The sequence below is a fragment of the Eleginops maclovinus genome, chromosome 23, assembly GCF_036324505.1.
Source record: "Eleginops maclovinus isolate JMC-PN-2008 ecotype Puerto Natales chromosome 23, JC_Emac_rtc_rv5, whole genome shotgun sequence".
Taxonomy (NCBI): Eukaryota; Metazoa; Chordata; class Actinopteri; order Perciformes; family Eleginopidae; genus Eleginops; species Eleginops maclovinus.
This window is the reverse complement of record NC_086371.1, coordinates 9,427,644-10,572,035: the sequence shown is the minus strand read 5'-3', so window position 1 is coordinate 10,572,035 and position 1,144,392 is coordinate 9,427,644. Positions and strand designations below refer to the sequence as shown.

The window sequence follows — 1,144,392 nt, the reverse complement described above, 5'->3', positions numbered from 1 at the left end:
AGGACGTAACTGGAGAACTGCAGCCTGTATCTCAGGTTAGTCAGTATTATTGATGGGCCAGTTCATACTGCTTTGCTCCAACACCAGGCCATTGCAGGGATTATGTCATCATCACATGGATAGATATTTATCTGTAGTAATGATTTGAAGAATATCTGCAGACGGTGGGTTGTATATCAAATTGGGACAGTGCTGAAAGAAAAATCCATACTGCTGATGTTCTAAAAGTACATAATGTATCTTCATGATGTTGTGTCATGTAATAAATGAGGTGGCCAATAAACTGTCAACTGGAAAGGAAAAGCGTATGGCCTTTTAAAATACTATTTAATTACCTGTTATATTATGTTAGGAGTTAAAAAATACATTTCCCATCAGCTACATTGTCTGTATCACAAACAGCATTACCCTCCTCAACATTTGTCAGTCACTCTAAAAGTGTATTTTTACAAATGTCAGAACAAATTAGAGAATGAATGTAAGCTGATGGACAGAAATACTGTCTGATGTGATTGACAGCAGGAGCGTCATCCAGAAGCTAATGTGATTAGTTTGGGATGTTGGCAGCCTTATTGTTTAATTGATGGGCCTTTGCCTTTTATGACTCCTGAGGGTTCATTGCACCTGGGCGTGTGTGTGTAGGTAACAGAGACAAGGCCACGCTGAGTTTCTATTTAAAGCAGGCAACGCTTTCTTTTTTTTCATCTCTCTTTGTGAAATGTGAGCCTCGCTCTCTGGGTTTGTTGTAATCTGCTTAAAGGGGATGCAGTGGTAAGCATAAAACACACTGCTGTATGAAACAAAAGCCATAGCTCATCATTGCAGTAATGGGTAATGATACAATATCCTCTACAAAACTGACCTCTACCCTTTTCCCTCTACACATTTCTAGACTTTCCTTTCTGTCTGAGCCTTCTTTGGCTCATTTAAACAGTGTGAGCAATTCAAAGTTAACTTGCAATAATCACAATACTAACGGGGCCTTTTGACCCGGGGCCTAAACAAGACATTGAGTACGAGCTAAATCTTTCTTTTGGTGTTTTCCTAATTATCAGTTAAAGTCTATGTAAAACTGTAAACAAGCACTCAATCCTTCACAGTATACACTAATAAATGTTCAACGCTGACGCAGCAGTATGGTACATAAAACAGAGTCTACAAAACAAATTGCTGTCAGAGCGCTGCTTGTACCATTATGATTCGCCATAGTGCAGCTGAACCATTTCAACTACACTACACTTCCTTTAGTCTCTGCATGTCAGCTAGATTTCAACTTGTTTAACTGACCATTTAATACTTTACTACGCAACAGGATAAACACTTTAATTATTCACAGGGTGCGGACCCAACTTAGTCCAACAGTTAAGTTTAAACTGTTGTTCGTTGTTTTTCGTTTCAGATACTGAGATAATGTTGTCTCTTAGACTTCAACAGGCAGGTAGTCCCTTTTAGAGTTTATGCGCTGACTGGCTTTCAGTTGCTTTCATGCTATTACGTCGACTGACATTTCCCTTGCTTTAATGTCTAACTTTTCAGCTCAGTTTTACTGCTTTCAGCACTAATTGTTCGCGTATCACTTATAGTTTAGCTGCTTAAAGGGCTTAAATGTGAAACTGAAATGTCTTACCCTTCGAGGAAATTACACTTCAACTGATTTAAATGCTTCAAATGCCTCAACTTAGACTGCAAATTCCAAGTTTGAATCCATTTTAGCATGTTTACTGTGTTTGCTACTGCTATCTTCATCCTCAATAAGCAGGGAAACTTAAAATCATCTTTTCTAGTTTTCTCTAAAGCAGTGTAGAAGATCCTAAACAGTCTGATTATATGACGGGCAGTCACATCAGGACAAACCACTAGAACTACTATAGAACACTATAGTGGCCCATAGAACAAATAAAATATTACTTTTTCGACAGCACAAAATATTTTTTATCTATTTGTGTGAATCAAATTTTACCAAACCAAATACCCACGCCATGACTTCCATATGGGCTGTCCAATATGTAAAGCTATTGTCTAGGGTTTACTGCCTATCTATTTCTGGCCTTTAACCAATCTAGTTTTCATGATTTTTCTATCAGAATGCAGCCGCCCAGCAGTTTAATCCCCCTTAGATTTGAAGGCTTTGTTTAGCAAAATATCTCATGACCCAAAAAGCAGTATGAGGCCTGTGGGTACTGTGAACATGTTTGTATATGTAAGAAGGGATTTCTTCCTCTGCAAGGGATTACATGTTTCCACTTTAGCAAAATCAGACTACAAATAGCATTCATGCTGGGTATGTGTTTTACATTCAAACCAGCCTCTCCTTTTGCTGACATTTGGTATGATTCACTAAGATTAATTACACTATGTGAAAAGGGTTTCATGCCTGTCCATTAATTGGTCATTCAGCACATACAATTATATCGTTTGCCCTGAGAGAAGGCATTTATTTACAACATTCTTTAGTAAATATTCAGAACAAAGTCATCTTAAAACCCCCTATTTCTGTGTGGGTTAAATGTTCTGCCAACATTTATTATTATATTTTTATGGTGCATATAAAATGTATACATGCTTCTTTCACTCCTTTGACACGCTTCATTTTCTTCACAGCAAATTTTCAAATAGCAATAATAAAATCCCATTTGAATCAATGTTGTAAAAGAATAACATGTGGAAAAGTACAGGGGGGATAAGGCTTTCATAGAAGCTGTATGTAATGAAGTCATTGTGGATGCTTATCACTGTTTGGCCAACAGAGAAAAGCTCTCTGCCTTCAGCTTTGTATGCAGACTGGCAGATTGGTCTTGGTGTCTGGATCTGTTTGACTGTCAGCAAATCTCTGTTTCCATCCACACCAGCAAACATTATTCGTTATGTGTGTGTCAGAGCAGAGGAGCAAACAGAGGTTATTTGACTTTCGGCTGTGCAAACCATCCTGCATGTCACCTGGAAAGTTCATGACGCAAGGAGAGCCACAACTGTCTTACTTTGATTTGATCTTACAGTTTACAATGTGTGTGTGAATGTGAGTTATTTAAGCTAAAACATTGCTTCATACTTTATGATGTTCTTTGCTTGATTGATAGAGTACAAGGCATTTCATGTGGCAGTGTCTTAAAAATAACATAGTCATGTGATAGGTGGGTCGTCTGCAGGGTGAAGGGAGAGTACAGTATTTCCACAAACTGGCAAATTTATTAACAGCGTTGCTGTTTGCAGCACAGGCTGCCCTTGATTTCATCAAACACAGTAGAGGTCCGCAGTGTGTGTGTTTGTGTATCAGCGTGTTCCTTTTTTCTTGCAACGACTGCAAGATTAGAAAACTTGCATTACATAAACCCATGTTCTGTTCCAGATCTCACCAGTATACACATTGTTATAAACATTTCAAAGCATTATATACCTGCAGTTATCCAAATGGAAAATGTAATTAAAATGAAATCTATTTGTTTAAGACCTGTCTCAACTTCCCGAAGGTCTTGTGGCACAGGGTATAAATGGTTATACAACTATTGCAGTGTGACAGTAACTTTACCCTGCGTCTGTGTGTGCACAGTCCAGCCATTGGTCCCGCTCTGGCCCGGTTGGCTCAGCCCCTCTCAGTTACAGACGTACATCAAATATTCAGCAGGTACCAGTAGAGCTCATTACCTTCTCCCTGACATCCTGACGGACACTGTAACTGCAGTCGACACATGGAAAATAACACCTCCTCCACCTCCTCCTTTTCTCTCTCTTCTGACCTATCTCATCTTTTATGTTCTCTTCTGCAATTCATTTTTAATGTCTTTATCCATTATGGATAAGGAAACGATGAATTGTGAACAAATTTGACTGCCCTGCCAATCTGTTGCATTAACTGCTTAACATTTATTTTAGTATTGCTTTAATAACTAAGTCCTTCAGAATCTTTATTTATTTTACATCTGTGATGTTTTTTGATTTTGATTTGATTTCAAACATGTAAAACAAGAACACAAAAACTAATAATAATAATGTTTTGATACTGTATGAGCCTAAGCGTCGCTAATTGATAAAAAACAAATATTATTGACTTACAAATGATATATAAATGTTGTATGGTAATAAGTTTTGTTTCAAAATAAAGCTATAAATGACTTTGAGTTTCCCTTACTCACCCTATAGACACAAAAAGTCTACTGTGCATACAATGTAAAAATATATAGTCTCAACATGTTTGCTGTCAACACAATGGCCTGAATAATTTCTGGTGCAACATAGGCTAGATGAAAGCCTCTTTTGAACTCTACTGACTACTCTATAAGAGACTGCCTTTATTAGCCACTCAGACTAGAAGTCTAATGGCACCACGCACGAGACACTGGGCCATCTGCCAGTAATCTTAACATTACAACAACATCACTTCAGACGCTCTACAGTAAATGAGCTAATGCCTTTTAATGATCTCAATGTCTAACTTGCACCAGATGCAGGATACACATCAGCCTCAGTAAGAAAGCATACAAAGTCAACATGTCTTCCGAGTAATGTCATGGAAAGTCACTTAAAGAGAACAATAAAATCTATATTTTTAGATTAAGGCTGATATTAAGATTCCCTGTCTTTTAATGTGAGCACTTCCCTGTTTTCAATGGAGAAACAAAAAGACTTGTGAAAAAACCCCATAAAAAATAACCTCTTAGACTGGGATTTTGTGTATTTAAATGACTATTACATATTTTTCTCTTATAGTTACTTGACTGGCATTTACAACTGATTGTTCAGTTATGTTTATAATTGAGGCCCTTAATTTTCCAGTGCACACCACTTACCCAAAGCCTTTATAATTTGTTCCATCTTCCAGAGGTGACTGTCCCTCTAAGCTTGAAGGAGGTGGGAGGCTACATAGAGAAACAGGTTGCATACTTGTCAGGTGAGGCCTTTTTGAGTCATATCTTAATAAGAATTTAAAGTGACTAAGTGTCTAACCTCTGATTTCATGCTTAAAAACAAATTGATTGATCATATCTTTCTCACCCAGGGGGCCGCGGGGAAGACTCCAGTGTCATCATCACCCTCCCAGAGAGCTCGGCTTTTAGTGACATTCCAGAGGAAGCTTTGGCCAAAGTCTTTACGTACCTCACTCTCATCCCTCGGTGCGTCCTCCTTCATAAATAGCTGTCTGATTCTCTCCCTCTCTCTTTCTGCAGTGCACCAAAAGCCCAGCTCATGTATTCTGGGCACAGCTGGTCCTTACTGCTCCATAGTGTCAAATGTCCTACCAATGCCCTCTGTGTCCGAACCTAAGAGATTAATAAATGTGATAATGTCATTGCAATACATTTGGTATGATTAAGAACTGATATATATAGTTGCAAAGCTCTATAAATTACATGACTTGAATAATCCACCTGCTGTTGGATGGTCATCTTATAGCTTTAAATCACAGAATGACATTAAAGCTGTATACATTTGCCCCGTTTTCCTTTCAGAACGAGGCAACCCGGGGTCAAATTTATCATCATTTTAGACCGAAGACTGGATACATGGGCCTCTATCAAAACTGCACTTGCCAGGATAGCAGTGAGTTTCATATTTCATATTTATTTTAATCAATGCCATTTGTATCTACTATACTAGGTTGTTTTGACATCATGTATATGACTAACCATTGCCTGCCAGCTGCAATGTGGCTGTGTTCAATCGTCCCTGTTTTATTTATGAGTCGTTTTCCATCGTGCTTAAAACCTGACAAATACCTGGACAGCACAGTCAAAAAACTACTATTTCTGCGTACATTCAAAGCCTCTTTCGGATTAGTGTATAGTTCTATGTGATGTTAAGTCTGATCTGAAGGGTAAACTATTTGTTTGTACTGAATGTCCTATTTCATATTGCTGCAAATGAATGAGTAAGCAAAAAGTGTTGTGATGACGCGAGGTGCTGAGGAGGGGATGAGCAGGAAGGCGGGAGGGAAACATTGCAGTCAGGCTGCCACCCTCCGTCTGAGAGGCAGCAGCAGCAGCGCTGCGGCTGAGCCCGGCCGCCAGATCAGCTGCTTAGCTTGACACCAATTTCCACCGGACGGGCGGGAATTTACATTGAACCGAGATGGCTTCACACACCATGGCTGAATGTTTTAACCGGCGGGGAACGCCGAAGATCCGCCGGACAGCGGTAAAATAAAATGCTGATTAGTTTTATTGACCGTGTGAAGAGTTTAGGGGGAAGTTTTTGGGCGGGCAGGGTGAATGCGCCACTGGCACCGGCTGTCTGTCTGCTGGGCGAGTGCAGCACTGCGGTGCATCTCTGCTTAGTCATGCGACAGGCCTATGTGTGAAACCCAAACAGACTTATACGCAGGATTTTAATGCGTGTTTATGTTGAAATCAGGAGCTTAAGTGGACGACCCATCGTGGTCGAGTCAGATGTCAGAAGTTGCGTAAATGCAAATGCATGCTCTGGTGATATATCGTGACAAAATAGGAGGCAATGTTGCATACAAATCCTTCTGCAGAGATTGCTTATGCATCCAATTTATCTATGATGTAAATGTGAAAGTTTCCAAGATTCTTTCAACTCTACATAGAAAATGCAATTATATTATCTTTGTTTTGTGAAAATATGTCATACGGTTAATAGCTGTTAAAACATGCTGTAGTCTCGGATAGAGCTCTACTGACACTGTATGGGCTGTGCTAATGCAGAAACTCCTGCACAGTCAGGTGACCTCAAACGACCTAAAGATGAAATGCAGCATATGACATACTGTATAATATGTGTAATATGGTTGAGTGACTGAACCTTGAAATCTGACAGGTTGTCAGAGACCTGAAGTCTCTCCTGTCAGAGCTGCAGGATGAGAGCTTGTTGATGCTTTTGCTCAGTTTAAATCTACCTGTGCCAGTATGCATACAGGAATAAGTGTATATCAACCTTTTTCTTTACTGAATCCTCCTCCATACCAGCATCATCACTATGACAGTGAACTTCTCTTCCCTCCTCAAGGCCTCCTTTCCTGGGAACCTCCACCTGGTCTTGGTGCTCCGACCCACCAGCTTCTTCCACCGCACTGTTACTGATATTGGCTTTCGCTTCAGCCAAGAGGACTTCATGCTCAAGATGCCAGTAAGGCAGCTCCTCCTCAGTTACCAAACATGTCCCACACCACAACAAGGTACACCTCGTTCTTGTTACAACCCTGATCTCCATGAGTCAAAATGTTCTGTGGTGGACACAGCCAAGAACCCATGTTGATTTCAGTTTTGAAACAAATAAAGATACAGATAAAGCAGATATCCAAGAAAGGATTCTGGTGATTTCATTACTTTTGATTGTAAAATATAAAAAGTAAAATATCTGATGTTTGTCATGACATTCCCCCCAAAAATGTTGTACAACCTTGTGTACAGGCCAAGGGTTCTAACGACCCTTTATTGACCAATCATGACTCCTCTATTATGGCAAAGAGACTTTCACAAGACTTTTTCTATTCAAATAAAATCAATAGTGTATTTCAAAAACCCCAAGTAAGGATATACGTACAATGAAAATTCTAAACATGGCACTCATAACTTTGCTAAAAGTACAGAGTATTCTGTGTGCGTCTTAGATTTTATCTGCACCTTTAGGTGGTGATGCTGAGCTCTGTCACAGACCTGCTGCACTACATCGGTGAGAACCAGCTGACTTCAGAGTTCGGAGGCACTTTGGACTATTGTCATAGTGACTGGATTGTTTTACGAACAGTAAGCTGCAAATATAAATACTGGATACTTTTAGGTTTGGTGTCTGATATCAACCAATGTCTCTGTATCTAAACAACACTTAGCCACAGATTGTTGTCCTTTCACAAGTGTTGGTATTTCATTTGGTTTTTTTCTGCCCCCATACAGGCTATTGAAAGTTTTGCCGTCACAGTTAAAGACATTGCACAGATGCTGCAGAGCTTTGGCACTGAGCTGGCGGAGACGGAGCTGTGTGATGATGGGAAGGCCATCGAGTATCTTCTTGAGTCTCACACTGAAAAGTACAGGAAACTCAAGGTGAGGTTTCAAATGTTTTCATACAGGTTCATTCATTTATACTACCACAATTATATATACAGTGGGGCAAAAAAGTATTTAGTCAGCCACCAATTGTGCAAGTTCTCCCATTTAAAAAGATGAGAGAGGCCTGTAATTTTTTTCATAGGTATATCTCAACTATGAGAGACAGAATGGGGGGAAAAAATCCAGGAAATCACATTGTAGGATTTTTAATGAATTAATTTTCAAATTATTGTGGAAAATAAGTATTTGGTCAATAACAAAAGTTCATCTCAATACTTTGTTATATACCCTTTGTTGGCAATGACAGAGGTCAAACGTTTCCTGTAAGTCTTCACAAGGTTTTCACACACTGTTGCTGGTATTTTGGCCCATTCCTCCATGCAGATCTCCTCTAAAGCAGTGATGTTTTGGGGCTGTCGCTGGGCAACACGGACCCTCCAAAGATTTTCTATGGGGTTGAGATCTGGAGACTGGCTAGGCCACTCCAGGACCTTGAAATGCTTCTTACGAAGCCACTCCTTCGTTGCCCTGGCGGTGTGTTTGGGATCATTGTCATGCTGAAAGACCCAGCCACGCTTCATCTTCAGTGCCCTTGCTGATGGAAGGAGGTCTTCACTCAAAATCTCACGATACATGGCCCCATTCATTCTTTCCTTTACACGGATCAGTCGTCCTGGTCCCTTTGCAGAAAAACAGCCCCAAAGCATGATGTTTCCACCCCCATGCTTCACAGTAGGTATGGTGTTCTTTGGATGCAACTCTGCATTCTTTCTCCTCCAAACACGACGAGTTGAGTTTTTACCAAAAAGTTCTATTTTGGTTTCATCTGACCATATGACATTCTCCCAATCCTCTTCTGGATCATCCAAATGCCCTCTAGCAAACTTCAGACGGGCCTGGACATGTACTGGCTTAAGCAGGGGGACACGTCTGGAAGTGCAGGATTTAAGTCCCTGGCGGCGTAGTGTGTTACTGATGGTAGCCTCTGTTACTTTGGTCCCAGCTCTCTGCAGGTCATTCACTAGGTCCCCCCGTGTGGTTCTGGGATTTTTGCTCACCGTTCTTGTGATCATTTTGACCCCACGGGGTGAGATCTTGCGTGGAGCCCCAGATCGAGGGAGATTAGCAGTGGTCTTGTATGTCTTCCATTTTCTAATAATTGCTCCCACAGTTGATTTCTTCACACCAAGCTGCTTACCTATTGCAGATTCAGTTTTCCCAGCCTGGTGCAGGTCTACAATTTTGCCTCTGGTCTCCTTTGACAGCTCTTTGGTCTTGGCCATAGTGGAGTTTGGAGTATGACTGTTTGAGGTTGTGGACAGGTGTCTTTTATACTGATAACGAGTTCAAAAAGGTGCCATTAATACAGGTAACGAGTGGAGGACAGAGGAGCCTCTTAAAGAAGAAGTTACAGGTCTGTAACAGAGCCAGAAATCTTGCTTGTTTGTAGGTGACCAAATACTTATTTTACCGAGGAATTTACCAATTAATTCATTAAAAATCCTACAATGTGATTTCCTGGATTTTTTTTCTCATTCTGTCTCTCATAGTTGAAGTGTACCTATGATAAAAATTACAGGCCTCTCTCATCTTTTTAAATGGGAGAACTTGCACAATTGGTGGCTGACTAAATACTTTTTTGCCCCACTGTACGTATCCTCCAAATGTATGTAGACGCACTTTTTTGAATATTGCTAATTTAATATGTAAATTGCCCTCTGTTTTAACAGGATGCAATCAGGTCGGTTTCAAAGGAAGGGCGTCATCTTCTTGCAAGCCTGGAGACCTCCGGAAAAGAGGATGACTCCCAGTGGGATGTGAAGATGGACTGGGATACAGTACAGAGGTAAGCCTGAAAATGTTCACATTTGTAATCATTTAATTGTACATTTCAATTACTTATCTAAGTGTTCCACGATGAATTAGATCTGTGACACAGTGACTTTGTTTTTTAGGCTTCTTGCCCAGCTCAGAGACATGGAGTCAGCCTTTGATGGTTTCTTTGAGAAGCATCACCTGAAACTCCATCAGTACATGCAGTTGCTCAGATATGAACAAAGCTTTCAGGAAGTAAGAAATACAGATATTTATCATGTGTACATGTGTCTGTGCATTTCTGTGTTTTCGCCCATATTTCCATACACCGAAGAGGATATGATCGGTTGAGATTAGGTTTTTGGGAATCCTGAGCCTCAAGATTAAATGAGGGTTGTAATACCTATGGGAGCCACCTGGTTGGCTTTATATTGGTGTTTTTATTCTTTCTGATCTTTTCTTATTCAATGTGTGTTTTGACTCAAGATGGAGTTGTGTCTGGACCATTTAACGGGTCAGGAGAAGGAGCTGTCCATATCTGTGGACACTCTGGCTCAAACAGAACAGGCTCTCAAAAGGTTGGACAGTTTGGAATCAAATGCACAGGTCAGTGTTTCTAAGTCAAACTGGCAATACATGCATTAACAGCAAGTCTTGTATGTATGCATATCAAATAATAGAGCCCTTAACTCTTGTGTGTTTCTGTTGGCTCTTTTAGGAGGTGATGTCTCGAGCTCAGATCATCATCCTTCACGGACACCAGCTCTCCGCCAGTCACCACTATGCCATGGCTCTTATTATGCAGCGCTGCAACCAGCTCCGCCACTACTGTGATACACTTAATGCTGCTCTCAAAACCAAACACACTCGTCTTCTGCAAACGCACCAGCTGCTGCTTTGTCTTGGACAGGTACTAAATAATTTGCATCAAGACAAACAGACACCAGAGAACACAGATTTATTTACAGTGATGTGGGTTTTCCACCATCAGGCCCAAACTTGGTGTGATGATGGAGCATATCTGCTGGCCAATCAGCTGGTAGAAAAGTACCAGTCTAAGGAGGGGGCCCAGGCTGCTCTGAGGGACATTGAGAGGTTCCTGGAGGGGGCGCCATCTATGCTGAGCTCAGGACCTGACATCCTGACCATCGAGTACGAGGCTGTCATCATGCCTCAGCTGCAGGTCAGTGACCACAGCACCTTTTTTTATTTTATGTTTTATTTAAAGGTGTTTTCTTTATTTATCAGATGAGACATTAACATAAGCTATCAACTCGCATTACAAATATGTACAGACATAGGGAATCATATAAATAAACAAAAACAAGCCAAACAACAACATCAGAATCAGACAAATCACAAAACACTTCACATGCATTATAGAGTATTTCAAGCACAGACAACCTGTGAAGTGGTACGTTTTAGTTCAAGGCAAGGTAGAATATTCAATTACTTTATTCATGGGTCTCAGATTTTGTCAAAAATCTTAAAGCTGTTGAAGCCGCTTGACTTTCTGCATGTTCAAATGATCCATTGGTTGTGTTTTGGAGGAGTTACTCTACATCCTTCCATATAATTCAGCATCCTGCTTAAAAAGAGGAAAAGACAATGAGTTTTTGAAATTGCATTAATTAATGAGAGCTGTTTCTTTATTTTACATCATAATTGAATGTCCTACCTCTGTGTCCTTTTCTCTGTAAGGCCCAGATAGTCAAAACGTTTGAGAAGCATGCAGCCGTGCAGCAGATGATTCAGAGTCGACAGGCCTGTCTACGGAAGCTCGCTGATAAACATGTGCGACCGGTCCAACTGGTGGCCCCCCGGCCCGAAAACCCACCACGCTCCAAGTCCCCCCTCTTCTCCCCCAAACATGGTACAGTTCACACACACACACACACACACACACACACACACACACACACACACACACACACACACACACACACACACACACACACACACACACACACACACACACACACACAAAAGGGATTAAGTAAACTAATTCATACACATTTGCAGGATGATTGATCTTTGTTACAGTTGATTAAACAGCACTGGGTGACCCAACAGCTCTTTCATCATATTTACACTCTCTCTCCTTATCACTACCACTGTCCTAGTTTGCAGCATTGACTGTAGGCTTTTCGAGCTCCCTATGCACACCCCCCATGTTTCCCAGGCCCGGTATGGGGGCTTGTGCCAGCCCTTATGGCCTGGCATCAGTTCCTCCCCCCCTTGGATCTTTGCTTCAGGCTCCATGGTTAAATTTACACATCAGAGGGCCTAAGGTGTTCCTCAATGGGCTTTGGGGTTAGCAGGCCACCTTTACAAAAAGACTGGTACTAAGGGAGATGGTATAATCAGTCCACTGGGAAATATCTGACTGTTCTATTAGTCAGGATAGCTGCCATAGAACCATATGTGGTTCATATACATTAAAGAACCTTTTATCTCCCTTGGTGTCTCAAGGGAGTTTGCACAAAGCTAACCATATAGAGTACAGAGGTACCCAATTAATACCATACATTTTATCTGGTTCTTTTTCCGTTTATTTGACCTTATCAATTGTATCCAATGAATGTGTCTTCATCCATTGAATATACATCCAAAATGTCCATTAAAGTCTTTAAGGGTTTTCTCCATGATATGGAGCCATACTAATGAGAGTAGTAACAAGAAAGAGAATGTTAGTGATTATGAAACCCCGCTATATCAGAGACAGCAGCCATTTAAAAGAGAGGAGATGAAGGGAAAAGTGGTTAGCTTTGATCGATTGGATCCGGTACATGTATACAGGCACATATATGCATGAACACATGCATGAGTATCACTGACGAATGTTACATGGCACATGCAAAGGCACAAAACTCAGTTGAACTTGGACTATCATGTAAGGATTCAGCAGCTACGATCAAAAGGACACTGACAGTCGTGCCAAACACTTCTTTAGATCGTTACATACCGTATCCTGGCCGCACCTTTAGAGGAGGCAACCTATTAGCATTGATTACCACAAATGTCGATCAGGACTGATTCATGTTCTTTTTAAAGTTTCTGAGGAACAGAAAAGGTCAGGGGAAGAATTGTTTCTGACATAGTGTGGGTGGAGCTGTTACCTCCGCGACCCTGACGGAAAAGCGGGAGAAGATGGATGGATGGATGGATGGATAGTGTGGGTGCTTGATCTTGTCAATATACATCATGACATCACATGGTTAAATATTGTATGTGATTTACACTCGTGCACTTTGATGAGCTGCTGATCTGTCTTTTACAGTTGATGGTTTGAAGTTCACATTCGACCTCTCTCTGCCAGGGAAGAGAGCATCCCGAAAGAGCCCCAACTCAAGAAAAGTATGTTTATATTTGTCCCAGATGCATTGGATGCAAACGTTTTGAATCCCATCATACTTTTGTTTTGTCGTAAAAATTGTTTAATATAATTTAGTATTCTGTGGGATGAGTTGTGGATCTGTGGTGTGTTCAGATTGAGGTGATCCACGACTACCAGGAGAGCCGGAGCTGCGTGTCGTACTTTCTGGATGGAGAGGACAGCCCAGATCTCTTGAAGCGGTGAGGAGGAGGCATCTGTCCTCAGTACTGCTCGATGCTGTTACCTTAGTGATTCTCTTTGTTCAGTGCTAATGATGCCCTCTGGCTCTCTCTCGGTCTACTTCTGTGCCTGTCTGTTTGTTTGCGTCACAGTCATGTGATGAGGGAACTCATAGAGACGGAAAGAATCTATGTGGAAGAGCTGCTGTCAATTCTGTTGGTGAGAAACACTACATTTAATGTCACAAAAGTAGAACAAAAGGTTTCTGATTGATATTTGTTTATAGTGTATGTTGTTGGTTAATACACTTTTGGTTATATTGCCAATGCAAAACATGCACTTCCTAAATTGTATAGCTTAATATATACTTACATTGATTAGTCTATTGAAAGACAAATAATCACAATTTATTTTCATTTGATGTTTTTCATCAAAACATTTCTTTGGGAAGATTTCTAGGTTTTTGTGTTCTATATCCAATTGTTAATATCCTATGTTTTTGGACTGAAAACCTGGAATTTTATTGACCAAACACTTCCATCCATCCATCCAGATCCAAATCCAAGATTTGGCACGTTAATCGATAAGGAAATAATCATTAGTTGCAGTCCCATTTAATTATATGCTATGATTATCAATTCAGGGTTACAGAGCCGAGATGGACAACCCAGCTATGTCAGGTCTTCTGCCCCCGATCCTGCGCAGCAAGAGAGACATCCTCTTTGGAAACATGCCAGAGATATACAATTTTCACAGCAGGCAAGTTAACAACTCACTTCACACATAGACTTTTATTCAAATTAACGTTGTTAATACAATTATTCATTGAATTTTTGATTGAATTTCATATATGCAAAACACTAAGTAGGACTAGTCTCATGAAACTGGCGCTGGCATGGTGCCTGGCAGCCAGTTGTATTAAGGCTGATTCTTAGGAGGATATGGTTTAATATGACAGAGATGTGATGACATTTGACCTTTCTTAAAATACAGGGTTTTCCTTCAGGATCTGGAAGGATGCCTGGAAGCTCCTGAAAGTGTAGGAGCCTGTTTTCTGGCACGGGTGAGATGAGAAATGTTGATATGTTGTGTAGCTTCTTTAAGTTATTACCATGTGTTTCAAATTCTATTTCCATACATTTTAAACAGATTTATATCTCCTGTTTCCCCAGAAAGAAAGCTTTGAAATGTATGAATGCTACTGTCAGAATAAGCCACGCTCTGAGGCGCTGTGGAGGCAATTCTCAGACTGTGTCTTCTTTCAGGTCAGTTTTGACTCATTTCACTTTCAAAAATAACTGTTTTGCTGCTTTATTTATGTTTAGTGTCATGCAAGATTAGGTTTACAATATTTGAAGGTATAAATAGCTGTTTCATAAACAAATATGAACTTCTACAGTTCTAAAGGGAGTAAAACAATTGGTTCAGTTTACTTAAGTCTTTTTGCATGTAGAAATAAAGAGCTATGATCTGTCATCAACCAGCATTAATACTATCTTGCTTGTATTTGTCTTCCTTGTGAAGGACTGTCAGAAAAAGCTTGAGCACAAACTGGGCCTGGATTCGTACCTGTTGAAACCAATCCAACGCCTCACCAAATACCAGCTGCTGCTTAAGGTGAGAAAGAGTGGTGTCAAGAACAAAAAGCCAATCACCTCCATTATGAAATGTTGTATTCAAATGTGTGGTTCAGCATACTGTACTTCACAAGCTGCGATTCTGCATACAGTCAATTGTGGTGATATTTAAGCAATTGATTTAGATTTCCCTCTTCACTTTGCCTCTAATGTTTATGATACGTCTTCACCTCGAGAGTGTGCTGCTGCAGCTCCTTCGTTTTTTTTGCTGTTTTGCCATAATGTATGTGTGCATTTGTTTACCTACATGTTATTTTGTTTGTTTATTCAGGAGCTTCTGAGATACAGCCCAGATTGTGAGGGGACTTCAGAACTGCAGGGGGCATTAACAGCAATGCTGGACCTTCTCAAATCCGTCAATGACTCCATGCATCAGATAGCTATCACAGGATATGAGGTCAACATTCTGAATCTTTAATGTACATTTTCACCGTGAATTTATTAATTAAAAGAGCCCACAATTAAACACATCTTTCTGTCGTATACAGGGTGATATTTGCGAGCTGGGCCGGGTGTTAATGCAGGGTTCCTTCAGTGTGTGGATCAGCCATAAGAAGGGTCCCACACGCATGAAGGAGCTGACTCGCTTCAAGCCGATGCAGAGACACCTCTTCCTGTATGAGAGGGCTCTGCTTTTCTGCAAGCAGAGGGAGGAGCACGGAGACGGCTGCGACAAGACGCCCTCGTACAGCTTCAAGCACTGTCTCAAGGTGAGCGTGCGTCTGTGTTATGTGTCTTTGTTTGAGTAGAGGAATACATAGGTCTTTCTGGAACAAAAGCTAATTGATTAAAAACGTTATGCTTCTACTACTGTGAACCTTTGCACACTCCTGACAACTTTGCAAACTGCTGTCACTCTAGAAACTACACAGCCTTTATCTTTTATTCAGATACATGCTGTTGATATCTGACATATTTTTATTGTTATTTCTGTACACATTTTTCAGTTGTTATTACTTTTCTTTTCAATATTTGCTCTCATTTTTGAATTAACACATTTCTTACTGTGTTGTATGTAAACACCATTATACACCAAAGCAAATTCCTTTAGAAACTTTAGAATACTTCTTCCAGCGCTGGTTCATTAAAATTCAGTATCATGTAAATATGTTAAATTAGTTTTGACCATGAATACCAAAAGAAAGGCATCGAAAAAAAAGTTGTTGCGAATGTTATATTACCTTATTATGACCCTAATACAGTTTATTACAATGGTTAAACTAAGTTACGTATAATCACTCATTACCACTATCACTCTCTACAACGTGATCTATATTTGCAGGTTTTAGCACAAAATAATGAGGTAAATGATCTACCAGAGACACCGTATTGTTGTCCGTGTCTCTGTTGTTAACCTTTAACACGTCTAAGTTGTCCAGCTGGACTCAGACGCTGGTGTATTCCTTTAAGACTTCTTTTGTTGAACGCGTTGTTTTGGAGGTTATCGCAGCAGGTGTCCCACAAACAGCTGCTGCTCTTGATTTATTATTGAGGATGTGGGGAGGAAACAGTCACACAGCGGAGGTGTGTGAGAGTGTTTGTGTTCTGACAGGACAGATGTGTTACATGATGTAAGTCTGATGTATGACGAGCTGCTCTCCTTAATGTTGTGTGTGTGTGTTGGTGTAAACAGTGTATGTCTCTTGGCAGATGACTGCTGTGGGGATCACAGAGAACGTCAAGGGAGATGTGAAGAAGTTTGAAATCTGGTACAGTGGCAGGGAGGAAGTGTATGTGGTTCAGGTAAGGAGCTGAAAAAGTTTCATGCCAGCATTTCCAGCGGTTAAATTTAGTTCCAAGCACAAGCAGGGTATTACTCGAGCAGCCGGAAATAATTCTTGATGATCAGTATACTTTTAATGATTTTCAAGCCAAAAATGGCACAAATATACTTTTATCTGAATTTTTTGTGCTAAAATAATTCAGTTTTTCTGGATGTGGTTCAGGCTCTGGTCAACATTCACCGACAAAAATAAGCAACATTGTAGCTTGATAGAAACACACTATGTAAATCATTTTTCAATCGTCTGACTGTCTGTTTTAATGTGTCTGTTGTCTCTCAGGCTCCTACATTAGAGGTGAAGATGGCCTGGCTCAATGAGCTTCGCAGAATCCTGACCAACCAGCAGAAGCTGCTTAGAGGTCTGTTAACATTTCATTTCATTTAGCTGATGCTTAAATCCAAACTGACTTACAATATGTGCAGTAAACCATAAAGAAACAAACTTAGAACAACAAGAACAATGCAGGTATATTTGCTACCAATAGGCCAAACCATTGTAAGTGCTGGTGCATTAGTTTCAATACAAACAATGGCACTCAAATGTCACATTACTAGTTTCCTAGCTTTGAACTGCATCACACAGACCCAGAGTGCCTGAAATGTGCTTGAAAGCTCTGTGAGTGGAGGTTTGAGCTTTGATTTGAACTTAAATCAGCTTAAAACCTAAACTACCATTTCTCTCTCATCACAGATGAAGCATATCAACACAACCAAATGGTTGGACACATGCAGCTTTCTCCCGCCCTTTCTGAGAGGTCAGTGTTTACAGTTATTTCCCCCACATTTTTTACAGTAGTGTTTTAGGGGCATGAGATAGGCTATTGTTGCACAAACATAAACATGCAAACACACAGGCATATGTAAAACACACACATGCAGTCACAGCACTACTATCTGCATTTGCTGAGTTTTCATGTCTGATCACAGCTCGAGTGAGTCACATTGCTGTGGTAGAAGCTGTGTGTGTTAGTGGTGTGTGAGAATGGGCGCAGGCCCCACTGTGTCCACTGCTGTATGGTTGCCTATCCCCACTCCTCCCACCCCAACCTGCAGGGGCATGCGGCCGTCCAGAGGGGTCCCCAGGGGCTGTCTGCCGGGGCTGGACTTTGTGTCTCTGTCGGCTGACTTGTTTCTGTGCCTGCGTTCCCGGAGCCCCCGTCCCCGAAGCCCCCGGCAACGGCCCCGCCCGCGCCACCACTCCCAGCGCCACTGACCTGCCCTAACGCTCAGTGGTAAACTCAGCCTGGCTCACCTCGCCTCGCCCTGGCATGACCCACTCGGCCTGGCTTGGGGACATAACCCAGGGTTGCTGTGTTTGCATACTGATCGTCACCTGCACCCACTTTTTACAAACTCCATTCTGGTTCATAACTGACCCCCACACCCCCTCCACATGTTTAAAGGCCTGTGTCTCAGCAGCTCCTTCATGGCATTTCTATCATGGTTTAAACAAAAAAAAACCAACATTATTTCTGCCTCTCAGATTTGCTACTTTGCATGTGATGCAAAAGGCAAAAAAAAGGAAAACTTTTGATTATCATTCCATAAATTCCCACATTTGACAGCTGGTTTTAAAAATGGGGCTCGTTTCGTGAGATCTAATCCAGCTACTGTAAAATTTGCTTTCTTGAAACCTTGTTACTCAGTGACAAAATCTCTAAATTTGGATATTCATAACTCGAGACCTGATCTTCCGATTTGTGAACACTGAGTCCTACTTTTAAAAGAGAAGCTTGCACTTGGCTGATCTGTGCTCTGTGCTGCTGTCTGGCCATGGCCATGTGTAAGAAACAACAGGACAGAGTTGCTCCTTCACACTGATCTGGGGCCAGCTAAACTGTTGGAGGTGTGGTTTAGATTCAGGAAGTTAGAGCTGACCCTAGATTGTGTGGCTTAGGATAACATCTATCCTGAGCGTGTGTGCTGACTATATAAAGGTCTGGTGATGAGTGTTGTTCCCACAGCAAGCAGCAGAGGACGTCAGTGAGCTCAGAGGACACAGAGTCAGGGAGGAGCAGTCCAGACCCCCAGCCTCACTCCCCTAAACACCAGCACAACCGCAAGAGTGAGAGACGTGTCCACACACATTTAGGCCACAATCAAGTAGATACTTGGTAACTAAATCACATAAAGAGGTTATGGGAATAGATGCAAATCATACACGCTTTGCACAGTATGTTAATGCTGTTGCTGATTTTCTTCATAATCTCTCACTGATGTAGGTATTTGACTTTTTCCCCCTCTTCAGCCGTTCAGGTGCACTTTGACCTGAAGAACCAGATACATCGAGGACTGTGGGGGAAAAAGGTCCAACTACTGAGATTAGCTTTTGATTCTACGTTCTTGTTAATTTCCCAGTAAGTGACAAAGGGGTCTTTATAATGTGGATGTAGTTACTGAGTATCTACGTGGTGCCTTTAAGGTGTATTGTTTGGATAAATGCATTCATAAATAGCTGTCACAGCCTAAGTTACGTGTGTCCCAGGTTGGCCCGGAGCTCACAGCTCGGTAGACATCTGCGAGGGTCTGGAGGAGTGGTCTGGAGGTCAGGACGCCTTCCATCCATCTGACACAGAGGAGGAGGTTTTGGTGCAACTGGTGAGCCAAGCAGTGGTGGAAGAAGTACACAGAAGTAGCAATACCACAGTTTACAAAGAAAAATATCCTTTGTCAATGACTCAGATATACAAGGTTACTGCACTGGACAAGAAGGACACGTCTCTTTTTTGAAGGATGGTGTTGGAATTATTGAGTTATCAGAATCAGAATAATCGTCCCACAGAGGGGAAATTTCCCTGCATTTGACCCATCCTATTGTTAGGAGCAGTGGGCTGCCATTTTGCACAGCGCCCGGGGAGCAGTGTAGAGAACGGTGCCTTGCTCAGGGACACCACTTGGTCTTTCGGGACTTGAACTAGTGACCTTCCAGTTCCCAGGCCAAGCCTAAAATAATTACATGACATGGAAGCTATTGAAAAGAAACCGGGCCTTTAAATACAACAGCAGAAATTTCATAAAAGTATAAAGTATTAGAAGGAGCACTGACATCGTTTAGAAAGACATGTGTCTTATTTTTTCACTGTAGTTATATCATAATGAATTCAAAGTCACATGACACATAACATGAAAGCTATTGAAAAATAATGATTCACTATTAAAATATGTATTTAAAATCAAAATGACCTATCAGTAATCAATAACAGGTGCTCCATATAAGACATGAAACCATAAAGTGTTCTGTCTGTATATTGATCCTATCATTACTGTGAAACACCTGATTATTCTGGGGGTCTCAGTTAAAAAGGTTGAGAAACCATTGGTATACTATTCCATAAAAATGTCATAGTATACGCAATAAAAAATGATGAGTACACCAAGCAATAAAAAAAACGTCAGAAAGAATGTAATAAATGTACTGTATAATATAAATTATTATTAATTCTGTGTTCAATGTATTCCTAGATTCTAGTGAGTAATGTAATGATCCAGAAACAATCAAAGTCCGAGAGTGAAAGGTACAATAATGACCTCTGTGATGTTGCAAAGTAGAAGTATAAAGTTGTAGAAAGTGGAAATACTTCAGTTAAATAAAAGTACCATGCTTGAGTAAAAGTAATTTCCACCCTGGAGACTGAACAAAGTCACATTAAATACACTTTGATATTATACTGACAGCCTTTCCTTCTGTGTTAGTCTCCTGGCAGATACAGGGCTCTGGCTGACTGTCTACAAAACGGGCCAGACAGCATCACCATCAAATGTGGGGACATCATTCAACTGCAGTGTGAAGACAACAAGGGGCGCTGGTGAGTTCTCAGCCTGTCAACGTAGCTTAGTGATCCACCAAACCCTCCCGTATGTGAAAGAGTACAATATTTGGCAAAAGCAGCTTTATGTGATGTGATGTAGTTGTTAGACATCGAAATGAAATGTCCAACCCGGAGAAGTCTTTTTTATCTAATTTCCGCTCCCTTTTTCTTTCTCACCCTTCTCTGACATTTCTTGGTCCTTCAGGCTGGTGAAAAATCTGAGTCAGCGTAGAGACGGCTTCATAGCAGCTACCAGCCTGCAGCTGATTCTAGTAGACAGCAGCCAAGGACACTTCTCCCGACTAGGAGGTAAACAAAAGACAAACAATATAATGTGGAGCCATAGTATTTCTTACTTGGATTTTTACAATCCACTATATTTCTTGCAGACCCTGGGAACCTGAAGGCCAGGAAGCTCAGCTCCCCGTAGAGAAGAAAACGTAAAACATTTTTTAAACCTGTGGACGATGAATAGAAGGAACACGTTGAGCCATAGCTTCCTGACAACTGATCAGCCACCCACTCCTCACTCCCCGGTGACGTCTGCTTTCTCCAGCACAGCTCAATCATTAAAGAGACAAAAGTGGGAATGTACAGACCTGATTTTCTTCCAGGTTACGATTGACAATCTACTGGGATGTTGTTTTCTGATGGTGAAGATGTGCTGTGGCACCAGTGCAAAGGTTCAGAAACTGCTTTCCTCTTTTGGACAATCAACAGACGATTTGTGGATCCTGAATTGTCTTCCTCTTTTTCCATCTGCAACACCCATAAAAGTCAGGATGGAAGGCTGAAGCACTTTGTCATTTCACAACCCATTTTCCAGCTAGTATTGGAGATTCTTGTATCTCTGTGTTTGTTCCTGTTTGTCTCAGAGTGTGCTGGATGGAGTTTGCCCAGTATTTGCCTGAACATTTCTTACTGCAAAGATTTTTGTACATATACAGTATCATTTTTTACATGTATTGTACCTCAGTGTTTCATCTTTGTGTAGTTAGTTCTTCATTGTAGTTTTTTTACATTTCATCCGTCAAGGCACCACTCTCTGTACACTCTAGGGGTTAGATTGCCAAAATGTGCCATGCCATAATGCCTTTTTTATTCCTGCTCTTTTAGAGTCTCTTTCATGTACTGGTTTGCAAAATCAAATACTGTTATCGCTTTAACCTGACCTCACAAATATTCAACAGGCACTTTAATAAGGTGGACGGAAAGGAGAGACAGAAAATCCACCAACTGTCTAACGGATGTGTGCTTTTCTTTGCCTCTTTCACTGTGTATCGTCTCTTACTCAAGCTGTTATTTCCTTTATTTATTCCTGACTGTATGATGTGTTAGGGAGTCGGGGGAGACATACCCCCTGCATGCAGGCAGCAGTTGACATGTCAGTGACTGTAATGTAAGACACAAGCAGACATGATGATGATTGACGGCAATGTATTCCTTAGTGTGAGCCGCAGAGTAGACGAAACAGAGAGGGAGATTATGCTGCGAGTGCCCCTCCATCACACATGCAGATTGTTTCCTCCTGCCCATTACAGCTCAGTTAATATCGGGTTCCCCATTAAAAGGGATCATACAGCCAACATGAAATATACCCTGTGTGTCGAACGCTTAATTAAATATTGATTGCAGACTTATATGAATTTACCACATCAAATCGAGGCCCCAGTCAGAGGGCTGCCTTTGATTTGCTTTGTTTGATATGGAAATGAGTGTGAAATCAGCAGGGGCTGCTCCGCACTACACATTTCCTATGTTGTTAATTTATTTATTTAGCTGTCATGTTGTTCCTTCATATTGTGAGGCATATATGCACCGCCGAATGAAATAACATCTCCATATATTTACAGGAATTACGCTTGACTACACATCAAAACCCCATTTTCATTTGTTTAGCTTTAACAATTTCAGTTTTAGTTTTTTTGGGAAATTTAATCCAAAATGCTGCAGATTTTGCACAGATTCCAGGTTGGAAAACACAAGAAAAACCTGCTTGAGAATTTATGTATCGTGTTGAGCCTGAGCTTATTGCTGAATGTTCCTTTAAGATGAAAATGCATGGCAACCGATCAATGAGCAGGTTTCTTTTGTGGGAGTCACTGTTCTAAACGGCTTGTTTTTTGAACAACTTCAGTACTGTAAAAGATAATCAAAAATCAATGATGTAATGCAATAATTGTTTTAGTGATTGAAATAATTTTACACTTGTTTTAACACAGTGAATGTTTGGCTTAAACCTAAGGCTGCTCTTTTTCATATTGTGTCTGTATCGTTGTTTTAATGTAAGCCAACTTGTAAAATAAAATTGTGCAGACTTTTACCTTGTGTGAGTTTTAGGTCACATCATTTAACGTTGAAGACCGTTTGTTTACCTGCTTAAGGACCACTACTTGCAAAACATGTATTTACCAGCAGATGGGAGTGATGAGTTTAGATGTACCTGTACAAAATGCATTGTTTTCACAATATTTTTAATATACAAAATCATTTACACATCTTTAAAATGTTTGTAAACTTACACATCATTATTTTCTAATGATGTAGACTCATTTTGTATGAAATTGGCATGGTAGATTGTAATGGCTATTCATTCAATGAAAATTATGTATTTAAGCTACTTGAATCAAACTATCTTGTGCAAAACATTAAGAAGCAAAAAGCGATGTTTTCATTTGTTATTCTTGAAATCTATTATTCTTCATTTTCAGGGTCTGGCTCTTCCACATCAAATTCCAGCTGGAATTTGGTTATTCCCATAACTTTGTTGATCCAGCGGTAATAAAGGGACACTCGAGTGTACACACCATATTTCCCCTGCTTTGCACATTCCTCCCCCCAGCTCACAATGCCGGTGAGGAACCATGTGTTGTGAATACTGTTTGTGTGAGGGCCTCCACTGTCCCCCTGACAGGAGTCTTTGGCCTTGTTGTAGTATCCTGCGCAAAACATGAAGGGCGTGATCCTGGCGCTGCTGCTGCGCTTACACTCTGTCCGATCAGTGAAGGGAACCTCAACCTTCTGCAAAGTGTCTGCCGTGAACCCGAGGAAGCGCGTCCGGCCCCAGCCGCTGACCGTGGCTGGGGAAGACTCCTTCACCAGGGCCTCAGTGAAAGCCTTGGGCCCGATGCAGATGGGTCGGACTGTTGTGGAAAAGCTGATGGGGTCTTTGAGGTACAGCAGGGCGATGTCGTGATCATACAAGCTTAGAATGCCATTGTATTTAGGATGCATGTGCTGCTCCAACACCTCATAATCCTGCTCGGTGCCCTCTGTGATGTAGATGTTATGCTCTCCTGCAGGTAGACACATTACAGATATCGAGATATAGATTAACCGTGTAAAATAAAACATGTAGTGGATGTCCAAAAACAGAGAGCATCGACCATTTGCCTTGGAAGTGTGATGAATAACAGTTAAATTAAGATTGAATTATTTCAAAGACCATTGATCCAACAAATGTCTGCTTGATTTATCTGTCAATCATTTGGTACATGTATGTAAATTGCCTTAAAGATAGTAGAACAAATAGGCCTGGTACAAAAAAAAGGAAATATATAAAAATATATCAATAACTTGAAACTTTGACTTAAATAAATGTCAACATATTTCAAATAACTGTATTATGTTAGTTGAAAGCAATGATATTAAGTTTACATAATAAAATAATAGGTTCAACTTAACATAATTGCTTTCAACTAAACTAATACAGTTATGTGGAACCTGTTCACAATCAATTGAATGAAAGTCACTGTTTATTTTTTTCACTGTACCAACATTCAAAAAACCCTCAGATATTTAGTTAAATAATGCATTAGACAAGCAGCAAATACTCACAAGTCAGAATTTAGAAGCAGGGATTTTTTGTCTTTTTTGCCTAACTTAACAATTAACAAATGATCAAAATACACAACTTGTTAATCAACAAATCCATGAATCGCCTTATCATTTGAACTCTTCACAGAGCTCCTGCATCAGGCTTAGCAGAGGAGACACTAGATGTAATGGTGGTGGTGAATCTTACCTACTCTGATGAAGAAGGAGCCTTGTGCCTCCATCAGGCAATGAGCAGCAGTGATAACCCACCGATCACTGAGGATGGACCCCCCACAGAATAATAGTCCAACAGATTGCTTTATCAAGCCTACCTGAACAAAAAGGGAGAAAGTAGCTGAGAATAAGTTCAAGAAAGTGAATACAGCTGCTGTTTTGTCTCCCTTGTGTGATTCCTGTAACAAAGCCTTCCTACATGCCTGAGATATTTGAACTTCTATACAATACCTGCCAAGGGATCTCGCCTTGGCTCACCGCCGTGCCTCCTACAATGCGTTGAATAGGGCTGGATGGCTCCTCAGTGGAGGCCTTAGCGTCATGGAAAAACCACCAGGGCAGTTTCTTTCGAGATTGGTTTGTTGAGGGAGAAGTCGCCAGTGTATTGGCTGGGGTTGAAGGAGGGGGTGCAGTAGGGGGTGCAGTAGTGGTGATGTTGGTCAGATTTGTGGAGTTCTGCTGGCTTGCATTCACATGGCTGAACAGGGAGCGACTGTGTCCTGCACTCACCTCCGTCAGGGCAGTTCTGCCACATGGAAACTCAACTAGTGATGTGAGAAAGGCGGAGTCATATTGTTGAATTTAACAGTCATTATTATGATATTTAGAAGGGAAATTATCGCAAATACACCGATACCTTCTGCTTCACAGTTAGCTCCATCCTGCATCAGTCTGTATCCTCTCGCACACGAGCATTTTGCTCCAACGGTGTCCATTGATTCACAGAAGTGCATACAGTCTCCATTGTTCATGTCACACCTTTTTGCTACAACTGAGAGGAAAAACATATGTAATACTCTTATTACATATAATGACAAGTTGATGCCATACTGTGTGTGTATTTTGTGTGAATACTTTTACACTGAAAAACATTCAGAAGACATATTTTTTAATGACCAGCATGGAGAGAAGTAATCATTACTACAAGCTCAACTTGTTTTTGACAGACTTTATATTGTGAACCTATCCTTTAAGGACACCTTCTACACTGTCAAATAAAAGTGTGACTCACTTCACAGAGGGCACTTTGAAAAGCTGTTTTAAAAATATCCATCGAGACAAACAATCTAATTTGGGAACTTAAAACCTGAATGCTGGATGCAAGCTTTTGATTTAATTTAGAAAATAAATGAGGGTAAAATAGGCATCTGGCTGTTTATCCTGTGAGACTGAGATCTGATCTGGTTTCATACTCTCAGAAATTTTGGATCATGTAACATAAATATCAAATTTCTTTTAACTAGATTTTATATCGAGCGTCAGGTCTTTCACTTACTGATCTCACAGCTCCTGCCAGTGAAGCCAGACGGACATGTGCAGGTGTAGTAGCCCAGGTGGTCTTTGCATGACCCCTGGTTCAAACATGGGCTTGATTGACACTGATTGCCATCTGAAGAAAAATCCAGACATTTTACTTTTATACAGCAAGGTTTAAAGGTTAGAAAGAGATGCATCTTTGGAGGCTAATGTCTGGGTCAGAGAGAACATTTTTGCAAAACGTATCTAAAAAGGTCTTACCTAAATATGTCACCCAGAACTGGATCTAAAATACAAAGTAAGGTCTCTGGTGAGTAAAGCAAGGAAAGCCACGAATATGTATAATAAAAACAATTATAAAGAAATACCCACTGTCTTGTCATTGTCTTCAAAGACCTCTCTGGCCTCTTCCAGGTTACATACTTCCTCTACACACTCTCTCTCCAGGTTGCCTTCCATGAACTCCTCAAACACACCAGTGTTGTAGCGTTTGTGTCTCCGCAGAATGCTGTCGGCTGCATGACCGGACCGGAACACACGGCCTGAGGCTGAAGCTGAGGCTAAAGTGATTAAAACAAAAATTGAATATAGCTCTTTCTAAAAAAAACTGTCTTCATCCGATACGCTGCAACGACAAACATGTAACGTATAGAAACTGTTTATTGATTTTGGTTCCTTTTTCTACCCAGCACAGGTGTTGACAACTCTCTAAAAGCAAAACATACGTCTAAGATAAACCTCTAGAGAGAAATGATTTAGGAGCACCAACAAGACGAAGTGTGAAATACCTCCATATCCCAGCTGAAAGTCCAGAAGCAGGCAACACAAGACAGACAAAGAAACAAGTGCCATTCCAAATTGCTCTGGTATCCTCAGACAAACACACACCACCATCACTCCAAAGTACAGCGCTGTGTTTGCTCATGTACATTCACAATTAGTTGCATGTTTGTTCAAAGAGAAACGTCCTGACTGTCTGGAAGCGTGTCAACATCCACATGCACTGAGTTTTGTAAATACACCAACAGTGGGGATATCAGAATAGAGGATTAAACAGTAAACCAGACCTGATAATTACAACTGTTTTGTTTTTTTATAACTTCAAAAAAGAAATAATATAAACACATTAAGCCGAATTTGAACAAAACAGTAAGAATATTTTAATTTATTTTCTTTAAATCCTACCCTATAATAAAGATTACATTTTTGGATAAATTCATCAAATGTTTCTTTTTACGTTAATTTATATTTTGTATTGTTGTTGTTGTTGAATATGTGCTTTTCAGTGGCTGTGGAAATCAGAATGGTTTATTTAAAACTTCTTCAATCTGTATTATTGTGATTTAGATATATTGATGAAATTATTGATAATAATTGTGAAATTCTATTAACCTACATTAACTATATAAGTTATTGATGCTTTTATTGACAAATACAGCTTTTCTAAACCTTTTTTGTGCCATAATAAAATGCACTTTTGAACTTTGGCCACAAGATGGGGCCCATACACCTCAATCATCCAAATTACACAACAGTACAGTAAAGGAGAAGGGTCATGGGATCACGTACGCCATTCTTCATCATTGCTCAGTCCAAGTTAAAAACAATAACAGGAAAACATTAAACCATGTTTTAGGAAGGGCCATATTTGAAAATAGATTTCTACTATGAGAGGCAGTAAAGCCACAAACAGTGTTTACATTCAATTTTGAGTTGGGCTGGGTAAAGTTCAGTAAATATTTCTTATAATTTGGCTTAATTTTGCATTTATTGAACAGGGTAAGAGCAAACAACCAGAAAGTATGTATTACAGGAAAGTTGAACATCAAGGCAGTGTAAAAGAAAAACAAATATTGATTGATACTTTTATATGTTTACATCTAGAATATCATTTTTCCAATCGATAACCAAGATAATGCTGCAGTAGTCACATGAACCCTGTGTTGATTCAGCCAGCTCAAGATTTAACTCCGGTGTCATTCTGGCTTCTGGCATAGAAGATGCAACCCATCACTGGCCATGAAATCCCCCCAGAGGGAGTCCAAAGTCTTCTCAAGTGTTGGCAACTATTGACCGGAGGCATTTATATTTCATTGAATCGTTCAGAGGCTGAATAATTAATTCGCTTGAGTAACTAACACTGTCTGCTCAATACAAGAGCTTCTCTATCATTTCCAGCCAGGAGGAGTAGAGTAGTAAGGTTTTGATATGTATTCCAACTACAGTTCAACACATCTCTATAGTTATACTTTGCCCTTGCTGAGTCATACTCCTAAAGGTAACTCTGTAACTTTAATAGCAGAGTTGAAGCAGACAATTGACTGGGCACACTATAGTTTGTACAGGAGAAAATAGCAACACATTTCTGTTGCTATTTCTGTAGCACTGAGGTAATGAATTGTGAGCTTAGCACACTAACAAGACTGGACGGTATGGATGCATGGATGGATAGATGGAAGTAAAATTGTCTGCGACGGACTATTGATTGATGAAGATCTCCCTGACATCTCTGTCTTCACTCTTTCTTTGGTAGCTCTGCACAGCTGGGGAGTGTCAGCTCCAATTAGGTTAGTCACTACAGTGGGGGATCGAGTCAGGGCCTCCAAGATAATAAAAACTCTGATGCTTGCTCAGTGCTATTGATTGTTACCGTGCAGTATCTCCTGGGCTGCAAGCAGACCTCTGTCTTTCACCGGGGACTCAGTGTCATTTACAGAGGGCTTATGTTCGGCGGTGGTAAAAACCTTCCTTCTGTTGCTGTGGAGCAAAATATTTGCAGAGCTCAAACAAGAGCAGCATGATTTGGGAAAAGCTGTACAACGACAGATACACAGTAATAATTTAATCTCTTTTTAGTCGATCTTGTGATATTAAAAAGGCACAATCTATGATCTGAAAATAACCACAGAAGGATAAATGCATTATCAAAAATACATATTTAATCTTTGATCACTTTTAAGTTGATGAACGTTGCTTTGAATGTTAAAAAACTAACACTAAAAATAACCAAATATAAAAAGAAATGTCTAATGCTTTCAACGCTGTGAAGGGCTCATCAGTCAGGCCTGCCTTTTGAATTATAATTAGGTGAAAACCCACAGCAGGGAAGGTTTTTCATCAAGGTAAATCAGGGCTTACTGTGTCTGAAGTAAACTCCTTTTCCCAAACTGACCTTGCATCTACAGAGACTCAATGTATTTTGGCAGCAGCTCTCGGACACTCACTACAAAGACAGAACTGTGTTGTCTTGATCTAATCACACTAATATAGATGTCTGTTGTCCAAATGATCCTTGACTGGATAATATATTATACTAATAGGTGGGAGCACATCGCCCAACTTCTAGTCTCTCGTCATTGGCTCCCCTCATTGGATTTAATTCAAGACTGTGCTCATCGCTTTCAGGCGGAAACCTCTAGAATTCAGGCCTTAAGTCACTGACAAATCTCGGATCTATGTCCAATGATCACAACTTCAACTAAAAGAGAAAGAGCTTTTGCGGTTGCTGCTCCACAACTTTGGAACCAGTAGTCTTAAGATATCAGATGTGCTCCCTCTAACTCTATTTTTAAATCCAGGCTAAATATTTATTATATCAAATGACTTTGTGGCCCAGTTATTCTTTAAAATGTTCAATGTCTGTAATCCTAAATCTGAAATTTACTGTGCATTGTTTTCATTGGTACGTCTCTTTTTGTACTTTTTTGTCCGTACAGAACTTAGGACACCTTAACATGTTTTTAAATGCGCTGTAGAATTAATGTTGACATACTAACTCACTATAGAAAATGAAAGTGTTGGCGAGTTTGTACCAAGTGACATTAAAATGATACAGAAAGACAGCAGAGGAGATATTCAGGTTTTATGGGGGGGTAACATGAGCTCAGAGCTTCATGATTTAGACCCTAACATGTAAGTGTTAATGTTCTTTGAGGGCTTATTTATTTATAGATGCAAAGAAAACCTGTACTTATGTTTGGTGACATGTTAGCACTCTGTCAATCTAGGTTAGTTTATGAACGCCCTTTTTTCCTCTGAGACGGGTTTGAATAACATCCCACTGGCAGGTTGAGGAAGATGAGCAGCTGTCAGGAACATTACAAGAACTGAAGACTGAGTGAGAAGTAAGACTTTGTATTCATCACAGATTGTGTTTGCTTCTGAAGTGAGAAAAGCATGCCATCAGGAGCAGGCAAATGAAATGTTGGTTTAATGGGAAATCCTCATGAGACACCCTGCAATGTCACCCACTGGAAAACATATTATTAGGTAGAGAGATGGTGTAATTAAATTATACTATTCACTGAGTATCAACAAAAAAATCAGGCTGAAGAAAACAGTCGGGCGGGAATTTCGACAGAAGAAAAGGTTTAAAAGTTAAGTTTAAGACTGAGGAATTTGTTATCATGTCCGTCTGTAAACTAAAAACAAACTTAGCTTAGCATAAACCCATAAACCAGAGGAAACAGCTAGCCTGTCTCTTTCCAAAGGCACAAATATTCAGACTAGGCCTCTAAAGCTCACAGATTAACACATTCAATCTTATTTTTTCCAATGAAAAAGTGAAAAAAAAAATACGGTTTATGATTTCAAGAAGGGTATCTGACAAATTCTTAGTGATGACTAGCCAGCTTTTCCCCGTTTCTAGTCTTAGTCCTAAACTAAGCCTACATTCCCCTAGCTGTAGCATATTGTATACTGTTATTTACAATGTTGTTTTACACAAGAGTGGTATCAATCTATTTGCAAGAACTTGAATAAGGAACCTCTTTAAATGTTAGAATATTCCTTTAAAGGAAGCAGAAGTGAAATATCCGTCTGATCACAGTCTATGCTACAGCCATGCTCTAAAGGCAGTCTGTTCTTCTTCTTTGTGATGTACAACTTTTAAACACTGGTCAACCTTGAAATCTTGGGCAGGAGCTTACTGTGCTTGTAAAAAGAGAAACTCAACATCTGTTTGATAGTCAAAGACTGAATCCAATCTTGTGTTTCGGGGCGTTTCTCACTCCACTTCAGTCTTGTGAGTTCACATATCCGCGGGGATCTTCTATGATGTGAGCTGTAAAAAGAAGCACCACAGGCCTCAAAGCACTACTCCCCTCTATCACCCCCTCTAGATAAAATCATTGACATTAATGTGATATTTGACAGAGCCTCGCTTCGTTAATTAGTAAAGTCATTTCTGTAATTTGAAAGCCTGATGTTTCTCTAGCAATCCCCCGCGTACCCACATGCATTCCCACCAAGCCGAACACTCTGACAGCTCAACAACCGGCTTGATATTTTGCAGAAGACAGAGAGGTAGTAATTGAATTTACAGGCTCACCACACCCATACAAGTCCAATCATCTTAAACACTAGAGGCCTATCGGATGAAATCATGCAAAAAAGGAAGTAACTATACTGTACTGGATAAATTCATGATGCAATTTTAGTTATGGGAATAAAAGTAGATTCAAACATTTTTGGGGGGACTTTAACATGTTATATCTGATATAATCAATGTTTCCATCCAAGTGTGATAGCATAAAAAGTTATAAAATAAGGTGAGGCTACTGTATGTAGGTCACTGACCCAGTTATGCTTGGTCTAATTAGTTTAAAGGTTTAGCTAAATTAGCAAAAGCATCATTTATGGGTGCATGTTTATTAGTCCAAAAGTGGATCATCTTAAAGTAACTACATGTCCACGAGTGGGATAAATGGAGATGAATTAAAATAATAATCCAGTTCGCAAAAGTATATGTGCTATCCATGCACTAACTCTCACCGATAGTGACCCAGAAACAAAGTACTATTATGAGTTCCTAAGAAATGAGAGCTCCAGTCCACTCCTGGTTCTGTGAGCCGTGATGCAGCCGAGCTGACAGACGCTGCCGGCTCGAGATGTTCAGCCACCGTTAATGAAAAGTGGAGCTCTCATCCCTCCTGGTCAGAAAGCGCTTACTGTTTTCTTGCTAAATGTCAAAAATGGGTTTGCAAAAAATCTGCATTGGACAGAATCAATGAGGTGGAAATGGCTGAAATATTAATTATAATAAACCAATTCCAACCTAACATTTGGATATTGGATATGTAAAATATGCTTCAGGTGCTAATAACTCGCCTGCCAGTGGACTGATGAAGGTTTAATCACCAGAGGCAGAGTCTCAGCAGCATCAAAGACATGTAGATCATCGTTCCCAAAGCGGAAATACACCCCAAGTCTGTGACATGAAAGATATAAAAATGCAATCTGGAGAGCGGCCAAGTTCATTATGAGGTGTAGTAAAGGGAGACATGAGAGAAATATGACATACTGTCACACCTTTCGACCCTGACCTCTTCAGTTTTGAAATAACTTGCTAACCCCATCGTGAACTCTGGAAGTGAGGTCACTGTTCCTGGGCTGTGTGAGGCTCCGAGATTAATGAGCAGGTGCAACAGTCCTGCAAATAGTGTTTGATGAAATCCATCACTTTTATGTGCCACGCTATGACACACACACATAAACAAGAGGTTGCAAATGCTCAAATATTTTTATGGCTTCATTTTCAGTCCTTGGCTTTAATTATGCATTTGCTGCTATTATCAGATATACTCATTGATGGCAAATATTTCCAAAGTTGCTGAGTAAATAGATATTCTTATAGCGTCCATAAAGACACAATTTACTTAATACATCTACAATTAACAAACCCGCAATGCTCTATTTAGGAGTGACCCAAACAGACATGGGATTTATGTAACTTTGGGCACATTTTGATCGAGTGACAGAATACTTTTTGTTTGGTTGTGATAAATGCAAAACACAGACACAAAATCTACAAACCCTCCTCGGCCTCAGCTTGTGTCCGCTGTCATCAGCAGTCTGAAACAGAACCAGCCTGATCACCTTATCAGCCACACTCAGAGCTTTATCAGCTAACACCGCCAAACAGAGGCAGATGAGCAACCATGCTGCACAATATTGGTGCAAATCACCGTCTGTCCCAAAGAATGATTTTTGTAGGACTGATCTTTCCCCCATAATGTCTTCTTTTTGATTTAGGTGATTCTCAGTCTAGCCAAGTTACAAATAAAGCATCTCATTCCCCATCTGTTCACTCAGTCAGTCATCCTGCAGCTGATTTATACGTGAGCACAGTGTGCAGATAGGGGGGAGCGGCCATTATCCATGCGATTGGAAATTGATTTTGAACTAACTGAATGTGTAGTAATTAAAACCATGACAAGGTCTATAAAATATATGGTCCTATGAGGGTGTGTAAAGATTGTATAGACTTTTATGTTGAACAGCTATAAAACCTGATGCAATTCAAAACAAGAGTTCTTTGCAAAACTAATTCTGCTCTTTGATATGATACAAGTAAGGGTTTGTCTGATGCCCGCCAGATAAAACAAGATTTCAGTTTGAATCACATTTTTTAGAAATATTGAGAGAAAGCACTGGAGTAAACCCCTGCACACTCAGAAGATGCAATCTCTTTACTCCATGTCATCATACTGAGTGATTATCTTTAACTGGAAAATCCTAATGTCCTAAATCCATAAAGACTGCTAACAGAAGTGACAAATAACACACAGTATGATCTTTCTCTACATGGAAATGATTCCTGGCTAATACACAAGTTAAATATCTTTGTTGACAAAACTATTTAAAGATTTTCAATACATCAACAGTGCAATCAGAGGACATCGGCAGATTCATGTGCTTTGAGTGGACAAAAACAACGGAAGTGTACCTTTCAGAATACAATTTCATGCAAGTCAATACACATCGTCCTGTTTTAAAAGGCGTGTGCAGTAGATCTTTAAGAACCTTGTAGAATATTTGTTGATTTGACATGATTATGTAACCCAGAGTGGGTAGGCACCACACAAAACATTACTTACAGTTACATGCCTAGGAACATTTGAATACATGCTTTATAAGGTGATGAAGCATTCTAGCAGAAATCCTGCAATCAGCAAACAAAAAAAATGATTCAGGGTTTTTCTGTGACGTCGGTGGTCACACAGCCTGTGATGTGACATCAGAGGTGACAGAGTGTGAGTCAGGAGTTTGTTTGTGCTGCAGGGCTTTGCTCTGGACAGGCCTGGGCTGAATGTGGTTCTGAACAGCGATGCCATGCTGCAAAGGTCAGAGGGGGCCACAGGCCATGGACACAGTGGGAACATAAGCCAATGACATTCACAGTCTTTCTAACCCACTCATTCCTAACATACATGCATGTTGCTCTACGTCAAAACTAATACTGTTTAGGTGAGGTAAGATTCATGTGTCTTATATCAGTCTCAATTTTAATTTACAAGCATAAAGTACAGTATGTATCTTGACTGCATAGCCTACCCTTCCTTACTGCTACTTAAGAACTCCAGCAACTTTAATCAGTTGGTATTTTGCCAGTTCCACAGTTTTTACACGTAAATGTACATATTACACATATTTCACGACTATTAATATTACAATGCATCCTTCAAGAACGTCCTATTCTTCATTGTATACCGTGAAAAGGTTTAGGTAAAGCACCACTATTTATTTGGGTTATGTTAGTTTTGATAATTGCCAAATTTAGGATAAGATATTCAAGATTCACTAAAAGTGTCCTGGTTGAGACCACTCAACAAGTTATACATATAATGATGAAAATAAGGCTTTTTGTTATAAATTACTACGCATATCCTTGAAATGAGGCACATTATTTATGTAATTGATGTGTTTATGATTATACGTTTTTTTATATAGCCCAATATCACCCATCTTACATTTATCTCGGGGGGCTCCAGAGTTTGTACAGAATACAACACCCTATGTGCTTTGACCTTCACATCACACAAAACTCCCAAAGAAATCCCACAGTTAATGGGGGAACAAACACAACCTTGAGAGAACAACAGTGGAGGGATCCCTCTCAAGGACGGTCAGACCTGCAATAGGTGTTATAATGTGAAAAGTGTGAAAGATTAACATCATACAGTCCAAATGTAAGAAAAATACAATGCATCTAAGAAGAAGATGAAATTGGATCTAGGCGGATGTCATCCAGGCATAGCCATTGTGTGTCTGTGTGATTATGCTAGTTTTTGATTTGCTTAATGAAGACATCCTCTCATTGTCCCCCCCCTCACCTTTCTTCCAGTGTTACCTCCTTGACCCCTCAGCTACTCGGGCTCAGATCCTATCGATTTAAAGTCTTCTTGATTCTGGTCTTGTGCTAAGATAGCTGCTGCTAACATAAATAATAACCAAGCACCTGCTCACTGCCAGTGACTGTAAATGATGAGTCAAAGCTCTTGATTTAAGAAAGTAATACATCAATACATTTAATAAAGAGCTAAATGAACCAAGCACTCTGACTAGGGGGGACTGAATCAGTTGCTGAGCGTTTTGATGGGCTTTAAATTATGATTTTATAACAATAAAGAGGCACATTGACAATGATTCAGCTGTCTCCCTAAATGAATTATGGCAATAAACACCGGGACTAGTAGAAAATATATCAGGAATAGTTAAGTCAATAGCCATTAATAAAAAGAACAGGTTTAGGTGTACAAAAGATTGAAGTCTATCAAGATAACACAAATCAGTAAGATGTGTGTGTGAAAACTCTTATTCCACACACCATATTGTGAACTTCTAAATGTACTTGAAGGTTGTTCAATTTAAATTTGTAATGTGACCATTTGAGGCAAAGCAGATCATTGAAAAACAGGCCCCAGTGTGCCTTAGATCTCTCTGGAAGATTTGAGCATGCCAAGAAAGTTTAAAAGGAGTCCTATTTCTTCTAAAAATAGCAACTATATAGATCTTGTAACCCTCAACCTGCAGGTCTTTTTTCTCTTCAGCCACTGAGTGCTAACAGACCTGTTCCCAGACATGAGACATAAAGCTGGCAAAAATGAGACTGGGATTGGACTGGGACTTCTTAATGACAGCTGATATAAAAATAACTTGAATTGTTATATCATAATAAGCTTAAAAGTGAATAAGGAGGCCTGAAAACCATTTGGAATACTGATTTCTCACAATTTTGATCAGGACGGCTTGATGCGAGTAAAAGTGAAGGATGAGGAGCAGCTGTTAGGCTTTGTCTTGACAGGTTTTTAGAGGTAAGGAAAGACCATTTCTTGTGTAAACAGTTCACTGTGGAGTTTATTATAATTAATAGCAAACATCACATTGTTTTTGGAAAAGAAAAACATATTTCTGTTTACTTTCACATTTCTTATATGAATTGTCATTAACACTAAGCTTTGGGGACAGATATTGTAAAACCTGTACAAATAAAACCCACACATTTTACATGGCAAAATACCAGAAGGGATGAATGTGTTTTGTCAGTTGGGTGAACCAACCAGCCCAACAAATCAACACAACTGTTTGCAGAAGGAGTCTGTGCTTTTCATTTCACACCTATTTGAACCGCTCTTCATAGTTTCCCTGTTTTTACAGTCTAATACATCCATGTGTAGGCTTATCTTGTTTTTCCAAAATAAATAATTAGCTTCTGTTTTCTATTCTATACTTCTATCCTCCTGTCATTCGCTTCAAAAGACAGATGTTGGGTTGTCTAAGAAAACACCACCGATCATATGAGAGGTAAATGCGCAAGCTGTATGTGAATGGGATGACGCATAGCTCTGCAAACGCAACTGATTGAGAGCAACAGCGAGATGGTGAGCAACATGCAGCGCAGACTCCTGCTTTAATTCTTCACCGCTTCGACAGCACCGCGAACACACTGACAGCAATTACGAATGGGGGTCGTTTTCGTCTCAGCGGTGCTACTGAAGTAAAAGAAAAACAAATGTCCACGGAGTGAATTGGCGCTATAACGTGGGGAGCTCTCACGTTGTGTATCCTGTTGATCCTGGCTGCCGAGCGTTCAGAGGAGCACAGCTCGTCAGTAGGAAAAGCCTCAGATAACAGAACCTGGTCGCTCCAGCTACACTGGATAATATTTAACCCCCAGGGGTTGCTCGTCAGTGTTTCGACCTCTATTTTTTTTCCTTTTTAACGTTGATTGAAATACCTGTGGAAGAACGACAACCTGCGATTAATTTCTCAGCTTTTTACGCCTCTCCTTTGTCCCAGTAGAACAGGTCGTGATTTTTGTATGCAACATAACGGGATTCGCGGTGGGAGCATTTCCTTTCATCAATGTGCATTGATGTAGCAGAAAACGTGGAGGAGATAAGGTGGGTTTACGCGTGGTTGTAATACACTGCTGCTGAAAGATACGCACGGCAGGCTGGTCCTTGGTGTTGATTAAAACCATATGGGCTCTTTGTCGGTTGTGTGTTTATAAATCATCAATAGTTTCGACTGATATCCAATTACCATGCCTATTCAATAACCCACTGATTCTTGAGTAGCTCCCACGGTTCATTGTCTCGTGATATGACCCTGCTTTAACACCAAAACGCTGATGTACTTGTGTTATGACAGGAACATTTCTGATGAATGTTTCCCTCTCCACAGAACCCTTATCTCAGCACCTGGAACCTGTGGTGAGGATTTCATTGAGGACAGTCAGCAATTAAAGGGATTTCGATTCTTGTCTAAATCGGGAATTATACATCCAAACTGGGATCTATGAGCGGAAAAGTGGCGAAGCCTAAAGAAGACAAGGATGCCTCCAAGGGTAAGACGTGAGCCTTGCCTTGCCCTGACTGCTTTGCCCCTTAATCACAGGTTTTAACGCGACTGTGCACCAAACGGTGCTCCAATCACCCTGTGAGGTTAGACTGAAAACAATAACAGCCACAGGATGATGAACCTGCCATCCACAGCACGGTGCATGTGGATGTTGCTGTTTGAGCTGTCGCTACCGTAGGCCTACACGCTGCACGGTGTGTTGCTTTGAGATCACATGCTTTCTTTGCATTGACTTGGTGATCTTCGTCAACAGAGGCAATTAAACTGAGCGAAGATCCAATATGTTGCAGACGGGTAGTCTACACAGGGTCACATATTGGGATTATAATGACGTTTATATTACGAGTAAACATTATAACGCTGATATGATGACAGTGATGTCTCATTGTGTGACTGGCATCCTGTTGAGATGTCCCTTTGTGTTGCTCGCTCGCACCTTTATCCGCATACTGACTCTCACATTCTCGTCACATCTGTACAATCATGACGCGCGGAGCCTTTTTTGATCCCGTAGCCTGAGTTTATGACCCATGACGTTAAATATCAGCTCCTTCCCCTCTCAGAAAAAAACGAAGTAAACTGCTTCGCCATTGCCATGGACACGGAGCGGAGACCGGGTTGCCAGAGAAACCTGGCGGGGAATAATCACTGTAACCACTCCATCTACACCGGGGTGTGCGCGACACTTTACGCACCGACACACAGATCACTGCTCCTTTGTCTTGCTGCTCGGTTCTCTATTAATACATTACAAAAATGAAAAATTGAATGGTTGTAAACAATGACGTAGTTTTATTGCATCAGTAAATCTATTTGCAACAATCACAGACTGTCTTTTTAGCCTGTTTTTAAAAAATAATTTTCTATAACGATATGTCTGTGTTCAATTATAAACGAAGTGTTCCTGTATGCGATATCATCACTCACACTACATCTTGGCAGTTTGCCCATTGCAGCCTTCCTATTTATTTACAGTATAGCAGTTTAATTGGATCCCCTTGTTGTCAGGTCCTGGCTCAGTTTAAGGTGCTCACAACAAATCAATAAACCTAATTGGCTTATTTTGGCAGCACTACTACACATGATGACGTAGGCCTGTTGTTACTATAAATGGTAAACAAATAATGGTTGCATGATAGTAACCTACTCTAAATATAGCCTGTATGCAGAAACTAACTACAACCCAAGTCGGTTATTATTTTCAATAATTACAACAAGCTTGAAAGCTCATTTGATACACATTTTTATAAACTAAAATACTGCACTCAGTCAGTAGGAATATTTATTATCAATCAACAACCTAAATTAGAAAATTATACATACTGTATATCACAAAAAACAACAACCGTAGTGATGTTAATCTACTTTGCGTCAATGATGCATGTACTGATGCATGTATACTGTACGTTTCCCTCCTTCAGACCTTTTAATGTTAAATGTGACACTTTTTAGGCTCATCCATCCCGATCACTTTAAAAAAAACTTTATTAGAATGACTTGCAGAGCGAGTAGCTTTATCTGGTACGGAGCATCCCTTTTATTTACTGTATAAAGCATGTTTTTTGTACCGTGTGCAAACAAATGTATACAAAACAGACTTGTAAAGCTATAAAAGCATGTTGTGCGGACAACCCAGTGGGCCAAATATGCTCAAAAGAATTGATTTCAAGATTAGCCTCGACATCAACTTTGCCTCTCATCTCCCACTGGAAATCAATGGCATGTGTGAAAGACTGAGTCATATAAGCCCTAGGGCAGCACCATTTCTACTCTTGACGAGGGAAAAAAACAAAAACAAAACATCCATCACCTTTACCAAGAATGCTCAGCAAAGCATGCTCTAGTTTTATAGATAGGCAACAGAAAGCCAAAAGCTGGGGTGGCTTCGATGCCTTCTAAAAAAAACTAAACTGCAGTTCATTATCTGCATCAGCGAGAGGGTCACTTGGTGCCAGCTGTACTCAATCAGAGACTCCAATGGCATGAGAGCGGGGAATTGCAAGGGTGGGGGGATCAGTAGTGACCCTGCCAATGCTGGCAACCACCTGTCCCACAAATTATTTTAAGGAAACAGTCCATTAAAGCCGGAACCACCTGCCATCTCTGCAGCTTTTTTTCTCCAAGCTGTTGGCCGACAGAAGCTTCTGCCTGCCCTGCTTATCCAGAACTAAAGAGAAACCCCGCATTTCCGCTCATCTGCCCTCTTCTTTTTGGGGTCCCGATCCAGTGTGTCTCATCTATCTCTCCTAATTTGCCATGCTGCTCAACTATACATTATTGTATGTTATCATTATTACATTAAGACATAACAACAGATCTAGGAAATTGAATGACATGTTTTAGGAGCCCCAAAAGGTTATTTGCGCAAAATATGTCTTGCTTGTTAGGATTAGGAGTTTGGATGGTTGGTAAGAAATATCTTCCATTATAAATTGTATTGAGTAAATATAATTATGGTTTTTCCAGTTATAACCTCAAACTGACAGCCCAGTCATACAGTAAAGGCCATAGTTTGTGGTGAAGCAGCACATGTGAAAACAGAAAGTATGCAGAGACTTGGTGGGGTAGAGGGAAGGTGGTGTATAGCAGAGCTCCAGTATCACCACCGGGGAATCACGTTGTGTTAGTTTCCCCCTGTCCATGTGAAGCTAAGCTGTGCAGACAGAGTGATGAATCATGACGTACACATTCTCACAGCTTTACAACTCTCCAGAGCATGAAAGACCAACTCTTTGGAGGAGATGCATCGATTATGCAGACATTTCAATGCTAACTGTCTGGCCATATGACATTAATACAATCCAACCTCATAGCCTTATAGCCACCCTGAAATGTTCATGATCTGTTTTCAGAACGCCAACTTGTAAAGCTCTATGATCACGTTGCATGAATGCATTTCTTGCAGATAGTTCATAAATGCCACGTTCATGTGGGCAAAGAACTTGACTGCACTCCTGTCACTCTGCTCACACTTCATCACAGTGCAGTGCATTGATGGACTACTCCACTCTTGGGTGTGAGTGTCAGCCACTGGATTCATGTCCGCCTCAAATTGCAAATCCCAGCCGAGCAGAAGGCATAAGTCTTGCATATTTGCAGGCAGATTAATTCAGCATGGGGCCCGCCACAGAATTTAATCAATAGATGCCCAGAGAGGAGTTCAGAGCTACTTCGTTAATCACAATGCAGGCAGCCGAGTCCTCCATAACACTGACACCTCCTACAACATCATCAGGAAAACCACGCGCCTTCTACAATGGTGATAACATTTTGTGATCAAAATCTTGGATCTCAGAGAAGCTCTTTCAATAGCATGTGATCAAGAGAGGATTTGGCAGTTTTATTGTGACATCATTTTATATGTACCGATCCCTTGAGTCTTCACCTCTGTCTTAATGTTTGAATTATTCTGCAGTAGTTGAAACGTACAAGTAGTTTGCTTGTTATTGCATAGCTACTCTATGTTTTAGCTGTGACAAGCAGTCATACAGTGTGTATAGATTGACAGGTCACAGCGACACACACTGTAGTGTCTGGTGCACTCACATGTGTTTGTGTGTGCTCAACTAAGTGCAGGAGATCAACTAAGAGGGGGGTCCTCCAATTTTAATCCCAGGGTTTGGAAAATGACTTAAACCCAGCAAGCTCACAGGATGTCCTGCCTTTTGACAAGGTCAGCAAAAGAAAATGCTCTCTCTGAAGATACTATGACAACGTTCAGTTCAGGCTTTTTGAATTTAAATCCTGTTCAGTGACTATACAATCCAAACAGTGAACCTTTTTGGACTGCCACTTCTAACAACGACCATCATCTCAAAGTATATAATGATTTCCCGATGCACAAATGAAAGTTTACTTGTAGACTTGACTAAGTAAAAAATACCAATTCATTATGGAGAAGGATTCAATTCATTTTTTAAGTTAAAGTTATCATCAGGTAGTCATCTGAAAGCAACGTGTACAATTCCAACCACATAATCTACTTACACAAGCATGTTGTTGCATGGAAACAGTGGGGTTTGTGAGGACATGTTGTTCTAAAGTATATGTGGTGTCAGGATAGTGGAGTTGTTGCCTGTCAGAAGCTTTCCTGGTAGTGACGCAGATCCGGCCACACTGCCTGGAGGAACCTGATTCGCATCACATCAGAGATCTGCCACTCTCAATCGCTGACTTTCACACTGATCGCTGTTTGGGAATGTTCAAAGTCCTTCTCTAAAACTCCTCTGTCAGTTTAGTTTCCTGAGTGACACGGGCGCCCTGTGACTGGTGCATTGGCTTCTGGTTCGGTTTTATTCTCTTGGCTTTGGTACAATGCTTTTTGAGTGTGCCAACCTCATCACAGGAGTTTATTGTCCAGTTTTAGATCAAGCAGAGAAAGATATCTACTCACATGCACGCAGAGCACATCTTTTATCCTATTAATTTCTATGACTTTGACATGGAATCACGTTCTGTTTTACGTCATCACTGCCAATGTTCTGCCCTTAAAATCTCTAAATACCTGACTGTTCTGCTGCATTAGTCAGCTTGCTGCTTGTAATCCACAGAGCAGCATGTCTCCTGAGGTGAGTGGCTTTATGATCCGTCCCCTCGATGCCTACTGGGACATCACATGTCAGCCTCTGTTTTAATTTGCCCTGCCACAGAACCAGTAAAAACATGTCACTGATTCCCTGCATAGCGTTTTCCCCTCCTCAGTGTAGTCACATTAGTCTTTTTTTATTCTCATAATTTCTTGTGGTGTTAATACTCCTTTTGGTAGACGTTAAGTTGCTCATGTCATCTGGCTTCCTCTCTAAATATTTTCACTCAGAGGAACTGAAGGGTTTTAATCCTTGTTTACAAAATGGCCATGAATGTTAAAACATCTGTCTCTCCGCTCAATCTCACTGCTCTTTTGCACACATGAGAATACACAGACACAGCAGCAGACGTGGTTTTGTGTTTGTGTATTCTCACAACCAGCCTAAAAATGTCTTTAAATGTGTACTTGTGACACCAAACATTGAAGCACAAAAACACAATCTTTGAAAGTATTCCATGCAACATCCATCCATCCATCCATCCATCCATCCATCCATCCATCTTCTCCCGCTTTTCCGTCTGGGTCGCGGAGGTAAACAGCTCCAGCAGAGAGCCCCAAACTTTCCTTTCCCTGGCCACATCAACCAGCTCTGACTGGGGGATTCTAAGGCGCTCCCAGGCCAGCGAAGAGATGTAATCCCTCCACCTGGTCCTAAGTCTACCCCTCGGTCTCTTCCCAGCTGGATGTGCCTGGAACACCTCCCTAGGGAGGCGCCCAGGTGGCATCCTCACTAGGTGCCCGAACCACCTCAACTGGCTCCTTTCAACGCGAAGGAGCAGCGGTTCTACTCCGAGTCCCTCCCGGATGACTGAACTTCTCACCTTATCCCTAAGGGAGATGCCAGCCACCCTGCGGAGAAATCCCATTTCGGCCGCTTGTATCCGCGATCTCGTTCTTTCGGTCATGACCCATCCTTCATGACCATAGGTGAGGGTAGGAACGAAGATGACCCGGTAGACAGAGAGCTTTGCCTTCTGGCTCAGCTCTCTTTTCGTCACAAGGTTGCGGTAAAGCGACTGCATTAACATGCAACATGTTCTCTTTTAAAAATACATTTTGGGGATATACTCTTATGTGTTTTGTGATGAAGGGAATTTTATTGCAGCCAAACTGAGTTGGAACATAACACATTGCCTTTTCTCAATAGGGCCGGTTCAGAGTACTTTTGGCCCATTTGGCTCATGATAATAATTACTTATCTACACTTAAATTTTGTCATCTAAATAATGGTGCAGCTCAGCAAAAAGGTGTGGCATTAGCGTTCTACCTGTGGATTTTAGATTACTACAATTTTAGTTTCAGAAATGCACTCTCTGCAGCAGTAGTTAATCCCATCCAAAGATAATCCTTTCCCTCGTCATTGTGGTTGTGTGTCAACCTGCCCCGGTACCACAGGGCCAGAGCACTGAAATATCTCAGAGTGGGATGAATGCTTTTTTCACGGCATATTCAAAACTATGTCAGGAAGGATTTACACTAGCATCAGCTACAGTATATGGGACCTACTAACCCTTTCCTGTTTATGTTAATACCTAAAAGCCAAACTGAGGTCAGCAATCTTGACGACCGTTTTTCCAATGAATTAACTTCTTAATTGGACAAAGATGGCATCTAAAGAAAATAGCCCTTACGTGTATCTAATTCTGGTCATCTTTCCGTGCTGCTGAGAGAAAAGCACACTGGACCTTTTTCTAGTTTCCTTTCTCACACTCATCACATGGAGGAGATGACAAATGGCTAAGTGAATCAATTCGTCCCTATACCTTTGCAAGGCGTGAGATAATCCAAATCTGAGTGCTAATGGGCCCACCACATGTCAAATGCGTTTAGCCCATTAGAGATAAAGAGAAGATTTCATCTGTTCAACTGAGCATGCGACAGCACTGACTCACCTATCTGTAGGAATTCATACCACCCTGAGCTCACTTTCACATTATGCACAGTATTTGCCACATGCATTTCTGATGGAGCTGAATACCACAGAAGTCGTCTTTGTTTATCTCCAAACAGAATAAGGCACAACTAAAAGTGCTTGAGAGAATGTCAACATGTTTGATTCAGACTAGAATAATATGGTTTGCTTAACATATAAAAAACATTGAAGTAAAACCAAACTTAATAGCTGTGGTAGATTTTAAAGGACACAAAGGCGTAAGAGCAGCAATATAATTTCCACCGTTGTGGCCATCACTTATTTTCGTCATCAAAAACAAACTGCACATAGCCTGGTGAGACTGAAGCACCAAAGTGTGGAGGTAAAGATTGAAAAGAGGGTTTTCTGTTCAGACCGGCACTGATGAAATAGTCAAAGTCAAGGTCTCTGAATCATGTAGTGTACAAAGGTTTTAGGGCCTGCTGGATTCTATATTTTAAAATCAACCTCAGGATTAGTAGTTGCTCTGGACATGGACTAATTAAAGTGGGTGAAAATTATAAAGGGGATTAAAGTGAGGAAAGAAAGGGAGGCGATAAGGCTGGACCAATGGTAATCAACAGGAGCCACAGGCTGGAACAGAGCCGGGCTGAGAGACAGCGTCTAAATGGACAGAAGGCCTCTGTAGTATGAGGGCAAATGATTGCTTCTGGTTTGAGTAGCATACAGATCAGTGATTGGCAGGTTCTTAACATTGAGCAACGTCTGTGTCTCAGTAGAAACTGGGAGGTGATTAGTAAAGTAAACTACCATCTCCCCTACACACATGCAGAGAATAGTTAACAGGATTGCCCATTTCTTGCTCTTCCTAAATCCTGCAACACATTTCACAAACAGGTTACTAACAAGGCCTAACATCAGCTTGCATCAGTCTCACCTCGGCAGGTCTCGCTGCAAAGAAACATCAGTTTGGAAAGCAAAGAGGAAGTCCTGAAAAAGGTTTTCAAAGGGCTATCAATACCTTAATGAATCCTGATTTGCTGTTTGTGTAATTTAGGGATGCCAACTGTGCTTCTTAGAAACCCTGGAAACTCTTCCTCAACGCTCAGCAAGCATTTACAGTTAATGATGCCACATTGACAGTCCGGAGTGAGCAGAGCAACCTCTGGTTTAAAGATATTATTGTTCTGCATTTATTTTGTAGACATAATGCCATTGCACCATGTCACTAGGCTGTCGGCTTAAAACTGCATTTAAATGTCTGTATATTCTTTGTGAATGGAAATGTTGACTAAACATATTTTTTTTCTAGTGATGTAATATTTAAAAAATGCCACAATCCTTTTTTCAACCTTTGTTGTGGCCAAAAGTCTATTTCACCAACATGCCAAATTTCCAGGAATCTCCAATAATTATAAAAATACAAGATGCTGTAGCTCAAGCCCAAAAAGTTGCATATATTGCATACATATTGCTGTGTTACCTGCTGGTGATTTGAGTGTATGAGAATGTGACATACTGTATGGCAGGAGTCGGAAGACTGAGGTAGAGTAAGCAATTTCAGTCGTGGCTCATTAATTAAGGTCTTGACACACCCCTACCTTCTCCAAGCTGCGTGCACTCTGGAGGTTAATACTATTGGCCATATTGATCTCTGGGTCACTCACTCAAAATAGCCTTTTCATTAGAATGAAGGTACGGACACAGAGTCTCTAGGGTCAAAGGCTGAGGATACAGGAAATAAGAGCTTCCAGGTGTCTTGACTAAAGGGTAGGACGGGTCAACACAAACTAAGCATAGGTGTGGAGATCTATAAAGAAGATGGACATATGACAGCTGAAAGACGGCTAGAATATTGCATAGATTCATAAATAGCTGCACCTACATTAAAGTCGTATATACGTAGTGTATAGATTCAGATCTTTGGACCTGGTTTAATGTCTGGAATGACCTAGTCTTGAGTTGGTATATGAAAGATGATAAAGAGCTGAAAGCTATTAGTCCCATTCCTCAGAGAAAGCTCATTCATTCAGCATTGATGAGGACAGAGGATGGAAGTAAGGTTAATACATTCAGAGATAAATATTCAACATTGAGAAGAAGATGAAATACATTCAGTTAATATGGCACATGGCTAAAATTACGGTATGTGAAGTAGTACATGTCAAAAGAATGTGGGTGTGGTCCTTTAAATGTGAGTGTGGTTCATTTTGGTCACATTTTAGTGTGTGAAACTGATGACGCAAGGGTTAAATGTGAGGGGCTTTCTGTTTGGAGGATGGGAGAAAGAATAGGGAATTAAGACATTGTTAAGATGAGTGCTAAATATAGCAGCGATCCTCTACTGGTCCCTGAAGCCAATTTTACACAGTCTGGAGCAGTGAACATCACGGCTGCGCCTGCCTCCTTCCCATCAGGGAGACATCATTTACATAATGAGACGCTGCCACGGCAACAAAGCCCCAGTAAGCATGGGAGTCGTCAGTCATGGGGGTGGATGCCAAGGTGCCTTCAGAACATGCGCTCTAGATGCACTGGAGGATGCAGTGCTGCGAATGCCGTCACATGTGTACATACAACAAAATATTCATCAACCCAGAGAGAGAGAGAGGGTCCGTACGGAGCGTCATATTTGATTAGAAAATAAAGGTTGGGAAGGCACCTGTAAATGGATGGTCGTCTGGGTTGGTAATGCTGGAAGGGTTGGAGGTGTGTTTGTGGGCACTGTGATCATGTGATATGCACATAACAGAGTTACCTGTGGTTTAAAGTCAAGAGCATGTTGGTGTGTTTATGGTACCTGATAAATATGTGGTGTTTGATGGAACAAAGCCCTGAGTATTTCAGTTGCAATTCTGTTAGTCTTAAAAACACCTACAGCCGCGGAAAAAATTAAGAGACCACTCCAATTTTTTCTTAAATCTTTATCTCTACTGGTATGGCAGCCATTACAGTGTGTGTTGAATTCCAACACAGAGAAAATTGCCAGGAGTTTATAGAATACAATCACAAATAAAAAAATAATTGAACTCAAAAGATGTACCTATAACAAATAAAACAAGAGAAAGTGATAATGCTGAAGTGGTTTCTTAATTATTTCCGCGGCTGTCTTCTACATTTTTCTCATTTCAAGTAGGCCCACCTCTTAGGGCTAGGACATCTTCAAAATCAGAAAATCAGTCCGCAATCCTTTAAGCTCTCTAGAATGGTCAACTTACATGCTGGCAAAAGCATTGACTATGTCTATTATTTGACCAGCTTCATAGATTCACAGTTTTACTAACTGAAGTACAATTAGATACAGTTGTGATGCGGTTCAACAAAAACGTAACTTGACTTCACAATCAGTCAACCTTTAGCTGGACTGCAGTTCACTTTCCGACCAACATTTTTTTTTTGTCGGATGTCATCAGAGATTCTCTGTGGTGAATGATCACATCATTTTCAGAATAATTAGAGGAGACAAGCCTCTGCCTACACTGCAGTACAGAGAGAGAGAGAGAGAGAGAGAGAGAGAGAGAGAGAGAGAGAGAGAGAGAGAGAGAGAGAGGGAGAGACAGAGACAGAGACAGAGACAGAGACAGACAGAGAGAGAGAGAGAGAGAGAGAGAGAGAGAGAGAAAGAGAAAGAGAGAGAGAGAGAGAGACAGAGAGAGAGAGAGAGAGAGAGAGAGAGAGACAGAGAAAGAGAAAGGGATGGCGAGAGAGGCAATGGGACAGAGAGAGGGAGTGTGAGAAGGAGTGAGAGAAAGAGATGGCAGTCAGTGATCTTACAGTAATCCTTACCAGCAGAACTGGTTACCATAAAGGAGATAGACAGTGCTGTAGGGACGAGGAAAAGGTTATACGCAATAACAACAAAATGCTGCAGTTTTGCTTAAAGGTTATAGTGGAACATTTAAATTCCCTGACTGGCTGTTGGTCCTTGTCTAATATCCACTACAGTAGCAGTTCATTCTAATTTCAGGTTGATTATATTCTTCTCTACAGCAAGTTGTGTTTGTCCTTAGAAATGAGCTTCAGAACTGCTTGATACAGCATAACAACATTTTCGGATTTCGGACAATTATGCCTTGTCCCTGTGTTTCATTTCTAAAGTGATCATTTGTTACCATTGGCAACGGAACATTCCTTAAACTCTATTTTCCTAATCTTTGTTCACTACTTATGCCACAAATACCTTTATGTCACAGCAACCTTTAAAACCCACAGCAGAGGAAATGCTGCAGTACCTTCGCTGTAAGACGTGTTCCCAACAAGTAGAGTCTGAGCTCGCTCGTGTTTTTTTTTCTTGCTTGTTGTATAATGTCTTTTGGCCTATCCCTGTGTTCATGTGTTTTGACTTTGGTCTGCCAGAGTTAGTATTTTGCATGGCTATTTTTGTGTTTGGCTGTACGCTGTATGACAATGGAAGGCATCTGGTGTTTGTTCATCGCCCAGATTTTCTCTCGTGTTTGCATTGTGATAGTCCACTGTGTGTTGCACTGTGCTTGTGTGGATCTATATACGGTACGTCTGTTTAATACCAAGCGTTTGTGTGTGGAACAGAAGACACAATTCATCCCTTAATCAATTTGTCGATTGATTTAAATACATCATTTCTGTCTAAAATTAACATGGTGTAATCTTACCCACAACCGGTTTCATGCCCTTCACACATTCACACTGGAGCATGAATAATATATGTAATGGGAACATCTGTAGACCCTCATATGCACTCACATTATTTCCACGTAATCACAGTACATGACTTCATGCTCATGTCACCAGTGAAAACACATGCATCCTTTTAAAAATAGCTAGACATTTGACATTTCCGATACCAAACGTTGAGTTGAGAAGCCATCTAAAAATATTACCAATCTATTGAATGTCATTACTTCTTTACATGCTTTTACAAGTTACATGGGTTGATTTTAAGTATTGTGTGGACTATTTTGTCAGCTGAAAAACTGTATTGGGACCCAGTGGAAATATTTTGTAGGATAACCAGAATTTGTTGTTAACACTGTGGAGGCAGTCCTCACACTTGCTCTAAAATCAGTCATCACACCCTTTAAAAAAAAAAAAGGCTCCTTAGCTGTGAGACACAGAAAAGTGAAAAATAATAACACATCACATTATTCTCTGACTGGTCAATTCACTTCCTTCACTGTGTACTTGCTCTGAACCTCTGACAGTTTGAGAGTTTTCCATAATAAGCTTCTTGTGCCAAAATCCATCCTTCACCCATCCCCAAACAATCCTTTCTTGGTGCAGATGATAACAACTGTAATCCATTAACAGAGCAGACCCTTTACTTTGGTATAAGATTCCCAAAGGTTCTTATCATCCAAATAAAATGTGCACATTTAAAACAATCCACTCTTTCTGATTGATGGATTCTGGTGCTTTTGTTCAGAGTAGGATTTGGAGCAGCAAGCAATTCTGGAGTGTCAGGAAGTGTAAAAGCTTAATGCATACAACATGCTACTCTATACAGTAAATGCACAGGCTCCATCAGCTAAATGTGTTGGGAGATTTGCATAGTGTGTGTGGGGGTGGCTGTTCAGCACTTTGTGCTGTAAGGCTCTGAGGAACAGATGGCTGCTCAGTCTCATTGGGAGTCGCTCTACCGGTCCCTTGTCTTTGGCTCTTGGTCTCTATCCTGTCTTGGCCGTAGCATCATAGTAATACCCACTGACTCATACAACACACACACACACACACACACACACACACACACACCAGGCTTACCAAGCTGACCACTCTGCGATAGCCACTAACCCTGCAGCTGAAAGTGACCTGACCCATGCTGGAATCTAAAGCAACACGCTAATTGCTACGACAGGCTACAGGCTTAGCATCTTTTTCATTAAACTTCATTTTGGCACCACATTACTTTACAAGCATATGCAAAACCTAAAGTATTTACTTAACAATTAATTCATCTTAGGCGTACACATTATGAGTTGTTCTTCATTCCTATATTAACACTAGTAGATTATTTGAGCTTTCTGTCAACTACTATGCCATTGCATTTAGTTATCTAAGATTATCTAAGGAGGCAAATGTGACCCATAAAAAGTAGAATTGCTTTTTGTAGTTCATGTTTGCAATGAACCCATGTACAAACTACCACCACTTGTGGGAAAATGTTATGATTTGGAGCCATCCTATTTTCTATAATTTCTTCTTGGATTGGAAGATAATTTGTTTACAATGAATGAGACATAAGTATAGCAGACGCTGAGGGTTTTAAAGTCCCTTCAATGCCTTCATAAGCTGTGTGTTATTAAAATCACTACTGCTGCCATCACCTGCTGAGTAAGGTGATAAGTGGGCAAAGCTAGCGGGATAAAATGCAGTGACTTCCTGTCGTTTTTATATTGAGATTGCTGTATCGGCCATTAGATTTGCATAAAATGGAAATGTCTTTATGGCACTGGCATTAAAGAAAACACGCAAGATGACCTTGCACCTCATATTTGCTTCAAAATACCTGTCTTCTATTGCATTAATTTCACTAGTTTTAAAGCGGGAATTCTCCAACATTTGTTTCTACTGTGCAGCTGAACTGTGACATTTATACATTTGTTGGAATTTTAATGGGTATTCTACTGCACTACATTACTTACCGCATATCTTCTGCTCTAAGTTTGCTGTACACGCAACCCAGAGAAGAAAGCGTTAGAATGCAGTCCCAGTCCCCAATTGTGTAATTAGCTACTACCTCAATAATGAGGCGCTAATTACCAAGAAATCATGTGTGCAAATTGAATGAACGATGCAGTTTGGATTCGGTCGGCGTACTTTTGGCCTTAGTGAGCTACAATTGACAATGAATAGAGAGAGTGGAGTGAGGAGATACGTTTAATATATCCCCAGCTCATGGTAGATTTGATGACAGCTGCTCCATCTCTGCTCATCCGGCTCTGAATAAAATTGAAAACTCTGGTATCTATTTATATATATATATATGCATGTTTGTGCAGGTGTGTAAGGCTGAGGAAGTGTTTTTATTCAATCATCTCCGTGTTTGCTCTCCTTTGTAGAAGATTTTGAGACGGATAAGAAGCTGCGTGTGTACGGGAAGCATGGCACTTTTCTCTCTTTGCTCCTAACAGTCTGAGCATACTGTACACAAAAGTACAGGCTGTAACACACCAAGGAGAGGATATCGGCAAACTCAGGTGCATACATTTTCTCGTTCCCTCAGATTTACAATGTTCGGCAAATCTTTGCTCGCATACATTACCTACACAAGGGTTGGCTGTGTAATCCGATTACATGTTCAGTAAAGAAGAACACCATAATATAGAAGCTCATGATCATCACATCATTACAAAATTAGCAGTTGCATCACTTGTTAGTTTGTTGACACCACATCAAGGTGAAACCCATAAATACAGTCAGAGCTTCTGTAAACCTCCCCTTGAAGTGTGACATCCAAATGTAGTCCAGACATAATTACAGTGCTGCCGATATTATGCTTCTCATCCAGTTTTTCAAACTATTTTGAGCTGAACTTATTAAAGCTGTGCCGCCACTAATTAAGTTATTTGTCTTTGCAAAATGTTTTCCGCTTGCCCACTGCTGCTTAGTAATGAGTAGTTGTGTCACGGCACCCTGCCTGCTGATTGAAGGAACGATGAAAGCAGAGAAATTGATGGAAAGTGACCCGATGTAGGAAGATTTTCTAAAAGGCTGTGCTAAGGCTGTCTAACACGTTACTGATTCGTGCCAATTTGGGCTTATTAACAGGGAGTTGTGTAGGAGCTCTGAAGGCTCCTGTGGAGGTATTTGACAACACCTGTTTGCTTCATGTGAGACACACTGGAGATTAAGGAGAAATTGAGTTGTTTTGTTACTCATGGGAGAAGTGTTCATGAGATGTACACAATTATAAGTAAGCAGTCAAACACACATGCCCCATAATCCTGAGAAAAGCTTTGAAATGTCCTGTCTAAATGTATTCTTCTGCATTCCCATGGCTGCAATGTCACAGTGTAAAAGTGATGAAAACATTATAAAGTGTTCATGAAACCCCTTATTACACACCCTTTCCCTCACGGTCCATCTGTATTATGAGTATGTTACAAAGACTCTTAGCTTTGCCAAAATATGGCTGGATACTGGCAGGGCTTGAGGAAGCCAATAAAGTGGCACAAAAGCGGTATATTTACTCACATTTTGGCAACAACAATGGCTCAAACATACTGAGCACACAGATGGACAATGGAAAAAGGTTGAATGTTGCAAAAGTAGCTTGAGAAGTTTCTAGGAATTTTCCCTTAAAACTTGTCATCGTCCTATTTTTCATATCTACAATAATGATCTGAATTCAAGATGACCACAGCAGTTTTTACTTGCCTCTCAGAGACTAGCAATACTTATTGTTTAGCACTGTCTTTTTTTTCTGCAGCATAAAACATGTTTAGCATTGATAGAGATGGTAAAGAGGACATTTGTAGAAATAGGTAAAATAGTCTGTTAATTGATAGCTTATCTCTGCTGAGCATGTCTGGAATTTGATTATTTAACAGCAGTGAGAAGTGAAGTATTCTAAGCTTTTATTTTGAAGGATCAATATTTGACCTCTTACCTCAACCTGTGTAAAAGCAAACTTTCTGAGGCAGGGTTGTATGAACTAGTATAAACCCGCTTTCCCATGTGCTGTGTCTGGGTTGGTTTGGGCTATTGATGGCCCCATGCTGCTTGATGTCATTTAATACACAACATGGAGGGAGAGGAAGAGCAGTCATGTCATTTTAGATTATCCCGAGGACATTACTTGAAACAAGGTGTGAGTGTGTGCATGTCTCATTCAATGCATGATCATATGTAAAGACTGTGCGTGTCTGAGTATGCACCGTATGCATATGTGTTGGCGAGTATATAAATGAACTTTTGCATGCAGATGCATTTATGTGTTGTAGCATGAATATTGTAGCATGGATGAAGTCACAGCATGGGGTAAAACGCATTAAAAATCTACACACGCTCATTCTCATTCAAGGCACAGCCTCAGCTTTAAAATGACTACACATGAATAGTAACTCCCATCCAAACAGAACACCAGGATTTCAAACAATTATTATTTAAGTAATTTTGGAGATTCCCTATTGCAACATCTGTGCACAATATATATTTCCCGTTTGAATTCTGAAGGGAGGAGTTCTTGGACACTCAAAGTGATTTTTTAACACTGGAATTTATGTAAAGGTAAAAAAGCTAAAGCCAAAGCATTTTCAAGCTAAAATGCAGAACAAACCCAGCTGCATGATCATCCTCCCATGGGCCTGTCATGACTGCTATTAATGTGCAGTATGTGTCCGTCAGGGTTGGCATGTTAGAAACCCATGCATGTGGTCTTGCAAGGTTACTTCAAGTGACTCCTCTGGCTGGAGGGTTTCATTTTGCCTCACTCCTGCTCTCTCTCAGCTTCCCTCCGTCTCTCACACTTTGAATCGTGCTGAACTGTAGGATGCTGTCTGAGCCAGCAGCAGTCTGAATGCTGATGAATGCCTGCACAGATAACCCGCGACTGATCTCACTGTCTGACTTCCTTCTAATTCAACCCTGGTGTATCCAGACGAGTAAAGAAAGAAAAAATAATCCGTATGGGTTACAGATATTTGCAAAGCACTGTTGAGCTGTGCTGAACCACAGCAAGAGCAGTTATGGCAAATTAAATCAGCATTTACAGTGGGGCAAAAAAGTATTTAGTCAGCCACCAATTGTGCAAGTTCTCCCATTTAAAAAGATGAGAGAGGCCTGTAATTTTCATCATAGGTATACCTCAACTATGAGAGACAGAATGAGAAAAAAAAATCCAGGAAATCACATTGACTGATTTTTAATGAATTAATTGGTAAATTCCTCGGTAAAATAAGTATTTGGTCACCTACAAACAAGCAAGATTTCTGGCTCTCACAGACCTGTAACTTCTTCTTTAAGAGGCTCCTCTGTCCTCCACTCGTTACCTGTATTAATGGCACCTTTTTGAACTCGTTATCAGTATGAAAGACACCTGTCCACAACCTCAAACAGTCATACTCCAAACTCCACTATGGCCAAGACCAAAGAGCTGTCAAAGGAGACCAGAGACAAAATTGTAGACCTGCACCAGGCTGGGAAAACTGAATCTGCAATAGGTAAGCAGCTTGGTGTGAAGAAATCAACTGTGGGAGCAATTATTCGAAAATGGAAGACATACAAGACCACTGCTAATCTCCCTCAATCTGGGGCTCCACGCAAGATCTCACCCCGTGGGGTCAAAATGATCACAAGAACGGTGAGCAAAAATCCCAGAACCACACGGGGGGACCTAGTGAATGACCTGCAGAGAGCTGGGACCAAAGTAACAGAGGCTACCATCAGTAACACACTACGCCGCCAGGGACTTAAATCCTGCAGTTCCAGACGTGTCCCCCTGCTTAAGCCAGTACATGTCCAGGCCCGTCTGAAGTTTGCTAGAGGGCATTTGGATGATCCAGAAGAGGATTGGGAGAATGTCATATGGTCAGATGAAACCAAAATAGAACTTTTTGGTAAAAACTCAACTCGTCGTGTTTGGAGGAGAAAGAATGCAGAGTTGCATCCAAAGAACACCATACCTACTGTGAAGCATGGGGGTGGAAACATCCTGCTTTGGGGCTGTTTTTCTGCAAAGGGACCAGGACGACTGATCCGTGTAAAGGAAAGAATGAATGGGGCCATGTATCGTGAGATTTTGAGTGAAAACCTCCTTCCATCAGCAAGGGCATTGAAGATGAAGCGTGGCTGGGTCTTTCAGCATGACAATGATCCCAAACACAACGCCAGGGCAACGAAGGAGTGGCTTCGTAAGAAGCATTTCAAGGTCCTGGAGTGGCCTAGCCAGTCTCCAGATCTCAACCCCATAGAAAATCTTTGGAGGGAGTTGAAAGTCCGTGTTGCCCAGCGACAGCCCCAAAACATCACTGCTTTAGAGGAGATCTGCATGGAGGAATGGGCCAAAATACCAGCAACAGTGTGTGGAAACCTTGTGAAGACTTACAGAAAACGTTTGACCTCTGTCATTGCCAACAAAGGGTATATAACAAAGTATTGAGATGAACTTTTGTTATTGACCAAATACTTATTTCCCACAATCATTTGAAAATAAATTCTTTAAAAATCCTACAATGTGATTTTCTGGATTTTTTTTTCTCATTCTGTCTCTCATAGTTGAGGTATACCTATGATGAAAATTACAGGCCTCTCTCATCTTTTTAAATGGGAGAACTTGCACAATTGGTGGCTGACTAAATACTTTTTTGCCCCACTGTATGTCAAGTGTATTCCAATGGTCGTCCATTGACAGAGAAGGAGTTATAACTTGTGTTACCCTTTCCAGAGATAAGTGCTGTAAGTGCTTCAGTAACAAGCCCACTGCTGCAGTAACCCTAGAGAAAAACTTCTCTAGAGTTTTTGTCATCACCTCTTCTTTTGTGCTCGCGACACTTTTTGCAGCACATAAGTAATTTCTTTTTTTGAAGGTTTGAATCTTTTTTTTGTCTTCCATCACCTCCACTCAGAATAAAATGTCGCTTGACCCGCTTTTGTCCCTCAGCGACCCTCAGATTTTATGTTGTCAAATTCTATGTTTCCCTGCTGGCCAACAAGCTTGTAATATCCAAGGCCAGGAGTTTAACAGTAGCCGTCTGGGCTCTTTGCATGAGGACCTGGATGTGTAAGAGCAGAGTGAGCAGTAATAAAAACAGAGGATTGAAGTTAAAATTGAAGTGCAGAAAAATTAGAACATCAACAAATGCAGAAATAGAAAAAACTAAAAGCAGTTTCATTAAACACTCTGGGTTATTCCTCCTCCTCCTCCTCCTCCTCCTCCTCCTCCTCCTCCTCCTCCACATGCACCTCATCACCTCACTTCTGTGTTACCCCATCTCACCCCTATATTGCCTAGTGGGATTCTCTCATCTTCAAGCTTCACTGACTTGTCCTCATGCTTAGCACTCGTCCTGAGCCGCACACATCCATCAGGTATTCACCTGTTTCCCTGTAATACCACTCAACAGGATGAAACAGGAGGTGTTTTCTAATCATAAGTGTGCTTGTGTAGATTTTTGCATGTGCACTTGCAACACAATGGCCTGTTAACATGCAATCGCTGCATGCTGGAGCAACAGCGAGAGTAGCAACACAAGGGTGTCGATCCCAGGGTGCAATGGGAATGCTTGAGGAAATGTAAGCAGCTTAAGCAGTCCATGATGTTGTCATCTCTTCTCAGCTGAGCTCCCAAAATAACAGGCCCTCTGGGTACAAAGTGGCAGCGCTGAGCAGGGGACAGTCAACAGACAGACCCAGAACAACCCGGCCCAGATTAGACCAGATCTATCTAGCCCAGTTACTCAGTCCACTTTAACTCAACCTGCTCAATTTAACCTTGAAAGGCCGGATGTATTCTAGCGGAATGGGCCTTTACATGGTGTGACAATTCTCATCTCCTGTACCCAGAAACCTGTACTGCTCAGTCTGTTTCATAAAGGGCTGAATGCAGCAGGCAGTTAAAAAGCACTGCTGTCGCTGGCTCACGTGATGAGCAATCATCTTTAATGGGCATGCTCTCTGCCTGTGCCTAGTGTAGCTGGTGAGGTGGTCGTGGGGTTGGTGGCAGGGGAGGCAGGATTACCGTGCCTCACTCTCTCACACACAAAAACATTTTGAATAGGCCCCATTAAGTAGTTAAGTGTGTCGGAGAAGGACTTTACACTTCCACTGAGACAGCAGAGAAACAGAGAAGTGTTTAAGTCTCCTTGCTGCCCCCTTTCTCACATCTAGGTCAGAATGTAGTCTATAGGATAGCCTATGTACCCTATATTCTGAGCATAGTAACACCCAGCATGTTAATCGGGGAATCGCCATGAAGCACCCCATTCTCAATGTCCCAGCATATGTGATGTAGCACACATAGTGTTGGATGTCATGTTACGTTGTGGACGGATATGACTATACATGGTGCGTTATTTGAAGCATCTTTGTCGCCTCTGATGCCGCACTGTAGGAGTATGTGGATGAGCTCACACTCACCTGTAAAATGTTCTCTGAATTATTCATGAGTGAGAGCTAAACTGGATGAAGCTGACAATAAGCTATTTCTGGAAAGTCACATTTGAATATTATATAAAAAAGAAAACCCTCCGATTATGTTGCCATGTTTTTGTGTGATCTTCAAAACATATAACAAGTAAGCAGGATGCCAATATATTCAAGGGTTTGAAAAAGTAATTGTCTTGTTTTTATTATGTCCTTATTGCCTCTGCTGTAGACTGAAAAATAAATACAGTGTGCAGAGTATGTGATCATAAATTTAGATAAGGTTGGGAGGCCTTCTTTTCTATTTCTGTGTCTCTATTGGATAATCACATATAACAGTGGTGGAATGAGATAAGACAAACAACTTATACAAAATTCCATCTGTATGTAAAAAGGATGAGTGGTTATCGTGTTTTTCAAACTGACAAGGGTAATGTTACATCCCCTAAAACATTATCCCTTCCATTTTAAAAATAGTCACAACAAATACTTTATTACTTGATTTAGAGGGGCCCAGATGGCACAGCAGCACTATGTCAGGGGTAAGATTAACAGAACAGTAGTTGGCCAGGGACCTTATCAACCAAAATACACATAGCAGTCCATAAACATCTCACCCAGTTCTACTTCTGACTGCATTAAGCTGTGATTTTCATCAGCATACACTATGTCTGTTCTTGTCACAATGCATTGACACCTTCCCAAGGTTAGAAGTCTAATTGCAGCGCAAATTTTCCGTCTGGCCTGTTGTTAAACTCCTCTCTCCCGGTGCCACCAGTCAAAATACACAATCCATTTTAGTTGTCAAACCAAGGTTGTATCCAGTTATTGTATTGCAGAACCAGATTTATTTGTTTAAAGACATGATTGCTTGCTAAGCTGTCATCATGCTCTCAGCCTTGGAGGTCGATGTTCACGGTTTTGCTCCTACCGAGTTATTACCCCTGTTTATGGCTCAGGTCAGGGGGCAGGGCACGGAGTCGACTTAAAGGCATGCTGAGCATGAGGAGAATGATGGTGGATGGAGTGATACGGTGTCGATTGCTCCTGTGCTATTTGCCTTATCTTGTGTTTATGATTCTTATTTTTCCCAGGGTGACCCCCGAGTTGTTGGGGTGTGATGGATGGAGGGATAAAGAAATAGCTTCTACGCCTTGTCAGGGCTGGAATTAGTTCACAGGGGTTACAAAGCCTGACTGTGCTATATTTAACCCTCTTTTACACCCAAAGGTCATATTTGTGACCTTTTTTTAATCTCAAGAGGCTCTTTCTCTTTGGTATTCTTCAAGACTCCTCATTTTTCTCTTTGTCTTTACATATCAGTCTCTCCTCAGAGTGGTTGTATCCTGAAAGACACCTTCCGTCATCTCTAGCCGGTTTACCCACAATCCCCTGTGGATAGTGAAACTGCAGGCCAGCAGCAGCAAAGGTCATGGAAAGCCACTGCTGCTCGCTTTGTTGATTAGTTTTCCTTACCTAAATTATTAATCCTAGCTTTTTAGCTTACCGTGCTGTGTGGTTCATGTAATATAATAATAGCAACAATCCACTTCACTTTATTTCACTTTCTTACTTTGAGGGTTTTCTAGTGAAAGCCTGACATTGCAAAGTACACAGAATGAGAAAGCACACCAAAATCTCTCTTCTGGAAGGACTTCTTGACCCTAATGGCTTTTTGACGTAATCAGAGTTACGGTGGAAAAGTTCAGTTAAGGGAATTGTACTGGATCAGAGGTGCTTTATGCACTGAACTATGGTCCCTCTGGGTTTTATGGCCTCAAGCCATAATGGAATGTTTGTGGCTAGGTCATATGAAGGACAAAAGCAAGTCAAGTCTGCATTAGATTTTAACTTGATGAACCGTAAAGGGAGCACCAATTGTAAGACTGTGAGCATGATGTATACACTTGGAAGCTCCTCCAACTACTGTATGTCTCCAGTGGTAGTGGTTCATGTCTGCTGACTAAGGTCTACTACTCTAATAATAATGAGGGCTGTGATGTCAAGCATAAACAGAAGGAATGGCAACAAAAAAAACATTCAGCCAAAACAGTTTAAATGAATCCATAACCCCAGAAAACAGACAACAAACAGCTCCAATGTGAACGTACAGTAGGACACCTGGTCTTTTCTCTCTATTCCCTTTAAATTCTATATTATATCTAGAATAGAAAAACAACTGGTATGTTATTCTGGACACTGATGAGCAGCAGCCATCTTACGATGCTATGATGATACATCATTGTCCAGTATTGATGTGGGCTTTGTTTCTGTAACAAGAAATCCACACAAATTTGAGCCTTGTGGTTTCAAATGTCTTTTATTATGTAATTCATGAATGAAAATATGACTCTACTGAATTCCCATATAAAGTGTTTACTTCGGTGTATCATGAGACAATAGAGGTTGTCTTTGAAGCGTATGCATAGGAGGCAATGCCTGATCATGATGGACCTAGAGATGATAATGACTTCAACTGATCTGCATAATGTGTCAGGGATGAGGTCATATTGTGAGCTGCTGATATCGATCAGCACATGATGTAAACCATGCTGCATGATTTCAAATGCTGTTCTCTATGTCTTGCATTCTGTAATATTATGAAGCACTACGGATATCAGATTTATTCTTAGTATCTCTCCATCTCAGCTGAATAGGACATCTGGCCCTGTAGCAATACAACCATAATAACATGAGGAAATGGATGCCGTATCAAGTATCTCTCTGTTCATTCCATTTTCATTGGTTTAGTGTCGCAATTTGGCATTTGTTTCCAATGTGCTGCTTGTTTTTGTTTTTGTGTGGCAAAAAGATGGAGCTGACTTATTAAACTAATTATCTCCCAAAAATTGGCTCTCTAAATACATAAGATGAGTGCGTTTTTAGCCTGGGCAGTGACTTCCCACATTGTTAGATTCAACATGAACTATAGACCTTTTTAGAAAGAAGCATTAATACAATTTCTGCTGTCATTGAATGACAGAGCACAAATGCACCTTGCAGTGATTGCTGTAAATAGCCAAGGCAGAATCCATGTTAGCAGTAAAGACAGGAACATACACACTTTGCTCACGTTGACAGCACAGATCCTGGCATGCATACTGATTCACCGCTGCTTGTTTTGAAAGATGGGTCGTTGGGTTTTGAAGTGAATCATCTCTGACACGAAACGGCAGGTAAAGCCCACTCACAATTTACTCAACAATGTAAGCATTAGGGCAGATAAGTATGATGAAGCCATTAATGCCTAATTGTTACAATTGTTTCTCATTAAACTGTTATCGACAACACTAATAGCCCATATCCCATGAGAAATACTGCCTCATTTGAGAGATTTCTGTAACATTGCAGTGTTTCCACTCCAGCCATCCTATCTCATTTCTCTTTTCAAGCCATGGATGTTGTCATGGTTATTATCTGCAACAGTGTCAAGCAGTTTGTGTTTTGTGGCCTTGGCTCCTCTTTGTCAGTGTTGGCTGTTCATACAAACACCCAAACAACTGTGGCACCATTAATGAGGGAAAAACACAATAATCTCTCTGTGCAGGTGGCGGAAAATGCAAGTTCTGGCTCAGTATTTCAGCTAGTCATTCATCCATCAGCAACCAATCATTTTGTGAATACATGAATGAAATCGTGTGGAGCTAAACCCGAGACGGACTGTTTTGGTATGTTTCACCAACTGCTCCCCTGGCCTTGCAGTGTGGACTGTTCTGGAAAATCGTGAAAGGGTAACAAGCGGTTTTCAGTTACAGAACCATTTTCACACGGGGATCATCAACAACTGGCCCTTTCCTTCATCTCACACCGTCCCTGTAGCTGTCGTTCACTCGCACGACATCAATAAATACTTGGGCAGCTCTTTCCCGGTGTTAAGGATTTAGTTGTTGTGTTAAAGATAGCTGCTGGGGGGTTGTTTTATTGTGCTGTACCTTAATATATCACCAGCTCTTCTGCAGTGGTTTGACCTAGGGTTTACATTGATTTTCTCATCCTGAGCCAGATCAGACCAAAGGTTTCTCTTAATTTAAGTAATAGCTGTGCAATGACAGTCAGAATTAAAAGTTTTCATGTTGTTTAAAGACAAATTCAATGATCGAGTGCATTGGTGCATTTTGTTGAGCCTGCTTAAGTTGGATTTATAGTATTGAGTGAAGGGGTCTCGACAGAGCAGCCATGCCTACAGTATGCACAGCAGCTGGCATAGATACTGTAAGCTGTAGGTGATGTTAGCCGCTTTAAAAACATAAAGCTGTAAGAAGTGGTTAAAGCAGATTCTATGAACAAAATTGTGAATGATCAGCTTGAGCCTTTTATTTCCTGTCTGATGCAGGAAGAGATAGTTGATAATGTTGATAAGTCAACTTTAATGAAGTTCTGTTGCTTTTCATATACAATATATTCCCAATGCAAAACTTGGACTACTACTCTTGGATTTTAGTTGGATGTTCAAACATGCGTGTAGCTCAACGAAACAAAAAGAATCTAAGGAATGTAAACGCATTTACAATCCATCCATCTTAGGATGAGTGGTGCTATCAATGGGTGAAATCAGATGCTCAACTATAAATCAAAACTAAAATCTAAAATGGCCCGAGTCCTGTGAATCACTTGCATCTTGGTTAATCCAGCTTCATACTATATCTAACTGATGGTCATTGTCATACCTATTACTATAGAGCTGTAAGGTTAAACAGTTACAGGAAACTCTATGGCACTGTCTAAATGTTTCTCTTTAGAGATCATGCTGACTGAACAGAAATGTTATTTTAGGACAGGGTTTGACTTGCCTCTTGAGAGAACAGTCTAGATGCCAGTAATCCCTGGTGAAATGTTGTCAATAAAAACTACCATCACCCAGGTTAGTCACCTGTTGCCACTGCAAGTGGTTGTAAATACCGGGAAGGGTGTAGTTTTCTATTTACCACTTGTTGTGTGAATGTTGTCGGGTGTCAGGGCATGCCGTGTGTGGGTGGTTTGATAACGCTGAGTAAAGCAGCTGTCTTAAGCGGTTCCTGTGTAATTGTAATCCCTCTGATCAGGAGCTCTGTCAACACCAGATAGTACACCTAGCCTGGAGCTCGACTTGAGTTGGACATACACATATTCTCTTTTATCTGTCTTCTTCTTTATTTCACTTACACTAACATCGCATTCCTGCACAAAGACACCTGGACTTATATACATGTGCTCACAAATAGAAGTATATTGAGCATTTGTAGAACTCTTAAATGTGAATTGTGCTTAAAATGATGCTTGAAAAAACGAGTGGCCACTTAAAGCACTCGTCTTTTCGATTGGTCGCCATCTGCAGGGTTAAACACTATGATCCCCTCATCCCTCTCTAATTCACACAAATGGTACCTCTTGCCCTATTGCTTTTGTCACTGGCAGGGCCACAAGCTTCTGCTTCTCTCTCTCTCTCTCTCTCTCTCTCAACGAGTGTAACTCAGTGGCGGGAGGAATTGTTCGCTAGTATTGCTTTCCCCGTGCATGCCTTCTTAAAAGGTACACCGCTACATGTCTGGATGGCCCGGCTGCATAATTCATGTCTTAGTGTAGAGCAAAATACTTTACCCATTTCCCTCTGCTGTACTTCTCAACTGTTTAATGGGTTCTTGGTAGTAATAAAACTCTGGTAACATCAGCTAATGCCCACGCTGCCTCGTCCACACTGACTGATACAGAGTCAGAACCACAACTGCACTCAGCTCAGACCTAAGCCCTCTGTAGCCATAATAACATAAACCGTGTGCTTCCTTCACACTCTACAGTATATGATAACCTTGAGGGACATTACATTTTATATCTTGAACATGTTCTTATCCCAATTGGTTTTATTTTCACAATTTATTTTCTTTTTCCTGTTTTATGGCTATATTTGCACTTGCTTGAAATGTCATGCCTGCCTGGACACCGCTGGTGACATAATTTGTAGGTCTATCTGCAAAAATGTATACACAAGGTTACTTAATACATTTTCTCTGCTTCCTTCAAGGGAATGTGTAATTTATTTGCCTGTAGTTGAACATTACTGGAGGGAGACGTAATCAATTAACATCTACTGCAGAGCAATTATCTGGAGCCACAAATAACTTAAGAAGAGAGATCTGTGCCCTGAACTTGGGGGTTGTTTGGACATCATTTGCTAAAGTGTGTTAGTGTTAAGACAACAACAGTGCCACCTGGGATAAGACCAGTAAGGTCTACATGTCTCACATTAGGATCTGCATCTTAACTGCTAGGCCAGCAGGACAGGTGAGTGTTTGGCTTAGCAAAATGTTGTTATCAGGCAGGAACTTTTGTCCGGGTGCGAGTGATGAGTTTGAGGGTTCGAGCAAAGTGGACACATGTTTGGTTCAGTGGCCCTATGGTTACCTTGGGAACCCTGAGCACTTATTCTTTCCTTGTTAAAAAACAAACAACATTATCAAATGTAGTATATTATCAAAAGGTTTCAAACATCAAATCTTTGAGTTGAAAAAGAAAATATGTTCCCACACAGAACTTTCAATTCTTCAAACTAATTTGAAATTTGCTTTACTTTTAGAGTATAAACACATGAGAAGCCAGCAGCAGAAAGTGAAGGCGTTAGTGCAGCATTACACATTTAGTTCATACAGTATAGAGGTATCAAACATTAGTTTAATGGATGGTTGTGTTCTCCTTTATTGTGTTGATGGGTTTGAGTGAATCTAAATGATATCAGTTCCTCTATCATGTGATTCATTAAAGTGTCTTAGTGGATTGTTAAGTTATGATGCAATTCAACCTTCAGGCCTTGACGAATCTATGTGCTTCACACACTCCAAGCTAAATGTTTAGAGAGCATGACCTCACTGTAAGCAGCGGGGCGAAGATTGTAGTCATTGCTGTCATGCTGTGACGTGGGAGTTACGTGTCAGAGCTCTGGTTTTATTTCTTCAAAGTGACAGAGCCAACTGTGCTGCTACACCATCTTCAGGGGTTGTAATATATGGACAAAAAACATTTATGTGTACATCGTTCGGGCACTGAATGAGTCATGCATAAAACAGACAGGAGGGTTGAATAGAAACCATTACAGAACAGGGAAATAGTGTGTCTGGATCTGTGTCCAACTCTATAAAACTACTTAGAGAGTCAAAACCAAACAAACCATATTTAGACTTCCGTTTAGTAGACTGCATTAGCAAATCAACAGATGTTAACAGTCATTATTGCATAACTATTCTTGCATTACAGTGACTTACCACAAACACCACCCTCTATTGTCCCTGTAAACCTGCTTCATTCTGGCTTCCCATTTCAGAATGTGGGTGCATGTGATTTGGAGAGTGTTGAGCACATGGTTAACAGGTGGGATGACTTGGCTGATGTAGTAGAAAATGTTCAGGCTGTGGAACAGCTGCGAGTGAACAGGATCCGTCCGGTGTCTGCCCACAAGACTTGGAAAATATTTTTCAATTCATATTCTAAATAGTGGGATACATGACAATGATGTCATGTACTTCGGTTTGCTCTGTGAGACAGGCAGGGGAATTCTATGACACATTTGACCTGCGTTAGCCCTGTTACTTGGCCACTGCTGCAGACTGGGTTACAAATCTGCAAAAACAAAACTCACCACATAATCTCTATTTCCAGTTTTGCCAAACTTTCAAAGTAAATCTATTTATACAGCATTCTGGGTCAGATTAAATGCAGCTCTGGGTGTTTTCAAGGCCTTGCTTGGAAGAGTAAATGTCATTTGTAAAATATATGAAGATTTGTATGGAATTGTGCAAAAGTGCGGTATGGGTAGTACATTTTAAATAAGCACATGAGTAAGGTGCACATCAGGATGGGAGAGGAAAAGGTTGTGTTGGATTGGTGAACTCTGTCAACTAACTAACAACTAACTTTTGAAGGACAACTTCAATGAGCACTTTTGTTCTGGAGCAACCCCATTTCGTCATGTTCATCTCGTTTCTTTCCATGTTCCCATCACAAAGAGTAACAAATGCCTGGATGTTTTCCCACCTAGACACAAGCACAACAACTAAGGCATCTGTGTGTTTGCGGATTCTGTCCCTCTTAAAATGCATCATCAGGAAACTGAGCCATCAAACACTAATCCCATATTTTTGATGATTCAGATAGCGTTGGCGTTAGCTGTTCCTAAATCTCCTCTCTCTGAATGCCTGGATTTGAATGCTTTATGTAATCCTGCATCAAAGCAAAGCTAGTTGGGACTCTTGGGTCAATTGGAATTGACAGTGTGCTCTTCACTTGTTAATATAGCAGAAGGGTTAGCCATAATACCAGCATAATCCTTTTCTCTGATAGTGCATTTTCTATTTTATTCACTTATGCAGTAATCTAAGGCGCTACTGTTTGCTTTTGTTCTCCTTTTTATATGGGCCAGTACTCTTTGTTCCCATCTTTTCTTCTGGAAAGTTTCACCTAAATCTCCCTTAACCTCTATGATATATATTAAAAACAGACCAGAATAGTTTTACTTGAATAGTTAGTCATTCATATGATGAATATATCTTAAATATTCACAAAGCATCGTGTCAAACTCATATAACGCTCCAGTACCCCCCAAATATTGATTTTGAAAAACCATGGATCGTTTTTAAATCCAAAGTAAAATAATCTGTCCCTCCTTTACCCTCTCCTTGTGTTTCTCTGTTAATGATATTTATTAAATTACATACACTAAGACTCACTCAAATGCCGCTTTGAGGTCACCCTCCTTCCCTCTGCTCCACCTCTTACTCCTATTCTTTCAAACTGTACAAATGCATCAACCTTCTTTCCTTCTTTGCCCCTTCCAGTACTTTTCCTCTTCCAAAAAAGGCTGTAATTGAGCGTTAACAAACTGTGTAAAGTGTGTGCGGTTTCAATTGCGATCTAGGATCTGATCTGGTTGGCAGGATGCAGGGGAAGATGATGCCCTCCACATCGGCTCTGCCAAGGGCTGTGTTCTTGGCAGAAACGTTTCAAGGTTTTTCTTGGTGAAGTAATTAATAAAAGAGGCTTCTCACAACTTGTGAAGGTTTACTGGTGATGTGATTATATGGTGCTTTCAATCAATAGCCCAACTGTTAGATTGAATAGGGATTTATGGTTTTTAATTTCTATATCTTTTGTGTCAACTCGATTTAATTTGACTCATCAGTGTTAAGACGCCAGTCAGATGGAGAGGATGTAGAGGGAAAGGGATGGTGGATAATTCAAGTTTTTAGTGTATGTCAGAGCTGAGGCTTTCTCAAGCGCAGAGTCATGAACTCATCGACCCCTCATTAACGTTTAGGGATAACAGAAGTTAAAAGTTCTGTGCACTTAGACCGCCATGCATTGAGACATCAGTAAGTACAGAGGGGTTGTGACAGAACAGAAGGTTACAGATGGTCACTGCTGTTAAACACCAAGTGTACTGTTCCCATTATATAATGCCATTTAATCTGACCAGAACAAAGTACTCATATGCCACAGCATTCAGTTGGCAGTGTTGTTTTATCTTAGCTCTTGCACTCCTTTTAAATAGTCGGCAGTTTGTTTTCTGATCAGATCTCTTTTTTTTGCAGACAGTAAGGCAGAGCGTCATGATCTAGCAGTTCACACTCTCTCTCTCTCTCTCTCTTGCTCTAAGCTGCAGGTCTCACACTGGAATTGCCTCCTGTTTCCATTTGTTAGACGGCCTTCTATTGGCATAGTTTTTTTTTCTTGTGTTAAGAATTTATGACTGTATCGGGCCAATAAAGGACATATTTGTGAGATTTGCAAACTTTAAAGCAGTTTGTATATAACTGCAGTGCAGTCTTTATGGGAACTATGAAGGTAAATTATATTGTTGACAATTTGTTGACTAAGGTCGTGTACAGTACTGTGAGCCTATTTATTTGTATGCTATCATAAAGGCGCGAGCTAGTTTGATTCAATACATAGATCACGTTCTCTAGTCTAACACCTATCGCAAAGTGATTCATGGTGTATGTGTCGCTCTTTATAGCCTGGCTGAGACTTTAGAAGAGGTCCATAAAGCTGTGTTTTCGGAGCCAAGCACAATATCACTCTGCTGCTTCCGACTGTAATTTCCTCTTTTAACACAGCACAAGTTTTCTTAAAGTAAATGTGTGGCTTTAGGTATTGCTTATTCCAACCTTTTATAACAGATAATACTGAGAGGTCAAAGGAGCAAGTCCTTTTAGGGATATTTAACCTCACATTATGAATTGGATCCAGTTTTTTTGGTAGCATAACATTTGGAAGTTCCTAACCACTATTAATAAAAGCCATTTTTAGGTAATTCGACATCCATATATATCTATATATTTTACGTGACCCCGACCTGCTTTATTTATTATGATGACATCATTATTATTTCATCATCCAATGTCACTATGTAAGTCTTTTGGTAAGCATTTCAAACAAGTCGTCATACATTTAAAAACACATTAGTGAGGAATATTTAAGGTAATAAGCGTACATGTCAAAAGTGCATTTTGTACACATTACGTAAACACATGTTGGTGGTTCATGTTACTACTTTAAAGATCAGACACTGTGAAACACAGCAATTACCTGATCACTGATGCGCTTATTAGTTCGCTAGATCCTGATAATTCTGTGGGATCGACACAGTGATAATATTCTTATGCATAAACCGAAGAAGACGGATGTTTCCTATTAAAATCTATGACTGGAGATGAACCACACCTCATAAAACACACTGTCAGCTGCCAGCTAACCATAGCGAGATGGACAGGCAACACGTCTTTCCATCATTACAACCTTATGATCTGATGTTTGACGGAGACGACGTTAACAGAACACATGTGAATTATATGTGACTTTGAGGGGATTTGACATATGATATATCATAAGCTACTTGGTTACTGCTCAGGCTTTGTTGATCCTATTACACTTGAACCTCCTCTCACAATGTTTCAGTCCTCTCGATCTCAAAGGCCTAACAGTTCTACAGTATTTGTTTTACAATCCTATTTGCTCTCGTCAGCTGTTAATTGCCGTGAAAGGGATCCTTAGCATTAATCCGACTAAGCAGGGGTGCGTGTTTGTTCCCTGTCTGTTGACATGATATCCATGAAACATTTACATTTCCAATAGAGATGTGCAGTTGTGCATGTGACAAGATCCTTTGTGAGTTTGTTTGTGTTCATTTGCTATATTGCAAGAGTTGGTATCCTTATAGTAAATAGTTGTCAGATTTTCCGTATACTTTTTAAGGAAGAGTGAAACAACAGTAGCTGTCCATGGAGTGTGTCCCAGCAACCTAACATTTAGTTTGACTGTATCATTTCAGGTATTAGTTTGCTTATCACTGTTTGGATCAGATTTGAGTGTATTGAATTTTGTCAGTTGGCCATCCAAGGCACTACATGGAAGTTATAGCAAAAGGTTAGAAAACGGTGGACATATGCAATCTAAAAACCCTTTATATAGTTGACAAGACAAACCCAGGTCAAAAGTGCAAAATGATAACATAAAGGTGTACGATTTTTTTAAATAGACATTTGAATGTTCTAAAAGGAAAACGTCTCTCTGGAGTGAGGATCCCTAAATGGAATCACAAGGTGAATTGAAAGGTTGTACGATTATTGTATGTAATAGCAAAAGGAAAAAATAATGTTCTACTACAAATTGTAGTCTACAATACGTTTGGTTTTCCTGGCTTATTTCTATTTGTGATTGTTAGTTTAACCTCTAAAGGATCTAGATATGCCACACCACTAAAATGACTTGAATGCTCCTGAACAGCGTGAGAGGACTTAGCCTTTGGATGACTTTAACTGACCATTGTTTTCATATGTGGAACTAGAAATTACTACACTGTTGTTTGTGCTTAACAGAATGTGTGTGCCCATAGGCCATCCATCCAATTTGCTTAATCCACAGATCACACAAGAAGTTAATCCATCTGAAAATTTGAATTTTTACACAGATGTTTCGCCTTTGTTGTTAAAAATACCATCATGTTAAATATATTTTCATTATGTGTGAGATTCTTTATTTATAACCCCCACCAACTGACTACCAAACACACATGCTCATAAACACATGGCATTCAGCGTATAGCCTATCTCTGACTCATGAAGTGGGAGTCGCATGAGTGTGTGCATGGACTACTAACCCTGAGGTTAAGGAAGCTGTCCGAATGAGGCTCTCTGCAAGGCCACTCTTTGATGCCTGATCAATACTATTTCATATGAGTGCTGTGTATGTGTCAATCATTGGACCTTCACTGCAGTTTCATCATTTTCATCTCTGTTGGGGATCTGTACTGCGAGGCTGTAGTAATTCACTGGCTCTCTCCTTATACTGCGAGCAGCCACACAGACCTGTGATGATGGCTCTTTTACAGTACAGTATGTGTCAGTCTGTCAGAGTGGGAGTGACTCTACTCAATATGGTCCTGTGCTTCATTCCCAGAATTTCCCCTGATCTTATAGCCTGCAGGTGCCTCAAAGGTCAGCTTGCAATATATTTCATAAGCTGTATTCTTATTTCAGTAGACCTTCCCTTGTGTGTGGTTCACACTGTCATGATGTACATTGGATGGGAGAAACATAGGACCACTCCACATGTTTTTTTTATTAGATGACTAAACTCAATAAGACGGAAGTGTTCCCTCTGAGTGGGATTCATAGCTTATTTACATTTTGCGCATTGGCATAAGTTGATTTATTGATGTTATTATTGCATTTGAAAAATTGCCAGCATTAGTGGAAATTGTTTTCCTGTGCTTTCACTTGCATCACTCGAACTTTCAATGTACAACTAATGGAGCATTTTCAGTTCCACATAATTTAGTTTTATATAATTATTTACATTTAATTGTCATTACGCTAGTTATCAAGTGATTAATGTTGATTAAAAGACGCTAAAATATATGTCTCAAACTTATACCTTAACATCTGTTTATCATAAAAAAGCAAAGGAAAAAAGAACAAGAGGGCGAAAGAGACAGGGAAAGATAGGAGAGAGAAACAGTGAGCTAAGGGCTTTGAAAATACCTATATACATATAATACCTGTAATACTTAAGCTCAATCTTCTTTTCAAAGAAAACCTCAAATTCAGCTGAACTCATTTCCTGTTCTTCCTGCAAGGTGACTTACAACGATACGTTCTTGCGTTGGGGCAACACTGCAACGAAGGCAATGTGCTACATTCTGCTCCTTGTAAAACCACATTGAGGCCAGGCTATTTTGGAAACACAAAGCTCAGGCTACAGACCTGGTTCTGTGCTTAATTCTGATTCTAATTTAGTGAGTGTGCTATTTGTCAAGTCATGATGAATGTGTCCCAGCTGCTTGATGGATACAAGCCATGACTTGAGTAAATCGTGCAGATTGCACCTCATACATAGGAGTGTATTTCATTCCTCGGGGCCTGACAGTGCTTCAGTTGATTACACATGTCCTTGAACCCCATTTTGAACATGAGGCAGGTGGCATTTATGAGCCTGGGTGTCACTGATGACGCTTTGTCCCATTAAGCCTGCTCCTCTGTTCTGACACTTGAACATAAACACAGCACGGTCATTGTGTACCACGTGCTTTAAACTCTAGAAGGTAAATACTGCCCACACAGATAGCATCTACCATACTGTTGATATTACACCTGAATGTGACCCGTCTCTCATAAGGGGCACTAAATAGATGAGCAACTAACCAAAGCAAGATACATCTTTCCCCCCTCCCCCTATTTGTACCCATTTCGCCTTTCTATGAGATGTATTCCTGTCAGAAGCAAGGACATCCATTGCAGTGTGCCGAAGGTCCAGTGTGGCAACACTAGAGCCTGTAGATCTCAGACTATTATGAAGCCGGGTGACAGCTCACTCTGAGTGGCTGGTCTGATAGAGAGTGAGGTCTCAGGTCCGGCTGTGTCATTCATCATGCTTCTTTCAATCCCAATATGCGCTCTTCATCAAGGCTGAGGCAAGGATGAAGGAGACAAGCTGTAAAAGTTGGTGCCCACCCCCTCCTCTGTTCATCCTCTTAACCCCACCGTCACTCAGTTTTATTACCTTGGATGAGCCGCCAGTTAGCGGGCTCATTAATAAACATCCGCTGGACTCATACATTAGTTGAGCCTATAATCTCTGCCTTTAAAACAAATGTGCACTACCTCAGCTATAAGCTCTTTTAGGCATACTAAAACATAAGGAGACAGAATAGCTAGAATGAAAGAGAGAAAATAACTGAAGTGGGTTAATGTTTGTGCCAGTAAGCAGTTTCAAGAGTGTCCCTCAGCCCACTATCCTGCAGACATGTCTTAGTGCACTTTTAACCCTAATTTCTGACAAAAAAATACTTCATGTGTCTTGGGTAAAACAGAACTGATGGAGGATATTATTGGTTTAGAGAGAAAGTGTGTATGTTTAACTTTTCTCTACTCATTGTTGTTTTCCAGCTGAAATGAAATGCCACAGCAGCAGTACACAATTCAACAAAACAGTTAAATAATGTTTTCAGTTTACTTATACAAGTGGAGATAAGTTTAGCTCAGTTTCTAATGGATGAAGTACAGTAGCAGCACCTCTGCGTCTCAGGGGCAGAGAATGGGGTCATATTCCTGAAAAGAAACTAAGACCTCCTCTCTTGTCATACCAAAACACCATTAAAGTTTCAGTAGTGCTGTGGTTTTCTTGGCAAAGGGGCTGTAAGTATCGGAGGGGTATTCAGGACCTTCTGCTGATGCGCAAGTGATGCAGGTCATCCAGGAGCCTGAAGGAGGCACAGTGTTACTGATAAGTCCCGCAGGACAAAATGCATGTGTTGATTAATTGCACTGGGTGTGGAACCGTGATTATCTGCTGCCTGTGTGTGTGTGTGCTTTGTGGATTAAACACAGTAGGGAGGTGTGTGTCAGTTAATGGCTGACCTACTGGATAGAGGCCCTGCTCTTGATGGCATTTAAGAATTCATCTTGGACCTGTCGTCAGGACCTGTGGTAATGTATGGCCCCTGCTGCTAACGGCGTGTTTCCTCCTGACCTCATGTAGTCCTCTATAGCAAGTTCAGCTTTCAAAATTATATTTAACTCAGAGAAATCAAAAAAACATGGACTGGTTTGTGGACATTTAAATGATAAGGTCATATGAGTTAGGGAATATTTTGCTTAGGTGTTTAACCTTTGACCTAGTTCATAATTTTCTCCTTCCTCTGTCCGTATTGCCATAGCATATTTTTTCGGCCTTGGAGGTGCTGTTAACTTCATTAAGGAGGGGCAGTCTGGGCTTCCTGAGCCTTGTTGTTCCCATAATGGGTACGAGCTCATGCTGACCTAAGATTGGTTTTATTGTTTTGGGACAGCTGGGCGCCAGTTTATCTGGCTCCAGGTGCTCTTGTACGCGTATTCTATTGACCTAAACGATAGTTTCAGTTAGTCGTAGGGTCCATATTTGTTTAGTCTTGCGACTGAAGAATGTTGATTGTCCATTCGGAAATAGTTAAAACCTCGTATTGTAGTAGAGATCTTCAGAATTGGTCGGGCAACCGCTCTGTCAACTCGTGGCTGCAGCAAATGTCTTGTCAATTCTCCGGCCGTTAACTTCATAATAAACCTTCAGTGTTTACCATCAACATTCCAGCTCTCCCCGTGTCTCTTTGAGTTTCGTCTCCATTGCTTCAGAAGTTTCCACCACAGTATGCTGCCTCTTAAAATCCACATTAACCTATTAAATATTGTATTATCTTTTTTACTGCCTTCTTAACATCTTTATTGATGACCATCTTTAGTTGATTTATCCATACCTCTGCCAAACTAGGTTTAAATGACTCTTGAATAGTGCTATGTATAGTGTAAATTAAAGTCTCCAATTCTTTATTGGGTTTTCAAAGCAAGCATACTCCCGTTTTGTTGCGGTGTTTATTTCAGGAATGCATGTTATATGCCTAGAATAACATGTTTTAAATCCTTAATGCATGTTGAACTATCAGGGATCATTCCGCTTTATTTAATTTATTTTCTATATCATTTTTATTCTGCACTCTCCTTTTAATTGCGCCCTATACTATATACCAATTTGGCATATTGTAATCAAATGCAAAACAGTTCACTGGAAAATTGTGTGTAAAAGTGTTTTATGATTCAAAGTAAACATACAGCCAATTTCTGGCAGTAAAAGCTTCTGGCTCTTTATGACTCCAGTAAGAGTGTGTCAGTTTTATGAATACAGAGCAGAAATGTACTGTTGCTGTTTACTGCTGGAAACATCGCACCCACGCAGGTCTGAATATTACTCAGTTGTCAATAGAGCAGTGTAGTCAAATCAATTCTACATTCATTAATAAAAGTGTGTTTGAACATAAACATTTACTCTACATTTCATTAGGCGCTGACAGACTGAAGTTATGTTGCTGTCAATAGTGTAATCACTGTGCCCTTAAATTCTAACTACACGGCATTTTCTGTATAGTGACAGTGTACACCATCTTACAATGATACCTGTGCTTTAAAGGACATTCAAACCAATATTAATGGGCGCCAAGTCCCTGCGATAAACATGTTTCTCTTTATTTTTATGTGTTTTTGTTTTTGTTTGAGACACAAAGGCAGACACTTGTACTTCTTGGTCTTTCTTGTAAAGAAGACAGTCAGTGTGAAAATACAGTTCATGGAAGTCAGTGCGTGGGAGTCTGTCTACATAATGTTTGAGTTTATATTTAGTACTAAAGTGTATTCTTACTGGGTGAGTAGAAACTTAGGCACTACTGTAGTCCATTCATGGTTTAGCTTGTTTTAGCTTTCTGAATAGAGTTGGCTGAGGTTACGGACATGCGCTACAAGATTGTGATATTATCACAGCATGAGAAGAGTGGAAAACAAGTCATCATAACAAACTCTGTGTGTGAAAATTGGACATCAGTTCTCTGAGTAAATCTTTAACACTATTCATGATGCCACTGTCTTCCTTAAACCGAAAATAATTATGCTGCTCACACTTGTCATAAAGGGAGGGGGGTGGGGTAGGGGGTAGTGGCTACTGATTATGAGCCTTCTCTAGTCATTTTCATTAAGTAGTAAATGTGTCAAAAAGAAGCATGGCACTCAGCACGAGGAAAAGAAAATAGAATTGATATGGGTTGATTCGCTCTTAGGTAATCCATCAACACAGAGAAAATGGGTCAATGATTGAAGCCAAGCATGGAATGTGGCCAGAAGAGGACAGATGCAATAGATCCAATACACACAGACGGAAACAGAGGGCTTTCAGAGCATCCCAGTACTGAGAGCCTATGGACAAACATGATGAGTGATGTCATAGACGCTCTCGTTACAGCCACGTCGCTTACAGTAAGCATGACTTCAGATATGGCCGCTCCAGTCTGACCTGGAGGCCTGTGCTTGTGCTTCTGCATCTGCTTGCCAACTCTTACAGTTAATGCGATGGATATGTGGTGAACAGGGGGCCCATTATACAGCCACATGACTGCAGTTTCAGTGAATCGGTATACACACAGTAGCAGACTACATGCCTGCCCTGCGATACCACAACCTTTGGCTCGTCCTCTGGCCCTACAGTCACCACATTAAAGTGCAGCAGCTCATGTTCTGTGCCTGCCATAACAAAGATTTTGAACATCAAAGTGTTTCCTTTCCCTCCTTCTTTGTGTTATTTTATCACTTTTCCCTTTCAGCGACCAAGGATTTATTTAATGCAGCCCCCACTGTTTATGGTTGTCTTTAATTTGAGTTATTTTGTGAACTTGGTGTTCTTGAGCATGTATCTTTCTCTCTTATCCTCTTCTGTCCCTCTCCTTTCCTTCTCTCTGTCACTAATAGCTAATTACAGTTATTAAAAGCTATTGCTGTTGCTAATAGTGATGTACTTTTATTTGCCTGTGTTTCTGCCCTGTGGTTTTTGCTGTTGTTTTGTTTTGTTTCTGTGTTGTGGTGAGCTTTCTAACCCCAGTTCATTCTGTTATGGCACCACCGCAGTCCAGGATGACGCTGCCCCAGGTACCCAGGAGTACATTATGTTACGGCAGGACTCCATCCACTCTGCGGATATAAGGAGTAAAGGGTCCCCCTTTCGTGCTAAGTGTCACGAAATCTTCTGCTGCCCGCTGAAGCAAGCCATCCACAAAGAGAGCTCAGAGCCCGAAGGTTTGTTCGCAACCCCTCCTTGTTGATTTGCTGATGCTCCTCGTATCCCCTGCTCACTCCTGTCTTGTTTTCCCCTCTCTCTCATATTCAATGTGAACTGATAGTTCTCCACCCCTTCAAACTAACTCATTCCTGTCATATTTTTTGAGAGCATCTGGTATGCTTCTGCCCCTTTCTAGCATGTGTGTGTATGTGCATGAGTGCGTGTGTGAGTGTGTGTGTTTGAGCATTTAGTATAAGATTGAATGCTTAGGGTGTGTTAGCCCACGTAGTACCTGTTGGAGGGCATCTCCACTGTGTGTGTATTGTATGAGCGTGCATGTGTCTGCCTGCATACCTCTTATGTTGGACTGAGTGAGGAGCACAGCATCTGTAGCCCCTCCCTACCCCAAACCATTAACTCGGTCATTGCCGCCCCGAGGCGAAAGCACAGACCAAAACAGAGTGCAAACGAAACGGCTAATAGATGGAGGCAGCTGTTGCCTTAATGAGTTCAATGACTGGGCAATTTCAGTATGTGCTTTCACTTCAACTGTCGTCATCGAACAAAAAAAGGCAAAGCTCTTTTATCTTCCTGTCCTGAAGACTATGTGAGATTGAAATGTTTCATATTCATTGCTAAATAAGTGATCTACAAACTGCAATCAGCAATTCCCCTTCTTCCCCTCTTGTTCCCTGTGCTGCCTTTGCTTCTGCCTGTATGGTCTTGATGGCTGCAGCGTACCTACCTACCTTCCTTCCTTCCTTCCTTCCTCCCTCCCATGCTTCCTTCTTTTCCTTCCTTCCTTCCTTCCTTCCCTAAAAAATCCCAACTACTGCATCCTCGTTCCCCTTTAACCCCACCCTCTCTTATATTTACATTTATAGTGCCTATAGCAGCATGACAATATGTAGTAAAGTAAATAAATATATATATATATCCTATGTGCTCGAGGCATGCTTCCATACCATGCACTGTCTGGCACTCAGACTCTCTGGCTGCCTCATTTATCATCTACCCCTCAATAGAGTGCTAAGATTGTAGAAATTGCTTTCCTTTGCAGACTTCCAGATAGGTAAGATATGAATTATCTTGCTCTTGATACGTTTTCTGCATTGTATTGCTCTGTTTTCTGTTGAATCTGAAAGAGGGCTGTGATTGATGGTGCTAAATGTGGACATCAGTTAACCTGTTGATAGATGTCTGTGTGCACGCTGGAGGACTTGAGCACATGCACTTATCCCTGTGAGGAAAAGAGAGAGGGAGATAAAGAAGTGGAGTACAAGCAAAAGTCTTGCTAAAAAAATAGAAATGTATTATTCAGTTTGGCTGCAGCTCTAGTTGGACGTGACTGAATTTACAAAGGAAGGAGGGGAGGCTACAGCTGTTACGTAATCTGTTCAGGAGGACGTCATTAATGTAGATGCATGATGCGGATGGAAACCGTTTAACCATGTGTGGAGCAGCCTGGCACACAGACACAAAACCAACAATACAGAGCTGCCAGTGGGTGTAGAAACACAAACACACTTTGTAGGACATTAGATGTTGACATATTTGTTTCATATTTTTAAAAAAAAGCTTTTATGTTTTGAAAGATCTGAGCTGAAAAGTCAGCCTTGTAATGAAATGCCGATTTGAGATCACTTAGCTCTAGTGTATATTGAGTTTCTAAGTCACACTGGATTGGAGAACAGAACATTTTGACTTCCTGAATGATACATACATTGAGAGAAGTGTTCATGAATTGAAGTAAATTGGGCCGCATTAAATAACAGCAAAACTAAATCAGCACATATGGACACAACTTTTAAGAATTCAAGTTAACGATGAGTAATTGATATACAAATGGTAAACGATTTGGTGAAGTATTCCTTCAGTTGCCGGATTGTGTCTGCTGTAGGTGAGTGGCTGACAGTGACAAGTGCTCTGAAAGGTCCAAACATTAAGACAGAGTTATTTGCAGTATCATTTCCTCTGAGTCGCACATCCCAGGACGGCTCATACAAAGACAGAGATATTGGTCAGGTTAGACGTACATGACGGAACAACACATCAGCAGCACACAGGCTTAGAGTGGGGCACCTCAGAGGATGAGTTCAAATCATATCAGCTCATCTGCAGAGCTACAGGGAGCGTAAGAACACAGATAGACTGGATTTGTCTCCTCCACCCCCAGGTCTGCGTTTGCTGCTGGTTGTCAATCAGAAAGTGTGTTGTCTATCTCGACATCCTCTGACACGCTCTTTGGCTCGATCTGTGTCACCAGCTCTCGACTCCTCTTCATTCTCAAATTCTCTCCTGTTTCCTCTACTTCTGTGTCTTTATCTTTTCTCTCTCACAGCAACAACAAAAGCTGGTGCCTGAGGGGACCGATCTGTGTAAATATTCCATCCATAATTTAGACGACTGCAAGACTTTGTGTATCTATGGCATAGCCTGAAACTATAAACACAGACATCTAGATATTCATATAGAGATCTTAACAATACATGGTGTGAGCAGTATCTTATGTTTCATTGGAGTAAGATTAATGCAAAGTATATGCGTTTTTCCATTTGAATTATTCAGTATTGTCCATTTCTTGCCTAACAATTGAAATACTCAGTTAATTACAAATATTTACTTTCCTGACATAGAGGCAATACACAAGAGGACTCTTGTGTTTCCAGGATGAGCTGTAATTGAAGTTTAGCGGCAAAAAGGGGTTAATCTTTTAACTAAAAAGACTAAAACTTAACGATGGGATTAAATTAATACAGTACATAGTTGCACAGAACAAGGCCAGTGGGTTAGGCCCCCATAACTTACAGTACAGTGGAAGCTCATTATTTTAAAGGCCATATGGACACTTAAATATTGTTTTAGCAATTGTGAACCTAACCGTTAAAGTCCCACACCGGTGCTATGGCATGTTTTATCCTCTCACATATATTTCACATCACTGCTGACCTTTTGGTAGACCACACTATCAATTGAAGTCCAACCCTCCAGGCAGCCTTTAGTTCATGTTAATTTCACTTTATCTTTAAGGAACTACAAACTTGCTTAACTGTGCCACTTTCCCCTTATGTTGTTCATTCTTTAGTATATTAATGTTAGCAACCACCTTTTTTAGCCGAAACATACTTTGTTATACATGCATTCATGTATGATTCATTATCTGAGTTTTAACAGTGCAGTCCCACGGCAGGGAAATGCCTGTACATTTTGAGGAGTGGTTAAACTAGAAAAGTCTAACCAGGCCAACATAAAGCTTTGTTTGAAAAGCGGTATCTTTCCAATGTTTTGATTGGTTTGTTTTGTTATAACCAACTGTGAAATATAGGCTACAACTCCTAAATATAAAGCAAGTAAGGAAATCAGTACTGTGTTATGTCAGTTTGTAGAAAGATTGAAGTCCAGCCTGTTTTCCTCTGGATTTAGTCCACTATATTATTCAGTCTTATTGACACATTCACTCATTTGCTGCCCACTCAGTCAAGGCAATGTAAGCAGAAGAGCCTGGGGAATGAAAAGTAGCTCCATCCATTTCCCACCATTAATGCAAAATAGCACGGAGGTGATTTAGTACAAAGTTGACACAGCACAATTACATTTTGTGGGGCCGATGTCACATCCCATCGCTGAGTCTCACCGAGTCCTGCGCAATCCTGCAATGTTGACAAGAGACAAACATGCCGCCTCAGGATGCACTCACGCTCCAATAACAGCTTGTTTAATTTTTCGTTCTTTCCTCTGCAGTCTTTCTGCATGAAAGCAACAACTCTGTTTGCCTAAGTCAATACATAAATAGACTATGCATGAATAAATAATATGCATGATAATGTGATTTGGTGCCTGGAGAGAGAAGGCTGGGAGGGGGAGTGTCAATGTCACATCAGCACTATAGGTTCTGCTTGGCTTACCTGACCTCTGTGGGGGCATAAAACTGAGGCTAAGTTTTAGCATGAGCATCTAATCTTAACCAGATTGATTGAAAACGTTTTATTAATTTTAACAGCTGATCAAAGAGCAAGAAAGAAAGTCACAGTAAGTCCATTTTTTAAAATCGAAATATCCCACGTGTATGTAGGAGTTTTGTTTCATAAGCCTAGTTTACTTTGCGAAATACTACATGTTAGCCTCTCTGAAGCAGAAATGTAATCGTTAACCGATGTTAAATATAAAAGGGTGCTTTGTTCTGTTCATGTATTACAAACAAGAACACCATCTTTAAATACTAATTTGCTCAGATTTAGGCAGAACTGCAGACAAAGTGTTAATTTTGTATCTTCTCTAGGGCTTAAACTAAATACATAAACACACAGCAGGAGTGGGTGTTTATGACAACATTAATGAGAAACGACTCTGGAGACCAGGGGAGAAGTGAAGCAGAGTAAAGTGGCCAGGCCTATTACATTCCATCATTGTCTATTTAATTTTCATTTCTCTTGTATCGCCTTCGCCTCCCTGGTCCTCTCCTTATGGAGGCTCAGCAACAACCAAACCGACCCGGGACTTTTCTCTCTCCATAGAATACATTGATTCAGTTTGTTGTGAGAATTTTTTTTTTTGATAGCTTGCATTGTATATTTTTGAAAATGGCAATACAGATTGAAAGAAATTGAAACATGAATCTTGCATCTTGAAGATACAAGTTCATTACCATAATGCAGTTTTTTTATATATATGACACCACCATTATGCCAAATCCAGCATGTGTATTTATTCTCCTTGTCTACATTCGCAGATTCCCATCTTCCCGTCACTCTTGCCTGACTCAGATCTGACAAACCTTCCCACAGATTGACCTAAAAAGCCCCATGTTAAGTCATTCATGGACATAATGTGTTCTTTATAGTTTTATTAATTAGAATTCCTGTTAGATACAGGTCAGCTCTTAATATGAGCTAAATAAAATCAACTGGTAGAGTAGTCAAGGTATAGTAACTGTGACACAAGCAAGTGTGTATGTTTTCCCCAGAGTGAACAAGCGTTAAGCTATTTAACTGAGGCAATGAGGCATACTGCCGAGTCAGCATCACATTAATGGGAGCCTAGCTAAGTGTTAGACAGCTGCCAGGATAGCAATTACAGAAACACACAAAATAGAGTCACTTACTGGGAGAATAAATACATTTCATATGAAATATATTCAACATCAACACATACTAAATCCAGTTTTAAATAGCACAAGATGTTATGTATTTGGCTATTTGTATATACTCTCCATTGCAACAGCTCCTTCTGAGAGAAAGTTTCAATTGTCTTTTCTGCTTCCTTTGACCTTCTGTTATCTTCAGCCATCAGCTACAACATCCTCCCCGCACTAAGCAGCTCATACTTTGATTAATGAGTGGACCAGACGTCTTTGTCCATTTTAATGTCACACTATTAATCATTTCTTCAAAAGCTAGCAGAGTGGGTCGTGATCTGAAAGTCTTCACAAGTTGTTTCTGAGTGTATGGTCAACTTTACCAAAAAACGTGAATGACCAACAATTTATTTTATAATTGAGAAGATTATCTTATCTGATGATCATCTCACAAAGCTCCTGTGTGTAGATATAGCATCTTCAAACTATTTGTTATTCTTTGTTTTGTAGATCGAATGTACAGTATAGATGTAAAAACCCTGTATTGCTGAAAACAAGTCAACAAACTTCCTGAATGTCAGAAATCAATGTGATCACTATTGAAACTGTAAAAGAGTGTAAAATTTAAAATGAACCATCAATATAACTCAATGACTGAACCTTAAATAACAAACACTATTCTGTTTCCTTGACCTTATTGAAGACCTTACAAGTTCTGTAAACTTCCTCATTTCCGCGCAGGAGTCACCACATGACAGCGCATTATCGGAGTTTAGGAGAGAGTTTAGGAGAACAGGCTAGTTTGGTCTGACACAAACAGACAGTGTGGGTCATCTTGGGTGCTGGCATGGTTATGTAAAGACCTTGGATGTGTTATCTCAGAGGGGACAGAGTAATGTGCCTGCTGGCCATAGCTGACGTTGGCTTGGATTCATACAGACACCCAATTTCTCCCATCATGTTGCCTGACAGCCTCGAGAGGTCTTGGCACTTCCAGGGAGCATGGTAAATCCCAAATTAAAGGTCAGAAAAGTGTTTATGTCCTCCACATATTACCATATGTTAGAGGAAAGTTGGTCAGGTAAACCTTTATTTAAGAAGGAGATTGGATCACACTTATAAAACCATTCCTTTTAAGCTATGCAAGCCAGGCAGTTTTTGGGTCTTCTCTCCCCATACTCTTCTTGTTTGTTTTTCTATGAGCTGCAATAGAGTCTCAGATTGTTTGTTTTCGTCTTTCTCAACAGTGGTTAAATATCTGGAAAGTGTCCAGTTCATTCCACAGTTGCCTTAGTCAATTTAATACCAGCTCAGTGATTTGTGTTGCTTTGCAATCTTTTTCCCAACTTTGCAAGAGCAGCTACTGTAAAAAACAAACAGGGAAGCAACTTTCTATATTTTTTAACAATGATGTATTATAATCGCTTTTTCATTGTTATTCCGCACTTATTCTTGAGTGTTGCTTAAACCTTACCACAGCTTTGTACATCTACGTGCCAGAATAATTGTCTCGTACAGTAATATAGGCAGGTCTATGGATAGCCCTCTTGATCTCACTCAAATGAAGGATTTGCACATGAAATAGATGTCTGAAAAGATATATACCAAATAGGAAAAGCTAATATTTAAAGAGAACACTTGCGTGTGATAATACTTTCATGTAAAGCAATCTTTCATATCATATTCCCAACATAATTAGGAGCCCACTGCAATTCCTCAAGGTCATTCTAAATGTGTGTGCCAGAACAATAGATGGGTTATGTTTTAATAATGCATAATGTTAATGAAATGAGAATATTTCAACTGTCAGAGGGCTCTCTTGCTTCCGCAGTTGGCAATCCACCCCTTTCATAAACTCCCTTCAGCTGGTGTTTCTGTCCACTAAAGTGTACAGTGCTCCTCCTTTACCCTCTGCAGGTGTTTGTGAAAGAGTCTTGATGTGAGTTAGTTAATTGGCATGTACCACGTTCCTTTCACTTCCATCAAACAGAGTGTTTTGCTCCAGCGCTGTACAGCGTGTTCCTTCTCCTCGTTCACACTAGACCCTGAATCGGTTGTCTAACATCAGTATTCTGTGAACATGATGCCTGTGAGTCATTATCACGGACCCAAATCTAATTTTACAGCAAGCATACGAGCGACCAAGCAGCACAGGCTGGGGCAAAAGACTGAATAAACATGGAGGTGTGGCACGTGAGGTGAACCACAGCTGTCAGGTGCCGGTGAGACACGGCAGGATGCAGGCTCACATAAAAACACACATGCATTCTAGCATAAAATTGCAGCAATAAGAACAGATGACACAGTTCTACTCAGCCATCCCCTTGGACCCCTCTGCCAAATGTCCTCCCAGAAGCTCTCTCCTGTCCTCAGCGCCTTCTGCTGTTATCTCATTGAGCATCAAATGAGAACAAGCCTCTTAATTTTAAGTAGAATACTGTAAAAAAACCAGCATATCTACTTATGCTTTGTATTTGCGGAGAATTATCTGGTAGCACTCGCATTTCTAGTCCACATTTCTGATCTTTGTATGTGTATGCGTGCGTTCTGTGGACCTACGGCCTTATGACAGCCATTAGTGTTAGCTCGCTAATCCACTGGCTGGAGAGATAATTAGACACTGCACATCTCATCCGGCCCGGTCAGCATACACTTACAGCTGTCGCGCAGCTCCTCTCTCTCTCTCTCTCCGTCTCTATCTCTATGTTTTCTCTTCCTCTCATATTTCTTCTTCTCTCATATTCTCTCTTACATTTTCTCTTATCCGTTTTTCTAAAACAGTTACAAATTCATGTCTTCAAAAGTTCACGAAAAGGTCAAAGTGCTACAATGTCAATTAAAAAAAGTAAACTACACATGTGAGCAAATGATGTGGGCCTCAATATACTAATGAAAATACTGAGGGTGGCTCTGCTCTGTTGGTGTGTGTGTGTGTGTAGGATGTTGCAGGCCTCAGATGCATGTTCAGTATGATGTAATGTGAAGCAATCAGGCAGTCAGGGATGCAGTCTTTCAGCTGTACAGATGATCACACGTAAACATCCCCACTACAGGCCAGTGTCATGCAGTTTCTCTAATCCCTGTCCTCCGCCTGCCAAAGCATGGGTTAATATGTTAATCTCAACATGTTATCCCCTCAATTGCAAATACACACACATTGACCCTGAATGGTCTGTGTCACAGGTCATGCCCAGACATTCAAGGATGGTTAATTTTTCTTCAATCATTAAGAAAATCAGATCCATCCAGTACTGAGACAAACCTGTTCTATATCTTTACATGTTTGCGGCTACTTTTGTAAACAGACAGAGCTTCACAGACAAATGCCGCAGCAGCTGTGCTACTTGGGGAACTTGGTCTAAGTAATGTGATATGGACTCCAGCCATTTGCACTGATCCTTCAATTGGTAGCAGAAGGTTCATTGCTGTCACTCAATCAAGTAAAAGCATGACCTCTCACTCACTGCACGCAACATGGGTCGATCCAGCCATAGGGCCTGATAGAGGGTAGCACCCGGAGAGAATGAGGGACATCGTGGTATTACTCCCTTAACGGTCATTCAAAGAACAAACTGGACCTAGTTAGAGTATCTGTATTATGTTGTGGTCTTTTCTCTTCATCCGTCTCAATTAACAAACTAAAATGACTGTAAAATGTGTCTGTTCTTGGGCCTGCTATCAGAGCAGGTATTCACATTTACAGTAGTTAGATTCATTTTGAATTTAATTGTAAGACGAGCAGGAACAAAAATGCAGATCTTACAGGTGTTGCTTGAGATGTCCCCATGGTTGTATCAAAGCTAAACAAGCAGCAGCAATTAAGAACCTTCAAGTTGTCCAGTTTGACATATACACCTACACAGCTACAGATTAGGCCTTCATTGACATCAACCCACCCTTTGAAGTTCAGACAACCAGTCAACATGTTGTTATGCAACACCTGCACAAATCTAGTCACAACGAAAGTGTAAAACTGAATTTGGTCAATATGTCACAAGGATTGCACCACACAAAATGCACACATTGCATTCACAGAACGCAGTGCAGCAAAGACTCAGTTGTGCTGCCTTTGGACTTTTTGGATCCTTCTTCATCCTTTTTGATGAGTTCATAAAGACAGCAGGACTGGAGAATGCTTGAATATTGCAGACAGATGAGTCCATCTCAAAAAGAAGAAGAAATATAAGAGGCTGGTGCTGCTTTGACACTGTCAAATTACTAATTTAAGAACCCAGCTGACAACAGTGGGAGCTGTACACACTGTAAGCCCATTTTTGTAAAAGAAAAATCTGAATTAAGTGCTTTTTAAAACAACTTTTACAATCATTTACATTACATTTATTGACATACTTTTGCAATGTGTATACTACTTACTTGATTTTCAACAACATACTGTAGCTCAGGAATATAAAATTGCTCCCACCAGACTGTACTTTCAGATGAGAACCTGCACTTGAATGCAGCACTCAAACAAGTTTTCACCAAAAATACATGTTTCAGTTTTTTGTAATTTCCTGTAACTTTTCTTGGTTCATGACACTTGTTTACACAGAGCTGAATGGGTATACAAATCTTACATTAGAGCCGCAATAAAATGTCCTACTTTTATGATAATAACTGATATTTCTATGCAAAAATTAAAATGGAAGTTAACAATTTTCGCCCTTTCTAATATGGAGAACTTTAATTTCATATTAAACTAAATATATTTGGGTTTCTGCCTGATATTTTACAGATCAAGAAAATAATATGCAAATGAATTGATCATGTACCTTCAGTACATATTGACAGTATGGTACAATTTTGTAGAACTATGATTTAGAGCAAAAATACACTGTTGATGCTAATTTTCAAGCTTCTTTTGAACATGTTAATATCTGTGAAGCCTATGACAATGAAAGAAATGGACTAGGCCAGAGAAACAAAGAGTTTAGTTTTGGTATTCAGAAGTTTTATTATAGTATAAGAAGTCATTAAAACAGTGTAGTCCAGGACACACTTCTGTAGTTAGCGGGATAGTTAACAAGCCCTTGGCTGCTGGCGGGTGCTAATTTCTTGGCATGACGTAATGTCCGCAAAGGGATTAAATAACATTGTGTTATGATTGCAGGCTTCATTACGATTTACAAGTTCAATGCTACTCTGTGTAGCATCTACTCTGTGTTGCTTTTCACATGATGTGCCTATTACAGCGCACAGAGAGCCATTACGGCTTTACTGCTGTGTTTTGGCCTACTTCATACCTCGCAGGGTTCTCCACTGTTTCAGCTCTGCTCAGCTCCTCCCACCTGTTCAATTTCGAACACAGGTCCACTACCATCCATTGTCATTATGTTTCCATTGATTTCTCTGTGTTCTGACTTTACTCGCATGCACAGGGACTGAAAGTGAAAAGTGGAATACTCCGTGTTGGGTAGGGAACATGACCTATTTACCCACCCACTCCCATAAGTTGAGTCATGTCTCCTGTCGTGTAATTTCCAGCTTAGCCAATTTGTTCCGCCTAACACTTTGGGCTTTTAAGTACACTGATATGATCCATGCCAATCCAAACCATGCATTCACAACGACATGCTTCAACAAATTATGGTCTTTTTGTAATCATAATTATTTTAAACTTAAGTGTAGTACCAGAGATAGAACCCATATGCAACCATTCACCGCGCATTCACTTTAAAGAACGCTTAACATGCTACTTTGCTGTGTTTTAGATCAGGGGAATACATCTCGCAATAACTTCCTTAAGGAAATGCAACAGTGGCAGGGGAAATAAAGATTCTGTTGCCGGACTAAATGAGCTTCATTAATGTTCACACCCAATTCGCTGAACTGCACATTTGACCTCGTTGCATAATGTTCAGTTATTCTTGAGGCCAGACATGGGACGTAACAGGGTTATTCGAGGACATGGACCTTGTTAATAGACAAGATGATGGTTTGATGCAAATATCTGGATAAAAGAGATGACAAACATATATACAGCAGTCAGCTTTCCTTGTCACCAAGTGAGCACAAGAAGGACATTTTTTTCGTCTCCTTTAAGAAACCTTTACTTGCCACTTCTAAATCAAAACATCATGTTAGCTACAGTTTTAGTTTCAAGAATAGCACCGTTTCCACTTTCATAATCCTTGTGAAGTAGTGTCCATCACCTACGAGAACAATATGTCCTAAGTTAGCAACTCTTAAAAAATGATGAAGCATGACCTTGCGCTCTCGAGCCAGTCTCCGAGCTTTCCTTTGTGTCTCCATCAGTAAGCAGACAGTTTAAGCCAGCTGGTGTCTGAGATGATGCCTTTAATCTCACTCCATTCCCTTCCTTGATGTGTCAGTCTGGAAGGGATATGTAGGACAACATCACTTCACTTACTGTATTCTGGGACTAAGACGGCTCTAGCTAGACGGGGTAAAATTAGCATGGAGTTATTAATACAAACTTTCAGAAAGTCTGTGCTTTTTTTTCTTTTGGCGCCTGCTCACTGGCTTGATTTCTCTTTGATACCAGATGTCCCTCTTCAGTGTGATGGGAGCCTATTTCCTGAGTGTGTTCTGCCTAATGGAGGAGGGATAACTTGAAAGAAAATAAAAGTGATTTTGTCGATTATGGTCTCTGAGCTCCTCTCTGTAGCTTTCCCACTGTGATGGATATTGCCAAAGGGCCTCCATTGACTTACCATGTATGATTCACACATGTTAGCTGCTCAGTCATCCATTTTGGCAAGGGAGCCTCCCCCACACTTGATTCCCTCCTCCGGCTACCTCCTGTTGTGATGCTGGCAATGATAGATACTGGATGTTGTTCTGATAACAGCCATTTAGAGACTTCTATTAGATTTTAATGGCTGGCTCCCTGTGTGTGCATGTGTGGGTTTTATTCATGTATCGATGTGTGCTTGTTGAATTATCTACATACAAAAGTGCCAGGGTGCATACATCATGGTTTAATGATCTTATCTTCCCATGCACTACTTCAGCTAACTGATTGAAAAGTAATGTGTCCTTAGGGTCGCTAACCCAGAAACAGGCCTTAGATGTACCAATCAGATTTTGTACAGTGGATGTACAAAATTACATTATATGTTCCCTGTAAACCGAGCTGAGACTTGTTCATTGAATCAAACTCACAATGTTGCTGTAGTTCTCTGCTGCTGTAAAGCATTCAACCTGTCTGTGTCTCCATACACAGCGATCAGTCACAGGGACTTGTTCATCTGGCTTGCAACAACATTGGCTATGATTTACCCACAATCCCCCAGGGGACCTGATAACTGCTGGGTCCTGCAGTCGGTGGTAAAATCCACACACATTTTGTCCATGTACACACAGATATTATATTTCAATTAGCAGCCTTAACAAAATCATGGCCGGCTGACATCAGCCCATTGATGTTTCATAACTGATCCTGAGTGTATAATAAACCTGACTCCTTATCATATTCCTGCTCAGGACACCAAAGAAACAAAGAGGACATGCCAGACTCTGTTATTATCAGAAATAATTAGTCTCAGGGTCTATGACCTAAAGCTTTTTAGTAAACGTATCGCCAACCATCTACATTTTTTCTAGCTAGTTTGAGGACAAGAGGAATAGGGAGCCTCTGTTGCCTGTAGTTTTACAATCTTGTGTCGGGGGTAATGAGAGCAGATCGCTGGTACAGCATTAGTCATTCCCTGCACGCTGCTGTCTGAACTCTGGCCATTTCACACACCGTTTGGCGCCTCTGATTGAGATTTCTCCACACACACACACACACACACACACACACACGCACGCACGCACACGCACATACAGACACAAAGAATGCAAACGCAACAGCATGTGAAAGCCCCACAGCATAGATCCCAGCTCAATTATTCAAATGAAGTTAAATCAAGGAGTGAGAGATTATATAAAGCCAAGCCTGTGTAAAGGTATTCATTTGTGTATTTGCAGTATTTTATACACTGATTTCAAAGTATACCAAAAAGAAAAGCTTTTAAGGTCTACTCCCAAACAGATACATGTTGTTAAGTGACAATACAGGTTGAGAAGGACTGGGATATTAACATTTTAATACAATTACAGAGTAAAGCCTGTATAATGTCAATGTTACAGTTACAAAAGCAAAGACCTCTGGTTTTTAATGTCCTCAATTTCACTGACCAATTATAATCCCAAAATGATATATTTATTAAGTTATTCTTATAGTGGCAAAATGTGATATTTACATAATGAAAGAACTTCATGAATATCTAATCCCATATTGTGCAACTGGTCCAGGCATGCATGAATGAAGATCAATTGAAATGTCAATTTCTGAGATGATGAACCTCCTCTTCTTCCACATGAAGAACTCTTGACTCTTCCGTTATGCAGTGAAGATCCAAATTGGAAATAAAAATCTAATGGATGATCATTTTTAACAGTGCACATCCTCATCTATTTGTATCATTATCAAAAAGACAGATACAAAATGTCTGGCAGAGGCTCAACACATTTTCCAGTGCCATATTTATCTTTTATTGATGTAGAAAATAGAATTGTGTTCCTTTCTCTTGGGTAAAAATATCTACCGTTATTCTCGCTGTGTGAGAGGAAATATGGCAGTGCTGATCAGTACTACTTTGAAGCCAGTTGTTAGACAAGAGGTGAGAGGTTGAATAGAAATTTCCAGGCATTGTGTTTTTCTGCTCCTAATTATTTTCCCTGTTTTAAAGTGAGATTGAGATGCTAGTGTTTTAACGAGGAACGGGCTGGCACACAGCTCAGGTATCATCAATACAGTGTTAACGTTTGAAAAGTACAGCCTATGTGTTTTATGTTATTTTTAATGCAACTAAAAATATGATTCACATTGTTAAAAAATGTAACGTTCTGGTACTTTAGACACATAATAATAAAGCACAGTGAACGACCGATGGTTTCTACAGTGTATCCGTTCCAGCATTGACAAAAGACCTGTAATTATTCCTCACTAATGGTTTGCAACAAAGCTACAGTTTTTGGCACCTTTTGGCAGAGTTTGTCCACACAGGTGAAGATCATGCTTGTGTGCTAGGAAAATAATAGGACTAGTGGATTTCAGTTTTAGCCTACTGACTCCCTGCTTCCTTTCCCTGAACACAGCCCTTTGTGGGGGATGGATCACACAATCATTGCCACTAGTCTGGCAGGCAGTCGGCCATGACTGTACCCTAGCCCCCTCCTCTACTGGAACCTTGAGTTATGGTTTCTTGCTATGCATTAGCCAACCCCCATTCTCAGCGTGCACACTCTCTCTCTCCCTCCCTCTATCTCTCACACACACACACCCTCTTACGTGTGTGCAGTCTCCATGGTAACCAGTGGTATCACTATGGCGCTGGTGGCCTAGCATGCTGGGAGCTGCTGTTGTAGTGGATTTACTGTACCAGTGCACGCACAAAGAGCAGACAGCCAGCAGAAAGCTGCCAGAGGGCTGAATAAAGCATTAACACTTTGAGCTTATCAGAGATCTTTTTATTTTTCCCCCTGGTCCTATTTCACTTTATCCCCACACTCTGTACCAAGAGGTTCAACTCAAAATCCTGCCATTGCATTTTCCAATGATATGTTAAGATATTCATTTACTTGGACAGTTAATATCTTGATATAATCAGTGGCACAATCATAGTATGCAACTTTGCCCTCTATTAGACTCCAGGAGCAAGGTTAACCTCCCCATTTATGCAGTGTTTGCCCTTGAAGGCACTTTTCTCTGTGAATTTAAATGTTCATTAAACCCTTGGTGTTATCATGACAGCCTCGGGTTATTAATAAGAGGAGAAAGCTTTAATCGTTTGGTTATATTTAATAATGCGGAGGTCAACACAGTGCTCAACCTTGGCAGCTCCCAGGCATTTCTCCGCTTTTACTTTAGAGCTCTGCTCCCTGGTGGACAGAGAGGGCGAGAGCAGAACGGTGCAGGGACCTTCTGGGTCTGTGAAGTCAGGTGTGTGTGCAGCCTGAATGGCACTTTTCATATGACTATGTTTAACAGTTTTTTGATTAAAAACCCCCTGCAAGTCTTTTCTAATTCCGTATTTTGGACTGAAAAAACACCTCTTCACTGCTCATTCTCTTAAACGCATCTGCTAGCAGTAAAGTGAGTACATTATCTGGCTAGGTTTGGACACTACTTTCATGATACAATCAGAGTTCATTGTACACATTGCACACATGATTGCTGAGGGACACTTACCGAAGTGTATGCTTTTAGCTATTCTTAATTATTTTGTCAACCTGTATGTGTGAGAGTTCAGTACAGTGAATTGTCCCCCAAGAAGCTACCTTAACTTTGGGACACGACAGTAATTAATTTGCCCATGGCACATTGCTACACCAAGCAGAAAAACACAAAGACACAGAGAGAGCTTTCGTGTGCGTGTGTGTATTAATGAATGTCCTTGTGTGTTACATGCTTGACTTGTTGTAACACATTGTATACAGGTTTAGGTTACAGAGGTCAGTGTTGGGACAGAAACTTTCGTTACATTTTGATAAAACCAGAGGCTTTTCACTCATCTGATAGGTTAAGACTTATCAGCGGCCAACTTTCACTTGCAATTGATCACACTAAAAAGGCTGTGGTACACTTCAAATGAGTCAAATATAGTCCTGTTTTACATTGCAAAAAGACAAGAGGACTAGATCTATATATTCTTCAGAGACGTTTGAAAACAAATGATACTGCAGCACTTAGGATGAAACAAAAGCGTATGATTCATACCATTTTTCTTTCAACACCACGTCTATTTAAAACATAAAAAGTCTCTCCTGTATTTATCTCACCAGTTCCACTTCCCGCTATTGTATGCTATTGTTTATTTTACCTCCTCCATAATGTTTGGCTGCTGCTATGAAAAGCAGCGACAGTGTAACAGACATTATCAGGCTTATACACATGTGCACCTTCTTTAGCTTTATCTTAGGTATTTGATTAGCGTCGCTGTTGTACAATGCGGCTCGACTCAATACGGTTTTCTGTCCTCCTAACTGTCAGTGATAAACTCGACCATCCTCCTGTAGGGCCACGGTGTCTGCTTGAGTGATGGCCCAGGTTTATCAGTAGTGGGATGACAGAAGCTCTACTTCTGGTGTTCAGTCTGTCTATGTTTGCTCCTGGCAGAATTAGATATATCAGATAGTACCACACAGAGATAGTGTATACTGCACTGTAAATAAGGTTGTTTAGAGGATCTTAATACACCTTTTCCTGTGTGAAGTACTAACATGTATTATAGGATAGGAGCACTGCATCCCTACTTTATAGCATCATCCACAGCTATTGCTATGCTGCTGTGGGAGAGGTCACATTTAACAGGGACTCACAGTATACAACACATGTGATATACGTTAATATCTAAGTTAGTCCCACATTCAGTTTGCTTTTTTATTGATCTATGTATTTTTCAAATGTAACATAATAAATATACCTTATATTTACATAGTTACACACTATCACAACTATAGTACAGTTTTGCATTACATAGCTACAGTAACGTTTTGTATGACTTGCTGATAATAACTTCAAACACCACATTCAAGTAGACACATTTCCCGTGTATGTGATGAATGTAGAATTACTGTATTATGCGCAGTTTAACCTTGATTAACTTTGCCAAATCTTTTCTTAGACTGTATTGGAGCAAAGGCTACATTTTCTCTATGCCATTATAGAGAAAGCCAATAACAGGAAAACAAATGCTTTAAAATCTGCGGTATGTTACATGTCATTTATGCCACATCTCTTGCAAATCCATATATTGGTATTGACCTGTAAGCTATTCATAATCGTAGTTTCACTACTTTATTCCACATGTTCATAGTCAGCATCTTGCATTATCAGTCATTCTCTGAATCAAATATTTATTTATTTGCAGTGACTTCATAAATGTGTTGGTTCACTTTGATGTAGTGCAGTATGTGTCCTTGGAAATATATAGTAGTAACCTGCTAATATTGCACTTTTTTGTGAGTGCTATGAGAAAGGGAAATTATTGCACTAGCACTAGATTTTATGAAATGTTAAAGTGATGTTTTTTCAAGATCAAAATCAGCTGGTAAGTTAAGTTTAGATTATTTAGGAAGTACTGATGCTGTTTGTAAAGAGGTACATGATTGCGTTTTGATTTTAGGCGGATTTAACCTTTGGGGTTAATCTGCTGCTCCAGATAGCCAGTCTACTAGCTCCATCTAGTGGTCAAAGCTACTCATGCTCAGTGGACTGCATAATAAATAAATGTACTAAGGCTTTATTATCTCAGAGCTCATTATTTAGTCCATCTTTACATAGAGCAAATCAATAGTTCCGCTTTTATCTCTGTAATCACTTTTATGAAAGATAGACTTTACATTTCAATCCATACCTTTTGGGACTAATAAGAAATCGAGCTGTACTTGTTGCAAAACCAGAGGCCACACTTTCATGCCGTGTTTTGTCAGTAATGCATGCCGTGATACTGTCAAACCTCATGCCATATTTGGTCAGTCTCAGCAATAACTGTGTGATTTGTAGAGAAAAAAAACGGACTCTACAGGGAACTGTCTGTCCTTGTTAAAAACACTTTGCCTAATGCATGTTGTCTCGGTTGAATGTACATCAATATATATTTCAGTCCAAAGTGGACGGGCCTGTATAACCGGTTTAGCCAAAGGCATTATCGGATCATTTTACATCATTTTTTGTAATATGAGAGCAAAGTCTTCCCTCCCTCAAGAAGGAAGTACAATCTCAGCCTGCATTTTCGATCACTTTCCTTCAATCCAGCCCCTCCGTTCGCAGAAACACAGCGAACACACGCCCGTGTTTGCCGGATCAACAAGACCTCCAGATGAATGTTTAATGAGCATTTTAGAAGTCATAATGGCATGTCGCTAATGTCCTGTAATGATCTTCCTGTTGATGGCCACGCCTCGATACTTTCTCTTCAACTACGCCTCTGACAGCAGTCTGACAATGGTTTGAACTTTGCTGAATGTAGACTATACTCGCTTCCACTTCACAACGACTTCTATCCGAGTCACCGCTTTGGCTTCGCTGTAGAGAATCATGACTTTTCCATTGAGAAAATCCGTTTCAGGTAGGCTGCTGTTTTTAAGTGTATGCTGTTTTTATTCACTTTTTATTAAATTATTTTTATTATCGAGTGTTTTTAAGACACAGCTTTCCACTTTTTTGACTCAAAAATTGTATATGGCTTTGAGTTATGTTTGTAGTGAAGTTTAGTGGGACATCATTTTGTTGATAAGTTGTGGCTTTCTTGGTTCACCGCCTTGGAGCTTTCCGTGGTGCTGTAAGGGAGCTGCCTTCAGCGTTTGAGCATCTCTGCTGTTTTTCACTGGATTTTTGTCGCTGTTTGTTTGGAGATTTTCTATTTTTTAAGATCACATAACTGTATTATGTTTATATATAAAAAGGTGTGATGTTTAGTTTCAGAGCGTTTTATGTTGTATTAACTTCTATGTTAGCAAAGGTTCACACTTAATAATAGTACGATTTGTATTCAATCTTTTAAGTCCAAATGCAAACAATGAGGTGTGTTACTCTATATTATTAAACGGAGGAAATGGAAAAAAGTATGCGGCAGTTTTGATTAAGGACTGTAGATGGCACCATTGGTTAGGGTCTAATTCCAGAGCTGAGAAACAAATACAAGCAGCCTGTCTGCAAGCAATATAACCTGCCTGCAAAGAGGGGAAATGACAGAGCCCTCAATGTGAGGACATCACCTTTGGTGTGGAGTTACTCTCACTAAAACTATGTTGAACGCACGATTTTCCGTGGGCATTCTTATGACCTAAATTCATAATTATAACAATAACTAATACAGAAAAAAAATGGAGAAAAAGTTGGGATAAGCGTGTATTCAGATACTAAAAAAAAATCACATTAATTATGTGTGAATGTATGATGCTGTGTAATCCTAGGGTTAGAGGCATTTTCTGTAATGTATAATAAATCGCTGCTTATTCGACTTTATTCATCTTGCGTTAACATCACTGCTGACGTTTGATGACGTTACCTGCTGTCAAATCCCTTGCATTTATCTGCACTCTCTAGTGGGCAGTTTCATTAGCTAATAATTCACATTTCATTTTATTATTTAATTTATTTTTGGCAGTTCCTCTACGAGTGGACGTTCGCCCTCGCACAAGTTAGAAATATGTTGTTTTTTTTATTCGTTAGGACCGAGCTGAATTAGTAGGTATTTCACTTTTTTGTTATTGTATGTCCAACGTAGTTTAATAAAATACCGAAACGTGTGGTATTTCTTTCTCTTCTCTTGTCTTTCTCCTCTTTGTCACTCTCCGCCCCCACGAATACATCCCATTATCCGAATATGTGACATGAATTACCCCATATGACAGCCTGTATGGAGATTTTCTTTAGCGTACACATTGCCTGATGTGTATCTCACTAGTTAGACTCCCTGCCCTCCCCCTCCTCGCCCACTGCTCTTCTCCAGGTTGTCGGTGGGATGCTCTGAGCAGCTGAGTCTGTGCTTTGCGCTGAGCTCGGATACTGCACCCACAATGATGCGACTGCTGCTATTGCCTCGCTTCAACCTAATCAGAAACACAAATGGATCTTTAGCCATTCGTTCACATGCTCTGCTTTGCCTTTTCTAAAGCACGCTGTTAAGTCTGTGACAGCAGCAGCTTCAGTAAGGGATTAGAGAAAGCAGGACCCCTGCAAACATTCCTGCTGTCTGCAAACAGGTGTTTCCATCATTTGGCTGTGCACTGAGCTTCATTCACCACTGTCTGCTACCCGAGCACCATGTGCGCGGCATTGTAGTTAAGTGGTTTAATGCAAAACCGCTTACGGAGACTGGGTTTGTGCATATTTGTTCTGATGCAGGGACATACAGTTGGGAGAACATGCAACGTGCTATAGTGAAAGTATTTTATTTTTTGTTAAGTTTCACTTTTTTCTCTGGGAGATGCAACGGACTTTATAACGCCCAAATTCTGGAAACGTGATTCATTTGGACATTATCTAACAGGCTTTATCGCACTACTAGGACTAATCGTTTGGTCTACTCTCCATAGCCAACTTGGCATACTCTTTGTTATTTGACAAATCTTCGTTGTTGCGCCTGGACGTTTACCTTCGGGATTCAGTTTTCTGGGTGATTATTTTCACGCTTCTTCGGAAGTTTTTCCGCAGCCAAACTGGCCATGGCTGCGGCGATAGCCAGCTCCCTCATAAGGCAGAAAAGGCAGGCGAGGGAGCGGGAGAAGAATAATGCCTGTCGCTGCGTTAGCAGCCCCAGTAAAGCCAAGGGAAGCTGTGAGAAACCCAGCCGACTGAACGTTTTTTCCCGGGTCAAACTCTTTGGCTCCAAGAAGAGGCGAAGGAGACGACCAGGTCTGTTGTGAAATTTCATCGGGCAATCATCCTCAGGATCACTATAGCTTCATCTACTGTAGAGTGCGATTACTTTTTGAAAATAATCTAAACTCCAGAGATTATACCGAGTACTGCTCCATTCCTATGCAGATTTCTAAAGATGAATGAGTCCGTCAGAGTTGTAAGGAGAAAAGAGGCTGTTTATTTATTTTGTCCATAGAGAAGTCACCTTTGGCATCTCACTGATGAGGGATATATTAAACTCGAACTTGATTCTTCACTGTCCGCTTATCCAGGCCACACCGGACAAGATATATACAAAACGTATTATTAAGTCGAGTTAGGAAATCACTTAAGACTTCACGGTCACTTACAGGTCATTGCTCACTGTTAGATCTTACTGCATAATAAATTAATCGTAGGTGATTTTATTTCTGTATTATCAGTCTCTAAAAGGATTAATAGATTTCAACATGCTACCTTTAGGTAGACTGTAACTTCAAAAAATATACACATTCACAGATTTGAAACATAAGGCAGGTTTTGCATTTAACCTCACAAACAGCTCGAAAGTTAGATTTCCACATTTGGCCAAGTTCTTTGTTGATGATGCGTACAACTGAAATAATTTTCGGCAGATAGTACAAGAACAAAAATGCTAACTATAAGTATATTGCTTAGTACCTATACATTTATAAAAGTATAACAAAAGTATTATGAGCACATGTGAGCCAAGGTCCAGGGCAGCTCTTAAAACCCTTCTATCAATGCATTGACATAAATGTGTCTCTGTCGCCTGAAGCACCCACCCCCTTACCAATGTAGTGCAGAAGTGACCGCAGCTGCAAATCCAAACTGATCACATCCTACTCAGGCCCAAAGCTCACCTTTTCTTAGTTGTGTCAGTTTCTGTATGCGTGTGTGGATATGACAGGCATCAGTCGGATATGAGATTTCTTCCAAACATTATCAACCCAACATCTTGATTTCCAAGCAGTTCTGTATATGATGCACCTGGAGGTTAGGGTTCATGCTTATGCAACAACATAACTATTCTTCAGTTCTGCACCCCTCTCCCTTTCACATTTCATATCCTGTATGGAAAGCAATGACAGCAAAGAAGAAGATGTTGTCTGAGGGCTGGCATCTTTCAGTTTCAGCCGTGTATGTACTTTTGTGCATTGTCTGGTAATGCAGTGTGTAGATTATGACGCTCTTCTGTGTTTAAAGTACATGTGTGTTAATGAAATCAATTTCAGATTACTTTTATGCCATAATAACGCAAAGTACAAAGTTTCACAAAAAAAATCATTGTTATATTTTCACTACACACAACTTCTCAGCAGCAAAGGTAACCTAAGTAAGGGCAGAAAAGGCAGTATTGAAAGGTAAGTGAGATGAAAGGATAGATGAAAGGTTTGGTAAACCACAGTAAAGGACACTCCACCAGGGACAGTAACCAGGGAATGGAGAGAGCACTTAGCTCTTATCAGACATTACACTGATACAACACAGACAGGCTGCACAGCCACTTCAAAAGTAAATCATCTGCCACTTCAAACTATTGTCTTTTAGACTCACTGGAGCTTGTTTGTATGTTCAGACATGTGATAGTGTGACTTTTTCAAATTTGATAGTAAAGCCATCTCTATTGTCTTGCTCTATGTACTATAGTCCTTGTTTTAAATGTGTTTAACTAGTATTTAAATAGAGATCCTTTTTCCGAATGTTAAAAAAATGAATTCACATTTTGGGCACCATTTACACAAGTTATGTTATTTTCACTTAGATTTCGACATATTTTAATTCAAAATTAAATGTACTCAAATTGTCGTCGTACATACACATCACAGATTTCATCGAGACTAGGATCTAGATGTTTTTGACGGCAAAAACCAAGTATTCAAGGCATTTGAAACTTATATTTTCTAACTTAAACTCTACCTGTATTGGACAGTTCATATGCAGAGAGCGATGGTAAGCATGAAGAGAGAAAGAAGGGGTGTCATAGAACACACGTCATCAGCCATCTTAGACCACTGAGCCACCTCACGCCCCTAAGCCATTTTCAAAATTTGATTTGATTTGATTTGCTCTTCTCCATCTGTGGTCTGACTTCTCAAGTGTAGAGCCATAGGGGCTGCCTTTTTTGCATCAGTTCCCCTGAAGAGAAAACAAAGAAAGTTTGCAGATTGTGGATACAGGAACATTGACCAAACTGCAAATGTTAAAGAAACTAAAATGTTTAAATGTTTTTGATTTAAACATCCTGCTGTTTTGTTTAGGCAAATTCTTTATAATAAAAGTGACGTGCACTGTGTAAAGCAACTACAGGATCAGAGTGAAATACGCAGTAACAATATCAGCAATCTCAGAGCCTTTATTGGTCCTGTTTCATAAAGTTCCAACCACCATGAAGGAGTTTGTGCCAGTGAAGTATTTTAAACTGCAACATTCTGGATTCAAAACTATTCAACAACACAGGATTCACCCAAAAATGTCAAGCGAAGTTTAAATCTTAATAGCTCAATTGCTTCTTCTGACATGTTTTTAGTGGGGATTGTGTTTGTGTATCAAAGTCAGCCGTCATGCTGCTCCTTTTTGTCCCTCTGTGGTTTCACTCAGTCTTGATACCCTTTGACTAAACTGAATTTTGTGGCTCCAGTAATTCCAAAATGGCGGCGAGCAGTAAACTGAAACTGATGCTTTTTAAAATGTCCCCTTAGAAGGCTACGTGTGACATCTCATTGTAACTTTCATGTTTTTCTAAAGTTTGTGGTTTCATTCCTGTGTCTTCCTGTTTTTTTTGTCCGCTCCACAGAGCCCCAGCTGAAGGGGATCGTGACGAAGCTCTACAGTCGACAAGGTTTCCACTTGCAGCTGCAAGCAGATGGAACCATTGATGGAACGAAGGAGGAGGACAATGGTTACAGTAAGTTTCACTCTTATATTATGTGCCCCTTATTTTTATTGCCATGTTGTACGGTCGGTCAGGGGGAACCTCGTCAAAATCCTACTAGATAAAACAGATGCATAATTTGACATTAAAAAAAAGGTAATAATTTGCTATATAGCAAATAAATGTTATTGAAATAGTCGGCAAATCATAAAGCGTTTAAGATTGCTAACATATCATCATGTCATGACTTTGGTATTGTGATAGTTTCGTATCTTGAGGCCTGAATCCCACCCTGAATTCTTCGTCTAAATTGGTAATTACACCATTAATGACCATTACAAACTTTTCAAAAGTGTGCTTTAATGGGTCCATAGTACAGAGAAAAACACTTACTTCTTTACTGCCACTGCATTTAAGGGCTGCAGTTTGGATAAGTGGTTTATTTCATCCAATCAAAGTCAATCCTATGGCAACCTCAACACTCACAACGATTGGCTTTTTACTCTCGTACAATCATCCTCTGTTGTGAGAGCCAGTAATGTCTTATACTTGGTGCATCCTTATTATTGCCATTACACCCACCAGCTTTGTTTCCCAATAGGCAGATTAAAGAGGAGATCAATGGAAGAGTAACACCACAGCCATATGTCTTTTAACAATACAGTTGAAATACACCACCTCATAATTAGACAGTGCAGTGAACACTATGCTTTTGAAGATTAGAATGGTAGAGTGGTTAGTGACGTATGTTAAATTCACTTTGCCAGTATATTGTAGAGTACATATCTACATGACACACTGAATCAGCTTTGATGTAATACTTACTATAATCCGACACTAAGCAGATGTAAACACTTCTGGAGTCCCTGAATTAGTAACTCAGTATTCAATTACTCCCCTGGTGGAGGTGGCGTGTGTATCTCACATATAAATAGCAGCTCTGTGCATGTGGGATGCTGTCCTAGCAGATTACAATCTCATAATAAAATGATGGTAAAAAATGAAACTACACAAAGCTGACTCTGTACGTAGAACTTAAATGATGGAAATCACAACATCTCTATTTACGATCACACATTGTACTACACTTGACACACTGACCACCTCACCCATTACCTCTATTGACTTGCATAACAACCGTCCCGAATTGGCTCAAAAACAGTTTTTGAAGAGAAAATTAAAGAGTGCTGCCGAATAGGAAAAGGAGGAAGAGTGAGGCTCTTTGCACTGCTCCAAAAATAGCGTTGTTAGGCGCTGGGTGCGCTTGTCTCCATGGTGACGGAGAGCACAGTCCTCTTGGAGTTACTGGTGTCTTGTGATGGTGGGAGAGGACCTACTCAAACACACACACACACACACACACACACACACACACACACACACACACACACACACACACACACACACACACACACACACACACACACACACACACACACACACACACACACACACACACACACACACACACACACACACACACACACACACACACACACACACACACACACACACACACACACACACACACACACACACACACACACAGATTTGTGCTACTGTAGTTTGTAGCTGAGATGACAGCTTTAGCTCATATATCCCAGTGATTCATCTCCCACAGTAAAGAGTTTCAACTAGGTTGTTCTGTTGCATCACAACTTAGCAAGCCCACTGTGTATCTAGAGAATCAAAACACAGAGCTGTAATTCAACTCTTTATCATTTTCTTCAGAAGGAGGAGGCTACCATTTCACACTATACAAATGCAATGGTATTTCTTCAACCCTAATCTTTGTAAGTAGACAATACAGTTTCTATTCAAGACCCAGAATTAGGCAAATTCATTGGAAGACTTCTGAAGTGTAATTCACATCAGAGAAATGCAAATCTAATTGCGGACACCTTTTTACTATTGTATTAAAATGTTCAAACTTGACTCATGTCCTTAAATGTCCCTATTTAATGAATATTCTCTCCCTTCAAAGTGGACCCTTTCTGTGTTTTAGCTGGAGTCCTAAGAGAAGTTGTCTCATCTGTGACTATTGAATGAATAATGTCTCTTTCGAGCTTCCTGAGAATGCAACAACCTGAAACAGTAACATCCTCCCTTATGCAACGCTACTATACTCACAAATGCAATCAAATCCAATTTCTGTTTCTGAATATAGGTTGTGCATTATTTACTTCAGTACAGTGTAACCCAATTTACCTCCAACGAAGAGCCACTGCAGTTGAACATTAATCAGACCACAGCAGAAATGCAGTGTAATATTGTCACAACAGCTTTTTAGCCATCATGCTGTCATATTTAGTCTGCTGTAATTGCATGCAAGCTGCTCTCAGAATAAGTTACAGATAGAATAAATGTTTAAAATGTGACAAGCGATCGTTGTTAACCTTCGAGTTTATTGTCGAACCAAATTGTCATGACTCCCAGGCTGTTAGCGGATGGATGTTAGGCAGAGAGACAGTCTGCATGCAATCATGAAAACTTCTTCTCAGGCCTCATCACCTTTCTCATTCTGTGTGGCTCTCTGCACCAGGAAAGGTCTGTGAGTGGGTGGGTGCTGTCATCCTCTTCAGTTTGCTCAGGTGTTTCTAGGAGCCACGAAGTAATTGAGTTTCCGCTCTTGAAAATCTCCATCGGTACATCAGCTAGTAATCCTTCTGAAATGAAGTGGACTGCAGATATGTGTCGTGGTGCGAGCATGAAGCAAGAAAGCTCAGTGAGCTTTGCAATTATAAAGACAAGAACAGCTCAGGTAGCGAGATGTTTCAGGAGAGGAAAACATAAATCATAGAATCTAAAAACTGTGGTAGGAAAAAAAGATCCAAAATGTTTTCGTATAAATCAAAAATTGTTTTGTTAATAAGTTTGCAAATCAGGTTGGTTTGACAGATGGACCCTTCTTACAAAAAATACTTTCTCATCAAACAAGTTTGCTGATATTGCCATCTGTAACAGTATCTGTAAACTCTGGAAAGGATTTGTTTATTCTACGCACTGCAGTATTGCAGAATGCTCCAAATAGTGGCAAAAGTTGGGAGGATATTTTTTTTAATGAAGAAAACTACCTCAACAAACATATTGTTTTTATTCTGTCTAATCATTTGTTTGGAATATGTTGCTGTGACTGATTGTGAACTAGTAAGTATGTGTTAATGTTGAGAGAGGATGCGGATAATGCAATATAGTAATACGTAATAAAAATCAATCACACAATTACTGTGAAGTGTTTATGAAACACTACAAATTGTGCTGTTGTAAATAGTAAGTGCTGCAAATAGTAAGTGATGGTTGTTTAAAATATACAATTTGGCAGGATTTGCTACATAAAGCTGCCAAAGCAAGCATCACAAAAAAAAACAAAAAACAGATACAACAATCTGTCATAGAGAGCGGTCCGTCTTTTCTAAGTCATATTTGATTGCTGTTTCATTATAGGACTGTCAATAACTTAGTGTTTGAAAAGTGAGGCAATTTAAATGTTATCTGAAGTTAATTAACTAAGTAACCCAACCGTACCGTACCTGAGAATGTATCTGATGATTTAAGATGCGGAGAAGCCAGTTTGAGGAGAAATTGATAGGGTTTCTGATTATACTGTATGTAATTATTATAAATGTTGTGTCTCATCAGCCATCATTGTATCTGTAAAGTGCAAGCAAGACACTTCAGATCTTCATCTGTCCAAAAGCCTCACATTCGTTCATCATAATTGTTGGTATGTTTAGTACATGGAGAAGCAGAAGAAAGGGTAGACGTAAGACCACAAAGCGAGTGGTTCTGGTATTTAAACACCTTTGCACTGAACAAGGTATATGCTGGCACAGTCTGTTTACTTTACCAAGTAAATACATTATGCATTCCTGTGGCAGTTGTTTACAATGAAAGCCCGGAGAAAAGTAGGTGTGCAATGCTAAAGTGATAAGGCCAGATGAAATGGCCAATCAAAAAGTCTCTATAGTGCACTTTGCTCAAAGGCTTCTGCAGATAGGAATCTAAGTGGTTGACAAGAGGAGAGGAAATAGAGTAGCGGCACACTGAGTCACGGCTTAACTGATGTGAGAGTAACATTTAATTTCTACTATCAAATGCGTCCTAACCGGGAAGTCTCTATTTTAATGTGACAATGTAGAGTGTTAACATTCAAAGGGATACTTGAGATGAGGAATTTTATTAGAGAGATTATAACTGCGTCAGCTGCTATGCAAGGAAGATTGTTTTTCTGGTATGTAACCACGACTACTGACTTTCAGGTGTAAGTACACATGCTTTCCTATATTCAGCCCATGGAATCCCTTCCAGCTGCTTGTAAACAACAGGCAGACAATAATTAGGGAGAGGAGTACCTCCTCGACCAGCTGGGCGGCCGCTGGCTCTTCAAGCTTCACGACACGAGTTCAGCCCGCTGGTCACAGGCAGATTTATATGCGTGTCACGTGTAAATCTACTGGCATGTGCACGTGTTCTCGCTCTGATTTTTCAAACTCTTGTAATGCTGCGTCTTTGCAATTGGCCCAGGAAAATGGCATTATTGTGACGTCAGCTTACATTTTTATCATCATAGATTTACATTTACAGTGTTTGCATGTTCAATTTCTTTCCATCGAAACATTGTGATATATATATATTGTTTGCAATAGTTTAGCTCAACAGCCTATGATTTGAATTCCTGTGTAAACACAACTCCTTTGTAATTGTATCTATTTCTCTGTTTCTCTCTTTTGTTTTTAATTTAGTTCATTTGCTTTTATTGTACTACCCTTGGGAGACAGTGGCTAAGTCCCTGAGCTTATGTTGTACCTCTATTTGTGGTTTGGGTATTAAAACTAACTCTCCCATCCAGACAGAGAAAGGGAAAACTAATGACCATAATTTTAACCCCTTAACAGCAAATTTAAACAAGGTGGAGCTCAGTGTTCTTTGGGCTTTCTCAAAGAAAAATGAGGATTTAAGGAAGCTGTATAATATAATGAATGTATTCACTGCCTAATTGTCTTTAAAAAGGTGTTTTAAATGGAAATAAATGCGTACTCTTTTTTTATAATTTGTTTCTGTTGTTCTTCTCTCTACAGCCATGTTCAACCTTATTCCAGTGGGGCTGCGAGTGGTGGCCATCCAGGGGGTGCAGACCAAACTCTATCTGGCTATGAACAGTGAGGGCTTCCTGTACACATCAGTAAGTGTCTCCATTTATGTATGAGTGTTTCTGTGCTAATGTGTGTATGGAATGGGGTCCTGAACTCTATCCTAGTGGATTAGCTTAGCGTCCGGCTGTACGCAGAGAAAATGTTATATCTACGGAAGACATCCTGTGGTGACATGAATGATGATAAGAAACACATCAAGAACATGAGCAAAATGAATAGAGTCAAATGAATAACAAGGATAAAGCTAAAAGTGTTTATATTTTACCCGTTTTTTTTAACACATTTATATATTTTGAGGAAATGGGTAGCTCATTCTCACTGTGCCCACTCAGACACATCTTCATCTGTGGACTGATATAATTCGGTGTCAACAAAAAGTTCAACGATGCTTTTTAAGCAGGTGGAGCCGTGACATATCCGACTGTGGCAGCTGGCTCTTCATCTTTGATTAAATGTGCAACGTTATGAATAATTCAGTTGCAGACCGAACAATGTTCCTGTTCGTGTTCCTCCCAAATGCCACCATCACAAGTGTGTGGCAAGCGTCACCGAGAAGACTGACAGGCTGGTTGGACGTTCACCCAGAGGGTGTGCAGACACACACAATCAATGGTAACAGGCAATCCTTGTAGTCAAATTAGTAAAGATTGTTCTGTATCGCAAAGGTCTCAGTAGACAGGCACAGTGGTGATTGATTAAAACAAGCTTAGAAACAGCAAGGAAAACCTAATGATCTTGTTGCTTTTTATTTTGCAGCTGCTTCTGACAAATGACCTATTGACTACTTAGACGATAATATGATGATAGGCCTTCTGGCTCCTCTCTCTCTCTCTCTCTCTCCCTCATGATTGCACTCTTCTCATGCACACAAATGCATTGATAAACAGGGCTAATGTGATAGCTCTCACCAGGCATCAGTTCAGACAAAGACACTAACTCCAAGGAAATTCATGAATACAGTTAGATTTTGAGAAAGAGGATCTGATCTTTCAGGAAGCTCTCAAAGAACAAAAGAATTGCTGAAAAGGAATCATTTTCAAAAACACAATGCTTAAAGTCCCATACAAAAATCACTGTATCAAATGAATTTGTCAAGAAATCATGTAATTATACGTTATAGTTTTGCAGTTGGCTGTGTTTGTGGAAAATATGTAGGGTTACATTTAATATTTGTTTTATTCATTACAATAAATATGATTGAATTTTACATTTTTAGACCAACACTTTTTGCAACTCTAGCAGCTCGTACTCGACAGTTTGAACAGAAATTACACAACCTGATGCAACATGGTTGTCTTACCTTTCCTTCAGTATCAAATACTAACTACAACAAATTCAGCTACTGTCATTAGATGTTGTTTCAAATATGTTTTCATAACTATTCATAAATATCTATTTTCTAGTTGACAATTATGTAAAGAAAAAAAAAATCAATACAGTTTTTATTTTTAATTTAAAAGAGTGACAACATAATCACTGTAGCTTTTTGGAAGTGTTCTCTGGTCTGCCTGTAATTATATTTTAATGAGCGCTTGCAATTGTTTGACAACATATCCATGGGGGTTGCCCCAGCTAAGCATGCCTGATGGGAATATACAGCAATAATTGAAATAAAACATAGTACTTCAACCCCTTCCCACATACACACATCTCTATATTTAACAAGGCTCCCCAGTAGTCCACAGCCCCCCAGTGAGTGATTTTAATGATACTGTTTGAACTTGGCCGTCATTGGCAGTAATTAAGAATATGAGGCAAGCTGTGTAGGATTAATTTTATAAAGATGGATTCTGCTGGCAAAGTCTGTACAAGCAGATGATCAACAGTAGAAGTATTGGCCTATGTGCTTTGTTGCTAATGTTTACAGGAAGAAGTGGATCACAAGCAGTAAGAACTATATTTTATTGGTAAATAGGTCTTAGCTTTGCTTTCACCTTGGGTGTGCCCCAGGGTTCTGTCCTGGATCCTATGGTTTTCCTTTGATATTTGTTTCTGTTCATCTTTATCTATTGAAAATAAAGATTGATTTAGTTATACAACATTTAGCTTACTTATAGACTAAAACTAATACAGAATCAATCTTTAAAATGAATTAGAATCAGGATCAGAATTTCAACCAAGTTTACAATCCAAACAACTATTGAATTATTTTTGCAAACACTGAATTTGCATTTTAATCTACCGTGTCTTATAGGGTGTATTGTGTTTTGTCAATGATGTTTTTTGTTGATTTTGTTAAATTTGCTAAATCTTAGTCAAATACTAAAGAGCAGAGCAGTCTAAAAATAAATATGCTGGCCGCATACATTATATCCTTTATGCTGTTTTTAATACCAGCTCTCATATGGAATATAGGAAATCTTGTGGGAGTGTTAACTTGGAAGACAGCAGTTGGGGGATGGGTTGTGGAGCTTTCTGCTTCAGCTAAATTACAGAGGGAATTGAATTGAATGTGTAGCTGGCTGCCTAATACTGCCTGTCTTTCCGGGTTGCTGCTATAATGCTGCCTTAAAGCCATACGTTTAACTAGCCAGTAGCTACATTGGAGGGAGATTCCTGTTTCCCAATCAACAGTGGAAGGACAACAGATGACGTAATCTGGGTGGGGGGGGATAAAGTGCTCCTGCTGCAAACTGAATGTTTTCTGTTATCTACTACATGCTTGCATAAGTGCATGCATGAATTGAAATGTGAGGATATGGTGTTTGCAATATAATACATTGAATTCATATGATTTACATGTAAAGTAAATTGAAATGTCCCATTACTAAACTGTACATTATGTGTATTTAGGTTTAACCTGATGTTATGTACTCTAGTGGTTTTTAGAACGTCAAATTATTTGCATCTCTTCTGCATCTGTGATGTGTGCGTCTGTTTGTACAGATCTGAATGTTCTGTGCGTATAAGAACATACACTAAGAAAAAAGAGAGAGTGAAAGAAACGAGGAGTGTAAAAAAGAGAGCACATGTGTGGGAGAGGCAGAATGCACCAGTGAAAATGTATTCATCCATCAGAGTCAATGTGTGGGAGAAGAAGAACCAATTAATGTATTTTACTTTACATTCCTTTGCCCCTAAACTTTTGCTGAAATAGCAGAGCAAGTTCTCCAAAAGTGTCCTCTCTTATAGTCACAAGAAAAAAACGTGTTTTCCACTCAATCTAAAATATGCTGCCCTAAAATGTCTGGAGCGATGCATTAATTGTTATACTGAAACGTAGAAAAAAGCCTTTGAGCTTTTTCTGATGTTTTTTTTATATATGGGGTATATTTTTAGATCATGAGCTAAGTGGTGTCCACAAATCTCATGAGGTGCCTTTGAAGTAGTATTATTAATTTCCTGGTGGGTCATATTTGAATAAGTGTGATTCACTGATGCTCCAGTAGAGTCTAGACTGCTGTGTATGAAATGGAGAGTTCAGGGCTCTTTGGGTGGAAGTATTTATTAAGGTTAACAATTGTGGTTCTTACAGAGCATACAGCCTCTTTTATTACTTAAATTGCTGGGCCAGCTACATCTCTGCAATGATCATGCATTAAGCATAAGATATTGAATCCAACAGATGTCGCTCATTTATAAAAGCATTTTAGATAAGCATTAATCGTCGAAAATGTAGAGTAAGGTCCTCTGAATAATGAATAAAAGCAGACAAAGAATGATGATTATGATGATGATTAGTCATCAGTAAAGGTAATGCTTTAGGAAAATCACTGAAACATTGGTTAAGAAATCCAGAGTTTATAACATACACTAATAATTTAAAGCATAAACAGAAAATAGAATCAAAACTGCAAAGCAACAAGGCACTCTGTATTGTACATTGTGTATTTGTACTCTTGTTAGATATGGAGTTGGCTCACACCCATACCTTTTCAACCATTTAGCAAGCCCAGAGCCTTTGGTAAATAACCACTGCTGTAAGGTTCCAATTCATTGAGCTGTGTCATTAACTACTGCGTGTGTGTGTGTGTGTGTGTGTGTGTGTGTGTGTGTGTGTGTGTGTGTGTGTGTGTGTGTGTGTGTGTGTGTGTGTGTGTGTGTGTGTGTGTGTGTGTGTGTGTGTGTGTGCGTGTGTGTCTGTTGTGCTGCTGGTTTGTGTGGGTGTGTCTATTTGTTTTTAATATTTGCATGGGTCTTTTCCACTAGCTTAAACCTCTCCAATTTATTCCTAACAAATGAAAAAACATGTGTGTACGATAAGTAAAGAAAGAGGTGTCTTTTAATCCACTTCCACTCTCCTGAAAGGACGGCGAGACTGAAAAGCCGGATTTAGGCAGATTGGCCTTCACTGCCCATCCATATCATTAGCTTTTATGAGTACAAGCATTGATGTCTCTGCAAAGAAACTAGAACAGCACTCAGCCCTGATTCTATTGGCATTATTGGTGTTATCTTAGTTTGGATATGGCAGTGCGCAGTATTGATTTGGCTTCTCTTGAGAAGAAATCTGCCAACTTCTCTACAGAGAAGATCAGATCCATTATGCTAGTATGTCTCTTCCTGCTGATTAGATCAGTACAACACTATTGGGGTGTAATAACTCTGCTGAATTCAACAGATTGCTGTTGCAGAGTGCATCATAATTGATTGTGTTTTCTTGAGATGCCTTGCTAACAGCCATTTCACATTAACCCTTTCTGAATAAAACTGCTGAATATTGTAATTGTATGATAGAGCACAAGAGGATTGCCAGATGGGCAGTGAGTGACTGTGCTTGTTGTGCTTTACATTCATTGATACACAAAATTGGCAGGAACATTTCCTTCAGTATGTCACACTTAACACTTGCTTATATTTCAAATGTCTTCTTCCAATAAGCAGTAATTTATCATAATGAGCTCAGGCAAAACTGATATAACTTAAGCTGTGATTTCACCTATCTGTTAAACACTTGATTCTTCAATGCACTTTTCAATGAGAAAGAAATCACCTCGTTAATAAAGATAAGTTTGTCTATCTGCGAGAGAAAATATATATGTGTTTACATGTGTAGTTTTAGGTTGAGTTTTCAAATTAAAACACACTGCAGTGAATTGAGATGTGCATTCTTATGATTACACATTTAGCATAAACAAAGTGAAGGATGCTCGAGCAGAATAGATGAATGGATTTCTAAGTCAAACCATACATCCAAAGCTGTAGAGTAAGATAATATCCTATTATAGTATTGTTGTGAAGATAGGGTTAATATTCAAACTACATGAATAATGCTTTTATGAATATACTCATTTAGATGAAAACATAAATCAGAACAATCAGGGTGAAAAGACCCTCACACATTAGTCACACTGCACAGAAATACTAACAAACAGATTGAATGACTGAAAATGTGTATGTACTGTATGGGCAGGGGAGGTGAAACTAAATGTCAGTGTTTGCATTGCAATAGGTTTTAAAAACATGTTGGAATAGAGCATGAATAGCAGGCCCTGACACTTTTAATCCTCTTTCAATATCCTATCTTCCAGGCAGATCCAACAGCAGGGGTTAATACTGAGAGGTCTCTAAAGTTAAATGAAAAAAACTGCACACCGCCACACAGATGCTTTAGAAAAGAGGATGAATAGTGATGGACCTTTTCCTATTTCACTCGTACAAATTGTGAGGGAATGTAACGTAGAGCTCCGAGCAATGCAACTATTAAACACATTATCAGAAATAGATAAGAGGGCAAGTTACAGCTGACAGTCTTTTACTACCATGCTAATCTGAATCTTTATTGTATTAAACACAGCAGAGCCATTCATCTCATGTTCCTTTAGCCCTATATGAAATGTGAACAGCTCATAACAGCATTATGTAAACACAATGCTGTAATACCTTTTACAAATATGCTTGCATTGACACAGCCATGCATCATTTTGACACGGATTTGGCATAGTTTCATAATTCAAGGGAAATCCCTTGTAGTGTAATGGGATCATTTAAAATCCATTTGGCCAAACCACTATACCTGCTCAAGATGACAGAACTGATACTATTCCTAGGCAGATATTGTCCTGCTTTTTATTTCTAAAGCGATTCACCCTTGCTCCATCTGGAACTGGAGTCATGATTGAAGTGATGTGTGATTTTTTTCACTCTGAGATTGGTTTTAGTGAACAATAGATATGCAATTGACTGAAAGAGACGGAACTGGAGCCCATACAAAATAATCTGACTGCTTCTGTCAATCACAGTCCTGTTAGAATAGAAAAGGGGATCCCCTGCCATTTTGGCCCCTCCTTGTGTCAGTCTGTGTGAGTGTGTTGTCCATAGACTCACTCCAATACAGCAGGAGCAGCCAGCAGCCTCTCCTCCATCTTGGCTCTAAATGTGCCTGTATCTGTATAAGTCTGTTTATCAATAGACTCTCATTCTTCTCCAGGGTAAGTGTAACCAGCCAAATCCACATAAGCTCATTATTAGAGGTAGAACAGATCTGCTGGCTCGAGAGCTGAGCAGCCCGTTGTTTGGCTCTCGCTGCTGCCTGTTTAAAACTGAGATGGATGTTGCCCAGCCTCTCTAAGACTGCTGCTGCTAATCATAGTCAGACGACAAGAAAGAAAGGAGACATAAAGCTATTCAAGGAGGAATACAGTCAAGATTAACAATGTGCGAGATGGATTAAAATATCAATAGAAAACAAAATAACTGAATTAAAAATAAATAAACATATGTAACAGTCTTGACAGATGTCCCGAACTGAGCTCTAGTTCAGTGTGTGGCCAAAAAAGTAAAGCGCACCGTATGAGCAATATGAACATTTTGCATGCTTACACTATAGTCTTTGTGTTCATCATGTTTGCAAAGATAAATTACAATATATTTTCAATTTGAAGTGCTTGAACTGCTATGTGGAAGCTTATCACAAATTACTGTAACTCACAAACCACCGTGATGTGAATATGGGAAGAGCAAGCACAGTCTTTATATTTTCTTAATGTGCAGCAAGACGTTACAAACCTTTTACCACTCTGCTGATGTGAGTACCACGGTGCTACAATCTGCAGGGGAAAAAGCAACAGAGCTGGCAGGGCTAACACTGAATACACTGATTAAAATACTGAGTTGGTGCTCGACTACTCTGGAACTCTTGAAAGTTTAAACTATAAATTATTCAGCTACTATTTTTGGCCTAAGCATTTGCATAACTCCTTAAATAGGTCTTATAATTACATAAATAAGATCCCAGATTGTGAGTTTTGCTTGAGGTCACAATCTCAGTTTGAAAGGAGGTATACATTTTTTAAATGTTGGCTTGGCTTTTTGAGGAAGCCATTTTGGATAATGTAGTTGTCACTGTACCAGTGATAACTGCTGTTCGGTAAAGGGTACCTGTGGGACAGTGGTTTGATATAGGTGAAACATTTGTATGATTATTTAAGAGTACAGTATGTCTACGTTGTCTTTGATGAATAACCATCTTTATCCTCACCCTAAGTCCGGTTGTAAACGTTCATCTTTCTGCATGAACAGAGGTGAAGCAGCGTTTGCATGTTGTCTCATTTCACTTGACTTTTACCTCAGCTTTCTTTGTCTTTAGAGTTTGAAGACTTTTTTCTTCCTGAACCATGAAACTGTAAGCTCCCAGCTGGCTCTGCAGCCCTCCTGGTGGGCTTAGCATTCATTCAAATTGAGTGTTTGGTACCCCTGTGATTTTGCAGCTTAACTGAGAAGCAGGGCTGATCCAACAGGAAGTATCCCATAGAGGCGGTATGTCACAAGCTTCCTGTGACTTCAACTCTTTTTCTGTCAGAGATTGTTTTGCAGGGTGGGCTGTGAACGCTCGATCAGTGAGAGGTAATAATGAGTGTGGCTGTCGTTACTAAAGTTTGGTCTGGATGTCCCGTATGGCCACAAAGAAATATGAAAGTATTGTAGCTTGCTTTTACCAAGCGTAAGTGACATCTTCAAATCTATTACAGTTCACTGCTGTTTTACTGCAAAGCTTCTGTACGTTTCAACTGCATTGTATGGCTGTGTAATGGGAAAACAGTTTAAAAGACTTGAATAATTACAAAACTACAATTCAGCAGTCTGGGGTATAAACACAATGCAAATTAAACCACCGTCTTCCACAAATATCAAGATACTCAAGTTCATCAAATAGTTTTCATCCCTCCTGCATTGTATACAAAAGCCTTAGTAGCAGAGCAAAGCAAATCACTAAACGTGAACATCAGTCAGTTTTTTTTTACTCCTGTTATTGACTCACATGAAGAGTGACGCTGTCGGAAAGGAAAACAGAGGCTGTTCTAGATGACTCCCTGTCTGGTAGTGACATGTTGTTTGTCATGATCTCACAGTGGCTCTTTGGCACTCGGGACACATCATCACTCTCACCATTGACACCCACTAAAGTGATGATTTTTTTTTTAACGAGGATAAATCCGGGGTATACTTGCCTCATTCATCCTTATCTTTTGAAAAGAGCCAACTTCATCACTTTTGTAAGTTTGACCCATGGCTAACCAACTGTGTGCAACTTTTTATTGTGGTGGTGTTTGCATAAATTGTATTTGTTTTCAATTGTGGACAAAGTGTTCTGAGATTATAATTTTAAGAGGCATGGCAAGAACAGTTCACTGCTGACTAGCACACACTGTCTATCGGCCGCTCTCTGGGGAAATTGTCTTCTAAATGATTAGACTCTGTTTTGTGAACTCACTGCCCAAGCAGCTCTACAAATTGGACAAACACACTCTCATAGAACTAAGCACACATAAACACACACATACAATCCATGCCTCAGAGGAAATAAACCTCAGCCACGCTGTTGTAGCGTTAATGGCCAAATCCTACAGAGGCACTGTATTCTAAACTAAAAAGAAATGGGGAGTTAAGGCTTCACAGTATGGAGTCTGGAAGATGAACAGGAAAATCTCATGTCTCTAGGGAGTGAACCACAGCCAGTTCATTGGTAAAAGAGATAAGGAAGTACTATGCTCTACCCAAGTGCACACAGATTCCATATAAACCTATCAAAGCCACTCAAAGCAATTCAATCATTTTTTTGTTTAAGGTTAGTAATTAAATAAGTATTTTAAGTCAAATGGCATGACTAAATTAGTGTATCTAACAAATCTAACAAACAGCAGACAATACTCCGAAAGATAATGAGCTGCTCATGCATAATTAACAGCTGGGAGCAAAATGAGAATGAACTCTTCATCCGGCCTGCATGCAGTATTAATGCTACTCTGTATCTGTCATATCACTCTAATCTATGATATAAAGTGATTCATTATTCACTGCAGTAAATTGAATGAATAGTTTAAAAAGATTCTCAAGAGACAAAAAAATCAAAACTGCTCATGCTCCAGTGTGAGTTGAAGATGCAGGGCAATGAAGCATTATTAAGTTGCACTCTCAAGTAATTAACTATTGCATTTCAGTTGCTTCTGTTCATGGCAGGATGTCAAAGACTCCTGAGACCTGGTGAATTACTGTCCAACAACTACGATATACTGAAACTGCTTCTCCTTTTTCTCTCAGGAACACTTTACACCAGAGTGCAAATTCAAGGAGTCGGTGTTCGAGAACTATTATGTGACATACTCCTCCATGATATACCGGCAGCAGCAGTCGGGCAGGGGCTGGTACCTCGGTCTGAACAAGGAAGGAGAAATCATGAAGGGGAACCATGTCAAGAAGAACAAGCCAGCAGCCCACTTCCTTCCCAAACCTCTCAAAGGTAAGCCTCTTTCTCATTTTACTTTCACGACACTAAGGGCCAGGTTGTGCTTTAACAGAAGCAGTTCATACAATACCTGGTCCAACCATGTTGAAAATCAAAATCCTCAATTGAAGAAAAAGTGAAAAGCTGTCCGTCATAAATATTGAGGTGTTGTGTAGTTTGAATATGGGAATAACAGCGCACATTGTGAGTGTCTCCTCTAAAAGGCACTCAGTTGTGTAAAGAGACAAAAATAGTTGCGTCAAGAATGAAAAAAAAGGGTGATGGGGGAGGGGGTATTCGAAGCTATTCAACAATCCAACTAACAGTATGGGTGCAACGCTGTTACTATAATTAATCTACTGAGGTTGATTAAATATTCAGTCAGTTTCATATTTGGTAAATGGGTTGTTTCTTACAATAAGAGAATCAGGAAAGCCTTTATCTCTCCTCTAACTAAATGCCCCCATTTCTCCATATTTTTTTCAGTCGATGGGGATATTCTTTTTCTAAAGAGTAAATGAGCTGCTTCCTACATGACCCTGTTCCATTTAGCATTCTCCTTAGAGATGCTGGTGTAGACCGAGCTTCCTGTAGCTGGTCACACGCTGCAGACAAAGTGAGGAACAATGCTGAGCCTGAAGCAGCAGGAACAATATGTTTTAATGCTTTGAATAGTAGCAATTATTTCACTACAGTAAAGTCAACGAGAACCCCAACCAGCCAGGCTTTGTTTGTGGTAGTGTGGCAATGTGGAGAACAGAGGGAGAAATAGTTTGCTCTGTTGAAAAGGCCACAGTTTCCTTTCATCTTCAACAAGACACAGATTTACCTGTCAACAGAGAGGAGACAGAGAGAGTCTGTTTTCACTTCAGTTGGATAAAAGAAAAGCACTTTCTTACGAAGTAAGAAATTAAAGACTTGCTGTTCAAAAAGCCCAAACAATGACAATGAGGGCATTTTCTTCGATTGTGTATTATTGAGTTACATGTTTTGGATCTGTCACACATGGCTCTTTTTATGTCTCACAATGTTATTTTGTATGTGTGTGTAGGAATATGGGTAGGAGTGTGTTTTTCATATTTTGTTCTATCTGATGAATTCAAATAGGGGGGGCAAAATATTAGAAACTCTTTTAATATATCCTTGACTGCATTATATTAAATGCAGTCAAGGATTCACCAAAAACTGTTGAAAAAGTTCTATATATTTCAGCTTTGAGTTATATTTTTAATTTCTACAATTTGCAAATGTTATGCACTCCCTATTTCGTCTCTTGTGGAGCTCATTCAGCCAGCATCCTATTAAGCCTCTGTCTGCCCTTTGAAATCGCTATGATGATCTTTTCACATGCATTTAACAGGCCATCCAGAAGGTCCAAAACACACTTTGGAGATATAACCAAGAGAATAATTACATTGCTTTAAGCAGATTGTAAAAATAGATTGAAATCATAGATATTTGGCAGAGACATTTATTCCAAAAAAGCCTCAGCTGCCTGAAATTAAAAGGTGAAATATGTAATTTTTTAGGTTCAACAAGTATATCAGATATTCTAAAAATAACTTTTGTTTATGATACCCAAAGATGCAACTAATTCTCCATCTTCAAATTTCAATATGTAGTAATGCACCATATTAACTAAGTATTGCGTATTCTTTAAGTTACAAGTATATCAAGTGGTTTGGAAAGAGATTTGCAAGGGAAAGAGAGAGAAACAAAGAAGAATTTCTTCCAGCAGCTCATAAAGATTGAGAGGTGGCGGTGTTACAGGGCACCAATTAAAAAGCTATCTCTGCATTAGCATCTCGTCCAGCCATTACTCACTTCTCTTCTGGTTCCAGTCTGGGAGTCGCAGCCCACAGCCTCTCATTCTGTCTTCCTCTAGATGAAGCAAGTGCAGCTCATGTCATTCAAACCCAAACAAGAAAATCCTCTTTTAGAGATTCTTGATGCAGGACAGAAAGAGCTGCCTTTATTGAAAAATGTGTACCGAATTATTTCAAGTTGGAGCTGAAACACAGGGAGATATGTGAATGAACGTAAAAAGTACAAAATGGGTGGTTAATGTTGGGGATTCATGTTTAAAAATGAATAGCAGCAGTGGTGTCGAGGTAATTCAGTAATTAGGTCAGTCGCCATCATTATAATCATACAGTACAGTCACATAAAAAGTGAACCAATCATCATCAGTTTCCTAGTGTAACCCTCCCATTGATTGGTTTTTACAAGGATGGTTCCTGGATTACTGCTGTAACAAAAAATGCTGGGCTCAGTGAAGTGTCTGAAGGACTGCGTTTGCTGTTTCAGCCACACACTCCCTTAGGACTGAACATCAAATAGCATTTAGGCAGAAAGATGTTGACAACATCCTGAAACCATAGACTCAGATTACTGATATTTCTTCTGAAAAGCCACTGCTGAAATGCACATTGGGCCAATGCTGCATACACAGCAGAGCTAAAGCACCAGCCTCTTCTGAATTTATAATGCCATTCTGTAAATATAGGATTTCTATTCTAACCAAAAAACTTTATTGCTATCCATCTACTATAAATCACAGTTCTCTTGTACTGTTGTTTCTTCAATGCATACAAAATATCAGTTTGTCTGATCAGAAATACTTTGTCTTTCCACAGTGGCAATGTACAGAGAGCCATCCCTCCATGACTTGACAGAGTTTTCCCGCTCCGGCAGTGGCACACCCACCAAGAGTCGGAGTGCCTCGGCTGTGCTCAACGGGGGCAAAGCCGTGAGCCAGAATGAGTCGACGTAGCCTGCTAGCCGAACCCAGGCCTGGGGCCGAACCACGAAACCTTACCTCCAGCAGAGCGTGAATCCAAGCAGACAACTCTCACCGATCAATGGTTCAGGACTAGCGACGACAACAAACCACATACAAACACCACCAATAAAAAAAGAGTTAGATACCATCCTGGTCAATCATTGTCAAAAATCATTGATAGTCAACAATTTAATGTCACATAAACCATTCTGGACTCAAAAGACAAGTTACGTTTTTGTTTTGGTCTTGAGATTTATCCATCACTTTGACCACTCTCTTCGGGTGATGATAGCTTACCAATAACTCATCTTTATCTTAGTTTATCTTTCTTAATTTCCTGTAGACAATAACTTTTCTTTGGTCATTTGGACACCAAGCACTCGTTCATCTTTAAGACAGGGACAGGAAGTTAGACATAATGGCATTCAGGGCCGCCAGTAATAGTGCTGGACTACAAAGATGCAGTGGTACAGTAAAAGCCCTGATCTTTGTCTAATCCATGCTTCTGTGAATACAAAGCCTATAAACTCCCTGGTGTGGCACATCCTAGTGCTGCTGGGACTGTGGCCAGCCAGACGGTAGCTCTCCTGCGTCCTAGTGCACACGCTCAGAGACTGAGCTCTCTAGCATGGGAAAATGAAGCCTATGTTCAGCTGACCTGAAATATAAAAAGGGACAGTTTGGCGCTCTTGCAGTTTTTTTTTCTTTTCAGAAATGCCACAGCTGCACCTTGGTATTTGCAAATGTTTTGGAATTGGCTGAGAGGTTGTTTTTTTTAAAACTGGTTTTGTTTTTGTCCCCTCTTGTTCTCCTCCCTTACCATTTTTAAGTATTTGTATTTGTGTTGCTGTTTCATGATTGAAGGGGGTTCCGGCAAACCAAAGACAGAACGAAAGAGTGTCCCTTTAAGCCGCTGAAAACCAAGCCAGGATAAAGGCAAAGCTGGATTTTTTTTCTTTCATTGTACATTTTTGATTAAAGAAAGCAAAGATTTTGTGAAAAAAGGAATAATGGACAAAGGAAGTGATTTTAAACACTTTGGAGTTGGCAGCGTGCTTGATGTTGTACTTTTTGCTGATATGCTCGATGGCCGAGTTATGAAACGACTATTCTGTGTTCCCATTCCCTTTTGTTACCACTGTGTCACTACGTCTTCGTCTCTTGTCCCTGTGATCCGTTTTCTTCCTCTGTGCTTGTGTCATACTTCAACACCCCCGCCATCCTTTTTTGTCGACCCCTATTGACTGATACAACCATAGGAATATGGTTCAAGCCCCGTCCCAGGATGCTTGTTATGTGTTTGAGTAAATTATTGTGGTGACAATATTTTCTATATTTAAAAAAGAATACTGTGGACTTTTAGGTGGCTTAACATTTTATAGGACCCGTCATATTTGTAAAAGTGAAAAAAAAAATCATACAAAAATGAACATCTTCCCTTTCTTGCACAGGGCATGTACAAACAAAATGATGTACACAAATGACCCTTTTTGTGGGCTAAGTACTCTTCCTTTCAGCTACATAACTTTTTTTCTGGTACATGCTTCTGGGAGGCTTTCTTTTCTTGGTTTCCTCCGGAGGTGGTTTGTATTAGGTGAACCTATATGTTGCATGGGAGAAAGCAGGGAAATTCTGGTCTAGAGCTGCATGATGTAAGCTATGTGTATTAACCCATGTTGGATCATGTGTTCCAAACTACCAGGCTAAATCTGATAAAACAACATTTACAGGCAGACATTGTGGCTGCCTGATAACTTCCAGTTGTTTATTATTTGTTGTATACACAAAAATGCACTGAATAAAATGTTTATATTAAGATATACTTTTAAAATGTGTCAGACTTTCTTCTCTCTGGTTTTAATTGCCTTGGTGCCATGACGCATTCTCTTACTGAACACACACTCACTCTTTGAACACCGACGTATATACGACTGTATATATATGCCTTCATTTGCCATTGAGTTAAGAAGAGTCTTATAAGGCTAAAAGGTTATTTTTCTACCAACAACAACACTAGACAAACAGCCATTACATAGTATGCTCCACTACCTCCAACTCAGTAGCTACCGTTAGGCTGGAGAACGGCAGGGAAATGGCTTTGAGCATCACATCAGAATTCAATTCAGTCTGATAACATTTGGAAAGTCTAGAAGAGCCGAAGGATTTAATTTCTTTATCTCTATAAAACGTAGTCAAAATTCAAGTGTTTTTAGGGGTGTATCTCAAGAGGAACACTCTTAAAACCATAAAATGCTCATTAATTTATTGTTATGATTGATGCATATACATCTTGATATTATAGACATTTAAAAGTATATTTGACTATTTCGACCTAATGCTGCCTTGGCTCAATATTATTGCAAGTTACTCAATATCAGTTTTAACTGTTTCCAAGGGTTGATCTTAATATTGTTATTTTGGTAAAAGGGATTATATAGCTTCTCTTTACAAAATATAATTCACATGTGGGCCAATGCACAAGATCACAAATCCAGACCTGATCTATTTCAGAGCTCACTTCAAGTAACGGCAGCTGCAGGCTGTGCATGTTACATCATTAGACGAGTAAAAAAAGAAAAAAACAATCCAATTTGATGGGTTGAATCAGAACACGCCGTCTTTATATGCAGAGAGGACGTGACACGAGGCAGTAATTAGCTGCCGTGTCAGGTGCTACTAAAACAAGCGTAGGAAAGAATGATCTGAATGATGGGATGACACGGTGTTAACCTGCCAGGCTTTTTAATAAGGTCAGCCCTCTCACTCACTGCCTCTGTCATCTCGGGAAGAAGCACTTTCCTTAATGAGGGGTTTTGTCCATGATCACTCTGCGTTGATTTTCACCTGCAGTACATGTCAGAAATGGTAAGGGTAAAGAGTTAATTAATGTGAAGCAGAGAATAATGCAATGTAAAAGGGAATTAACTGCAAAATACTAGTTTGTGCGATGACAAATACAACAAGATAATGAGGTTGTTTTAGTTCAACTTAAACCTATATGTTGCTGTTAGTTTCTCAAACACTTGTAAAACAATAAAAAAAACAAGTTGACTTTCTTTCTTTTCTTTTTAAACTGTCAAGCTCAAAGAAGGAGGATTGCAGGATCCACATTTGTTCATCATATTTGATCAAAAGTATCATAGACTGCAGTTGCAAATACATATCTTCGGTCCGGAGTGCCATTAATGTGCAGATGCGGATTATGAAAAAAAAAAGAAAGGAGAAAGTTCAAGACAAAGACTGAATGGGCTGTTATGCTGGATCTGAATTTGAACAGAATGATAAACGTTTTTTTCCTTGTATAAAAGTATAAGCAACCCTACAAGAAGATCTCCTTCCTTGGAGTGTGAGATATAGTAGCCATCCATTTCGCCTATGGATACTGCCTCATTACGCCCATAGCCAGCAGAGACAGGAGAACTAATAGGCCTCTGTAATTTAGGCCCCGATATGAGCTACTTCATCGTTCATTTAGTTTGACATCCCCCTACTCCCTTCATTTCCTTTTGCCCATCTCTAGACTACATTCATTAGCATGGGGCAGTCAAATTCATTAACGGAGGCTGCCTGCCTTATTCAGAGGAGGTTATGTAAGGAACGGCCACTTTCACTGTGAGGCATCTCTTTGTCCCTTTCCCTCTTTCTCTGTCTTTCCCTCGCTCACTGACCAATCAGCTATTCTGCCCTTCACTTTTGACCAGACTAATGAGTCATCATGGAGCCCCAAAAAAGAGCTGATATGCTGATCCTGAAGGGGCATCTCATTCACATACACACACTTATACACACGTCAGGCAAAGCTATTGCCACTCCAGTGTGCAAGGATTTTCAGATCTCGAGTGAAATCACACTGCTATAATCTGTCACGAATCAGGCCAAGCTGATGGAACTGTGATATGTGAGAAATGTGTACCTGTGAATGCTATAACTCATTACCCTTTATCACTGCCAGCACAGGCTGACTGGCTTCATTCCTCACCCTCTCACCCAGTGTCCCTTTCCGTCTCTCCATTTTTGTCATCTGCTTCACAATTTCACTTTTTTTTTGCGATAATTTTGCGTGCAAAATAACATGAATGTCTCTACATTTTATACTGCAATATCAAATGACAAAGCTCACTTCCTGATTGTCAGTGCTACTTTATGACGGTATTAAAGGTTATTAAATTATTTGTTAAGGCTTAGCAATAAAATATTTGTATTCTGAAAGTAAGCAGAGCATTAATGAAAGATATATTGACGTAGATTATGTCATGAATAAAAATGTAAAACCTCTTAATGACTATGACTATGCTAAACGGTATGTGGTATTAGAGTTACTGCATTATAATCAGATTTAACTGTCCCACAGTAAAAGCTATAAAATAAACCCTGCTGAATTGTATACTGTTCTTTAATATTCTATCTGGATAAAGTCTTCTTAGCCTACGAGGTTGATGTAACAGATGTGTCTTGTTGCCATTTATTATCATTTTCTTACAGTGTTGTCACAAGGTATGTTGAACAGAAAAAACTATTTTCCACCTGCCTGTCAATAAGTCAATGCATGAAATTACTCTAATTCTTAAACAAGCTGGAGTGATTTGTTACTCGTCCATTTTGCACACAATATAATGCATAGAAAACTGAGTTAAAATGCAGCTTCCCAGAAATATTGAAGCTTCTACAATCTTCGGAAGAAGACGACGACATCCTAAAGTAATTGACTGGCTGACGCAAAACCTCCCACGTGGGGCAGCTGCAGCTCTCCCTTTCCTCCTCTGCTCCTTTTCACTGTCCTTTTATATCCGTTGCATATGGATGTTTTAACAATAATTTCCTTTGTCAATGTTAAGTTATCCACAAATTAAATTGGTATTTGAATATTATGTGTTGTAAACAATTGGTTTATTTAAGTTATTATTAATTCCCATCCCTGAAAAAATTTACTTTAACTAAACAAACAGGTTTCAAGGTTTCAAGGTTTTATTGGTCATATGCACAGCATATACAACGTACAGCATATGTTGGCAATGAAAACCTTATGTCCCATGCTCCTCCAACAACTCAACATACATGGTGCGAATAAGATAAATAAAATAGTGCAAAAAGAGAGAAGAATATTTACAATAACAACAATAAAGATTTGAGGATGTGAAATATATACATATGTGGAATACATTGAGAGTATTTAAATACTTTACGCTGTTGAATGAGGAGGTATGGACAGATGAATATATTACGTATAACAGATGTGTATGGCAGATATGTATAATATATAGATATGTGTACTATAAACAGATATGTATGGCAGATGTGTATAATATATATGTATGTGTGTACTATAAACAGATGTGAGTAGACATTCACAGAGCTCAGGAGTTCAGCAGTCTTATAGCCTGTGGTATAAAACTGTCCAGAGTCTGGTGGTCTTGGTCCGGATGCTGCGGTACCGTCTGCCAGACGGCAGCAGACAGAACAGATTGTTGCTGGGGTGATGGGGGTCCTTTAATATCCTACCGGCCTTCTTCCTACACCGCTGGGTGTAGAGGTCCTCCATGGATGGCAGCTCCGTCCTGGTGATGTGCTGAGCAGTTTTCACAACCCTCTGTAGAGTCTTACGGTTGAGGGCGGTGCAACTGCCATACCAGGCGGTGATGCAGCCACTCAGGATACTCTCGATGGTGCACCTATAGAAGTTGCAGAGTATCCTGGAGTCCATGTTGAACTTCCGCAGCCTGCGGAGGAAGAAGAGCCGCTGTCGAGCCGCTTGGATATGACCCTGGTGTGATGTGTCCATGTCAGGTCCTCACTGATGTTTACCCGAGGAACATGAAGCTGCTGACTCTCTCCACAGGAGTCCCGTCGATGGTGATGGGTGTGTGTGCCTCTCTCTGCCTCTTCCTGTAGTCCACAATCAGCTCCTTTGTTTTGCTGACGTTGAGATGGAGGTTGTTGTCCTGGCACCAAGACAGGAAGGAAAAATTAAGCTAGCAGCCTAAAAATAATGCCAAGCTATATGGCTCTAAACCCCAGAGACACACTATAAGTAAACAGGCAGTAGACTGCGGGCGACAAAGAAAATGTGATAGAAAGGCTTAACAGCAAGATAAATAAAGTCGCCCAGTCAGCTAGTGTTGGGAAACAAAGCTGAGCATATCCCTCCTGGGGAGAATACAGCAGAAAAGTGACACTTGAGTTTAGTTATTGTCTAATAACAGTGCAAGGAGCTGGATTGTGTGCCTGAGCTCTCGGATGAAAAACAAACAAACAAACAAACCAAAAAATAAGCCTATTAGGTGACAAGCCGACTAACAACGCTTCAGCAATAACAAAATAGTCAGGTGGAGATACTTATGAAATTTAATAAAACACTCCACCTCTAATGCGGAAAGTGCTAGGTCTCTCAATGCCACAAAACCCCGTGCCCTCTGAGAGCTGAAAACCCAAATAGAGTCTGCTGATATTTGTCCCTGTAACAGTCTCTCTTCCATCATCCTCCCTTTGTGGCTCCGGTTGGCACGGAAAAGGCAGAAGCTTCATTCTCAATAGATTACCCCGAGCAGAGAGTGTCTCGCACCTCTGCTTATCAGACCTACCAACCCATCATAGCACCAGGGACGGGAAGGGTAAGACACTCTCTCCAGAGAATGCATATTGATAACATCTACCACAAATAGAAGACATCATGGTTTCCCTATTAGAGGTGCAGCACAGCCGGGGTGTTGCATCCTGCTTATTCCACAGGCTATAGTTAGATCTAACGTACTTGTATATCAGAGATGTGGGCTCTTTCCTTTTGTTATTACTTACAAACAAGAAGTGAAAGAGAATACATTGGAACTCAGATTTTGTGACAGTTTTTTGTTGTGTGAATTCGTAACACTTCATTTGACTAAAAGGTTTAAGTGCTGACTTATCATAATAAATAAAGTGTATTACTTTAGGCGTGGTGATTTGAGGGCATTATATCATGCATTCACATCTACAGCTTGTGTAGCCTTTTTCTTACATAAATCCCAAACTAACTTAGAATAAAGCTACTCGGAGATTTGGAAACCCCAGTCTGGTCAAGTCAAGAACATTCCCCTAGTCTGGCAATAACAAACTCTCAAGCTGTACTGAGAACATGGATGGAAAACATTTTTTGTACCAGTAGCTCGGCTAAATAGCATAGTATGGCTAAAAGGTCAGCACTGCAATCTCAAAATCATCATAACGTAAATTAAATGTGGATACAAACTATGAAAACATATCACAATACTAATCCTGACTAAACTGTATATATAGGTCTGTGATACATATCCATTTAATCATGCTCTTACAGTATACCATTATTAGCGTGGTGGCAGATATATCAGTGGTAGTTCTTTAAATAAATGCTTGAGTATTCACACAGCACAATGCTGTGGGTGGGTTGACTCCATTCAAAGAACTATAGTAGATTTCCCCATCTCAGTAAGGCATATTTATCATAGAGGAAATAATGTTACAGATATTTTGTCTGAAAATATTTGGAAATCCAAAAATCCCAGGCCGGATAATTGCATTATTGTGACAACCCTTAACATTGTATTATCTGTGCTTTATTATATGATTTAGACACCACAGTATAACATATTACACATAAGCTCGTTGAAAATCCATTTTTTAAAAACCCTTTGTCTGGTTCGAGCAACGTTTTCTAAATCCTGTAATGACGTGATCTTTTGCACACCTGTCATATGACATAGTCCTGCCGCACATCTGGCTTTCTGGATGTTTCATTAGCGATGATGTGATAGTGAGTGATCACATATCTCGGTCTCAGCCAGGAAAGTCAGATTAACATTACCATAATCCAGACAAAGAGAGCAACCCATTTATTTAATGAATAATCCTCAGTTAATAACATAGAGAGCAGCTTTGGATGTGAATTATGCATAATGCAAGGAGAAAATGTTTTCTGTTGTGTATGACAGCTGTTCTCATTAGAGTATTTATGTATTTTCCTCCAAAATGAATCCTGGTGGTCTTTAAAAAAAACAGGTGTAGTTTTATTGTTTTAGGTTAAACTCTCTTATCATTTCAGAGGGCTTTGGGGAGTATTCAGGGTTTTTTGTGGCCATTTTGTTATATAGTCTACTGAGGTTTAAGTCTGGACTTTGTATCTCTGGTTATGATGCATTTCTCCCTAAAGGATCATTAAATGTCAGTGGAAAATGTTATCTGCCAAGCATTCGGTCACAATTATCTGTAAATCTGTTAAAAAGTATGAGGATTTGTGTACTACCATTCAGTACTTACTAGTGTCTCTGGGAAAAACAAACTAATCGTGTTACCCAGAGTTTAGGGGTGTATGGCTGTGAGTCTATAAGAGAACAGGATCAGAGACATTTCATCTACTTTGATATTGTGAGTTCAAATAGCAACTACTGTCTGCGGTCATACCCTCACTCTTCCCCACACCACTTAAAAGGAAGGAAGATGTTGCATTCTCATCTTTTTATCAAAATCTGAGACTTTTTATTTAATACTCAAGTTTTGAGTTTTTGAGCATTTTTTTCATCAGATCCAATGAACAGATCTATAACAGGTTAACTCACCCTGCAACTAAACACATTTCTACCCTCCATTCTCAGTTATTATAGTGTTTTCTCTGCAGTCTTCCAACCCCTTCCATCCACATTGCTATATAAATAAATGGAATCCATTCTTACAGAAAGGGACATCAATACATTTAGCTTCTGTACCTGAAAAACAGTTTGAAATTTGATTTATTCAAGAGATTTCCAAACAACCAGCATGGTGTATTATGCAACTACAGTACATTTCAATACTGCTTTCAACTTTTGTTTCACTTATGCTTTACCTGTTCCAACAGGATTTTCTTTAGAACTTTTTACCTCAAATTATTCAAACCTCAGTCGTGCAAAGCCAAGTAATCCCTCAGGACTAGAGGAAACACTTGCAGTACAACTCTTTTCCCCCTGCCTTAAATAGCACACTCACCATGTCATCTCCAGCACTGTGAATCACAAGCTCCATTTACCATAGTCACGATACAATTTAATAATCATTGTTTGGACCACAGCACGGTATTTGAAGATATAACAACATTTGCCACAATGCTGTTATGGTTTCAATATGGTATTGTGATAGTATATAGGCTACCAGTTTAACACCTACATATATGTTTAGTCACAAAAACAACTCAAATATGGTTGACAACCTTAAAACTCGTATTGTGATCCTTTGTTTTTGGTAAAAACATCCCAACTGTACCTACAAGATAATGATATGCACCAATGTTTTCACTGGATCGTTGATCAGTGAATTTATCGATAACGATTGTATCATTACAACATTAATATTTAAAATGATAAAAAACACAAAACATGTTCCAACAAATAATCTAATTGAACTACTTTCCTGTAATTATTGTCTTTGTTGGCAGAATTTTCCTGTTATATGAAGTCCAAATACATTTTAGGTAGCATTCGACTTTCTGCATGTCCGCAATCCTTTTGTTAATAACCACCCACTTTTTCTCTTTGTTCTGCCTGGTGTTCTCTCCCCCCCCCCCTCCATCCCCCGCCTACCTTTCCCCTTGTGCTTGTTTCCATGTGCAGGAGGGAATCCCAGCTCTTGCCTCACTGCAGTGGATGAGGTCAGGCGTTACGTAACGGGGAGCGAATGAGCCAGACAGCCAGCACCAACCTCTGCTCACATGTAGTCAAGCAATAAGCCCGGCAGTAAGCAGGCAGGCAGGGGCAATATCTAATATTGATGAGGCTTTTGCAACACAAATGTATTCTTCCCCTGCCCTGCTACAGTACAGTAGACATCACTTGGTAAACGGCTGCATGGGGAAAACATTTTGCCTGCAGTCCTCCATCGCGCATCATTAAATCCTGCGACCACAACACCCTGAAAAAGGGAGCTGGAACATGGAGCACAGTATTTGTTACAGGGATACAAGAAGCAAGTGCCCCTGAGGGAACATTAATACAAACTAAGATCACTGCCTGCCTAAACAGAAAATATGTGTTGAACTAAGCGGAACAGATATAAGACTGGATGTCTTCAGGATATGTGATATAGTCAGTGACTGTGATCCCATAATGAAATGTGTCATACATTTTGATATTACATTGAATATGCATCACTGGTAAACAGCTAGACTAAATCAAAATGTGTGAAAGATGTAGTCTGTGATTGCTGTCCCTGTCAAAACAACATGAGTGGCTTTAATATCCTGCTCGATTGACTGCAGCAAGCCGAGGTCCGGGAATGAATCAATATTGCTGTCCTTATTGTATTGATGGCATCGCGTGATTTACTGATGTGATATTTGAGGTAAGACAGTTGCTCTGCTGAGAAAACATACATTTGTGAAGGCCATTTCCTCTTCTACGAGTGCATACCAGTAACAACCCCAAACAAATAAACAGCCTTGACATTACACATGTGATGTTAGAATGGACTGAGTGAACAGAAGAAGAAAAGGACTTAGGACAAGGGTGAGCCAGAAAAAAAAACAAAAAGGTGAACAGAGAAAGGGAAAAATATCAAGTTTCCTGCAGCGAAGCCACCCATTTCATCATAAGGTTGACTGCTTGCAATAATGTAACATTTCCTCAGGGCAGCACGGGTGTGCAGGTTACTATAAGCTGAAAGATCCTACTGTATCTGAGACTTCTGTACTGGTACTGTATGCTTCCATCCAAATTTGTATAAAATGTAATTTTTCAAAGCATTTCACATAGAGATCAGCAGAAGAATATAAAGAAACATCTTGTTCTATCTACAGATATTTTAGGGAAGGACAAGACAATATCGGCCTTTCTTATCTTATTAAAATGAATTGCCATTTTCAGTGCACAGCTTTATGCTTCGATGTCAGAGTAACTAGAACAGACTAGATGGACTCAGTCGAGCTTCGTCTGATCATGAATGGATTATCAGTACAGGCCAGACAACTAAAATGCGTGTCCATCTTCACACACAGATCTCTCGCCCTCTCTCATCCCGTACTCTCTCTCCCCCTCCCTCATGGCTCTCTGTTCTGCTCTCGGTCTTATCTCCCGCATACAATCACTTTCTCTCTCCCTCCTGGAGCTTTCTTGTGTTTTGTGCTTGTGTGTCATACATCTTAAGCCTTTAGCTATAGTGATTGTGTTCTCTATGCTACTCTCAATGTTGCGGAAATTGCTTTCATCCAGCACACCTTCCCCTTCCAAATAAATTTGTGTTGATGCACTTCAAATCGTGGGACTTGTGGTTAGGACCAATAATGCACTTGCTTGGAGATTGGAGGCTTGAATCCCCATTAACAGCTTTGCCTCGGGGCTCAAATGTAGGATGTCGATATCTTAGCCAGCTGTCTATCAGCTCTCTAAGTGGAGCTGGAGCCAGCAGCCAAGGGAGACCTATAGACCTTCACAGGGAATCTGATCTCTGCAGAGGGAGAGAAGAGCCCTTGTGTACAACCATGCACCACATGAACAGATTTCCTGAGGTCATGATTTTCACCTTAAATGTCTTCATCCTTAGCAGCACAAGCTACTCATATATTAATCTGAATAGTACAATGACGACAGTGTAGTAGGAGACAGACCAAGTCATCACAGTTGTAGTTTTCACGCGAGATATGGACTGAAAAGATGTCTTTGGTGATCTTGTATTAGCATAATGATATCAACTGTTTACATTGGGAAGCAAATAGTTTAGCTTGTTTCACCAAGAGGCAGCACAGTCTGCCAGGCTCACTGGGTGAGCTGGCAAGAATATGGCATCTTCACCACCCACTGTTAATCAGCAACACATATGTACGTCTGCGCAATAAGGCCCACAAAGAAATACATACTGCCCAGCATTGGCAGTTACATTTATCAAAACCCTTTCAAGAAATAATTCTATAGGACAAACTCAGAAAGCACACAGACGATCATGCATGTAACATAGACATGTATAAAGCTATAACATGAATTGTCTTTGTAAAGTCGGCTTACTTTAGACTGATGACAGAATGTTTGTTTCTCAGGAAGGATCTGATTCAGTTATTCTACTCTGTTAAGTGGTTAAAGTATATTTTTTTCACTTGGTATGTTAAAGAAAGTTTTCAATATTGACTCACATATGGCAGAAAGATATTTGCTGCCAAATTCTAGCTAAAAGCCTGCCGTGGAGTACTGTAGGTTTAATATTTTAAGCATATTGCAATTTTGGCAACACCCCAATCAGGGGAAAAACAGCAGGTTTTGTAAGTGGCAGCTGTTGGGAAAAAAACAGCTCTGACATCACTAATGTAAGTGTGATCTGATATTTCTGCCCTCTGTGTTTCCATGAGCTCAGTCTATGTTCATCTTGCCAAGCCATGACATGCACACACTTGAATTTAATCATTGATCATCTTACTGATGTGTGATAATGATGACAATGATTTCCGTGATAGTATGGGCGCTTCTACCCTCAAATGCGCATAATGGTTGTGAGCAATGACAGTTGCTCTTGCACAGTAGGAGAAACCAGCCGATGCCAAACAGTTGGTAAAGTTGCACATCTTAACCTTCCCTTTCATTGGCAGGCCTTTAATGGGTATAGAAGAGGATCATGCGGATGTATGCATAATGTGCAGAGACAGGTGATAGATTAGGTTGCATAGTTTATGTAAGAGATTGCTGTGGTGGGAGAAGTATGTGCGTTTGTGCACTGTATAATTTGTTATTACCCATTATAGCTCATTGCATGCTAAGAAGGTCTAAGATGAATGAACGTATTGCCTAGAGGCTCTGCAGCCACTTAAAACAAATAAAGATTAACCTGTCAAGGAATCGCCTTGCTTTTGTTTTCACATACATCTCATTGCACCTTAATTATGTTCATGTCAGCAATGCTGTCATTACTTCATAATTGCTAAGCATTGCCTTGTTCAACCCTTAAATAATAAACACATATTGTTAAACAATATCTGTAACCGCGTTAGCCAAAACATATATGTTGTTTGTAATTAGAACATAAGCTCATAATTACAGCCTATGAAACGCAATCAAACCAAACTGTAAACAAAGGATTTCTCTTAACCACAGACGGTGGTGGTTAGGGTAAACAAAAATGGTACTAAGAAAAAAAGGATTGTTACTTTATACTGGCCCAAGTAGAAGTATAAGAATTAGCTTATTACATCAATTGTAGTACTGCGTTAAAACAGTTCCCCACACTCAGCAGATACCACGACTTTTGTTCCTTATCATTCGAAGGGGCATACAGGGAGTGGATTTTTGGCCAGGGACATACTGTACATGCAAATGCCTGAAAGAAACAGAGACAATTAATGTTCCGCCATGATCTTGAACTGTTGTCAATTGAACAGGGGTCTTGGAGGGGGTAGGGCCACATCTCCGTTCCATCTGCGGTACAACGATTGGTTGGTCTGCTTTTTTTTATCTCCCGCTGTCAGCCAATTGCTGTCCCCTGAGTTACGAACGTTACGAACGTGTGCTTGTTTGGTGTTGATTCCCGCTGACTAAAGTGGGAGTTGTGAAGGCTCTGTTGGTGTTGGTGATGAGGATTGAGGTGGTGGTGGGGGCGGGGGTCCCTGAAGCTATAAGTGCTGATAATCAATTTCACAACAGGAGAATTGAAGGAAGAGAGGCCTCCGCTGAATGGAGGGGATCCTCTCTGGTTGTGTTTATATCAGGGGGAGCGGGAATGACAGTTTGGGTCAAAGTTAATGTGTCTGTGGAATTCATTCGTCTGCAAATGAGTAAGCCAGTGAGAAGAGGACACTGATAAGTGGGTGTGTAATATGGATGCCTGGTTAGTGATTGTTCATTCTCACACTGTATTGACACAGTGCATATGTTTCATGAGAGTACAGTACACTGCATAGTACAGTACTGGGTTACGTTTGTCTCTCCAACAAATGAAAAGCAAACAAGAGGCTTTATCTCAACAATAAAAAGACCCTTGACATTATTCACAAAAGGGAGATGAGAAGAAGAGAAGGAGGAGGAGGGTCAGTCATCCTGGGCAGCCCACAGCAAGGAGTCGGTTGCCATGGTTTCAGAGGAGTTGGGGCTGGTGTTGCTGGGCCGATGGGAGGCAGGCAGCTGGTTGCCTAACAGCAGCAGATGGAGCAGCGCAGGTTTCCAAGAACACACGGGCAATGTCCCTCGCCTACATGTGTCATATCATTCCCGTCATCGTTATCCTATCCAGGCACAGTGCGCACACACACAAACAGAGAAACACCAGACCACTCTGTTGGGAGTCATCACGGAGCTTTAGCAGACTTTTAGCCTTTTATGTGGCAGCATCTCTACCACGGGAATCAACAGAACAAAGTACCAGGACTGCTGTTTTCTTTAAATCAACATTAATTATTTGAAGACTTAGAACTCTGTGCCTGGATTTATTACATGTACAATAAGTACAATGTTTGATCTAAATTAAATGAAAGTCAAACAATATACTATACTGACTGAAAGAGAGATAGATTAAAACCAGAATAAACAGTATTAGCACTGGTCATCAAGAAGAACTTGATAATGTTCCCCTCCATCTCCATCTCTTGTATTATTTAGGTTTGAAGCTGCTCACAAATGTCTCTATCATATAATTTAACAGGGTCATAAACAAGTTTTTCCTTGACTAGCTCAAGGAATAACACTTAAACAAAAAGCACATGAACTTAATGTATTGCACTAAGCAGGTTTTCTCTTTGCACACCCACACATAAAGTACCAAGAGAGGCTTCTTCTGTGCTTTAATGTTTGCAGGACTAGGTTTTTGTTGTAGCCCCTTACACTTTTTGTAATGGTCTTTGATCTAGTGCACATGTCCATACATGTTCATGTTCAGTATACTCGTGTGGTTTTATTTTAAAGTAGAAGAAGAGAGATAAGCAGAAGAGGCTGCTGAGCACAATAACCAGAGGATCACTGAACCCACAAATCTGAACTTTAATAACTTCACAGACCTGTGCTCTCACCCTGGGTGAGGTAAATCTTATAATATCTAGGCAGCATGAGATATGAAGGACTTCTATAATCCTTTATCTGCTGTAATTCTTTGCCATACATACACCTTGGCAGAAGGGCATCAAATCATTAATGGAGATTGGACTAAAGCTCACTGTGAATTCCATGAGAGCAGGAAAAAAACAGATGAAAGCAAACGATGCCTTGCTCTTGATTATTTTTCCTCAAATACATCACGACTACAGAATAATGCTTTTTTTGTGCTGTTGCTATGGAAACCATAATTAGAGTCCAGCACGATGGCACTGTTTCCAATTAGAGCATGGCTCCGTTTCAAATCAAGCAATGCCAACTAGTTGGCAGCTGGATTTTTATGATATATCACCAAGAGTGTATTTATCAAGAAGAGCATGTCGAAAAACAGAGTAAGACCAAAGCACTGGCAGCAGAAGAGTTGGGAGGAAGAGAAAGAGAGAGAGTAACAATGTGATTGTGGACAATGGAGCAGTTAGTCATCAAGATGAACAAAAAGCTTCCTTCCCCTTTGGACAGCACTGGACTGGCTTGGTTGACCTTTCGCAGATAAGTGAGCAGTTGAAGTTGATGGATAAGAGGAAACCCTGATAATATAAACAAACTTATATTCATTACAATATGACATGATTGCTCATTGAACAGTTCCTCACCGCCAACAACGTCTCTGTAACCGCGCTCACCTGAATGAATGACTTGCGAAAGGGTTTTTCCTGCGCAGCACACACTGATAGCGTAGTCATGCTCACAGCTCAGCATAAGAACATTCATTCCCTGCATCCGTGTCACGGTTCGCCACATTCACAAATCTCATTCCTCTTGCCCCACATGCTAAGAAGGGGGGATTGGAGCGACAGTGAAATGATGCCCATTAGAATAATTAATTTCCCCTGATGGGTCAAATGAGAATGTATCACCAGCCTTATTAATAATGTGGTAGCCAGGTCCAAAAACAGCCCTTCCATGACAGAGATGGAGGAGGCCAGTCAAACTAAGCAGAGAAACTCAACACAGGCCTCAGGCTGCTGAACTGCACTTTACCAAAGAGCGGGGAACAGAACCCATAAGATATTGTACATCGTTTACAGTGTAATAAAAACTGCTATGCAAAACGTATTCACTTGCACTGAATATGTGAAACTGCATTATGACACTTTCACATATTCATGAAATGAACTGAATGTATTGATTCGCTCTCAGGAAAACAGCAGGCTATTCATAATTTCTAAAGAACGCAAAGTATTTCCCACACAGATACAAATCATGGTTTGTACAGTAATTGCCAACATCACAATTGTTCTCTCCTTACCTACAATACTATCTTATGTTTATAAGATGTTATTCATACAGATGTTGGTTGGACAGAGAAGAAATTCCCTTACATTTTCTCTATAGATCTGGTATTACAACTCAGCATTTGAAAAGACTCTTTGGTTGTAATATCTTTTCCTAATGAACAGCTGACCAGATAATGCGCTTTGTGTTTCACAGGTGTGCCTTCTAATGGACTTAATGAACTTGCATGCCAAGATACTGATCTACAGTGACATTAGTTTTCATGACTGTCCATTCAGCACATGCAATCAGGTAACATCTTTCATTAAAATGTAAAACAATTGACAGACATTGCAGTTACAGGAAAAATAAATCCAAAGCTTATGTCACAATGATGATGCAATGATTTCAGTATTTCTGGGCAGTTTAACCGACCTGATGGTACGAGACATGACTGACCACATACGTAATCACACATGCACGCACACAAGCGCTTTTTGTCCAACAGATGTTGTTGCTGCAGTAAATGCACAACAACACAACATTTGCCAACAAATGATGTCATCATTCATGGTGGTAGGCATCTGCACATATTTGTTTGATTACAAACAAGCATCCATTTAAAAAACATTAACTGCCATTTAAATGCAAAACAAAGAGGACATAAATGTAATAATAATACGTGCATGGCAGCATATTTTTAAAAATTAGTTCCTGATTTTTCTGTGGGTGTCAGATGACTGACAGAAAACAGCGTGATCCATTCACTGCTCTGAAAACACTCAAATCATTCACAATGAAAACACCAGAAAAACCCTCACAGTGAAAAAATCAAGTACAATTTTTGTGTATTTATCCAGTTTGGCCAGCATTTACAGTTGCTTTGGCACAATCCTTTAAAGAAAATGTGTGTGAACATCTTCCTAATTTTCTCACATCAGCATATGAATCTCTTGATACTATCACAGAACAAAAAAAAAATATCAGCAAACCCAAATTATTCCAGCCCAGTGTAACAACTTCTTCAACATATGCTTTACATGTTCAGTTTCCAGTTTAATTTTGTTTAAATTCCAGTATATTCAAATATCACATATTATCAAAACGCTAAAATAGTTGACAAAGGTAAATCTTGAAGTTTATTTAGTATTTATTCTTTAAATCCTTGTGAAATATAGAAAATATAGTGATTTCTGAAATACATTTTTACCACAGAAAATGTATTTGAGCTAATCTTGCAAATTAAGTACATTACAGGACAATATGCTTCATAACATGAATGTAAAAAATTAAATATTAAAGAGCTATACAGTCAACTTTTAAAAGGGAAAGCTACCAGGGTATACAGAATGACATAATGTCTGTTATTGGACAAATTGATATTGTCTCTTAATATATTTCATCATATTGACACACCTCCCATGTGTCATAAAGGAGTTGCTCATACAGAGTAGCTTTATGCATGTTGAGCAGCTCTCTCGAAAACAATGTGCTATCTTAATGTTGTTTGTGACTCAGCGTTAGGTCATTTTAAATTCTGTGGCAGTTGTCTTTAAAGACTGATTGCATGCCGATGCAAGGGGCCTTTCACTTCACCTCAGCGTTTGAACCACAGTTTGCTGCATCTTTCATAATTCATGACTTCAGCAGGACCACTTTGCCACTTTTTGTTATTCATTCTACAACTGACTATATGAACCAGCTCTCATATTTCCTTCATGTCCTTTCAAGTTGTTCAATGCAATAAAAAGCTCCTGAAACTTACAACCATAAAAGTTTAATTAAATGTGCAACCCTTTTATTCTTATTTTTGTGCACTTATTTTCTTCATGGGCCTCGTAACATGACAGGAATTGGGTATAGTCGAATGGAATATTTACAACCCATACACATTATATTCACATGTCAAATACGGTTCTCCAGTACAAAACTTGGTCAAAAGACATAATCTGCTACATCAAAATAACAGACCTTACAAATCACTTGTATGAAATATTGTCCTCTGTTTTTAGAGAGCTGACATTAAGCTTCAAGACATACAACAATTATTAAGTCACTGGCAGGTTCAATGGCAGTTATAATAATCATTATATAATGTTAACAGACAACATAGTACTGATGTTGAAACCAACTTACACCATATAGGCCTTAAAGAAGACTCAGTTAATGTGATCCTAATCCAACAGTGTGACCAATTCAGTTTGATCACAACAGGCTCCACAAATCTGTAGCAGTCATGTACAAACAGGCTGTAAATTAACTAAATGAAGATATCACCACACACTGAGCTGATGGCACGGCAGCCAACAAAAAGTGCAACAATGAACAAATATCAGATTTATGAAAACGCACTTACTTTTTGTAGATCTTGGTTGTGCCTCAAGTAACATATCTTAGATGAATGAATGAAACAAGGCCACTTCGGTGTTTCCACACTTTCGGGTGCACTTTCCTTCGGTGCTATCAAGATTTCCACCACGGCAGCTAACGTCTGAACAGTTAGTCTGGCAATGTGAGGATCCATTTTAATAGCACCAACACTGCATTGCACGTTAGCTTGCTAGTTTAAGTGTGTGGAATGTGCACATCGGCAGGGAAACACTGCAACAACTATGATCCTGAATTACTCGCAGTTATGCAGGTATGTTTAACAACGTTTCATTTAGCAGAAGGCAAAGCGTAGTTTTAATAGTTTGACAAGGCGCTTTAGTTGACAAAAACATGGCTATGGCATGACAGACAAACTTTTCGAATTTGCGGCATTTCACTTCCGGTTTTAATTTCCGGGTTTTCACGGAGTTTAATAAAGAAAAACTCAACTTAAATGGCACAGAAGATGTGCTCATTATGGGTTATTTGAGATTGAAAATGATTATGTGTTAGGGGGAAAAAAAACATTTACAAGGGAATTCCCTGGCTATTGTAGTTTAAATGTATGTTTATTTTTGATCAACTTTAACAACTCAAATACACACAATATTAAATTGTGTTGTCAAACTTACCATGGCAGAAAGGTGTTGGCTGAGGTCTTAACGTAGTGCACCTACTTCAAACATAATGTAGATCAAATGGAATGGTGAATGAGAAAACCCCCAGGTAGGCTACTCTTTAATGTTCAATATAATTCAGTAAATTACATCACATTACAATCCATTTTATTTAGCCGATGCTATTATCTGAGCGACATACACTTCAATACAGTAGACAGGCCTACAGGAACAACTTGGGGCTAAGTAAGCCAAGGACACTTGGACATGTTGACTGCAGGGTGTGGGATCCATTTAGTAGGTGAGGGTTTTATAATCAGAATGAAAAGGGATTTGGGAGTGTTTTCAATACTAACACTGTTTAGCCTGTAAATGCCCTTCATCCTGTAATATTATTATGTGCATGAAATTAAAATTAAGCAAAACCACTTTACTTCTGAGTTGAAATTAACCCTGAACAAAAGCATGTCTCAAACCCCTATTAATAAGAGGAACTGATGTCAAAATATATAATTGCATACACAATGCACAATGCACCTTATATTTAGTGAAACTGATATCAGTGAATGTAAATTGTTGTTGTCGAATGGACACACTTAGATCTATGCATTCTAACTGAGGTCAGGTTACTATAGCAAGAACAGCATCAGAATTCAGTAAAACTTCTAAACCATGAATTTTTAAAGGCCGTGAAAACACTGAAGCTTGCTACAAAGACACATTAGAGACCAAGCTTCAGAACAAAGCTGTCAAATGTGTCAAGGAATGCACACATCACATAGCACATTACTAGGCACTGCAGAGTTTAAACTACAATGCTTCTTTCCTGAATGGTTTCAGTGCATTATACTACAGAGCTGAAATTCATGTAATCCACCATCACCGTCTCCCATTTTGTTAATGGCAACTAGGCCTAACGTTTTACTATCTTAGAAAAGGAATCCAGAACCCTGCTAAATAAACACCTTGGCTACAGGCCCTGGATAATGGACACTACCATGCTCCAAGGTTCTGGCTTGCTCTAATTATGGGTTCATATTTGAGGGCCTGAGAAAAAAAAAGCATCACCTCTTCTTTGCCTTAATGATTACAGACATATTGTTTATTACAATTAACAACCAACTCTGTGGATGAAAGCATGCTTCTAAATAATGAAGTTCACAAATGCTTACAATCAATTTATTCACTTAAGTTCAGAGTTTACTGGTATTGTTCTATAAGGGCCTTCAAACATTGCATTCATTAGTTTTCAATGTGTCCCTGAGCTATAGCATCTTGAACCTTTGGTCTGATGTCTCACGTGTGCTCACACTTATACTTGTTTGATACAGACATTGCCACTAGGCCAAAACTTAGTACCGCTACTTAAAACCATTACAGGTTCATTTCAACCATGAAGAACTAAGCTTTTAGAAACAATAATAAAGGAGAAGACAAAAAGCACCACTTCAACTGTTCCCATCGACCAGGACTGTAGAAACGGCACCTTTATGACCTTGGGCCATCAAGCGCTTACATTTTACACTTAGCGAGGTATTAACAATCAATATTCTGTATAGTCTGTTCAACATTTTATCGTCTTTCTTTATTGGCAGACATGGCAATAAACGGTTGAACTTGAACAGTACATGACTGAGCCGGTTAGTCAGTCAGTAAGTGAGTCAATGAGTGAAGGAAGTGAGTGATTGAGCAAACAGAAATGAAAGATTGTTCTGCCATTCAGGCTCCAAATGGTTGACAGCAATGTTAAGTGAACAAAATGCTTTGCTTTTGTCATCTTAGGGCGTTTGTGTACGTACAGTACGCGTCTAGGATCTCGAAAGCTTGTGTGTATTTGTATGTGAGTGTGTGTGTATTTGTGTATCAGGCTGTCAGGGCTGTCCTCCACTCCTAATGGTTTAATGGGCACCCTGTGGTGCCTCTCAAGCCCCCTGGAGTGGGACACACTCAAAGTGTGGGGGAGCACAAAGGCGCAGCCATGTCTCTGGAGAGGAGTGTCTTTGTGACGAGGGGCCACTGCTGTGCTGACTGTTGCTGGCCTCATGGTGATTACCCTCCCCGGGAGGTCTGCTTTGTGGGCCCTGAAACCCAGGACTTCACCTTTACATACCCCACTGTTGCGCCTCAACAGGGGGCCGAAAGGCACCCCTGTCCATCACCTCACTTCGGTAGACAAGCACAGCTGCCAGCATTCTTTGTCACGTTTTCCAATCAAGAGAAGGAACATTACTTTGCAAATGAAAACAACATACAAATGGTAAACCCACAAACAGAAGAAGGAGAACCAGGGTTCACCATCCTGCCCCGCAAGCTCCATCAACAGCATAACAACAATAAACAGATACATATATACACAAACAGATATGGTTCATGCATACAGTGAATACATCTGAAATGCGTCTGAAATGTCCTCACATTTCATGACCTACTTCTAAACAAATGCATATTTTATGTTGAGCAATTTCAACCACATCATGCTCACACACACAAAGCCAAGTACAGTATGTAGATCCAATCCCACACACGCTGCCCACTGGCTTCTGTGTTCCACACCAAACACCATGCAAAAGCCTAAAATTGTGTGTTGCCTGTATTCCTTAATAAACCAAGACTTAACATGTCTTTGAAATGGATGTAGCCTCGAGCAGAGGAGAAGGCATCCCAGAGCCTGACTTCGGGTCCTAAGCAACTGAGGATAGTAGCTTAGCTCCTCTGATTCTACTGATCAGGGTCACACTGTGGGGGCCGGTCGCCAGTGAATAGTTCTACACCCACCTTCCGATCTTGCTGTCATGGAGACTGCAGTTGACTCCTCACACTTCTTCTTTCAGTCTTGACGGACTTTATCTTGAGAATAATGTGGATGTCTGATGGAAGTCTATGTCGAATTTACTACTGAGATGCATTTTACACTAAGACATGTGACTGTTCATGTTTCCGTGATGGGAGGATCATAATGCTTGTCAGTAATTTTATAATTTCTTATTATACAATATGGTGCTTCAAAACCATTGAGGCCATCCATTGTTTTACAAAGAATATTGCAGTACCCAGGGAATCACCTCATTATCTAGTTATGTAAGGCCAGAGGGTTTATCTGCCTCTATTATGTGTTTCTATCCCCTCTGTAATGCAAACTCAAAGTAGAATTAGATACCCAGCTATCTAAGGACATGTTTAATTTAGCTGTTGGTGATTGAGGATGTATCTGCGGTGTCTGGCTGTCCACCACAATCAATACGCTTTCCGAGCAGCGTGTGACCGATGTTAGTGTAAAGGTCTGCTTAATGTGGAAATCAATGGCCAGGGTGTTTCTTGAGATAATATGCTGACATGAAAATTAACAATTTCAATTACAAAACCCTTTGAAATAAACTCTTAGCTAAAAATGTATTGAACAATTCTTTCATGTAACTTAGTTTGCTTTGATTTGCTCAAGATTTTTTCTTAAACTATGAGTCCAGTCGTATTTATCATACATTGGGTAGGTACTTAATGCAGAACACAAATCATCCGTTTTCATGCAAGGGAAAAGCTATAGAAATCAGAGTGAACCTGTTTATATGCTTCAGATTTGGTCGTTTGTTATATTGGGCGACTTTCATTCAGACAATGACCGTGTTTCTACAATAGTTTTGTCTGTTTACCTCAATTGTAATACTCTTATGTGTCTGGTTGATGTGACAGCAGGATAAAGTCAAGTAGCCTTGATGTGTATCTTCCCAGTTACTTTACTGATTCCAAGATGATCACAAGGAATTTCGCTGTCGGCTGACCTACATATTAACTCATTCTGGGTTAAGAATCTAGAACCATCTAACCACATCAACTGCTGCCCGCCAATGTCAAGGAGCATCCACATTATTTGAAGCTTTTTTATGGATGTCAGAGCGTCTTCCCAGGTCTCCATGCAAATGAGACTTATTTAGCTGATTTCAGGGTAGAAGCATGGATCAACCGGTAATGCTGTGCTTTTATTTGTCAGTATTCATCGAAATCATCCAGTATGATGCATCAGTGCAGACAATTGTGAATAAATCGCAGGTATACTAAAACTCCTTTCCTCACCAATCCGCTCCCAAGCTCAAAGGAGCCAATCCATAAAGCATCTTTGCTGCAGATGTTGGGGTTATGAATCATCACAAGCCCTAGGGCACAGTTTGAAAAAGACTTTAGAGTAAATATAGTTATTGGTCACACAATAAATTTGATTTGCCTTGTTTGGACCGGTTTTATATTACACTCCTCCTTTCCAGCGTCTCAGCAGCATCTTAATGGCTGTTTACTGCCATTCAGAGTTGACAGCAACAACAAGAGGGGGAAGCAGTGAGCTGTGACAGAGGTAGTCTATTTCCTAACAACCCCTCTCCTTTTCAATTAGCTATTTCAAGCTTAGCTGTGATTCAGCTCTACAATAAGCATTCAGGCAAACATTCAAAGGCACCTCCCAAAGTGATTATTATAAAGAGCTTGTTTAATGGAAATATTTAGACAGCGGATTTAGGGTTTCATGCTCACCAGTTGTGTTCCTGCTCAGTCTCCTCTGGAGCTCCCTGCTGCATTCAAGGGTTGCAGTCTCCATAATCAGCTTAGGTTCTATAATGTCTTCACAGCATACAGACAGATGACATTTTCAGAGAAGTGGGCACTTCAGTTTGAATTGCACACAATTAGGGATTTATTGAACAGATAAATCCAGATAACTTTTTTACGGTCTGAAGCACAAACACACCATGGTCTGATGTTTTGTCTTTGACAGCATGTATCAAAGGACTACCCAGCAGTGGGCTAGTCAAAATGCTGCAAGAAAATATCCTGTATGCTTATACATTTTGTATTGTTGTGTGTGTGACTGAGAACAGAAGAAAGAACAATAATTCTATGCAATGCAAGCACCACTCACAATGTGTGCCAGCATATCGGCAAACAAAACACAATTGTGGCACATTATGTAATTCTGGAGGAGTACCCACTGTAAAGCCAAGAAGCAATTCAGAGGCTGCAAGATGTGCTGCTGCCTGCAGGAAAACTGCAATGAACTATTTATGACACTTCCATTACAGCCAACGTGCTCCTTCATGCTTTTCCTACTTTTTTTAACAGCTGTGCAAAGTTGCCATCATGGCAGAGGTCAGAAATGATTAAGATCATTTTTTTGGCATCAGGGTGTGTGTGTGTGTGTGTGTGTGTGTGTGTGTGTGTGTGTGTGTGTGTGTGTGTGTGTGTGTGTGTGTGTGTGTGTGTGTGTGTGTGTGTGTGTGTGTGTGTGTGTGTGTGTATGCATTTTGGATATAGATAGTCCACTTGGAACAGTGTGGAACTGTACGCTGAGTCCTGAAAAACATTAATATAAAAAAAGAAATAAATGTTAATACTTATTAGCATTCCATTTGGCTTGCCATCAAATTCAGGTGCTGTTGGTATTGTCACAATATACAGCACAGTAACCTGAGAATAAAATTGTAATTGGCACACACCTTTTGCAATGTGTAAATTGAATTCAGTGGATTCAACCCAGCTCTTTGTCCTGAGACAATGATTCAAACAGCCTATAATTAGAGGTTTGGAGCATATGACAATATGATAACTACGCACCGCATGGAATTGTTGCGGCTAATCCTTTGTTAATGGGCTATCACAGGTTTTACACAGCTTTAATGGTAGTCTTTACCCGAGGAGCTAGATAAGGGGGGAGGAGGAGGAGGAAACAGTAAGACTATGTAAAGAAGACAGAAGCGAAATAGAGAGAAGGGAGTTATTAAGAAATTCTTGCAAACAAAGAAACAAAGACATGAGGCCAAGAAATGTTTTAAATATTAACACTTGCATACTTTTTGATGTTTTATTTTATTTTACCAATCATCTATGGGAAGTCTGTTCAGCACTGAGGGCCAGATTTAATTCCTTTAATGTTATGGCACACACATAATAAATTACATTGCAGGGGAAATGATTTAAAATTGAAACACTATAGTTCAAATGTACCTGATAAAAAGCTGAAACTGGAAAATCCAGCATGTTTTCTATTAAAATGCACAGTCTCATGAAGCATTCTCTGCCAAGCAACCATTACTATTCTTTCCGATACTCTAAATAGGAACGTGCTTTGCTGCATCCACTTTACTTCTGTGACCCCCAATATAAGAGTGCACTGATTTTGTCCAGCATTGTGGAAAAACAAGGAGAGAGTGCAACATACCAAAGGCAGTATATAGGTTTGTTTTCCTGTACAGAGTTGCTCAATATTTCATAAGGTTTTAGTGCACATGTCCAGTTTGTCTGAACGGAAACAATCTTACCATGAAATATCTGGTGGTTGCACACTTACAGTAACAGGCCTTGAAACACAGCTTCATTTGAACTGTTAGACCAATAAAACCTCAACAACAGCTGCCATGAACTCATCACTTTACAAACACAAGTCTTAATTTGTCATGGCAGTTATCCACAATAAGAGTTGTTTTATTGTAGGTTAGCAAAGCTCTAAATACTTTGATCCCTTCATGTAGAAAGTTCTGTCTCCTGCAGCGATGAGCACCCATGAAAAACAAACTGAGGGTAGATACAATCAAGAATTATCGAGACAGTTTGATTTTTAAGAGCTTTCTACCACAAGAGCTCAGTGCCTGGTTACCATCTCCTGTGTGGCTTTTTAGAAAACATGTGATAAAGTGCATCCAGGTGCAGAGAGGACCCATGGCATTCAGTCCTCCCTGGTGTGTTGAGGTAGATGAATTTCTATTAATGATTATGCACAACAGCCTTCTGGTGCCTAATTGCATTGGAGAGATGACTTGCAGATTGCCATCCCTTTAATTGGTAGCAATCCAGGCTCCCCCTCTGTAACTGCAGAACAGCATATCCTGATGTTGTTGTTTGAAGTTGTTTTTATTACTTTCAGGGAAAAGTTGGTTTGGGAAAGTTTTCTTAAAGTCTCCAACATCCTTAGTCAAACCAGGTTATCTCCAGCTTTACTGCAGTGCTCTACTAGCCACATTTTGCATACAAAAATATCCTTTCATTGCACAGGTTATGGATAAATACTTGTGACACTTGCCATATGGCTGAATACCCACTGCACCATATGTTGTGTGCAGTGGCAAACACAGAGCGGATGAGAAAGGAGGGTAAAAAGGGTCAGCTGTGGAAGGTGCGGTACAATACTGTGCTAAGTGTCAAAACCTGAGTAGATCCGCAGCAGACCTGCCTTGGTTATGTAATGGATGAGCCTGGTCTGTGAAGCCTCTGCTGTTCATCATTAATTCATGTCGCCCAAGACGACAAGTACAGGAACTGAGGAGCCACTGTTGGAGACACTGAGAAGGAGGCTGATCCTGTGGGAGGATCAGGCGTCACAGAGGGTGGAGGGATGGAAGGGAGAATAGGAAATAGATGCTTGGGCGTGGTCAGAAAGAAAATGTTCCAACTGTCAAAGAGCCAGACAGACACAAAGACACAATTTATAGAACTGTGGCAAGAAAAGTTAAAAGCGATTGTTCGTAGTGCTTTAGCACTCTAAATTTAGTCCATGCGGCAGACAGGACAGAATAACATGACATCTTTCGGAAAACTTGAAACCTTTTGTTCTTCTCCATGGCAGCATGCTAACTCTCTAATAACATGGCTTATGTTCTGTGACAAATTCGGATAGAGCTTTCCCCCTATAATGGCTTCCTTTTTTTTTTTAACAAAGTGAGTGATGTGAGAGTGGAACATTTAAAAAAAAGTTTGAATCGTTAAAAGCTTTTGTACTTGCAGACTTTTTCTACATGTTGGGGGAGAGCTGTTTCTAAACAAAGATAGAAAAGTGACATTTTATTTGTCAATTTTATAAACCAGTTACAGTGTTACAGAATAGCATTGATTTCTGATACAGAATGTTTACCTTCTTTAACATTTTATTTTGCAAACGGTAACAGTTGACTGTCAGCAGAGAGACAACTACACAGATATTTTGTCACCACTTCTGGCACACCACAAATATGTGTAAGTTCAAGCTCAGACACATTCAGCCCAAAATAAAAGGCAACCCCTGGATAAGAGGCAGGATAGTGTAGGCATAAATAGGGTTGATTGAAACCAACACCAGGAACAAAAAATGATGGTTAAATTGCTCCTGAGTTGTTTTGACCTCTTAGTTTGATTTGTTAGTTACAAATCTGCATTTTCACTATACTTATAACTATATTTTTTGAACAAATTACTACTTTGCAGTTTGACTTTCAAAGATGACATTGATTTAACATCACACTTGTTGACTTTTAACAAGAGGAAACCCTTTGTTCTGTGGTAGTTGCAGTTTTTTATACAGAGATTAATGGCACTGTAGCTTCCTTTTATGTTCCACAGGGGACGTACCAGGGGTCCCTGTCAGTGCCGTCCGCTCCTCAGTTGCACACATTTATACTTCCCCCTCCCTCCATCTGGGCCTCCAGGCTGTTGAAGCACCGACAGGCCTTTGGTCACAGTTTTACACTTATCAGAGGAGGCATTAAAAGCTTGACTTCCTTCCACGCAGATTGGAATTCACTTTATTTCTGTGTCATTGCTTCCTTCGTGTGATTTACAAGCCCAGTCAAGTCACCCATGGCCTTAACCCTAACCTAACCTCTGACAGCACTTAACCCCAAGCTTGCCACTCCCAGGAGGACACAACATCATGCTCAGTCAAGAAAGGCCTATAAACCCGACTCCTGGAGGGGCGAATGTGTTATAAACCCCGAGTTATGTAAAAGTCCGAAAGCATAAAGTTTATCTTTTTTCGGCTTTGGAGCATGAAAAGAACTCAGTTTAAGTAGTTTGTATTCACATTTGTTCAGACAGTATAAACATTTGGCATTTTCACAACATCATCACAAGCTCATTTTTACTCCAGCCAGATGGCAGGTGGGTAAGCGAGATGGGAAAGCTATTGTCATCAATCAATAGAGAGTAAACAAAAATGCTCCACTGCTCCTCAAAGAACTGAGAAAACTCAGGAAATCAATAGTGGCCCTCCTTTTTTATTGAGGTTTTGAAATAAACACAGCTGGGGCTTTATAATCTATGTATGATTCATTAAGACACTTATTAGACTTACATGTCAAGGTCATATCTCACATTTGGCTTTATTAAAGTACAAAAGTGTGAACTGAGTTCTGACAGATGAAGACTTCCAATCATTCACCCATCACTTTATTAACCACACACCCATTATAAACTGATGCAGTCAGATTACATAACAATGATCTTTAGATTAGCTGTCATTACAAATGCTGCAGTCGTGCTACCTTTCACTGGCAGAAACTCTTTTGGTATTAGTGTCACCGTCAAATGACTGCTATCTAGTTATATTTCAAAGCATATAAATAAATCTGGATTTGGAGTTTGTGTCTCTGATCTATTGTACAGCCAGTATTATAAGAGGCTGTTACAGTGCCAGGATGGAGTGCTTGATAATTATCATCTATACAGTATGCCTATTCCTTCCTGTATTTTCTCCCATATTCAGATTCTGGTTATGTCATCACAGCACACCAGGTCTGTGGAGGCTGACAGCATTGGGTGGTAGGTTGCGGATATAGATAAATCTTTTATAAACCTGAAAGTCTCAGTGAGCTCTTGAGAGCAATATACAATCTTTCTTTATTAGGTTGGTCCTTCAGATCAGCCAGGAATACCTCTGGGGTTCAGGTGTGAGGACGTTAGGGGTATTTATCATGCCCTGTCCTTAATAAACTCTCCTTTTTGTCAGCTCAGTAACGAGGAAAACAATCTGAGTTTAACGCCAGGGATGTATAACAGATCAGGTAGAAGAGGAAATGGGCCAAGGACGGGGCAATGGGTCAAGAAAACGTCCGCTGACGGAGACGGTGAAAGAAAATAAATAGCGCATTCTTCGTTTAGCCATCAGTGTCAATGATTTTGTCAGCTAAAATAGAGAGGTGTAAGGACTGTGTAGGAACATGTGTTTCAAAAGGTGTGCAGTATGACTGGCCACGGTTGGAAAGGTGTGTTTGATGCTTCAGTACTTTCTATCTTCCTCCATGGGGAAATGAATAGTGACAAAAGGGAAATTAAGACTTTGTTTGCAGTTAACCTTACATGGTAGAAGAACTGAATCTGAACCATTCTCGTTTGTAGCAACAAGCCATGTGTGTGCAGGTTTCAGTGCTTGCTTACTAAAAATAGATTTGTGTAAAAAGCCAGCAAGGTTTTGATCATCAACTTTTCTAGATAGCCAAAAATACAATTTAATTATATTCACATAAACCCAAAAGAAACAAAAAGAGGTTATCTCAGATGTCCCATTTCCCTTTAGTTGTACTATTGAGTCCCTGTCTTGTGATATTCTCAGGGATTATTCCCAGTCAATCATCCACTGATGCCAGAAACTCCCATGTCGATGCCCCCTATGGTCCAGCTAATCTGACTTTACACAGTTCTTTGCAGTGGTAAAAAGCCCTGGGGTCATGTTTCTCTTAACAGCTCCACACCTCCTCCACTGGCTCAGTGCACCAGTCCTCCTCCTCCTCCTCCTCCTCCTCCTCCTCCTCCTCCTCCTCCTCCTCAACTATATCGCATCATCTCATTTTTGCAACAACTTCCTGATTTTGCTTGGCCCCCCTATTTCCTTTTTGGTGCATTAGGCGTCCGCAGACAAGCCACAGCGCATTTTAGTGCTTTCACAAAGTGGCTCCAGAGGTTAGCCCTCACAAGTGGAAATATTCCCTGAACAGTTACGGCCTATCAGGCAGATACATTCACACAGAACAGTCAATAACCAGCCCTGTGCGATAAGACACAAGAGCAAGTATAGGCTCTTTAGGACTTTAAGGCTCAAGCCTCAACTACTCAGTTCAATTGAAGTGAGTAGATTATATGAAACAGTACAAGGAAGTAATACGCACCACCAAAAATGTTGCTGCTGTTCAAACACATTTACTTCTTTTAAAATATATATCTGGGTATTTAAATATCTAATAATGTTACAGCTTCTATTTATAGTCGTTTCTCCGAATGATATTAGCACAGTGAGGAGATAAAAGGCCAGAAGTGGACCAATCCCATGAGACTCATGTCAAAACATGTTCACTTGCATTCTGTCATTGTTATGAGAGTTTGAAAAATGATCTGGCTTCCAGACAATAACCTCTGTCATTTTTCATTTGATGACAACAAACAAATTCTGTAGATATAAATACATCAGGAGAAAGTTGGAATTAATTATTGGCCTCAGTGACATGTTGTTGTTATTCTTCCGTCTTTCTGTGGAATGCATTTAAGGTACAATGCTGCCATCTGCTGATCAGAATGAAGAACTGTTATATATTGATACAAGACAAACTCAAGGGTGTGTGACATCTTTGTGAATTTAAAGAAAATTATATATGTATATGGAAATGTAGAAAAACGATATCCTATACATTTTTATATCCAAGATGGAATGTGAGGTGTCTTATTTCACCTCAGGTGGATGATATTGGCGTAGTCAGACATGGGATCAACATGGAGTTGGCATCTAAAAGAGATGTCTCTGCTCACAGCTGTCACATCTCACTAGGATCAAAACAAAGGGAAAGACAGATTTCTCTTTTGACTGTTTCTACTTGAAAAATATTTTTCAATCTGCAGTTAAGCTTCTATTTTAACAGTGTTAAGTGGCATGAGAAGTTTCAACTGTTAATTATAGCATCTCACACACTGGCTTCCAACAGTGGAAGCTTAAAATAAACTTGTAAATGTGGTGTCACATCATTGGCACCTTGTCTCCTCTTCCTCTTCTTCTTCCTGTTCGCGTTCTTCTTTCTCTGCCTTTTCCTATTTCTGTTCCTCTTCCTATCCTTTCCTCCCCTTTCCTCTCGTTTCCTCTTCTCTCCTCTCCTCTCCTGTCCTCTCCTCTTTCACACCTCTAACCTCCAAAGTGTGTGTCACTAACCTCATTTTCCTCATACTCCCCAGAGAGATCTAAACTCCATATGGATAGCTCTGCTCTTGGATAAGTAAGGCTCTTCGAAGTAGCAAATGCAATCGAGCAAAGGGCAGTGAGACACACCCTATTGGCCACACTGAGGGCCAGGCCATTTCCCATCACTCAGATCTCGAGGCTCCATGGACCCATAAACAGTCAGTCTAATCCACCGGGTCCCATACAACCGTCTTTTAGGACAAAAACAAAGAAACGTAGGATTCAGACGCAATATTGTTTTCAGACATTTACCGGTTCGTAGCTGGCTAGACTAAATAACAGTTTGCACCAAGATTAGTCTTAGACAACATCCTCTTTTGTGGCTGGGATGGGTTTTCAGTGGGCTGCTGAGGAAGGCGGGGGATGGCCAGAAAGATCAGCTTAATTGTCCTACCTCTTATCCTCTCATAGTAACCTACATTAAATTAAATAAGAACAGTGCCAGCTCTTGATATGTGTGAAAACCCTTGGAGATTACAGAGGGGTAATTAATAGGAGTAGCTGAGATTACGAAATGCTTGTATCTGTGTGTGCATGAGTGTGTGTGTGACCCCCATCTTACAGGAGGTCTTCAGCTGGACATACCCCCCACTGACTGTGCTCCCTACTGGGAAGTGTCTAGCCACATGCCCGTTTAGAGACGTTTCCCGCTATTTTGTGTTTTTGGCCCTTTAGCCAAATCATCACAATGTCTGTTTTTATAGATACACCGATATAAGGTTTAAACTGCACTGCTTGTTACAGTGAATGTTTCTACTTATTTAAACAATAGTTCTGTTTGAAATGTACCTGTTATTAGTGACATAAAGCTACATCAGACACACTTTTATTCTCTCTATAAATGTTCTCCTTTCTTTTTCATCATGCATTTCAGAACACATGTTGTTAGAGAGCTTTCATCAGAGCAGAAGTAAGGTTTATAATTGAAACATGAGGTAAGTGATGACAGCTTAAGATCAAATGCATTGATCACTCACGCTGACTATTGCAGCACTCTTCACCAGGTGAGTAAATACATCATTTATTATACAATAATGCAAATGGTAACACGCAGTCAGACTTGCACACACTTGAAAAACCAATTGCAATAGCACAGGAAGCCACGTAATGAAGATTACTTAATTCTGTCTGAATCCAGATCTAATTGATCTGCTCACAGATTTCAGGGAAGGAAGGAGTACGTGAACAGTAAGACATTTTCATGTCATCCCTTTCTTCACTGTGATACAACGTTGCATCATCTGTGCCCTCAAACTGCTTTTTTCACCTCAGATCCACTCAGAACCTCACAGCAAGCCATGTATGCAGGGGAGCAGATGGTAGCTGCTACATCAGAGCTCCCTCTAGTGGATAACCCGGGGTCAGATGGGAGTGTCTGACAATTAATCCTACTATGTTCTAATCTAGACTATAACTGTTTACCACATAAAGTGATTGATTGAAGGAAGTATAGCATCACATAAAGGCTTGTTTTCATTTTTCATCCTTAGATTTAAAAACTATTTACAAAACCCCCTGCTTAAGGTGCAGCAAGGACTCTATAAGGGTAAGGAGAGAACACCTGTCAGTCTCAAGTTACTCTTGTTATGTTTTTGACCAAATTGGACTCACTGCGACATAATGTGTTTTGCCCTGATGACAGATTCGGGCAAAGGGTGACAAAAAACAAAGGAGTGACCTTACCCAACTTGCCTTTGCACATGTTTTGAACAGTTGTTTTCCACACGGTGTTGTTTGATTGATAACACCCACAGGTTTGCTTTTTTTAGGAGATAAATCAGATACTTAACATCTTAGGCAGTCAAGCCTGGTGCTCTCTGCGCATCAGACCCCATCCTTAATTACATAATTGGATGAATTAATTGACTCTATTAATCCAGGTGACCATCTGTTGGCCAGTCTCAGTCCAGACAGTGTCCGTGAATGGTGTAAGCCTGTCGTTTTCGTGCCAAGCAGCATGTCCAATCTACGGTCAATCTATTTCAGTGAATCAGACCTGTCAGATAGTCCTTGAAATCTTGGAGTCGGCCATTAACATGCTCTATTTTTATTTTTTTCAATTGGCTGATTTGAAGGAAACTAAAGTGGTATAAATTGAGTTTGCAGGGATTAATTTTGACATGGGTGTCAGACAGAGAGTGGCTGAGTGTACATGCGTCTTCCCCTGTACACATATCTCAGCTGTCATACAGAGGCGTGGAACAAAGTAACAACTTTGTGTCATGTCACTTCTAAATAGACAAAGCTGTGACTCTGGAAACTCTTTATTTTTCTACCTCTCTTCTTTCCCCCTCTCACTCCAGGGGCCTTGAGTTGCCATAAACTTTAATACATAGTGTTTAAATAGGTGCAGCTTAGAGCTCGGCACACACACTCAGCAAGCTGGGAACAAAGACCTACCCCCACCCTCTCCTCAGCCTTTCAACTTGAAATCAGTCACCTTATCACAAAAGCACACCGGATTTAAATGAAGTGTCTATTTCCTTCTTTTTTGTGAATCTGAATATATAAAAATAATGGAAATACCTCAGACATTTTCTGGACAGAGTTAGTATCAAATGTCAATTGGTGATGGATAAAAACGAGATGCAGCCCTCTAATAGCTGTTATTTGAAGAGGCAACTTGCCAAGCCCACTCTCATGCTAGTCCCTGATGATACCAGTCCACAGAGGAGAAAGGATTAGTGGGGTTATGGTGAAACTATAGCACACTTCCTGTTTGCTCAGAGGAGAAGCTACTAGAGCCATTATTACTATTTATAATATCAGAAGGTGAACTAACAGCACAATTTTTTAAAAGCTCTTTATTCGTTTGAAATAGTTCAGAATTCACCCTTCGATGCATATTATTTCAATATAAATCAATAAATAAAATATGAATTATGGAAGGAAATTGTGTCTCCATTACAGTCACTCTACTTGATGTACATGAGGGTAATTATCACAGGCGTGTCAAATATTATTGAATATCTTGTCCAGCAGAGGGCGGCACACAGCCTCTTTCAGAATCTTTCTGAGAGAAGCTGCCTCATCTGGAAGGCTGTTCTCAGTTTGTGACAATTGAGAAGCTGCTTACATTGTAATATCCGATAATTTACCAAAGATTCGAAAAGAACCTGTCAGAACTGTTTTCCTCTGTGGACGCATGTCACTTGTGCTCAAAATACATTGTCCTTCTTATTCTGTACTTACAGTGATAATAAGGACACGGTCATAGGAAACCAGAAAAGACTGGTCATTTTGTGGGTGGTGTGACACCATGGCTGTGTTGGCTGCAGGAAGCCTGGCACGACAAAGTTATGGCACTAAACACAATCTATGTATACTTGTGCTGTGCTGCGTTTTTTTATGCACTAAATAAATCTGTTTCTTTTAAGGCCATAATGAGCAGGAGGCGTATAAAACTCTAAAGAAGTGGGAGAATAGAGACGCAATGAGATGAGATGAGATGGGAGAAGTGAGGGGAGAGAAAAGAGACTTGATAGTTTGTGCCAGATCTGTGGTACAGGCAAAGGGAAAGAGGGAGTGAGTGCTCCTCTAGTCTTAGCCCTATTTGAAACAGATGCTGTTTATAACCCACAACCGTAATGGGGAGTTCTCTGGTCTGGTGCTGGCCTATGATCACGTTCCAGCCTAGCTCCAGTGCCCATCTTTTTTTCTTGCATGGGGAAAAATGCCACAGGAAAAAAAATATATATCCCCTCTCCCCCTCCTGTACCAGGGGCAGCTCCTCTGTGAAGCCCTAGATTTATCCAATCAAACCCAGCTCTCTGTGCTCACTTCAAATAGCCACCCCCCTGACTTCAGCCCTGCACTAAAAGGAGCCCTCATCTTTCCTCTGACCACACAGCAATATGACCAAAGACATGCTTATTATTTTATAGACTGTGATCTCTGAGCACATGTAAAAGCATAACCTAAAAGTGTGGATTTTCAGGTTACACGTGATCCCTTAATAAAACTGCACCCGGCTGGCTGGTACTGCATTTCAAATGAGGACATCAGAAATACATCGGTTTCTATGAGCATGAAGCAGCTGTTTGTATTCCCTGCGTGTGCACGTGCCCCTGATGTTTTGCATAAAGCTAATTTTCGTATTCAAGCGTCCCACTAAAAACCAATTCAAGCTTTATTTTGATTTCATGAACCTTTTAATCTACCTCTTCCTGGCGAGTGCACGAGATCAAAGAGGAAGCCGTCCACATCTCATCATGCAAGAAATAACATAATATCTATTCCATTACTGGAAAACATGGCCAAGATTACGACAGATGATTACTTGTGTATATGCTATTTCAAGCAGAGAATTAACTGGCGTTTAGTTTTTGCCCAGTGGTCACAGGGAAAAATTGGAATTGTAATTTTGGAACGCACATGTGAGGCACACCAGACTGAGGGAGTCAAAACAGTTTATTGTAAAGCATGAATCATTTGTCTGCCTTGTGGCTAATGTTGACAGAATATTAGGTCCTTGTGCAGTATATCTTTATATCATGTCATTTGTTTTATTGTATTTTGCTTGTTTGCATTTTATTATGCACCTTTTTAAATTACATTTTGATTATTAGAACCTTGAACATGCTTCACTGTAACATGTGTATAAATGTGAAGAACAATATAGTATCTCTAGCAATAACGGCTGAGATTGATTGACCCTTTTATCGCTTGAAGGTTTATTGATGCTTATGAAAGCTAATATAAATACACCCAACATGCAGAGTATTGATGATGTGGGTCATTTCTCACTGTAGACATGGAATCGAGGCCTCAATATGGATTAAACCAAAAAAGTGTAAAGCTCTGCAGACTGATTTACAGCATTACGTTAATATTTGTGATTTATATGTCTGTAGGTTTAGAATAAACATAAGGTTACAGGATCAGGCTGAGCAGGATTTTCACCCGACACAGTGTAAATGCTCTCCTCACAGCCTGAGGGCACATACAGTACACTCTGATTTACAGCAAACACTGCATGAAAATGAGGCATTAGGGAAATTATAAACTTATTCCTTTGCTTGAGCATTAAAACACTTCCCATTCAAATAGAGAGCAAACTTTGCTACTTCCGTTATTTTGCAGGCTTGGAAATCTTTGCTCAGTTTTGTGGAGAAGCTAAAATCCTTTTGGGGTTCTGTTAAAGAAGAGGGGGTGTCGGTGCAATGCTGGATAAAACGACTGGAATTTGGATATAAAAGATCTAAACAACATCTAACTGTTCGCCTATTCTTTGTGCCAGGAAAAGAGACACATAGAGAGCCATTGATGTAAACTTCCTTCTTTAGTCCTTGAAAAACAATTCCTATATCATTGTTGTGTGCTGTGTGAGATTTGGGAGGTATTTTGAGGTCATGTCATTTTTTTCTTGTTCCTCTGCTTGACTAGAGCTGCTCTGTTGCACAAACTGTGTGATTACCCCGCTGTAATTAAACGTCAATGTTGATAAATCTAACTCTCCAAACGCTCGCTGAACCAACCTGTTTATTTTCACATTTTTTGTGTTCCACAGACTTTTTTAATCTATGAAAAAAAGTGTGGCGTTCAAACATTTTGACGCCCCTCTCCCCATAATTTACAATATAATTGACTGTTTTTGCCAATGCATTAGCCGGGGATCACAGGCCCCCGAGGTTCAGACATCTCTTTTCTCTGCACAGATCAAATGGAGCCAGCTAACCAACACATTGAATTCCCTCGCAAGGAAAATTGGGCTGCATAAATATGGATTTTAATCACTGCCCAGTATTTATCTTTCTTCTCCACTCTTCTTTTGATGTTGCCATATTTTGAGGCTAAAATATGAGTAACATCTTAATCAGGGTATGACAGGAAAAGCAATGTATTTTCTACTATTTTCTTTAATTGTTGGTTAACTGGAATAGAGATCCCGATCTTTAATTAGTTACACAACCATAGAGTATCTTGCTTTTGGCTTAATACCGGGGAACTAACTGTTACAAGAAAAGGAAAACCAAGAATCTACAGCCAAGTGTCTGTGATTGACTTTTTTCATGGAGCCAGAGCACAGACAAAGACTCAAAAGGGGGTCCAAATGGGAAAGGCCTTAAAAATGTGCCCAGCAAGCCCCTTCAGTATTTTCCAGCCGCCTTTTGTGGCCACAGCCACATTTCTTGAATTGTCAGTGACTCTCCGGCACCATCTATACACATCAGTCACAGGGGCTGTCTTATTTATTTTATCTCTTGTTCCCCCTCTTTCTCTTTGTTTTTGTTTCTTTTCTCACTGTCAGGTATTTAAGCAGCCTGCCGGTTTTATAGAGTCTGCTGAATGGTCTTGATGGACCAGGGACTCAATGGACAGCATGTGACCCATCTGACCAAAGCCCCTTTATGTACCGCCTCTCTTTGTTGTTTTGTTTTTGTTTGTCTGTGAGAAAAGAGAGAAAAGACCACTTCATTGGGTAGGAGGTTACCAACTTGCTCTACCAAGTCATTGAGGATTTCATAAGCCACAGTGAAACAAGGCAATAAATAATAACTTGTGACCTTTGAAGCTTTACAGACTGAGAAGTGAGAAGAGTAAGTTTCACTCCGGCAAGTCTAAAAGATAAGCTGACAAAGATGCTCCTGTAGCCTGTTGAAACTGTTTGCTGGGCAAAGGTTGAACCTGTTAATCTTACTGTTTTATTATAATCTCACCCCAGACAATTTTTTCCCCTCCGAACAGAAAAGCAATCTTTGGTTTGGCTGTGTTGGGCGGTGTGGCACAGAGGAGCTGCAGTTTAAAACAAGGTTCATTGTGAAGTGTGCGAGAAATGGGGCCTTCACGCTCCAGTACACACGTTTGCTCAGGGGTGATTAACTGCCCCCCAAAGAGGAAATGCGGTATTACTTTAGCTACTGTGTTTCCGACAGGGGAGCGTTATGCTGAGTAGGGTTGTAGACTAAGAAGTTCGACCTGAGACTGAGCCCGGCAAGTTTCATTTAAAAGCCCCAAAAACTGCGGTGTTGCCTCACTTGTGTAATCTCCATTAAAAAAAAAAAGACCACTGATCCTTGTTTTTGGTTTAAAAATGCTGATGCAAAGTGTGAGGAATGTTTAATTAAAGATTAGAGGAGCATGACCCCCCATCAGACCTTCATTTCATTGGGTTCTAAATTTGCGTGACCTGTCCAGGATGGGTCTTGTGCTGAGTTGCCCGAAAACAATGGCCCCTGGGAATTCACTGCCTCTGTGCCCCAACTGGGTCCCCCAAACCCGCCCCCAAAGTCCGGAGGTCCCCTGCAACTCTGCTCCACTTCCTGTAATCATCCCCACATGTGGTGGTGGCATTTAGCCTCTTCTACCATGGCACACGTCATTAGGACAAGCTTTAAGCAGGTCTACCTTGCTCCAGGCTATAGGGGATACTTTCTTTATGGAGGTAGGGGGTAGAGGGGGTGGTCGGAGGTGGGGGATAATAAACCACTGACTGAATCATACCACCTAGAGAGGTTTATAAATGCTGAGGTAGTGGTAGCCTCCTACACACCGGCCTGCAGTAGCTCCTGTCCAGCTTTGGTGCTGAGTTCATGTGAAGGGAGTGTCTGTAGGAGTGTTAGGTAGCAAAGGTCAAGCCAGTGAAAGCTGTAAATCCCAGAAAGGGACCGGCCTAAAGGTCAGCCAGTCATGGCGATTAGAGGAGCCATCTACAAGATGCGAGAGAATCGGGGGTGACACAAAAAAAAAACCCTCGGACCCTTGCATTCTGGGACAGACACTATTGTTTTCCAGAAAGCCACTTTGACGACTTGCGTGGTTTATATTTCAGGATAATAGCCAGAGCTTACTCAAAAGAGTCAGAAGCACTTAAGCAAACATATGAATACCTTGTGACAATGTCTGTGCTGTTGACTGAAAGTGTAGTGGTTGTTGTTTGTCCCTGTCTGCACATGCATGTCTGTGTGTTTATTCCTGGTGGTTAATTCATGATAGGAGCTTAGAGTGGGTTTTAGTTTGGTTTATTTGCTCCAAGAAATCCATTTCTAGAGAATGCATTAAAATGTGATATAATTCTAAATTGTCCCTCTGGCTGTATAAGACCCAAGTGACTTCTGTCTAAGTCACTGGGTTGAAGCTGGTTTCATTCTGCATGTTTGTCCTACACCATCAGCATTGAGTGTTGCCAAGCTAACAAAATATGCTCAGATTAGAATGTCTTCATGTTTGTCTTCGGTGTGAGCCTCTAGTTAAGGTTTGCAGATTCAAACCACACACAGCTTTCATACAACTGTGTGTACTTTTTGCTGGTGTGCGCACAGCTGGCTAGTGAGACTTTTTTCTCTCATCATCTACTTAAAAACAAATTCCTTTCATTAATGCCGAACTGTATTTCTGGGATTTCTCTGAGCTTTAGAGACTTGCTCATGTGAAGCTGAACACAATATCTATCTAACTGAGTTTAGGTTCACTTCTATTGTTGACTCATCCCGAAAACTTAAATGCTCAAGATACTTTCCCAATTAAAGTATTTCTCTCCTAGGCCTTGTTTTCCAATAAAAAATGTATAAATACATTTACAATAAAAGGAACCGTTTGGATTATAATATAATATTGTGTTTTACACTGTGGTAACACTACCTTGATTTATGCGATAATAAATACTTGAATGTGATTTTACGTTCTTGTTCTGTTTGGGATCCGTCACAGCTCCAAAAACATAAAAAGCTTAATATTTCATTACATGTTCTTAATAAGAATGGTTTATAAACTATTCTGAACCAATGACATGTTTTGGAAATCTACTACAAATAATTTGCATCAATCCTAGAGACCGCAACTGTAAAATAGAATGAATTTTCCTCTGCTCTACATCCGTGATTGATGCTGACAGAACCTTTTAAGCAGCACTACACCTCCCATTTCCAATTAATTATATTTGGTGATCTGTAATTCAAGTTTTATAACTGCTTTTTCTACCAAGTCTAACAGCCTAACCAACCGCCAACCTCTACGATAACATAATGTACCGTGCATGTACATGCCTAGCCTATACAACATCTAAAACAGGAATCTTTTCCTAATGTTGTTTAATAATAAGCTTTTTGATCATCACTGTATTTTGTCACCATCTGTGCGAATCCAGTTTGTGTTAGAGGGAAGGTTACTAATTAATACTTTTTTACATATTGGGTTTTAATAAGGTCAGGAAAAAGGGAAAATATTATCTGGCAGGGAACAAAAAGAGAAAAAAAATCATAGTTATTTTTAAAATGTATAATTATATTTTGTGTGTTTTACACACACAGCAATGGAGTCCGTGGGAGCATTACAATTAGGAGGTAAAGCCAATCCGAGCAAAATACATGTTTACCCTGTACTTTATTTAAAAATTAATTTTGCTCTTAATGTACATCATGTCAGATAACTGTTTATAAGCAAGGTCACCTTAGAAAATACCTAAATCATGATTATGGAAAATGCATTTTCTTCTCCAGTGTATCAAAGAGATGCACAGTGCAGAGAATCTACTGATATCACCAGTTCATGGATTTTTTTAATCGATCAGCTTTATGATACAAAGAACCTACTTCCATAAAGGGATGTGTGTCTGATGCAGTGTGTCTATTTTACTTTATTTCAACCCAAACATTTTGCATAGAAACATTTCACTGAATAGTTATATAAAAGTACTTTGAGCGGTTCAGATGTGAGTTAAGTCTTTTCTTTTGTCCACAAAGAGCTGTTTATTCTTTACTCTCTGACTAGGAAACCTGTGCTCCTCTTCACACTTACACCCTGACCTCGTTCACCTCCAGACAAGTTAACTATGGCCCCCTACTCACCCTTGATCCAAACTGAGGGAGGATGAGTGGAGCACCACTTAAAACGAGCTGAAACAGAGGCGTAGCCATCACCTCCCCACATTCACAAATACCCCCTTAAATGAGGAGAAGTCAAAGACAGAAATTCTAATCACTTGCCTTCCCTCTCCTTTTTTGTTGTGGAAGATAAATAAAGAATAAAATACGATTTGAACTAAGTCCAAAGGCAGGGGAGGCACTCAGATTATTGTTGGATGATCTCCACTTAGTGGAGGCAGTGACTTCAAAGAGTGCTGTCTTGTTATAGTGTAATGAACAACTTTCACAAGCCAGTTGGTCAATAGGAATCACAATGTTCCATTCTTGTGGTCTTAGATATTCACATTGAAGATGTCTGGCACGTAACCGCCTTGTCTTAAAATAATGAATGAACAATTACTGATATCGTAATAACCAATTCATTTTTATCTGGTATGTTTGTCCCATATTGGTCACCAGAGACCTGTGCTTCATCTTTCATATAGCTGTAGTTAAAAGGAACAAGAGTGGAGGCGTACAGAGGCTAAAAAAGGACCGCCTCTGTTTGGTAATCGTTCTCTCTCTATCTTTTCATATGACCAAACCTTTCATTCCATCCTTTTCACCACAAAAGGAAAAGAAAAAAGTTTGTCAGTCCCCTGTTTCTTTTGTTATGTGCTTTCTTCTCCATGCTCTTTCTACTTTTATCCTAATCCCAGCCATGCATGAGCGATCAGTTGTGTCCTGTTGTTTCACTGTTCTGCTAGTTTTCAATCAGTAGGGTTCCTCCTTTGTTCCCTTTCTTTGCCAAACACAGAAAAGGTAAGGAGAGGAACGAGTAATGAAACCTCTTCTGTAGACTTAGGCCTTTGTATCCCTCATCAGGATTTTTAGATATAGCTCTGACTGTAATTAAGGGGGATTGTTGCTGTGCTGCTGCTCTGTGCTGCCTTTCCTGTTGGTCTTCGGACAGTTAAGGCAAGGCTGCATCAAAGATTATATCTGGAGTCCAGCAATCAAGGAAACAGCACTGTTGTTTTTTGTGGGAATCCAATAAAAGATCACTGGATATCTACATTTGTCGAAAACCAGCACCTGACAGGTTTAGGCATGACTGCTTCTGTCTTCGAGACGTCTGAGCATCTGAAAAACTACCTGGGACAAAAAAACTGAACACACCCCTGCAGGAAACTCTTTGGGTTGTACTTAAGATATTAATCAAATTCACATAGGTATACAGAGAGCTGTCCAGATCTGCAGAACATGTGGTCCAGTGCAGAGATGACTGCTGTGTGCTATAGCTGAGGTGGACATTATTAGCGTGATCATGCCACTATGCTCTCCATATGGGCTCAGTGGGGAGAGAGGCTGAGGCACGTTCAAAGGGACAGTCATTGTTACAGGCTGATCTCTAATCTCTGTGGTTGTCTGTCCTAATTAAAAGTCTTGTGGGTGTGTAGGGTGCCTGGGCCTCTGCTCTGCAGGAAATTATGATCGCAAACGTCTTCCTGTCGAGTCCTGCACTTGGCACTACAAAGTGATGCGGGCCGCCATTACCTGAATGGCTGGAATCAGAGCAGACAGCCGCATCATCCCAGCTCTTAGTCTATCAGGCCGTGCACAAGTGGCCATTGTTGACGCCAAAAACGGGATTAAGGAGGGTCTTCAAGGGAATTGATTTTCATGTGAGAACAATAGTGGGGCGCAGAACACTGGGGCCTGGGTCTGAATCACACGGCCAAAGAGCTTTATGAAAAGGGGTGCGCCGCGAGCACTGAGATTAAAGCAATCAGGTTCTTTACCCCCACTCTTTTTGGATAACTCTCCTCCTCCCTCCTCGCTCCTTCTGGCCTCGTCCACTCGGCACAGTAATTTTAGCTCAAATAATGACCACAGAGGAAAGCCTGTTCAAGGGTGTTGAGGAAAAAAGGCACAAGTTGTTTACTTTTCCCTCGCATTTCCTTTTTCACTTTGGTCTAACACAGGTTCAAGAGCCATTGACAGGGTGTTGGTATGTGAATGTCTGAGCAGAATCTGGACGCTCTGTCCGACGCTCCTTACAGCCGGGCCAAAGGCTCATCTGTGTGTATAGAGAAAAACTGTTGGGAGCGGGTATCTGGGCTCGGAGGCGACATGGTTCTTTGGAGGGGACCAGTGTTGGGGTGAACATGACGTGTCACTGAGAGGGGATCAGGGGTTACGGATGAAAGGGACGGCCGCCTTGTCCTCTGTCTTTGGCCGACTGCGTGCAGCTGTGGGCACCATTGTGGACATGCTCATTTGCATACGTTTGGCAGGAGCTCCGGGAGGCAGCACAGGCCAAGAGGAGCGGCCCTGTTTAAAGTGGAGGCGAAAGGGCGGGCAAGTAAACACCCAGTGTATGTAGATACATACCCATACATTATATGCACTACAGTACACACAACAGCAGTGGCCAAGAGAGAGAAAAGGCTTGTTATTCCAGTGTCAACACCTAAATATAAACAGTAGTGAGAGTGAGTGTAAGTTGTATTTCAGTGGGTGATAAGGCCATGTCACCCTGATGTCATAATGACAGAGTGAGCAACTGAAGGAGTGTGCTGCGTGAGGCTCTTGGCTGGCGGCGGAGGGGTGTGTCCAACCCTGACTAGAGACAGGTTTATTGGGCCTGATGAGTGCTAAGCTCCTGTGCCTAGCCACAATGGAGCCTGTGATCTCCCTTTGTGGCTCATTGGGAAGCACTGGTGCGCTCGGCAGCCCCCGCTCTGTCATTAGACAGATTGTGAACAGGCTGCACAAGGCCCAGCCAGGGATGACGGAGCCACCAGCCACTTCATTAGGGGCATTATGAAGAGGACTGAAGCTTTCTTCTCTCCGCCTGTGTCCAGAATTCACAGGTCTGTTTAATCACATAATTCTCCTCAAGTGCCCCAAGGAGGCTGCAGCACAGCAAGAGCCCTTTAGACCCATGACAACTTGGAGAGATTAATTATATTCATCTTTTGGAATATCTGCAGAATAAGAGGGAATTTGATATTGGCTCGCTTTTATTTTTTCTCCTCTCGTCTTTTTCCAACCAGCTCTTTGATGTCCTCCTGTTATTGTTGGGGGACGTCTGTGCAACCCTCTGCTGCCGGAGCTTTGATATGCTCCAGCAGGGGTTAAGGGTTAGTGTCCAGAGGTCCAGGGCCAGGACGTCCTAACTTCTGTCTTGGAGAGGACTGACCCCTGGACCTGAGGGTTGGTCAGAGAGTCTCCAAATTCCGCCTCCCTTTGATGCGCGCTCTTTCAGAGCAGTTAATTAGCCAGGGTGGCTAAACGTTTAGCCTGGGCGTGAAAGAGTCTGGGATAGCATGTGTGTCCAAGACATTGCCCGCTTTTTTGTGTGTCACAAGGTCTTTTGAAACAATGTGGTTCTTGGACAACTTGTTTGCATAGGATAATGGGTGAATGCTGCAGTCTATTCAAAAGAGCTCATTCATCGGGAGGAGTATTGAGAAGGCCTTTTTTTGGTAATGAAGACAAGTCCTTGACATTTTGCTCATTTCCTCTAATCAACTACATGATTTCCCTCTTCTACCAAGTCTTTGTTTTGCTATATGTTGCAGGAACCTCTCCTAGGATAAGTGAAATAAAAGAACCTCTTATCAGCCAAATGGTGGTTTCAGCCTGTGAATCATTTCAAACCACTACATATCTTCCCCTGATCCCCATACAGTCGTTGGGGGGCATTAACACACATTTCTGAGGATATGGCTTTCATCAAGTATATAGTGAGCGGTCAGGGTTTCAAGCAGGATCCAATTTTCTTTTTCTTCCAATTTAACTGCTATAAGTGGTCAAGAGCCAGAATGGTAGCTTCAGCTGTAACATACTGGATTCATCACAGCTTTAATATCACTCCTTTACTGCTGCATGTCAGGGATAATAATTTCCCTGTGTGTTGGTAGGAAAAGGCAAATAAAGCCTGTTTGTTCGATTTTGGAAAAGCAATAAAACTGCCCTTTGCGTCCGAGCCCTGAGCGCACAGGCCTGTAAGGTAAAATATTGAGTTAACAGCACCAGACCTGAATTAAGATAAGGAAATACTTTTGATGCATCTCTGCTTTTCACTGCAGTACCTGCAAGTACAGTCATTAAGCACCAGGGACACATTTAAGTTTTCTTTTCCTACCAAATCTACTTTAGCCTAAGGCAACCTTCAATCATTTGCCCACAGAGCATCATCAAATGAATTTTCATTTCATGTTGTTTGTGCTTGGAATAGTGGGAGGAGGGTGCCAGGTTGGGTGTGCTTGATATTGTAGAGATATTGATCTGCTATTGAGTGCAAACTGTGGCCAGACAGTTCCCATCTCCAGGGACCCAAACACTAAATCATTCTCTCATTTTAAACTAACTTGTCTGTCTGCAGAGGTGCCTGAGCTCTCAGGGTAGACAAACCTTAAAGTAAAATACTCTCATTCTTCCCTCCTGACTCTCTCTTTCTCCCGTGTCTCCGGCTTTGCATCCATCTCGCACCCCACTGCACCGCATATTGATTCAACTGAAGCTGCTGCCACCAAAAGCTATGATCGTAAAGATGTGTTCCCAAACAAGACCCTTTTGTCTTAACAAGAATGAAAGGATTTTAGGAGATTTACACTCTGCCTGGGATTTAAACATCAAGGCTTAACCTATTTCTTTATGAACAAGGAGTCTCAGGGGATAGAACTGCTCTCATCGTATAACTTGATGATTCATTCATTTGTGCATATGTGGACAAAAATAGCTTTAACCTTTCAATGATCAAACACAATATATGATACATGGTTCTGTAGTGTGGCCTGTTAAATGAGGGGCATTTTTGGGCATCTAAGAACATTCACAAATAAAGAGAACGTTATTAAACATCATGAATCGCAAGTATCTATGTATCAAATTTATTTCACTCGTGCAGATATCACGGTTTCAAACAGTTCCTGCTCCTCACAGCTGTCGCTCTGTTTTCATGAATGAAGTCATCAAATGAAGATGCATTTTGTATGAGGGTCATAATGAACTATTGAATGAAACAACTCTGTTACTCTAAACTACTTTCTCAAGTCGGTACATCTGTCTGATCCGATGATTGCTGGAGCGTGGAGTCCCTCAATATGTACTGTTTTGTTGTGTGTCTGTGCCTGAGTGTGCAGTTTGTTTGGTAGTCAGGACAGGTTTCGGAGCGCTCGGTGCCTGTTCTCCAGCTCGGCCACCTGCAGCTGGGTATCGATCCTCTCTCTGGCACCACAGCCTAACCCCCCGTCAACCGGCCCCCACCTCCATAATCCCATCCCTGGATGTATCAACCAGACCAACAACGAGCTGCCAGTTTTTTCATTTCTCTGGTCAGAGTGAAGTTCACATCTGGACACAAATACCAAATTCCTTTGACATAAAACTGACAAAACATAAAGCACAGTCTTACAAAAGCTATTGTATGTACAGATGTAATGAAGGCAAAACAATTTTTGTGCTTTGTGTTTACATTACGATGCGTGAACAAAGATGCACGTAAAGGAGATTTGGAGGACTCCTGACTCAAATCCCTCCTAGTTTAGAACTCCTACACCTCTTCATTCTCGTCGTAGCACATGGGCTTTGACAAGAACAAAGTGGTCCTTCTGGAGAGGTAGAGGCTGTTCCAGACCCTTACAAGGTACTCCCCGCTGCACATCCAGAGGAGAGAAGTTTCCTATTATCAAGGACTCTCCCCTAATGATGAAAGTAAACAACATGAACAAAAGTGTTTAATACTTCATGGCCCACCCACAGGTGTAGCCGTGTGCTGGGAATAACACATACATCCACACATACCAACGCGGGTCTGATTAAGACCATGGTTTGTCCCTATTGTAATTGTTTTGTGTGTGTGTGCGTGTGTGTGTGTGTGTCTGCAATAGGTCTTGGACGTATTTGCAGCCTCAGTATTTTTTCTCCCTCTCTCCTCCGCCCTCTCTCTATGGTGATATATGGAACATATGGGAAATTATTGTGGGGTTATAAAGGGCTGTTGACTCCAGCAGACATGCAATAAATTAAGCTGTTTGTGCAGGGGAGGAAAAACACAAGCTCTTTAGAAACACTTAGTGCAGGTTTCCTGTATGGACTTAACTCTCCTTCTCCTGCTCTCTTTTTCCCTCTCTTCCTTTCTAACTCTTAGCCTTCAGTCTGTTCCCTCCCTCTCTTCCTTTCTAACTCTTAGCCTTCAGCCTGTTCCCTCCATCTCTTCCTGACTCCCTCTCAGTGTTGTAACACAGGCCACAGCACAATCTCATTCTGTTCTCCTAGTTGGTGGTAACACAGTGGGATATATCCACACAAATTAGACACATAAAACTCGTAAAGCCTGGAAAATATTTTAATAGTTTCCGCACCCCCTTAGCGGCAACGAGCTGCATGTGCAGAGCTGGTGAGCACCACCAACATTATTGGTGCAATTAAATGTGAAACACTAGAGAGGAACATGGGGGAGAGGGAGCCCAAAAGGGCTGTAAACAAGGAAAATGACACTTGACAAGTTGTAATTTATGGACGTCGTTTCAAAGGCAAGAGACTCACCATTCTTGGCAGTGTAGGAAGAATAAGGCACAAGGATACAGGCATTAGAGGAACTATGCACAGAATGTTAGTGAATCAAAGCCACAAGGAGACAAAAAAGAGAAAGAGAAAGCAGTGACTTCAAAGTCGAACCATGATGAGTAATTCACAGAGAGAGAAAGAGGGATTGAGAGAAAGAGGGAGAGAGAGGAAGACCAAGAGACAGGAAGTGTGTGTATATGTGTGTCATGTCAGAGGGAGAGAGAGAGAGAGAGAGAGAGAGAGAGAGAGGGAGAGAGAGAGAGAGAGAGAGAGAGAGAGAGAAAGGAGAGAGCGAGAGAGAGAGAGAGAGAGAGGGAGAAGCTTTGCAGGATGATAGTACCCAAAGCTAGCACGGGATGGGGGTGGGGGGAGGCCCCTGGATACAGGCACACACTCCTCATCTCAAAGAATGCAAAATCACACACACACACACACACACACACACACACACACACACACACACACACACACACACACACACACACACACACACACACACACACACACACACACACACACACACACACACACACACAAGCAGCCTGTCTAGGGAAGAGACGCCATTAAACAGAATGGAAAAGGACTTGAGCTCTCATACCCCAAACTCATCCAGAAACAAATCAGCTTCTCACATGTTTACTCTCTTTCAAAAAATGAGGACAAAGAGCATGCTAAGGAAAACTGAAGATGTTTGCCATGCTTGATGAAAGCCTCCAATGTTTCCTCCAACAACAACAGCAGCAGAAGCCAGATGTTCACTGTGGTAGTTACAATTGTTATTTTGTTACTGCAAGAACACTTTGCTTAACTTACTCAGCATACAGCATATAGTGTCATTTTAGATGACACTGCAAACCCTTTCAAAATGTTCGATAATTGTTTAATGCATCAGCAGTAAAATAAGGAAGTCCCAAGATAAGTATCATGTTCTTCAAAATTGTATCTGAAACAAGTATTTGAACCATTTGTCATTTTTAGTCAATTTATCATGACTAAGGTCCTTTTTTCCACACAGCAGCCAACTCCACACTGCAACAGCTCTCCAGTTTCTTATCTGTTTTTCCAGAATTACATTTAAAGACAAATGAATAAAAGTCCCGTTTACCATTGGAGCAAAGCAAAAGATTATTCTTCAAAGATTTCGGACCTGCTGAAGGCATTGAACAGAGGGAATGGTTTAATTTGAGCAAACTGCAATCACTTTACTTGAAAGTGTGACTTCTCTCAAATGTGATCCATTTGTTTGCACTTACTTCCACAGTGGACCTTAGAAGGTATGGAAGATTAACCGAAATGTGTGAGTCTTTACAACATATATTGAAGCCTCTTTGCCACATAAATGCAGAAGTTAAATTCACAGTGTAGATATCCTGTAATTTGCAAAAAGATGTTTGTCTGATGCACCGAGCACCTCCAATTGCAGCTCATTAACTCAGTCAGGGGGAAGCGTTCTACAAGCACGGAGAAAAACTATTAAAATACTTCCATTAACTGGAAGAAAAAATACCCAGTTGCAGTCCAAAGTGTCTTCATTTGGGCTCAAATGTGAGATATGCCGTTGCTATGGTAATATGGCAATGGCTGTAGCCCTCCTCCCAGCTGTTGGTGGGTTTTGTGTTTGAGAGAGAGAGAAAAGGAAGAGGGAGAGACTGTGTGTCTGTGTGTTTGTGTGCGTGCACGCATGCATTGATGCTGCCTTCGTGCTGTGTTCCCCCTTTCAGTGTTCAGAATAGTGTCTCTACTAATCCGTGAAAGTTGCGGCGCTCTGAACCAGTGGCCAAGCCTTTTCCCACTGAACCAAGGCCCAGGGTCTGCGCTCCGCTTTACACTTGATTGGTCCCTCCCGTGGCAGGACTCCCCTCCCTGCTGGGCGTGGGCCCGTCCCCCTCGCTGGGCTGATCAGCACTGCCTAATCGCCTTCTCCCCACCATAATTACCAGTGCTGAGCCCAGGAATCACTAACACACCATTAAAGTCTGGCCAGCCAGTCCTCACCAGCCCTCACACATCCCGCACAGGCCCAGAGACAGGCCTAAAACCAGGCCCAACTCCACCAACAGAGCACCTGTTCATGCCTGGGATGCCCTGCAGCACTGTGGACTTGGCTGTTGCTGCTGCTGGGTAGGAAAAGGAGAGGGGGTTGGCAGCTGTGCTGTTGTCCTCCTCCCCCTGCAGTGGAGGTGATGTGTTTATTTGGGCTGGGATGCTGCAGTAAGAAGCTGTGAGAGGTAACTATCTCCTTGTTGTGCTCTACAGAGTACCAGAGAATCCACCCTGCAGAGACAGAGCCCTTTGATATGTGACCACTTCAAACCCACACATACAATGGAAGCAGTCAGTTGTGGAAATAACCCAAGTTGATGTTGTGTGAGCAAGGTGAAACAAATTTGCTTTGCCCAAAACCAACAGTGCATCTTATTTTTCCACCCCTGTATATGTTCAGCAAAGCCAATACGAAACATATTGTACGTTCTGAGGATTGACAATCCTGAAATGTGTGTAACATCAGAAATACAAATACTCCCACTTTCAATTTTGGTGTACCCACAAGGTTCCACATTTCAGCCTATTGCACCATTGGTGGAGCATATGGGACAAGCCAGGTGAAACGCAGTGACCTGGCAAACAGTCCAAAGACTGATGAGAGTCGGGTACACGTCAGAAGGCACTGGGTGTGCTGGCACAAACAGCACCCAGAATGTGGATCAGACAAACACCCAGCACTCGTTAGCTTATTACTCTCTTATTAGGAACATTTTTGCCTTGCATGGATTGGCAGAGTCCCGCTAGCCACCCTCTTCACATGGCCCAGGCTCTGTCAGAGCTGATCAAAAGACATTTCTTCACATCTCCAGACGCCAGGGAAAAAAGAAGAAGAAAAGAGGGAGAGAAGAAAAGAGCCAGAAGGGGGCATACTGCTCTCTCTTTACTCTGGTCTTTTGGTGAATGAGGACTTTTCACAGTGCCCTCTCTTTTTTTCCTTATTTTTTTTTCATTCTTCAATTGGCAAAAAATAGAAAGAAAAAAGAAAAAACAGCATTCCCCATCGCGTTTCACTAAATTGTTTTTGCCATATCAAAAACAATTGTCCTCAGGTGAAGAATGCGCCTGCAGAATTACAACCATTCCAGGGGGAGAAAGAGGTCTCCACAAATCTGACTGGCTTCCAGGCAGCCAAGACCCCCTCGAAGTGGTAATGAAAAGTGTAACTTTAGCCTCCCAGCTGTACGTCTCAATCCATAATCCTTCCCCAAAAACCTCACCGTAGTGCCGCCTACCACTCCCATGGCGTTCCCAGGCTGTGCCTGGCTGGGCCTGCACTGATTTATGTGGCAGTCCCGTGTCATACTCTCAACCTGAAAAGGATTTGCTCTCTTATATTTACCAGGGTGGTCAGGGCAGCTCCCAGTCCCAGTCGTTTTCACCCCTCTCTGCCATTAACCTGGACATTTTGGACCTTATCAGAATCAGACGAAGCTCCAGTGTTTCACTAGTGGTGTGTTTCAGCAGAGCAGAGGTGAGTGTCTGTGTGGGTGTGTGTGTGTGTGTGCCTGTGTGTGTCGCACAAACAGTAGCCGAGTAAGTACCTGGTACGTTAAAGCGTGTTCAGGATTGGTGGCTCGGCCTGTGAGGTGACAACAGGCCCATAAACCTCTGAAAGGCAGAGACAGTTAAATGTCAGCCGGTTAGTTGTTAAAACAGGTTTTCTTTTGTTGATCGGTATACATTTGTATGGCCATTTTCAGCTGCTCGTTCCTAAAGATGCAATAGATTGGAGATAATCTCATATATGAAATTATCAATCTTCATGATATACATTATAGTCATTTTCTATTTAAGGGTCTGAAAAAAGGGGGGTGTTTAACAGTAGTCTCCTGGTAGCCCAAGCTAGCTACAACTGTCGACCACTAGATTAAAAATGTATAGATTTTGTGAGAATTATTCTGGCAAAGTCGAAAAGGAAGAAGCTAATTGGTAGAAGTATAATTAATTGATGACGTGTGTGTAAATTAGAGCTTTTCAAAGAGCTGAAAGACGTAAGAGGAACAGTCTCCAGCAGGTCTGTCCATCACAGCTTTTCCTGCATGGTGCAGCTGATTTGGGTAAAAAGTACAGATTGTGCTACTTACCCATACAGCGTGACTGAGGATCCAGTAGGAGTGGAGAGCTGAACACATGTTGGTAGGTGAGCTGTTGTGGATGGTCCACTCTGCCACTGTGCATCCACTCCAGTCTAGTAAACAAGCCAAGGTGACCTCTGGACAGCTGGGTTTATACATCCTGTGGTGGGTTGTCTACGTAGTGTGTCGGTGGGAGCAGCGGGAGGTTGACGCAGACTCTGAGCAAGGGATCAGCTCATCCTATTTTATGTGTGTGTGTGTGTGTGTGTGTGTGTGTGTGTGTGTGTGTGTGTGTGTGTGTGTGTGTGTGTGTGTGTGTGTGTGTGTGTGTGCCAGTGTAGTGCACACTAATGTGTATTGTATGCATGTGCATTTTTCTGACAGACACGTGGTTAATACTAAACACTTTCTGGTACAAACTGAGCAGTATATGAATGCATTACTGCTTGGAACATGCATGGTTCGTCCCAAATATAATCCACATTTTCCACCATACATCTCAGTTAAAGGTGCAAATTAAGAGATCTCGTTCCTGCAAAATGTCTTGAAATTGATGTAACCGCCATCGCCCGAGAGGAATATCAAAGAAATGCGGCATAACCTGAGAAGACATTTGGACCAATGCAAATGCAGACAAAATGGCCGCTGTTGCTAAGCTAACAGGGGAGGAAGAAGATGGAGCTGCTCTTTGAACGCTGTTTGAAAGCAGCATACTCATAGTTTATTTTCCCAATATTAAAGCACACAACACACAGAACGCTATCATTTTTAATTTTCTCGTGCTGATTTGAGCTGGATAATATTAAGTTTGGCTTCCCTTGTACATTTTGTTTCAGACATACAGTACGTGCTGTGTAATGCAAGTGGTTCACTTTTCTAAGGTCTCCTGACATTATAGACTTTTAAAACATGTTTATTCATACCATGATGTTGTTTTTATTCCCACAATCTGGAGAAAAATGTAGTAAATAAAATAAGAGCGCACACTTCAACAGACTTCAGTATTAGAATGAATGACTACTTAAATATTTTCAGCCAGAATTGTGAGTTATGTGATGAGTAAAATGTGACAGCTTCATATGAAAGTCTGTTTGAGTCTTTGCAGTTGAAAGCCTTCATAGTATGACACAAGGAAAGCCTTCATATTTTTCTTTTTTTTTTCTCCCTATGCGTGAGGTTAACTTTGGGAAACCATGCGAGAAATACTTTTCTTTCTAATCCAGATTTAAAGGATGAGATTGGTAACTTTCTTTCCCAGTATACTTTTCAACTGATCTCAGATTTTAAAGTCTAGATTAAAGTGGTTAGTATATATATTTTTTTACCATATCTTCCAAATTGTTTAAACTATTGGTGACATATAAAAATAAATTTGGTTGCGAAAGATTACAAAATAAAGGACAATAAGAAAAATGTAAAGAAGAAATTGAAAACTTTAAAATATAATGTAAATTGTATTGTGTATCATGTATGGTTAACCCACTACTTTATATCAATGTTGTTATTAGAATTCACAGTAAAATGAAATAACTTAGTAAAATTACAGCAGTTTTCTTAAATAATATGATTTGAATGAACATTTTCTTTAAAATGTTTATTGTTCGCAATGTCAATAGAGTTGACCCAGTGATGTAAATACAATACAAAGGCTTTGTATAGAATAGTAGATTTTTGTTGTGGCAATGTCTAAGTGTCCTGATAAGTAGGAAGGACTTTGCTGACAGTTCAACGTCCTCTCTAAAGATGAACATACGAAAACAGATGGTGGCCTTTCATTCTGCATACTGAGAGAACTTTCACATTTCAATCTAGTAGAAACATCTGACTTGACTCTCAGTTTTTGATCAGAAAATCTGCTTCTTATTTATCATTGCATATTATTCGATAATGATGAGAACCAACCATTCTAGACAATGTCCCTTGAAGAAATAAAAGAATATTCTGCTAGTTAGATACCACCTTGAAATAGAGCTAATGAACTGCATTGTCTTTTGATGCTGCGCATTAAGTTGTGAAAATGAAAAAACAATTAAAAAGAATTACAAAGAAACATACAAACAGATGGCTTCTTCAACAAACAGCTAAACTAACGCAAAGTATGCATAATCATTTTCCGATTGTTCTTGCAACTTCATTTTGTCTGACAGAAGCTGGAAAAGTTTTATATCTAACTTTCTATTCTCCATCTGCTTAGACTGGAAAAAAACCCAGATACATTTCATTTATAGTTTAATCTTTTGAGAAATATATTTGGTTATGATTACAAGGTCGAAACCTATTCAACGCACTCTAATCTGATTTACCTTTAAAATTAGAGTTTTAATTTCAAGACACCCGCGCTCATAAACGGGGACTTTTTTAAAGGTAATTCCAATATAAGCAAAATTGTTTTAACAACAAGTAAACAAAAAAAGTATACTTATTTTATCGATATGTTGAATCAAAAAAAGGTATGCATTTTTGCTACTTAAAATAAAACACCGTAGATATCCAGCTTTTAATTGTCGCTCTATTTTTAAATTGTTTTTTGGGGTCTACTTCTAGATATTAAATAAAACCTTTTCTTCATAAAATAAAATCATTAAAAAAGGTTTAATTCTGACCAAATGTTTGCGGTATCACAGCTGGGTTATTTACATTTACAATATCAAATTAATGGGACTTACTTTAATTTGATATATTATAAAGTCTACTGTAATAGGGTAATACCTACTTATCCGGAAAATGTAAAGTTTATCTTTGAGCGACATTTGAAACTTTCATTTTACTACGGCGTTATACTATTTGAATTGAAAACAAATTTGTTTACTTTATTACAAAAATACAGCATTTAAAAAAGTATTAGATACATATTTGTACAATACCTGTGTTTAGTTAAATTAAGCAATGAATTGTAGAAATTAGTTTTAGATCATATATGTTTAAATGTTTTGGTAGCCATCATTATTCATAGAAGAGAGGAAACAGAAATGCTAATGACGCTGATGAAGATGATGATGATGATGATGATGATGGTGATGATGATGATGGTGATGATGATGATGATGATGATGATGATGATGATGATGATGATGATGATGATGATGATGATCACGACTAAATGTATTGTGGACACAGTGTTAGTTTCTGTAAAGAGAATGCATTAAAAAAGAGAGAGGCCTGCTTATATCACCGAGGCCCCGCTTTCACTTAGTCGAGTTAAATTGATTCACCTGAAGGATCTGGTCACATATTTCTTTAAATGTACCTTAAATTAGCCAGGCTATAATTCTAGTGTACAAAAGGGACATGTCAGAGTCACAGAATTGATGAGAAATAAATAGGGAGTGGGTTTTTGTGGACGTTCTTCAAAGGCACTCCAATTTCACACCATCAAATTAAAGCACCCTTATATTTTAGCTCCAACAGTGTAATTCCTGCTTTCTGGTCTTCAGGCTTTTTTCTTTGACATAGGTATAATTTATACAATCTTCAAAATTATATTTTGGAGTTTAATTGATAACAAATGTGAAAATATGTAGTAAAATAACATTTAATAACTACATTGTTTAATTGTAAAATGATTATTTCACATCAAAATACTGTACATGATTTTTACGTACATCTGTTTGTGAGTTTTGATGGATTGAGACTTTTAGGTTGCTGCTTTTGGTTGCACTTATAACAGTCCCTAATTAAAAATGTAATCTGTTACAAAGTTACCTGTAATGCATATAATCAGTTACATAATCTAGAATCACAATATAAAAATAATGTAACCTGATTACTTTCCATGACTCTGGATTACATTAATATCAAACACAATGCAAATAAATAGAAGAGAAAATAAATATCAATCCATTGGCGTATCATGTAAGAAAACCGAACGATAGAAAAGAAGAATACAAAATATTTTGTATTGCAAATGTGTCCTCTTCTCAGTTTAAAAACAGCAAACAAAAAATGATGAGTTTATGCAAGTGCTATGAGTTTAATAAACACCGTAGATTAAGCTCAAGCATACTATTTTTGAACATTTGGGCACACTTACTGAATTAAAATGAAAAGAAGATACTGCAACAAATTAGCCAAACAAAAGTGAAAACCATAAAGTAAATTCAGGTAGTATGCATATATTTTGATCTATAGGAGACATCACATTTTTAGTTTTTTTAGTTTACTGAAGTATATGGATTAAGAGCACCCTTTAAAATGCATTGTATCATTGTAATCCTGCTAGTAACGGGAAACTACTGTAAGAGATTGCAGTTCCATTTTTTTGCATCATGATGTAATCCTAGTTACATGTAATGCGTTACTTCCCAAGTCGGGTCATTTTTGCGTTACATTTGAGTCATATTTGCTTTTAATAAGAATTATTGTCTGGTGTATGTTTTTGCATTCAGATATGTTAACAATGTTGCTACCTGACCTGCCAACACCACACATCAAATTATGACACTTTTCAGTTCAGTGTGCTGCCATGCATCACTTTGTATTATAGGAATATCTGCTGCATGTCACTCAATATTTACAAAAGACGACATACTGTACATGATATGTGACCTGTGCACATGTCAATGCTGGAGATGATGCTTGTTTGAAGGACTCTGACATGCAAGTTTGAAAGAAGAATTGCAATTGCAAAAGAGAGGAGATTGAATAACCTGTAGCAGGCTTACATTTTTTTTAAAACCTATAACTAAAGCTAGCATCAATGAGCGAAGGGGTATCTGAATGTTAAAAAAAAAAGAGAATAAATGAACAAAGGGAAAAATCATAAATAACAAAAATTAGTTTTTCCAGAATTGAGATTGGTGCATTAGACCTGAGTCCTACAAATCTTTTTATTAAATTAAAAATATGTTGGCATTATATAACCAGGAAGCCGACTGCCAACGTCCTGCAGCTTGTTCATGGTGACATCTCATTGCTTGATCGGCTGGCTCCTGCCAGTGTGCATCTTTATTAGTTTCTATGCACTGCTGGTTTGGGCACCCCAGCAGCAGCAGTGACAGCCCTTATCCCTCCTCTGTGCCCTACCTCATACTAAGCCCTGGATTTGAAGGACAGGCAGCTCAGGACAGAACAACTGCACCAAAGCAGATTGTAAGCAAAGCTTCAGAGCAAAAGGCCACATTCCTGTGTATCTTTCCTGGACAACAAGTACACAACACTCACTGCCTGGAAAAGACATGTCACAGTTATTGCCTCATCTGCCCTACAGTCAAGTTCATACAAAAAAAGGGCAACAGTCATGAGCAGGAAGCATGAGAATGAAGTTATCTGTTTGTGAGTGGATCTATAATTTATCCAGTGACCCAAATCCTCAAATCTTACTTTAAAGGCGCCATAGTAATACAGATCCTGGATCTCTACTGCAAAATCAATACCAGGCAAGAACGCTGCTATAATCATGAAATAACAAAATGATAGAAACAGACTGTTGTTATTACCTTTAAATCTGTGGGCTGGAATCTTTTTTCCAGAAGGAAAAGTTTCCTCCCGGGGAGCACCAGGAGGTGCTGCAAAGCAGTTAGCCTTTGATAGCACCGACAAAAACAAACATGGCTGATGAGGGGGGCAGGGCAGACTGTTAACGTATGGGCCACTCAGGGAATTATTGCAACGTTAATGTTGGAGGCAATAATGAGCCCGGAGCATCGACATTAAAAAAGATCCCCCTACCTGACCTTCTACCTCGGGCTCAGAGGGAAGACGTACCCTGGTATTATATCTTCTGAAAAAAACAGTTATGTTGAAAAATGTAGCGCTGATGCTAGAATGGTTGCTAAGAAGCATTCAGCAATGCTTAGCACCCCACAATGCAATATGCGTAATCTATGTATAGATTCATTTTAGAAAAACAGGTATGCAAACTTTGACAACTCCACTTTTGAATTCACTGCATACCATGACCTTTTGCACCTTTTTCTGAGTTGAATTGTCAGCTGGTTACCTGTATTTTGTTTATATTTTCAAAGCCTTTTGGACATAACAAGAGTATTATTCATGTTACTTGACACTCTTATTATGCAGTTACTTCATTAATAGGATAGATGCAGAAAGGATGGGTTATGCTGAGAAAGTGTGGATTGATTGACAACAGTAAGTGCTGAAGGCTTGTTTCATTGAGTCCCACATTAGGCCAGTTGGAAAGTGATAAACTAAAAGACGAAGCGAGGCGACCTGGTCCTCCCTCGTCCTCATCTGAAGTGCTAAACCTCACCCTGACTTTGCAACGCTGATGCTTGTGAGTCACAACTGTGAAGATAAAATGTTATTTAAACCCAATCTGTCACCAAATGGAGTGAAGAAAAAAAATGCTTGCCAAGTGCACAAGTCCAACATCACCTCTTTTTGAGACACACTCACACTAACACTCACACACACACACACACACACACACACACACACACACACACACACACACACACACACACACACACACACACACACACACACACACACACACACACACACACACACACACACACACACACAAACACACACAAACCAAACACCATACACACATACACCTCCCTATTGCATGTCATTACACCAGCTAAATTGTCAATTAATAAAAAGGGAATTCATGGAGTCGTCATTAACACAATCGCTATTAAAGGTCAGGTTACACATTGCAGAGTAGTGACAGAAGTATCAACACTAATATATGATTAATATGCTACAATTATGATAACTAATTAGTCTCCATAACTGACATGATAGTTTAGACAGTAATGAGAAAAACATTGGCAATATTTTCTTGATATAATTTCATACAGTAATGAATAATTTCTCTGCAGCAAACATCCTGGCGTCCCTCTTGGGTCTTAGCTGATGCCGCGGAGCGCGACCGGCTTTGCCTTTTAAACAAACCAAAAACGTTGCTAATTTTGACAGCTCCCTTCACAAGAACCCAACCCTTAACAAGTCTGCCACCTTCGGCAGCAATACTGAAGATGGTGACAGACAAGGAGCACTGGCATGAGGGTGCCCTGATGGTGCCCAGGTGGTGCTGAAATGCATGCTGCCACATGCTCATAATGGGTGAATGTACGTTGTGTTCTTCAGGCCAGACAAGTTAGTTTTGCAAGCTGTTTCTAACTTATATAAATACAGATATTGGCAGTAGTAGGGAAAGTCTTCAGAAACTTTAAGTAGCGGTACTCTGTACTGACTTTGTTTTACAAGTCTTGCTTTTAAAATTGTACCAGACAGACCTGATTGGTTATTGAATGGTGATTAAATAAAATATATAGTATGCATGTTAAACTGTTTTGAAAACATGGGGTCTATCCTTTATATTTCGTAAATCAAAAGTACTTCAAACAATACATTTTTTTTTGAAGTATTATATTAATAAAGCTGTACAAATATCGTTATTATAAGAGCAATTTGTGGTTAAAACATCATCTTGTCAGTCTACAATAACATGTCATGTAAAACTTGAAATTACAAATGACAAACGTTCTAGTGCACCTAAATGCACCTCGATTCCAAACACAAATCTGTGTAACTACAGAAACGTTGCAGTCAAACTTCACATTTTGAAGTCGCACCCATACACACTCATACATTTATGTTTTTGCCACAACATTTCATTAAATAATGTTTCACTAACGTAAATATGTTGTATTTAGTTACTGATGGTTCTACAGTAAAGTTTTTGTTAATGGGAAGTTGTTGAAAGCCGCAGGCAGCCATCTTTGTCTAAAACATAACTTTGTGTGTTGACTTGGGTGTTTTCAAGTATTTTATGATTTTGCATACTACATTTGCAACTAAATGTTTCATTCAATCATGAAATGTATTGATAGATGTAGCCTTAGTTTAATCTTTAGTGACCTATAATTTTATAAACCCACCATACAGTAAAGGGAAAAATAGAATAGCAGCTATAGCGTGGCGCCGTAGAAGTATAGAGTAGCATGAAAAATATATTTCTTCTACAATGACATTCCAATAAGTCATAAGTTCTAGACGCGTCGTTCACATGCAACCAACACAAATAAAATAAAATGCTCAGGGGAAGTACAAGTGCCTCAAAATGATAATTAAGTACTGCACTGATGTTGTGGATAGAGCACCAGGTATGAGTGTGATTATGATACCCATAGTGTTAAAAGGCTTCATATATTTTGTGTCATAGTTTTGGAGATGTGTTCTGAAATAAAAACTTGCGTTTCTATTCTGTAATAAATGCTGACAGTGAGTTTAACACAATTTGGATTATTGTTATAGTTTGTGTCTTGTATAAAGCAATTCAGGCAAAAGGGATTTTTTTTTTACAAAAGGGTTATTATAGACGGCAGAGTCCTTGGTTTCCTTCCTTTTAACATTATATAAGAGAAACTATTCAGCGGTGTTGAGCCCTAAATCCTGCACAGTCGGTTTGACTTTGTCTTTGTGAAGGTCAAGTGATTCTGTTGAATTACTTTATGTCAGTTTGTTTAAATCAGCATGTCTGCGGTATAATAGAACGGACTAACCTAAGTACACTCTGGATATATCATCCAGGCATATGAATTCAAACAGCTGAGTGAAGCAATATTTGCAACCTCGGGTCACATTAAGAACCGAATCAACATGGCTTCTGCGCTTGAAAGAATAATAATAATCTAAAAGAAAAAATTATGTATTGCCAAAATGAAATTGGCATATAATGCAGGGTGTGCACGTGGCAGCGAGCTACTATATAAAGACATCTGCTGATTACACAGTTTGGGGAGGTCTGGTACAGCGGAGCCTGGCAGTGAAACGTGTAAAGAGATTGGGACCACACGATGACTGCTGAAAGAACATTCTGAGCGTGAATCCATAAAGACGTGAAGCGGAAAGTTGCGTTCACTCTGTTTTACACAACAAGAGAACCTGGGCTGCAGGGTGGCAGAATAATACTAGGCCCCCAAAATCCAGTCATATTGTTTGGGCCTACTGCTCGGCAGGCACACAAGATATTCAACATAGGCTGGATTTAGTTGTTTCCACTGCTACTGTGTAGTTTTACTATACTAGAAAAATCTCTATTTTGATGGGGCAGTTCTGAACATGCTCTCTGCATACATCAGATGTACCTCCCCAACAAGGTGGCAAATTGGTGTCTGTCTGGGCTGACAGTGACACGCCTGCAGACAGGTCTGCCTACTCGTATCCCTGTGTGACGTTGTGTCAGCGCTCTGTGTGGCAGGTGGAGACAGAGACCTGCTTAAGGTGGGCCATGTGCTGAAGCGTGGCTCCCCGGGGAGACCCTCCATGGTGCCGTGCTGTAGATGTCTTCCAGAACAGGGCAAAAGAGCACAAGCTTCCAGAGATCTACCTAACAGGGGCAGATCACTGGGCATAAACAACGCCCACACACTTCTGCCACACTCCTTTTAGATTTCATGTGGAATCAGCTTTGCCACCTATGTATTCATTCATGTCAACATCATCATCCATCATAAGCCTCATAAAGCTGACTTGGAAGTAAACAGTAAAACATTCAGTTCAGAAGTTGACAGCATTTTTAACTTAAAACACTGGTGCATTAATCAAAGGTAGGCTTGAGTTAAGGATTAACTCAAAATGAAAACCGGGTCCTCCGGTTCATCACTGCAACTGCATCGGAGAAAAAGTTTCATAAATGATTTTCTTGGCTTTGTCTCTCTGGATAGATACACATAATCGACATACAGATTGAAAGAAGAAACAGATGGACTAGAGAGAGTCAACAATCCAGGCTTTTATATTTTACCACAAGTTGATAAATATTGGCTGGAACAACCTTTCCTCAGTGGGCCTCAGGTACTTTTTTTTCAGTGAGATTGCTCATTACGTTAGAGATTGGTGTTATTTTGAGGACACAGCTTTTTAACTTGTAAATGCAAATTTAAGATTTTATTTTTATAAAAGATAACCAGATGACTCTAAATTGTGGCTTATCTCTAGATTAAGCCTAACACATGCACAACACATACCGTGGCGCCATGTTTACATTGAGTTTATATTTCATCAGGACATCTGAGGGCATCTGGTTCTACCTCAGCTGAGCCATATGTGTCTCTCTGATCATGTTTAGCCGATGCGTCCTAGGTGTATTTTCTCTGAGCCTCCTCTCTTGTCGTGACCTCTCACCCAGGCTCTCTTTTTTGCTTTGTTGTGCAGGTCAGAGTCCATGCACCCACGCCTACGCAGCAGCATGGCCACGGTTTGGTATGCAGATACACAGACGCAGGTAAGTCTGCTCCAGGTGCTCCCCACAGTGATCCTGACCCATTCTCATTCACTTCGCAGCTCTCAGGTCAGGTCGAGGGCCCAGCAGGCTCCCAGCACAGGTCACAAAGGGCCTCAACATCCCAGAGATGAGACTCCAGACTGGCATGAAGAGTGTTTGATGTGGCCCTGAGCTGGACTGTGTTACCATGTTGCTATGCCTTTAATTAGCTCCAGCAGCTGCTACTTCCTGGTTGACAGGGCCTGGCACACTCCGCTGTCTCTGTAATCTCTTACAGGTGACTGTCAGTTGCATGTCACCTCGTTGTATAGTAAAGTGACAGGCAGAGTGTTCTTCTTTAAGTCAGGTGTTCGAGCTTTAGAAAGCAACACCGCTGTTTACCAGGCTAATTAACTGTGAAGTGACTGTAGACAAGATGTGAATGAAAAAAGAAAATCACTCACAGTGCTATAATGACCACAGCATGTTTCCAAATATGTTATGCAAATATATCTCCAAGCACCAATCCCTTGCCCATTATTTTTTTTCTTTACAACTTTTGTGTCTATTTTCTGAGGATGCAATCATGATTAAGAGACTACAAAGTTCTCCTGGTGACAGTAAAAGTGCCACTCGGCATTCTTTATATGGATTTCCAGCTTGCACAAAGACATCTTAACCACTGGAAATTGCCCTCAGAGGACTGACAGCTAGAAATTGATCTCAGATTAGATGAGCGCACCTCATTCCCTGCTCTCCTTTGTCACTCCCAAGTTGGTGGATCTTTCCTTAAAACTCCACTAGAGATGAAAAAAGGGAGACTTCGCAGCTGGCTTTGGCATACTAATACCCTGGACTCATTAAATTAATGGGGGCCAGATTCCCCCTACTGAATGTGCACTGATGCCCTTTGAGTTTGCCGGGGCTAGAGGGTGTGCAGCACTTTAAAAGCCCTGACCGGCATATTGAACCTGTTTTAATAGAATCCTTTTGAGACTCCTGGTAGGATGCACAGTAACTCTTTGCCTTTAAGTTCCCGCACCTCTCTGTGTGATCTCTTCAGATAGCCACTCTATCCTCGGATTCAGGCCTGAAGAGGGGGAAGGGACACTGCACGTTAAATGAGGCCAGAGGTGCCCATATCTCAGCAGAGGCCATTCTTTCCTGGAGATGTGAATCTTTGAGACATGGTGCTGAGCAAGCTTTGATGTAGGAAGTTGCTCGGCGTAAGACTGGAACAGGAGGCTTACAGGCCGACATTCAGTGGGATTCCCTCCTGGCCCCTCATTGGACAGTCGTCCATACAGTGTTGATTTAATCACTCTATTCTGCTATTCACCTAGACACTAAGGCTGCACTATAAAATAGATTCAGTCCCACATATGCCTATTAAGAATGTCATTGCCCATTTAATGTGGAGACACCACTGTGAATCACTCTATAATGTAAGCAAGCCGCAGGATTGGAGAGGGTCCAGTGAAGTGGCTTTCATTGCTAAGGGTAGCGAAAGCTGAATTTTAAGGTACAGGGCAAAGAGAAAGGTATTGTTTTTGATGTTAATATATTGACTCTTAATATAATGGGCAGAATAGAATATTAATGTATGAATTTAGCATATTTGCCCAGCAGCAAAAAAGATGAATTGATAATAAAATAAAGCTGGTTGAATTGCATGACAAAAAATCTCTTTAGAGTACTAATACATCATCTTCATGGTTACCAGTACCTCAAGTGATATATTTTCAGATAGGTAAATGAATGCCAATGAAATTAAGATATTAAGCTGCGGATTTCTCTTAGCTCATGGAATTTCTATATTGTTGTTGGTAACAGCAAGATAAAAGCATGTATCTTTCTCTGCCCCGAGCTGTGAGGACATCATGATATAATGATAATCTTGCTTTCAGTTCTGCTCTGTCATCTTGACTACAAGCTCTTGAACGCCATGAAACAGGAAAACATCGCCAACATTGATGAGATTATACACAGTCAGGAATGAGCTAGCAGGACTCGTCCCGGCGGGCTGACATACCCATTAAACGCAGCTAAATAAGACGAGTGAATACTGACAGGAAGATGCAGCGTCTAAGCCAGACAATGAGGCTCTAGCTGTTGAATGGGGTGAATAAACAGAAATCCAGTTGAGCTAAAAATGGCTGACTCAGGTGCGCAGCAGAGCGAGCATCACATTTTTCGATTAGGCTACACACCTTTCTCTCTCTCTCCCTCAGCCTCTTGATTTTAGCCTTTGCATGTGACAAAACAGCATCATACACCTCTTACAGAAACCCATGTTGGGCAGTCATTTAATTTTCATAGCTAGCTTTGACAGTAATGATTTCATGAAGCCTTTGATTTTAGCTCGATCACCATGGCTGCAACATCGCTGGATATCGCACCTCATTAGGGATTCCATACGCAGAGAGAATGCACTGCCGTAGCTAATACTTACATGCCTCCCACTCTAAAGTGTAGCGGTAATTTATTCTCGCCCCGGTGCTCATCATCCTGATGCAACTCACACGGTGACATGAATCCATCTCTGTGGTACCTGGCAACAAAGCAAGAGGAGGGGTAAAGGGAGGGGGATCACGTATTTTTGTGATCACAACCAGAAGAGAGAGGAACCGTTACTAGGCAGGTTAAGAACCACCTTAATGCAATATAACCACCACTAGAACATCCTGTGCACAGTAAAACCAGAGAAAGGAGGTACAAAATATTCACTGCCTGAGATGTGATCCAATATAAGCTATCTTTGTCTGCCAAAACTTTCTCAGAGTATGGCTCAAGCACTTCAAAGTTGAGTATTATATAGAGGGTACGATTCATTTGGCAGCTCATATTGTCCAGCTTCAAAAACCTAAAGCTAGCCAGAGACACACTGTGGGCTGTTTTCAGCTTCAGAGAAGAGAAAGAATTTGGCTTGAGCTTAGGCCGCCCATCCCCATCCAGAGATGGGCTCTTTTTCATCTTATCGTAGTCTTAGCGCATTGGTGGGGTGACTATGTGCTTCACAGGTGGGAGTCTGCCTGTGTCAAATAAGCCAGTTCACTAAGGACGGGATTTGCCGCTGTTATTTTTCTATTAGGGAAGAATTATGCTAAGCCTTTAGAGGCCATCTTTGTGTTGCTATGGCAGCCCATATTTCCTACCGGGTTGAGACCTTGAATGACTACAGTGCAAAGCCAAGTAGCCCCCAAACCCTTTGAGGATTAGAAACAGGGTCTCATAGTTATGCAAAACACCTCTGATATGATTGAACCTTGAATAGTTGAATGACAAAGTTTATTGAGATTGCCTCTCTTTTCATCTGATTATTGTCATTTGATTATTCCCAATCACTTGGCATGGCTTCAAATGCAGCCTTTCAAATGGCATTGTTTAGGACAACACAAGAGCTTTTTCTCCCAAAATGTTCACAAAGCTCATATCTGTGGCTATTATATCAACAAAAACAAGAATGCCATGATTCATGGTGGCAAAAATGTACTACAAATGCATTACTCTCAAACTGAAATACAGTCTAACACGTTTCTATTTATTAGAGGGCTGCAACTATTAATTGTTATTGTTTGTTTCTAATAATTGTTAGTTTTGATTCTTTAAAATAAAGGCTTCATTTACAAATGCTTGTTTTGTCTGCAAAGCCTAAAGCTACTAGGATATAAATCATATAAACAAATAAAAGCAGCCAAAACTCAAATACAGACATCTGACTGCAGGGAATGTTTTTTTGCCAACTTCAACGACTAGATGATTAAAATGTTCAATTTGATGTAAATCGACAACTGATCTTTTCCTCACTAATTGAAGCAAATCAATAAGTCATAACAAATGTGCTGCTCATTCTACGTATATTAATAGTCAGTGTTAGCTAAATTGGAGTATTGCTATCCTTGGATTTAGAGACAAGCCTTTAATATTCACAGCTGATTGGGAATTTCCTTCCTATAGCTCCCCCAATGATTTTCAGTTTGCTAACTGATGTTTTTGAGTGGTTGTAACCATGACACATTTTTTTGCTTATGAAAGCAATTTCACAAACCACAGGTCAAATTTCATGTGCAGCCAAATCAAATAGTTTTTCCTTTTTGGATTTGGTCATAATGTTCCCAACTGCTTTCAGACCAGCCATCAAAGCCTCAACTCTATTTGCAGACATGTATAGACAGCTACTCAAAGCTGACACAGAGATGAGGCTTTGAAAGTTTGAGATTGACACTATTGTGGTCACAATGCACAACAGGAAACTACTTTGAAGAGGAAAGTGCTTTGAGTATTGCATTTCACTTTAGAATTTGTGGCTGCAGACGAGCTCAAGTATTAGACGTGTTGAATTGGTGTACATTAAACAACAAAATTAAACATTTGCACTGTACGCCCCTTTTGTGAGTATAGCCAAACAGAAATGGAGCAAGGTCAAAAGTTTTGAAACCACAGATAAATATGATAGAGTTTTTGTTAAATCTGAAATGTTCTTCAAACTGTCTCTTATTTCTGTATCTTGGGATGGTTGAGGCTTGTGATACAAAAAAAGTAGACAATATATCCATGCACAAGTCGTACTTTTTTCACTTCACAAAATAAAGTGACGCTATCAGATCCATGTCTGGTTGGCAGTTTGGGAATTGATCAGTCTCAAACCCAAGCTGCATCCTTGTCAACTGGCAGGTCTGCTGAAGATGACACATTTTCTGACAGTGACTTGTCAATGACTGCGCTTGAGTGAAATCCCCAGCCATGATGTTTGCTCACTGCCAAAATTATATCTATCATCTTATTTTTGACAAATTCGTCACACCCGTCTCTCGATCTAATTGGTCTTTGAGGTTCCCGTAAGACAAAGACTGCTAATCTTAGGGTTTGCGTTTGAACACCACTTGCCATTGAATACTTCTCAAGTCTTTGAGAGCTTGTGTTCAGCGAAGTTTTGAAAAACATGACAGTCACATTTTAGGTGCTCTGATGTCACACAGTCTTTTTGGCTTAAAAGTTCACTCAAAATGAGGTTTGGTCTGCTTTGATGTGGGGTCTCTAGTGATGTGATTTTAGAATGCAATGTGCCTCTGCTGTTCTCTGTCACCCACTCCTGCTAAGAGTGACATGGGAGCTGCTAGAGCTGAGACTCTGCCTTTTATTCCCAGTGACTGGAAATTAAAGACATGTGAAAGGTAAATTCTGGCAGCACCATGTGAGCAGAATGATAAAACTTCTGCTAGTATTTACTGCGAGACAGCATAAACTCTTGAGTCTAGATTTAAGTTGTGTTTAATTAAATAGTTTTTGTTTATAGGAAGAAAAATATTGTATTTTCTATAAATGTTAGGAGCATGTACTTCCTCAAATAGCATGCAAAACAAAGATGTCAAGCACCTATTACTACTGCATCTCCTGATTAATTTACATATCAGCTCACCTGCTCCTGTGTTAAAGAGAAGAAACCCCTGAAAAGACATGCTGGGAGGTTCATTCATTTAATATCCCCCCCACCCCCCCACCCCCTTGAAAAACAAAACCTTACAAATCATTTCCTGCTCGTTATGCAACCTTTTCTATTTGAAACCGATATTGTGAAGTTGCTCATCTGAGAGGGGTAAAACGCTCCGTGATAAAGATCTAGTAATCTTGTTTTATGCTTATGACGGTGAGAGGAGATCCTCCGCCCCCCCGGGAGGCGCCGCTCACCTGAAGAAGCCTACGGAGCTCCACATGACTCCTGCCTGCTCACATTTCCGTGTCTTGAGAATTGGGATTTAGCTAGGATTAAAGCAGAATATTTCAATTTAGCGGAGGAATTTACCTGTCGGTGCCAAAGTAATTACCCCTTCTGGAAAATTATGGGAACAGTAAAACGGTAAATCTAAGACTGCAATACAAGTAATCAAAACACAGTCACAGCCACAAATCTTGTTTTATTGCCTAAATAGTCAATAGGTGATTGGATTGAAAAGACGTAGAACAACACACTGTTGTGTTCCGTGTTAAACATAATACTGATTGAACGTAAAGTCTTCAAAATGGAGAGGAGGTCTTTTTGGCTGTATCCAAAATATAAGAATATTTCTGATGCGTTTAGGGAAATTACAACGAATGTAAAATAAACATCTTTGATACAATCGCAGTAAAAAATGAGTGATTCATTACTTGTTGTTTGTTTTATGTGAATGAATCATAAAAATCATGTATCTGTTAAATATGCCCACGCACAATATGTGTATCCAACGACCAAACTGAAAAACAATCAAAAGATTACATTTCAATATTTATATAAATTATTTACTTGTTAAATCCGGTAAAATACATTGTGAAAATATGCAGGATCATTATTGAAGTAGTTTTTAAAAATAAATTAAAAAAAGAAGAAAAGGAAAGAAAAAAACAAGGCCAAACGCATTTAGCATAAAATACAGAATACTAACTATCATGGACTTGATGCTGTAAAGGGTTGGCTTGTTAGGGGTGAATCTATATTTGTATTGCAGAGGTTTTGGTACAAGTGAATGCTCTACGTAATTCAGTTAACGTTGATTTATAACAGAGCAAATAGAAAGTGCCCTTTATATCCCGATGCTTTATGTTGATGCTGCTTTTGTTCGCATGTCTGAGGTGTTCAGGTGCTGCAAGGAGAGTTGTGCTAGTGTAGGCCCACTTGTTTTGGTTGAATAAAGGACCTGGTCAATAATTTGTTCGTCATGCCTGTGTGGTTTGTCATCACTCCTTTAAACCGTATGAATCCACATCAATGCATGTACTGATAGGAGATTTGTCGAATCTTTTAGACATTAATTCGTCACTTAAATCTGAAATACAAATGTATTTATTTCAGGAAGAACTAACTCGATTGGACGGTTGCAAATAGTGGAAAACAAGTGAAAGATGCTGACGCCCCTTTTAAATGAAATCCTGTTGACGCTCTCTCTGTATAACGCCACGTTATCGGTTATGTGGACTTTGCCTTTCATCCGTTTATACGCGAGAGAAAAAAAACTAGTACATCTGTCCGGTCTGAAATGCAGGGAAGACGAGACAGAGGCCCTCTGTGGGTATATCCCATGTAAACAGGGCCCTGTGCATTGTGTAAATTAGGTGGATTAGCCCCTGCTTTTGTTGGACGTGGTGTGTACACACGGACACTGATTCAGCTCTCCTAAAGCCATTTTGGCCCTCACAACTTTAAGGAAGTCTTACATGCCCAAATCTTCAGCCGGAGATGATCTAAAGGGAGACTTCTTTTGAAGTCACTCAGCATTCCTCACTGTGTTAGTTCAGGTTTTGTTTGGCAAGATGCAAAAACATTGAAATCAGTCGGAGCCTCCATTATAGTCTACAAAGAATCATTCTGCTCATTACAATAAGCCCGGGATTTGTTTAACAAACTACTGAACCGCAGACTGTGATGGAGACATTTAATTACCGAATCAAAAATAAACATCAGATGCCAGCATGATTGATTTGAGTGACATGACGTTTACCAGGCAATGTGGCATGTTCAATCCTCCACAGCACAAATATTGTGTCTACGCCATACCAACGCTTGTGTTTGTGAGTGCACTCATTATGTATTTCGAGGTGTAACTATAAACATTTGCACATATCTCTTAATAATTCCTATTTGGACCAATTACGCCAGATCATTTTAACGGCTTGTTTATTAGCCGTGGCTAATTAAAACGTCCCCACAACGTCTATCTTTAGGCTATATCAATCATCCCAACATGATTCATCCGAATAATTTAAATGACGACGTGTGATGCACACACTGGCCCTTATCTCTGGCAGGTGGGTCTGAAGGGATTTTATTTGTATAGTATTTTAAGATTCTGGTTTTTATTTTGGTGCAAACTTTGCAGATCGGAGAAAAGGCAACATTATATTTTTCATTAACCTGTTTCTGTTTAATAACTCTCTCCCCTTTCTGCTGCCTTATTGCGGCTGTGAGATGCAACAGATCTCTGCGAAGAAAGAGGAAACTTTATTACATCGGGCACCAATTAATATGGAATTGCCCTGCATGTAACAACATGACCGTTTTATCGTTTTTGTTGCTAAAATAAAGTTGATAGGAAAAAAGTCTTAATGCTGATTTTTATTTTTTTTTGACAAGCTGAGTAATAAACATTCTTCAGAAGGCCTTTAGGCCCCGAGTCCGGCCGGTGTTTTAATCAGAATTCATCCACCTGTAGCATCGAGCCTTTTCTTCAGTTTGCCTCCGCGAAGTTGTACAAATGAAAACTTTTCTCACGTATAAGTGTTTTTTGTCTTTCTTTTGTCAACTATTTCGTTTAAGTTGCTTGATTTTATTTCGTAATGAATAATAAAATGTCAAATTAAATAACATAGAGGGTAGCCTACACAAGTGTATTCAGACGCAAAATTCGTTAAATATTTTCTCGTGTCATTTTTCTCACCACTGAACTGTTATTACAAAGTGAGAAACTAATTTATGTTAATTATAATTAGCTACTTTATTCAAACTGTTGTTGCCATATGTCAATTTAGAAATCATCCTCATCAATGACAGATAATTGTCCAAGGAGTAAACCATTAGTTTATTAAAATCATAATTATGATAAAACAGGTATTTAGCAGCTACTGCGCTTCTTGAAAGGTTTTTGATTTTGAATCACCAAAACATTGTTGTGTTAAAAATACATTTTCTTTTAGACTTCAGATCGCATAGAACAGCGCTGACTGACTTTGATTCTGCTTAACATTAAATGATTTAGCGTTTTTGTGTCTGTTTGAGAGTTAGCGTATTGACTTCGAAAGAGGAGTTTGAACATGTGCTGAAAACCTTTTCAAAGATCAAAGCATTTTACCGGGTCATCTCAGTTTCTACTTCATAAAACATTTTTGTGTGTTTTTTAAAAGAGATATATCAACATATGACGATCTTAGTTGGAACTGAGTAGAGGGTTAATTGTATTAACATATAATACAAATTCAGTCCTCTCGCTGCATTAGTAGGTTTTTTTCTTTTCTGAAAATAGAAAAACAAAAATATTCCAACAAGTCTCTGCAATTATGGGTTTTGTAAACTGAATCCATGGAGGTGGTTATCCATGTTTAACAGGTAGTTATATTACATGTAGTAGCACGTCTTTATTAAATAACATTTCCTCTGTGTTTTGTGAAAGGGAGAATGTCTCACTGTCTGCTCCACTGAGATATACTGTATATACTCATATCAAACAATCAGGGGAATCATAGTCATTCAGCCACTACTGCAAAGTACAATGCAACATAAATCACTGGTATTACAAAAATTGTATCTTTACAAAGCTGAATTCTAGCTTCATGCTAAAAGTAACATTTCGATCTTAAAAAATGTTTTTGTTTCATCCCATCAGGACCACAATAAATGTCCAAGTCCATCCCCATGGCATAAGGAGAAGATAAATAAATTAAAATATTATTAAAAAAAAAAACAATTTCCTGCCTTCCATCTGACACTAAGAAAACCATGACTATAAGATGTTGTAACAAGCTTTAAGAGATTTAACACTGTAAAGGACACAGATGTAGTGAAAGCTGGTAAATGCTGGGGAAGCTTTACGGACAGTGATACTTATATATATATAGTATTCTAGTATGTAATAAACCACGAGAATGAACCGGACTAAGCTAATTTCCTGCTTTGCATCTTAATGGATTCCTTATTTAAAGACAGGGTCAATAAATTCATTAGTGTGGAGACTGGTTATTTGTACATGTATCATTTTACAATATACAGTATGTCTATGGAGTTAATTGTGCCTAATTGTGTGTGTCCTGGAATGTTTGCTCTCATCATAGTTGTCTTTTTGTCTGTGCCTTCATGTGCCTATGTGCCAATGTAAGTGTGTGCCCACATGTGGGTGTATGAGTGCTCCACTGCTACTCTGTGCGTGCCCATGTGTGTTGTATGCAGCCTATTAGTGGAGTTTAACCCCTGTGTTCAGGGAGTCACATCCCCTCAACACACCAGGCTCCATTCTTACTGCAGCACGTTAACATTTTACTCTCTTCCCTCCCCACCCACCCCCTTCACTTTTGTCCTAAGAGGGCAATTAAGGAAACAAACGTTTTCCCCAAGATAAGCTGACTGCCAGCTTTGCATACTAATGCAATGCCAAGTGGTTACAAATAGTGAGTGCTCTAATTACCGCCACTGTTTTCAATCAGAAATTGCTCAATTTCCCAGGATGAGGTCTCTATGGCTGGAGAAAAAAAGCACAACCTGACAGAGGCAAGAGACAATCATCTCTACGTGGAGTGTTGCTGATTTTGTCTGCCTTTGTGTGTGTGCTTATGTGCATGTGTGTGTGCACGTGTGTTGGTGCAAATAAACTCATCTGCTTGTGTGTGTGTGTAGACCCCGCCGCGACCCTCTCTATCACTGCTGCCCTTGACAAGTCAAGAAATGGATCCTGTCAGCCTCCACAGAATTTAGCACCACAATTATCCCCTTTTCACAGCCAGGCTGCATTAATGTAAACCACACCAGGCAGTAGTTGCCACTCAGTGATGAGCACGATGTGGTGCACCATCTCTGGGTGAGCAATTTGGTGCAATTTTGCTGCTGTGTGATCATCAGTGCAAATCAGGGCCTGCTCATTTATTAAGCAATTTCTGTTGGGGAAAATTAGAAGGCAAGCTCTTTTAATTTGGCAGGAGAATGTAATATCTCTAAAAGCAACAATAATGTATAATGTGTCTGACATCAAACAAAAAAAGGGTTATTGAAGAATGTTTAGCTCGCACCCACCCATAAGGGAGGTGCGTACCATTACGGGATGAATAACCATAGTCATGTTGCCACCAGAAGTAGGGGGCAGCACAGACTAAAGTGACAAGGACTCACTCCCTTGGTGTAAGAGTGTGTCACTCCATAGGATGCGCACAGAGGACCCATCCGTTGGCCTTAGCTGACCTTTAGCTCTGATAGTGCTTAATGGAGGGCTGGCCCTCGATCAATGCACCGGGAGATGGGGCTCCCCATCCCTGCCCTTTCACCGGGCCAGGAAGGGACGGATGCTGCCAGAAGCCACGCCGCGGAGCCATCGACCCTGCCACCCTCCCATCCTGTGGGTGACAGCTGCAGTGCCAATGGGCCTAGGGACGCCACGCTGCCCTGCCACGGCGGAAAGACTGCCAGAAATTCTATATCTGTAGTGGTGGGAGGGAAAGTCAGTGATGATCGGCTTGTGAATGTCAGATCCCTGTAAACAACCCCAGCAAACAATTTTGTCTGGATGAGATGTTGATTTGTTGGCCTGCACCAGCACCAGTGTTTATAGCCTGCATAGCAAGATGAGACTTGTCTATAGTAATACAGATCTACTAGGTATATTATTTTGTGTGTCTTGTGAAATATGTTTGTGTTTTCAGCTCATAACGTTTTCCTAAGCTATTTCAATGTAGTTTTTCCCTTGCCATTGTATTGAGTAGGGACAAATTGTACGATTTTTTGTAAAAAAACAAAATCCACTTAAATGCTAACATTTAAGTTGAAAAGAATTGAACGAAAAGCGCTGTCAGTAAAAAGTTTAAGTTACAATCAACAAAGCTTGACGCCTGTATAGCCCATACAAATAAAAACTGTTGGAACTTCTGTTTTCATTTTGATCATTCTTGGTATTTGTTTTGCACTTAAAATGTTACCGTAGGGAATACGTTGCCTCATGCAGCACCATGTAAGATGTGCCTGATGTTGTGCTTGGTGGTGTACTTTGTAACCCAGATGGTGCACCACTGTATATCTTTTATCAGCCATTTTTTCAATAAATAATACTTTCGTAGAAAACACAAAAGACATTTACTGTGCATTTTAATTGCAAAGACTTCAATTCAAACATGTTAAGATATGCAAAACAACTGCAGATAAAACACTCATTCCATATGGGGCGAGAAGAGAAGACAACCAAGAGGTTTAGCACAGATTGTTCTTTTTATTATCATTAACAGTAATGTGATTCTGAAACCCCCCATGACCTCCTCACAGCAGCCCCTCATCTCAGAAGTCATTCATTAGAACAAACAGAAGGCAGGCAGAAAGACAGCGAGAAAGAGACATGGGGAGAGAGCAAAGTGTAAAATAAATTAGATTGTTCTTATTAGATGAACCACTTTGACAAAAGGAAATGAATGCTTCAGAAATTCAAAGCATATCTAAGAGTACAGTGTTTGGAGATGAAGATGTCATGTGAAGCCCATGATCCAGTTGTTGGTTGAGAGCTATGAGTGTAATCACAGTTAGACTTATTGACCATTTTTGGTTGTAGGGCCTACAGGGAGCCTAAAAAAAAAGGGTCTGAGCAATGTTTGGATTTAGATTGGGCTGCAGTGTTTCTGTTCAACACCATGCGCTGATGCAGGCTGTGGTGAAACTAATCAAAAAGCTTCTTATGTCTTCTTCCTCTGATATAAATGGATTGTACAGTCCCTTGTGATTTGGCCCAGTGTTTAGTGAATAAGATTTCTTACACTGGAGTGGCAGTAAAGGCCACCTCTCTCAGTTGAGCCCCCCTGATTCCATTTTCATAAGAGCAGTGAGAAGGCGATTCGTCATATCTGCTCCCCCCCCTGGTGCTTCTTATCATACCAGGCCTTTAATGGTCGAGCTCTATACATGTTAATGTATGAATGTATACATATGTGAGGATAAAAATATGATACGGAGTGGTCAGAGGCTCTGTTGGGCCGGGGCGACAGTGGAGGGGGAGGAGAGGGGGGATGAAGAGAGCCGTGTGGATCCTTGGAGTGGTGTGACAGACTCCCCAGCCTCCTGGTAGGATTTGTTGGAATGTGAGAGAGGAGGATTTTAGCACCAGGCGAGCCACGCCAGAGTGCTGCAGACTTCATGCCATCTGTCTCAGCCTCCATCCTCTCCTTGCCAAACTCATCAGACCTTTATTTCCTCTCCCTCTATCTCCTTCTCATCCGTGTTCACAAGAGTAGCGGACATACTGAGATCTGCTAATGTATTGGAGGGAAAAAAAATGGCTGGGCTTAATAAACAGATTCAAAAAAACGCAATTGATTAATATATATTCTTGGAGCTAATTGTCCGACAGCCCTCATGGAGATAAAATGTGTGTTCGATAGCCCTGCCATTTGTTACTTGACCAACAGGGAAAGAGAGATGGAGATTCTCATACTATAGCAGGTCTGTTGATCAGTTAATCATGAAACATGTTTCAAGTGAGAGTCAAATAGTTCACTTAATTTAATGCATCATTATAGACCATTACGTTCGTGAACTTTATTGTATTCTACTGTATTATGATATAAATGTCTTGATAAAAAATAAATGAATTATTATGCTCTTTTATGATATTATTTAGTCAGGGAATTTAGAAAATATTGTGTATGCACTATATATCCAGATAAGAGAATAAATCCAGTTAAACCTGTTTTAGTTCATTAAAATGAATGAAGAATGTTAACAAAGGTAATGAGTATTACCTAAAAAGTCCATGTAGTGATATGCATTCTAAGCCATGATAAAATCAAAAGCAGATTTTCACATCAAATAGGTGTGTGATTTTGAGGTGTTTGGATAGGACTGATCTCTCACCTTCTCTCCCCGTGGGGGAGACTGGGGAGGGGAGGATCACAGAGAGGAGCTGTACGGGCTCCATGTCCTTAACTTGTTCTAAGAAGGGCCATGGAGGGTGGAGGGAGTGGAAAGGAAATGTGCCCTCTGTCCGAAACACAACACCAGGTGGCAGGAAGTGGGCTGGAGGCCTTTGTAGATGACCCCTGGTCTCTGCGCAGGGACGACCTCACCAATCGATCGGGCCAGAAATGGCTGGGAGGGGAGCCAGGTGCCCCAAGAGAGCCTGCAGACCACGCAGATCTATTTGGGGAAAGGACCAGAGCGAAGTCGGATGGGGCCCAGCCTCAATGACCCTAGCCATATCACTGCTCAGGCAGCCAGAGTCTACTGGCTCCATCCTAACAAGCAGGCGAACACTGACAACAGTCTGGTGCACAACAAGCTCAACAGGCATCATATGAGAACTATAGGAAGTAGGTCCACTGAAGACTGGAGTAAGATTTGCACATGAAACATTGACTAAGTGGTCAGTGTGCATCCATGCTAGAAGTGCATATGACAAATTAAAGTCATGCAGGTCATATCATTATTATTAAATACAACCACAGATTGCATTAAGAATGCCTTTAGGAGCTGCTGCAGGAGTTGCTAAAATGATACAACAACAAAAATTAAATCAAGATTCAGGTATCAAAAAGGAACAGAGAAAAAGAAAACACAAAAGACGGAAATTAATTCAGCAGATGTTTGTGTATATGTGGACACGCATGTGAATGTGGGTAAGGGCTACTAACTGATCCGGTAAATTGCAGCTTTGAAATTGTCAGAAGGAAAACATCACAATGAACAGCCAGTGTGTGCTTTAGGGTACCTTTGCCTGTAATGCTTATGCAACATATCTTGGGATGAAGCTGACATAATGAAAGAAATTAGTGAGAAATGGGTATCCTAAGTATGTTATACATGTCTATGTATCAGGCAGCCCTTTAAGCCACAACAACAAAGCACTGTTGGAAATTTTGCATTTTGATCAGCTTTAGAAGAGGTGAGCGCTATCAGTTTGTGAGCGCCCATCCCTCTGTATCTCTAAGATGTTTACTGCAGCACACAACATTCAAGCAAAAACACACATGCACACACACTTAAATGTACAAACAGAAACTCTAATCCTGACCCCCCCTCCTGCTCTTTCTCGCCCTGCTTCCCTCCCCGGGCGTGGAAATGAAAGCTGGGCTATTCGGAGAGGATGGCTGCAAGAAATAAAGACGTGTCTTATTTCTGCAACAACCAATGGTGATGCGGCGCTCCATACTCTCTGCCCTCTGATAGGTCTATGTGACTCTCTTCATCTGGAGGCCCATGTCATTCCCTCTAATCCCCCCTCCCAACACAAACAGGCCAATCCTGAGACAGGGCTCAGGGGCTGGGGAGAGAGGCAGGAGCTGAGGCATGGAAGGAGTGAGGGGTGGAGTTCAGAAGGAGAGAAAGGAGCACCAGTAGCTGATGTTGGTGTGAGAAAGACCTAGTGTGTTATTATTAATAAAGCGTTAAAAAAGTGAACACATCAAAGCATACAGGGGCTATGCTATCATACATGAAAGTACTGCACTATGGCTTAATGTTTCCTAAGGCCTGTTATGGCGACGCTGCTTTGATTTGAAATGCATTGTGTGGAAAATGGATTTACAGGAGTGGGGAGAGAAAGCTTGGAGTGGGTGCAAACCATAATTTAAAACCTGACCTCATAGCTCTTCAAAGTATCAGTGAGTGTGGATATTTAGGACTTAGGTACAGTATGTGTGAGACACCTAGCACAGCTACAAAAACAAATAAATAAACATACAGTACATGCAAGGGTTGTGGAGAGAACTTGAGAAAAGAGAATGAGCAATCACTGTCACAGAAATGTAAAATGCATGTCACATTTCGATTATAAGAAACACATTTTTCAATTTTCCTTTATTCTTTCCTCTCTGAGCAAAGGGTGTCCGCACCTCATTATATTGCTCCTTCGATCGAGGCCTGCAGGTTGTGAGACATCTTTCTCATGGTTCCCCCGTGGCCAGGTAATTATCCTAATCTACCTTCCTCCTGTGCTCCAGCTCCTGTGCCACACTGGCTCAGACCACCTCTGTGTCTTCATTATCGGTGCTGGGACTCATTAATGGCTCGACGGCCTCAGTGTGCAGGCTGCTGGCAGAGAGAAACCTTGTGTAAAGGAAAGGAAGAAGGAGAAGCAGGAGGAGGAGGAGGAGAACAAGAATAAGAGGGAAGAAAAAATGAGACTCTAAAGAGCAAGGGGCTGCCCTGAAGGTTAACATCTCAATCATGAGGGACAATACTCTCTAGTCCAACGGCTTTGGCTTCTTAAAAGTCATCGCTCGCTGATGGAGGATGAGGCTATAGGGCATAATGTTGTCAAAGAGGAAGCCAGGGGAAAGCCAAAGAGATTTCTGCAGGGCATAATGACCATGAAGAGTGTGTGTTTGTGAGAAGTTGCCGTGTCCATGTGCACGTCCTTTACACACCCCCACCTTGCTTGTTTCAAACGGCTTTAACCTCACAACATACAGAAGGACTGGGGGTGGAAAATTTGTTTCACTATTTTTTTTTCTGACAAATGACACCCTGACAGTTGGAAAAAATGTTGGGGTCCCTGAACAGATTTCTCAGTTACAGAAATAAAATGTGTTGGATTAGACAAAGACAGACATTTTACATTCTACTTTTGAACCCCAATGAGAGCATTGACAAATGCCACCCCACCCCCACTCCGTCTGTGCCATGATTGTTTTTTCTCTCCAGAAATGTCATATAGTTAAGAGGTGATAATTCTATATGGCACAAACAGACACTGACGTCTTCCAAGTGTACATAGCATATAGGCTGACACAGATTGAGATGGTGTAACATGTACTTGCCTCACTCTAAATAGCCATGAAAGCTTTGCTCATTCTTTATAAACAGTGATTCAAGTGGAAACTTTTTTTGAAAACTGGATCAGGAACTTAAATGCAGTGCCCTAGGGGAAGAGAAAATATATATTCGGAGGTTAAAGTTACTGCAGACCTCAGTGATGTGTGAAAATCTGTAGTACTCATGTTTCTGTGTAGGTGTAGAACTCAGAAAACGCCAAGAATGCAGAAAACAGCATGTACAAACAGCATATTAAAACGCTAAGAGTTGGCGTTAACTTATTCAGTTTGGTAAGAGAATCCGCCAACATATCATACATTTAATGCATATTTATAAAATGCTGATTGATGAGGCATGTTAACATGTGTGAGTGTACTCAGACTTTCACTACAGGGAAAAACACTTCTCAAGGTTAAATGAAAAACTGAAGTGCAGCTGGCAAAGCAAGGGTCTTCACTCACATTATGCTACATTATAAAATTGTAGATGGGTTTGTACCAGTCCAATTATCAAAATTCATCCTAAGCACCATCACACTGAAACATCATAATTATTAAACTTGGCCCTTTTGCGGTCTGAATGTAGCGCAACCAGGATAAAATAATCTGCAAAAACCACACTGTTATACAGGATTGCAGAAACAATATGGCAAGATTACTACGCTCAAGTATGATGATGTAAGGAGGTCTTTATAGCCTGTGATAGTAATAGTAGTGCAGGGAGTGGGTTTTGAGCTAAAGTGTATTGAAATTACAAAATAAAAATTCCTTCAACTCACATCTAACATAGTTTTAGTTAAAGTGGTCGGGGTTTTGAGATATCTATCTCTGGGATTTCTGCCTCCACCCCCTGGAAAAGGACGTGATGAAGTAGTTCCAATTAATATATTTTCCATTTAGGTCTGCAGATTACACAGAGAAACTCGTAACCAGTTGAAAAAAACATTGCCTTATACTAATTTAAAAGATTTCAAATGTCATTAATGATTTAACACCTGCTGAAGATAACTATGTCTCATTGCATGGCAAAATAAACCTGGAAGAAAATGAGAATTGTTTGTATTTATTTTAATCTTTGTAAATTGACAATTTAAAATGGCAGCTCAGGTACTTGATTTAATTACATGATTACTATCCAGACTGTTCAAGCATTTTATAAGCCAGAAATCTGGTGGCAATACAAGTACAAAAGATAGTGTGTGGGTGTATTAAGTAGCCGTTGTAAAATCAGAAATGTTGGGATTTTTCCGTTGGTATTAGTCCTCCTTAGCATTGTCCTCAATGCTGCTACTGGCAGATGAAAATTATATAGAAACATAAATAAAATATAAAATTTCAAGATCAACAGCAGGAAAAAAAAAATCAGATTTGCACTTTTCTAATACACTCATGCGTATCACATATCCTTGTTTCCTGGTGTATGAATTGACTTGCATTTTTAATACAGATGTTATATGAAGCTCTATTTCTCACATTGCCCCCTATTTTTTGCACCCTTGAATAAAGTAGGTTTCAGAGACCCCCTTCTTTAATGTAATACTGCTGTCACTTAAATATCATCACAAATACATTTACAGCATCTTTACTCAGTTGTATTTTCATAATAAAATAGTCTGAATTTCCCAAAAGGACGTCCTCTCTTGGGTAGGTAAATACTGAATTTAAAATAATCCAAGCTAGAAATTTGATACATTGACAGAATGTCTTTGATTGAACATTCAGTGAAAAAAAGACTCATCCTCTTGCAACAGTGAGACTACATATTGAAATGTTTCCAGTAAAGTACCTTTCAGGACACCTACATTTGGTAAGCATATAAAGGGATAAATGACAGTGAAGGTAAATGTGTATGCTTCAAGCTCAAGAGGATATTAATACTTTTCCACCCCGACAGCGTCAGATGGCACATGCAGTTATATCAGAGGGGCATAACTCAGTGTGGGGTTTGGTGCAGACAAGCATGAAGACATGCTTTATTTTTTGTCATGGGTAATGTGATGATACTTGATGCTACAACAACCTATTCGCAAAGGATTCGGAATCAGAAACATGCTATAAATAAATATATGCTAAAATGGATTCCGATGGGTTTATGGGAGAGCGAGAAAAAAAACTTCACTGTTTCTTTTTTCTTCACACAAAAAGTCTTTGAGTAAAAAGAAAGTTCTTGAAGGTGAAAGGTAGAAGCAAACCTTTTAATGGCCTTATCAGGTCCCAAGTCTACCTGAAAGTTAAGGTGCTGTTTATCGGCTCAGTTCAGTCTCTGTGTAGTAGATCACAACCTTTTGTTTATCATCCTGTGTCATGCTGCTAACAGCGTAGCTTTCTGCCCGAGGTCTAGTGCTGAGCAATGCGACAATATAGCAGGGAATGGAGTGAGGTAATGAATGCAAAGTGTATGCAGGGGAGGATACAGGCAGTTAAAGTCAGCGGTAGGACAGTTTTTTCCTCCGCAGAGAACAAGCCAAACCTTAGTCACTTTTATAAAAGGATAATGATGGAATGTAAAAACCTGCTGTTCTGCAGCTTTGCTTTGACAAAACCAAAATAGGATCCAGCTAGGACGAGTGTCTCACAAACAAGCATCTGTATAGCAGATGAAATAAGTTGTTGTATTTTCTCTCTAAAGCCTCCCCAAAATACAAAAATAGCACCAATACTGAATGTAGTTTTCAGGGCAAATGTTTTGCTCTATTTTGATTAATTGCATTGTGTGGGTTTATACGGATCTTTACAGAGATGTCATGTTGCAATTGCAGCTGACATTTTGCACACAAAAAAGATCAGCAGGAGTACAGGCAGAAGCAACAAAGACAAAATAGCATATATAAGTATAAGTATATGCTCATCATTAAAATATTTGAGTGTGAAAGTTATTTCTTGACATTGGCATTAATAGCTTTACTAGATCCTCTTAACTCAAGGGCCACATTTTCACTGAATCTTTCAATGAATCTATGATATTTTAAACTAAATATTCCTGAAATTGCATACTGTAGTTGGTGAATGAAGCGTGCCCTTTTTGGCTGTTGTTTTGTTAACCTTTAATACAATTACAACATTATAAACCCATGTATAATACAGGATATAAGGGTGTAAAATAAACGGAGTACATTTACTCAATGACAGTAATTACTTAATGATGGTAATTGTACTAAACTTCCTTAAATCTATTGTTGCAACTTTATACTTCACTACATTTCAGAGGGAAATATTATTTGTATAAAGGATGCAAATTCAGCTGGACATGATTGAGTGTGAAATTTATTATTTTATACTGTACCTTTACTTCTGTAAAGAATGTGAATATAATGCTTGAATTTCCCCACGGGGGATTACTAAAGGTACATCTTATCTTATCTTAAACACTGAGAATGTGGAATTAATCTTTGATGAAACCCGTACTTGAATTGGTGAATATTGGGTCATTATCAATCATTATCAATAGCTGTGTCTGCCACTGGTGCTGGGTACACATTGCTTAAACTGGTCATTTCAAGTCAAAGTCAATATGTACAATGTTGCCGTTGAAATGTTTTCCTTTTTATAAAAATACAATTCACAGAGTGGGAGATGACCCATTCACAACAAATGAAAACGTGTTTATTTCCATTTAGAAGCTGCAGAAGTATAAAAAATGGTGAATAAAACGTACTCTCGTCCCCATCTTAAGCAGTTTGCAAGGTGTGCTTTTCTTTGGAGTCTGTTAGTCGAAGAATGGGAAAGCATTAAAACATGCCAATAGAGCTGTATTAAGTCAATACACCCCACTGGGCTGCATGCCTTTCTACAAACACAAGCAATCGCTTAAGAAGGCCTCGGCACTAGATGGGAACATCAATTACAGTAAATTACACTAAAACAGTGTGAAACACTTCAATTTGTTAAATCTCCTGAGCGTCTGAGCTGTTTTGGATGAAAGCAGAGCAGACCTGGAGTAAGAAAACATGTAATAGCCCTTGCATACAGTGCATTGCCCTATCTATCTGTGGTCTTGTTTATGCACTGATAGAGTTATTGTTTTTATTTTGATACCTGAGACTTCCTTAGAAAGCATTGTTAAAAACGTAGAAAAGAAATGCTCAAAACATTTCTACCTGTGTGCAGCTTGCTTTTTAAACGTATAATTAAAAATAAGAAGACTTTGTAGCAGCTACATATTTGAAAATACACATTAGCTGCAATGTGTGCCTGGATTTCTGTTGCCAATGGGCATTTTGGGATACATTTTGTACTTTCAGATTGGACCAAGATCATAGAGTTGAAACCACATGCAAAGGCCGGGTTAGAAAGCCTTTTACGTGTTTATTAAGACTTTAACTTCAAAGTGATGTGGCACAGGTTTATAGTTTGTACATTGGCTAGACTGAGACAATAGAAACAGGATAAAATACCGCCTAGGCTTACACACTGCACAGAAAACAACACAAATGACAACCTTCTAAAGGTAGCAACTACACTCACAAACAAAAACGTCCAATTTAGATGAAACTTTGTAGTCCTTCAATGACTTCCCTTGCTATGGTTGATTATACGGGAGGGGTGTTAGTTGCTGGGGACAGATGAAGATTTGGCTGTTTCAGGGAACATTTTGCAAGGAGGGCGGGGGGGCTGGAGTAAATGAAAGACAAATGCGAGTAGTGCCCACTCAGCTATTTTCCCAGTCAAGATCAAAGGCACGCCGGACTGGCCGCTCCACGGGAAACTTGAGATGGGTCCTGCCTTTGTTTGCTGTTGCTAGGAGACCTGCACAAGGCTGAAAGTGTTTGCAGTGGGGAACAACATCAAAACCATTTCCAATATAATTTTTTAAGACAGCCATGTATTTGTGTCCTGGGCTTTCAATTTACTGAGTTAAGTGAAAACCCTAACAAATAATGACCCATCCCTCTGTTAGCCATGTAATATATTTCTTAGTGTTTGTATAAAAAAGAGAAGTGGTTGCAGACAATTAAACATGTACACACTTAAAAGGGCACCATAAGTGTAAACACTGCTTACTACCATGGATAGGATGGAAGCAGCACTATGTTGAGGCACAAACTAAATTGCACCAAACAACCATAAAAGTGAGATTATTACAGTTGTTTGGCCCAGTGCAGGAACACATAGCACAGGAAACTGCACACACAACTTAAATGTAGTTTGATAAATTCATAAGGCTTAGGTAGGTTCGGCTTCCCAAGGAAGCTAATTATGTTGCTGTTATCTGTAAATGGGCCCCATGATAGTAAGGGTGGCTAGACATGTGTCACAGAGAACTCATTACATATCATTAGTTCAACACTCCAATAATGTCTAGCCCTGCTGAGCAGAAGATAATGACTTGGCCCCTGATATTTGCTGGACTATTGTCTACCAAGCAAAGCACCACCAGGAGGATAGGTCCACAGGCTGGAGAGCCGCGTGAAAACGAATAAAGCTATACAATATCTTAAGATACACACATTTTTTAATTGTATTTAAGCTTCAGTGAATGCAGCACACCAAAGAAAAAACAGAACGGGTTTTTTTTTTTAAGGAATATGGGACTAACAGTCCTACTATGTATAAACATGATGCTGTTGTTTCATTCTGGGAAACATAAATGTATATATGTTAATTGTATCTCTACCTCGTCCATTAAATAATATTGTCGGAGTAAGTTGACATTACTCGATTTTTTCTCAATTTAAATTGAAAATGCACATCTTTATTGCTGTACACTGGCTGAATCTTGTAATTAAGCAGCGACAGTTGAGGTCAACAGAGGGCAGATTTATAGATCTATACATAGTCTATGGAATCTGTCAATCTGGGACACATAAAAACTGCAATCGCCACAAAAGTGACCTTCATGTCTGGAGCGATAAAGATTAGACTGGTGCTGTGTCTGCCTTGTGTTTTCACTACTTGAGCCAACTGGCACAACGCTGGCGTCCTCTCCCCGGCTCCCAGTCTGCCATAATGACAATGGCAACCAGCAACCGCATGGCATGTAAAAATAACAATGCAAGCCAAAGGATATTTGGAAGATATAAAAATGATACAACACAACTGATCAATCGCTCTGTAAGGAAAACCTAGTCTTTGGCATTGCTATTGCTAAGCGTTTTTCATTTAGTACGATATCAGCCTTTTTATCCCTATTAAAAACAGATTTGCTTTAAATGGCTTTAAAAGATGCAAGGGAAGAAGAAATTAGGTTATTTGAGGATTCTAAGTTTGTGAACTGAATTCTTTCTCACCAGCAAGAACTAAAAGTGGCCTATATTCAATGTGCCAAAGGCTTAGCTGTGTCCTGCCTTAACCTGCTACAGTGAGGAACAGTGTGGGTGCTAGTGCAGATACAGCTGAGGAAAAGGCAGACAGACTCAACTACCATTTCTTTCACCATTGAAGAAAAAGTAAAGGCTTATCCTGCGTTATTTTCTCCAGCTGAGGAAGAGTCTGTTGTCTCCTTCCATAACTACCCATAGATTCATCCCTGCGTTACATCACTGTGAACACACTGCCGCCAAATCCCGCATCAGCAGTCTAAATACACTTCGGTGTGAAAATCTGCTGCTTTAACTGAGTGTCCTGCAGATTAATGACTGCTGAGTACAAGTCTGTAAAAATGTAATTAATTTTTGACTGAGAACGACTTTGTTCATTTGGCTGCCACCTGCCTCAGTAGTACAAATACTTTCCTATCAACACAGACTCATATTTGGATTTGTTTGCCAAATCTTTGGCTACATTCAGACTTCACTGCCAACAGGCGGATATTCTTGAGGGTTGAAAAAATGTTTGATTAAAAAATTATATAAATCTGAAACCTATTGTTTTTTGGATCTTTGAAAGTGCAATATCGCCATTAATAAATCATCTATGAGAGCATTTATGAATTATGCAGACCTGTACAGCCAGAAGTTTCTATTTATTATAAGCATGAAAACACAGTAGGAAGGCTTACAAAAATTAGAATTGTGAAAATATGGCAAATTAATCCTGGGGCCTGATTTCATGATGGTTAAATCTCAATTTGTGGTTCATTTAGATTTGATCAATCACTAATGCTAACATTTCCATTCAGTGATCCGTACACTGTGAAGCAAAAAGAGCTTTTGTTATTCCTGTGACAAACTTTCTGTTTATTAAAATCTACAATGATATAACAATGAAGAATCCACTCTGTGTTTGTTTTGTGCTCCTTTAAAGCCTTGACAGGTCTGAATGATAATTAAGCAAAATAGCCAGGAAGCTATACATGAAAACACAGAAGGAAAGCTTTGAAAACATGTTAATAGTAAAAATATGGGACATAAATCCTGGGGCCTGATCTCATTATGGTTAAAGCTACATTTGTGGTTAATTGAGATTCGATTGACAACTAATGCTAACATTTCCATTCAATGACCCTAACATCGTGAGGATGTTTCAAATGATAGATATTGTATATTTTGGATAAAGAGTTTGTTTTAATATTTAAAACAAAGAGCTTTTGTTTATCCCTGTGACAAACCGTTTACTGAAAGTTAACAATGAAGAATACACTCCACTGTGTTTGTTTTGTGCTCCTTCAAAGCCCTGACGGGTCTGAATGATAAGTTAGCACAGTAGCCAGGACGCTTCCTGAAACAGTTCACCTCTGTTTTGGGGATGACTGCTGCCTGAACTCTGTTCCCCCACTGAGACAATAAAACGGCTTGATCACTATAGGACTAAGGCCGACAGTTTATAACTCACGAGAGGCGAAGCTATACAGCCCGTGTGAAGATAAAAATGTAGTAACGCTAAGAGATTGGAATTCTCTCAGTCTGAGGTCAGACGGCCAAAGTTACCTTTCTATATTCCCTGAGGCCGAATAAGGAGACCCTTGACTCACAGTTACATCCCTTCAGCTCCAGACAAAAGACTTGTCACAGTGAATTAAGGACCTCATCATTCCAGCAAATAATTGCCTACTTGCTTTGTAAATGACATGCTCCATCTGTGGTAAAAAGGCCATAATAGTCTGTATTCTTCATTTACTCTCCTGCAACCTTTGACACATTATAACTTGTATTATGGACATGTAAGGAAAGAATAGTCTACATAATTTGTAATGAATGACTGCCTCAGCTTTTGCAATGAGTGGCTCTACATCCTTAATTTAGACCTGTATAATTTAGTTTGGGTCGAAGCATGCAAATATCAACAAGTATTACATTTAGTTTTTATTTTAGGTCAATTTCATGTTAGTGTTGATGAGGTTTTTAAAACTGGGATAGGAAAAATATTTACTTTACACATTCTACCATGTTTTGTCCATTAATTTTAGGAAAATAAATCAACATCATTTAAGACCACCAACAGTTTTATTTATAGTTGTGGCTTTTAAAAAGTTCAACAAGTTAAAGAGAGAGGTCCACAAGTTAGATTTTTCTTATTAAAAAAGGGTATATAAAGCAAACATATCCCTGTATGGACTTTTTAAAGACTTAAATGGAGCATTCAATTTATTTTAACACAATATTAAAGGCTCTCATGCTATAACTGAATATTTAAGCTAATTTGAATTTTCTGACCTACAGTGTTCTAAGAAAGAAAATGTTTCTAATTACAGCTTTATTTGTTTAATTAACATTGAAATGTACACTGTTCACACACAACTCTTAATGTTGTTGTGTTGAGGATGTCTGGTGCATTATGATATAGGAGTAGTTTAAAAGTCTTGATCTTTTCACACTGTTAGAAAGAACTGTTATCAGAGAGGATTTGCTGTGAGATTCCCCTTTCATTCTAACGGTATTAAAAAGCGTAAAGACTGGAAGACAGAGGAGTGGGGCTGACGTCACAGTCCAAGAGTCACCCGCCGTGTGTTCGGCGTCTCCAAGTGAAGACTTATCTGCAAAGAAGTTTGGACGGACAATGTGGGTGGACAGGGCGTGAAACTACTATCATCATCAGTTCTGAATGAAAAAAAGAAAACATATCTTCCACAAAAAAGAAGGCTCATTCCAATTCAGCTGCGTTGTTAGGACAACGAGAACCATCCCTTAGATGATTAGTTCCACTTCAAAAGAATTTACTTTCCGCAGTGGAAACGTCCCCCTTTTGTGTCCTTACACAGGGTTTTCTCAGCCCGAAAGAAGAATCGTATGTTTAGTCAGCCTGTTTATTATTCCTTCTGTTCACACTACAATTGTATTAAATAAATAGAGTACTACTAACAAAGGCCTTTTAGCCCATAAACATGTCCTGGTACACACAAAAACGGCTAAATCACACTGCATAAGAATTAAGGTACTCTAAACGTTGGTAAAGGTATAAACTACATTGCTTAGTACCTGGTGCCAACTCAGAATATCATGAAAAACAGTTATGTGGCACACATTTGGTATTAGTGGGATTTTTGTTGTATGGCCCTAAGGTATGGATGAAGCACCTGATCAAGGGGAGTTACAGCAGTTATATTGATTATTAACCTGACTTCTTTCCAATTTTGACACGCAATTTGAAAGCAAAAGCGCTTCACTAGAAGTGCTGCTGGTTGTTCAGATAAACAGACATCTTGCCTCAATCAAAATCCCAAAATGTGCAGAAAAATTAAATAGTGAACACACACAGATCAGGATAAAATGTACAAAAAACGACACTTCTCAAACCAATAAGCAGTTAACATAAGAAACCTCATCAATGTAAAGTAAAACATGTGTATTCCTGGAAAGTATTTCTATATTCAATAATATTCTGCATGTTCATATAAACTCCTGGTGGATAAAAAAAAAATATCTGAACCACTTCAATCAGTTCAGTGGTCTACTACTGCACTGTCTTTGATGACTGTATATTACAAGTATGAATATTGACTGGACCCATGCCTGGTGTGGCTCGGGAGCATCTATCCTTCCCTTTATGATCGGTGATGAGCCTCCTTGTGACCTACAGTATATTAATATGCTCAGCAGAAAGAGGCCTCTTGGCACAGGACTCACCAGCAGCAGCGCTTTAATGTTAGGAACTGTCAAAGCTTTGATTTCTGATTGATGAGTAAGGTCGGTGCAACAGCAGAACAGTATGGTCATCTCGAACCTTTTCAAAAACAGGAAACGTATCCTTTAACTCGGCAAAGCAGCCCTGCCCCCAACACCCTCAACAGCTCCTACAACCCCTGTTCGAAACTGTATTTCTAAAAAATAAATGCCTCACGGCTACGAATGTAAAGAATAAGTAGCATAGATGTAACATTTATTGAATGAGCAGGATGTAGGCCAACAGCTAGAAAGAAGATTTATTTTTCTGTCCGCTAGCAGGATGAAAGAAAAACTGGAAGGTGGTGGGCAGTGTATCAGTGTATCCATTATTGCACAAGGCATCTTTCTTACTACACCTGTAGTTTTGGGTATTTCAAAAGACTAACATAAAGCATAGTATTAGATACAAAAAGCTCAAACTCAGTCTAATGCAACAGCCCTGCAATAAATGGTAACTTCATGAATGTTCAGTTTCTGTTGAAACAGTTTTTAGAGAGGTGTTGATTCAATGGTCTGGTCATATTGGAGGCTGGAGTTTGTGGTGCTGTTGAGTAGAAGTACGTTACACTGGGAGGTGTTTAAAATATTTTGCATTATCACATTTCTACAACAAGGAAACAAATATTAGAAACACCTCTTAGTGAAATGCAATACAACTAACCAATACAAATAGAGCCACAAATATGGCCAGAAAGTTGCATTGGTAACACTTTGAGCCCCCGCTTTTAGCATTCATAAGTCGTAAAAATATTTAATTACTGGGTTACAACATACTACGGTGTAGTTGTATGTATTTGTTAGCCGATAAAGGTGTAAATCTTGTGTGTTCTCCCATAAGTACAGGCTGCTAGATAAACAGGAATTGAATGAATGAATACACACAAACAGTTGTAATAATAAAAAGTGTCATCTACAGAAGAGAACATTTTAAAATGTTGGTAAATCTGCATACAAATACATACAGAGTCCTGCTTGTATGAGTTTAGATAGATGTACCTGAAAACTGGTTAGATGTGCATATCGTTAAATAATCTTTCCAGAAATACACTTATTGGCCGCTTTATTAAGCACATCATCGCAATCTAATGCAATGCAATACAACTGTACTGCCATGAAGTCTAGATCCTTTTATGAGGCTTATTATGATCAGTGGTGCGTTGTAAATTTGATGATTTTTAACATTAAGGTCATAGTTATCGGTGGTATACTGGCCAGCGTTAGATTCAACGTTTTTTTAAATATTCTGCCTCCCTCATTTGTAAATAGGTAGGACACAATTACACCTCAGTATAATGTAGTCCTGCTCATCATCACCTTTAATTACAGCCTGAGTAATAAATAAATGTACTTATTTCTGACAACAAAACCTGAATATGATTACATTTGTAAAGGTAGAATTTATGGCAGAGCTGTTGAATTGAATTGCAATGGATTGCACATAAAGAATGTGTCAAATGAAGTGGCCGCTGAGTGTGAATAAATTCAATAAACAGACAGAAACTGAATTTTGGTTGAAATACATTGTTATTTTTTCCCTATTTTTTAATAAATGAGGACGAGTTGGCTTGAAAAACAAACTGAACTCAACTGCAACTAATTGCTCCTTTCATCTATCCAATTAAAAGCAGAATTCTAATCCTAGTAGTTTATTTCTTGTTTTGATAGCTCATCACGTGCCACAGCCTTTTAATCACCAAGCAAAAGTAAGTATTGCATATTAATTCAGCGCTGAGATGAGCCGTGTGTTACCCTGCTGATTTCCATCACTCTCTCCCTGTGCAGGACTCCTCTAGGGCCAATCCCACAATGACAGGGCCTAATTGACAACCAGGATGTGTTGGCAAAGCTAGCCCGCTAACTGCTAACATTTTCAATCCATACCCACTCAGGTGTGTATGTGTTAGAGGGTGTGAGGAGGTTGTTAAAATGGTGCTGAGGATCAATAGGATGTTGTTGTTAGTAAGAGACCTTTCAAGGGAAACATCAGTAAGGTGGCATCACAAGTTGTCATGTGTGATGTTTGTGAAATGTATCTGGAATGTCTCTACCTTCAGCTGCCTGTATAAACAGTCAGCAGCGACAGCTCCCTGCATTTGTTGTGATGAAACAGCTTGGTTGCATGAGGTAATCTCACCCTTACCCAAATGAGATGGTAATGCCTCCACTCAGGGAATTCAGAAACACACAGCGCACCTAGAAGGAGGCAGTGCAACTCAAATGGGACTAATAATAGAGCCTCCGTTCTCTTAAATTGGAATCTATACTATACGCTTCAAAATCGAGATCAACTATATGGGTCAGTGGGATTTCTGTACAGAAGAAAAAGAAGGGAGCAACCAAAAGAAAATACGCTCAGCTGACAACAGATCTGAGGAATGCAGCAGCTAATAAGAAAATTATTTGTGCAGAGTAACAGCTCAGAACTTTAATTAACAGAGCTGGTTTTAACTGATTGAAAGGGAATACATGTCCACACTCGTGTGCATGTGAGCCTAATTATTTCCACCCCCTTGATTGTCTAAATAGGCTTTATAAATAAAAGCACAAGTGACTTGAAATGTTCAAAGGAAATTATTTTAGAATTGGAATGATCAAAGAGCAGTCTCTCATAACTTCTGTGATCAGTGAGCTACAATACAGGGGGACTTCAGTCCTCCACGATGCTGCAGCCACACACATTCACAAACACACACAAGTACATGCACACCACTACTCCACCCCAAACATCTGGCTTCCAGGGACATTTTAAGAGACTTATTAATCTCCATCATTGCTCAGGCTGCCTACACATTAAACTGAACTAATAGAAAAAGCATCATCAATTAATATCAATATGCTTGAAATGATAAGTGACACGGTATATGATAGATGACATGAGAGATCATCTACAGGCATCCTGCATGATGGATTCACAACATGGAACAACAGTAATTCCTGTTTTATTAGGGAGATGAATAATACAACGTTTTTAGATTATTATGTCAGGGACTTCACGGTGCCTCTGGCAACTCATTCACATATGTGTATTACCAACAGCTCATCCTGGTTCCTGATCTGTTTACTCTGTTGTTTATGTTACTGACTGGTATCTTTACTTTATGTGTGGACAAAGGATTAAAGAAAAGTATAACATTTCAAAACCCATGCAGTACTTACAGTACAGCTGCGTAGTAACAAGCCGGAGAGAGGGAGTGGCATCCATTTCCCTTCTAGGCTCTTTCTTGGCATATTCATGGCCCCCTTAGATGCAGTATATTCTGAATTAAGTTAATGTACAGAGTATAGTTAATGATGTGTTTGATCAAGTGGTGATAATGAAAGTCAAATGAAGTACATGCATAGTTTTTAATGATTAAACGTGATATTAGGGCTTGTAATACTGGCACTCATAGAAGTCTCAGATATTGTACAATTTCAAACAACAAAGTCTCTTTTTCTACAGTAAACTCTCTTTTCTTTCCTCCTCATGTCAATCATTTTCAGAAATCAGAATTTGTTTGGGCGTTGACCTGATATCTTTCAAAGCAGAGTGGGGTTTTGAATGTGTAACACTGAAGGCGTTGCGTTTCCAAGGGATTTTTTTCTTTTTGTTGCAGATAAAACATTTGTGAGACACACCCCAGATGCACAGATGGATTGCACAACTGTGTCAGTTATGAAACTGAATGCATACTATGACATTCACAACACAACAGTCGGCTAAGGATAAAGTCGATACAGGAGTGTAGCTGAGGACAAGTGCTAATTACCTCAGTCATATCCCACTTTAATAAAGGAACTACAGTATATGAACACTGTGTTTTACATAGGCGATGGATTTCTGATCCCCTGCCTCTTCCTGATACCTCGAACACAGGATTATTCCCTGCAGACAGAAATAGATAGAGACAGTTCTGCCTTGTTCTTTTTGAAAGTCATCTGTGGAAGAGTGCAAACTTCACAGGTTTGAGTCAGCAGTGATACTGGCACAGTACTAATCCTGGGACAAAACATAGCAGCTGTTTTTGATGTTAAATGTGTTAAAAGTGCTCACACAGACACCTACACATTATACATTCTATTACCATACCATAGCATGTCCAATACAAGGTTAGGCTACCTCATTGATCATGGAAAAGATGAAGGGACAGTCCATCCCTTTGCAACTGTTAAATCCGTTACCTGGGCTCCTCAAAGCAGCATTTGTGGCTAATTACTCTCTCTCATGCCCCTCTTGCTCCCTTTAGCCCATGGCTAATAATAAACTATCCCCATCAATAGTTCTTTAACTTCAGAGGGACCTAAATGACACTTTGGTCGGTTTGGATTATTTTATTGATGACTGTAAATAAATAAAGCAACAATGGGTTACCTTGCATTGTCTCCTGTTGCCTCTGTGCCATGAGAGTGCTTCTGTCTTTGGCTGGCACTTTAGGGTCACCAGCACACCAAATCACATTTGTCCCCTTCATTAATGTCACAGCCTTAAAGCAACATATCATCAGAATGTGGAGCTAGCTTGGTCTAACTGTAATTGAAAAGGCCCAAGGGGAATTCCTGGGTTGTGTGTGGGGCCCCCTAACGCCCGCCGAACCTACATCCATCATTGTAGAGTTAGGCCCTGGGGTGTTCCCGTAATGTTGAGGGTTAACAGTTAGATCGCCATGCGTCCTCACTTACAGCTCTCTAAAATGTGGCCCTCATGGCCCCCCGGGCCTGCAACCAGCACTAAACACTGGCTGAAAACAACCTACAGCATCATGTCAAGTACATATTAATTTGACGGCAACATACCAAGGTTTGCACGCCTGAGTGCGTCACCACATCCGTGTTCAGTGGATGGACGGACTTCAAATGGGGATGTGATCAGAAAATGAATCCTTCCTTCAGATGTCGAGTTCACAGGCTTGATTACGCACCCGACTTGCAATGCATACTGCAACAGATAAAATTAAACACTCGCGATTACTCGCTGCTTTGAAATACCCTGGACCATGATCAATGTGATCTCTTTTTCAAGTAAAACCTCAAACAACAGAGATTTGAGAAATCATACAAAAGTATTCAAATGCAGAATCTCACAACAAAAATGAATTGTTGTTAATGAAACGTGATAGTTTTGAGAGACAGCAAAGACAACAGGCACTTAGGGTCTCTTTGCACTGTTTTTGTAAAATCTAAGGAATTGTGCTCTTTAGGCTTAATCATCAAAGCTTCTAAAACATTTTATTACAAACGCTTCAAATGGATTCAGGAAAATGTGAATCATTAAGCACAGGCTCTACAAATGTAACTGATAACTTGTCAAAGAACATATACTAAAGAAGTGCACATGAAGATAAAGGCATCAATCCCTGATCCAACGAGCAGATTTAAGCATATTCATCTGGCTCTTCACATACATGAAAGCTAACAGCTGCCCTTGCCAGCAAGCGGAGGACATTAAGGCTCAGCCTGGTTGATCTCTGATGACAAGGGTCCGGGGGAGGGATTAGAAGCAAGGGGACCAAAGTTATGGTCATTCCCTTAAAAGGGTGGCACTGCACCTCATAGGCCTGGAGCTTACAGGAGTTGAAAGATCTTCAAAGGTCTGCTCAACTCCCAACAAACCTTGGATGTATGAATTTTGAATCATGTAGACTTTTATTACATTATTTATTTTCCTTGTGCATTGCATCGCAACATGCCGCAACAAATAACGGGGGGGAACATTTTTCAAAACTTTTGCTCTCAGTTTGTTTATTCTTCATAACAGATAGTCATTGTCAATTATCCGGTTACCTCCTGAGCTTACCAGCTCATTGGAGACCATTAAAGTGTCCATGATATCTTAGAAACTGGTTCATCCCAAAATGTCAAAATATCTGTTATGTAAGGCATGGATAATAAATGAAAAAAATTCATCTTTTAAGAACCATCCACAAGGGTAGATTGCAATGCATCAAAAGACAAATATGTATTAGATATGAGGATAGGCGGGGCATTTCCCTTTATCCCGCTGCATATCGGCTGTTACTCCGGTTTTTGGCGAATTCTGCAACAATGGTCGGGGAGTTGAGTATTTGAGGGGCTTGAGCTTAAGTTGACAGTGGAGCGACGGTTGGGGAGAGTGAATAGGCGCCTAGTTTAATAAGCCCTGGTACAAGCCGGACTTCACAGGGGGCTGGCACCGCTGAAGTCAGAAAACTGCTGTGCAGATGAAGACGAGAAAGAAACCTAAAGGATCAGTCTGGTTAATTCATAAGAGCACAGCGATGGGACATTCTTTTCACCATTGTATGGTTTGTAAACACATTAAACATGTGCACATAATCGTAATGATTGCATTGTCTTACAAAAGAGCCCTGCTTCTGATGCTGTGTTTTTAAAAGCATATTATTTTCAAGCTATCACATAAACACAGGCTTAGACATGAACAGATTGCCTGACGAATGTTGTCAGCAACAAAAAAAAAAGTAACACCAGCTACACATTCACTTTACTCAACGTTTCATCATATTGACAGTATTACATATTGTTCAATCTTTTCCTTGAGAATAAACCTTTGTTTATTGTTTCAGTTGCAGTAGGTATGCATTGTTAGCATCATTGATGCCTTGATATCGGACCCCTTAGGAGCTACCTAACTTCAACGGTAAGACAGAAAAAAGGTAAAAGCAGCATGCAGCTGTATCCAGTTTTTAATGTGGGGTTGCAATTTTCGATAAAGAGAGGGGCAGGGAACCGAAAAAGTACATCTACGAGTCAGATTTCGCTGCATGTTTTGGGGAGAATCTGGCGGAGAACACCTACTTACCATGGAACCACACTGGCAGAGATTAGGGGGCCATCATGAAGGAGCCATAGAGGGTGAAGATAGCCAGGAGCTGCTAGGGTAGAGATAGATGAAACGGAGGAACAAGAGGACCTGGCAAAAAAAAAGGGGGGGGAGGGGGCACAGAGGGGTGGATGAAAAGAAAGCAAGTTGAGGATCAACAGCACCACTAGCTTGACCTGGGGAGGATGGGGGAAAGCCAGAGATCCAATTAAAATCACACTTGGTCAGTCAGAGTCAACGCTGACACAGCCTTTCCTGCTCGAGCAGAGAGCGTAAACCGTACTTGGGAAAAGTATGGGAGGCGCACAGTGTAAGTTACGCAAGATGTCATACATGGTTATGATGATGCATAAAACCAAAGACCTGGAGTGACAAAGCAGCCCACCCCCTGGTACACAGTTGGGGCTCAACCCAAGTATGGCATAACAGAAACGCAGGGGGGCACGATGGCAATTCAATGGATACCAAGGTGAAATGGATTTATTTACATTAAATTGATATATACTCTACCCTTTCCAAAATGGCGCTGGCGCTTGTTGCTAGGCAGAGAGCGCAAGAGAAAAGATGGCGGCGGGCAAGTGGCAAACTGTGAGCCAAGGTCTAATCAGTTGTGATTACCGGGGGGAAGGGTGTGGCAGGGTTCAATGATCATGGAATATTACCACGGCTTGTTCAGAATTTACGACTGAAAGCTCACGAACTGAAGTCAGTGAAATTCACAGTTTAGGTTGCTGCCTTTTGGCTTTATACATGTCCTCACACAACAAACGGAAAATCAGTTTTCCATACTCCAAATACAGAGGCTTGTCTGAGCACAAAATAATGTTTGATCACCTCCATTGTGTTTTCTGTGGAGAGATTTACTATTTTTAGAAAGGGAGTACAAAAGGGCAGAAACTGGCAGCGCATACAATTGTTGGGGTTTGGAAGATGAGCTCTGAGAAGGAATATCTGGAGATGACTAAAAACAGTGATACTACAGTAACAGCAAAAGCATTTGATGCTAGCTATTGATACGGTTGCAAAACAACAGAAAAGCATCTCATACATTTCTGTCAACACATCATTAAAGTTCACTGATCAAAGCCAACCCAGTTCACCTCAATTTACTAGAAGAAAGAAACACTTCACATCTGAAATATTTCATAACATCAACTACTTAAAAATATCTTAAGACCACACGACACTACTGACCACAAAATCTTCAACAATATAAATTATTGATTTTATCAACATAAGCAGCATGCAGCAGTACCTTTCGGCTACACATTCACAACTCATTAGCAAACACAGATTAAACAAACACAGTTGTTCTCTTGTCAAATGTCATATCCAAATACTTAAGCTTGTGGATGACTTTCAGAAGGATGCTTCATGGAAAGCTAAAATCTAAAATGAACTCCTAGTCCTACTCAAGCGGAATCTGCAAAATGCATATAAAAAAATATCCGACTGTCCCCAAAGATGTATCCTCATGAGTGTTGAGCAGCATCCACTTTGAACCAGCACAGAGAGCAAGCACTGCAAAATCTCGAGAACAATTACAATGTGCTTACAATTGTGTAATGATGGATTTCTTTTTTTTAAAATATATAAAAGGATGAATGCTGCAACAAAAATAATATAAACGTCTTGTATAACTATCCCGCATGTACTGCCAATAACAGCACCGTATTCAAATTTGAATTAACTTTAAAGAACCAAATGTGAATTAGCGGTAATACAGCCTACACTGGAAGAAAAACATCTTATCACACAGTCTCTTGGAGCATCACCTCATGTATTTTTGTAGCCATCCAGACAACTGCCCCTCCATCAAATCCTTTCACTGGGATAAAGAACCTACCCTATTACAGCTAGTTAGCTGTCAGATCACTGTAAGCATTTATTTCAGAGAGATGTTAAATTAATGCACTTTTGACCTGCTTTCCTTTTGATATGAGTATATATATAATGGCAGCCATCATCTGTATGTTTAAGGGTATAAAATACTGACATCCATACTTAAAGGTATAAAGTACAATGCTTTTCCACTGACAGGGGAGCAGAGATTTTCTTTTATATTACTTTTTTCTTTGAATTGTGACCCATCTGACCTCCATAATAATCAATCTATTGTAGTACTTTCGTGTGCGGGATGAGAACAGAATCAGTTTTAGCTACACACCATTAAATGTTCAATTAACTGTACTTCAACCTGATCACTCAGTGAGTAACCACCCCTTTTAACTATTATTCTTAGAGAAAGGTGTGATTTGTAAGCCAGGACACATGGAGAATGAGCTAAATGAAAATAATAACTCACTGCATATGTTTTTAGCTTTGCACCAGGACTCATACCGGAACTGAATTAAATATCTGACGAGTAAAAAACAGACAAGCAGGATATCTTGATCTCATTTCTCTAATATAAGAAGGTTTTTGTTGGAATGTACATTCCAAAAGTTACAAAAAAACAAGCAAACCTGAACAAATATATCAGCGAAACTGTGCAGATGGGTGGAGTGAAGCAAATATTTAATCAGCAGTGTGTGTATCCAAAACCCAGAAAACGAACATCTCTTTTTATATATATATAACCATTTTAAAGGTTAATTAATAGCCATATGAAACAGAACACCACTAATCTGTCTTATCCTTGTGGTATTGTGATTTTGAACAGTGGAAAACGAACTTTTCAATTCACACTTGAAGTGGGGAGCTCATTTATTTTTCAATGTAAATTAGCCTTTATAGAGTAACTACATGTTTTCTGTTTGAAATATCAATAAGAAAAGTATAGGAATAATATATGGAGCGTTTATTTATTTGAATTTGGACAACACAATACTTTAGGACTACACTTGTGTGTTTGCAGCTTGCTCACTTTCAAAGTTAGATGTTTACGTGTGTGGGCATATGTGTATGCCTGTGTGTGTGAGTGAGTGAGTGAAAGAGAGAAAAACTGAAATCGAACAACAATGTAAACATTGATTAAAAGGATATCGCAAAGGCGCACCAGCCTCATTCAAAAACAGAATGGGCGTGACCTTATGCCAACACACCTGTATGAAAAAGAAAAAAAAAACGCACATTCATGATGCAGCTAAGAAAAGCAAAGTCTGAAGCAAAATGGTTGCGAGAAGATCGGTTGTTATATGCATATAGTGACCACCACACTCTGCAGGATTTGATTATTTTTGGTAAATGTTTTTTTTTGTTGTTGTTTATTTCATGTTACGATCTACTTGGGCCTACATGAGATTTACCTCAATCAAAGCAGATTGCCTCCCGCTGTATCCAGGCAGTGCTTTAGTTTGCACAAATTTTAAAACTGCAAATGCGGCATGGGCTATTAGAAAGAATAAAATGAGTAAAAACGAAAAAATAATGTGATAGAAATGCATTGATAGGGTTTAACCACACACGCCTGATCAAAGAGAATATAGACACTTTAATAAAATATAGAATACATAATTAATTATACAGTAGGTTTATGTACAGTATAACTGTATGCTAATTAAACGTGTTTAATAGTATAACGAACACTGGTCTTACTTTGCACAGAAATGTGAAATATACATATAATACAAACAAGAATACGAATATGTTGGAAAAAGGGCGAAAAGTGAAACTTAATCAAGGGGAGGGAAGAAACATACTGAGCCTCGCAGTATTTTAATTACAGACATGCTGTAGGCTCATAGCGCAGGCTGGTCGGTCTCAAAACTTAACTTGAGAAAAGATATTTCTCATATTTATTTCATCTTGCGCCATACATAAAGACATGAATAATGTTTCTATCATACCCACATACATTACATCTACTTTACATTCAACAACGACCCCTACACATAGGGCTACATTCAGCAGGACGTGTCCTTTTACTTTCTAATAATAGCCTATGTGTTCAGAAGACTCAACACGCAGATTTCCATAAAATCCTTTGTCATTTTTTAATGTCGATTAAGATAGATTTCTTTAATAATTACGCAACACAGCGAACAATTAGGCAAATACACTCTGTAAAAGTTCCTATAACCCACTGCGGGGGATGCGGGTTTAGGCTGCAAGCCAAACCCAACCCCATAACAAATAAAGCTACATTTTCCCATATAGGATGATTTGACGTGTCACAAAAATATTGGATACAACATTCACGAAAATACAGTATAGAGTATAGAGATACAGCTGTAGGTTGTTTAGGCTATAACCTGGAAAAAATAGGCCCGATAAAGTGTAAGTCGCCTGTATGCTTCCCAACAAGAACTCAGAGAGACGATGGGATGTTGTTACATTGCTTTGGTGGGAAAGAGTCCACACCGCTGTGGCATGTGTACCATCCATTGACAATACTTTTCTGAAAGGGAGAACCCGAGTGGAAAGTCCTTGAGCTCTGGGGGAAAGTGTGACCTGTCTGGCCGCAGGGATACTGGGAGGACTGGGACCTGTAGTTGCTTCTTTGTAACAACAAAGGGTCCAAGAGGGGCTGTGACCTGTGTGTGGAGTAGTCCAAACTGCTGTCAAACGTGTGATGGAAACGTGACCTCTGGGTCGACTCGTCTCGACTCTCTGGGGACAGGGGGACATCTTGAGTTGAGGTTGGGGGCATAGGAGGGCTGATATGGGCTCCATCCGAGACTCGGGTTGAGCTGATTTCCGCGATGTGACCCCCGTCACCGTGACGCGCGTCCTCGCTTTTGGAGAGTTGGGTCTTGTTGCAGTGGAGCTTCATGTGCTTTCGCAGGGAGCTCGGGTGGGTGTAACACTTGTCACAGCCCCTGACCTTGCACATGTAGGGTTTGTCACTGGAGTGCACGTGAGAATGCTTCTTTCTGTCGCTGCTGTTTGCAAACCTCCGGTTGCATCCCTCGAATTCACATTTAAAAGGTTTTTCACCTAAAATGTGCAAAGAGAGAAATGACGGCGAGTTAGAAAATACTGACAGGCCGGTACATGCTCTACCTGGCCTTAAGTGTTCATCCTGATTCAACCTAAGTTATTTAACCGCGTTCCATTTCACCATGTTATACAAAAGCTGGGCCTTTTGTGAGAACAAAATGCACATCCAGGCTGTACTCGATAGTGTGAAATGACTGACCTTCAGCTTTAACCAGCAACTACAAACAGTGAGCCCCTTGCCAGACGTGGTTGAAAAATGTAACATATTAAGAGAAAATAGTTAATTTTGTGCAAAAACTAGCAATTAGTCATGAAATAAGAGAGTTAAACTTGCTGAAACTTTGTGAAGGCCTGTTCGCAACAAGTGTGAGGCAGTTTCTCTGTGGACGGAATCAATAAGGCTGTAATTAAATATGCATTAGATTATGATAAACATGTGACCACAAATGCAATGATTTGTTTAAATTCAGTTATCATGCAAAAAATGAAAAATGGCTATCAAAATGCTAATTGATCTTTCTGCACAACATTGCCTGCAGCTGCACAATACCTCCTGCTGCAGCGGACTAGAACTGGACTCGTAAATAAAATAGATTTAAAAGCTTTAATGTTTCTGCTAGATCACCATTATATGCCTGTATCTAAATGGATTTTTATCTTTCAGAATAAAAAGAAATCGTAGTATATTTTTCCCACATAAATTAGGTCTAATTAACAACACATTACGCAATTGCCTCTATTATTTGCTGCTTTCATTTGTAAAACTATTGTACGCCAAAATTAAAAGAGGGCTAATAAATCTGGTTTTCTCCAGCCATTTTCTCTAAAGGCCATTCATTTCAATTGTTAGTTATATTTCACATTTAAATGCCAGCATTTCAGTATCATTACACCTTGTGAGTTGACGTTTTTACAATCCCTGAAATGTGTGTACAATTAAGAACAAAATAAGATTGAAGATTTAATCCTTGTTATAGCAGATATAAGATGTGTGCTTAAATAGAAAGGGAAGGCCAAAGAAAGCCAGTTTAAAATCGAAAAACAGTGCTTTTTTTTAAAATAAAGAGCCAAAGTTATCGAAAAAAAAAAAAAATGAGGCCGTTAATAAATACGCTTTTCAATGTTCTCCTCTTTAATAAATACGCTTTTCAATATTCTCCTCTTTTTGTTAAAAATCGTTTCATTTCGCTGACTGAGGGTCATCACCTTATTTTTTTATTTCCTCATACATCACAGTGTGAGGTGCTCTGCTGTGAGGAGATGAATCCCTGGGAGGCAGAGGCACAGCGTAACGGCTACGTCACAACTCTCCGGTGTCCCGGCATTTATTTAATAATTTCCCTGAATGAAGTGGGAGAGGCACCCAAACCACTAGGCCTGCAGACTATACTCGTTTGAAATGACTTACTGCTGATCTGCCTGAGCATGCAATTCTCCATCAAAACAAGGCAATAACACAACGAGTGCGAGAAGCAGCTTTAAATGTAAACATATTTAGAACAATGTAGGTCTAAACAATCTCCACAGTATAATACATATAAAACAACAATAATAATGATAATAATTACAAAATAACAATAAATACAAACAATAGCAATAATAACACAGAATTGCACAAATCTGTTTTAATGAAAAAAGTATTGAAAAAAAACAAAGGAACTACTGCACATCTCATAAATATTAATGAAAGAGTGTGTTTTGGAAGTTGAAAACCCTCCATTTTAATTAAATTAACCTTATTAAAATGTATGGTTTTAAATTCATCATTATTATTATAATTATCAGCATCATCACATTTTGTGCTTTCGTGTGTTTATTAACTAACCTGTGTGAGTCCTCTTGTGAATCTTTAGATTTTCTGATCTCGCAAAAACTTTCTCACAGCCGTGAAAGGGGCAGGGAAAGGGCTTTTCCCCTGTGTGAACTCTTACGTGGTTCACCAGCTTGTATTTGGCTTTGAAAGGCTTCCTGTCCCTCGCACAATTCTCCCAGTGGCACACATATTCAGAGTGATCTGGTCCTCCGACATGCTCCACTGTCACATGGGTGACAAGTTCATACATGGTCCCGAAGGCTCTGGAGCAAGACATCTTCCCAGTCCCCTCTTGGCCGTCACTCCACTTGCACACCAGCTCATGCTTTATTGTTTGTTTAGAGCACCTGAAGAAAGCGTCTCCTCCTCCCCGCTGAATTGCCATGTTGAGGGGTTTGTACAGCCCCAGGAACTGAGATACAAGTTGCTGGCTGTTTCCCTTGGGGTTGAGAGTTTGGCCATAAGGGTGAGTCCGGCTGAGGAGGTCTCCAGGTAGACCCAGCATCATCTGCCCGCCGAAATCTCGAGATGCATCGGTGGACGCGTGGGCCTGCTCCTGATAACTTGAGAAAAAAGCATGGCTTCTGTTGTCCCTGTAGCCTGGAAAGTCACGATACCTTCCAATCCCGCCATGTTGGTTAGGTCTCGATGCCAGTTGATCAGTGACGGGTGGCATGCCGGCTCCAGAAAGATTGGCTCCAATGATAATGCCCCTGGGGCTGTGCTCTAACCGGTGGCTGGGGTATCCAGAGTCTGAAAAATTGGGAACCGAATGGTCAACATATGCACTGGACCTCGTCTCGGGGTAGTCTCGCAAATTGTGCGAGGGGCAGAGTTTTAAGGAACTGCCAGTGGGGAGTCCCATGTGCTCTCCTGCCAAAGGTGGCAGCATCACGCTGGGTTCAGTATTGCTCTCCCCGGGGTTGACGCAAGAGAGAGGGCAGCCACTAAACCTCGAAAGGGTTGTCATGTTTTGTTGTGAGTTTGGCTCTGAGTTTGCAAAATCAACCAATTCAGCACTCAGGATACACCTAGAAAGCCTCTTTCCATTTTCCTTGTTTGTATATCATCTGCATGTGAAATTCTTGGCCGTGAACTTCGCAGAAGTAGGTACCAGACTCAATTTCGTTAAAGTTGGTGTGAGTCCCATGCCGTTCACTTTGCCCTCTTGATTTGTGGCAATAACCGTGGTAGTAAAAATGCTTCGAAACAGGCCATGGTGCAATATAAAAGCACAGCAGGCAAACCTGCTTTTAAAAAGGGGGCTTTGGGATTGGTTGGAATGCGCGGTGATTGACAGGCGCTGGGTTTGTTTTAAAAGGGACACGCAGGCGTTCACTGCACGACTCCGTTTTCAAATATCGCAGAGAATATCCTTTGAAATGTGCCGCGATACTTGCAAATATTGCTGCCTTTGTAACTGCAAACGCCTTTTCACAAGACCCCTTCTCTAAATCTCTACATGTGAAAAATGCAAAGGTTAATGTGTGATACTAATAATCTGATAAAAGTCAAGTGATTAAATGCAGACATGAGCGAAACACAACACTATTTATCACTGCATATCTACCGGCTTTTATTTCGCTGGAAATCCTGCCAAAGCAAATGTCCCACTCCTGCCCTGCAAGAATAGAGACTGGCCAGAGCGTGTCCAGACCAATTATTGTCAAGACTTTCATTTTGAGTGTAGTGCACATTTCAAAACGGTGAAAATGGCATGAAACTAATTCTAACGATTAAAGCAGTTTTTTGATTATTTATTTTATTTATTTTTTAAATAGGACTAATGATGTCTGTGCGTCATTAGCGACCAGAACGTTTAGGGATGTTTTTATTTATTTTTTAATTAACAGGTTACCCAGCTCTCATTAAGGTAAGAGTATATTTGCGTTGCACGTTGCATTTTAATCAGAGCACAAAACTACTCTTTTGCTCCATGTCCAAAGACAGAACTTTGATAAAGCAACAAGTAGTTCTGGGCCTACATGACATCGGGGCACTAAAGCTCCTCGTTATCTTATTGGAAAATATATTTCACGTCCCAGCGGTGTCTAACGGGAATGCTGCAGAACATGGTGTACTATTTTAACTTTGAATCCAACGTGAACTATTTCCACACACCCTTTCGGTTAAGCTTTAATACATTAATAATCATCAAAAGTGCACCATGCGTCTTGCAGGATTGCCCAGATGTTAATTTGTTTGCGTAACAAGTAAATTATGAAACGTGACAAACAGCAGTGGATAGGCTCCACTGTTCATGGGAAACTCTGATAAACTTTCTCACTTTGGGGTGCTGTGAGGACAGCAGCTTGCAGCTCTGCGCGCTCCTCAGTGCAACATATATTTCTGCACGTCTCCTCACTTTGACGTCGCTCTGATTCTATCAGCGAACTTTCTCCCACAGACCAGCTCAGCCAAATTATTTATCTGTTGCTTTAATATAAATCTACACGAGGAGGTGTTGGCTTTGGAGTGCAGCTAGGTTTAAGGTGGAAAAAACGTAATTCCAAAGACTGAAGCAGGAGCAATTTCTACATTTTCTTAAGATTAAAAAAAAAGTAGCAAAAAAATCCGTTTCCACATTGTTATGCTGACGTCACCTGCAGTGGATCCTATGAGACAAAGCAAGGGGCCCACTTGACATTAAGTGCCGCAAAATAGTAGACATGCCTAGAACTGGCCTAATTCTGTCATGATTGTAATGGACGCTCATGTTTGCCAACCTTTAACCCGATGCATTTCCGAAAATGATTGAGGGTTGAAGGCCAATACTGAAAGTTTCCAATCTGTCATTCAGAAGCAGAAAGTTCCGACAGACCTGCACCCCAAATCATCCCAGGTCCTTATTTGCATCAAGGAGGCAAACGAGAAAAAGGACTCTCTTTTATTTTTGAATACATCCATTCTGTAAAACTTTTTAGGCTCAGCAGCACAATCATACAGTCACAGGGAATTGTTTACTATAGACCTATTTCATAACTGAGGCTTAAACTGTAATATTTAGTCAAAAGGCCTAAGAATATTTACATTTAAAATGAAATGCTCATAGCCTCCAAAGTTGCAAAAATGTGAAAATATCCATTTTATAAATACGCTTACTGATTTTATTAATTTAACTGGAATAACATATGAAAGTGTAGTCAAACTAAATAAACTACATGAATGTAATTATGCAATTTGTAAATTCTTTCATGAAGATTTACATTTTATGAAACAAATGTTTCTTCACTTGGATAAACAATACACTTAAAGTATAATGGACACGACGTACAAACATAAACCACAATTAACTTTTGCTTATAGGATTTTTACCAAGAAATTGTTCCAGTTGCATTTGTTATATTTGGTAAATTGTTTAAATATTTACAATGTTTACCATATTCTAGCATTTTGACATCTGCAATCCCTTCCAACCCTCCAGCTTTATGAGTTGGGTCACTTATGTTGGTTGCTTGACAGGCCAGACAAAATCTTAGTGACTGTTGCACACAAAATATCACTCCCAACTATCAAAACACTCATGTCAGGGAATACTCTTTACATATGATCCCAGTCTCTTCCAGTACACTGAAAATGGACCAAATGAATGACAAAGGGCGATATTAAGAGATGTAATAGAAAAAAGGAAAAAACAACTGCCAGAAGACAAGAGTAAGAGTATACCACTGTGTTGAAGACTAGACTGAATTGTATTTCTTCAACCAGGGATTGTCTTGCAAAGTATTATTTTTACAAAACATGATATCCTTTTTGGGGTAAAGTCTTTGAACAAAGGCGATAAACATTCACTAGCATGAATATAAATATACATGTCAATATGCATGTTTATTCAGAGTCTGTTTATAAATCACCAGGTGTTTGCATAGTGTAGTATTGTCAATGTTGAACACAAACAATTAAAATAATTATAGCATGAGGAAGGATGGTAAAAATAAAATTATGGTATCAAATATCCTGTGTCTGTTTGTGTGTGTGTGTGTGTGTGTGTGTGTGTGTGTGTGTGTGTGTGTGTGTGTGTGTGTGTGTGTGTGTGTGTGTGTGTGTGTGTGTGTGTGTGTGTGTGTGTGTGTGTGTGTGTGTGCGTGTGTGTGTGTGTGTGTGTGGCGTGTGGGTGACCGTGTTTGTGTGTGTGTGTGTGGACACAGAGTTACAATGTTCATATATGTTGTACAACTAGGAATGCATACATGTGTGTGCACCGTTTAAACTGGTGCATTTGGGTGGAGTAGTGCTGAGATACTACAATTGATAAAGAATGGTAGTGTTTAGTGTTGCAATGACTTTATGAAATGTATATGAATTAACAGGTTTGGGATTAATCCATTTGCAGACAGATGCTCCAGTAAGTCACAGCAAGAAGTCAATTAGCCTTCTCCATCAGCAATAGGTCGCAGTCACTCAAACCCGACTGACCAGATAATATATGATAAAGCAACAACGATCTGTGGAGTAATTGTACTGTATGCAAGTATAAACCTTTGTAGGACAATATGTAGCAAATACTTAATGACGAAACATTTATATTTCTCCATGGCAAACCAACAAACATATACACAGCAACCAAAATGTGCCCAATAGCAATGCAATACAGTCAAGCATTACATTGTGAAATTCCAAATTCCAAGACAGTAAAATTCTCATTCGTCATGTAAAACTTCAGTATCTACGGCGCCAAATGCCTTGTTGTTATCGCCTGCTACACTTGCATGGAAAATCAAAGTAACATGTTATTATAGGAGTGTGTTTGGAAATACAATGCATTAAGTAAATATTTGTTTTGTGAATGCATTGAGGGTTTCGGAAACAAGTGTGCACAAATGTTGCATGCGTAAAAATTAATTTTCGCTGAAACAAATTTGAATCTAAATGTATATTTTATTCTGAAAATGTATGATATTTACTGGATTTTATGAGGACACACTGTAACCTGAGTCTAAGGGCTCAGAACATTACAGAACTGGGAAAAGTGTCATGGAGAATGCACCTAATGCAGCACACCGAACACAACCATTCAATTGCGGTATTGTATCAAGCATCAGACATAGCCTAAGGGATGCCACATTAAACCACAGCAAAAACATGCACAATCATTCAGCCCAATGCTTATTTAAACAAAAAGAGTGATATTCATTTATCTGTGCCGGAACACATTGCCATTTTAAAAAATGTAAATACAGAAAACATATTCATATTCAGTGGTATTGGTAAATGGAAGTACTTTCGGGCTAGGGTTTTGCCATTGATGAAGATTTCCCTTTCCTTTCCCTTTTGTCTGGTCACTACTGAGTAAACTTTAAGTCCAACAACTCTATAGCACAAGTGGCCTGAGCCAGCCATGCATAGTGTGGGCTTCAGGCCAGATAACATGGACTTAAAAAAGAACTACTTCGCATTGCTATAAGAAAAATATCCAGACGTTTGGGATGCCATAGGCACATTTCTTTATATAAAAAAATAATTATCATGCATCTAAATCATTTTTCAAAGTATGCAGTTAAAACACTTTCATAGCTGCTGACTCAACACATCTAGTTAGAATAAATGTATAAATGTGAGTTGTTTACCATTTAGGCTGATGGTTATGTTCTGCTCTTTTCCAACAGCATGGGCATACTGTCAAAGAGGTATGCAGAGGACAATATTGGGATATTTTAAGGTAACGCGCATGCTCAGTGGGAAGAAGCTTATGTTATAACCAATGGGCTATCCAAACGCCCAATGAGGTAATCCCAGCAGAGATAACTAAATCATCAAATTATAGTCGAAATAGTGCTGCAGAATAACCTGATATAATTTAGCACGTTGCATTAAACCCACGTGCAAATGATCATTAAATATTTTAAACTGTGTCCAAAATTGCAATCAAAGAAAACACCTAAACTAGTCACTAAGCATATTCAATTAATTGTTTTATGAAATTGAAACTCACATCTCTAACGGTTTGAATAATAATGTGAAGTCGTGTATATATAGTGTCAAGTAAAATAATGCTCTAAAATACAACCAAATAAATGAAATAGACATGTTCAAAAAATAGAGGTGAAAATGTGAAGGGCGGCATGCCCGAGGAGCGGGGGAAATATTCTGGAGGGGAAATGGAGTGAGACAAACGCCTACCAAAAGTGCAGCTCTATGAAAAAAGGCCTGTGAAGCACTTTTCCCCTGTTTTTAAGTTCTCCATTTTCTATTGCTCACCAAAAAAAAGTATTAATGCGCCAAAGCAGTCTGATTCTTTAGTTTTTTGTTTTTTTTAACAAATAAAAATACAAAATATTACCTATATATTTGTGCAACCTCTTTTTCAGGGTAGGTAAATCAATTAGACAAATGTGTGTTTGAAGCTCAAATCGTCCCAATCCACATTTTAAAAATTAGTTAAATAATAAATACAATTTTAATAAATACCAGTACACCTGAAGAAATCTGCAGTCATTTTAGTTTTAGATTTTTAGACAGGCAACAGTTGCTCTAGGTCTAGGAGAGCTCCTGTTTTTCCTCAGCACTGCCGACGCTGCTGCTGTTGCCCATGCCTTTGTGACTCATCTAAACCACGTTACATTATCATTCCATAGTGATAATGTGGGTGCAAATACACGGCACATGACCTTAAGTGGCGTATGGGGCCTTCACGTTTCAACAAGCCAATAAAATACGGAGGGAATAGAGGAAAACTTAACAGGCTGCTTGTCACTTGTGAAAGATCACAAAGGTCGCCATAAATCGCATACTACAAAACTGCAAAGGCAAACTATGTTAACTGTGTGTGCGTGTGTGTGTGTGTGTGTGTGTGTGTGTGTGTGTGTGTGTGTGTGTGTGTGTGTGTGTGTGTGTGTGTGTGTGTGTGTGTGCACGTGTGTGTGTCTTTCTTTGTACGCTACGTGTTGGTGCGTGCTAATGGTTTACTGTGTGTGTTTTCGTGCATGCGCATGTTGTGCGGTGTGAGAGGACGTGTGTGTGCGAGTGAAGGGAGGAGTAAACTGTGAGAGGCTATGTATTCGTGTTGAGAGAGAGGAGAGAGGGAGAAAAGAGAGGCAGGCAAACAGAGGGAGGGGGAGAAAATGGAAGAGAGAGGGAGAGAGCAGTTTACGGAGGAAAAAGAGATGAAGTGAGTCTCATTCTTCGTTTGGCTTCAAGATAAATTGTCCAGGTCATGTACAAAAAGCGGAAGTATTGTAATAATGTGTGCGACTTCCGTAAAAACAGAAGTATGCAGGTCCTTGCAACACTTAAATTACCATATGAGTAACTGGCCTAAAAACCGATCAGGCTATTTTCACTTCAGGAAAACTAAATCCCATGCAACCTCCACCAGCTAAATACAATACTGTACATGTTTGCACTTCGCCACTGTGCAGTCCACACAGGCCTGCCTCACGGCCCCTGGTACTAACAGACAGACGACGGATAAGTAAGAAAACTCACCTTTTCAATCTATAACTCTTTCTCGAGGAAATGTTCTGGGGTGAACGCGGTAGGATGAGGGCGAAAGCAGAATGAAGGACTGATTTGAAGATTTTTTTTTTGGTCCAGATCCCTTAAAATAAAGAATGTGAGCTCCTTCCTGGGACAGATTGAGGGGGAAAGGAAGTGAATGGCTTGGAGTTAAAAAGCGCTGCTTGAAGCACTCAGCGCGTCTCTGAACTTGATCAGATTTTATGTGTCCTGCAGCGAGTCAGCGGCAGCCCTGTGAAACTTGCTCAATGGCACGAATTTTTGGCTGAGCGAAAAAATCTCAGGATATTACAATTACTGCCATCTTTCTTTCTGTCTTTTATTCCACCGTCTTACACCCTATAGAGCTTTTGCAAAAAAATACCCCCCTCCCCTTTCAAGCGGCTTCAAGAAAGCCACAGTTTGGAACTGTGCCAAGTACATTCAAGTTTTCAGTTAATAAGAGCTAAACTGGTCACATGAAAGAGAAAAATAACAGATAAGTCAATGATATGAAAACTTAGATAGATAGATAGATAGATAGATAGATAGATAGATAGATAGATAGATAGATAGATAGATAGATAGATAGATAGATAGATAGATAGATAGATAGATAGATAGATAGATAGATAGATTTTTTTAGGTTTGAAATATGTTTGAAATAACTCAAAAGGGTTAACCAAAAACGTGTTTTTGGATTCAGTGTTAGTTTTTTGCTGTTACTGTGAAATAATAAAGTAGGCCACTTAAAGTTTGGAAGAAATATGGTTGTTAAAAAAATTACAGTGTGGCATAATAACTGATCCGATTCTTTTTCTATTTATTTATAAAACTGCCTGGGAGTTTCTGAGGAGTACAAACCACGCAAGGCTGAATTAGACATGCGCTGCACATAACACATGCAGGATCTGCGCTAGTGCTCCGCTATACCTGCAAAATAATGCCTGTAAGAGCCAATCAAATGAAACCAATTGAGACGACCTGCCATCTTCAATACCAAACTGTGCCAATCACCAGAAATCTAGCCAATTAACACCCTCCTTCGCAGTCACGTGTCGGAGGGGTAGCTGAGCGCTGATTGGCTGTCGTAGCACTGCCTCCCGAGTTCATTTATGTTCTGGGAGTGAGTGATTGACTTTATCAGTCCAAGGACATCATCCGGCTGGAAAGGGGGGGAAGTTTGATCCTCTTTCTCACGGATCGCAGTCAACGGGAGTTTTTTTCTCCCAACTCGTTACGCATAGGATTTTTCACTGTTTTTGCCCCGTTTATTTTTTTATTTTAGGATTTCTCGAAAACGTGGTAAATCTCGGCGCGGTGTCTGCAGCTTGCGCGTTCCGCTGCACTGGATTTTAATTGTGTTTTCTTCCCGTCTCCTAAATTTGCTTCAAGCTCATGACTATGCTTCTTGATAGCGGTCCGCAGTTTGCATCGTTAGGAGTCGGGGGTTTCGGTACACCACGGCACCACGACCTCGGGAACAGAGACCCGGGTCTGGGACTGAATCCCTTCGCCGATCCCCCCCACTCTGCCGCTTTCAAAATCAGCCCCGGCGTGGCACACGATATCGCCTCCAGCCAGACATCAGCTTTCACCCCGCAAGCCACTGGATATGCAGCTGCCCTGGGACACACTCACGGCGGACAGGTGGGCTCGTACGGCGGGGGAGCTTTCAATTCAACACGGGACTTTCTCTTCCGGAACCGGGGTGTTGGAGAGTCCACGGGGCCGAGCGCACAGCATGGGCTCTTTGCAGCTTCGGCGGGTAGCCTCCACGGGCCGCCCGGGATCAGCGATAACCCCGGACATCTGTTGTTTCCAGGACTTCACGACCAGGGGGTGAGCCACACTTCACCGAGTGGACATGTTGTTAACAGCCAAATGCATCTTGGCTTACGTGGGGACATTTTCGGGAGACCTGATCCGTACCGTCCGGTTGCGAGCCCTCGGACGGACCCCTACGGGGCTCAGCTCCACAACTACAGCCATCCCATCAACATGAACATGGGGATGAATGTGCCGACACACCACGGTCCCGGGGCCTTCTTTAGATACATGAGACAACCGATTAAACAAGAATTATCCTGCAAATGGATAGACGAGAACCAGATGAACAGACCCAAAAAGACTTGCGACAGGACTTTCAGCACAATGCACGAGATGGTTACTCATGTGTCCATGGAGCATGTCGGCGGTCCAGAGCAGAGCAACCACATCTGTTTTTGGGAAGACTGCCCGAGAGAAGGGAAATCTTTTAAGGCAAAGTACAAACTCGTCAACCACATCCGTGTGCATACGGGAGAAAAACCATTTCCATGCCCTTTCCCCGGATGTGGGAAAATATTCGCCAGATCAGAAAATTTGAAAATCCACAAAAGAACACATACAGGTAGGCAGCGGCAAAAGCAGGCATCGTGCGTAAAATAACATTGTTTTAAAGTGAGGCTTTCATGTTTAGAAATGCTGTATCCTGCCTGTTTTAGAGTGCTAACAAAAGTATGCATGTATTGTTGTTTACAATAACCATCTGAGAAGTTGGGCCCACATGTATACAGCTGAACAGCTTCCAAATTGTTTTAGTTCAGTTCATACTAAACAAAGTGAAAGATTATTGTTAGCATGATAATTTAAGAACAAAATGTGTCGTTGTTGTTAACCTACTCTTAGTGTTAACCCTCAATCCCTGTTTTCTGTAAGGAAGTTGGATGAGATATATAAAGATAGTTTCTTTACGCACGTATTGAAGTTTAAGTGCTCCTAGGCTGAATTGTGCTGTTTAGCTAGACTAAACCCATGTGCTTTATGAACTTCATATAAAATGACAAGGAATCAGTTTGTAGCTTAATCTGGCTCTTGTTCAGCTATCATATAGAACAGAAGAAGCCCTGTTGATTCAGTGTTTACTATATACGAGCAGACGCACCGATCACAGGCCAGTAGTAGTATGAAGGAGCAGGCCTCTTGAATAAATAAAGCCTGACAGTGCAGAGTGTAGTAGTATAGCTGTATCCATGTCGCCTCGAAAATGTAGGTTACTCTTGTTATATAATACGCTGCAGAGCATTTACATCGGGCTGCGGCTTTGCAGGTTGTGTTACAATGGGAGTTTGTTTGTTCGGGCCATTGGGGTAACTCATGGTGTGTATTTAATCCTGCAGGTGAGAAGCCGTTTAAGTGTGAATTTGATGGCTGTGACAGACGCTTCGCCAACAGCAGCGACAGGAAAAAGCACATGCATGTGCACACATCAGACAAGCCATACATCTGCAAAGTGTGCGACAAGTCATACACACACCCCAGCTCTCTCAGGAAACACATGAAGGTAATTAACGTCTTCATTACTCCTTAAACACATTAACACACATATCTACACACACCCCCCCCCCCCCCCCTTTTGCAACAGACAGGAACTTCAGGCATTTCTTAAGCTGTTACAGCACTATCTCAGTACAAAAAAAGGAACATTTAAGATGTTATTGAGTCTATTAGTGACACTTCAAATCACAATTAAACAATTTAAGTATATCACTGAGTTATCTGTGAGTAAACTACATGCCTGTCACTCTTCTAAACTAGATTTACGATTTGAAACCTTTTTTGCATTAACAAAACATAGTTTAAAGCAATGCATGTGTTCTGATGTTTTCTCTTTCACATTTTAATTCTAGTTTAAGAACAAAAATACGTTTTATGGTGAACATTAATGGCGTATTGATATCGACATGTTTTGCCGTGCCTGTTTTAAGTTTTCTGTGTGTTTACTGTTAGAGAAGCGCTACAAAATCCAGTTAATCCGCATTTAAGTCCTTCACCCTGCTATTGACCCACTTCAAATAGACTGGGGCATAAAACAACATTATGCTATATTCTTAGTGACTAATTATTGTATTTATTGTTGTTTATTCAGGTACATGAGTCTCAAGGATCCGAATCGTCTCCAGCAGCCAGCTCTGGATATGAGTCGTCCACACCACCAGTTCTGGTATCAGCCAACACGGAAGACCCGACAAAAACACCGCCGTTAGCCGTGCAAAACACGTCTGGTCACAGCGAAGGACTGGCACCCAACTTTAATGAATGGTACGTTTGAAGTCAGCAGAGCAAACTATCTCTCAATGTGGACCGCGGAGTTGAGGATCAAAAAAAAAAAAACTATTCCTGTTCTCTTCACATGCGCACACACAAACACAATCACACACACGCTGTCAGACACAAACAAATGGGAATCAACAACAACAACAACAACAATAAAGACAGGAGATGAGAGCAAAAGCCAGCACCCAGCAGGCCACGTACGTTCTCAGGATCACAAAATTTGACTTTTATTGCGCAGTTTGTCGGAAATCAAACAGAAATCATGAAGAAATAGAACTCAATACTTTCTCAGTATAAATAAATGTTTTTTTTATCTTTTAGTTTACAGAAAAAATGTTTTATTTTTCATTTTATGTATTTTCTCAAATTTTTATTTAAAAAAAAGAATAAAAAGGAAGAATATTTCACGCTGTTTTATATGATGGTGACGCGCTATTGTCGCCTCTTCAATTGATTGTTGGAACTTCAGACAGTCTTAAGAAACGTGCCAAAGTCTTTGTCATGAACTTGAACACAGAAAAAAATCCTAAATAAATATTATACTCGTGAATGTATTTCCTTGTTTGATGGGGTCGAATCTATTGTCAACGTCCGTTTTCAGGTGGAGAAATGTGGTATTAGGTTACGATTGTTACCGTTAAATATAACGTTGCCTTTTGTTAATACCGTTGTAAATACATATCCATGATGCCATATTTATCAATTTGTAATTTAATTATGGGTATGAGTTCTGAAACTTAAATGATATTTATGGAAATGTTTTCTAACAAGAACTGTACAGTTTTGGTCATTACCAGCTTAACATTGAACAAATGATAAACTCTAAAGCTCCAACATCGCGATTGTATCCTTCTGCTTTTCTTTTTAACCAATAGGCCTATATGTGTCTTATTTGGATCGAAGAAATCATCTATATGAATATTATGGATTTGTCTATATATAATGCAGATATTTCCGTCATTTTTATTTTCTTTATGAGACCATTGACATGTAAATCATTGACATTGTAGAACTGAGTTCAGTTGAGCTGAGAAGCTATAAAAAGCGTTCTGTTGATATCTTTATTTTTGGTTAAATTTAAACTTGTTTGTGTATTTTACTTTTCTAGTATCAGAAATAGATGTCAATTCGTAGCATAAACTCAGTATAAAAAAAAGAACAAATCCATCTGCCTAATGCACTCCTATAGCTACAGGTCTTAGACGATTGTGCGAAGTTCATGATTTCCAAATCAAGGTGACAGCATTTTATTTCCAATTCGGGTCAAGCACCCACTTATATGCGCCAGTGTGGCACTCTTTATAGTTCCAGCAATGTCTTTGTGCAAGTATGTTTAAATGTGTGCATCGGCAACAATGGAACTGTCACAACACAGTATCTTCAAAATAAAAAAAGTTTTTTTGTCCGTCAGCTTGCATTGTTTTAAATGTAATTCTTCTGTGAAACTAAGTGTGTTATTTGTTGTGGTGTTGCATATAGAGCAGTTTGATTACACATTTGCTTGTTTTGTGTGAATAACTTGTCAAGATGACATTTTTTGTGTTTAACAAAATTTAGTGGAAGGAATTAAAAAATATGTGAGTTGGGGGAAGAAGCCGTTCAGTGGCAAAAAGAGTTACAGCATTGCATTGTAACCCATTCTCAAGAATTAAATATTATGCATACACAAAGTATATTGTACTCATATGAGAACAATTTTCAGACCACCAGCACTACTTTTAAAATAAAATGTAAAAAACGGTACCTCGTGACAGTGATATATGAAATAAGTTTATTTAAATAATTTAAGGAATATATGTTTTATATGCTATTTTCTATACCTTAATTTAAATGAAGTACTTTTTCTTATTCCCACCACCTTTCTGCCCCATGTCCAGAGGTCAGTGAAAAATATCTCATGTATAAACACAGCTAGAATGTGATGTTGTAACACTTTCTGGGAGAAATGGGTCACACTCCAAGTTATTCCTGAAGAGCAAAAATGTTTTACTGATGAACTGTGTCACTGTGCCACATTGAGGCAAACCCTGTTGCAGCAGGCCTATGCGTTAGCCTATTTAGCTACCAGAGGCAAAGGTTCCTTGTACTTTTTAGGCTACTGTATGTTGGTTGATTTGTTTTACCAACTATTTATGAAGAAATGTGAACGGAAATTTTGACTGAAATTAAAAAAAAATCATTATGAAAAGCGACTTCAGACTGCGAGGTTGATTATTATCACCGTGTTGTTTTGCTCCCTGCATCTTTACGCATATATCCGACACTGTTTGATATGCTGTTTGTATCAGACTAGTAGGAGTCATTGAACTTGACACTGATTAAGGCGCCATCTTAGTATCTTGGCTATGTGTGTGTGTGTGTGTGTGTGTGTGTGTGTGTGTGTGTGTGTGTGTGTGTGTGTGTGTGTGTGTGTGTGTGTGTGTGTGTGTGTGTGTGTGTGTGTGTGTGTGTGTGTGTGTGTTGTGTGTGTGTGCACTTGTGAATGGGAATATTTGGGGGACCAAGTTGGAGCACCACTTTTTGGCAGAGAGTAGTGGCTTTAGATGGGGAATGCGGATCATCCATGGCTGCCAGAGTTGCACTTGCAAAGTTTCTATTTTGTTATGTTATTCTACAAAAATGTGTCCAAACATGCACACTTCAAGACGGGCAACTGAGGACACCGAGCGACCGTGAAAGTAGAGGGGGGTTCGTTGCCAAAAGTGGAGCTGCCCTATGTCTCCCACTACCCGATTAACAAGGAACCGCTTCATAAAAAACAACCAAAGGAGTAACCACACATCAATGGACGGCATAATAAGCATTTAAACGGCGGAAAAAAATCAGTTTGAATCAGAACAAGAGCTAATGCAAAGACTCTCTAATATTCAGAGTCGCGAATCAAATGTGTTATAAGGCAATGTTAATGCAGGAAAAATTAAGAAATACACAAGGTGGTAATTTCAAACACTGCTGTAAAGGAAATACTTTACGGATTCAAGTCTGAAAGCAGAACAGCATTTCTTAAACAAACTACCACACGGTGTTTCAAACCAAAACACACACTCCCAATATACTCTGGATTCAATTTTATTTCTGACTTTTGCGCAAGCGCAACCTTTGCACTTCATTTGATTTCATTTATTTCACTCCCTCTTCCCTCCCCTCTTACCCATATCACCCTCCTCCCTCTCCTCCTGCCTGGCTCGTCTAGTCTTGTCGCACATTTCAAGTTCCCTCTCTCAGACACAGTGACGTCAAAAAACCGAGACCCGGCTGCCTCCTAAACACCGCGGCACATGGAGGCTGCATTTTTAGGCATGCATCTTGGATGTTGTAAAACGAAAGATGGCTGCACTTTGACCTGCAGGACGTGATTTCAATAAGGGAAAAAGAAATGATCACAATAACATAACATAAACGTGAACATGTTTACATTTAAGTGTGGATCGTATATGTGTGTATTTGCAATAATGTATGTTATAGTGAATAGTCAACCGGGTGGATCAAATTAAACATTGTTTTCAGATACTCTCGAATGTTATTTCCCATGCATGAGCTTTATGCTGACACCCAATACAAGTCATCGTTTCCACGTTATTTGAGAAACCAGGGCAGGCAATTCAATCCAGAAGAGAAAGAAAAAAAACATGAAAGGCTCCTTTCTGCTGGATTCTCAATGGATTAGAAAGCAGTGACGGTCACGTGGATGCAGTTGTGTAAAGACTAGCGGCTGTATCACAGCAATGCCCCCGTGCAGCAGACTACAACTGGCTCTGCATAACGTTAGCGCCCATTCATCTCAAGTTATCTTATGGATTGCTGCGGTGTGTGGACTCTGAGGATGGCAGCTGGCTGTTGGCAGCGTGCAAAAGCTTTAATCTCTCTCTCTCTCTCTCTCTCTCTCTCTCTCTCTCTCTCTCTCTCTCTCTCTCTCTCTCTCTCTCTCTCTCCCTCTCGTAGGACCCGAAGGAGGAAGGGAGCGGAGGCTGCTGGGGGGAGTGGGGGGGTTTGTGTTCTGCAGAAAACAAACACAGGGCTGAGTTGTACTCCTGGCTAGCGTATGTCGCTGAAGTTTGATATCGGATTGATTGGTCAACCCAAACCCATCTAACTTCTTCAGTCTTCTCAGTCGCAGAGTATTTGCCGGCTAAGCGGGAGAGCGCGCTCTAAGAGGATAAACCGGCACGAGCAGGTCTTTTGTCACGCAACCGAGGCTGTGATCTTAACAAACCCATGTGGTTAATGTATCACTCATTAATAAGTTGGTCATTATTGGACGCAGCATGCACAGACCTTATATCATGTGATTGTGTATAAGTTTGATCTGCACATGCAATATGCTTTTAATCTTTTAAGGCATTTATTTGGCATTACCTACTTAAGCTTTACACTGAGGGCAACTGCGCAGGGTCTTGCTCAAGGGCACTTCAGCACAGCACTTGGCCGTGACTCTTAGACATACAATATTAGAAATGAGAAAGGCCTTACGCATCAGTACAACGCTGTCTGCTAGGATGTTCTGATTTCCTGCCATCACTGCTCAAAATAGACACGATCGATGCTGCCAAAACTGAATCATCATGAATTAATCTGAGAATGTGTGTGAAATGCAGGGTTTATCTTTCCAGATATGGCAACCGTACAAGTAAACATAGTGGATTACTGGATATTTATAACCGTCGTTTGTTCAATCAAGACATTAAGCCTCCTCGGGTATTTTTTGTCACTAAACACACCATAACAATCAGATTGATGTGAGAAGGATTTGTAACATCATAAGGGGAAACATATCGCTTGATACACAAATGATTGCACAAGAGCTAACATAGCCTACATCTGATAATTACTTAAACGAAGGCTTCCATTTGCGCTGAAGTTGATGTGCTCGCCAATTATCGATGCTTATTTCACCTCCAGCAGGGTGTTGAATATGCATTCACAAAGTACCTTAATCCACGGTGTGTCTTTATATTTTAACGTGTTTCATGGCTTTTGTGATGCAAACTGATTAACACAATGGCTTTGTCTTTGACTTCAATTATTCTTCAATTGACATTTACATACCCCACCGTACTGTATACTGTATAGCCTGGAGGCAACTCTGCTGATGAGGAAATGAGTGAAAGTGCTAGAACCATTATACAATGATATGCAGTTTTCAATTAGTTCAGTTCCTAAAGGGTTCAAAACGTACTTGGACACAAGAAAACTCAGTTGAATAGATGAAACAGATCAAATTCATGTTTCTGTCACCATAAACAATGGCTGTCCACAATCAATACATACCAAGGGGCCATTATTTACAGCCCACAACACCACCCACCTCTCTAGTAATATTTCTTTTATGCGATGGGGTGAAAGACAAACTATTAGTAGGATGTCCAACAGGAGACAGTGCTTATTCCCCAACATCTGGCGGGGTGTCAGAAACTTGATGAATTCCTTATCAGAGCAGGCAGGAATAAACGCTAATAGGTCCCCGGAGTGAAGGCTCCGACAAACGCTCATTCAGCAAAGCAGATGTTCGGAAATTGTGCTTCGCGTTTGTCTTTTGACAGATATATTTTTGACACTTTTGAGAAGTGGTAAATCCGCAAATTAGCAATTGACATCATTTATAATGGACCGCTGCTCTGCCCTGAATGCCAGTAGTAGGCCTACGATAAGCGCAATAACAAGAAGGGAAAACTAGCGTTCATTGGACTGCAGCCTCAGGATATTGGATAAGGTGGTGTATCGATGTTAACATTGTTGAAGAATAAGTATCATTATATGCAAACAAATATTTAATTAAAGCCATAGAACTGTTACCTCGGCTTTTACATAAGCTACAAAGTAAAAAAAAAAAACTGCCTTTGTTTTACATTGCATGAATGGCATGATTCAGCAGTTTGAGCAAACTTTTCACCTGAGAGCCGCCCCCGTCCCGGGACAGCCCCCACTCCACAGCACGGAGCTCCCCTGAGGGGACGGACAGCAGTGCTCACATATTCATCAGCTTTTCAAAATAAAGGAACAATGCTCGTTAATGTCGCCCCCCTTTTTTTTAGAGAGAGACAATGAATTAGAATTGGAGAGTGCCTTTCCATTATTTAAAGACTTCATTCATCGCCTCTTGTCGGGATTTCCCGCGTAGTGGTATTATTAGTGTGAAACTCCAAGTTGACTATACTTCAGAATAAGGAAATGGAATTTACGCACAAGCGTTTTAGTATAAAAATGCAGGTTACACAAGTAGCGCACTAAAGGTATTCACGTGATAGAGGGAGAGACAGGTTGATAAATGTAAAAACTACACGAGTGCAAGAAACACATAAATAAAGCCTCTATAGGACTGTTTGCCTTAACCAAAATACAAATATGTCACTACAACAACACAACGAGAAACCAAAGTAGCCCATATCTCTAGCAAAATCCAGATTTGTGCCCCAGAAATGCCAATCAACGCAGAAAAAGACTAGCTCGGGTTGCATAATGTTTGCGCAATCTTTAATCCGTTATGGATATGCATGAGGCAGGGATAGCACTATGCATAACAATACGCTTCATCTTTCCCCAGCCTCAGCTCGTGCACGCGGTTCCTGGTATTTCAAACATGGAAATAAACAATGAAATATATTTTCCCTTAAAAGTTTTGTTCCCTATATTCTCTCGCAGGTGGTGTGAGAGGATGACGTATATACCTGTTTTGTAAAAATAAAAAGCAGTCACCAGTTATATCGTGACAATTTATTGGCAACTTTAAATTTAATGGCACAAAAAAGGTTTATAGGTTTGTTTTATGATTATTTACCCACCTCTACATCTCATTCTCCATTCCCTATTGATAACACTCCATGTAACAAATAGATATATCCAATATTACTGGCTGACTGCCACATTTTCAAGAACACTGGAGTCTTTATCTCCCAAAAGATTAACAGTTCTGAAAGATGAACAGACCTGTGATGATTCAGAGTAACATGGTGCTATATTGGCACCTTCTGTGGGACTAAATATTATTCATCACGCATGCATGATAAACTTTTACAAGAACTGTCTTGTGAAAAACATTGCTGGAGAGACTGTCCTTGCAGAGCAGTTGCTCATCATGATGTAAAAAAAATTAAAGGATGGAAGTGATGCCTCTGCATCTTGACTTTACTATAATGGTAAAAACAAAAATAACATTAACGTTTTGCTATAGGAAATGGATGTCATATAAGTGCTGGTCTCATATTAGTGTCACTTCGACCTTGAAAATTCATGTGAATCATAAGTCAGATTCAGTAACACTAAGAAGATATCGATTGAACTGTGAAATGTTTTCTTTAAATCATTTTTTCCCCCAAGGGACAATTTTATTGTTCAAAAAAGAAAATATATTAGTTTATCGATATTATCAAAAAATTCACAGAAAAAAAGAGCAATTTATATTGGAACATATGTGTCCATTTGTGCATTTTCAGCCTCCTTCAAGCAGATTCCAATTTAGGAGACTAATGTTTATTTGTGATTTCTGCTATATGGCTAAAAAAGCACCATTGTGAGAATCACTATAAGTATGGTATGGAAGCATGACAAATAATAGCAAACAGGAGCCATAATCGCCCACAACAACAACACCAACAACACTGTCAAAGCAGCCTGGATTTTCAGTATAGTGCCTCAACCTTTTCTCTACTCAAGGATGAGGGGTGATGATCCTGTAATAATGTGTGTTTGGATGCCTCCACCTTATAGGGAAGGACAAGGTTTTTGGATGGGTGGTGGGTGCTCTGAGAGTGATATTCAACAGCTGTGTTATACAGGTTTTCAACAGCCATAATAAAAAGTGTTAGACATAGCACCAGTTATTTTCCTCCCACTTTTCTACTAATCTAGACTCGACTCTCCCACTGAGCCTTTTGGCCCAAACAGTATACCAGCGGCTCATATTTTCACAGCATTAGACATGCTATTATTCCGTGGTTTTGGGGTGCTTTCACAGCTCTCTCTTCAACTAGACCAACAGAGAAGAGTCAAAGACGTTTTCTCCCTGAGAAGTATCAAAAATCACCTCCATCATGATAGGAAACAATTTGCACATCTTCAACTTTGTACCATACTCATTGGGCAGTTTTTCTTTTTTATTTATGGTCACCATATTGGGACAATAACAGGGAAGCAGGGTTGGAAATGGAGGAGGAGGAGGAGAAATAAAAAACAGGTAGGAGGGCCTGCATGGTGAAGGGAGGGGGTAGGGAAGGCCAGGTGCTGGTGGAAATTGGCAGGCGATTGCCAAAGCGACCTCATGCCAGGATAATGCATGGGGCCATAGGTGTCCCCCAAGCCAATCCCAACCCTCATGCTGATAGCTTTTCAATGCCTGTGGGACAATCTCTACAATAATTGCTTTTCCTGTTTCAATTCTGCAACAAGGGCCAGTAACAAAAGAGAGGACTTTGTTTCTCAGAACCATTGCAAAAGTGCATAGCATTTGGAGCCATTCTTAGTTTACATATAGTTCTGAATAGTACAATACATCTTAGTATGCCACATAAAACCTCATGAGTGGTTTTGGATTTGAAAGAATATCACAAAGAGCAAAATGGAAGTGTGCTTTCAAAGTCTCTTCGTGGCCGTGTGATTGACAGATCTCTTCTTAATATAGTGCACATTTCCCTTCAGGAGACCTTTGGACAATGTAACTTATCTTCTATTAAATAGTTACATAGCCAAATATTTTCATTTTTATCTCTGGGACACTCTATCCATCCTCTCCTATGACCAATGACATATTTCCCTCCTGATGAAGGGAATGAAGCTCAGCAGGCCTTGTAGAAACCTAAAACCTCCCTCCACAGCTCCCTCAAAAAGTTCAAAGGAAAGTTTGACTTGTTGCTCTCACAATGAGTGATTTTTGTTTTTATTTTTGTTGCAGCTTTTTTCCCTTTATAAGCACTTCTTTTTTTATTCTATCCTCTATTTTCCCAGCACACATCTGTTTGAACTTATGGTCAATTTATGTACTGATTAAATTACCACTATTCTAATAAGACTAAAACATGACATTGTTAATACAAATAACAATAATATTAATAATCATAATGATGACGTTATCACACATATAAGCATAAATAGTATTGTTCATTTAAATACAATAATTGTATTTTTTAGCTAAAATGAGATGTTTTGTAAAAATAATTCTGACTTCAATTGTATTTTTATTATTTTTTTTGCTTGTTCATTTGTGAAGCGCATTAAGGGGTTTAAGAAATAACTAGGCAGGCCTTAATTTTCCAGCTGCAGTTTCTTTCATCTTGCCGGCATGCACAACTCAAGATAGCTGAAAACGAATACGTGCTCAAGTCTTATTATTTCCGAACCACTTGTTTTGTCTTTGTAAAGGTTTGGGCAAAATGAAGTCAAGAATAACGAGTTCATTTAAAACAGTCCCGCTTTCAATAGAGGGGAACTCTTTAAGGAGCAACAGTGAGGAAACCCCTCTCATTAAAAGGAACTGCTCAATAAGTTGAACGTAAAACCGTGCTGCGTCGGCAGAAACGAAATTCACTCGACTTTTCACAGGATGAAAAAAATATTTGAACCAATATCAAATCTTTATTTTGTTTTAACGAGAATAACTACTAAGGTTCGGGTTTTTTTTCCGGCAGAAATGATTCGTTTTAGCGCGATTGTTTTATTATCTGATGCGCTAAAAGCCACATAAAGATAACCTAATTTAGATAGATTTCCTCTTTGAATAAAACAAAAGTGTGGGGATATATGTCAAGCTGTGTGTGGGTCAGGATACAGTTTAATACTGAGAAACGGTACTACGCAGGCAGTTTGTTTTCATTCTTGCGGAGCATAAATAATGTAGAGCCTCGCCTGTCTGTCACTTACATTTAATATGCCGTCGTTCATGCATTAGAAATGAAGGTGGTAGAAACTGTTGTTAAAAGTGGTATTATAAAACGTGACTTTGGGAATTGGCTCAAAGTTTAACGACCAAGTTCAACCCTTAAGATAAACGCTACCCTTTGTTTTTATTTATTTTTACAACATTTTAGTAACAAAACTTACATGGCCGTTTTCAAGATACCAGCTTTTAAAATAGATCAGTGCTTAAGTAGTAAAATAACTCAAAGTCTGCAGGTTTATGAAGTGGAGTGAAATCTTTGAACTCAATTTTCATTTCCAGCGTTTTATCATCAAGTTTATGTGGTAGAGTTCTCCCCTCACTGTGTGATACTGTTCCTATTCTGTTGAAATTGGCAACAGTGTGCCAGTCCAGTGCCTAGTTTAATTTACCTTGTCTTGGGAATGATTTTCCTGTATTACCTAAATAAGGTGAAATCTGGGGCATGCAGACTCTCTACTGCTTGTCGGAATCAGTGGAGTGTGAAATTGCAACACCAGACAGCCAGGATAATAGCTCAGAAGGGGGCTAATGTCCCTGCTACATTCACAGAACATTTTTATAATGACTGAATTAAAAGAGGGGGGGGTAAAGATTTATGCTATAGTCTGTGTTGTCCCTTTATTCCTGTCTTGATCTGTGCTTTAGCTTTCTGTAGGTGCATTTGTCCTGTTAGGATTAAGCAGTGTAAATAGATTAGATCGAAAAGGCTGTTTATAAAATGGAAATAGCCTGTACAGCACAGTCGAGTCTGGCCTTTTCTGGCTCTCATTTGGGCCCTTCAGGATCCTCCTCTCTCACCGTGCTTTGTCAAAGTTGTAATATTATTGAGGGCTGTTTCTCCTCAATCATCCATCTAAAGACACCCGTTCACATGATCACAGAATGGGCACACATTAACCTGCAGCCTCTCCCTTCTCTGTCTGTCCTTGTAAAACATGCACAGACACACACTTGCACTCAACACACATAAATGACATGGGGATTATTGAGACACGGTTCTGTTCTGTTAGAGTTGTCACCAGCAGGGCCCGATTTGTCTGGCTTTACTATACCTAAATTCGGTTGGTAATTCGTCTGCTTTTAGATCATTCCAAATAGCTCCCAAATCCCTGCGACTCACCATTTAACACTCCCACTGGTGCTAAACCTAATCTTTCCTCTGACTGGGGTCACCATACTGGTGGTCTCAGCTTTCCAGCCACTGGACTAACTTTGTACCAACTCAACTGTCTGTCACACATCAGTCAACAGTCTGTCATACATCAGTGCACGCATCTGACATATATGAAATATGCATTTTGTTTCCAATCATCTATTAAAGGTGAACAGGTGTTTAGGCATCAATGGGTGCTGGAAATGCAGCTATCGGGTAAATATGGGCAACGATGAAGCACATATTTCACCACAAACTATAAGTAAAGTCAAATTTAAGGGCTGGTCCAGGATTTGATCAATTAAAAGCAGAAAAACTGTGGAAAGTTGCAAAAAAGTTGATCAACTTTTGGCAACATACACTCTTAAAAGTAATGCTTCATGTAAGGATGTTGTTCTGGTGATGGAAAATGTTCCCGATAATCCTGACATGTTCTCAGACTGAGAACCTCATGAAATCTTTTTAAATAAGCATGTTTTCATGTACTCTCAAGCCCAACAACTAAACCCAAGGAAGATATAGTGTTTTTAGATTGTTTTGATGTGGTCAGGGAGCAGACGGACTTTTGGCTAAGCATTGGAAAGAGCAGACAGACAGTCCAAGCGGTTTAGCCTTGTTTAAAATTATTAATCCACTTCTAATTCCAGCTGGCCCCCTGGCAGCATAGAACCCTATCAAAAAAATCAGCGCCTCCATTGTGAGGCCTGGCAGAAGGGGACTGGGCGTATTTTTTGTGCTCCAATCAGTTTCTAGAGGTTGGGCGATTAAAAAAAGAATCCCAAACCCCCACTTCCTCGCACAGCGGGGGGGAATAACGGAATCATTAATTCCCCATTAATTTCAGAAAAAATACGAAATGTCGACTCGATGTAGTGGCTTTCACAAAATTAAAGACAGTAGTGACAGAGTGGAGCGACAAGTGCTTTTGGTAGACCAGAAAGTGTTAAAGGGCAACTTTCCCAAACTCTCCACATCGTGATTTGTTGTTTGAAGAATCAATATTACTAGAATACAGAAAAGACAGTCTGTAGATGTCCCATTTCAGGGTGCACAGCAACATTACATATTGTCCAGTCATTTGACCGATTTCCAAAAGCCGGAATTTTTCGGGTGTTTGGGTATGTTTTTATTACAGTTTTGTAACCATGCTGTACAAACAAATGTAAGTATCCGTTTAAATATATTTACAGGTATTTGGTATTGATGCCATTAAGCAGGTGCAGCCAGTTTTTTGGGCTGGTCTACAAAATACGTCAGAGGTCATTATGAAGTTTGGAAAGGATGACCTCTAAGATATCAGAAGTCCAGAACCAGTATACAACACTCGTTTTGAAACACACACTTTAATTTAAAACTTCATCCACAAACATATACAGTTATTTAAAGACAATATCATATCTTTAACTCCCAATTAACTATATCACATTGCAAAGACAATGATGGACCAGTGTTTAAGATGGGAACTCCTGTTTTTGAAATGAGAACTAAATTGATGGTTACAGCTCGTCTTTTACTGCCAGTGAAGTTTTATATGTTTGTTATATCACTTTTCTATTGAAACAATAAGTTATTTAGAAATTGTTGTAAACGAGTCACCTGCAATATGGGTGCAAATGATTTAAAGTTTTGCAACTTGTGCTACGAAATGTCATTGTGAGTGCTGAACACACTTCTTATTTCACAAAGTACTGAAAAATATGGTCTATCTGTTTAGTCCGACTTGAATGCGTCGTTGTGATTAAGACACTTAAAGAGTTTAACTTTTCATTCTTTGTCAAGTTTACATCATTCTGTGCATAGATACAAGGATGTTCCGGGCTGCTAACCTCACATCAAGCAAGGTGGCTGGAAGGAGGGGGTGGGGGGGAGGGTGGTGGGAGGAGGGCAATGTCAAATCTCTGAGGGGACAAAGAGGTGGTTCTGCTCCGTCTCTCCCAATGTAAACACCATACAGCAAGCACACTGATGCACAAGCACCCTGCTAGCGGATGGGTTTTGATTAGGAAGCATGGCCGGGCCCCAAGTGTGGGCCCCTATCATCACCCTTTCAAGCGCGCGCACACACACACACACACACACACACACACACACACACACACACACACACACACACACACACACACACACACACACACACACACACACACACACACACACACACACACACACACACACACACACACACACACACACACACACACACTCGTGGGGCTATTATAGCTGTCTCTGCTCAGAGTGACAGCCTTTCATATCTGTCTGTCTCGAAGCCAAGTGGTTATCATCTATGCACCCAACCATTAGCAAATGTCACAAACACACAAGCTGCCACACACACCCCCACACACATACATGCTGGCAAGTACACACATGTTCGCATAAACACAGACACTTTCTTTCAGGAAATGAGGCCCAATTAGATGTAATCAATGGCGGATAAGTAAAAAGCATTTCAAAAAATTCAATGCTTTTAATTTTTTTTAATTGATTTTTCCACTAATTTCTTTTACACACTTTCTCTCTCCCTTTTGCTCTCTCTCTCTCTCTCTCTCTCTCTCTCCTTCTCTCTCTCCCTTTTGCGCTCAACCTCTCCCTTGATTGTTAACCCTCTTTCTCTCTCCATCTCTCAGGGTGACTTTTGAGCACTCTGAGATTGACAGAACAAAAGAGATTGTTGTGGAGATACTAATTATTTAATTAATTATTTATTTATTTTAAAAGTTCCCTGGGTGGCGATGTGCCCAGACTGTTACAGTAGATGGAAAATTACAGGCTGGAAGACAGTGAGTGACACATGAGCGGAGGCAGAAGGGCAGGGGGTGGTCCGTGCCATCCAAACATGCCCATGCCATTAAAAGCCATGGAAACACCCCCCCATCCAGTCAGACCCCCAGACCCCCTGCCCGCCCCCCCCAGACCCCTCCGTACCTCCATTTGCTTCATTCCATTTCAACAAAACTGCCATATTAATCATGTGTGGTCACTTCAAATCCAGCTGCAGTTTTTTTTGTGACACTGTTCAAAGTTCTACTTTTCCAGAAACAATCCTTAAAATGACAACAAATGGCAACCAATTTACCTCAGCGAGGGGCCGAAAAGTCCACTACAATGAATGCAAACTGCAAAAAAATCAAAATGATATGTCCTCTCCCCCAAAAACCGATAAGTAGGGCATGGGGAGAGTAGGCCACTAAAGACCGGGTCATTATTGATTTGACAAGTGAGTGAATAATTTATCTCTAGTGGCAGGCATCAGCTGGGACAGCCGTTTGCAACTACTACTGTTACTACTAGAGCGTATCCCAAATGTAATATTTCCTCCATGTCTTCCACCAGTCTGTTATGTCGTCTAGCACTCTGATACTGTACATACCGCGCCCCACCTCTGTCGGTCTTTCTCACTTTATGGGAACTCCTCTTATGGTCTCTGGTAATCATTCCAAATGTTCAATTCAATTCCAGATTTTGTATGATTTCCTCAGCCAAGTGCTGCTAAATTTACGATCATTTCCAGAATCCCTGCAGCTCTTGGCCAGCAGGACACAAGGACAGCTTTATGCCTAGCTGTAATTCACACACTCACTGGCACTGGCCCCAGCAACTGCCTTCTGCACAGAAAAACTGATTTACACACTACCGCAGCAATCGAAGATATAAGAAAACACAGCTTTGATTGGCTGAGTCATGTTTGAAGCTGTTGCCTGCTAAACACAGATGTGACTTCTGAGTTGTTAAAATCAGACATCCCCATCTGCGCCAGTACTATAGTGCTTGGCGCATGAATAACTGTTAGTTAGTTGGCGGTTACGACATGCACAGTAGTGCAAATCTGCTATAAGTCAATCTTGTTAGTGCTATGAAAAACACACGGGAGATGAAAAACAGCCCTTGTGGTGGTAACCTCACTGAAAGGTCATAGGCTGATTCAAGGATTTACCTCACTAATGCCCAGTGACCATCTGAGACCAACAAATCACTGACCCGGCCAAGACTCCAGCTCTCAGTTCTTCCTCTTGACTTCTTTAAACCACTTCTTAAAATCACTTAAACAAGGGCTTTTTCTTTAAATCATACACTTGCAGTCTAAAAGGTCATCAATTCATTACCACACACGTACCTGGAGAGATAATGACTAGTAGCTGAGCTACCCTGCACCTATCCCCATCTTTACACAATAAAAAAGAACTCTTGCAATTTATTCTACAATAAAGGAACAGTCGTGCTCTTGAATAGAGCTCTCGGGGGGTTCAGCGCAGAAAGGCAGAGTTAGTTTCAATCTGTACTTGGACTACCTGCTGAGTTACCAGATCCCTAGCGAGTGTGAAGTCAAGCAGACTGCTTTCTGACTCACGCTGCCTGCCACCACCTCCACGCTGCATCATGATTTATTCCCTGACAGCAAGACGTCGGCACTGCAAGATTAAGACGCGTTCTGGAAGATGCCTTACACTGATCACCTGGTGGAGAAAGATATGCAGGACAAGTGTTTAGCACACATGCATACTGCTACTACACCAACTGCTTTAGCTTTTTTAGACTAAGTTACATTTTTCCATGCACAGTACACTACATGCACACACCAGCGCGCACACATAGCCGGCCTGTCAGTGGGTCGAGGCATCGTAAAGATTGTCAGGACAGGCTGAAAGATGATGAGTTATGTGCTTGAGCTGTCTGTGACCTTCCCATATGATATCACTCAGAGAGGAGTGGGATGCCTCAGCCAAGATCCTGCTATTCTAAGCATGCATACCAATCTCACACTCTGCATTTTGGGAGCACATGCTTCTATCAAAGGATTAAAGTTTTCAGTTTGTTTGCTGTAAAGAAGAATACTAGAGAGCAGCTGTGTGACTTTTATTTTTTCCCTGCTTTCTTTCTCCTACATTTCCCTGCTCCCTCACTCAAACACTCACTAACATGCATACACACACACACACACACACACACACACACACACACACACACACACACACACACACACACACACACACACACACACACACACACACACACACACACACACACACACACACACACACACACACACACGGGCCACAGGGAACTCCAAGTTTCCATTCATGCTTCTCATTATCGGGGCATGTCGGTTTTTTATGAGGCCGTGTAAACCGTTGAATTACTGCACTTTAAAATGCATCCTGACACTATTACGCGACCATGTTGATGGAGAGGCCTTTCATTGCAGGAGCGAGGACCTAAAATGGTGGACGACAAAAGAGCATGACTTGTTAATTATTTTTAACTGCCGGATAAAAATGGTTATGAAGTAAGGCAGGATACACAAATGGCCAAGGCCACATCATAAAGTGACCCCCCGTCTTTGGGGAAACATTAACCATAGTTTTTCTGGTTTGATTACAAAGAAGCACAACTAATTAATCTTCTCTTTAGGAATGCACGTTCAAGCTTGTGTTATAGAAAGATCACACAATGAAAAGGATTGATCTATATAAAATCATTAATGCTATAATAATGGTAATAAAAATGTATTACATTGACTTGGTACAATCTTTCAATTTATTCTGACATGTTATATTAATTACAGCAATGACTAAAATGATTCATTCCAATTGTCTTTTCAATTTAATAGACTAGAATTTAATTAAAGGATCATCTCATTCAGACACACACACAAAGTGCTTCTGAGAAATATCAGTGGATTTTGTGTGTGTGTGTGTGTGTGCACGCGCGTGCGTATGTGCATGCATGTGTTCCAAGCAATGATAGAAAAGCTTGAGATATTTTTAAATGCACTGATGAAACCGGGGATTTTTACAGTCAAAAAAGGTTTAGTTTAAAACTACTGATCACCAACACGATGTTAAATACTGAATATATATTTCAAACATCAAATTATGCTAGTATTAGTATTATAAAGTATTACTCTGATATGTCAGGGTGATTTTTTTTAGGATACTTTAGGACATGTTCTGCAGCTTGCTGATGATAAAGTCACATAGATAAGGTAAAGAGTGCTTCTTCCCTTTTTCTCTGCTACACCCTTTAGTACCTTCAAAATGTTTACATGCTTTATATGACCAGTGTTATCATCAGCAAAACAAATTCAAATGTTTCCAATCTCTTTAGCATGCCCTGGGGTTTTCTTATGTATGCTTGTGCACACACATGGCGTGGGCCTGCGTATGCCCATGTGCATACTCGTATACTCACAGTGCATGCTTGTGTGTGTGCACATATGTTGCGCGAGTGTCTCTCAAAGAGCCACAGTGGCAGTATAGCTGAGGCAGGAGCAAGCTGTTGGTCCACACAGTGGTGACAATTAAAGGTGGCGGATCAGTCAAAACAATCCCTGTTCTTCCAGGCTGGTCCAAAGTGTTGCTGAAGAGGTTCTTTTGAGGCACCCTTAATGTGGTAAAGTGATCTCCTTCTCAATTGGGACACTCCAAGAGGCCATCCCTGACAATCAGAGCAAAGCACACTCCCTCCCCTCTGCCTCAGCCTTGTCAGTTTCCATCTAACCCTCTTGGCCTGGATCTTTCGAGTAGATATCCCCCAACATGGTGGACTTCCACTTCCATAGAGTAAAAAAATAATACTTTTATCCACAAAGAAAACAATTTTTTTCTGCATCTTTGTAACATCCCATAGTGTATGACTTCACACTTGTAAACTTTCAGAACAACAATTACTACAATTGTATTTAGTTCAGATATTCAGAATGCAGCTGAATCTCTTCTTGGCTGCATTACGAGACATTTACTTTGTATTTATATCTGTAGTCATTGCTCCCATTATCTTAGTAGCTATTTCCCCAGTGTTATTTGTCATCTGTGGTGTGGATGTGGCCTAGGTTGCGAAAAAGCCAGACAGTGTTCAGAACACGACAGCAGAGCCCAGTTGGCGTCCTGACAATTTGGCCGACAATACCAGCAGACTTAGCACTCGCTTTTTACAAGGGCTGCCTCAAATTGCTTCTCTCTTTCTCTCTTTGCGGCACTCGCAAAAGAGAGAGTGGCAAATTGAAACTGAACTTTATTAGAGGCTGTTGCCAGACATAGTTCGTAGTAAGTATGGTTGCCTTGATCCAAATAAATAATCATCATCAAAGGAAACGCAAATTTGACCATTCTGGCTAACTCTCCGTAAAGCTCCCAAAGAGGAATGGAGCTTTGGGCTCAACTTAAATGAAAAGGGGGTTTCTTTTCTCCTTCTCACCCTATTCTAACTCTTCATCTTTTCTCTTTACTTCTTCTTCTTGTCTGTTGAAACATGTGGTCAGCTGTTATGCTTCCATGTGGTCAGATGATCAAAGCTGGGGAGCAGCAGTAATTGTCCCCCGCTGAAGCCCTGCCCCGGCTGGGATCAGGATCCCAGCAGGTGGGGGGGACAGCCATGAGAACGGAGGGAGAGGGTGGAGGAACGCAAGAGGCCCTGCCTGGCAGAAATAAAGACTTCCTAAGGGCTGCTCTCTGACAACAGAGCCCCAAAGGGAGAGTGAAAAATGAAGCCTCCACACATTCGGAGGGGTTTTCACTCGGGGAAAGGGGCCGCCATTGGGGTGAACATAAGAGAGAGAGGGCAAGATGGAAAGCATAAGAGAATAGGATTATAATATTTGCTCAGAGCGAAGAGGAACAATTGTGCGCCCATTTCACAGTGTCCTTAGAGCTGAGCCTGTGTCGAATCCGAGAAGGGATTTTTTTTTTTATGGTTCATGAAATATGGATGCTGTTTGTTTCACCTGCTTACCCTGACTTCTCTGGTCAAACATCTTCCACTGGCAAACACTATCGCTGGCCAAAAAACAAGAGAAAATACAGAAATAAACCTGGCAGTACGTCTTGTAGAACACACAAATACATGAGCCGGTGACATGGGCGTAAACACAAGTAAGTCCACTCTTTCCTCTCACAAGCAAGCCAACAAACACATTATTACCATACACAAACACACACACACACACACACACACACACACACACACACACACACACACACACACACACACACACACACACAAACACAAACACACACACACACACACACACACACACACACACACACACACACACACACACACACACACACACACACACAGAGGTGGTAAAAGACCACGCATACCTCGGCCGGTCAGTGTTTACCTGAAGACCATAGGGAGCTGTGAAAGCTCACAAGTCAGGCTACTTTGCATGTACGTGGGAGCCCGCAAAACACTTCTCACTGCTGTCCGTCATTTTGATTGCCCAGCACGACTCCTCCGCCCCAAACCTCCCAACACCCCCACCTCGCTACAACCCCCTCCCTGGCCAGATGGCTTTTTTTTAACTGTCTGTGGGCTCTTGCACCTCTGCTCTACCACACTAAATCCCTGAGATGGCTGGGTGGAGTGGAGGGTTTGGGAGCTCTGGACAAATGGTTCGGAGGTAGCAGAGCAAATAAAACGGATTAAGAGGAGTCTTTTCACAGATACTTCAAAACTATTTTGGCGCTGAGCCAAGGATCCCCCCCCCCCTTAATACTCCCCCCGAGATAGAAGGAAAAATCAGACACCCACAAAGAAATTTTCAGAGCATACAGACCTTGTCTTTGAGAGATCTCAGATGGAAAGATGTGCTGCATTAAACTTGCATCTAGGAATAAGTCATATCAAAAATACTGTAATCCATACAAGTCTATAACACAGATGCTTATATGCATATTTATGCATATTTACTACAGCCCACAAAATGTAATTATGTTTTAATATTACAATAAAATCACACAAAGTCACAGTAAAGCGGGTGCTCACTTTTCTATAGTGCTCCAGAATTCAATTCAACACTACGAGCATGACATAAGGCAACTAAAGAAGAGCCTCAGCCTCATAACAGCCCATTAGTCCTCTGCCATTTTGCTTTATGGGGAGAATTATTACATACATTTTCTGACTGACTGAGTGTTTTATGCCCCGTTAGTAGGAATATATAGCCACAGATGACATAAAAGAGTTAATGCACATTTCTATTGCGCAGAATGACTCATGCACGTCCATATATAAAGGGCTGTCATTTTTATAAAAGCTAAAAGGTTGACTGACAGTGATTGAATGCTTTCGATTTTCTCAAAGGAATTTGAATGTTTTTCTCTTATTATATAAACATATACAGTTACTTTAAGCCATTCTAACTCTAAAGTGCAATACAATGTCAGATTGCAAAGCATCAAAAGAAAGTAATATGAAGGAAATCCAAATGTCACCTCTTGGCTCCATCCAGCCAAAGGTTAGATTCTTGACTCCCCGCTGTCTTCTGTCATTAGGTTGCTTGGCAACGGGCTACAAGCTATAATTAGCTTAGCAAAATTAAGATTTCCATTTTGTTAACACAAAAACACTCATCTGAAAAGTGTCACATGTTCACTGAAAGAGATTCCAAAGGCATGCATTGAAATATGAGTGATTTTTTTTTTTCTTTAAGACTTGGCATGCTACAACTGTCGCCACTGAGTGAGATGTACAAGTGCAGCTGTTATACCATACTTAATGAAAAATCATAAGATGGGGCATGAAATCAGCCTGTGAGCATCTGTCAAGTGTTATTCTCATATGTTTCTAGCATACTAATTTCAAAAAGGGTCTAACAGTCACTCAATCCTCTTGGATGGATGCCTGTATACCTGCAACCAGTTAAACTCCCAAAGGAACAATAAACCATTTATTTCTCCTTTTACTTTTTGCACGCCACCACCCACATTTTCCTGACCAGTATGCTTTTATTCAATGTGCCTTAAAGCACTGTGATTTCAATCAATTCCGGCTCTGTCAGCCCTGCAAGGAAACAAAGCAGAAACGTTCACACCATCAATGCCGAGCCGCTGAACCGCACTTAACCCTGCTTCCTGACTAGGGTATAGCCAGTGCATCCAACCTTCATCTATAATCTATCCTTCCATCATTTCAGCTATCACTGTACCACTACAACCCTCAAAACGCCACACCTCATTGCGCCAGACATCTAGTTATGACTTTAAAGCGGAGGGCAGGGACACCGGCTCCTGCTAACGTGTTACCAGGCAGCGACGACAAGGTCACCAGGATCACTCAATTAGCAGGGGTGACAAAAGACCCTGCAGGATCCAGCCCAGCATCCCCCAACCCTGGCAGAACATCAGCTGCCACAAGCAAGGGCCCGCCTCCTGCCACCAACCTGTGTCTATGTGCTGATGGCTATCATAGATGCAAGATACCAGTGCTTTCCTATTGAGGCTGGTGAATGTGTTAGTCTGGCATCAATATTCATTTTGTTTACATTTATGGCACAAGATGTATCCTTCAAAACAGGTAGTGTCAATTCCCTTAACAACGCTGATCATTAAAAAGGCTGAATTTAATAAATGTAAAATGAAATTGTCTTTTTAGAAGCTATAAAGCAAGATTACTCCGGTCCATTTATTGTACACTACGGAATCAACAAAAAGGCTTTCTCCCCATCTTATGGCTTTCCTCATTGGATGGAAGTTCAGTATAGTACAGCAATTATGTTTCCTTAAAAAAATACATTCATACATTTCTTGGTTTTGGCAACTATGCTTTTGAGGAAACTGTAACTGCTGCCATTATGTTCAACATTATTTTTAAGGGCAAAGCTTCAAGAGAGCATGGTTGGTAGCTAGAGTCCTCTGTGTTGTTAGGTTAAAATTAAGGAAATATTTTCAGATTCAGTTGCAGGCAGGGCTGGACATGAGGACAGAAAATTGGCCTGGCACTTTGTCCTAGAAAGGCCCACAACCATCCATCAAAAAAACAGTAGTGGCTCCTGATCAGAGGAAAATGCTATCTATCAGTGCACACAAAATTACCAACATACATGTACCTGAACAGGCTGAACCAAAACAATTACAATATTGAGTTGTGTCGACCCACCAGGAAAGTGCCCGGTATGCCAGATGGCCAGTCCAGCCCTGGTTGTAGGTCACAAGTCCTGTCTCGTGTCTTTAATATTGAACCAAGACTACGATCTAACATGATAAGTGCTGTCAGTGCCTCCAAATAACCATTATAAATCTGATTCAGCTTTACTTTACAAACAGATATTGGAGGGGAAAGTAATTAGGTATGCGGAGAGTTAAACATTCAGTATGAATATTTAGGCCGACAATGAAAAACACTCTTCCATGTTGATTATTTGAAACAAATACTGAGTAATCAGTCATTATTCAATAACATATACAATGTGTGTGTAGTCCAGGATACAGGTTTTTATCTTCTATGCAAATGCCTCTCTGGATTCAACACAACACACCGATGTGCTCACACTGAGCAGGTATCTGCATGGACATACATCCTGTACATATGTGTCTTTGAGTCTGTCTGTTCGTTAGTCTACTTTTTTCTCATCCTCTGTCTGTCAGTCTGTCAGGCCATCTGTGTGTATTTCCCCTTCATGGCAACCTGCCTGCCTGCCTGCATTCCTCTCCCCCCCTTACTGTCCTATTTGCAGTAAAATGACTGTTGTCTAGCTCAGTGTTTGGGATATTCCTCACAGAAAAGAATACACATAACTCTATGTGTGGTGTTGTGCTTTTCCTCTTGAAAGGATTCTTTTGAGTTGATAATGCTTAAAAATTGAACAGATATTGCAGCAGATATAAATGTCAGCGAGAATAGCAGCATTGTTAATTAAAACATTCCCCCCTTGAAGGGTCTCCACTTGAGCTACAATATGTAGGGCAGTAGTAACATAAAGTAGATTCCTTTGATTGTAGAAGCATACACACATACACACACCAGCACTATACAGCAACAGCGATGGAAATAAAAAGATTTAGAGACTTCAAAATGGAACAACTCTCTTGAGTCTCTCAAAGGCTTTGTCTGTGATGGAGAATGTGTGTGTGTGTGTGTGTGTGTGTGTGTGTGTGTGTGTGTGTGTGTGTGTGTGTGTGTGTGTGTGTGTGTGTGTGTGTGTGTGTGTGTGTGTGTGTGTGTGTGTGTGTGTGTGTGTGTGTGTGTGTGTGTGTGTGTGTGTGTGAGTTTATGTGCAAGTCTTGAAATCCAGTGGTGGGATTTTTGGGAGGATGATAAGACACTTTAAGCTTCTAGCATCCTCATCCTTGAAGTTCTTGTATTCAGTGCTTTTCCCTCAGTGATCACTGCATTAACTTCCATCCATTCAGGCAAGATTTATATTTTTTTCAAGAGCATTCAAATAAGAAATAACAACAACCAAAGGTCGGTAAAGAATAAGTATTGGCACCTGTCTGCTGCTAGGGAAAACCTTGAGTTGAAGTCTATCTATTTATGATCTTTCATATCCTCTTATTTTCACCTTTTCCAAGATGGTAAAAGTAAGAGTTGAGTCGAGATGATGAATCAGGGTTGTAATTGAAAACAAACGAGATTAAGTGAGCTTAATGACAGCTGGTAAAGAGAAGTTGCTACCAAAGGAAAACACTGTAGGGTTAGAAATTGAATTTCATAGAGGTGATAAACATCCTGTTTTATCCTTAAGGACAATGCATTTGACCTTGCAACTCTGAAGATCCACGACAGCACAGCAAATAGGTCAAAGCAGTTCAACAGCTGGCACCACAGTTTATACAGACTTCTACAGCTGCTCTCATTCAGCAGATAAATACTGCCATCAGTGATACAGTCAAATAAACATGCCTCAGAGACCAATGAACTTTATGTCTCCATTCATTGCATTTGAATGATGCAATTTAAATTCCACGTTTGTTTTTCTTCCGTGTTCTCCTCCTCGAAACTCTCATCATACACCGACAGGTATCGCAAGTTAACACTTCACTAATGGTTCCCTTTTGGTGCCCATTAATTGCCCAATGATTATTTTTACACTCTGCAAACAGTCACACGTCACCTTGTGTCACCACAGGGACGACAAACTGGCCAGAAATACCTGGATTCAGTTGGTTATTTAAACTACTTTAGAAGAATAAATGTAGATCATCTAAAAGGTCTGGAGATAGTTGTTGTACTGCAAACACAAACCTATTAAACAACCATCAGCTTTTACCCAAGGACATTATTCTTTAAACATAAATATCAATCAAAGGAATAGTTGAACATGTTTGGCAACACCATTATTCACTTTCTTGCTAAGAGCTGTATGATTGACATTACTCTAACGGCTGTCCTTTAATTATGAGGCGTCGATAAAGGAACTGAGCATAAGTCTTGAAGTCCTGTCATCACCTTGATGTCGCCAGGATCTGTTGAACTACTCCTTTAAAACAATTGTACGTCCCTGCTATATAGTGAGATTCAGAAACACTTTAAAGATCAAAATAGACAATGAATAAACTGCTTAGTAATCATTGCAGACATCCATTTATAAAACTGAGAAAAAAACTGTGATGAAGATACAACCCACTTGGTGAAGAGAAGACAAACAACTTTAAGTAGAGCTTTAACTTTGCTCTCGAGGAGGAGTGGCAAAACAAAAGCAGGGGAGACGGGGGTTTATGACACCTCTATTTGTTGACTCTACACGTGTGTAGTGTTTAATTAGCTGTAATCCAATTGAGGGATATGGCTTCCTGTTAAGGGAGGTGCAAAGAGTTGAAAAAAACAGCTTACAAGACTATTAAACACTAAAGATGCAGCCTCCTGCCTATAGACAGACAAACTCCTGACCTTATTGACACACTGAGCATCAGTCCACTCTTCAGGTGTGACCTGACCTCCGGGAGCTGCGGTGTGTTTGTGCTGCCTTTGCTTTGTCAGTATGAAAGAGTTTCCTTCGTTATTAAAGCTGAGAAAAAAAGTAAGAGACACACCGAGAGACTGGTGGAATTCAAAGGGATGATAGAAGAAAAGAGAAAGGACGTGAGATCAGAGGGAAGATCTTATCTCACTTTGTCAGTGAAGATCTTATCTTATCTTTCCTATGTTTTTTTTTAATGGCGTTTTCAAGGGAGATGAAAACGTATGGCGAACATGTGTTTCTAACTAGAACCATAACACACGCACAAAACATGGTGTTAATAGGTCATTATGATAGTGATCTCTTTCTCTCCTCAAAGCCTCTGTTTCAAAACCACACATGAGCCAAAGGTGTCAGCTTGTAAAGACTCTTTCCAAAGCTCATCCAATCAGGCTCGAATCATCATCCAAGCTCCCCATCCCGCAGATAAATGAAATTATACATGATTTGAACAATTCTTAGAGGAACAACAGTTGGTTGATGCAGAAGGCATGGGCTTTTTTGAGGAATAAATAAAGCTGAGCGGTCAAAAAAAAAATACTGATTGGAACGTGGCTGAAAACCATGGCAACAGACTCCTTAGTAAACAGTTTATGGAAGCCCAGTAGAAAACCTGGTGGTTGGGTAAAGACAGCCTTGTGCTAATCAGTGCATACCAACACCTCCAGAGCCCAAACCTCCATGAATTTCTTAGGAACAGATGTGTCAATGTGCCAGCCCTATGTGGTGCCGCTGCAGTGTCTGACCCAATAAGAACTGTGATAATTAAAGAGTTTGGAAGCATAAATTAATATTTATGCAAATGTTCAGTAGTGTACAGTACGATTTTATGTATTCAGGCATCCTGTCAAATTAAAAAGTCCCTTTCTAACAGTCAAAACAAAGAAAAAGACAACCATTTCAAAAACTGTCCAGTGAGCTCTGTCATAGTGTCAAAACATAAATAACACTGCTAAATATTGAGTTATGATCCTGTAAAATCAACTAGCCTTTTTTCTGTCTGACAGATCAGAAGAAGAGAAAATACATAGGATAATAAGATGGACGCTTATAACTAGAAATTTAACGAAGAATGTCAGAAGAGAAAATGCTCTTGAACTATCAGCGTATGGTGAGGAGTCAAGTCATTATATACAATGTTGCAACCTGCTGCGCTCGGATCAATAAGACAGCAACAGTAGCAACCTTACAAGTTACACTACAAACAAAGCTCATCTATTCATCTTTAACATTTTGCAACACAAATCCTGAGCTCTGCTCTCAACCAAAGACCATCACTGTCCATCAATAAGGCCGACACAACGAAGCACATGTTTATCCATGTATGCACACACATATGCACACACAGACATGAACACACAAACACTGCCTGCTTTTCTCCTAGGATAACTCATAACGTGCATTTCACTTCCATTATCTATGAAAATAATCACCGCTGAGGCAACTAGGGAAGCTTGGGGGTGAAGTGACACATCGGAGGTCAGGGGGAATCCTCCGTGCTCCGCACTGTGGGCTGTAGCCAAACTGCAGTAGGTGGCTGAGGTGGCTGGGGCGCCAATGGACAGGAGAAAGGAGGGATGGTGGGGGGGATGCCAGTGCAGATGCCCGCAGACAGACCGCCTTGCCTGAGAGACACGAGAGCTGCCGGAGCCTCAGACAGCTCTCTCCATCACCCTCCAACTCCCCCCTCCCTTCCCGTTGCCATCTGTGAAGCACGCACACGCACACGCACGCACGCACGCACACGCACACACACACACACACACACACACACACACACACACACACACACACACACACACACCACACACACACACACACAGAAAGAAGGCACCACTAACTAAGAGGCCCAGGGACTCTTAGCCACGTTAGCAGCCTTACTAAGTCCGCTGTGCCGGGTAACTGCTGACACGCTTTAAACAGCCTAACAGAGAGTGAGAGTTGGTTAAGAGGGAGAGCTGCTGAGCCAGATGGTGGGTCTAAGCTAAGCGCCGAAGAAGATTGAGATACCAGCCAGGTGAACTCTCCTCTCAAAATTGTTGACAGGTGGGCAGAGAAGAGCCGTCTGGGGTTGACAGTGCTGCCATGTTTTCAATAAGCACTGTTGTGTATGTGTGTGTGTCCTACCGTGTGGCATGTGCAGCCGTGCTGATGGTACGACCATTTTTGTGTGTGAATATGTATGCATGTCTGTTATTCTGGTTCTGTTCTTCCATATGGGAAGTATGTGTCCATGTATGGTCACAATTTGTTTATTCTTCAATGTATGTGTGTGTGTGTGTGTGTGTGTGTGTGTGTGTGTGTGTGTGTGTGTGTGTGTGTGTGTGTGTGTGTGTGTGTATGTCCATGTATTCTGAGCCTCGGTGGTTAAGCCCTGCACTTGCATCAATTACAGCGGATGGTGTTGACAAGTGTAATGACAGAGTTAGGACCTCTAATAGGCCAGGATCTGTCACAGAGAGGAGTGTAAGCTACTGTTTGCAGCACTCCTCGTGTCTCATTTCTCCTCTCCTTTACTATTCTGGGATTTCATGTTTTCATCTCTCCTTTATTCTCGTCTTCTGTCAGGTTAAAAAGGTCATGGAAGATGAGAACAGAACTGAAGATTTAACTCAATTTATCAGCATTCAACGAAAGACTAGATGAGCTTCTCACAGCATTAGCCAATTTATTTTGTATTCAATGAGAGGTTTTGTCTGACTGTAGAGGACGAAGCCAAACCTTTCTTCCTATAAGTCCTGATCTAGAATCCATCATGTAGACTTATCCACAATGTGGTGGAAGAGGACCTGCACAGATTGCGGATAATGTTTTTTCAACTTTAGGTTTTGCACCAATGTGGAATTTCTTTGATGGCGGTGCAGGTGAAAAAGAATTTAATTTGGTTAAAAGTATGAAATATGTATACACTTTGATATATTATTCAATCACAGGAGTGTGCCACGGCAACTGTTGCCGACACAAACAACAATACATTTGGGTTTTGCATTTCTCAAAAGGTTCTGAACATGGGAGATCAAAGTTGAAGGTACTGTAACCCTTGATCAATTCCTCCACAAATTTCAAGCTGGCAAAAATTCTGCATCAATGAATCTTTTCTCAGCTTGTTGTACACGCGATGTTGAGAATGTAGGTTAGGATGGAATGCTTTGACCTAAATGAGCTCGCAAACTCTGCAGGAAATATTGAATTAATTGTCTTCTGTTTCATAAGGAATTTTCAAGACAGGTAGATTCTCTAGAAATGTATTTATATAGCAGTCTTAATTGTCTACAGTGGGTAGCTAATGTACTGCATCGATCTGGTATGCCGAGTCAAACCTTCAGTTAATAATTAATGATCAGTCTGGGAGAGGCACATACATTTCGTGATCATTTCGGTGAGCAGAGACAGTGGAGATTTGTTCCTAAATGATAAAACTGCTGTTGCACAGATGAGCACCACACACCAACATACATTCATGTGAGTTCGCACCGTCGCATTGGTTCCAGTCTGTAATGTATCCAATACGAGAAGCTGTTGGCCACAACTCTAATAGGCAAAGCTACATGGCACACAAAAACCTGCACGCTAGTCTCTATACAAACGAGCATCACGCTTAGCACTGGTGCCAGCGGTCCAATCAGATGCCCCAGATGCAGCCTACTCCACAACACAGAAATACACATATATCTACAGTTAACACAAATGCATCAATCCAGCTGTGAGTCTTGGACATAATCCAAACTGCCTGTCTGGTGTGTGAAGATCTGTGATGGTGATGATCTCCTACCATAAAAAAAGAGGAGAATCGTATCAGCGATCATTGTTGCCCCAACGCAAAACAAAGAGAAGGTGAACCCTGAAAAACCGCAGGTCACACTGCAAGATGGCAGAACAATTCACATACAAGTGGGACTTAGAGATCAAGAGAGAAACAGAAAGTGAGGGAGGGAGAGAAAACGTGACAGAGCAACAGATAAAGCAGGCTGTCATTGAATCATTCTCACACAGAGAGCTTTGGCCCAGATCAGCCAAAGAGATAAAAGAAGAGGATTACACTGGCTGAAAGACTTGGAAATATCCTATGACTCTCTGCCACTTCTACAAAGTCACCTCTGACAATGGAACTATCTGTTGGCAGAGTGTTACCTCAAAAAACAAATGCGTGCATTTGCAAAGTACACCACAGTGGTGTGGAGGTCATTCAAATATACCAAATGGAACATAAAGAGATGCATGTAAAAGATGAGCAGTGTTTTTTTGGTTGACACAGCATCTCAATGAGGAATTAAAAAAACTGGAATATGTCAGTTTAAAGTGCGGAAAAGACTTACCAGTTTAACGCAATCTAGAGCTGTATGTGCCGCAGGTAGACAATCACTGTCTGTCGGGTTTAAAAACAAAAAACAACTATAGTTAGTTCAATCTTAAAGGGATCATTTTACATCTCAAGTCTTATTTTTGTGGCTTTGGCAATCATTTCTATTGTTGAATATAACATTGGTAAGTGTAACATTTAGGTTTTTTTTTGTATACCCCTTTTTACCCCCCCCCCTTTTTTTCTACGCTCTTATCTTTTTATGTTATATGTTCTTGTTTATATTTGCACTGTGGGACTGCCACAAACGGTATTTCAATGTTCTGTATGTATAACTCATGTAGAAACTTTGACAATAAAGTGGACTTTGAGTTTGACTTTTGACTTTAGAAACATTATGGTCAAGATTTGGAATTCAACTACAACAGGAAAGTCTCCAAGGACAAGAATGATCAAACTATAAGCCCATCTCTAACTTATTTTTAAGGAAAATCCAAAGGTTAGCACACAAAATGTTGCTAACAATCCCTTATTGCTCGGGGTAAACTGTGTGCTGGTGAGGGCAAAGTTTAACTAGGAAATCGGTTGGTAAATTTGGAGGGAAAGTTTTCCACAAAAGTTTGGCTAATTTGGAGCTATTTTAAAATATGTTAAGTATTTAAATACTTTCAATGTATTCCACATATGTATATATTTCACATCCTTAAATCTTTATTGTTATTGTTAACATTTTTCTCTCTTTTTACACTATTTTATTTATCTTATTTGCACCATGTATGTTGAATTGTTGGAGGAGCATGGGATATAAGATTTTCATTGCCAACATATACGTTGTATATGCTGTGCATATGGCCAATAAAACCTTGAAACTTGAAACCTTGTTACGGTGACCGCATGGAGTCTTGTGATTATCACCAATACTGGACACAACACATATGTGACCCAACTTATATTGAAAGTTCCCCCTCTGCACTCGTATCTGCTTAAAACATCTGTATGTGCCAATAAAGCCACCTTTCATGTCATATACCAAACATTTAGGTGTACAAACATTTTGCTACTTGCTAATAGATACTGATCATGATTGTTTGAGGCCTTTTGAAAATAGTGTAGTACCTGTTAGTAGTGGACATGTGTGCATAATTTCAAACATTTGTTTCTCAAACAGAAAGAAACACACAACTTTGAGATATGTTAAAGTCTTTATTTAATTAGCACTTGTGATTTTCTTACCTCTACTTTTAGCAACACTTGAATATGCTGTTTTAGATCCAGGAAGTGACAAACCAGGCCCAGCCTACTTGGACTCCTTTTATGGAGATGTTCCTGGGGAATGCACCAAATGAGGTATAAGTGGAGGGGGGATATTTATGTTCTTTAAGAAAATATTTGTTTTCAAATAGTGTTTGTTCCAATTACACTTTTAAAGATATCAATTATGATTTGGTGATTATAAATGTATCATATGTATCAGTTGAAAAACTGATTAATGGCTGATATTAGTTAATTGATTTCTTAATTTATGGGAAATACCAATATCAAATAATGTAATAGGAGGGTATCAACTTAAAGGGCATTTTCTCAAAAACATTTCTATAGTTCTGTTCCACATTTAAATATCTTTACACTGACTCTTGGGCTGTTTAACTAGTGCTTTCATACATAAAATAATGCCAACATAACCTCAATGTCTATGTTCAAAATATGGTTACAGTTTTATTTTAACAAGTTAATATTTGCTAAAGACCAGAGGCTGATATGAAGGTTGTACTTTTGGGTATTGGTCATGAACTCAAGAATTTGACAAATCAAGTTAAGGTACAAGTTACACATATGAGGAATTTGCTTTGGTATAAGTTGTGCATACAGAGACACAGAAAGAAGAATACGCAGCAAAATATAAAAGTGAAAAAATAGAACTATTATAAAAGCCATTTTGAAAAACAATTTCAAGACCATTGTAACAAATGAAAAATAAAGACATTATTTACACAACATATAATTGTGGAGAAAGTACAGTGAAATATGATAAAATGACAATACTATACACTATATTTAAAGTTGGAAGTTACGCTGATTTAAAAAGAGGTAGCATCCATTTGACAATTAAAGCACCTGTTCACTGTAATATCCTGACTCAATGTGAGTGAAGTTTGCATCTTTGCCAAGTCTCTTCTTAAACGTTGATAAGCTTTTTCTTCCTGTAGCAGCTGGATGACAGTGATGCTGCTTTCTGAAGCCCTTAAATAGCTTATTGATTTCTGTAGAAACAGGAATGGACAGATTGGAGGGTTCTTATTCTCGCCTTGCTCAGCTCCTTTTGTGTTTTTCTTCCAAGCCTTTGGAATTATCAGGGTCAGATTTATTGTGCTATGAAAACACTTATTTACTCACTCTGCCTTCTGCCGGAAAAAAAGCATACTCACATTAACAACCCCTTGCTCTGGTGTGTGTCTGCTGTATGTTAGTGTTCAAGGGCAGCCGTGGAGTTACTTATCCAAAAGGGTCAAAGGCATAATGGGTTATAATCTCCTTGTGGACAACCTCCTCACCAAACAACACTGCTACTTGTAACAAAGAGCTTGGCCTCAGCCCTCAGCTGTCGCTTCCCCTCCTTGGCTTCCACCAGCAGACCTTAGACGACTGGTCCATTGTTGCACTGCCTATCGACTTGTTAGATGAATTCAAATTTCACATGTCAATTAAATGAGTGTTGCCCTGGTGATTAGCAGATCCCACTAATTGTCGCTCCCTCACTCCCTCCTCTTTCCTCCACTTTTTAGCCTTCTTCCCCTCCTCCTCTTGCTCTCCTGCCATTTTCCACATGGAGGAGCAGGGAAAGGGGCTTTGTGCCGTCGGGCCCCATGCCCTATGTCAAAGATAGCTCCTCAGCCTCTTCCCCCAGCCACACTCCTCCAATGTGACTCTCAGATCCCCTCTCTCAACCATGGGGTGTAAGGAGAAGATAGACATAAGAGGAGGGTATGTATGTGTGTGTGTGTGTGTGTGTGTGTGTGTGTGTGTGTGTGTGTGTGTGTGTGTGTGTGTGTGTGTGTGTGTGTGTGTGTGTGTGTGTGTGTGTGTGTGTGTGTGTGTGTGTGTCTGTGTGTGTGTGTGTGTGTGTGTGTGTGTGTGTGTGTGTTTGGGGGGCACATATAGATCACACAAGCGTGAAGTATATAGGGTTGAGTGGCTATGCATTTCATCCTGTTTGGGGCCACAACATCAGAACGCAGGAGGGGATGCTCGGAAACATCCAGTGCTACAATCCCACCTGGGAGAGCATGAGCACCAGGACACGCCGGCTCTGACCCACACTCCCACACGTGCACCCTGGCAGATAATTACCCCAACAGCCTCTAGAGAGCAGAACGCCCATGTGGGCCTCATAACTGCTTTAGACAAGGGCCATGGCACACCCAAGAACCTCTTATTGTCTATCTCCCAAGCCATGTGTTTGTTTTGCTTCACTCATTGAACTTGATCTGTGTATCTTCATCGAATTGTGCATCCTGTTGGTGTTGAAAAATTATAAATGAAGACATAGTACAACTCTAAAAATAAAATATCTAAAGGGTGCCCACCTTAAATCATGGCTTTTGTATATCTTTTTTCCAGGTGCAATCCTATTGTGTTTTTCTGCTTCAATAAAAGTGGATATCTTCACTGTTATTAAATGTATAATGCCACATATTCATTAGGTGTAAAGTTCTCAGAATAGATTATTTAACGTGGAAGCACATATTAATGTCTAATCCACGACATTTTTTAAATAATATTTCCTATTTGGAGAGGTTTCGGTCCTTGATCAGATAACCTTTTAAGGTCATGTTTGAGTTTTTTTTTTGCTTCCGTTTTGGCTTGCTCATATCTAGCAGTACAAATCTTCATGAAATGATTGCATATAGTGAGTCACCCTTTTCATTTCCACTGTAAGTAGTTACTGCAGGTGTCGGATGAATGCATTGAAGCAAAAACAGGGCTATTTCCCGCATGAACATCAATACACCCACACGCATATGCCCTGCTCTGATCACTTTGACAAGTGTGTCATGTAGGCGCTGTCTGAGATCTCCACAATATTAGGATTTTAAAACCTTTGAAAGCAGGCAAGACAGAAAACTCTCTTCCAGTCTTAAGCAGCGCTCTAATCACCCCTCATCACAATTAAACACAACGGACAGCAGCTCCAAATACTGGGGGACATCTTAAAACTGTATGAATGGTCCCTACCCCCAGCAGCCCCCCCATAACCTAATGTTCAACACTAACCAAGCATCACACAGACCTACATTCACAGCTACAATAGAAAACACTGCAGAGGGCCAGTGCAGCCCAGACGGTTTCGTTTGCACTTTATCTGACCATACAAAACAGCAACGCCTCATTGAGCCACAATTTGCTGCTAGTTTCCTACAAGAAGCAAAACAAAGAATGGGGCAGCCTGGCCTTCCTTTTTTGTGCCAAAGCAGCGGACCAGAGACAACGCACACACACACACACACACACACACACACACACACACACACACACACACACACACACACACACACACACACACACACACACACACACACACACACACACACACACACACACACACACACACACACACAGAGTAGAAGTATAGACAGAGAGAGAGAAAAGTGAAGGTGGCAGAACAACACACTCCAGAACCAGAACACTTCTGTCACTTACTACAAAGGACAACGTGAGTAAGCGCTGAGCTGTACAGCCTTTAATCAGCCAGTCAAAGTGCACACCTGTGACACAAGCAACAAACCTCTTATTTTTATTCTATTTCAGCACAAACAATGTGTAAAATAGAATTTGTATATAAATAAAAAGCAGTATTCATTTTAAACAAGTAACTGCAACTTTAAGTCCTTGCATGGGGCTTACTACAGAAGAGAGAACAATGTCTTGTCCTCATGACTGGGTCACGGACATGGTAGCATTTAAAAAACGCTTGGGGATAAAATACTTCAGGTTTAGCCTCCCTCTGCTTCCCCGTCTCAGTCTCTATTTTCCTCTCTCGTTGTCTCCCTCACTCTTCCTCTGTAGTTGTACTACCACGATAATTCCTGAATGAGCAAGCGAGTGTGTTTTGTGTGCGTGAGCCAGTCAAGGCTGAAGTCCTGTTTGTGCATTTGGGTATTCATGCGAAAGCGCGTGTGAATGAGTGTGTTGCTCGTGGATGAGTGCCGCAGCAGCGAGTGTGCTGAGGGAGACGAAGTCTGCAAAGCCAAGGGGGCTTACTTACAGCCAGGCTATCAAACAGTTGAAGACCCACAGTGAGGAGTTTGTCTGAGTCGCCCCTGCACACATAACACTCAGGGAAACCGCTGCAATTATCTCTGGGAGAAGGGTAATGCAAATGACACAATAATGCTTGAAGGATAAAGGCTTTGCAAGTCTAAATAAACAAAGGCAAAGAGTTGGTTTACAATGCATACACAAGAGCAGATTCATTAGCATACAAACTGAGATCAAAAGGCATTCTCAAGTTCAGTACATCATAGCCTTCTCCTCAAAGAATTCCTTATCAGAGTAGAGACAAATGCACCCTGCCCCCCTCCCTTTACTACCAACCACCAGCAGAATTACAGTGCAATTTGAAACAGAGAAGAACAGCCCCTCTGGAAGAGAAAATTACATCGCCATGACAACGCTGAAGAAGTTCAACAAATGACAAGATGGTGCAGATGACGTGCTGATTGAGCCTTGTGTGTTTGAGAGTGTGTATTGGCCTCCCTTGTTCCACCTTGCCCCACCCTAACCCTGCTGCACCCTCTTGGAAGCTGGCAGCTGTTGGTCCTGGAACGGGATGGGCGTGTGTTGTTTTGTCCGCCTGCGTGTGGATGAATAAATGATGAGAGCGCTGGATCTTTGGGACAGGGCTAGGCCGCTGGTCTGTCCCGCTGTCCTGTCAACAAGGCAAAAAAAGGGTCCGAGATGACCACTAATTGGAAGTGGCGAGGTGATCTGATGACACTGCGGGGATACTTTGGTTTGTCACAACGTGTAAAGGCCCTCACATTTCAAGGGTGGCTGGCTTCAAGGAGGAGTTAATCAATGCACAACTTAACGCAGACGACTCAGGACAGAGCACAGTTGCTGGTCCTGGGGTAACTGAGGTTAAACTCGGCAAAACATTTCAGAAGAAACTTTCTTTCCCAGCTCCCTTTGAAGCTATTACGACCCAGAGACTTTTGTTTCTACAAAACATCACACAAGAAATTATTTCACCAGCGTCTTCTAAAGCTAAAAAAAAGCTAGAGATTTGTACCTCTATTTTACCTCAGCCATAACTGGATGGCAGACAGCACTGCGTACTGCAGACAACCATGATAGAGGGTCTGTAAAAGAGAAGATAAAAATGCATAAGCTCAGAGCATCAATCATGGTCAGAAAAAAATGAATCCATACGCAATCAATTTCCATGGTATCTTCATTCCCTACAGCATACGATACTATTTCCCTACGCCTTTCTTCACACCCAGGAAGACATTTGATACGGAACACAGGAAGATGGAGGAAGAAAAAAGATGTGTGTGTCAGGGTACATACCTGTCATATGTTCACATCTATTTCCCTTCTAAAGTTAAACGCACCAGACATAATACCCATGTCTAAACCTCTCTCTCTTTTTCTCTATAACTCACTCTCTCTCAGTCACACACATGCACATTAACCGCCAGCCTTTACGGTGCGCTACACTGACTTGTAAAGTTGTGATTTACACTTGTGTACCAAAAACAGCTTGAGACAAACAAACACATTAAAATCATAAACGATGTAGGTCTTCAAAGTGTGCCAGCAGTTGTGCTAATTTATGGTGGCACCCTTAATGTAATATTGAGACAAGAATTTGTTGTTTAAAGCTTGAGCAGAATAAAACTTATTTCACATAATACACTGCAATTGTTTTCATAACCCTCTAGGAAACCTGGGTCGCATGTATGTGCTCCTAGACCACCTTTGGTGCACCCCTTGGTGAAATTAAGACCTTTAGAAACCAATTTACATTGTAAACACACCATGCAAATTGTGTTTGCTATGTTGGGGGTCTGCAAGCATGGTGGCTGTTTGCAGGTCTGAGGATGGAGATCTAGGAAATCTCCATGGACCACCACACAGACATGAAGACACACACTCCTCACCCTGCACCCACTAACTGCATGCCCCCATGGGGAGAGCGCCCACCTCCTGACCTCCTCCAACAGGGGGGTCAAAGGGAATTTAACACAAGGGTCCCACATTCCTCCAAGGTGATAATTGATGTAGCTGCTGGCAGGGGGTCACCAGGCGCAGGGTAAACAAGCAGTGATTTTTCTAAGCACCCCCCCCATTCCCAACCCGCTTAACAGTATGCATGACTGTGACCTGGGTAAATTATGCCATCAACTCTGGTGTGACAGCGTGTCACTGTTACAGTGAACTGGGTCTGCTTGTTGTCTGAGCACCAGGTGTTTGACTTAACGGTAGCATCACTGTCAGACAGACAAGTCGTTTCACACATACTGTCAACTACACACTAGAGGCTAAAGGCTAGCTGCATTTACTGTGTGTTAGCTAAGTGGGAAGATCCAAAAACACCAGCTCAGTAACAAAAAAATGGTGTCGCCTAATCACACCTCTCCATGTTCTCTATAGCTCTGCTGACCTTGGAGCAGGAAAGGAGAGAGTGATGGATGAAAGCAGGGAACCAAAGAGGTCTACTTCCCTCCATCTTCTGCTCTGGGTGTGTCTCCCTCTCCTCTCTGTTACATGGGGCCTTGCCTCCATCACTAATATGGTACTGTTTAATAAGAAGAGGCTGACGTTTTTTTTTATTATAGGAGCTGTGCAGTACCTGCTGTTCAATTAAAAACTCAAATAAATCTTTAAGAATATGGTTGTTTATATTCGGTGTTTTTCAAAGTCATTAGTGATATTCTGTGTAGCCGAAGCCTGATACACCTAATCCAAAGTCTATTAAAAATACATAAATGTACCACACCAACACAGACCCTAAACAATGCCATTGCGGTTTATGTTGAGCCCCACATAAACCATCATGCTGCTGTAAATTCTCACAAGTCTACTAAATGTCTATTCATTTGTGGCTGAAGACAGTCCCTAACAGTGATCAGTTTCCTCCAGTTTGAGTAATGTTTGCCGAAAACTCAAGTGCCTGGCTGTTTTAAAACGCAAAACTTTATATTTTAGATTCCTGTTTAAAGATTTACGTCTCCAGTGGGAGAAAATGGGCTAAAGACTAAATACCAGTGAGTTGGACTGACACATTGTTGTAAGTTCAAGGTTGTTCTTCTCATGGTGTTTGCTACTTATAACAAAGATAAGTGAAGCTATGTTTATTGAAAGTATACCTTTCCACGATTCAAAGAAAATCCCTGAAAAATTATATTGAGCATTATTTAAAACAATTATTCCAGTAAAATACTTAAAAAGAGATGATTTAATGCACTGGTGTCCTGTGCGTTGTTAGTGGTTGTTAGCTTAGACAAGGGGAGGGCCTGGCAGTGCGGTTATTTCCTGGTCTCTGCCCACATGTGGTTCCCCCCCAGCCACACACTAAGGCTTGGGGAGGTTATAAAAGCCGAGGGGGTGATTAAGAAGCAGGAATAATGGCCTCCACAAAAACTAGGAATGTGTTTAACTGCTACAACGGCTCCGGAATCGCTCTAAATCGGACTGCCGCCACTAATATCAGGAATTATTCTGCTGCTCTTGTGCAGGGAACGTTTCAGGGCTCTCATGCCTGATTTTCAAAAGGAACTGGTCCCTGGAAAACATGAGAAGCAGAGGCAGGATGTACTGTAGGGTTTACGATTTTTGTCCGAGGGTGACCAGGAAAGATTTATGTGGGGTATTTCTAGAGCTAGGCCTACCTACACACCAGTTCTGCATTGTTAGAGTTTGGTGGATCCCTCTTAATCCTGGATTAGAAAAGTCAAATATACAAACACCTCCACCTCTCTTCTCTTTCTCACATAAACAGGTAAACCAAGAGGAGAGAGAGAGGCAGAGAGTATACGTTAGCTGCTACCTGCCTGCAAAGCATGACCAAACCCCAAACCCCATCACTTTCCTCATTACTGGAGCTTCATGGCATTTTAGGTCTCTGTGCTTTATCTGGGATTTCACATTTCCCAGCCTGCCACTTGACATGGTTCACCCAGCTGCCAGCAATCAAGAAGCAGAGGGCAGCGGTGAGGCCGGCTGAGTCTTCAGGCTGCACCTTGATTTGAGAATTGCACATCACAGCCACTGGCACTGCTAAGCTTCGGTAATTACAGGCCACACATCCCATCGTGCCTCCAACCTTATTTCTACCCCACATCATACACTGACCTGGCATAATGGATGGAGGGGAAGGGGTGTGCATACAGGGAGATAAAGATGGTCACGGGTCAGGGGTGGATTCTTCGGATGTGGATCTGCGCCTCAAAAAGCATAAAGTGTGTGACAGTGTAGGAAAAGGGAATGAGAGTATGCTCCATTGAGCATCCAAACTGTCAATCCTAAAATGTTGCGTGTATGAAACATCATTGTGTGTGTTTTTATGGTTTACTGCTTGCATGTACGTGTACGCTTGCATCTACAGTACACATTGTATGTGTGTGTGCCTAATTGAGAGGTAAGCAAAAAAGTTGCCTTTAAAGTTGCCAATAAATATCCTGCCAGTAATGTTAAACACCTGCCCGTAAATCCCAGAGGAATGCTAAATGAAACCAAGTTGCAGAGCCTGTCTCCTGTCTGGGGTCTCAAGTCAAGACAGCAGGATTTGTAATGGCTGTATCCAGGATTATAGAGTTCAAGCAGAACAGCCAGGAAGCAAGCAAAAAAAAAAAAACATGACATGGTCTGCAACACTGCTTTCCCTCCCTCTAATGCCCAATGTAACAACCCACTGTGTCCCCTTTCAGTACAGAAAAGTTCAGCTTATTTTTCAATGTAATTGCACAGCAAAATTAATGTTGCAACTTCTGGCATCAAGAACATGTCAAAACATATCATGGCTGGATTTTTTTACCGTCACTCTTACAGCTGAGTGACCAAAGCTCCTCATGGAGAGTTGTATAATACAAGTGGTCATATGGGTGTTTAAACAAAACGTGTTCCCAGTGTTCTTTGTCCAAGGGTGAGCAAGATAAAATAAGACAGATGATTACCAAAGCTCAAAACATGCCCCCCTGATGTTCTCGCAGCAGTGTGACACAGCCATAAAACACTCTGCAGACATTTAAGCACACATGCATTTACACGCACAAAGATAACCGTGCACACATCCACTAATGCACATACATTCACAAAGATATGGTGTCAGGGCAGGAAGAGGCTCTCGCTGAGCTTTGGAGCCTCCAGGGGTGAAAGAGAGCATCTGACCCCAGAAGCTAGAGATGCTGCCGTTTGGCCTCATCTCTGGTTTCGATTCCCTAAACTCCTGACGCCTTCCTCCCTCTGCACCTGTCGAGCGCCAATAGACCCCCTGCCCAGACCCTTTCACCACAGAGGATATATGGCCCTGCTCCCTAGTCCAGTCTAGCTAATTGCTACTGGCCTCAAACTGGCCCCAAACGCCACGATGGGACGGGGCGTTTAGCTGCTGTTGCTACTCTGAAGCCCAGCTCAGCAGTCCTCCCTCTCTCTAGTGCCCCTCCATTCCTCAACAAGGGCAGATAAGGCTGACCGAGCACAAGCATTTACTTCCAGATTCACAGGCTGCCCCATTCAACTCAAAGATTAAGCACTGCTGTCTACACGCAACCATGAATAATGAAGCTATCACTCCAGACAGGCAGGCAACAGCAGCGTGAGTTATATACACCAGTAATCCCATAGGCTGCTGCACACACGTGCCAAGCCTATACAGTAGCAGCACCACTGTATAGCTCATGCATTATTTCACAATGCAGAAGACCCGCTTAGAGCCAATTAAAGATATTCAATGGCCTCGAGTTTAGTGTGAGATCTTCAACTTCGCTTTGCTATCATCTTACAATAGGACAATTCACTGATGTGAAAAGCCAAGGGGGCCAAGGTGCAAAGAAGAGTTACGTGGCCCCACTACACCATTTTGCACAAGTGCCTTTGGGAACTGCTTTAAAAAAAAGTGTTCACTCACAACCAGCACAAACAGAGATGCTTTTGTTACCTTGCCGCAGGAGTTAGCACTGAACATGTAGCATGGTTGTATTGTATGACATCAACACAGTATATTTTTTGAAACATTTACGAGTGTTTTTTTTAGTTAACTGTTATATTCAGACTTTTTATTTGAAAATAAGGTGAAACATATCTGCCAGCTACAGTGATATTCCTCTGACAGAGAGTGATTGCTAGGTATACTTGAAGAAGTATCTTTATATTATCAAAAATAATTATTACCTGTAAGGTAAACCACTCCACTTCATGCCAACTGATAACTGGCATTTTGTGGGCAAGAAGCCTGTTTATCATCTATTAAAATAAGGTCCAACTCGCCATCTCTTTTGACGGGTAGCTTTTTTAGGATGGGGTGTCTAAGCTGATATTATTTAATGGAGACCTATAAGACAGTGTCACGTACTCCAGGTTGTGCAGTGAGCTGTGCATGTGTACATTTAACATTTACATTTTTTGGATTGCAATTCAACAGTTAAATGTATTTTATCTAATGTTATATTGTATTTTAATTATACTGTTGATTGCCATAAGTAGTTACTTATTTAGACAAAGACTGACTTAATAGGTGTTTTAGTGACCATTAAGTACTCAGGTTAAGGGTATTTTATTGTAGGTTTTTTTATTGGTCTGTTGGGTGTTTTGTAGATTGTAAATATTACTGCATAATGAATGAATTTTTTCAAATGTTGTAGTAAACAATTATTTCATTAAACAATTAGTGTAAACCTTATTGCATATTAGTCACATTTATTGCATCTTTTTATTTATATAAATATGTTTCTTGTTGTAGAATAAAAACACAAATGAACGAATATCATGGTATAATAATAATATTTCAGTTACACGCAATGTGAACAAACCCCCCCCCCCCCCCCCCCCCTCACGCACAGCAGTAGGCTGTACCTGCCGTGAGGGTGGATAATAGCAGACATCACGTGACTGCAGCACTTTCTGTCTGGGCGCACGGCAGGGTCTGTCAGTGCCTCCCTGGAGAGGACGACACACACACGCACTGGACGGATAAAAATAGACGCCATTCATGTTTTGGGAGGAGCATCTCAAAGCTACACATCCAACTTGGTAAACTTCACCACAGCCGCTTTTTTTATTATTAGTATCATTACAAATAAGTAGTTGAAAAAATCAGTTTACTGTATCAAAATGCAGACAGAACAGCCGAGCGCCGGTTTCACTCCTCCTTCCTGCACTTGCCATGCAAGTCAAACAGTGATGTTTTCTGTTTCAGCGCACAACACACCTCAGCCCCGTCTCATAAGAGCGACACCGACACAATTCGGTTATTCAACAACAAGTCTTTCCGACTCGCCTATGAGCTGCGTCACCGGTTTCAGAGAGGGGCAAACTATGGCACCATCAGAACTTGCATGAATGAAAGTGACGGAGTTAAATTCCTCAGTCAGCAGGCGACTCACTCAGCCTTCGTGCATCTGTCTCGCCTGTTTGGCGCTCTCCTGCATCCTTCAATGAGCATCACTTTGTGGAGCCGGTGCGAGCCATCCTCCTTTACAAACACCGGTCCTGGACATCCTATAGTCAGCCCGTCCTGCGACATTTTTTTTAGTTTGGACCCGTTGATGTCACTTCCTGCTTGGGTAATAGCCTGTAAAAATGAGCACAGGGATGTGGAGGGGTGTTCTGGGAGCCGTAAGATCGAGGTCACCCGGAAGGCAAGTTCACGAGGTCAGGTTGAGGCGAAATTTCCAGGCAAAAACAAGAAGCGCGTTAGTCTTTAAAATGACAGACATCATCCCATCTGGCTCATTTCATCGTGCCTTATATTTTTATATAACCAGTCACATCCACGTCCTACCCCCCTGTGATGCGCCGGCGAGATTTCATTTCCTGGTACGCTCTACGCATTTACGGCCATGGTTATGCAATCATGAAAGCAGCATCATCACTTTTGTTGCTTTGACTGTACATCATAAGTAAAAATCGAAAGCATCTAATTCTGGATAAAAGCTATAGTTTATCACAAAGTCCTCGGACACCTGTTGAAGTCTCATGTTATGTTCAGGTTTCCTGTTTTTATTCAGTTTAAAACATTGGCGTGTTTGGACTCCCCTCACCGCTGTGTTGAGGCTTCAGGTCATTGCTTTAAGAAGTCTGCATGTCCTTTGACACATATTTATAAAACCCAGAGTAAAAATGAGTACACACATATTGTGGATGCATGGGGAAGACTAGTTGCTCTTGTTTGATGAAAGGTATAGCACCATGAGAGGATCTGCCGGATGGGTGATGGAAGCCGGTCCGAGATTTGACTCCTGCAAAGAGCATTATCCTCTTTCCAGCACAGCTCTCTCCTCTTTACCTTTGAACCCAGGCCCAGCAGCCCATCTCTGATCTAAAGAGGGTCTCCTCTTACCCCCATCTCCTTGCAGGCCCCTGTGATAGATGACCATCAGCATGCCAATACTGCACAATATTTCAATTTCCTGCTCAGGAAGAGGAATTTAAGGGGTTGAGTGAAGTTCAGAGGCACAGTGTGGTGCCTCCAGCTCACAACCAGCCCCCAGCCTCGTACCAAGACCCGAGATCCAAACATTCGGCCGAGAACATTCCAGAAACCAGGTCTTCTCTGTGACAACAAAACAACCCCTGCTGCCATCGTCCTGCCAGACGTACAGCGTTGCAAAGGACACTGACGGGGGACCCAACATCCTCTGTGAGTGCAACAGTACAAAGAGAAATTATGTTTTGTTTTATTTTATTCAAAAGTGAACACCCTGTGTGCAGGGTTAGGCCTGTTCGACTGGCATTGGCGTGTTGTCCTATAATCACTACAAATACGACGTTACGTTTAAAAAAAAAAATCAGATAAGGATGGAAATCTGAATAAAAAGTGTTGATTTGTAATAATTGTCAACTTCAAACAACTTAATACTTTTGACAAATATTTGGCTTCACTGACGTCATAAAAGGAAACACTGTTTTTTTAGACTGATAAAATTCCCACCCTATTTTTCAACCTTGAAGCAATAATGGGCCTTTATGTTATGGTTGTTTATTACATGTAATGTTTAATTCATATTTTAAGTGTGGTCAATTTGGGATTAATGAAACACCAGATAAGAATTAGTATTTTTTCTTAGTTTCAAAGTTATTCCTAATTCAAAAACAACAGTTAAGAATTACAACCTATTATAATTTAGGATCCTCCTACTAGCTTTTGCTTGTTATAAAGCACATCTCATGGTTATTTGTTGTCTGTCTTTTGACTCAGCTCAACATTTTCAACGAGTCATGACAAACACCAGCACTAAAAAATGGTAAAAGAAAAATGTATTGTCCTAAACTGTAATACAATTGAAAGAGAATTGTACTCACAGCTGTATTACACACACATGCATAATTAAGCTGTGTTGGACTCAGTGTGTTGATTTACATTACATGTAATTTAGCTGGTGCTTTTATCTGAAGCGACTTACAGACACTTATGTGGATTAGTTATTTTTACATACCATGGTGATTCAAACAGGATTATGTACATTGTACCATTGTGAATAAGGCAGGCAGATATCCAGTGCATGCATGTGTGTGGTGTAGTATTTCTTGATAGGAAGATGCTCTCATGTGGCTGTGTTGTAAAGGTCTACGATTGGTTGGATTAGGATGCGGACTGTGGTAAACAAGAGGAGAGGCAGGCAGTGCGACCTAGTGGTGGAAGAGGGGTGTGTGTTGCAGAGGGGAGTGCACCTTGGATCACACAGATACACTCGTAAAAGACACACTTCCTATCTTGCTCATAGACACACACTAATGTGCAAACACGTAATGAGGATGTAATCCACATGCTTTGTTCATTTGCAATTTATCTCCTTGAAACACATGCTCCTAAACTCTAACCCATGCATTTGATCTAATGTCCTCCATACCCAACATAGTGTTTCAGGTTTAAAAATAACACATAATTCCCTACAACCCACCCACATATGTGACTTAACGCTCTCTTACCAGGTTTGTACGCATTTGTTATGTCAACCCACTCTCCTAGCCCCTCGACTAACATCCCCCCGCTCATACTTCCGTCAGCCAAGCCGTGCTCTTGAACCAAATGGCACTGATGGCAACTTCAAAGTCATGAGCTCTGTGTCTACCCAACCTTTCAAAGAGGAACATCTCTTTGCCTCTGCTATGTAATATTAGGGCAGTACACCCAGACCAGCTGACTGAACAGTGCTGTCCAGCTCATTTAAAACCAACCAGCTGACACTTAGTCAGATTGAAGATGTTCTGCCTAGGATCACACTTTGCCCCCCCCCCCCCTAAAAGAAATGACAGATTGCCCAAATCTTCCAGATGTGTTTTTGCAATGATTGAGGGGGCAACGGGAGGAGCTTTGAAAAAGACAGGGCACTGAAGTTGGTTGGGTGGAGCTGGTCACCAATTTTGGGAGAAAGAAGAGAACAGCATGGACAAGTAAAGTACCAAAAGCAGGGTTTAGTAGGGGCCCAGCTCCACCAGAGCCACGGCCCATTTTTCCTTGAAGGGGATTAATAATGAATTAAGGCACTCCCACCCCCTTCTAAAAAGATATTCATGCATGCTAATGCATCCATTATTTATAGTGTGCACAGAGGCTGGCTAGTGTTGGCCACATGCAAGTGGGAGCGATGTAAGGATGAAGTGATGAGGTGGGGGTATCTTCCCCCCGAATGAAGCTTCGAGGCTCTGGAAGCACATCCGCCTATTGTGGCTGGGCTCGAGCAGGGTGGGGATGGGATGGGGACTGGATATGGACAAGTAGGAGGAGGTGGGGGATGAGGGGGCCTCTCTGCCAGACAGGCAGCTCGCGCGTAGGGAGAGGGCCGCCAAGTGTTGTGGGGGGAGGGGTGGATTAAACAAATAAATACACGATAAGAAATAATCATGCCAGGGAGGGAGGGCACGATCGAGACAAAGAGGCTAAGAGGGACGAGGCAGGGAGGTTATTTAAGTCAGACAGGATTTACTGTCTGGGAGGACATATTCTGGACCAAAATCCATGTGGAAGACATGACAACTTTAAGGATGTTATTTTTATTGAAATGTTTGGTTTGTTGATTTGATACAGTCAAAGAGAAGCAAACTAAAGTGTTTCCACTTTGTCAGAATATCAGGAAATGAAGTAAAATAAAAATACATAAAACGTTTTGACCTCTTCTTGCGATGTCAGTGTACAAACAGTAATACAGTAGGGTAGCATTCTGTGATATTTTAATAAAGCATTACAAAAGTTGCTGCTGTGAAATCAAAACTTGAAGTGTAATGCTGAGGAAGAGTGTGAAGATGAGAGATTGAGGAAGAGTGAGAAGAGGCGGTGCTCTTTTCATCTGTGCAGCATGCCAGGTATGTGATGATGCAGTGAAGAAGCAGCAGGGCAGGAGCTGGGCGAGTAGAGTGATAAGATAAAGCAACAGCGAGAGCCAGATGAGCTTTCTACCCTACTGATCCCCATATTAGCATAGATACCGTCATCAGCATAGCAGGGAACTGGTGTTTTGGAGGTGACACCGGGGCCACGACACCCCAACTCATCTCCATAGATATGACTGGGGCCATGCAGGTAAATCATACATCAGGCTTATCTGAGCTATGTCTCTGTGACATTCTGCCTACAAGCTGCCACCTTAACTCAGTAATCCTTGTAATAGATTCATTCCTAATACTACTTTGGTTCTCCCCAAACCCAGAAATGAAAAATAACTTGAAAATCCTGGTGAAGCTCCCCAGAGTTTTATGTTTTTCTCCCTGCTTTTTGCATGCATGAATAGACATCTGCTAGAGATGAGGTGATATCTGGGGTAAGAGGTTATCAGTATGGCTTTGCAAAATATTGTTTAATAGGATGGCCATCTCATTCCAAAGGTTGGCCTGGCATTATACCCCTAACATGCCATTGAAACCAATCCCCTGAGTTATGAAAGGTTTTACAATAAATGCACCAAATATTTTTACATGAACTATATAAATCAAGAACAGCGCAGGAAACAGCCAGACATCCATTAATGGCAGACATGCAACATGTTTCACAACAAGTAGCACCGGAGGCCAGACCTCCCAGAAGTGACAATCTGCATTGTGCAAACATTGCAACCTTTGTTCCCCGAACAAACACAAGGTGAGGCACTTAAGTGTTTTTTTAATACCGAAACCTCAACCACATACAGGAAAATCCATAAAGATTGGAATGATGTCAAAACAACATTGTGGGGTTTGACGGTTTTAATTTTCCACTGCTCAAAGTAAAAATGGCTCCTGCAACATTTCCTGCACCCCTGGTGATTTTTATGACAAATACAACAGCAGCTTAATTATACATGTGACCACCGCCATAAAAGCAAAACCATTAACAACCATCTTGTTAACACAGAGGACCTGCCTTGAAAGTGCTAGAGTCGCATTTTAAAATCTTTTCACTCAGCGCCTGTCTGTTGTGGCAGATTGGCACCATTTAGAGGGAATATAAAAATGAACGTGGCAGTGCGTACACGACTCAATCGTGGGTATCATGGTTTGGATGAACAGGTTAGTGACCACTGAAGGTCATTTTAAAGACCAGTTCTTGTTGTATTTGCTATCGGTTGAATACCATCTGGACACAGACATATCCAAAAAGAAAAAAATGAAGAGATTTATATTTTCCCCAGCTTTAAGTTCACCCTACAGCTGCAAGGATGCAGGAGGAAAGGTGGCTCCTGGTGTCCCTGACCTACCCCAGGTTGTCCGAGGAGAAAGCTTTGGAGTTTCCAAATAAAAGTGAACTTCCAACCTTTTCCTTTGGTTAAGTTTCAAAGGCTTCCTGGTTTTACGTTACTGGCCAAACACTCCCCAGCTGTACACAAAGTGGCCACTCTCAATGAGACCCTATGGAGGCATAGGGAGATCAGACACCCCGTGACGTAACCAAACATCCTAGTTAAAAGAAAAGTGAACAGAGGGGATTCCATTGATGTTATTGCTTGCTTAAACAGGTCAGCGTTCACTCATGCCTAGTGTGATATTACAGAAAGTAATATCATGCTTGTGAGCAATGGTTCAAGTCCAGAGGCCTCTACAAAGAGAATCCAAAATCTGTCACTGTCATGAAGTACAGCAGTCATCTGAATATTTCATACTCAGTCTTTTAATCTACCTTATCCTCAGAACAGCCATATGGACTTCATAGAAAGTGTCAATCTCCTGAGTGATAGAATGTAAAACCCACAAAACAGCCCCTAAAGGCAATCCCATCAAGAAGCATTCACTGGAAGATGTATAGCCCTATGTTAAGCAAATGGGCAGAGAAATGGTGACCCACTGAATCCATTATTTCTCCCCCTATGTCCATTGTCTTAAAGCCTGCCTTATGTGCCCAGAGTGCCTTTAAAGACATGTTAAGAGAAAAGGGCTCTCTGCCTTGGAATGAGCTAACTTAATTATCATAGCAAGCAACTGGCAGTGCTCTTTAACATGTCAATGGTACTTGGCCTGCATGCATAATTTTGCTGTGTTATTGTGGTGGCCTCTGCGTTTTTCACTGACAAAAACCCAAACCACAGGCACGGGGGCCTATTGTCATGGGCGCATCCATCTGGATCAAGGCCATTAGAGGATATTTGCACTTCCTCTGTGGCTCCTGGCTCTTTTTGACATGCAGCAGAAGGAGCAGGCATCACCCACCAGTGCAGGGGCCAATTGAGGTGCAGATTGACCAGAGGGACAGTGAAGAAGGGCAGCCAGGAGGGCAGGGCTCCTGTCAAATCCAGTGATGGACACCCACGTGGGGTCTGGTAGTCAGCCTGCGGTTCTGAGGTCCTATAGCAATTGATGGGACATGACTAGGCAGGCGCCCTGGTTTCATTCTTTTGTCCCTCGGGATGTTGTAGGGTGTATCAGAGTGTCAGAGGTTCTTGGCTACAGCACACTTCTGGTGTCAACTGCCTACGATATATAACTGCCCTTTGCCTGCCCACACATGTACCGATAAGAAAAAAGATATTCAAGTCACTGTGACACAAAGGTATACCGTGCCTTAGAAAGAACAAAAAGGTAATCTTCTTTTTTTTGTTCAACCTCAATGCATGAATAAAATATGAATTGAACCTATATGCTGTGAACAGAGCGCAAACAATCTGAACAAAAATGCATAAATGATGCCTTTTGAAGCAGTGGAAACATGCTGATAAGGCACACAGATAGGCCTTATGTGGTTCACACCACAGCATTTACAAGGACCATGGCTGTTCCTTGTTCCTAAAAGTAAAAGCATATATCTCTATACACTTATGTGGAAACAGCTCTTGGAGACATATCAAACACAACCAATTCAGTTCCAACACATAAACACCTTAGCTGTCAATCCATATCTCCCCACATGTAACCTATACGCTTGTCGCTGAATACGCAGCCCCTCTGAGCTGTGTTGGAATGCTGACAGCACACAGATATGAATCTTGATTTGATTAAGAGTCAGAGTTGAGGGTCTAAGCGCTGGAGCCAATATCAATTTGGGCGGGTGGGCAGAGAGACTGTTTCGAAGGAGGTGAGGTGTGATGGCAAGTGTGTGTGTGTGGGGGGGGTTACCTGTGGCCCAGGCTCCAACTGGGAGTAATTTGGAACAGACTGCTCCCAATGTGTTCATTAGGTTGTGATTGGGCTGAGCGCAGGTGGGGAGGGCCTGCCCTGCCTGACGCTGAATAGTCCTGATTGTGCCCAGCATAAAACGCCATCTGTTTCAATGAGGGAATGAGGGAGAGAGGGAGAGAGAGAGAAGGGCATCAGGAAGGAGGGGGGAGTTACCGGAAAAAAGTCATGTTTTATGATGTCTGGACAGTCTTGTGTACTAACAAGGGGACACAAATTAAGCTGAAGAAAAAGTAAAATACAGATTTGCAACTCTCTTGGTTGTCTTAAATTCACAACGATAGAATAAAAACATTGGCCATTCACCTCAATTCCAAAAATATTCCATAAAGTAAATTAATGACCGGGGGTTAAAATGATTGCCATATAAGCAAACGTGTAAAAATACAAATGATGACTTATTCTAAACGAGAAGTAAAATGGCGTCCATTTCCAGCTTAAATGGCAGGTTTCAGTCTAGCCGTGGCTTGCCACTGTGAGCATACGGCTAAAGAGACAAGGGGATTGGAGAGCAGAGTTTATTTATGGGCCTTCTGCTTCAAAGCTGGGATGTTTTTGGTTAATCCTGTACTCATACCAAAGCAGACATACAAATGTTAATCTAGGTGTTTACACGCACATTTACACTGGCTACTGTGCTGTAGACACAACATTACCCAAAATCACAGTCATAAGTCTCATGTGGGTAAAGGCACGGAAGACTAAAATATCTTTTAACTCAGTCAGCCTCTCTTTCTGTCTTTTTTTCTCTCTGTCACTGCAAGGTCCTGGGAAGAAAAAGAAGAGAGCAGAAGAGAAAAAGGCCACTGTTTGCTGCTCGACTTTTGAAGCGTCTTTATCGGGCTTGGCAGCGTGGTCCTGCGTGTCCAAGCCTCGTCGTGCTTTTCATCCTTTGTGCTGTCCAAGGTGTGTCCAATGCACTAGGGCTTTGTGTGTGGAGGGAGACGACACATCACATTCTGTCTTCTGTCCCGAGCTGGGGGATGGGGGGGATTGGGGTGGGGGGGCCGTACAACAGAGGGGGACAAAAAGCAAACTTATAGAGGTCCACGGCTCTTCAAAGCCGCAAAGCACAAAGGCTTATAAAGCGTTACTTCATGTAGAGTTGTGCCAGATGTAATTGCGGGGTTCCTGGAGATAGAGAATCACATGCAACGCTTAGCCCCGCCCCTGACACCATGAAAGGACTTTGAAGCTTCAACTGCATGGGGGGGGATGAGCAGAAAAAAGTTCACTCTGATAAACAATAAACAAGTGAGTAAATAAGTTATCTTAAAAGTCCTAGAAATCCTCCACTTGCTGCCTCGAAATGGTAATTTCATGCGTAGAGCTTGATGGATTCAGGACTGCCTGTCCCCATTAAAAATCAGGAAGGGTGCTATCTGCAGAGAGCGACAAGTAATCCCCCTCCCCTTTTTTGATCCGCCATCAGCTTCATGGTATAGACTCTTTCAAGTGTGAACTCCGCTTTCTCTAGAAAATTACGTTGATTCATTGTTAATAAGCCCAGAGGTTTGCAGAGTGAGCCCGGTGCATGGCAAGTATAGGTAAGCTGTAGTTTTCTTGATCAACCCCACCAGTCCTCATCTGTTTCCTGTGGCCTCCTGCTGAGATGGTGCGGGTGTTGAGTGAGCATTGTTAAATATGTTCCAGGGCACAAACGCTGCCACTGTCAGGTACATTTGCACAGCCTGCTCCCTGTTCAATGTGTGTTTGTGTGTGCACTGTGCAGGTGGAATTGTGCATGTGTGTTTGTCTTACTGACAGTGAATGGTAATGGGTGTGGAGGAAAGGGTGGTGCCATCACTTTAGGCCTGCAGATGGGGTTCCCAAAGGAGAGACACGCCCCGGTGTTATTCGAGACAGAAACGAAAGCAAGCATGGCGGCAGATCCATCTTTGCATCTTAAAGGTTCAGCAGATACTTCTGGAGCCAGAGAACAGTCAGTTCTAGTTGTCTCCTCATGTGTCATGTCTAAAGGCCCCCTGCAAGGGCTGTGGAAACTACTGCGTCTGTATCCACAAGGTCAAGGTTTAGAGATCTTGCGCAAAAATTTTCTTTAGCAGGCATCAATTTAAATGTAACAGAGTGAACTAAATCATGTAGAGCTTCATCAAGGTGACATAGTATGAGAACAAATATAACATATAAAGGCACCTCATCTTTGGAGGATTTACTCAGGGACCTCTGTTTGTTTTATAGACTTCTTTCTCCCTACTATGGATCAGAACTCAAGTTTGCATTACATCTTCATTGGCGTAAAAAGTGCCCATGTTTGATCTATACGAGCCGAATTACAATGGGTGTTCATGACAGACAGAAACCCTGCCCATGATTAGAGTGGAAATGAAGGATCTTGTGTATATCCAAGTGATATTAAATGGCACCTGGCAGAGCAGGAGCGCTAAAGCCTTCACCACCACGCCTATGCATATCAAGAAGTACTATCACACAAGGCACTCCCATGAAAATGGATTACATGTGCGTATTTGACTACAATCATTATCTTTGATGTAGGACCCACAACTTGGGTACAAAGCCAGTATAGATGAAATACATAAAGTATTACAAAATTATAATAATTACAAAAATAATTGGAAGAGAGCATCCAAATGTACACTTTGATTGTAATGGCTGCCATTAGCACAGATGGCAGAATAACTATAAATGTTACATGCAAATATAGAGAAACATATTGTGACAATGTGCCTAATAGACAGAGCTATAGATTCAACGTATGCCATTACTAAAGTGTGCAGCACTCATTTGGTGATTGACTACAGCAACGTGTGTCCAGATGAAACTTTTAGATTAGCTGTAAACTGACCGGTGTCTCTCCACATGTACGCTCCCTTCTCAGGTCACAGAACAAAGCACAAGGGCCAGCGAGTAGGTGTCAGGGGTCACGGTATCCCAAGGGGACCTTGAATCTCATCCCAAAACCTCTAACAATTTTCAAAGCCCTCCCATGGCCCAGGCCCTCATCAGCCTGTGCCCCTGATGGCCCCATGCACATATGCACTACCCCAAACTCCTCTCTGGTAGGTGAAGGTGGAACCTGAGTGCATCACCTGGAGCCCCCAGTACGTGACGAACAGGCTCGGTCTGTCCAAACCAGCCTGAGACCCGGTAGGGGGGCAGTAATGATGCTGAGGGGGCAGAAACACATACAGGGGGCAGATTTCATTTTCTCCATATTTCACAAAGGCTTTTCACACATCCTTGTTGGACTCAAAGCCCAGCTAGAGAGGATTTCACCCCATGAGAGACAATTACTCATAACCCACATGGCCCTGTTAGCTTGGGTTCATGTACACATTCACTCAAATGTTCTGTGGTTTTCTCAAACAGAGTCATAAAACATTTCACTCTGCTTGGAGTTAGGGAGAGATGTCTCCTTCTTGTTCTAACTTTTGACCACGGACATTGAGGCAAACTTAATCACCACCAACTTTGAGAACAAGGACGAGGAAGGACAACATTTAAAACAGATGGTGCTAATCCTGCATTCATTTGATATGTGTGTAAAAGTGTCCATTGGGCCTTGATAACGTAATGTGGTTACAATTATTGATGCTTCAAATCTAAACCCCCTCATCCTCTTGTCCAATCATCCATAGTAAAATCTCTCCTTTTCACTACTGCAGACATTTATAACATTGGCTTCCCCTACCGTACTTGTGTAAAGTGACTCCATGGCCCCCTATGTCACATGCAAGAAGCTGAGAAAAAATGAAGGTGCTATATCTCTCAGCAGATTATACTTTATCCGAGATGAAGGGTTGGAAAAGAGCTAGTGTAGTTCAGTCAAACTAGCTAAACGGATGAGAATTAAGATGTTGTAACGTGGGATGAGGCAGTTATGCATACATAACATGTTGAGGCTTGGACCCCCTACTGGGGAGAGGCACGACAAAGCCTCTCTAACAGCAATACCTCTGGGACAGCTAATGATTAATTAGCTTGTGTCATTAAGTGAGGCAAATGTCACCCGAGCTTCCTGGGGAAGCTGTCACACCATGTGTAGGCCACTCACAAGTTTCCCCCTCAGGTGTTGGTGAAGGGTGGGGGGTATAGTGTGTGGTTAATAGGCTAATCCTGACATCTAGTGTTCAAAATATAAAACTGCATCATCATCCAGGTGTCATAATACAAGCAAAGTCCATCCAGATAACTGATTCAGATAACTGATTTTCCATTGTCTTGCAAAATAACTAAATAATAAAGACAAAGTGTAAACATACAATTTATGTCAAAAATGTCTAAAAATAATCTGTCAACAAAGAGGTTATCCAGATTCAGCTTTAGGATTACTGCCTTATCTCCGATCCCTGATCTCTAAATTGGGTGAGGTGACCTCTGACCTTTAAGTGTCATTTACCCAACTAACCGTGTCACTGACGTCAAAATTTAAGAGCTGATGCTTCCTCACTTCTAAGTCTCTGAAGAAGCGTGAGCTGGCATACGGGAGTGCATGGCAAAACAGACGTATTTTTTAAATTGCAAACCTGGCATGACATAAACATATTAGAATTGCCCTTTAGTCTATTATATGTAAAAAAGATTTTTTTTTAAATGTATAAATTAATGATTCATTATGAACATTAATTAATCTTTTAATGTAAAAGCAGAAAAGTTACATTTTCTTACCAACGATCCAAGATGCAGGCTGGAAATGATGATTTTCTTGCACAGTTTGGAACTAATCCAGACAAGAGAGACTGTCAACATTGCGCTAATAATTAAATTACTCACTCTATCAGCTACAACTGACTTTTCCCTCACGCATGCTCACACTTTCGTCCTCTCTCTCCATCTCAGGATCAGTCTGTCTGATTCGTATGAAGTTCAGCATTGAATCCCGGCCTGCTATAAGACCAGACCCAAAAAATGTGAGAAGGCCCCTCTCTTCACCAGGGAGTGGCAGCGCAACGTGGAGAGGCTTAACACGCTCACAAACTCAAACACATACACATTTCACGTCTGTGTTTATCCACGTCCGCAATCGCACGCTCACACACAGACACACATTCTGCCTCACCCTCACATAGACATACGCATACAAAAGCACACCTGTCAGGGCCTTTCCACTGTGTGAGCAAAAGCAAAGAAGTCTGGCCCCCCCTCTGTCTCTCTGTATGTGGTATCCCATGTCTGTTATATTAAAGCAAATCCATTCAGTTCCCACTTTCTCATCTGAAATAATGGCATGAGCAATTTTCACATTTAGGCAAGCAAGGACACATGCAGTCTTTCGCTCTCTCTCTGTCTTTCTTTTTCTCTGCTTAATGAATGGAATCGGATCTGGGCCCCTGTGGCTGTGGTTTAATCTGCCTTTGAAGATTTCTACAACTTCCCGATGAAAAAAGTAAACCAGAACGGTCTTTCACAGTTGATTTTTTTGCAAAATACACCAGGAAATAAGACATCTGCTCATGCCTACTTATGCATTTACTCATATCTACAAGTGCATGTGAATTCTGTGTTATTTACTTCAGCTTTAAGGGCCCGAGGCCTTGCCAGGAGCCTCCTGATTGTGCCAGTGTACTGGTGTGTGACGTCCATTTTAAGGGGGATTCTGTCCAATAGAATGATTGAATTAAAGTGCACTTTAGTCCGGAGTGCTCTCTCTTTGCCACTTTGCACCATAACATGTCTTGTCCTAAAATAATTAGATTGAGGCCTTGGGTGGTGGAGTGGCCGGATCCTCAATGGTCAAAAGGAGGAATGGTCTGGCTTTGAATGGAAGCTCCCCATCTTAAAAAAACACTTTATTTCTTTACACTTGAGGTTTGTTGTCTTTTGTGACTATTATCCCCATTCACCATTTGCTTTCATGCAGCTGTGCCTCTCTTAAAAAAAGGTCTTTGTGCCAGCACCATGAATACAGGGAATGTGTCCATGGCAGGTAGCCCTTATTGCAAGTTAATCTCCTGAAAGAGCCTCATAAAAGTACTTTTAAATTCTCCCCGAGCCACAGAGGGCTCATCATCAATCGAACACTTCTCCCCTTTGTAGGACTGATGAGTGTGTTGCCTGGCCGGTGACAATGGCTGCCAAGTGTGGCGAAGTAATCACCTTCTGGGGGAAAACACTAGTAATTACTTCTAAACTGTTTGGACTTCGGAGACAACTGCTATTGTGCAATAAAATGGAAGGCTCCCTTTGGAGAGCAGTGCTGTGATGGCCGCTCTCAATCTTTTTGTCATCTGTTTGTTTGCAGAGATTTCAATTTGCAGTTGCCCACTACAACCATGCTTTGTCACGTGTGTGAGTGTGTTTGTGTGTATGTTTTCATTAGTTTTAGTTCAAACATATTAACATTCATCACGTTTAAAAAAGACCTGTTGCATTACCTAAACTATAACATTAAGAAGAGTCCGTTAATTTCAACTTTACAATACATAAAGTGTCATCTTCCCTCCATTTCTACAAAGGATGTTGAGTGAACACATTCCTGCTTTCAACCGGACCATATTCACCCTCTATCGGGCTGTGAATGAGAGAGGTGGAAGCATTTCTTAAACTATTTCCTTAGCTGCGCTGATGAGGTGATCAAGCGAAGGTCATATTTCTGCTACCACATGAAACGTGCATTTAACTTGTTATGGGATGGAGCACGACTGCAGAACTGCTGTAAGAGTGCAGAGAAAATAAAGCATATGACATCTGAGATAACCTTCTAAATAACAAAGTTCAAATGAAATATCACAATTGAAGTGTCTATTCTTTTAGCTGAATGATACAAGTGTTTTGTATCATAGAATTACCTTCAAAATATCATAGGATGCTTTTTAAATGCTCCAAAACTGTGTATGATTCTCAGAAACATTAAATGTCAACTCTGTCACCACTTTAATGGCTCTCATCGTCTTAATGTCTTCTTAAAACAGTCAACTATGAATTGCTGAATTTGTTTCACTGAGAGCTTAGTAAAAAATGAATAATTTACCAGAGTTGGTATATTAGTAAAGCAGCTTTGATATATTGCTGGTCCCACAGTATACCAATTTCGAAAAGTACTAATGCATCTATCACTTAAGATGCATGCAGGGATCAACAAGATCAAATATTAGGAATTTCAATATTAATTTATATATTTACCATACATAACAATTGTTTTGAATTCACCTAATTTTCTTCAGTAAGTTCAAGTGTTAAGAAATATATTAGTATGTTAGCAAAAAATGATGATGTTGATCCTTCACTGTGATGCCAAACAACTTGAATTTCTGGTTGCCAGTAGTTTGTTGTCAATTAGTTAGCTAAGTATTTGGACTTTGTTGTTGGACTTTTTCTGTATCTGTCAGTATTCATGACAATGATCTGTTTATTGCATCAATAATGAAAATTGTGACAGATCTTTTTAACTTGTAAAGCAGAAACTGGTTCTAGAGACATACAATCTTAATTTCCTTGCAATCTCATCAATATCAAATATCAATCCCTGGTTAACTCCAAACATAGAATATATTCACAAGTTGAATATGTATGTGTGTGAAGAGAGAGTAGCTTTCATTACATTGAAGGTAGTCTAGTCGACTTGTTGAACCAGTGTGTGTGTGTGTGTGTGTGTGTGTGTGTGTGTGTGTGTGTGTGTGTGTGTGTGTGTGTGTGTGTGTGTGTGTGTGTGTGTGTGTGTGTGTGTGTGTGTGTGTGTTATATTAAATAGTATGTGCATGTGTAATGTGCAGGTACAGTATGTACAAACCTGTATTTCGCATTACCAATTTTCGTAATTCCTGTTATCGAGAATCATTGATCGATGTTTGGGTAATGTTTGCTCTCCTGTTTATAGTCAGATGCCATATACTTGATCTAGTAACCATTTACAATAAGTAGACACAGACAATGCTCTTTCTCAGCCAACAATGCTGAGTGTTTTTATCTGGTTATGTGCTAGTGATTTTCCTGACTGTTTATATAAATAAAAAAGAATCATTCACTCCACCTGCATGAATTTTGCTTTGTCCAGACACAATTTGTTTTGTCCAGCAGAGGGCACAATGCTTTAAATCAAGCTGACAGACACAATCAACACACAGCTGACTGTCAGTGTTAGAAAAGAAGAACACTTAGCAGAATAAATGGTATTACTTTTTCTAAGTAAGATGCAAGCAAACAATAGCCTATACTTCTGTACACATCGAGCAGTTATGGAGCAACGTTATAATACATTTGGATTCATGTTTGTGGCTACTTGACAGATGTAAATTAAATTTAGCATTTAGGCTATTCACTGTTAAATGCTAGATATGCTTCTGTTTTTCAATTACTGAATTATTTATCTTGACAGATTCTAGCCTTTGTTTTCTGCAAGCATTAGGCTACTTTTTCCTGCCATTTGCTGATGTGCAACAAGCTACTCCAATGTTGTGAGAAAAGAAAGAGCATCTTTGTTAGCGGTCTAAGACCTAGCTATTGTTTCAAATGCATGGGTGATTTTAAGGCAGGTGCTAACAATTGTTGCTAACCTGTCATGTAGCTTATGCATTTTCATCATTTCATTTGGTGATCTTTTATGGTTGTGTAACTATCAACTTGTATGTAGTTGTGTTCCCTAGCGGGAAACATTGTACAGTACCTTTTTGTTTCTTCTGTTTTAATCTTATTGGGTTATAGCCATCAGGGAGTGACAGTGAAGGAGAGATAAACTGTGACAGAGTTAAAGAGTGGGATCGGCACCTGAGGCCACTGTGAACATTCATACAGTATTAACCGTCTAATATCCAATGAGGCAGCAAGCCCGTGGGTCTGCCTTTGAACCAAAGTCCTTCAATAAAAGAACAGGGAAGCATCTCCCAGCATTTCATGTGCAATCTGAATCTAAAACACAGGGTGCTCTGGACTCACTTCAAAGAGCTTTTTGATAGCTCGGTTAGAGCAAAGACTTGAAATAAAATGGCTAATTATGAGCATTGATTAGTACGCCAAAGGAGATACAGACTAATTGGATTGCACAATGTAGTACTATTTTTTTTCTCTGCATCTTAATGAAGTCTTTTTGCTAGAAAGGCTGAAATGTTCAAGCAATTTTTATGTTTCTAGAGATCAAAATGGTGGCTTATACAAAAGTTGTGTCATACAAGCAGTCATAGGAGAGGGGGTAGTTATTATTTGATCAAAAATAAGCTATTGCTATATTCATAAAGACTGAATGCAAAAGAAATGTTGTGATAGAACGAGAAGATTAAGTGATGAAGCTACAAGAAATATGTCACCAACACATGTTCCAACTGGGATGTTAAAATACTGATACTTTAAAATACTGTTATGGTAAAATACTGATACTTTAAAATACTGTTATGGTAAAATACTGATACCTTCTTCCAGACCTATATTCCTTTGTGCTCTGCAGAGATGCTTGCAATGGATGTTGGATTATGTCCTTTTTTCTCTCTCGTGAGAGCCATCCAATTATGTGAAGATCACATAAAAAGCCACCTGATTGAATCACTTGTTGTTACTAAGGAGATCTGTGAGACAGGCGGGGATAGGCTAATGGAAAATCAGGGTTTTTGTTATAGTGAGCAAAAGGCTAAATCTAGGACATTTTTCACGAACTGATTTCTATAACGATCCATTGAAATACGTATGGATACATAAAGGAACACATAGCCACATAATAACAATACATAGGCTGCATGTATGCCTATTGAACCCGTATTCTTCAAATCTGGAGAAAAATTACACGTATCACAATGAAAAATGGAAATAACGGTTCTCATGATTCCACCGTGTTAAAAAAAAAGTGTCAGACAGCATCGTGAAACACGACTTGCACATTCACAACAGAAGATAAAAAGCAGATGGGAGGGGTGGGTGACAAGCTCCAGTGGGGGGAGATTTCAGTGCAGGTGTCCTTGGGTTTTTTTCTGACACCTTGGAGACAGGACCCGAACGTAAGTAGCCTAAAACTGTTGCGGAGGAATCAAAGCTGATAAAATAATAAATGTTTGATCTGCCATGAAATCCGAAAGGAGCAGCGAAGGAGAGATATCTGGATGAGAGACCCCCGCTGGGTGAAGACACGCAGCGTATGTTAGCTGAGCCGTGAAAGCTCGCTGCCATTGACTGGAGCTGAGGCTGAAATGGAAGCAAAACGATGAAAACCGAGCGCCAATCATCGCGTCACTGATCATACCAAGGTATTAAACATCATTTACAGATTATCTATCGGAGATTTTCGCCACTGTCTGGACATTGTCAGTCGATGCTCGATGCTGACAGGTTGAACGGTGGGATTTATGGTCGCTAGGCAAATTTCCATTTTTCACTCTGCAGATGTGGTCTGCGAGAAGAAAAGGGCCTATTCTGTGGATAAAGGGATTAATCACTGATCACGATGAACAGCAAATCAGTTTTGATAATCGCTTGCATTATAGGTTGCACATGGAGTCTGCTGGACAGTTCACACAGGTAATAATGGATGAAATGCCCGTAGGATGCAAATGACAATATGTTGATTTTTGCCCACATGAATTCCACTTAATAAGGAGGATCAGCTGCAGCAGTTGAGAGCCAACAAATTGTTGAAAGCAAACAGTGTTATCTCTCCTGACATATTGTTAGTCAAGATGGGACTAACCTGACAGTATGTCAACACTCTGCTGGATGTGAGACTATACATGCAAACAATGCCGAGCTCTCAGGCACCCGATGTGGGCACAAATTTCACAGATTTTCCCTGGGACCCTGGTTTCATCGCCTCCAGGCAAAACCTGGTCTGGTCCTCCACATTTAACAGCGTAATGAAGATGGTATTCATATCTCTCATTGTGTGTGTGTCCTTGTTTGGGAATGTGGTGGTTCTGCTGGTGTTCCAGAGGAAGCCTCAACTCCTTCACGTGGCCAACCGCTTCGTCCTCAACCTCCTCTTGGCAGACCTCCTTCAGACCATTTTAGTCATGCCCTTTGCCATCGCAGCCACTGTGCCCGGTGTGTGGCCCCTGGATGCCCGACTGTGCCAGGCTCTTGTGGTGCTCATGCATCTTTTCGCATTTGCTGGAGTCAACACCATTATAGTCGTCTCTGTGGATCGCTACCTGGCCATCATCCACCCTCTTTCCTATCCCACCCGCATGACCCCTCACCTGGGCACGAACCTCATCATCTGCACCTGGGTGCTCAGCTTCCTGCAGAGCACGCCTCCCCTCTATGGCTGGGGGGCGATTGACTTTGACCGCCATCACAACGTGTGCTCAGTGGTGTGGTCCTCTAGTCTGTCCTACTCGGCAGTGGTGTCCACTTTCTCCTTCTGGCTGCCAGTGCTCATCATGCTGGGATGTTACTGGATGGTGTTCAGAGCGGCCCGGAGGCAAAATGCTCTTGTGCACCCCATACAGACACAATCCTACTCTCAGCCCTGCCCACAGGAGTTCCAGGGACCGAGTAGTCCACAGCGGCAGGCCCAGCCCCAGCAGGCCAGTTCACCTGATGGCCCCTACACAGCCCGGGAGTACCCTGTTCGAGTTAGGCACAGACGCTTTCACTACCATTGCAAGGCAGCTCGTGTAGTTTTTGTGATCATGGCCTCCTATATCCTCAGCATGGGGCCTTACAGCATACTAAATACTATATCTATGAATGCCCGAGCAGCTGTACCTCCCTGGCTATCCTCCCTTGCCCTTGTGCTCTTCTTTTTGCAGTGCTGCCTCCACCCCTACATTTATGGATACATGCATCGCAGTGTGAGGAAGGAATTTCTCGCGTTGCTCTGTGGTCTGTTCTGCAAAAAGGGCATTCCCAGACAAAGCTCTGCTGTGGAGAGCTGCCTCACAACTACAGAGGGACGTTTCGGTGCCCACCATCACCTGCCCAGCCTGACTGCTCGTGTCTTCCCTCTGCGGACCTGGGAAGAGTGCACGACATCCTCCTCTCCCACGTTTGAGAGGAAGTCAAGGGACAGCCGCAGAGAGACCGCATCTACCAGCGTCAGCTCTGAGAGGGAGCTCACAGTCCACAGCAAACAAAGCACATAAACTGCCTTGAGGATTCATCGGAAAGACATTGAACATCATAGTGTGTGCACATAAAAGCTAATATGCCTTCTTGACAACAGGGTAATTCCTTCTGAAGATACTGGCATTAGGAATCGTTGCATTCCCTAGTTGATCATAACCTTTCTTTATTTTGTCCAAAGCCTGATTACATGATGAAATGAAGGTTCAATATATCTCTATTGGATTGATCCACTCATTGTTGCATTATGAATGTATAATAAACTAGCCTAACAATGAATATTACTTCAAATGTTACATTTCGAGAAAATACATAATTTTCTAGGGTTCCATGTGTAAATGCAAAGGTACCAAGTTTCAGATGAGTGTGCAATGTGTGCAGCTGTTAGTTATTTCTTTTTGTTTCAATTTTTTTATTCTGTAAGCAATTATTGTTCTAGCTATCGTTACATTTTGATTTAAATCTTTAAATCAAAATTGAAAAAAAAGAATCATGGAACCAAATTAAATTTGTAGTTTACATTTTGGGCTTTGGGTCTATCATTTTTTATTATTTTCATTTTAACTAGACTTGCCATGTTGAGATCGATATTATGTGGGATCAAAGTGTTGTGTTTTACCAATTGGCCCTAATTGTGGAGCTAAGAAATATTGACAAGGCAATGTTCTGCAGTATCTGCATAACTAGTGGATATCCTTTAAACTTTGTCTGTTGTATTCTCTGTGATCCTTCCTAAGGGCACAGGACTAACTGTATTTGTGTCAGTGCAAGCAAGCTTCAACTGCAAATTATGAACTCAGGGTACGCTTGTGGAACAATGTATAGTGCCCATCTCTGTTTTTGAATCTTGTAGAGCAAGTGAATTTACGTGTGTAATCGTCCTGGTAGCAGTAATGGCTTGGTTTCTAAGCGCCTTTAAAGTAAATGAGTGGAGTAGTTATTTATTGCTTGCCAATTACAGAACACACCTAGAGTTGGAACTGAAATGTTATCTTAGCTTCTTTGTTTCCTTCAATTCTTGCTCAATCAAGGTGGAAATTCTGAGTGTCACTGCAATGGACCACTGTATATATTGACTCAGTATTTGCTGCCTTATGTATTGTCGGCCTTTCTCTAAGAAAGCACAATATTTGTGTTGATAAAATGCAGAGAATAGAGTGCAGGGTATGATACAAACATCAGTCTAGAGTACTTGTTGAACCAGTGGTTTAACGTAGGCTGCATGCCGCACTATCTTATGTAACAGATTTCTTACATTCCACTGAATACGTGTACATTTGTAAAGATACCTCCTGATATATTATTTGAAATGAAAAAAACCAGTGTGCTTAAAGAGTATGACTTCTGATACAAGTGTTATCTGATTGCAATGAATCATCTCAGAAAAAGGCAATCCATTAAATTGACTGTGTAGGTGATGTGTTGCCAAAGGATGTCATAGGTGCATTACAATATTATGTGCATTATTTGAAATGTGTGTTAAGTCCCAAATGTGTCCAGTTTTTGTAACCTTTAGGGAACGAGAAGAAAAAAACAAAACATTTAGCCATATGAGCTATAGGGTGCTCCTGTTGTGTTGTTATTATTAGATTGTAATCATTTCCTGGGAATCAATTGACAACTTGTAGGACCTGGTTTGACTGGTTTAGATATTAGCCTTGGTTTATAAAAAAAAGACCCCTGTAGAAACCCACAACACAGTATTATACATGACAATCAAACGTGTGCAAGTGTGTTAGTGTTGCTCTGTAAAAGACAAAGGGGTAAAGGATGTAATAATATGTATTGTCAAATAAGAGAAAATAATTTTTAAAAGTGTTTTAAAACTACATATTTTTGTGATTTATATTGTGCTTTTGTATTATTTCTGATTTACTTATCCAACATCAGAAGTTGTCTGTTGAATAAAGGTGAGCTTATTGTAACATGTGTTAAGCTTTGACATTTAATCTGATATCTGTTTTTCCTATCAATATTCCTTGAGAATATTTCCCGCCTGTCAACCTATGCTTAAGAAATCTAAATTAGATAATGTTAGGACAGTTTTTAACTTACTAAATGAAAGAAAACCTGCGCAGAAAAAGTAAACTTGAGTTTGGCCAAAGGTTCATCATTAGAAGTTTTAGTACCTTGTGTTAAAGTGTAAACAATAAGATATTGAAGGTACCAATGCTTGTTTCTGACCTTTTATAAACACACAGATTTAAAGACAGCCATACCATACTGAACAATGAATCCCATAGTCTCATGTCCAGACACAAAAAAATAACGTGGTTATTTGTGTGTAATGTATGAATTTTATTGGCTCAAAGAAAAAAACATGTTGCTTTTATTTTTGAATTAATTGCATTTATTTGGAAAAAGCGTTAACACCTTGGGTGATAACCCCACACTGCGCAAAGCAAAAGGCAGCAGTGTTTCATAAAGTTACAGATCAGCAAACTGCTTTTTAAAATCTACAAGTGTGCATCTCATCGGTGCATATGTTCTTAATCAGTTAAATCATGGACTGCCTAATGATAACTGCAACAGTATCTCTCCTGTGGCCGAACAAATCAGGCATATTATTGACAGATCATCCTTCATACACTATAGCTGTAGCATAACCCTCTATGATACAGATGTGCTTCTTAACCAAGTGTACCCTTTGTTTCTATACAAAACTATTTGTAGCCACCAAAAAAAACAGAGAATGGACATGTATCATATCAAGGTCAGTGTTTTATATCATTTCTGAACTACAATACAGGCTGATATTTAAGTATGTATAGCCCCATCTTTACCTTAAAAAAGAAACTTCTACAAATGATTCAATCATGGTGGCATTCTTTAGTAGCATTCTCTTGCTCACTCTCTCTATACATTATATGTACACACATTTTTATCATTACAATACAGGTAATGAAAAATAAACCATTTAACCATAAGGGAATAGAAAAGCAAAAAACACAGAACATTTCACTTTCTTTAGAAAATAAAAATTATATCATTTGAGATTTTTCTCCCACCGAAACAAATGCTTCACTATGACAGCTAGATAGATCATTGGAACCCACACCGATTTGCTAGGTGCCACTCAAATATTACTGGTCGACAGTGAAGACAAAATTATATATATATATATATTTAAAAATAAAATAAAAGACAATAGCAACATAGGTTTAAAGCACAAAAGAGGACGGGCTCTGCTCTTCAGGTCTTTTTATGATAAGTGATGGTTTCAGTTCAGGGCCATCTAGCCCACTTTATCACCCAGTCGGCACTGAGGAGGACAGCACTGCGACAGGAAGGAGTCAGTCTTTCCCTCAGTCCTCTAGTCCACCTTGACCACACTGTAGATCTTATTTACAAACCAGAAGCAGGCAAAGAAGCCAATTGTACCTGAGAAGAAAAGGCAGGTTAGAGGAATGATTTGATTAATGTTTGACAAAAGATTAAAATAAAAACAGACATCCAAGGGGGAATAGCTGCCTTTGGGAATCTGAAATAATGCAGGCAATAAAGCTTTTAAAAGAAGAAAACAGAAACAATAAAAGTTAACAGCTTGCTTGGTTTCATAGCAAACCAATTATGTCAGAGCATTTTCGCCACATTGGTCAAAATCCTGGATAAATTCCAAGTCGGTATGAAAGTCCTAACTGACTGCTCAACAGCGCCACACAGTCCAATCCCGACTAGTTGGGATCAAAGTTGGGATGGGGGGGAAAATGTAAAAATGGGGTACGAGAGAGATAGGATTATTTAGATTCAAATTGAAAGCAAGGAGGGAAACTGATAATCTTTTCCTTGAATCCTTGGATTATTTCTGAGTGATAATCTTTTGACATCTCGTCCCCTTGCTACTTACAGCTCTGTGTTAAGATAGTGTCAAGCCGCACTGCAGTGACAAGCAGGGCTACAGGCTAACTTCTTATCTGGCCTAATGACAGTTTAACACCAAAAAAAGAAGTCATAATCTGGCATCATGGTGAGCAGCATATTTCTGTTTGACATAAAAACTACGCTGTTATCTAGTCCCATATATTATCTTTTCCCCGCACACACCCCTATTATCATGTGAGTGGGTGTGCAAGAGAGCTGGACAGGGCCACAGAGTGCGGTTACCATGTCAACATGCGTCAATCTTTGTCTCCTTTAACACGGCAACAAAAGCAGCCATAATGTTGTGTTCATCCTATGCTTGTGGCAACGTGTGTGGCACATAAATCTGCACCATCTTAGTCACATGGCCAGCTGAACTTTGTGTGCAGGCGTAGAGAAATTCAGCAATGGTCAGGAATCCTGAGTGCATATAGGCTTATTATCAAGCATGGCAATAAGTGGAAGTGACTGTGGTTCTTTTGATCTACGGAGAAAAAAGAAGCTCCACCATGAAAGTAGGCTCTGCCCTGTCAAACAGCAATCCACAGACAGTAAAGTGACCCACAAAAATGGACAAAAGTAGATCTGACCCAGAGGGACTTTGAACATTCTAGGCTAATATCCCATAGAGTCTGTGATTTTCATTAAACTTTAAACAAAAAAATAAGGTAACAATGGAGATAAATCTTCTTGAAATTCATATGAAACAGGGCCTTTGTACTGTCTTTATAGGAATATAAAAACCCAGGCTTGGCTTTAATAAAATGACAAGGACAATAAATGTGTCACAAAGTGTGGACTGTTCCAGTGGTTTTCATTTCATAGGAACAGGATCGTTGGAATACAGCTGAACTGGCACTGAGCAAACAATGGAAACTTCTACTGCCACGCAATAAACTGTTGGAGCTTATGAGTCATAACAAAATAAAGAGTGGACTGAAACATTTCTTTCACATATACAAAAAGTGTATACGGATGATCATTTGTCTTTTATAGATAATGAGATCAGTAATAAAATATCTAGGAATCACTGCAATGTGTCAAGACTAGCTGGAAATGATCTTGACTGAATTAAGCCTCTCATCTCAAAGCCTCACCTGTGAAGAGGAAGAAGATGAGGACCATAATCATTGTGTATCCGAAGTAGAGGAAGGTGCTGGCTGCGCCGATAATTTGCAGCTTTGAGAAGAAGTAATGCACAGCGTAGATGAAGAGATACACTGCTGTGAAGCCGCTGGTGAGGAAGGAACGCCACCACCAGTGGTAGTCCTGCACGCACAATACAAATAATGCCATGTTAGGATACGTGTACTTGAATTACTATACACAAAAAAGTATTAGTTTGACGTTTATTTAGCTCATGTTCTATTTCACTGGTATAAAGTTAACTTCTCCTGCATGACTTGTACCTTAATCTTGCAACATTGTTTTGCACTATTTCATTTCAACTCTGTTTCTTTATGCACTGTTTTTATTGTTTGATGTTTTATGTTCTCTGTGGGACGATTAAAGGTATTCTGATTCTGAGTTATATATTTATGGTGCATTGTTTGAGGAGCCTGGGACTTAAGATTTGTATTGCCATAACTAAAGTACTGTGCTTATGACAATAAACCTTTAGTCAAGAGTGAAATGAAATAACAAACTACTATATTCAAAGGCAAGATCTTAGAAGGACATAAACTATATCAATACTTTCATTTGAATTTCTTTCATTTTTACAAAAGTGGGACTATAATATTACAATTATAGTATGAGCTATTAACATTGCATTTATTTTCAAGTTTCAATATTTTTTCAAGATTCGAGCTGGTGAAATAGACAGACAGACAGACAGACAGACAGACAGACAGACAGACAGACAGACAGACACTTTATTGGTCACAAATGAGACCAACTCCTCTGAAAATGTGGGTACCTCAGCACACAGGTGGAAGTAGCAGAGCAGGATTGTGGCCTCAGAGCAAGTGATGAGAAGTATAAGGAAAACCAAGAACAGGAACCCGAACATGTAGTACATCTGATGAGACCTAAAGATAACAAAGGCAAAAAAGTGTATAGTTACAAATAGGTGCACCGCAGATCTCTTTAAAAATCAGGATACACAGCATTCCTGTCTTCTAACCAAATGCTGTTGAGAATGAAGAACAGCTGGATGAAGATGCAGCCAAAGGGCAGGATCCCACCCATCACTATACCAGGTACAGGTTTTGTAAAGAAGGACTGCTCAGGAATTTGACGAGGGATTTGGTTGGTTCTCACTGGTTGCTCAATCGCCTGTATAGCAGCAGAAAGAGAGGATATAATAACAAACTCAAGCAAATTAAATCAACAACAGATTATTTTAAAGTGAGCAGTTTGATATACTAGGAGCCCTAACTCACAGCTTTCTTGAATCCAAAGTAGGCGCCGAGGAAGGTGAGGGGCACAGAGATTCCAAACCACAGAGCCAAAATGGCCACGAGAGTGCCGAAGGGGATCGCTGCCGAGGAACCTTCGACCCAAAGGATCAGGTTCATCAGGAAGAAGTCTGCAAACACAATACTAGGGAAGAGAGATGGACGGAAGACACAGAGAAGGACAAAACATGTGAGAATTATAAAAGAAATGCAAAGGGATTTGCAGCGCAACATGTCACCCCAGGGCAGAAACGCAGAAGAAACATGAGTGAAAATTTAAAAAATCTAGATAATCCTACCCTGGGCACAGGAGGGCTGTCAGCAACACGTTCGTCTTCCACTTTTCACCTCCAAAAGCTAAAAGCAGAAACAGAGACATCATGATGAGAAAGATCACACCAAGTGCAATAACTCTTAAGACTTTCGTGAAACCGTGTTAGGATGTTTTCGCCTGACTCTTACTTTTGTAGAGGCGAGCAGACACATAGCCAGCAGGCGTTCCCAGCAGTACCCAGAGGACCACAGAACACGTCATGAGAGCCCCTCTGTTGGCCGGCGACAGGAAACCTAGACACGGCCAGGACTACAGGGGACAAACTCTCATCAGTGGACTCATTTTTGCTAATTAAGAGCTGAAACAATGTTGTATGATTTATTGCAGCGGATGTGCTGTAAACCTTGTTGTTGTTGTCACATTACTTGTTTTACTGCCTCTCTAGCTGTAGGGATTTACACTATCATAAAAACAATAGAAAACATTGCTCAGGATTCTTCCAGATAAGCTAAAAGGTACCTGCGTTAAATGTTGTTTTAATAGCTACATTTTAAATTTGACTTTTAATGATTTCGATCTATGTAAAGGATCTTTGAGCACCTGTAAAAGTGTTTGACAAAATAAATGTATTATTATTATTATTATTATTATTATTGCCTTTCATTAAAATTCAGTTTTCATATAACGTCTGTCCACATTGCTATCTGAAATATATTTATTTTCTTACTGACTGCAACAATATTTTAATAACTAACAATTATGTGTGCAAAGAAAATGGAATACTCCCTGATGTGGTGAACACAGAGAAGAGATTAAAGTAATGATAGGCTTAAGCAAGAAGTAAACTATGTATGACTAATAGCTGATATAAAACAGTCCTCACAGAGAGTGATGAAGGTCATGATGAAGATCTGGGTGCCCTGTCCGAGGAACACGGACAACAACATCCCTTTCCTGGGGGGCCGGAAAACATCCCCGTGCACCTGCTTCCATCCCGACTCCTCCTGTGCGTCCTCCTGGGAGGGGAGAAAGAAAGCAATAGAGCAAAAGTCACAATCAAGGAAGTACTTTACACTTCCACTAATAATAAAAGTAAAAAGTTAACCCACACCCGAGCCATGACTACCGGGTAGCAGAAAAACCAGGTAAAGACAGTGAGAACTTGGTTTACCAAAAGCTGTAAACTGTGGTTTGAGTGCCTTCCTTGAGTTTTACACAAATATTCACACCACATTTTACATTCTGTTCTAATGTGCCGGATCTCTGCAATCACACACCCAATCACCTGATCCAACAACCACAGAAGTTTCTGTTAAAAAGAGCTTCCATTAAGCTTACGTAAGGCACAGAGGATTTTTCCTTGGTCCTTGGAAGCTTTATGAAGTCTCCCTGTGAAATGTAACAAAATATTCATAGTTGTGGGTACTGTGCACCCAGTGTGCTTGGTGGTATTTTACACTGCATAACTAAAGCATTAGCCGTGTCACTGTGATGAATACCACCACAAACTTAGTTATAAGGTCATTATGTGGTGTGTGACATTTTTCAGCTAAAATAACATGTTTTAAGTTATCATCCATGGAATAAAAAACATGTACAACAATTTGAAGTAACCATCTGAACCCAGATGACATAGCCTCAATAGCCTACGTCATCAAAGTTGTTAGTTAGAATATACTTGAGAAATGGTTCCATCTAACTTGACTATTTAAAGTGCATGGTGGTGACACATTACCCTGCGGAAGAAGACAAGGACTAATGAGATTCAAATTGTACACTTTAACAACATAATCTACATCTTTAGGAACTATCTATTTGTATGCTAGTGTTTCATATAGGTACTTATCTATATCAGCTCAAACTAAGAGTACAATGTCTTTACCTGGTCCACCTGGTTGTATCTGGCAATGTCCTTGTGCAGAGTTCTCAGCATGATCATGGCAACCATGCCAGACAGGAAGAGGACAATGACCAAGGAGTTCATGATGCTAGACACACAAGACATACCATAGCATTAAATAACAAGCATCAAAACCAAGGGAGTTTTAGTGAGACATTGTTTCTGTGTTGCACAATGCAGAAAACATCTTCAAACCTAAACCACTGGATGTTGGTGTGAGGCATGGACACCAGGATGTAGTCCCACCTAGAGGCCCACTTGATCAACGTGCTGTGCTGTAAAAAAAAAACACACATTTCATATATTTATTTGTCCATGCTCAAAGACACGTAGAACATGTTAAACATTAGTTGTGCACAATATGTTTTATATTACTTTTGGTGAGATGGTTGGAGACCTACCTCAAATGAAACAGAGTAGGTGTAGACTATGGACAAATCTTTATCGAACACCCCAGGGACCTCCATCGGGACGACTCCGTCACAGATTGGCTTGTTTTCATCGGCATGTTTGATACTGTGCAAAACACACAAAACCTTTCAGGTTAGATTTTTAATAGATCAAATTATGTTTATGAATGGTGAGAAAAAAACCTAGATAAAATAATATCACGTTGACGTCATATGATGTCAAGCTACTATCAAAAACCAGTTACCTCTTTGGCTCCAGAGTGGCAGCGACCAGCCGAGCCCCTTTCCATGCTTCCAATTCTTCGCTGTGGTAAGTGATCTTGATGTCCACATGGTTGAAGACGTAGAATGTGTTCTTCTTGTTGAAATCGGACTAGGGAAAATAATATTGTATTTAATATCAGGTTCTCTGATTTCTGTGGGTAAGATTTGTAAACACTCATCCGTATGTTGCCGAATACCCACCTCCTATTCAGTTATCAGCTAATTCATATTCTAACACGACCTACAAATACACCTTAACCTAGAAATGTCAGGTGTACTTTTCTGGCTCTACATTGACCTTTGGCTTGACCCATTAATTTAACGTACATTCTTCCTTTAATAACGATGTGAATGATCTACAAATATAATCAAATAATGTTTGAGGGTTTTAAATTAAAGTTAATGTAAATTAAAGAGAACTTTTGTATTCTAATAATAATAATATGTTATTAAATCACTAAAATAAGCAACTTCATAAAACTAGATCCAGGTTCAGTAATACCCATAAGTAGATTTAGTTGCAGATAAAGAGATAAAGAGGGATCCATCCTGACACACATTCTAACAATAACTCAGACAACAGACAAATCTTTAATAAAAGTACACCCTGCTCCGTCGCCTCTAAAAACAATAGTACAAACATGGGCATTGGAAGTTAATAAGCAAATAGGCAACTGTGTAACACTGCTATCACTTTCCTTTGTGCAATAGCTGCCGGAATAAACCTGTTTATATACCGCTTTGTTCTACACGGGACGACTAACCTCCGGCCCGAAGGAAGTGCAGAGGGTGTCATCATTCAATACAGAGCTGGATAGCTGTTGTAACTGCCTGAGGTACATAGTCTACAGGTTTAGCTGTGGCTCACCAATCAGTATGCTAGACCACTCTATGATCAGAGTTAGAGAGTTTCTGCTCTTTAAAAGCAGTTTACCAAACCATGACATTAAAGAAAAGGATAGAATTTACTTAGGTAACACATAGGAGATTATTTATAGTTTAAAAAGGCTAAATTACTACATATTTCAGGTAGGCCCCTATGAAAAACAAGGATCCCAGGTTCAACTCACTATATCATTATGAGGGACAACTACACAATCAGATTAGCAATTAGGTAAAACTTAATATGGAGTTCACTTTTGAGGAAATATATCAAAACTCACATTGATAACGCAGGCATCTTTAGCTCGTCCTTCTTGGTTCACAAGGCAGCCAATAGGGAAGCCCGGGTTGCAGTACTTCTGGTCATCTTCCACATCGTAGCACCATGTCACCGGCATGTTGTCAATTATCCTGAAAAAAAATTGGTTTACTTCAACAATATCTTGACAAGTAAATTATTTGCTCGCTCATGTCAAATTGTTTTACAGTTGTTATCCAATTAAAAAACCAAACGTCATTCTATATATACAACACAAACAATGCAGTATATGTTAACAAACCAGTGGTGCTGGTAGTTCAACTGCATTCCCATCTTGAGAAAATCGAGTTTGGATGCATCCTCTTTGTTCGCCTTCTTGTAGGATTTTGTGCACACTTTCTGACATTTAACATCTTCTTTAAAGGTGAGCTGTTGAGGAAAACAAGGGTCATTCTTTATCAATAAAACACATTTTAAAAAAAGGTATATTTGTAATCTGAAATTAGAAACACCTTAAGAGAAACAGGTTTAGATTATCTGGTTGACACCCACCTTGTAGGGAGAAGACTCAATTCGTTCACCAAACAGCACCTGTCCAAGGTTCTCAGAAGGCCTGGTTTCCTTTTCATCTTTGCAAAAGTCGAACCTTTTTGCATACAATGAGAATATATTAGTGACCTAGAAAACATAGGTATATCCATACATTGCACGGATGGAATGAAGTAGAAAGTAAACAATACTTACATATCATACTCATAAGGCAGGACTGATTCTACTGAGTCAAGGCGATTGACAAACAGCTGAATCACTGTCTGTAAAGAAACAAACACAGTTGTCCGTTAAAAAAAAAAAGATTTGTTTAACTGAAAAAAAAACCTTGTAGGGCAGTTGAAATTATAAGTTTTACAGTTCAGTATATTAGATCAGTCTTTCCAAAAGTCAAATATTTGGATAGACCCAACATCTATGGTAACTTTAACACAGCAACGACCAGTCAATACACGAACAATGATGACTGTAATCATTATAATGTATTATTTCGTTAAGGGTTGTTGAAAGGTCGAGTCCTTAAGAGGGATTTATCACACTCTCATCTACAAAAGAGACAAACACTCTTCTCCTATGATTTCAGTGTCTGTTGGTGGGCTGGTGGACACCTCAGTTAGTTAAAAAAAATCCATGGCAATGACAACGTGTGAGAGCCAAATCAATTATAAACTCATTGGAATATGATGCTAATGCTCCGGTTCCAGGTAATAGCCGGGGCCTAAAGAGAGTGTTGGCTAGCTAGCAACTTAGAAAGATACCACATTGAAAATAATATGCAAACTCCAACTGCTGCAAACAACGCACTACATTAAATTAGAATTGTGAACATCATACATTCAATATAACCTTACCTGACAATCTTCAACACCTTCTTTTGCACAAAAACTCACTGGGGCTAAACCCGGAAGATAAAATGCCGAGCAGGAATAGAAATACGAGACTAGGGAATAAACCAGCACAAAACCACAGTGTATCCTCTTCTTCATTTTACCAAGGACACCTTGTATTCTAAGATTTGGTAAGACTTGAGTCCAAGGAGAGCTTATCCTTTTTTCTAAAGAAAGTGATTGTTTGCTAGCCGTACACTGTAAGTACGTCTCAGCAAACGGGACGCAGTAGCTGACCTGACTGACTCAAACAGCATTGATGACGACACACCACAAGATCGGCTCCAGTTAAACGAGTTGGACAAGTTTTCCTTCAAAATAAATGTGTTTAATAAGTTATCTGTTTTGTACGAAACAATTTTACATTTATAGCGGGAGTTGATACTTCCATTAGTTCTTTTTAATGTTCATTCGTGTATGACTTTGATTTGAAATATTACATTTTCAATATGAGCAACACGTAAATCGCCAATTATTTTAAGTTGAAAGGAAAACAACAGGAAGTGATATGTTTTCCTCGCAAGCTTCAGACTTGACACCGTGGAAGTACTGACGCTGCTTATCAATTCCTGCGTCAACATCCTTGTTTTCTCCCTACGAACAATGTTGTGTTATATACTGCACATAGGATTTTTTGAAATTATATATTGAACAAGAAGTTGGAGGTACAACAAAGTATATAACGGGAAAGTTAAAATAAAAAGTTAAGGTGTGCTTATATATTTCATTCGGATTGTAGATTGTGTGTAAAGTGGGAGGTTCTCTGAAATGAAAAGTAACTATTTGCATTTACTGGCACGTCTACTTGTTGAGAAAATATATGCCAACACTAAATTCCCTGTATGTGTAAACCTACTGGGAAATAAAACTGATTCTCAAAAATATTGTGCTTATGACTTCACTAACTAATCTTTTTTAATACAGTGATTAGAACTAGAATTAGAAGTCCTCGTCTATTCAACAAACTGGAGGAAACTTGAATATTTTCCCCACTTTGTAAATTCAGATTTAACACAAAACATGGAGGGGGGGGGGGGGAACCCCAAAATATGATGCTTTAAAAAAAAAGGTTAAACTAATGTGAACATTTAACTCAACCCTTTTATGTAGTTAGATTTGTGAGGCTATAATTCAGAATATGATTATCGTTAACCAAAAAGTACATCACAATATACACAACTACCGTTATATTCCAAAACGTTGTCTAAAACCCACTGTTTGGATACACTCCATTTACATTTTGAGATGAAATTATTTTGCTTTGGAGTTACTAAAAATATTTAGTTTGTAACATGCTCAGGTGGAGGAAGTACCCAGACCAGATGTACTTATACCAGAGGTTAAAGTAAATAGCGTAATTATTTTTAATGGTCAATGTTTTAAGCAAAAATGCTCAATACTTACCCGTTTCGGCCTGTAGGTGGCAGCGTTACGTCTTAGGGCCTCTGCTCTGCCGGAAAAGGTCAAGGAGAAGAAGTGGGAAGGCAGGCAGAAGGGCGAGGACGAGCAGCTTCTTTTTATATACATCCATGGGAACAACCGTACCTACAGCCGTGATAGAGTACAGTCTGACAACTAGGCTGCGTGTTTGAAGATTAATTCAAGTGCTGTTTTTTGTTTCCATGTTTTCAGAGTAGCGTGTTTGTATTAGAAAATCTCGACTCCACCGTTAGTAGCTTGCTAGCTAGCGTTGTCAAATAACTAGCTAAAACAGCTGGCACGTTTTTCGCCATTTTGCGCATTCAACAGCTCAAGACTTTCACAAACAACAAGGTAACTCCACCACATATATTCGGACAGCAAGAGTTAATACAACGTGATATGTTTGTGTTTGTTATTGTTTGAATGACTATGATCCCGCTTTTTCCCCCAGGTGGTGCAGTTTGTATCATGGCAGAGGCAGACCGACCAGGGAAGCTCTTTATCGGGGGACTGAACACCGAGACCACCGAGAAGGCCCTTGAGCAATACTTCAGCAAATATGGCAGGATTGTTGAAGGTATTTGCTTAACCAGGACATTTTTTTAAAACAATTTTGCCAACAATATTTAACGTTCATGCAATGTATGAAGTCATTCTGAAATACCTGTGCACTCACCTGCCAATTGTAAAGACATTCCGTGTTTGCCTTTTCACATAATTCGTGGTTGTATGCGAAAAATCTTGTAGTTAGTTTTCTGAATTAGTTATGCTATACATCTGCGAATTAATTGGTGTTTTATTTTTTATTTTTTAAATCAAACCATGAAATGCAGTCCCTATTTTCGCTTAACTAAATATGGCGCCATTTTATCAGTTTACATAACGATGAGTCAGTTAAAGTTACCTCAATTATGTTTGTAATAAGGGGCGTGCTGTCTCAAACTTAAATTGTTGTTGTGCCGTTACAATTCAATAATTGAATCATATTAAACCATCAATCAAATAACAAGTTCTCACTTATAATCACCTCATTTCAGTTATTTTGATGAAAGACCGTGAGACAAACAAATCCAGAGGCTTTGCTTTTGTTACCTTTGAGAGTCCGGCTGATGCAAAGGATGCAGCCCGCGAGATGAATGGAAAGGTAATTTCAAGTACAATCTTCAATCAGTCATGCTTTTCAACAAATCTGCCTGAAGTTTTGAATGTAATTGTATCTCTTCTATAACAGTCTCTTGATGGCAAGCCTATCAAAGTGGAGCAAGCGACAAAGCCTCAATTTGAGAGTGCTGGCAGGCGAGGGCCCCCCATGCACTCCCGCAGTCGTGGTCCACCCAGAGGGCCCCGTGGTTCCAGGGGTGGTGCTGGTGGTATGAGAAGCCCACAATCCAGAGGTAAATTCTTTATATGATCAGTTGAGATTGAAAATAATCGAATGTGTGTTCAAGTGTTTTGTAATGTAGTGTTTGAGATAAGTGTGTTAATATCTGCATTTCTTGTCTGTGCAAAGACTACTATGATAATTCAGGGAATGTAGAACCCTTCTTTAAAGGGATGTCATCCCGAGGTCCCCCGCCAATGAAAAGAGGACCCCCAGTTCGTAACGGAGGTCCCCCACCCAAGAGGTCGGCCCCATCTGGTCCCATGAGCCGAAGTAAGTGTTTGCTGTGTAGACTTCAACATATTTCTATAACCAACTAGGTTTTTCAGTTGTATGGCTTTCAAGCAATCACCCAGATGTCCTGCGTTCACCGTATCATTTTTAGTGACTAATGAATCATATTGTCAATACTTTGTGTGTTGCAGCCCCATTGTCAAGAGACCGAGATCCCTATGGTCCACCCCCTCCTCGTAGAGACTCCATGATGTCCAGGAGGGATGATTATCCATCACCAAGAGATGACCATTACAACTCTAAAGACAGGTGGGATATTAAGTTACATTATACAGAGATGTTTCCCAATTTGTTTAGCTGAAACCATCATATTTAGACTGCTTGTTTCTGATATCTCTACAGGGTTTCATTATACACAAACTAAAAAGGGCAGTTGTGAAGTAATATATATATCTAAAAAAGATCAAACTTACTCTAGTCTTGTATAAAACATAACTGTAGATGTTTGGCAGAGAAATGGGAAATATTCTTCATATCATGGTTTCGGATTTACAGTTAATTTTGCTACATTTGTACAGCTACTCCAGTCGGGATTATAATTCGAGAGACTCAAGGGACTACGGACCTCCTCAAAGAGATTATTCATACAGAGAATATTCCAACTCCAGTTCCCGAGATGACTATGGCTCGATGTCAAGAGGATACAGGTAAGACTTTAGGTTAATGCAAAAGGTAAAAAACTGAGTTTAAGACTCACATGCTTGTTTGTAAATAACACTTGTTACTGTCACTTAGTGATCGGGATGGTTATGGTGGAGCCCGGGAACCCAGAAATTACATGGACCGTTCAAGTGGTGGCTCCTACAGAGATTCATATGATGGTTACGGTAAGACATGATTCCATGATTGTAATGACGACAGAAACCTACTGTGGGACAAAGAAGAGCTGCACCAATAACCAATCAAATCAAACCATTGACTACCAGTCTCCAGTCACAAGCCCCTGCACTTTTTTTCCCCACACCAGAGGAAACCACATTTCAGGCAGCCTCTTTAAGCTTTTTTCTTTCCCTTTGCCGCAGCCCTGACTTGCACTCCCAAGTTTCGTATTTTCATGCCATTGGCTTTTCAACCTAAAAACAAAATTATATCTAAAGCATTTTTTCACATATGACAGTGGATGTTACCGCTGCATTCTCAACAAAAGATTCAGTGTTTGTGGCAATGTCATGCAGAAATAACACATGTAATGTGCCCCAGAAAGCGTCATCCCTCAAGGAGTCCCAAAAAGTCCTTGGAAACGACCGTTGACCACTCCGTATGTGTTGCCTAGCAAAGCTCTCCCTCAAGGAGTAAGTTCAGGAAAAAAACTTCAAGAAAACTCTGAAAACTTCGTCCTTACCCACAGTTCTAACACTTGGAGCTCTAAAAGGAAAAATGGCTTCTCAAATCAATGGCATGCTAGAAATGGGTAACACTGCCCATTTATTCCCTGTGCTTGGATATGTGACAGGCCATATCGACTAAATGTCCATGATGCATTTAAGATTGATAACGTGATGGGGCATTTAAACATGTCCTCAATTAATTTTTAGATAATGAATTATATTGGCAAAAAATGAGCACTTCACAGTGCATGGAAATGTATAAGTTGAACCGTGCCAATTACCTGAACCATTGACCCTGCAGGTAACTCTCGCAGCACCCCAACATCACGGGGCCCCCCACCATCCTATGGTGGGAGCAGTGGAAGCAGTCGTTACGATGACTATGGCAGCAGTTCCCGAGATGGCTATGGCAGTCGTGACAGTTACCCCAGCAGTCGGAGTGACCCATATCCACCTAGTCGTGGCGAGCGAATGGGCAGGCAGGAGAGGGGCCCAGCTCCCCCTGTTGAGAGAGGCTACCCTCCTCGTGATTCATACAGCAGCTCAAGCCGTGGGGGGCCACGCGGTGGCCGCGGTGGCAATCGACCCGATAGAGGGATGGCTCGCAGCAGATACTGAACTGGACTTGGAAATCACATTTAAAGCAAACGTTAGTCACCGTGCACTGTTGCAAGTGTTTTGGAAGAAATCTAACAAGACAAACTAGCCATGTCTAAATATGTGGAAAGTGAGGCTTAGCTTTGACCTGTATCTTGAATTTTCCAGTTTTTTATGTGTAAAAGTTTTTTTGTTTTTGTTTTTTTTAGAGTTTATCTTGTTCATGTAACAGTACAGTTACCACGTTAGTGTTAGTTTTTGTACATCAGTGCTGTTGGAAACTAAAATGCCCTATCCGTCTGGCTTTCCTACTCTAATAAAGCTTTTAGTTGTACCTTGACCACTGCTCATCGATTTTTCAAAAACAAACAACCAGAGACCTTAACATGAATGTTGAGTAACAACATGATCTCCTTTTGAAATATTCCCTGCAAGCATAGGTGAGTCCCTGCAAATGCTCTATAAATAGTCAACAGACTTGGGTTCTTAACACAAATGTGCCAACAACTGGATGCTACTGTCTTCAAGGGTTAGGCAAATGTTACTGACAAAATGTTCCAATGTAATCTCCTTGGAAATGGATCCGTCACCCTAGAGTCATTTGATGGCATGCTACGACAAAACCAAAGGCAACAACAACCAAATGCAACTCGACTGGTAGTCAACAGCTGGTAAGCAAAGCAAACCTCTTTGTTTCTCATCAGTAAATGAGTTTCTCATTGTCCTGTATTGCAATCACCCCTCAAAGGGTGTTACCCAAGACAGCTTTTACCCCGGGGAACAAAAAGAAAGCAAAAAAAGTTCAACTGAATGGGTCTTTTTCGATGTAGTCCGTTTTCATCAGCTAACATTGTCAAAAGTGCAGCAACATCCCAAGAAGTTTCGTCCTTTTTCAGCAATGAACGTTAAACCGCCATTTGAAAACTGAGCACTTAAATGACCATTTTTACCTAAGAAATCATCCGGCCTCAGGTATATGATTGGCAACAGGTCATTTTTAAATCAAAGTAAATATTTTTTTAAGTACTTGTAAGAACTTTTTTGAAAAACAACAACATTTTTCAATTTTAAAGAACCTTTTATCAGTATCAAAACTTTAACCACAAGCATGCCATTCCAAACAAAGGAGACCTCTGGAAGAACGGCAACGTCCCAACTGCCAAACTGGAAACAATCGCTGAAGCAAATTCGCAGTCGGACCGAGGACTATATATCATTATTTACAGATGCTTTTAAAATACAAGATGAACGGGAGGGCAACGCGTGTTAATTGTGTTTTCTAATTGCAGGATGAACCCTCCTCCAAGGCAACTGCCCTTGCAACTATCCTGAATTGTGTCCTCAAGTTGTTGGACCAATAAACCACAGTGCACCAGTGCGGGTATGTCTTCTAGAATAATTGGTAGTATGCATACAATACGTTCTAGGTAAATCTACATTTCTTGCATTAAACGTTCTAAAACTGTTCTATTGAAATGTTGAGAATGATTGAGTGTATTTATACTGCAGTAAATGAAACCGTTATGTAATGTTTTTTTTTTTATTCACTGCTTTTCAGCTGCTGGAACAGGCTTCCCTTGAGAGTGCTGGTGGAATCTTCAAGTGGGAAAGTGGGACAAAGACAGGCTGAAGATTTGCTCAAATGAAAGTGTTATTTGCTGTTTGTAAATAAAGACTTTAAAATAACCTTTTTGTTGTTCACTCAGCTTTGTAATCAAAATAATACAATTGCCATAAGATTGTCGGCTTTAATCAAATATAGTTGTGAAGATACTGAGGTGTTTGAATCTTGAATCCTTGTGATGGTTAGGCTACATGTAACTTTTTTTGTGTATTTCGTTTTGTATTATACTTTGGTTGTAATTCCGAAGCTTCTCCAAAAGGTGATACACCCGCATCAACAGCTTTAACCTTTCTCATTTAAAAAACATATATTGAAACATCCCATTTCCTGCTTCAAATTCTTCATACATTGGTTCTAGCAAAAGTCACACAGCTTGTATTATAAGATTCATGACCCAATTTGTATGTTGACCAAAAAGCTTTTACTCTATCAGGATGCTTTGGGTTTCAACGGCAATGAAATAAAGTTTTGACTATTTACATGTTGGGCCTAAGGATTACATCACATCATTCCTACAATAGGTGACATTTTTCTCTTGCAGAAAATGCTGATGCATTTCACATATCACTTCCCTGGAGGTATTTCCTAGTCATTGCTGCATTTTAACGTGTAACATAATATTGGAGAAAGTGCCCTCTGCCAGCATGTGCTACTTTGCAGAGGGTAACGACTCCTGTCCATTGTTGAGGTGCCTATTTGCCAGTAGGGGTGATCATCAGTTTTGCGTGTAGAAACAGCGTCGTCCTTCCCCCACCGCCTCTTTTTTTTTTTAGTTCTAGCAGAAGTGCGGATGTGAGTTGCATATTGATACGGAACAGGCCGCCACTTTATTTCTTTTATAGCAATGCGTGCTTAGGCAATGATCATTTTGTGGAGCTATGAATCCAGAGGAGCAGACCGTAACGTGGTTGATATCACTCGGAGTGCTCAGCTCGCCTAAAAAGAACATAGCGGACCCGGAGGAGTTTTTGAAAACCTCGCTGAAGGATGGGGTCGTCCTGTGCAAGCTCACGGAGAGACTTATACCTGGCTTCACTCCCAAGGTGAGTTGTTGATCTAAGTTTACTAAGTCAACAAATGCCAAATGATCGACGGCTGCTGGTGAAAGAAAGGGAGGGGTTTGATAAAATGATACCGACATAGAACTTCTTCCTGCAGCAGGCCTCTCACTTCTCGAGCCGCGAAGTTTCAATAGCCGCCTGTGCGTATGGTATGATGCCTAATGAATCAAAATACAGGCACATTTGTTTAGTTTTAAGATATGAGATTACAAGATGTGGTTTCCTGTGAAGCAAGCGAAATGTTCCGCATTCTTGACATGAGTGAGTCGGTGTGAACACCCACCAAAACAGGACACATTATTCGGTAGGAAGAGTGCATGAAACATTGGACACAGGGCCATATTGGGGACAGTGAGCGTGGGGTTTCACTGGACTCGGTTTTAAACAACTTTTTCGACGTGATGAACTAACCATAATTACACGCTTAGTTGTTGAGATGACAAAGTTGATAATGACAAATAACAGTTGCAAAGACAGTTCGTCACTTCCTCCTGGAGTCTCTCCCTGTACGACCTCCCCCTTTGAAAAAAAAGCATCAATACAGCTGAAGCAGAATAAAACCGGAAGTAGTAACTTCTCTCTTTTCAGATTTACTACTTCGCCTTTTGTTTGTTGCTGTTGACCTTGTTTGGTTTGTAATACAATCCTCTAAACAAGAACAGTGTGATTGACTCAAAATCAAAATTCTAAATCGTTATACTAATTATATGTTTTAACGTTGCAATGCGGTGTTCAAAAATAACTTTATTTTGAAAGTTTGACAAGTGAGCGGATGTTTTGTTTAAATCTGTCTACTTTGACATTTCTGTGGTGTAATGATTTTGTATGCATGAAGGAGATCCCAGAAAGAATCCACAGTTATTTTTGTTAACTGTAGTTAACCAGATTTACTTAACTGTATACTACTTTAGTCGCTTTTATGTGTACCTAAATGAAATATTGGTAAGATTATTGTAAGGCTTGTGTCAGATGTGTGTCTGCCATACTAAGCCGTAGTTTGTGTTTATATATTTATTCTGTTTGTGTGCTCAGTATTGCCTGGATCCGAGAACTGAAACCGACTGCATTTCCAACATCAAGGAGTTTTTAAGAGGATGCACGTCTTTGAAAGTGGAGGTAAGTGCTTGTCATGTTTAAGTGTATACAAAGTGCAATGTTACTTATGACATGGGTTGCCCTTTTTTTTTAGATCCTCCTGAGCCCACTGCATTGTATAGACAACACTTAAACACACTCTTGCTCGTGTTGTGATCTGCTTAAACCCTGCTGGCATATGCTTTTCTCTCACATCCATGCTGTCAGTGACTCCGACTGACCAGACATGAAAGGACCTGTCCTGTTGTTTTGAAATGGCAACGATGTAGCTTTTACTTCCTTTTAAATTCCCTTTCTCTTGCATACTGCAGTGACCTTTATATTACTTCACGTTAAACCAATTCACTGGTCAATACACGGTATGGCTGTGTTGCTAAAAAGATTTTCTAATATTAGGAAGGGGCAAATCATTCACAGATGTTGGGAGTTTTCCCTGTCTCTGTACCAGCCTGTTTTACTGGACAGTTATTTGTCCTCTAGCTTTATAAATATTCCTTTCTGGTCTTGAGTCACCTCAGTTGGTTTCTTTAAACAGCTAATTGACTCAGCAAGCTGGCTCACTGCAGAGTCAAGTGGTTCAGTACTTCTGCCCAGCTGGCTTGTTATGTCTGGGAGGTCCCCTTTGCTTTTATCCACCAACCAAACCTTAGCCCATAATTAGACCTTTTGCGGTCCGCCAGTAGCTCATGGGCTGAAGTTTTTTGAGAGCCTATGTCAAATGTATTGGTCAGGGGATGTCTGTGGTGCTACGGCGAGCCCTACCCGTCCTTTTGGTCAGTGATGTGATCATGCTTAAAGTACTTTTTTTGTGCCATAGCAAAAAGTGCCTGTTTGTCCTGTGACTGCACAAAGGGAGCTGCTTTCACTTCTGCACTGAGATGCAGAAAGAGGAAGCGCAAATTACTGCTAAAGGACATTTTTAGCTGTGTTATTAACTGCATGACATTGTTTATTTGTTCTGGTCTTATACACTTACTGTAGTACTTTAATTTAACATGACATGACTCATTAAAACTACTGGGGCTGACCATGGTAAAGATGTCAATACTGGCACGTTATTACTGATCAATACTGTGATGTAAGACCTATCCACTTCCTTTTGTTTTTATTATTGTGTAAGGGGTTTCCAGTTTTTTTCTACTTTCAAATAACTAGTACAAAATGTTTTTCTATTCGTGTGTGTTTCTACCCATTTTTTTACACCATGAAAAGTGAGAAAAGTAAAATCTTGGTAGTGATGTCGACCCTCAGACTGATCCCACCTTACAGAGATGTAACAGTCACACTCTACCTCTAGGTGAGGTCGTTAACAACTCATGAGCAAGCCTGCATTGCTCAAACTCTACTGTATATTTAAGATGTTTCATTTAAAATGGGAAACTTTATCTGCTGGAGGAAAGAAGATAGCTATCTGAGTGAACAAGCAGTCTGACTGTTTATATCGTGAGCATCAGTGTGTGCGCGCAAGTGCACAGCGAATTGCAAATGAGACTGGCACTGTCTGTTTTATTACAAACCACTAAGTCACAAAATATGGGTCATCGTCAACATGTCGGTTTTTATCTCTGTCATGTTATAAGCTTATTCAAATCTGTGTGTGTGTGTGTATGTGTGTGTGTGTGTGTTTTTTGCTGCAGCGTCTCTGTGTAAATTTAGTGAGCCTTTTGTGTTGAACCTCGATTTTAACTTGCTGCTCTTCATCTTCTCTGCTCTTTTTCTATCCAGGGGTTTGAACCAGAGTGCTTATACACTGGTGAGAATTTTGGCAAGGTGCTGACCACTTTGCTGGCAGTCAACTTTGCCACACAAGGTAAGGGTTATGCCATCTCTCTGTTCTTCCAGTCCACCATTGTCCTCTCTGAAAGTATCAGATGGTATTGAGAAGTAATATAAAGTCTGAAATTACAGTATCCCAATGCGTATCCCTGGGCGCTGCACAATAGCTGCCCACTGCTGCTAGTACTAGGATGGGTTAAATGCAGAGGACCAATTTCACTGTGTGACTGATAAAGAGGGTTTCATTCTCCGATTCTAAAAACGTTTGAATTATATAAAGGCTGTACATTGCAGTAAATACAGCACATATTGCTTCTTTGGTGTTCATCGAAGAAGCATGATGTGTATGTGTAGATGCAAATATTCCAATGAAATGCTTGGGTGGTAAAAACGGGACATGGATCGACATGTTAGCAGCAGTTACTAGATGATTCTTTGTTATTCTGTATGTTACTGTTACACATTTGTGCTATGATGGGGGTCATTTTCACAGACTTTGTCCATGCAGCCCTTGTTAATCATGTTGAGTGTGTTTCCCATGGGCAGCTGGCATGGCAGTGTGTGTTTGGATCATGCTGAGTGCCATATTTACTCATGTGCAAACAAAGCTTGATACACAATGAATTTGATCCGCTTTTGCTCATTTTATTGGTTTTGATAATGTTGATTAAACTCAAAATGCATATTGTGACTTCTTATCCCTTTTAGACACACACATACATGTCCTTCCCAAGTGCATTTCTTCAGTAAGGTCACAGCTTCAAATGTTTCACAGTGCAGCAGCCCCAAAGCAATTTGTGCCTAATTACTTTTCTGGATATTCCTCATTTGGGGGCATTTAAGAGGTAATACCAGTCTCCCTCTAGTTTCCAGCTGCCAGAGAACCAGCAGGCTTACCATTATTAAGTCAGCTATTTTAGATGCATATACCACCCCTGCATGCTTCTGAAATGCACAATGTTCCAATCTGTTTGTGTTATTCCTGTGTAAATGACAGTAAATATTGAGATTGCAATTAATGATTATTTTTATTTCTGATTATTTAATTATTTTATAGAAGTCAGACATTTTTGGAAATTGATCATCACAATTTACCAGACCCCAATTTCATTTTCAATTTCACACTTCATGATATTACTCTCCTTTGGTTATGTGGCACATGTGCAATGACTAACTGTACGGGAGGCATGCCACCATGTGAAATGTGGACCACAAGCATCTGTCAGGTTTTTTTATATGCAAATCTTTGATATAGGCTGGCTATGCCCAGCAGCTGCTGTCCCATCTTCCAAAGTGAACTTGATTTAAAGTGGATTAGTCACAAGTTAGTTGACATGATCATACACAGGAGGCCTCCATCTTTTAACATGTGATTCTCTTCCAAGTCTGGCTTTTCTCCTGACTCTGTGTTTAGAATAAATGTTTCTTTAGGGGGATATGATTTTCAACATAGCCTGCACACAAAAATAACTTTGGTAACCTTAGAACTGACAGAAGGGCTTGTTAGTCTTCTCTGCGTGTGTTGGGAGTGGCATGTGGATCCATGAGCCCCACCTGAAGTTCATGAGGACTCTCCCGCTGCCTTTAGTGTCCTTCTCATCAGTTTGGCCTCCCTGACGTCTCAGCATATGGAAAGCAGTGGGGAATCTCCAGCCTTTAACTTACATAACATAGGTAGTAACACATGATCTGCTGATGAAACTAGATAACAGAAAAGAGTTATCTTCGTGTTTTTCACTGCCTGTAAATGAAAGTGCATGGAAGCATTTGTCAGCTTTATAGGTTCTAAGTTGAACACCTCATTGGATCTGAATTAGGGGTGGCTAAGACTAATGGTGCACTCTTATTTGTTTATTTATTCTTCTTGGAAATACAGTAGACCTGGCATGCATCCAGTTTGCATTTAATAGGGAGTCCTCAGTGAGGGTGTTTCTGTTGGTTAGTGTAAGAGGTTGCAGGGTTGTCATGTGTCATTTTTCAAGTGAGTACCAGCAACAAAATTGATCCCCCTGTCAGTGCACCTCAAGGACTGCACTTACACTGCAGGACAGCTGGCGGCTCCTGACACTAAATCACGGTTCCTCTGCTGCAGCGGCACAGTGATGACACTCTGGAGGGCGCCGGTATCATAAATTAGTTTTTTTTTCATTGAACTGCAGCGATAAGAGACAGTGTTGGTGGGGAATTTAGCTAAATATGTGTCAAGTAGATATAGCAATAAATATAGATAGTCATTACTGAAACATATTTATATTATAATCTAAAGACAGCATGCTGCATTCTTTCTTACAGCTGCTCTATCTAATGTGGTGTGCCAGCTTTGGTTGAATCAGATGATTCTATCAGGCATTGTTAATGTTTGTGTGTGTGTGTGCTCACTATCCTGGGGCTGTGCAGAGCAATAGACCATACGCGCATGAATTATCATCAAGTTGCCAGCCACTTCAAGTATGTGTACCTGTGTCAACTGTGAGGATGATCATGATGTGTTTTATATGGTGAAGGTATGTTCTTTACCTGATGAGAACTAACCATGTGAAAAATCTAAATAAAATAAGCTCTGTATTTCCACTGTGTCCATAGACTGTGCTGCTGAGAGATGTTCACAGTCCGGTGCCCACTCTCCTAGTCAGTCGACATCTTCACACACACTGTCCTCTGCCAAAACCAAAGGCTCTCTGCGTAGACAATCCAAATCAGTGGTATGGTACCTTTTTTTTAATATACTATTCATTTCGATGCTCTGTTTTTCTGTCTCTACTCATTTAACCTGCTTGAAACTGGTTCACTTATTTAGATTCTTCATTACATTTTGCACATTTATTTTTAGTTAATTTATTTATTATTAATCTCAAATGACTACACATTGCTCTCTCCTGCACAACAAAGAGATATAATATATCATGATAAGTCCAAAGCATTTCTTAAGAAGCCTAATTCAAAAGCTAAACGTGCAGGCAAAAGAGGAAATGCTGATATTTTTGTTTGTGTTGCTCACCGTCTCTCTAACAGGAGATGTCTGAGAACGGTGGAGGTGGGCAGGTGATGGTGAAGGCTCGCTTCAACTTCAAGCAGAACAATGAGGATGAGCTGTCATTCAATAAAGGCGACTTGATCCATGTGATGCGGCAGGAGGAGGGAGGATGGTGGGAGGGTTCCCTCAACGGCAAGACGGGCTGGTTTCCCAGCAACTACGTCCGGGAGATCAAACCCTGCGGTGAGTTGAGCCACACAATCAGGATCATTCATTCCTGAGTGTGATGCGGACTATAAGCTTCATAAGGTGTTTGTTTTTTTAAAGACTAATCAAATTCTAAATTTGGTTAAACTTTCATGGTAATTTACATTTTACACTTTATTTCAGAAGCAAAATTATAACATTAGAGTCTGATAATGCAGCATGTCATCCCCTGACACCTTTTCTTTTTTTAAATTGGTGTTTAAAATCTCAAACAGATTTTCAGAGAAGGTCTTTATTTTCTGAATATTCTGTTTAAATTATTTTTTTTCGAACTTTCTCGTACTTTTCTTGAAAAAGCTCTTAACAATTGTCTTATCCTTATATTTGTCCTCTACAGAGAAGCCTGTGTCTCCTAAAGGAACTCAGCTGACCAAGAACTACTACAGTGTGGTGAGTCAAAATGATGCAGGGCATGTAAAATGTCATACCACTTAGACGGATACCACTTACCAGAAGGCAGAAATTCATATAGTTTATGTCTTAACTGTTTATTTAGGTTTGTCAAAATTAAGCTTTTCGTACTCCTGCCCTGATTAAAAAGAAGGAAAAAAATGATCTAACAGATTAAATGAGTTATTGATAAGTTATGGAATGTGTAAATATGTCAACTGTTACAGAGTTTTATCAGCTCATAGTGGTTTTGTGAACACATTGTGTCTGTTTGTCATTTCAGTTATCTTCACTATGATAATTTTTCGGAAGTTATGTTGTTCTAAACTTCTAAAAAATACAACAAGTCGCTTCTCCGTTTTGAAATCGCAGTCACTTGTTTTTTCACATTTTGAGTGAAACATATCCAAGTGATCAAATATTGTTGACTAATAAAGACCAAATCATCTAGATGATTAACCAGTTTTAAAACTTTGCTTTTCTGAAATCTGCTAGCATATTCAGATTTTGTGCTGCTTTTTTCAGGTGGTGCAAGACATCTTGGAACATGAGCGGGAGTTTGTCAAAGAATTACAAACAGTGCTGAGTTGTTATCTACGACCCCTGCAAGCCAGCGACAAGTAAGAGCATGACACTTTGTGAAATAAGTGTTTAGACATGAGTCGATATTCTTGCTTACTGTACTTTCATGTTTAACTTGCATGTTGTAGGACAATCCCTACTGTCTCCTCTGATGCTAAATATGTGTATATTCAGGCTGAGCAGTGCAGACAGTGCCACCCTGTGTGGTAACCTGGAGGAGATACTCACCTTCCAGCAGGGACTGTGTGCGGCTTTGGAGGACTGTACCAAGTAAGTCATGCTTTACACGAACCTCCATGAAACCTATGTTAGTTTGCTCAATAAATTCAACATCTATTTTAAGAGGAGTTGTGCTTGTATTGTAAGTCAATATGAAATGACTTACAGAAAACGTTTTCATTTATGTTAAACAGCCGTTCTCTTCACTGCACGCTTACTATACATTACTGCCAAGTGTTACTCAAAGCATTTCGTGCTTCATTATATTTTTGCAATCACTTCCTTCCTCTCTGACATCTATTTTATTCACTTCTTCATGGTAGAATTCTAAACTTGCAAAGACTGGAAAAGCATGTTTTAAATAGGTAAATCATCATTGTCCCTTAGCCTCATACATTATTCCTTAAGTTTACTCCACATTCATTAATTTGGTGAATACTTGCACTGGTGTGGAAACTCTGACAAGCTACTGGAAACAAAGAAAAATGTTTTCACTGGCTTTGAATGCCATTTAAAAGTTCTGCCTTGTGGGGAAAATACATTCATACGTAGAAAGTATGGTATGCTTCGGAAAGTGGCCGGTAGGAATGTGAAATATCTACAATTCATAGAATACGGTTAACCACGTCATTTTAGCTTGACCCTTTGAAATGTCTTAAATAAGTCTCAAATACACTTGAGATGTTAGGATTATGTTGTCCGTTGTGTTCTTTTAATTGGAAATGAAACCAGGTGAGTGTTTAGAACCAGTATTCTGCCAGGTTTCAAAACTGCGAGTCCAGTCTTGTATTTGTCAGTAAAAACGTCTTTGACGGGATGAAGCCCTAAATAATGGCAGCTTTTCAGATATTTCCACTCCCAAGTTCTCCTCTGTTCTCTTGTCATATCTTTCTTTTCCTCAACTAGTCTCTTTTTTTTTTGTTCACCCTCCCCTAACATGTGCCTGTTTCTCTTACTTTGCAGAGTCTCCGAAGGCCAGCAGCGAGTGGCGGGCTCCTATTTAATCCTGATGCCTCAGATCAAGACTCTGTATCTGGCTTATTGTTCCAGCCATCCCTCAGCTGTTTGCATCCTCACTGATCACAGGTCAGCCCTGCACACAACACAGCATAACACAGCCTTTCACTGCCAAAACAACAAGTGTGATTGGCGATGTAAAACGTTAAAGTCACATTACAACTGTGGTAAAGGCAACGTATCGAGAAAAACTCACTCTTCCAAAGGAATGTGCACATGCATTTTAGTTGCTTGTCAACCAACACACTGAAATGACACAACCAGGTCAGCTTTTGTGGTTTGCTTCTGTTAGAAAACTTTTAACAAGCCCCTCAGATTTGGCTGCCCTCCCTGTGTCCCATGTAGGCACATTAGAGATTAGCGCTACCCATCTTAGTATATCAAACCTGCATTTTGAGAAATATAAGACAGATTTTTTTTGGTAGTGGGCCTTGAAGAGACACGTGCTAAAACGGATCGTATGATGAGTGTTTTTTTAACATTAAATCCTTTCTATTAAGGACTCAAATAAGAGTATGAACCTTAAACTTAGCATAATATAGATGCTTTTAGTCATTAAGAATAACTTTAAGGTTGCATTTTAAAAGTGTTGATATAAACCAGCAGGGGTCACAAGATGAATGAAATGACATGACATGATTTTATGGGTAGGAAATAAAATAAATAGAATAATATGTAACACAAATGTTGCGCAAAAATGTGGAAACCATCAGTTAAACCCACCTAAATGCCCAAGAATTACTTACCTTACACCTTTTCACCCTAATTTTGAGGCAAGTTGACATAGGTCTTTGTATTCGTGGCATTTTCTGAACTACTGCATGTTGTAATCTGTTGATGAGCTGCAGTTTATTTATTAACCACATGGTGTCAGGCTTCCCTTCTGTAAACGTCTAAGAGGCTCAACTAAGTTGGATCATTAATGTGAGACCTTCATATGCATTATTCCCATTAAGTGGGACCTGTTGTTATGAATATCTATTGCATTGATCATTCACTGTGAAATGGCAGAATAACTTTTAAATGATTTAATCTTGACTTATGTAGAAGTGGCGTTTCAGATTCTACGCTGTGAGCGGAACAATAATAAAATACAGGAAGCAGACCGTTGACAGGATACGTATAATTGTGGTTTTGTTGACAGGCAAGCAAGACACTTGTTCACAGTAAGCATATTCGCTTTTCAGTTGTGACCTTTACATTTACTCAAAGTTACTTGTTAGTGTTGCAACCGGGTAGTGTGCGATCAAGGTCTTAGACTACAGAACCTCATGAATGCTGTTACTTTCAAGTCATGTTTTCAGTTTTGCTATGAGGTGAGCATGTTGCAAAGAAGAAATCCAAACAACTATGACCTAATTTGTCATGCTATTAACACCATTACAGTCGGTTTTGGTTCAGGCTAACACGAACCCGAGATGTGACATACTGTGTGTTTTTTTATCATTGGGTTAGTTTTTGAATAAAATGGAAACCTTGGGTGGTTACATACTGTATGTGTTGCCCACTTTCCTGTCCTCATTAGAAAGTGAGATGTTTTTAATTACCTCCTCAGAGAATGTTTTTTTAATTCAGTGAGTAATAATATTATGTGTTTGCGTTGTGTCTCAATTAATTAATTCATTGTATTTTTGTCCCTGTATGTAAATGCACCTTTTGTAGTGTAGGCGCACATAATGAACGGTGGACTTCCATTTTCCATTTTCACACTTTAAATCTATCTTTTTTTCCACTTAACCTACACAATTTGCATACATTATAAGAAATGACCTTCTTGCAGTTCAAAGCAACATTTTATTTTATGGTAAAACCCTTATGTATCATACATTTCGTATTAATATACATTTTTAATTCAACCCAATGAAATTAGCACCAAAGAAAATGTTGTTTTAGTTATGATTTTATGGTCTTTCAATTTTCATCATCAGAAACATAATCCTTGAGCTGTTTAGTCAGTCATTATAAACCTTATAATCTAAAAACATTTACAAGTGTTTTTGTTTGTGTGTTCAACAGTGAGGAACTAGACAAGTTCATGGAGAGCCAGGGAGCCAGTGCTCCGGGAATCCTGGCCCTGACCACCAGTCTCAGTAAGCCCTTCATGAGGCTCGACAAATACCCCACGCTGCTGCAGGAGCTGGAGAGACATGTGGAGGTACAGGAGAAAGTATATATATATATATATATATATATATATATACAGTATATATATATTTCCGACAATGTACCTTATTTTTAATCTCTGAATTACTTGGTATATTACAGAATATTCAGGATGTTTGCTGATGTGTTGTTTATTTCCTCCACAGGAAGCTCACCCAGACTATGCTGACATTGTAAAGGCGACAGCAGCATGCAGGAGTTTAGTGGTAAGTGTGGGACGTCCCCGGGGTTCTACATGCTCAAACTTTATAAATAAAATATAGCAATCCATATCATTTCTTTTAATCTCCACCTTTGATTGAGCTTGTTCTGTACAAAATTATACTTAAAGTTATACAACCTATTTTGTATCAGTTGCCACAGTTACTTTAATTGTTCCATCATCTGCCATGACTGCTCCTGGGCATAGTTACTGCAAACAACTTATTATTTGGTAACTATCTTGGCAATAGCTACAAATAGCTCCCATGAAAAATAAAAGCACTACCCTCTTCTGTTTTGGTTGTGCAAAACTTACTTTGTTAAATAGTTAGAATTGCAAATTGAAACAAAACTAGGAGAAACAAGCTAAACAAAGATGGTGTCATTATTCTCATCATTAACTTCATAATGATAATTAAAAGCTTTTTAAATGTATGCTATTATATTTTGACATTTATGTTATTAACTGACTGAAATACTAAAATTAAATCACTCTTGTGTTGGTTATTGTGAAGTTGTTATGACATCACCTCTGTTGTCAGATGGGTTACACAATAATGACATTGTAATGTTACTAAGCAATCCCGAATCAATCAACCACAGGTCTGGAGAGAGGCAAAACATAATGGAAGTTTGTGCTGCATGTTCCTACTGTGGGTGTAAACTGAAATGCCATTTTAGAAGAGACGGATTAGAAGCAAGTTACTGCATTGTACTGAATTGAGTGAAGATCACTCTGAGACACAGTTTCCTCAGTAAAGCACTGAGTTTCTAGAATAGATGAGGTGACTCACACTTGTCTCTTCAGCAGAGCTGCACAGCAATGCAGGAAAAAAAACACAAATGTTGTCATTTGCAAGTCTCATTGTTCTCTGTGTGGTTGGGTGGGCAGGCGCTAGTTACAACCTCTGTATGGCACAGAACATCATTTTTTGTTCAATGTGCTGTGGAAATGAAAGCTGCTGCATTGTCATTTTTGCTGTTTGAACAGGGAGCGCCCCTGCATAGCACCTGAAATTGTTATTCATGTTACTATATGTTGCAGGTTACTCACTAAACTTCTGAAAAAGATGTAAATTTAAACTGTTACGTTTTCTAAAGCAGGAAAAAAACCCTGTTGCACATTACTCAGTATTTCTAAAAATCAGGAAACCACCTTTTTTTATAAGAGTTTATTTCACATAATTTGGACTTAAAATCCAGAAATCAAGAACATATTTGAATAGCAGCTTATTCTGAGGGGACCTTATTTCGTTTCCAAATCTATCCAACGTGACCATAAATATCTCACTGTAAACTATGAATTGTGTTACACTATCTTTGATGGGTCATTTTTATTTGTGTGTTTGTCTACATGTGTGTTTAGACACAGTGCCAGGAACTGCGAAAGCGTAAGAACCTGGAGCTCCAGATCTTGTCAGAACCGGTGCGGGGCTGGGAGGGAGACAGCATGAAGAGCCTCGGTCACGTGGCCTACATGTCCCAGGTCCACATCAAAAATGGGTCCAGTGAGGTGAGATGTTTAGGCTTTGACTGCAGCCTTTGGACTGACAAAAACTATTGTCAGTCCACAGAGTATAGTGTTTGCATAGTGAAAGCTTCGTATGGGTTCCATTCAGTGAAAGAGGATGAATACACAAAACCTGCATACCTGAGAGAAGACTGTAAGAAGGACTTTTATTTGGTTTTTTTGGTTTTTGTATACAATATATTGTCCTAGATTGAGACTACATGGGGTTTCGATGCAGACAGCGGAAGTATGAATGGTTTTTGGAGGTGAAGTGCTCTAGTTTGACTTAAAGTCTCACTATAATGAGTTAAAAGCACTGATGGTAACTTAAATTCCAAAACCCCAGAGTTGTGTCAGTCATTTAACTTAGGCTCTATGCGTTATAGGGTTCCCAATGTCAAAGAATCGTGAAGGCAAAAATCCATCCTCCTTTTTTTGGTTATTTAATTTCCTACTGGTATCAAAACAGAAACCTATGTAGGCCATAAGCATTCTGAAAACCATCTGTTCTTTCTTGTGTGGTTTCTGTAAGGGTTTACTTTGAAACAGTGGTTGGAAGGTAGTCGACTGAATGCTCTATCTTTTGATCACCAGCAACCACTTTTCAACCACCAAATGTATTAACGGCAACTAATGTAATTTTCCATGTGTATTACAAATAACAACTCTTAATTTATTTATACTTGAACTACTCACTTAACTTGTGCTTTACAGAATAGCAAAGTGGTTTAACTAGAGTATTCTTACAAAATGCAGGATGTGAATTAATTGTCACATAAACTCTATTGATAATCTATTAAACGTCCACAGACAATGCAACACTTTTAATTGTCGTTTCGTAACCTATAAGCTCTTGAAATGTTATAAATACACTGAAAACTAACAGGATCCGCTACAGAGACCTTCCTTTAACTGACTGTTTAAATGTATTTGTTCCTACATTACAACTACATGTTTTTGTGTCTTTCTTGCAGGAAAAAGAGGAGCGCTATCTTATGCTTTTCCCTAATATGCTAGTCATGCTTTCCGCCAGTCCCCGAATGAGTGGCTTTATTTATCAGGTGAGGAGTGTCCCTGACATCATTCATTCATGAGCATATTTGCTATTTGAATACATTTGTATTTATTGGGCACATAATTTTAGTAATTGCAGGAGTCTCTCCTCTACAATATGTTGCCTTATTTCCTTTTTTTTTTGTTCGTCCCCTTCAGGGAAGACTACCGCTGACAGGCACCACAGTCACAAGACACGCGGAGGATGCAGACAATGCCCACTATGCCTTGGATATCACAGGTTTGCATCGGAAGTTCTTGAGAAAATGACTAATCTTCTTTAGTTTAGTTGAAGCAGTCCTGCATCATTCAGAATCCTATATAAAGCACCATTGAACAGCAGTGGGATTGTGTATTCAAAACTCTTAAAGTACTTACTAATGTTACTCAATATGAGATTACTATAAACATTTTGAATCCCATTTAGTCGAGGCATCCCTTTTTCCCTTTGAAATATTCATGCTGGTGTCCAAGCAGTCAATAAAAGGACATCAGACTTGCCCTACTGTTGCAGATGACAGTTACACACGTGAATAGGGATAGAACATTTGATTCAGATAATCCCTTGACTTGCACATTAAGAAACGTAATTCTCCATCAGGATATACCAAAACGTATTTCTTCACATGCCTTACATTCTAAAGGCATATCCTTTAGTTTATGGCATCTTTGTTAAGAGGTTTGTTAATTTTCTGGTTAGTCATGTATTGCCACAGTGCATGAATTGCTCATTTTTGCCGAGATATTTGAAGTAGACCTACTGTGTATTTTCTATGATGCGTGCATTTCCTAAACGGCAGGTTCTGCTTGTGGTTGTAGCATGTGTTGACTTTTGAGCAGCAGTAGGTAACTTTCACTAAAGGAAGTGTGTATGTGTGTGTTTCTGTGATGCAGGAAGTCTAATCGATCGCGTCACAGTGTTCTGCAGTAGTTCCCACGAGTTACAAGAATGGCTCGAGCACCTTCAGCCCTTCACCAAAGGGGGAAGCCCTGCAGGGACAATCTTGAAGGTTAGTGCACACACACATGCACACAAACATGCACACAAACACACACACTTGTACAGTAAACAGTAAAAGCATTACCAAGAGTGAACCCTGCAACATAATGAGGTGTAGACATTAGGCTTATCTCTCATTGCACGTACAGCCGCGGAAAAAATTAAGAGACCACTTCAGCATTATCACTTTCTCTTGTTTTATTTTTTATAGGTATGTCTTTTGAGTTAAATGATTTTTTTTATTGTATTCTATAAACCACTGGCAACTTTTCTCTGTGTTCGAATTCAACAGACACTGGAATGGCTGCCATACATGTAGAGATGAAGATTTCAGAATCATTTGGAGTGGTCTCTTTTTTTTTTTTCCGCAGCTGTATATTTCTCATGCTTGTCTCCTTTCCTTTGATTGTCCCATGCAGACTGTAGAAGGCAAGCCACTGAGCATGGTCGGCACCCCAACTCACCTGTCCCATCTGGGCAGCCTCAGCGCCGTCAGCCGCGGCCCCTTGGAGCCGCCAAAGATCAGCAAGCCCTGGTCCCTCAGCTGTCTGCGCCCCGCACCTCCCCTCAAACCCTCTGCTGCTCTGGGATACAAAGAGGTAGGAGGTCTTAGCGCTGCACAAACAAACCCACTCACACTTTTTTATGCATTTCATCTCCTATAAGAAGTCACACATTATTAGTCAGAAACCACAAGGAGTTTACCACATCTACCACGTCTATATCCCCCCTTCTGAAGAAAATGTGCAAGCATGCAAAAACAACACAAGGGAAGTTGACCTAATTAGACGTACTATAAATTGAAACATATTCAGCAATCAAAGATATTCATACTCCGGCTTGATCACAATATATATTTATATAATTACTCAGTGAAAAAACTGGATTACCTATAGACATCATTTCTGTGCATGTTCAACGCCTATCATTTTCTTTTGTGTCTTAGTACCATAGTAGCTTTCAGTGTGTAGAGTTATTAATATTTAATCACTTGTAAATTGAGTGCTTTCCATCAAGAGGATATAACTTTTCATCCATATTCCTTAGTAATGTTTAGACGTGTAAAAAAACCCGCAAACTACCTATGTTCTTAAAACCTGTTCCTGTGGCGTGATGACAACAGGAAAACCCATCAGTGCTTTGCCCATCATTTATGCTAATTAGGGAACACAGGGACTGTAAGGTAACAAGAACTATTATTGTTACAATCATTTATGCAGTGGAATAAATTCAAATCACTTCGGATGTATCTGAAACACAGCAGGGGATGATTATGGACTGAGGACGACCCTCTCACAGCAGCGTCCCTATATGGAACAGGGCCATGAACAATGACCTTAATAAAATCTGTCTTTACCCTGCGATGAAATGGCTGCCGCGAAAAAGGAGCTATTCTAGTGAACAGAGCATGATCCCCAGCTGTCTGGCATTGAGCCTACCGGTGGTTTTGAGCTATGAGTGGTATGGTTGTGATTTGATGGTGTGTGTGGGAGGTTGAAGCTTTTACATTGATTAGTCAGTACTTTAAAGTACGTTTAATTTAGCCTGAACATTTGTTGAATATATGTCTACAGTAAACGTGCGTATTGGTATTTAAGTTTGACAAGCTGTAATTGAATATTGTCCTCTTATCTATGAAAAAATACCCAAGCGTGTAGTAAAATCTTATTTTCTTGCATGCATCATAACTTTCTTTCTGACGATTTCCCCAAATATCCCTTTTTTCTACATGAAGTAACCACCCTGTTCCGCTTACACAAAGAATAGGTGAATGGAAGACGGGGGTGTAAAAATGATCACTATTAACTCTCTATCACACCCTTCTCTCATTGTATTTTTCATGCACATTTCCCCTTTTTTCTCTTTCTCCATCCTGCCTTCTGTAGAGGATGTCTTATATCATGAAGGTAAGGTTAGATCTCACTGTGTTTCTATCTGTGTGTGTGGGTAAGGATGTGGTTTGGGTGGGGTTGGGGGGGGTTCAATGGGGTTGCCTGTGTGTGTGTTTGCGCTGTGCTGCTGCATTCCTTTGCTCTGTTTGCTTCACTCTTCTCTCATAGTCACCTGTTGGATTTCTGTTTTCTGCGGCCCTGCGTGTCTGCTCTTTTTCCTCACTCTGAATAGAGTCAAGGTTTCTCTGACCATGTATTATATCAGTAAAAAAAAACGTTCCTCAGTTTGTTTTCCTCCCTACGTTTTGTGGCTGCAAAAAAGTTCCAGTGCTGCATTTCATTCCACTACTTTCTTTCCACGCATATCCTTTGTCTCTCCAAAATCACTATGAAACGTCAAGATCTAATAAGAACATAGTGTTATAGGGGGTTTACATGTGTTTGGAGAAACGTGTGGGAACTACAACGTTTCCCAGGTGCAATGATGTGTATTAGACATCACAATGATCAACAGTCATTATTGCCAAGGCGGTTTTTAAACTCAACTCCAAATGAATGCTTCTCTGTGTCTCCTGGACATGTCGGCAGATGTTCAACATGTTGGACAATCATCTTTATGAAGCAATCATATGACAAACCCTTGTGTTGTTCAGCTTCTTGTGAAGGTCATCTGCTGACAAGTGGCTGAAAAAACCCTAACATGCAGGTGTAAAGTGACATGGCCATGACTGCACTGAGCAGTATGTACTCTAAGCAGGTCATTAAACGCTGCTAATCTTGGCGCGGAAATAATCGACACACAAACCTTTTTAACCTCCCACTGTTGTACACAATGAGTACACAGACATGTCAGTCAAATGCGCCGATGTAAGTCTCTTGAGTCCCTGCACAGGTTTTGAGAAACACGATTATGATAGCTCATTTACTTATCTTGATTTTCGTGAAGAGTCTGTGGAGTTCCAGGATACCTTTATGTATCGCTAAAGCAAGCAATTGCTTAATATCCATTTCGTTTTGCTCTGCATTCCAGAGAAAGACAGTGGGTAAATAACGTAATGAATGATGCTATAATAACATGCGACAAGTAACACCACACATCTGCGTTGGTGTGAGCCCATCAGCATGACTAAACTGCTTAATTTAGTGATTTATTTATTCATCAAACCACAGCTTTTAATGTGCTCAGGGGAGGAAACAGACCAGTTTTCAAACAAGGAAATGAACCCAGGCGCGGCAGCGAAGAGAAATTGCACCACACTATTGTTGTTTCTAGAAAAAAATGTAAGTAGTATCACAGCTTTCTTGGCTTTGTGAACACTTTTACCAAAGGTAAAGCATTTGTGACAGTATTCGTTGTTGGGTAAAAAATGTTACGATAATAAAACCAAAACATTTCAATTACCTCTTCCTTTACGCTTCATTAGGCTGGTTTTATTTTAGCATAGATGGATTACCTAGCTGGCTTTTGTTTTGACCAAATGCTTGCTGCCTTGTCTGTTGATAGAATTTTGTTCTCCTAATGTTGTGTGTTCATAAGGGATGCGCGTCCCTGTAAGCTTGCATTCTGTTTTGGTTTGGAGCCTTGGCTTTACAGGTGTGTGTGTGTGTGTGTGTGTGTGTGTGTGTGTGTGTGTGTGTGTGTGTGTGTGTGTGTGTGTGTGTGTGTGTGTGTGTGTGTGTGTGTGTGTGTGTGTGTGTGTGTGTGTGTGTGTGTGTGTGTGTGTGTGTGTGTGTGTGTGTGTGTGTGTGTGTGTGTGTGTGTGTGTGTGTGTGTGTGTGTGTGTGTGTGTGTGTGTGTGTGTGTGTGTGTGTGTGTGTGTGTGTGTGTGTGTGTGTGTGTGTAAATGTGTACTGAATTTGAATTCTCACCCCTCCAGGACTCCAGTAAGAGCCCGCGGCCCATGAAAAAGTTCCTGCCTGGCAACAGGAAGAAAGAGCGGAAGCCGTCTGATGATGACGTTCACACGAGGAAAAGTATGAGTTTGATCAAATTATAATACAGTATATAATTGTGTGTGTTCCAGTTCATTGCATGTCTGTGCATATTTATTCTTGATGTAGTGCCCGTTACCAGCCCTTAACATTTTCAAATAGAAGAGAAATGTGTGTGTCACGGTATTTAACATATGTGATTTCATCTGATATTGTTGTTATTTACAATATTAACTTTTTTGTATATGATTTAATCTCCAGGCACAGTGGCGCTGGAGGAGGACGCCCAGATACTGAGGGTGATTGAGGCGTACTGCACAGGAGCCAGCCTGCATCAGACAACCACGGGCGCTCGTTTATGTAAGGAAAATGTCTCTTTAATGCCTTCTTAGATTGCACATCTCTAACGGCTGATAGAGCCATGAATCAAACATTTTTTCATTAATTTCTGTGTGTTTGCGCAGCGGTGCGGAAAGAGTGTGTCCCTCAGGTGCTCCTGCCAGAGGAAGAGAAGATCATTGTGGAGGAGATGAAGAGCAATGGGCAGACGGTTATTGAGGAAAAGTAAGCATATGATTACTTTTCCTCAATACATTTTCATTTCTTGGCAGGGACTTTTCATTATCGGTATTTGGGTCCTGATTTTCTCTGTAATCAGGAATACGTTACTGATCTTATTTGTGCTGTTGGGACATGAATCACCAGACAGACTGATCTCGGGTTGAAAGACAGTGAAACATTGATAACCAAATAGAGTTTTTACCCGGTCCATACAGGAGCAGATGTGTGTAAGGGGAAAATAGATACTGTCCAGCAATACTTACTTTTCTCTATTTGTTTCAGGAGCCTGGTCGATGCTGTGTACGCTTTAAAGGATGAGGTTCATGAACTGAAAAAGGTTTGTGGTAGTTTAGTTTGACTAATGTTCTGAAGTTGTTGTGTATACTTAAGCCGCAGCAATGTTTATTTTAAGGCACGCATCAATGAAATTATCTAACGACAATTTATGGGATTACATTTTTTCTTTTTATTTATTAAGAAAATGATTTATTAAGAATTGTTCCTTTTTTTAAACAAGTGAAATTTATTTTTCAACAGCATATACCTAATAATATGGCAAGACATTAACAAATTATAAAGACAAGATTTACATTTTTTAACTAAAGAAATGCCTTTGAATTTAAATTAAAACGTCTATTTTAACATTAATTGATTAAAAGTATGAGTATACAGCTAAATCCACCATTTCTCCACTTATTATGGCATCATTTAATTGCTTGCCAACATACATGCGCTTTAATTGTCATGAGCTAAAATCAGCCAAAAATGTCTGCTTGCCGACGTTTCCCAGCTGTCTATAGTGTAAACTTCGCAAGCAAGAGCCGTTAGGCAGCCTGTTAAATGCTTCTATTGCCTGTGTGTTTTACAGGAGAATAAGTGGATGAAGCAGTTTCTGGAGGAGGAGCAGAAGTCCCGCAAAGATCTGGAGAGAGTGGTTCGAAAACTGGCCAAGCAGAAGAACGACTGTGCTTGGGATGACGGCGCCCACTGAACGCATTCACACAATCATCCTCCCCCGAGTGTGGCTGTGTGTGTATGTGTACATTTATGTAAGCGTGCTTGTGGAGGGTCAGGTGTGCGCGTGTGTTCCTCTCTGTCGCATGTTCATATTTCAATCACACACAGCAGTGAGTCAAACCCCCCCCCGCCCACTCAAGACGATGTGGTGCTGGAGCTTGATTTGACATTTTCAATGAAACCTATCTTCCTGATCTAGCTGCAGTACATGGGACCACAGGTTTGTTTCTCTTTAATGAAGCAGCTCAGCTAAACCAAGTCTGGTAGGGGTGGGCTGTTTCAAACATTCTGCCTCTTGGCAACTGGCACTGTGAACTCTGCACCGACAAATGGAACAATCTTGGACAAAGGACAGAGAATAGTCTGCTGCTTCTTTTGCTTCAGTCTGAAAAAGAAAAAAGGAGTTCGGAGCCATCAAGCCCAATAGGAATTATCCTGCATGCACAAGGACTGTTTTTCTCCTCATACCACTTTGTTTTGTCTTTGTCACAAGGACCAGCAGGATTCATGGATTTTTCAAAAGAATGTGCAATTGTTATTTTTGTACATTTACATTGACAGTTTCCAGACCTTTTTGGTGGTGTTAAAGCAATTCAAACAGGTTAAATCATTATGCTACATTCAGTTTTTTTCCAAATCTAGCCTTCAACTGTTCATTTAAAAACTGCATGAGTAGTTCTACAGTTTAAGTTCTGCATCAGAAATGTGATAATCACGATTTTCAGATATATAGTCCAAAGCTATCAGGGATGCAGCTTCATATTATTATAGAACTATGTATCATTTATATATAAGAGTACACACATATGAACAGATGTCACCCCTACTCTCTTTACTAAAATATATTCAAGTATCATTTTAACATAATTACATAACCTTGCTTTATTTCAAATTTTAAAAGATTATTTATTTTTCACCCAAGCATTTAATTGTAGTGTTAGCCTTATAGATATAGTGTTGCTGCCTTTACACCTGCCTGGAGTTTTATTAAACTTAATTGATATGTAAATGCGGCAAAAAAATACTTGTTTTGGCCAAGGGAAATTTATATTTTTTCATCACAAAAGAAGAAAAATGACTTTACTAATGACAAAAAACGAGTCAGACTTTGCAGCCTGTTTTTTGCCTATTATGACAACAGGAAATCAACAGAGAGATTTATTTGTGGTTGTAGAGCTCATCTGTTTAAGTGCCTCCCGAAGGGATCCATAAACTAAAGTTTAAAACCGGACTGGGACTAAATGCATGATTTATATTGAGAGTGTCGCAGGTGGTTTGTTGTTATATTTCAATAAGAATGTCTCAAGCTTAATGGGTATATATTGGGTCTGAAAAACATGCAGGGCTTTGCATGCTTCTTTGAGATGCAGCGTCTTCACAAAGACCCACAGCGGTACATTTCCTCAAAAGGTTGAGTGTGTGCGCTGTTATCTTCCCTCGCTGCAGTGGATGCTATAGATGCAATAAGTGACTGCTTTAATGACCGACCTCTGGGTGAGTGCCAGCATGGTGAGCCAGATTTTGGGAGAAATTGCAATAATAATGAATGAATTAACCCAATTTATTAACCAAAAATGGCCAGACCATGTGGTTAAGCCACCACACAGGTAGGCTATCATTATCTCCCTTTATTTAATCAAGTCTGTTGGTGTTGATTGTTTTTTGCTCAATGTTAAGGTCCCAATTTTCATCACAAATGATCCAAAATGTAATAATATTGAAATACTGTACAATCCCTGTAGGGAAGTGCCGAGTTGGGAGGTCAGAGCAGCGTGTTGGGTACAAAGCAGCCCCTCTTACATCTGCAGCACAGTTAGTGTTTTGCTCAAGGGCAGTTCAGCAAGGAAAAAAAGCTGATCTTGAATTGTTATTGTTAATAGGACGCTCAGTTGGCAGCCAGATTCTCTCCAGCGTTACGGAGACTCTGCTTCCTGTACAGATGTTTGACTGTCTTATCATATGTTCACTGTTAAGATTAACATTGTTGCTGTTCCTGCACCCTAAATTGTTTTCATTAAGTACCACATACTGTCTTTTTTCAATTCCCAAAGGCCCCAGTGAGCACTTAATTGTAGTATGGGGTTGAACTTCGGTTTCATCTGGTTAACCTCCAGATCACTGTGTATTGTCTTTGAAAGGTTCTATGCAATTATTGTTGTTGCAAGTATTGTCATGTTTTTTTTTTTTTTTCTAGACACTCTGTACTTTGTGTTTGGTATGGTCATTCTTTTATTAAAAATGTAATATAATACATCGAGTTTGACATTCATTTCGACAAGTGAGAAATGGGAACAGTAAAACATTACTTAACCACACAGCATAATCTGCATGTTCACTCAGTCATTCTGGAAAATCCACTTAGACTGGTTTTCTCATGTACACTGTGTCATTCTTGTGGTTCAGGAATTTGTAAGTTTTTCAGATTTTGACAGAACGAAACCCTTTACAGGATGGAAGGAGCGACTAGAATAGACGACATCCTGTGAGAGCATGCCGCCTCTGCAACCCTACACACCTCCATAGAGATTCACTCTTTCCATGCTCCTTTATACTGTTTTTGCTCTTGATGGCAAAGGGGTACAAGATTCTCACCAAACCTCATATTAGTCATCAGGCTGGTTACAGTTACATGGAACTCATACATGGAGGCTTCTGCATCCATTTAATTAATAAATAAAACAAATCTCAAATGTACATGTGCATTTTAACTGGACATTTAAGGTGTGGATTTATTGTAAATGGTTTCTGAAAAAGTTTCATAAGTTTGGTAAATGACGGACCACATGGAAATGAATGGGAACCGATGGCTCTCAGGAAAGAAAGAAATATTCAAAAAATGAAAGTCTGTAGTCTCTGGAAAATTGTAAGTGGTACAATTACATCTATATGATTTTAATTAGGGTGTTGTCCTTAGAGTAGTTTTCATGTGGATACAGCATTTTGTTTCCATAGAGAACATCACTGGCGTGTACCACTGTAACAACAATATATTGGGTTTCTTTACATAAATAATACGCATGAAAAATGAATGTCAGTCCTGAGTCTAATAATCAACTCTCGATTGGTAAACAACCTGACTGCTCTTGTTTCTTGTGGCTTAGGTTCGTGAGAAAATGCATCTTTCCACTGTGGTCTCTTATAGCAAAACCATGGCAGTACACAAACTGAGCTAGATTTAAAAAAAAGGTTGATTTCTGAGAAGCCCGTGAAGGACCATTGTATATATTTCAGAAGAATTTGATAGTCTTTGATGAGTTATACTAGGTACATCTGGGTAATTCAAATGTGTTATCACCTGTTGTTTTTTCCGATTGTTTTAGGACTAAAACTACATTTTTTACTGCATATCTTTCCTTTACATCTATTTGAATATTTTGCAGTTTCTTGAATGTTCCATACAGGGACACAGACTTTTTGTCTTTTGGTCTACTGTGTGTATTTTCTCTACATAACAGCTAACACACTACTGAAAATGAAGAGAAGGCATCTTTAAGATTAAATATCAAAGTTTCATTTCACAGCCATACAAACTTAATTTACAATAATAAATACAGAACAATCTTCCACATCATTGCCATAGAAAATAAACACAATTATGTCTGATTTAATAAATTATATTTTAGAAATGTGGTCATTTCTCTACGAACATCAGAATCCATTGGTTTGATAATTGATCCAGTCTATTTAACAGAGTTCTCAGTAGATTTAAATCCAAGTACATCCACTTAGGTCCAGGGGTTTTACAGTCTGAAAATCCCAAAGGTTGTGGCCCCCTCGATGTAGCTCACCAGTGAAAGCTCTTGTAACCACACACTGAGCTGGTTCCCTTTCTCCAGTGTGATCACATCTCCCTGCGTGGCCGTGCACAGCTGAACTGAATTGGGCACACTGTTGCAATACGCCTGCATCAATGTCTTTTCCTCAAGTTTCTCAGTCTTCCTCAGCTTCACCATGCTGAAAAGCGGCAGCTTGGAGTCTCCCTTGGAGAAGGTCACCCTGGAGTAGACGTAGTAATCACCGGGCTGCTCGATGGTCAACCAGATTTTGTGGTAGTAACTGACACTCTTTAAGACTGAGCGGTTTATGTTCCACTCGAGATAACCCGCTGGAGAGACACAGAGAGATATTTAGGTAACATATATTTTAACCACCTAAAAATATTTCTACTGTATTTCATATATCCTAAAAATCTGTATATTTTAATATTTCTTACATCCAAATTTCTGATCTTTTTGCTGCTCGACTTCCATGCTTGCCAAGGCTCTGTTTGATGTCTCCTGCTTTCCTGATGAGCGAAAGGCAACTGGAGAAAAGATCAAACATCTGATCAGAGACACAGTTGAGATAGCAAATTTGTATGCAACCTAATAAATATTATTAATATTTATTTCAGGAATAGATCAATTAAATGTACATACATTTTCCTTCACCTGATGGAGGCACGAATGAACGCTGATGGAATGAAAGAAAAGAAGCAGTAGATCAGGAACAAGCAGTACCATATGTTGAATTTCTAAACATACTTATTGCACATGAATCATATTCATAATAAATCATTTTGTTTGCAAAATGCTCATCTGATAACACGACACGACGTCTGTGAAAATCATACTTCACTTGTTTGTTCAAGAGCATTTCCTGTAGCACAGTTTCGTTAAGGTGTTAGTTATATTTTTACACTGATCTATTTTAATAGCTTATATTAAGTCTGAAATAAAAATGTAAAGATCTATCTTTTTTTTGTAATAGAATAGAAAAGAATGATAACAATAGTTTAAGGTTTATTTTTAAATAACAATATGACTTTAAGCTATTACCATTATATAGTAAGTGCAAAGTAAAACATTTAAACTTGTAATATATCATTTTTTTTTTACCATTGTGTCATTTTGCTTCAGGTAGATGAATCCTCCGACTGAAAGGAATAAGTGCAGCAACACCACACCAACCAGAAACCTGACTAGAGACTTGCTGTGGCCATGCGATGGAAGAGAAGCCGGGATGAGGATTGATTGGGACCTGCTGAGGCGTGGAGGCACCGGCGGTGGAGCAATGCTGGTCTGGTAAGTGTTGATCATGGTGGAGAGAAGTGCTGAAACCTGAAGGAACCTGGGGTATTTGACATCCCATGCACTTCTGAACACTTACAATCTCAAGCAACTGAGTTTTTCTCTCTCTACTTCCTGGGGCAGATCTATGACTTCTGGTTTACATGTGTATGCGTGTGTGTGTGTGTGTGTGAGTGTGTGTGTGTGTGTGTGTGTGTGTGTGTGTGTGCCTGTGCCTGCCTGTGTGTGTGTCTGTGGGTTGGTGGGTGTGTTGTCTGACATACCTAATGTAACGTGCATTTTCCCCTGCCTTTATGTCAGATACAGTGGGGCAAAAAAGTATTTAGTCAGCCACCAATTGTGCAAGTTCTCCCATTTAAAAAGATGAGAGAGGCCTGTAATCTTTATCATAGGTACACTTCAACTATGAGAAACAAAATGAGAAAAGAAAATCCAGGAAATCACATTGTAGGATTTTTAATGAATTAATTGGTAAATTCCTCGGTAAAATAAGTATTTGGTCACCTACAAACAAGCAAGATTTCTGGCTCTCACAGACCTGTAACTTCTTCTTTAAGAGGCTCCTCTGTCCTCCACTCGTTACCTGTATTAATGGCACCTTTTCGAACTCGTTATTAGTATAAAAGACACCTGTCCACAACCTCAAACAGTCATACTCCAAACTCCACTATGGCCAAGACCAAAGAGCTGTCAAAGGAGACCAGAGACAAAATTGTAGACCTGCACCAGGCTGGGAAAACTGAATCTGAAAATGATCACAGGAACGGTGAGCAAAAATCCCAGAACCACATGACCTGCAGAGAGCTGGGACCAAAGTAACAGAGGCTACCATCAGTAACACACTACGCCGCCAGGGACTTAAATCCTGCAGTTCCAGACGTGTCCCCCTGCTTAAGCCAGTACATGTCCAGGCCCGTCTGAAGTTTGTATCGTGAGATTTTGAGTGAAAACCTCCTTCCATCAGCAAGGGCACTGAAGATGAAGCGTGGCTGGGTCTTTCAGCATGACAATGATCCCAAACACACCGCCAGGGCAACGAAGGAGTGGCTTCGTAAGAAGCATTTCAAGGTCCTGGAGTGGCCTAGCCAGTCTCCAGATTTCAACCCCATAGAAAATCTTTGGAGGGAGTTGAAAGTCCGTGTTGCCCAGCGACAGCCCCAAAACATCACTGCTTTAGAGGAGATCTGCATGGAGGAATGGGCCAAAATACCAGCAACAGTGTGTGGAAACCTTGTGAAGACTTACAGAAAACGTTTGACCTCTGTCATTGCCAACAAAGGGTATATAACAAAGTATTGAGATGAACTTTTGTTATTGACCAAATACTTATTTTCCACAATCATTTGAAATAAATTCATTAAAAATCCTACAATGTGATTTCCTGGATTTTTTTTCTCATTCTGTCTCTCATAGTTGAGGTATACCTATGATGAAAATTACAGGCCTCTCTCATCTTTTTAAATGGGAGAACTTGCACAATTGGTGACTGACTAAATACTTTTTTGCCCCACTGTATGTGTCCCTGAATAGCACACTCTGTCATTCCATGTCAATGTGGCAAGAGTTTTTGGGCAAAAATATGACACATTTCCCAATAGTTTCAGTATATAATGTAGAATGACAAATAGAACGATATTAACATTTATTATTTTATTTTCTCAACCTTGTAAAAACTATAACATCCAACAAAAAACTACAGAAACACAGACAGGGCATAATGTACAAACTCAATTTATTATAACACAGTTTCTCAGACCGCAGCAGCAGCAGCAGCATACCGGTATGAATTAAAAAGTAATAATGAAAAAAGGAAATAACAACTCATTTATCCCTATACATGCACTTAAGAAAAGCTGAGGATATCTTGCGCATAATTCAGTCCCAAAAATGCCAAGTAGTCGTTTTCTTTCCAAATATTTCACTTTTTAAGAATTATGCAATGAACAATGTACAGATTGAATTCAATTCAGTTTTAAATCAATGTGAAAAGTTGCTCAGATAATCAAAAGGTCATCATTCCTGCATACACTCTGTGTGTGTGGGAGCTCTGCTCGGTTGTGGTGGAACATAAGGCTGATAAGACCCACCAAAGTACCCACAGAGCTTGTTATGGCTAATATAAAATGTTCCTAATGTGGGGTGTTTATAGAGCAGGTGTCAGGCGGCTGCATAAAAATAAAATGCAACTTAACAGAAGCAACTATGTCGTTAATGGTTTTGTCTGGATGAGTTTACACTGTGCGTTTTGTACACATATCAATACTTGTTACTGAGTATTAACAACATGATCTTTAGATTTATGAATGTTGAGTGATATGCACATCATTTTGAACAACTAAAAATACAGTTGTGAATAAGTAACAATTGTTATTGTATCCAACATCGAGTCAAAATAAAGTATATATTTAACATATTTGAATTTTTATTAATTTAGCTAGCCTTTGTGATGCAACCACTATCCGAAAACTTCAAATGCTGCATAAATAAATGGTTTTATATTTTGAGACAGCTAACAGCTTCCCCTAGTAGTGGTTCATAATATTCTCAATTCTCCATTGTTAATACACATGTAGTATTTACATGTACATCTATAAATACACTGAGAATGTAAGCTGTTGTTTTTAAATCCCAGAATTTCCTAATCAGTTTATTGTCTTAACTTTTGCCTGTGAAGTCAGACAACATGTGAGAGTTTTATAAATGTACAGGTTCGTTATTGTTGTATGAGTACAAGGTGCTCATTATAATGTTGCTCTTGAATTCAATACTCCTGTTTGCTTTGGATGCTGTTTTTTATCAAAAATGTAGGAGAAAAAAACTAAAAAATTAAAGAAATCAAAATCACCTATAGAAGATTTTTTAAATGTTAAATCAGGAAGGGAATTATTTATAAACAAATGACAAAGGCGTTCATTTATTTGTCTTTATTTTTATTCTGAATGTTCTCAGGGATATCATCCATGGTAGGTTCAGGTCAAACTTGCAGCAATCATTATCCTAGCAATCATTCAAAACGTGCACATTGACAATTGCATGAAGGTCAGCACATGATCCAAATACACCTAAAACAAAGCAAAAGCTCAGCTGCATGAAACTGACATTACATTTAAATGTTAAAGAGTTGGCGGTCACTTTCATATTCCTATGTGAAATCAATGGATGCTATGGATGCTATGGTTTCAGGACAGTAATTCAGAAAAAGAAACCAACATTTCTTTACATTTTCACAGTATATGAGATGAAAAAGATGTTACGCTTCTATGGAGTATAGTGAACAACCAGAGTGTGTCGGTCATTGTGCTGGCTGCAGAGTGGAGCGTTTCCAGAGCCGCTGATGATCTGGCGCTGGGAGGAGCTGAGGGAGGCTTCTCTGTTGACTGGGAAGAAACCAGATAATGGTGTCCTCGCAGTTGGGTTCTCCTCTCCGTGAAGAGACATGGGTTCTCCGCTGCACTTCATGAAGGCCACAAAGCATCTATGAAACTGTGTAAAGGTGCAAAAGACTTGAATTTGGTGATTGTCAGGACAAAAGACATCAAGTAAAGCTGGGATTCATTTGTTTGTAAAAATCTATGTTACATTTAATGATTGTTTTATCAGTATTTAAAAACAGATATGTTAAGCCAGACCTAACTACACAAAGACATTTCCAAGAGAGGTCCAAATTTCCTCTGACCTGCAAATCCCAACAAAAGATTTCCCAAGGCAAATCAGTAGTACACGTGATATCTACAGCTGTAAGGGAAAGGAACTCTTTCGCTACTATATACACAATTAAACCATCTAGTGTGCTGCATGTAGCACCTGAGAAGTGGTACTGAAGAGGGCAACTGTAAAAATAACTGGCTGAGTCTGAGCTGCATCCTCCATGTCCAAGAAGTGTGATAATCATTGACTTCTCCTCAGTGGATGAAACACTGTCCCTCTATGTTCCTCCCTGCTTTATGTTAAGATGAGGCTGAGCATTTATTTGCACTTAAACCAATGGATCTTATATCCTAACTCTAACCCTAACCCTGCCTTCTAACCTGTTTGTTGAAGAACACGTAGATGATGGGGTTGATGACAGTGCTGAACTTGGCCAGGACGGAGGGCACCACACTGACCACAGGAGTGACCAGTCCCGACCTTCCAAAGGTGGCAACCAGGGCCATGATGCCATAGGGCATCCAGCACAGCATGTAGCAGGACACCATGGATAACACCATCACCAAAATGTGCTGCTCTCTGCGATGAGCTGCCAGCAGGTTGATCTTACCCACCTGGACGCCGAAAGAGGAGAGGAACAGGGGCAGATGTTACTTTCTACTAAAAGATAAGGCATTGGTCATGTTTGAGTCATTTGAAACACAGACTCTCTGAGTATCTGTGGTAGATGAAAATATATGCTGTTCATGCCTATCCCTCATGCTTTGAACATTTATTTATTTATGTGGCGCCATCCAGTGGAAGTACTAAATGAAGACACTGTGACACATTGCAGTGCACGCCCACACACTCTTTATACTAAAAGTACTCCTTCCCCGTCATGGACTAAACCTGTTGGCAATGAAAAGAAGGAAGAGACTGATCACGACAGAGAGACAGTTCTGATTTTCCATCAGATTGTAGAATTTTTCTTTGTTCATTTTTCTCAACTTTGTGGCTCATTTAACTAGTTCCATATTCTCAATAAGGTTGTGACAACAACCAAAGTTTACTAGTCTGTGGAGTGGAGAATTGTAAAATTGAGCATTGGTGCTAAGACGGTAACCAATGGGACAATCAGAGGTTCTCCTTTCAATTTCCCAATGGTTTTGCTAGTTGCTTTAGGCCAATAAGAGGGCTCAACAGATGAAAAAAAAAAATGAATTGAAGCGTGTTAGATATTCTGGCTTTTTCTCCCATGCATGGTTCAAGTTCCCAAAAACCCTAGAAGAGTCCTACATTTCCCATAAGGCAATTTCATAGTTTTTTTCATTATATCTTTTGTGCCGTAAACTATGTGCAGCATCTATTGAGCATCACTCCTAAGGTGAAACATTTGAGTTTCTCCAAAACCGGTGTCAATTAAATTGCGCTTCTAACGTCAAACCAAGTTTTTTCTCCAAGTCCAGAGTCACAGAATAGGGTTTCAGAGTCAAACACGGTTCTAAATAATTGTGCCATATGTATTACGTGTATAAAATGATTTCTTAATGTGTGTTTTACGTGTTTAAAGAAACAACTGCAGATGACTGAAAATAGATAGTCTGTTGAACATCTACAACATGTATAACTCAGTACTGGTAATCGTAACCAACTGCCATAAAATAATAACATAATTAAATTTAGCAGCAGTGTGGCCGTTATTTGCCATTCATTAAATGTTTCCTGCTGCTTCCTCCTGATGTGCTGTGGTGCTGTATCTGTGTGCTAAAATTAGCTCATGATAAGCCATGTGTTTAAAGTTTCCTCCTCACCTCTCTGCGGTGATTGTCACCTCCTCAGTATGGATTTCATACCCCTGTGGTCACAGCCTTGTGTAATAACCACTGTGATGTTCCTGATGGTGCTTCATGAATAGATGAGCATGTCGGCATCCAGATGGAATCCCTCCAGAGTACAAAATCTTGATCGTTCTAACACATCACTGCTCATCTGTCGCACGCTCAATTACGTTTTACCTTGTGTGGTGTTAGGTCACAACCTTTGTGGCTCTGTCTCCCCATCCGCTCTCGAGTGAGAAGTATTCTGATAACGTTTAATTATCAGTGATTTCTGCATGGCTTCACTTCTGTTAAGTTTGAAATGTTGCCCACAGAAATGAAATCTAAGAAACAACGAAAGCTAAATCCGACGAACAAAACTCAATACTGTCTCATACCAACTAAAATAAAAGCTATTAAAATCAAGCATATCTACAGAATTCTGCCCCATGAGATCATCACAATAAAATATATTCAATTGTGTGTTTTGTTTCAGAACAAATTCTTAGATTTTATTACGAAATGTGGATATTTTGCATTCTACAAGATATATATGTGGAACAATACATTTCAAACGTGAGTGTGCCTTATAGGCGGCGTTGTGAGTTGAATCTAAATGTGATTCTGTCATGTAGAGGGAATAACAATCTGAGCCAAACTGATGCTGTTGATATAAATGTCATCGCTCCTTCTCTTGTATCACTATAAGCCTTTGAAAAAGCCAATAGATGCTCCATACTGGTTATTCAGTTTCTTAGAAAAGCCTGAGGTGTGCTCTCAGTCAAAGGGATACTGGTGGGGGCCGCTGGGCCCATCAAGTCCTCCAGGCTTTTTTTTTTTTAATGGAGGTGCTTATCTAATAGCACGTATCCAATTGTAACACATTGCTTCCACAATCTATAAATACCTACAATGGGACTCACAAATGTGAGTATAGCTGCAAGGTGACGGCCTACATTAATTTGAAGCCCCTAATTGTCAATTATTTGTGTTAGTTTGTGTTAACCCGACCATCATGGGGATGAGTCACTGTGACTGGGCGGGGGTATTTGTCTTCAAGAAAACAGCAAGCCACAATTTCCCCCCATGCACGCTTCTGACGACAGTGCACCTCATTTCTTCTCCTGCTGGAGTCACATTGAATATAAGAGTATACTGTAAACACTGTGAGCTGTTTGCTGAAGGATTATCTGATTTCATGCTCCTGGAAATGATCTACAAATCATGTGACCAAGACTGAGAGACAGCCCTCCTTCAACCTCTGGGCCTAATCTTACCAGCCCAGAACTTCCTTTGCAGCTCTAGAGCCACAACAGAGCCCATTCAGAGCTATTGAAGCTTATAGGCGATAGACATGATGACAGGTGACTCTTTGAACAAAACACTAGAAAAGAAGTTCCTGTAGTGATTATTAGCTGCTTAAAAAATAACAGTAAATTCTCTGGACAGTAAATATGGCCAGCATTTCTAAAAGAGTAAACATTCTGGGAAACATAGTCCATTAACTTTGTCTCATCATATTTGTTTTCTGTTAAAGTTCTGTTGGTTTTTTTTCCCAATGTGTTTTCATTGTCAAGATTTGTTTTGTATAAATACAGTGCTGAGAACACTCCTTTAATCACGATCATATATCATTTGTAGTTGTAAAAAGTTATGAAAAAATCTTGAAATTCAATCATTTTTTCCTTGTTTGATCAGTAACTTATACATCATCATACATAACCTTGCTAGGAAAAAGTTTAATAGATTATTATGAACTCACCCTCCTGATTGACACCAGGATTCTGCCATAAGAGTAGATCATCACCAGAAGGGGCAGCATCAGGCAGAAGATAAAGAGACATAACACGTATGAGATGCTGGTGGGTGAACGGAGGTGCCACTGGACAGAGCATGTGGTACCGGGTCCCTCGGGCCCGTAGCTGCTCCAACCCAGAAAGGGTGGCAGGGTCCAGAGGAGAGAGTAGAGCCAGGAGCCTCCCACACAGAGCCAGGACTTCCTGAAGTCTGAGATGTCAACTTGGGAGGAAAGCAGCACAGCGGTGTGGCGCTCATAGGAGAGAACAGACAGGGACACCAGGGACACAATTCCTTAAAAGAACAAGAATGGAGAAGATAGAAAAAGTAGATCACAAGTTATTGTAAGTATTTACTCAAAAACGTAATGCCATTCAGTTGATCCGTGGTTGAGTCTTGGTTGGACTGAATTCACTGTAACATGAAGATGAGACCACTATCATTAAAACAATCTTTACAGTGTGAGCATCAAATATAATGTAAGCTATTAGTGTATAGTGATTACTGACTCATAGGACCAGCTCTGTGCTTCCCCTGAAAGTGTGTGTTCCTTTTTTCAGTAAAACATCCCACATAAAATATCACAAGATGATAAAGAATAGTAATGTCCATTGTCTTTCAACCATCATGATCAATAATGTATGTCTATCTCCAGTCCACCACTTTTGTCCATAATGAAATATCTCAGTAACTATTTTATGGAATGCAATGACATTTTGTTTAGGCATTTATGGTTCCCACACAGTAAATCCCGAAGACTTTGGTGACCCCTGCCTTTTCCTGTTGCACCATAAGGTCTTGGTTTTGAGAGAAATTACTCAACAAAATGCAGCGTTGTTTGCCATTGATTTAAGTACACACATTCACATGATGACACAGGATGACTCTTAATAACTTTTCTGACTTTGCATATGCTGCCATAATCAGGTAAAACATTAGACTGTCAGATACGTAAATGAATGGCAAATCAGAATTTAGCTAACTCATACGACTTCCTTAAGTCAAACAGGAAGTTTGGAGATAAACCGAAACGGACAAAACGTATTAAACTCGTCGCACTTACCAAACAGGGAATTTGCGAACCCGTACCACTTGCATCCGGACTCTCCAATGAGCCATCTCCCGTGCACACTCGCAGCGAAACTGAAGGGTGTTCCGAAAACGCACACGAGGATATCGCTTAGACTGATGTTTAACATGATCAAATTGATTGGCGTCCAAAGGGAGCGAAACTTTGCAAAGACAAGAAGCGCGAGACCATTGTTGAGGATACCCGACACCAAAATGAAGCCGAGGCATACTGCCACCACCGTGTGGCCGGTCCGGCTCAGCCCGCCGAGACTGGAGCTGCACACAGAGCTGTCTGTGGTGCTGAAGTTGCAACCTCCTAAGTCGACGACCATAGCAGAGAGAGGAGAGCAGAGGGCTGGAGAGAAACACCAAGTCCTGCACAGCCCCACAAGAGCAGGCCCGATATGTGACACTTATAAGTGTGTGCCCTGTGCATTTCTTATACCAGCACCATAATGTATGGAATACCCCCCCCCCCCCCCCCCCCCCACCTTCTCTGTGCAACTCAAAAACACTGTTTGTCTTTTTTTCCTTTCTACGAACCTCTCCAGCTATTGTAATGAGTTCCTTTGAACTCTATGGCCAGTGTAAATAGAGTTAATCCCCTAAAAGTATTGCTTTCTAGCAGAACATGCAACGCCTTCCTAAGCGCTGTGCATGAGCTCATTTTGAGAAGAAATCTATTTTGCATTGTTAAAGTCATTTTTTTGTGGCTTTTTAGGATTTTTCATTACAGATATGAAGGATTTTGTTATTTGCAAGATGAAGTTTAAATGTTCCAGTCACACAGAAGAGAATTAATCAGTCTCTCCAGAAATACAAACTTTGGTTGCAAGAATTTGCTAAGCTTTGCATTTCGTATTCATTGATGCTGTCTGTGCCAGACTGCTGCTGTGTACGGCTGCTTCAATAGAACACATTGAGTCACATAAAAAGAGAGTTTCACACTTGTTCAGCATTTTCTTTTCTGCACAGTCTGTCTTACAATAAACCAACTTCCAAAATAACTTTACGGCGCCATTCGAGAGTTTGTGTACTTTTCTAATTTCGATTTCATTAACCATTTTTAAATGCACAGTTCCACAAGTTCCCATTTGTTTCTGCATAGTGTGAATTTTTAACAAGGTTCATTATTTGTCATCAAAATTGAAAGAAATAGATCCAGATGAAAGGAAACAAACACTGATAACCGATTAAACAAAATCCTAATTACCTATTATAACCTTATCTGACACTGAAACACTAAACGCCTGTGCACACCCTTGATCCCTTATTGTGTTTGCATCGAGCAACCCTGCTGGTACTGTAAAGACCTGATCTATTAATGTGAAATTCCAGTGGATACATGACTGGAGGGATTGACGTGATTCTGCTCTTTGATGCTGTAGTAACAGGGGAGATCTCTGTAAATCTCAAATGCTACTGGCGTCAGCTGAAACACAGACCACAGCAACCATTTTCCCATGAACACTTAATGCCCCTTCTTCTCGCTGTGCAATCACTACCACTGGCTGGTTAAAGCTCAACAGGTAGTCATCAGTGAAGACCTAATCTCCTCATCCTCTTAACTCCATGGACCCTCAAATCAGCCTGATGTCTGACACAAGAGAGGAAGAGGGATTATGGTTTCATGTCTATATGAGCTGCTCGATCCATGCCTGCTTGCTGGGAATTTTGTCATTTATTTCCATGTGCTACCGTTCTGCTTCTTTAATATATTTTTTTATTGTAAATAAAAAATGACAAAGCTGCTACAATTCTTCAACACCTGAATCTGAAGTGAGCCCTGTAAGGCAAAGAATAATGAACTGTTCTCCTAATTGCTGTTATAGAGTTGGAAGTAGTGCAAGGGTTTTTTAATTTACTTTTCCCACTGCAGATTTACTGTTCATATTTTTACATCTGCACGTAAAGCCAACAACAGGAAACTGTTTAAAATATTTGGTTGTTTGGTTGGATCAGTTGTGTGATTTTTATTGTTTCGGTAAAAAGCATTATTTGTTGCAGGAAACGTAGGAATCCTAATCAATTGGAAGACATTGAAAAAAAACATATTAAAAAATATGGCTCATGCAGAACAGAAAAAGGTCAGGGATTGGAGGGATGAATTTACAATTTAAAGACTTTGAGTGCTAAACTGTTTCAGAAAAATACCTCAATAGAATACATAGGTACAACAAATAATATTGATGGGATTGATCCACTGACCCTCCAATTGGTATATTCGCATAATGCAACAATCATAACTATGTTGTTCTCTTTTTGTACTGTGTTTATTACATGTTTCACAGAGGTGTGCACAACTACAGTCAGTAGAAATGGCCATTTTTGCACCAGATGTTGTGCAGATCCAGCATAGGTAAGAAGATAGATAAACCTATAGATGCAGGTATCCAATGCGGATACTATTTTGTGCATAATGTCTTTCCAGGGTATATATTATATGTATGTTCCTCATATATGGCAGTTAAAGTGTTTCCCTGCCCCGGCATTATCCCATTTTCAACACAGGTGTTGGTAAGAGTCTTGGACTGATTATGAAATGTTTGCCCAGTGAGCACAAACTCATCAAATGGCCTCTAATCAACTACTGCACCTGACTCAGGGTCCAAGCAGGCCCATTTCGTAACTGACCCACTTAAATGTGGTACCAGATGGGCGGAAACTAATAATAACACAGTATCATCAAGAGTCCACAGTCATCATGTGGAGAAGTCTACTCCTCCATCTGGGCTATGAACGGTGTCTGAAGTAAAATGGTGCTACTGTTGTCATGTACCTCTGATTCACTATATAGGATAATATCAGACTGGTAGCAGGGGAGTGTGTGGGAGAGAAACTCCCTGTGAAGAGAACTTTGGGATTTTAGCATCACATTGTTTTATTTGTTTTCAATAACTATCAACATAAACAAATTAATAGGGTGAACTACATCTGTCAGATTAAAAAAATTAAGTAAAATATTTCTCTTTGAAATGTATTGGAGTAGAATGTTAAAATTAAAAACTGTTCAAGTACTCTATACTCCCTATTATACCTCATTTCAATACTGGAGAAACTGTTTCTTTCCACCACTGATCAATTATAAGTGTTGTTCATTTTGTGTAATTTGATGTTTGATGCTCCTTAAATTATATTCAATTTAAGAATGATGATTGATGTGTTTTTGTTTGTTTGCTCAGATATTTATTTAACTTTTGTATATGATTGTATTTTTGTACAATTGAAAACAAGTTACAGATACAGAAAACAAGTGTTTAACTTTAAAATGATCATCCTTCATTTGGTTTGTTTGTTTGAAAATAAAATATACTCACAGCAATTTAAAGTTATATAGATGAACTGCAGACAGATATTAACATTCATTTTTACACACTTTTTGTAATACTGGTGTATTAACCTTTGTGGGCCCACAAACATAAGTGGATATAAGGGCTCAAGAAAATGCCCTTTATCCAACAGGAGCAACAATATATACAGTACTTTAAGATACAAGAGGAGTGACATAGTTGCAGAACAGGTTTATCAGAGACTGTTTCCCTTTCAGAAAGGCTGTTCCTGTTGGTGCATGCTGACGTACTGAGGCCACTTTTACTGAGAAAAGGAAAGAAGGGAATCGAAGCGTTGCAATGTTTCTTCTGTGTGTATTCTCAGATGACTCTCAGTGGGACCTGTTTGACGAGAGAATATCTGACAGCTCAACCGAAAGCCAGGTAAAGCCCCTAGTGTGTGGTGTGGTCGAAGCTGTTTCCTGTTACTGTTGCTGCAGCAGCCACTCAATACCAGTATAAGTCCTTCTTTTCCAGACGCCGTCCTGACCCAGAGGAGAAAAATATCAATGACTTCCAAGCCGCTCGAATGAACAAGCATGCTGGGTAAAAATAAGCAGTAATACAAGTATTTCATCCATTTCACACGGCAGCTTTTCTCAGAATTAGATGCGCAAATTCCTGTCTAAGATTTAAAGTGATACTTAGGAAATTTCGTTTTTCCTTAAAATTTGAGGCCTTACAAGAGTTAAATATGAGTCGGCTAAGGCTGAGAAATCATAAGGTCAAGATGCGCAAAACTACACTTACCATAATGCAACTCAGTACCAATGTTTTGTTAGACACTGAAAATGCATTCTAAATGTCTACAGCAAGATCCCGAGTTTGTTATGCAAGCGTTTTATTAATATTGGTTAAAAGACATTAAAGATGTTATGTTGCAGCTGAAGGTTTACCAGGTTCGAAGCCCACAGCAGGGTCCACAGGGTCTCTAAATCCCTGCGGCAACATCCAACTGGGATGCATATCTGGCTTGGAGCTGGAGGCCATGCTGGGTCCCATTTCCCCCTGGTCAATATGCAGCAGGTTCAGCAGGGATGTGGTGTATTGCTGTCCAGTAATACTCAACCCTTCTGGGGACAGAGAGTAGGTGATAGACGGCAGCCCCGGTTCCTCTCCTGCCCTGGTAGTGAACAAGGGCCACGATCCAGGAGTCTCTTCGGCAGATCTGTAGTTGGGGAGCCGTCCTGCTGCGGGAGGGGCCTGTGAGTCTGAGAAATAGTCAGCAGGTCTCCCCTGAAAGGGGCTGTTATCCTCTGAGGGGGACAAAAGGGGTGAGGATTAATGGGATTGTCCTGTTTGTGTTCAGATTGGTCATAGACTGTTGATTTTGTCTGCTTACCCAGTTTAATAGTTTTACGGATTTTCTTTATCTTCGCTCCCGGCGCCTTGGCCTTGCAGACTTTGCTGAGAGCACGGTTAAAGTGAGCATCCACCATGCTGTTGATGTCCCCCTGGAAATAAGTCAGGATGACACCCCGAGAGTGCTCCTCCACCTTCACAGCTGTGGGACTGTCTGTTCTGTCCTCCATGGTCAGCTGTGACGAAGGCACCAAAACAGGTTGATTACTTCACAAGAAACACACACCTGTATTTGATATCACTTACACAAAAGTCCACATTTCAGTTGGTCTTTCTTTCTCTTCCATATTGTGATGACATGTGTTTTAATTTATTGCTTCCCTGGAGCCAGTAATAATCCAAGTATTTAAGTATTTAGGATGGCTCACTGTTGACATATCCCTGAAGCAGACTGTTTATAGTTCACATAGAATTACAAACATCTTACACAAGTTGTAGAAGTGACAACTTTACTCTTAATAATTTACGTTTTGACATGTTACAGTGCATGAAAATCCCTGGGAAAACATATTAAAACCTGGAAAATACACTTCTTATTTGTTAGAAAATAAGGATTGCATTTGTACATTTGAAAATGACTAAGTGAAATATATATTTTGTTGGTTTTTGCATGGCAGGATGTTTTAAAAAAAGAGGCGGAATTGCACCATTAATGGGGCCTGAAAACTCTCTGCCACTGTAACTGAAAACGATATGAAATATAGTGCAGAGGGATACGGTTAAGTAAAAATGAGCAATCGCTTAGTGGATTGAACTTAATTGAATAGTTGTTGTGAATAAATAGCTGAATTACAGTTTCAGTTAAAGTAACTTTCTTATCTCTTACCTGACCTGATGATTGAACAAAGATGACCAGTGAGTGCGTCCTATCATTTACCGGAGGATCAAAGCTGATGATGTTCACCTACATAAGCAGCCGTTCGAAATGGTTATAAAAAAGGTAACCTTTATGAAGTTTTAACATTAGAGTCATCGATAAGATTTGAAGAACCTTCTCTCGTCAACGGCAAAATGTTTCCTTCACTGAGCCTTGAAAGTAGCATGATTTGTTAGACTGGCAGGGCGTGCTTCCTCAACACAGACGGCTATGAACAGAATGCCATCCAGCAAGTTACTCCAGAAACGGACTTATTAAAACATTCCTCTGTCGCACTGTCAAAGAGTAACAAACTGTTTGACTGAAGCTCTGCAGTAATCTGCCAGTCAGAGAGTCAGAGTTTTTAACATTGAAGATAAAGTAAGATCTCATTAACATATCCCCGAGTAAACAAAAACAACATTTTATTCATTAAATGGACCTCAATATCTGAAGAACCCATTCATGGCTTTTGTGGTTTGTTTTCCTTATTCCAACTGCAATCAGTCATTGTTGGACCCTATTTGTTATTGTAAGTATTTCTTCCATGCCTACTGTAATAATAACAAATGTATTTTTGCTCTGGCTCATATCTTGTCTGTTAAACCTGAAATACAAATATGGGTGGGAATATCACCTTTGAAAACAAACAAAAATAAGAAACAATCATATAATGAAGCAATTAGGGTAATAGGGGAATACGTATTTGCTAGTTGTGTAGATTGTATGTTAGCAAAATATATCTATTTTAATCAATTATATACAGGATATCAGTAAATAAAGATAGGAGAGAATAATGATTTAATTTTTAATTCACTATGTTCGCAGTCAGTTACTTTATTTAACAGTCAAATCTTCACACAGGAAAGAAAGCTACTTTTAGATGCTCATAAAGCTTACATTTGTATTTTGCTAGCATTGACATTAAATATACCTTACCATCATGAACACTAACCTTTTAAAGGTCTGAAGAAGTACACTGAAAACTTAGACATGTACAGAGATGGTGTTATGTCTTACAAATTACACATAAAAGTATAGAATTAACTTCAATTTCTCACAAACTGTACTAGAACACAGTTCTAGGTTACAGATACTGCTTGATATATTAGACTTCTATCACATTTAAAACTGCTTCCTGTGCAACATAGACATCACTCATGACTTAACTATTCAGTTTTTACAAACACAAAATCAAGCATCAGTCCTTCAGCTCTACGATAGAAGCAGTAATATAAACTTTAAATGTGAGTTGTAGATTGAAGCTTTTTTAAGATGCACTTTTCAGAGCACAATGCTGACAGTCAGTGCAGTATAATGATTATTTTCCTGGCTATGATAAAGACACAGGAGTGTCCACACACACATTGTACCTCATTGAACTTGTGGTTTATTTGATATTCCCCTTCCTATATTGGAACCATGCAGCTGCTCTATGTTCTGCTATCAGTGTTTGTGATTGCACAATGGACTTGAAAGGTAAAGCTGTACACAATGGCACACCCAGAGCCTGGCTCACGCCCCCTGGTGGTGGTTTGGTGCAGATCCTGTGGAGGAGTCAGAAATCTTCCTGATGGCGAAGGTTTCGTTAGAGGCGACTGAGTCAGAGTTAACGAGATGGTTCTTTTTGCCGCCCACTGTCACAGAGCGGCTCCAGTCTGAACACACAGGCCACAAGAAAGACAAAACAATGCATCATCGACTATAACACCTCAAACCATCTGTGTAATAAACTGCAATATGTTCTTCCTGCATAAACAATATGTACCTGAGTAATCACTGAGCCTGAAACGACCACAGCAGAGATGTATTTTCCACTGTTTTCTTACATTTTCCTTCATCAAACAGTGGAACAAAAAGACAAAGAACCCTAGGACAAAAGAGCAGATAGTAGGCATTTGTGAAATATAACAGCATTATATAGACAGTGTTGTTTTTCTCTATGCACTTTGTGTTGTATCATTACTTAATGTATTATTACCTATTGCCTTGAACAATTATAAGTGTCATTTTCTCCACATTTGTTCAAAGACCAAACTCTCATTACATACCTTTCCATGACTCCTAAAACTGTAAAACAACTTTGAAGTAATTTTTAAGAGATAAACTTTAAAAAAATGTAAAAAATTTGAAAGAATTTGAAAGAAAAATGCCACTGAATAGAGAAGACATGTTTTGTTTAAATTGACTTGGTCTTCTGTAACTAATGACTGCTTGACCCCAGCTACAGCTCATATGTACCCTGCAAGGTGTTGAAGATGGAGAACAGGTACATCATGGCCACTCTGCCTGGCCCAAAGGAAAAAAAGCCCATTGACCACGTCAGGCCCAGCAGGACGGTGAGACTGGCTACCGCCCTCAAGTCCTGCAGAGAATTGGGGCTGCTTGTTGACTGTTTATTGTTCCTCATGTGTCTAATCTGGATCAAAACCACGACGAACACAGAGACGTTGCACAACAGGATCAGAAGGACAAATGACACCACCGTCACGAAGAAGTAGACGTCATTCTGCAGCCAGCAGCTGCAGGAGGGAGAGGGTTGGATAATGTGTCATGTACACTGGGATTTAGGACATATGTCATCAACAATTCATTTTTAATGGAAGTTAAAAGACACTCATATGACCGGATCCCACAGGTTTTATTAAATATTGATTCAACCGGGTTTCAACTACAAGCCCAGTGCTTGTACTTACAATTGGTCGGTGGATTTAAACATCCCTGCAGTTTCTTCAGGCACAGTGCTGCCGTAAGCATCTTTATCTATAGCCAGAACCAGGCTGACTATAACCAGTGGAATACCTTTGAGAACACACATATAATTGATTTAGAGTTAAGTAAATATCATAACACTGTGGAAAAACCGAATACAATATTGAGTCTTAGTTTCTGTCAGTTTGTGATGTGACATTAATTCTCAAATGCAAAAATTGGTCTTTGAAATTGCTACCCCAACTCACAGAGACTTGTCGTCCCAGCACCGATTAACTGATCATGCATTTATGTGTAGTCTATTCAAATGTAAGGAAATAATCCAATGTGCTTGGTTAATGAAGATTTTAATGATATACAACCAACAAATAAATATTAAATTGGGTATGAATGGAACTTTTTCTTTCAAGGACATTCCTGTTTTCTCTTTAATAAATGACATAGCTCTTTGAAATGATAGATAAATATTCGGAATCCGAACCCCAGCTCCTTGACCCAAATTAATTAAATAATCCTCTCCGGAACCCAGCTAATAAAAGCCATATGGACATTTTATACTAGAGCTGGCATCACTTAAAGTTGTGTCTCACCCCATCCTGCAGCACAGAACTTGAGGATGTAGGAGGGAACGTAAATGTTGAAAACCTTGACCAGTGCAAGGTACATATGCACAGCCTCCAGGCCCATCCAGGTGAAAGAAGCTAGCAGGAAGTAGTGCAACGTTGCAGCAGTCGCAATGCACAAGCCGTAGTTAGAAAAGGATGAGATCCAGGAGTTTAGGAGGAAGAGCATGCACAACCCCAGCAGGGCAGCCGACAGGTTGATGAGTATCTTAGATGGGTAGTCTCTCCGCAGCTTCCTAAAGTGTTCAAGACACAGGGAACAACTTTTATTAACAAATCCTAAAAGGAAATAAAAACCATAATGCTTAAACATTCATTTATTGAAAGCGTTTTTGTCGACTACTACTGCAAAATCATCACTTAAATAGGTTGTCTACAATATAAACCTTTTACGATGTGATGAGTATGTAAGTATAGCTCTGAGTGACTCACTCAAAAGCAAGGTAGGTGAGAAGAGTGATTCCCAGAAATATGGCAGATATACCACAACCAAGATATGAGATCACTGTCAGAATCTGACTGTCAGCTTCACCTATAGATGTTCGCGATACATCCTGAAACACAACAAACAAACAGAACAAAATGTGTTGTTTTCTTGTGTTTAATTCCCCCTAATGGTCGTATATAAAAAAAAAACAATAAGGGAATCAGCCTTGCAAGCTTTTGGAAAATTATTATATGATTCAAAATACAATCCCAACATTGTAACAGCTTGTTATTTGATTGGCATAAAACCATGCAGCAACTGGCCAGATTGCACACAGTATGTTGCAGCTTGTGGGAGTTTTCTGTTTCCTGGTTAGATTTATAAAAAGAGCAAGAAAATGACTCACCAAGAGCACAGCGAAATGTGTAAGGTGATCACAGAGACAGCTGGTCTGATAATCAGAAATACTGCGGGTTTTACATCCTCTGCTGTTCCAACCACCATGTCCACCTGTCGTGCACACACACACACACACACACACACACACACACACACACACACACACACACACACACACACATACATACACACACATACACACACACACACACACACACACACACACACACACACACACACACACACACACACACACACACACACACACACACACACACACACACACACACACAATGTAAACAGCTTCCCGTGTGTATGGACCTTTATTTATGTTACTGATTCCTAATGTGTCATTTACTGTAAATTCTCTAAATCCAACTGAAAACACATAATAAATGATGATAAACTCACGATTTTTCTGGAAATCCCAAAACATACACTGCACCTTGTCCCCTGCCTGTAACAAAAATAAGTAATAATGATATTATTAGAGTTAATTACGAAACCCCTGTTCTTGCTGATGAATGAATCAAATAACCTTTATGGCTGTGTGATGGCTGAGGGTCACCACCACTCGGTCCGTTAGGTTTCTGACAACGCTGTTATTGATACTGGCAGACACTATATATGAATTCAATTTCCAGCTGGTCTGAGTTGCATTGTTTATGAATGAGTCCTGTTAAAAAAAGAAAATCGTCACAATTAGGGTCAATCAAATATGTTACAGTAGGAGAAAGCAGATTTGGGGAAAATGTAATAAGTTAAGTGCCACATTTGTCATATGGTTGATGCCTGCTACGTTTACATCTTTTGGTTTTGGCGCTTGATGAGAGTTAAATAAATTGTTTAATACCACTTCCCTGTTGTAAATCCCTGCTATAGCAATCAGCTGATTAGCTTAGCTTAGCATCAAGCCTGGAAACAGCTAGTAGGCCTAAGTCTCTGTTTAATATCCTCTACACCCATAACAAGCAACATATCTACATTTGTATGTTTTAAAGGTTTTAATGGTGAGATGCAAATAGACGTTTCTTTAGCTTTGGACTTAAGTTAGCAGCTAAGCTAAGCTATGTAAATCCTGACTTTTACTTTATACTTATTGCACAGTAATAAGTGTGGTGCCAATCTTCTTGTGTGACTCTCTGCAAGACTGTAACTGGGTTTAGTTTGTCACAACTGTAAGCATTGTTTGGTCTATGTAAGGTATTTTATTCTGAAAATCTTAATGGAAGAAAAAACAACAATAACAAATGCAAATAACAGAAAGTACCTGAAAGAGCCCATTTGTTGCAAAGAATTGAAACTGGACACGAGTCATATTTGTATCTCCAGGAGGGAAATAGTTGTAGAGATCCGAGGGCAGAGAGATAGTTGCATCTGTGTCAGGGAGCGGATCACTCTCAAAGTTTTGGTTGAGAAAAATCTGGGAAAAAGCAGACCAAATTAAAGTCTAAAAAAGTCTCTAATACTTCAAAGTCTTGTAATTTGCTTTAAAGCTAAATGTGACATGATTGCATGAATTTCTGTTCAGTAAAGCTCTTTCAGGGCGTTCATGAAACTGAAGATGTTAAGTAGAGTTACTTTCAAGTTCAAAGACAAAGGCATTTATTTTGCTTGTGGATACTTCTCACTTTTATAGTTTACCAAGATATTGCATATAACATTTATGGCCTCTCACCTTTGGATGTAAGGTTGGAGCAACAGAGGAAACACCAAACGTGAGGCCACTGAATGCATTACAATGTACATTGATGAGGGACATGGCCAGCAAGGGGGCTGTTATACTGACTGATTCATCTTCGAAATCCATATTGTTCCCCATTCTGTCTGTCAGATTAAGGACACTTCCAAAGACAAATGAGGATGAGAGTAAAAAGAAAAAGATTATGAGACAGGATTGTAAAAAGGAATATACTGTACATGTCTGTTGATCACATTTACTGAGATGAAACAGACCCTATCCACTTACATGCTAGCTACAGACGTGAGGTCAGTTTTAGAGTGCAGGATATTTGCTACAATATTGACGATGTTTGCACCAACAGCAGGTGTGGTGCTGCTGATGTGAACCACCTCACGAAGCTTATCCACCACAGAACCCAGCTCAGAGGAAGAGAGCTCATTTTCACTGTCATCCAACTGAACATCTATCAGGTCCTTAATCATGTCCACAACCCCAGCCGCGTTACCTAGGAATCAATGATGTCATTAATGCTTTTTGTTGTGTTTTTGCCACATTTTACTCCTTGTGATTTTATTTAGATGGACAGAAAAAAACATAAACAAGGACAAACATGTTTATATTATCTTATTAAGTAATACAAATTCAGACTGAGTGTGTGACTACTTACCAGTAGTGACAGTGATATTGTTGAGGTCTGATATGGTCACAAGTGGCTTGCAATTTTTCATATCAGGATCAACCCATCTTGTCATGTCAGTTTCAACATTTAACTTACTGAAGAGATAATCAGAGGGAATAGAAATAACAGAGACAGTTATTTTCACTCCAGTCGATTTCCAAATAAATGTTTGTATTGGACCTCAAGTAGTAAACTCGTTGTCAGTTGGACCTGGTAGACACATGAAAACAATAAAAACACCTGTCCACTGCTAATGATTCAGTCTAAATAAGCATCAGCTTCAATAATAGGACCATAATGCTCATCGCTCATGTTGTCCCTGGACTGATATTATATCAAATTTGGCAGAGATAATGTCTGATATGCAGGCCGTCATTACACTAATAACTCACTTATAGGAAATTGATTTTCTTTGCCTGAGCTGCAGGCTGGCAGTGCTCCATCAGTGTTACAAGTGTGGGGTCAGTGTGTGCAGCATGGGGGAGCTGGTGGAAACAGGACATTGTAATTGTCTCCCTGAGCTGTCTCTATGGAAACAGGTTGTTGCGACAAGGATAAATTGGACCTAGCGAATAGAGCAATCTATAAAAATAAAAAATTCTGCAAGAGGAGTGTTGGCTCAGGCGATTCAGGCTGGTGTGAATAAATCATCAGTGTTACACTTTGTCGCAGTTATAAATTATGCTTTATTATTGTATGAATTACATTATGTGATGTGCTGCGGTTTAAAGCAGACAATAAAATACTTAATCTTTTTGGACAGCATGATGATATGAGGATTAGTGTTTTGGCTGCTTATTGGCAAGTGTTTAGATTATAATCTTGATCATTTAATTTTTTCAGGTCATATATCATACACACTGAATAAATGGAAGTTAATATCTTACCAAAGCCTGAAGGCTCTTTGTGATTTTGGCTTTTTGCATCCCATTTCTTGATGGACTTGTGGAAATGATTCAGGCCAAATATATTCTCCATATATCGTTGAAGTATTTTCTTCCAAACAGTTCGCTGGCACTGAAAAGTAAAACATAAAAGCTGTCAAGTCTTTTCCATAAATGTATACATATCTTTAACTAAGTAACGATGTCCAGCTTACTTATATGCTTGATAATCACTTCCGTAGTTTGAATAGTAATGGAGTTATTTACAAACTTTGCTGTCAAGGCAGCATGAATAAAAGTTGTAATTTCTGCCACAGTGTTTATGTTGTATTCCTGGACATTAAAGATGCAGTTATATCTGTGGATGAGACACACAATTGGTGTCATAAAAAGCAGGCAGCACAGGTATTGTTTCTGCAAAATAAATATTTGTTTAATAACCTACTGTTTTTGTTGGCCGTTGAAAATCTAAAAGAAAGGAGAGCAGAGAGATGTTACATCGTGAATATCAGTTGGCAGTCGTGTGAAATATGGATGAAAGGTTACAGAACTTATTATGTGTTATTCTTATTGGTATTGTCTCACCATCAGTCCATTCACCATGTTCCTATGACATATTAAATCAGAAGAATAAGTAAACCAGAGTTTATATATATAACATTTTCAACAAAGGATGCTACTGTAGTTATGCAGAAATATATTCATTTAATGGGACCCACCTGCCTACAATCTCCTTTATGATGACATTCAGCACAATGATGGTGTCATTCACCTCCAGCTGTTCTTTGAACTAGTCCAAAAGAGAATAAATCAGTGTGGACATGTTTCTTTTTTTGTTTTAAAAACAGCTTTCACCTGCAGTTGAAAGAGTCTCTTACCCATTTCTCTATTACTTCCTCTGGTTTTGTCGGGCTGCCAGTCATACTCAAGGTTAGATTAACTCTGAAGAATGTGTCTGGTCCGACTGCAAAAGTGAAAATACAACAGCTAACACAACACTGCATCTATACAGTATGCATGTATATTGCTCCTTTTCGGACCAATAATAGACTATTTATGGAAGAACAAAAAGGGGGTGTCCTGTCTAAGAAGCATCTTTCCTTCATGAGCTCTATCCACCAATGTTTATTCTGAACATTGGTGGAAAAAGAAAGTGAGTCTTGATTGATTCAACCTACTTTCCTATCTCTGGATAGGAAAGTAGGTTTCCAAAAATTGAATGCATGTGTCATTGTTCCCTTTCAAAATCTTCTCCCCTTTCATATTTGTTCTTGCTTTATCACATTATTTTGCATTGTTTTGTGTGCTTCACAGGGGCGATGTTAATGTCTTCAATTGATTATTGTGTTTTTGTTATACTCTGTATTGTTATATTTTGGGAGGTTATGGTGCTGCGTTCAAGCAAGACATGTATTTTCTTTTATAAGACAGCAGAGCTCTGAACTGACTGAAGAAGAAACAAGATTGATGACGCTGGCCATCATGATTCATCTGAGTTGTTTTGAGCACTGACCGACAGTCTCGTTGAGATCTTGAGGTTCTCCTGTCGTCGACATGTTAGTGGGTCGAGCTGGCAGACTTTGAGTTGGAACTGTTATTAAGATTTGAATACAAACAAAAAGACAACTAAGAGAGACTGTCTTGCAAACTTATCTGCACCTGATTTAAAAATTGAAAATGAATGAAAGTAATGAAATGAATGTAATGAAAATTAAAAGAGAACTAGTTTGTTAAAAGTGTCTTTCTTGCATGCTCACCTGATGCAGGTGCCTCAGTGCTGATAGGCTGCAGTGGTTCTGACACTGCTGGTTCCTCTGAAAGAGCCAAAATAAATAATAAATTGCTTTTAAAAAAATATATATATATATATACTGTATATATACATATTTTTTATTTAGTTTAATTTAATTTAATCCCTTAAAATATGTGTATTTAATTTTTGTTCTTAATTCAATTTAAAGCATGATGAATGATGTACATCAACCATTGAAACGAACACTTTAATAGACACATTAGTTTAATCATATTCAAGCTTTTTTTAGAAACACAGAGAAGAATGTGTTTCTAAACGTTGACTTTAATTAAATGTATTATGTCAACACATTCACTTACAGTAACTGTATTAAGTTAGTTGAAAGCAATAATATTAAGTTGAATCTAATGTTTTTTTTAGCTAAACTTGATATTATTCCTTTCAGCTAACCTAATAAAGTTTTGTGAAATCTGTTGACATAATACATTAAAGTCAACGTTTCAGAGTGGGTCTAATGTTTTACTGCATTTGTGTGCATCACTAAATTAACCATTGACCAATTGCAGAAGAGTTCATTGTACTCTAAATTATCCGTTTGTCAGTGAACATTTACAGTCATACCCAGTGTCTGCTTACTTTCTATAAAACACAAGAACTGAACCAATATCATAAAATGATGTACGTAAATGTACTTTCAATAGAAAAGGTCAATCTCATGTAAATTAACATACATCCTTTTTTAAGACGTACAACAAAGGTGATAACATGTGTGTTAATGTTTGACTGGTGCAATAGTTCACTAAAACAATGCAATTAATGTGCAGTCTATACACACCCATAGGCAGAATACTGATGCTGTTAGGGTAAGCGGTCAGGTTGAGGAAGTCGTTAGAGAAGGTCGAATTCAACAACGAGAGAATGCTCGCCTGAACCACTGCAACTTCAGCAGCAGGGACCACGTTTGCATTGACTTCACATCTGAAACTTTGCATTTATCACAACATATCACATAACACAATACCTGGCTGGTTTTAGGCATCTTTAGTTATGCATCAGTCATATTCTTATTATCGATCATTTTCATGTTTTGCATTCATCTTACCACTTGTCACAGGTGGAGTTTGACAATGCTCTTGATTCCTGAAAATACAAATCACATCATCAATTTTTATTAAAGAGTTTGATTATTGTCAGGATAATTCAAATCCAAAATCAAGCATTTCCTTGGAAAAGTAAATACAGTTATTTATTCCTTTAATGAAAGAAAACGTTCATCCATTCCCTAATCAGCTGGTCTTTGAGGATATTGCAATTTCTTCCCATGGAAAATAAAACTGAGGGCTCTTACTGTAATAGGGTCGTACCTGAGGTTGTTGCGCAGACAGAGCAGCAGAATCATTAACCACACGGCAGGTCTGGCTGTATGGAAACAGAGATAACAGAAATTACAGACAGGAATGTTGTGAGTGATTGCAACCATGATCACAGTATACATTTAGAATACAATGCTCATAGCTCCTCTGTTGTTCAAACACACACACACACACACACACACACACACACACACACACACACACACACACACACACACACACACACACACACACACACACACACACACACACACACACACACACACACACACACACAGCTTTTGTATCTTTATGAGAAGCCAGCTGGCAGTGGTGGAAAGCAATTAAATAGCTTACATTAACTCAGTAGTGGAGTTTGAATTACTTGGATTTTACTAGAATGTTTCTATTTCATGCTTAAGAAGAAGAAAATAAGAATATACCCTTAATCGTCCCACAGAGGGGAAATTTACATTCTGCATTTGCCTGATCCTAGTGTTAGGAGCAGTCGGCTGCCTTTATGTGAGCAGTGTAGGGAACAGTGCCTTGCTCAGGGACACCTCGGTAGCACTTGGTCTTTCGGGGACTTGTAGCAATGATCTTACAGTTCCTAAGCCAGGTCCATATGGAATTCGCCACCACCGCCCTACTTGATACTTTTACCACAACTCAATTCCAATAACTTGATTTAAATGCTTTGGTAATGAGTAGTTTTAAGATAACATACAAAACAGTATGATGTTCATATAACATGTAACATGTCCAACAGTATATGAAATCAAATTGGTGCCATCTCAACCATAAGCAAGAGGAAAACCTGACTTCTACATGTATCAGTGATAACAATGCAACATTATAATATTAAAGCACTTTTTTTTTGCACCAGTACTATTTCTTTAGATACTTCTTTCACAAATAACAAGTATATTTCAAATGCAGGACTTGCTTTTAATTAAGAACGTTGCTGTATTGCTATTCAAACTAAGCACCTCAAGGTCCTGCCAGCTGACAGGAGTGTTTTGCCAGTAAAAGTTTTGTTACCTTGGGGATGACACAATGACTTTCTGCACATAGATGTTGCCAGGGAAGATGCTCTGCAACTGATAAGCGATGACAGCTAAGATTAATTATTTATCTGACTTGAATGTCCATAGTCATTCTTTGCCAAATCGTATTGATATATCCAAATATTCTTCATACCCAGTTTCGTGTGACTTCCTCCAGTGAGCTTGAACAGTTCTCAGGCTCCGTTGAGGGAACCATGGATGTCCACATTTTGATTTTGTAGCTTGACCATTCTAAAGAAAAAGTTAAGGAAAGAAAGTAGCTGATTCAAGGTTTAGGATGAGCTGCTGCTGAACTAACAAATGTGTTGTTTGCCTTTTTCTTTGACCTTGAACTGCACTTAATGAACAACAAAGTACATTATCTGCCCCCTCATTCAACTCTAACCTACTGTAGATTGCCTTGTTATGTGTCAGCTCAAACTACATGAACATGAAGTGCTAAAGAAAATGCCATAATAGAAATAATTTACCACACTGTAGGCCGTTGTCAGGCTCAGGAAGGCAGTTGGATTTCCACTGTTGAAGGTCCCACCTCACCACGTCTCCATCTGCACAACTCTGTCCCCCCAGCTCATCAGCACTCCACTCTCTGTCCCACATCCTGAACCCACCAATCTCACCTAGCAGATCCTTCCCAGTCTCTGGCTGCACTTCACCATTTATGTTTATATGATGAGACTTCCCCAGAGTCAGAGTGCCATTTGGAGCCAGTTGCTGGTATGGGAGGGGGTTCACAGAGGCCTCATACTCACTGCCTCCATTTATGTACATCCTCAACCTTTGAGCATGGCTGGACCATGTGACGCAGACAGAGTACCATGTATTCAGTGTCAAACCCCCTTTCAAGCTGTGTTTTAATCCAAATAGCCAAACTTCAAGTTGTGCACTTCTGCCCCCAAGAGCCATATGTCCTCCTCCCGGTGCTCTGTAGTCAAAACCTGTCCACTGTGAGTCATGGGTGCGGCGTAAAAGTATGCACACAGTCAGCTCCTTCAGGGCCGGTAGCACAACATCTGGCTGAAGCTGCCAGGTACACCTAGGACCCTTGAATACCAGCTTCTTACCCCACATGCTGGTACTGGCAGAGGCAGCTGAAACAACACGTAAATTGAAAAGAGGTAATTGGAAAATAACATAAAGATGTATGGGATTATTATTGCCACAAGGGGCGATAGAAAAACACAATTATCAATGTTGCTAGTATTATTCAGACCTTTTGTATTTACAGCTATTACTCTTTGTATATTTTTGTACTACTGTGTAACATTGTCAAGTGCTCATTTAGTTTCTGTGAAATCTTACTTGAACCCAGAATCTGTAAACACAGAGAGATTAGAGCTAAAGAAGACAGGCTCCTGAAGGAGTTCATGACAGCAGACGGAAACGCTTTCGATGTCAGACAAGGGGGTCATCTGCTGAAAGTTAACAATATAATAAACAGATTTTAAAGTTGCATTTACCTTGAAATAATACAATTATAATAAACATATCTTTATGTGGTTTAATAAATGACTTACCACAAGTCATATCCTTGATATCTGAAGTTCAAAAAAACTCAATATCCACTCACGAGGAGCATCTGTGGCAAGAGTCTGCTGGCAAGCGTCATTTCATTTCTCTATAAGAAGGCCTCCACGCCCTCCCCTTTAGTTCCCTGAGTTACTCATTAATAACCGGCAATAAACATAAGTAACAAGCATGATAAAGTTGCGATTACAACTTCATGAAATCTTGGAAAAAGGGAAGCTCTGAATCCTCCCATTGGCACATAAAAATAAAAAAAATTACTGCAGGATGTTGATACATGACACACAGCCTTGTTTGTGAATTTTTGATGACACAGACAACATGGCTTGTGTGAATGCATAACAAGATTTCCTTCTTTAATTGTACCTGAAAATTCGTTTTAATCTAAAAAAAGAAGATCTGGCTGGGTTTGTGTGTGTGTGTGTGGGGGTGTGTGTGTGTGTGTGTGTGTGTGTGTGTGTGTGTTGTTCTTTTTCTATATGTAAGGTCTGCAAACAGTAATATTCTACTGTTGTGTTTTACAGTTCTTTGCAGTATACTCAAGTGATAACTGCTCAAACAAATCTAATTAGCTTTTCCTTGTGAAGCATGAAGCCCATATCTGTCTGTTTTTCTCGACTGCACACACCTGAGAGTAAAGTAAGTCCATACAGCTCTACTCATTTGATCATTTGAGCCTAACCAATTCAAACAAACATTGTACATCAATAACAGTTCCATTTTTTACACCCATAATCTCCTTTCAGTGTGGTAAAATGGAAACAAGTTAGCACATTATTTTTGTCAGTTTTGTGGCTCAATACTACCACAAAGTGGTCAAAAAAGTGCAACTGAATAATTGTGTGTAACTCATTTTTCACAACTCCCAACAATGGTCACAATTAGCATGCCCTTCCACACTGGAGCCTAAGAGAACAAAACAATACTGGATTAGTATTAAAGATTTTATTCCAGCTTGCAAACACACTCACACACACTCACGTACACACAGAGTATCTTTGTTTGAAACACATTGTTAACAACGGTCTCATTCATGCATTTTAATGCCCTCCCCTTTTTCTAGTCTGAGAAGCCAAAACAAGCGGGTTCCCCAGAGGGAATGTGAGAAGACCAGGTGTGACGTCAGGCGTCCAGGTGGGGAACCTGAACGTCTCTAGTCATTGGTTGGTAGTCAGTTTGGGAACCTCTCCTGCGTCATCAGTGATGCGGAATGAGGGGCATTCCCAAAGATGATTCCCACCACTCTACCTCTGAATGTGGAGAAAGTGGAGGCAAACCAAAGTGCCACAGATGGAAGCTGCAAATGAGTCCATGAGAGATGCACTGCTTGTAAATTTAATCCACCAGTAAAATACATTCTCTCGACGGTGTATTTTGTATCAGCTGTCTTTATATGTGATATTTTAGTATTGTGACAAGTGAATACATACTTTTTTAAAGCTGCAGTTTCAGTGTAAGTAGTCAAAGAAGATTCTCCTCAGAAAATAACCATGGACTGTTTAAGAACAGAGGCTTGTCTCTATGCTGCTCTGCTGATGGTAAGTCTGACCTTGAAACATTTTCCTTTAACATCTTTTTAAAACTTTTCTACATTCAAAAATCAGCTTATTGAGTTATTACTTTTTTTGTTTTTTTAATGAATAGTGAATATACCATTACTATAAGAATATGTGTATGTGTTTAATGCAGACAAAATTAGTTTTAAGAAATATCTATTGTGTATTTCATTTATGTATCTCATCAAACCGGGCTAATTGTTCTTTCAAGCTAAAGAAACATTTTTAAAGAAACATTTGACACACATTGGTACAATTTTAATCCTACAAAAAACTGAAAAATCCAATTATTTATCAAATATATGAAAAAAAACACTACTAAAGAATCCTGTTGTACTGCATAACAAGTAACTTTTACTTGCTTTTAATGTTTCCATCGTTTATCTTAAGAATACTGTGAATGCAAGACTTTTAACTTTAAATATTCTAATGACTTCTTCACCTACCCTTTTTATATGTGTTTTTTCAGGTTTGGTTCATGCTGGTACGATCCGAGCCCAGCTGCGATCAGACAGAGTTTTTACACACTAATGGCACTTGTGTTGCATGCCCTGTGTGTGGGCCTGGAGAACAGCTCTCAGGGGTAACAAACAAATTACTACAGTGACTGCACATTTTACTTCTCTTGTTTCTTGGCTCCAACTCTGTATTGTGCATAATCCTCAGGACTGTGGTTTTGGGGATGGTGGTGAAGGTGTCTGTATTCTGTGTGAAGAAGGGAAGTTCAGTGCAGATACAGGTGTTGCTCCCTGCATGCGATGTACCCAGTGCAATCTGCTGAACCGCCTCCAGAAGACAGCATGCTCACCCACCAGTAATGCCCAGTGTGGTCATTGCCGTCCAGGGTGAGTTACACCTACAGAATCAGTCACTTGATAAGTACAGCATTTGTTTCTGAGTTAAGTGCATGAATGTGGTTGTGTGTACAGGTATTATGAACTCAGCAGCATGACTGGAGAGGTGGAGCTGTCCTGTGTGCCTTGTTTTAATCACGACACAGTTCATAAAGAGTGTTTGCTTTGGACAGCACAGCGCTCTAAAGAAGGTAAGAACCAAAGATAAACCATGTAAACTGGATGACCGTGTTAATTAGAGTGTATGCATAGTTTTATTGAATGGTGATTTTCCTAAGATGTTGTCAAGGAAAAGTTATAAGTCTTGTTCTCTAACAGACAGTGCCGTCACTGCACCACAAGGAAATATCAAAGAACCTAAAGAGAAGAGTAAGCAACCCTGCAGATTTTTACAATCATTGTTTTTGTTTGAACTCTTTTAACTGATTTTATGTTTAATTTAGGAGTAAAAGAAGAAGCATTCTCAATGGCCCTGATTGGTTCAGCAACAGCGTCCTCAATTTTCCTCATTGCTCTGCTGCTTTGGGCCGTCCTTCTGACTGCTGAGAGATTCAGTGAGCTAGACGCCTGATGTTGGACATCTCTGCCAGATTTCTCCCTATTCATCTCTTGTCTGCTTGACTAAATTTGGATATTACTTTATTCAGAGCAGGTTCCTGAGTACTGTGCTGGCCCTGAAGAGCTTCTGTCTGCAGATGAGCTGCAGTACGATCCTTTGTACAGCCCCACAGAGAGAGCAGCCAAACAACCAGAGGGCCCTACACAGACTCTTGTTCCAGCTCAAGATCCCCTAATGTAATTGCAAGCACAACCTACAACACTACTTCAGTCACCATTGATTGGTCTCTATGTTATATATTTACATTTAATTTAATCTCTTCCCAGAGATCTGAACTCTCTGAGCCATGAGCATGAGCAGCATCCCACTTCTATTGTTATAAATGTCACCACCAACATCAAGCCCTCCAGTCAGAATGAGGAGAACATCACACTGGAGGAGAAGAAAAAAAACTGCTATTCAACAGAGGAGGTAAAGTGGTTTAACTTATCATATTTTTTAGGAGCCATTATGAGTCATGGCCAAGATCAGCCTCCTCAACTATTAAATTGCTTTTAAATATTTGAATAAATGAGAACTAAGACTTTTTTTGGACACTTTATTCATACTGGTTTAATTAAATGTGGTCAATTTGTCACCACACATATCAACAAGAAATGTCCCTACCCTTATTACACAAACAGAATTAATGAATTACTATTATCCCCGTACACATGTGATTAATGGAATTTCATTTGTGATATAAAAAAAAAAAACATGGGAAAATCACTTCTGTTATACTTCTGTGTTAAGAGTAAAACAAAGATCAAACAGACTATAATGAATGACTGGCTGGCTAATACTGATCAAGCACTGTGTCTAAGGCGTGTGCTAACAGTACGATTATGAGTGCAATGCAGAATACTCCCCAAATCACATTTAATACCATTTAAACCTTTGGTCATGTTTGGTGTCAGGTGTGTTGTAGCATATATATTGTAGGGATCAGTGAGGAGGATGATATATTGAAATGGACCGCCTTGTTGTGAGACTGGCCAGTGATTGGTGTGTTACTGCTCAGAAACAATGACTCAATCAGCTGACTATACAACTGGGGCATATGACTTCTGTGTCACTGCATGAGCTAACACAATGCTTGGTTTCAGGGGTTTAAAATAGCTCAACAAGCCCTCTACTGTTTTAAATCAGAATGAAAATTGCAGGGCCAATGCTGACCTAGGAGTAAAGTAACACATTAATATAATCCTGTTCTGTAAAAATGACATTGTCCTCTTTTTTCTATGTCAACATCAGATGGAGCAAAAGCTTCAGACCATTTGGGAAGTGGCTCAAGGTATGTTTGTTTTCTTCTAGTTAGAGATAGTTTGTCGTCCTTAAGTTTCAAAGATAAGAGTCCATGATTAATGTGTTGGACTCAGAGTGTGTTGATGAATTCAGCTGTTGGCACTTTTCTCTGAAGTCGACATTAGTGTTCCTGTTCTAACTCTTCCCAGGTCAGAGTATCGAGAAACTGGATTATGACTCAGTCCAGGACTTGTCCCTGCTGCTGGACTCTGCTGACAATAGGAACGTGTTGAGGAAGCTAGGACGGTCTTTGGGTGTCCCACCTCAGGTCAACTCTCATCTTCAGGGCTTCCAGGATCTCTTTCAGTACCTACGCACCTCTACCTACACCCTGCTGCCCCATCTAGCCCAGGCTGCTGCTCTCCTGCCTTATCCTGAAGTTGTTGCTAGGATACACAGAGCAGTGGTGAACACTTACTGACCCCAGGGTTGTGTTACCATGACTTCAACAGTATTTATGACCCACTTTTCACACTGTTACCAGACACATATCTTGATGAGTCTTACTTGTATTGCTAGGACGCACACACATTCTCTTTATTGGAATCAAGTGACTTGTAGTAGGGAATACTTGTAATGAAATAGCCAATCTGTGACAAAATAACTGACATTTTTTGTTCACTTAATGGTCCAATGTTGTGCTTACCTTAATAAATGCCTTATTTATAATACATGTCACATGATACTTTAAGTTAAATAGTGAGAAGAAGTCATACTGTGTGCTTATGGTGTTAAATAACACAATATCCAGGTCATTGCAACCAAACCCTACATGCGGTGTTACTTCCTGTTTACCATGTAAAATAGATGAGAGGCCCTCTGGCTAAGGCATGTGAGACGGACCGGGACAGAGGATACAGTGTTCATGGAAAGAGAAAGAACATAGGGCCTTGAGACAAATGCGTTATTCCCTCATTGGGACAACTTTACCAACTGATCATTTTTCCTTGAACTCTTGCTTTGAAGCTTCTTCGTCACTCTCAATCTGGTAAGGTTTAACATTATCTCCTCCGATCAATATTTTCCTAAAAAGCAACTAATTAGCTAATTTTCAGGTTTACTGTGTTGCTTAATACTTGACTGATTCTTGAGATTAGAGACAAAACTGGTCCTACATTGAAAAGTCATCTTTCCTATTCTCTGAAAAAGCTGTCATTAGGTAAATTACCAATAATGTATATCCCAGGTGCATTCAATTTGTAATTGAACCTTTTTGTTTCATGGAAGTATCATGCCTATTTTATTAATTGGGTTCAACACTTCAATGTTGGTTTACACAGTTTCTTGTGAATAAACTCTACATTAGCATTCAACAACAGCCATAAATCGACAGGAGGCGCTGTTGGCTGTTTTAGCATGTTAGGCTAGCATTTGAATAGCAATTTCTTAGATCGTTTATTTAACAGATGAACCACTACCAGTCACAAATACTGTCACGTCTTGCAGTTTGCACAACGATTAGTATGTGTGGGGAATTACACTACGGTTTTGTGGCTCTCAGTCTTACACAGAGCAGAAATAGAGATAGGCTAAGCATTCTCCAGAGCTGCCATCTACCTCTAGAAGTCTCTGCAAAACACATATGAGAGTGTCCTAAAAACCAAATAACCATCTGTCATTAATGCTGTGGGTTGTAATTGTGTTATTCTATATGGTTGTTTTAGCCTTGTAAATGTAATGTCTATTACAAAAAACACTCTATCAATAAAAGATACCAATAAATGTTATTATTATAATTAGAAATAGTCATAAACCTTCAGTTATAGCTAGGGACAACATAGCTGAATAAAGATAAACATATAACTATTATGAACATATAAGGAGGGGAAAGAGATGCACACACACACACACACACACACACACACACACACACACACACACACACACACACACACACACACACACACACACACACACACACATATGTATAAATAACCATTTAAAAAAAGAGACAATTACCACAAACATATAATATCTATCTCCAGCTAAAATTGTATACATTTCATAAATATTGAATTAATATAGATATAAAGTGGTTTGCTCATAAGCCTGTAAACATGTATATGTACTTTCACAAAAGCAATTATTTTAACGAACAAAAACGTTACATTGACACGGCAATAGTTTGAGGCTTAGCTCCACTGAGTTGTTGGTTTCCGTGAACCGGTCAGAGTGAGACATCTCTCGGCCTGTCTCTGATGTCCACGTCCCCGTGCTGTCCTACCCGCTGCGATGTGTTACGCGCCCCTGCTTTAGAAAAAACAGAGAAGGAAAACTTCATAGAAATGGCGGAGGGTACTACGACTCTCAAAGGCTTGCGAGCTCAAATGGGTAAGAAACATCTTGGCAGTGGTGGTTATATTTGACCTAGTTGTGTCTTACACTTTAGTGAACAGTGTTTACTGTTTGTGTATCGCTGCGGCCGCTAACCGGTGTGTTTGAACGAGTTGTAACGAAACTAGGCTAGTAACGTTAGCTCGCTGTCCGGTATCTGCTGACAATGGATGCGGAGAAATATGCAACTTCTTCTCAATAAGTTACATTTGTTTAATCTATATGAGCTGATATGTGGTAAAGCTCCTAGAAAAGTTTATGCACGTAACTTGTAGCTAACGTTAGCTAAAGTTGTGACGTTATTTTAGTAGCAGGTTTTGAAAGCCGGTTGACATATCACGACTTGTCTGGCGCCTAGCTCAACTAGCTGTGCTTTAGCTTTGTTTTACCGCATTTTAATCTCGTTTTCTGACAAAGTACAGATGTGTGAAGAAGTGAGACAAGATGGACACACTTTTAGTGCTTTGTAAACGAAGCTAACTGCGTTTGAATTGCCATTCTCCAGCAGGTTAGATAACGCTGCGCATCACTTGGGGATTATTGTCAAAAGTGATCATCTGCTAACCCTATCAGGAAGAGTTCAGGAAGCGCGTCTCTGTGCACGTTAAAGTTGACAGCGATGGGAAAAGATGCCTACAGGAGACACTTTTTATAGCCAGTATCTTCCTTCTCAAAACTCCTCTTGTCTTACCAAAAACGGTATTTTCTCCACTATGTCTAGTGGACAGTTATGCTTATTTGTTGACATATGGCATAACCCCCTCCACTCTCCAGGGAGGGAAACTATAACAATGTCTGACCTGAATTTGAGATAAAGCTCAACACTCAGCAGTGTCAGACACGCAGCTCTTGATAAGAGAATAAGTCTGCATAGCTGCTTTTTTTGAGATTAAGTGATAATGAAGGAGATTCGGTTGGACCAGCAGCGCTATAACAGCTCTGTTAAGCAAAAGGCACATTGCTTTTTTTTTTGTAAATACTACTTTATGGGCCAGCTCCAGCAGTAAAGGCTATCAATGCTTCTCATCCATGCCATTGCTGGCCCCTTCCAGACGCAGACATGGATGTGTACTGTGTCTGTATCTGTGGGCATGAATGCACAGTTTGTTATGACCCGAGCTGCAGTTGGGTTCACTGTTTTCTTTTTGTGTTTTAGGGCAAAAGGGAGTTTTCTGCATACCCAGTGTGGGTGTAGGCATGTTTTACTCCTGGCTGGAGTGTATTTTGTCCATATTCTTCCTGTTTCCCTTAACTTTTCCATTCAGCTCTTTCAATTTGGAATTTACACCCACCCAGTCCTGTGGTTTTATGAAAATATCCACCACTTTAAGAGTGATGTGAGATGTAGGAATTCTCGCACTGTGAGGAATAAAAGGATGTGTTTTTGCTCGGCCTTCAGTCAGCAGAGGACTGACAATAATATAATAATGCCAAGAATTTAGCTCATGTGCATTTCCACAAGAATGTGAGCAAGGTTAAAATCTACCCTGTTATTATAGAAGCAGATCACACTGCAAGCAAGGCTATCCGGATCCTGGCTCAGCTATTGCTGCTGCAGAATTAAAAGCATGACAAGTATTTCTGAACTGGTCAGATTTAACCAAAGGAGTAAATGGATCAGCCTCATTTTCATTGTTTGGTTTCGTGGATCTATCCATTTAGCTTTGCTGTTCTAGTGCATGTTCTCTATCTTATTTTAATATTTTAAATGTAATGACGGGATGCGTTACAGTATGTGTGCGCACACCAAAGATTTGAATAGCAAAACATATTACTTTGTATAGCCTTTAACTAAAGGGCAGTCTGACGGCAGAATAGGTTTGTTCCTGCATGCACATTCACAACTTCCCGGCCTGCCTTTCCTGAGGATTTGGGGTTTGGGGTAAATTCCCTTTTGCAATCAGCTCCAAATTTTCCAATAGTTGTATTTTCTTTTTGATCCTTTGTAAACAAAGACAACAACTGTTATTAAGGCGTGTTGTAAAGGGTTGTTTCAATTCTGTATTGTGTAACAGTATGTAGGATGTTTGGTTCATCCCTTTTGGTTCTAAATTGTTAAATAATTACAGGTGTAAAATACTATTAAAGTCTATTCACAGTCTGGGTCTTGGGAAGAACATAATACATCCAAAATACTTAAAATGTTTGAGATATATCTGTAGTGTGATGTTTTAATAGAGAAGACCACCTTTGCCTAATAAGAACATTCATAAAACTAAAAAGAAATGCACAGAAAGTTCTCGGCCTAAGCGCCTTCTTTTTAGAAATTAGAGCTTAAAAACTAAGCAATAACTGGATTAATAATGCATTTGTACCATCCCATCCTCTTAATGCCCATCTCGCCACATGGGAATGTGGTCCAGCCGGAAGAGGAGACTCCTCAGCGAACTGGGATGTGTCATCATTATCCTGCCAGTCCTGCAAATAGCCATGGCTTACCTTTGCATGAACACGTCCTCTGTAATCCCATAGAAGATCTGGTGTGTCGTGCATGCGAGTGCACGTGTGAGCGTGTATCAGCAGTGTTATCTGAGGACCTGAAATCTTGAGCCAGCGATGGGAAGCTCTCTATGCCATAGATAGCCGGGAAGGATTTTTTTTTTTTTTTTTTTTTTGTGAACCCAAGTGTTAAGCCTTGCAGGGTTCACTGAGATTTGGTACAAAATTAACCAGGTAAAAGAAAGTTTTGTTTTGGTGATTGAATTAAGCTGTTATAATGATTGGTTGGATGTACTTTGAGGACTTTGTGTCAAATGTCGGTCCGCCCCTTGCATTAAGCACTTCCTGTGCAGAAGCTTCTTACTTGTCCTGAGCAGCCGGGCTCATTGAAGGCTGCAGAAGAGGGACAGAACACAGTCCAACCCTCTCTTGCTTACCAACATTACCAACATTGTCTGTGAGACAGAGCCGGCCAAATGATGTCCAAGTGAATCTTCTTATTTAGAGAACTAGCATTTGAGCAGTGTTAGCATTTGACCAGAAGTGTTATGAAGGATTGTAGGCTGCCCTGTTTCCTGTTAAGTGTTTTTTTCTGGACTGCAGAGCTGGGTCATCACACAGCCTCCCCCCCCCCCCCGGTGGTCTTTACTGCCGACATAATAACTCAGAAGCCTGAAGGCTGAACCACATCAAATCAATATGTATAGGCCTGTGTGCGACACTCACATTGTTCCCAGGGGTTGTGGGCATCTCCTAGTCTCCTACTACCTACAACTGCTGGATGATGTTGTAACTAGTCTCAATTTAGCTATAGAAATTCATATTCACTGTGCTGCATTTTACCAAAAGGATGTATTTATCATAACCTAAATGCATTAAATTGAACCACATGGTTGTTTCGCCGATCACATGATTATTGAAAACTCCAGCCCCTGCATATTGGATTTTTAACTTGATTGTCGCCAAACCCTTCTGCCTACTATCCTCAACAACAGATGATGTAGCTCTATATAACACCATCGATCAGCCAGGCCATAATGAGTGCCAGGTTAATTACTCGTGGGTTTTGTCCCTCTAACTTGTTAAAGGGTAGCTGGGTCTGTCAATGCAGCAGCAATGATTTATGATAATGTGTGCAAATCTCCATAGTGATGACGGAGTGATTAAAGACAGCTCCTCTGATTGGCTCTTTCTATTTCTATGATCACACCTGGCTCTCTTGTGGTTTGTTGGTAAACAGGATCTCTTCTCTCATTCAAGTATTTGAAGCAACACGTGAATGTGTGCATTGGGAGTTTGTTTTTTGGGTCAGATCAAGCTCTTGTTTCTGACCTGGTTCTTTTTTTGCCCTGGAATTGGACAGTAAATTCACTGGGCAGGGACGTCCTCTGTGGCTCTCAGAAATTCAGTTAGCCTAAAGCTTCGCTCCGTTTCGCTTTCCTCTCTGCTTTCGCTGACCTCTAATGTCCTCTACTGTGAGAAGATCTTACCGTTGAAGCTTAATATTTGTGTTCTTTCATTGTTTACAGTATTGAGTTTGAGCTGCACCTTCAGAGATTCATTATATCTGCATCATGTCATGAATGATTGTACAGCCCAACTCAGTAATTGTTGCGTGTAAGGCGACACATTAGTCTGATGAGAAGGCTTCACCGACATGTTCTCTGTTTATTTAGCTATGAATCATCTCCTTACAGATTCCATGTCTACCTTGTGTCAGGATTAAGCATGGCTGGCTGAGAGCTCTTCATCCACCCTGAGCTGCTCAGTGCATCACTTAGCAACAGTTACCATGCAACAGGGGGTCTGGCATTTATTTATTGTATTTCTTTTGCCTTTTATATGAAGCTTGAGAGTAACAGGAAAGGTTCAGGAAAACACTGGGACACGATCCTCCACAGTCTCCTGCAAACCAGGCCCCTGAGCCGTAGAGATACAACAGCTTAGCATCAATTTACATTTTTATGTAGAAATAAATTTGTTCTAATTTTGTGGATCATTCGTACCATACATATAGATTGATCAGCACCTTTAGCCCACAGTGCCTCGACTGAAGGTTAATAGCAGTTTAAAACAACGTTCCAAAATCCATGTGCTAACAAACAGTCTGCTAAACAGAAAGTGTGATACCATGCTAAATAAAAGGCTTGCTTTTAAACCTGGTGCATTCTTTATGGTCTACTTCTAACAAGTGAGTGAAAAAAGAAGTCTGAGAAGAAGACTTCTACAGGGCGCTAGCTGCAGACTTTGACCCTCTTGAGCTTCTTTAACTGGAGAGCATCGATGCTGCTGCAGAACACAGATAACCAGTGCATGGTTACTGACCTCTGATACATGGTTTGTTACGGATACTTCAGGGGAGATTTTGGTTAAAAAAAAGTGTGCAAGACTTAATGAGTCTCAAAATGATTGAAGCAGATTCTTATTTCTTTAGTCTGCATTAAATCTTGTTTGGTTTAAAGGAGCAAACAAGGCATATTTGATATTGAACAAATGTTATCTCTTCTTTTATCCTATCAGACTTTTTGTCCACTTTCTTGTCTGCTTTCCAGAGAGCAAAGTAGAAGAGTGCAGAGTACATTTCCATACAGATAGGACATGCTCACCACACTGTACACTGAGAAACCATTCTCATCGCCTGTGGTGGGCCCAGCATGAGTGTTTTCCATACGCTGTGGACACCACGGTGAAAGGTGTTCTCATTTGAACTATTCATCTCCATGCAACCATTCCGTTCACTGACAATTGCCGCACTTCCTGAAGTTGCTTTGTAAAGAAAAGCCTTCCTTCGGTATGCTGATGGAAGATTTTGATGTGAAGGAGCAGAGGAGCTTTAGTTTGCACTAGCAGCATCCTAATGTTGTCTTCATGTATGGGTGGGGCAGGTGACAATAATCGTGTGAGACAATATCTCTACTATCAGAGTTATATCACAAAATATATATTGATATTGCAAGATACATTTTCCTTTACCCAAACACCATTTCACTGTAGAGCTGACCTGATGTGTGGCTACTTTGTGTTGGAGATAAAATAAAACGTTGTCGTTGTGAGTGCGGGTATAGCCTGTTTTGAGGCGAATCATGACTCAGCAAATCATGTTACAAGCAATGGAAATGATCTCGTCTCTCCTCCGAGGGATGAGGGAGAGGCAGCACTCAGGGCTTTAAGGTTAATTTAGTCACTGTGGCGCTCAAGCCGACGAATCAATATGGTTTTAATCATGTTTACAAATCAAATCTTGGTTATCAATGACCATAATGTTTGATGTTCTTTATCCAAGTGATTCAATACACTGGTGTGTTTGTCTGTTGTAGAGCGGTTTCTAGAAACGGTATGCACTACGACGGATCACAATTGTAGGCTTCGTTCCAGCAAGTCTTAACTATCATTGTTTAAGGTTTATTGTTTTGATTGCAGTGCGATTCAGTAGCTTAAGATAAGATGTACTTTATTGATCCCAAATTGGGAATATGTTGTTGTTGCAGCAGCACAAAAAACAAGGCATTGCACATAAGTACAAATAAAAGAGCAGAAATCAACACTTCTAAAATTGGAACATCTCAAAATAGAAATAAAACAGCATTCGAGAGTAGAAAATATACAATTTGACCGTGAAGATAACAAATCTATAAACTATTTGACCAATAAAATAAAACACTATTGAACTTTCTGTCTGGCCGTGCTTTAATAACCGCAAACATACATTAAGTGAAGTACTACATGGTATTTATAGTACAATAAATAGGCTTAAACTTTGAAGACACAGTTACATAATTATAATGATAATAACAATCATCAACAGTTGAATTTGTTTTATTGTATGCACATTTTAATTATAATTTGTATTGGTTATAACATTAGAGTGTTATGTTAGTCATGGAGATTGTGAAGGCTTTACAACCTCAGAAGTTTTCATCAGTGTGAATATCACATGAGTGAGCGTTCAGTGTCTCTGTCAGCAGTTCTGTAATGCTGAACACACACCGACAACGTAGGAAAGAGACTGGAGAAAAGGCTGATACCAGGACACATAAAGCTTAATCATTTCCTCGCTGTGTCCTTCCTCCTCGCCCCTGTATCTCCTAATCAAGAGTTTCCTGTTAATAGGTCTGACTGTGCTGGTGACTCTCTGTTGGTCCGGGTGGGAGAGTTCATTCTTGCTCCCATAACGGCATGTCTGTAACCTGGGCCTGCATGTGAAACTGAACCGTAGTGTTTGGGTAATATATTAAAGCAACATGAAGTCTATAAAATGCAAAATAAAAGAAACCTGCTGCAAGCTTCACAGGATTACTGGAAATTGGAGTCGTTATGTGTAAGTTGTGCACCCCCGGCGTATTAGCCGTATACCGGGAAGCTCACAAGGGGTTTGATTCCAGACATGTTTGTCTCAGCAGCCCATCCCTCCAAGCTGGTCACAGAAAGCAGTGTATAGCTGGCTACAGGGTTGACCATGAGCGGGGGGTTATGTCAGACGACTGAATAGCTGGATTGTTCTGTAGTTTCAAATCCGTTGAATCTGTCTAGAACGAGCATTCCTCTTGAGAACAAAGTGGCTGATTGCATGTTGAAGGAGAACCCAAAGAAATGCTGTTCACTAGATATTATTTGATATCCCAGCTTTGCAAGACAACATACGATGTGACTGTAGTTCTCTACATTTAAACTGTGAATGTATGTGTGTTTCCTACACAGCTGCAGCTGCACAGGCCCAAGGCGAGGAGCGGCGTAGCCTGGCAGATAGCAGCCCAGGACCTACAACCAACGCTCCAGCTAAACCTCAGGGGAGCAGGCCAGGTAAATGACACCACGTCGTGACACAGAAACAGATTGGTTCCCACAGATACTGCCCTGTCATCGCTCTATTGTGTTCCATAATCTGAACCATTAGGTGCAACACAATCCACTTCCAGCGCCCTGTCAGTGTAGCTTACTGCAGGCGAAGCTTAGCCATTATCTTATTACTGTAGCAACAATGACAGTCACGAGCACACACCTGCTTCCTGATTCAGAGCCACTGTAACGCCACGCTGCTTTCTAATTCTCTCTTTTGTCTTCTGAATATACCTTGCTGATATGTTCTACTCCTTTTCACCACATGAATACATGTATGTGTTTGCAGTCATTGACGGTGCTGCGCTTAGAATAGACGACCGGCTGCGAGTGGCAAAAGAGAGGCGAGAGGAGGCAGAGAAACAACAGGGTGAGACGGCTATCCGACTATCAGCTATGGGCTCTCACTTCCTGTTTGAAATGATTTAAGCCTTAGCTTTAGAAAGCATTCTATAATAAGTGTCTTTCTTTCCTGCATGTATGCACAAATTGTGTGTGATCAGTTTTGCGAGACTCTCAGATCATGGAGCGGGAGCGCAAGGCCAAGATGCAAGTGGAGCGTCAGATGGAGGAGCGACAGAAAAAGCTTGACGAACAGAAAAGAAAGGAGGAGCAGAAAAGATTGGCTGTGGAGGAGAAGAGGAAGCAGAAACAGGAAGAGGAAAAGGTAGCTGCCATCTCACAGCAGGGCTTATTGTTGCCCAGCTGATTTGACTCTTGTGGATGCAGTGTTTCCTTTATATATATTTTTTTAAAAGAGAGGAAACTAATCTGAATAAGCACAGTGTTAAAGGCAAAACAGAACAACTACGCATAATATGTATTGTGCTTATGACATTAAGTCCTCTGCACTTAAGGGTCTGTATTGCTCTGCTGTAAATAAATGATAAACATCTCCTCCCTGTAATGCTGCAGGAGCACTATGAGGCAGTGATGCGACGGACTTTGGAGCGCAGTCAGCGTGTGGAGCAGAGACAGAAACGATGGTCCTGGGGGGGACTGTCCGACTCGGATGGACGGACAGGTAGAGGCACTTCCTTCACCCGTTTAAAAGTCCACCCCTTTCTACTCTGTTTCCCTTCCCTTGCTGCGTTGCGTTAAAGAGTTAGGATACCTCAAAATGTCCTCACCGCTAGACATGAAAGTCGCCACGTTGGTAATGTGATTATGTTTGATCAAAGATTCAATTCAATCCAGTCACGACACATAAAGGCAGTTAACAGCTACTTTTTTTGCCAGCAACTGATGCCAAACACCCTCAGCAGTTTTCTGGTATGACACTTGGCCGAATGTTATCATCTTAGGCAAAGTACTTTATGTTCTTTCTTCACAAATACAGAGAGGTGACTGTGTCTTTATTACTGTGATTCACCAAGAGTAACTTGATGCCATATTCACACAACTATGTTTTTTTGACGTTATCAGTCGAGCATTATTTCTTGATTTACTTTTCAAATTAAAAACTTCAAATCTGAATCCCGAAGCGGCAAAGAGAATCCCTAATCAGACTGTTAAAGGGGATTTCTAAACAATCTAATTAAGTCAACCCTCAAATTGATAATATATCTAGCAGTACTGTCAGCAGGTATGCACCTTGTTTTGTCATTCAGTGAAGCACAATCCAATGTGTTCACTGAGATCTGAAGATATAATGTAAAGGATAAATGTTATTAGTCCGTCAAACTCTCACACTGCCTGCATGTGAAGACTTAATCACTCTGTCGGGCATTACAGAAATGTGAAGAACTTTAGTAACTCTGACGTACATGGTGTAATTTAAATGACATTTTGTTTATGTTGTTGAGGTACTAACCAAGGACTCGTTGGTAAATCCTCAGGACAGTGTATCTTGTGATTAAGCATCGGGTGTCAGGATAAGGCTGATGGTTGCCAGCCAGGACAGCCCTCTTGTCTCTCTCTTGTTTGAAGGATGTGCCTCTGCGTCGTGTGTTTTATGGCTCTTCTCTGAGAGCTGTTTTTCCCCGCAGGAGACTCTGATGCCGGTGCCTCCTCTCCAGTAACTATAGTTATCTCCCCCGCCTCGCCAGAAAAGCCTCCAAGGAGTCGACAAGGTTTTGTTTGTTGATAATACGCTCACCGATGTAGCAACACAGCATGCACTGGCAATCTAGATATCTTGGTGACATACTATGCTTTCCACAGCCCCACCCCACAAACCCCCCACCTGCGGTCTAACTGGCAGCTTTTCACTAACAGTTTCATATTGGGGGGGGGGGCTGTGTTCTGAATGTGCCTTTTCTTTGGGTGAAAAGCTTAAAGTGAAGCTTTAGGTTTTCACTTACTCACACTGTCAAGCACCTCCGGCTCACACGGGCGACTTTGCATGGAAGCCCAATCTAACGGCACACAGAAACAGGACTAATATCAACTCTGGATTCTCTGGCATCCTGTTGGTGATGCTCTGTATACGTGTTTGTCGTCCACTAACCACAGTGCTTTGCTTTAGAACCGCAACAACTTTGTTATGGTTTCTCAAAAAGGTACATTCTCATGTTGAACATGATATTTGTCAATATATTCACCACTGAATGTGCGTTAGCAGCACATTAGATGGATGGGTAAGTGGGGACAGTCTATCAGGGTTTGTAGCTTTTATGTGTTTTTTATCTGAGGAATAGTGATGAAACCGCAGATATCCCGTTATTAGGATCTTGCAGGCCCTTGTTCTCCCATGTGTGCAACCAAGTGCCCTCCTCCATTGGCCAACCTCGAGTGTAAACCCCTCCTCCCTTGTCTGTCTCTCCTCCTCCCTCGTAGTTGACAAGCGCTCCACATCCACCATGAACCTGAAACAGATGTCCGAGCCGGGCATCAGTAAACGCCTCTCCTCCTCCTCTGCCACCCTTATAAAATCTCCCGACAAAAGTAAGTCTCCTCTTTTCCCTCTCCTTCCCTCTCCTTCCCTCCCTTCCTCAATTGCTCCTTCCCTCCCTCCCTTCCTCTGGCTGAACTCCTACACTCCCTGCCCTCCTGTGCTGTCTCTTAACCAACAGATCTGGGTCCAAACAGACTTATTATCATCCAGGTTTCTAATGGTTAACTTGTACCAGGTGACGCACTGTAGATTATCTAGAATAAACCCACTTTCTCCTCCAGCTGTTAATCCTGGAGCGATCTCTGATTCTTGTACTCTCTATGTCCAGGACTTTACACACAGGCTCACTGAAGCTCTGACGGACTCTCTGTCTCTGGTTCCTGCTAATGACGAGTATAACTTGCCTTCTAGATCCATTCTAAATGCACCTCTATAAGGCATTGAATCAAACTTTCCGAATCAGAAGGGTTTCCGAGCACCAGCAAATGATTCATTCACAAAAGTGCTCACAGGGGTAAAGAAGTCACAGTGTTCCTAAGCAATCAACACGATCAGCTGATTGATATTTCTCTACAACTTCTCTGGGCTGCCAGTTCCATTTCTGTCTTCTGGTATTGTTGATTCTCTATTACTCTCATCTTATTATTTCAGCTTTTCTTTTTCTAGGCCTTCGAAAAATATTTTTTAAGAAGTCCAAGATACTTTTTTCCATTCACCAGACTGCGCTTTGTAAATTCACCATGGGGTGTTTCATCATTGTCTCCCAGGTGTTAAGCAGAGGAGTTCGTCATGTAACCGGTTGCCTAACAATGGCAATGCTGCTCAGGCCAGTAAGGACGACAGCAAAAAGCTTCAGGTGGAACAGACAGGTGCAAACAATTCCCTCTCCATCCAACACTATGATTTTGAAAACCTAAGCTTTGTCACAGCTATGACATCTACATAGCAGGCTGACTTCTTACATGCTAATGCATTACACACTGTTATTACTACAACTGGGTACATAATTATTCTCAGGAAGGTGTCACTCTCCTGTGTGTTATCTACTCACACTTCCTGTCAGCTGCTGTTTGCCCTAGCCTGGTGGCTCGCATAAGGCCAAATGAAGTGCACATGACTAGTAAACTGTCTTTGGGGATTCCTTGTGGACTCCTTCCAGTGCCTGCTCGGCTGTAACTCCACTCTCATTTCCGTAGGCCGTTCCCTCAAGAAGAGAAGTTCCTCCCTCTCACGAGTAAGTGCGGGCAGAGCACAGACTCCTGCCAAGCCTGATAAGGGGACAACGGATAATCAAGGTGGCTAGCATGAACAATCGGCAAACGTTTTTTTACTAACGCCACTATCTGCATCACTCAGGCAACCCTTTTTTAAATAACAAGCATGTTGCTATCATGTTCACAGCTTGCTCACTCTGAATTTTGCTCGGATTTTAAAACTTCATCAGCACTGTCGGCTACTAAGAGGTTTTGGGGATAACACGTGGCTTTTTTTCAGTGTCATCGGCTTTATCTGTCCATATAAACGGGCCAACTCTCTATGTGTTCTCTTCTTTCTATCTATGTTCTCTTCCAATTAAGCCTTGCTCACTGACTGCTGAATTATCCTAAGGCAGCTGCTAAGCCTCTCTAAACTGTGTCTGTGATTTACTGGGAACACTACGTTTGCCTTAACCTTTCTGCTGATTGAACCTACCAGATCCCGCACCGTGCCTGACTGTGCCATGTTTCTCACTGACAGATTATCTTTTTCTTTTAACCTTTTTTATTGTTTTACCCAGGAATGGTTTTGTTGTACTGTGTCTGCGCTAACACAGTGAATTGTTGTGTTGTCACAAAGTGTTGATTGTTTTCTCCCTCCAAGATGACGTCACATTTCAGTCTCTAGGCTCGTGCTCCAGCGTGGTGTTTGTCAGTGCCATCCCACCATTGCACCCCCAGAGCACAAAAATAACCACAGCAGCTCGCTGCAGTCTGTGCATAACCATTAACCACCCATGCTTTTGTTTGTTCTATAGCTGTGTCAACATTCGTGCAGACGATCAAATTTTAAATGTTCATGTTTCGTATACATGTTTGTTTGGTGTGATTAACCTAGACATTAATACAACACGCTAAAATCATTCATTTAATACTTGTAATCTAAAAAAAATAAACACTTCTTTACGTTATGTAACCGAAAACCTCTCAAAGATAACACGTTCATCTCGTTATAACCTTAGCTCAGACTAATAACCCAGACTGTGAGTACCAAAGCATCTTGCTGTGCTGCCAATCTCCAAGGGCTAGCTCTCAGCAGCTAACAAACGAGTCTGTCTGCAGCAGATGTCTTCTCTGTGAGGGGCTCCAAAGGGAAGTGTGTGTGACTCCTTTTCAAAGAGATAACATTCAGGGACATGTGGCAAAATCATCCCATCAACACTTTTAACTCGTCTCGTATAATATCTGCTTTGTAGTTAACGTAGCAGCGACGGCCTCAATGGGGAATTGCTAATTCTTTCATTTCATGGAAGCAAGACCTCTTTGTTTCTGCTGTGAAATCAATGTCCTCCACCCTTCTTTCATAATGTGCTGACCATTGAAATCAGCCTCCTTATCTTAATCAATTTTGGCACCTTTTTTTAAATGTTAAATATGGAAATGTTTGCCCAGCAGAAGCTAAAAGAACTCTTGCCTGGCCACAGTCACTTTGAGGTTTTTTTCACTTCTCCCTACCCTATAGGATTCCTCTAATGACTCTTTGAAGTTCACTAATAAACTGTTTTTTCCCCATCAGCACACCTCCCTCAACCTTAAAGGACCTTTGATTTGACCTTATTATCTGACTACTGTAAACTGATCTTCAGTTAAGAAACAATCATTCTTGGTTGTGTCTCAGCACTCTTCCATGGCGTCCTTTTTCTCTCCTGATGTTATTGAATATCACTGAAAGTTAACCTGATAAGGAGCCCATGTAAGATTATTGAGACGCAACCTTTGGTTCTAAATGTTGATTCTTTCCTGTTGGTTAAATCACGTGGTGAATTTTACAAACTTAATTGACCCCTTCCCTCCCTCTTTTGTTTTACTTTCATCCTCCATTCTCATCCACTCTTTCCTTCTTGGCCTCTTTGTTCTCTCTTTTTTTTCCGGGTGATTTTTTTCGGCCGTGTAGCTCGCAAGGCAGCGGTCGGCACTGTGGACGGAGGGGTCCTTAGTCGCCTGCTCACCCCCACCCAGGCCTCACTAGCTAGGAGCAAGAGCGCCGCCGCCCTGTCAGCTGAAGGAACAAATGCTCCAGGTAACCTAGGAGACCCTGGCGAAGAGAAAGGATGGCTAGACAAAGACCCCGGTCCTCCCTACTTGCATCATTGTATCAGTAGAAAATCATCCCAGTATCACTTCACTACATCCAAACTCATTCCCCATACATTGTGCTGCTGTAGATCCTCCTGCTTTGTAAAGATCATTCAAATGGTTTGTTCTTGGTGGTGGAGTTAAAGAAGTCGCTGCTCCCTGTTTGTTAAAGTCGCCACTTTAAACAATCAGCTGTTTATGCTATATGTATGGTTGTTATTTGCAGCAAAGCACAATCATGTGAGAGAGCATAGTTACACAGTAAATATTGACACACACACACACACACACAGGTCCAGCTCACATGCATTCTCAGATCGGACACAATTGGCTGTTGTGTGCTGAGCTGAGCAGAGCAGGTCTGACTCGGCTGGGAGCATTTCTCTGCAGCTGAGGAGCCTCCGGGTCCATGCTGGGAGATTTGCTCTAAGCTGCTTACCTGTTCGTTCTTGTTACGTCAGAGTGAGACTATGGTGCTGTTGCGTGTGTTCCGGTACCGAGACTAGAGCGCTGGGAGACTCCAATACACGTTGCTGGAATTGCAATAGCTAGCATAAGCCATTAAATATGAGGGCTTGAAGTCACACTGATCAAATTCAATACATCCCAATCCTGGCAATGGATTTGGTGCTGAGATTCTATAGTATATACTGAAGTTTACCATCCCATGATGACTTGCATGCCTTACATGTTATTCTTTATGTGTTACAATGAGAGGGGTCTACTTTAGATATGGCAGCGGTTGAGCAGCCATAACAGCATAGGCATCTGCTATGAACCTCCTGACACACACTGATGAATGCTGCTTTTTTTCTTGTTCACTTTTATTAAAAGATGGACAGTAGCATACTGTAAAGCACTGACTCGCTTCAAAGCTGCTACTGTATTTCCAGTGATGGTTTTAGGCTGTTGTGTTTATTGACCAGCCATTACAAACCCATTAGCAGCTATAGATCTCCTGCTAAGTATAACCCCAGTAGAGAGATGACACATCACATTAGAGGCAGCGTTCGTAGCCCATGGTAGGTTCAATTTCATAGCTGCTCAGTTCGCAATCAGTGAATTACAAAACACATTTGTGAACAGGCTGTGGCAGGGAGTGTTCTCCAGGTCCAGGATTATCACGGCTAATCCCTCAATCTGACACAGCAAGCTCATAGCCAGCGGACAACAGTCTTTACTCTCCTTGCTAAATACAGGAGACACTAAACTCGTGGTAAGGACAGCCATTTTAACAGCACCGTGTCTACATTGTACACCAGTCGCTCGTGTTTACATACTGCTCAGTTTCTGAATTTTGTAGTAACTGTAAAGCAGTGCAGAGACGGTTTTGTCCTGCTACCACAAATGTAGCATTCAATGTCAAATTTTAAGTTTGGAGAATTTTAGTATTATGGCAGGAAGAATTCTAAGACCGCAAAATACTCAAAGTTTTAGTGACTTTAACAGAACACAACACTATCAATATTCATTGTGTGTTTAGTGTACTAATGAATCTGTGTGATGTGTGTTTGTGGTACTGTGTTGGTGTTAAGTTTTGTGTAGTGTGTGCTGTGCTGTAGTGTGTTCAGGGGCTGGGAGTGTCTGGGGTTTTTGTGAGACTGTTGCTCTCTGCTCCTCATGTCTCCTGTAATCTTCAAAGAACTGTTGCCTGCCTGATGTGCTATTTCTAACAAACCGCCTTTTTTTGTGCTCTTGTCCCCTTTAATAAAACACTCATTCTTTCAAATACATCTGCCCTCCCTTCTTCTCCCTTCCTCTCTATTACCCTCCACTCCCTTCATGTTTCTTCTCTTTGGCTCTTTGCTGCTTTGCCTCCCAACTCGACCGCTTTTCACGCCTCCCATTGGCTGTGCTTCTCTGGTCCTGCGATGACTGTGTCCTTTACCAGAGTGTCACCTGTGTCCTCGCTCAGCCTCTGCCAGTCCCCTGCACCCACCGCGGGGGGGCCCCGTACGCAGTCGCAGCATTGACCGGCAGAAGAGCGGCATGACCACCTCGGTGTCGGCCGACGGAGCCCTCGACCCTTCCATGGTGAGAACACCTCTTCATGCTAATGTGAACTCTACCACCGGCCTATGAACAATCATTGAATTGTGCGATGTTGTTATTGACTAAATGGAAAGCTTTCTCTGCTGATTGTTGTGACTTCCTGAAAGTGCTCCCTCTGCCCGTCTCCATAAGCTGGTTATATCATCCTTGACATAAATATATCTTTATTAACTATGCTAATAGTTATGCTGCTATGTACTTAGCATACGTGTGTGTGTAATTACAATGTAATTTGTATTTTAACTGCAGCAAACTAATTTCCTATAACAATTACAGCAAAAACTAATATTTATTTATTTTACAATCCTTTGTCACTCAGTCAGTTTTCATTTACTGATGGAGTTATCTGGCTTTATATGATATGAGCGTAGTATCACTGTAATCACAAGTTGTATAAACTCAATCTAGTTAGCACGTGTTGGAAAGTCTGCAAAACAACGTAACACAACTTTGAGAATTGTACAGTACAAGGTAATGGCTGGGGTTTAATACGTGCTTTGCATCAGAAGGTTGTTGAATTTGACTTGGAACCTATGGATAGACTATACATTTTTCTTTTAGTAGTTGACACTTTATTTAATTGTTGCTAGCAGCTGAGAGAGACACCCTGAGACAGCACAGATGTCTTGCATAGTGACAACAAGGGCATGCTTTCTTGAATTGAAATGACATTGCTCGGTGAAATAAGCCGATGGCACCAAAGACTCTGATTTATATGCACATATCCGGCCTCATTTGCCTGTCAAAGCATTTCTGCAAGATGAGAACAATAGGGAAATGTTGCTCCCGTTCCTGCTGTTTGATCTTTGCGGGTCAATCAAAAATAGAAACTTGTTTGTATATTGCCAAAATGTTATCCTGCTTACCAATACTACTTTACACAGGGGAATTTACTCTGAGTTACTCTTCTTTAAATAAAGCTTAACTCGGTTTAAGCTCCCCCCCAGCTGAGCTACATCAATGTGTCTGCTTTACCTTCAGGAGGGCTGTCGTAGGCCTCGGCCCAAGAATCGACATGTGGTGTCGGCCTCATACAGAAACGCTGTGTGTTTGCCAGTGACGTCACTCACTGATTATAGGCAAAAAAATGCGATACAACACTCCTTGATGAGTGACAGAGATAATTGGTTCAGACGAAAACACTACCACCAAGCTACGGGCAAATGTTGTTAAACTTGTAACGTCACTCCTGCCTAACATTGATCATAGGTGAGGTCTCAGATGTTCTCACTTTGTGGCCTGTAGTGCCTGGCTCTCTCTCTCTCTCGCTCTCTCTCTCTCTCCTCTCTCTCTAGCCTTATTGTTTCCCTCTGTGGCTGTGAAGGGCCTCATTGTCATCCCATGAGACAAAGGGATCCACAGTGGCCGGATTATAAACAGATCAGACCATGAAAAGCAGACCCACCCTGACTCTGAGGCCTTTCCTCACCATTTCATTGTCTTTTCTCCTCCACACCCACAAACTGCTGTGCAGATCACTGGAATTCACAGCTGACTCTGACACACTGAGTTAGGCTGCTGGGGTACTTCAAAAGGTGTATTAGAAAACAACAATGATGGTGCAAAAATGAACTATGTAGGTCTGCTGCATGCTTCCTCTTATCCATTTTGTTCTTATGAAAGGATATTATTCGGGGTTTGTTATGGTGAAGTTACTGCTGTGTTAGTCTTCGAAATTAGTTCTGGCTCCAATGCCATATTGAAATGAAAGGAAATGATATTCTTGTCCCTGACTCCCAGTTATAAACTGTGCACCAATTGCCTGTTTATTGTCCAGGTTATCTTTCCAAGACTTTGATTGTTAAGCTGTGTTATAAACTCTATTATAGAGGTGGGGCGATTTATTACATTTCCCTCCTGTTCAGACCTGGCTTTTACATTTTTTTGCAGTTCCCATCGCACATTATTGGATTTATCCCGTTACCACTTGGGGTTGAGAATAAATACATACCTCATTCCTGTTTGCATTAAGAAACTAAAAAGATATTTTAGCTGCAAAGAGCCACAGGGATAAGAGCAGGCGGCCGGGTGTCAGTTACTGCTGAGCACTGAATAGTAAAAACCCTGACACATCACAGGAGCTATGATTATCAGAAGCAGATTCTCTCTCTGTGGTTTCTGTGACATCAGATCTTTTTTTTGTAACTTATTAGAGCAGGAGTTGATACAATGTGACCCACGATGCATTAGTGTACAGACGTATGTTAATACCTGGTCTGAACGCTCAGTACCGAAGACTTGGCCGGGACAGCGCTGTATATTTTCCTCTCTGGGTGTCACATGGTTGACCTTGCTGTGCTCTCTGGCATCATGTTTACGGTGACCAACATAGCACATGAGCATTAAAAATAGATGAATTAAACCTGATCCACAGCTCCTTCACAACAGCATTGTGTCACTGTTCAAAGCTAGTCAAACCTGGGGGGGGCGGATTTATACAGAATGAAATGACCCATGTTCTTTCTATTGATACTTACAATAGTAATTACAGGCACCCTTTTTTTTGTGTGTATTTTCTTGAGCAACTGTGAGTTGCTGTTCTGTTACTCAACCTGTTTAAACCGAAAATTATAGTTAAGTTGAATTAACCAGCTAACCTTTGGGGGTGGACCTGTTTTGGGGTCCCAAGTTCAACATAAGATCTTAAGATGAATAATAGGATAAATAAGAAAAACCTTTACAGTATTTCTGTACTTCCATATCACTGCCCCAAAGAGCTGTTTCGGTCTCTGACAATCTTTAAATGGTCCAATCTGAGCAGGAAAACCACCGTTTGGTTCAAGTGTTTGCATTTTATGTTCACATTAAGGCTGTGAGTTTTAAGACGGCTTTACTTATAACAGTAATACTCATACTCTGTTCATACTTTGTTTCCAGCCATACCTTTCTGAAGCTCAGTAATCTGCAAAAAAAACCAAATTGCTTTCCTTAAATTGCGGCCACTTTTTTGATTGCGTGATTTACAACATGTTTGTTGACACAATAACGTTTATATTTAAAATGAAAATAGGTAAAGGTGTTTGTAAGGATTAGATGTGAGTTAGTAGCATTGTCCAGGGATTGATATGAATGATTTCCTCACTATTGTCCCGTCTCTGTGGAACCACAGAAGGACAAGCAGTTTACATCACCTGGAGGGCAACGTCCCGCCTCCCCATCTTCTACCCTGGGACGCAACCGTTCACCATCCCCAGCCCCCAACCCGGCCCCAAAGAGGACCCCCTCCCCTGTATCCAAGTAAGACTACTTCTCCAAACCAGCTTTATCGATAGTTTAGGTGTTCTGAGTTTGGATGCAGCTCTTCCTCTGGATTTCATTACAAACAACTCACACTGTTTTCTTACAGGCAAAATTCCAAGACACGCCCGCCCTCTCCAGGTGCAATGAAACAGCGTCCCCCATCCCCCCAGTCTTCGTCAGCCAAACCTCCACCTATCCAGAAACCAGCCCTCACTCCAACAGGGCCCCCCACCTTGCGAAAGAGGGACTCGAAGTCCAAGGATATGTGTCCTGTCCTGGCTGTCTCTCCACTGCCCTCTGAGTCCAGCAAGACCAAAGACAAAGATGGTGAGCAATTGATAAGAATACCTTTCACACTTTAACTTCCTTATTGTACTATAAAAATGTACTTGTTCTGTAATGTAGTCAAACCATACCTTATTTTTCAATCAGTACTAACCATGTATGACAGGTCCATATAAGGACTTAACAACCACGGTCAGCTGACAGACTTTAATAAGTCAGTACCAATATTTGCTAAGGCTGATATTTCTTCTGGCAACCAGGATGTTTGCGCCGGTGCATCGAGACATGCTGTCAATTTCTGGGAGGGAAGAGACCCAGCAAGACACCTTTTTCATCTTTACTCTATTTATATGTCACTGTGGTTAGTAGCCACAGGTCCAAACCCACTTAGACTCCCAAGATGTCCAGCAGTGGCTCAGTCAGTAGGGGCTTGGACTGGGAATCGTAGGGTCGCCGGTTCAAGTCCCCAAACAGACTTGAAATATGGAAAGTGGACTGCTACTTGCAGAGGTCCCTCACCTCCTAGGCCCTGCTGTGGTGCCCTTGAGCAAGGCACCGGACACCTCCACACCCCCCTCCCCATTGCTCCCATTGCGTTGCACAATAGCTGCCCACTGCTCCTAGTACTAGGATGGGTTAAATGCGGAGGACCAATTTCACTGTGTGCTCTGCTGTGTGCATGTATGTGACAAATAAAGAGGGTTTCATCCTCCGATTCTATCTATCTAAGATGGGTCCAAGTCAGGTACTGTATATGTTGACCTCTTTATTCAGATATCTTTACATTAGAGATGCACCATCGGCCGGGCGTGTTCAGTCTCATATTTCGTTGTTTTCTTTAACCAAATTTACACAAGTGCAGCATGATGGTTTTACGTTTCACACACACACACACACACACACACACACACACACAGACACACACACACACACACACACACACACACACCACACACACACTCGTAACACACATCATGTTGTTAAAGGGGAAGTACTTCAGTGCAAGAGGAGGAAGACCTAAAGCTTGCACTTTTTATCACATGCATATCTTAAATAGGTGTCGAGGAACAGCCTTTAAAAGATTTGCTACCTCAATCAGAGTCTTATTGTTTTTGGATCTCATAGAGCTCTTGTCCTTACAGTTAGACCCCTCCTCTTCTCTTGCACCATGTAGTCAGTAGGAGGGGGCAGGCAGGGGAACGCCCCATTTGACATTCTTGTAAATAGATACTGATTTATTAATAGTTTTATTTAAAAAAAATCCCAATCCCAACTTTAAATTATTCTTGCTGAAGTGGGGTGGAAAATGAATTAAAAGGAGGAAATAAAATGGCAGGAACTATTGGATCAAAAATAACTTGCAGTGGGAGGGTTTGGGTTACAAAATATTGTATTAATAAATAGTTTGCACATTTTCTATAAATAAGAAAGGAGATGTTTTAGTAAACCAAACTGTTAAATCTGCAGAAAAAATATTGCTCTTTTCCCGTTTTCAACATTATTGCATTTCTCTTTTTTCCCTTAATGGGAGGTAACTTACCCACAGGCACTGAAACCAGAATAATGAGTGCTTCCTTGTTCCTTTTTGAATTCTTCCTCTCTGTCTATCTTATCAGTAGTGCGGAACGCAGCACCTTGACTTTGAGCAGAAGAAAAGAAAAATCTGTTATCATGGATAAATACTGCTTAACGAAGCCGTCTGATTTGGTTGAAGATGATAGAGTGTTATCGTCTGTTTCAATGGAGGTGTGTGTGTGCTGCCAAACTGACGTGGCTGCAGCTCAGTTTGCACTAAATCTCAGCAGAGTAGGGGGCCTGTTAAGTTCCAGCTGGAGTCACATCCTGTTAGGGATCAGGGGTGTTTGCTGCTGCCCCCTCCTGGAGACAACCGTGTTCTGCAAAATAAAATAGCATAATAACGTTTTTAAAATGACATGCAGCCGGCAAAGACAGCTGTCAGCTGTGCCTAAGAAAGATGGCACAGTTTGGGTTTGCACGTTTATGTTAATGGAAAGGAAATGCATAAGTGATAGGTTATTTGATATCATCAAATGCTTTTATTGGACCAAATCACATGTTGGATTTGATGTATCAACCAAATGAAATACTTGACTTAGGAAGTAAAATCAGATAGAAATCACAATATCCACATCTGGCATTCTGCTCATCCCTTTTCAACATTGCCTACACAGCCTTTGAGCACAAGACAGGCGGCTTTGGTGAAGTTTTCATAGATAACTAACAGAAATATGCATGCATTAGTCCACCCTCTCTCCCTCTCTCTCTCTCTCTGACATAAACACAAACACCGAACATCTCGAAAACAACACTGTCCTTGCCTCAGGCTATACAATTGTGTTTTATAATGTATAAGGTTGCCTACAATAGACTAATATACTCAAAGAAATAAGTGATATTTAATGGCAAAATCTCGAACACATTATTTCTTCTCATTGTATGTACTATCAGGTTGCTCGTCTATGTGTCTGTAAACCCTCTTTCAAAGAGCTCAGAGATCATGTGGAAGTCACACAGCTCAGAATCATGTGGATGCTCTCTATTATCCTTCTCTCTCTCTCTGGTGAGAATTGGGTGACATATTTTCTTCTTCTGTCTCGTCAGACTCTAAAGGCTCGACAGGCACCAACTCTGCTGCAGAGGCAGCAAAGATCCTGGCCGAGAACCGAAGATTGATGCGAGAGCAGAAAGAGAAAGAGGAGCAGCTCAGGTTACAGAGGGAGGAAGAGGAGAAGTAAGATTATTGGAATTGTCTAGTCAGTTCAGTAACTTCTGCCCTCTGTTTATTTGTTATAATATTCTTACTAACTGCTGTCTCTTACCAGGGTGAGAAAGGAAGAGGAGATGCGTTTAGCCGAGGAGGCTCGTCTGATCCGCCTGGAGGAGGAGAAGAAACTTGCAGAGGAGAAGAAAATTAAAGACGAGGAAGATGCTCGCCTAGCTGAGGAGGATCGGGTGAGACTGGCAGAAGAGGAGGCGGTGAAACAGGCTGAGCTGCAGAAGGAGCGGGAGGAGGCCGAGGCTAAAGCCCTGGTGGAGGCCGAGATGGTCCGTCAGGAGAGAGACCGCATCATGCAGAAGAACCAGCAGGAGCGCATGGAGAGGAAGAAGGTATGGACCGGACAGATGAGTCCTAAACTCAGGCATTAACGTTTACATTTCATTACATTATTCACCTGGTTGGTCTCTTCATGACAGGATCTCTTCTGCCAGAATTGGCCATGAGAAGCATGTAATCATCTGTACTGGATGAAACAAATCCATATCCTGCATCCATAGTGTTTCCACATGAGATCAATAAAATTTACAAGTAATATGTTCTTTGTTCCATTTCAGAGGATCGAAGAGATAATGAAAAGAACCAGGAAGGGGGAACAGAGCGACCTGAAGGTGAGCGCACGTTCATCCAGCCAGCAGAGGGAAGCCTTCTCTGAGTGGATGCTGAGCAGTCTTTGTGTCTCCTTCATAGGGTGAGGCAGGAGATGACGATAAACAGGAGGATGATGAGGATGATGATGATGACGAAGATGAAGAGAGAGATGAGGATGACGGAGATGAGGAAGAGGATCAGATAAACTGTGAAACCCAGAGTAAGTCTTCAGGCTTCCACACTGGTTTCAATTTCAGGATATTAGGCTATGTATCACTGCCATTCTGAAAGTGTACCTCACCTCTGAGAAGGAAGGTGTGTCTTCCTCTCTGGGTTTGTTTGAATTCTTACATAAACAGCCCATTTACATAAAACTCAACATGACTTATGACTCATCCCATTCTGTTTCCTCTCTCGAACATCGTAGGCCAGGAAGATGACCAAGCTGAGTGCGAGCGGTCCTGCGGGGAGTCGGCGGCACAGCGGGAGGCGCCGCTAGGCAGCGTGAACGGGAAACCAGAGACGGACGACAAGGAGAATAACAACGGCATAAGCACAGACGAGACTCAGGCAGTGAGGTAAGAGTAGAGACGAGACAATGAAAAAATGAGACTCTCGGAAAGCTCTGAGGGTTGCTGACAGTGTTGACTCAAAAACAAAGAACAGCAGGTGCTTCATTAATGGATTCTCTTTAAATACTTCAGTGGATATTAAAAGGTCACACTCGTGCGTCACTATGGAAGGATAGCGTGTACGTATCAGTTGGCATATTCCAATAAGCTTTGTCAAAATAGCCCGAGGTTTTTGTTTTAAAATAGGATCCCCTTGTGACAGCTTTCTATTATCCAGAATCTCATGAATAAAGCCAGCTGCACGCTGGTTGGGTTTCAGACTGTTTGAGATGATTAAATGTTTTCAGTGTAAAATAGTTAGGTTAGAATTAATATGGGGTACTGCTTTTTATGTTTGTATTTAGGCTATACGGTTGTGTGTGTGAAGTAGTAATTAGTATTAGTTCAGTGGAATAAGATTTTCTCTGATTGGCTAGATAATTATTCCAGCCCTTTCCTTTTATTAATAATGATATTAATTACTTGCATTTACATAGTGCCTTTCATATACCCAAGGATGCTTTTACAAAGGGGGGGGGTGGGCACTAAACACACTCTGGGACTACAAAGAAAGAAAGGCGAGATTCCTTTTTGCTGACTCCCCTCTAACCTCTCACCTCTTCCTCCCTGCCCTCTCCAGTCCCGTTCCTAAGGGCCGCCTCGTGGAGGGCTCGGAGTTCCTGAACGAGCAGGACTCCGCCAAGGTGGGCTTAGTCTCAGGTCTTAACGGTAAATCCAACCAGTGGAGCTTTGAGGAGCTCATTGACCTCAACGTCCACTCCAAAACTCGGCCCCTGATCCAGGCAGAGGACTGTAACCAGGTCCTGATCAGCTGCGACGGGAGCTCAGACGGGACCAGGGTGGCCTTCGAGGAAAAGGGAACCCCCGTCAACCCCCTGCATTCCTCTAATCAACCAATAGAAGCCCTGTCAGGTGAGGACATCCACCTGTTGGGAGTGTTTACTCTTTGATCAACTCTTCCTAAAGTAATCCTCTCCTCCTCTCTCTGCAGAGATTTGATGCTGCAGCCGCCGCTCAGAAGCCTCTCTGTTGCACTCGTAAAGTTCCTGTCCAGCTGAGCTCCTTAAAAAAAAGTTCCAAACAGCTTCCTCCTCTTTCTCCTCTTCCAGAGGGAGGAGCACAAGGAGGAGCGGAAAGACCACCCCAAGTGCTACATTTGCACCCCACACTGAGGAAACAAATATATTAAAATGATATATATATATATTAAAATAAAACAACGTTATGCTTCAGGGAAATTCCAAATATTCCTTTAACGTGCTCGCTTCAGGTCTCTTTCCTCTTCCTCTTGTGTTTAGTTCTCAAGTTTTTGTTTTTTTCTATGTCGTGTCTAAATTTGATGATGTTTTTTTTAAGAGTTTTGTCTTTGTCAGGGGTGCATTTATTGTAATTTATTCATTTTGGCTTTGTTGTTACTGTAATTATTATCCTATGTCTAGTCTTTTTGTTCTTTTCTCTTGTATGAGAATATTCCAGGACACATGCACGCTCGGCTGCGTGAATTGAACAGCGTGACTTAAAGGAGGAAAAGGTTAATACAGTCTGTTCTGTCGGGGGTTTGGTGGGGATAGCATCCCAGGTTTCATGTGTGATTCATCTAAATTTACTTGACCGGCTGCTCTTTGCAGGATCCAGCGACATGGCCTTACTATTTTTCCTCAACGACTGATTTTGAATTGTGAATAATATACTAAATTGCTTGCGCTGAAGCTCATTCATGCACAGCTAAGTCTGTCTGTCATGCGCTTACACTTGAAGTAGACCCTGTGTTCATACTTCATTTTGCCCCTCAGCCCCATTTTTCTGTCTCCCAGTGTGTTTCCTTCTGTGGCCACTAGAGGGCGCCTGGAGCTCCATCTGTTACATTTCGAGCGGAGTAGTGTTGAGGCTCACTCGCTGCACTGTAGTGAATTTGGTTGTTTTGTTCAGTGAAGTTTCTGCAGTTTCTCACTTAGGGTTCGTTAAGGCTTTGTTAATTTTTACATATGTATATAGAATCTATGTTTACTAATAACTTCATTGTAATTTACATCAGATATGAGTTGCATCACATTTCAGTCTCATCTCCTGCTTGAATTCCCATAACGGCATCTTACTCTCTTAGCAGTAGAGGTCCATTAGTTTCATTCATGGCTACCTCTGAGCTTCTTCAGATGTGTTTGTTACTGAATATTCATCTGAAACTTCAAATCAGGTTTTCAATTATCTGGTTTTAACTTGAGCTTTTTCCAACCCATCCACCCATCCATCCCTCTGTCTGTGCAGCTTCTTCACCATTTGCATTTATTTCTCCTTTTTCAACCAACCTTTGAAATTCCCCAAAACACAAGCTGCTACATCTGACAAAATGCATTTCAATTATTTTTTTTAATAATATAATTTGGCTGTTTGTTTATATATAAAAAATACATTTCTACATATATTTAAGTGTTATTGTGTTGTGTATATAATCAGTATTAGGCAAACAAAGCCATGTGTAGGAGGAGGTGGCGTCAGGATGTGGATCATGTGTACGTGCTTTAGGTTTCTGTACGACTCTTGCCCTGTGACGGGCTGTCAGCTTACGTTTGGGCAGCCTGGGAAAAACTTACATAAAGCCCTCTTCCACATGAGCGCTGGAAAAAAACAAGGGGGCCAAGTAGGGACCCACTATATTTTTCTGAAAATATAGCGTGTGTTTATTTGTGTGTATGTTTTAGCGCTTTCAGCCCCAAATCCCTGAACCCCGATTCTGAACTTCGCCTCACAGAGACTTAACGTTGACATTTTGACGGCCAGTTGTTACAGCCCTCAGCAGCATGTCTGACCCATGATCAGAGTCGTGGTTCTGCTTCTTCATGATGCTTTTGATGTCAGCACAATACATTTTATATGATGTTAAAGGACGTGTGGATGGATAGTTAAAGTGTAGGCATATCAGCTCAGGTCTTAACTCATCTTTGTAGCAGCAGGCAAAACATGACGTGGGTCAGACTTGTTTTCTGTGTCTCCTGGATTTCTCATGAAGTGTAATGAAATCTTGAAATTCCCTATGCTTGAACAGTCCAAGCACAAGGTTTGGAGGATCTTTTATTATTGCCTTGTTCTCTGCTGGCTTACTAAAATCCCGTTGTACATAAGGACTAGGGGCTTTAGATCTTAGCTTTGATTAATAAGCTCAAAGAATGTAACGGACTCCATAAACCGTCCTGCATCCTTTACCATGTCTCTCCGAGCTGCCCGCTTTCTGGCCATCCATTACTCTTTTAGAAAACACGAGACTCTTTGCACAAAAGACTGGCTATGTTTAGAGAAGACTTGCTGAGGAGTAGCTTTACTGTACAGACTCGTAGGAGAGTGTGGTGTTCTGGAGGAAAAGAGAAAGTAATTGGTTGCTTCCCAGATCATTTAGAAGTCTCATCCCAAAACTTGCTCACACCCAAACCTTTCCTACCACTTTTTCTAGTCCCAGGTAGCATCTGTTGGGGGGGCCGTGGTTGCTGCTGCTTGGGCACATATTTTGTCTACTCCAGGTCCTGCTGCATCTTTGAGGGCTCGAGTACAGAGCCGACTGCTTTAAGTCCTCAACGTTGTCTTTAACAATAGGATAGAACGGTGCCTTAGATTGAGATTTAGTCTTACTCTTTATTGTATCACAGTTAACTAAGAAAGCTTGTCCTTACCTCGGCCGCGACAATCAGTCTCCCCACCCAGGGCGACTTCGTGAATATGAATATTTCTCTGAAAGATTTACTAACAACGCCCTGTCCACAAGTAAGATTTGTACTGTAAATATATCTAAAGTGTACTGAGATGATACAAACTGTTTAAAACAAATAAAGTCTTGCAAATATATTCCTTTGCCATGTTTTTAATTGTCTTTCTGAAAGAAATGAGAGATTTCACATCACTTTTTTCCTTTTTATTCTTTAACATTTGACTCGTAAAGTCTTGAATACACAAGCTGTTTATATTTCAGCATAAAACTCAAATACCACATTTTAGATTCAGATCTGAATCTTCTGATAATCCATTGGCAGATAAATGTAAGGGATTATTAATCCAAGCTGGTATGTATGAGCAGCGTTATGCATGTAAAAGCATATTATTCTCTCTGAAATACTCCAGTAAGGCAGTGAAAAAGATGTTGTCTCATAACGCTGCACAGAATCCCGGATTAGATTAGACTAATAGTGCACAATCCCACAAAAGAAACTCTGTTGCCATGTTAGTATCCAACACTGAAACAAGTTGCGTAATGTATATATAGATAAAAGACTCAAGCTAGTGCATAATTAGTTGAAATAACCTTTAGTCTGCCAACCTCATAAAGAGAAATTACACCAATTTGACATTTGTTTACTAAATCCGAAACAATAACATTTCTGTTTGTCCTCATTTTCCTGTCACCATAAAGGTTATGTTTTTGCAAATGAACAGTCTAAATGTCAGTTTTGGTGCAATTCCACTTTAAACAGCGATCCTCTGTGCCGCTGGTTGTGCAGCTCACACCTTCTTAGCGCAGTCGGGGCAGTAGATGTGATCTCCGGTGATCACAAAGCGCTTGTTGGCCAGCGAGAGGCAGCACTTCTTGCAGTTGAAGCAGTACTCGTGCCAAGACAATCCCTCATAGTTCACCACGTTGGTGCCGTGGCCGAACCCTGCGGAGACCGGAGGGCAGCCGTCAGTCAGCAGTATATAACGATGCTTTACACACAGATATCGTAAAACAAAAAGAAGCTCACATTTGTAATAGGGGACAGATTGGGTTTAGGTAATAAGAGAAATGTAGTTTTCGAAAATAAATGTTCATGGTGTCATGGCGAATTAAAATGTAAGTGTGTGGACACCCCTGTGAAACTTGTCTGCTGCACTTTACTAGTATTGGAAGAATTCAGAATGATCAGTATGATGGCTGGCAGAATATAAATTTAAGCTTAAGAGGCTAAATTGGGGAAGGAAAAATGGATTGAGGGTAAAAAGGCCATTTCTTTATCTAGTTGGTCTGTAACACTTTTTTTTTACAACCTTCAATGTAATTATTATACTAATAAGAGAGACATTTGAATATCTCTTTATTTATCCAAGTAAATATCAATTTATTAGCATATAAATTCTATTTGTTCTTGAAGCTGCACCACCTAAATATGTCTTATGGCCAGTGGAGTGTAATCTATCATAGTCTATTATACTGTACTTTACTAAAATATACTACATTATTTTCCATTATACCCACCATGCGTTCATTCTAATAAAAACACCTGCTAATGTTTCCCTGACCTGTGATGGGGTTTTTGCATCCATGGCACTTCTTGGCCACATCAGTCTTGAAGCAGTCCACGCAGTAGACGTTGTTCTCGTGGGAAGTGAAGCGAGCTCCAGCCAGAGCTTTGTGGCAGGTGTGGCACACGAAACACTCGGAGTGCCAGGGCTGTTCCTGGTAGCTGATCCCTCCAGAGGTGATGGGCTTGGAGGGAGGGAGGGAGGGAGAGAGAGAGAGAAAATCATTCACGCTGCCGAAAGGGAACGGTCTGCGCCACAGTTGTGTTTTTATACACTTGGCTCTGTGCTGTGGATGATAAGTGTGTGGTTGTACCTGCTTGCAGTGGAAACACTTCTTGGCAAACTTCTTGTCGTGGCAGGGAGCGCAGTAGATGTCGTCACCTTTGGTCAGGAAGCTCTGCGTGCCGATCGGCTTCTTGCATTCAAAGCAGGTGAAGCATTCCTCGTGCCACATCTTGTTCTTGTACTCCACATTCTGGGATCCTGAAACACAGACATAGAAAGCATTGTTATTTTAAAACAAAAAACAGTCCACACTGTCTGACAGTGGATTGGATTCTTTGGGATCACCAAAGAGAGGTTGAAAAAGAGGTGAGGTCAAATGTCACCTACTGTATATCTCTGTTAGAGTAAATTGTTGTTACTAGAGAAAATCACCCTTTTGTATTATTTATAAAGAACATACTCATACATCTGTTTAATCAGTGTTGCGCAGATGTGTTTCAATCAGGTTTAAATGAAAGTTTTGAGCAACCTGAACAACAATTATCATAATGTTTTATTCAAATCCTGTTACACCCTGATTGGCAATCATCACATTGTTGATGATTGCCAATCATAGGGAGCCCTACCCACTTCAAAACAGAAAGAAACCACCGATACAAACGGCAACAATACAAGAATGTGTCAAGCAAAACAACAAATCCGAACTTGGCTCATTGACAAACCACATCTTTCATAGTAGGAAACTCATAGAGGGAAATACGTTTTCAAAATATGAATAGCAAACCCACCTGGCAGGACCACCTTGTAGCAGGCCTGGCACCGGTTGCCATCCTCTCTTGAGCCACACTTGCCGCACATTATCTTGCCATCATCCCGGGCGTTGAACGGCTCGCTGGCCAGCGGCTTGTAGCACTTGGCACAGCGGAAACAGTCCTCATGCCAGTGGCGGTTCTTATGGTGCAGCTCCTGAAACACAGAGAAGAGGCTCGGGTGAGCAGAGGTACCCTCACTTTATCTCATTAAAGTTTCATCCCGGGGAGTGAGGCTCAGGACCGAGTATACAGAACGAGCCCATGAGGCAAGCGTGAGCCATGATATGAGTTAGGACACTTAGATGCTGGAAATGTAATATAAGTATTTAAACCGTATTAGAGGTAATGGCTTATTTTTTCACACATTCAGCTTGTATAGGAGCCTTCGATACTGAAATGACGGGAACGTTTTATTACAGCTTGAGACTGGGAGCTCTCTGATATAGACACATATAGAGAGATCTATCATCCCTTTTTCTAAGTGTTTGTATTAATTCATTCATGGTTGAAAAAAATTCAAGGTGGATAGTACTCTTTCACAGAAGACATTTTATGGTAGAAAAAGCAAAAAGGGTAAAAAAAATCAAACATGGCTGAAGGCCCATGAGCAGACTCAACTGAATTGATCTTGGCTAAAATCTTAGTTTCGATTTCTTTGTTAATCTATAAAACCTTTTTGGATGAATGGGAACTTTTACAACAAACATTATTAGAAAAGTAAGTAGAAAATGATTTGCAATAAGTAAAAAGACTGAGGAGAAACTAAAAAGACATGCAAATGTATAGTACATCTACAGATTAAGTTGTTCAATAACTAACCAGCATATAAAGCAGGATAAACAAACAGCTTTAAGAAATTACAGCTAATCTTTGAGTATGTTTCTGTTTATTGTCTTTTAAAGGGTAAGCAAAATGTCATATGTCTGAGCAGAACACTATGACTTCTGCAGTCATTTTCAGTTTATCTTTTTTATCTTCTCCTTTTACCCCTTCATTCTTCGTCTGTCACTCAGACACTGTTCTCACCTTGGCGTCAGCACCGATGGGGCGTCTGCACTCTGCACAGGTGTTGGCGCAGAGCTTATCAAAGCACTTGGTGCACACATGCTTTTCGTCCTTCTTCACATATTTCTTCCCGTGCAGGTTGTCCCGGCAGTAGTAGCAGTCGAAGCGATCAGTCATGGTGGAGGTGAGATAACTCCTGGGAGCTCCTGAAAAACAAGAAACACTGTCAGACTTACACAGCTCTAAACATCCCTCCATGACTGGATGTCACCAGATGGGGACACTGTTGCCTTTTCTATCATGACTCTCTATAAGTATAAGCAAGTAATACATTTATTTATATACAACTACACCACCATATAGTTGATTAAAAGAACTTAACAGAAAGAAAGAACAAAAGAAATGGGGAACATACATCAGCATTTAATGACTAAAGCACCAAACTCACGCCCAAGGCTGTTACTGTAAATCTCTAAATTCAAAACAAATGTATGCATAACTTGGACCAAATCCATTTCACATGTGTCTCCTTGAACATTAAAAAGACACATGGACATGCAGCTCTCACAGAAGCATACCAGACTGATGAGAGAAGTGTGAGTGATGGTAGAAATGCAGCCCACAGATTTCTGTGTGCTTTCCAGCCTGCAAACTTTTTATCAAGCTCTCACTGAAAGGCTTAAGTCATATTTTTAGATCGTCTGGCTCATTCCCAATTTCAACCCCCCCACTTCTCTTTGGACTGCATTGGGCCCGGTCATTTTATAAGCTTTCAGTGTAAACACCTCGTTGTTTCTTCATTTATCAACATTCCTGTATTCCCATCACAGCCGGCGTCCCCTTGGGAGCAGACTGAGTGGTTTCCTGAAAAAAATGTGCGTAATGTGGAGTGTGTGAATGTTTTATCAGGCAGAGCAGTGTGTGAACTTTAAATTGATTGATATCTCATTTTAATCCCGCAAACACAAATGGAAGAAACAATGGGAGGAATGGCATTTTTTGTCTTAGTAACCATAGGAACAAGGAAAATATTTATGCAGCTATTTAAGTGGGATGTGGTGAACAGCCGTGTGAAGGCGAGGAGCCTCCTGCAGTGTGGTATGTGCCCCTGGTGTGTGTGGATTGAGAGATGGGAGAGGGGTTTCTATCTGCAGCTGTGCTCCAGGGATAAAGACCGGACTGAGGACTGAGCCCTCACTCCGCCCACACTCACCTACTTGTGGCATGTCATGGCGCTCAAGAAAGGAAAACCCCCCCAGTCAAACACTGTCAAATCACACACACAATGCTCAGGTCTCATTACTGAGCCGAGCCGGACCTATTTTGGAACTGGCCCCTTTATTTACAGCGCTTTAACCTTCCAGAGGGGACAAATGGAGAGGGATGCAGAGTGATGACTGCTGGGAGTGCGTAGCTATTGTGGTGCCATTTGAGACACGTCCAGTAATCTTTTGTTACAAACAGTATGACAGCTGCCCCCTGTCAAACAGCTATGGTATGTACCGACCCTCAGTCGCTGAGGGGAGTGGAGTGGACCACTGTGGTCCCTCTGGAGAGCAGGAAAGGTCAATGTGAGACCAGTTTGAGGGGATGAGTCAGAGTGTTGGGAGCGGACCAGAGGCAGGGTGACCCAGACACAATATCAGCCAAATCAAAAGCTACACTGTCAAAACGTTCTGTTCTCTCTTGAAAGTTGGACTCCTTCTTATCAGTTCATTGTTCAGTTCACAATGCAAACCCTGGAACAGCCTGTTCTCCAACATACGTTAATAAATACATTGAAAGAATGAAATGAAAATCAAAAAATGGAAGAGATCTGTTACAACACAGCTACTACATGATGACACCACCATAAAACTAAACAACTCAGTCCATTTGACAGCCCCCCAAAAATGTAATCATGAACCCACAAGAAAAAAGGCATTCATGAGTTTTGGGCCCTACATGAATTAAATGCTCCCACAAAACATAATTAACTGAAAAACAACATAATGTGGTTTAGTTTTGAATAAATAAGTTCATTCCAACAAGAATAAGTTTCAGATTTTAGATTTGGACATTTGAATGTTCGACTGTTCATTTTGCTGCAAAATGTTGTTTGAACATGCCACACATCAACAAAACATCAACAAGAGTTTCTGAAAACTGAATGGACCTTTAAACTTACATCATATTGTTTAAGTTTGTTACACGGTTCCTCGTGTAGTCCTGTATTGCATAAGGACAATCCTAAACACACAATCCTCAAAACCTTATTTAGTGAAAAGTCTTCAAATGTGTTGTTTTAAAGAATAAAAATAAATTACATTTGTTTAGGTAGATAGTTCTTCTACTTCTTAGGTCAAACAAAACATTTAATGTCCATTGTCACAAATCTGAAACAAGGCTGTTTTTTCTCAAGTTATAAAAAACTGTTGTTGCATAAGACAGTTATATCATGTTATATAATGTTTAAAAAGCGTTTACAGGTTCAAATTGAATCTTGGATAATATTTCATAAGCTTCAAAGGGAAAAAATGCAACTAACAGAGCATGTTTGTTATGTTTCACCAGATAACATATGAAACAACTTATTAATTGAGCATCAAGCATTTGCAACATTCATTTCTATTGTATTTTACCTGAGTGTCTGTAAGCCATGATGCTGGTCAGGAGGAAGAAGAGAAGAAGAAATAAAAAGAGACCACAGGAGGAGACGGTAGCATCCACAGAGGGTCACTCCCAGAGACCATGGCCTGGTTAAGTTATGGGGGGCTGTATATACCCCTCTGTGACCCGCACACACCCCTGAGATCAAGTCCAAATCCAACCCTAACCCTTAACCCACGCTCCTTTTTAGGGTATGCATTAGAGAATAGGGCGGATAGTACGAGGTGATAGAGATTGGAATCCACTGCTGTAACATCAGAAGGTAAAAAATAAAAAAGGGGTTTTGAATGATGGCCATGAGGGATCACAGATACTCCCACTGCCCCGACATAAAAAGTTTTGTTAGAGTGGTCAGGACATCATCTGATCACTTAACATCATAACTTAAAGGATGACTCACAGGAGGAGCGAGATGGTATAAATGACTGAGCTGAGGAGAGACAAAGAGTTGTGGAGTGTTATATAAGCATGTCTTCTTTTATCTTCTCTTATATAAGTTATTAGTTTAGCATCCAGCGCTTGAACCAGCCCTTTTATTTAATTTTATCCGACTGTTAGTTAGTAAGAAAAGAAGAAGAAATTAAAAAGGAAATACAGAAGGAGATGTTAGCATCCACAAAGGGTCAGACCCAGAGACCACAGCCTTGTTGGGAAAGAGTATGTTTAAAACTAAACTGTAAAGGGAGGCAAAGCAGACTATTTTAAAAATAGAGAAAAATAAATTCTGTCTTTCTTTTTTCCTGTTATCTTTGTGTGATTCTTGTTCCAAAAGGGAAGATTTATTTTAAGCTGCAGGAAACACCGGTTGCATTCCTGATAGAGAAGGAAATCATGAACGCTCTCTCTGAACACATTCTTCCTCAGCCAGAAGATGAATAAGTGAAGAGGTTAAAACCCTGATCGTTTAAACTTTAAAATAATAAGAAAAAAGCCCAGGCATTTTGATTGCATGTAATTAAAACTGCAATCACTTCTTCGGCCACTTGGGCAGCAGAAACAAGTGCACAACTCTAGCACCTTCATTACTAATTTACTCGAGCAGTGGATACAAAGCTTTGTAAGCATTCATTCAAAGGTGCGTTCTGGTCATTTGACGCTGTAAGTTTGATATTAACCCTACTTTTAGTTCTGTTTTTGGTCTCTACCAACTCCTGAGAGAAATATGTTGCTCTCTAGCTGAGCTGCTGAGAGCCTCAGTATGTTATCCAGCTGGTCTCTAACTCTGTCAGTCTGCTGTTTGGTGCTGAACAGGCTGTGGACTGTGAGGTTTTACAGATGGTTTGTAGTTTGAGAGTGAACACAGTAAATTTGTCAGTTGGGAAAACAAAACAAATGAGCTGTAGCTGAAAATGTTCCCTGAAGAAAACAGGGGTTTATTCTTCTGAAGGGTCATCAACACCTTTAAGCATTACATGTACTCATTGTTTTCATCTAACTTCTGATTATAGCTGCTTCTCCTAAGTATTGCCATTAGTATTACTGCCAACCCACTATTATGATACAAACCATCATGACCATCATCATCTTTTCTGGAGCAGAGCAGATGCTCCACAGATGGCACTTTACTCTGATTGGTTTGGGCCTTCAGATTCAGACGAGCTTAAATACAGAACTATTTGATCATGATGGGAATGAGAGGAGACTGAGAGAGACAAGAGACCAGAGTATCTATTAACTATATCAAATAAACTTCTTCATGTTTCAGATATAAAACCGATCAATGCAGTCGGCGTGTGTGTGTGTGCGTGTGTGTGCGCGTGCGTGTGCGTGTGTGTGCTTGGCATCACAAAGGGCATCTGGTTGTAATTACAGTATATTTTTCCTTTTCTAATCTGTCACCCAATTATTCTAAAGCCATAAAGACTAATTAATGAGCAGGAAGGCGCCAAGATTTCCGGCCTACAAAACATTCTCCAGTAGTGGGTCCGCTCTCTGATACAGCAGGACATCTGTTCCTCCTCCTCCTCTGGTGCTTTACACTCCTGTTAACGTTCAGATTGCTCTTGTTTCAATTGTCTTAATCCCCAACCAGACACTTTTACTGCTCTTGCCCTTTATTTCACATCTCTTAGTCATGGCATCATGCATTTCTCTCTGATTCTGTAACTTGTTAAAGGAAATGTGTGTACATCTTACTCTATATATTATTTGACGACAGTATTCAAAAAATGGAAGCACAGTTAGCATTAGCATCATGTGAACATAGAAGAAGGAAGCAAGTTTTGTGTGCACTGTTTATTGGACAATTTTTAATTCTAGTAATGTATTTTCTTACATTTTGAGCACGGTTAAAGGAATCTGTCTTGGTAAAAAAAAATTCATTCTGAATTCAATTGAGATTTTAATAATAAGAAATAAAGTAAAATGTAGGGAAATGCCAAAAAAGTATGCATGTTTACCAGACTATCTTTAGTAAACAACTGTTATTTAAATATATGTTTTTAAGTGAGCTTTTATGCTGCAGGACTGTTTATCTGTCTTCTTCCTGTTTGAGTTTCCTGACAGTGCCTATATAAAGCACCACTGGTTTCAGTCTCATCTGCTAGCTGCTGTCCTGGTATGACTGGATTACAGAGCACAAATCTACACCTGCTACCTCCAAAGCCTGCTTTTAATAGAGCAAGCCTGACTGCTGATCCTGTGGAACAATAAATAAAACTATAAATATATTCTTTACGAATATAAAAATATAGCATGAAGGTTTAATCACTTTTTTTTCACTAATGGAAACACACTGCACTATTATCCTCTCGCAAACAACCTAACAAAGCTTACCATGAATGTTTGTCAGGAGTTGCCTTTTGGCTACAAGCCCATCACCTCTTTAAGTGGTTGTAGTTTGCTGGTACAGAGGAACAGGAAATCTGGCATGAACTTCCTCAACCATCAAGTGCAAATCGCTCAGTGTGAAAGGAACTCACGCCCACACTCTCTTCACTGTTACCAATGGCAACAAAAATGTTGTATTTGAGATCTCGTCTCTCAACATGACCTCTCGCCCTCGGGCGTCCATGAGTCTCAGTCATCCTCCAAATCTGGTTAGTGTGCAGATGGCGCAGTGACATAGCGAGCCACACTATCATTGTCAGGGAAACAGTGACTCACCATGCACACACACACACACACACACACACACACACACACACACACACACACACACACACACACACACACACACACAGAAACACAACGTCAAGCCGACAGGACAGACACACGCTCTCATTTGTCCAAACACACACAGCTGTACTACAACACAGACAAAAGGTCAGTGAGTGAAGCAGGCAGGGTGTGGCTGCTGGACCCAGACACATAGAGGCCAAATACGTGTGGACAAAAGACAACAAGGGGGGCGCTATCACACAGTAACACCCCTGTTTAGCGAATAGGGCTAAGTGTTGCTAACACACACACACACACACACACACACACACACACACACACACACACACACACACACACACACACACACACACACACACAGAAGCACTTTCAGATAAAGCCTTCTCTGTAGGCCAGCAAGCACTTGAGCTCTCATTGGTCTCACATGACCCGAGCCTCTGAACACAGGGAAAGTCAGTCCCTTCTGCTGATGTGAGGAGCAGTCATTTTAAGGAAGCTGTAGGCAGTAACTCCCGTATGGCTGTATGAGTGAGGATACATATGAATCATCTTAAATGTTGTCTATCTCTATCTCTTCATTTCTGTGACATGTGAGGTTCGGGCATCATGTTGAGTGACACGTTCATCTCGTATACTGTATATAAACGTTCAAACAAAGAGAGACCCTTTTTTTTTTACCTCACACGAGCAGCAATCTGTAACTATCCAAGCCGATTTACTTAAGGTCTTTTATCCCCTTAACTTAAGGGTAGTTTTACTTTACAGGAGTTTCCTATAAGACTATACTGTTGTTTCAGAGGGAAATATTGCACTTGTTTTGCCCTCTCTTTAATGATCTGGACAAAGTATAATAACCAAAATAATTCTATTTGAAACATACAATCAGCTTCTAAAATGTGACGAGACTTCATGGATGTAAAACTTTTTTGACAATTTAAATATGTCTTTATGACATACTATCATATGAGTTTACTTGAGAAAAATGTGTTTTAAAAAAAAATTATGACTTTAGAAAAATGTGTTTTAAAAATATGACTCTTTTATTACATAAAGCCTATAATTTTATCTGTAATAAGAGGCTACTCTACATAAAAAGTGACAATTTTCGGTAAAGATCATCGTTAAGTACATCTTACTATCTTTTTACATTTAGTTTGTACAGAGTAAACTCAAAGTGAGTTATCGATACATTTCCATCTCAAAGGATCTGACTCTTGTGGCTCTGCATGAAACCCCGAACACATTAGCTTCTTCCCTTCTGAAAATATTACAGTCTTTTCCTTTCCTCTTGTTGTGGCTTTTGCTGTTGCCTCTTTTCTGTCGTTCTCTTTTATTTGAAAGTAAGAATGTGCAATTCAGCTGAGGCTCTGAGCTAAAGAGGGGAGAAAGGAAGAGGACAGCAGTGCAAGACAAGAAGTTCAGCATCCACAAGAGCATTGGCATTGCCTATTTAGGAATACTGGACTGGGCTGCTGAGAGCACTGTTTCATGTGTTTCATATCGTCTACTCTCAGACACACCCTGTCTCCATCTCTCTTTTTTCTCTTTCTGTCTGTTCTCTGCTCCATTTCAAGGATAAAAGTCATGATGAAATGTCTCTGCCTGAATAAATTGAAGGCACTAAATCTCCAAGTCGCCTTAGTGTGGAAAATGTACTTTGAGACGAGACCTCTCAGGCAATGACATACAACTGCTTCATAGGAGAATGATATACATTTTAAAGCATACATATAAATGAACAATCTGTTATAGCGCTGCTGGGCTGTTTTTATGCTGATTTTACATCAAATATTTAATGTAAAAAGACGTATAATATACAATTAGTAGTCCTAATAGTGATGTATAAGTTGCTGCGTAGAAATCCAAGCCCAAAAGAAAGAGTAGTCTTCAGAAGTTGAAAGTGGGTTCATTTATTCTCAGTGAAGTTCAACGTTTTTATGACTTTTGAAAGATGGTGAAGTCATACTTAATCCACAAGGATGTCCAGTGTGCCAGAGAAAAAGGAGTTAATCTCCAGGTCTCTTTAATGACATCATGCTTTTGGTTTGGTAGCTGCCCAAAGCAGAAAGGGAGGAGACGGTAAGCTGAACAGTTTTCAAGCCACACATGATGGTGCCTTTGGGCTCTACTGTTCATTATAGGGATGCCAGGAGTCCACTTACAATATACAATAGCATGTGCATTAATAATATCACATCACACAATGTCCTCATTGTGCTGGAGTACGTCATTGTTGTATGGTTTACAACTAGAGATTACGTTAGAGAGGTAATTCAAGTATTCAGACCCTTTAAGTCATATATTCAAATGTCATGCATTCAAAACTTCTATCTAATTTATGTTATTGTACCATAATCCTCAAAATACTACTATATACACCTCAGTGACCAACACCTTAATGTTGTAGCTTTATGGGTTAGATGACATTTAACATTTTTTGGGGTGTTTTGGTTACAACAGTGCAACATTTTATGAAGTATCCATAGTTTGATTTCCAGAACGAGCCTTAGTAAATACTGCACGTATTAGTGGAGCATTATCATACATGCATAAAATCATAAATAAGTCCTCCATAAACAACAACTATTCTGGCTATTACCAATACCTTTATTATTTTAAAAAGATATAAGTCACTGAAAGTAATTTTACTCCAAAATATATGAACATGAACACGTGGTTGGAAATATCGAGATTGACGCACATGGATAGTAACGCATATAGGTGCATTGCCAAAGAGTTCATCACCTGTTAGGCAGCAAAAGACCACTGTGCACCAAATAGACTGGAGAGGAAGAAAAAATGTGTTCACCCGTTTCTCTATTTTCCAGTCAGGACGCTCTGTTTGTAACTCGGGATGTAACTGAATCTTAATTATATCGGATATCTCCACCGGATGAGTTAAAAGCAGCAATTACGCATTTGACATAACTATTGCTAAATGGACCAAAGAGCCGGCTGGTGATAAAAGTTCTCTGTCCAGTGAACAGAGCAGCTGTCTGATAACCTGAGTGAAACACAGCTGTGGGTTTGGACTCACCTCTCCAAAGCGAACAGATGAGCGTCTTTCTCTACAACTCCACCACCAGCAGCAGCAGTGTGTCCGGTGGCTTCAGCTCAAAGGTAAAATCTGCGGAGGCAGCGCAGCTTTAAGAGACAGAGGGAGCAAGAGAAAAAAAAACTTCAGGACATGAGCCAAACCTCTGTTAGCTCTCATAAACAATGACCTCAGCCAGGAATTTACAAGATCTCTTAGTAAAGTTCTCATTGGCTCTGCACTCGAAGCTAACGGGATTCTGCAGAAAGAAATAAGTCATAACTTTTCTGCATCAACGAGCATGCAGACTTAATAATGGCCTGTCTTGGTCAGAGTTAGGCTGTGAAGGGATCTCAATTTATTTTATGTATCATCATTTTAATATTTAAACATTTCTGGTGTTTATTAAAGATGGTCTAACTTGTTCACACTTTTGTCCTTTTCTGTATTGGCCTCACTCTTCTCCTTCTTTGGTAATGAAAAGAAGAATCAAGATGACTCAGTCTTAACACCAAAGTAAATACATGCAGCCCTGTACACTTAACCCTTGAAGTTAAGCCATTGCAATTACAAATGGATGCCCAAAAAGTGATCCTCTTAACAGATGCCAGCTTTTATTTCATCTGTCATTGAGACTAAACAGCTCTTAGAGCCATCCATGCCGAGAGAAAACATCTGACTCTAAGGTGAGAGGGAGGATGCATTTGTTTGTACAGTCAGCATGAAGATATGAAGGCAGGGTTTAAAGGTCAAGTCTATAGTGTTTAAGATTATCAGGCTCTTATAAACAACTCTGCATAAGAATGTTGTCTTTTTCTACTCATAAAAAGGCTTACACTTGGTAACCCATTATTGTAATAACACACACAGGTTTATTTACTTAACAAACACAATAAAAACTGTTGGTACTTTGAATAGATGTTGACAATCTGAGAGGGTTCTTTACACATCTGGCTGGAGATATTGAACTGTGCACATTTGCAAGAGTAATGGCAGGATATCATTTCATAAAAGGAGCATTCCCCTAAACAAAGACTCCCGTGTTCACTGGATGAATTCAAATGCGACAAAGGATGCACAGCATTAACCTTCATTATGTTGTATTTGAAGAGCCTCTATTTGTAAAAAAAAAAAAAAAAACCTTGAAAAAGAAACTCTTTGCTTTACATATTTTATTATGAGTTTGAACTTGGTGGAATTATCCTTGGTTGATTTGACACAATCAACCACATAAACAAATGTGTGGAAATCAAGTGTAATGCTGCTGAAAGACATGTATTATTATCCACACAAGCCAACGAGCTAAGTGTCCCTTTAAAACGACTATTTCCTCCTTGGAGTTACTTCACTATACAGACATTCTTGAGCGAACTGGAGGGAGTTGTGCCCATATAAGGAACATGTTACCTGATATCTGGCACAAATTGTGCTTGTGAGAATAAAATGCCACCAGTCTCGGCTGTGCAAGGCGCGGTTTTCATATTAACAACACTCTGCCTCTATATCGGGGTACAATTATTCAATTATTCAATATTTTTTGTTTCATTAAATGTGGTCCAGTGACAAAAAAAATGTGACATAAAGAACGTTTTATCAAATGACAACAACAACATGAAGCTATTAGAGCAATGTTCATATTTCACACGGTGATCAGGCATGAACACACCCACACACACACACACACACACACACACACACACACACACACACACACACACACACACACACACACACACACACACACACACACACACACACACACACACACACACACACACACACACACACACACACACACACACACACACACACACACAGACCTCTTTGGTCAGCTACTGCTAATGAAAGCATTCAGTAATTCTTCTCTTCAACAAAACGTTTCTTTAACTGCAGAACAAAAAGTAATGACTCTTAAACTTAGTAAATATCTAATCAAATGGGGGGAAAATATGTAGTTATAAGAGCAAAGTTCACATTTCACGAGGTGTCATTGAATAAAACCTTTTCGTTATAGCGTGAGAAGGAGTCATTCAGCCCTCACATCACGTATAAAGGAGGTCTGATACGTCATGGAGACGCTGTCAATCTGCAATTTAAAACTTGCATTTGAATAAAGGCTATACCAAAATGTTTTTCTTTCTACTTGATATGACCCAGTGTTTCATTAGAAAAAAAGGAGGAATGTCTGAAAAATCGTTATAATAAGAATTACAGTATATTTTCTTTTCCTGCTTGTCATCTCACAAGCTTTCATATTTCTCATGTGACCCTTTGCTGGGGCTGTGCCGTCATGTCCTGCACACCAAATGCTTGGAGTTAACTCTCCTTTAACCAGTCTGCAGTCGACTTTATCCCACTGGAATATTTGACCATATTTAAAAGCTTGCAGGCTTGGGCTTCCTGCCACATTTGAAGGATATGAGGATTAGAAACCTGTTCTTAGCTAACTGTGAAGTCCAAGAGTTATGCAACTCAAATTAAATCACTTCTGTCGCTAGTCTTCTTTCATATTTCTTGTGGATGGGATGATCCTTGGAACTGGACAGCTGCATTCTTACACTACCCAGACATCCAATAAAAAAGGAAACAAGGTAAATGAGGAGGCCATTAGAGCTTTAATCAAAAGCACAGGCTTCTGTTTATTGACTGTTGCACGCACATGAACAGGTGAGAGGATATTTACACAGATGTAAACAGTCAGTACCTGCAACACAGAGGAAGAGAACATTGTTTCTCTCCCTCTCAAACACACACACAAGTATACACATCCATATACACTTGCAGGCATGACACACATACACACATTCTCACACAGAGAGTTTGCAGTATAAAGATAGAGCGGACTGTCTGAAAACACAAAGCACAGCAGGCCTCTTTGGTCAGCTACTTGAAACAGGATTTCCAACGATCAAAGCCGATCACAAGTCACCATTCAGAGAACAGAGAGAGAACACACGCTGGCAGAGCAGTACGCAAACACCAAAACCTGTTTCAGCTCTTGCAGATTTCACATTATTCCATATGTCAGTTGAAGATCAGGGGCACACACTCTACTTTATACATTTTATTTATTTCTTTCAGCGAAAGATGAATGATTCATGCTCTGTAGAAGTTGTGTCGACAGCATCAAACTAACACTGAATGGTCACAGTCACTGCAATGTGGAATGAATGATTTACAAAGAAATATCAATTAACCAACTCAACATCTACTGATCAGTCAATCAAAATTCATTAAACTGACTTAAATGTGCTAATTTTTCAACAAGCTTTCAAAACATAAAGGAAATCATATAAAAGCAGCTGTGAGATAAAACATCAGAGAAAAAAACAATATACATTCTTCATGTACGAGTGCAAATGATTCTTTTCTTCATCATCTCGCTTACACAAAATAAAATTAAACAATAGCACAAAGAAGTATAAAATGGTAGAAAGAAAAGAGTTTCCTGGATAATATGGTGTCAATAAGTTGTGAACACTTTCCATTAGGATTTCCTGCACAGCAGAAGATAACTGTGGAAGTAAAAGCTATATCTTAAAAGCCTTCTCTTCCTTCCACCTCTGTATCATTACCAACACACGCCCGACTATCCCCCCATTACTATCTTATATTACTTTCACTCTTTTAAGAAACCCTGTTATCTTCTCTGGCTTCCATTTTGCACAAACCATCATTTGTTTATTCAGCTCACCAAGACGATGGACCACAAAACGGTTGTGGGAAAATAAGTCACAACGTTCACACTGTTTTCTGGCTTCTGTCAACATCAACACAGCGTAGCCAGGGTGATGTCCTATCATCACTTCCTGTTGAATCCGCAGTAACAGCTGACCAACAACCATTATCCCTCACCAGCACAATTGTTTACAGCAGAGAGAAACATCCAGCATATCAACAACTAATGTTGTCTATTCTTCTCACAATGATGAACCGCCCCAGAGCCAAGCTTAACACCAGAGATACATCGATTAGAATAATAATCAGGTGGCCTTTTCTGTGTTCTTCACAGACTTCAACGACCTCATTAATCTAATCTCTATTGTTTAGTCGATTGACAAACAAAAATGTTCATTATAATTCAATTTTTAAGTATAATGACTCACATTCACTGCGACCAGCTCCTCAAATCTATTTGCTTCTTTTTCTTCAATTTCCATGAGAATAAAGTGAATATCTCTGGGTTTTTAACTGTTGATATGAAAAACAAAATCAAGCTCAATCATGTTCCCAAAATTCTGGGTAAGTGTGCTTACCAGTAACGTGGTACTAAGATCCTTTTATTGGGAAACGTAACGAACCAATAACAGTTTCCTTATTGTCCAGTTAATCTCTGTGTTTATTCAGCTTCTTTTAATGCGAAAATGTCATCTGAAGTCTTACATTTATGTACGATTGAAATAGAAAATGTACGCACAAAGTTAAATGTTTATGACAAAATGTGACTCAGCTTAAAATACTTAAGCTCTGTTGCAAAAATAATACAAAAGTCTGTTCTGTTTTCACAAAATGTGAAAATGCAGGACAGAAATGGCACAAATCTTTCTCTGTTAATTTAGATCTCGGAACAAGAGCCCTTCAATCTGCTGTGAGCCACATCAGGTTCTAAAATAAGGTGTAAAGTCCCTCTCCATGTCACAGTCAAAGGTCATTGGGAGAGATCAACAACTTTCACTGCCAGGTTACACTGCATCAGTGGCATCGCATTGTTACAGACTATTTACAGGCCAATAGCACACACTGACAGCCCAAACACTCACTGAGTATATTGCTACCTTATGGACGGAGATGTCTGGATAGTTTTTGTATATTTTTTCTTTTTTACAAAGTAAAACTACCGCCCATCCTGAACTGGCCCTGCTTACAAGAGCTGATCATGGGTTGTCAGGCTCAAAACTACAATTCCCAGGCACTTGATTGTAACAAAACGTACAGTAAAGTCGTCCACTGGGTCAGCATGCCTCTGATGCGCAGAGAGAAGGCGGCAACATTCAAGGTCAGACCCAAAACACAGAAAGCACTAAGCCTCCCATACGAAGAAAAAGAACAAGCATCCTCAGCATGCATATCAAAGTTATAGTACTGTTGTGATATACTGTACATCAACAAATTAGCTAGTGGTTGGTACTTGCATTTACACACTAACACATGCTGCTAGACCTCTGTGCAATGCTACAGTTAGGTGACTGATATACCGCTTTAAGCCAAACTAAGATAATTTAATATCAAAAGAAGAAATTGCAAATAAATAAGTCTATATTACAATTATGGCAGATGCCAGAGAGGTGTGAAAAGAGCAAAGCGAGAATGAGGTAGAGACAGTGATTTGTCAATAGAGGAAGTGAGAAAATTGAACAGTGAAGAAGTGTGGAAAGAAGAGGAATGAGGCAGGAGGAAAAGATGGAGGAGGAGTGTCAGGTACGGGTCTTTGCTCAATGGCTCGGGTTAGTGCGAGTCGGACGGTATGACTGGGTCTGCGCCAAAACACGATCTTCACATCCGTAAGCGGTGGTGGGGGTCTGTGAAGGGCGGCTCTGAGTCATCCATGGGCAGCACCAGGCGCGTGCCCCTCATCACCAGCTCGTGGTCTCCATACGTCAACTCTCTGTCCAGGTCCTCAGAGGTGGAAGCGCCCGCAAAGGCTTGACCTCCACTCGTGTGGGAACCTGACGCGTCTGTACTGACAGTGATGTCGCCGTAGGTCAGGTTGATATCACCGTCTGTCAGGATCAGGTCGGAGTCGTCATCCTTCAACTGGCATTCATTCTGGTGAGAGAGAAAAGATGTCAGATACTTGCACAAACCAGAAAGCAATGAAAGATGTGATTTTAGCACTCTATATTCATTAAATAAGGCTCATTTTTTTACTAATAAAAAGGTTGCAGATCTGCTTAGTGATTATTCTCGTTTCCTAGTCTGCACAGTAAAATGTCGAAGGGTTCCACAAACACAATTCAGCCAAAAATAGCTCCAGTATGAACCAGAATCTGACCTCATAGGCCTGAGGGCTGGTGAGGAAGCGGGCGAGGGGGCCGCAGCAGGGAGGCAGAGTGGCCGTGAGAGGGGGGGCCGCTGTGAGTCAGGATGGGCTTCAGGTAGCTGGAGAGGGGGCTCAAGTCAAGGACATTATACATAGAAAACAAGCACTAAAGGAGAGTGGTTAGACACAAAAATGGAAAGAGAATATTCCTGTATAGTGTGATTAATAAATGCTGACGTTGCATTAAAAAGGTTAAAGGGCAAAATCATCAAACTTTAAGTAATTTAATTAGGTATTTTACATTAATGACCTTCAAAGTGATCATTCGTCTTCCTGTCTGTACATGGTGCTCCCTCTGCTGACTGCCGCTGTGAACTACTGATCACACTAGTAGTACATAAGTCATAATTTAAACTTTATCCAAACCAAAGGCATTGTATTTTCTGCTTTCAAATACTGAAAACTATTCTTGCTTTTGTTATGGTATTTCATGACTGATTTCTGCTGTTTTTCTTAGATTTACAGATTATTTAGATTCATTTTTGGAGATTTCCTGTCAAGTGAAGATACAAAATAAAAATATGTTTCTTGAAGTTAAAGACATTGATAAAAACCAATCATCTACAGTATTATCAAAGGATACTTGTGGTCAAAGTTGTACCAAATTCGGAAAAGCCAGGCACTTTCTTGCTTGGTGCTTCTTCTCTCTGAGCCGTCAGTGATACTCGACTGTACAGAAAATATGGTTAAGCTGTATTCATAAAGTCACATTAAAGCAATAAGTATTTCAAGGGCCACACTTACAGAGTTATCTTGATCAGAGTCCACTCCCACTCTGTGAAAGAACAAACAAGCAGATGTCAGTCAGTACTATAAACTGTCTGAGCAGATCGGTGTGAAGCTTGTTTCCCCCGTTTAGCAAGTTCCTGAGGGGCAAGGTTGAAGAAAAATGTTGGCGTGCTGTAAAAAGGCTTGTGCATTTACCAGAGCAGAGCCAAGGCTTAAATTTAATGACTTGGAGTCCCAGGAACAGGTTAAACATGGGGGCCAGGAAGCATTAGTACATTTCTCTGACATCTGAGATACCCCCGCCCAGTCAAACCTCTCCAATGTTCAATAAATGCTAGCATTTTAAATCCAGTTTCACCCCGCAATGGGTTCGATAGGTGAAGGAGAGACATACCGTATGTGCTGGCAGGACAGCATCTGTGTGGTGCCACCTCCACAAATCCAAACAGTGAAGAAGACCACCAGCAGAGTGGTGGAGAACATCATCTGGCGGGCGTAGGTTGCAGTGTCCCTGATGGACAGAGCGAAGGTCATTGCGCCTCGCAGTCCTGAAGGGCACAAGCAAGTATATAAATGAAATCAGGTGACACCAGTTTGAATCCTTGAATACTGGGAAATGTTTTAGATTTCTAAAGTGAATGTCCCTTCCACTAACCTGCAAACATCATCATGTGCTGGAAGTTGGATCTGATCTTGTTGCGTCGTCCCAGATTAAGAAGCAGCGACAGAGGGTAGATGTTTGCAGCTCTTCCCAGGAACACAGCCACCTGGTTGGGAATGAGGTTAAGGAAAAGACAACACCACAGAGAGCTACTGAAGTGTCCTCACTCTTTGCCAAGCTTATTTACTGCTTCTTAAAATCAATTACCGCTTGCTTCATGGTGCTTGACGGGAACATTCCTGCACTGGTACTTACATCTTAGTTAAATAGTGCGATACATCAAGCTTTGGGTGCACCAAGTTAAGCAAAAGATACAAACGCTCCCACGATGAACATGGGATTGAAGACGTGGCTCTGGAAGGTGAAGAGGGTCAGGCCCATGTAGGAGAAAATGAAGTTCTCTGCCAGGAAATTTAGGAGCTCAAACAGCTGCAACAGAGAAAAACAACATCAACTTATTCAGAAGCAACCAAATGACATGCAGAAACACAGGTGAAAAGATTCTGTTTTCTTTGCTTTGCTATTCATTTTGTATCATTATACTTGAAAATAAAGTAACATCATACCTACACACACTTAGACTAACACGGATAAGAGACAAGAGGAAACAGAAAGGGTTTGAGCTTATATTAAAATGTAGATAACATTTTGGAGAAGAAGAATGACCTAATATAAAAACATGTTTTATCTATCAAATCAATGCAACAGGTGAATTACAGGTTTATTGCATCAATTCTTGAAGGATGAAGGTGGTACATTGTGCTGCTAATCAACAGGAAGTAGATACCAACATACTGTGCAGCAAACCTATTACTATTGTACAAAGCTTGTACATTTACAAACATGTGATTAGTTATGTGACACTTTTGATTTAGACATTTTTTTTAGGCCACTGACAAACTGCCACCTATGTTTTGTTTTACTCCCGTCAAAATAACCACAACCATGGAGAAACACATGAAACGGTGGTGTGCAGCTCTGACCTGTTTGGTTCTGTCCTGGGAGTCAGGAGACAGGTTGTTGAAGGTGTAGTGGGCCTGAGTGATGCCACAGAACAACACTGCGACCACACCTGCAATGAGAGATACAGAGACGGAGATACAGAACATTATTACTTATTCGTAAACATTTCCTACATTCCTGATTACATCTCTGTATAGAAATGACTTCTCCTTCTATAATCATTTATCTTCTTGAATATTCTTCATATTTTTTCTCATTCTTTCTTTTGAATGGCAACCCTTTAAATAATAGTAAACCATTTAGCTAATTTAGCACCATCTTTTAATATGTTGTGTATGTGTGTTACCTGTGAAGCCACAGGCCTCAGCGAGCAGGAACGTGCTCCACGACATGAGGAAGAACAGAGCCGTCTCCAACAGCGGGAAATCTCTCAGTTTAGTGAACTTAGTGACGTAAGGACAAGAAGTCAAGGAGTTTAACAAGGACACTGCAAAATCAATTCATGTTAATACCATGGAACAAAAGTTTTGGGAGGCAGCTTTGTTTTAAATATATATTAATTAATAATTAAACGAGACAAAAGATATGAGAGCAGTGACGACTCCGGTGGCGACTCCCAGAGCGAAGGAGCCACTGAAAACCCCGATGAACATCCCGAAAGACTTCAGCATCGCCATCACCTCGAACGTGTGGCTGTTGTCCCCTTGTGGCTGGTACGCTACTATAGACCTGAAAAAAGGTGCAGTCAAGGAGAGTAAATCATGTCAAACTTTACATAACTCACTCTGAAGTTATATACACACTTCACAGCTTATCAAACTAAAAGGACAGCATTTAGAAAATGTAGAAGGCTCTAACAATATGATGTAACTTGCTAACCTGGTCTGTAAATAGCAAACTCCATCACTAAATTAGGTCTCTCTTTTTTTAGACCATATTTTTATTTGCTAGAGCTGAAGATCACCATGAGAGGGGAGAGAAAAGGAGCAGAATGCAGGTCTGCAGTAAAGACCCAGACTTAGACCAAGGGGAGCACAGCTCTCACATCAAAGGCTCTCACATCAAACGCATCTCATAATAAAGAGAAAAGCAGAGTAATATAGAAGTCAGAGTGTTGGAACAAATGTGCTTCAGCGTTAATAATCAACTTATAAGGTGGCATGCTTAAAGTTACTGAGTTAAATTGAAGTGTTAAACAGTAAAGATATGTAATCTATTATGTGCAGGTACGTTTTTGTTAGGGTCAAGATATATTTTAGAGGTAGCTTGTTATGCGTGGCTTCACTTTGTACCTTGAAAACATTATCTGTACTGCTCTGAATATTGCTTTGGTATGTGCTGACTGTCTGGTGGTTCATATAAAGTGGAATCAAGACGGAGTCAACGTGGGGGATTGTCTTTAAAACATCTGTGTCGCAGCTACCATGCTATGTAAAGCATTAAAGAATACATCTGTAATATTTCGAGCTATGTCACGTCGTAGTTGAGTATCAACACTGAACCATCATCCAACCCAAACAAACCAAAGTCACACTTTAAGATCACACCTCTCATCAAACTCATCAAACCGAGCTGAGATGAGAGGGATTTCATCAGTGCAAAATTACTTAAAATTCAGCAGGATAGTTAGTCAAAAAAACTAAAAAAATATTCTGCCAAGGCATTTTTGCAATAAAATGTATTGAAAGGAATACATATGTATTTCTACAATCTTCATTCACCCCACACTCACAAAACAAATCACCAGGCATTTGGTCTACAAGCATTCTGGCACCCTGCCTTCTCTTTGGCTTTCGTATATACAGTATCTCCAAACATAATAGGAATGTGAATGTGCTGACTCAAACACCACATCACCATTTGCAAAAAAACTAGGAGTAAATATTTAAGTGTTCTGAATCTCTGTTTGAATAAGCGAGAGTTGAGAAAACAAATGGCTGGTGATTTGTCATGTTTTTCCCAAGGCACCGCAAAAAGGCACACAATGCCATGCTCTACTTAGTGCACCCGTTCAATGTGCCGGGCAGAGTCTCGCTGCGGGGACCTCCACTGCGCCTGATATTTATAATTCTGTGGAAACGAATCCCACGTAGAGGAGGAGATAAAAATGAGTTAGCTGTTGGACCACCTTGTGTTGAGCGTTAATGAGAAAATGATATTAGGTCACTGGCGGATCGATACGAAGGCATGACATTTCTCTCATTGCAGCAGCTGTGTGCACATTAAAGCTGGACAGGGATACATGCAGACTCCTGCTTCGAGAGTGATGTGATTTCAAGACAACTCACGAGGACAGAACCACGGCCACCGCATCATTTAGAACGCTCTCTCCGAACAGCAGAGCGTAGAGATCCACGTCCACCTGCAGCTCGTTGAAGATAGCCAGGACCGTCACTGTGAACAAAGAAGAACACACTCATCCCTCTGGTGTTCTTGCATACTAGGGTAATGTTAACAGCGCATGTCAATAACTGTGTGTAAATCACATCTATATTAATGAATTATTAATACTGTAAAAGTATTTCCAGTGCCAAACCGTAAGTTTTAATGAACTTAAAAACAATACAAAACTTGCACTGACAGACACTGAAATGCTTTTCCAGGTATTTATAAAAATGTGTTTGTGGTTTTCTGAAATCCCCCTTGCTTGTTCAACCCAGTTTTTACCAGCTGTGTATCACATCGCCATCCTCACTTTGCATTATGGGTAAAATAGTTTTCATCCAAGCAAAATCCAAGAGCAAGGCAGCTTTAAAAGACATGCTGCTCATTTTCCAGTCTGAGTGCATTTTTCTGAGTATATTGTATGCAACTTTTTGCTGTCGTACTTTTTTTGATTGCTTTGGTTTTCCATTACAGAAAGACAAACAATTGAAATGTATGATGAGTTGCTTTTGTCTTCGACTATTTGCGAGAATCTCCACTACGATCTTTAAGCAATTCAAGACATAAAAGTCAATCCAGGTTATAATGAGTGTAACTTGTAGGCAAATTAAAACGTAGAGGACTGAGAATAAGCATACGCACCAGGGTCTGTGGCTGAGACAATGGCTCCAAAGAACAGACAATCAGTGAAGAAGAAGTCTCCTCCCAGCTGTCCCACCTGCTTCATTAGCACCACACAACCGTACATCACCAACCTGACGGGGGGGGCCAGCAGGTGGTTTAGCACATTATCGTAAAAAACACTGACTTTACTGGCGTTAAAGAGTGGCAATTTAGAGACGTGTGTGGGAAATCAGAATGATGGATGTCTCTTTTAGTTTTTTTTGGTTATGCAAATAATAATAATAATGATGATAATACATTTTATTTGAAGGTGCCTTTCTCGGCACTCAAGGACACCGTACATGATACACACACAAAGACAATAAAAGGAATCAACAATGCAAGTAAACGAATAAAATAAAAACTATAGATGGTGACAGAGGAATTGGCATCAAGTGGAATAAGCAGTTTTGAACAGATGTATTTTGAGTTGTGTTTTGAAATGGCGGAATGAATCCATGTTTTCTGAGTTGGGGTGGTAATGAGTTCGAGAGACGGGGAGCAGAGTGGCTGAATGCTCTGCTCCCCATGGTGATGAGACGGGCGGAGGGGACAGACAGGTGTATGGAGGAAGAGGATCTGAGGGAGCGGGAGGGAGTGGGAGGAGGTCGGACAGATATGGGGGGCGAGGTTGTGGATGGCTTTGAATGTTAACAGGAGGACTTTGAATTGAATACGGAACTGAACCGGGAGCGAGTGGAGCTGTTGGAGGACAGGAGTGATGTGGTGGATGGAGGCGGTTCTAGTTATGATTTTCTGGACCAATTGAAGTTTATGGAGGGTTTTTTGTTGCAGTAATCTAGACAGGGAGGTGACGAGGCTGTGGACAAGGATGGCGGCAGTGTGGGGGGTAAGGGAGGGGCGGAGGCGATTGATGTTTCGTAGGTGGAAATAGGCACACCGGGTAATGTTATTGATGTGGGATTGAAACGATAGTGTGCTGTCAAGGATGACACCCAGACTCTTAACCTGGGAGGAGGGTGAAACAGTGAACAAATAAACAATCTTACCCAATAACAAAACAGGAAACAACTGTTCCCAGGAAAGCGTAGGCCAGGATGGATCCCATATTAAGGAAAAAGTGTCTCTGAAAGAAAATTAAACAAGTTCAACTTCATGAGGAGAAGACATTATGTCATCAGGGGATCTAATGTGGTATTGGTATGGTATGTTACCCATTGAGTCCATATGCAATAGTGGAGAGTAGCTTAAATACTACTGTACCCTTTTCAAGCTGTAGCCCGCATGGAAGATGATCGGAGGTAGGAGAATATTGAAGAAAACTTCAGGGTCAAAGGTCACCTGAGTCACATGAAAAAAACACAGTATCACATTATAGTTCTTAAAATTAAAATTGACCAATAAAAGACACATTGTTTTTAAAAGATCCTATTTGGCTGTTGCGTTACGGATAATTTAAATAAATGAATTAATTATGAATGGCACATCTGGGACGTCACAAAGTAGCTTCCAGGACAACAGGTTATTATAATAACAAAATATCAAGCTGGAAGAAGGGGATCTTTAAACCAGATGTAGGTTTTATCAGGGCTGTATTAAATCTTTATTTGATTTAGTTCAATACAAAGTTAGGTATAACTCATAACAGAAAACATCTGATGCTACAGAATATTTGTTTCCAGATTGGTTGTTTGGATTTTCTAAAAAATAGGGCATCCAATAGTCCCAGTTCTTAGAAATGCACACCAAGACTTGACCACAACATCAAAGTTATCCTAGATCAAAGTCATTCATTAGAAAGTTATGTTACGTTTTTATGAACATCTATCAGAGAGCATCCTGAAGTCTAATAATCTAACCTAAACTAATCATTACTTCCATTATCAATTAATCTGACAATGATTTTCTGGATTTATTTATTAAAAATATAATCTAAAAACAGTTGGATGTAAAAAAAAAAAAGGTTTATCATTTCCCAGATCCAAAATGTAACGTCTTCAAATTGCACTTTTTTTGTCCAACCCACCGTCCAAAAAGTTCCAAATAGTTGCCAATAAATGTTTTGCCGATTGATTAATCAATTTATCAAATTATTGATTCAGTTTAAAATGTCAGTTTGAGTTATAATTCATTAAACTACTAGACAGATATATAGAAACCGAGCAATCCACTCATGAAATGTAATCATTGGTCAAACAAATTTTAAATATTTCAAACTCGATTGATGGACCGTACCTTTCTCAGCATCTCATTATCTTGAATGTCGTTCACCTCGTTGGGACTGATCTCTCCTTTCAGAGTGTACTCATAGAATTTGCCACTGACGTTGACCAGCAGGGTGGCGGGGCTGGAACTAACATTACAGGTCATCGTGACGTTGCTAATGTCCCGAGGAACATGGATCCCGTAGCGCAACACCACGCCAACAAGTACACCTAGCGGGGAAAAGAAGAGACAGGACGAATATGATACAGAGGGAAAGTTGACAATGTAAGCTGTTTATGCTACTAACACGAAAAATGTATACGGAGAAGTTAATCAAGAACTGAATGCAAGGTGGTCATGATTCCGGGCCTGCCTGGTTTCAGGGAGCCATCAATGTTTTAGCAAGATACCTTTATGGTAACAAATTCGGAAAAAAAGGCAACTCCTTAGCCTGAAAACACAAAACTCAATGGCATAAACTCAGTGTAGAAATTACATGTTACAAATAATTTGAGAATGAATAGCCCTTTCAGATACGTGTTAGAAAAAGAAGGCCAAAAACTTAAAATGCACTGCACAGCCACACAAAGGTATTGTTTGAGCGCCGAGATTTTCAGCTAATGATCGACTTGAACTCAGAAGAATGTTGAGTGAAGCTATGCTGTGGGACAACAAACACAAGTGCTTTTTCAAATAATAATGTAGCCACCTGACAAAACTAACTTGAGAGCTAACAAGCTATGTTTGGACGTGCCTACACTTTTTAAGAATACGCCATCCTTTTAAGAATTAGAAATTTTGACTTCTCAAGCAGGCAAAGATTTCCCTGTTAGTGATGGCTCTGCGCCATTTAAGTTCTCCAGTGTGCCAAGCCAGTGAGCCGGCATGGCAACAATCCTGAGACTGACACACTGTTGCAATTAATTTGATGTGACAGTGATGTTGTTGTTGCTGTTGTTGTTGTTGTATTCAAGGGTATTGTTTAATAGTTGGTCATCACTCTTCCTGCACTATATTATTTGTTATCTTTGTTTTGTGTATTTCCCTACTATGACAAGTCCAAATGTCTGCTGTGAAAAAATGCCAACAGGCAACCAGCATATTTACAAGGGGACAAGTTAAACAGGATTCTACAACAGCATTACCAACTTCTCATACATTCATAAACGCATTTAGTTTAGCTTTAGATAATCGTGTCAACTACCTAGAAATGCCAGCGAGTGGGGTTTGTCCAACCCGGGTTTTTGTTGTTTTTTTGAGTAAATGAGGAAGCAGTCAGTCACACATTGTAGAGCCTGCCAGACACGGTGTGTGTTTAAGCTCTTTTACTAGACACCACAGTTTAGAGAAGTAAACTTTTGGGACTTTTTAATGCTACGAGTGGTAAAAGAAAAAAAGAAACAGCTGCCTGGATGTAACTTTCAAGATGAAGCAGGTTGATGTTTATCCTGCCGCTACCTTATAGCATCCATCTGGAACCATGACACTGTTATACACAAGGTAGCATTAAATTATACATCTGTATGGGATTTTCTCTGTTAGGATGCTTGTTCAATATACTTTACATCTTTCAAAACCATGAAGAAAAACAATGTATGTCCCAATTGTAGATGTTACAGAGACAATTGGGGCCCATTGTCTGAAATGAGTATTCCCTCAAAATATATCAGATCAGATCTGATTTTCTGGGAAATTTGAGTTACTTTTTCTTTTTGATGTTATAAACAAACATCTCTAATATAGGATATGATCACCATACTAATCAATTAAACGATGATACTGATATGAAATGATTGCTCAGCCCTATTATTATTTAAAATCATGTGTCTGCAGGTATTAGTGAAATAAGTATACAACTTGGTTGTAAATGTTTTGGGAGGAGAGGTTTCTTCCTCTTGGGATTTTAGGTTCCTGTTATTTCCTGCGGTCTCTGGTTATTCCCTAAATGTACTCAAATGCGCCACAGCTTCGTATCTTATTTCCGGGGATTGAAGAGCATATCTAGTTATTGAAATGCAGCCATTTACATCATCCTCATCATCAGTGAAAATGACAGAAGGAGACACTGATGACGTCTTTCAGTCACGGTAGAGCATCTCACCGTAAATCATGGCCAGTCCAGTTTCATGGAGAAACCTGAAGCGCCGGTGCTTGAACAGCCAGATGGTGAGGATAGTGAGGGTGAGGAGCATGATGAAGATGAGCAGGTCCGCGCTGTCCTGCCTGTGGCTCTCCTCAGCCCTTTTCTCTGTTACGATGTTCTCCATGGCACTGTCCTCCTCCAGAGATGATGATGCTCGGCAAACACAGATGCTTACAGATACACTCACTAGCATGAGCAGCCACAGCGTCCTCGTTGCCCTCCAGGCGCTGTTGACAGTGACTTTAAACACCATGTCGGCTTTTTTTTGCAGTCAAATGCTGCAGTGTCGTCGTGGATGAAAGCAAAACTTTGTCCTAATGTGCTTCACGAACTGGGGGGAGAAGAGAGCAGAAAGACGACAGCAACAGAGCAGTCAATTCCGGCCCGGAAGTGAAAACTACTTTTTCCAGAAAGTGTTCAATGTTTGTTCCGATGTAAAAGCACCATGTCCGGATGTCGCTTGTTATTATAAACCCTTGAACATAATCCTCAGCGAATATGTAAATGATCAACTTGTGAAAGACCAACGACATCGATTTGGCCTTTTTAAATGGGGTGTTTCCACATCTGGTGTTACTTGTTTTATCTGAGGACTCTTATTATGAAATCTAGTTTTCATATTTTTTTACAGGAAGTAAAACAAAATAGCTATAATTAACTATTTATCTTATGTTGATCAACTGCGCACTACTATGTGCCACAGTAAATGTATTGATTAATACAACACATTTAGTCTAAAATATAAAATACTCTTTTTTCCCAGGGTGTTATGTATTATCAGCCACAACTACCGCATAGTACAATCTATGAAAACATCTAACGTCATGAAAACAGACAAACGCAACATAGATTTTTTTCTAAACACATGATATTTTAGTATGATATTTCCCCCCCGAAACTCATCAGTCTAACCAGTCTCGCGATACAGAAAAACAGACGAGACTAAATGTGACGTTCGTAATTATCGGATATTACAAATGACTAATGTCGTCCTTATTGTTTTTGCTGTCTAGTAGAAAATGTGATTAATTTAATTTGATATGAAGACATGCAATGAAGTGTATGCCGGATAGTTAGTTTGTAAGTCAAATACAATACCAACAAAAGACAATGCTGTTAAACAACGTAGGCCTAGTGCTCTAAAGTGTCAGACTCTCTACAACAAAAAAGACAATATCTATCATATTTTTTGTGATTATTTAACAGAGTTATACTGGAAGGTATGAAGGGTCTCTGATAAAGGGCAACACCGTTTACCTTCTTCGTATACTGGAAAGTATGTTGATAGATGTTAGAAATATTGGACATTTCCGAGGAGTACCTGAATGTAGCACTAGCCAACACAATCACCATCCCATATTCCTCTCAGCCATGTTTATGTCAGCTTCGTCTAGCTGAGCTGTGTTGTCTATCAATCAAACCCAGCATATCTGGGTGTTATTTTTTTACGATTTAACCTGATTTACGCCGCTTTATTGCAGAATTACAGAAACGAAGATGACATCTAAAGTGAAAGGTACGTTAAAATCATGTGTGATTTTTTAAAAATCTCTACTGCTAGGCTAATGGTAGCTAACGGTGGAACTGTCTTTGTAAACATATCCCTCGCTAATGCAATATTGTTGAAATCAATTCATTCGAATAAGTAATAAGAGGGAAGCCTTACGCTAATGTTGCTGCAGACGTAAACAACAGTGTTGACAAGTTAGTTAGGGTTTTATCAGGGTTGTCTCGAGCATTACAAGCAGGTCGCTTCTATACGTTAGCTTAACGTTATGTATAAGATGTGTAACGTTAATTCAGGCGTACCCAGAGGAGGAAGGAGTACTCAGATCTTGTACTTAACTAAAACTATAAAGTCACAGAGTGTAGTTAAGCAAAGTCTGGCCATCAAAATGTTACTCAAGTAAAAGTACAAGCATCAAAATATACTCAAAGTATCAAGAGAAAAAGTATTTTTGTTGCAGGCCCATTTCAGAATAATGCTTATCATAGGTTTTGTATTGATACATTAAAGTGTTATCAAAGCTGGTAAAGGTGCAGCTAATTTTAATAACTTTGCTTACTGCAGGATAGCTGTTGAATATAACTCCAGGTGTAACTAAAGTCTTATTTAAGTGTCGAATATACATAATTTATCTTAATTTGCAAAGGAGCTAAAGGTGTTGCATAAGTGTAATGGAGTAAAACTACTATATTTACCTCTCAATTGTAGTGGGGTAGGAGTACAACAAATTGAAATACTTAAGTAAAGTACAAATATCTCAAAATTGTTCTTGAGTGAATCTACTGTGTTACTTTACAGCACTGAGCGTACCTTACTAAACTCGTCCTCGGTCACTCACTTGACTTACACATCTGTAATATCTAATAATAGCTATTCATTTTGAGAGCTGTCTTGATATTTTTGCCTGTAACATGTAATGATGATGAACCAGTGGTGGAATGTTAGTACATTTACTCAAGTATTGTAGTTAAACATAGAGGTACTTGTACTTGACTATTAAATTACTTACATTTCATGCTACTTTATACTTGTACTACAGCAATGTGTTGGCCAATGTTGTACCTGGTTATTCCATCACATTTATTTAACAGATTTGGTTACTAGTTACTTTGCAGACTGTTATTAATACAAATATAAAATACACTATCATAAATCCATTAATAAAAAATATATGCTGATAATTTAGGCCATTCTGCGTGATGAGTACTTTTACTTTTGGTACTTAAAGGGATTTTGATGCTAATTGTACAATTTTGCATGCAGGACCTTTACCTGTAGCAGAGTCTTTTTACACTGTAGTGCTGCTACTTTTACACAAGTAAATAACATGAATACTAAGAAGCTATTCTACCGTGTTGTTCATGCTGGTCTGATTTGTTTCTAGTTGGAAAGGCCGGCTCAAAGAATAAGGAGGACGCTCCTTATGAGTTGGAGAGTCAGTTTGTCCTGAGACTTCCTTCGGTGAGAGAAATGAAACAGCTTATTTCTATAAAATCCTATGTGACCGTTTGCTGAGAATGACGTGGATCAATCTTTTATCTTTTACAGGAGTACGCATCAACAGTGAGAAGGATTGCCCAGTCGAGCAGCATGAACATTAAAGACAGACTCACCATCGAGTTGCACCGTAAGCAGTTTTCGCAGTGGTCTTAGTCCTGGTTTTTGGGACAGATCTGTGTGACATTTCTGTTGAAACAACACCTTAATTTGTCGTACTAATCACTATCTAATAAAAGCTGTCTATTGATAAAGATTTAATTATATTGATTTGAACTCCAGTACAGAGCTATTCTTTATCCAGTTTTGTTACACTACAGTACTTACTACAATTGTCCTCAAACTCAAGTGTCATGGTCTTCAGGACCAAATCATCTTTAAATGTCTGAGAAACATTTTTACTAACCGTTTTTCACCTTAACAGTGACTGTGGTGTCCTAATGGCAATGATTATCTCACACTCAACATGTCATTGTAATGAATCACGTCATCCCTCTCATTCGTAGCTGATGGTCGTCACGGCATAGTGAGAGTCGACCGCGTCCCCTTGGCCTGCAAACTGGTGGATCTGCCCTGTATGATTGAGTCTCTGAAAACAGTGGACAAGAAGACATTCTACAAGACAGCAGATGTCTGCCAGGTAAACCACTGCAGTGGCATTACATTTAGGACGTCATCCCTACAGGACACATTTCTTAAATTACGAAAATTGTAGAATAAAAAGCATGGTGGATCAGCACCCTGGCATTGGAAATTAAGGATGTGATGTTCATTTATTTAACGGTTTTATTAACAGACTGCAGAGTAATTAACAGTTCATTTTTTGCATCCACGGGTTAGATGCTGGTATGTACACTAGATGGAGACCTTTACCCTCCTTTAGAAGAGCCAACTGGAACTGACCCCAAGAGCAAGAAGAAGGACAAAGATAAGGACAAGAAATTTGTTTGGAACCACGGCAGTAAGTACACAAATATCTAATAGAGCACACCAGCAATGCAGGAACCATAAAGTGACTTTCACAAGCGATTGAGATGTTTTTGCCTTAACTCACCCTGTTGTTTTCGTCTCCAGTTACCTGCCCCCTGAAGAACACACGCAAGAGAAGATTTAGGAAAACTGCTAAAAAGAAGGTTTTTGACATATTCATTTCCCTTCAGCTCTCCCCTCCCCTTTCGCATCCATCTCTTTAGCGTCTGGTTATCCATCTCTTTCCTAGGCTCTCTTCCAACAAGACATTTACATTTCATAAAACAGGAACGGTGGTGATTGTGAAAACTAAGATTTACATATAAATAAAGCCTTTCCATCTTAGTTTGCCCCAAAGGCATGCAAAAAAGCAATTTCTCTATTGCCTTGATCAAAGTGAAAGCGAGTGTGCTTGAGCAGTACACTTCTACTTTGGCTTCTGAATAAATCTTTGTGACGGTGCACAGCCGAGGCATATTGATTTGGCCCCTTCTGTTTTTAATCGCTAATGTGCTTCCTGGCATGCGGCCAGCTGCTACCATTGTGTATGTGTGTGTGGGGGAGAGAGACACAGCGATAGAGAGCGAGATAGATGCCGCTAACACTCCTTGTAACCCAATCTCCTTCTCTCTCTCTTGCAGTACATTGAATCTCCCGATGTGGAAAAGGAGGTGAAGAGATTGCTGAGCACAGACGCTGATGCTGTCAGTGTCCGTATCCTTTTAGCCACCCTCAAATGTTCTGCATGTCCATGTTGCTAAGTTTAAAAATCCAACCAATACATCCCTGGTGTTTATCTCATATAACAGCTAGAAATGGCGTGAAATTTGGAATCAGATGGTTATCTTTATGAATGTGAAATCTAGCTCCAACTTAAGCCTTAAAGAAGCTTCAGATGGTTCAGTCTGTTTGTCACTTTATCACATCACCTCACTCCCATCTAACGTCCTAAAATAGGCTGATTTAAGAACCAAGTGGGTGTCCTGACTCCTGCCTGGTTCACCTGACTCAGTCTAATGCCTTTGTAAGAGGGAAGCACTTTGGAAGGAGGCTTTTAGCGCTCTAATGAAACCCTAAACTTGCCGGACAGAATAAAAGCACAGCAGGGCATCTTTGAGAGCTCGCTGTGTGTTAATTGAGACGGACGGTTCATTATTATTGCTAAGTTGCTTGCAGAGAAGCCGGATTCTAAGAATAGCTTTAGCGTTTGCATGCAGCAGCAGACATGCACATGACGCACTGATGAATGTTGAAGTTGAGACATCTCCTGTGGAGTATCATCAGCTCTATACCCCTTCAAGTCTACTTGAAGTTTTGAAGGACCGTGAGTCTTTTAAAGTTGGGCTGAAAGTGGAGGGGAGTCTGCAGAGAGTCTGTTGACCTTGACACACGATGTTCAGGGTGGGAAATCATAGCAGAAGATGAGTCCAAGGAAGGCGATCAGCACGGCTCTCTCGCCAATCTGGACTCCTCGCCCGGCACCTCGGGACACAAGATGGGTCATGGATCCTCTGGTAAGGGAAACGTGTTTTCCATAAGTAAGTCATTGGGAGGAAAAAAGGTAATCTCAGAGTGCATGCTGGGTATCCCACTCTGTCAAAGCTTTAAAAGCTGTCCGAATTGCTACATGGATCACGTGGCAGTCAAAAGCACTGAGTGAAAAGTCTGACCACTGCTGTAATTCTGAGAAAGATATCGATACTCAAATGAAATGAAGATGATATATTGGTTTGAATAGATATTTTTACATAATCATTAATGGTAATTTGGCCTGTCCAGTTCTGTGCAACTACTTAAAAATGGCACAGATTGCTCTTAGTAACCCAAATGCTGTACAGTGATTTATAAGATGCTCTCCTCACCTCATCAGCATAGCTTTTCGTCCTCATTTTGAACATGCACACCACCCTTGTCGGTCTTGATAGCGTTTGCCCCAGTGATTTTATATGGAAATAGACTGCACCAAAGCATGAATTACTCTTTGGCCTCAAGATTATGTTTGCCACACGATTCCCAGGCAGACCTTCTTAGCTCTTTAGGTGCATGGTAAGCATAGTAAGTGCTTGCACCTTAACTTCAGTGAGTGGTGTGCATGAGTGGCATGACAAATCATTCTTTCCTTAAAGATGTGGTAGCAAAGAGTTGTTATAAGGTGATTTACGTACTGCTGTGTGCTTTTGCCAGAATAGAGCTGCTTCATGCTTCTGCAGCAAACATAAGAGCAGAGTTGTTATTTTACATCAGAGTGTCTGCTCACATTCTGGGTGTTTGGAGTCCACATTAATGCTTTGTGGTGTAAATCATACAACACTTTATCTATGTTTGGTTTTTTACTAAATCTCTTTGACCTACGTCAAACCCCAGTAAGTGTTGTCGCTTTCTCCAACTCTTTCTCCAACTCTTTCTCCAACTCTGTCTCCAACTCTGTCTCCACGTTAATAACTCTACCCTGTGTTCCACATGACCAGCCCAGCGCGACGAGCTGAGGGAGATCTTCAACGACATCAGCAGCTCCAGTGAGGATGAGGAGGACGAAGGGGACCGGCACGAGGACGAAGATCTGAACATCATGGACACAGAGGATGATCTGGTCCGACAGCTGCAGGAGAAACTCAACGAGTCTGACTCTGCACAGCATGAAAGTGACAGGAACAACCAGATAGGTGAGTGGAGGGCTGCTTTGGGTTCAAAGTGTTGTGTTTAATATGTACAGGTATTATATTTCAATATTGGTCATGGAATGAAAAGGTTTGCCAAACATGGGAGATATAATTATGGATCACACTGTGTAGAGTCAAAACAACTAATCTATTAATTATTTAAGTTCTTCATCAAGAGAATTTCAAATGTCTGTCTTTTTTTATCATTTTAAATTAAAATCTTTTGGCGTTTTGGACTGTGGAGCTCTGGAAATATGATCAGCTTTTTTTCACTTGTTTCTGTCATTTTATTCTCTAAATGAACTGACTGTTGATTGATTGATAGACAGATTTTTGGATAGATTTAAAGTAAATGACAATAGTTGTTTGTTGCTGGCCATACCCACCAATCAAAGGGGTAAAACCCTTGGATATACAGCCCCGGAAAAAATGAAGAGACCACTTCAGCATTATCAGTTGCTCTGGTTTTATTATTCAAAGGTATGTCTTTGAGTTACAACTACTGTTTCTCCGCGTTGAAATTCAACTAACACTGGAATGGCTGCCATACAGGTAGGGATAAAGATTTAAGAAAAATGTGTATGTCATAACCTAGATGTATGTCCATATGTTTATATCCAACAAGATGGAGCATGTGAGCGTCTGTACGTTATTCTGGAAAACAGTAGAAACATTAAATAGAATAACCAAATGCAGAATAATTTATAAAGAACTTGCCAGTTGTATGAAACCCTTAGAGGGATCCCTTGTTCCTCCAGCTAACTTAGTTACACGCTTCATTCATTCATATTTCAGTGGTCTAGTCGTGGCATAGAACTTTGATTTCAGATCTGACTTGTAGGGTAGAGACAGTCGGACATGAAGTTAAATCAAACCCCCTCAGATCCTTGTCAAAGCAGTGGTAAAAAATAAACTTTGCGAGGTGTCTGGACTTGATCAGAGCTGAGTTTTCTGGGTCAGACACCTAATACACACTCATGAGTAGCCTTACTTCTTAAAAACCTGTGCTGCGCTCTCGCCCACAGAGATGCACACACAAACGCTCTCCTCCTACACTAACCAGTCTGACAGGTGTTGTTGCTCAGCGTGCAACTCAGACAGCTGTCTGGCCTGACAGCTCAATGCCTCCTTCTCTACATACATGAAGCTGTCAGTCAGCGTCTCTGCAGCGGCCCAGCAGGAGTCTGGCTGTGTATGCTTCGGGCAGCCCAGCAAAGTTGTAATAATTGGGTTTTCAAGGACTCCCCTCTACTTGATTTTGCATATTAGATGGGCTGTATGAGAGGATGGAGTCAGTAGTGGGGGGGAACAGGATAGGCACAAATAGTTTGAAAGATAGTTGATTGTGATGGAGCCACAGGTTGTTGTTGTGAGGCAATATCACTTTGGCTGGGCTTAATGAGAACTCTCTGTGGAGCCTGCAGCAGACTGATTTAGTTGTGTCTTTTAGTGCTTCGGCCTGCTGGCTCACGTCCTTTTAAATGGATTTGTTGTTCCCATTAACCGCAATTTGTCAAACGAATTGGAAGCATCCTTGTAGTTCAACAAGCAGAGGTGCATATATTATGCTCATGGCTTTGTGAGCGTAGTGCTGCTTTCAAATGATTTCACATCATCTCTCTGCAGCTGCCCTGATTTCTTTTGTCTGCAAAAGAAAAAGCCTAAGCCTGAATGACATGTTGTCTGAGTGACAGTGTTAACGTGTGAACCTCCTGTCGTTTCCCCGCAGTAATGGAGTTTCAGGTGCAGATCAACAGCGTCAAGGGAAAGCTGCAGGACACTCGTGCCCGAAAGAAACAGCAGGAGGAGCTCATCATGAAAGTGGAAAACCAGGCCCTCAAAGTAAGCTGTGAACACACCCACACCCATCCTATCCAACTAATTCAGAAACTAGGTCTGCATGTACAGAAACATAAACAAGAACATGCAGATGAGCTCAGAGGCAGAAGTCTTCATGCTGTGTGAGTCTCACCAGTGATTTGAAAACATTAAAAGAGAAACAGCTGATTAAACAAAGTGTTGGAGGCAATTACTTTTTGTATTTTTAACAATATAAATATGACATTTCTCCCATCAGCCCTTTTGTGACATGAAATATAATGGCATTAAAATGAACTGTTTTGCCAAGCCCTCTTTAGTGGAGACTTTACAATAAGTGGAACGTGAGCAGACATGGCCCTTCTTACGTTGCCATTTAGAGCTCTTATTGCCCGGTGTTTTGGGAGCGTCAGAGCCTCATCGCCAGTGGTTATCGCAGGCGCAGGGAAAAGGTCAGCCGTCTGACTTGCATTCCAAGTGGCCTTTCTGTCAGGGAGGAGATGGTGACATGAGCAGAGCAGGCAGACACAGATTTAAAGCCATCACAATTTAATGAGGCTCAGCATGTCGGCTCGGAACAAATCTTGTTTGTCTCTCCTCTCACAGAACCGCTTCCAAGCTTTGTTGGATGAGATTATTCTGCAGGAGGAGCGGGAGATGGAACAGGTAAGAACCTTTTTTCGTAAAAGCTGAATATCATCCCCTCGCTGTGAGCTCTCTACAGCTTTCAGCACTTTGCATGAATTTATATTGTATGAATGTCAAATACCATGTTTGCAGATGGCATTGTGCTTGCTGTCTTTTTTTTAGAGCCAGCTGTTTTTTTACACCTGATAGCAAAGTTCAAATTCAATCACGTGTTATATAATTTGTCAGCGACTTCCAGCAGAGTCTTATCTGAAGCGAGGGCGTAGTGGCCACCCGCTGTCTGGGGTTGTTGTTTGTATTGACAAATGATGGTGGCATATTAATGTGAAAAGACATGTTAATCATCATCCACTTACCCTCCAATTACAACCCGGGGCTGTGGGGCATCAATCAACACTTCTGTTTTCTGCTCCAACAGCTGGCCTCCCTGCAGGAGCAGCTGGACTCTCTGATAGAGAAGTGACCACCAGGGGGCAGCCTCCTGTCGTCTTCAGCCTCTCCCACACACACTCCCATGAAGAGGAGAATAGTCTTCATCGAGGGAGGAGGGAGTCTTTATTAGCTAACTTGCTGTGTCATTCCCTTGCAGTTACGCATACAGCATACGATTTATGTATTATGTATTAAGTCAATGTTGTTTTTAGTTTGACACTTTTTGTTTTTTATGACTGTATGATTTAAGTTTGGTTTCAGCTGTAAAAATATTTGTTTTTCATCTTAATCTAAACTCAACGTTTTTGTATTTCGCTACCTGAATGAAGAATAAATTACAGTGATACAAAGTGAATTGGAAACTTGTTTTTTTTATGCATTTGGCCACACATTAACACATTTGGGCAGTTTGATGTTGGGCATAAAGATCCTTTTTCTGAAGGTGGATGAAACCTTTAAGTGATGAAGACAGTGATAGATGGTGTTTTAGTTACTTTGCCTAAAGGGATGTTAATGAGATCCATTGGTTGATAGATATGGCGCTTCTCCATTAGCCTCCACATGGGGCCTCCATCACCTGCCTTGTTAGACCTGGAGGAAAACGGGAAAGGTTTGAGTAATACATAAGACCTTAAGCAAATGATTAATTTCACTGGTCTATAAGCTATTACACAAACACTCACCTTCCCCTAGGTTATCGCTTTATAAGCTGCCCTTGCTAACTAACTGTTGAGTATGGCTTTCGCCCAGATAACATTACATCGGTTAAATATGTGTAACACTCAGAGTTCAAGATGAGTCATTAAATATATTTATACATTATACAAGACAGGAAAAAAGAGAATTTTTGATACAGAATCACTCAAATATGCATGTTAGGAGATGAATGAACATCAGAATTAGATCTTGGGGAATGTATTTTTAATTTCACTGTGTCTTTAAACTAGGTTAACATCTAGCTGACTGGCACTGGCAGCGTACAGTCGTTCGCATCTTTGTTACTGCTTACTAATTTATGCATTGTACATTAGTTACTGACAAATGAATCTGGATTTTATTCTTATTTGAGTATAGTCTGTGTCCTATTTCTTGGAAATTAACACTTAAACTATAGTATCCTAGCATATAGCATGTATAGCTAAATTTAGTTAATACAGGCAGCATGTTTGACCTTTTAACCAATGAGGAGACGGGGCTGACTGAGTCATAATTGGTCCTTATTAAGCTAGAGAGCTGCTTAACTTTAGCAAATTAAGTGCAACAAAATGATAAATATTCACAACAATTTCCGATAGTAGGAATGGCTCCAACGTTACATTGTCACATATTACATTGCTTCCTGTTCAGAGCTGCAATAAGAGGTCAACAGTACACTAATAATCGCACTCAGTTAATTGCTGATATCAGTTTCTTGGCTCAAATGCTAGGATTGAGAGCTTTTCTTTGTGTTATGTTAATAGAAAATAAACAATTTGATGACATTGCCTTGGGCTTCAGGTTGCGATTGTATTTTCTGACATTCTTTGGAGGAAACGTTTAATAAAGGAAGTAACAGATACACTCAGAACTGACAAAAACAATAGTTAATGTCAGACATATTTAAGTGTAGGTAGTTATTGTAACTAAGATAAACGCTAGGCCTGCCATGATGATTTCAATATCAACTTATTGTAAGAAAGATAGACTGCCATGGTCATTTTCACTTTAAAGAGTCCTGGGTACATGCATGCTTGTTTACAAAAAAGGCCATGAACATTTTAGACACCATGATTAGAATAAACAGCAGAGTTTTATGTGTGTTTTATTATTTATGTTTTTCTCACACTCTACTGATGAATATTCATACAAACTAAAAGCGGATTGCTATTTAAAAGGGTTAACTCACATTATTGTGTTGTTATATCATTTTATCAGGGGCATGAAATGGGCTTTAAATGACAATGATATAATTTGTCCCGCAGTATCAGTGTGTTTTAGTGCTACTTCCTGTCCACTCTCCTTTGTGAGGTAGGAGCCAGACATCTGTGTCACTAAACCATCAGATTACTTTCCTTCCAGAATGATCTTAACTTGTTTGAGAGTGATCTGGGCCTTTCTCGAAGGCCATTCTCCGCCTCTCCTGCTCCTTCCTGCAGGGATTGCCCACCAATCGCAGGGGTAGCCAAGAGATTAGCTCCTCAGATTAAAGTGTCCGCCTCCAAACCCTTCCTAATCCCGCCATCTGTCAGAGAGCAGCTATCCGGCCAAGACACTCTCCACAAGGCTAATTAGAAAGCCAGGAGAATACAGATCCAGAGAGGAAAAAAAGAAATCTCCAAAACACACTTTTCTGTCTGGTACTGCTCAAGGCAGTGACAATGGAGGACACGTACCTGCTGAACCACCCAGGAGTCAAGAAGAAGATTCTGGCAGGAGGCTCAGGACCGCTGCCACACCTTCCACCTGGGACAAAGGTAGCAAACCACAGTTAATCCCATAACCTCAAGGGCACTAGATCCAAACTCAGTGTGATAGGCTATGAGCCTTGTGCAATTGCCATTGTGATGCAACTTATATTCCAACAGAAAAAAGTCTATATTTGTATCCATGTGTTGCATTGCCCACTTCCATTAGATTCAGTTGAATTATTCATTAGATGAGGGAATTTATTCTGTATCTGGCTCTAACACAGAACAAACATTTGGTCAACCAAACTGCAACATGTTTTCTGGCACATTGTCTGTGTTTCTGTTCATCCACTGATCCGCTGGTTGCCGACTTTTTTCCTTTTCCTAGTCAAATCCAGCCATATGGCACCAGGCCTGGGCACTGTGACAAAGATTTTCCATGACAATGCCAGCATGAATTTACCTGTTTGTGCCTGTGTGTGTGTGTTAACTCCCCGGTGAGGTGATTCCCGGTTGTTCTCACAAATATCTTACCATTATACACAATCTGTCAAGCTATAAATAGAAGGTTACATGGAGCCAGTATAATGTTACAGTCAGAGAGAAGGTTGAGGCTTTGTGAGTATTTCACATGCACTCAAACAGATGGAACTCATAATGAAAAGCAGCATGTATTACATAAGGAGTGGATTTATTATTCAAGACGGTATTCAGTAGTAAACTAATACCGACATCTAAAAAAAGACAATCATTGTCATCAGCTGAACATTGTCAAGTGTCAATTAAAATGTCCATGTATTGTATTCTATTTCGTATCAATGTCAGATTTACAAAAGAAAGTCAAAAAGGAAAAATAGGACGGACAGACATGGATACAAACAATCCCAGAGAAGGTTTAGCAATTGTAAAACTTGATTTAGAGTACAAAGTAACCACTCAAATTATATATGGGATGTCTTTATTCTTCTAATGAATGCTATTTTTATTACTTGATCCAGCTATTCAGTGTGACTATATCAGTGCAACTTTGAGACAACAGCAAACCTTTAAAGGTATATTTCCTTGACAAAAAGTTTCATTTATTGATTTCCACTCTCTTATTCTTCATGTCATCTGGTCCCTCCCTCCCCCTACCCAGCTGGTTTTCCATTTCCAGACGCTACTGGACGACTTTGAGCGAACACTCATTGATGACAGTCGACTGGCAGGCCGGCCGGCTGAGATATTTGCCGGAAAGATGTTCAAGATGGAAGTCTGGGAGACCCTGCTGGGGTCCATGAGGATCGGAGAGGTGGCAGAGTTTTGGTGTGATGCTTTAGTAAGTTGAATTACAGACATTACAAACCCCCCCCCCCCCCCCCCCCCCCCACACACACACACACACACACACACACACACACACACACACACACACACACACACACACACACACACACACACACACACACACACACACACACACACACACACACAAATACAAGGCCCCTAAAATAGTTCTAATGATTGTTCATGAGCGAGGGAGGGTAGCTTTTGCTCTTCATTATGATTCACATGAATCAACCTTCTGAAGCCTCCTACATGCTCAGTATTATAAACGCAATCTGCACAATCTTTGCAAATTTGAGCGATTTTCATCTAGAGAAAACTATAATTTGCAAGTTAAATTGTGAACATTTCTTATGTTTTCCTTGTTGGACTGATTGTTTCTGACTGGCAGCACCAGGGGGTTGGCATGATTAAGTGGCTCTATGTCTTGTTGCAGACTTGTTGTTTATGTTGTGTTTTTGACAAGTTAATTTTGTAGCACACAGGCTTGTACCCCATCGTGTCCAAGGGAATGAGGCTTGTTGCTCAAGGGAAAGACCCCCTGGAGGGCCAGAGACACATGTGTGGCATGGGAAACATGTTCAACTATCACTCTACAGGTTATCCAGAGCTGGACGAGCTGATGAGGACTCCTCAACCACTTATATTCATCATGGAGCTGTTGCAGGTAGGCAGAATACTGTACGACACGCTGCAGAGTGAAATAAGTTGACAGTGTAGAATAATCAGATGTCTCTTCATTTTCAGTTTTTCTCAGAATTTGGCACTTAACACTAATCATCAATCTCTCTTCTACAACCTTTTTTTTTTTTTACTGAGAGAAATTAAAGTCCCTCTCTGCCTAAAAAACTTCAGATTAGGAAATGATTTATTATGCGGAACAAGCTTTAAATTCACCAGGGGTTCAGAAGCAGTAGTTTAGTAAAATTAGGAGTAGTTTCCCAAAACCTTTGTCGACCAAATCGAAAGGTATTCTGAGGTGAAAAAATCCTTTACTTAAGTATAAGCAACTACAGAATTTGAAAATACTTTGTTAGTAAAGGTCAATTAACAAGTGTGCTTTAATAAAGAAGTATAAGGCCTATAGTACAAACTTTATAACTGTAGATCAGAGATTTACATAAGTTCAATCTCTGCAGGTAACCAGTCAAATGAAAATATTATGCAGGGCTTTAATCTTTATCAGGTTTTTAATAATTAGTTTTGTATGGAAAATCAAACTAATACAAACTACAGCTGTCAAATGAATTTAATGGAGTAAAACTTACAAATGTATGTCTGAAATGCAGTGGATTAAAGGGATTAAGTACCTTAAAATAGTTTTTCAGTACAGTTTTTATTAGATGTACTTACATCCTTTTCTTTTCTTTATAATAAAAAAAAAGCACTTTGAATTTCTGTGTGTTGAAAGGTGATATATAAATAAACTTGCCTTGCCTTGCCTTCTACCACAGCTATTCTTCTTACCAATTTAACATTCACTTGTGCTTCCATCGGAGCAGCCTTTATCCTTATTTCATCTCTGATCTGTTTTGCCCCTGCGGCTTCCAGGTGGGAGACCCCATGTCCTACCAAAGGGAGTCGTGGATGATGGAAAAAGATGAGAAGCTGCAGATGGTCCCAATTCTCCACATGCAGGGCAATGCTCTGGTCAAACAGAGAAAATTCAGAGAGGCTGCCAGCAAGTACAAAGAGGCCGTCCTGCTGCTGAAAACAGTCCAGTCCAGAGTGAGTGAAGGATTAGGGAGGAAATATGACAGGGGGAGCAAAAAGAGTGATTTGCAGGCTTGTTAACATTGAAGTTTATCTCAGGGTTTTTAGGTTTTTGGGACATCCAACTCCTACTCTTCTCCATTGGGAGAGTCCTGTTTACCTGTTTTTGTTCTGTTTCACTGTGTGCCTGATTACAGACAGTAGGGTGGGAGGGCTGGCAAAGGAAGGAGGAGGGAGAGCTGTGGAGCGCTGTCACAGATGAGAGTGGAGTGTAAGGATGGAGGAATACTGGAGGGAGAGTTATGTATGAGATGTTCTGATATGAGTGTAGAGGATTATTTTGCATGTGAGATTGTTGGCAGCTTTCGACTTATTACCAAGTTAAATGTTGGAGATTTACAGATAGTTGGCGTGTGCACAATCCGATTGTTAACCTGTGTTCAGAAAAGAGGACGCTTCCCTCAGTGTCTCGTAAGTCATGTCATATTTGTGCCTTGGAGAAAAAATTCAAATGTACATAATTCAAATAAATTATTTAAATATGTGTAGGAGCTGCCAACGAAAAGAACGGCACTGAACATGTTGTTGTTCTTCCTTCTTGTCCTGTGTGTGTGTGTGTGTGTGTGTGTGTGTAGGAGATGCCGGGTGATATAGACTACATCAATCTGGGACGAATGATCATTCCGCTGGAGTTAAACTACTGCCAGTGCATGTTGGAGCTGGAGGAGTATTATGAAGTTATAGAGCACACCACCGAACTGCTGGACAAACACAAAGGTAAACCCCTTAATTGTAGTAATTTAATTATGCTGATTACTAATGATTCCACTGAAACACATTATCTATTTACTATCCAGGAAAAATTGACTGAAATACCTTTCTATTATTGTATTCAACTCTAATGTTGGTTTCTAGATTAACCAAGCTTCAAATTTACAGAGCTGCATCCATTTTGGAAACATGCTTTAGTTGGGAGATAGTTAGTTTAATTCAAGCAGTGTCATTGCTTGATTAAAAAAACTATGAAACAAAATAATGTTAAGGTCTCTCCTCACAGTTCAAATTGCCAAAAAGAAGAAGTAGAAGTAAGCTTGATGTTTACAATGTAGTTAGAGTGGTAACATTACGCTCAGCAGCTGTGGAGGTATTAGTATCTGAAGAAAAATATAAGAACACTGTATTATTTTAATTTGAGAGCATAGCTTTCAAAGAGTATAACATCAGTAGGTTTCTAGCCGTGGGTGATTTAACCATGGAAACATGGCGGAGAACATAACACCTTTGAAAAGGTCTTGTCTTGTTAATGTGTCATATTAAGGCAATACTAAGCTTGGGAACATTTCACTGTTTCACATAGGAAGGCCTCACTGTGGTGTCCCTATGAGTTAAAAGGCTAAAAAGGGAGGCTAAAACTTGGTCTTCGCTGTGACTGGTTCCATACAAGAGTCCGTACTGTAGTTGGGGTTCATGGCGTTTAATAAACAAACAGTTTCCAAGTCCGGACCACGCGGTCAACAGAACGTTTTGGAGCGATTAAACCTCTCCTCTTTGTCATCCACAAAACCGGCATCCAGCAGCTGATCTAAATAGCAATAAAACACGCCCATGGGACAATTGCCTGAATAAACAATAAGAATTAAACGTGGTGTAAACTGAAATGCAGATAATTATATAAATAATAATAAATGGCAAAACAAGCATTTTGGCTCCTACACTCACATTCAGATTACAGGTACCTTTAAAAATAGGGGGGTTGTAAAGACCCAGACTAGCTGTTTGTGCTTCCCTTCTTACTATTTAGCACAACAATTAATCACCAGACTGTTTATTTGTAAATCGCCAGGGTATGGTTAGCTCAGCTTGGAATGAAGAAACATGCAAGTGGTGTAACCTGTTTTTATTTTATGTTTTATTTGTAAACTTTCGATATGTTTGTAGGCAGAGTATTGTTACCTTTGGACAGAGCCAGGCTCAGTGTGTCCTCCTAGTTGAAATCAGTCTTTATGCTTGAGTTAACAATTTTCTGGCTGTAAATCACTTACAAACACTGTCCTCTAAAACCCCAACTGTTCATATTTATTTTAGAGTTTTTTACAGCGGTTAAACAGAAGCACATGCTAATTTGTTAGCTTTAGAAGTGCTTGTCAACATAGTTGATTATTAGTTTTCCTCTTTTCTAAGATAAGAGGAACAACTGTTGTTGGGAATTGTAACAATTTTCTTGTCAAGCTTTAATAAAAAGCCAATAAGACCGTTCTTCCATAATGTTCCAAAATGTCAGGTAATCATGTACATGAAAAGCTGCTCAGTGATGAGTAAAATGAGGGCCTGTACAGACTTCCACCCTTGGATATGAAAACTCGGAGAAACAATAATTTCAAAATGTTGTATAAAACGGACAGGTCAGGGTCTAATGCCCGTGCTGTGGTGGTTTTATTGCACTGGCTGCTTTATGTTGCGGCTGTGTATTCATAGAGAGTGTGTAGGAGGCTTGAGGTTGACATTACAAAGGGCTTTACAGTTGGCGCAGCCCTGGGCATTGTACTGTCATACCCATGGCTACTCATATAATCCTCGAGGAGCTCACATTTTGGCACAGTCTCCACTTCAAAGCCCTGTGAATTATGGCCCTCACCCAGAGACAGGCTCTACCTAGGCAGCCTCTATTTTACTCTGTGTCCTTCATCCTTTCCCTATTTTATATTTATCCTTATTCCTGTTCGTGCCTGTATGATGACTGTGCTCGAGCTTTTGTGACAGAACTAAGATAATGTGTAAACTTCCTTGTGAGCGGGCACAAGATTGAAGCAGTTTGGGGGAAATGATGGGCAGGAGTCTCTGAGCTCCTCTGGCCCTGTGCGATGCGAGCTGCCATCACAAAGCTGCAGTCATTTCATTTGGCTTCTAAGAATGACAAATCCCAAACCAGCATCACTCAACCTTTCTCTTTACTTCTTTTATCCTTTTTCAGCATTTGATTTCTAATCCTTTTCTAGGTCTGCTTTTAATCTAATTTGAGTACTTTTCACACATTTATCTTCTTTTCTTCTTTTACTAACATTCTTCTCCTTGGAGTTTTTTTCCTCCTGACATAAAACATAATATTGTCCGTGTCTCTTCAAGTCAGCCACTCCACCGCTGTTTCATCCCTTTAGCCCAGTTGTTCTTTAGAATAGCATGGTGGCTCTCCGCTGTGTCTCAGCTATTGCCAGAGGCGACAATGAAATCTGTTTAAATATTGGTTGAAGATTTAGCACAGAGGAAGAGAGACTCTGAGCCATCAGAGCGAATCTAACCAAGCACATGAGCCTATTCTGCTAAAACAAAAGAAAGACATTGTGTGTCTATGTCCATGTGTAATAAAAAAACTAGTATGTCGTTTTGGAAGTCAACAGTGAAGAAATAAACTCAAAAGTAAGAGTCCTGCATGTACATTTCCTAACTATAAACCCAACCAGATTGAATGCTACTGCAATAGCTTCGCTTAAAGCCATGTCCTTTGTAAATGATCCAACTGTGGTTGTTTTTTTATTACAATTTCTGCCTACCAGCACCCCTACAGCTCACAAAATAACACATGTGTATCGTGTTTGTTTAATCTACAGTGAAATGTTGTTTTGTACACCTGAAGAAAAGAATGAAACAAACAACTTTTATGTATTTTTGCGACAATAAGGTAGCTAAATGCTGGCTGTTGCTTCATATTTATCAGACATGCATTAAAGGGATACTAATTCTCATCTAAAGCTAAAGAGATCATTTTTTCAAACTTTGAACACAAGGCTTCAGTGATGATAAACATGCAGCTTGTCCACACTTTTGGTATATTTATTTGTTTAGCAAACTTGGGGGTGCTGAGACATACACACACATACTGCCAGTACACCTACACACTGTGCCAAATGCAAACAAATTGCCACCTCAGCTTCAGCAGACAGATCAGGTGTATTATTCAATATGTCAGTGTTAGAACATTAATAACTCCGTTTGTGTTCCTGCTTTTCTTTGATTTTCTCTGTATTAAATGTTGTTCTTCTGTTTCTCAGACTGTGTGAAGGGCTACTACAAGAGAGCCAAGGCCCACGCCGCGGTGTGGGATGAGAAGGAAGCCCGGAGAGACTTCAACATGGTGGCCCACCTGGACGCCACTCTGATCTCTCTAGTCCACCGAGAGCTGAAGGACCTGTCAGAGAGCATGAAGGAGAAGTACTGGGAGGAGAAGGAGCAATACTGGAACATGCTGGAGAAAAAGGAAGGCAAAAATGAAGAGGTGGAGAAACAGGAGGAGGAGGATGAGGAGGAGGAAGTGGAAGAAAAGGGAAAGCAAGAGGACACTAAAGATGAAGTTGGGGAAGAAGAAGGTAAAAAGCTATCTCAGTCTATTCACTGTGTTGAAGCCAATGAAGAAGAGCTCAGGGGAAATAAGGTTACACCAGCAGAGGGAACGGTTAATGAAGAGGAAGCCGGCTCTTCTGAAATCAATCCAAATGCTGCAAATAACACAGAGGGGAAGGACTGGCAACAGATGTTACGGCTGATCATGATGCTGCAGAACGAAGGGAACTTCCTCATGAAAGAAAACCAGTTAAAAGAAGCTTCTCTAAAGTTCAAGGAGGCCATCGAGTATGTGGACTTCCTCCAGAATATGGTTAGTGTACTTGAATACAGAGTGAAGTTGTGTAAAAAACACGCAAACAATCATTTTATATTTTCTGGTATTTGAAATGTCAAATAAAACCTTTAATGAGGACAATGAACTTCCAGATGGACATGACGATTTATGCTGACCATATTAAACAGCCTCCAGTCCTTTCAGAGCAATGAACGTGTCACAAAGTAATCTGACGAAAGGAGTGTGGCTCGTAAACCATAATCATCTGTCATTGTTTCTTTCCTTTTTTTTTTAATGAAGAGCAGCTGTGGCATTGTAGGTAGAGATGTGAAGAGCGGAGAAAAGAGCGCTAAATATAACAGCACAGAGATATCACTGTGACAGCGCGCGCCTGTGCTTCTTTCCCTTCCTCGTTTCTGCCACACCTTGCTGTCTGACTCCGTCACGCCTTTTACACACAACAAACTCCCTCTTATCACCACCCTCTTCCATTTTCATTTCTTCTCCTATTCTTACAAGCCTCTACCCTTTGCCTCATGTCTGTTACCTTTTCTCCATCCTTCCTCCCATATACCTTTATCTTTCTTACCTGTTGTCACACTTTCAATTTTATCTTTTCAACATTTCCCCTGCCATCTATCAGCAGCTCCACCACATCCTTCAAGCTCCTTCTCCTCTCTGTGAATTCAGCAGGTGGTGGATCAACAGGGGGAGGACTGGGAGTCGCTGGAAAAAGTGTGTCTTCCACTGAGTCTTAACCTCAGCCAGTGCATGCTGGAGCTAAAAGAATACCAGCAGGTGGTGGAGCTCAACAACAAGCTGCTGAAGAAGCACAAAGGTACGACATGCTAGTGTAAAGATAAGGGGAGGAAACAATAGATTTTGATAAAGGAATACGTACAGAAATATGTGAACATGCTTCGTTTTTAGTTGTGTTTCCTTACACACCTTTAAGTTTGAGTTTATAATATCAATATCTGTTGCTAGAACAAATGCCTGGCCTTCAGCAAAAACCAGCCTTCATGCTGCAACGGTCCTTGATCTTTCTGTTTACCGCGGGAAGAAGAAACCAAACATTCACAGCATTTCTGAGCCTCTCTTTCCTTCCCCCGGCACCCACCCATGGCCATCAGAGTCAAAAACAAATTCATTGTTTTCTTTTTGTTTCTGCTAAGACTAAATTATTTATAGAGGAGGCTGATGCGAAATGATTGTTATTACGCTTTTCGTTTTCCCTTATATTTATTTTCCCCAACTTTTGCCTTCTACTTTGTCTCCTGTCTCACCACTGGTGTTCAGTGCAGTAACTTCATCCTCCCTTTAGCAGTACTTTTATTTACCTTGTAACTTTTAATTGTGCTGCTCTAAAGTTTTATTCTAGCTGACCACTAGCTTTTTCTCCTGTTTCCTCGTGTCAATATTTTATTTATACTTCAACATTTTCTTTTCCCTTAGGTAACTTTAAGGCTGTTTATCAGCGGGCACGAGCACATTGTGCTTTGTGCAACGACGAGAAAGCTCGGAGGGACTTGAATATGGTGGAGAAATTGGACCCATCGTTCAAACCCTACGTCCACCTAGAACTGAAGAAGCTGGGTGAGAGTGTACGCGTCATGCAGTCCCGCCAGAATAAGACTTACTGGGATACAACACAGGAGAAATGGGGGCCTGATGGGAGCAAGACAAAGAGTGCAGCAAGAAAGAAGAATGTCAGATTTGCACAGAAAACCACTGATGAAAAAACCAAAGCAGATAAGAAGACAGAAGTCAGTAAGATAGAAGATGAGGAAAACTCAGAGAAGCTCGCCCCTGCTGAGACAGAGGGAGGGGATGACGCAGGAACAGGGAAAGATCCAGATGTGAAAGCAGAGCTGAGTAATAAAGGGCTAGAGAGTGGGAGAGCAAGTGAAGAGGGCTTAGATAATGAAAATACAGAGAGTGTCGCAGTTCATGGGGACGGGCAGGGTGCACCAGATAATCGAGCGACAGATAAAGATAGCGGTCCCGAGCCCACCGGCATAGGAAAAGATAATGTAGTGAGCAACAGATCAGAGCAGGATAAGGTCACAGAGAAGGTCAAATGTCCATCAAAAGGTGAACTGGCCCAAAGAGAAGCAGCCGAGGGGAACAAAGCCACCTGTTATAAGACAGGAAATGATGGCACTCAATCAGAATAGACCAATAGTAGCAGATGATCAAAGGGGAAGCTGAGGGAGAGAAGAATATACCATAGACTAACAGCAATATGGATATAGAAAGTAAAACAGCAGCGGAGACAAGTGATGAACAGCCAAGCTTCAATAGGAAATATTTATTCTGCCTCATACAAATCCAAATATAAATAGAATGAGAAAAATTAATATCAACAACCTGCATTTGGCCCCATTCTGAGTTAAGTTTCATTATTCAGTTCTCAAAGGGATAAGTGCAGCAACAGAACATAAACACAGGAAGATGAGGAGTTTGCCAAATACAAAGATTTTATTTCTGTACACAAAGAGTAGAAAGCAGCCAGTAACCCACTCGTTATTACAGTAAAAAGCCTTTCTTCAGAAAACGTTTTTATACAGATTAAAAACTCCAGAGAAAGGACAGCAAGAAGTGTTTAAGTGCTGGACAATAACTTAAAATAAAAACCATTAAACAATTAACATTTGAATAATTAATGAGGTATATTAACGGTGATTAAAATAAAAAAACTCAGATCATCAGTATGATATGAGTGTGTGTGTAATTATGTTAGTCAACAGATTAGTTGATTCATTGCCCTGTAATGTGAGAGGTGACACACTAGCTTAGATGCATCATAATAGCAAACATGGAGGTTGTAAAGCAAAGACGGGGGGGGGGTGGGGGTGGGGGTAATGATCATTAGCACGTTGGCCGGCTACATGCAGTCTTGACAGAGAAAGCAGTGTCCTCTGGGGTTGATGTGGAGAGCCTTCTTCTTCAATCACACAGCTTCAGTCACGCCACAGGGAGCAGGTCATGTTCTGTGTGTTTGGGGAATATAGGGAGCCACGAACAGCATAGAAATGTGTACATGGATCAGACCCCAGATGATCACACAGTCAAAGAGAAACGACTGTCCTGCAGCTGGTTGACTGTAGAAGTTAATTTAGACGCTGCTGTCAAACAGTGGGTGACACATGGGGACAAACGGTGTATGTCATGTAACCACCTACTGTATTTATTTCCATCCGCCTCCTCTATACTGTCTTAAAATAAACACAATGCTGACAGGCAGCCCCATTGGGAGTTCCTCCTCTTCTTTTTTCTCCCACAATTTCACTGTTACATCAGTTTGTGTGCCCACAAACAGAAGTATCGGGTTCATCAATGTGTAATGAGATGTGTGAATACAAATAAATGAATGCCTATGAATAAACATTGCTTTTCAAGTCTTTCTTTCCTTTCTTCCATGACCCAAGCTGGTGCTTTTCTATGACCTGTGAGACCTTAACTAAAATAAAATCTTAAGTGTTGTCGAGATGGATTCAACAGATGATAATGACTCTTCAGCTGCTGAACAGCAACAGGCTTCAATTTAGGTGGGAGTGAAGAAGAAGAGAAGGGCAATCTCTCTAGCTTCTCTTAAGGCTATTAGCATTTGTATTATGAACAGGAAAACATCACCTTTCAAATTCACAAACCTGTGGAACTGCGTCCTTGGGGACAGTTCCCTAGCAACAGTATCAAAATGAACAGGCAGCGAGTGCTGAGGATGGTGGTGTCAAAATGTGAGCGCTGTGTGGAGGGGGAGCCCGTAATGAATGCATCAAATCGGTTTGAAACTCATGGGTGAGGTCAGAAAGTCGCTTAAGGTTTACGATGAATTCCTAACTGGGTGTATATGTATATCTGTGTTCTGTGAGAATGAAGCAGTATGATTTACTGAGAAACACGGAGCCACAGTTCAGTTTCACGTGTTCTCTTATCCTGCTTCTGGAGATTTTCACGGTGCCAGGCACATCAAAGTTGATCCCTCACACCAGCCCTCAAGCAATAAATGGATTGGGTTTTTTCCCCACCTTTCCTCTGTTGTTTCTCACATTTTTAGTCCCTCCAAGCACCCTGCCAGCATGATGATGTTCACCCATAAAAGCCCTATTATAAGCGGTTTCAATGTTTGGATGCTCATGCGCCTTGATCCACACTTTTCTATGTCCTGTGAGCCCATTTCAACCTCCTATTGTCCCTGAATGTAAAAACACAATGAAAAAGTCCTTATTTAATATGGATTGGTTTTAAGGCATTCAATGACTGTGCTATGTTTAGAAAAGAACGCGCCCTATGACCCTGATACAATGATGGCAACACCATTTCAACCAGTCGTCTCTTTGTGGATCTAAAAAGTAATTAAGTACGCATTAGCGAGGGAAAATGAGGCATGTAGAATCAAAAGCTAGTGTTCTATAGAAATATACATGGAGAGTAGGGATTATCCAGGAGGATGTCAGTGTAGAGCCGTGTTATGGTGGTGGGCCTTGTTCCCCCCTGTAGTGTCTGGAATTGGCCTGGTAGACGGAGAGAGAAAGAGAGCCTTGCTGCACTGCTGCCTGGATCTCTTTCCTTCTCTTTCTCTGCACAAAGCAAGAGAACGCTAAGATCCCAGATTGGACGCCTGCATGCTGATATTAGTCGGCAGACATTTTCCTGCACAAAATCCAGTTTCTGCCCCAACTCAAATTGTCTTGAAACTGAAAGCTTGTCAAAATCCTGCGAGCCAAACAGATGAAATGGATCTCCATTTCTAACGGAAGTGTCTGTATCTTTTAGAGAGGCAGCATGACACATATTATTGATCAAACAGGGAACCGTTTGTGCACAATGAGGGAAAGGTGCATTTTAAATAGGGAATGTTTATGTAGCAGCATATGCGTGTGTGTGTTTGTGCATCTATGGTGAGTGCAAGTGGTTCTGTATGAGCGTAAAGGGCTCACTTAGGAGAGGCGAGCAATGAGAGCGACAAGCAGTTTGAGAGGATTAGAGAAACACAGTGTATGCATACAGAGGCGCTGTGCTAGCGGGCACTTTGGCTGTCTTAAATAAATCATGGATTTAACTGATGATGTGTCTTTCTCACAAAGTAAATAAGCTCGTTGTGGGTGCTGTCAACTCCCAGACAATCTGCACCACGCAGCCACATGAGATACAGTCAGCCCAGCCCCGATCTAGCTTACTCTAGCAATCTCTAACAGCCTCAGTTCAAAAACAAAGAATAACAACCATGATAGGAGAAAACAAAAAACTGAAGACACAGGCATTTTGACAAAACAAGGGGATATACTTCTTATTCCTTTTTGCATTTTTTTAAAAGATCTCCTCACGGGAGGTCCAATTTGTGCTGTGGACATATAAAGCTTCACACCTCCGAACGACTACACATATACTGGTAAGCACAGTGTCTTGGCTGGGTATGTCACTTTACTTTAGTGTCTCCCTGACCTGCTGCTAACGTTAGTTTCCTTTGGCTGGTTAACACGGTGTCAGGCTGCACCCCTGAAGTCATGAAGCACAGCCTGGCCAAACGGACATCAGCGTTAGCCTTTAGCAGTTAGCATGAAAAAGGCTTTTAGTGCACAGATTCCAGTTGAGGGTTAGCTCTGGGTATCATAGCTGCTGCAGTGGTCGCAGGGCCTGGTGTACTGAGGCCGACCTCAGCCATATGGAGCTCCTCCCTCTGCCATCAGGCGTCCTTTACAGGTTTTCACTCTGCTCCTCCAGGTCCACTTGGGGTTAGATGTGTGAGGTGGTGCCTGAAATTGGGAAATAAGAAGTGGAAAAAAAAGAAAAGCTTTAAAATGTTAGGAAAACAAGCACAACAATTGAAAAAATGTTCTTGGTTATAACTGCAGAGGTTATGATTATGATAATCCCTTTCTTTGTTCAAGTTACAGGCCTCTGACTGCCCAGTAAATTGCGTTTCAAATGTGACAGGACCGTTTGTAAAGTGTGTGACAGTGACGCTCCCTTTCTTTCTCTGTGCTACTGTCTGAGTCTTTATTGATCTTACTCCTCCTTCCCGCCATTAAATGTCCCCGTCCCTCCCCCGGACTATCAACCCGCAGCAGTACATATTTGCTCTTCTCTTCATCTCTCACTCTCCGGCGGTTGATGGAGGAGCAAAGAGTGTGTCTCTGAAGCGTGGATCGCTATAGTCTGTGCCATCCATAGCTGAACTCACCCGGTTCTGAAGGGAAGACGTTTCTTAGCTGCTCGATTACTTCCTGGAGCTGCAGCACCGTATCCTGTTCGTGCACCAAATCATCTCCTGACACACACACAAAGACAGACAGAGAGACAGAGGTGGAGGAAGTGTTTAGATCTTGTACTTAGTAAAAGTAGAAGGAATACTCTGTTATAAGTATAAAGTCCTGCATTCAAAAAGTTACTCAAGTTAAAGTACAAAAGTATAAGCATCAACATAGTACCAAAAGTAAAAGTACTCATTCTGCAAATTGGCCCATTTCAGAATAATAAAAGATGTTTTGATATAATTATTGATGCATGCCTTTTGAATGTTACTTGAGGTGGTACTACATTCTTATTTATGTGTTTATATTTGAAATTATAACCCAAATCTGTAAAGTAACTAAAGGTATTAAATACATGTAATGGAGTAAAAGCACATGATTTACCTCTGAGTACAAAGTAGCAAAAACTGGAAACTGTACAGTAGTAAAGTACAAGTCACTCAAAATGGTACTTAAGTTCAATACTTGAGTAAATGTACTTGGAGATTTTGCTCCACTGCACAGATAGTTGCACGTCTATAACAGGTTGTGGGTTAGGGTTAGATGGGGAGGATGCATGGTTTCACACTGTGTGCATGCGTCAACACAACATCTGAGCATGGCTGCTCGTCACTGACCTGCTGCTTCAGTGTCAGTGGTCTCTCTGCTCGCATGCTCTCCGTGGTGACCCCCTCCAGACACGGGAGAAGACAGGGTCGACGGCTCTGATCCGTTGGCCTCCGAGTCATCTTTGGGCTGTTTTTTAGGAAAGACTGATTACCATTCATTACAAATAATTGCTAATATCCATCATGTTGGAGGCTACAGAAACATTTAGCCTTTCACAAAGTAATGAATGCGACAGTTAATGACACACAGCCAGCAGCTCTGGCATCTCTGAGCAGAATTATTTAAAAAAAAAGGATACTATGCCCAACAGCTGTTAAACAAAATCAGAAAATTACTGTGATTTGAGCCTTGATAGACAGATGCACAAGATATCACACTGCACTGGAGACAGCAATATTGCAGAAAGAGGCGGGGAGGTGTGAAATCAGAGTCAAAGATGTATAAAGTAGCTCTGGAAGATATTCCCAAATATCATGTATATGCAAAATCTATCTTTTGTATTTCTGTAAGCAACATGGCATCAATTTCCAGGGGTTGAGTTAGTTCAGTTGTTGCAGTGAAATTGGCGGTCTGCAGAGAATGTGAAGATTTCATACATAAACACTTCCAGACTACAAGGAGGTTTTTCTGATTTTATTTTTAGAGGAAATGAAACTGTGATATTGGTCTTTGGAGAAAAGAACCTCCTTCTCTTTGCTCTAAATTTCCACATCTTAAACATGAAGAAAAAGCACTCGTTGCTCATTCTCAGGGTCTTCCTCCCTTGTCATTCACTAGCTTTGTTTGCTTAGAGACCTGCATGCACAATTTACATCTGTACTCCCACGGCTGACAATCTACACTTTCTTAATATAGCAACCCAGCTACTGTGTGGGTCAGCTCCCACTCTAGTATCCATCTCTTTCTCACACCTGTCCTTTGGAGTGCAGTGAATCCTTTTATGCTACGTCTTTAGGCTTATCCTCTTTCATAACTCTTTTTGTACTGTACCTTTTTTGATTTCCCACTGATGGTTTTTCCATTTTGCCATTCCATCCTTTTTATACACAATGAATAATAGGCACTGTGCTACCGGATGTAGGCACTGTGATGAATACACATGTTGCAAGTCATTGAGTCTCTGTCTTCCTGTGCCCTTTATTCAAGCTGCAGCTACAGTTCAGTAACAAGTTATAAATAAAGCTGATGCAGTTCACCAAACCCCCTTAACAGACCAGATGTTGTTGTGATGGAAACGTATGTGGCTAGAGATCAAACTTTTAACCTTCAGTGTTTATCAGACAGGGACTTCTGCTATACAGCGGAGGGCCCCAGACACTAAAGGCCAGGTCACCATTAGCAGCAGGTCAAGATTTAGGAACTTTTAGTTAGGTCGCCAGACAAAATAAGGGAGGGGAAATAAGTTACTTCATTGGGGAATTTTGTCTTGCAGCATAGCACATCAGAGACAGTAGCAGGACCTAGCAAGACTTTAAAACAGGCAGTACAATCTAAAAATGAAGTGTAGCAAGGCTAGTTTTGCTTCTCCTGTAAAGTAGTTCAAGTTTGGCAGCAGAGTTTTGTAAAAATCAATGATTTATACTAATTTATATAGGTAAGATTACAGGCTCTTAAAAATATTATTACTTAAAGCCTGCAGATTAGAGAAAAGAGTGTTCATAAAGTACATTTTAGTACCAAAAGTACTATTTGTAACGCACAAATAGAGGGCATTTTTGAACTTTCAAAACCAAGCCTTCATTTCAGAAAGGCAGAAAATAATACAGGCCATGTCAATAGTCCCAGGCTTTATCAGGACTTGTAGTTGCTTATCATCCACGTAGCAATGGAAATCAATATCATATCTCCACATAAGGATCCCACAAAATGGAGGAGCGAAAGAGGAGAAGGCATTAACAGAAGTAAGTGGAAAAAGCACTCAGATGCAGTGGATGGTATGTTTGACAGACTTTAAACTGCTCAGATTAAGCAACCACTTACACCACTGTTCGTTCAGAGAAAGATGGAATAAAAAAAACCTGATTGCTTTTCCTTTATTCTTTTGATCCGTCCAAGTGAATGAGCAATGTGAAAGGCTTATTATTCTCCTTTTTCTAGATGTATTATTCTTAAACCTGTATTTCCTCTTTTACATCTCACCTACAGTAAGGTATAGAAGTATGACCAGCAAAGTGTACTTAACGAATCAAAAGCAACCAGCATACAGAATTGATACTTAAAGAGTGTTGTATTATTTTTTAAGCTACTACATACATAACTATTTTCTCACTATTATTAACAAATAAATATTAGCAGCATATTATGTAATAGTTTCCTATAATGAACAATTATATGGAAAATAGACATGGGATCACTTTATACATGTACAGATGCGTTCAAATGCTTAACCAACTTAGCCGTTTGTCTGAGCCTCGCAGGTCAACATCAAAAAATACTTTCGACGTTTCGAATCTGTCGACCTTCAAACAAACTCACCATCCAAAATGAATGGTGAATAAAGTTTTTAATAATAAATGAAGAATGAATAAATAAAACTAGCACAATCAGAGCTTGTCAGAACTTTTTCTTCATTAAATTACAGTTTCTCCATAGAAAATCATAAAATAAACTTCATATGATCATATCCTCATAATTTAGATGACGATGACGCGCTTGTAAAATGTGAATCTGCAACATAAATGTGGTGGAGTAAATAGTACAATAATACCCTCTGAAACATACTGGATTTGTGGTAGAATGCAAATGCCTTTTAACTCTACTAAAGCACAGTCAAATGTTTGTATGAGTGCTTATCTCTCTACACACCCCATGCCCCTCAGAGAGGAGTACCTGTAGCAGTAGCTCCCTGAGCCTGCGGAGCTGGGACTCCAGCTGCTTGTTGTGGTCCTCCAGGATCTGCATGCGAGTCTCCAGGCGCGTTTTGTGCTGCCGGAGGACCCGTGCCTCGGCCAGTAGCTCCTCATCCTGCGGCCCTCCCTCAGTAGGTGAACCTGGGCCGCCCTCTCCAGCCTCGGTCAGCATGGGAACAGACGCCGCCTCCTCGTGCTTCCACTTGAGCCTCCTGTACTCGCTCTGCAGCACCCTGAGGACCCACAGTGGAGAACAGATGGAGGGAAAACTGTCAGCATGCAAAACACATAAACACAACAGAAGGTATTCATCCAGCTTCCGCCTCACTTCACGTAATGACCTGACATGTCTGTAATTTATATAATTAGAGTCATTTCACCACATGCATACATATTAATAAAACCACCTTCATTTGAACACTAGCCGCAATAAATCACTGTTCTCTTTCTCCCACATGATGATATCATCTGATTATGTGCTGTGCTGTGAAGCATAGCTAAAGACCTGCATATCAAAGGGTCATCCTTAAGCCCAGTGGATCAAAGCCTTTAATGGATAATGGCTTTACTTCCTCGGTGAGTGTATGTGCAAAAATAATAATTGCAAAAATTAACATATTTTTCACCTTAACATTTTTTTTTGTCTCCTTTTCTTTTGACCTTGTTGTAACACAATATCAATATTTGAAAAGCTGTTGAATGGAAGAAAGGCATAAAGTATAAAGCTGAAAAAACAACGCTACTTATATATTTTTTGATCTGTTAAAGTAGAGGCAGGAACCCAACGGAGAAGCAAAGAGTTAAAGTTGTTATTGATTCTCGTATTGGTGTATTTTTCAGGTTTGAGCCCAGAAGAGCCACAGCAGAGGACATAAACTAAGTCGCAGCCAGCCTCCATAGTCATAAATAAGGACAACGGAGCTCACTGCAGTATCATAACTGAAATGGGTCAAGGTCTCAGACACCCAAAGGGCAGAAGTGTATTTATGTCTGTATGTAAGTAGCTGGAAGTCCCTGTGTGTGTGTTAAGTTCCCAACCAAATTGGAGACAAGAGAAACATATTCATATGAATCATTGGCATAAAGGTTGCCTGTGGTAACCAATTAGGGGGACAGTGGAAATGAATTTGCTTCCTTAATGGAAAATGCCTGAGCCTTTTAGCAACTACGACACAATACATTCAAATTCAATCATTAACATCAAAACTGAATGTGTTGCAGAGATGCTTGACATCCTACTAGAAAAAACCTGCGATGTACTCTCTCTCCTTCTCCTGCAGGGAACCAACAAACTGTCAAAGTGTATAACTATGTTATCAACACAATATCCGAGTATATCAGTATCAATGTCAGGTATTCACACAGAAAATATGTTTTGTTATCCTAACATTGTTTACTGGGATTTAGAGAGTGAAGGTAGACAAATAGCAGCAGAAACAAAAAGTGTAATGGACCTGTGTAAACAAACACATGTTTTTATTATGCTTCTTGGGGAGCTAATGGAAATAACTTCCTGGACAAACATCTCTACTATCTATAATCACATCAACACTGTTCTGTTATATTTACAGAAATAGCAAATGTTAGCAAATGTGAGTCCAGCTCCAACACCTGAACAAGTCAAGAAAGGATACTCGCTCCAGAATCAATGCTCCATGTCCTAAAATCACGTTTTTGTTTGTTTTCCTGGACACAGACCTGTTCTCGTTCTCCAGGCGGGCCAGGGTGCACTGGAGCTGCTCCTTGTCCTGGTGCTCGAGGTGGGCCAGCAGCATGTGTTGTCCGCAGGGGGAGTCATGGTCCAGGGCTGGGCTGGAGTGACGCAGGAGGTACTGATCTTCATCCCTGAGTCCCCCACACAGGAGACAGCACACTGAGCCACCAGCAAACAGCCACCAGCAGCACAAAGCAGAGCCAAGGGCGGCATGGGGAGCAGACAGGCCAAAGCAAGGCAAGGCAAGCAGGGCGAGGGAATGTATCAAGGAAACGAGACGCAATCAAACAAGACCACACAGAATGGGATGGGACACTACGGCAAATGCATTGTGCAAGGGTCCCAGACTAAATATGAAGTGTCCGGTCATAAACTTGGCTTACCACTCTAAGATCCCACTCACTTGTATAAAAAAGGGTTGTTTGATCTTAAGCTACATCACAATATGATGCCCAAATAATAAAAACTTTATTGACAATGGAACAGAAAACTTAATCTCAGATGTCTGAGAGCAGACCTACGGCTGTAAAACAGCAAATGCATCTGCGAATGGTTGGCAATTATTTTAATGGAAAGACAGCTGTTTGTCAATTTATATGTTCCGATAATGCTTTGGGCTATTAGCAAATTATTTATTGAAAAACAAGTTATAGGCTTTCAATTGTAATGCTACATTATACATCCCAGAGGTATTTATAGGCCTACTTAAAGCAGACTGGTTATTTCTAGAGATGGCCAGATCCATATTAGTTGCAGCAAACCTCTTTCTACTCTCAGGTTTTTAATCAGCGAGGTCCGACTTTGATGCATCCAAGGGTCCACAATGACACGGGGGTCTGTTTCTTTATGACAAAATGTATCTGCATTTCATAGAACAAGAAACTTGAAGTTATTTCCTTCTTTTTAAATATCTTGGTGGTCTGTCTTACTTGTCATTCATTGTCTTCTTAATGCAGATAATCTCATATCACTGAATTTAAAGCACAACATATACGTTTCTATTTTCATAAAATGCAAGATCTGATATTATGACTAAATTACATTAGATGAGCTTTTAAACATTACTGTTGCTGTGGAGGAAATGTTACCATATTTAATTAGCTACCCAAGCTTGGTGGAGAAATAGACTCTTATATCTGCAAGTTTAATAACGTGATTATACAAATACATATTCCATGTATAAATATTGTTTGTGGAAGGGAAACATAGATGAGAGCACATGGTTATTAATAAAAAACATTGATTTGTATATGGATTATATGCGACCCACTTATGGAAGACTGAACGTTACATTGATGTTTGCATCTAAAGGATTGATTATTTTCACGTCTGTTTCCTAGCAATAGGCAAAATGTGAACTGAGAACAATGCAGACAGATGACGGGTGAAGTCTGCACATACGGGCGGCATGATCCAGGAGAGAAAACAGTATGAGGTCAGCCAAACCGGAGCTGAAGGCACAGATAGCACAGCAGCATGTTCAGAGCCGTGCAGCAGTAAAAACAGAGAGGCACTGACAGACAGAAGGACGGATTGGTAGTATAAAAAGAACAGGACACAAGGCCACATGAGGGTAAAACAGCACCACTACACATAAAGGGTAGACGTGAAGTGTCATGCATACAAACAAACTTTCAGGCTTCAAATTACAGACCAACAGAGATACTTCATGCACTGATATACACATTTCTGTGACAACGCTCCACCCAAGCAAAACTCAAGATACGTACACATGGGAACTAAGACACTATGAGCAGGCTTGAGAGGCGCATATTCTAGTAGTTAAAAGTGGTTCCCCGACTGAAAGTAATGCAGTTTTATTTCAGCCTCAAACTAGCTTTTAATGTTGTGTCAAACCCAGGCTTCTCTCAGAGCACTCACACATAAGTCACCTCTGAAAAGAAATAATGAGCACACTTCACAAAACACACAGACACAAAGCTGGAGCCCTGAAAGATCATATATCACTTTGGTTGGAGCTGCAGGGCACGCTACCTTGACTTAAAAGTTGAATAGGAAAATAAAAATTATCTCAACAAAATGAGACACGTAAACACACTAAGACAACCCGGCCGACACTTTCCACCTGGCACTTTCCACATTGAGGACTCACCTTGTTGGCTACATCTCCCACATCAAACACCCCATTTACTTTCACTTCTTTAACCTATCCACATGCTATTCAGCTAGCTTTCTAAAACACACACACACACACACACACACACACACACACACACACACACACACACACACACACACACACACACACACACACACACACACACACACACACACACACACACACACACACACACACACACACACACAATCCTCTCTCTCCTCAGCAGGGTTTTGTGTATCAACCCACAGCCAAGGACTTTACTCACAGCAGGTATGTGCGTGAGGGGGCACTGTGTGCACGCTTCTAGCTGTGTGTCATTTTCATTATGCAGCTGATTATTTATGTCACATCACCCAATTTCTCCGTAACACTGGAACATGCATGCACAAGCCTGAGCACACACAGACACACAGACACAATCAAGGTTTCAAGAGGACAGACTGTACACACAAAACACACACACACAAAATCGACATGAAAGGCTGTGGTTGTTGTGGAGGGGTGTGCAGCATACTCACAGACTTTCATCAGGAGAAAGGCTATCGGTGAAGAATGAACAATTCTGGCTCTCCATTTCCGCCAATCTATAGATACACAAACGCATATACACACAAAGGGCAGTAAGCGACACATACATGACAAATGCAGAATGAGTCCGACTGAAAGGAGGAAAAGGCAACAGGTTTATGTCATCTGACAATCAGTACAGTTTACATTTTAAATAGGGTTATTAAGACCTGTGACATTTTCGTGTCATGTACTGCAACTGAATAGATAGCTGTCCACAAACAAGACTGAAGAAGTGCAGACATTTACTGGCCAAAGAGTATGTGAAATACAAAGGTCCAAAAGCAGAGAGGATAAAGCATTGATAAAATACTGTGCACTGTCTATCAGCATTCAGGCAAAAACACTTTTACATTTTTTGCCAAATAGCTTCATAGATAGCGACTGTGTGCGTGTGTCTGTGTGTGTGTGTTTATTTGCTGCTGTGTGGCTTTTCAGGACCAAGGACAGCGCCTAAAGTTCTGCATTATGTCCTGCTGACTGTCAGCGAACAGCCGCACTGTGCATGCTGCTCTGTAGGCACTATTATAACAAATACATCAAAACGCTGCAGTAGGGGGAGAATATCCCAAGTGTTTTGGATATACTCAGTGCTTGTTTTAGGTTTGATGGCACAAATAAATATCACAGCTGGTAAAAAAAATACCATTACTGAGAGAAAATTGGTTGTTTATTTTTAAAATGAAAGAATGGTAAATGGACTGAGAATCTGAGCTCAACACATAGAGCTGGTTTTCCAGTGACGGCACGACTGTAGGTTCAATTCTGACATCATGAAGAGTCTTTGAGCAAAACTCTGGCCTTCAAATGCCCTCACTGGTTAGGCTGGTGTTGCACGATAGCTTGGTACCATCAGTGTGTGTATTTTGGAATCAGGCAAATGCAACTTAACAAAAATGAAGTTTATCCGCTTAACACTAAATAACTATATAAATTCAATAGACAACTTAAAAACACATTTCCAGGTTTAGGACTCATTCCTGCACTCACATTTTGGAGCCAAGAAGAAATACAGAAAACATACCCTGGTAGTAGTAGATCAGCAGATGTTTTTAGATCAATTGCTGCATAAAAAGTTCATATTTTAGCTACTGATAAGGATTCAAAATAATCAAAAGTAGTTGGATACCTAAACTACACTTAAATTATTTGGATTATGTCCGACACTCTCAAAAATTGGGCAACTATGTTTCTATATTAGAGGTGCCATATCATTTGTGTACACCTCCCTCATTCAGTTGTGCAGCTGTAATTTGTAATACACATATCTATTACCTTTTAGGTTTAAGAGTAACAATGAAGCAATGTCTACAACAATTATTACCTCCACCAATTAAGTTATGATTTAAGTGGATTTAAGTGGACACAGGCTTTGTTTTATGGAGCAGCCTTTCAGTATGACTGCATTGTCTGAGTGCTCTTCTTGTAAGTAGTGTTTTCTTTGCGTAGGTGTTTGTCTAACTTAGGAATAGGTCACAACATCACCAATCTCAATAGCCGGGTTTTATTGCTGCTCTCTCGCTTCCTTTAAATCGATAAAACCTTTGCCCTCCATCATTATCACCTTTGAGTCCTCCACCTACATGTACACTTCACTTCTGAAGGAACAAGGTCACACGTTCTCAGATGCCTTTCAAAAGAAAATGTAGGAGGTTATGATTTAAATAAGATACGGGTTAAATAACATTGGGTACACTACAAAATAATTGATCACCATCTGCTGCAGTCCCCTGACTATCACATGTTAATGATATGTAACAGTGTTAGACGTTCAAAGGGTGGGTTTCTCCTTCAAGTTAGGTAATTAACCAGCAGAGAGAACCTTGTGAAATCTGAGGAGCATTGTGGGTGCCTAGATAGATCTACATACATACATACATATATACATTCATATACAGTATATGTACACACATACGCTCAAGGAAAGCAGTTTTACACTGCAGCTTTCCCAGTACACACACATGCCACACTTCATGCTGCATCATCTTTCGCAGAATGTCGTCAGCTGTAGGAGTGAGGGACAGGAGGAGGAGGGGTGAATGATATAGAGGCTGTCAGGGCGCTCCACATCACATCCTATTTCTTTTCAGAAACCCATGACACTATCACACTGACAATTTTAGGATTTATCTATGTCCAGTTCCAGGAGGCCCGGCCTATGAACCTAAGCACTCATAATTCAACTTGTGACACAGTTCACCAGAAAGCCTCCACAAAACATGGAGTCTCAGAAAGGGACACCAGCAGCTGAAGTAGGAGAAAGCAGAAAGTAATAGAAAGTGTGGAAGTCTTGTGCATACATGTGTGTTTAGCCTCCTATGAAAGAGAGAGAAACAAGGGTAAGAGAAGACAAATCTCTAAGCTCTAAGAGGTTTTTTACTATCTACCTCTCCTCCATCCTAGAGAAGATGTCGAAGCAGTGCTGATGATGAAAGGAATCAACTGCACCCCTACATCGATATGGGGGGGAAGGGTGGGAGATACAGAGAGAGGGATAGAGAGGAAGAGACAGAAGCTGTCTCAGTGTTTGACATGCCTGCATATCTGGTTTTCCTAACCTCAAACATCAAGAACTTCTCCCTGGATATGACTGGAGACTACATTACTGCTACCACCTACACCCCTCATTGGCTGAAAGGTACTTTGACACACACACACACACACGCACCTGCCTAATATGTCTCCCCAAGGGGAAGAATTTTAGACACTGACCTGCCAGTGATGAGTGTTCAAAGTCAGCGCAGAGTTGCAATAAATACGGGGAATGAATTCAAATAAGGAATTAGATTTCTCTCTTTATATCCTATAATTACTTACATGTAGGTGGGCTAGAGGCAGAGAGAGGGAAAGAGTATTGTAATGATTTAAAAAAAAACTATACAATACTCCTGCCAGTGGAAAATGTTGGAGAAAAGATGTGTATAGCTAAGCCTAGGATACGGCTTATACATGCTTCTGTGCCAAAAAGCTCCATTGTTGTCTAAAATTATTTTTTAAAAACACTTGAATGAGCCACACTGTTGCACTGGCTGACGTGTTCCTTCTTCATTTTGAGTTAATCCAAGATACATATTCCTGCTGCCAAAAATACTTACTATAGCACCAGATCTGTGGCTTGAAATAGTCCCAAACAAAACCACTATTTAATTCTGTTTGGGTACAATAACTAAAAGTGACATTGCCCAGCAGAAAAAATGAAAGTATGCATTCATGACCCATTTATAAATATGAATTAGTTGTAAAAGGTCTTCAGGCAGAGAGTAACAGTAACAGAACAGAAAAGATGAAGTCACTCAGGAGAGGTGTAGTGGAAACAAAAACAAAGGTCGCGTTTGACGATGGGTGGGGTCTGAGCAAGGGCGTCATGACAAGGGGGCTGACGCTGGTGATGCTCTAGTTTTATCCTACTACACGTCTGTGAGAAATTATCATGATCAGCATATGAATTATTGAGTTTTTTTTAACATAGTGACAGTACACAGCTACTGATCTCCTCTCTCCTCCTCTGCCTCTCTAGCTGTATGCATTCAAGTCCCATAAGTGCATGTTAGTAACTCAGGGATCTCGCCTCAATTGCTCCCGCTCAAATTTTCTACAATTTTTCCCCCCATTATCTGAGTGTTTCGAGGAATGTGTTCCTTGTCCGCTCCAAGGGTCTAAGGACAGAGGATGTCTCATGCTGAACGGATTGCTGGGCCCTCTGAGCCAACTTGGTGTGATAATGGGCTATATCAATCATTTATTTATTGCTTGATTGATTGAGTCTTAAAGGTCACAGTGACCCTGATCTTTGAACCCCAAATCAGTTCAGCCTTAGGTATAGGTTGATGTTTGTACTGGATTTAAAGGGATTCAATTAATGCAGTTCTGAGATATCACTTTCACAATGATGGTAGGATGCAAGGTCACAATGACCCTTTGATACCAACATCTATTGTGTTCATCACTGAGTCCATGGGGACGATAGTTGAAAAACTATCCCTCTAGGGCTTCCTGAGAAACCTCTTTCATGAGACTGTTTAATTGCTAATGACTACATTATATTGGGTCCGATTATTTACTTGAACTTAAAACTGTACTTAAACAGTTCATTAATTGAATACAAAGTCTTTGCAACGGACACGACCAGAGATGAAAGTAGGTCCAAAATAAAGATCCTTATTTATATGCAGAAAAAATATTTGTATGAAACACAGATGACTTCCTGACATGCAAAAGTTAATAAGTTAAGTTGCTAAGCTACTGTTTCATTACACTGGACACAAGAGTTGTCTTAGCAGGCCATGGAAGACAATGTGTTGTGTTGTGTTTTGACTACTGTTGCATTTCTGTTCCTTTAGTTTATTTTGGGGAAGGCTATTAGCAGATACATTTTTATGCAGTTTTTTCTGACTCAATAGCTGCAAAGCAAATCATTCTGTAGCAACAAATAAAAAAAAGGATGTTAAAGGAAAGATATAACAGCTAGAGAGAATGGAGAAATTGGGATAGAAAAATAGGGAGTGAAAAATGTGTGGGTGGGAGACAATAGAAGAGTGGGATCAAAGTTAAGAATAATAAAGAAAAAGGGAAAACAGGAGAACAGAACAGAGAGGAAAGGGGGAAAAGGGAGAGAAAAGACGGGTAAAGAGGACAATTGTGACTGCTCTCTTGGTGGTGTGTGTTCGCTCTGTGTTGGCAGGGTTGAAAGCAGTTGAGGGTAAGAGCCTAAGAGAAGTCATACACAATGGCTTTACACACAGAGTACCACACACGCTCTGCAGGCTCAGGGGAAATGTGTGTCTAGCTCCGCAGCACTGTGGGCTGAGCTGCCAGGAGAGTAAGAGTCCAGGGCTGTGCCCCTGTTTATAACCTGTCATACAGACACTAATCCACACCAACAGCTCCCAGGTGACCAATGGGCTCACTGCCCGAGCAAGTGACAAGCCGCTAGGCACAGTGAACCCCCCCGCTGACCCACCCCCCCGCCAACACACACTCAGCCACATAACAACTACCAACTGGTCTGCTTATGTGGGCCATTGTGTGTTCTTGTGGAGTGTGTGGGGGAAGGACACTGCTGGGTAGTACAGTCTCTATCCTGGCTGGATTGCAGGACACAACACAGCCAAATCAATACTTCAATCAGTGTGTGGTAAAGACTAGAGCGAGAGGGAGCAGAGACAGCAGGGGAGGAGAGGAGGTGGAAGCAGGGGTGGAGTGGGTATAAAGAAGAATAAAGGCTGATTTGGAGAGGGAAGAGAGATGCGTTGTTGAAGTGGTTTGATGTATAGCACAGTAAGCCACGTACCTGCTGGCATAATGCTCAATCCTGCTGTGTGTGTCTGCATGGGGAAGCTTTGGGGAGGAGCACGGCCTGGAAACAAGAGAAACCATGTCATTACTCTGCAAATGTGAAGGACTGGTTACATAAAAAACATATTTTACATATATTTCTATAATTCAGAAGAACAGAGTTTCATTTATGAAGATTGTCAGCATGCAAGCAAGAAAGATACGACTTGTTTCACAATGGAGGAAAATAATTAAGTACAGTCATGAGGGCGCTGCAATTAAGTCACATTCTAGGGCACTTGTACATACCTCTACATTTTCATTTTCTGCTACACTGCTTCTTCCTACTCTCATGGAGACATGCTTTATATTGAAATGTTAAATGCTGCACCTTATTCAAAATCTCTCTAGACCTCCTAACCAGATCCTGCCTCAGTTGTCATGCCTGTAGGGTTTAGTCATTAAGAGGTTAAAACATCCTAGAGGAGAACACAAAGATTTGAGAAACACTTTAATTGTAGGAATGCTTTTCTTCTTCCCTATATTTTAAATTGCATCGCAGCCTCTCAGATGTACCTTAAACTCCCTTGATGCCCCTCCATGCTTGAAACTATCGTAGTATCCCACCCAAGGCGTATAAGAAATACAATAGGTGTATAAGAAATGATAAAATCAGCAACATTTCACATTACAAAAGCTTCATATAGATAAATGCATCCCTTATATTTGTATAATAAATTGTGAATATACTTAGTTTATTTTAATTAATAATACAAAATTACAATCTAAGGGATCATTCTGCATTAAGAGTGCTTTTACTTTTGATTCATTTGTCTGTTTTTCCAACGGCGCCTCATCTCGAACTCGCAAAATGTTTGAGGTCATAAAAGGTGAACCTAACAGAGATACAATTAGCCAAAACATGGACACACAATCATTCTAAATCTTCCAGCGTAATGTCGGAGCCCTAAGCTATCCATCTTGATGATCTCATGGATTTTAATCTCATGGCTCTTTTTTTACCCTTCTGGTGAAACTCGCTCACGTGATAAGGCATCTGAGCCTCAGGATCACAGGAAACAGCATCATATTAATTCTGAACACAGAGCCGTCCTTTTAACCCATCTCAGTAACCAGGAGTGCCCCAAAATTATCAAAGCATGATAATCAGCCAACAACCGCAGAAGTTTTAATGGGTGAAAGTGATAGACGGATGACTGAGAGCAGAGACAAAGAGATGTTGTGTCAGTGTTTATGAGTGGGACTCACGTCTCTGTGCTCTCCGCCTCCAGTACAGACTGCACTGGCAGGTAACCTCTCTGAGGGTGCTTGGTGAAGTACTGCTTTGACCTGAATTTATTCTTCAGAGTCTTGGCAAAGTCCCTCATCTTTTCCCCCGAGGTCGTCTGGAGTTGTGATTAAGGTGGAGAGGGGTTGGTGGGGTGAGGGGTGGCGGAGGAAGAAAGTTTGGAGAGACAAATTACACCTCTTAAGGATTATTTAAAATGTTGGTTCCTCTAAAATGACCTCATATGAAACTAATCTAACTCTGTCCTAACACTGCTTTGTCTTACATGACTAACTTCCTCCATCTGCTTTCTCATTCAGTTTCTGCTGCTCTCTCTGCTTCCTTCCTTCATTTTCTCTCACCCGTTTCCTGCTTACTGTATCATGGTATAAATAGTGGTGCCAGCCTGGCTCACTGCTGTAAAACAAACTGTAGCGAGCTGATATTGTCCAGTAAAAAAAAACAATTCTAGAAATGGCCTTTTAACACATTTTGCAGCTCAGAATTGATCAGAGATTAAATCTGGCAGCGTCTCAGTCCATTCACACACTCACGCTACAGCTCCTCCTCTGGAATGAACTTGACTTTGGAGACTACGCGTGCAACGGCTTAAGACTCTGGTTTTATTGGGGTTTAGTGCACAATGTTTGGTCCAAATAGCACGTTATGTGTGCACTATGTGAGCCAAAAAGGATGTTACCGTTGAGTGCCACTCAATCTCTGCATACTATGAAGGTCGAGACAGTGAAAGCCTACCTAACAGCACACATGATTAAGATCTGACAGTAGAGAGCGGGCAAAAAAAAAGGATAAGGCAGCAGGAATAAGAGATGGTATTTTTTAAAACACATCTGAGTTTTATTTGTCCCTGGAGCCTTGAATTTGTATTCCGTTAAAGCACTAGGTGATGTTTGTCTTACTGGTGTGTAGTACTCCATGATGGGGTAGTGCAGCTTCTTTCCCTTGGTAGTGCGGCCGGTTAGAAAACATGTCTGGCAGATGTCCACATTGAACTGCTTCAGACTGCGATACCTGCCAACATCAATATACAGAAAGGCTGAACTGATGCAAGAGAGCTGAGCAGAGTAAAGCTGTGTGTGTGTGTGTGTGTGTGAGTGTGAGTGTGAGTGTGTGTGTGTGTGTGTGTGTGTGTGTGTGTGTGTGTGTGTGTGTGTGTGTGTGTGTGTGTGTGTGTGTGTGTGTGTGTGAAAATAAAGGTAGGTATGCTTTTATGAAACTCCCATTTGCTACAGACAGGGACGCTGTTCTTCACGGTAACCCGTTCGTGCCCGTAAAGAACATTCTCATTTAAATAAATGTCTGTCACCATCAGTCACTTTGGATAAAATCGACATTGGCGCACAGAAAAAAAATGTATTGCACTATTTTATTTGAAGTAATATGAACTGGGTGTATGTTTTGTGATTACTTTGAGCTGTTTTTCTTTTTAATCAACAAATAAAAATCCAGATAATGTTCGGTACATTAATAATGTTGTCTAATAATGATGTGTGTGATGTTGCAATAGCCCAGTCTGTTCATGTTAAGTAATGCCTACCTGAAGCCCTTGATGGGACACTGTTTGCAGACATAGCATTTGGCCTGGTGCTTGGTGGACTCTGCAGCGGCCACACGGTGAAGGACAGGTAGCCAAACCATCGACTGGGGTTCCAGGCTCATCCACTCCAGAAAGTGAGACACCTCGATGGCAGGTTTCCCAGGGGCCTGGGAAAGAAAGGAGAAAGGGAGGGAGGGAGGAAAGAAGTGCAGGAGACTGTAAACAATCCAAATATAGACCAACAGCAGGGTAGGTACACAAAGTAGTGACAGAAGGTGTGCTTCCTCTCCAAAGGTGTCCAGCAGTGAGCTATAGGAAATCAAAGAGAATACAAAAGATACGGGGGAGAAGGGAGGGTGAACAAGACACACTAAGGGATATATTGTGATTTTTTTCAACTACTTAAACAATTATAAAGCTAAACCAAAGCAGACATAACTTCTTTCTCAGTGTGTATACTGTATGTGTGTATGGGTGTGAGCATTCAGCCTGCCTCTCCCTCAGACACCTGGCTGATAAAGTGGGATAAAAAGGAAATCAACCTAATAAAAAAATGACTCGCCAAGCGCTGAAAATCCGTGATGTGCTAAATTCTCATTAAGTCTGCATCAGAGATGCATTAAGAGGTTGATTTCCCTGAGGCTTCCTCCAGCGCTCAACCAGAGTAGCATAATAAATGTGTGTGTGTGTGTGTGTGTGTGTGTGTGTGTGTGTGTGTGTGTGTGTGTGTGTGTGTGTGTGTGTGTGTGTGTGTGTGTGTGTGTGTGTGTGTGTGTGTGTGTGTGTGTGTGTGTGTGTGTGTGCACTGATCACACAGACTGTGAGGTGTAACGAGGTATAGAGTCTCCGGGGGATGCAGGAGCTCCTCTCTAGTAGTAAAGTAGCCAGCTCCATGTGGGAGGTCAAACAGCAGCTTCTCGCACACTGAACACCTGCAACTGGCAATGACTATGCTCAGCAGATGTAAGGATTTAAACATCATTGGAAAAATAAAGTGATAAAAATGCAGTTATTCATCAAAACTCTGTGCTTTCTTGAGTTGGATTTGATCAATTGCCTTTGCACACACAACCATATTGTTTCTGTATCACTGCCTTATTCTGTATATTTTATGTCCCAAGTCAATTCATATCAATGCCTATAAGATAATGTAGCAACCTATCTCCAAACTGATGTGACCCATTTTCAAACAGAGGAATTAATGGGAATATGGGTCAACCACCAAATCGCACTATATGGATATACTGTCGACAACTAAACACCATGACATGGAGCAAGTGGGGAAAGGAATTGATTTTAATTAGCTTTAGCAGATATAAAAAGCGTGGGCCAGAGTAGAGTTTGTATAATAAGCATCTGCCTCGGAAATGAGGGAATTAAAAAGCTTGGCCTAAGTCACCTTCTAAAACGCTGTGGCCTGCTCTTAACGACTCCTCAATTATCCGGTGTCCCAAATTGAAAGTCACATGGTAAAGGTCATGCAACCGATGCTAAACGACAACTTCAGATGCATTCAGAACAAGCAGATGGGCAAAAAAGATTCATTCCTTTTTCCTCATTAGCTATTGCTCTATGTACTACTTGTTTCTCATATGAACTTCCTGGATTGCATTTATGATCCGCATATCAGGGGGTTAGCTTAGGGTTAAAAACATTGTGCATTATCTACCACAGACTGCATTTCATGTACATTAAAAAGCAATACAATGCAATATTAATGTGATGCTAGTTTGTGATGCAAGACTCTATGTGGTGCAGTCGGGGCTTCTTTAGGTAAAGTAATAATAACGTCTCTATGTCTTCTGCGGAGGAGTTGTACTCTGCTAATGTCAACAAAACACAATTGTCTTCAAATGGCCGACATCATCATTCTTTCAAACTTGGCTTTAGATGGAAAACCATCCAAAGGCAAACCTTAAATTCAATAGTGAAGTTTCTGCATTTAGAATTCTGTTTCTGTGTTTTTCTTTGCACAGAAAAGTTCTGTTCTAATTATCCCGAGGTCACTCGTTATTTTCCAGTACATTTATTATTAGATTAGGGGGTTTAGGATACACCAGTCTACTGTGATAGCATGAAAAAGGGGATTTGAAGGTCGAATCCAAATATCTTGTTGAGACAATCAAGCCATTGATTAAAGCCCTGCAATTAGCACAATCAAGACTTACAACACTCTGAGGTGGGGGTCAGTGTCTCTCTTGCTTATGTTATTATGCTGGACTAAAAAAGACATTTGGCAAAATAAGTCTATATGCTTTTAAATTTCAAAATATTATCAACGCCTGAACACTTTTTACCTGATCAAAGGGGTCAGGGTGAACTCCCAACAGATACCTGACAGATTATTTTGGTCTGACCTTATATGATCCACATAATGTGTTTAGTATCTGTGAATGTGTTTATGCAACACATGCATTGTGGTAACTTTGTCCTCACCACTCGGAAGCAGCTGCGGACGCTGGGCTCCACGTTGCTGCCCCCGAAAGCAGCGACTTCACCCAGCTGGCGGGGGATCTGGATGGCTTCATGGAGCAGCAGGCTGAGGTGACGCTGGTCGGTCAAACCTCCAGCACCAGACACCTGACGAAATAAATCTGCAACAGCCAGAACATACATAGAGTAATGTAGCACCTGCATTACTGTGCACCACATTTGTATGTTTCAAAATCAGTTGCTTGCATTATCATCGCATCTGCATCTCCCCTACACATTTACATCTGATCATATAAGGTTTTTGTGTTTGTGCTTCCTGTTTTCAGTTTTTGTAAATTTAATTCTAGGCATTAGAGTTTATAAAAACCTAGTTATGTGAAATAAATTCGCTTTCACTTCACTGACTTATACACAGAGACAGACTCCATATTAGTGGCCTAGCTGGTCTGCCGGGAGATGAAAGAGCTGCATAAGTGGAGTCTTGTCAGGTTTTGAATGAGGCCTTTACCGAGCTTGCTGGGACTCTGCCTCTCACTGCAGAGATGAATGCTGACAGGCGTGTGAGGCTGCTGCACAATGCCAGTATAAGCATCCCATGTATCCCCCTCCCTGTGTACTTACTCAACCCTACAGGGACAACACTTGGCTTTCACACCTGCATGTTAAATAGCCACTTTTATAGAGTTCCCATAACCAGAGCTCAGGCGTGTTTGACATTTTAAATGTTCACATTGAGCTGTTTGATAGAGATTAGTTTTGGACATGTTTTATTGAGACACTAACACGTTATATAGGCCTATTACATCGGAAACATGCATCCTGCAATGTTGCAAATCCTGCAGGGAGGTAATGGAATTCATGGAGATCTGCACAAGCTACATCCATTACTAAGTTGAATTAAAGCTTTCATATGTTTCCTGTGATAACTAGTATGAACACACTCTACCCTTTTTCAAAACCCACATTTTTGGGTTTAGAGCCTTTAGTACATCACACACCATGACATACTCAAATGGCCACCCTAAATGAACAAACTACTACATTGAACCCAGTATTGGATCAATGAAAAAATGGCAATTAATTCAAAAGCTTGTAATAGAAAACAAGTGGCGCGAATCCAGTTAACACTTCAAATATCTTCAAATAATTTGGTGGATAACTTTGGAGGGCTGGAACATATTTTAACTAGCTGCCATGTTTTTGAGAGTCAAAAGCCAGTGAGAGAGCAGCAATGTTTCATGTGTGAAACTGGCTGTGAAAGCATAACATATTGATGCAAAAATCTGCTCATATGGAGTCAAATGTTCAGTAAAAGCTCCAAAAATGTGTATCAAAAGTGACTAGTATCACCAATACCAAAAGACTAGTGATGATAGAATTAACACCCACCATCTGTACCTCTAAGTGGGTTGATATAAATGCTTCAGATCTATTTGTACGATATGATTCCAGTGACGTCTTATAAAAAAAGATTCAGTCAGTGAAATGACGAACTGTTTAGGCCACCACATGAAATCCAGAAAAGATTGCTGATTTACCTCAGGGACGATTCATCTGAAGGCAAATCTGTTATCTCTCAGACTTTAAGAGTTGACACAGATGGCACGCCAGGCATGAATAATCCTGGCGTGGGTTTGGCAGTGTTGTCGCTGATCTTGTATCAACCACAAGCTGTTCCAGGTCCTGCTATCATCAGTTTAAATGCTCTCATTTCATTCTTACCTATATTCACATGGTGATTTGTAAACTGGGGTTAAAATAGAACAGTACAAATATCTCGTACAACCCAAAAATAATGGAAGCTCTTTGCTAGTTGAATGAGCCTTACAAAGAGAGTGTGCATGAATTCTGTCTCTGGCAAGCAATCTTTTTAATCCCCCCCATGTACTTTGTAGAAGTAAAGAAAGCTTTCTCCATTAAGGCAGCAGACTCATTTCCTCCATTAGACTAAGTGGATGCCTTTATGTAATGCTGGCAATCAGGGCAGTTATGTTTTGGCTCATTGTTTGCAGTTGAGGAGATGCATTAGGCACATCAGCAAGCATCAGACTCACATTTATACTTCTCTTGGACGTCTGCATTGCACAAGCTCACCAATCCCATCTTGAAGCTGAGAGCACGCATTTTCCCATTACGAGCACTAGTGGAAAGAGAAAAAAGCATAAGAAATTTGTTTTAAGGTTACACATATTATACGGTGAATGAACTCAAAGTGTAGAGGAATTACGTGGGTCAGAGCAGTACAGTACAGGTCAGTGCGACAGTGTCAAATTATATTAGAGCCCATCCAGAGTACCTAAAGCCATGACAGGGACATTATGAAGTGTTGTGTCCATGGGTTCATGCGTAGAGAAGCAATAATAAGCTCACAATGTCCCTTGCAGACAAATACGCACATGCATACTGCCTAACCACGCAATTATATACATATTTTTGAGGATCTGAGCTGCTGCCCAAGCTAAAAAATGATTGGGCACTGGCCAATGGCAAGGCCAGTGAAATCAATGCTGTTGTGCCCTGACCTGAGCCTGAAAGGACCTCATTAGCTTTGTTTCTGCTTGAAATGAACACACCGTCTTTTTCGTGTTAAGATTTCACAGCTCTGTTTCCAACACAGCCTGGAAGAAATTACTGCAGAGCTGAGCAGCATTGGCATAAACCACAGGCTTATCGAATTAGCATTTGAATCGCTAAGTGAGAAATCAAGAACATCACATTCATCAGAGAACACCAGATCAATGAAGTATAAAATTCAATCAAAGAGTGAGTTACATTTCCAGAGCTAGCGTGTTGCTTTGAATATGTTCAAAAACAAAACAGGGCAGCTAACCAAAAAAATCACACGGAGAAGCATTAGACGTGAAAGAGAGGGCACCACTGTCTTTTTCTCTGTTAGATGAGGATCAGGGGTGGTCGAGAGGAGCACATGAGCACATGGGGGTGACTGGCTGTCAGCACCTTTCACACACACTTTTTGCTGGGTGTCGCATGCCATCTTCGATATTCACCCCAGGGCTGCTCCTCTGGGGACATGTCACTCCTGCTCACCCTGCTAGTGTGACACGCCTTTGGAGGACACACACAAATGCAATGATATATGCACATACTGAGCTTTAATATGCTGTAATTTAAGCACACCATTAACAATGGCAACACAAACATAGGCACATCTAATTCTGATTCACAGTCGCTATTTATTAGAATACAAAAAGCAATTACGGAAATGTATGCAGAAGGTTAAGCCTCTGATTGTCCCTCATTAGCAGTGAGTAGTTAAGAGCTACCGACCGAATTCACAGCACTCCTGGGGTTATCACTGTATCTCTGCCTCTCTGCTCTGTGTTTTCTCTTTGGAGACGGCACAACATAGTCAATCAGGAGCAAAGATGGGGGTGAAACTTGGTGTGAAAGAGGATTTGTTTCTACGGTGTCTCAGAAGGGATGATTGGCCCTGTGCCTGGACATTGTTATCAGAGCTGTAGCCACACTGTGGTTCTTTATAGATATCTGTACAACAAACCATTGAACCACTTACATCAATCTGCAGACAGACGGTCCTGGGAGAGGACGGTAAGGGACAGTTGAAATTAGTTTGTAAACTGTGCACATGTGATGTGTATTTACCAAGAACTCCATTAGTTTTTCTAATACCATTGACTCATATGACCTGGTGTATTGTGAAAGGGTCCTCTAGCAGTGCTAAAGTATAACTCTGCAGTATTTCTAGACTTGATACTGCACCATCATACAGGACTATCCATCACTGTCAAGGATGGCAAGTGACACACACACACACACACACACACACACACACACACACACACACACACACACACACACACACACACACACCTTGCATGTACAGCCACCTTGGAGAGTTGTATTCTACATATTCTCTCTTTATGCATCAAATCAGACAAAGAGAGAATATGTAGAATTATCCAGAGAAAAGGTCACAATCCAGATTTACAATGTCAGTGACAAAATAACTGACAAATCACATCCATTACATGCAATATAGTCAATAAAAATATAAATGTTAGTTCTAGTAGCGGGTGGCAGGTCCCTGCCTGGAGAAAGTATAGAAAATGGACTGGTAGCTGGAGAAGAGACAGTTTCTGGGCATTGCAAGGTTCACTTTAGCAAGACACCAACCTCTCAACTGCTCAAGGCACTTGTCCAAAGGCAGCCCCCTGGCACTGCTTGTGTAAAACTCCTGTTTGTGCATCAGCATCTATATTGAGCCTGTGTGTTACGTGTAGAATAACAACAACAGTGTGAAAGACTTGAAAGTCCCCTTGGGGTTCAATAAAGCATGTCTTCTCCCTTCTCCTTCTCCTTCTTCTTCTTCATATTGCAAGGATACTGCTGTAGGGAGTATCTTAGTATGGTGATGTTTGAACCTTTGTTATATATATATAAAACTTTATGAGGATTGCATGATAGAGTGTGTCATCAAGAAGGCTGCATAACCTTCTTGCTGCACGATGGACAGTACAGAGACAGGGTCGAAATCAATGCAGCACAATAAGAATCACCGTCTTTTTTATTCCATGAAATCTTCTCTCTTGTGAAAGCCTGGCGCATTACCCACAATGCAACTTGACCGCCAACAGCTTGGTTGGAGATACCAGTTGTGTTATGCTGGCAGCGGCTGGTGTTGCTGCAAGCCTCAAGCAGTGAGGATGAGGGGCGGTCTACAGAGGTCCAGTTGGCTCATTTCTTTCTGACTCCACTTTAAGTTTGAAGTCTTCGACCTCCACTGATGCTGACACACTCAAAGCAATCTATCCCTCTGGACTTACAAAAGGCTTTATGCAACTTCGCTCACCTTTCAAAAGTGGTAGGCCTACACCCCAAGACCTTTAAACAGACTTTCATGGGTAAAATCGTCTCTTACTTTAATGTAAACCTACAGGTGGTGACCCAAAGTGTTTTCCAGTCGAGGCAGATTGGATAGGATGTGCCTCAACACAGGCATACATAATTAAAGAAATAAAAGGTGAATAAAAGGCAATAATACATAATGTAACAAAACAAGCATAAATCGAGAGATCAAACAAAATAGGTGGTGAGGAGAAACCGAGTAGACCAACAACAGATTTGAAAAAGCAGGACATTTCAAAAATGTTAAAAGGGGAGTTGACAAAGTCGCGGGGCTTAATGTGGGACAGGAAGCTCTAGCTTGGCCTAAGAAGAAAAAGCTTGATCCCCTTTGGATTTAACTACGAACAAGAGTAGTATAATTGTCTTGAATGACAGCTTTACGATGAGCTTGTCTCTCATAATTGAGATTTTTCAGCCGTCATACAAAGTCTATGGTCAGAGCCATCTATTCAGGATAAATCAGGGTTAGGGTTAGGGTTGGAGTTTGTCAAAATCATTGAATAAAGTAAGGTAAAGGTATGTTTTATCATGTTGCTCTATGTCTTCTGGATGTGTAGAAACTAACCTGATAACCCAATGGCATATGGTAGCTGTGATGTTAGAATATACTCAATGCATTTTTCCACACAAGTTTTAATAAATACTTGGAGACATCCCAGTGCATGTTACCCACCTGTCGTAGACGTTGAGCAGCCAGTTGAGACACATGTCGACGCAAAGGGGAATGTTGACCAGGACGGACCTCTCCTCCTCTAGCCTCTCGTAAAGTGACGTCAAACCGTGTATCATCTCCACCACGTCCATCACATGCTCCCCCTGCTGCAACTCCTGCTCCCGAAACACATCCACAAGGCTGCTCAGCGCCACCAAATCCACTGAAACACACACATGTGGGTTCATATTAGCAACACAGATACATGGAGAAACACTTTCATTGTGACCATGTGTATGTACTGTAGGCTTTTAAATGTACAGATGTTGTGTGTGTGTTTATGGAAGTGTGTTATTTTTTGTATGGTTTAAGACAAAGTTAACTGATCATCATGTAACCAGGCATGCATCTACTCATGCTGGAGACATAACAGCCAGATTCATTCATAGATGGCTGCACATTCACCTCCGAATAAAACAAACTCTCACAGACACAGGAGCATCCTCACCTCAGCAAATGAGAGTACGGGCAATAGCACGGTGCTTATTCACCCTTTTTGCCCACTTAAGCCTGACCAGATGTTTCAAGAGCAGTGACACAAATTTGATTTTGCTCTCCTAAACTAATTTGATGGCCCATCCCTAGGAGTGGAGCTAAAAGGGTGTCCGTTGATGCCAGGTATAATTGGATAGCACGATAATGAGGTAGAACAGAGAGAGGAGATAACAGGAGTATTCTCAGGGTTGTGAGGAATCACCTAAAATGTATTTCTGATGGGCTCTTAGGCAGCACTGCTCAATCATTCACAAAGTGTGCAGAAAGACAGAGAGAAAGTGCTGTTATCAAGGCAGCCTGGCAATTAAATTCTGTAACGATATCAACTAGCAGGGTGAGATAAGAGAGCGGGACAGAGAGAAAAAGAGAGAGAGTCATTGAAAGAGGTTTTTCACATTTCTCTGAGCATGCTGGGGTTTTATTTCAGCAACTCAGGGACGGGAGGAGAGGGAGGTTTGGAGAAGGGTTGCAAGAAAAGGCAGGGAAGGAAAGGAAAGGGGCTGAACATGATGAAGGAAAAGTGTGAAATTGGCCACTGCAGCAGCAGATATGAGCTCATCTGGTGTCAGTCGGGGTTAGAGCACTGCGGGTGACGAAAGATGGACTAAGCCAGGTTTACGAACCAAAAGCACAGAATGTGAGGCATTAAGAAAAACAAATAATCATGAAAAGTAGTTGTTGAAGAATTAGCAATTGTTAAAGCAGAAAGTAAGAGGGTCTGGCCGCAGTAGAATAAAACAAGTGCTTTGACCATGAAGGGGCACGTTTTCAAGCCTTAACCATGCGGCAAAAATTAATTGCCTTCTCATTTGTACGTCAAATGGACCAATTAATAGCTCCAATTACCTAGCATACCAACGATCTGTGCTGTAATGAAAATGTGGAAGGAATGCGACGCCTGAGTGGTTTCTAGTGGCTCTTGAGTTTATCAATACTTTAGATTTCTTCATTTGTAAGCCAGCGTTCATGGATAGAATTTTTTTCTACATTTCAAAGGATTGTAGAGGGATGCGATGAACTCTTTGACAACTGAATAAAGAAATGTGCCAAAGCTAATCGTTATATCTCCTTCGTGAAGAGAGCTTGTCATCGCGGATTACTGATGGTGCAGGATAACACAATATCACTTAATCAGCCATCCCAGCGTTGCAGGCAGGAAATACCATCGATGGAAAAGTGTACATACATCTTAGCGTCTTCTGAACTTTCCGCAACTTCATGGCTGTTCTGTATGCAGAGAACTTGATGTTGTTCATATCCGCTAATGGAGGGAAAGAGAGAGATAGAACGAGATTAGAGTAAATGAGAAGATGAGGGAAAACAAACCCACCCTGCCACTGATGAATTAGACATCGCTATCTCTTCTTCTGGTTATCACACATTGCAGGAGTCATTACAGACGTATATGTGTATGTGCACATGGGTGTGTCTAGCTGAGCATGTGTTCGCGACAGCGTTCCTATCTCTTTTAGAAGTGTCAGATCAGATTAAAAGTAAAAAACATGATGTCGTTTAATCACAATTAATTAAACTCTAAGCAAAAGGCAATCACAGCACTGACAAATTGGTCCTTGTAGGTTAATGACAGTGGAGATTTAATCCCTGAGGTGTTTGAAACACAGGGCCTTTAATGAGCTGCATGACAGGGCCTACAAAGCGGGAGCCTAGTGGTTTCATCCTGCTGGTGCTGCTGCAGCTCAGTGGGGGTCCTGACCAAATGAGCGGGACTTGAAGGGTGCTTTAATTGTGTCCTTACTCACCCAGTGCTTGGTAAAGTTCTGTCATCTTTGGATGGTCCCAGCACGTTGTCTGGGCCTGATGGCTGGGGGAAGAAGAAAACGAGACAAAAGGTGGAATAATTTGTGTAACAGCCAAGAAAAGAGGTCCCAATTTCAGGCAGGAAAGATCGATTGTAGTACAAATGAGCTGAGGGAAGCATAGATGAGAGGTGAGGCAGACGGTAAAAGAAAGGAGATGAGCCGGTAAAATGTGAGGACAGGATAGGACGACCTCGCTTACAAGAGACTATAGGACTGTAAAGGGCAGACAAAGGTTGAACATGATTTAAGTTAAGGCATCAAAGTCACAACCCCTGCCACCCTGTCGGGGAGATTAATTGCCAGCAACGTGGCTTCACTTAGGGAAACTACATGTAATCCAACATGCACACACAAAGCAAAAACATACATTTTCAAAACATTTTTATCCCACTTCTGTCTCTGGGTACATTAAAGGTCCCATTTTGTGGCCGTTTTTACTGATCATAATTCCATTGTTGAGGTGTACTAGAATAGATTTACATTGTTCAATGTTCCAAAATCACATTGGTTTTCTCATACAGCATCTCTGTATAGTATCTCTATTTACTCTCTGTCCTAACGCCTTGTACAAACGCATGAGCTCAGTGTGCGCTGATTGGTCAACAACCTGAGAGGCTCCGCCCCTGTCAAACAGAGTGCTTTCCCAGCCTTCCCATTACAGCTGAGCATCAGTCTATGTGTTACAATGACGGTGGTACAGTCATATAAGTTTGAACCCCAGTCCGATCCTGAAAATGACACAGACCAACGTGATGGACCTGATCCACCGTCCCAAAGTAGACTGGAGCAGGCGGTTTCACAGTGGAAAGTTTTTATTTTATATCACTCTTACATTTCAGATGTAAATTTAGAACTGAAACTAAGTAGGAACAGCCTCGTCTTTCAATACTGCATGCTTTGCATATCGGCATCAACCTGTGCAAGGTTTTTGAAGCTGTCGTCCGTGAAATGCCGGGCACAGAGTACAGTACTTCAAACCGTCGAAGGAACAGTGTTAAAAATACATTTCAACCACTGACATTTTCGTGGTAGCCTACTGCCTTCGGTAAGGCAAACGGATGACATGTCCCCTCACATTTCAAGGCACAGTACTTTCTTGACATTTCAGCCTTCCAACAGTAAATGGTCGGTTGGCAGAGGGTGTGCCTATTGGTCTCTAGCTATGGGTGTGCCAACTTGCCATTGGTCTCCAGATTTAGTGACGTGAATAGCCCCCAGAAGAAAAAAAATGGAAAAAGAAAAATCGAGGCTCGGAGGGGGGGGGGGCAGCATAGACACGTCTTTTCTGCCTTAGAGTTTTACTCGCTACAGGGTGTACTTTGAGGGTTTGTGACTTTGCAGACCGTTTACATGCATAAAAAGCTACATAACACACGAAAGGACGGGTTATAACCGGAAAAGCATTATAGGGGACCTTTAAGAAAAAAAAAGATCCAGTAGAAAAGTACAAACGTATCGGATAAATGAGAACCTCAAAAGCAGGAAGTCTGCCAGGACCCAGGGGCCTTTTAGGGCAGCACTCATCGTTCTACCTGTGCGAGTGGTCATTGATTGCAACCCAATGAAGTGATTCTCAGATACTACTCCCACTCCTGTTGGTACAGTAATATAACCCATAAAGAATTGACTAGCAGACTTAAATAAGACCCACGAGATTCTGTTGCACCTGATTAAGACAATAAATACCCATAGCTTGCAGAAGAACTACTGTAAATCAGCCCAGTTAAAAACCTGCACACACAAAGACATCATGCAGTAGGCATATACACACACACATTGAGAGTTCATTGATAAAACAAGCAGCACTTTAAAGGTGAAATAGTATTGATTAGCTAAATAGATTAACAGAGGAGTGCTCAAGCAAATAGGGCTCACAGTAGCTCAATACGGCTCCTCTCTGGATCGTTTAGTATCTATTTGCTATCCTGTGGTATTTTCTATAAAAATGGAATATCTTTAAAAATGTTAGGCAAGAAGTGTTTCAATTTGGGTTGGATTTAGCAGTTAGTGATGTGATTTTAGTTGTGTCAAAGCTGGTAGTTTTCTTCTCTTACTCCCCCCAAAACAGAAGATAAGAATACTACCAGCCAATCACAAAAATAGTATAATAACCCTAGAGCTCGTTTCAGGAGATTTTAGTGTGCACTAAATATAGGTCAAACAGTAACAGCAGACATGCTTGTTTCTCATGAAAATTACAAAATACCATCACTGGCATCCTGGAATGATGTTATCACAATAAAGGAATTGACCATGAGGTTGCACTTACTTGATGTAGTAGGGCACTTTGTTCGGGGAGATTGCACGCTCCCACGGTATCTGCACTGAACCTGAGCAAACACACAGACACCAAATCAATCTCAGAATTGGCATGTTTTGCATGGAAATCCTTTGGGCCCAGCGTGTCCAGACAGTGTGCCCATTCAGCCCTTTATAACAGAGCCACTCATTAGACATGTCTATTGTGTCGGGTTTCCACAGAGTGCCGGTTTGTTTGGCACAGCCTAACACACACGTGAGGCAGAGCACTCGGTGAGACGGGTTGACTGTAGCGATTTAACCGGCCTACAAAACTGAACCACAGGAGGTTCAGCAGAGGATCAAACAGGACACACTGCACCTGAAGAAGCAAGAGGCAGACAATACGCACCCTCACACTGATGGCACAAACGCAACCATACACACACCTTGTCGTTGTACATTATTGTAACAGCACAATGCAGAGTTATATCTTGTGATTCTGCATAGGTGAAAAGTATTCCAATGCATAAAGACAAAAAGGCAAAATATGCATTAATCATTTCACTCAAGTTCCTACACAATACATTAGAAAATAAAGATCCTGCACAGATGGTATCTTCAAGACAAAGCATTACAGTATTCACCATGGAGAAAATGGCAGCTCTGGGCGTTATATTGTAAACGTTTTTTGAAAATTGAGCATCATTGCCTTTTTATAATTTCGACTGGTAGTTTAGTCAAGTTGTTCCCAACATAGACGTTGATCTTCTTCTGAGGATCAGAAGATTCATCTTTTAATGGTTTAGCAAACCAAAGTGATACGACATAAATATTAACTATTTGTTTTGACTTTTCTCTGATCATGGCTGATTTTCCTTTAGCGGGAAATTATTGTTGCATAGACATAACAAAATAAAGTTAGAAGTTACTGGAATAATCTTAAACAGCATATTATACATTAAAATTATGTTTATGTTAATAGTAATCATAGCTGCCAGATAGAAATGTAGAATTGTAGCGTCAAAAATAGAAATACTAAAATGTAATAAAAAAGAAGTTAAAAAAAGACGATCAACTTCTATTGAACATTCAACCGTGGCACAAATAATCTGTTTAAAACAAACCCCATAAGCAGGATGCCATATGTACAATATGGGCTACTGTAGGGTGCTGAGGGTGCAGTGGGCTTAGAGGGCAGTGGGGTTGTGCTATATACTGTAAGCCCCTGTGATGCAGCGTGACAGCGGTGAAACAGGATGGGGTTTGGTGGAGGCACACAAGCACACACCATTGCAGATGCCCCCACAGAGAGAGCCCTGCAACACACATCAGCTTCAATTAGGAAGAGTAAATCAACATCTTCCGGCCCTCCTGCATCTTCTCTGTAGCCTTTGAAGAGCAGCAGGTAGAAGAAGAGACAGAATACACAAATATGCATCTCAACTCAAATGAGAGCGATGACGGATCTGATGAGGGATGTTTAATCGCAACGGTGTGCTGGAGCTGACGAAGAAAGATGAGCAAAGCCTTCAAGCTCCACCTCTAACCCAAATACAAACACTTGCAGTGGTTTATAGATTTACCGTAACAAACTGTAATACACCTAACCCTCTTTTGCATCACCCTACATGCTGAGATGGAGCTTTGGCAGAGATTGGTGCATCATGAGGAACCAACTTCAAATAGCAGGAGAAGAATCTTACTGGAAAGGAAGTGCTGGGATCCGGGGCCAAAGTCTCTATGTGCATCTTGGAGCTGCTTCAACCGCTCCTCTATGGAAGCCTGAGGACACACAAACACACACACACACACACACACACACACACACACACACACACACACACACACACACACACACACACACACACACACACACACACACACACACACACACACACACACACACACACACACACACACACACACACAAGCAGAGTTAAATCAAATGGAAACCTGCTGTCCATCCCCCTTCGCTACAAATCCCCAAAAGAAAGAATTGCACACACGCAGACCACCTGTTTCTCCTCCATTAGTTAACTACAGAATGTAAATTGTGTCTTTTTCCTCTGCTGCCCCTCTTGAAGGTCTTTCAAAGCCTTTGAAGAGCTGCAGGTAGTGAAGACAAAGATTACCAAATAATATATTTTTCTTGAAACGAGGACAACGGCGCCTGGTTCGCAATGGCAGCGTGGAAAAGAGATAAAAGATGATGAAATGAGAGGAGGAGGGGTTGCAAAGCCTCAAATGTGTTGTGTCAATAACCATGGAGACTGAGTTGACAAAATTAAGTTTGCCTTAGTAAAAGCAGTTACTATATGTTTCCCACGAAATGGGATTTAGTCTGTCTAATCCTGGTTTATTTGAAATGAATTGGATTTGGCACATGAATCATTGTCAGCTGGATGTTTAAAACGCTCTCTCAAACAATGGGAGGTAAATCCACTCGCAGGGAGGTAGAGAGAGAGATAAGAAGAAGAAGAAGAAGAAGAAGAAGAAGAAGAAGAGAAAAAAGGAAACAAAGAGACTTCAAAGAGAAGCACAGACAATGAGTCGTAATGTGTAAAGGTAGATGTATTGAGTCGGCATTTCTCAGTGTGTACACACATCATTTCTCGCTCGCCAGAAAATAAAACAATATAATCTAGAGCGTTATTTAAATTGCTTGCGACTAATATAGAGCATTGTCAATGTGCCGTGGAGATGTAACTGCCAACTGTGCGGGTTGTACAATCTATTTGTTGTGCAGGCAATTTGGGCTGCCATGGGGAAGACAAATGACCGTATTATCCATGATCGACAAATATTTGCTAATCAAATTTGAAAATACATTTCTCGCTGGCATCAGATCAGCCAAAATCAGCAGGGCACCGGATGTTGCCGGTATTTAGCATTTATCATTTTAATTTAGAGAGAAATAGGACACTAGGAGGGAGAAAAAGGAAAAGGTTCTTCCATTCTGCTTTCACAGTGAAAGATAGAAAGTCAATGCATCTTAATGCACTGAAATTAAGTAATGTGGACGAGAAGAGATAGCAGGTTGGCCGTATTGTGAGCAAAGAAGCTCAAAGATTTTTTTCTCAAACCATTTGAAACACCTGTCTCTTCATATGTGACTTGGGATTTTGTTATATCACAGAAACTTTGAGAACAATCCAATAGATGGGAGATGAATATCTGCTGGTGACTTTAGACACTAAAAGCCTTTTAAACAGTGTTAATCATCAGGGGAAATGGAGGCTCAGTTCCTGAATCAAAGACCAGAGGACATTCAGCTGTAGCGCACTGTACATCAGAGATTAGCAGAAACTTTGTTGTAAAATAACCTTTTCATGAGCTCTTTTCACCTCCAACGCAAAGGGACATCAATGAGCAAACAGTTCTTATGTCTCTTCTTTGTTTGCAGCACAACATTCCTGTGCTAAAATACATAAGACTGGTGGCAACTTGTAGAGGTTGTGATAATGCAGGCTCCACAAAGTGTCTAATTGCAATTTAATTTCCATCTGACGGCTTTTAACAACACTTTAAACCGTACTATGCAACGTGACCTTCTGAAAGAACAAACTTCAAGATGTCTTAATTATAACAGAAGGAAGATCCGCAACTGCTGTGTACAAAAATAAGACTGACTGATGCTTCTATTTTTATTCAAGCTCCTTCCATTCAACCCATAGAAAGAGTCAGACAGTATAGCTGCATCTGTAGGATTAGCACCTCATGTTTTTTTTAACAAAGAGCACCTGAGCATTTGCTCCAATTAGTATCCCAAAATGGATTAACACAGCTAGGAAGAAATATGAGAACCTAATACATGACTGCCTTTTGAATAGACACAGGCCTAAATCCATACTATATTATAATTCTTTACAGCATGTACTTAAAGAATACAATTATAGTATACTGTTCTGGCAGTGAGTATAGAGACACAACAACAAACCATTTTATATTAACAGGAAATTATCAATAACTGTGACTGCTGCTTATTAAACTTTACTGCATTTTGGGAGAATTATGTGTATTTAAAACAAACTAAACAAATCAACTGTATTTGGCATGCACATCGGGTTTTAGTAAAATGAATCTTTCTATTGTATACACTAGTATTTAGTGTCAATTAGGGACCAAACACAAGTGTGTTGTCACAGGAAATAGTTTGAAATGTTGGACCATTTTAAATTGTGTCCTGACATTGGTTACAGACGAAGAATGGAGGTCCCAACAAAGTCAGGCGATCAACAAAGGTATTACAGTTTATCTTGAGAGGAACAATGATATCTGGACCAAATTTCAACTAATTTATCCATTAGTTAATGAGACGTTTCTCTAGAAACCACAACATGGTGGTGGTGGTGGGGGTGCTAGTAGTCAGGGGATCATCTAAGTCATGAAGATACATTGTCTGGGGAACATTAATGTCAGTACTATATTTCAGACGAATCCATCCAATAATTGCTAAGATATTTCAGTTTAGCCTAAAGGGATGAACTGACCAATTGACAAACCAACAAGAACGACTAAATGCTGTAAAGTTTCAACCAACAGTAAGCTAGGCTGTCAAGAAAAAACCTTTAGTAAGCACCGACATTAGACGCTGACACGCTGTGATTATTATTTTGTGTTCAATAGCTTTCACTTAAACAAAGGCAGAAGCTACCAACTTTATTTGCTTCAAGCCTAGCGTAAAAACCCACAGTTATTTGTACTGATCTGCTCTGTTGTGCTCTCCTCATGAGCTGTTTTACTCTGGGCTATGGCGAGGCCACATGAGAAACACGAAAGCTGTAATTTAAGAGTCACGCAGCAGTGAGTGTGCAAAGTGGATAGTGGAAATTCATTTCTAAGAATTGTTGGAGGGACATTGCAATCATTATGTTCAGACAGACAAGCATAGTGGCAATTATAAAATAATGACGAGGCCATGGACAGTGGGCTGTGGATAAGGTGTCATGAGGGTTATCTGATGGGAACATGGGGTTCTCACTTGAATAGATGCTGTTGTGCTTTTAGGCGCACTACAGGGGTTACTGAGGGAAGATGCAGCCTGAGCAGGAAAGTTGCACACTGCAGATTGACAGTAATGCTCACTGGATTATGCATCCATACATTCAGCTAAGACTCAAGGGAAGGGCGAGTCGAGTTCAGTGATTCCATGGCACTTTATCCTTGCCATTTTATAAAAATGCTTTAAGAGTTCAAATCTTTATTTTATTCTGCTTATTTCTCACTTTAACTACCCATTCATGATGCATAACATTGCCAGAGACCTTATCTGCGCAGCAACCATCTGCACAAGTTTAAAGAGATGTTACAGACACTAGGGTGTAGTTATCACAAAAACCCTTATCTTGCATTAGGGCAAACATTAAACATGGAATGACTCTCTAATCTCTCCCTTAAATATGATTGCTGGAAAAGCTGCTGCTGACAATGTCAAACAGTCAACACAGGCCCAGCAGTGAACTCTACCTGCAGCACTTTCCATCTGCTGTTGAGATGCTCCAGAGCTCGGGCGTTATCCATCGACAAATGTACATCTGAGATAGCCAGCTGGTGGGCAAGATCATTGATGTGCTTCATGCCCTCCTTCACCTGGGTAAGCTCCTCCTTAAATAACTGCAGGAGTACGAGAGAAAGCCAAACAAACAGGGGGAAAGGAGAGGGGGATGGAAAAACAAGAACACCGGATATAAAACATTAAATATAGAATAAATACAAGACTCAGCCGAACATCAAGTCTGTACAAACTCCAGCCAAATTGAAAACAAGAAAAAGATCAATTGAAATGTAATCTGTTGTAGGTGGCGGTTTTGTTCTATCTAGAAATAGTTGGCAGAAACCAATAACTTGAATCAAAATTGAAATAATTTATAATGGTATTGGAAAAACACCAGCGTCTGTTGTAGATGTTATACAAGAGCAATGAGGGAGACCAGGGAGTTTAAACAGCAAACAGTGTGTAACTCAGGGTCACAATAACAACAGCGCAGTATACAGGTTAGGTGTTCATATCGTGATCAGTCAACTGAAACCTTATGATTTAAACTGTAGCCAAAAAAAAACCTGTAGCGGCTTCACACTGTGTATGAATTCACCAAAATCACTGTCTTTAATGACAGGACCTGACATCTGCATGTACTGTATGCTGACAGTAATTAGCAAGTAAAGGCAACAAAAAAGACAAGCAGAAGTGTGAGAAATGCATTACCCTAATCGTGGAATTCTAGGAGTAAGTGTGCCTGCTTGTTTGTCTATGTGTCACTGAGTGCATTCTGTGAGTGTAGAGCTGAAGGAAAAACCTGAAATAAAGAGAACATTCCTCTAATTCAAGTGCTCTCAATTTCATGTGACATTAAGTTACAATTATGGTTTTGAACTGTTGAAAGTTAGAATCAACACATTCAAATGTTATATTTTGGTTATCAGTAACAAGCGTCTTTTGACTATTTTCTAACATTAATAAAAACCACATTTTAGATCTTAAGAAAAAAATACCGTAGCTGCATAATGTACATTTATGATCGTGTCCCATTTGCATGTATGCATGTGTTTGCTTCTGTATATGTGTAAATGCGAATGAGGGAGTAGAGTTGAGGACAACTGACAAGCCTGCCCTTAAGAGTGAGCTGAACATGTGCTGGCTGTGACAGGATTCCAAACAGTGACATGATTATTGTGAAGTGCTGCTAATTAATAGCGCCACGCAATTACAGGCAGCGGCGTCAGCTCGGCACTCCATAATGACAGAACCAACGACCTGCCATTTGTGAAACAACATCTATCCAACTGGGGCATTGTAACCTCTGCCAGCTAAGCGTGTCATTATGGAGTGGCAATTTGTGTCGTCATCTGTCATATCAAAGCTACTCTGACATGTACACATGCAAAAAAACCAACAACATTTTAAAGCAACGCAGTCTGATACACTCACTCACTCGTGTTTCATATCAATGCTGGATGTTACTGTTTCGATGTTTGTCTATGATGTACATTTTGAGAGTTAGTATAAAAGACATTTAAGGTATTCCCAAGTAAAAACAATGTATATCAGGGATATTTGATAGTTTGCCTGCATGCAAAAGTGTGTCTGCTTTGTGACATAATGAGCAATAGAGAGCAGGAGGTTTTTTTGTGTCTACCTTGGTCGCGTCTATATGGTCCTGCAGAGAGTCGATGAAGAGGTCTCCGACGGGCTCCCAGGCGTCCCTCACCCCCTCAGCCTGCTCCAGGGCAACTGCCAACTCCTCCATCGCTGCCTGGATCTGCAGGAGACGCTCTAGTGTCCTCTCCATGTGTCTGGGGGATTTTATGAAAACATAACTCATTACATAAACTACCTGCACCATTAAAAGGTGGGGGTAGTGCAAGCAAAAAAAAAAATAATCTAAATCCATAGGGAATACAGAAAATCACAGTTTTATATTTACCAATTTCCAATTCGTAATTGTAAATTGTACTTTATTTTTAATATTTGTATGAATGTTTGACTCTTTACTTGCTGTTACATTGTACATTTTTCCTTATGTGAGACGAATAAAGGTATTCTGATTCTGTTGGCAATTATTTCACGGCCCTTTTTTAATGCAAATGCCTTCTCTTTAAAAAAAATGTTCTAATATTCGTATAAGCTCTGAATTTCCTAGGATCTAAAGCTTAATTAATGTGTTTTCCATATTGTTTCTGTTATTAATTATATTTGCCACATTTTGCAATCAGATTTTGGTAATTGTACTATGTGTAATGTATTGCTGCATAACTCTGCTATGGATCAACACACACACACACACACACACACACACACACACACACACACACACACACACACACACACACACACACACACACACACACACACACACACACACACACACACACACACACACACACACACACACACACACACACACACACACACACGGAAAATAACACTGTTGTATGGCAAAATCACGTTCTGAAATATCTTTTCATCGTTAATTTTGCAAGATATAAAAGGTAAAAGAATTTGCTCAATAGAGTTGAATAAAGTTTAATGAACACATGGACGGTACAATTTAAGTAACTTCCCTATGACCCAAAATTACTATTTGATAAAAACATTATCAACAAAACTAAAGTTGAAAAGCTTTTAGATGTTGAGATGTTGAGGCTGCATAGAGAAGTGGCAAAAGGTCTGCTCCTACTAGTGACCTTGAAATAACAAATGTGTTTCACTAGCCATTTATTACCTTCATATCATATCAGACTTTAATTCCATTCACTGAAAAACCTTTGGAAGATGTATTCAGATCCTTTTCTTTAAAAAAAAGAACCAATACAACAATGTATAAAGATTCCATTACAGGCAAAAGCATTCAACACTGATCAGGTAACAGTAGAGTGTTATCAGCTGAATACGAAGTTATGAAAGTACTTATTCTATGGTCTGACCTATGGCGGTCCACACAGCGAGCCGTCAGCTTCTCCCACAGGTCACTGGCCACGTTCGCCTGCTTCCACACCGAGCGGCTCACATTTAGGATTCGCCGGTGTGGAGACACCTCTGCAGAGGGTGGAAGAGGTTAGACAGGGTCACATGGGGGGGGGGGGGGGGGGGGTGAATTAAAAAGTGCAAAAAAGGAAGTAAAAAAAATACAACAGGCCGAGAAGAGCAGAGTTGAGAAGTCAGATAAAGAGAAAAGGCAATGATTGGAGAAGGATGGTAACCAACTCCATTAAAGGAAAGTCAGTGAAAGGAGCAAGGCAAAACAAGTTAGACACACAAGGGGAGTGAGGAGATTGCTCCAGTATTTCCCAGGTCAGCATCCATTGCTGGGAGGCAAACAGTATGAGGGAGATGTGTCGGTGGAGAAACAACAGAGCTTGCTGTGTTATCGATCCGAGCACATGATACTGTAGAGCTGCTTAGCTGGAGGTAATTGGTCCCGACCTGCAAACTTTCCCTAAACTCAGTGCGCAGCCAGAGGACGGATCACTGCTGATAACTATTACTGTAAGATTTCACCTGCATGGCTCCCAACAAATGAACCCCGGGGCTTAGCAGAGGGAGGATGTGAGTATGATATTTTGGCTGGCGCAGCAGTTGGCACAGAGTATGAAGGGATCAGACCTTTTCCATCGGTCAGGGTCTCCTCTGGTTCCTGGAAGGGATGCTGAGCCAGAAAGGCCTGGGCAGACTCCAAAACTGAGTAGATGAACGGCCCGCGCGACTTGACATCCTCCATGAAGGCCTACAGGGACACAAACAGAAAGCGTAAAGTCTTTCAAAGTGGAAGATAGTGGAAGCTGAGAATGGTGAGTCCTTTAGGTTAATCTTACCAGGCAGCAACCTCCAAAAAATGCAGGAAAAAACATTTCTTTAGGCTGGTAAGAAATACACTTTTTCTGTAGCTAATTTCCCTGTTCATGAAATCTCTACCCGGGGTGACATTTTATATCGCTAGTGAAAGGTTGGTTCCCTCACAAGTGCTCTGCTCTGAAGCATTACCCAGGCACGCCTAAGCTGCACAACTATCCACCTCTTAACCCGTTTTGGATAAGCCAGATATAAGCCACTTGTGTCACTGCAGCCCGGAGTGACAGACATTCTGCCAAGTAGACCTTATATTATTTATTTGTTATATTGTACATTTAATAAGTTTAACCCACTCCTCCTAAGATTCCTAATACAGAACCAAAGGTAAGGATTTACTGCGACTTCTCATTTTAAATTGAATTTTCTTGGGGTTCGGCAGCTGATTGGTAATTTCTGAAAAAAATCAACAGATTAATTGACAATGAAAACAATAGTTGGTTGGGGGGCTCACTGCATGTCAACAGATGTTATTTGTAAAATCACACATTTTCGTGTTTATCAGCAGTAAACTTTCTTACCACTCTTGTAAACTTTAGATTCTCATGATAAGCAAATAGTGTAGCATGTTTATGGTAGACACAAAAAAACATCTTACCGCACATGAGAAGAAATGTGACTCAATGTTTTGGTCGTGGCGTGATGCCATTATAGAGAGTAAAATAGCCTACCAGACACACAGTCATGGCCAATGACCTGCGTAAATAAACCTGGCTCGGCCTCCATTTATCTGTAATTTTCAGTGATTCACAACATGTCCAGGCAGCTAACAGGAACACACAGTAGAGTTTATGTCTGACCTCCATTATTCACATTCTGCAGTGGCGTTTTCATTGGTCTACTTCAAATGATGTATCGCCAGTGACCAATAATATTTCCAGCCTTTACGAGTCGACGAGGATTGCATGAATGCACCATTAAGCAACTGACCGGCACACAGTAGATTACTGGGTACTGACAGGCATTTTTTATCCTTCAGATCTTTGAGAAGAAGATTTATTCTTGGTCGAATTTGCAAGAAAATTGTCAGTCCTTCATCAAATATTCATTTCAGAAATGCAGACATTGGAGGATCCTTTATTTGATAGTTACAGAACATCTTCACATGCCAAAACACAGTGTAGCAGCAGCACGAGCAGAGAGGATTCAAATAGTCAGACATCTTTAGTGACTAAGATCTGCTGGTCCATCAGAACAGAAGCGGGTAATAAATTGAGAAGTGCATTTTTATTCATTATGAACATAACTTTTAATGTATTTTTAATTTATTTTAAAGATAAAAAGGCTCCTTTTAAGATAACACCAAACACACAAATATAAACCATAACACCAAATAGCATACAAGAGGGAAATGTGCAAATTTGAATACAAGGATTACCTATATGAAGCACACACACACACACACACACACACACACACACACACACACACACACACACACACACACACACACAACACATACACACACACACACACACACACACACACACACACACACACACACACACACACACACACACACACACTGACTGGCTGTCAGTTTGCACTGAGAGCCTGGGGCACAATAGGAGACCAAATCTACTGGGAGTGCTGGACCGCTGGTCGCCACGGACAGAAGAGCCAATTAACTGGAGAGCCGAGCTCTACTGGTCCACATTTAGAAGCACTCCTTAAGCAAGAAGACAGACACAAACACTCACACACATATCTACAACAAATGCCTTCACTCCCCCACCGAGCAGATAACCTCCCCATGCCTTGAGTAAATTCAGCGTGTAAACCTTCTTCATTCTTCTACCCTAATCTTTTTTTTGTATAACATTCACTGTAGGTGTTTGAATTAATGCTAGTTTCTTCAAAATAATGTATTTAGTTGAGGCCATCCTTTTTTTGCTATGAAGACATTACCATTTTAGCTGAAAATCTGCATTACGAGCTGGAATTAGCAGAGTTGTTCGCTGCAGCAGTGACAGTGTTTCAGTGAATACAGTGAAAAACCAGAGGACCTGCGCCCGGCAGGCTTGATAAACAAATGAAACACCAGCCGGCACTGAGCAAACATGCAGAAGTGTGTACCGGTTGGGAGCTGTGGCATGAGATAAGATTCCCACTGCAACAGTCATGGAGAAAAAGCTGCTGTCCCTTTTTCACACTCTCTCTTATAACAAACAGTCTTCCTCATATCGTCGCTTCCTTCCTCGCCATTCCTTTCCGTTTCACCTCTTTCCATCCTCTCCCAGCTCTCTTTATTCTCTCCATACTCTCTTTAGCTGCTTTGCCGCCCAAAGAGGAGCTGAGCCACAGAATCCCCATAGCCAGCTGTCATGTTAAAACTTTAATTCCAGCTAAATTTCACACTCAGAGGCTTCATCTATGGTTGAAGGAACATTAAGAGTGAAGCCTTCAGATCAGATTAAGATACATTATGCATGGGGTAGAGGAAGTCAGGGGGAGGAAATGACTTCATTGACTTCATTTCGTTTAAACATGTTGATGGCATTCCTTTTATTCCTCCCTCTGGACACTTCCTCTCGGAGGACGAAGCATTTTTATAACGTTGTTGCTGTCGAATGAGGCAGGAGGATTCATCATCTGCTCCAGACACACAAAATCCCTCCATTGCCGAGATCACTCACTTATCCCACAACAAAACATACCCACGGACATATCTTCTCACCCAAATGCACCCCAAATAAATACAAACAGTACACTTGCTGCCAAACCAATTAACATCCAGATGAACACTCAAACAGACACACACACATACACACACGTACACACACGTACACACTTAAGTAGCACAGAGAGAACTCTTCCCACACACAAAAACGACATCAGAATAAATCCACTCAAGATCAATAATTCACATTTCTTAAAACGCTTTAATTCTCTATAGAAAACCGGGATGCAATTTCCCTCTCTGCTTTGTCGGAAAAGTTATAAAGCGACCAGACTCTTGTGAAGATTGAGGCATCCCAGATTATAAAAACGAGCTGTGCTGAAAATGGAACATTTAAGAGAGGAAGAGGAGAAGAGGCATCTTTATCAGCGAATCCTATGAATGACTTCGTGAATATTTGAGGATTGGGCATCACTAAGAAGCCCCATCAATGTTGGAGGGACAGTTGTGGAAAGCGAGAACTTGAACTGCTGTCTTTAAAGCATTAAGAGCAGACAGGGAGTGACAACACAGGGCTGAGGAGGGAAATGACAAACTAAGTTGGAGAGGGAGGTGAAGCAACTGCAGGACTGTTTGTAAGTGTTGTTGTTATTGGTTTATTGTCCTCTTAATTGGGACGCTTATTCCACAGTTCATGGTGGAAGTTGAAGTGGGATTAAATGGGAGCCACAAACCTCTCACTGTCAATACAAGTTGCCTTTCAGAAACACTACACAAACTGACAGCACGGAGAATTGGAAAGAGGGCAGGAAAGGAAACTGTGCTGTACTTAGAGAACCAATTACTAACATGTGTGAATGTCGCTGTCTCTCTGTGTGTGTGTGCGCGTGCGTGCGTGCAGGCGTGCGTGCGTGTTTCTGCATGTCTGAACGAGTTCCCCTTCCTGAGATGCATCACACCACAGCTAAGGTGATTTACCAGGAGATAAAAGAACATCCAGAGCATCCACGACAGCATTTTTCCTGAATACCTACAGGAGTGAGAATCCAAGAGGCATTAACTTTTAACGGTTTAACCTTTCAAGCACACTTACAAGTACATTAATGCATTCATTGAATTGTTGCTTTATTGATTTAGAAATGATGGTGGATTAATTTTACACTGCATCAGTTTACAGCTCATTTTGATATTTTCGAACAGGCTAACAATTTGTATGTATTTAAGACAGACCAATACAACACACACACACACACACACACACACACACACACACACACACACACACACCCTCCAGCTCTGCCTGCTGGGCACCTCTGTCTGTAACAACTTTATGAGTATCCTCCAACACAGGGCACACAGGGCTATATAACATGTCAATTAAATGTATTTCAGTCCAGAGACTTTCCTGCCTTCAAGACGCCGTGGGATTTTTGTTATTGTCCCGCAGGAAGGCCATGTTCTTTATATCTGCCCAATAAAACAAAAGCCACAGAAATACTGGGAAAACTCACAACAGTGTTTAAGACACAAAAGTTGTATCTTAAACTTGGACGTTGTTAAATGGCCAGTAGGGGTCGAGTACCAATATTATTACCTCAATCGCTAGTTTTAGGTATTTTTTAAATCAACATGGAGTGGTTTTAGTCGATGATCCCTTTTGGAGGAAAATGGAAGCTTTATGGCATGTTTAAAAGGCATCACTCCTTTTGTTTTAGAAGTTGCTAACACTGCGATGTTCAGCATGTTTGCATGCACTGAACTAATGGGTAGTTGAATTTTGAGGGGCAGGTACCTTTTCTTTTAAGCCTGTTTTTCGCTAGCCAGAAGGAGCATTTAAATTGTTATCCCAGCCAATTTTAAATTACAGATGTACCTTGCTTACCAAGGTTGCTTGCTATCTGGTAACTTAGCCTTTCTCTCTGCTTTTGCACCACTGGTCCTCACTCTTCCACAGCCCCACCCACACATCAAAATATTTTCACTGCTGGCTGCAGGAAACCAAGATGGCGACAGGAAAAAAAGGCAAAACTGGAGCTTTTGAAACAAAAGCATCGAACTAAAGGATTATGACAAGGTGACTACATCCATTTATGTTATACACTCTATGAACCACAAGCAAAATAAACACCCATTTATGCTGTGCTTGACAGAGTTAGATATTTTGCACTATCTGGGGCAGTTTACACCTGTAGTTTGATGCCCAACATGACCCTGAACAAACCTTAACCTTTAAAAAGTTTTAATCAGCCAAACATAATGGAATACACTTGTGGGGCTGTGCAGAGCCTTTCAGAAAATCCAAAACACTGGCTTACTGGGTAAGAAAAAGTGATTTTTACAAGCCTGATGTGCATTGCATTTGATATCTGGTTTGTGTCCCTCAAAGGGAAAATGATTTAAAAACATTTCAGTTGAACTAGTAAGTCAAATAATGATCCAGGGTTTTTAAAGAAAGTGTTGGCTTCAATATGAGGAAGAAAAATGTATTGGGCAGATAAACAAACGCTTATATGTGCTGTGATCAATAAAGTCTTAATCTCTAGGTCTGTGAGCTTGTGTGCCTTTCTATCCACACAAGCCCTCGAAGGCTCCTACAAGCCAGTTCAAATCACTGAGCCATGGAGGAATTATCTGACAGGAGGGGGAGGTGTTACTGATGTTTGCTAAAGCCTTGAACTTTAATATGGTGAAAAATAAAATGTTAAAAAGGCTGCCAATCCCATCAGTTCACCATTGGGTAATGAGAGATTAAACAAATGCTTGTTTGGATCCTTTATGCAGCACAAACATCCCTATTGACTGATCACTATTGCATAGAGACAAAAGGTGGAACAGCTAATCCTCATGCTGCTCAGGGTTGATCAACGCTTTGTTCATTTACTGTAACAAAGAGTCAAATTAAAAATATTTAAACATTTTCTGTGCATATTGTGTTTCTGTATGGGTTGTCTTTGATCCTGCTACAACTAATCCGTAAACCAGAGCCAACCTAGCCTTGTCAATTAACAAAACAAGGAACATACAAACTCTTAGCTCAGATGAATGTCATGCCATTCAACTGTCAGCCTTACTGCTCAATCTGCAGCCATTAGTTGAATAATAGATCAGAACGATTCTGAATCAATAATTGTTTCAAGTAAATTCTCAAGGATAAATTCCTAACCACCAAATCTAAATGGTCTGGTTTCTGCTTCATAAATGTTTGAATTTGCTTCTGTTCCTTGATGTTCTTATAGTAAATGGAGCACAGTTGCCGTGCATGCTAAGGCCAGGAGGTGTACTGTAGTCCTTTGAGTCTGGAAAATGAACTGAGCTCTGATCAATAGATGTCTTTCATAGAAAAGATACCAGCAAAGTTGTCTTTTCATTACCTTTGATAAAGCATTCCTCTCATCATATCTCACTTCTACTCATCTTTTCAATGTTAACCGACTCAAGCAAAAACAAATTCACCAACTTCAAAAACTGCATCCGAAATCATTTGCCTGCATAATTCTGACTTCTCAAATCTCAATGACAGGGCCATCACGTTTGCACAGATCATAGCACATGACCCTTGGCACACCCTCAAAATATTTTTCACACATATAGTATAACAGACTTTAGAGGGCACTGAGTACTGTAGCAGAAGTCTTGCCTTAGTTGCCACACACAACACTGTCTGTTTTTATTCTGAATGCATCTCGGCTACACTCTCAATTTATCTGAGAACATGTGTATTTTTGTACAGGCGTCCATGAACACACCTTGAAATTGATTTTCCATTGGATAAAACAAAGGCTCCTTCCCATCAGTATTTGTCATGGCTGTGTATTGTTTGGACTAGAAAGGTATCATGCAGCACGTTATTACCTGGTTGAACTCCCTCTGGTGCTGGACGGCCCCCACGTCGCCTCCTATGGGCAGCTGCTCCGACAGCTCCTCGTCCTTGGCTGTCAGCCATTCTATGATCTCCTGCAGAGAGAGCTGCAGCTTCCCACTGTTGTCTGAGAAGGCCTCTAGACGCACCCTACCAACGCACACACACACACACACACACACACACACACACACACACATACACACACACACACACACACACACACAGATTTAGCTTTGTTACCAACCAAAACTTTAAACATTAATCAAATGTGAGGTGTATAGGAGTTGAACGTTTAATTCCCATGCAGTGATGATGCATAAATTGTCAGTGACCTGTTAACAGAGGAAAGCAGAAAATAATGTATATATTTTATTGTTGTATAATGCACTTATATCGTATTTTACAGTTTTTAAAACCAGATGTTAATTGGCTCCTTAGCAGGGCTCATCAAAGGCTAGCCTTATGGCACGAGCTGGTAAATTTAGCATTTCACTTGCTTGAAAACACATTGTATGGATCTGATGATGAAGGTAGTTAAGGCCATCTGGCCATGTATTCCTCTCTAAGAGCTGCGTATGTGCATATAAATGTCTAGTACTGATCAGAAACTTGAAGGAACACAGCAGCCGGGTAAAGACAACGTCTATGATTTAAAATGCAAATAAGCATTATATCTATCCTGGAAATGCGAGTTTAGTTTGGTGGCATTTGAGTATTTGGGGAAAAACTTTAGATTGAATAACTCAAAGAGAAATAAAATATAACAATTTACCCTTTCTATTTAATGACAGCTTATAAACACACGAATTAGCATAAGGGCAAGTACATTAAGGACTCTTCTATAAAAAGGTCAGCTCTTTTCGTGAAGTTGTGAAGGGAACAAATATGCTTGAAATGTTTGATTTGTTGCACTTCATGTCAATGTTCTTTGTAATACGTCTCTCTTATGCGTTTGAGCTGTAAATCAGCCTAAATCTCAGAGGTAAAGTATAAAAAGTATTTGCAGAATTGGGTAGCATTCAAGGAGAACCATGCATTTCTAAGATCCAATATACAGGACACTTTACAGTTGATCTATTCAAAGCAGTGTTATCTCACAACCATAGACTGTATATATTATTCACAATGCTGTCTGTCACAGCAATACAAGCATACTGTTGTTTTCATGTAGTGGCACATACCAGACAGTGAGGGACACAGAGATTCACAGACTTGTTTTTCAGCAGGTTTGTTGGAGTAAACCAGACAAACAACAGAGATCATTTGTCTGCTCGCCACCTGCCAGCAGCATGAGAGACAGCTAAGGGAACCATTGCTCCTGTATCTGTGGCACAGCTGGCAATAGAAGGGTGGAGGGTGCGATGTGAATGTGCCCCAGTGTTTCAATTACACACCAGAAGCCAGCACTCAAATATCATTATTCCTGCACATCACAATTTGCCAGCACTGTCACATCAGAAATGATGAGTCTGAGTGAAAGCAAGAGTCATAAAAATAGGAGAAGACAGTCTAAGTGGCACTGCTCACGACCATAAATGGGGGACTTTACAAAAAATGTAATTGGACTGATACTCCCATAAACGCAGTGAAGTCAGAGGAGCACTTTAAGATTTCTAATTCTAAATGTGGTCAAACACAATAATCGCAACTCTACAAAACACAAGGTAAACATGTGCAAAGAACATGCTCACATCCTGCACCATTAGCATGCCACCATCAGAGATGTCATGTTAGCAACTTTAAAATAAATCTGTGGGAAGTTCCTGCAAACTGAATTTTGGCACAGATGAGTTCTGACACATGAGGGAAAGGTGAAATCAAGCTTGTGAGCACATTTCAGAATTGATAGGCCTCTTTGTTCAACCCTGTGTCAGGAAACCTGTGTGAAGCAGACCGTGCCGTCACCCTAGCCTCGGTTTGTTGCCCCTGCATCTCGGCTTGCTGTGGTAATTGAATTTAGAGAGGAACTGTTTTCTTTGGTTCCTGAAGAACAGGCTCTAAGCAGTGCATACAAAGATAAAACACACACATACACACATACTACAGCCGCATGATAAGAAAGACACTGAAATGGTAAGACTTTTTAAATGAATATATCTATCAAAATATGAACAAATACAGTTATATTGCCCCAAAATTGTGTAAGCTACAATTTAGTATCAGTTAACTCCATCAATCTAGCATACTTTGAAAGAAAATGTGGTTGTATGAGTTAATTTGACAAAAACAAAAAATCTGATGTGATTGTTCAGCTCAAACATAAACACACACACACACACACACACACACACACACACACACACACACACACACACACACACACACACACACACACACACACACACACACACACACACACACACACACACACACACACACACACACACACACACAGGCGTGAATAGAAAGAGGTTTCTGAATCAGAGTGAACCACGCTCTAGCCACCAAAAGGCCATCCATCAAAGGATGACCCTGGCACTTTAGCAGAGAGGTTTCAAATTGCTTCAAATCACACGGCAGACCTGCCATTCACACACTCCCACACAGACACAGACACACACACAGCTCACAGTTCACTCACCAATCACTGCTGCTTCTAATACAAACACAGAGGGTGAGAAAAATATCATACTGCATGCGCTATACTGGAAATGCCGTCACATGATGAAGGTGCTGCCAAAAACAACTCTGGCCCTGCTAAGCTGCACCAAGGCCAGGCTACAGGTTAGCCAGGACAGGAGGATGACTGAAGCTGCTTCATCTCCATGGGAAACATCATGATATCATTTTAAGTGGTGTTTACGGGCCAAGTGCTGCATTAGAGGAGGAGATGCCTAGGATTTAGAGTGTGTGTGTGTGTGTGTGTGAGTGTAAGTGGCAAGATGTAATGTGTGTTTGCTCTTCTATCTTTGTGAAGAGTAGCCTAATTTGACTTCGACCAGCATTAACTGATTTTTTTGGACACTTGAGGCCTGAGCAACAACGTATAAACACAACACTGACATATTATCCCCTTCTTGAGTTGTAATTGTGAACATGCCGGGAAATAGATTACCTATTTATAAATTCAATGGACATTTAGACATGGTCATTTACTGTCATTGTTAGCTGTGCTTTTGTCCATTAGGCCGATCTTTCAATAGTTACTCAGTTTATTGTACCATATAATGCATCTGCTGGGTCTTTTTTAAGCTGTAGATTTGCGGTAGAAAATACTATCATTAGCAAGGTTTGTGGGATTCACTTGAAATATATAGCAGTGTCCGCATTCAGCATAATGTTACACATGTCACATTGAGTAAAAGTGTCCCTCATTGATGCTATTTGAATAATTTCTGGACTACAATGGTGTTCACAAACTTACAAGCTCACAAACAATGATTGTTAATTCAATCGAAGAGGGATGTAGGGAATGCATCATTAAAAGTTTACAAACATGTTAGGTGTTCATTTTTTGTTCTAGTTTTATCTTTGTAAAAATGCTGTGTGAGAATAACAAAAGGACCAAATTGCTTTGTGCTGTGTTGATGGATCTGTGTGTGTGTGTGTGTGTGTGTGTGTGTGTGTGTGTGTGTGTGTGTGTGTGTGTGTGTGTGTGTGTGTGTGTGTGTGTGTGTGTGTGTGTGTGTGTGTGTGTGTGTGTGTGTGTGTGTGTGTGTGTGTGTGCGCCTGTATTTGAGTGTGTGTGCATGTTTGTCTAGCTAAGGCTGCAGCCAACAGGCTTGATGATGCCAGCAATAATCTGTGTGAATGGGCTAATGGTGTGTGTTGTGAGTCGTGGACACACAGAGACAAACAGTTTCAAGACAGACAGCGCCGAGCAGCACATGATGAAAGACTCTAAGCTGAGAAAATAACAGGTCTTGTCATAAAAAAGATTGTACACTTTTTTCATTTCCTGGATTAGGTTCAAAGGATTGTAAAGAGATAACATATGCAGCCCAAGATTAGAGAGCCCACCCTTTGTTATGAATCACAGATTCATGCAACATCTGTGCGTCCTTGAGAACGATACTGAGCTGCTATCGGCGCAGCACTGTCTGACGCTATGGATAACAATCACATTGTACATAAAAGGTGTTTTGCTGTTTAGCAAACCTTGAGGTTTTACTCAGAGTATCTCAATGTTCTCACAGTTGGGATTGGAGACTCTGTTGCATGCTAATTACTGCTGTATCACCACGTTTCTTGACCTTTAACATCCAAAGCAAATAACTTGGTCAAACAGAATCCAACTCGCAAATCAGTCAGAGAGAGGCTTACTGCTCATTCAATGATTGATTTATGCATGGGAGATAGGAGTGGTGTTTCTGCTGTTTTAGGAGAGACGAGCTTGCTAGCGTGTTGCCTCAGGGCCCGAAGAAGCTTTGAGCATAACCCTGTTCCAAGCTCCTTTCTTCGCCCTCTCTTTCTCGCTCAGTATGTTTCTCTCTCATTTGCAATGTTAAATAAGCTGAGGGTGACACAGCAGCACTGCCTTTGGTAAAAAGGGGATACATTCAAAGGTATGTATATATTTATCTCCAGGGACGCCACACTGTGAAAGGGTAAAATCAAAGTAGATTAAGATGTGTGATAGTTATTGGGTCATGTTGTCACTTAGTGATTTTGGTAAGCTTAGGTTCAGGTCTCATGACGGAGAGAGTTCTGCAATATATTGAAATAGAAGGAACATAAAAAGACATAGAAACTCCAAAAGGATCAAAACATATAAGGTCCAGGTTTCTTAAAATGATGCTAAGCCACTTTTAGCATACTTAGTCATCAAATGTGTTCAGTTAACAAAACTGTTTTGTTGAAATCATCAGTAAATCAACTTAAATAGTCAACATACGAACACATCGGTCTGTACGATATCTTACAGTCATTCCTCCTTTTTGGTGACTGTTGCCCCTTTTTTTAGTACATTTTTCCTCACAGAAATCAACTGTACGGCTATGCTAACAACTCACAGAAGGCCGTATAATATCACACAGAGATAGATCAAGTATTTTTATTTTTGGGAGATTACCTGACTACATATTGAAAAAATTAAGAGACCACTCCAAATATTTCTTAAATCTGTATCTCTATGTGTATGGCAGCCATTCCAGTGTCTGTTGAATTCCACAAAGAGAAATAGCCAGTAGTTTATAGAATACAATAAAACATTTTAAAAAAATGTAACTCAAAGACATACTTATAAATAACAAAACCATAGAAACTGATAATGCTGAAGTGGTCTCTTAATTTTTTCAGCGGCTCTATATTCATGCTCGGCATACGGTATAGAACCTTTACAATCAGAGGGAAAAAAACGTACTGCAACAGATCTTTACATGGATCTTGGACTAATTGAACTAGCTCATGGTCAGACATCTCATCAGTGGTTTTTGGGTGAAAAACTATGCGGTTTAGACACTGTATCTAAATCTTCTCTCACCCAATTTAGCATTAATGAACTCAGAGTCGGCGCCAGAGCATATCTACTGGGGGGGGGGGGGGGGGCTTGCTTGCTTTTGTGACATTAAAAACTCTTTAGCAACTTCGAACTCAGCGTCAATTATAGTCGATTGTGACAGATCGAGAATATGCTTCACAGCTGGTAGGAGGGGCATCAATGACCGCTAGGGGGGGCACGGCCCTCGAATGCCCCCCCTTAGCGCCGGCACTGAATGAACTGCAAATAGTTGGTATTTACCTAGCAACAAAAAGGTGTAGTTTAGATTCATAATTAACTGTGAATATGAACTAACAGTGCAACTATCTGCATTGGTCTACATCTCCCGGAGATACACATATGTTGATGTTTTCTTGTTGGCAGATAAGACATATTACTTCAATACAGATAATAAGAAAAAAAGAAGCAGTCAGAAGTTACTTGTTTGGATTTTTGTTTTAAAAGGCACACGCCTGTTGCTCTGAGAAAAGAGCAAAATCAAAACATGTCCTTGAGGTAACATTTACTGTGGCGCATATGACACACAAGTTGTAAAATCATAGGCTCTAATCACAAATGCTCACAGTTTAGCAAACAAAAAGCATGCCTCTGTAATGGAAAGTCAACATAGGACGCCAGGAATCTGATCCGATGTCCCTCATCTGGAGTGAAGATGTTGTTTTGTGACCACTAAATAAATAAAGCCCAAATTATAAGGCTGCTTCATGCGCTGGTGCGTAACTAAAAGATTTTACCTTCGATATCAATAAATCATGTGCTTTGATAGAGCATGCAGCTTGTTTATGTGTGCCAGTCTTCCCTGGGTTTCTGCCTCCCTTCTTTCTTTCTTTTTGTCCACCATAGGGGTTGAGCGTGTGGCGGGTGATGCATTCGGGGACTTTTTACAGACGCCTCGCCAAAAGCATTTCTTCCAACAGCTACTTTACACCAAACACAGCTGCAAGTACTTTAGGCACTCTAAGATTTACAGCAGGTGATGCCCATGGGGAGTCACATCTGTAACACATTTATCACAGATAAACATGAAAATGTATAGTAGTGCGTGTGTAGCTCAAAATGACTAAACAACTTTAAAAGATAAGATTTAAAATGAGAAAGAATGTTAACTGAACAGTGTCAATACTTCTTAATAAAAATGAAGATTTATTGGTTTTAAGGCAACTTTACAATAATGGTTTCAAGTTTTAAAGTTTCAGAAATGAATGTAATTTGTCTTTTGCAGTGAGATAAAGAGTTGTCATTGAAATGCATCTTGATGAGTGTAGCTTTAAGAACAGTAATGAAACCTTAATAAGAACAAGCTCATCATCCTCTGTATAACAGTGAGTCACTGCTATAATTAACCAGCAGTCAAACCATTTTTGTGTGAATCATGCACTGGAACATTACACTCATACTTTCAATGATATATGAAGATATGTAAACCAAATTCCTTCAGTAAAGTATGTAGAGACTCCTACAGTATGTACAGCGAGCACAGACATGGCATTATGAGCGCGTCTGGTTCATGCAGTTCATATTCTCCTGAGGACAATCATTCATTGTGTCTCTGATTCAGACACTGGCATGTAAACAGCGTTGAGTTGTAATCGGAACAATGTAATCGGATTACAGGAACTAACTGCATTTTACACAGAGGTTTTCCATCAGCATAATTATTCCGTTTTATTGCGTGTATTAGTGTTCATGGAGATTTAGATTTAGAGTGTTTGTCACAATGTATGTTGGACAGAGTATGTGGGATCTTTGCACCATTTCAAGCCTTTACTCAGACTTAAAATAAAAGTACAACGTAAGATGAGCTCGGAGAGTGACTGCATAGCTCAAGTAAATACGTCAAACAGTAGTTTCCAACAACAAGTGTCAGAAAAGGTTATATGTTTACCTTCTAATCCCTTAACGGCCTTAGTAATGATACAACTCTTGTCTGTCTGGAGCAAAGGAGGAAGTATACTGTGATGTTATTATGAAAGTCTACAGAAGGGAAACCAAACTTCCAACTTTCACATGGAAGACAGCTGCTTGTTTTCCATTTCAAACCAGCAGGCAATGTTGCTTTGTTTTAATGATGAACACGATAGTTCCCTCACGTTAAGCCAGTGGTTGTTCCTGTGACCATGATAAAGATCCCCTTACCTTTATGATATTTTAACCTCATGGACAGAAAATCTTCTTTAATTAAGATAAGATGTTGTTTCTGAATGACAAAAACCTTAAATAAAAACATGTTTGATCCAAACTCAACTTCTTAATAATTCTCTTTTTTTTCTTTTTTTTTTTTTCTATTGTAGCCAGTCATTCCCACCCAATATTAAGTCAAACTATAACTTGGGACAGCATGTAGAGTTAGGTTTAGTGTAGAGTATTACTTTATTTGAGAGGAGCAGAAAGGCTTCTTTAGCCTGGTAGAGCACCTCAACAAGAAGCTGACACAAATAAAATGCTGCCATCTTTTATTAGTAAAGCCAAACAACATCAAGGAATGTTTCAAGACCGCTTTACCAGAACGAAAGAGGCTCCTGTCAGATACAACGTTTCCAGAAGGTGAGTACGCTTTTGACACCAGATATCTTCTCATGTGTGTGAAAGGGAAACTCAGTACAATGTGCAAACCTCATTCTCTAATTAACTAATAAATAAAACATGTCTCCAGTGTTTGAGTCCTTGTGGTTTTTTGCATATACAACAGCACCATGTTCTTCTTTGATTTGATCAAAATAAACCATTGAGCACGCCTAGGTACAATGTCTGCACAGAACCTGATTACTTCTCCTGATTCTCTAGTAGACACAGTAGCAGTGGAAAAAAATCCAACATGGTCTCTTTTCTAAGACCACTTCTGATTTGTTGTGCACCAGATGATTAGTATGCAGACACAGATCCCCTCTCAGCTTCACATTTGTTTTAATTGAAGCCCAAAAACAAACAAAGTGGCAATTGATTAAATTATTCATGTGGCTCCTAATTCTCCATTGGTTTGTCTGTTCAAATAAAGCGTAATAAAGTTTGTTGCAGTCTGTCACACAGGTCTTCTCAATCAATATCTTATTTCCTTTTCTTTTACTCAATGTAATGCAAATGATGTCAGTGTGAGTCTCTTGATGAAAAGCAAATTAGTCAAAGGCTTGAATTAATTATAACAAGGCTGAAATAATTGAGTAAGACATCAAAAATGTCACAAACAAATGGCACTTAAGATAAGATAATCACAAACTTGAAATGTGTGTCTCATTTAAGAAACGAAAAGCAGCCTTTATGTTGAATTGTACTGCCTAGTTACTACTTTCTACTCATTTGTGTTTTTGTTGAAGTTTTCTGTATTTTTATTGTATGACCCCAGAGAGACTAGAGGCACTCCCATGTGCGTCACAATGGGTATCCTTAAATAAACAATAATTTCCATCAGTGCAGTATTGAGCAATGCTGTAAGAAAACTGGGAAAATATGTATTAGGTGTCCTGGGAAAATGCTGCCTTTTTCTTTCCCTGAAATAAACAACCTAATCCCCAAATTATCATCAGGCAGCAGTGAAAGCCAAATCCTTCAAGCCACTGAATGATTGATGGCCCAAACACACACACAATGATGTGCGAACACGTGTGTGCGTCACACCTGCACACCTGCCATCTCCTCGCAGCACTAGGTTTTCACCCCTGACCGTGAACAATAGAATTATCATTAACATGTAATTGGAGCTCAATAAGTCCTGCAGGCATTGTACTGTAACTTAGCCTGAAAGCACTGAAGGCAAAGTGGAGCAGCGAACCACCGAAGGGTATTTCACAAAGTCTGGGCTAGCTTTAGCAACGGAAGAAAAAGAATAGGAGTTTGAGGTAAGATAAGAAACAGCAGACAAGAAGAGAAAAGATGGAAGATAAAGAAAGTCAGTCTGAATAACAATGAGAATAAAACAGACCTTGAATGAGGATTGTATCCATCTCTATTTGTGAATAGAGATGGTAAACATTGTTGTAATGACAGAAAAGACAGAGACAAAAACAGACTCGGAGGTCTTTCTTTGACCTCAGGCAGACGCTGAGAGTGGGTGGTTGGCACTCTGCAGTTATCCCAGCCATGCGGAAAATAAATTCCACATGCCACTGAACCACCCACACCATCCTCAGTGGGCATTCCCTGCAGTGCAACACTGTGGGCACCTCACCATGGGGAACAACCCCTATCTCAACAATGCCTGATATTGTTACGCCTGTGTTTGACATCTGTAAACTAAGTTACATGTGAAATATAATTGAAGGAGTCATGCTTTTAAATGAGTACTCACTCTGAGCCGCTACTACAGAGAAGTGTGATGATTCAGCATCAAGCTGTCGGTTGTTTGACTGTCATAGTGTGCAAATCATTGCTGGTTTCAAAGGAAATACGGCTTGATCACATCACTAACTCTACCGTACCGTGTGCAGGAGATGAGCTACTAAAACAAACGGGTGAGGATCTCTTTGAGCTGATGGTAGTGAAATACATTAACATTTTTGGGAAATACGCTTACTCGTTTCCTTTTTGAAAGGAGAACATTGATCTTAGGGTTGGCTCATATGTTAACATTTTCCAGCTGTAAAACCACTAACGGATGAAATTATATTGGTGCAGGTGTGTGTGTCTGAGAAATCCTTCATTCCACAGTGGGGAACTTTGGGAGTGTGTTTGAAGGGTCATGGACTTTATTTAAACTTGACAGAAATAAAATGAAATCAACAAAATCGCGAATATATAATCTTGCAGTTTCCAAACCTTTAACCACTGTGTGATGTAAATACAAAGCTACAGTTAGCAGCAAGTTAGCTGAGCTGGACTTAGAGTAAGATTTCATAATTTTCCTTTTCTTCTTTTACACATTTACACTGAAAATAAATGCTCTCAAACTCAAAGTAATAAAGCGAAATAATTCCATTATTGTCCATTTATTGAATAAGCAAACTATAAAAATAAATATTATATTACTCTACCGAGTAATTAACTTGAATTCACTGAAACCACCCACGCTCTCACACTGTATTTTCTTACACAATAGTTACAGATGGCTGCATGGCCTCAGCAATATGCCTGTGGAAAAATATGTCTCTTTTATGTATTTTCAAAATCATTGAACTGTGATTATGATAGACTGAGTGCAAAACAGTGTTGCGCTCCACTTGTTCGGTGCCATTATCTCAATCCTGCATACAAATTTAAACCATAACACTATATAGTACAAAGCACACAGCAATGAGAACGGCATGTCTACATTTGTTGCCAATGGCATTGAAGCACAGTTTTGAAGACGATAACACATGCTAGGCTGCTGCTGAGTGTGGGCAGAGTGGTTAACACTGTAATGGATTTGCCTACTTTCCATACTAGATGCCAAAAAAGTGATCAAGTCCTGTAACCTTCTGTTATCAGCGCCGAGTCCAATTAGCTGAAAAACACTGTGTCACACTGATAAATTCTCTCTGCCACTGCCTGTAAACATTTAGATAACACATGTTGGGCGCTATTTACTCCTTATCTTAATTTGTTACACTTTTTTTTAGGTGTTTTCAGAAATGGGTGCTTTCCGTCAACTCCAAATTTTGGAGATGTGATTAATGTTGAGCCACACTGGAGGCACAACTTAGGCGTGGTATTGTCTGCCAGTTCAGAAGTTTGATAGAGAGTGAAATATTTCAACAACTATTGGATGGATTGCCTTGATTGGTTTTGTACAGATATGCACAGTCGCCAGTGGATGAATCGTACTGCCTTCAGAGATGCATTCACGTTTTCACTACAACCACAAGCAGGTCAAGGTTGTCACTTATCCAATCAATTTCTTTTGATTTAACTGACACATTATGTGGTACAAACATTCATGAACCCTCCATTGACATCCCAACGGTCCTTGGCTGTGCTTTGTCTTTAGAATTTAATTGCAACCATTAGCATGCCAACACGCATTATTAAGATGGTCATATTGTGAACCTGCATAACATCAGCATGTTAGCATATTAGCATTGTGAGCATGTCCCCATTGAGCTCAAAGCAGCTTTGTGTCTGACTGCAGCCTCAATGAAATGCAAGCTTTGCTGCAGACTTGAAAGAAATGAACGTACCAGAAGGTTTAGTATAAATCCAGATACAGAATACTATAGGGTATAATGTAGGACAGTTTAAAGGATAGAAGAAAGTACTCAGGACTTGTGAGTAGAGCCTCAGCCACCTGTCAATCAATGCCAGACAGGCCATTATAAAGCCAGTCGTCTGCACTTGACCAGCCGCTGGCATTAAACGCAGTCAGACGTTTCCTCTGGACAGCTCTCCCCCTCAAGGTTAGACAGCTTTTCGGTGAAGCTCTTTCTCATTCATTCATTCTTATATTCTTCTTATTCTCCGCTCCTCCCATTTCCCCGCATTCCATCTCTCCACTGTGATGATTTAATACCAGCTGTCTGCTATCCCTCTCTCTCTCTCCATCGACTCCTTCCTTTATTCCTCCCTTTCTCTCTCAGCCTGATGAAGTCAGAGTGCAGCTCTAGTATAAACAGCCACTGCAGGCCATCTATAGTGATCTCATTACCGGAGACTGCAGGGGGAACTGTCTTAACCAATTTCACAACTATCCTTCCTTAACCTCCCCCTCCCTCATCTGAGATACATCAGGGTCAAGTAAGCAATTAAGAGGGCGATTGTCTAAACAGCATGCCGGTTGAACGGAAGAAACAGAAATGATGCAGCAAGCCTGGACAGTTTGCAATTAAGAACGACATGACCACCCTCTAATTGTTTCGCAGTGGCAAACCTCTCGAGTGTGACTTGTGTGATGGCAGTATTAACCCATATAATGTCAATAATTATTGAGTTGACTGGAAGGGGTGCTGAAATATGCATAATTGTTTGACAGTACATTCTTAGACAATATATTTTTTATTGCCTGAAAACTGACTGTGAATGGACGAAAGAAGATTTGTTGGAGGAAAATAGAAAACAAAGAGAGTACATAAAGATGTACAAAATCAATAGACTCTGTTTCCTTTGAACGCACACATATATCAATAATGTCTTCCAACAAATGCAATGACAAAAGGAAAACAGTCACAGTAAGAATAATTCTATAAATAATACAAAATATAAACTTTGCTTGAGCCAAAAGTCATCATAACTCAGCTGTACACAAACTGGGTGTAATTCACAGCCACTGGGTCATAAAAAAGGATTTGTTTCCAAATTTGGCACCTGGAAGTTGTTTTGCACACAAACATGCTTAGAGTTATTCAGCTCAGTGAATCTCAACAAACCAGATTGTATTTGGAAAAGAAAGTGATGGCTAGCTGCTGGCTAACAATTAAAGCTGAACTGATCAGATGTTGGGGAAATTATCCTGATTGAGTCATATAAGACATCTTTTGAGACAGCCCACGAGGGAGAAATACAGTCAGCGGTTTGCAGCTATTGTTACCACAGAACGTACGATATCCAGTGATGTTTCCAATTGCAGCCCCTTTGTTTCTCAGATGGCTATGGAAACATCCATTTATCTAGCCTGTTACGGTTAGCACAACTACTGTATGTAAGTCCTCTTACCGGATGTTGTGGGACTTGCGTTTGATCTCGTTCCAGCAGAGGTTCATTTCTCCCGGTTGGTGCGTGCCGCCTCCCTTCAGTCTCCTGCACTCCGTCCCCTCCTCCGTCCCCTCACCGTTCACTGTGGACTGACACGGCACACAGTGGCATCCCGGCCACGAGGGCCGCCCTGCAGCTGGAAAGAAGAAACAGCAGGAGACAGGTGAGTATTACATTCAAAGGGATTTTCTTCTTTTTTGATCAATAATTAATATTTTTGCTCTAATATTTAAAGCCGACGAGGGTAGGATGAGAACATTTCTGGCTTTGATGAACCCTCAACACACAATGGACAAGAAGGCAATAAAATGCAAGATCTGGTTCAACACGTCTAAAGACCCTACTTCTATTTATTTAGCAATAGACGACAAAGACAAATGATAAAATGGTGGCCACCATTACTTAACAGACAAGTAAAATCTTATTTCATAATACTGTATAAACATTTACAATAGTGTCTGATACACACAAACTTACAAATCGTTTCCTGAATCTAATCCACCAACACAGCCACTTAGCTCGTTCATGTTCTGAAAGCAATGAACCGAAACATGACTGAAAAAGGTTGCGCCATTGCCTGCTTGGTAAATAAATAACCAGCTTTTTGATTACAAGTTTACAATATGAACCTTGAGGTGACATGGAGTGATTTTCTGTGTACAGCTAGGTTCTGCTGCCAACAATAGGCCAAATTAATCTGGAAATGTTGGTTAAAAAGGTCCCCTATTATGCAAAATGCACTTTTTGATGTCTTTTATAAACAAAGATGTGTCCCCGGTGTGTAAAGAGACTCACAAAGTGTCAGAAAATACAAGCCTCTCGCTTTTCCTCCTTACTTACATCTCTAAAAACGGGGGAACAAACGAGCTGATCCAGATTTGCTGCCGGTATGACGTCATAACTAAAACGTGGGCTGGCTTTACATTGAACTCCTGGCAACGTCCCGCCCACGTGACACGTCCCAACCTATCGTCCCCCATATACAGTCAGCGAGCTGAATCGCCTCCGCAGCAGCTCTGTGTGTCTGTGTATTCAGCAGGATGTCTGCAGGAGGGACTTAGAGTTGTTGTATATATAATACATATAATGTCTCTGTTCTAGTGGTAAACACTGAGAAGTATTTCAGAAATAATGCTTGATGTGGTTTGGAGCATAATGCAAAGGGGCGTGGCCAGCTTCAGCTCAGCTCAAATTTAAAGCCTTGTTAAAGAAAGTGCAATACAAAAGAGAAGAAACTCCGCACACACACACACACACACACACACACACACACACACACACACAAGTACAATTCTGAGTCAAATTGAATAACGGTGTCCCGTGTGTAGAAGATTGAAAACCATGAGACAACAACAGTTTCACCCCATTATTCCATTCCATTAAACACAAGGAATCAAACACAAACAAAAAGCCTCTTTTTTCACAGACTTTTAGAGTAAGGGGCATGTGAGGCTACATTTCAAGAGGTGCAATCCCCTTGGCAGAGAAAAAAAATCAAGGAGGCACACACAAGCACACACACATACAGACACAAACAGCATAACAAGTGGCAAAAGAAGCTTTTACCGGTTGACAAGTCACGATAAATCTCATGTTTTGTCACAGAGCATCCAGAGGCTTTCTGTCTTTCCTGTTCATTTCACAACTTTAACCTCAATAACAGCTGGGCCTCTCAAATCACACCTTCAGCCTACACACAAACACACGCACACACACACACACACACACATACACACACACACACACACACACACACACACTATATATACAGTATATATATATATATATATATGAGCTTTTATCACGTTGCTGGGTCATTCTGAATCTTCCGTGCTGGAGGACTCACAGATAAATATTATTCACACTTGTCTGTGTTTATGTTTTAGAAACTTGTTTGATGAATCAGGAAAATAATCAAAGAAAGATCACTAAAGACAAGAATCATTAATAGCAACCCGTATGCTTATGATATGTCTAATAATGTTTTATGTGTTGTGAACTTTGGCTATACAGTAAATAAACGTGTAATTTGCTGGAAAATTCAAAACAGCATACTCTGTTAAAAATAATGGTAAGTCTTTGCTGTAGGTGCCAAAATATTTTAAGATAGCCGTCAAAATGAAAATCTTTCATTGCTTTCAATTGGGTGGGACCATGAAAGGGTTAACTCACTCACTGCTTACCTTTAAGTGCTTCTCTCTCAAGCTCAGGTGGTTTGTCTAAAATAAATTGAGCTCGAAATGAACCAGGAAAGCGTTTGTTGCCGTGTCAACGTTTGAGTGCACGACTCCCTATAGTGAGAAGGAGGGAAAGACTTGCTTCACTTTCCTTTCCTTATCTGCATCCTCCCTCTTTTCACGCCTCCCCCTTGTCTGAACACATCTATTCTTCTATCTACTTTTTTAATTTGTTCTACAGACCACCTCACTTCAAATCACCACCATCTCTTCCTCACCTGTCTCCTGTTATCTCTTTGCTTCCTTCCCTACCTTTTCTCCCTCAGACAGCTCCTGTTAGCGTGGGTTAGTCTTGTATGAATCAGCACATCTCTCCTGCTCTCACAGTCTGAATCCTCTCGCTGGTAATAGGAGGTTACGTGTGACTCTGCAAACTGTTCCTCTTCCTGGCCCACTTCAGCTGAAATAACCTGCCTCTAAGCCTCTAAAAATAATATCTTAAACACCTTCATATCTGAGTACACATTTGATTCACTTCACTGCTGTGTTTGTGAATAAAACATAGAAACGAGGCAGAAGAGGCTCGACATGACACAGTGGTGTTTAAGAGCAGAGTGGCAGCTTGATTGTTTGTTTGCTTTGGAAAGCTGCCCCTCTTCAAGATGTGAAATGGAGTTGAACAATGACAGCCATCAACCACATCACTGCCAACACCAAGAGGATACCCCGCGGTAAAGATAGCTCTGAGAGGTTTTTTTGTAGAGTGAAAAGGGAACCAATTGACAGCCAGCGCTGTTGGCGACCTCAAATCTTTCCTCTCCCTCTTCAACTTTTCCTCAGATAACAACCAGGGTTTCACATAAAGAGAAACTCATTCACCATTGCACCTTGAGCAATGTATTTATAAACTTGTTTAAAGGTAGAAAAATCTGTTTTTTCGTTGCAAGACACATTAAAAGGCATTACAATAGGGAAATAATGTCCACAACAAACATGTAATGCAAACGTTTCTATTATCCCCGCTTCGTTGGCACACATCTGCATTATGCAGGCATGTATCAGTCCGCAGAGCAACACTTCAGGTCAGTCTGTCTCCTGCTTTAAACTTCAAAACCATGAGTCAAGCTTTAAACGTGCATTATTTACGGCCTTGATCAGATGTGGCGTTGGTCAGTCAAGCGCATGTACTGCAAGTTTTCCAAAGATGCTGAAAACCAGCAGAGATTTCCCTGACATGCCACAAAGTGACATAGACAATATTCATCTTGCTGCTATGGCTACAGCTCTAACCTCCATGTGCTCATGACATATTGCCAATTTATACAAACAGTGCACGCAGAACATCTGCCTCTCCTTCTTTTTGACAACTCAAGGCAACCTAGAAGGACAATATGTGAATTTTAAATCAAAGTAGTTGAAGATTATAAAAGATAGCACACAAAGCTTTGCTGGATTTAAAAGCAAAAGAGAAAAGGCAGTTCAATCGAGCAGAGGATCAAAGCCACTGTGCAGCCACACCATGCCTACACATTGATATTAATCTAAAGGAATCAAGACTGCAGCTGAGATATCCCTGAGAAGCAGAGAGATAGCTGGGCTCTACTCTCATTACTGGAGCTCTGCAGATAAATGCAGTTCTCTCTCCGTGTGCAGTGCCTACCTTAACAGTGCAGACTTGCTGTGGCGTTTCGATTCCAGTCTCAGTCTCACGCTGTTAAACCTGTCACTATCGGGTAACTGAGGGTTGACATTATTTACTCTGTCTGGTGATTGGCTTGGTAGAGAATCCAGAGAAAAGTTGGGCATTCAGATTGGGATATGAGGTACAAACAGGGAGGGAGATACAGAGAGGGAGGGAGGGGGTTTAGAGGGGAGGACAGACATGGGGAGAGATGGGTGACCTAATAAGCAGGAACTTGTCTCCTGGTCAAAGACTTCTCTGTCTCTGTACATTCCTGTTCACACCTACACAGCCCCCACTCGTCAAGGCCAACAGGGAGAAAAGGCCATCTGCCTGACGTCCTTCGACCCACACACACACTCTCGCACAAAAAATAACTGCACTAATGGCTCTGCGAACGATCTTGATTCAAAGAGAAACACACATAAAATACATCATTGTCTTCCTACAGCACATGCTTGCGTTGCAGCAGTATCTTACAACAGTATGCACAATTATAAGGAGCTCAAGGGTCAAAGCCACAGCAGCACAAAGCAACATCATGAAGTCAAGTTTTGTAATTCAACCAATCACCAAATACCTGCAAATTGAAGGGTGTTCCCATTCTGTAATCTGTAATATGAATGCACTGCAAATAACAAAATGTTAGCATACGAAAACATTCATATGAACCATGCTAAACATCAGCATGTTAGCATTGCCATTGTGAGCATGTTAGCAGGAAGAAGCAAAACAACTACAATCTTAATATTTACTTAATATTTGTGCAACAGAAATATGCTTTTCTTTCATATTCTTTTAATCATTTTGAGAACCCCTCACATTCAGACTTGGACCCCTTTGGAGGTGTCTGGAGTCCCAAGTTGGGAACCACTGATCTAGATTAAAGGCATTATTAACAGGAGAAAGGATATTAAAACCTTACCATGGTTCTTGACTACAGCGGTCATATTCAATTATTTATTCCACTTCTTCTTTACTCAAAAAAAAAGTGTTAAAGAAAAACAATGGAAAATATAAAGGGTACGGAAACTCATTTGGGATGAGTCAAAGGTTTTATAAGGTTTCTCAGGGACATTTCCTTCTCAAAGTAAATATTCACAACAAATGAAATATAAATCAGCCCTGACAGATGGAGTTATTGTACTGAAATGGAACTAATTTCAAACTGTAATTGCGAACACATCCTTCTGTCAGTGGGTTTAAGCCAACAACGATTTGTAATGCTCTTCCACCCACAATTACAAACACTTAACAGAAGTGATAAAGCTATTATGCAGTGTCCAAAAGAACTGGCGGGTGCTGATAGGGACGCCCAGAACTTAGCGCCTGGACTCACTGTGAATGTGGCGAGCACTGAATTAACTTCAACAATTAAATCCCAAGCCAACAATGACTCCGGGTATCAGTATCCAGGAGGCCTTGTGGTAAATAGAGTCCTTCAAGTGTACTCCTTCTGAGAGTGAGCGTGCATGTGTGTGTGTGGATGCATGTTGCTGTGTGTCCTGGCTCTTGGCTTCGTGCCTGATGGGGGTTAGTGGAGGTTGGACTGATGCCTCCCCGCTGCTCTATCCCACTGTCCCACAGCCCCTCAACAGCCACCAGTTAGAAGGGAAAGGGGAACACACACACACACACACACACACACACACACACACACACACACACACACACACACACACACACACACACACACACACACACACACACACACACACACACACACACACACACACACACACACACACACACACACACACACACACACACACACACACACACACACACACACACACACTACAGCTCTTGGTCCCCTCTCTGCTGTTGATGCAGGATGAGCGTGCTGAGCTTCCCCTCACAGCTGCAACCGTCACACACTGCTGGAGGGACTGGAGCAGCTCCAATGATACAACACACACACATGTTCACATAGGAACACTTCAATAGCATCTATTAAACAAAATGCATGCACAGAGACACACTCTTACTCTAAGAAAAACTCCATCAGCTATACTCTTCACAACCCTGCTGGGCATAGACAGCTGTCAAACTGTTTCTGTTCCCCCTATTAAACATGGCTGCACTCTTCCCAGGCTCAACTCCTTTTGTCTGCAGACATGTGGTGTGGTGATTTGCGATTGGAAACAGCCAACAGAACAGCAGAGAAAGGAAGGACTTTCTCTTCCCCCACCTCCTCACCGTACTCCTATCAAGACTGCACACGGTCATGTTCGCAGTTTCTTATTTCTTCGTCCTCCAACTACATATTTCATTACCCTTCCTACTTTAGTATCTTTTCAATGACAGAGATACATTTCCCCAGGGAACAAACATGGCATCAACACATTTGTTTTATATTTACGTGCAATATTTGGCTTTGAAGCGAGAGCTCGGCGGTGAAATAAGAGCTCAGCTGTCATTAATATTATTACTGCAGGAGGAGGAAGATGGGAAGTGTGATGGGAGCACTTTATAGGAGACTCATTGTGTTGATTCTAGAATCAGGTGAGTAATGGTTATGGTTTTTATTCAACTGCATGGTGATTGAAGTGCTTCCAGAGCAGCAGTGAAGCGTCGACTGACAAAAACATTATTATTATATATAGTTTGAGTTTTGTGTGTTTTTAGTGCAGCAATCTGACTTTAAAAGACTTGAATGCTCTTTACTTGTAACTTTAAAATGTTCTTTCCATTTATCTTTAGTCTCCCTTTGCATAGAAACACTGGTGATAGGTATATGATATGGCCAACACTGTTAGGGTAGGTATCGTGTGATTCAGAAAAATATTTTGTTACATACAGTATGTTGAAATACTCTTTACCAACCCACAGCAATCAATACACCGAATGTTCTGACAACATATATATATATATTTATTATGTTTAGGCTGCCGCAGGATTGTAATAAATCAGTCCAATCATCTCATTCAGTCGGATTAAAGCAGAAGATTACATATTGCACGTTTCATATACAAATATTTAATAGACTAGCTTACACTTTTTACAGCCAAACTGGCTAGACCTTTTTTGTACAGCACAAAATAACATATTTTCTGATGCAACAGCTCCTCTTTTTTAGTGATGATTTAAACAGGAGCCTCACGTCCATCCAAGTCTTTGAACTGCATCTAATGCAAGTATTCCAACATATGTAAAAAAGGAACAAGTCTTTTAAATAAGCCAGGAAATCATGAATTACTTCCCCAACTTTAAAGCAAATCTTTGTTCTTTCTAAGATGTCGCCCACTCACTGGAGGAAAAAAAGTTGATTTGTTATGGAAGCACAGTAGAATAATCTTAATTCACACACATATTTGTTCCCTTTTTGATGAGGACCTGATAAGATTGAGATCATGCTGCAGTGTGCCCTAAGTGGTCTCTGCTTCAAACAGCTCCCCTGTCAAGAAATGTCCAATTTACTCAGACAGCATACAGTACAATTGAGTTCGTTGTGAACGCTCTCAATATTTATTTCACATGTGCATCTTGAACTCTCCTGCTGTCTTTTGCCAGAACATTGAATCTACAGCTGTGTAACATCAATAAAAACATGAAATCTCACATACGGCTTATATAATGGAAAATGTAGTAAAATGTGTGTGTGTGTGTGTGAGCATGTGGTATGCAAATATCCACCTTGAGACGCATCTGTTGAATTATGTTAATGACTAATGAACCGAGTTTAACAAAGTTAAAATAAGAGAACAGTTTGAGCCTAGAATCTAATTTTAGGCAACTGATTATTTTAGGTTATTTCATTCTGTGTCATGAAAACAGAACGAAATAGCTCTTTTGCGGAAAAAAAAAAGGTTCCTGAAAAAAGCAGAGACCAATTAAAGTTACAAATTAAAAACACTAGACCACAAGGTTTGAAATTACTAGCGAAAGAATCAGAAAATGAACTGTAGGCTCATTACTTAAGCAAAAGCAGTAAAAACTGATTCAATTTAGAGATTGGAATACTTTTCTCAGGTGAATGATTTCAAGCACAACCTTTGCAAACTCAAGTGAGCAAACGAAAAAATGCATGAGCTGAAAAAAGGCTGAGAAACAGCTTTCAGACTGAGAACCCAAACATAATAATGAAATCCAATTCCACTGTGGGTTTTAATGGTTATAAAACGGTGATATGCACCTCTATATATTAATAAGTAGATATTCTATTTGGATGCACCTTCAATAAAACCAACAAGACCAGTACAATAGATCAAAGAAACACTCAACAAGTAAAAACATCAAAATATTAATTATAATGAAGTACACAACAAGTCCGTATGATGGTACTTCATAGTGCAAGCCTTGTTAAAGACAGCGTTTAGTGTGCTATGTTTTGTTTAAGATGTACGCAGTCGTTTCATTCTTCAGTGGAGTAGGATAAACAGTATGTGACAATACAACTGGCAGAGAGCCGGAGCAGTATGCCACTAAAGAGGATTTAAACATATCTCTCTGTATCTTAAACAGAGTATTTAGTCAGTCCTTTATAAGTATATCAAAGGGCATTTTAGGGATTAGCCAAGACATAAAAGTGTTCCTCTCAAAGGAGTTCATATTGTCGCAACGCCTACATTGTTTGTGCAAAAATAATTAAAAACTCTTGGAAGTCAATAAATAAAGACAGTCCCTTGTGTTTCAAAAACCATTTACTGACAAATGCATCTGCAGTGTTGAGACTTAATTACAGAAAAATGAACAGAACGAACTGAACACACCACTTTACAATTACTGGGTAAGCAACGCTGATTAAAAGTCAACCTTGTCATTGCTTCCTAACGTGCAGTGATGTGTGGAGAGGGAACGCTTGGTTCAGAAAAGAGGTAATTTCGCAAACCCCAGTTGAAATCCCTGCTAATTAAGATCAGTTTTCTTCCACTGCAAAGACTGTGAGATGAAACATTCTGTTGAGAGAAAGTGCATTTACAGAGTCAGCTGAAGTGTAACACAAAAAAAGTTCCTTATAGTTCAAATCCAGCTCACAAAATAAGAGTGACTCTTCTTTAACAATTTTGGGGGAGATTTCCTCGCACATTTTAAGTGTGACCTATTTGCTGAGTACTTCATGATTCAGCTCCCTTGGGCCTGTTACAAACAAAAAAAGGTAGAAAGCTGTATCTTGTGTTTGACGTGATACAAGATACAGTAACAACCGGGCAACCCAGTGCATCCTTCGATTCATCCACCCTCCCTCATAAAATGCCACAAGTAATTTGGTTTAGTGACGGCACAGCAGCCAACAACAACATAGAATTAATGCAATAAGGGAGCCAGGGTTTTGTTATAGCCTAGTGTAGCATTTAGGATAAATACTGCAAGTATAAAACAGGTGGCGTTCTCCTGAAGCGAGGCAGCTAAAGTGTGCACATTCTTATCTAAAGTTTGTATTAATTAAAATACCAGCAGGTGGTGGGAATAAAAAGCACAAAATAAAGGTAATAAGAAACAGATATTCAAATTGTATTTTCACAGGGTAGGTAATGCTGACCCTGTGAAACCTGGCTGCACCATTTATCTGACATTGGTTCCAGTTGATGCATTTGCACTGCTTATTTTTCCAAAACAGTTTAGTTTGTTTGGTATATGTTAATTTTGCTAAAAGCTATCGTTCAGCTGAAAATTGTCATTTTTTAAAGTGTTTACTTTTAAATAATCCAAACACATTTTGTCACATCCAGTAAGTGCTAGATAGAACTGAAAAGGTGTTAATGGGAATGTTGTTCAATATTGTTGTCAAGACCCTTGAATTCTGAAAACTATCATCTGTGCTACTGTAATTTGATATTTAAAGAAGAGTTATGATACCCTGCAGGGTTATACTCTGTAGCATATTTTACTTTCAAGCCAGAGTCCTTACATGGCTCATCTAACCTGAGTTCTACACATCAGATTAAGCACATGGTAATCAAGTCACATACTGTATGCTTGTCACACGAGGCAAAGCTAAAATTATTTGGTCAATTTAACAAAAAAATCATAGTTTTTTTCAGTGAATTTTCCCAGGAGTTGCTAATACCGGGTCTTAACCTGACTTATTTTCACTCTTGCTTTCTGAAAATCTTTCTGACCGATATGAAGAAAAAACCTACGTTGAACATTCTGTTGTTATAGCAACCACTTCTAAGTTGACCGCACAATGTTAGTGTTTGATGGGGGATGGTGATCAACTCTCCATGATGAACCAACCTAACTCATTTTGAAATGCTTTATTTTGTCTTTTTCTGATGTGCAAAATGATCTATCATTAAATGGTTGTTTCAATAACCTCAAAGGTTTTCACCCTTGATAGAATTAGAATTGTGTTAATCTGACCCTGTTAGTGCATTTACACACATTTTATGAGGGCAGGAGATGGCGAGATTGACAGGAAGACAGCTGTAAATGTGTGACATGTAACACAACATAGAATTTCAAGTCAGAACTGTGCAATTATGTAAAACAAATACTGCTCTAAATGACACTTATTGAGGTTTTGGTAGCCTTTCTTAAGAAGAGCAAGCTATAATTACTGAATATTCACAGCAACTGTGCATGGAGTGCCGGTATGTGCTAATGATGAACATAATAAAGGCAGCAATTCAACAGGGAAAAGCACTAATGGAAGCAGCGGTGTGACATTCGGCTCTCTGCTCAACTGTCCACAGTCACTAGCCTGTCAACCTTTGTCACTTCATATTTGCTGAGGGAGCCATAAAGACTCAAACAGACAGGAATCTGTTTGACAGCTCGCTGTCCATTAAAAAGGTGACAATGAATTCCACAGTATATTTGCAGTGTGCCGTTTGAGCTGCAGCATAAATCACAGTTTCACAGAGAAAGAGCATCGCCGAGCCTCACAGAGGAGGAGACGTAAAACACACAAGAGACGTTCGGTTTTAACAAACATTACAACCAAAATAGAAAATGCAAAATTGATGCTTTGCCTGTGTCACAAAAGACTGGGACATAAACTCTGTGGCTGACTAAGTATGTAATTGGGACAGGCACAAATCGAGTGTGAAAGCAGCTGTTTGTTTAAACAGGGTCATGTCTGTTTTCATCTCACCGAACACAAATAAATTCATGAAAAAATGTGTTTCAAGAATAATTTACATTTAGCAAAACAGGACAGAGTTGAGAACTCTGGTTAAAACTATACAGTAATGGATCATCAGTGGAAGAGCCAAGAGCTTAACTTAAAATGAGAAAATCAACATTTTAATTATTCGAAAGCCTAACCCAAATAGCAAGTCAGACGTGAGTAAAAAATCCTGTAAGGAGCTGATTAGTTGTAAGTAGATTTCAGGTAGAGGAAAAGAAAAGGAGAGAATAATTTGTTTCCATTAGATGAATCTAGGGTGGATTTCAGTGCACTAATGAAGAGCTAATGATAGAGGAGAGTTTAAAATATTCAGGTAGCACTCATCCGCTTTGGAACTCTGAGACCTTCATTAATATACTCTCGCTCTTTTTCTTGTTACCCTTTTCTTTATGCCCTCAATTCAAAGTCTATTCATATTTGATTAGTTCAGAGATACCTAAAGAAGGGTAAATCCCGTATTAGATGCGCACAACATTCGCAGTATATCATTACACGTGGGACAGGATTGCAAAGCTGGTTGGAAAGGAAAAAGCTGAGTAGGCCTCGCAAACACATTCCCAAACAAACTGTCCTCTCAGCGGAGGAGGGTAGGCAGAGAGCTGGATGGAAAGAACTGACCTGACATTTAAGGCAACTGAATATACCATCGCATAAAAACTCTGAATGAATCATTTCACCCGAGTTTGGAACAAGTTTGGAACATAATGTTAAGATCCAGCCAGACTTCAGATAACGGCCAAGGATGATAAAGCAGAGAAGGCTGTTAAATTATAAACAACGGTCGGCACTAACTATTTCAGCAATAGTCTGGAGAGAGTACATTTTCAAACAGGTGTCAGATGCCAGGCTGAAAATATTCTGTAGCGGAACATTTTTAAAATCCTAAATGTGATACGAGAGCCATGTCATTAAACTGCAGTAAATATATTCGCTTTTTTCCACACACTGATGGGTGTGCGGTCTCACTAAAGGAGGAAATAGATCATATCTCAATCCTTCCCATGCTTCTATCCTTTCCTAGAAATTATATGTTCAGCGTATAATAAAAACTATGATAATGTGGATGAAGTGGTATTAAGATCATTTAACTACAGCAAGTAAAAATACAACATTACAATACGGTTATATTATTTATCCACCTATATCTGTTGATATTATGTTGTTTTATTACTCATGTAGCAGTATGAATGGAGCATTTTACCATTGTAATGGAATTAATACGTCATACTTTATTGGTGGGAAGGTCAAATCTTAGTCTTACTAACAAGTGATGTTAGATTTTAAATAAACAACAGCTTTCAATAGAGATCAAACTGCGACAAATAAAGCTTGTTATTATTTTTCAACATTTTTGCTCTATTTCAATCTAGACAATCTAAAGGATGTCAGGGTTTTGTCTAAACCGGGTAACAGTACGCTACTTTCGGCGTGCGCCCCCATACCAAGAAGCAGATTTTTTCCTGTAAAATGTTGAACTGATGCCAGAAAACAATATTTCCTTTCGTCCAAAACAGTATAATTATAATGTGAAAACCGTGTCAAATAGACTGCTTTGTCTTTACGGTTGCGGCGTCACGTTCTCCCGATAATTTATATATCTTATATACAAGATCAGCGTCCTCATACTATATTTTGACAAGTTATTCAACAAGAATCAGTAGTGCTGCTAAACAGAGAGTCCGGTTGGCAGCAGTGGGGAGCCAGCTTTCATCTGTACCTCCCACCAGTCTATAACACGCCGACACATTTGATCTGCAGCGTGACAGTGATGAACCAGTCTCTTGTCAAAATTGTCCATAAACATTTGTTGCTCTGAGCAACACACTTTGCCCCAACTCATCATGAAGTGATAACACACACCCCAAGTGTCAGGGGTGACACTGACAAGATCTCATGAAATAATTATGGTCCGATTCCCAGCCGAACACAGACAGAGAAGTGACACAGGGACATGGCATCCATCCAGGTACTTTCCTGTCAAACCCCTGCAGCTTATTGCGTGCTATGCAACACAGCACACAGATTCTTTTAGAAAAACCTCTGTGGAGTTTGATCAAGGTATTTTAATCAACATGCAAAGAGTGGTTGATTGATGATGTCAAAATGTGTAACTCCGAATGCTCCCATTCCTTGTGCTGCTACTTACAAAGGCTTTGCAGAGGAAAAACAAATGAAAGGTTGGTGATAAATTAAGGGTGAGAAAAAGTGAAACACTGGCCTGCTGTGATATTTATGTCTTGGGCTTTTATTTTGAAAGGTAAGATGGTAAGAGTGGATATATTATGCTGTGTATCCATCCATGGGTTGAATGGAGTAATACATGTTTTTTTTACAAAGCCTTAAATGTATCTTTATCTTTATAAATAAAGACACAACCTAATCCGTTCCACATATTGGGATTTTTTGACATTTTTGTTGTCATTGGCCTTTTTCCAAAAGTAAATTAGGTTGCATTTCCGCTGAGCTGTGAACAAACATTTTTGACAAAAACAACAGTTAAAAATGATTTTAATATATTGTCATTTAAAGTAATTTCACACATATCCAAAAACGCCCCAGGTGTGTAAAGGCCTTCATTATGCTGAAACCACAGGCGCTGCTTCCTGTAAGGATCTTTTATTGAAACACCAAGCTACATCACTGTGTTTCTGTCAAGGTTTGTGGAACTAAAACAGACGTCCTATAATCAACGAACAAATACATATTTGTAATTTGTCAGACTATGCTGCTTAAACATGCAATTGTACATACCTTTTCATCTAAATGAGAGTACTATAAGTATTTGAAATGCCACACATACCGTACTCAAGGATAATGGAACAAAGACTTAAAGCTCATTGTGTCCTTTTTGTGCTCAGCGAGGACGGAGCCCCGGTGGAAAGCAAGTCCTTAATCAAGTGTCTAACCAGACTCATAAAACATCCTGAAAGGCCTCCCTTAGGCACCGTGCAGGGTAAACAATACTATCACTCTGTCATGATCCTGAATTAAGATATTACCACATGCATGTAATTAACATTTGTGTTCAGTCCAAGAACAATATTTCATCTTGATTAAATAAATATTGAGCGACACCTCAATGAGAAATGCTGTGTCTTTTAAGAAAAAATTCAGCCGAGAGCACAGACCGGATTAAATAGAGGGGATTGTCAAAAGCAGAAAACAGGACAGGGAAGGTATTTGTGGAGCACAAAAATAGCCAAACCCCATCAAAGCAAGTCCCTCTCTTCTCTCCCTCTCTCTGAAAATCGAGGCAGTGGCCCTGCTTTAGAAGTGAGCATTATCCACAGCGGCACATCCAGCTATTACAGGCCGGCCATCATTGAGCAGTAAGTGAAGACGGGCTGGTATATGGCGACATATCTGATTTGTTTTTAGGATTGGTCCGTGGGAGAGAGGTGAAATAGTGACAGTGATATATATTGTGACAACTGTACTTTAAAACTGAGAAATGTTTTACCTTAATGTTATTTATTTTATGCTTAAATAACTGTAAAGAGAACGATATGTTCATTTTCAGGTTGATTTGTATTTTGAGCCTCTACTGAGACATGTTTCCATGCTTTAATTTTCAAAAATAGGTCTTTCATTTTGTCTGGAACCGGAGCCCAGTCTGCTCTGATTTGTTAGCTGGCCGGCTCTGTTTTGATTGGTCAACCACTTCAAGATTTCCTTCCCCTTAGCCTATGATGTACAATGTGTTGGAACGCTAGCCAATACAAGCGCAAGTGTTACAAATTAATGTCACGATGTTACGGAAGCAAACAAAAAAATACAATAGAGGAGTTTCGGTTTGGAGAGAAACTTGGGGATTTTAGCCTTTGGAGACCATTTATATGCACAAAAACTTAAATTACCCTCTACAAGAGACGGAAAACATAATAAAAAAATGTAAAAAGCATAATAGTGCATCTTAAAATGAAAAAATAAAATCAGGATAAAGGACATCGTTAGCAGAAAGACACAGTGAAAGATATGATGAGTTTTTAGCCTGAAGATGATAGGATCAAAACTTTGGCGCTACAACCTCTTCATGCCTGAAGACACCCAATATATACCCTCTCTCAAGGAAACATGGGAGCAAGAGACTGAAAAGGGAGTGAGGAGGGAGAAAAGCTTTGAAGATCACAGTGCTGTCATGCAGCGTGGTGTTTGGTGCCCCATCAACCAGCACAGAAAAAACCTGCTCTCTTTTTCCAGTAATCTGAGCCACTTCCTTTTTTCTTCTCCCTCGTTACCTCCCACTCTTCTACTCAATCCCAGGGAAGGTGGAAAATGTCAAGGGACAGGGTGGGTTTTTCCCGTGCCTCTATTATTCTTTTTTACTCCCATTAGCCTCTGGGTGATGTAAACTTCCTGATACCGTCGTAACACATAATTGATGGATTGTCAGAGAGACAACAATAGGCAGGGAAAGTGTGTCGATGGGGCGCACAGGGAGAGACGATAAGAAAGGGGAGAGGGAAAACAACAAGGAGCTAGTCGATGAAAGATGGGGATCTGAGCAGGAGAGAGCTAAGCTGTGATCAACGAGGGCAAACCCCACTGGATGATCGACTCTCTGAAGATACACATCCACATTTCCAGGAAAATGACTCACTTAGACAAAGAAATGTTAAAGGAGTGTGAGGCAAAAGAAGAGGGGGCAGTGAAAGAAACATCAAGGAGATGAGTGGAAAAAAGTTAAGGCAGGAATGACACATGCAACGTTTCATTGGAGAAATCACAGCGTGACAGGAGCTTTTTCTGAACTCTTCATCTATATGTCACACCCACCTCCCCCTGAGACATCTCACCAGGACATCTCTCATGGTGTTCAACTTCCCACTGTTCTTCTGAGAGCTATCAGTCACATTGCTTTAACATCGTCATAAAAGTGACACCTGAACCATTTTTCTTCTCAGCCTCAGTTTTTTTGTTGGCCTTGTTTTTTTGTGGATGTTGTTTAAGTGTTCACACACAATCAATATACACCAATATATGTTTTACATAAGGATCTGGCTTTTAGCAGTTAAATGCCAACAACTAATGACTGTGTTTAATGTGACTGGCGAAGCATTGTCAGGGAGACAAACACACCTGTGCTTCTAATATCAAAATGTTTAGCCCATTACCTATTGAACAAAGAATATTAAGCAAAGGAATTATAAACTCTAACCTGTCTAGAGACCATTTTCATAGAAGATATGTTGCATGCTGGCTCGCTCTCACAGTGTACCCAGAATAAGACTATTTTTTTGTTTTCAGACTTAAGATGAATTGAAATACTGGAATTGGTAAGGTCGGCTGAGGGAAACCTCTCTCAAGCTTATTCCAAACACAATATCTTTTTCACTTTTTAACCCAGTGCAACACCATGAATGCCTTTGAGACTTTCTGACCCTTACACAGTCTATGTGTAGCAGCTCAGCCCTTTCTGAGCCTACAGGCTTCTCACATCCAGTGTGGCTGCTCAGGGAAGCTATGAACATGTTTAGATGCAGTGAGACTTTGCACAAACCACAGTTTTGCTCTTTTTGTCTGCTTTGGTCTTTGGACCACATTACCTGTGTTGCATATGTTGAGTAACGCTCATCTAGATTTGTTTACCAGTGCAGACTGAGATGTTACTAACGTCTGTTTCACTTAATCTGCCTCGTCCCAGGAGTCTGCTTTTGGGTTCCACTTTACTAAATGCAACAACTGTACGATCCAATGCATCTAAGCCGCGGGTCTATGTTTCTTAACTTGCATTAAAATTTCAGATGCTAAAGGAAAGCAAAACCGTTCACTCTCACAGCAGTGCTTGAGAGACCATCCCAGTAGCAGACTGCAAGCTAAATGCATCTCTCTCCCCTTTGTGTGTGTGTGTGTGTGTGTGTGTGTGTGTGTGTGTGTGTGTGTGTGTGTGTGTGTGTGTGTGTGTGTGTGTGTGTGTGTGTGTGTGTGTGTGTGTGTGTGTGTGTGTGTTGGTTGGCAGGCTGGTTAAGACGCTGGACGTCACTGGGGTTTCTGGTCACGCTATTCTGCTTGGCATTATTACACCACCCATCACTCAGGCCTACTGTGTACATTATTCATGTCCCTAGAGGAGTTCATCAGAGGCTGGGACCGCAGGTGCTGTGACAGTGCTCTCAATCAAAGGCGCCCACGGCGTCTGCTCATCCGACCCCAGTGTGACATGGCAACCCAGAGTCCAACTCAGTTCAGCTGTGAAATCGGGCCTCGAGCCGGGAGTTAATTGACCAGCATGCATTTACAAATGAATATCAACATCAAGTAATGTGAAAACTATAGCTTCAAAGGACCGCTTCGTGTTTCAGATTGAAGCCTGCAGGTCTAAAACGTCTGCCACACAAATAACAACCTGTGCCACACATATCAGCGCACGCCTGTCAACCTCAGCACACTCCTGGGTAACGGACAGCCGGGGGATTTTATTAACTTGTTTGTTCAATTTCACAGAGCCACATAACTCCTGCTGCCATTACACATGCGAACACTGAACTTCTCAAAGCAGCGCAGCCTGTGAGCCACGATATGCATTTCCACTCGGCCGCTCAGATGTGTCCTGTCATCCTTCACAACGACAGATAAATTCTAGCGGCACATCTTCCTGCTGACAAAGTAAAGAGCGGCCTGCAAGGCTAGTTACCTAATGCTACTGCAATTGATGGATACATTTACATGTGATGTTTCACAGCTGTCTAGCTGCCTGCAACCATCGTTCAAGCGGACATAAGAGGGAGGCAAGGTGAGCTGTCATTAGCCGAATGCAGCTTTATTTATGACTCCCTGATAATGTGGGTAAGGTCCACCGCCATCAGAGCCATTTCTCCGCAGCCTGAAACCACTTAAATCCATGACTAATTTCCTCACAGGGCAGTGACCTGAAGCTGCTTATAGAAGTGTAATTATTCCTGTATGCCAATCACGCCTGCATTTTAAACTACAAAAGCAGTTTGAGTAAGATAAAAAAATATTAATCTTTAGCTTTTTTAAGATCTCAAGACAATTTATCTTGGTTTTTTTGACCACAAAATAATTAGTTTTACTATGAAGCAGTCTGGCTAAAGGTTGTTATCTCACAACTAAAGGAATCAAGTCAGCAGTGGGTCTACATGTACATTATTACAGAAGTATACCTGGGGTAAAGGAAATAAATGTATTACGAGAGATACGAGAAGTTTATTTGTGATGAGGAAAGGTTGTGCGAGGTGATACGAGTCATACAGATTCCTGGACATGATATACAGTAAGATACTGATAATATTTTTCCACCCCTGCCCTCGCCTGTCAGTGGGAAACAGAGCAGCTCTTTCTCCTAGCATCTGTTGTAAGGGGCCTCTGATTAAGCACATAAATGAATCCTAACCAAAACATATGCTGCATTACACAAAAACGCTTGTTACTTATATTTTGAAGTGCAGAAATGTGGTGACATATCATAATAACAGTGCAAGCGTACTGCATAGAGAGAGGAAATCAAAACTGCTGAACTCTGCCAGTTGTTATTTGCATATTGTCAAACTCCCCTCTGTTCCTGTTTATATGCTGAATGGGATTTTATAACATGTGCACCATGCAATGATAGTAAATAGAGGTAGGAAAAATTGAAATCTTTATTTCTACAGAGTATTTGGAATAACATCAGTCAAGGTCACATGATAATGCAATATTTAGCCAAAGTTCAACACCTTAATTCAAGCTCTCAGTGTTACTCTATTTGAACAGTTTACTGCAGTATATTTATGCACCACACTATCCATGGCTTTGCATGACCTTCACATGTCCTTCAATGATTATTATTATTTCAAAAAATAGTGGCAAGCTGCAAAATGCTTTAGGGATAGACCATTTGGGAAATAAATGGCATGCATAAAGAAAGGAGCAATATATACACAGTAGATTAATCAGGAATGCAACACATTATAAATATATTAGCCTTGTTTTCAAACTCCAGCTTAAAAGTTTTGCTCATCACCTCATAAAGACGCCCTTTTCCATCGGAGGCTACGCAGTAATGAATGTGCTGACTTCTGCAGAGCATAAGCAGGGATTAACTTCTCCCTAATGAAGGGCAACTCAGTGCTGGTATTGGAACCAGTGGGTACTAATGAAAAGATCCTCTGTCCCTCACCCTCACAATTACTGTGCTCCAGGATTAGCACGAAAGGTGTGCAAATGCCTACAGAATGCCAAAAGCAGGCTAATTTACAGCAAGGCGTGCATTACTATGCATAATAATACCCACAAACATATCACCTGACATCTACAGAGCAACTACAGAAGTTCAAACAACTGTATGTTCCTGTCATAGGAGCACACATAAAAGCAGAATCACATGGATACACAAAAAGATCAATGACTCTTCCCCCTGAGTCTCGTGTTACATAGCTTCACTAATGGCTAACACATCAGCATGGCAGCAGCCCGTACACACACAACCAGCTCATAGTCACTTCAACTATATTTTACACACATTTTACATGATAATGGTTTCGCCTGCATGAAAGGCAGGGCACAATGCTGCTTTCCTGCCTCCTACGTGATGAGAAGGTATCATTGATTTTGTCACTGTGGCGATAACAATGATTTAGATTTTGCATCAGATAACGATAACCTGAGTAGGTTAGAAGTGGAATAATGCATCAGTGAAGTGAAGTGCGAATATATGTAAAAAGTACAAAATAAAGTCCTGCATTCATAATTTTACTTGCAAGGGTGTAGGATTGTGGGGGAATAACTGTCAGAAAGATATAATATTCACAACAATGTTTTCATAGGTGTAAAATCACCTGAAAAGGTGTAGGGACTCTTACTTCAAGAAGCTACGTTCTAGCCAACTTCGGAAAATTGTGGTGAAACATGAAAGAGTCTGTAAAAAGCAAAAAATATATTTAAAGTATTTTAACAGGATCTAACATCCATCTACTTCGCCTGTTTTAACACGGATGTTTCTTCTTTTTTCAGAGCGGTGTTCCGACACAATAATGGTACTTATGCATAAATAATACTCACATTTCCTCACTGTGGCCCTTGGTGACATCCCTTACATCCACTGTGCTAATGTATAAATGATGTCCACATCTATTTAAGTGTAACTCACTAACCCACATTATGGTCCCATCTTCTGTTCTGTTTTACATAAATCTTGTTCCTTAACTGTACGGTACATTACACATATTTGAATACTGCCTGCACAATCTCACATTCATTTTGAACTTACATATGTGCTTTCTGCCTCCGTTTCTCAAATTAAATCATAGATGATAGACACTTCACTGAATGCTGAAATGATAATGGTGTAACTCAGTTAATTCACAAAGCAGCATGTGATATCCTGGGACATATAGGTCATAAGAGCCACATGTATTCTTAATTTCTTCCACCGTCATGGAAATATAATACGTTTTTTGGTACACATTGCACTTACAGAATGACATGGAAACGTTCCCTCTCTTAGGCTTTCACTATAAAAATGTTCTGTAGACCTGAGATAGTCTGCATACACAATATCAGCCTATCTGGTCTGTCTGCTGCGGTGAAAGTGTGCACTTGGAGCTAATTGGCTTCAATATGACATAAAACAAGCCTTTAATCTAACTCATGCTCTCCTAATCACACTGCCGTGTAATAACAATACCAGAAATCATATTAACGGTGAGAACAGGTCTTTGCTGTGGGCAGGCTGGGTAAGTAGGGTAAAATATTCTCAGACTTAGATGAAATGTAATTTGGACAGGGGACAGGGGAGAGGGGAAACGTGCAGAGGGAAGTGGAGCAAGCATCTGTCTGCAACCAAGGAAATGTCAAGTCCTGTTAATCTTATCTGAATGGCTGCCTGCTGACGTGGATTTAATTTTACACAAGTGCACGGCTGTAACTTGTGTGGGTGCACACCAGACAGGATGTACACACGTGCATAGACATATACATGAACATGCAGTGTGGGCTGTTGCTGCATTAATGGAGGAAAATAAATAACAATGTAGAAAACACATTAAGAAAATAGAAAAAAAATAATAATAGAAAAAGTTAAGAACATAATAACAAATTGGCAACAATCAAAAGAGAAAACACCACAACATTTCACAAAGAGAGAAATAGGGACAGCTATTTTTCTTAGTAATTGGACAGAACAAGTCCATTTAGAGTAGTGTTGTGTTTTCAATTTTATCAATGTCAATTCAGAGTAGGGTTTAGCTTTCGAAGAATATATTGCCCATCAGGAAAAGGCTGATATCTGAAAAACGCATACAAACACACACACACACACACACACACACATGCAGTAATATATCGACAATTAGCTGTTGTTTTGCTTAGGGTTGCCATACTGTTGATAAATGTTACATAATGCCCCAAACTACTTCTGATATTGTAATATTTGTGAAACTAAATCTAAAAGGATGTTCTGTTTTCAGTTCTGTTGTATTTTCTGACTGTTGTTGTCTTATTCAATTTATCAACCGCAAAAATTGTTGTATTTCCAATTTTGTTATTGTGTTTCTTCCAATTTCTTTATGTTTACGTAGAGACAAAAATCCATCCTCACACACCACTGACCCACACCTTAACAGTCGTGTATGCACATAAATTCTTATTCCCTCAAATGGGAACATTAAGATGCAGCCAACATAAACAACACACCCTTACCTCTCACTTATTCCCACACCGGCATTTGGATGAACATCTTTTTACCCATCAACAACTACATAAAACACACTACCACATACACACACATCGTAAGAACAAATAGTATGGCTGATTCTCTCAAGAAGCTATATTCTGTTCCTGCACCTCCCCCATTCCCCGAGCAGTACCCATCATTCTCAGAGGCGACGGGCAGAGAGAGATACATGCTAAGTTAAATGGGAAATAAAGGAGTGAAGAGGAGTGGGAGATGTGACAGCAAAAAGGGAGACTAGTGTGAAGAAGGAGAAGATGATAGGGGAGTGCCACATTTGTTCATCCTCAGGCCTATGGAGCACAACACACACATGCATAGCAGCCTGCGGCTCATCACGGGACAACAAGGGAGGAAGAAAGAAAATGAAAGAGGGAGGCTGCAGATTCAAATGAAAGACCAGATAAGAACATCAAACTGTGACCAGGGAGTACATGGGCAGAATTGCAAAGTGAAGTAGGAAGTGGGAAGATAGAGAGTGGAAATGTGATGTGAAACATGATGCTCCCAGAAGCCACTGTGGAGGCTCTTCACACTCAGGGACATTCAGGAGGGCAAGCGTTATTAACAGAGAGCCACACGAACAGTAAGCTCTGCAGTTCATCCATAAGGTTTTCATAAGAACCCAAAGCACTAATGTGATGTTGATATAATTAGTGAGTTCCAGATGTCATAGGCTTTATGCTTTAATACTAGCGGATTACAATGTAAAGCAGTAAATCGTGAAGGAAAGGTTATATGGTAGCATGTGGAAATCAGTAAAGACAGAATTATGGGCTTTGGAGGGATAAACCTCGAGAGACATGTTGGTGATTGCAGTTCATGCTATTCTGATGATTAGCATACGGACTGCAGTGGTGAGGGTACTGCCACATTAGCTCATTGCCATGAACACTTGGCTTGGGATGCTCTGTGACACAGGAGTGCAGCAACATGAGGGGTGGCTAATTTCAGCAGTTGAGCAGATGAACGTCTTAGGGCAAAGGCCTATGGTACGGTTAATGCACTGCTTTGTGTCATTTAAACTACAGACTGCACATGCAAAGTGTCAGACTTCAGCTCAGACGATAATGCATCAGACTACAGATAAGAAGAGGAACACGCGCAGAAAGGGAAATCTCTCCCACTGACAAAGTAAAGTAAACACTTCTCAAATGTCTTGAAGCGAGATAACATTTTAACAGGCTGCAACTCAAAAACCAGATCTCTTAGGAACAGCAGTCGAGAGCAAGGCTATGCTCCCAATTGTGACACCAGTTGGAAGACTGAGTGAGCACTGTGCAGAGCTAATTTCACTGCCAGCCCAGAGCATAGAGCCAGGTCTATGTCCTCAGAATCGCTGCACCCTCACTGGGTACCCTCACACAATTTTCAGGGTTTTTTTCCTTTCCAACAGCTACCTTTTATGACCCTCCTTGGAATTCCTCCTCCTTGTTCCTTTGCTTCCCTCTGTGGTGCTCAGATTTGAAGACAGGGCTGGAGCTCAGTAATTTGAAGTCAGAGATAAGGGCAGGAGGAGGATATTACTTGTGGGGAGACAGTGATTGAATCTGCTCCAGAGGGTCAAACACACCTAAATGACAACTCGGCAGAAACCCAGGACCCATTTATTTAACTCGGGGAAGCATGGCACGAACAGGCCCACAACAAAGGAAGAGCGTAGGGGGACTCAATGATGAAATGCACCGTAGCAGAGCTGAAGGGAAGTGCGGGAGGAAAACAAACAGATGTAGCGGCTTACATCTCTCTATGTGATCATGTGAGCCTAATTTATATGCAGGAAGGAATATATACCTGAAGGGATATCATGTGAGCCGGGTCATTTAAGGGCTTATTTGAGACAGGAAATACACAGAAGGAAATGCTTGAAAAACTGGGGATGGAGAAGGGGGAAAAAAATGAAAGTAAACTAGCCTGAGGAGAAAGCTTTGAAATGAGTAACATGCAAGATTTCCACACCTGTTTTTATGCACATTTTGAATTTGTGCATAGATGGAAAAATATTGAAATCAACAATAATACAACACAGTGTAATGAAACCAAAGCATGAAGCATGAAGTGAAAACACAGTGATTGCAGCTGACAAAACATAATGCATGTGAAGCAATGAGGAAACTAACATTTTTCAAATTAAACATAAATATTTCGGTCCTGTTTTCTATAATATTATTTTGTCAGGTCAAAATGCCGATCGTGATAGCAAGCACATGCACCGAACACATCGAGTAGACGTGGAACAACATGAGCAATCATTTGTAGTTGTGGTAGATTAATTGGTGAATGTAAAGCAATATCAACTCGCACTTTTTGCTGTCAAAACACTCCTGAGGGAAATATCTGCCTCTTTAGCAGCTAAATCCTCCACTGTTTATGGAGGTGGGCGGCAACTGTAAATAAAACTGTGTTGCAACACAATAAACAACAACTCTCTTCACATAACACAAAGTCATGATTCCGGGTTAAGGAACGTGTTTCCTTACACACTGCATGCCTGAGAGCTCATCAGTATGTATGACTGACTTGTTCAGCTGCAATGTTACGCTTTGCAGGCAAGACAACATTTCATACACACCGCTGATTTATCCTCAGCTTTTCTTCGCTTCACTGCGACCATACTCTGAAATGCAGTTGCGAAGTGTGACACAGTTCACTAGATGGGACCTGGAGCCAGAATCAAACTAGTCAATAGGCTTAAAAAACAAGATGAAACAAAAGACAGAACAGCTCTGATCAAACCCCTCGAGAATCCTCCTGCAGCCCTCTGGCATCACTGTTTGTGCGTGTGTGTTGCATGCTCGGTTGGAGAAAATGCCTCTTTTACATGCACACATGAGCGACCCCAGAAATAATAAAAAACAGCTTGAAAAAACTATCCCAAAAACAAGAGCACATAAACTCAGAAGTCTGTGCCTCTCATCCCCAGAAGAAAAATTCAAAGGCAGGAGTAGTGCCTGCACGCTTTATATTTACCCAGCGGTGAAGACGTGATTGACGTGGCTGCAGGATCTGAGCCTCCCTGGAATCGGGCCAACGCTTCTGTGGCTGCCCCGCGCTGGCGGAGGGGGAGGAAGGGTGGTGGAGGCCTTGATGTGGAGTAACAGCAGCAGCAACCTCCTCAGACAGGGTAAAACCTACAAGACAAAGGACAGGGTCAGAAACTCCTCTGCGGTGGGCTGAAGTAAATTTGATAAGAGGCTAAAAAAAGGCCATTTAACAACTGTCTTTTAGAGCATAATCCTTTATTGTCACTGGGATAAATGCCAAGGTCCCTTAATCTGCCCTCCCTTTCCTACAAGCCGAATGACATTCAGAACTGGGAGCAAAGCAGTAACAGCTGGGGTTTTAAACGCAGTGACACCGAGCATTAAGTAAAGGTTTTGCCCAACCTTTGAGCGGGATCGACAGAGTAGGGCGGCTGGGCTCTTACTCAGCCAACCTCTGTGTCACTGGCCCGGTTGTTGGGCTGTTTATTATCAACAGACAGCACACTAGGGCCTGGAATATAGGGCTGTGGAGACACTGGGTGCTGGCAGCTGGGAGGAAACAGGGACTGAGGCGACGTGGGAGGAATGCCAATGAGTATCCCCTCTCCTCGCTGAGATTTCTTTTGCTACTCTGGCACAACACTGCTTTGCAAAGCTACTCTATCCTGGCCTCAGGTTTGATGGCAATGTTAACAGCCTTTTCTCTTATTCCAAGCCTCGTCCTGGCCATTAACCAACACTAATAACAGCATTAATCCGCTTTGATGCGGCCCGACCAGGCAGTTCGCGGTGAAGATGGGCTTTGAAACGAGGGCTCTTAAAAAATAAGAGAAAGCTATTTTAGCTTGGTTTGTCAGCAAACAGGTTGCCTTAAAGGTGTGTCACAATTCCAATAAATCTAGAGAGAGAGCGGCGCAGAGGTTGACAGGCAAAAAAGCAGGCAAAAAAGAGCACTCCCTAACAGTTCAAAAAAGATATAAAAGTTTAATGCCAAGCTTGCAGCAAACAGCCAGCAGAAAAGCAATGAGATGAACAATTTTCAGAATAGTAAGTCACATTTATAATTCACATTATAGTTTGGTGTGAGGAAAAAGATTTCTTCACTTATTGTCCTGTCTGTAACACTTCCACAGCATTTAGGGCTGGAATGTAGGTCTGTGTGTTTTTATGTTTATTAACATGTGTTTGAATGACAGAATAGTTCATGCACTCTATATGCTAAATTTTTCATGCAACATCCCGCGAGGTTGTCAAAATGAAAGCGGCAACTTCAAAAGACAAGTTTTCATTTTACAGTCAGAAAGCCAGAATCCAGCACAAGAGTTATTCCAGATTCTCAGTCAATTAAATCTTTCTGGTCACAGCAAATAATGAGATGTAATAATATGAGGATATTAATATGATCAAAAGCAGCCAGACCTCCTGGAGGAAGGAAACAGCGGGGAGTAAAAGAGGAAGAGGTTGAGCAACGAAGACACACTGTGGAGGAAAGATTTGATTTGAAGGAAAGGTCAGATGTATTAAGCTGTTAAAGCAACCCCTAATTTCAAACTGTTAAATTTTAATTAAGTGTGAAGACAAAGGTGAACAAAGATGTTAACTAATAAAAAGCTTTATTTTCCTGCTTTGCCTTTGCACAGAAGGTACACACAGCCAATGCACTGAGCATCCAAAACAAAAACCAATGTCACTTTTCATAAACATGTAACTTGGATTGAAACACAAATGAGAGCAATAAGCCATAACCACAGTAATTGCAATAACAGCTCCCCAAAAGAATAAAGGTCTACTTACTGAATTGGGCAATAAAAAGCAGAACTCACTGCTGCACAGGAGACGAGGTTGGTTTTTATGTGAGTGAGAGAAAGTTCAATGCAAGCATCAAATTAGCCTCTTGAGTGTGTGTACTTTCTATGAGAGAAACCAAATGACATCAATTGTCCCTCTAAATGTTAAATCTTGGCTGATGGTGCCTTACAATAAAGAGTCCTTAAGGCAGGTTTATAAAACATATCTTGAATATGAAATCCATACTGGCTGCGGTCAATGTAAATGAAGGTTTTGTTTTTGGATGTGGCTGGTGTAATGATTAACGGAAGAAATATGGGGAAGGTATGAATACTCACTCTATATAAACTGAGACTTGCTTTATACCAAGAGCTAAATGCAAACAGAATTCTAAACACTAGTTTTTAAAAGCTCATTCTTTGTTCCAGCGTTTCATTTTTTTGCCTCTCTTATCCCCTTGGACCTCTTTAGTATAAGGTAATGTTCTAACCCTCGCTGAATGCCAGCGAGACAAGGACTGCATTAGCCTTTATTTCACTAGTTTCATACATATAATGTCTTTTTCTATCATTCAATGATTCTCAAAGTCTAATGAGGCCCTATTACGCTTTTTGACTGGTTCTTCCTGTAGTGCGTAACATAGGTTTGTGTGCATGTTAATGGGCTAAAATCCCTGCACGGGCAGTATTAGAACAATAAAGACCTTTTCGAACATTAAAGCATGTAACATCACAGTAGAAACAATAAATACAAATAAGAAAAGGAGCATAATATGAACTCTTTGGTCAAGAGTTAAATGTAGTATTGTAGGAAACAGTCAAATTCAAACGTCATTTGAACATAAATAAATTAATAAAAGTATATACATATGTATTATATATTGATAAAAAGCATCAAGTCATTAAAAGATACAAGTTTAAAATTGGTCAATGATTTCGTCCCTTTAAAAAATATAATAAATAAAAGTAGTATGACAACAAATAGCAAGGCACTGTTCCTTAGGACTCTCTGTTGTTCACCGGGCATGCGTAGCGTAGCAGGAGCGGCGAGAAGAAAACAACGAGCGGAGTAAATCTGAGAGAAAGTTGATATAAAATAGATAAAGAAGACCCTCCACACGGTCAGCATACCCAGTAGACAGTGTAAACGTTAACCAACGTTGTTTTTGTGAGTCAAACCTTTTCATCGAAAAGTTTTGTAAGAGTGTTTCAATGTTAGCTCCATTGTTAGCATTTCATTGTGTTAAGCTGTAAGGGAAGCTATGCACATGGCTTGTAATGGTATTCATTTGTTATTTTGTTTGGCTGAAACTGCGTGGCTTTAATATATGTTGTACAACCACAAATATATGTTATTTTGTGTGAACAAGATAAACGAGACATGTAAAGGAGAGTAAAACCGCCATTTTGAGCCTGTAGTCAAGTGTAGTTTATAGTCGTTTTGAAAATGTATTTGTATGATTTACATTGTTAGTTATATATACTCTTTCATGACCTGTTGTACAGGTCAGGTTTTTTGGACTGCATAAGAAATTGATCGAGAAAGTTGTGCTGTGAGTGTGAGAGGACAACACACACGCGCAGTGGAACAAGATGGCGGGCCAGACCCACGGACTCCTTTGATCTTCGGGCCAGTGAGAGGACTTGCTTCTTTCTCAAAGGACAATAGGTGAACTCGCTGCCAGAGTGGTAGGAGTGTTGGAGTTTGTTTTATTTTATTTGATCTGACAAGGTTGGAACTGAAAACAAACCAGAACAGAGTTTCAACTGAACTCAATTTATGTTTAAACTTAATTCAAGTTGTACCTTGAATGAAAGAGACTCTTTATATTGTACTAGAGCAGGGGTGCCCAACCAGTCGATCGCAGTCTACCAGTCGATCTCGAGAAAATGTTGTGTGTAGGCTATCCTCCTACTGTTGTGTAAAATAGGCCTACATTAAAACTTCCAACTTAAAACATCTTAAATAGGTTTGTAGAACTATAGTAAGGTAGATCAGGCATAATCAAAGAAAAAATCTCATGAGCTGCTTTCTATCTGCGCGCGCAGGGTATGGTTGCTAGGTTCTAACTAGAGTGGATACTACCATGGCGGCAGAAGCTAAAACATCTAGAACTTGTCATTTTCATTCAGAGTGGGAGGAGGATTATTTTTCGTGTATTCCAATGCCAAGTCCATCTGTCTTATATGCAATGCAAATGTGGCTTTACCAAAGAAAGGGAATTTGGAGCGGGATTTGAAGACGGTCCACAAGAGCTACGATACAAACTTCCCAGCTAAATCACCACTGCGCGCCCGAAAAGTCAAGGAATTGAAAAGTCAGCTAGCAGCACAACAGTCCATTTTTACCAGGCCCAATACCACGAGTAAGGCTGCAACCATAGCTTCTTAATCGTGTCTGTCGTGTTCTTGCAAAAGGAAAGAAATCTTTCAAGGATGGTGAGATTGTGAAAGAAGCGTTCATGGAAGCCGCAGATGCGCTTTTTGCCGATTTTAAAAATCGAAAGGAGATTGTGTCTGCTATTCAGGATGTGCAGCTATCAAGAAATTTTGTTACACGGAATGGCGGAGGATGTTGAACAGCAATTGAGGAATGATATTGACACATGTGAGTGTTTTTCTCTGCAATTCGATGAATCCACTGATGCTGTGGATGTGGCTCAGCTATGTGTGTTCATTAGAATGATTTTCGACAATATGAGTGTAAAAGAAGAGCTGCTGATCATTTTGCCTTTGAAAGGGTACACAAGAGGCACAGATATTTTTCAGGTTTTTATGGAATTTGTTAGTAAGAGCAAGTTGCACCTCTTCAATTAAAGAATTTCTGAAACGTTCAAACCATGCTGAATATGCACAGCTGGAAGACAGTCAGTGGCTCTTGGATTTAGCCTTTCTTACTGATCTGACTGACAAGCTCAATAACTTGAATCTAGAGCTGCAGGGTAAGAACAAACACATCATCAACATGATCAGCTCCGTGAACACCTTTAAAAGCAAGTTGCAGCTGCTATCAAGCAGGTTGCAACAGTGTGATCTGCGGAACTTTCCACACATGGACACAGAACTTAAGCGTCAGGGCAAAGACTGTGTGGAGCTTGAGAGTGCACGATGATGATATGATCAAGTGCAAAGCATCTTGTCAGAATTTGACAGGCGCTTTACTGACTTTGCATCCATTGAGCCTGTTGTCAGTTTTCTCAGTTTTTCATTTGGGGAAAATATAGATGTGGATTGTATAACGTCGAAAGTGGCATCACTCTTCAACCTGGATAGCGGTGCTATTGAGAATGAGATCCTCACAAAAAATAATGACATTGAGCTCAAATCAAGAGACCTGACACAAATGTCCAATTCTGGAATCTAATGCAGAAAGAGAAGTACCCCAACCTCAGACAAACTGCAAAGAATTTGACTGCACTTTTTGGATCAACATTTGTGTGAGTCTGCCTTTTCACATATGAAAATCATTAAGTCAAAATACAGATCCACCATGACTGATGACCACCTTGCGGCCTGCTTACGGCTGGCACTCAGCTCCTACTGTCCGGACTATGAGAGACTAGCTTCCTCCTCTCAGTGCCAGAAGTCCCACTAAGGTAGAGAACCACTTTTCCAACTTGAATTAGGCATTGTATTAATAGGGTTGTATGTTGTTGTGTTGTTACGGGCCAGTCCTAGGCCTACTTGTGCTTATTCTTTGCACGACGTACATTTACTTCAATATGTGTGTAGTGAGTATCATCCTTACTGCAATTATGCAACACTGCTTTTAGTAAGTATCGTAGTGATCAGATGTGTTTCCCATGACATGTTAATCACTGATGAAGCCCAGTGGCACACTCCTAATCAGGAGGATCAGTATGAAATCCCGTTGGGCAGTGTAATTTAGAGCTGATTACCGTGTGCTAACTTACAATATTCAGGCCGGCTGTGTGCTGATAGAGGTGTTTGCTCACAGGCTTTTTTGGCCCGCTCCCAATGTCCACCATCACAGACGCTCACACTTACCGAGTCCGTTAAAGATAAGGCTTTCGTTATGGCTTGGTAGATCTCGACACACTATCAACTTTAAAAGTAGATCTTGGTTCAAAAAAGGTTGGGCACCCCTGTACTAGAGGTTTTCATTTCTGTCAAACGATTTGATTGATGGTATCATGGTGATATTTCATTGAACTGGATCTATTTTACCTGTAAAAAAGAGTTAACTCAAGGGGTTGGAGAGGTTAAAATAGGAACAACCTATGAATAATATTTAATAGACCGGTCTAAACTAAACTAAGCTCATTTATGTTATTCATCCTGTATGGATACAATTTAGCCACAGAAATAAGGAAAAAAGGGAAAGGTGAAATACTTACCTCTACTGCAGAACGTTATTATTGTCTTACATGTTAAATGTTTTTTGTCTAATTCACTCAGTAAATTGCCGGCTGTTCTATTCAAACCACCTGGTCTCTTGTCTAATTACTGTACTCTAGTAGAACCCAGAATCATTCTAGTCAGATAGCGTAGCCCAAGATAAGAAGTGCTACACATGTGTTGTTTTATCTTTTATCTTTAAAATATTAATATTCTCTGATTTTAATGTTCAGTAAAATACCTTCTCTAGAACTACAGAGTATGGAAATAAATTGTGTTAGCGATCAACCAAAGGAAGACTTGAAAAGGAAAAGGAGAGAAGCTTGAGCTGAACCAGACATGTGGCAGGATTTCAGCCATGTATACTGTTTGTGTAAAGAATTTATTACATTGAGTTTTTTTCTATTCCTGTCACTTGTGCTTCACCCTTCAGCAGCTATTTACAGTCGAGAGCCCCGAGTGACTATTTATTTTCATTCACAAAATATTACTCCTGCCAATGTCAATAGGGAGGTCGCTGGGGAGATACACTGGACCACTTCACAGAGGACTTGGTTTACTGTAATTATAACTCTGGAAGCATGAGTGAGTATTAGCATTTATTCATTCATTTATTAATTAGTGATCTAGTAGTCTCCTGTCTTCCATATTTTAACATAAATAACTTTCCATCAACATCACAAAGTTCTGAGCGCTTTTGTCCTTTATGTCTTCACCTTTAAAGTTAATTAACTATCTGTTCAAGCATACCTAGTCCTCCTCGTACCTTACCTAATTTGACTACATTTATATTATAACTTCAGCAATTTAGCATTTTTAGATTTGTAATTATAAAATGTAGTCATTATGATGTTATATTATATACATACCGGATACCCGCCAGCATATAAAGTTATTGAAATTTGCTCCATCTTTACCAGCTGCAACATATACCAGTATATACCGTGATACCAGGGATTATAACACAAAGATGAACAAGTCTGCATGGTGAGGTATTGTGGTACTCAATAAGTAAGTAAACTACTTTGACCTTAGTACTTTTGTTACATTAAGTGCAAAGACCTTAGTTGGTTGTGTGTGTTTCTACATGTTTGTGATTACTGCCTGTGTTCATGTATAGGTTTGTATAACATAGTATATGACTGTGTGGCTGACATCCGTTTAAACGCATATAAATGTCATTAAGTATGGGAATGTGCTAAATTTGCTTTGCCAGGCTTTTTTGAGTTAGAACAGCTTGGAGACGGCCCTGAAGCATCTGCCCATTTAACTGTTGCTCAGTCCTGAGCCCTCGTAGCCTTATCTTTAACGGACTCAGTAAGTGTGAGCGTCTGTGATGGTGGACATTGGGAGCGGGCCAAAAAAGCCTGTGAGCAAACACCTCTATCAGCACACAGCCGGCCTGAATATTGTTAGTTAGCACACGGTAATCAGCTCTAAATTACACCGCCCAACGGGATTTCATACTGATCCTCCTGATTAGGAGTGTGCCACTGGGCTTCATCAGTGATTAACATGCCATGGGAAACACATCTGATCACTACACGATACTTACTAAAAGCATTTAAGGACACCCATTTGTGTGTGTTGTATAATTGCAGTAAGGATGAATCTCACTACACACTATTATTTAGTTTGTTGAGGGTGTGGTAAGCAAGGTACAGGACAATACAACTGTTTATTTAATTTGTATCTCACTGAACTACAGATGGAGCACCTGATTTCAGGCATCCCCTCTTATATGGGTCCATGACAGGCCCTCGCCAAAAGGAAAACCCCCAGTGTGACGTAGTGGACACGGCTCAGACTTGTTATACCCGCTTGATAAATAATATTGAAACCAGCTGCAATTGCTCATCGATCCACCCGGTGGCACATTGATGGACGCTGCCACAATGGTACTCCTGAAATCAACAGCTGATTCCTCAGAGGGTGCTGCTTCTGGCACATACAGTATCACCTTGGATTAAGTGTACTCATTAAATATTCGATGAAAGCAGCTTCTCACAACTTTGCTTGTGTCAGAGATGGGAAAGTAAAGGCTAACGCTAGCATGTGAGAGGAGGCGATCTGTTCCTGCGGAAATCATGCACTATGAGCTCAACAGTATGCCACCATGGAACACCATGCAAAATATTTATAATGTTGGAGTTTCTAACAGTAGAATTCATAAAATAAAAGGTCTGAAAATAATTTGAAAAGTTTGTACTTGACTGAAAAGTAATAACAAATACCTGGTATTGTTTTTATGTAAATACACAAGCATTGAGAATAGAAAAAAACCTGCAAACATATTTGTATAGCATCTGTCTATCTTAAACAGATCAGAATCAGATTTACTTACTAAGTAGGTGTGCACATACGAGGAATTGCTTTGGTATATGTGGTGCATACAAAGACACAGAAAGAAAAATACGTACTAAAATAAAAATAGGACTGTTAATACAGCTATTTAAAAAAACTATTTGAAGACTATTATAACTGCTTCTCTAGATAAAGAAAGATAAACCAAGCGTTGTATCTAAACAAGATGCTTTTTGGTGTAAGGTTTTGTGTCCTGAAATAACCGGTTTTGTGCTAAAGATCTATGCTGCTGTTCCATTTTTTCCTCCTTCCCACAATGTGTGGTCTAGAGTAAATAAATATGAATCTCACAGGATTTGAAGCTGATTCACATTATTTTTTGGATAACAAAATCTTTTGCACACCAAATATCATGTCCGTGACAGATATATATTTACTGACACACAGTCAGATAAACGTGAAGACAAACAGAGCCTTGGTTAGTTAGATGTAGCTCAGTAACTCTTTTACACAAAACCACTGACACTAACATGATGTATTACTGAAACTAACCTTCCCTTTCTGTTTCTTCCTCACTTCCCCCGTGGCCGCCCACTGACCCTGAGTGTTTAGCCGCCCCAAACAACAATGTTTCAAAAGGGATTCAATCTGACCGGGCTTTCGCGGAGGACACCAGGTTGTCAGAGCTTCTCTCTCCAGTCGGCACTTATGACCCCGAGAAATTAACCCATCCTCCTGTCAGCTTTCCCCCTACCAGGATAAGGGTATGAAGGTTTAGTCATATAGCTGCAGAGGCTGCTTGTCAATCTGAATAGGACAGCACACTGAGGTGCACTTCAACCACACAACACAATTCATCATCCACAGTGTTAAACCCCCCACTGTCACATTCATGCTGGCCAGATAATGAAGCATTTTGTCATTGGGAATGAGTGTGCACTGATTCAGAAAAGTCTCGGTTATGTTCCAGAGGCATGAAATAGCTTCTGATGAGAGTGGTGCGGTATTGTGAGTGACAAAATTGATTCAAACTTGTTGTGTGGATGTTGTTCACCAGGAACAAATATAACCTATTGACAAAGAGAAAGAGGGACCCAGGACACACCCAGAGCAGGACGGGTTTACAATGAGTAAGGTTGTATTCCCTGAGAAGAGAGCATCATTTGAAGTATCAAGAAGGAGTGTCACTAGTAATTCCAGGTCAAAATAGAAGATGAATATCTAAAAGAGGAGAATAATTAGAAAAACTTCAAAGCTGTTTGTCAGTTCAAATGCGGCCTGCGTTTAAGTGTTTACAAAGCAGAGATTTACAGAGCACCAAATCTGAAAAGGTTGCACGTCCTCAAATTGTCAATTCCGAGATAATGTAAGTTGTTACAAAAGATTGACACCCTCCAACCTGCTGCCTCGGTGACAGACAAAACAAACATAGCTGACAAACTCAGGGAGCTGGAATAAATGGTCCACGTATCTGAACGGCGATATCAAAACGCTCGATCGATTTTAAATTCAATTGTCTCAAGTTAGACAGTAAACACTAAATTACAAACCACTATGCCAAAAAATATAACTGAAAATGAACAAATGATTTTGGTTACAGTAGGTTCAATAATCAAATATTTCTAAACTTGTATAAATACTGACTTTACTCTCATAGTTCTCCATATAAAAATCTAACAGTCAAATCAGCATTTACAAAAATGTTTGACCCCCTGCTGAGATGCCCGATTCACTTCAATTACTTGTGTAAATATAATCGTAACAGTCAAAAGCTTAATTATTATTTATCCTCACAATAATAATTCCTCTGTGCGTATGAGCAGAAATGAGTCACCATGCCAAGGACTCACATAAAATAGTGGACCGTAACCTTTACAGTTCCAAGTGCCAAGGAACAGTGCTGGTGGTATTTCCCTCAGTATGATAAAATAATACAAATAAACAAGCAGAGAAAGAGCTGCTGGAAGCCAGGGTTAAAGGAAATACAAAAAATAAGTGATTATGTTGTATGGAGCCCACGGAAGCAGAAGATGGGAGAAATTTTAAGATGTGGATTTATTTTTGTACTTCAATTTTGGTTTGATGAAACACTATACACATTCATGTTAATCGGGTGTGATCCGACAAAATATTTGATCGGATTTGCCTTTCGTTTAGACGGCGACAGCGTTTTTGGGGCTTTAAAACGCACACAAGTGAAACCACCCTCCAGAGTGGAAATCTTAAAAATGCTCCACCATCGCGTTCCTGTCTAAAGGGTAAAAACGCAAAAGTCTGCCCCGATCTGCTCACGTCACGTAGGCGTTTACATCACAGGCATGCGCCAGTACAGGAAAAGAACAACAAACATGTCGGATTATTTCCATCCGTCTGACCTTCAATTGCCCTAGCAGCACTAATAAACATCCAAGAGTCTTTTCAGCAGTTGTACCAAATCTTTACAGTTGGTATTACTGAACAGAGAAGGCGCATTAATTACCTCCATCAAATTGTTGATGCACCAATTTGTGGGAGGCGAAACAGACGGCTTTTTACAAGACCTGGGAGAACCGCGTGGATTTGGTGGTGTTGTGTGGCAGTGTTTCACACTACCGCCTAGCCGCGATATAGAGCCCAATGTAGAGGAGGACAAAACCTTTGACCATTGACTATGCAAGCGAATCGGAGAAAGGAACAAAGTAATTCATTTACAGTGAGAAAAATAAGGAGTAATAGGAAAAAGAGAATGAAGAATGAAAAACATGACGGGTGAATATGTTGGACTTGGGATGCACTGAGAAGGGTTGAACACATCCAACAAGAGATCTCAGGTACATGGCAGCAGTTGTCCAACACTTCCCATTAAGCCAAAGTGTGTGGGGTGAGAAGTGAAATGCTGAGAGGACTTGCTGTCATGAATTGTATGTCAGCAGTCCTATAACGGGTCCCTGCAGTCCCCTGTTTGGGATAAGAAGTATCTTTACAATAATGTAGCAGCTGGGACCCACAGCACTCTGAAAGGAAAGTCTGAACAGGACAGGGCTGCAGTGTTTTAGAGTTATCAGCACAATAAGCGTGCAATATGATTCTCCTGCCATCAACAATAAAACCTACGTTGCTGAGTTGACCTTTAAGTCCTTTGTGGGGTTATTTCCAACTAATTTGGTTTTTAACATAACATTATTGTCACTAAGTGTTGTGGCTTCTGTTGTGCTGAGCAAGCCTTATTAGAGCCAGTAGTTCAGCTTTGTGGACTGCACACATGATTGTTTTTAAAGCACTTCCTAGGCAGTTCAATTCAATACAATTCAATAACTGCATTCAACCCCAGCAGGGTAATTAAAAAGTACATAGAGCACAGCAAAGACACACACATCTCAATGAAACACCCACAGTGAGTAAAACAATGAGAAGATAAAGAGCATACAAGTACAATATACTGGCTGGACATACTTTTCAGGACTTTTTTTTCATGAGTTTGCCTTTGCTTTCCCTAGTTTGATTTAAGGGGAATCTTACTGCTTCTCTATACAATGGTAATGGCAGTAGTGTGCTTCCAATTTTTGGGGAAGGTCATTAATCCCACAGTCAATGGTTCAACCTGACAATGCCTCGGGCACAAAGCTAAAATAAATGGTTTTACCAGTTTGCTGTGAGAGAACTTGACTGGCCTGCACAGCACCGTGACCTCAACCCCATCCAAGATCTTTGGGATTCATTGCAATGCAGACTGCGAGCCAAACAAAAGCCCAACCTCACTGATTCTCTTTTGGCTGAATTGAATAAAGTCCTTGCAGCCAGGTTAAAACTATTCTTTAAATTACTTCCCAGAAAAGGGGAAGGTGTTGCATTCTAATGCCTATGGACCTTTAATACAGACATTCCTATTAACATCAGTATGACACTTCATGTCACTTTGAGTTTGTCTCCCACCAACACCAGGTGAAAATGTGCTTAATGGGAAATTACCTGAAGTAAGGATTTTTTTCGTACTTTGTGCTAATGAAAGATGCTAAACTAAGATGACGGCCATGATATACATGTGTGTTAGTTTTGTGCCTGGGTGCAGTCGCACAGAGTTGCTAATGGACTGTAGACTCCTAGTCTGAAAACCATCTTTCCGTATCAGCTTCAATCAATGTTCACAGTTGCCAAGTTGTCAATATTACTATGCAGCAAAACCACAGCATAATCAGAGACAGCAAAACCCCAAAAGTTCCAAAGATCTCTGCAAAACATATGTAGATATAAAGTATTTGTATAAGCTGCAGGAGCTTTAGCCTAATACTAAAGCTGCTTTTGTGTTTTAACTCCCGGGAATGACCTGGCTGACGCTGGCGCTATACTCTGTGTATACGATAACGTTTGTGTTGTTGTCGTTTCACAGAAGAAAAGGTAAGCTCGTTATCAGATGCAGAAGAATGCAATCCTTTCGATGGTCGTGTATGGTGAAAGTAGATTCCATATCCATCACTATTCAATTCATTGCACGGACAAACGATTTTTGAGGTACACACACTTGCGCTACGGCGGAAGAAAACATATGCTCTTCTGGGGTCAGACACACCCAATAATGAAATACCCTTGGCCCTAGGTAATAGGATAGCAGAACCCTATGGCACACACAGAATTACACACAATTGTGACAGTTTCAACCCCAACATGACCTTGGGTTAAAATGGCTCTCAAACAAACATAATAAAGCAGCTTATAAACAGCAGAGCATAACTAGAGACCTTCCTCAAAGTTCTCATCCGTTTCCTTCATCTTTTCTGTCAACGAGTGTCAAAGTGTTGGCATCTGCCCAGCCTAGCGTAACAGCCCGGTGCCCGGCAGAGGAGACACGGGGTGACCGTCTCTGAGTATGTCCCTCTCCATTCACTGTGTCCTTGCTGTCTTCCTGCTCCCACATTGCTGTCATTCCATTATTCATACCCAAGCATGTCCAAGACTCAGTCAAAGGAAAAAAGAGACCGTCTCAGAGTTTCGCAGTGCTGCTAGGGCCATATTGTAGGTGCAGCGCTGGGTTTGCCCTTGGGGGACAGAAGCTGGTGAATGGCGACAGTATGATGCACATGTACTTCAGCATGGATGGCTGCAGCGTGAATCAGAATCATAACCCATGCCGTGTCAGTGTTGTGCTTTACACATTAAACTACAGCATCACCAGAAGTACATTTATTCTAGCAGAGATGCAGTGACTGGAGTGACCATGAACATGCTATTCAGTTTGGTTTGTGCATTATATTTTTAAATGGAAAAGCATGCTCTGTGAGATGTCAGAAATAGGTTTTACAGGGATTATGTGTGGAGCCATGACAGTATGATGTTTTCACCCATCTGCAGCTTGTTGTGCTTCGATGCGTGGTGATGTCCTTTAAAAAGTGTTCTTATTCTTTCTTATTCTTATTTCAGTTTTTCATTTCACCACAACCACAATCTTACTCCCACAATTGTTTCTGGTAATGGTTGTGTCTGATTGGTGCTATTCACACATCATCACAGAATTCATATCCGACACTAATCTGTGTTGAGTTTCAGACTTTGCGCCGACTACTCTCAATCTTAGAAGATGTAATTTTACCTCAATTTTTAGGCAAAGATCCTTTAATACACAAACTAAATATTGCACAGTAGCCAAGCATAGACTCGAAATGTGTTTGGGTTGAGTTATGTGATTGTGTACGTGGCTTCTTGGGTTGTGCAGAGCAGCTAGTAATATTTCACGTGTGCGGTTGCTGCTTCAGTTGTCGCATCAATCCCACACACTTCTGGGAATATGTTTACTGGCTCTGCTGCAATACTTTGACTGAACTTTGAACGATGTCAGTTTCCAAATGGAGGGACATTATACGCTGCCCATGTATCCAGTCGGTCGTGAAGTTTTTGCCCCAGAGTGTCTGGCGACTGGGGCTCTCCAGAGGGTTAAGTGTTCAGATTACTTGCGGGCCTTCTTTGGTAATAAAACCTGTGCGGGCACCAAGAAGTAGCTGAAGGGGGACGCAGCGATGGGAAGCTAGCTCCTGCTGATTTCTGTGGGTTAAATAGTTTTCCTTCCCAATGGGAAACAAAATCACAACACTTTACAGCTCCTGTGAATAATTACAATCACACCTTGTGTTAATGCAGCCGATGATGGACAGTCTTTGATATAATGGCCAATAAATATGACCGTCAAATCCACATTAATAGTGCCTCTGATAGACAGCGATTGAATAACAATTTAACTGGGCAACAGAGGTAAATTAGTGTCGACAAGCTTAATGTGTGGCTGGCATCCACTCGTCATTTCTTCATTTAACTCTAAGTAAATGATCCACACTTAAAGAAAGGGCTTTCTTCTGCACAACTTAGTGAACCTCTTCCTTTATGTACAACCTCCCTGTAAGCTTGTGGAAGATGTTGCCCTCAGGCACTGTTCCAGCATCAGCTCACCGCGCCTAGCTCCCTCCATTAACCATCAGCAAGACTATTTTAAGTTCTCTTTCTCTATCTGTCTGTGCTTCGCATAAAATAGATAACCTTAAAATGCACTTTTATTGAGCTAAAAGAGGTTTTGAGGTAAGTTCTAACAATGTACTACACAAACCTTGACACAGCCAAGTCCCTCACGTCAGCATTATTCACTCCCATCCTGTAAAACCCATTAGATGTAATTGCATTTTTTATGAAGCTCCCTTAGAAAAGTGCAGCGTTTAATCAATGGGAAGTCTTCCATTTTTTAGGTGAGGTCACACGCTTCATGTCAGGTTGTCTTACAATTCTCCTTGAGGGGTCATCCAGGTCTATTACCCTGCAGGTCAGCATCACTCCCCTCTCTAACACCTATCTGGTCTTATAATCCCGTGCAGTGCTGCTGTAATGGGCTTTCTGTTGACTGTGGTGGATTGTTATCTCTCTGGATGATGGGTTACAACATGCTCCGCTACCTCTAGGCCATATCGACCTGGGTGGGGTTAATATTGAATTTTAAATGTATTTAATTTTCTAAATCAGAGGCAGATGGAGGAAGAAAAAAAATAAACTAATCATTGTGGTGATTTTGGTTTCCACGGAGGAACACTGCACTGCAAACATCCTTCTAGTTAATGCTTTATGATCACAATCATCCACAGTGACCTCACTATGATCCTCTAGAACAACAAACTGAAGCACTGCAGTAAGATATGTTCAGCAAAGCCACATCATAAATATTTACTACCCACGTCCAAGGGTGTAGGAAGCCGAGACAACCCAGGGGACACCGCTCTACTGCGAAAGAGGATTAAGTTGTCCCCTGCAAAAATCCCAAACGAAACAAAAGGGTATTGCATGAGTCCAACTAGCTTCTGAGTGTGAGCAGAGTTGTGAAGGTGACGTCCTTTATCTCAAAGGTAAAGCAGAAACACCAACATACTTCCCCCTACAAAGGCTAAGAAGAAAAGAAGCAACTCAGAACAAAACTATTTTTCTTAACAATAGTTCATATAACAATGTCAATCGTTGGGATGTCCTGCAGGGAATTATATAACTACGCCATTTCCATCGGGCATCTCCAGGATTTCAGTGCAACTTGGACGATCACCAACCTAACAGATTTTAAAACAACTGGAAACAAACACAAATGTAGTAGTTAGTTTGGTTTTTAGTGATGGACTCATGTTGACTTGCACATTTGTCCATTTTAAATCATGTATTAGTTTAAATTAGATTGTTCTGCAAAACACAGGATTACAGCAATTCTGCCATTTCTGTGGAAGCTATTTTACCTCTTAAAAGGTGCCAGATATTTCTATGCAGTAATTTATGGATTTAGTTTCAGCGTTTGAGGCAAGACGAATTTATTACAGTAAAGTTATATCTTATTCTCTCTGATATAGTTTACGAAACTGACTAAATGTGTTGCAGGAGAGAAAAAGTTTAAAAAGTACAAATCTGCGAGCGACTTCAGCTCCAAAGATTTATCGATATACATTTTAGTCTAACATTAACATTTGTATTTTTTTTCAAGTATATCTACAAGCTTTTCTAAAATGTGCAATTCGAGAGAGGGTGTCTTTTCACTGAATAAGAAAATGTTCAAAATGCATGCCCACTGTTAATCTGCCATCCCCTTGTAGCAGAGCTGAGCGAATGCAGGGGCAGAGGAGATGTTGAATATGTTAGTGTAGTGTGACTGACTATTGATCTTTATTTGACTGCAAATTAGAATCTATAGCCGAGACCATGGCTTTGAAATATCAGTAGCTTAACTGCGTATTGATAAATCAATGGCGCTGTCCGTGGTGCTGAAACAGCAGGCAGGTTTGTAATTTGTACTTTTATGTTTTGTCACACATTAGGTGAGTTCAGAAAAGCACCAAAGCTAGTTAAAGATAAAATAAGATAGAAGTGTATTGTCTGCTCACACTGTTGCTTGCATTACGAAATAATCTTAAGAATAATAACATAACAACATCCGGTCACATCAGGTCACTCTCCAGGAACACTACCACATAAACTGCAGGGAGAAAGAAGAACAAACAATCAGTCTAAACTAAGTCAAACTAAGAAATGATCTAATATGGACAAAGCTGAGGAGTGTTACAACCTGATTCATTAACTACAGCCAACGTTCAACACTTGATTAATGTAGAGTGGGACTGAAGAAAGTGTCACTGCCAAACCATCTGTACCGTTCTTATTTTTTTACACTTGTGTTTAGCACCTCTTCACATCACCCACATATGCAGCAGAAATATGTTCGTAAACCACTTACTGTTCATAATAGTTTTTTTATTTCTAGCAAAAGGATCAAAGCTCTCCCGTAGTGTCTATTGTCCATGTTCGCTATAGAACAAATAAAGTGTTTAATTCATTCCCATGCTCAAAGCGTAATAGGAACGCCTGATGCATCCAGAACAGAGACGGCCTCAGAGAGCGAGACAAGCAAGTGTGAAGCGCTTGTCAAGAATCCAGGAATTATCTGCAGCATATCAGTCATCTTCCTCCTCCACAGCACGTAGTGAAATGACAAAACAGGATCCAGGAAAAGTGTTGTTACAGGGTGTCTTGGATTATTGCAGGCCAGGAGACAGCCTCCCCCTCACATGACAGAGGGGTGCAAAAACTGTGATCTAATTGCTAATGAAACTGTTAAACCAGGAACCGCTTCAAAACCGGCAGAGAGGAATAGTTTCTTTCATCTTTTTAAGTTGCCATGATTCAAGCGTGTTCAACCCGACGGGTAGCAAGCCTGATCTGATCTGACACACAGACACAAACACGCACAGCCGATGTTTGTCCCCCCCTTTCAAGTCATTTCTGAGTAATGGGATGTTAAAACCAAGTAAATAGGCATCAGAGTTGCTTTTCAAAGTAAACAGAAATACACAAAGCCGCTTTTGATGAGGTTTGACGGTTGAGATTGTTTGCTGATGGTGATCTATTGATGTTAACTGCAGTGTTAATGATGTCTTCCAGGAGAAAAAGGCTGAATTAATGTGTCTGAAATCACCCCCATATTCAGTAATGGACTTCCCACTACTATAATGGACAGTGAATAAATGGTAAATGGACTTGTACTTATATAGCGCTTCATCCAGTCTTTTCGACCCCTCAAAACGCTTTACATACTACATGTCATTCACCCCATTCACACCCATTCATAAAGAGCAGTACACTTTTGCTCTAGGGAACTACCTTTCACACACGTTCATACACCGTTGGCCATGCCATCGGGAGCAAATCAGGGTTAAGTATTTCACCCAAGGATACATCGACATGTTGACTGCTCGGGCTGGGATCGAACCCACAATAGTTTACTTAAGAGCAGCAAATTTAGATTCCCAACCGTCATTGTTATTTAACATCAGTATTTTCTTCATGACCTCCAGCCCCACAGTTAGCGAATTTCACACTCACTAAAATAAAATGAAAGATGGTATTTAAAGTCCACTAAATAGTAAATAGAGAGTGATGTTGCAGATGGTCATAGACTTATTTCAAAAGGATAAACAACCAAAGGAAAAAAAAATGTAATCTACTTCTGTCACCTTAGCTGCTCTTCTTCAAAGCAGCCCGAATGAAGAGATAGCCAAGCCTGCACACATTTATTTTCTGGCACCCACCAGCAGACGTTTTCCAATTCGCAGACAGATGTCTTGGCATGTGGGATTTACTGACCTTCTCTTATGTGCACTTTCTAATGTCTAAATCCAATCCTGCTGATATGTTGGATGTGAAATGAGCTGCTCCTTATCTGAGCTCTGCACCCCTTTCCACCACCTCCAACCTGAACCTGTCAGAGGTCTGGAGGACAAACAGATGCTGGCTAACCTTGTCCTTGTGCTAACTCTGCTAGCTGCATCTAAAGCACTGATGTAATGAGACTTCCTGGGGGCTGTTCTTTCCACAAATCATCCAATAATAGTCCCCCTACGTTGGCCTTATGTTTTCCAGTGCTTCCTCTTTTAAGTTCAGGTCCTTGAAATGCCAGAGTGCAGTGGGAACCATGGCAGAGCTAAGCTAAATGTGGCTGAGTTATGTTGACAGATACATGGCTCCCTGAGATCCCGCTGCAGCCTACAGCAGCCTCACCGCCTCCCCACAAAATAAAGTGACATTTCAAGATGGATTACATTTAGGAGTTTTATTTTTAGGAACGAAATTAGCCGAGGTTAAAGAAAGAAAAGCAAATCCAATCAGGGCATTGATTTTCAGCTAGAAAATGTCCATGCTGAGATCGATCTGTAGCAATAAAAAAGGACCATATATAAGAGAGCTTAATGCGTTTTGGCTCTACAACAATACTGTCGTTTTATTTTCATTCAAAATAATGCATGGTTCAGGCAGATGAATGATGGTGGTGACAGGCATTTCCAGCCTTATCGGTTTAAAAAAAAATGTCCACACAGTTTATCTGAGTTCATACCTGTGGTGAGTCAGGCAGTTCAGCATTTTCTCGGATGCTTAGGTTTGCTATTTCCTCAGCAGTGAAACTGTCTCCTAGCAAGACACAAGCTAAACCACCAGAAAAAGGTTTACCTGTCCCTGTGAGCCTTTAATGTTTTTACTCCTATTGAATAGGATGGGAAAATAGTAAGTATGTATCTAAAACTGCATGAAATAATATGATACATTTAAACTACAATTAAATCCGAGCGATTGATGGCATCAAGAGTCCGTCCTGCTGTTCGTTAAAGGTTTGACATTTTTGGAGATTCAACTTTGTTGCCGGATATATGAGCAGAAATCGTCTCCACTCTCGTCTGTTACCTCTGTGTGGAAACCAGGTATGTATAATAGAACAGTGTTGGGGACTGGAGCTCAGGGGCACATGAATTTAAAAATGTTCGACTTCCTGGGTATTAAATTACCAAAATCGTACCCATCCATGAACCCATAGAGCAACAGGACTGGCGTTTCCTCTTAATTCCTTCGCCCACTGCTCCTTCACATTAACAGATCCAATTTCAACCATTTTTAGGACATTATTATTCAAATAAGGACTAATAAGTGGTCTTCTTGTTAATGTACTGTACCTAAAACCAAATCATCCACAGGTATATCGTTCCCAATGTATAAAGGAACAAATATGTTTTGGACCCAATGGCATCACACCTTGGAAGTTGTAATTACATGCTGACAGTAAATCAATTTGGCTTCAAAGTCGCTCACTCTTTCTTGGGGCTTGGTTGAAACAGCCACATGGGTTGTGTTATCCAAGAAAAGAGCTACCTTGACCAACCAAATCTGAAGGCAAGAGGTCAAACATCCAGGAAAGCTTCCCATTTGATGCACTATGCAAACACTGGGAGAAAGGGAAAATGTCCAAAAAGATAGGAATACCAACCTTTCAGCCCCTGTGAAGCAAACTTCACTAATTAACTACTAATCAAGTTATATCTTGTTGGTTTAATGTGCACACAAAAAAAAGGTGTTGCGGCTTTGGGACTGTTTCTTGACAGAAGTGATGTTCATTGAGATATATCATTAATTAGTGTGCATAAGAGGTGCACAAACTTTCAAATACCTTGAAAGAGGCAGGCATGCGGTTTCCTCCTGCGTTCAGTCTTGCTAAGCTGACAGATATGATAGTGGTAATCTTCTTATCCAACTCTCAGCAAGTAAGTGTAGTGTATTCCCCATAATGTTAAGCCATTCCTGGGGCTTTAAACAGTAGCTAACTACACTGTAGTTATTATGTTTCAATGCAGCACATGAGTTCATCTAAGTGATACATCTGTAATTTAACTATCCTATTTACCATGAGGAAATATCTGACTTATAACTAGGCCCTGCAAGCAGATTTCCATATTCATGTCGCACTTCAAAGTCCCCCAGTAGCACTGAGAAGGCAGATAGACATAAAGCATGAAATACCCTTCTATGACTGAAGGCCCAATGAGATCCACATCAATAGGTTTTCCTTTTTTTAAATTAGAAATACATAGCAAGCAAAGTACGAAGGGTGGTTACTCCACGCCCCTGAGCCAGACACGTTGAGAAGAATAGACTTCCTCCTCCGCCAATTCAGTAAAGCCTGCACAGCAAATTTCACACAACCATTTTGCGCTCTGCTGATAAAACACTTTGAAAGCCCAATGACACAGACAATGGCTTCAGATAGGAGAAAGACACGTTTTGTCCCCATCCCTTTTCATCAATGTCCCAAATACAACCAAGCCTTACCGAGAAGTGGAACAGAAATGCCTTACAAGGCTTAAACACTTGAACATTTCAAACACACTACTGGTGTGTGTCCTACTAAAGCCTGACGGTGTGGGCATCACTGATCTAAGTGCTATCTGAAATGAGGTCTAATAGCCATGTGAAGGATATGTGGCACAATGGCACTTCAATCATGCACCTGTCACCCTCTCACCCACTCCCCACTCCTGTTTTCATCAATGAGTGTGGTTCACTTCATTTCCATGTCCCACTCAAGCCCTTTATTGATGAATAAAAGAAATCACTGGTGAATAAAAGATTGAGTTTATTGCTTTGTGCATGGGAAAATTAGATGGATTATTGAGAGGAGGATCCTATCAATTATATCAAGCCTTCACTTCATTGGGTTTTACTGATCCTATGACTTAGATTTGAATCAGGTTTGACATCTGAAAGCCTCACTACGTACCCAGCATCATCATCATCATCTAAGCCACTGAAGCACAGAGTCAACTCACAAACCCTGGTGGGTAGTTCTTTTCCCCTGATAGCCTTTCTGAGACCCGTTAGGAAAGGTTGCTCATTAAAAGGCACATTGGGAAGTTGCCTCCAATCCCTGGCTGCTCCTCTCGACACCATAAGGCTCATTAAATAGGTAAGCTGTTCAGTGAAAACAGCAATGAAATGGAGAAAGTTAAGTACTATTCTTTTTTACTGACCCCCCTGGTACACTAAACCCCTCCCTTAAACAATGATTGTCAAAACATAGCCATATTTTGCATTTCAAAAATTCATAACAGGCACAAGTCCAAGGAACACCTTAAAGGAGTGTTTATCTGCTCCAATGCAAGCGGAAAAGATTAGCGTGCCTGACTGACTGTAACTACTACCTACAGTTGTAATCCAGCATGTTAATGTGGGATGTTTACACTTAAGCAAACCCCAGCCAGACTTGATAAGTATTATGTTCATCCGAGACATTATTATGTTATCGTAATTTTAAAAGCCTTTTACTTTAAAAGCAAAAACACATTTGCAGTACCCTCCTTTTAATGGACTATTATACAGAATTATCGTAAATGTTAATCTATACTACATTTGTATTCTAGTCAGTTTATGTCTATTTTTATGTATTTTATTGGTAAATGTATTCCATGTGTGTCAGTTTTCTGTGACTACTTTATGAGATGTCCAAGAACAAGAACAAGAACAAGAAGGAGAAGGAGAATCGTCCCACAGAGGGGAACAATTACACTTTGCATTTGACCCTTCCTAGTGTTAGGAGCAGAGGGGAGCCATGTGTACGGCACCCGGGGAGCAGTGTACGGAACGGTGCCTTGCTCAGGGACTACGCGGTAGCACTTGGTCTTTCGGGGACCTGAACCTGTTACATTCCGGTTCCCAAGTCAAGTCCCTATGGACTTCGCTCAGCACTTGAAACTGAGAGTATTGTATGAAAAGGTGCAATACAAATGAAGCTTATTATTATTGTACCGTGTGAAATATCAACCATTACACATAGCCATCAACATTGGTCAATATCATAAAATATTTTTCTACTGCATCAGACAAATCACTTCCAGAAAAGAACACATCAACAGCATTGCTAACAGGCTAGTAGACAACATTTTATAAAAGCTATTTTCAGCTTCTCTCCAAAGCTGAGATGCAATACCTCTCATGGAGGAGGATAGTACACCCACAATGGTCAGCTCCATCCCTCCTAACCAATCTAACAGAGCCTTACAGAGCACCTTTCCCCCTCTTCACAACTTCACAGCACTACTTCAACCATTACCCTTGAGCAGGAGCTGCCCTTCTCTGGACCACACTAACATTCAAACGCTATTCAGAGCCATTACACCACCAAGGTCAGCACTTAACTTACATTTTCACAGCTTCGGGCAGCACCTTCTCTCTTCTCTCTTCCCCCCCCCCCCCCCCCCTCCCCCCTCTTTCTTTTGTCTGCTGTTGTTATGTTCTTGCGGCACACTGCACACAGGGAAGTGAATTGCTCATTAGCTGGGGCCTGGTGCCATAACGTGTAGTAAAGGGGAAAGTAGGGGGAAAGAAAAGCAGAACATTCAAGGCGATGTTTTTTAGTCATCACAGTTACAGCATCTGACGAATTAGCTAGCACTGCAGGCTATCCTTGAAACCCTGTGGAGAACATCTTGATTCTTTAGGGGGGAAGATGGGATAAAGGCCAAGGATGTGTCAGTTTAATCACAAAGAGACACTTGTTGAAGGATAATACTGAATGGCAACCAATGACAGACCATGACGCACATTTTTTATGCACTTTTCTTATATAGTGCAGACAAGGTTCATACATTTCCTGAGGGAGAGGAGGTTAAATTGGTCAGGAACAAGACTTTAAAGGAAAACCATAACTTGTCAAAGCTGTCTGTGTGCAGGGCAAAAATGAAATATGGTATCAAAAGTCATGTGCACAATCCCCTTCAAATAAAAAACCTCAAGAAAATATCACACAAATAACTAAGATGGCATTCACACAGCTTGTCAAGTTTGTTTCCATAAGTGAATAATAATGTGTGATGAAACATAATGGGTTGTTGCTTTGTCCGTGCAACATCCTCCCACCGAGTTTAAAGAAAATTGGGCGAGTGATTATACTGTAATCTTGCTGACAAAAAGACAAACAAAATAATAAGCAAACTGAACCAAACAAAACGTAAGAAGGTAACAAAAACAGTCAAAGATATCACACAAAAGACCTGCTCAGTATTTTGTCCTGATAACATGTTTTTTAGATAGACGGAAGGACAGAGAGAGACTTTCATGTAGTTATTTTGCTACCAACCATGACATTAAGAGTCACAATTAATTGAGTTTCTTGTTTTATGCTACCACAACTGACTGTTTCCACAACCGTATATCAATGCCAAGACAGAGCATCGAAAAGAAATAGAAAAGATGCCAGTAGGTTCTAATTATTCTGGAGTAACACTTTAGAAACATGTTAAAGGTTCTGCGACCAAATGGAGACAAAATAAGTGTTATATCACTGAATATCTGGTTTGTTTTATAATCATGGAAATATGATTCAATATTAGCATTCAGATCAAACATGTAATTCGGAGTCTTCAGTTTCTGTTTGGTTTCTGCATTATATTAACCTCGTTAGGGTTTAATTTCCCCCGCTGCGATCACATGTTGATGATGCCTTTTTACATTCTATTTGTCCCTGTAAAATGAAATGCAAGGTAACTGAAATGAACTCATCCTGAAAGCTCCAGCTGGGAGAGGAATATTCAGTCAAGTAATTTCATTAAGATAACATGAACATATTCTTTCGCTGTGGTGTATTTTTGTTAAGCCCTGCAGCCATGTGCGTAGTATCTTTTGTTTCTTTTCTCTTCCGTGTTCAAGATGTTTGCCAACTGATCAGATCTCCTGGAGCGAATCCCAGTGTCACATCTCCGCCGAGCAAATGAGCAGACTGTAAATTAACTTCAATTTCCCAATGACAAATGCAATTCTACTGCAGCAGGGGCACGACATTCATATTTGATGAGCCACCGTATCTCACTTCAAAGGTCTCAATAAACCGTCTAGTGAGCCTTTTTGGTAAATATACAGCCCTGCACCGAGCAGACTGCTGCCCCCTCACTGCCTGGAAACTCTCCACAGGCTGCTATTGCTCATTCACAGCTCTCCGAGATGTCAGGGTTTGGCAGTTATGAAAATTGAAGTCCAAACTCATCTTCACCCTAAGCCAAAGAAATGCCAAACAATGCCATGTCATACTCACAAAGCATAGAGACTAATCTGTGAAGTGAAGCAGGCGTCAACAAACCTAATGTTACAGTTTTGTCCAAAGAGGGGAAGGTGCATGTGTGTAAAGAGGTATAAAAGGAAAGTGTGTGTAAAGAGAGAAATGGATAAAGAGAGAGGAAAGGGTAGGGTGATTGCTTTTATTAAATTCCACCAACATTTATTCCAAACATTAATTTCATTGCGCTATCAGAGGCTTTTCAGGGTTGAGGAATGAAGGAAGAGCAGGAGCAAATTGCTTTCAAGTTCTACAGAGCATTTCCCCCTGGATGGCACAGACTGGGACGTCTCTCCCTCTAATTAAATCCCTGTTGTATTTAAGAGCGTAAGATGTAATTAGAACATTTAGTTTCATTTAAAAACACTTGAATTTCCTCCCTCCTACATGCCGCAATTTAATTATATTCAGCATATCGTGTAGTCCTGACAGGAACACAGAGTTGCTATAGAGATGACCACGGCTGCGCTGTGCTTGAAAATCCTTCAGAGTATAGTGAGTCTTCACACAGCGAGCCAAACTCTCACACACACAAAGACACTAAGTCCGAGCAAGCACAATGAAGGAAAACTACCACTCTATAATTTTGTGCAGAAGATGCATCATGCAAATATGCAAACACAAGAAACTGCCACATTTTCAACAGCTCAGCCAGCCAGCAGCAACAATCGGGCGATTATTCAATCAGGTGCCAGCCTCTCACACAGATACAGGCCTCAGGAGACACACTTTTATCATTTGGAGCAGAAAAGTAACCCCCATTCATCCCTCTCTTTCACTGTCTAAATCTCCCTCCCTCTTTCCCTGACTCTCGGCGTATTGAAGCTGCAAATGTTGCCTTAGGTGTCTTTTTCACAGCAGCCAGCCCCCCCCCCCCACTCGCTGTCTCGATTGGTGCTTTGAAGGCAGCACAGTAGAAATCAATGGCAGTGTGATGGCCGCTGCCACAGTCATTAGATACCCTTTTCTAATGAAAGAATGGACAGCATTCCTGCTCCTCAATACAGATCAATTATCCTGCACAAAGTCAACAGGACACCTCACACACACACTCTCACTTTCTGACCCATTTGCCCTTCACTCTCCATTAGCTGTAACCTCATGTAGCGCCTGCAGTAAAGTCACATATTCTTCCAGTTGTTGCGCATTTTAGATTCGATGCTGAAAAGACATTTCAGAAGGGTTCAGTCATGCCAGTGATTTACTCTCAGCTTTACAGATCAATAGTTATAATACGCAGCCATTGGCAGTCGGCAGAATGGAGGTCACAGATATTACAGAGACGGGTCTTTGTGTCATGCAGAATGTACAGGAAAATGCCTCAGCGTCTGATAATGCTCAGCTTAGACATGGCAGCTTACCGAGAAAGCACGCTCACCAAACAACCTCTTTTATGAAAACTCAAAAGCATTACTGAGAAAATAACTTCAAATGCATCAACATCCCAGTCTAACGGAGAGCTTTATATTTGATCCCAAGGAAAGTCTTAGAAATTACAGAAACGTATAAATCAGGATTTCAGCAGTCAAAGCAGAAGGAACAAAGTTTTCGTCTGAAGATGCTTGTGAAGAAAGTGCAACTGAGATATCAGGATGGCTGTGTCATGACACCGAAACACAAAACTCAGACAATTAGAGAAGAGAAGCTTTTAGTACTAAAACCACTGTGAGGTATGTTGTATGTGATCTTTTAAATCATTTTGATATCATCCTTTTTTTAATGTATAAATTATAAAGTAAATCCCGGAGAAAATTGTGCAGGTGCAGGTTATTTGTGGCTCACAACATATCAGTCTTCTTTGAGATTCCATTGCTGCCTGGAACAGTGTGAAACTACCACCTGTAGCGCCAAGATCAAACTCTTCTACAGATAGTTAGTCACTCTAGTCTTAGCTGACACTGTAAGAGACATGATACACAACTAAAAAAGTAATAATACATAAACACAGATGGTAAACACATTGTCAGTGGGTACGTTTCCAGGATATGCAGGATATGTCATTATAGTGTCACTTTCAGAAAAGTAAGGGGGTCAAAAAGTCATTAGGATGCATCGTCTAAGAAACCATGACTGTCTGTACATTTGAGTCTCGATCAAAGCTGACAGACAGACCAACATTGCCTCTTCTAACTTCCAGAGGATTTACATACAAATGTGTTCCCCAACGGGCGTCAGTCATGGAACGCCCTTCTTCCACACGCCTCAAAAGTCAGAAATGCGAGAGTTGCTTGACCTATCTGTCATTTTTCTAAAAATCAACTATTTGAAATCCACCACCACTTTGCACAGGGACTGTCCAGGCATGCAGAGAAAGTAAACAGTGGTCTGAAAGCTCTCCTTTACCCATGCCTTACACTTCAAACACTTGTCAAGCAAACAAAAGATTGCAACATCACAGATACTTTCAGAATAGACTATCTGAAGCGTGCTCCATGTATCTCAATATTTAAATGTTATCGTTTCTCAGCCCTCTTCCTGAAAGCCAGCTTTTGAAACCACCTACGAGTGTGGCCGCTTCTAAACACTCTTTAGGCAACAGGCTGTCAAAAATGTCTGAGTACACCCCGGCAATAAAACATGCCATGCTGCTTTTGACATTAACCCTCTCTTTGGGTGTCTTGCTTGGATGTTAGAAGTAAAGACAGATAAAGGAGGAGAGCCCGAGCAGGGGGGCGCGGAGTGGTTTAACACTCAGAAGAGAGCAGGGCTCCGTGCAGCATGGGGCCTGACAGGCTCAAGGAAAACATGAAAAGCCGGGCACAAATGTGTGAGTGTTAGCTTTTACATATGCGTGTTTGTGTCTCTATGAATATCTACATGGGTCAAAAAGTGTCCAGAGGAGCCTTGGAGAACGCGTTATGGTGTGATGTCAGGTCTAATTAGCCAGCCTTGCCTAAGGCTCATTACTCACAGACCACTGGGAGGAGGAAATGGGAGGGGGGTGGAGAATGAAAAGGCCACATGGGGAGCACTCACCACAATTCGAGCTTCAGCTCCACTGCTACCCCACTAGGAAACGCGACAATACTTTGATAAGGGCACACGCATCCCACCCCTCGTATCACCCTCCTCCTGCTCCTTCATCCTCCCCACGCTCCACACCTCGCTCCCAGCATGCATCTGCCTCTTCCAGCACTTAGAAGAAGACTCAGCAAGGAAGAAAAAAACGTGGGTTGAAATTATGTTGATAAGATCTGAGGACAAAATAAAACAAGGTTTTAGGCTCTGCTGTTACCGTGGAAACACAGTTGTTTCCATGCTAAGGTTGATTGGAAAGACTTAGCCTTAATGATAAAGTGGTTGTCAGCAACATGTATGTGATTAAAAAGAAAGCCCGGGAATTTCCAAGGAGGGGGGTCAGCGGGTAGTAAAACAAATACTTGGAGAGAAATTGCCAACATCTTTGCCTTCATCAGCAATCAGCTCCAAGGCATAAAAATCACTATTTTGTAACCACAGCATCACCGGCCTCCTCTCACAACAGTTCATGAAACAACTAAATGAGCAAATATACACTGATAATATAAATAGTATTACAGCCTTGAGGTTGTAGGCCTCCACAAACTAGTCAATTTGCAGTTTACATCCATGTCTATCCAAAATGTCCTGTTTTTTGTTCGACATTAGTGTGAATTTGTTATATTTAGTATAATCATGTTTGAATTAGGACCAAAGGTTTTGTGAGTTCACAGTGAACTAGAACTTTGCTCTTCAAATTTTAATCAGTTGATCCTTGACACAAAACGGCCGTCTGTGCCATATTCATTTAACTCTCTCAGGATGTACATGAGATTTCGCGTTCACAAGAATAGGATGGACATGAGGTCATGTCCTTGATAACTTTGACGACCCAAAAATGAAGTATGATGAAAACTTTAAAATGTGTTCCTGAGATTTTGCATCTGAGAAAGATGGACAACCTTGAGAACATAATAAAAAATGACAAAAACTAAGGGTAAAACTGAGTTGCATGTTTGTTTGAGTGTGTGTGTGTGTGTGTGTGTGTGTGTGTGTGTGTGTGTGTGTGTGTGTGTGTGTGTGTGTGTGTGTGTGTGTGTGTGTGTGTGTGTGTGTGTGTGTGTGTGTGTGTGTGTGTGCGTGTGTGTGTGTGTGTGTGAATCTCAAACATTGCAGCCCAGAACTCAATCTTTCATGACTACACCTCAAAGAATTTGTCAATTCTGTCTGCCACTGTATTCACGGCGAATACAAATAGCTAAAATAACATCATTCCCTGGCAGTTTTCATTTTATCTGCTGCCCATGTGTTGCCCTTTGGATCTAATCTCACCCCTCACTCCGCCTGCTTTGGATGAAAAGATGGGTGATGCATTACTTTGCTGAACAAAACCAAAAACAACCTCTTCACATGACATACAGTGGGGCAAAAAAGTATTTAGTCAGCCACCAATTGTGCAAGTTCTCCCATTTAAAAAGATGAGAGAGGCCTGTAATTTTTTATCATAGGTATACCTCAACTATGAGAGACAAAATGAGAAAAAAAAAATCCAGAAAATCACATTGTAGGATTTTTAAAGAATTTATTTTCAAATTATTGTGGAAAGTAAGTATTTGGTCAATAACAAAAGTTCATCTCAATACTTTGTTATATACCCTTTGTTGGCAATGACAGAGGTCAAACGTTTTCTGTAAGTCTTCACAAGGTTTTCGCACACTGTTGCTGGTATTTTGGCCCATTCCTCCATGCAGATCTCCTCTAAAGCAGTGATGTTTTGGGGCTGTCGCTGGGCAACACAGACTTTCAACTCCCTCCAAAGATTTTCTATGGGGTTGAGATCTGGAGACTAGCTAGGCCACTCCAGGACCTTGAAATGCTTCTTACGGAGCCACTCCTTCGTTGCCCTGGCGGTGTGTTTGGGATCATTGTCATGCTGAAAGATCCAGCCACGCTTCATCTTCAGTGCCCTTGCTGATGGAAGGAGGTTTTCACTCAAAATCTCACGATACATGGCCCCATTCATTCTTTCCTTTACACGGATCAGTCGTCCTGGTCCCTTTGCAGAAAAACAGCCCCAAAGCATGATGTTTCCACCCCCATGCTTCACAGTAGGTATGGTGTTCTTTGGATGCAACTCTGCATTCTTTCTCCTCCAAACACGACGAGTTGAGTTTTTACCAAAAAGTTCTATTTTGGTTTCATCTGACCATATGACATTCTCCCAATCCTCTTCTGGATCATCCAAATGCCCTCTAGCAAACTTCAGACGGGCCTGGACATGTACTGGCTTAAGCAGGGGGACACGTCTGGAACTGCAGGATTTAAGTCCCTGACGGCGTAGTGTGTTACTGATGGTAGCCTCTGTTACTTTGGTCCCAGCTCTCTGCAGGTCATTCACTAGGTCCCCCCGTGTGGTTCTGGGATTTTTGCTCACCGTTCTTGTGATCATTTTGACCCCACGGGGTGAGATCTTCCGTGGAGCCCCAGATCGAGGGAGATTAGCAGTGGTCTTGTATGTCTTCCATTTTCTAATAATTGCTCCCACAGTTGATTTCTTCACACCAAGCTGCTTACCTATTGCAGATTCAGTTTTCCCAGCCTGGTGCAGGTCTACAATTTTGTCTCTGGTCTCCTTTGACAGCTCTTTGGTCTTGGCCATAGTGGAATTTGGAGTATGACTGTTTGAGGTTGTGGACAGGTGTCTTTTATACTGATAACGAGTTCAAAAAGGTGCCATTAATACAGGTAACGAGTGGAGGACAGAGGAGCCTCTTAAAGAAGAAGTTGCAGGTCTGTGAGAGCCAGAAATCTTGCTTGTTTGTAGGTGACCAAATACTTATTTTACAGAGGAATTTATAATTAATTCATTAAAAATCCTACAATGTGATTTCCTGGATTTTTTTTCTCATTCTGTCTCTCATAGTTGAAGTGTACCTATGATAAAAATTACAGGCCTCTCTCATCTTTTTAAATGGGAGAACTTGCACAATTGGTGGCTGACTAAATACTTTTTTGCCCCACTGTATCTGCAATGAAAGGTACAAATATGGACGTATATTGAAGACAAAACATTTGAGAGAGCGAACAACAAATCTGAGCGCAACTCAGGCAGTAAGTCAAACTTTTGAGTGCAGGCACGCAATCAAGAGCAGAATTAAATGTGTGAGCGATGGAGGACATGAGTGTGAGTGTAACAAGTTATTTGAACAGACGGAGGTTTTTAAGTTCATCGGAGACGGGAGTAGAGATTCTCCCAGTCTTAGTGATCACAGATGTACACTCTGAGCAGTCTGAATCTCTTGGGAGGTAATCTGAAAGCAGAGCTGTGAGCATTCGGGCTCACACCTACGTTCCCAATGATGGAAGGACCACTGGGTACTTTGAAACAAAATGAAATCTTTATTACGCAACAGTACTTTCACAATGATACTGGCGGTTAGTGGCTCTCGTCCTGCGGGCGAGGGGAAACAGTCCTCACTCAGGCCCCCGTCTACTGCAAAAGAGCCCAGAACCAGGTTAAGACCATGATTTTAATCCGCCCCTCATTACCTGATTGTGATCAGCTGTCTGGCCTCCGGCTGAGCCACTCCTACCACTCCAGCAGCCGGCACCCTAACCACACCCCGCTGCCATAAGACCATTCCCAGTTTTTAATATCCATGTTATCTTTAAATTGTAAACTGTGTTAATGCCAAATTACTCAAAATAACAATCAATTATTTAAACTTGTTTTTGTTAGGACATTATGACAGTGTATTTTGAGCCAAACTCATTTAAAAGTAATTACTGGCTTCATATCAAAGTGACCTGCTGTCAACATCTTCTTCCGGAGTGATTGACTATCATGGATATTGGTGTTTCTTATTTATTGTTTTTCTGTCTTTGTGGATAGTTTTGACAAAGATATTCTTGCAATAATTAGAAGATAAGATTAAAGTAAAAGTACAATTATCAACGAGTTACCCAAAATGTGGTTGAAATTCTGTCAAAAGTTCAGAGCAACGCAACACAAACTGAAATGTACGCTAAACAAAAACACATAAAGACAGAAAACATGTTAATCACGTGTTGTCATATGTGATTTGTGTTGTTGACAATAATTTGAACTATTTGCACTATTTACTATCTGTATATTTCTTATTTTTATTGTGCATTTTTTGCTATACTTCATATTATATTGTGTTTTTGCTGCGGTAACCAAAAATGTTTCCCAATTTGGGATAAATAAAGTATTTCTGATTCTGATTTCTGATTCTGACCCTGACTTGATGCTCTCTAAAACCGGGATGGCTGGGGTTGATAGTAGTATAGTATATGATATATAATCACACAGCAGTATGAAAGATGACCTTAACATTTTATAAGCTGGCAGTCACGCTGGCCTCGCCATTTGCGGCTGTCAGACAGAGGTGTGAAGGCAGGCAAGTGAGTGTTTGTGTGCATGAAAAGTGTTTTGGTGTCTTGGTTGAAATACAAGAAAGGGTACCATCGAGTGTTGATCCATCACAAGTTAAGGGAAATAAAAAGTAGTTAAATGAAAGATTACTTTGGTGATATTTGATGTTGATTATTTAAAAGCAAAGGTTCTATCAATCAATATTTCAGTCGCTTCTCGTGGTCACAGTTTTAGTGGCAAAAGAAGCAGAAAGCATCCAAATCTCCTTCAGTATTTTTCTTCCGCTTCACTTGGAGGATACAGACTTGTGCAAAGGTCAGCGATGTATAGAGTTCAGGATATGATGTTTGTTTATGGCCAAAATGTCTGTATCTACTTTGAAATACACCTTGACATGTCTTGCAGGCAATAAGAGAGAAACAGTGCTATTTCCTTTCATTATTTATATTACTACAAGCATCTCACAGCCCTTTTTAAAGATTGTACCTGAATCTCTGCTGTCTAGTACATTTGGGTTTCTGTTTTTGTTTTCTCCTAACACATTTAAGGATTGAAACAATCCATGTTTCATCAAAATAATGTATGTTTTATCGCAACAATAACCATCAGGATTAACACATACAATGATTAATTGATCAATGTAGATCAGGGTTCTGTCTAAGCCGTAACAGGGGTGCTGCGCCCTTTTACTTTCAGCATGCGCCGTCATATTTTCCCCGTAAGATTTTAAAGTGATGCCAGAAAACAATGTTTATCTTAAAAACTGGTAGAATGATAAAAACGTGTGAAATGCACCGTCAGACGTCATTATTTTTACGGAGCTCTGAATAAATGTCCGGTCGGTCTGCCGGTGGACGAGTGGCAGGCAGCAGGCTTACACTAAAACTGATTTCTGAATTAAATTGTTTCTTTTACTCTCCTTTTTTCTCTGGAGGAAATAAAGAAACCTTAACCTGGGATGTATTTGTTGTTTGAGCTGCAATATATGACTCAGCAGCTTTACAACATCAAGAGACTATTATTTTCCGCTTTGCTCTAATGGAATATTTCGGCCGGAAAGTGAAGAAACCTAGAAAAACCTATGTAGATGTTATGAGGGGCTGTTGCATAAGGATCCCTGATCCAACAACAACATGTATTTGAAGAGAATTACGTGGACAGTAGAGCGTCATTGTCTATTTTCACACTACAACATTCACTGATTACTATAATGGTAACTTTTCATACACTTCAAGCAAAAAAAGCCCAGAGTACCAACAACACTGCCTCTCCACTAAAGCAGCTTTAAGAAATATCTGCTGTTTTTCAGAAAAGTAACTTGCACACATGTGACTGGATTGTATAAAGTCGTGTGAGAGGACAGACAGCAGGTCGTATAAGGACACACAGGGACTGTAAGAGAAAAACAGGCTACTCTGTGAAAAGTCTGATTGCACAGTGGTGAATGAAAAAAAGGATCAGACGCATTGCTCTTTTTCTACAGACAGGAATGAGTCCCACATGAGGCTGACCTCTGAAGTGAAGTGAATCCTGCTGGCGAAACCATTTCACTCACACAGCTTAAGACTGAAAGGAGAACAGAAGGGGGTGTTTTGGAAGTGTACACAACAAGACATGCATATTTCAAGCACCTTTTGTGGGTGTATCAGTTTTAATTATCTCAGGGAGGAATGAGCGAGACACAGTGAGGTGGTTTTCTAATTTTATGGTAAACTAATTGTGCTGAGTGGAGCAGGAGGGTCCATGAGATGGTGAGTTGAATGCAGAACTAGGAGTACAACCAGATGTGTGCGATGCTACTGTATAAAGTGGAGCTGCAGCAGTACAGAAGGGATAAGGGTTCTTGCACAGGTAAAAAAAAAAACAGCGACCCAGAAATATGTTGGCGTGTGGGGTCAAACAGTAGCCTGGAGGAGCCATAGGCCCTTTTTGGCCCCGCAGTTGCAGACACATAAAAGCTTTAACTATCAATATCCTGCATGTCCTGTGCAACCCCTGGAGTCCCCTCACTGTTGAAACACCAACAAAATGGAGGCAGTCTGTGGCACTTGACTGCTCATTATTAGAAAGCACCAGTGACTTCACACATGTACCAACTCCATAAAGAATATCCCCCTAGAAAGCCTCATCTTATCAAAGAAATAAGGATGGTTTCTGGCTCTGCAGTGCTGGTCTTCATTACTCTCAGGAAATATCAGAGGTCATGGTTGGGTGAAACCAAAAGGGAAATATCATCTGCAAATGAGATAACTGCCTCTGAATATCACCAGACCAAAAACTGCGAGGGATGTTCATTTCAAATAAAAAATTGTATAATCAGTGGAAGGACTCGAAGGCTGCCCCTATACTCTGAAAGCAGCTGATGTGAGGGGGTTGGGGGAAAGAGTGGAGAAAAGAAGTGTAACTGTGAATGAGTAAGCCTCAAACAGCTAAAACAAGGGAAAATATCATTTCAAAGACAAGGTAGTTTATAGTTGCATCAACAATATGTATTTAGCATTGCTCTATCTGTAGTGTAAATACTTAATCAACTAATAAACCCATTAACCCCTATTTATTAAGACTATTTAACCCCTTTATGTCATTTTTTGGTAGAGGCAACACCTAAAGCCATGAGGTAAGTAGTCAGGTCTGCATAACTGTAATACAATCTTGAGACTGCACTATTTTTGCCATATTTAAAAACTGCTCCATATCTGTCAAGCTGCATAACTACAAAACTACACTAACCCAAAGTGCTCTGGGCTTTGCCTATCAAAGACAAACAACAGCCCACTACAGGGGGATATATTGCAGGTATTATTTATCTGAATCTCATTCATGAAGATATCCCAGTCAATGAAAGCATTCAAGGTTGCCAATAAACCGACCAAAGTGCCCATCATGTGGTTAAGTACTATATTTCAGGAGAATTGAGTTCACTGCTGGTGGGTAAATACATACAAACAACACACTTCCTTTTCTGCTTACTGCCTTACTCTCCATAATAACATCCATCCAGCAGACTGTGAAATATGGATCCAAATGTCCGAATAATAGACTGGAAATTGGAATTGTGTTTTCCAGTTATACTCTCTGAAGTGTAAAAATAATCCAAGTGTAATTAAAAGTCTGTGTCTGGGTGTGTGTATGGCGGGTGTAATAATAGCTAATATCTTCACCTCCCCTGGACGTCTTCATTTAGACTCCATCCTTCACCTGGAATGCCCTTGGCTTCTCGCTGATGCAGATGAGTTTTGTCAGTGAAAATACTCGCACACATACGCTCACAGTTATATGTGAATCTAAGCAGACGTGATGCACGCAGTCCCACATGCAGAAACAACACTTTCTCATCTCCAGGGCAGCATAACTCCAGGATTGTCCGTCTTTTCTATTCGTTGTTTTCTCTTCCTTTCTTCGTCTCTCTATTTAGATGATGCACAGGCTCAGGCACGAACTAACCCCTTCACCACCATGATGAAAAAAAACCGACTCTCCTCTTTTTCTTTAATATGGTCCTGAGAGGAAATTCAAAGAGCCGGAGCAAAACACGCCTTGCCAAATCTCTTGTGTTATGAATAAAAGCATGAAAGAGTACAGGGATAAGGACTGCCAGTCTGAATTCCTGAGATAAGTTTTGATGATAAGGCTGGATCTATGCAAGACACAATCAGAGGACGCAGAAAAGACGCGGATGGCATGCAGAGCAATGGCAGCCATGACAGCTGTAGATAAACAGCAGGTTGCTATTGAGGTCAGAGTCTTTATATCTAACCACCTATTTCACACTGTCACCCATCCATGTCTTCTGCAGCCCTGCACGCTACTCAGCTGATTGAACATGAGTGATTGATCAGTGCAGCGACGTAAAGTTCATGTCTTTTAATTGTCAGAATAATTTGCATACGGAGACAAATTGCACTTTGAAACATTCACTTCCAGTCCATTAGACAGATAGTTATAACCTAGAATACTTCATATCCTTATATATCAGCCCACATAAAAAAGTCCTGTTTCACCAAAACTAGGGATAACCGTGTGGATGGTCAGCTTTTTTTTTTGCAGTGTTCATTTGGGTATCCTCTCACTGCTACAGTCACTCCCACAAGACAAGATAACTTTCCTTGTACAGCACATTTCATCACAGGGTTATTTAAAGTGCTAAATATAATACGCTGACTAAAAGAACTGAATAAGTGACTGGGGGTTAATTAAACAAGATTAAAAAATGGTCAAAGCCAAGAAAAAAAACAGCATGTAGCGACAAAACTTGATTCATTAGGAGTTTAATAAAAGCACATCTGAATGATGATGGGAAAAGCCTTGATATCTTTGTGGACCTGTCGCAAGAAAATCACCGATGTATTTTTATCCTAAGTCGTTTATGATTTATGATTGAGAATTGCATTATAATTTTGGATTGGGCCACAGATTAGATCAAGTGCAGCAAATGGAAAATTGGAGTAACATTTTTTCGTGATTTAAGCTGCAGTTTTTAAGTAGTTTCTTAAACGTGAGAGAAGTCCAAAATATTAGTGGAACCTACTGAGGATAAATGCTTTAAATGCAAATAAAATGCGATTTCAAATGATTCTGTCTTAACTTCAAATAGTTTTTTTCTTAATGTATTCCATAATAAAGTTTGATTGACGTCTTTTCTTTTATAAGACCAGACTTAAAAAACATTTATGTCACTGGAGAGCTGCTCTCTGCTGTGGGTTTATGATTACCATAAAAACAGCTACAGAGAAGCATCAACTTCTGCGTGTGATTTCAGCAATGAGAAATGATTGCTTAACCAATAACAAGTGGGTTTTAGTGATGCTTCATATTTTGTAAATAGTTTTTTAAGTAAAAACTTCTTAATTCAACTCAATGTTAAATGTTTTCAGGGTCTAGTTTGGAATATGAAATATACTTATAATTACAGACAATTAAGAATATATCTACAAGCAAAAAACTAAAGTGTAAAGCATAGTGGAAATATAGATTGATTAACAAACTCAAGCTGTGTTGATTCTGTTGGAATCAGCTGTACCTCGGAAAATAAACTAAATACCCCAAAATACTTAACAAAACTGCTAAAATAGAATGATTAGAATGTTTTTATACGTATATGTCTCTTATGACAATTGAAGTTGTATGTAGAACATTATTCTGTGTCGGAAAATATAAGTTATTTACCCGAGAGTACTATATTGGTGTATTTAATGTAAGGAAATACACCAGTGCTACAGGCATGTTTTCAGACACTTGGTTGGTGAGCAACAAATATGCCTTCACAAGAGAAACAAGATGGCACTGCCTGATGACTGAGTGGGTGTATGAAGTGTTTAGTGAACATCCTGCTCCAACTAATTTGTGATGCAGAAAGGCAAAGGAAGCCAAATTGTTTAGACCTTATCTGGAGTCACGCCATGGCAAAACACAATACATCAAAGTCACCACTGAATCCGCCTGCCGGATGTTTACTGGTCAAAGAAACATATTGTATCTTTAGAGAAAAAGATTGGTTTTAATACCACCAAGCAATATAGTCAGGAGATGAGAAGTTCCTATCACACCATGGGGGTTTGGCACTGCACATTCATTGGTTTTAACATGACTCACTGCCTCCTCGCTAAGACTGAGCACCAACAGGAGATTGACTCTAAAAATAAAGACTAGGAAGCATCAGCATTTCCTCACATAGACCTACTATACATCTTGCCCTGGTACTGACACAGCTGCCAATTTAACGTGCACAAAGAACCAGTCAAAAAATTCACACAATGTGGATAAACAAAGGCAGTAAGAGCTCAGCGAGGAGAAGCAGGATGATCTCATTGACATGCTCATAAAAAGGTTTTAGATGCAAATTCGGCGATGCAAACAAGGATCTCTAGACTGTGAGACAGGATTTAATACATTAAGAGGAAAGGCTTAAAGTAACATCTACTGGCACATGGAAAGGTCAGCATTACTGGAGAGAGTCTGAAAGGTCAAGACAGTAAAAAAATAATTGAACATTTAAAACAGTGTGGTTTGGCTGAGTTTTATTCCACAGCTCTTGGGTCATTGGGAAGGAAGCCACAAGTAAAAACTGCTTAAAGGTCCCCTATTATGCAAAATGCACTTTTTGATGTCTTTTATACAAAGATATGTGTCCCCAGTGTAAGGAGACTCACAAAGTCTCAGAAAAAGCAACCCTCTCTCTTTTCCTCCCTACCCACATCTCTAAAAACGGGGGGACAAACGAGCTGATCCAGATTTGCTGCCGATGTGACCTCATAACCGAAATGCAGACTGGCTTTACATTGAACTCCTGGCAACGTCCCGCCCACGTGACACGTCCCAACCTATCGTCCGCAATATACAGTCGCGAGCTGAATGCCCTCGAGCAGCACCTCTTTGTATTCAGCAGGATGTCTGCAGCAGGGACTTACATATAATGTCTCTGTTCTTGTGGTAAAAACTGAGAAGTGTTTCAGAAATAATGCTTGATGTAGTTTGGAACATAATATGGGGTTTAATCACGGCAGCATTTAGCTGAGTATCTCTGTTCGAAACTTCTCTCTCCAGACAGAGAGCTGCATGATGCAGAAAAGGGGCGTGGCCAGCTTCAGCTCAGCTCAAATTTAAAGCGACAGTCACAGAATCAGCATTTCAGGAACAGGGCTGAAATAGAGGGGTATGAGGCATGGCTACAATGGGTGATCTGTTTGGTATTTTGAGCAAAACACTTCAAAGACAACTTTTGTATAGATATTACCCTACAATACATTGTTGAAATATAGCATAACAGGAGACATTTAAACTCTCGGTCAGTTCAGTGACCTGCTGGATTTAACATGAAGAAACACAGTCAAAGAAGAGATAGAGTTCTGCAGTCTTGTAACATTGCACCGACTATTGGATCGGTCTGCATAGCAATGAGTTTGAACTGTTAACACAACCGTTTCCATAGGAACTAAGTAATGCTGCTTTCAGCTCACAAGACATAGGCTATTGATGAGAGGCTTTAAGTGCAGAAGCAAGAGTATTTATGTTCAAAACAGAGCCACAAGGCACAGAAAATTACGTGGGCATTAATTAAGAAGGATTATAACAAAGCTTTATGAAACATATTGAAATAACTTGAGATATTTCATCATCATGCAGACTATTTCTACAGCACAAACATCACAAAAATAAACACTGCCTAAGGCGAGGAGCCTAATCTAGAATGGAAAAGCCTTTGCCTTCAGAAAACTGAACTAGCGAAATAAAAAGAGGCTGAAAAAGCATGGCTAAACTTGCTGTTGGGGAATCCTCAACAAACTGATCATTTACTTGACTTTTGTACATATGAAGGTTTATTTATGTCAAGTGATTCTTTAAAGGGAAATGTTAAAGCTATCACTCTTGTTGCCCAAACATGTCTTAATGAAATTTAAAACCATAAAATAAGACAAAAAAATGTGTACAAAAAATGTAGTGTGTAGTTCAATAAAAAGGGATGCATGTGTATTAATGACAATGTCAACAACGTTTTAGGTGACAGATCTTATGCTTCTAGAGTGATTATCCAATATGTTACTGTAGTTAAGCTAGTAGCATTTAGCAACAACAAACCAACTCAAAAACAATCACATTTAACAAAAAAAGCAACAAAAATAACTTGCCATTTATACTGAGTATACAATAAATATCGAATCTACTTACAGATGGGGTCTTCTGAGTGCTAAAACTGAGAGGATAGCAGTCTTTCCTCTGTGCAGCAACGCGAACATGCAACCCCTAATCAATTTCCTGGTTAACACTGGAGGCAGGTATTTCTTAGTGCAGCAGCTAATATAAGTGACAACAAGATGTAATCAAAGTCAAAATGACAAAAACTGGATTCAACAAAACAATCCAAGTGAAATCCAGTACACACATGTACTGCACCTGATGAGCATTAGCATGTTAGCATGCTGACACAAGCATTTAACTTAAAGTTGTTAGCCGCTAGCATGTCTGTCAATTCTTGGCTGTATTCTTACACTGGTTGGCCTCGGAGGTACTGACAAATGATTCAGATTAAATACATTTAGAGAGCGAGTTATGTCTTAATCTAAGTGTGCTAAAGAATTCACATACTAATGCAGCCCTTAGCTAACTAACAACCCTTGAATGCAGTAACACAAAATGTATCTGCTTTTTTAAACAAAAAGGCATGTGGGAGATAACCCTGCGGCAGTAAAAGCTGCAAAGTGTGTGGTGAGGAAAAATGAATACATTAAATTTTAATTCATAATTGCAGGCAGTGATGGGTGAGGGTACGCAGAATTTATTTTGGTCATTACAGCCGACAGAGGCATAACAGGCATTTACAGAACTGTTTATTTTTGCTCCTTTTTTTTGTCATGTTGTGTTTTTGCTCTCATTTATTTAGAAAGCTGGTCATCATTTCTTTTTTCTTTATTTTCAATCAGATGTTGGCCTTCACTCACATCAACATGTTCCTAACCTCTCTAAGGCCCTTTCACAGCTTCCAGGTGGGATTTATTTGTTTTATTTTTTTGTAAAGATGTGCTATCTCCATAACCCTTGCTTTTCACGTCTAGACCAAACAGCCAAACCTGCTGTGTTAGTTTCAGTTTTAGTTTATGATAAAAACCCTTAAAGAGACCAAATGTTTTATTCAAGTTTTGTCCAAAAAGTCATTTGGAAAAACACAAACAAGGTGGTAGGTGATGACAACAGGATGTAGATATGTCATGCATGTAGGGAGCTCACATAGTAGCAATTTCAAACCAAAACTAACCGAATCAAATGTGATCAATGGAAGAAAAGGGGAACCTTGGTTTGGACTATTAGATAGGAAAAGGCCATACTTTAAGCGACAAAATCCCGCATGTATTGTGTTTGTTTCTTCCTTCCTTTTTCTTGTATAGGCTACATTTTATTAAAAACTGAACCAAAGCTCCTCATTATACATCTTAGCTATAATTTGTATAATAAATAAAATAAGAAAAATATACCCCTTCTCCTACAAGGCTCGACAGCTGCTCTAGATAAGTGCACTATTTTACAAAAAATGCCACCTCCTCCTGTGCACCCATCCTGAAGACATCCCATGTAATGACATATGTCAGTAATTGAGCGAGCAACTGAGCAGCACCAAATAAAAGCAGACAGAATTAATTGCAGCCTGCCGTAGTGACCTTTTCTGTTTGATAAATCATAAAGCCTAAGAGACTGCCATTAGCCTCGTGGATGGGAAATATACAGCTTTGAGAAATGATCTCGGATCTCAGGGTCTGGAGCTGTATCGACCAGGCCAGTTTATGCTTTTAGCGCACACATTCTCTCTCTCTCTCTCTCTCTCTCTCTCTCACACACACACACACACACACACACACACACACACACACACACACACACACACACACACACACACACACACACACACACACACACACACACACACACACACACACACACACACACACACACACACACACACACACACACACACACACACACACACACACACACACACACACACACACACACACACACACACACACACACACACACACACACACACACACACACACACACACACACACACACACACACAAGATTTGTCTCATTCTTTCCCCATCTGCTGGAAATGGGACAGATACACCTGGAGCTTTATGGTCTGAGGAGGAATCAAACTCCTATTTTATCATTCAGTAAAGGGAAGCATTTCCTTGGTGCCTAATTAAGCTTCAACAGGAGGAACCACACTAGCCTCTCTGGACTGTGAATAATGTGGATAGTCATTATGTGCTTTTCAACTTCATTTCAAGAGGAAATCACATATCATTGGCTTCTGAATTACGCAAGTTTTCAATTCTTTAACTCTGGCTAATGACTGCGTAATTTAAATGTAGAAGAATCAGTAGATAGTCAACTTAAAATTAAGTTAGGTAGTAGGTAGGTATCTGGGCAAGAGTTATTCTTTTTCAAGGTGAAATACAAAGTAAGGAAGTCAAGTGTGGTGATTTCCATGTGATTTCATCATAATAAAGCAGTGGGGCTTCATCATCTATTAAATACGGCACAATATGGGGTCAGGAATTCTGCATGACTGTGAATCAGCTTTGTCAAATCTTTTGAAGGCTTACATTTTTTTGGTAAATCAAATAAATTATATTACATTGTATTTAAACAAACATATGAATTGTCTTTCGAGCACAGACAGAGAAGGGAATAACTTTACAGGCAGGATGGTCCACTGTTGTAGTTTTTGGAAATATGATTAGGCCTAATTATTATTACATATTCAGCATGGTGAGATGGAACAGAAACGGCTACAGAGGAGACAATCTATAACAGTTTACATCTGCGAGGCAAGACTTGTTCTGAGGTCACCTGTGCAAATAGACAAAACTTTCTTTGATTCATAAAACTGAGTGTTAAACTGTACAGAAAATATTTTCCATTAGGGTTCTGCAACATTAATTTAAATTGGGTTTTCTTTTTGTGTCTCCCAAGGTTTACACTTGGTCATTTTCAGCTCTGCAGAAAGCAAAAATCAAGAGCATGGTTAGAGGCATGAGTCTAGATCATCCTACACTTTACTTTTAAGGGTTTCTGTGGCCAGTGCGCACTGTGAGGAATGGGAAAGGCATTAAAAAACAGAAAATTACACACACACATGATAATGACAACATGTTTTGTTGTTTAACTACCATGGTTAAAGCTTTTGTTGCCTGGATAAACTGCTACGTTTCTAAATCTGTAATTAGTGGACACGCCATGCATGCAATGTGTGCAGTGGTGCATGTGAGTAAAATTATATTATGACTAAAACCTGTTCCTGAAACAAAAACAAAAGTAAGCATACACAAACTTTGCATATTCCAAAAATGTACCACTTCGGCAGATTATGATCTTATTTATCCATTTACACTTTTAATTACGCAGACAGCAACATCAAACATCTACCGGACGATATGTAGAAACTGTTTAATTCAAAAACATGTACATATAGATGTTAAACCTACTTTGAAGGCTTGCCAGTAAAAAATGTCTTGCAGTGTTTTTTCTCCTTCGTAGCCTGAAGGTTAAACTAGCAAGGGGGAAGATGGGAAGTCATTTCTAATGAGTTCATCATCGTGTATATGGCAGAGGGGGATTTCAAATTGCCATAAATACATAATTTTGTGCCTAAAATGATATGAAACCAGGTGAATTACTGCAATCATCTAAATATGCCCATCCTATTTCTTGAATGTAAAAAAGGAGAGCAAAACAAAAAGAGCACAGATCTGTCTGAGGTGTGAGCCCGAGCCACGACACACATCTGCTGCATAATATCAACAATGTGCTACATGAATTTTAAGAAGCAAGCCTAGGTAAAAAACAAAGATGGAGTTGAGTAACAGAGCAGTGGAGGACACACCCGAGGTCACACTGTCAGAAAGGACATGGCGCTGATCAGAACATGAGAACATGTCAGCTTTAATTGGAGCACGTTAGCACATGTGCAGAAGATGAAGTGTGACCAGAGGAGAGCAGACGACATGTTGCCCTAACCAGACATGACACACGAACAAGCCATCGGTTCACTTCACAAAATAAGATTTAGTGGAAACAGAAAAGCAGCACTTATGTCCTTTAACACAGTTTGTAAACAAAGTTGCAAAAAGGGGAAACAAACTCAGCAGCAGCTACAAGATGTACTGAATGTTGAACTCAGAGCAGCAGCCATGAACTCCAATTATTGTGGAGCGGCTGTTGAGGACTGCTGATGTGAGGTTATTGAGAGGAGTGCCTTCTCCAAGCCTAACATACATCCTAGAAAGTTGTATGAGAGTCCATTTGAACAGATTAGATATAGCTTTGCTTGTAAGTGATACACAATTACCTCAGGCTCGAATGGACCATTAAAGAATTGCAGTGACATCAACAATAAAGAATGTTGTAAACAATGGATTTGAGCTTTAAAAACATCATAAATCAGTTATCACTAACTTATTGTGACATGTTTAATCATTCATCCACTGTGAGATGCTGCTATCAGAAGGGGAAATTCAGCGTGCAAACAAAAATGTTCAGGCAGTGAATATTTAGTCAAACTCCTGTCCTACATGCTGGTAAACAGATAAATAGGGAAAACAACCAAAGCCAGCATCTCCGGCGCAGAGTATGACAGGATTAAGAAATAACATCACCTTGCTGCTTCCTGATATGATAGTCATACACGGCAACATGTTTGATTTCTTTTACAGTAGGGACTCATCCTCTTCCATCAGCAGGAAAATATGAACACAACTACAGACATGTAGTGGCACTGTGAGGCGGCACTAAATAACATTTAAGGGAGATAATGGGAATGTCATTTTCACTTTCATTGTCACTTTTTATCATAAACTACAGTATTGGACAATGATTTAAAAGGTGAAGAAATATTATGTTTCATCCTGAGGTTAAAATAAATATCGCTACCAAATTCCCTGGTAATCCATCCCATAGTTGTGGAGAGATTTCACTTAAAACGACAATTATAAATAGGATTCATGTTCGGTGGACAGTTAAATGTCTGCATCAAATTTCACAGCAGCCACAACTAAATCATTTCAAAATATTCTATTCTGGACCAAAGTGTTGAACTGACTCATTGACCTACATTGCCATCCTTAAAAGGTACAGTCAGCGATTCCAAACCAATGCACCTTTTTGTCAAATTCAGCGAATACTTCTTACGGTCCACTAGCTGTCTGTTCTGTGTGCTTGCTGAAAATAAATCTGGTGTTCAAAGCCACTCCAGGCTTTGTGAAAGGGAAGCAAAGTAGATTGGACTAAGTAACACAAAGCTATTACAGTCAGTCAGCAGCATGGGGCGTTTGTACTTATGTAAGGCAGAGGAGAGACCATGGGTGTATAAAGAGAAAGGCAATGCAAGCGAGAGGGAAGGTACATGTTTTTTTTCTACTGTTTTCGCCAAAGCTGACACAAGAAGATGTCCATGAAGATTGAGAGAAAACACAGGCAGCACAAGCATCTGCACTCATGCAACCTCATATATCCTTCACCTCATGCTTTCTATTTCTGTGTCATGTTATTATACTATTTTTAACTCACTTCTTCTCTACAACAGATTGATTAACAAGCAACTGGTCGCTGCTCCTCTCCCACTCCCAACCTACCATATTAAGGATGACTCGCCACACGGGCAACGCTTTAAACCGGCCCTCAGAGCCGCTCCGAGAGCAAGGCCCTGCAGTGCCGGGTAGTAAATAACCAGCATAAAAGTGTCATGAGAGACAACCCACAGACACCAACCCATTTAATGTTAATAGGAAAGCATCGGTTAACAGATTCTAAATAATAGCTTGCAGTCACAATGGCCAAGGATAGATACCGCAGGCGCAGGAATTTATGGAGTTAGCGAATTGCTTTTCTATCCCCATTCTTCCCCCATTTGTCGTTTTGCCAGCTCTCAGCGCAGCGCGGATGATTGAGAGGTGTAGGAAGATGATGGGCCTGTTGCAGCCTGCCTGACTGAGCACACCTGTCCTGCGGCCACAGAGCTCGGGATGGCGTTGCTCCGAGGTGTACAACAACTATCCTTCTATCTGGGTCTCAGGAGGGACAGCCACTTGACAGGGCAAAGGGAGATATTTTTATTTCTGCAGGGCGGGAGTTGTTTGGTAGGTTGGATAGGAAGCACAAGAAACAGTCTGCGGTTATCCTATGAAAATTACATTCCCATACAATGACATTGCATTATCAATGAGTTTTTCCAGGAAAACATATTTTGTCTCGCATTAGATTTGTTAGGTATGTTTTTATTAACTATTCCTTAAGTATCCATAGTAAGAGATGTTAGACAGACTCACTAACAATCAGGAGATAAGTATTTATTACCAATGTGAAACTAAAGGTCAACATGAAGATACTTTAATTTACAACTTGTAAAAAGTATAGTATATATTTAAGCTAATTCATTATAATTTACTTGTATGATATGTTTGGTTGTACCACAGGTTTAAACTGAGACTGTAATCTGCCTAATTGCGAACATAATTCTGAGCAATGGTTGTGTTTTCATACTGTTTAAAGAAGAATAGTATTCTCTCACAAAGTCCTATCGGTTTACTATTCTTCAAATATTTATTCATGTTTTATTTTTAAAAGAAAACTTTACAATGTCTAAGCTAGTTGAAAAATAAAGGATAAGCCTGGCAAGATAGAAGGTTTGTTGATATCGACAAAATCCTTGAAAAGCCGGATTATGTGTTTTTATGTCTCTTGATCTCATTGTATTTTCTGTTATGGCTTTCATAGATATTTGTGAAAACAGCACAGGACATGGAAGGGCCAAATAAATGAATGTCCATGTTCTTTGTAATGGAGGCTCGTTGGTGCGTTTTTAATATTTTTGGACAACAATGGATGTCAGATCCTAAGGGGGAAAAGATATATGAAGCTTTGGGTACACAGAAAACATCTATTAGTAGCCTCATGCATTTTTGGCTGTGGTCTTTTATTTGTTTTGTTAATCAATTATCTTTTAACTGAGAAACCATGGATGTAAGAATTGAGTTTGTAAAGGGAGGAGATTACCAGTAAAATAAGCATTAGTCGGGCTCAGCCAAAAAAGATAGCAGCACTAATAAAAGGTCACAGACACAGCCTCACTCATCCAATCAGATCGCCCTACAAGTCCTCTGCTCTCTGCATGGTTAGAAATGAAAACATCAAACAAGGCAAGATAAAACGACACAGAGCAACTTTGACTAAGCCCAATTAATGAGTGAATTATAAACCCTTTTTAGTTTAGTGAAGTTGTATCTGCTGTCGAAGAGCAAGTAGCAACAAATGGATTTTTCTGAACAGGGGAAAATGAGTCCTGATATTTCCAGCTATGTCGACTATGAGCAGACATTAATGCTTATTTTACTGAAGAGCAGGCTTGACTCAAGTCACCGACAGAAATCCCCCTTGAAGAACAGAGAAACTCTGAGTTTTAAAAGCTCTTTTACTGCATATATTTAGTCCAGCAATTCAAAGAAGTATGGAAAAAGAAATTGAGGTCTTCAAGCTGCCCCACATTAGAGCATGTTGACAAGCAGATGAAGACAATTTTTCACTGTGTTAGTATAATGTATATATAAATACACAGTACAAATACACACATACACAAACACATGCATTTTTCATGGAGAAGTGTCAGAGGGAAGCTGCCACTGTTTTGCCATGCCAGGAAGCTTAGGGGTTAGGGGTTCGGTGCTTTGCTCAAGGACATAGTTAGAACATCATGAAGTGCTTCAAAAGGCTGGTCATGAAGCAGATCAAATCCACTCTTCCTCCCTCTCTGGACCCGTTTCAGTTTGCCTACCGAGCTAAACGGTCCACAGAGGATGCAATCACCTCCGCTCTACACCCAGCCATCACACACCTGGACACTAACAACTCCTACGTCAGAATGCTATTCATAGACTTCAGCTCAGCATTCAACACCATCATCCCCCCTGCAGCTTGTGCATAAACTTACAGACCTGGGCCTCAGCCCCTCTCTCTGCAACTGGTTGCTGGACTTCCTCACAGAGAGACCACAAGCTGTCCGGGTCAACAACAACACATTGAACACACTAACACTGAGCACGGGGGCCCCCTAAGGCTGTGTGCTCAGCCCCCTTCTCTTCACCCTGCTGACCCATGACTCCAAACCCTGCTACAGCTCCAACCACATCGTGAAGTTCGCTGGCGACACTACCGTGGTGGGTCTCATCAGCCACAACGATGAGACTAACTACAGGAAGGAAGTGAACCAGCTTGCCCGTTGGTGCCAAAATAACAATCTATTCCTCAATGTGGGGAAAACAAAGGAGATTGTTGTCTCCCAACCCCCCTCCCTCTGAACATCAATGGTGCTGCTGTGGAGCAGGTGAGCAGCACCAAATTCCTGGGTGTGACCATCACAGACGACCTCACCTGGAACAACAACACCACTGCACTGGCAAAGAAGGCCCAGCAACGCCTGTACTTCATCAGGAAGCTCAAGCGAGCAGGAGCCCCCCCCCCCCCCCCCCCCCCCCCGTGTCATGCTCTCATTCTACCGAGGCGCCACTGAGAGCATCCTCAGCAGCTGCATCACGCTGTGGTTTGGAAGCTGCACCGCCTCCAACCGCAAGAGCCTGCAGCGCATCGTGAACTCTTCCAGAGGATCATCGGGGTCTCACTCCCTACACTACAGGACATCTACAGCACCCGACTCACTCGCAAAGCACTCAGTATTGCGGGGGACCCCACCCACCCCTCCAACAGCCTCTTCAGCCTCCTGCCTTCAGGGAGAAGGTTCCGCAGCCTCCGCTCGAGCTCCACCAGGCTGAGGAACAGCTTCTTCCACCAGGCGGTCAGGATGCTGAACTCTCTCCCTCCCTCCCTCTCTCGCTCTCTCTCTATCCTTCATCCCTCGCTCAACCCTCTCTCCTCTCTCTCCCTCCCTGTCTCTCTCTCCTCCCTATCTCCACCTCTCTCCCTCCCTCTCTCCTCTCGCTCCCCCTCTCTCCGTCCCTCCCTCTCTCATCTCCCTCTACCCTCGCTCCCATCTCTCCCCTGACCTCTCCACCCTCCGTCCCACCCACCTTTCCCCACAGCCTCAATGGAAATGTACCAGGACATTAATCCCCCTCCCTCATCCAGCACCAGTCACTTTCTATTCTCCGCTGCTGCTGAAACTGTACTTTGCACAAAGTATTATTTGCACTAAAGAACTACTTGCACTACCGTCAAACTGTGTTTTTTGTGTCTAATATATTACTTAGTTTTTTTTGTATACCCCTTTTTACTCCCCCTATTTTTTTCTAGGCTTTTATCTTTTTATGTTATATGTTCTTGTTTATATTTGCACTGTGGGACTGCCAACGGTATTTCAATTTTCTGTATGTATAACACATGTGGAAACTTTGACAATAAAGTGGACTTTGACTTTGAGAGGATACAATACTCTTTCTCTTGGGGTATTTCAGGTAGCTCACACACTGCTTCAAATATGATATGAATAAATTGAGAGCAGTAAATATAACAGTCGAGTTCAATGGATGAGGTCAGTGGGTATGGGAAAAGAGAGAGAGAGGGTCGAATCTGAGGTCATATGTAATTAAATTCCTGTAACAGTGTGACCAGTTTCCCTTCACAAGGTCTCAATAAGGTCACAACATGTAAACTCATTACTGCCTTCCTCTGTGTAGCAAGAACATATGACATCAGACTGATTATTCATGATCACGGTGCTTTCAAGAAATAACAGCATCTGACCTACCATCACCTTTCGGTTGTAAATAAAGAAAAACTCTTCTCAGTGAGAATACGTAATGTCACTGCAGCAGTTGGTAGGTTGCTAATTCTTAACGCTCTGATAGAGTTGCTGAAGACCCGGGGCAGACTTTAACAGGGGATGACATTTTCAGATCACTCTTCTGAATTAAAAAAAAGGGGGGAAAAGAAAAACATGCCCGAGACAATCTTTAACACAGATTGCTTCCCACAGAACGGCATAAATAATGCAATCCCGAAATACATGTTTAGGATTCATCAGAGGAGATGAAAACAAACCATGAGAAACCGGCTCCTCGCCCTGAAGCTTTGAGTATTTGGGATTAACATTTGACACGAGCAAAACATATGACAAGAGCTATGAGCCCAGAACAACCTAAATCCCATAAAGATGTATGCAAAATATAAAATGTCTAGAATTGACAAGACCAATGTCATATACTGTATATTTTAGTTGATTGAGTGGAACGATTACACTGATTTCCAAACATAAAGAAATCCATATTTTACTCAAGGAAACACTTCTTCAGTTGCATGTAATGTTAATGGTATTGTATTTGTGCTTTCATAACTTTACTTTTATAAAGCCACATCTTTACAATACACTTTTGAGATCTTATTTTGTAAAGGTATATATTTTTACTGGATGAAGCATTTCAGTCATTGTCATTGTCTTGAGTTATCAGATAAAACAAGCTGAGAGAACTTTAGTGGCAGCTCAGCATGTAGGCCCCTTTGTCTGACAAACACTGTCAGAGAAACACTGAATGTTAACCTCAAACTGATGTATTCAGTGTTTCTGGTTTAAATCACTTGGTTTGTTCTAGAGATAAAGAAACATCTGAGGGTCATTTGACTACGTAAACAATGAACAATCAAATAATTCTAACAGAATAATCTGACTGAAATGACGGCAATGGTGGTAAAGACATCACCTCCCAAAAAGGCGAATATGACATATTGCGCATACTTGTATTCCAGAGGGATATGAGTTACTAGAAGTACTAGAAGTCCTGTTATCCAAAATCCATGGATAAACCATTCAAGTTCTCAGGAAAAGTGTTGAAATTATTGGATAAATGGTTGGAATTGTAAAGTAAGGTTGAATTAAAGAGCTAAAGTATACAAAGTTGAAGAAGTTACTTCAGTATAAATGACTAAATAAGAAAGCTGAATGAAGTTGAGGATGGTTAAAATGTCCATTATCTGCTGAGCATTTCAAATTGAAGCACAAATGCAAACTTGACCAAACCAGCCTAACCACTGAAATTCAATTGTACAAAAAAAAAAGAGTGTAACATTACTCTTTTATACAATAAACACACTAATAAATAAAGTTAAGAGACATACACTGTTAAACAAATGTAGGTGAACACATGTGAAACACGGTTGTTGTCAATAAAGAGGTCATTTTAGTTCATCCGTATGGTAAGATAATAAGGTTAAAAAGCCTCTCCATTATTTGATACGAGTGACAGTGACACTGTCCTCTTAAGGATAAATAAAAGGACCTTAAAATGGGATGATGTTTTGAAATTTAATCTTTATTCTCCAAATCACAGCTGGAGGGAGATTGTGGAAAATGCACAAACATAAAACATGACCAGGAGGCATGTAGATGGAGAGAGGCAGTGACAATAGAACATCCTTGTAATCCTTTTAGCCTCTTTCACAATTATAGCTCACTACTACAGTGTGAAGCCCCAAGAAACACAGCTTCCCTCGACCAAAACTATTACAAAGAGCAACACAGGATATTAACCAATATTAAACCCACGGTCTAAAAGAAATATACCTATTTTTTGTACATTTTCAAATGTTTTGCAGCAGTATCTGAGATCAAAAGACATGCAATCCTATCATCTATATACTGTGCTAGGCTTTTGGGTTCTATGGAGAAGTATCTTTCAGTGTAGGTACTGCAGGATCACTGTCCAACAAAATGACTTGAAGCTATTTTAAATAAATGCCGGATGATAACACTGAAACATTCTGCCAAATGACAACATGAAATTCATTTTCAGAGGAGATTCTCTGTGAGGCAGGATGTCGCTCCATGCCCATTTGGGAAGGAAAGATTATTCACCTTCTTCCCTTTTTAAAAGAAAACAAAATAAACCATTTAAAGCTTCCGGAGACCTTCAAATCCATCCCGAAATGAGCCATGGAAACCAAGATTTACGAAGCTTTTATGACCAAAGATGAAAGAATACGAAACCAGCCTGGTGCAGTAGACAGAGGAATGCTTTTGATGTCCAATTCCAAGATTATTACCTTTTTTTATGAAGGGCATTTCTGTGCATGCGTTTGATCCTTCAAAATGAACATAAAGTGGACCATGGACAAATGTACAACTCACAGGTTGAACTGAATAACATTTCATATAAATTACTTGTTGTCGACATGAGGCACATCTGCATTTTTGAGGTATGGTGAAAAATATGAACACAATTGCACTGAATACAGGCTGCCAAGTTTAGAAACACATCAACTTTAATTTAGTTTTGTAAGGGGTTAACACCTGTCAATCACATTAAGAGTGAAGGAGGCTCATATCACGTGTTGTTGATACTTTATGGTTTAAATTTGGATTTCAGATATATGCTACTATTTCTGTCACATCCACGTAAAAAGGATTACTCCGCCCTACAACAACATCCCAAAATTATCCCACACAGTGTTGCTTTTTCCCGGGGCTTTCATAAAAAACAGTCTCGGGGCTTAAGAAGCACACCGTGTAATTGTAACCATAATTACTCGCGACATCCAGAGTTCAAATCCGGCTCAACACCTCAGTCTGCCATCACACGTCAGTCTTCACCCACACGAACTGATGAGGCAGAAAAGCTCCAAAAATGTAGCTTCTTCTCCCTAAAATTAAGACTTTGTCGGGGAAACTTGCCGAGAAAGATGGGGCAGGCTTTTACTCCCCTCATCTGGGCTCCATAAAACACGCACACACAAGGGGTGCACACTTAAAGATAAATCAGTGTCGGTACACATACTTTCCTATGGTCCGCACTTAGTGGATAGACCAACTGTGCGTCTTGATCAATCAACCTGAGTGGCACGGCGTTCAAAATAATGAGCAGAAAGGAATAAGAAGAGCTTTTCCAACTGCAGACAAGATGATGTTCATTTGCGCACCTTACATTTGGAGCTCCGCCGGCCAAAAGCACACACACACATACAGGCTGTAGTTATCCTGAAGCATATCCGGCAAACACCATCACACGGACGCCACCACCAAACTGTGACCAGGACGATGCACACAGTATCCGAACTACCGCCAATGTGAAGCTCAACATGTACAGGAGTGAGCCAAAGGCGGTTGAAGAAGCACATTGTTACACACCATGTTCCCTGATTGTGAGGGCACCCGGCTTTTATCTAAACACATTTCCTGCAGTGAAACACTCACATAAAATAACAATGTTACCTTTCTCTCCCCGGGGCGAGGATTTGGCTCAGGTCGGACTGCCTCAGCTCAGTTGGATGATCAGAAGAGGCTAAAATAAGCTACTCCCGTGGATGCAGGCACAGTGGAGAAAGTGAGGAGAGCAGCGAGGCAGCAGCACGGTACCGGCGGTCAGCTGTCTGCGGGCTGCGCTCACTCACACCAGCCACCATCAGAGAGGATCATTTGAATCTCAATACATTATATCTTCACCTCACAAAGAAAGGGTTGGAATGAAATACTAACCGGAAAACTTCCGTGGCTCCGGTGCGTTATGAGCGCTGCAGGAGGGAGGCTCTGAAGTCACAGCTCAGGGGAGGGAGGGCATCCGAAAAAAAACTGTGGGGATGAGATTGAGCTCAGGGCTGAGAGTACAATTTGATACTCAGTTTTTTTTGACACTATAGGAAACTTCAAGCCTATAAGAAAATGTAAGATAGGGTGTATTGTTTGGGCATGTCCTTACAATGGAGCATACAAACATACATATTAACCCTTGTACATGTGGACGATTTCTGCAAGACAAGGAAATAATTTAACTTACCCTTTTTGAGAGACATTTTACAGGTTTGCAAAGTGTACAGCTGAAAACATTAATGAATAAGTGCATGACAGAACCTCATCAATGTGAATAATGGGTTTATTAGTTTAAACCAAGTGAAAAGGACTTGATATTTGCTGGATTAACCTTTCCAAATCTTTCAGGATTTAAAATAGAATTTGCATTTTAAGATTTTCTTGAAAGAAAATGCTAAATGTATCTTGCATATCATAAATCAATTAACCAAAAAACCAAATAGAGTGGATTAACGAGATATTGGTTGGTTGCAGTGACATGCACTTGTTTTGTTTTTATTTTGCAGAGGAGCAGATCACCGTCTACCTGGCACTCTGGTTTCAATCAGCATAATCAAAAGTAGCAGAGGAACCTTTAACCATACAGATGGGTTCCTCAAGTAAAGCAAAATGCTGTTTTCCAGATGGCAGAGCATCTGACTGAAGAACACATAAGAATACTTAGATTTGTTACACATGCTCAAGCAACTGATGCCATTCAAAAGAGCCACAATTCAGGTTTCATATGAGGAAACAACATCGAGACATTTGTAAACTGTGACATGGTGCAGTGTAATGTTAATAAGAGACACCATGTTTCATCAGCTTCTAAAACAAAAGTCTTACACTTATTTATTTTCAACAAGGTGCTTTACAAGAATACAATACAAAAAAAGCAATCCAAAAAAATCCTTTGTACAGAAGCTGGTTAAAAAAACAGTGGGTTGACATTAAACAAAGAAAATGGAAAAATAATAATTTAAAGTTACTCTCATTCTTTAGTATCTTGAATGCATGTAGGTACATCAGGTCAATTTATAGTAAGTGTGTAATATTAATGGATATGAACAATGCCAATGATTCTTTTTTTGTTGCAACAAACATACATCTTCTCTGATTAATGTGTATTCACTGACCTCAAAACCTACTACTGACACTTAGCATCTGGCAAATGGCCACCAGGGCTTTGTGTTCTATTATTGCGACCTGGATAGTATTGTAAGTTAAAAAAAAATACAATAAAACACTGATACATATATGTACATAAAAAGGTTGCCTGAAGTAGCTTGCTTGAAGATAAGATCAAATATGTACAAGTCTTTTAAAAGTGGCCGAGTTGCGAGTTGTTTTTCTTCGTCTCCTTTGAGTCGAGCTTCTACCTCTATTCTGTGGACAGGCTGTTGCCCTGCCCGTCGCCTGCTGTCAGCTGCCGGCTTGTGTTGCTTTGAATAAACAGTTTAAGGCCGTCATAACCTTGGTTGAACAAATACTCCAGGTACCAGTTCCATGGCTTGGAATGCTGAAACAGAGAAACACACACAGTCACAACCGAGACATCTAATGCTCTCTATGATCAAAGCAATCTCTGTTAATGTCTGACATGAATGATGCAGACATGAAGAGCACTCAAACCTTTATGGAATCCAGGTCCATGTCCTTTCTCCCGGGCCAACACTGATAAAGAGAGAACACTATTATTCGTTGTCAGCCCACCGTGTTAGATCTCAAGATCAGGATGTTGCAGCTGGACCATTCCAAAAAAAGGTATGTGTATTATTAAACATGATGAAAACCACGTCTCACGCAGCATCCATTAATAATAAAATGTCCTTCTGTATTAATGCATCTTCTCTGAAAGATACATTAATACTACATTTGTCTCCTTGTCTTGCTTGCAAGTCCATTAACCAAACTGTACGGACAGGCTGCACACTGATTTATCAACTGCCTCTTACCATTTGAAAATAAGAAACAGCTACACAGAAGAAATTTAGTGGCGTGCAGCACACGGGATCCTGCTCAAATATATTTTAGCCCCCCTCTAGACCAAAATCGACCAGGAGCCCTCAAGTCTCACACAACTCATGCACCGGCTCCGTGCAGGCCTGCAGACTATTCATAGAAAAAAATACTCTAGTCAACTTGAGTTTAATCCCAATAAAACACTAGAACTTTACAACGGATTATAACGTTTTATCATTTCAAATACTAGCCTAATCCTTCTATCTTTGTTTTCTTAGGATCTCTTTGATTTGTTGTCCTCTATAATCATATGTTTTAGCCTAATCTTGTGAATTTTTTGATTCTGCAATGATAATCCTTATTTTATCCCTTACATAAATGTGCTTAATGTTTTGAAAAGTGGTATACAAATACATTTTCATTGTAGTTTTTCTACACCTTTTGGTTCAGTGAGAAATTATGAATGACTTGTGGGTCAATGATGATGGAAATATAGCTCAAGAACACAAAAAACCAAAGGAAAAATAAAAAGACGGTTTGGCTACTGCTTCTCTCTAAAACTTCTGAAATTCACAGAACAGACGAACCAAGTTCATCGCTTCAGTGTCGCGTGAAATCTGTCGTGATGCAACTGCGATGCTGGCGTGCACTTACGATCTGGACTTGTGGAAAGACAAAGGAAATACCCAACAATCCACACTCACCTTCTGGTGGAAGTCGACCGCGTAGCTCATGAAGGCAGGGTGGTAGATGAGGTCGAAGCTCTTCCAGTATTCCGGCACGTTGCTCTTGAGCAGCAGCTCCTCTCCCAGCTGTATACTCATGCCTGGTTGAATCAGTTTGGCGTTCCACAGGCAGTTGACCATGAAGACTGCGTAGTTGTTAAACTCCTTGAACGTCTGACGGCTGATGCGAAAGGCTTGCTGAAAGAAACAGAATCGAAAGGGAGCCACAAGATGAGCAGAAGGAAGTGGGGGAAAAGAAAACCAATCTCCATATATGCAAGGTTTCAAATCTGATGTGTGTTGTGCTGATTCATTTGCATGCTATTTACAAAGTCCATTTTTCTTAATAAAAAGTGCCTCTGACATTTCCACAGGAGCACGCTGGCTGCCTGACATGTACTTGTAAATTCTCTGCTCGCAGTGGCAGATGTATTCAAATCAACAACTTCTTAAGTCCTCATCTGAGAGGGTATTAAAGGTTAGCAGCTGAAAGTAAAAGCATGTGAATGTAGACTGAGGGATGGAAAAATCTATAAAAGCTACCACAGTGAATCAAAACAAATAGCATGCCACTTCTGAGAGGCAAACCAGCTAAATGCCTAAAGTGTAAATGCATTCAAAATCCATACGCTGAGATATGCTAATAGAAGATCCTTTCCTTCACACTGCTCGGTGCGATGGAACCAACTTTACTCTAACAGTATCGCTGCAATGCAAATCACATCATGTTTCATTTTCAGACATGCATAGCAAGGAGAAAGTAGGTGTTTCTTACCTTGGTGAGCTTTTCTTGACTCTTGGCCGATGTCAAGTTCACCTTGTACCTGAACAAAAAGTAGAACCATGAAAAAACTGTGACCTCTGTGATTACTGCAAAACAGCCCGTTCTCAATAGGCTGTCAAAAATATATATAATGCAATTATATTCCTATTTTACTTTGCCATGGCATTGTTCCGCTCAGCTTTGGCAGAATTACTGAAGGCGCCCTAGGGTGTAGTCAATTAACCGAGACTGTAAGGATTTGTGTTATTAAAGCCTGAAGTTACAAATGGCGCTACATTAAGAGGGAGAAGAGGGCTTAAGTGCATTGCTTCTTAGATCCTCATTATCATAAATCATGCACGAAGATACATACAATTTAGCCATTTGATTCCAGCTCTGTTCCGTCATAAAATATGCATCAACATATGACATACTACATTAAGGGGGTTGCTAGTGTATGCATCGCGGCAAGTTGTAGCAAATCCAGTCCATCCCTGAAATGTTCAGGAACATTTGCTGCGAGGGGTCATGGTTGAATGGGAGCGGGGATTGATGTTTAGGGAAATCTGTACAACCAATTTCCAACCTCAAGCCCTAATAACATTTCAGGGACTGCGCTGACACAGCTGTGTCGTTATCAAGCTCCCGTTTGACAGAGGACTCAGTTTTCTGGATCTGATGGCAGTTGACATTCTTAAGTGTTGCATTACCGCCATATGCTGCACTGTCCATTAAACAATGTATTGCAAGATCGTCATAGCATGTATAGCAAGACGGAAATGTTCCTGTGTGTGGGGCATGTGTTTATCGTGAGAATGATTATAGGTTACATGTAACGTGTTAGACGCTTTTATCCAAAGCGATTTACATACATTCAATACTACAGAAGCAGTTTGGGGTGCAGTGTCTTGCCCAGGGACACATCGACATGCTGACTGCAGTGGGACTGGAACCTGCTCTCCCCTGATCTGAAGACCAGCTCACTATCCCACCGTGCCACAGCCTCCCGCGAGATCCGCAACAAGTTATCGTAGTAATGTACCGAGAACTGTGTGTGAAAGAAGCTTATAGAGGAAGAGTCCGCACCTGTGCATGATGAAGGCCAGTCTGTCCACGCTTACAGGGTCAGTAGCAAACAGCGCTGGGTAAAAAACTCCAGGTGGGGGCACCACCACAAGGGGGAGCCCATACTTCAGAAACATGTCACACACCTGGGGTAGAATAAAAATATGGATTCAAACACACTCATGGCATTCTTTCTTCAAATGATTGCTATTTTGGTGTTTTCTAAATAAAGCAGGAACTACAGTTTATTCCCATGCAATATTTTTATTCTTCTGTGTTCCTTTAACAGATGAATGTGAAAAGGCCCTTCTCGTGTCAAACTATGCAAAAGCAACTTTCTGCACAGTGAAACTCAAACTTCAAAAGCAAACAGTATTTATGTTATCACTGAAGTCTGTATACTGGTTGCTTTATGCCTTAAAAAAGCCGTAGAGCAGGTACACCATTAGCATCTGTTTACCGTGGTATAGAAGTCGAGGATGAAGTTGAGGAGGAGAGAGTGGCAGCCCTCCAGTTGCAGGCCCACAGAGGCAAGTCGACCCACAAAGTCAACTAGCTCCATCACTGAATCCTTGAACCCCGACAGAGTCATGTTGCTTTGAAAGAGGGCAGAGCAGGGAGTCAGACACGCAATTTAAGCAGAATGAAGTGAAAGCTGTAACACCAGTCAGCTGATTCACCCTTGGAACTCTACGCTTTCATTTAATCAGTGACTCAGGGCTCTGTGAGAACAGGCGAAAGCTCCCAAATCAAGCACATGGCATTTTATTCAAACACAAAGGACACACACACTGAATCAAGAGTGATGTTGGGAACATTTTCACTTATAAACCATTAATTATCCCTACATCTAATTACCGAGTCGCACACTGGCAAAATACCAGAGGTGAGTTTGGAAATGGCAGTGAATGAAGAATAGATCCCAACACTTATTGGATCATTTGTTGTGGGAGTAGACTTTTGAGGACTCGATACTGATGCCCAGGTATTTCAACAAATCTGACACTAACTCAGACCCTTTGTTCGGAAGCTTGAAAACCATTAAACTGGTTATTAGCGCTGTTATTGTCTGGTGGATAAATGAGCCCAAACCCAAAAGGGAAAACATGTCAATATTCCTTTCTGCTTTTTTTGCTTGTTGCTAGTGTATGATAGAGTGCTCAGATAAAGATAGATTCTGTATAGAACAGTGTTGAGATTCAGTCGTGATTTTATCTGGTAGAGTAAGAAATGTGACAATGCTTCAATAGACAAAAATGGGTACATAAACCTGGACACCTACAAAAAGGAGTGTTTTTCTTTTATTAAACTAAACTACAGTAAATAAAGCTAAGGCAAAACCTCAACAATTTTATAGCATCTGTGAGAATTGATTAGGTGTGAGAATGCATTTCTTGGCTCTCGAGTAAAGGCTAAATAAGCTATAACCCTAATGCTCTGAAGTAAATACACAAAGTGTTTTATGTGTATTTCTTGTTTATGCTCGGGGCATAAACAAGAAGCAGGAAGTAGATATGGGACTCACATGGAAGTGTGGCTGTTGAGGCTGATGTCCAAGTCGTCTTCCAGAGCGTACACCGAGTGCCAAGTCAGCCACTTCAACAGCATGTTGTTCAGACTCTCCATCAGTCCACACTGCAGACACATGGAGAGGAAAGCATTATGCCTACTGTAGTTTCACCACAGGCTAATAAAGCACCCGTACTGAAAAATACAAGACCCACCTTGAAAAACAGTGATGATGTAAAGAATAGCTGCATGAGGGGCTCAAACAGGAGCTGTCCGATTTCTAAGACAGGGAGACACAAAGTTGCAGTTGTACCAGCTGCTATAACTCAATTCCTAAGAAATGGCACAAATCCCTTGGCCTTGCTAACGTGGAATCTTTTATTCAAGTGGAGGGCAATGCCTGTTTGTGTGTGTTGACATAGATAGACACAAAAATATTTCACTAACACTTCATTTTTACACAGCTAGGAATAAGTATGCTAAGCAACAACAAAAACAAAAGACAAAATCTCCTTATTTTTACCGTCTCATCTCAGTTAGGTTTGTATCATAAATAAACAACTGTTTTATTCGTAGTTCGGCACAAAAAACTAAACTGTGTGGAAACCAGGCAATAATGTGGAGACAGGAAGATCACATGGAAAACTCACGAGAACTGGGAACAACAGGAATGTTGCTAAGCAGGCCGAGGATCTGGGGGCGGAGGACGGAACCGTCCCAAACACTGAGAAATTTGTAGAGAAAAGCCTCTGAACTGGAAAACCCCTCCTGTTGGAAATGTGACAGTAACACATTGTGAAATGATTGCTTGATGTTTAAGCCAGCTTAGTGGGGGTGCAGGATAATTAATACAGGGAATATTGAAGGACACGTGTGGGGTAACTGTCAGGAGCTTAGATGTGAGGCTCACCTGGAGAAAGTGTTGTGTCGACAGCAACTTGTCCAAAAACTGCATTGATTCTTCTGAACTCTGGGAGGATCCTTCATCGCTGGAGAATAACAATTCTAAACAAAGACAGCAAAATAAAGTGTGAAAACAGAGGGGATAAAAAGAAAACAACAGATGAATAAATATGTTGTGCCTTCACTTAGTAAAGCTCCCCACTTTCCGTTTAAACCCCTCTCTGACAGAATCCCTGTGATATGTCAACTAGGTAATGTGTTTTGGTTCAACTCAAGGTTAGGTCGGCTTTGGAGGAATCTTCCTGATAGAAGATGTCACAACAAGTCTGGTAGTTGCTCCCCCCTCCCCGCTACCCATTACCTTCTTGGAGAGTGTAGCCGAGCCAGAAGTTGAGGCGTAGCAGAGCAGACTCATCCTGTACACAGTCCAGGTAATGCAGTCCCAGACTGGAGCCCAGCAGTGAGCCCATCTGAGCGGGCAGCTGGTGGAGGGAAGATGAAGAAGCAGGAAAAGTGCAATCAATTACTCAATCAATAACTGAGAGAGGGCTGATGGATTGGAAACATTTCATACTCCAATTAGTTTTGATTGATTTTTTTTGCATTATTCTAATTTTTAAGAATCTCTTAATATGATCATTGTGGGACTTAGCAAAGAAATCTCTAAAAGTACTGCAATGATTCAATCAGAAGGGGACTTCTACAGATATTTTGCCTTTAACAAATATTGCATCTCCTGGGATTTTAATTTGTCCATTTTGCAATTTGGAAAGTCAAATTCACTGTTCAGCCCTAAACGAAAGGCTTAAATAATCAAACCATTAACAAAAACAAAGACTTTAGAGATTAGAGATGAAAACTAAAATCATCTTCCCAAGTTACATTAATAACAAAACCCAGCCATCGCATAAAAACACATAAAATCCAGCTGAAGTCGCCGTTATCAGTTCTTATCATCTGTTTACCTTCTAGAAAATACACTCATGTCCTTCATTTTATTGAGTGGGCCACATGCAGTGGGGCAAAAAAGTATTTAGTCAGCCACCAATTGTGCAAGTTCTCCCATTTAAAAAGATGAGAGAGGCCTGTAATTTTTATCATAGGTATACCTCAACTGTGAGAGACAAAATGAGAAAAAAAAAATCCAGGAAATCACATTGTAGGATTTTTAATGAATTAATTGGTAAATTCCTCGGTAAAATAAGTATTTGGTCACCTACAAACAAGCAAGATTTCTGGCTCTCACAGACCTGTAACTTCTTCTTTAAGAGGCTCCTCTGTCCTCCACTCGTTACCTGTATTAATGGCACCTTTTTGAACTCGTTATCAGTATAAAAGACACCTGTCCACAACCTCAAACAGTCATACTCCAAACTCCACTATGGCCAAGACCAAAGAGCTGTCAAAGGAGACCAGAGACAAAATTGTAGACCTGCACCAGGCTGGGAAAACTGAATCTGCAATAGGTAAGCAGCTTGGTGTGAAGAAATCAACTGTGGGAGCAATTATTAGAAAATGGAAGACATACAAGCCCACTGCTAATCTCCCTCGATCTGGGGCTCCACGGAAGATCTCACCCCGTGGGGTCAAAATGATCACAAGAACGGTGAGCAAAAATCCCAGAACCACACGGGGGGACCTAGTGAATGACCTGCAGAGAGCTGGGACCAAAGTAACAGAGGCTACCATCAGTAACACACTACGCCGCCAGGGACTTAAATCCTGCAGTTCCAGACGTGTCCCCCTGCTTAAGCCAGTACATGTCCAGGCCTGTCTGAAGTTTGCTAGAGGGCATTTGGATGATCCAGAAGAGGATTGGGAGAATGTCATATGGTCAGATGAAACCAAAATAGAACTTTTTGGTAAAAACTCAACTCGTCGTGTTTGGAGGAGAAAGAATGCAGAGTTGCATCCAAAGAACACCACACCTACTGTGAAGCATGGGGGTGGAAACATCATGCTTTGGGGCTGCTTTTCTGCAAAGGGACCAGGACGACTGATCCGTGTAAAGGAAAGAATGAATGGGGCCATGTATCGTGAGATTTTGAGTGAAAACCTCCTTCCATCAGCAAGGGCACTGAAGATGAAGCGTGGCTGGGTCTTTCAGCATGACAATGATCCCAAACACACCGCCAGGGCAACGAAGGAGTGGCTTCGTAAGAAGCATTTCAAGGTCCTGGAGTGGCCTAGCCAGTCTCCAGATCTCAACCCCATAGAAAATCTTTGGAGGGAGTTGAAAGTCCGTGTTGCCCAGCGACAGCCCCAAAACATCACTGCTTTAGAGGAGATCTGCATGGAGGAATGGGCCAAAATACCAGCAACAGTGTGTGGAAACCTTGTGAAGACTTACAGAAAACGTTTGACCTCTGTCATTGCCAACAAAGGGTACATAAAGTATTGAGATGAACTTTTGTTATTGACCAAATACTTATTTTCCACATCATTTGAAATTAATTCTTTAAAAATCCTACAATGTGATTTCCTGGATTTTCTTTTCTCATTTTGTCTCTCATAGTTGAGGTATACCTATGATAAAAATTACAGGCCTCTCATCTTTTTAAATGGGAGAACTTGCACAATTGGTGGCTGACTAAATACTTTTTTGCCCCACTGTATCTCCTGAGATAATTCTTCCATAATACGAGCACTAGGACGTTTCTGCCATTACACTGGATAATTGATACAGTCTCTTATTGTGTATGAAAAGCTGCCTCAAAATATAGGGGACCTTATCTGTGGAGTAAATGAATATGAATGGGAACAGGACAGACTGGATGGACACAGCTCAGCTCTTCAATAATTATGCAGAAACAAAAACATTAGACTAACCCAATTCTGCTTTTGATAACCAGAGGAAAATAATCAATGATCCTTTGTCTGTTTTTGCTAAATAGTTGTATGTGTGTGATTGACTGTGCTCATCTCTCTTTTTTAATGTACAGGGGAAAAGTAGAGCTTTCTTACAGATGAACAAAGTTGATGCTATCACTGTACGAAAGCCTTATTGCTTATTGTTGGCTTTGTGGTCTGTGAAAGCGGTGGAATTTATGTAGCATGACGCATAAAAGTCAGCAGCCCATTTAAAATGACTTATATTAGTTTATCAGGTCACTGAATCTGCAGGGCAAATAGACATTTATAGAGGGCCATTTTTAAATGACCATTTGCTATGAAACTTTGTCCAATGCATTACTCAGATAAATCTCATCCCGGCTCTTTTGCTTTCATTACTCATATAAGAGAGATAAACTGGGCTATCTGCTTAATAACAATGGCATGTTGGGGAAAAAAATAAAAAGATAAGCACTTTGTCTTTTGGGCTATAATCTGATAAACAAATGACAGCCCTAGGCCACTTCTGCTGTGGTTTCTCTAGATGCCGGTGGTATACTAGAACAGTTAGACAGTAACACAGCACCCCCCTGTGGCTGTGAGTATTCATCACAGTAGTGGAAAAAAAAACACTGGCAACATTGGATTCTGCTGCTTAACTTCAGAACTGTTCAGAGTCCAAAAGATTTGGGATTAACAGCCAGACCGTGTAGGCTGAGTGAGAGGAGAGCAGAAAGAGTGACAGACTGAGCAGGAGCAAGACAATAGGTGGCACCCAAAAGATGCCAGAGAGGAATACCTCTATACGGTGCATATTTTCCAGGAGCTGAGCAACAGAATGGAGCTGCACCAAAGGGACTAGCTGTCTGCTCGTCTCGGTCTGAGGTTCTTTGTTGACCGCAGAACTCAACATCGCCAACCCCAGGTGGTGGTGTTTCTGTGAGAAGACAGAGTGAAGCAAAAACTTGGGATAGAATTATCAGTTTTATTTACTGAAATTGAATAATAAGAAGCTTAAGTCAGGATAAGCAAATTAATTAATAATATACATCTTACATTTTTTTGTGTAACCTTATCGCTTTGAAAGAATTTAAAAAGAGAATTTTTCAGCCTTTCCAAGCTGTGGTACATAACATATTTTAGTACAAACACTCAGGGGCCATGTTTAAAGTTACACTGTAGTAAAGTGTACTTTTGCTGATGTCTATAATCCGTTTTCAGTCATAGAGGTGTTTATTGAAAACCATGTTTAACAAAAGAATTAAAGGTCATAGTTAGCGTATTATATTCTCTCCCCCTTAAATATACAAATCCCAATATAATGAAGTCAAGTTATTCTCAAAGGCAAACTACAAACACAATAATACATTTAAATTCAATGTAAATATTCCCGATAATTCTTACATATACTGAACATTCTAAACTTTGATGAGGAATGTATGGCATCGGCACAACATAAAAAGACTCTCTTACCCGTTTCCTGGAGGTGGTCTTATGTTTCGATGTGGAAAACAGGTTGAGGCTGGAGGCAACTTGGGGACTGTTCCTCCTCTGGACAACAGTCAAAGCTGACTTCCAGGGCAAATTGTGGTTCCTAAACACACTCTGTAAGATAACAGAAAACCAACAATTGCATTGAGGCTTTAGAGATGCTGGCCACACCTTATTATTAACGGCGTAATAACCATCAGATAAAGTCCATGGACAAACCTTCAATTGTGATGGGATGGAGAGCGTCACCAGTTCAGGGCAAAACACTTTGTAAAGGGAGAGTAGGTTCAGCAGGAACGGCTGCCTCCCCTGAGGAAAGAATATCAGCACACTCAATAAGGCACATGTCTGTACATTTTCGTTTCTGATTAATGCTTTCTGATCATGTGGAATTGAACAATAACCAATTGTATTGAAAGAGAAATTGTTTTTACGGAGCAGAAAAAACTTTCCTGGGATTTCTAAATGAACATAGTTTCATACTTAGTTAGCTAATAACTTAGCTTAGTTAGCTTTATAAATAGGGCATTAGATCAGCAGGGTGTTTACCAGTTTAGATTGTAGCTCCAGTAGCTTCCTGACTCTGAAGACTCGCACTACAAGAGAAAAAAACACATTCTATTTTTACAATAAAGTCCTACAGAAAACAATAGCAGTACAGTCTTTTCAGGTGTGAACATTTGAAACTTACCACTTTCCTTTCTGGTCAAAAGGTACAGCAGATGGCAGATGAAAGGACACTGAAATAATGTGACAAAAGATAAGAAATGTTCATCTTAGAAGTTAAACAATATCACATTACAGTGCTGCAGTCATTTGCTTACACTGGTAAGAAGCCAGTTGTTCAGATCCGAACAAAACATTCATCACAAATGATGATTTTACTACACATTATCTGCAGCTTTCACTTGTCATTACAAATGTGTTTAAAAATCAATATGACAAATAAGATTACTGAACTCAAATTTAAGGCTCAAAGATGTGTGTGCACATATACAAATTTCCCTTTGATGCCATCTGACAATAAAAAGCAAACAGAATTATCACACATACCAGATTTTCCTCTGAGGTGAAGTTGAAGATGAAGCCATAGATCGCTCGAAGCTGGTCTTTTGCATCAATCAAGTCGAAGACGGTCAACAGCCACTTTATGAAAAGAATCTGAAAGTTGTAAGTAAACATACAAATGGTTTAACTGGGGTGCAATTCAAGGAACGATACATATATTATGAATGAATGAACTTTATTGTCGATCAGACCATGCAATTAGTACAAGTAATTACACAGATGATTGAAATTAAGTTTCCCCATACTCCAAATGTGCAAGTAAAAGTTGACACACAACATATAACATGGTAGTACACACAGATTTAAACAACATATACAGACAGGCAGAATAGAATATTTAGGTAGTTACTGAGGTGTAATAATAACAAGTGCAATATGGTAAAGTGTAAAGTGCAGAATAGCACCATTGAGATAAGTATGTCTGTAATTATGGATGATGTTGTGCATGTGAAGAGCAAAGTACAGTACAGTTTTTGATTAAAATGAACATTCAGTTGGTCTTTGTGGGTGCCAGGGTTGTCATGTTCATGGAATTTTCCTGGATGAGTTGAGTAGTCTGATGGTCTGTAGGAAAAAGTTATTGCAAAGTCTGGTAGTCTTGCACCGCATGCTGCGGTAGTGCTTGCCAGATGGTAAAAGAGTGAACAGTTCGTGTGCGGGATGGGTGGGGTCATTGGTGATGTTGGTGGCACTCTTGAGGCAGCGGGATGTGTACAGGTCCTGGATGGATGGTTGGGCTGATCTGGTGATTTTCTCACCTGTCCTCACCACCCTCTGTAGGGCCTTCTGGTCAGCAACAGGGCAGCTGCCGTACCAGACTGAGAGGCTGCTTGTAAGAATGCTCTCAATAGCACCCCTGTAGAAGGTGGTGAGAGCAGAAGAGGGGAGGTCAGCTCTCCTCATCCGGCGAAGGAAGTGGAGGCGTTGCTGTGCTTTTTTGACAAGTGCGGTGGTGTTGGTGGACCATGTTAGGTACCCCCAGGAACTTGGTGCTTTTCACAGTTTCCACAGCGCTGCCGTTGATGGTGAGTGGGGTGTGTGGCATGCGTGTCTTCCTGAAGTCCACAGTTATTTCTATTCTATCTGTTACCACTATTATTATTATTATTATTATTATTATTATTATTAATAGCAGGTCAATTTGGCTAATCTGAAAAAATGGGATCTGCTATAAAGAAATAGTTTAAATCAAACAATAAGTACTTGCATTGACCAAATTGTTATATTATTAGAAAGACACACAAGAGCAATAGTTTTGAATCAGATCATTTTGATTAAAGATAGTTCATGACATAACCTGAGTTATTGTAAAATTATTATTATTTCCTTTGAGGGTAAAAGTGTGTCTTTTAGACCAACTCACTTCTAAATTACTCATATAATGAAATGGGGACAAAAATCCAATTGCACTTACTTGTGTGTTGACAGGAATGTTGGCAACTCCGAGCCAGGCCACAGCACGAACCACAGCCTCCTGTGGCACCACGGTGGCAGGTATAAGACACTTCAGCACCCGGGGACAAATGCCCGATCCTACACAAATAAATTCACAGAAACAAAATCAGTAAAAAGAAGCACATCTTGAAACTGACTGTAAAACATGTACAATCTCTTTTGCACCGTCAAACCTACACTTTTTGGGAAGATCAAATACACTTTTCGTGCAATACCTTCAGGTTACGGTTAACTATTGGTGCCTACATTACACCTTATCTGCTGCTCATTGAATCTCTTACCCATGCGGAGGCTCATGGCAAATTCCAGCATAACAGAGATGGCCTCTGGCGAAAGTCCTTTACTGTAGGCCGCCCTCTCCACCAGGACCAGATTTTTCTCCACCTCATCGTTACCATGGACAGGAGTACCAGCTTCAACTACAGGACGGAGGAATAACATCCCATCAGAGTGTGTAAGCACATTTATAAAATACAGTTTCAAACAAACAAGAGGTAATGTCAACAACTTCAGATTAGATTTTTCTGCTAATGTTAATGTTAAGTGACATGACAGCAGAACAAACTGCAGTTTTTACCTGAGAAAATATGTTATTTTAATTGATTAGTAGTCATTTTAAAACTACTAGATTTAATAGTTTAGCAGAGCATAAAATCCATCACAAAGATTTAGGAATGCGTTGGTTTCTTATCTGACTGTTGAGCGTTACATAAAACAGTCTGAAATGTTGCTGTCACCTAGAGTCAAATCCTGGATCTATTTTGTCCACATTAATAATCACAGTGATGTGTTTTAGTTACAGGGCAGGAAATTAAATTTGCTTATTTTGCAAAGAAGGCAAATATTGTATTAATTACTTTGTAATTAATTTGAAGAAAAAAAATAGATGTGTAAGTTCAAAGTGAGATGTAGTGCATTGGGTGAACATATATATATAGATAGATACAGCTCTGGAAAAAAATAAGACACCAATCCAAATTGTCCTTCAGTCTTTATCTCTACATGTATGTAAGCCATTGCAGTGTTTGTTGAATTTCAAACAGAGAAAAATTGTCAGTAGTTTATAGAATACAATATAAAAAAGTAATAATAATTTAACTCAAAGACATGACTATAAATAATAAAACCAGAGAAAATGATCATGCTGAAGTGGCTGTATTTCCTGGGTACAGGCAAGTAAATCAAAGAGGCTCAATACAAAGACTGTGTAAATTATTGTAAACAAATGGGCAAACACTGTGGATCTGAAGAATAATGTCGATATTGTTATCTCAAGATCTCAGTAATAAATTGCAGTTACATTGTAGACTGAAATAATAATGAGGTCAGATAAGTCTTATTTGGAAGTAAACCCTAACAAAAGTGTGTGTCACAGTAACTATAAAAGGGACAACAGATGACATCCATCAGTACCATGTTAGTCCTCTCCTCTCACGCTTTTAACAGTGTTTGAAGAAGATCCATTACTTAATAAAAGTACAAATACTATGATCTTAAAAACAATCCACTACAAGTGAAAGCCCTGATTTCTAAATGTTACAGAAGAAATATAAGATAAATTCACTTTTTTTTTTTAGCAGTTTAGTGTTGTTGATCAATGTGTACCCAATTTAGATACTTGAAATACTGTGTGATTGGTAGTAAAGAGTGCATTATAAAATATAAGCATTGCATGTGTTTTTATATGTACATAGTAACTGGGAGTTAAAACAATTGTATTGGAGTAAGAAGTATAAAGTAGCATAACATGGAAATACTCAAGTAAAGTACTAGTACCTCAAAATAATACTTATGTACAGTACTCAAGTAAATGTACCCTAATACATTACACTACTGGCTTTTAATAATGATGTTGTTGTTGTCTGTGTCTGTAAATAACCAAAGTCACTGCCTCAATGCTGAGGCATTTCCACTGATTAGGGAGCTAAAAAGTAGCTAAGCTAGCAACATTAGCCGTCAGTAAAGTTACACCCAATATGCAACTAGAAAGTAACTTAGCCTGAAAGTATCCTGGCCTACTTTTAAACATCCTATTTTTACTAGTGAGGGCTAATTTATTTATCTTAGCCTCGACCTGTACAAATCTGCTATCGACAGAGTTGAATCCTACCGTTGGAGAAGTACTTCAGGGCCAGAACAAACGGGTCCTCAGCGTCGTTCTTTCTCCTCTCCTTTTCTGCTACTCTCAAACTTCTGTTGCTGGCCCGGCTGGACAGAGACCGGTCGCTTAAAGACGAAAGATCCGCATCCGGCGACCCTGACAAGTTTGACTTTGCTGCCATTTCTACATTGCTAAAATATTAAAAACACTCATTCTTCAGCGATTCAAACAAAATTTAAATTCATCCGCGCGACCGTTTGGTTTGCGCTTGCGCAGTATGGTCTCTTTGAATGGATGCTTCTCGGAAGTTGTAGTCCGTTTGACTACAACCGCCATCGATACTTTTACAGTGAGCGTAACTTGGACTGCAATTGCCATAGCAGCAGATATCGTTGCCCTTATCGCTCCGTTTCATGGTTCATCTGGGTACATTTGGTGTTTTATGAGAGGAGGCTAATAAATTCCGTCGAAAACTGGTCAGTATTCCATAATAAAAAACATTACGATATGATAATTACTCACAAATTCACAGAAATGTTTGATACCCTGATCACATACTGCTTTTGTCGAATAAGTTTGTGACTGTGCGTAGGTGATTTAATGTGTTGGCGGTGCATAAACTCAAATATGTCATTAAACATGTTTAGCAGCAGCAATGCTTTGTAGAAAAATTGTCCCAAACTCACCAGATCATCTTTGACCCCATCTCACCATCAGCCCTTTGCATAGTTGCAGTGAGATGAACGGAACACCATTTCAAGGTTCAGGGAAAGGTTCATTTTTTAATGATGACGGAACATCACAACGAAAGTTAAAGTATAAAATGTATTATTACATTTAAGTATTTTAAGATTGCAATATCAAATAATGTCGTTGGTCTATAAAGTATCAGAAAAAGGGCCTATTATAAGTTCCCAGAGAATAGAAGGTTTCAAGTTTCAAGGTTTCAAGGTTTTATTGGTCATATACACAGCTTATACAACGTATTGGCAATGAAAATCTTATGTCCCATGCTCCTCCAACAACTCAACATACATGGTGCAAATAAGATAAATAAAATAGTGCAAAAAGAGAGAAAAATATTTACAATAACAACAATAAAGATTTGAGGATGTGAAATATATACATATGTGGAATACATTGAAAGTATTTAAATACTTTACGCTGTTGAATGAGGAGGTATGGACAGATATTATGTATAAAAGATGTATATGGCAGATATGTATAATATATAGATATATACTGTATATCTATATATGTATGTGTGTACTATAAACAGATGTGAGTAGACATTCACAGAGCTCAGGAGTTTAGCAGTCTTATAGCCTTTGGTATAAAACTGTCCCTGAGTCTGGTGGTTTTGATCCGGATGCTGCGGTACCGTCTGCCAGACGGCAGCAGACAGAACAGATTGTTGCTGGGGTGATGGGGGTCCTTTAATATCCTACCGGCCTTCTTCCTACACCGCTGGGTGTAGAGGTCCTCCATGGATGGCAGCTCCGTCCTGGTGATGTGCTGAGCAGTTTTCACCACCCTCTGTAGAGTCTTACGGTTGAGGGCGGTGCAACTGCCATACCAGGCGGTGATGCAGCCAGTCAGGATACTCTCGATGGTGCACCTATAGAAGTTGCAGAGTATCCTGGAGTCCATGTTGAACTTCCGCAGCCTGCGGAGGAAGAAGAGCCGCTGTCGAGCCGTCTTGGATATGACCCTGGTGTGATATGTCCATGTCAGGTCCTCACTGATGTTTACCCCGAGGAACCTGAAGCTGCTGACTCTCTCCACAGGAGTCCCGTCGATGGTGATGGGTGTGTGTGCCTCTCTCTGCCTCTTCCTGTAGTCCACAATCAGCTCCTTTTTTTGCTGACGTTGAGATGGAGGTTGTTGTCCTGGCACCAATATGTCAGGGCTCTGACCTCCTCTCTGTATGCCGTCTCGTCGCCGTCTGTGATCAGGCCGATGACGGTTGTGTCGTCAGCAAACTTGATGATGGTGTTGGAGCTGTGTGTGGCCACGCAGTCGTGCGTGAACAGGGAGTAGAGGAGAGGGCTGGGCACACAACCCTGCTGGGCTCCGGTGTTGAGGGTCAAGGTGGAGGAGGTGGTGATGTTCCCCATCCGCACTGCCTGGGATCTGCCCGTTATGAAGCTCATGATCCAGTCACAGAGGGCGCTGTTGAGCCCAAGGTCCCTGAGCTTAATGATGAGCTTGGAGGGCACAATGGTGTTGAATGCTGAACTGTAGTCAATGAACAGCATTCTCACATAAGTGTTCCTCTGGTCCAGGTGGGAGAGGGCAGTGTGGAGGGGGAGGGAGATGGCATCATCCGTGGACCTGTTTGCTCTGTAGGCAAACTGCAGGGGGTCCAGTGAGTCAGGGAGGGAGGAGGTGATAAAAGTTTTGACTAACCGCTCAAAGCACTTCATGATGATGGAGGTGAGTGCAACTGGGCGGTAGTCATTGAGGCAGATGGGTTTTGTCTTTTTGGGGACAGGGACAATGATGGACTCTTTAAAACATGTGGGGACTACAGACTGGAGCAGTGACCTATTGAAAATGTCTGTGAACACATCTGCCAGCTGAACTGCACACACCTTGAGAGCACGGCCAGGGATGCCATCAGGTCCAGGAGCCCTGTGTGTGTTGATCCTTTTCAGAGATCTACACACATCTGCACTGGTTAAAACCAGTGAGCAGGGATCTGGGCCTTCTGTGCCTCCACAGCGGGGGCCTCTCAAAGCATGCATAAAATGTGTTCAGTTCATCTGGGAGAGATGCAGACACTCCCTCAGCACCACTCGTTGTCCTTTTGTAGTCTGTTATTGTTTTTAGTCCAGACCACATATTTCTGGCGTTGGAGCCCTTGTAGTTCGACTCCACCTTGTCCCTGTATTGTCTTTTCGCACTGCTAATAGCTCTCCGGAGTGCATACCTGGAATTCCTGTACTCATCCAAATCACCGCTGCTGTGCGCGATGGCCCGTGCTTTAAGTTTAGCTCGGACCTCGCCGTTTATCCAGGGCAATCAAAAGCCTTGTTTGTCTGACTAACATACATTTGACTGTCATGATCCTTGTTTCGTATCTGTCATGTCTTTGTGTGTTTTATTTTGAAATGTTTTCCCCACTTGTGTCATGTTAAGCTTCACTTCCTGTCTGCGTTTCCCTCCTGTGCCTGATTGCTATAGTGTTCACCTGTTGCCCCTGTGTTTCTCCTCCCCCTTCCAGCTGTCTCTCCTCTTGTGATTACCCTTGCGTATTTAGTCCCTGTTTCCCTTTTGTCTGTTGTTCGGTCGTTGTCATTTCTTCCCTGATCTTGTCCAAGATACCTGCCTGTTCCTATCCTCCTTCATGTCTGGAATTAAGTGTTTTTCATGTCCTGTGTTCCCCTTGATTTGTGTTGTCGTCAACAGCTTTTGAATAAAGCTCGCTTTTTGTTTTTGACCCTTACCTGCTTCCCCTTGATTTACTGCACTTGGGTCCTGTTTCCCCAACCTTGACAGAGACTAACTAATGTTATCTTAAAACCAGCTCAAACTAAATGTAAAAAAAACAAATAGTATGAAAGACTTTCAGGGTGCAATCTCTGTAAAACTTTATGTTGCTCAAGCTTTTCTGCAAATACCACTAACTTCCCAACAACAGTAGTCTATAAACTGTAACTGACTCCATGTCCATTTGAGTGCTCACAGGGAGGAAAAGGGGCAAAACACTCCATTTTGTCTTAAAGGCAAGACATAACACTAGGACCCTTGTGTCTGAGTTATGCTGTTTGGCCCTTCATCCCAAGTGGACAGTCTACCAATTGCTTGTTCCTTTTATTTCCGTGTAGGATTAGAATTAAAGACAAGTTTTGTTGTATGGAAAAGGCAACTTAATGAAGCTACATTAGTTTATATAAGTTAATTTAAGATTATAAAAATGACAAACCTGTTATGCATTACATATAATAAGTAACACCTCCTATACAGGGCAGAGTGATCAGCACTGCACACATGGGACCGTAAAACGTATGTAGTAGTGTATGTGCTGATGGCTTTATCTTGAGGGACTGATTTAAATTACCAACAAGATTACAAAGAAATCATAATTTGTAATAAATGTAATTAACCAAATGCAAGGGAGCTTATTAAAAAAAACACACTATTTAGTCATTTTCACCTCCAATTCTTTATTTTAAGGACATACATTTACAGAAATATTGTGAATCTCAAAATTAACAGACAGGATTCTCAATTGAGATTTAATTCCCAAAGCAGAACTGTCATGAATGTTTATATACCTTCAGAGACAAAAGGTATAGCCAAATTAATCATACATTTTCTTTGAAAGATACAGAGAATATGCTTAAGACTTCAACTGTGAATTTCAAAAAGGTAAAATTACATTTTTAACAGGCAACAATACTTTTTTGATTGGGTTATGTTTCGCTGTGCAAGTCAGCAGAGGACACCCAAGGCAGCAACTGCTGTACTTTCCAGCGAAACAACTTCAAGGTGGTAACTGAACTGAAGGGAGAAAAAGGATATGCTGCTTTTTTAACTTTAGGAGAAAGGGTGTCATGCACACTTTTACAAAAATGTACTGAGATGAGATGAACAAGGCTGTATACATTTTTTCTTTCCAGGATTGTGTTATGGAAACACTACACTGAAATAAGATGTGGATATGTCATACTAGTTGATAATCAGTACAAAATTGTTTCAAAAGTGCTCATATTGGTTATTGTTTATATTCTTGACCAAATGAAACATGCTTTAGACCTTATTGAAATTCATAAATGATTGGTCTCTCCTACCTTTAGTACAAAAACTAATTAGAAAAAAACAAGCTAAAAAGATTCTTACATGGAAAAAAAGCAAATCATTTTGACACAACATAAATTCAATTGTTTTAAAACAATGCACATTCAACACAGTGTAGGACTGAAATAAATAGGGGAAATTAAATCACTATTGAGACAATGAGCTGAGCTCATGAGAGTTTCCACAGGTATGATTGTCCACGATCATGTAGAGGATTAACAGATCAGGAGTTCTCAGTTTCACAGTGAGAGTGCAGAGGAGTAGGTGAGAGTTATCAGTCCACCAGCTGAATGGGAAAGGGGATGGTGTGAGGGGTATTTTTACTGGAATTGACTGATTTCTTCAACATTTGAATGACTCTCCATCAAACAATAGGGACGCACCAAATTCCCTTTATTGTGGCTTTGACAAAGTAGAAGAGCACCTTAAGACTGCTTGACCTTGTTCTTTTCCTGGTCATTTATTTGCTGTTCCTCTCGGCTGTCCTCTCTCTCTGGCCGGTCTTCACTTTGGCGGGCAATAAGAAGTCGGCAGGTGAGCAGAATACCAAATACTAGAGCGTGGGCGTACCGTTTCAGTGGGTCTCCTACTAGCTGGTGGAAGAACAGAACAGCGAGCATGACCAGCAGCAGCAGAAAGTTGGCCACATCCTTTGGCCGGCCCGGAACGAGGGTAAGCACCACACCACAGCCCACCTCCAGAGAGCCAATGATCTTACGAAGCAGGACCGAACTGATGCCAATCTTTTTCAAGCCGGGCAATGCCTTGGCATAGCTCTTATATGCCCTTTTCTGAAGGATAAAGAACAAAGGTCCGATTAAATATTATTTATATATTACACCATTGTCAAACAAATGCAAAGGTTTTTTGTTTTTGTTAGTCAGGCCATTGAAGGACCAAGTAAAGTACAGTCAAATGCTTATTTCATCCCTATGGTTGCACAATTACTCTTTGACCTATTTGTACCCAGGCAAAAATAACCAATAAACATATACAATTATCATGAGAAAATACTGTATGAGCATATTAGTTTTGATTCAGCATGAAACATAATGCATGTCAGCTAGCATCTTTCACACATGATATTTCAACATCAGCACCAGTGGGTGCATCTCAAAGAATTTGCTAGAAATCAGCCGCCATTGCTCTTTAGCTGTTGCTCTTCATATAAACCGAGATGCTCAGCACTCAGTAGCTACAACGTATTACTACGATATAAACGGCAAGGTATACTTTATAAATGTGTTGATGATCCTGCATACGTGTTTGCATCGTGCAGCTACATTATATCATGTAATAATACGGTGGACTCTATCATCCATTATTGATCCCTGTTTTACCGTTTACTACATTATGATAGACACACTTGCGATTGTTTTATTTACCCTAACAGATCCAAGTTGTCTGTTTTATTACTAAAATATGTGCAGGTTTTTCTAGAACACACAGGCCTACTATACCCAATGTGCAAACAGTTTTTGACATTAAAGACAATACTGTTGCAGCAGGACTGAACATTTTGAATACAGGAAAACCTTTGGGGAAATTAAACAATGGTTCACATAGGCAGATTAGAAGAGTTCACCAACATCTAAAGGATTAACTGTCCGTATCTTTTACTATTTAGGTCAGCATCTCCTCACATTATTTGAGCCTGAGAGCCTTTAGCACAGAACAATAGCCTGTGCCCAGACACATCAATGTACTCACCATTTCACTGTATGCATCTTTGCTTAGCCTCGGAGTGAGCTTAATGGTTCCCATGAAGACGAAAAATAAACCTAAAGCAAAAGAAAGGGCCACAATAGTAACTGTCCTTGGTGAGGCCATCTTTGCCCACCGTGCGTGCAGCAGGCGCTTCCCACAGTGAAATGAATGATAGTCAGTTTCCCGGTGAAGATGCACCAGGGGGATGGGCTTCTCTGGTTGAACGACAAAGATGGCGTCGCGCTGGTCCCCTTCCTCTGCGTTGCATCCAGAAGCAGGAAAGAGAAGTGACGGGGGCTTTTACACAGTAATGTTAAGCGACTAAGTACTATTGTAAAATGTGGAGGTACTTGTACTTCATATCCACTATCAAGACATAAGAGTTTACCTTATCAAATATTTCCCCCCAAAATAATGTTATATATCTCTTGTGCCCTATGATAATATTCAGTATGACAAGGAAACATGTTAGCATGGATATGTCACTGTACGCTTACAGCTTTTATTTTATATATATATATATTGGATGAAGTAAATGTCGGTCTTGTGAAATATAAGCTATATTATCTACACCTCACCCCAAATATTGTGTAATGAGAAAAACCTTTTTAGCTAAATAAATGACGATGGAGTGATTTGATTTCAAAGGGGGTTCATTTGTCAAAATCTGGAACACAATTTGACAGAATTTGACCCTTCAACTTTTCTGTTGTCAATACTTGCTGCTTTAATAATGTTACCACAATAGAAATGCCACAAAGTAGAGAAAAATGTTTATTTTCAAGAATGTCCCATACACTGCCCAATCATTTCTAGAAAGTGTTCAAAACCCATAAAAAAAGGATACAGTTCAAAAATAAATTCCCCGAACAATGAAAAATTAAGAGATTTATACAAACAAAACCTCCATTAACATTTTGGCCAGGTACTCAATTTAATTTTTTAATTGAAAACATAAATACATTGTAATAGTTTACATATTTTTTTCTCTTCATTATTATTATTATTATTATTATTATTATTATTATTATTATTATTATTATTATTATTATTATTATTATTATTATTATTATTATTATTATTAATAATGTTTCTATCGTGACATGCAGACCCACCCTTCACAACACATTCGGATTTTCAGTTTTATTGTCCAGGTTCAGGGATCAGATCTAGACTCTATTAAAAGTGTTAAAGACATATGTTCTTCATCTTTCAGGTGATGTAGTGTGTCTGTGAGCAGAGTGTGTGGACAACGTTCTCACACTGTGGTTGTACGGCTCAACCAGGATTCACTCTCGCTGTCCCTGATCCTGACGTTCCTTCAGAGCCATTATTGCTTTTCGGTAGAGATCTATCAGGAGAAAAAAGATAATTTTTAAAACATTTAAAGCTGTGATTTAATTCAATTTCAGACTCCAACCTGTAATTGCATTTGATTTGGAGATGGAAGAAGTAAACAAGGCTCACCAAATGTTGCAGACAGGTCCACAGGCTGAGAGTAAGTTCCCGACATCTCCTCTGTGTTGATCTTGTTCTTCCTTTTCACTTTGACAACTTTCTTCTTTCTCCTCTTTTCCCCCTTAGCTATACATAAGATAAAAGACAGGTTAGATTCCCATTCTTAAACCATTGAAAAGCAAAACATATATAAGTCATTAATAACTGATTTCAACCTTTGAGTGGCTTCTCTTCGTTGTCTTTTGATTCTGGCACGTCCTGAGCATCTTCTTTCACCTTTGTTTTGCGTTTGGGTTTTGTTTTTTTCGGGGGAATTAGGGCACTGCTGGCTTTCTCTCTTTGACCAGAGGTTTCATGTTCTCCATTGCCCTCTTCTTCCTCCTGTTCATTTGCTTCTTCTTGATCTTTTTCACCTTCCTTGCCCTTAACCTGCTTTTTCTTCTTCTTTTTCCTTAGCTTCTTTTTCAGAGTGTTCTCCTGTAAAGAAGTAAAATAATTGTGATTTTAATTTGAACTATTATGTCAATGTAAGAAATCAAAGTTAGTGGTGGGAGTGTAAATATTATTTTTGAACATTGTTAAGTAACATTTATGACTAAACTGGTCATTTCATTATATTTTTCAATGAATTGTCTTATGTGCTTAGTTGTACAAAGGCAACCAAGATATGTTCCTGACCTTTTGCAGCATGTCTCGTATGGGTTGCAGCTTTCCTTCACCCTTTTTCTTTTTAGCCTTTTCTTTTGGTCGATGAATCTGGCAAAGATCTGACTTACTTGATCGCATTCTGAGGTTGGAAAACATTTTCATAAAAGACAGAATAAGTAATAGATTATTAGTTAGGTTGACATTGATCTGTACAATATTCATAATGTTGAACCTCTCTTACCTTTCCCCCTTAGTTTTTTTGCGAACTTTCTCTGTTTTCCAGGTCTTTTGCATCTCTCCTGGTTCCAGAGGTCCCTTTCCGTCCTGCGCAACACGACTGCACAGCTCGTTGTAATCCAGACAAACGGCACGCAGCAACCAGCGAAGGCCTCGTAGAGTCTTTCCCTCTGACCAGCGTCGCAGATCTGTTAAGGCTGAACAAGGCTCCTGTGAGGGAAAGGAAAAAAAGGTTGGTCTTACAATTCCTACAAGAAATGTTTGTTTCTAATGTTTAATTCTAACACTTTTAACACTTACAATATGGCAAAGAGAACGGCTCTGGTTGACCAATTTCTCCAATGATAGAATCTCAATCAGCTCACTTCCCAGTAAAGCATTCATTTTGTCCTGTTTGTTAGCCAACCTATGAAGAAAAGGTTTCAGCACAGGCCTGCATCACTTTTAGCTTCACAGTTATCCAGTCATTAGTTATTTCAGTGTTCCCCCAATCAGCCACTAGAGGCTCTAGTTCTTCTATTTTGCTCACGATGTTAGATCACACTTGAAATGCATGCAGTTGAGTATAATTACACTAATATGGGTTTTCCTGCCACTCTTGGTTGCTTCAGCAGGTCTGCCAGAACCTCCTTGACCTCCTTTATCCTCTGCCTGTCACAGGAGTCCACCACGAAGATGATCCCATGGGCCTCTCCGCTGAGCTCCCTCCAGGCTCCTCTGCACTCCACCGAGCCCCCCACATCCAGCAAGGTGACCAGGTAGTTCTCCACTCTCAGCTCATTTTTCACACAGCAATGAGTTGGTCCTATTTCTACACTGTGGGGCACTGACAGGACAGCAAGCAAAACACGTAAAGCTTTACTCCACCTTTCAGATTTAGGAACTTTTCGGTTATTCAGTAGTTCATTTACTGCTGAATTACCTTTTAACATTCCTTTGATGGAGGATGTTTTTCCAGCTTTGTCAAGACCAACAACCAGAATGGTAACTTTCCTACAAAGAAGTACCCACAGTACTTTTGTAAATTACACGTTTGATCAAGATACAATATCATATAAAGTCCTGCTCTCAACATCAGACAATATCATATGCCCATTCAACACTATCAGTCATTGTCATTCTCTCATTTTACACCAAATGTCATTTTTTTTACCTGATTGGTTCCTGTATTTTGGAGAACCAGGCGCAGCAATTGCTCATCAGGTTGAACATGTTTACTTGAGGTGAGCACAGCGGCCACCATCTTCTCTGGAACCGGTACCTGCGAAGAGATGGTCAACCTTAGCATAGCCAGGTCTCTCACAAATATCCTCTCCTGTGAATTCAGGATACTGTAACAGATGGTCAGGCATCCAGCCAATCTTCAGACTGCCAAATATCTCAACCTACATCAACTAAAGACAAAAATCAACCTGTATTCGAATTTCTTAGCTGTGTTTCATTCACTTCTGTTTCACGTGTTTTCTGCAATCAGTTTTACCATGTGTCAGGAGCTATACGTGGTCCTCTCAAATCTTTTAAAACAAATGCAGCTGGTGTGTCTAATGAAGTCTGACCATGTGCTATAAAACCCTGGCTGATCTTTCAGTCCTTTCTGCAGTGCGTCTGTTGAGGCTGTGTAATCTCCTAAAGCCAGTTTAGAACAGCCTGCTATGACAGTGTTGTTAACAAGCTGGCATATTTGTTTTAGCTGTTATAGACATTGAGAGCGACACCTTGTGTGCTTTAGTGTCAATTATTACGTTTTCCATGTTAAAAAATAAATCAAATGAGAAACTTATTAGCCCAAAAATACACAGGAAAGTGCCATACAAATCTAAATAAGCAGTAATAATAGCCATGAGAAACCCTGATATTGATGTAAACAATAAACCTTCAGCAGACCTGTATCACTCATGGAAACACTTAATCTTAATATATCTTTAAAAGCCCCATAACAGTGCTCTGGTTCAAATTCACACAATTCAAATGTAAACATGGGGGGTATCATGCAGAGAATTATTGGATCTGAAAAAAGCATTTCAAACACTAACCTACAATTACCTGACACAGCTGAATGACTAAATCACACGTATTACATTCAAAATTAAGATGAATTCTTTAATTAAGATATGAGAGTTTTAAAGGATACTTACAGAAGTAAGTATATTTCCATGAATTTGTTTGGATTCTCCTTTCTACCAACATGTTGAACCTCCAGTAGCAGCTACAGAACTAATCAGGCTCACATTAAGCCTTTGGTCACCTCATGTAGGAGGATCACCCTTGGAGTTGTGTTTTGGTATTTCAACCAATCCCAAAGCCCTCTGATCCAATCACTAATCCCATTGGATGGTGGAGTCCTTCTTTAGATAGACCAAACAAAGATGCATTTATCTGTCAGGGAAACCTAAATGTGTCTTGTGGTGTGATCTGTGACCTACTCTTATCTCCTGAAAGTGGAACAATGCAGTGGCTGGTCAGATTTAAGCTGCACCACTTTAGTCACTTTAAGAGATAATGACATCATGTCTATGGTGATGGTGGAGTCACACCACTGTGTACGTGAGGCAGGTTTACTGGTATAATTGGAACTAACAGCATTTTTTCCTAGCGAGGTACATCTTGACTGCTTTAGATGTGGCATGTTGATCATTTTACAGATATTTTAATACGGATTGACACCTACCTACATGTTACTTTGCTTATACTAATGTATGTACTTTACCATTATGTACATTATTACAAGGTTGAGCTTATCATGTGCATCCAGTGGCTTTTAAGTATATTCATTTTATTATCAATCCATATGTTTCCTCCCATTACCTTCATTTCTATTCCTATGGTCTTTTTCTAACATTTGGCCATGCACAACGAATGAAAATAACCATTTCAGTGTTGGGTTGAATTTACAATTTTTTGATCAATGAAATATTTTCCTGTCATATAAAGTAAAAAGACAAACATGTATAAAATGTTTTGCAGTGTGGCCAGTAAAGAAGAAGAAAAAAGACACAATTATAGCTCAGGTTAAAATGTATTTTACAAGGAAAATGTATTTTAAAAAATGAGAGTTAAATCCAACCTAAACCTTAAGTACAACAGTACACTTACGTTAACAGAGGATCAACACATACAATAGTATAATGCAAGCATCAAGCCAGTGCATTCTGTAATGCAGCATACGCCACTAGATGGCCTCCCATTCACAGGATCAATCTTTACTGCCAGAGGCTCTGGAAATAATATAAAGACTCTATTTTCAAATCCTTCACAAACTGAGATGAATTGCTGCTGCTGAATGACATTCTGTTCCAAACTAAAAGCAAACATACATAGATTAGAGTGGCAACCTTTTCACAAACCAATCCCCGCGCCTTGGATGTTTTAATTCTTGTGTATTGAGGAAAATCAAAACAAGATGGTAATTAGTTTACAGAGTAGAGCTTCTGCAGATATAAGGAAATCATAAATGTTAAGTGGGAGCCCTCAGAAACTTGTCGCAATGGTTTGTGTGCAGACCTTATCTCATTATGTCATTCACCAACGTCCAATCAGGTTCTGCCCCCCCGCTGCTGAGTAGACTCATCCCAGACTCTCACCAGAGCCCTGCGTCAGCTGATAAACACACACACACACACACACACACACACACACACACACACACACACACACACACACACACACACACACACGCACACACACACACACACAGGCGTGCAAAGCAGAGCAAAAAAAGCAGCAGCTGAAGACCACACCCACATACAGCCCGTGTTCACCACATAGCAAACATGTTTGAAAATCCACCAAATGCTGATGTTGCAATCTTGGTTAGAGCTTCTGTTATAATACATTTCAAAAAAAGATTCACAGAAATATGTCAGCCAACACCACACAACCAGTAATTAACATTTATACTTGATTTATGAAATCTGTACAACATATTGTGTGAACAGCATGTTGTGGTTTTACTGATGTTTCTGTCCTCACAAACAGACAGCTGTCGTAAAAAAGCTTGGTTCATAACCCCTGTGAAATGGAGTATTACGTTTTAAATAGTTATATTTATATATTTATATTTACACTTTTGCACAGATAAAACATACAAGATACAACCTTATTGTATAGTGGTCTTTACAGGGGCTGGCAGGTGTATTTTGTTACATTTTAACACATGGTGGTATATTGTCATCTAACTTTCGTTAGTTATATTTCCTAAAATGTTGAACTATACTTTCCTTTTTAACATCATAATGTCAAGGAAATAAGTAAAGGAGAATAGGAGGATCTCACTTCACTTACAATAGGCTACGTAATGTATGCCATGGAGGAGCAATCCGACGTTGGTCTAGCTTCTCGCTTTAAATGTTGATGCCATAAGGAATTTTAGGAAAGCATTATCTCCTTTTGTTTTGGTAAAGGATTTTCTGGTGCACCTTATACTGTAGCACTTTTTCTTATCATCTAAAGATTTCAACCAGCTGTTACCATGGCTTTATACTTTCAGGTAATTTCTCTCCTTTAGGAATCTTGCTCTGCAAAAATACTATCTGAATGCAGCTGAAGACTCCTGTAAAGAATTTGAAACATAGACAAGCTGACCTGACCTGATTGGCTGGCTCTGCACATGCTTGGTGCTTAGAAATGTCTCTACAGCACACAGCCTCTGCAGTCTGAAGTCACTGACCCAAAGCACAGCTTCATCAAACACATGCATTAGTAATGCCTTTCTTAGGTTGTGTCGACCACTGACTTAGATGAGATGTGGTTAGACGGGGAGAGGTCAGCATGTTTCGGTTGAGCTATGTTGAAACTGTACCCAAGCTCATAATTAAAACCAACACAACAACATATTTTGTGTTTTCGTATTACGAGGGAAGTGTAAGCAAAATAACATCTGACATACTGGAAGTGAATGTAAAAATTAAACAAAAAGCGTTTACGTAAGGTTGCAGCTCATGTTGACATCAAGCTAAGCAACACATGATAGTTTTGCAATGGGAATGTGGGGGTTTGACTACAGTTGGTTTTCACAACAAAACATGAAACTGCTTTTGTTCAGGGTCACAAATGTTTTTGTTGTCTAATGAGCATGTGGCCCTATCTGATTGTAATATAATGAGGAAATGTCTGTGTGATAAGCAAATGAGAAGATGGAATGAATTTTTAATTGTTGATTCAGTGTGTGTGTGTGTGTGTGTGTGTGTGTGTGTGTGTGTGTGTGTGTGTGTGTGTGTGTGTGTGTGTGTGTGTGTGTGTGTGTGTGTGTGTGTGTGTTCTGCACTTGTTTGTTGGGCTGCTTCCCCTCACAGGCTTGCAGGCCACCATAACAAGGCCAAGTCCTCCCTACTTGTGGAAACTAAAAATGGAAACACAGAGAAACTGATCTCTCATTACTCGCCCTCTACAGCGCTTCCTTTTGAAAAGGACAAATACTGTAATAAAACTACAGTGCATGTGCTTACAGTATCAGTGGCATTTAGCTTGGCAAAAGTACTCTAGGGAAAGGGAAATGTAAAATAAATTGCTCTTTGTGGGCAACTTTGTTACCAAGTAATCTATACATTTAATAGGTTGCATTTATGTATTGTAGATGTTTGTTCATTGCTTGTAATATGCACTAATTGTAACTGACACCCTGCACTTTTTTTATAAATTGCATTTCATTGTCATGTGAGCTTTTCACCTCCCATTTTTTCTTTTTGTATGGCGTGGTTCATCCAAAATACCCTGGATAATGAAATTGACAATTAGCAATAAACAGAAGAATATAAATCACACTACATGTAATATCAATTCTAAAATATATAATTGACTTTCTATATATCAGAATACACAAACGTTATTAAACCGTTGTAACCCGGTTTGAGGGAATAAAAAAAATATAAATCACCTTTCTAAAAAAGAAAGAAGACCTTTGTATTTACAAAACTGTTTACCAACAGTTACCAAACTGTTTGTGTCAGAGTGTGAATATATTTGTTTCTTGGCGCACATGTATTTCGTTGAATTGGATTTTATCTTATTTGATTTGTAATCTCTTTTACTTTGAAGGCAGCAGTCCGTCATTTCCGGTATCGCCCTCTGAGTTTCTGGCTGACTCCACGCAGCGGTTGTATTGACATAGTCAAGAAATTGTAGCAGCCTGCAGCCGCACAAATAAACCGACAGGGAGAAACACAGCCCGGCATTCATACACTGCAGCTGGAGGTGTTTTTAACCTACCATAAACTCTGAGGAACTGATGACTACCGAGTTTGGACGCTAATCGGCTGGCTGACTTTTAGTAGATGTCCTGGATGACAAGGCTGAACTGAACTTTCCCGATCCTGCACAAACACACACGGTGCAACAAAAGCGCTGAAATCACTACGGGCGGTAAGGTGGTTTCCTGTGGATCAAACAGGGTGGTAACGCCACGTCTGACGATCAAACGAGACAATAAAACAAACGATTTTTGTGGGAGTGCAGTGGAGAGGTGCAGCACATCCGAGTTGTGGAGTTACACACAATGTGAACCCAGCGATGATCAACTTTGTGGAAAGTTGGGAGAGACGGCGCATCAAGGGAATTATTTACAAAAAGTGATGTTTTTTTTAGCTTACAGTAGTATCTAAATCGTCTCCCGCTTACTGGTGGATAAAGTGGATAACATGTGCGAAGTGGCCATGGAGGATCAGGATAGGGAGATCTCCGACATGGAGAGCTCCATGGTAGCGCAGAGTGAAGTCATGCTGGTGGTCAATCACAGCCGGATCAAGCCTCCCTTTAGCGTGCTGCTGGCCACCGTCCTCTACTGTGCGGAGTTCATCACGGCCGCCGTGCTCTGCAGCAGTTACCAAAAGAATGAAGATGTCATCTGGTTGGGCTTCACTCTCACCTTCATGCTGCTTCCCGCTGTGCTCATCCAGCTGGCATTGACGTTCATCCACAGAGACCTGGGCCGGGACAGGCCTCTTGTCCTGTTCCTGCACCTGCTGCTGCTCGGCCCTCTCATCAGGTAGGTGGGGGTCATGAGATGTTGGTATGTTGAAATGTGAATATGCTGTTGAATTTATGAACTAAAATCACTAGTTATCAGAGGTGGAAGAAGCACTCCTATGAAGTACTTAAGTAACAGTAGAAATACCACATTGTAGGAATACTCTGTTACATGTAAAAGTACTGCCATCTAAAAGTACAAAAGTAATAGCATCAAACTATAATTAAAGTGTCAAGTACACATTATGTAGATTGGCCCGTTTTTTAAATATATAATATGTTCTAATTCTAATTATGCATTAATGTGTTACCACAGCTGGTGAAGGTGGAGCTAATGTATTTGTATACTGCAAGGTAGCTGGTGGATTTACTCCAATAATCCAAATCTGCAAAGTAACTAAAGGTATAAAATAAATGTAGTCAAGTAAAAGCCCTTCTGAAATGTAATGGGGTAGAAGTATGAAGTGGCAAAACATTGAAATACTTAAGTAAGTAAGTGCAATTATCTCAAAATTGTCAGTGATGGAGTACATATACCTAGTTACTTAGCACCACTGGGTAGGTGAGGGTCATGGGGTGGTAGGGGTATGTTAAAGAAAGAATCACTACAAATCATGAAACTTTGTATTAGTCCTGTGTCTTTGTGGTGTTTACAGATTTTTCCATTTGCAGTGAAGTACACTTAATGGGATGCAAATTGACAATCTCTATTGAGTGCATAAAAGCACTCTAATGATCTTTGAGAGCTGACATGATGGTTGCAGTTGTTTATCATTATGAATCAGAGTTGTTTTCATCAATAAAGGATGCTGACTAGAACTGAAATGATTTATCGATTACTAATGTGAAAATTCAAAAATCAATTACGGTAATAGTTTCTGTCATCATTCAAGATATACCAGTGAAGAACAGCAGACTAGTCTCAAATTCATGCCTCTAAAATGACAGGATTTGCTATACTTTTCTTAATCATATATTATCCTAAACAATATTTTGGGGTTTGAGACAATTGGTTGAACAAAACAAAACATTTAAAGATGTCCAGCATCAACTCTACTTTGTTATGACGGGCCTTTTTCCTAGACTGAAAATCAACTATAAAGTCAATTATTGGTTGCAGCCCTGACTGACTTATTAAATCATTTGGTCAGTTCAGACTTAACCAGTCAAATTACATTGTTAATAGACTGTTGCAGTATCATGGATTCTGCACTGAATGAGATCCACAGATTAAGCTCTAACTTAATCACACTCCAGATGGCCAGCCCCTTCAGTATGAACAACAGGAAGGACGACTGAACATGACAACCTCCCACAACCTCCTCTTTGAGCTTCTTTAATTTGAATCATGTGCACTATAGACTCTAAAGCTTGTTCGTAATAGGACTCTGCAGAGCTGGCACCCGCCCTAGTGAAACATTGCTCACATTCATTTACTGTATGTGGCTTGGTTGTGTGACCTCATCTCAGGGTAACGCCCCCCAGGCGCCTTCGTTGCTGCAGACCAGTGATCAGGCCTGGCTAGCTCACAGGGAGAGAGGGACTGATGTTGTAAATATATAGCTCAATTTACTCTTGAAAGCAGAAGATACGTAATGTCTTAAAAGTTTCTCTTTCTGTGAGGGAGGTGATTCAGTCTGCACTCCGGTGTACGTTTTTTCAGCTGAGAGACCTGTTAGGTGAACCGTGAATCATGCAGGGGCGTGTAGGCGGTGACTTAAGCTAGTTGAAATTAAAATATACACATATTAACACTCTCTTTCTTCCCTCTGGACTTTGATTTGATCAGTGAGCTGTTAAGGTGTTGGTCTGCATTTACAGTATACTAACAGTTAAAAATAGGGCGTGCTATATTTTACAGGGCAGGAAAATCAACTAAGCAAATGTTCATCCAACAGGAAGAACACTTTGCTATAGAAAGTGTTACTAAAAGGCTTATAAATAGCTTGAATTGAAGCTCGGATTTCCGTGCACCCTAAAATATAATAAGCCAGACAGTTTACAGATATAAGAGAGAAGATGTATATAAAACGATGTATAAATAAACATCAAAGAGATCTGCAGAAAGAAGTTAAACCCTTTCCAATGCCGTTCAGGAGACAGGAAATGATGTTATCTACAATGCTGGGCTGCATGTTTAGTGTAGAGTATCAACACAGATAGTATTTTGCCCAGTGGTGATAAATGCCATTTGAGCTAATAGTGCTTCACAAGTCAGGATAATATAACGCAGAGTATCTATCACGAGAACCAACCTTTTTTTAACAATGCTAAGAGCAGATTTGCAGTTCCCACAAATAACTGGACCAAGGTCAGGCTCAGGGCTATAATTACTTAACACACTGGAGATAAAGCCAATCATGCCATTGCAGGAGAACAATAGACCACCTGCAGCTCTGTAGTCTGTTTAAATCTGGAGTGAGTCAACACTTCTCAACCCCATTTGAGGCTATATTAGCTTAGTGTGGGTAATGTAGGCACCCGGTTTTTCACAAGGAATACAAATATGTGAAATAAAATGGACCATATCTCTAGTTCTGCTGCCTTGATTTGATCAAAACAGGGCAAAGACTCATGCTAAAACTATTAAGGCACAGTCAAAGCTTTGAGCTGACATCAACATGCTCACAATGACAATGCTAACATGGTAATGGATAGCAAAAACCATGTTTAAGTATGCCGTAGGCTCAATTTCTGTTGTGTTTTCTCCTTTAAAGATAGATGGTGACTTAACAGACCTTTATTCAAATGAATATGTCCTGATGTCATTCATTTTGCTGGTATTTGCTCATAACCCAAGGTATTGCACAAATAATACATTTAACCTGTTAATGGTGCAAAAAAATGTGTTATTATATTTAAATATATCTGTTCGGATCATCTTACCCGCCAGACAACACTGTTATACATATCTGCTAGCATAGCAAAGTATCCATGAGTGTCCAGCTGGAAAAAGAAAGCTGCTAAAAACCAAAGTCAGCTGGTATCTGTTGGCTACGCACACTTTTTATGATCCTGTAAACGTCTCTCCTCTACCTAAGAATGCTTTGCCCATACCGGTTTTTTGAAACGACTACAAACATGAATCAGCTTTTAATACCTGCTGCATCTCTAGTGTCTGCTTCATGAACTGTTTTTGTAGATGTAATCGGTTACATTGTGACGTCTGATGCTTTAATGTGGCTTTTGGACAAAATAACAAGTTACAATGCTTGCTTTTACGGGACATTTTATTCTGCTCTCTTCAGCTGTTTTATTTTCAATGCTTTTTATTTCCCTTGCTCTGCTGCTGTAAACAAATCACCTCTGCTCCCCCTCGGCTCAGATGGGAAGTTTCCTGTGTGACTCAGGGATGGACTCATTTGCTAATCTTGTGGCCACAGTCAGACATGTGGTGTTGTCAAAAGCAGAATTTCAAGTCACAATTTCTTACACATGACTTCATAAGAAACCTTCATGAGAGCCTTGTTTTAGTTGCTGTGGAAGCCACCAGAAGATAATGTGACACTGAGTCAATATTGGCAACTTCAAATAGGTCAGGTTATTTTCAACTTGTCTTGACTTGCCAGCATTCTTGCTCCTAAAGCTGGGACACAAAATCATATAGTTAAAATGTCAAGCTGTACCAGTCCAGACTTGCAAAGTCTCTTGTTGTGTATCTGTTTGTGTTTCGAAAACGCTCCAAAGTCTGGCTTGTTAGCATGAACCTGATGAGCCTGATGAGATAATCCCATGTGACCAAATCAAGAGGATTTTGCTAGAGAGATGTTGATAGAATTTCCTGACCGCTTGTCCCTCTTTGCTTACGCTGTATTTCCACATCATACTGCCACACCGCACGGACATATTGTGTGTTTAGACTACAGATACAGAGCAGTAGCCTTTATGTTTCCCTTTTATAAATCCATAAGTTTCTGCCTCGGATGTCACTATATTGATTCTTTTAGCTAATGCAGTCATCAGCTCTGCTCATTCTTTTCCCCTCCCCTAAGTGAAATTCAGGCTGCCTCTCAGTCTGAATCCTAAGTGCTGGCTGGCTCGAGCTCAGTACCCTCACAAAGAGTTGTGACATTGTGCTGTCAGATTTCCAGGGAAATTATGTCGATAAATCCGGTTTTGTGACTTTGCTGTTTCCCTATTGTAGACGACGTACAGTACAGCTGATGTCAGGGAGTTAATAAAGTGAGTGTGCTGGTTTTGAAATGAGAGCATGCTTCAAAATAACAACAATGGTTTTGCCTGCCATCCTCTAACTCATGGGTCAAGCACAGTTCAGGGGCGAGTGTGGAAGCTTGGCACTGAGCCGCATTTGCAATGTAACTATAGAGTACAGTTTCCCTACAAACAGCAGCTGTAGCAACATGCCCGACTGCTGACTCGGGAGTGTCTGCTGCACAGCAACACAGTTGAACCACAGTTATGTGGGATTCAAGTCTTATGTCCAAAGTTGGAGTAAAAGATAACATTCCAGCACAGTGATGTTAGACTTGGTGCAGCAGTGGGAATCCTCAGAGGGAGATGTGTCCATCAGTGTACTAGTAAAAAAAAAATGGCAGGGTGTTCCTAAAGCCTGGATTCATTGTCTGTATACCGAAAAAATAAAGTGCAAAATGTTATGACAATATTGGTTCATTATGTATTGACCATATTTCCAATCAGGCTGAAACTGCCATACAATGTTCATATTACTGACAAAACATATCCAGAATTGTCATGCTGAAAAAAATTCAGCTGTTACACTTCAGCTGTTTTTTAATGAGCTTGAACATTTGGTTCTGATGTTATTAATCATTAACATTTGTCGAAGATTCAAATGGTTTCTCTGGTAGTAGAAAACGTGTTTCCCCTCATGAATGCAATTGAATTGCCCCACAGAAAGCATTTACCTTTCAAATGTTAAGAGGACCGCACCCAGGGACTTTCAGTTGATCCATTCACTAGGCCTCTGGAAACTCTTTCTCCTGGCTGCCCTCTGCTGGAGTCTCAGTGTTGTGCTTTAGTTTATTTAGCTGTGACTATTTACAAAAATAGGTTTGTTTATGGTGGATCACTCACAAGATAACAGTTCTGAGATCAGTGTATTATGTGAACACTATCTCATTTTTAATTCCTAGACTGATTTGAGACTACGGTTGTCCAAAGGGCATGAGTACGCACTTTTTAGTAAAATTACCTACATTTACGTTTATTTATTTGGGCTGGTTGACTATTAAATACATGAGTTGTGATTAGGGTAATCTTTTTGATGAAAGATATTATTTGCCAAGCTTGAAAGAGAAAGCAGAAAAGACCAAGCTGTGAAAAATTCCTGCAATTATGTAATTGAAATGACTGTTTTTTTGTTGGTGTGTTACATTTTCATTACATATTCAAACTGTCATGTTGTGTTCAAATGTTGATGTTGAAACAGAAATCATCGTAACACTGCACTGCCCTCTGTTGGTTTAAAAATATCCCTCACTCAGTAACTCAATTATCTCACCCTCAGGTGTTTCGAGGCTCTGGTGGTTTATTTCAAGTCGGGGGAAAGGGAGGAGCCTTACGTCACCATCTCCAGGAAGATTAACCTGGAAAAGGGACAGATCCCCATGGAGTGGGAAATCGGCCAATCGGAGCGCAACCTGGCTACTCACAGAAATGCCTTCAAACGCACCGCAGTCATCCAGGCTTTCCTGGGCTCAGCACCTCAACTGACCCTGCAGCTGTATGCCAGCATCCAGGAGAAGTACTACCTCCCGGCGAGAGGTAAGGATGATTGAGAGGATCATGCGTTGGTTCCACAAGTTATGAGTAGCTTAAACAACCGAATTTGACATCATGCAAGCCCCTAAAAATGACACAACTGTTGTATTATTTCAGATAACTCCCCAAGAAATTAAATCTGTACACATGGAATGAAAAAGTTACTTCTGTTTTTTCAGTGCAGTTGGTAAGGGTAGAATATTTAAAATGACTTCACATGATTTAGTAAATCCTTTCTTTTGTGAATGTCCCACATTAAAAAGTTAATGTGTAAGGAAGGAGGTGTTTTGTTTATTGAAGACTATTCAGATATACAATGTAGCGATAAGGTCACATGGAAACATTTAAAACTGTCCAAGAGCTTACAGTCCTGCTATCAGCTCTGGAATTCTTTATTTACAGTCTGGGCAGAGCAGGGCTTAGAGCTTTGTGTGAACTTGTAGGAATAATCTTTTTCTTTGTCACAATCATAGATTAGTGTGTGAGCATTCTTGCATTTGCTTATGATCAGTTAACACACAGAATCTGAGGCTGACCGGAGGGACATAAGTTTGGCAGATATTCAGTGTAATATAATCTATCAGACATATTCAAAGTTGGCCTGAGGATGGTGCTAGATTAAAGGGTATGGAACATCAAATTCAACCTTCATCATCCTTAATTTGATAGTAAAACATTCAACGGTTGAATAAATAATTCAGTGTTTGCTAAGGAGGTGAACATACATCTTTACCATACGAGTGCTTGAATGAACTAGCTTTGAACATTAGTTTCTTTGCCTATGTTTAAATTTCATTATTTTAGGAATAGATCATACATTTGATATTAAATGAATTTATATATATAAAGTTTCTATGAATTATGATAGCTTTATGGTTCTTGAAAAGCTGGGACTCCCGTGCACTCGAGACTTTAAATACAAAACATTTTTAACGGCGCAGTGATTTGATGCTGCTGATAATAATGTATTCAATTTGTTTGTTTTCTCAGTGACTCTGATGATCATCACGCTGATCTCTATCACATACGGGGCTCTCGTTTGCATCGTCCTGGCCATCCAGATCAGATATGACGACTACAAGGTGCGGTTGCGGCCCTTTGCCTACCTGTGCATGATCTTGTGGAGGGGGCTGGAGATCGCCACCCGGATCACCTCTCTGGTCCTCTTCAGCACGGCGCTCACACACTGGGTGATCCTCGTTGGCATGGGAAACCTGCTCTTCTTCTTCTTTGTCCCCTGGGTTGAGTTCTGGGCCAGGAAGGGCTCGCTGGCAAAGGACGTTGAGAAAAACTTTTCTAAGCTGGGCACCACGGTGGTGCTGTCTATGTTCACGCTGCTCTACGCCTGCATCAACATCTTCTGCTGGTCGGCGGTGCAGCTGGACCTCGCACATCGAGAGCTCATCGAGAGAAAGCAGCGCTGGGACCGCCTGGCCATGTTCTACTGCGGACGCTTTGTGGAGAACTTCGTCCTCATCACACTCTGGTACTTCTACAAGTCGGACTTCTACGAGTATGTGTGTGCGCCCCTACTGGCCGTCCAGCTGCTGATCTGCTACAGCCTGGCCGTTCTCTTCATGCTGCTCTTCTATCAGTTTGGCCACCCGTGCAAAAGCCTCTTCAAGTACAACGTGCACGACTGCCTGCACTGCGTCTGCTTGCGTACAGGCCGAAGGGGAGCGAGGGGTCAGCGAGGGAAGCTGCCGCCCTCGTACTCGACGGCTGCCACCATGGTGCTGGTGCCGGAGGAGCCCCTGCAGCTGCTGGACCCCCAAACCTCACAACCCCTCGACCTGACCAGTCAGCTGGGGGAGCAAGAGACAGCTATCGTTGACGACATGCTGCAAGCAGCCTGAGAAGGGCTTTGTGGGGAAATGAATGAACACGTTATTTTATGTGGATTCCCCTCAGCGGAAGGCTGCACCGCTGCACAGGTCCTGGAGTACTTTTAACACAAAAAACAGAATGATTTTTGAGTTCACGGGGTCATTAAATCTTTTCACTTTAAGTGCACAAAAACTTAACTAGTTCAGGATTGTGAGGTGGATTAAGGTTAACTGCTGTTGTCTTTATCAAGGGTCATTACTTACACTTGGGGAACAGTGAGGCCTCATTACACCAAAGAATGTAGCATGTCCAGATATGCAGCGATGCACAAAGGCCGCCTTGAGAGAGCAGCAGTGTACAGGAGTGAGCCAGGTGTGCTGGAAATGTGCCAAGAGTGTCCAAAAGACGGACCGGGACACCCCCAGTTTACTTCCTCAGGGCTTTCACTCCATGAACGCCGCCCTTTGCACACATTTGCATCTGCACTAAAAATACTTTTACCAAAAAAGCAGCTGGGGGGCAAGCAAAAGGTCAGAAGAAGAACATATCTTCCTCATACCCTACTGCATAAGCCTGCTCTGTTGAATGCCCATAGGTGTTTACTTTTAGAGAAAACATGTTTTAGCTTCATGAAAATATTTTAAAAGTTGGTGAAATATATATGTAGTTAAAAAACACCTAAAAAACCTAATTGAATGTAAAACGCCTTTTTTTCAAAGTCAACTTTGAAGATGCATTCACCAGACTTACACTGAATTAACTACTTTATGCAAGTGCTTTCACAATTTGCTTCTTTTTTTAAGCTATGTCTTGTTTGTTTGTTCGGTACCTTGACTACTATTGTTTTACTTGAAACTTAAAATAAAATAACCTGTTGTCCACTCATTCATTCTTGTTCTTGACTTTATTCATGACTTCTCACTCTGTCACAAACACATTAAAACTAATTGTTTCCAATAAAGCTTGTTGCGTCAGTGTCCAGCAGAGTAACATTTCCTCAATGCTGTAACAGGCACTTCCTCATTCCTGCAGGAATGTGGAGGGAAACCTCCCCTCCAAACCTCCTGAACAACGCATTTGCTCATGCCTTTAGTTGTGCTTCCTGTTGTGAGAATTACACCTGCAGAAGAGGGAGGAGTCCGGGTTGATGGGTGAGAGATAAAAGCGCAGACGGGCTGAAGATGCAGAAAAGCTTTCGCTGCTGCTGTGGGTCCACATAAAGCGCTCAACATGGGCAACTGGATTATCAACCATGGGCTCACATCCTTTATACTGGTGAGTTGCTCTTAACACTTCAGTTATCCTTCATTTGGCATTGTGCTGAGTATCAAATCAAACAGTCAGATTCAGTTACGTTTGATTGGATCTGTCACATGTAGGTTAACACAGCAGTGTTGGGGAGTAACAGTAATTAATCTAGCAGTTAATGTTTTCTTGTAGCTTTGTGGCAGTTGAATTTCAATTATATTTGCATAGAGATTTTTTTTGTGAAATGGGGCGAAGCTTGCGAGGTAGTTCAGGCAGTCAACTCGAACACTAATGATAAATTCGCACATAACGCCACTCTTGCAACCAACCAGACAGTCTCCTAAATCTGGCGCTCCATTTAAACTGCGTCGCTAACGCTGCTGCTACTGCTGCCTCCACGCTACTGCTGCCTCCACGCTACTGCTGCCTCCACGCTGCTGCTGCGTTCACGTTGCCGATGGTCGCCTGCCCCACCTGTAGGCTCTGGGGTTAGGTATCTAACCGTCACTTGTTCTATGTAAATATGTGGAGTGATGAGGCCCGAGTCAAGACGCCAAACGTAAACTATATACGGCGTTTAATAAACATGTCAGTGAAACACGTGAGTTGTCTGACTGAACTGAAACTAGAAAGAATACAAATAAACGGGTGACTTTTTTTTATTATTATACCATTGAATCTTCTATTATTGAACAACCTTTGAGCCATTTGTTATGAGACAGGTAAAAAAGATATTGCTCATCCAATATTTTAAAGGACACCCCCACTTTTTAGAGCAGGGGTGTCCAAACATTTTCATTGAGGGCCACATACAGAAACAACTAAGATTTGTTTGAAAAAGTTTTCAACTTTATTATTTGAAAAGTGGCTTTATTAACCCATGAATACAGTGTAATATATATATATATATTTAAGAAGTACAATATGAGACAAGTACACAGTTCAGGTGTGGGGGCCAATTCAAAAAGAATGTTTAAAAAGGTGAAAGTAGAAATATATGTTGTTTTTAGGAGTTTACAAGTAAGAGGTCAGAACACGTATGAGTAAAACAACTTGCAAAAAGTCAGTAACATTTTCTAAAAAGGTGCAAGGGAAATGTTTCTTTTTATTTCATTGACCAGTGAAGTGAGCACTTTGACGATATTTTTTCGCATTATATTATTTTATCTAACATGTTCACTTTGATCTAAATGTTTTTAGAATACGGTTGATAATACTTTTTCTCAGTAGCTTTATTTAACCCAAGCAGATGTCTGCTACTTCTTCTAATGCAAAGTAATTGATGATGGTCAAACCAGTTCTCCAAACAATTGCAAAAGCACTAGTTGCTCTAAGTTAGATAAGATGGCATGAGATAAATATAATACAAATATACAGCTAGTAAAAATATACAAGTTAGTAAGCATACCTAACAGAAGGCTATTGCACACTGAGAAAAAGGAATAAGATGATTACAAATACAGCCCTGAGTTCATACATTATTACCAATATTGAATAGTCAACTGCTGCGTCTGCAATGCAAATATACTTTTTAATGAATTAAACTGAAAGTCTGCTGTTCATTGATGGAATCATGATGCTGTTGGCAGGTGGTCTGGATGGGCATCAACATCTTCCTCTTTGTTTGGTTTTACCTATTCTACGATTTGGGGGATTCGTATTACTACACACGTCATCTTTTAGGGGTGAGTAAAGACAATATGAGTCAGATCAGATGCTCCTTAAGCCACAAAACAGAATCATATTAATATTTGTATTTCAGTCTGCCTTGGCCTGGGCCCGAGCTCCAGCCGCTGTCCTGAACTTTAACTGCATGCTGATCCTGCTGCCCGTGTGCAGGAACCTGTTGTCTCTGCTCCGAGGATCTTTTGTGGTGAGATCATGCTTCAATGACACAGAAGGGCGAGCTACATTAAGCACACTGTCATTATCTTTAATTCCATAATTTCATACAAACTATTTTGACTGCTGACACATGATGATGATTCGCCATTGCTCTTTTTATTTCATTCTTTGCCATTTAAACATATTTTTATCATTTTTCAACAGAATTTTTGTTAAATTCCAGTTTCCTCCAAAACTTAGTCCCCTCCTTTAAATGATAACGTTCGCCAATGGTTTGAAACTAATTTCAATATTTATTATATAAGAGTATGGAAACAAGTTTGTTTATTAGCAGTCAGAAATCTATTATTTAATATGATATTGTGCTATTCAACACATGAAATCAGTCAAACAAAGGGGAGTTTCAGCTGTATAGCATATCTGGCTCAAAATCAAACACCTACACATATTTTCCGTAAGAGGTAGGTTTCTGTTAATAGCTTTGGAAAAATGTTCTTTGTCTTTTGTTTTTAACTCACAATTTTGTTTTCTTATCCTTTTTTAGTGTTGCGGAAGAACAATGAGGAAACAACTGGATAAAAATCTGAGTTTCCACAAGCTGGTGGCGTACATGATAGCTCTGATGACAGGTGAATTTGTGCAAGCATCTGCACATTTCTTTTCTCTGACACATGCTTTGTTTAAACATGACAGTTATTAATGGGTTTGGGTTTGAATAACAATAGAAACAATGCCATAGTGCAAATTTGGGTGATGTGTAACACTTTTCTTAATATTAAAAGAAAGAGAAACAAAGCATAAATCAAACAAATGAATTCAGATGTAGATACTTGTTTTAAATGTTGTTTGCCAAATACTTTGTGTGAGTTTTTATACTTTATTCAACTGCGTTTCAGTATTTATCAGTTAGTTTGCTCATGCTCAAAGTTTTCACTCCTCCCTGATGGTTGAGTGAATCTGAGAAGGGTACACATGGAAAAACAACAAAGACTTTTTACTCAAACAATTTTTTCTTTCTTCAGAAACAATACAGATTGTCTTTTGCCCCGTCTACTTCCTCTTCACCAAACTCAGACAAATACACACACAGGTCAAAATGTTAAAAAGTGTCATGGTTAAATTTTTGCAAAAGTGATGAGGAAACCAATAAAGCTAAAATAAATATTGACTAAAGGTGTATTTAAAAGAGTTTCCCCCCCACATTTGTTTTAAAAGATAAGAAGGTATCATCTGTAAACCTTTCAAATCCAGCATGTTAAAAACTTGTTAAAAGTACCAGGGCTGCTTAAAACTACATCAAAAAGCATTTAGATTGAATTCTTCAGCATTTCGACCCAGACAGAAAGCAGATTTCTGTAATAACAATACAAAAGTTATAATAATACACTTTATTATAAAACAGGGATTGATTGCCAAGTTAACGGAAAACAGAACAAACTTGATCATAATAGTACAAATAATATAAGATGTAACTCATTTATCAATAAGATGAAAAAGGATACAAGACGGAAAATAAAAATCCCACAGAATTATTGAAAGAGAAAAGGATTCAAATCAGGTTCCATGTTTGCAGCGTGAACATAAAAGCATTCATAAAAATGACAGCAGCAGCAGCAGCATTGAAGAGTCTCCATTCCCTTGGTTAACAGTATGGATAGTGAAACCATCATTAAGGTGTCTCCTCTCCTCGCTCTGACAGCCGTTCACATGATCGCCCACCTGCTGAACGTGGAGTGGTACAACAACAGCAGGCGAGGAGGTTACGACAAACTGAGCACCGCTCTGTCCAACCTGGAGGACACAGATAACACCACCTACCTGAACCCCATCCGCAAAACAGATGTTGTGAGTTATCCTAAACTAAAAATAATAAAGTGTATAGCTAAATACACTATTTTAATATTCCATGTATTATTTTAGAATTTAATAATATATCAGGAGGGTTTGTGGATGTTTGGTGGACTTCACATTTGTTTATACATTGTCCAAAATAATTTATTTATAACTATTTATAATGAAATAATATACACGTCGTGAGCCAAAACCTCTCATTTAAGTACTTTAAAAAAAGAATCAAATCCATCTTCTCCACCATCTCCCCTCCTCTTGTTATAAAAACAAAAACTCATATGTCCTTGTCATGATTTTTTTGATCTTCTCTTCATGTCTCAGGATGCTCAGCAGACTCCGACCTACTTCGTCTTCACCACCATCGCCGGCCTGACGGGGGTCATAATCACTCTGGCCCTCATCCTCATCATCACCTCCTCCATGGAGGTCATTAGACGCAGCTACTTCGAAGTTTTCTGGTACACACACCACCTCTTCGTCATCTTCTTCGCTGGTCTCGTGTTTCACGGAGCTGGGTAAGGAGAAACATCTCGACTTTCTTTTCTTTAAATGACCTTATTGTACAATTGAATGAGCATTTATACAGCTCAGCCTGCTTTACGCAGTGATGCACTACTCAAGAAGAAAGATGTTATCAGACCCTCTAGGAGAAAAAGATAACTTGACAATAAAGGCATATATTAATATTTTAAATAAAGGTCCTACATTAATAATGTCAAGGATTTATATTTCATATATAATCCTTTAGATGTGCACGGGTTTACACAACCAGTGCAGGTGTAGCGCATTCCTTTTTGCTCCACAAGAAAAACAAGAATGAAACCAAAATGAAACCAAACAAAAGCAGTAGAGCATGCCAGTTTTGGATGGAATTATACGGAACAACATTAACAAAGGCTATAGTGAATTCCCTGGGAAGATAAAATGAAAACATTGTCAAGACAAGAATGCCTCTAAAATAGAAGTACCAGAGTGTAGGAATACTCTGTTACAAGTAAAAGTGCTGCATTAAAAATGTTACTCAAGTAAATGTACAAGTATTAGTATCAATGCATACTTAAAGTACCAAAAGTAGAAGTACTCATTGTGCAGATTGGCCCATTTCAGAATAATATATATCATTTGTGTTGAAAAGCTGGTAAAGGTGCAGCTAGGTTTATTGACTCTTTATACTGCAGGGTAGATTGTGAATTTACTCCAGGTGTAACTAAAGTCTTATTTAAGTGTTGATTATGTTTCACATTATTATTCCGAATCTGAGAACTAAAGATATTAAATAAATGTAGTGGAGTAAAAGTACACAATTTACCCCCAAATTACAAGTACAATGTAGTACAGTACTTGAGTAAATGTCCTTGGTTACTTTCCACCACTGCATATTATATAAATGAAGACGGCTGTCAAGCAGGGAGTGAACATTTTAATGATAATATTTTGGGTGCAACAACATTTTGTATTATCGCCATTAACTTTCCATTGTGTGTCCCGTCTGCAGGTTCATAGTGAGGAAACAACTGACAACAGATCCACCGCACAACTACACCCTATGTAAAGACCGCAGTGAGGAGTGGGGACGGATTCCTGAGTGTCCCATCCCCAAGTTCGGAGGAGGGCCTGCCCAGGTGCGTCTTTTTAAATCTTAATTGAATAATCAATACTTTACTGTGATGTTCCCTCGCTTATCTTTCTGACAAATGTTTCAAGATAAGATGTACCTTTATTAATCCCCGTGGGGAAATTCAAGCGTTTATGCAGCAACAGTCCTTTCTAATAAATAACAGAAAATAACTGAATTAAATTAAATTAAATTAAACTAAAAAGGTATAAAACATGAGAAATGGGGCGGTGTAGGAGAGGGGGATAGGCATAGGTAAGGAGCTACTACTTAATGCAGATCTTGGGGTATATTGTCTTCAGGGAAATCATATTAAAACATTTTTGATCCCTGATTTTAAAAGTTAATTTCTCCATGTCCAAAATGTGTGCTCCTTGTCCTTGTAACCTGCTTATAACCACCAAGTTAAAGAGATGCACGTTGTTTCTGTTAATAAAGTAAACTATTCCCTTCTGTTACAGTTGCACTTACGAGGCATGATATAAATATCTCACACACTTTCTAAGTAAATGTATTTATATGGTGATGCCTGCACCAGAGTCTGCACCGATCTTTGCAACTTATACCCTCAATCAATAACTACAAATACATTTGCAAATAAAAGCATGATTTGTTATTTCTAAAATTACATTTCTCTTGCTTTTGTAGACCTGGTGGTGGGTGATCGGTCCGATGGTTCTGTACCTGTGTGAACGTCTGCTGCGTTTCATTCGTTACATGCAGACAGTTCAATACAGGAAGGTATGTCCGAGTCATCATTCACCTCGTCATTCTGGGTTGTTTAGGTTTAAAAATGATGCGGTAGTTTCACCTTTTTTCTTCTTTTTTTTAACTTTCAGATCGTGATGCATCCATCCAAGGTGCTGGAGCTGCAGCTGGTCAGGGACGGGTTTAAGATGGAGGTGGGTCAGTATGTCTTCCTCAACTGCCCGGCCATCTCGCAGCTGGAGTGGCACCCGTTCACCATGACCTCCGCCCCCGAGGAGGATTTCTTCAGCGTCCACATCCGCTCAGCCGGGGACTGGACCGACAGACTCATAGACATCATGCAGCATCTACCAGAGGGAGCACAGGGGCCCAAGTGAGTAATCCCCCCTTTAATGTGTTTATAGGATTTTTCAACAACATACAAACGTATAGACACAAGTTTGAAGTTCTTTGGTTTCAATATTGCGTATGCATGTTTAAGAAATACTTTAAAAAACACATTACTAACAACACAAAAAGCAACATTTTAAATTATAAAAAGTTCACATGATAGACAAAAATAAATACATGAGTAACTTCACATACCCACTTAAAGTTGATCAAAGGCTAGTGAAATACTACATGTTAGCTGTTATTCTGGAAAAATCAGCAAAGACCAACACCTAAGCATGAGCAAAAATAAATATCTCCCTATTTTCTAATAAATATGAATAGAGAACCATTCAGATTAAGCTTAAAACATTGTGACTACCTTTTTTTTTAAAAACCCACAATATTAAGGAAGACATTTGATGCCCATGGGTCAGATTGTTCTGGCATTTGGCTTCTTTTTTTGAGTGTTTAAGGGAAAAAACTTCCCAATTAAAAGTTTTTACCAAACACTACCAAGCATGTCCTCTTCAGGGTTGAGATTGATGTTGATTCAGTGCTGTGTTGCAACATACCAAAACCTGAGCCAATTTTCTGTCAAATAACTTTTGGCGTCGCAAATAAATTTGAATGTTGTGGTTGGTGGCAGGGATCCATGGCTGCCAAATGAAAGCCAGCACAAGCCACCTTTGTTCTTGCTATCACCTGCATTTTCTTTTTTTGCAAAGGCAGTTTTGAAAAAACTTGTGTTACTAAAAGTCACTTTACTTTTCTTACTCAACAACTTATAAGCCAATAACATAATGATTCCTATTTAGGCTTAGGTTGCATTTTACATAAAGAGTGTTTCTACACGTTGGTGTTACTATTTTGACTTTAGTAAAGATCTGAGTATTTCTCCCACAACTGATTCATTGTTGTTTCTCAGGATGGGAGTGGACGGCCCCTTCGGCACAGCAAGTGAGGACGTGTTCGACTATGAGGTCAGCATGCTGGTTGGAGCTGGCATCGGCGTCACTCCATTCGCCTCCATCCTCAAATCCATCTGGTATAAATTCAAAACCTCCAACCCTAATTTACACACCAGAAAGGTATGACCCCAAACCTATGAACCTGTAGGGCCTGTTGTCAATTGTGTGTTTTTACATGTCATCAACGGGATCATTGTATACATGCCTGCACCTGCATCTGCTTCCTGCTCACAGATCTACTTTTACTGGCTCTGCCGGGAAACACACGCCTTCGAGTGGTTTGCCGACCTGCTGCAGGTGCTGGAGAGAGAGATGGAGGAGAGAGGAATGGGGGATTTCCTCACCTACAAACTCTACCTGACTGGCTGGGATCAAAGCCATGTGAGTGTGTGAATTAGTCGCAGATTGAAGTCCAGGTAAACAGTGGCCTTAAAGCTCATTTTATTCATCCTTTTTTTTCTCCCCTTCACATTTGAACACAGGCGACTCATGCTTGGGTTCACTTTGACGATGACACAGACGTGGTCACTGGCCTCAAACAGAAAACACATTATGGCCGACCCGTCTGGGACAAGGAGTTCGAACAAGTCTGCAAAGAAAACCCAGCGTAAGAAACTTTTCTCCTCACTTCTACATCACCAGTAAAAGTCATTTATTCACTATACTACCAAAGTAAAATACACAGAAATGATCATTTGTGCCTCAGTTAGTCACACCTACCTTGAATCCTTAAAGAAAACGTAGATGTTCTTGAATGGCTCCACGGTGAATAAAGAATATCTTTAGATCTTGATGTATTGAAGTAAATGGGGTCTGCCTTTAACAGCTAACTTTATCAAAACATCCATACAACGTGTCCAAGACTCATTTATCCAGACCTCCGCACGCTGCTTCACAAACAGGCATTTTTGCTAAAACCTCACTATTTAAAACACTTCAGTCCGTGAGAGATTGGAAACTGATGTTTTGATTTAGTTTGACATGGCTGCCATTGACTACAGTTTACCAAGGTTGGTCTCCTTTTTTGGATACTTGCATGGAGGCTTGCCGGAAAAACCAATTCAGGGTTACACTGGCTGAGACATTAATATACAAATTATAATGCTGATTCTAAATGAATGAACTTGGCAGCTTACTGCTGTTGCTGATAGTAAATGTGGTGTTGGTTACTACTCTATAAACACAGTGGTAAAAAAGACCCTAAGTACTTTCACTTAAATGCTTAAGTGAATATCCCATTTTCTGCTGCTTTATACTTAAACTCCTACACTTCAAAGGTTGTCGTCTTTCATGTATTAGTACAGCAGGGGATTTTACTCATCTGCTTTCCACTGCTTCTTATGCAGTCTTCACTTTAAAACATTAATATCTAACCCTTCATCGTGTTTTCAGTTCTACAGTTGGAACTTTCTTGTGTGGCCCTGCAGTTTTGGGAAAGGTCCTGGAGAAGAAATGTGCCAACTTCTCAGATGTGGATCCCCGGAAGACCAGATTTTACTTCAACAAGGAGAACTTCTGAGCAAAGACAGCAGGTGTTCCTTTCACAGAGGAAGTTATTGACAATGCTGCCTGAAAATCTGCAGCACTTGCTGGGTGTGTTTCGACACTTCAGGTCCGACGGCACGTCGTCCAAAAGGCAGGGCATTTTGGTTTTATAGCACCACTCAGGGACAGACTCTTCCCACGTTTTCAGCCATGAGTAATTGTCTCTTAATTACTATAACCGTCAGTGAAACTCAGATGTTTACTCATCAATACATTGCAAGGAATTATTTGACTATTACAAGACATCAGAAACACCAAGGTTGTGTCTCAGTTTACTTGTCGGGAGCACATGATGTGGAAAACTACTTTACCATAAAGACTAAATAAATCAAGATCAACATTTTAAATGTACAAATAATTACTTGTCTAAATGTCAGATTTGATTTTTTATTCAATTTACATCTACATACAATAAGGAAAAACTGAAAAAGGGGGCATTTTTTCTTGTATAGTTACATGTCATGAGTGATTAAAACATGTTATTTTCTGTGGGTTGATTCAGGTTTTTCTTAATTGAAACCCGACACCCCGACCCAACAATCAAATTCCCTGTAAATATCACACTGAGTTCGTGACACTTGTCCAAAGCTTTACTGCTTGAATAAATACATTTCTTGGAAGGAAATACAATCTTTATAACGCTTCAACTGCACTCATATTTCCTTGTTATAGTGATAAGAAAAATAGGAGGAAGACTTCCTGTCACGTATCTTCTTGGTTAATCATTTTCCAACGTAGTGGAAGATTATTTTTCAGCATTTGCTACCCCACCTACCCATCTTGTATATTTCTCAACTTGTTTTAAATAAATGAATGTAAGAATGTATTTTTTGTTGGTTTTATTGTCAAAAGATTATCCAGACAAACAGTTTCCAGAGCCGATAACCGCTGGCTTTGGGATGAAAATGCATGACACTCCTCTGTCCATCTGTTCAGCATCCTAACCGGAATCTCCACACAGAAAACCGACAATATGATTTTAAAAAAACTATACAATACTCCAAACTAAGATGAGATGTCTTCAGGGTCAGCGGGGTAGAGCAGATTGGGAATCCTAAAATGAAGAATGAAAAAATCCGATAAGTTTGTCTGAAATCACAGATTTGCTCAGTGACAATACAAGCCTGCTTTAAAGTTAGTGAGGAATGAACAAGAAACCCTAATCTTGGCATACCTGAACCCTTTTGTATTTTTCTCCATGAGACTGTTAAGGCCCCCCCCCTGCAGTCTTCTGAATCTGCTCTTTGAGGATCAGGATGCTCTGCCGCTGCTCTGGGGGCAACATGGCGATCTGTTCTGGGGTCAGCTGCAGGACCTGCATGATCAGGGCAGCCTAGAGAGGGACAAATAGTGCCATACAGGAGTTATAATTGAGCTTTTGTGTCCTCCAAATGGACAAAACATGGCTATCACTCCATATTTGGTATGCTTGGGCAACAGGGAGGTCAGAATTCCCAAGAAAGCTTTTATTATGGTAAGCCATTTTTGACGTCACAATTGCTGCTGGTTTAGATTCCCTCCTGGTGATACTTATAACTTGCGATCAGTGAATGAGAATGCAAGATATGTGATAAGCATTTTTCTCAGGCGCTCTTCACCGAGCTGCTGACAGACAATAGATAAAGTCACACCCACCTTCTCCTGGTCCTGTGTGGAGACCTGGCTCTGCCCCGGACTGAAGCCTCCTCCCGACGGAGGACCAGAGATTCCAGGACCCTGCAGGACAGACGTAAAGATATCAGTGGGTAATGATTATCCAACAGCAGCAGATAGAACTGGGTTTTTTTTGCATATCGCTAACCAAATTCACATGACTTTTGAATATTATATTCTGAAGGGCTGCAACTAACAATTAATTGATGTATTACTTGTCTGCCAATTATTGTTTTGAATAATTGTTCTATAGCTTGGTCTATATAATGCTAGAAAATAATGAGACATCTCGTTTCCAAAAGTCATAGGTGTTTTTGCACTATAGGTTAAGAAAACTATAAAAAAGACGGCTGAACACAACCTTTTCTATTTTTGTTTTGCATGAAACAATTATTCAGTTATCAAATAAGGAGAGCTAAACTCATTGGAAAATGTATAGGGTGTATTCTACAGGACGCAGATTTACCGGTCGTGCAGGTGGAGGTGCGTTCGGAGCCATGCTATGAGGAACGGAGCCGGGCATTCCTGCCGCCATGGGAACCCTCTGAGCTGCCACCGGACCTCGAGTGTCCATCGCCCTCGGGTCACGGCCTGCAGAGAAAAACAATAAACCCTAATGTTCACATCTCGCTGGATTTTGAGAGAAATCTTCTTTCCTTTGTATGAAACATTGCAACATGGATGACCTAATTAATCAAAGAGGTATTAAATTCAATATAAGTGTAACACAGTAGCAAGACAAAGGTGTTTTGTCCTATCAAAACATTTTAATCCTGTAAAAAATATCTTGGACAAAAGACTCCTGTTCACTCCGCCAGCTGAGACTAGACTTTTGTCTTTTGTTTTAAACAGTGATATTTCCTGGTTTTCTTTTTCCACTTTTAATAACTGCTTGCATTGTACAGCTTCTTGAAACTCTTGTACTAAAAGGCACTCTGTTACAAACAAAGGGTTAAATATATCAGAAGTTGTCAAAACATAAGCCTCATCAGAGCAGCTACCTCTGGTTTCCATCGGGGGTCCGCGTTGCTCCATCATCGGGGGGCCTCTGGGGTCTCCCATCATGTTTCGTGGTTCACCCATGGGTGGGCCTCTCATGTCCATTGGAGGGCCTCTCATATCTGGAGGGGGTCCTCCTGCCATTGGAGGCATGTGTACAGGTGGGGCTTGGTGGGACGGGGGAGCAGCCATGTAAGGCCGGCTAAAAACAAAACACAGATGAGAGGAATCAAATATCTGACACAAATACACACAGTTGTTATAATAATTGATTTATATTAGATCACCGCCTTTGTGATGTGTGTGAACGTCTTACCCGGGGTCAATGACCTCTCCAGTGACGGACAGCAGAGTCCCTCCTCTGGGGTCGTTGGGACCATCTCCCAGCAGCCCTCTGGGGGGGATACCGCCTGGTCCTAACGGGAGAAAAATCTTACATTCAATCACTTGATATTCACTGACCAGGAAGTGCTTCAAGACACATCATTTCGGGAAAGGTGGAAATTCCAGGTAAGGGAAACCACACAAAAAAGGTGTTGGCTCAGGTTAGATATCCAAGGAAAAAAGCTGACCGGTGTGTAAAGGAGGGACAGTGAGTGAGCACATCGAACTGAGAGATGTCACAACACACAGGGAGAGATAAAGGAGAGAGATCAGGAACACAAAAAACACAACAATTCAATCAAGAGGGATAACACAATGTCTCTGAAAACACATTCAAAATGTATTTTCCCACACAGATACAGAAGACCTGACTTATATATCCCTACTTGTGTCTTGTAACTCTGGTGTTTGTTGGCCAAGGGAGCATCACGACAGGAGGCATGCAGAGAGACGAGTTGCGGGTGTGTCAGTATCTAGTTATGTAAAATAGCATGAATGCCTACACAATACAACGAGGCTATCCAGAGTAAACAATAGGGCACAATGTTTGTGTAAAGGTGACTAAGACACGCGTCTAATCCCCAGTAAGGTGAGCTGGAAAACAATGAGATTGCAGTTACATTTCGGCTCCTCCCGGCTGATGAACAGCCCATTTATCATGTTAGAAGGCCGTAATGTTTATTTAAGCTGGCAAATACTCACTGAAAAATCGAACTGGTTTAGTTGATTTCAGATTGAAAAGAGGAGATGAAAAAAACAGCAGCTACAACAAACAGAAGCGGTAAAGGACATGTGAAGTGCTGCTGTCAGTGGAACTGTAGTGTGGCAAGAAATTAAACAGAGCTTTTGACTGACAAAAGAAATGGCACTACAAGAGAGGAGCAAAGAAATTTGAGTTTCCAAGATACCTTGAAGGTAGCGTGCTTCTTGAGAGCAAATTCCTTAGTTTCATGTCAATGTGAACAGAGTTAGTTTTCTCTGAGTCAACAGAGACAAGCAGCTCCTTAACTTCTATTAGTGAAAAAGACTCAACTAATGACCGCCATTACCATCGAGAAAGCTTTCACAACAGACGGATATGTCAAATCCTTATAGTGACTCCATCAGTCTGGATCTATGAGAGCTCATATCTTAAACCCAGTTCCAAATGAACCCATTAACTAAACATTCAAACCACCACACATCTGTCAGATCAGTGTTTCAACTTAAAGGCCATGGGCATAATTAAATACATTCTAAAAATAACCATTTGGCTCTGCTTCAACACTGACGTAATCATGCATTCAAAACATTTGCATTCCAACAAATGTTTTAACCTTGGCAAAACTGTATCTGTTCACATGCACCGTCATGACAGGGAACAATCTGCACTAGTTATGATAATGCTCATAATCTATACACAGAAAGGCTTCACAACTACTTTAAAAAGCGAAATAAGGGGGTTCATATTTGATTCAAAGTGGACATGCAGTCTAACGCTGAATCCCAGCAGTGGGGTGTATCCGGCCTCTCAATGACAGTCCTCTGACCTGACTGAACTGAGGGAGCACAGTGATACCTTGAGGCCGCTCGATAGCAGCTTGCCCAGACGATCCTGTGGGAGAATGCTGAAGGTTTCCTGAGCCAGCATTAAAGTGAAAGAACAGGAAACACAAGACTCAAGAGAGCAAAGCAAACTTCAGGAGCATTTAGACGCGTGAATATGGCAATATGGTATGCAAACACGGATACAGAGAGAGCTGAGGATGGAACTTAATGAATTAGTAATTATATGTTGCATGCAGGCTCAACAGAAGAGACCGAGACAAGTCATACCAAACATTTGGGGGGAAAGATATAAGTGATTATGCGCTACAGAGGAGAAGTTTAAGCTGATTATAATATGATAAATAAAGAGACTCGACTACGAGTAAGGCTCTGAGGACACCTAGTGATCCCAATGAGCCATGACATGTGCAAAGATTTAACATAAATAAATGTTTTTCAAAAAATATTACATGTGATGACTTGATTAGCTTGGAAGTAAAGCTTAAATCATTGTATTACAATGATATAAATAACCAGTGCGATGAAGGGGGAGCTTGCTTGCACTGCTGCATGAAAGGCCAATGATACTTCTCATCATTTCAGTTTGATGATTACCTGGAGGTCCGACTGGTCCCGGTCCTTGAACTGGTCCTGGTCCCGGCCCTGGTACAGGCATGGGTCCAGGAACTACACCCATGTTGGGGGGCTGCATCATCTGAGGAGCTCCGTTGACATGCATTCCAGGCTGATCATGTGACAAAATAAGAAACAAAGTCATTTAACCTAAATCTTCAATTAAGTGTATGCATCATGACACAGGGCAAACGGTATGATCCAATTCTGACTTGCGTATCTAAGCCGGACATTTCGAGACTATTTAAGCCTTTATTATCTCATTTTAAATTGTAACTGACGTAGCAAATGTGAAAAATAAAGATTACAAGGACACTTAAAACCTACAACAATCGCAGCAGTGGTTTTTCTAGGAAAATATAGTACGAGGGCAATACTGTGGCGCTGAATTTGTATACAAGTTCTATCAATTCTTGTGAACGTGACGTCCGTATAAAATATGGCGCCGCGGACGTTCTAAAAACGCGACGTCGGATCTCCGTAAAAACAAAGCCGTCTATGTCTTAAGATAACAACATTGGAATCCACAAATCAAAAAGAAGATTAAAAAATGTTTAACGGATAATGCTTCGCTAGATCTGGTTATTGCCGATGGTGTTAAAGGGACAGGAGACAACAAATTAAATGCTATTATTAAAAAATTAATTTGACAATATTATTTGAAAATAAATCATTTTAAAAAAGGAGAATATTCTAATTCTAGCATAGGCCACGCCAATTATTTAATAGGTTGCCCGCATCAGAGCCTCTTCCTTTTGCCGGGAAGAGTTCCGGAGTATTATAAGAACAGAAGTGTGATCTGAGCCAAAGTTTAGAAAGTGTAAGACTGTCGTACTCACCACAGGCTGCTGCTGAGGCACTGGCATGTTGGGTGGAACAGAAGGCGGGTTGACCGGCGGCGCTCCTCCACCTTGCCCACCGGGAATGAGCGGCTGGGCTGGTGTTTGACGGTGGAGCATTTTCTGTATGTGGAGAACATGGAAAAGCATCTGAGCATTGAGAGCAACTTGCAGAAATATACACTGGTTCAAAATCGCAGACTAGAACCCTGCTTCAAACACTGTGATTAGGCAGGACTTGGCTAATCTCTTCATTCTACATGTGGTCTCCTCTCACCAAGGCTATCTCAGGGTCAACAATCCTCATCACCACTTGGGCCTGGAGGAGAGCATATGCCAGCTGAGGGTTCTGCAGCAGCATGTTCCTCGCCTCCTGAGGACTGTTCTGCACACACAGCTGGAGGGAGAAATCACAAAACAGAACCTTGAAATGTGATCTGCAGACTGCAAAAAAACACATCCTGCAGACATCAAAAGATCTAAAAAAAAAAGGGAATAGTTATTTTCTTCCTCACAAGTTAGACAACCCCCTGTAGTTCTTACTAACCACTTAGGATTCAGATACATGTCAACCGAGGTGGCTGCATCAGCAAAAAAACATTAAACAAAAGACGTGCAACGATATCTGCGCCATCAAGATGGGAGCCTGAACACCCACACCTTGCTCAGCATATGAAGCAACTGACACAAGCTTTGGTGCAACAAAAAACATTTCCAGTTGAAGGGGGAAATGTCTGCAGTGTGATGATGTTTTAGCCTAATGAAGCAGACTGCCAGATGTGCAAATATAAGGCTTCTCAATCGAGCTGAGAGACGGCCTTACAGCACAGCCTCTGTTAATGAGAGGGAAGGAAGAGCCTCTGCATACAGTTTTCATCCTGAGAGGATTCCTACTGAGAGAAACCTTCGTTACCATCTTTTGGGGGACTAAAGACACAAATGTAGCATTACATTCTCAGTTTAGGAACATGACTTTCAAATAACAAATACTTTCAATATATTATAGTCCTTACTATATGTTTTCTAGTTCATTAAAATGTTCTCCGATATATTTCAAAACCATTGCAACATTCATTTGTACAAACTCATTTTCAAACTCGAATCTGACATTGGCACCTCTATCCTGGCTACAGTAACAGCAGAAGTCAAGCCAGCAATTTGTTAAGATACTTCTATATTTTGTGGCCTATATTGGGCTGAGAATTATTCTACTACTTTTATACCAACATCAGAGCATGCAAAGATCTGAATATTAATTCCTTAGAAAAATACATACAAAATTGAATCAAGACATCAATTCCAAAGATAAATCTTTAATACACAAACCTCACATTTACACCGTTTTTACAAAAAAACTGTGAGTGGATTGCCATGCTGCTCGGACTGATAACGTTTGTTTCTGGTGTTCGCGCCATTAATCAGTCTTTAAGGAAAGGTACGGATAGCTAATCATCCCTGAAACATACTAGACTAGGTACAAGTAGCTGGAAAAAACAAGGGAATAAACGTAGCATACCTTCATCTGTTTCATAAGTTCAAACATCTGTTCGGGGGGGAGACTGGCCACAGCTCTGCTGATGGACTCCGGGGCCTCCTGTGGCTGGATGGTATCTCCGTAAGGAGACTCAATAATGGGGGCTCCGGTTCCCAAACCTGCAATAACTTCGCGTGAACGTCTTTCAATTAAGTCTTAATCAACATACTCGTTTTGAAATATTCTCGAAACTAAATGCAATCTTACTTTTCAGCTCTTCCTTGTTTTTCTCACTAGCTGCGTTGTCAACACGGAGAGCCCGACCACTGAACTCCCTCCCGTTCAGGTTACGCATGGCACTAAGGGCCGTCTCCTGGTCTTGATATTCACAGAAGCCATATCCCTTTGGCTTTCCGGTCTCCCTGTCATATACCAACCTGAGAGCAAGAAAACACATCATCATCATCATATCTCCTCTCAACTTATTTTTCATGTTAAAAGGGGATTTGTTTGGGGAGTTTTTCCTTTTTTGAAGCCAGGGTCAACAAGGACAAAGGGCATCATGTGTGATATAGGTCTATACAAATAAATGGAGTTGTTTGATAGCTCACATAGTTACAGTTGACCATTAAAAGAAGCAAATGCCGTGAAAACACAGGTTTGATCTCTCTATGTGTTGAAACCTCTCACTCACCTGAAGCTGACAACAAGTCCCACTTCAGAAAAGATGTCTTTCAGTTGTTCCTCTGTAGCTTCATAAGGAATGTTCCCCACTGAAATTATAAATGAAAAAGAAACATGACGTTAAAACAAATCCCCTTTTTAGCAGTGGTGCCAAGTAAATCTAGTACTAATTTTGAGAGACATGAGCATCTCCCTTTTCTACTACTTTGTACTTCTACACTACTACAATTTAAAGGTAAATATTGTACTTTTAATCGGCTGCATTTATTAAATACCTTAAATCACTTCGCAGATCGGGATTAATGATATAAAACATAATCAACACGTAAAGAAGACTTTGGTTACTGGATTTATTTTTAAGCTACCAGCAGTAAATATAGTAATACACATTAGTTCCACCTTTACCAGCTATGATAAACATATTAATGTATCAATAACCAAAACATAAAATATATCATTCCGAAATGGGCCTACATGCATAATGAGTACTTTCGGTACTTTATATGTTGATGCTAATACTGCTTTACCTTTACTTGAGTAACATGTTTAATAAAGGACTTCTACTCATACCAGAGAATCCATACTCTCTAGTAATTCTACTTACACTAAAGTACATTATTGGACTACTTCTTCCACCTCTTCTTTTTAGTTTTGAAGATGTGTCTTGTTCTTTATGTAGCTGAAGTTAAGACTGTTCCCTCGTTGCCCTGCTAACAGCAACATTAGCCGGCCATGTTTAGCTAGCTCTCATTCATTAGCCGCCGGAACACAGCCTTAAAAACAAACGGAATATACCTGAAAGTAACCACTGCAGACTTACCAAATACTGATCGTAACGAACGGTCCACTGCTGGGTCTCTATTAGCAGCGATAGCAGCGGCAGCAGCAGCAGCCGCAGCAGCAGCAGCTAGGTTCGCCATTTTGGGGACACAAATTCATGTGACACCGGAAAATAACATGGGAAAAGAAAAAGGTGTACCTTTAAAAACAATAGTGCGACCTTTTTGTAACATTACGATGGCAACGTGGCAACGTTTTTTTTATTTATTAAATAAATTGTGACTAAAAATAGCTATTTAAAAGCGGGGTTAGATGAAGAGAAGACAGATACAAGTAATTAGCAGATATTTTTTGGTGTAACAGATGGCGCTGTTGTCCGTGGTTACATTAGCTTCTTGATTGCATCGCCACCACCACTCAGAATATGAAATGCTAACAATTCCTCGGTTAAAAGTGAAACGAAGGACTAACATTTCCCCCCGAGGACCCACTTGTCGACGACAGAAGATGTGGTGAGTAAAGTTAATTAATGTGGGAAGGACAAGATAGTTAACGTATCAAAGTGATGGTAATGTAAACAGTTGAATCCTGCAACTTTAGCATGATAAAATAAACACGTGTGGCTCTGCAGCGAGTGCAGAGGTAAACATGTATATTAAAAAAAAGTTAATTTATGTACTGGTTATCCACACACTGTCCTGAGGAAATTGATCTACTAAGCCTATGTAAACCTGTTATAAAGTATAAGATGTGATGGCTGGTGACCTGCATAATCACACAGCTGTTTTCATTCGTTATAATAAATGACCTACTATATTCATACATTGAAAATATGGTTTATATAATGTAATTGCAAAAATATAATTTAAAAAAGCTATTTAATCTTGACTTTGTGTTCTGCATGACATAAATACTGGTTAAATCCCAAAGTATACACTTTAAGACCAGTGGTGTAAAGTACTCATGTGCATAAGTGCAGTTTTGAATTACTTGTTCTTTACTTGAGTATTTCAATGTTTTGCTACTTTGTACTTCTACTTTTACATATACTATGTATCATTGTGAAGTCAGTCAGTCTGCATAATGAGTTCTTTTGGAACTATAAGTATATTTTGATGCTAATACTTTTGCATAGTACTACTTGAGTTGCATTTAGAATCCATGACTTTTACTTCTAACAGAGTATTCCTACACTCTGGTAGTTCTGCTTTTAATTAACTACAAGATCTGAGTACTTCTTCCACATCAGTTTATGACACATTTCCCTAATTTAAAGTAATCTGCTTAATATACAGTATTGCCCTATAAAATAATCAGAAAATAACATGAGCATTTTTTAGTGGCCAGCAGCTTTACTTCCTGCTCAAAGCAATAACCTAAGAAAACCCATGTAACCTCTTAATTATATAACATAAGAGGTGTCTTTTAAATATGAAAGAAAATGGGACCATTACGGCAGGAGACAAATTAATTGAGAGATTTATGTATTCATTTTTAAATGATATTATAATTTATTGTATATTATTACCAATAGTTTCAGGAATATTGAATCATAATTTAAGTCCAATATTCCAGAGGCACACCCTGCCACCATACATTTCTAATAAAACACTCTGGACATTGAGTCTTTGGTGTCAAAATTGCTCTTCGGTCTTTACATCCCAAAACGCATTAACTAATTTCTAGGGATGTGCCAGTATGTCGACAAATGGTTTAATATCAGCATTTTCCAATGTATTTCATAAGGATTTTGTCTCTTTTTTTGTCTTTCATCCCTTCTGCAAACTGCATTCTTTATTGGTAAATGTATAGCCTAAACAGCAGACATCAGTATGGATTTGCTATGATGTTGGGCTTTGGGCTGCATCTCTGGTCTTGAACATAGTTGTCTCTTCTGCAAAGTGTTAAGTTATTGGCTTTTGCTGATTTATTTTTTATGAAAGTTGGTGTGTACTGAAGGCCTTGGGTAATGAAACAATGTTCAGGTACTTTGGTAGTATGAAAAAAGATATATATATACAAAATAAGGTTTGTATGCTATGACTATGGCTGAAGTCCATATACATTACCTAAATATTTGATACAGACAGTGATATTAAATGATGTATTTCGGGTGTAACAGCATGTTGGAGGACTGCAGGACTGGATAATTTATTGGTTGATATTTAAGTGCAACTTAAAAAATATAACATAATTAAAATGCTATGGATCCCATTAATCCAGTTCTTAATGTAAACTGTGGAAAAATCAGTGGCATGGAGAGAGCAAACAGCAGCCGAAGTTGGCAGATTTACCTTTAACACGCAATCCTAATGTACACTGTTGCCCATAAAATTGGAATAATTTCGTTTTCAGGCACATTCCTCTTTTTATTACTGTTTACACACACAATCATTTAAGAGGTTGAGTAGTAATGACTTTCAAACTAAAAGAAAGAGATACGCTATGTAATAAAATAAAATAGCAGAAACCAGAAATAATTTGCTCAGTGTGTTTTTGAAAAAGGCATAGTGTGTTGAAGCTTTTTGAAGGTAGTTTTGTATCCGTCACATTCTACAGATGTACCGGGGGAAGTGAGTATTAGGTTCAGTTTATAATGTTGTCCAATTAATTGTGCATCGTCATTTAATTAAATTTCAATGGATTTAGAACCGTGATCATTAAGTCGCAGAAAGCATTTCGGGACAGAAAAAGTCATGGTTCCACTGGGGCTCGAACCCAGGACCTTCTGCGTGTAAAGCAGACGTGATAACCGCTACACTATGGAACCAATTCACCTCATACACCTACAGATAAATTTATATATTTGTGTATAGATACATATATATATATATATATATATATATATATATAGTCCGCGGACATGTATTACACTTTGCAACGACAAGCTCTAGCTCTTTCCTTCGGAGATGCAGTTTAGCGAAAGAAATCCGTCAGCTAACGTCACCACATAGCGCCTGGTGTTTCGGAAGTGGAGCCCTCTTGGGACGTTTTGCTTCTGTGGCCGATCACACGATAGCTAACATACAGCGACTGAGATTTAGCAAGTCCATTTTATTTGTCCGTGTCGTCAGCCTGCTGCCTGCCTGCATTGGAGCTGAAAAATCAAAAGGCAAAAGGATTTGCGTTGTAGTTTAAAAAGCTGACTTGGCTTATCCACTCAGCAGAGGACCGACCAAGTACGTGTTATTACAAACTAGGGGGTGTAACGTCGATTTCCATGAAATCGGACATGTGTGATGCGTCGTACCAGCCAGGTTTGGTTATGTTTGCAAATGTCTGATCAAAAACACAGAGCTGTCATGACGCTATCTGGCACAGCCCACACAATGTACCTTAAGGGTAACACACATTGTTGTTTAAGACACTAACATTTGAAAAATACAGGCCCATAGCCTATACTAACTGCAATGCAATACAAAGGATATTTCTGTAGTGTTTAAGTTTATTTCCAAAGTTGAGCAACTAATCAACATGAAATAGTTTTCTACACATTTAATGCACCAGCCAACTCGACCCCTTTATTTAGTGCAAGGTCATTAGCCAAGTAGATTAGGTGCTATCAGCTGGAAACAATAAATAAAGTGGTTGATTGTTTCAAGATCTGCATCCCCATCTTCTCATACAGATTTTAGTTTTTTAAACTGTTATCATCTCTGCATATGCTTTTTCTCAGAGTTACAATGTTAAGTTGATCAGTTACATCTGCGTGTTGCTGCCCTGGTTTCTGCAAACAATCTATCTGCTTAGAGTTTAAAACTGGAATTTCTCAGCCTCACAGTGACACTTCTCCTGCTACCACAGCTGCTCTGGTGTTCAGGCTGTTAATGCGGGTCTGAAATTAGTGAAAGCCTATTCTGTCCAAACCGAATAGTTTCTTCTAGTTCCCCTCCTAAATGTGCATTCTTTCTGCATTGTCCTTCCATTTTTAGCCACTCCATCTTCCCCATAGGTTTTTGGAAGAGAGGGCAGTAAGGTTGCGTTGGTAAAATGTGGGGGTGACAGCTGCACCTGTTTATCATGAGGGGCACAATAGCACACCTTGAGAAACAGCCAGAGCTTTTATTCTCACTGATCCTGGCTCCAACACAGCGGGTCAGAATTAATAGACAACGCAGATTCATATTTGAGCAGGATCGAAATTCAATGACGAGATAGATCAACTTCACAAGCTCTGAATTTGAATGAGATTCGATATGTGCAGTTGATACTAGAATGAAAAAAATATTATTGTCCAAGTCATAATTGGAATTGAAATGAACATTTAGAATTTTAAATGAAACTTGAAATATCCATGTAAGTTTGCATCTAACTTTTATATTCCTGGCTTGAATACACTTCATAATTTGTAAAATATGCTCATCACAATGTGACATCTTCAAATAGCTTATTAAAAAATATATAAAAGTAGAAGGTACATTAGAGAAGCTGTCATTGCAGGTTGATATTAATGACCTAAATTATAATTTGTTTAAAACGTTGTTGCTGTTAAGTTTTCTGTCAATGAACTTATAGATCATTTAACTTGTAGACATTTCGAAATGTCTTCATTTATTTCATCATGTTTTACTAGTGTTCACATAACCTAGGCTTGTTTATAGAAACATAGCGAATTCAGTTGAAGCAGTCTCAAAATAGGTATTTATAACTCTGTTTTGGTCAGTTTTATTTAAATCAATGTCCACGTGGTGTGACAAACATGACAAACTAGATGTGATATTGGAGTCATTTTATATGTTTGGCTGCACATTTCTTGCCCGCCACCAGCTTCACTTAATTCTTACCATTGTGTATTGAAACTAAATATAAAATGTTTGATAGTGAATGCTGTTGCCTGCCCTGCCCTTCTTAAGAAATAAGTCCAATGGTCATGTAGGTGTCCTGCAGAGTTTTCTAGGTGTCCTGTAGAGTCTTCCTGTAGAGTAAGATTAGATTCAGTGTTTCTTAACATCCTTCCTTATATAAGTTTGTAACGCTGGTTTTGTTCCTATTGTTTGCTTGGTCTGCTCCTTGCTAAGATTGTTGGCACGTCACCTCCCTCGGCTGCCAATCAACTTATCAGGATGTTAAAGGTTCTTAGAGGAGTTTTTGGCCTCTGGTGCCATGGATCTGTTTTTGATTAATGTGTCCCTATTTCATCAAGCGTGTCAAGTGCATCTGCAAGAGGAAATATATGTGTGCAGGTGATGTAGTCCAGGTCGCTGCCAATGGTTTCATTTTATTCCACTGATTTACAGATGGCTCTAATGCCCCAGAGAAACACAGTAAACCAAACTGTTAGCAAGTTACATGTTATTGAAGTTAACTCTCATTGTAAACATAATTAATTTAGCACCTTTATTTAACTTTTCTTGCGCATACTCATGCCTTTGTATTCTTCTTACTAGGAATTACCCCAGGTTGGAGGCTGCCTGGATTTGGTGAACTGAAGATGTGAAAACAGAAGGCATACACAATTCAATGTCTGTCATCTGGACAGCAAATTTTGATTTTTGCGTATAATAAAACCACAGGGTCACAAAAGTCTAGTGTGATTGAATGTATCATGGCTGCTTGTAATAATTTGAGTTCCAACCAGAATGTGAAAGATTTCCCTCCTGATCTCCTACACTTTGTGACAAGATAAGGTGTGCCCACTGTGAGAGGTAGCCCGCCCTGTTCTGTGCAGACCAGTGCAAACTCTACAGTCTTCAATATATGTCAGTGGGACTAATTAAGAGTAACAATGAGATTTTCAACTGCACAGTGGGTTCCTAGTTTTAAAAGGGTACACCATTTCCTGTTACGAGCCTGTGACCATTTTGATGTCGGTCTTCTTGCACACACTTGTGATTCCAGTAACACTGTAGACCCTGCAGTGAAGGTGGCCTGCAGAGACTATCTCAGTCCACACAGAGAGTGCATGCAATATCTATCAGTGGCATCTACAGCCTCCACCTCGTGAGCGTCCACCTTACTATTACTGGTCCATACTGTCTCTTATTCTAAGAAACAACCCAAGATTAATCACCTGTCTTTTTGTTTCGCAACATGTGTCGGAGTCATTTCATCATCAATTACAAAGACATATTTCATCATCAATTACAGCGGTCTCTGGCCATGAAGTTGTATCAGCCAGGTTATTTGAAATACCCACCTCTTAAACTTCTAAATACATTTTAATTTGTGCATGTTTGAAAGTTAAGTTTGAAACATTCAGCTGCAGTGTCCCAGTTACTCAGGATTATTCACATCACAGTTAACTGTTTCCACAGGGTCTGATTCTTCTGCATAGAGGACACTTTTTCAAATGAAAGTTACTCACAGTGAATCTCAAATCCTGGGCACATAAAATCAAGCTAATTGCTTGGCTTAATACCAGTACTTGAAAACTATAATGGCATGTTTATTTTGTTAAATGACTATACCTACATATGCACTCTATGCACTTCACAAGTGGAGTGACTGTGTTGGTGTGCCATACCCAGCCTTGCACTCTCCTTAATGGAAACATTTTCCATTTATGGCAGAGCAAGCTGTCTTTCTTAAGTTTTGTGTCTATATCTGTTGTCATCAGAGGCCTTAAGATTGCTGCAGTGCCTGTCAGTGTGTCAGAACCTTTGGGGAACATGTAGTGTTGTGTCTTTAGGAACATGTTCACCAATTGTTTCAAATGGCTAAGTGAGACGATGTGCACTGTTTCATAAAGTTGTTGCACTGAGACATGGCCTACCTGAGCTCAGACCATCACTCGCTCATACACCGGTTAAGTCGTGACCCTTTTAACGGGCCTTTAACTGTATAACAGCAGCCCTGATTTGTTCACTGACTTAAGCCACTCTCACAAGCCTCTAATAAGTTGCCAGGATGTCCTGACCTGTTATCGCTGTAAGAAGTCTGTGTGTAATTATGGCTGAAGAATTAAACAAGGAAATCCAACTTGTCATCATTCTGAACTGGGCCGTTTTGTGCTAATCCAGTTTGAAGTGACGTGTTGAAGTGGGTGTACAGGTGTGTTTATACATATGTATGTATATTATTCCTCAAGATTGTGAGAAACAGCAGTTCGATCTGCCTGTCTGTATCACGCAAACAGATGATTGACAATAAAGTTCACTTGGACTTTTGACTTGGACTGATCTGTATATATAAATGGGCTTCTCCAGTCTGTGATCCAATAATAAAATAACAATCCCCATTATAAGAGAATAGTCCTCTGGGTACAATGTCCCCCCTGAATTAAGAGAAAATGTCCAACACCTTTGCAGCTTCCTGTCAAAAATTCATACTGACAGCATTCTCCAAAAATTTACAAAAAATTCTGCACCACTCCTAACACAATGTTATAAAAAATAAAGCCCAAACGATAGGATTGGGCGAAAACAACTTTATGTAACCGATTCCAAAGTTTGGAAATACAACTATGAATGATACAGTCATATTATAAATAACATAATTACCTGGACTGTACAGGATTGTGTGAAGTCCAAAGGGAAGTGTTTTGTTTAAACATTTTCATTATTATTTAATTTGATTGTGACAGGTAAGCAGACTATATTCTAAATGCAGTCAATGTAATTAGACTTGAAGAAATGTTAACATTTTTTAAGTGACCTCAAGGCAGATCTTTGTTGAATCTTTTGGGAAACTACACTCTGCCCCATAAGGACTATTTATGTGACTCCAGCGAAGTCCCCTGCAATTAAAGATTAAAACCCAGCGAGCACCAGTCTGTTTGTTATTCACCTGTAGGGCTTTACCCGGCGCTAGGACCCAGGGTGCGCGATTTTCATCTCCAGCTGCTGCAGACCGAAAACTGGCAATAAGGGAAGATCGCGAGGACAAGCCAAAATTGCATACTGTATTCCTTCTACTTCAAAATCACATCCCTGGCCCCGCAAGGAAGCCTCTGTAGACAACAATAGCTTGTTGCGTGGTGTGCAAGGCTGTGTGGCTGTACACGACTCGGAGCGCAAGGTAAGACGGTGCAATACCATGCGATTACTAATAACAAAGGCGTTACGGGCGAGCAGGGGGCATTAAAGGGGGCATTGCACAACGCTATTGAGGGCGAGTTAAACTCTGCCAAACTTTGACCTGGATATGTGTATTTTCTTGTTGTTGCTGTGTTGTAGGAGCCACAGTAGTTGCAGTGATGTCTCGCTGATATCCCACGGCATTATGTAGGATCGTGTCACATGTACCCTATGGACAGCCAAGTTGTGTATCGAGATGACAGACTTGAGTCTGCTGTCCATGTGTATCGGTTGTCTAAACACCGACACGGAAACTGTAGCCTATATGAAGTGATGCGATTCATTTTAAGATATTTAACCTCATCTGGACTGCACATCGGGCCATCCATTAACCTGGAAAACAAGCACATCACCCTTCAGTGTTTCTACGATCAGCTGCCACCCTCCCTTCGTTTATTGTAGAATAATTCATTACTTATGCCAAGATGGAAGAATAACACGCTTGCTTTTTACTGAGCGTCCACCCCCCGCCTTTCGAGCCTCGGGATTCATTGACCAGGTGAACCACGAACTTATACGGGACATCCTTGTCGCTGTAAACCATGGCGGCCTAAATAGGGTCGATAATCTCCAATATGACTCACAGATAGATGACCATGTATGCCCACTTTGAAGACGACAATCGTAAAAAAATCCGGCCTGCGAAACAAACAACGTGCCTCATCTGTGCTATCGCAGTTGTCATAGTGCATGTGCAGAATACCACATCCCTGCTCGAGAGATTTATTATTGCATGAATAATAAGTTGTTTTAACCCCACTGCTTCAGACATCCTATGTGGAGCCTGTGAAACCAAAGTCGTCTGTAATTGGTGAAAGCCCGGAGCAGCCGGCCACTACCGGGATAGCTGCTGCGCGGTCGTTGAGGTCTCCGGGTTACCCCGGCTCAGACACAATGCGAGGTGTCAGCTGCCGACTTTGTGAGACTCCCGCTTTCTGCCGACCCCGTGTTGTACATCCGCGTTTCCCCTTTTACCAATCGGCGTTGTTTGGTTTCCCAATTTCACATTTGGCCATCTGTCAACGACTTGTCTGCCTGCACGCAGCCATTACTGAGCGAATGGCGAAGGGCACCGATCCACTCCGCGATAGGAAGGCAGCGAAATAGTTTCCGCTTGTAGGTTACTGCTCTCGGCGGATGGACAGGTTTTTTTTGTTGTCCTGCATCGCTTTCAAGGTAGGCAACAAAACACAGATCGTGCATGGTAGTAAACAAACTCTCAGAGTCAGCCTCGCTGTGTGTGCAAGGGTTTCCTCACTACCCCAAGTGTTGAGAAAAGTAGGACATTTGTTGGCCTAATGGAGTGGACACCATTGTAAACAGCAGGCTAACGCTGCTTTCATGATTCAGGTAAGACAAGTGGCCTAATTAAAGCAGAGTAACCTGTACTGCTAAGCTGTGCCCAAATGTGATTGTGGCATTCAACTTAATATCTCGTGGATGTGAGTCAGAAAATGATACTTGAAACTTGTGTGGGCTATGACTGGAAGTTGCAGATGTGCTGTCATTTACATGCTGTCAAATATTAGCTATTGGTCATCCCATAATTATTTTAGCTGTCTTTGTTTAATATAACTTGAGTTATAGTCTGATTTCAATTAAATAAACGCTGTTCTCATGTGTGCACTTGTTAAAACTCAAAATATAGAACAAGTTGTAAACAAAAGTGGATTTGTATTCATTTACAAATATTAGAAAGATAATATAAACTGCAGGAGAAGCTTCTTTTTTAACGTCATACAGAGTGGTTTCTATGGTGGCTTGTATTATAAAAATAGTCTTTCCTCGGATGTGTTAGACTTGGTGGCTGTCTGAAGCACATTTGGATTATTTCAGTATAGGTTAAAGGTTATTGGTTTTATGAATAAGAGCAGGTAGAGAGAACTAAGGACTACAATTCCAATGTAAGCCTTATACAGAAAGTAGTTTTGCTTTGACTGTGCTCAGCCCGTTTCTGTGTCGAAAACGGTACATGAATCCAGTTAAAACCTGACAGGAAATGTGATTTTGAAATACTGCACTGCAAGATGTGAATGACAGTAAACTGAGAATTCTTAATAAGTGATCATCAGTCTTCTTGACAACAAAATGGCTTCACACCATCAAAACCTCGGCTCAAACAGACCAATGAAATCATGAAATAGATGTAGTTTGATTGGGCTCAACACAGCTGGGATGTAGTCGGCCCACATTATTGTTAATCATAATTAATGAGGAAAAATACCTTAATCAAGGGAGCAAAGTTGTCCTGTCACTGCATGTTATGTCTCTTTAGTTATTTTAAAATAATTGTGGGTTTTGGGTTTTTTTTACTGAAAGAAAGTATATTTGAGGAGCTTGAAGATGAGAATCATAATATTTGCTCTACAAATTCCTATAACACTTTGGTCTGCAAAAGAATGTGTAAATATTCTGTAAGCCAGTCCAGTAAAGGGAAGACACCAATGATATTTACAAAACAGCCTGCATGTTTTCTGCTTCCAGGGCTTTGTTAGTTTATTTATTTATTTTTACAACTGAAGCTGTTAAGTGTAAGTCAAGTCAGATACATTGTATCGCCACAAAAAGACAGAAACTTATTGTTTGATGACAGGTCTCATGTAGTTATGGGTTTTGAAATCCTACTCAGTATCAGCAGAAGAGGCTTTACTGCTCCCCCATCTTCTCCAGGCTGCATCAGTCTGCAGCTTACAGCATGCAACTGGAGTGCCTCCAGCACCCGGAGTCTTGCTTCCTCGTGTTAATTCCCCTGCAACAGAAACCAAACCTCTCCCACTCTTTTTTTGTATTTTGGCAATTCCGTTCAGCAACCATCACCCGCTGCTGTGACTCTGTTAAGTGACCTGCATGCCACAGAAACGCAAACACCCAATCACTACCACTCAGAGTCTGCTTTCGTTACCAGAAATACAGTTTATTACTTCGTTACCCCGAGAAGCCACTTCAGTTTTAGCGCACCGTTACACTCTTTGGTCGCGATCCCCCATTCCCCTTGAGCAGGCAGAAGCTCGCATTGCATGCCGGTACCTGCAGTCCTCACCCCTCCCAGCCTCTCCAGCGTCTAATCCTGGGCGTGGATAGCCCAGCACTACATCTCCCATGCTGTCACCGAGCACCCTCCTGCCCCTCTCTCTCCCACCAGACTGGAGATACGAACGGACTGTCTTGACGACCCCCCCCCCACCCCTACCCTCCCCTCCTCCTCTCTCCCTCCCGCCCCCCGGACTTTGAGAACCAAAAACCGTCGAGATTAGTGAGCAGCCGCGGACGGCAGAGGCGAAAGGCTGGACCCGGCCGTATCCGAGTCGTGCCAGTAGCGTCGTCCACATGCCATCTGGACGAGAGGGTTGGTAACTGTTTGTGTCATTAGACATCTTTTATCTCGCCCGCTTATTAGCTCGGGAATTATTCGATATTTGGGCAGAGAGAGTCTTGCGGTGGGGACGGAGAGGAGAGGCTCGTTGGGTCGGGGGGCTCGGTGAATGTTTTTCAACGCCGAAGTGGTTCCGTCTGTCCACCGAAAGGGCCGATAGGAGAGACTGGAGCACTTCACATTAGGTCGGCCGGGGATAAATAACAGTAGCCTGCCTCAACATGTAAACCAACGGAGTAGTGAGAGGAGACTCCGCTGCGCAGGGAGCTGGAAACATACCCGTGGTGGTCAGTGGAGTTAAATATACTGTTTGCCCTCCTTTTTGGTGACCACTCCAGAAGCACTATCCTGTGCAATAAGTTGTGTCACCTCTCTTTTATTTTTGTCCAGTTGGCTACTTTGTTTCTTCCTATTTGCGTGTTACTCATGGAATTGATTATTTGTTTTTTTTTAACTGGCAGACTGTTACTTTGTCGTTGATGAAACAGCGTGATGGTGGTCAGGAGTTGTGTTTGTTCTGCTCTGCCTTGTGTTTTCTGTGTGGCTTTGCATTGATGTTGACTTACCTTATCTGGCGTAGATGTGACACATTGCCACATTGTGTTGCTCCGAAGCAGCATCTACTCGATGTTGGGAAATCTCTCCTGTCACTTACTATAATATGCCCAAAACATATACCCTTCATTTCCCAAACAGTATAATCCATGTTGTCTGCGTTATTTAGGGCATTGTTTTAGAGGAAGTCGGGCTCCATGTGCAGTTTGTTCTAGTATTTGTTAGCGGATGCACCGATGATCACCTGAGAGCCGGTTGCCATTCTCTCATTGTAGTCACTGCTCGCCATCTCCAGCGACAGAGAGCGACCCGGAGCTCTCCAGAGTTTTTTCGTGCTGATATTTACAACGGAGGATAGCAAAGTGTTATGCCACAACATGCATTGTGCACTTTTCCCCCCACACATGACATCGGGGCGTGTGTCTTTTGTGTCATGTTATGGGAGCTGACCGGGCTGAAGTGAGCTACAACAGAATCGTTTGGTTTGGTCGGGGCTGTTTTTCTCAGATGTAATGTCAGGCTTGACTTTGTTTTGTCTGAGCGGTGTTGCCCACGGCGCGTGTGCCGGACTACTGCATACATTTTAGTGGCCTACATCAGAGCTGATGAATGCAAATGTTGTGGCGGAGTAGACCGCCTATGATCGCAGCACAAAGACAAACTAGCTGTAAGCAACTGTTGTGCGGTAATGAATGCAGAGCCTCCTTGCACTGAGCGGTATCTGCATCGCTGGATCCCTTTCAGTCTTTGCTCGCAGATTCCAGCAGAGATTGGTGTGTCAGTCATTATGTGCATCATAGTCGTTATGTTTCACTGACTCCCGAGTAAAACATTTTCCATTCCCCCAAAGCTTTGACATACATTTTTTTTGCCTGTAGTCCCTTTTTGCAGACGTCTCATTTACTTGCAGATGCGCTCGCCTGCGCTCTCCTCTACCTACATACAGCACAGGGGCTCTGCTGGCGTGTCTATGAGAGTATATCCCATGTTTCAGACTACATCTTTTTTACATTTTTTACTGTTATTCACAAGCTGATGGCTGGTTAGAGTTCATCGGGGAAGAAATGATGTTGTGATCAATATGTGAAACTTCAAGTCTAATTGTTGATCACCCTGCCTGACCCCCATTAAAACTGAATCCCACACAGGAATAAAAAAATACTATAAGTCCATTGATGGATAAGGAACAACACTTTTTCTCCATTAGCAAACTTTTAAGTCTGTTGCTCACTATTATAATATAATTTTTTCTGTTACACTTGGATGCTTCATACATATATTACTGAGAGGGCATATCAAGGGTCAGAGGTTGTTACAGGGCACAAACAGGACTCTCTTTTATTTTAGACTGATGTGTAAGCATTTGTCCTGAAGTCATAGGGCTTAATGAAACTAATGATGATCGTTTTATTATGTCCAGATGCTTTACTCTTGACAATTCTTGTATTGATTTTTATATGTTTTGTTACTCTCTCCTGAAACAACACAAAGCAAGTTTAAATATGTCTGACAGCAGAATATAACTACATATAAAGAGACAAACCGAATCACAATATCTTTCAATATCATGTATTGTATGCTATAGTCTTTCGTTTTTGTGTGAAGAGTGTGTCAGTGTTAATATCCTGTGGTAGAAAGGTTTGAAGTGCATTTGAAAGCCCACATTATTTTCAGTGTGAATTAAATAGTTTAAACAAACAGCAGACCTTTAAGAGTTAAAGTTACACTACAACATGCAGCGGAAAACACATGCAGATTGGGAGTGTGATGAGGTGATTTATTTGGGAATGGTGGACTTTTACGTGTCAGTGCCAGGCGCTAAATCTGTCTGTGTTTCAACCGATGCGTTAGGTCTCATTTCACTTACTGATCAGACTATTTTTAGTCAAGATAATTCACTCTCCAGATCGATCAAGTGTGACAAATTGTTAGTATTGTCTGCGTGCAAACAAATGAAACCAAAGGGAGCAAGGAACAAATATATTGTTCAGATTATCACACTTCTCTTTGTTGAATGTTTTTTATGCTTTGAGGAAATTGTCACATAGCTTGCCTGGAAGCCCGACGTAAAGAAGGGAAGTTTTTTATTGCTAAATTTGAATTACTCTGAAACACTGACTGTTGCATAGAGTAGGCCGTGTTCATTCATGAAAGATTGAATGCAAGTCTTTTCTGTAATTGGAATTAAAATGACACCAGCGTGTATCACACTAAGTGATCTTCTTCTTGTGTATTCTGCAGTTTATCACTCTATTTCAAGAAAAACTCTCACCCGACTGACTCTGCTACCCCTGAGGCATGTTGTGTTAAAGAAACACCTATGCAGGTAATTGTTTTTTCCATTACAGTAAGATAACTAGATTAGAGTATTATTTTCTCTTATCTAATCAACATTGGCCTCATGATCTTCTCTTATTACTCAGGTGGATCCTACACTAATGAATGTAGGGGATGGAGGCACGGTGAGCAGAGAGATCAGTGCTCCAAATAAAGCGTCTGCTAGTATGGTGGGAAATCCCCCCCAGACGCTACCCCCTGAGTTCAGAGGAGATGTTACCCTCAGTCAGCAAAACAAGATGACTCCAGCAACAGACTGTAAGACAGCAAAAGCCTGCCTGGACACTAGCAATTACAACCACAGCCCTGAGCTTTCTCCGCCTCAACAGCCCAACAATGCACCAACGTCCGACTCTGAGAAGAAAGCAGACAAAAGGGCAGAGGCTGCTAAACTCAAGGGTGATGGTGCTGGGGTCTTCCCCTCTCCTCAGAAGTTAAGTGGCATAAAACTTGTCCGGGAGGACTCACTCAACCCCTGTCATAGCAATGTGACATCCAGTAAGAAATCACACCCGCAAACACAATCTGTTCAAAGTGTTCCCCCTGGGTTTCAGTGCTCCACCATGTTCAAACAGATCCAGCCCGTTGCCTTCCTTCCTTCTACTAATTTTCCCCTCCCCACTTTGTAAAATTACTCTTCCACCAGCATTGGGTCAGATAGCAGCCTTGAGAGAAGCCACCTCAAATCAGTTTCAGAAAGAAATTCCGCCTCAAAGCTCAGGTGTTGGAGGGACACCTCTCATGCGGACCTATCCCTTTCCGTTCTCGGTGGGCCGGACTCCAGCTGCAGAGAAAAAAGTTGGAACATTGTCGTCCAAACTTAAATCTAACCATTCATCTACTAAAAAAGCCAAATCTGTGGGAGAGCATACGTCTTTAGCCTCAGTGGTCGCCTCACCAGCTATTGCCCTACCATTGCAGCACCCGTCATTAACTCCTGCAGCACCCACCGTCTACACACTGTCTCCCACTGCTGCCATTTGCTGTGGCTCTGCACTGGCCAGCATCACCTCTCAGAGCAGACTGCTGAACCATGTGGAGAAAGGCAACTGCATAGACAAGACAACCATGGGCTCTCTTAAAACGACGCCTCCCTCTGCTTTGGAGGACCACACAGCTTGTTCTGTTGAACCAAGGGATGTACCTCTTGATTTATCTGCTAAATCAAAACGTCCAAAATGCATAAATGACCCTCCAGTCACTATGATCGAGCCTCATAATAATGAGTCGAATCAGAGAGATTTTCTAAACTCAAATAGGACTCATTCTACAAATTATAGCTCAGCTGTGCAATACCCTATCTTACCCAACACCCACAGAAATGGATCTCATCAAAAGCAAATAAGTAGGCCTCTGAATCACCAGGTCCCAGAGCCCAAACCAACCTGGAATAAAGGATCTCCACAAGACTCCATCAAAAACATCCCTGGGACTTATGTAGGTGTGGCTAGCCCCATACTGGCTTCTACTCTACGGGGCAAAGACGGAAAGGGGGCTTTTGCTGATGAATTTCCGACTTTTGCAAAGCAGGAGTTTATTTCTATAATTGACCAAGGAGAGCAGCTGTCCACAGGGGGAAAGAAGCCATCCTGTACGATGAGGGGAAACCAACATGCTCACAGCACCAAGCATGTTAAAAACACCAGCATAGCCATAACTAAGAACTGTCCCTCTAAAGGAGCCCTAACCACTGCCCTGTCCAGCTCTGCCAGTGCTCAGACTCCTCAGAAATCTGGAGCTGGCAAAACAGCGGTGCCATTCTCCAACACTGTCGTCAGCCCTGCTTGGCAGCAGCAAACTCCTCTTCCACACCAACCCTCGTCTGCTCAGAGAAAGATCTCACAAGGATCTCCTAAAACAAAAGGCACCATAGCTACGGAAAGATCGAAATTTCAGAGTGCCCATCACAGCCCGTCCAAACCAGAGGATGATAATTGGGAGAGAATGAAGTCTCCCCTGTCTAACCTTGTGTCCATCGTAAAGCAACAAACTCTCGAAATAACAGCACCGACAGGTGAGGGTGTGACTCAACTCTCACCTGTTGCATCAAGAAAAGCTGATGTTTTGAATCCACTCTCTGGGAGCCACGACACCCAATCTAAACACAGTTCTACTTTTGAATACCCACCATACTGGTCTGTGGAAGAATGGACTGGTGTGCCATCTCAAGGGGATTCAACTCAAGCTATAAAGAGGCACGAGAAGGCAAATGCCCCTGAGTCTTTGGAAAATAATACAGAGTTAAACAGCAGCAAGGGAGAACATGTGGGACTGCAAGTGAGGCAGAGCTCCTCAAAGCCTGCTGGCAAGTCTCATCTCTTTGGGAGCAATGCATCAACAAATGGGAACAGGAGGGAGAGCAAACTGGCCCAGGTGTTAGAGGGGGAAATGTTGAAGAAAGAAAGTGGGGTGTTGGACAGTCCTCCCAGGGCAAAATTGGAGGGCATGGTTGCATCTATTCTTACAGGCCAATGTGCGGCGGGAGGCGACAAGTTTGAGAAGAAAACAAACGGAACCAAAGAGGAGTCGCCAACCAAAGCAAAAGCTTCTACGGCCAAACAAAAGAAAAGCAGTCCTAAGAAGCCAGAAAAAGAGAAGGCGGCAACGGACTCATCAAAAAAGGCTGCAGCAAAGAAAAAGCAAGACACAAAACTCACTCCATCCAAAGTGTCTTCTCAAAAAAAGGTAAATGATCTCTGCCCTTTTAAAGCCTAAAATGTCTTTTGATACTTTGATGTCTTCCTTGGATTTAGTTTTAGGAAGATATTTTAGGTAGCTATCATGTTAATCTTGCCAAGATTTCATCAATTAAATGTGAGATACAGAGCTGCCTTTCTATGACTAATGATTTAACTCCAAAGGGCTTATTGTGATTCTGTTACAAAGCTTTCTGTCACCATGAAAGCTTTGTGATCAATAGCATCCAATACAGCATGCTCACTTTGTCCCCTGTGTATTCCAGCAGAAGAAACAATGTGCACCTGTGCTGGAGCAGAGTCTTTTGGCGGGGAAACTTACCCCACCGAGTAAAGAGCCGACTCCGAGGGACAAGATCAGTCCCAGCAAGGTCGATCCACCAGCACGCAACAAACCAGGTACCATGTTTTGTATCTTATAATTATGTGACATGAACAGCCTTGAAAAGTTGTTGCAACGTGGACACATTTTTGATAACCATCACAAATGTAATGATGCTTCAGTTGAATCCCACATGTAACATTTCATTCAACTTATAAGTAGATCTCATAGTTCTCGTTCTGGAAATAAATAGCCTGCAGTCAGCCTCAGAGGCAGACAGAACTTGTCACACATATTGTCTGGATGATGTTTTTGATGTGTCAGTCATACTTCTTTGCATAGACACTTGTGAATGTATAACAATTCAATTTGATTAAATCAGTTACAGATAGCGGCGGCGGTGCTCAGAGTGTGGAGACTCCGGTGTCTCTCAATCGCTCTGCTGTTTCCTGTAAAGAGTCCGACGCGACAGGCAGCTTCTTCCCAAGACTGAGGCGAGGACGACGGCGAGCTGATGATGCTCGACTCGACCTCTGGGGTTTTGCTACGCCTTCCCCTCCACCCCCACAAATGCCTCCTCCCCCAAGTTCCCCGTCACCACCCGTGACTCCCGTGCAACCTACCCGCCGTCCGAGAGGAAGGCCCCGCTCAAACCCCCTGCCAGAGAGAGTGTGTCAGAGCAAGGGGAAGACGGCCAGTGCAGAATGTGACACGCCTGCTTCTAAGAAACGCCGGCGATGTCGTAGCAAAAAGTATCAGACCGGGGATTACATCACTGAGAGAGACAAGCTGGAAGACGGAGATCACCTCGAGGAGTCTGACAGCGGAGTCCCAGCAGGTACGCAATTTCTCTCCAGAGATTAGTACTTTTTAATTAACGGTTTCCAGCTCAAGTGTTAATTACAAGTGCAGCTGTGAGTTACAGATGTGATCAAAATGATTTATAAAGTTTGTAGAACTCTCTAAGAGTGCAATTATGCAATTCAGGGCTGAAGAGAAAAGTACAACTGACAGAAATGTATCTATGTCAGGTACTTGATTAATCATTTAAATAATTTGTTAAACAAAAATGTTATTTATTATTTTTTACGTTATTTTTGGGGGGCTTTTTGCCTTTAATCGGATAGGAAAGTGGAGAGTGACAGGAAAGTGGGAGAGAGAGTCGGGGTTGGACCCGGAAAGGACCACGGGTTGGGAATCGAACCCGGGTCGCCGGCGTGCTGTGCAGGTGCCCCAGTCAGTTGCGCCACGGCCGGGGCCAAAATGATTTTCTTTAGAAATTATATTTGGTGCACTGTTGTTCAGCTAAACACATAAAGACGTCTTTTCAGAGCACTTTAATAAAAACGTGTCAAACATTTTGAAATATTGTTAGACACTTTAAAGATCAAATCACTTATCGATTGATTGTTTTAATGATATATAAAAATAAAGGCAGATGAATGATATCAAAAAATGATGGTAAGCGGCAGCTCATATTAAGGCCGACTCTGACAAAGTTAAACATCTTGGATGCTCCAAACTTTGCAATTGTATTGTAACTCACCTAAATATAATATCAAATACATACATGTCTTTGTTTTTACCTTCAAAACCTTATTTAAATATATTGTTTGCATTAGCTTCTGATCAACAAAGATGGGGGCAAAGATGGCAAGACCAGAAAAACTGTATTCATTTAGGAATTCAACATAATACATTTAGAAGTGACCAAAAAGAGGTTTCTATAATCAAAATTATTATAACATGTAAAAGTGCTAAATTGGTAATTAATAAAAACAGAAAATCCATTTGTTGAAGGCTGTAAAATAAAAACCTTCTCATTTCTGTGAAAATAAATGAAAAATGTTGGCTTTTTAAAATCCAATAAACTAGCAATTAAAAAGGTTTGACTTATTAAAAAGCAGATGCCCTTGCAGGTTTCTTGGTGTTCTGAATTTCTATCTTCATGGTTTGTTGCACTAATTGTAAGTCGCTTTGTATAAAAGCATCAGCTTAATGAAATGTAATGAAGTGTTGAAAAGGTACAAGGGTAAAGCATTAAGAGCATTATGAATTGAAAAGACAACATTCTGCGATTCATTTGAAACAATACAAATACCGGAGATAATGAAGACAGCATATGTACGTATATATGTTTATATCCTCGAGGTGCCACCTGTGTGAGATGTGCACATCAGATACTTGTTACACCATCAGGTCTACTTGTGAAGAATATACAGAAATAATGCAAACATGAGTACAATAATGCAGAAAGCAGAGCAGAGTGTCTCACAGACAGCAGCCACTCTATTTCAGCAGATATGATGGCTAAGCTAAGGGCCATTGGTTCAGGAAGCACCATGCTGTCTGATGTCGCCACAAAACGGTCCCTAAAATATTCCATTCTCCATGTTCGGCTTGGCAGAAGAGAGAGAGTGAGAAGCTGCTCTATAGCAGCAGGGCCACATCAACGTTACAATATGAGATGATGAGATACTAAGATTGTTTGTGGATTTTCACTGTGTTTATATGTTTGGTACCTCACAGCATGACCTCAAATCCAGAGGTGTAGTGTAACAAGGTATATTTACTGTAGTATTGAGGAAATTGCACTTAACTTAGTAAACTACTCATCAGTTTATAGGTATATAGGATTTGTTCATTTACGTTAAAGGACTTATAACTTAAGTTTAGTTAAGTATTTAAGTGAAAGACGTGGAAAATTCTGTTAACAACCATCTCATTTCTAATTACAGATCCACAGGTGGATCAGTGTATGAGTCCCACAGCTAACAGTCCTGAGGCTCCTCCAAGGAAACCTTCGTTCACTCGCTCGGGGTCGATTCGCTACCAGGAGAGCGAGCTCTCACCAGAGTGCAATGACAAGCCTGCGGGGAAGAGGAAGTTCAAAAGCAAGCACATAGGTGACAACGATGAGCAGAAGGTAAGTCGCTTGCTGCAGCTGCTTGTTAGATTATAGTTCAGGATAGGAATAAACTACAATGTGCCATGAATATATTAGCTTACAGTGCCCCCCTGTGGCTAGATAAATGCCATGTTTGTCACATTTATGACAGCAGCCGGCTTTGAAGAAGAGTGGGAGTCATTGCCATAACTGTTGTACACGCTCTAATCAATAAATCTGTATTTTAGATTAAGACCAAACGCAGCAGCTTGGGCAAGCGTGCAGCATCCCTTCCCCTGGACGTTGATGGTGCTGATGTAAAAAGAACAGAAAGCCCCCCACCAACTCCAAAAAGTTTGCCGTTATCTCCATCAACTAAGAAAGGCTCGTCGGGCAGAATCAGCGGCTCTGAGTCTCCACCCAAAAAACCTGTTCCTCCAGAGGTCCGTCGGCTGATTGTCAACAAAAATGCCGGGGAGACTTTGCTGCAACGGGCCGCACGCTTGGGCTATCAGGTAAAATACAGCTGTTTAGTATTGCTAACATAGATGTTACTCCAGCAAACCAGCTTACCTTTTTGAATCATGATGTGACACAGTGTGCTTCCTCTGCTCTACAGGATGTGGTTCAGTACTGTCTTGAAAAGGACATCAGGGAGGTAAACCGGCGTGATAATGCCGGTTACACAGCTCTCCATGAGGCGTCCTCTCGGGGCTGGACTCAGATCGTCCAGATGCTGCTGAAACACGGCGCGGACGTCAACTGTAGCGCTCAGGACGGGACACGGTGAGGCTTCATGGGCATGATCAGCGGTGTTAGTTTTCAGTGGGTGGAATCAAAGTTGAATTTAAATATATATTTTTGGGTTATTAGCATAATAGGCTTTGAATCAAACCTCCCTCCTAGGATTTACAATTCATACTAAAATTATGAATGAATATGTGCTGCTTTAACATAATAACAGTTTGTAGTAAGTTGAAATGAGTTTTATCGTGGGTGTTAATCGTTTGTGACAAATTTTAGCATTGAACTTATTTGTTCACCTTGGCAAACGTCATGTGTTACAAAACAATACATTTTTAATTTCCGTTCACTTGCTTTTCGGAGCCATCTGTCATAACGCACAGTCTTTGTGAAGTTTTATAGAATATTTAGTGGGATTTTTTTTTAACATCCTCAAAATTTGTCTCGTTATTTAACTCACTCCTGAAAATATTCACTATCTACAGGTGGTGGGAGCAGTAATGAGCAAAGAGACTGACTTAATTTTCTCCTTTAACAGAGAACACTGATTGTCCAAAAGAGGTTTCTTGGTAATGCCATTCGACTGCTAACATTTACTCAGGTCCTCGTGTTGATTCTAGTGGTATGCTGCTGATCTATTCTAATGAAGTCATTAAGCAGGGAATGAACATGACCATGTAGACATTTAGAAATAATCATGAAGTTGGGATGACTTTAGAAGCTTTCAACGCTGAACATATTGTATTTTTCCAAGATGTGACCATGGTGAGGATTATATAGTGGTTGCATATCTTGGTGAGATGTTGTTGGAGTGGTAATACTTCACATCCCACACATCTGACACTCCATACAAAGTGCTCAGAAGTTTTGTGATTGCTGAAAGACCTTTATTTTGTTCCTTCTTCAGGCCACTTCATGATGCCGTAGCGAGTGATAACCTCCCTATCGTCTGGCTGCTCCTGAACCACGGGGCTGACCCGACTCTGGCCACCTACTCTGGACACACTCCGGTCAAACTGGCTCATAGCCCCAGCATGAAGACCTTCCTCACAGGTAGTTAACGTTTTAATTAACCTCCTTTTCCATCAGTAACTATTTGGATGAATACATATATTTCTAAATTGTAAGATACTGGATCGGTTTTACCTCGTTTTTCACGTTGAAACGTTACATGAAAATGAAATAATAATTCGTTGTCACATATCTGAGTTTGGTTATTTAAATGTTGTCCTACTGAAAGGAAATATTCAGGAGCTTTAGCTACTGGACTCGAGTTAAATGTCACCATAGAGCTGCCTTCTACTTGTTTTACATTCAGTGCAGCACAGTAAATATTACCTCTCCCAGATGACTTGATAATGGTTTGAGTTAAGAATGCTCTTCATCAAACCAGTTTACCGTGACTTATTTCAGCCTTTCTCACCTACAGTGCTATCCCTTCTTTAAACCTAGCTGCTACAGAAGATACAATTGATGATAATTAATAGGAGTGTAATAAAAATAAATCTGAGTTTTATTAAATCGTATACAGAACCACTTCATTCATTATGTTCATTTAAATGAACAAAACACAAAAGGACCAACCTGCCCTGACATTGGACTAGTAAACAAATACTAATTGACTTGCAATCTCAGGTCTGTTAGCAGCCATCCTCAGAGCTCTGCATTGTTACGTTATTAGAGCTCATCAGGCTGGCGGTTTCAGAACAGTTACACCCGTAATCATTAAGAAAGGCAAAGTGATTCATTACACATCCGGCCTCCTGGAACATTTCTACAACATTGGACCCTTTTAGAAAATCTTCAACCTAGCTTAGTCTTTTTTTGACTGTGCTCTCTAACTTATTCTGCCGTCTCTGTTGCTAGAGTTGAACAGTTTTAGGAATCTTTGCCAGCACTTTGAGTGTTTCTGTCTCTATTAACCTGTCTGCTGCATCAGGGTTTAGTGCAGTGTATTCTCAGGTAAATATAGAAATGAAGGCTCGGTCACTAACACAAATGTATTTGGTTTTACATGTAAAGCTTTATTTGTTTCCAAGGAATGTCTGTCATGTTTAATTGCATCATCCGTACATCTTCAAAATAAATCTTACCCTGGAAAGTGATGATATGTGAGTGCTGCTATCTTTGAATGACTCAGGTGTGTGCCTCCTTTTGTAGTGAGGAAAGCAGGAGAGCCATCAGTGGTTTAACTGCATTGACACTTTTTGGAAAGGCTAAACTCAATCAATTATGGATTCAGGCAGAACATTTAATTGGATAAATACGTGTTTTGGGAATGTTCAGTAAATGTTGCCTTTTGGATTTAATATAATTGTGGAGTTACTAGAAATGTTTGGATCTCACAAGCTGGAAATAATCAAACACAGACAACACTGTAATCTAATTCAAACAAATAGAATAATACTGATTATATTAGTGTTGCTAATCGTTGTGCTTTGTACTATTCGATACAACCCGGGCTTTTTGTATTGTCTATTGTTGTCAGAGAATAATCCCAGTTATCCAACCAGTCAGAAAAGTGGACAAATATTAATGTGAAGCCTTGTCTTCATTTCTTTAAGAATTAAACATAATGCAGATCCAAGTGTTGACATGTAAACTTTTTAATTTCTTCCCCACAGAGTATTTCACAGATCTGGAAGGCCGCAAAGAACAGGATTCCAGTTTACCCTGGGATTTCTTCAGTAGCTCCCTGTTTGGTAAGAAACCTTGAAATCAGAATCTGTTCTCAATCAAAGAAATATACTAAATCCTCCGCTGGTCATGAGGAAGTCGAGTTGAGGCAGCGATGATCAGGTCGCTGCAGGGAAATTGTTGTAGATTGTAGGCCCGGGATGCGGCCCGGGATGCGGCTCGGCACCGAGATAAGGAGAGATGTTAGTTACCGTAGTGAACCAGCATCGGAGTTGTGCTTTTAACAGCCACAGAGAGCCAGTTCTCCAGGGGAGAATGAAGCGGATTACAGCTGCATGCAAGAAAGAGAAAGTAAAGTTCAGCTTTTTAGATAAATTGTAGAGGCAAAACCATGTCACCCACAACAAGGATAAATATAATTTATATTTCTTCAATATCGTAGTTCTTATTAGTAATCTATAATGTTTTCTCTGTTTGTGATGATACAATAACATTCAATCTTAAAACATCCTAAAATATAAATTTAGGCCTGTGTTGCTGGCACAAATAGGCAGAAACTACATATTTTGAGAAACGAATGCTAAAATCATGCGCTTTGTTAACATCATTTCCATATCGCTATGACTTTGTAGGGTGAAATCAACCTCAAGCTGCGACTGACATCATAAAGTTTGTGTTCTTTTAAATGATCACAGCTCAACCAGATGTAGTGTGGTTGTTGTGAAGCGACTGTCCACTAGAGGGCGTCTGAACCCTGATTATCGATGCAGCTTGGTGCGAAAGCTGCTCTGCATCTCACCTCCCTCCCTCCTTCCCTCCCTTCTCCTCACAGAGACGGAGCAGGAGCCGTGCTGGGACTTCCTGCTATCTGATGAGCATCAGGATCTGGAGGAGGAGGCACCAGGGAAAACTGATCCCGACTCGGACAAAGACTGCCTGGTGTTTGAGTTCTCCTCCGAGCCTCTGTTACCCTGCTATCATGTGCAGGTGTCACTAACCCAAGGGTGAGTTCACAAAAATATCATCAGTTTTTAATACGGATGCAAAAAGACAAATGCAGATTTTCAGGTAATACCCTAATATGGTGATAATATTTAGCTTTCAAAAGAGGATGATTTGTGGGTTGTAAAACTCCCTTCTGAAATTCGACTGTATAAATGTCACCCATAAAAAAATAAGTTAAATTAAATTAAATTTCACCGTGCTCTCAATGTTTATTTGAATTAAGCTCTGACGGTAGCAGGCAGTGATAGCTCTGACTCAGGGCTGCAATACATCAACAGTTTCATAGAGACTTGTTTTCTCTGCTTCCAGTAAAAACAGAATCACACACAGTGGAGTGCTGTTGATATTTACACCGTGTCTCCTGATAATATACCAACATCTTCACTGGCGCAGTTTCTTAGTACCCATAGACTCAAGTGTGGGATGATGAACATTAGAAAAATATCGACAACAGTATTTAAGAAGTTCTGCATTGGTGTTTCAAACAACAGTCCTAAGTTAATTAGGGTACATCAAAGATTTGTGTCTCCCATCTCGTTCCTCTAACTTCTAATAAGCACCTCGTGTAAACCCGATTTCAAGTGATACTTCATTGATTTATGGTAGTGCTTTAATGTTGGAAAACTTGCGAGTTCAGTGGCCAAGATAGCATGGTGTATTTATCATGGTGTTTACTTGTTAGTGTGGGTCAAGCTCCAAAACTGGTTCTACAATTCTTGTTACCCAATATTTATTTCAAAGAGTCCACACTAGCAGTTTGAAGTGGGCGTGTAAAAGAAGAAGAAAATAAACTTTAAATAATTCAGTCCTGAACTGTGAGAGGAGCTCATCAGTCTGTAGCTTTCATTGATGTGTTTTGGAGGTAATGTGTTCATTAGAGTATACCCCCTCCTCAGACAATTGAAACCTAAAATGGCAAGTTTTCTGTTTCTAGTTCAAACTCATATTTCCTAATTTATCTCTTCCAGCTTTTGCAACTGGTTCCTCCTGACCGACGTCCTGAAGCGTCTGAAAATGTCGACACGGATCTTCCGGGCGCGTTACCCGCACCTGGAGGTGGTGAATCTGTCGCGCACTGAGCTGTCAAAGCAGGTGTCGATCAGCCAGGTGAGCTCTGCCTTGGCTTCCCCTCAAAAAGGCAAAAACAAGGACAAGGAGGAGGAAGAGAAGGAGGAGGAAGATGAGGGACTTGTAGATCTGGTGCGATGTGTACCAGAGCTCCAAAGACTACTGGGCTCCTCCATCCACATCCTGCAGGAGGATGAGGAGCAGGAGACACTGACAGACACGGGGAAGCATCACAGCCGATAGCCTCCCTCACACAGCACTCCTCCAATGTGCAAACTGTTGTCAACCCGAGTCCTTCTTGCCAGCAACAGCTAGAGGAAACCTCTCCGTCCGATGTCACATGGGTCAAGGGTTTTAACTACAGTCACGACACTCCACCTCTAACCTTTGACCTCAGACAAAAGTTGATTAAGTGATCACAAAGACCTGCACACGGGAGTGGTCGGTGCTGGAAAGCAGCTTTCAGGTTCCTATCTATAGGTATATTTGAATACAGAACTATTGAGCAAACCTTTTGTATTGATTATGTATGTACATGGTAGTGTATATGTATATCTTGCCATCAGGGTTAAAACATTTGGTTCTATAAATGTATTCTAGTGGCAAACGACAAATTATGTTTAGGAGGTTTTTTTTGTTCCTGAGGAAAACGTTTTTTTTTTCTTCGATGGGATATAAACCAAGGCTTTTATTTTGGTGAACTCTTGAAGCTAAGACATTTAAGTCAGGGAGGCCTCTGGCCCGGATGGCTCCTCTGTCAACCTGGGAGACCTGCAGAGAGGAGACCACGGCACATAATACTCAGACGTAATCATTTCCATTGTTATTCATTTTTCACTTTAGGAAATCATTACTGGACTGACCTAGGTAGCTTACGATGTTTATTTCTCCTTGACATTTCACAAAGTAAACGCAGGCAGCGCTGAGCCGTCCCTGCTCGCAGTATAAAATAAGTGTTTCTGTTTTTTTTGGACCTTGAGATTAAGAGTTTGTTTACAGAGTTGGACCGATGGCAGAGTTCTCCAGTCCCCAGGTTGCACTCATCTTGAACTGATACAGAATCCTGTGGATCTCTCTCAGAGGAAAAGTAGTCCCATCTCTGCGTCCAGAGCCTGCGCCCTCTCAACTGCAGCCACATCCTGATATGGTGTCCCCAGATCCCAGAGTTCTTTGTGTTGCAGTGTTTTATTTACACTGTTTGTTGTGCTTAATTTAATAGTCGTTAATATATTTGACCTCTTGTGTATCGGACAAACCTGTCTTTGAAATAAGTTGCTTTGTATGGTCGGTGCTTCATTTTGAAATGTACTTATTAGGATCCCTTTATTCAGAGATTTTCCTCCCTCGTTTAAGAACAGTATTTCTCAACAAAAAAAGCTGAAGTACAGTTTTATTGTACTGGTGCTAAGACAGATTTTGTGTTGACAATCAATGATGTTTTGGTTTGAATTCACAAACTAATAAAAGATATTTAAGATGAAGAGACTTAAGGTGTGAAGAAAAGTATAGTTTAGTTATGGAAAATGGGATCCTGCACGACTGAAAGACTGAGCAGTGTGTGAAGAGCCTTTTATTTGATTCTTTTATAAGAAATCAACAAGAATAAAGCATGATTGTGAATCATCGTTATTATCTCTTTGTTCTGTCAATTGAATTATTATAATGATTGCTGAATTGAATATTCGCGGGAGAACTCTTCCCCCGGGCGTCTTTCAAATTATTGCTTCTGCCACAGACATTTTACTGAATACAATTTAAATCACGGATAATTTGCCCCTCAGAGAAAATCGAACAAAGAACCATGAGATTAATCTGTGCTGTATCTGAAGGAAACCCTTTATATTTAAACCAAATACGCTTATCGCACAGTAGTGTTTGGCAATATGAGTAAATATTGTAAAACCATTATTGTTCCTCTCAGTGGAGTTATGGTCTGTACGTTATCAAAGCTTCTATTAACCTCTGTTTCACACCATCCCCATTATTACGCCATGTTATCCCCCTGTCCCCACTGTCTAGCTGTCACATAAAGATGAAAATGTCCCAAAAAAACATAGTAAAAGAAAGTTAAAACAACTCATTTTATAATTGCCTTAAGACATAGAATCAGCACTCAGCCACATTCTTTTTCATATATCGTATGATATTTTAAACAATCAGATCTCATAAAAAGGGTCTAAAATATGTTGACGTCATTGTTAAGGTTAGTAATAAGCTTGAATTAGAACTTATGCTACTTTAAAATAGGAGTAAAAAGTTATTTTTCACATAATCTCGTGTTTTATCTGCATAATCAGTCATTTCTAAAAGGAACGTTTTTTTCTCGCGTTCACTCGTCATTCACAGTTCGTCCTCGGTTAGGCAAAAAATTGGGAAGCATTAAATTGTCATGATCACAGTTAATATGTACAGTTTGTTACACTAAGAATCTAACAAATTAAAGGTTTAATTTACATTTAGTAACAACTAGGATAAGAGATGATAGATGTTTTGAGAATCTGGAAAAGTTGTTCAAATGTACCTTGTTAAGAGCTATACAAAATATTGTGAAAGGGTAAATTACTTCTATTTTTCATGTAAATTTCCCGTTTAAGGTATTGTGTAAGCGTCATGTGATGGTTATGCCTGAAAAATACCTAGACTATTCACAGCATTTTGAAAACTCACACGAAGCAGAGAAAAGTGTCTACTCCTGTCTCGATATATTCGGTTTGGGCCAGCAGAGTTTTCTCTTGTTTTTTGGAGGTGCATAGTTTGTTTTTGGAGGTGCATAGTTTTGTTTTTCTTAATAATCAGCCTTCCCACAGATAGAAAACTAGATGAATGTTGACTAAACAAATCTCATTTCAAGGTCCACCTCCTCGCTTGTTTCTGAGCCCGTTACCAGACTCACAAAGCCTTTATCGTCAGCAGATTGTCTTGTTGAGATTGTCTTCTTCTCTGCTGGCTAGAATAAGTAACTCTTCCTCTTATAAATGAAATGTTTAATTCATAAACATACTCATCCTGACACAAAGTGGTATCGCTGCTACAGCCTTAAATGGTCTGGTGGCTAAAGTCTAACATAAATATTGCTGTGTAACAGATCACTGCGTCACTTCTCTGTCATCATGACCTTCCTGTAGATGTGTGTGGCTACAGTAGGATTTAGTATTTATAGTTTTACTCTAAGCCAACAAGGATAAGACGTGTTAGAGGTTCTCAGAATCTACATCTCCATGTAAGATGCTCTATGTACTGATAGACTGTGATTCAGTAGAAATCTCCAAAGCAAGGAACAGTTTTTGAACCTCTGGGTCGAGATGGTTTTTGTGCAAGGTCAAAAATGAGGATTGGAAATGTTTAAATTGCCTCCTGAAAACTCAGAAATACAGTGTTGTCTGAATGTATTTTATCCACTAGGGGGAACCAATGACAGTGACTCTGTTAATATTCAAATTGAAAAGAGCAAATCTGTTGCCTGTTTAACTTCCTGCATCTGAACTCAGTGGGCTCAAATACTAGTGTCTACTATTTCATCTCATCTCGTAATATCAATGTTTTATTCTCTGACAGATAACTTAGCTTCAAGGCTGTGAGAGCTCTGGCCTGGTTTCAATTGTATCTATATTTTAAACTGGACTGCTGGATAATTACTTGATCAATAGGAAAATATCAGCCAACTATTTTATATCTGAATATCTTTGGGTTTTGGACTTCACAAAAGGCATATTGTGACTGCAAACTGAAAATGACTTGTCCTGTTTTCTGGACCACTGGAATGATCTAATAATAATTGGCAGATAGATTGATAATGAAAACGTTGTTGGTTGCAGCTCTATTTTGTTCCTTTAATATTACGTCCAGATTTTCTCCTGAGTACATCAGGGCTTCGGTTCTCGGCCCTCAGCTCTTCTATCTGGACATCTCAGCCCTTCAGCAAATAATATTAAGTCATGGAATTCATTTCTGTCTATAAGAACTGGCTGAGTTAAAGCTGTGAAGATATTCTAAATACACTTAAACTGATATTGAGGTCACTAAAATATCTTGTTTTATTGCTTTACTCCTGTTTTCATATTCCTGTCTTCTGCTCAGTCTAAATAAATGATAATGAGAGTAAAAATATTAACTTTATAAAAACAAGTGCTTCTGAACAACCTTCTGCTGTTTGTGTCCCACACGCACCACTGTCTTTAATTGAGGTTTCTCTGTGCTGCTTCATCATCCAACCTGGGACTTTCTCTCTTGTTCCTGCATAGTGTTGCATCTTGTTCTTAATAGGGGGTTTGTTTGGGGTTTTCCTTATCTGAAGCATGGGTTTTAAAGGACAGAGGGTGTCACATTCCTTACAGATTGTAAAGCCCCCCGAGGAACTTGTGTGATTTTTAAAAATTGGGCTAAATAAACAAGGCTGATATGACTTGACTTTATACCAGCCTATGTGTTTAAAGCTGTTTTTGGAGGATAAAAGAAAATCCAGAAATACAAAGATAACTTAGTTTTGATAAACTTTTTTATTCTATTTGTTTTAATAACATTTGTTTTTGACAAATTAGACACATTTAACTAAATACACCGAATATGAAATGTTTGAAACAGATGTTGTGATTTAAAATGGGACAGATTTCTTGTTAGTGTGTTTCCAATCTGTTCTAACTGCAGCTTGTTTTTCCTGCTATAGTGGAGACACGACGAAGCCTCATGCAGTAACAGAGTAACACAGCCAAATACCAGGTCATCATGTGAGACATGTTTCGACTTCTGTTTATCTGCAGGACGGCTGTTTGTTCATCCTGGGGAAAGTCTGACCTCAGTGACTTAACACAAAAACATCTTATCTAAAATGTAACATCATTTCCCATTTCATTTGTTTCATTCCATTTTCCATTTTTGTTAATGAAATAGTATTCTTTCAATTATTTAAAAAAATTAAACATACTTACTTTCATTTTTCTAGCACACTGATAACTCACTGCATTATTGAGTAAGTATAGACCACTCAGAATGAATATTTTAATACCCCTAACTCAAATATACGTTGTAAAATGTAAAAATACTTTAAAGTGTTTTCCGATTAAACTTATTGATCTGTTTGACCTTGTTTTTACCTTTCATTTCAAACCCATGAAAAAACATTTTTGATAAAAGCCACAAGTTTGATTTTCCATCTTAAAACCTGAATACAGTCAAATCAGCTGAGAATAACACATAATGACACCACTGATATCTCAACAAATGGCAATTGTTTTTAACATTTTATCAGTAGAGATGATATAATTCTAGAAACCATCAATTGACTTGTCGAAATGTTAAACATTACAATTAATTTGTTGCAAGTGCAATTGTATATTGTAGATATTTATAACTTAATTACAACAAGTCAACTTAACCAATAGACTTACATTGCAACTCAGCTACAGATGTCTAGGGAGCATATGGACCTCTGTTTGATGTCTCAGTGTGAACCTGAAACACTGAGATGTTTTATTGTACTGGGACATACCAGTTGTTCCCCTCGCGGGCCCCACATGGTGCAGACTGTATTCAGTTAAAACTGTGCGGTCCCCACGAGGTTACTGGAGTTCAGTCACTGCTGCAGCTGGGCGTTGTCTCACCCTGTAACAGATTTCAGACTGTTGATTTATATCTGATACTATTATTTTGATAACCTATTTATAACTGTTAAATAAAACTTAAATCTAAGATAAAAATATGAATTTCTGTCTTGCATCTTGGCACTTAGGCTCTAAAGATAACTTTTTGTTGTAAATGTTTTTGGCTTTTTTTATTAAACTATATCCGTATGATTTAAGTTTTTCCAAGTGAAGTTATCATGTTTCTGTGAGTTTAATGAGTCTCGGGAAATTATGACTCTCCTGTAAATCTGGCCTCATTACATCATACATGGAGCAGTTGAGCTGTCCGGGGCGGGGCCTCTTCACCAAGCCCCTGCAATACCTCACCTCCAATTGGCCGCCTGCCGTGGGGCAGTAGCTTCTGATTGGATGAAAACGAGGGCAAGTCTGCACAAGACCTACTGACAGACTGACATGGAAAGAGGAAGGGAGGCCAGCCTTACATGGAGACACAAAGGGTTATGAGGCAAAGCAGCGTTTGGTACAACAGAACATTATATGATTATATCAAATGGATTGGAGGGGGTCATTACATAATAATTGAACTTACATTTCCAGAATGCAACAGGAGGAATATTCTGTTAAACTAATATTGTAAATGCAATCCAGGCAACACATTTTAGCTTCTAAAGGCTTTCCAATTGATTATATTGTGCTTTTCTGTATGCTAATGTTATAAGAAGTAGTTCCTCTCCATGCCTCGGGTTCACTGAGGACATTTGTTATGCAATAGCCTTCTTTTAAAAACACAAACACACAGGAGAGGGAAGTCCCTGCATGTAAAGCTTAGCCTGGATACTTCCCCTTTTCTCACAGTCCTTAATGAAAACAGTTCAGTGACCAGAATCTTAAGCGTGCGAGAATAAATGTTGAATCTGTCTGAATTGTCCTTTGGACGTCTGGGGAGTGCTTTATTGCCGAAGACAGATCAAACTAGCTTTCATCCCGTGAGACTGCACAGGGCGCTTTTGTTAACATCAGCAGGTTTTAGATGAATCTCTTTCCACTTCTGTTGAATGTCTGTGGCATTAAGAGATGATGAATAATACAAGATAATGCTTTGGCACAATACATGTTCTTTGTCCGTGTTGATAGGAAGAGATCTACTGCTATTTAATCTGCTGCTCTCTCCGGCTCGATGGTTTCACCCCCTCAACTCTAAATATAAACTGGGCGATGAAAATAACACCGTCATGTATCGGCCCTTGCTGTGTAGCCAGCAGCTTGACCTCGTCCAGACATCTGAATAGGTTTTGGGATTCACCCAACATTTCTGCCTGTATGCACGAGCATGAGAAAAACCACCCAGATACAGTCATGATTATAATTGTTTGCACAGTGTATTTAAAGCCTCACAAAGGTTAGATAACTTAGAGGACTAAACTGATGAAAGAGTGCAAGTGCAGTGTAAAAAGATTCAAATGTGTGGAAATAATTATTTGCATGTGAAATAAATTGCAGTTTGCACTGAAAGGAGCTGAAGTGTCAAATGATGTGTGAGAGCTGCAAGCACGCTCTAAGCTGAAGTGTAAGAAATGAAATTAACAGAGACTTAACTTGATATGAATGAATGGAAAGCAGTTGAGTTGTATGTTTTCTAATATATACTGTATGATATGGGAGTTGCAGCATTAGTTGAAGTACCTACAGGGCTTGAATTGACAGTTAAAGTTGAAGCACCAAAAAAGATGCGCTTCTATTTCTAGCAACATGAAGTAAAGTCAAATGAAGGACGGTAAACGCATGCATGGATTAATGAACCAGCTATGGGGCTCAGGCCCAGGGGCCAAAGTGTCCGAGGGCCCCCCTGGCCTTCTCTTACAAAATAGAGACACCTGACTGACAACAAGGAAAAGCCAGCAAATCACAGAGAGATGCAAACTGACTACAAAGACATAGAAAAACATCAACGACAAGAGGCTAAACAACAAGTCTGTGTTCTTGCTCCTATTGGGGGGCCCTTTGCATATGTGTGGCCAGGGGCCCATTGTCTCATGAATGTGTGGCTGCCATTAAGTTGTTAAAATGTTAATTGTTCTTGTCTAGTTTGAGTTTGAGGTCTTGTTGCTTGGTCTTTGTTTATTTTGTAAAAAGGAAAACAACAGGTCTAATGAAATGTAATTAAAGAGGTAAAATTGAAACACAAAAGTATACAGTAGTTTACATTTTGTACTACCTTGCCATTTGCAGGTGCTCTCATCGTTTCAAGGGTTAATTGTAAAAAGAGAAGTTGTTCATGACTAGTTTAAGAGCTGTAGGAAGTTGAGTTGCCAGTCGGTACTTGTATAAAGTGTAAGCAATGTAAACCGCTGAAATTTCAGGAGACAATTTAGCACTGTTAGCAAATAGAGGTGTAAGAATCGATGTCAAACATCTCAGACGGCCTCTCTCTCAGACTGCTTTAAGTGACTTTAAAACTTGCCCAGACATGCAAGTAATAAAGTGAAACCAACACAAAAACATAAAGCTTCTTTTTTCTTCTGTCACATCTACGGTATACAGAAAATATGTGACGACCTGCTGGTTCATTACCATCAGAAAGTAAATAAACAAAAGCACTTAATAACCTCAAAATCCTATCGTTAAAGATAAAGCTTTTAGCCACGAACAGAAACTAGAAATCTGATCAGTGTGTTTTCTGTGGACTGGGGTGGTTTCCAATGGCTCCACTGACAACAGAGGGGATGATTGTTGAAAAAACACACACACACACACACACACACACACACGCACACAGGCACGCGTGCACACACACACACACACACACACACACACACACACACACACACACACACACACACACACACACACACACACACACACACACACACACACACACACACACACACACACACACACACACACACACACACACACACACACACACACACACACACACACACACACACACACACACACACACACACACACAGCAATGCCATTGTCTCGCCTCTGTCTCGTAGATTAAATGCAGCGGCCAGAGATCGACACAAACAGTGACCTGCAGAGAGCAGAGGGCTTATCTGTCTCATGTGAGAGGAGAGGACTTCAGCTGATTGTTATCAGCACCATAAACCTGATAATTACAGACAACTGAGGACATGAGGCCTGGGTTGCCACCTCTGTATAGGTTTATTTCTATCATGTTCAGGTCCTACATCTAACATACAAATAATAAATAAATAATAATAAGTCATTGCTTTTGAAATTGACCAACTAAAGCAAAACTGACCAAATAGGTGTTTAGTCCGAAGTCTTAATAGAACTCCTCATTTTAAATTCGCATTACATGTAAACACTGAATATGAAAAAGACATACAAAGAAGATATACGAAAAGTCCCAAACTGTCTTTTTGTTCTTCTGTTCTAAACAAACTCTTTTGACTTTGTTTTCCATTAGTTCTAATCTTGGTTTTTGTAAACATGCAAAAGTACATATTGACTTTCTTGTTAAATCATAATCATGCCTCGGGTTTTTAATATGTTTTCCTTAATTTGAAAGTTAAAAAAAATATATATGATAGATGAACTCCATACTGTTAAGTGCCTCTGATAACCATTCCACAAGTTTTGTTTGTCCCAATCCTTGATTTCTTTTTTAACCCATTCCTCTATATTCAAACAACCTCGGCAAACAGCCATGTGTGTTTATATTGCAGTGCATACACTAAACTAGAGAATGACAGAAGGTTGTTTTGACCTATAATAGCAGCACATGTGTGTGTGAGCAGCAGACAGGGCTCAGAGTCACTCTGTGACAGGCTGCTGCTGGACTCCACTCCCCCTCTCCTCTTACATAACCTCAAACCTCCCTCCCCTATAGGTTCAGCACTGAGCCCGCACACACTGATCTGCTGCGATGTGCACCAGCGTGTTCAGAGTGGCGTGTTCTCCCGGGTTTTCAAGTTTGACATCGTGGGAAGATGGGTTTTCTGCTGTGAAAAAAACGAAACAGGCTTCATTGTGCTCTAAGAGAATTCAGTATGTTCCTCCTCCCATCTCTGGTGACTCGGAGTTGTAAACCCCCAACAGCAAAACAGAGTAGTTCTCTTCCCAAAACTATTTAACACAGAGCTATCAGGTGTTATCATAGAGTGGATGAAATAGCAGGAAGGAGGAGGAGGGGTACCTCTTTGTTGGGTTGGTGGGGGGGGAGTTCAGAGAGAAAGTCTCAGCCTGAGAGAACAAGATGTTCCCAGCTCCACATCTGCGTCTCCATGATGACAAGACAAAAGAGCTGGAGCTGAACGACTGGACTGACACTTATACTTAATCTGCAATGTGTTGTTCCACAATGAAGGTCTAATACAGAGGCCATGAGCTAATGTCTCATGATAATATGAGAGCATCAGCCAGTGAATGTTGGTCTGCTGTACTGGAAGTATTCAGATTATTTGCTTGATTGCATCACTACAAAGAAATCCTGCCTTAGAATTATTATAAATACTGGTAAAATTAGTTTGTGCACATGTATTTCAAGTATAAGTAAGAGAACATGCAGAAAGGCTCCTTTTTGAGAGTTAAATGTTTTCATTTCGTTTGAATTACTATTGATGCATTAACACATAGAGTGAGTAGTATTAACAAGAGAGTGGTAGATGGTCATTGCAAAGCTATTTTACCTTCTTTACATGATGTCTAGTTTACCCAATAGCAATGCATAATCACTTCTTGTCTACACATTTTTGTAAACATCTTCATTTGTTTAGTTACTACAGAATATTATTCTTATTGATAATGCTGTGGTTCATTTCACATAGAATACATGCTTTTTCATTCTTGCAGAGCTTTTCAATAAAATCTGTAATATTGTATATTATACTTATTCATTATTTTTCGGGAATTGTTTTCTATTCTGCATGTATGTCTCTTCAAACCAAAGAAAATACCTTGCATGTAAAATCCAACTTATAAAACATATTATTTTTTGAAACCTTGTAATACAAGCTGTAGGATAAATGTAGTCAAAAAAAAAAATGTTGCTGGAAACCTCAAACCTTTTAAAAGTGCTCCTTAATGTGTCATGTTAAGAAGATATGGAGGTGCGAACATCCTGACCCTGGGGACATTAGATAAGCTCCCGTAAAATCTATGCGATATGATAAGAAGTAAGTGTTGTGTCTCTTCCAGTCAGTGTGTCTCAGACCTTTATCAAAACAGTACTAACTATTGACTGAAAGCAAAGTCATTTAAACATTGGGTAACACTTTCATATCAAATTAATAGTGGTACGAAGTTCACATGGAGTTCAACTAAACAAAACCTTTATTTCCTTGTTTGCGGTCTGCCTGTTGTTGTCAATCCCAAAGTCAGAGCTGCTTTCTTCACAAATATGTTCTGCTGCTCTTGTGCTGTAAGCAAACAGCAAACATACAGACATGTTAATGACATCAGTGAGCATGCTGACTCTCATTACTTCTGCAGCTCAACAGGCAGCATATTGTTACTCTGAGCAATGCATGATGATGTGGGCTTCCCCCTCTTTCACATGAGATAATTTTACCATGACAACGCTGCATGTGGGCAGCATACATAACTCAACAACTCCAACAGCAAACCTTTTAGTAATCACAAGCTACCTGCATTCCTTGCAGTACTTGTAATAAGAGTGTTTTGTTTATCTGATAGAGACAATGAAATGTAACCTAGCTCCCTTACAGATTAGGAATCTGCCACACAGACAGATTATATTAACAGCTGCAAGAATCTCAAAGCACATTGGAAACGGGGACACAAAAAAATGCTGCACACGGCTGGGACCGGAGCATTGCTGATGTTCGGGGATCATAAAGTTTGCCAACTGTCACCCTTGCAGAGTTATTAGCCTGTTTCATGATTGCAAGTGTATCGTCAGTATATTTGAAGGGACTAAGTTCAACACTCGGGGCCCAGCTGTGTGCATCACTTTTTAGTGTCCCAGTTTCCATTTTAATTAGCTTCTTGCAGCGTTCTTTAATTGCAGGTTTTTGCGTTAGCATCGTTTAGTTTACGCAGCGCTTTGAGTTAAGGTTGCGCATGTTTCATCAAGTTGGTGAATGTTTTCTAAATTGTGCACGTGTTGTCAAGTTGTTGAAGATGTTTTGGGCTGCTGTAATGCGTTGGCACCTGTCGGCCACCGTACAAAGTCACTCACTGACACAAACTAACTAACTGGTTGAGGCAACGGTAGACCAGCAACTCCTCTGTTATCAATGTATCGTCCGGTGGATTTGAAAAGAGTCTCCACTTCTCAATGGGAAAGGGCTGTTGGACAGCAAGGTAAAGCTGTGAAAATATTCTAAACATAGTTTACACTTTAACTGATTTACTTTTTGTTAGACTAGATTAGATTCAATGTTATTGTCATTCAACTAGAAAATGCAAAGAGTAGATACATGCCATGTGTTTACAGTATATTTGCATATTACGTTTATATTACATAACATTATTTCAATTTCTTTGGTGTGACTTCCTTGTAAGTACTATAATGCAGGCAGAGCATGACTTAAAGTGGGTAAACTTTTCTAAATATAGCAAACAATTAAGATCATATTGCGATGACAAAAATATTGTTTGCTGAGTCCCGTCCACAGCACTACATTACTTTACCTCAGTGTTGCTACTCATATCTGTTTAGCCATACTGGGGGCATGTTGAACATCATTTATTGAAAGTAATACACTTCATACACACAAGTTCATACTGTCCCTTTTACAGCCTGTTGGAAGACTCTTGAAATGAAGTAAATCTTTTCTCTGTTGTTTCAGATCCTCTTACAGCTCCCACAGAGTAAAATGTTTGTCTGTATTGTTTGATTTCACAGTAAACTCAAAGGTTTGCTACGAGCTGACGAGATATTGAAGCAAACAGCACAGTGAAGGCTCCCTGGTGTTTGCTCAGGGAGCAGTGCTGTTACCAGAGCAGAGAGCAGAATAAAGCTGACCAGGTTGACAACAGCAAACAGAGAGAAGGTGGAGCTACAGGTATATATTAGTGCTGTAATCTGCACTGCTAAAAAGATACAAACCCTTATTTAGAAGGTTCACTCGACCTGCCTTGTAAAGTGATAATCCGTGCCCTGCCTGTGGATTTACTCCTGTCAGGTAGGAGCTTTACAGCTGTTGAGCAAAAGACAGAGCTGCTGAGGTGAAGCAGATCGCTGCCAGGGAAGGGACTGGAGTCTGCCAAGTCTGCGATCACGACGCACCCTCATGCTGGAGGGCGAGGTGGGGCAAAGAGCTGCCAACAACCACTCAGAACTTCAAGAGGCCTTTCAACACCAAACATCTCGTATGTCCCAAGAACTGTTGGAACATTGCGTTGACCCTAACAGCACTTTCAACATGCCATGTCTGACAAAAATATCAGACAGCTAAATAACTGTTTTGCAGCTCGTTTGCCAAACACACAAGGAGTTTTGGGCATGTCCTTCTGTTGAACTGTAAATAAAACTACAATAATTGTGAGAGAAATGAAAGGAGCTGAAATTTGCAGGTAATGAAAATCTGTATTTGGTCTTGAGATTTGATGGACATTTGATCTTCAAGTTTTTTCTTTACTATGGGCATAACAATTCTTGAGCTATAAAAGTAATTTAGCACTTTATAACATGGACTTTGAAACAGTTAACTAAACAGCTGTTGATGAAACAGCACTTCTTCCTCTAAACTTTGGAGCTATTTCAAAATGGCAATGTATTGCAGGGTTGCAACGATTTGCTCTCAAGTTTCTCAAGACATTAACGTGACTTGGGAGACTTGTGCATGCCCGCAGTCAGAGCCATATTACAGAATATCAATGTCATGGTTCACGACCTGCCTTGAGATTTGTTTGTCTGGAGGCTGAAATGCAAAAAAACAACTCAAAAGAATATATATTTCAGGAGATATAATTTGAATGCAAGAATATCTTTAAAAAATGTCTGTCAAAATTACATTTACTTAAGACTAAAAGAATAGCACCAAGGGTTGATGCAGTTCACAGTGTTAAAGGAATAGTCTATTAGGAATAAAGTGAGATAAAAATATTGATACTGCTCTCAGATTTGTCGGTTAAAGAAAATCCAGCAGACAGTTAGCTTAGCTTAGCATAAAGACTGACAGCAGGGGGATACAGTTAGCCTGACATGTTGTTCTTATCAGTGCATCAGTAACTGAAGAATAAAACCCAAGTGTATGGACTTTTATTAGCTGCTCTGAGCCATAATATGTTCTGATACATGTCCCCCACAGCCAATCCTCATATTTACATTCTGTTTTTGTACAAATTAGAAAATGCATTCCCTGCACAAATATGTGTGTGAATGCTGTTAACTTGAATTGCAAAGCTTTGCTGACAAAACAGGAATTTAAAATGACATATGCATTGCACTGCTGGAAGACCTATAAACTGAATTGTAAAGCTATCCGAGGCGCAAACTGAAGAGCATGACCTAAAAAAGATAAGAGCAAAGTAAACAAAATGTTGATTATTGAGATTAAGAGGGGCTGGTGAATGTTGACTCAAGTGGACAGAGCCAGGCTAGCGGTTTGCTCTTGTTTCCAGTGTTTATGCTAAGCTAAGCTAACTGTCTAGAGGTTTAAATCTAAGACAAAGGTAAGAGTGGTATCAATCTTCACAGATAACTCAAGGCAAGAAATGAAATAAGCAGATTTCCTCTAAAGTCAGTAAATTTACGTTTCATTGCTCTATCTTTAGATGTTTAAAATACTGTAAGAAAAAGACCCTTATTCTTTTCACATTTAACGTCTGCCCAGCTGTCACCAGTTTGGTTGACCCAGTTTATCTGAGTGGGTTGAGGCGCCCTGACCAGCACAGCCATTTTGATTTGCAGCCATTTGTATGGCCCTTTGTGAGAGGAGAGAAAGAGGATGGCTGCAGCATCGCACCGCAGGGCTCAGGCAGCAGCTTTTATGCAAACTCTCAAACCCCGGCATGCTCTATGCTGCTGGTCAGAGGAACACCAGTTTGTTTGACCGCCTGCCCTCCATGCTCTTCCTGGATGCCCTTTATCACACAGCAACCTCCTAATCACCGCTCTGCCTTTGAGGAGAAAAAAGCCTTAGCGAGCGGATTGGCTGCTCTTGGTGGAGCTGTTGCTAAGGGGAGGATTTCACTCAGTGATGGATAGATGTGGCAGCTGGTGTGGCGTTGGAGCAAAATATATATATCAATTTAATGTGTAATTTATACTCCACTGCCATCGTGTTCACTGAGACCAAACTGCAGAAATGTTTTGTTGATGTCCTAAATCTGCACAAACTCCTGCAGAGGTTTTAAAGATCACGTTTGCTGTGCAACCAGGGTGCAAGGTTTTCTTTTAATCGAGTTTATTGTCCTTAAACAGTCTTATCACATCTAATGGGTCAATGTGCTTTAACAGCTTTTATGTCCCCCTTTCAGCCACTGTTCCCATTATTCGAGTTGATTAGTTGACTATAAATGCCAAAAGTATTAGATAGTATAACAAATAGACTGCGCTCTTGTTACACTTTATTTTTGCAATACAGCACAGTTGTATATATCTTAAGCTAATCGGTATTCTGTAATCAGATTTTTTTGTAGAAACTGAAATCAGATGGCTAATTAAGATTACTTTCATCATCTAACAAAAATCACATTTTTTGCTAAATGACAGAAAGTTAACAAATTCGAGAACATGACCACCTTTTGCGGCACCTCTTTCTAGCTTCACCTTAAGTACTAGCTAGGTAAGTAGAAGCACCGTTAAATCCTTCATTATAGAAAGCTTTTAAACATGCCCAACATACGCAGCAGTGAGTCAAGTAGCTGCTGTAGTTTACTTGTTATGGCATGTCAAAATGTACCTCAACACATTCCTGTGCAGCCTTAAGCAATGAGAAGAAAACATTTATTTTAAAAGAAGTTGCAAAGAGAACCACCCCCAACCTCCTTCCTGTTAGCGTAGTGGTGTGAGGTAGTGAAACACACGCAAACCTCAAGTTTCCAATTATTTATTTCAGCTTTACTGATTTAATATAAAATTTGAAATAGCCAAGGACAAACAAATGAACATCATAAACCATTTTAGCAGACAATGGGGAGGTAACTGAACAGGGCATGAGGGTGTACAAAAAGTCAAGGCACGCCATGTTACAGTAATACCAGGTGGAAAGATTTGAAGCCTCAGCAGGCAAGAGCCCTTCAACTCAGATTTAAAATAATTTCTCTTTAAAAAAGGAGGGACAGAATAACCAGCATTCAATTTCTCCTACGATTAGGAACCTTATTTTATTCACAATCTGGTGACAAACTCATGTTGAAATGAAGAGACAAAAGAGGGGAGGGCAAGTTCTCTGCATAAACCAGAGCTGCGCTTCATATGGACTTTTGGAGACAGATTCAATAAACCTCCACCATGCAGTGTCGACTTCTGAAACAGGCAGAGGGACACGAGCCGGCGTCACTGGTTTTTGTGTTTTGGTAAGGAAAGATGGAGTGTCGCTACTCAGGAGTGAGAGAAAGTCAAAGTGGTCGCCCTGGTCAGTTCACTGTCCATTGAGATCTATTAGGAAGAGATGGATTGGGGGGGGGGCCTTCTCAACACATCCCATTGTGCAAGTCAAGCAGTCCGAGGGGAGAAGAAAAAAATGTGACTTCTATCTCATGAAGTTTCCGCCTCCGATTTCTCTCTTGTACCTGTTGGTGAGGTGGTCGGCTTGCATTGTGAGCTTGGACAGCACTCCAAACAGTCCCCTGAGGTGATAATGAAACTGGTTCTCCAGGTCTGAGTTCTCATCAAGGAGAAGTTCACCAGTGACAGTCTGCTGCTCCTCCTGCTTCACTGCCATCTCCAGGAAGCTGGCGCCACTGCTCATCTCCCTCTTCAGCAGCCCCCACTCCATGTCATTCTTTATGGACTTGAGCAGCAGGTAGTGCTCGTACATGTCCCTCTGCTTGTTGGGACAGGGCGGTTCGTGATTGTTGTTGTTGTTGGGCTCCACCTTGCTGGCCTCCTGCTCCTCCAGGGGGACGTCTCGCAGCAGGCTGGGCACCATGATGGTCTCATCCATGTTGTTGGCAGCTGCTATGAAGCGGTGCATGACGTTGATGAGTGAGTGCTTGTTGCTGGCGGAGTCGCTGCTGATCTGCATCATTTTGAAGGCTTTAGGTTGGCTTAGTTACAGTAGAGCTGGCAGGTGGTGATGTTAAGGCAGAGCTGCTTGGTGGCTGATCTGTAAGAGGACGAGAAAAAAAACCATGAGGACGCAGGAAAGAAAATATAATTGCAAAGATTTGCTACGATGCTGCAAAAACAAAGCCAAATCCAGGACTGATGCACAGGTTCACACATTCAGGGTACAAAGGCAACCAATCACGACATTCATATGCACACACACACACACACTAGAGTGTAGCTAGGCAGGAAATGTGATGAAACAGAGGCGGGTCGTTTCTCCTCCGCAGATTATCATAAATAGACTTCTAGCTCATACAAAATTGCCGCAAAATCCATTTCAACAACTACATGAATTGTAAGCGTTATTTTGGCGCATTGTTAACTCCCGACTCACATCAATATGACCTTGGCTTCCTGTTTTTAAAAATCAGAAACCTTGAAAAAAGAAAGGAAGCAAACTGACCTGAACCACGCGGTAACCTGAGGAAAATGTTTCTTGGCTGGTAGGACAAACCAAGTCTTCTCAGGCTCTGCACACCACCCACCGGGAAGGAAAGTAAAATATTTCCTCAACTAACCGACATCGGAAGACGGGTTTTATACCGGGCAGCCGGCTTTGGGTGGAAGAAAAGAATAAAGTCCGCCCTCTTTGTATTTTTCTATACAGCCCATTGGGCAGCATAGAGGATGTGGGCGGACCTACACAGCATCTGATCCAAAACTGACCAGTCAGACGTCAGATCACAGCTGTCACTCAAATGTATTTATACAGGTTTGTCTGCAATTATCTGCAGCTTATTTACATGTCATCCTTTCTAGGCCGTTTGCAGCCTGAAGGCAACACTGGTGAGTTTTGACAGGCACGCACGATGTATGGTAGTGTTTTATTAACAAGTGTGATTACCATGCGTGTTAAATATTGCAAAATTCCTTGGTTTAAAATGGTATTTTTCGCTTTCAAAAAAAAAAAAATGTATGCATCTACGGCTGCCTGCATTTATTATGTTAAACAACATTGCCACCTGGTGGTAGGACCTTGAGTAAATCTTGCTATTAACAGAAACTCATCTCCTCCTTGACACCATTCATAGTTTTACAATAGTTACCTTTCATTCACAGTCATGGATGGATTACTGAACAGGACCAGGGGCCCAAAGCTACAGGGGTCACCTTTACCTACAAGAAGTCAGGTGTTCGCACCTAACACAAAGAGACTGAAACCCGTGAGATGGAAAAATAAGACTACATCGACCAGCTACAAAACAGCTTAGAGACTACAGCAAATAAAAAGATAATCTAAAAGTGATCAACTAAAATATAGAGGAGCTACAAAAGGGATAAAAAGACAAGTAGAAAAAGGCCATAACACACAAAATGACTAACCTTGCAAAAGGGAAACAGGGCCACAAAGATACAAAACTAGAGGGATATTGAAAATGACTAAAGACACAAAAAGGTTTTTAGGTTAGGTGATTGAGTTGCTTTCTGCATGTCTTTGCCCATTGTGTTATAATCCACCCATGATCACATATTTCCACAAAAAACACAAATTAGTCTGAAGGAACCAGTTGGTCTTACCTGTTAGTGTTATTGTTAAAAAGCTCCAGTCCACCTTTAACAATAAGTACTGACACTAATCCTCACCACTGAGTTTTCAGGTTTATCTGCATGTATGACAGCAGTTCACACAGGTGTTTTTAAGTCAATTAATGAAGAGGCGTGGCAGAGCATCGTTACAGTTATTAGTTACACCTGTGATTCTTCTGCTACAAACTAGAAGCAACAGCACAGGTTGTGAGAGAAGTCAGCCAAAGATTTTAGATGTTTTACTCCGGTTGAAGTTTTTTAGAAGCTTGTATAGGAACAACTATCCATTAATTTGCAAAAAAAGGTAAAGATTGAAAAGTCTACACTTGCCATTGTTTATTTGTTGTCTAAAAAAGCGCTTTGTTTTGAAAAGTGCTATATAACGTTTGCTCTTATTTACACTGCAGCCCTTCGATGGGTCCCAATTAACTTGACTGAGATGTATTTTATTAATATAGACACACACACACACATATTGATGGTATATGATAGGTACATCCCACAAATGTGCTTTATAAAATCCAGTCAGTGTTGCAGTCTATCATCCAGCCTCCCCTCTCCAGTCATGGGACAATGTCTTGTTTATATGTTTTTGTATTAATCTTATGACAGAGTGTAGATCTTGAGTGAAATCTATTGAAGTTTTGAATTAACTTTAGTCCTTATAACAGAAGTGAAACAACACATTTGTGGGCCTGTTCATGTCAGTTTGGTCTCAGATTAATATATCCTGCGCTAGATTTTAAAAGTTACTGTTCTGTTAACTCAGGAAGACTTTTTATTTCTTAAAAAGAGCATAAACATCTGATTGCATTCATAGGTTTCCTTTAAATATTGTCACATTTCATTTTTATCGTACAAAATATGTAAGAGGAATTACCAAACCTAATATTTAATTTTAAAAAGGGCTTAATAGTAACACTTACTGATGCACTGCACAAGGTATCTGCACTTCCCTATTGTGCGGTATCCTAAAATATTATGCCAAAGTTGAATACAAAAATTGTCGTGCATATTATAAACAAATGACTTTCTGTTGTTGTATTTTGAATGGATCCCTCACAAGGCTCTAAATAACTAAGTGATGTTTTTCTGCCTCCCTCAGATGATTGAAGAAGCACACAGCTGTAAGTCAGACATCCTGAGCTGTTCCTCCAGCACACACAATTAAAGATACTAAATTAAATCTTTATTTTTTCAAGTATTTCACATGCATCCACAAACGAATAACAACTTAACACTGAAATATGTGATATAAAGTTGGCTGGGTAACTATACTTGGCACATATGAATGAAGTCTTTCAACAATACTGGCCTACGTAATTAGTCAGGCTCATTCTCAAGTCCTTACTCGCTTTTCTTTTCTTCAGGGTGGCGACCTATCGTCCATGTTGGTTTCACAGAAATTCACTTATTGTTGCAGAGAACATTTATCAGCTTATTGTCTAGATTTCATCTGCTCAGCTACAGACTAATATTTTAGCAAAATTACAACAACAAAAAAAGGCAGCTGCATTATACAAAGACACAGGAAGTGGAAATGTTGACAATTGGTCAAATGAATTAACTGAAAGAAAAGTAACATCTATACTTATTATAAATCCCTAATTAAATCTCAGGAGTAACACATGATCTCCGAAGGTCCCTTTTATTTTTTGGTCAAACTACACCGCAGATAGCATCCCTTTTACATTATTTCCTTTCTGCTCGTTTGTTGCTTGAAAAAAAAAAAGCAGTGAGTGTTTTTCCCTCTCTAAAATAATATCCACTAACACGCACACAATAATAAAATCACAGGAGATTCTTTCAACTCAGTTTGCATCAGGAGTTGCCCATCAGTGACCTGCAAGTAAAGATGGAAAACATGTCAGACGTCAGTGTAAAGCAGCCAATTTGCATTTGGACATTTCATCACTGCTGCAGTTGTCATAATTTGTGCTTGGATCTGTCTGCACATGATGTGGTCTCCTAAAAAAAAAAAAACAGATCAGCAAACGTCCTTTATATTTAATACATTTACTGATAACAAGCCTCACCTGGGGAAGGTCACTGTTAGACCATCTCATACTGGTTGTTGGTTATATATCGAGACAAGCAGCAGGACAGGAATATCCCAATGAGCTAAGAGGAAACACATTAAAGAAAATGTAGATTAATCAAAACAGAAAATCCCTAAAACACAAAATTCATCTTAAGGAAAATGATGTTCTATCAGTTATGAAGAAATGGAATATAATAACTTTTGGTTTACATGTGAAAAATACATTAAATCTGGCAAATTAAAACTAATTTACATGGAATCTCAATAGTATCTAGATAAAAGGAGCACTAATACAGTAAGTTAAGTTTGAATAAATAACTACACAGTGATTTTTGCTGAGGTTGCAGGCTGGCTTAAAAAAGTGGATGTTCTTACTGATACAAATATTTTATGGCCACAGGGTCAAATTATTCTGTATAGATGGTTATTTTTTGCATAGTGGACTCTGAACCTTTTTGGACTGCGCTAAAGTGGTCATCTGCGATTTGGCCACTTAGGCGTTGGAAAGGTTTGCTGTGATACAAAAAAACATTTGACTGTATTACTTAGTGGCAGATAATGTCGCTCTTTCAGCTGCGCAGACAGCAGTGCACAGAGCAGCCACATTAGTGCTGAGACAGGCTATAAATAAAAGTACTCATTAACTATAAAGTGAAAATGAATGTGAAAGTGGAAATTATTACCTGCTGTAAATGATATTTGATTATGCAAAGCGACCATCTGGATTAACTTTGACGTAGTTTTATAATGTGGTTGTTGTTTATAAATCAACATGTTGGTCTGGTCATAGCATCTAGGCTGTAATATATTCTAACCTTCTCCCCATATAATATAAATGCAATAATTAATTCCATAGGGAGCAGTAATTCAAGAAGATTGGAGAGCACTGACTATAAAGAGGTGTTTTTATTCATAATTTTGGCAACAAATATCCCTCAAACTCAAATATAGTCAGTGTCTGAATTTAACTGGGATCTAATCCAAATATTTTGTTTGGTTGTCTGACTGCTCGTGGTAGTTGTTATTGGTTTATTAACAGGGACAGTGCACATTAACAAACATTGATGTGACGGGGATAGTTAACCAAAAGGTTCCTTTTAATCTGTGCGTGTTATAAATGTATTCCTCCCAATCTTTCCCTTCTAGACTCTTTTACTGTCCGTGGTACTGCATACCTAGATCTAAATTATTGTGGTTATATAAATGTGATTTATTATGCCGCTGGGCAACCTCGTTAACTCAGGTGTGGGGCAAGAGACGGAGCAGAACGGTTTTGACTGCAGTGAGACTGTAACACAAACAAATGTGAATGGAATCAGAATATTTTGTAAAATAAAAACGCATCATAAAACTGGTATTTCTTCAATAACCTTTAGTTAGTCAGACAGAAATCGTATGCAGACATAGCTGTAATCTATTTCTACAAAAACTATTTACTGTTTTATATTAGTGCAGCTTTATCTTTGTCTGCAGCAGTTCTGCAATACCAGGCTTATTAACAGACAAAAAAAGGAAAAATCTCTGCAGAACTCGAATGTTGATTTATAATTTGAACGCAACTTATTTGTAACAGCCCTAAAAAAAGGTTGTAAATACACAACTTGTTATGCAGTATGGTCTTATTTGTTCTTTGTCAAATAAATGAAAGAGCAATATTTGACATACCTGGAAGAATGCAATCCCAAAAGAGATCCCAGCGATAATTCCCAGGTTGGACTCCATCACATGGGTCACCCGTGCAAAGCAGCCCTACAGAGGAAAGAAAACATAATGGCTCTTAAGTTTTCTACAGGCACAGTTAAACCGTTATTGAGCTATCATTACTGTGATTGATCCTAAAAATAAACCTAAAGCCATTAAATCTTGACACAAATATGTAGTGGTGGTGTAAGGCTGTGAACTCACAACGGTGTAAACCTCCTGCCCAGCCTTGTCCAGGTCTTTCAGGGTCTCCGGGGTGCAGTTTGTGCTGTCTTTACAGCAGCTGGCAGGGATGCCGCTGGCTTTAAAGTATTCTGTGGTGCTCCAGTCAGTGTAATTGTTCACTCCGCAGCAATGCAGCTATATGGAGAATCGCCAACAACAAGATGATTATGATAATGAAACAAGTTTCTTAATGTGTCACAAAGGGTTGGTCAAACCGTTTTTTTAATAATGAAGAAAATTAAACACTTGCGTATTCACTGGCTGGTCATTAAAACTATTCAGTGATTATTATTATTATTCAGTCACTGCAGACGTTTTGCTAGAGCAAATATTCCTAAAACCTAGAAAATGAGTTAGCATGGATGTTTGTCTGGTGACCTCTTCTGGAAGTCACTGGGTTTTTTGAAAAGAGGCCTGAGGCAGAGTCTGTTGAACCCAAACCACAATAGATGTTTTTTTTAATTGTCTACGACATTAACTAAAGTTGGAAGCTTTTCGTATCTTAAAAAATACTTGTACAGCCTTGTTATGTTATTCATACTTGTTTTGATCATTTGGGAAGAAGGATGTAAAACTGACAATGGACAGAGCCATGGCCACCTGCTAGATAGATTAGGTAACGTTAAAATAAAAAAAGTATTTTCTATTAGAGTTAAGCATGCAAAATGTAACTAGAAATAACAAGATGCTATTTAGTTTCAGTGATTGAATTACCAGCATAAAAATCCTCAAAGTGGTGTTCATTTGAGTATCTTGCTCAATAAATCATAGCAATTTCTTGCTACAGAGCCTATCTCCTGCTTCAATCCAAAATCCATTGGAAAAATAGATTGGCTTTTTCTAGAGAAAAGCAGAGCGAGCCAAGTCGAGCCAAATCATCCATGCAGCACTCTATTGGGAAAACATCTGCAGCAAAATAAGCAACATGCTCCAAAGTCTAAACTTACAGATCAGCACTTCACTTTGTTCAGTGCTTAGTGGCCCATTTACAATGTTGTCATATAAACAAGAGTTATTTGTTTAGTACAGTGAGACACAAACAAAGTCAGATAAAGGTAACAGCATGTGTGATGGTAACCCTCCCACTCACAGTCTTCTGGATTATATCGACCGCACTGCTGCTGCTGCTGCTGCCACCGGTGCTGTTGTAGTTTGTCAGAGCGTTGTTATAGGCAACACCTAACTTGGCCTTGATCTGTTAAACACAAGACAAAGGTTATATATTTTGGTGAGCTGATGTGATCCATAAAAAAATGAAAGGTAAAATTTCCCACATGTAACTGACCTCATGTCGGAAGATGAATCCAGAGACACCGGCCAGAAGCTCAGCCAGGAACACCAAGGTCAGAAACATGGCATACTGGAGGGAGCAATACAAGAAAAATTAAGCAAGATCACATCTGAAGGGAATATTTTTCAGTGAATTTACAGCACCTTCACCCACCAGTTTGAGCATCCATGGGCTGCCGCGGCATGTGGCAAAGCAGCCGAACAGCCCGAAAATAACGATGGTGGCTCCGGTCCCGATCAGGACATATGGTGCATTGGTGCTCTCCTCCGAAGCCAGAGTGAAATAGGCCTCCAGGCTCACCTTCCCCCACACGCCGACGGCCAGCAGGATTACGCCTGTGAACTGAAGATGACAGCAGGGAGTCAGCGCCGGCAGGAAAGAACCAACGAGAAAGATGAGCAGGACTTTATGGCCAAAACCTCACATTATAGGCTTGAAACCACACTGGTACATGGAAGAGTTCAGTAGCATTTAATCAAACCCTCTTGAATCATTAGCAAATCTACCTTATTTATTTATTACTCAACTATTATTGAACTTCATTTTTAAATGTTTAGATTGTTTTTAAAAAATGTGGAACTGGTTCCAAAATAAAACCAGTTATCAGTTATCCTAAATGTGCAACACAAGACAAATGAATAACCAAATCTAAACACTACCCTTCAAAACATTTACATGTTTCACTTTCCAGTTTTTAAATGTGAGCATTTGAAACTGTTACATGGACATTTTTGATGGCCATTTTGACACTATTATTTGACATTTATAAACCAAACAATCAAATAAACTAAAGTAGATCAAGTAATCATTACAATAATCTCTTTCCATTAAAATAAACTGTGAAAACGCTCTGATATATAAATATTGATTTTTCGGAGTACCAAATTGTGATCATGCAGATAGACGAGTGATCTGCACCAAATTTGGCCAATAACAGTTTTAATTAAGAACCATGATGGGCTGAATCCATTAAAACTCATTTTCCTTCATTGATTTCCTTAATTTAATCTGTTGGCAGTGGACAAACTGCAGATAAAGAGAAGCAGAACACTTAGAACAGGATGCTGGAGCTCTGACACTCAATGTGTATCCAGAGAAAACATTTAACATTAAACACTGTTCACAATCTCAGGACAGAGGCAGATTTTGTATTTACATGACAACATTTTAGTAAAACCACACCCGGGATACCTCACTACCCTCAGCCTCAGGTTGAATAATCTCAACATCCTTTTCTTTTACGACTGACCACACAAGTCATTAGCCTGAAGGGATGCATCTGCACAACCAGCCAAAAGCAATAAATTGTCAGATAAAAGCATTGAACTGAACTTTGCAGCAGCGGCCTGAGATTTGCTCGGTACAAAGATTAAAAGGGGGGAGCAACGATAACTGCTTATTTTCTTCTCAAGACAAGCTTGTGTTTAGGCTTTTCTTACATGTAATTATGGCTGAAGCTAGCATTTATTCTCATTATTTACTATTCTGCCAAATATTATTATGGTGAATCGTTTTATTCATAGGATTAGTATAAAGTAAGATAAGATAGTTAACTAAATTAACAAGGAAAAGCACAACATGGCAGCAAGTGTTTTTAGTCTATTTACTAACAAGTAGATTAACAGAACATTGAATGATCATGAATTTGCTTCTGAAATTTGCACATTTTCTTTATCTTGTGCAACAATCAATCTGAACATCTTCGGGTTTGTGATCTTGGCAAAACAAGACATCTTGAAGAGCTCGCCTTGGGGCTATAGGATATTGGAAAGGATCCTGGAAAGATGCAACTGTGTACTCATTTTGATAGGAAATAGAGTGTTGATACTTAACCTCCAATTAAAACTCTAATGTAAATTCCTGTTTTACCCTTAAATTAGTACAACATGTCTGTTCCACCATGGATCCCAACAATTAAATAACCAGAAAAATAAAAATTAGCAACCATTTTTTCTATAAAAAAAAGAAGCAAAGATGCTGTTATAAGTTGAAGTATCTCAAATGTGTATATTTTACCAGAACATTTTAGGGTTACATTCTACTTGTATGATAGTAAACAAGAATCTTGGATTGTATTTTATCCAATAGTGACACTAAATGTTAGTTTTAGCTTTCATTTCGGCTTTTTACAGAAAACGATGTGGAAAATAAAGTGTTCACTGCACTCTTTTGGTCGGAAAACGTTGCAGATTAACGTATAATTAAATTGGAATGCAGAACAACAATAATGATAGCCTAGAGGGAAAACATAACCTTTAAAGGATAATATCACTTTCAACCAAGTAAAAATGTAACACAACATAATTTTAGATCAAATCAGAGTGCAGAAAATAGCTAAGGGCTGTTTTCAGACAGTTGGTATCTGAACAAAACAACGCTCGCTACATTTCCAACAAGTGGATCTTTATGTCAACATAAACCTGAACCACTTTAACTTTAGAGACATGTACACAACTTGTTAAACTCCGTGTGTGTGTGTGTGTGTGTGTGTGTGTGTGTGTGTGTGTGTGTGTGTGTGTGTGTGTGTGTGTGTGTGTGTGTGTGTGTGTGTGTGTGTCGTGATTAAAGGAGTGAAGGAAGTTCGCCTTGTTGGCACCTCGGCCGACGCTCTATAGCCCATTGTTGCTCCTTTAGCTCCTTGTCCCCCATTACATGCAGGCAGCTGCTCACCCAGAAAATAACGCTGTAGGAGATGAGGAAGGTCTTCAAGCAGGTGATCACTGGCTTCGTCTGAAGCCGTCGAGACGGGGGCGACATGGTGCTGTTTTTACTTTAAAACTGGCTCAGAAAAAGGAGAGAAAAGTAAACTTCACTGAGCCCTACAGGGGAGAGGGCGAGAAAAAAACTTCAGGGATAAATCCGATGAGAGGGGGAAGTGTCGTCACTAACCCAGATTCACTTTCCTGAAGGAAAAACAGCTTTACAGTATTCAAGTCAAGTCAGCAGCATTCATATTCGTCGACAGATCAGTCTTAGCTTCGGCTTTCAAAATAAAACGCAAACAAACAGCTTAAAAATAAAACCATAACTTAAAAACACGTTCTGCATTATGGCTATTTTAAACAGGCAATGGAGTTGGTAAAATAAAAGTCCAGCATTCAAACTCTTAAGTAAAACTACATAAGTATTAGCATTGAATTACAAATCATTATTAGTCTTCTTAAATGCATCAAACACACACTAGTCTATATGAAAATACAAGTAGTTATGCGCAGGAATATTTGTTTAAGTAAATCTTAATCTATAATAATATTCCTTTATCGTAGTTCATTAGAATACTTTTTTTTCTTTTAGATTCTTTGTTAAATAATCTTCTGCATGCAGGGCTGCTGAAACACATCTCAAACACAATTGCCAATTTCTGAAAGAAAAAAAGAACAGACAGAAAGTTCAACCTGATAAAACATTTTAAAAAGCTACTCATGATACATACAATGATGAGTGCATTATAAACCCTAGTGTAATGTTTTATAGTCATGTTACCATGCACCCAAGCGTAAACTCGTTTTATGTGTGCTTTTATTTTGATGACATTAGAGCTATTTCCGGCCGTGTGCTGTCTAACTTTCTTTAACTTGCATTTTTCCTCTTGTAATGTGACACAGTTATATGGGCTGAATTATTACATCAGCTGAGTAAATACAAATTTCCTATGGAGACCAACATAAGATAGAAAAAAAGTAAATTAGTAGATTATTGTATTTCTATAAGGCTAAATCATTATATCTTTTAGAATTCCTGTGGGGCTAGTCTCACTAAACTACATGGGATGACATATTACCATAAATCGTGTGAATGGACAACAAATATATCTTAACAAACCTGTGAAAGTAATTGCAGTGGGTTTTTTATGGTTTCAAGCACTTTGTGGCCTAATTGTATTTGGTGTGATATAAATAAAGGATATCATAGATTATCATTTAAACAATCAAAGTTCCCAAAAGGAATGACTGAGGATAAGACTATGAGAGTTTCAGACTGAGAGGAAACGAATTTGTAATCTATAAGAACCTTAACCTTCTGGGGTTTTTTTGCTGGGTGAGGGTTTATAAAATGGCTCAATAACGGTCACGTTAAATGCGAAAGGGGGAGGGAACACACACAAACAGTAGAGGTCCAAAAGCGCCACCAAGTGGTGTCCAACTTTGATGGGGTAAAAAGATCATTTAAAAAATCTGCGGAGACTCTGGTATGACTGGAGCCCTTCATTGTCCTCGGCTGTTGTCATAAGTAAAGTTTTGTCTTTTTTTTAATCGTATGTTAATAGTCACCTTTCGCTGGATTATAAAGTTGTATCTTTTCTGTTGGACCCTCGGATCTGATCCAACCGGCGCGTAATTTCTTGTTTTTTTCCAGAAGTTTTATCTTTGTGTTTCTGACATGCTCCTCTGCCTTGTTGCTGTGTTCAGTTTATACTTCACAGGTGAGTCGGAACTATAAAGAAAGTGTTGAAATGTAATTAATAGACTTACATTTACTCAACAACTGCACTTTATTAGCCTTCAACTTCGGAGTAGCCTACTTGCAGCTACTTTAAATTATTTAATTTTCTGATATTCTATACTTATCACCTCAGACATTTTTCTTACACAATCTCTTCATTTGTTTTACAGCTTTTGTTACATTGCAGATTACAGTTTTCAATCCACTTCCCAAACAGCGGGCTATATTAACAAGTTAAAATAAGCCAAACCTTAAATAATTCAAACACATATCAGTGTCAGGAATCATTTTACTGCACAATAACAATTCTTCTTTTCATTCTTTATGTACATGTTGCGAATTTAACGTCGGCTACATGCTTTTAAGCAAGGTTTTGAATGCAGGACCTTAGTGTATTTTCACTTAAATTTAAGGATCTGAATATTCTGTCTAACGTTACACAATAGTGAATTCAGAAAAACAGTCTACAGTCTTTTCAGCCAAGACAAAATATACAAACGTACTCTCTGTAAGCCTTCACTAAAAGTTTAATATCATAAAAAGCTTTTCATGTCACTCAAACTTCCAAACCCCTGAAGAAGGGAAATGCCTTTATATCATATTCAACAACAACTGTATTAAATGCAGATGTGGTGAATATCTGAGGCGGCAGTCTGAATGCAGATGGAGCACGCTCCTCTCTTCAGGAATGAGGATCTGAAAGGATGCAGCAGTCTAAATGAACTTTAAATTGAGTTGTAGATGAGCTTCCTCCCTCTGCAGGAGCCCCTCTGCTTTGCTGACCAGGCAGTTTAATTACAGCTCGGCTCCAATCACTGCAAGTTAATTACTGAGGAGTCCCCCTCTTGGCCAAGTGGGCTGAAGCTTTCATTAATCCTGCAGACCTGAGATTCACCCAGAAGCTCAGAAGCTAATGCAGAGTGATGAAAAAGGAAGCTGGTCACCTTTGTCATTAGAGATGAATGAAGCCTGCATTTGTCAAACTGCACACCTTTGAAGTGACTCATCCTGCTTACAGCTCCATGTCTCTGCAGTAAACTCAGCCCTGTGAGAAGGGCATGATGCATTGTGTGTGTCACTATTCATCCCTTGTAGTATTTGGATCCTTTACTTGAGTGAAAGTACCAATGTTACAATGAAGCACTACATCACAAGTACAAGTCCGGTAAAAACTCAAACGTAGTCCTATTTGTTCCTAAAAGTGGCCCATGTGACATATAATCAGATATGAGATGAAAAACAAGGATGCATCAATACAAAATCAGGTCATGTAGTTGTATTATGCACACTTGTAGTGAGGTTTCAGTAGTAATGGTTTACATAATTGGGATTTTGTAATCAGATTAAAATAAATCAGACTCAATAATCAACCATGATTATATCTGAATGCATTTAGGTAGTTACAGTGTCAAGGATGACTTGATTACAACTTCTAAACATGGTTCTTATTCAAATGATCAACGCTAGCAAGAACTATATTCTTCTGAAATAGCCGAGTACAGTATTAGGTAGCTTGAAATGGTCAACAAAAAGTACAGGTAGCTCAATTATACAGTATTTGAGTGCATGTGCTTGGTCCTTTCTCAGCCCTGCTGTGTTTTTACTTGCATGTAATTAAAAACGCAGACTTTTTATTGCCAAAAGCATGATGATGCATGTTTCCTGAAGTAATGTCTCTTTATTCAGTCCCGCGGTGCAGACTGGCGAGCTAAGGATGTTTATTTTCTTCTGACTAACTCTCTGTGAGGGGGACATGGGAAAATATTAGTGTGGGGAAGTGTAACAGAGAACTGGAACATCACGCTCATTATGAGAAAAAATGCTGACGATAGGCTTTATCCACACACGGCTGGAACAATCTGAAACAGCTTAGAGAGAAGACAGCGTGTAATGTGATGCATTATTGTTAGCATAAGAAACTGTTTTAAAGTGAAGCAAAGGAAGCAGAACATGCCTTGAGGTTGGGGTGGAGGTTTATAGGCTGGAAAGTTTGGCACTCAACTCTAAACATGGAGTCAGCCTCGAGATTGCAGCTGAGAACAGGATAACAGTAAAACTGATTCATTATGAAGAAAGGCAAAATTCAGAATGAAGGCCAAAGTACAATACACACGCGCACGGCTGATTACGGCCACATGAGAAGAGTAAGAGGAAAGTGAGTAATGAAAACATGCTGTTAGTCCTGATTTTTAATGAAAGTTTTGTCAATTTAAAAGTCAAGAAAACAGTGCAATATAAAGTGTCACAAACCTTTTCTGCACTTGAATCTACATTCTTACATTTGTGTCTCTCCTTTTTAAGAAAACAGTAACATATTTAACATATTTCCACTCGTTTTCTGACCCTGCTCTCAGGTTTAACTGCCTCAGGAGTTCCTGTTAGCTTCACTGATTGCAAATCCAGGTGTCTATCGATGGAAATGTTACTGAGCTTGTGTAAAAGGAAACCTGAACAGGAGTAAAAGACATTGTGTGCAGATGATCATGAGGATCACAAAAAATGTTAAAGGGGTTATTTGATGTTTGTTTTTTCAGCTAGCTCTGGGACCATAGTGAATGACAGCTACAATGACTTTGTAGAAGAAGATAATGGACCTCAACTAGACTACAAAGGTGTGTATTCAGTAACACAATATGATGATATACACTGTCTGACAGTATACAGTACTCCTCTCTACCGTGACAGATTTTGCCATTACATGCTTGCTCTGGTGTTCAAGTTTAAGAAGCTTTGCATTAAAGTGGTTCAGTGTTTCAGTGAAAGTGCCTACGTTTGGGAAGCTTTAAACATAGTTGTGTTAGAGTTTAAAAAGTGTTTTTATATAGTTTGGCCAATCTTAAACGTGGCCTTAATAACTTCAGTTCGTGAAGAGATTTCTCCCTGTTCTTTAAGAATTAAAGGTAACATTGGATGAATAATTGATATACACATAATCATTTTGAGAGTGTAGCATTCCTTGAAAAAGATAGAAAATATGTTTATTTAATGTGTCTTTCAACCCAAAAACCTTAACTTGCAGGTTGATTCAATGCTAGTCATTTGAATAAACATCATCAAAAGTGGTTTTACCTTTACTCCTCTTGATCCAATGTGTACACATCCTCAACTTTTGTAACCTTAACCATTAGTGCCTAACACAATTTGATTTGGATTTTTTATCTCTTTATACACAGACCCACACTGGTGTCATTCCCCGGGTCTGACTAACGGAGAGGTGACCTGCCACTCCCCTCAGGGTCGGGCCTACATGAGCACGCTGGGCACTCGCTGTGAGATGAGCTGTGATCGAGGATACAGACTGATAGGAAAGAGCTCCATTCAGTGTCTCCCCAGCCGGCGCTGGTCTGGAACTGCCTTCTGCCGCAGTATGTGGGAGTATAGATTTTAAATATGAGGATGAATCTGATGGTATTCTAGTATTTATTTAATACAATCTATTGCACTGATTGACATATTTCCTAATTACCGCAATCATGGGCACCGTATTTCATTCGGACACCATCCCGCTGCAGTAAAATATCACTAATGCGCAGAATTGGTGTTATTCCACTGCCAAAAATAGTCCCAAACAAATACATTATTAACTGGTGTTTGAGTGACATGTGCTGAAACTACAATAATCACATGTCTTTGGAAATGATTTTGCTTTAAAAAAAATCAAGCAGAAGTAAAAGTGCCAATTGGAAAAGTGGTAAACTATGTTGAGGCCAACAAAACATCTATTGCAGTATGCAAAATATGTGGGTTGAAAATTACATGGTGAAGAAGGCATACTGATTCTTTGAGGCTTAAAACCAAACGTTTAGGACTCAGTAATGACTTTCTCATGACTGCAAAATCAGTGACTTGTTCCCTCATCTGCCAACCTCATTATTTAAGATACATTTCAATGATTTTATTTTTTTGACCCTTTCACTCAACATACTGTATGTTTGTGTGATGATTTCCCTTCAGAGATGCGATGCCATGTGCTGTCTCTCATCGAACACGGCAGGTACACCTGCACTCAAGGCTTCATGGTGGACTCCAGGTGTGACTTCATCTGCGACGCCGGCTATCGCATCGAGGGGCAACACTCCCGCACCTGTGAGCGCAAGGGGTCGTGGAGCGGAGTCCAGCCAAATTGTGAAGGTATATCATGGAGGTCTTATTTTTGTATAACCAGATGTGTGAACTCAAAAGTCTTTACTGAACTGTCAGCAAGAGGTTTAACTTACTGCCATCACATGGAGCTAGATTTAGGCAATCTATGTTGCTGTAAGAGGTGGAACGTTATGTATGTAAATACATTTACTAAAGTACTTAACTTAAGTATGAATTTGAGGTATATGTATTTACTTTGAGGTTTTTTTTGCATCATTCTGTTTTCTACCTTTTTATTTATTATGTTGTTGTTTTTTTTACTGTTGGTTGGACAAATAAAACATTATGAAGGTGGGCACTTTGATTTCTGGGTAATTGTGAGGGCAATGAACTTTAATCAATCAAGTAATGGAGAAAATGATCATCAAATACATTCCTAATAAAGCTGAAAAAGGAGTAAAATCCTGCTTTTATATTATTGCATTAGTAATAATAACTTAGTGGTAAAATATATAATAATATAAAAGTCAAAGGGGACACATACAGGGTACTAATTGTACACTTCTACTTAATTAACATCTTAACATCTTCAATGCATGACTTTTACATGTTAAACACCATTTTTACAATGTGGTATCAGTGCCTTTACTCCTTGATTTGAGTATTTCTTCCACCCCTGGTCTCTGGCGTGCTTTTTATAATTCTTTCACAATCCATTGTGTGTTTGTGTGTAGTCACACAACAACAAGCATATTTCCTGCTGCTCTGTTCTTTGGACTGAATCCAGAGCTGCGGTCTGCTGTCTATGAGTCTTCATCCTCTGCTCTATCTGACTCTTACAGTTAGGGGGGATTTCCTTTCTGGCAAAATAAAAAATGCTGTAAGATCCCTATTGTTTATTTCAGATACTGATCCTCCCAAGATCAAATGTCCTCCGTCCAGACTCAAGGTGGCCGATCCTGGAAAACTCACTGCCATGGTGACCTGGGACCCCCCCAAAGCAACAGATACTGCTGATAAATCCCTCGAGTATGTCACTCCTTTCCTTCACCTCCCTTTCCTGTTCCTACTTAGAACGGATTAAACTTTCCTCCGTCTCTCTGCAGTGTAATTCTAATTGGCCAGGGGCCGGGCACTGACTTTAAAGAGGGAGCGAGCATTATCCGATACAAAGTGTACGACCAGGCCAGGAACAGAGCAGCCTGCAAGTTCCTTGTACGTGTTGAGGGTGAGTTGAATTATGAAGTGAGATTAAATACTGCACATAAACTAATAGACACTCAATGAGAGGTTGTGTGTTTACACTACAACTGACTTTATAATTGTTTAGCCTCTTTTTATTGTGGTTTTGTTTGTCTTTGTAGTTGTTTTTGTATCTTTGTGATTGTTTTGCAGAATTATTTTTGTTGATTTGTGTTTCTTTGTATTAATTGTTGTTGTTTTGTTTGTCTTTATTGTCCTTTTGAGTCTCTATGTGCTCTGTTTTAGATCTTATTGTAGTAGTTTAATGTTTCCTTATGGCAATATTGAGTATCGGCCTGTGCCCGATGGCATGTTCGGTAATGCAAAGAGAGCATTATAACTGGTAGACACATTTGATTTCTTATTTCCACTGTGTTCTCCCTGTAGTGAGAAGGTGTCCAGTTTTATCTCCACCTCTTCAAGGCTACCTCACCTGCTCCTCTGATGGGAATAACTACGGTGCAACATGTGACTATAACTGCGAGGGGGGATATGAGCGGAGGGGCGTCTCTTCTCGTGTCTGCCTGTTCAACCGCAGCTGGGGGGGAGGGCCAGCCGAGTGTGTTCGTGAGTCTGCATTAAAGTTGCATATCAATTTTGTGGCAGAAACATAATAGGACACATATAGAAGAAGATATTCATGCATTTGTAACTTTGTGTGTTTGCAGCAATGGAGATTAAATCAGATGTAAAGACGGTCTCCGCTCTCCTGGATCAGTTTTATGAAAATAGGAGGCTGCTGATCATGTCTGCACCCAACATAACTGACCCAGACTACCAGCTGCAGAACATCATGATACAGGTGAGCACATGTGACTGCTGCTGTTATTAAGGACGTTTAAACAAAATAACTCAATATCTCCTTTCTTCTTGTTTTAAACAGAAAGCAGACTGTGGATTAGACCTGAGACGTGTAACTGTCATCGAGCTCCTGGGCTCCCCGCCTCGTGAGACAGGTCGCATTAAAGAAAGTCTGCTCAGCTCTGAAGCCATTGAGGGTCTGAGGTAATAGTGAGATCATTTACTGCTTAGTTATTCAGCCTTTTTATTGTTCAATCTAAGAAGGGGAAAGGTGTTTGTTTAGCTGAAATGTTTCCATTCTGAAATGGTAATAACTCACATTTCCATTAACTGTAAGAAGTTGTATCTTATTACTCTATTTAAATGTCAGAAGCCTCCTAATAAAAGAGGTTCTCTGTGGAAAAAAAATCCACTTTAAGGATCAACACTGTTTAAAATGGCCAGGTAATAATGCCAGGGTAGCAGTAATGGGATTTTGACAACTATGACTGATGATGGTCAATGTTAAACATGTACATCATGCTATAGTTTTCACGAGGATCTGTGAGATTGACGTTATTTTTGGCAGGCATCAACACGTAGGCACTAGTTCCTACGTGTTAGTGAGGCAAAGATATAGATTTTTCCACCAACTGTGTAATTTGAGTTGGGGGCACTGCTGCTCACTTTTTCCAGACTGGAAAATCTCTTCAGTCTCTCTGACACACAGGTCCTACAGCGGAGTGAGAGCAGCGTATTAAAGACACATTCTTTGAGTTTAATGCAAAGCACTCTGGGAAATGTAGGCAATCAGACATCACTAGAAAAACAGACGGAAATATATACTGGTTTCACTGTTGACCATACTTTAAAATATCATTCTTTTTCAGCTACAGTGAGTGTTTCTGTAAAACGTTTTTATTATAATTGTATTCTTATTTATATTATTTCTGTTTTGAAAGCAACTGTTAAAAATAGTAGTTATGATCAATAAGACAAATTTTAGTTTGAAAGTGTTTTTTTTTTAATATTATAGAATGATTTACAGTAACTTGAATCCAGCTTTTTAGCTAATAACCTAATAACCGAGCAGCAGCTATCTAGCTCCCTGAATAAAGAAGTGAAACAATATGTTTTCCATTTATAGATGCAAGTTTGGAATGAGTTTTTGGGGTTTTCTTCTTTCTTCTTTGTTAAATCAACAAAATAAGATGTCAGACTTATTTCAGAGTTTGTACTGATGCATGTTGGGTAAGTACAGTATAAATAGAAGGTCAAAATAAACCTGGGCTCTCCTGGACAGAGGGTCTCAATAATCTACTTTGTAACCCTGCAGACAATCGTTCAGGATCTCCAGATCGTACTTCAGCATGTTGCTGCTGGACGAGCTGGGAATGGACCGGGAGCGCTTCATCTTCCCAATGGCGTCGGACGAGCTATTCTCGTACATCGACAGCTTCCTGCTGGATGAAGAGGAGCGAGAGAGGCTGGAGCTCCACAGGGACTTCTGCGACTAATCAAATAAACCTCTCCTGTTGCCACAGAGATAAACTCATCAGTATTACTAAACGCAAGATGAGGAAAGACAAACAGCCCAAAACCAGGTCCAGAGGGACATCAGGGGGGGGTGAAATGTGATCACCAGACGACACTGAAGTGCTAGCACTGCTTTCTCTCTCTAATCATCTGAAAGGCATAGAGGCCAGAAAAGGGACACAGAAAATACAGGGAAGCTTGAGAGAACACATAAGGGAAAAAATAAAAATCAAGCTCATTTATAAACATAGAAACATCAAATTAGATTAGATTCCTGGAGATATTTGGTTAAGCATTTTGTAAAGTACCACCTGTGCTCATGTGATATTGAATGAGAGCTGTAATCACAAATTTCACATCAACAAATCGTACGAGGAACACTGTGGAGAGATTATTTAAATCCAGCTGGTATGGACGATAAAGCATGTCTTTTGGTTAAGAACATTGTTTATTAGATGAACAGAATATCAATGGAAACCTTGAGGTAAACACAAGTCTGATCACATGCAGTAAAAATATTAAGATCTAAATTTATTTCTGCATAGACACATTTCATTATTTCAAATAAAGCTTTTTGTGCATCTTACATATAAAGATAATAATACAATTTGTTGGATGCAACACCAGAGATTTTGTAGTTTATAATGACTTGTTTTCCCACGCAACAGTATCATTTTGTACACAATTGTAAAGGAAAAATGTGACACTATTTCTGTGCTTAGTGCTCAAAAGTGTGCATACATTTGAATTGCAGTAAATATACATTCTGAATAAAAAAAAAAGATATATAAAATGTGTCATTGCTCTTAAAATGAACCCAGAGTTTGTGATGTTTTGGCACATTTTCTGAAGTTACACCGTCAGGGGGCGGTGCTAAACATGAACCCCACACAGGGAGGCAGATGTTCAGCAGGAAGGTGTTAGTCACTTCAGCAGACACGCCTCTGCTCTGACAAGCTTGCAAAATATTAAAAATCCATAATCTCAAACTTGTTTTAGATCCCGCAGCTTTTCACATTTCAGTCTCTTTTCGAGGACCCATGCCTGTGTGCTGTCCTCATTTGCCCTTCACCATGGTGGAGCGCAGGGGAAGAGTGCCCTCTGCCCACGAGTCGGGGTACTTCATCATCTTCTCCCACAGACTCACTTCCTCTCCCAACGAGTCCATTTCCACTTCTGCTTTTCCAATTTTCACTGTGCCTGCAGAAGGTAAGATTACATGAAGGTAATCATGAGTGGAAAATTAGTCTTTTTACAATTAATAATGGCAAATTCCTTTTACACACTGAATTGTCACACTGACGCTTCAGTAGTAATCCTAAAATGAAGTGTCTCTTTTTCACAAAGGGTATTATTCTTTGGAAATTACACTAATTAAACAAGGAGGGTAGATATGGTATGACTTTCTCTATTTAGTAAAGTTTTATATTACCATTTGCATGAGAGAAGCTCACAAAAATCAATTAATACATTGACAAACAAAAGTAGAAACCAGACTATTATTTGATTATTTTAACAAAACCATTCCTCACAGGTAAGCCTTTGTATCTTTTACCTTTTCCCGTGCTGAGACGGAGTCCTCCCAGGAACTCGTTGCTCGTCATGGCCTCTCTGTCCCACACTGTGAGCTCCAGACACATCTCCTGCAGCTGCTCCAGAGCCAGATCCTTGTACAGAAACGTGTGGTCGTAGTGGGGGTTCAGGCTCTTCTTCACCACCGGAGTCTTCCTCTTTGTGTTCTTTGCTTTCGTTGGGAACAAATAACTGCAAAACCACAAACAGAGGAATTTTTGAGAAGAGAAATGCTTGAATGTAGGTCAACATGTCATTGTATGAATGGAGATTTATCACTGACCCTTTTATGAAGCTATCTGAGGTGCCTCCTGGTTTCATTGCCATTAAGTTCTTCGCCTCTTTAATAAGGACATGCAGCTCTCCACTTCCCCCAATGTCTGCCTTTTTGCCTGAGAAGAAGATAGACGTTTTTAGAAAGTTAAGTCAGAGTGAATCAAACTCAGTCAGAGCTTCTTATCGTAGTCTTACCTTTTTTCTCAGAGGTTGGCTTTTCAGGTGTCACATACTTCAAGGAGATCACCAACTCTCCTTTGTACTGAGCGAAAGCTGAAGCTGGCGCAGCTGAGGCTGACTGTTGGAAAGTAGGTTTTATAGTCAGGACACAAAGAACCAAAGTGACACACAGCAAACAGGTCAGCATCTGCACTTTAACAAGTGCTGAGGCTGATGTTGAAGAAAAAACTGAAACCACTTAGACACAGTCTTGACTTACAAAAGATTTGGATCTGGTTATTAGAGTTATAAAAAATGTTTACAGATGAACAATTCCCCCTCATCTATCCAAGGTAGGACTTTCAGCTTGATGAAATATATAATAGATTCTCACCTTCTAAAAGATCTCAAACACAGTGTTAGTATTTTGGAAACAATATGTGTATACATTGACACCCAGAGTAAACAGGTGAGGCTCTGCCTCTCACAGCCAATCTACAGCTGGCTTAGCTTGAATTGACACATAAATCTTAAAATGAAGTTTTTAACCTCTGGTGGTGCTATAGAGGAATATTTGATCCGTGGCACCTTTTTTTGTTTGATCTATTGCACGTGCAAGCAGGTGACGCAGCTCACATTCCTGCACACTCTTCCTTTGATCTACAGGTCATGGCAATGCACTTTGAAACATATCAAGGAGCAGGCAGCGACAGGCGAGAAGACTGCTATTGCAAACTTAGTATGTGTGTAGAAAATGTGAGAAACAATTTGGTGTTCTTTCTTTAAAAAAAGGGGCAAAATATTCTATCTCGTTTGTAGATCACATGATAAATCCAAACATTGAGAAATACTAAATGTAAACAGAAATTACATTCACAAGAAAGTACCACACAACAAATAGAGTTAATTATTTCTCTACAATGAGTCATGCACATAACGGATTAAAAAAGGTACGAATGCATAAGATGACATCTTCCAGAAGAGCAATACCAGAAGTTTTAACTTCTATTAGACTGCTTTTTAGTACGATACATCCATGTTTAGTAACGGTCTACAGGCAACAATGTTTCAAACTTAGCCTTAGGAAGGAAATGTATTCATCACATTTGTTGGACCTCAGCGATTTACATAATGTAATAAGGTGAGCACTGACTGTAAACATAAGTTTAGTATATTTACATAAAAATGTAACGGGCCATCTAAATAATTCATAGCAGTACTCTGAAGAAAAAAAACAACATCCGGTGTCTCTGATCTACCTTTGCCACGAGAGCCACGCACTCCTCGTGCGGGGAGTCAAGGTCTCGGGTGTCCAGAGGGATCTCCACTTCACCAAGGAAGGCGTTGCGGCTCAAGCGTCCGTGATGCCAGACTGATATCAACATGGAGCGGGTGAACAGCTGAGAGCGGCTGATGGAGTACTGACAGTGGGAAGTGAGGAGAAGAACGAAGGATCAAAAGCTAATCTTAATTTGGAAAACGTATTTAATTGTAATGCTCTGGTGCTGAAGGGAGTTCTAAATAAAACATGGGACATGAATTAATCAAAAACATTCATTCAGATTTGATCAGAAGTTGCATCTAAAATCTTCCAAATATTTCCCTTCTCCCTCTAATGAGCAAATCCTAAATTATGGATGAATCATTGTATGAATGGTTTTATCCAGCTTTCCATTCTGCAGCTTACTGTACCACTGTATTTAAGCTCATTCAACATTGGACCAAGATCAATATTTGACAACAGATATTCTAATCTCCAATGTCAATATCAATCTTAAAGTCTCTGTAGGTGTGGTCATTATATGCAGCATGCAAGGCGCAAGGTCACTTATCGGGGAGCGCCATTAAGTCAACAGGAGAAGGTCAACAGTTACAAACCCTCACCTTCAGCGTTTCGTTGTAGACCGGGTCGATCGTGTTCCTCTTGATGCTGGTTTTCCTTTTGCTCTGGCGAGATTTGTCAGGCAGTAGATAACATTTAACATAACTGAAACACGAAAAGAGAAGGAATGCTTAAAACTGTTCCTCACAGAGAACGCTTCTTTGCTGCATTTCTTTCTTAAGTTTATCTGGCTGTTTTCAACTTGTACAACTCAAACGCAAATCTGTATATCTGAGAGCATGTGAGTTCATACATTGTACATTAGTTCATGAGGATCAGCTCTCTATACAACTGAATACATGCTCTGAAAAAAATCTCTGTTGACATTGCATTTCCTGTGAAGTAATCATCTCTGGGCTGTGATAATCAAGACTTTTGTAAACACAGCAGCTTCTTATCCACACCGATCAAAGCTGCACTAAGTGGGGTGTGTGCAGTTCAAATATGTTACTGTGTCAGAGCTACAATCTGCAGTGTGAAGGCCAAAGTTTGAGCAAACTATGCATTAAATTATGTGATTTAGGCTTGGAAAAAGTAAACATTTATTAGTATTTACGGATGGGAAAGCTGCCTCGAGGAATCGCCGTAGGCCAGCCCATGGCACAGCTTGATGAAGACATGGAGGCTCTGGGTTGGTTCGTTGTAGCTCATCGAGAAGATGAGGTCTCCGCTCACTTCCACGCTGTCAAAGTCTCCGGCTTCACTATAAATACTCATCATGCTGCCCAGCGTGCTCTGGAGAAACATTTTACAAATACTGACTTTAAAAGGATAGTTTGGTTGCCTTGGAGTGGAATTGTATGACTTAATTATCCATATCCATATTATTTTACTGCTTTTCCTTGCCGTCAGACAGCCAATTCCGTTATCTCTGCTATCTTCAATATTTTAGGAGGCTAAAATAGTTCAGCTCAGGCTGTTTCATGATGTTCTTCCTGGCTGCTCTAAACCGGGTGTGCCAGCTGCCATCTACACTAACTATGGATAATTAACCCACTTAAACAATCCAAATTATTTGTTAAATACAGAATAGCGGCATTAAGATAATAATCTGACGGACACCATCTGATAGCTTTTTGCTGAAGCTGCAGATCACATTTTGAAATTACATAACACAAAATTGCAGAGCGTAACAGAAAGGGACAAATAAAGGAGTAAAGATCAGAAGGTTTCTGTCAATAACTAAATCCAGATTGACAGCGTGATAGTGATGCTGGCTTAGAAACATTAAGCACTTTTCATATCAATGTCAAACTTGCTGGAGGATATCCTGAGGTCATAGATGCTCGTTCAGATAATCTAACATCAGTTCCGTTTTGAGAGACATAATGAGATGCATTTGAAAGATGAATCTCTTAGCGTACTAATATGAGCTAAGAGAAATGTCAATACTCTACCTTCGAGCTGTGCAGACTGTAGGAGCTTGAAGCCATTGACCTTTTATGAAAGCTAACCAAGCTGTCGATATCTTCCTCCTCCTCTCCATCTTCCTGTGGAAATATAATTATTACATTTGTGTTGTCAGCTAAAATCAGTCTAGAGTTGTTAAAAATAAATATAATAAACAGATTTTAGTCAATTTAAGTAGCAGAAAAATGTAAAACTGAAACTGTAAATGCCAGGCTTTAGTGTTAGTGCAGACAATCCCCAGACGATGGTTCCCTTTTGGTATTGACATCTACCAACTGACAGGAAATAATTCACCACAGAAATGAGCATGAATAGACTGGCCATTGTTTCTTTTTTAGCAAGAGGATTGACTTGCTCTTACTCTAGCTTTTGTAATGACTATGTCTACAGTCATTTTTGGACATGTGGAAACCCTCAACCAAAAGTTTACAAAGAACATCAATAAATAATTCATTTAAGAATTTCATCATTCAAGTTCATACGGACTGCATATACAAGCTAAAACTCCTCCTAATAAGGGAGTCTGTGTGTGTGTGTGTGTGTGTGTGTGTGTGTGTGTGTGTGTGTGTGCTTGTAGTTTGCTAACCTATGTTTGCATTGCATTGCATAACTTATCTCTCACAGAGGGGGGGGGGGGGGGGGAGAGAGAGAGCACAACTAAATAGGATGGAGCACACTTAGTCCCAAGATTGAAACAGCAAAGAGCCAAAAGCAAGTATGAGTTCATCAGGGTCAGATTCAGAATTGGGAAGGTTGAAAAACGATTGAAATAGAATTGGAAGCCTAAAGAACATGGCAAGAACAATCCAACTCAGGCATTTCAATTTATGGAAAATAATAAAAGCCTTTATTGAACATTTGATATAGATTCATGATAAAGCAGTCGACAAGAGTATCATAAGCTCAATCCTTACCTGTATGTCTAGGCCTGGTACAGAGCGGCTCCTGTCGCCCATCGAGACCGCAGGTGTGTCACATTCATCACGAAGGTCCAGTGTGGATACAGACTCTGTTATAAACATACAGACCAGCAGTTAAGCTACAATACACACAATGTTTTTCCTTCAATTCTGGAAGTAGAACAACAGCATTGCATGTGGTTATATCAGATGCTAACCAGGGGGCTTTTGGGCTCGTTTGATGCTCTTCTTGAAGAGTCTATCAACGTCCATATCAGGGCTCGGACTGATTATTTCCGGGGACTGTCGTAACAGAAACAGGGAGTCACATTTAAAGAAAAGAAAAATAAAAGAAACTGAGAAGGAAACATGACCGTGGCCTTTTAAAGATTTGTACATGGTTAGTTTCCGAGTTGGTACTGTCAACCATCACGATGTCCGCTTGGATTGGAGCCGTCAGACTTGACACAGGGGACCCTGGAGGGCTCTCTTTCCTGTGGGATTATATCAATATTTATTCTTTACAACGCTTTACATTCAAATACATATAACACAACTTATTTTTGTGTGACCTAGTGTCTACAGGTACACTCATCCCAATTAGCCTGAAACTCACAGGAGGTTTTTTATGCCATCCGTTTTAACAGCTAATAAAGATGGACAGCACTTAAACAAAAGGATTTATTCATGCTGGGGCCATTACAGGCGGATGACCTTCTCTACCGTGCAAACAGACTACTGTGTCACTACCACGCCCATAATGTCCATGCATGTATATATGCTCATCCAATTTTATCCCCGTTTTTGCTAAGTATTTTCTTTTTGTCAACAATATTGCATGTTGATAAAGTGAAGATGGTGTTGTGTCATTCTGAGATTTAAAAAAAAGACGAAAAAGGACGTCAACAAACATATATTCATAGTTTCCATGAACAAAATCAACACTGATATACAGCAAACGTTTTACTGCAATTTAAATAACATATTTTAGATTTTATGATTCAGGATTCAAAGGCTTTATTGTCATATGTACAGAAGCTACAGTGTAGATAAATCTCCACTATAACAGTTATTTTTTATTATAAACTATCAAGTGTTGAACTGCAAGCCACATTATCCAAAAGTACTCTACTTATATATATATATTTCTAATTACTTAAAAGGTTTTTAAAAAAGGGTGAGACAAATAATGCATTTTATATTTAAAAATGATCAGATACAGGTTTGGTTGTCTGGGCCTCAAAGTAGACTTTCCTAGTACAATTACCAGCTCTGGGGGAGGCGGGCTAAACACTTCAATCCCTCTAACGTTGCTTTGAAGTTACCTTGTAGTGTTGGTACTTTTTAAATTAACTACAGGGGGGTTTACCTTTGTTGCTCTGGGGTCACAGGGTCAGATTCAGTGTCTGTTTTACGGCTGCTTATGCTGTTGTTCTCTGCAGACTCCGTGTCACTGCGTGCTGGCTTTGACCAAACATCCTCCTTTGATTCACATGACTCTCTTGAAGCAATTGATCCAGAATTCTCCTTTACATGACTGTAAGAGAAAATATGACAAAAAGGTAGAGACTCTTAATCTGTGTCCGAGAAGTCACTAAAATGTGTAAATCGTATAAAGACATAAAGACACACCCATTGTTATCTGTTTCTTGATTTTTCTGCCTGACCCGCGGCATAGGAGTGGGAAGATCTGGGTTTATTTCAGTATTTCTCAACAGTACTTCTCCTGTCGTCTCTCGTTTCTTTGCTATAACACAGAACAAATGTTCAACAAAGCAGTTAAACAAAATGTCCCTTTTGTATTTCTCTCCTCCTATTGTTGAGCAAGGACTACATTCCAGTGACTGTGGGCATTTCATTTGACCCAGACTGAGAGCTGTTTACATTCCTGGCTGAACAGTCGATACCCACCACTTCCTCTTCCTGTACTCACCCATTGGTCTCTTTTTCAGGGAGACTCTCACCAGGTCATGTCCAGGCGTCATGGAGAAACGGTTGACCCTTTGATCGTAGAACCAGTCACCTGTCCTTTTCTTTAGATCCCTACAATTCCATATAAATACTTTTTAAAGATCTTAATTCAACAGAATGTACACTCTTTCATCAGTAAAGTAACACGATAAAAAAAAGGTTAATAGTTAATACCTGTCATGCTGTCATTATATTTCCCAAAATATTGCACACTGCTTTTACAATTTGTACATATAAGAGCTGAAATTATTATTTGATTGAAAGAATTGGATAGTTTGGGCTCATCGTAAAACTATTTTTAAAAGTAGAATATATAAAGAAGAAAACGATCAAATGATTAAACTAATAAATAATTGCCTGATTTATTGATAATGAAAATTAATTAATCCCTTTTCAAAGATAGAAGTATAGTTAGCAAAACATATTACGATTGTACAATTTTAAATAAGCATAAAGAACTATATACAGTGGTATGCAAAAGTTTGGGCACCCCTCTGAGATTTCATGACAATTTGCTTTTCCTTTATAATAGAAGATCACAGCAACAACATTTGTTTTCCTACAAAGATGTAGACGTTTTAGTGTTTTCCAGACCAAAATTCTTAGGGTAGCATTACATAGTTTTATTATAATAAAATAAAATGCAAAAAATGGGATGTGCAAAAGTTTGGGCACCCTTATAAATAGCATTCATTTCAACACCTGTACGGATTTATAGCTGACAGGTTGCTGCACAAAATTGCTTTGATTAGCTCATTAGACCTTCAATTACAAAGACAGGTGGAACCAATCATGAAAAAGGCTATTTAACATAGGTAATAGCTGGCTGTGCCTGGCCTAGGTTCTTTCTTAGGGAGTGGCAAGATGGGGACCTCAAAACAACTCTCCACTGACCTGAAAGCTAAGATAATCCAACATTATAAATTAGGAGAAGGGTACAAAAAATTATCTGACAGGTTTAAACTGTCTGTCTCCACAGTCAGAAACGTAGTTGTGAAATGGAAGGCCACAGGAACAGTCCGTGTGAAGGAAAGATGTGGTAGGCCGACAAAAATAGGGGAAAGGCACAGGCGAAGGATGGTGAAAATGGTCACAGAGAAGCCACAGACCACCTCCAGAGAACTACAACAACATCTGGCTGCTGATGGTGTAGTTGTTCACCGTTCCACAATCCAGCGTACTTTGCACCAGGAAGAGCTCATTGGAAGGGTGATGTGCAAAAAGCCTTTCCTGAGTGTTAATCACAAGAAGAGTCGCATGAGGTATGCAAAAGCACATCTGGACAAGCCAGAAGCATTTTGGAACAAAATACTGTGGTCAGATGAGACCAAGATTGAGTTATTTGGTCATAACATGAACAGGTATGCATGGCGAAAAAAACACACTGCATTCAATGAAAAGAACTTGTTGCCCACTGTAAAATTTGGTGGAGGATCTATCATGTTATGGGGCTGTGTGGCTAGCACAGGTACTGGAAAACTTGTTAAAGTTGAGGGCCACATGAATTCCTTACAGTACCAGGAGATTCTTGACAAGAATGTTCTAGAGTCAGTCACAAAGTTGAAGCTACGCCGGGGTTGGATTTTTCAGCAGGACAATGATCCTAAGCACCGATCAAAATCCACCAAGGAATTCATGCAGAAGCACAGGTACAATGTTCTGGAATGGCCATCCCAGTCCCCAGACCTTAACATCATTGAAAATGTATGGATTTATTTGAAGAAGGCTGTCCATGCACGGAGGCCAAGAAACCTGACTGAACTGGAGACGTTTTGTGTGGAAGAATGGGCCAAAATACCACCTGCCAGGCTTAAGGGACTTGTCTGTGGCTACAGGAGGCGTCTACAGGCCGTTATTGCAGCAAAAGGAGGCAATACTAAATATTAATGGAATTATTTCTTAGGGGTGCCCAAATTTATGCACATGCCTATTTTTGTTTGAATGCACATAAACATGTTTCTGTTTGACCAATAAAAGTTATTTCACTACTGAGATGTTTCTGTTACCATAAGGTATAACATATGTTAAAATGAAGTTGCTGCTTCAAAAGCTCAGCAAGTGACAAACTGATGCAGTGGTTTTCCTAAGGGGTGCCCAAACTTTTGCATACCACTGTATTAGTGTCTTCAGTGTCAAGGATTGGCTGCTTTGTATCTGCTTCTAAATACAAATGACCTTTTTAAAAACAGCCAATCCACCATTAAGTAGTCGCAAACAAATAGACCACTACTGTTTGAGTGACTGTTGCTTACATCTACAGGGCTCTTCTAAAGTTTTCATTTGTGACTTCTCCATCTTAACCAGGGAATCCAAGGGGCGTAGAGCTCTTCAGCATTAGCTCAATCTCAACAGTATAAAAGCTAAACATACATAGTTTTGATCCAGAACAAATATTTGCTCATATAAAATTATTCTTGAGAGTTCAATGAGAGCATAAACAAAACAATCTCTCACGTCTCTTTGGAACACACGCTGCAGAGCCAGGATCCTTCGGGTAGTGCTATTCTGCAGTTTCTGCAGAGATGGTGATTGCAAATCTTACACTGGCTGGAGAAAACAGTCAGTCGACTCAGAGACTCCTGACATCGGCCACAACTGTGCTCACTGTATTTTCCACTGCCGCGTTTGGCCCCTTTCTTCCTCACTTCCAGTAACTCTGTCTTCATGCTCCTGAGACACAAAAAAAGCAGATAACAAACAAGAAGAGTTTTTCATAAGAAACTTCTTGAGAGGTCTACATTACGACTTTTGTTTATTTTTCTGTATGACTGTTAACCATACAAAAAAGCTTTAAAAATAAGCAAACAGGTAGTTCATTCTGCAAAGCAAACATCTGTATATTAAAAAAAACATATAAAATAAACTCTATCTTAGAAATCCATTGCATGGCCATTAGTCTAAATGCGTCTAGGTACCAATATAGATTATACGTTTATGACTAAACAAGACTTAATATGTGACTCCGACTTTTAATAATTAAGTCTATGGACTCATTTTGTATGGTTTTTAATAAGTACTTTGGTTAAATTAACCAGCCCTACAAACACCAAGACATCCTGAACTAGACATCAAATACCTTCATGAACAAATAACATTAAAAACTAGAAATGGAAGAGAAAAAGTGTATCGAAAACACTTTTTCTACTAAAAAAGCAAGTTAATAATCTGTAATTTACAGGGTTAGTCAATGTATGAATTTACAGGAAATAGCAATCGTAAATTAACCATTGAGTATATGAACATGAAGTGCTCTCTCCTCACTTTACACGGAGGTCCTCGGCCTGTCTCAGCTCCTCGTCCCGCTGCAGCACCTCCAGGATCATCTCCCGCTCGGAGTCAGACAGGAAGGCCAGGTTCAGGTTGATCATGTCAGAAGCCTCGGGCATCGTGTCTGTAATCGAGAACCCTCAGCGCAGGTTAACTGGATCAACTCAGACACTATCGCATCAAGAAGATCTCCTGAAGACAGAACAAACAATCAGGAATAAACTCAACTGCGACACTTCAAAAGAGTTAAATTTAACACTAACAAAACATGCATTTGAAGAGTATGTTTCTATTATGTTATGTGACGTAACCCACGGACTTGATGCACAATGGGGAGGAAGAGCCAGACTTATCAAATGGCTTATAATTGACAGGTGATTTTTCTATTCCTGTTGGCCTCCATACAGAGAAGCCCGAGTACAGCAACTTTGCGTTGGATTGTTTTTGAGAAACAGTGGTAAATAACCACAAACCTAATGGAGACTGACCTTCATTTTGTGTGAGAGGAATATGTCAAACTATTTGTTGAATCTAGTATTCCAAAAATTATATGTGAGGTATAGAAACCAGGATGATGGAGGATTTAATGCTTGTTATGAGCGAGAGAGGCTAAAACAACATGAACTTGGCTTCTGTGTCCTGGTTCCCACCCTCTAAGGATATAGAGAACCGGGTGGAGTTCAGTAGTTTGTTAACAATCCCAAAAGGCTAATCCCAACAACATGCTGGTTGTCTATCATGTTCCTTCTGAATTTAAATTGAGGAGGCAACTGTGCCTGTTAAACAAAGGGGGAACAAATACTCAGATCTTGTAGAAGTGTAGGAATACACAAGTAAAAGTCCTGCAATCAAAATGTTACTAAAGTAAAGTTGAAAAGTTATGTCATTTAAATATACTTAAAATACCAAAACTAAAAGCGTTAAATAAATGTAGTGAAGTAAAAGTAACAAATTTGCCTCTGAATTTGAGTGGAGTAGAAGTTCAAAATAGTATAAATTGGAAATACTCAAGTAATTCATAATTGTTCTTAGTACTTGAGTACATGTACCTAGTTAGGCCTACTTACTTCCCACCTCTGCTGTTGAGTAGGTACAAATAGAAAAGCTGCACTTCAAAACTAAATTGAAAACATTACACTTTTTTCCTCATTGTTTAAACACCAGCTGGAGGATACTTGCAGCAATATGAATTTATTCAAGGGAACTTGTCTAGTTACCTTCAAGCAAATTGCGCATGCGTCATAGAGATTGCGTACTAATGAAATAATCTAAAGGCGATATTAAATTCGTCTAAAAACACTTAGCTCGGGCTACACTTAGCCAGGCTACCCTTTAAACATGCTGGTATGTCTTGTAAAATGTAAATCACGCTATTTAACAAACACAATTTTGGCCAACAAATCCCCAACTATTGGTGTTGTTTGTACAGCATTTTTTGGCAAAATACGGTAACATATGAGACAATGAAGGTATTACAGCTGCTACTCCAACAGTTGAAAGTTTACGTAGGTTAATTATTGAAAATGTAATAAAGGCTAACGTTACTCCATTTTCACTTCATGGTATTTTAAAATGGTTTACTTTTATCCAACTTTGAAGGCTGGTGTTTAGTTGAAAACGATTCCATTATTTTACTAATTGAATAAGACTTAAGTCGGCTGACAAATAACACAAAACAGTGTTAAAATAATTTACACCTGTTGTTAAAAGTCATTTTACCACCGCTACACGGCTTGCAGCTTCACTATGGCGACAGATATCCCTGCCAGAAAACACAACAAAAACGGAAAAGTAGCAAAAGGCTAACAGCGCTTTAAAGTTATTACATTTCCGAGTGTTTTTAAACTGGTTTACTCACTTTCCTCGTCGGTTTTGACCCGTCTGTTCCCACTTCTTCCTCCTCCCGTCTCCAAAAACTGTTGACTTTGTGCGCTGGAAGAGTCTCAACTACCGGAAGATAAGGAAAGTTTGCAGAAGTCAAGCAGGAGCGCTTCTCCTCATTTTCCACTGTGACTGACAGGTGTATTTCCTTAGTTCTGTTTACCACAGGAGGGCTGGATGTGGAAAATGTGACCCATGGTAACACTCCATTAATTTCCTCTGTTCACTCTACCCTGCAAAACAGTAACCTGACAGGGAAGTGCAGCGCTTCTGGAAATGTGATAGTATTAGAAAAAGAAAAGAAAAAAACGTGGAAAATGCATCACATAATGCAAAATATACACCAAATATGAGGGATTCATTGCTGTCCGGGAAACGAGGCACTACAAATGGCGTGTCCCTACAGCGCTCTACAACATGGCTTTATTTGTTGACTAGGCGTATGCAAAGTGATGATAGGTGACAGATAGCGCCACATTGTTCAGACAACTATTACTCTGTCTATAAACACTGCAATATAACATGTTTAAAGCCGGACTTACAGTTCTTATTTGTTCGGTATGCAGAATTATTTCGGAAATATGTCAATGAAATATGAAGGAAATAATAACACAGGGAAATAACAGTCAAGAATAGCTTTTTATCTTGCAAAGCTGCATGAAAAAAGAATAGATACACCATGCAAGATGCTGTGACAATTGATCCAAGTGTGTGAGATTACATTTAAGGTCAGTATGACATTTTTCTCCCCAAAAATATCAATTAAAATTTTTTTTAAAGTAGTCTTTTGTCCCTATGGTGAATCACATATTTTCGTTGTAGGTGTTTCTGTGATGATTTCATAATTATATCAATGTTTATGGCTCAAACACCTTGTTGGTTAAGTGATTGGGTTGATTACTATTAGTCCAAACTTCCAAAAAGTGCCCAACATGGTACCTTCGTGTATTCATAGACTTGAGGTTTCAAGCAAAACAGAGAGAGGTGACTGGAGATTTCGGCTGACTTTGTATTTGTATTATTAATAGTACACTAAAGAGAAAACAAAAACACTGTGTTCTTTCGTCCGCTGCTACCTCCACATGCAGATGGGTGAAGGAAAAGGAAAACAACATTGACTTTCTAACACAAAATTGGTGCCAGAGTAGCTTCAGCAATTTCTACTTGAAGGATTATCATCATTCATCCAGCAGATATTCCCTTATTTGGGTGCAAAATCTCACATGGCTGTTCATAAAGGTTCAGACCTGCTGACTGTGAAGGCCATATCATATGATTCACATCACTTCCATCATGAAAACATTCAGTGCCCCCCACCCCCAGGTATGTACTGTAGCTAAAGCGAGTGTTTTTGTACTCTTTAAGATAGATAAAGGAGATTGTTTGCCTTAACTTGAAGTGAAATAGATTTACTGTTCAATAATGATATTGGTTTCCTTTATGCTTTGCTATCAGTCATCAGCTGCAATACTTTGGGAACATTTTGCCAACTTTTTTCTAATGAAAGCGACCAAAAGCAACCCTGCAACATAATATGCTTATTTACATACTCATTCACATATTGATTTTCATAAAGCTCAATGGATGTGTTGGTTGCTTTGAGGGAGAGACTGCCTGCACAGAAATTGGAGAGACCACATGCTTTTGGAAGAGGCACTACTCTGAGCAAGATTGGGAATTAATTACAATTTATTTTAATATATATCTTGTCTTAACTCTTTATGGTATGCATTAGTTGCTGAATTTATTGCTAGTAGTTGCCTCTGAGAAGATGTGTCATGTCTACATCTTTTGTTTTCAACCAACCATAAGGGATCTAGTGATCAAACGAATAAGGGACATTCAGTGAGTATAACACAACGATGAGATGCCCTTAACCCACCACAAAATAAATATCTGTGGAACCGGCAGCTTGGCAGCCTCCAGATGGGATTGTATTTGCATGACTGTGAAGCAGCGTGTTTCTAAATAAATAAATAAAGAGCATCTATGTTCTGTAAACCTGCCCTGGATAAATAAAGGTTTATATAAACACTGCAGCGGCTGCTTTTTACTACCTGACAGGTGGAATAAACATCGGCCCAATCCCAAAGTCCACACTCTTTAGAGTTTTCCCACATTTTGAAGTGCGTGACCTCGTAAATCCAAATTTCTGCAGACTTTGCCTTTGGAGATATCTCACAATTCATAGCCTTGTGACATTGATAAATGGGGTTACCAGGGTGAGTCTGGAAGCCTACATGTACAAAGAAACAACATAAACAAGGATTTAGGATTGAACACAAAAAAAGTGAAAATAGAGGAATTTAAGAACAAGAATCACCAGTTTATTCTTCAACCATTTCTTCTTTTTCCCTAATAATGCTGTTTTAAGAAAAACAAGTACATCATTTGTTTCACAATTACCTTTGTCCCCTCTGTAAGGCAAGAGCTTATAATACATTAAAATTTGTGCCTTTGTCATAAATAAAGTAAAAAATGTAATATAAAAAGTCTCAAATCCACAAATGTAGGGCTATTTTACATGTTTTGGTGGCATTATGGTAACCTGATATGTTGCAGCAAATTGTTCCCATTTCTGTTTATACCATTTCAAGCTTTGCAGCCTCTAGTACTCAAGCACTTACCAGGTTACGTCAATTAAATGTGTGAGGGTTCAGGGGCTTAGGGTATAGATTGGAGTTAGTGTAGTGTTTGTGTAACGATTAATACAGTAGTGTCCATTCAGTATCTGTGTTCATCCCCTTAGCTCAGGACGGTCTGCACTCCAAGTCCAGCACAATATGGTGAACATGAGGTGCATATGACTTCACATGTTCTATGTGCTGGATGATTGTTGTCCACTGTGCTCCAGTGATGTCCTTTAAAAGAAAAGTGATGTGTTTTGCTGTGTCATCCGCCCAGGCCTGCCACGCCTCTCTGTCAGCTTTCTTCCCAGAAGCATCATTGATTGCTGCGTGCAGTAACGCTGAGGTAACGTTCTGGTGAATGTGCAAAATGCCCCCAGTTGTTCTCTTCAGCAGTCGACAGGCAACGGGCCATCCATCCTCAGAGCTCGGTATGAGACCCAGGTTTACTCTGTCAGCAATTTCACTCAACTGGAGCTGAAATAAATAAAAAGTATTTTAATACTATTAACTAAATAATTATCCCAAAACTTGGAATAACCTTTAACAGAGCTGGTGATCTAGAAGCACATGAATAGATAGATTTTGTAAATCCAGCTAAAGGCCATGAGTTAGTATTTCCTTCTGAGAAATAATTGGTATTCTGGTGGAAATGCAGACCAAGAACCAAGACCAAGAAAGTGGTACGATGCACAATGACTTGATACCTAAAATCTAATAAATGATGTAGGGTTAAAATGCAAGCTCCTGGCAGAGGTTAGAGCTGAGATTCAACTCAGTACAAAAATCACATAGAAAGCGACAAAACTATATTTTTATCACACTGAGTTACAAGGAAACAAATGTTACGTCCTAAACTAAAAAAAAGATATATTAAGTATATTAATTGTGTTATTGTTTTGAAATCAAAGTAAGCTTGATTGAATTTAATGATGGAATTGTGTTTAAAAATAGCAAATAATAATCATTGTATTATTCATCACAATTGATTTACCCTAAGACATGTAACTGGGCAACAGTGAAAGATAAACTGTAATAGTTTAGTTTCTCAAACAGCAATGGCCATGGTTCTACAGTTATTTCATTCAATTGTATTTGATATAAACTCAACAATACCAATGGTAAATAAATAATCCTTCATTGATTCTATTTTGTGCAGTTTGATATAAACTAAATACTAACCACCAGAGGGCAGAAGTCAACACAATTCTAAATGAAAACAGATCTAAAATTATAGAATGTGTAAACAATAAACATTTTTTTGTTTTAATAAGCAGTATGGGATGCGAATAAAAACACATTACCTGTCGGTTGTCTCCTTGGTGAACGGTGCAGCGGTCAGACACGTCGTTTGCCTCCAGGTTTCTTTGTAAAGCTTCGACTGCGTCAGGGTTCCACTCACAGGCGTGGACATGACTGGCCCCCGCGTGGACCAGATATGGAAGAGTGAAGTATCCAATACCTGACAGGAGATAAAGGTGTAACAGTTCCTAATTCATATTAAGTTGAATTACTACTGCACCTTATTTTTGGAACAAACACACAAAAAAGTTCCACTGCAACTCTCTGTTGACTTTCCTGTTAGTCAGATTACCTATTTATTAAAATAAAAAAGCGATTCATTTCTAGCGCTGCACTGTGACTTTTATTGTTGTGCTACATAACTGTCTTTTATTATTCTTTTGTCTTCTTCTAGCTCTTGATGTTTTATTTGTGAAGCACTTTGAATTGCATTGTTGCTGAAATGTGCAATATAGATAAACTTGACATAATTGGATGGTTTTCTTGGCAGGGATTACAACTAAACCTGGAGTAAGGGACCAACTGCGTCACACACAGTCTAGCCAATGAAACATCCTTAATATGATAAACGATTGCAATTTATTGTTTCCATTGGTTGATGTGTGTTGAAAAGTAATAAACTGTATTCTTGATCACTGTAAAAACTCTGTCACAGATGAACTAAATTATCCCACCTGCATATAAATCAACAACAGTCTCCCCTCTGCAGTCGAACCCGGCCACCCGGAGCTTCTCTGTTATGTTTCCAGCTGAGAACATGCATCGTGTGATGTCAAACTCATACCTGAATCAAAAGGTGATATATATATAAACTCAGACATGTTTTTCAGTGAACATTAAAAAAGTGAGTCCAATTGATTTGGTCTGAGACTTACCTGATCCCATTGTCCACATGTTTCACCCAGCTGTGCTCTCCTAACAGCATCGTCACCACTGGAGAGCGAAATCCATCGCTGGATATTCGACTCATTTTTGCCAGCCGCTTTGCTCCCAGTCCTTCAGCCACTGAACTCCACAGATGTTGATCTGAAATATTAAAAGCAATAGGCAAGCAAAGTTGTTAAAGTCTTATTTAAAAAAGCACAGTTATTTCGATGTGGACGCACAATGCATGAGATACAAGTGAAGTTGCCACCAAAAAAACTTTGTGGATAGTGTAAATACAAAAACATTTGATATACAAATACAATTTAAATAATTATAACCAATAAAATATGCAAGAATACAATTATATAATAATTAGGACCTGTAAACCAGACTACTGAAAGGCAAGGCTAAAAAGGTAAAGTATTTCAGTTTAGCTTTTGAAGGACTATAGCATTGGAGCACTCATAACAAGATTGGGTAGGATGGTCAATGTTCTTTTGAATTGTTATGCAAACCTAGCTCTAAGGAAAAGTGTGATTAAATTTGAGTACCCATATTCTTCCATAGTGGAAGGGAGAAACAGTTGTCTTTCAGCAGGAGGAGGTCTCCATGCCTCTGGAAGCTGTGAGGGAGATCCGCCCTCAGCTCCTCCGTCCATCTTTCTCCATGAGATTCAATCAGCTCTCGAAGGATTATCTCGAGTTTATTACCACTTGTTCTTTCTGTCTTTTTCTTTGACTGAAAGGGAAAATGTAATACAACAACAGGAGATGCATAAAAAACACTTTAAAGCTGCAGTGGAGTACTGTCTGCTGCTCATTGTATTCGTCTTTACATACCTGACTATATTGACAAATGTACTTATATTTATATTTTATACATCAGCATTTGATCTGTTTTATTGGTCAGTGTAATAGGTATTAGGACATATTTTTTAATGTTTATTGACAGGTACTATGTGTGTACCTGCCCAGGGACTGCAGATGGAAACTGGCATTTAGCTATAATCTGGCATATAGCATCTCTTCTCTTTTCGAGATGAAATCATTTCTATGCATGGTCCTTGTTTAATAAAGATAAATATAACTGTGTCCATAGTGGTATTGAGGGGTTGCACGTTGTTGCAGTCAGGATATTAAAATGGGCAGGAGGACAGTCTCATCTGAGTCTATGCACAAACTTACATCAAGAGCTGCTTTGGTCTGTAAACATCTCCTGTAAGATAAGGACGAATAGAAAATAAGTATTGAATTGAGTAGAAAAATCCACAGAAAACATTTCTAACATGATAATCCAACAATCTTTATGTCCGTATTTTTGTTCCTATCTGTGTAACCGGGTTCCATGCAAAGTGCTAACTTCCTTAGCTTGAACAGTTATTCACTGTGCGACTGTTTACCTGAACTGCTGGACATGACACTCCGACACACGAAGGCAAGGCACACCGTCCATTTGAAAGCAAACAAACAAATCCACCGTGTTTATGTTTGACTGCATAAAAGGGCTGATTTAGCCTACGAAGAAAATGAGCTTCCTACAACAACACCACAGCCGAACAGAACGCATGTTTCTAGTCGGATCATAATAGAGGACGGACTTTTCGAAATACACAACGTTATTTATAATTAATTTATAATAAACAAAGTTTCATATTTGATCATATTTCGGATTGAATATGTGTTAAATAAACAATTCGTTTTGATTGCCGTTTTATTTATAACGTTTTTTTTCATAGTGCTACTTTAATGTTTTAATTTCTTGGTAAAAAACAAATCAATAAATAGGTTAACACTAACCGAGAAATGAGTAATTCCCTATTTAAAATCATTGTTGATCATTTTTACTTCTCTATTAAAATAACCTTTTTTGTTGTTGTTAGAGAATCATTGCTATTGTGTGGAATTTCTGTCAATGTCGATAGATGGAGACAAACTGCTCAGAACACCTAAAGTAAAGAAATATATGATTTATCACTAAATAAAGTTTAACACTGTCTCTATCAGTTTGTATTATATCGTGTTTTCATGTATATTAAGGTACAAGACAACGTTTTATGGTTACGTTTCCCCTAATTATCAATTGATCACTGATTGATCAATTGATGTTTTCTGTTCCTGTAATATGTAACTGAACTGAACTAAGTGATTATTTATATTTAAAGATCCCACTTTCACTGATAAATGCACCTTCTTTTCTAGTTGTTTCATTATTATAAATGTTGTGTTTGTTTTATGTCACATTTAGTATTGCTCAATTGGTTTTAATTTTGTTTTTTATTAATATTTATTATAGTTATTCCTCTATTGTAGTATTGATGTTGAGAAACCCCTTGAAACGGGATGGTACATCTCCAAAGATTATTCCTATAAATTCCAAGATTATAATTAGAATATAATTAACTTAACCATAGAGGTACAGCAGCCCAATGTGTATCTCTCAGAATAGAGATTAGATGACTGACAACAGATACCATTACAAGAGAATATAAATAACCTTCTTTTAAATGATTATATCAAGAAAGACGTTTTTTTAAACAGGAAGCAAATGAGGGCTTAGTGTCAAGTTTAGGCCAAATATGTAAATCACAAAAAAAAAGCAATGTCAAGTTTAATAAAGATCATATTTGCCCAAACTGCTTTACAAAGAGTTTAAATAAAACATTTAAATGGTCAAAATAAAACAAAGACTTAAATAAAAGCATGTTTAGGAAAATAATATATTGATCAAATCAAAGCACAACAGTATTTCACAACAGAACAACAACAAATTAAAAGCAACAAATCTAAATGAATTCTTCATGATGACAAATAATTGCCTTAACAGAGAGAAGGCTTTTTAGATTTAAACGTATCAATGGATCTCAAATCAAATCATCATTAAAAATCATGTATTATTATTATTATTATTATTATTATTATTATTATTATTATTACTATTATTACTATTATTATTTTTGGGAAACATAACTTATCTTTAAGTGAAACATGTAATCATTCTGAGGACCTCTGCAGTGTTTACCTCTGCTCTGCTTTAAAGTACATATGGAGCAACACTTTGGGGATTAATGCATCTGGTGTCTGAAACCAATTACCTTCATTAAATTCACTCCTTCACTGTCCCTCCCTTGGGTAATACTACAGGCGAGCAATTATGCATATTAATGTGATCCGAATAGGACCTTCATCCTTGTCCTTTGTTCCTTTTGCTTTACCTGTCCTGTCCCTTTAAGATAACACATTTTAATCTAGGCGTGTTTCCTGCTGCTGCCATTGACTAAAACCGAGGGCTGGCATCCTGCAGGAGGAAAAAGAATCAAACAGCTTTACATGTTTTCCTCCATACTGGCGGCTATTTCCTAATTGTGAAGGATTTCTATTTATTTTTAATACATGAAGGCATACTGACCACGTCCACCAACAGGGTCACAGTGTAATGTCAGGGAACGCCTTTTATGATTTGTCGAGATGATATGAATGTCACTCGGTCAAGATCCTGATTCAACAGCCCCTGCTGGATTTTCTTGCTCCTTGTTGGAAACATCTGCTGCAAGCATTTGGATTAATTTCTAATTAATGTGTTATTTTTTAATTAATATTGTCCGGTGGGAGGATTGGAATTGTCGGTGCAGCGTAGGAGCCTCAGTGGGGGAATGACATGCTGCAGTAAAGACTGGAAATAAGAATGGATATGAAAACAATGAAGATGTGACTGCGAAAAACGAAAAGAAGATGCTTTTCAATCATCACCTTGTGCTGCAATCTTTAATATTACCCAGAGAGTCGTTTGGGGTATTTTTTCCTGATTGGACTGTGTCACATTGACTGAGCAATATTTGTAAGAGCTATCAGGTTCATATCTGAACCGTTTTACAGTAGAACAGCTGACATTAACCTAAAGAAGGACAGAGATCTGAAGAAAGGGCACCATGTCGGCGGTGATGATCACACGCAAGGTGCGAAAATGGGAGAAGCTCCCGGGGAAAAACACTTTCTGCTGCGACGGCAGGGTGATGATGGCCCGGCAGAAGGGAGTCTTCTACCTGACCCTCTTCCTCATCGTCGGGACCTGCTCCCTCTTCTTCGCCTTTGAGTGAGTTCATTTCCTGCCTCTGATTCCATAGTGAAATCATGCATTATGATTTGCTCCTGAAAGTGCTAATAAGTCATTGTAAGGCTCTTGTGATTCTTCACAAATACACACATTCCCAACAATTCTGTATTGGGCTAGCTGACAGTATGTTCTATATTACCATTTCTATCATTATCCAATTTAAGAGCTTCAGCAATCAGTCCAAAAATGAATTATTGGCCCCTTTTTAATAAGGACCATGAATGAAAAAACGCATGATTTATGCTAGATTTAGCTATTATCTTATTTCCATCAGCAGTCCCTAGGCAGGTACACACAGAACAACCAACAGACATTAAACACATTATTTTTCATGCAACATCATAACATAATCTCTATCAAACTAATAATTTGACATCTATAAGAACACAGCATTAATAACAGCACATTCATCCATTAGCTAACTATAGAATGAAGTTAAATATCTAAATCATGGTGAAAGAAAACTAGTTGTTCAATACCAATAATCGACAAGATAAAGGCAGAAGATTAAATGGATGCTTTATGGATTATAGATTTATCATTTCCAATCATTTTTTGTAAGTTTCTAGCTCTGCAAATATTATTGTTTCAAACGTCTGAAGAAGTCACCTTGGGGGTCAGGGACCTGTGATGGATATTTTTGGTCAGATTTAGTTTAATTTTTTTCTCTATTAATACATTTCCTGGTTCACCCAACTATAGCTATCAAAATAAACAAATATTTTGGTTATCAAATGACAAAGGAAAAGGGACAATCCTCACATTTTTAAAGCTTAAACCAGAAAACTCAAACTTGAAGTCTCATCTCAACAAATTCTGTCCTATGTATTTGACGGACATTAGTTTCAAATGACAATTGGACATTAGTAAACTACAGAAATGTACTTAAAGATGATGAGATCTTAGATTGTTGTTTTCTTGTTCTGTAAGGCCTGACATGCTATGGGAAGAATTTCTGTGTTTGCTAAGATCACTGACACATTGTGGATCCATCTCTGGTTTCTTAGTCCTGGACAGGAAGGAGGTTTATGATTGACCACATACTGAGGTGTTAAATATTTAATAGCTAGTAGCTGCCCAGCTTCTCCTCTGCTTTAAGAAAGGAAAACTGCCTTTTTTGTTGTCTCAGCAGTTCTGTCTCAAACCACTACTCGCACAAACCCAGTGGACTCATTAGTACTGCGAACACATGCTCGTACGCAGCATGAGATTCCAAATCCTGTCAGGCTGCGCAGAGGATTGTTTTTTAAAGTGACGAACATGGGCCTAAATGATCATAAAGCAGTGCTGCTTCTCATTTAGATTGCACTTTCTGTGTATGTCCCACTTGTTTCCTCTTTTCTTTTGTCAGCTCTTAACTGTTATCAACAAATTAAACAGTGATTTAGCTCACATCGTGCTCTTTTCTGTGCTGATTGAGGGCGTTTACATGGAGGCCAAGCGGATTTAAAGTATAGCAGAGAAGAGAGCTCACATAGTGCCAGGCCCTTCCCATCACTTTCTGATCTGCACTTTAATGGCCTCTTGCTTTTCTTCTGAGTCCGGACAGAAGCAGCTGTTGTCCGGTGCAAAAGGAGAGGCAGAGAGAAGATACTTCTCACACCGAACATCCAGAGCCCAGAGGAGGCATTGTGGTGACTAATGGCTGGAGGGTTGTTAGCATGCTATGTTCATATTACAGTCGAACATAATTATCTCTTGTAGGGGGATGGATATTAACACAGATATTGCACCCAGACAACATTGGGGTAATTGTCCAACTGGCCATTACACGGCATGTTGATACTTATCTGATTTAACTCTCTGACGGAGGAATAGCCTTCTGCAAAACGAGCTTTAATGCATTCACAAACTGCACACTTACATCTGTGGTTAGTAGAAGGATTAAAACCTCAAATTGCACTTTTTCTTGGTCTGAATATTGAGAGTGGAATACTCCACTGATTTATCTGCAGATCTTTTTCAAATTCAATAGATTAATAATTAATTGCATAGCCATAACAAAGAATTGTGAAAAAACACCCCTTCTAAATATAATGGTTGGTTTTACAAATTGCTTGTGTTGTCCGTTCAACAGTCTAAAACCAAGAAGCATTCAGTTTAACATCGTTTATGACAAAGACCAGTTTGGCATTTAAAAAAATATCTTCACAAGCATTATCGCGATTGCATTTGGTACATACATACATTCATGCTCCCCTTCAGAATAAATTGTAATCATTTTGAGATGCCATACATTTTCGTATAGTGCCACTATTTAGTTATTGTTAACTACTTTGGTTTATGTCTAATTACCTGCAAATCTAATGACATGTCAATCGGCTCTACTTGTATGTTTAATTGAAATTATGACCCATGACTACACACTCTTAGTAATTTGTTTTGCCAGCAAACAACCAAGCAGATTGTTTCATTCATCTTGTGCTTAGTGAAATAAATACATTTTCAAAAATAGAATCAAATCCAATGTACTCACAGCTCCAGCTAATATGATTTAAAACACCATTCTGTGGCCATAATTAATCAAAAACTCAATCTGAAAAGTCTTGGCATTGATTAAAAAACGGAATATGCACAACACTGAATCCCTATAATCTGATTTGAAAAACTAAGCTTTTTGGTGCATCAGGCAGTTTTTCAGCGTTCTTGAATCATCACATCCTCCTCCTTTGTGGCGTAGTTTCTTTGTTTTGGAGAACTTGTTCCTCACATGCCGGCCTGAGGTTGAGCTATGAGCTGCAACGGGGTATTGATGGGTAAACAGAGAGGGCAGTGTCCTGGTGTCGGCTGGCTCACATCCAACACTAGCCACGCAGACATCTCAATTTTTATCACCAGGCATCAGCACCCTGTGTAGGGAGACTTTTCAGTTCTTTAGTTTGTGCTAAATTGCGGAAATGAGCAGCCCGAATACACAAATGGAAAAAGCCATTAGGAACAACTAAACAAATTACTCAGGGAAGAGCTGGGCCCAGCCTGTTTTCCCCTTTACAGGCGGAATCAATTTAATGGCCCTGTGTGTCCTCACACTGTTGGTTTCTGCCCATTTAATACCAACTGATCTGATTTTGAAATGGGATTTTACATATTTATATTTGCTGTATAAAATGCTTTGATAACAAAGGCTTCCCTGCTATTTGATACTTACTGGTTTGGTTCCCATATGTATGTTTGTGTAAATGTAGTGTGCATGCATGCATGCATATGTGAATTTGCATTGCCACCTATGGAGCTTGGATGAAGGAAAAAGAAACTGGAACACAAGGACAGTGTGTCATCTGTCTGTCCACTGCAGGACGCTTAGCTACGAGGCCAGAGAAGCATATGTGCATGTAATGAGAGTGAACCTTAGTGTGTGTGACTGTGTGTGTGTTTGTGTTGTACTCCATACATGCTTACATATGCCCTATCAGCCTTATAAAATGTCAAGACGTATTGAGTAGTGCAGGGCGGGCGGTTGCAGTCGGAGGAGATCTTGTAACCGAGCCTCCCTCAGCATCCAACCCCACCCTGTCTCCCTGTTAGCCAATCAGAATGCACCCGCCAGGCCTGACTGAATGAGCAATAACATGATTTATGCCCTATTCAGAGTACGTGCAGCATTTACAGTAACAGTGATCTACAGGCTTTGTTCTCTTGGCTGCTATTCTTGCCAACAACCTGTGCCATATAGGGAGGCATACTTCCCTCATGTTGTCTAACCCTGTTTGACTTGAATTAGATGCTCTCTTAAAATATTTTTCTTCAAGAAACGACTAGATCTTTAATCGTGTGGTTAAATCACTAGTATTGCATGATGTCATGTGGCTAAAATGAAATCATCATGTTTGATATCATTCTTCATTTCACTTAGTGAATATTCTATGACGCAACATCAGTAATCCTAGCTTTAATCCTGCTAAAAGGGCTATGACCGTGGCTCTCATGTTTCATCTCTCTCATATGGTATTTAAGGATTGCATAACAAGGATGACTGAGTTAAACTGGACAACAGATGTTGTCCTCTTCATCTTAAGTGTAGTCTCTTCTCATTAACTCAAATCATTTATTGGATCAGGTTTCAAAGGACATGTTTCTGGATTTTCCGCATCTGTTAACATTACATCTGAGTCACAGAGCTAAGCATTGAATTTTATGACAAGAAAACAAACACGTCGCAATATTTCTTAAACCTTGAAGGTTAAAATTGTAACACTAACAACTACTTTAAATGTTTTAATGGATTCCTTGAAGACTTTTAAATCCATTTTGATAGAGTTTTAAGTTGTTTCTCACATGACTGAATTGTACTTTACCTAATACTTAGCCTGTGACCTCCTTGCTGTGATTGCAAAAGGTAAATATACATGTGTTTTAAATAGAAAATGTGAAATATTACAAGTTACAACAATGTATAAGAGTATAACAAGTTGGGTAATGAAGTAGGTTTTTATGTCTGTTTCTGGAAAAGAGGGAGAGGGCAAGTAGAGTTTGTGCTGTTGTTATTTTTCAGCAGTGCCCTAGAAACAAGCAGAGTCACAGTCCACAAATGTTTGTATGACGGGGTTACTGAAGCCCAATGTGCATAATTCATCTGCTGTAAGATTCATAATGATCTCCAGCAGCTTACAACTGTTAAGTATTTATGAAGTAAAGGCGTAAAATGTTCAACAAAGGTAAAATCTCATGAGTCACCGAGGCGTGACGTGTTGAAGTCATCATCTTGGGTTTAGTGGATTTATTGCTTTAAACTCAGCAGTATCCCTGCTTAGAAGCTTCTCATCTTGTCACCCTGAGTTAAGTAGGGAAATCTTTTAGATCAAAGTCTGCAGTAGACTCTCCTTCATGTATCTTATACAAACACAGTGAACTTCACACTTTGATTGCAGAATCAGCAGTACAGTATAACCTATCACTATCTCTTTTGAAACTCTCTTTATCTTTTATATATGTATGTGATTATTTTCAATCATGATCAGTAGATGATATTTAAAGCTAATGGTTCCATTTATTAACCCATAAAAAAAGATTTCTTTATTGAAATAGCCCAGGGTCTAATGGTCATTCTCTTAATGATTTTATTACATTTGTAGGGACCATTGATTAAACAAAATGGTGTATATCATATGGAAGAAACACTTATAACTTTGCGGTGCAGTTTGAAATTCATATCGTCCCAACGTAACAAATTAACAGAACACTTACTGAATTATTGTGGCAGCTGTAGTCCACCAACGTCTGTGTTCTGTGAGGTAAAATAACAGTTTTTGTCAAAGTAATCTGGTGACTTTGAAGAGTTGAAGCATACAAAAAGAGCTTCAGTAAGGAAGGGCAATCTGATAGCAAGGTCAAGCGGTAAACATTTCAAAGTATAGTGAAAACTTTTACTAATTTCAATCGTTATTTATAGGTGGGCCTTTCTTTTAAGTGGTGAAATGTATTTTTGCTGCAGCGCCTGTCAACAAGTCTCTGTTTCCTGTAAGTGTGCCGCTTGCCATCAACTGTAGGTACAACACTGATTATGGATCATATACAACCCCACTTCAAAAACACCAACAATCCCTTTATCACATAAGTAGTGTTTTCCTAGTGTTGCTGGCTGGGGTACTTGAGTAAATGCATTACACCACGCGAGCTAGGTTAATGTTAGCCTCAAAGGAGAAGGCAGATAGAGAGGTAATGTGTAAGTGGCATGTGTGTCACTTGGTGGTCTGATTGATTGCCTCACTGATGAAAACATTTTCCCCACATGGGCTTGATTAAGTCCAGTTTTTTTTTCTTCTGCTGCCTCTGTGGTGACTGATGAATACACAGCAGACACTACAGCGGGGGAAACGGTCACATCCAGGAAGGACTTGGAGAGCTTGATGGGAAGTCGATGATTGAGTGTGCCTTCAATACCTACCAGTCATCATTACGGGAATTACACTTCATCCGCAGACTGCCTCTCCTCCGTTTGAATCCACCGGCTGCTCTATGGTCTCACAAATGTGCCGAACATACTTCACAGGCCGGTCCAGTGGAAACCTTTATTGATTTAATCTTTGCTCCTAGTTTCCATTTGTGTGAGAAAGGGCACTGCAGGGAAACTGCTCAGACCTGTTCAGCTGGTGTTGTGTTTTTGTGTGTGGGTTGTTTCATAATTGCTCAGGTATGCTGACGTACCTGCATGGTGTAGCTCCACGAGCAGGTTGCAGCTAAGCAGGTGGACTTTGTTCTCTGCCATGTTGTGCTTTTCAGGCAGTTGTTGACTTAGCTACATCCTTCCCTTTAGCTCTGTGTATGTGCAGGTAAAATGAATAACATGCAACCTCGACAAAACAATTACAGATGGCACTGGAAGTGATTAAGTTGACCTGTTTGTCTGGGTCCAAAACTCAAATCAATTAAAATGAATTGAAAGTAGCAGATCCTCACTCTGTAGAAGGCAGAACCAGCTTGACTGCTTAATTAATGATCACAAATAGCTGCTCATTTAATTAACTAATTATGGAATGTCTGTATGTACAGCTATAGTGCAGACCATATGTAGTTTGAGAGATACACATATCTTTTCATAACTATTCTTTTATTGGTTCTGTATTTCAGCACATTTTTATCAAAGCATAAAGTTGCTATAACTGATCAAACAAATCCAAACTAAACAATCACTGCGTAATGAAACCATATGTATGCATTAGTGCTACTGTCAAGCTGCTTTTGCTCCCTGAGAGTTATTGATATCTCATACTCATTTATGTAACTGTGTCTGCAGTGTTTTGGCTGATATGTGATACGGATAAATGGCTGCTGTCAGTATTGGATATTGTGTTCCACACAAATGAACCTTGTGCCCCCAAAACCTCACTACTTATACCTGAGGCTTCTTCTTACCAATCTTTCTTCATCTATTAATCTGCTGATTAGCAGTAATCGATTGATCATTTTGTTTGTAAAATGTCAGTTAAAAAGTGATTAGTGGCCAAGGTTCTCTTTAAGGAAATACCCCATTATGGTCAGTTTATTACCATTCAAGAATAATTAAAGCATAGGATTTATTGGATTTCTGCTTGAGAAATAACTTGAACATTCAATCCATTTTCAGAATAGCTGCAGATTTATGTTTTGTCATCAGCTATCGAATAATAGTTTAGCTCAACTTCTGCTGAATATCTTTAATTCAAGAAATAGGTACAGTAGCCTGATGACTTATATGGTCCACAGTAGCATCTTCTATATAATAAAGCAGGGTGTGTGTCATCTGTGTGTGCACCCGCTGTCATGCCTGACATGCAGAACAAAAGTCATGTACAGGATATTGCACAATACCTTGCTCTCCTGTAGAGCAGCATTAGTGTTGCATTATGAATATATGATCTCGTCCACCTGGCAGCGAGATGAGGCCGCACAGTTTAACTATTAATAACTTCATGCCCATAATGCAGCCTCTGCAGCTCACATTTGTTATCGCTCTGAGCAGCAGGAGCTCTGCTGGCTGGAGTCGCAGTGTCCGGGCTAACAGGGTTATGCTAATATTCCGGTGTGTGAAATGGTGTTGTTTATTCATGGCCATGACTTCGGGACAGTCCGGAGAAAGGGTAGCTCTCGTGGTTCATGACCTTGTGCTCACAACACCAGTTCAGAATATGTGTGTTGTCGTGTCATGCCCTCTCTGCACAGGCTGCTTTTATAATGAACTCTACAAGTGTTCTTAAGGTTGTTGTCTGCTGTATTCATGTGTAACTGTGATGCAAAAACAGCAATCATTTTTGTATGAAATTACACAACGAACAATTCAATGTACCTCGCAACTATGATCGTTTTGTCTATCAAATGTTAGAGAAACGTCTGTCACCATTTCCCAAAATCCAAGGGGATTTTTTTTAACCAACAGTCAAAAATGTTGAATAATGTTAAGAATAACACACAAATCTAAAAGAGGTATCAAAAACATTCAGTGGTCTAATAGTATAATATAACAAAGACTCCCCTCCCCTCTTAACCTGTATAAGAAACATTACCTGCTATTTCACTGGATCTTCATCTTCTTTGTTTTTTCCCACAGATGTCCGTACCTGGCAGTCCATCTGTCTCCTACCGTCCCAGTTTTCGCCATCGTGCTCTTCTTCTTCGTCATCGCAATGTTGCTGAGGACGAGCTTCAGTGACCCCGGGGTGCTGCCTCGAGCGCTGCCAGAGGAAGCCACATTCATTGAGATGGAGATAGGTGGGTTACATGTTTTGTGTAATTTCAATGTACTTTTTAGCACTTATTTTCTCTACAACCTGAGCAAGTCTCAATACTCTGCTTAAAAACTTGTTTCCAATCTTTCTCTATAATATAAAACCTTAATTGGTTCATAAACGTGGTCAAAATGTGGATTTTTTGTGATTTGGTTAATAAATGTTTTAAATGTTGAAACCGTATGTTCTGATTGTTCAGCCTTTTTGCATGGGTACATTAAATTACTTTATTTTCTGAAGAAAAATAATAATAATAGCCCCCTCAGTCATTTTATCCTGGTGCCAGGCCTGACACAGAGACACTTATCACTTACACTTGTGCTAGCCGCCATGTTGAAGTTGACCTGTCAGCTCAACACACACACGAATGCACAGCGATCCATGCACAGAAAGCGGTTTGTGTATGCAGGTTCAGCGGTTTGGCACGGAAAACAAATATGTGTGGATCAAAAATACACATGTAAAACTTTTTTCTGTATTTGGATTTTATTTACATGTATGTGAAACGGAACACATTTGTGTGTGCATTGTAAATACAAGTGTGAATGCTTTTGCGGATCATGAAATACAAGTGTGAATCCTTCTGTGTGCATTTGTGTATTATGAGACTGATCTGACCCCATAGTCTTGCTGCAACTGTTTTGGGTCACTCTGGGTTGTTTTCCTTTGAGCAGGCTGCTGTTTTTAGCAACACTCACTGTACACTACCTGCCAAATATCAAACAGCAGACCGACACAGCAAGGACTAGCTGATGAAGCGAGTGATTCCATTTAGTTTTGCATGAAATATGATGATATTGACAATTTGCAATTGATAATGATAATAGAAGAACAGCTCAGTGTCAACTTTCTTCATGCACCTTCAGTACTAATGCTCCGATCCTCTGCAGATTGTTGCCTGGTTTGAACTAGCGTGTGCTCTCGCCTCTTAAAGTGTGATTGCCGTCCAGCTCCTCACCTTGAGTGGCTATTACGCACAATCAGTACTGATAATGCCACAAGGCACAAATCCCTTATCTACGTCCATTCTAATGTTAAGGCAAATGGGTATTAGAGTCCATGATGCCGTTATATCATCACCTATTCTAGGTTGTTATTCTAAATGATGTTGGAGGTAGCTCAAGTGAAAGTATTTTGGAGGCATAAATACTTCAGTATATATGCTAGTTAAGCAATGAGCAGACAGCCTCAGTCCTGTTGGTTTATTCATGTTTGTTATTCTTTATGTTGCTGAAGGTTGGCCGTGCTCCCTGTGGATGTAGAGCTCAGTCTAACACACATTCATTACAAAGGATCCTGTTGGCTCATTACACAAAACAACCGATACGCTGCATCAAATTGACATCGAAGCCTTTGCAAACAAAAAACAAACAAGCCACACAATTCAGTTCATATTTTCTCCCTGGGCTGTCTATACCCTCTTCATATTTGGAGGAATGAGATTTTATTCTGCAATTTTTCTGCAACAGCCCTCCCTCCATCCTCTCCCGCCTCCCTCCGTCCCTCCCTGTCTGCCTGTGTGGCTGTTCAATGTTCAGTCTTCGTCGCTGTTAAAGATTCACTGTGTCCTTCAGCCATCACTCTGCTCTCACTCCATGGGAGAGGCATGGGTGGAGGCTGGCTCATGACAGAGGAGGGCTGTAAAAGCAAGGCTGATGCAGGCGGTCCTCTGAGGATTGTTCAGCTGGCAGCACTTCTCTCATCATGACTGTGACTCATACCACTCGCAGCATGACAATGGATCGCTGGTCATAGCTGCGGCCATGATGACCTGTGCAGCTCCTGCATGTAGCTATATAAGGAGATCCCACTAGGAATTATTTATGTGAAGAAAGCTGCATCTAACGATTACTTTGGGGTGGATGGATAGGTCATAAAGCACAGGCTTTAAACCAAGGAGACCTGAGCGTTTCCCGAGTGATACCACGTCAAAGATTACTTATTTTAACGTATTTTGTTACTTAAGTTGTTGCTTTTACACACCAACATCTTTTTCTAAATATACAAACCTTGTTGCCTTAACTGTTTCTGTACGACAGCAACAATAATGCTTGTATGATATTTGTGAGAAAACACATTGAAAAGAACAAATATAATTGGCATTTGTTATTCCACCTATAGTTTGTCTTTTAAATATATCACTCTAAAAACAAATGCTTTGGCTCGACAAAGAAAATCAATGCAACAATTTGCATTAATGTTTATTGAGTTATGACAACTTTTAATGAAATTGTGTTAAAACAAACAAACTTATTTGAGTTAGGGAAGAAGGCTTTTCCTGAGAGGTGTTTTTAATTACCACTTACTTAATAATTTGTAGCATAATCACAAGTTTTTAAGTTAATTACTCAAAAAATGAAGTTGTTTCACCACATTATTTTAAAGGAATGTTAAGTTGTATGTAATAAATGACCGTCATTGTGAGCACAAGTTTATAATTTGACAACCATTTCTAAATAAAGTTGCTCCAAATATATTTCAATTCACTTTTTTATTTTGAACTGCAGTTGTGTATTTCAACACATGAACAAAAAATAACGCAAATTTAAATTGCCCCACAAATAATAAATAAACAAATTAGCCATATTACCATGGGAAATTAAATGGGACACAGCAAAACAATTCTGCCATAACATCCCAGTTAGAGGCCTTTGCATATTTAAAACCAGTGTCAAAGTTGTAATTTCTTTTAAATAGTTTAACTCTAGTTTTAAAATAATTTTCTAGAACTTCTGTAAATGTTTTGTAAAACTACAGTAAGGAGCTTTCAATGGCCACCAATCTGCAGATCACACGCATCAATTTTACAAAAGATGTAACTAAGATGTTTTCGCTGCCGACAGACATTATTTTAAACAGTATGAATACATTTAAAGCAGAGTGCTTGCTCATTCATCACCTTTTTAACAGTTAAATTCTGGCCAGTTCCAAAGGCAGTATACATATTTTGGAACACATCTAAATACATCTTAAACAATTGTGACCCCTTAAAAACCCAAGTCTCCATGGAGAGAACAGCCAAAGCCAAGTAACATGATGTGGAACTAGTGGAATCTTCTGAAAATACTGTACTTGCACTTTTGTACTGGCTTTCAGTCCATCAAGTTCAAGGAACAGCTTCTGAAACACTTCAAAAGTATATTCAAGCTCCTTGCGATAGCTCAGATTCAGAGCATATATTATGCCTATCAGCAAAGCACAGCACCTTGGGATATCCTTTCCCTCAAAGACGTTGGTTCCCATCTTATGGTCAGATCCTGGGGTGGACTGATCACTGATGATGGAGATATTCATCACTTGTCCATCAAGGTCTGCCTTTTTTGTGTCCTTTTGAAGCAATTTCAATGATAGGTTAGCGTATAAGAGATAATGAATTAGGCGATACTTTTAAAACGGTGTACAGGTTGCCCACCATGACCATGGTAATGTAATGTTTAAGCAACCTATTTTTGCAGAGGTTTCTAATTTACATATTTTGCAAAGACTCATATTGTTTCGATATGGGCCAACTTTACAAGATACCAATCGGCATAGAATGACATAGTATCTTTGCATTTACTGTTGATGCAAAGTCTTAACATCAAGTAAATACACGTATGTCTGGGTGATACTGACAGAATCCCATTACGATACTTTAAGTCCAAGATCTTTTTTAATAACAAGTTATATAACAATTGTAACCTAAATATTTTTACAATACAAATACCGTACCTAACTGGTCTACTGCACGTTTTTCTAGATATAAAAGAAACACTGCATGAAATGAGCTAGAAACACAAAAAAGAAACACTACTTTGTGCCCTCTCACAGAACTATTCACATTTGTATTTGCATAGTATTTCTTCAGCCCATGTCCTCGAACACACAGTCTTAACTGTCGGAACTTGTCCAGGCATGTTAAGTGGGAGTGGACTTAAAATCTTTAACTCAAGGTGTAGAAAAGTTAAGTTAAGTTATCAAGCCAATTGCATTACTTAATACAACTTAAATTTAGTTTTAAGTCAATTAACGCCGAAATCTGAATTTAAATTGCACACAATATTAAGTTGATGTAATTACTAACATTATTACGTCAACGCAACTTATAAATTAATGTTTGCAACGTAAAATGTTTCTTAAACATTTAATTCATATATTTATCTTGCCACCATGCATTTAATCAGGTGGTGGTAAAAGGTCCTCTGAATTATTTTTTAGAGTTTAGGATGGCCATCACACGCTCCCAGAGCGCTAGTTGATATTTTTAAATATATTTTTTTGTTAAATTACCAGTAAACTTGAATATATTTAGGTAGGGGAGCTGTCAAATTCAGTAAAGTGAGACAAAAAACATTTCAACAATATTTAAGTAAAGGCCCCTAATAGCAATCTCCCAAAATAGCCGATTCTGCATCACCTAATATCCAGAATGTGCTGTGATTGAATGTGGCAAATGCTGCTCCTACAGAGAGTGTTTTCTACAGCGTTATGGTATCTGTTTGCTGTTATGAGTGTGGGCGGGCTAACAGAGAACAGCCAGTAGTGAATGCAGGTATGGATCTCATTGTGATGCTAAGGCCGGCATGTTGAAGCAGCCTGTTAGACACAAGTCCCGAGGGGGGGAGTTGCTAATGGGAGGAGAAGCATCCTCTTGGAATATATAATACCACTACCAGACTGAGCTTAGCTACCCGAGGGAGTGGCATCATCCCTCCGTGAGTGATGAATCATTTGTTTATTCTCTGCTGGTTTATCCTGAAAGCCACTAATCCCACAGTCAGTAGATTCATAATGCTGAGCAGTTTGTGCCGTCAGATCAAGTCATTTTCACCATTTTTATGTCTGTAGATAAATTATAGAAGCTTGTGATGTGATAGTTCCACTGATTCATTGATTTTAAAACGGTTCTCTTTACAATATAGATATTTTTTAATTCAAAAATATATCTCTGATCACATTTTTTCCAGATCATTTATTTCCACAAATGCCACATTCCGTTTCTTAATTTACCCCCAGAAAGTCAAGTGAGCACTCCTTTATGCTCTTTTCCATTAACGCCCCATTCACGACTTCTCTATGCAGCGTGGTAATTCAAGATTCAAGATTCAAGAAGCTTTATTTATCCCGAGGGAAATTGAGAGAAATGGAGGATTTCTCTCGAACAGCGTCTCTCCTCAGAGATTTCAGCCTGCAGCTCTCTGGTCATTAGCCAGCCTCTCAGCTCCTGCAGTGCTTCTGAATCAGAAAGATCTAAATTACTCGCCTAAAGATCATTCAATGTTAGGAAGGTGAGTTGATGCCCAAACAGAGCCGGACACTGCGTTACAGTGTTAATAATAAATCATCATATTTTCAGCTCAACAGTGATTAGACCGAAATCCAGAAGCATCAATACTGTATCGAGCCAATTCTGTCGTTCCCTGACACCTTAAAGGTTCAGCTGTTGAGGTTTACAACCTTTTTCTTCTTGTCCTTGTCACTGAAACTCACATTTCTCCCTGCCTGTTCAAGACCTATTCATTTAACGTGAAAATACTCAGAGATTTTAGGTTGTGACTTTTGAGGACATAGTTTTTGTCTGTTGGCAGGATTATGGAAAAACCACTGGCCCTATTTTCATAAAACCCTGCAGTATGGTCAAGCATTGACCAATGAGGAACCAATTTATAATACAAACAAATTATGTTTGACTTGAGGTTACATTGGGACATAAGAAAGTGGTGCTGGCTGCACACATGTTGGGTCTGAAGGATCATAAAAATGAGTTCAACATTCAGAAAATGTAGTTAAACGCCCCCTTGAGTCAGAACAAGATAAACAAACAAAGATATAAATGTTGTTTAAACGCTCTGAGCAATAAAATGCATCACATGTTCTTGTTGTTTCCACATCCATGTTGCTTTAGATGAAAACTAAGGCTGGTGAACACAGAAGCATGACTTCCATCATTAGGACACTGGTACATCTGAAGTGTTGAGCATGTGAATGCACCATTGGCCTTGGCGGACGAGGTCTTTGCTCGCCGAAAGCAATTCCAGATCATTGTGCGATCAAGATTTCCTATACCTGTTTATGAATGTGGTTTTTATTTTTATTTTCACAGAGGCTGCTAATGGGAATGTCCCTGCAGGGCAGCGACCCCCGCCTCGAATCCGCAATGTTCAGATCAATAACCAGATCGTGAAGCTCAAGTACTGCTACACCTGCAAGATCTTCAGACCACCTCGAGCTTCTCACTGCAGCATCTGTGACAACTGCGTCGGTAAGAAAGAAACGTCCCTCTGATCCGCCATCAAAGGCTGTTCAAAGTGAGACGACAGCTCATTGAAATCGGGTTATTTCAGTTTTTCTGAAATAGAAAGGTGAGTTTCTATGGGGAAAAATAGCTTACTGATGTGAGGATTATCACTGAAGCCTTACTCTTAATTACCTCTCTGCATATGTTTGTCAAAATAATGAAAAGATTTGAAATCATAGCTTTTATAAATACATTTTTTGACTAAACAATAGTTTTAGAAAGCTGAATCAAAGTGGATTTTTTTATGGAATGTGCTTTGAATTTTGTGTGTGTGTGTGTGTGTGTGTGTGTGTGTGTGTGTGTGTGTGTGTGTGTGTGTGTGTGTGTGTGTGTGTGTGTGTGTGTGTGTGGCTGTCTCATCTCTCAACTCTGCAGAATAAAAGTGATTTGGCTTCTGTTGAGTGAGGAATGCGTCAAAAGGCAGAGTAGACTCAAAGGCGATATGAGAGGAGACAGTGGAGGCTCAGTGAGGGAAAAAGCGCACAGTCATTGTGAACACTGGTTCATCTGTTTCCACCTGCTGTAGATACACACACACACACACACACACACACACACACACACACACACACACACACACACACACACACACACACACACACACACACACACACACACACACACACAGTCCAAGCATGACACAGCAGCATGCTTCAGTCCCTCTTTAACTGCACTCATATCTTTGCTTCCTAAACCTCACTTTGTTTATAGCGGGTAAAGTCTCGGACAAAACATGCAGCATAATAAAAAACAACCAATCAAATCAAATGTGTTTATACCTGGAGCCTTCTTTTATATTATGAGATGTCTGATGCACAATATACTGTAGTCTGAGTATTTAGGCAGTTGCTTTATATCTGTATGCAGCTCACTGGAATAAAATAACAACTCTGTGGGTAAAGCGCTCGTCTGGCTCCAGACCTCTGAATTGCTGCACACATCACATTTTTGTTCATTCTTAAGTGGACCAAATTACAATTGGTTTCATTATTAAGTGAGTAAAAGGCTTCCAGTTTTATTTTTATGGTTTTGACGTTCATTTGGTGCTTTTTATAACAAGACAAAGAGTCGAGCAGCTCTATAAAGGCTGTACGTTGTGGTGCTTTAAGTTAAATGTAATACATTTCCCTTATGCACTGCTGTCATAGATGGGAACGGCTGTAATTGTACATATTCATTTATTATGATTACATTAGTTATGTAATGAGTGGAATAACGGAGCTAAAGGCTAACTAGATAATATCAGTCAATGTTAGCGACCGTTAGCAATTAGGTGATGCTTCCTGTCCATCAGGAAGATCTGTACATCACAGGGAGGAGGACATAAGAGTGAAAACTAGGCAACACTTTTATTGCCGTTAGGCCTTATGTACTTCTCCTTGGAGATTGTGCGACCCATTTACGAACGTAACATTGTGTAAGAACAGAATTTCGGTGTGCAGAGTGGGACTGACAGACAAAATTCTCCCTATAACAATCACATTAGCATCAAATTGAAGTTTAACATGTCATTTTAAAGTAAAAAAGTTTAATAATCTATATTTTGAGTTTACCAAATAAGTATGTAAGCACAGACAGACAGCTCTGAAACTACTTCTCTGTAAATATTACTTATCCTTCATTTTTAAATCTACAAGTTGCTTCAAGTCTTGTGTTCCTGCCTCTATGTCTACTGTATATTGTTGTGAAACTCCATCCTTGTGTCCGTTTGACCCTGTCCTGCTCTCATCTGGCTCCCCTCCAAATAACAGAAGAGGAGAGGCCAAGAGGAAGTCATCCCTATATTTAGACTGCAGGTTTACAGAAGCTGATGCACAAAGCTTTCTCTCACTGAAATACTGGTGTATTTTTAACACTCGATTGATTTCCAAAAGTATCTGTTTCCTCACAAAGTTATTTTTGCAGCTCCTGTACAATTTACCTATTCAAACAGAGAGCTCTTTGCTTTTTTTGACAGACCGTTTTGATCACCACTGTCCATGGGTAGGCAACTGTGTTGGCAAGAGGAACTACCGATACTTCTACATGTTCACCCTGTCGCTCTCCCTGCTCACCATTTACATCTTCACCTTCGACATCGTCCACGTGGTGATGCGTGAGTATACTGTCAGTCATTTGTGCAATAAGAAGAAACACAATGTAGAGTATGAATAGAAAGAACGTGGTAAAACAGGAAGGACAACCTGTGACACAAAGTCATTAACAGCTTCCCGAATGTTTGTAGACTCGTGCTGCAACTATGACCTAGTTCAGACCTGGCTTTTCCTGTAGCGCGACATGACACGCAACAGCAAGTGACAACCTGACATGATTCCTCTTTCAGCACCTTCCTCCTGCTTCCTTGTTCTACCCAACATCGGCAGCGAGGCGACAGAGAGACGAGGAAACGGTGTTTCTAGTCAGCATCATTAACTCTGAGTCTGTCATCTTAACACTGGAGTAATAGTGTTCTTCACTAGAGGAAACAAATGAATAAGGAAACACTAGGACTTTTTGAAAACGTTTTTTTTCCCCTAACTTCTCTCTGTGTTGCTCTGTTCACAGGTTCAGTGGATAATGGCTTTTTGAACACTTTGAAGGAAACGCCTGGGACATATCCTTTTAGGCTCTGGCCACAGTGTACTTCACAAAAACAGCTGCTGTGTGGGCGATGTTTGTCCGATTTCCTAGAAAAGGAAATGGAAAGACATCAAGATTCTTTCAAATATCACATCCTGACTATTACCGCTTCCTAAACCCTGATCAGTGAGAATCACATAATGGGTTAACAACCATTACAGGACATTGCAGGCCTGTAAAGTTTGAATGTTGTTTTGTGGCCTTTTCAAAACCAAAAACCCAGCAGCAAAAATGCTAGCACAGATTAAAAAATGTTTTCTAGTTCTACGTAAGCTCCAACTTTTAGCATGACCATCTATTGGTGAATAGCCACAGTAGTATCCTAGTGTGGAAGCTGTTCCTCGAATGCTATTAGAGTTTAAGCTAACATTAGTAAGTGTCCTGCTCTTATTGTATTTTAAGTAACCCCAGATTATCCTGTATGGTAAAGATAGCATACAGGATATGAGCTTAATTCCAGCTGGTTATTTCTGTCTTTTTAAAACGTAAAAACTTTCTGCCTTTGAGCCTTTAAAAAAAAAGCCACTATCATTATTCATGTTGCGTAATTGTCTGCTGTTCTGCCGTCACCTGACGTCCGCTGTTTAATCAGGGACCACGTGTCGGGCAGGAAACATCTGTTGCTTTTTCTTAACCGGACCCCACTGTGCTGGAGGTGTTGGTGTGTTTCTTCACCCTGTGGTCGGTGGTGGGACTGACGGGCTTCCACACCTACCTGATCTCCCTCAACCAGACCACCAATGAGGATGTAAGTGTTTAATAACTTGCTGTCTCGTCTACAGTCTGTTGGCTGAATCAACCCTGAAGAGGCACATGCTGGACTTTGCATCTACATTGTTTTATCCTGTCTGTATGCAAAATATCATGGAGCTAAGATGATAAGATAAGATGTACCTTTATTAGTCCCCGTTGGGAAATTTCAAGCGTTTACAGCATCAACTCATTCTTTGGTTAGTTTTTTTTGTTCAGTTATTATTATCGATAGTGAATGTGCTATATTTAGCTACACTTGTGAGATACTTGTACTTGAATATTTCCATTTTATGCAACTTTAAATTTCTTTAATATGTCTCGAAGGAAAACATATTTATTTTTTACTGCACAACATTTATCCGACACCTTAAGTTACTTTTCAGATTACAGATTTTTTCCCCTTTCTCTTCAGTGAAAGGACTGCAGATGGAAATAAGCTATTAGTTTAAATCTGGCATAAGTCTTCTCTTAAGACATTAATGTCATTGTATGTATGGTACTTGTTAAATTAAGAAAGTATAATAATAATACTTTTAGTTATAATAGGAAGGTGTTAGAAACTTAGAAAACTCTCCATGTCTCAAACTTCACAGCATTGGGTCCTTAAAATATGACAGAATCAGGCCTGCAAGAAAGGTCCTTAAATTTGATGTTTAAGAAAATGTATTAAACAACAACAACAGCTTTATATAAAGAGATGCAATACATTTACATTTTCAAAACATTGGGCTAGAAGCACCAAATGATTTGAGGTTGATTTTGCACTTTTACATAAATCAGATACCTTTCTGACTCGGCCAAGAAGAATGAAGTTGCCTGTTGTAGATAACAAATAACTAAGATCCTGCCCGTTGTTAAAAAGTGGGTCATCTTAGTTGCCAGCGTTGTTTTTATCTTCCCAAACAGTCATTATTGTACCATAAACTTCATGTTAGAGCAAAGCCCTTCCCCGCTCATCAATCACAGGTGTGGTAAAAATAGTGCAGGTATCTTTGGTCTTCAAAGTGAGATTAAAGTTATTTTTATAAAAGTCATTCTGAAAATAAAGTACAGATTTAAGAATACATGAGTAAATGTTGTGATCAGGCAGTCTGGCTCCACGTGGCTGGAAAGACAAACATACATCACAGACTTATTAAAATACTGCAGAGCTGTTTCCTTGACAACCTTACCGTTGCCATTAACACCACCAAGGGGAATAGTGCCAGAAATCTGTGGGTTGTTAAACAAGGCTTTTATTGTAAAATACAGTAAAGCAAATATAGAAATATTACAGAAAACAGAGATGTGAAAAACAAAATCACGCCCAAAACAACAATAAACCGCAGCTAAAGGGAGACGCTGCGGTGAATAGTGAGAAATGAAACTAACAGATATCACCATGAAATGTTTTTCTTTTGCATTATTTATTATTTTTCTAACTAACATACATTTCCAAAACAGAAGTCTATCCATTTGATTAATACAGGTTGAAACCTTTGTATTGTTTGGTTAACATGTTATAGCCAAAGTTTTGTACAGAAGGGGATTTGGATATTTCCATGTATAACTATTGAAAAGTAAAGAATATGCTCTACAGCCATAAAATATATAAATATATATATTTATTTATAGAATGAAACTTTATTTAAATCAGGCAACGAAAAGCATGAGAAATGTTTTTGTTTGTATTTAAAAGGAATTATGTCTTATTTCTGTCCAGCTCAGCCATACTAAATGTGGGCGGTAAAGCAGGAACACTTTTATTTCTGCTCACAGTTTCAGCCATATGACAAATTATCTGTTGAAAGCTTGGACTCCTGTCTGCTCACGAGCTGATATCGACTTGTGATCTAAAAATATGCATGAAAACAGACAAACAAAATAGAACAAGACTAATATATTTAGAGATGCTTGTGAGGCTAAATTAGGAAAAAGAGTATTGATTGCTTGACTCATACTGAGTCACCACACACACACACACACACACACACACACACACACACACACACACACACACACACACACACACACACACACACACACACACACACACATATTCAGGCAGGAAATAAGTGGTGATGATGCAGGTGGCTGAATCCTCAGAGGGAGTCATTGATGTTGTTGTGAGTGTAACAGTGTGTATATGTTATCTGAGGCTTTGTTAGTGACTGCAGATCTGACGAGAAGCAGAGCGCAGCGATGGTGGTGGGAGCTTCTAGATGGCTGAAAGCAAGAAAGTGCTCTCATACTTTGTTGTAATGATTAATTTATTATCCCCTCTCTCTCTCTCCTGTGTGCGAGCTGGCCTCATTTTTTCATTTAATCAGTAATGAAGCTCTGCAATGAGCACCTACAGTCCAGTGTGGTGTAGTTTTGAGCCAAGAGTTGAAACAATAGCTTCGTTATCTGTGATTGGCCTAATAATAGATGCACCGATCGCTGCAGGGTTGGGCGTGATGCCAGAGATCCTGCTGTGGCAGAGAAGGGGAGGAGAGGGGGAGGAGAGGGAGATGGAAAGGGAGGAGGGAGGGCGAGCAAGTGAAGACACCTTGAGTGCTGCTCCGATCTCTCCCATAGGATGACACATGCTCTGTCCAGTGTGTCTCAAACACACACACACACACACACACACACACACACACACACACACACACACACACACACACACACACACACACACACACACACACACAGATAGTACACGTAGGCGATGCAGTACTGAAGTAGCCCATGGGCAGACTGTTGACCTACATCTGCTGCAACAAAAAAAAAAGAAGCTTTTTATTTTTTCTCTGACTCGCTGGAGGGCCATTCGGTACAAACTCATGCTGTGCAGCCAAAGTTTGTTCTGTTTAGGGGTCAATTATTTATGACATCGTACTTTTTGGGTCAGTAAAATTACAATCTAAATTGTATCCTTAGTAACTTTAACACCTTAATCGATCTAGCACTTAAGAAATGATGCTGAAATATTTATTATGAACGTTTTTTATTCATTTTTTTGATAGTATATCAAAAATATATAACATATACATTAAAAAAAACTATATGTCATAAAATGAGACAATTAAAAATTAGAAATATAAGTCCATAAGATATGTATAAATACAAAATCTGATAAAAAGCATGCAGAAGAGGTGACAGTGTATTCTTAACCCTGAGTAATGTCTGAAGGTGCTCCTTCCAACCACCTTCCCTAACAAGGTGGGCACTCTGTATGGGACTTTGAGAGTCTTGAGTGTCCAAAAATACCCAAAATGTCTGGATGTATTTTGTATATATAAAAGGATGCACAGTACCTGTAGAATATTTCCATTTTATGTAAATGTGTAGCCCCAAAAGGCATAAATGATTTGAATATTTAAATCACTTTGTGCATCATATGATTATAAAAGAAGCCTCTACAGAATATGCAAACGTACAGTACATCGGGAATGCCTTTATATCTTCACAGGGGAAATCCTTTATATTAATCCTCAGATTCTTGAATGAATTATTAAAGTGGTTGTAATCATGCTGTGCTTGTTCGCACCCGTTGGCGCATAGAGTCACCGTTAAAACCAGGAATCATTAAAGTTCCTTTTTAGTAGGTCAGAGACAAGCCTGTGGGAATAACATCTAAAAAAGGAAGTATGCTTTTGAATAAGATATAAGCGCAGGGAAAATCAGGGATGTGGTTTGGGAAGATTTTGCTCTACAGTGTTTCTTTTTTTTGTGTTTTCCCAGATTAAAGGATCCTGGTCGGGGAAGAACCGAGTCCAGAACCCGTACAGCCACAAGAACTGCTTCAAGAACTGCTTTGAGGTTCTCTGCGGGCCGACATACCCGAGGTCAGAATAAAACATGAAACAAACAGAACCCAACATCTTTCGTGATTAACGTATTGTCTAGATGCCTATATATATTTCACTATGTTCCAGCAGTATCAATGAGATCTCTTCAAAGGCTTCATATGCACAGCAACAGTGTAGTTCTAGTTAAAAACAATAAAAATACTGCAAGAAGAAACAGTACAAATAAATGAGTGCAAGAAAATGGTTCAAGTAATGCAGCAGAAGTTAAATATATGCAGGTAAAATAGAAGAAGGTGAGCTAAAAATAGAATGTAAAATGAGATGCTGTACGCTGTTCTTATTTTAATACTAGATACATATGTGAGATGCGACAGATGAGTGTGTGTGATAGATTAGACGGTAGATGTGTCCCTCTGCTGCTCCTCATCCTGCTTGGTAATGAGCAGCATGCCGTTAGTGACTGATGGTCTCGCTCTGCAGCGTCTTGGACAGAAGAGGAGTGATGCAGGAGGGTTCGCCTGTTTCTGCTGCGTCTGCTGTACCCCCCTCATCCAGCAGCAACCCAGTGTCACAAACCACGGTCAGCACACACACGCACACACACCCATACTGTATACCCTCCCCCTTCACACACTTCACTGGCTCTAAAGTGAAACGAGGCTGCAAAGCATGGGATAGTGAATACAGAGCAGACATACAACAGACCAAACCAATTAAAGAGCATGTTGCAGAAAGTGTGTGTGTGTGTGTGTGTGTGTGTGTGTGTGTGTGTGTGTGTGTGTGTGTGTGTGTGTGTGTGTGTGTGTGTGTGTGTGTGTGTGTGTGTAATGCTTTTTTCCTATCAAACTGACATAGGTAATCCATCTAGAGACGCACTGATATAGAACCATGTTGTGTCTCTTTTAAATAGTCTATTATTTATCTATTTGTTATTGTTGTTATGTTATATTTTCTGCTAATAAATAGGCTACGTCATTAGTCGTGTTTACATCGGGGGAAGACATACTCACATCTTTTACTTAAGTACTAATACCATGGTGTAAAAGTAATCTGTAACAATAAGAAAATGTGTACTAGCATCAACATGTACAGAATTACCCAAATGAAAAGCTTAAAATGCTTTTGTTGTAGAATGGCCCATTAAAGAATAATGTACAGTATATTACACTATTGTATTGTGTTCATCCCTTTCCTGTTGCAGCAAGTAAAGGTAGAGCTTTGATTGGCGTCTTGTGTCTGATAATTAATTTGTTGTATAGAGTTATCTTGGAAATTATTTCCTTAGATTTAATGAATTCACTGAGCAATATGTTGCGTTTTAACCATACACTGAAAGCAGCAGAAAGGCTGAACTGAGTTCACCTTAATATCGGTTTATTTGTTGAAAGATATCAATGAAATACCAAAAACAGTTTAGCCAGTTAGAGCTATGCCCGTCGCTCGCTGTTTGTATGTAATTACTTCTGCCTGCTGCGGCTCAGTTCCTCATCAGTTTCTCTGCCTGCAGAAAACCACTGCTCCTCTCATCCCCAACGAACACACACCTGATGATGCCAAACCGAGCATCGCCGACTCCGCAGAGAAGAACTCCTCCCCCAGAGAGGAAACTCCGATGGCCCCACCCCTGGCTTCACCCGAGCCTGATGCAGAAGTAGCCGTCGCCAAGGACCCGGTCCATTAGCTGCATGAGGGGGCGGCTCTGATCGCAGCCGGGATCCTGGCTGGTCAGGAACTGAAACATTAACTATCTACGCGTGATGACTGTGCGGATGACTCAGTTATCCTCGGACGCCCGCCCCACATTCCTCCAGGAGAGCAGAGTATCTGCAGTAGCTCCTCCTCTCCTCCCCCTCTCCTCACCCGCAGATTGACAGTGCAGGAGGGGGATTGATTTAAGGTAAAGTCAGCAGCTTCCTCTGTCTCCTGCACACTGCATGGAAAAGACACGCAGGGGGAGAAGCTGCAGGAAGAACTGCAGAGAGAAATAAGAAATTCTCCAAGCGACATCCCAGAGGGTCACCTGTGGAATTATCAATACTGCTTCTTTTCTTTATTTAAAATATTGCGTAATGACATTTATTGTGAGAGGCCAGTTCAAATATATTCCTTGCAAGTGTCTGGCAAAGACGATATTACTTCTGGACATGTATAAAACTCCATGTATCTGTTGTGTGCACATTACATGCCCTATGCAAACATACAGAGGCTGGACGTGCAGCTTTTCCATGAGAAGGGTTAACAGCAGGAAGTATGTCCAGGCAGCGGGAAGACGAGCCGATCCTTAGCTGACAAATTAAAGGCTCCTTCCAGGCAAGTCAACTCTACCTTGTTTAATGATATTGCTGCTTTCAGTACTGTTATTACTTACATGCATTACTTTTTTTTAAGAGATCGAGACCAACGCCTGTCCTTCCATTTTTATATATCCAGGATGTAGTGTGACATCGGTGCTCTGAAGTTGCTTCACGTAAAGTCTTTTATCCAGGAGACGCTCAGTCCCACTGTGTGTGAGAGGAAAGGTCTGACTTCTGATGATAGTAGACACTAGTAGTAACAGTGCCTTATCATAACCATTGCACCAACGAGTGCAACTGAAGTCGACCAACAGAGAAGATCCATTCATGCCACTGATGCAGTGTCAAATGAGATGCCAATGTTTATTCTACAATATGTTCAGTGGTTCCCAACCTGGAGGGTGCAAGATCTAAACATCTAAGGAGCCATACAGTGAGGAATTAGTGGGATTAAGGAATAATTTGACAATTTTGGAAGAAGTTTTTCCTGTGGAGTTAGATAAAATAATTGATATCACTACCACGTATGTACAGTAAATATGAAGCTACAGCAAGTAGACAGTTAGCTTAGCTTAGCAACAAGAATGGAAACAAATGGAAACATCTAGCTTGACTGTTCAAAGGTGGAATATGAAATTTAACACCCACTTTGACTGACTTTGTCCTCGCTATGACAATTTTCGCACACAAGTGATGACAGTTTGAAAAGGCATGGATATAAATAGATTTTCTGTTTTTCCCTGGAAAACGACAAGAAAAAAATCCTAGAAGGAAGATCTATGCTATGAGGCCAAAAAGGTTTGGAACCACTGAATTTGACATTGTGAAGCTAAGACTAAGTGAAGCCATTGTTGAATTGTACATATTTCTTCAAGGTAAAGATGTCAGCTGATTGGAGAGGAGGCGAGTTTAAAGCAAGGTTGTTTTATTAGCATTTAAGTGCAGCTGGTGTTAATCCCGCTGCCTTTGAGCCCCCCTCCTCCTGCTGATCTTCCTCCGAGTTATCTCTCTTCCTGTTACTACATATTTAACACTTCTCCTTCTCCTCGCCTCCCGCTGTGACAGAGCGCCCGAGGCCGAGCTCGCCTCCACTGCAGCCGTCTGTGGCCGCATCATTAAGCATAAAAAGCCGAGGTAAAGGCGTCCGTTCTTTTCACACTTCTGTGTATTTCAGACTTTAAAATGGCTACAGAGTTTGTTTGTTTTGGTCACAGATTGCTCGAGGGGACAGCATCCACACCCAGGAAAGAGGAAGAGTTATTCTTAGTGTTTAAATGATGTTAGCTGATAGCGAGGGTTTGTAATAGGTATTGTGTTGTATGCAAGACAGAGCTAGTGTTTGTGAAATATATCCGTGTAGAAGTTCTAGTTTGTCAACAGCATTGTATCAGAAATCTGCCTGAGATTATTTATTATTGAGACTCTAGGCACAATTTCTCCTTAAGATCTCAAAAATCTGCCAAACAAAGTGTGGAATCGTTTGGTTATTTATATTGTACCATGATCATGGAGCATTTTAGGGTATGAGACACTTTGGATGATAACAGATTAATCTTGGCAAATATTCTTGAGTAATCTGTGGATGAGTTTCTTGATAACCGGCTAACCTTTTGTCTACATAATGTCCCCAAAAAGTTGACAAGATTTTCTTTTGGCCAACCAACCATTCAAAAACCCTTAGAAAATCAATTAACTTTCAAATATCTGAAAATATCTATATTTAAAAAGCTGGAACTTGCACAATTTCAGCAAAACATATTTGCAATCCATTTCCTGTTGATAAATTGACAATAGTTGTAGCTGTACATTAATCTCTACATTTAGAAGAAAAGAGGAGAGATAAGAGACTCACCCCCGCTGGAAGAAGCTGTAAAGTGTGTGCCAGTATTGTTTCTGTGAAGTATAAAAAAAAAAGTGTAACTGCTGAGCATTCGTTTGGAAAACGTTTTAATAAGAAGGTTTGATATTAGTTTTTAAAGCTGAATTTAGCGGCTGTTCTTTCTTTGTGGAAAGTATTTGAAGACAGTTTGGTGCACTTGATTGATTTGCGTTGCTGTCACCGAGAAGCAAGAATGTATGTGATTGATGTTCGATGAAAGAAGAGACAGGAGGTTTTAAAAGGGACGGATGAAGGATGATTTTTTTAGCTCGTGCTGAGCTCTTGTACGTATGGTTCTTGTGTTGAAATGCCATGACGGTCAGATCTGAATGCTCTGATCCCTCTATTACATGATGTATACAGAAACAGTAATATACCATTGATGATACTCTTTATTTATGTTCACTTTGTTCAGTATCAGCACTGTGACTATATGTGTTTCATTCAATTTTACTTCACTTCTTTTTACATGATCAATGTGTCTGGTAAATAAACAATATTGTCTTATTATTTGTCTTTAAAAAGGATGTTTTTTTTTATGGGAGCTTTATACAGAGTTCTAGAGGGGCCAATACACTGCAAATTAAGAAAACATTTCGAGCAAACGCAACAACAGAACATGTTGACAGGAGACACTGAGCGGAGTTCACAATTGTACACTGACCTTTTTGATTATTATTAGACTGCTAAATGATTTGAAGAGGAAAAACACAGTTAATTGTAAAACCAGCAAAGTAAACAAAGGAGTATAATTGATTCAGGCAGGAGGGGAGGGTGTGGGAGAGATGTTAGCCTTTGCAGACCATTTACATGCACAAAAACCAACAGACAGACTATAGGAAAGGGAAGACCCAAAAAACATAACAGGGCCCCTTTAAACAAGTAAAACTAGAATTTTTTTGCATGACTTATAAAATCATCACTTAGATTCATTTGTTTTATATTTAATCAGTGAAGTAATGGATACCCAGCCTTTGATTGCAGAAGGGGTTGGTATGCGTTTGACTTTTTTTGTTATTAGTTTGACTAAACCATTAATTTCTCTGTGAAAGAAGAATCCCTTAAAAACAATTTCCATTAACTTTGGAAATCAGGTTGAAAATGCGGTTAGTTTTTTCAGGTTTAGTGTTATTCCCAAGTTTCAGAAGTATTTTGAAATGCAGTATTAGTAATTCTACTTCAGTAAAGGTCAGACTACTGATTCCTCTGTCGACTACAGTATTAACAAAATCATTTGTAGCCCAAACAAGTGATGTTTCCTGAATGCATGAATCACTTTTGTAAAAGTACAATGTTTACTCTGCTGCTCGTTTCGATATGTCAGATGTTAGTTGTTACTTCCTGATGCACAACACTTGTTGGTGCAGCAGACTGAGAGAAACATGCAGAGATTCACACGTTAGAGCAAACAGCAGATTTGGATTCAGTGTCTTATCGTCCACAAAGTCTGGAGCTTGTTTGTTTCATTCCAAATTATTCTTAGTAAACCAACAGCTGTTTGATTAAATGTAAGGGGGACATTGTTTTTAGGATCATCCTATAATACAGGTCCTTGTTTTACTGTAATGTTTTCCAAACTACCAGGTAATAAATTAAATAGTTTGGATATACTTTATTTACCCCACATTTTACTAAGCAGAAATGGGTTGACAGTATGCCAGATTCGTTTAAAAGTTTTCTATTATTGATATTTTTTGTTTCATACTATACTATGAAATGAACGTTTTTATGACCTACTATGCAATCGTTTTTTTTTACTGAGTTAAAAAAAAAATCTTTGTTTTTCATTCATAAATGGAAGATATTTATTCGATGGTATGCTATGATTATTGACTTATTAACTTTAACTTTTTGATATTTAACATTTTGAAACATGCTATACTACATTTTTATGACAATATATGCTTTTTAAAATATATCTTTTCATGAAATACTATATAATCTATGGATAATATTCTATGATTTCATGACTTTTTTTAAGTATACATGTTTTTTTAGAGATATATGTTTATCTGTCCTCTGTAGTTGAGAGCTCTGAAAACAAACTACTAAGTGAACGTTGAGCTTCGACTGTCTAGTCAACAACAACAACAACTCACTAAACAGTTTTATTCAAAGTATTTACAGCAACTGTTCACAACCTCCTCATAATGCAGCATAAATCAGTGAAAGTACCTCGATACACATTTAAAAGCAAACTACTACAAGTTGCAATAACATTCAAGTTACATTTAAAAACAACTGATTATATTCTTTTACATTCATGTGTATGAGCATCGTCCACAGAAAAAAAAATGGTAAAGAATGAGACAAACAACCTTGAAAGGGCTTAGTTTGTACATGACTAATGATACAATATCCTCAGGAGGAAACAACAACATGTTCAGTACACAGCGTGTGAAGAGAAGCTGTGCAGCTTTTTGTTCTAAACGGAGACCCTCATGATCCTGCGGTATTTGAACATTACGCTGTGTTCCTATCAGCAGTCCGCTCTCTGTATAAACGGACATTTTTAACGGCATCACACCTCGCTCCACATAGTCCAGGATTACAATGTATATTTCCATCTCTCCTCAAGATTTTTCGTCCACCGTCAGCTCCTGCAGCTGCTCCTGCAGAGCGTCCAGCTGCTCCTCTTCCTCCGCATGATCGTCATTTCTCTTCCCCTTTGAAGTTTCCTCCTCCTCCTCTGTTTTCGGTTCCTCTCGTCCGTTCTCCAGGTTCTCAGAGCTCTCGAAGCAGCCGGAGTCCCTCGGCTCCTTGGCGTCTTCCGCAGACCCATCCTCCTCTTCCTCGTTCGACTCGTCTTCAGCTACACAGGGCAAAGAATCATTAAATTATTATTATTATTATATAAAAGTATTTAAATGATAAAGGATATCTCATTTATCATTTAAATACTGAGACACAATCAATCTCGACTGTCTAACACACAAGATTCAAGTCGTGTGAGCTGAGAATAAATACATGTCACAGTTCGCTATGATAACTTATTGACAGTTTTTTGGGATGTTTTTGTCTTTTATGTTGAATTCTCAAGTCACTTCCTGTACGGTTGTTTTCTTATACATGTAAATTAATTAACATCTTTTTGGGATTTAAAAAAAGGGGGCTCCCTTATTGTGTTGCCACTATTAGATATTCATTTCGTTTTGCTACTTCTTTACATGTAGTAGTGGCTAACACCAGCTAAACAGGTTTGAGTCCCTTTGGTTTACCTTTCAAATAATCATTATTTCCTAACAATGCACTGTCATTTATTTTTGTAATGGATTTGTCTTATTGAATTGTATAATATTGTCTTATTTTGATTTAATTTCTGTTCTGTGGGAGCTTTAATTATTGAATTTAAAAGCATTTAAATAACCTTTCATGATGTGTTTCACATGCACTTTTTCAGGTTGTTTTAATTTAAAGCACTTTGAATTGCTTGTTGCTGAAATGTGCTTCAATAATGAACTTGCCTCGCTGCAGCTAGTTGAAATGCTAATTCTTAAACTCTTTTCAACAAATAGCTGTTGTTCCAAAACCGGTGTTCAAGTAATTAGTGATTGATCGTCTGGAGCTCACACACTGGAGCTATGAGATGGTACAAGCGGCTGAGCCTTAATTAAACTGAGAGTGTGACGCTGTGCAACTGAGCCATAAAATGAAGCTAATTATGCAGCTGAGGCAGAAAAAGGTGATGGAATCATGAAGTATCCCCCTAAGACACAATTGTTTTTTATATTTGAGTGGCACACGGACTCTGAAATGATCATCAGTGGGACATTTCCTCTCTGGATCAGAGGTTTTTTTTTCAGGTTTTGGCAGCTGCAGTGTGTGCACCTACAGTCTCTCAGCAGCTCAGAGGCGTTCAGGAATCTTGGAGCGAGCGTCCGGGTCTGTGATGTTCAGCTCGTTCAGGTGCGACTTCTTCAGTCCTGCAAAGTCCTCAATGTTCTGAAAGCCGTGCATGGACAGCAGGGAACTGAGCTCCTGAAACACGAGCACATGCACAGCAGCGTTTAGACAGATATCCAACATTTCTCCGTGCAGAGCTGTAGCAGTGTGACTCTCACCGTGAGGCCGATGCTGTCCAGAACCTCCTCCAGGGTTTTGGGTTTGGATTTGGACCGCTGGTTCTTGCTGTTGCAGCGTCTCCTGCGGGTGGGGGGACTCTCATCGGGCAGCAGGTTCACATAGATGAACTTGAAGGAACCGATTTTGTTGTTGAGCTTCCCAGTCCACGTCCCCACAGGGGGTTTCTCGATGATGTGGATGATGTCTCCTTTCTGTAAGAGAGATGACACATGAACACCAGGCTGAGTCATCGCAGGTTGAAGGGCAACAACAAAATGATGGACAAAAGAAAAGCTTGAGAGCAAGATCTGTCTGGTTGTTTATTAAGTCTATACAAATATGAGGGATGAAATTAATGCCATTTTTTACATTTAAAGCTTCTATTAGCTCTTCAAATGTCTGTCATGTTTTATGACTTCATCAGCCGGGGCGATAATGATTTATTTGTTATTGTGGTTGTGCAAATACAATTGATGGTGCCATTAGACGTCTTATATCTGCCCAGTTATTGAGCCTGTCTCCGTTTGTGTGCATCAGGCAAAGAGCAAACTGTTGTCTCTCAAGGCGAAACGCCAATAAATATGGATTGAAGCAGAATAGTTTCCTTGTTGTGAACTTTCCAAATGTTTGCATTGCTCACTTTGAAACAGAATTGACCTTTGGATTTTACAGTGGGAGATATTGAAAATGTCTTGATCACGTGAGTCTCTCTAAACACAATCATGACTAAATTATATTATATTTTTCAGTAACCCTTTGAACCCTTTGAGTTATCAGTAATGATTCAAAGGGTTCAAACTCTGCCTTAAAAAAATACCGACAAAAACGACCCTTCTTGTTTTTGATCCCTGGAGGACAAAATGCCGAGACAACAGAAGAGGCCGAGGCTGGATCAGAGATGGAGAGGAAGACTCCCCTGAGACTCACCTGCAGTTTGAGCGACTCCACGTCGTACGGGCTGGGGGTGAAGTCAGTGTGGACTAGAGCGCGGCCACAGAAAGGTCCGGAGTAAGAGTTTTCCTCCAGCCTCATGCTGTCCCTCTGGCAGTACCCACTGTCCAGGCTCTGTCTGTCGCTGCCTGAGGAACAGAGGAAGCACATTCAGTTTTCAGCCTGTAGATACAAACTGCAACGAGCCTGACCCTGAACCCTTATTGAGCCAATACATGTCTGCCTATGAATGGCTCTTCTCCTGCTTATTATTTGTTATATTTGTATATGGTGGCAATGATAGTCCAGGCTTTTGAACTACATTTCCAATAAGGGGATGTGGAGAAGTACAATGACACCATGGATGTGGTTGTATGTAGAAGAGAAGTCTCCCATTACTGAGCATATTCCTTCTTAGTCCCATTCCATTTATATTATTTAGGCAGTTTCTGTTTTTTGTTTGGAGTGAGATGTAGTTAAGGATGTACTGAACACTACCAGTTTATTTACATTGATTCTGAAGGAACTTAAACATGGAATGATTCTCAGGCACATCTTCTTTGACTCTCCCTCACAGTTAGAAACCTCAGTATCTCAGGATACAGATGTGCACTCACTGCCTGACAGCTGGCGGCTGATGTGGCTCGGTGCGGTGTCCTCCGACCCGGTGGAGCACACGGACGTCCTCTGTCCTGCGAGCAGATCAGGCAGCCAATCAGAGGAGACCGGAGACAGCTCCTCTCCACTCTCACCCTGCAGAGAGACGATTCACCTTTAGTTCACTGAGTTTAAATGTTTAAACTATAAGTTTAAATGATAATGATAACGTTTTCATAAAATTATATTTAGAACTAAAACTGACAATAGTAGTTAAAACTTATCAGACTAGTGAAAAATAGAAACAATGTGGGTGGTACGACAAAAAAAGGGAGTTAAAACAACTGAAATCAGCTGTAAAAGAAAATAGAGTAAAAATAATGTTTGATTAATTCTATGAAATCATTGGCAGTTAAATATAGAGTATAAAACAGGGATACTCAACTTGCTTTGTCATATAATGCAAGTCTGTAATATGCCCAAAACATGTCATATTATCTGATAATATCATAATAAATGGAGCCAATTTTAACTTCTTTAAATATTGGTCAAGCTATTCAATAACAGTGCGTCATGTAGCTATCATATTGATTCTGTGGGAATAAAAATCAGGCTGTCAGATGAGCAAACTGGATTAAAAAAGCACAATAATTACCTCTATATTTTAGAGTTGTATGAAAATTCAGGTACTTATACAAGACTTGGATAAATGTACTTCCATCACTACAAAAGTAAACACATATTTGGCAACTTTCGAAACAGCAGTACATAGGTGTGTCCACTAGATGGAGACAATGTCATCTTTTTGTAACACAACTGTAGGTAAAGATGTCATGGTGCGATTTATATCAAATATCTGTTTATTATGAAAGATATGGTTTTAAATTATAATTATACGGTTAAATATAATAATCATGCTAGTATAGCTTAAGTGTAACGAAAACAGGATTTTACCCCCTCCTCTGCCAGAGCCTTCTGCACCATCTTGGATGTTTTGCGGGTCATGGTGCGTGAGATGACGTTACGCCATTTCTTCCCCAGTTTGCTGCCATTCTTCACTGCTTCCTCGGCTGTCACACCCTCTGCCTCCTGAGAAGAGTAGGAAAATCAATCAGGTGATTGGAGGTGAGATGATATTTCAGAAATATGCCGTTGACATAAAATAACGCTCACAATGGTGTCACTGTCACAAATTCACTTCTCTAGAAAACATTGAGATTTTGTGGTAATGACATTTGCATTCCCACACACTGCAGACACCCACAAAGCAACACACACACACACACACACACACACACACACACACACACACACACACACACACACACACACACACACACACACACACACACACACACACACACACACACACACACACACACACACACACACACACACACACACACACACACACACACACACACACACACACACACACCCACACCAAGAACACCTCTTCTAATTTTTAAAATTATGTGGGCTCAGTAATGAAAGCTAAGGCACTCACAGTAAATGTGTGGGGACACAGAGGTCGAGTCCCCTCTAATTTCCCAAGGAAAAGAACACAGATGGTTCATTAGATTAAAAGATTATTGATTCATTCAGAAATTTAGCTGTATAAAGGCACTGTCACACATCCCTGAAACTCCTTTCCTCACTTCTATCAAATAAAAACTAAAAATGTACTTGTAACTCTGAAGCATTTTCGCAACTTCCTGTGAGCGTGATTGGAGTAAACTTCCAGATAAATATCACTTAAGTCACTTTCCAGCATTTGCGCACGCCACGGAGCCCTTTTTACTTTTTTAAAACGTCATTCCGGGGCTTCTAACCGAGCAAGTGATTTATTTTATGATAGTGAATGTCCATTATACTAACAGAAGCCTTTATGCATATTTATTACAGTACTCTGCACTCACATTCTCATGACAAACTAAACCTTTACAAGATGTACGCTGTGGTCATGACTTTATCTCACAAAACGTAATTGTGTGTAGATTTTTTTGAAAGTGCAGAGTTAAAGGTTACGATTTCTAAAAACTAGAACTGCCCTCTCTTGGTGGATTAGTCGACAGATCCTATAGCCTATTAGTCATTTAATAAAGCTTTTTGGTACTGAATGACATCTCTGGTAAACACAAGATTTTAAAGAGGTGATTTTGCATGATTTCTTGTGTAGAGACTCAATTTTAGAGATTTAAATAAACGTATTGATCACACCTAATCGAATAACAACTTTGAGTCCAGCCCTACTGACAAACATACAGCTGCCACAGAGACAGAAAGGGATGAAATAGTTTATATAACATCATATTAAAAAAGCCTGTCTTCTCTGGGGTGAAACCTCCTGGTTAACTGCTTGCTGCGTCTGTCTGTCTGACACACAGGCTCTCTGCTTGAGAGACTCACGGACATCCTGTCTGCCGTCATGCTGCTGCACTGTGTGCAATGCTTCGCTTTTTTACTTCCTCTCTTCTTCTACACTTATGTGCTTATTTATCATCCAACTTCCACTCAGGGTTAGCAGAACATTACTGGGAAGTTCTTAAAGTTCTGTGAATTTAAAAATTGTTAAACACAGTCCCCCAAACATGAGGAAGCTCAAACTGTGCACTTCTGTAACAGCGGCTGATAACAACTTCTTCTCGTCCTTTCTGCACTTCAGCCTCTTCTTCATGCAAAGTCATTTTGGGTTTGGGTTAAATGGTCACAGCAGGCCTAATGAGGAACAATGTGATAAAGTATGTACCTTTTAGGAACTTAAAACACAAAGAGTTGAGAAGATATCTACTTCTACTTTTCCAAACCGTACAAACAGTGTGTCTTTGCGTGTTGTGTGTTTGGGTATAACTTACATTCTCCTCTAAGCTCAACTCCCTCTCTAACACAGGAGAGGTGGGTTTGTGCTTTATAAAATCCTTGAAGCTGCTGGACCTCTGCAGAGTGAGCTTGAAAAACACAGAGAATAACATTTATTTTTAAATCATAATCCAAAAAAGATTAGAACAAAGGGCCCTCAATCAATTGTTTACCTTAGAGCAAAAGGTGTAAGCAAAGAGGCATGTGCAAAAATAGGGTTGGCAGTAACGCAGCATTGATAATGCTCGGTGCTCAGAAGCAACACCTGTCCATGTTTCTCCCGGAGTTATTGGAGCTAAAGCCATGAATATGGATCGTGGAACTGCAGCTTAGCAGGAAAAAACTCAATACTATGATGTAAAGGCATGTGGTTTGACATTTATAAACTTCCTGTTAATTCTTCTTTTCTTCATTTAAAGTTTGGTAAAAAGTAATCTGCAAATATTTTTTTTTACTGAATAGAGAAATAATTTGGTCAGAAAATAGGGAAACAATGTCCCTCAAACTTCATTGACATACAAGATGACATCTCAACATTTTTCAATTTTCTCCCAACATATATTTTTCAAAATATCTTTATAATTAAGGAGATGAAACTTGTGGGAAAGGCAGCTGAAAAATGTACTTAAATAGGCTTCAAATAGCCAACTTTGTTTTATGCTTTTCAGCAATTTTCCAATCTTCAGTTGCTTCTAGTTCTAGTGGAAACTCTTTGTCTAATTTTCCATGCCACCACTCGCTGTGCTTTGATTTTATCGCAGCTCATCCTTCTTAGTTGAAGCCACAGGAAACAAAGGGCAAAGCTTGAGCAACTGCTGGCAGCCAATCGCTGCAGACATCCAGCCTGTCTGCGTGTAACCTGAAGCATCAAACCACCACAGTAAATGCCCTTCATCATTATGAGGCTATCTCCAGTTTTGCCGGTAAATGTCTCTTTTTCTTGCCACAGTTCTCCTGCCTGAAAAGCCACAAGGCTTTCCGATTTATTATGGCTGAGAAGAGAACAGTGAATCAATGATGCACTCCAGCCTTGGTTAGCGCCAGTCAGAATAGAGTGAAGAGATGATTACTGAGAACAACGACAGAGATATGTTATAAAAAGGCGTGAGTTGAACCGCAGGAGGGTGGATGTTGATGGAAAGTAAGGGCACTGGTGTCGAGCGTAGGAGGCTCGGTCTCATGGTAGCTGCAGACAAAGACACCAGAAGCCACAAAACCTGACATGACTCAAACAACATCTGCAGCATGATTCACCCCGCCAGAATAGAGGAACCTCACTTTACAAAAGAACAAGCGGGGGCCAGAGTATTTAGACACTTAAAACATTTTAAAATATAAAGATTGAGCTTTATGTTGGGTATGTCTGTGTGTGTGTGTGTGTGTGTGTGTGTGTGTGTGTGTGTGTGGCTTTGTTCAGCTTCACCACAAAGGTTTGCAGACATCCTGTGTTGAGAATATGTGCACACAGAGACAGCTGTGCTAGATGTTAAAATGCAAACAAGTGTTTTTAAATATGTGATAAACACCTCTTTACAATGGCATTTATAATATTTAGTATTTCAAAAGCTCAAATATGAGGATGTGCGCTCTAAACCTTCTAAGACAAACAATAAAAATTAAAACTCACCTTCTTCTTCTGCACCTGCTCCTTCTCCGAGACATTTGAAGTCCTTCGCCTCAACATCTTCTTCTTCTTCAGCGTTCCTTCAGGAGATTTCTCTGGACGCAAAGCTGAGGGAGCGATACACAGAGTGAGAGTTCCTGTCAGTGCCAAAAGTTGTCAGATAAAAAAAAGGTAGAACTGCAACTACACTGCAGCCGAATGAAGCTCAAGAAGTGGAGAGGAAGTCACGTGGCGACACAGAAACTGAAGAAGCAAACCCTGTTGTTTGTCCTCTGGTTTACACACAGGGCAAAGGGTTTGTTGCATGTTTTTTTCAGACTTGCATGCTACAAGCTGTCAAACTGAACTGACTCACACAAAATAGTCCAGGAAATGTAAGCACAACTCAATCTTGAAAACCACTACAGATATAAATAATAAAAAAGGTTTTTTAAAAAAGTCTTTCTTACTGTGGATCTTGTTCAATATAGGCTTTATTTTATTTTTTTTGTCAAATAATTAACCTCCAGTCTCATTTATACTCAAATGTTCAGATTGATGTTGAATGACTTTCAAGAAGGGGCATGTTGTTTAAATGTTTAAAGCAGATCCAAATTGAAGTCACCTCTTGCTACAGTTACACTTTATTACAACATTTTTACTGCCACAGAAGTTAGTTTCACTTCAGCAAAATGTAAAGTAGAAGTGAAGTAAGGAAATATCTCTATCATGCAAAAACAGCAGCTTTAAGTCATCAAATTGATTTGATTAGGTCCTGTGCTCAAAAGAAAACATATGTACCATCGAACCTGAAGTGTGGAAGTGAAAGACAAATGTAAAGATGATATATTTAGAAACTCAGTAACGGCTTCACAGCTGCAGCAGCGGAGCAACCACAGCTACAGGAGGTGAAAACAACACAGACTAATGATCAGACATACAACAGAGGATATATACAAAATGTGGTGAAAGACACATGCTGAGACTGTAAACATTTCCAAATGGACAATTAGGACCAACAACTCGAGTGACTCACAGAAATGTACGTGCGTTTGAATGTACAGTCAGCCTGCAGGAGAAGGCTCACATTGCCAGAGGGGGAAGTTAAATGTTAGTCAACTTAAGCTTCTTATTTTGGTGGGGTGGCATACCACATGATAAGAGCATGGTGCCCTATTTTAGTTTCCTGTCAGTCGACCTAAGGTTGGCAACAAACTCATCTGTCTGCAGATCGACAAAAACAACAAGCAGCAGATTTTGATTCGACCTGAGGTTACCTGAAACCTCACAGGTAGTGGTGGAAGATGAACTCAGATTATGTAAAAGTAGAAAATTCTACACTATAGACACAGAAAAATATACAAGTAAAAGTAAAGCATTTCAAATTCTAGTATTATTAGAAAAATATATTCAAAGTATCAAAAGGCAAAAGTATCATTTTACAGAATGGGCCCTTTTACAATGTTAAAATACCATTACATATAACACATTTTATTAAGATGATGCATTAGTGTGAGAAGTTTTTAGTTGTAATTTGTTAACGCATACCTTATTTATACTATTATTTATGTTGTTGGTTAATTTTATCTACAACAAATCCAGTGCTAATACAGTGATCATATGTTTTAAATGTCAAATATGTAAAGCTGCCGATGACATGTAATGAAGTATATAGTAAAATATTGCATTCTACAATGTAGTGTTAATAGTTTCACTTGTTTTCTACTGGTCCTTGGATGGATGAACATTTGGTTTCATGAATACAACTATATAACTAACTTATAAAACCAAATTTCACTGGTGGATTAGAAAACTATCCAATACTGTGCTATTTAAAGTTCTTGAAGAGGTACCCTATAGTTCATGACCACTAGCAATGCTTTGACAACAAAGGCAGAAGTGAAGAAGACTTCAAGCTAATGTAAATCCAGTTTCATTTAAAATATTTTCAGTTTTCACAATATATTTAGCTTTGCAAATCCTTTATGAGGAAAGGAAGTAAATGAATTAATCAAGGTGAATAACGCTGAATGTAAACATGCTGTTCACAAGAAAACTGTCCAGGGAACATTTAATAAGTGAATAAAGTACTTTAGCCTTGAGATCACCACATGTAAAGATGTTGAAATGTAACTACACAACAACTAAACACAGCAGAAGCGACTTTTGAGAACAATGATCTCATACTTGTTCTTCCTCTTTTTCATGTCCAATTTACCACAAACCCGAACGGATATGGATGAGTATGCCTCTTTACTGTAAACAGTCCAACTTTCTGACTAAAACGTGTCTGCAAGATGGCTGCACGTTCACACCTTTAAGACGTTGCCAGGCATCTACTAGTCGGCCAGCACTGGGTCTTTACATGTAGAAGTAAAACCACAGGATCTGCTCACAACTGTTTTTACACGTTTGTTTTGTTTTATGTATTAGTCTTAAGACAAACCGTACTATCAGCCGGCTTACTTAGCTTACTTGGAACAGGTGATCGTACACAGTATTTTGGGCAGCATATAGCGTCTATGAGGTTCAGTGCTAAATTATGGAACACATCAATACTAATAATACGACTCTGATGATATTTTTCCTCAACGTCTGTCCAAGTTGTGGTGTTTGTGCTACAAGTTACCTGGCAACCAACTAGTCTGTGGCTAACATTAGCTCTTAGCTAGCTGATAGGAACGCCTCTACTTACGTGGCTCTAACAGTTGAAAAAAGCTGGTGGTTTTTGAGAGTCTACTTGGGATAATTTAGCCCAATGTTTTGCACGTTGCCGTGTCCTTTTTCCAGTCACCAAAGAGTCTATAAAAGTAAAGCGACAGGAGATAATGCGTGTATCATTGTGACGGTCTGCAATATCAAACGCACCTTTCCTTCCCATCCCCACAGGATGATTGGCAGCTGTTAGTTTGATTATAAGTGACCGCAGCCTTGTCAGAACAAAAGTTGATCCCCTGCACACTTCTTACAGCAATATTTGTAATCTTTGGGCATTGTGCTGACTTAGATTTTCGACATTTAACTAATTGTATCTTCATTATAGTTTTTGTTAGATAAATCCATGAACATTTGAACCAAATTTTATAAACGAATTCAAGTCAAAGCCAGGTCAAAATCTTTCTGATTTTGTGAAGTCAAAGTCATCCAAATCATCACTTGTCCACACATTTGTTTGAAAGAGTCTTACTTTAATAAAAATAGAAATTATATCAACTGGTCATACAAATGTCCAGATTATAAGCAAAAAATCTAAACATTAAAAATGACACAACATATAATTTCAAACTTTAAAAACACCACAATATCAACAATTTACAATTAATTAAACCGTCAAACAAATATATCCTTTAATTTAAATGAAATTATAAATTGCAATGCATCTCTCGACCTGGTTTAGCTGCTCAATAGAGCCTGCATAAGGGTAACATTAGTGCGCCAGTATGGTGTTAATGTGCAAGAGGGATGAAGATGCTCAGATGATGTTGTGGAGGAGAGCGACAGCCAGGGCGATGAGAGTCAGCGAGGAGGAGCAGACAGCCACAGAAGATCCAGACTTTATGAAGGCCTCTGTGTGTTTGAGCATCCACTTCTTCTCCTCATGAAGTCCCTGTTTGTCCAGCTCAAGACCCAACAGCTTCTGGATTGTCTCGTAGTATTTATTCAGCCACTGAAGCTGTAGCGAGAGAAAAACACTCAATGAAAGTCAGAAAACAATTGTAGAAAAGCACTCATATTGTTGAATAAAAATATCAGTGTAAAGTAGATCAAATGGATATACTGAAGTTAACTACAAGTATCTCAACAAATATCCAAGTATAGTATTTGAATAAATTAACTTATTAACTTTCATGACTCTGGTTGACTTTGTTTTTGTATTACATTAAAAAAGTTTTGTCACTGCAAACTACAATGTCATTTTTCCGTACAATAATTCTTCTGTAACTCATCTTATGTTTGCACCTTGAATGAAAACATAAACACTGATGTTAATTTCACACATGGATTTGTTTTCTTACAGAATCCCCGAGCTGTGGAGAAGCTTTTGAACTGAAGTGTAAAGGGGGTTTTAAGAGGAAGTCAGTAAGCAGGAAAACGAAAGCCTCGGTTGATGTCACACTCGTATGTATTTACAAATTAAAACAGGAAACTGTTCATATCTCTGGGGAAGTAAACTTACCTTATTGCATGCAATTGGGCCTTCTTTTACAGTTTTGTTTTGGGTAAACACTTTTTAGTATCTCCTTGTTGTAGTGCAGTCAGATCCAGTGTTGTAAATTAACAAAGCACATTTACAAGTACTGTGATGTAGTTACATTTTCAGTGATCAAACGTAAGGTCTTACCTGTTCTGAGCTGAGAAGCGAGGTGTCAATCAGCTTTCTGTCATATGGGACCAGCGACACCGTTTCAAAGGTAACGTAGTTATGACCATACTGAGGGAAAGAAATAGACATTCAGAGAACAAATCTCTTGCCAGTAGAAGAAGAAATAATTTAAATAATTGCTGATTATCAACAAATCTCTGTTGTGTATCTACCTTTGTTTTTGCAGGTACGACCACAACAACATCTTCAATCCGGATCCCGAAGTCATTCTCCTTGTAATATCCAGGTTCTGAAAGAAAATCATTTGTATTTTTCTGCATTTCCTTTAGATTAATCATTATGTTGTGTTATATGTAATGGATATATATGTATTTAAAAATAAGTAATATCAACTCACCAATAGATGTGAACATGCCGATTCTGAATGGAATGTTGTTACTCTGAAAGCCAACCGGCCCTAAAAAAACATCATAACACTACATTATAAAAAAAGGTAAGAAAAAAAGATGTATGAAAAACATATGTGAACATTATTCTGTGTCATTATTGTTGCATATTTTCTGCAGGTAGCTAGCATGACATGAATTGGGATGTTCTATAGTTTATCTTTGTAAAAGTTGTATACTGTTGTCTTGTACCTTTCTCCAGGCAGTAGTGTTGTATTTTATCTTGATTATGTATCAAATTGTAGCTTTTTTTCATAACGTTGTTAGGTATTTAAATGCAGCGTCCATTTCTCTATCTGTTTTGACTTTTATGAATTGGACATTTTTAGAAAAAGCTCACACACACATATAGAGCTGCAACAATGCTTGTTTTTGGATCATTTATTGATCAGCAACTATTTTGCTAATAAATGAATCATTAAGTATTTTTTAAAGACTAGAGTTACATTTTCTCTGGTCCCAGATTCTCCAGTGTCTCTGTTTTATATGACTGTAACCACTGTCAACATCATTTTAACTGTCGATCAAACAAATCACTGTACTGAATAAGTCGAAACCAAACTTGCTGGAAAAAATAGGAAAGCATACACTCATGAACTCCAAAGTAGTTTCCAACACCGTGGCCTGTGCCATGGCCATAGTTCAGGCCCACCTCCCACAATGCACGGCGACCGAGCATCTCCATGTTCACACCTGAAGATAAACAAAAGCCGCACACAGATTTCAAAACAAAGATAATGCAGTAAAATATTTACAAAATGTTGATCACAAAGTGGAGAAATGGGGCTCTCTAGTTGTGACACTAGAATTCAAGGTATAATGTTTTTCATGCTGACCTCGTGTTCCTGAGGGAAAGATGGTTCGAGATATCTCAATGTTTCCCATGAGCACTCGAGTGAAGGCCTCCTGCAAAACACAACATGTGATTGGTGAGAGGAAAAGGGGATTTAAAGTAATTATTTGGATGATGTTCACTGAAAAAAACACTTTTACAACCAAAAGTTACATAAAAAAGTAAAAAATCCATAAATAAAAATATGCAGAAACATTGTTTTGAAAGACAACGTTTAAATATTGCTACAAATTGTCACATTTTCAGTACGATATACTAGTTACCTTTTGCATGGCTGTGGGTGTTCCCCAGTGAACTGTACGAGTTATGTCAGTGGTCCCATCTCTGAGAGTAGATGACAGACAGGATGACTAATTTTAAATGCAACAGCTGTCATATGAAACTGTAAAGTGTTTGAGCAGAGTGTTTTTACTCACAGGTACTGACCGCCGGAGTCCACCAGGTACATCTCATTAACTGTCAGCCTCCTGCTGGTTTCTTCTGAAGGGCTGCAGGAAATAGCAGAAAAACAGGAAATGAAAGTAACACTTCAGATGGTTGTAAACCTTAAGGATCGGTGTTTGTAAAGTTCAACATTAATGAGTACCATTTTATAAGGCATGTATATTTAACTTTAAGAGGGGGCATGACAATCATCATGAATATCATTAAAGGAAAGTAACTAAGTACACTTACTTACGTAAGTACAATTGTGACTTACTTGGGTATTTCCATTCTTGGCTACTTTGTACCCCACTACATTAATAGATACTGGTTACCTTTTACATTTAAAGAAACATGTAAAATACTAATATAATATGATGCATTTATTATTGCATTAATCTATATTAGGGATGTCCACACTTTTTTCACCAAGGGCCACATACAGAAAAATATACAAAGGGGTGGGCCCCTCACTCGAGGTGATGTATAGTGCCTCATAAGTTAGGTTAGCAAAATCAATCAAATGTAGGAAAATGCTTTATATTTGCTTCCATATTGACAACTACATTATTGTGCTAATTACTTATTACCTACTTACTATATAACATGTCCTATGAATAATACAAATACACCTATGCTGACCACTATACTTTAAGTTTATATTACTGATAATTATTCTGTACTTTCACGCAAGTAACATTTTGAATTTATCTGTGATTAAGAATTTAAACTGTGATATTTTTAGAATCAGAATCAGAAACAGGTTTATTGCCAAGTAGGTAAACACATAAGAGGACTAACTTTACTTTACTTAAAGGATTTGATAACTTTCTCTTCCAATTGCAAGTCAATTGTTAAACTTCCAGGCCTCTTAAATGCACCCTCTCATTTATTTAGCACCTCCAAATCAGTTTGAAACCTTTTGTATGCTCTGAAAAAACGTTTTTGCAGTAATGAATGTTGCAAGCTAAAGGCAAACAATAGATATTTTTATATTTGTTTGATATCAATAAACATGTCAGTGAGATGAATAAATCTTACCTGTAATGGGCTAGTGCAGCATTGGGTCCGCTTGCAGAGATAGTCTCAAAGCTCGGGCCTCTGCTGTCTTTCTGTTTGCTGTGCAGACATTTATATTATTATTAGTTGCCTTGTAAATTCATAAACATGACTGAGTTTGAAATTCAGTTTAACTATAGTTCTCTACTTCTGCGTTCCTTTATAATGTTTTCTAGGCTACACAAAACTCATATTCTGACTGAAACAGAGCTTTCCTCCATCTCGTGTGCACTCACGCGCGACATTTATTGACGTATTCTGCAGCAGTCAGCTCGGTCTCCTTCCCCTCGGGCACTGCCTTCTCCAGCCACATCAGCAGCTGGATGACTGCGACTGCATCCCTCACCTGCACACAGACACAACAACAACACACCAACGAGCAGAGGCTCATATCACTTACAATACAATAACAGTACAGCACAGCCCACACAAGCAGAGTCACATGGCATGTTGCAAAGTTGTTCAGACACCTTTGGACAAGCTAATAAATATTTCAGGGCGTGTGTTCACTGAAGTGTTCAATCTCTTGATGAAAACGATTCATAAAAGTCCCACCAGTCTGACAGTGAAGTCACACATATAGGAGCACAGATATGAGCTACATTTGTGCTCATGTATGCATGTACATGGCATGTGGTTGTGTATGTACTGTCTGTGTGCAGGTGACTCACGTGAGCATCTCTCAAGATCCGCTGCTCAGTATCATCTTTCACTGCTTTCGTCGTCAGCACAGGAGAGTAGGGGCTTGTCATTAGCTTCTCCTACGTTGAAAAAAACAACATAATTATTACAAAAAAATAATGTTTTTGTAATATTATCCATTTTTTACTTTTTTAAAAAGTCACATTTATAATTATTGTTGACTTCCGATCTCTGCTTGGATTTTTTCTATTATGAGTGAAAAAGTTATTTTTGGTACTGCAAAGGTGTTTTTTGAAGGCTTAAGCTTGCACTCTCTCTTATGGCCTCAGGAGGGCGACTCCACTGGTTGCAGAAGAAGTCTGATTGTATAGAAGTCTATGACAAAGTTCATGGTATACAACTCCAAAAATGTTTCAATACAGTGTGATGTTTGTTTTATAAATAATGGTACCTTTTCAATTAAAAAAGAGTATAACGCAGGGTAATCTTTAGGGTTCTTTGTGTTTTTTTCACAATGAGTGACCTCTTTCACATTAACCACAGTAGTTACATCAATTTCTTATAAAGAGAAAAATCATTAATGCAGCTATAAAAATACAACTCATTATATAAATAGCTTGGTCGCAGCAAACGAGTGCTGGCAAACTGCAGTAACAGAGAGCCTATCTTCAGCTCACAATATATCACTAAGAACGCAGGAAATGATGCAGTAGAGTAAATGTAATATAATAAAATGTCTGCAAACCTCTGGTGTAATGATCTCATAAAGTGCGTAGTTAGTGTACTCTGTGCCGATCCACACTTTAACCCCAGGCTGATCCACATAAGTCTTCAGGTGATCTCGCACAGAGTCGTAGCTTTTCAGTTGAACACAGAGGGGCCCTTCACATGAGGCGTTCAGGTACACCTTCAGTTCATTTGTCACTCTCTCTGTGTGGAGAAAGAGCCTATGGAGATGTGGAAGAAGGGAGAGTGGTTCATAAAAAGAGAGGTTATTGTTTGAATAATGTTATCATTTCTTTATAATCTCACAATGTTGGCACTTAACGAGAAAGAATATATAATAAAACCCAATTACTTGACGCCGCATGTAATTAAACTTCCTGACTGATATTGTAACATCATGTTTGGAAATGTAAACTTTAGGCTTTATTTGTATTTTTGGAATCCTTATTAATGAAAAATCAAACACATTTGATTGGTCGCTGTTCAATATTCCATGAGAAAAGGGTAGATAATAGATTAGACATTGTCAATATATAATTTCCCAGTAATGTAATAGGGTATCACATCATCAGTGCAGATGTTATAATAATACGTGTCATGATATTTTATTACATCATTGTGTTTTATTACATTTTCAATCAGTGCAAATTTCATAACATTTAAAATAGTTGCACTATTGGGAAGTCCTCAAATCCTTTTATGTCACTTAACTTACAAGATCTTATCCATTGTGAGCAGCGTGTAGGAGTAGAAGAAGGGATTGTAGGGGATGTCATTGCCGCGAAGATTGAACAGCCCTAGAAATCAAAACAGACACACCATAGCTGACCGTCAGCAGCAGCTTGCGCATTCATTTCAATCATCTCCTTCTTCCAACTGAGCTGAGGCACGGCGTTTCTATCAAGTGTTTCTGTCAGACGAACGTGACTTCTTCTGCGTCCCTGTCATTGAAAACAGACTCGCTAATTCTGAAATCAGAAGTCAGGAGAGGTCTGAAGCTCAGCAGTGTTCCTGATGATTTATAAGAAACATGCTTTTGAAAAACTCCCTGTTCTTTAAAAATATCTGAAGACTATTCTCTATATTTTTGCCATTTTGTTTTGCAGTTTTTTTACTATATTCTCAGTATAATGTGCAACTCCTCAGCCTCCAGTTCAATCTAAATGCTGTTTTTGCATTTGAGCTTTGTTTTCCCCTGCCATTTGTTTTTTATGCAAACTGTATTTTAAGAACTGTCCTGAGGCGTTATCAAAAATAAGCAGCTATTAAGGACCCTGCTGGTGGTCTAAAAAAAGAGGAAATTAAGACATTTGGGAGTACTTTTCAGCCATTGTTGAAAATGTTATGCTCTGTTAAAGGTATCCTGTTTCATTGTTATATATCCTATTACTGTATCTCCCAATTAGTACACAGTATAGGATTCATTACTGGTTATATTTGAACAATAATCACACATGTTGTTGTTTTTGCATTCATTCAAATCAGGGAATTTGATCTGCAGTTGTAGGTACATTTAAAAACTACTCATAAGATTGTCTTGAGGGGAAATAAAATGTTGTTTCTGTAGTGGTAACGAATAATACTGAATGTTTAACCAGATGCTTCTACAAACTGTGTTGCTATTCTAAGAAAAACTACCTAATCATATTTATCTAGTCGTACCAGCAACTATTGCACTAAAGATCTCCAAAATCGAATATTTTATTTCCCCATGGCCTCCCCATAGCTTTGATTTCTCTTTGTATGCACCAGGTCATGAAATGAGGAACACATTCTAATCACTTTGGAAATACGGTTCTTTGAAAACCTTTAAAGGTCTCATACAAATTGACCAGAAGGTCTTGACCTTAAGATGGATTGTGTGATGGATATAGATGGTATTGTGTCCTAAGATAAATTGTTTTTTATGTGAATCTGTTCATTCTGTTTTGACAAGGACTCCCCTGGAAGAAAATATGTCTAATTAATGGGACCTTTGAAGGCTAAATAAAGAATGAATAAATTGATTCTCATGTGTTTTTCAGTGAATACTGCTGGTGTGGTTTATTATTCATTTTTCCAAATAAGCACCATGTTTTATTAATAGCTTCATAGAGGAAGTTTGAGTTACTCACAGGCTGTTTCATCCAGTGCGGACAGCAGAAGAGCTGTCGGCTCGTATGGATTATCTCTTATCTGATTCCGTATGTGCTCCACTTTCATCTGCCAGGACCTTTCTGCAAACACACATTATACACGACACTTAACACTTGATCCCCATTTGTGACAGATATTGAGTTTTATTAGGCATGTTAATCACGATCTTAATCAGTAGGGAGAGACATCTTTTGACAGCAGCTTGCTGAGTATAAAGCATTTTAAACAGATGTATTGACTCAGTCCTCAGTTTTGCCGAATTCAATGAGTTTGATGAGAGCGGTGAGATTGAAGCAAAACAGTAAAGTTGGGAGCTCAAATTCAAACACTTAACTAACAGTCCAGTAAACTGCTTCTTGAGAAAAAGTAAAGAGAACACCACATTTCACATTACAAATGAGACCCATTGTTTATTAAAAAAATCCCTCGTGCAGCTCTTAACTTCTCTATGTTTATATAATAAGGTTATATTTTAATTTGAATGGAGAAACAGGGGTTAAACTCAACGTCTCCTAAAGTTGTGAATAGTAGTTTTCGTCTATAAAAGAGACTTAAGTGCAAACACTCATTATTGAATCCCATTAACTTTGACCTTTTGTTTTCATGTCGTCTGCAAACTGCTCATCCCTTGATGGACTCTACCCACACTGCCAAGCACCGAGTGAGTGCAAGATTTCCTACCTAAACTGTGAGACCACATTTAGAAAAGAACTCACTTAAAACTCAAGCACACCATAACACACACACACACAAAGGCCATTAGGTTTATGATAGGCTCTCCATTTGCCTATTCTCCCACCATAAAGACTAATAAGGATAACTGGCGTCCAGACAACTTCCTACTCCGAGGCTTTTCCATTCTCTCAAACATGGTATTTGATCTTAAAGGCGGCCATAAAATCATGGACAGACTCTTTATGGCTGTGTTTGTGGAGCTGCCTATTGCTTTTCTGTCCAGTTTGCAGGTATTTATCAGCACATAGATAAGTGGCACCTCACAGGCAGAGTGCAGGGTGTGGGTGTGTGTGTGTGTGTGTGTGTGTGTGTGTGTGTGTGTGTGTGTGTGTGTGTGTGTGTGTGTGTGTGTGTGTGTGTAGCACAGGAGACCTACGTATGACTCTCTCAGGCATGCGTGTGAGGTTGTCAGGTGGGATGGGCGGCCTTTCCGTCCACACTTGGTCGACCAGGTTAACAGGGACAGACTTGAGGCTGCGGTTGCTCGACTCCAGGTTCACGCTGTAGTCCCCCTGCGTTTCTAATGGAGGAAATTGCAGATGATTACACACACTGAGCCGAATCAATGATGAGTAAACAGTCTGCGTCTGGAGGCTCCATCGATCATTTTCCATCTACTCTTGCGAGCACTTTATTGATGTTAACCTGGACTGACAGGAGGATGGAGACTCACTGAGGGAGAAGAGGAAGGGATCAAAGCCGATGTGGCCGCCTGTCGGGACCTCGGAGATCAGCCACTCGGCCACGCTGCTGACGGACACTGGGGAACATCACACATGACAGAAGTTGATGTTGACTCAAGAGGATGTGACAGAAGAAATCCAGTTTATTCACCTGTGCTCGAAATGGTTTGGGTTTGCCAATTAGATGTGCATTAATTCAAATCAGAAGAAATGTCTAAACTGTGAAAACTAATGTACTATATTGATTCGATCAATCAAATTATTTAATTATTTTGTTTCAGATAACCTCAATAGTATTTTATTAAGGGTTGTTAACAATATTTTAAAATAATGATATATATATATATATGATATTATTAGTACTATTGTGATAATATCATAAAATGTAATATTTTTGATTTTCTTGTTCTATATATGCTTTTGTACTGTTCTAGTAAGAGACTGTCCAACTCCCTTCACTTGTATTTTAAATGTAATTTATTTGCGAAAAATGAGACAAAACGCACAATAAACGTAAAGTTAAATAACAATTCTTAATATTATGATTATTATTTCCAAACGTCTAAAGATATCATAATAATATCGTTAATGAGAAATATTTTGGCTAGGAAAATTGGTGAAGTATAGGAATAAAGAATTTCCCCACATATATAAACATGTAAATACACGTGGTAAATGCTAAAGATGTAGCTAATATATACAATATTATCCAAATAATTATTGATTGTCTCTCAGAAATATCTATTGGGCGTTTTGTTGTAGAATTTAGCTGTTTTTGTACAAATCCTTGACTACAATACTGTAGGTGCATGTAAAAGTCATAACATCCAAAGTTGCCCTTCTGTATTTTTCCAACTGTTTGAACATCAGCACCATTGTTCAGTGTTGAAACACATTTGCAAGAGAAAACATGCCGTTAGTTTTAGTTTGTTTTGAGCTATTTTTATCATATAAATCCTTTGATAATGGATGCAGCTTTTGTCAGGGTATTTTTAGACAAGATAAAAACCGCAATTTAATGAGTGCACCGCGTTGTCATAACAAGTAGTCACAATAGGATCGCTCCCCGCCCCACCGTCAGTCTCCAGATCCCAGTTGCAGTCCATCTGTCTCTCAGCTTGGACCCAGTATCGGCTGTCTGTCCACAGAGCCGCCTTTGTCTGAGTGACCACAGCAGTGCCTGCGGAGAGGCAAAACAGCAGCTGCGTTATCGAGAGAATATTGAGAGTAAACTCAAAACAGCTATTATTGTCAGATTTGACATAGAACCATGTTTGATGGGTTGGCTAATGTTGAAAAATGCAGGAATGTGAAGAGACACAGGAAGAAGAAACACAGAGGAGATGTGTGGAGGAAACACAGTTTTATCAGGGCTTACATTATCATTCCAGTGCTGTACCCAAACTTCGGAAACATACACTTAAGTAGCGACAGCTGAGTAGATCCCTGAATCTAATTTCACTCTTATTCTTAATGGACGCCCAGAAAATAAGTGGTTTTTCTTTTAGAAGTCAGGCATATCTTTGGCCTGGCGTACAGCACTTTACTGAATAGCATCCGTGTTCTTATACTTTAATGCGTGCAACAGCTGAGTGCACAAATATGTACAATCATTCATTCGTTCTGCGTTATTGTGTGAAATACATCTTCTAATTTAATGGTGAAGTTGGGAGGGTTCAGACGAATGAAAAGATTCAGTGAGCGATAAAAACTGAAGGAAAATGGCTCAATGGTGAGGATGTGGGATGAAAGTAGAGGAGCTGCATGACCGCGACACTCAGACATAGGGAGGTGAGTCATGGAGAACAGGAGGAGGAGGAGGAGGAGAAGGCCAAGGAGAAAAAGGAAAAGAAGAGGCAGAAAGGGATAGTACCTGCGGAGCCTGTAAAGCCGGTCATGAAGGCCATCCTAGCATCACGTGGTGCAATATACTCACTCTGACAGAAAAACAGAGGTTAGCATCTCTCACACACACACACACACACACACACACACACACACACACACACACACACACACACACACACACACACACACACACACACACACACACACACACACACACACACACACACACACACACACACACACACATTCAATTCCCAAATAAATTAATTATGACGGACAGCAGATGTACCAGGTGAGCATCAGTGCCAGGAATAATGTAGGCAGAGATATTCTGGAGGAGCATTTGCTCTCGTAATTCCTGAAGCCGGAGAGTGGTATTTACTGCTGTGCTGGGGTGGTACTGTAACATAGACATACACATACACACACACCACATACAACACACACACACACACAAACACAAAACAACAACAAAGAGAGAGAAAGACGGAGAGCGTGAAAAGTCAGAAGATTTCATTAAAACCTGGATAACTGCTGATTCATCACTTCCCGTATCTCCCAATGTAATCATTAACTGTCCTGCATGTGCAGTTAACATTAACTGTAACTTTATAAAACTTATGCAACATGTTTCGTGATTGGAAAATGCTGTTTTCCGAGGTCAACTTTATGACTTATCTTCTGTATTTTATTGTTTGTTTTAATCACTGAGCTTCTCTTCACTCACTGGAGGAGACGCAGAGCAGTTCCTCTCAGTTCGCTCGTTTGCAGCAACAGCAGGAGTGTTTCCTGAAATGCAAAGCGCACAAAAAAAGATAGGGAGTGAGCTCTGAAAGCACATATACGTATTTATATTGACAAAAAAGTGTCACTCTTTTTTATTTTGGGGAAATGATCAATTGGAATATTTCAGAATCAATGGAACTTAAAACCTCAGAATTGATGAGCCTAAAAATACCACAAGTAATTCAAAGCAGCAAAGCAAAAGATAAAAATGATATCTATCAGAATAACCAGGATTTGTCCAATGACACAAAAGGTGAAGAGCTGTTTGCTCCTTCTTAGATAAAATGTAATCACAGGAATCCTAATGAGAAAACATGCACAGAAAAAGCAGATGGAAATGTTGTATTCCTCCGTTGCAAGCTAAATTTAAAACCAAAACTGCATATGATCCCAAATTAAATATCCCACCCCTTCACAGCTTCTGTCATCGTCATTCAAAAATTGAAATATTGATAATCACAGCTCAGAAAAACTCTTGACACATACATCAGACTTAACACTCACACACACATCAGTGAGGACAGAGCAGGAACTTTCTACCTGTAAGTGCCGCCAGACACAGAGCCAACAGCAAGCCGCCACAGGAAGGCATCTTGGCACTGCGAGCCGTCTCGAGCTGATCCACAGACAGAGTGGCTGCAAAGCAGGTGCTCCAATGTGTATGCAGCGCTTGTGAGAAAGTGTGTGTGGGTGTCTGATGGTAAGTGTATGACTCTCCTCTCTCTCTTCCTATCTCTCTCCTCCTCCTCCTCCTCCTCCTCCTCCTCCTCCTCCTCCTCCTCCACCACTATCTCCTCTCCCTGCGGCCCTCAGATAGTAATCATGTGCAGCGGCTTTGGGGGTGGATCTTGGAGTTTAGAAACATTTCTTTGCTTCCTGACTTAAAATACAAAGTGTCAAACTACAATGAACACCCACCTGTGTATTGCTCAAGGTTTTTCATCGTGTCACGATGCAACTCAGCAGCTGTGGATTTTCCCCGGAGATGCACGGTCATCTTGCATGTGTTCTTCATCAAATAAAACACACTTGTGCTGTTATTATCTTAATTATTTGCAGCAATAAGAAGTGAGAGATGGCAGCAATGCATTTTAAAACATAGGCTGTTTTACATGCAATACACAAGAAACTGGAGAGCCCTGTACATGTGCACATGAAGGCCTGGATTTGAACAATTGCATATAAATGCATGCACACTATCTGTGTCTACAGATTCACATATTATAGACGAGTCCTTGTAATCCTGAAGAGATTTCCATAGAACATTTATTTTTTAATCCTTCCATTCATGTCAAATGTATTCTGCCACTTAGCTAAAAGGAAAAGCAGCGGAAAGGAAGAGGGGGGGGGGATTTCATTTCATAATATCTTCCTTTTTTACTGGAATTAGTTTGACGTCATTTTATTCTAGTTAAACTGATAGTTTGACATTAATGGAAAAACCGATATTCACGTTCGACATTGTAAAGAGTCATATCTGAAGGTCGATACCACTCTGTCTGTCTATTATACATAAATGTGTAGCAAGCTTAGCATAAAGATCAGAAACAGCTGGAAACAGCTTGCTGTGCTCTGTCTTAAAAGGTAACACATTCTCAACTTTCACCTCTAAACCTACTTTACACTTTATATCCAGTTTGTTCATTCAGTACAAAAGTCAGTGTAAAGGCAACAATTCTAAATAACACAGTGGTTAAGTTTGGGACTTTTCCTGAATTATTTTTGTCACTTTAAAGTCGTAGTGAAAACTGTTGTTACCTTTCGACAGAGCCAGGCTAGCAGTTTCCCCTTGTTTCCAGTCTCTATGCTAAGCTAAGCAAAGCAGCTGTTTGGCTGTAGCTTCATATTTAGTGTACAGACATGTAGAGCGTGATCGGACTTCTCCGTTTAATTAACATAAACTTTATTTCCCCTCTTGGAATAAGAAAGTATGTCTGAATCTTAATCTTATTTCTTTAATGTATATAAATCTAACTACAGTTTTATATGCTTTAGTAAGTGTTGATATTTAATGTGCTGCCTTTTGTGAAGCACTGTCTCTTGGAAGTGTTCTACAAAAATGTGTTGATATTATGATTCATTATCATATTATATAAAGAGATTGGACTCTGGGCACTCAAACTGGGCCAAGTAGTCGGTGTACAGAAATGATAAAGCCTCTCAGAGCAGTGTGTTATTGCTGGTTTATTAATCCACTGTGTTTTACTGACATTGCAACTACTGTACCTGATGTGAATATTTAATTTTAAGCCAACACCTCTACAGTGCTCTTGGATCCACTGCCTTTGATCATAAATTCAAAACCTGGCAGACCTTCAGACTTCAGCGCTGTGGTGCTGAATTAAGACATGAGAAAAATGTGATCACAGAGCTGTGCCTTTTAAACGACCCTCTCCTTTCATTAGGAGTATATTGAAATGTATCTTAGGGAATTATAAAGGTGTCTATGAAAGCTAAAGAAACTGTGTGCCCCTTTCTTCCCCCAGCCCGGTTAATCTTCTTAATTAAACAAGAAGAGCACACAGAGCATGGCGTTTTATGAATTATATTTATTCTAATGTATTATTTGCTTGTTTTTAATCAAAGACAATAATTTAAAAGACCATAAAAATGCGTTACTTTAAAGTAGTTTTTACTAATTTTTATTTTACAGCAGGATAATGCTGTACCCATACCAATTCATCTTCATGCTGTCTATGACTTTCAAATGCATACATCTGCCATTAATCAATGTATTTCAATACTAAAAACCCCATGGATACACGCTGTGCACACTGTTTCATTTGTTCTTTTCAGGGGGAAAACAGTACATTTTATATACTGCATGTTAATCTTTTTAAGCCAAATTAAACATGGCTTAATGTAGCTACATTTTTATGACTGAAAGATCCTCACAGCTTTATAACAGAAATCATAAAAGACTGAATATGTCACATTTAGAAAATGAGGAAATGAATGCAGCAGGAGCATCTGTTTACCTCTTTACACAGGTGACCTGAGAGAGATTTGTCCAATGGGCTCGAACAGCTCATTTGAAAAGGAGGAATCACAGACTGTGGAGAGATAGAGCCACTTTGTTCATCACATTTAGAAACACCTGCAGCCCGTCTGCAGCGTTGAAAATAATTACTGCCAGTTTCTCATGTGCAGAGTGGATGACACACTGAGCTGCTGACCTGATTTTTACATTTTGATACGAGCCCGATTGACAAAAAATTATACAGGAACAATCTGCCACCAGATGTTTTATTGAACCCTGTAAAATTTATATAAAAAAGAGGCAATTATAACCAAGATCCTGTCCGGACAGGGCAGTTTTGATTGAATCATCCATCTGTCTTGCATCTGTATTATCTTTTGTTTGTTATTTATTTATTCTCAGGCGATGTCCTGACTAAATAAAGATCGGCTAACAAATGAACTAAAAGCAAACAGGCATAAAAGCAGCCTAAAATGACCTAAAGGAGATGTGGAACGGGACTTAAGGACCTCAGACTTTTTTTGCGTGGCAGATAAGGACGTTTATTAACTCTTCCCCAAAAAGGAAAGAGGAGTAGCTTAAATCATGATGTTGTCAGGTGAAACTTGACAGTAGGCAGGTGTTTGCAGATATTTTGGCCGCCTGATAGAATAGAGATGTTTGTAGTCATGCTACAAGATTTACCTCAAACACAAACAAATATTTTATGGATTTCTCCCAAAAATAAAGGATTTGGATTGCTGGAAGAACATTCTTTTGATTGCCACAGCGCTTATTATCTTCAATAATCCCAGGAAACAACCCAATTGCTTTTTGTTGAGGCAACCAGGGTTATGGTAACTTCTGGCTGAGCTTTTTCATCCAAATGATGAAAACACATGGGGATGCAAGTACAGCCTGCCAGGTGTATTGTACAAGCCGCAAGGAAGTGTAGTGTCCAGTGTGACAAGGTTTGAATAAGTGGGTTAAAGCAATAAACAAAGGCTCGAGACATATATTAATTTGTCTCAAATAAAAGTCTCTCAATCAGGTTGAATGAAGGTCTCTGTCAGTGGAGAGCTTATGGTATTTACTTGGCTTGTGTCCCATCCTTATCACATGTTTACATCCAGCACAGTCCAGGCTCTCCAGAAGTTTGTGTTTTACTTTCGTCTTATCATGTATAATTGAGAAGAGGACAAAGACAATCTGTCACATTGGACAATTCAGATTCTGATTCTGACGTTATTATTTCACCGCAATAAGCCTCAGTTATTGCATAAGCTCTTACTGTCAGTCATTTTACATGAGAAATACAAAGCAGAACAAACATCTTATCTAAAATATGAGTTCAGTTGAGCTTCTCTATTGCCTTGAGCTTTGGACCAAAAGCTGCATTACAAAGGGGAAGGAGAAGTAAAGCTGTCAATGTTTGGCCACCATCTGCTATTGTGACATGGGATCAGCATATGGGTCAATAAAACCCAGCATTGGTCATTAAAGCTTATGTAGTTTGATTAACTTCCCGATAACACAGAGAACAGAGAAGAGTAGATGACAATAAAAGCAATAAACAGTAAGCACACTGTGAGAAATGATATGAAGCTTTGACTCAAAGGTTGTAAACTGTTGATAGGAACCTTTAGAAACCTTTGAAAAAACAGTTGCAGTTATTTTGCGTTTAATCGAGTGAAGTCTGTAAGCGTTTAAGCGTATACTTCAGTATGTCTTACTTTATAGTGCTATGTATGCATCTACTGTGAAAGATAACCTTCTTGAGGATAATTAATGAACCATCTATCCATCTATCTCGCTGTCTGTCTGCAGGCCGGGTTGGGCTGTTAAATTCACATTGACTGAGTGCTAAATGAACCCAATAAACATACTGATTGCTTTTTTCCGACTACAGCATAGAGGTACTACCAACCAACATGTATAACTCATATTTGTGTAGTGAGCTGTTCACCTGACTAAGTGCAACCCCTGCTGGTCCCTCCACTTCTGCTATGTAGCCAAGATGGCAACACTGAGCATTCCTTAGTGTGAACGCGAGTTATTAAATTGAGACAGCATAAGGATGTTTTACTTTTATTTTATTGTGTTAATTTTGCATAATGTAAGCAGTTGTCTTGGCAGTTTTTACTCCCTGTATGCATAAATATTCTTAGTTATGAAAGCTTCTGCTACCTGCACCCGTATCCAGAATTAAAATGGTATTAATTATGAATTAATTTCTTTAGTTGTGAAAATGTGAATCCTTTCAAACTTTAAAACCTGTGAGTTGGGCAGAACGACATGTCCTGCTCTGCAACAAACAGTACAGTATATCTGTGGCACTGATATCAGTAATGCAGTCAGATAAAGCACATAATATGATATGATGCTGCTGAAATATTCACTTTCAACTCTGTAACAGTTTTGCAAACACTACCATGACCCTTTCTGCTGATCTGGAACACTCCATCAACCACTCTCCAACCCATCATCCACCTGAGGGCTTTGAAGAGTAATATTGTCTCCGCTCGATATACTGTGAGTGATGAGGTAAAGGTTTGAATGCCAAATATAATTAGTTTTCAATGAATAAATCAATTTCCTCTGAATAATCTCAGTATCAGGTGTATTAAATTGTAGTCCAATTAAAGGTGTGTCTACAATGCATCTATTTATCGTGAATCTTACAATAAAGAGTGAGAGGAAACTTGCCTTATACTGTATCAAGGTGTGACACAGTTTCCGCATCAGCATTAAGTTACGCCAAGTGACCAACTGGGGGTGTAAGAGCTCCATTGTTATTTCTTGTATCAACAGAGGAGTTCATATTGTTAGGAAATATGAAGCTAATCTGATACAGAATACCACTCTGTGCATGTGCATCAAACTGTTTATTTATTAAAATAGCCAAACAGGACGTTTTAAAAACCAATAGAACTCATTAGAATGTATTAGTGGTAAACTAAACAGTAGATTTATCTTATTTCTATATGCAAAAACACAAGTAGAACACTTGTCTTCACTTCAAATAACACATCACAATTGCTTAATGGTTTATAATGACACACACACACACACACACACACACACACACACACACACACACACACACACACACACACACACACACACACACACACACACACACACACACACACACACACACACTTATTCTATCTTTATTGATGTCAATTCAGATGTTTTTCTTCACAGAGTAACTACAGATTCCCTGTAAAATGTAATAAAATCAAAGTAGAAAAATAGCTGGAAAGTCAAATGTAGTGATGTAAAGAATTGTGTTACTTTTTATTTGTAACTATTCAGGATATTATAGGTATCTAATTGTAGAAATCAGTTTTTTCTTTGTAACTATTCCAGTGTGCACCCCAGGCTCAAACCCTGATTAGAGTAAGCAAGGGACGCAGATTTAAAGCAAAAGTCGCAAAAGTGCTGAACATGGAAGGGGCGGGCCCATCCCACACACACACACACACACACACACACACACACACACACACACACACAGACACACACACACACACACACACACACACACACACACACACACACAGGGCCACAAGGGGTCGCTAGTGTCCAACGTAACCCACCTCCAGTCCTCTCCTCAGTCTCAGTGAACACCCTGTTCTTCAAAAACATCTCTCCATTCGCTGCTCTCATTCACAATCTGCATCAACTCCTCACAAAGTCATGTGAATGTGTGTGTTTGCATGCATGTGTATCTGTGTGTCAGTGTCAGCCGTCGGCCAAGCTGCAGCCTGGCGATGATGCTCAAAGTTATGGACCAATATTAATAAATGGTAGCCCTGGCAACAGTGTTGAGTGTGAGTCAGAGGAGGCAGAGGGGAAGGCAGGGCACCGAGGCCGAACATGGATGCTCTCTGAAAAACACCTCCAGCGTCACATCTGTGCCGAGTTCAGAGGACAGGCCGCATTAAAATCAAATCAACATGAAATATCTCTTACAGCTGAGGAATATTTTTTGGGCCACTGAGGGATTCAGACATTTGTTTGCTCTGTGTCGTTTAAATCAACACAAATCAAACACACAGGACTGCCCAAAAAACCCAAGCAATTACATTTAATGACTTGTGCAGCAGTGTTTGAATGGTTTGAACAACATGAAGGATTAACTGTCGAGGGAATACAACATGTGTGTTCCCCACGCTGCTCTGGGATGTGCTGTGGTTGTGATGCACATTCTCCTGTATCTCTGAGGAGTGGAGGGTATTTTTAAAATGGCCATCAGGGCTGTTGTGGGTTCTTAAAATGGTATAAATCAGAGTCCTCCTCCAAAGCTCTACTAGTTCTTCTAATGTGCTAAGAGGGACAAAATGTTGTGTAGAGTGAAAGATCATGAGGAATATTTATAAGAAAAGAAAGCCATAGACATGCAGCAGAAAAGAAGAGTTAATCAGTAGCAGTCCGGCCTGTTATGTAGTCTATGGAGGGTTTGTGACCTCAGTCACGTATACAAAGTGCAGCCCTGTATGCAGCCATAAGTCTCTTTATGAAGTAAACAACAAATGGCCATGTTGGGGTCACTCGCCTCCAATCCGCGAGCTGCCTTTGTTTGTTGTGCCACTGCAGAGCCAGGGGAAGCTGATTACAGATCTTGCCACTTCCTGAGATTACAGCTACATAACACTTGAGTATTTCTGCTCCATGTCTTACTGTATGTTTGCTCAAAAAGCCTGAGAGAAAAAGTTATACATTCATGAACCTTGAGGCGTTCTGTAACTCCACAACACCCCAAGAAGGTATTTTGACAAAGTAAGAAACAAGAAAAAGGGATAAAAATGTTGACAATCAAATACAATGAATTATACAGATATAATAAAAACAAATCTGTTGTTGTTGTAGCATTAGTAGGGTCAAATTCGTTTTTAAATGTAACATTACCCAAAATAAGTATTCAAATGGTATTATTTTAATCTGAAATAATTGTTTTTGATAACTGGGTGACCCCATTCACATGCAGGCAGTCCTGTGATCCATTGTTGATCCAAAAAAAGTGAACGAGTTTATTTTTCTTGTTGTGTAAGCCAAAGTACAATCTCCTGTCAAACGTTAATTACAATATATTGGAATATAATCACTCTTTGTTGGCAGATAAATTCACAGAATGAAACCAAAAACAATACATGTTCTAGTTAAAATGTTAACCAGTTTGTTATGTTTTCTTTATTCATCATAATACAAAAATCATAATCTAATATATTTTGACCAATATCAAACATTTTTCATTTACCTTTGTCATTGTATAGTTTATTTATCAAGTCAAACATATAGTATATGTTTGGGAGAATATTTATTTAAAGAATTAATCTGCTTTTCATTTCAATCCCAACATCTTGAAGGAATTAGGAGATTTCAGCACCAGCCATATAAAATTGGTCTTCCCTTTCTTTTCTTTACGACACAAAACATAATTTGGGGAGGCTTTGTTCGGGAGGAAAATCTCCTCCTCTCATTGCGTTGACAAACTGTTCTTAAATAGAGCTGGGAGCCCAAGTGAAACCAGATTTTCCACAGAGATAGAGGAAGTTGGGAGACAAAGGTTTAGAGCCAGAGATGCACATATAGTAGAGTAACACCTTCCTGCGGTTGCATCAACCAGGAGAGTTATAGCTTGAGTAAAAATCTGCTCTGTGTAATGTTGTGCTGACGTTTTCATTGTACCCCCATATACCACTCTCAGTAAAGGTTTCTGATTATAAGCTGCAGTGATGGAGAATTACACGGTAGATGAAGAATAGGTGGCCTAGGAGGTATTTTTTTAAAAAAGGACTGCTCAAATTATAACATGTACCGTAATGATGGCGAGTTTAAGGAATGACCAAAGCACCTAGGGAACAGATTATCTAATATATAACGAGAAGATGAATGTCACTAACACATTTAATGGCCATCAATTCAATATTTGTCAAGACACTTCACAAAAACACACAGAAGGGAAACTCATGGTGGCGCTAAATCAAACAGTAATCACCAAAGAAATGAGGGTTCATTGTAATGGAACAAAAATCTGTACGGAATCTAATGCTAATCCAAGTCGTGGATATTGTGTGATTTAACAAAAATCTGGACCCCCTGGTGGTTCATTAAGATTTATTCTCTAGGCACCATCAATGTCTGACCAAAATATCACGTCATTTCATTTAGTTTAGTTGACATATTCAGTCTGGAACTGACTTACACTGACATTCCATAGAAATGTGTAGAAATTGTACCTGACAAAATGCAATCCTCATCAAGAATCAAATTTCTCCAGGGACTTATTGTCAATCAAATTAAATCCCCCAACAAATAGGACTCTTGGGTGGACATGCCATGGACGACAAGACTCCAAACTTTAGGGCAAGACTGCAGAGAGAATACCAACAGATTTTATCCAATAGCTGATGATGGAGTCCTGAGTAGAGATAGCTTGTCGGTACAGCAGCAGATGAATGAGCTAGCTGGCTTTGATGCAGCGGCAGGTCACATGCCTGCTGTGTGTGTGTGTGTGTGTGTGTGTGTGTGTGTGTGTGTGAGGTAATGCGAGTGAGATAGTGAGAAAGACTGGGATTACTGGAAGGTCGGGGGCTGTCAGATGAGATGGATGCAAGACTTCTCCTTTGGCGCTCAAATCACACACACATACAGACTCCGAGGTGGAGGGTTTTAAGTCTCGAGGCGCCAATGCATCACTCACGATGCACACACACGTTTAGAGGTAAATGCACATGCACTTTTGAAAAGGGATGTTGAACAGCTTGCACGCCGACACACACAAACTTTAGCCTCGCAGTCAGCTCTCAAACAGCATACATCCTACTGGGCTGCGCTCCAATCAGCAGGATTAATGAAGAGGTATCACATTTTACAGTAACGCAGCATGTGGGGCTCCAGGGAACAAATTGACTTGAGTCTGCAATTGCTCAGGTCTGTCTTCAATAATGTCATCGACTTTTAGGTTATGAGATAGCATGGTTAAGGCAATTTGCAGAACGTTGTGGCACGGTTGAGTTATGTTCCTTAACAAGACCATCACATGCAATCTGCTACTTTCCATAGAGCGTAGACCCTCATGAGTACCTTCTGTGTAAATACTGTACTGTTGAGAAGAAGCATGGTGGGGTAAAATGTCAGAAGGTATTTGGTGAAGGAATCCATGATCCTCTAAGAAGTTTTGTGAACAGAATTAATGATATAAAAGTGTTTCATTACGTGAAACTGAGATAACCTTGAAAAACTTAACTCGACTTGAATACCCCAAAATTGCTGCCTACTAAAGATTCTCAATGATAAATTGCTAAAGAAAAAGATGAAGACAACATTTCAGCTCAAGGCTTGTTCTGTGGTAAATCTCATCTTCAGTTGACGTTGACAACATAATGCTTTAGGTTTGTTTGACAATTATCATGCCGGCATGCACATTCGGATTTGGGGTAATTGTACAATTTTGACGACACTCAAGAAGTAATGGCAAACATTTGAGCTGTTTATCTCCTAAAGTGGTGCTAGAGTCTTTTTTTTTCTCAGTGTTATTTAATGGTTCTGTCAAGGGCATAGGCTGCTTTCATTCTGGAAGGCAGAAAAATGCTGGCCGACCCAAGTGCAGCTGGTGAGGTGGTGGCGTGTTTGGCAGACTGCAGGACGATAACAGTGTGTGCTTGGTGTGAGGTGACAGAGTTTTGTACCAATACTCAGGGGCTCTGGAACCTCACCCCAGGGGAAACATATTTTGCCTCCATTTATCTCTCAGCCTGTCAAATCCCAAAGCGCTGAGAGAATAACCTGACTTGTTTCAGGCGAGGGGAGAAACATAAGTGGAGTGTACAGTAGATGAGTGTTGGAATCACAGGTTTCATTAGATAAAGGCCTGATAAAGTCTGGAGTGAGTGTAGGATATGTTAAGAGTCAGCCGACAAATCCAGCGTTATCAGAGTTTGTCTTGGGTCGGGCTGAAAGCACCAAAGCTTTGGGGTGTGTAAGCAAACTTAGACAGTAATGTGTATTTGAGCAGTCTGGGGTCTAACGGTGTGGCTGATAACACATTAAAACAAAGATCCCACTGTGGAGGCCCAAGCAGGGGTTGAGATACTGATAGAGTAAGGGAACCAAATCTGAGCGATAACACAACCTGAAGGTCAAGGAAGGATCAGGAACCAGAACATTAGGAAGATTCAGAGTTATCTCAAACCTGATAGTGCTGCACTGAAGATTAAACATCAGAATCAAAAACACATCCCGGTGTTAAATGTACTCACCATTGGAGGGGGACTACAATCCAAGAAGACCAGTTTGATCAACAGATTTCCGAATGCTTTTCAGACACATAGATATTAAAACTCTAGAAAGTTATTAGCCTGCAAATTATTTTAATTTCTGTTGCAATGATCTGGAGGTAGTAATACAGCAGTCTTGTTGCAAAGTAAGTTAGCAAACAATGTTCCCAACTCTGAGTCTGTGACTGAGCACTAATCTCAAAATTCATCTGAGGCTGGTGGGAATTTAATTAGTTTATTGTAGTACAATAGTATTGGACAATGTGGATAGTCTTGTAGTTTTGAACCAATAAGATTTTAACCTGATGATAAATACAAAAGATAAGGGATCACCAAACCAGTTAACAACTATCCTGTGGGGGGCAATCACATGTGTCTATCAAAATGAATGGTAATCCTTTCAAAAATGTTGCTATATTTTGCGGAAAAAAATTAATGTAACTCTAATGATAACACTAGAGGAAAAGTCAGGCGATAACCATTTGGTCATTATAACATTTGTTGTTTTTTTCCAACTAATCCCAAGTGGTCAACTAACCATAAACCTCTTCGCCCGACTCAACCTGGAGGCTAAAAATATGAAAAGATGGCCACTGTCACCGATAAAATAACACACCTGTGAGAGTTATACATTAAATGTATCAGTAATTCTAATGACCAACAAAAGAAAATATGGCATGTTGTTGAAATGTTTAGATTAAACTATTCCACACAGCAGTTTGGAAAACATTCCCGTGTGTGAGTCACTGATAAAGTTGTCACTCTGTAGAGAGGAAATACATTTATCCTTAAAGGAAGTCCTTGGAAATGGCATTGTTTTATCTGGCTATGAAGGATGTAGGTGGAAAATAAATATGTCTTACAGTTGGACACAGTTGATGTGCAGGAGGCAGCTCTGGGTCTCCAGAAATAGCTAAAGCCAAAACCAGCATGGTTTCAAAACAATGCACCGCACACTGGACTCCATCAGACTTCCCCTGGCTGATATTCTGAGCCTTAAATGACGTCCGGAGGCCATGAATGAGCAGTGAAGTCAGACGGGACCTACAAGGCCCACAGGAAGATATTGACCTAAGGGACTGAAAGAAAACACCCAAACAAGAAGTCGGTAAACAGGAAAATAAACAGAGGAAGGCACCTGGTTCAAGTGCATGGTGCCTTCGGGGACCAGGGACACACTCCGGCTCCCGCTGTGTTGTTTCCTATTGACACACAGCGTTTCCTTACTTTCGGATATCCTGTCTGTGTGTGTGTGTGTGTGTGTGTGCCAATGAATCCGTCATTGTGTCGGTTTGTTTGTTCAACGATATCTATAATTGGTATCATTAATTGCACTTTAGAATTTGCTCCTTTTTTAATAACATAGGATATTACTGTATGTGGAGGAATGTCATTGTGCTCGCTAATCTCCGTGGATGACCAAGAGATCAGACACAAACTCGTGAGATTATGTGGCTAAATTCCTTCAGCTCGATTAAAAGTGGATATTCTTCTTTTCCACAAATCCCTAATCATGGGTAGGTTTTTAGTACATTAGGAACAGCAGGTAGGAAGCAAATGAGGAAACATTTAATGGGAAATCATTGGAAACATTTACTGACTGCAAGTTTATTGAGACACCAACAATGCATTAGGTGGCTATAATCAATATTGGAATAATAACAATGGATTAAATAAGTGTGTTAAATGAGGGGTAACTCATTGTGATGAACCCACAGAGAGTTAACCCCAACTCTACAGCTCTGTGGAGCATATGAGTCTTTCTAATCTGCACTTAGTTTGGTCTTGCAGAACAAAAATGTACTATTTTGTGTTACTCTCCACTTTCATCAACATCATTTTGGCACTATCATGCAGAAGTTTTCTACCATTATAAACCAACAATATGATGACCTGCCGAGCACAGAAAATTAGACCGCCAAAGTTAGTCACAACCTGGCGCCCAAATCGTCTCGGACGGCAACTAGCACAGGATGCAGCGAATCGCTATTGCAAAATAGCCCAGATAGCTGAAGCAGGGAAGAGTGTCGGATGAAATGGAGGTAGCCAATGACAGACCTAAGATGACTTCACAATACCAGAGTTAAGACAGCTCAGTCACGTTGCAATTGTGTTCCTATGGAGACCGCATTGCTCAACTAGGTCTTGTGCGCTGGCCAGTGCAGTGCACCTTCTAGTCTGGTGGAATTGTTGCCGAGTGCTGTGCTCAAGTTACACCACCATTCGCCAATTTCTGCTGACCTTTTGATCACAAGCAATAATTTGATAGCTGGATGAAGTGGCAAACACAAGCACTTCTATGTTCCTTTACTTCTATGCTACTATACACATTTAACTTAACTAGCTCTTTTCAGTGCAATGCTCTGTGCCCTACCTCGCAGAAGGCAGGTACTTTGAGTCAGACTAGAAAGAGTCTTCAGCCATGCTCACGGCTCTGAGTCTGATGCAAAGTCTTCGATTTAAAAAGAAACTCAATCTTTGCGTCGCGTTAAAGGAAAAGTCAGGGAAACACCAAAGTAAGGGTCGTCAGGGAACCAGTGTGCATAAAATCTGGCGCCAATAAATCAAATAGATTTTAGGATATCAAACTGAGAATGTTTAATTGCAGATGGCACTAGAGGGAAACTCAGGGGATTACCTGTTTCATCTTTTGGGGAACATGACTGTCTGCACTAACATTCCCAGCCCTAGAGCCATGTCTTCAAAGATCTGTTATTACAGGTTTAAATTGATATATATATATTATTTGCAGGACATTAAATACTTGGCTTGACTAAACAAAAAGCCAGGGATCTTCAAGTTTCCCATATGGCTGCAGAAGCATATATCAAGGGCTTTGGTTCGACTTACGACTTAAGAGTGTTGCTCTGCTCGTGTCCGCACATTCAGGAGCTCATAATAGGCTTGTGAAGGGATTAACGTGGTGCCTAACTTGACCTCCTGACCCTTCAAAAGAAGGCCTCCCCACTACTGCTAACAGAGAGCAGCTGAAGGAGGAAAAAAAGGGCATTCACCTCTCAGTTGCGGGGGCTTTTTGCCTTGTCCCCACAAATTCCTCTTCCCCTCTGACACTTGTAAACTGCTTCACCATGGCAGGCTCTGACCCCCATTACAAAAGGGAGAACTGCATGTCAAACTTGGCCAGTCAAGTTGGCCATTATATGCACTGGCTGGGGGTTAAGCTGTGCTCCGGAAAACAGTGAAACAGAGCTTAGGCTGCTGTCACAGGAAACTTTAACCTGGTGAGCTGCTATTTTGATGCAGATATGGCATATTTCAAAAGCAAGGGAAGACTTGAGGTGGAAAAACAAAGTAAATCCTTGTTTTTTTGCTTTTTAGAAAGAATATAAAAACCCATTATTAAGCTGCCATGTAACAAGAAACAGATAATGAGGAGACAAGTGTAGAGGAAAAGCCAAAACACCTCTGAGTGAGGATGAAATGTTAATATCAGTGATGAGTCATTGTTTTATAGGTAAGACAACACTTCTGTGTTTTATTTCTGAGACCGAAAAAGAACAAAAATATTCACGTGTTGAATGTTTAATATGAATGTGAATGCCACAAATCATTCTATCATTGAAAAATCTCATGCTGAATGACATATACTGCACACCATTAAAAACCACCATAAAAAAGAACATTTTAGTTGGCTTAACTTGTCACTTCAGTCTGAGAAATAAATACGCTTTATGTGAAATTCAGCTAGAGGCTCTGACTTTAAAACGTTTTGGGAAGGAGAATAAAAACAAACGATGAGACCCTGCTGCAACCCTGTCATGAGCAGGACTTTTATGGGTGTCAGCAATGACCAACGGAAAAATAGAGCTGCTGCAGTCGGCACGAACACGCTGACCTCAGTCGACATATCATCCAGTCTGCCGGTTAGCTCAAACACCTTCTTCTCCCAGCTCTGATGACAAAAGCTATTAATAGCACATTTCAGCAGTGTTATTACTGAGGTATACCTTTCACTGTACCCTTATCTACATTTTAAAGATATTAAACCAGCCCACATTTCCAGTCTTCATCACTGTGAACAAATGTTATTTCAGTCTTTAAAAACCGCCAGACCCTGACAGTCTGACCAACCAAGCATATTATTGAATACATCGTTGAAAGGGAGAGAACAGCAAAGCATTGTGATCAGGTTACATCTCATTGATGCTGCAGGGTTTCAGAGGCTGATTTGGAAAATAGGTGCATTGAGACATTGTTGTAGAGGCTGTAACGGAGTCAATGTGCTTTTGATTAAACCGACTTTGAATGGTGGACATAATAAGGGCATCTGTGCAAATCCCCCACACTACACGGCTTGTGTGTGCATAAATACTATTTCAGGAGATTTAAATGTCCATGTGTGCAATGTGTGGTAAATAAATAACCAGCATGAAGAGCAAAAGACAAAATCTTCATGTCAGCCATCAAAATACTTATAGAGCTAGCTAGATATTCAAAAGGCACAAGGGGGGGTTAAGACTGACAATGTTTGTTTATTAACTGGCCTCATTTTGCAAGTCGCCTAGTCAAAGCAAGTTGAGGACCCCTGCATTAGAGGAAATGCCAGAGGATCGCTAAAATGAGTAGGATTCATCCTCTGGGGAACATGGCGGTCTGTACAAAACTTCATGGCATAAGTTGTTGAGGAATTTCAGTCTAGACTAACTTAGAGGACAGATTTTTAGATAGACTGACCTCGCTATCCCCTAAAGCATGATGCTAACACTGAATAAAAAACAGGTGTAACACTTTACTACATTTATTACAAGAAGTCATTTCTAAAGGGACTGTATGAAAACATAAATCTACATGTGATGTTGGAACCAGATCTCCTTTTACTAAAATACTAACAAAATGTAGTTAATTTATAGGTACATTTTTTTATATTGGAGTATTTAAGCCTTATATCTGTGTTGTTTCTTTCTAAAATGACTCAACAAACAAGTAGCTGAACAAACAACAGAGCAGTAAAGAGCAGCTCTCTGTGGATCCATAACCCGAGTGCTGCCTGTTGATTCATTATCTCAGCCCAAAGTCTCTAACAGTGAAACAAAAATAAGCAAGACGCCTTGGCTAAACAAAAGCATGGTGCTCATAAATCTACCAGAGGCCCCTCTGAGATCCTCCAGCGTCGAAGCAGCACAGCAGTATGGTTCCTACTGGGTCTGGGGGTCACGGAGGAAAGGGAAAGGCACTACACACTGGAGCAGCGGGGAATCTGAACTCCTGCTGAGCTGCTGCAACCCATCATGGAGAATTTCCTGATTGTATATCTAACCTTTCAGCAATTTTGGCGACGACCTGCAGAGCATAACATACTTTTTGCCTGGGGAGTGCATGTTGGCCGTGTTACAGACTGAGCAGTTCAAAATGGAACAAAGAAAGAAAGAAAGAAAGCAACAAACATTTTATTTTGTATAACCCATGATCTTACAAAGTATGTGGTAAAAGCATATTTCTGTCTGTCACTGTTTTCAGGTAATAGCCTTGTCCTGAGCTCTGCAGAGCTGTTAAATAGAGGCTTATGTGTCTTTGAGGACTCGTAACATAAACTGGTTCCAGATACACAGAACACACAGGTGTCAGTGGAGCTGTTACAGCCATTTAAACTTTTTTAAGGTTTATACAATAGTGTGAGGGCTTGTAGTTAAACAGGTAGTGAGACATGTACATTTAGTCATATAAAACAATCATTCTGATAGATTTATGTGCTGATATCCCTTGATTTGATGCAAAGGGAATACAGATCATGCTATAAATGGAAGTATTGTTTACAAACCACATCTAAAAAATGAACACCAATGAAAAAGGTCCAGCGGGAAGTAGGTCACTGATATGTTCAGATGTAAAGTAATTCTAAATAAAATACTAGCTGTGATACCATGAAATATCAAATTCAAATATGGTTGGGTATCATCTGGCTCTCATTGTCACAGTTGCTTAAATTCATGTATTCAGGGCCGAAGCAGAGTGCTGTGCAGCTCTGTTTGAGGCACAGGTGAGATCTATGATACTAGCAATGTGTGTTTTATTGTTATCAGCAGCCATTCAAACAGCCTCCTCTCATTCAGAGTGTTTGTTGTTACACAACCACTAAATCAGACAAAATGTCCACATAACATAAAGATGTCAACAATAGAATATCAGGAATCCCTTCTGCTTTGATTCTGACCATGTAAAGATGTTCCCTTACGGGTCATATAACTTTAAAAGCGTTTTATAGCACCTTTTTGAAATACCTGTTTAGTCACTTAAAACAACTTACATTATCTGTGCTGGTTCAATCCTGGCCTTTGGGAACAATAAACTTAATGGTAAACATAAACGGAAACCAGATCAGCTGTGCCATCCATCATTTCTGTTCCACATCTTAATCTCAATTACTGTACATCAACTGTCAGCTTTAGCTGTATACCACTCACTTCTATCAAAAACATAGTTTCCCATTTTGAGCACTTTCATGCCAGGAGTCAGATTAAAGACCACTCTCATGTCTGTAATGTAAATCAGAAGACACAGACAGGAGTCGGTTAGCTTAGCGTAGCATAAAGACAAGGGAAAACAGCTAGTCTGGCTTTGCAAAAAGGTAAGAAAATCAAATTTACAGCGCCTCTTAAGCTTAGTAAGTACATTATTTTAGTCAGTTGTGTGCAGTAATGCTTTCCTGCATTTATCAAACTCACTTCACACTTTATAGTCGTAAATGTAATGTTTGTGTTGGCAGTTTTATCCAACACATACAGTAGTTCTTTGGAATGTTAATAACTACTTCATTCAATCGCACAACAACAACCTGACCCTAACCTCAAGAGCCAAGTCAAAAAAACATCACTATAGAGCTCCTGCGGTCACGTGACTTTTGGTTGGGAGCCACCATTTTGGCAGTCAACATGACCACCGGTGCCAGTGTTTTCTTACCGAGCGAGTATACTTCTCATTTTAATTCAAGTGAAATTCGGCTTTATAGTACAAAATTAGAGAGATTAAATATAAGCGACCCATATAATTCACCCGGTGTGCTTTTCAAGAGCATAACCTCCTGCTCTGAAGACGATGTACCCGACTTGCGCTACGCAGACATCCACAGCTATCTTGTAAGCTTTCCATCAGTGTACTCAGGAGACTCCCTCAGAGCGTACAAAAGCTTGGAGGCTTACAAATGGTGTCAGTCCGGCTTCGTAAACAACATTCAACTGTGGAGTCTTACATCCAAAAACTTCGGCATCATCACTGCAAGGGTAAGTATTAAATTATTCCAGTTTGATAGGCAGTGTCACGTTAGCATTGTTTGTTTATTAGCTTGGCTAGCTACGGAAGTGTCACGTTAGCATGTTTTTTAGCTTGGATTTTATCTTTAGCTTTTTGCAGATATCTTTGCCTGCTCTACTTTGTGCAGTTTAGCCTTCTGCCTTCTGTTAAAAACCTCCAGTCTCGTTTTATGTCTCCTCTTCTCTGGAGATGGAAGGTAATCGAAAATTGAGGGGATAAAATCCGGACTCAACGGATTATCACTCTTTCTCCCTACAAAATAAGAAGGAATATTTCAACACGGGTTTGTTTACCACTAGCTTGCTACAAGCTAACTTGCTAACTGGCTAGGCTGCGCCAGAGCCACACTTGTTGAGTTAAAAAGGGACATCACAGTGTCCGTTAGCTATAATAACTGGGTGCTACTTCTTAAATTAAACTAATTAAATTTAATTAAACTGACCAGAAACTTTTTGTAGCATTGTACTGTATTCCTTCACCCACCTGATATGAAGTGATCACTGCATAAGCGAAAGCCAACGGCCGGGGGGTCCCATCTTTCAGTCTTTTTCTGAAGGCTCCTGGCTCTTTTAATCGCTCCAATCCACTTCTCCCTCCTCTCCGCGTCTTTAGGAATGCGATAATACGATACACCTTTCTTTTTCCCACGCCTATTTGTGCAACCTGGTGCACAGCAGTTATCCACCATCCTTGACAGTCTGCCAGTGCCTGTCAATTTACTGCCGCGATGACTGCCAAAATGGCTGCCCCTGTCGTATCTCGTCACGTGACCAGCATATATGACATCATCTGCAGGAGCTCTATGGAGCTTAAAAGTAAATTAAGTCTACAGGTGCTCAATATCAGTGATGAAGAGCCTGTTGTCATTAAACAATGGCGACATTCTTGGCCCTCTTTGTGGATGTGGAGGCGATGTACAGGTTGACATTCTTCACCATTTCCTCGACGCATGCTGCGCAACCTACGGAGGGCCTTGAAGAGCCCGCATATTTTCCAGGCGGCACATCCTCAGCAGCGATGCAGCAGAGATTCCAGCGGCTTAGAGGCAGCAGGTGTGAGGCCAAGGCGGACTTTCCAAGGATGTAAAGTCAATGGAAGACTCATTAATGTCCTTCCCCTACCTCTGCAAACAAAAGGACAGGAATGCAGGAGGATGCCTGCCGACACGCCGCAGATGGAGGAGATACGGTGGTCTGAATAGGATCCTGATCACTGGTCAAAGATAGTTTACACTCTGGGGGCTCGCTGGGACTTTTTAAAGCTGGGCTCTAATATAAATAAAACTGAAACCTGCAGGAATAACACCCCTCTGCGGGGCTTTAGGAATTCAATGTTTGTCCCACAAGCACAATATAATATTTTAAAGCCATCCGGTCGTAACTGCTCCTCTATTTGACATTGTGCTGAAAAAATGTCAAATGTATGAAAAGGATTTAAGGGAGGACGTCTTTGTTTAAGAACTGGGTAAACTTGAAGAGAGCAGAGAGCAGTCAGCAGAAAAGGAAACATATTACCACTTTCGGTGACCGTCGTGTACCAGATTTTAAATATCGCCATGGTGATTTCTGAAGATGGGCTGGAGAGCTGGAATTGCACATAATTGCTCTATCTCAGCTTGAGTGAATTTTCCAAGGGCTTAAAGTGCAGGGAACAAACAAGAAGTTCTACAGACCGAAAAAAAAAGCAATTTTTGGCAAGCAACACATGAGATCTTAAAATATAATAATTTGATTTATGATTTTAATCCTCCTTATAGGATAAAGGATTATTGACCTGCTGGGCTGAAAAAAAGATTAAACAAATTATTTCAGAAAGTGTGGACGATTATTGAACAAAATGACTTTGTGTAAATTAAAAATATACATAGAGACTGACTCAATATTTATTTGTTGGATGTTCAAGCAGACTGAAAAAGCTCTCAGTCTGCCGCTCCTCATTCTCCTCAAGACTGAACGTTTTTTCAGAGGTCGAACAAACTGCAGCTAAACTGCGGCTGACATTCAGGGAGAAGGATGAGTCAAAAAGATGTTGCTTTTCTTACGGCGCGTTTAAGAACTGTAAGTGCAAATGGAAAAAATGTGGCGTAATGTTGAAATATCACAATAATTAAAACGTTTCTATGCTTGGCTGAAAGTAAGAGGCCGCCAAGAGTAATAGGAAACAGAATTAAATGGGACGTAATTGATGACGTAAATGAAGCATGTAACTTCACTGCTGCTGAACAGATGGAAAATAGCAACAGATTGTGTCTGCTCATCGCTCCACACAGGTCTCAGGTAACCTTGGTGCTGATTTTACTACGGTAACTTGCTACGTTAAATTGTAGGAACCTCTTCCTCCACAATGGTTTTCTGATGGGAAAATTTGCACTACCTTCGACTTACTGATTAAACACGTTCTGCTTAACATTAGTGGATTTAGACAACAACAAAAAAATATATGATAAAATAATGTAGTTTAAATGCGCGACTGATTGGGATGAGTCATCCTTCTCCCTGAATGTCAGTCCAGTTTCATTCAGGTTTTAGCTGCGGTTTGTTGAACCTCTGAAAAAACGGTCAGTACAGGTAATTGTCGTCATTATAAATGATTCATTATCTCAACTTAACAGTCATAAAATGTCCAAATTGTTTTAATTGAGCAAGGTATCGGACTCAGTGGCACAATACCAGCTAGTTATTCTATTAACAAGAACACTTTATTGTCCTTATTGCTGTCCTTTTAATGTAGACAGAAATAATGGCGTAAGAAAGGATAACCTAAAAGGCTCTGATAACAAACAGCTTGCTGAGCAGCTCATCGGTCGCCTCACTGTATCACTGTCGGTGAATAATTCGTTTACCATTGTTAATAGACTAAATGCTGTGTATGCAAGCTCTCCACTCCCTTGATAATTCACTTAAAGATTGCTTTGTAAATTCACTTGCTTATACAAGACGGAATAATAAACACTGCAAACAAATGAACAGATCCATTTCAGCCATGTTGTCTTTACACAGAGTATTTCTGCAGCCACTGTCGGAGAACAAACATCCACCTTTAGACCGGTCACCATGGCCACTGGAGCCTCAGCTGGCTTGTCAAGGTGTTTTAATGGGGCCTGCTGATGGATGACTCCATTACTGTACCACAGCATGCTGTGTCACCTCCAGCTGTACACAGCACTGGCACGCTCCCCTACCCGTCCGAGGAAGTCGTCTTATTGTTTGCACTGGAGGAAATGAATTTAAAAACAACAAACAAACAAACAAAAATATCTCCTGCAGAAATACTTCCTTATGATAAGAGAAGCGCATGATTACAGCGAGCCTCCGGGATATGAGGCAAAATGTCGACCGCAGTGACGACGAGGCCGACATCCTGCTGGAGATGGCCTGTCATGATGCTGAAACTCCAGACCACAGAAACCAGCCTGTAAAGAGGTCAGGCAGCTGCTCTTTTCACTGAATGTTGAAGCAGAGCAGTAGAGAGGAGTAAAAAAAAAAGGGAGAGGAGAATCGACTGAGGTAAAGCCGCCACAACAAACAAGGCATGGCCCAGATCAAGGTGCTCCCCCATCGCCGTCCTGCACGCTATCTGAACCACATTAGTCAAGCTTGAAAAGCCTCCCCCCTGCCCCCCACGAGACCACTGAAGATGGACGAGCAGCAGGGAGGCAGATGAAATGCAGGTAGAGAAGAAAGGAAACAGACTGAAAGTTACAACTTTTCTGCTCCATTCGAGACAAATGCCAAGACTTTTTGTCTACAGGCAGCCACATGGGCTCGATCGCTAATAAATACCAGGTGTTCAAGTCTGGGAGGTGTTAAATTTGAAGGGTCCTGCCCTCGGTTGCCTCGGGCAGCGCTGAGCTGTACAGGGCGGAGACCCCAGAGACATGACCGCACTGTCATACAAGATCAGATGTTGCATTTGTTCTGTTGCTTGAAATTCAACGTATGGGGCTCATTTGTTTTACTAAAAAGATATTTTTCCGTGGTCTTTGTAGTTTCTGAATCTGTTGAAGTGTGTGTGTTCAGTGTGTGAGTGTGTGTGTTGCCTGTGAACTTGCTGAGGGGGCATTCACTCTGAAATTGATACAGCACCACAGCCATAGCACCAGGGGACCTCTGAAAAAAGGGTGATAAAAAATTTACTGGTTTACGATAAATTTTTCACTGATAAAAAACTTGGATTGTGTCAGGTTTGTAAGGTCTAGCAGAGGCAAAGATGCTCAAGTCAAGAGGTTTGACAAACAGGGAAACAATTCCTCAGATCTGTTGATGACTGATTAAATATTTGCTGCTTAGTAATTTGTGATGCAAGTGATGCAAAAACTTACACTGATTGATAAAACAGCTAATTTTGTATTTTGTTTAGCGCTGACAAAATAGAACAAGACTTGAGAGAGAAAAATATCAATCAACTTGCTGATTAGATCTGCAGTGAACCAGGATATGCAGCCTGAATGAATGTGGTCAGGAGACTCCTAAATAACCTGTCCCTTCAACTCCGAGGCTTACAATAACACTCTTTAAATTCCTTCCTCAAGGCGAATTCAACAAGCAAACATGTAAATTAAGATGAGCAGCCATTTTCCTTTCCAATTATGTCTTTCATTCAGTTTTATTCCATGTTGCCAAAAAAGCTGCTGCTGAAATCCAAACATAAATCAAAACACAGATAAATCAAATGTATCTCGGCGACTGAAGGGCAGGAAACGCACATTCGCTACGAACCGCAAACTGTTTAAATTCCAAAGGAAAAGGAATGTGCCGCTTGCATTCACAGTTTGTTAGAGACCGTTGTAGAACAAGGAAGCGGTGCCGTTTCAGTCTTGAAAAGGTTGTTAGCAGCAGTCAGGAAAACATGAGAAACAGAACCCCGCTGAACCTGGCTGAACCCCACTGAGCTGAGGGGCACCTGTTTTCTTCAAACCACAGCTAGGTTTTGCACCTCACGACAACTTGCCTCCGCTCCCCCAACACTGAAACCTGGTCCTCAGGGGGTTCTGACTCTTCTTATCGCAGTTCCTCTGTCCTGGATTATTCCCATCCTGCGCAGTGACTGCTGGGTGCCAGCAGGGCACGACGGAAGGCACAGATGGGAGTCCAGGCCTGTGATGGGTTCCATATGTCGCGTAGCTCTTGTGAGTCGGCCCTTTTTTTCTAAATGTTTTCTTTCCATCTCTCATCTCTTTCTCTGTTTTGCTCTTAAAAAATGGCAAGGAGGGTGCCATCGAGGTTAGTGAGGGTCAAACTTGATGCCCATTAATACATTTCAGCGCAAAGCGAGGATTCAGACCCAGCTCCAAGACCACCTTTTTGTGGAATGATTATTGAGAGGTTAACGACTGCGGGGTTAAAACCACCACATTTTACTGCCAAAATCCAGACAGGAGATAATTTGTACGTTTTCAAGTGCCTTCAGAGTCCACCGGGGCCTTGGAATTGGACCCATGGTGAGATTTCCCACCATAACTCCTTCTCCTGTTTACTGTCGCAAGCCTGAGACGCCTTAAAGCTCCCTGGGGACACTGTGACAGGGCTCCGTGTTGTTGTATGGTAAATATGAACCAATCGGAAGCTAAAAAGCTCACGTCCACATTGCAACACTGGGAGGTTTTCCCGTCTTGACTGACACATGAGAACGCTAATATTCCCTGTCTGATTATAATCCCTGTGGTCGACCTCATTAGCCAGGCATCCGCATTGAACCCTGGCTGAGTCGGGTCCAGGAGCTCAGCTGTCAGTCAACACCTTTTCCTTCAAACAAAGGGCATCAGGGAGAAATAATCCAGCTCTTTCCCTCCGGAGCTTATGAACAGCCTGTTTTGGGATTTATGCAGACTTATGCATGCAGGCATACACACACAGTTATGATATGTTGCCTTGGTGTCTTAATGTTTGGGACAAAATAAAATGGAAAAGGTTAACATGCACATGTGAGAAAATAAAGGAAACCCGCATTTTTGTCTCCAAAAGCTGAACATTGTGTTAATACTTAAAGTAAGGGAATGATTTTCAGTTTCTTTATCATTGCACGAACACAGCCAGAACATAGTCCAATAGTCCTCTCTAAACCTCTCCCATGAGCCTCACACAAGTAATTCATTGTATATAAAGTGCACATGTAAATGCAAGTTAACACTTAAACGTTCAGGTTCACATCCTCAAAGAATGCAATAAAGCCTCCACTTTCCATACTAAAAGAATTAGCTGAATTCCTTGAGGTTCAGATTGTGGACAAAGGTTAGCTTGAAGTTCCCCGGTGAACTTTGGGCCGTCTCTCTGTAGATGTCCCTCCATTCATCCCAACCTTGATTCTCCACGCAAAAACATCAGCATTTCAAGCAACATGATTTCAAAGCTTCTTTGCTCTATAACATGGAGTGAAATAACAACCTATAAAATGACACTGGCTACGGGCAGTCTGCTGCTTCAAAACACTGAGCTGCCAAGGTGATTTACGGTGGGCTCACTTTTCCTGAGGGTGACAGCAGAGACAGAGAGGAAGAGTGATTCAGGCCTTTGTGAGTTCTTCTCATAAAAGGTTGAGCGATGAGACCCCACTGCTCTCATAACATTCCTTTGTTGTTTGGGTAACATACCAAAACAGAAAATGATATGCCATTTACGGCATTTGTCATTTCACCAAACACTGACACTGCTTCCCATCCTGTTTGCCTTCTCAAAAGAGCGCAGAAGTGGCTTTTCATGGGAAAATCACAAGCTTTAAGTTGAAATGCAACGAGAAAACAAACATTTGAGCTCGCACTAATTCAATAATCTCCCTCGCTGCATTCTCTGTGTGCATGTTGTAACTTTATAGCTCAACAATGTGGAGCAAATTGTGACAGTGCCAGCTATTCTTCTTTGACTTGATACACTGCCACACATGAGAAACAGACAGACTATGGACAGATGGACAGTCTGAGTGCAAGTGCTTTTTATATTTTTCTATAACTGTGTGTAGCCTGAAGCGAACACATTTCGACCCTACGAACATGCACGGGAGGCCGGCACACACTGCTATGTTATTATGAAATGCTGCAGTGCCAATAGTGTTGCATGGGGGGCTGCGCCTTACTCCCTCATGCCTGTGCATTCAACATAGCACTGCTGGACCGCCGCCTGGGAAACAGATGGCAGGGAATAACACTGTCACCCATCCTGAACACTGACATCTTGGGCCAGGCCTCCGCCACGCACTTTGCTATCTGTCTGTTTCTATCACCACTGAAATCCCCCCCCATTATCCTCACAGAGCCACCATCAGATTAAGAGATATACATGAGTGAAACTGAGTGGACAGCTGAGCCTCATTAGCCTAACATACGCGTACATTTTACAATGAGTTTGTTGCTTGAGGTCATTTAAGCAGCCCATGCAGGTCTGGGGGGGCGGGGTTGTGTTTAGGACAACGGGGCAGATGACCAGCGAGAAAGCCCCCCATGTGAGCTCTTCAAGATTTGGAAAAGTAAGACAAGTCTCCTTATTATGTGTCTGGATTTAAACAATTAGAAAATTAACAAATTAGGGGGGATTAATTGGTCCTAGGATTAAGAGCAATTGCAAAATGCTGGAATACTTTAAATCAGAAAAAGATTACACAGAAAGCATAATGTTTTCTAACTTAATTAAAAAGAAAAGCCTCCTTAAATCAAAGACAATCTGTCATTTGATGGAGGAAGCTACAGTACAGGATCAACTGGCCCAAAACAGTACCAAAAGCTGCGAGGTTTATTGTGTTTAATGCAATAAATTGCATTTTCAACATGATATATTTTATTATTATATATATAATACATTACATTATTTCAATTAAACATTTACAATGCAACCAGTTGATTATAACTCAAAACAAAGTCAATGCCTTCTTATATGTTCTAGGTTAGCAATGGATCAAATGGTTATGTGTAATGTAAAAGGAATTACTCAAGGGATAACCCCACAGAAAATGACATTTTTGCGTCTTTCTGATCATTTTATTCAGTTTCATGATCCACAAACACAGATTCTGATTCTCTTATTTTCTGTGGAACTTTTAACAAGTCATTCTAGTCTAGTAGCTGTTGGCTGAAAGGCAGTTGTGCTTTTTATTGTGGATACAAACTTTGACATTAAGTTAAAGACCACAGAGTCTTAAAATAACCTCAGAGTGGAAGCAAATCAAAGGACAAGGAGAAACAACACACACTCTGACTGAAGTCACAAGGACAATTTCACTGTCAGATTTTCTTCAGAGAAGGTTTTCGTGGAACAATCTCTCCTGAATGTGCAGCTTGCTCTTGTTCAAAGTCTTGTCAGCAGCATGGGTTCTTTTTAATATCAGCCCACTAGCCCTCTCTTCGCCCCCCCCACCAGCACTCCTAATCTGGTTGGCAGGAAGTGATTTGATCTGGGTGAAAAGCGGAGCATCTGAAAATCTAATAGATTGGGGATGTGAAGTGCTGCCCCGGCTATATGACCTTGTGTGTTCATGCCGGTTTTGAGAGACGGTGACAGCAGGTGTTTTGCCTCCTGGCGCTCTTAAAGTCCTGTGGCAGCACACTCATTGAGATTTCTGTTTCCGGCCACAGAGGCAACAAAAAGAGCATTTTGAAGAAGAAAGTGACCGTGTGTTGAACTGGAAGATTGGCTTGTTACCAGGAAAGCCTCGAGCTATAACAAGATATAGTAAATCATTTCAGTTTATCGAGAAATAAATAATAAATAAGGCCATTGTTTTGTAAATCTGGCCATCGTTTATTTTAACTCACAAAAGCAACCCCTGAGATTTTGGGACACAATGATAACGAAAGCAAGCTGTAGATAATAGAGGTTTTATAAGAAGCCAGAATATCTAAAAGGGTTTGTTTGGAGGTAAAACTAAAAGTTTGCACACATGAACTGTTGGCAAATAATCTGTCAACACAGAGGAGAACTGTACACACACAACTATGACAAGCACAGTTGATCAAAGTTGAACCCGGAGCTCAGTCTGAAAACTGTGAGGGATGTCTCAAGTCTGACTTCAGTCCATCTAATTTATTACAGTAACTCAAGCTGTGATATCAATCTTGGTGATGACTTATTATCAGAACATAGTCTAAATTGTAATTAACCAGACATATTTTTTGTCCAGAACCAGAAACCCAAAAGGACCAAATACAATCAGAATGGTTTCAATGGACTAGCTTTCTACTGAAGTAAAGGGCAATACAATTACAAATCATTTCTCTATATTTGCCCTTTACTGCATTTTGAATGCTATTACATGGTCTGCATCAGCATTGGTCATTTCAAAGTTGTCATGGAGATTAATCTGTTGTCATTCAAGCTCAGTCGCTGTTACGATGTCATTACAGTTAAGCAAAGTTGCTTAATCCAACAAAGGGGGGTCGAAACCCGTGTAAAAAGCCAGTAAGTAGTCTTTAAGTTTGTTGTGACAGAGATCTATTGCCAGAGTCAAAGCTGTTCAAAGCAAACTAAACTCCTGTTACATTGGGTTGATGGCAAAAGTCTCTGAAAATCTCAACAGATAAAAAAGACAACCTACTTATTTTTTCAAATTTCATTCAGTCTCTCATCAACAGCCAAGATCATTTTTTTCCACCAAGTAAAAATAAAAGCTATAAAATATCTTTTCAATTAGCTTCCATGTATATATTAACACCACAGAGCTACATGGGGTAAACTGACTGTGGCTCGTCCTCTCATGCAGGTGACTCATTTTCAGAGCTGCCGCCTTCACTTCCCAGTCGGTGTTTGAACCTTTTCAGACTCACTCAAAAATGCAACATGTCAGTATACCCCAGTGACATTTTCAATGTTTCATTTTCTGGACCTTGACTGGAGTCCCTGCAGTGTCTTATATCTCTCACCTCCCCAGTTCCCATATAAACTGTCACCGTCCCCACCTGAAAACCTTCTCTGCTCAGACCACCAAAGGTGCCCTTGACTCAGAAATGTTCCCTGTACACAACACATCAGGAGAGAATTGAGTAAAGCGGGATTTAGTTTTTCAAGGATAATTTCTCCGCCTCTGTGCAAGGAAATCAGGGTCCCTTTTTTCCGCAGGTGGCGCCACATCTGGAAGCTCCAGCTGCAGGAGAGCGTGGATCCGGAAGGGCAGATGGATGGATGAACTGTGGCTGGTGGAAGTCCTTATTACGTGTCCACATCCTTCTAGAGGTGCTCGCCTATTGAGGCCATTAATCCCTAGCTGCTTCAGGGGTCGTATGTCACTTCTAGTCCATCACCCCCTCGTCTGCAACACCATCTCTCAAACACACACTCACACACATACTCACACACACTGTCTGGCAGGCCCAAGAGACAGGCTTGTTGTGATGGTTCTGAGTTAGCCATGCGTGAGGAGCCAATAGGATGTTTTCATCACCAGGAGAGGTGCACTGACAGAGTGGTAACCCCCAACAGGTCAGTAAAACTCATCTGCTTTATCTGCAGTGTCTCTTCAAATCAGGCATCGAATATGTCCAAACCCTGGAGAGTTGTTTAAAGATGTCTGCAGTATATTCTCATGCAGAAAGAATTTCATTTTCAAGTTGCAGACATTCAGGAAAATCTACTTTGACCTCATATAAGCAAAATGTTCTTCCTAACTCATCATTCCTACAGAAAAAATATCATGGGAATTGTGGACCTCTCTTCAACAGCAAAGGTAAACACTGGTTTGAACCTTTTAAGGAGAGTGAAACATATACCGCAACAAGACAAAAGATTCATCAAAGTGTCACCAAATGATGTGGGAGTGAAAAACTGCGGCTCTGGTATTGTGCAAAGTGGCAAAGAAGACCGAGCAAAGATAAGGAAGCAGAATCCAGTCCGGACAGGAAGAAGAATGACATACTTTTCACAAATATCTCCAACACTTAGGGCTTTTTTGTGATAGCATTGCCAACAGGAAGCTTTACAGGCTGAGTAATCAGACAATGACAGTTAATGGAAGTTTGGTCATGATCATTTTTATTATTTATGTAGTATAACATTGTAATTACCAGTCTATGCCAAACAGTGAATCTCCTATTTTAACTTTGCAACCGTAATGACAGGCACAGCAGTCCAAATTTGTATTTCTCCAAAGATAGTATTGAAGCAATGAGCATGGGAGAAACTTTTTGGTACCTTTTGATACCTTCAAAACGAAAAATACAACAACAAATGGACTACGCATTTTGCATATCTGCACTAATGCAAGTTACAAACAGTCATGAACAACATGTATTGATGTGGGGAAGCTTGCGTTAGATTTGAGTGGAGTATTGAGGAGTTCTAATTGTTATTGTTTCCCGTCTTCAGTTCATATTGAATTCACATGCTTAATGTTTGTCATAAGCTTTTTCTACACTAAAAACAGTTGCGTTCTTAGTGTAAATTGATGTCGCAGGTGGATGGAAACTCACCTATTGTTTCTCAAAAACAGTTACATAACCAAACTTGGCTAATGCGGTGTCTTTAATTACATCATTATGGCACATAAATTGGAAACACATTGAGACACATTGGAAAGCCTGCTATCCATTTTTTTTTTAAACTGCATGTCAGCTCTCCAGAAGAAACAATCGGTCCCTGGGGCTTTTTAGCAAGCCCAGGATACAGCGAAGTAGTGATGAGTGAACCAGCTGTCCCTTCTGATTCTTAAGCCCCATGTGGAAATGCACACACGCACCTCTCATCTGCCTTTCAGCTTCTCTGATCTCCCTCTTGTTTAATGTGATGGCTTGGAGGGAACAGAGTAATCTTATTTCAATGTCAAACATGGCACATCCACTCTTGTCCATCTCCCAAGTGTACACGCTCCTGTCCTGGGAAACACGATATCACATCAAAACAGTTGAACAGAAATAAGTTATGGGCTGAATGTGCCTGGGTTCCCTTGAAAGTGCTCAGTGACAAAACAAGAAGGGATGACGTTCCTCTGCTTTATTTTACAACAGGCAGCTGCACTTGGCCCATGAACCTGGAGATAATTGGTTTTGTTTGCAGGCGCCGTTGAATCATTTTTCATCACAACATTGTGACTCCTACATGTTGAAAACAAAAGAAGGGTTTTCAAGACAGGAAGTATTATCTCACCAGCAGTCACTTTTGGCCCTGCACAACACCATGCACTCATCTGCACGTTCTCTGTGAGAGAAGACTCACACTGACCTCCCTCTGTTAATACGACTGCAGGCAGCAAATAAAACTCTGCTTAATGTTTGTTTCAAATAGATATACTGAAATGCAGATATTGGTATGTTATAGATGTTTCTTGAAAAAGAAGATGCAATTCCTTTAGGACATGTTTAAGAAAACAGTGTCTAAGCTCTAAGCAGGTGGGTCCTTCTTTTCATGACAGCAGTTGACAAACATTTAAGGGCCAAAACATGCTATGTGGTTTTGAACCAACTCACATAGCATGTTCTTAAAACTAGTCGATAAATATCTTGTGAATCTATGCCCTTCAATATGTCAATTTTTTTATCTGATGCTACTATCATAAGGATGAATTTGCTGTTTAAAAATAAAACCACTCTCTGATTTGACAATGCTATGGCTATGTTTTGGGTAGGTATGTCACAAAAACAATGTGGGTGGTGTTGGCAATTGATCATGGTACAACTGGTATAAGGAAATGGGAAGCTGGTTGGTTTTCTTAAGTTGGGGCTCTTGGGCGGACAAAGCAAGACATTATTTTGCATGGAAATTATTTTTCATTACATTTCCTTTTTCACACCAAATAATTCTGTTCAATCAAGAACATAATCAGGCAATCAATTAATAAACTATTGCTGGTGCCTGCCCACACAACTACTACTTGCTCCAATCCAAAGCAAACATCACGGTTATACTGATTTCCCCGAAGGCACTGGTGTTACCCAACATAATCAAACTTCCAGTTCACGTGTTTTCCAGAAAATGTTATCTATTTCTGTTGGCATTCCTCCTTTCCCTCAACCCCTCTGTATGTGGTTTGGTAGGTTAAAGATTTTGTTCAGGAAGTTCAGTGCAAATATAGATCATAAATCAGCTGCTCAATGGATTATCCGAACATCCTATGAAGCAGGCGTTTGGAGCATGTCCAACTCATGAACAAAGAGCTGCCTATCTCTGCCTCGGCTCAGGCACTTGTTAAACTCTGCGTGACGTCTTTTTCAGCTTCCTGTAGGCCCGTATCGCACTGCAACCAAGAACTTTCGTCTTGCCTTTTTTAATGGTTTTTCTACCCCTTCTCTCTCTCTCTCTAACATGCTGGTCATAGTTAGGAGCCAGCCAAGTGGGACATGGTCAGTAATTGGAGTCTCCGCGGTGACTGCCTACAGCACGGCTCCAAACGATGCACTGGGGAAGCTTGCTAGGGAAAACTCCATAAGCTCTTAACACTTAAGTGTAGTCATCATTAGGATTGTTTCCACTGTAGTGAACAGAACATGACTTGTTGGTAACGCCTTGTAAAAAAAAGGCAACAGCAAGAAAATCCTTGCAGTTTGCTCTTGGGTGTATTTCTTTCATATCACATCTATTGTAAATGTTCCTTCCTTCACTTCCCAAGACACAGTTTGGTTGTTTAAACCATGTCAAGGTCCTTTCTATTCACAACATTGTCTTTTCCCAGCCTATATTCAGTAACAGGCATTTAAAGTACATGAAAGAATAAAACACCATTATTTTCAACACAAAAGGCACCATGTCTTCTGTTCTATTTTAATCCATTGGACATGTTTGGGCAAAAACAAGGGGGCCTAAATTAAAATCAACTCTGGTTAAAGGAAGCTAATTATTTTTATAGCAACACAGACTGGAATTGTAAACTAAAATCTGTAGCATCTTACGAGTGGCAGCTAAAGTGCATATCTAAACAATAAGTTTGATGTGACTTTTAAAGTTGCATTTAAAAGACCAGGGTTTCCCACTGTGGAGCTAAACCAACCTCTCCAGAAATAAGCAGCACCTTCAGCACCGACATTCACGTTTGAAAAAAGTGTCCAGATCAGCTTTAGCACGTGATGGATCAAACAGGCATCTCAACATTCCCACACTGGACAAGATGTCATACTTTCTGTTAAAATTCAGTTTGAAATCTTTACATTTAAGTCTTTTTAACAGTAAAGTATATCATAAAATATGCAAATGGCAAAGTGGAAAGTAAAGTTATTTGAAAGGCAACCAAAGTAAGAAAGTAAAGCTAGCAGCTGATGCTATCTCTAGGCAGGACAATCTCTCCTGGCTTACTGAAGCCATGTGCTGTTTTATTTACAAGGCCATGTGCCAATACAGCCAGCTCTGCCCACCAATTTCCAGACGGAACCCCTGAAGAAAGATGCCTGAAAAACTAAATGAGACAGAAAGCTTCCCTTGAGTGATTATCATCCTCAAAGCTTAAAAGCTTTGCTTTCATAAGAGGATAGTGCAGACAGCAAGTACAACTCCACATTATTTACTAAACCCACACCAAATAAGAAACACATTAGTTTAGAGTCTAAGGTTGATATGAGGTCTGAAATGTACTGAAGGCGAATCTGAACACATTGACTGCATATTTGTCTGACATCCTCTGCTGTGACAGAGATATCGACTGAGCTGCACTTGAGTAATAAAAGGCATTAACCGGTGATGCCCCCACCCACTTTAAAGATTATGTGCTTACTCCAGAGCCCACTGGGCACCAAAGTGAGAGCATAAACAAAGTGTTAATTGCAAAAAATGGATTCTCTGCCAAGTCAGCGGTATAGAAGCCTTGCCGCTACTCCACAAAGGTCTAACCCCCTCTGGCTGACGCAGAAAACCGTCTGCAGATTTTGTGTGAAGGAAAAAAGATGAAAGGGAATCGAGTCCAAACTGCCTTTCAAACATTTATATTGTTCAGCCTCTTGAGGTGAAAGTGAGCTCACGCTCTGTGAAGGAAACAGATCCCATCGGTGCAGGTACAGCTCTCAGGAGTGGGAGTATACATTTCAACTTTAAGATGCTGCTCCTGGATCTCAACATATATATCGTATGACAGCCAGACGGCATCGTGAATCATGGGTAGTTGCGATCATTTCCTGATTAAGACCTCAAAAACTTCAGACCCCGCTCACACCTGGTAAAGCACGCTGAGAGTCCTGACACGCAGGCACTTGTAACAAATAGGTTAGTGATGAAACACAGAGGCTGTGTGAGCCCCTCCCCACACACAACCCACACCAAAAAACAGTGCCGCCGCACCTCAGGAGTTCATAATGTTTTACATTCACAGCGTCCGGCCTTGGATAGATTTCAACATGGTGTGGCTAAACCAGAGAGTGCTGCACGTTTGTCTGTTAAAATGTTCTTGCGTCACCGGTACTGACAGTTTGTTATTAAGTAGGGCTGGGTGATATGGAGAAACTCAAATAGGGTAATATTTATGATCAAATACCCTGATATCGATATTGGGATGATATAGTAGGGTTAACTATTGGTGCTTTCACATAGAACTTTGGGATTTTGTATAAATAATTTTTGGTTTTGTTAAATAAGTTAAAGTCAGTTCAGATAATTGTATAACTTAACTGCAGGCTTTTCTAACAAGGAAAAGACACTAATGCCATAATAATAAAAAATCTAAAAATAAATGTAGTCTCGTATGACGATATTGATATTTCTCCAGGCCTAGAACCGAGCTGCTGTTATTCAAGAAGCTTTCACTGCCTGACGTACACAACTGTCTGTAGTCATTGGGGGGAAGGAAGCAGATGAGCTGATTGGCTGCAGAGGGGCCCGTGTTGCCTAATTAAAACAGGAAGAGTGATGACTCGGCTCATCCTCACTGAGTTATCTGGGCGTCTCACTACGCTCTGACTCAGCGCTCCATGTCTTCCTCTAGATAGTGAGCGAAGGCTTCTTGGCAGCATGGTGTCACCTCTACAATGCACGCCGCCCACCCCACATCATCGAGACACTGTGGAGCACAACTTGTTATGAAACAGCCATGATGATGCAACACTGAGAGCAACGCTGCCTCAAAGATTATAAACAAAACATTTGGCTGTGGAATGGCAAATGACTCCCTGAGCTGAAGATTTAGTGCTCTGTGATTGAATCTTAGCCCGTGCAGGAAGTGGTGGGCGATTTTCTGAGATTTTTGAGGTGTAAAAAGAATGTTGCTTGTACAAAATATCCATAATTCACGGGCTATTTAAGCGATTCTCTTGGTCCACATAATACTTAATGAGTTGAGGTGTTTTTAAACAAGAGGGTCAACCCAGTCACATTACTGCAGTCCACCGCTGTAGCACTGAACCGCAAAACCTGACATTAATCCTGAGGGTAATGTGGCCCTTCCTGTGGCTAATGAAATCTGAAGCTTTTAAACGGCTGCACCTAATGACACTCCCTGACAGTTTTTGAATTAAGCAGCCATGACTGCTGGGACTGGACTAAATAGCACACAGATGGCCCTCACCAAAGTTTTGTCCACCCACCCCCATCGTTGTTTGCCCTTGGGCTGTTGCATGCAATGCCTTACCTGCTTGAGCATTAAAGCAGCAGAAGATTTTGAATTCAGAAACAACAATCTAATTAAACCACCAGACGGTAATTAATGTGAGTTAAAATATCATTGATATTAGTTTATGGTTATCGATCGGATGGATTGTTTTAGAATGTATCCTGAAAAGCTACTCACAGACTTTTTAATTAAATAGAAATAGAAAGATTTATACCTTTCCTGACACAGTACCGCTATCAGCTGCCCTCCCCTGTGCTACAAAATGATCAGGATTAAGGTTAGCCCTGGCTGCTGAAGGAAGGACCCAGCCTTAGGTATCAGGGGTACCTGCTAAACCGGGGATGGTTCTAGGTTTCCCAACTTCTTCATTCTTATGCTGGGTTGCATACGATTCCATTGTGTCGGATTGGCCAATTGCATAGTAAGTACAAACTAACTTAGACACGAGGCTGGTCAACAAACGATCATCGACCATTGTCCAAGAATGTAAACAAACAACAGAGGTGAGTGTGATGCTGTGATGAAGTTGTTAACCCATTTTTTGTTGCCAATCCAAATCAACCTCTACGATGGGTCAGGCTATAATCAGCCTGGTATTGTGCCGTTTGAACTTTACATGTGGTAGTTTAGCGCCAGGTAAGAAATGGACAAATGATCATCAAAAAAATGGCTCCACTAGTTGTAAAAAAACGTTTTTCAGCTCCCCTTTAATACGTTATAACTTACAGTCTCCACACTTGTACAAAAAAACAAAATAGAGGGATCCTGTTTCCTCATTCCTCTTCTCAGAAAGCTTACATGTGAATGTTTTAAAGAATATTTTGGACATGTTGCACAGTAAAGATAATATACAGAACATATCCTACATGTAATCTAATACAGAATATATTTAATCTCCTGCTATTTAGTTGATTTACTTCTCACTGGTGCTTCAATGTTTTCCCCATAGTGTACATTCTTGACTCCAGTTGAAGTGCTGATAGAAGTATGTTAAAAGATGTGAATTTCATCATGAAATACTTGAAAGATTATTCTATATTTTAATTAAAACAGCATGTGATTCGGTCGCATAAACAAATGATTGTTTTTGCATTATCTTTAGTCATGATGGAAGGCAATCAGCCTTATTTAACAGACATTAAATCTAGCCAGACTTCTCTGAGGACAGTTGAGCTTGTCACAGCTGGGAGCAAACATGAAATTTGAAACTCCATAATTGCTGATTTGATTGCTCCAAATATGTGCTGCGTGCAATCTTCCCAAGCCAAATAAATCAATTAATATACAAACTGCCAACCACAGAGAGAGCAGTCTCTTGGACTTTTTCTGAAGCAGCGCCATGGTGAATAAACATCTGCAGAAAAACAGCTCAGAGTGATTTCTTTCATGTGCAACAAACAAACCATTCCAGCAAACCCACAAAGGCACAATGCGACCGCTGCCGGGGGAGACGGAGTGTGAAAATGACTTTACATGGGTTGAAAATCTGAAAATAGAGCTTATTTCATAGACTTGAATGAAATCAGGGACAGGGAGATTTAGCATTTTATTCCTTTTGCTCCAAAAGCTCTCTTTTTATAATGTTTACTTTCACTGAAATGAGGAATAACTCAAACCTTGAGGTAACCCATATATCCTGAAATTGTTGACTTTTCATGCATAGTTTCTGTAACATAACCAAATGATAGAGAAACAAGGTTTTTAAAATGCAGCATCACTTTCTCAGCACTGTATGCTTTCAAGTGACACCAAACATGAAGCATACCAGTCTTATCTGAGCTGAAAGGCCTCCCTCAGCGAAGGGCAGGCTCCAGATAATGAGCAAGCACAGAGGGGCCTGAACACTCATTTGATCACAAACACATCAGGACAACCGAGGCAAAAGGCTTCAGCCGCCTGCTCTGATTCAAACCAGTTGGAGTGGTGATCAGAAACGGGAATGTGCTGCCATGCTGGACACCTCGGCCCACTGAGTTTTCCCAGGGTAACTGCTCTGGAGAGCTCTGATGGTTCAGGCAGAGCTGTCAGAAAGCTTTGGTGCTCGTGCTGAAATCCAGACGTGCCGATACCCAACCACTCAGCCGCAAACAGCGCTCCAAGTGAAATTAGTTACAGAATGAGGGCAAACACAGGGGGATCGTATGGAAATTACTACAATAATTTCAGGATTGGTTGCTGGATTGTTTGTGTTGTAAAAAAGACATTTTCACATTGTTTATTTAAAGTACCTCACATTACAAAAGAGTGTGTTGCAGTTTATTCTGGTTTGATCCCAATACTTAAATGGACAGAGATTATGTGAAGTTTGACAAACAGTGGGACACAGGTGATGGAAATAAAGTGACGTACTGTTCGGGGTGACTCAACCCTAGTAAGAAGGGTTTATTCCAAGCCATAACATGACAAATACTACTGTGTGAGGGACCGTTCCTTAACCCCAGGCTTTACCAAAGAACTCAACTGTTTATGTTACTGAAATATGGCATTCAACCTCAAACCCTAAACAATTTTCCCACTGCAACCTTATCCTTCAAACATCCGTCCACTATCCGAGCGTCAGCACTGATCATTTCTACCAAATTGTCTTTGAACTCTGGGATTGGATCTAAAAGGGTGTTGCAGAAATGTCCAATATGGATATAGTGGACAGGCAAACCAGAAAGCTAACCAACGTGTCTGTGAGCAGGGTGGTGAGGTGAGTGGCTTCAGTGGAGTTGGTAGTGTGCTTTGATGGTATGATGGGTATGTTGAATGTATTCCAACAGTTGAAACCTAATGCAGCAGAATCAGCCACGAACACACAGTACAGCCAGATCCATAACACACAGAAGTTTGAAGAGCAGTCTGGTGAAAAGGGTCACCCTCAAAACTTTTAAACATTAAAGACTTGAACTAAGAAAAAGGCTTTCAGCGGAAGTAGCGGCCAATGGTGTTTGAGGTGTTTTGGCATATACCAATTACATTACTGTTGTTTCTCTAATAGCAACTAAACCAAATCAATGATTTCATGTTTACTACTGCCTGCGCTGATGACATAAAGACACTTTAATTTGTAAAGCGTGTTACAAATACCAGTTAATCCAGGAGCGTTGACTGACACAAAAAGTGGAAGGATTTGTTGTCAAAACATTTCAGATTTGAAACTGATGCTTGTAGGGAACCATATAGTTTGCAATTTGTAAACTTGTCCACATGTAGGACAGAATGACAGGGCGCATCTGCGTTGGGTGGAAACCTGAACCTGCAAAAGTGTGCCAAAGAGGCAAGAGATAGCCATTCAACGTTATAAATCAAAACAAGAACATAACGGATTGAGGGCCATGGATGATTCTCTTTTCTTCTAAACTAAATGGTAAGTGGGGCATCCCAGGGACTACAGTTTTAAAGTTTGCTTCCAAAGTGAGTGTGCTGATTTCACATCAACCAAAATATGACTTAACAGCTTCAATGCTGTTTTTTTAAAGTTGATTTCCTTTCCATTTTTAAATCTCTACTTTGCCTTATCAAACATTTTACAAGCTGTTAGGATTGGAGATCTTGATTACTGCATTACACAACAACTAAACACAAGCAATTGTGTGGGGAGGCAATTACTTGGAAGGTACGAAAGGCAATAAAGTCAAACATTTCCAATTCATCTGGATGCATATGTAGACTTTTTTTTCAGATATCTTATGTTTTCCCCAAATAAAGCATCAACAAATGTTTTGGTGATGTGTTGCAGTGAAACTAGGCGTCACCATAAAAGCACTAAAAGGCTTGGCTTTTGTGTGATGGACTAAAGCCTCACAGTGTTGATACGCCAGAGTGTGTACATGTGTTTGTGGGTTTGTGGGAAGAAGTTTATACTGAGGCATTTGCCATTTGTTGAGTTGTGTCAGATCTTCTGCCAAAAAAACAATGTCTGGCAGTTAGTGAAACCAAATAGCAGGAACTGTTCAATTGACCCCAAACGTAAGACATGGAGTTAAGAGAGAATGAGTTAGGAACACGTTATCCTTCTTCTTTAATGGAACACAGGTCTGTTTTAGATTTATGGCTGTGTGCATTCATAGATAAAGATGATGTGAAATACAATTCCTAACACCAAACGTCTAGTTGCCACGTAACTGAGAGAGGTCAGGCGTTCCCTGTTAGGAGATGTCCATTCATCAAGTGCTGCCAACATGCCAGAAGTACAAAGGACAGCATATCCTTGCCTGAGTCCATTTCCATTTTTGTTTGTCTTTCTTGCCTCTTTTCTTCTTTTCCATTCTTCAGTCGTATTTAACTTCTTTAAAAAATGGCCACGGCACAAAGTAACGGCCATATTTCTTTTTTCCTGAATGGCAAGCAGACTTTGTTGGCGGAGAAGCATCACTCTTTATCTTTTCAGATCTATTTTTCAATGCCGTTCATAAATATTGTTTCCTACCATTTGTCAAGTAAAAAAAAACACACTGAAGAAAATAGGAATACGCTTTCACTCAACTGTCAGGGGCTCTCTGTTTTCATTTTATTGAGGTACATATAAAAGCCTGTTTAATGGGTCTCAAAGCTCATGTCGAGAAATGCCCTTCATCTACCCCACCCGGGGCAGGTGGGGACCAGGGTGGCTCTCATAAAACAGCAACAAATTACGCTTAGGATACTTCAAGTTCCAAGTCCACCATAAAACATAATGTACCATTAATGAAGTTGCCCTTTTCCCTTTTCTGTTCCTAACAATAACAGCTGGGGAAGTAGTCACCAGAACTGCTTAAACTTTATATTCTATGCGAGCATGAATTATTTACTGTAATTGCACAAATCGGTAAAATAAAAACGGGAACTTTGAAAGTGGAGTTTTTTTGTTCTTCTAACAAAGAGCAAAGAGAATTTATAATATGGCTAGGTGACAAGACATCAAAGAGAAGTTTTACAGATAGATAAGACACAAAAGAACAGTGACTTCAAAACACTGAGTTTCCCCACTTTGTTCTCTAAGTAACCCTCAGTGTTTTTCTTCTAACTCATGCTAAACTCAAAGTCAGTCGTAAAAAAAGCTCTTTTTCCTCCATGTTTTTACAGTGACATTTCAGATGACTTCCAGCCTTAAGAAGCCGTACACCATTAGACTGTCTGTGAGCATGAAAAAGAAATCAATGGCTGTAGGAACAAGAGACATTTGATCTGCTTAATGTCCCACCATAATCAACATAATGTATTAAACCATTGCACTAATGATACCAATAACTAATCTGTTTCATGCATTAATCAGATATTCCCAACAGTCAGCATGCCGCAGTCCTCTTCTCTTACCGTATCGGGGTTTTTAAGAATAATTCTGGGTCCCTCAAAGGTCAGCACTGCTAAGACTGATCAACTCAATGTGGAAAACTTCCAAAGATCTCCTTTGCGCAAATCCACTAATAACAAATCTAACATTGGAATTAATTGATTTTAGAGTAACATTTGCAAGTGCACAGCTGTGTCATCAATTGGCTGAGCTTCACTTGAAACATCTAATATTCTTGAGGGCTGAGAGCCAAAGACAACCAGCTTGGAAAGCTTGCTATCTAATGCAGGGCTAGTTTAGGTCTTTTCACAGGATTTCTTGGCAGAGACAACAATATATAATTTGTCCATCCTTTCAAGAAGATTGACAATTTTTGCAAAAGCTATGAAACACTGTCGAAAATGTAATCATATCATGTTCTCTCTAGGGGGACGTTTGGGCGTAGGTGTGAAATGTGTTTTGTTCGGGAGCTATTGTCATCTAAGTAATGTGTAAAAGTATTGCATGTGTTATAATCAAGTGGAAAACAGAAGGGGAACAAATAGGAACATACTTCAGGTTTAAAAAGTGTTATGCATGCTTTTTATTAAAAAAAAACGTGAACCTGTTTTCAAAAGTCCACCTTTCTTGCTTCTTAAAACATCCCACAACTTGTCTCAAGGCGGAAGAAATAAGTGAATTTAGTGAAAGGTTCAGTGAGCTGTTTTCCGGCCGCCGTTGATCTCCAGCTCTTTGACTTCGCACCACAGACTTGGGCTTTGTGAGCCTCATGTCTGTTTTCAGAGTCTGTCTTCTCCCGTTGTAAACATTTCCTTATCGCCCATCCGTCAATTCACAATTCTCTGTCTCACTTTATGTCAGCAGGACCAAGCTGCTGCATGCTCGGCCCCTAGCTCTTGAAAAAACGTGCCCATAAGAACCAAATCAGCCATTTCAAAAATACATGCCACTGTTCAGACAGATTCAACTTCTGATAACCGTAACAATATTAGAGGACAAGAGAGCAGTTATCACTTTGGATACAACACTTCCTCCATTAAGCTTGTTTTGACTCTGTTTAACCTTCGGTTCCAATGATGAAAGAGTGGATGATCATCAAATCTTTTGCCTACTGAAGAAGAAAACACTCCTGAAGAATAGTGCACTCAGGGACCGAGTGCACAGGAGCGTATGAAAAGCTGGCGTGACACGACCCATTCCCCTCTCTGCAGCAGATAGCAATATACATCAACGAGTGCGGCACAGTTAAAAGCAAGGTGTCGAACTTAAGAAAGTTTCTGAGTATTGAAGAGACATCCAACCCTATCTGCGCTCAGAAACAGGGCTGGTATCACCTGCCACCTGGAGAGAAACCCTCAGTAGATTCTCATCACTGATTAGGCAGCGGAGAGTGCAGACGGATTCAAAAGACTTCCCTTATTTGTTGTTTTACAATATCTATGGAGAATCTTTGTTTGACAGGCTTATGGGGGTGTGAAGCGTGTTTTGTACATGAGTCTGATCCTGCCCCTGCTGCTAATCAGAGTGACAAATGTACGGTTCAAAAACAAAAAGCGGGATTTAGATTTGGAGACTTGCTCTGAGATGGATTTTTTTCTGCAGGTGCAACATCATAGGATAAAAATCTGCCCTCTGTGTCTGCAAATCCGCTAAGATGGAAGTCACCTGATAGGGATCCTATGATTTTTTTTACATCCAGCTCCCTGGATGTAAAAAAAGTTGCCTTTTTATCTAGGTGTAATTACCATCACACAGTGCATCATTCCCCAATCTGCGGGCCACTTTCTTTCCAAAGCCTGATGAGCCAGACTGGACTGATTATAGAGACAACTTTTGGAGAGTCACGCAACTCTACAGCAGGCCGTCTCAGGGGATCATTTGTCTGGTCATTTCAGGAGAAGAGCAGCAGTGGAAACGATTTGAAAGCTCATGATTAAACACGTCTTCATTTCTACTTGCTTATTTTGGATTTAAAAATTAAACTACTGAGTATCTGACAAAGTAAAAAGGAGGACGAGGATGAGAAGTTAATTATATCATTACTGTTGTGTAAATGACTTTCCTCTCTGGACTCGCAGCCCTCTGAAGTCAAGGGTTTGTGATTATTCTCAGTTCATGACTGAGTTCAGAGCCTGTTCAACATTAGAGGAATAATACACAGCTGGTGTTCAAATTCAGGGATAAACTGACCTCCTCTCTGTCATCATTTCTTGAGAAAAAGACAGCCAATTCACTATGTTATCGGCATGAAAAATGTATTTTGAACAAAGTGTTTGTGATAATTGTTCACTGCTGCCTTTCAGAGCAACAGCAGTTCTCTGTGGCATTTTAATGCTTTTTAAAAACTCGATTCACAAAAGTATGAAATTACAGAAGATTGTGTGTATGTGTGTGGTTGCTTCGAGGCAATTCAACAGAATGAGTGCCATAAACTGGCAGAAAATTGCTGTCCTATCTACCAGGGGGCTTTGGCGAGCCCGGAACATTTCTCAGCTGAATTTGCAGAGCTGCTGATAATGTCACGATTAAAGGCAGATAAGTTAATCCACCGAGCCTCTGATTCTTGACATTTCATGATACGAAGCACAGGCCGCCTGAAGGGGAGAATCACATTTGTGTAAAGCTTCAGATGGGCAAATAACTCAGAATCTCTCGTATCTTCAAAGAAATACAGACTTTGAAACGTCTTAATGAAGATGTCAGGCTCTCGTCTCCCATTGCAGATCTCTCCGGAGAAGCTAATTAGCAACCGCGGCCTGGAATTACATTGACATTCTGCATTCACTCGAGCTGCTGACTGTGACTCTTATCTTGGTGGAGGTTTGATTTGTTTTCCATTTTAATAAAAGGTGCTCTGTATCAGATGGAAGCTCTGGAAATGGAAGCGGATGCCGTTCACTTTTGCAACAACAATAAACACAACATGAGCGACCTGCCGCTGTTCATTCAATCATCAAAACAATACAAACAAACATCCGCACACTTCATTAGCATTTGAGAAATCAGCAGCCTAACACAGAAGCGGATGAATAACAGGAACACATTAATTGTGAATACAGTAAATAATGTAGAATCTTTATCTGGGGACCAATTTATCCATGAGAGGCCACCTGTTGACAGTCTGACTAATATTTAAAAAGGAAATGCAAAGATACCTTTTCCATCCTTTGTGTTCCCCTTATCTGTGGAATGTCTGCCTGTTATTATTAAAAACTCAGCAATGAGGAAAAGTCGTCAGCAGTGAGCGAACGCAGACATATGCCGCATTCCTGCATCAAACACTTCCTGTAAACAGCCAAGTGTTTCCTTTGTGGAGGCACATGGTATGGCTGCCCGACGACTGTGTCATGTTGCCACATCCGGCTCAACATCCCTGGATGCAAAAAGTCAATCCTTCCACAGCTTATGCTCACGTCACGGCACAAAGTCCACTCATTCACTCAAAGGGAACGCCATCTGTTACATTTCCATTGAAGGCTTTGCTTCAGGCTAAGACAATTAAAGCTAATAGAGTGCAAATGTTGGAGCCTAAAGAACTGCCAACTTTACAATGCCTTACACATTCTTATCCATATCCATAGGACATTTTAATGAGTGAATTTAATTCCTACATTATCTCATGTAGCACCTGGGTCCAGCACATTCTGGATAATTCAGTTTTGATGCCCACATTAACTGTTCATTTAGAATAACTCTGCAGGCAGTTATCCCACATCGCTTTCAGATTACCCTTGAACGTTGAATTAAATTGAATTCTGAATTACTCCCAACAACTCCTAACTACTAAGTGTGCTGGTAATGGCGCTATAATCCCCACTGTCTCTCATTATGTTCAACTGGAAAGAATCGGTCATGCTTTCTGTCAGTGATCAGTGAGCACCTTTGAGAAAAAGCTGTGAACAGATTCTTTAAAAGGCACTTGGGCGAATTATCTTGGGAGCTAAAAAAAGGACAGGCTTGGATAAGCATCTTTAGCCCCCGGGGGCTTGGCCACCCCTGAGGTGAGAGGATTGCTTCACATGAAGTGAAGGCTTCAAGCGCTGCATGTAAAAATGGAAGCTGCTCTTGTTGTTAGATCTGGAGTGGGTGGCAAAGACATGTTGCCCTCTGGGACCCGGAGCCTTTGGGAGACAATGGGTGGGCTGTGTGAAGCGGGAGCTGCAGAGTTGAGGGTCACAGGGCCCCTCTTCTCAGGTCTACACCACTAAAGTGACTGTTTAGTGACAACACATAGAAAAGGGTTTGTGTGGAAGACTATAGTGGGGGGGGGGGGGGTCTGGAGTTTGTGACCAAAAGCGGTCCATCCATCATGTGTCACAGCCCTTTGAGAACTAAAGTGAACTGAAGCCATACCAACAATATTTCCTTAAAAAAAACCACTTATGTTTAAGATTATTTTATTGTTGGACCAGATCTGCAAAGTCATTGAACCCTGGCGAAGTACATTTTGTAATTGGTTGGAGTTCATTTTTACATTCTGTATGCAAAGTTTAAGACATATCAAATTTATGGTCCTTCCTGAACAATTCTCTTCTCAAGTGGGGATGTAGGAACGTCCCGCATTGATATGGCTCTGTGGCTTAACGTGATAAGAAAACTTGTTGTACTTTTACTGCCTGCGCACGGTTCTCACAATTCACTGCGAGAAATGCAACCTTTCCTGTTGATTGTACGATTAAACAAATAAAACATAGTTGTATAGTCGTCCCAGGGTGGTGGTTTTCTTGCGGCTTTTGTTTGTGGAAAGAATATAATCTTTGTAAACTAAATAAAACATATGACTTCAGGGGTGGAGGAAGAAATTGTGCGAGCGATGGGATCGGGCAGATAAGATTTTTCTTGCGGTTCCTCAGAGCGCCGCGAACACTGACTTCAAACGCAGCAAGCGATTTAAGCTATACCTTCAACGCCACTGAGGGCAAAGAATAGTGAGGAAGAAAGGTCCTTACAGCTGGCATAGATACAAAAGCAGGAAAAAATGAACCTCATCTCACACCTTCCCTTCTTTCATCTAAATCCCCTAATAAGCTGGTATTTTGATTCCTGGATTCCTGGCAAGCTGCCCTGTTTGCAATTCAAAGAGTTTTCAACAAGAGCATCTGTTTGGGTATTATCATAAACCTGCATGCTCCCCCACCCTTCACCTCCCACCTCCCCCCTTTTCCCTTCCCTCCCTCCCTTTGCTACCGCTCTGCTCTTTCCTCCACCGTGTGCACTTGCATGTTTGCTGGAAAAAGGGGTGGAGAGGGTGGGTGATGGTGGGGTTAGGGGGGCTTTTCCTTGACCCACAGAGTCAATGATACATAAGCCACATGACCAGACTCATACACACACACGGAGGGACACACACTTCGGCAGACAGACCTGCAGGCTGACTTCCAGCACATACACAGCTCCACTGAACTTGGCTTGGGCTGCCGTTTTTTTTTTACTGACAGAAGAAAAGAAGAAACACACACACACACACACACACACCTCTGTGGGAGAGCTCAGATAAAGACGTGCCTTCAGTCTTGGAGTGGCGCTGTCACACACACTGATATACAAATACGCATTTAGACAAACACACAGCCACAGTCAGGGAGCCACCACACACACATATTCCCACAAACTGACACACTCACTTCTCACACACAGGAGAGCAAACAGTCTCTCTCTCTTTCTTGCTCGCTCAGCTGCTCTCTCTCTCTCTCTCTCTCTCTCTCCCTCTCCCTCCCATCCACACACACACATACACACACACACACACACACACACCCCCACACACACACACACACACACACACACACACCACTACAGTATATCAGCGAGTGACTAGCGGAGAGCCAGAGGGGAGTGCAGAAATGAATGTGAAGATCCTGACGCTGGTGATTGTGCTCTTGGTGTCTCTGCTGTGTTCTGCCAGTGCTGGTGAGTACAGGAGCGTTCAGCTTCATCGCCGGGCGTCTCGCTCTGCTTTCTATTTCTCTCTCTGTTTGCCTTGTGTTCTTGCAGGCATCTGTAGTTGATCAGTTACCCAGCATGGTTAGCCTTGTGTGGGCTCTAAAAAGGCAGGAATATCAGCACCTGGCTGTGTACAGTACTGCACTGCAGTGGTTATACTGTCTGCTATTGTCCTGCCATGGCTCTTTATATTTAACTTGAATGTGAGCTTAGATTGATCATCTTCCTCCCTGCCTCACCTTAATGTAAGCTTGTAAGACTTGGAGAGGAAATATTAGTGTTGATGGATATGTGGAGCTATGCCTGAGTGATAATCCTGCTGTATGCATGGCTGATTGTTGTGGCTGTTGTGAAATGTATGATATGCATGGCACTTGTTCTGTAAGCTAGAGTGAATCAGATTTATGTATGGCTTGATGTATTCCATCTGACCCAAGTGCTGTATAAATTATTACATGACTGTGATTGTGCAGCAGGGCAACACAGCACCTATATATGCGTGCCTCCTGTGGTGATGATAATGAGCGCTGTAATTGTTGTATGCATCGATGAGGGGAACACAGATCCCAGATGCATGGATCTTCTCCTAAGGGGCTTGATGCCTTGTCACAGTAAATTTCCGTAAAGTGCTGCTGGAGTCTCTGGAGCCATAGTTGGACTATATATTAATTCCAGTGTGGATCTAAAATGTCTAATATTTAGAACAAAAACATTGACTCTGGACAATTATACAGGGGCAGGGCATATTCCCTCTCACTGCTCATGGGAGGAAACGGGTTCTGAGATATGTGGCTGGGGGTTTAGTTTGGAGAGCGGTGGGCAGTCTGCAGATGTGATGCAGGTAACATTGTAGTGTGAAAAAACAACAGTTAGGCCTGTGTAAATGTCTGGGCCATTCTTGGGATTATCACCTACCCACTAACTATAGGGTCTAAGACAGACACACACACACACACACACACACACACACTGTGTTTATGGGAAAGATGTAATATAAGATGCAGCATAGTGTATGATGATAAAACACTGTATACTTAAAGGATATAGGCCTAGGATTATATACTATACAATGCTGTTCAGACTAGATGTTACTAGGTGCTTGTAAGATGCTGTGTAGACTTTTCTGCTTGATGCTGTCCACTCTGTATCGATCCACAGCCACAGCACTCACAGTTCCCATGCTTCCCAGCAAATTCGTTTCAGCGACATGCTATTTTTGTCCGAGGCTCACAGCACATGAGTAAATGGGAAGCAATTATCTAGCATCATGGTCAGTGTCGTTTTTCACGCCCTGCGTGTGGCTAAGCATGTTCCACGCCTGAGAGCCCACCGTACTACACCAGCGATGGGGAAAACAAGGCTGATGTGCCTCAGGCTTTCATGGGAGCTTATCCTTCTCAACGTTGTTCAAGTCATGCCGCTTACGTGCCTCTGTTCCCCCGGCTGCTACTGTAGTTCCAGAGCTCCATTGACATACAGGAAGAGAGATAAAGGGATTGAAGAAGAGGAGGGGATGCAAGTGTGTTGCGGCGTTGATGGGTGTGGGGAGGGATGCTAGCTGGAGTGTGTCTGCGTAGCACAAGCCTCTGCTACAGTATGCGCTGTCGCGGGAAGGTGTCGGAAGAGGCTCTGCATGTAGGCAGTGGGTGTGAAGCCTTTCATCTTGAGACAAACGCTTTTCCAGTTCAGTGGGCTTTCTCTCTCAGGCATCTGTGTGTGGAGATGTGAGTCTGAGGAAGAAGATGCACAGCGACAGAGACAGCGTGTGTGTGTGTGTGTGTGTGTGTGTGTGTGTGTGTGTGTGTGTGTGTGTGTGTGTGTGTGTGTGTGTGTGTGTGTGTGTGTGTGTGTGTGTGTGTGTGTGTAATTGCAGGAAGCAATGAATATGAAGCTAAATAAAGGGTGGGGAAGTGTGCATGATTGTATTTATGGATGCATTTGCATATTAGCAGAAAGTCCTGGTGCAACAGGCAATTCAACTCAACAACCTAATGCTGCTTACAATATTCATTCAGTTCACTAAGACAGCTGCTGTGGCCTTCTCTTGGTAATATTAGCATCCTTTAGCAGCGCACTTCAATTACCCATCCTTGAAAAGCACTCTGGCTCAAGAGTGGGCTCCAGCTTTAGACATGTGGTATCCATAATTCATCCCAGGGCCGATCACTCTTCCTCCCTGTGTAACTCTTAAGACTGGTATATAAACAGTCTCAAAACATGTCGTCTGTGTCACAGCCTCTTAAAAGATATCACGGCATCCTTTTTTTTTCCCAGCATGGAAACACCCTGACAATCTTCACCTAGGGATGCTAGGGATAAAAACAATAGCAGCTGGCTCAGACATGCACACACACGCAGACACACACACACTTAAACACACAGAGGGTGTAATTGTGAGGCCTGGATGGAACAGGTGAGCCAGTAGTGAGTGTGAGCAGGGCACGAGGCCCAGATCAGAGCCATTATCTGGCAGAGAGATCGTCTGCTTAGGAAGGGGGTGATTTTATGAGAGCTGTCAGCAGTACTATTATTCCGTATTAAACTTTGATGTATTGTTGGGGCGGGCTGCACCATCACGCACACTGTACTGTAGCTTCACATGTTCAACCCAGGGGGTAGGGGTCAGTGTAACGAGGGCTACAGTACATGCAGCCACTCATTAAGGCAGTGATTATTTTGTTAGCAACTTACATGTATATATATAGATATGTAAACCAGCCGTAACCAGGAAGCTTTAAATCAAAACCCTAGGTTTTTCTAATGTGAAGAAGGTGTTTGTGCCTGTGGACGTGATTATGGCGGTTGTGAGGAGAACAAACACAGCTAAACTTTTCCAGATGTCCAGGAATAACATAAGAACAGTGGGCAAACATTCAAAGGTTATTACGGGATTATGGAGAATCACAGAGCCTTTTCCTTTTCTTTTTTGTGTTGGGGGGGTGGGGGACAGGAGATCTTGAGCCCCACCTGGGTGTATGTCACAGAAACAGACACACACACACACACACACACACACACACACACACACACACACACACACACACACACACACACACACACACACACACACACACACACACACACACACACACACACACACACAGAGGGTCAGATGAAATCACTTTCATGAGGAACCTGGATTTCCTCTTCATGCAACATTACAACGCAATAGAGCCTGCAACACACACACACACACACACACACACACACACACACACACACACACACACACACACACACACACACACACACACACACACACACACACACACACACACACACACACACACACACACACACACACACACACACACACACACACACAGTAGCCAACATATATTGTGCCATTTCATATATCTAGGGCATTTCTTTTAACAACAACACCATTCCGTATTTAAAAAGAATATATTTGATGTAGCTGATTTAAAAGGAGTAAAAGTTGTACATAATTTGCTGTATCTTGTTGAATTGATGATAAATTGCCTCAAATTCTGTGAAGCTACAGTGTAATTTAGGCTGCTAACATTGGGGTAGCCATCTTGGAATAATGTTTACATGTTCCGAAAGTTGGAAAAACTGTAGGTTTTCCCATTCTTCCCATTATGCTGGCACTAAACTATGATTGTCAGTTCTGCTTATTAATCAGTAGGTAATTAAATAAAGGGATTTTATAAAATTAAAGTTGAAATGTGTGTTTATTTGATCTGTTAACAACTATAACTGTTAACTCAACAAGATAATTGAGTTTCTGATACAAACACAGCAATAGAATATTTAATTCAGAGTGCCGTCCCCTACAGGGTTTATACTATGCAACTCATTGTAGTTGTAAGTAAGTTTGAATGAGGAGGTTTATCAAAATCACTCTGTGATAAACCCTTCACATCTGTATTATATCACCCAGCATGAGTTTGGTGAATGGCACTCCCAATTGCTCTGGAGGGGGTGGGAGTTGAGGAAGAGATTTAGTGAAAAATCATAACTCATTTGGTAGGGATATAAGCTAACCTTTGGGCTAACACTCCCTCGAGAGCTCAGCTGTTGAAGACTTTGGCATATGTGACTGCTGGGCTGCTGTAATGTAATTCAGAACCCTTTGAATGAATAAATCTACTCACTTAGATCTTCCCTTGAGAGCAAATGCAGTGATGGGAAAAAAAAATTGGGAGTAAAAGACGGGCCAAGGGACAGGGAAATAAAGGGGCGGACAGGAAGAGAGGCTATCTGGGAGCTCAGAGGTTGTGTAAGCTTTCCACGGAGAAAGAAGTCACGGCTGCATCTCAAAACTCCCAGCTGGTGATGAAGTCCGTCTTTACTAATTCAAATGTGGAATGATGACACTTTTTGGCTGTAAAGAAGCTAAACATGCTTAAAACTTTTGTAAATGAAATTCTGACTCCATTCTTATTCCTTCTGTCGCAGTCCAGACCCTCTTTTGAGGGCACAACCTGAAGCTTTCAGGTAGTGGGGGTGATGTAAGGGGGTCTTGTGTTAACCAGACCTCATGTGATCACCAGACCTTATCCTCAGGCCCGGGGCGCTCCTTACAACTTAATTAGAGCCAGATATTCTCCCAAACGGCTCTGGTTTTCACTACTGACCAGTATTAAAGTGATTTATGAGTCTGTTTTTGAACATTAAGTGTTACATTTACAGCAGTAGTCCAGCAGATCCGATTCCTGATCAAGATCTGAGTGGACATTTTTATTAACGGCCTGCCAGACCGCAGGGTAAATATTGCGGTCTTTAGGAATGCAGGTGCTTTAATTATTTTCATGCTCAATTTGTGGGAACCCGGAATTGAGAAATATGACTTCTGTGTATTGCTCTAGAGATGTTCATAATTACAGCAGCTAAACATTATGTAGGAGCAGGAATGGTTACTCTGGAGAATCAAATAAATATGGTTTAGAGTTTTGTCACCATTACCGTCAAACCTCTATAGGCGCCATCATGGATCAGAGAGATTTCATATAATGTATGGCTGAAAACGCTGCGCAGCTGGCTGTTGTTAGGCAGTTTAAATCAGACGAGGGATTTCACTGCTGTGAGGATGGCAGTGTGGATCGGGGCTATGCAGGGTGTAGAGGGATTCGGTAGCTTTGGGGTTCATTTATTGACGCGTCTGCTGGGATCCGCCTAAACTCCAAGCCTTAGGCAACAGGATGTGCACGTCACTTTATTCTCCGAGATTTATGGGATGCTGTGGTGCACCTTATGAGGTTTCAAACTGTCAGCCACCTTATGTTCTTGCCTTTAATTGAAAAGCTTTAAAATACAAGATCGCTTACATCTTCCACAGAACTGGGGCCCTTCTGTGACAACACAGAAATCACTCATTTATGGAATCATGCATTATTCAACACGAAGGCTCCGTCTTTGATCACAAATGTTACTTTCCCTGGGAGAATACTGCACGCATACTGTTCCACGCTTAAATGTTGGTCAATCAAATGATCTGCCACTGACTAATAGCGTGGATCCCTCGTCTGGCTGTTTCCTGGATCAGGACAGGGCCCCTCGCTGCGTCCCTCTGTCTCTGCTCAGGAAGGGAAGCCCTGCTCTGTGGGCCCCCTTGAACATCAACAGATGTTTATAAAAACAGAAGAGCAAAACAAGAAATGGAATTCATAAACATGGAAACCAGTTCATCCCAACAGCTGATGAAAACCGTATAAACTCAGGGCCGATCAGACCTAAACTTTAGCTCACTCTCAGCCCAGCAGCTGGACCTGTGAGTAAAGTCCTCATGAATTATATATCTACCCTAAATAGGTGTTACAAAAATGCTTACTATGTTTCATTGCTAACCTTGAGCCCAAGGTGCCCTTTTCCTGCTGTCCATATGCTAAGTTCACATTTCTGTTTTACAAGACTCTCTACATAATCAAAGCAAAACTAGCAGCAAGAATTACTGGCAATTTATGATGAGATAAGTGTGTCTGTTTTTTTAGAGATATGCTTATCTTCATTGCTACAGTTTACAGTTAAACAATTGTGTTGAGAGGCACTGAGTTGCTTTGGTGATTTTTTGTTATAAATGTAGTTTTGCATTCAGAATTAATAATAATAATAAGAAGGGAAATGTTGTTTCAATCTGAGAAAATGTATATAAAAGAAGATATTTGACTGGCTGATGAGATGCATGACTGAACACACCTTAATTTATTAAACAGCTTTGCCCTTTTGCATGTGATTTAGCATATCTCCACTGTCCTAATATGCACCAATATCCCAAATAGCGATACACTTTGTTGAGTTACACTTTGTTGAGTTAATCTTTTCCGTTAAGCTTTAGCTGTTGTTTTGAAATCTTGAGTTTGGTTGATGTTACACAGTCTGATGCAATGTTACTGCTATTTTCCTTTATTAATAGTCCTGGGTAAACTGAAAGGAGGCGAGGGTCCCCTCGGGCTCTGAAAGCTGCAGTGAACCCGGCGCAGTGATGCTTCCATCGCTCTCTGTCTCTCTCGGTTTCTCCCACATTAAAAATGGGAGATTGCATGCAGGTTCACAGCATGGGGGGAGCGATGACACAGGAGAGGGAGGGGGCTGTGTTTCACATCTGATTAGCGTGCCCATGGAAACGGATGGTTGGAGGATCCCTTTGCCCTTGACATGCAATCTCTGGAGATTAGGGCCATCGTCGGTAGCCTTACATGTACCTGACTGCTGTACCTGCCATGCGCAAAAATGTAGCTTCCTGAACAGTAAACAGCCACAGCAGCATCTCTACTGCCTTCAGTTTGATGCTCCTCGATTCAAGATGTGAAATAAATATCCCTCCCTTATGTTTGCTTCTCTGACTGATCAGTAAGCTCCAACCTGCAGTAACCTTATAGCCACGAATTCACCCCTTCAGCTGGAGTGTGATTGTGAATAAACCAACAGGCAGTCAAGTGGTGAGGGGAGTCAGTGGCTTTATTAGCTGCTCAATGCTGCTGCTGGACCCTTTGAACTCGCAGTGCTCTGATCATAGCCGGGAACGCAGCCTCACACCTCATCATTTCATACACTCTCTAATTCAGGAGCATATATAGCACACACTTCACAGGAGGTTGGCTCACTCAAAGGGACATCTGCAGAAAGCAAGAAACTGCAGTTTGTTTTTAGTTTGTTCCGAACCTTTAGTGAGAGTTGGGGGGGGGGGGGGTTATTTTCCAAGCAGGTTGGACAAGGGGTTAGGATTAAAAACTGCTGTAATGCAAGCAACTTTTCATGCACTGTTTGGTTTCCTCGCTGGAGTTTGTATAGACAAAGCCAGCCTTCAACTCAGCCACAAGCCCAGTATTATCACAGCACAACAATGCTGCATATCAAACAGTCACCAACATAAATAAAAGAAAGAGCTCATGACCAAAACAAAACAACCCCCCCCCCCTGAGAGGAACACTCGGAGGCCAAGTGTGGTTACCCACAGAGGAGGTTAAAAACATCACAGGCACAGTCAGGGGGCTGTTCAGGGACTCGGTCTCTGTGCAGGGAAATCTGTAAATTGAGAACCTGGTCAATTTCAGCTGACAATGTCATTCTTTTTGCTCTAAACTGAGCGCCTTTCATGGTGGCTGCCATGGTAACGTGGTCTGAAAGTCGGCATGCAATTGGTACCAGTTTCTGCCAAGGCCCAGACTTACTGGTAGGCATGCGATAAGCAGCATTTCCGACACTAAATGTTGGATTGTGAAAGCTGAACAACGAGGGATTGCCTCCTTAGTTAGGCAGCGTTCCATATGTGCAGGATGAATGTGTGGGGAGGCAGCGAGCAAATCCCCAGAATGATGCTGTAGCAGCGCTGAGGCTTATTGTAGGTTAAAAGAATGTTTGACTTGTATCTGGCACAATTAACACATCTCATCCACGGCTAAATAATCCTGATCCCCTAATGTGCTTATGCAGAGGGAAGCATCTTTGCCCATGACAGGTCTGTCTGGCTGTGTGGGTTAGCATGTCTGTTGTGATGGCATGCTACGGAGGGATTCAGTAGCTAAAGCTACGTTTAGTGAATGAAGGAGGGAGGCCCACGATGGAGACAGCAGGCCTGCTCCTCCAACGTCATGGTAATAACCATGGCTACACACACTAGGGTATTTATTCTTCCTCTCCAACACTAACACAAATATTGCTCTGTAACCCATAAGGATTACACAAACGCATAAAGAGCTATAACTACCTCCCATATACACACACAATGCTGTTGTCCTTATATTACTGTCCTCCATTTGTTTTGGCAGTTGAAACCTAATCCATTATTACACAGGGAAATATTATGGAGTGCTTTATTTTTAATAGTGTTTATGGTATGGGAATAGTCCCAAACTGAAGTGTATTGACTTGTAGTTAAATAAAACATTAAATAGTACTTGTTGGGAACATTCATTCTTTGCAGCTGTCAATGCTATTTGTATCCTACATGGATAATAGCTGATGTGTTGCTGTTTTGTTTTTATGTTTAGTGTTTTTAATTGAGTTTGTTAAATCAAGACACTGACTAGGAACAATTTCAAATGCAGATGTTTGGCAGGTATAATGTAAAGTGTTCAGCGTTTTTGTAAAGCATGTTTTCTAAATACCACTAAACAGGAATTACAGCTGAGGATGACGGGACCTTAACAGGTTTTTGTCCATAAAGGGAAGAATTGGACAAATTAAACCAATCATGGCGCTACGTTGAATTTCAAGGCAAAATCAATGTATTACAATTCATTGTTAAGTGGTGAAAATAATAGTTGTTAAGATATTTCAACCCAACAGTCAACAGTGGTGTTGATGCTACGGAAAAAGTCAAAGCTGAAATATGTCAATTTCATCCTCTGGGGATAATGAATGTTTGTTTCATGTCAATCCATCTAACAGTTGATGGGATATTTCACTATACACCAAAGTGATTAACCAAACTTTGCAGCTAGCAAGTCTCAAAACATTATAGTCACATATGAAGGAAATCCAGCAATGACTATTTATAAGATATTTGGATGCCAAATAATTAGGTGAAATCATACAGTGGGGTAAACTCTTTTCATTTAAGTACAAACCAATTCCCAACACATTGTTACAAACCACAGTGAACAAGATTTATGGTGCAGAGATGTCAGTCAAGTGATGGTGGGACAGTAAAGAAACAAGAAGAGAGATGAAATGTATTTGATACGCTCAGCCAGCTGAGAAAAGCGGATCAATGACATTGCACACAACTGATTCATTATCAGTGTGACTGTGAGTGATGAGCAAGATGAGTAAACAAACAGATATGAATCAAGAGGACACCAAAATCAATTTGTGGTGACAGAAAATGAAACACAGCGAGGATTACATTTTGGTGGCCATGCTTGACTGAGCATGTCTACATCCGATGCAGGACTTTTCAAACTTAGGCTCCGTGCTGCTACAGTCAGACCCACTGACATCGTTTAATCTCTCGTGTCATAGTGGCACAAAAACCATTATGCTGTGGCTGAATTTACAAGAGCAGACATTTGTTATGTGGTTGTTTTGGCAGCTGATAAACACAAATCAGCTTTACAACTATTAATAAGCAGCTCTGGCCCATTTGCCATGCTGCCTGCGTTGCTGCATTGACACACAGCGCTGTGATATACAGTCTGCTGCTGCCAGCCGAGAGGGCAGTTGATGAACTTGGCATTAAACCAGAGGACAGACATTTCTCTTCTCTGACTGGATGGACAAGTGCTGGGAGATGTATAACTCTTCAGCTGATGGACTCTTTGCAGCATCAACAGGGATAAGCTGTCAGTTTCCCCGCTGCCTGCTGGGCCATAATAAGACGGAGAGCCGGCCATTTAAAAGACACAACATAACAAATATCACCTCAGGAGGTGTTTGTGAATCTAGGACGTGGAATTGGGGAGCAGCCAACCAGCTATTCATCTTTAGTCTGGAGACTGGCCAGTCTGTGACACTGTCAAATATTCTCCTCTTCTCTTCAACCCTGTCCTTCTTAAGGAGGCGGTCAGAGGGTATAAGTAATAACCAGCATTCCTGAAATTCCACCTTTATTAAACTTTAATTAGGGAATTTCCAAGTGGGGGAAGAAGTGTTGAGATTTGTAGGAAAAAGGGCAAAAGCTGGGGCTCCAAGGTCATCAGAAATAGATAAGACACGTGTTGTCGTTAGACATATGTTATCCTGTGATTTTACGGTTTGACCGGCAGAACATAATCATGGGAATCTCTCATGGGAAAAGATCAAATGGGATACTATAGAGACTGGAACCAATTCCAGAGCAATAAGATAGGGGAGATATCTTTGTTTTCGGAGATGAACTATGCATTAACCAATGATAAACCTGCCATGAAAACAATCAAATGGTATTATCCAGATGCAACAGACGCTGCCACATTTCATCTATACGAGTTCCTCTACAGATGGATAGGAGCTAGCTGTTGCTGTATGTCATATCTGTCACGCTGAGATGCTTTCCCTACAGGCTGCAGGGGTTAATCTATACTGCCAGTGTTATCACTGGGGCCCGGCTTATTTTTAGCAGCTTTCATTACACTTTTCCATCCTGTAGCCAGATTGGATGGGCTGAGATTTGTCAGGAGAATCATGAGATGTTCTCCCTTCAAACCACAGTGCAGCGGCTGACAGCTTGCTATTGCAGGAGACATCTAAATTGTCTCATTATGGACCTGGGTTATGACAGCCTGAGCCACCGTGTGGGAGAAACCGCACAAGTTGTGTGAGCCGAGGTACAATTACTTTACCTTCTTGCCTGCAGTGAGCTGGAGTGTGTGCATAGCCACTCCTAAAGTAGCCATCGCTCAAACATCAGCTGCAGCAGATGTGTGGCACTGTAGCTACAGCGGGTATAACTGTGAGACATGTATGTGTCAGTATGTTTTAAACAGGGCTTGTTGAATGGTCAGACGTTGTTTTGTAATAGAGTCGTTATTACTGTGTCATCACCATCCATATCCATAACCTACCAACAATGTGTTTATTATTAAATTGTTGAATTGAGGACAACGTGCACAAAGTCCTTCAAAGATCTAGCCTCTTTCACGAAAATTACAGATAAAGTTGAAGGATTTTGAAGTACACTTCGGGGTCACCGACGGACAATGCAACTCGACTTTCAGCTCCAGGAACAAGGGAGGTTTTGACCTTCTCTCTGTAGTTGCTTTATTTCAAATGATTACTTCTAGCACTTTTCCATATGTATAACCAATTGTAAAACTATTTGGGAAAATAATCTGAAAATGTGCAAAGTAATGTCTGTTTGAACCCATTCAGGCTTCACGTTATAACTTTAAATTGGACCGTTTCAACCATTTTACACAACTTCAGAGATAAGCCTGCACCTTAAATAGTGAATACTGCAGTCTTGAGTTTTTGTGTGTTCTAATGCTGGCTGCATTTCAGCAGTAAGAAGAAGTAGGCCCCCCGTAACACTCAACACAGTGCTTTCACATTGAACCCCCTGGATTTGAAAGAAATGAGCTGAAAGCCTTCAGAATGCGTCAAAGTCCCTCATTCACAGTGTATCTGGAACAATAACAAAAGGATAATGCACAGATTAGTGCTCCTCTGGGCAAAGATGGGCTTTAGATGTGGAAATATGCAACAGAATCTTTCCCTGCAGCAAATGAATTAGCCCACTGTTCACCCACAAATATAGTGTGTAATGTGCTTGCGGAAGAAGCTTAGTGTGGATGTGGAACTTGAGATGTCTGGCATTTCAGGGATATGCATTGAAAACATTCAACAAGCTGTCTAGCTCAGTCATGCAATTCGCTGTTATTTAAACCTGAAAGCTGGAAACACTTGTATTTTCCTCTTTTTCTACTGAGAGTTGTTCTTTCAAAAAGGTCTTCAAAATGTCAGCGCTGAAGGTCAATAATTAAGAGAGGCTGCAGAGAGACTTTGCTTCCTAATGGTGTTTTTAAATGATGCTCTTAAAGAAAGCTGCCCTCAATTCATACAGGTTGATATTTGCTATTAAAGGAGAGTGTTTTGAATGCAGTAGAGAGATTTAAGAGACAGTTTGTTATGCTGTGCCTTGTTCATATAACAGCCTCTGGTAATGCCACAACACAGACAATGGCTGATGAAACCACTCTTAAGGAACTAGGGCTCATCATGGCTTTTGTAAGCTGCTCAAGTGCTGTCTTCAGTATACTTGCCGCTTTTCCCAACCTCTACAGTTGACTAGTTGACTTATCTTAAGCCATGTCCTCACCCAAGCCCCCGTAAACCGGAGGAAGGTCAATCTGTTGGGAATTCTAAAAATGGAGCCAGTATCTCCGAGGAAAGGGGACTGGAATGTCATGACCCCATGTGTGTGATGTCAATCTGCTTTTTGACAGGAAATAGCGAACAGAAATGTGTATTTTCGTTGGAGAAAAGAGGGTTAGTGTGGCTAAAGAATCTTTATAAATGTAGAAGGTGTGATAAAAGGGGTTTCCGTCAATATTATCGATTAAGTTAATTATAAAAAGAGCAATTGTGTGTTAAAGGGTCATCTGGGCTGGTTCTCGACACTGAATAGGCCAACATTACAAAGTACAGTTGTGGCATTTGGAAGAAGTGGTTATTCAAGAGGCTTGAGTGGCATTATAGGTAGGTTAGGATCCAGTGTTTAAGATTTTTACCCATACTTTGGACTAGAAGTCTGTCTTTTTTGTTGCTTCAATTGAATTTTGATCCATCCCTTGTAATTCCTTAATGGCAATCACCTGCTAAAAAGATGGAGTACCACTTTTATCACATCTACACTGCTCCATTAACCTACATTCTTTATGAGATGGATAAAGGTTACGTTTATTAATGGACATTTAACTGTTGCATCACCGTATAAGTAATGAGTGGCCTTTCGGATATTCAATTACTTTAACACGCCATATTAAAAGCCCAACTCTGCTTTTACTCCATTTTTATTGGACTTAATAACTGGCTGCATTGTGAAAGATCACCCACCTTAAATATCCGATTACAAGTTTAGACTACTGCGAAACAATCTGGAAAAATATCTGGATTTCCAAGAGGAGGTATTTCAGTTTGCAATAGGTTGAAAGGTCATAGAGAAACTTAAGGTGGACCAAACCATTTGGAAAAGAGGGGCTTAGAGGGATCAGGCCACACTTATTGAGCGCTGACTGAGAACATCTGGGATCGCTCCCAAACACACAAGTACTCACACACCCCCTAACATTCACACACATTCTCACACAGACGCAGCGTTATTAAACTCATCTCTAATCTCGGATCAAACACTGCGACAGGATGCACCTCCGCGTGGCCTGGTGTTGGGCGGCGTTTGTAATCTTGAGGGAGAGTGACAGAGACATGAGACACAAGGGTTTGGGTTCCCCCATCTATCTGCTTAGCTTGGGTTCCACCGCGCCGACTTGATGAACTACAATGCTGGGTGGGCTTGAAGAGGCCCACACACACACTCTCACACACACTTATCTATACATGTCTCTTGTTTCCTCATCCATTACCACTGTGATCCCTCTTTGGATTTTGCTACACATTTTCCCTTGGCACTGATGGACTAAGCAGATAATCAAAATGTGATACTCCGGGCGAGAAGAGGCTGTGAAATGCCATTTTCTTGCGAGGTCATCTAATTGCTCTCTCCTCTGTGTGTGTCTTCCAGGTCCCATGGCCTCCACAGAGCATGGCAGAGAGCTGGAAGAGGCGGCCACAGTCAGAAAAATTGTCCAACAAAACCCTGCAAGGGGCGGCCAGACCCACAGACCAGCCGGCTGGAAGAGGAGACGCCCACGGCCACGTCTTTCCCACAAGGGGCCCATGCCGTTCTAGAGCAAGGTGAGTTTATAGCAGTCAGAATACACGCTCGTTAGGTTTAGTCTGGCAAAGCATGCCAACAAACCTGTGATTAAACGGTCAGTGAAAGTGGATTCTCGTAAAAAAAAGGATTCACATTTGACCAACTTTCTGTCAGAGCTACTTGTTTCTCGAGGGGATATGAGCCAAAGCACTTCCTGAAATATCAAATCATATGATATCTGCTGACTAGTGAGGAAACACTTTCAAAAAGACATTTATAAGTGGTCTAGATGTTGAGTCCTAAAATACTTTGTTGGCAGAATCAGTAGTTTCAGTGGGGAAAGGGAAACTCTTACAGGAACACTGGGAACTCTGCAGCCTAACTCAACTCTTCACAAGGATGTTATTGTTGGCACTGAAAATAAGTGCATGTCTTAACAGATTACTGGACTTTGGCCTACCAGCCTGCATGCCTTAGTAGTACGACAGGGGTTGTTTTTAAGGCAACGTCATTTATTTCCTCATGTGGGAGACAGTTATACTTAGAAACCCAAGCTTTGAGTCAATTCAGCTAGCATAACTCTTTTCTCTCCATCTCATTACGTGAATTAAACCCTTTTACCAAAGACAACACTTTTAAGAGTTGGGTTTCATGGGGGCACCGCTTTTCCCGTGAAATAATGTTTGAATTGCTGTGAAGTAAAACAAGTCTTTGTGTGAAAACTCTTTCATCCAAAATCAGAGACAATATTTTACTTATCACTTTTCAAAGTATGATTTTCTTTTCGGAACCAAAACCAACTCTCTGTATTTCTAGGAAAACAGATCGAGCTTCATTGAGAAACTAAGTCATAATGCAAGTAACTAAACAAGGTGATCAAATTTAAAGTGTTTCCTGGCACTTGTGCATGGTAGCATATCTGTGTGAATTGACCAAGAGCATTTCAAACTTGCATTAAGAAGGGCAAGAACAATTCCCCTGTTTCTCCCAGACGCTGTGAGAGACAGGGAAACTCGGCAAGACACAATATCCCAGCAGGAGGTGCCGACTATACAACACTGACCTGCAGAGGGTCGCCATAAACTAAAGCCATAGTGAGAGGAGGCTGCAGCCAGAGAGTGTCAGGGCATGGTTAATCAGTTTTAAGGAAAAGGGACCAGAGCTATAGAAGATTGGAAGCTCCTTTCTCTAAAGCAGTGGCTGAGCTTTTTCAATCTATAGTGATTTTTAAAAAAATCATTATTGTTTTAATAAAGTTAGACTTTACTCCTGTGGGGCTCTAGAGTAAGAACAGAGTCAGGGAAGTCTGCACTTGAAGGACAACGTGGGTCCTCCAAATTACCTCGGTCTGCCAATAAAATGTGAGAATCCTCTCCACTAGTGGAGTATTCAGAGCTTTCAGTGTTCAGTGCCAGAATGCTGGCCACAAATACAGGGAGCTTCAGGAAGTTGTGAAGCTCAGTAAAAGTGAACGGCTCAGTGAGTCACAATGCTGTCTTTGCAAACACCTCTTAAAGCACAACACGCTCAAGATTTCCTTTTTTTTTTGTCTGCTGCCCACTCTGGCTCCTCTCATTCTTGTGAAGTTCATAGTTCACCTCATTCAAGAGCTCTTTCACATACCATGCTAATTTACCCCGACGTGACCTCAGTGTGAATCAAGCTGTCCTTTAGCAGCGTTTTAGAGGTAACACTACCGAGACTCACAGAGTAAATGATCCATGGAATTAAACTTCTTCATTTCCAGTTCCTTATGCCTCAGTATGATGTTTAAGGAAGGAATTAATTATTGTCTGGCATCAACCCCTCCAACAGCATTCTTTTAAAGACTCTGTTGCTTTCTTCTTCAGTTTGTGCTGATGATGGGAAAAACACTTTCTGGAAGCAGCTGGAGATGCATTTTGTTTGATCAAAGCTAGGAGACATCCAGCTGAGAGGCAGACAGACTGTATGTGGATGTCATTATTAGCCTGAGCGTAATTACTGCACTGCTGAAGTAGAGTTTAAGACCACTGATTATCTTAACAGTGTCTGTCCACTGACTCTCTGCTCTTAAGCTACATATCTCCTGTCCAGTGTCAAAAGCAGCTCATCTTTTATTCCCTTAGACACCTGAGGCAAAGCTTGACTTCTCATCGTTACATATTCCAGATGTGAGAAAAGAACGATGTTGACCCAGGTCATCCTCTTTGTGCGTCCCAGTAGACTCAGTTTCGAACGCGCTATAAGGACTCTTGGATCTCAGCCGTGCCAGTCTAAAAGACGGCAGGATATTACAGATTTAGAGCCGCAGGCAATTTATGAAAACCCCCCGAGAACCCTGAGTGTGAGTAAGCTCAGCAAACGAGTCTTTCATCAAGACAATATAGAGCAGGTCTGCATCTCTTCCCATACATTCACTCTGTTATGCAGTGTGGTTCAAGGCGCTGCTGCACTGAGATCATACTGTAGACCCAAAAAAGCACAAAGGACGACAAACAACATCTCAGTGGAGATTAGACACACGGAACATCAGTTCTCGGGGCATTACATGACCGCAGAAATATTCCAACTTGAAACAAGAACAGACTCTTATCAGTGAATGGATGTTGTTGTCATGCAACAAAGCTTACTTGTGCTACTCATCTAAAATCTCGAAAACGATCACAGAACAAGAGCAGATTAAAGGCGAGGGGAGTTAAAAGATTTCCTCATTGTTAAGGAATGATCCAACGCCCCTAGCGTAGCATAGCGTCGGGCTTGTGTTCTAACTGCGGGATGTATACAATTGTTTCGCTTACTCCCTGACGCATTTTCCTATCAAAACCGTGAAATCTGTCTGCAACATGTCTGGGAAACCTTTTTTTAACTTTCTGCAAGATAACATAAAGCACATTGAAGGCTCTGGTAGAAGCTCCCTGAGGGGCATCCTTCTTGGAAAGGAAATTAAAATGTCTGCAAAAGGTAAACACATGCTGATGGCTTTTTCTCTGTGTTTTCTTTCCTGTTTTGCAGGCACTGCTTTGAGCGCCCTCCCCCAGGTTCTGATTTCTATGCTCTTCCTTTGCCTTGGGGGGCCTTGCAATGAAGGGCCTACGCTTGCCCAGCCTGAAGAGTGATGTCCATAGCACCTGCTGGTTCTTCAAGCAACTCTGTCCACAAAAAAAATCAGGACAAGCCGCTCACCCTCAGCTCTAGGAGGATTTGGGGGGCAGGGAAGGGGGGTGGGGGGGTATGGAGCCCGAGCTATCAGACTCTATTTCTCTGTCTCTCTCTTTCTCTTACTCTCACTCCCTCGCTACTTATCTATCTCTGTCTTCTCCCAAGTGTTTTTTTTTTTTTTTTTTCAAATTTTCTATCATTTGCTTAATAGAGCTCAATCATAGAGTGTCTCACACACTTTGCATGACATGTGGTGGAGAGGGAGCCCGGTCAAAACAATCTGAGTCTTAAAGCATCTGTCATTTCTCCACGGTGTGTTATTCCCATCCCTCAGATCCAAGGTTACTTCAGCCGCAGATTTCATTGCTGTGTAGCTACTTAACGGCTTTACTAGTGGCAGAGGGCGCTGATAATGTGGAAGGGTCCATTTAATAGTTGACAGTAGTAAGTTCACTTCGCTGGATGTCTGCTGCAAGAGGGAATTCAAAGTTGAAAGGACATTTTATGACACTATATTAATCGCTTAATAATCAATTTTGGTGCTGTTAACCTCTGAATGACAGTGCGCCCACATGCGGAGTAAAGTTGGGCTGAAAAGAGAGCACATATGGTCAAAACAATCCATTAAAGTGACTGAATAATTCCTTCATTTCGGAGATTCTTAATCCAAAGCTATTTGGTGTTTCTGAACTCATTAACACCTTGGGGGGGTTTACTGACACGCTCAAGGTTACTGTAACATATCCCACCTTGGATGAGTCCCCAATCCCAATCCTGTCCCCAATCCCCAGCCTTCTCACCACACTGCTGCCCTGCGCGGCTGCTCTACACGACTGTTAACTGGCAGGGGGGGTCTGCTCCACCGATGGGCTGCCTTGCCTTTTAATGAAGTGCCAAATAATAACCTTCTCCACAATGCTGCCAGAAACGAAGGAATACAAAGGTTAGAAACACATTACCTCTTGTTTAAAGTCTCAATACACTGACACATTATGCATTTTACATTTCTGCAAACAGAAATCCCTCGTGAGACAATGTTAGAAAGGAGGACAGTAAATTAGACCAAAATGAGAACAAACAGCTAATATCAGCTCAGTTAATATTCCACCGCGATCAGCCTACCATTAGTGCTCTGGCTGTTTTAATATTCAGCATAAGGCTGGTTTGACCCTTTGACCGAAATCTTTCACTAACGAAATGCTATGCCTTTCCATCATACTGGAATATATTACTGTTTATTTCTGTGTTCAAGTAGTTTGATTTCTTTTTTCTCAGGGTGCTGTGATAGAAGCTTGTACTAGAGCAGTCTATTTTGTGCATTTATTTAACAAAACACAAACATACAGTACATTAAAGCATATATGAGCATATTTTCGTATATTTCCTTACTCTCCCTCTATGTATTCAACAATATAGCCATGTATCCAGATTCTAGCCATCATCCTTTCCCTACATTATGTTGGGTACAGTTGCCTTTCTAGACGGCCCTACCACAGCACAGGTGGTCGTGGCTTTGATCATTACGCTCATTAAATCCTGGAGTTAATCTTTCTCAGATGGATCTACCCAAGGCTGGCCGGGGCCATATAGTCTGAGCTCATTGTTAAATTGGCTTAGACTGAAACCACACCCTTCCCCCTTATCCAATCCTCAAACCCCTGCTGATTCAGTGTGTTACATTGTAAAATATAAGGAGTGTAACCTGTAGAGCAGCCACCTTGCAATCGTTCTTTGTGTGTTAGGTGTGCCGGAGCAACTTCCTAGTTGTTGTTTTTTAACTCCAGTTTCAAGCAACTGGCAGGTTAACCTAGATATTTCCAACACCTTTCCCTCTCGCCATGTCTCATGCAAATATTACAATAAAAAGTGGAGTCTTCTCAGTCCCAGCATGAGGAGCTTTTATTAAGAGAGCATCTTAAATCACAGTGGTAATCCACCCAGCCAAGATCACCTTGATTAAAAATGTATTAAATCCTAGGGCACTGTGAGGAGTAATAATTTCAGTTTCAACATTATTTTTTCATACCCTCTCAGACAGAGATGTAGATTTCATTAATGCTCCACGGGAGAGAGACAGCTTGGCTCAGGATGTCTCATGTATTATTGGAGAAGATAGTAGGAAGATATGAGCTGGGGATGAAAGTTCAAAGCCGCTGGAGTTTGGATGCTGGAAGCAGACTGGGTCATGTTAAGGGGTTCAAATCAATATTTCCCCATCTCAGAAGTTATTGTTACGGAGCCGAGCAACGTCTGTAACCGCACTGTTCTTCATGAATGTATCCTCACCATCTGCACCAGCCATGCTGCCCTTCAGAGACCAGAGCAAACCAATGTTTATGTAAAATACTCTTTTTAATCTTGGTCTGGTTATTAGTTAATTCCAAAAACAAATCAAAAGCCAAATATCCCACTGATCCAAAGCCTCCGGTGTCAACTAGTCCCAACGAATAGACGTGGCTTTGCTCCGAGACTTCTCTGTATGGGTTTGCAAGGCTGCACTTTTGCAATTCCATTATGCTGCTGGAGAAATACACCCTGAAAACAAGAGTCTCTTGGTATGGAATGGTTTTCCAGTGTATTGTGACAATTTTTTTGTCTGATTCTTGTCTAGCTGGTTGTCCAAAGCTTACTTTTTTAAATACAGTGTGAAAAGCTGTATCTTTTGTGGATGTAACAAATTAGAAAAGTAGTCTGCAGCACAATATGTCGTGGACACGTGAAAGCTTTCAGGCATTATTTTCTTGTAGATCTTAGCCCACAGCCCTCCCCTGCTCATCAGGTTAATGGGCCTTGTGGTGTGGAAGGACAAGCACGTCCAGGCTCAAACTGAAATGGTAAACCAATACATTATGCTCGGGGAGCAAAACCATTTTCCTTAATGGTCTTTTCCAGCAAGGCTTACACAAGAGAAACGATTCCTACCCTCTCAATGTTTCCTCTCTAGTTCCTCTTCTCTGTGACCATCACAAGGCCTGAGTAATGTTCCTATGCACTTGTTAGCATGTTTTCCTGGTAGAAAAATGTTTGTTCAGAAAACTTGCCCCTTTGTGTTTAGTTTTTTTTTGTCCAAATGCATTTGGCTGGGAGTGTGTAAAGAGTGGGGACGACAGGTGGAGACAGATATAAGCTAGCAGCAAGTTATACAATATTAGCTTAGCGATTGATCTCTGTTTCCTAATAGCTATAAACACAACGCCCACAAAAAACGTTAAAAGGAAAACACAAGGTTTTTATGTTGTTGGTTTTTTAAATAATCATTCTGCACTCTACCAGATAAAATTCCTTTAATATGACACTGAGCTCAAACATTTTCCTCATTGTAGAATTGGAAACAGAGTTGGCACGAAACACATTCCATGATTTTACCTTGTGAATCTCTAAGCCCATCAAACTGTATCATGTTGGCCTTCAGAGTGGGTGTCTGCAAGATCAAGTGGCTGATATTCAATCCAATGCATTCACACATTTCCACCGGCTGGGCAATCCAAAGGATAACTAGATTTTATCTCCCATGGGAAATGACTAAGATCTGTCATTATCTTGGAGCCTCAAAATGAGACTTCCTGCACCCAGAATAGCACAGGCCCCTCCTGCCTTGATTGTGACACATTCCCCATCTAACCACTGTGTCCAAGATCCGCTACATTCAGAACAATCTGAGGAGATGCAGTCTGTAGGCTTACACGCCATCGCATCAGTGTTACTAGGTCTCAAGCAGATACCATTTTAAAAGACGATGTATTACTCCTGAAACTTATGTTCTGTTTATGGTGTGTGCTCATATTACTCACCAGGCCAAATGTACAGTCCCTGTCTCTGTTTTGATGTTGAACTGGGCAAAAATAAATGACATAAATAAATAAATAAAACAAGTGTATCAGAAATGGTTGAAATACTGTGTACATATTTGAACTTTTGGTTTCTAATTTATAAAAGATAAGCTTTAGCTCTTGGAGTACTTATTTTATTTTTTCCTTTCATGCGTAGCTTTGTGTTTTTATTTTCTATTTCTGTAAAGTGTGTAAATATATCTTTATGATAATAAGTAATATTAAAATCTTATTTTAAGAAAAAAACCTGTCTTGTCTTTTCTTGATATATAATGTCTATCCGTGTCAATGCTTAGAACTGTAAAGCTAACATGATGCTAATGACAATAACTACCCTACTGATGTTTAGCAGGTTATCTCCACTGTCCTTGTTTCGCAGGGTAGCATAAACATGCCCAACTAATATTTGATATGACAAAACAATGGACTGATGATGCTGCTAGATGGAGAGTAACTGTAGAACAAGAGTATGAACACCCATCCAATTCTTTTGTACAAACACTCAAAACTACAAATGTAAACCTCATGTTGAAAGCAAGTCAGGCGAACACCAACATTATCCATCTGGAAGCATGAATGGTCATACTTCATAGAAGTCCTGATTGTTGTTGAGACATTTCACTAACAAAAACAAATATCACCCTGCTGGTATTTATTGTCTTAGGACCATGGACATCATCTGTACCAAATTCCACGCCAATCCCTGAAATAGTTGAGATATTTCAGTCTAGACCAGGGGTGTCCAAACATTCACTAAGGGCCACATACAGAAAAACATACTAAGGGCTGGGACACTCACCTATAGGTAAGGTATATTGCCTCATAAGTTAAGTTATATGTTAGCAAAGTCAATCAAAAGTAGGTCAACTTTGCATGATACTTGAATATGCTCCCAAAAAAAAGGGTTTCATTTATTTTGTTTCAAAAAGTGTTAGCAGCTCCGTTAAAACAGAAGCCTGTGATTGCTTATAATAACAATAGGAAGTACAGTATTTCAAGCTTATCATGCAAAAGGATGATAGGGCTTTTTTTTAGCAACTGAGATTTGTGAGAAAATGTTTTCAACTTCAATTGACTGAAAAGTGGGTTTATTAACACATGAATACTGTGTAACATATTTCTACATACAGTATATATTTAAGACATAAGACAAGCAAAAGGTTTCATGTTTTATGTTCTATATTCTATTACACTTTTAGAACTGGCTGAGGGCCAATAAAAAATGGATCGAGGGCCGCAGTTGGCCCCCGGGCCGTAGTATGGGCACCCCTGTTCTAGACAAAATGGTAGACTGATCAACCAACCATCACATAGACCTTACCGCTGTGGCCACAAATATTACAGTCACTCATTTTTAAGATACCAAACAGCAGACAAAAGTGAAATGATCAGTATAAATTGTATAATAGAGCAAAACGTTGACAGTCAGTGAAATGGGACATGGCAGAAACATTAATATAGAGAAGGACACCAACAAGCCTACTCACATTTATTTTCAGCTCAAATGGGTTGCTCTGTTTGTAAAAAAAAAAAGTAATTAGTCATTACTCAACAGGTTTGCTCAGCCTCTAAAGATGTGTTGTTAGTTTTGCTCACTTTTTGTATTTTACCTTTGTGTAGCTGCACCTGGCCTGTAACAACACATGTTAACCTTTACCTTCATATGAATCTTCGTGTAGAAATTCATTCACTGGAGTATGCACAAGCCTTTGTAAATGTAAATCAACTCCTCATCCATTAAGGAACACTTCCCCGGTGACACGTAGCCTTTCCAGAGCTCATAGTGCATACTAAGCACAGTGCACATTAATGCAGTGCAGCTGCTGAGCATGCATGGAGACTATGGATGTCTAGATGCACTGATATTCAGTGCGCCACATTATTCATGTCATATCTACATACAATGGAGGCTCCTTCAGTCTTTACAGCTGGATAATCAGAATATTATTCAGCTGAGGTAAGCGCACTGTACCCACATTCATGCACAAGTCAATTTTTTGGGGGCACTTAGTAGCCTGTTTTTCCATTCACTTATTCTTATTCTCTACATTTGAATAGCTGATTAAAATTGAAAAAAATAAACGTTCTTCATTGTGAAAAAGGTTTTTATGCTGGCTCAGGGTGGGGAAATATTACTTGTCGGCGTAATAGATTATGGAAACAACTTTTAGGAATAAGTTCTGTAATAGCTAACCTTTCATAAATAATCAGCTGCTTTCATATTCTGGATTGTTCCCATTTGTCATTATCTCCGGACGGCATAACAACAACAACAACTTACAAGCAATTGAAACTTGCAGAAGTGAAACACATTCCTGAACACCTCTCTCCATTTTCTCTCTTGGATGGCTTGAATGGTAAAGCTCAAATGTTCAACTCTACATTCTTGAAACAATATCAATATTGACCTACTTGATTAAAAAAATGTGATCATCTAGCCCTGACGTGCATGATAAATATATACAGCTCTGGAAAAAATTAAGAGACCACTGCAGCATTATCAGTCTCTCTGGACAGACACTGGAATGGCTGCCATACATGTAAAGATTGAGATTTAAGAAAAATTTGAAGTGGTCTCTTAATTTTTTCTGGGGGATGTACGTTAAACTACAATAGAAATGTTATGTTTCACAACATCGCACTCACTCGTGCTATTTTTTAATGACATTGTTTATCTAGAGAGAGAGTCTCACTGAGGCAATGTGTTGAAATGTACTGGGCCCGGCTTGGGAGCCACTCTTCCTCCCAGAGCCCCACTGGGACCACTCAGGGAAGTGTCTGGTTAACACACTGAGCTGACATGTCATGATAGACAAGAGGTGAACCCCTGAGCCCCAGCAGCCCACAAAAGACGCCCAAGGTTATATCATCAAGCCTGGGTCAGCTGTATAATTGGGCTGGGGGTCAGCGCGAGGATATGGAGCGTGACAATGAGGCTATAGAGTTACAGTTTGTAGCCGAGCAGCAAGGGCCGGCGGTGGGGCATAACTGAGAGGCCAGACGTCCCTTCAAAGAGTTCAAGGTCCATCTGCGAGAGTGGCTCCAGCCCTGTGCACTGTCACTGCAGGAATGTGTGTCACTGCCTGCCAGTCACCAGCAAACCGCTGAGAGGGGGGGCGGTGAAGGAGATGGTGTGTATATTTGATTTGTAGTGAGAAAAAACAACATTTTCATGATAATGAGTGTCAGACTCTGTCAAGGTTCTTTTAATTATTGACAACATCCCTGTAGCAAGAAGGTTTATAGGTCGGAAGTATGTGGTGCTTTGTTGCCTTTGGTACTTCAATGTATATGTACTACAGAAACAGACCATAGTGGTAACATCTGGAAAGCTCTTGGCACAGATCCCCAGAATTGACTCTGCCACATCATAAAAACCTTTACTGCATTTGGCTGCCCCATAATACCACCAACAAAGCGCACCGATTCGCTGACAAAACCACAACGATGGATATAACCCAGCTCGCTGCTGTCACTCAACCACCTGGACTCCACACACACTCGCGTTATACACACAGCAAATGGAGCACACATGTAACACGCAGGTGCTGCCAAAGATTGGATTACATTTTCTCTTTTTTTATCCATGTTATTCTGTAGTAACTAAAGTAGATCATTCAAAGGGTGTGTGTTTGGGACTTGGGACGTTGCAGTTCACCAGGGTGGTCCACTTATTTATTATTTTATCTTTACTTTCGAGAGTGAAAGCATATTTATTGGCATCTGCTAAAATGAAGTCTGCAATGGTTTCAAACTGCTGATTTTCAGTTATCAACGGGGAAGATTGCAGATGTTGTCTATATTGATTCTAAACCTGTTTAGATGAATAAGATACTTAAATTATCTATCTAGCTACGTTACAGGGCTGCATCATAATTCATCTAATCATTTAACCCTTGATTATTGAGTGACACATTCAACACTTTTTCAACAATAAAAAGAAGCAATCCTTACCGATTCTTTTTATATCAAACGGCATAGAGTAGGACCATGGACCATTGGGTGCAGAGACAGTGTGTGTGTGTGTGTGTGTGTGTGTGTGTGTGTGTGTGTGTGTGTGTGTGTGTGTGTGTGTGTGTGTGTGTGTGTGTGTGTGTGTGTGTGTGTGTGTGTGTGTGTGTGTGTGTGTGTGTGAGAGAGTATCCTTGCATCTGCTCCTGAAGTGAACACAAAACAACTCCTGACTGCAAACAGCGCCTGGAGCCAGGTAAGAGGCAGCAACATCAGTGTGTGTAATGCTCCTCAGCTGTGTTAACACCAGCAGCTCTGCAGCAGCGACGGATCACTGGAGTGGTCATAAAAACACAGCCAGCACAAACACAGAACAAGGGGGCAGCCGGGAGAGGAAATGCAAAGCTGGGATGGGGTTGACATACAGAAACAGAACTACCAGCTGCATGATTGGCCAAGAGTTCCCCCTCGACTGTACATGTGTTTGGGAATTACTGTTAGTTTTAACTTCCCCCTGCTCTTTTAAAAACAGCAATTAGAAAACATGACAATGGTGACTTTCTCTGAACTGGAGGCCCTTGTTCATGAGCCAAAACTTCCCTCAGGATTATTCTATACACTGTGAAGCTTAGCCACATTAGCTTTAGCTCACAGACCAGGAACAAAGCGAGTGCGCCGGCCCATAGGCTAATGTAATCTGGGTCATAACTTTCCCATCGTTAGTATGTTACACAATGATGAGGGATGGATTTCAGGATATAAACCGTTAGCCCCTTCCTGTGAGTTAACCCTAAGCCCTTCTTCAAGTGTCCTCTTTCGGGGACAAGAGGCCACTTCCTTTCTCATTACATGGAGAAATGTTGGCAACCGTCTCCCTGCCATTCTCTCTAAATGGTTGTAACACTAGAATGAAGGTGTATTGTAGAGCTGGAACAATAAGTCAACGTATTGATTAGTTGATCAACACAAAAATAAACATCAACTATTTTGATAGTCAATTCATTGTTGATAAAAATGCTATTATCAGCCTTTTTAACGTAGAGATATCCTGCTTTTCTTAATATCATATTATACTGAATATTTTGGACTGACAAAACAAGACAATTTAAGACATCACCTTTGACATTGATAAGTTGAAATGGAATTTATTTTCAGTTTTACCATCGTCCAATCAATTCATTATAAAAGTAGTAAGCCGATTAAATCACAACTTTCTTAGTCTCAGCTCTAGTGTAGAGTATGTAAACACTAAGTGAAAGGATTGCAGCCATAAATGATAGTAAGCAAGGAATCTTCCGGGAATTTATGTGACATAGTAAAGCCATTGTGTTGCGCTGTCATGTTTTAAAGAGCCTTAAACGTTTTATTGCGCAATGACTATTTACAGGAATGCTTTCTATTGTTTGGCTGCTTGTAACATTATGACTTCCTCATGCCTTCCTACACAATATCTTTTTTTTAACAACATAGGACTTTAACAGCTTGAAACAAAAATCTAAGGCATGCAGTTGTCCTTGAGGGTTTCTGCGATACCCTTATCTTTAACCACGCTACAAACACATGGAAGTGAGTAAGCAGATCTTACGGTTGTCACCAAAACGACTTTTTAATCAGCTGTGAGCATGGCACAGATTACCTGATAACGCAGCCTGGACTTAACAGAGACTGTTGTTGATGAGATCTATTCAAGGTCACGTCAGTCAAGCCCACTTCTTTTTCTCTAACCCAGAGCATTTAAAGACACAATTTGCGTGCTGATCAGGGGATCCGTGCGGTGTTATTATCTGGTTAGGGCCAGTTAAGAGGCCGTGTCTCCGAGGGCTGAGCCCGACCTGTCAGGGAGGCGTCACTTTGCTCTGTGGGCTGCCATACAACCACAAAGGCGTTAACAGTCCAAACCTCTTTGCCACATGGACATTAAAAGAGGCAAACACGCACACAAAGACAGACAAAAACATCACTTCACTACCCTCAAGGTATTTCCCTGAGCTGTTAAGAGTGCGACTGCTAAGAAAATGAATGAGGCTATTACTCCAAGCAACTGACCAGTATACATAGAAATAGCACTGTTGGTAAATCGACGTTTGTATAATTATTTAGCAGTCAAAAAAATACACTGCTGTAAAAACAATTCTATGAAACAGACTCTTACACAACATATATACTACATTGTAGCTATAGGTACTGTATACCTTATAATAATGGGCTGCACTACAACTCACAATTTATTTCAAAAGACGTACACCTCCCCCGGGGGCAAGACACTTCTTAATAACTGAAAACACTTCAGATTAATATTAATAAAATAATAATAAAGCTCCTGTTTGTATTGTTACCTTTATATGAGACAGGGAGCACCATGTCATGCCACATTTACTGGAGATCAGAGTTGATGATGTCAAAAAAAACACTGCAGCTAACAAACACCCCTAACTGTTTAAGTGTTGACTTTCAGGTAAGTGTTTATGGTTCATTAAAAACCATTGAAGAAACCTACAGGGATGACCATAAAAAAAACAAAAACCAAAGCAATCAATAAATGAATGTTGAATTTCATAAAGAAACATACATCATGTGTCAGCTATTGCACGAAATTCTTCCACTCAATAAAACTATTTTACTGGAAGAATTTGTGATTTTGACCAAGTGATCATAAAAGCACATTTATTTAAGCACACTTTAATTACTGCATTCAACCTCAGTTGCCTGGAATTTGGCAAGAACTTTCTTTTCTTTCTAAAACTGTGGTCATGTTTTTACTGGATGTTGGTTCCACTTTAAAAAGCTAAGGGGAAAAACATAACTGATTGCATCGAGAGCTGGTACTGAGCCATTCAAAGGGATGACAAAGATGTCGTGACACACACTGACCTATAATTGCCAACAGCAGAGTGCTGAGGGCCAGTGATTGGCTGGCTTTTAGGGCCCTGTGGCCTTAGAGGATGAGAGCCATCATGCAATTGCACAGGATCAGCAAATCACTGTCAGATGCCCACTGGCTGGACCACTCCAAACCAAAGCTTTTCTCCCCATCAGTATCAGAGGATTTACAGAAAACAATAAAAGGAAAATGGTCACAATAAAACAGCAATAATCCTTAAGCCAAGTTAAAACAATAAAGGGATAAAGTCAAAAGAAAGTAGTGCGTTACGAGAGAAAAGGAACGACTATGTTTTTATCTTGCACAATAATGCACTCTCTACAGTCTCGAGTGCATTGAAAAGTGACAATGCCAGAAAAGTAATAGGGCTAAAGACATGTTGGCTCATGGGTTCCATTAATTCAATACAGAATAAAAAGGCTATGTTTGTACAAGTCAAATAAATGCATAAGTGTTGAGATAGAGACATCAGCTAGAAAGAAAGCATTTGGGTGATGTCCAGGCATTTCTAAATCTGCCAACACAGATTAGGTGAACTCCATTTAAGCCATAATAGCAGATTTCCTTAAATCACTGCCAAAACAGTTCTCTACAGTTTAACAAGCTTTTGAAGATGTTCTAGAAAACTGCTCCTATTAGCCCGTCAGGCAGTTTTTGATGTCTTAATGCAGGTCAGCTCCCAGACCTGCAGCTGCACAGAGAAAGACAGGCCGGGGGAAGGTGGGGGGTTTGTGGAATAAACCCAGAATCAGCAGCTCTCCCTCTGCCTCCTTTCTTATCTGCTCACACAGCCAGTTGAGAAGCACAGACCGACACTGCAGAAACAGCCAAGCTTTCCTGGCATCTCTCCCCCCACTACAGGGCGATGTGTTTGTCCTCACAACTACACCTCTGTGTGAAGCCCTACACACATCAGGCAGCAGCAGCAGCAGCAGCAGCAGCAGCGGCAGCAGCAGCAGCCACAAGCACATTTAACTGGCCAGCTGTCTGAGTGGTCAGAGCTACTAATTACTTCAGACAAAAGTTTTCCGACACTGTCTCAACCCATATAGAAGCATAAGAGTGCAAGCATGAGGCATATGCAAATATCAGAGAGTTGTCCTTGCCCTTTCATCCCTACTGGAGTGAATCTGCACTTTCCCATTTCTCCTTCATGATGTTAATTGATTAAAAATTCAACATATTGTAATAAAAGCAAGTGAGAGAGGCTCTGCTTGCAGTCAAGTCTTGACAGTATCAAAGTGATATCTTATCAACTAAGTATTTCCTCTGAATTGTTTTTCAAACACAGACCCTAAAGACTTTTATCTCTGTGTAAATCTCTCCGTCTGCACAGTTGTGTAAATTGTATGTGTGTGTGTGTCTGTAGGTGACATCTCTGACTAACATTGCGTGTAAGACTAGTAAACACAGACATCAGCAATATACAAAGCCCACTGACCGTGGATGCCATAGGGAGACACAGCGGAGATGAGTCAGGAGGGCTGGAGGGTGGAGGAGATGATGAAGGGCCAGCACATTAATGCTGAAAAGAGCACACGTTGCTTTTATATGAGATGCACTTACACATCTTGATGATGGTTGATTGCACTTCATGTAAGCTGTTAAATGAAGATAATGTAATTTAATTATGTCATATAATGCTTACGCTACCAATGTTTCTCACCCACACCCCAAAAAAAAAGGAAGGTGGACAGTCCCTGTCATGTTTACTATGTTTGAAAGAGCATCCATTCCTCTGAAAGCTATGGCATGCATTCAAAAAAGACACCTCAACAACAGAAAATATTTTTAACCCATATTCAAAATTGCTAATTTATTTCCTAATCCAATCTAAATTGGCTGCCTGTAGTAACATATTGACCAATATTGTTTAACTTAATACATTTTCATAACTTTTAAGGCAGCAGGAAAAGCTTTATGGGTTTGTCAAAGATATTTGGGGTATTATCTTTCAGAAAACCTAATGAGCTGTGACACCACTAACAGAAGAATACCAACCAACCAACAAGTGTTACTATTAACTTTTCGAAAAATAGTACAACTAGTGAAACTGGTGCAACATGATGAGACAAAATTGTATTGTGTAGACATGCTGTCTGTTAACAACAAACTTCTGCCTGCTAATGGACGATATACTGTATGAGCTAACATTAACAATTATGTTGGATAGCATAACAAACCAAATCTTCTCACATGATGAAAGTAATAATAAGCAACGTAAACATGGCACATTACTTCATTAGTTTGGCAGTTTGAATTCAGTGTTTGCTATCTAGCTGTTAGCACTTTGCTAACAAATGTTTCGCTAAAACTACAATAACTACTTTAAACGGCTATTTTAAGGGACGGTCGATAAATATATTAAAAATACAAGAATTAATAACAATAACACTTACCCATGAGTTAAGTGATATGGTATCCCTTGTTAGGTTATTTCCTTAAATAAATGATATTTCTTGTCCTTGAACTATGCTACCGTTAGCGTCAACTGTGAGGGTGTTAAGCAAGATGGCGACAAGTAGACTTAACTGGCTAAAACATGGAAATTAAAGGCAACAGATGCACGATCCATCCTGCCAAATCTGATTACTACTTTCACGCAGAGAGGTGTTGAGGGGAGCTCTTGAAACAGCAGTGTTTCACTTCTTTTCCCCAACGAGAATGATGACTTTTCTCTTTTCCTTTTTATTGACTTCGGCATCGATCACACTTGGGGCTATGGTGTTCAAAGTTGTATATTATTATTTTTGTCTGAAATGCCCCATATTAAGATTAATAACAACAGAGATAAACAAACTGAAAAATATGAACAATTAATACTAAGAGTGATCTCTTTCTTGCCATAAAATCATAGATTTACAAACATTTCAATCTGGCCTATGGGTTGCATTCAGTTTCCCTTTGACATTTGCAATTTTCGATTAACATGCTGTTAACTCCTCCATTTTTTGTAAATGTTAAGTGTAATGTCACTCCAAATATTTTAAATTGGGCTCCAATGACAGGTTCTTCTTCTCTCAAAGCCTTATTATAATTTCCGGTAGGACAGCTCATGTACTCCTTATTGTTGTTCACAAACTTTTTATCCAGACAATCTCAATGAGAAAAATGACAATGAAAATAAATGGTTTTATTTTTATGAGGAACTCATTTATACGTTTTTTGTTGTTGTTGTTGTCGTTGTTATTAATATCTGTTTATTGACTGACCCCCCTCAAGTAATTTTGCAAAAGTAGCCACTGGGCAAGAGTCCCGGCTCTAGTTTACAAAACAATTCTAGAAAACCCAGCAACCACAGACGGACAGAAACATGCTGCTGTTAAAAATTAATGACTTGTGTTTAGGTAGTTATGGTAGGTTCATTGTCCAAACAGAGCTGCTGACATCCAGCCAGCACGTGTTCCTCCTGTTCCTGGAGAACATCTGCCTGCAACAGGTAAACATTACGGACACACAGCGAACCAATCACATGTGAGGAAAACACAGCAGGGGAAGGCACAGTGTACACACTGACTGATAAGGATGACTGTGGTTTAGAGATTATTTGACAAGACACAGATTTCAAAAGGTCAGACTTGTGGGCGTTAACACACAAGCAACACAAGATACCCCTTACCAAAGATAGCTGGTCAATACATTTAAAAATTGAAAACAAATCTGTCCATTAATGAGAAAAAACTCATACACGTACTGGAAACAGAATTAAATTTACTCTGAATTTATAAAGTCACAAATTTATGAGGAAATTAAAATAGTTTTTTTGTCATGAAGCACAATTCACATTGCAAGATTGGATCAAGCTCATCACACTACTTCACACTTGTGTAGTAGTTCCTGATGCAAAAAAAGCTATTCCCTGAACCAACTCAATATGGTGTTTTCTTATGAATAGGCCCAATTCACTGCAATTTCCCTTTAAAGGCTTCATGCATATGATAATATAGTGATTCTGGGCTGGAAGCCAAAGTATTTTCTTATTGCTAAATCCAATTGTAAAGTGTAATTTGATTAGGTCATCCCCTGCAGGCATAATGTGTGGCAAGTGAGCGCAAGGTGATTTCACAGTCATTGTTTAATATTATTTGAATTTAAACACAGAGTAGTTACATTCAATGACCCCAGTGTGTGATGAAAAGAAGTGTACATGATTTTGACCATTAAAGGTCCAGACTTGAGGCTCAGCTGGCCCACACTGGGCCATCGCTTCAACAGCTACTCCACTCATGTAAACATGACCTCTGTTAGACTAACAGCCTGGTTTTTTTTTTTAAAGTAATCTCATTCTAGGGAGACTTGCTATAAAACCAGAACAGGCACTTTGAAAATCCCCATGTATGCGTGCGCCAAACACATGGCAGCTTAGCAGAGATAGAGAGAGAAATTCAGTGGCACATTCTCAACTTAAAGATAAATCTTGGGTCTGTGTGGCTCAGCGGGCTGGAGGTGGATGCCATGTGTTCCTGTCATCACAGGTTCAAAACCAGCTCATGACCTCTGCGAAACATCATCTGTTTCCTTCCTGAATTTCCTGTCATGTTCCACTGAATACTGTCTAGTGAAGCAGAGATTTCCTTAACGGATAATACTGATGTTTGAGCTTTCTTGAAATTATTCTTTCCAGTTTCAACAAATTATTCACCTTTGTGCAACCTGAAAAACTACAGTGACATGGCATTCAAAAAATATCTCAAGCACCGCAATCCATCACAGACAAATTAGGTGTATTTTACTTTTTTCAGTCCCACTGTCAGTCATCTAAAGAATTGAGAAGCCACCTATATGTAATAATCCCACTTAAACACGTCATGTTACAAACTTTATTGCCACAATCAAGTCTTTTATTCAACTCAACCTTGTGTCCAAAAATTGTGTTTATACGCTGTTATTGTGTTTGCCAAATAGGTTTTTAAGAAAACTTAATTACTGCCGTGATTATGATCACTGGCAACGTTTTCTACAGTAGAAGAAGTATTACAATATTGGATAAGACAGAATTTATGGGACTGTTTTGAGAAAGCAGAGGTCTGTGGGTTTAAATATTACCCTGGCTCCAGCGGTAACAACGGAAGATGGCAAATTATCTCAAATCGAATTCTTGAAAATTGTATACCTGCAAGTTTCCCATTAATGCAAAATCTTATCATTTGAAAATGAAAAGTGTTCCTGAGTGTCTTTGGTCTTTTAAAAGTCTTCTCAGACCTTTGTCATTGGCAAAATGTGCTGCAAATTGTTTAAAATCCTCAGTAATATATCTCCAGTCCAAAACACATTAGCATTGTTTGTGAACTCTGTCTGATTCAGTGAAAGTAACTTTGTGGTCACGGCTTACTATAACACAATAATGACTTCAGCCACTGGCTGATCTCCAAAGACCTTTCACCGTCTGCCAACACCACACATCAGAATGCAACAAAGGGATGTCTGAACAAACCTCTGGCTCAGCTCAGTGATCGTCTCCTAAAAAACTAAGCAGCTCTATGCTCAACCTTGAAATCCGACTTGTTATTATCCCATTAGATATGCTTCATTTACAGCCCAGATAATATAGGGAAGCACGAGCCAACAGCAACTGAGGCATGGAGATAAAGATCAGCTGCTCCTGCCTGTGGTTTTAACCAACAAATGTTTGTTTTTCAGCCTACATGGCGGACAATTAAAGTTACTTTCCATTAGAGGAAAGAAAAATACTTAATGTATTCATCAATCTTTGGTTGTGGGAATCATTAACATAAAGAAGATTTTAACTTAAACTCTGACGAGGAAAAACTAACTACTTCAATTGTATTTGGGAACTCGTTGATCTTAGCAAGACTTTACAACATCGCACATGAACAACGGTATGTTCATCTGGATTATTGTGAGACTAATACTGCAAAAGAGTGACAAAAATACTTGACACAATTTATTGAAGTACTGCAATGAGGTCACTGCAAACATTTCCATCACCCCATTTAAAAAAAAAAATTCAGCATGAGCAAACTCGTCGTATATGGAGAATGTTTAGGGACTCTGTCAGCATCGAGCCCATTGCTCTTGGGTGTGATGCATGGCATGAGGTGGGAATGTAAAACATGTAAAAGAGAGTGTGGACAGCTCTTGGATGCCATGTATCAACAGATCCCAGAAATATATTTCCACACTAACACAAGAGAGAAACTGACAGGATACTGAATATTATATGAAATGTTTGGACAGTTGTAATTCCTGGTTTACTACAGGGCAACATAACAAAAATAATTAAAAATATGTTAATTTATAAAGTACCAGTGTGTAATACTTTTATGAAGGGGTTAATACATCTTTTACTATATCTTTATAGGTCATTCATGAACTATTAATCCGAACGATAAAGCCAGCTTAAGTTGTAACTAAGTCCATCATGCTTCACATGAAAAACATGACAGAACAGAACTATGCATTCCTGAAGTGAACTTTTTTGCAACTGAAGGAATGTAATGTGGTCTGTATTTTAAACGTTTAACTGAAAAGCGGGATATATGCTTATTAACCTGTTTATAAGTCTGGGATCAGGCGGCTACAACTAGCCTTGAGCTGTGTAAGTTAAACATAAATGACTATAAGTGATTAAATTAGTAAATATTCAACAACACTTTACTTATTAATATATTTGGTTTGTTTAATTTGGACAAAAACGTATCGCTGTTTCCCCCATGCTTAGTCTTTATGCTAAGCTAATGTAACTGCTAATTAGCGATTGCCTGCTAGTTAGCGATGAGCATCTTCATCACTTAGTAACACATTATCCCTGTCCCCTTCCATCACGTGTGTTGTGCACCACTTTGCACAGGGCATAATGCACTTAAATAAATATATAATCAGTGCTGTCATTATAACATGTTGTTTTCTCGGTCCACCAAGCATCATTATGGACATACACACACACACATACACACACACACACACACACACACACACACACACACACACACACACACACACACACACACACACACACACACACACACACACACACACACACACACACACACACACACACACACACACACACACACACACACACACACACACAGACACACACCCACACACACACACGATTCTTAAATGTAATAAATTACTGCCTTGTATATTCCCTTCAGACCTTCCCTTGAATGGGGAGACAGATGTTTATGCAGTTGCCATGGCGAGGGGTGTCCTTTAGTGAGGGAGCAGCCGAGGTGTCGCACGATCCACATCACCCTCTCATGGAGTCATTAGAAAAAACAATGAAATACCATCCTCTGCACGGGGTGGGAAGGAGGACACATACTGCAACAAAAAAAAGAATGTATTTTTACATAAATTGCCATTTCACCCCAGAACAACGAGGGAGATATTGATAGCTCCTGCACAAGATGAAAAGCAAATATTCCCACAAATCTCACTGAAACAAATATGGTTGAACTTAAGTATTTTAAGTTTTGTGTATTTTTGCGTCCACGTTAAGGTTTCGGTCTCTGCAAGGTATTGTTTATCATAAAAGCATACCAAACTATATTTTCTCAGAGAAGAAACAAATAAACTTGGACCAAAAGGAGGAAACTGGTTTGAATTTGCTTTGTTTCTAAAGTTAGCAGTGCCTGGGATACATCCATAAAAATTCACAAGGACGTTGTGTGGTCATATTTAAGGAGGCCACGAGTATAATTATCAATTAACTGGGTTATTACTCTCTCTAAACTCAGTCAGGCGACCAATATGTGCTGATATGTATACAGGATATTTTGATTACTGCTTATAAACACAGTTTTTAGTTCTAACATTCACAAGCAATTTCCTATAAAAATTGTAAAGCATCCAGGTTTATTGTTCATAATGTCAGGCACTCACATGAGAATAATTAAAAAAACATACATAAGGTACTCTATAATGTTAATATATGGCTGAAGGCTACTGGCAAAAGTAGAAATAAATATGCCCCTTTGACATGTTATGCTAAGCGTTGGCCAATAAAATCAACGGTGTGGAATCTTGGAGGTGTGTATCTGGCGCTCGGTCTGGCCCCGTGTCCAAACATTTGTCTTCATCTTCAGGATGGCTGCTGGCTCTGGCCCTGCCGCCAGCTCTTTGCTGCTTGTTTGATGATTAAATACATTTTTAGCCATGTTGTAAACTTCCTGTGTGGTTTTAACATCAGGTCTGCTCCACACCACTGCTCCCCAAAGGCCCTCCATGAGCAGCACTATTATCCCTGCAAATTAGCCCAGTTAACCCAACCCTGCTCCAGCTCACTCTTTGTTAACCCCTCATTTTTCACTGTGTCTGGACGTCTGACCAAAGGTTTGGCGAGGCTGCCAACCCCCCCATCCCTACCGTCCACCCCTGCCCTGGCAGATCCTAACCCCTGTGAATATTAAACAGCACAGACTGCAGGAATGCCTGGGTTAAATTGGCAGCAGATGTTGTTGAGGGGATTTGGTTGTGAGGTGTTTTGTCTGCGAACTGAGCTGTAAAACATCGCAGGCCTGACAGGTCCTCTGCTGAGCCTCTGAGGTGAGACGGCACAAGGGCGGTATCGCCCTGCTGCAGCTCCACTGAGACTGACTGGTGGCTGAACACCCACCCATCCGTTTAATGGTCACTTGTGTAGAAATGTTTCAGAAGACAGCTGAACAAAGAGCCTCCTTTAGAGATGAAGCACTACAAAGATTAGGATTATTTCAGCTGTTCTACATGCAGATAATGCAGGGGACAAGTACAAGATTGAATTGGTGTGCAATTTACTTTACACCGACGTAATCTCAGTTTGGTTCATAGGTAGTATAAAGTGTTCAGATCAGTATCATTACCACAGCGTAGAAATACAATAGTCCTATATTTTTTATGTTATGTAAAGGAACAAAAGTTTGTCAAGACTCAAAATGTAATTTACGTACCAAAAGCTTCTTTTGTTTTATTGACGGTTAGTTTTTGAATTTGAAATAAAAAGTTTTATCTAAATCTTGCACATCTAAATTGTAATTGAGTAGATAAAGTAGCAGGATATTAATTTACTCACAGAACAAGTACCTCAAAACACTATGTTATATGTACTTAGTTACTCACCAGTATTTCCTCTGTTGTCGTCCTTTACATGACACTGAAAAGTTTTTGCCAAATTAGACAGATTCAACTTCAAGATGTGGAAATCATGTCAGATTATATTTTAATGTATGTTAAAGTATGATTTAAAAAAAAACCACATGTGATCCAAGAATGGAAAAAAAGTTGCTTACCTGCCGGTCACGTCAGTTTGAGGGGAAGCAGGCCTGAGAAGTCTGGGTGTCTGGGAAAAAGATGAATGACTGCTGTGCAAAGAAAATGATTTCGTAGTTTGCTCCAAATTTTAAACCAGCCATTGCCCTGGGCTACGACTGCCGATATAAACTGTGACACATGTGATTTCTTTTTCACAGCCCAAATTATGAAAGTTTGTACTACTAGTGCTCTGGCTCCAGGTCCTCAGAGGCAGAGGAAGAGGAATTGGTTATGGGCTCAAATAAGTCATTGGGTTGTAACAGGAATAAATGTATTCATTGACGCTGAAATATCACAAGCAGAACATGACCTTTTATTTATTTAAAGCTGTACTAATCAATATTATTATAATGTAAACAATGGATCAAACAATGATGTGTAATTTTAAAGGTGTTGCTTGTAAAACACACGTGAGAATAAACCTCAGCTCTGTGAAATGTTTAAGAGTTTTTCAGCTCATTGTTTTGGCAGCGGTTTTCAGCAAAAACATAAACTTTACACTTCCTGCTCGGCATCAAACGACAGACTGACGAAAGCCAGGTTTTCATCCAAATGATTGTCAAATGTTAAACTGAATTTCAAGGAAAATAAGTGAGAAAATGTTTTTGCCACTACCGTTATGTGATTGTTGGGAATGGGTTCAGAAAAATAGGCAGTAGGTGGCCCCCCCTTCACAAACACTGCAGAAAAAGATAACATGATCAAAAGAGTGCCTGTAAATAGTGTAAGAATAGGAAATTGTTGTAATAATTATGTCACTGTTAAGATGTAAGTGAGGTTAACTTTAGTAAGTTAATATTTGTCTTTTTTAGTGCAGCAGAAGTTTCAGTGGAAGTTTAAGTAAAATGCTTTACATACGTCGTCATTTATTTGCTAAATCAGTTTCAAATGCACGTTTTTGGCATTCTGTTTTCATCGATACACAAGATTTCCACCTCAGCCAAGCATGAAGACTTTTTGGCAAATTGAAGCAGAGCATAAAAGCACCTAAATAGCCATATATTGTCTTTAGGAGTAGGTGGAGACCAAAACAGAGTTAATATTGCTGAATATTGGACTACAATTTATCACGTGGCAAGAAACTAGACTCAGGACTAATGTCACTCTGTGTCTCTTCCTGATGTTTAAATAGATAACGGTTTGCTAACAAATTTACCAAGACATCTGTAGAAGTTGCTTTTAGACAGCGATAGGTTGTCAATGTATCTGCCTTTTCTCTTCATTGATATTATATGTTATCATGTTCTGATTCTGAATAATATCTCTAAATAGTTTGATGATCAAAATGATTGAGGTATGATTATAAATAATAGACTAAATTAGGTAAGTTAAATTACAAATAGTTGTTGTTTTCTAGTTTACCATCAGACACAAGCAACGGCCACCTGAGTAAAAGCCCCCCTACTATCGTTCCTTATTAAGTAAACTGTGCTAAATTATATTGGTTATAAACTACGACATTCCTTACATTGATAACAATGCATTTTTTCTTTCACAGGCTTTTGAGAGGGAAAATAAGTCAATGCTTCATTAATAAATCTTAAGTAAGATACATTTTTGCCAGATTATTGTAAATTTTAGCACTGCTGCTTTACATGATCATCACTGTATTCAATATAACTCAATCAAACACATCCTTATAGGGTTTTTATACTGTATACAGACTGTAGTAATCCATTTATCAATGCAGATATCCCAGATAAATAATCAGGTTGAGTGCTGCGGTATGTGGGAGATCTTCTTGCAGACACAGTGTGATATGAATTTTTTCTCACTGATAAGAAACCATTACAACATTACATTATAAGACATGAGTTCCTGTTTGAGGGGTAAGTGCAGGGTGCAGCCCATTTACTGACAAGTGAAGCATAACATGAGAACTAAATTCAAGGGTGGCCAAGATCCACGCAGGCATTCTGCCAAGAATCCAATACAGCAAATGGTCGGGTCGGTGTAAGCCCTGAGCTGACAATAAAGTCACTCCGCTTAAAAAGATGCTAACATCCTTTAATGGGTCTGAGAGCCACTGCAGCAGAATACAAATCCCGCTTGTTTTTCTCCCATGCTCCCTGAAGCCCAGCTTCGTCCTGTGAAGTTGATTAATTGAACATTTGGGACAAAAGGGAAACTTTTTATCAACTTCGTCTGTGACTAACCAACTGTGTGAGGTAAAAAAAAAAAGCTGTGTGTTTGCCAAGTAATAAAGGTATCACAATTTCATATGGGATGTTGGATCAAGATAGAGAGTGTAGGGTCTGGGGGTGTTTGCCACCTGCTTTGGGACAGACACAAGGGGGAGTTTGGGGTAAATGTGGGGTCACGGCTGTCAGCAGTGTCTCAGTTATACAGGCCAAGTGGGACTGCTGATATGAGGAGAGCAGAAACTACAGCGATGACATGATGGGGGACCCGGGGGTTATGCAGTCACACTATCACCATCTTCATCCAGCATGGCGTTTAAACTGTGTGTGTGAAGAGCTCTGTGTGTGTGTGTGTTTGCGTGAGTAAACATTCCTGCGAGGAGTTTTCTCTCAGGACTCTGTGATGCTCCCACAGAGGAAGCCTGTCCACGACCCCTATAAAAAGAGAGGGATGCCCACTTCCTTCAACCCTCAGGCGTGCCAGTCCTGCCTCGAGGGAGAGGGGCCCCATAATTTATTATTTGTTCCCCTCTTGTTAAGGAAATACTTTCTCAATAGCTCACCCTCCTTTGTATATTTGTACTGTTCTTATTTTCTTCCTTGATTCAACCCCGTCCTCTCTTATTTATTTGCTTTGTAAACACCAGCTTGGTTCATTACGTCCAAACTGCCATGAAGAGACTTAAAAAATTACTTTTGTCCTCACTGAGGACAGTGTTTATTTGTCTGGGTGAACCTGAAGGGGGGGAAAGTATTTTGAGGATACCTATGTGTAGGTGACAGCTTAGCAGAGTCACACAAGCTGACCTCGACCACCGTTACCTCAGCCTTAATCTGATTCCTCTGCTGCAGATTGAAGATATGTGGACTCAGATGTCATAATTCATCAATCGGCCCTGCCACTCTTAATGTAAAGACATTCCCGCACCATGTGAAGCTAATAGGATGTTATATCCACAGCACATGTTGTGTGAAATGGTTCCTTTCAGCACGAGCAAACCATCTTAAACACTCAATCTCACAGCAAACGTTACCCAGAGGAACCAAACTCTGCTTTATTCCCAGCAGAGCCTTCTTTGTTTGTTAGTGTTGGGCAGGTTTGGCTGTTTTCTCAACCACCCCCCCCATCTGCAGATCCAAAAAAAAGAAAAGGGGATGAAAAGGCCAAGCCACTGGCTGACCACTGATGCATGACTCAGCTTTGAAAATCTCCGCCTTCAAATCAAATTGTCCGGCTTCAAGGAGCAGAGGTGCCACAGTCCTGCCCCGGGCTGCTCGGTGTCACTGACCGGCTTTGAGAGGTTAACGCGCATTTTTCTCAGTTGTCAAGGACGTGTGATGAGGGCAAAGGAATACAGATAAGCACAGAGGTCACCACACTCACAAATATCAAGTCTTTGAAATTCTTAATTGTGTTAGAAAGGAAGCTGCGGGAATTAACACGAGACATTTCACAGATTTCACTTCAGTAGAAACACTTCAGTTTGTTGAGTAAAAGCTTGTTTTGTGATATTCTGTGTGTTAGTATTCCTAACATATATGATTTAGAGTTTTAAAGGGTCCTGTGGTTTGCTTTATTTTACCCAATATGCATTTTTTAAGGTCTTTCTTATAATATGTTGTGTATGGTCATACAATTATTAAACAATCTATTGTCATTTTGAGAATATCTCTCATGTTATATAGAGTGATTTCCAGTGAAACAATGATGATTTGTATATTGTCAGTATCTCCATCGCTTTGTTTCAGACTGAAATATCTCAACAACTATTATTGTTGTCATGAATGAGAGAATAAACTTGAATACTTTTTTCGATTCCTGCACTTTCCATTAAGCGCCACCAAAAGGTTGATTATTTAGTTTTTTTGTGAAATATATAAAAAAATACGGGATGTTTAAACATTCATGTTCCACTGACAGCTAATTGTAATGATAGGTCAAAGTGTAAATTTGTGAAATACTTTTATATGCTAAACAAGCCTCAGTTGTATGTTGTATTTGGTACGCATGAACTAATGCTAGCTTCCTAAGCTAATACGGTGAACATGGTACGTTTTCTACCTACTAAACATAAATATTTTAAGATTATTATTGCAGGCACTTCAGCTTGCATTCGTAAGCCTTTAGCACTGTGCCCACATAAAGTCTCACAGATCCGTCTAGTGGGGCTTTTTTCTTGTATATTTATGCTGCTATATTACTTCCATGGAGTGAGAATGAACCCCTTTACACGCACAACATGTCCTTTGTTGTTCCTGGATATTTATTTTCACCTCCGCTTTGGAGGCTTTGTTCTTGGTTTGGTTGGTCTGTTTGTTATAAGACTTTCAGAAAACCTACTGGCCATATTTGATGAATCTTGTTGGAAGGGTCAAGAGTCAAAAGTGTTATTATTGTGGTGTATTTCCTTGTTTTCCAAGCAGTCAACCACCTTTCCCCGAGAGGCAAAGATTACAAAAGTGGGAAAACACGACAATTTTCTCCTACTGTATGTTAGATATCAGCAGCATTGTGTGGTTCATTTGCCTTTTATTTGGCAGATATAAAGGAGAGCACTGAGGGGAAACAACACCTTCTACCTCCTCTGCTCTCAGGTCCCTACTGAGAATTGCGGCCTGAGAAAACAGACAAATCTGCTTCCTCCTGAGCCGGCCATGTTTTATGTCGGCACAATTAAACAAGTCACCGTGCCCAGCGATTCCCAGCCCTTTTTCCAGACACTGAACTCAATTATTACAGAGGCCTAATCTTGTGGCTAATCTTATCTGATCTGTTATTAGCAGCATTTTTCATCTTTATGGCAGACCTTACAAGCCTTTGAGATGGTTAATAGCTGGGAATGTTTGAATCCCACGTTGAACATGATGATGAATGAAAGAAGGATCATTGAACATTAATCACTCTGAGCTCGCTCTGTATAGTTTTATAGTGTGGGGAAAGTCTTAAGCCCCTAGATTCACAAGCAGTTCTCATGAAACAAAAGAAATCACACAGTATGGGGTGATCTCTCAAGCAACTGGTTTTATTTAAATTAAATCTAAAGCACATTCTGATGCTTGGGCAGAAGCGTAAAGCAAAAATGATTTATGACAGACAGCTTGAAAAGTCGTGTAGAAAATAAGGAAAAGATTACAGAGGAATGTATTACCCAGATCCTTACATCTGAAACGACAGCAAATTGGGACATTGATTTTCAAAGGAGGAATAATGAATCACACTGGCTTTCCTTGTCGAAACATCCAGGTGCTCTTTTTGTAAAAGCAGAAAAAACGTCATGAACCATTTGAAAAGCAAACAGTGCGCTAAAGACTTGCCTGTCGGTTATAAGTAAAACAAAACACGGATGCATGACTGTAAAAGCAAAGGGAAGGTTGGAGGCTTTGTAAGTACCAAAAGTAAAGCTGTCAATATGTTTTAACAGTGAAGGGGTCAGAGGTTAAGAGGTGGTAATCAGACAAAGTTTGGCTGATGGACGAGGTGCTATCAGAGGGGTGATGACTTGTGTTTGTGTGGAGATCGTTCTTCAGAGGAGACAACACTTTTATGAATCATATCAGGGAGCTGGTGGAGATAAAACCCACTTAAGGAAATATCCCAGCTAGACACTGAATGGATACACACTCACCGCGCCCCCCCCCCCCCCCCCCCCCCCCCCCATCCTCCCACCCTTCCCACCTCTTTAAGACAGCTCCATCTTTCTTGGAGTCTCGCGGTCATCACCTGTTATCACTGGCCCGGCTCAGGCCTCCAGACGGCATTAATCTGTCATGATAAGTTCTGCTTTAATTGCTGCATTGGTACCTTAAGCTTCACCCCAGTGTGTGTTTCACGGTTCTCTTTGCTTTATTTTCGTATCCAGGTGAGAGGGAGCATCCAGTCCGGCTCTCTGGCTACGAGTCACGGGTCACACAAGCACTCGTCCTCTTCCTCCAACAGACTCCTAAACCAGAGGAATACATTAACACAGATTACAGGGGAAGAAAAGAGAAAGCACATTGGAATTTATAGAGCTTCAAAGTTGAGCCCTTTCCAATGGGGAGTTGAAGCTGCATTCTATGGTTTTGCCAAAGCTACCAGGCTCCATTGATCAAAAAAAGAGTTGGATCGCAGAGCCAGGAAGTTGTTACGTAGATTGGTTTGTTAGATCAAGATAGTGGCTGAATTTGTTGTTTAAGATACGTTTGGAATCACCAAAGCCCCACAATAACACATATTAGCCGATGGAGGCAGAGTTGGACCAGCAATCCCTGTTTTCTGTAAAATTACTGTTTTTGTCAATGATGGCTTTGGCAAAATCATAAAATATAGTTTGTAGGTGTTTGACCCCAAAAGATCCTCAGATTTACTTTGACACAAAACTATTGTTTGAGAATGTTTTGAAAGTTGTTGGTTATTTTGAAAAGTTAAAACATGTCTGAGAAATGTACATTTCTGTAACCTGAATCCAAGGAATCCATATTACTAGCAAATATGATAAATAAAAACCAAAAAAAGGCTCAGCTACTAAATGCTCCACTATGTTTACCAGCTATCTGCTAACTGTTTCTGTCTGTTGTTTGGGACTTTCACTGAAAACAGCTGCCGGCTGCATCTGGAATTGTTGGTGTTGGTGAGAGTGAACCAAAGCAGTGAAGTCAAGAAAACTAAAACAGTGAACTGAAAGATGTTATTTAGCGCGTAGAAGCGCTGACGGAAGTCTTTGATTCAATGTTGGTTTAAAAATACCAATTATTGCAGCTTCATATAGGACCTGCAGTGCACTTATCCACCTCACTTAAAAGGGTCTAGTCCTTCTTGGAGCTACTTGTTGCTGAGTCATGCAGCAGCAGTACAGCAGAATGAATTACAGTGTAATATGGTTCACATTAGCATTGAGAAAAAGCAGCGAGCATCTGCCTAAACTGCTCTAAGATGCTTTCACAGGCGATAAGCCACTCGGTAATGGCAGCCTGGGGTCATTAGGGTCTGTTGTGCAGACAGTTTGCCACGGCACAGAGAGAGTAAACATTTCTTATTCATGGTTTTAATCACGGATGACAAAACATCCAGTAAATAAAAGAGAAAAGGGAAGAAAGTTGACTGTGACCCTTAGAAGTCTTTGGGACAGTCGGTTGGGTAACGAGAGGGAATTAAAACTGTGGCGAATTTAGAAATGTTTGTAAGGGGAGGCTGACATTAACAGGCTGGCGTGGAGAAGAGCTGGCGGAGGCCCAACACTCAGAGCTGACAGTGTGAGGTCCTCTTTGCCCATTCTAATGAGCCATTGTGAGGGTCTGAGCACAGCGGGGCCCCCTTGGGGTCAAATGCAGTCAGATCTGCGATGGAGGGACGGGGAGGAAGTCCGTGGCAGCAGGATGAAATGGTTGAATTGCGTCAGTCCACATACCACCGTGGCAGATGGTGAAACAGCCTCAGTGGAAGACGGGAGGGACATGAAACGCCTTCAAGGTCACGCACAGGAAACTGCATCGTATTCAGGAGCCGCTTCCTGTGACCCCAGTAATGTCAGCCCTTTGTTTTGCAGAAATATCTTCTTATGGACAATGCAGTTTTCCAGGTGACATCATATGAGATAATATTGGAACTATTTACAGGATCTGGTGGAAATATTCCTTGCACTATTCACAGTGACGCTTACAGAGACTTCTTGTTGATGTTGAGGAAAAATCGGGGACAATGGACAGGTCATTTTCCACATTTCCATGTGTTTTCTTGTGCGAGTCATGACTGTCAAACAGAGCATGAAGCTAATTTAAATCTAATTAAATCATCGCAGGGTTATAATATGCTTTGCCCCTACATTTCATTCTTCTCGACAGGTACTAAATAATGCGTGGCACCATAGGGGACATCAGTTTTCATTTGAACCCTACCGCAGAGATGGGAATCTACAATACATGTCATTGAGGTTTTTTTAATTGCAATCAGAAACTAGAGCAGTCGACACCTTTGACAGGAGATGACAAACTAATCAGTGAAACCACCTGGTGCCGTGTTTTTGTTGGAAGGAAATGCTCCATGTTCTCCAGAAAGACATGGCTGGTTCATAGTCATACTGTGACCGACAGTCTCGCTAACAGTCACACCTCACTGTCACAAAGCCTTCTTATCTTCTACATATACAAAAAAAAAATATTAGGAGTCTCAGTTTGTAATAACAACCTATAGCTCTTTAAAGAGGGCAATAACAGTTGTGAAGGGGTTGATGATGACTGCAGAGCTGGACATATGGCAGCTCTGAGAATTACGTCAGTACTCGTACATTATGGTTCCTTGTGCATTTTTTCTTTAACAATAACAAATGACAGAGTTTGGTCTTCGGTCTTCACCACCGCTGTCAACTATTTACTGATGTTCATTGAGGATTAATTCAATGTCTAGGGCGTTTTTGCAGAGAGATGAATTGTTCTCAGGTCTTCTCCCCAGTGATTTAAACTGGTAAAACATTTCATAAAACAAACAGTTACTTTAGTAAATTAATCATTTTAGAGTTCATTTCTATGCTTCCAAGCTCCAATTAATCATCACATGTCCTGTAAACTCTAAAGCCAAGTTATTGTTCAGCAGTTTTACACACAAAACAACTCCATGACTGTCTGACCTGTAGGCGGTTATTTCCATCTCTCTGGCCATCTTCTCACTGAGCAGCTCCTTGTAGTCTTCACACTGCTCATTCATCTGCACCTGGAAGTCTGCCTCCTGCTGCCACATTTCATCTAAAGTACACTGAAACACACAGAGACACAGCATGGTGGGATTAGAAGGTGAGATTAAAATACAACATAACAACCAATGGTCCTTCACAGGGTATGATTTGTCGTTTATCAGTCGACTCTCAGACCTCTAACTCAGCGATCTCTTCCATGTACACAGCCTTCTTCATGTCAACCTCGTCCTCCAGCTCCTCGTTACACTTCTCCAGCTCAGCAAGCTCCTTTTGTAGCTCTGCAATCTACAGAAACACATAATTAAAGCACACTGGTTCCATTCAAATATACTCGCAAATACTTATACTGTATGGTCAGTATCATCCAGATGTGGGATGAGGGTCACCCTCTTTAGCTTGATTTTGATCCTCCCAACTACTGGGAAAAACTGTATATCTGGATTTTTAGCTGCCTAGCTCACCAGCTGGTTGCTAGCTTTGTCTGTGTGCTGTAGTCAATTGTTTGAGTTTTTAAAAGACTTAGCAGTGCTACTCTATGGATGGCAATGTTTGTCAGATTTTCAGTCTGGACATTTATGGTTCAGACTGAAAATCTGAACGACTTTTTCAATGGACTGCGATGAAATTGGTTCATAAATTCATGATCCCCAGAGGATGAATACAGAATACTTCAGTGATCCTTTGACTTTCATTTTGCCCCATTATAAGTTTGATATTCAGTATGGTAACAAACAATAAACTAAAATATAAATGGTAGAATTTTCTGAGTGTTGGCACCACGACCTATCACATTACAGACTTATTTGATCCTTTTTTTCAATATAAAATTGATTTAAATTGAGCTGTGTGCAAATCAACCTACAGGTTAAAACTGGTTTCTTTACCTCTACACCCCCTCCGGTGTCTGAGGCTGTGCTGTCCTGCCGTGAGTAATTACAGCAATCACAGAAATTCAACAATTAGCTGTCACAGCCATATGGGGATCCAGGCGGTCGTCTTTCAGCGAGATCATGTGAGCAGAGGAAGACCCTGATGATGACTCTTAAACCTGGGCGAGTCACTTACTACTACCCTCAGTAGTAGCCCATCAGCGTCTGCTCGATTATATACATTTCTTCGTCAGGCTGATTTCACGGCAATCTGTTTGTTTGGCCATGTTGTGTCTCAGTGAGAAACCAGACCCGAGGCATCCATCAGCGGCGAGAGAGGAAACAGAGCAGATCAGGCCGAGCTGTTCATCCGTCAGACTGGATGGAGCAGAACTGAGCGCTGCATATTAGAGAAAAGTAGATGATGTTGGGAGAGCTCTGCTGTGGTTACAGAGGCTCACTGTTTATTTAAAGAGCTGGAGGTAGAGCCGCAGTAATGAGCAGCAAACCGCCATGTTTGATACAGATGTGGTCTGACCACTGATGGATGTTTAACAGACCAAAGTGCAGGAAGAGGAGGAATTTTCTCGGGGTCACCTGCTGATTTTACCTGAGTCATAATTTCCTGTTTCGTCTCTTTTTTAAGATTCTTTCTTGTCGGATGAAGTTGGGCACTTTTCTTCCATCACAGCAGCTTCATTTGCAACATCAACATGGGCTAATATTTAAGACAAGAAACAAGGCATGCAAGATACCATTGCATCAACCAAAGACAATATGTCAAGCACCCTTTAAGGTACATTTGATCTTGGATTAAACTCAGTATTTAATTTCAGGATTGACCGGTGCCTCCATCCATCTCACTTCCCTCATTTTGCAGTTTCACTAAAAACTCTCTTGCTTTATTTTTCTGATGATGAAAAAGGTTTATTTTCTCTCTTCCATTTGCAGAGGAAGTCTCCCGTCAGTGTCTGTCAAGTTTTGAGACGTTTATGGCGCTGCAGGCGCTTTGAAAGACTGTACTTAATAACTGAGGACACAGAGGGCAATAAATCTCGTCTGAGCTGAAGCCGAGCCCTTCACATCTCCCGCTGAAAGTGTCCGCAGAATAAACACTCTGGTCAGCAGGATCTCCCACACTGTTGCTCCGCTGTCACTCAGCTGCTCGCCTCTGCCTTCGCCTGCTGTGGGAACCCATTCATTTTCTACATTTTGTTTGATTTAGGAGCTGGTGGCCAGTCATGGGTTGTAAGTCTCCTAGTTTTTTTTGTCAGTAAGGAGGTGGGAAACGTGTCAGGGGAAGATCTGAATCAGTAGGCGGTAACATTAAGGATTTGAATGACGTGTAAATCTCACACTTAAAGGGTCAGTTCAACCACCAAAAATACAGATTTTCTTACTCGCATTATTTTGTTTTATTATATTATTTTAAAGCAATGGCTCTGTTTTAAAATATATGCTTATTCACTAGAGCTAGAAGAGATGATTAATGCTACTTGTATTGCTGTTCATCAAATATGGAGCTACTGCTAACTGCTGGCTTACTTAGCTTAGCATAAAGACACATGGTGGCAAGAAGTCCGACTCCTAGTAAAACCAAAATGTAACATTTTAAACTGAGCTTTTTACTGATTAATTAAACATACAACACATATAAAACATATCATTGTTTAATGATGCTAAACTAAAGAAACTTCAATATATTTTTGGATTCTTAGTTCAACATGGAGGCAAGATACCAACACTGTTGTTCTTTTTCCATATACCTGGTAACAAGGGGTGAGGAATCGATATGCAACATAATATTTTTGTGTGCACCTTCTGAATAACAACGGGATTTACAAGGTGTGCGTGGCAGAGGAGCCTTAGAGTCTTGGCAAACCAAACCAAATCCTAAATGTGTCTTACCATTACCACTATTTTGTGAAACTAATGAAAAAAGTGAGTGAGCAGTTAGTCCTCTCACCAGCCTCTTCACTTCACCGACGTCCTTCATCTTTGACAAGTCTTTCCCCGCTGACCCTGCAGCTCCTCCCACATCCAGTTGTTTTCCTTCACCACGGGGAACCACAGCAGAGGATGCTGCACCACACTCAAACTGCAAAAAAGAAGTGGAATAAGTGCCGCTGTGAAACTTCTGACCTTTCATTTTGAGACTGGAAATGCACAGGACCATTGAGGTTAGCGCTTTCTTTGGGACAGTAAGTGCACTCTGACAGGGGAGCAAAGAGCAATCAGAGCCTCTCAGAGCGGCTGATGGCTAAAGCTCTCCAGCACATTGCTGATTAGATGGAACAAATGCAGCAGAACAAGCTACACGAGGGTGCACAGGTGTGTGGGAGTCAGCCAGCAATCACCATTACTGTTCAAAACCCAATAGCAATCATTTTTAGCATCGAGACAATTGCGTTTCATAATCGAGGCCAGACAAGAAGGTGTCCAGCTGGCAGGAGGAAAGACATAGGGGAGGGGGAATAGATGGGATACAAAAAACACTTATTTTGCAGACACATAAATATATAAATAAGCTGGATACCCTGTCTCTAAATGAAGGCCACAAACACACACACACACACACACACACACCAGCGTACACTCTGCAGAGAAGCCTGGGAAGGCGGCCAGCAGTCTGATTACAGCCCTGACCTCTGAACCGGGCAGACATCCTTGCCCCAGAGGGGGTCAGACCCACCGGGGCTATAGTCTGACCCCTATGAGGCACGTCACACACACACAGGTAGACAAAGGCATGCTGTTCCTGGTCCAGTCCTGATTCTCAAGTTCTTGCCCAGTGTTGTGTTAAGAGAGAAAGAAAACAAGTGGGAGTATCCTTGTGTGATTTGTGAAAGCTGAGATTTACATCTGGACCTGAGCACGGCGTTTCAGAGGGAGAGGAGGGGAGGTGAGGAGGGGAGGTGATCAGTGGTCAGTAGCAGGGTGAGGATGGCAGCCACTGGTGGAAGAAATGCTCAAATCCCTTTTACTCACATAAGAAGCAAATAAAAGTTATTCAAACTTATAGTGAAGTAAAATTACAGAATTATGACAAATAAAAAATGACATGTAAAAGTTATCGTCCCTGTCACTGATACTGAAAATATATGAAGTTATACGGTTATTAAAACTGATGCATCGAAGTTCAACTGTGTTTTTACTGTTGTTGCTTGTTCAAGGTTCTGGAGTTTCTTTATAGGGTAGTAGTTTTGTCCTGTGGTTGTCACACCTAGGGGTTGACCTCCCCCTTCAAAAGGTCAAAAGATAAATCTGAGAGGTCATGAGATGATTAATGGGGGAAGAACAAAGCTCTGCCAGATAAGTTTATATTCCTTTTTGACTTTTTCTCATGTACTTTCTGTTTTGTGTGGATCTAGGTATATTTAGACAGACAGTATGAGAAAATAACTTCTTTTTATTAACATGAGAGCATGCAAACAACTTCTAGTAGAGACAGAAAATACGAGTTTGAATATCTCCATATTTATTATATTTTACCAACATGTTTCTTTAACCCAAAATCTCTATCTAAGGAGGAACCAAAACCTTTTAGGAATAACATGTCAAGAAAACACTCAAGTGAATTAGAAGTACCTGAACATTTTACTTAGGTATAGCACTAGAGGAGATGTAAGTGAATGTCCACCACTGGTGTGCATGAGTTTGACTAAGGTCATAACATGCTTAAAGAAGCTATAAAGTCAGAAATAACTTTGTTATGATTCTACGGTTGTTCACAGACATGCTACTGTAAATTATCTGGCATTAAAAGGCTTCCCCTTCATGACATGTTTATGTATTTTTTGCTGTACCTGGAGGCTCTCAGCCAGCTGGCGGTAGTACTCCTTCACATCCCGGGCCGCAGTGATGTCAGGGACGCCAAATTTAATAGCTCTCATCGCTCCGGTCATCCCTTCATCTGGCTCCAGCATGCTCTCCACTGCCTGTAACGTAGCAACATCCACAAACACACAGAGGTGAAGTTTATGCACACACAGGTGATCTGTAACTATGAACATTTATTCAAGTATTCTTATTAAATGTTAGGTATTTGTACAAAAAATCTCAACTCAATACTGACTCTATATTTCAGTTCAGTATCTCCATTCCTTTTTTTGACAGCTATATTTCAATCAGTGCATACAAAACACGCCATCTACTTTGGTAGTTGGACTGGGATGGATGTAGATTTGATCTACTGTATGTTGAATAGAAAAAAAGAACTATGAATCATATAATGTTAGCAATGACATGTTTTCTATGTGAAATCTTGATTTGTAACTTGTAGCTTAAGCTGAAATAAATAAAATGGTACTGCAGTCGAAGTGTTATAACATGGAAAATAGTCAAATGAAGGTACCCTTAATCATACTTAAATACAAAGCATTAGTACATTTACTTTGTTACATTCCTCCTCTTCAAATACAAACACTTGCAGTATTTTAAAGCCTTTTATACACATGAAAGACCTCAACATACATGTCCTCAGCCTTGTATATGCAGCCCCTTGAGTAAAAAACCCACATCCATTACAGAGAAAATTAACTGTTACAGAGCTGCAGCGACAGTCTAACATTTTTCTCCTCTCCCCTCGAAGCAAATAACGACATGGCTGCCGATTTGTCAGGGGAATAGGGGGTATCTGGAAGTGGCGATAATAACAACAGTTAATAAAACAAAGGGAACTTCTGTTTTCATTTGGTATTCAGCTGCATTTCCCGGACTGCGAGTTATCGAGCGTGTCCCAGAGGGAGTGTGTTAAACGCCGGGCGGCCCCGGCTCTGCAGAGAAAAACGCAGAGTGATGGAGCTGGTCCCGCTTCAGCTGCCTCCCTCTCTGCCTACAGCCTCCAGATCTGACACTGGGGCGCGTCTGTCATGTCCTGGCGACGTGGAGAGTATTGCAGAAGGCAGAGGGAGCAGGGTGTGTGTGTGGATGCGATAAAAGGTAATGATGTGCATTGGACATGGTTGCAAACATGTCTATCGTAAAGTTGCTTTACTTTTTGGAACATGTATGTATTCACCTTAATGCCAGGAGTTAAGTGACAGATGTCGCTCTCATATCTTTATGTTGAATATGAAGGATATTTTGACCAAAAGTGCCAACAAACTGTACAAGCTGTACAGATGTTAGCTTTAAGCTACCCAGCCTTTGTGTGTGTTCATGGGGCATATCAATGATCCCTATCTTACTATCCTCTTAATATGAGACATTAACGAGAGCTTTTAATCAGTTTTAGGATCTCAGCAATGTATGTTTCTCAAGGTCAAAGCTTCAATCACCCAGCTAAAGCCAAGACCCACTTAAGTTATACTCCTTGAAACCTACACACTATGTTACCAAATGTGAACACAATTTTCTTTCTTTTACTTCGGGAAATGATATCTTCACATTGGCTGGTAATTTCTACCATACGAACAGTTTTGAATCACCCATCTCCATTTATCTTTTTTTCAATTTGAAATAGCCCTTGATCAAGAACAAAGGACTCTGGGAAAATGGAGATGACCCCCAACTCTCTGACTGGACTCAACCTTTTCCCTTGTGCATGTTTAATTATGAAGCAGATTCATTAAGCCCCAGAAAAACCTGCACCTTTTACTCACCAAAAAATGATCTGCATGAACACACAGTATCTTTGCCTCAATTGCTGTCTTTCTGATAACTGTAATTTGTGCGCAATGACACTGTCTAAAACACCACGCAGACAGCTATCTTAGTTTAGCTGGAAACTGTAAACAGGAAAAGAGAAAGTCTGTCCAAAGGTAGAATTGACCTACCAGCCTCGTACTGAAAAACAACTTATATATAAGTGTATGGCTGTACTCAAAACTGTATGGGGACTGAAATGAGCCAAACACATTAAATCATGGCCCAATGTTTCCTCGTTGCACTAGATAACATATTTTAATCCTCTCTCTGTATGTTGCTGTTGACAGGGCTTTTTTGGCTCTGCATCAAGGTCATCACAGCTCTGTTTGTCACCCCAGGTTCGTTTTTTTTTTCTCCAACTGACCTGTACGACCTAGGTGCTACATTTTAAGTCATTTTCAAGACTATAAACAATCCCTGTTTCATCTCACTGCGGCTATATTTCCTCTCTCCCCCTCACCGTCTTGTGCTGGGCCTCCATGTTGGCCAGCTGCTCCTCGTAGATAGCCACTTGCTCCCTCAGCGCCAAACACTCTGCTGTCACAGCATCGACATCCTGCAAAGAAAATCAAATTAAACGAGGCAGCAAGTAAAGAAGTTCAACTTCATTTCAGGAGGTGTCTGAGAAAGGAACACTGCAGTCTGAGCAGTAAATCACACCACAGGTTGATGAAAAGTAGAAAAAAAGTCTTTGTTCCCACCCTGAACAGCCATTTCGAGAACTATCAGCACATCCACCTGTTTCACTGAACAGCAAGTAGACACCGCAATGCAGAGGAAGGGGGAGGAGGAGGAGGAGGAGGAGGAGGAGGAAGATCAGAAGGAGGCTAACTAGACACAAAGCCCTGTCCACCAATCCATCCACCAGTAGGGGTTCTCGGCTCATCTACTCTTTTTAAAGCACCAGATTCATTTATGTTGGAGGCAATTACTGAGAATGCACGCGTTTACTTTGAGACTCGCGCAGAGAGAGTTTAGTGGTGGAGATGTGGAGCCTCGCTGGCACGGTGGCAGTGTCTTTGATGGACAGCGGTAAGCTAAAGTAGAGAAGTTCTACTGCTGCCTGTGTTCAAAAAACTCCCAGTAGCTAGGGAGGAACTTGTTCTAAATCGCATTCTGTGCAACTGTAGCTAAAAGCTGTCTGTCAAAGATGCTGCAGTCCTGTATGTGAGGCTCCACAACTTCACCAAACTCTCCAACAGAAAGAAGCAGATAGTTAAAACACATTTTCAGGGTCATGAAGTTACATTAACATTTCAAAAACCCAGTGTTTGTATTATGTCCTGATGAAGACCCTGTGAAACCGGTGGGCGTTTGGACCGATATGCCTGACTAAATAAAGGCTTTTAATATAACTTCTCTCCTTGCTCTGCCTAAGAGTGCGTGAAGAACATTTACTTTGTCATTCCCATTTCTTGCTGTTCACAGCCTACTTTATGAAACAGACTGAGCACCAGGCCTTATCATTCATCTACTTCCCTGTTATTATATTTGAACACCAATAAATGCTGCTAAACTAATTTCAATCAGCACTCGAAGGCTTCATCACTGCAGCTACGATTATCCTTTACCATTGGAAGAGTCTGACTCTACCAACATGTGCTAACTAATGACAGATAATTCTTCATTTGAGTTGATTAAAATGATAAATGATACATTTTACCAGGTCTATGATCATTTTTTTAACCACATAAAGAATAGAAAACAGGTGACTATAGCATGTTAGAGGAGATAGATAGTTATTTTATCAAGCATTATTCGGATACAAGGGACACTAAGTCTCAAATTGTGATTAATTATCTAATGATGATTTAGTTTATTATGTCGTAAAATTCAGTTATGCATCAGTGCTACCTAAGTCTGCTGATGCAAACAACACTGAGCTCAAATGTTGAAAATCCCTTTGAGAGTGAAAATTGAAACATTTTGGGCCATAAAAATGGAGTACAGCTGGCTGAAGACAAAACGACACAATAGTCGGCATTTTACTCTAAAACCAGCCCAAAGTGCCGTGTTTCATCACTGTCAGTCTCCCATTATGCTGGGAGAGCTGCAGCTCGCAGTGGGTTGAGCTGTGCAGCGTTCGCTCCTCTCCTCCGCATCTCTGCTCTTCCTCTACCTCCCTGACGATTTCCCACCAACTCTTGTCACCATGCAGCTGCTTCCAATTCAGCAGCAGAGAACTGAGCCAGCAGGAACATTACGGCACCGTATTACAGCTTGCATTACATCTGTAAGGGAGAAATTAAAACCTCCATCGCATCTGGCCTGGCTGGGAGGAGATGGACTCTGGCATGTGTGTGGTGTGTGTGTGTGGGGTGGTTAGTGTCTCAGGTTGCAGTGGGCCAACAGCCCAGACTGAAGACTGCTGGTGATCAACACTGATTGGGCTACAGAGGAGCAGCTGTGCAGAGTTTCAGCTGATTCACCAAGAGGAGGAGGCGGGGAGGAGGAGGAGCTTTTACAACACTGCCATCTAGTGCTGAAGGTACATCAGCACAACTAAGGTCTGAGCATGTGCTGCACAACTGAAGGAATTACAGATTTACATGTATAAGTAGACTTATGAGCTTAAGATTCAGCAATTTGTTTAATGAGTTTTAGACACATAGTAATTACCCGGCATCTGGGGATCTAATGGGGTTACATTATGGGTAAATGTTGCATGGGTAGTGGTTTTGGAGCTTAACCAACACTGGTGACTAAAAATGAGCGTGTCACAGCTTCTAAAACACTACCTACAGTTTGTGTCTTTATCAAGCAAAAAATACTCTTTGCATTCTGAGGACTGTTCATGTTTTGCAGAAAAAGGGGATTTGTGTATCCGTGTTGCCATGGAATATGTTGCCGACTTGAAACTTAATGAATTGATTGCTGAATGCTTTTATATTCAAAAGTAACCCTTAACTGGTTTTGAAACAAAGAATCAAATTTTATTTTTTGTGTTATTTTTAAGGTGACCTATTATTATAGTTGGGCATTTCCCTTTCCTGTAGTGAGTTTTAAAGGTTTTTGTGCATGTAAAGATCTGGAGACGCTCCCCAGAGAGAGTTTCTCTACCACACCCTTCCTGCCTGAACCGCTCCATTAAACTACTTAGTTTACTTCCGTAACATAGTGACATCACAATGTAACACAAGCACTTCCACTGGCAAGCGCTCCAACACATTGTGCGTGATAGGCTAAGGGGCGGGACATCTGTAAACCAACCAATCAGAGCACACTGGGCTCTGGGTTCAGGCAGAGGGTGGAAAGAGGTGCTGCAGCACGGGCAGTATGAGAAAAATAAAGACCTTTTAGAACATTAAACAAATGTGATACAAATAAACGTTATTGTTATAATGGCATCTTTTACCTCTGCAACATCTTGCCGGTCCTGCTGGAGGAGGATCCTCTGCTGAGCGGCCTTCTCATACTCTGTCATCAGGCGCTCCAGCTCTTTCTGCAGCTCCTCGGTGTCACACAGGATCCCGTCCTGCAGGGAGACGCAGAGACGACAGTGATGGATGTTGGCAAGGTTATAGATCAACCCCGCCTGTCACTGTACAAACTGAAGTAAAATTGATGAGATGCGATGGGACGTGCAAAAACAATATAGGAATGTCACACACAGAAACATGCACAGACACACCCAGCAGCAGCAGCAGTACATTACCCTCTCCCTGCGCAGCCTCTCCACCACAGCATCCAGACTGAAGTCAGGCACGGCTACAGAGGAGGTGATGCTGGAGACCTGCCGCCTGCTCAGCTGCTCCTCCAGCTCAACTATCTGACATTCAAGAGACTCGTTCTCCTCCTCAAAACAATGAGCCTACAGCAGAGAGAGAGAGAGATTATTCAATTATAGGTATACATGTATATGTAAATTATGTAATGTAAGTGCATTACTCCAGGACTTTACTGAAGTACAAACTTGGGGTACTTGTTACAAAATGAGCACAACCTTAAAGGGGACCTATAATGCTTATGGGGGTTTTTCCATTTCCTGTAGTTTGTTATAAAAGGTGTTTGTGCATGTAAATGGTCTTCAAAGGCTAAAATCCCAAATTTCACATCAGGAGGCAAATAATACAAATATGAACCTGAAAATTAGCCTAATAGGGCCCCTTTAAACATGTACAGCAGGAAAACACAGCATAAACAGTACTGTACATAAAAGCAGCAGTAAATGTGTTATTATATAGTATCCTAAATATTTTAAGATTTGAACGACAACTTTTACTTGTGAAGCATTGTTACAGTGTAGTATTTGTACTTTTACTGAAGTAAAGTAATACAAACATGTATTACACTAGTATATTCTTTATTTAAAGAGTTAGATTCTGTTTTTCATTTAGCAAGAGGCATGACAAAGCAGAAGAAATACAAAATGCTGATGTGTGCGAGCAGTTTGTCCTCACCAGCTCAATAACTCGGACCAACCGGTCGTTCAGGGCACCAATGACGTTTCTATCCTGGACAAACCGGGTCAGACCCTCTTTGTTGAGCGCTTTCGCAGCTACAAAGTCGAACTTGTCACAGTCACACTCATCAATGGAGGCCCCCCTGAGAGGACACAAAGTACCAAAGACAAGACTAGAAATGAAGTATCCTGGGGGGTCATTTATCCACCTGCAGGGAAAGTTAATGACTTTTATAGAGAAATGGCAAATATGAGTACATTTAATGTCCATATTTAGAAAGAGACAGCCAGTGTTTGACCACAGTGCAGCCTCGTTCTGTTAATGCTTCGGTGCTTTCAGCCCTGCCTCTCACGGTAAAAGAACATGGACTGTGATGTAATTATTTCCATGAGGCCAAAAGGAATTTGTACAGTAGATCTGGGAGGGAAGTGAGGAGAAGAAATGGTGATCTACATCAAGATCATCCATAAGGGTTTTTCTTTCCTGTATTAGGTACATCATAATAATTTAAAAAACACATTCACACAAAGATTACACAAAGATGAAAAAAAACAATTTGTTTTTCACTTGGCAAAACATGCCAAGGTTGTTTCACCTGTTTTCAACAAGCTGAAGTTAGGATATTTTTTTTAAATCACATTTTGAAAATTAATCACCCCTTATCCCTCCCCCACATTTCTCATCAGCACTCAGGAGAGCCCAACCACACTCTGATATGTAACCCAAACTGTGTTTCTGATAAAAGAAAAACTATTCATATGAAACTCTCTGCAGATAGTCACTAAAAGTACAAATACAGACGTCACCCTTCACCCAGAACCCCTCACTGACCTGACGGAGGCCCGGTACTGCCCCGCACACTGCGCACTCGACCTTCCGCTCCTACTCCAGCTTTCATCCTCAAACAGTTTTCGGTAGGAAGACACTCGCAGCATGGCCATGGCTCTCTGCGGGTTCAAGCTGGGCTAAACACAACAGGGAGAAAGTGGCAGCAGGTCCAGGGCGGGGGTTTTATCCCCGCAGGGACGGAGAATGTAGCGGCGAGGTGAAGATCTCTCACTGTCCGCTGAGTGGACTAAATATACCGCGAACATCAGCCGGTAACGATTTCACATGTACCTGAAGAGTGAGCCGCTGAAAAACCTTGTTTATCATCTGAATAGCAAGCTGTCAATAATAAGGCAGTGTTTAATGGAAAACAGAAACAGCTTTATACATAGTTTTATTTCTGTTAAATAAATTAAAAGCACCAAAACTCTGAAAAGTTGAAAACATGTGCGAGTGTTTCTTCATGTACCTTTTAAATGTACCGTCATTTTATGAACAGATTGTGACAAAACTGAAGACAAAAAGCACAATGGATCCAAACAAATACATCATTTTGAACAGTAGCATAAAACAACAAGGAAAATTATCGATTATATTGATTTGACATGACGATAGTTCTTCTAAAAACAAAGTGAATAAATAAATGGCTCCCAAATCTGAATCACTGGAAATTATTCATACAGGCCGAGCCTCACGCTCAGCTTTGTTTACATCAGAGGAAAATAGTGTATTGATGGCAATAAGGCAGAAAAAATATGCAAGAGATGAGCAATGTCAGCCGGACTATACGTGACATGTTAGTTAGTGTTGTCACTTTGTCTCCATCTTCTGAAACTCCTGAGAAGAAAACCTCAGAGGCTTTTCCTGACACGTACACACTACAGGAGATACTGAAAAATGTCATACACGTGAAAATGTTTGTCGACTAGGACATAACGCTGACATCTCTTGGGTAAAATTGTAAAAGAGGAAATGGCTATTACACAGCATAAAAGTTCCTTATTTCAGTAACTGGGAAATGTGTGTCAACAGTGAATGCAGATAAAGATGACCTTAGTGGCACACATGAAAACGTATGTATCCTGTGGATTTATGGGTCAAAATATCTTGCAGCGAGAAAGTACTGCATCACCAAAACACGAGTATTACTCATCTGGTTTCACTGTGGGAAATACAACAGCTGTATCTTGGCATCGCACAGGCCTAAAATAACGATTTTAATATGAGGCAGAAGTGGGGAAATAGACACGTAAACAAACACAGATATTGACAGTACCACCTTCATTACAAACTGCAGCACACATTCACAGATCTGCATCACGATACGGACAGTCAAACACCCATGAGACAGGGAAACGATCACTATTTACACAGTTTAAGACACAGCGAATCACAGAGGGTGACTCTTCATTTGATTCCGGTCATCCAGGAAGTTAGTGTGTTAACAGACTTGTTTTGTAACTCAAGAGGAACAGGCAAAACGACATGTAGTGTTCAGGCTTAGAGTTACATAACAATAGCCAAACGTCCACTACACAGTAATCATGACATAATAATAAAAACAAGAGATGGATAAAACAAAGGCAGAGCTGGAAAATAAACCACAGAATCCAAAAAGTATTGCAAACATGGAAGAAATATATAAATAACAGTTCAAATACCATGAGTATGGTAACAAAGGTTCTTAAAGATATCTATACTGTTGTCCCCTCAGCTAAAATAGATGATTGTCATGAATTATCTAAAGCTTTAACATTCTTAGCATACTTAATTTATAATTATCCCATTTCAAACTATTTATACTTGAATTCAGTCTACTTCTTAAAACTTCAGGAATTTCATTTTTCGTTTAGTGTATGAGTCTTTGCTTAGCATCTCAGGATACATAGTGTTTTCACATTCACACCACTCACTGTTCAGGGGCTGTTTTGGCATGTTCAGATGTCTCAGTTGAGGACAGCTCTAGCGTGGAGGTCTTCAGAGAGGGCAGAGGCAACAGTTCAGTCAGCGCACAAGTATTAACGAATCCAGTGAGCGGTCACACTGTGAACAAACTGAAGATAGGACACTTGGTCTAGAGTTCCTCTAACATGAAAGTTTGTGAAACGGGTGCAAACCTCTGCCCTGGTCTCCCATAAATGATAATGTACCGTGAAGATCACGTTACACAGCGTCCAGCAGGTCCATAGCCAACAGCAGGTCAGGTGAGGGATTAACTCCACACCTGACTGTTGTTGTGAGGTACATTTGTCCTCGGTTACTCCTCGTCTGCAGCCATGAGGAACCCCAGGATGAAGTCGATGGTTTTCTGCCGCTCGTGTGGCGTCTGCCTGCCCATCAGGTTGGGAGGGGGTCGGATGAGGAGGCTGGCAAAGAGTGTAGCTAAAATAGAAGAAGAGAACGTAGACGCAACTTATTGTACATTCAAGTCAAAAAAATGAAAATATTGAACTATTTTTAATGATCTGCCCAACGTACCCTCTAACCTTGTGGTAAAGTTATTTAGCAGAAAGGCTGCCATAAATGTAATGTGTACACAATACCTTTTAAAGACTCTTAATTAAATGTGAAAATAGGAAGCGTATAACGCCTGTACAAACTTTTTGCACTGGTTTCCTGTAAAGTATTTAATTTCCTACAAATCCTTCTGCTTGCACTTGAAACCCTGAAAGGTCTCGCCTTGAGCTATATTACACATCTCTATTCCCATAAAGTACAGCTACACCCCTCAGATCTGCAGATCAAAGCTGCTAACAATCCCACGGTCTCTTTGAAAACGTTTAGAGACGGAGTGCACTGCACCAACCTCACTGAAATAACCTCCCTGAAAATATAAAAGCAGCTGAGTTTTGAGGAGGTTTCATACCTATGAGGCTTGCTGTCAGGTTGTTGTTGTGCATGTGTTTGAGGAGTTCCTTCAGGAAGGCCATTAAGTATCGAAACACGTTGCGGTGAGCCCGGGGCAACTGGGAGATCAACTGTCGAAAGTCAAAAATAAAAAGATTAGTCAAACACATCTCTTAGAAATCCTGGAATAATGCAAAGCTAAAACATTTCCAGTGTTTGCACTATTTTCCAATCACCGCACCTGTTTGCAGAGGCGGCTGTCATGAGAGCAGTCGAGGCACCGTTGGTAGAGTTCGTAACAAACCACCGGCTCCGGCAGGGCCTCCAGGAAGATCAGCAGAGCCTCGGCTACAGAGTGGTTACAGCCGGCTACTTCAACAGTCAGGAAGAACAAGCTGGTTTTTATCGCCATGGTAATGCTAATAAAGCTAGCCCATCCTATCCCACACAGGGAGGATACACATGCACAAGCAACGATGATATACATGCACAAACAACCACACACGTGCAGGAGAGGTGGCAGAGCAGGGAGGCTGCCAGGTACCCGGCGAAAGAGAGCAGTTTCAGGGTTTGGTGCCTTGCTCAAGGGCACCTCGGCAGTGGCTCAGGAGGAGAACTGGCACCTCTCCAGCCAAAAGGGACGTGAACTGGCAACCCTTTAGACCCCAGTCCAGCACTTACAGACTAAGCCACTGCCGCCCCAATAAAATGTGGTTTAAACTTTCAGCCTCATGGATACAATATACTTGTTGGATCCTCTTTGGTTTTGCTGTAATAATACTATATGTTTATACGAGTGAAGGATTCTAGTTGTCCGGAACCTAAGTTACTGCGAAACAGCTTCAGACAAACACTGATCATAAACATCAATACATTATTCTATTTAGGTAAACACCTCCTTAACCATGTAGGAATTCTGACCAGTCGGCGGGTTTTTTGTTATTGTTTTGTATCATGCAAGTAGCTGCTCTTTTATCTGATGCATTGCAGTGCCCGTGGGCCTGGCTTTATAAAGAAGGATACAGATGGATTCTGGGATGCTCGTGTCCAGACAGTCGATGATGCTCTGCAGCTCCTCTTGCAGGCCGGGAGTCTGGAACAAGTCCTCCTGGGAGACACACAGGGACACATATGGAACATTTAAAAACCCATCAGTACCTCTGTGCTGGTTTACGGTTTCATAAACCATATTGGTTTTTTGTGGTTTGACTGACAAAAAATGTTGCATCTTTAATTTTTCTGAATATAGGGCAGCCCAACTTAGCAGAAAAAACACAACATGGAAGTGAAAGCAAGTCTTACTCAATTCAAATGTTGAAGTGCAACAACAGCATCTTGGCTGTTAAACCAAAATAACTGTTCTTTTGCCATAATCCTGCAGCCCTAACTTGGGTATATAACCCCTTTTAAAAGGAAACATTTATAAACAAAGACAATTACAATGTAATAACAACACCCCTCACATTCACAGTACATGGAGGCGAGATTGTGAGTGTTTTATCAGTTGTAGTAAACGCTGTGGCCTGCTCACCTGATCACAGGACCTGGTGAAGAGATGGTTGACAAGAATCCACACTTCCTTGGGGATCTTCAGCGGTTTGTCTTCTGTACTTGCCCCTTCAGCCATCAGGAAGCTAACCTTTGACCTTTCCTGTTGAGAGATACATGACATTATTTCCTAGAATAACATAATGACTTTCTTCAATTGAAACATTACAGGAACACATATCAAAATGAATGATGATTGATTATATCCTCCAACTGTGATCCCTAGAGACTTCTCGAGTGTCTGCACAAGACATCTGAGTGACGGAGAAAGAGCCGCAGCTACGTCCAGATTATCTCTGTGGTGTGGAAACTTGAATGAGGAGACATTTTAAGAAGGGCAGGATATCACATTATTTCAGTCTCCGCTAATGGATTCCCGAGACCTGCGAGAGACGTCCAGAAATAGGCTGAGGCTGCACAGAACTGCAGGGGAAACTGGAGTGGGCCTTTAATGGAGGACGACGCTTACATGCAGAACTAATGTGATAATCTGTTAATGTTTCAATACCAAAAGCTTCCACTTTGAATCTTCAGTGGAGTACATCTTCCAAGGGGGGATTTTAAACCAAGAAGGCTTTTATAATAACATATAAAACTGCTACACTGTTAAGAACCGAACCCCAAAGTGGATGTTACTCAGCTGCTCAGTTTTGACACCCGTAACAAGTTGTGAAACTAAAGAGACTTGTCGTTTTGGCTTCAGTGTTCAAGCTTAGCTGAACAGACCCTAATACTCCTCCTCATGAGCTTTAATCATGTGAATGAAGGAGCTGAGCAGCCAGGGTGACCTGCTGTGAAATGGGATTTAGTGTGTTTGCGTGTTCAAATTTCATTGGGCCGGTGTACCCTGTCCTCAATGGGCCTGAGGAGATTTAATGGGTGACTGATCCACACACACAGAGTATAACCGAGCTGGCACAGTGAAGTTAACAATTGTTGCCCTTGTCAGCTTCCTGAAATGTAAAGTGAATATGAAACTGATTTCATTTTCTGATTAGCCACTGAAGACATTTTTTAATCAAGTGCACAATATAGTAGCTGAAGAGAACTGCTTGTTTGAGGAATAGTCAACACTTTAGGAAGTATGGCTTACTTAAATAAGTAAATGAGTAAAGTGTGTATACGAGTAAAAGCTAGGAGATTTTTTAGGACTGAAACAAACTGAAAGCCTGGTTCTCTAGACATTTCAGAAATACACCTACTAACATCTTAATAAGTGGTTTGCAGCATTTTGGGCGATGATAAGCCTTCTAACTTTACTCCCTGATCAGATTTCAAGTCTCCCAGGGTAATTCCCTCCAAGCTCTAGCTCCATACAAATCGTTCAGACCTGAAATTGGTATCAGGCTTCTCATGTGATTCTCAGAAAGAGAGTGAAAAGAATATTTGCCAAAACATTCAAATCCTCCATTACTTTCTGCTTGTTGGACAGCAGGATACCAATTTACCTTTTATGACAGTGGTGTTTATAGGAAGGTCAATGAACTGCATGAAAAGCAGCCGGTTGGTTTTGATTGACCCTGATTTGCCCGATAGCTAATCAGTATCGTTAATATTTTACCTTGTCCATGAAGCTGTCCTCTCCCTGAGCAAGAAGTCAGCCCACAACCACAGTGAAGAGGTGGAAAGGAAGGATGAAGGCAGTAAGGATGCAATGAAGGGAAACAAGAGAGGAAAGAACAAAGATAGAAAAAGAAATGCATAAACACAGAATCAGAAGGAGGAAGTAGATTTACAATAGGTTGTTCTTTGATCAAAGGCACAAGGCTAGCAGGAAATCAAATAGTGTAATTGAAATAAAAAGGAGTACTGAATGATAGCATATGCCAAAACAAAACCAGATTAAGTCAGAAGTAGCTTTATGGAAACAGACAGCAGTGAACTGGTGAAGATCAGAGGAGGGTATTTATAAAAAGCTCTATTATAGGCTAACCTGAGTCAGTTTTCCCAGTTCTTTAGGAGCTCCCTTTCTGTGTTTGAGCCACTTCCTTGTTCCCTTGGCCCCTTTTGGCCAGAAATATACACGTTGAGACATTTCATGCGCTCCAAATTTAGACTCTGTGTGACTTAGTTTACCCTGAAGGGGGAAACAAGCTCTCACACGTCCCTACTCCGGTTTCAGATTGCGAAAAGCTACAGAGTGAGGAGAGTCTGAATGTGTAGAGGAAGGTGTAGGTTTCACTATCTGATCGTTAACTAATCTGAGGGAAATATGTCTGTGTTCACTAATCTCAATCCTGTAAACAAGTCCGATTGGATTTCCTTCTCCCTCACCAGGTCGATCAGCTTGGTGATGGGGATCTCTCTGATGGGCTTCTTCATGCGGCACAGAGTCTCCAGCGAGGTGCCGAAGCAGCTGGGCAGGTAGTTTCCAGAGATGGTAATGAAGTAGTCTTTGCCCCGGTCCAGATGGAGCACCAAGATGTCCTCTATGGCGTCCTCTCCGGAGTTCAGCAGCGTGACGGAGTCTTTACTGACGTACACCTCCAGATAAATCTCCAGGGTCTCGTCTGTTCAGGAAGATGTGTTATTGAAACCATTACAAGACGCTGATCCTGGAATGATCCTCCTCAATAATAATACAAATGACTGGGTTTGGGGAGGAATGGAATAAATGAACTGGCTTTAAATTGTTAGGATGCAAATAAGGTGATTGTATTTCATTACTGTCACAAAGAAATAAGATTAATCAGATTACAGACACATTGAAAAGTGATAGGGATTATAAGGAGAGACACCTTAAAATAAAAATAATGACAAACTATGTTGGCTCACACAATGTTTTTATGTAAAGCACAAAAGGGGAACAATAACTGCTCTTGTTGCTGAGAGTCATTCAAGTGTGAAAGGACGGTTAACGGGACAAACTGGGGAATTTGTATGTAGGTTAATTTAGATGAATTTATGAGTTACGGCTGCTGCTCCCAATTTGAGTCCAGCAACACCAATGTGCCAAACGATTAGAGTCCTTGGATGATGACACCATTTTCCCAGCCTGAAGGCATTACTTTCACTGCACTAGAGGTTGTTCCTCTTTTCAGATTTACATACACACAGTTAAGACATAAAAGTTGTCCTGAATAGATTCAACTCCATTTATAATCTCCCTGTTATGTTTCATAATCAACGATTGCAATGTTATCTGATCACAGATCTGAATTGGAGGAGGAGTTATTCAGACTTACTCGGCTCTAAGAATCCGTCGCTTGGCTCGGCGCGGAGCCAAGACTTACAATACTGCGTGTCGTTGAGTTTGGGGATGAAGACGAAGTGACAGGGGACCTGCCCGTCATTAGTTATCAGGAAGCGCTCCTTCTGAAGCTGGCGGAATTTCACATTCCCAAATGTAAACTGCAGGAGGGGAAAGAGGGAAAACATTAACCACAGGTTCCGAGCGATTGATGTGCCTCCAATTCTTCCCGAGGAGTCATAACAACCATCTTAGTTTTAAAGGTCATCAGTGATTAGTGCTTGAGATGATATCATAAAGGAAGGATCATAAGACAGTGGGATGAGTGCATGAGGACTTTATCTTTACCTCTCTCCTGCTCAGCGTTACAGATGGAAGAAAATCATTCTCCATTCTGTCCATCGACCGCACAATCTCCTCAAACACCTTTTTGTGGAGCAGCTCATCTACCACCTTGACCTGTTACACCAATAACACACAGGCCATATTTAATAATATTCAAGTCAGAGCTGTGCATTTATTTACCTAAATCTAGTCAGTTTAGTTTTTTGACGACATAGCTTCTCACCCCCACAGCGAAGAGAGCACTGACGGGCTTGTGGTCACTAGTTTGCAGCTCCATGTGACTCCGGTATTTGAGCTGCTTGATATTGTTGCCCCTCCACAGGATTCGGTCACACCAAGCCGGGACACGGCACTTCCCACTGCAGGAAACAGTTTCAGAGGCAGAGTGAAGGGTCAGACATCAGACACTCGTTCAGCACTGCTGATTCCGTGTTATCGTAACTATAAGGCTGGAAACAGCTTCCTTACTGGCAAACATTTATCAGGATTCCAAAGAAGAAAAAAAACAAACAGAGGACAAGTTGGCGACAACAAAACAGATCCAGGAGGATTGTTTTGTATATGGGCAAATACGGGGATCAATGTTTTTACCTTGAGTCCCAGCGATCAGTTTTGGGGTCGTACTTGTACGTGGGAATGAAGTTGATCTCTCCCTCCATGAAGTCTGTGAAGGCTTTCTTTGTCTGCCTCTGAATGTTCAACTACACAATGAAAAGTGGCAACACATCAACGTTTAATTTAGTGATAGAGTCCAACCAAAATCCCTCATCATTATCATCAAGTTATAGAGGAAATAATGGCAGATAAACACAGCGAGGGTGGTCATCCTTAGCTATCTGTTTATTAATGCTATTTGCAAAACAGCTCCCTTTATTAATTCACCAAACTTCTATTTATCATCAAATATTTAGTGTTTTATTCATGTCACAAATGAATATTTACACATCAAGGTCACAACAGACACACTAGCGCTACGAGCCAAAAAGCCTCAGGAGTTACATTTCTCTTCTTTTGTGTCAGAAATACTGAATACACAACAAATGACTCAAGTAATACTAAAACTGCTGTAGAGGGAAACTGTAGCTCATCACAGAAACAAAATGAGTTTTCTGGGTACTTAATAATGATCACAAAAGCCATTGTCTAAAGTGAAAGTGGTGGACTCTTACCTGATCAACATCCTGGAGCTTTTTAAGGTCATTCTGAACAATGTGGTGTTTGACCTCAGCGGCATCGTACAAAAACAGGCGGTAGTTTAAATCCCCGAGCCAGATTACGACACTGAAGCACAAATGGAGATAAAGATGGCTTGAAGCAACAGAATCATAGCAACACCTTTGTAGGGATAAAGATAATCCTTACGAAAACTCAAATCATGTCAACAAGACTGGTGGTGTGCAGCTTATAAAGACAGAGACATTGATTAAGTCAATCAGTTAAACTCGGCAGTACAGAATTATTAAAAAAAAGGTAGTTTTGTAGAATTCAGAAAAAGTAATGAAATCATTTAAAACAAATACTAAAACACGATATTTTTTAATCTTATGTTGGCAATACAAGCATAATCATGTAAAAGCTGAGTTTGCACATTAATCCAGTGATCTCCCTCTGGACTTTTAGTGGCTGGGGAACTCACTCATGCTTGACGATACTGAGAGGGGGGTGGTCCAGTAAGTGGAAGGTCATGCGGGCGCAGATGTCTTTGTAGTCCTGGTTGCGGCGCTCAAAGTCTTCAACGTGCGCCGCTAGATGGGAGTTCACGATGCAGAAGCTAGTGTTGTGGAAAACAAACCTCACCGCCACACCTCCTTTGTTCCCCTGCAGAAACACAAACACACACAAACATTCAATTACTAAACACACCACATTTTCATTCATGCAGGAAAAAGGTCTATTTAACATGTCTAATACAAAACAAATCAAACAGAGGCTAAGTATTGTATACTGTGAATACTGTCATCAGAACAAGCTCACTGTATTACATTATTATTATTGTAACAATAAACATACACTGTAAGTGCCGGACAGCGCAGAAAGACTCCTCCTGTCTGCCTCTTTAACTCTCAAACTCACTTTTTACTCGGTATGATAACCGTATAACTTTCATATTACGGTATATCTTCAAACTGCAGCAACATTTAACTGATTTCTCTCTTGCACTTAAATGGAAAAAACACACTGCACACCTCGTGGTTATTTATTACTGTGTGTCTGTCTGAGTTTGGTGTGAACAAACCATTTTTCCCATGATGCCCGTCCCCACATGCTCCGCAGCCACTTCTTTTATGTGGTTCTTGTGCTTCTTTTGGACGAATACCACAAGCATCATCCCGACAAGTCGTATGATCCGGACCTGTAGACAATTAACAAAAAGAAAGAAATGAGTATCTTGACCGATCATTAAACCAGTTACATATTTCTTCTTTATATTTGTTATATTTGTCCATCATGTTTTTACTTTTTAAGTAGATTATAGAGTTTGTTATATATTTAATGTTATTTTTTGTATATTTCCATGTTCAAACTAAATAAATATATTGATTGTCCATTGATTGTACCAAAGGACAATCAATGGCTGCATTTCTCCTAAGACCCAGTCACACAGCACTCACCCTTTTGTACTTTTTTGAGGGCAAGCACCTCTCTATAGCTTCGACCCACAGCTGCTCTTTGGACGAGTCCATGTAGAAGAAAGCCTCCGTGCTCAGGTCCAATTCTTGAAAACTGCAGTCATAAACCATGTCAACATAATGGGTGTCATTGAAGCAAGAGCATATCACGACATGCATGACTTTGTGTTTAGAAAAAGTACTTTATTAAGTTATATTCTCACTGACCCCAGAGCATAGAGATCTGGAAGTTCTGTGTCACTGCAGAGCCACGGTTCGAGGCTGCTGTCCGGAGCCTGGCCGTTCACGTTCCACGTACCTGTGAAAATCCTGTTAAAAAAACAAAAAGCAGTATTAATGCAGAGCGTCGGCATTGTTGTAGGTCTTTTTATCACCAGAATCTTCTAAGGGCCAACTCAAGATCAACATTTTTATTTGGGGCTTTTCTCTGAACTTCCTTTAGTTTTATTTTATTTGGTATAAAGTGCTTTTTTTAACTATAAAGTTATGTGTTGCTGCACCTATGCCTTTGCAGAGGGGGTGGATATATTATTGGTTCTTTTAGTAAAGCACTTTGTGTAACCTTTTGTGTATCCAAAGTGCTCTATAATATATAGTTTGATTGATCGATATCAAGACGACCATGAAGGTGTACCAAATAAAGAAGCTGCACTCACCTGAAGGTCTTGATGTTCACGTACTCGTTCTCCTTCTTGCCCAGGCGATGTTTGATGAGGTATTCTCTCTGTCCTGCCTGGCTGGAGAACATGGCCTGTCTCATGCTGTTGGTTGTGGGGCTTTCACACCAAGACATGGGCCGGTCGCTGCGGTCAAACCCTGACCTGAAACTACTGCAATGGAAAAAGTAAGTATTTTTTAGCACCAGAAATGGACAGTTATGTCACATAAAATCCAAACAGTTTTGAACAGAAACTATATTTAGCCAGCTCCAGTGCCTCCAGTAAACCTGACACGGTGTGATGAAAGGTCAACTTACTCTGGCCGGGAGTTTTCTCTGGCTTGTAAGGAGACAGCTCTGTCTTTAGGGATAGGTGTAGGAGGCAGAGGATTGGATGGAGCCTGGGAGGCTTTGCGAGGAGGTAGAGGGGGAACCGGAGGAGGATCTCTAACAGCAACTATGCGGTTCTGGTGGTTCTTCTTTTCCTCCACTTTGAGAGTGTGGTTGAAGTTGTCCTCGAAGCCAAAGTCTGATGCGAGTGATTGAACTGGATCTTCAGAAACAGGGAATTTGAAAATTGAGGAAACTATTTAAGAGCAATAAACACAAATTCAAAAACTCCCTCTGGAAGGAAATATGTGTTTTCTTAAGAGATGGATCTTTCAGTACATGTGTATATTACCTGTCTGATTAGTTGACCTGCTATTGTTGAGGGTGGGAGGCAGTGCAGTGGTAGATTTGGATGGGTTGACTCCAGAGCCCACTGAGTTTGCCGTCTTGTTTGCTCTCTGTGGTGGGATGGGGACTGGGCCCCTCAGGACTGTTGGCGCAAGGGGCTCCATCGTTTTGGGTTTCTTGAGTAGTGATTCAACTGAGAAAAAACAGCATTCTCATAAGGAAGCATAACTATGACCCACAATTAACTCAAAACTTATTTAAGCAGAAGGAACTAGGGAACATTTTAAGCTGTGTTAAAAATAAACAATGAAATGTGCTACAGCTGGCTCATGAAGGCTGGATGTCTTTTTAAACCTCTGACTCTATGTGTACATCCTGTTTCAGCTGACCTCACTGAATGTAAATATGAAAAATAAACCAACACCCATAAGAGCAATGTGGTCAAGTAGAGTACACCAGCGGCTCCAACTGGCTTGTTTCCAAAAGGAGTGAAGAGAACATTGTTCCACTGATTACTAGGAGATTACAATAATCAACTAATGAATGAGAGCTAATAATAAGGTAGAAAGAAATGCACAAGACAAACAGGTTCTGAGTACAGAACTCATTAACAGCTCACTTATCCGTGTTCAAAATGGGACAAAATGTACTATTTCTCAAGGGTGTAGCTTAGTGCATTCAATCAAAAACGCTTTACATTCAATTCAGAAATGGAATCAGGCAAGAGCCATATGAAAACTATTCTTTAAGTATTTACAATATGTCAAAATAAGATCACAGGATCCTTTGTAGAGTCATATAGTGTTATAACCCTTAAAAACGTCCTGATATTTTAAAATATTAGAAATAGTTACCACAGTTTGCGCATTCAGTAAGGAGTATGAGTGGCTAAAACATAAATGTAAGGACTAAAGCATAATGATGTAAGCCTGGTGCTTCTTTAAAGGGGATCTGATTTCAAAGACACTCTCCACAACTGTGTGGATGGCAAGTACACACAGGAAATCAGTGAGTGCTGTAATCCACCCTCTCTGAATAAATGTTGGATGAGAGATTTAATAATGAATCACCCGACAGCCTTAGACTACAGACAGTGACGTCTTACCTTGTTGCTGAGCACTCTTCACCTGGATGAGGAAGGTCTGAGTCCGATCATTGTTCTGCAGTTCTAACAGCAGCTCTGGAGCTTTCTCGCCTTTGATTCGAATCGTAATGCAGGCTTGAGAGGGGTACGAAGAACACACACACTTACACACATGTTGGACATCTTTAAGTTTTGCAAACACATTAAAATGCCTTCTGTCTGGAAAACAAAGCCACATGATTTAATGGTGAACCACCACAGCATTCTTTCAAATAGCCCTGGTAACCCATGACAAGCGTCTGCTACTAAATAAAGAGCATTTGGCTGAAGACCTGCTCTAAAAATGAGGGTGCATTGCAACAAATGCCAGGTTTAGCTCTCTTTTGTTTCCACAATAAAGTTTTATCTGCATAATCTCAGTTTGAAAGAAAGCAGAAAGAGCTAAATCTGAGAATAGGTAAATCATACTTACAAGTTTCTGAGAAGTTAATAAGAAGAGCCTCGGAAGCCTCTGAAAAGAAAGCGGCAAGAGATTTTAAACGGGGCAGTTCAAAGGTTGGTGGTGGGAGTAAACCAGAGTGGTTATAAACTATTTCAAACTCAAGTTCTCATTGGTCGATTTAAATGTTGTCTTTCAGTTTGACCGGAAATGCTCTTTGGACTTTTACTTTAACACATCTCTCACATATCACTGAGTTATCAGCAGCACAATTACACACTACTATGGTTAGTGTGTAGTAGTAGGTGAGGTGAGGTGAGGTGAGGGCAATCTTTGTAAACAGGCTTTATCTTTTCTACACAAACATCATTGAAACATAAAAATGAAGAAAAGTTTGAAGCAGCTGGTGACTTAAAATTTCCTTAAAAAGTCACATACCTCGCACAATTCCAAAGTGAGCATTGATGGGTATGGACAGCTCAGCCACTGGACGAGACACAACAGCTTCAGGGTTGGCCAAAACACGCAATCTATGTGAGAACAGCACAGACTTAACATCAAATCTGACATAATGTTATTGATGATCTTAAATGATATTCAAAAATCTAAAATCACAAAGCGTATACACACACTTTCTGCATCAATTTGTTTTATATTCTTATATTTTAGAACAGCCATTTCTTGCAGTTAGAATTTTGTGTTTCATGCACTAAACATTTATGATGATATGAGTAAATGTAGTAAGGATTAGATTGTTGTGACCCAGTGATTAAAATGTGATTTTAAGACTTACAAAAATCTGGAAGGCACATGCACACATGCAAAAGTCTCCTTTAGTCTGGTAAGCAGTCAAGGCGCTTCATTTGAATATGCAAACAGTAACTTACAAGCGTTTTGCTTCAGTCAAGTGTTGTTAATAAAAGTCCAGTGTAGCAACCCAGCACATATTCTGAGGAGCTAAACTTTGGATCATTAAATAATGAATATGAGCAGCTTTAAATCTGGGGTGTGGGTTAATGTGGGCGAGGTCCTATTTCACTCTCTAACAATGGCTGACTAATAGCCAGGGTCAGAGCTGCTCACTGGGCACTACCCACGCTTCCCCTTAGCTTCACAAGGACTCTGATAACTGTTGAAGACAGGAAAATGATTGAGCCCGTCCTTCTGTGTTATAGTGCAGTTCTCCAGAGTCTGAAGTCGAAAGCGTCATGACAATCAACAACTGAACAATGAGGGCATTAACTAAATTATAATTAAAAAAACACAGTAGCTCTGATTTAGCAGAATAAAATAGTAGTTTTAATAATTTGATAAAGCTGCAAATAGGTATTTTATGCATCAGCATTAAAGTCTATTAAAATATGAACTGTGGAAAGCAGGAGTACTAAAATTATAACAATAATTGTAACACAGGGAGAGCTACAGTAATATGCAGTGTCGTTGCATTTGATGTGCTTATTCAGTTTTTTTCTGCCGAAAGATGTCACTTTGACAGGCTTATGGGTATATCTTATATAATATCCATAGCCCCAACTGAAACCCTGACAGCTTCGAGTCTCCATGACTCTTCAGTTTAGTGTTTGTGGTTTTAACACAGTTAGCTGAGGAAGGCGCACATGTGAGTCTCATTACACTCCAGGTCGTAGTGAGGAATTCTGGATAATGGTTGAGCTGACTGCTGCTAGGGATAATTGCTTTTTCCTTCATGCTAGTTACCACGCATTAAAGCGTGCCGCAAACCCAAACAAACATTGATAGTTTACCACACCCACAACTTCCTCTTTCATATCAAAAGCTGCAGTTGCCAAGCAAATTTAAAAGTAAACCGCACCGAGGACTGTCCGTAAGCTTACTCTGGCCTCTCAAGAAAAGTCTATGAAGAGTGACTGATGCATGCAGCAACAAATGTATTTTAAATGGAGACACTGAACATTGTTTTCACTATGACATACAACATTTGTTACTGGTCCTCAGGTTCTGTCTGACCATGTGCAATACAAGACAAAGCGACCCATTTCGCCTTAAAAGGCTAGACATTCCTTGTGTTTTTTTCTATACCTGACCGGTTTCATTTAGCCACGCAAACCATCTCTCACAATATAATTCTAATGTAATGCGATGGCCTATAAAATCTATTCAGTTGATTAGACAAGACAACCATCACAATGCCCATAAGACCAACAGTGAGTGTTTGCATTCAAACAAGTAAAATAAGTTGTCAAAACAAACTGGATTTGACAAGAATAAAGCAAAAGCTAAAGGGAAGCTGATGCCGCAGATAAACATCTAAAACATCAAGCTGTTAAGTTATGCTTTAAATCCTGAGATATCTTATTCAATGCATCTACTGCCCGACAAAAATACTAAGATTGTCAGTCATCAGGTTCTCTGGTACTTACATAAATTCTCCACTGCGCTCAATTAGAGTTAGTAGTCTGGGCTCCTTCTGGCCAGCCCTCAGCTCCTGAGCTTTCACAGTGTGAACATCACAATCAAGGAATCATCATTACTGAGGGTGAGAAAGGCGCCTGGACATCACAAGCACTGAGATTCACTTTTAACTAACCGCAGACAGACAGACAGACAGACAGAGCCACGGTGTAATTTCAGGATTATTAGTTAGTTTGTGTGTGGATTAGATTGAAGATAATCAGAGGTAATTAAGCCATGCTTGTTGAACATTAATAGGCAAATGAACCATGTCAAGTTATAAGGCAGAGAAGAAAAGAGAGAGAGAGGCAAAGGTGAGTAGCCAATGAACCTTTAAAAATTAAATAACGTTATTCTGCTTAAAATATGAGGGTTTAGTTCATTTAACTAGATTGTCATATTGGTGTGGTTAGTAGTGAACTGATTAAAAAAGAAACAGTATCTTTAAAATAACCACATGAATACACTTATACGAGTAAACGATCTAGTAGTAAAAGTAAAAGTAGAAATATAAAAAAGCAGGAAGACTCTCTTAAAAGTAAAAGTTTTCTATTCTAAATGTTCCTCTAGTAAAAGTATTGGCATCAAAATATACTTTAAGTAATTTAATATAGTAAAGTCATCATTATGCAGATTTCACAATCATATAGATAGTACGTTTTGGTTATAATTATTGATGCAGCAATGTGTTTATCATAGCTGGCCAAGATGGAACTAATTTCTATTAATTTGGAATTGAATCCAGGTGTATCTAAAGTCGTTTATGATCAATCTATATCTGCAAAGTAACTTACTCCATAAATGTAGGAGTACATTTACAATATTTACCTCTGAATTGCAGTGGAGTAAAGTAAAATACTCGACAAAAGTACAAGTACCTCAAAATTGTAATTAAGTACAGTGCTTGAGTAAACCACTGCATACTTGTGGTTGGAAGGGAACTGATTAAAAATGAACTGTATTTATAAAATAACCACGTGAATACACTCACACGAGTAACCTAGCTCCTACACTACAGAATATGTCTAGTAACACACGTTAGCTGCATTGCTAACTGACGTTAAAGCTAATGTTAGCCAACAAGCTAACAGTAAAGCAAATTCACAACATGCACTGAAAAACAAGGCTGTAAAATAACTCAAAAAGGATATTGCCAAACAATCCTCGGGGCATATTCCCAAAGAGGTCTCCATCCTTACCGATGTATGACAAATAGCTATTTATCATGGGTTAGTGTTGGTTGTGTCCAGGCACCGAGAGAGAAAGTTAAATTCCCACCCGGTGCGGCGGCCTTACGGGATGACAGCTGTTGGGTTGTGGGATGCTAATGCTAACCGATGTTAGCCAGCGGTGGTTGTTGTTGCTGGACGTGGGTAGATGTTCAACAGAGTCAAAAGATCAGAGTATCCGGGTTAGTGTGCGCCATTCTTACTGAAACAGCAGAGTATCCGTTTTTCGTTCTGAGTCAGAGAACACGCTGGCCTCACGACACGCCTGGTGAGTTGAGGCTGATTTAAGCTAGCTAGTTACCGAGAGTTTGAGAGAATCACTCCCCTTCTTCTCCTGTCCCTCTCCCTGCTCAGTTATTCGGCTTCATCATCTGGATTTCTGGCGGCGGGTGGCACCATGTATGAGGCACATAACGCCACCTTCTGCCCTGGAGTGTGGGACAGAAACTGAATGCAGCTACTCAGCCATGAAAAAAAAAAACGTGTGCAATTTCATGTGGTAAATTCATAATAATCATATCAAATTTACACTAAACACGTGTGTCTTCGCTTGGGAGTCTGCGAGGAAGTCAAGCCTGGTAGCATACTGTTGCTTTAAGCCTCTTTAGTATTTTCTTTTTAGGAAAGTTTTGCTCTCCTACATTCATTAGACAGCTATACTTGAGTTATTGCTTACAGGATGTCTGATCATATAAAATATGATGCAGTATCAGGCTACTGATCAAACTGCAATACATTATACTTAAGTTATTTGTATTTCTTATTGCCACACCTTGCCAGCTACAACATAAAAAAACAGCTAGTAAAAAAACAATGATGCATAATAAATTTAACACAGAAAGTGTGTTTCATGATGATACTTTTTACTTTTCACACCCGGAACATTTTGCTGAAAATATAAAATCATATTTTGAATTCAGGGCTTTAACCTTTTTTACTGTTCTATTTTAGGTATAGTAGTAGTTTTAAAGAGTGGTTTGTAACTTTTATTTGTGTATTTGTTCTATAACTCTTCAAGGACTTTCTATGAAACATCCCTTAAAACAGACCTAACTTCTCACCCCACTAAAACAACTATGTGTGTGTTGGTTGTACACTGGTTTGACATTTTACATGACATCTTAAAACCAAAAACAAATATGCAGAAAATGACCAGAGGCTTAATCTTTTGTCCCATTATTATTTCATAAAATAATACCTTCATGAACAAATCTTCTACTGTTCTTCTTCATAACCAATTAATGTTATACATTTATTTGTATTTAACTCTTTCTTGTTAATAGTCACTTTGACATCAGTGACAAAACATGGATAAAGAAGTTACATTATTTTGAAAGTAAATTTCAGTCCGAAACTTTAATGGAATCAGAAGGGTTATTTAGCAATAGATTCAGCTGTACATGACTTCTCTCAATTGTTGTAAGTTTTAATCTTATGAATGGCATAAGGGCTGGAGTCTCGATGCGGCCAAATGTCTCCGTTGGGCTGATCCCTCGTCTGTTCCACCTCACGTTCAACCATCTCGACTGTCAAAGTGGAAGGACTGAGGAGTTCTGTTGTGCGGTAGGATTGTGTCAGGCAACGGAAGGACGACGTGTCCGAGATGTCATCGTCAAAGAGATCCTCCATGAGCTCCTTTCGTTTTCTGCGAGAAGCTTCCAGCTCATCCTTCAGGTCAGAAACCAGATCTTTAACATCCCTCACAAGTGTGGAGCGTATACCAAACAGGCAGAGCAGGAAAACTAGACCAGCACAGATGCCAACCACAAAGTACAGAGCCACTCGCTCTGGGAAATCTGAGGGAGAATAAGGCATGATTGTGAATCAAACTACAATCAAAATGTGGATGAGACACAGAAAATACACAGATATCCATCTGGGAACCATCCTGGCCATACATATTTGCATTGTTTCATACACTTTTAACCACTTAGCTTGTGTGCAAACATTCAAGATCTCAGTGTTGTTGCTGAATCATAAGAGAATGTAAAAAACGATTTCAAATGTATAACCTTTCTAGGGTGACGTAAAAAAAAACGTAAACAGCTTTCATGCATGTGCCGCTTGATTTTAATATATTGTAATCAACTGAAAGGGAGCATAAGGCTGACTGAAATTTGGATCCTCCCAAAAATCTATGGCATAATTTAGAAAATGGTAAGCAGTCATACAGTGTTTTTGCACATTCTGTATTACTGAACAGAAAAATTAAGGAAGGCCCTTCAATGCATACAAAAAGAAAGGTTTGGACACATAGCCACTTCTAATTCTTTCATTGTTTTTGTGTCACTGAGTAAATTTTGTTGGACTTAAACTTGCTTCCAAACTGGTATGGCCTTTTAAAGTATGATCTACATGAACACACATGCAACCCTATAGCCCGAGGTCTACAGGCGTCACTGCACATACCCAACATTTTTTCAATGATCTCCAGAGAGTTGGTATAGAGCACGTTATGAGGCCTGTAGGTGGGGCCAGTGTACCATCCACCTGCAGGTGAGAGTGGCCTAGGCTCAGACACCAGTCAAAGTCGGCTGCATGTATTCATATATCTGTGAATCTCTGAGTCTCACTCTCACCATGTGTGTAGTCCGTGATCATGAAAGGATCAGTTGAACCTCGACCCACATCTTCCAGAAGATACCGGGGCACTAAATAGAACATTTGAAGTTTTTAAAGGTAATGCAGTCATTTAACAATTCATACTGTATTTACATTTGAGTAGAGCAGCAACATTACAATTACAGTGATTCTGTTACAAAAGAATATTAATATTAGATATTAGAGGGCTTTACTTGGAGAGAAGAGGGGATACATAATTAGGCCTTGTAATGGGTTTTTAAAACAATACAATTAATTAAATCAATTAGGGAATTTCATTTGATTGACAGATTAGGATGATTAAGATATTATATAATATACAGTGGTGTAAAAAGACATAGATGCATAAATGCATTTTAAATATGAAAATGCACAATCAAATACAGTTATAGAAACATTACGTGTAGAAGTTTGAAGGTTTAAGGTAACATTTCTAAAATGTCAAACAGATATAAATAAATAGATTTTAGGGAGGCGCTGTATGCATTAACATCTGGTTTGTAACGTACCACAAGTGAAGGACACCCGCAGGTGTTTCCTGGTGCCGGGAAAACACGGGTCCCCAAAGGTTTGTGTGTCTGCCACCAGTGAGCAATTCGCTCTGCTGTGACACCGGCGTGACACCTTCCTCAGGGCCGTGGAGGACAGACACTCTGAAATAAATAAAGTTTAGAAGAAAAAGAATAAGGAGGTCCATATAAATATTAGTTTATTGTTAACATGAGGCTCTGGTTCCAAATCTAAGCTCTGATGTTTACTAATGAAGGAATAATGAATGAATGTCCTTCCTTGTTTCGATAACTTCATTTACGTTTCTTTTTAAAAAGATTTTAAGCTCCTGGTCTTGTCAGCATTAATGTATCATTTTGACAACCTGTTATCATAACTTTGATTATAAACAGGTAGTAGTGGTTTGGTCTTTCTTTCGTGGTATGCTTTCACCTGCCAAAGGACTACAGATTTGAATTAGCTTGTAAAATCTGCAATAGGACACATTAATTAGCCCCCACTTATGCCTAGAGCTGATTTTCTTTCCGCAATTTTTTTAACTAGCAGATAAGTGGCAGGTTTCAGACCCATGTCAGTGTGTGATCCAGGTTCCTGAGGACAGTGAGGACTGCCATGTAGCAGGTGTCCAAACGAGGCCGAGTAGATGGCGAGGACGGTCTCGTTTTTACACATCAGCCTCAGTCGCTCATTCTCACACACCAGCCTGCTGCGGTGGTGCTCTGGAGAAAAGATTACATTTAAACACCATTACAGAAAGGAATGTTTTCATGCAAATTTAGTAGGTAGACTTGGTATGTTTTAGTTCATGAATTACATATTTTATATTAAGGCTCCCCCTCGCGAAATACGATTAAGATCATAATTTGATTTTATAAAACTGAGATATTAATATTATGTTAATTATCAGCATATGATAATATTGTATAAATACTCTAGTGCCTCTTAAATCACAAATCAAATCCATTTCCCAATATAGGATTCCCTTAGAATTTCAGGCCTTGCTTCTGGATGGTGTATTATGTTTTGTATTTGCTTAAATTCTCTCAGTTTCTACAAACACGGGAATGCTGCCTGCCATCTACAGTAAATAATACACTGATTATGGATAAGTAACCTATAAAACCCCACTTCACAACATCCAAACAACGTCTGTAATACGATAACGCTTTTTTTTCAGTGATAGTCTTGAAAATGTTGAAACAAACAATTCTGCTATTGCTTCATATTTTTTATTTAACAACAGGTAAACTGAATGAATTGTTGGTACCCTGACACTATGATATATGATTTTACATTACAAATATAGGACCATGGCAACTTACCTGGTTTGCACTTGTAGGAGACTAGAAGGTACTTGCTGGTGAGAGGACAGGGGTCCTGCCCGAACACTGGACTCAAGACAGGGATATGACAGGACCGCCGATCCTGACACTCTGACAGCACTTTCTGCAAGGACAGGGAAACTTGTACAGTAATCTGCTTTCTGTGTCACCAGTGCATTTGATTAAAATGTAGTCTGATTTTGTATTCGGATACCTGAGTAGCAACTGGGGAAGTGCATTCGTTATCCTCCTCTGCAGTTGTGTTTTTGTTAGGAGAGGGACACAAATGCTGATTAGGAACCCGTCGTCCGTAGAAAGCAGAGAGGATGGCCACAGAAGTCCTGGAGGGACACTTGATGACGAGTGTGTCTCCTTCACAAGCATGAGCCGTGTGGTTCTTCAGGATGTCGTGAAGGTAGACTACAATAAAACAAAAGGTGATGCCATTTTTTCTTTATGCATCAGCTCATTTTGGGAAGCAGTTAGTTATTGAACAAAATAAGTAAGTAATTAAGTATTTCCTAAACCTAATTACTTAAATTATGGAAGAAAATCTAAATATCAAAACCTTTTTTCTCCCAGGTCTCAGGAAGGAACAGATAAAGCAAACATAGTGGTTTTGTATTACAACTTCTTCTTATATCAATATATAAACCCTCTTATCTCAGTTAGACTTTAAGCACTCACAACTGTTTCAGGTTTCCCTTCCCCAAAAATGAATTACATTGTGACCTATTAGATGCTTTTATTAGACCCTGCAGCTCAGCCCTGCTACACTGGGTGTAACTCTCCAGGATCCTATTTTGACTATATGACCAAACAGACAAACATACAAGACAACAGAGCATAGACTCTAAAGTCTCCCCTCCCTTGTGTGTGTTTCCCGTAATTGGCCCCCAGTGTTGTGTGTGTGTGTGTGTGTTTGTGTGCGCGTGCGCGTGTGTGTGTGTGTGAAAAAGAAAGGCAGTACCAGGCACTCGCTCACAATGAACTATTATTAGGCCCCTTGGAGCCTGCAGCCGCACAAAAAATGGAAATCTCTGCTGAGGTCAGATAGAGAGATACACTGCCGTGGTAACAATAGATTTGTTTGAGAGATACCTTTGACTTTGTCTGAATATATCAATGTTACCATAATGCCATCCATCATAATATCTAGCCAGGAGGCAGGCAGCAGTTTGTCTAAAGCTTTAAGAGGATGTATCTTTTGAAGGTCTAAGTTCAGCACCATAACTCTGGTCTTTCACTATGAGTTACAGCAGCTGTTCAGAAAGCAGGATGTGCAGATGAAATAAAGGAATGCGTAATATCTCTCAGAAACTTCCTTTTCAGTTACAGTAAAAAGCTGAAAACAAGTGGTCAGCAGTTGTTTGAATCCAAAAAAAAAATATTTTTGACATTGAAAACAAAACACTTACGAGAGAAATCGGGAGCTGAATGTGTGGTGTGAATCTTCAGGGCCAACAGAAGAGATAAGAAGCAATAAATCCATGGCACTGTCATTGTGCATATCCTGCAGGACAGACCTCTGGGTTTTGCTTGAGTCGTCGTGCTGTTGACTGTCGACGGGAGACAGTGGTAACTAGGTCAATGATGCCATTGTGTTTACAAGAAACAGCCACCCCCCCTTCCAGCAATAAAAAATATCTGCAGTTGACATCTAAACTTGATGGTTGTTGTGAATGCATTTACATTTAATCTGTTGTCTTTTGGTTTAATGCTCAACTAAACCAAAGTAGAACATTATTGCCAGTGAAGGTGTCAAACTCCCTTCCCTTTATACGAGATTCAATTGCTGCAAAAAACCTATGATGGGACTTTTTTTGGTTGGTTGTTTTGACTCGTGGAACTTAGTTAGTTCTTAGCTTAACCCTTTTGGGAAATTTGCCCTAATTCCTTCATTAATTTCTAAAATTGTATTTGTTTTATTACAGATTTTTTGACTTTTTATTTTATTTTCATGTGTGTATATTAAGTTTTAAGTTAAACTAGAGCAAGAATGCAATTCGCTTAGCTTAGCTTAGCTTAGCTTAGTTTAGCTTGGCTTAGCAGCAGGTGGAACAGTTGACCTTCCTCTATGTTCACACAATGGCAGCACACCTGGCAACCTCACTGTAGCAACAAGACTCCAGTTAGTCACTGTGGTTTGCTGTTGTTTGCTAACATTTACTTAACACATTTTAGATTTATGTTTATTATTCTGTATGAGATAGGCAGGTTGCTGTTGCTGTCTCCTCCTGCTGCTAGTCTTAATGCTAAGCTATTCTATTAACCTTCAAGCTCCAACTTTATACTTGACCTACAGATAAAAGTATGATATTAATCTTTTTGTCTAATTCTCTTCTCAAAAATCATAGTAAGTGTAAGACTAGTAGTAAGTAGAAAGACTCAAACAAGAAGTCCAACAAGAAGAAGAAAGCTCCCACTGCTAAAACAGAGGTCAGTTGTGCAGATTTTAGGGTTTAAAGGGACAGGTACCTGTAGTGCTATTTATCAATATAGATCATGATAGGGCGTGTTGCTGTGTGTGTGTGTGTGTGTGTGTGTGTGTGTGTGTGTGTGTGTGTGTGTGTGTGTGTGTGTGTGTGTGTGTGTGTGTGTGTGCGTGTGCGTGTGTGTGTTTGTGTAATAGCAAAATGAAGACTCATTCTCTTGGACTGACTTGTGTTTATGGAGATAAGGGACTTCGTTTCCAGGAGGTCACTTCCAGTTACTGTGTGTGTCCAGCGGAGATATGAGCATCTCTCGGGCCTTTCCTATCTTTTTGTCTTTGGAATAGGAAGTTTAAGGTCATTAACACGTTTTTTCCAGAAATACTCAGGAAATCTCCCCTCTCAGTGTGGCCAGAACCAGTTTGTTTCAGTTTACTTTAAAAGCTTTAAACTTTAATTTAGTCTCTTACTCAACTCTGTGTGTGGGACGGCTGTTGTCATACCAACCAAACACTGACGCATAATACATGAGAATTGTGACATTATCAGCTATTGCAGCTACTTGGGATGTTGAATCAAAGTCAATCTCTGAATGACCTTCCAGTTATTTTTCACACTGGCTCCAAAAAAAAAAGTCCCTCCATAGCAGCAGAGTAATAATGGAGGGAGAGAAGGACACGTTTTTTAATAATGTGTGTAAGTTAGATTGACACTCCCACCTCCTACTCCAGTAAATTCCTTTCACCTCCCATTGGAAGTGTCAATACTGTGACTCATTATTACTTAAAACTGTTTACTTGGAAGAGGGGTGGTACAAGTGTGTGGAAAGGGATATTATCTTTCAGACATTTGGAAAACCTCAGGCTATAACCTCTCTGACTTTGCAGATATTTAATAAAGAAGAGGAGGATACTTTCTTTTTTTAACAACTTTCTCTCCCTTTGTTAAATGTCCTGTGATCATTGAATGTTATTCATCACATTTCCTGGATTTGTTTGGAATATCAATGTTTTCAATGGCACTCAGCCACCTAACACAAATCGCACAGAGCCTTGTATTTTTAATTCTTAGTGATGTATTGCATACTTCTGTCCATGATTTCTTTAGGGAAGTCTTAACCACAGCATTTTTCCTCTACCGAAACATTTCCTCTTTACTGTAATTGATAGTATAACAAGAAATGGAGATATTGAACTGAGCCCTCACTCCAAGCACATGTGGGCCATGAGTTAAAGACAAGAGTCAACATTTAGAATTTCACTATAATAGCAAATATTAAATGGAATGAAAATATTTCAATACTTTCTTCAAGCCTCAACGCATGCAAAACAAATCAGAAAACAAAAGTAAACTCAACTTCCCCTCTGCTTGATGACAACAATGAGGGGAATCCCGTCATCATGATGCATTACTCCAAATAACTCTGAAACATCTCCCTTTTTGTTTAAAAGAATAGTGACAAATACAACTTGACCCTTTCCCTGAGTACAATAAAGTAGAAAACAATTAGCAAAATATACAAGTAAGTCAAAATATAATCAGGAAATGTGCTTTAAGAATGACAAATAGAACTAATCTTAAAGCTGAACTACTTACCCCAATGTCATTTTTTTATTTCATACTGGAAATACAGTATTCTAATTACCACAGGACGCTGATGGCGAGATAAACTGTTCTTAATAAATGACAAAACCTAGTTAAAATGTATTTAAAGGAACTAATAACAATATTTTTCAGATGGTTGGAACTGACATTTCTCAATAAAATAACGTGAAGTTAGTGTGTCAAATATACACAATATTGAAACAAAGTTCACTTTGTGAACTCTTATATGTGATAACATTAATACATTTCCATAATGAGAAATCTGAAACTTGGATGAAGTGTTTTATTGTCTAGACACTTTAGAGTTAACACAGTTATTTTCATATTTCTTTCCATCAAAAATAAATAATTTTTCCCATGTTTTAGAAATAAAATGTTCTTTAAGTCAGGCTATGAATGATATGTAAACCAAACCCTTTGTAAAACCCAGAAAACTGATAGGAATGAAACTGGATATGTATTTGGCTGTAACTGCTACTGAAGGGAAGATTTCTGTGTTAGAAAATGGACCTGCTTATACTTATAATATGTATTGATAAACTGCATTTTGCAAGACACTACAAGCAGGTAAAGAAAAAGTAAGATTTCACATAAAACTAATTGATTCCTCACATTGAGACACTTGTTTTTACTTTCTGAAATATTACGTTTAAATTAAAAATGCTAACTTTGAATTTAGGAGAAATATAAATTGTATCAGCCTTCCTCCTAAACTATTTTCCCCTTCATACCTAACAGTGTTGGAAGGTGCGTAATCCAAAATGAATCCTCTGAATATGTGTGTTTTGACTAGCATACTGATATCAGTTCCTGTGTATTGCTTTAAGCAAAGGAAACTATTTTAGGCTCACAGATGCTGGCTTTGGGTATATAAGAGGGAGTACCCCGCCCATCTCTCTGGATCCTCCCTCTCCCCTCACTAGTGAAGTATGTTCGGAGCGATAGCCTCCTCCTGAGACAAAACACACTGAGCCAGGAGGTGTTACACTTTCTCCACAACCACAGAGACCCTTTAAACCAGAGCAGCACCTATTCACTGCTTTCAGACTTCACTCCATACAGTGCTGTGGGTGCAAACAGACTTAAGGAGAATCTCTGACTGGAACAAGAAATTTAAAAAAAGTTGCATTTAACTTTTTTTTATGGACACCATGGCACTTCGACAGGACTCTGAAAAGGAGCCAAGCATCGAGTTGTTTATTAAGGTCAGTCATTTAAATTTCACTAATAACTTAAAACGAGAAGTTTGCTGGAACATTTGAGGGAAAGTCAATTACACATGAATCCACTGTCAAAAGAACGTCTTGTGTGTACATTTCACAACATTAGCCTGTTTATTATTGCATGTTATTACCTGTTTAATGTAACTGCCTTATATCCTCCCTTTATAGAGGAATATATATTCTTATTTATTTGATTCAACCTTTAATTTAACAGTAAAATCCCAATGAGATTAAGAATATGTTTTTAAAGAAGACAAAAAACACAAAATTAGAAATAAAACTTGGAAAGAAAGTTAAGCATCTCATTTTTGAGTCAGCTTTACGTTGACATCTTCAGGAACTGTATTCTGTCATTTTGGATTGAAAAGCATTGCTTAACATAAATTCCCTGAGTTTACTTCCTCGAAGTGCAGAAAACACAAACTAAGGATTTTCTTATCACTTATCAGGATTGTATAAGAGGCCAGAGATCTGCAACATGTATGTTCAATCAGAGGACAACTCTCAATTTGATGGGTGCCATTTAAAGATACAGTGTGATGCAGATGCTCAAGTGTTTCTCTCCCTGTTGAGTGTCACAGCACTTGTATTTTATCAGTGAACTCTAACCACAGACAGACAGAAGACCTTATCATCGCTCACCCAGACGGCGCTGAGAGCGTACAGGAGGACTGGCGCACCCACTTTACTTGCGCATACTTTCAGATGTAGTTCTCTATATCGAGAAAGAATGATCAAAAACAAACAATTTCCCCCCTTAATGTTGTTGCCTAATAACCAGACAATAATAACTTGTAGATCTTTTCATTCGACCGGTTCACAAACCTGTTTTTGTTAAAGGCAACTCTGCAGAGACAGATATAACACAAGTGCAAGTGAAATTCAAAAACAATTGAAGAAAGTATAACATTGCAGGGGATGTGCAAAAGCTCAATGAGAACGTCACTCATGCCTGCCAAAGAAAGTTACAGCCAGCAGTTAGTTACCTTAGCTTAGCATAAAGAACAAACATTGCCAACCAGCATCACTGAAGCTAATAATACGTTATATCACTTTTGTTTAATCTGTACCAAAAAATAAGAGGACTACAAGAAATATTAGAGCCCATAAACCTTATTTTTACTCTTCAGCTATCTGTTTCTTTTCCCTTCTGGTCTTAATGCTAAGCTCTGCTAGGCCAACCAACCACTGACTGTATGGTATTTACCAAACAGGCTGAGAAAGTGGTATCAATCTTCTCATCTAACTTCAGGAAAGAAAGCCTATCATTTTCCAAAATGTCAAACTTTTCCTTTGACATCAAGAGGGAGGAGAGCTAATAGCGTCTGTGGTTTTCCGCCACAACACAATGCCTGCTTTTCCCTCAATGGAGGAAACTTCCTGGACACGCCTTTCTTTCACTTTTAGAAATATTTATTAGCAGATCAGAGGAGAAAAGATGTTGTGATTTGATTCACTGGCTATAACAGGACATTTATGACTTATGTAGTCTGTACTTAACATTGACTTCTTGGTGTTTTTTCAGGCTGGACATGATGGGGAGAACGTGGGGAACTGCCCCTTCTGTCAGAGGCTCTTCATGGTGCTGTGGCTGAAAGGAGTGAAGTTTACAGTGACCACTGTTGATATGAGGAAGTAAGACCCCCCCTCCCTCCGTTACAAACACTTCCTGAGCATCTGGTCTTGGGGACTTTTACATAGGACTCTTTTGAAAAGGGAATGAGAGAGAGAACTTGAGAGCTATTCAAATAATTTCTCACTTATCAATAGGTGTGTTACTCTCTCTGTCTCACAGAGGTCAGAGGGAGGAGCCCAAAGAGCTCCATGTACAAAGAGCTCTGTGTCGCTGTCAAACAAACACCTTCTTTAATTTAGGCTGTATTGTGTGAATTTCTCAGCGTCATTACCGGTGAGCAAATAAAATCAGGAAACATTGAAAGGAAGCTGATAATTGAATGATTCAGAACACACACAAACATACAGACACAGGCCTTTTAAACCACCGACCACTCCCAGCACAGTGTGTTTTTTATAACTAAACACACAGCCAATGTTTAAAAGATTAATCCACTGATTCACATTTGGTTGTGACAGCCTCGATAACACGCTCTCAGTTTTGACGTGCTTGATAACATTAAGATTAAATACATTTACATCTCCCCTTTCCTGCCCTATCTTCAGTTTTAAAATATATGTTCTCTTATAGAGGTTTAAGCTAATGCATGACAAAGAAAATCTGCAATAAAAAATGGCAAACGTTGGTAAAAACGGACCGTTTCTAAAACACATCTTCCATATGGCCGCCGCCGTACATATGATAGCCCACTGCTCCTAACCCTAGGATGGGTCAAAGCCATTAATACATTATTACATTATTATATTCCTGATATCTTCAATTTGTGCAAATTATACATTTTGCTACAGCATGTATTCATGAAATGACCCACGTATTTCACTTCCCTTTTGTCTATATCTCCAAACAAAACAGAAAATAAAGACAAGTGAAAGCAGAACAGATACTCTACCACTTTTCCATGTATTGCCTTTTTTTGCATTTCTACTTTGTTGGACAACCTTTCAATATACTGTATTTTTTTACTTTTCCCAAAAATGTTTTCCTCTTCTGCCGTTCCCTTTCATCCTTCTTTTCCCATGTACCCAATATTGCACAATTTCTTTCTAAATTACAATATGAGATGAATAATTCCCTTTCGACTCCTTACTATATGATGCTTATTCCATATTTCTGTGTCCTCTCTGCAGAAAGCCCGCTGAGCTCAAAGAGTTGGCCCCTGGCACCAACCCTCCTTTCCTCCTCTATAACGGCACCCTCAAAACAGACTTCATCAAAATCGAGGAGTTTCTAGAACAAACAGTGCGCCCGCCCAGGTATTGTTGGCGCTTAATCACTACACAAATATTAATCAAGTGTGATTGTGATGCTGGCGTATTCTCATCAAACACGTTCACTCCCTTTCTTGCCTCCCCCGCAGGTATCCTCATCTCAGCCCACTAAACAAAGAGTCCTTTGATGTGGGCGCTGACATTTTTGCAAAGTTCTCTGCTTTCATCAAGAACAGTCCTAATAACACCTGTAAGTTGGACTTCAATTAATTATAACAGAAGATAATGTTTTACTTATCCTCATATAACGCTAACAGAATCCATAACCTCTTTAAAATCCCATTATTATACACTTGTTATTTATTGAATTCATTTGTATTTATTTTAGATAAAGAGATAAAATGGTTTGAAAATATAGTTTTTATTTGTTGTCACAGAACCAATGATTTTCACTTTTATCTCCAAAGTATCTGATAAGCCTCTAAAATATGATAATACTACTTAATACACTTAAACCGCCAACAGTGTCTGAAATAGTCATTATTAGCTTGGTCCTTATGTTATGCATGTTTATTATGATATTATTGGAATTTTATTTACGATACTAAGATGGGCGGGCTTCCTAGTTGGTTTAAGTAAAACTGTATCTGTTTATTCAATTGATCCTATTGGAATTTATTGCATGTTATAAACGTAAAGCTTTTGTATGTAATATGTTAATCTATAAAGTAAAGAGTAACTACAAAAGATCACTAAAAGCTAGATAGGAGTAAAAAGTAAATGAAATGTAATGGAGTTAATGAATAAAGTACCATAAAATGGAAGAACGCATGCCCTTTAATTGAGTAATTGAACTTGATCTGATTTACCTGCAGATACATTACGCCACAAGCAATTAATGAAAAACATCATCCCTGTGTTTCTGACCCTCTAGTCCACGAGAAAAACCTGCTGCGGGAGTTCAAGCGTCTGGACAACTACCTGATCTCCCCGCTACCGGAGGAGGTCGACCACAACTCCAGAGAAACCATCACCATCTCCAAGAGGAAGTTTCTGGATGGAGATCGCCTCACCTTAGCCGACTGCAACCTGCTGCCCAAGCTGCACGTCATCAGGGTGAGACTTTGCATCTAATGTGTTTTCATTTTAGGGTAATCTCTAGTATCTATAGTTTTGTTTCAGTCTAAAGGCAGTGGTGCAAAGTGTTTCCTCTTCTGTTTTGTAATTGCCGCCACAGACATCTTAAATCAAATTAGTTATCATTGAAGTTATTTGATTTACACGCAGTCGAGAAGCCTTGTCTGACGAATGAGGCTTTATGAAAATGAAGTAGTTTCCACAGAAATTCAACAAATAAAATAAGCCTTCTCAAGAGTCAAAATAATAGAAGCAAGACTCAAATGAAATGATAAGCAAACTGTGATTGTCTAGAAGTTTCTGTCCACATCTGTGCCTCTTCATCTGTTGGTATGTTGTGAGAATTGTAGTTATAATTCACATATTGACTGTACTTATATTGTACTTTAAACCATACAATGAGGTCAGATAAAAGTATGCATTAGTAAAGATTAAATCAATATTTTACAACATTGTGGGCTTGGGATTCCTTACTTACTTCAATGTGTGTGATTGTGGCCCCTCGTCACAATTTATGATGTTAATTAGTTCCTCAAAAGAGACATTTCCCATCAAAACTGTTTGCAAACCAAAGGGGAAGTCATTGAGCATTTCACAGGATAAGCATAACCAATAATACTAATGTCTGTATCAGAATTGACTTTCCTCGCATGAATCATCTCACAACCATTCAGATTTATTGATATTCTTCCATTATTTTGGCATTATATCCCTGAATTCATGTTTAATCAATGCCTATTTAATGTAAAGTACTTGCTGCATTTATTTTATAAAAGGTTCTTTACTGCGATAAAGATAAATATTATCTTTATTTTGAATCCACTACAATATTATTATGACAGTTATAGTTACTTCACAATGAATTAATGACCATAAAAAATGATGCATTTTATTACATTAAACAGTATAACATGGTCATTTTAAATGATAATCATCTGAGTACTTTTTGATCTTTATGTACATGGTGTTATTAATAATAAAGATTTTCTTATGTATTTCAGGTTGCTTCCAAGAAGTACTGCGACTTTGACATCCCTGCAGAGTTCACAGGCGTGTGGAGATACCTTCGAAACGCCAACGAGAGAGAGGAGTTCAAACAGACGTGTCCAGCTGACATTGAAATAGAGAAGGCTTACTTCAGCGTAGCGAACAAGAGGAACTAAAACCTTTGATTCTCTGTAATTAATGTCCTTTTTTCACTCAGTGTAACTGTGTTGTTATCTGTAGAGGGCGCTATACCCTACCAGTTAATCTGTGTCCACAAACCAGACACTATCCCTCCTTAAACCTGTATCTCTGTTCCAGTAAGACTCTAGGACACGCTGAAGTAAAATGTTTTATTGGGTGTATGTAACGACATCCATAGTCAATCAGACAGATCTTTATGCCATGTTGAAAAGGCCAAATGTGCAATTAATATTATTGTTTATAGTGTAAATAGATATCTTTCCACATTCTTATGATCAATCACCCTCTCTTAAACATATATGATTGTGTAAGTGTGAGCAGCAGCTGCAGAAACCTCCATATACAGTTATTTTAATGCAAACAATGAAATACATTTCTGTATCTGATATGATTATCACTGTCACACTAATAATAAATATCAAAATTATTTGTCATCATCTTGTCTTTTTGTGTGCCTACTACTAATACCATAATGCTCCTTTCTTTAGGTACTGTAAATATAAGAAACATCTTTACCCTGAAATCTCACAACAAAAAGCAGGTTTCATTTATGACATTTCTGATATTCAAGTTTATTTTCAGCCTCAAAAAAGACAATTCTACAACTTCAAAAATATAACTTTCGATCATCCGGTATATATGGTGAATAAACTAGGAAACAAAAATGATGATGGAGAGTGAAGGCGTTGCCAACCAGGCAGTGAAGAAATCACAGCAAACGTCCTGCAGCCACCGGGCTTTAGTTGGTGACACAGTATTTCCAGAAACATGCTGTTAGGGGATCAGAGAGGGCAAAAGTTAGACGCAGAGCAGAAGTCATATGTGATCTAATCCACATTCTAAATTGCCAAACCCCTTCAAACTGTGATAATGTACTTATCAACCTAACAACACAACCGCTAAAAGCATGATAAAAAGAGAGTGAAAATACAGTTAAAGATAAGAAAATAAAAGCAACTAGACAAAAACAATATACATAAACTACTTTGAACCATTACCACTGTTCATCGTCCAAACATTGATTTTAAAAGGTCCTATATAAATAAAAGTTATAATGGTTATAAATGCTCTAAGCCTTTGTCAAAGACTGCAAATAAAGAGCAGGTGTGGTCAGTGATTGATTGATAGAAAACAGTCACTCACTTCTTTTGTTTGTTTTAGGCAAGTTCTGCTCTGATCTGAGAAAACCCTTGAGAGCGAAGCTTGTCGGCCGCTGTCAGCTTCAAGACGGCTTCTCTGAGGTCCTCCACCTGAAAACAACAAAATACAAACATGAAGAAAGCAGACGCAGATAACATGCTGTACTCTGATCTAAAGACAGAGCTAACTGATCACATTAACCTTATTTTAACCTGTTTGCAGTTATTCATTTTTAAAGATTACACTAAAAGAAACCGTGGCTTACTTCCTGCATACTTTTATGCGCATGTGTGCCATATGAACCTGCATCCAGTCTCAGGTTCTGAAATGCTTTCTCTTTATAGACTTATAAAAAGGAGGATAATTTATTTTCAGCCAGACACAACACCTTTCAGGTTCGATTTCACTTTTAAATTCTTTGAATTGCTATAAAGATAGGCAATGCCTTATAAATACTTTCTTAAAATTAGAGATAGATTATCAGCCTTACCATGTTTGCAAACTTGTCTTGTTGTATTGACTCTTTAGCACCTTAAAAACAAAAAAATATAAGTTAAAAAAATGATTATGTTACATTATAACCGTTTTGTAACTGATATATCTGCATGACATTTGAATTATTTGTACCTTTATTCCACAACTCTCTTCCTCCATTGTGCTGCATCAGTAGAGGATACAGATTGTTCACCTCTCTGTGCTCCCCCTCAGCCGTGTTGGTTCCATCATCCACCTCTGACATCAATTTCTGAATGAAATCTGTTGAAATAAAAAACAAAAATGTGCCTTTCCTTCATCCTGTCATTTTGAGATCAATATCCCTGCAGTGAGTTCAACAGAATAACTTGTGAATATATATTGTGGGATAATTTTTCAAAACCATATCTTAAAGAACACAACGGTACCAACATTGGAGTAAAGATAAGATGAAATTAGATCAATTGTGTATTATCATTCAGATGTAAGCCCAGATTTCTCACATAAGTGCAATGAAGCAGACTTACAAAATGTCAATTAAAAATGGTCAAATTGCCCTTAAGAGTCCAACCCTTTAAAATAAATGCAAAAATATTGAAAGAGTCTTACCTGCCTGTGGCTCCAGGTCAGTGTTGGGGTAGAGAGGTACAGCATGTGTCTGTCTTGCAGAACAAATCACAGCTACAAGGTAAAACACAGCGACAGAAATCATGGTGCCTCTATCTCTAGATGGTCAGATCTGGAATATAACTCTGCTCGGTAGAGAACTTCACTTTTATATCCTCAGTGGCCATCCATCACAACCTGATCAATACATTATCATCACAGCCAGTGTCCTTCTTAATGGTTTTGACGCGATGGATCAGGCGTCACAGAAACAATTTAGGGGCCCCTGTCAATTGAGCCGGAGACTATCTGTGCTTGTACAGAGAGGCCTAACAAATGTTTACTCTGCAGCAGTAATCAGCCGCTGTCCAGAGCTCTGAAGCTTTATGTCGGACATGTTTCTGTGTGATGGGCTGCTCAAACGTGTCATTGCTCATGTCTCAGGTAGACAGCTGCTGGAAATATGTCACTGATGGTTTCTACGTCACTTTGGGTTGAATGACTAACATTGTTGTTAATTATGACCGTCTGATGAAGCAAATACGTCACAGTGTGGTAAATACTTTGCAAATGTATTATATGTATGTGTATGTAGTTGAAACAGCTTCTTTCTTGTGCAATGCTGTAGTGGTTTCTGAATACTAGTTTCCTCACTATGTTATTTATCTTTTCATTTCTATTTTTATTCTTACTTGTAAGAGTCAAATGAGTGTGAAAAATAATGTATTTGTCAACTGCTCCATTGTACCTGCTTTTATCTATCTTTTTCCTTCTTCTGTACTGGTTTTCTGTTCCCAGTATTTTTGTTCTGCTTTGTATTTTCTATTAAGAGGTTTTTATTTTATTTTGTTCACTTATCCTCTTCTGTCTTTATGGTAAAATGCTATTGTCTATTTGATTGAATGTGTTACATTTCTTGGTTTTCCTTGTCTACATTGCTCTTTACAAAGATGGCATTTTTGTCCTCTATAATATAATATTTTATACAAACACTGTGCTCACAGCACAAATAAGGATTTGATAAAAATGTAAGGATAGAAAAAATGATCAAATTAAAATGTTGACTTGATGATGGTGCTAGATTATCATTAAAAGTCATTAAATATATCAGTGGAGATTCATTTGCAATCAGTCTAATAACTGTTGAGATATTTAATGTTTTAGAGCAATGCCATCTGAAAAAATGATGTTAAAAAAGCCAAATCTACAAATGTCACAAGTGCAAATATGCCATGTACAGGGCAGAGCAAAGGATTAGCTAAAGACCGGTGTTGGACAAGGCCAAGGGGTCAGAGGTCAGTCCTGATGGCCTCAGGTAGAAGCTTTTTCACAATGCAGATCTCTCGTGTTCAGATTCAAAGCCCTCTGCCTCGTGAAGAACAAATATGAGTTTAAAAGGCTGCACTTTTAATGAAAGGTTTTTGAGAGAACTTGAGGTGTCAAGTATCCATTTGGGAAAATTACAGTTTGAGTTTGATTAATGTATTGCTTGTTTTCGTTAAGGCTTGTTTCTAAAAATGTAAAAGATCAAAACAAGTCAAGAGTTTTTGGCTGTTCAAGGAGGCTTTTTGTCAAACTGAAAGGCACCTAATGCTCTTCAGATGAGTGTGCGTGGCATCAGGTGATTTATAAGGTTGTCTCCACATCGATGGAAACAACAACATTTGATACATCTGTCTGCACCGCAGTCAATGAGAAAAGGTAAAAGTACAGCCAAGTCTGGTTTAAAGGTCAAGCTGTAATTTTACTAGACCTATTACTCATCAGGAAAAGGAAATAACCAATATTGTATAGTCACTGTCAAAACCTCATACATCTGCAACAATGATTCACAGAAAATGAAGGTTCACTATTATTTAAAAAAAATCCACAATCAATTTTATGTGAATTGACTGAGCAATTATTCATCTAATGTAACGCTTGAGTTATATTAGAATTTAGTTACAGTTTACTTCTCCTGAATTGCAATAGCTTAGTCTTCAAAAATACGGTATGTGTATCTTTCCAAAACTGCAATTAAAAAAAATCAACCCAGAACTGCATTATTACATGACAACAATTGAGCTCAGTCCTGATTGGAAGATTACAGCAGTCCCATTTAAACAGCCTCACAATTCAGATAATCTGAAAGATAATGTCAGAAAAAACTGATTGGCTAACATTACAGACCTCGAAAAAAGGGTTCAACACTGAATTAAAGGAAAAATAATTTGTGAAATGATTTTGTAAAAATGTATAAAGTGAAAAATATACTCAATAAATCAAATGTAATATGATATAAAACTGTTCGTGGATAATGATACGTACAATGTAATGTTATTCAAGCAGTTAAGAATATGTATTTATTTAATATGCTAAAATAGGTTGTAATAAGTTATAATATAATAGTAGAATAATATATTCATTATATATATATTTTTTAAAACAATACATAATTATTATAATTAGTAGTAGTAGTAGTAGTAGTAGTAGTAGTAGTAGTAGTAGTAGTAGTAGTAGTATGCATCAGCACATATAACAGCTTGCTATTTTTAAAAGAGGATAGATTTTTGATTTTGGAAACGAATTCAAATGTTCTAAATTAAAGCTGAACTTTAGCGCAAAAAAAAAACCGACAGAAACGCTCAGAAAATTAGGTCATGTTACAGAGATGTATTTCTGTCCACTATTAAATATGAAAGGTTGATCTCTTCGGCAGCTTCAGCCTTAACCCATCATAATTAACCCAGCATCAGTAAAAATGTGTACAATAATAAAATAATAAAAATAAAGGAACATTACATTTTGAGGCATAACATAAAAACATAAACAAATGAATGCGACCTCAGCAGAGTCACGTGACTTCAGACCCGGAAGTAGCCGTCACTAAGGAACATGCACCTTCCTAGCTGTTAATTAACTCTCCTGACGACGTCGGCTCTCCGAACAGGAGCAGTGGGAGCTGAAAGGCGAACGAAAGTAGGAAACCATCTCACACGGCTGTGTTAATCCTGGTAGGAATAGTAAATATGATTTGCTTGTTTTATGTATGTTGCTAACAACACGTTTAGTGTAAACGCTAAGACGACAGGAAGCTAACAGTAAGCTATCAGCTGGTGCCACTTTAATAGCTCTCGGAATACAATGTTATGAAGTTAACTAATGTTAAGGCTAGCTGTTCAGGGTTCATGGATAAAATGTCGACATTAATAACACGTATACAACATGTCCGTAATGTCTAATCCAAACGATGTCTAATCCACTTGAGACCAGATCAGCTGCTCAACTTGTCTCACAAGAAAAACAAGTTTACGCAATTTCAATAAGTTATGCTAAACTATATATAGTTTATTTGTTATAGATAAAGTTGCGTTTATTTGTGAGATTGGACTGTGAAAATGAATATATAGGACTCATACTAAATTATTATTTACTTTATTGGTTATAGATGGATACTTTATTTATACCAAAGTGGGATTTTTTTTTTGTCCCAGCAGAAATGTTGTCAAGCATTACATATGACGTTTCCATTTTGGCTGTGATGATAGTAAACCTGTCATGCTTGTTTTTTGTGTGGACAAAACTAACTAGTAGTCTCCTTTACCTAGCCAGGTGAAGAATTGCTCATCTGTAAAATTGTTGGATTTTTTAAAACTGTTTTTAAGCCAGCAGATCGCACTGACGAGTAAGTGCAGCTTCCTCATGTGTTGTAGATACCGAGTTGTATATAATAATGCAGCAAACCCAATGTACTCACTAATAGTCAGAGGCTGTTCAACTGGTTATAATCGAGGACCTTTGTGTGTCTGCTTTCAATCATGGGCGTCCCCACCTTTAAAAACAAAGTCGTTTGAACATTTGCCATCAAAAATATTCGTGCATGGCTGCATTTTAGTCCAGTGTTCTTTCCATTGCTTCACACAATCAAATCCGTTCCACTTTATAATAGAGGGGAATACCCATATCAATAGAAATCCACTGCATTATGTTGAGAGTCGGATCAACGACAGACAGATTTCAGCAACAGTCAGTCAAAATGTCCAGCTTTTGCTAGCTTTTTTCCTAGGTACACATTTTATGTTTCCTCATAACTTGGATGAGATATTTTGTTGCATGACATAATGTAGGGCTATATGTTCCCTCAAAGTTACCTCATTCTTTGTATTACACCAGGACATAATAGTAGTCAGTTTGCAGACCATGCCAGCTCCAAGGAAAAACAATGAAAGATGGAGATCATTTTCAATCTAAAAACATGGTAAAATGCACCAGAATGCAGGAAATTGCATCTACTTCTTTGAAAATGTTCTGGGGGAGGAGCCACAGACCTCCGCTAAAATGTGTGTCCCCCACACTCAAAATGCTGCTTGACGCCCTTGAGTGAAATTCTGACCTGAAGTGTTTTAGTCTTTCCAGTCATAAACGAAACATACAGGTTACACAGCCACTGTTTATGTACAAATACACACAGCAAGAGAAATTCACCCAGATTAAATGAAGTTATAAAATACTTTTCATAATTTAGAAACCCTAACAGCAAAAGCTCTATGAAAACTTTTCTAAGTCAAACCATACAATCATTTCTGTAACAAACTTTTAGCTAATGTAAAGACAGTAATAATGCCTTTATTTTTCTTTTCTATGTATGCATTTTGTACAGTTTAAGGTCTGTGAATTGATTTACGCTTAATATGAGACCATTACAGCAACCATAATGTTTTCTAAAAGAACATTTTTTTAGATTTTCAAGTACATTATTCTGAGAAGCATTTCCTGACAGCTAATTAATGGTTATTTCTCTCTCATCCAGGGTCTGCTGTCCAAATGTTGTCTGAAGGAGGTTCTTTCATGAAGGGGATGGCCATGGGAGGCATCTTCTGCTTGGCGCTCTCGCTTTTTGGTAGTTTCAGCCCCGCCACGGAACACGGGCCGGACGAACATCATCATCATCATCACGTTAAGGCCCCGAGTAAAGATGAGCTGACTCGCCTCTCGGACAGTCACGTGCAGGCGTTGGTCAATCAAGTCCGGGTCTCTTGCATCATCATGGTCCAGCCAAAGATCCTGGTTTACTGGGCGACTGCGCTGGAAACCTGGAGTAAACACTGTGACAAGGCTGTGTTCTACACCTCTGAGTCCTCGAAGGCTTTGGAGGCGGTAGACTTAAATGAAAAAGATGACTGGGCGAGGCTACGTAAAGCCTTGAAGCATGCCTATGAAAACGCTGGCGATCTGCGCTGGTTCTTTTTGGCACAAGCAACCACATTTGCCATCATCGAGAACCTCAAACACCTGGTGCTGACAAAAGATCCAGAGGAGCCCTTCTACCTGGGCAATGCTATGAAGTCAGGGGAGCTGGAGTATGTGGCGTATGAAAGTGGCATCGTTCTGAGTTATCAAGCACTGAAAAGGCTAGTGAATGTGTTCGAGGATGAAGAAAAATGTCCAGAAAGAGGACATACCCTGTGGAAGATGAGTGAGGACAAGCAGTTGGCAGTGTGTCTCAAATATACCGGTGTGTTCGCAGAGAACGGAGAAGACTCGCACGGAAAGGGCCTCTTTAACAGCAAGAGCGTAGACAGCTTAATAACAGACAGCATGAAGGACAACCCCACGAATGTGGTGGAGGGCTGCTGCTCCGACCTGGCAGTCACATTCAACGGGATGTCGCCCAATCAAATGCAGGTTATGATGTTTGGAGTTTACAGACTTCGTCCTTACGGTCACGACTTCCATGACTTGTTAGTATTCCAACCTCCTGAAGGGTCAGACAACGATTAGAGACTGTTTCATATGTACGTGGCATTTGAAATGTTTTTTTGCTTCTATGATGGCAAACTAAATGTTGAAATGTTTTTCTAATTCTGTTTGTAAAATGGATCCTGGGTGAGAATAAATCTTTTATGTATATTTGTACCTTTTTGCAGTTGGCACAATCAGCACCTGAAATGTGTTTGTGGTGTTATTGAACTGAGAAATGAGTCAATGAGTGTGCAGTTCTTTCAAATGATTTTAGAGATATGTATCACACTTCAATAATATACCTCAGTGTTGAATTCTGGGGAAAGCATATTCAGTAGGGCTGCACGATGATTTAATTATGTAGCCGAAAGATTAAGAGTTTTGCAACCACATCTTCCAATTTTCAGGGGTTGTTTTTGATTGAAAAGAATTCGAAAGTTGGACTAATTTATGTTTTATTAGACAGTGCTTCCTTGTAACTTAGTCATGTTGAATTAAAAATGTGAGTTTTCCTTCGGTTTTTAGCAGCAAACAAGTTTTAGAATGACTTATTTGAGTTAACTTGTCGTACATGGTCACGTTCAGTGTTACAATTGCTGAATCAATATGTCGTGCAGCCCTAATGTTCAGTATATTTCTATTGTCATGTGTTAAAAACATTCATTTTCAGTGGAGCTTTCATCGTTTCACTTTCATTTTAAGAAACATCTGATTATCAGACAAAGTACTCTTAATAAATGTGACTTTTGGATGATGAGAATAAATAAAAGGATTAAATGTTGGGTTGTTGCTGCAAACCTTGTATAACATACTGTGAAGGATTTTTGTTAAAATTTAATACTTATTGTACCGATAGCTTTGTTGAGCTAAAGACATTTTCTAAACACCTGATTGTAATCTATTGCCGACCAACATTTATGTTTTGCCTCGACCCATATGTTGTTGTAACCTTGACACAAAAAGTACATATATATTTTTCTGCCACCAGGTATGAAGAGAATAAAATATTGCAGTACTTAACAACTGCGTTGATTCAATAGCAAAGGTTTTTTGAGCTATAGCATGAGACCAATTTATCTTAGACTTTGGAATAACACTTGAAGTGTAAATTAACAGAAGCAGCACAACCATTCTGAACAGCTGCACGCCTGAATCACTAGGCCACTCCTTCAGATATGCACACATCCTGGTTAGCGAATAAAAAGGCCACGTCATTACTCCAACTACAGAGGGAAAGTCAACATGAAAGCAAGTTAACACAGTCTCTACAAGTGCTGGAAACTGAAGACACATTGATCAGTGCTTGAAACAGACATTGTAATGGTTATCCTTCTGTAAATTACTGTCACAAAACAGTTTGGTTGTTTATAGCCCAATAGCATCAACTTAATGTGATGAAGTGAAATAATCAGTATAGTGTATCAAAATACGTTCTTTACCACAGCCGTTAAGTGCTGGAAAATCTTGAAAATGCATCTTTTCTCAAGTGCTTGAATCAACTTTACCTAAAGCAAAACAATTTTCTCATGTTTACCAATTGATTAAACCCTAAAAACGTAGGCATTTATGTTCACATCAAAAATTGGATACAATGCAAAACTGAGATTGAGGTTTAAAGCAAGATTTTTTATTTATTTGTGCATAATGGCAAATAATTCAAAGCCTTCAGCAGGTTACACAGCTAAATCCTTAGGTGTAAACAGGTGGAACCCATGCGAGCTCCGCACTTTCTGTGGGGGCGGGGTGTGGGGGCAGGCGTTGCAGGTGTTGATGTCATCATTTATACGTCTTCATGTGCCACAATCCATCATTCAGATAATGAACGTTCTCAATACCAATTCCCTTGTTGACTTTCCCTCTGTTTGCAAAGAAGATTGAAATTAGGCATCAAAATAGCAGCAGCAGAAAGGATCTTTTATGCTTTTCTTAAATGTGAAGGAAAGTCTTACATGCTGTCTGCTGACATCTTCATAACGCCAACACAAAGTGCAAATTGTTTTCCCTCCGCCATTATGGCCTGCATTCACTAGTTAAAGAAAAATGTGTACAAGAGTGATTTTTGTTGTAGATTTGGAAGAAATAATTGACTCTATAGCACAAGAACATTTCACAAATATATTTTTTGCGTGAAAATCAAACCGCTTCCACATGCGGCTTCATGTTTAAAAGGATACAACTACTGTGTCAGTTGCAGCTGGGTAGAGTTTAGCACCTGGCGACGTCAGCCCGGGGCACATGATGTTGGCTCCACTTAAGACAAATTTAATTGCTCCTTTGTCTACTTGCTGGTGTGGAAGAATGAAGGGATCTTGTGGAAAAAGAGAAGCAAAACAATACAAAAGCACACTGCATTACAGAAATTAAAGATCCCTATAATCCCTGCCTTCTTCAGGGCAGATCTAACCTCTCTCTTTTGTGTTACTTGCATGCACGGAGCTCCTATTTTGTTCATGCCTGCATCTCAGTAAGACTTATTAGTCTACTTATGGCTTTTGTTATTATAAACCATCATAATGTGGTTGCCATTTAAAGATCTTACATTTATGCAGCAGTCTGAGGGTCGGGTAGAATGGTCCTTCTCTCTGTCTGAAGAAGAGCAGTTCTCCATTCACTGTCAGGATTTCAATGTGTTCATGGCTATGGGGAGAAGAATAGAAGTATTAAAAGAATAAAAAAGAAAATCCACTGCATGTGAGAAAAACTGCTGAGGTGAATGACTAAATCATACCATCTCACGATTTTGACAGGGTCTTTTTTTGGCATTATATGATTGAGCCATGACTCGATGTCTGGAAACTGTTCCAAAAGCTGATTTTTGATGCCCTTGATCACTGATGTTTTCAGCTGGATACAGTTCGACACATTTTCCTTCTCATCAAATCTGAAACAGTGAACAGAAAGTGCTTTTAGTATAAGTACAAAAACAGCCATTCAAATAAAAACCAAAGGCAAACGTTTGGGCATGTTCATCACATGGAGGAATCACGTGAAATAACTAATATTCTGTAGGCCTAAACCTGTGACCAAACATACACAACATGAGCTCACTGATTCCACATTGTGGCTAATATTGGCAGTAACCAATGTTGGTTTGATTCTGATATTGATTGTTAAAACCAAAAGGTATAAGCAACCACATCCAACGAATACAGTTCTTTTGTAAAGACAATTCAATCATAGATTTAAGAGATACAACAGAATGCTCAAACTTACTTTTTTAGATCGATACATAAATACATACATAAGCAAGTGTCCTATCTTCTTAAATCTCATCTAAACAAATGCATGAATAATAGTGTAATCCTCACTCTCATTAGAAAGCAATCTGAAAAAATAGATAGCTTTACGAAAGGTGCATGTCAACATTGTGATTACTAAAATACAGGGCCGTATTGCTTAGTTCAGACATATGAAGGAAATATCTAGATCACATGGCTGATACATTTTAATAGATTTGTTTTCCAGGCCCGGTCTGCTGTAATAACACAGGACCTCGCCGATATTGTAAAAGATATGTCTGTTTGATTCATTAATTGAACTTGAGCATATAACAAACTAACTTGCTAATCAGTTAGCGTTAGCCCTCTAGCTGTGGTTAGCTAACGTTACAACAGAGAAATCATCACCTACGTACTTTTTAAACATCCTCGTTGGTCGCTGTTACCGTTACCGCGTTCCTCAATTCCCACAAAGCTTGTCCGGACTTACTGCCAAAATATGTGTATGATAAACACAATAAGATAATAGAGGACTCTTCATATATCAAGTAATGCTTCTGTACTTCCACGCCTGTTTAGCAGTGGAGGGCCAGCGTTGTAAGGGGTTGCGTCATTTTACGACAGTTGTTTACGTTACACGGCAGGTCCTCTGTCACCAAAGTAACGCTTCTTCTTCTTCTTCTTTGGGTTTAATGGCGGATCGCAACCAACTTTAAGGTGCATACCGCTACCTACTGTACAAAAGTGTGTAACATTATGTCATTTACCCTTTCTTAAATTCTACTCACCAGCCTTGTGTTATTTAAAAAAGTAAAGAGATCCTTCCTGGTGACTCTTACCCCTTCTCCATCTGTTCCCAGTATCCCCATTAAATCCCACTTCCTCCACGCCTCTTGGACTTTATCATGTAACCTTTCTCTTTCTACTGCATACATGGCACAGTGAAATATGAAATGTTCAATGTTTTCTTTCACTCCACAGTTCCCACATTTGTCACTATTCCTTTTCCCCAGTACAAACATGGTGCCATTTAAACCTGTGTGATCCAATCTGAGTCTTGTTATGATGATTTCCTCCCTTCTGTTCCTTTCTTTGTAGTTCTTTGTTATCACTGACTTTTGTATTTTATGGTACCCCTTTCCTTTATGGTCTTCCTCCCACCTTTTCTGCCATATCTCCATTCCTTTCTTCTTAATCACTGCTTTTCCTTCTCCTTTTCCGAGTGGAACTGGTACTGTTATTTCCTTTTGTAGTGCCCCTTTTGCTAGTTTATCAGCACACTCATTCCCTTTCAGCCCCTCATGCGCTGGTACCCAACAGAACTGTACATCCATGCCACCTCTGTGAAGCCTTAGCAAACTATGGTACAGTTCAATGATTAAATCTTCTCTGACAGATGTTGTTGACTAAATGCTTTCCAACACAGCCATTGAATCTGTGCATACCACCACCCTATCTGGTCTGACCTCTTCCACCCACTGTAACCCAATAATGACTGCCACTATTTCGGCTGTATACACTGATAACTGATCAGATAATCTTTTGGAAATAACTATTTGGAACTCAGGGACATACACACCAATTCCCACACACTCCTGTTTGTTCTTAAACCATCTGTTTATATTTTGAGATAACTGTAGTAGTTGCTCCTCAGGTAAATACTTGTTTTAACTCCTACTTCATTCATTTGCCATTGTCTTTTCTTTTCCAGAATACTCATCGATCTTTACTTCTGGGAATAGCCAAGGTGGAACGCTACTCACTGGGGTGCTCCTGGTGAACCCTAAGGCCTCCATTCCATATTTATTCATTTGTTCATCCCTTGTCCACCCAAACCCTAACCCCTGGAACTTTGAATATTCCCAGCATTCCTGTATAGTTTTTTTTTGCAGGGTTTTGTTCTCCACTTCCTTTTAGCCTGACCCAATATGCGAGTGCCAGTTTCTCCCTTCTTAACTCAAGCGGTGTTTCTCCTGCTTCTATAAGTACTGCGTTAATGGGGGTTGATTTAATAGCTCCTATACATAATCGCAGTGCTCTGTACTGTAGTCTGTCCACTTTTTCCAATGATGTCCTTGCTGCTGCTCCATACACTATACTACCATAATCTATTGTTGCCCTCATAATAGCCCTATAAATGTCAATTAATGCCTGTTTATCTGCCCCCCAGTTGCACCCGGCCACCGCTCTTAATAGGTTAATGACTTTTTTGCATTTTGTTTCCAGATGTTTGATATGTGTTTTCCATGTATATTTGCTATCCAGCCATAACCCCAGATACTTAAATTCAGCCACCCTCTCCATCGGCTGCCCATATAATGTTAACTTTTCTGTACCAACCTTTCTCTTATTTGAAAACATCATGTAACATGACTTGCTTGTTGACAGCTTGAACCCCCACTCATATGACCACTTCTCCACTTTCTCTATTGCTTTTCTTATACTATATACCACATATGGCACATTTCTTCCCCTCGTCCATATGGCCCCGTCGTCTGCATAGAGTGCTGATTTGATGCATCCATCTAAATTTGTAAATATGTCATTTATCATGATGTTAAACAATATAGGGCTGATTGCACTCCCCTGTGGGATACCATTTTTAATTTCCAAATCCTTGGATACTTCTGCTCCAACCTTGACTCTAAATTTCCTACCTGTTAAAAATTCCATTATCCAATTATACATCCTCCCTCCAATACCCATTTTAATTATTTAATTAGCAGCCCTTCCCTCCACATAGAATCATATGCTTTTTCAATGTCAAAATATACTATTGCCATCAACTCTTTCATTTTCAGTGTCTTCTCCACCTCGTTACTTACTCTAACTAGAGCATCTATTGTGGATCTTCCTTTTCTAAATCCATTCTGGAAATGACTCATTAACCCTCTCTGTTCCATTACATGCGAAAGCCTACGAACTATAATCTTCTCCATCCATTTGCATAAGTGGGATGTCAGCGCTATGGGCCTATAGTTACTAGGATTAGCAGGATCCTTCCCTGGCTTGTTAAATGGTAGAATTACTGCCCTTTTCCAGCAACTCGGCATAACTCCATCCCTCCAAATTTTGTTAAAAAGTCTCCGCACTAGCTTCACTGTTTCCACTGGTAACTGTCGGAACATTACATAGCATAACTGGTCCTGTCCTGGGTCAGTATAGCCATTACCTTGCAAGGCTATTTTGAGTTCCCATATTGTAAAATCCATATCCATGGTTGACATTTCATTCTCTCTCTTTTCTCTCACATTCACATTCTCTCTGAGTGCACGGTCTTTCTGCTGCCTATGTTTATCATCGAGGTGCTCACCACTATGTACTGCAGCAAAGGCGTTACCTAAGACATCCGCCTTCTCCTTGTCTGTTACTGCCATCCTCTCCCCATCTACCAAGGCTGGGATTTTAACCAACTTCTTCTTCCCACTCATTTTTTTAAGCATGGACCAGACATCCCCTAACTTTACCCCTCTGCCAATGGTGGAGCAGAATTCTCTCCAAGTCCTCTTTTTTGTATATTTAACTATCCTCCGAGCCACTGCCCTTTTCCTTTGGAAATCTATAAGATTTTCTTGTGACATGTTTTTCCTCAAGGTTCTAAATGCTGTGTTTCGTTCTTTTACAGCTCTACTGCATTCCTCGTTCCACCAAGTGCCACTGTCTTCCTACCCTGTGTTGTTCTTTTTGGTATACTCAAAGTTGCAGCATTTAGAATATGTTCCGTGACTTGATTTGTGCATTCTTCTATGCTCCCTTCCAGTGTTACCAAGTGTGTTGACTCCTCACAACATATTCTAAATTTCTCCCAGTCAGCCTTACCAAAGCACCATCTTGTAAATGTTCTTCCTTCTTGTATACTTACATTTGAATTTACTATAGTGATTACTGGGAAATGATCACTTCCTACAGCAGAGTTACTCTTGGCATGCCATTCGCAGGCATTTACTAAGCTACCTGACACCATTGTAAGATCCAAGCAAGAAACTGTGCCCCTATTTATATCCACTCTTGTACCTTGTCCATCGTTAAGACAGACCAATGATCTTTCCTCCAGCATTTCTTCTACTATATTCCCATTACTGTCTGTGTGATTGCTCCCCCATAAGCTGTTGTGTGCATTAAAATCTCCACACCATATTTCCTTTCTACACACTGTCCCTGCCATTTCCTTGAACATGTCAGTGGTTAAATTTCTACATGGGTTATAAAAATTGATTACCTTAATATTTCCTTCTTTCTTTGGGCTGCAAATTTCCAATATTACACATTCCATGTCATCAGGGGAGGGAACCTTCCTATAAGCCAACCCATCTTTGAGAAAAGTAGCACATCCTCCACCATTTTGGTTGTTTGCTCTGTCGTGTCTTATAGCACTAAATCCTGGCATTACAAAATCTAGATGCGGACGTAACCAAGTTTCTTGCACACATACTATATCTGGAACTACTTCTAATTCATATATGTATTTTTTAAATTCCTGTCCATTGGCTATAAGGCTTCTCGCATTCCACTGAAGAATGTGTAGTACCATTATTAAAGTGTTAACCCTCAACCTGTCCATTTTCTCCTTCGGTTGCTGTTAGTAATGTTGTCTGCTTTTAATTCTCTCATATCAAGGAATCTTCCTGCTGCCTCCACTATGGTCTTGATTCTATCACTTTTTTTTTTCTGCTGTGATGCAACATTAATGGTGTGGCAGATGAAGACCACGAATTTCACTTTGTTCACCACTAGTGTGTCATTATCTACTTTACATTTATGAGTACAAGTTGGTACACAGGCTTGGGTTTGGGCCTGCTTTTCTGGTGTGTTACTGTCCCTTTGTTCTGTATTTCTTTGGGCCATTCCACTAGACCAAAGTAACTCGGTTTTTTATTGAAACTTTATTGAAATTGGAAAAAGGACTAAACAAGCATAAATGCCATAGTAGAATATCAAAACATATTTTCAGACGACAGGCGTAATTTAACAACGTATATATATATTATTACATATATAGATATATATATATACACACACATCTCAATCCCTAGCAGCATCAACTGTATTTACAATGTTGGATTTAACCACCTTAATATTTTATGACTTGCCTTTCCCATTTTGATAACTTGGTTTCTTCTTGTGAGTTAATGCTTATGCATTTTGAGCTTTGCCTTTGGTTATGAGATATAAGAAAACTAACCATGTAAAAATGTATGTGCATGGAATGGATTTGGGTTTCGAGATGCTTTTCTGAAAAGTTTCCACACAGTTTTCACACATCTTTAGTGTATTGGTGACAAATATGTTGTGAAACAATAGGCAGATATTGCTACAGGTGGTGTAGATGTATGTAAACAAATGTAAAATACGTGCAAAAAAACACCAGTACAATTAGTTTTATGATGAAGAAATGTAATGTATACACATATGAGATGGTTCTCGTTCAATTTTACCTTTAAAAATATCTTTACTCATTCATTTTTGCTGAATTAATGTGGGTAAACGTGACATCAGTTCATGGCAGTAGGTGACATGGCGCCATCCTGTGGCCAGAGCAGTAATAGCACTGTTAGCTGCACGGATAAAAAACACGCTTGTGCAAAAAGTACTTTTTGTACAAAGTACTTCCGGTGGGTCACCGACTAGCTTTTAAGAGCAAAATTTCCCCCTGTTTACCGACGGATGTTTTAGTACCACATGAGATTATTTCTCTGCTGTAGCTACATTTATTCTGTGAAAAAGTATCTCTAACGACTGCTTCAGTTACTAACCGCTCACACTTAACGACTGTGCAACGCGGTGAGACACGAGAGGCGAAAAGAGGAAGCAATAGCCGACCATCTTTCTTCTCCTGCCAGCAATAACAAGAAAGAGACAAGGCTAGGTCCAAGTGAAGCTGTGTAGTTTACAGTTTACTATCAGTTTTATGCTGGTAAAAAGGACCCTCCGTCCGTGTTGAGACACACACAAGCTCTCGGACATTGAGCTCATCTCCCGGCGAGCCTGGAAGTTTTGGATCACCAGAAAAAGACAATCTGTTAAAGAATTAGTATTCCCGTTTTTTCATGTTTCCAACAGGTTTATCTGCCCCTAATCCCCCACCACCGCCAACCCAGGAGGCTAGAACAGCGGCTACTGATGTCAAACCCGACAGCGGTAACATCACATCTCCGAAGAAGAGGAAAATAAACGGATCTGAGAGGGAAGACACTACTGACAAGACCCTGAATTCCTCCTCCTCTTCCTCCTCCTCCTGCTCCCCGCTGCACATCCAGAAGAAGTTGAGGTTTGAGGATTCAGTGGATTTCATTGGACTGGATGTGAAAATGGCTGAGGAGGCTGCTGCTGCCGCCGCTGCTGCTTCGTGCTCCAATAACAAAAGCAAAGCCATGTTCCTGCCCGGTGGCGTGGCGGGACACCATGCAAACGGACTGACGAAGCCCGCAGGCTCCTCCGGCACCTTCTCCAACAGTAAACCCGGGGCTGCCAAGAAACTAGTCATCAAGAACTTCAAAGGTAGCAAACACAAAACTGGGAGAAAATGTGCTATAAGCTCGAATACATCAGTAATATACACCTTTAACAAGTCCACAGTGGAACGTGTAATCTATTATTGGGATGTGAGATGGCTGTAAATGGACCTGAAGACTCCATCACAATGTAAATGTTACAGTCTCCTTTCTGGTCAGATCTGTCAGAAATATACATTTCCTCAATTGTGTCAATAAGGGAATTACTCTTAGTTCATTAAGCAGAAATGTAGGCATACATTTTTTTGATATATTAGAAAAATATATATATAATATATTACAGGCACCCATTTCTCATTTAACATCAAATAAGTTTTAACAATCATAATAGGGAATCCTAATAACACTATAAAGACTAAATTAAAAGTAAAGAAATGTGTTTCTACCTGCCAAGCTTAATGTTTACATGTAACATCAAATATGAAGTTGTTATTGCTTTCTATTCTGAAGTAATAAGATAATAGATTAGGTGTTGGGAACTTTAACCTAAGTTTTTTTTAATACATTAATTATATGAGATGACGCATTCTCATTATTAATTGTTAAAATAATAACACTATATTTTACAGCCCCTTTCATACAGTGGGTGCAGTACAAATTGATTTACAATAAAGGAAACAAAAGTAAATAAATAAATATTAAAAGCCTAAATTAAACCAGTGCATATACTGTGAACCAAAATCGGAGGCGATAGAAAGTCTAATAACAAAATTCAGTAACCATACGTTTATTAATTTGTTTGTCCCTATCATCTTGATAGCGCTGACTTTATGGCATTATAGTTTAATGAGGTCTTTGTCAACTGTTTTGTTGGTTTCTTTGCACACAGAAAAACCCAAATTACCTGAGAATTACACGCAGGAGACCTGGCAGAAGCTGAAAGAGGCGGTGGAGGCCATACAGAACAGCACTTCAATCAAGTACAACCTAGAAGAGCTCTATCAGGTATCACTACTGACCTGTTCACCCCCCAAGAGGAAACACATTTATAAATAAATGTTCCTTTTTGACACTTTTCTTTCTGTCTCCTTAGGCTGTTGAGAACCTGTGCTCCCATAAGATTTCTGCCAAGCTTTACAAACAGCTGAGGGCCGTGTGTGAAGACCACATCAAGTCACAAATTGAGCAATTCAGAGAATATCCTTCACTGTTTTATTTATCTTCATATTTCTGTCTGTGGATCTTAGTATGGTAATATTGAATTGCTTAGTGATGATCATGCAGTCATGTTGCAGTAAAGCTCTTTTTCCTTAACGTTGTTCATACGGATGCCTTGGACAGTGTACTTTTCCTAAAGAAAATTGACAAATGCTGGCAAGATCACTGCAGACAAATGGTATGTTTCGTAACTTTAGTAAGTGAAGTGGTTGCTTTCATATTCCTTGAAAGTCTGTTTACATACCATCTGGTTTTCATGCAAAATGTTTGTCAAATGTTCCTGTTTAAATTCTCTATAACTAATTAGGTATTGTACTTCCAGGAAATTGTGGGACTTGTTGAATCAATTTTTAATGTACTGTAGTCTCAAACCCAATTTAAGAACATGGTTATTTTCTCAGTATTGGAAAGTTACCTCAGAGCCACAGAAACCATCTTACATCTGTTTTCATCAAATAACAACATGTTTAAAAAAGATCATCACAGATTATTCCTAACTGTATGTTTGTCTTTGTTTCACAGATCATGATAAGGAGTATATTTTTGTTTTTGGACCGCACCTATGTTTTACAAAATTCAATGCTGCCATCTATCTGGTGAGTGGTCCCTGACGTGTGCTGTTGTACATTTGCATGAGGCTGATTTCAATTGTTTTTTTTAAGTGAACAACTTCTGTGGTGTGCAGGGACATGGGTCTGGAGCTGTTCAGGTTCTACATCATCAGTGATCTGAAGGTCCAGTGTAAAACCATCGACGGGATTCTGCTGCTCATAGAGAGGGAGCGAAACGGGGAAGCGATAGACCGCAGTTTACTGAGGAGCCTGCTGAGCATGCTCTCTGACCTGCAGGTAACTGAGTATTACTTTCCTGTACTACAAGAAAAGTGAGGATTAGCAGCTGTGTTATTTGTGATTATTACCTGCCCTGGGGTGTGATGAGTTGTCAGTCTCTTGTTGACAAATGGCATTTATTAAATCTGTGTTCTCTCCATCCCTGCCAGATTTATCAAGACTCCTTTGAGCAACGCTTTTTGGAGGAAACTAATCGCCTGTACGCTGCAGAGGGACAGAGGCTGATGCAGGAGAGAGAGGTGATTTATGCCCGTACCCTGGGCCCATTTGTTTCCTTGGTTTCTTTTTAAAAGACTGGACAGATACAGTGGGGCAAAAAAGTATTTAGTCAGCCACCAATTGTGCAAGTTCTCCCATTTAAAAAGATGAGAGAGGCCTGTAATTTGTATCATATGTATACCTCAACTATGACAGACAGAATGAGAAAAAGAAATCCAGAAAATCACATTGTCTGATTTTTAAAGAATTTATTTTCAAATTATTGTGGAAAATAAGTATTTGGTCAATAACAAAAGTTCATCTCAATACTTTGTTATATACCCTTTGTTGGCAATGACAGAGGTCAAACGTTTTCTGTAAGTCTTCACAAGGTTTTCACACACTGTTGCTGGTATTTTGGCCCATTCCTCCATGCAGATCTCCTCTAAAGCAGTGATGTTTTGGGGCTGTCGCTGGGCAACACGGACTTTCAACTCCCTCCAAACATTTTCTATGGGGTTGAGATCTGGAGACTGGCTAGGCCACTCCAGGACCTTGAAATGCTTCTTACGAAGCCACTCGTTCGTTGCCCTGGCGGTGTGTTTGGGATCATTGTCATGCTGAAAGACCAGCCACGCTTCATCTTCAGTGCCCTTGCTGATGGAAGGAGGTTTTCACTCAAAATCTCACGATACATGGCCCCATTCATTCTTTCCTTTACACGGATCAGCCATCCTGGTCCCTTTGCAGAAAAGCAGCCCCAAAGCATGATGTTTCCACCCCCATGCTTCACAGTAGGTATGGTGTTCTTTGGATGCAACATTCTTTCTCCTCCAAACACGACGAGTTGAGTTTTTACCAAAAAGTTCTATTTTGGTTTCATCTGACCATATGACATTCTCCCAATCCTCTTCTGGATCATCCAAATGCCCTCTAGCAAACTTCAGACGGGCCTGGACATGTACTGGCTTAAGCAGGGGGACACGTCTGGAACTGCAGGATTTAAGTCCCTGGCGGCGTAGTGTGTTACTGATGGTAGCCTCTGTTACTTTGGTCCCAGCTCTCTGCAGGTCATTCACTAGGTCCCCCCGTGTGGTTCTGGGATTTTTGCTCACCGTTCTTGTGATCATTTTGACCCCACGGGGTGAGATCTTGCATGGAGCCCCAGATCGAGGGAGATTAGCAGTGGTCTTGTATGTCTTCCATTTTCTAATAATTGCTCCCACAGTTGATTTCTTCACACCAAGCTGCTTACCTATTGCAGATTCAGTTTTCCCAGCCTGGTGCAGGTCTACAATTTTATCTCTGGTCTCCTTTGACAGCTCTTTGGTCTTGGCCATAGTGGAGTTTGGAGTATGACTGTTTGAGGTTGTGGACAGGTGTCTTTTATACTGATAACGAGTTCAAAAAGGTGCCATTAATACAGGTAACGAGTGGAGGACAGAGGAGCCTCTTAAAGAAGAAGTTACAGGTCTGTGAGAGCCAGAAATCTTGCTTGTTTGTAGGTGACCAAATACTTATTTTACCGAGGAATTTACCAATTAATTCATTAAAAATCCTACAATGTGATTTCTGGATTGTTTCCCCCATTCTGTCTCTCATAGTTGAAGTGTACCTATGATGAAAATTACAGGCATCTCTCATCTTTTAAATGGGAGAACTTGCACAATTGGTGGCTGACTAAATACTTTTTTGCCCCACTGTACACGGTTATCAAACAGTTTATGTCCAGTATTATGATATGTTTTCATCTAGAACATGCTTTGATCTTTATTTGAGTTACTCAGAATGAAACTGAAAGGACTTTACACATCCATCACACAAGAAACAAAAACATCCATACCTACAGGAAATCAGAATGCAGTACAAGACTGAAAGGGTTATTTCCTTTCAGCTGAAAGAAGTTTCTGCTTGATTCAGACAGAAAGTAACTTAGCTTTTTGACTTCCTGATACATTGGATTGAGTCATGATTTCACTTTTATCTGTATCTGCCCATGCTTTCAAACAGGTTGTTTTTGAATGTGAAGAGTCAAATAGATATGTTGTATGTAATTTAGTATTGAGATATTTAAATTACATTAAAACCTGAAACATATGAGGTGATTAGTTCTTCATGAAATAGATTGAGAGTTATGAGTTTAGATTCAGGATTTTTGACTTAACATAACTTTATTTAAAATGGTCTACCCTTTATTTATTAAACAGATCGTATGGTTTTATAAATTAAAACATTTCTGCTTTTCTCTTTTTGAAGGTCCCAGATTATCTCCATCATGTCAACAAGCGCCTGGAGGAGGAAGCTGACCGAGTCTTCACGTATTTAGATCAGAGCACACAGTGAGTCTTACACTGTAGTATGCAATGTGCAGTTTAACAAACATGAAGATTCATTTGTAACGCGAGTTGTCTTTTTTCCCTAAGAAAACCGCTCATTGCTACCGTGGAGAAGCAGTTGCTGGGTGAACATCTCACGACTACTCTGCAAAAAGGTACACAACTCGTATTTATGAGTGGACTTCAATCCCAGTTAGTATGATTGTATGACAATACCTGGCAGTCATGTCGACCGTTAGGAACCTTCCTAAGCAAAAACACAACTTTTTTAAACCACAGTCTGGCTCTTGAATGTTTAAAAGCAACTTAAAACGTGTTTTTCTCCATAAAAAAAACGTGCAGGTCTGACTCACCTGCTGGATGAGAACAGAATTCAGGATCTGTCTCTTCTCTATCAACTCTTCAGTCGAGTGCGAGGTGGCGTTCAGGTCCTCCTGCAGCACTGGATAGAATACATAAAGGTGAGAAGCATCAACAAAGATAAAAGTCAGAAGAAAATGCAGCATCAAGGTGCTGACCTCTGTTTGTCATATTCTGTTCCTAATTGCTGTTTTCAATGTCTTGAAAATAAAAACGTAGGCTTTTGGAAGCACAATCGTAATCAATCCAGAAAAAGACAAAACAATGGTGCAGGAGTTGCTGGACTTTAAGGACAAGGTGGATCACGTCATTGACATCTGCTTCATGAAGAACGAGAAGTTTGTCAACGCCATGAAGGAGGCTTTTGAAACATTCATCAACAAACGGCCAAATAAACCTGCAGAGCTCATAGGTCAGCAAGCATGTCCCACATTCATAACTCCTCCTGTGTCAGGAAATCAGCGGATAACATTACTCTTCATGCAGTAACACGTGATACAAATATACTTTTGTTTCCAGCAAAACATGTGGATTCAAAGTTAAGGGCAGGAAACAAAGAGGCAACGGACGAAGAACTGGAGAAGATGCTGGATAAAATAATGATTATTTTTAGATTCATCTATGGTAATTGTTCCTTTTTTTTTACTATCACATTTGTATCAGTTTATGAACCCACCCCCTCCCCTCCCCTCTGTGTTGATCCTAATGTTATAATGTGTTGTCATTGTAGGAAAAGATGTTTTTGAGGCCTTTTACAAAAAGGATCTTGCCAAGAGGTTGCTGGTTGGAAAAAGCGCCTCTGTGGATGCAGAAAAATCTATGTTGTCGAAGCTGAAACATGGTGAGTTTAATGCATCAGTGTCACTTCTTTACATACAAACTTAACAAATAAAGGGAAATAAAACTCAGAAAGGGACTCTTAATCCTAAACACATTTGACTTGTTTTACCTCAGAATGTGGAGCAGCGTTCACCAGCAAACTGGAGGGGATGTTCAAGGATATGGAGCTTTCTAAAGACATCATGGTGCAGTTCAAACAGGTGAGATCTAAAAACAGTTGGTGAAATCTGTAAGGGCAACCGTGTCCGTTTTACATTTGATTCTCGTGATCGGGAGATAATGAATAAGGCAGTTTAGTATTACAAACGTTACACTAGGGTGGTAAGGTTTACGATACAGGGCTGCAGTACTAAATGCAGGTCCTGGTACCTTGCTCAACCTTTGTCAAAAGTCACCTGGCAATTGAATACTTCCTATTAGGACTTTAACTAAAGATTATTTCGGTGATCAAAAAATTTGCCAATTCATAATGTATTGCTTCTTTTTTCAGATCATGTATATTTTAGAAAATCTAAAATAAAAGCACATCAGAATCAGAAATCCTTTATTAGTCCCACCGCGGTGAAATTCACATTTTACAGCAAAAGTGGCATAGCAAGTAAAAGAAAGGTATGCAATAACACAGAATAAGCTAACATATTAAAATATAGAAGAAAAGCACACATAAGTTGTTTATAGAATAAAGTAGATAAGTAAGTATACATCCATGGCTAAAGAAATGATGAGCAGCCACTTCAGCGCATAGTGACCTATATAATGTTTTGTCAAAAATCTGAGAAACAGCCACAAGGACAGGTTTATGTTGACTTAAACAGTTATTATAGGGTAATGTTCAATCAGGTTAATCAGACAATCATTTCACCTCTACTTTGTAGGTTACTTTGTAATGATATAAGCTTATTCTACTGTTTATCTTGCTGTGGTTGCTAGATGAATCAATTATTAGTGTAAAAAGAGATGTAAAAGCCTTTATTACTAAAACCTCAGTGCAGTATTTAGAAATCCACTTTGGCTTCGTGGATCCTGTTCTTTCATCTTACCGACACCTGAAACAGCTTGCCCTCACCACACAGGTCCGATCCTTGTAGTAATAACCTAATGTGGAGAATTGCATTTGGCCGCTGGACAATACCACGTGTGTGTCACTTGTTTCTGTGCAGTACATGCAGTGCCAAAACATTCCTGGCAACATTGAGCTGACGGTTAACATCCTCACGATGGGTTACTGGCCAACCTATGTCCCCATGGAAGTGCACCTGCCTGCTGAGGTCAGTGCTGCTGAGCAAATAGCGATATTTTTGGAAATGTGCTGTTTTTACAACCTGCCATGCAATAAATAAAGTGAGTGTTGCTTTGTAACGCCTCTGTTGTCATTGTCCAGATGGTTCGACTGCAGGAGATCTTCAAGACTTTCTACCTGGGCAAACACAGTGGCAGGAAGCTGCAGTGGCAATCAACACTCGGCCATTGTGTCTTAAAAGCAGAATATAAAGAGGTACATAACTGAAGCCTCTTTCCCACTGAACACAAACGAAACCTTTATCTGGCTTTTTACTTTGGTGAGAAAAGTAACTTAGTCAGAAAAATGAAGATGATGGAAACATGATACCTGCATGGACACGCTCATATAACCCTTTTTTTAAGTACGTTTTGGCACCGTTTTTTTGTTTTACTGGCAATGTGAAAAAAAACTATTGCCTTTTTTGAGCTTATTTGATTTGTTTCGAACACCTGCATATGCCCTCATTTTTGTTGCTCTGGTGCTTAATGTTAACACACACTGCACTCAAACTCTCCCACACCTGCTGACAGACAAATAAAGGCTTTCTGATTGTGATTGATTCATTCTCTTGCATTTTTCTTACTAAAGGGCAAGAAGGAGCTGCAGGTGTCACTCTTCCAAACCCTTGTGCTGCTGATGTTTAACGAAGGAGAAGAGTTCTCCCTGGAGGAGATCAAACTGGCAACAGGAATAGGTGTGTGTTATCACATCAAAGTTTGGTTAGCAGCACTTTGATTAAGAAATACATATTGTCAAGCACTCATTATGCAGCACCACTGATGTAAAACACTGTCTGTGTGTGTTGGTTTACAGAGGACAGTGAACTGCGCCGGACTCTGCAGTCACTTGCTTGTGGGAAAGCACGTGTCCTAACCAAACTCCCAAAAAGCAAAGATGTGGAGGACGGGGACAAGTTTTCTTGCAATGATGACTTCAGACACAAGCTCTTCAGGATCAAAATAAACCAGATCCAGATGAAGGAAACGGTATGGTATTATCTCACCGTACTCCCCTCCTTTCACCGTATCTGATGAAGTATTTTAACTGAGTGTTTTCGCTAAGGTGGAGGAGCAAGCCAGTACCACAGAAAGGGTCTTTCAGGATCGTCAGTATCAGATTGATGCTGCCATCGTGCGGATCATGAAGATGAGGAAGACTCTGAGCCATAATCTCTTGATGTCTGAAGTGTACAACCAGCTCAAGTTCCCTGTCAAGGTGATTAACACGAAACTGGATTTCTTTTATTAACAAAGAAGTTCTAGTTATTTTTTATGTTTTGATATGAGTATTTTAAATAATGTTCTCCCTGCTTCTGTTTAGTTGTTATCTACTTGGTGTAATTGCTTTATCCTGTGCAGGGTCATAGGTTCTTTTTAATTAGTAATAATTGTATTATTAATTCTATATGAAGTATCAATTATAAAGGAAACATTTCAGAATAATATTGATTTGGTCTTGTCGGTCAGTACTGAAGTTTGAGAGTTTGAGTCCTTAAAACCTCAAGAGTTTTGACGTTATTTTGTACCTAAAGGGACTTTTTACTGATAAATATTGTTCAGTTGCTGCAGTGGAAAAATGAATAAGCTGAGAAACAGTTTCTAATATTTGTACTGCTATTTTTGGCTGAAAACTTCCTTTTCATTCTGATTTTCTGTCATTTAAAAAGAAAAAACATGTAGCAGAAGTTTATTTTCAGATTTATTTAGGTGACATCCATTGACTGAAATCTTTACTCTTTTTAAGCACAGGTTGATTCATGTGTTATTTAGGAGCACCTTCCAAGCTCACAAACTAGCACCCCCTTAGCTGACAAAGCTGAATTAATGTTTGATTTGATTAAGGACAAATCTACTGAAATAGGATCCAAACTGGTTGGTACAAGAAAATACTTTTATAATAGTAATTTACTCTGGGAAGGTGGCTTGTCTTCCATTAATCTTCTTCTCATTATGACAACCTCCCACCTCCAAGTATAAAAATAAGCAGATGCTGGCATGTGCCTCATGTGTTAACCTTTACCTGCTCTCTGCCCTTTCTTGTCTTGCAGCCTGCTGACTTGAAGAAGAGGATAGAGTCTCTTATTGACAGGGACTATATGGAGCGTGACAAGGAGAACCCCAACCAGTACAACTATGTGGCTTAGAGAAAGATAAAGTGACTGAAACAGAGATGCAGATGGTCCATTCAGGCTGAGGTGATCGGTCTCTTTTGCTCCAGTGGATGTACACCATTATCATCTTCAACCCAGCGGCCGACAAGTGAATGGATACTGCTCCACAGGTTTTTTGTCAGGGGTCTTGTGATCCTGTGGACTGCATGCCCATCGAAAAGAGAATATTGTCCGTAATTCTCAGTGCCACTGAGAGAGTTGGGCTACCGTGGAAAGGCAAAGAAGACACACAGATGTTGTTTCGTTTGCTGTTTTTTTAATGGAGAGGAAAAAATATTTATTTTCAAACTTAGATTATTCTTTGTCCATAGTTTGAATCAATATGCTCTTTGTTATTAAGTCACTTTTTGCCTATCTGATCACTCAGTATCCCAAACAAATGCCGACACTTAACAATGCCCTTAATGTAGTACAGATTGGAGAGAAAAAAGAAAGAAAAATACTTTTCTTTAGTTAAGTCAAATGTGGGACTATTTGATTAACATTTATAGAATTGCCTATTGGGTAAAATTTGTGTCAAATGTGTCCTCCTGCAGCAAAGTTTAACATTTTTTAAGGCCATGTAGCCATAAAGCTGTGATCTTGAACACACAAAGCGTTCAAAGCAGAGTTTGTGCCAAAAAAATAGCACTTCTTTTGTTATAGGGTGTACTACGCTGCTAAAACACTTAAGTTGGAAAGGTATATGCATTTAAGTTTCTTGTTTCTTCGGTCTTTGTACGTTTTTGTACATACTCCACAATGATCTGATCCGACACTGTCAACTGCTTTTTAGGTTTTTGTTAACCCTTAGAAAGTATACTAAAAGCACAAGGACGTCAGAGCCCATTTTTCCATCTTCCACCAAGTCATACCACATACACACTATATTTTTTGTATGTCTCCCTGTGTGGCTTGCAGGCCTTGTTGAAAAATGAGGGGATTCGAGGGGATTGCCTCAACGCTTGAGGAAAAATAAGTTTGAGTAAACATGCCCTTGTTTGTATGAGTATGTTAGATTTATTGCTACAGATTAAAATAACTGTTTCAATCAGGCTTTTCTTTTTGTTAAATGGTTTTCTAGAGGTAGAAGCAACACTCAAATATCTCACCTAAGTAAAAGTAGCAATACCACAATGTATAAATACTGTTTCAAGTAAAAGTCATGCCTTCGAAATGTAATTTAACTAAAAGTACTAGTGCCAAAATACAACATACATTTCTTAATTAAAAGTACTTATAGTGGCCTATATATATCAATGGATTATAATTATTAATGGGTTCGTCACTTTAATTTTGCAGTTGGTTAAGGTGATTGTTTATAACATTTTAACTACATTTTCTAATAACAAAGGCTTACCAATTAAAATATCATGAAGTATTAGTTGATTGATTTGAATACAATTCTCAATCTGCGAGGTTAAGTAGTAGCCTATAATATTTCCTTATGAGATATAATAGAAGTATGAAATGATCTTAAATGGAAATACTCAATTAAAGTACGAGTCCCTCAAAATTGTAAAATACTGCAGTAAAATGAACTTTATAACATTCCTTCACTGTTGATTTCCAATCACGTGAAAGCAGCCCATTAGTAAGCATTTTTTTCAGTCCGACGCCTTCAAATTCCCGTGGGCCTTTTAAAACTGTACAATCATTAACTGGGTAGAAAGAGGAGATTTTAAACTAAACCAGTTCAAACATCTTCTGGTTTGAGTCATATGACTCTCATTTCCTGGTACAGTCTGCGCCTCAGCTGCATCCCAAACACCGCTGACTGAGCGTCACTCTCCGGTTATTTTTTCCATCTCCTCTCCTGTGGCTGACACTCCAAAACTACTCTGCGATGATGTATCGATTTGCTACATTCGTTTTGTTTCTCACCCTTGGAATTGGTACGTACCATCACCTCCATTGGTATTTAAATTGAAAGTAAAAACTGAGAAATATAAAAGGTTTTTTGTAAGTGCTGCGATTAATGGTAAACTTATAGGACTAGCCTGGGCCTGGTGCTTCCGTGCACAGGCTAAGTGCTGCTCTGTCAAAAAATACATCGAAAATATATGTCGTCGTTGTCTGTGGTCTCCAGTATAATATATTTACATTTGCTTTAAGGGTGACTTTAACTTTACATGCGATACACGATTCGAGGAGCAGTCGTGATGTTTTGCTAATGAAGCTAGCTCGATTGCTAATTGTTACCTACGTCAACAACATCTAACTGGAACACCTCTAAGTCGCTGTAAATAGCACAGGAAACTATATTTCCCTCACATTTGCATTATATATTATCATGCCACCCTATACAAAAATACACTGAAAGTGACTTTTTTCAGCTTTAACGTTTTAGTGCCTTTCACAATGTGTTAGCCAAATTAGCTTTTAGCTTACTCGTTAGATAACACTTGTTTTGAAGCTGAGTTAATGATAAAAGCATGAGTCATGGGTGCTGCTAAACACTGTTAGTCCCACACCAATAGTATGTGGGTAACTTGCATTGTAAAACAAGTAAGCGGCAGAACATGCATCAACAATATCCCAAACGGCTAACATATTTAGCATTAGCAACGGTTTTGCAGTTTACAGGAAGTTAGCACGTGACAGTACAAACACCGCTGAGCCAGCGCCATAGAGAATCTTTTTCTACGGCGCTGCGCTGAGCTAACGTCCTTATGTAGTTAAAAAAACTAGCTAACTTAAAATCAATGCCGTTATATTACGATAGATAGATAACTAATGATAGGCAATGTGTTCAGGCATTAAAATATGTCATAGGTGGAATAAAGTAAAATCGTAATGAAAAAAGTGAACGGCAAATATATATGTCTACAGTAGAAAACACATAAATCAGAATCAGAATACCTTTATTCGTCCCACTGAGGGGAAATGTACATTTGTTACAGCAGGTAAACGGCCAACGATAGCTTAATTATTCATTAAGAAACATGCATAGAAATATTAAAGATACAATTAGAAATTACACAATTTACAAATGACACATCCAATACCAGTAACAGTTTTGAAAATATAGCAGCCAGGTGAAAGTATTAAAGGCGGAAGTACGCATTATATTGCACAGTTATTTACGGTGTTTATATATATATATATATATATATATATATATATATATATATATATATATAGTCTTTGTTGTTCATTGTGTGTGGGGGGTCTACCATATATACAAAAAAATACTCAATATAAAATATTCTGGATAAATTGTAATGTTCTGTAAAAGACCAATATACTATGGCAGCAGAAATGTATACATAACATATATACTTAGGATAGTAAATTACAGTTGTGTAAGGTAGCTGTTATTGAGCGGGAGAAACTGAAACTATTGAGCAGTGAGTTCTCTGGCAGCCAGTGGTGATGTGTTGTATGAAGCCTTTTTTTAGGTTTCTAGTGTAAATGTTTTTATTGTACTTTAAAACACGTTTAGATAGGCGCTTGAATAAATCTTCTCTATTAGACAGGGTCAAAAAATGTAAGAAATCTGTGTGAATAAAAAAATAAATGTACCAATCATTTGTCAGATATTTGCGGCTGGTGTAAGAGTTAGTGCTATGTCTCAAGTTACAACTAAGCCCTTCAGTAATAATACCATTTTATTATAGCAGGATAAAAATGTCAGGTGCTTTATACATGTATTATACATGGAGATGGTGGCAGTAAGCTGCTGTTAAATTCATGACGATGCATACTGCTAGAACCATATAGTAATTGACCTTGGCCTCTTCTGTTAAATTGTATACTACTACTCAGGGTAGTAGAATGATATACGAACTTATTGCAAGTATGACTAAAAAATGTCTTTTGAAGTACAGTCTTCGTAAAATATAATTTTATTGTTTTCTATTCCACTGAGGTCAACCTGGGTTATTATGATTATTCCACACATAAAAATAGCTCTGTAAAACAGTTATGTGAAAATGTAAATGTGGCGTTTGTTTTTCTGAAAATACATGTCTTCTTAGTCTCTTGTATTTGACATATTTCATATGAAGTCTCCACTTCTTGTAACTTTATAATTACTGAAGAGATTAAGCTATTGAATGGAGTAATAAAAAGAAATAAGAGAATTTTTTCCTTTTCTTTCAGCGGTCCAGCTGTCACACGGCACTGAGGTCAATGTCAGAGACAAAGACAACAATTTATGCCTCTATGCTAATTTAATGGTCAACTTCAAAGTCTCCTATGAAGTCGCCATCAATAAGGTGAGTTTGTTGTTTGGGTCACAATAACCTCAAGATGAGTCTGTTTAGTGTATTTAGTACGTCAGGTTACACAGTGTTATTGTGAAGTCACTTTAGCTGCTCTGCTCTTATCAGGACGCCTCAGCATGACTGTTCAAGAACACTTGTCGAAGCTCTGTCATCATGAACAGGGGAAATAAGGGGAGGCACTACAAGGAGATATATTCTTGCAATTCAGCATTTCAGTTACTAAGTTTTCCTGCATGGATATTTTGCAATTGTTAAGTCCTGTCCTTTTTAAATATTGTACTTTTTGCAGTTTTTCTTATCCGGAATGAAAACATTAGCACTTTAATTGATCTTTCTTATTAGCTGGCCTTTTTTTATTCAACTAAAGCAATTAAAGAAGATCATTTTGCATGAATTTAAAAAAATGCCGTTCTGAGTATATCTGTCCAAGTAACCAAAGCTCTACTAAGTTTAGATTCTTTAAAGGTTGCCATCTGAAATGAAACTTGAATAATTAATTTAAATATGGTCACACTTTGCTCTCTTTTAGAGTTCAACAGCTGAGTTTGAACTCCCTGCCAGTGTCACATCAGGTGAAAGTACATGTGGTGAGACAAGCTCAACGTTAAACCTTCATTTTGGAGATGGACACTCATGGAGTGTAAACTTCACCACAGACGGAAAAATGTACTGGGTAGACACCATCACCTTTTCCTACAACCTCAGTGACGCAATCATTTTTCCTAACTCTACATCAACCGGTAAGTTCTAAACCACACAGTGCAAACAAAAAAATCACAGAACAATGAACACAGTCTTTGTTCTGATGCTGATTTGTTTTCCGAATTTCTCGTAGATACCACAACAATCTATGCAAAGTCTCAAATCAAAGATGTAAGAGTGGACACCTGCTACTCATGCAAGAGTAAAGAAACAATCGAGACTGCACCGGTCAGTCAGATGCTGCAGAACGTGCTCATACAGGCTTTTGTCGGTAACAACAGCAAAAGTGAAGAGAGTAAGTACAGATTCACTTATCAGGGTTACAATGCATCGTGGCACCCCATCAGCAGCTGGTAAACAGTTCCCGATGCCTAGAATTATATGTGATTTTAGGCTAAGATCTTATCAAGTCAATTATTTCTTTAATGCGATTGCATAGTATAATTTGATCAGGTTATCCACTGCAGGCAAAATACACGGCAAGCCTGGTTGTGTAACAAGGTTTATCCTCCAGTGAAAATGAAGGGATGTGGTTCATGACAAAATGACTTATAAATGACTTAAATATTTTTCTCGCCAAATGTATGATTTTATAATCTGAGCACATCGCAAAATGTTGAATAACTCGGGAATGTACAACTTCGAAAACATTTGAAAACATTTCGTTTTTTCTAGTTTTATAACCCCTCTAGCTTCCAAGCTCCCCATACATCTCACCCTGACACAAATGGTTCTGACTGGTTTACATTAACTTTCTGTTCTCTCTCACAGTGACTTCCTGTGCAGCTGATGTACCAACAACTCCTGTTGCTCCCACCACTCATACCCCCACAACTACCACCACTCAGGCCCCCACAACTGCCCCCAAAACTACCACCACTCATACCCCCACAACTACCACCACTCATACCCCCACAACTACCACTGATGCCCCGGTCACCAACGCTACTACCACTGATGCCCCGGTCACAAACGCTACTACCACTGATGCTCCCGTCACAAACTCTACTACCACTGATGCTCCCGTCACAAACTCAACTACCGCTGCTCCTCCGACCCCCACCCCGACCCCCACCCTCCCTGCACCCACCACTGGGAAGTACAAGATCCAGCCGGATGTCAACCACACTGCCTGCCTGCTGGCCGACTTTGGCCTGCGGTTTAAAGTTAAAGAAGAAGAGGTATGTTCATAGATACAGAATTTAAGAAGGTTCAGGTTATTTATTTGTCCGTGTAGGTAGATTTGGTTTGCAGATAAAAGACAAGGGATACATTATCCCACACATTATAAAACACAGACCACAGACAAATCTCTAAAAAGTACAAACATGAGCGTTCCAGAAAGTGCAAGTGATCAAATGAAGTACAAATGATCTTGTATAGATCTATAGAACAAACAAAATATGTTATAATATAAAAAGGGATATAAGATGGTTTATGGGAGAATTGAACAAGCATGGAAACAGGATTTGTAGGTTTTAAAAAATATATTTAATTAAGGTGTTTTAACGTTGGGGGGGAAAGATATTCATGTTAAACATAATATATTTGATCAAATATATGTGTGAGTTTGCTGTATATACAGTGGTATGCAAAAGTTTGGGCACCCCTCTGAGATTTCATGACAATTTGCTTTTCCTTTATAATAGAAGATCACAGCAACAACATTTGTTTTCCTACAAAGATGTAGACGTTTTAGTGTTTTCCAGACCAAAATTCTTAGGGTAGCATTACATAGTTTTATTATAATAAAATAAAATGCAAAAAATGGGATGTGCAAAAGTTTGGGCACCCTTATAAATAGCATTCATTTCAACACCTGTACGGATTTATAGCTGACAGGTTGCTGCACAAAATTGCTTTGATTAGCTCATTAGACCTTCAATTACAAAGACAGGTGGAACCAATCATGAAAAAGGCTATTTAACATAGGTAATAGCTGGCTGTGCCTGGCCTAGGTTCTTTCTTAGGGAGTGGCAAGATGGGGACCTCAAAACAACTCTCCACTGACCTGAAAGCTAAGATAATCCAACATTATAAATTAGGAGAAGGGTACAAAAAATTATCTGACAGGTTTAAACTGTCTGTCTCCACAGTCAGAAACGTAGTTGTGAAATGGAAGGCCACAGGAACAGTCCGTGTGAAGGAAAGATGTGGTAGGCCGACAAAAATAGGGGAAAGGCACAGGCGAAGGATGGTGAAAATGGTCACAGAGAAGCCACAGACCACCTCCAGAGAACTACAACAACATCTGGCTGCTGATGGTGTAGTTGTTCACCGTTCCACAATCCAGCGTACTTTGCACCAGGAAGAGCTCATTGGAAGGGTGATGTGCAAAAAGCCTTTCCTGAGTGTTAATCACAAGAAGAGTCGCATGAGGTATGCAAAAGCACATCTGGACCAGCCAGAAGCATTTTGGAACAAAATACTGTGGTCAGATGAGACCAAGATTGAGTTATTTGGTCATAACATGAACCGGTATGCATGGCGAAAAAAACACACTGCATTCAATGAAAAGAACTTGTTGCCCACTGTAAAATTTGGTGGAGGATCTATCATGTTATGGGGCTGTGTGGCTAGCACAGGTACTGGAAAACTTGTTAAAGTTGAGGGCCACATGAATTCCTTACAGTACCAGGAGATTCTTGACAAGAATGTTCTAGAGTCAGTCACAAAGTTAAAGCTACGCCGGGGTTGGATTTTTCAGCAGGACAATGATCCTAAGCACCGATCAAAATCCACCAAGGAATTCATGCAGAAGCACAGGTACAATGTTCTGGAATGGCCATCCCAGTCCCCAGACCTTAACATCATTGGAAATGTATGGATTTATTTGAAGAAGGCTGTCCATGCACGGAGGCCAAGAAACCTGACTGAACTGGAGACGTTTTGTGTGGAAGAATGGGCCAAAATACCACCTGCCAGGCTTAAGGGACTTGTCTGTGGCTACAGGAGGCGTCTACAGGCCGTTATTGCAGCAAAAGGAGGCAATACTAAATATTAATGGAATTATTTCTTAGGGGTGCCCAAATTTATGCACATGCCTATTTTTGTTTGAATGCACATAAACATGTTTCTGTTTGACCAATAAAAGTTATTTCACTACTGAGATGTTTCTGTTACCATAAGGTATAACATATGTTAAAATGAAGTTGCTGCTTCAAAAGCTCAGCAAGTGACAAACTGATGCAGTGGTTTTCCTAAGGGGTGCCCAAACTTTTGCATACCACTGTATGTTTGCTGGGGAATCTTGTTTGGCTTTCTCACTGCTGATTTGATTCTCTTCTCCTCCCTTAATGTCCCCAGATGAACTTTGAGCCTAATGGGACCGCAGTCACTGGGAAATGTGAGGTGAACAGCAGTGAGCTGGTGTTGACGTCCAAGACAGCAACCATCAAGTTGACTTTCACCAATGTAAGTCAGATAAACCTTAAAACCTAAAAAATATTTTGTGTATAAGTGACAGATTTTAGAAATAATTATTTGAATGCATGTTTTCTGTGTGTTCTCTTCAGGACACCAAGAAATTCCACCTTCATGCTCTGAACGTCACAGGAAAGACAAGCTCTGGTGATTTTTAAGCATCATATCGACCCAAATAACCCAGACTCCACGCTGAGAGACAAGCTCACGCTGACTTTTTCTTTCTGTGTTTCTTTTAAGGTGTGGCGTTTTCTGCCGCCAACACAAACCTGAGTCTGTGGGAGGCGGCCGTCGGCAGCTCCTACATGTGTAACAAGGAGCAGAACTACACCATCAGTGCTGATCTCAGCATCTACACCTTCGAACTCAGAGTGCAGCCCTTTGCAGTCAAGAAGGGTGTCTTCAGCACAGGTAGGTTATTCTCTTATGTCTATTAAACTCTGCTGCTTATTTATTCAGAATAGTCTATACGTCTGGTAAAATGATCATTATATAAGCTATCCCAGAATAAAGTCATATAATTGTGTGTGTTACATTTTCAGTCTATTTAACAGTATAAAAAGTGCAGATTATTATAAATGGCACAACAATCACTCCAAGACAATCTGAATTTGGTTAAACCAGAGATGTTTAACACTTGGGATAGTTTTTCCTGAGAGGATATGACGTTTTTCATGACCTAAAACCAAGAAAGATCAGAAATTAGAGAAAAGATTTTGTTACCCCGCCCATCAGAATTTTTCCTCAGGACAGGTTTTTTAATTTTGGATCCAGTGGTTTGAATCCTCAAGGTCAATCCCATTTCTAATCAAGTCCATCCTAGACTAATGTCAATCTTCCTCATCAGACTTACCTCCTAAATGAAGCACATCTTCATTTGTATAAAGTGCATCTATCATGCCAACCACAATCATTTAAATGAGCAGTGTGTAATGTGACAGCTTTGAAGTGTTTCAAATGAATTGTTGTGTTTTAAGCACCGCCGATCCTGCTGTGTTGTTAATCAGAAAATCACTCCTTCACCTGTTGACTGACTCTCTTTTCATCTGCAGCTCATGAATGTTCAATGGATGACACCAGCATCCTAATCCCAATCATTGTTGGCGCTGCTCTGGCCGGCTTGATTCTCATTGTTGTGATCGCTTACGTGATTGGTCGAAGAAAGACCTATGTTGGATATCAGACCCTATAAATCCAGTTTGCAATCAATATTTTACGGGGTTCCCAAGACTGGTCCTTGGGTTTCATGTGCAATTGTGCAATTGGCAAATAATTAAAAAAGTAAATCCAAAACTAAAGTCTCTGCTTGAATAAAAGATGAGATGCAGTATAGAAGTTATCGGTCGTTATGAGACTTGAAATGCACATGGATACAATTTTCAACTGCAGTTTCGTCATCGGTCTTTAATTATACTAGAATCAGGAATGAGATCCATGTTAAGATGGAGGGTTTGGTGTTTTTCTCAAGGACCAAACTTGTCTACCCCAAATGTTCTTTTTTGTTTTCAAGATGTCTTGTCCTTCCTCTTTTGTTGTGTTGTGTTGAGCAAGTGCAAAATCCACACAACCTTTAGCTTCATTTCATAGTCACATGCAGCACAATATAGAGCTCCTATACTGGTGCAGTGTTATGTTTAGAATAGTCCCTGTACATGATTTTTCACGCATTCTTAACCCCAGATGTGTGTCCAAATTTCAGACGAGTTGCTATAGGATCCTGCACTTGCTCTACAGACATTCCCTTTTTGTTTTCATTTGTCATTATTTAATCTTTGTGCACATTTTTAGTTTTTTCTTCCATTATTGTTTGACTTTTCATCCCCATGTTTATTTACATTAAGACATAAAAGAACATTCATTTCCCACATTTTACTCTCAAGTCAAAGAAAGATATTTGACCAGCTTTTCTTTCTCTGTTCCCAAAAATTCCAAAAAGGGGTGAAAGTGTGGTCTATTTTAAACGTAGTCGGACATTTAGCCCATGTTTCCCCTGTAGAGCAGGAGGCAGATTGGAATTATTATCCCGATAATGTGCCTACATCGTAATAAGATAGTAAAATGAAAGGATTTGTTGATTAAAATCTTAATAGACATTTTTAACAAAGGGTGTCTTGGTATCCCAGGTGGCTCTACTGACACTAACGATGGCTCCTTAGAGCACATAGACAGGTCGTTGTTAGTGGTATTAATCACACCTGTGTTTTTCCTGCTGAATGCAAAATGTTTTCAGAGGTCTCTTAAATTTGCACACGCTCTCATCAGAGGATAGAAAGGTCACCTGTTTTATTTTCTTACAGAATACATTTTGGCATTAGGTTTAGAAAAGGGACAGTTTGTTGTGTAGATAATCACTTTAATGATATCTACATATAAATGCACTAAGGCGCTCTTTACTTTTTTTGCATTATATTGAGACATCTGTGTTTAGATTTGAGGGCTACCGCTGGATCAGGGGATGTTAAAGCCCCCAAATATGGATCTAAATCTTTAGCATTTTAGCAACGTTGAATATGCATGACTGAGCATAAACTGTTAAAACAAATTGTCCTAGAGTTTAATTCATGAAGAGATATTTGCTTTCTTGCAGAGAGGTCACAATAGTTATAGCGTCTGTATTCAATATCAGAATCAGAATCCCTTTATTGGTCCCACAGAGGGGAAAATTAAATTTGCTACAGCAGCAACATAGCCAAAGACAGCGTTACAAAAGAAAATATGCATTTAAAAAATATATTAAGAAGTCTTTTTTTTTAATGTTGCATGTATGAGGGGTCTACCAGGGGCCATGCATGGTTGTAAATATGAAGCTACATCCAGGATACAGTTAGCTTAGCACAAAGATTGGAGACAGAACAACAGCTAGCCTGGTTCGATCCATAACAAGCTACTAGAAGGGCACTTATTCAGTCAAAATGAATTTGTGCTTCCCCAATGCTTGGCCAATGCTATATGTTACCACCGAGTCACAGGCCAGTAGTTTTTTCCGGGAAAGATAATTGAACAGAGCTGAAAAACAAAACTTTGGTGGAGGTATACCTGCCTCCCAAAACATCTTAAGCTCACTTTATGTATAACAAATGTTTCGTAAGAGTGGCATTGATCCTCTCATCTAACTCTCGGCACGAAAGCAAAAAGGGCATTTCCCAGGATGTCAAACTCTTCCTTAAAATGCTCCTCTTATCCAATCGATCCGCTCTAGGTGTGGTTTGGTCCGAGGAAAAACCACCCTTCATTTCTCATTCAAAACAATGATTAAAGAACCACTGAAGTATTTGATATAATCTCATGTAAAATAGACAAGTTGTTGGCATACAGTTGTGTTTTCATGTAGGCCCTCGTAGAAAGAAGCTGAAAGCAGGTTTTCAGGCGCTTTTTAGGTGAGGGAATGAGTGCAGGTTGCAGTGATGCAGAATCAGGGACAGAGGCAAGCCCAGTAATGTGTGTTTCTGTAATAGAAAGCCAAGGTCATGGTTTTAGCTGTGTGATGTTGCTTCATTATCTAGTGTTGGATACGGTTCGCTTTGTCCCAGGAGCGGCGCAGACGGTAAACTTCAATGAATACGAGTTTCTTTTTTAAGTAGCTTCCCCAAGTGATTGTACATGTCTCCAGGAATTGCTCCAAATCAGATATGAGCTTCGATTTTCTCTTGTGATTGTCTGTGTTGTATTTCAGCTTTGTATAAACTCAGTTGCCTTAATTACAAAGGTGGTTTTGCAGCACTGGTATCAATGTCTGTCAGACTGTTTCTCCACGTTAGTCTCTCTTTTTCTTAATAGCAGGTTAATTATCATGACAGCTGTGTTTTGCTCAGTGATAGCTCTCTGTTTTGTTTGTTCAGTTACTCCAACTATATATTCATTTTTGACTTCACTAATAGAGAACATTGCACACATGTTCAGTAAAAGGGAATTTGTGCTGCAAGACCATCTTGTTTAAGATCAATTCATGTGTGTTGTGGATACATTTCATCTCCATTCGCTCACGCTGTTATAGAATTCATTGTATTTCAAATTGTGTGTTGGATTGAAGTGGAGCTTTTTAGTCTTTTAAGATTTAAGGAAATAAAAACTGTTGCTGCCCTGGACACTTGAGTAAATATTTATTCCTTTCCTTAAATGCTCACCGCTTTAAATACTTCTGTCTCTCCTTCAGGCCTTCATGGTTTAACTATAATGATTTTCCTTTTGGTTCCTCTGTTATGAGACGTTCACCTCTCTGCTCTCTTCACTCTCGTCTAGCTGAGGATTGCCAGGCTGACGGGGAAAGCTTCATTGTCCCCATAGCTGTCGGAGTTGCCCTGCTTGTTCTCATTCTTATCGTTCTGCTGGCCTATTTCATCGGGAGAAAGAGAAACATGGCCGCTGGCTACGAGTCTTTCTAGTATAACTCTACTCATTCAGATCATAACACTTAATCTCTGCCTTTGGCTTCAAATTACTCTAAATGTGTTGTATTAAAGTTTCCATGTAGTGTTTAGTGCTGTTGGCTGTCTAACTGAATTTCTAAAAGCATAGTAAGGTGTTTTGGGAAATGTTAAAGAGATAGATTAGAAGTTTTGTTTGTTTAATATGAAGCTTAGAAACAGCTAGCCTGACTCGGTTTTGAGACCATTTAAATTTCAGAGCGTGGTTTTAATCAGAATTTTCTGTAAGTTCTAGCACAATTCCCAAAATGTCTGACTATTCTTTTACAATTTCTTTTTGCTCATCCTGCCTGACATCAATGCTCGAGAAGTAATAACCCCTTGAGAGATTTCTTTCTTGTGCCTTTTGAATATTTAATAACCATGCCTCTAATCGATACACTTTCTGTAGGTTTCTTGCTGCTCTGCCTTCTTCTGTTTCTGGACTTTTAATAACCACATTTTCTCTCTGAATAACATTCCCTGCTGACTGAAACCACTAACCTGCTCTCTGTCTGTCTCTCTGTCTGTCTGTCAGCGGAGGAATGCTTCCTGGACACTGATTTGAGCTTTTTGGTGCCCATCGCAGTGGGCGTGGCGCTCAGCTTCCTAATCATCCTTGTGCTTATCTCTTACCTGATTGGCCGGAGGAAGAGTCGCACTGGCTACCAGTCTGTATAATCCAACCCTGCTGCTTCTTATCCTCTTCTTCCTTTTCCTCTCACTTCCTCTTCACCCTTCCCCTAAAAACACCTTTCCTGCCCATCAGTGCATAGAAAGCCTCTTAAACTTCCTGCTCATTTCCGTTTTACCTAAAAAAAAAATCCTTTTACTTATTTCTAGTAAAATTTTATCCCAGCAACCAACCCAGATGGTTTCCTTTGTTTTTGCTTTAAAGCCAATAACTAAATCAAGTACCAAAACATTTATGAACAATATTGCATCGTTTGATTGTAGATTGCATGTTTTAAATATTACATTTGTGGCTGCTACTAGCCGTCCACCTCCTCCCCCTCCTCCTCCTGCAGAGAGGCTTTTTCCCTCTCGGTTTCTGTGCTGTATAATAATAATAACAATAATAGTAATATATGTGTAAATGACTCTCTTGTATAGAATGATTGATTTTTGATTATGTGAATGTAACGAGCAAGCTCCACTGTTGTTATTCACATCCCAGGCTCCGCTGTTTTAACGTCATTTAAACCTTTGTGTCACGTAAACTAACACCTGAATGAAAAACACTACCTGTTGCACATATAGTCACATAATTGTAGTTTTGATGAAAGGGACACTAACTAAGACACTTTACCAGGAATGGGACCAGTTTGTTTATGTTTTTTTGGTTGAGGTTTCTGTCATATTTTTTTGAAATGTACACTTCTCTTAAAACATTTACAATTTCAGTATTTGGTCAATTACCCTAAAAATGTTATATCAAAAGATTAAAGACAAATTCACCCCAAAAATAAAAAGGCATATAGTAGATAGTTAAAGTATGAGTTGCAGAGGGTTGGGGAAAGTGTTCTCTCCAATGTAATACATCTAAATGCTAGTCGGCCGGTCACTCAAAATAATCCACAGACCTTGTAGGAACTTTTTTATTTACAAAACTACACCCACCATCCCAGAGAAGATGCACACATACTTCTAGGTAGTGGTACGGATGTTTTTTGGAAGAAATAAAATACTTCCTTCATAAAACTCTTCCAACATGGGCTGTGGATTATCTTGAGTGACAGAGTTTCTGACGAGAGACTTTGTTCTTGAGTTTCTTAGTTTGGGCGTTTTCTTCAATATAAGCCGAGTGCAGTCTTGTTCCATTTTAAGAAGGCAGACATCTCTACAGCTGATATCTCCAACATTACAGAAACACAATCTATTGATAACATCGTATTGATTTTGGGTGAACCATCCCATTAGTTTGAACCTACGTTGCTCACCAGGATCCAACTTGGTTGAATGTACATTTCTCCCTGCACTACCCACCATATGACAGTACAGAGACATCAGCTGCACGAGCAGTTCCAAGTATGGATACCATGAGTAATATTTCATTTATCCTCCGTTATGATCTCTCCCCTCTGACAGTTTTGTGCCTTTCTGTTGTGCACCTCTCTTGCTTAAAGCTTGTCTCCACTTGATGAAGAGTGTGATATGATGAGCTTGTTTGACACAAGGGGGGGGGGGGGGACAAATCAATTAAAAGTTTTGTTCTTGTTTTGTATCACTGTCATTCTTTTCTACTTGTAGTGTGAAGTTGCTGTAGAGGAAGCTGGTGAGTCTTGTGACTGAGCTGGATTCAAAGGTTAATGGTTGTAAACATTCATATAGCTGAGGGACTCAAAATGTCTGTTCAACTTTTATCAACAATGTGATTTTTTTTATAACGTAAAGCATGACTGACTGGTATTCAGGTGGTTATGCAGGTTTACACTCAAAGGTCACACCAGTTGATTTAGTAAATAGTAAATGGATAGTGTAGAAGTGTTCTTTCATTCGAAGTCCAGGAGTAGGTTTAAAAGAAAACAAAGTGAAGCTCCTCTTGTAAGTTTTAAAAGGAGTGTTTAATGAAATGATGCCGCAGTAGGTTTTACAAAAGTTTCACAGCTGTGGCTCAACTGTTCAGAACACGCTTCCACAGGCCACGTATAAGAGTTGAAACTCAAAGCGGTTATCTGTCTGGCGGTGGGGAACAGAGAGAGCGATTTTACAACACAATCATCTTTTATGCTACTATCCCTTCCGGTCATAAAAATAAATAACTTCAAAATAAGACTAGTTCCGGTCTCGTCTTCTCTCATTGGTTGGTAGCGGGGGCTGGATCCAGGTCTCTTCTATTGGCTGACGTCGTCGGAGGCGGGTCCTCCTATGACGTCACCGCCGCCATCTGTTGGCGTAGTCATGAAGATTCCCCCTACTATATTCTTATTATGCAATTCTCCTGAGATTTATTGGTTATTAAACACGTAATAGTATTATTGCAGCATCAATGAGTGAGAAATATAGGTGGTGTGTTTAGTATGTAACTCTTTCTGCCTCTACTCATATATACAATACAATATTAGCTACATGCTATCTGAGGCTAAAAACAACATCCGGTATTACTACCGGAATTGGACAAATATGGTCCGTCTAGAAACAGTGAATTATCTTTTACTGTTCCGTTTCAATATATTGAAGTGCTTTACTTATACAACTCATCATTAACCCATTGAGCCACCATACAAGTCACCTGCTCAAAGAAGCTTTTACAAACATACACCGTCGGCCATCAGGAGAAATTTAGGATTAACTATCTTGACCAAGGGTACATCCACATGTACGGTATCCTGCAGGGACTGGGATCACAGTCATCCAGATGTAGCTTGACTTATTTGACATAAACCGTTTGTGTAAAATACTCATGGTCCAGAGGATGCACTCTGATGACGTTGGTGAAATGTTTGATGCCAACATTAGCTTTAACACATTTATTGTTTGGAGCAAGATGTCTCTACGACTATAGCAATGGATTGCCAATACATTTGGTACAGATTTGTTAACCCCTCAATATGACTGAACTAAGTTATACGTTTAAGATGATCATAAATTCAGTAAAAGTGAAATGCATTCATCTTCAAAAAATGTTTGAATTAAATGGTAACCATTACTTTATGTATTAATTAATTAATATACTGATTTATGTATTTTATTTGTATTTTTGGTTTGATTTATTCAATTCTATTTTGTATTTGATATATATTATTATTTGTATAATATTTTTATAATTTCATAGCTTAGTCGAAAGCTTTGAGTTGATGTCAGTCCCATGTGGAAGAAAACATACAGTACATACCAGAACATTGTATTTATTATAAGAACTATAATAAGAATAAATACAACATTGATACCATGTTTAGTAGCACAGTTCAGACAGGATTAATGCTATCACAAAATAGTTATTTTCAAATGGTAGACCTCTCACAAACTATTTCACAGTACAGTATGTCTCTTTATTGATCAGTCTTGTGTAGTATTTCATTCTCAAAAGTTTTTACAAAAGAAGACAAGAAGTGGCATGTGATGGTTTATCATAAATGTAAATAATATATGTAATAATTCTCTATTCAACAAAAATATAGTAATAGTGTATTGGCAGTCATTTATTATGTATTGTTTTTACTGTGTAAGTACAGCACAAGTCCTGCTTTCAGTGTTTTCATGATAGGAATTCTTACAATATACAAGTTTGAAAAATATAATTCAAAACAAATTAGTACACTTTGTCACAGAAAACTGTGCACAAACGATCATCTAACCTGATACAACAACATGTCTAATCACCTAGTAGTGTTTTAAGTCATAATTGGATTTGCATAGCCAGAAATGCTAACTAATGGGCAGAGTGTCATTTAGTTTGATTAATCTTGCTAATCATTACAAAATATCAGGAATTGTAACTCACTCTATGCTCTTGTCTTGTGCTCATCACTGTTTGTGTTGGTGCAGGTGCTCAAGGTACAAAGATACAACAGAAACACAAGAGCAAATATCTACTTCTTGAGAAATTTCACAGCAGAAGATATTTAAGTGAAATAGGGAAATTACATATTTCATGGAAAATAATGGTTCAAAATAATCTTTTTTTTCTTGTACATTTTCCTGCCTCATTGTCACAGGAGCATCCTGCTGGCAGCGATTTATTTTGCCTTACGCTCCGACATCCAAGGAGAAGGACACACTACCCAGGTAGCGGTCAGTAGGTGAATCATTGATGATGCCCTTTCCATTCAGTTTGCATTGCACCACGATGTGAGAGTCGTACTGCACTCCAGCAAAACGCACGGCCATCACCGGTGCAGAGTAGTTGGTCTGAGACAGAAGAAATACAAAGGTTCAAGACATTAAAGTTGTTATTTCACACTTAAATATAATCTTCTATGTTAACCTGAAGCATTGCGCTCCCACTCACATGTCTGAGCTTCCCATAGTATGGATAGTACTTCATTTCAAAAATGCTTTTAGGAAAAAATTGTATTTCTCCCAACGCTTCTGGAGGTCCTTTCTGAAAGAGGAAGACGTTATGTTTTCGTTATATTTTCAGAAGAGTTTTGCTGATGAAAATGATTACATGCCACAGTGTGTTGATGGTTACTCTACCTTAACTCCACAAGTCACATTCACTGCTTTGCCCTGGCCAGGTAGGTAACCAAGAATCTATTGAAAAGTAAGAACAGGACAAAACACATTTTGGTTATTTTATTTTAATTTACATGTCCTCCCACTGAACACAAATAGGATGTTTGCTAGACAAAGTTTATGCAGGTCAAAAGGATTTGCATAAATAATATTGTTGGTATCTTGCAAATGTCTTGAAGTGTGTGTAAACCTTTTAACTTCATTTTTCTACAGGTTGAGAGTATACGCTCTCCACCCTTTGTGCTTCAAACTGAACTCCATCAGGATGTCTTTATACATAAATAATACATATAACATCCAGAAGTTTTATTCTAAGTGTATAAAAAAGAAAATTGGAATGGGATTGTGCATAAATTATCATTATTGTTAAAAAAAAGTAGAGCATGAATGGTATCATGTATTTTCCTTCTCTTTTCGAAATGTCCACAAGATGTCACTCACTGAGGAAACGGAGAGCTGCCCTGTGAGACTCTGTTCCTGCTGTTTTATGTCCTGTCTTTTGTAATGTACTTTTTAAAGTGCTCTGTTTTAGAGGTTTTTGTGACACCTGTCTTACCCGGTTCATCCGAAGGAGGATGCATGGCCTGCCCTGAGAATAGCCATAGTGGGGGTCCTGCAGCCCTGAGCACTCCCCCAACCAGGACCTCTTAAACTGACACGCTTTCCGCTCTGCGCTCTCCTCCAAGTCGTCCTGCATGAAGTATCTGTCCTGTGTGCAGCGGATATTCTTCCTCTCCTGAGCTCCATCGTTATACGCTGAAAATGGAGGGCAGGGAGAAAGACGTAGAGAGGGAGGGAGGGAGAGTGAGAGAAGAGGGCATAAATAAACCCTGGCTACAGCAATGCCTTGCCAGACTCCGGCTTCTGATTAAAGCAGATTGACAAAAGCTGGGTGAGAAAAAAAAAAAAGTATTGAATGGCTGCACTCTGCCCACAAAGAGGCTTCCCTTCCCAGCATGCCCTGCAAGAACCAAACGGAAAAAAGGGGACAAAGGTACTGAAGATGAGGATTAACTCGTTGCATGCCTGCTTGATTTAAACTCAAAAACCTCCTCTGACCCCCAAACTTCAACACCACCCCCTAAAATCACAGCAACTCACGTCTTAGATACTCATCCATAGACCTCGCGTACTTCTTCCAGGATTTGCGATCAGAGGCGTTGAAGGCGATCTCGTGACCCTCTAGGTGCGGGGCCATCGTCATACCTGCCAGTGGAGACCCAGAGACAGTCAACTGTGCTGAGACTCAAGTAGAAGCAACAGACTGAAGGACAGGCGAGCAGAGAGATGAGAGGAAAGGGAGGGCGGAGGATGCAGAGGAGAGGTTTATATTTACCTGGTGGCATCACTCTATCATTGAAGGTCGGATGGTAGGGACTAATGGACCACATGAGGCAGAACATGCAGCCACCAAACATGGCTGCCAGAAATGTATACAGTGCAGCGTAGAAGAGGAGGATGAGACCTGGAAGAGGAGGGAGCATTTTCAATTATTAGGGCGAGTATTTTGGATGCGGCTCAAAAGTGTCTTACATAACAGACCACACATCTCTGATTAAATCCTCCCTCCGATCTGAGGGGAGAAAAACAATGACCCATTAAGAATTCACTTTTTTTGCTGTCTGGACTCCAGCTACTGTCCCTTAATCAGGACAGTCATTCATTTGTTTAATCATACAAAAGCACTGTCCTCCCTCATATCCGGGAATCCTTGATGGACTGTAATTAAGTGCATTGCTGTAGAGTAGTAGTGCATTGCTGTAGAGTAGTAGGTTTTTTCCATTTCCTGCTACTTACACTATTATTCCACTACAGTTCACGGGCTTATATTAAAGTTTTGCTGCACAGCATTTATCTGACAACTGTAGTTGTTTTGATGATTCAAACCCAGGTTAGTTATATAACATTTCAATAATTCATTAAATAGTATTTTAGGATAAGATCAACATTTGGTGGATACCTTGGTAAAATTGACAAACTACAATAGAGTAAAAAAAAAATCTCCTGCATCATTAAAGTGATGAACACCTTACTGCATCACTAACTATAATTCAATTATATAACATCTATTATTCTCAAAGTTGTGCAGAATGATTTCTTCCATTTTTGTACTTTATAAACATTTTGATGGTTTGAAATGTTGACTCATTTTGAATGCAGAACTTTGACTTTTTGACTATTTCTACACTATGATACTTTTATTAAGTAATGATTTGTCCAACACTCCTCTCCTGGCATGCTAATAACTTTTTAACGTTACGTATAAAATCTACCGTTATAAACATGTGAGAACCCTGTAACAAAAGAAAACAAGAACTATCAATGTTATGCAATCTTCAATTAACAGTCCATTAGCAACTAATCAAGCCAAACGTGCTCTACATTAAATGGCTTTTGCTGTGCGGGCAATTTCACAGGGGACTAGCTGCAGCCAGCCTTGCGTCCCTAGAGCCACAAAGGCCTTTCTGTTTGAGCTCAGTGAGAATTCTCCCAGCTGTCCTTTCACTCAGGAACACAGTGAACCTCCGGTTGCCATCGTAGTGAAGGTCTATTGCAGCCATAGAGGCCTGGCCAGCTCCAAGGAGCCCCAATCATCCTGCTCTGGTATTGTGTCCCCTGTTACACACTCGTCTCACAGGACACACAGACTTCAGCTCAGGGCCTTTCTTCACCACACACATGGGCCCCACTGCTGCACACACTGGTTTTTGAAGCTGAGCTCTCCCTAGGATCCATCAATTTCAGCTTATGCAAGGAACAAACTCTTTCCTTGCGTATTCTCTCTACACTTAGTTGAATCATGTTTGACACTGTGGAGCTGGGGGAGGAAGGGGTTCAGCAGCGTCACATGGCAGCGAATATCAAGAGGCTGCTCCATCATCATTAACTCATCTAGTCTGTAGTTTACTGCCAAATAAAGCTAGCCACACCTCGATTTGGCAGTAAGTCGAATAGATAAGAAAAAAGAAGAGCATCTCTACGTGTTTAACTGCAACTCAGGGGCCATACGCATGTTAAGTTCAGCTATGAGGTCGCCGAGGCTTTGGGAAAGAGGCAGTGGAGAGCATGGTAAGATGTAGAGGAATGTGATTCCCGGCCAATGCGAGGCCCGGGACAGTGAGCTCCCGCTGGGAAAACGTCCCCAGGCAGTCTGTTTTTGTCGGGCCACTCTGAATTGTCCATGCACCTATGTAAACATTGAGCATAAGGACACACACAAACTTGCAGCACAGTGAGCAGAGTCCCTAGACTGGAGAGACATTAAACTAACCCTGAGTGCATCTTTTAAAGAGATTCAAGCACCATGTCTGCTCTTGTTTAGACTATTAAAACATTTAAAATTAGATCTGTCATTATTGGACACAAGCAGTAAAAAAAATTATAATCTTTGCATCAATCAAACATCCCCCCTCCTTCCCAACAACATAAAACTTCTTTATAGTCAACTCACTCCAGCTCTTCCCAGAGCGACCCATGAATTCGTTGGTCTCTGCATTCCACAGGTACGTCTTGATGTCGTCTATTTTCTGGTGGAGCGTCCTCTTGGGTAATGGCCTGCGCTTCCATCTCTCAAAGTTCAGGTCTTCCTGCTCTAGAGGCTGGTGCTCAGCCAACTCCTCCTGCTCTTCCTCCAGCTCTTGGCCATGTTTGAGTATCACTTTGTGAGGCTGGTGGAAAGAAGAAGGAGAGAAAAAGCCCTCACCACACATATTTCACAACTGCTAAGTTCTGCAGCCAAACTATTTTCTTTTCAAATTACTGCAGGAAAAAAATGGCATGCCTTCTGATCCGAGTATGACCGACGATATAACCTGCCAGAGAGTGCTCTGCATATTAATGAACTTCACACTGACGGTCCTGTCCCCTGTTTCTGCAAATTATAAACCCGCTGGTGACCTCTCTGGCACTCGTTGGGAGATCTGACCTCCTCTGAGTGGACCCTCCTGCTTGGAGCAGCAGCTGCAGACAGCAGATCTGGAGGGTCACTCTGACAGCCAGATGTTACTCACTGACTCTCAGCATCCACAGGCCAGGACACACAGATCCCAGAGGAACCACGGGACGCTTCAGAGAGTCACGGAAAAGTCACTTCATTCGTGAGAATTTGGCTTTTAAAGTAATCTAATCTGCTAAATCTGCTTCTTTTTTTTTTGGTGCTATGCTTTGAATCTTGTGCCAATAAAACCACTTGGTAAATTCATTCATAATAACTTTGCTGTTTAGTTAAAACAACTTCAGTGCTAGTGGGAAAGTGTCCTACTGCATTTGGTGAATAAAGTGATTATTAAGTAATATATTTTAAATGTTAATGTAAGCACTTACAAGACCTGGTGGATGATTTTTAAGGAGCGTCTCTTCAGCTCCTCCCTCTGTGGAACTGGGCTCCATATTCTTCACAGGAGGAAAAGGCACTTGTTAAACCAATCGCATATCAAATGCCCTTCACTGAGAGACACACCTTTACATCTGCGAACTTCCAAATGTCAACACTTGCAGAACTTTTACCTTTAACACAATTAAATGTAGTTAAATTAAAATGTCGATGAAAAATCATTCAGACATACCTGAAGTTTTCTTTGCAAAAGAAACGCGTCTTAATACGTCGAAAGCCCTCTTGACCCCGAGAGAAAAAACAACGTTTGTCAAAAAGTAATTGGGGATTTCATTAGAAAGTTTTAGGCTTGCACAGGGGACCGGTTGTGGAGAACCTCCTGCAACTAAGCGCGCATCGTAGTGAATGAACGCAGGATAGAGAAAACTGGGGGTGGGATACAAAGTGCTTTTTTTTGGTCCTAGAGACGTTTTGGCATCGACCCGGACACAGCACTGCATTCAGAACACGCACACCATCAGCCATTGTCTGCTTAGCTGGGCTAAACTGAAGCAAAGCCTGAATACAATATTTATAGCTTATTCTAACACAAGACACTGTTGTCAATCATGGCCTGGCTGCAAGGACTACTGTACCGATAAAAAGGACAGTTAACGTGTTTTAGAAAGTTGTTGATTATTACTTTTTATGGAGGGGCATGTGTTTTGCATGAAAGAGAAAAATCATAAGTACAATATCAGTCATCGTCTCTTCACATGCATGCGTACTAATACCGTTGTAAACACCTGCAGCTTCATACACTGCTGCAGAAACTGCTTACCATAAACTCCCCTCTGGAGAAGTTCAAGTTGTCCTCATCCCTGATCCTATCTGCACGCCGGTCACGTAACATGCTGTTACCCCAATGTAAAAAAGTAGGAGAGGGGGACTTTTTTTTTTCTTCCTCTTTACATGAAAAGAGAAATTGCGTCATGGAAAAAAAGCTGTTCTTTGAGATTTGCGCGGCAAAAACGTGCACGTGTTCTTGTTCTTGTGTGTGTGTGTGTGTGTGTGTGTGTGTGTGTGTGTGTGTGTGTGTGTGTGTGTGTGTGTGTGTGTGTGTGTGTGTGTGTGTGTGTGTGTGTGTGTGTGTGTGTATTTACAGTGAAGGCCAATGATTAATGTCAACCAAATAAGGAAATTTGCTGATAAGCAAAAGTCCCCAAAGCATTTTGCAGGGAAAGCCTAAAAAGACATAATTTCATGCATCGAGGAATGCAGAGAAATGATCATATTCTTCTAATTGTTTTATGCCATTTAAAGTGTCTTGACTGAGAAATGACATGCATTGTCCCTAAAAGTAAGTATACTTGCATTTGTACAGGGCAAGCTCTACATTATGGGTTAACCTGCTAGAGGGCCCCAGGGAACAAATGAGATGCTGGGCTAACGGTTGGCCTGAAAACCCCCCAAAACGTTCTGTTGCATCTGAGCAAACTTTCGCTCTGTTAAACAACTAACTATTTAAGCATTTCATTTGGTTTACTGTGTTTCAAGTAAGTAAAGCTTTGATGATTATGATATCATTGATCATCATTGATTTTATTCCTGCCATATACATGGAATTTGTGCATGTTTTTATCTTAAGCAAAATGACATTTTTTTTGTTTGCATTTGTATTTTAATGTAATTCAAAATCAGACAACTGTGTGCACTACAACAACAGAATGAGGACAGTAAAATGTGCATCATGCATTTCAGTTTTTTTATTATCCAAAAAATAGTAACTGTTCTTTATCTGGATTTTAGAAAAACATAATTTGCCCAAGTCTTTGATCATATTTGATGAAGAAATAATTGTTTAATTTTATTTTCCCAAAATGAAGCTCTAAAGGGGGTTAAATTGATTAGCCAAATTCCCATGAATGAATATGCTGGTCACCGAATGTCTCATTGGTCTTGGGTCTTCTCTCTTAGTTAACCACTGTTACAAAATCTGTAATAACTGTGCAATGTTGACTTGCTATCTAGCTGCTATCACACTATTTTATACATGCTACACTTATTTTATCTAAACAAATATTTGTACTGTTACTTTTGTAAATTGTTATTTGTGTAATTCTTATCTGGAATATTGTATGCCTGCCTCTTATTTAACATTTTTGCTATTTTGTCTCTTTACTTTTGCTGTAAGAATGTAAATTCCCCCTCTATGGGACTAGTAAAGGTATTCTGATTCTATTGATCGTAGTGTTGTATTTGTGCCAGACGATGGCGCTGGAGGCTTGGCCTGAGCTCCAACTTTTACTTTCTCACATACCATTACAGGAACTTTAAATATATGAGACACACACACAGCAGTATGGAAGAATTTGTATACTCAAAATGATTTATTTGAAGAATGCTGTCACGTCGACTTCACCACTGCTGTGATATACAGTAAGGTGTTGACCATTCATGCTATTAAAGGGAGATACTCAGAAGTACTAGAGTGCAGGCGTGCTGTCAAAGTCCTAGATTCAAAATGTTACTCCAGTAAAAGTTGAACAAGTATTGGCATCTAAATATATATAAAGTACTGTACAAAACTAAAAGTACTCATTATGCAGATTGGTTCATTTCAGAATAATATATATGATGTGTTTGATTATGATTATTGATGCATTAATGTGTTTATCAAGCTGGTAACGTTTTAATTACTTTCATACAGCAAGGTAGCTTTTGAATTTACTCCAGATTTAACTAGTAAGTCTTATTTCATTGTTGACCATATTTCACATTACGAATCCAAATCTGCAAAGTGACTTAAGGTCTTAAATAAATCTAAAAGTACACAATTTACCTCTAAAATGTAGTGGAGTGGAAGTAGTAAGTAGCAACAAAAATAAAATACTCTGGAAAAAGGGTACCTAAGTACTGATATGATATAAATTATTCTGAATCTGACAATGAGTACTACTTATGTTTACTTTAAGTATATGTTGATGTTAATACTGTTCATCTTTTACTTGAGTAACATTGTGATTGCAGTATTTTTACTTGTACCAGAGTATTCCTACACTCTGGCACTTCAAGTGAAGCCAGTGAGGTGTTCTGTTCAGAGTAGGCTATGTGTGTGACATGCGCACACACAGCCAGCAGCAAGAGACCCACAGTGCTGACACCGACACATCGAGAGCACAGAGACCGACAGACGCCTCTCAGCGGCGGGGATGTGACAGAGAGAGGCTCGGAGGAGACGGAGGGTTTTAACAGAGAATGCCACAGCAAGCGAACACGCCGCCTGCGTTAGCTAACCATTGTACTCAGCTAGCTGTAACATTTAAAGCGAGTAGCAGTGAGTCGTGATTGTCTTCTTCTTTTTTTTTTTGCAAAACAATCATCCTGCGTTAAACATCCTCCAGCCAGCATGCCTTCCACCCAGAACCTTCAGTCCAGCGTCATGCCCTTTTCTGAAACAAGCATAGGTAGGTGTGTGTGTGTGTGTGTGTGTGTGCAAGGTCAGCCGCAGCAGGTTTTATCAATTAAATAATACACTTGGTTTTTGCCACAATGCGGATATTTCAATCAACGCTGAAAGCTTCACTTAATTGTGCCTACACACTTTTTAGACCACTCTTATTTGTTGTGTTTTCTCAGTTACAAACAGTAAAGGCATGTTTTTATTTTCACAAAACACTCGTTGCATCACCAGACAGTCTGTTGTTTTTTTAGACCAGGCCGCAGCGCGTCACTGCAGGTGCGGCGACGTTGAGTAACCACAGGAGCCGAGCTGTTTGACTGCCTGTCACACTATAGCATGATGTGAGGCTGCCACCATTAACATTAAAGGAATAAAACGGTCCCTTTGTGTATAGGACAATCATATATTTATACATTTTTAGTGCAGTCCATAACAGGTGATCAGTGACTAGATAATATCATTGATTGTTGGAGTCAAACACAGCTAATGGCAGCAACATCCATGTTTTGCTTTACTAGTCTATGGAAACCCATTTCAGTCAATGTGATGAAAAATAAATCCTGTAAGTCATTATAATGAGCAACCTCCTTTAAAGTATATCAAAGTAATTCGTTTCTCAAAATAATGACTTGGTATTGCACACAAAGGATTTGGTACCGCAACATAATGAGAATTCTTCTCTGAGAATGTTATTTTGAGATACTAACACATTATTTTAAGGTCTTACGAGATCTTTTTTCTTCACTGAAAGCTATGTTTTTCTACTTTTACATTAGCTACTGGCAGAAAATGGCTCCCATCTTACCCTTCTTATTCCTTGTGCAACAATTATTGAGAAAGAAAAGTTGTCTCTTATTACAGCATTGCTGGACTGGAGATAGATTTGTTGGTGGTGTATTAATATTGAATGGATAATATCACACATAGTTAAGATATCCTACGAGTAGCTATTTGCTTCAAATCACAACATAGTAACATACCCTTTACTTGTATCTATAGTCCTCTGATCTCAGTTAGAACTCCTATCTAGCCATTCTTGCTTTTGAGTTAGAGCCAGATGAAATTGATCAATAATGTTTTTGTTTTAAACTTGTATTGACAATCAGATAGTATATGAAGTGGCAAAGTGGTTTCATTACATCGGACATTTGATTTCAAAGCAAGGTATGGATGATGTGGAAAGAAATGTGATATGATGGAAAACATAAACCCACGACAATTTAATTTCACTAATGCGAAACAGCCCAATGGGTTCTTTCAATTAACTGTAATCTAGAATTTGAGAGCAGGAAATGAGCTATGCCGTAGGAAATAGTCTCTTTACATTATAAGTGTAATTTATAATATCAATCCCAGCTCTGCAAAATCATCCATTCATTTGTAGTTGTCATTTTGAGAAAAACCTGAGCGAAGACAAAACAAGGAACCCTTAATCGTCCCACAGAGGGAAAATGTTCATTCTGCATTTGACCCATCCTAGTGTTAGGAGCAGTGGGCTGCCATGTGTACGGCGCCCGGGGAGCAGTGTAGGGAACGGTGTCTTGCTCAGGGACACCTCGGTAGCACTTGGTCGTTAGGGGACTTGAACCGGTGACTTCCTGGTTCACAAGCCAAGTCCCTACGCACTTCTTCACCACAGCCCGAAACCATTCGCTTCCCTATGATGTGAGTTAAAATGGGAAGTGGTGAGAATGATGGAGATAAGCCAGAATGAGTTAGACCTTACTCTACAGATTCTGCTGCTGAAACAAATGCCTTATTAAAGTAATTAAAAAGACTGCAATGACTGGGCACTCCCTTCCGCCTCTCTTCAGTTTATAATGTTTGACTTCACCCAAAGGCACTGAATATTGATATGATTTCCTGCAGCTATTTGAAGCAACAACATCAGACAGGAGTTTCAGGTTCAGTGGTTTTAAAAGAAGTACATTTCTCGAGGCTTTTTAACCCTTGAATGTTTTTCTTTTTAGTTTAATATGCATATATTAAATATTGTAAATGTTTGTTCTTTGACTTCTGACTTGCACCTCTCACTAGTATTTGATATTAGTTTGATGCTATTTTGGTAGATGATTATCATCTCAAAGGATATGTCTAATTAAGATCAGGTATTTTGTTTGTTAATATAGTTCATCAAGGGCAACTCGTCTTAATGCATCTGCATTTTTAACTTAGCTTCTTTAAGGATGATTCTTCCCCTTTTGTGTGTGAATGTCTGCAAGACTCTAAGTGTTTGCACATGATGCTGATATTTTTTATCTTTCCCTTTAAAGATACACATAGTTCATACATATTTCTTTTTTCTAAAAGAAATGAATACTTAATGGGGGCCCTATTATGCAAATGTTCAAGTTCAGATTTGTATTTTGTGCTTCTACTGTGACATGTCTCCATGCTTTAATGTTCTAAAAGGTCTTTATTTTTCTCATACTGCCTGTGTTACAGCACCTCTTTTCACCCTCTGTCTGAAACCAGAACACATTCTGCTCTGATGGTCAGCTGGCTCTGTTGTGATTATTCAACCACTTTGAGAAGTTATGAAAGTAAACAAAGGCATATAATGGAGGTGCTTCAGGTAGGGGTGGAGTGTGTTGGTCCCTCTGGAGGGAACTTTGGGATTTTAGCTTTTGCAGACCATTTAAGTGCACAAAAACCTATAATAAACACTAGAGCAAAGGGAAAACCCCAAAGCACAATAGGACCTCTTTAACAGAGTTCAGACTCCAGTCTTAAACCTCCTCCTATTGCAGCTTCATTCATTAATTCCTCATCTCTTTACTGTTCACATCACAACAGTAATGTTTGCTAATTTGTTGCCTTATAGGTTCCTTTAAGAGGAGGAAGAGGAAATCCATTATAGTGACGGTGTTGCTCCTCATTGTGTCTGTGCTCATCCTCATCTTCGGCCTGGCAGCAACCACTAGGACGCAGAACATCACAGTGGGCGGCTACTACCCTGGAGTCATAGTGAGTACACACCTGCATGCAACAGCAGCAGCCTGTCTCCACTGTTTATACTGACGTAGTTGTGAGTGAAGTGAAAGAGTTCAGACAGCTCTTCCCACTCACGATGAACCTAATTACTAAAGGGCTATGATGGGTGACTCTCCCCACATTCATTATTCAGCACTGTCATTACGGGCTAAGTGAGGCAAAGTATCTCAGTCCATAAATGTGTTTTCCTTACAGAACTCGGCTTTTAGCGTTCTGTCTAGTAAAGAGCAATCAGGAAAGCATTCACTGCTACATTTCTAATGATGCTTCTTCTGACTTCCACCTCAAATTCAGTATCAATTGTTGAAGTATACTGTAAAGATCAGAGATTTAGAAAACATGCATTCTGTATATCTTTATGGTAAATTTCAAGTTTTTTCATAATATTTTCTGAAGTGAGTTTGCAAAAATATGATTCAGATTTTGTTTGATTCAGGAGACAATATCGCATGCTCTTAAAACACTAACAGTTGCATTCGTATCAACTCGCAAAAAGTAACTTAAATAAGATCTTCCAATTGTATTTCTGGACTCAACAATCTATTATTTAAAAGAAAACAAATGCCTGTAGTTCACAGTGAGTTCACACCGCTTAGTTTCTCTCAAGTGTTTTTTTTTTATCAGTTCAAAAAACACGTTTAAAATGTTTACACATCCATCGGTAGAAAGGGCAAAAAAAAAAGTTTTATAAAATAATAATAAAATCATTAAAATATGACTCCAGACAGTCGCAAGTTAAATGGCTATATTGAAAATATTTGTTTTGAAAGGTTATTTTAAAGCTGTTCACTTAAAAAGTGACTTACTACTGGACTAGGTATCCCCAAATGTTTTGGTGGTGACCTCAGGGGCGATTAGAAGAGCAGCTGTGGAGGACCTGAGGGTTCCTGGAGGATCATAAAACAATAGGGAGCCTGGGAGATAAAAGGGGGAAAAGCCATTTGGTGCCTTAATAAACTAAGAAAAGGACTAAAAATAAATTGTAAAAGACACAGGGAGCCAGAGTGGGTTGTCCAAAAGTGTTAGAAAAACACCACTCTCAGATCCAGAAGTCGGGTGGATTCAGGTGCAGCCAAACAGGATTTATTCAGTACTCAGTACAGGTATACAATACAAACCCTGAACCCATGTGTCTGGTTTTCTTATATTGCCCAGTATTAGGTTTCAAGGTTTTATGATGTGAGTAGACATTCACAGAGCTCAGGAGTTCAGCAGTCTTATAGCCTGTGGTATAAAACTGTCTCTGAGTCTTATGGTCTTGGTCCGGATGCTGTGGTACCGTCTGCCAGACGGCAGCAGACAGATCAGATTGTTGCTGGAGTGATGGGGGTCCTTTAATATCCTACCGGCCTTCTTCCTACACCGCTGGGTGTAGAGGTCCTCCATGGATGGCAGCTCCGTCCTGGTGATGTGCTGAGCAGTTTTCACCACCCTCTGTAGAGTCTTACGGTTGAGGGCGGTGCAACTGCCATACCAGGCGGTGATGCAGCCAGTCAGGATACTCTCGATGGTGCACCTATAGAAGTTGCAGAGTATCCTGGAGTCCATGTTGAACTTCCGCAGCCTGCGGAGGAAGAAGAGCCGCTGTCGAGCCGCCTTGGATATGACCCTGGTGTGATGTGTCCATGTCAGGTCCTCACTGATGTTTACCCCGAGGAACCTGAAGCTGCTGACTCTCTCCACAGGAGTCCCGTCGATGGTGATGCGTGTGTGTGCCTCTCTCTGCCTCTTCCTGTAGTCCACAATCATCTCCTTTGTTTTGCTGACGTTGAGATGGAGGTTGTTGTCCTGGCACCAAGATGTCAGGGCTCTGACCTCCTCTCTGTACGCCGTCTCGTCGCCGTCTGTAATCAGGCCGATGACGGTCGTGTCGTCAGCAAACTTGATGATGGTGTTGGAGCTGTGTGTGGCCACGCAGTCGTGCGTGAACAGGGAGTAGAGGAGAGGGCTGAGCACACAACCCTGAGGGGCTCCGGTGTTGAGGGTCAAGGTGGAGGTATTAGCTTCTATTCCTATCCCAAATCTTAATACGGTATATATTGGTATCATGGTTACAGTGATATGTTGTTACTATCATCTTACAGTTTGTTTTGGTATTAGGGTCACAGTGACATTTTCAGTTTACTTTGATTCAAGAGTTTTTGTTGTTGTGTAACATTGCCCAATACCTTTGACATCAGCTACTAATACACTGATACTTGTGTTTATCTACTACATAGGTTTTTGTTAAAAACCTTGCATCAGCCTCATGAAAGGCTGTAGTTTTTTCTGTTTTTGTTTGGCCAGTGTTACAGTAGTCAAGATGAGAAAAAATAAAAGCGTGAACAAGCTGTTCTGCATCATGTTGGCTCAGTGCACGGCTCAGCTTCACTGTATTGCGCAAATGATAACAGCAGTTCGGGTTAATGAATTAAATTTAGCTATTCCCTTAAAACATTATACTTGCTGACTTAGAAATAAGGGCTTATCGTAAATATGATGATGTATAGCTGTATTTACGTGATGAATGAATGGTTTTGGAGCGTTTTTTATTGTATCTACATATAGATCCAGATCAATTGATCAATAAGCTCTTGATAAATGCCTTTACCACTTCTTTCACTCTTTTTCAGCTGGGCTTTGGCTCTTTTCTGGGAATCATCGGCGCTCATTTGATAGACAACAAGAGGCAGATGGTAAGAGGATTTATATCACCTTGGTGTCTCCTTGTCTCGACCGTTAAAGAAAACTACCATTAAACTCCGTCTCAGTCCCAATTACCTAACGACCTGAGTACGTTGTTATTGGGGTGACAGACAGAGCAGGCTGTGAGTCCCTCTTGGCCTGAGGTGGTTTGTGTAGTGGAGCCTCTGCTTCAAGGGAGATGCAGCCAGAAATAGCTACAGGGTGTAAGCTGAGGAGGACAGATGCCCACACAGGAATGTGGGGAAGGAAACTGCAGATGAGGGGAGCAGGTGGGAGGTGTGGGGCGCGGACTGTCAGGGCTAAAATGAATGATGAGTTTGTACCGCGACACCTTTACTGTAACGCAGCAGAGTTTGGATGGCTGGAGTCCCACAACTGACCCTGCTATGACACGTTAAACCACACTGCACACTGATCATTTTATTTTATTACATAATTCAGTGTTGGAAAGGTTTATGCTTCAGGGTGTTATAGCCAACTTGTTTTTTTAATTATTCCAATTTTGGTAGAGCTAAAATGTTTAGTTGAACTACATCATTGATCGGCAATTTTGGTAATCTATTAATCATTTTTTAATCACAAATCCCAGACATTCTCTTCTCACAGCCTCTCAAGTGTCAGTATGTACTGGTTTTCTTCATTTTTTAATCATAGTAAAATTAAATACTTTTAGACTGTTATACACTGCCAGGCCAAAGAAAGAGGTCACACACTGTAATATTCGTGGGACCGCCTTCAGCTTTGATTACGGCACGCATTCGCTGTGGCATTGTTTCCACAAGCTTCTGCAATGTCACAACATTTATTTCTGTCTTGCATTCATTTTTCGCCAAGATCTTGTATTGATGACAGGAGATTCGGACCACTGCGCAAAGTCTTCTCCAGCACATCCCAAAGATTCTCAATCGGGTTCAGGTCTGGACTCTGTGGTGGCCAATCCATGTGTGAAAATGATGTCTCATGCTCCCTGAACCACTCTTTTTACAATTTGAGGCCGATGGATCCTGGCATTGTCATCTTGGAACATGCCCGTACCATCAGGGCAGAAAAAACCCATTGATGGAATAACCCTGTCATTCAGTATATTCAGGGCATCAGCTGACCTCATTCTTTGGGCTCGTTGCTGAACTTAGACCAGGCCAACTGCAGCAACCCCAGATCATAGCACTGCCCCCCCACAGGCTTGTGACCTTTTTTTGGGCCGGGCAGTGTATGTAACACTCTCTGATGAATACTGATGGGCATTTATCTGTATTTTAGATTTTAAAATCAATCAAAAATGAACCCAAATTTACAGTAAGGTAAAAAAAATTCTAAAAGTGTATAGGGATTATTTCTCTATCATCCTGGGTGGATTAGGTTTGATCAAATTTAACTGACTTTTATTCAAATGTTGCACAAAATTACAAATTTCACAGAAATCCAAAACTATTCTGAGTGAGGAAAAGTATGTTGATTGATGACCACATAGAGCGAGACACTAACTATAACAACCCCGACAAACCTTTGACCCACCAAAAATCTCTCTTTCTAAATCATTTGCCGCTGGATGCATTCATGTGAGAGTCACAGAAATCTTGGCGCCAGCGAACATCCTACCTCGAGGTGTTGGATGTTATGTGTCACTGCCTCAGAGAGTGTGGGCTGGTGTGTAAGTGAATACACACCGCTTTCATTGAGCAGTGAAAGGATAGAGTGAGGCGAATGGGGAGAAAGTGGGAAAATAAGTGTTTGGCGTGCCTTTTAAGAGCCGGGCCGCATGCCAGCCACTTACACTGCTGCAGCTAGGTGACCAGCTCAGCGCTTCGTCACTGTTGTCCTCTAACAGCCCCCCCACCCTCATCCAATTCAAAGCTATTCATACTCAGAAAGCTGCACATGGGCAATATGATCCAGATTAGTGTTGGAAAGGAATCCATTACAAAAGTGGTGAGAGGAAGCAATTAAAAATCAAAGTGGTGCCTGTTAGAGCTCCAACAATAAAGTCAACTTATCGATTTAACTTTTTTGAGAATTGATTAGGTAATTGTTCATGAAAAAAAGGGCGGAAATGCTGCTTTGACCTTCTAATATATGGAGATTTCCTGCTTGTGGCTATTATATCTTATTAAACTGAATACCTTTTGACCTTTGTACTGACTAAACGAAACATTTAAAGACGTCACATTGGACTCGAAACTGGGATTGGAATGTTTTCTGACCTTTTCAAGACCAAACAATATCCATTAGTCTACCTGCAGATAAATCATGAAGATTATATTATATTATTACTTAGTGCCTGTTTAAATGGAGTGTATAGTCTTCTGTGACAAAGAAAATCATAACCGTGTGATGAAGATTTGCTGTTTTCTTTCACAGTTAGTGGCGTCTATTGTCTTCATCAGTTTCGGGGTAGTGGCCGCCTTCTGCTGTGCTATTGTTGACGGAGTGTTTGTTGCCAGGCACATTGTAAGTATCACTGAAGCTTATTCTAATTTAACCAAACTGATAAATTATGAATATGGATAACACTCAGAGTGTTATCCGCTCGACAGTGAGTGCGAGTGTCGAAAACAAGGCCATTGCTCAAATATGGCTGACTGTAGAAGAGGCTGCACCCTTCTCAGCGAGACAAATATATTTTGTGGTTGGGGGGTATAACTGTCCATGACGCAAGAAATCGAAACTATGAATAACCACTAATGCACTCCTAAAACAATTATGCAAAAATAAGTTAGAGCTTTTTGAAAACAGAGATCAGCGTTGTTGCCAGGTTTTTTATTTACCAGTTAGCGTCTGTGAAATGGAAAATTAGACATTTCTTTTCAGACGTTTTTTGTAAGCTGAGCTGCAAAGAGGCCGGCCGACTGCTGCTTGGAAAAAGACTCAAGAATATGATGTGATGCCCTCAGAGGAATATATTCTGTATTTTTTCCATCTTTAGAGCCTTGACAGGGGCCTATATGATTACCATTTGTTTCATTTATGTACATTGTTAATGTTCAACATTTTGCCAATATAAGTCAGCAAAATGAAGCGCATAATAACCACAATCATACTTTACAATTGATAAAGTTGTTATGTGCAATATTGACGATTTCCAAGAAGTGTGCTTCACAGGTGTTTGTTTGGAGCTCCACACAATGACTGCTTCAGGCAAAAACCATACATGTAAACTACACATGCAACACTTTTAGATCAAAATGATTAGTGAACAGTAGGGTTGATTTGTCCCTCAAATAATGTTGAATATTAATCAATATAAATATGTCATAAAATGCTTTGATGCTGCCTTATCATTTTGTGGTGTATTAGTGTGTTAGCGTACTTTATCACCAAACAGATCTGTAAAAAAGTACAAATTACTACAAAATAATCGATACACAGAACATGGGTTTTTCCTGCTTTACTTAAACTATAAGCAGTTGTGATTCATCAAGTTTAGATAATCATGATTCAAATTGCAGTTTTAAATTATAATGCAGAACTTATTATTAATAAATGTTGTCTTCTACTTTAGTATGTGCTTGTATCATAGACTGTATATATGGTTTGTACCAGTGATGAATTGTGCAGTGAAATCTAAACGTTATGTTTATTGAACGACAGGACCTCAGGCCTCTGTACGCCGGCCGCTGTGAGTTTCACTCCAGTGAGACTTCCTCTGAACGGGACGTAAGAAAAATATTCCACTTTCTTTTTACAGAAATCAAATGCAACCTCAGATTGTGTGTGTTGGAAATAAAGTGTCAGAAGTCAACCTAAGGGGAGAAGACTAATCATTTAAATGAACTTTTGACTCTCAGGTGCCCTGTCAGACATCCTCACGCTCACCCTGTAACCTGCATGTGAAGGGCAACACGTGTTACTGCTGCGAGCTTTACAACTGCGGGAAGTGAGTACACCCAACAACCTCCCCCTCAGTGGCTCGTTACTTTGCTGTGTTGCTTTGACTGTTTGGACTTTTTGATGTGTGCTGTTGTGCCATGTTTGTGTGAGATTTTTTTGCACTGCAACGTTGATTGTATCAGAACAAGTATGTTTCTTTTCTTGCAACCTTTGTTTCAGACAACATCCTCTTATGGGACTTCAGAATAAAGATGTATTGAAAAAGTTTAGGAAATCATCCATGATTTGGAAGTAGGTCCCTTTTTTTCTAGAACCATATTGGCCATTAATTATCAACTCATGTTTTTTTATTTTGATTATTGGAGTTATTGGGTAGTGTCCGTGATGTGACTTACCTACGCCTATGTGTTTAGGATGCCATTTCCCCTGCATGTCCTTGTTTGTGTCTGACAAAGCTCAGCATGAAACCATATTAACATTTAACGACATGATTATTGTTGTCAAAATATATGCTTTTTATAAAATGATCACATCTTATTACATTAAGTTAAGAAGCATATATTATTATTGCATCCCAGATAGAAGAAACATGTTTAGTAAATATATTTTTTCAGCATAAAATAAAAACAAATTAAGTGATCGTAAATCATAAGGTTTTCCTTGCATGAGCACAGCAACATTATCAGAGTTTGTTCTTTCTTACATATTTTGTCGGTTATTTTTCACTTCTCTTTTCTCAATATCAAAATTCTTTACACTCAGCATATTGTGAGGCTTTTATATTACGATAATGATAAAACCTATATCTTCCCACTCTTAAACACCCACCATTTCCTCTGTCCTTACCTCTCATTGACTCATTTATTCGATAAATCAAAACCTACTGTTCGTCTCTCATTGTGTCCTGAATACGAGTCCAAAAACGTTATTTGTGACTTTTGTGGCTTGACTGTATGCCGTGTCCTTCTCTGTCCCACCCACTGGGCTAGCCGTGTTGAGCTGATTGGAGGCTACCATGAGTACACGGATGTGAAGAGCTGCCAGGACGTGGTGTACCTCTATCACCTGTTGTGGTCCGCTACAATCCTCAACATCATGGCCCTCTTTCTGGGCATCATCACTGCTGCAGTGTTGGGAGGTTTCAAAGACATGGTGGGTACATGTGCTGCATTCATGTGGTGTCAGAATAGTAGTGTCCAAGAATAGGAAAATTCACGCGGAAGCCCCCTTTTAAAAAGCTCATAAACACACCAAAGTCGGTACAACAATTTTCTGCCGCTGCCCCCTCCCTCTGGAACTCACTCTCCAAAAACATCCTTGACTGCCCTGACGTCACCCTGTTTAAATCCCAGATCAAAACTCACCTTTTCAAAACTACTTTTAAATTGTGAATGAATGTTGTTTTAAATATACTAAGTGTGTTGTTTTAATTATCTCTGTAAAGTGTCTTTGAGTTTTTATATAAGAATATATAAATACAATTTATTAGTATTATTGTTATTTTGAATACAGCAATATATTTGACATTTGACAATGAAAAACTGCTAAAACTCTGCTTTAGGTGTTTGTTATAAAGGCTTTTGTTTTGTAATCCTCTGGTGTTTGAATTAATGGAAACTGATCAATACTCTTCATGTCCTCGTCAGATTCCTGCTCCTGGCTCAGAGTCTACATCTGAACCTGAAGCCCTCACAGCTCCAGCTCCCTCACAGCCTCCTCCACCCACCACCTCCCTCAACTCATACTACAACACTGCCCCCTGCCTGCCGCCTTACACCGCCTACGACCTGCAGGTACAGTCCACTAACAACCTGCACTGCTGGTCTTTATCAGCCTGGGTGGTTCTGCTCATGTAACACTGTGCTTTGACCCCCTGTGGCCCCCCTCCAAAAGAATAAATCTATCATAATGCAATTTGTGTTAGTGTTGCAGCCTGGGCCTAAGAACAGAAGAGTTTTTATTAAGTAATGTTGTTAAATAAATTAAAACTGAATGACTGACACAAATTCTGTTACTAAAACAAATACCAACAAAGATTTAAGAAATAGAACAACAACATTTGACTGAATAAATGTGTTTCAATTGCATTTAAGTTCATGATAAAGTAACTAGACCTAAATTGTAACTAAGTCATTGACACCAATTCTGAAAAACAATAATGGTTTCTTTGACTTTATAATGAACTAAAAAATCTTGACCACTGTCTTCCACACCCAACACCACTGTCTTCCACAACCAAAAAACAAGTCATTCTAAGCTTCATTCGAAAAACCTCAAAAAGAGCTTTGAATGTAAAAATGGAAACTCAAACATGTCATTCTAATAAGTGTCCTTCCTGCAGGGCTCCTACCAGTTCCCCGACTCCTCCACCCTGTCGGATGACTCCCAGTCTGGGGCCAGCCACCTGTGGCCGACAATGGTCCCTCCACGATACTCTCCTCCTCACACCCATCCCGACGAGAAGCCCCCGCCCTACAGCCCGTAACACTCATCCAGCATAAAGAAGGCACCTGAAACGTTATGGGGTGTTATTCAGATGCTGATTGAGTGGCTTGAATGCACATTTCCTCTGGGCTTTTCCTCACAATGTGTGTTGGAGGAAAGGCGGTGAGGAAGAGAAGAAAGCCACGGAGTCCAACACCAGGAGTGTTTGTCGCCCGGGTTGCACTCGCACATCAAAAGACAACCGGTCCACAGCCAGGACTGTTTACACATCTTTCTGCCTTAATTCAAACGGGCTTCCAGCGCTGCAGCCCTGGGTCACTGGACTTATTCTGTACTATGTCAAGGTTCACTTCTCTTCAGGACATATTGTAAATGCTTTCTGCCTCAAGTGGCACCAATGATAACATGATGAGATAAGGACGGCCACGAAATCAAACCCAAGATACATCTTTTGATGTCTCCCCAGAATACGAGTCGGCTAGAGAATTAAAAAGTATAGTAGCAGTAGTAGGACCGGGCAGTCTCTCCTTTAGCAGATAATTAGGCAATGTTAGCAGCAATGAAGGAACGACATGCTTATAATGTATGTACAGCAGTATGATCCTCGGATGCATTTCAGCAGTTCAGCTATACAAACACATTTATCAACTCTTCATTTTGTTACAAAAATACCTTGAACCATGTGTGGTGAATTTCGCAGAGCAACGTTTATGAAGAAACAAGCTATTCTGCAATAGGGCGGTCACAGTTACACTCCAAACTATTTATTCTATTTTCACTATAAGCTGCAAAGCAGATAAGCGTATATTATCTTGCGCCATTTAAGTAGTTGTGATATCACATCCGAGTTAAAATGTGTCGTCTCCGTCAGGAATAAACAGTAGGAAGGCCGAGCGGGAACAGTCGGTGCTGGATTCACTGACATGAGGGGAGATCATGAAAGGTCAAAGGACTGTTGTACTCTTGTAAACTTAGACAATGTCAATGAGACAGGTCTCCGTCAGCTGTTATCACTGCTTTTTATAATTTAAAGAAAACACTCAGGGGCTGATTGTCAGTTCCTTTTCATCTTGCTAGTAAAAATGTTTTGTGTAATTCAAATGGTGTGTTTTTCTTTTTAGCAAAGCTGTATGCACGGTTGTTTTACCACTTCAGTCTAGAACGAAACTTCTAAACAAACTTAAGATAAACCATATTGCAGTCAGTGCACAGAGGGAGAAACCTGTTGTCTTCAGTCATCCCAACCTCTCTCCTGAAATTTGATGGTTTCCCATGACAATTTGAAGCAGCCATAAATATCTTTTTCTAAACATTTGATAACTTGGTGAATAACTTAGTGAGCTTTCTGCACATCACCATCAGGTAGATCTTTTGTTCTCAAACCTTGGTTTATGACCGGATGTCTGACGCTCTTATTTTTATGCAGCAACATAGCCAATGTTAGCATGCTAAATTAGGGTTATGACTTTATGAGAAGAACCTGAGCAATTAGCATGGCTGTAGACTACTCTAGATAATTCTATTACATGAATACATTGGAAAGGGAGTAACTGGCATTGGGGGTTAAAAGTTCAAGGTCAAGATTTTTTAAAGTTTACCCATCACTAAGTCTGGGTTTTTGCTCCTAACTCATCTAACATCTTACGAAGCTTTATATTTAACTCTCAGCATTGTGACAAAGTGACATTTTATATGATTTTCATTGCTTACATCACAATGACAACCTTAAAACAGATGTTTATATGCTTACTTTGTGCAAGACGATTAAGTGAAAATAGTAATATAATAATTTATTTATCAACAGGAAAGCCCTCGTTGCTAATTGACAGAAAAGGGACATTTTGTACAATGCCAACAAAACTGATTATTTAATATCCATTTCATTTTATCTACAACTATAAACCTAAAATATAAATCTGTAAAAAGGGATTAAAACAAACACAATGTACATCAAATGCCAATGTTAACCTGTTAATTAAAAAAGTCCTGTATGATTTTATTGAATGACATGAGATAGAGTTCATTGTTAGCACTACTCATACTGACCACTACATTTTGACAAATTGGGAGAATAAAATGAGATAAAAAGTCAGAATATGACAGAGGAATCTGCCTGATGCAACACTAAGTGCTTTATGTCTGGATTGAATGATATCAATCCCATTTGTATGCAAAATCTCTCACCTACACTGTGTAGCCGGCAGGAATTGGAACTAAAAATGTAGTAAAAATTAGTACAATATTTCAACACATGATTAATTGTAAGTAAATGCTAATTTGATTGTGGATAATTCTGACACTATTGAGACTTACAGATTAATATTGGTGACCTGGAAAAAGCGGGGGGGAACCTTTAAAAAGGCACATGTAATGGAGCAGCGGGTGTTGCTCAGTAGCGCTCTGGTATAACAAAGTCAAACTCCGTGGCTCCCGGTGGAGGAGAGTTCACGGCTGAGCCCGGGGGGGCGCGAGCATCGGGCGGCATGCGAGTGTCGGGCTCGATAAAGATGTCGTCCCAGTTCAACATCCTGCTCTGTGTGGAGGCGTGCACGTCCTCGCCGACGCTGGTGATGTGATGCACACTGCCGTCCTCCGATATGACCGGGACTCCTTCCTGGCCGTCGTTACTCCACGAGTACGCCTTCATCTGCACCGTCTTACATGGCAGGAGGCGATACAAGTTGTTGTCCGTCTCGTCTTTCTCCTTCCTGCCGCTGGGATCCTGGTTGTGCGCTTGCTTGCAGTGGGTGGACAGTAACTGGTAGTTCATGAACATGTCGTTGCACATCAGGCACTGGTACCTGCGCTCTCCTGTGTGGTGGATTTCATGTTTAGTTCTGTACTCGGCCAATGCAAAGACCTTGTTGCAGTAGTGGCACGGGTACTTCTTTTCCCACGAGTGGGTGTTGAAGTGACGGCGGAGACTCGTCAGACACACGTATGGCCGCTTGCAGACAATGCAAACGTAAAAAGTCTTCCCATCCATGATCAGCTCATAGTGATCCTCCAGCTCTGTCTTGGATTTCTTCTTGTTGGGGCCGGATTTGGGTGAAATAGGTGTTTGATCAAAGGTTTTCAAAGGCGTTGCCATCAATGCTCTCTTCCCTTTATTAACTTTAGAGCCTCCTTCACCTGGATCCTCCTTCAATGGGACAATATCGTAAGTATTTTCTCCAATATTGGCATAGACTTTACACCCGGATGAAATTGAATCAATCTCAGTGGCCATGTTGAGCGTCACTGTCTTTTTGGCGGCTACAGCTGTATTAGAGCTGTTGGTTTGATTTGACTTGCCATCAGACACGTCTACAATCTTTATTTTGAAATCCCCTTGCTGTGTTGAAGCAGAAACGTGCTTTTTTTGGACGCCTATTATTTCACTGCTTTCAGAGGACTGGGAGGCACTCGTTGGCTCAGGGATGAAGCTTGACCTGGCGGGCGTCATGGGAGCACTTCCTGAGAAAAGTCTGGCAGGGGAGGATGAGCTGATGGAGCTGCTGGTGGAGCTGCTGTTGGAGCTGCTGTTAGAGCTGCTGTTGGAGCTGCTGTCTGGACTGCGCAGAGGGCTGATGACAGGAAAAGTGGGTGATGGACAACTGATGCTGAGAGGCTTTGCATCATTGATTTTAACAGCTGTGGCTTTCTCTTTCAGTTTTGCAACAGCCTGATTTGATTCCTCATTTGGCTTTGATGCTGCTTTTCCTGAATCTGCTGCTTCCAAATCAATGACCTCTGAGTTGGCTTTCTGATTGGCTGCTCTGGTTTGAGCATCCGTTTCTGAGACAAACATAACATCTCCGTCCGAGTCCGAGTCGTTACCCCCTGACTTGCTCGTCTGGTTGAATTCCTCTGAAGATATGGAGAAAGACTCTGTAATGATGGGCATCGACTCTGAAGGTGTGTCACTCTTGTTCCCCGTTTCCTTAGACAAACCAGGAAGACCCTTAACTTGTGATAAAGGGGACCCCAAGTTTGCAATAAACTTGACTCCCAAAATGTTTCCAGCACTGATGAGATCCTCCAGCATGTCGGAGCGGACACGGACAATCTTGGAGCTGTAAATGTAATTGAGAATCTGTTCAAAGATATCCGCTTTGATGAAGTTTAACTCGATCACTTGTCCAGCGACACTGAAGAGCTGGTGGAAGTACGTACTGGAAGCAGACAGGATTGTTTTGTGAGCTCTGAACTTCTTGTCCTGTATGATAATGGTGACATCGCAAAATAATCCATGGTTTCGTTGCTCATTCATCGACTTCAGCACAGTTGCTGAATACTGTGTGTCCGTTGCAGATATCAGCTTAAGACTTGGCATGGCTGTAGAGAAAAAAAGAAACAAATTACAATCACATTTCTAAAGTGCACAAGAACAGTTTCTTAATAGCATTACGGAGAAACGCAATGCCATCGATGCTTCAGCTAAAAATATAAGTTTTGGCTCATATTCAATGTTCAGTCATATCCTGTTTTTCCAGTTTTAACCGTCAACCAACTGACACACAGGCATTCAATCTTTGAACAATTACAGAGAATTATTTTGTTTGTGCAAAGCTGAATGTTACACCAAGTTGTAATGTTCACTTGCTTTAAATATAATATATTTTAAACAATATTACATGACGCACATAGGGTTGTTGATGTCTATGACTTACATTGTTGCAAATCACACATCTTTAGAAATATTTTAACTTCATAATGTTACGCATTGCACATTCCTTGGGCCATTTAGCTAAATTGCACAAAATGATCATTCCAAAAATGTCCCAGCTCTTACTTCATTCTGATATATTATAGTTGTTTTTAAAGTAATTATTTTGTATACAGCTCTTTAATTGATTTTTACTTTGTACACATACTTTTCACACTATTTTCTTTAACATGTTTAATGCTATTATATTATTAAAGATGTTTTTGGGTCATTTTTACATCATTTGAACATTTCATTTTGTCTTACATTTATGTTATGCACCTATAACATAATGCAAACTCATTGCACACTTTATTCTTATGATTGCATCTGGCTACTGTTAAGGAATAATGAAAGAATGATTATATAGAGAAACATACTTCAAGTTCCCAAAAGGCTGTGTTTTAGTCTGTGACGCTTCAGTTATATCATCATGTTGGTCAACAATAACAATAACGTTACCTTCGCTTACGTTAACGTGTTTGTCAAAGTTACAGAAACTACATTCAATATAAGCCTCGCATGTCATTGCACGAGTGCAGAACACCGTTTATTAAACTTTAATGGGTACAATAGCAAATTTGGTGAATCTATCATGTGTTTAAAGTAATATTTAAACGCATTAGATAGATAGCTAACAAAGGTAACGCTGCTTCCTCATAATGAGAAGCGCGGCCTCCTGTTTAGCATCCTGTTAGCACGCTAGCTTTAAACAATGAATGTGTGAAATCTTGCAACTTTAAACACCTGCACATAAAATGACTTGTGTTTACCTGCAACCCTGGTGTTTTCTGCCAAGATAAAGCAGGACCACTCTCCCCGGCTGCAGTAATTTAGCTTGCTAATGACACAATGGCTAACAACAGACGGCTCTCACTGCAGCTACAGCATCGCTGACCGGCAGACATAAGGGGGCGCCATCGTGTGGTTTTAAGAACAAACACTGCACAATTTAGAATAAATACCATTACATGATTTAACACATATAATAGATTTATTTAGTGTTCTCGCAAAAACAAAACATAATTAATGCCTGGACGTGGTTTCAGAAAGAAATGTTTACTTTTCCCACGCCAGATCTTTCCAGTTCCACCAAAAGCTAAAGAAATTCATTTTTAAATCATGACTTAAGATTTGCTCATCATTTCTAACACCACAGATTTTGACTTAAAAATGTGCTCCTTTTGTAACTCAGATATCAAAACAGTAGAATATGTTTTATTTTCCTGCACTAATAGTTTTAAGATTTTGGGATGCTTTCCATAATTGGTTATGTAACATACAGAGAAAAATACTACAGTCTTAACATATGATAATATAACATGTGAAATTCAATTTGAAAACAAAAAAACTGAGTTTAGTATATTGATTATTTTAGCAAAATGTGTCACATCTTTTTCATCCACGAATTTCGCTTCTTTAAAATGTCTCCAATATTTGTTTTTGTTGTTTCATTTCACAATGCCCTCACTTTAAATACGTGTAATGAACACTGATGTGATGTGTCTTTTTCTTATGTCTTCGAGAGAAATAAAAACACTGGAATCATTGTTAAAATAACTACCGGTTCATCCCCTTCAAAATAAAAGTACATATCTTTAAAAAAGGAGATAAAATAAGTTAAAAGTTTCTGTTAAAAATAGTAAAATACCTGGTCTAGGTTCCTGTTGGAGGTCGAGATCTGCAGAAACCCCCACGTTGCGTTTAAATTCTGCATGAAGCTTGTCCGACATGCTCTTCCTCGTCCTTCCCTTGTATTTATCATACTCCCAAGCGTGTTTGGCTAAGTAATGCCGCTTCATGTTAACGTCCTTAAATATCACCTTCTGATTGCAGATGAGGCACGTTGCAGTGTCTGTCAAATCCGTGAAGAAGTACTCCATGGCCAGTGCTTCTTCAACTTTATGTTTCACCGGAGGAGTCACGTTTCTTTCCGCAGTAGAAGTCATCTTGCTTTATGGAGGTCTGTTGTTGTAGTGTTTCTGTTGTAACACAAACACACAGGGGCTACAGGAACCGTTTTGTTGTGTAGCCTCAAAACTAATGTATTGCGTGAGGTCGCTGCTCTGTTAAAGATGTACAGTCCACATTGTTTTTGAACTTCCGGGTTTGTGCTGTCTTCTCCCCACCGAGAAGCGCATGCTCCCAGTGTGACAAGTGCATGCGACATCCGCCGACTTCAACTGAAACCAATAAAACTTTGATTTATAACCACTTCAGAAGATGTATGGCCATAACTTGCAATTATATTCTCATCTGGGTTTCTTCCTATTTTAAAGACAATTGAAACACTAAATGCAAACCAAAAAGCTACTTTTACTCAAGTGAATAATCTGAATACTTCTTCCACCACTGGTTTTCATGCTTTATTCAGCATACAGGAGGGTTTTCAATCACCCACCTCAGTGTATCTGGCCAGGGGGAAACCACAAAGTGAGAGGAATTTACAATTGTTCAATTCAAACTGAGTGCATTATGAACCGAAACAGAAAAAGACAATTAAAACAATTCAATTGTTCAATAAGGATTTAAGGTGTGTATAAATTGGTTAAATTGTTGAGCTTATTTTTTTTTTACACTTCAACATTTAATTGATTTCTTCTATAGTTCCATGTCATTAAGAAAAACAATCAATACTGCAGAAATACCTCCGATACTTATTACATGTTGCGTGTCAATAGAAAATACAAGCGGAACTATGTTCACTTCCTGGTAGTCAGACCGGTGTGTATCAGGGACGGACACGTGACTACATCCTGTTATTGGACGCTTTGCTAACGAAAACACGAACGCGTGTATATTTCTCTCTTAATATTCCTTTAAAAAGCGAATCTTAAACTTTAGTTTGTCCCATAGTTTTGGGTAGAGTCCAGATTGCTGAGTAGCGATGCCCCACTCGGACCGGTCGAGCTCCGACGGTGGCGCGGAGCCTCGCAGTCCCCGGGCCCGGAGACCGCGGACTAGGTCCCGGAGCCGACACCGCAGCGGCAGCCGAGAGAGGAGCCTGTCTCCGTACAGCTTCGGACCGAAGCTGCCGAAGCCCAGGAACCGGGAGAAAGAACACGAAGAGCGGGACCGCCGCTTCCGAGAGGCGAGAAACATCAGGAGGATCCGCATAGGGAGCCGGAGCAGGTCCCGGTCCAGGGAGCGACACAACAACCCGAACACCATCAACGTCAGCCACGGCAGCCACTGGTCCGAGCCGAGGGAAGCACCGGGGAAACACGGCAGCTTCAAAGAGGACTATTACTACGAGGAGCAGAGGGACGACGCGCAGAGACAGAGACAAGAGGCCTTTATAGCCAGGTAACACATACAGATAATTAAGGCTCACTCCATCAAATCAGTGTGTCTCTGCAATATGGAGCTAGTTAACATTATTATTATTGGCTGCCTTCTTAGTTTGACAATTTTGATACTCTATCAATAATCTGTAAGTGTCCCTATGCAATGTATAATTTGACATCTGTTATATTGCTTCTACCACAGTACATTCTACATGTTTCACTTAATATATTTTATAAATAATGCTTCTGCTACTTTTTGACCGAATGGGTTCTTGTAAAACTGCCAATTTTAGATATTTAGATATGATGTTCTTGCCCTTTATCTAATAGTGTTTTATTTTTGTATTTTGTCTCAATCTTTACTATTTCTGTAACAATGTAAACTTCCCCTCTGTGGGACATTACCCAAAGGCTATGTTTCATTTGTAGATGAAAGATGTAAGTCACCCTAAAAACTAATTTTATTAAAAGTAATAAGTAAATACAATCAGTAAAAACATACAACACAGAAGCTTACAAAATTGGAAATGATATAAAAATCAATAAAACAAAGCATGCATATAACATAGCAAGAAGGTAGCAACAGGTTAAGGCACAGTGCAACAGATTGTTTTGGTGTTGACAGGTTGTTTGTTTTTTCTGTTGCAGGCGTCTGCAAGAGAGAGAGAGGATCGGTGAGTTAGGTTGTCCTGAAGTTTGGGGATATTCACCAAGAGTAAAAGAGCCAGAGTAAGTCAAGAATCTCGCTTTTAAAAACAACATGTTTATTGTATGATACTTGTTTTTGAAATCGAAAGAACTACACATTTGTTTTCCAGAGCATTATACGTAGGTCAGTTTTTTTTTTCCGTTGCAGAAGGTATCATTTTCTTCCTTCTTTGTTTTTCAATAGCTCTGATGAATTCACTCCAGTCGAAGATGAGAAAAACAGCAGTTCAGAATCAAGCTCAGAAGGTACAGCACACAGTGTTGCGATGTGAACAAATGACATGAAATTGCGTACTGTGAATTTACAAACAAAATTGTACTTCACAGACGATAAGAAAAAGAAAAAAAAGAAGAAGAAATCCAAGAAAAAGAAGAACAAAAAGCACTCAGAAGACAGCGAGATGGAGTCAGATTCAGATGGTAAGACAATCGTAAATATATTAAGTGAAGAAAGTACTTGTCTTGATTTTTATAGGTTGATATGTTCTTAATTTATTTATATTTCAGAAGAAATAAAGAAGAAGAAAAAGAAGAGCAAGAAAAGCAAGAAGTATGTGACGAAACGCTGCTGCATATTAGCTTTATTCACACACAGACAAAATTGAATTAAACAAACCCAATCTTTTCAGGTCGAAGAAGTCCAAGAAAAAGAAGGAGAAGAAGAAGAGCCGCAAGGAGTCCAGCCACTCCGGCAGTGAGGAGTCAGAAGAAGGGGAGGAAGAAGAGGAGGATCCCGACAGGGTGATGTGGGTTGAGAAAACCTGCATCGACGAACACATGGTTGGCCCCGAAGCTCCCCTCACTCAGCTGGAGCAGGATGACAGACCTTTAGAGTAAGTCTTTTAACTGCACTTTATGTTACTATACACAATGTTGGTGAAAGCACTGCAGCAGGTTGACTGATAACACATGAGATTCTAACGCAGACAGGTCATTTATGATGACAAGAGGCCAACTTCCTGTTGTTATTGTAATTGAAGAATACCAGTAACGACTCTGTTGATACCTTCAAGTTTCTTGTTTGGTCCAATTACTCACAAAAAAAAACAAAGAAAATCTGTCTTATTAGTCAAAGAAAAATAGTAAAATCCTCAAAATGTAGAAGTTGGTTCTTGGGTATTTTTGAATGTTTCTATAAGTTGAATAGTAAAACAGTACCTTGTTATTTTGTTGATTGATTGACCATTGAATTAGTTGATTAATCATGCATCTCTAGAATATTTTCTTATAAATGTGGTATCTATTTGAAATATGTATATAAAATATATGTGAGGAACTGGTTTTGGACAGTTTGTTGGATAAAACACAACATTTAAACGGTTTGCTTGGAATTTTTGGACTTATTGGTGTTTTTTCTTATATGTTACAGAACTTATTTTCCTCATTTATCGCCCAAGTTTAACAAATGCATGTTTCTCTCGGCCCAGTTTTGGTCATGCGCTGTTGCCGGGTGAAGGTGCTGCGATGGCAGAGTACGTGAAAGCAGGCAAACGTATCCCGAGAAGAGGAGAGATCGGTCTCACCAGCTGCGAGATCGCAGATTTTGAGAAGTCTGGCTACGTGATGAGTGGCAGCAGGTACGTCATATTTAGAGGTGAACTCTCACATGGGCGTTGGTACGATTTTTAACTCTATTTTTCTGAAAAAATATACATTTATGTACACATACATTCTTAGATTGATGTTTGCACTACCAGACACCAAATCAAATTCCTTGTATGTGTAAACGTACCTGGCCACAAAATTGATTCTGACCTTGATTCTGATAAATATATATATCTGTTAATTCACAGACAAAAAAAAGCGATAGGATTGTATTCTGATAGCACTAGCAATGATAAGCAAAGCTATAAAAAAAGGACATGTTTTATTAAATAAAAGAATGCATAAGATATTAAATAAAATATATTAAGATAAAAGACATATCTACATACATAGGACACACATTTAGCGATAACAAGGAGTCATTTACAAAGAGAAACATAAATTAGATTTGAAAGTCTGGGAACATTGATTTTCAGCTTCTTTTTCTTTTATTGTGTTACTGAGAATTATCAACTTTAACCCTGCAGACATCGTCGTATGGAGGCTGTGCGTCTGAGAAAGGAAAACCAGATCTACAGTGCCGATGAGAAGCGAGCGCTGGCGTCCTTTAACCAGGAGGAGAGGAGGAAGAGGGAGTCCAAGATCCTGTCCAGCTTCAGGGAGATGGTGTATAGGAAGACCAAAGGCAAGGAGGAGAAGTGAACATCACATCTGATTTTTATACCTTTCCTTTTTATCTTGAGGTATTATTCTTGTGTTTTGGGAATATAATCCCATCTTGTTTGAGTTGAATGTACAGTTTTGAGGGAGGATTTTAACTGTAAACATGTGTGTAACTGAGACTTTGAGAAGTATTTTGTTGTATTATATTCTCCATCCCATGTATTCCCTGGAACAAGTCTTCCCTTTTAATTCAATCTTTATTTTCTCTTGTAAATGTTTTGCGAACCATCCTGATCAGAACAGTCAATAAAATGTCATATTCAATTTTGGTTTTCACAGTTCTTCTTCCAATTTTGGTAATTCTAGAGACATTTCCAATCATCAATGAGTGAAAAAGCAGATATTAGAAACCTTTGGTACTATATTTTCATATATTTAAAAAAAAATCTATTCCATTTTTATCACCTAAAATAATATTGTCTAGAATACATTTTTTTTTACCTTTTTTGTTTGTTATTAAATCATCACTTCCTCAGATTTCTCACAACCGGAATGATGAAATTATAGTCTTTATGGTTTGTGTTGACCTCACCTGCTTGTGTAAATATTGGTCAGTGTAGATTATTAAATGATATATGTTATATTATTTAAAAAAAACCTGAATAGTTAAACAGCAGGTCTTCTCCTTTTCCACAATTTCACTGGTAGATGGTTATAAAATAATGTTCATTCATTCCCATCAGTCATATTTTTCAATAAATCAATTAATTACAGCCAAAGGGACGTCTTGAAAAAGTGTATTGTGTTGTCTGAAAAAGATTTAACTACTGCAACTCATTTTAAATAAAGTAGTAATTTCTCACATTTAAGAAATTTCCCTAAATTATTTTGGGATATTAATTGAAAACATTGATTTATTGCAGAGATTACCTTTTATTCACATCATATTCTACAGACTTCTACAATTCTTTGTACGGTAGGCCTACAGAGCGCTGCAAAACTCACCACCATAAAAATCATGTTTAATTTATGAAAATGAGACTTAATATTGTTAATCCTATTGCAACTGCAATATCCTTAAATGACCACAATTCACTTTCAAAATCATTCAGCCCTGCTTTTAATGTTTGTTTGTATTTCTTTGGAGTTGTTTTGTCAGATACAGCCTTTAAACCATGATTTATACATTAAAACTATTACATAGTGTCCAGTCTCACTACTATATATATTAATATATTTCTTGGGTTTCCACTCAAGAGACAGAACATCTACAATATCAGCAACCCAACACATGACAGGTGTAAAGGATCTCTTTTCTGTTTCTTTTGAAATTCACAAATAAGCAGAGAAGCCTCAGAAGATTTCAGTGTGGAACAGTTTAATTAATAACAGGGACGATTGCTTTCATGGACTGAAAAAACAAACAGCTGGATGTTAAATATATTCTTTTATTGTACAACTTTCTTCTCATCAGTGTCCTTAAATTCCTGGTCATCAGTGGATGTTCTCGAGTCCCTGTTGAGAAAGAATAATATTATATCTTAAAACAAATACCAAACCAAAACCAATATATTTATTTTTTGTGTGGAAGTTTTAGTTCAGTTGATGAGAGTATGGAAGTTATTATTTAGGCTTGATGTTTAAGCATGTTCTGCTGTAATCATCAGTCTACTTTTTTACAGTTTGGAAAATATGTCATTAGGAAGATATTTGACTCCCCTTAAATGAAAATGGTATTAATCCATTTAATAAGTTTTATGTCTTGTATTTGTACAACCTAGGCTTGTAATCTGCTAGTTAAATTAGTTCTGTAAATAAAGACACTTGCAAGATAAATGTATAGCTGAGTGACACCCAGGGCTATGGTAATATAAAACAAATATTAATTTAACACATTGACAAAATTGATGTAATGGATACCACAGAACGTTATATTACTTTGGACCCCCCACAATACAGACTGTAGCAATATTGTACATGACCCTGCAATGTGCAATATAAACACTTTTATCACTTGTGCAAAAACATACATTTCTTCTTTGTTATTACTTGCTGTTTTTGAATTCCTCGCTGCGGGCCAATTAAAGGAATCTGATTCTTATTCTGACACATGGACACTAACCTTGGAATCAAAGTAGTTTCCAGTTTTTGACACTCGCTTGTCTCTCTCCATCAGATACCACTGCCAGGGATACCGAGCAATTCTCTTTTCCTGCAGGAGAAAACAACAAGTCTTTAATCAAGATGTTTAAAGGAAAAAACACTGAAAGACGGAAAGGTTTAGCTTGTTTCTTGTTAGCTCGGCCAGAGCCACATTAGCATACTCCTCACTTTCCTCCGTTTGTAAACTTGTGTATCTGAGCGGTGGCGACCCCGGGAATGATCAAACACACCGTCATGACCGCCAAGCCTGGCAGGATTTCATACCACATGATTGCAGCCGGAGACTCTGAGGCCTCTGAGAGCAACTTTTATTATAACCGAGTTGCCCTATCAGTTTATTTTGCTAGGAAGCTAACAAAATGTCGACTCTCTTCTGACGACCTATGTTCCGCTAGCAGAGCAAGGAGAACACTTCCTTTGGGGATATTTTCAAAATAAAAGTGTCATCGCTGTATTAGAGATAAACGTCATGTTGTACAAACAACTTGACTATTTCGCCGTTAAACGTAATCATGCATTATGTTTTATTTACAGTTCCTATATTATTGGTAAGGTTGTGAAATATGAAATCCATTATGCATAAAGAAAGTACATTTAATACCATCTATACAGCATATTAACAGAAAGGTTTAATCAGCATAAAACACTCACCGTAATCACTATTTCTGAGGAAATGATTAGATGATGTTAATTTATAACTGTACACTCCTTTACTTGTGAAAATCGTAACAGAAAATACACCGTTCTAAAGTATCTTAAACAACCCATCTTTTATTCTGAAGGTTATAAAAGGAAGTTTAATTTTCCTGATTTTTAAGGTCACTTTTCAAAGAAACAATACAAAAAATACCAAAAACGTTTCGACAAAAGAAACACACATACAAAAGAAATTGACCCAACAAAAATTAAACAAAATTCAAATGATTTTAATTTCACGTTAATACGCTTGTTTTCACTCTCATCGCTCCCCTGTGGTGGTAACTCCAAACTGCAGGTCCGACCAGAGGAAGTTACGGTTAGTTCGGTTGCTACCAGGCGGCTAACTTGCTAAAAAGTAAACAAGTGTGCGGAATGAGATGAAATACAACCACGGGACGAAGTAGATTTTCAGCCATGAAGGAAGATAAGGAAAACGCTAGACCGAAGGACAGAAGACTGGAAATAAAGTGTGAAGATGGAGAAAAAATGGAGAGGTCCAAGGAAAAGAAAGAGGCCATGACAAAGGTAGAACTTGCTAGCTCCGTTAGCTACAGTTGCTATACCTCAGTTATTGTTATGGTTACGAGCTGTCGTTAATATTTAAATAACAACATGTTTTTATTAGCTGTGCTTTGTCTGATAAACAATATAAAGTCTTCTTTTGAATGTTTATTGTGTGTTAGAAAAGTGGCCATATGACTAACCCCAACTTTAAGTTAATATCAGTCATCCCATTCTTAGTTAATTATGTCCCAACCATTAAAAACAAGCAGTTTTTGACAGCGAAAATATCTCCCTCGAACAGTGCTTAAAACATATGTATCAAAAAGGCAAAATAAAGCAGGTGAAAGCAAAATGAGAACACAATGTTAAGTCTAATATATATGCTTAAATACATGTAAATACAGAAATATACTCTAATGGTAGACCGTGTTTCCAAAATGGATAGACTCAATGTAAACAGGAATGTAGTTTTAATTGAAGTTGTTATTACTTTTTTTTTTTTAAATTGTACTTTCACCATTCTTATTGATATTCCAGTTGTGATGATATATTACACTATCAATTATTTCAAAGATTGTGATCAGACGATTACCACCAAGCCTGACCAAGGAGGAGCTGGAGGAGCAGTTACAACCTCTCCCAGAGATGGACTACCTGGAGTTTTTCTCCAACGACACCAGGTAAATTAATATAAAGATGTTTGGTTATTTAAAAAAAAAACCTTCTTCCAGTTACCTTAAAAATGTAACCTGACTTTAATATTCTATCCTTTCAGCCTTTTCCCACACCTCTTTGCAAGGGCTTACATAAACTTCAAGCACCAAGAGGATATAGTTCTCTTCAGAGATCGATTTGATGGTTATGTGTTCATTGACAGCAGAGGTGCGAAGCTCATACATTTACCACTTAATAGAAAGGATTCTCCCAGACATGGCTTGATGATTTTCTACTTTTTTTTTAAATACAGGACAGGAGTATCCCGCCGTTGTGGAGTTTGCACCTTTTCAAAAGACTTCCAAGAAAAGAAGCAAGAAAAGGGATGCAAAATGTGGAACAATTGCTGACGGTAAAGATTATGTTGTTATAGAAAAGAGAGATCTGGTGATGGTTCTGTTTAGTCTGACCTTTTGTCCTACTACCAAAAAATCTAATTTGTTTCCTATAAAAAAGTCTCGTGTTAGTCTTTGTGAAACAACTCTATCATTTTCAAATACTTAACATTTCTATTAAGCTACAGAGAAGTAGTCTTCCCAGAAGCATCAAAGTGTTGTTATTTATATGTTGTATATTTTCTTTCAGATCCTGATTACAATAAGTTTCTTGAATTTTACAACGGCGATGATGACAAGTTGGCATCAACACCTGAGACCCTGTTGGAAGAGATTGAGGCCAAATCAAAGGAACTTGTTGGTAGGTTTAACAATCCCTTCCATTATAAAGTGCATCCAAAACATCTTGTATATCTTTGGAACACTATTCTCGGAGGATGAATTCAGACATATATTTTTTCTCTATTGAAGCCAAAAAAACAACACCTCTGCTGGACTTCCTGAAGAATAAACAGGTAAATTCCCCTATTTTTTTAAAGTTATTAACGTAAAATTGCATGATCATGGCTGGCTTCATGTTGTCTTTGATCACTTTTCAGAGAATCAGGGAGGAAAAGAAAGAAGAGAGAAGAAGGAGGGAGCTTGAACGCAAGCGTCTGCGTGATGAGGAGCGTCGCAAGTGGAGGGAGGAGGAGAGAAGGAAGCGCAAAGAGACCGATAAGATGAAGAGACTTGACAAACCGCTTGAGAAAGACAAGGACCAAGTGAAAGAAGAACCAAAGATTAAGGTGTGTGCTGCAGTCAGTTGAAGCTGTTTAAAAATGTGATTCCTCCAATACTTCATGATGACTCCTATTTTTTTTACAATGTTTAGCTCCTGAAGAAGCCAGACAGAGGTGAAAATGCTGATTCTGAGAAGCCCAAGGAAAAAGCCAAGAAACCAGAGAGGCCAAATAAAGAGGACAGACCCATGGGAGGTGCTGATCATAAGAGGCGTCAGCACATTGATAATAAGGAGGATCGAGGAAGGAAGTTAGTGGCTACAGTTAGATTGTTTTTGAAAATACATATCTCTTGTTGAACAGAATACTCAAACAGGATTTGTGATTCTCCCACAGAGGTGAGGAAGACGGGAGGAAAGAGTTCCGGGAGCGCGAACCAGACCGAGACAGAGAGCGCGATCGAGAGCGGGAGAAGGAGCGCCGACAGAGGGAAAAGGAACGCATCAGGCGACAGGACGAAGACCGCCGGAGAAGGAGAGAGCGGCAGGATGGAGAGAACAATTTCAGGAAGGAGAAGAGGGAGGAGGAGGGTAAAAAAGATAAAGAGCGGGTCTTTGAGAGGAAGAAGGGAGATCACACTGGAGAGTCCACTCGCTCTGAGAGGCCAGAGAGGTCTGCCAAAGACCACAAGAAGGAGGAGAGCTTGAAAAGAGATCGGCTACGAAACAAGGTTATCACATTCTAACGTACTGCATACTACATACTTTGCATTGCATACTGCCAGTCTAACTCTTCTCTGAAAAGCCTAACTGTATTAGTTTACATTTTTAGTTTATGATAACAAACCTTTTTCATTTAAACCCATTTACTCTAGCCTTTCAAATCAACTTATTTTTACAACCATTTTCAGTGTTTGACTGCAGCCTGGCCACTAAAATGAAGAAAAAACATACTTAAATAACACTTATTTCCGTATCCAGTACTTTAAAAAGTTTGGTTTATTAAAAGCTAATGTACTTGCAGGATTTTTGCTCTCGCTTTAGAAAAAAGTGTCATCTCAACGTAATGAAATGAATTTCTAAGAAAGATGTTTCCTTAAATCAGGACCGACCTGCGATTCAGCTGTATCAGCCAGGGGCCAGAAGCCGTAATCGAGGCGGAGGAGCCGAATCCAACTCTGCAGACAGGAAGCCAGACACCGAAACAGAGAAAGTGGCTGACAAAGGAGAAGATTGAGCAGATTTCTACTTATGGCATTTTAAGTTTGGTGAGGAGAGGGGAGACAGGCCTGTGAGGCTCGGAGCAGCAATGTGGCGCCTCAGGGTGACGCTCACTGCAGCTCAAGCATCCGGCTCTCCCAGTCTCAGGGGCAGAAGAATGATTGCAGAGCCTAGCAGTGCCTGAATGTGTCCCTCTTTAGTTTTATTTGTTATGTAAGGTAACGGTAACCTTTGGAAAGAGTTTGGCTGGTGGGCACATTAGCTGGAGCCAAAGCTTTCTTGGACCACATGAACTTAAAGTGACCTTATGTCAGTATTGTTTCTCTCATGTTAAGTGTTGCAAACATTGGCTTTCAACATGTTTATCCATATCACATTTGTCAACTTACCACTCACTCAATATGTCAACAATGCCATCTGTATGTGTAGTCTTAAATAAGACTCTGTTATACCCCTTACATGCTCAGTTTCATGTGTACACACAGTAACCTTCCTCTACCTGGGGAACTTCAATTAAAGTCTGTAACTCTCATATTGTGTCATAGTCACAACATATGCTGAAGTACATAGTCTGTACTTACGTGTTATGGGATCATGTGTTTTGTTCATACAGTGTCTGAGGAGAAATAGCCATTTCTGACTAGACTGCCATGTGACAGCTATGCCTGCATGCAACTTCAATCAGAGGGATCAACCTGTGGCCTTCGTCCCCTTTTCTAATCTGAAATTCCCCCTTAAACATGTGTGATGCACCAAACTGAATACAGCATGAAAATGATGTAAACGTACAGGAGTAATTTTTGACTGGAATAAAAAAGGTCTTTGCTTAAATGTACATGCCTTTGTTTCTTTTTTCCCTCTTTTTTTAAGTTTGCGACTTGGAGCTTATTCATAACACTGTAGAAGTTTAGTTTTGACACACCATCCGAATACACTTATAATGGAATACTAAATAATTTAATGAATTATTTAAATATTATTGTTTAAGCACAAGCCCCTCTTTCATGCTCACACAATTTCTTTATATCCTGCTTTAGCTGGCGATATATTTCAGTGGTACATGACCAAATGTGAGTCTCTAAAAGCAGCCCAGAACTACTTCAAATGGTTTTAAGTAGTATATTTTTATTAGCTAAATATTGGAAAAGTTAGGATTAACTATTCTAGTGAAATGTTCCTATCGTAGTACAAGTGCCTAAGTATCAGATACAATACTTTACCAAAGGATAGTACATGTACCTCTGAAGTTATAGAAGAAAAACATACATCCAGTTCATAGCCTGTGAAATGTATCACAAATTCGAATATTAAAAGAAAACCTCACATGAGTCAGGGTGAATATATATAATATAGAAAATAATCTACGTTACAGAATATATGCCATATAAATAACCGAAGAAAGTCACAATAGCTGCGATTTGTAAATAACAATGTATTTTATTTTCACAATGTATTAATTGTTAATAAACTCTGAACAAGAGGTGAAACTCTTCAGCACAATAGGTTACCTTAACACAAGCATTATATTTTCATTTTCCTGTCCTTCAATTTCCAACATGGACTGTGAAGCGGAGTGCAACAACACAAGCCAGAGTCCGTGCTGTAAACACACATCACGCCTAAAGGTCCTGGGATGCAGGTGAACAAACCCTCCACCTGGTGTCGCTGTCTGTAGAACGTGCAGCCCGGGCGGCTGGTCGTCGCACGCTGATTGGATAAAAGCGCCGACGCTACATCCGTCTTTCTCTTCGACCACCGCCATAGTTCGGGAAAGGATTGTGGGCAAAATGGTAAATACAAAATCTTTAAACATCCTCGCCTACATCCCCTGTAAAACTGTACCAATATGTAGTGTGATTAAAAGATGTATCACGGGTACCACATAAAGCTGTATGTTCTCTAAAAATATTCTATACGAGGACTTTATAGCTTCTAGAAAATGCTAGCCGGTTCCCACTCTGTAGAGCTACGCATGTTAGCTTAAACTTCCTGCAGACATGCTAGGTTATTGCTTGTTCACTCTTGCTTGATATGTGCTTATCCACACTTATAGACATGCAGCTTTTGAAAAGTAATCTTGGATGTTTGTGACGTGGCGTTAATTGCGGCCTTTGTTGTCTTCTCCAGTCGTCCCACAAGACTTTCAGGATCAAGCGCTTCCTCGCTAAGAAGCAGAAACAAAATCGGCCCATTCCTCAGTGGATCAGAATGAAGACTGGAAACAAGATCAGGTAAGGTTATCGTGTGTTTTTTGTGTTACTGTGCGTGGTGCCTACTAGCTGTAATGTTGGGAAGGCTAACAGTCTGTACATGTGGACACAGTGGATTTGAAGTCATTCTGTGGTCCCAGCATTTCACTTCTTAGACTTTCATTAATGTAGGTTATAATATGTCATGTCACACTACTTTTAAACGCTTTCTAATCTCTACCATACATCATTATGGGGTTGCAAATTGGTGGGAAAAATGTCCTTCAAAGATGTTATGTGGCTGTCTGTCAAAACGTGTGTGTACTAGAGTTGAATAAAATGACCTTCTAATATGTCGTTAGTAAGCTGATAACAAGTTATAGTCGTGTAAATGTATTAAATAAATCCCATCTTCATAAAGAATTTTGCATCATACATGGATGTTTTATTTCAATCTGTTAAATTACATTAGCATTTAAGCTCTATGGACTGGATACACTGTCAATGCAGTAAAAAAAAACATTGGATATCTTATCATATTCACCTCATAACTTCAACAGTAAAGTTTGTTGTGCATTCAAAAGAACAAATATCCCCCAAAGGTGTTGCTGATTGTTTAATCCTGTATGAGAGGTTGTTGTGCTTTTTAACAAAAGATGTTTTAAAATGGGCCTAAGTGTTGAGTTTTCCATTAAGTGTGTGTGTAAAGCAGGTCTGCAATTGCAGCACTTCCTTGCAGTAGAGTGCTGTCATTAATCCTGCTGAGAGTATCATTCTGCTGCAGAGCTTCAAATCCAGCTCACCGTGGTGGTGATGAGGATGCTCTGTAGCTGAACAGTTCACTTTGCCCCAAATGGCTGCTCTGCCCTGAATTTATTTCCTGGTAGATTTCTGTAATTCTTAAATGACTTCTATGCAACATATGTGGAAAGAAATGATACATGTAACTTTGACCCCAGAAGTTAATTTATACCTATATTACTCCAGAGGGTGGCCTTTTGAAATTTGAGCAGCATCAACATCATTTGCTTAGCTTCAACTGAACGTGCCCTTAATTTGACTGTTTTTAAAATTTGAAATGCAAATCCTGGTACACAATATTAAATGATTTTAGATGACAATACTTTTAAAAAGGCATCGCCTTGATTTGAAGGAAGAGACTGCGATATACAGTTTTAAATGCATTCTCAAAATGTTATACTGCACAAATCTATTCTTTAAAAAAAAAGTGCAGATTCATTTTATAATGAAAATGGTGTTGGTTGCAGCCTTATTGTCCACTATTACAGTTGTATTATACACAAGTACTTGAACACTGCTAACCTGCTGTCATGTTGGATTTCAGGTACAACTCCAAGAGGAGACACTGGAGGAGGACCAAGCTCGGCCTGTAAACATGTGGGACCCTGGATCCCAGCCCCCCTCCATCCCAACATCTGCCAGGACCTCCAACTGCTGGGCCTGACCGTGGGGGAGCCATGTTATCTGGAGCAGCAGCCGTTTTTTTTTACAGATACTCTGGTTATGCTCATGTTTGACAATAAAACATCTGTGATCAAACTTGATCTGAGGCTGTAGTTCATCTTTTTTAATCCAATTTACAGGCTGAGTGTTTTGAGAAAACATCATGTAATGCTGATGCAGCTCCGCAGAACGAGAAGCTTGACCACACAGCAGCAAATACTTCTGAATTGTGTTTATGAAAGACTGTGGCTATTTGTAGTTGGTTAGAATCTGAGCTCTGACTTTGTTGCTTGTGCCAGAGACAGCACTGCTATCTAAGAAGTGTAATCTAGTAGCAAGACCTATGATGAAATGTTTACCCAAGTGCTGAAAGTTAGGAAAAAATGTGCCACATCAGGGATCCGTAACATTTAGTTGTTGACACAAGCAGTGCTGGGGGGGCAGCAAGACCTGTTTAGAAAAGGCTCTGTACAGGCAGTGGGCGTTATTAGGTGGCTTCAGTGAGTTACGACATTCATTTATTGGAGTGCAGTACATCAAATGGACTATTTTCCAGAAGTGTGAATAGCAACATTGATGCCCTATACCAAGTATTGTCAAAATGGTGTAATGATCCCTTATGACAAGCCATATCTGTTTGGTGACCCCTTCTCACAGTAAGTGACCTCAGTGTAGAAATGAGTAAGGAGCAGTTCATTCAAAGTATTTTGAGGCATAAGGTGAAAGTATTTCAAGTCATTGACAAACGTATCTCTTTGGAATCCATGTTACTAGAAATAAGTGTAGTCTTGCTAGAGTAGAGAATAATTAATATTGATAAACACTCTAAAGTAGCCTACTCTAGGACAGTTACAGATATAGGCAGGAAGTGAATGTAAAATAATTCACATTTGAAGGCTTGTCATAACCACTCAGCATTGTTTTCGAAGAAATGAAAAGGATGGTAGCAATTTCTTTAAAGAACCAAACCTCCAGCTACCCCGTCTCTTCGTCCGGTCAAAGGAGTGTTTCTCATCTGTTTCTCCATGGTCGACCTCATCATATGCGGTCAAGTTCATTGCTCCAGCGCTGTTGTTGTTGACGTTTTTATTGACATTTTGCGCACATCCTCCGCAGCTGTGCTCATCATCCCAGGTCCCCAGCAGCTCCTTCATCTCCGGCGGGGCGTCTCCCGGCAAATACTGCCAGGCTCTCTTCCCATTGTAGTCCATGGCATCTACGTTGGCACTGAAGGCTCCGACCAGCAGCTTGATGACCATGAAGTGTCTATGCTGGCTGGCCACATGCAGCGGGGTCAGCCCGCCACTGCCCCGCACATTCACATTCAGTGCGATCCCTGCATCTTGTGCGAACCGCAAAAGTTTGAGCAGAGTCTCGTCTTGTCCTCTCTTGGCCAGCCAATGCAGCACCGAGTATCCGCTGATGAAATCCCTCCTGGTCAACAGATAGGGGTCCTCGGAGATGTACTCCAGCAGGGTTTCATAGTTTCCCTCCACTGCAGACAACATCCAGGCGTGCTCCATCGGATACAACGCCCAGTCTGCTGCGTCCTGCTCGGAGGACACACTGTAGGTCTGTGACAGCACGCTGCTAAACCCGCTGTGCGACGGGTTGCTCAAAAGCAAATCTTTCAGGTATTTTTTACGCATCGCGGGTGTGAGAGAGCTTCTCTCCGAAGCCTCCTTCAAAAGTGCTCCCGGTTCGTAGCTATCCGTGACCTCCAGCTGCCTCTGCAGCCGCGACCTACGCTGGAAAGCACTGGGCATGACCTGCATGCCATACCTCGAGAGTCGCTCCACAACGGTGCCTTGTCTGGACCTCCTGCTGCCGTGGGCGTCGGTTTTACTGACCGCTGGTTCACAGCCAGTTTCAGCCGATCTGCTCTCATTCATGCTGCTCGACTGAGCTCAACACTCCTTCCTTTATTTTAGACAACACCCCGACGATATCTCAATTTATAAACTTGGGACAATTTCTCTCCACTCTGGACTCATTCCTGTGAAATGGGAGGAAACTGTTTATTAATATGAACTCACGTCTAAACATGTAAAATACCCAGGTATTAAATTGTTAAGTCTTGAAACACAAAGAAGTCAAGTTCCTCATTTTGCAAGTATGTTTCACAAGAATGCATTCCTTTCGTACGATTTATGTCAACCAACAAATATCAGTTTGAATCGTCAGTATCCAGCTGCCTCCACTCACCTGTTCTGTGTCCAAGGTGCAGTCTCTCCAACTGTGTCGATCATTGACCCTTAGTGTTCCCCTCCCACTGTTGTGCTTGAAGACAGAATATAGATTTATAGTTAAAGTGTTCCTCACAAATGCTGAGCTAGAGCCAAGTTGATATCCTCTTTTTCCTTTCAAGAGGAACTGAGCCAAAGTTCATTTTAATCTCAGGCAACACCAATAGGGAGACTGCCTCACATGTGACTACTGATGGAATTCAAAAGCAGGAAGTAAAAACAGCGTTACTCCGTTGACACAACCAACCCGTCACCAATTATAAAGAAACACTGCAGAGCAAACACAAGAGATAAAAGTGACAGATCAAAACTTTATTTCAGTAAAAATGTAATCACAATAACAAACAGGCATCAACATTTAGTCAGTAAAATTTTCTGGAGGAAGTTCAACAGTCAGCTCATCAAGTGTTTGTAGAAAGGCGTCCAGTGCTGGGCAATAATCTGGAGAGGGAAAATACAGCAAAGTTAATCATACAGTAGATTAATGATACCTGCGCTGCACCATACTTAATGGCTAAACCTGCAAGGCAATAGCATCTTATTCAATGCTGCATGTGGTCATTAAAAGCTTACTCCGTCACAAAAGATAACATTACCCCAACCCTCTTATAAAGTATATCATTTTTTTATTAGCCATTAATTGTCAATTATTTAAATTGATGCATTAGCCAAAACGTGATAATATCATAATGGAAACATTTCTCAGTCATCACAATTGTTGTTGTGGAATAAATTACATATACTGTGATTAGGGTGTGTCCACCCTATGCTTCATAGTATAGTATGTAACACTGAATAATGCTCAGGTCTTTGAATCCATAAATATAGTTTTGAAGTCAATACCTGAATGATTTGGCATTTTTACAGGTGACAGGTTTGGAAGTGGGTCAAACTTCTCCAAGTCCTCCTCAAACAGCACTGGAGCTTGTGGGAAACAGGCCAGTCCAGGCAGAGCAAAGCTACCGAGAGGAATTAAGTCCTCAGGTATGCTGTACCTCTCAAACTCTGAAAAAATAAAAATAAATTCACATTTCAAAAAATGTAACAAAGCCCCCACATGGGGGAATGAACATTATACATGATGAGCCAGTAACCTATGTGACATATACATTTTTCTAATGCACCGATGGGCCTCAATGAGTCGTGTCCCGACGGGGAAAGCCATTATTAGACTCAAGGACGCAAAGATAATCTGATGATGCAGAGGGTTTTACACAAAGTCCTTTCTGATTGAGTAGCATTTTACAATTCCAATAAAGGAGGAAGTTCTATAAACTCTGTCTTTTATACCAATAATTTATAAAGATTCATCTCTGTTAGAATGGTGTCCGATTCTAACAGAACTGTCAGTGATGAACGTGGCGATTACCTAGCGGGTCATAAGGGAAGACCTTTTCAATTTCCGCATAGTCCTCAACTTTGGTCTTCTGTTCTGAAGCATGTTTGACTTTGGTTTCCTGTAGGGAACATCATATTGTGTCCACACAGGTGTTGTTAGAGGTATGGAGACATGAAATACAGGAAAGCCTGATACCACATTCTTAAATTGTAACTTCTGTTTATTCCAACCTGTGATTTTAGGGTTTTCTTCTCTTGTGTGTTGATGGCAGGGGTTGAAATCTTTTTGTTCACAGTACCAAAAGCTTTACGGCCAGATGGCGTGTGTAAACCTTTGGTAGTTATAAGAGTTCCAAGTTTTTCTAGTTGGGAGGGAAAGGCAAAAGGTTAAAGCATGTTTCTATATATGGATCAATATTACTGCTAAATGAAAAATTAGATCTTAAAAATCACAAGGTTGGCCCTCTCATACCTGGAGCAGACTGAAGCCGCTGGCGCATCTTCATAGTAGGTGGGTAAAGACTTGCATTTTCTCGCTCAGCAAAGAATATGTGGGCCATTGTACCTGAAAACACAACCTTATATTAGCTACTGCAGGACATAATGTATCACCATGGAAGAGACTTTGCTGTGGCAGACATTTAAACACAGCAAGAGAGACATGTGTAACGCTGCATTCACATGGTTCTTCTTTTGTGCATGCAGACTAAATGGGACATTTGGAACAAAACCATCATTAATGCTTTTGGAGCTGAATCAGGGATGTAATGGAATCAGCAGAAAATGGGAAACAATTTTGATAGTCAAACGTTGGCTCTGTTTACTCAACATCTGACATTTAGGCACAGTAGAGCGAACTGCAACTAATAGCTAACGGCAGTATAACAGCACTTAACAGATGTAGCTACCATTACCGAAACGCACTGATCCTCTGGTAATATTTAGTTTTTCCTTTCACAACTCACTCGACCGTCTTGATGAATGTTCTGTACTTGGCACAATTTATTCAAGCTTCGTTTTATTTGTTTGTCATGGAAAAGTTAAGTTAAAAACCATTGCAGACATAACAATCATTATGCTAACAATAATTAGCTTACTTCAAAGTTTATATTAAAAAAGTCGTATTTAACCACAACCAACCAACAAAGTGCCACATGACAGGCAACTAATTAAGGTTAACATCGATTAACTTTCCGTTTACTTAATGAGGTGAAGTTAATGAATGTTGCTGAGCTAAATGTCAGACACATTTTCAGAGTATTGCAGAATAAAGCGTAGTTAGCTAGCTTGCGTTAGCCATCTTATTTTCTAAAACGTAAAAGTGTTAACCAAAAGTGTAACAGTAACGTTGGTACACAAGTGTTAGCATTAACTTTACCTCGGTAATGTGTTGTTTTCGCTGTCGGTTGGTGTTTTGGCTCTCGTACCTGAGAGTTGTTATGATCTAAACGTAATTTCTGAGCGACCGCGGCTCCTTTTAAAATTCACTGCCCTCCTTCTATTGGTCGGTGTGGCACATATGACTTGAATGGGCGTTACCAAAAAATAATTTGCACTACATATGGATACATTAAAGGTTAATAAATAATCAAACGGGGGAACATCTTATACGTATATACTTAATATTTTACGTCACATGAACAAATTCTAATACTGAGAGTTTTTGACACTAACCACAAAGTAATTAAAACCGTTTGTAACGTTCATTGATTGTGGTTCACTGCCGTTCGCACTGGACGACACCATAAATGCATCCTGTGGGGGAGATCCGTGGGTAGCGCTTTTAACAAATCATAAAAAATTTCACATTTAAATTGAAAACACGAGCTGGAATATTTATATAAATAATAAATGAATAACGTCCAATGTCAGCACTGTTATCATATTACAGTATAATTCCAAAATAGCCCTTTGAACAATGGTTCATTCCAAATAGGCCATCTTTCGTTGTAACTTGAACGTTGCAGCTTCTTTTGCTAACAGAGAGTAGTAGATGTTCCGTCCTCCACCTAGCAGCTACCACCATGGCGTCAACTGAGATAGCAAGGCAAGCGGTGAGTAGCCTCATTTTACTGTAGATGCCATTGTCACTATGAACATAAATCCCTGTTATTTCTTTGCTGGCCTCACTAAAATAAAATATATAGTTATAGCTTTAAGTGGGAGAGTTTAATTTAGCATAGGTAAACGTAAGCTATCATCCGCGTTTCGTGGTTTTATTGAACCCCAAATTGAATGTAACGTTGCTAATAAAACGACATGTGGTGGCGGTTAGCTATCACACATCTGATGGTGCATTTTAAATGTTTTGAGAATATCCGGTTTTAAAGTAAGGCCTGCTCATCGTTGCATTCTTTTAAATATCTTCATTCAGGTATTTTCGTTATTGTAAGCTAACGCCTTCGGATTTCCTGTGCTGATTAACTTAAAATACCTTTCAAACAAAATTGTGTTTTGTTGAATGTGCTGTGTTAAATACTTTGTAGTAGACCCCTTATTAGCTAACCGATATTAAAGCCATCGGTAGTAGGCCATTCATTCTTAACGCCCCCATTTCAGCTCAGCTACGGTGCACATTTCCGTTATGTTGTTTCATGCAAGTCCCGTTAACTTTCGTTCGGGCGTTGTCTTATGTTCATAGAAAATATGGACAAAACGGAGAAATTCATGGGCATTTAGGCCCTGCAATTTTTGAAATATTGTATAAAGTGTGCCTGTTTTTTTCCAAGTCGAAAAGAAAGCCACTACACCAAAAAAGTGCCCAGAATAGCAGGGTTTTGCACTTTGATATCCATTGTGGCCACACTAAATGAAAATGAAGTGTGTTACTTGGCTGTGATTGTCTTTAAAAGCAGGAAATGTTTCAGGAATGTTGCACTTGCAGCTGAAGAGGAAACGCTATTTGTTTAGTCACAATACCCCCCAGTTTTCCAAACACTCCCTCAGCTGTTTAAACCCAATTTCAACTATCCAAATAATCCACAACTGTCCAGTACCATCAGTTCGACCAGTTTATTTTAAACTGACCCTCAAACGGAATGTTTTCCTGTCAAAGCCACACTGGAAAGCAGCAGTGTGTTACGCTAAGCCACATAATGGCTGGTTGGCTGAGGTTTAGCTGGTTGAGAGCTCTTGCTTTGCCATATAATCTAAATTCTTTGCTTTCCTGCACCTCATAATGTAGACGTGGGCTGCAGAAATGAGATTCGTAGGGATTGAGATACTCTGCTGCAGCCACCCGCCCACACACACATGTAACAACAGTGCTTTTACACATTGGTCTTTGGTGTCACTCTGGTCCAGATATAGGCTGTGGACAAACAGAGTTAAAGTAGATTGAAAGGGAAGTGCAACTGGCCAAAAATATCGAGTTTAAGGGTTCAAATCAAAGTGAAACCACTATAACCCAAAATGCTTGCTGTATTAATTTGACTCAACAATCAGCTTTTAGTTATATTTGTTTTCATTTATCTTGACACAAACGACAATGCCTTTCCATATATGTACATTGTGGTTTGTTACTCGTCTCGTCTGTGGGAAGAAAGTAACTGCTCAGCAAACAGGAAGTGAGCAACATTGCACCTGAAGTCAGACTCTAAGACCTTGAGCAAAGATGGTGGAACGTGTGTTAATGATCTAAAAATGAAGTTATTTGGTAAAACAATGTTATTTATCCAAAGGAAAACCTTTACATCTTAATTATAGAGTGTTCAATAGAAATCTGTGCATGTGTACAATAATGCGAACACAGTGCCCCAACAAGGCACATTAATGCAGTGTCACTGACATGCTTTTGATTTCCTTTGATTTTAGGGTGAAGGTGCTCGCGCTGTCCCTCTGGCAGGCCATGTCGGCTTTGATAGCATGCCTGACCAGTTGGTCAATAAGTCTGTCAACCACGGATTCTGCTTCAACATCCTCTGTGTTGGTGAGTATGTCATGCATGAAAATGCTTTTACTCTCTCTCTCTTTCTCCTTGGGCTAAAAGACGACTTATTTGCTTCAATGAAAGTCAGGCTTTGCCACAAGATGCTAAGCATGATGCTCAGTATTTGATGCGCTTAGATTCCTTCAGGCAAGTCAGCATTGGCTACCATGATGAGTAAGATGCTCTGGGTTCAGATAGGAAATTCATTATTTAATTTAAGTATTTTTATCAGCATGGCTGTCGCACTTAACACAGCAAGTCTTTTGCTGGATTTGTGGGAACACTTAAAAATGTTGCCTGGAATGTTTTATACGGACAAGTCTGTTCAGCTTCAATAAGTGCTTGGATTATTCACTCAAATACATTCCGGTACCTTTTTATTAGATGCACTCAAATACAACTAAGGAAATCTAATACAACAGTCCCGCAATAAATCCGAGATTTTTGCAGGCGATGAACTTCAGTCTGTGTTGAACCTTTTTTTATTAGATGGGCGTTGATAAAACTTTATGGCTGTTTTTAGTGCTGTTTCATTTCACTGTATACTGAGAAGCTTTTCTTATATTTTCCCACTTTATGTGTATACATGAGTGCTGGTTAGACCTTCAGATGTTTAGGCAACATTGCATTACTGCCTGCCACACACAGTCAAACTATATTAGTTACTTGGAATTATAGTATGTTATTTCAGTGGCTCATCAAATCTCCAAGCAGCAATGGAAACATGATATGTTGTATATGATTTTCCCTCTGGTTTTGGTTTGTTTTCCCAATCACACCTTCTAATGTTAGTATACGCAGAGATGAAGACATGCCACCAGCACACTAAACTCTAGAAGACGGATATTTTGTAGATCAAATTTCTGGTGATGATACAGTATTCATGTTTTACTACCAGCAGTAGCAAACATGACAATTGTAGGCTATCTATTTTAGGATGTGTTCCTATTTAGAGGTCTAGTTACATAACTACAATATGTGTCTTTTTATTTTAAAGATTTTCATGAAAGTAAATGCCTGCTGGGCATTTCTAGTGGCATGACGTGTCTGTTTATATCTGTATTAGTGAAATTCAAAAAAGCAGACAGCGATGTGTTATTCATAATTTAAACAAAACATATTTATTTGGTGCTATTACTACCATTTCTAAGCTCCAGTCAAGAATAGGGAACCAAAAATGATGCAAGACAGTGAGAGCATCCTTTGTTGCGGACGGTAAATGCTATGGTGTGACTCACAAGTGCAGCGGGTCACAGAAGTACAAGTACTGCTTGAGGCAAAGACAAGTGATCTTGTGATTTGTATAATTTGGTTGTGGTTTACATTTCGAAGAGGGAATCAAAATATGTGGAGATGTTAGTTTCCATTGGGCTAAAAGATGACTGACATTACTGCACAGGGTTAGTTATTTAGGATTGGATTGCAACTCTTTCCTGTTTACCCCTTAGTTTCTAGTTTGCCAAATTGCCTTCGGCATGAGAGGCTTACTAAAACTGAGGTCAGCAACGGGCAGAGGGACTGTTGATGCATCAGTTCTCTGGATTATGAGGGAAAGATAAGATTTGGATCATACAGAGATATCCTATTAAAATAGGCTAACATGTTTAGATTGTAGGTCAGGCTGAGATGAATAAAAATAGAAATTCTTACGCAGGGAGCTCTGTATCTGAGTCATCTGACTGCCTCAAAGTGAATGGATGTTAGGATACTTCAGGAGATAACAAGCCTCTCCTTCTGCTCTTTTGGAAATTATATGTTTATCTTGGAGCATCTTCAAAATGTCAAATTTAATCTATTTTATAAGTAACAGTTTAGAGTTCTTCAAATGTCATTCATTGTCACTCTACAGCACTGGGCTGCACAACAGAATGCAATTATATTCTATTTATGCTTCACAAGAAAAACTAAACTAAATCAATGCATCTTTTGATTTGCAATAAAAGTGACCTTAAGGTTACATTCGATCGAAGCTGACCATCTGTCAAGATTATTAAATATCTGATCATTTGGAGGGATGCAGGGTAAAGGGATAAACACTAATAAAAATAGCCTGACAAAGATGTCTGTTGGAAACATCTCGCATATAAAATTGCTTGGATCTTTAACACATTAACATTGTCTGATTTTTTAAATTTTTGTATTGGTTTACAAGCAACTGTTAACGTATTATTCGATAGTGCATACTCTAGACGCTGTGTATCTTTAAAAATGATAGACCTTGCCGTGTTAGTGGAGTTGAAGCAGACATTTTAGTTTGAAGGAAACCATAGTCAAGCTTTGTGGGATCCCAGTAACATGAGGCATTATCCCTTGTGTTTTCTAGGTGAGACGGGTCTGGGAAAATCCACCCTCATGGACACGTTGTTCAACACCAAGTTTGAGGGCGAGCCCACCCAGCACAACCAGCCGGGAGTCACGCTCAAGTCCAACACCTACGAGCTCCAGGAGAGTAATGTGCGCCTCAAACTCACCGTCGTCAACACGGTGGGATTCGGAGACCAAATAAACAAGGAAGACAGGTAAAACTTACTGGACACTGGTCCCAGTTTACAGTAGGTTTGATCACCGAAAACTGACAGACTCTTTGTGAGCAGTAACGAAAAATACACACCTGATCGTGCCGACCAAATTCCTCACATACAATGAATCTGTGAGAGCTCTGAACATTTTTGGAGCTCCGGTTTCATTCAGTCCTGATCCTGATTAAATTGTACCCAAAAAATGTTGAGTCAGGTCCCCTTCTCTGTTTCCTCAGCAGTTCTGTTGTACATTTTTACGACAGAAAGAACATGTATATTAGTTTGTTTCCCTAGTATTTAAACAAGACCGCTGTAGACAACCTCTGAAACTATTTCATCAAACATAAAATACTGTACCGAGCTTACCATCCATAACCTAATTGCTAACTCTGCTGCTGAGGTCAGTTTAGGGCGAGATGTCATTCGAGCTCCAACTCTGTGAGCTCTCTCTTATGGGAAGGCTGCGGATATTTCCAGGTTTCACACTTTGTTTAGTATCAAATTGCAAATCATAGAGGAAGTAACTTAGACTTACTGCAGTTTACACACGGACATTGCCATGAGAACCGCCCCTGGCAGAAAGTCCTCTGGCATGCACACAAGCTGTGTGTGTTTGTGTCAGTTTGTTTGTGTGTGTGTGGTGGGAGGGGTTAAGCCCCCTGGACTCTTAATGTATGGGGTCAAACCTCTTTCTCTGCAATTTTCTAAGGCACGTATCCTTTTGTTTGCTCTCTTTTTCAGGTCATATAAAGTTATTGTATAAGTCTATTAATTGAAAATGAATTCGCATCCCTTTTAATTTCAAAGAGCAATCCGGAAAAAAAATAAAGATCTTGATGAATTGAAGTCAAGGCCATAAGGGTTGCCTGGATGCTTAAACATTTAAAAAGCACATCGATTTTAGGGCAAGAAACCAAAAAGGATCAGTGTGTCTACTTCCAGCCAAGTGTGAAACATGTTGTATTAAATAATAGGAAAGGATATGAGATGATATAGCAGTGTATCCAAAGAAAATACGGTTTGCTCAAAACAACGTCCCTGTTTCTGCTTTTTCTGACAGCTACAAGTCTATCGTGGAGTTCATCGATGCCCAGTTTGAAGCATATCTACAAGAGGAGCTGAAAATCAAGCGCACGCTACACAGCTACCACGACACACGCATCCACGCGTGTCTTTATTTTATAGCACCCACAGGGGCACTCGCTCAAATCCCTGGACTTGGTGACCATGAAGAAACTCGATAGCAAGGTGAGCCTCACTATTATCATTATCAGCAAGAAGACGTTTTTATGTATTTAAGCTTTCAGTAAGATATACCTATATTTGAATCTAGGAGACATCTTTTTCAGAGACCCACTTTCAATTTTAGCGTTAAATGAGAGGGATAGTTGCAATGCAGCAACATGGTGCTGAAATATAACTATTATAATGCCTCAGAAACATGAATAGACTTACTGTAACGTGTCACAGATATACTGTAGGTAAAGCCTTTGGCCCTGCATTGTTGTGTATGGCATTTTATTTATCTACTCTAGTCATGGATCATAAAGTCTTTCTAGGCCATCTGCCCGCTTGCAAATTGGCTCTGTTCGTGTTAGTGCGTCGGTGTAGGTCAGCTGTGAAATGCAGTCAGCTCAGTGACTGCCTCCTCGTTTTTCTGTGAGAGGGCCTTTCCACAGTGGTTTATTTGCATGGACCTCCTGGCTTCTGTAGAAAGAGTCGGCTCAGTGTTTGCCAGAGCAGCTGATCCCTCTGGCAAGTGCTCACCACAGCGTGATCCAGAAAGCATCCTCCCCTGTGTACACATCCACCTAAGGGAGGGGGGGCTTAAACAATACTCTAATAGTGTCCTAAACCAAGCTGAATCCTTACTACACTCAGGGGTGATGTAAACCTAACCCTAACCCCTTGTTAGTTAAAGGGGCCCCCAGTTGGAGAGCCAATTGTGTCGGCGACAGGACTTGTAGAAAATAGTTGTGTGGGAGGAAAAGTCTTATTTTTTTTATCGGCAAGTGTACGCTCATATAAGAATGACCCATTTCCCTGTTTGGATAACATGAATAGCATACTTGCTGTCGAAATCATTTGAGTCTGACTGTTACAAACACCTTTTTTGGAGAGCTTTGAAGTGATATGGAGCAGGAGATGGAAGCCTGCTGCTCCCTTTGCCGCATTTACTATTTTTAACGCTGTTCTTAAGAATGTGTAATTGTCTGCAATCCACAAAGGCCTGGCACTAGATAGAGGTACTGTGAGGTGTTGAATGATAAGAGATGTTCAGTACCCATTCTATAAGGAAATTGTACTTTAAATATTTTCTACAATCCTGGGCAACAACTGATTGAAAGCACAAAATACATAGTTATGTGTTTTTTATTCCATTACTAAACCTGAATGCTGTTCAGTTGAGGCTACTACTTCTAGAACACCAGCCTTATCTAACTTGCAATGTTTATTTTGCCCTTTTTTAGAATCCACTCCTTTCTGAAGTTGAACTTAATAAATGGAGGCGTGGGAAATTAACAGAAAGACATAGTTCTAGGCTGCATATCTGAAATTGTTGACGGCACCATGTCGTTGTGTCAAAGTACTTTTGTTTAAAATTGCGTGTCTATATAAATATCAAAAAGGGGTAGGACACGATGAGCATAAAATTCCTACGGTTCTTTTGAGACTGAAATACTTTGTTGTGTTAATAATCGATACTTCGATGCACGTGTTTGCTGTGAATTCTTTTCTGTTCAGAACAACAATCCAAATTCTTTCTTATTTGTCAACTGCAGGTCAACATTATCCCAATCGTTGCCAAGTCGGACGCCATCTCCAAGAGCGAGCTGGCCAAGTTTAAAATCAAAATCACCAGCGAGCTGGTGAGCAACGGAGTGCAGATCTACCAGTTCCCCACTGATGACGAGTCTGTGGCCGAGATCAACTCCACCATGAACGTGAGCTCAAAAGCTACATTTCAATCTACTTCACATGTTTCACACAGCTCATTTCATTAAATAAATATAGAGTACGGAAGATCAATTCATCAAAATTCTTTAAGAATTAATTGATATTCTTTTACGATTTACTGTAAATATACATTTATCCAATCTGTGCTTTCACACTTTTGATTCCAAGACAAAAGTGTGTTAAAATAAATGTGTCATTATGGGCATGGGGGATTTTTACTTTCACCATCTGTAGCATTTTATTTCGTACAACACACAGCAACATACACACTTGCACAATAAGACACAAACATTCAAATGATGTGAAGATGTTTTGTGATGCTGTTTGACCCAGTTTATTTTTATCTACCAATATGAAGTCACGCACAATGAATTCCACCTGACCAGTTCTGTGTTCATGGACTGATTTCTGTATCATACTTCTTCTCGCTTTTATCTGTGTTTACTATAATTCCAGTTATGCGTTACCGGCAAAAAAGCATGTGATGCAGAATCAGGACAGACCTCCTCTGTGTGCACTCAGGCGTTCAGGAAGCCGCCTCTTGCAGGGAGGAGTTTGTTCAGAGCGGCGCAATCAGCCAGCTCACTCTGCAGGAAGCTGCAGTGTGGGAACGAGCCTGCGTTCCCCGACAGATGAGCCAAGACTCACTTGACTGTTTACGAGGGCTGATCTGTGGAAAGGCCTACCCAACTGATTGTGTTAGCATGCTGCCTCTAGGCTGTTGTTTTATGCTCTGATCATGACCCTGTTCTGTTCAGAAGTCATACACTTCCTCTATGAGCTGCTTCTTGCTGTGTATAAAAATAGGCACCTAATGGTCCAGTTATATAATAAATATAACACACGTTTCTCTCTTTTCCCTTTGGGATATAATGCTGCTTAGAAAAGTATGTATGCAAGTGAACATGAATGAATTAGATGCACTTTAGTGTAATAACATGTAAGCAGAGAAATCTGAGTAGAACTGCAGCTGGTTAATGTGCAGTTGTGTTTGAAAGGATTTGAAAGCTCCTGCTCAGCTCTCAGGTGCCTTTCACAGAGTACCAACAATGCTTTTCTGTCTGCTACACAGAGCCATTTGCCATTTGCCGTGGTGGGGAGCACGGAGGAAGTGAAGATTGGGAACAAGATGGTGAAGGCCCGGCAGTACCCCTGGGGAACCGTGCAGGGTAAGCTGAGGTCACATCCTGCACAGGAAATGAGAATGCGCTCCCTCTCGTCAAAGCTGCTGCAGTTCTATAACCTCATCTAGCACTCCTGCAGATGAAGACTTATTGTGTCGCTTAAAATGTTTCTTTGATTTGGTATTGACATGATGAAAAAGATGGAGTGTAGATCTGAAACATCACAATTACGAAACCTACATTAAGTTTATACAGACATGAAGCAGGAAATCCTCACACTGGGGAAGCAACAGGCTTAGGATGATTCACCTTTTTTTCTCGAATAACACCTTCATGCTATTTGCTAAATATTTGAATAGACGTATTTAATGTTGATTGAACAATTAGGCGTTTCGTACTCCAGCAATTTCGCTTTTCAAATATCTTGTTGCACATGAGGCTCATTGTCATTTGATGAAGCGTTACTTCTAGGGTTTTAATTTCACATCTTTAGATGTGTGAAAGTGTATCCCTTTCTATACATATCCTCTGAGGCTAAATAGGGCTATCATTTCCACAAACTTCCCTCAAGCTGAAACTCAACCCTTTGACCTCATTGTATCTGTTTGAAATGCAGCAAAAATCAAGGAAATCTAATACTTACAAACTGCTCTGTAGGATATTTCTGTCCAGAGGCTTTATTTATCATTGGATCTGTTTACCAGAGCGAATATGTGCGTGCATAGTGAACTCACATGTTGTCACACAATCTGAGGGAGTGTGGAGCTCAGTTCAGTTTCACAATCAATAGACAAGCCACAGGACATGAACACTTTTCTGTTCTGGAAAATACTCTCAAGTTATAAATCATTAGGGTCATTTGTTGGAATCAAAATTGTATTTGATGCTAGAGATATAAGGCTCACTTTACTAAGGTAGCTAGCAGCTTCATCTGCTTCATATCTCATCAATTAATTGTTTGGTCTTTAAAATGTCTGAAAATAGTTATAAATATGCAACCAAGTTCCTCAAAGTCCAAGAGGATGGCTGGAAATACCTTGTTTTGTTAGTCCAAACCCCACAGTGATTTCGTTTAATAGGAAATAAAACAGAAAAGCAGATTTGAGAGGCTAAAAACTGCATATGCCGCCATTGTTGCATAAAAATTACTTTTCATCCATACAATTATGAATTTTCTGTAGATTGATTTTTCAAAAGCCAGCCTGTAACTGCGGCTGTAGTAGTATCTGTTTTCACCTCTGAACACTATTGCATAATACATAATGAATAGGATGCCATGTGTCTCTCCATGATGTGTGTCTTTCACAGTGGAAAATGAGAATCACTGTGACTTTCGTCAAGCTGCGAGAAATGCTGATCAGAGTGAACATGGAGGACCTGCGAGAGCAGACGCACACCCGTCATTATGAGCTCTACCGCCGCTGCAAACTGGAGGAGATGGGCTTCAAGGACACAGACCCTGACAGCAAGCCCTTTAGGTAAATTGGAGAGAGACTGCTCCCATATAGCCGGAGCTCTGCCTATTGATGTTTTGCTCTCTTTTTTTTAACTAGCATTTTTTTAAATCCATATATCATTGACATTTAATTTTGCTAGATTTGACCAGTTTGTGTCTTGTTGTCTTTGTCTGTTTATTTTTTTTTTTACTCCTGTGTCCGTTTGTCAGTCTGCAGGAGACATATGAAGCAAAGAGGAACGAGTTCATGGGGGAACTGCAGAAAAAGGAGGAAGAAATGAGACAAATGTTTGTCCAAAGAGTGAAAGAGAAGGAGGCTGAGCTCAAAGAAGCTGAGAAAGAGGTGCCTCTTAAGTATCATGATCATCACTTGTTAAAGGAAGTTTGCCCATGTCTTTAATAACACAAAGCGTTGTTTGTCTCGCGATAGCTGCACGAGAAGTTTGACCGTCTGAAGAAGCTCCACCAGGACGAGAAGAAAAAACTGGAGGACAAGAAGAAGTCCCTGGACGACGAGCTCAACATGTTCAAACAGAAAAAGACTGCCGCAGAGCTCTTGCAGAACCAGGCCCAGCAGGCAGGGGGCTCCACCACACTCAAGAGGGACAAAGAGAGGAAAAAGTAAGTATTGCTCTCTACTTCCTGTGCCTTCCTCACATCTATCCATACATGTTAGGGGCTTCAGACCACCTCCAGTTGTATAAGGATTGAAAAGTCTGGATACTCTGGAGCTGGGACGAACAAGACCGCATGTAATTACATTGACATTTTACAGTGTTGAGCATTTGCCAAATAAGTACATAAATATTGCTGCCACTGTGTGAGAAGTTGTGTGTTGTAAAGCCATTGGGGCCTTCATGTTGTGCAATAGAATGAAATATGTAGCTTGATCCTGACAGAAATGCAAACTCATTAAGCATTTATTTCACTTTGTGCTGACAGAACTTCCTTTCCGTCTGTTCCTCTAATATCAATAAGCGCTTAGTGGTTTCTCTGTCAGCACTCGTTAATATTCCGCCCTATATTTGCATCATTTAATGCTTTACAGTAGTCAAAGGCTCGGGTTAAGCTCAAGGCTTGTCACTCCTCTCTTTAGTAGAGTGCTCCAGTTCCCCCTCTATATAATAACGGAGGGTGGGGGGGGGGGGGACTGGTGAAAATGACTCCCTATCGTCATCTAAATAGTTGAAAAGTTGCCAACAATCAGAAATCATCATCATGAAATGAAAAACTGTCAACAATTACTGGACTGTTCCATTAGCTTGAAAAAAGGAAATGCCAAATTAAGTCTTTTTTTTTTTTTAAATAAAGTTCATATTTGTTTAAGTGGAAACTATTTGACAGTGCGTGTTTCCCCGACAGTTTATACCAATAGTTTCATTATGCCATGAGAGCATGAGACTGTTTTCCAGCTGAGAGTCAGTGTTAGAAGCCAGAAGTGTGTCGTGTGGTTGAGGTATGTGTTTGTGGGTCGCTTCCTGTTGGTAATCAACTGCTGGTTTTGTGTTGAAGCTGATGTGACGGCGTGCCTGTTAAAAAAGGAAGAAGACACTTGCACTGAGAAGGTTCTTGTTGCTTTATTTTTCTTCCCTGTTGTTAATTTTTTTTTCTTCACAGCCACTTCTTTTCTTTATGAGCTCTGCCTGGATACATTTTTCTCTTCCTAAAGGGGCCGCTGTGCAACTTTGACTGTGGAACACTGATTAAAACTGACTTTCACTTCAAGCGTTAACACAGATAATGTTTGTTTATCTGTCAGTGTTTTCTTCAGTTCCCAGTCGACACAGATATTGATGACTGCTTGTAAATCTGTCCTGTGAGTGCATGTGTCACCTATGTTGCATCCGTAATGTTTTCCAGTTAACTCCTCCTACACTTGCTGCATGCTGCATGGGGCATCTGTTCTGGTAAGACACCACCTACAAAATATAACTAAAAAAGATATTCAACTTCAATTTATGACATGTACATGAATACAGATATAATGTGAAATATTGCTATAAATTCATAAAAGGCATTAATGTAGGAATAAAGACTTAAAATCTGTATAACATTCGATAAATCAAGTCTGCTATGACATGGAAAGTAGGTTTTTAGCTTAGATTTTCTGACATTGTATCTAACAATTACATTTGATTGTAAAATGGAAATTACATTTCATTTAAAGAGGAATAACAAAGTCTTTGATTTGACTTGCCGTAGACATCAGGAACCCTGTAAAAGGTCCTTTAAACTGGCAACATTTCTACACTACCAAATGTCTAAAGAGTTAATCCATTCTGCAGCTACACTCCATTCTTGTTCTTCATTGGTTTCCTGCACCTGGTCTAAATTTAGAACAGACTGAGTATTTAAATATTTATCTATATTCAATAACGTTTTTCAAACTTTAGAAACTACTATCTAAATTAAAATGCATGTAATGTGCTCTAAAGTTATCTAAATGTGCTACATTATGATAAATGGACACAGTTATTCATGTATTTGAGCAGGCCTAAAGTATATCCTTGCTAACATCAGTGTCGATCATATCCTTGAGCTGGCAGTGTTTACCGTCCTTGTGCTGCTTGCTAAATCAGCCAGTTTATTAGATCCCCATACACCCATTTGATATACTGCCCCATCTGCCTCCCAAAACCCACAACAGTGTCTTTTTTGTGGCTCTCAAATGTCCTTTCCCACTCGCGAATGGATCGCACAAAGAGCCATTCAAAGCTGAAGTGAGGTCACAGCAGAGCAGCAAACACCCTCAGGGCTCAGCGCTGTTTGTGTAGATGAAATGTTTTGTTGATCTCGCAGCCATATGACGACCCTCCTTGTTGAGTGGATACATAAGCCAAATCCACAGAGGGCAGATGTTCTTGAGACTCAACCGCTGGGGAGGGTCGAACAGGACAAAGACATCTGTCTTGCAATCTGTAAACTCCTCAAGCCGCCCAGGACTGTTAAAATAGATGCAAACAAGCTGCTGTTTGATGAGGAAGACAATTGGACACATTGTTTAAAGTTAAGACAGGAAAAAACCTCTAAAAAAAACTAAATAATTCCAAGAAATAGATGACTGTACTTGCACCCTAACTGCTAAACTTTTTTTTTTTTGAGTTGCCTTGAAAGCACGATCTCCTCTAATCTGGTCACGAAAGTTGATGTGATGTCACCCATGTGAAACAGTGTTGATGATTTAACTCAAAGGAAGCATTAACAGCCATTCTCTCTCATTTCCAGCTTAGGATTCCTGTAGAAAAAGTGCTCCCTTGTGGCCGTCCTGCTGTGAATGAGTTTCCACCCCATCATCTTTTTTTACAGAGCCCCATCCTTCCCCACCCTCACCCTCACGCATCCCCCATAATTCGACCCTCCGCACATGCCCCCCCTGCTCTCTGGAAGACGCTGGGCATTGCTATCAGTGTGACATCACTTTGTGTTTATTTTGCTGAATGATGCTTGTATGGTATACGGTTTATACAAGCAGTTATTTGGCTTGTCTTTTTATACACATTTACAAAATAATGCATTCCATGTTTTGTATTCAAAGATTAATTGCATGATGGAGTGAGCTTTTAAAAACATATTAACATACATGACTACCTTTGTGATGGGCAGAAATGTGTTGAGGGTAAAGTGAAACAGGCATCGGGGAGCAGGGAGAGTTTGAAGAGCGGTCAAAGATCTGATCTGATGATGGATTAGTTTAACGTTGATCCATCTTTAGATAAAAGGACAATCATCTCAGTGACTTCTAAAATTACCAACATCATTTTTTTTATCATTTAGTCATTGGCTTGGGATCCAGCTCAGGGTAGACAAAAACCAAAGAATTCACGTGACAACTTCGGGTGATATTTATTTTCCCCCTGTGTTTAAATTTGGAGGCATATCCACACATAAATGCACACAAACACATTTTTGGGTGTTTTTATACAGCATATACCATACATTTGGTTTCTTATTCATTTCAAGTTATAAGATCTTTAAGATTTTAGTCCCGATGCATTGATTGAATGCATAACAATTCAAACCATAAAAGAATTAGTTGTATTACTTATGTCCCTGTGCTGATCCTGTTTCACTCTATCCAGATGCATGAGTAGTTAGTGAGCCTAATCTCTTTGCCACTTCTCCCATACCTCATTTATTGTCATGTATTATGTGCATACATGTATTAGCTTTCACATTTGCACTTTTTTTTATACCCAAATGTGATGTTTTATAAAGTATATAAATATTAATTTTGTCAGTGCAATTGTAACTTTCTTTTTAACTTGACTTACTAATGAAGGCACATTTGAAAGTCAATCATCTTGATGTCCACATTGTCCTGCAGGGACCGGTGTTGTTTGTATCAGTGTTACACACAAAACAAATATTATCTTTAAAGAAATAAAGGCCAATTTTTCACCAAATATAACAACTGTGGCCATAATCATTGTGTATGACAAATATTGCTGTAAAGTAGGAGACCAAATGGGGATAGTGGGAATGCTTGATTTGCATAATGAGGCAGGAAATTCATCAGTTATTCCTGGTTTTTCACCACTTCAAGGTTGCAATTATTGTCTCTTGAAAGACAACACCGTTTTGGATTCAAGACATTGCTGCATAAAAAACACTTTCCACATAATTCCAGGGTCAAAATACATCGAGAGAAAGAGCCTCTCCCTCGTCCTAATCCTCGGCTCACTGGTGTGTGTGGTTTCACTTTCCTTTGCAGTAATCCCTGGCTCTGCACTGAGTAGCTCCTCAGCCCTCAAGCTTTGCTGAGGGAGCGGCCTTTGTGGGTACTGAGTACCCCAAATGTGACCAGCGGCTTTGTGGACCCCGGGCTACAGGGTTTCTTAATCATTACCTGCTCTGCTATCATTTGAATTAATGTGTGTTTCGCTGCAGCTCTAACCTCACCCCCAGCAATCTAATTCTTGCTTCTTGTGCTTTTGCTTTTGTTTATACGTGCACTGTTTGTGTTTTGATGTGACTAACACTTTTTTCCTCTTTATTATGTGCACTTGTTTATTTATTGGCATATTTGGATAATTAATAACTTTTTTTCTCATTTAAATGGACCACAGAGGAGAAGACAATCATTAATGGGCACAATATAATCACAATAATAACTCAGGATGTTTTATCCCAGGGATTTCTACCACCTAATTTATGTTGTGATAATCAAACGTAAATCTATTTTCTGCTTGATATTAGATGAACTGCTAAATCTCAAACCTGACCCATGATTTTCTGCTTTTCCACCCCTCTAACTGCTGGCTTTCTCTCTCTTTGTCTCTTAGCTTTTTTTAATCTCTCTTGACCAACTGAAGAGGGGATGCAGCTTCGGCAAGACCTAAGCACCCTTTACCTCTTCCCGTTTTTTCCTCACTGTATCAACCCTTTTTTATTCCCCCCCCCCCCCCCCCATCGCATCTCTTTTTGTTGAATATGGCCTTATGTGGACTGGCATGGTATTTCTGACCACCTAGTGAAGCTCTAAACCCACGCTGGTTGGGAACCGGGCACAGTTTAAATCTTTTATGTCTTAATGTATATAAAGAGACTCTTGTAGTAAATACAAGGTGTTGTTCAATCATTGACAGGACTCACAGGTTAAATCACTATTTCATCTTGCACTATGCACTAGTCTTTTCAATACGATTATAAGTACAATGTGCACATTTAAAAGGAGAGTTTTGATGTTTTTAAGTTGGGTTTTATCAAGTACTTCTCCACACTCAGTGTATCCTACAGTACATATACACGTCTCCAGTTTGGAGAAACACAGTTGGAATGAAAATAAAGCTAAGCAATGTACTGGTGTGGACAGGGGCCGAATTTTAGCTACCTATTTATGCCACTAGTAGTCACACAGCCATTCTCGAATGGGAACTGATGTTGGTTTTTACATGGATGCACTCTCCACCAGAATCCATTGACTAAAACATGGCTGTCCCTGGTCTACCGCTGCCTCGACCAGTTAGTATGTTTATGTCTGAATGTGCTGAACACATAGGTAATAAACTGACTGTGGACAAGGGCTTCATGCAAGCCTTCTTTAAACATTTCTAACTATTCCTTATTAGATATACATCAAAGCTTGCTTATTTAAAAAACAAACTCATCGAGGACAGAAGCACTTAATGCACTATGTGTAATGTGTTATGAAGATTATGAGTAATCATGTTGTTTTTCTTAAATCTATTCAGTTAAAAATGTATATCTCCTGCTTTCTGGTTTTATGAACATTAAAATTAAATTAAGAGTCATACTCGTGAAAAATCCAAAGCAATATTTCTACTTAGCACTTCATTTGATGGTGCCCATGTTTACATGTCGCTGTTAAATACCATGGAGGTCACATGTAATGGCCTTTTGTTACACATTGTGCTTTAATATTCACCAGCCTGTTCTATATTTTTTTTTGCATGCATCTTTTTAATTTCATTACTGCTGTGATCTTTGACTTTTGACTTGCTTGTTTTTACCCCCTAATGATTCAATTTTGCAGTCTATTTCAACTACATTGCTGTTTTTCTTCAAATGGTGCATATTATTATTGTATATTTGCTCTGTCCTATGTTTTCAACTCCCTTTGCCAAATATTAGTATAAGATGGAGTTGAACTGAAACCCAGATGGGAGTGTTAAAAAGATACTCATGCATTTGTATAATTTATAAGGATATATTTTGTGTATTGAAGTGGAGACCTGTTGTTTATTACCTATGACCTTTGGACGTGACTCTCTGGGTGTAAAGTAACATTTTGGTGTCAAAAAATGCCATACATTTTTCTAGTATCAGTCATCACCTCTTGTAGTCAAAAACTCTCCCACACTACAAATAATTAAATATCTTACTTTAGTTTGATTCCATTGATGTAAATTTTCAATAAAAAAATATGATCCAGAACTATAACGCTATTGTCTTTTATTTACAGAGTTTGCAGCTCATGGTTGAACTAAGTAACATTAAATAGCACTGTAGTTTTTCTGTGCTGGAAGCTGAAATGACCTTTAATCAGCAAATATTATTACGGTATTTTGATTCCGAAATACATTAATTCTTTTTGCCTTAGTTTTTTTGTTCGACTAAACTGTTTTTATTAGGCTTAAACTTAACTTGGAGAACATTAAATGCAGATTGTATGTGGCTATAATAGAAGAACCAAGCTGTAGGTAAAGTGAGCCCAAGGACTTCACCTTGTGTAAATAAAGCTCCTAAATAAGACGATCAAATGCAATAAGATACTTCACATACTGTAACTAAAGACTCTTGTTTTGTAAAACTGCAATGATTTACTTTCAGTCTTTCAACTGATGGATAGCATTTTTCACATTGCTGCTGAAGATGTGTGTGTAGAAAAGGTCAGTTAAGTTTGTTTTACATATATATTTGTAGCGTTTTGTTAAATTATTTATCACACTGTAGATACAGAAGTAACATAAACAAAAAACGGATTGCCAGAGGACATTACTAATTCATACAAACACAGTAAAGGTCATTACACATTCACAGTCATAAATGTAGTGTTGATGGCCTTTTTGAATGAGGAGGAGACCATGTATTGCTTGGTTTCATCTGGGTTTTATCTTAAAATATAATCAATAGGAGTTAATACATTTGTATTTAATGTATGGATATTGTGTTTTGTTGAAATGACAGTTAATAACAATAATGTAGTATTGTTGGATTGAATTTCCTATCTTCGCCATAGGTTTTTAATTAAGATTATAATGACCAAAGACTGTATGTTAACAGCAGTCCGCAGAGATTGAACTCTCCGGCAGCAAAGCATTCTGGGTCATTGCGTTGTAACAGACGCCATGATTTTCTACTGTAGCTGGAGCAGAAAATGGAGGTTTTCTGCTAGTTAGCGCAAGTTGATTAGGTGTCTTTATCTCTCATGCGGTTTCAGAGCAGCATTTCAAACCACCCCTTTCGGATATCACACTTGAAGGATACAAGGTCACATGTCGGGTTCCTTTAAAGACGAGCTGAACCTGATATAAACCTAGTTATATGAGCTGCAGTGGTGCTAGGTTAGCAGCTAGGTAGCAGCTAGCTGGCTAATGCTAGAAGCCACCAGCGGGTTGCCAACGTTATCTAGCTAGCTTGAAAAAGCTAGCACGATAATAATAACCGGCTGATCATACAAATACATGCGCTGTCACTAACCCAGCGGGAAGACAGAGAAATAAATCGGACCAAAGGCTACACCTTAAGGTAAGGATATGACACCTCTTGCCATTGCACATATACATGCTAATAACTTGTTTAAACGTGTGTGCTTGTAAAAGGTGGACTGTCGGCCTACTGCGTCACTCTTTCAGTGCCTTGTTTTGCTACGAAATGCAGCCATTTTTCCTCTCCTTCAACATCTCATGCTATGTTTTTAGTTGTGCAATATAAACTTTAGTCCAAGCAGATATTTTGTGTTTCAGTCACCTCATGCTGCTTGCTCTAGTTCAGAAAAAATGTTTGCTCTGTATGCCATGTTGTCTTTGTTTATATCATTCATTCATAAAATGTCTCGCTCACATCTTCTGCCTCAACAACAGGTATGGCCTGGATTTGATTTGGATGGTGCTGGGGATGGCAGAGGGCACCTACACTGGCGAAATGCCCTCCTTTGACCCAAGTCCTAGTTCTGAAGCAAAAAAGAGACCTACTTCTTCTGATGGCAGTGAGTGTACATCTGGGTCTCAAAAGTTTTTGTTGTGTGCAAAAGTTTCCATTGCCATGATGTTACCTACTATTTGTGTTTCACTGTTCCAGCTTTATATCAAAACATGCCATTCTATATATTTAAATCACATTTATTAGATTACATGCACAATTACACTTGTAACTTATCACTTGACTGAGTTAAGATTTTTGAACAATGAGGAAATAGCTAACTTAATGTTTATACATTTTTTTGGTATGCATATTACTTTGCACATGCACCTGTTTTTGAGTTTATAAATACTTAACTGTGCTCCATGTTGTTTAAAAAACAGTAATATTATAATAATATGTACAGTACTACTATTGTTTTTTCTACAATTTTTCATTTTTCCACTCCTACATTCAACTCAAAGTAAGACATCCTTATTCTAAAAATCTACTTGTGTGATGTTATTGCAGGAGACGAGCCCATGAGGAAAATGCCTGTGACAAAATTTGGATCCCGACCTCGATTTGAGCCTGTACAGTTTGTAAGTGGGGGAAGTAGCGGAGGGACTGGCGCTGATGAGAAGGAGAACGATAAAGATCGCAGGAGGAGTGAGTCGCACGGTTCAAGATCGTGGGACTCTGAACACTCATCGTACAGCGGCAGAGCTCAGGGCTCCTCCTCCCTGAGGCCTGGTTTTGACCGAGTGCCCCCATACAGTTCTGACTCTTGGGGTTCCCAAAGAGATAAAGATCGCAACAGAGAGATTTTTTCAGGTAGCACAGGTGGGTTGGGGTATGGAGGACATGGGTCCACTTCAAACTACATGGCAAAAACACAGCATGACTACACTGCCAACTATGAAGCCCACTCTTCTCGATCTGCAGAGTCCTATTCTCAGCCCAACAGATACAATGGATATGGGGGAGGAAGCAGATCAGCAGGCTGGGATTCTGGACGTCAGGGTTTAGGGTTCAGTCACCAGGAACGGCAGTCATCAAGCAGGCCATTCAGCCGAGTGTACAACAGCACGGGAAGGAGCAGTCCCACCACTTCTCATTCGGGCTCTTCCTCACAGCCTATTCCTATATCTCAATCTTGTCTGGATGAAAAGCAAAGGCTGGTTTCCAATGTAGCGTTTGCATTGGCTGTTGCTATGAAGGACCCTTTGGTTATGACTGGAAGTGAGTCGCCAAACTATAACTTCATGTTGAGCCGCAGCATTCAGGCCTGCAAGACTAATCCTGAGTATATTTATGTCAACCTGAAGGACATTCCTCAGGCAGACCTACCGAAGAACAGGAAAGTACCAACAGACGGTTACGCCTGTGAACTGAGATGTCAGGGTGTGTATCTTGCTACCGGATACTCTGGAAGTAAAAATGGAGCAAGGGACCGAGCCTCTGAGCAGGCTGTAAAACTCTTCCTGAAAACAGTCGAGGTTCGTGTTGTGCAGCGCAAATACAGGCACTCAGTAGTCAGTGACATTGTTGTGTGCCAGATGCACGCTCCGACCCCAGGCTTTTTACCTGCGCTTCGGAACCCAGAGGATAAACCCACACCAAGCTCCAAAGGCCAATACGAGCCTGACAAACGGAAGCACTGGTCAGAGTTTGTGGTTATTGACAATGCTCACGACGCCATCTGCATACTCAACAATTCTGCAGCTTTTAATCGCATGAAGATAGACTATCAGTTTGACATGCTCCCTAACAACATTACTTGGCAGTGCAGTGTTTTCCTGCAGGGGGAGTTAGTGGCGCAAGCTACAGGAACCAAAAAGAGCTCGAAGCATGCAGCAGCTGAAGACGCAGTGAGGAAACTTCGCATGAACCAGGCAGAAAGAGAGCAGCAGCAACAGCAGCAACTACCGCAACAATTCTCCAGAGGAAATAATCAATCAGATTGTGGTGGGCGCTTTGGGCCACAGGTTGGCAGAAAGAAGCATCTCAGCGAGTTGGTCATCCTGGAAAACTCTGACAATGCAATCTGTATCATTAATGACACAGCTCAGTTTAATAAAGTGACCGCTGATTACAAGTTCACAGCTCTGCCTGATCATCGCTGGAGGTGCGAAGTTTACTTGGAAGGACAGTTTGTAGCCGCAGGAATTGGACCCAAAAAAATAGTTAAGCACATTGCAGCAAAGGAGGCCTTGGCAACCTTGAGGCAGACGCAGGCTGTGGTCAAATCCAACCTGAGAAAGGACGGTCACAACGACGCTATTTCCCGATCCCAGATCCTGGCTCGCTCTGGTGAGGAGGCCATGAAGCAGGAGATTAAGGAAGACAACATAGGCAACCAGCTGCTCCGCAAGATGGGCTGGAAAGGAGGTGGGCTGGGTCGAGACGGGGAAGGCATCGCAGAACCAATCAAAGTGAAGGAACAGTTCTCCAGAGAAGGTCTGGGTTTAGACACGGACAAAACAGGAAATCAGCTAAGCAAGCGTGACATTGAGGACATCATTCGTAATTATGCCAGTTCAGACCGACAGGACGATCTCCGCTTCTCCACTGATCTCAACAACGATGAGCGAAAGCAGATCCACCAGATATCTCAGAAGTACGGCCTAAGGAGCAAGTCTTACGGACAGGGATGGCAGCGGTTCCTTATCGTCAGTCGCAAAGTGCACAAAGACCAGCTCATTGGTCAGCTTTTACAGGAGGGACAGGTGGGACGATATGAGCTTGTGAAACCTCAGGCCTCTCACTGATTTGCATGTTTGGCAAAGTAAAATAAAAATCATCAGACATCTGATTGGACTTCAGTACATATCACTCAAGTGTAACTGCTGTATACTTGTTTGTGACAAATTTACATGCGTTAATAAGAGAGTCCTTCAGGGATCAATCGTGTTTTCTGCATTCCTTAGCCATGAACTGTACTATAGCTTTAGCAGGAGCTCTAGGGCTGAGAAGTGATTTTTTTTTTTCTCCTGCCATTCCAGTCATTTTGTTTTCACTTTTGCACAACAAGCTCATATTCAGTTCTCTGTGGCTTCGTTTTTCTGCTGATGTCCTGGATATTTTATGAAGTTGAAGAACTTTGATTATTTGTCACCAAAATCCACTTTTTGTTTGATGGCAATTTAAGGAAGGGGGCAAAATATGCATCATTTTAATTAGAGTTTTTTAATATTGTTGACTCATGATCATCAACATCAAACTGTAGCTATGAATCAGTCTCACTGTGGTGATACATCGCGATCTCTCTACCAGCAATGTCAGTCATTCTACAAATATAAACTGCATCCATAATCAGAATGTCCTCACAAGGAAACTGTAAGCTGTGATCTTTGTTCAATGTCAGATGTGTTGGTTTATGTCAGTACGGTCAACTTGTCTGCTTGTTTTCACGGCTGTAATGACTCAATAAATTAAAACTGTTAACCATAAGAAGGATACTTTTTGTACTGTGAGTGAAAAAGCAACAAAGACAACTGATGTATATTTATTTTATTTACAAGAAAATGTACAGGTTGTTAAATGGGTTACCAGTGCAAAGTCTTATAATCAGAAAACACACACCATCTGTTTAAACAGTATCATCAGCCTGTTACCTCAGCTGATATGTAAGATTGTAAAATAGCATAGAAATGTTCTCACTCAGACTTTAAATGTCAGCATCATGAAACTCTGTGCAGGAAACAAAGTTAAGTATCCAGAACGGGAACTAAATGTCTTGTTTCTGTTGCAGAGGGACATGTACATCTTCAACAATATATATTTAGTATGTTCTTAAAATCAATAGGTATGGCCTTACAAGAAAAGCTGAGCGAAAAAAGACCATTAAAGGCATCAGTTGAGTTTTTAGAGGGATTGGATGTCCATGCTAGGTTACTTTATCCCTCTGAAAGGCTTAAACAAATAAAAAAAGGAGTGAGGCCACTGAAACAGAAGAAAAACACCCCTGAACAGCTTCTTTTTTTTTTTAAATATGAACTGTCTGTATCTATACAGCAAACCACACAGCAAGCACATCGAATTAACTGTCACTGTGGTCTAACCAGTTCATGTATAAATAAACAGGTAGAAAAGTGACCACTGAGATTGGCTTTTGCCTTTTTTTTCTTTAAAGAAAAGAGTTGGGGCATGTAGCAAGTAACCCAGATATAACAAGGTACATTAACTTTTAACAAACATACGCTATTGCCCAACAATAGCAATCGGCAGGAGTGAATGCCACAACACAACAGCATACAAACTTAGCGACAGTTATGGGACAAATATACCGAGAAGGATTTTAAGATGTGTTATTTTATTTCTGTGAGATCAGTTGTTTTCTTGATCCTGGGCCGGACTCTGTTCTTGCTCGAACAGCAACGGGGGTCAACAGTCGCGCCAACTCTGTTCAACAATAGCAGAAACTCTCTTCTCGTACTCCCGCTTGTTTTCCTGGTACAGCTGAGCTGCTTGGCTGTTGGCTGGACTGTTTGGATTTGGCTCATCCAGTAAAGACTTTAAATATACAACAAGAAATGTCAGTGGGTTAGGTTTCAAATCACTTGTTTTCAATAATAATAATAATGAAAATATTTCCAATTGTCAATACAATTATGCCAATCTGCATAAAGCTGTGGCAACCCGCTGCCTTTTTATAAACAATTTATTTCAAATAAACTACAATATATCATAATCAGATTTTGAAATAAGTTTGACTTTATGCACATCCTAGTTGTAACACTAGATGACTGAATTTAGTGAGATCAATGTCAGTCAACCTCTCGGCACAGAAACCAATATCTGTCTTGTTTGTTAAACTTATTTGTAACTTATTTACAGATATAATGTTTCAAATGGGCATTAAGGCAAGGAACTAAGAGAAGCATTTAACCTAAATTTAAGAGCAGCAGATATATAAATACTTTATGTTATTTGTGTGCACAACAATACTTGTATTTATTTTAACTGTTAAATAGTGTTGTATAGAATTGATCTGGTCTAGCAACACTGGTTTTCTTGCAGTATTACTATTTGACTGTGTTTGGCTGATGACTACTTATATTTCTCTCTTTGTATAAGATGTACCTTTATTAATCCCAGTGGGGGAATTCGTGGCCAGAATCCGGCATAAAAGAACGTTAGATTACCTGTATTGAAGTTAAGATTGAAGAGACATCGTACGTTGGACTCCAACGATTCTGAAGAATATCTAAGCATATGCTTCCATCTGCATACACTGCAAAAGAGAACGCAGAAGTTAAAGCTTTTCAGGTTTAAACAAAGGATGAATATATCAAATGTAATTGCAGCGATTTAAATTGAGAGTAAAATATTAAAAAAAGGTACATACCATTTGGATGAAACATTTTGGAGACAAATCGCACTGTTGGAGGTTTATTTGGATATTCCTCTGTGAATTCAATGGTAAGTTTGAAGGTTCCTGCAAGTAAAACAAATAATGGCATAGCATGATTTGAGAAGTATGTATTAAAAATAGTGCATTACAGTCAAGAAGTTTGTATCATGCATGTATCAATGTGACCAAATCTGGTTGTTTTAGGGAGGTTGAAATAACCCTCCAAAGCAGGATTATGTCACTTTACTAACCCAGCTTCCAAAGTTAGTGATCAGAAACTAATTCTAAAAAAAAGGCCAGACTAACTAAAAACAAGTTATTTGATAGAAAATATAACTACCATCTTCATTTAACATAGCTATTGTTATTGGTATTGTAAATTGATTTAGCCATTTTGATCATGTAGTAAAAATCAGATATTATGAGCAGGAGCCCGGGTTTGTAAAATAAAGTATATTGCGCTTTAAGGAGGACTTACCATCTTCAAAGGGTGTTCCCTCCGGTCTAAAATAGAGGGAAAAAACAAGTTGTAAATCAGCATTTACAAAAAGCTCATTAACTTTTAATATGTAATTATCTCAAAACCTGGTGACATAAACAACAACAGTATCACATTTCTTTTATGTCCCAAAACAGACATTAAGGACTTTTACTAGTTGTCAATGCCTGTTTATTACTACTAGTTATCAGCTTCACTTACCCAAAAATGACAGCATTCCACACCATGATATTGTTTTCTGATGGGGCCCCACTAACTCCAGCTGGTGGATCTTCTTGCAGCCTAACAAATAAAAGCACAGTGGTATCTCAAATTACACATAATTACAAGTCAAGGTTTAACTATTAGACTACTGGACAACTGGGCAAGTCATTATTAATATTCAAAAATGGGAGTAAAGACTAATGAAAGAATCAGCAGGCAGGGTATGTTAAATATTAAAGCAGGAATACAAGCTCTAAGTTGTATTATAAAAACCTACAAGGGCAATAGTATGCTGAAGGAGGGCTGAGTTTGCATATTTCCCAATGAGTGGTACATTAACACAAGAAACATGATATAAATGTGCTATCTATTCATCAGGAATATTTGTTTTTGTAATGTGATAACATCAATCTTACTTGTCTAAAATGGCTTTTATTCTTGATTCCAAAGCTTTATATGACCTTATATTGGTTTTCACTTATTCATTCACTTTGTCTATTTGTTTTCATGCATATTATAATACAGAATATGTGTAATTAGCCATATCATACATCACATTGCTTGGCTATCACATTACTTGATCTTTTTCTCCCCATTTTTAAACTGCTTTGTTCTGTTTTATGCACAAAAAAGTGCTATAGAAATAAAGTTCTTTATTTTTACCTGATTGGCCATTGTCTATTAGTCATGTTGTGAAAAATGGTAAGAATACTTTGGTGATTTATTTAGACAGTGTGCCAAACATGATTAAGTCTTGGACCTTGAGACCATCAGTATTGTTTCGATGGAACATGTTGTGGAAATCAGGGATAATAAACCATGTGCTATGATCATAGCGGACTGTGCTGAGTTTCTGCGGGTTTTTTTTTTTTAAGTAAATGCATGGCAGATGGTTGCTTATCTTTAGGCTTAGATAGTGATCTATCAGGGCCCAGAAATAGGAGCTCCCCCTGATCAGTGTGTGTGTGTTTGCACACTGAATCCACCCAAACGTAAAGGGCCATCTGGCAAATTACTCTAACTGTATCCACAATAATGAGTTCCAAATACATTCAAAAGGAGACATTTTAAATAAACGGAGCCATTGGCAGTTTCTTTGAAGGCTCCAGGACAGGTGATTATGTTACATATAATACAGAATGTATCTACAAGAACAAGAAGTGACTATAAGTTACACAACGTTACTACTCCTGTGTGCCTTGCCAACGATGGCTACCAGTATCTTTTACAATGATCGTTACCTTTCAATATAATGCCATTCAAGTTGTTAACACTACCCAAGATTAGCGACATATTACCTAATCGAAAATGCGGTTATAATCCGCCGGTGTTTGTGTTCTTGTTTATATTTTTAAGTTTTCAGAATGTCGTTCAGGCTTACGCTGAAAAGCTAACATTAGGTAGCTAAAGTTAGCTTTAGCTAGTGTCTTGTTTTTTTCTGCTTACCGTTTAAAATCTCTCATTAAACGTCGTCTTGCTGGAGTTGACATCCTGTTTACACGGAAACCTAAATCCTTGGCATAAAAGTGAGCGGATTAAGTGCGGGGGAAATGTTCTTTTTTAAATCGGTGTATTATTTTAACTCCTAGCTCGCTAGCCAACGAAAGCTAGTTTGTCAAATATTTGGCTGCCTCTGCTAGTCGAGGGGCGCTACCACTGTTGTTAGAATGGGGACATTCACATTCACTGGCACTAAATTGAAGAGTCCTATATCCACATAAACAAAGACAACATCATCACTGTATGTGATAGTTTTAATTCTGTATGTTTACTTTCATAAACCAGTTTTGGCGCGTTTAAATATAACTAGAGTATATTTAATTTGTTTAGAGCCCCCCGTCTCTGCACTTGTGTAAGTCCACAGCATTACGTCATATATTTAGCACCCATATTTAGTTTGTTGGGAACACAGTAAAGATGTGTATGATTTCAAGGTTTTATCTTTTCAGTTCTACGTATTTTTATTATTTGCTTTCCAATTTATCGATAAACTGAACCCATATACCTATGACTGCTTAAAGTAACACCAGTGACTGCTACTAATGCAAGGTATTTACGGCGGACACCCTGTATTCAATTTACAGTACCGGTGAAAGACCACTAGATGGTACCTATCCCCTAGTGTAGAGTATTGTGGAAAAAAATAACATTCATCAGTTTAGCTAGGTTGAGACATAAGGCAAACGATTTGTCTATTTTTGACTGTCTAATATCTCCAAAACGCAAAGCCTTTAGAGATATCTATTTGATTAATTTGATCCTGCGGCCATTGCAGCCTCACATAATGCAAGTCGTGCTTTCAACAGGGCCCTTGCAATGTTTGTCATTATTGCATTATTTGGCACAGACATGCTATTTTTCTAATTTCCTGCAAGAAAAAAGTTAATCAAAATCATTCTTGGTGCTTATAATTGTCATATCACAGTCTCTGAAAGAAAACTCCCCTAGCATTTGATCCAGAGTATACAAAACATAATCATTTCATAATTTTCTTCCATAAAAACAGTGGTTTAATTGAAATAAACTGACATTCAAGGGGTTAAAAAAAAATGGGTAAGATACTTGGTATTTATTGTCATAATTGGAGTTGGTTAAAATATTTAACGTTAAGTGGAAAATAATATTACTGAATGTTCTTGCAGTATTGTGACATATTTTGCCTTCTAGAGAATGTAACAACTTATTTAAGTGATGTACAATTTGAAGTTCACCTAAATCATGTTGTGTTAAAAAATACTATTTCATATGACTCAAAGATAACACTGTCCATATATGCTGATTTGTTGAGTGTGGCCGCTGTCACTGTCCCGTCGTCCCTCCCATATGGTCTAGCGGTTAGGATTCCTGGTTTTCACCCAGGCGGCCCGGGTTCGACTCCCGGTATGGGAACAGACCTTTTGCACTAAATCTAAAATACTAATAGCAATTTCTTTGACAACTAAAACAAACATTTAATCTCCTGTAGCATCACATCTCATTTCACATATTGTGAGTCTTTTAGCTTAAGGTAGTTTATTATTACACGCTGTGCTCATCATTTCCAGGGAACATACTGTAGACCCCGCCCGTTTATCCTCAATTGCTCTCATCTCACAAGGGCTTGGACCTTCCCGGAAGATGCCCATTACCATCTCCCTGTACTAACACTTATCGTAGTCTACCGAAATACAACAACAACAACAACAACAACAACAACAACAACAACCTCGACTTAAACAAAGCTTTAACGCTATGCTTGAACCGAAATGTTTTTCCTATCGCAACTTTATTTGATTAAATCGTGTTTCTGTCATCGTAATTGCTGGTTAACTGCCACCTTTACCGCGTTTACTAAACATTAACATTGGCCTAACTGTCGCTTAGATACCAGTTTGGTTAACGGTTAACTTAGTTACAGTGCAACATGAATGGCTGTTTCTTGACTTTGGATCAACGTAAATATAACCTACCGATATCAATTGTGAATAAAACATTTATTGCTCACTAATTCTTTCTTTTTTTTTTTAGCATTCCGCGCTTTTAACTTTTTTCATAACGTCATTTAATCCACCGTCTTCATTTGAAGTGTAATGCTCCAGTGTGAAACACCCAGTGAATCCTCTGGTCTTACTACTACTACCAGGCTACAGCCAAACTTTGGTACTTGGCCAATCATTTCCCAGGAAAATGTGACTGCTAGGAATTCCCCACACATCAGTCAGCCTCTGTCTGTCGGAGAAAACTGCAACCTTGTGTCGGGAAGCCCAGGAAAACAGCAGCAGGAGGGCAAAGCTGACCGGTGACTGCGATGATGGAGCTATAGCACAGTGTCTCCAACTCGACCCGGGATTATAATGTTTTTCTAACGACGCCGTTTTTTCAGACACTAACTGTCTGCACAAACATAGGGGAAATGCATTGCTTATGACAACTTCTACTAGGGTGAGTCCACAATCAAACATGTTTTATACTTATCAAGTGCTTTTTGTAACTAACAATGTACAATGTGGAGTTTATATGTATGGCTGTATGTGACTTTCACTGGCCTTTTAAGAATATTTTTGGAGTTTAGACCTTTTTGTTGTACTATATCCAGAGTCAGAAAGAAGTAGAAAGTTATCAGACTAAGAAGCATGACTGGGCTCATATGATGTTAGTTTAGGCCCTAGGATACATTGCTGGGGCATAGAACTCCATAGTTTGCTGCCCTTTGTGTCAGCCAGCATGTGACTGGACTGATGTGTGTGTATGTTTGTGTCTCTTTGTGTCTGTGTGCTGAGCATCTTGACAATGATGTGCTTCAGAGATGTCCCTTGGTCTTGACATTTCTACAGCTTCAACTATACTAATCATCAAGTTGTGAAAAACAAGTTCAATTAAAGTTAACTGATTATCTTTTTGTTTTGACATGTTTAAAGTGAGCAGTTTTAATGTCAACTTGAATCTTGGAAATGTTAAAACACACAACTATTTCCAGATATTTTACTCAGGCAGCCTTTAATTATCTAACTCCATCATGTGTCACTTATTCCATTGAAGAAATCTCACACTGAACATACTGACTGAAATAGGAGAGTTGAGAGAAATTCTCATAGAGCTTCCTCGAAGAGCAAACACAAATGTTGCTTTTCAACAAATATGTCTGCAAAGCCTGACAATATTGTGTTTTTTTAGATATTAGAGTTGATCAACCCTACTTCTGTGGCAATCTAAATGTTTGCCAGATGTTTACATTTTTCAGTTAAGATGCTTCTATCATGGGACAAACAAACACGCTCTCATTGGTCCACTGCCATTGCTCCCTTCAGAGTAGGCGGCTGTGACGCAGAGGGAGGGGAAGAGTTACGAGGCCTTAGCCTGTCAGTCCCCACAAGAGACAGGACCAGCTGGACCCATCAACCCTCTCTCCCCTCCCCTACAATCCTCCTATGGTGGGAACACTGGCAGAGACTTGTAGATAATTGGAAACTTCAATCCACTGAAAGCAATTATCCACAGCAAGACATTCGAAATATACTCCAGTGTGGAGTTGCCTTGCTTGTTTCAAGCATGTGCTCTTCTTTCAGACACATCTTGCTATGCTTCTGCCCAAACATATAGCTTCTCCTTTTCCTCCCTGTCAGCTCTGCTTTGATAGTTGTAATGCTGTGTGTTTGTGCACACTGCAGCCTGGAGACTGTGGTTGAGGCCAAAGCATTTCCCGGCAACCTTCTTATCCTGTGACAGTGATGTCACCATCAGCAGACATTAATGGAGAGCTGTCCTGGGCTGTTCTCAGTGACGAGCAGCTCCTGAGACATTAGACACTTCTTCTCATTGCCCAAGACGTACCCGCCTGCCTTAATGGGCTGCTATATATTGATTTGGCTACTCAAAAAGAGTATCTGAGCTTTTATCCTATTTAGAAAGCAGCACTCCGGTTTCACAAAAGCTTTCAGAGTGGCAATGCAAGAGACAAGGAGCTTTCGCTAGAATATGTGGTTATCTTAAAACAGTTTACCTCCCTGCAACAGTTTGCAGAGATAAATAAGTATTCAGGAGCTAATAGGACATTATCTTTCCCAGAGATATAATGTTGAATGTCCACACATGCACCAAGAAGTAACCTGTAGCCTACATGTTTGCTTCTCTTGCAAGTTTAAAAAGAGTGTGAAACCCTTCCTGAGGCCACCATCTTTGCCTAATGACACTTTGTGTGACTCATTGTAATTTGCCTGTGAAGAAATAACCACAAGATGGCAATGTTCATATGCTTTGACTAAACAAACAATCACATGAGATGGCTGACACCTTAAATGACTTGCAGAAATGCAGGAACCGACTTGTGAAAAGAGAAATAAAACTGTTGAACTTCTCTTTTTTTAGATGTAGAAAAAAAAAAAACCTCAGGTTGGGCTGTTTTCTGTTTAGGGTGTGCAGAGGAACTGCCGTTTTCAAAGTTCCTTTATAGTAAGCAAACCGTTTTACTAACCCTGTCTTTTGTCACCTGAATATCACCTTGTCCGACATGTTTGATTGCTACGCAGCAGTAAACCATGCCCGCTGGACCTGACGTCAGAGAGTAAGTAGAGCTGAGGGAAATTCCACCTGTAACCTCATTCTGCTCTCACCATGTCTCAACAACATGTGACTTTGGAGGAGTCATACCGCTTGAGTTTCTCCAAGAATATGTGCTTTGTCATGATGTAATGCAGGGCTACAGTAAATCTATTTTTAGCGTGTAAGGCGACAACTTGCCTTTGTGTTTGTTGTGATATAAGTTTAGTTTTTCAAAATCAGCTGGAAACGAAGGTTGAAAATACACTAATTTGACTGACTGACATCATCATGCATCATAAAGACAGTGGTTATACTGGAAATAGCTTGATATTTTTTGGGGGAAATAAAGTCATTTACATTTTTGCAGCGGGAGATAAAAAGGTACAGTATGAGGTAATGCTACCTGTCAGTTAGCTTAGCTTAGCAGGAGGAGTGCAAACAGGTAACAGCTAGAGCCAGGCTAGTCGTTCCCTCTGTACCCAGTCATTATTCTAAGCTAAGCTAACGCTGGCTATAGCTACAGGGCCAGGCTAGCTGTTTCCCCCTGTACAGGGTACTTGTGCTTAAAACAAACATTTAAATAAGACAGCACATTTTGTTATTTTCAGTTAACAAATCTGAAATCCTACGGACCAAAGAACCCATTAGCTTTAATATACAGCCCCAGAAAAAAATAAGAGACCACTTCAGCAATATCAGTTTCTCTGGTTTTATTATGTCTTTGATTTTTGCATTCTATATAACTACTGACAATATTTCTCTGCGTTGGAATTCAACAGACACTGGAATGGCTGCCATACACATACAGATTTAAGGAAAATATGGAGTGGTCTCTTAGCTTTATATATTTATTTATACTGTAGTGTAGGATGTATCGCTATAGTACACTCTAGCAGTTGACATCATGAGATGAGGTAACCACATTACTTAGATATTTTTATGGTGCCTGCAGGGGTTCATGTAAGCACACAGTGTAGTAAGCTGCATCACTGATGTATGTGTAATTACATTAAGGAGTGATGGATTGGGATGTAATGTTCTAGCTCACTGTAGTTTGACCAGACAAAGTAGCTCCTCACAAAAATAGAAACTGGCTTAGCGTGCAACTTTGGCGCATAATGGTATTTCACCCTGTCATTTTTCATGTCTGTTGGAACTAATGAGGTAGCAGTGAGTGGTTCACGGAGGCCTTTCATGAGTCAGCTCGGCCAGTGTGCTTGTATTCAAAGAGTGAGCTTTGCTGGAAAAAGTAAAAAGGACCATTCCTTATTTAACTTTCAACAAACTATTGTGTGGTGAGTAATTGAGTTGACAGAATAAGCATTGAGCGCATCACATCTGTTGTCTGTCTTCACCATCAGTGTATTCATTGGTTATTTCTTTCCATTTGTGTTAATTTGAGAGTGACAGGCCGTCGTCAGGCTTGTTAAATTATTTAACTGCATGCAGCCAATGGGTATTATAATCTAGGCCCTGAGTGACAGAGCAATATACTCTTAGGGGCTTGTGGCATTTTATTAATAATGAGCTTGAGATAAACTACAGCTCTCAGGTTAAAAGCTGCTGGAGCAGGCAGACTGTTAGGTCTGCTGCTGGTGTGGCACAGATGGACTTTTCAAAACCTCAGTGATTGTTTATGATAAGTCGTCTGAAGCAACAGCAGTTATGCGGTTCAGTGACTTGTCGTAGCAATGAATGCTTTCTGCCAGTATCTGACTGCAGGTAGCTGTTACAGCCCACAGAGGTGTGATGTGGATGATCTGGATTGTTGGCCTGCTCTCTGTTTTTAATAATTCATGAGTTTCAGCCTTAATGTTTGTGGCTTCAGCCGCAGTAGATCCACTACAACAGCCATCCACTACAACAGCCATCCCCTTTTTATCTGTATAATTCCAGGCATAGGAACAGATAGTTTTTTTTTTGCATTTCAAGAACGCATTCAAAATGTTGAGAATAAGTACTAGTTTTGAAAAGTTGAAATGTTGAGAATAACTCAAAATAATGAAAAAAAACTACAAACTTTTGAATCTAAAACTAAATAGCATTTATTCTGAAAGTCTGTACTTATTTTCAAAATGCAACAAAAATAAATGTTACTCTTTTTTTTCTTTAACCAGAGCGTCTGGCACTAATACTCTATATAGCAACGGTTTGCTGCATATAAACTACACAATTGAGGGAAACTTTATATTTTTAACCAATAAATACATTCCATTCTGAAAGAATACAACCTCATACTGTATACTTTACTAAACACGGAGAGCAGCATATTAGGAACACATAGGAAGAGAGAAGAGGAAGAGATGTGTTACTCTGTTTAGTTGAAATTTGTTGAAGCTATTGAGGGTTCAAGTTGCATTTGTAAGAGAGTTATTCAATTATATCTTAATACTAGCTCTCTAAGAAGAAGTCAAATGCAGGTGTGTGCATGGTGTTAAAAATTCAATATTATCTGCTAAAGGCCTGTGGTCTGAGCATCTTTCTCTGCACGAGGTGCTACTGAATTACTCGCACTGACCAGCAGTTGCACCCACACAGCTCTTTCCAGATATTTTACTCAGGCAGTGTACACAGTCTGTATGTCATACTATAGTCACACTCCGCCAGCACTGTGAATCATCTCAGATCCTGCCTCAGCTCAGGATGCTCACTGTCCAAGAATAATAACGTTTTTCATAGCACGATAAACTGTCAGCTTATTAAAGGAACCAGATTGCTGCAATAACACAATCTGACCTCCACCAGCTTGCACGTTTTTTAAAAAACCATAATAACTGAGATGTTTGCACCTCTATTACCTTTGATTTTTCACCCCATTTCAAACCTGACAGAGGTTTTTTGAATGTTGTCTGCAACAATAACTCTTTTCCTTCTGCGTCCCTTGTGGGGTGCACTTCTGTCTTGTTAGCTTGCATCTCACAGCCTCAGCCTTAGTTGAGCGGCTTCATCAGCCATCAGATGACCTCGAAGCTACACAAATAATTCTGTGTGTCCTCAAAAGGCTCCCATATCTCATCCTGTCAAGGATTGTTCTGGCATGTTTGTCAGGTTTTATGAGTCCACAGCGCTCCAAAATAACTCTATACTGAGTGATCCGGATCTTCTGGGTACAGTCTAGTTCCAGGGCGGGCCTAGATAAATTGTGCTGTATAAATCAAGTTCAAGAGCAAACATATAAAATGCATTGAGGACTAATGTAATGTTCTCGAGTTCTCCAATTACTAAACTTTGACTCATAAATTAAGCATTTGAATTATAAATCATTTGTCACAGATATTTTGTAGTAACATGAATAAATAAGTAAAATTAGATATTAAGCTAGGATACAGGCCTATATCAAAAACATAATTTGTTCTATTTGAAAACGCACCAAAAGAAATCAATAGGTAACATGCTCTCATTAAAAAAAAAATCTCAGGTTTCTTTGGCTGTCGCAGGAATTAGTCTGCCTACCTACCTGCATTCCAGGAATGTTCCTCGAGCTGCTAGCATGACAGCTATAAGTGCTAACATTGGCCATTTGTATAATTTACATCCATTATAATACGTTTATGTTCATAATGACAATTTGTGGGGGGGTCTTTGAAGGGAGGACTGTTGGTGTTGTCAACTTGGTGACTTTCTTACTAGATTTAGAGACTATTGGAGCTAGTGCTGGCACTTTCATGGGAAAGGAGTTTGCAACATTGGGTGGGGTTTTTCAGTTGTTTAGTTTCTAAAATACTGTATAGCCTAGCGTTGCTGGCCTGTCCAATGTTACCTTTCCAACATTATAGTACTAGTATGACTCTAGCTTTAAGTGACATTGGCATTTAGATAACAAGAAAAAAGTCAAGAAGTATACATTTCTGATTTAGTGTCCAGTGACCAGCTTTGTGGTGCACAGGATGGCTGGGCTCTGCCCTTTTAATAATGATGACATACCATAAGAACATGGGGCCATTTAGGCCTGATTCTGTTGTGGATGTCCTCTATGCAGATCTTGCACAAAAGAGTCTCACACGGCCACATGGCTCTGCACTGATCACTCACCAAGGCTTTTTTGGTTTTGCTCGAGTTAATACATTGTAAAAAATAAAACAAGAACACAATGTACTTATTTGAGACAGTCTTTTTGTGTTTTCACACTGTGGGCGGATTTTAATTGGATCCCCCTGACATGTCACGAAGCATCCCCAATTTTAACATCTTCACTTTTATTGCTTTTCCCCCAGAATAGGGATGTGATTTGTTGTGCAAATCTGGGTGAGTTTGTGTTCAATATTACAGAAAGATAATTGGAAGGATTGTAAATTCTTTGGGAGAATAATTGCAAACAGTTTTGCTGCGTTCTCCAGAAATACACAATAACACATTATTCACATTCATGAGGCTTTGCAGTTTAGTCTAGATTTAAGGCCATGAGTTTTCCACTCCAAACACTGTAAACCAAATGGTGTGTTTCCTGTAAGAAGTGTAGTTTATACAGATTGATGTAAAAACAGTTCAAGCAAATATGTGATTTCAACCTACATGAATGAAATAAAGTGGTATGCAAAAGTTTGGGCACCCCTTAGGAAAACCACTGCATCAGTTTGTCACTTGCTGAGCTTTTGAAGCAGCAACTTCATTTTAACATATGTTATACCTTATGGTAACAGAAACATCTCAGTAGTGAAATAACTTTTATTGGTCAAACAGAAACATGTTTATGTGCATTCAAACAAAAATAGGCATGTGCATAAATTTGGGCACCCCTAAGAAATAATTCCATTAATATTTAGTATTGCCTCCTTTTGCTGCAATAACGGCCTGTAGACGCCTCCTGTAGCCACAGACAAGTCCCTTAAGCCTGGCAGGTGGTATTTTGGCCCATTCTTCCACACAAAACGTCTCCAGTTCAGTCAGGTTTCTTGGCCTCCGTGCATGGACAGCCTTCTTCAAATAAATCCATACATTTTCAATGATGTTAAGGTCTGGGGACTGGGATGGCCATTCCAGAACATTGTACCTGTGCTTCTGCATGAATTCCTTGGTGGATTTTGATCGGTGCTTAGGATCATTGTCCTGCTGAAAAATCCAACCCCGGCGTAGCTTCAACTTTGTGACTGACTCTAGAACATTCTTGTCAAGAATCTCCTGGTACTGTAAGGAATTCATGTGGCCCTCAACTTTAACAAGTTTTCCAGTACCTGTGCTAGCCACACAGCCCCATAACATGATAGATCCTCCACCAAATTTTACAGTGGGCAACAAGTTCTTTTCATTGAATGCAGTGTGTTTTTTTCGCCATGCATACCTGTTCATGTTATGACCAAATAACTCAATCTTGGTCTCATCTGACCACAGTATTTTGTTCCAAAATGCTTCTGGCTTGTCCAGATGTGCTTTTGCATACCTCATGCGACTCTTCTTGTGATTAACACTCAGGAAAGGCTTTTTGCACATCACCCTTCCAATGAGCTCTTCCTGGTGCAAAGTACGCTGGATTGTGGAACGGTGAACAACTACACCATCAGCAGCCAGATGTTGTTGTAGTTCTCTGGAGGTGGTCTGTGGCTTCTCTGTGACCATTTTCACCATCCTTCGCCTGTGCCTTTCCCCTATTTTTGTCGGCCTACCACATCTTTCCTTCACACGGACTGTTCCTGTGGCCTTCCATTTCACAACTACGTTTCTGACTGTGGAGACAGACAGTTTAAACCTGTCAGATAATTTTTTGTACCCTTCTCCTAATTTATAATGTTGGATTATCTTAGCTTTCAGGTCAGTGGAGAGTTGTTTTGAGGTCCCCATCTTGCCACTCCCTAAGAAAGAACCTAGGCCAGGCACAGCCAGCTATTACCTATGTTAAATAGCCTTTTTCATGATTGGTTCCACCTGTCTTTGTAATTGAAGGTCTAATGAGCTAATCAAAGCAATTTTGTGCAGCAACCTGTCAGCTATAAATCCGTACAGGTGTTGAAATGAATGCTATTTATAAGGGTGCCCAAACTTTTGCACATCCCATTTTTTGCATTTTATTTTATTATAATAAAACTATGTAATGCTACCCTAAGAATTTTGGTCTGGAAAACACTAAAACGTCTACATCTTTGTAGGAAAACAAATGTTGTTGCTGTGATCTTCTATTATAAAGGAAAAGCAAATTGTCATGAAATCTCAGAGGGGTGCCCAAACTTTTGCATACCACTGTAGACATACCTTGACATTTATTATACTGTAGCCTACCCTTTCTAATATGCTGGTCTGTTTCTCAACATAAAATATTAAATCCAATAGATTTAATTCTTGGACAATGTCATAAAGATGTCCCAGAATCTTCTTAGTAGGAGCAACATCTTGTTCCAGAAAACCTTCTGAATACGGGGCGTGGGACTTGACTTGGGAATTGTTAGTCTTGAATTGGGTTTTGATTACAAAGACTCAAGTCTTATTGTGACAATGACTTGGTCCCACCTCTGGATTCTCCAACTGTCTTGTTCAATGAGACATTTACAGGACATCTATTGACATTTAGCTTAGTAACATGCAGTTTCTCTAACCACAAACTACCAGCCTTTTCAGAAGATCCTGGCACACAGGAATATATGTGCTCCTTAGTATTCATTGAAGGAAAGCAATGATGTGTTTGGATGCTCTGCCCTCTCATCTATTTGTTTGCTCCTCTAAAGAGACTTTCTGTTTGGAAATATATTTTCGACACAGCTGATTAGCCACAATTAACAGATCACTGGAATGTGGCGCAGTGTCACAAAAGTTAAATCAGGAATTTTAACATTCAAAAGTCAGTACTACAACTCTTGATCATATTACTCAGTACTTACACTCTTCCTTTTGATAGCTTTTTTTTCTTTTAAAGTATAGACTATGGTCACATATAAGACTCAATTTTTTCAAACTATTGTTTTTTCAGAGATGTGTGTGATCTTTAAGGCTTAGGCTACATAAAGGCATTCACTCAGGAATTAAATGTGCAAGTGTACATGTGTGTGTGTGTGTGTGTGGTTTTGTATGTTTACACAGTTGTCCTGGATTGTAGCAGAGCTGCAGTGCATTAGCCCTTAAGTTTATTTCACAAGAAGTGAAAAAGTTTCCTCCAAGACTTCATGGATAGTATTTGCAAAGTCAGTGGTGATAAATGAAGCTTATTTGGAGTAACTTTTCCTCAAAGCAAGGCTATCAATTTGCTCTGAGGCCAACAGCTGCACTCTGAGCTGAACTACATTGAATGGAGGCCAGGAAGAATTAATGTGATGATGAGAGCACTCGGTGGAGAGGAGAGAGTGATTTTGGTGTCCGTGACAAACAGACCGTGCTGCATTGAGTTTAATGAGATCATTTTTTATTTAACTATCTTCGAGGCCAGCTTTTTGTTTATTTTTTGTTCTTTCCCAACAATCCCAATTTGAGCTAGTATTTTAAATATTTGACCTTTGCTAGATGTTGAATATACCACGTTGGGCTTTTCAATGGAAAACATGAATACATTGATGCACACACAAGAGTGTGAACACAGTGCTCACCACAGACCAGCGCTTCCTGTCTGCTTGAGTGTCATTTCTGTTAAAGATTCTTATCAAGTCACAGTATCTCTCGACACTGAACTTAAAAACATGTGCCTGAAAAATAATTTTTGACACTTAGGCTACTGCAGCTGACCTGGGACACCTTAAATTAAAAAATGTGACACTTGAAGTTGCTTGAGCTAAAAATTCACGAGATGATTGTTCCCAACCATGGCTGTAACCAACCATGTTTTTATTATTGATAAATATGCAGATTTCTTTTCTCCCTGTTTCTCCGAGGTCACACCACAGAAATATTGAGTTTAATAAGAGAAGCAGGAATTCATATTTCAGTATGAAATAAGCCGTTTCTACTACTGCTCAACGAAAATCTACAATAAAAACGATCAGAATAGTTGTAGATAGTTTTTCCGTGGGTGGATTAATCGACATCTGAACTAATTCTTCTGGGGAGAAGTTATTCAGCCTCTGAGGTGAAGCACTTGCTCATACCTAAATGCAATCAACTTGACAGTGTCATCTCTGTACCTCCTACTGGTAGAAGTTGTTTTATGAGGCTTTCTACAGCAGGGAGAATTACTCCCCCACAAGTCAGCAGCTTAACTGGCTCACTGACACGACTAATAGACTCACAATTCATTGAAAATGTTTTAATGGGACACACAGAGATGTGAACTTTACTTCTGGGCTGCCATACAGATTTTAATCAGCACTGCCTGGCCCGTATTGTATGGTCAAAGTCTAAAGTAAGTGCATACCTGTCTAACTGTGTACCTCCAGCACTCCTCCGCCTCTGCAGGAGAAACCCGTCTATCGTCTTTCATGCCACACGTTTGAGGTGTGGCCCGCTGGTTGGGTCTCTCTGCTCTCCCCTCCCCCGCTGCAGCACCGTCCAATCCCTGCCACAGGTTGAACTCACCTGAAAGCATTTGCATTTAGGGCTGAGACTCGTCGCTGATTGGCCAGGTGTAGGCACTCTGCCTCAGGGCTTCACTACCAATGGCGACAGTGCTGCATGACTCATAGGGAGAGGACAAGTTGCTTCACTACACTTCTCCTTTTTCTGTTTCCAACAGCAGCCATTGTCTTTTTTTTTTCTCCCTCCTTTCCTCAGTTTTGTTTTGTTGCTGTGAGAAAAAAGTGTGAGTGATCAACACCTTTAGACAGCTTTGTTGCCCTCTCAACATACCTTGGATTATTCCCTTTTTCGCCTTTTTGTTTTCTATTTTTCTCTTGATTTTCATTGGTTACTGTGATCGACACTTGATCGGTTGCTACTATGGTTGTCCCCCGAATCCTGAGTCTTTGAGGTTTGTGATGAATTGTTCTGCTCCTTTTCATATTTTACCTTTGTTTTGGCTTTCATTGTTGTGGAAATGGCTTTCAATTAGTTTCTGAAAATGTAAAGTTTTAAAAGTTGAAATTTTCTGTATTAAAGAAACAGCATGTAGGTATATTGTGAGTTGTATTTGTTATTGGACAGTGAGCCAGGTAATTAGGTCACTGTAATGTTTGGCTTTACTGTAGCATTTCTATTAGCACATTTGACATGTTAAGTTTTTGTTAAGCGAGCTTTGAAAAGCCATGCCAGTTACAATTGATATTTAGGTAAACGTTTTTCCCTTAATGTCATCCAACCAACTACAATTTCAAATTTTGTGCAAGAAAACTGTCAAAGATCACACGGTTTTTAACACATAACATGACACATAACCTTTGATCATGGTAGTTCTATATATTGAGCTTTTAATATTTGGTTGCGCACATTCAATATGTTCCCTCAAACATTGTTGACACTTACCACACTTTGACAACGCATGAGATCACGTAAAAAGTTTTGTTTGTCAGTTTGAGAACTAATAGAATAGATCGTTTGCTGTTTTGTATGGTTGTTGCATTTCTTTTATGAAGTGTTGCCTTATATGGTGTGCTGAAGCAAGGGCGGGAACAGTGTTTTGCAAGCCCCTTGACCAAGCCCACATGTATTTTTCATGGTGTAGTAATCAGTAATTACACATCATGTTGATTTCAATCCTTGTTGCTTTGCTTCGTTTGATACAGTGTTTATTTAAAATGTTGCGTCGGTTGGCCACGAAACTGCTGTTGTTTTGCTGTGGTTGCACGTCACTGTTCAGTGAGTCTGTCCTGCAAGGCTTCATGCTTCAAAATCTTCAGTTCATCTAATCAAAATGTTGCTCATCTTGTAAACTAAAGGCCCACAAGGTCTCCATTTCAATTCAGAGGGAAGTTTGAACCCACAGTATGTTGCTTCCTCTTTTATGACAGTGTTAGTTAACCTTCCCTAAAGCCATTTTCTCCGTCCATCAGCCAGTTCAATTCTTATTCTTAATGTTCTTGAGGATCTGTTTCTAAATGTTGCTCAGTGCAGCAGAGATAAAAAGCACACTTCCTGTTTCACCAGAAATCTATTCTGCACTTTTTTTTTACCACACAGGACATTGTGCACTTACTAAATCATTGAATAAACACGACTACAGTTTGAGCAACGTTGAGGTTTCACGCCCACTTTTTACTTTTATTTAATCTGCGTTCATATGCTGCTGCACTGCATTAAGCACTGTAGTACAAGAAAAGCCATTAGCCAGTGCAGATATATACCCAACTTTGGTCATCATTTTTATGTAGTTGTATGCAAAAAAAACAAAGCTTGTGATTGTTTCATCGGTTCAGCATTCAGAATTGATTTTCTTGATGTAATGTTTGACTTAACTTGGAAGACAGCAACAGAGACTACTTCAGAGACACGAAATACATATATCTGTATACTTTAGGCTCATTTGGTAAACTATTTTTAGGTTTGATCAATTGGCCTTGCACTTGATGTGTAACACCTGCTGCACATGCAGTCAGCGAGTGAATAGCTCTGTTGTTGAATAGGTACGAGTTTGCATTTGACTTAACTTTTTCATCATACTCATGCCCACCCTTATTTGGATTGTAAATGAGGCCATGGTGCCTCAGAGGATGAACTCATACTGTGGGTGCTGTTTAGTGAGGCATTTTGTTTGCCTTATTCAGAGGACATACAGGCTGATGGAGAGACAGAGAGGGGGCTGGACAGTAGTGTCAGGTAGGTTCCTCTTGCAATACAAAGTCAACAAGTCTTAGCCTGTAATTAGATCATTAGGCTTGGGCAAGATGATGGAAGCGTTGCAAGACAAGCGCATGACGAGAGGAGGAGTTGGGGTGGAGTTTTTAACTACAGTCCCAGCATGCAGGAATATGTAAAAATTGAGGATTTATTTAGTTTCATATTACAGGCACAAGCATCAAATACAATAAACACAGTGCTAACTTTTTATGGTCAGGCACAATCTGTTTTTGTATGATTCAAATTGAATGAATGCTGCACCAGCTCCAACTTCTTCTTTCAGGTACAAACTTTTCTTTATTGCTAGAAAATGCATGAAACGTATTTCTTTACTTGTATGCATATCAAATATGTTGGCAGCAACAATGCAAAAAATGATGCATTTGCAAAGGCTATACCTTATTAATCTCTAATCGCCATGTGGAAACCTAGTGGAGTAATTTTAAATGTGTTAAAGAAAAGAAAAACTGAATTTCATGTTTACATTTCACATACCTTGTTTACCACCAGTCATTATCTTTTCATATAACTTCCAGTAAAAGGCTGTTTGTTATATTGCTGAGGGATGGATTTGCATCATGCGTTCATGTCAGTTCCTCCATTTCTTCTTTGCCATTTAATTTTCATAGCACTCTCTTTTACTGCCAGGCTTCTTAAAGGTTGAAGAAGTGCGTTTGTGACGGGAAGTTTGAACTCCTGTGACCAACTGGAAAAAACTGGGTGGGGATAGTTAATGTGTAACACTCTCCCCAACGGCGACTGCCAAGGTGCCACTGAGCAAGGCTCACCCTAAATCCTAACCCTAACTCAGTAGTGTTAAGCCACGTGTGTCTTTGTGTTAATGTGTGGCAGGTAACCCTCATTTGCTAAATAAAGTGGAATCGATTGAGCAACTGTCTCCCCGTGTTGCAACTGACTATGCAAGTTTGGACTGGCAGCCCGTTTATCTGGAGCAAAATGTCGATTGAGAGCTGTGATCATCACATCTAAACACAGAGACCCATAAAATAGTGTTTCTATGTCCAGCTTTAATCTCAGCCCTTAGATTCATGATTTGTGTCGGAGAAGCAGTGATGGTTTTGGTTTTTCCCTCTTGTGTGTTTGTCTTCAGACTTATTTCCTAAGAACGGAAAAGGATTTGATGCAACGCTGGACTTCACAGTGATTACAAATCCATTTATGATCCACAACATTCGATCTTTGGCTTAGAGGATTTTTATGTTTGCTCTAGAGGTTGATGTATAGTGAAAACGACAAGGCTTTGATAGCACCAAAACATTTCACAAACAATAAAATGTCCTTTCACTATGATTGATCACATTAAAAACCACCTAAAATCCACCAGAAACCCTGAAAGATGTGAATTCCTACGCACGCTGTATCACAATCATAACTCCCACCTGGCAAAAATGAGCGAACGACAAGATCGACATGTTTTATGAGAGAATGAAGGAGAGAGTGCATGTGTGAGAGAGAAATTATGTGTGGAATATCAGGTCACACCTTTTGATAACACTCCTGGTTATGCAACGTACCATGCCGGTCAGGGCACAGATTCTCTGCTAGTAAGAACATGAGTCTCCTCATAACATGGCTGCAGAAACAGTGGGTCCAAATACTGCAGTCTGCCTCAATTGCAACTGAAATACTCAACTTTTGTAGGTACTGGAGTATTCCCAAATGATTTACTATAAGCTTCTACTGCATTCTAGAGTGATTGTTTTCTTGTGTAGTCCTTTACACTTAAAAGTAAACCTACAAAAACAATAATGTCATACTTTTTGCTGTCCTATTAGTACTTCTCTGGACGGAAAACCTTTACTTGGGATGAAGTGTTTTTACTTTGTTGATTAAATACTTTGAATGTTAGTACTTTTACCAACATTGATTATGCTAGATTTACCAAAAGAGGCTTTCCTATACATTTAGAAAGTTATTAGTAGAGCGCAGACCTTCACCAAGGCCAAAATCCTGCAATGTTAAGAAAAATGTATGAGTATGGGCCCCCTGACTTGCTTCGCTCCAAAAGTATAATGGCCCTTGGCCCACGTGTCATTAATATCAGGCTTGTAGTTCAACATATCGAACTGAAAATATAACCTCCTCTGTTGAGGTTCTAAATACACTAACATGAAAAGAGTTAATTAATAGAAGTGTCTTTGTTCTATAGTGAACTGCTGTGCTGTGAAAATCCTGATAATGAATGTATCTTCATTAGAGTTTTACTGATGTAGTGGTTGTGTGGGTGGAGGCAGGTTTCATTTGCCAGTGTATTTTGTGGCTGATAAAGAACAGCATTCACACCCTCATAAAAATTTCCTTTACAGCTTTCAGTTGGCTCTGCCATTGTTTGAAGCACAAAAGTTATTTGTATCTGTATGATAATTTGTAAATAACGGAGTAGTATACAGCTAGGTGACCGCTATAAACTATTGGCACTATTCTATATAATGCAATGGCGTGGTAATACATGGCGATGTTTTCTCTCTCATTATGTGGGTTCCACCCTGCTTGATGTAACATGGCTAAAAAAAAGGTTTGAGATGAATTTGAACTCAAAACTGATACACTTATTGAAATACGTTTTAGCTGTTGCCAACTCCCTCACACTCCATCACACACATTTAAACATCATGTTGGCTTTAATTGAGTATCACTTAGTACAAAGAGGCATTCTGACCCAGGCTCGGAGGGAAATTGATTTCCCACATGGTTTTTTCGGAGGCTTTGGTCCCAGACACCCAGCTGCAGCGGTGTCTATGTCTGAAGCCTCAGCAGCAGTCTGTTATATGGAAAACTGACCATGATGACTCCAGCATAAACTGCAGAACTCCTGTCTAAGTGGAAAGGTCTCTTTATATGGAGGGCAGAGTTAAAGTTTATTTATTCATGTCAGTTTTTAAACCTCCCCCTTTTCCTTGATACTTTGCATTTTATTTAAATGTCACTTTTTCCCCCTGAATTGCCTTCTACTGCGTGTTCATGAAATGCTCAATGGCCAGAAATAAAAGGACTGTCATTAATTCAGGTATTTCATTTTGATTAAAATAAGCCACATTCACAAGCATGAAGGTTCCATTTTTGTTCAAATGTGTCATGACATGTGGTTAGTGTGGTGGACACGATGTGTGGCAAACAAGGGGCTGAACCACACAGTTTGACAAATGAATGCCACTAAACGCGTCAGTGCACATACACAGAGCTGCCTGCAGAGATGGCAGATTGTTGGGATAGTAACTCTACAGTGAAATCGTCATTTCTGAGACCATAAAGCTAATCCAAATTGGAACTGAAACTTTTTAAAGCTTAATGGCTGACACGAGTGCTTCTCAGTGTGGTTCCCAATACACAACAAAAAAAGATTTTACTTTACTCTCACATTCTCACACACACACAGTTTTTCCCCTTTAGCCATGTCATACAAGATGGTTTCAGCTTTCCAACCTGTTCAATATTAATCTATAAGCAGTAGGATTAGCTTAGAATAAAGCTAGAAAAAAGATAACAAATCTTCCAGTCGCTCCACAGTAAAAAAAAACATTACATCTTGTATGTGGTTTGTGCCTAAAAAATCTGAAAGTGGTGTACATGTAATCATTTGGTATTAAAGAAGCTAATTTATTTGCAATACTGTTTATCGGGCGCTACAGATTACACAAACAATATATCATGTGGATTATTAAAACCAACGGTACCGGAAGACAGCGTTTATACTTTGTCAGATCTTCTAATCATATTCTCCCGAATGATAAAACTATTAGTTCAGTCTTCAGTGAGGCTACATTCACATTATATCACTATTATTAAACGTTTCTGACGTATAACAGTATATTTAGCTTTGCAATAGTAGTGCTGATTAAATAATGTCCTCTTCCAGTTTCTCAGTAAGTCAACTCTTACAATGAATTTCTTTGATTCATCCAGGAAAGATAATTTACTACACAGACAGAAGTAGTAAAACAAAAAATAAGCCTTTGAGTTCTGTGATTATGCTTGTTGGGCTCTGTCTTCAACGTGCGTCTTTATACACACCGGGCCTTTTCTGAGCTGAATCAGGCCTACCTTCTCCCTCTGTCTTGTACCACAAAGTCAACTCTACAAACCCTCTCCCTCTGTGTGTTCCTAAGCAACAGCCACTCCTTGTTTACCTTTGCGTTTTTGCGTTTTGATTCTCGTCAGAACAACATAACCCCAGCCCCTCAGGAGGCTGAGTGTCAGGCCTCTTTATTCAAAGTAATAAAGAAGCCAAGGTTTTTGCATGTAAGTCATTAATGTCTGTATCCCCCCTGAAAAAATGTAACATTTGGAGGCCTTCCTCTTCCTTGTTCTACCTCCCCAAAAATAATTATTACAGATCATTAATACGGTTAAACAATAACACCATGTAAATATTATCCTTTACAACCAGATTGGACTCCTGACGCTTTACCCAGGAAGTTTATTGTCCTCATCTCCTGCACCATGCTGCACCCTCATCGCATGAGTGTCATAAACCAGTGTTTCATATGACTTCTCAAATATTGACCAGACTGTCTTTATGCTCCCACAGGCTCAAATACTTCTCAAAACGGGTGAAATTAGCCATTTAATGTTCAGAGCAGTGGAAATAATTTGAATGATTCTTCTTATTTATAATGCACTAGTAATTTAAGTACAATAATACTATTTTTCTTTACCTCTTTAGTTAAAAGCAAAAATGTAATGATTTTAAAATTGGGTGGCTAAGGGGCAAAAATGACCTAATACCTAAAGCATGCACTCCAAACATTCGTCATGACGTCTGGAGTTGTAGTTTAGGCTTGTTAGTTCAGTCACATGGCCTAATAGTTTTAGTACCTATTTCAAGTATGCAGCTGAAGTCATGACTCAGCACTTTTTCTCCTTCTTCTTCGCTCTGAGATCCAGGAACGGAGCAGACATAACGTTTACTGGCTTTGAGATTAGAAACATTGGCCAGCGATATCTAATACCACACTGACCTAGTATCCAATTGTGTGAAATCAGATAAGCTCTCTTCAAGGTGCTAAGCTGTCTCGGTGTGAGTGGTCCTATCTGCGGGGCTTTACGGGGGATCAGATGAGAAGAGCTGATTTAGTCGTTATTAGCTGCTAATCTGAAGCTTGATCTTACGGAATCTTAAAAACAGCTTTGCTAAAGCTGCAAATTAGCATCTACCATAGGGTTTATAACCTCTTTCCACAGAGGACACTTTATCATACATAATAGATAAACAAATATACAGTAGTGTGACATACTGTGAGCAGACAGTGTTTATAGTGGATTTAAAGGATTTATTCAACACGTAACGTCACTTTCTAGTTTAGCATTTGAAACAAGGGCAAGCAGACAGATGGATAGATGGATAGTTAGACGGATAGGTGTACTTTATTGTACTGTATGGATGTTTTTTTCTTTAAACAGCAGTAGCAGTTAATCAGCCATTGCTAAGTAATACTAAATAAATGTATGTATACATGTTTACAGTAGTAAATTACACTTGGCTATTAGCAAAAACAAAATCTGCCTTCCAACACATGTTAACTGTCTGCTGGAAGGCATTGTGTTACATTTGAACAGAGCCAGGCTAGTTATTTCCAGGCTTTATGCTGAGCTATGCTATCGGCTGCTATGCTAATGGTATAGATTTTATCATCTCAACTCTTGGCAAATCAACTTAATCCTCAAATGAAGTATATTTAACAAGAGTTTGACCAAAGTGTATTAAAAGACAGAGACATTATTTAATCTCTGTTTGAATGTATCCCCTATCTCTGCATGCCTGCCTATGGGTGGACACATCAGCCCTGCTTGTGTCCAGACCTGTTTGGTATGCAGCTTCCTGCCAGATCCCCACCTTCACTCTGACTTTTTGCAGTGGTGGAAGAAGTACTCAAATCTTTTACTTAAGAAATAGAAACAAAACTGCAAAGTAAAGCTACTCTGCAACAACTAATCATCCTGTTACTTTAGCACAAGTAAGAGCATCAAAATATATTTAAAGTACCACAGGTAAAAGGACTTATAATGCAGAATGCTCCATTTCATCACATTTTCTACTGGATTATAAATATTGTTACATTATAGTGTTGATCATTATTGTTGAAGCTGGAAAAAAAAGTGGAGTTAATAACAATAAAATGAATCTGCAAAGTTAAAAAAAGAAATGTTTGTGGAATAAAAAACTGACTTTTTTGCCATTTAGTGGAATAAAAGCATAATGTAGCAGAATTGCGTATAATACACAAGTTATGTACAGTACTTGAATATAAATGCTCCGTATGAACAGTGTTATGCTACACAGCTGGTTGGTAGGTATGTTTTTGTAGTTCATACAGCACATAAATTCCAACAGGAATTTCTCCCTCTGAGAAAATTAGCTGTTGTGGGGAGTTGAGTAATCTGATGGCTGCTGGCGAGCGCATTAATGTGTGGTTTATAGTTTAGCAAAGAAAAAGGAGTGTCATCCTTGTTTTTATTGAAGCTTTGTTCAGAGTACACTGCTGCTATTTTTCTCGAATTATGTCCTCTCTTGCTCCTGCTGCTGTAAGAACACCTGTGCTGTGACATGTTAGCTTTGGAATGAGTGTAAACACATCAGGGATGGGTTTGTGAAGAAGCAGGCACATTACGCAGTGTAGTAGCACTGTTTTAAGAAACCTTTCAGGATTTGAATGTAGCTTTGGTCATCATGTTTTATGAGAGCTCTATATGATACTCGTTTTTTAAATCTTTTATAGATAGTTATTTTTTCTGTGCACTACAGCCTCCTGCACATGAATTTCGTTTTTCCAGTCTATTCATGCATCAAATTGCTCCCACACAGCAGCCAAAACAACAGCAGAGTTGGGATGAAGCATTTCAAATATGTCTGCAAGAAAGGCATAAGCAGGGCAGCATGAGGCAACTGACACACACGCACAGACTTGTATGTGATTTATCCGTACCTTTTGTGTTTTTCACCCTGAATCATTGTGATTCTAAATTGACATGATTGAGTTGGGACACAATAGAGGCTTCAAGGAGTAATGAGGTATCATCAGCAGGTTCACATGAATTCAGAACTAAAGAAAGTTTTTTTTAATCTTCCAGATACAATGAATACTATTTGTTGTCATAATAGGCACATGTGTATATATAAGAAATAAATCTATAAACATTGGATCTTCTGTAAATGTATTTCCCGAATCAGCTGACTGCTGTGTCACAACATTGGAAAAATAGTTAAAAATATGTAATACAGCAGCAAAATAAATTCAAAGCATTGTGTCGCGTAGTGTTGTGCATTTTTATGGTATAAATAATATATATGCGTTTTGTTTAAAAGATCCTTTTAAACCAAAAAATATTCTTCTTTATCTCATTTGTTAGCAAGAGTAATTAAGAAACCATTTCAGGGTTAGAGTTCTTGTTTTTATCTTTCTGTATTTCACTATTCACTATGTAGAACATAGATTTCATCAGCTTGGAGGCTTCAGACTTTATATGTTGTTGGCCTTAAGTGGTGATTTTGAAAAGATGGCACTTCACATTGACGCAACGTTTCTTTTCTTTACATCTTACTAACAATGTCCAGATGCTCTAATAGCATCTTTCAGCCTTGTGGACATTACAGCAGCCCACAGCGCATCAAACTGTGATGTTTGAGGGTGCAGATGTGTCTTCTAAAACTTTGCTGCAATTTCCTGTCATGTTTTCACAACTTCGATGCTCCTTCCTATCTGTGACATGTGGCCTGTTGCCACATTATAGAAATAGGCCGCTGGGGGTAGTTTTTGACAAATGGGATGCATCTGTTGAGTTAGAACCTGCTTCTCTGTGGTGAAATCGAGTTTCAGATTCCTCCGGTAAGACAGCAGAAATAGTCAAGATGGAAGCTAATGACACATGCAGATTTGAAGGATTTGTATAAGGACATTTCCAGGCTTATTGTTTTAAAAAAAAAAATTAACTAGGAGCAGAAGTTAATTCAACAGATGGGATTTTAATACATTGTTTATGAATGGCTTGTACGTGCTTTGGAGCGGGTATTTTCTCATTGGTTCAAAATAGTTAGCAGGGTTGCTCTAGATGCACACAATGCATTTTTTGCACACATATTTATATACTCTGACCCACAAGTGAAGCCTATGTGACAGGAACTTAGTTTGTTCTGAGAATTTCTGCAATAGCACCTCATGAGGCCCAGTTGTGTGTGTGTGTGTGTGTGTGTGTGTGTGTGTGTGTGTGTGTGTGTGTGTGTGTGTGTGTGTGTGTGTGTGTGTGTGTGTGTGTGTGTGTGTGTGTGTGTGTGTGTGTGTGTGTGTGTGTGTGTGTGTGTGTGTGTGTGTGTGTGTGTGTGTGTGTGTGTGTGTGTGTGTGTGTGTGTGTGTGTGTGTGTGTGTGTGTGTGTTGGGAGGGTGAGGGGTTACTTATGCTGTCTGTGTTTGCACGCCTTGTGTCAGCATTGTGGGGAAGAGATGTCTGCGAGTGGCAGGTGTGGCTCATAGAAACCTATTGTGACGCTTACAATTCCCCAGCACTGTCATTAAAAGTGTGTGATTGTGAAGCAGGCTTAAAATTGTAAGGAGGTAAAAGAATATCTTATAATGACTAATTGTTCGACCATATGTTAAAAATAGGTTTTCAGCCTGCTGTTCTCATTTGACAATGTTTCATTGTATTTGTGGGTCCAAATCATGCAGAACTAAAACAATATAAATATATAAAAGTCTGTGTTGAGGAACCAAACTGTGTTGTTTTCGGAAAACAGTCAGATAGAAAAGTCAACCGTTCTTATCTTTATTTCGTGTACGTCAACTCATGGAGATCTTTCTATATTAATTGCGTAGGAAATGCTACCTGTGTCACAAACATCTACGAGAGTGGTAGCATGTTTCTGAGACGGAAATAGGGGGAGTTGAGAACTTTCCACTCTTACAGAGAGGAAGAAGTTTTCTTCTGTGTGTGGTTTAACAGACAGGAAACAGCAGAAACCCACGGCTCAGTGATGCTGTTCCTGCGACTGCAAGATTCACAGGTCAGTTTGTGGGTGTTTTTCTCTACCCGGTTTTGTCACAGCTATTGCAGGCTGCAATATTTCTTTTGTGTGCCCTGAAACAAGAAAGCCCAGTATGCTGTGCGACAATTAAAGGCCTATGAGAAGAGAATTTATATGACAGAGAACAGTCTGTAATGCCTCAGCATGCCTATAACACATTTGAATAGTTAAATGGAATATGGTCTTTAGAGACATTTCTAAACCTTTGTCACTTTTACTAAACTTTCAACCATCCCTTTTTTCTCCAGACCATACTATTCCAGTAAAGCTGGCTAAGCTGATCATCCACAAAATGTGAAAGTTATAGTGTAATAGATGGCACAAACAACTGTTTTCAAAAAAAGGCATGAGTCCTTCTCCTAGAGCCTCGAGCCTGAGTGGAAAAGTACACGGTTCGCAGGAGATGAGATTAAATTCCATTCTCATTCTGAAAGCCCGGGATCGAGGTGACGTTTTTCTTTCATTCTTCATTTGGCCCTGGCACGACAGAGCCAAATGCCTCCTACTTTAAATCGCAGTGAATACAGACTCGAACGCACTGTGCCCTCTCGTTTGTGTTTCTGATGCCTTGTGTCCACAGCTGCATGCTGTTAGCCAGTTTCTGTGCCTGCCTCTGTGCCCGTCTCTGACATTTTATCACAACACGCCTGGTGTGGCCTCAGGATTGCAGTCAAAGCACTCCGTTATTCAGCTCAATACAGTGGAGTTTGAAACATGGTGAGACTTGCTGTGTTGTGCAACGATGGCTAGCGAATAAAATGTAGAATGCTCAGAAAATGCTGTAAAACAGTTTTTATGGTGGTGCTTTTAGCGTTGATGCAACTCCTTACTGTCAATTACAATTACTGTCTTCTTACTTGGTACTTAAACTACACTCTGCCCCCTTTTTTGTTATCTTAAACTATAGGAGCGATGGAAATACATATACATACGTTGGCATGTTTTTCTTTACTTTTTCTATCGCAGAACTTAGCCATGTTTTTTACTTTACTTTACTTTTTACTACTATAGTTGTGTTTGAGGCATATTCCTTGGCGCCAAAAGTGCTATTGTTACATTCTGGTGCATAGTGTAATGACCTCTGTACTAAAACATACCCCAAAGGGAACTGATGTTCAGAAATGATGACCAGTATTCTCTGATACCCACTTATGCTATCACAGAGCTCCAGGAATGAGCTGGAGCTGCATATCACTGAGTCATTTCCTTTACAGGAACCCAATGGAATCTGCAAAAACAGCATGTCTGTGCTGACAAGCATTCAATACCATGGTAGTGGTCAGCCCACGCATTTTCTGCCATCTTGCACACGGTTGTCTCTCTGAATCGCTGAGTTGGGAAAACTACCTTTGCAGGACTCATTTCAGGTTGCCTCTTAGTACTGAATTTGCCTCTCAGCGCTGCATGATGAAGGGCAAACACACTGCCTCTGTCAGTTTTAAACATGACACACACCTGTGTGGGGAAATAATTTAAATACCAGGAATAGCACCTGTGCTCTTGACACCTTTAAGTTCTGTGAATGCAGTATCACAGCATCCCTAGAACACTGCTGAACGTCATGTCACCTGAACAACTCGGCATATTTGTAACCTGAGCTGAAAATGGCTGATAAGTAAAGTTTGCCCTGGTCCTATTCTCGCATCTCACAATGTTTGCTCTCACCACATGCAGGGTGAGTCATTGCATAGTCATTCAATTGGCTTAAATTACCTCCTTTCATGGTCAACAATGAGCTCAGCTGAAGAGACTAAAGCGGGGGAAGTAGGGCCTTCTGGGAATGCTCCATTTGTTCATGAATCCTGACTCTAATTGGTTGTTATTGCGACTGGCAGTCACCATGCTGTAAGGGTGGAGCAGGCCAGTGATTGCTTCACTCCTCCTTAGTCAGCTACACACCAGCCTGCCATATATGACAGACAGTTGTAATCGACAGAGGAGAAGATATTGATACAGACTCAGAATGGAGCCATGCTATCAGCTATCCATATTAGTGATACTCTTTTGGGCTACTGGCATTTAATGGCCTATTGTTGAGTTTATAATAATAATAATAATAATAATAATAATAATAATAATAACAGGATTAAAAAAGAATGGAAACAATCGCTGGTTGCTGTACTACATGTGTACAGGCGCCAAGAAGTTGCATGTTTTTTATTATTTTTTAAACAAAAAAACCTGTGTCCCTCTGTGTTTTTTTTTATCAGCAGTGGATTAAAAGACAATGTGAAAGGAGTTGAATCCTCAGAGAATAAGCCCAACTCTGCAGTTCCCCTCAGATGTATGTTTTTTTTAATGTATTTTTAGCTCATTGTCTTGGCTCTCATTAGGGTTGTATCCCGAATCTGCTGCCTGCTGTTTTTAGCTTTAAAAACTCACTGTAAGTTTCCTGCTTAGCAGCAAACCCATGACAGACACAGTTAATGACAAGCCTGTCAACATATTGGAGCATTTAGCAGCTTAACAGTCAGATATTTCCCAGAGGGATTGGTGGAGACCAAAAAAGAGCCAAAGTGAAAGTGTCAATAAACATGAATTCTAAATTTGCTCCGTGTCTGCTGGATTTGTGCAAAAATATTTGCCATAAAAACTTCACTAATGAGAATACCTTAATATTATGTTTACAGCTTCTTTAACTGCTCCAAAAGTGAGCAAAACTAATTTAAAGCTGCTTTGAAATTACAAATGGGTCACATTATTGGATAGTTTGGGCACTGATGTATACATTTTAATTTGCTTTCATTCAGTTTTGAACAGTGACATTAATAGGAATTCTAAAAGAGAAAGCTAAAGAGAGAGGGGGGGCATGGATTCAAACTAAGGACATCACTATTTCACATTTCATGTCGTAGATTTCTGGGTCGCTAACCAGGATGCCCTGCCTGGAAACTAACCACACTAAAATACTCAAGTCTGCTAAAAGAAGGCCCCACCCATCATGAGTCACAGGCAGTCTATTTGCTGCGTGGACTAATAGGCATTGAACTCATTGTAAAATCCCTCCCTTTGCTGTTCTACTTCTCTCCTCCTCATGACGTAGTGAGTTCACTTACAACCACTGCCCCTGTGCAGGGACAAGGCAGCTGTTGTCATGTGTTCAGCGATAATGTGCAGGCTGCAATGGACTAATGGCTGGCTCTCTTGTTTTCCTGTCTGCTTTTAGCACGATGCCAACTGGGCCATTCAGATCAATGAGGCACTGACAAGAGGGGCATAGAAAATCCACAAATGCAAACACTGGCACAGGCCAATATTATAGTATGAATACAGCTGAAAACGTAGAGACACATAAAGTAAAAATACAGAACACAGGACAAGAGAATAGAAGAATTACTGTTTGTGTCTATCTTTATCTGCTCTGATCTCACGGTGGTGTGTTTCCCCTCATGTTGTAAGCCGTTAATGACTGGATGTTGATCATTTGTTCTAAAAAAAGTACGTAAACATGGACAAGCTTACAACACATGATATATTTCTCATATTGGAAGAGTAATAACAACATAAAACAGGAATTAACAAACACAATACATTGAAAAAGGTCCTCACGCCAGAACACAGAAGCCTGTTGTTATTGCTTGTAAACAAACAGGTCCTAAGTGAGTTGTAAAATGACTCCAATTTGAAAAGGTTCCTCTTAAATAAAAGCTGAGAGCGTTCAAAGGCATGGCCACTAGCACATTACTCATCCCTTGTGTGATGTGTGAGGGGATGCCTCCAAAATTCACTTCAATAAAAGGCATCTCCAAGCACTGCATGTTAATCTTTTTTTTTTAAAGAGTCCTGCCTGCAGGCTTATAAGTGGAAATGTTCACACAGTTCACAACAGATTCATAAAAGTCCATAAAACAAACACAACTGTGACAGAAAAGATGAACTAAGATGCTCTTATTCAGAGGACGCCTGGTGTTCTAACTTCTCCCATGTGGGGAAAAGGGTAACCAAGCTAAGCAGAACAATTTCAGAGAGATCCTATATGCACTTCTACCTCATCCCACATGGGGTGTCTTGCTCTTTACAGAGGGCGGATGAGGGCATCTGCTGTAAATGTGTTTGTGGTCCATTTGAAATGAGAAATGGAGAATGTTTTTCCTTTGTTTTAGTTTTTTTAAACATGATTTATACATCTTCCTCCATTTGGAAGCCCCATGCAATACATCCCCTTCTTTTCTGCTCAAGTCTGGTAATAGCTTGTCACACTCTCCAAGCACAAAAACATGCCAAGAAGATCAGGGCACCAAAAAGCTCCAGACAGATGGCAGCAGCGTCCTGCCTTGGCAGAGGTGGTCATGGACACTGCCCAGCAGAGACAACAAGAGGGGCTGACTGGAATGAAACACTAGCCTTCAAAAAGATTTAGTTTCCCCATCTCTCTGTCTCTTCTGCCTCCCAAAGCGGTGCTTTCCAGACCGCGGCCACATGTTACTATTCTGTCTGGACGCTCAGCTAAATCGTAAAAGGCGTTTGGCCCCTCTGCCCTACAAGCTGCTCTGAAGTTTAGTCCTCCTTTATCACCTCCTCTTCTTTTACCAAAACTTCAAAAAATACAACGGGCCTGGTATGCAACCTCGTCACTCACACAGGCATTTCAAAGCAAATGAGCTCCAGCCTGCAAAGCAGGGGTGGTGTGTGTGTGTGTGTGTGTGTGTGTGTGTGTGTGTGTGTGTGTGTGTGTGTGTGTGTGTGTGTGTGTGTGTGTGTGTGTGTGTGTGTGTGTGTGTGTGTGTGTGTGTGTGTGTGTGTGTGTGTGTGTGTGTGTGTGTGTGTGTGTGTGTGTGTGTGTGTGTGTGTGTGTGTGTGTGTGGAGGGGGTGTACTAAACACTGCCATCTCTTACTTCTCGACTGCTGCCAGCTCTTTGGTCTCTGGGAAAATAGGAGTTTGTGGGGGGGGGGTTGTTTGTAGCCCGGGGGTGTTCATTTATTCTTCAGCCCCTCCCGCCCTTCAGTCCTGAAACCTGTCTTTGGGTTTTGGTTTGTTGGGACCACACCTTAGCAGACACACACACACACACACACACTATCAAGCGACAGGACCACCAGCTTCCCTCCCCCACTGCTTGTGATCACAGTAACTCCCCGAGGGTCAGCACAGAGGGGCTTCCAGAGCATCATCAGACGAGGTGTGTGTGTGTGTGTGTTGGGAGGGTTGGACCCTTTTCATGTGATCACAATGTCAGCCCCCTGACTCACATGATCAAGGGGTGTGTGCTGAGGGGTGTCTTCACTTCAGGGACGGAGACACAGCTATGAAATGAGAGGCATTTGTGATGAAATCAGAATCAGTTTTGCACTGAGATCATCCTGCCTGTAAGCTGACGTGTGGTTGTGCTTTTTTAGGAACTCAGAAAGTCAATTGACTAGGCAAAAGAAAGAAAATGCACTGGCAACTGTGTTTTTATTGATTTAAAAGTTGTTTTTTTTTGTCTCGTTTGATGGTTTGTTGTTCTGAAATGTGAGAATTTTACACTTTCTTTTTCTTAATTGTAGTAAATGAAATAGTTTATTGTTGTTCCAGAACTATGATATGGGTTTTTATCCTTGCACAAGCACTCTTGTACTGCTGTCCCTGCCTCAGTGAAATTGCACTGATCTAATATGTCTCCTGACCTAAGCCTCTATCTCTGTCTGTCTCGGCAGGTGTAGATGCTCCAGGCGCAGCGGGACCCAGCCTCCGTGTCAGAGAGGGACAAGGCTGCTCCTACCTGGGCCACAGCTCTCCTCTGAAACTCTGCTCGTTGTCCCTAACCGCACAGATTAGAGAACAGGAGGACGTCGACAGGGAAGCCATTTTGTGAGGTGAAGCTGAGGAGCCAAGATATTTCAGGCAGTTCGCTGCCCTCTGACCCAAACATGGCGACGGCAGTGCAGCCAAGTGAACTGGTGTTCGAATTCGCAAGCAACGGGATGGACGAAATCAACCAGGTACGTATCACACTGGGGACACCACATTTCAGGTTTCTTAGGACTGGTATTTGTAACATTTAGGATCATATTTTAATTATCTACAGACAAATAAGCTGTTGGAATTTTATAAATACTCTTTAAACTATAAGTATCACAGTTACAAGTCCTTAAAATCTAACTTATGTTGCTTTTATGCACAACTTTTTGAATTTGAATCACAAGACCTGTGGACCAGTGTTTGACTGCACATCTTCTTTTGGATGTAGATGTAGTGGATAAATGTAATATTTTCTCACAGCAGGGCCAACAAAATGTGTGTAAATATGGTCACAGAGGTAGGAATCAGCTTTGGCTCAGAGCCTGTGATCTCTAACTGTGACAACATGTTGGGGTACGAGGCCGGCCGAGGGGGAGGATGGAGGTCTGGGAAGAGGAGCGTGGGCTGCTGGGAGCACAGAAATGGAAACGTTGAAAAACCTGCAGCGAGGTTAGAGTGCGTGGGAGGGACAGGGTGGGGCATGGCGGTGAATGTGCTTGTGACAAAAAGGTTACTGTGTGTGTATTCTGTGTGAATCTATATGTCTTTTCATTGCCTGGTTAGGTTTGCAGTTATCTCATCCCTACAACCGTTTCTGAATCCTGTGGAGCAGGATTGATTGTAAGTGTGTGTGTGTGTGTGTGTGTGTGTGTGTGTGTGTGTGTGTGTGTGTGTGTGTGTGTGTGTGTGTGTGTGTGTGTGTGTGTGTGTGTGTGTGTGTGTGTGTGTGTGTGTGTGTGTGTGTGTGTGTGTGTGTGTGTGTGTGTGTGTGTGTGTGTGTGTGTGTGTGTGCGTGTGCGTGTGTGTGTTTATGTGTCTAGAGAGACAAGTTGTCACCAGATCCCTGAATAGCTCCAGTTCAGGCCTAACCTGACAGACCAGTTACAAGGCTGCTTGCAAGGGATGGGATAAAACGTCTAAAAGGTCTTGCATTGTTCCAGCGCTACAGTTTTATTTCTTGCTGCACCCACTCAGCCTGTTATGTAAGCACGATGCCCCTATTTACCAATTGCAAATAACCCCCGAAAAAGGAAAAACATACTTCTGCCGTTGTCGTTTAGTGTTTGCTGTCTACTGTAAAGAATTATTTTGGCCATAATAAAGCTGTTGGTGCTCAGTGAAATCATACAGTGTATCTTTAATGATTCGCCATGCTATATTGGTTTTTAAGATAATAAGTAGCTCCCAAAGGTCCCAAAATACAAGAAAAGAAAGGACTCCTCCGTTTGAAGGACATGATAGTATCTCTTGCGCTACGGGCTGCTTCAATCCTAAAAATGGGTTATAATGAGGATATTGAAAGTGTGCAGACAGTTAGACTCATTGTGGCTGGGCAGGTAAAGCAGAAGAGAGCGAGGTGTGGGGGGAACAGCTCTCACAGATGCTGTTGCTTTCAAAGGCAGAATGGGGAACTCAGAAATGCAAATGGCCTGATTCTTATCGCTACTGTTCCTCTACTAGAAAACACTATTCAAGTCAGCAAAGAGGAAGAAGCAGTTAAAACATTTATGATATTATTTGTTAGACATGTTGGTGTCCTAAATGCCCTTCTTTATCACAATTCAAACCTCTTTCTTCCATAGTGAAAATCTTCCACAATGCTTTTAAAATCCACACTTGGTTTGAATGACAATTAAAAGCTAGTTTGAAGGTGTTCCCAGCATAAACAAACCCAGTTAACATCAAAACAACAGCAGAGACGGCAGCCTCAGACGTCTCATGCTCTGTCAGCAAACTGTATGGGACTTTCTGCATTTGACGGGAGTGGGGGTGGGAGGTGCTGCTGTTTCAGGAGCTCAGCAGACCAATAGTGAAAATGCCTTTGTCTGGTTACACTCACACACATGCTTGACTCTCTCTCAAGGACAGCAAACATCATTTAAACGCAGACAAGGAGACAGGGTAGCCTCACTGTCTAGCTATCTGATAATATGTCTACCATTAATGGGAAATATCCAGGCTATGTCAGTGAGACATTGACTGTAGTCAAAGCAAAACTCTCGGTTTTTATTAGCCTCTTTGGGTTTTCTAACAAGATGCCAATAAGTGTTTGTTGTTGATCTTCAAAGTTATGATAGACCTCTTGTGGAGCCATCACAGACAGCTACACTATGTACAGTGTGTTAAATTACTAACAGGCCCAACCTTTTAAACACATTGTCCAAATAATGAGCGGATTTAGTTAATCTACTGGTTAAAGTGTAGCCAAAATGTGTCCATGGACTCCATTGCCCGCTCTTCCCACCCCCCACGGCTCAAAGCCCAGACACCTGGTATGCCCCAGAGGTCCGAACCAACAATGGACACTTGTGTAAAGAGACAGATACGCCTTTATTCATGTTCCTCCTACTGCACCTTCTCTCTATCCTGCTCCATCTTTAATAAGGCCATGTCTGTTCAAATATTTCCTAATTGATCTGCAGAACATTACCATATAATAAATATGTTAATTTTAGGAGGCTAGTTTTTATTAACTGCTTCTTCTATTCAGTGTTTTAAGTGTGAGAGTTTTCTAAATGAAGCAAGTTGTTATTTGTAGAGCAGCATTGGAAGATACACCCTGATTACACAAAGTATGATATCAAGAAGGTGTTTACCCGGTTATGCATTCATCCAACTTTTGTTTGGACACGTAAAAGATTTTCAAAGGATTCTCTTAATCGTGATGGGTTGAAATAGTTCTGGTAACTGAACGTTTATATCAATTTATTAACTGTTTCAGTGTGGTTTTGACACAAACTACACATTACTTGGCACTGACATGGTAAAAGTTATTATTTTAGTGAAGTGTAGTCTGCTGCCCTCTGCTGGTGGTGACTCTGAGTTGTTGTGCATCAAAGTACCTGAGGTGACCCTTTTATTTAAAACAAAAGCTATGATTATGGCATTTAACATATTGGTTTCTGAATCAGACCTTCCTCTCTATTGATTTTCCCTATCCGATGCGAACACCGAAACGGACAGAGGGTGACTAAGCTGTACAGATTATAAAGCATAGGCAAATTTGTGATTTGTGATATTGGCCAAAAAATTACTTGACACTATGTTTTTTCTACTCTTTGATATCAAAATATGAACACATTTTGTCTACTACAAGCAGAAAAAACCCCAAATTAGAGTTTTATAAAACAACATGACTGAATTAGTCCCCATTGTCACGAACCCAGCGCATCGGTAAGCACACTTGACCCTTTTTTTCAGTGAGGAGCTCTCAAGTATGTTGGGCTTCTCAGTTGTTTCAATGGTTTGACCCAAGCTCCGGTAATTCCCAGTGTCCCCCGGCTCCTCCTGCATCAGGCTGAGCCATCTCTGAAATGAGTCGGCAGGGTTACAATTCCCAAAGAACATTTAGTGCATGATGAAGGGGGGGGCTCGCCTGCTACTGACGATTGACCCATTAACATTCAATTGGGCTTATATAATATCTGAGCATAAGATTAACTTCTCAGGAGAAGTAGGCCAAATCAAACAGCTGGTTCCTGTCTTCTCCAGCAGGTCCCCGTGGACCGCTGCAACACCACAGAAATGAGCTCTCCTCCATGCTATGTGCCTCCACATTAGCTGAAATTGAGTATGAATCTATGATATTTGCAAGGCAATAAAGACAAGAGACTAAATCTGGTTATAACATTAATCTGGTGTCATCTGGGGTTTTTTATATCTCATTTATGATGTGTAGTGAAGGAATTAATGGTGTTTTTATTGCATATACACATACGTATGTGCAGAGACCAGTCAGTCCCCTGCCTCCCTGTGTTACAGCGTCTCACACCTCTCTCTCTCTCTCTCTGTCTCTCTCTCTCTCTCTGTTTGTGTGTGTGTCGTTTCTCTGTGCAGCTGGACGACCCGTCAGTTTTTCCGGCAGTAATCGTTGAACAGGTGCCTGCTGCCGATCTGCTGCAGGTTTACTCCGGCCTGGAGTCGGACGAAGTGACCAATGGCATCATGGTGGACACAACTCTCCATGTCGTAGAGGAACCGTCCATTTTGGTGGGAGGGGTCGATCTCTCAGGTAAAGATATTTCCCTTCATTTTTATTTAGAGGGAACTGATCTCAGTTAAGTGCACATGTAATACATAAGTCTTGGTCCCAAAGTTAATGAAACAATGTAGATCCACATGTCATACTGTATGTTGCACTAGTCCATCATTTCCAACTATGTGATTTAACTATCAGGAAATACAGACACTGTTCAATTAGTAAACTTCAAATTAATGTATTACATTGAGTCAGTTCAAAGAAGTTCACTTGCATCCAGGCTTACAATTCGGCATATAGTGAGGACAACCTTCCAATAATGAATAAAAGGGGCACTCAGGTTCAGAACCCTGCCAAGGACGTTCACATAAGTGAAAAATAAAGTGTGTACAGTATGTATCCTGTGAAACGGATACGCTCCAACTTCTGCTGACAAACAGATGCATGAAAAACTAAACAGAATATATATAATTGACCCTGGGTGAAGTTAATGATGGAGAATTCCTTATTTGTATGATTAATTATTAAATATTACATGCCTTTTTTCATTATAATTGCTAAAAAATGACACTTTATTTTCTGGGAAACTCATTGAAAACCTCTAAACCTGCTCAATAGCCCCTCAATTTATTTAATTAAAAACAAAAATGTCTCTGTTTGTGCAAATATACCTCAGCACATGTTAAACTAGTCATGATGTTACCTTTAAACTCATTTAAGAACAAGATATTAAAAAGGAGCCTGGTAGTTATGCTAGTAGTCATTTACTGTATCAGAAAAAGGCCCAAACATTTTTTTAATTACCCACATTATTTAATTTTGATTAAGTTGCTGTCATCTGTTGGACAGAAACTTCAGTCTCTGGCCCAGAGGATAGCATGGAAACGAACGAAGCTGCAGCAGCTCTGCTCAACATGGAGTCTCCAAACAACATTTTGGACGAGAAGCGCATGAGTAAGTTATTCTGCATACATGATCATATCTTGAGCATGAGATACATTTCATATAGTCTATTCATGGTTTGTCTGTGTTTCTCTTTATCTCTTGTTTTTGTGTAGTTCACACTTACGGCACTCTGCTGGAGTCGGACTTGACGTACGCTCCTCTCAGGCCAGACCAGATGGATAATGGTGGGCTTGACATGTCTATGGATGAGGACACTTCATCCATGGATGACATACCCCAAAAGTGCACCTTAAAACCTCAGAAGAAAAACAAAGGTAACGCTGCAGATCGCTTTCTGAACGAAAACGCTCCTATAGAATTAAACTGCATTCTCAATTATGCTTCACGAAAATGGTTATTTCATGATGACAGTTGCGGACTTGAACTGCTTTGACTTCTAGGAATGGTTGAAGTTGCTTTGACCTATACTCCTTCTGACACAGTCTTTTGCAGACTGATTAGAACCTTATTTTTGATGTCATAAATAAACGTACTTCCGGTACAAAACAAGGTTTCCCTCCCTATAATTAACAATGCAGTTTGTTTGATTGGAACGTTATTTTTCCTTTGTTTCCTTGTATTGTTTCTTCAGTCTAGTAGGTAATTGTAGTACTCCACTGTGACCTCTCACCTTATAACTCAAGCCTTAATTTGAATCGTAGTGCGGAAGCCGCGGGCCGTGCGTCCCTGCTCTCCTATCACCACCCCGAACCTGCCACTCAGGAAGAAGAGCAAAGAGGGCAAAGGTAAGCCTCACTAACTTGTCCGGTTCTCTATAATGAGCCAATAAAAATCAAGGTCTCCCCTCCTCTTGTGTATGCTCTGTTTCCTCCTGTGGAGTGTGCAAACAGCAGTCCTCCACCCCTGCTATCCGGCTGGGCGAGTTAATGGATGAGCGGATCTCACAGCACCGTGTTTAGCAGGGAAACAGAAGTGATTGCAGTCTGGAGGGCACATTGGTGCTCTGCCGATAAAGCAGTCGAAAAGAGTCCATGTGAACGCTCACTGCACATATAGTGGGACACAAAGAGACGGGGGGGGTTGAAGCTGGGCACCTATACATCACCTTGTCACGGTGTCTGGGATTCGAGCGGATACCGGGAGCGTTGCTGATTTTAACCACTTCTGGCTAATGCATCACAAATTAGAGTGATATACTCCCAGGCTTGGTAAAATGAATCCCTTCCAAGGCAGATGTGCACACATACAACTGATACGACGGTGGTTATAGTTTCTCCTGCAACCCTACAGCTACCAAATAACCTTTTTAAGCAAGACTCAAAATGAATACATTAATTATAGATGTCCATAGCATAGCTCCTAGGCCCCACCATGACTGTGCTTGATTGTTAACGACATGCCTAAATCTAGTTCCCGCTTTAATTTGCAGGCAACACGATCTACCTGTGGGAATTCCTTCTGGCTTTACTGCAGGATAAGAACACCTGTCCCAAATACATCAAGTGGACACAGCGGGAGAAGGGCATCTTTAAGCTGGTGGACTCCAAGGCAGTTTCAAAGCTGTGGGGAAAACACAAGAACAAGCCTGACATGAACTATGAGACCATGGGAAGAGCTCTCAGGTAAAATTACAAATGGGCTCTATTTTTCTAAAGCTTTGTCCTCATGCACATCAGACATGACTCCACAGATATGTTCATAAAATCATTTGTTTTATGATGATGTTGAATTTGAGTGATGATAAAGTGCAAAACAGCTTTTTGGATCCGAAATGCTTATATAGCCGGAGTTCGACTATTATTATCATCAGTATTTGTTAACACTTCACACATTTGCTTTTGGATCTTTCTGTCAATTGCTACAAATGTGTTCAACCTGTTGTGTGCCGGGCTTGTGAAATGACAAAAAGGGCCAACTAGCTCAGATATTTTATGTAAGCGTGGCCTAGATAGCCTCTTAGGGACTTCATTTTTCAGAGTTTCAGTCGCTACAAGTTTCTTTTCTACTTCTTCTAGGTACTACTATCAGAGAGGCATCCTGGCCAAAGTGGAGGGGCAGCGGCTAGTCTATCAGTTCAAAGAAATGCCGACTGATCTAGTGGTGATCGAGGACGAAGACGCGGGCTCTGATGCCCACGCTGGCTACGGGAATCAGAGATCTAGCAACGGCCGGTCTATGGTCCGCGGAGGGTCCAGAGGGCATGGGAGGGCTCACAGTCAGCACCAAGTCTCAGTGAAGCACATGAAGAAGGAGCCCATTGATGAATATCTGTACCAGGACGCTAATGGCGATCAGACGGAACTTCTTCAATCTGTCCACATGTTGCAGTCCACCCAGGGGCCGAATATCCAAGATCAAGCAATGAGGTAGGAGATTGAAAACTTCAAAATGAAAGAATTACTCAAGGAAGAAACATTTTTCTGTTAAGAAATAGTTACTGTACATCACTTATAGATCTGTAGCCTTATAAGTATCAAACATTCAATATATATGTACAGCTTTAGAGGTGCAAGTTGGCAGATTATGTTCATTTTGGATTAAGGCAGGTATGGTTTAGAAAGGGTTAGGGTTACAGTTGCCGTTAAATTATCAGTACCCTTAAAGTTTTACTAAAGAAATATAATACTTTATTTAAAACAGTTTTATTCTCTATCAATAATGTGAATACAAAATACTGTATGTTTACACAAAAAGAAATTGTTCTGCAATAATCTTTAAAGATATAACCAGATGTCACTGGCATGAAGTCATCATTTTAAATGTTGCGGTGGTATTTCATCAGCAGATTTTTTCCAATTATTTTAATACTCATACATTAATATTAGTCTGGACCTCAAAGCAGGAGGCTATATTATTATTATATTTTCCAAACCAACAGGATTCTTTAAAAGCATAAATATTTTGCAGAGTGTTTGCTGTGTGAAGCTTATTTATCCTGGAAATTCACAAATTTGAGAACCCCACAAAATTAATAGAATTTGGTGCCCACACACAAACACACATGCGCTTCTCCTTGAAACTGGCATCATATGACTGACTCAACCCATGTCGACCTCTTATTAATGGCTGCAACTTGAAAGGGAATTCAATTCGGTGTTGAAACCTTGTCAGCTTCTCAGAAATTGAGATAAACTGTTTGCTTAAACCTTTGAAGTAGAAGGATGGACACAGTAACAGCAAGACATTTATAATATTTATATAAACTAATCTAATCCAGTAGCCTGCAGCACTTTCTACCTTTGTAAAGATTATTTTGTTGATGTCAGGGGAGTTTTAAGTGAACTCTTTGGTTTTCTTGTTTTTTTGGGATGTTATACTACCTGTATAAACAATGTATTATCAGGCTTTTAAAGCTGTTAAACATTGACTGCAGTTTGGAATCAAGGAGAATAATGACTTCTGCCGTACAGTTGACAACGCTGTTTGTTATATTAATAAAGGCATTAGTTCTGCTGTTTAGGATCATAGCTGTGCACTGGGTAACCTTCTCAATAGAGTTCCATTAAAACATAATCCTTGTCTATATTTGCTAAGATACAAACTGAATATTCAATTACAACTGATCCGTCAGAGAACATGAAGAAACACGGGTAAATATTTGGTTCATTCTATGCTTTCAGGGTTCCTGCATCACTTCCTATGGTCCTGACATCTACCGGCTCTCTTCAGTCCATCCCCCTCACCACTGTTCTGGCCAACGGGGAGTCCTGCCACTCGTCCCCACCTCGGGTTATTCTCCACACCTTGCCATGTGCCTCAGCAGGCAGCAAAGATGTGCTTACAATCCAGGCAGCTTCTTTTACAGGTGGAGCAAACAGCCTGCAGGATGGCCTCCCTCAGCATCTCTTGGTTACCAGTCTGGGCTCCACCACCTCTTCCTCTTGCACTTCCCCTACAGGAGTCATTAGTTCCTCCCCTTCTCACCTGAATGGCCTCCCTCGCCTGGTCACAATCAACACCACCTGTGGGCAGACCATGGTGGCACAGCAGCCTGGTACCGTAATCGCCACGGTGCTCAAATCCAGCGACTTCTCTGGGCTGCAGGTCAAAGAAGAGATGCTGGACCCCACCTACTTCCATTCGATGGTGAACGGTGATCCATCACTGGCGGCAAATACGTTCGAGAAAGAAGAGATTGAGATAGGGGAAGCAGAGCTGCAGTACAGGACTGTGATCATTGATACCAGTCAAAGCCAGGGCCATGAGGCTATGAGCGAAACTATAATTAATGGACATTTCTCCCAGAGCAGCAGCCCCGGGGAGGGCCTGACCCCTGTAGAGGAACTTGAAGTGCGAGGGGAGATGTCCCTGCAGCCCGAGCAGGGAATCAAATGTCTGCAGGAGCTGCCACTGTCTGTCCAATTGCCGGCAAACTTTATCCAGATAAAGACAGAGCCTGCAGAGGCTTAGGGCTGCAGGACACAAGATGAACCAAAAACAACAATTGAATCCATTTTAACAACAGACTCGATGTTTTCCTTTGGTCCCGCATTGATCTGATCAAAGATCAGAGCGAGGGATCTTGCAGCATGTTGCTATTAAAGGTTGGTTAGTTCAGCCTCAGGATTTATTGTTTACTCACATATTTTGTGACCATGTGCCTAATTTTAAATAATCAAGGGAGTGTTTGGTTATTGTAAGAAGTCACTTTTCAGATATTGGATTACCTTCCATTCACATTAATCCCAACACACACAAATATACAGAAACACACACACACTCACACACATCTAGGAGAACAGCCATTGGATATACCAGGGATTCCTGTCCACCAAATGTGCCAGTTAGTTATTTTCTTACCTTACATCTCAATGGACCTGTATGTTTAAAAAGGAAATCCCGACAAACCAAAACTGGGGACTGAATGCCAAAAAGGTGAAATGAAATCACACTTCTAAGATCATGCACAGGACATGTGTGTTTTTAAAAACTAAACCACATACAAGTGTGGTAATGTGTCACAGTGTCCTATCCAGGATACAAGACACATCTCAGCGTTTAATTGAAGAGTACCTTAAAGGAGCAGCTCGAGACTCTTTCGTGGAAACACATGGGAAACCGATGAAAGCGGACTTAATGGCTTTTCAGACTTTCTAACTTGTAAGGACTTATTACTCATTTATTTTGATATAAACAGAAAAGGTGTGCATTCGCTCTAATATTCCTGGCCTTAAAACACTGTGTTACTATGGAAATGGGCATTTTCTGTTCACCAAGGACGGTCCAACATCAAAACTGTTTGTATAGAGCTGCAGACCGGAGGCGCAAACAGAGAGAAAGAATATGCAGGAAAAAAAAGATTTTATCAGCCTCTGTTTCAGAGGCTCCAAGGTTTCAATCCTGTTTATATGAAATGGAATATATATAGATATATATATATACACATATAATATACAATTGAGATTCAATTTTAAGGCCATAGTGAATTTATTTATTTTGTGAATTTCTAAATTCTGTATAAAAAAAAAGGCACATTTGTCTTCTATTTACATGTATAAACATGAGGGAAAATATATAAAGAATATGAACGGTAATACCAGGAAGCTTATTTGGTATTTTTTTCAAGACCAACATTTTTCATTTGTATAGCCTTCCATATAATCAGCTTTTCGTATTTTCTTGAATTTTGAATTCGAGTTCAGTACAGCATCATTATTCCCCTGTTATATTCTCTTCTTGTAGATATCCTCTGTTTTGTGTCTGATTTTAAACTTGTACCGAATGTGCTTTGGTTTCTTCTTCTCAGCAGACATACCTCTTTACCCTTTTCAACAGTTTAACAGTAAGGACTATGCATTCAAAACATGTTCTGTATACTGCATTAAGTATCAAATGTATCAATCAGTATGTCTTTATTATATTTTACATTTCTTTAGTTATTTTGGTATGAAGATGTACCAGTGCTGTTTTTGAAGCTCCTCTCCTGTTCCTCTTTCCCATTTTCCTCTTGCCTTGTCTCATCTTCTCTCTAGGACTGCACAAAGAAAATATGCAATATACTATATTGTGAATATCCCGAAACAATATTACTTGCCAAAAGTAAACAGATATAATAACCTACATTTGTCTTCTATTTAGAACATAAAAATCACCAATGATAGTTACGTTTCGACTGATACTGACTAAATAAAGTATTCCAGCCTTTCACAATATGTTTGGCACTCAAGTTGACTTTGCAATGGCAATTAAAAACCCTGTATATTGTGCAGCTATACTGCTTCTCTCTTCCTCTCCTCCTCTTCCTCTCCTCTCCAGCTCGGGTCAGTCCAGTCTGTGCTTCTCTATTTGTTGTCCCACTTATTTAAGGACCTCTCGGGCCAGCCATCTTATTGGCCCCTCGGTTCTGCCGTGGATGAAGCCATATTGATCCCGGTGGTATCACAGCTAAATTGGTTGTTTTGTCCACCCGGACTGTAGCTGCAGAGTGAGGACATTCAGACAAACTGACCTCCATCCGTGCCGGCACCTGAGGACGGAGCTAAACGCTGCTTTAAAACCCCTCATTAGCCAAAGGGCTCTCGGTCTGCAAAGACACTCTGAATGTATACTAATTGTTTAAGTACATGCAAACCTTTGACAATCAATAATTACACTGGGTTACATTTGCATAGAAATCTGTCTTTGATTGGGGATTTGCGGCTTTTTATTTTTTGCGCTGTATATATTACCGTATCTTCGCTGCCTTTTCTCTAAAGCACTGTTGTCTGTGAGATGTTGAGGTATGTCCACTGCTTATGTTTTGTTGCTTCTGTTGTCTTGGTGTTGTCAATTGCCTTCCTTATGCTGAATATAGAGTAGATTTTTAAGAAAAAGTCAATGTACTAATTAAAAATGAAATCTTCTTCACTGAATATCCACCTTATTTGTCCTTTTTGTTGTAGGCAACGTGGGTTTGAAGTTGGGTGAGCCACTGATTTTAAATACCACATTTTTGGAAAATTAAACAAAAAAACAAATTAAGCGCACGAACACCTCGAAATGGGGTTCCTATGTTAATTAATTTCTACTGTTCAGATGATAAAATCGAAGCATTTCTGCCTCAAAGTCATATTGTTGGGCTGTCACAGCTCAGAGGGACATTCGACCACATGGCATTTGAAGAGAAATAAAAAGCTACTGTAGGGGACTGGAATGGAGCCATTAGCAGGCCAGAGACTGATTGGACTGTACTTAAGAGCACTGCTGCTCCAGTTGCTGTGGGTGGATGAATACATTAACATGTGACATGCACAGAACTGCAGACAGAGGAGTCTGTCACCACAGCTTGCCGAGTGAGGAGTGTGTGCAAGGGTTACACTGACTTGGATTGATTCTTTAGAGCATGTGTTGTGTTGATGAGTTTGTGTGTTGGGGGGATATATTGGCTTGGATTGACTATGTGTGTGTTCAGGGTCGTGGAGGAGAGGGGAGGGGGGGAGGGGGGTGTTGAGGAAGCTGTCTGGCAGCAAGACTTGCCTACTGTGCCTGGCTCTGTCGACACCCACATGCACAGCTGTGAACCACACAGCCTAATCTGGCCATAGGGTTAAATGAACACACAAAAACACACATTAACACACACACAAAAACAAGACCAGAATTTCACCAACACTACCACCTTCTTTACTTCAGCAAACATCTTCCTGAGCCTTGTGCAGGTGTCAATATAGTTTGAAATGAGTCTGAAATCAGCAACTCTCCATAAAATCGAAACAGACTCTTGTCTTTTCTGTTCAGCAGCTCTTTGATTTACCTGCCATATGGTAAACGGAGGTTGTTATAGATTACTAAAGTAATGAAACCAGCAGCCGTTACGGCCATGCTATTCCTTTGGTTGGTGAGTCAGAGACCCTGAAGATGGAGCGAGAGCCACGTCCTGTGAGAGGAGGACTATTTCTGTGTCGCCTGCAGCCACTGACACAGCGCGAGTGTTTACTGCTGTGCCATGCTGCCTCTCACAGTGGGAGCAGTTGAAGGATGACGGCTGACATTATTGTGCCTCCAGCCTGTAGCAGGAACAGGACAGGGAGAGCTTATTTAACCATCAGGTCACCAGAATGGCTGCAACATAACAGAGAAAATTAGTTGGTGATTGCTGTCTGTTTAACATGTCAACGCACAGCCAAGGTGACAATTAAATAGACCACTTGAGTTATGGAGTTAAGGATTGTATGATCGTTTTAAAATGAAACGAAAGGTGAAAAACATCAATGTCTCGTTTGATATTGAAGTAGTGCAACCCTCTGTACACTAGATGGCACTGGTAGTACATGTGTACTGTGCAGCGCATCGGTCTGGATAAGAGCTATTCCTTCAGGTTACTAATTTAAATTCAGACACTCCTCATACATTGGTTTTCACTCTCCTCCGCCCCAGAATAGCAACTCATTGATCTAAATGAATGGGATATTTTTTGAAATGAAGATAAGCAGCTGGGAGTGAAGTTTCACAGCATTTTTGATAAATAACAAAAGGAATTAATTCACTTGTGAGCTTCGATGATAGTGGCCGTTCCTCAGGCCAGGTAGGTGAAATAATTTGAACTGATAAACCTGGTAGATGCTCCGTATCTCCATTTCCCCTGCAGAGCAGTTGATCTTGTTTCCACTCCCCATCATATCAGTGATAAATAAGTGCTGGAGGGGGGTTTTCCTTGACAGAGCATAAAATGCATGAGAAAAAAGGTGCAGGGCTTCATTTGAAATGATATATTCTTTCATTTTGGTCTAAAAGGGAATTGTTCATTGTCACAGATTCACAGATGTGCCTCCTACTAATGAAAACGGAATTGAACTGCATCATACCCGGTAGGAATGCAAATCAACCTTCATTTATTTAGATATAGGGGTATTAACAATCCATATACTATTAATCAATTCCATTCAGAGGAGTTCAAGTGTTGCCATTTCCAGAGGAAAAACATCCTTTTTTAAGTTGAACTCCGGCAAATCTGCCTTGTTTTCATCTCATGTCTTTAGTTTGAAACGATTTTCAAATGCAGCTGCTAAATATGTAATAAACTAGGTTTCAAAAACCTTATTTAAAAAATGTTTTAGATGAAAGTGTGAACACTGATGCAAACAGATTCAAAAGCTTTAGATTTGTTTTCTGTGGGCTAGACTCGGCTGGTTTCCTCAAGACGCTTTCAATGACCTATGGAGATTTGCTTTTCGCATACCAAGGGATGGATGCACTTTTTATTATGCAATAACTGGACTGTGATCTCATGGAGGCACTACTGCAGTATCACCACCAGGGTCTTTCCTGGTTCAGGATTTTTTAATTTTTGAGATGTATGCCCTTTAAAGTTTGACTTTCATGGTTAATATTGGACTTTTGTCCCACCAGGCACAAGGAGCTCTCAGGGAGCCGGCTGTAATATCTGTATCAGCCTCTCCAGTCAGGGTGAGCCTTCCTTTTCAGACCTGCTCTCAGGGCTTCCATGGCAATTTACTCTCACGACTACACAAAAGAGTCCTTAAAGTCCTCAGAGACCTAGGAAGATAGAAAACTTCCAGCATATTTAGAAAAAAAACAACACTTTACACTATTTTCCAACAATGTAAAAGCAATAGCTCTACAATGATACCAGCAGTAACTGCGTGCTGTGTGCATCCATTTTAATAAACACTCAATTATTTGATGTGATACGCCAGACATAGTGAGAAATGAATTATATAAACACTGATTTTATGAACTTTTCAGAAATGCCTCGGGCTTTTCTGTACACTTGTCAGTGTATTTGAAGTATGTTTGCAATTATTGCATTTGTTAACTCATGCCACTGTTTTTTACTTGACATGTTGCTTTGGGCTATTGACATTATTGATTTTAAAATAACAATACGGTTGCATTGTGAACTCCATTTATGAACATATCCATAAAACATTTACATACAGTAATATCTTTCGCCCTCTGTTTCACAAAATCCATTTAACTGCCAAATATTATTGATATCACTGACATTATTATCACGCCGAGCAAACATGAGTCAACATGCAGCTTTACTTAGCAGGCGATGAGCTTTTCTATTACGGTAAACAATGCATTAGATACACAAGAGAGACTATAGAAACATTAAAAGCATACACGTCTAGTTTTTTCTTGTCAAATTGAGGTTAAGTAGTTTTTACTAATGAGCAATGGGAATAATGGAAAACATGGAAGGAGGTCTGTGTATTGTAGGGATTGTGTAAATCAGCTCAAACCCACACTTCAGCTTTCACATCATATTGTTTCATATGATAGGACAACTCAGATTATTCATTCAATGAAATTTTAATTGGGAAAAAAACAGGAAAGGGACAGAAACACACAGAAGGCTTCAAAGCGAACCATGACAACATGAGTGCTCCATTTTTGTCTCTCTGTTTAACTTTTGAATATTTCACATCGCTTGAATACTCTTGGGCATTTATGCACCTTGTTATACTGATGACAGAACATCAATTGCATATGCCTATCTTACTTGCTTATCTGTTTCTTGCAGATGAGAGTTATTTCAGCTCGACAGATTGAGACGTGGTGCTGCAGATTAAAATCGCCTTGGCAAAGAACAAAAAATGTTTGAAGAGTCGCACTATTTAAAGCATTTTGTGGATTGCAACAAGAGGGAAAACAATGGAGCAGAAGAAAAACAGCAACGACATCACACCGACAGCTGAGGCCTGTGCATCTACAATTATACTGTACCTCCTTAGTTTAACATGATCTTAAAACACAGTTGTTATAAAAGCCAGAAAGGCAAGCTTCCTTTTATTCCATTAAGCGCGTTTCTTTGTTAGCTCATTTGTTTTTTTCCCACATTTGTATCACTTTGATTAGCTTATGTTGTTCTTATTTCATGTTAATATGAGAGGCTTGAATCTACTTAAGAAATAATGAAAAACTGATGACAAACAACTGAGACAAGACACATATTTATATAAATGGCTAATGTGATAGCGCCACTTGGACCTTTGCGCATAACAATATTCTGAAAGTAGATTTTTGATACATTACAGAATTAGCAGAACAAGTCTTTTTAATCTAAAAGTAAAAAAAAAAAAAGACTGCATGACAAAGTCAGAACAGACACTGCTGAAGTATTTCATTGCGAGCAGATTAGTTTCTGGTGACATCTTCCAAACTAAATTGCACCCACTCGACAGAATCAAACAGCGGCAATACTTAATGGGTAGATAAGCACAGAAAATTAGACAGCTGTAAGAAAGAATCAAAACCCTTCAAATGACATTTAGACTGTTTAAACTGACTAAAGCTCAGTGGGCCAACTTTCATATTGGATAACAATTGTGTGATTTGTTCTCACAAGTGAAATGTAATATTTATCAAAAAGGGGGGATTTTGCACAAACAACAGTGTATCATAGCGCTCTCCTCAGACCCTGCCCAGCATGCGGGCGATCCACCAGTTACACGGCATGACAATCTGACAGATGACCCGGCCTCCTTGGTAGAAGTATGGCCACTGGTTGAAGCCACCCAGGGGTTCGTGGTAGCGGCGGCAGTAGCGGTAACCACGGCGACAGTGCTGGCAGCAGAAGCCCTGGTCGTCCAGACGGTTATCCAGCTCGATTCCCACATCTCTCTGCAGAGGACACAGGGTTACAATCACACACATGATGACAAATGCCAGTCCACTCCCAAAGGCAAGGGCAAGAGAAGAAGAAGAAGAAGAAGAGGAGGGGATGGCGGGAATTGATGAGCGCACATCGCTTGTAGGTCAGCAGAATATATGTAAAAACCAAACAAGAGTGAAAAGATCAGAATTGATGTCTGTGAAAATGCAAAGTTGTGCCATGCTTGATGACTGTGACAAAGAGATCAAGATAGCAGGGGAGAGTGAGAGAGTTTGATTTAAGCTGCAGGAGCATAAAACATGATATAATACCCTTGACCTTTCTATTATACCAGAGGTAGCACGACTTCACAACGCCCCGTCTCTGAATCCAGCATTCACAGCCGCTCTATCAGCGCTATCTTCAATCAAAGAGACTCTTACGTCGGTAGTTACCAGCATAATTACACAATTTCTTTCATCTCTGACCTCTTCACTCCCTCGACCGAGGACCACACTCTGCACCAAAATGGCTGCCCCTCCTCCAATAGAGCATTCAAATTAGAGCGCCCCACGTCTTGGCGCCCTCCCCCTGACCTTGACTTTAAGTGCATGGCACATTCCTAAAGCAATTAGCAGAGTAATGATCGCCTAACAAGGATTCTTTCATTTGCTCTTGCTGGCTGCCTCTGAATTTATAGAGGAGCCAAATGAAACCCAAACGAAAGGTAAATTGGGTAGAATTAATGGCCCTTGGATTTTTCCATTGTGCTGGTTGGTTCATGCCCCTGTAGACTCGTGGGGGCTGAGTGCCATGCCTTTGATCAAGAGCAACTCCAAATGGGGTTCGGAGAAGTGCCACTTAACTCACTGCGCAAGTTGAGGCAGCAACTGCCCTCAGTATGAATTTGACCACATTTCAATCTCTTTTAGTAAATGAATCCGCAGAGACAATCCGGCGCTGTCTCGTTAAACTGCTTGGATCCAGGAGTCGATGACTTCTCATTCAGAACAAAACTGGCATAATTCTTTGCAAGTGCTTGCAGTGACTCAGCTTCGTGCAATAGGGCAGAACAAAACACATCCACTATTGGGAAAAGAAAATGTTTGGGAATTGTTTAAGAGGACAGGACCCGCAGGAGCAACTCCAGTCCCTTCAGTCTTCAGCTACATTAAGTGTGGGAATTACAATTTTTCTTTATTCTGCCCACTGTCTTATAGAGACAAGACAGTGGGCAGTCAATCAGAGTGGTTTGGCATGCATTTTATTGTTTGTTTCTGTAGCAGCTATTAAAACATAGCAATAAATTCAACACCAGCATGATCCAAAAAGTACACTATGCATTTAATGTAAACTGTGATAAATTGAGGGAAATTACACACTCGTGAGACATACTAAAAACACGTAGAAGGGAGCGACAAATGATATCTAGGATAGCTGGGTTTGATTTATTAGCATGACAAGTGCAGGTAGGCTTTTAATGATTTATTGTATCAGTCAAGTTTCAGGTCATCAGCTTCCAGGCAACAATCTGTTATGGAAACAACACGAAAGCTGTCAATGGACCAACGATAATCTTATCTGCTCCTCGCAGCCCAAACAGGGGGGTTACGAAATCTAGAGCTCCGGCTCGGAAAATGAAGGAAATATTTTATTCAAATGATGCCGCGTTTATCAAAACAAACAGCCAATAGGCATCATTGTAGCTTAAAGACAATTAATCAGAGCTATCCTTTTAAAACGGAGGGTACATATTAATCACTCTGGCTTTGAGTTGCCAGCTCTTGCGGGATGCTGCGGTGATAAGAATGCTTCACCTTGGGAAATCTGAGGCAGTCACTCAAAAACAAGCAGCATTAATGAAGAGTAAAAGCCATTACCCCCGTGCTGCATCTGATTTCATCACACACTCGGGCTCACGTGTACAAATGCAAACACACACACAGAGGCACCTCTGTGCATAATACGGAGCACTGGATATGAATGAGTCTGCAGAGTAGAAAACTGCGTCAGTCTTTCAAAAAGATGTAATGAATCAAAGCACGACTCCTGTAATCTGCACACTTGTTGGTGTTATTTCACACACACTGATCACCGCTCTTCATGAGCTTGAAGCGTGTGTCTGGATGTGGCATTAAATCTCATAGCTGAGCTCGTCACATTCATCCTGGGATCAAAACAGCAGAGATAACATTTCTGTTTCATACCCTGCTTTGTATTCCAAAAGGTTTTTTATATAGAAACACAGGACAGTGCAACATATAAAAATGCCTCGCCGCTTGTCCCTGATCTCAGACTCTCATCTCACTGAGCTCTACAGTGAGGTGGAATGACAATGAAATTGAATGTAATTGAATACAGAGAAAGTCATGTATTTCTGTAAACACTGCTGGTTTTCAGGGCTGATAATGGGCTTTAGCTTCAGTGTAAATATTCCTTAGAAGGCAAACAGGTCCTGCATTCACACATCTTTTTGCACCTCTATTCTGCAGGAACAGCCATCCATCTATGATCCTTGCATTACAAACACAGGTAGAAACACCCATGAAACATGTTTACTGTGTATGTTTGTGAGGTCAACTCTTATTGGAAGCAATTTCTTACTTTGTGGGTCAAGGACTTTGATACCATCGCCTCAGCCTTGTCAGATGGCTGTTATTCAGTTTGAAATTTCCAGGGCCACCTCTGATGGACAATACACTCTGACATGGCAGCCATGGCAAAGGTCGGCTTCATATATCTGTCAACATATGCCACAAGGACTCAAACGTTTACTCTCCTTAAGAAACCTGAACTGTTGGGAGACGTTGTTCTGAAACCCAGAGGCAGAAAAAAGTGAACGCATAGTATTATGTGTGAGTGTGATAGACGAAAGGGTATTGGTAGAAAAAGCAGCAGCAGACTGTGTTTGTGTGTTTGTGTGTATGCTTGGTTGTTTTCTGACTGTGTGCACATTTACATGAGTTCTGGCTAACACTTTTATCCACAGCCACAAGGTTTGGCTAGCACATGTGGCATCCCACCGGTATGAGCGAGGGTTCAGACTCCCAATTACAGACTGCTGCCTGCCCTTTGCTTGGCCACAAAGGCCTTTGTTATCGCCGGACCCACAAACAGAGCCTGGATGTGCTGCTGGAAAGGATTGCAGTGGTATGCATTACTCAGCTGATAGTGCCAGAACGTTTCAAAAGGAAAGCCGAGTTTTTCATCCCCTGGTATGTTTTAATTGCATAGCACTGCATCTCCTGTCGCAGACGATGAAGGGGAAGACAGGGAAGGCTGGGGGGGGAATTGAGTAGTTGAGCGGGAGGTGTTCCTAGGACGGGCCTGATAAATGTCAACATTATAAGACGTCTCATTTCTCTGCGTGTCTCCCACCGTTTCTCACAGCTCAGAATAGGATACAGAGCCGACTTATTATCCTTGAATTTAGCTTTAGTGGCTATTCACCTGTGCTGAATGTGTGTGTGTGTGTTGTGTGTGTGTGTGTGTGTGTGGGGGGGGGTATCTTTGCACCTGTGTATGTCCCTGATATCTTAAGTGTTTAACTGCAATTGTCTGGTGTCAGTATGAGTGCATAATTCCTTTGTAATATACTGCTTAAATGATTTCCCCTCAGCATAGGGGATGATTAACCACTCTCCATTGAGCGGTTTACATGCAGTACGCCAACATATTCCACTTGGCCTTTCCAGTCATTTTATACGCTTTGATAATTAAAGCATTATTAATAAATGTACTTTATCTGTGGAGCAATGAGTAACCTTGAGAGTGCTTCTTTGTAGTGCCTAGGAAAGAAGGAAGTGAGAAGAGGAGCTAACGGGTGCTGTAAGGCACAAGTTTCTGCCTTTGAAAGCCTGGATATTTCTCTCAATTAATGGAGAGACATTAACGGAGTCTTCAATGAACTGGCCTTACTTAAACAGATATATAGAGCAATTGCCGTGCCCTCTGGTGCACAAAGTCAGTTTTAACATCAATTAGTGAGCGATTTATATGCAGAAAGAGTCGAGGCAGAGCTGGAGCTGATTGAAGTGGCTCTACTGTATCTCATGGTGCGGTCCCGGCACAGAGGCGCACTTACATAGTCGTTTACGGCAGGGTGGTCCAGGACTTCACGGGCAAAGCGCTGACCTGTGACCTCTGCGTCAGGTGCGTCTACATTTCCCACCTCAGCATCTGAGAGACAGTGTAGAGAGAGGAGATGTTTATTTGCTTGCTACAGTTTTTCAATTTGATTTTGAAGTAAAGCTCCTAGATTACATTTTGGCTCTCGCACTCTATTTTCCCAGTGGCTTGACATTCAGAAGGAAAACTCTGGAACTCATTCAAAGCTTTTTCATGCTTCTGTCTAACAATGGTTTTGTTGCTGTTGTGATACCAACACACACATCACAAATCAATTTCCCCGTATCTTAATTAGTACAGCTTTCAAATCCTTTTGAGGAAGAAAGCAAATCTCCGGATGACCATCAACAACTAGGGAATTTAACTATGTAAATTGGCTCAAGCACAGTTTTGAGGCAGTTGTGTTTTACTTTTCACAGTATTTCCATTTTCTATATCAAATAGTTTTCTTATAATCATTAGATTATTGAAGTTGAAAATGTTAAACACTGCACAAACTATTATCTTGTACATGTACTTACAGGTGATTTTATCTTTATTTAAAGTCTTACTTTCTAAAAGGATTTGACAAGCACTGCCATTGTGGTGTTATCTGTTCAATAGAGTTTGACAGTTTTTTATTTTTTTTGTGCACATTTTTCAAAAGAAGTAACCCCTTATTCTTCCTTCTCTTAAGATGTTTTCATCTATCAATTATTTTGTTACAAAGAAATGTATAAAATCCAATGTGTGACAACAAAATGGAAATTCAATGATTGAAAAATACCAAAGAATAGAAAAAATTAAATGCCTCAGATACAAAAATGGTCTACCATGGTGCCAAGGTTTTACACAACTATTTAATAGAAACTGCACCCACTATATGACTATTATACATTGTATTGTCAATTATTTTGGCTTTTGTTAAATAATAGATGAAAAACATTTGCAAAATATTCAAATTAGTTCTATGACCCTTTGGTTGGTATGTTTCCTTGAGTCTTAATTATTTTTAAGTGCCAACATATTTTCAGAAATTAAGACATTTGGACATTTTTTAAATCTATGTGACTTTCCCAAGATAGTTTATCGTCTTAAATTACACCTCCAAATTTTGATTTTAGACACCCTGTCAATATTACCTCCATCGAAATGGTGACTTCACCTTTAATTTTTGTTCTGAACAATCTTCAAAAGACTGATTAAATAAATGAGTTGCTACCCACATCAGTCCCTCTTGTTGAAATCATCCAGAGATGCAGTTTGAAAAAAAAAACATTTTGAGAAAATAACACAATGATATGTTACATGAAATATTAAAACACTCTAAAAGGGATTGTTCAGCAGAATGATTATGTTTTAGTTTGGACACTTTGGTTCATGTATTAGCTGATAGCATCTCTTTATTCAAATTAAGTGAAGTGAGTTCAGGACTTTTACTTATAATGGACTATTTTCCACTCTGTAATGGATACTTTTGCTTTAACTTTGGGAAGTCCACCAGCAAGAGAAAGAAATATAAAACTATTCTTGCTTTAGGTCAGGGGGGTCCGCACTTTTTTCACAGAGGGCCACATAAAGAAATATATAAGAAAGGCTGGGCCCCTCCCTAGAGGTGAGGTCTATTGCCTCATAACTTAAGTTATAAGTTAGAAAAATCAATAAATGAAGGTCAATTGTGCTTGATATTTGAAAATGCTTTAAGAAAACAAAAGGCCTACATAAAAGCTCTCCGTAGGGTTTCATTTATTTTGTTACAAACATTGTTGGCAGCTCATTCTTAACAGAAGCCTCAGATAGCTTAATGAGGGGAAGTTTTTTTTTGTCAACCAAGAATTGTTAGAAAATGTTTTCGACTTTGAAACAAGTTGGGCTTATTATTACATGAATACTACTGCGTTATATCTGTTGACATGTATAGTAAGAAGTACAATAGAAGGAAAGCACAAGTTTCATGTATGGGCCATATTCCATTATACTTTTAGAATTTGCTGAGGGCCGATTCAAATTGGACAAAGGGCTGCAGTTGGCCCCCGGGCCGTAGTTTGGACACCCTTGCTTTAGGTTAAGGATCTGTGTGCTTCTTCCTCCACTGACCATCGCTCTCATACCTTTCTGTAAAAACCACAGGAGCCCAGGCTGGATGCTCATGTGGTTTGGAAAAAACATGCGGTTCTAAGCACCCGCAGATGGTCTGTGGGGATGCCTGCAGCAAAAGTGTTCATCTTTTGCATTTAGTGGCAGAGATGGCCCTTGCTCTCACCGCTCAGAGGGGAGGGATGGATCCAGTGGATGGGCAGTTCCTGGCAAATCTCCCAGATCTTGGAGCTGAAGAGGAAGGCCGGGTTAACGATGGGCTCCTCGGCTGGAACCCACACTTGGGAGTCTTCCACCTTCATATCCATGGCCTCTGTCTCATCCACCTGCGAGAAAACAAACAGGCACACACACACACACACACACACACACACACACACACACACACACACACACACACACACACACACACACACATATAGTATTGCATGTCAGAGCCTGTAAAAATGTCGAGGCCACTCACAAAGCACATTTCTGCATTTGCGCTCTCCTCCCCTGAGCCTCGCAACAGCTCCGGCCTCGTCGTTTTTATCTATCACCTTTCTGTCCGCTGAGAGGGCGGCAGCTTCCTGACTCCTGCCTCCCCCTCGCCCTGACTCCCTCCTCTTTCTCTCCCTTGCCCTCTTCTCAAGCCTGCGGCACGCTCTTTCTATTATACATCATTGAAATTCACAGACAGTGATGATTTGACTTTTAAATGACTTTAGAAGTGGTCTTCATTACTCTGAGTGTGGCTGCAATATCGTTTAATGTGACAGACACAATAAAGCTTTGCATTTTCCTCCCCCATCCCCCCTTCCCTCCCCCCGTCTCCCACAATGCTCTGCTCGGCACCCGGCGCTATCAGAGGGCTTAATTTGTTGATACTGTAGTTCATGAGCTGTAAAGTAAACTATTATTGCTTAATGATAGGGAATATGTCAGTGATGTCTAATAGAGACGTATGAAGGGGATTTGGTAATGCTCTGCCCTAACAGTGCAGATATTTATTTTCTTCATGTATATGTAAATACACACACAAACAAACCCCTCTTCCCATTCCCTTGTTAATTAGCAGCCCAGAACAGAAAAACAGTTCACTTGACAAATGTTTTTACAAGGTGATTTTCTCCCAGTCTAAAGCTTAATTGCACATTAGTTAAGCTTGACGTAGAATCCCGAGGCTGTAGAAGGAGCAAAAATCATTTATATTGGGTCGTGCGCCCTCCCTCATTTTCACCCCTGTCACTCTAGCTTGATTTACATTTTCGCTTTCCATGCCGCTTGTGTTTGTCATGGAGCGACACAGTTGTGACCCACAGAGAGGGGTGAAAAGACTTGAGCACATTCCTTTAGATTGTGTTTGGGCATGAGGAGTGTTTAGCCCGAGCTTTTGACACACTTTCCTCCACTTTCAAGCTCCGACCAGTAAGCTAATGACGACTCAGAGGACGGGTGTAGCCGGGTTGGGTCGGCTTGGGTCGGGGGGCGCTGGCAATGAGCTGCTGCACTCACTGTTCCTGTGGCTTGCGGAAATTTAAATCAAACTCTAAGAACACAAACAGCACTCTCTAATTGGACCTCTTAACCACTGAAGCCAAGTGAGTCTTCTCTGGAAATAAATGGAGGTCACGACGCGGGGCTCACAACATGACTTTGACTTCACAGTTGAAAAATGACTTCCAATAACTTGCAGGAGAGGGCCTGGGGGAAGTGGTAAAGGTCACGTTTTAGCATGGGGCTGGGGTTTCTAAATGCCAGTTGACAAGCACAAAGACAACATGATTACAGCCTTCCAGTTTAAACACACTTTCGAAAGGCTTTTCCCTTTTCATATTGACAAATGCTATCTTATTAGGACACAAGCAACTTTTTAAAAACTATTGGACCTTGGGAATGATGGTAATTTGTTCTTTGTGGCCCACTCCTGCTGGTGCATGGATGCTCTCCGCCCACAATGCACAACCTAATTATACACAAGTTGTGCTGGAGTTAATGAATTTACCCGCTCCTGCCACTGTGTCCGAAAGAGGGGAGGGGGGGACTTTGTCTACAATATATACTGTTTAAAGTGGTGCTGTGTTTGCCAGATCAACTTAATTTCTCCCATGACCACCAAGAGCTTTCATATACTGTACAAAACACAGGCAGGTGGTTTCATTATTCAGAGCACCATGTGGGACATTATTTTGTTATTCAAGCAAAAAACAGTGCTGGCATTTGCTTAAAGTAAATGCTTATTTTTTTTAGCTTTATACTTGGATTTTGTTCATCTGTGTTCTTTTTTCTTTCAGTTTAACTTTGGTTCACTTTGACATGCAAATAGCTGTCCTGATAGCGCTGACCTTTAAAGGAACAGACTGAGTGGGAGTACAAAAGCAAGGGAGCCGTAGTTTTGTATCTGTTTGTCCCTGTCCAGTTATATTGAACCTTTCTCTGAGGTGTGGCAAACCAGAGGAAACACCCAAGCCAATCCAGCACAAGGGGCGGATCTGCAATTTCAGGTTGTGGGCGGGAAGAGAGAGAGCGACAGAGAGAGTATTTATCCATTTCAGGTGTGGCAGCCTCTTGGCACATGGCATTGGTCACATTTGGTAACCAGGGGAGGCATTCATTCACACAGCTTTCTCCCAGGAGACCCTTTGAACAGAAGACCAAGCAGGAAACACAACTCTGTCCACTAAGAGGCTGGCTATACGATCACTGGTTCAGCAGAATCAGCGCTGTCCCCACAGAGGTAAAGACTCACCCTCTCTCAGACCACACAGGATACTGAAAGCCTGCCTTGAGAAAAAAGCTAAAGGCCAAATATAACGTCCTTTCCCTGATTTCTTCATTAAGGGACACTTTATGTTATACGTGAACTACAATTTATTGTGGTGCCTTTCTAATGGCTTGCCACAGAGAAGCAAACTGCCCGGCAAAAGAGACACGATCAAAAAATAATATTCAGAAAGGAGTTGATTGCACAAATACATGTTTTGAAGGCTGACCTGCATCAGCAATCTTGTTAGCTTGGATAGAATATGGTGCTAGAGGAAGTCCTAAAACGCGTTAGCTAGCATGTTAGCAATTAATTGTCTGGAAGTCAATAGGTTGTTTGGTTTTTTGGTTAAATGCCAGAACTAAGCGTTGTGGTTAAACCCAGGCTTGTCAAGTAGCCTATGTCCAAGAAATACATCAGTAAATTTCATTGGTAATTTTGAAGACTCAACACGTCTTAAAAAAGGCTAATGGAGAATGTTTTCATGCAAAACTTTATTAGTTTGCCCTTACCATAGACTTGATTGAATATGTCACCAACTGCAAGAACTGAACAGTATCGTTTTCTATTGCGAAATAGTCCCACTAGCATCGCTGTTATGAACCAAGCTCACATTTTCATGCAGACAAATGTGAGAAAAAGCAAACCATAGGACCTTGCAGGACTCGCATCCTCTGCTGTTTTTCTGTTTGCAGTCGCTGTCTGAGTGGGAGTTTTTGGGATGCTGGGTGAGCTTTGGTCATCCATATTAAGTGGCTGTTTAATGAAGCGAGCAGCATCAGTTGATAATGTTGAGGGGTGTGAGGGAGGTGGATGGCGATTTCTGTGTCAAACTGGAGAAACTGGAATGAAGCTCAGGGATTACTCCCTCAGATGTTTCATAGAGGAGGCAAATTGAAAAGGGAGGAAAAAATCCTGGCAAACAATTCATGTTTGTCACCTGGTTCTCCCTTGCAGGGGCTGAATTTCCTTATCAGCCGCTTGCAGTTTTCCCGCAATTTTTTCCATTGTTTTTCACCTCGGCACTAAAGCCTGCCACAGCTGCTCTGAGCCATCTTTCCTAAAAGCCTGTGGCTGGGTTAAGCTCGTAACCATTACTGCTTGGCTATAACCCCTGTGAGCTGTGTTTTTCACCACCTAAAGGGAAAACTTGTGCTGCTCTTCTCAGAGGTCACATGTGGGAGGATCCTCAAGGAGGACAGATCAGGGGTCGTGCAATGTGATGAAAGAGCTTGATGAGGTCAGGCTAAGGTCACTGTTTATTACGTATATATGGTAATAAGTATAATTCTCTAAATAAACACACCATTTTTATTGAGAAAAATGGTGAGGAGAATCATTTATTCCGTTCACTAGGTTACTTTGATCGATTTCCCACATGTTTGTCAGATGATGTGCACAAGTTTATTTATCTTCCATAATGCAATATAGGCCATATAAATCCAGTGAAGTGTCTTGTTTACCTAATTTATTTATTAGTTTAGCAGATATTGGTATTGCTATTATTTATTAATAAGTGAGGTTTAGAGATGCTGGTAAACAGATTATTTTTACTTTGTGGAGAGCTTCGTTTTCAGTCTTTAACCTAACTGACTTTTGACTGTAGTTAAAAATTCACCGCTCAGATACAAGAGCGGCATCAAGGTCCTCCTCTGACTCCACCATGGATGTAAGTAAATGTATTTCCCCAAAGTGTAATCTAAACATTTTTTGAAAACTCCACATTCAAAGAAATATTACTTTGCAAGAGCCAACATGTAAAATGTCCAAGTTCAAACATTTGTAATAAAAATATTTCCCAAACACAAGGTGTCTTTTACTTATTCAGTGAGTAACGCATTTCATGAATTCAGCCAGTTCCTGGTGTTCATTATGTTGCTCCACTGATTTATTTGCAATAACTCTCCTGTCATTCAAGATCCAGTCACTCCCTCCCTCCTGCCTGCAGTAACTCCTTTTCCCGCCATTTCCATCACCTGATCATCCCCACCCACCTGCTCACATGTTCCCCATTTAACTTATTAGTATTGCAGTATAAATACTGGCTTATTTCCAGCGCTTTCTTTCTTTTTTCTGCCTGGATTGATGATATTCTGCCACCACAATGTTAACCTGTTCTAGTTTTTACCATTGCCTGTTATTGATTCTGGTCAACGCTTAAATGTGCAGTTTTTCTTAATCATTACCAAGTTGTTTTCATGCAATATTCTAATTTGTCCAATACAAAAATCTGCTTCTAGCACCTGAATTATTATTAATCAAGTATTTTTGTTGCCTAATCCTTAACACACAGGACTTGGGAAGCAAATCCTAATCTCCAGTATCAAAGTCCTTCACCTTGTACGCCCACCTTCCACCTTAACCTCCTGCCTCACACTAGCATGCGGTATAGACACTCAAATATTGCCTATGAATAAAATCCAGGCAGCAATTATGTATTCCCCATTCAATATGACACATTAGTAGTGTATAAGCGTAGTTTCTAGGATACAGGGTTGCATCTTGGGCTGCACCAACTGACAGCTGATTCAAGGCTCCTTGCTGATTGTGTGTCATTTCATAAGGCAACGCTGTGCATGATCATTCATAGTGATTGATCAGAGCACCACAATTTAAACCACAGCATGAAAACACATGAACACTATTGTATAGTTGATTGGTGATACTCATCTGTTTTACTCATGGACATCAAAGTATGGTCAGTTTTAGCTGTTATAAGCCCTACTCACTTTCCTGGCCTTCAATTATTCACTTTGGAGCTGCGAATTAAGCCAATTATGCTTCACAGAGCACAAAAAAAAAACACAGAAATGGCATGGACATATGGTGCTTCCTGGGCAATTAGTATTTGTAAACACCGATCAGACATTGTGAAGATAAGAGGAAAAACATAGCTAAACACTGTTTGGTTTTTGGTGTAACAGCTTGTGTTCTGAAAGTTAAAAACTGAGACTGGGCGGACAATTGACTTATTCTGTTTTTAAAGTAAAGCAGTGAGCGAGGAGCGTTAGATATTTGCCAGCTACTTCTTCCTAGCTACAATGTGAAATGTAAATGAGAGCATGCAAGCAGCAGAGACATTTGAGAGAGGGATTTTCTCTTTGAACACGGTCCACTGAGTGAATTGCACTGTGGCACTGGAAAAAATTGGGATATTTGATTGATTGAATTTCCTCCATCCCTTTTTTGCTGAAGTTCAGAACGATAAGAACCAAAAGAATCACTCTGAACTTCGAGAGGGAGCTTCGTCTATATTACAAAGAAATCGTCTTTTTAAAAATACTGTTTTAATGGCTTACCTCTCACTCAGACCTCTACTGCAACCTTCCCCCTTTAGGCTATTTGGGAAGAGCTTTTGGAGGAGATGATTAGAAATGTATTTTGGCTCAAGATTGACAGCAAACACCATTTGATGTGAGCCACAAAGATGCCTTGGGTTTGTGGGCAGCTCTCTGATGGTTTCATAGCACCACAAACCACAGTTTACTCTTCTGTGAGGAGGATGGGGGGAGATAGGATAAGGTGGACAGACAGAGGATTTGTGTGGTGCTCCTCACAGAGCTCTACTCTGGTTATCTCCCTACAATATGCATGACAGCCTCTGTTGCACTACAGAGAGTCTGACAGTACAGACAGAAAAGGGAGGAGACATACCAGTAACTCTGTGTCCCCGGCCTCCACCTCTGCCACTGTGGGTATGGTCCTGGTTTGGGTCCTGATGTAGCACCTCTGATGTTCAGCAAACCGGATTCCAGTGATTCCCTTTGAAAAAAGAAACAGAAACGAAGGGATACTCAGGAAATTCTTATATATGTATAATTAATTAGCTTTCTGTGATGTGGATATCCCATATGTACTGGGGCAATCGTTTTAAAATGCTCCTCCTTTTGCTGATAATCAAAGCTCTTAAAAAAGTCAAAGCAGTTAAAACCTAATGAGTGAGAAGAGGTGTGTTTTGATCATTTACTTTTTCTTTTGGCATGGTATGAAATTGATGAATGCTTGGCCTTTGCAACACAGCACTTGCTTTCAGGTTGAATTGAAGTAAAAAGGCGGGGGTGTTCCTTCGTGGATGAATAGTAGTTCATAGCAGATAGCAGTATATATATCGCACAGGAGAGCAAAGTGACATTGTTGAGAATGAAGTGTTTTCTACAGAGAGTGCCCCCATTGAATTAACCAGTCATAGGTCCCTGTCACTCTCTTAATCTGTGCAGTCGAGTGTGGAGTCACTCTCTTCAGCTCCACTGATGATCCTCCACCATGTGGACTGTGGCTCTATTCACTCTGACACACAGAGCCTCATAGAGCCTCAAAAGGCAAGGAAGATCTGTTAATTCTCTCCCGCTGCCATTCTGTGTTAATCTAAGATATTCAGCCGGAATAACTCTGAAAGACTCTCAGTATCTCAGATTGTATCCAATTTATTTTCTGCAGAGAGGAGCTGCTCATTCAGCACACTGTATTAGAACAGACGGCGGGATCTACATCTGCCACGGCTGCTTTAGAATTGTATCAACCGAAAATTGTATGAGCCGTACCATGAAAATGGACTTGATTCAATCTAAATTTAATTACAGTAACACGGTGATGGCTATGACATCTCCTTTGAATCGGTTAACTTGACCATGTGGGTGCTTTTTCTACATTTTCTGTGGGTCTGTCACTCTGGCAACCAGATACCAGCCACACAAGACATGATACAAAGTGATGGCTGTCATAATCTACTGCGTGTAATTTCTTCTGTGCGGAAAAAGGATGGAGCAATAATGGTCTCTAGCACAAAAGCATGATGTTTATGCCAGGCTTTATTGTGATGAGTCTCTGTTTAATTTGGGTCTTCTGTATTGGTGAGCTGCAGCAGAAGAGGAGAGGGCAATGTTGTGATGAGATCAAGTGATTACTGGGGTTGGTCATTCAGAAAATGAAGACAGACACATTAACACACAGATGAGAAATGGAAAAATGATGTAATTTAAACACACAATGATAAAATATCCACTCAGAGCATCCATGTGCAAGATGCTCATCTATTCACGAGGATGGAGAACATGTTACTGCATGCATCATTCAGCTGCTGTGAATGAAGAAGTTAAGTATTGTCAGCAGGTATTAGAGTGGATTATGTAACAATCAACACAGGCATTTCGTGCTCTTTTTAAAATATCTAATTAAATTGTGCTTTTAAACAGAAAATGAGAATAGTTTCACTTGCATTTTCTTTACTTTTTCTCTTTTTTAATTCTGAAGTTGTTTTATTGTTTCCTGTCTTGAATTGCATTGTTGGAGGAGATGGGAACTTAAGATTTTCAGTGCCATTCCTAAACTGTAGCTTATGTGCATATGACATAAAACCTTTGAATCTTGAATCTTTAAACGTAAAAGAACTGAAAAGGAAATGTATTATTGTCTTGCCTGGCTCTGTTTCTAACTGTATGTTTGGCTTCATAAATCTTGTTCGATCAGTGGTAGTTAACACAGCCCCTGTCTGGAAATCAGTGTGGAGCACCAAAATCTGTAGGCTATTCTTTACACATTAGTAGTTTGTTTTTTTTGCATGTTCCAAATCCATGATCCATTTCAACATTTTTTTCCCCCCATTCATGGCTAAAGATGTTCTGAAAGGCAATACAGTTATAGTCTTCACCTACACAAGCATTTCCTAAACAGGGAAGGATTCTTGACTTTAAATAATTTGTAATTAATAGATCATTTGACAACACTTTGCTTATTTAGTAGCCAACAGTTTATCCCTTTTGCATGTTTCTTTCTAACTGTTTGTTTTTAAAATATGTTTTATCAGCCAAGTCCAAGTCTTCTACAGATAATGATTAACAGTTATAGGGTTCACTGTTTGACTTTGTCAGCTGAGTTACTGTTTTTTTGAGCTTTTTTTGTTTCTTAGTTCGCTAGTGTTGGGTTTATTTGGCATTTTTTTGTTTGCTTCATGATAGCCTGCAGGTTTTCTTTTTCCATACTGTGTTTACTTGTAGTTTTTTGTTAGCTTTCTCCTTTCATCTTGGCCTGTTTTTTTTGGTTGGCAGATTTATAGGTATTTTATGAGCTAGCTATCTTTTATACAACCACATTACTCTTTTGTGTTCAGTCAAAATTCATGAGTTTTGGTTGTGGAATTTTTGGAAGAATAGACAGGTCAGACTTCAAAGACAACTTTGAGATAGGTCAACTTGTAAAACTGTAAAAAGTTCAGGGTCACAGAGTCTCTGCTTCAGTTGTAATTTTTCCTCTCTTTCCCTATTTTCAGCCTCATTCCAACTGCCCCAGTCCTCTTCATTGCCATTCCCTACCTGTCCACCAGATGCCCTCAGACTTTTCCTCGTGTCTCAGTCACAAGGCTTCCTCTCCAGCCCCTCCCTCATGTCCTGTAGTAACCTCTTTTCCTGTCACTCCCATCCCCTGCCCTCCCACCACCAAACATTTCCCAGTTTGGTATTAATACAGTACACTTTATCTTATCTTACCTACCTGCTCACCTGTTCCCCATTTCTCTAATTAGTCTCAGGGTGTAAATAAACCACCACCACCAGCAGCAGTTTTCCTCCCTTTCTCTTAAGAGTGTAAGATATTTAATGGCTAAAAGGACATATTAAGAAAATTAAAAAAGGAAACTCAATCTGTTGAGAAATAAAACTTTGACATTAATATAATTTATTACAGATTTCCTGCAGTCACCAGCTGTTTCTTCCAACACCTGCGTTAATTTATGGATGCTGGTTCGAGCTTCAGGCGGGACACCATCTGAAGGTAAGAAACTAAAACAAGATGACTGATGACAGGTGAGGAAGCACCTTTACTGAGTCTGTTTCTGTGTTGAGAGGCTGGTGGCTGCTATGTGTGTTTTGAAGCAGACAGATGCTGTAGTAGGCCTTGTGGCAAGCAAGGCAAAGAAAAGAAGAAATGCAAACAACACTTTCTCTGCTGAGTAACAATAGGTTTTGTAAGAGCTCTACATAAATGCTAGCACAATGAGGCAGTAAAGTGAAAAGACTGGGCTCCTCTGGTTAACGGATAAGGTGTGACTAGTGAAATAGTGAATATGAAAGGGTTATCCTGGTATTATTAGCATCTGCAATATATTCCTCTTGGCCTTTGAACTATAGGCCCCCAGCCCTCGGTGATCCTGCTAAGGATAAGCAGGTTTAGATATAAGATTCAACACATGAAAGACAGAATATTAAAAACACCTGGTAATAAAGGAGCACGCCTCAAAGCACCCTCATGCGCCAGCAGACATGCAAGAAAAGTGTGTTTATATTGCAAAATCCAGCAAAGCAATTTTATAGTGCTTCACAGACAAAAACACATGGTCAAAAAATATTTAAAATTAAATAAGTGAGTAGAAGTAACACTTTTCTCAAGTATCATCAATGTTGTGTAAAAAATAAACTTCATTATATGAAGCGTTTTGATCCTATCTGTTGATGGTTTGCTTTCTCGGCGTGTGAAACATTAGCTAGCCAATTATAACTGATTTGGTTTGTTAAAAGTAGGCAGGCAACTTGCAGCCCATAGCCTGCTGTTACCTTGCATTTTTGATACAGTTAATAGCGCTGTTTAACGGCCACAATGGTGTTAGATTGTGCCCATCATTTATGTTCATAGGAGCCTTTTTATTTAAGGATTTCAGTGGCATTGATTTATTCCCTTTGTGTGGTTAAGGATGTATTGTTTGCTACATTCTTTATCCCCACCCCTATCCATATATTTTTGGCGTCACCGTTTATTTCCTTTTGTGGTGAAATCTGATGATTTGACCACATTTCCATATCTGTACACCACCTATTCACATATGCTTATTGCAGAAACTCTACATTCGGCGTGTGATGGCCATTGAACTGTTTTGAGCACCTAACAGCAGAAATGTAAATGGGTGCCGATGGTGGACTTGTTGAACCTCTTTAGCACAGACTCTGTGCAAGTCTGAAAACAATGGTAATATACCTGAAATGAAGAATTGGCCAGATCAAATTGAGGTATGGTCATGGCCTTTTGATAGGAAAACGTTGATACACCAAATCTGAATTCTGTGCGTCCATCTGAATAATGCAACAAGAACTTTCGAGAAGCAACTGAGTGCAATAATGGAAATACAGCTCCAAAAAGTAATGTCATTGCGAATTAGTTTCACCGTATAGAAAAAACAAACCCACATTTTCTTGTCTAGCCTTGCAAAGTGTTAATTATTACATTATATTGTGCTGTAGTTTGTCCTTTTATTGAACACAATGAGTATCAGGTCAATTTTCCTGAATGTGCTTTTGTTCACTTGTCAAGAATATTTATTATCAGATTGTTTTAACAGAAAAATGACCCCAGTGATTCTCTCTTAGGATGTCTCTCTTTCCATTTCTCCCCCGTTAAAATGACTTTGTATTGGTCTGAAACAATAGCGAGTGGATTTCGCCTGTGGTCCTCAGTCCTGGTGGTATAATCCCCTCATTTTCAATTCCTCACACAGCCCTCAGGCTTGATGGAGATTGTTTTAGAGGTGGCTTTGGTTTGTGTTGCTATATTCTAACATACGCACACAAGCTACCAGTTAGTACAACCTATTGTTTCTGTGTAGGTTTCCTTCCCCTTTAAAAAAAAAAATCACTAAGGCTTTGAATTACCCTGCTCACTCGCTTGCTTCTTAGTCTTTCATGCTGAAGCACTGAATCAAACAAATCTCCGCGGGGACTGTGCTTCACTGACAGGAAGTGGAACAAGCAACAGGCACATGTGTTTATCCATGTGTGTGTGGGTAAATGACACACACACACACACACACACACACACACACGCTGTTGCTTGGAGGAAGAAAGAGAGAAATGGAGAGATTGATTGCTGAGGTTAAAGTTTTCCAGTGCTGTGCTGGATTTCCATCTTATAGCACTATTTTACATTCACAAAGACCATTGTTACAAAAGCAATAACTCGTTGTAGGTTTTTGTTTGGGATGAGTTCAGCCCCTGCGCCCAAACATTTCCCAGTAAATAATGATGCAAGAGCGGACATTCATTAACCAGTCAAACAGCACGCTGCAAGGGGCATCGTGAGCAAACTCGTGCACATTTTAGAAAGGATCTAGGAATGAAAAGTAAGGTAATGAAGTCTTCTGGAGACAAAAATTGCAGTACAAAAAGGTATGAGAAACAAATAGAGATGGGCTTTTGATGCCTTTGTCTCTGCAGTGCAAAGAAGTATACTATATAAAATGATCAGGAAGAAAACTGCCTTTTTGTAAAATACTTTTTTTTGTTTGTGCTGCTGTGTGCACTCAAACACATAATCTCTGGGAGTACAAGCAGTGATTTAGCAGGCATATTTTATAATGTATTTCTGATCCCTGTGTCCACCTCACCGTGGAGTATAATTTCCATTATTTTGTTTCTCAAATTTTGCAAAGGTTTGTCACACCTGTTTTCAATAAGCGTCAAAAAAGAACAGAACATATTGTTGAAAAATAAAATATGATTTGAACAAAGGATAAATGTTAACCGCCTCTTTGAAAAGGGCAGGATGTGAACATCGTAATCCCTCCTCCGCTCAAGAAAAGGAACAATTACAGCATCAGGTTTTTAACAGGGAGGAACAGCTTTCTCAGCTTTGTTAAACCCTTTACTTACATTTTTGAAGTCATGCACCTCAAGGACTTCCTCGCTGCCGTTTCCCATTCTGAAGATCTCAATGCGCTGACCTGGGTCAATCTCCATCACACCGTCTCTCTCCATGCCATCCAGCACAGCCTTGTACTGGTGGTCATACACCTGCAATGATACAAAGAAAGCTAACTGTGACTGGGCAGCATTTGTCATTGGATGTATCATAGTTTTGTTCCAAAGAATAGTAAAAGGTCAGAAAAAGCATAACAGGAGGGCCGGATTTCCTTGGCTTACACTCAAAATGTCACAATTGTTCATCATTTAACTTCTCTGCGAGGAAATATAAAAGTAGCCTTCCTATATCTCAGATTTGTAGCTCCAACTAGCGTCTTTTAGGTCGGTCGAAACACAAAATGTACCCAACCTTTGACAGCTAATAGTTTCGGCCTAACCGGCTGACATTTGGCATGAAGGTCAAATGTGTGGGTGTGAAGGTTTGTGTTGTGTCCTCATGGTTGCAGTTAAGCGATTCACACTTTTTTTCAATTCAAATTGCTCTGGTTTTAACGGGTGTTTCCACGGTCAGATGAACTATCACTTTACAAAGTCTGGAAGACTCGAATAGAAGTGGAAAAAAATACAGTAGTTTGCAGTAATTTCCTTTTTGTCCATTTGTTTGGTACTACGCGTGGTGTTCGCGTGAGGTTGGTCTGGTCTAGGTTCAGCAATGCTATGTGCCCAAAGAATGAGGTCAGCTGACTCCCTGAATATACTGAATGACCAGGTTATTCCATCAATGGAATTTTTCTTCCCTGATGGTACGGGCATGTTCCAAGATGACAATGCCAGGATCCATCGGGCTCAAATTGTGGAAGAGTGGTTCAGGGAGCATGAGACATAATTTTCACACATGAATTGGCCACCACAGATTCCAGACCTGAACCGGATTGAGAATCTTTGGGATGTGCTGGAGAAGACTTTGCGCAGTGGTCCGAATCTCCTGTCATCAATACAAGATCTTGGCGAAAAATTAATGCAAGACAGAAATAAATGTTGTGACATTGCAGAAGCTTGTGGAATCGATGCCACAGCGAATGCGTGCAGTAATCAAAGAAGAAGGCGGTCCAACGAATATTAAAGTGTGACCTTTTTTTTAGACAGGCAGTGTACTTTAGTGTGCATGCCAATTGTCTGCAAAGGCTTAAATCCCCAAGTTTCATCCAGAGGGAGTTTCATTGATTGACATGAGTATTTTTCTTGATGCAGAATTGCAGAAAACTTCAGAATCTTTATTTACCACCATTCAAATGATAGCGAGCATTTTTCCCCCAAAAGGGGCGTAGCCTTCAATAGAGAGAAATTTCCCAGATGTGTTGCTAGCACTCCAACACATTGTAAAGGAATGGCTAAGTGGACGAACATCTGTAAGCGGTTTACCAATCACAACATAGACAGCCAGCTAACCAATCAGAGCAGACCAACTCTGGTTTCAGACAGAGGGGAAAATTAGGTGCTGCAGCACAGGCAGTATGAGAAAAATAAAGACCTTTTTGAACATTAAAGCCTGTAAACGTGTCACGGTAGAGGCACAAAATACACACAATACAAGTATCAACCTTTTAAAATTAGCACAATGACCTCTTAAACCAAAACAATGAGCTGAAAGGTGCAACCACGCTCTGCAGGGCTGCGGTTACTGCAGAGTCGGTTTGTTGTTTTTTGTGTTGGTCCCTATGAAAGCCCTCTTAACAGCACAAATAGTCATCTCAAATATTGATTATACCAGTTTAAAGTATTGAAGGCTGGATATTTCCTTTAACCCGCCATAATAGCCAATTATAAACGCAACATCCATCATCTGAAATATCACAGCCACTCCAGTGATGACAGGATAACTTGCAAATATTGTTTCTCTATTACAAGATCTAACTGACATCTCAACTGTTACATTTAGAAACTCACATCAGTCACTTGTGCAATTAAAATATTTGTGTTGACAAGCTGTAGCGTTAAATAGAAAAATGTATTGATTGAAGGAGCCTGGAGTAAGTAAAATAAAGACCTTTGGAATCCTTTACAGTTTCTTCTCTCCACTGTTGCCTTGAAGCGTTGTTGTTTATCGCGACTGCATGCTTATGTACTGTTCTTGGACATGCATGGATGGTTCTTAAAATTCCCTGTCTGAAAAATGATTCATGCCCACCCACTGAAAATATGCTATTAATATTTATGTGAGGGTTGTGTTATGATGAGGAATATATTGCTGAGTTCATCTTCATCTGTCTCAGTGGCAAATCAGAGCCTCGCCAATGAGACGCATGATTAATGAATACACTCGGAAGGGAGTCCATCAGGATTTATATCCCTCATCAGAAACATCTGAATGTCCTTTAACGCTCTATCACATAATTAGTGTTACACTCTTCCACATGTTCAGTATCTCACATCTTTTGTCTGTTCTTGCTTATACGCAGTATCCAGGACCTTTGAATACACCGCATCACATACATAAATGACTTTTCTTCTTTGTAGTCGGAGAACAGAGTAATAATGGTCAAATGGGATATAATTCTTAATAGAAGACCACTGTTAGAATGGCACAAGCCTATAAATCTCCATTAACTCGGGTCGGAGTAGCCTTGGCTCCAAAGAGAGGTAGAACTTAAAATCGTCAGGAGAAGCCAAATTAAGATGGGCTTGAAATGTAAGTGTCAATTGAGCAGTTATGGATAAAATTGGGGCTATTAAACAGTCTGAAAGTCTGTGTGGTGAATTAAAGTTCTATTTGAGCATTTCTTTTATATTAACATAAAGGTGGAATGGGGGAATAGATTCTGGAGACTTATTGATTTATACTAAAACAGTGAATTACATTTTCAGCAGGCTATCACTTTTGATGAAAACCCAACGGTGAGAATCTCCCCACTGCACCAGGTTGAAATAGATAATAATGTATTACAACAGTTTGACTTCAGCTGGTTCAATATCCAAAGCTGCTGCTGTGCACCATAATTGGCATTCTGAAAATAGAAATGAATAGCCTGTGTTTGGCATCCTGGGATACTTATAGGAGCTTCAGTACATTGGGAAGCTTGCTGTGTGATTTATGTTGCAATAAGGGGAAGATTTAAAGCAAACAACACCACATCTTGCCTCACTGTAATAATGATGATTGTTATAAATTTGTTTTTTGCTGACTCATTATTTGCATCCCAAGTTTATGTTTGAAAAATACCCAATGGGAGATTTAAATAAGGCTGCTTTCACAAAATCGACTTATCTTGTACCATCTCTAAATAGCAATTCACAGAAGCTGTCACTTGGCCTATACCTAAAACATAATAGGGGGAAAGTAAATTAGCTTCCCAAATGACACGGAACAGGCAAATAAAAAGGCCAGCACAAAGGAGAAGCTCCAATTTAGGTTACATTCTGTACTAAGACTTAAGGCCGATGTATTGCAACTTTAATAAGATACTTTTTATACATTTGAAACTCTGAAACTGCTCTGCCATTTAAGCTGCAGTGGCCAAACATGATTGAAAACACACCATGCACACTAACACACTAACCCTGAATAGGATCATGCTTTTATTTAAATGTTGTGCCTAACCAGTCATTACGCTTTTAAACATTGCATCTGCTAAAGATTTGATTTATTTCCTAAAATTATAAAATGTCTATATTCTATTTGCCATGTTAAGAGGTACCAAAGATAACACAACATTTTATGGAGCTGGAAAAGTGACTTTACATTTGGACACCGAAGAAAATAGCTTATTTCAACTTATTTTAATTTGACAGTTATTTATTAATGTCAATACATTTTTAATTCTCTCTATTTTGTCACCATTTTGGCATGGAGAGGTCTGAGGGAAAAGGGCAAGAAAAGCATGATTTACATCATTTGTAGGAATTCATTTAAAATCAGTTTTTGATATATGTTTTTTTTTCAGTGCCAACACTTAAATTAATGGTTTCCTTTTATCTGCTTCGACTCTGTTTTTGATGCCAAAATGAACTGCTACTATTCTAGTAAAACATTTGTTGGCCTCACGGGGCAATGCAACAATCTATAGACGCAGCGTGATCATTACATCCTGTTATAAAGTTGCTACGGCTAATGTTATAGGGAACATTTTACACATATTGCAGATATGGAGACATATTTATTTGAAATGTATCTGTTTATTTTTTTAACACCTAACAAAATGCTAAAAACGATCCCCTAAGCTGGAAGTCAATTAATAATATATTTAGCCTTGTATTTACATTTTTGTGGAAATACCATAAATTCTGATTGTTACAGAGTTGACTACATGCAGTTAAACTTGTGAATAGGATATAATTTATATCTATTCCACAATTATATAAAATAGTTCTACATTTCAAGTCTTAGCTTGTCTTCTAAAACAATATTTTACAAGAAACTCTTAAGTTGTTGTTCTCACTTTTCATCAAAATTTTGGGATTCAATATTCTCAACTTCAAAAGTTTCCTGTCAACATGTGAAGATCTTACTGCAGCTTTAAGCAGCAATTTGTTTTCCCACCAGCAAAGACACTTCTAACATTAGAGTGCAAAAACACGCCACTGCTGGTTATAAGACAGCAAGGCAGAGACAACAATACATTGATGTACAGGGATGATGTTGTACAAAACTGAACAATGTATTGGAGCACTTAAAGGTTAGACAGCAAACAATCGTGCAGTGTAGTGGAATACACATTGATTGCCAGGAAACCCTTCTGCAACCCAAGTGTTGTTATTTATTTGAAAAACTCTCTGATATCCCTCTGGAACAGCTGGTCCTTTCTCACATCACACAGCGCCCCACACTGTGGTACAGTACGAGTTGAAGAATTCAGATCTCAACAGCTCGGAAAAAACATAAAAGCTCAGAAGTGTGAGGCGATCTGCACAGACGATGCCTTGTTTATTTCCTCTGTTTGAGGTTTCTGTCTGAAGTGGTTCCTAACAACCTCCACCTAGATGCTTTCAAACACACTCACAGCCAATGAGAAGCGGCAGGCACGGCCAGGGTTGTTTGTGTGAACGGGATTTGGCAAGGCACCCGAGGACATTAAGCAAAGGTCACGTAGATGTTGTTTCAAGTGAGTGGGTCGCAGTTGGTACTGTGTGTGTGTGTGTGTGTGTGTGTGTGTGTGTGTGTGTGTGTGTGTGTGTGTGTGTGTGTGTGTGTGTGTGTGTGTGTGTGTGTGTGTGTGTGTGTGTGTGTGTGTGTGTGTGTGTGTGTGTGTGTGTGTGTGTGTGTGTGTGTGTGTGTGTGTGTGTGTGTGTGTGTGTGTGTGTGTGTGTGGAGCGAGAGAGAGAGAGACAGTGTGTCCATATGTGCATCTATTGAGGAGGCGGCCGTGGGAATGTGAGAGATGACTTGATGACAATATGTCCTCTTAGTTGTCCTTGAGGGTTAGGAGATAGAGGCTCCAGTCAGGCGGAACTGGATGCCTGTCACTCACGGCGGGGAGGTGATGGCGGGGAGGCAGAGGGCTGGGAGGGAGGGAGGAAGGTATGGGGGGAGGGGTGCGAGGGCTGCACAGTGCATGGGCCTCCTGGGAGCCATAGGCAGCCCTGTGATAGATCGAGGTGGGCAGCAGCTTAGAACAGCGTGTCCTTTCAGCTTCAGTCCTTTTTAAAGTCGTCGCTGGTTTCAAAACACCTCGAGACGTTTGGCTTCAAATTCTTTTGGCAAAATGCAGTAAAATATAAACTATATATCTTTAACTATATAATTATTAAACATAAACTGCAAATGAATATTGCTATAGTCCAACAGATACTGTGAAATGATGACTGACAAAGCATTCAGGGCAATATTCACTCCTGCACAATGAAACATTTAATCTGTTCAATTTAATGTTGGCGTCCACAGCATTTAGTTAAGATAAGGGGGAGATCCCGGTCTTAGTTTGGAGTGGGAAAAACAATCGGTGACCTCATTAACATTTTACCGAACACAATATCTTTCCATCTTTAAGTGTAAACACAGAGTTAGCTTCATTATGTGGGCGGTGGTGGCAAAGTCCATAGGGGCTTGGCCTGGGAACTGGAAGGTCACCAGTTCAAGTCCCCGAAAGACCAAGTGCCACGTGGTGTCCCTGAGCAAGACACTGGTTACCTACACTGCTCCCCGGGCGCCGTACATAATGGCAGCCCACTGCTCCTAACACTAGGATGGGTCAAATGCAGAGACCGCATTTCGTTGTCCTAGTACTTGTACTCTGTGCAATGACAATAAAGTTGAATCTTATCTTATCTTATGTTATCTTATTATGACAGTAAAATGAAACAATGTCGCTGTTTGTAGAAGATTGAATGTAGCTGAGGTTCGGTCTGCTCCCCTTCCAGCCTCCAAACTGAGACTATTAGCAATGGTTATGGTCTTATCTTATGGTCTCTCAGTAAATGACCTATACTTTTGAACGATATACTATTGAGTCAAACCTGCTGATCTGTTTACTGTTACTGTTTTACTGCCATTATTAGCTAAAATATTGGCTTCTGGAAGTTTCAGTAAAAAACAAATTCTGATATTTTTTTTAACAACGAACAAATGTCACCTTAGTATTTGATTATTGTCTGCATTTATTTAGATGCTAATTGGTTTAACACAAAATATACCTTACAATGTCCAAACAGAACACATTGTGACATGCAGTAGGGAAAGCAAAGGTGTTTGATGGCTAAAGTTAATCTAGCTGCTTCTCTTTTAAGTTCCTCAACATTATAGTGTATGCCGACTCACTTTCAAACTGTTATGACATATATGAACCCGAACCATTATTATAAACAAATGAGCTTTTCAAAGTCAACTTTTCTGCTATAGTATGAAGTTTTATTTGTAGTTTCTTCCGACAATAAAAATGGATATATTTTATATATAATTCACGCATATTTGTGAGATTGTGTGACCTCTAGATTAGTATGTTGTATTTTGTTTCAAGAGAGTCTGGGTGATCGCTCATTAGAGCCTTCGTTTTGTAGGGTGTTGTCCTGTTAGGTCACATGTGAATCACAGACATTCAACTGGCTCGAGAGCGGCTTTAAAATTGAAATTGATCGGAGGAAGCTGACATTTCCTAAAGGGTTTTTCAAAGGAGAGTTTCGCTGACAATGAAACTGCAGATATCCTGGGTGCTGAGTCACACAGAGTTTGATGTCTCTAGATCCTCTCTGTTGTAGCAAACAGGATGTTGCATTGTTGTTTTTGTAATGTCAACCTGGTGAGAACTTGTATCTGTGCCTTATTATCCAGGATTTACACCTGTGAAGTTTTGTTATCAATTGAATTCTAGTTACAGTGTCAAGTGTCTTATTTGTGAATTGCCCCAACAATGAGAATAACAACACACTTCTTTTAATGAGGTTTGAGTCCCATGCAGGTTTATAAGAAATCATTGGAGTGCTCAAACTTAAATCAGCAAGGCATGGAAAATCATCTTTCACACCAGTGTTGCAGAGGAAGCGGTCTTCTCTGTGGTTCCCTTGTCTCTACTGCTGGGTCATTGTCCTCAACCAGCACGTATTTTTCAGAGCACAAGTATGTTCACATGTGCAGTCACATGATAACAACTAATGACTCCCAAGTACTCCGGTTGCACTCTAGTTGGCATGGTTGTTTTTTATTAGTTTTCTTGGGTTTTTCTAGAGGTAAAATTCTAGAGGTCTTTGTTAGACACTCTGCAAATTGCCACTACAGACCTTTATGAATAAAAGTGAACACAGCTACTGCTGGAACAATTAATCCTCTTCTAGGATAATGACAATTAGACACACACACACACACACACACACACACACACACACACACACACACACACACACACACACACACACACACACACACACACACACACACAGAAGCACAAGAAAATTACTGTTAATGAAAACAAACCTGTGCGGGGAATTCTTCCAAACGTTATACATTAAGCAGAGGCGAGAGCAGGAGCAGGTTCCTATGGAGATATTACTCGAAAATGAGGATCCACATGGGGAATAATTAGAGCTGGTATAGATTTCCCACCCAGGAGCAGCAGTGCAGATGGCCTTCACACATTTCAACACATGTTCTCAATATTTCCTGTCAGACACTGTATGGTATGCATATTTGTGGATGTGTTTTCCTGGCAAGGTGATTTCTTTGCAGATTTTTATATAGAGAATCTGAGAGGAAGAGATAGAGAAAAACAGGGAGAGGGGGATTTGATAGTATGGTGTCTCGAGACCACAGGGATTATGCTTGTGGACACTGATTACCTAGCCTGTCAACTACCAAGGCCTGGAGAATTTGGATAAATGAAGTGAGAATGCTCTTCGGTTGCCAAACACATGCAGGCTGCTGTTTGGCGATGCCTGCTGAATACAGGCAGCTGGTTCTGGACAGGCGCCAGCTCAGAAAATTCAATTTAGAAAATACTGGTCAGTCACTAATTCGTCATCAACTTAGTTGGTACAGGATAAAATGAGTCCGCCGCCAGCGCACAACATCAATCTCACTGAAGACAACCTGACAGTGAGCAGAAACACCATGCAACATGTTGCAAATACTGGAAATACAGTAGGCTATGTGGCTGTACAGCACCCATTCACAGGTTATGATGACACTCCTTGTCAATTTGTGTTTGTGAATACATGTATATGTACAATGACAATCATTTTAGCCTGGAAATGATTACAGGAACAAACAAAGTACAAATGTACATGCACAAATCAGCATAACGATTTTCAACACAGGAGGGTTTTTGGATTAATGTTTATGGTGCCTTCCACTTGAAAATACACAAATGCAGGAAAGAAAATGATTTTACTTACAAAGTGTGCTAAACATTTGCTGTTTCCCTTCACATACATTTTCCTTCCGACTAACTTTACCATCTTTGTGCTTGCTTCCTGTTGTTTGTTTACAGCTCACACGCAGCAGCTCGAAAGTAAGACATTTTTATTACACTGTGACTGTTCTTCTACCTTGACCCGGACCACCTCTGTATGACATGTTGAAATCCCTATGATATATCACCTCCTTCACTGCAAAAAAACCTCAATGTATTTCTCTTTTCTTTAGCTTTCAGGAGGTTGTATAAAAATGGCTTTGAATTTCTGATGAATCTGGTAATGATGCATTCAATCTCACAAATGCTCTTTCCCATTTTTGACCTGATTTTTGTGTTTTTGGGACACTTTTGTTGAATACTGACACTCAGTCGACACAACCGTGAATACCAACTGGTGAATGTCTGAAGCTTCTATGGGTCATAAAAAATGTCTGTTGCCAACAAGAGGCTTAATAAACGCCATTACATTTTTATTACAGCTCTATGATTTTACTTTAGAGAACTTGTCAGTCGCTGTCACTGTCAACGGTTGCTATTAGTAACAGACCAGTTAGTTTAGTGAAACACCTGAATGTCACAGAAAAGACTTAGCAAGTGTTGAATTTAATGTTATTCTTCATTTATTTCAATTTAGTCACTTAAAATAAGCTTTCCATGCAGATCAATAACCACACCAGGCTTTCTTTGCAAATATAAAGGCAAAACATGCAGTTTCAACTTCAGTTAGGAAGCTGTATGCATGGGCCCCCTCAGTGTGTAATGAGAGGGCTCAGACTCAGACCTTGGCTCCAAATATACATGTTTGTAAGGCACTCAAACCTTTCTGCATTGTAATTAGCACCAGTCTTTACTGTGGTTTTGTTATATGCGGAGGTAAATAACTGCATGCAAAGCAATTAAGAAACTTTGCCCTCTTCTTATCTGCAAGAAGTTCTATCAATAGCTCGGCAAACTCAAAAGCTCAAAGGACCACCGAAGCCTGAAAATGTACTGCTCAAACACGGCATAAAACATAATGAAACTGTATTTTGATCCTTCTGAATTGAATGATGTTGCTGCACTTGAGCTTCACTCTTGCATATCTGTGGTATATTTTAAATGTTTTGGAAGAAACACAGAAATCACAATCTGAGTATGTGGAGTATGGAGCATTAAATGGAAATCTAAAAGTAGATTGCCGTGAGGGGTTAAAGTGCTTTTGGGAATTCACCCAAGCAATTACTTTAAGCATCAATTTGATGTTAAAATGTTTTACAGCTGCCAATGCCAAAGGCCGGTTAAGGAAAATGCTAAGGTCATTAGCCTTTCAAAGAATAAGCTAAAATGTGTCAAATTGCAAAAGCTTAATGGAGCTGTCCTCCTAAATCACATTAACACTGCTAAAACAAACAGCCACCAGCAATATACCTCCCTTCTGAACCAATTTTAAATAGTATAGAGTGTATAGTGTATTTTTCTCATTTTAGCAGATAACTCCCAAACACAGTATAGATGTTGAGATGCCCCTCTCAGATATTTCTCACAGAGAAACAGTGCTTAGTGTTTAAACACCACAATGTCAGTGATAATAGTCCCATTTTTGAGACAGTTTTATAGGAGCAAAGAGCAAAAGCTTTTTTCTAGGTCCACCATTTTAAACTGTTGTTCAATTACCACACGGTTGCAGCCACAGGTTTAAAGGGTGCATTTACGAAAAAGTGAATTATGCCATTTCATCACATATAACACTCCTGAAGTGCATTAAACGTCACTAACTGATGATACTTAACGGTGTAAGGGTATCCGAGAGTGGGTTTTTTCCTTTAATGTGCAGCAGACTGGAAAACTACATTACTTTAAGTTTATCGACAACCTCCACGAAAAAGGCTGTTTATGTGGGTATAGTGGAGGTGGAAATGCTTGAGCTTCACACGGTAATGGGTTTGAGTCTCTGCCCTTAATCAGATTGGTATCAGATAGGTGTCGGGTAGCACAGACAGCTCGTACCACACATTTTATAGAAATTCAGTTTTTTTAAAGATGTTAAAGGAACAGTAAAACAGTTTGGGAAAAGGCTCACATTTTTTTACTTCCAAGATAACAGATGAATAAGAAGATTGATGCTCAAATATTTGGTGTACAGACAACAAATATGAGCATCAATCTACTTTTGCTATTTTAGCTAAAGAAGACTCTTAGCTTAGCTTAGCATAAAGACTCACAGTAGCAGGAAACAGCTTACCTGGTTCTCTCAGAACATTTATTTTAACACTATCACCACCTTTACGTCACAAAAACATGTTGTATCTAGTTTATTTATTTCTAAATATAGAATCTGAGTTGTAATGCGAGCTATGGGCAAACTCCTTCATGCGATTTGATGTGGGAGTAGCCTATGTTAGGAAGTTACCAAAACGCTTCTTCTTGTTATCCTCTAGTAACAGTCGGGCAGAGTGATCTTTTACTTGCTTAAGTTATTCTAGTCTGAATAAGATTTTCAAAATAGAATTATCAGTAGCTGTGCTGTGTATTGATAAATCATTGGCACTGTCTGATGGTGCTGATGTTGAATGCAATTTTGTCTCAATTTTGTCCTGGATCTTTAATAATCTCTAAGTTAAATATATAGCTAAAGGGGCTTAAAGTCTCATGGGAACCCCCCGTTTTGCCTGGATACAATATTCTAGAAAATCCACAGAAACTACATAACTACAAAGTAGTAGTTGTTTGAGTAAGGATTTAATCAAAAATATGCCAGATTGCACAGAAAGCCAGGCTAGCCGCTGCCCTGCTTTGAGTCTTTATGCTAAGCTAATCACCTCCTAGCTCTTGCTCCAAACGTAATACAGAGAGAGACATTAGAAGGGGGTCGGTCTTTTAATTTGACTGCCATCTGTTTCCTGTAAAAACCCTCAAATGAATAACATAAAATGATTTTCTTGGCTTTCCTCTCTTGACTCAATGCGAAAACAGCTACCGTTAACTAATAATCGTTTCTGTGGATCACTTTATTGGCTTGAAAAGTGGAGAGGAGAGGAAATAATACTTCTTAAAAAGAGAAAAACAGTTACCAAATAAAAAGGTTCTTCCAGGAGCACCTTTCTGTCAGGAATAATGGAGCATGGATATATCTGAGGGCTGCTGGGAATATGTGGAGCATATTTGTGCAGTAACTCAAGTGGAATTTTGGCAGAACTCACAGACTATCATACTTCTCCTGTTTTATTTTCCTTGCTGAAATCCATTCATCACAGAGCCTGTGAATCTTTGACATAGCCTACCTTTCTCTTCTGTCAACCTACTCATAACTGAAAAGGATGTAATGACCCACTTTCTCTCCCTGTCCCCCGGCGACTCTGCTGCTTACCACGTTTGACCACCTTGCTGTGGTCGACTACAGTCTGCAGCTGCTGTTAATTTACAGGAGCACTGTGCACCCTTTTTCAGCTCTGAAGCATATATGACTAATCACACCAGTCATTTTAAACAACTTGAGCTTTCTCTGGCAATAAATCACCTTGATACGTGCTACTGTGCCCGTAATAGAGCTGCGTTCAGGAGGGACGGGTGCAGGGGGAACTTTGGGAGCTGTTTAGTACTTTTGGTCAACACACTATTGTGAGACAAACTCAGGGACTGGGACACATTGTTGTTTGTTTCTATGATCTCAAATAAAAATCAAAGTGAAAATAACAAAGGGGTGTATATGCTTTATACAACAGCTTGGGGAATATGACATTTCCCCAGACTTTTTGCCTAAAAAGTACATTCTTTATTCTTTATTTTCAGGACACAATCCACACAATCTTATTAATATGCCAACAAGGTTTTTCTACACAGATTCTTGTGAGCTCAGGCAAATGTGACATTAGCCTGAGCATATAATGAAATGTTGCAAGGATAAATTATCCAAAGTTAGATCTTCTTTCAACATTTTGTTCACTGTCAAAGATCTGTCTAATTTCTGCTTAACACCTTTCAGCTAAACCCCAGACAAACTAGACAGAGGAAATAGCTGCGTTTTTCTCTTTACCTCAGTTACTCAGAGAAAAAAGAGGCTTCCAAGTAAATATATATTTTTTATCTTCACCTGCCAACAGTACAAGAGACTTCACAAGGCCTTTAAAGATGGTGTTAAACCACCTTTCTTAGGACATGACAAATGATGTAACATCCCTTTTAATACCGTAAGCCAACATGAAATAGATCCAACTTCCACAGTATCAACAACCAGTAGAAAGTAGTAAAAGACGAAATGAAGTTAAACGACATAAAGGTCTGAGCTTCGACTCTGTTGTGCCATTTCTTTCTTCCTCCTGTCATTGTATCGTACCGTGTTGCATCCTCCCTTTGTGCCTTGCCTGCCTGCTAACAACTCTGCAGAGCTGAGGAACAATCTGTTGCTTGTCAGGAGTGCTGAATGAATCCTGTGGCTTATTTTTGTTTCACAATCTGAAACAGACTTCAGACGTACAAAGACAGAGACAGAGACTGCAGGCTTCTGAAGTATGATGCAGACAGTCACAAGGTGAACGACCTCTATAGTGGATACATCTCCTTGTCGCTCTGCTGGTTTCCAGCCACTCCACCTCCTAATAAATCAACAAGAGCACACTCTGGGATCCAGCAGCTAAGTGGCATTTAAGAAACAGCTTGTGAGAGCTGTAAGGCTGCAATTTAGATAATTTAGACGCAAGGCAATAATTTCGGCCAGATGAATGGCAGTAACAGCAACTGGAAAGTTTTTCAAGTCACTAAAGGAAGAAACTTAAAGTCCAAGTAGCAGTTTATTAAAAGTAAACGATGGGTAAACTTCCTGTGGTTCAGAAGGGCAAAAATGTTGGTTCACTCAATATTGGGGATGTGACACATTTAAATTCACTGGCAATACACCAACAGATGACAATAGATAGTCGCCTTGTTATTTATCAGCAGTGCCTGTAGTGCATTTATCTGCGTGCCAACTTATGCATTAAAAAAATGTGCGTGGAAAGCAATAAAAGCTGGTCTACATTCAGCTTGCTGCAAAAATGCCAAGATACTGTGTCTGCTGCAAACACCAATAATGGCAGCTTCTGCAGAAATCCACGGTTTAGTCGGGATGATCAAAGTTGAAATCACTACAACAAGAGCGCCATCGCCTCTTCTTTTATCATAACAAAGCCGATATCCCCACCGCTACTTCATCTGTGCACGATAACATGTAATACAAGCCTGCGATGCCTGTAACAAGGTAGACCGTTAGAACAATCCCTTACAGAGCTTCTGGGAGATGTACAGGCTCCTAATTGTTCAAACATTGTTTACACCATGCCTCTGCCTTGAAGACACAATAAAGGAGGGAGTGATAGCCCTATGCAGAGACACTGGGCTCTAACACTGGGACTATTGGTACTGATGAGAAGCTCTTGGTCTGTTGCCATGGCCCCTGTGTGGGTTGCATATCAGTGCTGCTCTGCCCTTCTTTTTTTAAATAGCACTGTAAAATACTTTGAAGGCCCAATGGGAGAACACAACACATTATGCTCCCAATGCTCTGGGTCTGTCGTTACATTGTCTCATGCTATTAGAAAAGGAGGAGCATCATTATGTGACTAAGTTTTTCTTTTTTTATATAGTTATAATGAAACCTATGGTCCACCATGGTCAGCCGCTAATGAAAGACTTGCAAATTGAGCACTTTGAAAGAGCAAATGAGTTCTTTGCAGTATTTTTGCCACTGGTCGGGAGTAGAAAATGAAAGCAGTAGCAATATGATTTTTTTTCTCTTAGAAATAAGTAAATGAACAGCTTTTCTCCTCTTTTTTTCTATCAACATAAAATGATTAGCTAATGTCAATTCCGTTAACACAAGTGTTACTCACACTTATTGAATATTTTATTAGAGACTCGAGTAGTTTTCACAACTATTAGAGTCCATGAATTATGAACTACCATAAGAATGACTGTATATGTGTAATGGGGTCCAACACAAAAACTACTTGTCCTTAATCATCTATCTCTACATAAACACAAGGTCAGATATGATGCTATGTCATATGTTTATGTACAATATGTTCTCCCAATTATCTTATCCAAGGAGGTAGTCATACAAAATGCAGGCTCAGATATCTAATTAAGATATAAAAAATTCTTTCCATTATTAATGAATTTATGCTCTTTACAAGTTTATAATGTACCTGAAATTCCAATTACCACCTCTAGCTACCTGAACCTTGATATGTGTTACATTTATTATTATAGCATCAAATACAGATATACATTAGGGGTTATACCCTTACACTATTTTTAATTACTTTACAGTTTATTTTCCAGTGATTAATGTTATGGAAGTGTGGAGGTCTAGACGTGTAAAGTTGCACAGTGTACTTTAAGTGTTTGGATGTTTACACTCCCCAGACCTGATAGACAGGGTAAAATCTGTTTCTCAGCAGGAATGCATTTTGATATTAATATGTAGTTTATGACAGCAATGTTGTTAATTAAACCCCGCAACATTTCGCCCAGGCTATTATTTGTTCCTGCCAGACAGCTAATGAGCCCCATATTATCTCAGCAAGAGACAAAAGCCCAGAGGACACTCTGTACTTTAAGGAGTCTGAGGCGCCTTGTGCAAATGCTTAGAAGAAAGCTGTGTTTTCAAAACGACGCTTCCTTTCTCACACTGAGGAGGGGAGTAGCAGAAGAAATTTAGAAGACCATCCTCCTCCTTCAATTACATTAAAAATAATTTGGATGTTTCCATTTCATCCGTCCATGCTGTAGCTGCTCATGCAGGTCAGTGGGTCAGCCCGCTGCCACCAAGAATACCAACTAAAAGATCTTGACGAGCTTTATCACCGTCAGATGACAAACTGAAGTACATTTTCTGGGAAAATGAGACACAGCAGCAGAGCAGCAGCTGCCATCAATCATATTCTTGGTGATGAGTGCCGGATATCTATACATTCACCACACAGTGTGAAAAAACATCCCACGTATTCTTAAGAGCATTTGAAATATGATGCATTTGAAATAATAAGTGGCTCCTTGGACAAGTAGACCTTCAGAAAAACATGACCACATATGATATATCAAGTTATGTGTATGTATGTCAACAGGCTGAACCTTCAACATGGACACACAGTATGTTTACGGCAGGGTACATTAATAACACTGACTGTCATGCCCCCCCGACTTTTCGACCCCTGAGGTGTAAATCAATTAGATTTAATCATCAACAGTAACAACAGGGGCAGAGCTGAATTTATTGACATCAGATCATGAAATGTTTTCATGCTCGTTTCTTATTGGTTTATATATAAATAAAAATGCTAGTTGAACTCAAACACAAAATGTACCCCTGCTATGATGTGACAGCCTTGCTCTTAAAATGCAGATCCATGAAATAGTAGACGAGGATGTTCACTTGGACTAACTTGGAGCATAGAGGGCCGGTTACTATAAAAGCTCCAATCTTTTGCCCCCTCAGGGAAACGCTCTACCCACACATCCACACATCCACTTCCCACACACTCTCTTTCACCACTTGATTACTACCGTCTACATCTCAGCTCTGTTGCAATTTATTGTATGCTCTTTGTAAACAAGTCAGTTAAATCATAGACATAAGCTTATTCATACTTTGGATTTGACTGACGTGTTTGTTTAATGAGTTTCAACATTTTCTCCTTTCTTGACTGTCAATGATAAGGACAACTTGCACTTAAAATCTGTGTTTTCTTTACAAATAGATCCAGCTAACCTGGATATTTGAAGTCCTTTATTGCCCCACTGTAGTTTGTCACTGTTCCTAAATGACTGACACATCTTTGACTAGTCGTAGCTGGAAAAGCACCATTAACTCAATCCAATGCAGAAATCATTCGTGTTATTATTCACAATTTGGTTAAAATGTTGGCTGCAAAAAAAATACACTGCATTCCTAGTGATTAGAAAGCTCTTACTATAAATAAAAGGTTTGAAGAGAGCAGATTTACTTTGGGTCGGTTATGATTTTTCAGGATGGTGGTGGAAAAAGTCTGGAGCCAAGAAACACATGGCAGGATCTGCTCTCCAGTGGATGGATTTTTCTGGTTTATGGTGATGGATTCATATGGATTAGTATGGATTCACAACATCTGGAATGAATACCTATACATATAATTAAAGATGTTCATTACTGCTCTGAAAACTAAGCTGTCTGGCTTACTTTGCTTATTTCCTGAGTAAACACTTGAAGATTCACTGGGTGAAAGATCTCCTTTTTAAAGTGTGTTATTTTTGCTGATGTTTCATGTTTATTTCCCCAATAAAGCAGCCCTAATAAGCCTTGCTGGTCCGGATGCATGTCATTATAATTAGCTAACATTCCAACTTTGCGAGCTGTTACAAGTCTTCATTTTCTCACATAAAAAAAGACTAATCAGCTAAGGTTTTTAGCATGAAGTGTGCGACCGAGCACCAGACCTAAAGGGATGATTTAGATGCAGCTTCTCTCCTCGCATATTGAGCAAGGTGACTAATGGGGCAAAAAAATTCAATGCAACCTTTTAATTGCTGACAGATATATAGCCGAGCACTCTGACATACCATTTCTCAGATTAGAGTTTTACTCGTTTCAAAAAATCATGATCCATCAGGGCGTTTTCCAACACAAGGGCGACATTTCTGATCTGCAATCTTAAATATGTTACGAAAGGACAGATGAACAGAGTATTTCGAGTGTGCTGTTCACTTCTCTGCCGTAGCATTGTGGCTGTGAATGTACTCGGAGGCTATAAGCGTTGCAGACTTACTGGGAGAGTGAAAGTGGATGTGAAAGCTCAATCACATTCTAAATTGTACAACAGAGCAGAGGAGTCTTTCTTGGCAGTCACACTGGTGAGACAGAGAGGAGGGAAAAGAAAAGAGAAAAGTCTGGGGGAAAAAAAGGCGAGCTTTTGTGTCTGTTTACCCACCGCACTGTACATACAACATGCTTCTCATGAGCTGCTGGTGGATTGGCAAAAGGAAGTACTGGCAATTAAGATGCTGATCTTGCCTACACCAATATTATTCTAGCTTCTAAAAAGAAAATCACAGATGCACTAAAGTGTTGTTCGGCACAATAAATAACTCCCGGTGGGCTTTGCAGCGCTGTCACGCTCTCTATAGCAGTTGCCGTCCCAGAAGAAGGCAATGTGCCACAGCCGCCATGAAGCCTTTCCTACCTCAGGCACTCCATTGGCAACAATTTAAAACAACTCTCTTTTTGTTCTTCCCAGTCTGCAACCCCTCCTTCTTCCTCCCTTCTCCCCGAGTAGAAGGCATAATGCATCATCTTAGGAGGGAGCCCGCAGCGGCCTAATTTACCAGCCGGGGAGAAACAAAAGTGGACACTGGCCTGCTAATGAATGGATGAGCCTGACGTGTAAAATCAGAAAAGATTACAGACTGAGGGGCAGGCCTCCCAAATGGTCTTGCCAAACCAGCTGTTAAAATAAACCTTGTTGCCTCACCAGAATAATAATTCCCCTATACGAGGCTGGGTAAACAGAGTTTAAAGAGAAGATAGTCTTGTTTTTTTCCTTTAGACAAACTAAGAAAAAAAGAGACAAGAGAATCATATCATGATCAAATCTTGTGTCTCCTCCTTCCTGTTGCATGTTGACATCTGGACACTGAGGGGACTGTTGGACATACACCGCCTACGAGCAATAAATAAACAAAGGGGCGCCCGGCCTTGAAAAGCTGTACACCTGTGACCAGTGTGAAAGTAGCAGGCGCAGCACTGTTCATTAAAGAAGCCGGTCCTGACAGTGAGGCATTTAAGAGGCCATCAGGAGCGACAACTCGGCTGCTACCTTGGGAGCGGAGAGGGAAAGGCATCAAGGTGAGCAATGCAATTTCAGCTTGAATAATGGAGCGCTTTCCTCCGGTCTGACATTCATGTATTTCTCAGGCAGATTTGCCGTACAGACCAACAACACCTGTGAGCGCTTCAATGTTCAACAGGAAAAAATGGTTTACACAGGTTCACAATTTCTCTCTGCCTGGCTGCTGGTCTGCAGATAATCTCGCTCAAAGTGGTTCATGAATTAAAAATAGGACCAAATATGTCAAATCTAATGATATGAGCATTTCAATTTGGATGCCGGGGCGCTACAGGGATTACACACAGAAGACATTCCACTTCTGGATTTCATTCTTTTTCCAGTTTTTAAAAATAATCTTTCCACTTACTCTCACCTTTCGTTTGGATTCACCAGCCAGATTCCATTTTTCAGGGAGTTGCAGATGTAAACTGGTAATAACAGAGGATTAATTTACAAGGAGGCAAAATCCCCCGGTGAGACTTGTGGCCCAGAACAATAACGAGCACATAGTAAACAGAAATTTTGCCGTAAGCCAAAAGAGAATGCAGAGGCACCTTATCTACACACTAAAACACACAATGCACACTGATGCGTACACAATCACATGGGCACAAACACAACCACGCCCACACACACAGACACACAGACACACAGACACGCAGACACATACACGCAGACACAAAGGCAATGGTGGCACACTATCTTCCCCGAGCCAGTGTAACAACATATGTTTTCAGGTAATTAAAAGAAGATCCCAAGCGGTTAACATGGCATATTGAAATACAATGCACAGAGCAAATTACAATTCTGTGGTTAGTTGCACAAAGCCGGGTGCACAGGGTCACGTTGCCTTTAGTAAACTGTATGACGAGAATAGACGACAAGTATTTGTAGCTGCAGTCCGACCGCGGTTTAAACTTTTAATTAGATATGCTGTGATCAAAGCAATATGTTATATGTGAAACATGATAGTATGTGTTTGCTTTATGTTTGACAGCTAGAAGCAATTGTTTTTCAAGTGCAACAACATAAAGTACACTACTGACTGGTCACCAAAGAGTTTTAAGCAGTCATTACAGTTTTTTAGAGTTGCTAACACACTAAAATGACATAAGCACAATTATTTAAACTGACACACAGAGAGGAAAACCTCTTCTCAAGTCTCCAAAACTCTAAACACATTTTCTGCTTTACTGTTGTGCATATTTTGCATTGACTTTTTGGGTGAAAAATAAAAAATAACTGCAGCATGTGTGTGTATCTGCAAATATTTCTGTGCATGTGAACAATCTGAAGAATTTTCAACAATTTGAACTATTTTAGTATTATGGCAAATCTTACTAAAGAGGTTAGTGCTTTACAGTGTGTAGTTGGTGAGACATAAATCTGGTAATATGAATGGAGTGTGTGCCGTTTGGTGCAAAAGTTTGATTTTCATAATGGTATATGTAGTTTTGGTTGCAGTGCTTCATTTTGCAGGATATATGAGGTATTTTGCAGTTTGGGTGTGTGGTTGTGTGAATTGTGTTAAGTATTTTGATAAAACCAGGATAGTTTCCAAAATTGTGTTTAAGCAATTTAAAAAACTGTAATATGCAAAGTGTGTTTTCAGGGGTCGCTAGAACTGATTTTCTTTGAGCAGAACACATTTTGCAATCAACATTTTTCATAATAGCTTCTAAGGAAAAGACAAGGTTTCCTTTGCTTGTGATCATCAAAGCTGCAGATACTTGGATTTGTCAGTTTTGATCCTTCACTTGAAAAAGTCCAAGCTCTTGTATTTAACCTTGAAGAGGAGCACCATACTGTTCAACACCACCTTCTAGTAACGTACTTCCTCTGCACCTCTTTCATTTTTTCACAGTGAGAAGGATGTGAATCTTAAAGCAAGTTTGCACCTCTCAGTCTCAGGTGTTCAGAATCTGTCAAAAATAGCAATAGAGGAAGATTTCAAACTGAGAAGAAACCACAACTTTCTCTGCAAACTGTTTTTGTATATTTTTTCCTTTTCCTTAAACATGGTGTGTGCTGACTATGGCGTGGTAATAAAAAACTTGCAGTATTTGGGTCCACTTGACTTTTTCTGAGCGCCTGCATCTTTTTTCAATTCCAACGAGATCTGAACGCATGCTGACAGAAGCACGCAAACATGATTCACTAAGGGAAGACATTACGACTTAAAAACTCCATATGTGTCTTAACCCTGTGTTTGATGTCCACCTTCAGATGTCAGTCCTAATGTCACTCACCTTTTAAGCTCTCTTTTGGTTAGCAGCTCCTGAGGGAAATATCTGGCGCTTCCAGCTGCTAAATGTTGCTCGTTGTTCAACAGATAACTCTCTGTCTGTAGTGTAGGCTACAGGGTGTTTACAGTGGTGGATGAAGTACTGACATATTTTAGAGAAAACAAATGAATACCGCAGTGCGATTATTGAAGATAGAGCAAAAGTATTAGCATCAAACTATACATAAAGTACCAACAGTAGGCGTGTGTTTGTGAAAGGGTGAATGCTGACATACAGTATGTATGTAGGTAAAAGTGCTTTGAGTGGGCTTAAAGACTGGAAATTTGCTACATAGATGCAGTCCATTTACTGTTCACAAATCGGTGACAATTGTCCCTTCAAATGTGACAAATACATTTTTCGTCATGCATTGTTCCCATGGACTCTTAATGGACCATCTTTCCATGCAGCCTTAGGTCTCTGAGAGTTGTACAAGCATTAATGTATTCCATATGTCTCTGCGGAAACTCTCGGATTTTAGTTGAATTTAATTTTGAGTTGTACCCAGAATGCTCATCTCTGAGCTCAAATAACAAACAACCCCCACTCAACTGTTTCCTAAAATAAATTATGTACACTCCCTTTGGCTTCAGACACTGCGCTCTGCTGCCCAGAGTCTATACATGTAGGTGCCAGACACTGTTCAGGATTAGCTGGTGAGTCAAGTGTCCTGCTGCATTGCACCCAATACCGGTTTACAACAAGGTACTGGCTGCCATGTTGATGCAGGAGAACTAATCCATCCATCCATCTACCGGATGCATCAGTCCGTCTCTTTACCTTCAGAGTCTCCTGATGCTTTTACTGAGCATACAAAGCTGCATTTTACCCTCCTACTGTGTCTGAGGAAGCTTCCTTTTCCATCTGACAGACAGGTGATTCTCCTTTGAAGTGTTTTCTTCTCACTCACTGAGGAGGACGACAGAGAACCAGCCTCCCCCTCAAGACCCCATTAAAGCAAAACCCAGCGTCTGCAGGTTTGATATTCATCACCTGGGCAACCTCTGCCATCAACACATTTTATGCCACGTGAGAAGGATCACAGCTTATTAAAGTGGAAATAATGACTGCTCTACCTCCGGCATGAAATATTTAACAAGGACAAAGGAGATGTCTAGTAGGTGATTCATATCTATGTTGAAAGGAGAGAACGTGGACAATGGAGGATACACAGGAAGTGCAGTTGAACCTTGGCTCACCTGAGCGTAGAAAAGACTGACAGCACTTGGAGATGTTATCTTAATGGAAGCAGAAAGAGTGAAATGATCGAAGAGGGTGTTCTGAATTCATGTTTATTAGCATTAACAAAGATGTTGGTATAACAGCAAGCGACATCCTATATGTGCTTTCTCCTCCGTTCCCCTGTTGGCATTAGCAGTACACACAAAGCAGGTTTATGTATCCAGGTTTGATGTTTATGTGCTTAATTTTAACCATCATATCATTGTTATAATCTTCTCTTATTTGCAACTCAGAATGTATAGAGCTTCCCGTTTCTGGAAGTGAAATTATTGATGTATTTTTCCTCCTGCCTTGGGTAAATTAGCTTTTTTTTTTTGCCCTTTGGGAAAATCAGGGGAAAGGAGGCGAGTGAAAATGCTCTGCATCAAGTGTGATTGAATTGGATTTTACAAGATGAATTTCCAGGGACAAGAGTTTATCCCAATTACATTGCCAAGAGGTTTCAGTCCTGCTGCAGCCACTCTGGTCAACAGCAATTAGGGTCAGCTTTGAGTTATCAGGACCTGTCATTGTGAGGAGATGTTTACAATGTGTGCAGGAAGTAGATAAATACAACAGGCAGACATTTGCAGCAATAAAAAAAGCGGCTTGTGGTTTGGGCCAAGATTTCATGAAATTACAGATCTGACCGCCAAAACATGAGCAAAGCAAAACACAGCTGTCTTTTCCGTAGCCCACACATCTTTTAATCGGGCAGAACACAATACAGGCTGCAGAAGCTGCCTTTGGCTCTTTGTGTGGCTATCCATTTTCCTCACTCGCATATTTCTTTTCCTTGAAGGAGCCTGTATGATTTACTGATGTGTCTTTCATCTGAAGACCACACTTACTACAGACAGTGGCAATGAGACTGATGCCTGGCGAACAACGACGTGATATTTGGACTTACCTTCCCCAGACTGGGGCTCCACAGATATCTCAGGCTGAAAATGCAGAGACCCAAAACAAAGAAGACCAAAGCCAGAACCAGAGCCACACGCTGGTAGGTGTGGTAGTTGTCCTTCTTCTCTTTTCCCGCCTCAACCTGTAAACAATAGGGTTTGATATTATACATGGTATATAAATAAGGCTGTTTCTTGTAGCTATACTATAAAACTAGAGAGGAAGAGAGACAAAATCCACTTAGGGAGGAGCTAGAGGTGGTCTGGCCGGTATTAAAACAGAAGATTTGACCCAGGAGACCAATGCTTGTGTCTCGTGTGAAACCAGAAGTCTAACCCAGCTTATATTCAATCCATACCTTCAGTATTGCCCAAATACTTATACAATTACACCTTACAGCCTATTAAAGTTTAATTTGATTAAATAACTGATGACCATTGAAAGTTGATTCCCATCAGCGGAGAGCTTAACACAAATTAAAGCCACATAATTGAATGTTTGGTGAAATGTACCTCGGGAGTTGAGGCTGACTTTTCTTCAAAAGTGTTTAAATACATCAATTCATAGCCAATGAGAACATTTTCCAAAAGTCCAAGTATTGCTTTAATTTAACTTTTTATGTCTGAATTTGTAGTTCATATTTGCATTCTTATCATTATTGTTTTTCAAAAATCTAAAAACAGTTCATTAAGAGTTTTCATACAGTCTATGGTGCAAAGTCGATAAACCAATGACAACACGAATGACAAAATAACCCTCCCCATGCCAAGACCACTGAAGAAAAGACTGTACTAGTGCCACAGTAAGGTTACATTTATTAAACTTTTCTTTAAATTAAAACTCTGTAGTCAAATCCCAAAGCTCAAGGCCACAAATTAATAAAGACAGGCTTTTGTTCCAGCGAAGCTCCAGCAGGGAGAAATAAAAGCTTCTCATTCACACTGGACCACTTTTGAAGGTCTCGGAGGACAACAGAAAAGCAGATACGTAAAATAAAAAATGGAACCAAGCTCAATTAGCAAAATTGGTGTTGCTTATCTTCGTGTCTTTTAAAACGATGATAAAGCAGCTTTGGTTTTTCTATTGTGGCCGAGGCTGTTAAAGTAGTTAAGCTGCAGTAGATTGGGCATCACTTTAAAAGGCTGACTTCCTAAAATAATATGTAGGAATACTTTTTTAATAGTAGCTGTATTGTTTTTCCTGACTTTGGAATAATGTGGGATACTGTTGAAATAACTATCCAAAATAGTCGCATCCAATCCAAATAATTCCACATAGCCTTTTTACAATTCATAAACTAAAATATATGTGGCATGGCGTACAGGAGGAAATCTCATTTGTGCTAAGTGTGTTTAGTTTCTGATTGACTGATACCTTATGTCTTTAAGGAAGAACAGAGGACTCATTATTCCACAAAGACCCCTAAAGAAAAAACTTTTGCAGTGGATTACTTCCACATTTTACAAATATCAGAGACAGTAGCAACAAAAGCGTGAGGCACATGAAAGGGTTTTAAATTCCTAAGTCTTGATGAAAAAACAGAGTGCTACAATCAGAGAGCCAGAAATTCCTATCATTGTGAATCTTTCAGAGTAAAGGGGAAAAAAGAAAAAAACGGTGACTGAAATCCTCTGCTCTCCTGTGGCACATTGCATATGCAGTGGAAACTTAACTGGAGGACAAACCTCTCGCTCTGCCTGCGCTTTGAATTTTGAATACTCAGAGGAAGAATGTGGGATTGAGAGACAGACAGATGGACAGAAATAAAGGCAAGGATGGAGACAGAGTGAGCAGAGTGCATACAACTCGCCAACTAGTGTTTAAAGGTTTAGGAGTTCAGAATCAGCCAGGCAATTCCTCTCTGGCTTTGTGAGGAAAAGTGCCTGCAGCCCCCTGCTGTTATCATGAACGGAGGGAGCACCTCGTCGAGAAAACAACAGAAATAAGAACGTAGCATACATCCCTGCCAAGCAGAAGTGGCTGTTGTCACACTGGGATTTGCTCATATAAGTATTTGAAAACCTGTGAAAACTATTCTGACATTTGCAGCCACAGTTCATTACTTCGTCATCATCATTCTCCATCAATCATGGTGTGGTTACAAGTACCTGTTACAACACTGCCTTTTCTTTGATGGACATAATAAGAGCTTTTTATTCCAGTTAGCATTATAAGCAATATATATATATATATATAGAGAGATAATAATACTGTGCTTTTCCATACACTTACCCTTATTGCTCCATAGTTAAGAAGTTCTGCAACATTTGAAATATGAGTCATGGAAAAAGTTCACAGCCAAAAGTCCCTCCTCTTTTCTTAATAATAAAAAAAAAATCTTGGTGTACGTCTGAATGCTGTGGTTTGCATTTGAGGAGCAAGAATATTCTTTATATAAAGCAAATACAATAATTCAAGTGAGACTGAATATAATGGAAAGAAAGAAAGAAAGAAAGAAGAAAGAAAGCCAAGGTGAAAAGCCAAAATGAATTACTTTTGAGGATCCTCAGCTCAATGAGCAAGAGATCAAGCAGCAGCTCCTTTTTGATTAAAAAAATCGAACTTCTGACATATTTGACTTTTAGCTTACACTCAAATATCACAGGTTCCTCCACTTTTACTCTTGCTGCCACCTACTCTTTAATTTATAGAGCTGTAAAAGTTTAAGGGTGCTTCTATTTTTCTAACTTTGTAGTGATTTTAAAATGAGGCGCAGTATTCATAAAGACACCAAAAGTTGGAATTTATTTTATATAGGTCTTTTGCAATCAATATCAGTGCAATAAATCAAACTTAAAATGAAAAAAAATGGACTCACATCTTTCCACAGAATCTGTTGACTGCTGGATTTACTGCTTGCCTCCATGATGCAAGAGCACAGGAGGAATCTTTCCGACTTCTTAGCTAGGGAAAATACTCTGCGTGGCTGAGAGTCCAAGCTTCATACCAGTGCTGTAATTTGGGAGTGTGCTGAAGGGGAGGGAAGTTTCAGGTGGAGTGGAATTTCTGAAACATTTGTGATAGCCATTAAAAGCAAGGCAGATGTCCTCCCTCCTTCCTGCTCCCATTTCAAAGGTGGAAAACCACTGAGTGGATTCATTGAAAGATGAACCCTCTGTTGAATAAATGACATACTATACTTGGATAAAATATGCAGTAGTGATTCTCAACTTTCAGAAGAATCCTGCTTGGAGGACACAACGTTTGCATGTAAAAAGAAAAATCTGAAATACTTTATTCATCCCAAACTGGGAAAAAAGAAGTACATCGTACCCACAACGTGCAGATGCTGATATTTCAGTTATATTTTCTGAAGTATCAAAAACAGTTCAAGTGCCTGCTCTCTGCTTTGGTTCCCCAGTCAGTCAGTATGCACACTCAGCAACAAACAGGTACAGTAAACAAGAGCTGGGATGACTGAAGGGCAGCATAACGAAAGAGGCAGCCTTATAAAATGAAAATAATTTGCACTTGTGCACATACAGTATTAAACAAAGGAATGAGCCAAACAATGTTATCTGAGGACAGATGTCAGGGCAGGCTTTAGCACATAAAAACACTTGAATCGATGATAATGGTGTCTTATTTTATTGAAAACCACTTGAAATGATATCTTATACTCTTGTTAAAAACAAAATCTATGCAATTCATTTTAATAATGTAACTTGATGCTACAGTAGATGTCTCTTACTTCACTTTCTCAGTGTTCACACATCAGCGTCTGAAAATGTCTTCTTTCCAAACTTGTTGTAATGTCACAAAATCATGCTTGTACAGAAAACGGATGAATGAAAAAATGGACCTCTCATACGGGTACAAAATCTACAACTAAGTGTATTGACAATAGGCAAAAACACACATTTTTCACTGGAGCGGGGACTTTAAGGCATCTTGTTGGAACAGCTGTTGCCCGTAACAAACAGATAATGCAATAAAAGATATAAGGGCAACATCAAAACACAAGATTTAAAACTCTTTCTGTTTCTGTTTGTAAAAAGCTGGGACTTCATTGCCTCTCATTTTTTAAATGTTAAACAATACAGGAGTTAAATAATAACGTTGCAGTAATATTGGCACCCTCAGAACTTAGTACTATTAATATTTTTGGGAAATGTCACTGACTCGGGGAAGATCCTACCTGCAATTATTTTATCCTAAGGCCAGAACTGTGATGGAAACGTCACATTTCTGTTTGTATTTTGAGCTCCATGCTATTCAGGTTAAGATGATCTCTGTAAACAAATGAGCAAAAGTCATCATGTTGGTCGAAGTTTGTTTTCCAAGTTTGTGATGGACTACTCTGCATTTGCTAAAGTAATGATATGCTGAAAAAAGTCAGACAGAAGAGACCGGGAGAAAGAGATTAAGATAATGATGCATCATGAAGGTCATGGGCATGATTCAGACCAGACCCCTCATGATATCCAGCTGTTTTCTATAAATGAGTTTCTCTGGTGTTCATATCACTGACAAATCTAAAGACACACCAGTCAGGGTTGTAATTTTCCTACCCTGTTGTTGAGAAGAACGTAAATAGTTGATGTTTCTGGAGCCAACTTGATTTTTGTGCCATTGTCCTAGTTTTTAAAACGATGGTTCTGGTATGAATAGTGATAAGCAACTAAATCAAATCATTTCAGGCTATGCAACAATTGGGTTGCGGTAAATAACAACACACCCATTTTCTGCCGTCCGTCACTCCCGTATCTTCTTCCCTATACTACATATAGGAAACACCACTTCCTGCATCCCCACTAATTATTCGCAATGGAAATAAATCAGGTTGCGGAAACCTCTTATATGATTTAAATGTCCCTCTTTTACCTATTTACAGATTACGGTCTCATTCCTGGCACTACAACATGTCATTTTAGATGCCTATAATGTATAGTTACAGTCATTTGGTGACACTTAAGTTTAAAAGCTGCACCCTTCCACATAGATCAAACTGAAGGGGCACACACATGTTCAAACAAACAAACTCATGCCTGTTGAGAGGGAACAATTAACAATTCTACAACAATTTCTCTAATCCAGTGAATTGATGGACCATTCATCATGGATTCATTATGGGGCAACTGAGGTAGAGCATCGTCTTTCAATCAGAAGGTTCGATCGGTTCCTTGGGCAAGATACTTAACCCCGATGCCATGGCCAACGGTTTGTGAGTGTGTGTGAATGTAAGCTTCCTTAGGCTGGTTTGAATTACCACTGATATATGTAAAATGCTTTGTGAAGTCCTATACTGGATGAAGTGCTATATAAAATGCACTCCATTTACCATTGTCATAATGGATCTGATTTTTAGTGTTTTCAGAAACTAACACTTCACAAATAGGTCAAGTGAGCTGCTCCAAATGAACCCCTCTTTTTTAGCTGTTGATTAAGATTGAACTCATTAAGAAAATGGCAAGCTGTTCATTGTTAAATATGTACTTGGAGCTGACTCTATGGAGGTATTCTATGTATTAATATGTTATCTACATAATAAGTAAACATAAAAAGTTCTGTCCTCAAGGTATTTGTCATATTCCATCTAATCTGAAATGTATTTAAGTAATGGAAGAGCTACTTATTACCTCCTTTAAAACCTTCTCAGTATTTTGGGTACTTTTGTTAACTCAACTTTATTACCAGCCATCACCAAAACACACAATCACTTTTTACTTTAACATGTGATATGATGGGGAGTGAAGGATGAAGCACACCTGTGTTTATTCTATTTATGAAAACCACCTGTTTTTTCCAGAGATAGCACACAAAGCAAAAGCTGATAAAGAACGTTTTTGTGGTGACTCCCGTTTATTAAAACACAATTTCACGAGCTAAAAGTTCCACTTCACACTCGATTTCCAGAAGTGAAAAACGACGGCTCGGTCAATACCATCGGAGGTGGAGCGTTCCGGGTGAAATTGGTCAACCTGGAAGCCTTTAGTGTGCCAAGCAACATTTGAGCACATATTAAGTCTGTCAGATCTGATAGCTGTGGGACCTCGTCAGCTCTTTCCCATTGATATAAATCTTCACAATTACCGTGACATTTTGCTTGGGTAAATCAAGCGACGGGTCTTTCAGGAATAGTGTTGTGTCAGCAGCAGAGTTGAGCATCCTGGGACCCTCATTCCCCCGATAGCATTCAGCGGCAGGCTGGGGCTTTCACACACGCAGAATAGAATAAACAGCAATTTAGTTTTGAGTGCATACCAGATACTCACAGATTAGAGCAGAGGGTGATGGGAGCAGCCTTAGCAAACCAGGAAGAATCACAAAATAAACATTTACTCTTTCCTCCTCAAGCTTCGGGCCTGATGGCTTTGATAGGAATTTTTCTCTTTTGTATTTGTCACTTTTGCAAACACAGATTGAGCACTGTGACCAACAGCGAGGCACATTACAAATCCAACAGACCAAGTTGGATACTGTGTTTAAAAAAAATATAAATAGACTGATTTCCATCAGACAACAGTAGTTTTGCTCAGACCGACTTGTCATACTATACCGGCAGACGCTGGCTCCAAAAACTTGCCGAGTATATTCTGCTCTCTTTTGCAGTGGCCATCTGGAAAAAAGCTGTTCCATGTTTGCTTTCCTTAACTCTTAAGCCAGCCTCTCAAGCCTTGTCGAGCTTCTGTCACTCAGAGAGAAAGATGTGGTGGAAACCCACACATTTCCCACGTGCTCATCCACATTCATTAACTGTCCCTTCTCTCATGAAGGGAGACTGTCACAGCCAAAAAAGAGAAGAAGATGCGGAAAGTAAATGTGCACGGGAGATGGACGGAAAAAAATGAATAAAACAGGACTGAGAATTTTATGTCTCTTTTTTTTCTTCCTCTTAGACACTGACAGAAAGAACTCCTCTCTGGATTGAATCACCTTTTTAGAGTGTAGAGACTCGTTCATACAGGTCAAATGTGACATATAATCCTGGGTGATTTGATTATCTACCTCCTGGCTCTTACATCACCTCAGGCTTTTATTACAGAGGAAAGGGCGATGGGGGAAAAATGGGCTCATGATGAACGGCAGTCACAGATCCTGACTTGGTCTGGAGGAAAGATCTGAGAGCCTCAATCAGTCATCTATCAGGATCCTCCTCTCGCTTCAGTGATGGTAGGAAGGAAGTGTACCTCTGCACAGGAAGTTTACTCAGCGCTCGGTTTCCCAGGAGCCTCTTGGTTCTTTAACAGACTGCAGCATGGATCTGACACATCATGCTGATGTACTACTGCCAATTCTTAAGTGCAAAAATACTCATGAGGCCCAGTGAAGTGGCAGCAGCTGCTTTTATTGCTTGTCAAAATATCCGTCCGTGCGTCTACAGTTCAGGTTCGTTTTCAGTATTTATTGTAAAGTGGTAAATTTAGTCCATTAGATAACTCTCCTCTGCAAAACTTTTTTAATTTACTTAATGTTCTAGCAAAAAGACGCTGATTGACAAACATTTTCATTCCAAAAGGGCGGAAAATGCTGTTTCAGACTCTTAAATATGGAGAGCTAATGCTTTTTTCTGTTTTACATCATGTTAAAGTGAATATCTTTTGTTCTGGCACAATTTAAAGACGTCTCTCTTTGGGTGTTTTTCTTTACAAAACAGCAACTTCTGCCTCTTCGACTTTATTTTTCAAACACAGTGTGCACATGTAAATCACTTCCACCTTGTAATATATCTAGATAACTTTAACTAATTCAATCTGCAGTTGTTGTTGAAAAATACATATTTTAAGTTAATTCCCTTCCTTTTTCTCTGAGAACAAATGCAATAAAATGCAGGCTCAATAAACGCTATGAAGTCTAGTTCCTCATTTAATTCTCTCTTGGGAATAAAAATCCCAATTTCGAAATTCACACCGCCTTCCTCTTAAAATTGCAATAGCTAATATTTTATAGCCACTTTAAGATGCTCTTTTCTCTAAATCTCCCCCTCAGTTTTGCCAAAGATAGCTTCTGGATTACTATTTTAGGGAAGAGTTGCGCAATGTGTTTTTCATTTTTTAAGGATTTTCACGTCTCGGTGGAAGCTCATGCTGTCTGCACCGTACTGTGAGTGAACTGTTAGAGACAGAAATGGAAACATTTTACACAATGTTTTCACAAATACATCCAGAAGTTAATCTAAAAAAACACAAGTTGTTAATTTAAAAGTCAAATTCCAATCCAACTTTATTTATATAGCACGTTTCAAAACAGCAGAGTTGACCAAAGTGCTATACATCAATAAATATATATATCAAAAAAACAAAACAGATGGGACATAAAACAAATGTAAAACACAGGAAAATAAAACCACTCTTAACAAATGAAAACAATCATACATGATGTAAAAAACAATATAAAACTAGTAAATAAAACCCCAATTTAAAAGCACAGACTGACATATCTTATTCGTGGTTTGCAAACGCAAGGGAGAATAAGTGGTTCTTTATAGTCATAGTAGGGGACTATAGACAGGAGTTTAACTCTGCACCATCTCTGTGAGTTTCTCTGAGGAAAAACAGATGAATAGGAATATGGATTATGGCGCTGCAAATCTTCCCCAATTTTTTAATTCATTTCCCAAATCTCACCTTCGAGTAAAGCCACTTGCTGGGGGATTTTCTCAATTTCCTGCTTGATGGGACAGGTGTATTTACTTACATAATTGTATTCCTCATCCAATTTATAATGCGATTAAATATTAATACAATTCTGAGTTTAAAGAGGGGCAGATCTGTGAAAATCATCTAGACAGCAATATTGTGAAATTGTTCTTCTTGCTTTGCAACTTTTCCAATCACCCATAAATGAAAGAGAAAATATTCTGCACCTCAGGATGCATCACAAATGGTATTTCAACAAATAAAGAACTCTGAGTGGAAGATAAAATAAGGTGCAGTATTTCTCTCTGTGATGATCTTGACTCATCTCGGATGAGCTTTGTTTAGTTAGCAGACGAGTTCTCTGGGGGAACATTGAGTTGGGAAGTCAAAGTGGAACTCTCCTGAATGAGCTTTGAGCTTCAAGTTCCCAATATCCCAGCATGTGCGCTTCAGAGTCAGACAATAGAGCCAAATGCAAGTCATAGCCAAATCGTAATTACCTCTGCACCCTGCCGAAGCAGACCAATTGACTCCTCTAGATGAATGACAACAGGTAAAGGGCAGTGATTAGCCGCAGGCCTCACAAGCTTTGTTTAGTGCAGAGGGACAGAAAAATTCTCTATATAGGGCAGAAGATATGCTTCACTTATTACGCTCCTATTATTGTGTAGACTTATTAGGGGCACAGTTCTGCTCAGTACTGGAAACTTTGCTTGTAACGCCCGGCTGCCAGTGCGCACACACACACACACACACACACACACACACACACACACACACACACACACACACACACACACACACACACACACACACACACACACACACACACACACACAGTTGAGTACATCCAGATATCAACTCGTTTCTGTTGTTTGTTCCTGTTTTCCTGACCAATTCCCCCAATATTTATTGTTGATTGAGAGGACCTGTAATTGATTAATTTAAAAATAATATTTATATTTTGGGACCAATAGTTTGTCTTAAGTATGTCATTCGCAATTAATGAGGGTAAGAGAGCTTTTGCCTTTTTGTTTAGAGATTAAAAATCATTTCTATGAACAACAACATAAACACGCAGTGACAAATGTTACTCTGCGCTTTTTTCTTTGAAAACAAAATCGTTTTCAGACATTCAGGTTAAAATGAAGAAGGAAAAAGCTGTAAATCCCTAAACGCTGCTCAAAATAAATGCTGTAAAAACAAACACACTCATTTTTAACTAGTGAGAGACATCCGCCTAATTACAACTTAGGTGATACAACTTCACAATAAATGATTCAATTGCGTACAAATGATCTACGCTCATGTAATGAAATACCCATTTATTTTGGGAATATTGATTATACATCCATTAATAAATAGGTGGTTCATTATTTTTAACATGATTTGAAAGCAGTAATTGATCTTGATTCTAAATCTAACCCTATTTGAATAATAGAGGAAAAAGTTGAACCCTTTAAACTATAAGATATGCAAATAATTACCATCATCAGGGCTTTCATTTATTGCATGGTTACATTCCTTTCCAATTATGTAGATTTAACTGTATTTTTCTGGATCAGGTTGTATTTTTTCTACTACTGAGAACGTTAAACAATCAGAAATACAATTTTTTAAGGTGACACTACTTTGCTGTTATTGAAAATTCAAAAGTGTCCCTTAACTACTGGCAAGACGGTAATGAGTTCTCACTTTCCCTTAGTGTGTTATACAGGTTTTTTGTGCATGCAAATGGTCTGCAAAGGCTAAAATCCCTATGTTCCCACCAGAGGGAGTACCCCCCGCCTGAAACATCTTCATTGGACTCCTTTGTTAACTTACATAACATAGTGACATCACTAAAGTATTAAACACTCTGGCTTCTATTGGCTGGTGCCCCAGCACATTATATGTCATAGGCAAAGGCGAAAGCAGACTGGGCTCTGGTTTCAGACATAGGGTGCAGGAGGTGCAGCAGCAGAGGCAGAATGAGCAAAATAAAGCACTTTCTGAACATTAAAGCATGCAAATGCGTCACCGTAGAGGAATAAAATACCATTATGAAACCTGAAAATGACCAAAATAAGGCTTCTTTAAGTCTGATAAAGCAAACAATTACACTACTAAATAATTAACTTTAAAGGCCACACGCAGTCATTGGAAGGGCAACAGTTTTTATCCATTAAATTGTGACACGTTATAAGGTGTGACATTTGGAGTGATCTATTTGAAGCAAAAAGCGACGTGTCACAGCTTGCACAATGTGTGAAAGCTGACGCTGAGCTATTGAAGTGTACAGGAATTAAATGATCTCTGAAAACATCTTCTGCTGTGATATCACCATTACACCTGTTGGGCTGCGACAACAGGCACGCACTCACAAACTGCGATCCTGCATCTAGTATTCAGGCAATGTAGTAATAACTGAAAAATGTGATTTATCTGAGCCCTGACATGATAACACACACAATGTAGTGAATGTGAGCAATCTGTTACCGATCTTTTATCATTCATTTTGAACAATAGACTCCATCGTGAGATAACACAGTCAGAGAGTGTACAAAAATAATTTTACAACATGCATTAAGTGGATTATAATATGCTGCTATCGCTAGATGTAATCTTAATCCCCTGCTGAGGACACATCTGGATCTCAAGGGAGGAAAGTAAACAACTGCTTGCTAAATGATGCTCAAAATCTCATGGAAATAAAAGTTAAAATAGTACGAGGTGAACAGCATGCAGAACATTTAACCCTCCAGGGTTTAAGAAAGCAGAATAAGCACAGATTGTGCAGAAAGCTTTGTGGAGATGCACCATGGGATGTTAGAAGTCGTTCCCAAGCAACAATTGCTGATTCGCTGTGGGCAACTGCTGAGGTGCTATTGAAAACTGGACTGTTACAAAAATTAACCCCTCGCTTTCTAATAAGAAAGGCTTTCGTTCTGCTGCAGTAAGAAGAAGTTGGCTGAATAACAGTATTTACATGGAAACCCAAAGTTGACTCATTCAATTGTTCATGCACCCTGCTGTGGCCGCACCTCAAAATATCTTTTTACGGCCAGAAAACATCATGGGAATAGTACAGCTCTCAAAATGGAAGTCAGTAAAAAGGATTAGGATGGATGTTATTGTTGAGGTAAGAAGTGATTTTACGTGATAGATCACTTGTCTTGGACAAATAACGTTGAATGTTGAGTCAGGAGTGACGTAAGCGAGATGAGTTAGAACAGTAAACAACAGTGGCAGAGATGGATTTACAATGTTGGCTCTGTTGATGAAGCAGTGTCTTCAGGTACTGCAAGGGTAGTCACATGAAGGGAACGAACAAGTCAACTCAGAGCAAACCTTTCATCTATTCATGGGCTTGTCTGGTGGTGAGGGAAACTTCAAAGTCAGAAACCCAATATTCTTTGTTTTAGACCAAATCAAAGATATTATTGAGAATGTTTTCTATGTATTCACTTAACCCCTTAACCCCTTAAGCCTGGCCTTAGGAAAAAGCCATGTTTAAAATAACACAAATCTCTAAAATAATAAAAAGAATTACAGTAATGTCGATAAATATATGCATCAATATGTATTCAGTATATATTTGACTGAAGAGCTCCATGCTATACAAGCAGATACATGCTGACTCCTCCCAGTAGCTCTCACCATCTTATCTCATCAGCCTACATTTTGATGTAAGTTGTTTTTTATATTTACCAGCAATTGTAAAACGCAAAGGGAACCAATTTGTGTCCTTGACCCACCAAAATATATTCCCAAACTGTGGGCTGTTAGCGCGAATGAACGAGGACACATATGTACACATCTGCATGTGGGCTACATTTTACACCCCATGATTTCACACATTATGATTAATCAACAACTGGCGTCAGTAACATGTCAAAATATTTAACAACGCTCAAAGGGCAAAAAAACATGTCTGTGAGGCCTCAAGGAGGAAAGTCACTGTGAAAATGGTTGAGTTTTTACAACAACCAAAACAAACCCAACAGGGAACCTTTGACAAACACTTGCAATTCCACACAGCAAAAATATTTAATTACAAGGTAAAATCCTGCATTGAAAAGGCAATTAAGAAAATACTAATTCAAAAATATGGCCCCTGCATGCATTTATAGCTGTACGCAACCTTTACTATTGTAATTGTGAAGCTAATTTGTCTATATTCTTCACTGTATACTGAGCTCTTAATGTAATCATATGCTTTGTCTATACAATCCTAAATATAACTGTCAGTGGAACAACTATAGAGTACTGGTGTAGAAACATATACATACAGCATGTGGATGAAAATACAACTTAATGAAATGTTCATTAAAAGGACAATTTGCCCCATATTTGATGCTCTATGATTATTTGTTACTTGTTGAGAGTGCTGCACTTTCGTTCTTTAGATTTGTTTCTCTGCGTCCCTGCTTTTAACAGCAAAATCTGGTTTTCTTACGACGGTTTTTATGAGAGCATCTGTTCAAAGATTCCCTGCAGCTTTGACTGGAAAAAATCTGCAGAAACGGCTTCGTCCATCAAGGAGTTTACACACCAGGCTGCCAGCCCTGTATTTTTTGAACAGATTAAAACCATAGCACCTGTAAATTAATACTAATGGTAGCATTTCATTTTCTACCAGTAACCATATTTTAATTTAAATATTAGGTAATTACTTAAGGAAATTGAATCTCTAGACATTTGTATATATTAAGTAGTTTAGTGAATAATGAATCAGTAAAATATGGGCAATGCTTTTAAAACCCATGAAAATAAATTGAATTCGGCAAAAGATGGCAAACTTTCATTATCTTTGTGCTCATGAGCAGTGGGACAAAATAGACCTATTCATCACATATTAATTATCATGATTCGCCTCTACAGACAAGGCACTTTGGAGGCCATGGGCTATTGAAATGGACTTTCACTTTCTGAAAACCCTACTTCAAATAAGGGCTTAAAATTATTTTAATGTAGTCATTTTTCTCTTCCTTTCATCAGCAGAAGCCACGGACAGCACACAACTACATTTTAATTTGGCAGGGAGGAATAATTCACCTCATCACTTTAAGTTACGCACACAGTTTAACATGTAATACTACGGTGCTACAGCTACTTCCCAACGTGAGGCGATTCACTGAAGGGTGACAAAGGTAAAAGAAGAAACCTCGTCTAATGCTTGCTATAGTAGTTCATTACATTTTCTTTATCTTAACGAAAACTATAAAAAAGTTAGAATTAAATACCAAGAAGTTTTGAGATTCAGAGAAACCAGAGAGAAACAAAGTCTCTTTTACCCAACCATGGCATTTTGTCAGTATCAGTATTAGACCATCCAAGTGTTACCTGAACTTTTTATGGACATTGCTTATGAATATTTGATCAAAATGACCTTCGTAGAGCTATTACAGGAAAGTAATAAAGCTCAGAAGTGTCTATAATGGCAGCGGAGCAGTAAAAGTAGACTTTTGTGATGAAAGAGCAACCGAAAATTCCGTTCTCTCTCAGATATCTTCCCTGATGCAACACTGAAGCCAAAAAAAATGCTTTACAAATTAATTTAATAGAATCACTTTAATAGAAAGAAATGATCATTTTGTTTTGCATGCCAGTCTTGCCACTCATTCATTATTAGAGTCATACTCTTGAAGAAATGATTGAATTGATGCAAATGTCATTTTAGGTGCATTATTATTATTATTATTTAAAGTACTCGGATATAGCAGTCGAGGCACTACAGCAGGGATGGAAAACAGTGTTATGAGCTCAACAAATATGGTGTGCTTTGAACATTTTTAGACCTGGAACATTAAGCCCAATAATAATAAATTGGTTGTCAGAAAATTACACAATTAAAATATTCGATTTTATAGTTTTTTAGTTGAAAAATGCCAAATAGCCTGTGGTTTCATCTTCCTTAATGTGAGACTTTTGCTGCCTTTCTCAGATATATCTATACAGAAGTATCCATGGTGGGAATACTCATTAGTTGCAACAACCCTTTTGTTAATTGTTTTTGTATAAATGCTAAATAATTGGGGTTAAAGTAGACTTTGTGTTCAGCAGGAAGTGCATTGTTAGTCCTGTCCTCCACCTCCTTAGTTTGTCAAGTTTATAAAGAACATTGCCTGAGGCTGCGGGATACTAGAAGCGCTCTGAAAAAAGAAAACACTAATGCTGAAGTTCAGCGTCCTTTTGATAGAGGTCTCTTACACTACATGTGGAGCTCTGATGTTAATTTGGTTCTTCCTGCTCTACTTATTGTAGTCGTTGCTATGACTTCCCTGATAGCTAGCTCACTGCTCACCATGCCTGCAGCAGATTATAAAGACCCATAACATCGCAGGAACTCTGAAAAGCCCCTTTCAGTCCGAGTCAATTATCGATCAATGCACAAAATGTTACGTAAAGTACAAATTGGCATCGGAAAAAGATTGCTATAGCACTTTGGACATTGCTGTTGGAGCAGTAAATGTCTAACAGCAGCGATACAAAGACAGTGTGGGAACATGCAACAAGAAACACATTGCAAATTTATCTGTGAATTTCATCAGATGGAGCTCAACTGATTAAACTATATTTCTTGCAAATGGACAAAGTAATTTACTTTCTAACATTTCCTCATTGAATCACCTAATGTATAATTTTAATCAACTCATATGTAGTCTTTCTTTTAAATGTGCTCATTCTGAAATAATAGGAGCCATAATTGCTATGTAATTACTTTGTGATATAATTATACGATGATTAGCATTGACACTGGTGATATTTTTTGGAGCACTTGTTTTTTCTCACTTTTTTCGGAGATTTTGGTTTCACACTGAGGAAAGAATATGTGGTATGCCAAAAGAGTCTAAACATCACTATGAAAGCCAATTACACCTCCACCTGTTTTCTGTTTTCCTAATGTTGTTTCTTCAATAATCAACAGATGTCAGTTGGAGTATTTGTTTGCTTACAACAGACCATTAAATGGATTTAAGTGACGGGTAAACACACATAATCATTGAGGGTCTTCTTTGAGGCAACATGTTAATAAAGCCGATCTCCCTTTTAAGTGGCTTGCGATGTCTTCCCGGGTTTATAGCAACAGCAGCAGCAAATTTACTTCCATCCATTACCTTGTCAGAAACTCTGGATTGGGATTGACTCATCTAGTGACTCCCAATCCACAATACATCTAAAATACTCTCATGGGACCCAATTTTCTACCTGTTTCCCTACACCTCCTGGTTTGAGTTATTTTCTCTGTGAGCAGAAGTAAGCCATCACGCTGGACAATACTGAAGACAAAGCTTCTAACAATGATGAAAGACCCACACGAACCAAAAGGTCTGTTTTGATGCCCTTTTTATGAAATATATCAGCATGTCTGAGCCCAGAGACCCAGACACATTTATTATTTAATGATTTGTAAGCTGGCAGAGATTTTTACATGGAAAAAAAATGGTAATAGAGGGAAATAATTTACAGTGCATGCAGTTCAATTTAGTGTTTGACTTTTAAACAGGCTGGTGATTTACTTTGTAAAATTGAATTATAGCATTACAGAAGCCAACATGTTTTATACTGAAGAAACGTATACATTTGGCTCCGGTTGTGTTTTAATGCCCAGGCCAAGAAAAGAAAAGGATGAAACTTGCACAAGTATTAAGAAGTGGGCCAATAACCCAAATTCAAGGGGAAACTGGCATTCTCCTTGCTTATTGTTTACTCTTTGGGGCTTTCTGTAATTGATTGGCTGCACAGAGGAGGATCTAGCATTGAGATGTCCACATTTCTGACTGATCTCCTTGTTGGAGTATGTTTCCCTCCTCCCTCTTTCTGTCCCTCAGTTTCACAGAGTCTGTCCTAACGTATTGCTATTGTCTAGAGGTCACTGTGGATGTCCGAGTCATGTGGAGGTAGCTCGTCATGCAGAGCGCTGCATGCTTCAGGGAGTAATCACAAGCCTCCAGATTCCCCCATCAACATTCTTCGCTGCCCTTAGGCCAACAAACCAGATTTTTCATGTCAGCTGGCATGCACCTTCAACTCATAAGTAGCTGTTTGACTTTCACAAGTCTCGCATCAACCACGCATACACACTCCCAGGCAAGGTTGCCATATCCTTGGTCCGTAATTATATGCCAGTTAAGTGTCCACTTGCGCATGCAGATGGGCTGGGCACCTTAAAAATCCAGGTAGCAGGTCGAATGGATCTGGACAGACTATTTATCATTCCCTAAGGGGGAGCCCTCACATTTTAATAATATCAAATATTTCTCATTACTTTTGTTCTCAGCTCCCCCACCCCCTTCCACACAAAACATATATAAAGAAAACGTTTTAGTTTATTTTCCGTGACGGCAATTCTTAAAAAGTATAATTTGTTGACGTCCAGTTTGCAAACCAGCACAAACAGAAAGGCTTTCTTGTATTACCTCTTGAAGGACTGGTTCATAGTAGTTATTTGGCTGTATCGGAAAGGAAGGATATAGTCAAATGTTTTCATTAGTGGATAATCAACAAAAAACACAATTTCTGAGTTTGTTCATTTAGAGATCAGTGTGACTTACCCTGAAGGCCAGCGTCATTCTTCATTATGTGTTAAATTACAAAAAATGTCAACCACCAGCTAGAAATTCATTGTCTGCAAGTATTTTTATGATAAGGATGGATTGAGGCGAAGGTGCGGATGGATCCCTGGCTCTAACATCGCGTTGCACTCATCTGTTTGTTACCGCAGTCTAATACAATGGATGGTTAATCTGTTCATGGCAAACTGCAACTGCAAAGCTTGAAGCCACCAAATATGTCACATGCTCCTTTTATCTTATTTTAGATATTCTGTGATGGGAAAACACTAAACATACATCTAAAGGGGGTTCAAAGTTGCTGGATTCAGATGGAGAAATAATGTACATAAAAACGTACACATAGACATTTCTTCATTGTTCATTTTATGCAACAGAAAGAACTGTCCAATCAATTCACAAAAATATCCCTTATCCAAGTAAATCAGCCTTCAGAAAGCTGACTGATTGCATCAAATACTGATTGTGGCTCATTACTGCCTACTTCATCTGAATTAACAGTGATTCTTGATTGGTTTGTATGACACAAAGTACTGACAGATATTTTTAGACAGTAGTTACTGCTGTTATGCAAATGGAAAAAGGAGATGCTGTCCATATGTATAATGAGATGTTTATAATTATGCAAATGGTAACATTTTTAATTAGACTCTACTTAAGGTGTGTAAGGATCTAGTTGCATCCAGCGGTGACGTTTCTTTCTTTACAGTTTATAGATGCGACATGGCAAATTATGAATAGTATATTCCATTTCTACTGATAGATACCCGTTTTACACACTGGATCTTCAAAGGTCAGTTATTCTTGTTCTGTAACATAAACCTTAAAGCAGTCAGACATATTTTTGCATTAGCTGCTTTATTATGTACAAAAGCTGAAAATTGGAGAAGCTGGTATCTGTGAGTGTCAGCCTTGAGTGCTGAGTGAATCAGGGAAAACACATCTGCAAAGAAACTGAGATCTCATTCAAAACGATCCACTGTTATTTCTTACCTTTCAGAAACATCATACACCTTGATTATTCATGCAGCCATACGTTCACACCTCCCTCTTTATTCTCCTGTGTCAGGTTTTACATGCTGTAAATGTGTGTCAGAAAGTCTAAGTAGCAATGATGGTTTGTGATTGACTTTCTGCGTGATGAGAACATTGAGAGTGTTGTCTTCCCTCATTACAAACACCAAGAACCAGCTGCAGAGACAGCTGCGCATACGTCAACACCTGCTGGAGGAGGGACAGGAGATATCGCTCGTCAGACCTGATCTCAGCTTGATCTCAGCTCCCGACCAAACTTCAGTGTGTCACAGTAAATAAACATGAAAACACCTGCAAACGTTAACAGTTCAGACGGATTTGGAGTCTGTTTGTTAAAAGATGCTGATTGTTTGGATTTTCACATTCTGGAAGAACTGAAGAAAGGCTGGGTTTAACACCATGAGGATCAATTGCTCCACCGTCATGAAAATCTTAATTAAAAACATGCTCTGATGGTGAGATTGGCACCTCTATTTATGTGGGTCTGTGTGGCCATTTCTGTGAACAGTTGAGAACCAGTCAGAGAGTTCTTCCAATGGGACAGGCCAGCGTCTCTCACTGGGAAGCAAAATAGTCATTAGTGAGTTCAGCAGAGTCAGCAGATTTCAGCAGAACTTTGTAGCTCGCTGTCAGCAGCCACATTGAGACTCAGTGGAGGTTAACCATTGGCTTCCCTTGCTAACATTAAAATGTGGAGAGTTGTGACCTCTGCTGTCCTGGATATAACATACAACAGCTTATTGAAAATTAGCATTGCAGTAGGTCCTGTCACAGATCAGGTTGAAGTGGGTTCAGTTTTTTCCATTTGGGACTTTTGGTACTGGGAAAACTTAGCTGGCGATACATTAATGTCTCGTTGTTTTGAATGTAGTTTTGTTTTTACACCCATAGTTTTTATTAAGTAAGTTGTTGTCCTATAAATACTATGTTACACCATTTTGATGGATTTTACCTTGTTTGTATAGTGACAGTAGATGTACAGACATTATTAGAGAGAGAGAGAGAGAGAGAGAGAGAGAGAGAGAGAGAGAGAGAGAGAGAGAGACACACAAAAAAGATCCAACTACAATCAAGGAGATATTGAAGTCGTACAGTATGCATCTTTGGCGATTACACTCGTCATATTATATTTTTCATGCTATTTTTAGCATAACCCAGATAATCCCATACTCATTGAAGACATCAGGCCTTTTAAAACCGGTAAAAAACCTGTGCTTTGAATCTCATAAGATGCAAAGATGGTTTTGGAAAGCCGCTTACCATTATAGATTTTGTAGTTAACTGTCACTCATAATTAATTGAAAAACACACTACAATCTGGTCAAATATCTCGTTTATTAGGGACCTTCTTCAATGAAAAAGCGGTTAATAAGTGAAAACAGCAGTACCAAAGGTTTAAGGCACATCACTTGATTAAATTAATACCGAACACTTTCGTCAATCAGTTGAGCTTGTGTCAAGCATCAAGGGAATTGTAGTACTGGGAATTGTGGATTACAATTTAAAGACACAGCGTCCATAGAGACAAACAAGAGTTGTAAAGCAAATATTAAAGACACAATATGCACCATGCCGACAGGTGCATTATTGCTTATGTAGGAATAATATGGTACAGAAGATAAAGCTTTATAAGCAATACTAATTAGTAGGACCGACATATTCCTTTGCTAATCTAATTGTATTGCTTTGTCTTTTCATTGGATTTGTTGCAGAATACAAAATAATGCAGAAGAAGATCATCAGACTAATTCTTTGCCACCAAACTCTTAATAAATAAAATTCCACATCTTATTTAAATCAACACACATGTAAAGTATAAATGCAACGTTCAAATGATCAGCTCAGGGGTCAAAATAATCTTGAGTGTGTGTAAGCATCATCTTTGAATGTGGAACAGGTGCCTGGTGGAATCAATCATGGCCATCCGTTTGGTTTTTCTAGGTCACGCTGGGTGTGACTGTGATGAGGAAACATTTCCCCCCGAAGTGCAGCAGAGTTTTATGTGAAGCAGAAGCTCTATAAACTGAACTGGAGCAGACGTTGGCCTCTGCTTCATGAGGTTGTCGCACCCACATCGTCTCTGCCGCATCATTGCGATGATCCTTCATGTAATATTGACTATCTGAGGGGGGGTTTAAAGCCCAACACTTGTTATCCGGAGAAGTTTCTTTCTAGTTGCATCACTTCTGATCTCACTCTCGAGCACGACCACAGGACACATTGAGTTTTGTGATACTTACACCTTTGACTGTTCGCAGTTTTTTTTTTTTACCTCCCCTCTAATGACCAGAAATAAAGCTGGATGTATTTGAAATGAGGATTTGTTCTCTGAAAATAATTAGGGGGTGAAGTCCGCAGAACACATAAAAGGTATCAGTATAATGGTGGTTACCATAGAAACCTTGTGGCCGAAGTGGTCTTCTGGGAGACTTGCTTTAATAATATACTGGCCAAGCAGAGAAGGCAAATATAATATCACTCTATAAAAAATGCCAGTCAATGATTAGATATGACTGCATCCCTTTTGAGGGGCTGGATGTACAGTATGAGGGCATGTGCTGGTGAAAAGCAATTGACTGCTTGGGTTTGAAGGAAAATACCCACAGGTGAAAAGCAACGTAATTTTCCCTGCAGTACATTAACCTTAAGATAATGCAAATAGGTCTTACAACCAGTGTGTCCCATTACTGAAAATCCACATATGAAAATTAGAATTGGGAATAGTATGAGAGTCTCAGTTCTCTCTGCGCAGTAACAGCTGCAAGACATGACATTGGTATTGCTTGTCAACCGGCAGTGTGTTGTGTGTATGTTTTTGCATGCATTCCCAACCATGTACAAATGTATCTTTAAAATCTGAATTATTTATCAAATGCATATTTAACTCTTTTACAGCAGAGTTCAGAAAACTGATAAGCAGGTCCTTAGCCTGCAGGGCAACTGACACACAAATGGAGAGTGTCAGATTTAAATGATTCATATCCAATGCCTCTATCCTCACAGATCTTAGAATGCAAATAATTGGGCACCTTTTAACCGGTCGACGATCAGCTTTATTAGCTTGATTTGTAGATCTCTTCAAATATGCAGTGATAACATTTTATAATCATAATAATAATTCATGTTATTTATTTTTTGCACTTTTTGAGGTACACAAAAACCCTTACATTACATATGACATATATTAGACATGTAATGAATTAAACACTGTTATGTTACATGTTTAGCCACTGATTTGTTTCACTGACAACATAGCTGTCTCCACATTGTGGACACAATTCCCTTTGTCATTTTGATATGGTACATTTTTCAAAGAATACTGTATACCTTTGAAAGCATAACAGTCCATTGTAGCTCAAAAGGAAAACTAATATTGTGTCTAAGTTTATCTGTAGATCTGTTTTGATCTCATATCCGATTCAGATATTCTTACAATTTGATGTATTTTGTTTGAAGGTGATTTCTTTTTAACATTTTTAAAGGACCTACCCCTTCGTCTTCAACCACGCTTAGATACTGTGCCAAGAAAAGTGAAGGACACCTGGAGAAAGCATAGGACATCGCTCTTTCCACAATGCTAGAAATTGCAGTGAGTTGTCCAATGTTTCACGGAAGAAATGAACAAAATATATTCACTGTGTTAAACAGAGGTTGGCATTTTTAGAAATACTGGCAACCTTTCATCAGTCTGATCTGAGTGAGTGCTTAATGATCATGTCAGATGTCGAAACCTAGTAACTTGTGTGATAAATTATTGTGCTACTGCCATCCCCATTTCTATACTGTTCTTCAAAATCAATGCATAAAAATACATACTATTTAGTGTCTTTCTCCCTAACAATGAAGATTTCATTTTATATTGTAAGATCATATTTTACAAACAATGGATCTTGATGAAGGATTTCCATTTGCTAATGAAATATTGTAATAGAACATAGCTAAAAGGGCTCATATAGATGTCCTCAGACACGGCATACTCAAGAGCTCCCTTTGATTTGAATCCGAAAGCAGCTCCATTTTACTTTAGCTCTGGAATTGATTGTCATTATGTGTCTTTGTCCATAGTAACATTAAATTCTCTGCATAACTCTTGGTTGCAGGCACTCAAAGTTGTTACGCAATTAGCCTTGGAGTAGTTCAATTTTAGCCTGACACTATAAGAAGCACTGAGCCGGGTGAAAAGGCACTCCAATTTGTCCAATTCCACACTTCTGTGAATTTGAGTAATCATCCAGCTATACTTGCTGATTGGCTCTGAACAGCAGCTGGTATTGAATTGCAACACCAGGCTATTTTTAATGTCTTTTCATCCTTACTTAACTCAGACATAGATATTACATTATAATCCAAGTGTCTTTAAGAACAAAGACCTGTTTATGAAGAAAACGCACATTTCCCTTTGCTCTGTTTGTTGACCTTGCTCTATGTCTCTCTTATATAGAATATTTAAATATCTCATTTGAAATGTGCTTATCTCATCTTAAATATTAATTTATCCTGATGTTATACGACAACACTGTTATGGATGAGAAACTGCCTTTGTTCTTGTGAAAGTGTTTGCTGGTAATACTCTACACAAGGCAAGAACAGAACAGAAAAGAAAGAGAAATGAAATGAAGAAAAAGAAAGTAATATTATGTATTCTTTATCCCTCGGTTTGTGTTACACCTTAAGGAATCTGTTTATAGGTTTTTCCTCCAAACTCAAGGCTGCACACCTTCTGTCAGGAAAATAAATGCTAATTAGTGAGTCAGGTGCGGAAGCATTTAGGTGGAATGACAGCATGCACCCCCATGGGTTTTAATGTCACAAAATCCACAAAGTAGCAGCATTTCTAAGGTGTTGAGGAATAATTGTATGATGTGTGAGAACCTGACAGACAGAGACATATGCTCTGATGGCGGACATATTGAAAAAAAGGCTGGATCAAGCTCTGTGATAACACCAAGAAGACAAGAGATTGAAAGTTATCCACCTTGCTTTCTGTTGGAGCCGTGATCTGAAGTCAACTCTATTTGACAAAAGATCTATTTCATGATCATACTGCTGTTATTGAGGTTTTTTTTTATCTACTCAGTGTCTACAGGGATCATTTTACATCGGCCTTGACAACGTCTGGACGTTGCATCTTCTCAAAATCTCTAAATTGAAATTGACCTGACTCATACTGCTCAATGGGCTCCCAAATCACTCTCCAAATATATATTTTTCTATTTATATTATTTATCGGTCTGACCATCAGGCTTTCAATATTTGAGAAGCTTTGGAATAGCGTTGAGTTCAAATTCCTTCCTATGCAATGCGTTTGGAAGGAAAGTGTATTCAAATTCTAGAACGATACTTAATGATGATCTTTTCAGTGTCTGTTAGCTCTTTGGTTTCTACTGAAGATGTAAATCTTGAAAAACCAATAGAGAAAAGGTTAATTTCCTAACAGTGTTTGTCTGAAGCAGCTAAAATAGGAGTAAATGTTTTTTTCTGGGACTTTTATTGGCCAATAAATAACAGTATTACACAGTTGGTGCTTCAGTGAGTATTTCTTGCAGCCACGACTGACTCTAAATAAGCTACTGTGGCCATGTTTAATGTAATGAAGGAACATGTCACCCTGTGCAACACTGTTTTTTTATAGTAAATGGACAATAATGGGGCTTTATGGCACAGAAGAGCTGTATCAGGCTTTGGCTGCACAAGCAATAATCATTATTGGGATCAACTCATTGTTGATTTGGGACTGGCGATAAGAAAAGTTTATGATATCACAATGTTAGACCGGGTTCAGACTACTTTTTCCGGGGAGGAAGCTCATATCCACAGAATTGAAGGCAGCCTGGCCAAGGTGGAATCCGTTCACTAAATATTGTGGTCTTTCTTTAGAACTCACCATCCAGGCGCATGGGCAAATATAATACCAAGTGGCAAATAACATCACCTTTAATAATGGACCTTGAGACCTTTTCATACAGTTTATAAGATATATCTGCTATAATGCCTAAGATTCATTCAGACCAGTGACCTCAATAACCTATTCATTCCCCGGTGAATTATTTTCTCTGTGTGCTGTGTTTACCAACCTGGTTGTTTATTTATTTTTAAAATCTTTTTACATTTTGTTTTTGTCGGTCTCAATGTTGTCTAGACATAGATCAGACTTATAATTGTGAAACCTTGTTTGTATTCCATGTGTCTCTCAGTACTTACATTGCCTTATAAAGAATCTGATGTGATTTCCAGTCCCGTTCGGAAAGACAAAGAATAAAAACTTCTGATCCTGAAAAAAAAAAAAAATCTCATAAAAACGCATATAAAGGCCTTGAGCTGATGCAAAAGAGGACATGTTTTGTTGCATTTTGTTCATGCTTTTTGTTCCTTTAATAAAACCTACCCACTTAGTCCATTGAGAAACTCAGCCCCAATGTAACTGTCTAATACTCAACAGGTGAAAGATATCATGATCGAAAATAGAGCTGAAAGACCTTTGTGTTAAGAAGAAAGTTAGTTTCACCACAGCACACAATGTTTGTCTGTCAGTGCTTTTACTTTGCTTGAAAGTCTGCAGTTCTACTGACCTTTGCAGTTGCAGAGGCTAATATACATGTACAGTATCTGTACGAGATGGGCAATGTCCTTTTGATGTTTAAAATGTCTGTCTGTATGTATGTACGTCTACATTAAGTATGATAGAATGATCATGTCGGAAATAAAACATACTTGAACTGATTTTAACCTATAGTTTTGACTCAGGTGAAATAATATATACAGTGTATATATAGAGAACTATGTTTGAATCTCCTGACTGATAGAGAAAGTAGCAATAGTGGAAGAGTGTAATCTAAAGAGACATCAACAACAGTCAAAAGCCTTTGTGAATTATTATTATTATTATTGATTTTCGATTCATTTCAGTGTGTGAACAGTACCAGCTTGTTTTTAATGTTATTGTTTCTCATTGTTTTTATTCCTCATTGTTTTTTGTTACCAAAGGCAGTGAACCTTGTGCAGCTAAATAGACAACACCATCATTGTACTGTATAGGAAAGTCTCAGTTAAAAGCAAACCGTGAGATAATAATTTATATTAAAATACATTTTCTATTTGTAAAAAGCAGAAATGGATTTTCAACAGCTTTTTCACATCCTTGAATCAATGTTATCTTTAAATCACTAGAACGAACTGGGCTTTTTGACAAATTGATTTGCAATACATCGTAATCGTGGAAAATTAATTTTGCTTTTTTGTTTTTGTTTAGGATAAAAAATGTCCCTCTAAATATGAGGTGAAGAGAAACAGTGTGTACAAACTCTATAAAAAAAAGTACAAGAACAATAAACCTGTACTGAAAAAGTCACCAGATCAAATGATGGTAGTAGTATTTGTAAACTAAAAGGTTTTCTAAATATTCCATTAAAAATATATATTACAGTTAGCATCTAATTTGCATATATTGACACCCCTATTATGGACACGGTTTGTTTGTTAAAATGCATTTGACATCATTGTAGATGCCCTCACCACTGCCCCACTAAAATAAGGGGACAGTGGTTGGAGAGGCCGGTGCAGCTGACATATTCAGCCTAACTGCTCAGGGGCTGAAAATATGGAGCCTGTTCCAAAACTGATAAACTCTGTCCACTGGTTGTGTTTACATCAGGCTTAAGCCTTGACATATGTTTTGGAAATGAACATCTGCTGAGGCTAGCAATAATCCTATAGGCAGCCCATTAAACACCCGAGGTTCACAGATAAGATATGCAATATCCCTATTTGCCCTCTCGGCCACTATCATCTTGAAACTGATTTCCAATAACATGCATGGTTGTGAACTCTTAAGCTGTCTCAGGCTAATGCTACTTATCTGGTCTAAAACATTAACAAGGTCTTTTCTGAGGTTAAAATCACTCCGAATACCCCAATAAAAGCTTTAATCATTTCACTTAGTGTCAGAGGCGTTTATCTGCAAAAATCCAGTAGATGGATTTGGGGATGAGGGTAACAAGCACACATTGTGGGTACGGTTTAGTATACATCACTTATCTCAGCCCTGGATTTCACAGAACGCTAATACCAGCCAGTGTTTTTCATTCTGTCGTATTTTATGTGCTCTTATAATGTAAAGCTGCCACTAACTCAATGATTATCATTTACAGTGCATAGCATCGCACTAAACCGTTCTTGTGACTGACCTCACATCATTTATAGTTTGACATAAAGACAGAAGCTGCTGGAAAATATTGATATAATTTACATTTTTATAATTTCAAATGAAATAACTGGAAGACCTTTCAAGATGAAGTACCTATGAGGCCACCATCAGTATGCTACCCAGAGCTACTTTGTTGTTAAAGCTTGAGAATAAAAATCACATTTCTAGCATGAAATATTCTCAGGTGAACGGGTCATTAAGTTAACCAATCAGAGCCGATGTTTTGAAACGTTTGATGTCTCTCAAAGCAATAGTTGAGCTTTACAACACATTTTTTTTTTTTTTTTAATACTCATGTTTTTCAAAAACAGGAAACATTGACACTGTAAATGTTATATTCAGGAAAAGACATATTTCCCAGTATTAATTTTGCGGCTGCAGTGCCCTTCTCCTTTGACAAGTGTACTTACCTTAGGTTTGCTTCATGACGCTGACATTTCAATGTAGACTTGAGAAATGTTAAAACATGAAAGCATACATGAACCATTTTATTAACTGTGGGTGGTAAAAAGAAAGATGACAGGAGAAAGGTCCAGCATTCATCAGTGTCAGATATGCCGCGCAGATGGCACTTCAGTAAAACAAAAACAAGTGCATCCATTTAAAATAATTGCCATTGCACGTTGCAAACAATAAAAAAACATTTGCATAAAGCAACAAATCATTATCTAGCACCAGAAATAAGGTGCCTGGTTTATAATAAATCTTAGAAATAAACAGGAAAACCTGAGGGGTCTACGAAATCCAGTGGTGAAAGTTACTGATTGCAATTTTGAAGTAGCATATCCATGAATAATTACATTTTCTATGACTTTACCTGTTCCCACTATATTTCTGAGGCTACTATCATACTTTTCACCACTCTGCATTTACAGCTTAAATACTTCTTACTTTGCAGGTTCCCATTATTAATAGAAAATATAATTTACAAATAAATGATGACAAGCTATTTGTGATTAAAATACATGG

The 1,144,392-nt window shown here is 40.0% G+C and overlaps 59 protein-coding genes, 2 long non-coding RNA genes and 2 other non-coding genes across 111 annotated transcripts in view; 30 read left to right on the top strand and 33 right to left on the bottom strand.

Moving 5' to 3' along the window:
• Positions 1–22,915, top strand: part of mcf2a (MCF.2 cell line derived transforming sequence a) — a 23,554-nt gene extending 639 nt beyond the window's left edge. Inside the window, exons 2-30 of the mRNA XM_063877292.1 lie at positions 4,817–4,885; positions 4,994–5,108; positions 5,445–5,535; positions 6,961–7,080; positions 7,584–7,700; positions 7,848–7,997; positions 9,734–9,849; positions 9,959–10,073; positions 10,305–10,424; positions 10,537–10,728; positions 10,810–11,001; positions 11,520–11,691; positions 13,099–13,175; positions 13,309–13,394; positions 13,527–13,593; positions 14,018–14,133; positions 14,368–14,437; positions 14,547–14,639; positions 14,899–14,991; positions 15,283–15,408; positions 15,500–15,721; positions 16,662–16,754; positions 17,075–17,153; positions 17,486–17,549; positions 18,759–18,859; positions 19,280–19,392; positions 20,488–20,600; positions 20,809–20,912; positions 20,993–22,915. Of these exons, the coding sequence (XP_063733362.1) occupies positions 4,817–4,885; positions 4,994–5,108; positions 5,445–5,535; positions 6,961–7,080; positions 7,584–7,700; positions 7,848–7,997; positions 9,734–9,849; positions 9,959–10,073; positions 10,305–10,424; positions 10,537–10,728; positions 10,810–11,001; positions 11,520–11,691; positions 13,099–13,175; positions 13,309–13,394; positions 13,527–13,593; positions 14,018–14,133; positions 14,368–14,437; positions 14,547–14,639; positions 14,899–14,991; positions 15,283–15,408; positions 15,500–15,721; positions 16,662–16,754; positions 17,075–17,153; positions 17,486–17,549; positions 18,759–18,859; positions 19,280–19,392; positions 20,488–20,600; positions 20,809–20,912; positions 20,993–21,033 (3,227 nt within the window). The 3' untranslated portion in view covers positions 21,034–22,915. The remainder of the gene's footprint in view (positions 1–4,816; positions 4,886–4,993; positions 5,109–5,444; positions 5,536–6,960; positions 7,081–7,583; positions 7,701–7,847; positions 7,998–9,733; positions 9,850–9,958; positions 10,074–10,304; positions 10,425–10,536; positions 10,729–10,809; positions 11,002–11,519; positions 11,692–13,098; positions 13,176–13,308; positions 13,395–13,526; positions 13,594–14,017; positions 14,134–14,367; positions 14,438–14,546; positions 14,640–14,898; positions 14,992–15,282; positions 15,409–15,499; positions 15,722–16,661; positions 16,755–17,074; positions 17,154–17,485; positions 17,550–18,758; positions 18,860–19,279; positions 19,393–20,487; positions 20,601–20,808; positions 20,913–20,992) is intronic.
• A 145-nt stretch (positions 22,916–23,060) lies between these two features.
• Positions 23,061–135,079, bottom strand: f9a (coagulation factor IXa). Of its 2 annotated transcripts, none has more exons than XM_063876591.1 (8): positions 134,691–135,079; positions 26,283–26,470; positions 26,172–26,196; positions 25,930–26,043; positions 25,291–25,425; positions 24,885–25,198; positions 24,628–24,751; positions 23,061–23,899 (listed from the first exon to the last, which is right to left on the bottom strand). In XM_063876591.1, exons 1-8 carry the CDS (start codon positions 134,722–134,724, stop codon positions 23,298–23,300), a joined length of 1,536 nt encoding a protein of 511 aa, XP_063732661.1. In that variant the 5' UTR covers positions 134,725–135,079; the 3' UTR covers positions 23,061–23,297. The 2 variants fall into 2 exon arrangements, with proteins under 2 accessions (XP_063732661.1, XP_063732660.1); XM_063876590.1 differs by lacking the exon at positions 134,691–135,079 and adding an exon at positions 26,699–26,826.
• On the top strand, positions 35,750–117,906 carry fgf13a (fibroblast growth factor 13a). Of its 5 annotated transcripts, none has more exons than XM_063876761.1 (7): positions 35,750–36,004; positions 37,377–37,539; positions 75,010–75,177; positions 98,408–98,518; positions 103,564–103,667; positions 113,119–113,317; positions 115,939–117,906. In XM_063876761.1, exons 2-7 carry the CDS (start codon positions 37,491–37,493, stop codon positions 116,073–116,075), a joined length of 768 nt encoding a protein of 255 aa, XP_063732831.1. In that variant the 5' UTR covers positions 35,750–36,004; positions 37,377–37,490; the 3' UTR covers positions 116,076–117,906. The 5 variants fall into 5 exon arrangements, with proteins under 5 accessions (XP_063732831.1, XP_063732830.1, XP_063732833.1 ...); XM_063876760.1 differs by lacking the exon at positions 35,750–36,004 and adding an exon at positions 36,569–37,093; XM_063876763.1 differs by lacking the exons at positions 35,750–36,004; positions 75,010–75,177 and adding an exon at positions 36,574–37,093.
• A 79,597-nt stretch (positions 135,080–214,676) lies between the features above and the next one.
• On the bottom strand, positions 214,677–219,027 carry zic6 (zic family member 6). The gene is made up of 2 exons (XM_063876717.1): positions 217,868–219,027; positions 214,677–216,039 (listed from the first exon to the last, which is right to left on the bottom strand). Exons 1-2 carry the CDS (start codon positions 218,823–218,825, stop codon positions 215,411–215,413), a joined length of 1,587 nt encoding a protein of 528 aa, XP_063732787.1. The 5' UTR covers positions 218,826–219,027; the 3' UTR covers positions 214,677–215,410.
• Positions 219,028–226,446: 7,419 nt separating this feature from the next.
• zic3 (zic family member 3 heterotaxy 1 (odd-paired homolog, Drosophila)) lies at positions 226,447–230,223 on the top strand. The gene is made up of 3 exons (XM_063875702.1): positions 226,447–227,681; positions 228,451–228,614; positions 229,200–230,223. The coding sequence occupies exons 1-3, from the start codon at positions 226,688–226,690 to the stop codon at positions 229,380–229,382; spliced, it is 1,341 nt and encodes a 446-aa protein (XP_063731772.1). The 5' UTR covers positions 226,447–226,687; the 3' UTR covers positions 229,383–230,223.
• Positions 230,224–288,076: 57,853 nt separating this feature from the next.
• On the top strand, positions 288,077–292,056 carry gpr101 (G protein-coupled receptor 101). The gene has a single exon (XM_063876005.1). The coding sequence runs from the start codon at positions 288,818–288,820 to the stop codon at positions 290,168–290,170; it is 1,353 nt and encodes a 450-aa protein (XP_063732075.1). The 5' UTR covers positions 288,077–288,817; the 3' UTR covers positions 290,171–292,056.
• A 421-nt stretch (positions 292,057–292,477) lies between these two features.
• tm9sf5 (transmembrane 9 superfamily protein member 5) lies at positions 292,478–302,094 on the bottom strand. Its single transcript, XM_063877123.1, is given in 18 exon segments — positions 292,478–293,531; positions 295,109–295,280; positions 295,930–296,041; positions 296,137–296,288; positions 296,396–296,555; positions 296,710–296,767; positions 296,873–297,007; positions 297,568–297,700; positions 298,023–298,073; positions 298,567–298,672; positions 298,780–298,859; positions 298,986–299,100; positions 299,240–299,367; positions 300,422–300,551; positions 300,701–300,828; positions 300,952–301,045; positions 301,144–301,211; positions 301,800–302,094. Coding segments are annotated over 18 exon segments (2,025 nt in total). The 5' UTR covers positions 301,935–302,094; the 3' UTR covers positions 292,478–293,463.
• Positions 302,095–303,288: 1,194 nt separating this feature from the next.
• rbmx (RNA binding motif protein X-linked) lies at positions 303,289–308,543 on the top strand. Of its 3 annotated transcripts, XR_010165212.1 has the most exons (10): positions 303,289–303,608; positions 303,709–303,834; positions 304,295–304,401; positions 304,489–304,651; positions 304,768–304,911; positions 305,064–305,181; positions 305,451–305,579; positions 305,668–305,759; positions 308,147–308,238; positions 308,416–308,543. XR_010165212.1 is itself a non-coding variant. In XM_063877122.1 (9 exons), exons 2-9 carry the CDS (start codon positions 303,726–303,728, stop codon positions 306,876–306,878), a joined length of 1,152 nt encoding a protein of 383 aa, XP_063733192.1. In that variant the 5' UTR covers positions 303,289–303,608; positions 303,709–303,725; the 3' UTR covers positions 306,879–307,197. The 3 variants fall into 3 exon arrangements, 2 of the variants coding, with proteins under 2 accessions (XP_063733192.1, XP_063733191.1); XM_063877122.1 differs by lacking the exons at positions 308,147–308,238; positions 308,416–308,543 and adding an exon at positions 306,562–307,197 and having other exon boundaries at positions 304,795–304,911; XM_063877121.1 differs by lacking the exons at positions 308,147–308,238; positions 308,416–308,543 and adding an exon at positions 306,562–307,197 and having other exon boundaries at positions 303,290–303,608.
• Positions 308,544–309,250: 707 nt separating this feature from the next.
• Positions 309,251–331,442, top strand: arhgef6 (Rac/Cdc42 guanine nucleotide exchange factor (GEF) 6). 3 transcript variants are annotated; one of them, XM_063876125.1, is made up of 22 exons: positions 309,251–309,524; positions 310,575–310,658; positions 312,363–312,447; positions 314,997–315,115; positions 315,426–315,630; positions 315,992–316,044; positions 316,570–316,664; positions 316,801–316,896; positions 317,809–317,931; positions 319,879–320,017; positions 320,172–320,231; positions 321,593–321,739; positions 322,711–322,797; positions 322,949–323,030; positions 323,684–323,799; positions 324,209–324,388; positions 325,676–325,696; positions 327,559–327,655; positions 327,875–327,973; positions 328,078–328,177; positions 328,457–328,511; positions 329,043–331,442. In XM_063876125.1, the coding sequence occupies exons 1-22, from the start codon at positions 309,360–309,362 to the stop codon at positions 329,163–329,165; spliced, it is 2,331 nt and encodes a 776-aa protein (XP_063732195.1). In that variant the 5' UTR covers positions 309,251–309,359; the 3' UTR covers positions 329,166–331,442. The 3 variants fall into 3 exon arrangements, with proteins under 3 accessions (XP_063732195.1, XP_063732196.1, XP_063732197.1); XM_063876127.1 differs by lacking the exon at positions 309,251–309,524 and adding an exon at positions 310,347–310,484; XM_063876126.1 differs by lacking the exon at positions 325,676–325,696.
• A 607-nt stretch (positions 331,443–332,049) lies between these two features.
• On the bottom strand, positions 332,050–334,360 carry cd40lg (CD40 ligand). The gene is made up of 4 exons (XM_063876128.1): positions 334,069–334,360; positions 333,610–333,643; positions 333,405–333,494; positions 332,050–333,296 (listed from the first exon to the last, which is right to left on the bottom strand). Exons 1-4 carry the CDS (start codon positions 334,267–334,269, stop codon positions 332,932–332,934), a joined length of 690 nt encoding a protein of 229 aa, XP_063732198.1. The 5' UTR covers positions 334,270–334,360; the 3' UTR covers positions 332,050–332,931.
• Positions 334,361–337,173: 2,813 nt separating this feature from the next.
• tmtops3a (teleost multiple tissue opsin 3a) lies at positions 337,174–342,907 on the bottom strand. The gene is made up of 4 exons (XM_063875900.1): positions 342,568–342,907; positions 341,470–341,798; positions 338,289–338,522; positions 337,174–337,743 (listed from the first exon to the last, which is right to left on the bottom strand). The coding sequence occupies exons 1-4, from the start codon at positions 342,905–342,907 to the stop codon at positions 337,519–337,521; spliced, it is 1,128 nt and encodes a 375-aa protein (XP_063731970.1). The 3' UTR covers positions 337,174–337,518.
• Positions 342,908–345,738: 2,831 nt separating this feature from the next.
• Positions 345,739–348,337, bottom strand: vgll1 (vestigial like family member 1). Its single transcript, XM_063876866.1, has 4 exons — positions 348,093–348,337; positions 347,247–347,442; positions 346,801–347,160; positions 345,739–346,389 (listed from the first exon to the last, which is right to left on the bottom strand). The coding sequence occupies exons 2-4, from the start codon at positions 347,434–347,436 to the stop codon at positions 346,352–346,354; spliced, it is 588 nt and encodes a 195-aa protein (XP_063732936.1). The 5' UTR covers positions 347,437–347,442; positions 348,093–348,337; the 3' UTR covers positions 345,739–346,351.
• Positions 348,338–348,916: 579 nt separating this feature from the next.
• On the bottom strand, positions 348,917–361,440 carry adgrg4a (adhesion G protein-coupled receptor G4a). 2 transcript variants are annotated; one of them, XM_063876864.1, is made up of 29 exons: positions 361,220–361,440; positions 361,005–361,117; positions 360,173–360,793; positions 359,836–359,933; positions 359,677–359,735; positions 358,648–358,702; positions 358,386–358,423; positions 358,119–358,267; positions 357,288–357,344; positions 357,044–357,121; positions 356,409–356,494; positions 356,250–356,320; positions 356,116–356,137; positions 355,976–355,998; positions 355,746–355,888; positions 355,534–355,663; positions 354,635–354,741; positions 354,253–354,472; positions 353,962–354,127; positions 353,554–353,706; positions 352,822–352,959; positions 352,695–352,740; positions 352,291–352,394; positions 351,890–352,011; positions 351,425–351,693; positions 350,819–350,924; positions 350,364–350,644; positions 349,891–349,992; positions 348,917–349,780 (listed from the first exon to the last, which is right to left on the bottom strand). In XM_063876864.1, exons 2-29 carry the CDS (start codon positions 361,069–361,071, stop codon positions 349,638–349,640), a joined length of 3,654 nt encoding a protein of 1,217 aa, XP_063732934.1. In that variant the 5' UTR covers positions 361,072–361,117; positions 361,220–361,440; the 3' UTR covers positions 348,917–349,637. The 2 variants fall into 2 exon arrangements, with proteins under 2 accessions (XP_063732934.1, XP_063732935.1); XM_063876865.1 differs by having other exon boundaries at positions 361,005–361,114.
• Positions 361,441–362,719: 1,279 nt separating this feature from the next.
• On the top strand, positions 362,720–366,017 carry LOC134860120 (tumor necrosis factor receptor superfamily member 27-like). The gene is made up of 10 exons (XM_063876963.1): positions 362,720–362,767; positions 363,255–363,368; positions 363,452–363,630; positions 363,715–363,830; positions 363,958–364,008; positions 364,083–364,193; positions 364,287–364,434; positions 364,525–364,669; positions 365,492–365,531; positions 365,692–366,017. The coding sequence occupies exons 1-10, from the start codon at positions 362,720–362,722 to the stop codon at positions 365,961–365,963; spliced, it is 1,224 nt and encodes a 407-aa protein (XP_063733033.1). The 3' UTR covers positions 365,964–366,017.
• A 1,723-nt stretch (positions 366,018–367,740) lies between these two features.
• On the top strand, positions 367,741–394,750 carry map7d3 (MAP7 domain containing 3). Of its 13 annotated transcripts, none has more exons than XM_063875807.1 (20): positions 367,741–367,873; positions 375,014–375,115; positions 375,441–375,521; positions 375,655–375,818; positions 376,067–376,175; positions 377,140–377,223; positions 377,930–378,037; positions 378,755–378,856; positions 379,184–379,282; positions 381,138–381,263; positions 383,211–383,353; positions 386,481–386,608; positions 386,718–386,938; positions 389,519–389,648; positions 389,740–390,025; positions 390,251–390,304; positions 390,384–390,504; positions 390,712–390,862; positions 391,536–391,828; positions 391,908–394,750. In XM_063875807.1, exons 1-20 carry the CDS (start codon positions 367,741–367,743, stop codon positions 391,913–391,915), a joined length of 2,643 nt encoding a protein of 880 aa, XP_063731877.1. In that variant the 3' UTR covers positions 391,916–394,750. The 13 variants fall into 13 exon arrangements, with proteins under 13 accessions (XP_063731877.1, XP_063731878.1, XP_063731879.1 ...); XM_063875808.1 differs by having other exon boundaries at positions 367,759–367,873; positions 383,235–383,353; XM_063875809.1 differs by lacking the exon at positions 377,140–377,223 and having other exon boundaries at positions 367,759–367,873.
• A 52-nt stretch (positions 394,751–394,802) lies between these two features.
• fhl1a (four and a half LIM domains 1a) lies at positions 394,803–407,209 on the bottom strand. Of its 2 annotated transcripts, none has more exons than XM_063875806.1 (6): positions 407,027–407,209; positions 398,242–398,426; positions 397,192–397,369; positions 396,492–396,661; positions 396,176–396,362; positions 394,803–395,556 (listed from the first exon to the last, which is right to left on the bottom strand). In XM_063875806.1, exons 2-6 carry the CDS (start codon positions 398,395–398,397, stop codon positions 395,402–395,404), a joined length of 846 nt encoding a protein of 281 aa, XP_063731876.1. In that variant the 5' UTR covers positions 398,398–398,426; positions 407,027–407,209; the 3' UTR covers positions 394,803–395,401. The 2 variants fall into 2 exon arrangements, with proteins under 2 accessions (XP_063731876.1, XP_063731875.1); XM_063875805.1 differs by lacking the exon at positions 407,027–407,209 and adding an exon at positions 400,842–401,071.
• A 2,406-nt stretch (positions 407,210–409,615) lies between these two features.
• Positions 409,616–423,381, bottom strand: slc9a6a (solute carrier family 9 member A6a). The gene is given in 17 exon segments (XM_063876040.1): positions 409,616–412,789; positions 413,016–413,090; positions 413,092–413,122; positions 413,647–413,732; positions 413,808–413,838; positions 414,187–414,340; positions 414,448–414,559; positions 414,769–414,882; positions 415,437–415,525; positions 415,763–415,868; positions 416,004–416,145; positions 417,705–417,810; positions 418,444–418,556; positions 419,475–419,551; positions 419,689–419,766; positions 420,661–420,860; positions 422,732–423,381. Coding segments are annotated over 17 exon segments (2,082 nt in total). The 5' UTR covers positions 423,027–423,381; the 3' UTR covers positions 409,616–412,516.
• A 649-nt stretch (positions 423,382–424,030) lies between these two features.
• On the top strand, positions 424,031–432,659 carry taf7 (TAF7 RNA polymerase II, TATA box binding protein (TBP)-associated factor). Its single transcript, XM_063876039.1, has 12 exons — positions 424,031–424,289; positions 425,665–425,741; positions 425,829–425,907; positions 426,284–426,417; positions 426,618–426,738; positions 426,852–426,910; positions 427,388–427,460; positions 428,147–428,260; positions 429,215–429,409; positions 431,136–431,248; positions 431,831–431,890; positions 432,291–432,659. The coding sequence occupies exons 1-12, from the start codon at positions 424,271–424,273 to the stop codon at positions 432,333–432,335; spliced, it is 1,089 nt and encodes a 362-aa protein (XP_063732109.1). The 5' UTR covers positions 424,031–424,270; the 3' UTR covers positions 432,336–432,659.
• Positions 432,660–434,518: 1,859 nt separating this feature from the next.
• LOC134860139 (uncharacterized) lies at positions 434,519–445,724 on the top strand. Of its 2 annotated transcripts, none has more exons than XM_063876981.1 (8): positions 434,519–434,757; positions 435,830–436,009; positions 436,496–436,684; positions 437,569–437,745; positions 438,366–438,507; positions 441,777–442,378; positions 443,036–443,180; positions 443,798–445,724. In XM_063876981.1, the coding sequence occupies exons 1-8, from the start codon at positions 434,662–434,664 to the stop codon at positions 444,517–444,519; spliced, it is 2,253 nt and encodes a 750-aa protein (XP_063733051.1). In that variant the 5' UTR covers positions 434,519–434,661; the 3' UTR covers positions 444,520–445,724. The 2 variants fall into 2 exon arrangements, with proteins under 2 accessions (XP_063733051.1, XP_063733049.1); XM_063876979.1 differs by having other exon boundaries at positions 443,033–443,180.
• Positions 445,725–447,608: 1,884 nt separating this feature from the next.
• drp2 (dystrophin related protein 2) lies at positions 447,609–583,682 on the bottom strand. Its single transcript, XM_063876978.1, has 25 exons — positions 583,529–583,682; positions 530,605–530,765; positions 505,994–506,168; positions 492,987–493,143; positions 486,272–486,392; positions 485,593–485,704; positions 484,305–484,461; positions 482,635–482,781; positions 478,872–478,950; positions 477,197–477,257; positions 474,868–474,929; positions 474,294–474,368; positions 472,574–472,775; positions 469,068–469,153; positions 467,017–467,174; positions 464,581–464,747; positions 463,943–464,054; positions 463,004–463,140; positions 461,751–461,816; positions 456,412–456,477; positions 453,756–453,902; positions 452,038–452,290; positions 449,217–449,334; positions 448,530–448,616; positions 447,609–448,101 (listed from the first exon to the last, which is right to left on the bottom strand). The coding sequence occupies exons 3-25, from the start codon at positions 506,038–506,040 to the stop codon at positions 448,082–448,084; spliced, it is 2,637 nt and encodes an 878-aa protein (XP_063733048.1). The 5' UTR covers positions 506,041–506,168; positions 530,605–530,765; positions 583,529–583,682; the 3' UTR covers positions 447,609–448,081.
• Positions 583,683–584,708: 1,026 nt separating this feature from the next.
• On the bottom strand, positions 584,709–600,042 carry cenpi (centromere protein I). The gene is made up of 20 exons (XM_063877336.1): positions 599,766–600,042; positions 597,937–598,074; positions 597,615–597,733; positions 596,186–596,293; positions 595,824–595,872; positions 595,682–595,728; positions 595,352–595,441; positions 595,115–595,246; positions 594,441–594,578; positions 591,171–591,291; positions 590,817–590,911; positions 590,557–590,674; positions 590,122–590,186; positions 589,923–590,032; positions 588,858–588,993; positions 588,419–588,543; positions 587,345–587,393; positions 586,549–586,767; positions 585,515–585,556; positions 584,709–585,401 (listed from the first exon to the last, which is right to left on the bottom strand). The coding sequence occupies exons 1-20, from the start codon at positions 599,935–599,937 to the stop codon at positions 585,264–585,266; spliced, it is 2,211 nt and encodes a 736-aa protein (XP_063733406.1). The 5' UTR covers positions 599,938–600,042; the 3' UTR covers positions 584,709–585,263.
• A 3,879-nt stretch (positions 600,043–603,921) lies between these two features.
• tmem35 (transmembrane protein 35) lies at positions 603,922–606,620 on the bottom strand. The gene is made up of 2 exons (XM_063875943.1): positions 606,270–606,620; positions 603,922–605,350 (listed from the first exon to the last, which is right to left on the bottom strand). The coding sequence occupies exons 1-2, from the start codon at positions 606,387–606,389 to the stop codon at positions 604,985–604,987; spliced, it is 486 nt and encodes a 161-aa protein (XP_063732013.1). The 5' UTR covers positions 606,390–606,620; the 3' UTR covers positions 603,922–604,984.
• A 293-nt stretch (positions 606,621–606,913) lies between these two features.
• On the bottom strand, positions 606,914–610,855 carry arl13a (ADP-ribosylation factor-like 13A). Its single transcript, XM_063876631.1, has 10 exons — positions 610,745–610,855; positions 609,763–609,870; positions 609,532–609,602; positions 609,183–609,435; positions 608,910–609,015; positions 608,614–608,819; positions 608,403–608,511; positions 607,940–608,201; positions 607,734–607,850; positions 606,914–607,617 (listed from the first exon to the last, which is right to left on the bottom strand). Exons 1-10 carry the CDS (start codon positions 610,762–610,764, stop codon positions 607,556–607,558), a joined length of 1,314 nt encoding a protein of 437 aa, XP_063732701.1. The 5' UTR covers positions 610,765–610,855; the 3' UTR covers positions 606,914–607,555.
• Positions 610,856–614,679: 3,824 nt separating this feature from the next.
• On the top strand, positions 614,680–624,023 carry xkrx (XK related X-linked). Its single transcript, XM_063877102.1, has 3 exons — positions 614,680–615,588; positions 621,058–621,314; positions 622,302–624,023. Exons 1-3 carry the CDS (start codon positions 615,242–615,244, stop codon positions 623,165–623,167), a joined length of 1,470 nt encoding a protein of 489 aa, XP_063733172.1. The 5' UTR covers positions 614,680–615,241; the 3' UTR covers positions 623,168–624,023.
• Positions 624,024–624,200: 177 nt separating this feature from the next.
• Positions 624,201–634,116, top strand: nox1 (NADPH oxidase 1). Its single transcript, XM_063876412.1, has 13 exons — positions 624,201–624,413; positions 625,976–626,071; positions 626,149–626,259; positions 626,776–626,860; positions 627,931–628,076; positions 628,404–628,597; positions 629,578–629,704; positions 630,346–630,438; positions 630,537–630,778; positions 631,703–631,865; positions 631,980–632,126; positions 632,228–632,352; positions 633,138–634,116. The coding sequence occupies exons 1-13, from the start codon at positions 624,369–624,371 to the stop codon at positions 633,262–633,264; spliced, it is 1,701 nt and encodes a 566-aa protein (XP_063732482.1). The 5' UTR covers positions 624,201–624,368; the 3' UTR covers positions 633,265–634,116.
• On the bottom strand, positions 634,115–642,440 carry cstf2 (cleavage stimulation factor, 3' pre-RNA, subunit 2). 2 transcript variants are annotated; one of them, XM_063876413.1, is made up of 13 exons: positions 642,304–642,440; positions 641,494–641,572; positions 641,067–641,236; positions 640,842–640,987; positions 639,603–639,722; positions 639,326–639,448; positions 638,469–638,598; positions 636,259–636,358; positions 635,945–636,144; positions 635,410–635,534; positions 634,926–635,006; positions 634,465–634,623; positions 634,115–634,344 (listed from the first exon to the last, which is right to left on the bottom strand). In XM_063876413.1, exons 1-12 carry the CDS (start codon positions 642,401–642,403, stop codon positions 634,498–634,500), a joined length of 1,500 nt encoding a protein of 499 aa, XP_063732483.1. In that variant the 5' UTR covers positions 642,404–642,440; the 3' UTR covers positions 634,115–634,344; positions 634,465–634,497. The 2 variants fall into 2 exon arrangements, with proteins under 2 accessions (XP_063732483.1, XP_063732484.1); XM_063876414.1 differs by having other exon boundaries at positions 640,842–640,978.
• A 2,520-nt stretch (positions 642,441–644,960) lies between these two features.
• trnav-uac (transfer RNA valine (anticodon UAC)) lies at positions 644,961–645,033 on the bottom strand. Its single transcript has one exon. It is a non-coding gene; the product is annotated as a tRNA-Val (tRNA).
• Positions 645,034–651,327: 6,294 nt separating this feature from the next.
• Positions 651,328–669,531, top strand: bcorl1 (BCL6 corepressor-like 1). Its single transcript, XM_063875665.1, is given in 13 exon segments — positions 651,328–651,454; positions 656,448–656,532; positions 656,630–657,151; positions 657,153–659,228; positions 659,506–659,638; positions 659,944–660,399; positions 662,300–662,487; positions 662,697–662,963; positions 663,068–663,234; positions 664,100–664,245; positions 665,817–665,894; positions 666,662–666,833; positions 667,803–669,531. Coding segments are annotated over 12 exon segments (4,554 nt in total). The 5' UTR covers positions 651,328–651,454; positions 656,448–656,526; the 3' UTR covers positions 668,146–669,531.
• A 10,024-nt stretch (positions 669,532–679,555) lies between these two features.
• LOC134859432 (uncharacterized) lies at positions 679,556–680,976 on the top strand. Its single transcript, XR_010165099.1, has 3 exons — positions 679,556–679,778; positions 680,323–680,482; positions 680,603–680,976. It is a non-coding gene; the product is annotated as an uncharacterized LOC134859432 (long non-coding RNA).
• A 2,481-nt stretch (positions 680,977–683,457) lies between these two features.
• mid1ip1l (MID1 interacting protein 1, like) lies at positions 683,458–686,346 on the bottom strand. Of its 3 annotated transcripts, XM_063875912.1 has the most exons (3): positions 686,218–686,308; positions 685,103–685,169; positions 683,458–684,694 (listed from the first exon to the last, which is right to left on the bottom strand). In XM_063875912.1, the coding sequence occupies exon 3, from the start codon at positions 684,614–684,616 to the stop codon at positions 684,119–684,121; it is 498 nt and encodes a 165-aa protein (XP_063731982.1). In that variant the 5' UTR covers positions 684,617–684,694; positions 685,103–685,169; positions 686,218–686,308; the 3' UTR covers positions 683,458–684,118. The 3 variants fall into 3 exon arrangements, with proteins under 3 accessions (XP_063731982.1, XP_063731983.1, XP_063731981.1); XM_063875913.1 differs by lacking the exon at positions 685,103–685,169 and having other exon boundaries at positions 686,218–686,346; XM_063875911.1 differs by lacking the exon at positions 686,218–686,308 and having other exon boundaries at positions 685,103–685,292.
• A 1,047-nt stretch (positions 686,347–687,393) lies between these two features.
• On the bottom strand, positions 687,394–694,412 carry tspan6 (tetraspanin 6). 2 transcript variants are annotated; one of them, XM_063875910.1, is made up of 8 exons: positions 694,155–694,412; positions 691,638–691,826; positions 691,479–691,553; positions 691,284–691,388; positions 690,173–690,328; positions 689,933–690,016; positions 688,263–688,347; positions 687,394–688,194 (listed from the first exon to the last, which is right to left on the bottom strand). In XM_063875910.1, the coding sequence occupies exons 1-7, from the start codon at positions 694,239–694,241 to the stop codon at positions 688,279–688,281; spliced, it is 765 nt and encodes a 254-aa protein (XP_063731980.1). In that variant the 5' UTR covers positions 694,242–694,412; the 3' UTR covers positions 687,394–688,194; positions 688,263–688,278. The 2 variants fall into 2 exon arrangements, with proteins under 2 accessions (XP_063731980.1, XP_063731979.1); XM_063875909.1 differs by having other exon boundaries at positions 687,394–688,069.
• Positions 694,413–695,624: 1,212 nt separating this feature from the next.
• srpx2 (sushi-repeat containing protein X-linked 2) lies at positions 695,625–704,363 on the top strand. The gene is made up of 10 exons (XM_063876603.1): positions 695,625–695,907; positions 698,462–698,539; positions 699,101–699,292; positions 699,882–700,058; positions 700,916–701,039; positions 701,117–701,238; positions 701,640–701,819; positions 701,921–702,054; positions 702,136–702,257; positions 703,369–704,363. The coding sequence occupies exons 1-10, from the start codon at positions 695,865–695,867 to the stop codon at positions 703,547–703,549; spliced, it is 1,353 nt and encodes a 450-aa protein (XP_063732673.1). The 5' UTR covers positions 695,625–695,864; the 3' UTR covers positions 703,550–704,363.
• On the bottom strand, positions 703,998–717,260 carry sytl4 (synaptotagmin-like 4). Of its 3 annotated transcripts, XM_063876601.1 has the most exons (18): positions 717,049–717,257; positions 716,863–716,951; positions 714,999–715,196; positions 714,192–714,407; positions 711,700–711,809; positions 711,399–711,513; positions 711,136–711,303; positions 710,164–710,260; positions 709,985–710,069; positions 709,782–709,876; positions 708,855–708,947; positions 708,014–708,192; positions 707,460–707,562; positions 706,835–706,996; positions 705,612–705,714; positions 705,424–705,532; positions 705,124–705,332; positions 703,998–704,768 (listed from the first exon to the last, which is right to left on the bottom strand). In XM_063876601.1, exons 3-18 carry the CDS (start codon positions 715,121–715,123, stop codon positions 704,626–704,628), a joined length of 2,112 nt encoding a protein of 703 aa, XP_063732671.1. In that variant the 5' UTR covers positions 715,124–715,196; positions 716,863–716,951; positions 717,049–717,257; the 3' UTR covers positions 703,998–704,625. The 3 variants fall into 3 exon arrangements, with proteins under 3 accessions (XP_063732671.1, XP_063732670.1, XP_063732672.1); XM_063876600.1 differs by having other exon boundaries at positions 716,863–717,260; XM_063876602.1 differs by having other exon boundaries at positions 714,999–715,128; positions 716,863–717,260.
• Positions 717,261–719,187: 1,927 nt separating this feature from the next.
• On the bottom strand, positions 719,188–723,254 carry trmt12 (tRNA methyltransferase 12 homolog). The gene is made up of 7 exons (XM_063875863.1): positions 723,081–723,254; positions 722,866–722,896; positions 722,233–722,419; positions 721,690–721,840; positions 721,489–721,598; positions 720,817–720,974; positions 719,188–719,989 (listed from the first exon to the last, which is right to left on the bottom strand). Exons 1-7 carry the CDS (start codon positions 723,176–723,178, stop codon positions 719,636–719,638), a joined length of 1,089 nt encoding a protein of 362 aa, XP_063731933.1. The 5' UTR covers positions 723,179–723,254; the 3' UTR covers positions 719,188–719,635.
• A 1,712-nt stretch (positions 723,255–724,966) lies between these two features.
• On the top strand, positions 724,967–752,100 carry zdhhc9 (zinc finger DHHC-type palmitoyltransferase 9). Of its 2 annotated transcripts, XR_010165106.1 has the most exons (10): positions 724,967–725,770; positions 733,815–733,975; positions 740,075–740,233; positions 742,227–742,364; positions 742,814–742,862; positions 743,534–743,636; positions 747,350–747,453; positions 747,898–747,997; positions 748,925–750,845; positions 750,926–752,100. XR_010165106.1 is itself a non-coding variant. In XM_063875991.1 (9 exons), exons 1-9 carry the CDS (start codon positions 725,607–725,609, stop codon positions 749,096–749,098), a joined length of 1,152 nt encoding a protein of 383 aa, XP_063732061.1. In that variant the 5' UTR covers positions 724,967–725,606; the 3' UTR covers positions 749,099–752,100. The 2 variants fall into 2 exon arrangements, 1 of the variants encoding a protein (XP_063732061.1); XM_063875991.1 differs by having other exon boundaries at positions 748,925–752,100.
• A 1,585-nt stretch (positions 752,101–753,685) lies between these two features.
• Positions 753,686–764,537, bottom strand: sash3 (SAM and SH3 domain containing 3). Its single transcript, XM_063875990.1, is given in 10 exon segments — positions 753,686–754,402; positions 755,423–755,450; positions 755,452–755,568; positions 755,652–755,864; positions 756,580–756,731; positions 757,200–757,335; positions 758,134–758,268; positions 760,035–760,127; positions 761,666–761,769; positions 764,510–764,537. Coding segments are annotated over 10 exon segments (1,230 nt in total). The 5' UTR covers positions 764,523–764,537; the 3' UTR covers positions 753,686–754,163.
• A 277-nt stretch (positions 764,538–764,814) lies between these two features.
• xpnpep2 (X-prolyl aminopeptidase (aminopeptidase P) 2, membrane-bound) lies at positions 764,815–777,027 on the bottom strand. Its single transcript, XM_063877317.1, has 21 exons — positions 776,843–777,027; positions 776,244–776,305; positions 775,806–775,916; positions 775,542–775,605; positions 774,744–774,848; positions 773,659–773,745; positions 773,362–773,505; positions 772,229–772,330; positions 770,830–770,911; positions 770,134–770,335; positions 769,418–769,507; positions 768,983–769,092; positions 768,729–768,806; positions 767,681–767,752; positions 767,528–767,588; positions 767,248–767,317; positions 767,000–767,104; positions 766,363–766,422; positions 766,178–766,254; positions 765,984–766,073; positions 764,815–765,314 (listed from the first exon to the last, which is right to left on the bottom strand). Exons 1-21 carry the CDS (start codon positions 776,892–776,894, stop codon positions 765,114–765,116), a joined length of 2,025 nt encoding a protein of 674 aa, XP_063733387.1. The 5' UTR covers positions 776,895–777,027; the 3' UTR covers positions 764,815–765,113.
• Positions 777,028–821,890: 44,863 nt separating this feature from the next.
• apln (apelin) lies at positions 821,891–843,419 on the top strand. Its single transcript, XM_063877009.1, has 3 exons — positions 821,891–822,419; positions 836,074–836,246; positions 839,203–843,419. The coding sequence occupies exons 1-2, from the start codon at positions 822,353–822,355 to the stop codon at positions 836,238–836,240; spliced, it is 234 nt and encodes a 77-aa protein (XP_063733079.1). The 5' UTR covers positions 821,891–822,352; the 3' UTR covers positions 836,241–836,246; positions 839,203–843,419.
• A 21,675-nt stretch (positions 843,420–865,094) lies between these two features.
• On the bottom strand, positions 865,095–880,063 carry vimr2 (vimentin-related 2). The gene is made up of 10 exons (XM_063876974.1): positions 879,831–880,063; positions 878,997–879,141; positions 878,252–878,407; positions 877,952–878,071; positions 875,057–875,152; positions 872,754–872,885; positions 870,914–871,045; positions 868,253–868,363; positions 868,013–868,137; positions 865,095–865,351 (listed from the first exon to the last, which is right to left on the bottom strand). The coding sequence occupies exons 1-10, from the start codon at positions 879,938–879,940 to the stop codon at positions 865,309–865,311; spliced, it is 1,170 nt and encodes a 389-aa protein (XP_063733044.1). The 5' UTR covers positions 879,941–880,063; the 3' UTR covers positions 865,095–865,308.
• Positions 880,064–880,204: 141 nt separating this feature from the next.
• ocrl (OCRL inositol polyphosphate-5-phosphatase) lies at positions 880,205–897,314 on the bottom strand. 5 transcript variants are annotated; one of them, XM_063876377.1, is made up of 24 exons: positions 896,828–897,314; positions 895,646–895,725; positions 893,685–893,776; positions 893,280–893,318; positions 892,829–892,942; positions 891,728–891,916; positions 891,364–891,598; positions 891,044–891,217; positions 890,595–890,696; positions 890,370–890,481; positions 889,994–890,110; positions 889,394–889,575; positions 888,927–889,038; positions 888,349–888,458; positions 887,981–888,116; positions 887,761–887,871; positions 887,408–887,573; positions 886,497–886,732; positions 885,784–885,807; positions 884,206–884,325; positions 883,698–883,782; positions 882,916–883,046; positions 882,694–882,805; positions 880,205–882,209 (listed from the first exon to the last, which is right to left on the bottom strand). In XM_063876377.1, exons 1-24 carry the CDS (start codon positions 896,867–896,869, stop codon positions 882,085–882,087), a joined length of 2,946 nt encoding a protein of 981 aa, XP_063732447.1. In that variant the 5' UTR covers positions 896,870–897,314; the 3' UTR covers positions 880,205–882,084. The 5 variants fall into 5 exon arrangements, with proteins under 5 accessions (XP_063732447.1, XP_063732448.1, XP_063732449.1 ...); XM_063876378.1 differs by having other exon boundaries at positions 882,916–883,043; XM_063876379.1 differs by lacking the exon at positions 885,784–885,807 and having other exon boundaries at positions 896,828–897,313.
• Positions 897,315–898,143: 829 nt separating this feature from the next.
• si:ch73-335m24.2 (protein eva-1 homolog C) lies at positions 898,144–902,936 on the bottom strand. 2 transcript variants are annotated; one of them, XM_063875946.1, is made up of 8 exons: positions 902,757–902,936; positions 901,553–901,758; positions 901,339–901,462; positions 900,583–900,735; positions 900,016–900,159; positions 899,485–899,556; positions 899,315–899,395; positions 898,144–898,701 (listed from the first exon to the last, which is right to left on the bottom strand). In XM_063875946.1, exons 1-8 carry the CDS (start codon positions 902,839–902,841, stop codon positions 898,316–898,318), a joined length of 1,251 nt encoding a protein of 416 aa, XP_063732016.1. In that variant the 5' UTR covers positions 902,842–902,936; the 3' UTR covers positions 898,144–898,315. The 2 variants fall into 2 exon arrangements, with proteins under 2 accessions (XP_063732016.1, XP_063732017.1); XM_063875947.1 differs by lacking the exon at positions 899,315–899,395.
• A 3,356-nt stretch (positions 902,937–906,292) lies between these two features.
• Positions 906,293–912,201, top strand: clic2 (chloride intracellular channel 2). Its single transcript, XM_063876612.1, has 6 exons — positions 906,293–906,580; positions 908,124–908,233; positions 909,362–909,487; positions 909,592–909,692; positions 910,377–910,558; positions 911,581–912,201. The coding sequence occupies exons 1-6, from the start codon at positions 906,518–906,520 to the stop codon at positions 911,740–911,742; spliced, it is 744 nt and encodes a 247-aa protein (XP_063732682.1). The 5' UTR covers positions 906,293–906,517; the 3' UTR covers positions 911,743–912,201.
• On the bottom strand, positions 911,998–914,137 carry urp1 (urotensin-related peptide 1). Its single transcript, XM_063876613.1, has 5 exons — positions 913,991–914,137; positions 913,535–913,663; positions 913,398–913,438; positions 912,911–913,017; positions 911,998–912,538 (listed from the first exon to the last, which is right to left on the bottom strand). Exons 1-4 carry the CDS (start codon positions 914,091–914,093, stop codon positions 912,925–912,927), a joined length of 366 nt encoding a protein of 121 aa, XP_063732683.1. The 5' UTR covers positions 914,094–914,137; the 3' UTR covers positions 911,998–912,538; positions 912,911–912,924.
• A 2,687-nt stretch (positions 914,138–916,824) lies between these two features.
• Positions 916,825–920,490, top strand: c1galt1c1 (C1GALT1-specific chaperone 1). The gene is made up of 2 exons (XM_063876929.1): positions 916,825–916,980; positions 918,777–920,490. The coding sequence occupies exon 2, from the start codon at positions 918,791–918,793 to the stop codon at positions 919,745–919,747; it is 957 nt and encodes a 318-aa protein (XP_063732999.1). The 5' UTR covers positions 916,825–916,980; positions 918,777–918,790; the 3' UTR covers positions 919,748–920,490.
• Positions 920,491–921,313: 823 nt separating this feature from the next.
• mcts1 (MCTS1 re-initiation and release factor) lies at positions 921,314–923,599 on the bottom strand. The gene is made up of 6 exons (XM_063875830.1): positions 923,343–923,599; positions 922,437–922,589; positions 922,248–922,345; positions 921,883–922,016; positions 921,658–921,725; positions 921,314–921,566 (listed from the first exon to the last, which is right to left on the bottom strand). Exons 1-6 carry the CDS (start codon positions 923,351–923,353, stop codon positions 921,485–921,487), a joined length of 546 nt encoding a protein of 181 aa, XP_063731900.1. The 5' UTR covers positions 923,354–923,599; the 3' UTR covers positions 921,314–921,484.
• Positions 923,600–928,533: 4,934 nt separating this feature from the next.
• On the top strand, positions 928,534–939,667 carry cul4b (cullin 4B). Its single transcript, XM_063876927.1, has 20 exons — positions 928,534–929,424; positions 930,268–930,383; positions 930,472–930,575; positions 930,705–930,774; positions 931,119–931,192; positions 931,282–931,444; positions 931,597–931,686; positions 933,902–933,984; positions 934,069–934,136; positions 934,324–934,442; positions 934,561–934,753; positions 934,861–934,965; positions 935,072–935,182; positions 935,296–935,381; positions 936,342–936,449; positions 936,563–936,676; positions 937,052–937,157; positions 937,277–937,449; positions 937,526–937,678; positions 938,511–939,667. Exons 1-20 carry the CDS (start codon positions 928,974–928,976, stop codon positions 938,604–938,606), a joined length of 2,583 nt encoding a protein of 860 aa, XP_063732997.1. The 5' UTR covers positions 928,534–928,973; the 3' UTR covers positions 938,607–939,667.
• A 580-nt stretch (positions 939,668–940,247) lies between these two features.
• On the top strand, positions 940,248–953,586 carry lamp2 (lysosomal-associated membrane protein 2). 3 transcript variants are annotated; one of them, XM_063876870.1, is made up of 9 exons: positions 940,248–940,507; positions 942,717–942,832; positions 943,371–943,581; positions 943,677–943,838; positions 944,315–944,724; positions 946,850–946,957; positions 947,059–947,113; positions 947,207–947,377; positions 951,908–953,586. In XM_063876870.1, the coding sequence occupies exons 1-9, from the start codon at positions 940,459–940,461 to the stop codon at positions 952,048–952,050; spliced, it is 1,425 nt and encodes a 474-aa protein (XP_063732940.1). In that variant the 5' UTR covers positions 940,248–940,458; the 3' UTR covers positions 952,051–953,586. The 3 variants fall into 3 exon arrangements, with proteins under 3 accessions (XP_063732940.1, XP_063732939.1, XP_063732941.1); XM_063876869.1 differs by having other exon boundaries at positions 951,206–953,586; XM_063876871.1 differs by lacking the exon at positions 951,908–953,586 and adding an exon at positions 948,019–951,051.
• A 1,615-nt stretch (positions 953,587–955,201) lies between these two features.
• Positions 955,202–961,307, bottom strand: atp1b4 (ATPase Na+/K+ transporting subunit beta 4). Its single transcript, XM_063875674.1, has 9 exons — positions 961,113–961,307; positions 960,871–960,939; positions 959,999–960,215; positions 957,884–958,012; positions 957,649–957,753; positions 957,104–957,303; positions 956,509–956,565; positions 956,321–956,413; positions 955,202–956,220 (listed from the first exon to the last, which is right to left on the bottom strand). The coding sequence occupies exons 2-9, from the start codon at positions 960,934–960,936 to the stop codon at positions 956,059–956,061; spliced, it is 1,029 nt and encodes a 342-aa protein (XP_063731744.1). The 5' UTR covers positions 960,937–960,939; positions 961,113–961,307; the 3' UTR covers positions 955,202–956,058.
• A 2,698-nt stretch (positions 961,308–964,005) lies between these two features.
• Positions 964,006–977,375, top strand: tmem255a (transmembrane protein 255A). 3 transcript variants are annotated; one of them, XM_063876066.1, is made up of 10 exons: positions 964,006–964,326; positions 967,147–967,289; positions 969,929–969,991; positions 972,360–972,449; positions 973,590–973,655; positions 973,787–973,875; positions 974,049–974,120; positions 974,819–974,981; positions 975,476–975,622; positions 976,171–977,375. In XM_063876066.1, the coding sequence occupies exons 1-10, from the start codon at positions 964,269–964,271 to the stop codon at positions 976,312–976,314; spliced, it is 1,035 nt and encodes a 344-aa protein (XP_063732136.1). In that variant the 5' UTR covers positions 964,006–964,268; the 3' UTR covers positions 976,315–977,375. The 3 variants fall into 3 exon arrangements, with proteins under 3 accessions (XP_063732136.1, XP_063732138.1, XP_063732137.1); XM_063876068.1 differs by lacking the exon at positions 974,049–974,120; XM_063876067.1 differs by lacking the exon at positions 974,049–974,120 and having other exon boundaries at positions 973,787–973,876; positions 974,814–974,981.
• Positions 977,376–978,049: 674 nt separating this feature from the next.
• zbtb33 (zinc finger and BTB domain containing 33) lies at positions 978,050–983,158 on the bottom strand. 3 transcript variants are annotated; one of them, XM_063876064.1, is made up of 2 exons: positions 982,785–983,158; positions 978,050–980,591 (listed from the first exon to the last, which is right to left on the bottom strand). In XM_063876064.1, the coding sequence occupies exon 2, from the start codon at positions 980,587–980,589 to the stop codon at positions 978,664–978,666; it is 1,926 nt and encodes a 641-aa protein (XP_063732134.1). In that variant the 5' UTR covers positions 980,590–980,591; positions 982,785–983,158; the 3' UTR covers positions 978,050–978,663. The 3 variants fall into 3 exon arrangements, with proteins under 3 accessions (XP_063732134.1, XP_063732132.1, XP_063732133.1); XM_063876062.1 differs by having other exon boundaries at positions 982,613–983,157; XM_063876063.1 differs by lacking the exon at positions 982,785–983,158 and adding an exon at positions 981,735–981,876.
• A 469-nt stretch (positions 983,159–983,627) lies between these two features.
• Positions 983,628–987,488, top strand: nkap (NFKB activating protein). Its single transcript, XM_063876065.1, has 8 exons — positions 983,628–984,267; positions 984,897–984,977; positions 985,141–985,202; positions 985,284–985,376; positions 985,464–985,506; positions 985,586–985,789; positions 986,384–986,533; positions 987,029–987,488. The coding sequence occupies exons 1-8, from the start codon at positions 983,849–983,851 to the stop codon at positions 987,201–987,203; spliced, it is 1,227 nt and encodes a 408-aa protein (XP_063732135.1). The 5' UTR covers positions 983,628–983,848; the 3' UTR covers positions 987,204–987,488.
• A 1,037-nt stretch (positions 987,489–988,525) lies between these two features.
• ndufa1 (NADH:ubiquinone oxidoreductase subunit A1) lies at positions 988,526–989,763 on the bottom strand. The gene is given in 3 exon segments (XM_063876070.1): positions 988,526–988,679; positions 989,287–989,376; positions 989,489–989,763. Coding segments are annotated over 3 exon segments (219 nt in total). The 5' UTR covers positions 989,597–989,763; the 3' UTR covers positions 988,526–988,658.
• Positions 989,764–990,246: 483 nt separating this feature from the next.
• On the top strand, positions 990,247–994,352 carry upf3b (UPF3B regulator of nonsense mediated mRNA decay). The gene is made up of 10 exons (XM_063877025.1): positions 990,247–990,551; positions 991,104–991,210; positions 991,306–991,412; positions 991,498–991,596; positions 991,830–991,940; positions 992,051–992,094; positions 992,179–992,367; positions 992,454–992,611; positions 992,698–993,031; positions 993,406–994,352. The coding sequence occupies exons 1-10, from the start codon at positions 990,441–990,443 to the stop codon at positions 993,535–993,537; spliced, it is 1,392 nt and encodes a 463-aa protein (XP_063733095.1). The 5' UTR covers positions 990,247–990,440; the 3' UTR covers positions 993,538–994,352.
• An 820-nt stretch (positions 994,353–995,172) lies between these two features.
• Positions 995,173–997,275, top strand: rpl39 (ribosomal protein L39). Its single transcript, XM_063876828.1, has 3 exons — positions 995,173–995,311; positions 995,649–995,752; positions 997,056–997,275. The coding sequence occupies exons 1-3, from the start codon at positions 995,309–995,311 to the stop codon at positions 997,102–997,104; spliced, it is 156 nt and encodes a 51-aa protein (XP_063732898.1). The 5' UTR covers positions 995,173–995,308; the 3' UTR covers positions 997,105–997,275.
• Positions 997,276–997,277: 2 nt separating this feature from the next.
• sowahd (sosondowah ankyrin repeat domain family d) lies at positions 997,278–999,608 on the bottom strand. The gene is made up of 2 exons (XM_063876826.1): positions 999,380–999,608; positions 997,278–999,170 (listed from the first exon to the last, which is right to left on the bottom strand). Exon 2 carries the CDS (start codon positions 999,064–999,066, stop codon positions 998,086–998,088), a length of 981 nt encoding a protein of 326 aa, XP_063732896.1. The 5' UTR covers positions 999,067–999,170; positions 999,380–999,608; the 3' UTR covers positions 997,278–998,085.
• Positions 999,609–999,711: 103 nt separating this feature from the next.
• Positions 999,712–1,002,293, bottom strand: pttg1 (PTTG1 regulator of sister chromatid separation, securin). The gene is made up of 6 exons (XM_063876827.1): positions 1,002,137–1,002,293; positions 1,001,231–1,001,323; positions 1,000,990–1,001,120; positions 1,000,790–1,000,877; positions 1,000,264–1,000,425; positions 999,712–999,861 (listed from the first exon to the last, which is right to left on the bottom strand). The coding sequence occupies exons 2-6, from the start codon at positions 1,001,316–1,001,318 to the stop codon at positions 999,779–999,781; spliced, it is 552 nt and encodes a 183-aa protein (XP_063732897.1). The 5' UTR covers positions 1,001,319–1,001,323; positions 1,002,137–1,002,293; the 3' UTR covers positions 999,712–999,778.
• Positions 1,002,294–1,002,594: 301 nt separating this feature from the next.
• septin6 (septin 6) lies at positions 1,002,595–1,019,637 on the top strand. The gene is given in 12 exon segments (XM_063876825.1): positions 1,002,595–1,002,812; positions 1,004,572–1,004,686; positions 1,007,010–1,007,205; positions 1,008,266–1,008,398; positions 1,008,400–1,008,453; positions 1,009,989–1,010,150; positions 1,011,236–1,011,332; positions 1,012,596–1,012,618; positions 1,012,620–1,012,765; positions 1,012,954–1,013,086; positions 1,013,174–1,013,364; positions 1,015,969–1,019,637. Coding segments are annotated over 12 exon segments (1,296 nt in total). The 5' UTR covers positions 1,002,595–1,002,782; the 3' UTR covers positions 1,015,985–1,019,637.
• Positions 1,019,638–1,020,528: 891 nt separating this feature from the next.
• Positions 1,020,529–1,024,782, top strand: nkrf (NFKB repressing factor). The gene is made up of 3 exons (XM_063876175.1): positions 1,020,529–1,020,951; positions 1,021,287–1,021,411; positions 1,021,855–1,024,782. The coding sequence occupies exons 2-3, from the start codon at positions 1,021,309–1,021,311 to the stop codon at positions 1,024,092–1,024,094; spliced, it is 2,343 nt and encodes a 780-aa protein (XP_063732245.1). The 5' UTR covers positions 1,020,529–1,020,951; positions 1,021,287–1,021,308; the 3' UTR covers positions 1,024,095–1,024,782.
• Positions 1,024,783–1,024,819: 37 nt separating this feature from the next.
• Positions 1,024,820–1,029,051, bottom strand: LOC134859606 (ubiquitin-conjugating enzyme E2 A). The gene is made up of 6 exons (XM_063876176.1): positions 1,028,829–1,029,051; positions 1,027,380–1,027,460; positions 1,027,158–1,027,183; positions 1,026,674–1,026,763; positions 1,026,471–1,026,559; positions 1,024,820–1,025,838 (listed from the first exon to the last, which is right to left on the bottom strand). Exons 1-6 carry the CDS (start codon positions 1,028,870–1,028,872, stop codon positions 1,025,710–1,025,712), a joined length of 459 nt encoding a protein of 152 aa, XP_063732246.1. The 5' UTR covers positions 1,028,873–1,029,051; the 3' UTR covers positions 1,024,820–1,025,709.
• Positions 1,029,052–1,030,199: 1,148 nt separating this feature from the next.
• Positions 1,030,200–1,030,271, top strand: trnae-uuc (transfer RNA glutamic acid (anticodon UUC)). The gene has a single exon. It is a non-coding gene; the product is annotated as a tRNA-Glu (tRNA).
• Positions 1,030,272–1,030,900: 629 nt separating this feature from the next.
• elf1 (E74-like ETS transcription factor 1) lies at positions 1,030,901–1,070,735 on the top strand. 7 transcript variants are annotated; one of them, XM_063876145.1, is made up of 10 exons: positions 1,030,901–1,031,303; positions 1,058,696–1,058,980; positions 1,059,564–1,059,620; positions 1,062,837–1,063,011; positions 1,063,807–1,063,932; positions 1,064,037–1,064,198; positions 1,064,586–1,064,669; positions 1,065,314–1,065,506; positions 1,065,900–1,066,250; positions 1,067,505–1,070,735. In XM_063876145.1, the coding sequence occupies exons 2-10, from the start codon at positions 1,058,909–1,058,911 to the stop codon at positions 1,068,292–1,068,294; spliced, it is 2,010 nt and encodes a 669-aa protein (XP_063732215.1). In that variant the 5' UTR covers positions 1,030,901–1,031,303; positions 1,058,696–1,058,908; the 3' UTR covers positions 1,068,295–1,070,735. The 7 variants fall into 7 exon arrangements, with proteins under 7 accessions (XP_063732215.1, XP_063732217.1, XP_063732214.1 ...); XM_063876147.1 differs by lacking the exon at positions 1,030,901–1,031,303 and adding an exon at positions 1,041,912–1,042,218 and having other exon boundaries at positions 1,063,837–1,063,932; XM_063876144.1 differs by lacking the exon at positions 1,030,901–1,031,303 and adding an exon at positions 1,041,912–1,042,218.
• A 3,387-nt stretch (positions 1,070,736–1,074,122) lies between these two features.
• tnmd (tenomodulin) lies at positions 1,074,123–1,120,037 on the bottom strand. The gene is made up of 7 exons (XM_063875834.1): positions 1,119,870–1,120,037; positions 1,117,059–1,117,193; positions 1,094,000–1,094,140; positions 1,088,025–1,088,132; positions 1,081,794–1,081,953; positions 1,079,508–1,079,602; positions 1,074,123–1,075,452 (listed from the first exon to the last, which is right to left on the bottom strand). Exons 1-7 carry the CDS (start codon positions 1,119,915–1,119,917, stop codon positions 1,075,243–1,075,245), a joined length of 897 nt encoding a protein of 298 aa, XP_063731904.1. The 5' UTR covers positions 1,119,918–1,120,037; the 3' UTR covers positions 1,074,123–1,075,242.
• Positions 1,084,123–1,111,102, top strand: LOC134859372 (uncharacterized). The gene is made up of 4 exons (XR_010165089.1): positions 1,084,123–1,084,343; positions 1,091,049–1,091,135; positions 1,102,903–1,102,923; positions 1,110,810–1,111,102. It is a non-coding gene; the product is annotated as an uncharacterized LOC134859372 (long non-coding RNA).
• Positions 1,120,038–1,144,392: the final 24,355 nt, after the last annotated feature.

Bases quoted from the DNA above. Each gene is read 5' to 3' on its own strand.
- zic6 (XM_063876717.1), bottom strand. From the start codon at position 218,825: ATGACAACCCTTTCGAGGTTTAGTGGCTGCCCTCTCTCTTGCGTCAAC. The intron at 216,040-217,867 runs GTTAGTTAATAA...TGCACATTTTAG, and splicing joins TCACAAGAGGACTCACACAG to GTGAAAAACCTTTTAAATGT.
- LOC134860139 (XM_063876979.1), top strand. From the start codon at position 434,662: ATGGAGGACACGTACCTGCTGAACCACCCAGGAGTCAAGAAGAAGATT. The intron at 434,758-435,829 runs GTAGCAAACCAC...CCCCCTACCCAG, and splicing joins ACCTTCCACCTGGGACAAAG to CTGGTTTTCCATTTCCAGAC. The intron at 438,508-441,776 runs GTAAACCCCTTA...TCTGTTTCTCAG, and splicing joins ACTGCTGGACAAACACAAAG to ACTGTGTGAAGGGCTACTAC.
- nkap (XM_063876065.1), top strand. From the start codon at position 983,849: ATGCCCCACTCGGACCGGTCGAGCTCCGACGGTGGCGCGGAGCCTCGC. The intron at 985,790-986,383 runs GTAAGTCTTTTA...CTCTCGGCCCAG, and splicing joins CAGGATGACAGACCTTTAGA to TTTTGGTCATGCGCTGTTGC. The intron at 986,534-987,028 runs GTACGTCATATT...TTAACCCTGCAG, and splicing joins TACGTGATGAGTGGCAGCAG to ACATCGTCGTATGGAGGCTG.
- zic3 (XM_063875702.1), top strand. From the start codon at position 226,688: ATGACTATGCTTCTTGATAGCGGTCCGCAGTTTGCATCGTTAGGAGTC. The intron at 227,682-228,450 runs GTAGGCAGCGGC...TTAATCCTGCAG, and splicing joins CCACAAAAGAACACATACAG to GTGAGAAGCCGTTTAAGTGT. The intron at 228,615-229,199 runs GTAATTAACGTC...TTGTTTATTCAG, and splicing joins CTCTCAGGAAACACATGAAG to GTACATGAGTCTCAAGGATC.
- urp1 (XM_063876613.1), bottom strand. From the start codon at position 914,093: ATGATTTCTGTCGCTGTGTTTTACCTTGTAGCTGTGATTTGTTCTGCA. The intron at 913,664-913,990 runs GTAAGACTCTTT...TTATTTCAACAG, and splicing joins TGACCTGGAGCCACAGGCAG to ATTTCATTCAGAAATTGATG. The intron at 913,439-913,534 runs GTACAAATAATT...TTTGTTTTTAAG, and splicing joins AAGAGAGTTGTGGAATAAAG to GTGCTAAAGAGTCAATACAA.
- arl13a (XM_063876631.1), bottom strand. From the start codon at position 610,764: ATGGAAATATACTTACTTCT. The intron at 609,871-610,744 runs GTAAGTATCCTT...ATCTCTTCGCAG, and splicing joins ATGGAAATATACTTACTTCT to GTACCGGTTCCAGAGAAGAT. The intron at 609,436-609,531 runs GTAATTCAGCAG...CTGTCCTGTCAG, and splicing joins CATCAAAGGAATGTTAAAAG to TGCCCCACAGTGTAGAAATA.
- LOC134860120 (XM_063876963.1), top strand. From the start codon at position 362,720: ATGGACTGTTTAAGAACAGAGGCTTGTCTCTATGCTGCTCTGCTGATG. The intron at 364,435-364,524 runs GTAATTGCAAGC...ATCTCTTCCCAG, and splicing joins CCAGCTCAAGATCCCCTAAT to AGATCTGAACTCTCTGAGCC. The intron at 365,532-365,691 runs GTATGTTTGTTT...AACTCTTCCCAG, and splicing joins CATTTGGGAAGTGGCTCAAG to GTCAGAGTATCGAGAAACTG.
- vgll1 (XM_063876866.1), bottom strand. From the start codon at position 347,436: ATGGAGGACAGAACAGACAGTCCCACAGCTGTGAAGGTGGAGGAGCAC. The intron at 347,161-347,246 runs GTAAGCAGACAA...TGTCCCCCTCAG, and splicing joins CCGTAAAACTATTAAACTGG to AGGATAACAGCCCCTTTCAG. The intron at 346,390-346,800 runs GTAAACCTTCAG...CCTCTGGGTCAG, and splicing joins TGCTGTGGGCTTCGAACCTG to GACGGCGTCTGGAAAAGAAG.
- mid1ip1l (XM_063875913.1), bottom strand. From the start codon at position 684,616: ATGATGCAGATCAGCAGCGACTCCGCCAGCAACAAGCACTCACTCATC.
- nkrf (XM_063876175.1), top strand. From the start codon at position 1,021,309: ATGGTGCTGGGGATGGCAGAGGGCACCTACACTGGCGAAATGCCCTCC. The intron at 1,021,412-1,021,854 runs GTGAGTGTACAT...ATGTTATTGCAG, and splicing joins ACCTACTTCTTCTGATGGCA to GAGACGAGCCCATGAGGAAA.
- drp2 (XM_063876978.1), bottom strand. From the start codon at position 506,040: ATGAACCTCTGCTGGAACGAGATCAAACGCAAGTCCCACAACATCCG. The intron at 485,705-486,271 runs GTCTGATCCCTT...CACCCTCTGCAG, and splicing joins GACCCTGACCGATGGAAAAG to AGGTGTCTCCACACCGGCGA. The intron at 472,776-474,293 runs GTATGTACACTT...TGTGTGTTTCAG, and splicing joins AGTTCAGAAGACGCTAAGAT to TGGATTTGGTGGCGCTGAGC.
- apln (XM_063877009.1), top strand. From the start codon at position 822,353: ATGAATGTGAAGATCCTGACGCTGGTGATTGTGCTCTTGGTGTCTCTG. The intron at 822,420-836,073 runs GTGAGTACAGGA...TGTGTCTTCCAG, and splicing joins GCTGTGTTCTGCCAGTGCTG to GTCCCATGGCCTCCACAGAG.
- atp1b4 (XM_063875674.1), bottom strand. From the start codon at position 960,936: ATGGAGCCCAGTTCCACAGAGGGAGGAGCTGAAGAGACGCTCCTTAAA. The intron at 958,013-959,998 runs GTGAGTTGACTA...CTCCTCTTCCAG, and splicing joins TCGCTCTGGGAAGAGCTGGA to GTCTCATCCTCCTCTTCTAC. The intron at 956,221-956,320 runs GTGAGTGGGAGC...CTTCTGTCTCAG, and splicing joins ACTATGGGAAGCTCAGACAT to ACCAACTACTCTGCACCGGT.
- cstf2 (XM_063876413.1), bottom strand. From the start codon at position 642,403: ATGGCGAACCTAGCTGCTGCTGCTGCGGCTGCTGCTGCTGCCGCTGCT. The intron at 641,573-642,303 runs GTAAGTCTGCAG...TTATAATTTCAG, and splicing joins TTCGTTACGATCAGTATTTG to TGGGGAACATTCCTTATGAA. The intron at 635,535-635,944 runs GTAGCTGCTCTG...TTTTCTCTGCAG, and splicing joins ACCCCCGATGGAAACCAGAG to GCCGTGACCCGAGGGCGATG.
- sytl4 (XM_063876600.1), bottom strand. From the start codon at position 715,123: ATGCCCGAGGCTTCTGACATGATCAACCTGAACCTGGCCTTCCTGTCT. The intron at 711,514-711,699 runs GTGAGTACAGGA...TCTGTGTTATAG, and splicing joins CCTGAAAAAGAGACCAATGG to CAAAGAAACGAGAGACGACA. The intron at 705,533-705,611 runs GTAAGACTACGA...TCTTCTTCTCAG, and splicing joins GCCAACCTCTGAGAAAAAAG to GCAAAAAGGCAGACATTGGG.
- tmtops3a (XM_063875900.1), bottom strand. From the start codon at position 342,907: ATGGTCGTCGACTTAGGAGGTTGCAACTTCAGCACCACAGACAGCTCT. The intron at 341,799-342,567 runs GTAAGTGCGACG...TGTTCTTTTAAG, and splicing joins GTTCGCAAATTCCCTGTTTG to GAATTGTGTCCCTGGTGTCC. The intron at 337,744-338,288 runs GTTAGAAGGCAG...ACCTTTACACAG, and splicing joins ACGTGTTCTTCAACAAACAG to TTTCATAGATGCTTTGTGGC.
- taf7 (XM_063876039.1), top strand. The intron at 426,739-426,851 runs GTAAGTACACAA...TTTCGTCTCCAG, and splicing joins ATTTGTTTGGAACCACGGCA to TTACCTGCCCCCTGAAGAAC. The intron at 429,410-431,135 runs GTGAGTGGAGGG...GTTTCCCCGCAG, and splicing joins TGACAGGAACAACCAGATAG to TAATGGAGTTTCAGGTGCAG.
- nox1 (XM_063876412.1), top strand. From the start codon at position 624,369: ATGGGCAACTGGATTATCAACCATGGGCTCACATCCTTTATACTG. The intron at 628,598-629,577 runs GTAAGGAGAAAC...TCCCGTCTGCAG, and splicing joins CTCGTGTTTCACGGAGCTGG to GTTCATAGTGAGGAAACAAC. The intron at 632,127-632,227 runs GTGAGTGTGTGA...ATTTGAACACAG, and splicing joins CTGGCTGGGATCAAAGCCAT to GCGACTCATGCTTGGGTTCA.
- c1galt1c1 (XM_063876929.1), top strand. From the start codon at position 918,791: ATGTTGTCTGAAGGAGGTTCTTTCATGAAGGGGATGGCCATGGGAGGC.
- tspan6 (XM_063875910.1), bottom strand. From the start codon at position 694,241: ATGTCGCCCCCGTCTCGACGGCTTCAGACGAAGCCAGTGATCACCTGC. The intron at 690,329-691,283 runs GTGAGTGGGAGG...TTCTCCATATAG, and splicing joins TCGATATAATCCAGAAGACT to CTGCATTGCTGCGGAGTGAA. The intron at 688,348-689,932 runs GTATGTCAAATA...GTTTCCTCTTAG, and splicing joins TTGGGATTGCATTCTTCCAG to CTCATTGGGATATTCCTGTC.
- tmem35 (XM_063875943.1), bottom strand. From the start codon at position 606,389: ATGGCCTCACCAAGGACAGTTACTATTGTGGCCCTTTCTTTTGCTTTA. The intron at 605,351-606,269 runs GTGAGTACATTG...TTTATCCTTCAG, and splicing joins AAGATGCATACAGTGAAATG to AAAAGGGCATATAAGAGCTA.
- ocrl (XM_063876377.1), bottom strand. From the start codon at position 896,869: ATGGAGACCTCTTTGGGAATATGCCCCGAGGATTGTTTGGCA. The intron at 892,943-893,279 runs GTAAGTATGATT...ACCCCTCTCAAG, and splicing joins TATTAACTTCTCAGAAACTT to CCTGCATTACGATTCGAATC. The intron at 884,326-885,783 runs GTAAAATATTAA...ATCTCTCAACAG, and splicing joins AGGACAGCTTCATGGACAAG to GAAAGGTCAAAGGTTAGCTT.
- rpl39 (XM_063876828.1), top strand. The intron at 995,753-997,055 runs GTAAGGTTATCG...GTTGGATTTCAG, and splicing joins AAGACTGGAAACAAGATCAG to GTACAACTCCAAGAGGAGAC.
- gpr101 (XM_063876005.1), top strand. From the start codon at position 288,818: ATGCAAACAATGCCGAGCTCTCAGGCACCCGATGTGGGCACAAATTTC.
- rbmx (XM_063877121.1), top strand. From the start codon at position 303,726: ATGGCAGAGGCAGACCGACCAGGGAAGCTCTTTATCGGGGGACTGAAC. The intron at 305,580-305,667 runs GTAAGACTTTAG...ACTGTCACTTAG, and splicing joins TCGATGTCAAGAGGATACAG to TGATCGGGATGGTTATGGTG. The intron at 305,760-306,561 runs GTAAGACATGAT...TTGACCCTGCAG, and splicing joins AGATTCATATGATGGTTACG to GTAACTCTCGCAGCACCCCA.
- map7d3 (XM_063875807.1), top strand. From the start codon at position 367,741: ATGTCCACGTCCCCGTGCTGTCCTACCCGCTGCGATGTGTTACGCGCC. The intron at 375,522-375,654 runs GTGAGACGGCTA...GTGTGTGATCAG, and splicing joins GGAGGCAGAGAAACAACAGG to TTTTGCGAGACTCTCAGATC. The intron at 379,283-381,137 runs GTGGCTAGCATG...TCGGCCGTGTAG, and splicing joins GGGGACAACGGATAATCAAG to CTCGCAAGGCAGCGGTCGGC.
- elf1 (XM_063876145.1), top strand. From the start codon at position 1,058,909: ATGGCGACGGCAGTGCAGCCAAGTGAACTGGTGTTCGAATTCGCAAGC. The intron at 1,063,012-1,063,806 runs GTAAAGATATTT...ATTTTGATTAAG, and splicing joins GGGAGGGGTCGATCTCTCAG to TTGCTGTCATCTGTTGGACA. The intron at 1,064,670-1,065,313 runs GTAAGCCTCACT...TTTAATTTGCAG, and splicing joins GAAGAGCAAAGAGGGCAAAG to GCAACACGATCTACCTGTGG.
- tmem255a (XM_063876066.1), top strand. From the start codon at position 964,269: ATGCCTTCCACCCAGAACCTTCAGTCCAGCGTCATGCCCTTTTCTGAA. The intron at 964,327-967,146 runs GTAGGTGTGTGT...GTTGCCTTATAG, and splicing joins CTTTTCTGAAACAAGCATAG to GTTCCTTTAAGAGGAGGAAG. The intron at 967,290-969,928 runs GTGAGTACACAC...ACTCTTTTTCAG, and splicing joins GCTACTACCCTGGAGTCATA to CTGGGCTTTGGCTCTTTTCT.
- zdhhc9 (XM_063875991.1), top strand. From the start codon at position 725,607: ATGTCGGCGGTGATGATCACACGCAAGGTGCGAAAATGGGAGAAGCTC. The intron at 733,976-740,074 runs GTGGGTTACATG...TTATTTTCACAG, and splicing joins ATTCATTGAGATGGAGATAG to AGGCTGCTAATGGGAATGTC. The intron at 747,998-748,924 runs GTCAGCACACAC...CTCTGCCTGCAG, and splicing joins ACCCAGTGTCACAAACCACG to AAAACCACTGCTCCTCTCAT.
- cul4b (XM_063876927.1), top strand. From the start codon at position 928,974: ATGTTTCCAACAGGTTTATCTGCCCCTAATCCCCCACCACCGCCAACC. The intron at 930,384-930,471 runs GTATCACTACTG...CTGTCTCCTTAG, and splicing joins ACCTAGAAGAGCTCTATCAG to GCTGTTGAGAACCTGTGCTC. The intron at 930,576-930,704 runs ATATCCTTCACT...CGTTGTTCATAC, and splicing joins CAAATTGAGCAATTCAGAGA to GGATGCCTTGGACAGTGTAC.
- adgrg4a (XM_063876864.1), bottom strand. From the start codon at position 361,071: ATGAACTCCTTCAGGAGCCTGTCTTCTTTAGCTCTAATCTCTCTGTGT. The intron at 355,999-356,115 runs GTGAGACAATAC...CCTTTCTTTTAG, and splicing joins ACATGGTGAATGGACTGATG to ATTTTCAACGGCCAACAAAA. The intron at 352,960-353,553 runs GTACTTTCTGTT...TTTTTTTAACAG, and splicing joins CAACAAATGGGCTCTTTCAG to GACTCATTCATAAACAATGC.
- lamp2 (XM_063876870.1), top strand. From the start codon at position 940,459: ATGATGTATCGATTTGCTACATTCGTTTTGTTTCTCACCCTTGGAATT. The intron at 943,582-943,676 runs GTAAGTTCTAAA...AATTTCTCGTAG, and splicing joins TCCTAACTCTACATCAACCG to ATACCACAACAATCTATGCA. The intron at 944,725-946,849 runs GTATGTTCATAG...TAATGTCCCCAG, and splicing joins TTAAAGTTAAAGAAGAAGAG to ATGAACTTTGAGCCTAATGG.
- cd40lg (XM_063876128.1), bottom strand. From the start codon at position 334,269: ATGATCAACACTTACCAGACCAGCATTGCTCCACCGCCGGTGCCTCCA. The intron at 333,644-334,068 runs GTAAAAAAAAAA...TCATTCCATCAG, and splicing joins TGAAGCAAAATGACACAATG to CGTTCATTCGTGCCTCCATC. The intron at 333,495-333,609 runs GTATGTACATTT...TCTTTTCTCCAG, and splicing joins TCCATCAGGTGAAGGAAAAT to TTGCCTTTCGCTCATCAGGA.
- sowahd (XM_063876826.1), bottom strand. From the start codon at position 999,066: ATGAATGAGAGCAGATCGGCTGAAACTGGCTGTGAACCAGCGGTCAGT.
- LOC134859606 (XM_063876176.1), bottom strand. From the start codon at position 1,028,872: ATGTCAACTCCAGCAAGACGACGTTTAATGAGAGATTTTAAACG. The intron at 1,027,184-1,027,379 runs GTAAGTGAAGCT...CCTCTATTTTAG, and splicing joins TGGAATGCTGTCATTTTTGG to ACCGGAGGGAACACCCTTTG. The intron at 1,025,839-1,026,470 runs GTAATCTAACGT...GTATATTTAAAG, and splicing joins CAATCTTAACTTCAATACAG to TCTTTACTGGATGAGCCAAA.
- si:ch73-335m24.2 (XM_063875946.1), bottom strand. From the start codon at position 902,841: ATGACAGTGCCATGGATTTATTGCTTCTTATCTCTTCTGTTGGCCCTG. The intron at 900,160-900,582 runs GTCTGAAACCTG...TATTTATTTCAG, and splicing joins TGGATCACACACTGACATGG to AGTGTCTGTCCTCCACGGCC. The intron at 899,557-900,015 runs GTACGTTACAAA...TGTTCTATTTAG, and splicing joins GCGGGTGTCCTTCACTTGTG to TGCCCCGGTATCTTCTGGAA.
- pttg1 (XM_063876827.1), bottom strand. From the start codon at position 1,001,318: ATGGCCCACATATTCTTTGCTGAGCGAGAAAATGCAAGTCTTTACCCA. The intron at 1,001,121-1,001,230 runs GTATGAGAGGGC...CCTCCCAACTAG, and splicing joins GCGGCTTCAGTCTGCTCCAG to AAAAACTTGGAACTCTTATA. The intron at 1,000,878-1,000,989 runs GTTGGAATAAAC...TGTTCCCTACAG, and splicing joins AGAAAACCCTAAAATCACAG to GAAACCAAAGTCAAACATGC.
- mcts1 (XM_063875830.1), bottom strand. The intron at 922,017-922,247 runs GTAAGATCTTTA...TTTTTCCACAAG, and splicing joins CCTCAGACTGCTGCATAAAT to ATCCCTTCATTCTTCCACAC. The intron at 921,567-921,657 runs GTAAGACTTTCC...CTTTGCAAACAG, and splicing joins AAGATGTCAGCAGACAGCAT to AGGGAAAGTCAACAAGGGAA.
- f9a (XM_063876590.1), bottom strand. From the start codon at position 26,804: ATGGTGGTGTGTGTTTGTCTGAGGATACCAGAGCAATTTGGAATGGCA. The intron at 26,471-26,698 runs GTATTTCACACT...TAATCACTTTAG, and splicing joins CTTTCAGCTGGGATATGGAG to CCTCAGCTTCAGCCTCAGGC. The intron at 23,900-24,627 runs GTAAGATTCACC...GTCTACCTGCAG, and splicing joins CTCCTTCTTCATCAGAGTAG to GAGAGCATAACATCTACATC.
- zbtb33 (XM_063876062.1), bottom strand. From the start codon at position 982,910: ATGACTTCTACTGCGGAAAGAAACGTGACTCCTCCGGTGAAACATAAA. The intron at 980,592-982,612 runs GTATTTTACTAT...TTTTCTCTACAG, and splicing joins CCAACAGGAACCTAGACCAG to CCATGCCAAGTCTTAAGCTG.
- clic2 (XM_063876612.1), top strand. From the start codon at position 906,518: ATGGACACCATGGCACTTCGACAGGACTCTGAAAAGGAGCCAAGCATC. The intron at 909,693-910,376 runs GTAAGTTGGACT...CTGACCCTCTAG, and splicing joins GAACAGTCCTAATAACACCT to TCCACGAGAAAAACCTGCTG. The intron at 910,559-911,580 runs GTGAGACTTTGC...TATGTATTTCAG, and splicing joins CCAAGCTGCACGTCATCAGG to GTTGCTTCCAAGAAGTACTG.
- fhl1a (XM_063875805.1), bottom strand. The intron at 397,370-398,241 runs GTGAGAACAGTG...TCTGTGTTTCAG, and splicing joins CCATCGGTGCTGACGCCAAG to GAGCTGCACCATAAGAACCG. The intron at 395,557-396,175 runs GTCAGGGAAACA...CGGTCTCCGCAG, and splicing joins ATGCAAAAACCCCATCACAG to GGTTCGGCCACGGCACCAAC.
- upf3b (XM_063877025.1), top strand. From the start codon at position 990,441: ATGAAGGAAGATAAGGAAAACGCTAGACCGAAGGACAGAAGACTGGAA. The intron at 992,612-992,697 runs GTTAGTGGCTAC...ATTCTCCCACAG, and splicing joins AAGGAGGATCGAGGAAGGAA to AGGTGAGGAAGACGGGAGGA. The intron at 993,032-993,405 runs GTTATCACATTC...TCCTTAAATCAG, and splicing joins GAGATCGGCTACGAAACAAG to GACCGACCTGCGATTCAGCT.
- cenpi (XM_063877336.1), bottom strand. From the start codon at position 599,937: ATGGCAGCAAAGTCAAACTTGTCAGGGTCGCCGGATGCGGATCTTTCG. The intron at 595,247-595,351 runs GTTTGTCCATGG...GTTATCTTACAG, and splicing joins CCATCCCATCACAATTGAAG to AGTGTGTTTAGGAACCACAA. The intron at 590,187-590,556 runs GTGAGTTTTCCA...TCCCTGTCTTAG, and splicing joins TCCTGTTGTTCCCAGTTCTC to AAATCGGACAGCTCCTGTTT.
- vimr2 (XM_063876974.1), bottom strand. From the start codon at position 879,940: ATGGCCATGCTGCGAGTGTCTTCCTACCGAAAACTGTTTGAGGATGAA. The intron at 879,142-879,830 runs GTCAGTGAGGGG...GTGTCCTCTCAG, and splicing joins CAGTACCGGGCCTCCGTCAG to GGGGGCCTCCATTGATGAGT. The intron at 872,886-875,056 runs GTGAGGGGGAGA...GCTACGTTACAG, and splicing joins TGGAGGCCCAGCACAAGACG to GCAGTGGAGAGCATGCTGGA.
- trmt12 (XM_063875863.1), bottom strand. From the start codon at position 723,178: ATGCAGTCAAACATAAACACGGTGGATTTGTTTGTTTGCTTTCAAATG. The intron at 722,420-722,865 runs GTAAGTTTGTGC...TTTCCCTTTCAG, and splicing joins AGACCAAAGCAGCTCTTGAT to TCAAAGAAAAAGACAGAAAG. The intron at 720,975-721,488 runs GTGGGATAATTT...ATCTCCTGTCAG, and splicing joins TGTTGTTGATTTATATGCAG to GTATTGGATACTTCACTCTT.
- xkrx (XM_063877102.1), top strand. From the start codon at position 615,242: ATGTGCGAAGTGGCCATGGAGGATCAGGATAGGGAGATCTCCGACATG. The intron at 615,589-621,057 runs GTAGGTGGGGGT...TCTCACCCTCAG, and splicing joins CTGCTCGGCCCTCTCATCAG to GTGTTTCGAGGCTCTGGTGG. The intron at 621,315-622,301 runs GTAAGGATGATT...TTGTTTTCTCAG, and splicing joins GTACTACCTCCCGGCGAGAG to TGACTCTGATGATCATCACG.
- arhgef6 (XM_063876125.1), top strand. From the start codon at position 309,360: ATGAATCCAGAGGAGCAGACCGTAACGTGGTTGATATCACTCGGAGTG. The intron at 320,018-320,171 runs GTACAGGAGAAA...TTTCCTCCACAG, and splicing joins AGCTGGAGAGACATGTGGAG to GAAGCTCACCCAGACTATGC. The intron at 321,740-322,710 runs GTGAGATGTTTA...TCTTTCTTGCAG, and splicing joins TCAAAAATGGGTCCAGTGAG to GAAAAAGAGGAGCGCTATCT.
- tnmd (XM_063875834.1), bottom strand. From the start codon at position 1,119,917: ATGGAGGCAAGCAGTAAATCCAGCAGTCAACAGATTCTGTGGAAAGAT. The intron at 1,094,141-1,117,058 runs GTAAGTCCAAAT...GTATCATTGCAG, and splicing joins GGAGCCCCAGTCTGGGGAAG to GTGTATGACCACCAGTACAA. The intron at 1,075,453-1,079,507 runs GTAAGTGCGCCT...TGTCCTCTGCAG, and splicing joins ACCCTGCCGTAAACGACTAT to AGAGATGTGGGAATCGAGCT.
- fgf13a (XM_063876761.1), top strand. From the start codon at position 37,491: ATGAGCGGAAAAGTGGCGAAGCCTAAAGAAGACAAGGATGCCTCCAAG. The intron at 98,519-103,563 runs GTAAGTTTCACT...TTCTCTCTACAG, and splicing joins GGAGGAGGACAATGGTTACA to CCATGTTCAACCTTATTCCA. The intron at 103,668-113,118 runs GTAAGTGTCTCC...TTTTTCTCTCAG, and splicing joins AGGGCTTCCTGTACACATCA to GAACACTTTACACCAGAGTG.
- srpx2 (XM_063876603.1), top strand. From the start codon at position 695,865: ATGCTCCTCTGCCTTGTTGCTGTGTTCAGTTTATACTTCACAG. The intron at 695,908-698,461 runs GTGAGTCGGAAC...TTGTTTTTTCAG, and splicing joins GTTCAGTTTATACTTCACAG to CTAGCTCTGGGACCATAGTG. The intron at 699,293-699,881 runs GTATGTGGGAGT...ATTTCCCTTCAG, and splicing joins TGGAACTGCCTTCTGCCGCA to AGATGCGATGCCATGTGCTG.
- xpnpep2 (XM_063877317.1), bottom strand. From the start codon at position 776,894: ATGCCTTCCTGTGGCGGCTTGCTGTTGGCTCTGTGTCTGGCGGCACTT. The intron at 772,331-773,361 runs GTAGGTCTCCTG...GTGTGTTTGCAG, and splicing joins CATGCCTGAGAGAGTCATAC to AAAGGTCCTGGCAGATGAAA. The intron at 767,318-767,527 runs GTAACTAGTATA...TGTGTTTTGCAG, and splicing joins CACCCACAGCCATGCAAAAG to GAGGCCTTCACTCGAGTGCT.